This window comes from Lithobates pipiens, unplaced genomic scaffold (genome assembly GCF_037356315.1).
Source record: "Lithobates pipiens isolate NorthernLeopardFrog02 unplaced genomic scaffold, aLitPip1_a1.2 Scaffold_8, whole genome shotgun sequence".
Lineage (NCBI taxonomy): Eukaryota > Metazoa > Chordata > Amphibia > Anura > Ranidae > Lithobates > Lithobates pipiens.
The window spans coordinates 481,689,553-482,780,805 of record NW_027507903.1 but is presented as its reverse complement, the minus strand read 5'-3'; the positions used below and the strand labels follow the sequence as shown (position 1 = coordinate 482,780,805).

Genomic DNA, 1,091,253 nt, shown 5'->3' with positions numbered 1-1,091,253 from the left:
GGAAGAATGGATACCCCTTGCCGTGGTTTGGGCAGATCAATACTCTCAAAATGGACAAGTTGCCTAAACTTCTATACCGCTTTCAAACAATCCCTATTATAGTCCCCAAATCCTTCTTCACCTCTTTACACTCCCTTGCCATCAGATTCATGTGGAACCGTGGGCTCCCTAGGGTTAAATATAACTTGCTTACTCTCTCGAAGTTACAGGATGGAGCCGGTCTCCCTGACTTTGAGCTCTATTACAAAGCCACCCATATGGCACGCGTTCTGGAATGGTTCCCTCGTCCCTTCCTGAAGGCGTTGGTCTCAATGGAGCAAGACTTGGCCCCTGTGGACCTATGGCCTCTCCTATGGGGATATAGACACAACCATGCCCATTTACTCGCTCCTTCACCACTAACGCTCGCCTCTCTTAAACTTCGGTACTACAGGGGTTTGTGCGCCACTCTATCTTCCGACCCATCCCCGTTGACCTCTCAGTTTGATAACCCAACGTTTCCTCAGGGCGTGGGATCGACAACCTTGGGTTCTCTCAAACGTCCTGATTGGCTTCAGGCGCACTCTTTTGTACATCCTTTCCAAGGGACACCGATCATACCCACAGGATCATGTGACTGGCTCACTGCCCTGCACATATCTACATTTACCAAACACACACTTCCTCCTAAATACAACAACCCCACACAAATTTGAGGATTTATGTTCCCTCTCTGAAACAGCAAGACACCTTCTCTTATCCCTCTATGGTCTACTACAGGCCCTAACACATGATCACCTGCCACCTTACACCAGAATGTGGTCTGTGGACCTGGGTGAGGACATCTCCAGACCGGACTGGCAAAACTTGTTTCATTTTACTCATAAATCAACAATATCTTGCTACTCTCAGGAAAAGAACTACAAGATTCTGTCCAGGTGGTACAGGGACTCCTCCACTTTGCACAAAATGTTCCCATCTACTCCAGCTGCCTGTTGGCGATGTAAATCCTCTACTGGGACTTATCTACACGTCTGGTGGGAATGTTAGAGGATCCACCTCTTCAGGACTCAGGTATTTGAATGTTACAATAAAATCTATGATGAAACACTACCGACCTCCCTGAAGATTGCTCTCCTTTCTATACTCCTAACAGCACAGAAACTGAACCTACTAAGTTTTTTTATGTCCTCAGCGAGACAGCTCATTCCATCATACTGGCAGAGCAACCACCACTCCTCCCTTGTCACGCTGGGTCTTGATCATGAATGATACCATGATAATGGAGGAGATGTTGGCCCTTGATAATGACACATATGATAAGTATAAGATATTGTGGTCTGCCTGGCTCCGCTCCTCCACCTCAGACACCCTCATGAATATGCTATCAAACCCGTTGGGTATATCCTAACGAGAATCCTACCCCTGATGTACACTGGCTCACAAGTTCACTAACCTGCCACCTACTCTAATATCTACTTTTACATGAGAATGTCTCCTCAGCAGCTCTTTCCCTCTTCTCTGACTTTTCCCCTATCCATTCTCTCTCTACAGCCCCATACACACTATCAGATTTTCTGCTGATTTTTTCCTTCAAATTTACCAAAACCATATAATATGAGATCAAACCTTAGGAGTTTCAGTATGTATGCAATGAGGCAGGCCCTTGCACTACATAGTTTTGGTAAATCTGAAGACAGAAATCAGCAGAAAATCTGATAGTGTGTATGGGGCTTACCCCTCCCTCTCCCTTGCTTATTTCCCATTCCTCCTTAAAGAGGAAGGAAACCCTGATGGGTTTCCTTCCTCTTTGATTCTCTGCAAAGGTAAAGCATCGCATAGTAGCCCATTATGTGTCACTTACCTGACACAGGAGCCAGCGAAGTCACCGCTGTGCCCTGTAATCTGGAGCATCCATCTTCTCGGTGGGTCTCGCTGCTCAGCCGCTGTCATTCGACGAAGCCACGATGATGTCACTCCCGCGCATCCCTGTCTTTCGGTAAATATCTCCTAAACCGTGTAGGTTTAGGAGATATTTCTTAGACCTACAAGTAAGCCTTAATCTAGGCTTACCTGTAGGTCAATGTGGTTTGTAAGGATTTACAACCACTTTAATTCAGCCCTCCACTTCCCCTTTTCCTTTTCCTCCCTTCTTTATTTCCTTTCTCCAATCTGGTTCTCTCCTTTTACTCTCTAAAATCTATATATGTTAATTTTTATTATGAACATCAATGTTTATTAACCAGAATCATTCCTGGTACCAGAGGATGGTCTTTCATCCTAGCTCAACACTACTAGAGAACAAGAGTCAAGCTGTGGGCGATAGCCATTGGGCTGACTCCCTTCACATTTCTATTTGCAACTGTCCCTGGATTGTGAATTCTCATGTTGTTCACTGTGTTTTATGTGAAATTGTCAATAAATATATTTTCAACACTAAATTCAGCTTGTTCAATTAAAGTGGGGTACCCCCTAAAAAAAATAAAATAAAAGTCAGCAGCTACAAATACTGCAGCTGCTGACTTTTAATAATCAGACACTTACCTGTCCCAGGGTCCAGCGATGTGGGGGAATTAAGCCCCCCCCTCGTTCCCTGCTTCACTCGCGGCACCGTCATACGTACTGTGGGCACCCGGCTGTGGCTTCACAGCCGGACACCCACTGCCCATGCGCAAGCAGAGCAGGCCGCCGTGATACGCCATACAGTCACCTGGGACACGAGACAGGTCCCATGTGAATGTGCGGCACGAGAGGAAGTAATGTCACCAGCCCGGGCAAGGAAGAAGGCAGATTACGAGGGATCCCCTAGCAACAGGTATTTAGAGGTGAGTAGAATTTTTTATTTTTTTTTGCAAATTATTCTTTTTTTATTTTTTTAAAGAATTTTAAGCAACTTTTTATTTTTTGGTGGCAACACCACTTTAAGCTTTGACAAAATCTGGAAGCTGATTGGTTTCTATGCAGAGCTGCACCAGATTTTGCACTCTCCAGTTTTAGTAAATTAACCCCACTGTCTCTGATCAGGAGACAGCTGATGTTGTCAGCTTCTGCCGCTATACAGTACACAATGTAACACGAACAGTGCTTGCTCTGTGTTCTTTGTATCATCAACACTTTTTAATTTATTTTTTAATCTTGAATTCCCCTTATTTAATACATTGTTCCATCTCAGTGTTGCTGATCACCTACAGCCTCTTTGCAGCTACTTCATTATACACGCATTCCAGCGATGACTGAATGTTATTTTTCAGTGTGGGTGTCCTGATGGTGACAACCATGGAGCGTGACTACAGAATGCCTGCTACTTGTAGCCTCCACCCAAGAAGGTGACAACGCAGGTGCACAATTAGAAATCAGGAACAGAGTGTTGTCCCTCTCTAACAGGAAGTGCATGGACAAGGATATTCCTGGCAGGATCACTAGGGATTATTTTATTGAAAGCTGCAGATATAAAAACATTGGAAATGACGATTGAAATTACAATAAAATGTTCAAGCAGAACTAAACCCTCCTATCCTTGATATCTAAGAAAGTTGCTATCTTATCTTCTGTTTGATATGCAGTTCCTGAGGTGATGAACATGTGATCAGCTATGACACCAACCATTTGATGGCTTGAGAGTTCAGCTGAGAGCACAAGCAATTGTGACAGTTATTATTCATAGCATGCCTTGAATGTAACTGTTTTGGGAAACTATTAACTAGTGGCGGCCCTTAATGCAGGTTGCAGGGGCGCTGCCCCACCCCATCCATGTCTCTGGCCCCCTGATCTACATTTGATGCTCTGGACCTAATTTACATGTGGAGCACTGAACACATGGATTTCTATGGGGGTTTTTTTAAGCATGTGATCAGAGCTTGAGGCTCTAATTGGCTTAAAAAAAGGGTGGCCTTGGGGCACAGGGCACTGCGCCCTGAGCCCACCCACTTGTGTGACAATAGCGAATTAATATTTGCTATTGTCTTCCTGATTCTCCTCCTGACCCACTTCTTGTTTAGCCGGGAGGAGAAGGAACGGCACCGGAGTGAGGTCTCTATGGGCTGCTTACCCGTAGCTACATCCAGCACTCCGGCTCAGACAATGGAGGGAGGAGGTGGGGAGATCACAGTGTCATCCCAGGTGGACTCGTCATCTCCCTCCTAAGGTACTAAGGCTGCTTTCACACTGGGGCGGTGCGGGCGTCGGCGGTAAAGCGCCGCTATTTTTAGCGGTGCTTTACCGTCGTTTTAGCGGCGGTCTGCGGGCGCTAGCGGGGTGGTTTTAACCCCCGCTAGCGGCCGAAAAAGGGTTAAACCCGCCCGCAAAGCGCCGCTGCAGCGGCGCTTTGCCGGCGGTATTGCCGCGCTGTCCCATTGATTTCAATGGGTAGGAGCGGTTTAGGAGCGGTGAATACACCGCTCCTTCACCGCTCCAAAGATGCGGGTAGCAGGACTTTTTTCACTGTCCCGCCAGCGCACCGTCCCAGTGTGAAAGCCCTCCGGCTTTCACACTGGAGTGAAAAGGGCCGTTTTTTTTTCAGGCGCTACACAGGTGCTATTTTTAGCGCTGTAACGCCTGAATACCGCCCCAGTGTGAAAGCAGCCTAAGGGAAAGAGGCGCTCCGCCTTCCTATCCATCCATTTGCTGCGGGGGGGGGGGGGGGTTGGTGGTGCTGGTGATCGCTGGCTTCATGTCCGTCTCCCGCTGGGGGTGGGGGGTGCTTCCAACACTAAGAACCAAGCGATCAAACACCGTCGATCACTCTCACAGCTCCGTGAGCAGCCGTGTCAGTCACAGTTCTCTGCTCTGCCCCCTCCTCGCACCATGGAACGCTGGGCTGAGGAGAGGATGGGAGTAGATTTAATATTAGATTTAATATTTCGGTTTAGCCCAGACTTCCACTTTAAGTTCTGCTTTAAAGCCTATAGAAGATTTTAGCGATGGGCTTTATCTACCTCTCTGTAGAGTATTTCATTTTATTATCTTTTATTTTATTATCTATTTTTATACTTTAGTCTATAGAGAATTTAAAAATCATGTGTTCTTATGTAATTAATAATGTTATTGATTTCTCTGCAGTACTGTACTAAATTATCATTTTGTGATCTGTTTCTGTAACATATATTTTACTATATACCTAATTATGGACAATCAAGGGAATTTACTAGTGGCTTGTTTACACTAGCATTAGTGCTCTGACTGGAGATTAAATGTGAATCACTTTTCAGAGAGCATATGACAGGTGGTAAAGAGGTGATATGTTGCCTCTTCACCTCCTGTTTTACCCCCTAAAGCCTTCACCACTGCACTGCAATACATTGTATGTGGTTGTAGTGCAGCCCTATTCATTTGAAGGGGTTTAGTTTGGCAGGCGGTACTGCCTGCCGAATGTGAATGGGGTTTAAAGCTACATTTCCGCTGTTATTCACTGCAAGCAGGTAGGTTTTATATTGCAGAAGAAACATGCAATGTGTCATCTGCAATAAACGACACTTACCTGCCTGTTTGCAGCATTCCCCTTCACGTGCACTGTGCTGTGCATGTGCAGGTCAGCTAACTGTGATTGCATTTGCAAGATGCATGGAGGTGCCATTGGGAATTATTAGAACCCGTGCATGTTTGCAAAATGACAGTGCATTTTCTCAAGGAAAATACACTACTTTGCACTCGCTCAGACACTGCACCTGATGTGACCGAACTCTCAAACATTTGTTTCTCTTACTTATACATTATTCTATACATTATTGCAGTTTGTCTCTTATTCTTGACATCTTTATGTTATTTTGTGACTCAGTGCTGTACGCTCTCCAGTCACATTTTATTGCATAGTTCTGTCATTTCTAGATAGTAATATTCCAGTCAGCAGTTTACAAAGAGACATCAATATTCCTTGGAAGTAGGGGCATAGCTAGCCTTGGGGTAATTGCAGCAGTTGGCGGTCTGCCTTAATCTTCTTCCTATTTCTCCAGATTGATGAAAGGTGAAATCTGATTGGATGTGAAGGCATACTGCATTGTGCGGGACAATTGTTTTTTTGCTTAGTTGCTGAACTTAACAATAGACCATTAACGTATATATCCATCCAAAATGTTATTAGTTTTGGTTAGAGTGTGGATTTGCATTTCTGTCCATGTCCCTATTGCAAATATTGCTTTACTTCCTGTTTGTATAAACTGTTGTCAGCAAGACAGGAAGTTAGGGGAAATCCCTCTAACAAAGTCCCAGAGAGCAGTAAAAACATGACAGAGGTTCTGAAACTTCCCCACTCTAAACGTTTTTGGCTTAACATCTTCTTCATACCACTACGGCTCTTGTACATGTGTATTCCTTGTGGGCGTGTTTTTTTTGGACAATAACTTTTTCATCCCGATCCTGGAGGTCTGCTTTAAGGGCACTGATAGGTGGCACTAACAGGCAGCACTGATGGGCACTGGTAGGCGGTAGTGATAGGTAACACTGATGAGGAGGAACTGATGGGCACTGATTGGCAGCACTAGTGGGCACTTTTGGGACTGCATTGATAATCAGGACACTGATAATCAGTGCTCTTATTATCAATGTCAACGCGCCTTTAACACAAGCCGGTCATCAGCTCTCCTTATGCTGTCACCGCTTGTGTTTACTGCAGTGATCAGCTGTCATTGCACACAGCTGATCACGTGGTAAAGGGCCTCTGTGAATGGCCCTTTACACCATCTGTATCCGAAGGACTCAGTGATCACAGAGCGCGCCGCCTGTGCACTGCATGGGGCACGCAGGCAGCGCACTCATGGGAGGACATCCATGTATGCCCTCCTGGCAAATTAAGCCCGTTCTGTAGGTTTGGATTGCAAAAACCACCTTGCAACTACCCGTTCTGGAAGGGACAGACAGGGACAGACAGCTCATTTTGCACAGAGTGGTCCCGATCCTCCTCTTCTGAGGTCCCTCGGCGGCTCTCATGGCTCCTCTCCACAGCAGATAACCCCCTAGGAGAAACACTCTCCCAGGGGGTTACCTTGCGGATGCACTCCTAAATCCAGAAATCTATCCAATCAACAGCCCAGAACCCCGGGCAGAGAGGCAGCATGTCCCGGTGGGTCAAGTTCGAGGGCTCAGGTAAGTAAAACGGAGCTGGGAGGCTGTCACTGACAGGTGTTTTTTCACCTTAATGCATAGAATGCATTAAGGTGAAAAAACACAAACTTTTACACCCCTTTTAAACTCTCTAAGCTATTGCCATCCAACTCATGAGCCACGCACTCACCGAATGCTCCGCTGTGGGGCAAAACACGGCTACAAGAACTTTTCCATAGAACAGATGGGGGCTTCTGGTTTAAGCGGGGTCTGAAAGTAATCCGCAGGGCGCCCCCCCTTCCCCAAAGCACCCTCCCCCCCATGTTGAGGGCATGTGGCCTGGTACGGTTGGTCCCCACCCCCTTTCCTGACTGGCTGGCTGCGTGCTCGGATAAGGGTCTGGTATGGATTTTGTGGGGACCCCCACGCCGTTTTTCGGCATGGGGTTCCCCTTAAAATCCATACCAGACCTAAGGGCCTGGTTTGCCCCTGGAGGGGGAACCCATGCCGGTTTTTAATATTAGAGAGGCGACATTGTCACTTCACTATAGATGGAGATCCGACTTGGAGGTGACTTCCATTGCAATCAATGGGTACAAGTTGCCTAGAAGTCGGATTGAAGTCGCACAGGAACCTTTCTTGAAGACGGAGTGACTGCTGTAGCGTACATTAATAAGGCTCCATTCACTACCAGTGATTTTCTCAACAGCGCGACTTGGGGAGACTTGGGGTGACCTGAAGTTGGATCCCGGGTTGCCCCTGTGTGAACCAGCTCTTAAGCTTTGACAATAAAACTGAGAGCTGCACTATACGAAAAAACGGGCAAACCCATTTTCGAAAAACAAACATTCGGCCGTGAGGGCAAACGATAGTGCCATCATGTAACGACCGATAAATCGTTCAGTGGACATAATTTAATTCATTTTTTTGTTTGTTCTTTTACATATACTAAGGCCTCTTTCACATGTCCTATCCATTCAGGACATGAACGGATGCTCCATAGAGGTCCGCTGACATCCGACCCACTCTGATCCGAAAAAGTGTGATGGAGGAAAAACCTACTTTTCCATCCATCTGCGGATCCGATCGGATGAGGATGGACTCTGCAGCCCGTCGTCATCCGATCCCCCATAGGGGAGAGCGGCGCTCTGACAGATCCGTCCCTGCACAGTGTGCAGAGACAGACCTATCATCTTCCTGCTCAGCAGGGATCGACGGAGCGGTCCCCACTGAGCAATCGGATGTCCACGAGGCGATCATCACGGATCCATCCCGTGTGAAAGAGCCCTTAGTGCAAACAGTTTGGACGTGAAACACATTAACCTTTCAATTTATCATTCATTCATCAGAAAATTTCCAAACTTGTCCTTCGTTTTTTCGCCTCAAAAATGTCCCAACGATTATCGATTTTGTGCCCATTAACTGGCCGAAAAATGAACGAACTGTCTAAATGACTGAATTTTGGCCGATTTTTCATATAGTGTATGGCCAGCATTAGTCTGCATTAGTTTTAGTAAATTAATCCCACTATCTGATTCAATTTTAGGCTAGGTTTACATTTGTGCAATGCAATAACAAAAAAGCACATTCCTTTTGCACGCACCTAGTGGTGCCATTATTTTTTAATAGCACCCCAATGCACCTTGCTTACACCTGTGTGAAATTGTATACCAAAACACACGGTAACAAAGTACCATAGGTTTTGGTGCAGTGTAATTTGAAAAGAAGGTGCTTTCATTTCTTTGTTGTGATTTTCACTTGTAAGGCAGCCCATTTAAATTAATGTGATCTCATAAACGCAATGCAGAAAAATATGTGCGTACTGTTGCACCTGCTAAGGTGTGAACAGAGCCTTAAGCCTCGTACACACGATCAGATTGTTGGCAGGAGATTGTCTGTTGACAGACTGTTGTCCCAAAATCTTACCGTTACGACGCTCCTTTTGACAATTATTGTCCAACTTTCGGCCAACAAATGTTGGATGACAGGCTAGTAAATTTTCAGCGGACAACGGTTTGATGTCAGATTTTCGTTTGGTCAGTACACAAATCCTTCACACAAAAGTAAAAAGTACAAACACACATGCATAGAATCAATGCTCAGCAAACACGAAATTACCAAAAGGTGCCCAAAGGGAGGCTCACAAGAGCTGAAATTCCTCGTAGTATGTCACTACGTTTGTGTTTGTGGCATGACAATTGTGTACCGTTAGTATGCAAGACAAGATCCTGGCACACGCTCTTTTGACAAAAATAAGATGCTCGGTTGGCCAACAATCATACCGTATGTATGAGGCTTTAGTAAATGCCCACACACACACACACTTGTTGCAAAACATTCCTGCACTACTTTTTGCAGATTTCATTGTGACTTTTGTTAAATAAAATCACAAGCCGCAATAAAATCGGAGGGGCACATCGCACTGACCTGCAGCTTTAAAATTGTGCTGATGTAGTGCATTATTTAGGCTGCATCAGTGCAAACCAGGGCTAAAGCCTCATACACACGATCTGACTTTCTGACGGGAAATATTCGATGACAGGCTGTTGGTGGAAAATCCGACCGTTTGTTTGACCCGTCAGACAATTGTTGTCGGATTTTCCACGGTCAAATATTGGCTAGCAGGTTTTAAAATTTTCCACAGACAAATGTGCGTTGTCGGATTTTCTGAGGGTGTGTACACAAGTCTGTCGGACAAAAGTCCAAAGTACAAACATGCATGCTCGGAAGCAAGGATGAGTCAGAAGCAGTCAGTCTTGTAGACTAGCGTTCGTAATGGAGAATTAACATTCGTGACGCGGCAAATTATGAAATCTCGAAATGCAGCGCACATTCTCTTCTACTTCAATGGGATAATAATGAAGCTGCTTTGCTGGTGATACTGATGGAGTTACAAACAAATTTTCAAAGGCATTTTTTTTCTAGTGATATCCAGAATAATATTATTATGCTTTTTGGGGGGGGGGGGGGGGGGGGGAGTTACCACAACACCATTATCCCATAGTTTTTAAAGGGGAGGGCCAGCTGCAATTTTTTTTTTAAAAGTCAACAGCTACAAACACTGTAGCTACTGACTTTTAATAAGCAGACTTACCTGTCCAGGGCACCAGCGATGCCGGCCACCCAAGGCCGACCCGTCCCTCGGCTCTTGGATCCCGGCGCCGCCATTCTATCTAAGGGAAACAGGCAGTGGAGGCTTGAGGCTTCACTGCTCGTTTCCTAATGCGTATGCGCGAGTCACGCAGCGCTTTGTGAATGGGACACACAGTTCCCAGAACACACAATGCCCCATTACCCAGAAGACGCGAGGAGGAGAGAAGACTGAAGATCACCACGGAGTAGGAAGAGGCAGATTAGGACAATCTGCCTAGCAATATTTCTGGTAAGTTTAAGATCCACTTCAAAGATACAACTATGCTGGTGTCCCATGTAACTTACTACTCCCAAACTGTCATTTGAAGTAAAACACATTGCCAAGTATTATTCTACACATTTTTTTTTATTGTGCATTAAAAAAAGAAAAGAAATAACATTAGACATGCTATCTGCCAATAGATCTTAATCAAAAAGTGCATTCTATGCATCCAAAAATATAGAAAATATACCAAATCAAATCATTATTCAACCAAAAAAATTATGTCAAAGCAATAACTCCAAGGCCAATAAATAAATAACACGTTATCTCCCCCCAATTCTGCAACATATCTGGTTGACGAGCGGCCGTTCAGAAACAAACTTAACCACTTGCCTACTGGGCACTTAAACACCCCTCCTGCCCAGACCAATTTTCAGCTTTTGGTGCTCTCACACTTTGAATGACAATTACTCAGTCATGCAACGCTGTACCCAAATGAATTTTTTGTCCTTTTTTTCCCAAAAATAGAGATTTCTTTTGGTGGTATTTGATCACCTCTGGGTTTTTTATTTTTTGTGCTATAAATAAAAAAATAACGAAAATTTGGAAAAAAAAAACGCATTTTTCTTTGTTTCTGTGATAAAATTTTGTAAATTATACATTTTTCTTCATAAATTTTGCCCACAATTTATACTGCTACATATCTTTGGTAAAAATAACCCAAATTAGTGGATATTATTTGGTCTTTGTGAAAGTTAGAAAGTCTACAAGCTGTGGTGCGAATCACACAAAATTGATCACATGTGATGTACTGGTGGCCGATCTCATTTCTTGTGACCCGAACAAGCCAGCAAAGTACAAATACCCCCCAAATGACCCCTTTTTGAAAGTAGACATTACAAGGTATTTAGTAAGAGGAATGGTGAGCTTTTTTGTTGTCATTTTTTCCCACAATTCTTTGCAAAATGAAGATTTTTTTATTTTAATTTACATTTTTTCCACAAAATTGTCATTGTAATAGGTTATTTCTCTCACGTGGCATGTGTATACCACAAATAATGCCCCAAAATAAATTCTGCTACTCCTCCTGAGTATGATGATACCACATGTGTGGGACTTTTCCACAGCCTGGCCACATAGAGAGGCCCAATATGCAGGGAGCGCCATCACGTGTTCTAGGAGCATAAATTACACATCTAACTTGTTGACTACCTATTACACTTTTGAAGGCCCTGGAGCACCAGGACATTGACACGTGACACCGACGTAGCACTGATGATACGTGGCACTGACACGTGGCACTGATATGTGGCACTGATGACAGATGCCACTAATACGTGGCACTGATGACACATGACACTGACAGATGGCACTAATATGTGGCACTGAAGACAGATGCACTTATACGTGGCACTGATGACACGTGGCACTAATGACACATGGCACTAATATGTGGCACTGATGACAGATGACACTAATACGTGGCACTGATGACAGATGGCACTGATACCTGGCATTGATGACACGTGACACTGATAACAGATGGCACGTGACACTGACAGGTGGCACTGATGACAGATGGCACTGATACATGGCACTGATGACTGATGGCACTAATATGTGGCACTGATGACACGTGACACTGATATGGCACTGATGACAGATGGCACTATGTGGCACTGATGACACGTGGCACTGATGTGGCACTGATGTGGCACTGATGACAGATGGTACTGGGGACAGATGGCACTGAGGACAGGTGGCACTGGGGACAGGTGGTACTGATGACAGATGGCACTGGGGACAGATGGCACTGATGACAGGTGGCACTGGGGACAGATGGCACTGATGACAGGTGGCAGTGGGGGTAGATGGCACTGACAGGTGGCAGTGGGGGCAGATGGCAGTGGGGATAGATGGGCACTGTATTTTCCTTTTATTTTATTTTATTTATTTTTTTACACTGACCGCTGCATCTCTGCAGCGGTTCATCTCTACCTCCTCACACGCTGTCTGTGTGAGGAGGAAAAGCCAGCGATGAGAGATGATCTCATATGTTTACATATGAGATCATCTCTCATTGGGCACGCCGATCACGCTGTAAACGGCCACTGTGATTGGCCGTTTACAGCGATCTGTGACTGGCTGTGTTCGGGGGACACGGCCAGCACAGAACTTCCCCGATGCGCGCCCGTGGTGGAGCACAGAGGGGAAGTTAAAGGGAGGACATCCAGGGACGCCCTCCCGGCATATAGTGTCCGCGCTGCAGCCGTCTTTTGGCTATAGTGCGGGCGCGACGTGGTTAAAAGCGTGAAATCAAAAGCGCAAATCAACACTCACCAAACTTCTACTAACACGAAATTAGCAGAAGGAGCCCAAAGGGGTCAAAATCTCCAACCACGTCATTTCGGGTAATTCTCCAGCAGCAGATTACGACGAGTTGGTTCTACTACCCACACGCATGCACCTGACAGAATAACAGAAACCCCCAGCAGCTGTTGGAGAACTTGACAAATTTTCTTTGGATGTACCCATCGCCGCAGTGTCCATGCGCAAGGTACGTCACTAACCTTTTTGAAAACTCAGGTGCATGCGTGTGGGCAGTAAAACCAACTCGTCGTAATCTGCTGTTGGAGAGTCACTGGAAGCAACACAGTTGGAGATTTTGGCGAGTTGGCGATTTCGACAGAACATCAACAGCTATAGTTCCTCTGACCAGGGAGGCTCCCCGCCCCCCCTGCTGGCAGAACACAATAGCACTGCAGTAGGCATTCCCCCATCTACACTGACCGTGTTGATGGGAGAATTAAGCAATTTTCTTTCCTGTAGACCGTGGTAGCAGGAAAGAAAGTTGTCTCATCTATGGCTTGCCTAAAGAAGGCTTTTTAATGCTAAAAGGTGGAATTATTTATTTTTTCATTTATTCATGTAGACTTACAAAATTCCTAAGAGGCCCACTTGAACTGGTGTTTTTGCCGATGAGAGTCAGCAACACATATGAGCTTGAAGATTCATAAATATAACATGATGGAGAAAGATATAATGAATATACTTAAATAAAAAAGCAGCTTCACAGTATTGAAGAGATTGCTTTCTCATAGGCTGCAAAGGTTACAGTGATCCCCGGTGTCTATCTCTGAATGAAACGATTAGTTCAGCTAAAGTTTAATCTGTTTATCATTTGCCCTCTCTGTTCCCCCATTAAAGAGGAAATAAAGGCTATTTAAAAAAAAAAAAAAAAAAGGCAACCTGCAAGGCAAAGGCATAATGAGCTAGTATGCATAGCATACTAGCTCATTATGAATAACTTACCTGAGAACGAAGCCCCCCGAAGCGGTCCTCCATCTTCATCTTTGCCGCTGCCATGTATCCTGGAGTGACTTCCGGGTCTCACTGCTCCGGCGATGTGATTCGCCGGAGCTGCGATGACGTCACTCCGGCGATATCGCAGTGATCTGCGGACGGCTCAGTGCGCCTGCGCGCCTCTGTCTACGGCGCATGCGCTGTAGACATCGGTGCCTGTCTTTTTGTAAATATCTCCTAAACCGTATACGTTTAGGAGATATTTCTTGGACCTACAGGTAAGCCTTAATCTAGGCTTACCTGTAGGTCAAAGTGGTTTGTAAGGGTTTACAACCACTTTAATATGGTAATGACATTTGTAAATATTATTTTCCATTTTTCATTACATACGTTATTTTAGATCCAGGAATGTCAATACTGGGTCACTGTGTGTTTCTATGCAATGCAGGTGTCACGTCACATTCGGCTACCCGTCACATTTTGCTACCCGCTGGAGTGCTCATGAGCGATGCCACCATATGCGACACCGCCATATCGCTCGCCACGCTTCGGGCATGGCCTCGCTTCACTCGGCATAAATATAATCAAACTCTATGTCCACTTGGACGGTGGGGCTTGAATTTGGACTCAAATGCGTGCATGCGCAGTCAAGCTGGTAGCCAACTGTTATGGGCCGCCATATGTGATGAAACACAGGCGGATCATGGTGGGTGGGAGGGGCTGCTTCAGTACTCCTCTCAATATCCCATAGTCCTGATGCAAGTAGTGGACTGGTTCTTGGGAGGAGTTATGCAAATATCAAAGTGCCTTGATGGGTGGAGGTCGGTCTGGAGCAGCGGTCGTTTCTAGGCAAACTACATCTGTATGCAGACCACCCTAGGTAATGCCCACTTGTGATCCTGAGCTTCCATGACTGGAAGAACCCAAATCCAATAAATGAAAGGGGCAGGCCAGAGACAGTCAGGCTGGCTGGGAAGGAAAGAGCTAGGTGATGCTGGATGTTCTCCAGCCAGGAAATGAAGCAGGCTCTGTGTGACTCGCTGCAGCTTTCAATGCACATTTTGAGAAGCTCACAGTGTGCAGTGAAATCAGAGTAGACCATCTCAGTACAGGAGAGGAGACTGTACAACTGTGCAAGACTGAATGGAAGGCTGGAGTTCAGCTTTAAATCCTAGCATAGTAATTACAATGAATTACTTATGTGTCAATAAACTGTGGCTCTCGATAACATTAAATGATTTGATAGCTGGTATTAAGTAAATTGGATGATGAAACACATGCTGTCTGCCAGGATTTCTCAATGGCAGGCGGTCGGGAATACGGCTTTCTAGATTTCCGCGTTGGAGATAAATCCCAGCAGTTAGATTTTTAATCGAGCAAATTCATAGGTGATAAAGTTACTTATTTAAATCACAGGAGGTCAGGATATGGGTCCAAACTAAAAGTCGCTTCATGAAGATACCAACCTCCATCTTAGAGCTGGGCTTCAGTCAGTCTACACAAACCCCAAATTTTAGCTTTGTATTTGTTGGCTCTCAGCAGCATTCTATGATACACTATATTGCCAAAAGTATTTGGACACCTGCCTTTACACGCATATGAACTTTAATGGCATCCCAGTCTCAGTCCGTATGGTTCAATATTGAGTTGGCCCACCCTTTGCATCTATAACAGCTTCAACTCTTCTGGGAAGGCTGCCCACCAGGTTTAGGAGTGTATCATTTGGAATTTTTGACCATTTTTCCAGAAGAGCATTTGTGAGGTCAGGCACTGATGTGGACGAGAAGGCCTGGCTCGCAGTCTGCTCTAATTCATCCCAAAGGTGTTCTATCAGGCTGAGGCCCAGACTCATGCCAGTCAAGTTCCTCTACTCCAAACTCGCTCATCCATATCTTTATGGACCTTCCCAGAAGAGCTGAAGCTGTTATAGATGCAAAGGGTGGGCCAACTCAATATTGAACCCTATGGATAAGGCTGGGTTCACACTTGTACGACAAACGCTCTGACATTGGGAGCTTATATCGCATGACGTGTGCAAATCAACTAGTCCGACACAAGTTGGTCTGACTTTGAAAAAGGTTCCTGCACTACTTTGGTCTGACTTTGATCCTACTTCAACCCATTGAATATCATTGAAGTCGGATCATCGTCTTAACTGATCCGACTTTCACGTGCGACTTGTGCTCTGAGGATCTTGAAGGGGAACTCCACTCCAAAAAAAAAAACAAAAAAACAACAACATCGGGTTCCCCCTCCAAGACAATTCCAGACCCTTCGGTCTGGTATGGCGTGGGGTCCCCCCCAAAATCATTACCAGACCCTTATCTGAGCAGATCTCCTCTCTGCGCCTTCTCCCTCTGTTCTTCCTCCAATCTTCTCTTGACACTCTCTTCCGCTCTAATGCTAGGTCCGCAGTGTGCCATTACCTATATAGGCATGGGATGGGGCGTCCCGGTGATGTCATCTGAGGCCCTGCCCCTTGTGATGTTACCGTTGGGTCATTAGGGGTGGTGACATCACAAGAGGGTGGGGCCTCTGGATGACATCACCCAGTGGCCCTGCCCCATGATTATATAAGTAATGGCACACTGCAGACCTAACATTAGAGCGGGAGAGAGCATTGAGAGAAGATAGGAGGAAGAACAGAGGGAGAAGATCAGGACAGAGAGGAGACCTGGCAGAAGACATCAGTGGAGAGTGGAGACCCGGCAGAAGAGGGAGAAGACAGCGCAGAGAGGAGAAGAACCGGCAGAGGGAGAAGACATCTCCAGAGGAAGGAGAAGAGCCAGAGAGGCGAGAAGAAATCGTAAGAGACGCCGGGGCTGATTTAATAAATGACTTTGTCAAAAACATGTGTACTGTTTTTATTTTTGACACTTTTATTATGTGAATGGATAGGAGTACAATGTACCCCATACTTATATGGTGGGGGGCCGGGATCTGGGGCCCCCTTGTTAAAGGGGGCTTCCAAATTCCTATAAGCCCCTGCCCACAGACCACCACAAGTCAGGGTTGTTGGGAAGAGGCCCTTGTCTTCATCAACATGGGGACAAGGTGCTTTGGGGCAGGGGGGGGTGCAGGGCCCCTCTGCTCCAAAGCACCCACACCCCCATGTTGAGGACATATGGCATGGTATGGTTTCCTTACCTGCTGGCCTGCGTGCTTGGATAAGGGTCTGGTATGGATTTTGGGGGGGACCCCACGCCGTTTTTTTGGTGGGGTTCTCCTTAAAATCCATACCAGACCGAAGGGCATGGTATGGTCTTGGAGGGGGAACCTCATGCTGTTTTTTTATTTTTTTTATTTGGTGTGGAACACTGGACCAGTGTGAACCCGGCCTCACACTGGGATGCCATTAAAGTTCATGTGTGTTTAAAGGCAGGCGTTACAATATTTTTGGTAGTATAGGGGTTGATCTATTAAAACTGGAGAGTACAAAATCTGGTGTAGCTGTGCATGGTAGCCCATCAGCTTCTAACTTCAGCTTGTTCAATTAAGCTTTGACAATAAAAGCTGGAAGCTGATTGGTTTCTTTGCAGAGCTGCACCAGATGTTGCACCTTCCAGTTTTAGTAAATCAACTCCATAGTGCATATCCTTCCTGAAAAAAGGGCATGATGCTGCTTTCCCAGGGTTTGTATCTCGCACAGGGGACATAAGCCTCGGGACAGAACTTTTTTTTTAAGCCTCTAAACTACCCACTATGTTATCCTATGTGGCCATGCACACCTAGGTGTTTACAAGCCTATTAGAAGAGGAGCGTTTAGAGGCTAAAGAAACAAACATCACTTGCGCATTTGGGAGAGGTGCGTTTGAGCAGAAAAAATGCTTGACATGCCTAAATGCTTGTAAACGCATCTAAACATGCCTAAACATTTGGCCTGTTTAGAGCTTTAGAGTTAATTCATTTCAATTAAATGGTATTTTTTACGTCAAATTTCGACTTTGTTCTAACCATAGTCTTTTGACTAAAATGACATTTTAGTTTTAGTCGTATTTTAGTAATCTAAATTTTTTTTACGTTTAGTCATATTTTAGTCGACTAAAATCTTGTCAGCTAAAGTCTATTTTATTTTATTTTAATTGTAATGCATTATTTAAGTATTTCTCTAGAATTTCCAAACTCATTATATACTTCTGGAGGAAAAATCGAATAACGTGTTATTATTTATAGCATTAAGGTTTGAACATGCACTACAGACACAGATTTAGCCATTGTGATATATAATCAGTGTTAGATTTCACGTCTAATTTCCATTTAGTTTTACACATAGTATTTGTCTAAAATTCCATTTTAGTTTTAATTTTATTTTAGTCATCTGAATTGTTTTAGTTTTAGTCATATTTTAGTTGACTAAAATAGTGGTAATTTCATCAACGAAAATATTTTTGTCGACCAAGTTAACACTGTTTCAATGGGCAGAATAAATATTCTGGCCAATGGAACATGGTGAACACCCAAGCTCTTAATGTGTCTAAATGCGTTTAGCCACCTTTTTAGGCTGCTTTTCTCACTTAAAGGGACCACAACCCAAATTATGGAGAAACATACCAGCCTTTTAGGACCCATCCTCGGTGTCCTGTACAGAAGGCAAATAGCCACCCTCTCTTGCTTACGCCAGACTATAGCGTATTGGATTTGAAGTCTGCATACAGCAAAGCACATGACCACAACTAGCGTGCACTGCTTGTTCCAAACAAATGGAAGTGGGAAAGAGGAGAACGACATTGCAAGAAGGCAGAAAAACAGTAAGAAAAAATGTCATTAAAATAGATTGCAAGGCCATTAAAGGGGTTGTAAACCCTTGAGGTTTTTCACCTTAATGCAACAGCCCCCCAGAGCCCCCCTTTTACTTACCTGAACCCGGTCTTTCCAGCGACGGGGACAAGCACATCAGCTCCAGCCAGTGTCTCAAGTCCTGATTAAGTAAATTGATAGCAGAGCAGCCATTGGCTCCCGCTGCTGTCAATGAAATCCAATGACACGGGAGCCAGGGGCTGAGTCCTCCTGTCTGTGTCAATAGACGCAGCAGCAGGACACGGAAGCATGCCCGTATGAGTGCCCGAGGGAGAGCGGCTCTCCAACGGGGCACTCAAGAAGAGAAGGAGCCAGGAGCGCCACTGAGGGACTCCAGAAGAGGAGGATCAGGGGCCACTTTGTGCAAAACCAGCTGCGTATGATATGTTTTTTTTAAAACAAACCTTTACATATCCTTTAAGTAATGAATGTGTATGAATTATTTTTAGAAAATAAGGATATCCTTTAGTGTCACGTTAAAGTCCAAACATTGCCCACATGTAATCCCTTTCTTCTCTAAATTATATCCCAGTATATTCATTTTATTTTTTCCTGTAGTGAGACTCAACTTTTATTACTCCCTGTAACATCACCAGGCTTAAAAAAAATTGGTTGGGGAAACTTCTGTGAGCTCAGTTCTTACTGACACAGGCACAGCCCCAGAACTACATCTCCCAAGAGCCCTTTCCCTACACACAGGGAGTTCACGGGCTTTTGGGTGTCAGGGGCAGCAGCATTGTTTTGCTGGGGTAGAAATTAATGTTTACATATGGAGAGGGATGAGAAAAGATGAGGATAGCTGGATTTCTGTGGCCAGCAGGCAGGGCTGACAACACTGCATTGGATTTCAGTGCAGCTTAGGCACCATGTTGTCATCCCAAACAGAAAGTTGCAAGCTCACTGGATTTCTGACAGATCAACAAGTATTTTTCAGTACTTTCTGTTTTTTAAGGGGAAAAAACTTGGGGAAATATGCATATATTGTAGCGATAAACTGTATGTTGATTTTTTAGCGGTACACTTTAAATGGAAGCTGATACTTGGGGGCATGTTGGTGCTGAGTCAGTAAAACTGATCCCATTCAGCTTCACTACAAGTGAGGTCATTTGGTCACATGCAAGGCACAGAGACTGGCAGCTTGCATCTGAAGACACTCACACAGGTAATATGCTTTGTGACAGATTGCTTTAAAAAAAATAAAAAATTCTAAAAATGTCATTGCATTATTGTCAGGAAAAATCCTGAAACATCACTTATTTTTCAATCCGTCCTCTTGGCAGCACAGTGGCATGCAGTCTCTTTAATCTGTCACATTCTCTTCCATATGAGCCGAAGACACTTTCCCGATTGCCAAGAGATGCTTTTTCTTTTTCACAGAAATTGGGCGAGCTCTCGCAGCCGAACGCCTTGTCAATAAAATTACCCTGTGACAGACCCATAAAACGAAATCTGTACCTACAACCATTAAGACACTGCGCGATCATTAATTACCCTTCCATTATCCTGGGATGTGCGTTGTCAGAAAAGACGCTGTTAAAATATGGGGGCTTCAAAGCGAACATCTCGAAAAGCACTTTTTTTTTTTTTGCTGAAATTTGTACTAAGCAGATGGAGTTTAACAACGCCGTACAAAGCACACTCTGAAAATATCCCTTCCACAGATGATTCAAGATGCTCTGCTTTGGCAGTGAGAAAGCACAAAATCAAGCCAGCTTCTGCCAATGTTTTTTTTTTTTTGGGGGGGGGGACATGAGGCACAATTTTAAGAAGAAACACCAGACGAAAAATAAAAACCTCTTTTCAAACAGTTGTTGCTTTTTACCTACAAATATATTTTCCTTTGTAGTCAGTCTCATAATAATAATCATAAAAAATACTATGATGATTACAGTTGCGGGTCAGATTTGCCACTATCCTGGGTTTAGAGAGTTCTGGCAAATTTATGGGCAGATTTGTGCAGAAATTATTTTTTTTTTAAATCATAATGCGCACCATGGCCTTTGAATTATGTCCATCGGACTTATTGCCCGTACACACGATACGAATATCGTACGACAGATTGTATGACCTTTTTTGCTTAATAGTCGCAAGTAGAAATTGACTAGGTAAATAAAGTCACCAAAATTCTCGTACGACAGAAAAAAAATCGGAAGTGGTGTCATGTGTTGTATTTGTATTGTATTTTGAGACGACAACTATACTGACTAAAGGATCTGGTATCTTATGAGGAAAATTTCCGTGCTTGCCTGGTTGAATAATATCAGATGAACTGTCGTGCCTCGGCTCTTGAAAGTAGTGTATACACGATCTGAAAATCGTACGATTCTTCCTCAGAGGACAGTTTTCTTACGATATTCAGATCGTGTTTATGGGCCATTAGGAAAAGGAAGGGGGGGGTGGTTATACCAAAATAAATCAGAATGGCTGGCTGCTGTATGTAAAGATAGCCATACACTGATAGATTTGTATACGAAAGTTAGTATGAAAAATCTCATCAATACATTTTTCTTTTAATTCTTTTTTATTCAGTTTCAAAGTTAAGGTACAACACGGAGACTATTGGGGATATCCAGACAAATATATATTACAATTGCAAAAAAACAAACCAAAGTATCAAACAAAACACCAAAAACAGTACCACAAGTGCCTATTTGGCACTAGAACTAAACAACGTGCTTCAGTGACTTTCAAGGATGCTTAGATGATGTAGGGTATCAACTACACAGGCTATTATTGCGCAAAGCTAAAGTAAGATGAAATTCACAATTCTCTGGGATGCGGCTTGGATCTGGCCCTTAAATCGTGCTGATACTTTCATCTGGAACCTGTTAAGGTAATTTACTAATTTAGAGGTTCAGGGTCAGTATTAGTAGAAGGTGCCATGACTCAAATGTCCCAAACTTTGTGGAATTTCTTAGGGCAACCTCTCCCTAAATAGATAGCCTTGTATAGTGAAACTAGCACTGGTTAATTTTTTTTTCATATGGTTAGAGTTGGTGTGGATGGAGATTTTCACTGGAGTAGAATTGCTTTTCTTGCATAAAACAATACCAATCCTATTAGAGTTCTGGAGGCTCTATGATGAGCCAGAGTATCAAGCAGACCTAGATCAATACATTTTATAATGCCACTAGAGACTGTTGTTTGAAAGTACAATATTTTGTTTGCTTTTCGCATTCGATTTTGGAATGAATGGAATTTTCTGAAGAAAAGCCACATACTCTGTTAGAATTTTTTTTGTTCAAAAAAATGTTCCACCTGGGGCATGGTCTCGGTGATGCACTAGAGCAGACGTGTTCCGTGTGAGCTCCGCCGCCAGCATTCTTTCAACGCCATCTACAGACTAATACAACGCACAACGACCTCCGCGGATGATGGGGAAGAGATCGGGGAGGCCCCTGTCCCGAAAAGTGGGCGCTGGCAGTTCAATTAAGCGGTACATGTCCGCTGAACCGGCCGAAACGGAGCATCCGGATGGCCTAGGCCGCACACCGCGTGGTACGCCGGCTGGAGTAGGCCCCTCCTCCCAGTCCAGATCCGAACGCAGACACTGCTCACCGGATTTCTCAGGTGGCTCAGAGGGGGGGGGGGGGGAGGGAGACCCTGATCACCCAGGAGTGGCATCAATGGTGAGTGATCTCCCGACCAAAGCAGACCTGGCGGCTATGCTCCTGAACCTCGAGAAAGTTATTAAAAAGGAGGTATCGGCGCTCCGTTCGGATCTTTCACAGGTCCTGCTCAGGGTGGAGGAAACGGAGCAACGGCTTGATCGCCACGCGTCCGCCATTAGAGCACTGCAGACATCCACGCACCAACTGGCCGTGGCGCATCGGATGGCGCTATACAAACTCGAGGACCAAGAAAATCGTAACCGTCGCCACAACGTTCGGATTAGAGGCATACCCGAGGCGACGGGGGATGAAGATCTGCTTCCGTCCGTTACAGGTATCTTCAATACTCTCCTTGGTTGCCCGGTGGGTGACATGCTGAAAATTGATAGGGTCCATAGGGCCCTCCGTCCCCGCAACCTTGGCACGGACGCCCCCCGGGATGTTATCTGCAGGGTCCATCATTTTCTGGATAAGGAGCTTATCATGCAGAAGGCCAGAGTGGCATCCCCCCTGGACTTTGATGGTGCTATGCTTTCTTTTTTCCTAGATTTGGCCAGGGAAACATTGGACAGACGCAGGGCCCTGCGTCCACTCAGCGAACTGCTATGGGCTGCGTCTATTAAGTACCGGTGGGGTTTTCCTGCAGCCTTGATTGCGACCGTTGACGGCAGGTCGGTGGTCCTTAGGTTCCCGGAGGACCTGGAGAAGTTCTGCGCATCCCTGAATATAACCCCACCGGACCTCCCAGGATGGCAGGAATATCTCCCACCCATGGCAGATAGCCTTGAGGCCCCGTGGCATAAGGCGAATCTTCTGCTGGAATCCCTATGCATCCTGCCTAAAGGCGAACTCTCTTTCCACGCAGAGGCGTTCAACCTTACCCCACTTTGGTGCTGAACCAGGCGCCCCACCTTGCCTTCATATATCTTGACGGCTGCACTTCTCACCCTGCACACTGTTGCTACGTTTTGCTTTCAGGAGCCTTCGGAGACTGGTTATAGCAGAGTCATGGATCTGACTTTGATTTGTGCTTACATACTTACCGGACAGGTGATCTGTGCAGCCCACAATCGGTTGGCCTGGGGACCGGGTAATTCTTTTACAACTTTAATTTGCATTTTCATTTTAATTTTCATTCTAATGTTTGTTACGTTGCCGTTCCTTTATGGCTTTCGTTAGTTATTAATGTTTTAAGGTTACTGTTGTATGGTCAAAGTTTTCACAATTTCACCACTCTTATGTTCACTTGTGATATGTGTTGCTGGCGGTGGAGCCCCCGAGCACCCCTAGGACTTCCCTGCTCGCTTTCCTCTTTCCCTGACCTATGCCGGGTCGCTCGGGCCTCCCCCCCCCATCTGTGGGGTGCTGCACGGCGCGCCGTCCCTATATCCCTGCTCCTTCGGGGGTGGGGGGTATGGGGGCGCCGTGCTGGGTATGTGCCATGTTTGACACTGCAGGATTTTGCGTGCACACGCAGCCAGCCCCGCGGCTGAAACTGCGTTCTGTCCCTTGTGTTCACTCTCTTTTTCTTCTTTTTCTCCGTGTTTCTTCTCTGACCCTTGCCTCTGTCCCCCCCCTCCTCTCTTCCCCCCCCTCCCACTATTGACTTATGCGGTATTCTGCTCCATACAGCCCGTCCTGTGTAGTGTACTGATGTTTGCGGTTCCCCCGTACTTGCTCCAATGGCCAAGATGAACCTAATCTCCTTCAATGTTAGGGGGCTTCACGACCCGGGGAAGAGGCATAACCTCTACAGGGAACTGAATCGCCTACAGACAGATGTGGTCTTCCTGCAGGAGACACATCTCACGCACTCGTCCACAGTTAAGTTAAGTTCTCTCTACTACCCCACGTGGTACTATAGTTTATCTGACACGGGTAAGGCCAAAGGTGTGGCCATTGGACTCCGTAGGGGAACCGCATTTATCTTTGATTCAATGATGTGTGACCCAGCCGGGCGATTTTTATTCTTGAAGGGTACCCTGGGCAGCATGCCATGTACTTTGACCACTCTGTATTCCCCCAACTGGGATCAGGCTAGTTTTATTGCTTCCACCCTGAAGAAGTTGCGGGATTTCTCACATGGGTGTGTTATACTTGCTGGGGACTTCAACACACCTCTTGAACCCTCCCTGGACACTTCCAGGGGCAGTGCGGCTACCTCCCATAAACGGTTGAAGTTTATACGTAAGCAGCTGCATGACTCACAGCTCATGGATGCTTGGAGACTCATGCACCCCCGCGATCGGGACTATACCTATTACTCGTCGGTTCACCAGACCTATTCCAGAATTGACTTACTGCTAATTGACCACCGACACCTCCCACTCCTGGTTTCCTCGGCTATAGAAACTTCTCCCATTTCTGATCATATGCCCATTGTGCTTACCATTCGTGTGGAGTCACTGCCACCTAAGTCCACGAATTGGAAATTAAATGAGGGTCTCCTTGCTGACAAATTAGACGCCAAGGGCTGAGAGGAGGAACTTACCCTGTACTTCCGAGATAACCTGAACCCCGATATCTCCCCGGGTACGTTGTGGGAAGCCCATAAAGCTCATATTAGGGGTAAACTTATTGAATTAGGGGCCAGGAAGAACAGGGAACGCACGCAGCGACAGACTGACCTACTCTCGGAAATTAAACATTTTAGAGCAACAACATAAAGCCTCACAGACCTTGGCACTACTCCGCACTCTCACGGAGAAGCGTGAAGAGTTGAAAGCCCTTTTACACCTAGACCAGAAAAAACGGCTCCACCGACTGGCCCACAGTTTCTATGAATGGGGCAATAAACCTGGTAAATTGCTGGTGCGTTCCCTCCAACAGAGGCACGCTGCCTCGTTCATAGCTAAAATTAAGTCCTCGGCGACCACAGTGTTTGATACACCGGGGATTGCCGACGAGTTCCGCAACTTTTATCAACACCTCTACCACGTTCAACACTCTACCACGGACAGGGAGTCAAAAACGCAACTCATCAGGGATTACTTGGAACGTGCCAATCTGCCCAAATTGCCTCACAGTACTTTGGCCTCCCTTGAAGGGGAGCTCACCCCTGCAGAGTTACATACAGCTTTAAAAACCATGTCTACTGGGAAGGCACCGGGTCCGGGTGGCTTCACGGTAGCCTACTATCGTTCATTTGCAGACATTCTAATCCCCCACTTGACTAGGTATGCCAACACGACCTCGGAAGGCGGCGGGTTCCGCCCAGAAACCCTGCATGCCCATGTCACTGTCATAACTAAACCCGGGAAAGACCCTTGTGACTGTGGGAGTTACCGCCCTATATCGCTACTAAATGTTGACGCCAAGATCTATGCCAAAGCCATTGCTAGTAGATTGCTCCCTTTGATCCCTCGATGGGTGTCATTCGACCAAACGGGCTTTATTCCTGGGAGGGAAGCACGAGATAACTCACTACGTACTTTATCCCTGATGGCATATGCACGCAGGACCTCCCAGCCCACCCTTTTACTCTCAACGGATGCTGAAAAGGCATTTGATAGGGTGGACTGGGAGTTCCTCATAGCAACACTTTCCCATTTAGGTATTAATGCCCCCCTATTGTCCCAGATTTCCACTCTCTACCGCCAACCTACGGCCCAAATACGTGTTAACGGTATGCTGAGTGCTCCTTTCACATTGTATAATGGCACACGCCAGGGCTGCCCCCTTTCCCCAATTCTATTTGCGCTCTCCCTAGAACCCTTTCTCTCCGTAGTTAGACAGAACCCAAATATTCATGGGGTAGTAGTTGGCCGCACTGAACACAAATATGCCGCCTATGCAGATGATATTTTATTTTTCATACAGCAACCCCTAATTACGCTCCCCAATCTTTTGTCGGAATTCTCCGCTTATGGCGCTGTTTCCAACTTCAAGATTAATATGGCCGGAAATCCTAAATGTGTCCACCCCGTTGCGTACAGTGACACAATTGAAACGAGACTTCCCCTTTCAATGGCAAACAAGGCAGATGAAATATTTAGGGATATACCTTACATCTAACCCACATTCTCTTTTCCGAGCCAATTACATGCCCTTGCTCAACACATTATGAGTCGATATACAGAGATGGACACAACTTGCCCATTCATGGTTGGGAAGGATTGGGGTGGTTAAGATGAACCTGCTGCCTAGGGTACTATTCATGTTTCAGATGTTACCTTTTGGAATCCCCCCGGGTTTCTTCACAATTGTTAACTCTTTAATTACTAAGTATGTGTGGAGAAGGAAGAAACCTAGACTACCCAGGTCATTACTTATTAGGTCCAAACGTTATGGTGGCTTGGCTTTGCCAGACCTTAAGTCTTACTTCCGCACAATAGTGCTGGCCAGGCTCTCCGACTGGACATTTTTCAAAAACACTAAGCTCTGGGTTGAGCTGGAAATTACCCTTTGTGGGTCTGATCCTTTGACGCAAATGTGGATACCAAAGAGATTCCGGAGTCTATCACCTGATACCTCACCGCTTACCCTCTCTTCTCTGATGATTTGGGATCAGCTGTGCAAGACTTATGGTTGGCTGTATAATTCACCTTTACTGCCCCTTACTGGTCATAACTATTTTCCACCAGGGAACATGGACTCTAACCCCCACCTTTGGAACTTGGAGTCCAAACCTCGCCTGCACCAGGTCCTGAGACCAGCAGGAGGGCTACCCCTACCCTCCATGGTGTCAGACCGTCCTATCTCATTTATGGATCAGTGGAGACACCAACAACTATTTGCCTTTGTTAACTCACTGGCAAAACCTTTGAGATCTCTGTCAGACTTAACGCCTGTGGAAGCAGCCTTCTCCGAAACACAACCAGTGGAAAAATCCATATCGTATTTTTATTATGCTCTGATCTCTATGTCATCTTCCATTTCCCCCACATTTATCCGCAATTGGGAACGGGACCTTCATCAAGAGTTGGACTCGGATCAAGTAACCAATATTCTCACCTTGACCCATACTTCGTCGGGAGCCTCTAGAGTGGCGGAGATGAATTACAAGCTCTTCACCAGATGGGACTATACCCCAGTTTTACTCCATAAGTTTTTTCCTCAAAAGTCCCCTCTATGCTGGAGGGATTGTGGAGAACTAGCTACCCATGCCCACATCTGGTGGTACTGCCCACGGTTACGTCCTTTTTGGCTTGCAATTATATATTGGATTAAGGAGATTCAAGGTTGTGTTATTCCTAATGACCCTTGGTGTGTTTTGTTTCATTGCACGGGTAAATCAGTGGGACCATACAAGCGCTCTGCTACGCCACATCTCCTTAATGCGGCCAAAACCCTTATTCCATGCTATTGGAAGACCAAAACTATACCGACATTACGCCGGTGGCTTTTATTAGTAGACGATATTTATCATATGGAAGATATGACACTTTCCCTTAGGGGCAAAGCAGATCTGGCTAAAAAGATATGGTCCGGCTGGTTTGCCTTTAAATATACCTCCGCATACGCGGAAATTATGGCCCAACCTGCCTAAGTAATTTAAGTAATTTACGCTTAAGGTTTGATGTTTTCCTGTTTTATCCTCGAGACAACGAGTACACGTGGTGCACTGCACATGTTTATGATATGTGGGGGTTATACTTACTTACTTATACCCTTGCCTCCACCCCTCAAACCACACCTCCTCCTCCCCCCCTCCCTCCTCCCCTCCCCCCCCCCCCTTCTTTTCTCTTCTTTGGCTCTTCCCCCTCTTCTTTTCTGCTTCTTTGCTCTTCTCTCTACACCACCTGTTGTAAAACCGGAAGGGAGGCATACATTTTTTATGTGATGTTTGAAACATGGCATTTCCACTCCTATTGCAATGGTGATTGGTATGCGAGCTCCACTATGTAATTAATGTGTACTGGAAACTGCATATCCATATGCTCTCGATGTATATATTGTATGTACCTCCTTTTCTAATAAAAACTGATTTAAAAAAAAAAAAAATGTTCCACCCTACTTCATTTATTTTTTTGTCACTGCAGTTGAAAACTATTGTCGATTTTACACTTAAAAAGTGAAGTATCGTTCATTCTCCTCCCAGCATGTAACTGACTAACTGTCAGTACCCACTCCTGTTTCCTCATCCCACCCTTCCTCAGGGCCAGATTAAGAACATCGTGGGCCTGGTGCTGAAGATTTTGATGGGGCCTTTTATAAACAATAAATAAATAAAAATGCAAACTATTTTTTGTTATAACAAATTAAATTAAAGAGAGAGAGGGAGGAAGAGAGAGAGAGAGAGAAAGGGGATGAAAGAGGTGTGAGGGGTAAGGGTGGGAGGATGAGAGAGAAAGGGGGGGATGGGAGAAAGAGGGAATGACATCAACGCAGCCTGGCCAAGGCAAATGACGGAAGGCACAGAACCCAGAAGGAAGACCGGGTGAAGATGGAAGTGCCCGGGCCCCGCCGGACTGATCACAGCACAGCACTGGAGGTCTGACAGGTAAGTGTACCCTAATGTGCTAATATGCTGGGCACACTTGTACATTATGGCATAACCTCCCCAAGGGCCTCTAAAAAGTAGTAATGTTAGAAAATTTTACTACCGCTTTACTATCACCGGAGCCTCTCATGGGGCCCCTACTGACCCTGTGGCCCTTGGGCAGTGCCTAAGTACATGGTTGTCAACATTTCAAATATATTTTAGGGACGCTTTTTTTTACAAGTGCTATATTTAGAGTAGCTGACATCCCCCGTGTTCCTCTATACATCACAATAGTAATTACAAAATAAAATAAGTACTAATAATGGGGCAATACAAATATGAGGACTGTGAGATTTCCTTTAGTTGAACTGACAAAAGTGCCCATTCTAGAGCTGGTAACATTGAGGAACATATAATTTTAACATATAATTTTAAAGAACAGTTTTTGTGGGTAAGAGGCATAGGGGAGGAGTGTGGATGGTATAAAAGTGTGAAGTATGTGCAGGTGAGGGAGAGGAATGTGGAGGGTCTAACAGTGGGCACTATGTACATGAGAGGAGTGCAGAGGGTATGGCAGAAGGCACTATGTACAGGAGAGGAGTGTGAAGGGTAAGACAGTGGGCAGTATGCATAAGAGATAAAGAGATAAGAGAAGAGTGTGGAGGGTATGACAGTGGGCACTATGTACAGGAGAGTAGGACAGTAAGCAGTAATTACAGGAGAGGAGTGTGGAGGGAGGGTAAGACGGTGGGCACTATGTATAGGAGAGAAGTGTTGGAGGTATGGCAGTGGGCACTATGTATAGGAGAGGAGTGTGGTGGGTATGACAGTGAGTAGTATGTACAGGAGAGGAGTATGGAGGGTATAGCGGTGGGCACTATGTATAGGAGAGGAGTATGGAGGGTATGTCGGTGGGCACTGTATAGGAGAGGAGTGTGAAGGGTACGACAGTGGACACTATGTACAGGAGAGAAGTGTATGACAGTGGGCACTATGTATATGAGAGGAGTATGGAGGGTATGATAGTGAGTAGTATGTACAGGAGAGGAGTGTGGAGGGTATGACAGTGGGCACTATGTATAGGAGAGAAGTGTTGGAGGTATGGAAGTGGGCACTATGTATAGGAGAGAAGTGTTGGAGGTATGACAGTGGGCACTATGTATAGGAGAGGATTGTGGAGGGTATGACAGTGAGTAGTATGTACAGGAGAGGAGTATGGAGGGTATAGCGGTGGGCACTATGTATAGGAGAGGAGTATGGAGGGTATGGCGGTGGGCACTATGTATAGGAGAGGAGTATGGAGGGTATGTCGGTGGGCACTGTATAGGAGAGGAGTGTGAAGGGTACGACAGTGGACACTATGTACAGGAGAGAAGTGTATGACAGCGGGCACTATGTACAGGTGAGGAGAGTGTAGGATATGACAGCGGGCGTTATCTATAGGAGAGAAGTGCGGAGAGTATGACAGTGGGCACTATGTATAGGAGAGAAGTGTGGAGAGTATGACAGTGTGCACTATATATGAGAGGAGGATGAAGTAATCTGGGAAGGAAAAATGTAAAGGTTTGTGAAAGGATGTTTAGGGACTGCGTAGTGGTTAAGCGGGCCAGACATGGATTGAAATTACACCAATTAAGCAGAGACCAGCCATAGTCGATCTATGTATGGGCTAGCTGGTTTTACACAAGTCAACCTATTAAGCGACTTGAGTGCAACCAGCCTGTCAGGTTTTCCCCAAAACAATTAGTGCTGCCAGCTATAGTTAGCAACACTAATCATTGTATTCACTGGCAGAACACAATAACACTGCGGGAGTGATTGCCCCATTCACAGGTCAGCAGGTGAGAGGGTGTGTGGGGACAGGCTGGGGAGAGATACTAGTCAGTCCCTGGGTAGGTACTGGTTAGTATCAGAGCCAGATACACACAGGTTACATACGCCAAGATCATTAGAGCGAGAGCAATAATTCTAGCACTAGACCTCCTCTGTAACTCTAAGCATGTAACCTGTAAAAAAATGTAAAGCATCGCTTAGTACACAACAAAAAATCGTGATAACTTTAGTGGTTTTTTTTTATGAATGAAACAGTTTCTTTCCAACATAAAACGTTGCAAATATCACCATTTTATTCCATAGGGTGTCTGCTAAAACAATATATAATGCTTGAGGGTTCTGAGTAATTTTCTAGCATAAAAAAATTATGATTTTTAAATGTAGGAGAGAAGTTTCAGAATGGGCCTGGGTGGCAAGGGGTTAATTATCATAAGTAATATACAAATAATTATTATAAGCACTGTGAGTTCATCCTCTCCGTCTGCAGCAGAGTGTTCCAGCTTGTATTTATACTGCCGCTCTGTATGTAGCTTCTGACAGGCTGTGCAAGGAGACCTGTATCTCCGGAACCATATATGATAGCAGCCCCATATTTTAACCAGTGCTGGGGTGGGTCTTTAGCTACCTACCCACCAAATATGGGGTCTCGGTGACTCCTGATCGCCGAGCTACAATCCTCGAAGTTGATCCTTTTTTTATTTTTATTTTTTTTGGGCAAATGGGCCTATCTTGAGAAAGGGGCCTGGAGCTGCAGCTCCAATAGCCCCTATGTTAATCCGGCCCTGCCCTTCCTGCAACCTCCTTGGACACATCACATGTTCAAGGAGGCTGTTTTCCTGTGCTGCGCAACTTTGCACATGCTCAGTGGGGAGACTTGTGATTCTGCAGGAAGTCACAGCCAGTTCCCAAATTCAAGATGGCAGCGCCAGGGATCCAGCAGCATAGCTCTAATCTGTTTCTGATTTTGAGGGACTGTCCCTGATTTGGCCCTCTTTCCTCCTCATTTGTCCCTCATTTTGGTCTGATCTTAATAGTTGTATACAGGCATTTTTTACCCTGAAAATAGATGCCGGAACTCAACCACGACCCCCGAAATCCCCTTCTCCCCCACACACGCCCTCCATCAAATAGTGGGTGTGGTCAAATAATTTCACAATGGGCCTGTCTTAAAGAGCATTAAATACCAGGAGTGCATTATGTACAGAGGGCAGAGTTGGGGGGGGGGGGGGGGTTTACAAACAGATTGCAGAGTTTAGGGTTTCGCTAACCTCTTATTTTCTCCCCTCCTTAAAAGTTCCACCATCTTCCACATGTCCAACTTTTGCTGCTGTGTTAAGCCGGAGCGCCCAGCCAGCTCTAGTACCTTCCCTCACACTGTAGTTTGTCCCGTCTTTCTCACTTGTAGGGATATCATCCACACTGCACCCTGAACACCTACATCTCCCTTTTCCCCATCCTGCACTCAGTGGAAGTTGCTCAGGAGATCAGATCTGTGGGAGTCTTTGGAAGACAAGCTGTCACTTTTAAACACAGAAGCCGGACTTCTTTTTTTTTAATTGTTTATTTATTGGATATTTTTCAAAAGATAACAAAGAGAAATCAACATACATGTTCACAAGAGAATAAAAGAGAGAAAATAAAAAAAAAACATGAAAGAGGATTCCATCCCAGTGGAACCAAAACATAACACACTTTATACTACAGGCATAGTTATATGGTGTCAAATGATTAACAGAATTTGTATACACATCATAGCGAGAAAAAGAAAATTTACTACGGAATGAATTCAGCAGCAGTCTATTTCACATTTTGTCTATTTTGTTTAATCAGAGGTCTAGCTTGACTGACATGTTTATTCAAAGCTACTTAAGTTTTCTCCAGGTTGTATTCGGAAGCATCCCATGTCCCTCAGACTGTGTCAAATTTAGGGAGGAAGTCCTCAATCACAGCTGGGAGGTGTTCCATCTCACGGATGTCTGCTATGATTGTTAAAAATTGTGTGAAAGTAGGAGGGGTATTGGCAAGCCAACATTGAGGGATGGCCCCTTTGGCTGCTAATAGGATAAAGGCCATCAGTTTTTTAAGGGTCTTAGGTATTTTCGGGAGGGGTAGGCCCAATAAGAGATGTACAGGTTGAAAAGGAATGGGAAAGTTCTGAGTTTTTTCCAAGAGTGTGTGTATCTGGGTCCAAAAGGGTGAGATCAAGGGGCATTCCCAGAATATATCGTAGTGAGTGCCTATATACTTGCCACACCACCAGCATATTCCAGAAGATGTCAACTTTTGTTTCAATAGAAACTCTGGAGTTCTGTATCAAAACATTAAGATTTTAGATGGAAGTCTCCTTTTGGGTCACACAATTGGTTATCTTAGACGTAGCTTCCCAAATCTCCCTCCACTCGTGCAACGCAATGGATCTGTTCAAGACGTGGGACCATTTTTGCATATAAGAGTGTGTATTTTCAGCAATAGTGGGGGTGGTGTGCAAAATTTTATATATAGTGGATATTAGCGGGGTTCATAGGGGCCTCTGGAGCACATCAGTTAAAATTCTGTGGGTATGGTTAAAGCCAGTCGTGGGTTTTTTTGGAGAAAAAAATGTTTGAATTGTAGAAAAGAGTAGAGGAGATTCTTCGGGACCTCATATTTAGATTGTAGTTCGGAGAAGGTGAGGGGTTTACATGTCACTGGGTGGACTAGAAGCCGGACTTCTATGTTTACAAGTGATGGTAGTGAGCAAAGGGCGTGAGCCATAGGTGGTGGAACTGAGTTCCACCAAGTTCCAGCTGAAAAAAAAGCACTGGTTTATATAAAATACACTCTTTATCTTTCAAATAGTGTTTTCCAGTGGTAAACCTTTCATCCAAATTCTATATGGCTGCATTTGTAAATGAAAAAAGCCAGTATACAAGAATAGTAGTAGAAACAAAAAAAAGCACTTGTGTGTTTCATTTTTTTGGTTTTCTTCTTTAAGGGGGCATGGTAGGAGATGTTTTCTATGCCCGCATATTTTTGCTACTAGGCGTCCCTTTGCTTCTTTCTCAAAAAGTTGTGAGGTATGCAACAGTGGGAGAGTGAGAAGAATTGGATGCATAAAGACAGCACTGGTCTCCATGGGTTGGTATCTGTTTTTTTTTTAAAGTCACCAGCTACATCATTTTTAGCTTTGACTTTTAATTGTTTTTTTTCCTCTTTAACTATTAGAAAATTGAACAACTTTCCAAAATGTAATTTTTCTAACAAAATTTGTTGTGCTATGAGGGGTCGTTAGCTCAGTAGTAGAAGCATTTGTAAGTGAGAACTATGCCAGTCTGAACTTTGTTTTAGGGCTTGCAAGATCACTTTTATTTAAACAAAAACTAAAATCTCACAATACTTGCCCACTTAGGCCGCGTACACACGCGGGGACTGTTCGCTCAACTTTGTTCGTCAAACAGTTTCAGCGGACAGTCCGCTCAAAATTAGCATGGACGGACTTGCCCACACACGACGAACGAACAGTCCGCTGAAACCGTGCGCGATGACGTGAACGGCACGTACGACGGGACTAGAAAACGACGTCCTATACACTGCAATGCAACCTTCGGCGTGTAAATTCTTTCTGAGCATGCGCGAGACTTAGTTTGACGAACAAGCCTACACACGGGCGGACTGTCCGCTCAAACCAAGTTTCAGCGGACAGTTTTTTGGAATTTCCGAAAAACTTTGTTCGTCAGACTGTCCGCTGAAACTGTCCGCTGAAGCCCACACACGAGCGGACTGTCCGCCGAAACACTGTTCAGCGGACAAAGTTGAGCGAACAGTCCCCGCGTGTGTACGCGGCCTTAGTTTCTCACAGCAAAACAGCCTAGAAGTCCTGGCTTTCTCAGTCTCCCAGACTTGTGTAGCTACCTCAACTCTCTCAGCCCAATGAACATGGAATCTCTAAAACATGGAGCGCTGTCTCTTGAGTAGAGTACCTTGGTCTCCTAACAGGATCATACCTGTCTTCAATAGGGGGGCACACCTCCTTCTAGGCTAGAGCTTTGAGCTTTACCCCAGCCTTGTTTATAACAAGTACGCACGCCTGTACACTCACACAGCCTGCAGGTCTCCAATAAGACCTAAACACAGGATTGAAGGCTTTGTCTTACCCAAAACACTCTGAAGCCTTCAAATTCCATATCCCAATTACAAAATCTGGAGAAAACCTGACATTTCACTCTGGTAATGCCTGACATTTGGCTCTGGTGGTGCCTGACATTTGGCTCTGGTGGTCCCTGACATTCGGCACTGGTGGTCCCTGACTATTTGGCACTCGTGGTCCCTGACTATTTGGCACTCGTGGTCCATGACATTTAGCAACTGGTGGTCCCTGACATTTGGCACTGGTGGTCACTGACACATTGTACTTGTTTGCATTTATATTAAAATGCTGTGTATTTATAAGGCTGTAACTAATCATATGTGTGTTATGTATGGCTTGCTGGCTGCAGAATGAGGGGTGTGATTTATGTTGATGTGGGCGAGTTCACCTTTACATGTACAAGCCTAATGTACCCTTCCACATTCACTCCCATCCCAAGTATTCATGGGAAATGTAGTCTGATTACAGTTAGAGAGAGAAGAGAATATGATATACCATATTTATCGGCGTATAACACGCACAGGTGTATAACACGCACATTCATTTTAAGAGGGACGTTTCGGGAAAAAACTTAAATTTTTGTATTGGCGTATAACACGCACACGCTATTTGCACCCGATTTCCATGGTGAAAAAGTGAGTGTTATACGCCAATAAATACAGTAATCACTGTTCTAACACCTCCTATCTGCCAGAAAAGATGATGCATTTTTTGAATCACAGAGTTGTCTTCCTGAAAATTCAATCACACATCTCTCCTAAATGGTAAGAAATTTCCCAAATGTAATAACTGTTTAGTGTTTTGTGTGGAGGGTGTACCAATGGGGGATTTTTTTTTAATTCCAGAGTTCTGCTTTAGGCTGGGTTTACACTGGTGCGACACGACACTCGTTCTACTTTGGATCCGACTTTGCCCTGCAACTTAAAGTCAGAGATGCACCCGACTTCAATGAACGAGGGTCCCCCCAAAATCCATACCAGACCCTTATCTGAGCACGCAGCCTGGCCGGTCAGGAAAGGGGGTGGGGACGAGCGAGCGCCCCCCTCCTGAACCGTACCAGGCTGCATGCCCTCAACATGGGAGGTGGGTGCTTTGGGGCAGGAAGGCGCCCTGCAGCCCCCACCCCAAAGCACCTTGTCCCCATGTTGATGAAGACAAGGGCCTCTTCTCGACATCCCTAACAGCGGGAGAGAGTGTTGTGTCAACATCGAAAGAAGAGAAGTGTCAGAAACCATGAAACAGACTGAGACAGAAGTACAATCAAATCACACTTGTTTATTAATAAAAATAAAAAGGTAAATAGAAAAAGAGTAGTCAAGCACAGCCAGAGTCCTGTAGCCAGATCGGGTAGTAGGCCAGTCCAAAGTTCATTAACCAGATCGGGTAATCAGCCAGGCTGGAAGTCAGGGATCCAAGGAGAGCAACCGCAAGCAGGATAAGAAGCCAGGAGGGATGTCAGCAAGCCAGTCTTGAAACAAACAGCAGGAGATGGTTCCCCATGATGTGACCAACGCGAAGGCAAATGAAAAAGTGAGCAGGAAGCTTTAAATAGGCAGGTCAGAGGAGCATCATCGGGAACAGCTGGTAACTGTGGAAAGAGAAGAGAGCTGACAATTAGCCGACAGCTGAGCGGCCAGCCCAGAGGAGGAAGGGCTAAGCCAGCCCTGACATTACCCCCCCAATGACCCCTCTCCCTCAGAGGGCCACCGAGCTTGATGGGAAACCATCTATGGAACTCGTGGAGGAGAACAGGGACATGTACGTCAGAGGATGAAACCCAGGAGCGTTCCTCCGGACTGTACCCCTTCTAATGCACCAGGTACCGTATGCGCCCACGGAACCTACGGGAGTCAACAATGGATTGTACCTCATACTCCTCATGGTTCTCAACCAGAATAGGGTGAGGAGGTGGTAAATCGGTTACAGACCAACGGTTTAAATAAGGAGACATGAAACACAGAGATGCGCATACTAGGAGGAAGGTCCAACGCGTAAGCTACTGGGTTAATCCTGCAAAGGATACTGAACGGCCCAATAAACCGAGGTGCAAACTTCAGAGAGGGAACACGAAGCCGGAGGTTGCGAGATGACAGCCAGACCCTGTCCCCAACCTGGTAGGAAGGCGCAGGCAGGCGTCTGCGGTCAGCATGGAGTCTGTACCTATCATTAGCATGACGCAAAGCCTCCTGGACTTGTACCCAAGTGGAACGAAGACCACGGAGATGCTCCTCTAACGCAGGAATACTCTGCGGAACAAACGAGTCAGGAAACATGGAAGGTTGGAAACCATAATTCGCCATAAATGGAGACAAACGGGAGGCAGAATTCAAGGCACTGTTGTGAGCAAACTCTGCCCAAGGTAATAGGTCAGACCAGTTGTTATGATGGTCAGAAATATAGCAACGTAGGAATTGCTCCAAGGACTGATTGGCTCGTTCTGCGGCCCCATTAGACTGCGGGTGATACGCAGAAGAGAACGCAAGCTGGATTCCCAACTGTGCACAAAAGGCTCGCCAGAACCGGGAGACAAATTGACTGCCCCTATCCGAGACAATCACCTTGGGTAGCCCATGTAAGTGAAAGATCTCCCGAGCAAAAATGGAAGCCAGTTCCTTAGACGTGGGCAATTTCTTAAGTGGAATACAATGACACATCTTTGAGAACCGGTCAACCACCATAAGGATAACACTGTTGCCTTGGGAGTTGGGCAATTCCACAATGAAATCCATAGACAGGTGAGTCCAGGGCCTCTCTCCATTGGGTAGGGGTTGTAGGAGGCCCACTAGAAGGTGTCGTGGAGTCTTATTCTGAGCACACACGGGACAAGCAGCTATGAAGGCAGTAACATCAGCCCGTAGACTAGGCCACCAGAATTGTTGGGAGATGGCCCAAATGAGTTGATTCTTCCCAGGATGACCAGCTGCCTTGGGAGAATGGTAAGTCTGGAGCACTGCAGTACGGAGACTCTCTGGGACAAAGCAGCGGTCACAAGGTTTATCAGGAGGAGCATGGATCTGAGCAGCAAGAATTTTGTCACCCAAAGGAGAAGTAAGACTGGTGCAAACCATAGCCAAGATACGATCAGGAGGAATCATAGGAACCGGAATTGACTACGACTTGGAAGTGGAGGAAAATTGTCGTGACAAGGCATCAGCCCTTACATTCTTAGTACCGGGTAAGAATGAGACAATGTAATTAAAGCTCGATAAGAAAAGAGCCCATTGCTCCCTTCTGGGAGAGAGTCGCTTAGCCTCAGACAAGAATGTAAGATTCTTATGGTCAGTAAGAATAAGAACGGGCACAGTGGTACGTTCAAGGAGATGTCTCCATTCTTTCAGGGCTAAAATGATCGCCAACAGCTCACTGTCACCAATCTCATAATTGCACTCAGCAGGTGACAATTTCTTGGAAAAGTAGCCACACGGATGCATAGCACTCTCCGAGTTAGGACGTTGAGACAGAAGGGAACCAACTCCCGTCTCAGAAGCATCAACTTCTAGGATAAAAGGCAACGTAGGATCAGGATGTGCCAACACAGGAGCAGAAACAAAGGCAGCCTTGAGAGTCTCAAGGGCCTTAATGCACTCCAGAGACCAACTCTGTGGGTTACCGTCCTTTCTGGTCATATCAGTCAGAGGCTTGACCAGAGACGAGAAGTTACGAATAAACTTCCGATAGTAGTTGGCAAAGCCCAGGAAACGCTGCAGAGGACGTAAACCCACTGGTCGAGGCCACTGCAGGACTGCCGACAGTTTCTCTGGGTCCATCGAAAAACCAGCAGTGGAAATGACATAGCCCAGGAATGTAACCTGTTCACGATGGAACTCGCACTTCTCCAGTTTACAATAGAGATTGTTCTCTCTTAGTTTCTGAAGTACACAAGAGACATCTGTGTGGTGGCTCTCCAGGGACTTGGAAAATATGAGGATATCATCAAGATAAACCACCACACACAACTGAAACAAATCTCGGAGGACATCGTTAATAAATTCCTGGAAAACTGCCGGGGCCAAAAGGCATTACCAGGTATTCATAATGGCCTGTTCTGGTATTAAACGCAGTTTTCCACTCGTCGCCCTCCTTAATGCGCACGAGATTGTATGCCCCTCTCAGGTCAAGCTTTGTGAAAACCGTTGCTCCCTAGAGGCGGTCAAATAACTCCGTAATCAATGGAATCGGGTAGGCATTCTTAATCGTGACACGATTGAGACCCCTATAATCTATATAAGGTCTCAGTTCACCGCTCTTCTTTTTCACAAAGAAGAAACCAGCACCAGCAGGAGATGAGGACTTGTGGATGAAACCTCCAGAAAGTGCGTCAGCAACATACTCCTCCGTGGCCTTATCCTCCAAGACCGACAAAGGGTAAACCCGGCCACGAGGAGGTATGGCACCAGGTTGAAGGTCAATTGCGCGATCATAAGTCCGGTGTGGAGGCAAACTATCAGCTTGACCTTTATCAAAGACATTGCCAAAATCACGATACTCCTCCGGCAAGGAGGGGAGTGAAGCGGTGCACAGGACCTTGGATACCTTCAGGAAGCATGTCTCACAGCATTGTGGTGACCAGGAGAGAACATCAGCACGGAGCCAATCAAAAGAGGGGTTGTGCCTCTGTAACCAAGGATAACCAATAACCAGCGGAAATCTGGGTGAGGAAATAACTTGGAATTGGATTATCTCCATAGTTGCCAACATTGTAAAAAAAAAAATTCGGGACACTTTTTTGGCAGTGGGCGGAGTCGTGGTATAATTAGGGGGCGGGGTATGTGTTTATAGGTGTGGCATATGAAAAGGTAAAAATGGGAGTGGTTTACGTAAAATAGTGGGCATGGCTTACATGGGGCATGGCTCAAAGGGTGTGGCTAGAGTCTGAGATGAATGCGGGATGGAGAGGGAAAGGAGGGGGATAGAGAGAGGGAAAGGAGGGGGATAGAGAGAGGGAAAGGGGGGGAGAGGGAAAGGAGGGACAGCAGCACCCCGATCCTACACCACAATAGCAATATGTGTTTTCCAGAGTTTGACAATCAGCAGATAAAGATACTCCAAATACCTGGTGTTGGCGCTTCAATCATCCCGGCGCCATGATTGTTATGGTGTAAGGATGATTGAAGCGCATTATTTCTATTATTACATTGTAATATAAAATGAAATCATTCAACTCACCATAATGCAGAATCAGTGGTAGCCATGCGCGCGTCACTAGCCACGTTGCCTGCCACCAGATGCCATCAGGTGTCCCAAGCGGAGTCTGTCCTTACATCAGGTGCCCCATCAGAGGTACCTTCCTCACATCTGTGTCCATCAGCGGAGCCCCTCCTTTCATCTGGTGCCCCTCTGACATCCACAGACCGCCCCCCCACATCCTGCACAGACCTGCCCCCACATACTCCACAGACCGGCCCCCACATCTCCAGACTGGCCCCCGACATACAACTGGCCCCCGACATCCACAGACTGGCCCCCCACATCCACAGACTGGCCCCCGACATCCACAGACTAGCCCCCACATCCACAGACTGGCCCCCCACATCCACAGACTGGCCCCCACATCCACAGACTGGCCCCCGACATCCACAGACTGGCCCCCGAACATACCACTGGCCCCCACATTCACAGACTGGCCCCCCACATTCACAGACTGGCCCCCACAATGACAGACTGGCCCCCGACATCCACATACCATGACTGTCACTAGCCCCCGACATCCGACTGGCCCCCGCCCCCACATCCACATTGACAGACTGGCCCCCGACATGCCGCTGTTGCCGCGCGCAGACATTTAACTGTGGCGCCGCCCTCCGCCCTTTACACTGACACAAACACACACTAGCAGCAGGGGTGGGTGGCGCCACAGGTGTAGACCAACTTCTGGTCTTCTTAAAAATGGCGGCCTCTAGCGGCCGGCGGCAAAAAAACGGGAAATTCAATTTCCCGGGACAAACCGAATTTCGCGGGACATTTCCCGGGACAAAATTAATTCGGGACAAATGTCCTAATCCCGGGAATGTCCCACGAAATTCGGGACAGTTGGCAACTATGTATCTCATGGTGAAGAGCCCCTATGGCCATGGACAATGGAACTGTCTCATGAGTCACATGGGCAGGCTGTAAAGGTCTCCCGTCAAGAGCTTCAATGGCAAGTGGAGTGTCACGCAGCTGCAGCGGAATCGAGTGCTGTGAAACAAATGCAGCATCAATGAACAGGCCTGCAGCCCCAGAGTCGATTAGAGCCTGTATCTTGATGGACGACTCAGCCCAAGAAAGGGTGACCAAAACCAGGGGCTTATCCTTCTGGATAACTGGGTGACGAAACAACGCCACCTAAGGTCTGTCCATGACAGGACCTCAAGGTTTGGGCGTTCTCTGGACGGGTAGGACAAGACTTCAAAAAGTGACCTGCCTGGCCACAATAAAGGCACAATCTCTCCCTCCTCCTAAAGGCTCTCTCATCCGCAGAGAGACATGTGAAGCCCAGGTGCATGGGTTCATGTTCACTGACCAACTCGGTACCAGGAGGCATGGGAGGTGAGGGAGGCATGGGTGGGACTACAAAGCTCGGAGGCAAACGTATAGGAGGCTTCCGCAAGCGCTCCTTAAGAGAGGGTATATCTCGGGTTGCTATCTCATCCTTCATGGAATCTGAGAGACCATGAGAAAAAGCAGCCACGAGGGCCTCATTGTTCCAAGCAACCTCTGCTGCCAGAGTACGGAATTCAATGGCATAGTCGGCAACAGTTCTCGTACTCTGTTTGATGGACATGAGGCATTTGGCAGCAGAAGCGGAGCGTGCGGGAACGTCAAAAACCCTTTTAAAGGTGGCCACAAACTGAGGGTAATTCAAGACAACAGGTTTTTGTGTCTCCCATAGAGGGTTAGCCCAGTCCAAGGCTCTCTCAGAAAGCAAAGATATCACTAAACCTACTTTGCTTCTGTCCGTGGGAAACGCCTGGGGCAGCATTTCGAAGTATATCTCAACCTGATTGAGAAACCCTCTGCATTGAACTGGATTGCCCCCAAATCAATGGGGAAGCGGAGCAGAACCAGACATACCTCTTATAGAGGTAATACTCGAGGCGGGTGCCTGCACAGAGACTGGCGGAGCAGCAGGGACGGCCTGCTACTTAGGTTGTACCGGAGCAGACAATAAAGATGACATTGAGATAATTTGGAGTTCCATTGTGTAACCAATTCCTTGTTTTGTTCATCTTCCAAGGTGGTGAGCCGAAGTCTGCACCTGTGATCCATCCTGCACATGATTTTGCCTGGAGCGGTCTGCTTCTCTTTGTTGTTTGGAGGGGGAACCCATGCCGGTTAAAATTTGGCGTGGGGTTCCCCCTCAAGATCATCAGAGCACAAGTTGCATGTCAAAGTCGGATCAGGCAAGATGGCGATCCAACTTTGATCCAACTTCAATGATATTCAATGGGCTGAAGTAGGATCAAAGTCGGACCAAAGTAGTGCAGGGAGCATTTTCAAAGTCTGACCGACTTGTGTCGGACCAGTTAAGACGGCTCCCATAGGGAAACATTGATTTTTTATTTTCATGCGACTTGAGCTCCCAATGTCGGAGCGTTTGTCGCACCAGTGTGAACCCGGCCTAAAGGTGTTGAATGTTTCTGATTGCCCAACCACAAAGGAATTGAATGTGAACTTGATTGGCAGATACCAATCATAAGGGAACTTGTTCCAATACCCCAAATTTCCAGATCTTCCAGCTTCTGGAGGCTGTGATGATCCAGGCTGATTAAGCTCTAGTGGTGCATCCGTGTTAAAGAAATCGTGTCAGTCCCGACTGCATTTTCAAGGGCATGGCAGCTCATTTTTATTCAAAATAAAGTTCAAAAATAAACATCAGATTCCCTCGGAAGGGTATTCAGCATTACAGTCCTGCTTCAGAACAGTATTCAGCCTTCCTGGCTAAAAACACAGCACACCTGTTCGGGCCTTACACCTTAGGCCTTGGTCTGTCTTCCCCAGACCTGACTCTCTCTAAGGATGAGCACTGACCTCTATTCCTGGGATGATTATGAAGCCAGCTCACAGGTATGCAATTAACGAGCCTACCAAAATCAGGCATACACTGCTCATATGCACCTGTGACATGGGGTCACATCTCCACAAGGGATAAATGCTTTAGATGTTTATAATAGAAATCCCAGTTCAACAGAGTCACCTGTACTCCGGTATCCAGAAGGGCCTTTCTGTAGATGCCTTCTACTTGGACACGATGGGAGAAGGGTTTACTAGCTTGTCTGAGATTTTCCTTAAAGCAGCTGGGGCAGTAGATCCAGTAATCTGCACTCAAGCTCCTTTCCCAGCTGATTTTTGCTTGTGTTGGTGTCTCCATTGAGTTTTAGGAGGTTGATGTGCATTGTTCTTGTGGTGCTGAGGTCTGAGACCAAGGTGAGTGAGTTGGACAGTCGCTCAGAAACAGCAAGGGGCTGTCAGAAACCATGAACCAGACCGAGACAGAAGTACAGTAAAATAACACTAGTTTATTAATAAAAATAAAAAGGTAAATAGAGTAAGCGTAGTCAAAGCATAGCCAGAGTCCAGTAATCAGATCGGGTAGTCAGCCAAGCCAGAGTTCAGTAATCAGATCAGGTAATCGGCCAAGCCAGAAGTCAGAGATCCAAGTAGAGGAACAGCAAGCAGGACGTAGAGGAACAGCAAGCAGGATAAGGAGCCAGAAGGGATGTCAGCAAAGCTTTAAACAGGAACGCAGGAGATGGTTTCTTGTGATGTGACCAAGGCGAAGGCAGAGATCAAGTGAGCTGGATGGCTTTAAGTAGGCAGGACTGACGAGCAGAATCAACAACAGCTGGGTAACTGTGGAGAGAGATGGGAATTAGCAATTAGCCGAAAGGCTGAGCAGCCAGCTCAGAGAAGGAAGGGCTGAGCCCAGCCCTGACAGTACCCTCTCCTCAACAACCCCTCCCACTCGGAGGACCACTGGACTTGAAGGGAAAACGTCTATGTTAATCATAGAGGAGGACATTGGCATGTACGTCGGATGATGAGACCCAAGAGTGTTCCTCCGGATCGTACCCCTTCCAATGCACCAAGTACTGTATGCATCCACAGAACCTACGGGAGTCAACAATGGATTGCACTTCATACTCCTCATGGTTCTCAACCTGTATAGGTTATGGACGTCGGCAACAGTTCTCGTACTCTGTTTGATGGACATGAGGCACTTGGCAGCAGAAGTGGAGGCCACAAAGTCAGTGTAACTCAAGACAACAGGTTCTTGCATCTCCCATAGAGGGTTTGCCCAGGCCAAGGCTCTCTCAGAAAGCAAAGCTATCATGAAACCTACTTTGCTTCTGTCCATGGGAAACGCCTGGGGCAGCACCTCAAAGTAAATCTTAACCTGGTTGAGAAACCCTCTGCATTGAACTGGATCGCCCCCAAAACGCTGGGGAAGCAGAGTGAAACCAGACATACCTCTTATAGAGGTAATACTCAAGGCGGGTGCCTGCGCAGAGACTGGTACCGCAGCAGGGATGGCCTGCAACTCAGGTTGTACCGGAGCAGCCACAGTGGGAGTTTCCAGGTGAGCTGTGAGACTCAGGAGCATTTGTAACGCTATGGCAAACTGATCCATGCGGTGATCTTGCTCATCCAATCTGGAAAAAATATTACCAACAAGTGGATTGACTGTATCTTCTGAATTCATGGCCTTCACCTACTGTCAGAAACCATGAGACAGAAGTACAATAAAATCACACTTGTTTATTAACCGGTTCCTGACCGGTGCACGCCGATGTATGTCGGCAGAATGGCACCGACAGGAAAATGGGCATACAGGTACGCAGGGTCGGGACAAGGGGTGGGCAGGATGGGGCAGCTGCCCTGAGCACTGTGGTATCATGTGAGCTGCGGGGGGCACCACAAGGAGATTGGGAGGGAGGGGATTTGTGTTGGAAGGGGGAAATTGGGGGACAACATGAGGTAAGTATTGTTCTAGGAGAAGAAATTTGGATGGGGGGGAGTGCTAAGTGTGGGGATTTGTGCAGGGAGGGGGAAGAAGATTTGTGCTAGGAGGGGGGATTTAGGGGGGAATTTGTGCTGGGAATGGGAGATTTGAAGTAGGGGGAGAGGATGTGTACTAAGATGGGAAATTTTAAGGGTAGATGATTTGTTCTAGGAACGGTGAATTTGTTTTTTTCTTTTTTTGCTCGCCCTGGGCTCTAGATGACCATGTCCCGGCACTGCAGGTACGTCCCTTTAAATTTGCACAGGCCGCCTGGGACCTCCGTGAGATGGATCGCGGGTCCCGGGGATACCTGCGATCGTCTCATGGGGAGGAAGAACAGGGAGATGCTAATGTAAACAAGCATCTCCCTGTTCTGCCTAGTGACAGTGTCACTGATCTCTTCTCCCTGTGATTTGGAGCAGAGATCAGTGATGTGTTACATGTAGCCACGCCCCCCACAGTTAGAAACACTCCCCAGGACACACTTAACCCTTACCCTGCCCCCTAGTGGTTAACTCCTTCACTGCCAGTGTCATTTACACAGGAATCGGTGCATTTGTATAGCACTGATTGCTGTATAAATGACAATGGTCCCAATAATGTGTCAAAAATGTCCGATGTGTGCGCCGTAATGTCGCAGTCACAAGAAAAAAACGCAGATCGCCGCCATTACTAGTAAAAAAAAAATATTACTAAAAATGCCATTAAACTATCCCCTATTTTGTACACTCTATAACTTTTCCGGAAACCAATCAATAAACGCTTATTACTGGGAATTTTTTTTTTAGATATATTTTTGGGGATATTTATTATAATAAAATGTAAAAAATGATGCGTTTTTTTCAAAATTGTCGCCCTTTTTTTGTTTATAGCGCAAAATAATTAAAAACCACAGAGATGATCAAATACCACCAAAAGAAAGCTCTATTTGTGTTAAAAAAAGGATGTAAATTTTGTTTGGGAGCCACGTCGCGTGACTGCACAATTGTCAGTTAAATCGATGCAGTGCCAAATCGCAAAAAGTGCTCTGGTCAGGAAGGGGGTAAAATCTTCCGGGGCTAATTCGGTTAATAAAAATAAATAGAGTAAGCATAGTCAAAGCATAGCCAGATTCCAGTAACCGGATTGGGTAATCAGCCAAGCCAGAAGTCAGGGATCCAAGTAGAGGAACAGCAAGCAGGATAAGGAGCAGAAGGGATGTCAGCAAAGCCAGTCTTTAAACAGGAACGCAGGAGATGGTTTCTTGTGATGTGACCAAGGCGAAGGCAGAGTGACCTGGATGGCTTTAGGCTGGGTTCACACTGAAGCGATGCGGAAACGCCGCAAATCCGCGGCGGGTTCCCGCATCGCATGCCTCCCGGCGGCAGTTCACACTGCCCTATGCGAACTGCTGGGAGTGTCAGTGAAACGTTAATGACACCCCCAGATCAGTTCGCATATCGCAGTGCGATCGGCAAACTCGGACAGTAATCGGATTGCATGGTGTGAACACCCATGCGATCCGATTCTGCTGCGGACCAAAAAAAGGGTCCTGTGCGAGTTTGGGGCGGGTGCGATGCAAATTCAGCCATACTATCTGTATGGCTGAACTCGCATCGCACAGAGATCGGATGTGATTTGCACTGCAGTGCGGTGTGAATCACATCCGGTTCTCCTAGCCGCAGCAGTGTGAACCCAGCCTTAAGTAGGCAGGACTGACGAGCAGAATCAACAACAGCTGGGTAACTGTGGAGAGAGATGGGAGTTGGCAATTAGCTGACAGCTGAGCGGCCAGCTCAGAGAAGGAAGGGCTGAGCCCAACCTTGACTGCGAGGCTTTGGACCTCCACTGTTGTTTCCTTGCTTTTTTGGATTTGAGCTAGCTATTGTAGGTTGGCTTGTGCATTTGCATCTGTAGTGTCCCTTTCCTATGCAGTTAAAGCAAATTTCTTTACTCAGTAGGTTCTCAGCAGGAACAATTGTATGAGTGTCAAGATCCCCTGCGCCTCATTCCAGGATCATGTCTGTCCAGTGTCCACCTGCAAGGTGACTGATGTGACAAGGCTCTGGATGGAGACCAAACCTGATATAAGCCAAGCAAGCTTGCAGTCTCATGCTTGTGATAGTGTCTGTAATACCTGACCAAGCTCCCTGTTTGTCTGCCCTGCTCTGCTAGATTGGATTCCCTCATTGATAACCTCAGTTTGGATATCAGCTATTCTCTGAACTCTGCCTACCTTTTGACTTCGGACATTGACCCTGACCATTCTGAACCTGAACCTTCTGCCAACTGCAAGTACCAGTTTGCTTAGCTCAGCATGGTAGCCAGGCACTATAACATTGTGTATAAGTCTTGGGGGCAGACGAATACTGGTAGGCCTGCTTGCCTTATGGGAAAGGGGGCTGCCATAGGTGAAGAACACAGAAGCTAGCTATAGTGTCGGACCACCTGCATTAGGGGTAAGCGTGACAAGGAGACGAAAACTGATCAGGTCCCGGAATCTTAACAGAAGATATGGTGATTTTGATTGCCAATAGAGTCATCATTTTCATCAGATGGGTTACCTGTCAGACCAGGAATTAGATAGCAGGTAAAACTATTTGGATGTGCTGATTGAGCAAAAAGTTCAGTAAGTAAGAGCACATACTGTGAGCAGGACTGTAAGCAGAGCAAGCTATAGGGTTGCCACCTGTCCAGGATTCACCCCGGCAGTACAAGTTTTGAAACATGTGCCCGGGTCTCTGACCACCTGAGACCCGGGCGCATTATTCATTTCAGACCCGTCAGTGGCTCCCTGTGTCATCAGTGTGGCCGTGTCTCCTCGATTTCAGGTCTGCATCGGCGCAGCGCTGCTTGATTTCTCCTGCTCAGCTGTAAGAGTGCAGGACGGGAGTCGGGACACAGAGGCAGAGGCGGAGCCTACATGGTGCTCTCCTCAATTCCTCTGGCTGGCTGCAGAAGGGATAAGGAGGTGGGTGGAGCCTCCCCATTCCCTGCTGGGACTGCAGCCAAACTTATAAAGTACGTTTTTGCCATGTCAGGATTCAAAGTACTCTCACCTCTCCCCACCATACACTATACATACATACACCCCCCCCCCCCCCCATACACTATCCATATATACATTTCTCTGTCCCCCATACACCATCTAACCACTAACTGCACTACTGACACCGTCCACTGCCCTACTGACACCGTCCACTGCTCTACTGACACCGTCCACTGATCTAATGACACCATCCACTGTCCTACTGACACCGTCCACCACCCTACTGACACCGTCCACTGCCCTACTGAAACCAACCACTGCTCTACTGACACCGTGCACTTCCCTACTGACACCGTCCTCTGCTCTACTGACACCGTCCACCGCTCTACTGACACCGTCCACTGCTCTACTGACACTGTCCACTGCCCTACTGACAACGTCCTCTGCTCTACTGACACCGTCTACCGCTCTACTGACACTGTCCACTGCTACTGACACCATCCACTGCCCTACTAACACCGTCCACTGCCCTACTGACACAGTCCACTGCCCTACTGACACTGTCCACTGCTCTACTGACACTGTCCACTGCTACTGACACCGTCCACTGCCCTACTGACACCGCCCACTGCCCTACTGACACCGTCCACTGCTCTACTGACACCGTCCACTGCCCTACTGACACCATCCACGGCTCTACTGACACTGTCCACTACCCTACTGACACCGTCCACTGCTCTACTGACACCATACACTACCCTACTGACACCGTCCACTGCTCTACTGACACCGTCCACTGCCCCACTGACACCGTCTACTGCCCCACTGACACTGTCCACTGCTCTACTGACACCATCTACTACCCTACTGATACCGTCCACTGCTCTACTGACACCATCCACTGCTCTACTGACACCACCCACTGCCCCACTGACACCGTCCACTGCTCTATTGACACTGTCCACTGCCCTACTGACACCGTCCACTGCCCTACTGACACCATCCACTGCTCCACTGACACCATCCACTGCCCCACTGACATCATCCACTGCTCTGCTGACACTGTCCACTGCTCTACTGACACCATCCACTGCTCTGATGACACCACCCACTGCCCCACTCACACCATCCACTGCCCCACTGACACCATCCACTGCTCTATTGACACCATCCACTGCTCTGCTGACACCATCCACTGCTCTGCTGACGCCATCCACTACTCTACTGACACCATCCACTGCTCTACTGATACTGTCCACTGATCTTCTGACACTGGACTCTGCTCTACTGGCTGACAGTGTCTAGTTTTAAGGTAGGTTATTTTCATATTTTAACTGGTATTTCTTTTATTAATTGAATCATATTTTATGGGTACACTAATGCTTTTGTTTTATTTCACCATGCCCCTTTAAGTTCCCCCCACTGTTAATGCAATTTGGCCATAGCTGCTGTTCACCGTAGCACACCTCATTACTACTCTCTTTGGGTCACCCAAGGTATTTTATAATCCTATAGTGTGTACTACAAAAAAATTGCCGTGCACCGCAAATGTGTTCAGGTTTGGCTTGAAGAAAAGGTGGCAACCCTAGCAAGCTAGCTGGTACTTGTGATGCACCGCTGCAGATGAAGGTTCAAGATTGATCCTCTGGGCTAAAGCCTTTCCAAATAACTAGGTACTGCAATGTATTCAAAAATAATTTGATACGGGTCTGTTCTCATTCTACACATTATAGTACCTACATCCCTAAAGAGTAATAGATATAAAGAACTTGGAGGTAGGGGACTTTACGGTACCAATTACAAATATATAATACATAGTGATTCATAAAAGTAGAAAATTATATTTATTTAGACATACTAAAAGTTCACAAACACATGGAACCTGCAATTGTTTCAATTCCTTACAGTCTATACAAAAAGTCTGCTACAGAGAAACAAACAGCATTCCACCATAAAAACATCATATTCTCCATCCCAGTTTATTCAACAATGTTTCGCCTAAACGGCTTCTTCAGGAACAAAAGGCTCGGAGTATTCAATCCAAAAGGAAAAGGACATATTGCATTCTAAATGTACATATAAAAAGAAAAGATTGTATAATTTAACAAACAGTAACAAAAATTACAAACAGTACTAAAAAAATATAGAGAATGTACAAAGCATATCTGCAAACGTGTGGCTCAAAACCCCATGCATAATAAAAAAGGCCTTATGGACAGAAACCCACCCCCTGCTTTTCTACAAAGCTAAATGTCACATACTTCCCTTACCTCCAAAAAAGGGAGAGATGAACAGACAAAGGGTCAATTCCCATCAACACAAATCCCCTTCTCTCTCATCCCCCGTAGTGCCAAAAGTGGTCCAATGAAAGGCCAGATAACCCGTAGAGAGGGGTAAAGTTGCTACATATGTCTCTGAAAAATATAAATTCATGCATGGAATGTCATCAAAAAAATCCAAGATCAATACTGAAATATAAAAACAGAAAGAGAAGAGGCGGAAGAGAGACCCAAACCAGGTTAACATTCAGGGACTACACCTACCTCCCACTCAAAAAGCTTGAAAAAAAAATTGAATCATGAAGCTCGGGTAGAGGACTAAAGCCTACAGTTGATAAGTGTCACCAGAATCTAAAAGAAAAAAAAAATAGGAGAAAATAGTGAAAATAATGAAAAAAGCCACAAAAAGCGCACATATTAAATTGAAATCCCACAAGGAAACATCAAAAACACACACGTCGTTCTGAATGTTCCTTCAAAGGCATATTCCAAAGAGCACCAGAAAAATGGCCTCTCACCTGTGAGAATGCTGAATTGCTGATGCATAAAGTCTCCAAGCTTCCTAAGAGGGGGATCTAACCTGCCTAGACGGTCACGTACACCCCCAAGGGTAGCGAGCACACAGCACCGACACCAAACAAACCCGAACCAACAGTCAAATATGTGTATCTAAATCAAAACAAGAATAATGCAAGTAAACATATTAGAATAAACAACCAACCAAAAAATAAAATAAAAAAATTGAAGGTGGGGAAAAAACCCTCAAATCAGAACTAATTTTTACCTATACATGTGTCCACATGCATATTCCGAGCTCCAAAGCACTCCCGGCTTGTCACATGGCAAGCCGGGTTTAAATAGCCCTTTCCATGGCGCCAAAACGTGACATGACGTCACAGCGTGATGACGCCACGTGGACGCAAAAAGTGGGCGTCCACGGGCCTCAGAATTACCGCCGGAACTGGAAGCGAGCATCACTTCCGGTGTGCCTGCCCAGTCAGCAAGGAAAACATCATCTCCCTGCTGACACCTTCTAGACACAGGGAAATAGTCCAGAAGGTGGAGAGTGTCTATACCAAGGCTGCGCAAACCCTCCGGAAGACTATGCCCCATAAGGAATGTCCGAAAACTGGCCCATAGGGAGGTTCACCATCCCCAAAAACGGGGAATAGTGCCACCCCCACAAACAAGACCCTCGGGCGTCCATACGGGCATCTGATGGCCAAAAGGACCACTGGGCACAAGGTTCAGAGAGAGAAAAAAAAAAAGAAGGGGAAGAAGTTAATGATTATTTTAACTTGAGCCACACTATTGCATCACAAAGACTTAAACACACAAAATCACAATCCAATGTGAACATGCTCCTCATACTAAGCCCCACAAAAAGGCTATAGCCAACGTGCACACTACATATTTTGCAAAGTATAAGACAATAACATGAACCTCCTCAAATTGATGAGGTAAAGGCAGCTTTTTTGAATGCTCAAGTCATAACCACCGGGGCCAACCCAACAAAACAGGAGCCATCAGAGCCATACGACTTGGCAGAGGTCCTAGCCTGGAGGAGAAGGGGGGGGGGACCTGGAATAACACTCAATTCGAGAGTAATAAAGTCCAATCTCTACCAGCACACTAGAGGAATGGCTTGTAACGAATCCCCTCATTGAGCCCTGGGAAACGGGTCGCTTGCAATGAGTAGATCCGTTTAGTTTCTAATTGTAATAATTTTTTATCCAGGTCCCCACCCCGAACCTGCGAGGGCAGGTATTCCAGGCTAAAAAAGCCAATGAACTTGAGGTTAAAGTTGTGGTATAGCCCCACATAACGACTTATAGGAGTGTCCATCTTACGTTTCGATATCAAGGAGACATGATCCCTTATTCTACAAAAGAAGGGGTGCTTTGTTTTACCCACATAGAAGGCTGCGCAGGAGCACTTCATAAGGTAGACTGAACCTACTAACTGGCAATTAGTCCTCTGTTTAGGTATCCACACATTGCCATTTGGGAGGACCACATTCCTCCCCTCCAGAATAAACCGACAAAATTCACATTTACCACATCGGTAGGTACCCGGTGTGGTAATTCTGGTTCCCTCACCACTTGTATAGTGGCTTGAAACCAAACTATCATTTAACCACTACAATACAGGGCACTTTCGCCCCCTTCCTTCCCAGCCCAATTTTCAGCTTTCATCGCTCTCGCACTTTCAATGACAATTGCGCGGTCATGCTACACTGTACCCAAATTAAATTTTTATCATTTTGTTTGCACAAATAGAGCTTTATTTTGGTGGTATTTATTCACGACTCCGTTTTTTATTTTTTGCGATATAAGCGTAAAAAAAGCAGAAATTTGGAAAAAAAACAATATTTTCTTTTTTCTATTTTAAAAGAAATCCAATAAAATCAAATTTTGTCATAAATTTAAGCCAAAATGTATTCTGCTACATGTTTTTGGTAAAAAAAATTCCGTTAAGTGTATAATAATTGGTTTGTGTGATCACGGACATATGTACGCAAATGATCATGTACATATGTGTGCAGGTGATCACATACATATGTGTGCAGATAATCATTGGGACATGTGATTTTAGTGGGACATATGTGGGGGACATGTGTTTTATTATTTGGGGACATGTGTGTTTTGGGGACATGTGTGGTGACATGTATTGTAGTGACATGTGTGTTTACACTGTAGGTTTATACTAGACTAGTGATCAGTGAGTAAAAAGCTGTAAAAACAGCTCATACTCACTGATCACCAGCCGGCTGCAGCGATCTGCTCTCCTCTCCTCAGCGATGACTTCTGTGTAAGGAGAGGAGAGCCGATTGCCTAGTAACCGACATGTTTACATCACATAACGGCCGTTATTGGACACGGCCGTCATGTGATCAGGAAGGCCAATCACAGAGCCCTCTTGCCGATCCGAGATGCGCCGTGTCCGGGTGACACAAGCGCATCGGGATTGCGCCGCTGCACAGGCACGCGCGCGCACGATCCCCCTCCTTTTGAAGGACGTTCCTGAACGTCCAGTCAGAAGGAGGCGGCTCCCACCCGGCCAATGTACATATATGTGGTTAAAGATCGTGACCTTTTGTATGTAATCTCTGGGTAGGGCTTAAAAAACATAGAAATCCTCTGATTTGCTGTAAGAAGGTGCCAAAATTTTTCATAGATTTTTAGAACTTTCTTATGTTGTCGATTGATCTTGGTTATGACTCGTGTTGAGGTTGATGACTTATTTTGTCTAGGTTTGTACAGCAAGAATTGCCTGTCCAGGTCCCTGACCTTATTAGAGGCTTTCCTCAGGCCAGTCCTGCTGTATCCCCTATCCAAAAGCCGATCTCGTAGAGACTTAGCCTCCCTTTGGAAACCCTCATCATGTGTACAGTTACGTTTAATGTTTAATTTGCTATAAGGGATGCTCTTGACTAAACTGCTCGGATGCGACTGCTAGCATGCAATAGGCTGTTCCCTGCTGAAGTCTTCCTATATAGAGTAGAACACAATGCCCCCCTCTCATCCACAAACAACTCCACATCAAGAAAAGTAGTTCTTTTTTGATCAAAATTGTAAGTAAATTTCAAATTATAAGAGTTAATCTGAAGTCCCTCCAGAAACTTTACCAATTCCTCCCTCAATCCTATCCATATCATCAGGACATCATCAATATATCGATTCCATGAAATTACATGAGCCAGGTCTATCATCCTTGACTCGTCCGAAAACAAGTCCCTTTCCCACCCCCCCAGGTACAGGTTCGCATAAGAGGGCACACATTTCGCCCCCATTGCGACCCCCTGCACCTGGTGGTAGTGGGATCCCTTAAACATGAATATGTTGTGTGTCAATATAAAGCTAAGCATTTCAAGGACAAACTCATTATAGTTCCAAGAATCGAGATCTCGCTCACTCAAAAATTCTTGAACAACCTCCACACCCTTTTTATGTGGTATCGAATTGTACAATGCCTCTATATCTATTGCGACTAGCCAAGCATTCTCCAGTATCTGCAACCCATCTGTAATTTTTAACAGAGAGAAATAGTGTGATTGACACTGGACCGAATTATGGAAAAAAATGTAGTTGCAGAGTTGGTATCCAGAACATCAGAAAGTGGGAGATCAAAGGAACACACAAGGGGATGCAACCCGTAGACACAGAAGAAAGTAGAGATACCTGTGGAGGAGTTGGCACAAGTATTGAAAGCTAACTCAGCCCAAGGAAGGATGTTGACCCACTCAATGTCATCATTGACCAGCAGACAGCGCAATATCTTCTCTAGAATCTAATTAGCCCTTTCTGTTTGGCCATTTGTCTCAGGATGATAAGATGGCGAATATGATCCCTTGCTGAGTGCAGAGGGCCTTTCAAAACTGGGCTATAAACTGGGAGCCACGGTCTGAGATTATATTAATTGATGCAAGACAAAAAATAAAAAAAACAAAGATGGCAGTTCTTTAGCTGATGGAAGTTTTGGAAGTGGAACAAAGTGAGCTATCTTGCTAAACCTGTCTACCACCACCCATATTGTGGAACATCCTTGAGAGGCAAGTCTTTGATAAAGTTCATGGATAAGTGGGTCCAGGGACAGGTGGGTAGCGGAAGAGGACGAAGAAGTTGGAAGGCTTAAGCCGTGTACACACGGGCGGATTGTATGGCCTACTTAGTCCGTCGAAACACATTTCAGCGGACAGTCCGCTCGTGTGTGGGCTTCAGCGGACTTTTTCAGCGTGCAGTCTGGCGTACTAAGTATTTCGGATTTTTCGAAATACTGTCCGTCATACTTTGGTTTCAGCGGACAATCCGCTCGTCAGTAGGCTAGTTCGACGGACTAAGAATGGCGCATGCTCAGAAACGATTTACACGGCGAAAGGTTGCATTGCTGTGTATTCGACTTCCTATTTCTAGTCCCGTCGTACGTGCTGTACACGTCATCGCGCAAGCTTTCGACGGACTGTTTGTGCATCCGTGTGTGGTCAAGTCCGTTCATTCGAAAGTAGGACGGACTGTCCGTCGGATTGTATGACGGACTAAGTAGGCCATACAATCCGCCCGTGTGTACGCGGCTTTAGAGTTACTGCTCTTGCATCTAGCACAAACTTTACAGGCCTGGACGAAAGGTAACACCTTGCATAATTGATGGCCACCAGAAGTTTCAAGAGATAATCTGAAAAGTCTGTTTAAATCCTGGATGTGCTGCAAGTTTTTTAATGCATGTAACACCTGTACTCGAAGAGGAAGAAGCAGGAAAAGCATGCCTGAAGTTAAGGAAAATTGAATAAAAGGAGAAACGGTTTTGCTTCCTATTGCTCACAAAGTAATTTTGTTAAACCATTACACACTTTAACCGGTTCCCGACCAGCGCACGACGATGTACGTCGACAGAATGGCACGGGCAGGCATATTGGCGTACAGGTACGTCCAATCTTCAATGCCGCCCTGCCATCGGGAGCGCGCCGCCGGCGGCGCCCTCCCGCGCTGGTCGAGACCCCCGGGAGTCCGGTCGCGGGACCCGCGGACTGGATCGCCGCGGGCATCCCCGCGATCGTCTCACGGGACGACTGAATGGAGGAAATGCCGTGTAAACGCCATTTCTCCATTCTGCCTAGCAACTAGTGACGCTGATCTCTGCTCCATGTGATTGGAGCAGAGATCAGTGTTCACTAAATGAAAGCCCAACCCCCCCACAGTTAGTAACACACCCCTAGGAACACTTAACCCCTACACTGCCACCCACTGGTTAACCCCTTCACTGCCAGTGTCATTTACACAGGAATCACTGCATTTATATAGCAGTGATTACTGTATAAATGACAATGGTCCCAAAAATGTGTCAAAAATGTCCGATGGGTCCCCCACAATGTCGCAGTCACAATAAAAATCGCTGATCGCCGCCATTACTAGTAAAAAAAAATAATAATAAAAAATTACTAATAAAAATGCTATAAAACTATCCCTATTTTGTAAATGCTATAACTTTTGCACAAACCAATCAATAATCGCTTATTGCGTTTTTTTTTATACCAAAAATATGTAGAAGAATACGTATCGGCCTAAACTGAAGGAAAAAAAATTGTTTTTATATATTTTTGGGGGATATTTATTATAACAAAAAGTAAAAAATAATGCGTTTTTTTCTAAATTGTCGCTCTATTTTTGTTTATAGCGCAAAAAATAAAAACAGCAGGGGTGATCAAATACCACCAAAAGAAAGCTCTATTTGTGGGAAAAAAAGGACGTCAATTTTGTTTGGGAGCCACGTCGCACGACAGCGCAATTGTCAGTTAAAGCGACGCAGTGCCGAATCGCAAAAAATGGTCTGGTCTTTGACCAGCAAAATGGTCCGGTCTGTAAGTGGTTAAAGAGGAACTGCAGTCTGAGTCTGAAGCTTCCCTCACACCACTTTGCATATTATTTTATATATACTGTGATTCTGTACTTGCCAAATATGCTGCAGAAATCTCTCTCCGCTGGATCTGGCTGCAACCATTTTAAGTGCGGCAGCTGAAGCTGCTGCCTGTTCTCTTCCTGGATTTACACAGACACACACCTCCAGCTCTGCAGCTCTCATTGGCCCTCTTATGACACACCCCCCTCCCTTCTTGGCAAACTTTCACAAGAGTGTGAGAAAGAGCTGTGCATGATGTCATAAGCCTAGGCTTTTTACAGGCAAGAAACAGGAAGTGGGCTGTATAAGGCAGGGGTCGTCAACCACTGAGTTGCAGGGTCACATGGGTGGGCGGGCAGCATAAGAGAGCCGGGCGGCCTGCATAAGAGAGCCGGGCGGGCAACATGAGACAGGCGAGCAGGCGGCATATGAGATCTGGGTGGATGGAAGAAAAACGAGCAGGCAAGCAGAGATTACATCATCTCTCTCCGCCCCCTGCATCACCTCTCTTATGCCCTCACATCCGGTGTTCCGTCAGCCTCAATATCAGAGGTGCAGTGGGGAGCAGAGAGATGACACCGCCCACCCCGCATTATCGCTCTCCTGCCTTCATTCGGGACCCACCACTGCAGGCCTGCCTCTGTGCTAAATAGACCAGTGCTGCCACCAATGCAGTGGTGGCAGGCAGTGTGGCAAGTGACGTAGCAAGTGACATTTCACATCTGGTGACAGGCAACGTGGCAGGTGACGTGGCAAGTGACATTTCGCATCTGATGACTGGCAATGTGGCAGGTGATGTGGCAAGTGACATTCTGCATCTGGTGACAGGCAACATGGCAGGTGACGTGGCAAGTGACATTCAACATCTGGTGACAGGAAACGTGGCAAGTAATGTGGCAAGTGACAGTCCACATCTTGTGGCAGGCAGCGTGGAAAGTGACAATCCACATCTGGTGGCAGGCAGTGTGGCAAGTGACATTCCGCATTTGGTGGCAGGCAACAGTGGCAAGTGACACACTTAGGGCTCCCACTGATTCTGCATTATGGTGAGTTAAACTATTTCATTTATTACTACAATGTAATAATAGAAATAATGTACTTCAGTCACCCTGACACCATATCAAGCATGGTGCCATGATGATTGAAGTGCTAACACCAGCCATTGCCTGTGAAAAATCATTTACCACCTGCGTGACCCCCCCCCCCCCCCCCCCAGTCCTTGCCACAGTTTTCTTCCATGCAGCCGATGCCTGATGCCAATAAGGTTGGGGTATAAGATATTTACTGGCAGAAATTTTTTTTTACTATCCACAGTTAAAACAACAAGGGCAGAGGATTTAATAGATAAGTAAGGAAAGTTGAAAAAATGACTGAAGTTCTGCTTTAATGACACTACAGCATAATAGTATTTCTAACGACAAATCTTGTTAACCACGTGATTAGCAAGTTTCATAATGAATGTTATGTCATGGTTGGGAATTGTAACACTGTTTCTATCAAAATAAAATATTTATTAAACAAAAAAAAAAAAAACATACCTGAGGGAGTGGGGGTAGGGACCTCAGGTTGTGCAGATAACAAGACCTCAGAGATGTCCATTTGAAATCCTATCTTCAGAGATAATGAATTATGGAGGAAGCAGAGGAGGGAACTCGGACAAGACATCCGCCTTAATGATCTTCTGCCCCAATAGATAAGATATTGTGAAATCGAACCTGGAGAAGAATAATGACCACCGGGCTTGATGTGAGTTTAGTCTTTTAGCAAAACAAATGTATTTGAGGTTCTTGCGATCAGTAATGATGCGTACACACGATCAGACTGTCCGGCGGACTTAACCCAGCGGACAAACCGCCAGACTTTGAAGCGGAGGTCCGCCGGACTTTCCTAACGAGCGGACCTGCCCACACACAACCGGACAACCGGTGGAAAAAACGGCATGGGGGTCCCCCCCAAGGTCCACAACAGACCCTTATCCGAGCGTGCAGCCGGCCAGTCAGGAAAGGGGGTGGGGACGAGCGAGAGCCCCCCTTCTGAGCCGTACTAGGCCGTGTGCCCTCAACATGGGGGGGTGTTTTGGGGAAGGGGGGGCCGTGCGGCCCCCCCACCCCAAAGCACCTTGTCCCCATGTTGATGAGGACAAGGGCCTCTTCCAGATAACCCTGGCCATTGGTTGTCGGGGTCTGCGGGGGGGGGCTTATCGGAATCCGGGAAGTTCCTTTAATAAAGGGGCCCCCAGATACCGGCCCCCCACCCTATGTGAATGAGTATGGGGTACAATGTACCCCTACCCATTCAGCTGTGAAAAAAATGTAAATAAAACACAACACAAGGTTTCAAAATCATTTATTGCACAGCTCCAGGGGTCTTCTTCCATCTTGGGGGGTCTTCCCGCCGGACTCCTCCGCTATCTTCTGCTAGCTCTTTTACTAGCGGAGGAGCCCGGCTTACGTCACCGGGTGATGTCCCCGCCCATTATGATGTCCCAGTCCCTGCATGATTTGGTGCAGTGCAGTTTTCAAAAGTAGTGCATTCACTACTTTTTGTGTGGTTCGGTAAGATTTGCAGCCCACTCAAATGAATTGACAGCCAAATTGCACAGCAGGGGAACATACAGGAATCGCACAGGAACACGGACCACATTCCTGTGCAATTCTGGTGTGAACCAGTCCTAATATTGTAGTGATCAATTGAGTTGATTAGCAAGCTGAACACTTCATAATCCACCTCTCTCCTTATCCAGATCCTCCAGATCTATAGGTCAGTGGTCCACATGTACTAAACCTTCACCTAGACAGTTCGTTGGGGCTCAAGGATTTTTTGCTGGCATGCCCTAGGCAGTGGCCCCAGGGCCACTGATAGGGGGGGACCACCAGCCCTCCTGTACTGGGCCCTGCCCTGTAGGGGGGCCCAGAGGCAGAGGGGGGACTCCCACATTATAGGGACTATACTAATCCTGAGCTAGGGTCCCATGTAGTGTGCGTGGAAGGAAGCAGAAAGCAAATTATTTAAACACTTTTGGGAGTAATCTGCAGCCGTATGTCCAGACTATTACATACAGTACATTACGCAAGTCCCAGTCTCTTCTATATCAATACGCCAGCAGGGACTTTTGTAATGTAATTGTCTGGACATACGGCTGCAGATTACTCCCGAAAGTGTTTAAATACTTTGCTTTCTGCTTCCGGCTGTCCAACTTCGTGCCCAGGTGGAAGGAGCAGAGGTTTTAGAGGAGCTCAGCTTCTGGCCGGTCCCCACGCTCCCAGATCCAGAGGATCCAAGCCCCCCCCCCACCCCAGGAGAAGCACTGCATGAGGACCCCAGATAAAAGAAGCCAGCAGGACCGGGTACTTGTGAAGTCGGGGGATGTTAGGTGGAGGTAGAGACTGGGCCCGGGCTCTGAGCATAAAGTTGGCCATACTGCATACTGCATACTGCTCTCCCACATATCTAAAATATTGTGGATATTCACCGTGCCCAGAGTGAAAGTCTTTTCCCTGCTGTGTGGGGGGCCCCTTATGTTGGGGGGCCCCGCCAGGTAGACTGTACGGGGCCCCATGATTTTTAACAGCGGCCCTGAGTGGCCCTTTAGGAGTTGGTGCACGCAACAGTAAAAATGTCCTAGCTGACAAGTCTGTCCCTATGTTAAGATGCAGTGTTTGGCTGGCCAGCAATCACTCTCTCTCTGGTGGTATCCTCAGCACATGGCTCTTTGCTGCACAGCAGGCTCCCTCAGTCTAGGTTGCAATGCAAGGCTCAAGAATAGCATTGTCAAGAGGTTAGCGCTCCTGCTCTATCACAACTGCTGGTTTCATTCCAGCATTTTGGTTTTGCCTGTGATGCATTCTCCCTGTCTGCTTGTTCACCTGCAAGGTGATTGATGTAGCCAGTCTCTGGGTGGAGACTAAACCTGATTGAAGTCAGCCAAGCCTGCAGTCTCATAACTGTGATAGTGTGTTTAACACATGCTCCAAGCTCCATGTTTGTCTGTCCTGCCTGCTAGTTTTGATACCCTTGATGACAACCTTGGATTGGATATCGAATATGCTCAGAACCCTGCCTGACTTTTAAAAATGCATTTGACTGTGACTATTCTGAACCTTGCTCGCCTTGTTCCTGGACTGTCATTGAACCACTCTGCCTGTCTGCCAATTGCAAGTACCTGTTGCTGTGCTCAGTTTGTGCCTGCCCTGGCTTGGTAGTCAAGCACTTTGTGTGTATAAGCAACCTTGTACCCGTATGCTTGCTTGCCCTATGGAAAAAAGGGCTGCTATAGGTGAAGAACACAAAAACAGAAGCTAGCTATAGTGCCTGGCCAGCTCCATTGGGGTAAGCGTGACAAGTATCTGCTCCGCTTCCCCTGCTTTCAGATAAATATGCCCCACTCACTGATCTCACTGCACACCAGTGGGTTATGCTCTTTATGAGCGCTGGTCTCCCTGCAGAAAAAAAGACTTCTTCCTCAAGTTCCTCACTTGTTTCTCTCCCTTTAATGACTCTCTTTTGGGAATTGCAGTTTTCAAACTAGTCTGTGGTATTGCTCAGTCCCACCTGCAAACTGCACCTCCCACAATTCTCTACTTTTTCCTCAGCATCTGTCTTGTAATTCATGCTCGCAGACACCCTCCAATGCAGTGGCGCCCAAAATTTTTGGCACCGGGAACTGGCGGGTAAACGATTTTTCTCAGGCAATGGCTGGTGTTAGATCTTCAATCATCATGGCACCATGCTTGATATGGTGTCAGGGTGATTGAAGCACATTATTTCTATTATTACATTGTAGTAATAATTTAAATAGTTCAACTCACCATAACGCAGAATCAGTGGGAGCCCTGAGCATGTCACTTGCCACGCTGCCTGCCACCAAATGTGGATTTTCACTTGCCATGCTGCCTGCCACAAGATGTGGATTGTCACTTGCCACATCATTTGCCACATTGCCTGTCACCAGATGTGGAATGTCAATTGCCACGTCACCTGCCACGTTGCCTGTCATCAGATGCGGAATGTCACTTGCCACACCACCTGCCACGTTGCCTGTCACCAGATGTGGAATGTCACCTGCCACGTTGCCTGTCACCAGATGTGGAATGTCACCTGCCGCGTCACCTGCCACGTTGCCTCTCACCAGATTCGGAATGTCACTTGTCAAATGACTCAGGTGAAGTCAAATGACTTCACCTGACACGCTGCCTGCCACAAGATGTGGTTTATCACTTGCCACATCACTTGCCACATTGCCTGTCACCAGATGCGGAATGTCACTTGCCAGGTTGCCTGTTACCGGATATGAAATGTCACTTGCCACGTGACTTGCTACTCTGCCTGCCACCACTGCATTGGTGGCAGCGCTGGTCCATTTAGCACAGAGGCAGGCCCCTGTGCAGTGGTGAGTTCAGAACGAAAGCAGGAGCGCGGTCGGTGAGAAACGGAGGCAGCCCAATCCTCATTAAAGGGGCACATTGGACACCCAGCACATAACACAGTGGCAGCAAAGGTGCCCAGTGTGTCCCCTGACCAAATTTACACCAGTAACAAAGAGATGGCCCTTGCCCCCACCTATAACTGGCCTTCAAAGCAAGGAGCACATGGAAGGGCAAACGCATGAAAGACAAAACCAGAGAAAAGTCCCAGCTCACCAACCAATCTGCTTACCAACACTTGTAAGAGAATCACCCCTCTATCTGTGTGTAACAGTTTACCTATGCACCCATATCTCTGTCTGACATCCTTATCAGGTGGCAGGGTGTTTATTCATTGACTCACTACCATCCATGATCTCTTTATGTAGTGACAGCACTGGTGACATGGCTTCCCCTGCCCACCCCTACCCTACTAATTGGGACTTATGCCACGTACACACGACAGGACTTAAGTCCGGCAGACTTTCGACGGAGTTCTGATGGAGTTCTGACAGAGTTCTGACGGACTTTCCGAATGAACGGACTTGGCCACACACAATCACACCAAAGTCCGACGGATTCGAACGTGATGACGTATGACTGGACTAGAATAAGGAAGTTCATAGCCAGTAGCCAATAGCTGCCCTAGCGTCGGTTTTAGTCCGTCAGACTAGCACACACACGAGCGGATTTCTGGGTCCGGCAGAGTTCTGTCGGAAAAATTTGAAACATGTTCCATTTCTAAAGTCTGTCAGACTTTTGCAAATCAAAAGTCTGCTGCAGCCCACACACGTTCGAATAGTCTACCGGAATCATTCCGTCAGACTTTTGATGTTGAAAAGTCTGGTCGTGTGTACGGGGCATTAGAGGAGCATTCTCCTCTTGTCTTATGATGGAGCTTGACATCCTCCAGTTGACATCCTTCATTGTAAGAAGGCAGACATCCTCCACCTTTTATACTTTATCGGTTAGCTGTCTCCTAGGTCCCAGGCCCTCATATGTCACCCATGCTCCCTCTCTTCCCCCCAGAACACTTATTATTTTACAGAGATAGGAATAACTCGAGGTTCACATACACACAGACACAGGAACTGCTGGGAACTTGGACATGAACTTTATTTAGCTTTATTATAAACTGTCCATAAACTGAAGAGCTTGAAATTGCTGCCCGCCCTAGAAGCATTCATTGTTTGCTTTGTGGGCAGCGTTAGATCATAAAAAGAAGCCCAGGGGAGCTCCAAGCACTCTCTGGAATCCATATGTGCCTGGGAGGGCATTCCATAAGTAGAGGGCCCTACGTGGTGCTTAATGTGGGTTTTGTCACTGGGAAAAATAATATTTTGGGCTCCACCTGTGTCTTCTAGGCGTCATATATACCCTTTGATACCTTAAGGCCCCAAAAACCTGTAGTCAGAATTGTCCCTGCCTTAGTGCCTCTTCAGGGCCAGTGAAATAAAAATGATCATTAAAGTGGTTGTAAAACATTTTTACCTTAATGCACCCTCCCCACCCCTTTTTACTTACTCGAACCCTCATTTGATCCAGCGCCATGCACATCTGCAGCTTTTCTCTCCCCTCACTTCCGGGTCTTGCTTGGCTGCCAGTGCTGTCAATCAAAGCTAGTGACAAAGGAGAGGGAGATGGGCCAAATACCGCTGTCTGTGTCAATAGACACAGCAGCGGGGCTCGGGTGCGAGCACGCACGAGTGCCTCCATGGGAAGCAGCTTCTGATGGGGGTACTGGACAGAGGGGAGGGGCCAGGAGCCTCAGCAGGGGACCCAGAAAGTGGAGGTTCGCAGCCAATCTGTGCAATTCCATTGCACAGAACAGGTAAGTATAGACATGTTTGTTATTTTATTTGTTTTTATTTTACCTTTACAATCACTTTAATTTCTGCTAGTTAAATTCGTTTTTTAATTTTACATATACATATTTTCTCTGTGCCATCCATGTGGACGGCCAATTTCACACAGGCTTCAGCTTGTATAAGAGCTGTGTGAACAGCAGGCTTTTACAAAGCATTTTCAGAGCTTTCAGCAAGCTTTGTTGAAGCTTTTAAAGTACCTTTCAGCTCCATGTGTAAATGTTGAACACAGATCCTGATGGGGGTTCTGAATGCCGCTTTAATGAAGCTGCTAGCATGTTTTTCTGTCAGATTAGGCGACCGATCAGAATTGGTAACGGAAGTGACGTTCCTTCGGCGGCATCTTGCTACACCCCGCACTCCTCCACAGTAACGATACACGGAGAAGGGGGCAAGCAGTTTAGAGGAGTTTAGAGGAAAAGGGGAGCAGTATTTCACCTTATAAGCTCAGTTTCCTGTTAAAAATAACTGTGAAATGCAAAACTTTGGTGGATGTAACAAGATGTCTACTTGCTCCTTTCTCCATGTATCTTTACTGTGGAGGAGTGCGGGTGCAGCAAGATGGCGGCGACGAAACGTCACTTCCGTTACCAATTCTGACAGGTCGCCATATCTGACAGAACACCGGCTTCAGCACTACTTGTAACTTGTTAAAAGTCCGCTGAAGTCTGCTAGCAGCTTGCTTACAATGACAATCAGCACTAGGATCTGTGTATAACATTTCCAAAAAGGAGCTGAAGGGTGCTCCTAAGCATTTAAAGGCTTAAAAAAGCTGCTCAAAGCTTGCCAAAAGTCTCATAAATGCTTGCTTTTCACATTGCCCTTATACATGCTGAAGCCCATGTGAAACAGACTGTAGTCTCGTTTTTATATATTTTAAGTTTTGTTAGGGCTGCAGGGTGCACAAATGTGGAAACATTTATTTTAAGAGATTGTAAAAGTTGTGGTGTCTAGCAATGACTTGTAACAAGCTCCCAATATTTGCCAGTCTCCTGCAGTTGTCCCACATCTATATCCACTCCTGTAGCATGTCCCTACTCTCTAGCCATCTCATGTGGTGTGTTTGAAGTCTCTGACTGTCTCCTGTAGCATGTCTACAGTCATTGACTATCTTTTGTAGCATAGCTGTAGTTTCTAACCATCTCTTAAAGGGGTTGTAAACCCTTGCCATTTTTCACCCTAATGCAGTCTATGCATTAAGGTGAAAAACATTTTTTAATGCAGCAGCACCCCCCTAGCCCCCCTTACACTTACCTGAGCCCTGAAATTTTCGCAACAGGAATGAGCATACCAGCTCTGCCCGGTGTCTCGTGTCCTGATTTGATAGATTGATAGCAGTGCAGCCATTGGCTCCTGCTGCTGTCAATCAAATCCAATGATGCGGGCACCAGGGGACGGAGCCGAGTCCTGTTGTCTGTGTCAACAGACGCAGCAGCAGGACATGGGAGCATGCCCGCAAGGGTGTCCCGTCAGAGAGCGTTTTTCTAACGGGACACTCGAGAAGAGGAGGAGCCAGGAGTGCCATGGAGGGACCCCAGAAGAGGAGGATCAAGGCCACTCTGTGTGTAACCAACTGCACAGTGGAGGTAAGTGTAGCACTGACTCCCGAAGGAGCGGCTGGTTTTGTTTGGGCTTACCGTTACCTTCTCCACCTCGTGCTCGTCTAGGGGTTTCCCGGGGTTGATGGCCAAATAAACTGTAGAGACCAACACTTGAATCCCTTTAGGAATTTTTATTTGCAAAAAACGTTAAACAGAACTGAGTCTCTCAGTAGGGAATAGAGGGTATGGGTAGGAAAGCTCAGGTACTCTTGGAACTGCTGACACTTGAAGTGTCTCTCTCTAGGCGATCCAGGGAATAGCCATTCGCAACTGGATATTACATCTATCAGATAAATCCCCTAGTATTGAGTTTAGCAGCCGACAGGTGATTTAAATTTAGCAAAGTCTCTGCCACAGACTTGGTTGTAGAACTTTAAAACAGATCAGAAAGTCTCTCAGAGAACTTAGTTGTAACTGAAGGTTGAAATTAGGAACTCTCTTACGGTACCAGTATCTTGCAGCCGGTCCGGCGATACCGTAAGAACGTGGATTCACTTGGTGTCCTTTCAGCTTAGCTTCCAGGCTCTTACCGAGCAGCCAGCCTTGTGCGTGGCTCTCTTCTGAAGAGTCCTCCCCTGGTTGCATTTTCAGTTGCTGGGCCTCTCCAAACCTGAGACGGCACCGGCCCACCTTGGAAACCCTCCTTCCAGTTACTGTGCCTCGGGCTAACCAGCCCAGAGACTCGGAAATGGATGGATCCTCACCCCAGGCCATGAGGGCCTCTGGGGGCTGGTCAGGAGGACCAGGGCCAAGGAGTCAGCACATACTTCTGGACCGGAACCCAGAACCACGTGACCTCAGCACCTTAAGTACCCTCTCCCGGAATACACATAACGAGACAACGTACCTGCTGATTGACTCAGAGAGAGAGATTGGTACCAATGCGTCCAACCAGACTGCGTTCCAATGCCTGCCAAAGGTAACACCTACACCTATGACCAGGCAGAACATAGTACAGTCCAGCTAAACTGATGCCGAAACCATAATTTACTAAAATCAACCCCAAAACCCAATTATGGTCTTAGGAAAATACTAAATTTACAAAACATAGCACGTGCTCTTCAGGAGCCCGGCGCTACATAAGTATGACATGTTTTTTTATTTGTTTTGTTTTTTAAACTGAACGTTTACAATCACTTTAATATATGTCTGCAGTCTCTGACCCTCTTCTGTAGCATGTTTTCAGTCTCTGACCATATCTTGTTGCCTGTCTACAATCATGTTTGCAGTCTCTGACCATATCTTGTTGCCTGTCTACAATCTCTGACCATCTCTTACAGCATTTCTGCAGTTTCTGATCATGTCTTCCTGTATGTCTGCAGTCTCTGACCATTTCTTGTTGCCTGTCTGTAGTCTTTGGCCATCTCTTATAGCATGTCTGCAATCTCTGACTATCTCCTATAGTATGTGAATCTGTGCATTGAAGTATGGTGCAAGCAAAAGTATAGGTAAATATTTTAAAGCACTGAGATGCACCGCAGGCCCATCCCAAATTTTTTTTGTTTTCTTTTGAAGTCCCGTGGTGTAGTGAAACATGCTCACAAAATCTTTAAGCGCAGTTACACCAGTTTTTTAGTTTATTAAAAGTCAGCCGCTACAAAAAGCATAGCTGCCGACTTTTAATAAACTGATACTTACCTGTCTCACGGTCCAGCGATGTGGCTGCCCGGAGGCTAGCTCCTCTCCCCCTCCTTTTGTTGACGCTGTCATGGTAACTGTGGGCACCCAGCCGTGACAGCTTACGGCTTCACGGCTGGGTCACGCTGTACTCTCCTATTGGCCAACCGATCTTCTGGGACCTGAGTTATGTCCCAGAAAATTGCTGACAGGGAGGGGCTGCCTAGGGCGAGAGGAGGAGTCGCCTAGGCGGCTGAAGATAGGAAGCCGGAAGTGGGACAGGAAGTCCCACGAGAAAAAAGGTACACCCCCCCCCCCCCCCCAAAAAAAATGACATGCCAAATGTGGCATGTCAGGGGGCAAGGAGTGCTTAAAGCACAAGGTCCACTTTTGGGTGGAACTCCGCTTTAACAACCGGTGCACAAAAAAAAGTTTGCACACAAAAGTGAGAACACAAGAAAGTGCACAGCGTGTACACATGGTCCTCCTTCAAAGAGGAAGGACCCTTGCCCTGATCCCCCAGGGCACAAGACACCTGTCAGGGACTGAGGTACTCACTAGTCCACCTGGCCAAAACCAGGTGGACTCCTTTCTTTTCTCCCCCACCATTAGAATTATGGCACCCCTGGACTGCCACCCCAGGGGCACATACACCATGGGTTTCTTTCACAGCCCGGCCCTCTGCCAGACCAGTGCAGCCCAATCCCTACCAGGAAGGCATCAGAAGTTAGAGAACTTAGGTATTGCCTTGTCTACAAGCCTGGGGCACGAGAGCAAACTCAACCCAGAAGGAAAAAGGCAATCCCACTGCTCCCACCACCCCCACCATTCTTACCTACGTAAATCAGGAATTACTAACTGACTCAGACCCATCCCAAATGAATAGGCAACCTGAATGCAATGTGTCTTCTTGCAATAATGTTGTGTAAACACACTGATTAATGAAAATCCTGCCTGTGACGCTATTGCATTGCACATTACTGTCACTTTGACTTGGTGCTTTGGGAGTGGATGCATTCTAGGCTTACAGGAAAGGAGAGAAAAGCTGGATATCCTCAATGTGATGATGCTTAGTCATAGTCCAATGAACAGACAGGTGACACGACAAACTGCAGATCTGAAATTCTGAGTGACTCTTGAGTGGTTAATTAGAATTTCAAATTTCCATGTTTCACCTTTTAAATGTTTCACGTCAACTTTCTATCATATCAATCTCGCAGTATTTTCAAGACTCTTCATTACAGAGCCGTTTTTGGCAGCTCCCTTCCACAGGGGAACGGAAAAAGTTCAAATCAGCGTGTACTGACGGAGCAGATCGATCAGCCCAGCTATTGATGGGATCTGTCCGCAGCTTCCAGGTTTACAAACCAATCTATTCTCTCTCTGAATCTCCATCCTGCCAAGTGTATGAAAGAGTCCCCAGAGGAGGATTAACGCTCATATCTATTAACTTGCAACAGTCAGCCTGTCTGGACCTGAACCTCAGAGGACGGCTGCTTGTCGGAAGACCATGAAATACCCCGTGGACGACACACAGGAGGAATAAGTTGGAAATATAGAGATTCCCATGACCGACAGTTGCCAGACTCATATAGGACACATTTTGATATTTGGTTCTTTTGATGGTGCAGGAATGTTTCATTCTGAAATATTTTTATTCAATTAAATTTGTACCCTATATTGTAAAAAGAAGAAACAATTGACCGACATATTGCACACTATAAATCTTTGGAAAACAATGGGAATTTTTCCAGACAAAGTGCATTGGTTTTTTGTTTTCTTTTTTTATTCCTTTATTTATAAAGCAAAGACACAGTACACAGTGATTTGAATTACAACCATGAACAAAGAAGGCAGAAATACAGCATTTCCAATAATACAAATACAGAAAACTAATAGCATGGTGACTTAACAGAAAACTGTGACCCAAGGCATTAGCCTTAATGCTGAACTCCGGGCAAATAATTTTTCCCCCATGCAGTGGGGCTGTGCCCGCACTGCATGGGTTAACTGCTTGTTTTATTTTAGGGAAGATAACAGCAGAAATATACTTATCTGATTCACCAATCCTTCCCAGCACAAGACCAGTCAGGCACCCACACACTCTAGCAGTCTTGAAAGTGGACTGTTCCTGAAGTCAGCATACCCAAGGCACGATTCATAGACAGAAGCTGGACCACGGGGGAGCATGGTTTTTCCGGAGGATCGGCGGATCAGTGTAAACGTTGTGCTCACCTTGCAAAAACGGGCAGTTTACCCATGCAGTGCGGGCACAGCCCGAACGCATAAGAAGAAAAATTATTTATCCACCAGTGCAGAGTATTTTAGGAGGGGAAGTTAGATAGATGAAGGAGCAGAGTCCTCTAGCAGCGCAGAGTATTTCAGGAGAGGAGTCCTGTATAGAGGAAGAAGCAGAGTCCTCCAGCAGTTCAGAGTATTTTGGGAAAGGAACGTTAGATAGGGGAAGGAGCAGAGTCCCCCAGCAGCGCAGAGTATTTCAGAATCAGAAGGAGAGCGTTAGAGGAAGAAACAGAGTCCTTCAGCAGCGCAGAGTAATTCAGGAGAGGAGGGTTAGATAGAGGAAGAAGCAGAGTCCTCCAGAAGCGCAGAGTATTTCATGACTGTGGTATACCAGATATGCCGCTTCCAGAAAAAACCCCAACCTTACCTTATATCCCAATTAAAATTGACACCACACTGGTTGGAGTAAGAAAGGCCGTAGCAGCCTGCATTTATTATTTTTAAAACAAATTAAACAAATAAATTCCAATAGGGGAAAAAAACTCTGTATGAAAAATATGTACTCTCTCAAAATATAACATTTTTTAACAATAACAAACAATATCCCAATGTAACTACTGAGTAGCAACCACTGCATGGCATTGGTCTGTGCAGGCAATTATCACCAAACCTCTAAAACCATGACCAACTTGACACTGCGGTCCATCTCCCAGCGTAATAATGGGCCTCAAGCCGACAAGCAGGCTCAAAGACAAACGCTGGCCGCAGTGCCCCATAACACTTTCCGACTAACCTCCGTTAGCCGGAAACCACCATCAGGATCCCATCCAGCGATAGTTCCTGAACCATTTGCCATATCTCCTTCGCCTGCACAGACCAAAAACCCGCCATTCTGCCACGACATCCACCATCCAGGAACCTGGAAGAAAGAAAGAAAAACAACCCCCATACCCCCGTACAATCTAGGCAAAACCAACCACCGCCATCAAGTAGGGAGGGAGGGTGGGAACTTTTCTTCCTTCTTCTGTTGACCTCCCAGCATGCTCCGGGAGACTATATTGACTCTTCTCTGTCCCCGCCCCCTCGGCACCTACGTCCTTCCCCCATTCTTTCTGCTGTCCTCCTGTTAACCCCGTCATGTCCGCCCTACACTTAACGCTTTGCTGTCAGCTACGGGCTCTCTTGACTGTGGTATACCAGATATGCCGCTTCCAGAAAAAACCCCAACCTTACCTTATATCCCAATTAAAATTGACACCACACTGGTTGGAGTAAGAAAGGCCGTAGCAGCCTGCATTTATTATTTTTAAAACAAATTAAACAAATAAATTCCAATAGGGGAAAAAAACTCTGTATGAAAAATATGTACTCTCTCAAAATATAACATTTTTTAACAATAACAAACAATATCCCAATGTAACTACTGAGTAGCAACCACTGCATGGCATTGGTCTGTGCAGGCAATTATCACCAAACCTCTAAAACCATGACCAACTTGACACTGCGGTCCATCTCCCAGCGTAATAATGGGCCTCAAGCCGACAAGCAGGCTCAAAGACAAACGCTGGCCGCAGTGCCCCATAACACTTTCCGACTAACCTCCGTTAGCCGGAAACCACCATCAGGATCCCATCCAGCGATAGTTCCTGAACCATTTGCCATATCTCCTTCGCCTGCACAGACCAAAAACCCGCCACCGCATGAGGGAGTAACCCACTTACTACCGCATGCCCCTCCACACCCGAAGCGCCCTCTCAATCCCATCCTGGATCCCAAGAGTCCAAAGGTCAATGCCCACGTCGTTTAAGTGCACCCCATCGCTTCTCAGGTATCTCCAAGTCTCGAACTCCAGTTCCAAGTGCCTGATGGCCAATCCCCCATTCCGGACCATAAAGTTACTAACCGCTCTGTTCACTTTCCTCCGAGCTCTATTCACCCCCTCAACGGACCTGGCCATCCGCCAAGTGGTGCGGGCCACCATGTCTGACCAAACTATGATCATGCGCGGAAAATCCATCCGGAGACGCCACATGTCAAACTGAATGTCCCGGGTAAGATCGATCATAGTCCTGCTGCCCAAATCATTCCCTCCTGCATGGATAACCAGTACGTCCGGGGGCCTGTCCCTCTGCGCAAAACGATGCACCTCCCCCACCAACCTGCCCCACAACCTACCCGGGAAACCCAACCACTTGATACAGACCTCACTTTTCGCAAAACCCAAACGTCTGCCTCCCCTCCTAGCATCACCCCGACGTGCCCCCCAGCACACATAGGAATGGCCCATTATCCAGACCAATCCTTTTGCCGTACCTGAAACAGAAGAAAACAGAAAAATAAAATAAAACCAGCCATGAGCGCCACAGTCCCATGTCACCACCACCTGAAAAACAAAAACAAACCAAAAAGCCCCATGCTGTACTAAGCACCTACCATCCCCCCCTCTCTTTTTTTTTTTTTTTTTTTTTTTTTTTTGTTCATATTGACCGCACTCAGGAGGTGCCAGCCCTTTCAGACCCAGCACCATGCCACTCCAACCACCCAACCACCACCACGGGTACTAGTTCCATGGTACCACCAAGCCCCCTCCAAACTCAAACCGCATCCCGCTCTCCCGGCTTCTCAAAAACCAAATCCCACAACCACGCAGGGCAAGGAGTCCCGAACCTTTCCGCCCCAGGCACCAACTTCCTGAACTTGTCCCACTGGAATCTGGACAAAGCGTCCGCCACCACGTTCTCAACGCCCGGAAGGTGCACCGCATGAATGAAAACATTCAACTGCAAGCACCGCAACACCAGGTGACGCCGCAATCGGATGACGGGGGGAGAAGAGGCCGTATTACGATTAATGACCTGTACCACCCCCATGTTATCCCCATGGAAACGCACCTTCCGGTCCCGGAACGAAGCGCCCCACAGTTCCACCGCCAGAACCACTGGAAACAACTCCAGCAGCACCAGATTCGACGTGTGCCCCGCCGCCACCCAGGATTGCGGCCAAGGACCCGCGCTCCACCGCCCCCGAAAAAACGCCCCAAAGCCAAAAGCCCCAGCTGCATCAGTGAACAGTTCCAGGTCAAAGTTGCTGACCGGCCCAGACATCCACATCGCCCGCCCATTGAAGGACTCCAGAAAGGTCTGCCAAACCTTCAGGTCCGCCTTATGCGACTTTACTAAACGCACAAAATGAGTCGGAGACCTGACACCAGCCGTGCTGGCCGCCAACCTGCGGTTAAAAACCCGCCCCATTGGTAAAATCCTACAGGCAAAATTGAGCTTACCCAGGACCGATTGCAATCTCCGCAGCTGAACCTTCCGCACACCCAACAACTCCGATATCTCCCGCCTCAAGTCGGCCAACTTGCCCTCAGGCAACCGGCATTCCATGGCCTCGGAATCCAAGACGATCCCTAGAAACACTATGACCGTACGAGGTCCCTCAGTTTTGTCCGGCGCCAAAGGAATGCCAAATTTCTGCGCAATATGCTGCAGCGTCGCCAGTAAAATCGCACAAACCCTGGAATCGGGCGGCCCAATGCACAGGAAATCGTCGAGGTAGTGAATGATCGAATTCACCCCCGACACATCCCGCACCACCCATTCAACGAACGAGCTGAATTGTTCAAAAACCGCACAGGAAATCGAACAGCCCATCGGCAAGCACTGATCCACATAGAAACCATCCTCCCAATGACACCCCAATAAACGAAAACTATCCGGATGCACCGGCAACAACCGAAAGGCCGATTCCACATCCGCTTTCGCCAATAACGCCCCTTTACCATACCTGCGCACCCAATTCACCGCCGCGTCAAACGACGTGTATGACACGGAGCAAACCTCCTGAGCGATCCCATCATTCACCGACCCACCCTTCGGAAAGGAAAGGTGGTGAATAAGCCTAAACTTGTGGGGCTCCTTCTTAGGCACCACACCCAATGGAGAGACCACCAAGTCCTCCCAAGGAGGCAAAGTGAAAGGGCCACTCATCCTACCCAACGCAACCTCCTTCCGCAGTTTCTCCGAAACCACCTCCGGATGTTGCAACGCCGACTTCAAATTGGGTGCCAACGGGGGAATCACCGTCAACGCACAAGGAATCCTAAACCCATCCGTAAATCCAGCCTCCAGAAACTTCGCTGCCCCCTTTGTCCGGATACCTACCGAGAAACGGCCGCATCCTTGCCACCATCACCGGAGTCCTCCCTCTTGTTGTTAACCTCCCCGGTGCGGCCCTTCCCCTGTTTAAAGCATCTGGATGCGGGATGCGCTCCACCGCAACCGGAACACTCGTGCTTGAACCTGCAACCACCGCCAAACTTGCAGGTCCCAGAGTTGTACTGCCAACACACCCCTTTTTTATTTCCGGCCGGTTGTCCTGGGGCCGAAGGTCCACCGGCCCCCCCCTGAAAAAACTGCCCCGGGGCCCTCGCAGACGTCATCAAACGCATCCACAAGCTGATGTCCTTGTGGTCCCATCGCAGGTCCGGCCGCACCGCCCTCCTCTGTCTGAACTGTTCATCATAACGTAACCACGCGGAGCCGCCGTACACCCGGTAAGCCTCCCCGATCGAATCTTGGTAGCAAAACAACGCCGAACAATGCTCGGAGTGTTTCTCCCCTATAACGCTGGCCATAATGGCAAACGCCTGTAACCAATTCGCAAATGTCCTAGGAATTAATCTATACCTCCGTTTTTCTTCATCCTCCTTCTTGGAATCGTCAGGCTTCACCCTATCCAAGTTGAACTTCTCCAGCGGCAACAAAGAGAAGATCTCCACATACTCACCCTTCCACAGCTTTTCCCGAACCTCCTGCTTCAGATGAGCCCCCAACGGTCCCTCGTAGCAAACGTAGACCTCACATCGTGCCGCATCCGCCAGCCTAGTAATGTCCTGCCGTACACCCTTGTCACCGGACGCCGCCACCTCGCCGCCTGCCTGAACCACACTGGCGACACTCCCCTCCCCTTCCACAACCGGCACCCCAACCACCGGCCCCACAACAGGCCGAGTGGCAGCTACGCACGCCCCGGCCACACCGCCCCCCGGGGGCACCCACGCTGCCCCCGGCCCCACCGTCGGCACAACACCCAGTTCAAAACGGCACACCAGATCTTTTAAACCCACCAAAAAACCCTGCAAGTCTTGTGAAACCCCAGCCCCCCCACCCAGGCCATGCACCCCCCCGCAGTCCCCCTGCCCCAAGTTACCTGACGTACCCAATCCCGGTAAAGAAGCAGGTGACTTACCGGGCTGCACAGGAGACGTCCCATCAGCCGATCGTCCGAGCACTCCGGATCCCATCCTGCCACCTGGGACGGCCGCATCAGTCACCCCATCCGAGTCATCCACGGCTCTTGGCGCTCGCTCCTCCTCCGATGAAGAGGACCCGCTGGAAGGCTCCCCTCCGGCCGCTGCAGCGCTGGCTTTCCTCCGCGCCCGCCTACGCTCCGCATGCCCGCCCTCCGTCTTCCGGGTGGCCTTACCGCGACTGGAGCAACCCCTCACCGACCCACAGGCTCCAGCCCTGCTTGCTGAGTCCTCGAGCAGCCGCCGTCCCAGTCCATGGCGATCCCCTGCCGCGGCAATAACAGGCCCGGGGTCCCCAGAGCACCCAGGACCCCTCCATGCCCCCCCACCGCTCAGCTCCGCTCCGGGGGCGGGGCCAGCGCACGGTTGCCAATCCATACCCCCGTCCCCTGCCGTCTCAAATGCAGGCCTGGGAACCATCCTCCCCCTCCCCATGTCCGCATGCTGTGCCTGATCCTGTGCAAGGGGTGCCTGAAGGGGGGGCAAAGTACTGTCCCCTGCCGACCGCAATGCAGGCCTGGGGACATCCACTCTCCCCCTCGTGCTCCTGGTATGCAGCTCCGTGCAGGGGGCGGGGCCAGCGCACGGTCGCGAAGCCACACCCCCGTCCCCTGCCGTCTCAAATGCAGGCCTGGGAACCATCCTCCCCCTCCCTATGTCCTCATGCAGAGCCCGATCCTGAGCAAGGGCTGCCTGAAGGGGGGGCAAAGTACAGTCCCCTGCCGTCTGCAAGGCAGGCCTGGGGACAGCCACTCTCCCCCTCGAGCTCCTGGTACGCAGCTCCGTGCGGGGGGCGGGGCCAGCGCTCACAGAAGCCACGCGTCTGGTCGGCCTGTGCGCCATCCCCATCGCCCTGGGCCTCCCCCGCGTGCTAGATCCAGCCCGTGGAGCAACCGATCCCGGGAGCCCAGAGCAGTCAGTAGCCACCTTCTTCGCCGGGGGAGCCGCCGCTCGACCCGCCAGGCCGCTGCCCCCCGCCCTCGGACCCCCCCCCGGACGGTCAGGCGAGAACCGCTCCGGCGGCCGGGACCTCCGCACCCGCGCACCCACCCCAGGTCCATCCACAGCCTCAGGCTCCCGCCGAGACACTAGACCCCCCAGGGAAGCTATGAGCCAGTCCTCACCCCGGACCGCCGCCTCGTCCCGCAACTGTGCCAGCAGCCACTCCACCGACGCCATGCTGGAACTTTTCTTCCTTCTTCTGTTGACCTCCCAGCATGCTCCGGGAGACTATATTGACTCTTCTCTGTCCCCGCCCCCTCGGCACCTACGTCCTTCCCCCATTCTTTCTGCTGTCCTCCTGTTAACCCCGTCATGTCCGCCCTACACTTAACGCTTTGCTGTCAGCTACGGGCTCTCTGGAGAGAAAAGTTAGATGGGGAAGGAGCAGAGGTCTCCAGCAGTGCAGAGTATTTCAAGAGGGGGAGTTAGAGTTAGATAGGGTAAAGGGCAGTCCCCCAGCAGCGCAGAGTATTTCAGGAGGGGAAAGTTAGATAGGGGAAGGAGCAGAGTCCCCCCAGCAGCGCAGAGTATTTCAGGAGGAGAGAGTTAGATTAGTGCAAGTTCACACTGACAATACCAAAACCAAAACAGAAAGTTTTAGTAACTTTACCACACAGAAGCTGTTTTGCTTTAACAGAACACAGTGAAATCACTCTGACACATTTTAGGCCATTGTTGCCGGAAAAGCTGACACGTTAAAGTGAGAAGCAGATTAATTACGTCATCTACCTGCAGCTCGCCAAAAGGCCAGACAGAAATCTTTATATAAACTGTCACATCACAATAATAAAGACAAAATGGCAAAGTGTAGCCACCGTGAAAACAATAGACATCCTTCATCGTTTCCAAGTCCTGCATGATTCAGACTCCTGTCTGCTGCCGAAGCCGCTCACATTTTTTAGCTATATTGGGGATGAATGAGTTGTCCTGTGGTGCAGCGCCCTGTGCGTTTCTCATAAACGTGAGCATAAAAGACCAGGCTGAGGATGTCAAAGCATCAGGGCAGACATCTTGGCAAGTGGAGACAGGACGATTTCGCAATGTGCGTTTCTCTCGTTGAAGCTCAGAGCTTATTCCTCCTTTATAAACATGCTCTTCACCACATCATTACTGTTTTTGGCATGAAAAGAAATGAGCCATATTAAGAGTTACTCCACAGTGTGGAGGAGAAGAAAAACACATTTAAAAAAAAAACACACAATAATTTAAATTGCCTATGTCGTTCTGTAAGTACAGACTCTTGAATTATCCACTTTGCCCAGTCAGAGCTGTTAAAGTTGAACTCCAGTCTTGCACAGTTGTACAGAATCCTCTTCTGTACTAAAATTACTTAGGCCTCTTTCACACAGACAATCCGTTCAGGGCCGCCTGTTAGTTTTTTAGGCGGACCTGAACGGACACTCCATGGAGGTCTATGGAGCGACGGATGTCAGCGGTGACATGTCCGCTGACATTCGACTCGCTCCGATCCGAAAAAGTGTGACCGAGGAATAACCTACTTTTCCATCCGTCTGTGGATCAGATTGGGTGATGACGGACTCTACGGTCTGTCTTCATCCGATCCCCCATAGGGGAAAGCGGTGCTCTGACAGGTCCGTCCCTGCACATAGAGCCCACCTTATTTTCTGGCTGGAGGACATACAGCATCATTTAGCCAGTACTGTCCTTGTCCTACCCCTTTCATTTATTAGATTTCTTTTCCTTCAATCATAGAGGTTCAGCATCACATGTGCATACCTCCCAACTCTCTGAAATGGGAATGAGGGACATCTATTAGCAAAAGTATGTAGGCATAGGACACACCTCATGCCACACCCCTCTAAAGGAACTGTACAAAACAATTATTGTTTAAACCCATTAGTGCTTATTTCTACCCTTACTATTCATTTATATTGGCTTTTGAAATTTATAAATGCAGCTATTTAGAAATGATATGAAAGGTTTAGCACTGTAAAACACTTTTTTTTTTTTGTAATTTCTTTACTGAACCATAAGTTGCAATTTACGTGCCATACCAAGAGTTTTGCAAAAATACAGTTACATAGTTATGCTAGTAACATACCCAGAATCAGCGCTACACCAGTAGTTTCACAAAAGGGAGCACATAGAAGAATGAGGTCTAAATTGGGCGCATGGGAATATATCAGAGAAAACGCAGTAAAGAACTAAAAAAAAACAAAAAAACACACAAACATCTCCAAGGTTCCCAACATAAATAGGATAGCCCCAACTTGATGAAGCAATTTTATGGAAAATACAATGAGAAAAAACTGGGGTGGTGAAGGGACCCCTGGTGGCCATTATATCCCAGTAGAAACATGAAATGTAAAACACTTTTTGATAGATAAGTAGTGCATTTTATATACAACTATATAGATCAGACCAAAATGAGGGGCACATGAGGAAAAAAGAGGGAAATCAGGGACTGTTGGGAGGTATGCATGTGAGCATTACCTATGGTGGTCCACAAATATAGCCTGCCTATGAAGACCCACTGCTGTAGAAGAGGGGCCTCCAAACTTTCTAAGCAAAGGATCAGTTTACTGTCCTTCAGGTTTTTTAGTGGGCCGGACTGTGGTCAGTGGAAGTTAGAAATGCCCTATCTTTAGATTTACTGGGAAGAATAGTACTCATTGATACTGTCAGAGAAAGTATTTTGTACATTATGTGAAGCTAATTGACAGAATTCAGAACTAACTAGATTGATTTTTGCCACCTAAAAAAACCTGCAATCTACCAGCAGCTACAAGAGAATTGAACCGTGTTCCGTGAGATGTTCAAAGCTTGGGATATTTTTTTTAAACCTAACCTTGCTTTAAAGTGATTGTAAAGGTTAGTTTTTTTTTTTTTTAAATAACAAATATATCATACTTACCTCCACTGTGCAGCTCGTTTTGCACAGAGTGGCCCCAATCATCAATTTCTGGGGACCCCCGACGGCTCTCGCGGATCCTCCCTGAATCAGATAACCCCCTAGGAGAAGCACTCTCCCTGAGGGTTACCTTGTGAGCGCGCTCCCGAGTCCAGCATTTGCATCCATAGACACAAATGCTGGAATCGGCCCCGCCCCCCGCGCCCATGTCTTTGGATTTGATTGACAGCAGCGGGAGCCAATGGCTGCGCTGCTATCAATCTATCCAATAAAGAGCCGAGACCCCATGGAGAGAGGGACAGCGCGTCCTCGACCGAGGGAAATACGGGGCTCTGGTAAGTAGAACGGGGGGGCTCGGGGGCTGGCCACTGCATGCATTAGGATGCATTGAGGTAAAAAAACATGAGGGTTTACAACCCTTTTAAACTTTTCCACAACTTTATCCCTGGCCTGTCTGGTGTGTTTCTTGGCTTTTATGATGCTGTTTGTTTACTAAGGTTCTCTAACAAACCTCTGAGGGCTTCACGGAACAGCTGTATTTATACTGAGATCAAATTACACACAGGTGGAGTCTATTTACTACGAAGGTGACTTCTGAAGGCAATCAATTCCACTAGATTTTAGTTAGGGGTATCAGAATAAAGGGGGCTGAATAAAAAAGGAACGCCAGACTTTTCAGATATATATTTGTTAAAAATTCTGAAAACCATTTATCATTTTCCTTCAACTTCATAATTATGTGCCACTTTGTGTTGGTCTATCACATAAAATCCCAATAAAATACATATAAATTTTTGGTTTTAACATGACAAAATGTGGAAAATGTCAAGGTGTATGAATACTTTTTCAAGGCACTGTATACTAACAGGTATATGTAGGCTATCATTGCTGCTTTAAGATTGTCAGATTGTAGAGTGTGTGACCAGCTTTAGTCACGTTGAAGGGCAGGAGAATTGGGCACGGATTTGGCGGTGGGATAATGTTGTTTGTACTATGCGCTCACCTCTATTGATCCTCACCTGAGTGATTCGTACTTAGCCTCAAGTTTCCGTACATAACGCTTTATTCAGTCTCAGAAGAGAATTTCAGATCTGTCTGATTAAGGGACACATTAAACCGAGTTCTACCACATCCAATCACAAGATTAAGTAACGAGACATTGATCTGGTGATATTTTGGATTAAACGCCCACTAAACCAGACACTTCTGATGCTTATCTCAAATTATGGCATTCAGGATAAAGTTGGGAGAGGGTTTTTTTTTTCTGTATACTGTATCGTAGAATCAGTACCTCTAAAAGCCATTTTATGTGCAGGGGAATTCAAAATGGCTAAACTGAAGTGATCAAGAAATGTCAAAATTGAAAGTTAAAGCGGAGGGCCACCCTGAAAAAAGAAAATACATAGAAAATTAGAAAAAAATCATTAAAAAAAAAAAATGAATTTATTTTTTTATTTTTTACTTACCAGAAATGCCTGTTGCTAGGCACATCATCCTAATCTGCCTCTTCCTCCTCCGCGGAGATCTTCTTTCTTCTCTCCTCCATGCGCCGTCTTCTGGGTAATGGGTCGCGCTGTGTTCTGGGAACTGTGTGTCCCAGAACACAGCGCGTCCCAATCACAAAGCGATGCGCCACTTGCGCATGCGCAGTAGGAAACGGGCAGTGAAGCCGCAAGGCTTCCCTTACCCAAAATGGCGGCACCAGGACCCGAGACCGAGGGGCGGGTCAGCCTCGGGCGGCCGACATCGCGGGCACCCTGGACAGGTAAGTGTGCTTATTAAAAGTCAGCAGCTACAGTGTTTGCAGCTGCTGACTTTTAATTTTTTTTTTTCAAAACCGGCCCTCCTCTTTAAGCAAAATTCTTAAGCTGAAATTAATTTTTTTGGGCTGGTGTAAATTATAATCGAAAGGCAGAATCCCTGACACAAAGAACTTCAGCAAAGGAGAGGTAAGTATGCAGACAAGTGGGCTAGAATTGGATTGGGGAGGTTTAGGAGAAGTGTTATGCCCAGTGCACACAATCAGATTTTCTGACAACAAATGTTGGATGTGAGCTTGTTGGCTGAAAGTCCGACTGTGTGTATGCACCATTGAACATTTGTTGTCGGACTTTCCGCCAACAAATATTGGCTAGCAGGTTCTCAAATTTCCTCCAACAAAACGTTGTTGTCGGAATTTTCCGATCGTGTATACACAAGTCAGACGCAGAAAAGCTCACGCATGCTCGGAATCAAGCAAAAGAAGCCGCACTGCCTATTGAACTTCCTTTTTCTCGGCTCATCGTACGTCTTGTACGTCACCATGTTTCCACGTTTGTAATTGTTGGCCAACATTTGTGTGACCATGTGTATGCAAGACAAGTTTGAGCCAACATCCTTCAAACAAAAATCTACGGTTTTGTTGACAGAAATTCTGATTGTGTGTATGGGGCTTTAGGGTTAAGGGGGGAAGTTTAGGGAGGGTTAAGCCCCGTACATACTATCAGATTTTCTGCTGATTTTTGTCTTCAGATTTACCAAAACCATATAATATTAGGTCAAACCTTAGTAGTTTCAATTTGTAAGCAATCAGGCAGGCCCTTGCACTACATGGTTTTGGTAAATCTGAAGACAAAAATCAGCAGGAAATCTGATAGTGTGTATGGGGCTTTAGTGTTATGGAAAGGTTAATGTTAAGCCTCATACACACGATCGGACTTTGTACAAACTTTCCTGTGGATTTTTGTACAAAGGGCGTCGGCCGAGAACTTATATTGCATACACACAGCAGGACTTTTTCAGCCAACTTTCACCAAATCATGTGTTTTTTCTGCTCTTTACCGCCACCTTTGGTCAACTTCTTTATTGTTGTCTGATCTTTTGCATTGGTTCTGAGCATGCCTGTCTGTACTTTGTACAAAAGTCCTTAGGTTTTCTGTACACACGATCAGACTTTGCACCATCGGACTTTTGTTGCCAGAAAGTTTGTCCGTTCGCACAGCCAACAAAAGTCAGATGAAAACCGAAAAAGTTTATCCGATGGAGCGTACACACGGTCGGATGTTGCTCCAAAACAGCTAATTTGCATGTTTGTTGTCAAAAAGTCTGATCGTGTGTATGGGCCTCCCTCTAGTGTTAAGGCCCATACACACGATCAGACTTTTTGACCTTAATACTAATGTTCCCTGTAACCTTAAAGCCTCATACACACGATTGGGCTTTGTACAAACTTTCCCGTGGATTTTTGTACAAAGGGCGTCGGCCGAGAACTTGTTACATATACACGGCAGGACTTTTTCAGCCAACTTTCATCAAATCACATGGTTTTTCTGCTCTTTACCACCACCTTTGGTCTGATCGTGTGTACGGGCCTTTAGGATCAATTTGAGGATTAAGGCCCGTACACACGGTCGGACTTTTTGACAACAAACATGCAAATTAGCTGTTTTGGAGTAACATCCGACCGTGTGTACGCTCCATCGGACAAACTTTTTCTGTTTTCATCTGACTTTTGTTGGCTGTGCGAACGGACAAACTTTTTGACAACATAAGTCCGATGGAGCAAAGTCCGATTGTGTGTACGCAAAAGCATCGGACTTTTGTACAAGGTACAAACACGCATGCTCGGAACCAATGCAAAAGATCAGACTACAATACAGAAGTTGACCAAAGGTGGCGCTGGAGTCATTGAACGTCCTCTTTTGAAGTGTCGTCAGTACGTTGTGACGTCACTACGTTCGTGTTTGTTGTCAAAAAGTCCGATCGTGTGTATGCAATACAAACTTGTGGACTACGCCCTTTGTACAAAAGTCCACGGGAAAGTTTGTACAAAGTCCGATCGTGTGTATGAGGCTTTAGTGTAAAGGCCTGTACACATGATCGGACTTTTTGACAACAAACATGCAAATTAGCTGTTTTGGAGCAACATCCGACCATGTGTACGCTCCATCGGACAAACTTTTTTGGTTTTCATCCGACTTTTGTTGGCTGTACGAACGGACAAACTTTCTAGCAACAAAAGTCCGATGGAGCAAAGTCTGATCGTGTGTACTGTACAGAAAACCATCAGACTTTTGTACAAAGTACAAATACGCATGCTCAGAACTATGGATGAGCCGAACACCCCACAGTTTGGTTCATACCAGAACCTTCGAACGGACCTAAAATTCGTACGAACTTTGGAACCCTATTAAAGTCTATGGGACTCGAACGTTTCGAAATCAAAAGTGCTAATTTTAAAGGCTAATATGCAAGCTATGCAACAGACAACACCAGCAATAAGGGGTATCTTCAGGTGTATACTGTACTGGAGGCACACAACACCCACTTTAAGGCCGCGTACACACGGGCGGACTGTTCGCCCAACCTTGTCCGCTGAACAGTGTTTGGGCGGACAGTCCGCTCGTGTGTGGGCTTTCAGCGGACAGTTTCAGCGGACAGTTGGACGGACAAAGTCTTTCGGAAATTCCGAAAAACTGTCCGCTGAAACTGTGTTTGAGCGAACAGTCCGCCCGTGTGTGGGCTTGTCCGCTGTACTTTCGAAATGAGCGGACTGTTCCCGCTCGGAAAGTCCGCCCATTTCGAGCGCGTGTACAGGTAGGCGGGGCCCGCGAAGGAGACGTCGCGGGCTCCGCCGCCTGGAACGGGCTTAAAGGGGAACCCCAACGCCGAAAAAAATCGGCGTGGGGGTTCCCCCCAAGTCCACACCAGACCCTTGTCCGAGCACGCTACCCGGCCGGCCAGGAAAGGGGGGCGAGCGAGCGCGCCCCCCCTCCTGAGCCGTACCAGGCCGCGTGCCCTCAACATGGGGGGTGCCTTGGGGAAGGGGGGGCCGCGCGGCCCCCCCACCCCAAAGCACCTTGTCCCCATGTTGATGAGGACAAGGGCCTCTTCCCGACAACCCTGGCCGTTGGTTGTCGGGGTCTGCGGGCGGGGGGCTTATCGGAATCCGGGAGCCCCCTTTAAGAAGGGGGCCCCGGATACCGGCCTCCCACCCTATGTGAATGAGTATGGGGTACAATGTACCCCTACCCATTCACCTGTGAACTAAAGTACAATAAAAAACACAACACAGAGAAAAAATATTTTATTGCACAGCTCCGGGGGTCTTCCGTCTTCGGGGGTCTTCTCGCCGGACTCCTCCGCTATGTGTGTGTAGCTCTTTTGCTAGCGGAGGAGTCCGGCTTTCTTCCTCCCCGCCGCCGGCCTCTTCTCCCGACTTCGGGGGTCTTGTCCCCCTCTTCGGTTCTTCTGCCGGGCCACCGCGCCTGGTCCGGTGGCCCGGTCTTCTGTCGCCGTCTTCCGTTCTTCTGTCGCCGCCTTCGGTTCTTCTGCCGGGCCACCGCGCCTTCTTGTAGCTCTTTTACAGGCGGTGGCCCGGTCTTCTGTCGCCGCTGTCGTCGCCGCCGCCGCCGCCGCCTTCCGTTCTTGTTCTTCTTCTTGTTCTTCTTCTTCTCCTGGAGATGTTGACTCGACGAGCTCTCCGGCCGGAATGCCAGGGACACGCTCCGCTGCCACTTATATAGTGACAATGGGGCGGTGTCACATGGTATATGTCACATGGGTTGGTCACATGGGTTGATGTCACATGGGGACTATGACATCGTAAGGGGGCGGGGTCACCATGTGACCAACCCATGTGACATATACCATGTGACACCGCCCCATTGTCACTATATAAGTGACCGCACAGCGCGGCTCTGGCATTCCGGCCGGAGAGCTCGTCGAGTCAACATCTCCAGGAGAAGAAGAAGAACAAGAAGAAGAACAAGAACGGAAGGCGGCGGCGGCGGCGGCGACGACAGCGGTGACAGAAGACCGGGCCACCGCCTGTAAAAGAGCTACAAGAAGGCGCGGTGGCCCGGCAGAAGAACCGAAGGCGGCGACAGAAGAACGGAAGACGGCGACAGAAGACCGGGCCACCGGACCAGGCGCGGTGGCCCGGCAGAAGAACCGAAGAGGGGGACAAGACCCACGAAGTCGGGAGAAGAGGCCGGCGGCGGGGAGGAAGAAAGCCGGACTCCTCCGCTAGCAAAAGAGCTACACACACATAGCGGAGGAGTCCGGCGAGAAGACCCCCGAAGACGGAAGACCCCCGGAGCTGTGCAATAAAATATTTTTTCTCTGTGTTGTGTTTTTTATTGTACTTTAGTTCACAGGTGAATGGGTAGGGGTACATTGTACCCCATACTCATTCACATAGGGTGGGAGGCCGGTATCCGGGGCCCCCTTCTTAAAGGGGGCTCCCGGATTCCGATAAGCCCCCCGCCCGCAGACCCCGACAACCAACGGCCAGGGTTGTCGGGAAGAGGCCCTTGTCCTCATCAACATGGGGACAAGGTGCTTTGGGGTGGGGGGGCCGCGCGGCCCCCCCTTCCCCAAGGCACCCCCCATGTTGAGGGCGCGCGGCCTGGTACGGCTCAGGAGGGGGGGCGCGCTCGCTCGCCCCCCTTTCCTGGCCGGCCGGGTAGCGTGCTCGGACAAGGGTCTGGTGTGGACTTGGGGGGAACCCCCACGCCGATTTTTTTCGGCGTTGGGGTTCCCCTTTAAGCCCATTCAAGGCGGCGGAGCCCGCGACGTCTCCTTCGCGGGCCCCGCCTACCTGTACACGCGCTCGAAATGGGCGGACTTGCCTCCGCCTTACGTGGGCGAGTCCGTTCATTTCAAAAGTTGAGCGAACTGTTTGCCCAACCTTGTTCGTCAAACAGTCCGCTCGTGTGTGGGCAAGTCCGCTCATGCAAATTTTGAGCGGACTGTTTGATGAAACTGTTTGCCGAACAAGGTTGGGCGAACAGTCCGCCCGTGTGTACGCGGCCTAACTCCTGCAGATGCCTGTATTAGAGATCACCAGCAATAAAGGGTAGATACAGGTGTATACTGCACTATGCTGGAGGCACACAACACCCACTAACTATATAGTGTGGGGCGTGTACTAAACCACCTGAGCTATAATTGGCCACAGGCATCCTGCCTGTGGCCAATTATGGCTTTCCTCGCTGCCGGCGCTGTGATTGGCCAAGCATGCGGGGTCACAGTGCATGCTTGGCCAATCATGAGCCAGCAATGCACTGCGATGGCGTAGTGCATTGTGGATTGTTCGTGCCACACGAATTCGGTGCAAAAGGTCCACAAAGTTCTGAATTCGCTGAACAGACGAACGGCCGATGTTCGAGACAAACATGCGTTTGAATCGAACACAGAGCTCATCCCTACTCAGAACCAATGCGAAAGATCAGACAACAATATAGAAGTTGACCAAAGGTGGCGGTAAAGAGCAGAAAAACCACGTGATTTGGTGAAAGTTGGCTGAAAAAGTCCTGCCGTGTGTATGCAATACAAGTTTTTGGCCAACGCCCTTTGTACAAAAATCCACGGGGAAGTTTGTACAAAGTCCGATCGTGTGTATGAGGCTTTAGGCTAAATGTGAGGATTAAAGAGAGAGTTTTTTTTAGGGGGTTTAGGTTTAGTGCTAGGCTTACAGGAAAGTTTATAAGGAGAATTAGGGTTAGTGTAAAGGCCCATACACACGATCAGACTTTTTGACAACAAACATGCAAATTAGCTGTTTTGGAGAAACATCCAACCGTGTGTACGCTCCATCGGACAAACTTTTTTGGTTTTCATCGGACTTTTGTTGGCTGTGCGAACGGACAAACTTTCTGGCAACAAAAGTCCGATGGAGCAAAGTCTGATCGTGTGTACAGAAAACCATAGGACTTTTGTACAAAGTACAAACAGGCATGCTCAGAACCAATGCAAAAGATCAGACAACAATACAGAAGTTGACCAAAGGTGGCGGTAAAGAGCAGAAAAAACACATGATTTGGTGAAAGTTGGCTGAAAAAGTCCTGCTGTGTGTATGCAATACAAGTTTAGGGCCGACGCCCTTTGTACAAAAATCCAAGGGAAAGTTTGTACAAAGTCCTATAGTGTGTATGAGGCTTTAGGGTTACAGGAAGGGTAATATGGAGGTTTGGGGCTAATGTTAGGGATACAAGGAGCGTTATAAAGAGATGTGTGAATTTTTTGTGTTAAGGGGTGGATTAAAGGGAGATTATTTTTTCTATTATTTTTTATTATTTATTATATTTATGATTAATGTTAGGATTGAAAGGAGTGTTATAATAAGATGTAGCGGTAATGCTACGGTTACAAGCAGGGTTACAAGAAGGTTGTACAGATCTATGGTTAGTGTTATTGGTAAGGGGTGTTTTATGGTTACAGGAAGGGTATTATGAAGATTTAGTGTTAGGGTTACAGGAAGGGTAATATGTAGGTTTGAGGTTAGTGTTAGAGTTACAGGGAGGGTTATAAGGAGATTTATGGTTACCGTTAAGCAGAGAACACACGTACCCAAATTTGGCTGGTTCAGCAGGAACAACCAGTTTCTGACAAACAGTCAAGTTGGAAAATCAGCATTCGATCAGTGCTTGCAGCCAATAGCTGCAGCTCTGATCTGTGTATTCTGACTTGGGAGGAGGGGAGGAGCCCCCACTGTCAGAATACAATAGTGCGGAGAGGGAGATCTCTGCATCCAATTCCCTTGTGTGGATCTGTCAGTTTTTTTTCATTCAGCCTGCAGGATGAACAAAAACAAACTCTGTATGTATTCCCTGCTTTACTGGTAAGGAGAGGTTTATAGGGAGGTTTATGGTTAATATTATCATCGAAAGGAGAGATGAAATAAATTGTAGAGTTTAACATTAGGATTACAGGGTGGGTTATAAGAAGGTTTACAGTTACGGTAATGTTAGGATTTCTGACATATTATGGGGAAGGTTAAACTTTGAAGAAGTGTGAGGGTTAGTATAAGAGTAAATCTTAGTACACATGGCCAAATATCAGACGGAATTGCAATAAAAAACGCTGATATTTGGCCCATGTGTACCGCAGCTGGTCCGACAGAAGCTGGCTGGCTTCTGTCAAAGGGGTATGATTGAAAATGGTCTGCCGACTAGCTCCCGATCATTGGCCGAGAGTGCTGACCAAAATGTTCTGGTGGGGGACCGCTCCCTTCTGTCAGATCACAATAGAACAGCAGTGGAGATCGCTGTACTAACATTGCATAGTTAGTAGGGCAGCTCCAACTTGAGCTATCAGTTTTTTTAGTTCAGCCCGCTGGGTTGAATGAAAAAAAAAACGAGTAGTGTGCACCAGGCTTATTGCAGCACATACATACATTTTTTTTTTTTTCATTCAACCAAAAGGTTGAACAAAAAATAAAATGATCCCAATACCCCATCCACACGTTCAATCTTCCCAGCTGAACTATTGTGTTTTGACAGTGGGGAGCCTAACCACCATCAGAATACAATGATCAGCGCCACCGGCTATATAAGTGTGAGAGTTAGGCTTATGTTTAGAATGGGCAGCCAATGCATTGCAACTGAATAAAAATGGGATTTTTATATACAGCTTACCTGTAAAATCCTTTTCTTGAGAGTACATCACGGGACACAGGAGCTTCATTACATAGTGGGTTATATAGTCACCTCTGGTGATTGGACACTGGTTAACCCCAATTAAGGAGAATTCCTCCCCTATATAACCCCTCCCATATGGGAGGCACCTCAGTTTTGTAGCAAAGCAATAGGAACCACATAAAACCCAAGAGGGGCGGGAGCCCTATGTCCCGTGATGTACTCTCAAGAAAAGGATTTTACAGGTAAGCTGTATATAAAAATCCCATTTTCTTGATCATACATCACGGGACACAGGAGCTTCATTACATAGTGGGATGTCCCAAAGCAATGCTCAGATTGAGGGGAGGGAGACACAGATCATAATTATAGACCGCCAGGGACCGGAGGACCTAAACTGCAGCCTGCGATATCCTCTTGCCCTCTGACATCCACCTGATAGAATCTGGTGAATGTGTGGACTGATGACCAAGTTGCAGCCTTACAGATCTGAGCCAGGGAGGCCTGGTGATGCACTGCCCAAGAAGCACTTACAGCCCTAGTAGAGTGCATTTTCACTTGAAAAGGAGGAACCTTCCCCTTTACACTATAGGCCTGAGAAATAATCTGTCTAATCCACCTTGAGAGAGGGGATTTTGACGCCGCCTGGCCCTTTCTAGGGCCTTCCGGCAAAATAAACAAGCAATCTGTTTTCCTTATCTGAGCAGTTGCCCGAAGATATATACTGATTGCTCTAACCACATCAAAAGTGTGCAAAGATTCTTCTTCTGCGGACTGTGGGTCCGGAAAAAAGGATGGTAGGATTACGTCTTGATTCAAATGGAATCCCGAAACCACCTTAGGTAGAAAGGACCTGTTGGGACGCATGACCACCCGGTCCTTATGAATAATTAGATACGGCTCCTTGCTGGAAAGAGCTGCTAGCTCTGATACTCTTCTAGCCGTAGATATGGCTACCAAGATGACCAATTTTTTAGTCAGGAGAACTAATGAAGCCAGATGCAAAGGCTCAAATGGTTGCCCCTGCAAAGCCGAGAGAGAACCAAATTCAGATCCCATGGGCATACCGGTGGTTTGACTGGCGGTCTTATCCGCATGGCCCCCTGGATGAAAGCCCGCACCAGGGAATGTGATGCAAGTGGCTTCTGAAAAAATACTGACAGGGGCGAAATCTGCACCTTGATAGTGCTTATGGCCAAATTAATTTCTAGGCCTGACTGGAGAAAGGCTAAGATCCTGCTAATGACATACTTTCTAGGATGCCATTTCCTGAGTTCACACCAGGAAACATATGCCCTCCAGATTTTGTAATAAATAAGCCTGGAGGCCGGCTTTCTGGCATTGACCAGAGTAGAAAGGACTGGCCCCGAAAGGCCACGGTCTCTCAGAATGTGGGTCTCAGCAGCCAAACCGTCAAATTCAGACTGCGTAAAGCAGGATGGTAAATTGGACCCTGTGAGAGCAGATCTGGCCGGAGAGGGAGGATCCATAGCCTGCCTACTGCCAACTTCATGATCTCTGCGTACAACGGTCGCCTGGGCCAGGCCGGGGCCACCAAAAGGACCGATTTTTTCTCCCTCTTGACTCTTCCCAGGAACCGCGACAGAAGCGGGCTCGGGGGGAGGCATAGATCAGATTGTACTGATCCCAGGGAATTGTCAGAGCATTTGACCCCTGAGCAAGTGTATCTCTTGTCCTTGACATAAAATTTTCCAGTTTCCTGTTGAACCTGGATGCAAACAGATCTACGTCTGGAGTACCCCACTTGTGACATATGTTCCGAAACACGTCAGAGTGCAGAGCCCATTCTCCTGGGCACAACTGGTGGCAGCTCAGAAAATCCGCCTGCCAATTTTCCACTCCTGGAATGAAGACTGCAGAAAGACACGGAACATGCTTTTCTGCCCAGACAAGTATGCAATTCACCTCTTTTTGGGCCACCAGACTCCTGGTACCGCCCTGGTGATTGATATAGGCCACTGCTGTGGCATTGTCGGACAGAACCCGAACAGGGAGACCTCGTAGTCTGGAAGACCACTTTATGAGAGCCATATAAATTGCCCGGATCTCCAGGACATTTATGGGCAATAGCTTCTCGATCGCAGACCATTTCCCCTGCGAGCACGTCTCCTCCAACACTGCTCCCCAGCCTGTCAGGCTGGCATCTGTCATGATAATCTTCCATGGAAGAGGAACAAAAGTTTTGCCCTTCAGCAAATTCTTGGTTTGTAACCACCAGATGAGACTCCTGCGTGTCCCTGGGGATAGACGCATAGGAAGATCCAAGGATTGGGGCTTCCTGTTCCAAGCCGCAAGGATGCATCTTTGCAGAGGCCTTGAGTGGAACTGGGCGAATGGGACAGCCTAGAAGGAGGCGACCATTTTCCCTAACAGTCTCATGCACAATCGAATGGGGGAAGATCTCCTGCCCAGAATTAGGCGCACCAGATCCCCAATGGCCAAGGCCTTTGGCCTTGGAAGAAACACCTTGCCCTGAGTGGTGTCGATGATCATACCCAGGTATTCCAACCTGGTGGCAGGCTGTAGGGACAACTTTTCTAGGTTTATGATCCAACCTAGGCGTTCCAGGTGTTCTAGCGTTCTGGTGACGCTGTGGTTCAGGAACACTACTGTTTTCTCCATGAGAAGCAAATGGTCTAGATAAGCCATGACGGCTATACCCTGAGCTCTTAGGTTTGCCAAGAGAGGGTCCAGAATCTTTGTGAAGACTCGAGGGGCCGTAGCAAGCCCGAACGGCAAGGCCTACAAATTGAAAATGGCGCCGCTCTACCGCGAACCTTAGAAATTTTTGGTGTGCGGGAAAATAGAGTCTCGGGGTTATTTTAGACGCACAAATGTCAATGGATGCGCAAATAGGATCTGTAGTCAGTCGATCTCACCATCTGCTGCGCATGCTTCGCAGACTCATCCCTTTTATCCCAAAGAATGACAAAGCAGTGGTAGTTGGAACAATCATTAATTCACGACTGGACTACGCAAACTCGCTTTACATAGGATTACCACAATATCAACTTGCGCGATTACAACTGATCCAAAAAACGGCGGCAAGGCTGATAACAGGAAAAAAATCATTACACACCAAACCGCAGTCTTCGATCAGCCAACAAAAACCTCCTCCTCGTGCCCAAAGCCCGGTATAAATCCAAGGGTGATCGGAGATTCGCTGTCCAAGGGCCTCGGCTATGGAATGCTCTACCAATCAACATCCGCCTGGAAGAAAATCACCTGGCTTTTAGGAAAAAACTCAAGACCTTCCTCTTTTAGCAGATGATCAAAGCTCGCCACAGTGCCTAGAGGCGATTCAGTTCGCATTGTGCGCTATACAAGTATTTCATTCATTCAAAAATTGGCACATGGAGATATGCATCCTTGATATCTATTTATGCCATAAACTCTCCCTCTTGCAGGGAGGAGACCACAGTGCGGATTGACTGCATTCGGAAGGACCGGATGCGTAAAAACCGGTTCAGATCCTTCAGATCTAGGATAGGTCTGACACTTCCATTTGGCTTCGGAACGGTGAAGAGATTTGAGTAAAACCCTGAACCCTGTTCTTTTGGGTCCACTTCTACTATCACCCCCTGGGGTGATCTAAGGCCAGAAATAGCGTTTTTTGCTTTACTGGATCCCTGGGGATCCTTGACCTTAGAAAGCGAGAAGGTGGAATCTCCTGAAACTCTAGCCTGTAGCCCAGAGATACCGAAGAGATCACCCACTTGTCCGGGATCTCTTCCCGCCAGGCTCCTGCAAACTGCAGGAGCCTTCCCCCCACTCAGCCGAGCAGGGGCGCCCCTTCACAAGGAAGCTTTTGGGCTCTGCTTGGCAGGCTTTCGCCCCCAAGTCTTTTTCTGCCCCTGGGCCCGGCCCTGAGCCTTTCCTGTAGAGGAGGGTTGAGAAGGCTGTCGCCACTGCTTAGAGCTTGATGCTCCGGGAGAGAGAGCACGCCTGAATGAAGGACGCTTGCTCCTTTTGACTGGAAGGAGAGTAGATTTACCCCCTGAAATTTTTTTGACGAATTTGTTTAATTCTTCTCCAAACAAACGTTCCCCTTTAAAAGGGAACCTAATCAAATGCTTCTTGCATGACAGCTCAGCTGCCCAATTCTTTAGCCATAGGGCCCTTTGCATGTGTACCAACATGAGGGACAAACGTGATGCTTGTTGGACAGAATCCAAAATCGCATCAATCATGAAACACAGAATATGAGGCATCTCTGCATACTTCTCTACTTCCTCGCTGGGAAGGAGCCCAAGCATCTGCTTAACCTGTTCCTTGAGGAACTGGCACAACCCCACGGCTGCAACTGTAGGTTGCACTACAGCGCTAGCCATGAAAAAGGAGGCTTTTAATAAGGTTTCCAGCTTCTTATCAGTTGGATCTTTAAATACCATTATCCAAGGGACAAGTCAGGTTTTTATTCACGCAAGAAACAGCCGCATCAACAGATGGGACCCCCCACTTCTTGGTGAAACTTTCCTCCAGAGGATAATGCATAGAAAACCTTTTAGGAGGAGCAAACAGTTTATCGGGGTGTCCCCAATCCTCATACAACAATTCATCCATTAAGGGATGAATTGGAAAGGAATAGGTAGTCTGTGGGGCTTTCCTGACTCCCAGGGAAGAAACAGAGGACGTAGCGACTTCAGCAGCAGGCATTCTGAATGTGGTACGCACCAATTCAGTATAATACTGCACCTGTTTTCTGAGCACCTGGGAGGAGGGGACTCTCTCCTCTTCCTCTGAATCATCCAACTGCTCCTGATCCCTGTCCCAAGACAGGGATCTCTCCTCATTTTCAGCAGAATCATCTGAGAGAGGAATTTCAGCAGAGGGAGGGGATCTACCCCTTTTCCTGCTATCTTTCAGGGAAGCAGAAATAAAATTCATTATTCTCCCTTCAAAACCCTCCAATGTAGCCCTAAGGGAGTCCTCAGTGACATAAATCGGGGCTGGGACATTAGGAGAGGCTACAAAACCTGACAGGGGCACTGACTCGTCTTGAGAGGCTGGCTCCAGTCTTGCAGGGGGGGAAGGTAACTTACAGGCACTTTTAGAACCCCTGGACCTAGGCGGTGATTTACCAGTGCCTTTGCTACCTCCCCCTGAGACCCTCTTACGAGGAGACATAGTCCTAAGCTACAAAGCAGAGGTACTAGTACAAGTGCAATCACTGTTGTGCTTACAGTCTCACAATAAATATATATGCTTAAACTGCACAACCTGATGCTGAATAGGTGTCTAAGGTTTTCCTGGATCCAATCCCCTCGGATGCTTACTGCCCACAGCTCCTGTGTCTCACACTTACAGCCCCCTGACGCTCTGGGCTTTTTAAATCTGCCGCCTGGCGCCTCCGCAATACAGCGCCATGCACACTGATGTGCACGGCTCACAACCACACTCCCCCCTCCTCCATTAGGCCGGGAACGCGCGCGTTCACGAGGACCGCGGGATCCAGGGGGGGAAAGGAGAACTCCACCGGAGCTGCGTGGGACCCCCAGACTACGTGGGACCCCTGTGTTACCTTGTTGTGGCAGGGACTGCAGTGGAGACGTGAGACAGCTGGAGAACCAGGCTTCACTGAGCGTGTGTACTGAAAAGGCATGTAAGTATGCATCAGGCTGCTCTTACTCCCTCTAGTGGTGGAAACCAGGTAAGACATACAACTACTCAAAATGAAGAAATCCATCATATAATTACATATATAGGATTAACTTCCCTTACCTGTCCTCGCCGCAGGAATTGCTGAAACAGACAAATTCCAGCCTTCACCCATCACGGTGGGCAGTGTTAGCCAACCTTCAGGTTTATCTGGGGCTCTTTCTCGGAAGAGCCTCCTACCTGGACCATGTAAAAGACTCTGCCAGAAACTTTTGTGCGCTCTGTATAAACAGTACACCAAATCTGGTTTTCCCAGAGCCCAGTCTTCCAATAGGAGAGGACTTACAGGCCAAACCTCGTTTCTTCGGCTGACGAGGCCCAGGTACCATACCATCTTGGGAGTCAAATATCGGCCCGAGGTATGGATTCGGTTTGTTGTAGCCCTTAGGCCCCCACAGGGACCTGCACAGAGCTAAAGTTTTACGTGACCAACCACCATAGACACTGGCGAAAAAACTGAGGTGCCTCCCATATGGGAGGGGTTATATAGGGGAGGAATTCTCCTTAATTGGGGTTAACCAGTGTCCAATCACCAGAGGTGCCTATATAACCCACTATGTAATGAAGCTCCTGTGTCCCGTGATGTATGATCAAGAAAACACCTTTCATAGTGCTCTGTGTTACAATGCTTTGTGGTAACTTGGTCAAACACACATATAACCATGCATCACCACAAAGCTTAGGTCTGAGAAGGGCCTTCAAATTGTGACAAATCTTCTGCTGTGCGTTTGGCAGAGAAATTTGATCATGTGGTGCTTTATGGCAAGGGGTTGAGGAGATAATATTGTGTTGACTTTTATGTGATGGACCCGGCTCACTTCTTAGGCTTTGAGGAATATTATAAAAAAAGAGTATTATTGGTTAAGCAGACTAAACATGAAAAGAATTTGCTGGCTCCTTCTGAAGAGACTTAGCTGGAGATAGAGTCCAGGAACTGTGCTTTAAACACATTGGCTCTGCAGAATTAAAGGGATTTTTTTTCACTTGGGAACGCAACGAGGAGTTAAGAACACCTGGCAACTGAACAAAATGAGCTAACGCTACTCGAGCCAGGCTGAATTAATTCATGTCAGCGTCACAAACCTACACACAGAGAAATAAAATAAAACTGTGCTGAGTACTGTGTGCTTCTAAGCAGGTCATGTAAATCTGGCCATACAGTGGAATTTTTGAAATGTTTATTTTTCAAAAAACATTCATTTGATTTGCTAATGATTAGTGCGGTCAAATCAACACTCATTTTCGACCATAGTGATATGAAAGTTCAAAGGAGTAGAATGGAAACTTTTTCCTTGAACAAACAAATTACTACAATTGTATGTGATTTTCGTATGGGAAAGTCCATTTATTCCAAAATCAAATGTTTAAAGTAAACTACATTTTGATGTACCTTTGAGTGGCATTTGACAAGTTATTGAATGTGCTATTGAATTTACGTACAAATGTTCGTGCAAACGATCGTTCGAAAATCTACTAGTGTATGGCCAGCTTAAATGACCCTGATTTCAGAGGAGATAGCTAACCTTTCTACGAAAAAAGGCTTTTTTATGTTTGCAAAATCCCTACTGTCCCAGACACGTAGAATTTTCACAAAATTAGGAGCTCTTGATGGCTTCTCCTCTTTCGAAGCATGCTATAACTCTGTAATACTTAACCGGGAACAAGAAAGCCCCTACTGTCATAATGCATTATGCTTCAATTTGCTCTGTACACTGTGCAGTATGTAGATGATGGGCTGGGAACGGACATAAAATGTTGCATTAATTCAGGTCCAAGAATACTAAAAGCTGAACTCTGGGTACAAAAACTTTTATTTAAATATATATTTGTGTGTCTGCAAACCTAGATATTACCGTGTTTAAATAGTGGTAGGGTTGCACCTTTGTTCTGGTAAAACAATGGACAAAGGGCAGAGTAGGGAGTGGAGCTAATACAGAACTGAGTTAATAGGCTGAAGGAAACTGACTACTGCACTGGATGATGATTCTACCCTCTCCTTGGGATCGCAGAGGGAAGTCCCTAGAGTCTTGCCTATGTTTTGGCAAAATATGGTACAGAAAGGGTAGGGGGTTCAATTTGTGTGTCCCCTTACTGCTGGTCAGTGGTTTGTGTCCACTTATTGTTTGTCAGGGATGTGCGTCCCCTTGTTGCTGACGAGTACCATCTTTCTGTTGGCCAGTGGACGAGTGTCCCCTTACTGCCGGTAAGCAAAAAAGGCCCCCCCTTAGCTGCTGGTCAATGAAGAAATGCCCTTTTATTTCTGGTCAGTGGACAAGTGTCCCCCTTGCTGCTGGTCAATCTTGTGTCCCTCCTTCTGTTGGTGGTAAGTGAGAGCAGATTTTACTCACATGAAAATCTCACCAGACATCGCTTTGTCGCTGTTCACTGCCTGCTGGCTGAAGGAGCCACCCACTGTATTAGAAGGAAGGGCTACAAAATGCACAGTGTAAAGACTGACAAGTGGAGGTCTCTGGTCCCCCTTGTCCTTGACTATCAACCATGGGCACTAGGCAGCAGGTACTACCTGTGTTCTAGCAACCACTGGTGCTAGACTGCAGGAATTACCTATGTCCTAGCAACCAAGAACACCAGGGACAAGTCAGGTTTTTATTCACGCAAGTGCTTCCTAGAGACAAATGTGCATGATATAATGCAGGAGAATCTGTGTCCCATTTTGAATCAATATGGGGCGTAGCATTTTAGTTTGAAATCCAAGATACTTTTGTACTATACAGAATTGGTAGCAACTCTAAGTAGCAGTGACATCACTGTGCTGTACACGTATAGCAGTTATGGAAGGGACCCAGCAGGCCCCACCCACTATAGGCTGCCTGCTGAAAACCACAGGAAGAGGTGGAGACAAGACCAGTGGACCTGCACCAGGACATAGAGCAGCAGTGACTGGTCTTTATTACAGCAAACTCCTGCACAGAGGCAAAGTTTCACCCTATATTAATGCACAGATCTGGAAGAAATTCACAAGTAGGAATACACGTGATAAATGTATTTAGACAACATTTGCTTATACCAGAGTTCATCTTTAAAAGTCCAAAAGGGAGCAAATAAGAGAAGTTCATTGTTAGGGTCAAGCAAGGAGAGCAGCACCATCTAAGTGCAGCAATGTAAACACTTTAATTCCAGACAATAAAATTAAACTCACAAGATGCAAGGGATGTCAGCTCTTGTGTCCAGGTTTAGAGAGTTCATCTGCTCTAGGGGGAGGACAGGCTGCGGCATGGGGAGAGGTGCCTCCAGTCATGACTGCGCTGGTGGCTCACATTTATTCACATCTTGTGAGTTTCATTCTTCACATCTTGTGAGTTTCATTTTAGGCTGCTTTCACACTGAGGCGCTGTACAGGTGCTATAGCGCTAAAAATAGCGCCTGTAAAGAGCCTTTCCTGTCACTCCAGTATCAAAGCCCGAGGGCTTTAACACTGTAGCGATGCGCTGGCAGGACGCCAAAAAAAGTCCTGCAAGCTGCATCTTTGCAGCATTGTATACACCGCTCCTAAAGCACCCCTGCCCATTGAAATCGATGGGCAGCACCGCCGAACCACTGGCATAGCACCACTGGCATAGCACCACAGGCATAGCACCACAGGCATAGCACGGCGTTTTGCAGGCGGTTTTAACACTTTTTTTCCGCCTGCTAGCAGGGGTTAAAAGTGCCCTGCTAGTGGCCGAAAACCTCCGCAAGAACGACGGTATATCGCTGCTAAAAATAGCAGTGCTTTACCGCCGACGCCCCCAATGCCCCAGTCTGAAAGTAGCTTTATTATCTGGAGTTAAAGTGTTTATATTGCTGCTCTTAGATGACGCTGCTCTTCTATCTTGTTTCTGTTTCTTCTAGCTCTTACCTGAGCCTGCAGTCGTCCTCAGCCAGCATTTTACCTCAGAAACTTTGTTTTACTATTGAACTTTTAATACCCATTGCCCATGCTCATTCCATTCATATTGTTGTTTTTTTTGTTCGTTGTTAGGACCCTTTCACATGGCTGTCCGATCAGGTCCACCCATCAGCTTTCAGGCGGACCAGATCAGACCCTCCATTTACCCCAATAGAGCGGTGGATGTCAGCGGTGACATCTGATCCAATCGTGTCCGCAGCATCCAGGCGGATGGTGGTCCTATTTTCCATCCGTCTGGTGGATCGGATATGATCGGATGAAAATGGACAGGCGGTCCGTTTTCACCTGATTTCCCCATAAAGGACAGGGGACTGGGTCTGTCTTCACTTACTGAGCAGTCTCAGTCCCGCTCTCTCCTCTTTGAGGAAATGAGATCCCCCAGTGAGCAGGGCCTGAGAGCCGGTTCACACAGGGGTGACACGACTTCCAGAACGACTTTGTGAGGCAACTTGGAGACGACTTGAACACGACTTATCAATGGGTACCAGTCGCCTACAAGTCGGATTGAAGTAGTACAGGAACCTTTTCTGAAGTCGGAGCGACTTCAGTAGTGTGCATTAAGATGGCTCTCTTTCACTTACATTGATTTTTACATGTTGTCCGACCTGAGGCGACTAGGGGCGACCTGAAGTCGGATCTGAGTCGCCCCTGTGTGAACTGGCTCTAAGGCTCTTTAACCCTTTATTTATTTATTTATTTTCATATACTTTTCTTCTCTCTCTCTCTTTCTGCAAGGAGATAAACAGATACAATGTTTCTTTTCTCTCCATTCACAGAGAGAGAAACACAGGGATGGGCTTCACAGTGACTGATCAGTTCTAAAGTCAGAAGGTTTTTTATCTTAAAGTGGATGTAAACCTGATTCGTGCACATCTGTCTGTAGTGTTTTCTTACCTCTCTCCAAAGCACTGAGTCCTGTGTGTTTCTTCTGTCCCGTAGCTCTGTTATCAGCCTAAAAACTTCTGACAAGTTCTCTGAGATGGGAGTGGGAGGTTGCTAGATTAGCAGACAGCTTGCCATCTCACAGCTGAGCTCTGCACATTACTTCCTTCCTTTGCCTATTTGGAGGGGGGGGGGGTGCCCTTTCCTCCAATCAGCTGTCTTGGACGTATGCCAATAATCCACTCCCATTGCTGAACAGGAAGAGAAAATCTGTAACACAATGTGCACTTTGTAAAGGATAAATAAAGCTGAAGACAGCAGATATCAATGTAAAACTTATGTAGGGAGATTTGTTTCATCCCTTGGTATCATCTGAGGCTGTTCACTTCACTGGGTATATGTGAGGGTTTACATCCACTTTAATGCATTAAAGCGGGAGTCCGCCGTGACTCCGCGTTTTTTTTTTTTTTTTAAAAGCCAGCAGCTACAAATACTGCAGCTGCTGACTTTTAAAATAGTGACACTTACCTGTCCAGCGCGCCCGCGATGTCGGCACCCGAAGCCGATCTCTAGATCATCACTCGGGTGCTGCCGCCGCCATCTTGGGTATGGGAATCAGGAAATGGAGCCTTTCGGCTTCATTTGCCGGTTCCCTACTGCGCATGCGCGAGTCGCACTGAGCAATAAGGACGGTCCCCACTGCCTCTGGGATCTGTGTGTTTCCCAGCAGGCAGCGGGGCACTTGCGGAAGGGGGCGGGCACTTGCGGAAAGGGGCGTAATATACGCCCCTTTCCGCAGAGAGCTATCCCGGAAGTGGGTGCAGTTACCTGGATTATCCAGGTAACTGCACCCCCCTCCCCCCTGAAAGGTGCCAATTGTGGCGCCGGAGGGGGGGAGGATTCCGATGAGCGGAAGGTCCATTTTAGGGTGGACCTCCGCTTTAAGATAACAAACCTTCTGTGTGCAGCAGCACCAATCAGCCCCCTAATATTTACCTGAACACCTTCTAGATCCTGTGATGTTGTAGGAATGTCTCCACTTCCTGGGACTCCTCACCTCATTGGCTGAGACAGCAGGGTGGCGCCATTGGCTCCCGTTGCTGTCATTTAAAGTCAGTCAGCCAATGAGAAGAGAAAGGGGTGGGGCCGGGCTGTCTGAATGGACACAGGGAACTGTGACTCGGCTTGGGTGCCACCATAGCAAGCTGCTAGCTGTGGGAGTAAACAACAGGAGGGAGAGGCCAGGAGCAGTGAAGAGGGACCCGAGAAGAGAAGGATCCAGGCTGTTATGTGCAAATCCACTGCACAGGGCAGGTAAGTATAACATGTTTGTTATTTTTAATTAAAACATTTTTTTTTACAATTACTTTAAACCATTTTGATCACTGTGGTAGCTAATCAGAGGCTATCACAGCGACCAGGTGACCCAGAAGCAGGAGTTTTGGGTCCCGATCTTTAGTACGTGACCCGGGGCTCTCGGTGAGACCCTGGTCTCTGTGCTGGAAGAGCGTTGTGTGGCGCAGACAGATACGCAGATAAGCGGCCCCACAAAAAAAAGCCCAGTCCAGTGAGGCTGCATATCTGCATACTGTCTGTAAAGGGGTTAAGCTTACACAAAAGTGTCTACTATTGTTGTGGAAATCTAACAGCTCCTATCTAAAATCTATCATCAAATGAGGCTGCCCCAGCTGTGTTTCTCTTGTGATGGTTTTTCCTGGTCCTAAAGGCTGAAGGTTTTTTACAGTTCTTTTTTGCTCCCCATGCCTCAGTATCTAGCTTGCTCAGTGCATCCATGTGAGAGCTAACAAACTCAATGACTATTTATACACAGACACTAATTCCAATTTAAAGCCACAGATGTGGGAAATTGAAGTGTAACTAAAGGCAGAAGATTTTTTTTAGCTTCATGCATTCTATGCATGAAGGTAAAAAACCTTTAGTATGCAGCCCCCCAAATACTTACCTAAGCCGGATCTCAATCCAGCAAAGTGCACAAGGGTAGAAGCTCTCCTGGGCAGTGTTGCCAACCTACCAGATTGAAATTTACTGACACAACACCCAAAATTTACTGGCACAGCAACGTTTTTACTGACATTTCCAAAAGTTACATAAATACAGTTTTAAGTGCAAATTTGAGTATTTAGGCTACAAATACAATATGCAATTAGCAATATGATTTAAGGTAGATAAGGCACAAAACATATTTCTTATTTTATTTTCGATATAATAAATAGCTCAGGGACAGGAGGGCAAGAAATTAGAATGAGCGTCACACACACATAAAATTGACTCTCATGGAAATACTGACAGAAGTGTGCAGCAGCACAGATGATGATGACATCTCACTGTCCCCTTCTAAGTCACAGTGACAGTCTCAAGTGGTCCCTCCAGTCCACTCCAGTCTAAACCACACTGACGGTCCCAGTCCCAGCCTGCCCTGCTCCCATCCCACAGACCCACACACGAGGCTCTGGCCGCTCTGCTTGGCTCCATTGCACCATGACACCACACAACATGCTCAGACACTGCCTCCGCCAGAGCCGCCCAATCACACTGTAGCAAGCACTCGGATGGTCTCAGCAGGCTCCGGACCAAGCCGAGCGTCACCGACATATTTTTTACTGGCAAGCTTTTATTTTTACTGGCATTTACTGGCAGGAGAAAATTGCCTATTTTTTACTGGCTGCCAGTAAAAATATTGACGGTTGGCAACACTGCTCCTGGGTCTCTCCCTGCTCATTAGCTGAGATGCAGCAACAGGAGCTATTGGCTCCTGCTGCTGTTAATCACAGCCAGTGAGGAGGGAGCAGGGGGAAACGATGAGCCGCGCTCTCTGTGTATTATGAACACAGAGAGCCGGCTTGGGAGCGAGCATGAACATGTGCGCCCATAGCAAGCGTTTTGCTATGGGGGCAGTCGGTAATGGGGAGAGGCCCAGAGCACTGGCGGAGGACCCAAGAAGAGGAGGATCGGGGCTGCTCAGTGCAAATCCATTGCACGGAGCAGGTAAGTTTAACATGTTTGTTATTTAAAAACAAAACAATTCATTTACAAAGGCTTTAAGTCAAAAATAATCATATAATTTTATGGGTAGAGATTTTCTGCAGAATTAACACTCACACTCTAATGGTGGCCAGCCATGATTTCTGTCCGGAGCCTCCAGGGGTTCTATATCCTTCCCTATGTAGCTGTAGACTCTGTTATTATGTAACGTGTGTGTTTTTCTATTGCAATCTGTGTTCCATCACAAGCGGCTGGAAACCTAAACACGACTGTTCCTGTGTATATAAAACTATACGTTATTTATGACATAACATGACGAGCTTCAGTGAATTTCAAGAGAAGTCCAGCTAGGGTGAGATGTCTTACTGCACTGGGCTGATACTCCGGCCTGCAATCCCTGGTGTAAATTAGGGAGAAGAGTTAACAGAGCTCAGAGAGGCTTTCCTCTTACCTGCTCGGATTAGAAATCAAAGTTTTAGGCTGTTACTATAAACAGATCTCTGTAATTCCAATTTCAGATTTCTCAGACATGACGCAGGCCAGAAGTAGGAGCTTCATATATTACAAGGGCCTCGTTCCTGAACGTCGAGGCTATATAATTTACAAGAAAACTCATAACAGGATAATGATGATTAACACACTACTCCAGGTGAATATATTTACCTAATTTGTTGTGGATGGAGTGCAGAAGGGTAAGAAGCTCTGTTAGGATTGTTTTGCTGTCTTTGCCCCCTCACTTCCGGTTCCAATGACACCATCTGATTTGGAAATGAGAGGGTGTCACCGGGACAAATCCCAAGAGGGAAAAAGCAACAAAATAAAGGCATTCAGCCTTTTGAACTCAGCTCAAAACTAACGCAAACATATTGGCTGGAGTACAGGTGATGTAAGGAGTCTGGAATGCAGGATATGTAGTGGGAAGGGACTGTATGGGGTACAGGGGATATAGGGGCAAAGGAAAGCAGGGGATGTAGGGAGGAAAAAGAATGTGGGGTATATAGATGAAAGGAATGCAGAGTATGAAGTAGGAGCGGATTGAAGTGGGCACAGGAATATAAAGGAAAGTGAATACAGGATATGTAGTGGGAAGGGAATTTAGGTGACAGAACTGTAGCCAAGTCCCAGGCCCCTTGAGGCCTAATGGTGACCTCCAGAATTAGGGACAGCTGACATCCTTCTGTGTAGAGTGGGTTACAAGGTATAGTGGGTGTAATGCAAGGTAGATTGATGGGGGGCAGACACTTTTTGAATGCAAAGAGATTTAATGTCTCTTAAATAAAACTGTGGGAGAGAAGGTCAGGGCCAGGACACCCTTTAGTAGATGCAATATTACCACTTACGGACCACCCGCCGTTGTTTTACGTCGCTACTTTGAAGAGTAATATCATTCTTATGGCAGCAGCTAGCTGCCATAACCCCGGTATCCTCTTCTTCAGTGGGCAGTCCACTCTGAAATAAAAGTGGTCCCTGCGGCGGATTTGCTGCAAAATCACTTCTATCCGCCGCTTACCGGAGCCATTGGTAGCGGCAGAGGCGATCGGGTCCTGTGTCCTGTGAGGGGAAGATGACCCCCATCCGTCTCCATACCACTGCAGGGCGGAAGCGACGCCAAAACGTCACTTCTGCCCATAGCTCTTAAATGGACATTTTTTTTCAAATGACATTTAGTTATTTTTATTTTTTTTATTGAATTTTAGTGTAAATATGAGATCTGAGGTCTTTTTGACCCCAGATCTCATATTTAAGAGGTCGCGTCATGCTTTTTTTCTATTACAAGGGATGTTTACATTCCTTGTAGTAGGAATAAAAGTGACACAATTTTTTTTTTTTTTTTAAAGAACAGTGTAAAAATTAGAGCAGGCGCAATTTTGAAGCGTGACATGTACGGTATCAATTTACTCAACGTAACATTATCTTTCACAATATAAAAAAAATTGGGCTAACTTTACTGTTATTTTTTAATTAAATTTTTTTTATTTTTTCCCCAAAAAAAGTGCACTTGTAAGACCGCTGTGCAAATACTGTGTGACAAAGTATTGCAACGACCGCCATTTTATTCTCTAGGGTGTTATAAAAATATATAATGTTTGGGGGTTCTAAATAATGTTCTAGCCAAAAAAAAATGTTTTTAACTTGTAAACACCAAATTTCAGAAAGAGGCTCGGTCCATAATTGGTTAATTGTCAGACTTCTATAGGCAGACAGCCATCCAGCTAGATACCACATCTGCATGAGTAGGACTGCTGTCTCCTATGGAAACAATCTTGTAACAGTTTCTAACAACGGTTACAATGAACTCCTCCACTTCTTTTACAATCTCCTATTGTAGAACTTCACTCAGCTGAGCACCCAGTCTTTCACTACACAGATCCACTCGCCACTGGATCTCCTGAGCTCTTCCAATCTTCTCACTCAGTATCTTCCTCAAGCATCACGCCCACATCCCTGCTTTGTCCCTAGCCTGGCACTCACAGATACTTCTCAAGCGTCACCCCGCTGGCCTGCTTGGCCCCTGGCTTGGCACACATTAATGCTTCGCAAGCGTCACCTCCACTGGCTGGGTCCCTGGCTTTGCACCTGCTGAAGTTTTCCCAATTCTTCACCGTCCCCGGCTGGTGAGAATACTGCTCAGGCAGGGCCGTCTTTAACGCAGGGCAAAAGGGGCAGCTGCCCCGGGCCCTGTCATGGCTGAGGGGCCCACCAAAGTAGCTGCCCCTTGAGCCCGCGCTGCGTGCAAATTAGGGTCCCCGGGCCTTTGATAACCCCACAGGCGCCGAGCAAAGAAAAACTTCACTAAATTACCTGGCCAGCAAGGCGGGGACGGGGCCGGGAACTCCACTGAAGCTCTGACCCACCCCATGCAACCTCTATACTCAGGGCTGAGATCGGAGTATGAGTGCTGAGAGCCCCGCCTCCGAACCTCTGTGAGTCCCGCCCCCAGACCTTTGCTAGCCCTGCCTCCGGACTCCTGAGGGCCCCCAAACCTTGATATCTGAGGGCCCCGAACCTGGGCCCTCAAGGCCCTAAACGTCTGAGGGCCCCACACCTGAACCCCTGAAGGCCCTGAACCTGGACCTCTGAGAGCACCATCCCTCAATCAATGAGAGCGGGTGGTGACTCTGGCTGGCTAGGTAGGTCATTCTCCCCATAGACTGCTTGTTGAATGTTATCCTAGCCCTGACCTGTTCATGAACAATATAGTTGTACACTGCTGATAGGTAAAAGTTTAAAATGGTTAATTAGTTGATCACCTCCTTTACTCTTGCAGTCTCTGGTCATCTCCTGTATTAAATCCGCAGTCTCTGGTCATCTCCTGTAATAGATCCACAGTCTCTGTTCATCTCCTGTATTAGATCCGCAGTCTCTGGTCATCTCCTGTATTAGATCAGCAGGCTCTGGTCATCTCCTGTATTAGATCCGCAGTCTCTGGTCATCTCCTGTATTAGATTTGCAGTCTCTGGTCATCTCCTGTATTAGATTTGCAGTCTCTGGTCATCTCCTGTATTAGATTTGCAGTCTCTGGTCATCTCCTGTATTAGATCCGCAGTCTCTGGTCATCTCCTGTATTAGATTTGCAGTCTCTGGTCATCTCCTGTATTAGATTTGCAGTCTCTGGTCATCTCCTGTAGTACGTCTCTCAGTGAGCAGTAATGATGTGCAGTAACCTCTAGCAATGAATGAGGAAGCAGAAATGATGTGTTGTAACCTTTAACAACCAGTCAGTGATCAGTAATAATATGGTGTATCCTCTGGCAACCAATTGCAATTGCTGCCTGATCTGCTGCAGTAAACAGATTTTGTGTTTTACAGCTATTTGTTATATGTCTAAGAGTGGTTGGGGGGGGGGGTAAAAAAATGTTTGCCCAGGGCACAATCAACATTAAAGATGGCCCTGTGCCCAGGTACTTGCATCAGCTACTCACAGTGGTCTCCGGCAGCAAGGTTGATGGTCCCTTAGTGGCGACAGCTTCCCCTCTACCTCTGGCCGCAGCTGGTTCTCTGGCCAGCAGAACCCTTGCTTCTGGTTGAATTGCAAGCCGCAGTCTCAACCCTATGCAGCTCTCTTGCTTGTGGATAGGCCCTCAGACAGCCTAGCAGCCAAATGTCCCTGGGATAGGCCCAAGGCTTATGGCCTAGCAGCCAGTGTCATTACAACACACGTTCACCCAGACAGCCATCCAGATGGCACAGAACCCTGGTCACCTGACCCCATCCAAATAAATAGGTTCTCCCAGCAGGCCAAGGGATCCAAGAAAATCTCTGCCCATTGGCTGAGACACCCCATTCATTCCTAGTCTGTCCTTGCAATGCCCTTGTCTTGTATAATGTCACCAGGTACCCGGCCACCTAGCGACAAAAGAGAGAAGTGCAGCAATTTCAGAGTTGGGGTATAATCAGTTGGCCTCCCAACAATTAGCCAAGGCAGCTATCACTTGGCAGATAAAGTTAATAGCAACCCTGCCTAAACACCAGGGTGCTACATCCTCCCTTTGCCTAGGAAACCACGTCTCAGAGTTTTCAGAAAAATAATTTGAGCTCTCAAGCCTGAGAGCGAATGTCCTGGCAAAAACTGAGATGGGTGGGGAAACAAGGAAAGAAATAGTGATAACAACATTACACGTGGCGTACCACATGAAATAACCATGCATAACATTTACATGAGCAAGTGGCAGTTCACACAAGGCCAAATAAATAGCAGGAATTATATCCAGTTTTACACGTTGTGTACTACCCGAACAGTTAAAAAAAAATATGCAAACATTAACCATATACCCTAACCAGCTATCTAATATATATATATATATATATATATATATATATATATATATATATATTTTATTGCTATAGGCAACTGCTGGCAACTGGCTTGGCACACAATAATGCCCCACAAGCGTCACCTCCACTGGCTGGGTCCCTGGCTTGGTACTTGCTGAAGTTTTCCCAATTCTTCACTGTCCCCGGTTGGTGAAAATACTGCTCAGGTACTTGCATCAGCTACTCACAGTGGTCTATGGTAGCAAGGTGGATGGGCTCTTAGTGGCGACAACTTCTCCTCTACCATCGACCACAGCTGGTTCTCTGGTCGGCAGAACTGTTGCTTCTGGTTGGACTGCAAGCCGCGGTCCCAACCCTACGCTGCTCTCTTGCTTCTGGATAGGTCTTTAGACAGCCTAGCAGCTGGATAGGCCCAAGGCTTATGGCCTAGCAGCCTGGGGCATTACAACACAGGTACACCCAGACAACTGTCCAGGTGGCATAGAACCCAAATAAATAGGTTCTCCCAGCAGGCCAAGGGATCCAAGAAAGTCCCTGCCCATTGGCTGAGACACCCTATTCATTCCTAGTCTGCCCTTGTAATGCCCTTGTCTTGTTTAATATCACCAGGTACCATCTAGCAACAGAAGAGAGTAGTGCAGCAATTTCAGAGTTAGGATGAAATCAATTGACGTCCTGACAATTAGCCAAGGCAACTATCACTTGGCAGATATATTTAATAGGAACCCTACCTAAACCCCAGGGTGCTACAGAAGATATAGGGGATGTAGGGGGAAGGACATGCAGGGGATGTAGGGAGAAGGTGGTAAAGAGTTTGTAGGGGAAAGGACATGCAAAACATATGGGGGAGGGAGTGATAAAGGGTATGTATGGAGAAGGAAATGTAGAGAATGTAGGGGGAAGGGATTTCAGAGAATATAGGGGGGAAGGTGGTACATTATATATATATATATATATATATATATATATAGGGGGAAGGGAATTCTGTTTATGTAGCAGGAAAGGGATTACAGGGGGTACAGGTTATATAGAGGAAGGGAATGTAGGGTATGTAGGGGGAAGGGAATGCAGGTGGTACAGTGGATATGGGGAAAAGGGAATGCAAGAGATGTAGTAGGAAGAGATTTTGGGGTGAAGAGGATATAGGAAATGTAGAGGGAAGGAAATGCAGGGGATGTGGTGAAGGGTTTGTAGGGGAAGGAAATGCAGACGATATAGGAGAAAGGTAGTGCAGGGTATGTAGTGGGAAGGCATTGCAGAGAATGTGGGGGAAAGGTAATGCAGAGGCTATAGAATAAAAGTGGTACAGGCTATTTATTTGGAAGAGAATGCAGTTTAGGCGGAAGAAAGGGATTGCAGGGTAAAGTGGGAATGAATTGCAGGAGGCACAGGGATATAGGGGAAAGGGAATGCATGGGGTTGCACTCTGCACAAATGACCCAAAAAATAACTCAAAATACAACCATATATATAAGATAAAGGACACAGAACACAAAAGTGGCGTAAATTGGCCGTGGCACTTTTATTGGTTTTACATATTCAAACCATTTAGATAAATATATGATAATACCATTATATTAGCATATACCAAAACTGACAATGCTTAGCCGTAATGACTCAAGCAAAACATAACTTTTAATACTGATAAAGTCCCCGATTGATACAAAGGTGATGAACCACATAAAGTACTCACAATGGGTGTGGGGGTAAGCTCCTTTTGCTCACTGTCCAGCCAAAAGGATGACAATCTGCCAGAGCCTCTTTATATACTGAGGCCCCCAGGCTTCTGGCAAGAATCATGCATGCCATTGGACACAAAGCACCAGTCCACAGGTGTGCCCTAATTAATTAAAGGAGGAGAAAACTTGGAGAAAAAAACAACTGAAACCCGTTCCAAACCTCAGAATTACATTTTAGGCAGAGGCAAACCCATGAAAGAGTGGCCAAAAAAATTGTGCCCACTTTATACAGGAGAGTGATATACTGAGAAGGGAATTCAGGGTGAAGAAGATGTGGGGGATATCAGGAGATGGTAGTAAAGGGTATATAGAGGAAAGGATATAGAGGGAAGAGGGTGACCTCTTCTGATAATTCAAACAATTGAAATCATATTTTTTGCATTTCTAAACCTGAAATCAGAGTGGAGATGTGGGAAGATGCGGAAAACACACAGAGTCCAAGTGCAGTAACAAAAATATTGTAACAGAAGTTCAGCAATACAGAACAGACCCGGCAGGAAGGCAACCTGACCAGGAACACGTACAAGTTGTAACAGGTGGACCTGAGTTGACGACAGCAATTGTCTTGAGGAACAGAACGCGCCCTGGCCAGTCTACCCCTAAACAGGGAAGCTTCCAGGAAGGATGGCATATCCCTGCACTTTCCCTACTTCTTCAGAACCTTTCACTGATGCTATGCACTGTCCCTGACTGACGGGTGACTTGTCTGTACTCTAGTCACTTGCAAACTGCATGCCAAACCAGGGAGCCAGGGTCTTAAATAGACTATGCCTGACCCAAGATGGCTGCCAATGTCACATGCAGTGCCAGCATCCATTCAGATAGATGGTTCCCTATGACCAAGGAAAACATAGAGAAGCTAGGTTCCTCTCGTCCCCCTCCACCTGCATTGCTGCTTCAGATGAGTGCCACCTGTGGTGGAGAAAATAGACTGCACCGGCCTACACTCCCCCCTTCTTTGACAGATGCTGTCCTCAGCATTGCAACACAGTAAAGAACAACAGGAAAACTGCAATAAATGTAGTTAAGACAATGCCAACAACATCTTACACAACATAATTAGAGTACTTTTGCAGGCAGTTGTCTTCTATGCATGACTCCGGAGCCTTGAGGTGTTCCCAGGCACTGTACTAGAACGTCCTTGTTCCGAATCTGTGGAAGCCAGAGGTTCTAGCACAAGAAGGGGGACTTTCTTTACTGGTCAAACATTCACACAGTCTTGTTCCTCTCTGTCTCCAGTAGGCTTGTCGGAAAAATTAGCACTCAACGCGCAGGGTCGCAGCAGTGTCTAGTGGAAAGAGACAGTTTTTAGAACATGTGTAATCGGTTTATATAAAAGGCACGTGTCATGCTGAGGGAGATGGATCCTTTGTATACAGAGGAATGGCTCCAAGGCCTGACCCTGAATTGAGTAAAATCATTTCTGTTTATTTATTCACAAGCTGTATTGTATCTTAGAGCCGGGCTTGGCAACCATACCCGTGAGCTCGCTGGAACAGAGCTTTAGCGCACAGGGAGGGAAATGTGTTGATCCAGAGAAGAACGCAAATTGCCAGTTGGATGTATAAGGGTCTTTAGGGTTGTATCCATAACCAGGTCCCTTTCTCCAAGGGGTCCCCTTCACAACCAAGGGGGGACTGACAACTCACGGGGCCCCCGGGCAATAGGAGATTATGGGGCCCCCAGGCAATCAGAGATTATGGGGCCACACAGTATACAATCACACAGTATACACAGACATGTTTCTATTGGCTGAGAAGGTACTGGAGAGGTAGGGCAGCTATAATCTCAGGATTTTTAGACCAAAAGGATGTTGGTAAGGGACATTTCAGAGACAGATGTAAAAAAACACACAGATTTTTAAATACTGTCCCTGGTTTTACTGAAGCTGGCAACCCTGATGGGGCCCCCTAGTGGCCCGGGGCCCTCGGGCAGTGCCCGAGTGGCCGAATGGTCAGTCCACCCCTGTTCACAACAACCCCAAGGCTGTAGTCAAATAGGTGGTTATTAGTAACTCCTCTATTTTACTAAAATCACAAATGAGTGTAAGCTACTCAAACCTAAAGAGCAAAACCCAAGTTCACTATAAGAGCTTAATCAATAAGGGCCATAATGGCTTAACTGCAGTTAAATTAAACATAGCCTGTAAACTTTAGGTGGATAAAAAACTCATCCACTAAAATCTCATATAATCTTCAACATATTAAAATAATTTCTAAAGTAATTTTCAAACATTTTAAATCTGCAGCTTTAATTAAAAAAAAATTCTGATGATCCTGCCATGTTCAAGCACAGAGCTCTGTCCCTGGCTCCCAACTGTGCTCCTGTGTTGTCACTTTTTCATACAGGCTTCTGATGGAGACTACAATTGTCTGGTTTAAAGTGGCTCTAAAGGCAAAATGTTTTTTACCTTAATGCATTATATGCATTAAGGTAAAAAACCTTCTGTGTGCAGCCTCCACACCCAGCCCCTTTATACTTACCTGAGCCCCATCTCGATCCAGCGATGTGCATGAGAGCAGCAGCTCTCTTGGATTTCTGTCTCCTCATTGGCTCACACAGCAGCGGGAGCCATTGGGCCTCAAGGGCCCCCTGCAGCGTGTGGTCCAGTCGCCATTGCGACCTCAGCGACCCCTATACTTAGGGTTGCCACCCATATGGGATTGACCCAGGCAGTACGGGTTAGGTAACTTGTGCGACGGTTTCTGTCCCCTGGAAACCCGGGCACAACATATATCCAGTGCCTCCTCTGTTTCCTCTGTCTTCTCTCCTGCCGAGCACCTGCACTATATGCAATTGGTTACACCCACTGTTCACCACTGCTCATGCCATATTACTACTCCCCTAGGGCACACAGAGGTGTTCCAGGTATTTTACAATCTCACAGTGTATGCTACAAAAAAAATGCCAAGCCCTGCTGAAGTGTTCGGGTTTGGCTTGAAAAAAAGGTGGCAACCCTACCTATACTTCCGCCCCTACTATGAATGCAGGATGGGTGGGTAATTGAAAGGTGTATCCCCTCCATTAATTGTTCACATTTCATTCACAGAAAATGTAGTATGGCATCTGCGAATGGAGGATATGGGCAAAAGGGGTGGGAATAGTTGGGCACTCTTGATGAGCGCCTGTCACAGCTCCTTCAGTTCTATTATCTCCTGTAGCATTGGAAGATTATGGTTTTGGAAGTAAATGGGGATTGGAGGATTTTTTAATTCAGCTTAGAATTTAAAGCTATGTTTGAGATATATATTATATAGATATGTATATCTATATATATAGATATATATCTATATATATAGATATATATATATATATATATATATATATATATATAGAGAGAGAGAGAGAGAGAGAGAGAGAGAGAGAGAGAGAGAGAGAGAGCTCAGCATAAATCAGTATACCCCTTTTGAAAAGTAATGCCGCGTACATACGACCGGACTTTCCGGCAGACTAGGTCCGAAGGGATTAGTCCTTCGGACAATCTGATCGTGTGTGGGCTAGTCCGAACGTTTTAAAAAAAAGCTGACAGACCTAGAAACATGTTTCAGATCTATCCGGTGGACTCAATTGTGATGGACTAAATTTGGGAAAAACGTTTGTCTGTGTGCTGGCCCGACAGACCAAATATGATGCAAGAGAAGCTATTGGCTACTGGCTATTGAACTAGTCCCGTCTTATGTCATCACGTTCAAGACTTAGTCCGTTCGTGTGTGGCCACGTTAATTTGGAAAGTCTGTCGGAACTCTGCTGAAAGTCCGTCGGGACCTAGTCTGCTGGAAAGTCCGGTCGTGTGTACGCGGCATAAGATTTTAATCAACTTCTCAATGAATACAAGAACAATTTCCAAAATTTTCACAAAACTGAGTTTTATAGAACATTTGTTTAGCTCATTACATGAAAGTAAAGTTAATAATATAATTTAGATTTCAAAATCTTAAATTTTACTCAAATTACTGTATTTATTGGCATATAACACACACCTTTTCACCCTGAAAATTGGGTGCAAATAGCAAGTGCATGTTATACGCCAATACTTCAATTTTAGCTGCCTCGGAGGGGACAGGGAGGGGGGCGGGACGAGAACTGTTAGATTACATACAGTGAGAATCTCCTGTTTTTTTTTCTCCTGTTTACTTGGTGGCCTCTGTAATAGGAAGTCCCATCTCCTGGGCCGCCATTGGACCACTGTTTTGTCTATCATAGGAGATTTTCACTGTATGTAATCTGTTGGCTCTCGTCCCACCCCTCTCCCTGTCCCCTCTTCCCTGCAGATGGGCATCGATCAGGCTGCATTGAAGGCAATGGTGAGGCTGCTGCATTGATGGCAATGGTGAGGCTGCTGCATTAATGGCAATGGTGAGGCTGCAGCATTGATGGCAATGGTGAGGCTTCTGCATTGATGGCACTTGTGAGGCTGCATTGATGTGGACTGATGAGGCTGCATTGATGGCACTTGTGAGGCTGCAGATGGGCATTGATCAGGCTGCATTGAGGCAATGGTGAGGCTGCAGATGGGCACTGACCCTTATTTTGCTTCAAAAGTTCCTTATTTAGGAACTTTGAAGCAAAGGAACAAAGTTCAAAATGTAAGTTTTTTTTTCTGAAACTTTCCTCTTAAAATTAATGTGCGTGTTATATTTCTGTGCGTGTTATTCATCGATAAATACGGTAAAAAAATGAATATACACCACAACAAAAATGACTACATCTAGTATTTTGTATGACCTCCATGATTTGTAAGGACAGCACCAAGTCTTCCATTGTTCAAAAACGACCTCTTTTAGAGCCTGTATGCTCGATGGAGAGTGATGCTCAACTTGTCTCTTCAGAATTCCCCTTACTGTAGGTGTACAATTGGGTTCAGATCAGGAGACATACTTGGCCACTGAATCACTTTCACCCTGTTCTTCTTCAGAAATGCAACAGTGGCCTTAGATGTGTGTTTTGGATCATTGTCATGTTGGAAAACAACGATGATGAGCAAGGGCACAGAGTGATACTAGCATTTTCTCTTTCATTATAGAGCAGTACATCTGTGTGATGTCATACAATTTTGAAGCCATCAGTTCCAAAAACATTTATCTTGGTCTCATCACTCCGGTACAGTACAGTACAGTCTCAGTAGTCTTCTTCTTTCTCATCATGGTCCCTGGCAAATTCTAGGTGGGCTTTTTTGTGCATGGGCTTTAGGAGAGGCTTCCTTTGTGGATGACACCCATGCATGCCATTCCTCTGCAGTGTATAACGTATTGTGTCACGGGAAATAGTCGCCCCAGTTTGGCTTTCTACTTTTTTAGCTAACTGCAGTGAACTTGCATGCCAATTTTCTTCAACCCTTATCAGAAGATGCTCCTGTCAAAGTGTTAACTTCCATGGATGGCCCGGACGTCTCTGTTGGATGGTTGCAGTTCCATCTTTGTTACATTTTTGTATCACTTTTGCTACAGTATTCTGACTGATAAGTAAAGCTTTGCTGATCTTCTTGTAGCCTTCACCTTTCTTGTGTAAAGATTTTTTTTTTCTCAGGCCTTGTGACATTTCTCTTCCGTGTGGTTGCCTTGCTGACAGCATGAATTGGGAAGGGGTTTTGTTAAGTAAGGGCTCTTTCACATGGGCGGTCCGCCTCGCGGAGTCCGCTTTGCTCAGCGGGGGATCGATGCGCTGATCCCTGTTGAGCAGGCGGATTACAGGTCCGTCTCTGCTCACTGTGCTGAGATGGACCTGCCAGAGCCCCGCTCTGGGGAGATCGGATGAAAGCAGACCGCCTGTCCATTTTCATCCAATCCCATCCGATCCGCCAGATAGATGAAAAATAGGGTTTCCATCCATCTGGATTTCACAGACAGGATCGGATCAGACAGAAGCGGGTGTCAGCGGACATGTCACCGCTGAAATCTGCTGCCCCATAGGAGTGAATGGAGGCTCCGATCAGGTCTGCCTGAAAAACTGATAGGCGGACTTGATCAGAAAGCCCCATGTGAAAGGGCCCTAACACTCTTTTATAATCAACTGTCTGCTGGACACCCGTTTAATAAATAATTAGTACCTGTACTTAAATTTGTGATAATTAGCATTTTGTTGTCTAAAATTTAGCTTGGCTCCTAAGACTTTCATTGGGGTATATTCATTTTTGCAACATGGTCTGGAATGAATTTGTTAGGAAAAATACTTTTTTTGTGTATTTACAAATGAGCAAATCTCGGTTGCAATCAATGGGCCACATTTGTATTTGTATTTTTGTAGTATAGTATCCCATAGAAAATGTTGATTCCGAAGGGAAAGTAAAGGCTGTCTGACAAATCTGTTGGGGGTGAACTCACTTATGCTGATCACTGTATATAATGACAGTTGTTAATGATACAAAGCGCACAGAACCAAAAATATGTCATTCAATAAGGGTTAATGTCTATTTTGAATAATCACAGCAATCAATGCTTTATTATGACAGTAAAAGTAATTGGCCTGATAAACTGTCAGCAGTGTGACATTATAGGAGCACAGACTGCAATTTATAACAAAGCAACAGAGCAACAAATAAACAATTCCCAATGCATGTTCCTGTGAAATTTGATATGTGCATCAGAAATTGGAAAATCCCTGTTTGCGGCATGCATCATGAATCCCAAGCCAATGTTTAAACACAAAAAAGGACACTTTTATTGTTGTCCTAAAAAGTCAGTTGTGAATCTCTTCCTCAGCAGTAGCGGCTGGTGCCCCATCGATGGGGGTGTGGCAAACAAACCTGAGACATCTACCCCCTCGGTCACTCCAGCCCACCATGCCGCACGCTGGTCAATTGGCACTTACCCCATCCAGTTCGCAGCTGCGGCTTCCCCCCTCCATTTCCTCTGTGTCCTGGCAGTCACTGCTTCTCCTCCCAGCCAATGGAGTCTTTGGACTCCCAGCCAATCAGGTCTCAGGACATCCTGATTGGAGGAGAAACAGGAACACATTAGCCAATATTAATTCGCTAATGTCACACAACTGTGTGGGCTCAGGGCGCAGTGCCCAAGCCCACCCTTTTTGAAAGCCAATTAGAGCCTCAGGTCATAATCATGTGCTTTAAAAAAAAAAAAAAACCTATTGAAATCCTTGCGTCCGGTACCCTGAATGTAGATTAGGGGTCGGGTGCATGGATTAGGTGGGCGGCGCCCCTGCGCCCCGCATGGACGGGCCGCCACGGTTCCTCAGGGACCACAGCATTCTTGTATAATTGGTTCCGATCACTGTATGGAAAGTGTGGGATTCTTTGTATATGCCTTATGAATGCTGTCATTTGTGTGAGATATTTTTGAAAAGACTGCATATAATTTGGGTGCAAAGTTCCAAATCATTGGCACCAAAATTTGTATATAAAAACAAAAACAATTGTAAAATCATTCCAGTCAAGTGAAAGAATACAAAATATTTTTGTGTTGTCACTTTCTATCATTTTTATAAATATTTGCTGAATAGTTTATGAATATTTACACAGCCACAATGAAATCTTCACCCCCAAAAAATCCGGAGCCTACAATGGGACAAATGAACATGACAAGGATCTCCATGGCTGAGCTGCTACATAACAGCCTATAGATGTTGATAAATAGAATGGAAAATGACAGTAAATACAGAACATTTGTCAATGGCAGAGCACATGGGAAGAATCCCTTGATAAGAGCACCGTCTCCCGCTCAATCTCCATTCTCCTATTGATTCCTTCATATGTCTCCCATCTATTCAAGGTTATAGGCCGAGCTAGATGTGATTATTGGCTGAGGGGATATTGCATTTTTATCATTCGCCACTCAGATGACACATCACTTGACAGGCTGTTTGGCATCACCAATACACAGAGGACAAACATGGACGGTTAAAAATTAATTTATGACTTGAGGACACTGGCTACCCTGTGCTAAGTGGCTGTAATTCATAATAGTTCATATTTCACACTTCACGGTTGTGCTTGATAAATGGTAGCCTTTGCCCTTCCCTTCTGAATTGCTATGGATCTAATCCTGGGAATGAGGTGGGCCACGCGTGTTCGTTGGTTCCAGCTTCACCCTCTCTTTTTCTTAAAGTGAATCTAAACTCAATCAGTAACATCTCGTACAAACTTTAAAATGTTAAAGTGTAGCTAAAGGCAACTTTGTTTTTCTATTTTGGATAGTGTAAGTGAGGTTTATAACCCCCCATCAGTTTTTTTCTTGCCATCTGCACCCCGTTGAGGTGATTTCCCTTCACTTTCTACCCCTTTGTCAAAAGAGGAAGTGAAAGGAAATCCCTTCAAAGTAAGGGAATCCGAGTGCGTCACTGGGGTCACCAGGACCAGTATTCCCATTGGAAGATTTCCAGTGGTCTTTGTTTTCTAATGTCAACCCAAAATTTTAGATTTTCTTTTACTTTAACCACTTTCAGACCGGACCAATTTGCTGGTCAAAGACCAGACCACTTTTTGCGATTCGGCACTGCGTCGCTTTAACTGACAATTGCGCAGTCGTGCGACGTGGCTCCCAAACAAAATTGACGTCCTTTTTTTCCCACAAATAGAGCTTTCTTTTGGTGGTATTTGATCACCCCTGCGGTTTTTATTTTTTGCGCTATAAACAAAAATAGAGCGACAATTTTGAAAAAAACGCATTATTTTTTACTTTTTGTTATAATAAATATCCCCCAAAAATATATAAAAAAACATTTTTTTCCCTCAATTTAGGCCGATACGTATTCTTCTACATATTTTTGGTAAAAAAAATCGCAATAAGCGATTATTGATTGGTTTGCGCAAAAGTTATAGCGTTTACAAAATAGGGATAGTTTTATAGCATTTTTATTAATAATTTTTTATTATTTATTTTTTACTAGTAATGGCGGCGATCTGCGATTTTTATTGTGACTGCGACATTGTCGGGGACCCATTGGACATTTTTGACACATTTTTGGGACCATTGTCATTTATACAGTAATCACTGCTATATAAATGCAGTGATTCCTGTGTAAATGACACTGGCAGTGAAAGGGTTAACCAGTGGGTGGCAGTGTAGGGGTTAAGTGTTCCTAGGGGTGTGTTACTAACTGTGGGGGGGCTGGGCTTTCATTTAGTGTACACTGATCTCTGCTCCAATCACATGGAGCAGAGATCAGCGTCACTAGTTGCTAGGCAGAATGGAAAAATGTTGTTTATACAGCATTTCCTCCATTCGGCCGCTCCGTGAGACGATCGCGGGGATGCCCGCGGCGATCGAGTCCGCGGGTCCCGCGACCGGACTCACGGGGGTCCTGACCAGCGCGGGAGCGCGCCGCCGCCGGCGCGCTTCCGATGGCAGGGCGGCATTGAATATTGGACGTACATGTACGCCAATATGCCTGCCCGTGCCATTCTGTCGACGTACATCGTCGTGCGCTGGTCGGGAAGTGGTTAAAGTGGTTGTAAACATGACTAAGTGTAATTTCTGTATGCTGCTTCATTCCTCTACTATCAGTATGACTCACTACTGACAAGTTTTCCTGGCACCAAGAGAAAAATGGTGACAAGTAGGACCTCCAGCTGATTGACAGCCACAGCTCTGTTCCTGTGAGCTATGTGAAGAAGAGCGTTTCCATTCCCTCCAATTGGCTCTCAGGGCTCTCCTCACTAAGCTATGCAGAATGTAACTTCAGCTCTCCACCCCCTTTTTTCTGAACTTTCAGACAAACTTCTAAATTCTGCATATTGAATGGCTGGGGAGAGGGGAAGACTGCAGACAGATAGACACAACATTTGTAGGAGGATTTGTTTCATCTCAGTGTATTACTTGAGGCCAGTTACTTCACTAGGTAAATGTAAGGGTTTAAAACCACAATGAAATGAGTTCCTCAGGAATGGGATTTTTAACCACTTGCTTACTGGGCACTTAAACCCCCCTCAGTCCCAGACCAATTTTCAGCTTTCAGCGCTGATGCACTTTGAATGACAATTGCGCGGGCATACAACACTGTACCCAAATGAAATTTTTATAATTTTTTCCCCACAAATAGAGCTTTCTTTTGGTGGTATTTAATTACAGCTGGGAGTTTTATTTTTTGCTAAACAAACAAAAAAAATGCAAAAAAATAAATAAAAAATCATGTTTAATAGTTTGTTATAAAATTTTGCAAACAGGTCATTTTTCTCCTTCATTGAAGTGCGCTGATGAGGCGGCACTGATAGGCTGCACTGGTGGGCACTGATAGGCTGCATTGGTGGGCACTGATAGGCTGCATTGGTGGGCACTGATAGGCTGCACTGGTGGGCACTGATAGGCATAGTTAAGGCGGCACTAATAGACACAGATAAGGCGGCACCGATGGGCACAGATAAGGCGGCACTGATGGGCAAAGATGGGCACAGATAAGATGGCACGGATGGGTGGCACGGATGGGTGGCACTAAGGGGCACTGATAGGTACCACTGATAGATGGGACTGATGGGCACTGATAGGTGGCACTGATAGGTGGCTCTGATAGGTGGCACTAAGGGGCACTGATGGGCGGCACTGCTGGGCACTGATGGGCACTGGTAGATGACACTGATGGGCACGGATATGTGGCACTGGGGTGCAGCACCTTTGTTGAGGCAGATTGTGGGCACTGCTGGGTGGCACTGCTGGGTGGCACTGTGGACACTGCTGGGTGGCACTGTGGGCACTGCTGGGTGGCACTATGGGCACTGCTGGGTGGCACTGACGGGGGCACTTATTTTTGTATCATCTTTATTGATGAGGGGGCAGGTGGGCACTGGCAGGGCTGGCCGTGATCGGCTTTTTTTTTTCTCCTCGCGCTGTCAGCGCGAGGAGGAATAATAGCCGATTACCGGCTCCGTTATATCACATGATCAGCTGTCATTGGCTGACAGCTGATCACGTGATAAGGGGTCGGGATCGACCCCTTGCTCTGATCGGTGATCAGGCGAGTCTCATAGACTCGCCGATCACAGAGCGCGCCAATAGACGTAGTCCCGGAAAAGGAGATCCGCGCTGTAGCCGTCATTCGGCTATAGCGCGGGTCCCAAGTGGTTAAGGCAATTTTAAAATACAAAAAATATATATGTTCAAAAAATGTTATTATTACAAAATCATCAACATGATAAAAGTCCCAATATGGGTAGCAAAACAAAGAAAACACATGCACATGTGGTCCTCTTATGTGTTGAAAGGTTATTTTGATCTTGATGATAACCATTGAGGTTGAGGGAATGCTCTTTCCAATAATATATAGGGGCTATGTAAGTTTTGACATTCTACAACTGTTTAATGTTTATTTGATATTCATTTTTGGATTCTAAATTACACTTGTACTCTATACTGTCAGAAGTGGTATTATTTCCTGAAGAAGAATAGAATTTATACGCATTTTGAAACGCGTAGGATATTCCCACTATCCACCATCATTTGGCATTTGTATGGATGGTTTAACCATATGGAGTGGGATGTTACCACTTTAGGGGAATCCAAACATTCTACAGGACTTTGGTTGAGAAAGACTGTACAATATGGTTATTTACATATGCATGTGTGAAACTCTTATCATCCTATCAACGGATGTCAAAGTAATTTTTGGATCTTGTGTAAAATTCCTAAGAGTATATTTACTATATACCAGCAGCATTTGCAACCTTTGAGAAACTACAGATTACATCAATATTAACCTTTATCTTTAATATTGTATACAATATCTCACAATATCAATATTTTATTATATCATTTCATGTAACAGCACTGAATAAATGACACAATGTAAAGTAGTGAGTGGCAACAAAAGTGAGTACACACCTAAGTGAAAATGTTCAAATTGGGCCCAATTTGCCATTTTCCCTTCCCGATGTCCTGTGACTCGTTAGTGTTATAAGGTCTCAGATGTGAATGGGGAGCAGGTGTGTTAAATTTGGTGTTATCGCTCTCACTCTCTCATACTGGTCACTGGAAGTTCAACATAGCACCTTATGGCAAAGAACTCTCTGAGGATATGAAAAAAAAAAACATAGTTACATAGTTAGTAAGGTTGAATAAAGACACCAGTCCATCCAGTTCAACCTGAGTAAGTGTCTACAATTGTCCTTATCCCCGTACATTGAACACTCACATTGGTCCCTTCCCTCAAGGAGCTATACTAGGGCCAATTTTGGACAGAAGCTAATAAACCTACCTGCATGTTTTTGGAGTGTGGGAGGAAACCAGAGTACCCAGAGGAAACCCAAGCAGGCACAGGGAGAACATGCAAACTCCAGGCAGGTAGTGTCGTGGTTGGGATTTGAACCAGCTAGGCGGGAGTGCTAACCACTACACCACTGTGCCTCCCTACTGTATGTGTATACAAAGTTCAAAAAGGAACGTCTGACCAATGAGCTGAGAATCCTAAACTTTTCAACACTGCTGTTCACTCAGCAAGACAACATAAAACATTCAGCATGTTTCGGGGGTCCAAAGGCACTCGTCCCCCTTTCAGGGCTCAAATATTGCATACATTTGGGCTGCTACTTTGCTTCTGGGCACCTGGGTTATTTATTTTCAGTCTTCAAACAATTACTTGTGGTGTTTCTGCCATTTGAGTTCTTAGAAGTTTATGCAATATATGAGCCCTGAAGGGAGCATACCACGTGTTGGCCATTTCATGTTGTTTTGCTGAATAAACACTATTGTTGAATGTTTTAGACTCTCTGCTCATTAGTCTGACTGTCTTTTTTGACTTTGTATATGTAGCTTACAACTGAGGCCCTCAGTTTATTGGGTCACCCTATTTGTGTTTAACTACGTCAATACCAGAATCTTTCACCCCATTCCTGCCCAAGCCAATTTTTAGCTTTTGGGGCTGTCACACTTTAAATGACAATTGTGCAGTCATGCAACACTGTACCTATATGAAATTTCTATAATTTTTCTTTTGACAGATAGAGCTTTATTTTTCTGTTATTTAGACCCCTTTCACACTGGGTGGGTTTCAGGCGCTTTAGCACTAGAAATAGCCTCTGAAAACCGCCTCTCTTTCATTCTAGTGTGTCTTTTCACACTGGGGAGGTGCACTTGCAGACCTTTCCGAAAAGTCCCGCAAGCAGCATCTTTGGTGTGGGTTGGAAGCGCTGTATTTAGCGCTCCCAAAACACCCTGCCCATTGGAATGAATGAAAGCTTTGAAAGCGCCGCAAAACAGGAGTTTTAAACCCTTTTTTTGGGTTAAAAGCTCTCCGCTAGCAGCCTAAAACGAGAGCCACTTCAGCAATAATGGCCAGCGCTTTCAGTGTGAAAGTAGCCTTAAAGTGGATGTAAAGCTCAATTTTTTTTAATTAAGACTCGTATCTATTACAGAAAAGGATGTCATTTCATCTGTGCCCAGTCTTCCCATGAATTAATCCAGCTCTGAGCAATCCTGTTATCTTTCTTCAGTAAGTTAAAAACAGACACACAGAGAAATAGGTGTCAGTTCTTCCCTCTTGCTGTGAGTGACAGGTGATCTCCTTATCTCATGCACAAATGTGAGAAGCATTCTGTGTACTTTACATCCTTTCTTCTCCAGCTCTCCCAGGATTGGCTACTCCACACCTCATCATGATTGGGCATGCTGAAGTCATGTGGTGACTTTCCTGGGTTTTGACTGGATTTTAGTGATCGTGGGGCATAATCCACAAGACCAGCAGAAGTTCAGCGTAAGAAATATTGATGCCTGGGCAAGGGGAGGGTAGAGGTGGGCGGGGAGCCTACTGACATCACGACTCCACCCACTGAGCCCTGGACAACAGACCTGCCCACAGAATCCGCAGTATTGCAGGGCACCAAACAGCAAAAGGGAGATATTTGACAGGTAAGGATACATGCAGGAGGCATGTATATCCTTATAGATCAGCACTATGGAAGTAATTTAGAAATGATGAGAGTGGGTTTACATCCACTTTAATCACCACTTTTTTTTTTTTTTTTATGAAAAAAGACTGAAAATTTTGAAAAAAATAAAACGTTTTTCTTAGTTTCTGTTATAAAATTGTATAAAGGTAATTTTTCTTTTTGACTTATGTGCACTGGTGAGGTTGCACTAATAGGTTGCACTGATGAGACTGCACTGATGGGCACTGATAAGCTGCACTGATAGGCACTGCTGGGTGGCACTGATATGCGGCACTGATGGACACTTATAGGACAGCCCCACTAGACTGTGCCCCATATGAATTTGTTTGATTTTCTCCAATCATGATCCACTAATGTAGGGATAGGCAACCTCAGCCCTCCAGCTGTGGTGAAACTACAAATCCCATCATGCCTCTGCCGATAAGAGTCATGCCTGTGATTGTCAGGGTCTTGCAATGTATCATGGGACTAGTTAATAGTTCCAAAACAGCTGGAGGGCCAAGGTTGCTTACCCCGTCTAATGAATTGAATCCACTGTCTCAGTTACACACATTGCACATTTATATACATACGAATGCTATTATTTCATCAGTGTGTGTCCTGTTTCAAGATGAGATGTCCTTGGGGACTTATGAACACTTCTCCTGTTGCAAGGCTATTGCTACACACATTTACAAGGATGATCATAAATACACAAAAGCTGTAAAGTATGTTAGTAATATGCTACGATATGTTGAACAGTGATGAATCTAACATGATTGAATGTGATACTATACATTGATGCTGGTATCCTTGGGCTAAATATTCCAATAAGGTGGATCCAATGTATCATAAATAGTTCCACTAGGAATTCATTTTCAATATGAGCATTGAGCAGTTGTTCCCAAAGAGATATTTTGAGCATTTATATAATCTAATTAACATCATATGAACCTTGATATATGCTATTTAGATATGAAAACTGAACACTCTGCTCTGACGTAGTTTTCTGGGAACAGCTCACAATGTGCCATCCCTTGGCTGGAGAACAGATAGTACAAATATTGTTATGGTGTTGGAACATGATGTAGCAGATGACTGGATACATCCTATAGATTGAATCATTGGATATGTTCTTTATCACTGGTCATGTTTTTGTGACGGTTTTGATTTTTACAAACTATTTGGCATTTTAATTTTACATTTAATATTGGTATCAGGAAGCAGGCAACGTATCTAATCCTAAAGATTAAGGGTAAAATATATATTGTGCAGTTGGCTTTTAATAGTTCAGGAGTCCATAACCTTTTTTAATGAATGAGCAATTATTTGTATATGCCTCTACAATAAAGATTCTACTGTATTTTAATTTACTGATAACTAGAATCATAACTCTGTTAAGGTCTTGTTCTTTAGTAGAAATAAACTGACAGGGGTACTAGCCTTCTTCGACTCTAGTAAAAAAAAGCATTTTTATTTCTCTGTATTGCTGTTGGAGACTTCTCCTCACTTCCTGTTTTGTACAATGTTGTCACCAGGGCGGGGACTGAGGATACATTTTACTAAGGGGTCCTGGGTACAAACCTGACAGGGAATCTAATCTTTCCCCCACTCTATTCCAAACGTCCCTCTTCATGCATGTGCAATTTTACATGTGTTGGCTGACACGATTATGCACAACAAGTTTTTTTCTGGGGTCTGTTCACACCTGTGCTCTTCTTTTCCTTTCGTCTTAGAAAATGTATAGTGCTTTTTCTGGTGCAACATTGTGCATTTTTAGATCCTACAGGATGCTGTTTGTTTTCAGGAAGCTAGGTACAGCACCCTGCTGGCCCCTCCAACCAGTCGTAATCTGCCTACCTAGTAAAGAGAGGCACAGAGACCCACTTTTTATGTCATTTGAGCTTGCTGATGATGTGGAAGGAAGGAACCAGGGAAAGCAGCACAATGACACTTTCACCTAGCAGCCTTATGGTCACCAGTTTGAGTCCCAACCACGGCACTACCTACCTGAAGTTTAGATGTTCTCCCGGTGCCTGCATAGGTGACTCCAAAGATATGTTGATAGCAGTGACTGCCTGTAATGTAGGGTGCAGGGTCACTGCCCCCCTAATCCAATGTGTCCGGCACCCTAATCTACATGTGGAGTGCCGGACGCATGGATTCCAATGTTTTTTTTTTATAATTAGAAGCATGTGATTAAAACCGGAGGATCTAATAGGCTTCAAAAAAGAGTGGGCTCGATTGAAGAAGCAATCCTATTGGCTGCTGAGGAGGAGGAGGGAGGATACACAGGGAAAGCTGCCGTAAAGCACCAGGAAGAGGAGGCGCCACCCAGAGGAAGCGATTCCCACAACCTAGATGGGGCCACAAAAAAATTGATACTTTGACCCATTTTGGACTTTGTCAGTTAGGGGTGTACTCACTTTTGTTGCCAGCGGTTTAGACATTAATGGTTGTGTCTTGAGTTATTTTGAGGGGACAGCAAATTTACACTGTTTTACAAGCTGTATACTCACTACTTTACATTGTAGCAAAGTGTAATTCCTTCTGTGTTGTCACATGAAAAGCTATAATAAAATATAAATAAAATATGAGGGGTGTACTCACTTTTGTGAGATACTGTGTATATATATATATATGTGTGTATATATATATATATATATATATATATATATATATATATATATATATATATATACAGGGGTCAAGTCCTGGGGAAAAAAGTGTGGGAACTCCCACCCAAGATCCACTTCCCAACAAAAAATAAAAATAAAAAATAAAAAAAAGGGGGGATACGCTCATATGCACGAACGCTTCAAAAGTGGTATTTTTCATCCAATTTTCGTATTGTGTGTGTATAAAGCTTAACTGTTAGTACATAAAAAAAAAAATTGTGCTTTCATGCAAATGTGAACATCATGTTTGGATCTTTGTTGGGGAATTTTATTTTGTATATAGAGTGTTTATGTGGTGAGTTTCCCCTTTAATTGAACAGAGTTCAACCAGAAAGGTGATAAATTAACTGCACATTATCTGGACAGAATGCTTGGGGAGATAGTGATGTGTTCCTGCTTAGGAGATGTATGTTAGCTTGGGGGGGCTGCAAACTCTGCAGGGCTCCAACACACACTTACTGCTATTCCAACCCTTCACATATTTCCACATAAACTTCCCTCCTGGCATTAAACTTTGCCAGGTATGGTGCTCAGCTTACCACCCCAAACTGATGTTCCTTCCTTAAGGCGGAGGTCCACCCTAAAGTGGACCTTCCGCTCATTGGAATCCTCCCCCCCTCCGGCGCCACAATTGGCACCTTTCAGGGGGGAGGGGGGTGCAGGTACCTGTACAGTACAGGTATCTGCACCCACTTCCGGGATAGCTCTCTGCGGAAAGGGGCATAGATTACGCCCCTTTCCGAAAGTCCCCTGCTGCCTGCTGGGAAACACACAGATCCCAGAGGCAGCGGGTCCATCCTTATTGCGCAGCGCGACTTACGCATGCGCAGTAGGGAACCGGGAAATGAAGCCGAAAGGCTCCACTTCCTGATTCCCATACCCAAGATGGCGGCGGCAGCACCCGAGAGACGATCGAGAGATCGGCTTTGGGTGCCGACATCGCGGGCGCGCTGGACAGGTAAGTGTCACTATTTTAAAAGTCAGCAGCTGCAGTATTTGTAGCTGCTGGCTTTAAAAAAAACAAACAAACGCGGACTCCCGCTTTAACTCACCTCTCTCCCTGCATGTCCTGTGAGCAGAATGGCTGATCTACCCATCAGCTAGCTGTGATTGACAGGTAGATTGAAGCGAAAGCTGTCATGGGGCCCCCTACTGGCAATGCCTGAATGGTCAGGTGTGCGGCACTTACTATTGCGAGCTGCTGTGTCGGCAGCTGCTGGTGTAGCACCTGCCACACAGCTCGCATACTTCAAAGTCTTGCAGGACATGGCTGCTAACGGGAAGTTCCTGTTGTGGAAAAAGTACAGGAACTCAGTTCCCATGCGTTCCCGCAGGACTTGAGCCCTGTATATATATAATCTGCATTCAGGAGACACTGTGTGGGAGGGAGCCATTTCCCTAGTGCTGAGTTGACACTGACATGTAGTCCAAATGGATAAGATTTGCCCTTGTTTCATCAGATTAGACTACTTGTCAGAATGTGTAACGGAAGTGACGTTTTGTCGCTGCCATCTTGCTAAACCCCACATTCCTCCACAGTAAGGATACAGTGAGAAGGCAGCAAGCGGACATCTTGTTTCACCCACTGGAGTTTTGCATTTTACATTTTTTACATTTTTTTTAACAGTTTTTTATCAGTAAACTGAGTTTATATAGTCAAATAGAGTACTTAGAACTCCATCTGAATGTTTAGATGTTGAATTTTAAAAGTAGCGAACTTCTGTCCTATGAGATCAGCAGGCTTGCCACTGCTTTTAAAATTCAACATCTAAACAGTCAGATGGAGTTCTAAGTACTGTATTTCACTATATAACCTGTTTACTGCTAAAAAAAAGTGTAAAATGCAAATATCCAGTGGGTGTAACAAGATGTCAGCTTGCCGCCTTCCCACTCTATCCTTATTGTGGGCAAGTGCGGGGTGTAGCAAGATGGCAGCGACAGAACATAAATTCCGTTACAAATTCTGACGGGTCGCATAATCTGATAAAACAGCCTCTTGCTGAATCATCAGGAACTACAACTACCAGATGGCGGATGGGGCAGAGCAGAGATGGGAGGGACTATAAGAGGAACGGATTTGGACTACATCATTGTGTTTGGAAAGACCCTAGAAGAACATGAGGCATGGTTGGAGAAAGTCTTTGAAAGACTACATGAAGAAGGGCTTAAACTATCAATGGAAAAGGGCCAGTTTACCTATTTAGACCATGTTGTCTCCACCAGGGGAGTAGCTACAGATCCAAAGAAGCTGGAAGCAGTTACTGCATGGCCTAGACCAGAGACTGTAAGGGAATTCATATTTTTTCTGGGGTTTTCTTCTTATTACCAAAGGTTTGTAGCCAACTTCACGAAGATCGTTAGGCTCCTTAATGAATTGTTGCAAGTTGTTTCAGGTGAAGAAGGAGATCAGATGAAGGTGAAGAAGCCTGCAATAAGAGGGAAAATAGAATCCATTAGAGAATAATGGACTCGTTCATGCCAGGAGGCGTATCAGCGGTTGAAGAGGAATCTTACTGAAGCACCAGTCTTGGCCTATGCAGACCCAACTAAACCCTATGAGCTTCATGTGGATGCTAGTCGAGATGGCTTGAGTGGAGTTCTGTACCAAGAACAAGATGGTGGGCTCAGACCGGTTGCATATGTGAGCTGTAGTCTCATCCCCTCTAAGAAGAATTACCTAGTTCACAAATCAGAGTTCTTGGCCTTAAAATGGGTAGCAGTTGACAAGCTGAAGGATTATTTATATGGAGCCAAGTTTGTAGTGAAGACAGACAATAATCCTTTGAGCTATCTATTGACTTTTGCTAAGCTGGATGCCACGGAGCATTGATGGTTAGCTGCACAGGCTGGATTTCAGTTCAGTTTGAAGTATCGGCCTGGAGCTGGCAACAGAGGCCAGGATGCCCTGTCCCGTAGGCCTCATTGACCAGTGAAAAGAATTCAGCGGATGGACTTTTGTGACTGCAGAAAGAGTGCAAGCCTTGTGTAGACGTCTGGCTCAACGACTGAAGGGAACTGTAGGAGCTGAATTCATGGGAGTTCCTCCTTCTGGAGTGCCTCAATTGTACTGTGGATTGACACAAGTGTGAGGTAAGGGACTTCCTCGGCTATCAAAAAGGGACTTAAAAACTGATCAAGATTAGGACCCCCAATGCCACTTAATCATTGAAGCTTTGGCTAAGCAAGATCCAGTGTTGTTGTTAAAGAGCCCTGTGGTTGGTGTTAAGATACTACACTAAGAGTGGAACAGGCTACAACTGAGAGATGGTTTGCTGTATAGGAGGGGCTCCGCTGAAGATTCCAAGGAAACATGGCAACCTTTCCTTCCTGAAAAGCATTATACACAGTGGCGGCTGGTTCTCAAAATTTTTGGGGGGGTGCAAACAAATTGAAAAATTCATAAAAACAAACCCATCAATTGCAGCCTCACTGTGCTATCAACCGCCGCCACTGTGCCAACAATTGTCACCACTGTGCCATCAAACACAACCACTGTGCCCCTCAATTGCCGCCACTGTGCCATCAAACGCAGCCACTGTGCCACATCAAATGCTCCCACTCTGCCCATCAAATGCTGCTACTGTGCCATCTCAAATGCTCCCACTGTGCCCATCAACTGCTGCCGCTGTGCCATATCAAATGCTGCCAGTGTGCCCCCATGCCCGCCGTCTGCCCGGCACTTACCCTGTCTCTCGGTAGGGCAGCGGGTGACGGCGGCGAGCAGTCTCCTCGATGTCTTCGCCCGTCTTCTATTCCCGTCCACTTCTCTGTTTGGACGCCTGATAAGTGTCCAATCACAGCGCCTGTTGTTTCAGCCAATCAGGTGACGGGTAACAGATCCAAGCACCTGATTGGTAGCGAGGTGGTTCAGTGTTAGGAAAGCGAATATTCATTCGCTTTCCTAACACAGCTGAGTGAACTGCGAGAGCCATGCTTGCTGTTTACCTTTTTTGACGTCTATTAGAGCCTATGGCTCAGGTACTTTAAAAAAAAATACCCCGCCACTGTAATTCAGGCGCCCGGCGCACGAAAAGGGGCCAGGCGCCTGAATAGGGGGTGGCAAAAGCAATAGATAGATTCATACAATGCATGAATCTATCTATTGGTGATAGAGGGGGGGCAGGAGAGAGGGGGCGGTGCCTGTGCACCCTTATTGTACATCAGTGTTGGTAGCTCTGCATGATGAACATGGACATTTAGGTATAGAAAGGACCTTTTGCTTAGTCAGAGATGGAGTCTATTGGCCAGACATTAGAAGAGAGGTAGAAAGCTATTGTAATTCTTGTTTACCATGTACTTAGAGAAATACCCTGCCAGTGTGAGCTGCTCCCATCTGCAGAATCAGGGGCCCATGGAGATGGTGTGTATTGACTTGCTGTGCCTGGAACCTGATACAGGTGGAAGAGGTAATGTTCTCGTTGCGACTGACCTTTTCACTCGGTATGCCCAGGCTTACCCTACCAAAGATCAATAGGCTACTACTGTGGCAAAAGTCCTTGTGGAAAAATTCTTCATTCCATACAGACTACCGTAATTCATTCTGATCAAGGAAGAGATTTTAAAAGCTGACTAATACATCAGTTGTGCAAGTTGCTTGGCTTAAAGTAGTCCCAAACCACCCCATACCATCCTCAGGGAAACACACAACCTGAAAGGTTCAATCGAACTTTACTGAACATTCTGGGAACTTTACCAACTGAAAAGAAACAACATATCGCTACAGTCATACATACATACCAGGGCCGTACCGTGCGGTTGGCAAGACCGGCGCCCACCGGGGATGCAGGCCAAGGGGGGCACTGTCTCTCAGTCATTTGTCGTCAGGCCAGGCTTCAGCACAGCAGCGGTGGTGGGCTGGCGGCGCCACTGCCGAGCACTGCTGCTGCTTGCTACTACTGTCTACTGGCACTGCCGCTGATAGGGGGTGGGGAGGGAGTCTCGGTCTCCCTCACCCTCCTGTGTCGCTTCAGCTGCTGGAGGGAGGAGAGGAGAGGGATATATATCATGTGGCACTGACACAGAGCTGCGAGTGGACGGCGCCTGCACACTACACTGACCCTCCTCCTGTTCGGGCCACATAATCTACACACACTATATGTCAGCCTAATAAATGACATTATGTTTGCTAAAGTTATAAACAGTTCCCACTGCTTGTTCTTTGTTTATTTATTTTTTAACCACTTGCTTACTGGGCACTTAAACCCCCTACTATCCAGACCAATTTTCAGCTTTCAGCGCTGTTGCACTTTGAATGACAATTGCACGGTCATACAACACTGTACCAAATTAAATTTTTATCATTTTTTTCCCCCCCAAATAATAGTCTAGATTTTACCCCCTTCCTGACCAGAGCACTTTTTGCGATTCGGCACTGACAATTGCGCGGTTGTGTGACGTTGTACCCAAACAAAATCGACGTCCTTTAATTTCACAAATAGAGCTTTCTTTTGGTGGTATTTGATCACCTGTGCGATTTTTATTTTTTGTGAGAAAAAATGTAAAAAGACTGAATTAATTTTTTTTTTTAAACGGGTAATTTTTGTCCGTCGTTGATGTACGCTGATGAGGCGGCACTGATGGGCATCAATAGGTGTCAGTGATGGGCACTGATGGATGGCAGTGATGGGCACTGATGGGTGGCAGTGATGGGCAGTGATCGGTTATACTGATAGGCAGCACTTTTATGTGGCACTGATTGGCACCACTGGGATTGATAGGTGGCACTTGTGGGCATTGATTGGTGGCACTTGTGGGCACTTTCAAGGTGCAATTATGAGGCATAATTGCCTCTACCTTTTCAGGACCGATGTCCCTTTAAGGTGAGCTAGTGATCGACTTTTTTTTTTTCTCCTCCGCTGTGAAAAAAAAAGCGATCACGAGCTTTTGTTTTGATCATGTGATCAGCTGTCATTGGCTGACAGCTGATCACATGGTAAGGGGTCTCAGTGACTCGTGATCACGGCGCACGCAGGGAGCGTGCACAGGGGCGGGAATTCACATCCGCGCTGTGGCTTAGCCGTAGCGTGGATGTCAGGTGGTTAAACTTTGTTGCTGCTAATCTCCTGCAGCCTCTTTGTTTGCACACATTCCAGCAATGACTGCATGGCCTGCCTCAGGGTCTGGTTTTCCCTAAGATGACAATGGGGGGGGGGGGGCATGTCTGTGCAATCAGTGTTGGCACATAGCTGCTTATTATCTCTGCTGAAAACACAAGTTGGAACTTGGAGAGGGGATCACTAAAGCTGGAGCACTCAGAATCTGGTGCAGCTGTGCATGGTAGTCAATCAGCTTCTAACTTCAGCTTGTTAGGCCCCTTTCACACTGGGCTGGTGCGGGCATCGGCGGTAAAGTGGCGCTATTTTTAGCGCCGCTTTACTGTCGTTTTAGTGGCGGTATTTCAAAAGTCAAAATAATTGAAAAGTGACTGTATAGTCTAAACATAATCTTTAATGGATATGCAGACAATTTAAAATGAAAGGAAATTGATTTAAAAAAACAAACTGAAAATCAAATTCTTTAATGAAGGGAGGGGGGGTTGCTGGGGGGGGGGGGCGCCGATACAGATTCTGGCCAAGGGTGCTGGAGACCCTAGGTACACCTCTTATACATACAACAGTACAATGAGTGATGCCACTGGATATTCACCATACAGACTTATGTTTGGGAGAGAGGCGAGTTCCGAGTTTGATCTGGTTTTTTGAAGGTCTGTGTATTATACCTCTCTGACTTCCCACAGGGGATGTGTAGAACATCTATGTAAAAACTTGAAGCAAGCTTTGGAGAAAGCTATGGAACATGCTGAAAATCGGAGGGCTGAGAAACAAAAATAATTTTGATCTCAGGGTAAGGGTGCAAGATTTACAGCCAGGAGATTGTGTGTCCCGGGAAAATACAAATTGGCTGACCACTGAAGACCTCAACCCTATGTTATCTGCAAGAAGCTTCCAGAGTTGCCGCTTTACCAAATTAAACCTGAAGGAAAACTAGGGCCTCTCAAAATGTGACATTGTAATCATCTGCTTCCCTTATCAGATGCAGTTTGAGTGCCTCCTGTTTCTTCTCCACCTTCATTGGAACTGAGTCCACCCAGAACTCTTTCTCATCAACGACTCCCCACTCGTTCTGTGGTGCCGGTACAAGAGGAAAGTGAGAATGAGGAGATAGTGCCTTGCTGCTTGTGGCCATCAACTAATGAAGCTGATGCAGGAATCAATAATTGGAGTAAAGAGGGAAGACTATCAAAAGGCCATTCAAAAATTCCTTGCATGCAATTATTATCAAGGGCTAGCTGAAGATCAACTGGACTGCCGCACAGTAATATCCGACTACTTTTCACCTCCTTCCCCACTTCAGGAATTTGTTTTTGCTGAGCTCCCAGAGCTACAATTCATGAGAACTCTCTGAGTAGGTTGATTTCCATACAGTTTCTTTATGCCAAAGGTTATAATAATATTATATTTACTTTTCTGCATCTATGTATTGAGGAACAGAAGAGAGGGGTCTGATACCAATAAAAGCCCATCCTCTGTTCTCTTGTAACCTGTTTGCATAGGCAGTGTATGTGCCTCGCTGTGTACAGAGATTATAGTCCTTACTGTTGAATGTTTAAATCTGATATGTGATTGCCATTTAGTTATTGATAACATTCCTGTAAGAAATACAATTTTGAATTGTAAACCTAAATTGACTTTCTAATCCCTTTGCATTTCACTAAGTAAACAAGTTAATTGGTTTAATCAATTCTGGTGTACTTACATCCATATTATTGTCATTAAAAAGGGAAAATATATGAACCCAGGGCGTCAGAGGTGGCGGAGGACTTACAGGATCAGGGCAACTAGGGGGTACTGATTTAACCTGTGATTTAACCAGCGCTACAATTACACTGCAGATTTAAAAAAAATTTTTAACTCCAGCAGCATCTAACAAACACTAAAATATGAGTTTTTAAGGAGAATGACTCTTTAGAGTTATCCTTTTTTTAGATTTTAAATATCTTGTCTAAATTTTGATTTTAATGGTCCTTTGAGTTATATACATTTTCAGTAATCTCTTTGTGTTCTCCAAGGCCTTTCTGGGCCTGGCAAAAGAAAACAAATCACATTTACTTCACGATTTGAACATGACTGGAGTGCTCTTCATTTCAATTTGCATCTCTCTTTGCTCTGCCTTTTCCGCGCCTCCATATATATTAGTTGGAAAACAAACGCTTCGGGGGGAGATATTGCGCATTATCTCCGTGTTGTGGGCCTTTATCTTGCATGTATCTCGCTGTAATCTGATGATTGATGGAATGTTCCAGAAGTCTTGCCTGTGTCGCTCCACGTTCCATGATTTCTCTGTCTGGCTAATGTATTTACTGTGAATGAGACGCTTGGACGCTGATTTTTTCTCATTATCTGATGTACTTAAAGGAGTAGGACACAGTCTGCCTGCTTTAACATGGAAAAAAGCACAGAAAAGCGCCTCTGAGTGCAATGTTTAATACATAATACAATAAAAGTATCTAACACTTACATGTAGGTAAGTACAGATGTGTATTGCCGGTGTCTAGCGCGTGCCCCGAGGTTTCCCAAGTCGCAGCTATGAAAGCCACAAGGAGCCAGAGAGGAAGCCGGCTGTTTCCTTTGGAGGAGATGGTGACAGTCTGCTTGTGGAACAGCGTGTGACATCAGCGGTATCAGGGGAAACACAATGCGTTTCAGAGCATGCGCGAGGCCCTTATGAAGCATACGCGTTCCTTTCTCAAGTGTGCAGGGGAAAGGAAAGGGCAAGATTGAAATGCTCTGCCCGAAAACAAGTGTCAGCTGGCTGAATGCTTAATAATTATACTATACGGCAATTGGTACAATATAGAATAAAATAATGCAATAAGAGCAATTAGCCATACACACGATAGGATTTTCAGACAACAAATGTTGGATGTGAGCTTGTTGTCGTAAAGTTGGACCGTGTGTATGCTCCATAGAACGTTTGTTGTCGGAACTTCCCCCAACAAATGTTTGAGAGCAGGTTCTCATATTTTCAGACGAGACTTGTCGGAAATTCTGAACGTGTGTACACAATTCCAACGCACAAAAGTCCATGCATGCTCTGAATCAAGCAGAAGAGCCGCACTGACTATTTTTCTCAGCTCGTCGTACATGTATATATACACACACACACACATACATATATTTATATATACATACACGCGTATACCTACACACGTATGCGTGTATACCCAAACACGGTGAATGCTCGATGAAAACTAAAATTAATTAAATTAAGAATAACACATTTGGTTATAAAATAATGAATCATTTTATTTATAGCTCACATGCAGAATTTAAGGTGAATTTGACGATCGCTATACAAAGAGTTGATCATATTGATATATCATATCAAGGTGATCCAAAGGATTATGAAAACATTACATAATTAAATGTGGTAATAAATTATGCAAGATATATATAAAAGGATATGATATAATGTACAGATAAATTAATTAAATATGGCAATAAATTATTTATGCAAAATATATATAAGAATATGGTATAATAAACGGATAAGCAAGTCATCATTGTCAATAAAAATCAATTAATAATTCATGGCAATGGTAATAATGTCAATGGTGATTAGTAGGGGATAATTAATGATTAAGTGAATTATATAATGGTGTTTACTTCCAGCTCCTTCTTGAGCCCATTGGGCACAAGGGTACCCAGGTTATATATCCAGAATGTTTGACGTTTGTGTAATCTGGCAAAACGTTCGGCTTCAGACTTCTGGGTATGGCTTCTATAACACATACTCACAACACAAGCCCATTATGGACTGGCTATGATACTCTAGAAAGTGACATGGCACGCTGTGTTCATCACAGCCAACATCCACAAAGCGACAGTGTTTATGGAAGCGCTGTCTCAGTGGGCGAATGGTGCAACCAACATACAGCAGTTTACAGGGACATATAAGACAATATAAAACATAATCACTAGAGTAGTTGTAAAAATTGTCAAGATAGTAGATCTTCTCTTTGTGAGTAAAACTCTTTTGTCCGTGTTTTATGAAATTACAGGTCTTACGCAAAGGTTTGTTGTTACATCTGTACATCCCTTTGAGAGGAATTAGGAATAAGGGGTTACCTATTTTGGTGCATTTTAGTTTGCTTGGCGATATTTTATTTTTTAGTGTGGGGGCCCTCCTATAAGTGACCTTGGGTCTTTCACATAGGGTGGTAATCAGATGAGGATCTTGTTTTAAAATGTTCCAGTGTTTGTTGAGGATGTGTTCCATCTTCTTATATTGTCCATGAAAGCCAGTGATGAACCAAACAACTGGTTTCTCCACGGGTTTGACACTTTTGTTTTTTTCCAGGAAGAAAAGTGGTGTAGGCCTGGTCTACTATTTTTTCTGGATATCCTTTTTCAAGGAACTTTTGTTTAAGATGTGTACTCTGAGAGATATAGTCACTATCTTTTGTGTAATTTTGCCTAAATCTACAGAACTGTCCTTTGGGTATATTTTGAACCCATTGAGGATGATCGCAGCTGTCAAAGTGAAGATTTGAATTTCCTGCAGTGGGTTTTGTATAGTTCCGGGACAAGATTTTGTTATGTTTTGTGATTGAGTTTGAGGTCCAGGCTCAGCTAGGCTATACCTGTTCCAAACAGCTGAAAAGGAAAGTCCTAGATTATTGGGCGACAAATTCATCAACCTGGGACAGGGGGCCATCCCAGATAATGACAATGTCTCAAAGGGGTGTACAGATCCAACAAACCTTTGTGTAAGACCTGTAATTTCGTAAAACACCGACAAAAGAGTTTTACTCACAAAGAAAAGATCTACTATCTTGACAATTTTTACAACTACTCTAGTGATTATGTTGTATATTGTCTTATATGTCCCTGTAAGCTGCTGTATGTTGGTCGCACCATTCGCCCACTGAGACAGCGCTTCCATAAACACCGTCGCTTTGTGGATGTTGGCTGTGATGAACACAGCGTGCCATGTCACTTTCTAGAGTATCATAGCCAATCCGTAATGGGCTTGTGTTGTGGGTATGTGTTATAGAAGCCATACCCAGAAGTCTGTCTGAAGCCGAACGTTTCGCCTGATTATGGGAACATGAAAGATTCTGGATATTTACCCTGGATACCCTTGTGCCCAATGGGCTCAACGAGGAACTGGAAGTAAACACCATTATATAATTCTCTTAATCATTAATTATCCCCTGCTAATCACCATTGACATTATTACCATTACCATTAATTATTCATTTATTTTACTGACAAGGGTGACCTGCTTATCCGTTCATTATACTGTATCCTTATATATATTTTGCATAAATAATTTATTGCCACATTTAATTAATTGATTTATCCGTACATTATATCATATCCTTTTATATATATCTTGCATAATTTATTAGCACATTTAATTAATTAATTTCTTCATAATCCTTTGGATCACTTTGATATGATATATCAATCTGATCAACTCTTTGTATATTGATTGTCAAATTCACCTTAAATTCTGCATGTGAACTATAAATAAACTGATTTGTGTCCCATTTACTCAATAGCCATCCCACCTAATAGCTTACACCATTAATTTTATAACCCAATGTGTTATTCTTAATTTAACTCATGTTAGTCTTCATCCAGCATTCACTGTGTGTGGTGTAAAGGACTACCATCAAATGTAAAGCTTTAAGGACCCCGCCACTCACTGGTTCTTCTTTTTAAGGGCTTTGTTTGGCCATTTTTATTAAAAGCAGGTTCAGCAACAAACATAGGTTTCCCTTGCAGGGGTTTTCAGCATTTGTTTTTCCATCAACAAAATGACATTCAGCCTAGTTGGCTCTCACTTGCAGCACTGCCGCTCTGGCCTTACACTCCAGGCCCTTGTCTGTCAAGTACAGACTGTTTCAGCAACCAACTTGGTGCACACAGCTAGCAGCCTCTTGCTGCACTGGCTCCAATGTGAAGCCCTCCTGACTCCTGGTACTCAGACTTCCTATCTGCCGGGTGGAGCCCAGAACCATGGTCAGGTTGTTACTAAAAGCCCAGCACACACCTGACCAATTAGTATTCTGGCGGTTCTCAAAATCAGGACCCAGGACTAGGGATTTCATCCCACCCGGATCTCTCAGAAATCCCCGAGCTCCAGGTCCCAAAGTGGACTTTTCAAAACACTGAGGAAACTGAAAGGCCAGTTTTCCTCTTCATGTTACAAGCTCCCTGAAGCCCCTCTGGGTCACAACCTCCTTCTGACCATGGCAGGGCAACGCTCTGCCACAGTGGTTAAACACGCATACACGTATGTATGTATATATACAGTATTTCACAAAAGTGAATACACCCCTCACATTTTTGTAAATATTTTATTATATCTTTTCATGTGACAACACTGAAGAAATTACACTTTGCTACAATGTAAAGTAGTGAGTGTACAGCTTGTATAACAGTGTAAATTTGCTGTCCCCTTCAAAATAACTCAACACACAGTCATTAATGTCTAAACCACCTCATGGCAAAGAATTCTCTAAAGATCTGAAAAAAAGAATGGTTGCTCTACATAAAGATGGCCTAGACTATAAGAATATTGCCAAGACCTTGAAACTGAACTGCAGCATGGTGGCCAAGACCATACAGCAGTTTACAGCAGTTTAACAGGACAGGTTCCACTCAGAACAGTTAAGTGCACATGCTCAGCGTCATATCCAGAGGTTGTTATTGGGAAATAGACGTATGAGTTCTGTCAGCATTGCTGCAGAGGTTGAAGGGGTGGGGGGGTCAGCCTGTTGGTGCTCAGACCATATGCCGATCACTGTATCAAACTGGCCTGCATGGCTGTCATCCCAGAAGGAAGCCTCTTCTAAAGATGATGCACAAGAAAGTCTGCAAACAGTTTGCTGAAGACAAGCAGACTAAGGACGTGGATTACTGGAACCATGTCCTGTGGTCTGATGAGAAGATAAACTTATTGGGTTCAGATGGTGTCAAGCGTGTGTGGCAGCAACCAGGCGAGGAGTACAAAGACAAGTGTGTCTTGCCTACAGTCAAGCATGGTGGTGGGGGTGTCATGGTCTGGGGCTGCATGAGTGCAGCCGGCACTGGGGAGCTACAGTTCATTGAGGGAACCATGATTGCCAACATATACTGTGACATAATTAAGCAGAGCATGATCCCCTCCGTTCGAAGACTGGGCTGCAGGGCAGTATTCCAACATGATAACGACCCAAAATACACCTCCAAGATGACCATTGCCTAGCTAAAGAAGCTGAGGGTAATGGTGATGGACTGACCAAGCATGTCTTTAGACCTAAACCCTATTGAGCATTTGTGGGGCATCCTCAAAAATAAGGTGGAGGAGTGCAAGGTCTCTAAAATCCACCAGCTCCATGATGTCTTCAAGAGTTCTCAACCGGATGGGTTGAGGGGCTTTAGGGAGCTTGTAACATGAAGAGGAAACTGGCCTTTCAGTTTCCTCAGTGTTTTGAAAAGTCCACTTTAGAACCTGGAAGTGTCATTTACACAGTAATCAGTGCGCTTTTATAGCACTGATCGCTGTATAAATGACAATGGTCCCAAAATAGTGTCAAAAGTGTTCGATGTGTCCGCCATAATTTCGCAGATCGCCGCCATTACTAATGAAGAATAAATTAAATAAAAATGCCATAAAACAAACCCCTATTTTGTAGACGCTATAACTTTTGCGCAAACCAATCTAATCTATATACGCTTATTGCGATTTTTTTAACCAAAAATATGTAGAAGAATACATATCATCCTAAATTGAGGAAAACATTTTTTTTTATATATTTTTGGGGGATATTTATTATAGAAAAAAGTAAAAAAAAAAATAGATTTTTTTTTTCAAAATTGTCGCTTTTTTTTTTGTTTATAGCGCAAAAAATAAAAACCGCAGAGGTGATCAAATACCACCAAAAGAAAGCTCTATTTGTGAGAAAAAAAGGATGTCAAATTTGTTTGAGTGCAACATTGCACGACCATGCAATTGTCAGTTAAAACAACGCAGTGCCGAATTGCAAAAAGTGCTCTGGTCAGGAAGGGAGTAAATTCTTCCGGGGCTGAAGTGATTATTAAGGCTTCCTATCAGTTTATGCAGACATTAAAATTAAACTATATGAAATATATGACATTTGTAGAAAAGTGGAATGGACTTAGACCCAACGTGTAAAAAAGAAAGAAAAAAAATGGAGGCTATGCAACAAACACTTTTTTTTCTGGTTTCATAATTCTTACAGCAAAACAAAATGTCTACCTCAGAATGTAAAAATGCAGGAGAGCATTGTATAAATTCAACAGCAGTGCTTACAGAAAGGCATTCTATTTATAGCGGTGAATGTGGCGGCCAATCAAGTGTCAGAAATGACAGAAATATTATTAGTGTGCAACCTTGCATGTAAACGCCTCAGCCGCACCGTTGCCTGTCACTTAATGCAGGAGTCAGGTTGGCCCTCTTGTCACATGTGCGGCAGCCTGGTAGGTCCCCAGCTGTGTCACCATTAGCTGCTACCTGATGGGCCTGCAATGAGCCACCACCGTCTTGTGTTCATGGAGAGAGTGGCATTTCAGAGGGCCAGAAAATCTAAAATGGGAGTTACAGTATTTTCTGTAAAAGAGCTGCAGATATGTGGGGTACAGAACTGCAAAGAGCTAACATTGCATCTACATTTGTGATAAAGGAAAGTGCTACCACTGGGCAGCCATATTGGTTAACAGCAGAAACATACTTCAATGCACCCCCCCCCCCCCCCACAGTCATACACTATTAGTATTATATATAAAAGAGGAGGTCCAGCCTGGGTAGAAAAAAATTTAAGTCAGCAGCTACTGTAAATACTGTAGCTGCTGACCTTTAATATTAGGGCACTTACATGTCCAGGGAGCCCATCCCAGCACCCCAGCTGATCTTGGGATCGACTCCCGGTTGCAGCCACCGCCATTCCTGGTAAGGGAACCAGGCTAGTGAAGCAGTGGGGAAGGGGACATGTCAAAAACGGGTCCCCCCCCAAAAGGTGCCAAATGTGACACTGGAGGGGTGGGAGGAAGCATATAAGCGGAAGTTCCACTTTTTGGTGGAACTCCGCATTAATATAGCTCTGACCAGGGTGGATTTGATTTAAATCAAGTCAATTTAAATCACAACTTAAATCATAACTAGTAAAAAGGCTTGATTTAAATCAACTTTAAATCATATTTTTTAAAGAGCAACTGTCATCTCTGTCTTGCAGGGGCTCCTTCTCTGTCCCGCTATTGACTCACTAACAGTCCCATTCACTTTAATGCAATGGCTGGTGATGTGGAAATGACACAACAAGGTGAGGGACGTGGCGGAAGCAGGTGAGTGGATGCCCCCTAACAGGCGCTGCCATGATGGATCTGAAGTGACAGGTGCTCTTTAGATGTAAGGACTTATTCTTGCTGGTAGTTAGCATCTTTAATATTTGCAAACAAAATGAAGGATTCCTATTTAGAATAATAAGCTGTCAGGTTAGTAAAACAGCGATATCAGGCTTGATTTAATCATACAGTTTGTAGTGTACATAGATTTGCAAAACAATGGGCTAAAGCAATGTTCCTGAACTTTGTTTAATGTCATGGTTACTGTGAAATTGTGTGAATGCATCAATGCAGTGCATGTTATCTCAGCTTGCAGAGCTTGGATTCATTGAATGAGTTTACCAAAAATGTAAATATTGCAGAATATATAGCCTCATGTTACAATAAATAAGCTCCATTTCATGCTGAATAAACTAAATTATTAATGTATCTTAAATAGAAAACTATCTTTAGATTTTTACTCCAAAAGCATTTTATTAAAATAAATCTTTTAATAAAAATTTTTTTTTTTTGAGTTTTTTGTTTTTTAAATCATTGATTTTTATCCACCCTGGCTCTGACATATTCCACAGTGCTGTAACAGAAAACACAGAGGCAATCACATCAGTCTCTACACCAGAGGAGCTTACCCTCTAATGCACCCCTAAAGTTACACATTTACATTTAAATAGCTCTAACATATTCCAAAGTGAGTCGGTCACATCAGTCTAGGGGAGCTTAAACTCTAATGCCCCCACTACAGTAACACACTACAATTATTATACATATATTTAAAATAGCTCTAACATATTCTGTTGTGCTGTACAAAATAACAGTAAACGTAGTACACACAGGCCAAATGTCGGCCGGCCTATCAATTTTCTTTTCATTCAACTGAGTAGTGGTGTGTAGGCTTAACAGAGGAGCTTACAATCTATTGTCCGCACCGCAGTCACAAACTATTATTTAGGTTATCAATCACAGCCCTGAGCTTACTTAAGCATACATTTGTGATTTGCATTTCTTCAGACAAGGAAGTATGTACTATATGTTCTACAGGGAAACATACAGTATGTAGTTCAGTACATAAATCCTATCCATGTATCTATGTATTTATAATCAGTCTATCTGTCTATCTATCTGTCTATCTATCTATCTATCTATCTATCTATCTATCTATCTATCTATCTATCTATCTATCTATCGTTTATATGTATTCCTGACCTATGTATGTATGTTTGTAAGTCTCTAACAATCTATTTATAGAGCTATTAATATATATATTAACCACTACAATACAGGGCACTTTCGCCCCCTTCCTTCCCAGCCCATTTTTCAGCTTTCATCGCTCTCGCACTTTCAATGACAATTGCGCGGTCATGCTACACTGTACCCAAATGACATTTTTATCATTTTGTTCGCACAAATAGATATTTATTTTGGTGGTATTTATTCACGACTCCGTTTTTTTTATTTTTTGCTATATAAGCGCAAAAAAAGCAGAAATTTGGAAAAAAAAACAATATTTTATTTTTTCTATTTTAAAAGAAATCCAATAAAATCAAAATTTGTCAAAAATTTAAGCCAAAATGTATTCTGCTACATGTTTTTGGTAAAAAAAAATTCTGTTAAGTGTATAATAATTGGTTTGTGTGATCATGGACATATGTACGCAAACGATCATGTACATATGTGTGCAGGTGATCACGTACATGTGTGCAGATAATCATTGGAACATGTGATTTTAGTGGGACATATGATGTGGGGGACATGTGTTTTTTTTATTTGGGGACATGTCTTTTTATTATTTGGGGACATGTGTGGTGACGTGTATTGTAGTGACATGTGTGTTTACACTGTAGGTTTATATTAGACTAGTGATCAGTGAGTAAAAAGCTGTAAAAACAGCTCATACTCACTGATCACCAGCCGGCTGCAGCGATCTGCTCTCCTCTCCTCAGCGACGACTTCCGTGTGAGGAGAGGAGAGCCGATTGCCTAGCAACCGGCTGTTTGTTTACATCACATGACGGCCGTGATTGGACACGGCCGTCATGTGATCAGGAGGGCCAATCACAGAGCCCTCCTGCCGTTCCGAGATGCGCCGTGTCTGGGTGACACAAACGCATCGGGATCGCGCCGCTGCCGGGCACGCGCGCGCGTGATCCCCCTCCTTCTGATGGACGTTCAGGAAGGAGGCGGAAGTGGTTAATCTATCAGTCTATTGATCCATCCAGGTTTTTTTTTCTCAGACAATAGGTGCAGTAACTTCTCCCTTCCAAGTCACCCTTTGACTCTGCCCCTACCCACCTCAGAGTACCATTCCATGGGTCCACCCCTTACCCACCTCCCACTATCACCCTTTTTAGAGAATACAGAACCAAGTATAATTTTGTATGGAATTTAATTCAATTAATGATAATGATAACAAGAAAGGCAGTAAAATAGATCTAGCAACAATAGACACCCCAGCGACAATAGATCCATCCCAGCAACAATGGATTCCCAACAGCCAGCACCAATAGACCCTTCAGCAGCCAGAAATATTAGGTTCCTCCCTCAACAGAAGATCCCTCCCAGATTGACCCCCCTGCAACATAAGACCCACCCCAGCAACAATAGATTCCCACAAGCAACATAAGACCCCCTAGCAACAATAGAACCACTGGAAAAATAGATTCCATCCAGCAGCAATAGATTATCCAGCAGCCAGCATCAATAGACCCTCCATCAGCCAGCAACAAAGACTCCTCCCTCAACAGTAGCTTCCTCCCAGCAACGATTGACCCCCTGCAATATAAGACCCACCCCCAGCAACAACAGATTCCCACAAGCAACAGAAGACCTCTCTAGCAACAATAGACCCCCCCTTCCTCCGCAAAAATAGATCCCCTCCAACAATAATAGATTCTTCAGAAGCCAGCATCAATAGATCCTCCAGCACACACCAGCACCCCTTGCCATTCAGTTCTGGAGGTACTGGTATTCTGCCAAAACAGCCAGCTCACCAAAATCTCCAATCACATCACTTCCGATGATTCTCCAGCAGCAATAATTGCAGATTTGAACAAGGGCAGAAGATTTAACAGATAGAAAGTTGAAAAAATGACTGAAGGTGTGCTTTAAGCTGCAAAGGCAAAGGGTATTCACATGCCATGGTCGTGATCCTTTGCTTCACACCTGTGTCAAAAATTAGCGGGCAGAACTGCTGCCAAATTCAACCCACTAGATTGGTTGGGGATTAGTGATGGACGAACTTCCGACGGGACGTTTCGCGAACGCGAAACGCGAACGGACACAAACGTTCGCGAAAACGACCGTTCGCCGCGGGCTCCATTGACTTCAATGGGAGGTGAATTTCGCAAACCTTTAGGTCGAATTTGCGGCCACGGGGTAATTATTAGGGGGTAGCACGTAGTCCCACCACCTGGACAATAGCATAATACATGTATGAGGTGAATTTGGGATCGATAACTACAAGCATTTTTTTTTTATTTGGGAAATTGTTCTGACAATTCAGGACTATGGAGCTAATGAAGGCAATGGAGGAGAGGGAAGGTCAGGGACCAGGGTAGGCAAACAAGAGGGTGCAGGAGATACAGAGCACTGACAGCAGCACCGTAATACAGAGCACTGACATCAGCACCGTGACATACAGCGCTGACAGCAGCTCCGTGACATACAGCGCTGACAGCAGCTCCGTGACATACAGCGCTGACAGCAGCTCCGTGACATACAGCGCTGACAGCAGCTCCGTGACATACAGCGCTGACAGCAGCTCCGTGACATACAGCGCTGACAGCAGCACCGTGACATACAGCGCTGACAGCAGCTCCGTGACATACAGCGCTGACAGCAGCTCCGTGACATACAGCGCTGACAGCAGCTCCGTGACATACAGCACTGACAGCAGCTCCGTGACATACAGCGCTGACAGCAGCTCCGTGACATACAGCGCTGACAGCAGCACCGTGACATACAGCGCTGACAGCAGCTCCGTGACATACAGCGCTGACAGCAGCTCCGTGACATACAGCGCTGACAGCAGCTCCGTGACATACAGCGCTGACAGCAGCTCCGTGACATACAGCGCTGACAGCAGCTCCGTGACATACAGCGCTGACAGCAGCTCCGTGACATACAGCGCTGACAGCAGCTCCGTGACATACAGCGCTGACAGCAGCTCCGTGACATACAGCGCTGACAGCAGCACCGTAAGCAGCCCCAGGAGGAAGTCAGCACAGCACAGGGATGGTGTGATCCCCTCATAATAAGAACCCCCAGGAGGAAGTCAGCACAGCACAGGGATGGTGGGAGCCCCTCATAATAAGAACCCCCAGGAGGAAGTCAGCACAGCACAGGGATGGTGGGAGCCCCTCATAATAAGAACACCCAGGAGGAAGTCAGCACAGCACAGGGATGGTGGGAACCCCTCATAATAAGCAGCCCCAGTAGAAATATGACACCGCTCAACCTCTTCAAAGAGGAGGGTAGGGGCATATAGTACGGTGTGCTTTTTTGGGTCAGGGAAGTGAGCCAAATGAATTAAGAAGGTCTGTGTGCTTGATTCCAAAAATTGTTTATAGACATATACATGGTCTACTGATCACATGTGTTGAATTCCTCCGAGATCCATGCCTCATTCATTTTTAGAAATGTGAGGTAGTTAACACTGTCGTGAGCTAGGCGAGTACGCTTATCGGTCACAATCCCCCCTGCTGCGCTGAACGTCCTTTCGGACAGGACACTGGATGAGGGGCAAGCCAACAGTTCGATTGCAAATTGGGCAAGCTCTGGCCAGAGGTCAAGCCTGCCCACCCAGTAGTCTAGGGGTTCATCACTCCTCAGAGCGTCCACATCGGCCGTTAACCCAATGTAGTCGGACACCTGACGGTCTAGGCGTTCCCTGATGCTGGATCCGGATGACACCTGTCGATGGGTCGGCTGAAAGAATGACCTCATATCCGAAGTCACCAACACATCTTCAAACCGGCCTCTTCTTGCAGGCGCTGTTGGATTGGTACCCGCAAATCCTTCTCTGGGAGTGGGAATTGCTCCTCTGCCAGCGCACGCAAAAGCAGAATGCAGCATTTCTCGAAGCAAGGCCTGGAAGTGCTGCATTCTGACAGCCCTCTGCGACGGCGGTAACATTTCCGCCATTTTGTGTTTGTACCGGGGATCTAAGTACGTTGCCACCCAGTACTGGTCCTTGACCCTCATGCTTTTTATACGGGGGTCCCTATTAAAACACTGGAGCATGAAGGCCCCCATTTGCACTCAAGCGGAAGGTATGTGGTGGTGGTGGTGTTGTTGGTGGTAGTGTCTTTGGGGGTGCACATAGCAGAGAGTGAAGAAGAGGGTGCAGATCGAGAGGATGAGGAGGGTGCAGAAGAATAAGGCTGAGTGAGCCACTCAACCAAGTCTGGTGCGTCCTTTAAAGTAATTGAACGCACCTTCTGCAACTTCCCACTTTGGCTCAAGGCTGTTGCTCCTGCCCTACCCCTACCACCCCTGCGGAAGGGCCTGCCTCTTCCTCTGCCTGTCATTTTTTAAATCACCCTGTGACAAAACTCTTAGTCCCTATACCGCTGAAGGACTGCTGCAGTATAGGGCAGCGGTCAGCAGTAGTGCACGGCAACCCTATGTATTGTGGACCGATAGCGGTCATTACAGAACAGCAGACTGTACTGCACTCAGGCCTATGTACCGTAGCACCCTATACCAAGTTACCAGTCCTTATAAGAACTTTTGTGGACCAAGCAGGTTGTGTATTAGTGTTTAGCAGACTGTGCGTCAGTCCCTATACCGCTGAAGGACTGCTGCAGTATAGGGCAGCGGTCAGCAGTAGTGCACGGCAACCCTATGTATTGTGGACCGATAGCGGTCCTTACAGAACAGCAGACTGTACTGCACTCAGGCCTATGTACCGTAGCACCCTATACCAAGTTACCAGTCCTTATAAGAACTTTTGTGGACCAAGCAGGTTGTGTGTTAGTGATTAGCAGACTGTACGTCAGTCCCTATACCAATGAAGGACTGCTGCAGTATAGGGCAGCGGTCAGCAGTAGTGCACGGCAACCCTATGTATTGTGGACCGATAGCGGTCCTTACAGAACAGCAGACTGTACTGCACTCAGGCCTATGTACCGTAGCACCCTATACCAAGTTACCAGTCCTTATAAAAACTTTTGTGGACCAAGCAGGTTGTGTGTTAGTGATTAGCAGACTGTACGTCAGTCCCTATACCAATGAAGGACTGCTGCAGTATAGGGCAGCGGTCAGCAGTAGTGCACGGCAACCCTATGTATTGTGGACCGATAGCGGTCCTTACAGAACAGCAGACTGTACTGCACTCAGGCCTATGTACCGTAGCACCCTATACCAAGTTACCAGTCCTTATAAGAACTTTTGTGGACCAAGCAGGTTGTGTATTAGTGTTTAGCAGACTGTGCGTCAGTCCCTATACCGCTGAAGGACTGCTGCAGTATAGGGCAGCGGTCAGCAGTAGTGCACGGCAACCCTATGTATTGTGGACCGATAGCGGTCCTTACAGAACAGCAGACTGTAACGCACTCAGGCCTATGTACCGTAGCACCCTATACCAAGTTACCAGTCCTTATAAGAACTTTTGTGGACCAAGCAGGTTGTGTGTTAGTGATTAGCAGACTGTACGTCAGTCCCTATACCAATGAAGGACTGCTGCAGTATAGGGCAGCGGTCAGCAGTAGTGCACGGCAACCCTATGTATTGTGGACCGATAGCGGTCCTTACAGAACAGCAGACTGTACTGCACTCAGGCCTATGTACCGTAGCACCCTATACCAAGTTACCAGTCCTTATAAGAACTTTTGTGGACCAAGCAGGTTGTGTGTTAGTGTTTAGCAGACTGTACGTCAGTCCCTATACCGCTGAAGGACTGCTGCAGTATAGGGCAGCGGTCAGCAGTAGTGCACGGCAACCCTATGTATTGTGGACCGATAGCGGTCCTTACAGAACAGCAGACTGTAACGCACTCAGGCCTATGTACCGTAGCACCCTATACCAAGTTACCAGTCCTTATAAGAACTTTTGTGGACCAAGCAGGTTGTGTGTTAGTGATTAGCAGACTGTACGTCAGTCCCTATACCAATGAAGGACTGCTGCAGTATAGGGCAGCGGTCAGCAGTAGTGCACGGCAACCCTATGTATTGTGGACCGATAGCGGTCCTTACAGAACAGCAGACTGTACTGCACTCAGGCCTATGTACCGTAGCACCCTATACCAAGTTACCAGTCCTTATAAGAACTTTTGTGGACCAAGCAGGTTGTGTGTTAGTGTTTAGCAGACTGTGCGTCAGTCCCTATACCGCTGAAGGACTGCTGCAGTATAGGGCAGCGGTCAGCAGTAGTGCACGGCAACCCTATGTATTGTGGACCGATAGCGGTCCTTACAGAACAGCAGACTGTAACGCACTCAGGCCTATGTACCGTAGCACCCTATACCAAGTTACCAGTCCTTATAAGAACTTTTGTGGACCAAGCAGGTTGTGTGTTAGTGATTAGCAGACTGTACGTCAGTCCCTATACCAATGAAGGACTGCTGCAGTATAGGGCAGCGGTCAGCAGTAGTGCACGGCAACCCTATGTATTGTGGACCGATAGCGGTCCTTACAGAACAGCAGACTGTACTGCACTCAGGCCTATGTACCGTAGCACCCTATACCAAGTTACCAGTCCTTATAAGAACTTTTGTGGACCAAGCAGGTTGTGTATTAGTGTTTAGCAGACTGTGCGTCAGTCCCTATACCGCTGAAGGACTGCTGCAGTATAGGGCAGCGGTCAGCAGTAGTGCACGGCAACCCTATGTATTGTGGACCGATAGCGGTCCTTACAGAACAGCAGACTGTACTGCACTCAGGCCTATGTACCGTAGCACCCTATACCAAGTTACCAGTCCTTATAAGAACTTTTGTGGACCAAGCAGGTTGTGTGTTAGTGATTAGCAGACTGTACGTCAGTCCCTATACCAATGAAGGACTGCTGCAGTATAGGGCAGCGGTCAGCAGTAGTGCACGGCAACCCTATGTATTGTGGACCGATAGCGGTCCTTACAGAACAGCAGACTGTAACGCACTCAGGCCTATGTACCGTAGCACCCTATACCAAGTTACCAGTCCTTATAAGAACTTTTGTGGACCAAGCAGGTTGTGTATTAGTGTTTAGCAGACTGTGCGTCAGTCCCTATACCGCTGAAGGACTGCTGCAGTATAGGGCAGCGGTCAGCAGTAGTGCACGGCAACCCTATCTATTGTGGACCGATAGCGGTCCTTACAGAACAGCAGACTGTACCGCACCCAAGCCTATGTACCGTAGCACCCTAGACAGACCAAGTTACCAGTCCTGATAAAGAGCTTTGTGGAACAAGTGAGTTGTGAATGATTAGCAGACTGCAGCAGAAGGGCAGCAGTCAAGTATAATATTCTTTCTATATTTGGAAGAAAGAATATTATACGTGTACAAGCCTATTACCGTACCACTGATACCAGTCCTGAAAAGAACCTTTGTGGAACTAATAGTAACAGCAAGTCTTTAAAATTATCCTCACTGCCTGACACACTGCTTCCTGCCTGTCCCTATACAAATTGGCAAAAAAGAGTAGGCTGGAACGATTAGCTGGAACAGCTCTTTTGTGGACCTGATAGTAACAGCTAATGATGATGATGATGATGATGATGAAGAAAGACTAATCTGGCTGAGCTGTCCCTAAAATAGCAGCATACAGCGCTCTGTCCCTTTATCTAAACTGACAAAAGAAACTCAGGCTGCTGACCTAACACCTATACCAGTCCTGAAAAGAACTTTTGTGTACCAAATAGCTAGCGTTTTCTCTGTCCCTACTCCACACAGGATCCTTTCCCTACAGTGACAGAAGAAAGAATGTAAAATGGCCACCGGATCGGGTGTATTTATAGGTTAGGGGGAATGTCCAAGTGTCCATGAGCTGTCATGTCTCAATTGGTTGTCCTGTAACACATGATAAACGTGTCACGAAAGGTTAAAGTTCTTGTATACATTAAACACGTAAGTCCGCCGGGGCGAACGACGGAAAAAGGCGTTCGAACCCGCGGACGGCGAAAGTCGGAAATTCGCCGCGAAACGACCGCCGGGCGAACCGTTCGGCCATCACTATTGGGGATGCAACGCAAGCACCCAGTAACCACATGCAGTGCATGTGGTTTTGGGAATGGTGTGGAATTAACGAGTTTAAAACAGGCGGTGAGGAGGTGTGGACTGCTTTTCAGAGGCATGGCAAATTAGGCACACGTCTAAACCTATTCTTAGGTGTCTGCCAAAGAACTAGAAATTTTACAACCTTTCCGTTCACAAACTGTGGTTCATGCTGCTGGCTCCTACATCACTGCTGCGTCCTATAATGTATAAGTGGATGGAAGCACAGCGCAAGTTGGGAGATCCAGGTCACTCCTAAAAAATGGCATGTTATGATTTGTTGGAAGCTGTAGCTCTCCAAGAGAGTGAAGATATGAGGAGCAGTTGGCAGGACAGATGAGCTTTCATTTTTTTTACAGGTTACAAGCAACATTTTTTGCAAAGTTTATGGAAGTGACTGAGTCTCTTTAATGAGGGCTCTGTCATGGTCACACATTCCTTCTAACTTTCAGGGCCCATTCACACCTCTAGGTTGTGGGAATGCAAGTGTTTCCACAATGCATGTTATGTGCATTAGCGCTTTGTAGCGATATTCAATTTCAATGGCATCCTAATGCAATCCAACATACCTCTGAAGCACGTGTTGCAGCTCACTACTATGTGTTGTTTGGGAAGAAATGTTGCATGTCCAATTTTTGGTCTATTGACGACCCATTCAAATGAATAGCACCAAGACAGACTAGTGTGTGAATGGGCCCTCAGGGTTGTGAAATAACATCTGTTCAACCAGAGGCAGGACAAGATTCTTTGGCACCCAATATGAAAAGAACAAAGTTTGGTCCCCCCATCCCTCATAAGTTGTGAATTACTTCAGCAGTATAGATTGCAGGTCCTGCCCTTTTTGCACCCTCCTAGTAAAGTGCCCAAGTAAGGCAGCCATCTATTATGAGTACCACCTAGATCAGCCCTGTGTCCAACACAGAAATCTAGGAAAGCACCTAACGCTGTATCCTGGCCTAGGCCAACAAGGTCCAGACCTAGGGCAGCACTTTGCAGGGGGGCAGCATGGAAAGAGTCTCGCCGGCTTGCGCTACACTGTTAGTGTATTGCCAGTCTTATGGCAGGACTGGGCGTACTGGGCTGAAAGGTAAATTAGTCTAGCGCCCCCATAAAGCGGCTGCACTGCTTCCAGTAGGCGGGTGGGCGGCATTCCGCAACTGTGGGGGGGGGGGGGGGTGCCGCTTTTAATTTTGACGGTCCTATCATCCTGGAACACAAACCTTCCTCACTGTGCTATGTTTTCTGCTGCACCATTGGCATGGTTATATCTTCTTTGTCATCTCCATGAAATTATCAGAAATTTGTGCTTAAAGTAGAACTATAGGCAACCCTTTTATTTTTTTCATTTTGGATATGAAGGGAGGGTTATAGCCCCTGTCAGTTTATTTTTTACCATCCCTGTCCCATTGCAGAGATTTCCCTTCACTTCCTGCCCCATAGCCAAACAGGAAGTGAGAGGAAATCTATGAAAATTAAGAGAACCCATTTATTTAGTATACAGCTTTCATCCGAAATTTTTCCGAAGGGACAAACACAAAATATGTTCTCGTGCGATACCAGATCATACGACTTTCTTTTAATCAGTACAGTTTTTGTCCAAAAATAAAATACAAATACACTACATCACTTCCGAATTTTAAATCTGTTGTGCAAGAATTTTGGTACTTTAGTAACCTATTCATTTACAACAGTTTGCGAAAGGCTGGAAAGCTTGACTGAGGTGGCAAAGTGCATTGTGTGCAATAGTTATATGTGGTCATTACAACAAAACAGAATGCAGCATTGTTTTTATAGACAGACCCCATTTTTCTAAAAAAGAACTGTAATTTTAGAATACATTTTTTGTCCGCTAAAAAAAAAAAAAAGGGGCCGTAAATACAGTTTTATGTTCTGTAATATTCCTGCACTGTGCACCCTGCTGATGGTTCTCCTCCAATTAAAGCGGAACAGCCTGGTAAATTACTTGGTGGATGCTGCGGAATGAATCTACAGAGAGTATACCCTCACATGACCAAATGCTGTAAAGGAAAAAAAAAAAATAGAAGAGGGTAAATATGTTTAAGGACTTCGCTTATCGTAGAACATTAACTCTCAAATGGTGCAGAACCTATGGAGGTCCTTTAATCCGCAGGGAGCATGCAGCATCCATCGCCTGGCAAGAGCGAGATACATCGCATTTCCCAGCTTTGCTGATCTCACAGCAAGAGATGGTCACGAGATGCCAACTGGCACGCCGTGCAAATCTGCAGTACTCAGCCTAAATTGGAGCAGGCCTGAATATTTCTCCAAGTGTAATTTTTCTCTTTTTTTTTTTTTTTTATTGCAGACTGCAGTTATATTCCTTAATCAATGTAAGAAAAAGGGACGAGTCGTTGGCAGGAGGTTATTAAAGAGGACCTGTGGTGTAAACCAAACTAGTGTGGCCCGAACCACTCATTTTTTTTAAGGTGTTTAAGGCTGTATTCACACCTATGCATTTTTGATGCTTTTTGCATTTTGCAGATTTGCATTACAGAACGTGTTCCATAGGAAACCATGTCAAATGGACTGTAGTACAAATCTGCAAAATGCAAAAAGCACAAAAATGCATAGGTGTGAATCGAGCCTTAGGCCGGATTCACACCTATGCATTTTTAGTGCTTTTTGCATTTTGCAGATTTGTACTACACAATGTGTTCCAAAGGAAACCATGGTAAATGAACTACAGTTAGGGCCATAAATATTTGGATAGTGACACAATTTTCGCAAGTTGGGCTCTGCATGCCACCGCATTGGATTTGAAATGAAACCTCTACAACAGAATTCAAGTGCAGATTGTAACGTTTAATTTGAAGGGTTGAACAAAAATACCTGATAGAAAATGTAGGAATTGTACACATTTCTTTACAAACACTCCACATTTTAGGAGCTCAAAAGTAATTGGACAAATAAACATAACCCAAACAAAATATTTATTTATTCAATATTTTGTTGCAAATCCTTTGGAGGCAATCACTGCCTTAAGTCTGGAACCCATGGACATCACCAAACGCTGGGTTTCCTCCTTCTTAATGCTTTGCCAGGCCTTTCCAGCCGCAGCCTTCAGGTCTTGCTTGTTTGTGGGTCTTTCCGTCTTAAGTCTGGATTTGAGCAAGTAAAATGCATGCTCAATTGGGTTAAGATCTGGTGATTGACTTGGCCATTGCAGAATGTTCCACTTTTTTGCACTCATGAACTCCTGGGTAGCTTTGGCTGTATGCTTGGGGTCATTGTCCATCTGTACTATGAAGCGCCGTCCGATCAACTTTGCACCATTTGGCGGAATCTGGGCTGAAAGTATATCCCGGTACACTTCAGAATTCATCCGGCTACTCTTGTCTGCTGTTATGTCATCAATAAACACAAGTGACCCAGTGCCATTGAAAGCCATGCATGCCCATGCCATCACGTTGCCTCCACCATGTTTTACAGAGGATGTGGTGTGCCTTGGATCATGTGCCGTTCCCTTTCTTCTCCAAACATTTTTCTTCCCATCATTCTGGTACAGGTTGATCTTTGTCTCATCTGTCCATAGAATACTTTTCCAGAACTGAGCTGGCTTCTTGAGGTGTTTTTGGGCAAATTTAACTCTGGCCTGTCTATTTTTGGAATTGATGAATGGTTTGCATCTACATGTGAACCCTTTGTATTTACTTTCATGGAGTCTTCTCTTTACTGTTGACTTAGAGACAGATACACCTACTTCCCTGAGAGTGTTCTGGACTTCAGTTGATGTTGTGAACGGGTTCTTCTTCACCAAAGAAAGTATGCGGCGATCATCCACCACTGTTGTCTTCCGTGGACGCCCAGCCCTTTTTGAGTTCCCAAGCTCACCAGTCAATTCCTTTTTTCTCAGAATGTACCCGACTGTTGATTTTGCTACTCCAAGCATGTCTGCTATCTCTCTGATGGATTTTTTCTTTTTTTTCAGCCTCAGGATGTTCTGCTTCACCTCAATTGAGAGTTCCTTTGACCGCATGTTGTCTGGTCACAGCAACAGCTTCCAAATGCAAAACCACACACCTGGAATCAACCCCAGACCTTTTAACTACTTCATTGATTACAGGTTAACGAGGGAGACGCCTTCAGAGTTAATTGCAGCCCTTAGAGTCCATTGTCCAATTACTTTTGGTCCCTTGAAAAAGAGGAGGCTATGCATTACAGAGCTATGATTCCTAAACCCTTTCTCCGATTTGGATGTGGAAACTCTCATATTGCAGCTGGGAGTGTGCACTTTCAGCCCATATTATATATATAATTGTATTTCTGAACATGTTTTTGTAAACAGCTAAAATAACAAAACTTGTGTCACTGTCCAAATATTTATGGCCCTAACTGTATAGTGCAAATCTGCAAAATGCAAAAAGCACTAAAAATGCATAGGTGTGAATCCAGCCTTAGGTCAGATTCACACCTATGCAGGTTGCAGTGCTTTTTGCATTTTTCAGATTTGCACTGCAGTCCATTTACCATGGTTTCCTATGGAACACTTTCTGTAGAGCAAATCTGCAAAATGCAAAAAGCACTAAAAATACATAGGTGTGAATCCAGCCTAAAACTGCATAGATGTGAATCCAGCCTAAGGCCGCGTACACACGCGGGGACTGTTCGCTCAACTTTGTCCACTGAACAGTGTTTCGGCGGACAGTCCGCTCGTGTGTGGGCTTTCAGCGGACAGTTTCAGGGAACAGTCTGCTGAACAAAGTTTTTCGGAATTTCCGAAGAACTGTCCGCTGAAACTTTGTTTCAGCGAACAGTCCCCTCGTGTGTAGGCTTGTTCGTCAAACTAAGTTCCGCGCATGCTCAGAAAGGATTTACACGCCGAAGTTTGCATTGCAGTGTATAGGACGTCGTTTTCTAGTCCCGTCGTACGTGCCGTTCACGTCATCGCGCACGGTTTCAGCGGACTGTTCATTCGTCGTGTGTGGCCAAGTCCGTCCATGCTAATTTTGAGCGGACTGTCCGCTGAAACTGTTTGACGAACAAAGTTGAGCGAACAGTCCCCGCGTGTGTACGCGGCCTAAGGCTTTGATTCACACTAATGCGTTTTTTGATGCATTTTGCAGAAATGCATGGAAATTTTTTAACATGGCTTCCTATGGAACATGTTCACATCAATGCATTTTTGTGCCTCTGCTTTTTTGGAAAGGGTCGGGGGTTTTTTTTCATGCAAAATGCAGCGTTTTGCATGTAATAGAAGTCAATGGACCTGCATCAAAAACACAAGTACCGATTTTTTACCACGTTTTTACCCCGATTTTGCCTCGATTTGCTCTTTGCGTTTTTTTTTCTTTTTTTCCACTCTATATAGCTGGTTGCTAAGCAACCACAGTGTAAAAAAAAAATGCAAAATGTGGCAAAATCATGGTAAAAACGCTTGTCCAAAAAACGCGACAAGCACCGCAAAAAAAGCACTGCAAAAACGTTCAAAAGCAACATGCATAGATGTGAATCGAGCCTAAAGGGGCATTTTGCATTTTTCAAAACACATTTTTGATCCATTGAAGCCTATGGAACCAAAAACCAGAACAAAATCCCTGGCCCTTTCAATAAAATGCAGATGTGAACTGCATCCATAGGAAACCATGTTAAATAGACTGTAGTGTGTTTCTGCAAAACTGAAAATGCACTAAAAAATGCATATGTGTGAACCAGGTCTTATTCATGGTTGTTTTTCAGTGCATTGCAAAACAGAACATGTTATATCAACAGTTGGGCTGGATTCACATCTATGCATTTTTAATGCTTTTTGCATTTTTCAGATTTGAACTACAGTCCATTTAACATGGTTTGCTATGGAACACGTTCTGTAGTGCAAATCTGCAAAATGCAAAAACCACAAAAAATGCATAGATGTGAATCCAGCCTAACGCTAAACATGAGATGAAACTGCTGTGCATTTCTCACACTCGCCCCCACCTAACCTATTTATATTCATAAGGTCAAACTACATTAAAAGCATAGTCCAACATTAGCAAACAAATAGTAAATGCATCCACATCGATAAAAAAAGTGATTAGTTGTTTTCATTGGTGCCTGCAGAGCATTACAATCATAGGCTATGCATCCTGGGTGCAATACACAGGCTCCTCCAGACTGTTAACCCCCCCGGTCTGTACAGAGCCACAGGCCAACCATTATGGGGCTGTAACAAGTAAACAACTGACTTCTGCTTCATTGAACATACAAGTCCCTCTGCTGTGGTGGACTGCCATTCACAGATCACTGTGAATATATCCATGAAGGATGATGTGGCGATAGAGGCAGAGTCACGCACAGCCACGCCGAATCAAAATACAGGACGCTGTGGGAAAAAGAACCCTGCAATTCAGGTAAGTAAGGTAGTAAAACAAATACTGCAGCTGCTGACTTTTAATATATGGACACTTACCTGTCCACGGAGAGCCCATGATGTCGGCACCCCTGCTGATCTTCGGATTGGCTGTCGAGTCCAGCCACCGGCCATTCCTGGTAAAGAAAACCGGCAGTGAAGCCTTTCGGTTTCACAGCTGGTTCCCTACTGCAAATGCGTGAAGCGCGCTGTGCTTTCTAATTGGTCCAGCAGCAGAGGAAGGAGGAGGGGGCCGAACTTCCGGGAGACGGGGCCGCAGCCCCGTCTCCCGGGAGTGGGGAATGGTACCTGTCAAAAACTGGTACACGTTCCCCCCTCCCCTCTGACAGGTGCCAAATGTGGCACCAGAGGGGGGAGGAGACAGATAAGCAGAAGTTCCACTTCCGCTTTAACATTCTCTGGAAAACTGGATGTTAAAATTCTTGCCCCAGCACTTGCATTTTACAGCTATCCAAGCTCCTGCTTTCTTAGTGCTACTTTCCTAAACTTCCAGTCGTCACAGGAAAGGGTTAATAGTGGACAGTGCAGTCTCCAGTCAGTTTATTAGCTTAGTGAAGGGGGATAAGTGGAGTGTCTTGTCATCCTAGGCTACCAGCTATGTGTTTCTATGAATGACTACAGTGTAGGGGACACAGCTCTGAATAAATCCGCTACTGATAGTGCCTAAAAAAATTGATTGTTTAACATAACTTAAAGCATATCTTTGCTCAAACTGTAAAATCATATATTAATTTCCTTATTGCATTTCAATTATTTCTATCCTACTATGACGATCTTGAAGTTTGTAAACTTAAAGATGTTACTAAACCCACAACAGTAAAATCAGTGTGTATATGCAGTAAAGCATGCTTGTTATTCTCACTGTGGAACCTAAGGGGTTAATCCTCCACATTGTGTAAAAAGGCTGTTTGATCCTGTCTTCTCTGATCCTGCTCTTCTTCCACTGTCCCCAATGCATCTCCTGATAGCACAGAGCAATGGGGGCACTCTGCACATGCTCAGTTAGGTGTGTATTGCTAGAGATTTTTCTTTTTCTTGGGAGGATGCATGTGATCAGCACAGGGCCAATCAGCACTGTCCATACAGAGGGTCAGGGGTCCTGCAGCCTCATAGGACAATCAGGAGAGAATGAAAACTCCTCCTACAAGCTTTAGACACTGATAGAAGTCACAAGACTGCTGTATACTGCTGATGAGAAAAGGTATTTAGCAGTTTATATTTACTAAAATAATTGCATTTCCATGTTCTGTGTACTGTGGGAGACCAGATATGCAGGGTCCTGGGTTTAACCCCTTCCCGCCGAGCGTATGCAGATATGCGTACTCGGCTTTCGGGGGTTATACCGGGATGATGCCCGCAGCTGCAGGCATCATTCCAGTACCGTTGTTTAGAGTGGGGCGATCGGCTTTCCAAGGATAACAACCGATGCGGCTAAAAGCCCCTCGGTTGTTATCCCGGAGGAGCAGGAGGGGACGTCCCCCCCTCCCGCCGCTTTTTCTGGGTCTCCCGGTGGCACCGGAGAGCCGATCGACAATCCGGCTCTTCCGGCAGCTAGTGACAGACTGGAACAAGGCTGGAAACGGCTTTGTTCCAGTCTCCTTGATGTAAACACTGAAGCAATGTCATGACGTCACTTCCTGTTACTCGGCTCCCAATGGCGTCAGATTTAAAAATATATACAGTATTCAGATACACCATTTTCGGTGATCTGAATACTTTTAAATGCAAAGGAGGGATCGGGGATCTTTTAGACCCCCGATCCCTCCATAAAGAGTACCTGTCACCACCTATTACTGTCACAAGGGATGTTTACATTCCTTGTGACAGCAATAAAAGTGATCATTTTTTTATTTTTTTTTAAACACAATTTAATCATATAAAAATAAATAAAATACATAAGGAAAAATTTTTTTTTCAAACCTCCCCCATCACCACGAGCTTGCGCAGCAAAGAAAACGCATACGGAAGTCGCGCCCGCATATGTAAACGGTGTTCAAATCACACATGTGAGGTATCACCGCGATCGTCAGAGCGAGAGCAATAATTTTAGCACTAGACCTCCTCTGTAACTCTAACCTGGTAACCGTTAAAATAATTTAAAGCCTCGCCTATGGAGATTTTTAAGTACCAAAGTTTGTCGCCATTCCACAAGTGCGTGCAATTATAAAGCGTGACATATTTGGTATCTATTTACTCGGCGTAACATCATCTTTCACATTATACAAAAAACTTGGGATAACTATACTGTTTTGTTTTTTTTAAATTCATGAAATTGTCCCTTTTCACAAAAAATTGTGTTTAAAACACTGCTGCACAAATACCATGTGACATAAAATATTGCAACAATCGCCATTTTATTCTCTAGATTCTCTGCTAAATATATATATATATATATATATATATATATATATATATATATATATATATATATATATACATTTTTTTATGAATCAGGAGTGCTTTATTGAACAAAAATAAACAATACAGCATAATTTTCAATATTTTTAAAACTGCAGTTTTTATTAAACTAATCCCTGGTGACCCATGAAAATCCTAGTTCAGGCACTCCCTAAAAAACACTCTGGCCCGGTCTCCTAATTATGCTCCTTTGTTGTCACACAGGATTTTAATAGAGATGACAAGTGGCTGCTCCAGCATATGTTACACAGGCATAATCCACTGTTGTCACCTTCATGAAACCCTCCCTGAGTGGTGTATGTATATATATATATATCTATATATCTATATATATATATATATATATATATATATATATATATATATATATATATATAATGTTTGGGGATTCTGAGTAATTTTCTAGCAGCAAAAAATAGGGATTTTAACTTGTAAACACCAAATATCTGAAATAGGATAAGTCATGAAAGGGCTAATAACACTTTAATTTGTGAAGATCCCCACACATTTACCATCCTATTATTCACTCACTATGCCCTGTGAGTAAACACTACTGTGTCACACATTTCACAGAGCCTGCCTTCTGAACTACAGAGATGATGAGAGGAGGGGTTTCAGGAGGTGGAGTCAGTACTGGAATCACTGCTTGCAGGCAGAAAGGTACCATGGGATATGTAGTTTTTTAGAAATGGAAAGTAAACAGTGGAGGAAAGGCTGCAATGCATGCAGAGAATCCAATAAGGTGTGGGAAGAGATGCCCAGACAGACAGGCAGAACTCACAGCATTAAAGGAGATTTTCAAGTAAGATTATATTGAATGATCAGCTATAATTATTGTTGGTATTATTATTACAATGCTGATGTTATGAAATATAAGTCTATGATGTGATAATAGGTCTCCTTTTAAGGAAGTATTAGGTGAGATTTGTGCCTCAGAACTTATGTACAGCGTTTTCACTCCTAACCATTCATTTTAGGAACACGGCCTGTTGGCTCAGTACACACAAAAGCACCTCCTGGAGCCTCCATCTTGTCATGACAAGCTCTGTATTAAAGTTGCAGATCACGGGTACTGGCATACAGTTCTATTCTGCAGGACAGTGAGTGCAGAAAAGGCAATGCATACAGCGCTGTAACCCATGGCAACCAACTACAAGAACAGTATGTCTGGTTGCTATGTGAAGAAAGAAAAAAAAGACACCCAGAAAAGGGTAGCTATGTTTGTTGTTTGTCTCCATATACAATATGTTGAACTTTGTTGAGGTATTTATTGAGTTAAAGCAGACGTTTATAGAGATAATGTATTAATCTACTGAGTTAATATAGTAATTTCTCGAGGTAGTGTAATAATTTATTGAAGTATTTTTTGAGGTAATATAGTAATTGATTGACATAAAGTAGTAATTTATTGAGGCATTTGTTGAGATAATGTAGTAAATTCTTGAGGTATTTCCTGAGGTAACATAGTAATTTATTGAGGTATGTATTGAGGTAATGTGGTCATTTATTGAGGCAAAGCAGTAATTTATGAGGTAGTGTTGTAATGTATTGAAGTATTTATTGAGGTAATGTAGTAATTTATCGATGTATTTAGTAAGGTAAAGTAGTCATTGAGGTAATGTATTAAGGTATTTATTGAGGAAATATAGTAATTTTTTGAGGTATTGATTGAGGTTACTGTATCTTTTTTTGAGGTATGTATTGAGGTAATGTTATAATGTATTGCGGTATTAAGGAATTATAGTAATTTATGGAGGTATTTATTGAAGTAATCATTTATTGAGGTAATGTAATGTATTGAGGTATTTATTGAGATAAAGTAGTCATTTATTGAGGCAATGTAGTCATTTATTGAGGAAATTTAGTCATTTATTGAGGTATTTATTTAGTAAAGTATTCATTTATTGGGGTATTAACTGGGGTAATATAGTAACTTATTGATGTATTTTTTAGATAAAGTAGTATTCAGTCAGAAATCATTTGCCATTGTCAATGACCGATACTGAGGAAACTATAACCTGACTGTTTGCTATGCGCACATTACACATAACCACTGCTTCATTATACGGGCTGTACAGCGATTGTAGAGCATCCCTCAGATATCTTTACAGAGTCTGCCCCAAACAAGATGGAGGCCTGAGGTAGCCATTTTGGTATTAATAAACAGAGCAGACGTGTGCATATCAGGGAATACACAGTGGAAGATTTGGAGAAGGCTTTAAGTGGTGAGGTCATACAGACATTTCTCATTCACTTTTACTAGGACTAAATTAGGTCATTTTATAAAAGGGAGGGGTCTCTGTTACCCATAGCAACCGATCAGCGTCTAGCTTGCATCTTTCCAGGGTGAATAGGAGTAAACCTGGTTGCTATGGGTAACCACCATTTTCCCAATTTTTCACAATCAGCACCAAATTTGTTTTCACTGGTTGGTAAAAAAAATAAAGGGAGAAGAAAGAATTAAAGTTTATGAGGTGATATTACCTGGGGGTTCTATATACCCCTATAATAACAGAGGGTCTCTGTGAGAGGAGCTGACTAGTTTAGGAAAACCCTCCATTCTGCTTGGAATTGCACTCCTGGTGAGACTTGCTTTTAGTGTTACTTGACATTACCACAAAACAACAAGAAGGTGCCAAACTGCAAAAAAACGGTTACAAAACAATCTCCCAAAGAAAGATGTAAGTTGAATCAGGCTGCTTCTCCTCAGGTTCCTGAAGATTGCCGCCATGGTGCAAGAGACAGCCAGAAACTTCTCCTCAGGTTACTGAAGACTGCCACCATGGTGCAAGAGACAGCCAGAAACTTCTCCTCCTCAGGTTCCTGAAGACTGCCGCCATGGTGCAAGAGACAGCCAGAAACTTCTCCTCAGGTTACTGAAGACTGCCACCATGGTGCAAGAGACAGACAGAAACTTCTCAGGTTCCTGAAGACTGCCGCCATGGTGCAAGAGACAGCCAGAAACTTCTCCTCAGGTTCCTGAAGACTGCCACAAGAGACTTTTGGAGACTGCTCCAATGACACAGAACACTGCTGGCAGCTTACAAAAGAGAAGTAACATAGCTACTACTAAGTTGCTTTAGATGGCTACTAGGTCACAAATGACTGTGAAAGGCTACTTCCAAGTTTCTTCAGGCTTTGGTATTGCGATCATACTATAGTGTATGCTGAGGCAAGGGCCGTGTTTGCCCACACAGGGATGGAGATGTGTTCCATGCATCCCTATGGCAGCAGTCTCTTTCATGTCAATTGGGACACAGTGGCTGCATAGACACAATCGCTGCTCCCAATTTGACAGCTGTGTAAGTGCATGACCCCAAAATCACAACGTCTGCCTTCTAGGCCATTGCACCTGCACTTGCACCACTTTCAAATTAGACGTGACTCTGTTCAGTCGCTGTTTCTCCAAATTAACATGAATGGAACTGCCTGCCACAGGGATGCATGGAACACCTGTGTAACCCTGTGCGGGCCCTTGGAGCCTCTGCAGACAGTGGTCTGTTTTAGTATTTACTCAAGCCAGTAAATTAATATTCTATATATTACAGAAGTTAATGGTTCTAAAGTTTATCTGTACTGTCCTTCTCTTTTTTTTTCTTTGATCTTTTATAATGGACCTCACTGAGAGAATGATCAAATGTGGCAAGTCCATGTTAAGAGGGCTGTGGGGAATTTGAAGGTGCTGTAGTAACAGTGATCTCTAGAAGTCTCATGTGATGTGTCTCCAGGCTATGACACTCTCTAACCATCTCTTGTAGTATATCTGTAGTCTCTGATCATTTCCTGAAGTATGTCTGCAGTCTCTAACCATCTCCTGTAGTATATCTGCAGTCTCTAACCATCTCCTGTAGTATATCTGCAGTCTCTAACCATCTCCTGTAGTATATCTGCAGTCTCTAACCATCTCCTGTAGTATATCTGTAGTCTCTAACCATCTCCTGTAGTATGGCTGCAGTCTCTGGTCATCTCCTGTCACTTGCATGCAGTCTGTAACCATCTCCTGTAGTATATCTGCAGTCTCTGGCCATCTCCTCTAGTATAACTGCAGTCGCTAACCATCTCCTATAGTATGTCTGCAGTCTCTAATCATCTCCTGTAGTATATCTGCAGCAGTGGCGCTGGTGTTTTTTTTTCTACTGGGGGGGTGGCAAACAACCACCTCTGCGATCCGAGCCCACCCTATATTGAAGCCTATTAGGCTCTAATCAGTGCTTCAAACCCCCCCTTGCATTGGAATTCATGCACCGGTGTCCTGAAAGGGTCCGGACGCACGGATGAGGGGAGGGGGGTCGCTCGTGCACCCTTAATGGATGGGCCGTCCCTGATCTGCAGTCTTTGACCATCTCCTGTAGTATGTCTTCTGTCTCAAACCATTGGCCTTTACAGAACAGTGTGACCCCCTGAGGCCTGTGCAAGGTGCAGTGTTTGACCCTTGTACAGAGCAATGTGACACACAGAAGCCCATGAATAGAGCAGTGTGGCCCCTGTACAGCTCAGTGTGGACTCTAAACAGCGCAGTGTGGCCCCTGTACAGCGCAGTGTGGCCCCTGTACAGCTCAGTGTGGCCCCTGTACAGAGCAGTGTGGCCCATGTACAGAGCAGTGTGGCCCATGTACAGCGCAGTGTGGCCCCTGTACAGAGCGTGTACAGCGCAGTGTGGCCCCTGTACAGCTCAGTGTGGCCCCTGTACAGAGCAGTGTGGCCCATGTACAGCGCAGTGTGGCCCCTGTACAGAGCGTGTACAGCGCAGTGTGGCCCCTGTACAGCGAAGTGTGGCCCCTGTACAGCTCAGTGTGGCCCCTGTACAGAGCAGTGTGGCCCATGTACAGCGCAGTGTGGCCCCTGTACAGCTCAGTGTGGCCCCTGTACAGAGCAGTGTGGCCCATGTACAGCGCAGTGTGGCCCCTGTACAGAGCGTGTACAGCGCAGTGTGGCCCCTGTACAGAGCAGTGTGGTCCCTGTCAGTGTGGCCCCTGTACAGAGCAGTGTGGCCCCTGTACAGCGCAGTGTGGCACCTGTACAGCGCAGTGTGGCCCCTGTACAGAGCAGTGTGGCCCCTGTCAGTGTGGCCCCTGTACAGCGCAATATGGCCCCTGTATAGAGCAGTGTGACACTTGAACTTCTCTGGCCCTGAAAGGTGCAGTATTTGGCCCTTGTATAGAGAAATGTGGCCCACAGAAACCCATGAATAGAGCAGTGTGGCCCGTAGAAGTAGCAGTTTGACCCCTGTGTATAGCATCGCGCGTGGCCCCTTCACATCTTCGCGTGTCCATTGTGGCCCCTGTATAGATCAGCGTGGCCCCTGGAAGCAGCAATCTGATCTTATGCAGCGCAGTGTGCTCTCTGCATCGCGCGTTGTGTTCTCCCTAGAAGAAGACGTGTGGCCCCTGGAAGCAGTGATTTGGCCCCTGTAGAGCGCAGCGTCTCCCGACAGCAGCAGCACATCTGTCCAGCAGCAGCATCAGCGGGAGGAGGGGGGAGGAGGGGGATGGGGGGCGAGTGACGCCGGCGGAGGGCTGAGCTGTCTCTCCCTCTGCAGAAGCGGCCGCTGCCAGCACACAGAGCATGTCTCCCCCCCGAGCCTGCTCTACACTGCTGGGGGGCCCGGGGCCCTAGACTCCCCCACGGACCATGTCCAGCAGGATCCAGGTCAGCATGGGGATCAGGTAATCTAGACTAAGAGACAGACAGCTGGGGAGGACATATTACTGAGGACCCCCAAATTTAAAGACCTTTCATCCCTGGACATAGAGACCTTCACTGCTGGAGACACAGGGACCCTCATCACTTGAGATCCTCATCTCTGATCACAGAGACCCCTCATCATTGGAAACCCTATCTCTGGACACAGAGACCCCTCATCTTTGGAGACCCCCCATCTCTGGAGACAAGGACCTCTTATCATTGGAGACCATCATCTGTGAAAAGAGAGATCTCTCATTCTTGGAGACCCCCCCATCTCTGGATACAGAGTCCCTTCATCCTTGAGGATCCCCATCTCTGGACACAGAGGACCCCTATCTTTGGAGAAAACACCCTTGGACATAGAGCTCCCATCTTTGGACCCATTATTATTTCTTTTAGCCCCCCCTGCCCTTCACAGGTGTCCAGAGACTGCCCCCCTCCCTGGCAGGTGAACATAGAGACCCCCCTACAGTACCTAAATCACTATATCACTTCCCTCCTATCTCATTTGTTTCTGGTGACCACAGATAGCCCCATCATCACAGAACCCAGCCCCCCTTCTTCACTAACTGCTCATTGCACCCAGCTACCTATCTTCCCTGAATAATCACTGGACGCATTTAACCCCCCTTACACACCATTCCTGGACCCCAAATAATTCCTAAGGACAACCTCTCCCGTAGTCACCCAAAATTACGCCCAAACTCTGGATACAAACAGACCTTCATTGTTGAAGAGCACCCCTCCAGTCCCTTGGAGGGACCCCAATATTACTGACCTCCCCCATCACCAGACTGGACCTAACACCCTACCTTTACTGGACTTACCTCCTTCCTGTAAATTAGGCACCTACCTCTGGACACAGCTCCATCCCTCCCACCCCCCTGTCTCCTGGACACAGATACCCAGATCTGGCCTTCTGCGGGGGATTCAGCTGGGACCCTCTTCTATTCTTCAATGGTCAATGAAAGCCGGACAATGTACATCCCGGAGGGAGACCACCAAGGTGAGAGGTCTTAGACCACCATCCCCCAGTAAACCTGTTCCCCATAATGCTTGCTGGTTCTTCACCCCCCCCCCCCCCCTTTGGGCCACGAGATGATGTGGAACTACAAGTCTCTGCCTGACCTTCTGCCTGGGACTTATAGTTCCCCCGCACCCTCCAGGGCCATCTCTCTCCCCATGAGCCCCTGTCATTAAGGTCCTAGCAGTGGCTGTCATAATGGTGATTCACGGCTCCTTCAGGCAGCTGTCATGTTCGATGCAATCCACAGGTCCTTCAGGATGCTCTGACACCATCCTCTGTTGTCTAGAGCTGGCACGTACGTGCTGTAGCATGCAAAAAAGTCTATTTCAGGGCAGTGGGGGGCATTTTATCAAAAGTTGTCCCCCCTCCTCCTACCCCAGCCTGTCTCCTATCAGCATTTTTGGAGGGCACGCTGTCCGAGAGGGCCTCATCTCCTGAGCGCACGTCTACTGGCTCAGGCCTGGTCAAGCAGAGAAGGTTTGTTGAGGTTGTCTGCAGTGTGTCACCTCCTTGCTTGCTGTGTGTATGGTTTGCAACATGTATTTTATCAGTTGCCAAAAGATTTCTGTGTATTCTTGCTGTATGTGGCATGGCACTTGCAACATGAATTTATATATCTTTCTATATATTTATAATTCTGGAACTATGTATACCTTCCCATGTATGATTGTTTGTTCCCTGTTATTGCATTTACAGTTTATTTTTCAACATATGAATTCTTGGAGTTCAATGTTGCCCGCTTGCCTGTGCACACTACAATATTTTATACCTGCCCCCCCTTCCTGGTCTTTTAATTATTTTCCTCTTGTAACAATAACTCGCCTCCATGCCCACCTGCAGTGCCTGGGGACCACATGCACCAAGTGCCCAGGATGGCCGGTTGGCACTGCAGGGCTTACAGGCTCGGGCCTGGACACGAAGGCTGCCTATCATTATGACGGATAATACCGATCATATTAAATAAACAGATTGCTCTCTTCATCTTGTTAATGCATTACCATAAAGCCCAGAGCAGCCGCTGGCTCGCAGTGCTCGCTGGGGGAGGGGGTGGTAGGCTTGCCGGGGTTGTGGTAGTCAAAAAAATGCTGTTTATTTCAGTGCTTAAAAGGGAAGAGTAATAATACTTTATCGCAATTATTTATAACAATGTAGCGATTTTAAGTATCGCACTTGATAATCTGGTTGTGTATCCAACATTGTTGTTGCTCAGCACGCTGGAAAATCTTCTACAGATTATTCTTCTTCTTTTCCATAAGAAAATGAGAACGATGCTGTCACTGCGCACTTGTTGGCCAACTCCTACTGGCATTTCTGTTTTTTTAGGATGCGAAGATTTAATTGGAGGCGGATGTTCTAATTTCACTGCCATGCATTATTTGGGAATTTTTTAGACCGTGCTGTTATCGCTTCACAAATTTTAATGTGTCTCTGGTTTATTCTTCTTTATCATGGTGCTTTTTTTTTTTTTTTTGCGATACATATACAAAAAAGTCAGTTTCCAAGAATGATCGCACAGGTTCTAACTCTTGGCGGCTGCCGCTAATTGTGAGCTTTTTATGAATCGTTATGAAGAGAGCAGAAAGCGGATTTGTAGGGGAACATAATACAAATCAAAAAAAATTAGCTATTCATGAGACAGACAATTGATAAGCAATAAATCAATAATTATAAAGACTTCAAGTCTCAGTGCGTGACCTGAACACTTCGATGAGCAAATGATTGATAGATGAGATTGCAGTTATGGCTTGGTGAAATGACGTCAGGATCTGCCTGTCTTTAGAAGACTAGAAGACAGCTACTGTTTTTGGAATGTTAGTAAATGGAATCAGCGTGCTGGAAAATATCTGACGCAGAAGAGCTCACGGAAAAGGAATTGGCAAAGTGGCCAAAATAAACCATTTCTTATGTGGAAACAAATATATGATGAAAAATCTCTGGCCGATGGGCCAGTATGAGTCTTTTGGAGGATGGAAAAACTTTTAAGAGTTTTTGTCCTCATGGGCGCAATGTTGAGTTTAATCAAGAACTCCACCCCTTTCAGCGCTCAGCCCTCCCCGGGCTGAGATAGCTGACACTATCCAGACACACCTGGGTGATGTCTAGATTTGGCGATATGCACTGGACCAGTGCTGTGGGGAGGCCCCACAATTAACTCTTTTCTAGCTAGATCTATCATAGTTTATGTGAAGGGCCAGTGCTGTCCAAAGTTGGTGTTTCAGGGGGCGCGAAGAGTCCACTCACTAACATCCTTTTTATATCCTGGCAAGACCCCTCATTCTCTGGCACCGGCCTATAACGAAGGTGTCACCCTCTTGCAGTTCAGCCCCCCCAGTTATCGGTTTGCTCCTCAGTACTGCAAATACTCCAGAAGGGCGACATCATTATTTGTAGCAGCAGCATGATATAGGTGAAACTGGGAAATATTGTTGGGATTTTCTCACCACAGGAGTCCAGCCTGGGCTTTAAAATGACTGCAATGATAAAAACCTGAGATGACATTTCTGGAACGAACTGTTGATCGGTTTATCTAAGACTATTAAAAAAACAAACCGAGGTAACCAAACCGAGCTATATGGAATTTATTTTGAAAGCGATTAGGGATCATTCCCATTTTGCTGTAGAAAAGGGAACCAGCTTTTTCATTGTATTTGTCCTGTTGTGGGGGGGGGGGGGGGGGACACATCACTGTAGGTAACCAAAACATGCAGATATTTAATGTTCGATTGTCGATCAGCTAGTGATTAGTCAGCCTCTGAGCGCAGAGGAGCACCTAGGGTCTCCAGTGCCCTTGGCGATAATCTGTATCGGCGCCCCCCTGGCACCCCCCTCATTCAGTACAGACCCCCCTAGGGTGCAGACCCCCCTACAATACAGACCTCCCTACAGTTTATACCCCCCTCTACAATACAGACCCCCCTACAGTTCAAATCCCCCTACAATACAGACCCCCCAACAGTGCAGACCCCCCTACAGTTCAAACCCCCCTACAATACAGACCTCCCCTACAGTTCAAACCCCCCACAATACAGACCACTCCTACAGTGCAGACCCCCCCCCCCTACAATACAGACCCCCTACAGTTCAGTCCCCCCTACAATACAGACCCCCTACATTACAGACCCCCCTACAGTGCAAACCCCCCCTACAGCGCAGATCCACCCCCCTTCAGTGCAGACCCCCCTCCTACAGTACAGACCCCCTCACCACGCAGATCCCCTCTCCTACAGTACAGACCCCCCTACAGTGCAGACCCCTCCTTTAGTACAGACCCCCCCTACAATACAGGCTCCCCCTACAGTACAGAACCCCCCCTTCAGACCCATAATGTGCTTCGGCTCATATGATCAGCGCGGGACATGCACAGTCAGCACGTGTAGACATAACGGAGAAGGGGGTGGCGGCTTCACTCTGCTCGGCTAGGTGAGACAGTTGAGACTTATCAGAGCCGTGGCGCGACCATGAGAGCAGAGGATCGTTGCGACCAGGTCCCGGGTGTGCAAACGTGTGTCACTCGGGTGTGGCTCGCAACCCCCCCCCCCCCCCTTGCAAAGCCAGGCTCTCTTTGTATGTGTTAGCTGCCACTGCCTGTCCCTGCGCTCTGTGCCGCTACTCAAACCCGCCCGCTGTCTCCACTTCAGTCAAGGGGGGGCGCTGGCCTGACACCCCCCTAGTGTGTGGCACCCGGGGCAGCCCGCCCTCCACTTAGTAGTCCACTGGGCCAGCCAACTAGCCTAGCAGCAAGCAGCAGTGCTCGGCGCCGCCAGCCCACCGCTGCTGTGCCTGTGCTGAAGTGAAGAACACTGCCAATTGGCGCCCCCCTCAGCCTGCGCCCCTCGCGGGTGTCAGTCTCACCAAGTGCCTGGTACGCCCCTGTCTGGATGCCCTTTAAATATTTGTCTTTTGCAATTTCTTTTGAGGTTGCGGGCATCAGAAAAAGGCCAGACTTTTTTCCTGTTATTCTTTAAAAGCCCTTAAAATGTTTCTGCCCTCAAAATTGGAAGTTTTTGGTACTTAACCCTTTGGATGCCTCGTGAAATCTGTCATGTTTTATTCTTGCTCTTGCTACGCCTTAGCTGTTGGTTTAGAAATATGCTGGGTTGGCAGCCTGCATACACAAAACACTTGGGTCGCCGTGGCCCCACACACAGAGCACATAAGGTAGAAGAGAGATTTCTTGGGAAGGTATAGAAGGTCTGTAGCGATTCTTGCTCAGATCGCTGACCCTGTGTTAATTCTGAAAGTGAGTCATATGATGGAGAGATTGGATCTCTGCTGGAAAATGGGGGGTGGCGTTGTGGTGCAGCTTTAGCTGAATATTCTGCTTCAGAACCACGGGGCAGAAGCACATAAGAAATTAGCGAACAACTATTGCTAAATTTGCACATAAACCCTGCTTCTCTTATTTTTTTTGTATGAAATTGTTTGCCTAAAATGAATCTAGTTCACAGTGTTGAGTTGCAGAGTAACAATGTGGAAATCACTCTGGCCTTTTAAACCCATTGTGCCAGCGCAGAGCAGTCAGCAGTGGAAAACTCTGCCTGCCTTTTTCCATTTCCTAGAAAGCTTAGTAGATAGTAGCTCTGCCTTTGCCTGAGCACTGAAGATAATTTTTTAAAATGGTTGTGCCCCTTCAGAGTCTATATAGAATGCTACTCAAATGCTCTTATCTTAGCCAACGATGTATTTATAAAGCAGTGACGCATTTAGCAAACATTCACTGCAGGTGATTTAAATCAACTCAACTTAAATCATACTTTTTAAAGAACAACTGTCATCTCTAACATGTAGCGGCTCCTCCTCTGACCCGTTGTTGATTCGCTGACTGTCCCATTTCCGGTAATGGGACGGTTGGTGATGCAGTAGTGACGCAACAAGGTGAGGGACATGGCTGCAGCAGGTGAGTGGATGCCCGCTAACAGGCACTGCCATGATGGATCTGAAATGACAGGTGCTCTTTAAATGTGAGGACTTATTCCTGCTGGTAGTTAGAATCTTCAATATTTGCAATCAAAATGAAGGTTTCCTATTTAGAATAATAAGTTGTCAGGTTAGTAAAACAGCAATATCAGAACTGATTCAATCATACAGTTTGTAGTGTACATAGGTTTTCAAAGCAATAGGATAAAGGAATATTCCTGAATTTTGGTTTCTCTCATGGTTACTGTGAAATTGTGTAAATGTATCAATGCAATGCATGTTATCTCAGCTTGCAGAGCTTGAATTCATTGAATGAGCTTACCAAAAATGTAAATATTGCAGAATATACAGCCTCATGCTACATAACTAAACTCCATTTCATGATGAATAAACAAAATTATTAATGTATCTTCAATAGAGTACTATCTTTAGATTTTTTTTTACTCCAAAAGCATTTTATTAAAATAAATTTTATAAAAATTAAAAACATCGATTTAAATCAAAAAAATCTGATTAAAAAAAAAATATTGATTTATGTCAACCCTGCAGGTGAAGCTTCCAGGTGCACTGTTTTAAATAACAATGATGGATTCAGTGGTGTTGAAGGTTTGATGAAAGTCACATTCCCTGCTTTATAAATATGACCCTACATGTACATCAGGAAAGATTTGAAACCTGGCTGGGTTATGGTACAGAGGTTTCTCCCATTGCAGTCTAGGGTCCACTCTGTGGAATGGTGTTTAAATTGAGCAAAAGGCTTTTCACCAGGCACATCTCATTTCAGAAAATCCGCAACATTAGGTGTAAAAGGCGTATAAGATCCTGCATGAGTCCAGACTAAAATCTCACTGTGCTTTGTTCTTTCTTGGAAATCTGTCTCATGCAACATATTACAATTGTATAATATACTAAGTTCAGTATACTGCCAAAAGCTATATATATATATATATATATATATATATATATATATATATATATATATATATACACACACATTTTTGTGCTTACTATTCATTACTTTGACTTCACTGCACACCGTGAGCTTCTTACAATGTTCATTATAAGCTACAGCAATTCTGGAAGAACTTGTCTCATTTCCTGGCTGGAGGACAGCCGGCATCATCTTGCTCTTTCTTCTCCAGCCTTAAGCCTTGTATACGCGATTGGATTTTCGGCAGGGAATTATGTGATGAGACTGTTGGCCTAAAATCCAAGCATTAGTAGGCTCCATCAGACAATTGTTGTCCAACTTTCTGACGACAAATGTTGGATGGCAGGCTAGTACATTTTCGGAGGACAATGGTCTGTTGTCAGAATTTCCTATTGTCTGTACACAAGTCCTTCACACAAAAGTTGAAAGTACAAACACGCATGCTCAGAATAAATGCTCACCAAATTTTGGCAGAAGGTGCCCGAAGGGGGCACTCAAGAGCTGAAATTCCTCGTAATACGTCACTACGTTTGTATTTGTTGGCCTACAATTATGTACCATTTGAATGCAAGACAAGTTCCTGGCACATGCCCTTTGGACAAAAGTCTGATGCTTTGTTGGCCAACAATCCAATCGTGTGTACGAGGCTTTACTGTCCCAGGAGCTTCAGTACACCTCTCAAGGGCCCTCAGTCCTGATGCAAGCAGTGTGCTGACTCTTGGGAGGAGTTATGCAAAAGGCCATGATGAGAGAGTTTTAAGCCTAGTACACATGGGCCGAATGACGAGCGACCTCAGCCGGTTCAATAAAAAACAGCCAACATTTGGCCCGTGTGTATGGTAGCCTGCCCGACAGAAGCTGGCTGTTTGGCCGGCTTCTGTCGAGGGCTCATGAGCAAAAATGGTCTACCGACCAGCTCCCAATCAACGTTCTCAGCCGAAGGCTGAAAGAGTTGACCGGAGTGTTCTGGCGGATGGGCCGTCCTCCTGTCAGAACACAATAGCACAGCAGGGGATATCACTGTACTAACATCGGATTGTTAGTAGAGCGGCTCTACTGGAGCTGTCAGTCTTTTTATGGGTTGAACGAAAATAAACAAAATAGTGGTGTTTACTAGGCTTAAGTGCGGAAGAGTGAGCATTTATAGGCAGGTTACATTTGCATATAGACCACGCTTGGTAATGCCATGTGATGCTGAGCCTCTGTGTTTGAAATAACTGAATTCCAATGAAAAGGGTGGACTAGGGACAGTCAGGCTTAGAAAGAAAGGACCAAACTTTGCTAGACGTCCCCCAGCCAGGAAATGAGGTTGGCTGTGTCTGACTTGCTGCAGCTTCTAATGCACATTGTGAGAAGCTCACAGTGTGCAGTGAAATCAGAGTAAGCAACATCAGCACAGGGGAGGAGACTGTCTATCTGTGCAAGAATGAAGGGAAGGTTGGAGTTCAGATACAAAATTGGGAGAATTTCTTGTAATTATCGATCTGTGCCTCTATCCCAACTAGTGTCTGTACGGTTCTGTATGGTGTGTGTGTGTGTATATATGTATATATAATTTTTTTAAAATTTTAATTAGCAGTTTGAAACCCAGATTGATCTAGCAGGCAGATGTCATTTTCCGTAAAGAGTAGAAAAACAGAGTGCTGAAACTTTCTTTCCGATTAAAGTGAGAGAGGATCACCTTGGCAACTGATATCATTAATATAGCAGGTTTAGGATGATGTAACTGAAAAATGTATAGCCAGGATTGCGCAAATCTGTGAACAAGCAGCCGTAAGTTAGGTGTAAGTAGAGCCGTGAAGACAAAGAGATTTACTACAGCTTGGAAACCCATTCAAAATATCATAACCCCAGTTTTCTATATACATAAGAACTTACCTCTGTCTGCAGTATGTACCTGCTCACTGTGTTTGTCTGAGTTTCCTCCTTTTTTGACCACTTGTACTTTTAGCATTTTTCAAGGTGTTCTCTAATGCCGCGTACACACGACCGGACTTTACGACAGTCTTCCCGACAGACTTTTGACGACTTCCGAACGAACGGACTTGGCCACACACGAATGGACTAAGTCAGTTTCGAAAGTACGTTCGTTTTGAACGTGATGAGGTAAACGAGACTAAACAAGGAAGTTCAATAGCCAGTAGCCAATAGCTTCCCTTGCGTCATATTTGGTCCGTCGGACCAGCGCACATTTCCCGATTTTAGTCCATAGGATAGATTTGAAACATGTTCTATTTTGAGTTTCGTCTGATTTTTTTTTTCAAAACACGACTGGACTAGTCCACACATGATCGGATTGTCTGACGGACTAATCTCTTCGGACCTAGTCTGCTGGAAAGTCCGGTCGTGTGTACACGGCATAAGTATTTCTTAAATCTTCACTGAGTGCCTGAAAAGTGTTCCCTTTATTAGATTATGATTCATAGGAGATTATTATCAAACCCTTTGAGCCCAATTACACACTCACGTTGCAGAAATGTACGTAACAAGCGTTGTGGTGTCATTTATTTTGAATAGGCTTCCTCCAGTGTTAAGTGTGACATAATGCAGGTTAATGCACCACAAAGAAGAAATATCAACCCTATTGTGGGGTACACGTGGTTTGTTTCTTTCGTTCAAGCCAGCGAGCGGAGCGATACAAAAGCATACAGATTGCTGTACTAACACATCCGCTGTTAGTGCGGCGACCTACCCTGCTGAGCTATTGTGTTCTAACAGAAGGACTGCTCCCCCCACCCACTACCAGAACATAGTGATTAGCCTTCGCTTGTTGTGAGACCGGCTTCTGTCAGATGAGGAGCTGTACACATAGGCCAAAAGTTGTCTGGTTACTGCCGTACTTACCATTTTCAGCCGATATTCAGCCTGTGTGTACCCAGCTTAACAATAAACTTCACTTATTTGCTCCCATTTTGGTTAAATTATACTTTTGAATGTTTTTTGTTATCTCTTCTGTAAGTGCAAGAAAATACCTGTTGATGTCAAATATTTTGTGAGCTGATAACTTCCTGTGCTGTCGTCTTATCAATTACTCACAGAACGCCCCCCATGCTATGGAGGAAAGGGGAAGGTTTCTGTAGTCCTGTCCTAAGGTGACAACACTGCTTCTCTATAGATACTGTATGGTGAGTGAGCGTTGTCACCCAAGGACAGGAAATTAATTATTGACAAAATAAAACAGAAACCTAATTCCACCATCACAGATATGCTTAATGAACTCTTTGTAAGCATGGTATTATTTGGGTGTGTGTTGGCCTTTTACATATGTAACCAGGATTTCTGTACATTCTGTTTAAAGTGTACCTGTCACAAATCTAGCCTATCAATCTGAGACATCTTTAATGAAAGCCGTGTGATATCAGCAGATCCAAGGATATGGGCAACAGAAGTTACTTTCTATTGATTGATGTTTAGGGCTCCATGCACACTGGAGCTCATAAACTGCAGTTTATTGGAGTTTGGGCGTTTTTTTTAAAAGCCCATAAACTCCACTCTGTTAGCCTATGTGTCCATACACACATGGACGTTTTTCAGCTTTAATGAGCAGTGGAGTTTATGGGCTTTTTTCTGAACGCCAGAAATTCGCGTTCAAAGTGCCGTTTTTCACCGCCAAAAAACGACAAACGCTGATAAACGCTCATAAACGCTTATAAACGCTCATAAACGCGCGTTAATTAGTGTTCAGCATTCTATTTTTTCAATGCATTGTGGGAGTTTGGAATGTACTGTGGGATTTTTGGAGTGTCCTCTGTGTATTTTTATTGAAAACGCCCATAAACGCTAACGCTAATAAACGCTAATAAATGCTCATAAACGCTAGTACAAAATGCTGTTAAAAGCAAGTTTTTCAACCAGCGTTTTCTGCCAGCAATCTGGCGTCCAGAAAAAGCTTTTTTGAGCTTCAGTGTGCATGGAGCCTATGAGGTGGCAGGGCTAAGCTCACTTTTTAGAGCCAGATCTCAGTACAGAAAAAAAAAGGGTAAGAAAGAAGTGTTCTGATTCCAAACGTTTACTTAACACTTAAGCCGGCCATACATGAATTGAAATTTGGCCAATTCTGCAGGGCCCGGACAAATTTTGTTCCATGTATAGACAGGGTGGTTGTACAGAAGTTGATCTACCAATTGACATCTGTACAACTGCTCTTTTGGAAAATTTCTGCTTTAGCCAGTGGCTAAAGCTACCCGTTGGTTGAACAAAAAAATGCCTTAGGCTGAGCCTCACACTGAACTTTCCTCTTACCTAAATGCGTGACTTCAACCCTCAAATGAACACTTAATACTTAATCTCCCCTTAACACCAAACCCTAATGCCGCGTACACACGAGCGGACTTTTCAACATCCAAAGTCCGACGGACTGATTCCGTCAGACTATTCGATCGTGTGTGGGCTGCAACGGACTTTTGATTCGCCAAAGTCTGACGGACTTTAGAATATGGAACATGCTTCAAATTTTTCCGACGGAACTCCGCCGGACCCGGTCCCTTCGAAAAATTTGCTTGTGTGTATGCTATTCCGACGGACTAAAACCGACGCTAGGGCAGCTATTGGCTACTGGCTATGAACTTCCTTATTCGAGTCCAGTCGTACGTCATCACGTTCGAATCCGTCGGAGTTTAGTGTGATTGTGTGTGGCCAAGTCCGCTCAGTCGAAAAGTCCAGCAGAACTCTGTCGGAACTCCGGCAGAACTCCGGCAGAACTCCTTCGGAAGTCTGTCGGACATAAGTCCTCTCGTGTGTACGGGGCTTAAGCCTAGGTTCACACCTTTGCGTTTTTGCACGGGCACAGAATCCCATTTATTTGAACGGACTGCCATACCTGCCTTTCCGGCAGAAAAAGGTGCATGCAGCTTTTTCAAAACGTGGACCACAGGGAAATCGCATGATCATTTTGACCATGCGTTTTCCCTCCGTTTCCCACACCCACAAACATGCTGCATTTTTACATGCATGGGGGTGCCATGCAGAATGAATGGCAGCCCTGTGCGTTTTCCCACAGCAGCAAATAATTTATGTGCATATACTTCCAAACTCTGTATGCTCAAAAATATACTTTACACGCCATTACATGTGCTTTTTACTCTGGATCTTTCTGCCAGCTTTTGGAAACAGGTTACAGCTCTTATATGAGTATTTAATTACGCCCGCATGCACAAACCTTTACAATGACTTTGCAGTCAACAACAAAAAAAAGGCAAAATTTAGCAGCACAGTAAAATGAGGGGGAGCAGAACAAAAAGCATCTTTGAAAATTTGTCCCATTGATTTCGGTATCCTGAGGCGGAACATTGAGTCACACCTGGAAAGTCACTGGAGTTTTTCCCGAAGCAGTCGTTAATCATGTGACATCTTTTCCGCAATAAATAAAGGGGGAAAAAAAGCCTGGGGAGGGAGAGACGGATAATCAATAAAAAAAAAAAGTACAGAAGCAACCTGACAACTCGGGGCAAAACCATCACCCCCCAAGCCAGGAACATCTGTCGAGTTCAAAGGGATTTTATTTATTTTTATTCTTTTCTGGGATTAAATTTAGTATGGTTTTCAGTGCTTTAGAGATAATGCAGAAAAAAATACAGCATCCAGTAAGAGTTCCTTTCCTTTAGGAAATTATAGGGCTTTCACACCCCCTGCGTTGCCTGGATACACGGAGCCCTTGGAGCGAGAATAGAATTCTGCGGAAACCAAAAGTTCTAGAATTATTTCATGTCTGTATCGTCGTGGTTACATAATGGCCTTACTGTAGATGATCTGTCAAATGGTTTCTTTGTATCTGAACATCAGTTAGGGGAAATAAAACAGCGTAGGTCAAGGAGCATCATGGCATAGGCTGTGGGAACCTGGCATGCTGGATTTTGGTGTAGGGAGCCCATGCTGTTAGTTTATGGCTGAACGTTATTATAGTTCAGGCTAAATACTTGTTCTTTAAGCACAGAAAAATACCTGTTTATCCTGATAGAATTCCAGTGTTGTTGTCACGTTCCATGAAGTATACTGACATCCCATGCAATGATATCAGCCTTCCCAGATATCAACAGTGAACTACAGAACACCTCCTCCCTATGTAATGGAGATGGGGGGAGGGGTGGTGTATGTAGTCTAAATCAGGAGTGCAGCCTGGGGTGACAACACCAAAAGATACATGGCAGTGAGTTATCACCCTAGGACAGGAAGTGTATTACTAGCAAAATCAACAGGTGAAAATAAAGGGAAAAACCTGGAAAAAAAACCCCCCAAAAAAATGAGGCGACCACCACATCTAGGCACTGGTAAGATGCAACGTATTACATTTTTGGTTTTGGATTTAGACATATTTTATCATTTTACCCCCGAAACCCTAGCTGACGTCAGATGTTAGATTTTTCCACACAGATAATGCACAACGATTTTCCAAGGGATCAATAACTCTTACATTTTTAAATGATTTGTTGCTCTATCTCTCAGCGATTAAGATTCTATAGTGTTTTGTACTGGCGGCAAAATTGCCAGCGACAATCGTTCTTTATTAGCCTTTGTGGCTTAGCTACAAACCATTGAAGGAGAGCAATTTGTAGCAGAGCACAGCCCAATGCTGTAGCACTTCCGTCAGCGACTCGAGTGATTAAATCACTAGCTGCAGCACTGGCATTAATAATTAGCAAAAGTGATTATTCAGCCTAAAGCCTGGTACATACTAGAAGGTTTTTTTTTTGTTTAACCCAGCATGCTGAACGAAAAAAAACTGACAGATTGCCATACTAACACAAGCAGTTAGTGTGGAGATCTCCCTCACTGCTTTTTTTATTCTGATGGGGGGACAGTCCTCCCGCCAGAACACACCGAGTGGCGCTCGCAGCTGTTGGCTGCCAGCGCTGATTACATGCAGGTTGGATGCTGATTTTCCAGCATGCCTGTTAGTCAGAAGCCGGTCGTGAGAACGGCTTTAGCCTAGGTTCACACTGAGTGAGGGAATGAAATCATGTGAGTTCAACTGAACTCACATGATTTCATTCCCACATGTCAGTGCAGATTTCGGGGACGATTTCAGAGACATCTGTGTGGGTTTCAGCACAGATGTCAATAGAGATCGCACCTTGAAATCGCCAAAAGTAGTACAGAAACGGCTTTTGGAAATTGGTGCGGCGTCGCACCGATTAGGATGGTACAATTGCTGCCGATTTGGCATGCAATTTGACATGTCAAATCGCATGCCAAATCGCACTAATGTGAACCAAGGCTAACAGCTGTATACACAGGCAGAAAGTTTCAGCCCATGTGTACAAGGCTTAACCACACTTATCACACTTTAAGGTCCCTTTCACAAGGGGTGTACTGTGGCTGCGATCTGCTTGCTCATCAGGGGATCTGTCCACTGATACCTGCTGAGCAAACAGATGACAGGTCTGTCGGCTCCACTTATGCAGAGTGGACACAGACACAGCCTGCACTCCTCTTTGGGTGGTTGGATGGAAAAGAACCGCCTGTCTGTTTAGACCCGACTGCCATCCCATCGAATCCGTTGGATGGAAGTGAAACGGATCTCCATCTGTCTATTTTTGGTGGATCGTATTGGATATCGGCGGGTGTAAACAGACTGATTGGGTGTGCATTAAATATTATCTAGCGCAGCATAATTTTTTATTTTAAGTTGTCACATCACGTATTGAGCAATAGTAATATATATAATTTTTTTTTATGCTACTTATATTTTTATGTATGCACTTCAGTATTCACACTGATGAGGTGTGCATTACAATTTTTAGCGCAGTGTATATATTTGATTTTCTTATATTTGCACGATTTGCCAAACTTTTTTAATGCTAGCAGCTATCCTTATTACGCTTCACCGAGCATCTGGTGAGTGGAGGCTCGCAGGACCCTTCTTGTTTTTCGGATTCAATGTCGGCTGGTGTAAATAGACACGTATGTTTACATGTGCCGCTTCATAGAGAAGAAAGGAGGCTCTGATCAGATTCGCCTGAAAAACTAACAGGCGAACCCGATCAGAACGTCTGTGTAAAAAGCCTAACACTTCAACCTTTTAAGTGGTTCTAAAGCCTTAAGGTTTTTCACCTTAATGCATTCTATGCATAAAGGTGAAAAAATTGTGTGCTGCAGCTCCCCCCCAGACCCCCCTTTTTCTTACCTGAGCCTGATTCGATCCATCGATGTGCACGAGTGCAGTGGCTCAAGCCACTGTCTCTCTCCTCATTGGACCAATTGATAGCAGCAGGAGCCATTGGCTCCTGCTGCTGTCAATCAAATCCAGTGACCTGGGAGTGGGGGCGGGGCCAAATCCCACTGTATGTGTCCAGCAGTGGGACTTGGGAGCCCCCAGGGAAAGCGGCTTTCCGTGGGGGCACCCAATGAAGAGGAGGGGCTTGGAGTGCTGGCAGAGGGCCCCAGAAAAAGGAGGATCGGGGTTGCTCTGTGCAAAACTATGCAGAGAGCAGGAGGGTATAGGCATGTTTGTTGTTAGTTTTTTTTCGTTTTTTTAATAAAAAATAAGGTTTACAACCACTTTAAACCTAACCCTAAGTTTAACATAGCTCTAAGCCCTACCTAGAAGAGATTTTATTTGCTAAAGTGCTCTGTATCATAAACAAGTACCTTTTTTTTTATATAAATAATTTTTTTAATACTTTTTTCATCCTCTTTTTTTTTTATACAAGAATTGATCTCATCCAGCCACTTTCTGTCTACATGCACTCACTCCAGTGTTGGCTGCATGCAGCCCATGCCAATGTGCATGGCTGTTTGTAGGTGTTCACCAGGGATGTATGTGAAAGGGAGACAACGCAGGAGCATGATTGGAAGACAGGTATCACCTCATAACAGGAAGTATCTGAATGAGGACCTTCATGGCAGGACCACCAGGTATTCTTTTTATTAAAGCTGCAGAAAAAAAATGTTGCAATAAGGTGTTGATGGGCAACACAGTTCTCTCTTCACATGAGTTGGAGACGCTTACGACCTCTTTCACACTGGGGCAGCGTTAGCACTACTGGTCTTAGCAGCACTTTAGCGCTGTTTAAGCATCGCTTTTTGGCTGCTAGCAGGCGCTTTTAACCCCGAAGAAGTGGTTAAGTGCTTTTCAGGAGCTTCAGAAGTACTGCCCATTCATTCTAATAGGAAGGGGGTTTTGGCTCTAAATACAGTGCTGCCAAAGCGCCCCAAAGATGCTGCTTGCAAGACTTTCCAGAACATCCTACAAACTCACCACCCAAGTGTGAAGAGTCACACTTGAATGAATGGGAAGCGGATTTCAGGCGCTTAGCAGAGGCTATTTCCAGCGCTAAAGTGCCTGAAAACCTCCCCAGTGTGAAAGTGGTTTAAGATCATTCAGAATTCACTGTGGGGACCGTTGACCTGCTTCAGCTGCTTTTGCATTCTCATAAATGTGAATTGGGCAAGAAGTAGATTGGGTGTGGACAAAAGCCCTAAGACACAGGCCCTAAACTTATAAAGATTGCTTGGGTTTACATCTACTTCAATTTACCATTTAACTTCATACCTAGAACTAAAACCCCTGCACTTACCCTACTGAACATTATCCAAACCTTCTTTACAATGTTGCAGTCTAATTTTTGAGAGAGAGGAGACTAAGGAAAGGCTTCTTCTGCCCGCAGCAGACTGATGTTATCATTTCACTGTCAGTGAACAATCCAATGCTTCATTTTAGGTGGAGTTTTTTTTTCTCTAAAATTATACTATTGCTGTATATTTTGGAGTGTCTGAAATGTATTAATTTAGACATATGAAGCTACTAAAATTCCACTTTAAATGATAGGAAACTGTGTAAAATGTATCTTTTGCTTCATTTTGTACACTTAACATAATCAAGGCCTTATATACATGCACGTTTGGCATTCCTTTAAGCTGACATTTACTCTGTTTATATTTTGCCTCCCCTGGTTCTTCTCTCCCCTTCAACATTCTACGGGAATTAATAAATCCCCCTCTAACTGATCCCTGTTTAAAAGTGTTTTAAAAATCGAAATGCCCCCTTTTTGTCAGCTGAGGGGACTGGCAGTCTCAGGCACAATCAAAGTGCTGAAAGTGGTCCTCTGGTCGTGGCGGCTGCGACGAGGGACCTGGATAGGGTAATTGGGTAAGTATAGCTGGCTTCACCAGGTAAGTAAAAGAAAAACTTGTAAGGATGAGTTAGAAGAGGGTGTGAAGGCAGATTGCCCAGCAGCTAGTTTTTGTCATTACATTTTCTTTAGTCTCAGTGATGCCAACACTGGGTCTCCATGCTTCTCTATGCAATGCAGGCAGCCCATTGCTGGTGGAAGGGGCCAGCAGAGTGCTGTACATAACATCTTGAAAACATCACAGCACCCTGCCTCAGTACTCCTTTCAGACTTGATGCAAGCAATAAGCTGGCTCTTAGAATGAGTTATGCTAAAAATAAAATGCCTTGATGGGTGGGTGTCATCCTGGAGGAATGGGCATTTCTAGGCAGGCTTCATATACATGTCCTAGGTAACATCCACATGTGATATAGAGCCACCATGGTGGAAAGAACTGAAATCCAATGAATGAAAGGGTGGGCCAGGGACAGTCATGCTGTGCAGGAAGGAGCTAGATAATGCTGGATGATATGGGCTCTAGCTGACTTTATCTGGGCTTTTATGGTACTTTCTGAAAAGCTCACAGTGTGCAGTGAAATCTGGGTAAGCAATTTCAATCCAGGAGAGGAGCCTGTACAACTGTGCAAGACTGCAGGGAAGACTGGAGATCAGCTTTAAATGCAGAGTGCCCCAGAGTGACGGACTGAAAGCAGAATACTGATCCACATGGGATGAGAAGCACTCATTGCACAAAGACATTTTCAGACATAATGAAAATTCTCAGTGATCGCGATAATCATAGAGAAAAGTGATAAACCCTTCTGTCTGTATACACCGTATCTGGTAAGCAGCCCATAGATGTTGAACAAAAAAAAAGAAAAATACTTGATTCCCCCCATCCAGACATTTGAGGTGGAGGGAATCTTCCTAGGTATTGTATTCTGACAGTCGGTAGACTTCCCCACCATCAGAATACACTGATCAGTGCTGCTGGCTATAACTGGCAGCACTGATCAAGTGACAAAAAATTGATCGTTGGATAGAATTCTGTATAATGTTCCTTCCCATACAAGGATTAAAATTTGGCTGGTGCCTGCTGAACATTGTGAATTTCGATCCATGTATTGCTACTTTAGTCTGTGAGTTGAGGAGGAGAACAGGCACAGCGATCAAGTGATTGGCTTTGCTCCCTCACTATCTCACCCTGTGCACCGATGAGCGATGTGTTCCTGATTGCAGATTCCAGGTTGATTAATTGGAGATATTTCACGAACATGACATGTTGGGAGTCTAGAGGCCAGTAGTTTGGAAATATCTTATTAGTCGGTGTGTGGGACAGATGTGAAGATCACAGACGTATCGTGTGTCCAGATGTTTTCCATGATGCGTAACGACAAGACCCGAGAAATTTCCGCAAGCGTTTTTTTATTAGGATGGCAGCCTGGCTCAGCTCTGTCCTTCTTCTGCAACTGAAATTATGCCAGCTGAAAGGAAGGACGTTTAAAAATTGTATGGCATTAAAGCTGACCTTCAGTAATTTTTTCAACTTTCCTTCTATTAAATCTTCTGCCCTTGTTTTTAACTTTGGATAGTAAAACATTATTTTTTCTGCCAGAAAATACCTTCTACAGCCCACTTCCTGTTTCTTGTCTGGTAAAAAGCCTAGGCTTAGAACATCATGTACAGCTCTCTCTCTCACTCTTGTGAGAGTTTGCCAGGAAGGGGGGTGGGGGGGGGGGGGGTGAGTCATAGGAGGGCAAATGAGAGCTGCAGAGCTGGAGGTGTGTGTCTGTAAATTCATGAAGTGAACAGGCAGCAGCTTCAGTTGCCAACAGCTAAAATGTCTGCAGCCAGACTTAGTGGAGGGAGATTTATGCAGCATATTTGGCAAGTACAGAATCACGGTATATATAAAATAATATGCAAATTGGTTGGAGGGAAGCTTCAGAATGACAAATATGTTTTTATTACAAATTATGTGAGCAGACTGCAGTTCCTCTTTAACTTGTGAATGTTCCTGTGCTTTGTGTGTTATTTTTTTTTTTTCAATGTTTTTTGGGAGGAAAATAATTTAGCAAATTGTGTAGTTTTTGTTTGGGTGAAGAAATTACTGATGTCTGCACAGGTCTTACATTGGCCATGCACTTCCCAATCCTCTCCCAACTTGTTAAAAAATGTCAGCACAAACAACATTTTTACTATATATTATTATTATACAGGATTTATGTAGCGCCAACAGTGCGCAGGGTTCTATATGCTCCATGTATACCTTGGCTGAGTCACAGAGAAGTTTAATGGTGGATCACAACATACTGTAGGTCCTAAGAGCTCTGCAGCAGGGTTCAGGATTAGCACATAACCTCCTAGGGCTACCTATTGGTCCAGCACGTTTTGGAGGGAGGGGCGGAGCCAATTTAATTTCAGCGGTATATGTCTACATTTACTTATCACATACTTACAAACATATTCATTCCAGCCCCTAGGACAATGTCACCTATGCCCATGGTGCACTCTTGACACTGAGGTCACACCCGCTTTTTGGGTAGTCCCTCCCTTAATTTTGCTGTAACTACTTGCTTGTGGCCTCGATCCTGCCAGTTAATACCATTTTTTTTATTTGGGCCTGGTTCACACCAGCCTGCAGGGTGAAATACAGGTGGCTGTGGTGGTGAGCTCTGGCAGAAAGCAGTGTGATGTACGTTTCATTGCATTCACGCTTTGCACTTGCTTTTTCTTTTTTTAATGTTGTCTGAAGTGTTACAGCGACACGTCATGTATATCCTTGCACATCAGTGGGGTGCTTTGCACTGCAGTTCGGTGAAATGTGGTGCCATCCAGTGCGCTGACGGAAAATGGAGACATGCTGCATTTTTACTGCACATCACTGCAGCATTGAGATGTAAAGAGGGCACATAAAAAACAATTGTTTTCCAGTGAGCTAAATGCAGGCCCTTGTCGATTATGCCTTGTCCACACGGTTGCATTGTGTACTGCAAAGGCCAGCACTGCACATGTCTTGCAGTGGTGCGATTCTGTGCCATTCACTCTGAATGATACTTCAATGCACCTCGCCAACAGAGTTGTGCCCCACCATAGTGCACTGTAAGGAAAAGGTCCAGGTCTGGTTTCTGGACCGCTGAGCTGTGTGACAGCCCATCCATTTTTAATTGGCTGCTTAACACAGCAAATGATGATGTGCAAAGAAAGTACTTTTAATGTACTGCACATCAATGGTAATGTGTGCCCCTAGATTTAATGTGCATGCTCAGTAATTCTCATAAATGATATTGGGGCAAAGGACCTAGACGCAGGACTATCCTGGCAAATTAGACAGATGTCTTCATTGTAATCTTTTTCACAGGTCTCCTCTTCTTATGGATTTATTTATCATTTGCTGCGTTTTAATCGCCCAAGTTTGTGACACCTAAATATCTGATTCTGCTAAGCATTTTTTTTAAATCACTTTACTTAACTATGTTATCATTTTTTTTTAAAAGTCGAAAATATTCCTCAAAAAAAAAAAAAAAAAAACGACAGGAGGGTTTGGAAAAGCTGAAGAGCTGAAACTGGGAGAAAAAGTCAGCTTTCATCTAGCATTGGAAGCTTTCCCTGCTCTGTTACTGCAGTGCTGTATGTTGTGGTGTGGGGAGGAGTAACCAGCAAAAAATACAGTATAAACAATACAAATCTTGGCACTATATTTTTTTTTAAAGTTTTTTTGGAATCTGTGATAGATTTCCTGACTCTCCCTTTATCTGTTTGCCAAAAAAGGCTCCTGCATTTGTTTTCCATACTGATTGCAGACAGGCTTTCGCACCAACTGTTCTTTGTGGTGTGTTAGGCAGGTGACTACGGTTGTTCAGGTGCCTTTTCAGTTTTTTTGTTTTTTTTTTCAGAATTGCAAAGCTTGACCATCACTAAGGGATGTATTTATAAAGCAGTGAATGTGACATTCACCAAACCTCTGCAGGTGAATGTTTTAAATGACAAGGGTTGTCTTTCCATCAGTGAATGTTTGTTAAAAGTCGCAGTCACTAAATTTTCTCCTAAATTGGCCATAAATTTCAGATTGTTCAATTCCCATACAATCTTTCGATTTTTCCAAAACTATGTAATGACAAACTAAACAATGCATTCAACTTGTATCTGATCAGGTAGATTCTCAAGTACATAGCTGATGATAGATGTAAAGGTTATTGCACAGTCATATTGTATAGTGTATGGCCAGCTTTATTGTGCTAGCACATGACAGTAAATCTGAGTATACATGTATCGAACTTTGGCTGGTTCCTGATGAATTTCAGTGTGTGTGTGCAGCCCTGTCTGTTCACCCATTAACCACTGGCCTCTGTCAAACAGTCCTGCTGAAAAAACAGCATTTGAACAGCTACTGTAGCCAATGGACGCAGATTTGTGTATTCTGAGGGGGGGGGGGGGGGGGGGGTCTCCAGCTGTTAGAATACAATAGCGCGGGCGGCAAGATCTCTGCATCCACATCTCTTGCATGGATGTGGGGATCTGTGTTCGAGTTGAACAAAAAAAAAAAGAAGAGCTCTGCATGTATACCCTGCTTGATGGAGCTCCATTCAGTTTTGTGTTTTTATAAGTCAGCACCTTCAAAAAGTGTAGCTGCTGATTTTTAATAAACAGATACTCACCTGTCCCAGGATCTAGTGATGTGCTCACCAGAGCCATTCTTTTTCTCACTATTCTGTCCTTGGCACCAGCATCTCAACTGTGGGCACCCGGCTGTGATAGCTTGCAGCTTCACAGCCGTGTGCCCACTGCACATGTGCGAGCCGTACTGCACATTGTGAATGGTCCCACAATCTTCTGGGACCTGTGACGTGTCCCAGAAGACTGCAGGGAAGGAGGGGGAGAGGAGAACTCAGATTGCCTAGGTAATCTAAACAGAAGTGGGAGCGGGTACCTGTCAAACACAGGTGCCTCCTCCTCCCCCCTCGCAAAATGCCATTTGGTGAGGGGAAGGGGTGGAGGAGGCTTTAAAGCAGAACTTCCCCTTTCGATGGAGCTCCACTTTAACTAAGTCAGTGTTCTTCATATCAGCCAGACCAATGCTATGATCTTTCCAAGAGTCTCATGCTGGCCACACATGTATCAATCAATCTGGCATTCATTTTGTCCTACAAACAATCAGAATCTGTGATTGCAACATTATTTTCATTTTGTTTGATTTGTTTAATTTCAATCGTTACCTATGATTGTTTTGTAGTAAAAAATCTGAATAAAAAAATAAATAAATAACCACACAAGCTGCCATGATCCCTGGTGCCCAACCTGCAGCCCTGGAGCCACATGTGGCCCTTCGGAAATGATTGGTAAATCAGTTAGAAATTATTGTAACAATGTCTACTCATCAACTACATTTTCAATCAAAATCACAGAAATTGCATTATTGATCATTCGAATGAAATAAGTGTGTGGCTCCTTTACAGTACAATAATGTTCACAAATGCCACAGATCAGGCTCTGCTGCAGCCTCTCACCTTGAGACTTGCTACAAATTTAGAATAAAATGTTGCCATCTGATGATGGGGGGGGGGGGGGGGGGCGTTGGGGAGGAGAGACTGAGGAAATTCTTCCTGCTGTCCACAGAAGACTGATGATATCTTCAAAGTCCCTGACTGAAGCTCAAGGATGGCTTTTTGATGATCATGATACTGTTGCTATCTATTGTGACATTTCATGAATGTAATAATAAAGACTTATAAAGGTATTGGTCAAAATACACATATTAATATAAAATATTATTGTTTAAAGCTGAATTTTAGCCCTCTCTTCAGTTATACAGGGTCCTGTCCTGTACTGATATTTCTTACTCTTTCACTACGCACTGTGAGCATTAGAAGTTGCAGCAAGTCAGAAAGAGCTTACCTAATTTTCTGGCTGGAGGACATCCAGTATAATCTTGCCCTTTCCTTCCCAGCCAGACTATCCCAGGCCCACCTCTTTCATTCATTGATTTCAGTTATTTCCATCATGGACGCTCAGCATCACGTGTGGGCAGGGCCGTCTTAATAGCATCATGGGCCCCTGGGCAAAATAATGCACTGGGGCCCCTATCAGCTTGCCCCAATTTACGCACCTACTTTCAAGAAATAAAGTATAAATAGTTGATAGAATTAAACATAGATCCATTAGTACTTTCAATAAAATAAATTTTACAAAAGGAAAACATTCCATAACTCAAAGACTAATCAACACAAAGGGCACAGTACAGTGGGGAATGCAGAATGACACAGTACAGGAGGGATCAGGAGGGCACAGTATAGGTTCTGGGATGCTTCCCGGGACACGGCCAACTTGGGACAGTTTGGTAAAATGCATGAATGTCCTAGACAGTTAGCAAATATGATGTAATGCAAGATTTTTGTGTGCCCCTGGGCAGTGCCCTTGCATTAAGATGGCCCTGCGTGTGGGTGTTACCCAGGGCCTGGGCAGGACTTAGGGTGGTGGGGGCCCCTGGACTTGAGTCACTTTTGGGCCCTACCTTCTATACATTACCATATTTATAATTTATTTATAACATGCACCCCAAGTTTAAGAGGGAATTTTAAGGAAATTTTTTTTTTTAGGAGGGAAGTTTAAGGAAAAAACTTACATTTAAATGCCCATCAATGCAGCCTTATCAGTGTCCATCTGCAGCATTGTCCATCATTGCAGCCTTGTCCAGTGTCATTTTCAGCCTTGTCATTGCAGTCTTGAAGTTTAAAAATGGCGCAGCCGAGATACAGAGTCCTGTGTATCTCGGCGGCTCTCGGGTCATCTTGGCGGTGTAACGACATATTCGGGGACCCATTGTAGTTTGCTATGGAAATGACGTTCCGTCGTCGCCATCTTGGTACACCCCATACTCATCGACAGTAAGGAAACACTAAGAAGGGAGAAAGCAGCCATGTTGGGCGGGGCTCATGGGCTTGAGCCCAGTCAAGCCCAATGGTAAGTCCGACCCAATCCTCCAGGCAGACATCCACCCATCATGGCATTTTGATATTTGCATGACTCCTCCCAGCCCACTGCTTGTATCAGGGTTGAGGCTGGGTTCACACTAGTGCGAATTGTATGTGGATTTTTCTGCGTCCAATTCGCAGCAGTAGGAGATTGTGACCGGCTCTCTATGTATGGATCCGGTTCATATATCTCTGGTGCGAATTTTCATCGGGTGCTGTGCGTCTTTTGGTCCGTTTCAGGTCCAAATTCGGGCTGAAATCGGACATGGAATGGGGACGCACCGGACCCCTGCTGTGAGCCACATGCAGCTTAGATGTGAACCCAGCCCGAGAGCTCATGAGAGAAGTACTGAAGTGCTGTGATGTTTTCAGAAAGTTTTGTACAGCACTCTGCCAGCCCCTTCCACCAGCCATGACTTGCCTGCATTGCATAGAGATTCACATAAACCCAGTGATGATGTCACTTGATCTAATATAAGGTATGTTATGAAAATGGAAACGTTTTTATTCTTTTAATTTTCATTAGCATGATTTCATTGATGATGAGGGTAGGAAGGAACCAGGTCAGGCAAAAAATAAGCAGATTAAAGTTCAACTAACGATGGGCTCTCAGTAAAGGGTTTACAGCAGCTCCCTCGGTATGATTCAGACAATTTTTCTCTTTGTGAGGTATCAGTTGTTTACGTGGAATTCCTGCAAGGAAGATTTACAGCAAACATAGGAGGAGACAGAGCTGTCTGGCAGATGTGGAAGGTAAGCAGCAGACAGGACTGTACAGAGGGTTCAGCATACTGTGTGCTGGGCTTCATCTTTATACAGGAGCTGCATTAACCCTCTCCCTCCCTGGCAAGATATCGCTCTGATGTCCGCAGTGAAAGGGTAATGTGGTGCAGCAATAAGCTAACTCAGTCAGGCGTTACATGAACACAAAAGGAGAACTCGATTTCATGTCACATCGGTGGAAAATTAACCTTTTCCAGGGAAACAGCTGTTAGTTACATCAGCCTATCTGAGGCCAGAGAAATCCTAGAAGCCAGGTTTACAATAGCTAAAAGTTACAACATTTAATGTAGATGTAAGCCCTACTGGATGACATGTAGTTTCATCTTTGCACTGTGTCTCATAAATAAATAAATAAATCTTGTTTTAAAAAATAAAACCCTTGATTTCACCTTTTCTAATTTTTTGTTACATCTGACTGCTGCTGATCTCCTGCAGCCTATTTGCAGCAATGACTGCTTTGTATTTTTCAGGGAGGGTTTCATGAAGGTGACAATAGTGGATTATGCCTGTGTAACATATGCTGGAGCAGCCACTTGTCATCTCTATTAAAAGCCTGTGTGACAACAAAGTAGCATAATTAGGAGACCGGGCCAGAGTGTTTTTAGGGAGTGCCTGAACTAGGATTTTCATGGGTCACCAGGGATTCGTTTAATAAAAACTGCAGTTTTAAAAATATTGAAAATTATGCTGTATTGTTTATTTTTGTTCAATAAAGCACTCCTGATTCATAAAAAAAATATATATATATATAAATAAATACTTTTGGAAAGTCATGAACCTATTAAAGCTTACATACGATTTTAGATTTTAGCAAGTGGGTTTACATACACTTTAAAGCACATGTGCCAAACACAAGGCCCGTGGCCCGAATCTGGCCCTGCAGGCCATTTCATGTGGCCTTCACACCTCTCCTGCAGCCCCGCCCCAGCTTCTTCCCAGCAGCAACACAAGGTAAGGGGGGTATGTTGTCATGTAACTCCGGACATTTGCTTATAAGTATTTTTAGAATAATACAATTCTATGCCATTAGAAAAAGAGGATTGCACACCGCTGGTATCATCCACAAGAAACTTTATTGGAGACTTCTTAGTTCACACTAGTGCTAACTGGATGTGGGTTTCCCCACATTCAATTCACGTGTCAGGAGATTGTGAACGGCTTTATATGGAGTCAGTTCACACATCTCCGGAGCGGCTCTGGTGCAAATTGCATGGGAGTCCTGTGTGTCTTCTGGTCTATTAAAACCAGTAAAAATCAAATGCGGAGGTACCAGTAATTATTTAATATGATAAAGAGAAGACACATTTATATAGTCTTAACCCTTGTACATGCGGTCGGACATTCCGACGGAAAATATCGGACCGCGTTGTCGGATAATCCGACCTTGTGTGGGAATGTCCGACCAACAAATTTGAGAGCTGGATATAAAATTTTCCGACAACATGAAATCAATCGGACTTTGTCCGATCGTTTGTAGAGAATTACGATCAGACAAAGTGCCACGCATGCTCAGATCAAATTACCAGACCAAAGCTATTGGCTACTAGCCTGAACGTAGTCCCATCGTAACGAACGAACGTCATCATGTTCTGAACGATCGGATTTTCCGACAACTTTGTCTGACCATGTGTATGCAACACCAGTTTTGGAAAAACTCTGATGTATTTTGTTGTCGGAATGTTCAACTGTGTTTGCAAGGCTGACAGATACAACCAGCCCTTTGAGGGCAACCATAATGATGATGTGGCCCGCAATTAAACTAAATTTGACATCCCTGGTTTAAAGGGTCAGTCCATGCAAAGCTGGTATTTTAGTGTTTGGTAGATGCTGATGACTGTAGTTGCTCTATTAGTGCCATCTCTCTGCTGCTTTCCCAAATCTGCACACCTACTGTGCCCATTATGAGGGGTTTCCAACATCCCTGCACTGACGTTACAGCTCTGCAGACTTTCTTTGCCCATATAAAAAAAATGCAACAGGAAGGGTGGGAATATCCCATGGCAAAATAATAAATAGTCAATGGTGGAAGAAACTATAGTAAGCAAATCTTAACTCTGGGGATAGAAGAAGACAAGGGTGACTCGGCCCACCAGACCTATAACAAAATTAATTTGCCTTCTAGGGACTTGAAATGCAACCTCATAGACTTCCCAATTAGGTTAAAGAATCGGGTTCTCTATATAGCTGTATATAGTATGTTGTCACTATGTTTGTCCGGGCTTCTTCTCACACTACAGATTATGCTGTTAGGTTACTGATCCAATTGTTTGCTTGTATGTCGTTAGAGTGTAAGCTCCTTCAGAACAGCGCATGTAAATGGCTCAGTATTTTCTATAGAGAACTACAGAATTTATTGGTACTGAATAAATACATATAGTCAGGGCCGTTTTTAAGGCAGGGCAAAAGGGGCAGCTGCCCTGGGCCCGGTCATTGTTGTGGGGCCCAAAGCCTCATACTTGCCAACTATGCTGGTTTAAATTCCCTTGAGGTTTTAGTCCTGTGTTGTGTCCCAATTTCTCAGTGTGAAGTGCTGCTACTAATGCTGCCCAGCTCTGCCCTATTGTTGTGTAAAGATGACTCACCTGCAGACCCTGTGTTTACATGTAAATTACCAGCATTCATATGTAAATAGGGGCGACCGGTGGCATTGATACATATATCATGCCCCCCTGAGGTCATATCCACATTAATCTCTAGCAACCAATCAACAAGCAGAAATCATATGCTGTAACCTCTAGCAACCAGTCAGTGAGTGGTAATGATACTGTAACCTCTGGCAACCAATCGGAATAGCTGCCTGATCTGATTCAGTAAACTGATTTTGAGTCTAGCTACTATTCATTGTATGTCTCAGAGCAGGCGGAGAGAAAAACTGCATGGGGGGCCCCAAGAAAAGTTTTGCCCAGGGTCCAATCATTATTAAAGACGGCCCTGCATATAGTAAACATCAGGGTCACTGCCTATTGTATCACTAATGCCCCGTACACACGACCAGACTTTTCAACATCAAAAGTCTGACGGAATGATTCCGGCAGACTATTCGAACGTTTGTGGGCTGCAGCGGACTTTTGATTTGCAAAAGTCTGACAGACTTTAGAAATGGAACATGTTTCGAATTTTTCCGACAGATCTCTGCCGGACCCAGAAATCCGCTCGTGTGTGTGCTAGTCTGACGGACTAAAACCGACGCGAGGGCAGCTATTGGCTACTGGCTATGAACTTCCTTATTCTAGTCCAGTCATACGTCATCACGTTCGAATCCGTTGGACTTTGGTGTGATTGTGTGTGGCCAAGTCCGTTCATTTGGAAAGTCCGTCAGAACTCTGTCAGAACTCCGTCGAAAGTCTGCCGGACTTAAGTCCTGTCGCGGCATTAGTTGTAGTGGATACAAAGAGGATCCTATGAGTGAACACTAATGTAGTGTGTCATTATGCGTTAATGCAATTCTTTATGAATAGTCTGCAAATGTACCACAATGGATAAAAAAAATGTGCATAACTCTTTTGAAATTGCAGCACACCACACTGCATGGTATTTACATAGTAGTGCCATGCAATGTGTGTTGAACTTTACTGCGTTTGGACATAGAGCAGCTGCGTTGCCATTCATTGTGGTAACACATGACCACATGCATTTTATTAAGCATTGCCACAACGCAGAAGTGTGAATGGTCAATGTAAACGCTAGAATTTTACTTCTATTATTTGCTCCCTCTGGTCCATTCAATATACTGTTAAAGCATTGTTTGTAGCTGTTTAATAAGGGCAACAAAATACATGTTGATCCTGCCAGAAATCTTGTGAGCCAATAACTTCCTGTGCTCTCTGTGTCAGCTGTACTCTTATCAGTTACATTGTTCTGAGAACTGCAGAACACCTCCCCACTATGTTATTGGAATGAGGAAAACGGGAGGTGTTTGTGGTCTTGTTCTAGGATGACAACACTGCTCCTCCATAGATACAGTACAGAGCATTGTCACCCTAGTACAGGGTCACTGTGTCACTGAGGATGAGCAGATGAAAAAAAAAAAGAAAAAAAAAAGCTCAACAAAAAGAACTAAGTAAACTAAAACTAAAAAGGGATATATCCACTACCTCTTGGTAAGCTTCAGTATATTAAAAACATTATTTTTTTTTGGGGGGGGGGGGGGTAGATACAGTGTTAGTTTCTGGGGGGAAAAAAAAGCAACACAAAGTATCAGGAAGAGACGAGCTTGTGTAAACAGCAATGGTTACAGAAGTCCTCATTAGTAAATGATATGATGGAAAGAGCCCCTGGGTAGATTGCAGTGTTGGTCGCTTTGTCAGATGCATGGCTGCATTGCAGTTGGCTCGGAGGCATGGCTGCAGCTGTCACTAAGCACCCTGCACGCGCCTTGGAAAATGTAATGCAATGCAGCGCATGAAACCCACATGTTGCCATGGCAACCAGGCACCTCTCTCTGAAGCCAGCATGTGCTGCTGCGGCTTGCAGACACTACGGATGCTGCACCATGTTTCCCCAGCAGCCTGCCCCTTTAAGAACACAAGCTGTGAAAAATTGGAGCATCAGGCTCGGAGCTTGTCGATAGTAAAATCCCAGCGCTATGGTAACCTGGGATCACTGCCGCCTCTGGATCCGCAGTGCTTATGTAATTTCCAATCCTCGCCTGAACGCAAATCGCAGAGCTCAATGTCGGCAGTGAATATTTTATTTTCTGGCATTTTTCTCTGCCCATAAAAAAAAAAAAAATCTTTACTTTTTGTTACAGCCAATGATTTTTTTTATCTGTATTTAAATATTCAGATATTCTTTTTTTTTCTCTGTTGTGGTTTCAAGTGGCTGAGCTATCGCAAGCGAGAGGCAGGGAATGAAATTCTTATTAGGAGTCGGGCAATGTAGAAAGCACAGAGCGCGGTTATTTAAGTGCTTTGACCTTGCAGAGGTCGTGCAGGCTGTTCTGTATGATCCTATCATGCAGATTTCACTAGGAAAGGCAGAGCAAACTTCCACATGGGCGGGTGCGGTGGTTGGGGGGAGCGCCCAGTAATCGGAAGAATGTCCTAATCTTACCTAAAGTCAGTTCCTAAAGGCCCATACACAGTCAGAAAATCAGACGAGAAATACTGCTTTTAAATCGATCGTACAATAATCTGATCGTTAGTAGGCAGCTTTTGTCCAAAATTATCCGAAGGGACAAACACGAAAAGTTTTCTCATACGATACCAGGTTGTATGATTATGTTTAAGCAGTATAGTTTTCATCCGAAAATAAAATACAAATGCAATACAATACATTGTGCCACTTCTGAATTTTTATGTTGTACAAGCATTTTCATACTTTAGTAACCTTCTTTCTTTATATGGAGACTAGCATGCAAAAAAAAAAAAACACAAAAAAAATGGGCGATCATTTACCTGGCATTGTGTGTACCAGGTTTAACTGTCTCCATTGGACTGTTGGATAATGTACGTGTGATCTCATCTTCACACAGCTTGTAACCAGGGCTGACTTGACCATAAAAAATGGGGAGAATTCCCTGGGCCTTAGGTCCATCACCAGACCCCCTGCTCCAACTGCCCTGGATTCCAGGGGCATGGTCCTAGTATTATCTATACCCAAGAACAAAATGTTAAATACAGGCAGATATAAAATACACATTGTAAGCACCTGAATATGACCTAGTATCAGCTTTGTGCAATCCCTGTACAGCAGGGCTAGAGTGTGAGAGAAAAAAAGCAGTACAAGAAGTCAATCAGTTCATGTACTGACAAGAAGTATGCTAGGAAGAGGAGAGAGTGGAGTAAGAGAGATGAGCTCATCACTGTGCTGCTTTTTTTTTCACTGTCCATACACTGTCTGGGGGAGAGTCTAGGACAGTGATGGCGAACCTTGGCACCCCAGATGTTTTGGAACTACATTTCCCATGATGCTCCACTACACTGCAGAGTGCCAGAGCATCATGGGAAACGTAGTTCCAAAACATCTGGGGTGCCAAGGTTCGCCATCACTGGTCTAAGATGACCTGGGCTCAGAGAAAGTAAGATGAGTGATGCTGGCCATCAGACTGAGGACATCTCAGAAAAAAGGACAGTGGTAGAAACCTCTGCATTAAAAGGTGGATATTGTAACAAAACCTCTTTTTGTTATTTATTATTTCATGGGTTTTTTATTTTTTTTTGGGCAGGAGTTCTGCTTTAACCAGTTCCCGCTTGGCCTGTAACAGATTGAAGGCCGAGCAGGGTTTAATTTTGTATCGCTACAATCCAAGGTGCGGTGTGTCGTTAGGACACACCGCATTACCCATCACGGTAAAGAGCCTATGACGTAGGCTCTTTACCATGTGATCAGCTGTGTCCAATCACAGCTGATCAGTGTAAATAGGAAGTGCTGGTTATCGTCATTCCTCTCCTCACACAAGTGGCTTTTCTCAGTGGGGATATCTGCACTGATAGTCAGTGCAACGATTATCAGTGAAGCCCCATCAGTGATGCCAAACGGTGGTGCCTATCAGTCCCCATCAGTACTTCCTCATCAGTGCCACCTATCAGTTCTGTCATTCAGTGCCCATCAGTGCTGCCTATCAGTGCCTATCATTGCCCATCAGTGCTGCCTATCAGTGTCCATAAATGCTGCCCATCCGTACCGCCTACCAGTGCTACATATTAAGCCCCCTACACACGGGCAGAATGTCGGTAGACATTTGCTGGTTCCAAAAGAAAAAAGTCTGACATTCTGCCGGTGTGTATGTCGGTCTGTCCAACATACAGTCAGCAGAGAGCACAAGAAGTTATCCGGTCACAGGATTTTTGACAAAATCAACAGGTATTTTTTTGCACTTGTGGGAGATATGACAAATTGCTTTCAATGAAACATTTAACAGACCTAAAGGGAACAAGCAAGAGAAATCTACCTAATAGGACCCAAGTAAGGTGAGACATACAGGCAGTTCACAGCTTCATTGTACAACCTGTGGCAGGTAATGAATCCTGCAACCCGCCTAGTTCATGGAGAACAGATTCTCTGATGATTGGAGGCCCCTGCAGATGTAACAAGGATGGATGTGTGTGTCAGACCTGTAGTACAGCTATATGTGGAGGGCAGCAGTTAGAGGTCTTTTGTTGTACGGTGGGATATGTTATTCATGAGCTGCTGAAAATGTCAATTCACTATCACCTTATTTACGGTACCTCACAAACTAAAAGCACTCGGTAAATACCTCATAAAACGGTATTAAAGTCAATTCACTAAAGAAATAAATACAGTCATTGGCTGAGTAATGATTTTACCACTACAGTCCATTTAACTTGGTTTTCTATGGAACACATTCTGTAGAGCAAATCTGCAAAATGCAAAAAGTACAAAAAATGCATTGGTGTGAATCAAGACACACAATCGGGTTTTTTGACGGGAAATGTGTGATCACAGGCTGTTGGTGGAAAATCCAACCTTTTGTATGCTCCATCGGACAATTGTTGTTGGATTTTCCGCTGACAAATGTTGGATGGCAGGCTTTCAAATTTTCCGTGAACAAATGTCTGTTGTCGGACTTTCCAATCATGTGTACACAAGTCCATCAGACAAAAGTCCAAAGTACAAACACACATGCTTAGAAGCAAGGATGAGCCAGAAGCAGTCGGTCTTGTAGACTAGCGTTCGTAATGCAGAATTAACATTCGTGACGTGGCAAATTATGAAATCTCGAAATGCAGCGCACATTTTCTTGTTCTTTAATGGGATAATAATGAAGCTGCTTTGCTGGTGATACTGATGGAGTTATTGCAAACTCCTTTTGAAAGGCTTTTTTTTCCCAGTGATATCAAGAATAATATTTTTATGCTTGTAATTTAAAATTTTTTTTTTTTTTTTGGTGCAAGTTACCACAACACCATTATCCCGTGGTTTTTAAGATCAAAGATACAACTATATTGGTGACCCTTGTTGATTTTAAATAGATTTTTTTTAAAATGTAACTGCTACTCCCAAACTGTGATTTTAATAAAACATAGCAAAGTATTATTCTGCACAATTTTTTTATTGTGCATTAAAAAAAGAAAAGAAATACAATTAGACATGCTATATGCCAATATAACTTAACCAAAAAGTGCATTTTATGCATCCAAACATATAGAAAATAAATCAAATCATTATTCAACTAAAAAATATAATAAAAGCCTCATGAATGTGTCCTGCTTCTTAATATAGGGGGTCAAGAGTTGGTGAAAGCAAGGGTGCAACATCCAGAGATATTTCCAAAAATCATCTAGATTATTCTCCTGGAGCTCCCGCAGCAGAGGCATATGACATAATTGGTCACGAATAATAAAGCAACCAATTTTTGGTCCAAGAAATCCTCCTCCTCCTCCTCCTGTTCCTGGACTGGACTTGGGTCAAAGCAATAACTCCAAGGCCAATAATAAATAACACGTTATCTCCTCCGATTCCGCAACATGGCTGGTTGACGAACGGCCGTTCAAAAACAAACTGAAAAGCACAAAATGAAAAGCGCGAATCAACACTCAGCAAACTTCTACTAACACGAAATTACCAGAAGGAGCCCAAAGGGTGGCGCTAAAGAGCTGAAAAACCATGTAGTACGTCACTACGTTTGTGCTTGTTGGCCAACGCCCTTTGAACAAAAGTCTGAGGTTTTGTCTGTGGAAAATCCAATCGCGTTTGCGAGACTTTAGGCTCCATTCACACCTATGCAGGTTTGATGGTGTGCAAGCATTTTTACATATGTTGGTGTGTCCTGCATTTAGGTAAGCCTATTCATTTCAATGTGTTGTCCTATGTGTGAAAATCGCACCAAGGTAGTGTAACCACTGCACCAAAACGCAGTAAGTTGTTACTGTGCCTTATGACGTGCAATTCCTCATACACATTGGCAAGGTACGTTAAGATGTCAAAATGATTGAATATGTTAACAATTTTAAAGTCATCATTTTCCTTTAGACCAATTTAAACTCAAATTTGATTGGACTGATTGAGGGCCAGGGTGGAAAATTATCAATCATTTTGCATTAATCAGCAGCAGAGAAGTGCCCTTTCAATGAAAAAGATCATATTTCGATTGATCATATTATGAGCTTACATGGTAGAAACAGAGATGCAGTCGATAACTTACAATCATATCCTAACTATCGATCGAAACCTACTTATCTGCATTTGGCATATCAATCAAATTAGTTGTCGACTATATATTGATTATTCCTATCAGAAGAGATCGATTGGAAAATAAATCAATAATTTATCAAAGCGGGTATGGCTACCATTAGTGTGCCCATAGACATTTGTTTACTATAAGAAAATGCCAAGCAGCAATCTACTATCCGTGGGACAGACAATGACATATGACGCTCCTGGGGGACATAGCAGTAGAACAAAATAGACAAGGTTGTCTGTCCAGTTTTACCCCTTTCAGAGGCATCCTCTGTTCCCTCCCCTACCTCTCTCATAGGCCGAATACTAAGCACTAAAATGTATTCTTCTGTATAGACTTCCCAAGTACCCAGCTATAAATCATACACTGTATCTGGCATACATCAAATCATATAGATACATTGTATTATTCAGAAACCCTTATCTTTATTTCACATATTAAAAATGTTATTTTAAACTCTTCTGTATCTCTGGGACCTGTCATTATTACATTAGATAATCTTGTACAATAACAGATGTCTATAGCGCATTATATATACATTGCTAACATTTTGTGCAGCTGAATGCAGTGAATTTATTTTGTGTTTAGTTCTGGTCCAGTGCCCTAGCCACATATGAACAAAGCTCTTGATATACTATATTTTATATGTACATTTTGGGCATCTATGTACTGAGGCAGAGTAGGGTCTAAACAGGGGCTTTGCCTCCTCCTGCACCCCATTGATTGCAATAGGACAGAAAAGACATTTCAGCATTGTCCTTACTGGCCCCATCCTTTGTGGAGTCACAGGCAGGTGCACAGCTTTGACCGATTTCACCATCCGCCAAGTTTATTTCAGCAAGACTATTGCTGGGCCCTGGACATCCACTGTGCCCTGGGCTCCTGCCTGGGTTGAATCTTCAATTGTACCACGCTTCACTGGTACCTAGACAAACTGCTCACCCCTGCCAATTCACTGTATATCTGAAGGCAAATCAACTAGAGGTAAAATTTTAAGCAAACAGAGCTCACTGAACAGACATCTGGTAAAACACCTTTAAAGCTGACGTTTAATCTGCTTTTATTTTGTCTTCCCTGGTTCTCCTTTGCCCCCAAAATACGAGCAAACTAAGCTTGGAGTGTGCCAGTGAAATCAGAAAATCCTGCAGCGCACGCAAGGTCCCCCTGCTCAAGCCAGTGCATGTTCAGGCCTGTCCTGAAGTTTGCCAATGACCATCTGGATGATTCAGAGGAAGAATGGGAAAGGTCATGTTGTCTGATGAGACAAAAATAGAGCTTTTTGGTCTAAACTCCACTCGCCATGTTTGGAGGAAGAAGAAGGATGAGTACAACCCCAAGAACACCATCACAACAGTGAAGCATGGATATGGAAACATCATTCTTTGGGGCTGCTTTTCTCCAAAGGGGACAGGACGACTTCACTGTATTGAGGGGAGGATGGATGGGGCCATGTATCGCGAGATGTTGGCCAACAACCCCCTTCCCTCAGTAAGAGCATTGAAGATGGGTTGTGGCTGGGTCTTCCAGCATGGCAGCTACCCGAAACACACAGTCAGGACAACTAAGGAGTGATTCCGTAAGAAGCATCTCAAGGTCCTGGTGTGGCCTAGCCAGTCTCCAGACCCGAACCCAATAGAAAATCTTTGGAGGGAGCTGAAAGTCCGTATTGCCCAGCAACAGCCCTGAAACCTGAAGGATGTGGAGAAGGTCTGTATTGAGGAGTGAGCCAAAATCCGTGTGTGTGCAAACCTGGTCAAGAACTACAGGAAAATGTATGATCTCTGTAATTGCAAACAAAGGTTTCTGTTTCCAGTGCATCCTTCTACATGGCTAAGGCATGGGAGAATAAAAATGTAAATCCATGGTGCTGTGTGGCACAGTTGGAACACACCATGGAGGACAAAACATGTTACATTTTAAAGTTTATCTCTAGTAAAACGTTTTTTTTTTTTTTTCATTCTTTTGGATTGGGCAAGTTAGGGTTGCTATTTGTGCCCCACCCCCACTAGGAACACTCATCCTGTTTGTCGCTGTGACAGAAGGTGATTGGAAATCAAACATTTCATAGTTACTGCAACAGGAGTTGAGGGAGAATCTTCTAATGAACTGAACTTTTGAACCTGTTGCTGGTTTCTAAGAAGGGATTTCTCCTCACTTTGGAGAACAGAAACTTTCATAATTTTTTTAACTTAAACTTACTATGACAGTTTCCCATCAAATCACTATATAATATATTTTTTTTGAGAATGTATTGTTTAATTTTTTCCTTGTAATTTTACACAGGAGTATTTTTCACTTTTTCACCTTATATGCTGATGCACTTTTTACATTTGATGCACTTTATTATTATTATTTTTATGCACTTTGCACTTTATATTTAGTGTTGTTTACGCATATACACTTTTACTCAGCGGTATGTATAGGACACACACACTTCCGAGTGCATACCGTATTTATTGGCGTATAACACGCGCCACTGTAAACCAAGTTTAGGAGGGAATTTTAAAGAAAAAAACTTTTAGGAGGGAAGTTTAAGGAAAAAAAAACTTACATTTAAATGCCCATTAATGCAGCCTTGTCAGTCATTTGCAGCCTTCCGTTGCAGCCTTGTCAGTGTCTTTGCTGATACAGAGCGTATGTCCTGTGCATCTCGGCAGTTCTCGGCTATTTTCGCCCGCACTCAGCCGTTCTCAGCAGCTTTCGGCTGCACTCACCGAAAGCACTTTCCAAAAGCCACCGAGAATGGCTGAGTGAGGCCGAGAAAAGCCGGAAGTCGCCGAGAACGGCAAAGAAGCTGAGAAACGGTGGGGTATCGGCGTATAACACGCACCCACGATTTTCCCCTGATTTTAAGGGGAAAAATAGTGCGGGTTATACGCCAATAAATACGGTATGTAGTGCACCTACTATCCTTTAGAACAGCGCCATCATCCCTTTGTAGATTTATACAGTTTCCCATCAAATTCTTTATGTGTAAAAGAGAGATCATATTTTTAAGGCGGGATTCTCAAAGCTAATATCAAGAAAAGGATCCTAACTTTTAAAAAAAGGGACAGTTATTTTCAACAAAGATAAGATTTGAAAATGACAGCCACATAGCTGTAAATAAAGATCTTTATACTAGAGCAGTGGTCTCCAAACTGCGGCCCGGGGGCCAGATGTGGCCCTTTGCTTGCTTCTATCCGGCCTTAGGGACACAATTCCTCCTACTAAAAACAATGATTGGGCACTATTCCTCCCACTGACACCAATGTTGGGCCACTGTTCCTCCCACTGACACTAATTATGGGGCACTATTCTTCCCACTGACACCAACGATGGGGCACTATTCCTCCCACTGACACCATCAATGGGGCACTATTCCTCCTACAAAAACCAATGATGGAGCACTATTCCTCTCACTGACACCATTGATAGGGCACTGTTTGTGCTTGTGCTGCTAAGACCAATAATGGGGCATCATTCCTCCCACTGACACCATCGCTGGAGCGCTATTCCTCTTGTTAAAACCAATAATGTGACAGTGTTTACTCCCACTGATGCCGGGACATTTTCTGCTCACACTCGCCAAAGTCTTGCCCCCTTGATACGCGAAGGACAGTAAACTGGCCCTTTGTTTAAAAAGTTTGGAGACCCCTGTCCTAGAGCATGGGTTTGTGAATTGAGCCTATGTTGTTAAAAGCTGTTAGAAGGGGGCAGTTGCCCCCCAGTGTAGGTATCCTGGTATTGTTTTCTGTAGAGCCGGTGATTGACTTTCTTCTAAAAAGTGATCCAAAAGACTTTACAACTTTACATTTTTACAGCGCTTGGAATGGAACCCCTTCCTGCCTCTGCCCACGTTAGTTCCCGAGCTTTCATGTTCCATCGGGGCACCCAGGACTGCAGTAAGGGGCAATTTACACTATATGTGGTGACCGATGTTTTACCGCATGGAAAATATCTGTCCCTGCAGGGATGCACAGAAAACAATTCTTTCCTATGTGTCCCATTCACACTGCAAACGCAGCCTAGCACTGCACAGCAGGTTGCTGCGATAAAATGCAGACATGCTGCATTTTATCGCAGCGCACCGGCCTGAATCGCAGTGCATTGTCAGGCAGTGCAGAGCATCACACCGCCTGACATTACAGTGAATGAAATGTACGTTTTGTACACTTCAAATAAAGCTAGTACAAGGCAAAAAAAAAGTGGGAACTGTGATCTGCGCTGAATTATGCATCACACTACCCCCTAGCCAGCCAGCAACGCAGAGTGACTGCGGCATTGAATCACTCTGGCTGCTCTACAATTTAAAGCTTGTACCTGTGTAAATTGGCCCTAAGCGTTTGAGATGGTTGCTTATAGAGGAGATGGAGGAACATCCAGTCCCCGATCACCTCTGTGACCAATGATCCCGGAAGTGACAAGGATTTTGTCACTTCCAGATTTCAATACTGTCATTCCCTGGCTGTTACAGTGTAAATGTTAAATGTAACATCCATAATTTTATTCTACAGGGCCTCTGCTTTAGTAAATCAACCTCTATATATTTTCTTAAAGGCAAATAGACTGTTGACTTTGCAAAGTGCAGTTGCTCCAGAGCTTAGTAAATGAGGTAAGACTTTACTTTGCAAACAGTACCCATCACATGCAAGGAAAATAAAAAAACAGCATTTTTGCTTGCACATGATTGGATGATGGAAGTCAGCAGAGCTTCTGCTCATTTACTAAGCTTTGGAGCATCTGCTCTTGCAGATTGTATAGTCTGTTTGCCTTTAGTAAATTAACCCCATAATGTTTGGGGAAACATGTATGTGAGAAAAAATCGGTCCAGACAACAAATGGTTAAAAACTTATAAAATTTACTAAAGGGGCACAGTAATGGTTTTGGGTCTAGTTTGTTAAGGTTTGACACCTCATTTTTTTTTTTACTTGTGTACAGTCTCTCTTTTAGACCTGGTTCACACAAGTGCGATTTCTAATGCGACTTGAGTTGTACAGAATCGCATGACAAGGTAAACCTCATTGTTTTCAATGGTGTCCGTTCCAATCAATGCAACTCAGAGCAGTGCAATTTTGAAAAAGGTTCCTGCACTACTTTGGTGCAATTTACAGTGCGACTTGGCCCCATAGAATATGCAGTCACATTAAAGTTGCATCAAAATCGCACCACATAATCTCACTGTAAAACTCAAAGTCGCATCGCTGTAGTGTGAACGAAGTCTTACAAATAAACATTTCATAGTTACCTATGAGCATTTTGGGTATTTTTTGTTGTTGAAAATGAATTTCATGTAAATATTTTACTTTTGTGTTATTGTGTTATGTATGTGTCATATCCACAATCCATCTTGTGGTGTCAGTGATACAATACTTTGCAGTTTGTATAGACTTGTGGTTTTTAAGGTTTGTGGGGGGGGGGGGGGGGGGATAAATCCTTGGGAAATTCTCCCAAGAACACTAAATGAATTTCCTTGAATCTCCCTTGTGAGAGTATGCTTCTGGGTGCGGCACTGTTTATATTCCCTGAGAACCATCATTCCAGCCTAGTACACGCTCACATGGGTATACCGGTTGATGGATAGCTGAGAAAAAGCATGGAGCTTCCCAGGACCTCTTGTTTTGTTTATAACACCACCTACAATTGACATTTTAGTTTCTTGTGGCTATTGGTGGACTGAGTTATGGCAGTAGTTTGCGTCTCTGTTCCTCCCACAGTGGTGAGATTTTGCTGCAGTAAGGCAACTTTCACACTGAGGCGCTTTACAGGCGTTTTAGCGCTAAAAATAACGTCTCTCCTGTCACTCCAGTGTGAAAGGCCGAGTGCTTTCACACTGAAGCAATGCGCTCTCGAAACGTTAAAAAAAAGTCCTGCAAGCAGCATCTTTGAGGCGGTTTAGGAGTGCACCACTGCCGAAGTGCCTGCAAAGCGCGTCAGCAGCGGCACTACATGGGCGCTATTAACCTTTTCCTCAGCCGCTGGCAGCCGGAAAGCACTGCTACAACTAGCGGCGCTTTACCACCATTGTTCTCACTGCCCCCGTGTGAAACTGCCCTAAATTGTGTCTCTGTCCTTCCCACAGTGGTGAGATTTATCTGCTATAGTTTGTGTCTTCACCTGCTTGGAATGGGTGTCATTCAAAGAACCCCTTACATTTGTAACTATGCAAAAAAAATAAAAAATGATACAGTACCTGGAAATCAGCTAATGCATCACTCCCTCATAGATTGACTGCACATTATTTATTCTTCATTGTAGAGAATCTTGATACGTTGACACTACTATTTGACTTTGTGGTGGCTTGGCATTCATCTCAACATGTAGGTCCTGATGTGGATATCCATCCAACACTGGAGAGCCTGATAGGTACAAGATATTAGTGTGTGGTTAAAACTTGACAGCAACCACGCACAACATTGAAATACAGTTAAATGAAATGTGTAAAAGTGTATAGAACTGCAGGAGAAATTATGTGTCTCCTATTTAAATGCTGCTATTAATTAACCTAGCTAGGTGCCTGACTGTTTTTCTGATCTGCAGCTTGGTGTGATAGGTGTAGAGGACCGCTGCTTCAGTCTAATGATTCTGACCTATGCAACCTCCCTCTCATGCTGCAGTGTGTGGGTGAGGCTCTGCATGGTCACATCAGAGCCACTCAACAGGTAGGCCGTATCACTGAGAATGCAGTCTTCTCTTGCTGTATCTGCATGTTCCTTTTAATGCTGAAGAGATGACAGGTGTGTTGGTGAATGTGTCACTCTTTGCATAAACATTTACAATAATGACTGTAATATCAGATGAAGACCGTACAATAGCTTTTTTTTTCTGTTAGCGAGGTCATGTAAGGTATGCACAGCTGAGTGCTCAAAGTCTGCTGTGGGAAATATTGCAATGTTCAATCCTTTCTGCTGCTTAGGCTGGCTATACATGCTCGAATTTCAAAAGAATTTTCTTTTGAAAATCAGAAAATGTGTGCTTTTTGTGATCCAAGGATACCACCATTGATTTCGAAATTCGGCCAACCAAGCCTTCAATTTCACCTCATGTTACTACAGGAAAGAATTTTCGTGGCTGGGAATCTTCTTCTCTTTCCAGGAATTTTCTTTTCTTACACATGCGCATTTCTTTTTAGATTACATTTCTCGCATGATTCTCCCATCATTTATTAGAAAATCGTTTGTTTTTCAAAAAATTTCCAACGTGTCCAATTACTCAAATTTGATTGCCGCACGAAAATTGGCTGTTGCTGCAGCCAACTAATGCCCTGTACACACGGTCAGACTTACCGACGGAAAATGTGCAATCAGATTGTGTTGTCTTAAAATCCGATCATGTGTGGGCTCCATATGACTTTTTCCGTTTGAATTTCCAACACACAAAGTTTGCGAGCAGGATGTAAAATTTTCCGACAACAAAATCCCGATCGTTTAACCACTTGACCACTGGGCACTTAAACACCCTTAATAACCAGACCAATTTTCACATTTTGAATGACAATTACTCTGTCATGCAACACTGTACCCATATGAAATTTTTGTCCTTTTTTTCACACAGCTTTCTTTTGGTGGTATTTAATCACCGCTGGGTTTTTTATTTTTTGTGCTATAAAAGAAAAAAGACCGACAATTCTGTAAAAAAAAATTAATTGTTCTTCGTTTCTGTTATAAAATTTAGCAGATTAGTAATTTCTCTTCATAAATTTTGGCCAAAATGTATACTACTACATATCTTTGGTAAAAATAAGTACAAATTGGTGGATATTATTTGGTTTATGTGAAAGTTATAGAGTCCACAAGCTATGGTGCCAATATCTGAAAATTGATCACACGTTAATTAACGGCCTCTCAGAGTTAAACAACCGCCCTGTAGCTGTTAATCGGCTATGGGCCGGTTGTTAAGTGGTTAAATTCAGATCGTGTGTAGACAATTCTGACGGACAAAGTGCCACGCATGCTCAGAATAAATTACAAGACGAAAACTATTGGCTACTGGCCTCTTTATAGTCCCGGCATACGTGTTGTTAATCACCTCGTTCTGAACAATTGGATTTTCCGACAACTTTGTGTGACATGTGTATGCAAGACAAGTTTGGGCCAAAATCCGTTGGAAAAAATCTGATGGATTTTGTCGTTGGAATGTCCGACTGTGTGTACAGGGCATAATAGTGCGAAATACAAATGAAAATTCTTAATGTATGTCCTGCCTTCGTTTTGGTGTCAGTGAAGGAGCAGAGCGTGCACTTCTATTGCTGTTACTTACTACAAATCAGGATAAATAGTATCCTTTCTAACCGCTACTAAATGAAACAAATTGAAAGAAATCTATCAATCAACAGAAAGCAGCTACCACCTAACTGTGTTATCACTACACCGTATATAGAAACAGAAAGCAAATACTAGTGAAGCGCTTTCAACTTAAAGTTGTTGTATACTAATTTTTTTAACTTTTACCTACACGAAAGCCTATAATAAGGCTTACCTGTAGGTAAAAAAAAATCTCCTAAACCTGTACGGTTTAGGAGATATTCCCCTCGGTATGCGCCGCTGACTGCAGCGGCGCATGCGCACAAGGGGATTCTTGGCTGAAAGTCCGGCAGTGGCCGGCCCGGCCGGGATGAAATCTCCCGCGCACATTGGGGAGGAGTGACGATATCGCGGCTCCGGCCACTCACAGCGCCGGAGCAGCGATACCCGGAAGAAACGCAGAGGGAGCATGTCAGCTCCCTCGGTGTGGATCGGGCCAGATGTCGGGGCCTCGTTCTAAGGTAAGTATTTCATAATGAGCTAGTATGCGGTGCATACTAGCTCATTATGCCTTTTGCTTTGCAGGTGGTAAAAAAAATAATTAGCGGGTTTACTACCGCTTTAACCTTTCGTAAAGTGACATGTGCAGTAAATAGTTAAAAAAAATATAGAAATACATCAATCAGTACACTATAAACTATGAGGCAATCATATAGAAAATAAATCAACAAACTTACAATGATAACAAAGGCCAATCAACATGTGGAGCACCCCAGGGACCCAGATAACACAGACCGCACAAGGGAGAGAGCAGAGTTCAAGGGACAAGTTGCCACTAAGAAGAAATGTAACCAATAAATAGGATATATCCACTCAGATATCTTAAACATATAACATAATTAAATTTTTAGTTAGATACAGGTTTCTCAATCTATATACACAATCATTTTATCCAAATGTATTCGCTAAAGTTTATTGCTGCCTGAATAAATCATTGTGTGTGCAAATATATCAATGCCCTTAGTAGTTTCATGGTCTACTATGGAATATGGTTTCACACTTGTTCTACATAACAAATGGAAAAATCCACCAAGAATGGCGGGAACGCCTCATAATGGGCACAGCAGATGTTCAGAACAAGGAACTCACTGCAGGGATGGTGGCAGTCCCTTATAATGGGAACAGTATGCAGACCTAAGAAATCAGAACAGGGATAGTGGGAATAATTCATGATGGGCACAGCAGGTGTGCAGACCCAGCTCCTCAGCACAGGGATGGTGCAAACTCTACATAGTGGGCACAGCAGGTGCACAGACCCAGGAACCCTTCATGGGGTTATTATTATTATAATACAGTGCTTTGAAAAATTATTCATACCCCTTGAAATTTTCAACATTTTGGCATGTTACAAACAAAAACTTAAATGTATTTTATTTGGATTTTATGTGATAGACGAACACAAAGTGACACATAATTGTGAAGTGGAAGGAAAATGATAAATGGTTTTCAAAATGTTTTACAAAAAAAAATCTGAAAAGTGTGGCGTGCATTTGTATTCAGCCCCCCTTAACTCTTATACCCCTAACTAAAATCTAGTGGAACCAATCACTTTCAGAAGCCACCTAATTAGTAAATAAAGTCCACCCGTGAATAATTTAATCGGAATGCTTCTCCTATCGGCCAATTAGGAAACAGGTCTCAGACCCGCTTCCTGATTGGCCCGGGAGGAGAATCGGTGTGAAAATAGGGAATATTTATTCGCTATTGTCAGACAACTTTGTGCTCTGCTGCCCATGCCCACCCTTTTTTGCCTCTGGCTCTAATCATGCGCTTCAAACCCCCCCCCCCCCCCCGTTGGAATTCATGCATCCGGCATCCTGCATGGGGGCCGGACGCATGGATGGGGGGGTGATGCCCATGCACCCCTAATGGACGAGTCATCCTGAATTTAATCTCAGTATAAATACAGATGTTCTTTGAAGCCCTCAGAGGTTTATTAGAACATTAGTGAACAAACCGCATCATGAAGGCCAATGAACACACCAGACAGGTCAGGGATAAAGTTGTGGAGAAGTTTAAAGCAGGGTTATGTTATAAACAAATATCCCAAGCTTTGAACATCTTGTGGAGCACTGCTCAATCCATCATCTGAAAATGGAAAGAGTGTGGCACAACTGCAAACCTACCAAGACATGGCTGTCCACCTAAACTGACAAGCCGGGCAAGGAGAGCATTAATCAGGGAAGCAACCAAGAGGCCCATGGTAACTCTGGAGGAGATGCAGAGATCCACAGCTCAGGTGGGAGAATCTGTCCATAGGACAACTAATAGTCCTAATAGTCGTGCACTCCACAAATCTGGTCTTTATGAAAAAGTGGCAAGAAGAAAGCCATTGTTGAAAGAAAGCCATAAGAAATCCTGTTTGCAGTTTGTGAGAAGCCATGTGGGGAACATAGCAAACATGTGGAAGAAGGTGCTCTGGTTAAATGAGACCAAAATTAAACTTTTTGGCCTAAAAGAAAAACGCTATGTATGGCAAAAAACTAACACTGCACATCACCCTGAATACACACACCCTCTGTGAAACATGGTGGCAGTGCAGGGCAAAATTAGAAGAAAACCTGTTAAGAGTCTGCAAAAGACTTGAGACTGGGGTGGAGGTTCACCTTCCAGCAGGACAACTACCATAAACATACAGCCAGAGCTACAATGGAATGGTTTATATCAAAGCATATTCATGTGTTAGAATGGCCCAGTCAAAATCCAGACCTAAATCCAATTGAGAATCTGTGGCAAGACTTGAAAATTTCTGTTCACAGATGCTCTCCATCCAATCTGACAGAGCTTGAGGTATTTTGCAAAGAAGAACGGCAAAAATGTCACTCTGTAGATGTGCAAAGCTGGTAGAGACATACCCAAAAAGATTTGCAGCTGGAATTGCAGTGAAAGGTGGTTCTACAAAGTATTGACTACAAATGCACACCACAATTTTCAGATATTTATTTGTAAAGAATTTTGAAAACCACTTATCATTTTCCTTCCACTTCACAATTATGTGCCACTTTGTGTTGGTCTATCCCAGGGATATGCAATTAGCGGACCTCCAGCTGTTGCAGAACTACAAGTCCCATAGCGAGACTCTTGACAACCACAACCATGACACCCAGAGGCAGAGGCATGATGGGACTTGTAGTTTTGCAACAGCTGGAGGTCCGCTAATTGCATATCCCTGGTCTATCATATAAAATCCCAATAAAATACATTTACGTTTTTGGTTGCACTATAACAAAATGTGGAAAATTTCAAGGGGTGTGAATACTTTTTTAAGGCACTGTACAGAATTTATATAGCGCCAACAGTTTGCACAGCGCTTTACAAATGAGGTTCTCACGAATAGAGTCACCCAGACTGACAGGGGGACTGACAGGGGGTTTATCATCCACAAAACACTGAAATATTTTTTTTTTTTTGTGGAGCATTAATGATGGATTAAAAACTACTTGTATTCTGTATTGATTTAATAATTGCTTACATTTCAGCATTCCTTCCTTGACAACGGTTGGTCTGGTAAGCAGAAAGACTATGGGTCTCACTAAACAGATATATACATACGATCATACATCTATGCTCACGGAAATCTATTATTTGTCTGCAATGTGTGCATGTTCACAGGCTGCAGCTTATAGATGTGAAATTCATTAAGCGCAGCTGGCTATAGAATGTTGGCTCCAGTATCCAAAAGTCTGCCAGCTATGCAATGGCATGGATAAAGTAAAAATTAGATTTTTTTGTTTCCCCTTCTATGGTTTTTGTGTGCTGTCTTTAGATGCATAAATCATATTAAACTGCATCTAGTGCGCATGGGTACTGGTAAATGAGACTGTAAAAAAATAAAAAGCATCTTATTACCATATTTAGGTAATTGTACTGTGCAGGGGTAGGTTTGTGTGCATTCACAAAATTAAAAAAACTAGTCAGCATATGAGTGCCATAGGTGGTGGGTAGACCACCATGATAAATGCTCATGCATTTGATGTACAGTTTTTTTTGGATATGCCTTTTAGTTCAGTGTATAAAATGATTTCCTGACAGACTCCATGGCAGCCTACGTATGGGTTAATCCCGCCTCTCATACCTCATAGGACCCCACTCCCATAAATCTTCGCTTCTGTACAGAGACTGTGTTCCTTTTTTGTCCTCCTCCTAGGACCAAGGTGTTTGCTTACCTTATGAAGAGTAGTTCCGGTCCAGTCCTGTTTGCGCAAAGATTCTGATGGTGGTTATGGATTCCAGCAGTCCAAGCTATTAGCCAGGTGGAGACGGGCGACATATGCAATGCCATGAGGAGCTTACTAACCTGCCATTGGCAGGCAAGCGGCAATTTGGCCATACATCCTTTGCTATTAGCAGGAGGCCTCTGTTTTGATGTCCCGTTCGTGCAGTGGGTGAAGTACCCCCAGTCAGGATGGATCGGGATTGTGCCGTGGCGGTATCATATTGGTTTAATTATCTCTCATTATGGCAGCCTGTTTTTGTGTGTTGTTTGTCATTTCCTTTGCCATTTTCCAGTATGTATGGCAGCTGGAGCGCATCTGCGTTTCAGTCCGCCGCTTCTTCCGTTCGTTCTGCGCAGGCGCGGGCCTCGTTGGGATCGAGGCTTGGTTCGAACGTGCGCAGTTTTCGGAGTATGGCGGAAGTCGCGCATGCGCGCGAACTCCGCTGCCCGACGCCGAGGGGCGTGGTGACGTCACTATCAGCGCTAACATTCAAATAGCTGTCAGATACAGCTATGGTTGGGATTGCTCTGCGGGAGAACGGCGGCTTCCCGGTCTGCTGTGTCTTGCTTGGAGGTATGTTCTGATTCACCAATAAATTCTACTATTGATTCTCTTTGGATGCTTATGGTGTTTCCAAATCTCTCCAGCATACAGACTTTTCATTATAGACGTATCATCGCCCCCCAGTGGCCAACCCTTACGCTGCAGGTAGGAATATTATTTCCTTCTGCTGGTTTTATTTTGGGTAACTACTTTTGTTTCTCTTGCTGTAGTCTTTTTTCTTCTCTATTTAGCCCTTCTAGGTCTGATCGTCAATTGTCGGCACGCAAAGATACTGACCAGTCTAGATTACAACATCGTCATTCTACGTCAAGTTCTAGACGCTCTAGATCACCCTCCAGACACCATAAAGATAGGTCAAGATCTGGATCTGGTTGTCATTCAACCCACCATTCCAGCCGCTCAGAGAAAGCCTGCTGGGGTTGTAAAGCTCACGTTCCAGAGGGTAAATCTCTCTGTGAGTCTTGTTATTCTAGAGCTATGAAGGAAAGAGGAGCCGGAGACCAGCAAGTGGAAGCATTGGTCGTGAAGGTGGTTAAAGAATCTCGGAACAAAGCACAGTCTGATCGGATGTTTAATCCTCCCTCTGTTACAGCTCTAGTCGATGTAGACGCAGACCCTGTAATTCCGGGTTCCTCCAGACACAGTGTCTCTCCAAGTGAGTCTTTGGACATTGAGATTGATGAATCGGCTGCAGGTTTCGATTTTTCTCTTGTTCCGCAGCTGGTCAGAGCAGTCAAGGATGCTCTAAAGTGGGAAGATCCAGTTGAAGCACCCTCTAAACAGAGGAAGTACTTTAAACACCTTAAGAAGGATTGCCCGAATTTCCCCTTCTTGGGTGAGCTCGGGGAGATTATTTCAGACGAATGGGGAAAAGTGGAGAGGAAGAACTCCTTGATTTCCAAGATTGCCAAAATGAACCCGTTTAAGAGTGAAGATGTTAAATATCTGTATTCAGCCCCTCTTATTGATGCGGCACTAATGCGTCTGGTCAGGCATGTTACACTCCCTCTTGAAGATACTGTTTCGTTCAAGGATGGTCTAGAGAGGAAGATTGACACCGACCTAAAGCGTATTCATATCACTGCAGGCATGGCCTGTAAGCCAGCTCTGGCTCTTGCGGCATTGTCTAAAGCCATGGAGTCTTGGACGGATGATGTTGGTGCGGCTCTGGGAAGCGTTTCTGAAGAACTGATCCGGAGTTCACCAGTACATGAACCTAAGTTAGCATCAGTCTTTTTGGGAGAAGCATCCCTTGATATTATCCGCCTAGTGGCATGTGCCATGCTCTCCTTGGTTACTGCGAAGCGCGTTTTGTGGCTTCGTCCGTGGGTTGCAGATCCTGCCTCTAAGCAGGCATGGTGTAAGATTCCCTTTGAAGGGTTCTCCCTCTTCGGGAATAAGCTTGATTCTGCCATTACCCGTGCTACTGGAGGTAAATCAGGGTTCTTACCCCAGGATCATCGCCTCTTGAATCAGAGGAAAGTTCAGCCTAGACAAGAACAGGAGCATGCTAGAGATGCTCGCCGTTACAGGCCTGGTCGGGAATTTAGGAAGAACTGGAGAAGAGGCTTCTAAGACCTTTTGATATGGAGCTTGTCCAGACGGTGCAAGTAGGGGCTCGGCTACTCCATTTCCGGCACGTCTGGGCAGCTTAGATTCAAGACTATTGGACTGTCAAGACGGTCTCCTCAGGTCATTCTTGGGTGTTCAACAGTCCGCCCATTCATCAGTTTGTTCCTACAATCCTACCACTTGTGGAAGAAAAAAGGGGTCTACTTCCCCCTTTTTATGGTCCTCAAAAAGAATGGCTCTTGGAGACCAGTCATCGACTTGACGCATCTGAACTCCTTCATCAAGAAGGAAAAATTCAAGATGGAGACATTACTAACAATACGCCAGTCAATACAACCAGGCGACTGATTGATTTCCATAGACTTAGAAGATGCTTATTTCCATGTTCCGATCGCAAAAGAGTTTCAGAAGTACCTTCGGTTCGCGGTGGGCCAATTACATCTTCAATTTGTATGTCTCCCATTCGGGCTTACAACATCGCCTCAAGTGTTTTCGAAGCTCTTACTGGCTGTAGTAGTGCTAATCAGAATCAAAGGTATCCGATTACACCATTACCTGGACGATCTACTTTTGCTTTCCCAAGACAGAGAACAGCTGCTGATACATCGAACTCAGGTCATCTCTACACTCACAGAATTTGGTTGGCTGTTGAACGGGGAAAAAAGTCATTTGGATCCAACTCAGTCTCTGATTTTCCTCGGAGCCCAGTTCAACACGGTAAAGAGTACTATTTCCCTGAGAAAATTCCAGTGATCCGAGGCAGGATTCAGCTTGCATTGCATTCTCCTCTTCTCAGAGCCTCGCAGTGCATCAAGATAATTGGCACCATGGTATCCACAGCCCCCATGATAAAGTGGGCACAATGGAGGATGCGTCCCTTTCAGAAGGGTTTTCTTCTACAGTGGGACCCAGGGTCTCGGGACCATCTTGTCAGGATAACCCCCTCCATGCGGGAGAGTCTCTTCTGGTGGCTTCAACGAAAGAACCTCCTCAATTGCCATTCCATAGCCCCCGTCTCTTGGATCACGGTAACAACGGATGTCAGCAACAGGGGGTGGAGCGCCCTGTGTCTGTCAGAAATAGCCCAAGGCGTATGGGATTTTCCAGCCCGAGACGTAGTCTCGAATGTTCTAGAGCTTTGTGCTGCTCTCCGTGCGCTTCAAGCTTTTCCTCACCTGATTTCGGGGGCCTCGGTTCTCCTAAGGCTGGACAACAGGACAGCAGTATCTTATATCAAGAGACAAGGGGGCACCCGCAGTCTCTCTCTGCTGAAGGAAGTAAGCCCGATCATGTCCTGGGCTCAGATGAATTTGGCAAATCTGACGGCGGTTTACCTCCCCGGAATTCAGAATGTCCAGGCGGACTTCCTCTTGAGGTTCTCCCTGGACAACAACGAGTGGTCTCTCCATCCCGAGGTATTCACATGGATCCTGTCTCTGGGGATCTTGCCAGAAGTGGACCTGTTTGCCTCCCTGTGCAATTTCAAGCTGGAGAAATATTATACGAGGTGTTGTTGTCCCCAGGCCTTCGGTATGGATGCACTGATGGATCAATGGAGGTTTCGCACAGCTTATGCCTTTCCCCAGTTCCGGTCATCCTGCGATTTCCTTTCAAGACTCAGGTGGGAGAAAGTTGAGGTGGTGACAGTTGCTCCATTTTGGCCCAACAGGCCATGGTTTCCGCTCCTAAGGCAGTTGAGTTTTCGGGATCCAGTTCCTCTCCCTTCCAGGGCAGATCTCCTGCTGCAGGGAACATCTCTTCACCCATGCCCGTCCCATCTTCATCTGAAGGTCTGGTTCTTGAAAGGGGAAGGTTGGAAGCATTAGGGTGTCCAAGTACCGCTATCGCTACTCTACTGAACGCTAGAAGGCCGGGTACTAATAAGGTCTATCAAAGAATTTGGGCGAAGTTTGCTGATTATATTTCTTCCACTGGCAGTTCCTGTAGTGATCCGAAGATTCAAGACATTTTGGGTTTCCTACAGACAGGACTAGACCTATCTCTATCAGTGAGTTCCTTACGTGTTCAAATTTCGTCAATTTCTGCATTTACTGGCGTCTCCTGGGCCAAACACAGTCTTATCAGACAGTTTTTCAGAGGAGCAACAAGATTCTCCAAGTGGGATCTTCCTTTTGTCCTGGATTTCTTTTCAGAAGAAAGGCCTGAGCATATGGTTCAATTATCTATTAAGGATCTTTCTCTCAAAGCTGCCTTCCTGGTGGCCATAACATCGGCCAAGAGGGTCTCCGAGATCAGCTCTCTGGGTTGCAAAGAGCCTTTTCTGACGTTCTTTCTGGATCGTGTGGTCTTGGTTCCCATGTTAGGGTCAAATCCTAAGGTCACATCTGTATTTCAAGAGAACCAGGAGATTGTTCTTCCAACTTTTCGGACTTCCGAAGATTCTAACATTCATCCTTTAGATGTTGGAGAAGTTCTAAAACACTACTTAGAAACCACAGCTCCCTTTCGGATTTCTGATCATCTTTTTGTTTACTTTCATGGAAAGAATAAGGGATTGCATGCTTCTTCAAGAACCATTGCAGCTTGGATTGTTCAGGCTATTCAAGGGGCTTATATAGCTAAGGGTTTGGCTCCTCCGGAGGCGGTGACGGCTCATTTTACCAGGAGCGTTTCCACATCATGAGCGGCTGCTCGTCATGTTTCTCCAGAAGTGATCTGTAAAGTGGCCTCATGGTCATCAATTAATACCTTTATGACACATTATTGTGTTGAGCCAGATTCTTTATCTTCGGTTAATTTTGGTTTACATGTCTTATCTGTTGACGGTGCCAATAAAACCTTTTTTTTTTTCGTTAACCAGCAATTTCCCACCCGGGTGTGTATGGCTAGTTATCTCCCATACGTAGGCTGCCATGGAGTCTGTCAGGAAAACGGAAAATTTATATCAAATACTTACCGTAATTTTCCTTTCCTGATGGACTCCATGGCAGCAGGAGTTCCCTCCCATTTGCTGGAGTAGGGTCCTATGAGGTTTGAGAGGCGGGATTAACCCATACGTAGGCTGCCATGGAGTCCATCAGGAAAGGAAAATTACGGTAAGTATTTGATATAAATTTTCAGTTTTTTTGACTTACGTCTCTTCAGATCCCCCACTGTGTCCTGGGAACTGTGTGTTTCCCAGAACACAACGGGGGGGGGGGGTGGGGCGGGGCGTCTGCGGCGGTCTGCCCGGAAGTGGGTGCAGATACCTGGATTATCCAGGTAACTGCACCCCCCTCCCCCCTGAAAGGTGCTGATTGTGGCACCGGAGGGGGGGAGGGATCAGATTAGCGGAACTTCCCCTTTAGGGTGAAGAACAGCTTTAAGTTTTGCTTTAAGTTTTGCCTTGAGAACAACCACGTCAACCCAATGCACCCTGTTATGTGAAAATTGTGCAACAAAGTGCACAGTAACAAAGTACTATGCATTTTGGGGCATGGATGTCTTTAGTTTGATTTAAATGCAGTAGGCATTCAAATGCATAGGCTGCCCTCCTGCAACACATAAATTGTCTAAACATTAATGCTGGTGTATTGCACAGATGTGAGCCCAGCCTTAATGGTTATCCCTTTTTTTTTTTTTTTTTTTTTTTTAAGTAAACAGTGAAGTGACTCTAGAAATGGTCTACAAAGTTGATTATTGCACGACATCATGAGCTAGTCAAGAAAAAATCAATAAAGATAAATAAAGATTTGTTTCTTTTTTTTAAGATATTTTTCTAACAACTTCCACACTTTGTAGGGTCAGGAAAGGATAATTAACCCCCCTTCAGGAAGAACTGTCTACATTTGTTTTGTTTGTCTCTGGACCAAAACTGCCATTTATGAGAGGATGGGCTTTTTCTTAGATTTTGTTAAAGTGAAACCATGAGAAAACAAAAAATGACATGAATGATGCAGTAGCATTTACACTGCTTCTCAGTCCCCTGTTGAGCCTGTCAGTTGATCTGTTATTTTTCAACTCTCTATCACAGGGTGACAACACTATTCATTCTGCAGTGAAATAATTCAGTTCAGGGAACCTGCACCTGGGCTGTTCCATCGCCAATGTTCAGGGGGCTCTGGCATCGCCATCTTGGATGTTAAAAGCCAACTGTGACTTCCTGCAGCTTCACAGCTGTCTCCCCACCGTGCCTTGTGAATGGATCTGGGACTTGTGATATGTGTCTCTGGAGGTTGCAGGCAATGAGGAAGGGGGCCAAACCTCTGCCTGGATCACCTAGGCCAGTGATGGCGAACCTTGGCACCCCAGATATTTTATGCTTAGCATCATGGGAAATGTAGTTCCAAAACATCTGGGGTGCCAAGGTTCGTCATCAATGACCTAGGCGATCCGAGCACAAGTGGGAGCGAGTACCTACCAGAAATAGGTGCCCACTACTTAAAAAATAAATAAATAAAAAACTTCCGTGAATGTTAGGGGCGGGGGAAGGATTAGAAGAAGCATTACTTCCCTTTTCATGTGACTTTCCATTTTAAAGAAGAACTAAACTTCTGTTTGATGTGGGTATACAAACACTTTGTCTTAAACACTATGGGCTCTTAATTTTATATTTTTAGCTCTACATACACTCATTTTTCATGGAGGTAAGTCTGCTTCTGTAGAGGGGTAGGGTGGGTTAGGTCAGATCCGGGAAAGGGGACAAAATAGAAATGTGCACTCTGTTTTCAAGTTCACTTATTCTTTAAAAAGTCTCCCCTAGCAAACAAATCTACATCTCAGCAATTTATTTTTTAAAGGTTTAGCCCCACTTAGGCTGGCCATACATTATACAATTTTCTTATTCAATTTCCTTTAGATTTACCTTCAACTATGTGGTGCAAGGGCCTGCCTGATTGCATGCAATGTGAAAGTGTTTAGGTATTACCTCATATTATATGGTTTGGGGAAATCTAAAGGAAATTTGTATAAAATAATTGTATAATGTATGGTCAGCCTTACAGTATCAAATTAGCCTGCCCTATATTACATCCCTGATAGAAGTGGAATGATGCTTTAACTGGAGAGCAGTGAGTGACGCTCAGCATCGGAGTGCCAGTAGGGACTCTTATCAGGCAGGCGTCTGAGAGCGGTATTACCAGCCGAGAAGAGCATAACCCTATTTGGTAAAGTGAAGGAACAGCGGGGAGAGAGTTCCCAGCTGTATACACTCTTCCCCTGAGAACACGAGACAAAGAGTGGCATGGGAACATCCATCGAGAGGCCAAGGACAAGAACTGCGGCTGCATTAACCCTGCAAATGCCCTGCTCCACTCTCTCTCATATTGACTTCCATAGGTTGAAAAAAAATACATCCACTGAGTTACAAAAAATGATTTCAGAACTCTTGGTTGATCCACCCTTTTAAGCTGGTTCAGTATACTGAAATGGGTTTTTATCTACAGAGGTGGAAGTGGATGTTCTTTACTCTTACCTCCGTGCCAGGCGAGTTCTGGCTGGAACCTGTTCTAACCTTGTTGGCATGAAGCTCCCAGCTGCTGGGTTTTATTATCACTCATTTCCTGTATTTATAGAGTGATGAACATATTTCATACTTCAAAACATACACAACAATCCCTCTGCCAGAAGAGTTTACAGTGCACACTCTAGGGCCAATTGGCTGATAAGTCAGTGAAAGAGGACCTAAACCTTATTATAAACCAAACCTTGTCTACACCTGATAATACAGCAGGCTGTGTAATTTCAAGGTCAATTTGAACCTTCAGTTTTAATCAGCTAAATACATTCCAGGTGCATAAAACCAAAAAATGTTCAAAGTTTTAAGGCTTGTACACACTATAAGAAAATCGGAGGAACATTTTCGTCCGATTAACTTTCGTCCGGCTTTCGTATAATGTGTACACAACTTTCTACAACCGATTTCGCCCTTCTGAATGAAAAGGGACACGTTCCACATTTTTTCTCGTACTGGAACAGAACGAATGATTTACATTTAATGTGTACCATTTTCTTACGATTTTCGTACAAGAAAGATCAGAAACGAAAGACTGCGCATTATCAGAAACAATAAACAAACAAAAAAAAAAGACTTTGTCGTACGAGAATTTTCGCATGAATTTTCCTTCATCAGTTCCGATTTGCTGTGAAACAACGAGGAATTTGGATGATCATTTGCCGATTTTCTTATAGTGTCTACCTCACTTTAGGCTTCATTGACACCAGCTATTTAGTCTGCTACAAACAGCAGCTGCAGGAATCTTCTGATTTCTTCTGTTGCTATGAGCAAGTAGCAGCTGTCCAGCAGAAGATTCCTGCCACTGCAATTAACACAGAAAGCAATCACAGCCTGTGTAGAAAAGCCTACCCTCAGCCAGCAGGCCATAGAGAAGAAACACTCTGTGTGGAAGTCATGGTCTCTCTGCAGAGATTTAACCCCCCCCCCCACTGAGTCTGACCTATAGATCTGCCAAAAAAAAGTTGTTCCCTGCTGATTAGAGAGTTTTTGGTTGACAACCAAGGGTTATCATAATGCAAGGGGTGTGAATGAGCCCCCTACCTATTGTCCATGGCAGGGTTTCTCTGGCTGCCAGTAGTTATGGATAGTTGTAGCTCTGGGTCTAGCGCTCTCTGGCAAAAGACAGTTTCCTTTTTCAGGGAGAGACACTGATTGGCTGTGTTCGGGTGCCAAAATCTGGATGGAGCCTGGAATTTTTATTGCATAGCTTTTCTGATTATTTTAGGCAATGGGACAGGTGATCAGGACTAAAAAATAAAATTTTTATATCTGGACACATTTTCTGGGGATAAATGAAATAATGCTTAAAACGCCTGCCATTTCTTTTTTTTTTGTTTACCTATCTGTCTCATTGGGGAAATTTAATTTCCTGTCCCAGAAACATAACATGAAGTTAATTGAAATTTCTCCAAGATGAGGAAGTCCCTGTTAGCCACATCAGAACAGGTTTGGAACATTTCTCCTCACCCCCTGTTCCTTCATATCCCTAATAGACCAAAGCACATTTTATATTTCAACCATTGGCCTGTTTATTTGTCATATACTGTATGGTTTTTTTTTTGGGGGGGGGGGGGGGGGGACACTAGGCTTTCTTTTGGCAATAAATATTTTGTTTTACAAAAAATATTTAAATATTTTGAAGTGGCGACTCTTTTTTATTTTGCACCGAAAAAAGTAACAATAAATATATATATATATATATATATATATATATACTGCTGAAATGATGTCCACCCTTTCATTTTTATCATTTTATCATTATCAAGAATATCTTGGTATATTTTCCTATTCATCCTTCCTTCAAACATATAAAGTTTGCCAGCACCATATGCTGAAAAACAGCCCCACACCATGATGTTTCCACCTCCATACTTCACTGTTGGTATGGCGTTTTTGGGGTGATGTACAGTGCCATTTGACCTCCAAACGTGGTGTGTATTATTGCATCCAAAGAGTTAAATTTTGGTCTCATCTGACCAGACTATATTCTCCCATCATTTCACAGGCTTGTCTAATTGTTTTGCAGCAAACTTTAAACAAGCTTTAACATGCATTTTCTTCAGCAATTGAGTGTGAGCGTGCATACAGGCCATGGTGGTTGAGTGTATTACTTATTGTTTTCTTAGGCTGCTTTCACACTGGGGCGGGAGCGGCGTCGGCGGTAAAGTGCCGCTATTTTTAGCGGCGCTTTACCGTCGTTTTAGCGGCGGTCTGCGGGCGCTAGCGGGGTGGTTTTAATCCCCACTAGCGGCCGAAAAAGGGTTAAACCCACCCGCAAAGCGCCGCTGCAGCGGCGCTTTGCCGGCGGTATTGCCGCGGTGTCCCATTAATTTCAATGGGTAGGAGCGGTATAGGAGCGGTGAATACACCGCTCCTTCACCGCTCCAAAGATGCGGCTAGCAGGACTTTTTTCACCGTCCTGCCAGCGCATCGCTCCAGTGTGAAAGCTCTCCGGCTTTCACACTGGAGGGAAAGGGGCCGGTTTTTTTCAGGCGCTACACAGGCGCTATTTTTAGCGCTGTAACACCTGAATACCGCCCCAGTGTGAAAGCAGCCTTAGAAACAATTGCACCAGGTCTTTCTGAAGCTCTGCACAAGTGGTTCTTGGCTCTTAACCTGTTCCAACTATAGCCAAATAACCTGCTTTGCCGGGAGGGCATCTATTGACGTCCTCCCATGCCTCAGCAGCCCGCGCGGCGTGCTCTATGATCAGCGAGTCTATGAGACCCCGACCCCTTACCAAGTGATCAGCTGTCAGCCAATGACAGCTGATTATGTGATGTAGACAGAGCCGGTAATTGGCTATTTTTTCTCCTCGCGCTGACTGCGTGAGGAGAAAAAAAAGCCGATCACTGGCTGCTGTGAGAGGGACATCAGTCCGATCACCACGGAGAGCTACCGCCAGCTCCTCAGTGCCCACCTGTGCCACCTGCCAGTGTCACCAACAGTACAGTGCCACCTATCAGTGCCTCATTAACAGTGCTGCACATCAGTGTCACCTACCAGTGCCCATCAGTGTCACCTACCAGTGCCCATCAGTGCCACCTATGAGTGCCATCTATCAGTGGTACTTATCAGTGCCATCTTATCAATGGCCATCAGTGCCGCCTTATTTGTGCCCATCAGTACAGCCTTATCTGTCCCCATCATTGCCGCCTTAGGCTGCACTGCCGGGCACAGATATCAGTGCCGCCTCATCAGCACATATCAATGAAGGAGAAAAATGACCTGTTTGCTAAATTTTATAACAAACCATGAAACATAATTTGTTTTATTTTTCAAAATTTTCCATCTTTTTTTATTTAGCAAAAAATAAAAATCCCAGCTGTGATTAAATACCATAAAAAGAAAGCCCTACTTGTGTCAAATGATAAAAATTTAATTTGGGTACAGTATGACTGCGCAATTGTAATTTAAAGCGCATCAGTACTGAAAGCTGAAAATTGGTCTGGGCAGGAGGGGGGTTTAAAGTGGTTGTAAAGCCTTACAGACCACTTTAACCTACAGGTAAGCCTAGATGAAGGCTTACCTGTAGGTGCAAGAAATATCTCCTTAACCTACACGGTAAAGGAGATATTTTCCTAAAAAAGAGCAACGATGTCTACGGCGCATGCGTGTCGTAGACACCGGTGCAAGCACACTGAGGTGTTGTTAGTGAAGGCAATCATGCTGTCACTGACGGCTCCGGAGGAGTAACGTCATTGCTGCTCCGGCTAGTCACAGCACCGGACCAGCGATACCCGGTAGTCACTCTGGGTATCATGGCGGCGACGGAGGAGGTGAAAGAGGGTCACTTCTGGGGCTTCGATCTCAGGTAAGTAATTCATAATGAGCTAGTATGCTATGCATACTAGCTCATTATGCCTTTGTCTTGCAGGGTGTTTTTTTTTTTGTAGAGAGGGTTTACTTCTTTAAGTGCCCAGTAAGCGAGTGGTTAAACAGCTCTTCTGATAACTCTTTTAACTCAACTGTCAGAAATCTTGCGAGGAGTACCTAGTCGTGGCCGGTATATGGTGAAATGATGTTCTTTCTACTTCCAGATTCTGGCCCCAACAGTGCTTACTGGAACATTTATAAGTTTATAAATCCTTCTGTAACCGATGCCATCAGTATGCTTTGCAACAATAAGTTTGTAAAGGTCTTGAGAGAACTTTTTGCTTTTACCCATTATGAGATGTTTCTTGTGTGACACTGTGGTAATGAGACCCCTTTATAGGATATCAGTTGAGACTGAACCAGCTGATATTAATTTGCGCTGACAAGTGGCAGGATTGCTTTATAATTGCTGATAGATTTCAGCTAGTGTCTTGGCTTTGCATGCCTTTTTGCACCTCCCTTTCCCTATGTGTTCAATACTTTTTCCCAGTGTCATTCCATTTTATTACACATAACTTAATTTCTGAATGTATTTGTTTTGGTTTCTTTGTATGTATGGAATGCATGGGTTGTTAATTGGCATGTGGTGAAATTTGAATTTCAATAGCACCTTTAGACCCCTTTTACACTGAAACAAACAGGAGGACTGGGGGTTGGGACTTTAGGCCTCATGCACACGAGATGCAGTTAAACGCGTGTTCAGATGCAGTTGGACACTTTTTTCAACTGCCCCTGAACTCATTCAATGTTATCCTATGTGTCCATGCACACAGTCTCGTTTTTTGCTGTTTTTATGCAGTTGCGTTTAACCTCGTTTTTTCCAGAAGCAAAAAAATGGGTTCAGGCGCAAAAATGTCCACGTTTCAGACGCAAAACACGGCTAAACGCGGCTAAATGCGGCACCCGTGTTTAGCCGCGTTTGCGTTTATATGCGTATTTAAAGGAACCCAATTTTTTGGACCTGAAAACTCAGAAATATGATCTGAGAATGACATTTTGTGACCCGACTTTGGGGGACCATATCTTGGCGCCACTTATTGCCAGGAACCCCATATCCAAATTTGGGGTTCCTATCACCAAGTGACCCTGAGATAGGGGGCTCCAAAGTCGGGTCACAAAATGTCATGCACTTTTCTGCATCTGAGATACATGGCCTCAAAGTCAACTGTGACCATCTGCGGCAATGTAATTTGGTCATTAGGGTTGGATGTTATGGTAAGTGGTTATCCGTTAGGGTTATTGTTTAGGATTAAGGGTTGGATTAGGGTTAGGGTTGTTTAGGGTTAGGGTTAGTGTTAGGGGTTAGGGTTAGTGGTTAGGGTTAGGATGAATGGTTAGGGTTAGGATTCTGGATATTTTAATAAGGCATTAAAAAATATTATACTACCATATACAGCAGCAAAGAATTAAAATATATTAATCAGTACATATTTCACAATAAAAATATATTAAAAAATTGGCCAAATAAATTTAAAACAATTATAAAAAATCTAATTAACATAGATTTGCTTTTAAATAAAACTGAACTTTGAAACTAGAAAAAATGAATAAAAACATATATTAAGATTAAAAAATAAATAATTAACTATTTTAATATTGTTTTATATTAGAAATAATGAAAACATGTTAAAAATTGCCACAAGAAAATTTTAGATATTTTAAAACATTGGATAATTTGCTATAAATAGACATTTTATTAAAAATAAAGGACCGAGAAAAAAATTCATCTGTACATCTAAAGATAAATATATTTTATAAATATATACACATACCTGATCGTTACCAACAGACGTTCCTCTGGTGACCCACTGTTTCTCATATTGGTGTCCACGAATGTCAGACAATCGTACTTTTTCTAAGAGCAGATCAAATGTGACAATGGACATCCGGCTAAAATTAAAAAACTTGTTGGGGTAGGTACGCAGCTGCACATACATGTTTGTGAAATATCCAACGGACATTCGCCTTCCCATCAACGGATGGGTCCAATAACGACGAGCTCTGACTCTGGACCTCTCACGAAATTTGTGACGACGTTGCTGTCTCATCAAGAATAACATCAGGAGCATTTCTTGACATTTATTCAATATGGGACCCATTTCAAAATATATACCACAGAAAGAGAGGCAAATGCAAGTGTAAAACTGCTCTCTATGCTGCTGCTGCTCACTCTGATCAAAATAGCAGAAATAGTTAAAAAAACATGCTTTGAGAGCTTGGGGAGGGTCTACATGATGTTATCTTTATAAACGCTTATAAACGCAAACGCGTCTAAACGCGGCATGCAAACGCGGCAAAACACGCGTTTCTAAACGCACGTTTCAGCTTTTTTTGAGCAGAGTTTTCACCTGCGTCTCGTGTGCATGAGGCCTTAAATGAAGCATGTTTGAATTTATTGGAAGTCAGTGATAAGTTACATGAGGGTAATCATGAGTACACCAAGAAAACCAATATATTTTGTTCAAAGGATAAACATACAGCAATGACAATTATCCATTAACCGGTTCCCGACCAGCGCACGACGATGTTCGTTGACAGAATGGCACGGGCAGGCATATTGGCGTACAGGTACGTCCAATCTTCAATGCCGCCCTGCCATCGGGAGCGCGCCACCGGTGGCGCGCTCCTGCGCTGGTCGGGACCCCCGTGAGTCCGGTCGCAGGACCCGCGGACTCGATCACCGCGGGCATACCCGCGATCGTCTCACGGGACGGCTGAATGGAGGAAATGCCGTGTAAACAGCATTTCTCCATTCTGCCTAGCAACTAGTGACGCTGATCTCTGCTCCATGTGATTGGAGCAGAGATCAGTGTTCACTAAATGAAAGCCCAACCCCCCCACAGTTAGTAACACACCCCTAGGAACACTTAACCCCTACACTGCCACCCACTGGTTAACCCCTTCACTGCCAGTGTCATTTACACAGGAATCACTGTATTTATATAGCAGTGATTACTGTATAAATGACAATGGTCCCAAAAATGTGTCAAAAATGTCCAAAGGGTCCCCCACAATGTCGCAGTCACAATAAAAATCGCTGATCGCCGCCATTACTAGTAAAAAAAAAAAAATAATAAAAAATTATTAATAAAAATGCTATAAAACTATCCCTATTTTGTAAATGCTATAACTTTTGCGCAAACCAATCAATAATCGCTTATTGTGATTTTTTTTTTTTTTACCAAAAATATGTAGAAGAATACGTATCGGCCTAAACTGAGGGAAAAAAATGTTTTTTTATATATTTTTGGGGGATATTTATTATAACAAAAAGTAAAAAACAATGCGTTTTTTTTTCAAAATTGTCGCTCTATTTTTGTTTATAGCGCAAAAAATAAAAACCGCAGGGGTGATCAAATACCACCAAAAGAAAGCTCTATTTGTGGGAAAAAAAGAACGTCAATTTTGTTTGGGAGCCACGGCGCATGACCGGGCAATTGTCAGTTAAAGCGACGCAGTGCTGAATCGCAAAAAGTGGTCTGGTCTTTGACCAGCAAAATGGTCCGGTCTGTAAGTGGTTAATAATACAAATCACATACTACAAGTGATCATTAAATCAATAAAACATATAGTTGGCATAAAAACATGGCATATAATAGCTGTATGCATTTCGTGGATTCATCCACTCTTCAGGAGCATGCACATGGAAAACTGAATGCTGTAGTATAATAATAACAAGAATATCTGTAAGGTCTGACCCTGTCATGGAAGGAGATAAAGATAAAATAGAATAATTATAAGTAATCTTACCTAGGATAAACCCCACAAAACCACTCTCAAGAGTACTTACATTGTGTGTGTCTATGCAGTAGCAAAGTGCCAACATGGATCAGAAAACCACCAGTGACACCCCTAGGGGTTTTCTGATCACACAATGTAAGTACTCTTGAGAGTGGTTTTGGGGGGTTTGTCCTACGTAAGATTACCTCTAATTATTCTATTTTATCTTAATCTCCTGACAGGGTTAGACCTTACAGATATTCTTGTTATTATTATACTACAGCATTCAGTTCAGTCCATGTGCATGCTCCTGAAGAGTGGATGAATCCACGAAATGCATAGAGCTATTATATGCCATGTTTTTATGCCAACAATATGTTTTATTGATTTAATGATCACTTGTAATATGTGATTTGTATTATTAATGGATAATTGTCATTGCTGTATGTTTATCCTTTGAACAAAATATATTGGTTTTCGTGGTGTACTCATGATTACCCTCATGTAACTTATCACTGACTTCCAATAAATTCAAACTTTTTACACCAGCCTGCTTCATTTAAAGTCCCAACCCCTAGTCCTCCTGTTTGTTTCAATTAGATAGGGATGGAGGCAATAGACCTTACCCGGTCACTGCCTCATTTAAAGTCCCAACATTTTTTCTTTCCCCCTTTCACACTAAGGCGGTTTTCAGGCATTTTAGTGCTAAAAATAGCACATGTAAAGCGCCTGAAAACTGCTTCTCATGCCTCCCCAGTGTGAAAGCCCAAGTGCTTTCACACTGGGGTGGTGCGTTTGGAAGACAGGAAAAAAAAGTTCTGCAAGTTGCATCTTTGAGGCGGTGTAGGAGCAATGTATACAGCACTCCTACACAGCCCTTGCTCATTGGAATGAATCCAAAGTCGCTTAAGTAAAGGGGGGGGTGAATACAAATGCACACCACACTTTTCAGGTGTTTATTTGTAAAATAAATTGAAAACCATTAATTTTCCTTCCACTTCACAATTATCTGCCACATTATGTTGGTCTATCATATAAAATCCCAATAAAATACATTTACGTTTTTGGTCGTAATATGACAAAATGTGGAAAACTCAAAGGGGTATGAATACTTTTTCAAAGCACTGTGTGTGTGTGTGTGTGTGTGTGTGTGTATATATATATAAAATATTATATAAGTAATAACAAAAATCCGCAGAAAAAATAGCTAAGGCGCGGAAGGATTGGTGCTGATTAGAGTTAACTAGGGAATAATAAGAGGTTAAATAGGAATACATATATAAAAAAAAAAAAAAAAAAGTGTAAAATTTGTTTAAGTGATATATGCAGATGAATGGTCACTCATTTGATCTACATATGAATGTGATAGTAAACACAATATGATAATACGTAGATTCATTTTACTAGCTCGATGATACTGCAGACTGTCATTTTACGCTGTATTTTTGTGGGTGATAGCAGCGCGGGGGGGTTGAAGGAGCTGGACATAAGAGATGTGTCCTAAAAATGTAGTTGGAGTTTTTTAGGACATATCTCTTGATGAAAATCCTCTGTATAAAAGTGGTTAACATGGTAAAGCTTTTATGAGATTTTAGTGATTGCGTTTACATCTACTTTTTTCATGCATCAGGTGGATAAATCCATTGATCAGGGCTTTGTACCTTTTTATACGGCAAAGTAACATTTCATTTTTGCTCAACCCTCATTTGTCATAATCTACAGTATTTTAAGAGATTTTTAAACTTGTTTTTATCTTGGCCTCACATTCCCATCACCAATTATCCCAGAGCCTCATCTATGTTATCAGCAAAGTCTAAATGGGAGGTGAGAGCTGCCTTTAAATAGAACTTTCACACACTTTACGTTGCATTTAGCAAAAATTAGGTCACTAAGGAACAACCTGAAACAAAAGCATCTGGCAAATTGTGCACTTGAAAAATTTCTGAAGTCTCAATAGATGGCACTGGACTTCTCAGGTAAGACCAACCTCCAAGAACTAGGGGCATGCATTGCCCTCATGGACCTGAGGCTGGTTAAGAGCTATGAAGTAATTCATATTTTACCAGGCACTTTCACCTCCGTCCTGCCCAGGCCCATTTACAGCTTTCAGAGTGGTCACACTTTGAATGACAATTGCGCGGTCATGCGACACTGTACCCGTTTGAAATTTTCAGCATTTTTTTTTAACACAAATAGAGCTTTTTTTTGGTGGCATTTATTTACCACTGGGTTCTTTGTTTTTTGCTAAACAGAAATTACACGCTTTTCTTTGTTTCTTTAATAAAATTGTGCAAATAAATAATTTTTCTTCATGAATTTAGGCCAAAATGTTTTCTGATACATTACAAATCAATGTATATTATTTAGTCTGTAGGACAGTTATAGAGTTCACAAACTGGTATATATAAACTTTTTATTAGGTAGACCTTGCTAGTACCAGGTTGGACCTTTTACCTTCAGAACTGCCTTAACTCTTGTCATGCAGTTGCTGCAGATTTGTCTGCTGCACATCTATGATGCAAATCTCACGTTCCACCACAACCCAAAGGTGCTCTATTGGATTAAGATCCGGTGACTGTGGAGGCCCATTGGAGTACAGTGATCTCATTGTCATGTTCAAGAAGCCAGTGGTGAGATGATTTGAGATGAGTGGGTGACAGATCGCACCCGTATCTAGAGCAGTCTCTATAGTCAAATGGTGGGAACTGGTTAAAACTGAACTCCAGGCACAAATCTTTCATTTAAATATGTTTTTTTAAGGCCTCTTGCACACTGCAGCTTGAAAAAGCTCAGTACAGCTTTTTTTTTTTTTACTGAGCTAAAATACAACCCATTAATTGTAATGTGCCTATGCACACAGACGTGTAAACGTTGTACATTCTACAGTAAAAAAAAAAAAAGTGAAAAATCAGCCTTTTTGGTCAGTAATTTACGCCTCATGCGCACAAATATGCGCAAATGTGCACAAATGAAATTGCGCAAGCGCATATATGTGAAAATTTGCGGCAATACGTGCAAATACATACAAAAAGATAACGTCTGAAAAAGTAGATGCTCAAACAGGAGTATCATGTGCAAGAGGCTTAATAGTCACAGAGGCTTTACACACAGAGAAGAGCTGTGGGCGGGGCCCAGCAGACCCAACCACTACAGGAGGGGCGTAGATAAGACCAGTCACCCTGCATAAGGAGAGAGCAGCAGTGACCGGTCTTTATTACAGGAAGCTCCTACACAGAGGTAAAGTTTCACTCTGGATTAATGCACAGATCTAGAAGAAATACACACAGCACACCAATATTAAAATAAAAATACACATAGCTGTTAAATATATAGACAATATTTGCTCATCCTGGAGTTAGTGATTGTAAGGGCCGGTTCACACTGCAGGCGATGCGAGGCGACACCGACTTGCCTCGCCGCGACCTGCCGCGACCTCAGCGGCAACTTGCAGATGACTTCTGTATAGAAGTCAATGCAAGTCGGCCCGAGGTCGCCCGAAAGTAGTACAGGAACCTTTTTTCTGAGTCGGAGCGACTCGAGTCGCTCCTCTCAGAACGGTTCCATTGTACAGAACGGGGGCGACTTGTAAGATAGCGGCGAGGCGAGTCGTGTTGCCTCGCATCGCCCGCAGTGTGAACCGGCCCTAAAGGCTTGCTTTTTTTGTTTTTTGTTTTTTTTAATAACAAACATGCTATACTTACCACCTCTGTGAAGTTGGATTTGAAGTTGGATTTGCACAGAGCAGCCTGGATCCTCTTCTCAGGTCCCTCTTTGCTGCTCCTAGCCCCACCCTCCTTTGAGTGCTCCTAAACCTGCAGCTTGCTACAGGGGTCACCCAAGCTGAGTCAGAGCTCCTTGTATCCATTTAGACATGGAGCCTGACCTGCCCACCCCCCTCCGCTGATTGGCTGACTGACTTTGATTGACAGCCGCAGGAGTCAATAGCGCCGCTGCTCTGTCTCAGCCAATCAGGAGGAGTCTACTGGATGGCTGAGGAGATTATGGACATCGTTGGAGAGAGAAGGAGCTCAGGTAGGTAATTAGAGGGGTGCTGGGGGGCTGCTACACACAGAAGTTTTTTTTTCTTAATGCATAGGGTGCATTAAGATAAAAAAAACTTCTCCCTTTACAACTCCTTTAAGCTTCAAAGAAGTTAACTTTTTGTACAATAATTCTTTCCTGCCCATTCTTCTTGTCTGGCCTCCGCCATGACAGACTGACCAACAGGTCTTCATTGAAGTGATTGGAGGCTGCAGTTCTCAGGTACTGTTGTTAAAATTGTTGCAGCAGTCCATATAATTGAGTATATAATGCACTTATCCCTTTACCCCTTTAAGTGCCTCAACATAGTTCAGTCTGACCACATCTATGAAAAATAATAGCTTGCCTGGGTACCATATTCAATGATTTGTTAATGTCCAAAAAAATCTAAGGGTAAACGATTTGAATAGGTTTTTGGTTGTAGCTTTTCGGTATAATTGAATACATTTCACAATCTAGTCTAAACATGTAAATAAAAATATTGATTTATCATTTTAAAGTAACCTCTTGATTGTGATATAAAACCTAAAGAAACTTTTATGTGTTTGGTCAGCATGAACAGTTGATTTTTCTTTTTTTGTGAATATTTTTCTTTTCAGAATTGAATATTCCTTCAAGGCCAACTCCACTCAAAACTATTAATTTATTTTTGGGGTTTGCACTGCTGGGTTAAATTGGTAGCTGTCTTATTTCTTTTGGAGGCTTCAGTGCTGAGATATCTCTGAAGTAGTTTGTGTCTCTGCCTTTCCACAATGGTGAGATTTCCCTGTATATGTCTCTACCCCTCTGACAATGGTGAGATTTCCCACCAGTAGTTTGTCTCCACCTCTTCCAGAGTAGCGCGATTATGCTGCAGTATTTTGTGCCTCTGCCCCTCCCACAATGTCAAAATCATTTTTATTTAAGTGTATTTTTATGATAACATAATATCGAATTCTGATAACAATTGGATAATAGTAAACACCACCACTGAAAATGGTCAAAAATGTTGCAGTCTTTTTGAATTCCAATAAAAATATTGAAACAGTCTGTTTTAAGAAGGTGTGTTCACCATTACTCTTTCTGTATGTCAGCTGAAGACCAGTTTAATTTGTCAGCCAGTACTAAATTAGTGCTAAATACAATAAGCTTTATTTACAATACGCAGGCAGTAAATTATGCAGAGGACTCTTGGTTTAATGGGCCGCTTTAAGTGCTGCATAAAAGGTTCATGAATATTATAGCTGCGTTAATTTTAATATAAAAGCCTGAAAATGAAAACAGACCTTTCCTGCAAAATTAAACAAACTCCCATTAATAATACAGTCAGAATTAAGCTGAACGGCAGTGCGGTCAAAGCCGTAGCACCCAATTAATTGTTTCATTTTTATAATTCGTTCTAGAAATAGAGAATAAGATAATCGATTAATACAGTGACAGCTCATCACTACCAAACTGAAGATTTCTTGGCAGAGAAGAAAATAATTTGCTGAGTCACCCAAAAAAAATGCTTTGCACTGAAATTACATTTTTGAGGAATCTTTAGATTTTTTTTGTCTATCCAGTCCTGAAATGTACACAGCACATCCCTGGCTGGCATGTGAGGAGACTTGATTTTTATCTGTGGTAGTTCAGTAACACTTAGGCCCTTTTCACACTGGGGCGGTGCAGGCCGAAAAAGGGTTAAAACCTCCCGCAAAGCACCGCAAATCGGTGCTTTACCAGCCGTATAGCCACGCTGCCCCATTGATTTCAATGGGTAGGAGCGGTTTAGGAGCGGTTAATACACCGCTCCTTCGCTGCTCCAAAGATTCGGCTAGCAGGACTTTTTTTTACCGTTCTGCCAGCGCACCACTCCAGTGTGAAAGCTGGAGGGCTTTCACACTGGAGTGAAAGGGGCCAGTTTTTTCAGGCGCTACACAGGCGCTTTTTTAGTGCCTGTGTAGCGCCTGAAAACCACCTCGGTGTGAAAGGGGCCTTAAAGCGGAGCTCCACCGGAAAGGGGAAGTTCCTCTTTAAGGGAGGAGGCGCGGGTACCTGATTTTGACAGGTACCCACTCTGACCGCCTAGGCAATCTCTGCCTTTGCCCTCCCTCCTCTCCTGCAGTTTTCTGGAACATGTGACAGTTCCCAGAAGACTGCATCCACCATTTATGCATGCGCAGTGTGCGCATGGCTGTGAAGCCGCCATCTGTCAAAGCTTGGTGCCTATAGTGAAGATGCCCATAATGACGTTTTTGGAGCTGCTGACTTTTATTTTTTACACAGAAGACTGGAACTCCGCTTTAAAGGTCTTGTCCAGCCTTTGATTTGACAGTGAAAGGATAAGTAGGAGACTGATGAGATCTTCTTCCCGCTGTCTCCTCCCATTAGCATGCTCCTTGCAATCCAGCAGGACTGATTGGCTCATTGTGTCTCCTCACAATCCCCCTGTTGGAGAGACTAATACCAGGTCAAGTTCAGTTATTTACACTGCTTGCATTTAAAAAAATACATGTTATGATTTGTTAATGAATATAGAACAGCATTAAGGATTCCTTATTACTATCGTGTTAGAAAAACATTCATGCGTTTTCCTCAAAACATGTTTTTAATGCATTGTGTAAAAAATGTAATGCATGTGTCGGGTGCTGCCGCCGCCATCCTTGCTTCACTTCTTGGTTCCCTACTTCACATGTGCGACTCACTCTACGCTATCCCACTGGTCCCTGCTGTGTTCTGGGACCCATGTGTATCCCAGAAGACAGTGAGAGGGAGAGATCGGGAAGTAGCGTAGATACCGGCTGGTGGCTCGGGTATCTATGCCCAGAAGTGGGAGAAAAATACCTGTATTTGACAGGTATCTGCTCCCCCTGAAAGGTGCCAAATGTGACACTGGGGGAGGGGGACTGGAAAAGCGGAAGTTACACTTTTGGGTGGAACTCCACTTTAAAAGCGTCTAAATCCTGTACAAAAACTGCCTCATTTGAGCATTTTTTCTGCCAAGGGAACTGCAATTTTTTTAAGCCCAGTGTGCATGGAGCCTTAAGCCTCGTACACATGATCGGATTTTCCGCAGACAAAGCTCCAGACTTTTGTCCGAAGGGCGTATGCTGTGAACTTTTCTTGCATACAAACGGTACACAATTTTCAGCCAACAAACACGAACGTAGTGACATACTACGGGGAATTTCGGCTCTTGAGCGCCACTTTGGGCACCTTCTGCTAATGTCATGTTTGGTGAGCATTGATTCCGAGCATGCATGTTTGTACTTTGGATTTTTGTGTGACAGACTTGTGTACAGATGATATGAAAATCTGACAACAGACCGTTCCGCTGAAAATTTACTAGCCTGCCAATTCAACATTTGTTGGTGGAAAGTGGGCCAACAATTGTCTGATAGAGTGTACTAACGGTCGGATTATAGGCCAACAGTCTGTCATCACACAATTCGCTGCCGAAAATCCGATCGTGTGTACGAGGCTTAAGCCTGCTTCGTAGTGCACATAAAATGTAATGGGTGTCTTTAATGTCTGATTGGAGTTCATCGTTTGCTCTCCAAGTACTATCAGTCGTTTGGGAATGTTTAGATCATTTGTTGCATGTTGTGGGTCTAGAGCGTTGACATTGTATTTTGAGTCATCCTGGGGTCAGTGTCTGCCGTGGTATTTTTAGTAGCAGAAAGCAAATTAAAGTGTAATTTCGGATAGCGATGGGTCAGCTTGTTTACATCATCGTGCTGGGAATGTTTCATTTTATACAACTCTAGAGGAACACAAATGTTTTCTGTCGTTAAACTACAACTCCCAGCATGTTATCTTTAATAACATTTTATGCCAGGATGTGGCAAAGGTACTGTAATTTTCTGTTAAAACTTTTTCAAGTGGATCCATGGTCAGATATATATTTTCATGCGCAGCATATTAAATCATGCTAAATAATGTGCAACACTTCCAGGTATTTAAAAATGAGTCCAGACGCCAAAGTTTCTGAAGTTTCAGACGCAAAACGACGCCAAATGTGGCAAAACATGGTACTGCCATTTTGCCACGATTTCGCTTATAAGCGTTTTTACAGGTGCCCTATTTTTTAACATTACAAAATTTAAAAATGATAGCAAAATGATGAAAAAACACAAAAAAAAAAATTTAAAACTTGTAATTGCTTGCTATGTTCATATAGGGTTAGGGTTTCCCATTAGGGTTAGGGGGTTATGGTTAGGGTTTTCCCCTTGAAGAACAAGTTTAGGGTTATGGTAAGGGTTATATTTCCCGTTAGGGTTAGCGTTAGGGTTTCTGGTTAGGTTTAGGGGGTTATGGTTAGGGTTAGGGTTTTCCCCTTGAAGAACAAGTTAGGGATATGGTTTCTGGTTAGAGTTAGGGATTCCGGTTAGGGTTTCCCATTAAGGTTAGGGGGTTATGGTTAGGGTTTTCCCCTTGAAGAACAAGTTAGGGTTAGGGTTTCCCATTAGGGTTAAGGGGTTTTAGTTAGGGTTTTCCCCTTGAAGAACAAGTTGGGGTTACCGGTTAGGGTTAGGGTTTCCGGTCAGGGTTAGAGTTAGGGGGTTATGGTTAGGGTTAGGGTTTTTCCCTTGAAGAACAAGTTAGGGTTGGGGTTTCTGGTTAGGGTTAGGGTTAATTAAAAATATTTAAAAAAATTGCAATTACATTTTGCATAAAAAAGACAAAATAAGTAAAAAAAATTAAATTATATATACAGCTTATAAAAAATAAATAAAAAAATACTAATCAATTGCAATTTAAAAATTAAATATATTAAAAAATGTGCATTTTTTCCTCACATATGCTCATTATGGGATCCATAGTAAAAGCACCGAAATTGAGGTACACTGCTGCTCTCTTAGCTGCTGCTACTCACTCTGGTCTCACAAAATGGCTGAAATAGTTAAATAATACTGTTTTTTGGGCTTTGGGAGGGTCCTATGATGTTATCTTAAATAAACGCTCCTAGATGCAAACACGGCATGCAAACGCTGCAAAATGGGCGTTTTTAAATGCCAGTTTGAAGCTGTCAAAAAATTTGTTCAGAGGAGGTTGCCTCAGCGTCCCGTGCACATTAAGCCTTACTGAGATCACGGTACTTCTCCTGACAATGCTCTTCATCTTACTTTCTCTCCAAAAGGACAGTCTTATCTTGAGATGCTGGCTCAGAGATGACATGGTGCCCTGGTAGCCTTAGCGTTTGTGTTCACAAATGTCTGCCACACATTAGCCCTTGCTGCAGCCTCTTATCTTGTGACTTGCTAGGAAGTTACAGTGTTGCATTCTGATCACTGGAGAGAGGTGACTGAGGAAATGCTTCCTTCTGCCTGCAGCAGACTGATGACATCATCTCGACTTAAACAGAATCACTAGACTAGAGTACAAGAACAGCTTTTTAAATGATAACATTTGGAGCTTGTTCTGAATAATGATATTGTTGCTGTGTGTTGTGGCGTGTCAGGAATTTATTCAGGCAAGGTCATGTAACTGGGTACAGGTCACGTGGCCATTGAATGGCAGGCCCTCCCTGAACACTGCTTCTCCAGGCTGAGATTTTTTCACCAATCCCATGACTTTTCTCTCCAGTGTTTTGTCTTGATGCCTGAAGAAGTTGACTGGGCAATTATATGGGTTGTATAGATGCACGTGGCTTTTAAGTTTTAGCGAAGCTCCGGACAAAATTATTATTATTTTTTTCAGTGGACTGAAGAGTTCCTTGAGTGTGTGGATGGGGGATTGAAGACCCTTTTTCATTTAACCCGCTGGTTGAGCAGGAAAAAAATGACTAATGTATGGACAGTTAAATCCCGGATTCCACTCCACATCCTTCAGGCTTTTCCTTGGGTAAAACCAGAGCCAAGGATGAGTCACTGCACATACTTATATAAATGCACCTATTATGTAAAGCTGTGATTGTTGGCAGGTAGTTATAGAGACCAAGGTGAGCAATGTGCTAAGAAAAAAAAACGTGGATGATGAGTAAAAAGATTACAGACTTCATTGGCTGTTTGTTGAAACCAGTGTAGTGTAAACATTTTAAGTGTATCTAGCCTTACAATTTACACATCACATGAATCAATGAGACAAGTCAGCATTATCAAATCACATTCCTGTTATGGATAAAAAAAAAACAAAAAAAAAACTCTTTCTAGCCACTGCTACAAAAGAATTCTGCTTCTTATCTCCATCATGTGGCCTAATGCCACATGACTCCTTCCAGGACACTTTAGTCGTACATCATTAAAGTATGTAGCCGAGTACTGCAGGCTGAGTGTGTGCAGCTGCGAGCTTCCTTCTCTCCTACCTCTACACTGCTACAGAGCTCTCCCCCCTTGCTTTACTGTCATGCTCTGAGAGAAATTCCCTGCTTGCTCCTTCATATTCTTCCCCCACAGCAGCAGTGTTTGAGCCAATCCGGGGAGGGAAGAACTTGCTATGCAGGTGCCAAGGATTATGGGAATGGTAGTCCCTAAAGGAGCGCCGCACGATAGAAGTAAATGTAGGATTCTGTCCCGTGGACACCCAGGACTTCCTCCTCAAAAAAGGACAGAGAACTTTTCTTGGGCATCTGTGTGGGGATCTGGGCAGAACAATGTGGGAGCCAATTAGTGCACACCTGTTGCTGGTGTCTGTGCAGGACACCAGGCAGACAGTGCGGGGAAATCAGTGTGAGTGGACCTGTGCTGTGCTTGTCTACACTGAGGACAGAGTCTTGGAGGACCAGAGCGAGAGACTGAGACACAGAGAGTGTTGCTGTTCCTTGGAATTTGAGTTAGGGAGACTGGTTGCTGTGTGCACCTACCTCAGAGACGACCTGATTGTAAAGAGCTGATCGTAAGGACTGAGACTGCTTTGCTGACTGGCCGCCAAGCACATGGGACCAGACCTGTTGCATACCAGAATTGGTGAGTGGAGCTACAGAGTTTAATACCTTACCGCCCACAGTTAATGCAAAAAAGATAGATCCTTACCTAATAGCCCAATAGCCATCATTTGCGAACAGCGTTAAAATACAGCTATATTTGCACCACCTTACAGAAGGGCCTCAACGACATCCTTGACAATTAGGTGCCAGTTACTTCAGACACCACCAGAGGTACCCCTTCACCAGTGATGCATACATCCAACCGCCATTGGGGCTGTATGTGTAGAGTGAGCCCAGGAACGTCGATTGAGTAGCTATAGCTAAGAACTACATTGAGGTTTCATTCATGCTTTCACAGTTTATGACATTTTTACTGATACAGTGTGGAGTAGTGTGTTAGGGCTTAGCCAGTCAATTAACCTAAGGTATTCAGCTGTCCTGCTTATTTGTTTTGAGCATTGCATTTGCTTACCCTTCAATAATACATTCATCTTGTTAATTCTCAAGTTTCTCATGGTACTTTTTCTGTATACTATCAACCTGAAAAAAAGATTCTGTTCCCATAAAGCATGTTATAGAGCAAAGTGCTTGTGCTGTGTACTTTGGCTCCTTCTATCACCTAAAAAAATTGGCTGATCCTGCCTGGCTATACCCTCCCCCCTGTAAACTTACCACAGTTTATCATGGCTGCTGAGCCCTGACACTGTGGTCAGTTCACATGCCTCTGTAACCCACAGCTCTGCTCTGTCCTTTTCTGTACTCCCCTCCCCTCTCTGCCTGTCTGTCTGTCTGCTCATGTCAGTGCCTGCCCCTCTGCTCTTGCTGCTCTCATAGCTACTATAAAAACCTCCCATCCCCTCTGTAACTCGCGATACTCTTTGGCTCTCTCTCTCCTCTCTTCCCTTCCTCCCCGGCAGAGGAGAGAGCCAAGGAGTCACGTGAGCGCTGGGAGTCACTCTGATATAGGTACAGATCAGCATATTTTTTATATAACACAGGCACAGGGACATATATTGTTATATGGGGATGGGAGGTTTATATAGAAGTGACTTAACATCCACTAAGTTGCACAGGTGTGAGTAACCTTTAACCAGGTGTGTTGATGGGGACCGAGCAGGTTAAAGAGTTGTAGCATAGAAAACAGGCACTACCCTGTTTCCCCTAAAATAAGACCTAGCGTGATTGTCGGTGTTGGCTGCAATATAAGCCCTACCATCCAAATAAGCCTTACTCTGTTTCCTCAAAAATAAGCCCTACCCTGAAAAGAAGACCTACAAGGACTTTAACTAGGGCTTATTTGGGGGGTAGGACTTTTATTGCAGCTATCACCGACAATCACACTAGGTCTTATTTTAGGGGAAACAGGGTAGCAGCTCCTGTGTGGTTAAGTGCTATGAGTACATAAGTACAGGCATATGTATACATATATAAAGGCAAAATATTTTATGCACAGATTAGAGGAGTGTTAGAGCCATTATCAAGTTTTTGCCTTGCTGGAAATATTTACCCTCTCCTGGTGATCTATGTTACTTGTACAGAAAGCAATGGGAAATTATTGCTAGAGCAAGGAATAAGGGGAAATCCTCCAATTGGGACACATGTTCTAGAAACAAATCTTAGTTTGGAGAAAAGGAGCGCGTCAAATATATGGTGTAAGGCACGTAAAAAAAAAAAAAACATTCACATGACAAAAGGTAACAAGAGAAAGCCAACATGGTTCGGGGCTCAGTACTTTCTATCCATCAGGGCAGGGTATAAAGATAACATAACCTAAAATAAAGATCTATTTAAAGTGTAACTAAAGGCAAAATATTTTTAATTTTGGATAGAGTGCAGAGGGATTAGAACACCTGTCATGTTTTTATTGCTGCCTCTGTCCCCGTTAGGGAGATTCACCCTCTCTATTTGTTCTGTTTCACCAAAAATTTTAAGTAAACGTCATCCCAAATTTTGAATTGTCACCAGAACAGTAAGGCCGCGTACACACGGGCGGATTGTCTGCCCAACTTAGTCCGCTGAACCGTGTTTCAGAGGACAATCCGCTCGTGTGTGGGCTTCAGCGGACTTTTTCAGCGGACAGTCTGACGGACTAAGTCTTTCGGAATTTCCGTAATTTTGTCCGTCCAAACTTGGTTTTGTCCGTCCAAACTTGGTTTCAGCGGACAGTCCGCTCGTGTGTAGGCAAGTTGGACGTACTAAGTATGGCGCATGCTCAGAAAGGATTTACACGACCGAAGGTTGCATTGCAGTGTATTGGACGTCGTTTTTCTAGTCCCGTCGTACGTGCTGTACACGTCATCGAGCAAGCTTTCAGCGGACTGTCTGTTCATCGTGTGTGGTCAAGTCCGTTCATTCAAATGTTGGACGGACTGTCTGTCGGATTGTCTGACGAACTTAGTTGGGCAGACAATCCGCCCGTGTGTACGCGGCCTAAGAGAGGGAAGGTCCTCCAATGGGGACACTAGTTCTGGTGACCCTGGTGACCACCAGGGATTCCCTAACTTTGGAGGGACTTCCTCTCACTTCATGTTGTGGCTATGAAACAGGAAGTGAAGGGAAATTTCCCCAATGGGACGCAGATAGCAAAAATAAAATGGACAAGGATTATAACTCTTGCTTACTCTATCCAAAATGAGAAAAAAAGTTTTGCCTTTAGTTACATTTTAAAGAGGAGTTCCACCCCTTTAAAAATTAAAAGTCAGCAGCTACACATATTCTAGCTGCTGACTTTTAACATTAGGACACTTACCTGTCCTGGAGTCCAGTGATGTCGGCACTGGTCGGGTGCTGCCACATGCAACATGTACCAAGCCATTGTGAATAAAGTGGAGTTCCACCCAAAAGTGGAACTTCCGCTTATCTGATTCCTCCCCCCTCCAGTGCCACATTTGGCACCTATCAGGGGGAGGGGAAGTCGGTAACTGTTTTTTACAGGTACTCTGTTCCCACTTCCAGGAGACCGGGCCGTGGCGAAGTACGTCAGCAGCTCGGCCCCCCACCTCCTCCCTCCTCTTCTGCCGGGCCAGTGAGAGAGCACAGTGCACTTCACACATGCACATTAGGGACCCAGCTGTGAAGCCAAAAGGCTACACTGCCGGGTTCCCTTACCCTTTCTCACAGTCCAGTATTCACCCTATTTACTGTCAAAAGCTTTAAAAGGTACAGAGTGAACAATTCTACTACTAACATATAGTGACAATATCTTTACATTTTTCACGATCTACAATTATGATTATGACATTGGTAAGCACTGACAATACATATCACATACACTTAGGGTCAGTTCACACCACATGCAGTCCAGTGCGTTTTTGTTATGCATCAAAAATGCATGGAAAGTAGGTTATATGGTTTCCAATGGCATAGTTTACACCAGTGCAGTCAGTTCCAAAAAAAAGTAGAACATACTGCATTTTTCCTGCACTGGACTGTACTAGAACACAGCAAAATGCATTGAAAACGCACTGGAATGCATAAAAACGCACTCTGTCTGTGGGAAGCGTTAACCACTTCAGCCCTGGAAGAATTTACCCCCTTCCTGACCAGAGCACTTTTTGCAATTCGGCACTGCGTCGCTTTAACTGACAATTGCATGGTCGTTCGACGTGGCTCCCAAACAAAATTGATGTCCTTTTTTTCCCCACAAATAGAGCTTTCTTTTGGTGGAATTTCAGCACCCCTGCGGTTTTTATTTTTTGCGCTATAAACAAACAAACAGCAACAATTTTGAAAAAAAAAACATTATTTTTTACATTTTGCTATAATAAATATCAACAAAAATATATAAAAAATTTTTTTTTTTCCTCAATTTAGGCTGATACGTATTCTTCTACATATTTTTGGTAACAAAAATCACAATAAGCAATTATTGATTGGTTTGCACAAAAGTTATAGCGTTTACAAAATAGGGGATAGTTTTATGTCATTTTTATGAATTTTTTATTTTTTTTAAATGACGGCGATCAGCGATTTTTATCGTGACTGCGACATTATGGCGGACACATTGGACATTTTTTACACATTTTTGGGACCATTGTCATTTATACAACAATCAGTGCTATACAAATGCAGTGATTACTGTGTAAATGACACTGGCAGTGAACAGGTTAACCACTAGGTGGCAGTGTGGGGGTTAAGTGTGTCCTAGGGGCGTGTTTCTAACTGTGGAGGGGCGTGGCTGTATGTGACACGTCACTGATCTCTGCTCCGATCACAGGGAGCAGAGATCTGTGACACTGTCACTAGACAGAACAGGGAGATCATGGATATCCCGGCGGCGATCGAGTCCCCAGGACCCCAACCCGACTCACAGAGCTTGCCACCGGCGCGTGTGTGTGCAGGCTGGCTGCCTCGTAAAGGGCAACATACAGGTACGTGATTCTGCCTGTACTAGCCCTTCTGCCGACGTACTGTATATCATTGTGAGGAGGTCGGCAAGCGGTTAAAAATGCAACCCAACCGTCTATTTTTAACGCATGTGTGAAAGAGCCCTAATAGTTTTAGAAAATGCAGCAACATCCACACACATAGGACACCTAACATTAGAGGTTATTTATTCTTCCAAAGCAAACACACCTTTTGACTTTGGTACTGACTAGTAATCCAACATTTCTCTTCTCCCCTAGTTTCTCTCCCTCACTCATATAATATGACCCCAGTGCTGATGGAGAGGGGAAGGGGAAAAACAAGGATTGCTTATCAACTTCTGATGTCCTTGGTTGTTAGGACACCTGTGGCTGGGAGGTTGTAAAAGTACATGATGAAAACCTGTGGCTTTGTGTAACGTAAAGGCAGGATTTCTCCACATGCTGGCTTGTATACAATTTTTAGGCATTTTGCCAAGACACCCCTGAAGAAACCCGCAGACACCCTGGTTGAAAAAGGTTGTATTGTATTATAGACTGAGAGTTGTGTGCATAGGTTCTCTTTCTGTGATGTGCAAGATTGCCAAACCTCTACCTGCAGTAGCAGTCCAGCTCTGTCTTTTTGTCCTTTTTGGAAAGTAAAGGCATTGAAGACATTAATTTTCCAGTCTGCGTCCTTTTAAAGAAGCCTTTTGCACGGCGCCAGTACTGTCTGCCAGAGCCCCTCCCCTCTCTTCTCTGTTGACATAAACACAGACATTTGGCTAAGCTAGTGGATGGCAGATCCCAAGAGCAGTCAGGTCATACATACATGTCCAACAGTCCTCGGGGATCTCTTTGGACCTTAACAGACAAGCACACCTAGAAGAGCTACAACTAAAGTTGACCTTTCAATAACATTATAATGATACGGTCTTGGCATTACATAATATACATCAACTGTATCATTTTTCGGAAAAAAACTCCCACTTTAATCAAAAATTCATCCAGTCAGTGACTTTGTCCAAGCCGAGATGATGTCATCAGTCTGCTGCAGCAAGGTAGAAGAATTTCTTCAATCTCCTCTCCCACCATGATTAGACTATAACATTGTACCTTTGTATCAAATCAGTATTTGTAGCTGATGACTTTCATTTTTTTTTCAAACAGTGTGAAGAATCTCTTTAAGAACTGTGTGCAGTATACATGTTGTATCTGAGCAGATCCAAGTCAGGGCACAGGGCACAATTCACTAAGTGATATGTTACTGCATCCGAGTATGTGGTAAAATAACGCACGGCATTCCAAAAAACAAACAAAAAAAAAGTGTAATTCATGCACAAACTCACTTTAAAAACTTGCAAGCATTATCTTTGCAAAGTATGTTTTAAATACCACATGAAACCCTGCAATAAGTTGTCGCAAGAATCCTGATAATCAGATTGGCATCACATACCACCTGGTTATTTAAGGAGTGATAACCTTTCCTGTTGCGGTAGATATGCTCCTTAAAAGATGGTGCAAAAAAAAAAGCAACATGGGTATAGTTGCACCAAGCACATTGGGTATTCCGGCAATAATATAAAAATCTTTTTTTTACTTGATCTCACTCCTGGCGAGAGTCAGGAAAAAAATCTATTGGGCTGCTAATGCACAGAAACCATGTAGGACTTGTTGAGGAGACAGGAAAAGGTGGCCTGGGAAATTCCCACTATCTCTCCAGCTACCATCTGGTATGATGCTTTTCCAAAAAAGTGTAAGGTGTCCGACAACTTAGTCATAGCTGGTATGGCAAGGCTTCTCTGTGTTGAGGGCTCAAGGCACCCTATGAGTTGGGTATATTGAGCTCCATGATAAGTGGCTTGGATAACCTGAACTTCTGCAGGGTATCAGCATAGGAGAACTCATCCAGCAGTGTATGCTCCTTAAAGGGGTTGTAAAGGTTTGTTTTTTATTTTCTAAATAGGTTCCTTTAAGCTAGTGCATTGTTGGTTCACTTAACTTTTCCTTCGATTTCCCTTCTAAATGTTTTATTTCTTTGTTTTCTTTGTCTGAATTTCTCACTTCCTGTTCCTCCTCAGTAAGCTGTTCAGTAAGCTGTTCTGGCTGACTAAACACCGCTCGGATGATGGTGTGAAGTTTACTGAGGAGAAACAGGAAGTGAAAAATTCAGACAAAGAAAAAAAACACTACTATTAGTGTCACATCACAGGACATACCCTTGTGGCTAACAAAGGCTGGAGTGAAGGAAAGCCTTAACAAACTTAATACAAATAAATCACCAGGACCAGATGGCTTACACCCAAGAGTCCTCAGAGAACTCAGTGAGGTTATAGTCAGACCATTGTTCTTAATCTTTGTGGACAGCATACTGACAGGATTGGTACCAGCTGATTTGAGAAAAGCCAATGTGGTTCCAATATTCAAAAAAGGACAGAGACAAATCCCTGGAAACTATAGGCCAGTCAGCCTAATAGTGGGTAAATTATTGGAGGGGACGAGAAGGGACTATATCCAAAACTGTACTGAAGGAAAAAATATCAGTAGTCATCAGCATGGGTTTATGAGGGGTCGTACTTGCCAAACCATCCTGTTAACATTCTACGAGGAAGTGAGCTGCCATCTAGACAGGGGAAGGCCTGTGGATTTAGGCTTTAGGATTTAAAGCATTCGATACAGTCCCCCATAAATGATTAATTTACAAGCTGAGGTCTTCAGGCATGGACCATAAGGTTTGTTCTCGAGTAAAAAAACTGGTTACAGGGATGTGTCCAAAGGGTGGTGTAAATAACATGCCCTCAGACTGGTCTGGAGTGGTAAGTGGAGTACCCCTGGGTTATGTCTTGGGACCGATTCTATTCAAATTATTCATAAATGATAGAGCATGGGAAATAGTATAGCTCAATCTCATTTTTTGCGGACGACACAAAATGATGCAGGGCAGTAACATCAGGATATAGAAATTTTACACAAAGACCTGGACAAAATAATGGAGTGGGCAACGTCATGGCAAATGAGGTTTAATGTGGAGAAATGGAAGGCAATGCACTTAGGGGCAAAAAACATGCATGTAAACTAATAGGGGAAGAACCTCTGGGGGAATCAAGGATGGAGAAATATCTGGGGGTTCTAGTAGATAACAGATTGAACAATAGCATGCAATATCAAGCTGTAGCCACCAAAGCCAGCAGAATTGGCATGGATAAAAAAGGGGATATACTCCAGAGATAAAACGATAATCTTTATTCTCTCTGGAGAAATGACTCTTGAGAGGAGATATGATAGCTATATACCAAAATGGCGATCCCAGCATAGGAAACAAACTTTTTAGTTTCAAGCAGTGTAAGAGGACACGGGGCCACAGCGGTTTAACCTTAAACTGCGCAGGGGGTTCTTCAATGTCAGGGCTATAAGGATGTGGAACTCTCTTCCACAATTAGTGGTGGCAGCGGGGAGTATGGATATTTTTAAGAGACTCTTGGATGTACATTTTAAAGATCACAATATACAGGGTTATAGGGAAATAATTATAGACACTGACACACGTACACCTACACAGGTTGAACTGGATGGACTATTGTCTTTATTCCACCTTACCTATCTAACTCCTCACTAAAATATAGCTGATACCTGCTCCAGCTTGCATTTTCCCGCCTATTTTTTAAACCAGTCACTAGGGGGGGGGGGGGGGGAGGGTTCTGACCATTGCCATAGTTATTGCAAGCTTTAACCAGTACTTAGTAATAGCATGCATTTATTTTTTTCGTATTGTGAATTTACTTTTTAATGCCTTTTTTTTGCGATATTTAACAAGCGGTTTTGGTGTTTGCGCTAAATACCGCATATGAGCAATAGTGAATTTACATTTTCATTATCGCATGCGTTAGGTGGTGACGTGACCATCATAAGAAATACGATAACCATTTAGGAAGGGTGCCCAATGTCTCTGCTCCCATGATCAGCTGTGGCCTTGTTGTGCTTTGTGTAATCATGATGTTTTGAAGTGTGTAGTTTTTTAAAAACATAGCATTTATTAGGGGATCACACTCTAGTCAGCATATTAGTTGTACTCCCATGGGTAAAAGCTTTAATTGGTAGTATATTCTATATTTTGCATTTATTCTGAACCTCCAAGACATGGCCTACTTGCTGAACATCACTAATTGTCATATTATATGGCCCTGCTATCTAAATATCATTGGACGCCTGTGAAAAATTCATCATGATTCTGTAGACGCTGTATCATATCAAATATGATCTAGGCTTACAGAAGCACTGTGAAAAGCCTGCTGAATTTTTGCTCCACTTTAGGTAAAAGTTTCAGAAGCAGCTCACTGACTGATTTGTGGTTTTCTAATTATCACATTCTTTAATATTCAGCTCCTCTCTCCCTCCATGTTATGGCATGTAAGGCTCCCGTATATAAATAAACCTATACATACAAGATTAATGTCGGCAAATATCATCTATGTATGAACTCTTTATTGTTCTCATTAATTATGCAGGCTTCTTCCAGTAGGAAATATTTTATTGTGCGCTCAGGAGACACAAATGCATCTTCCATCATGAGCCGGGTCTAAAGCTTTCCGCAGCGATTACAACATCTCCCCAGCAATGAGTAACGATTGGCAAAAACCGCACGATGCCGGGAGCGGGGTCCGCTCCATTTGTCTGCTGCAGCCGAATCTCTGACAGTGGAAAACTCATATCGTACACTATTTAGAGATTTCTCATCTGCACCAGTGAGGGTGGGAATGTATTTGACTTAAAAGTTGTCCTATATCATTAGTATAGAGTGTGGTACAGTTGGTAACGTTGCTGTGGGTCGAAGAAAATGTTTGACGTGCAGTTTGCAGCTTTAACCACTTCAGCCCCGGCAGATTTGGCTGCTCAATGGCCAGAGCACTTTTTGCGATATGACACTGCATCGCTTTTACTGACGATTTTGTGGCCATGTGTTTGACATCCTTTTTTTCACACAAATATATCTTTCTTTTGGTGGCATTTGACCATCTCCACGGTTTTTATTTTTTGCGCTATAAACAAAAAAAAGAGTGACAATTTTGAAAAAAAATAAAAAAACACTATATTTTGTACCTTTTGCTATAATAAATATCCCAATTTAAAAAAAAAAAAAAAGCTAATTGTTTTTCTCAGTTTAGGCCGATATGTATTCTTCTACATAGTTTTGGTAATAAAAAATCGCAATAAGCGTATATTGATTGGTTTGCACAAAAGTTATAGTGCCTACAAAATAGGGGATAGATTTATGGCATTTGTATTATTTGTTTTTTTTTTTACTAGTATCTTGACTGCGACATTATGACGGACACATCGGACACTTTTGACACATTTTTGGGACGATTGGCAATTATACAGCGATCAGTGCTATAAAAATTCATTGATTACTGTATAAATATCACTGGCAGGGAAGGGGTTAACACTAGGGGCAATCAAGGGGTTAACGCTGTTCCCTGATTGTGTGTTCTAACTGTAGGGGGAGGGGACTGGCCATAGGAAATGACAGATCATGGTTCCTAGATATGAGGAACTCATGATCTGCATTTCCTCTCATAACAGAACAGGGATTTTTGTGTTTACATACACGTCCCTGTTCTGCCTCTCATGCCCGCAATTGCTTGTGGCCGGCGGTCATCGCGAGCGCCAGTCTCTAGCATTGGCGCCTCCGCGTGCGCATGCCTGCTATCCCGCTTAAAGGAGCCAACGTACAGCTACGACGGCTCGCAGGATCGTGCCAACCTGCTGCAGTATGACGGCTGCTGATCGGCAAGTGGTTAAATGGATATAAAAATGAACTTGCCACTATTGAACAATGTGAATTGTTAAAGCCGAACTCCAGGCAAACCTCTAATTACACAGATGAAATGTATATATGAAAGCTGTTTTATATGTCAAAGGATTTGTATATCTATCCAGTCCTCTGATTTACACAGCTCTGACACACAGCTGCAGTTTGACTTTCAATTAGAGGTCTCCTCCCCACCCTGTGACTGGACAATGAAAAAAAAAAATCAGCAGCGTTGCTGCATTTTGATGCCATTCATTTTGTGTTGCAGTGCATTACAAAAAAAGGGTTACGTCTGATTTTCATTGCAGCGGGCTGCCTTGACACAAAGCACATTAATGCATGTTTGTTAACAGATTACAAAACTGCATTCATTTGTGTCTCTTACATATGCCTGGACTTCAGCTTTAAACCAAACCTTGTTTTAGGTCAGTGACATGGAAATTATTAAAACCAGACACAGCCAGGAAGTTGGCATTTTAGGAAGCAGGTCAGCAAAGGCAGCCTTTGTGTTTATCTTGTATTTTATTCAACGGCCATCTGTAGGCAGAGTAAGAGCAGGCACCTAAATATGATAGAGCCATAGAGATGTGACATGTGAGGTTCAGTCTTTATGGGGCCCTTCTTTATTTTATTGTCCTAATACTCAAGTGCTGGATGCCAGTGACTAAGTACATCAGCAGATCAGAAATAAATAAGTGCCTGCATTATCATAATAGCCCAACTCCTTCCATTCTGCTCCAAATCCATGCTCTCCTCACTAAAAAAGGTACAGGCGGTTCCCTACTTACAAACATCCGACTTACAAATGACTCCTACTTACAAACAAAAGAAGACAGGAAGTGAGAGGAAATCTACCCCTAGGAAGGGAAATTCTCTCATGTAAGATATAATATGGCAAAACGATGTCTCCACTGATGCTTTATCACCAGTCCTTGTTTACCTAACAGCCCAAAATTTCAAAATCCAATTGTCATTGGGACAGAAAGTGAGGTGAAATCTTCTGTACAGGGGCACAGACAGCTAAACAAATGTTACAGGGGTGTTAACCCTTCCCTATGCTATGCAAAAAGCTTAAAAATAGATTTTTAGGCTGGAGCTACACTTAAAAAATGTGCCTGTTCCAAATTGCAAACAGATTCAACTTAAGAACAAAACTACAGACCCTTCTGGTTTGTAACCCGGGACCTGTAGATCTTGTTTGTAACCCGGGACCGCCTATATTATGGAAAGGATATATATGACAAATACAGTGCCTTGAAAAAGTATTCACACCCCTTGACATTTTCCACATTTTGTTATGTTACAACCAAACATGTAAATGTATTTCAAAACATATAATGTATTTCATTGGGATTTTATGTGATAGACCAATACAAATTGACACTTATTTGTGAAGTGGAAGGAAAAGCATAAAATGGTTTTACAAATAAATATGTGAAAAGTGCGGCGTGCAGGTCAGGGATAAAGTTGTGAAGAAGTTTAAAGCAGGGTTAGGATATAAAATAATATCCCAAGCTTTGAACATCTCACGGAGCACTGTTTAATCCATTATGCGAAAATGGAAAAAGTATGGCATAACTGCAAACCTACCAAGACATGGCCGTCTACCTAAACTGACAGGCCAGGCAAGGAGAGCATTAATCAGAGAAGCAGCCAAGAGGTCCCATGGTAACTCTGAGGGAGCTGCAGACATCCACAGCTTAGGTGGGAGAATCTGTCCACAGGACAACTATTAGTCATGCACTCCACAAATCTGGCCTTTATGGAAGAGTGCCAAGAAGAAAGCCATTGTTGAAAGAAAGCCATAAGAAGTCCTGTTTGCAGTTTGCGAGAAGCCATGAGGTGGACACAGCAAACATGTGGAAGAAGGTGCTCTTGTCAGATGAGACCAAAATTTAACTTTTTGGCCTAAAATGAACATTTTATGTGTGTTAGATTTCTAACACTGCACATGACCCTAAACACACCATTCCCACCGTGAAACATGGTGGTGGCAGCATCATGTTGTGGACATGCTTTTCTTCAACATGGACAGGGAAGCTGGTCAGAGTTAATGGGAAGATGGATGGAGCCAAATACAGGGCAATCTTAGATTAAAACCTGTTAGAGTCTGCAAAAGACTTGAGACTGATTTTCACCTTCCAGCAGGACAACGACCCTAAACATACAGCCAGAGCTCAAATGGAATGGTTTAGATTAACCACTTCAGCCCTGGAGGGATTTACCCACTTCCTAACCAGGCCATCTTTTGCGATACGGCACTGCGTTGCTTTGACTGACAATTGCGCGGTTGTGCGACGTTGTACCCAAACTAAATTGATGTCCTTTTTTCCCACAAATAGAGCTTTCTTTTGGTGGTATTTGATCACCTCTGCGTTTTTTTTTTTTTTGCTATAAACAAAAAAAGATAAATAATTTTTACTTTTTGCTATAAAAATCAAAAAAAAAAAAGGAAAAAAAAAACGAATTTCTTCCTCAGTTTAGGCCAATATGTATCCTTCTACAAATTTTAAAAAATATCCCAATTAGCGTATGTTGATTGGTTTGCGCAAAAATGATTGCATCTACAAAATAGGACATAGCTTTATGCCATTTTTATTATCATTAGTTCTTTTTTACTAGTAATGGCGGTGAATTTTAGCGGCACAGATCGCACACTTTTTTTGGGACTAGTGACATTTATACAGCGATCAGTGCTATAAAAATGCACTGATTACTGTATAAATGACCCTGGCAGGGAAGGGGATATCACCAGGGGCAATCAAAGGGTTAAATGTTCCCAAAGGAGGTGCTTTCTAACTGTGGGTGGAGTGGACTGACAGGGAGTAGAGAGATCGCTGTTCCTAATCACTAGGAACAGACAATCTCACTCTACTCCCCTGACAGAACTGGGATCTGCTTTGTTTACACTGGCAGGTCCCAGTTCTGCCTCATGGTGGAGCAATCGCGGGTGGCCAGTGGACATCGAGTCCGCCGGACCCGCTGATTGGCTCCCCCGCTAGCGTGCCCACAGATCGCCGTGTATTTGCACAAGGTACAATGATGGCGAGTCACGCAGCTGAGCCAACCTGCTGCAGTATAACTGCAGCGGCTGGTCGGCAAGTGGTTAAAGGATAGTCATGTGTTAGAATGGCCCAGTAAAAGTCCAGACCTAAATCCAACTGAGAATCTGGCAAGAATTGAAAATTGCTGTTCACAGACGCTCTCTATTCAATCTGACAGAGCTTGAGATATTTTGCAAAGAAGAATGGGCAAAAATGTCACTCTCTTGATGTGCAAAGCTGGTAGAGACCCAAAAAAGACTTGCAGCTGTAATTGCAGTGAAAGGTTGTTCTACATAGTATTGACTCAGGGGGGCAGAAATGCATGACACACTTTTCACATATTTATTTGTAAAAAAAATTTAAATCATTTATCATTTTCCTTCCACTTCACAATTATGTGCCACTTTGTGTTGGTGTATAACATAAAATCACAATAAAATACATTTTCATTTTTGGTTGTAGTATGACAAAATGTAGAAAATTTCAAGGGGTATGAACAAATTTTCAAGGCACTGTACATTAATGAGTAGAGTTTTTTCAATGTAACCACTTCCGGACTGCCGCATGCTGATACACGTCCTTACTTTGAAGGGGGATATCGTTGTTATGGCAGCAGCTAACTGCAATACCCCGATATCCTCTTGTTCGGCCAGCGGTCCGCTTCAAGATAAAAAAGTGGTCTCTGCAGCGGATTCGGCACAAGTTCACTTTTTATCGGTGGCGGGAGAGAGCCCCCCATCCAATAGGAATAAAAGTGACTCCATTTTTTTTTTAAAGGAACAGTGTAAAAATAAAAGGTAAAATAAATAAGAAAAAAATATATTTTTTTTAAATGTGCCCCACCCTAGACCTCCTCTGTAAGTTAAAACATGCAACCTGTAGAATTTTTTAAACGTCGCCTATGGGGATTTTTAAGGGTAAAAGTTTGTTGCCATTCCACAAGCAGGCACAATTTTGAAGCATGACATGTTGGGTATCAATTTACTCAGCGTAACATTATATTTCACAATATAAAAAAAATTGGGCTAACTTTACTGTTATCTTATTTTTTAATTCAAGCAAGTGTATTTTTTTTTTAAAAGTGTGCTTGTAAGACCGCTGCGCAAATACGGTGTGACAGAAAGTGTTGCAACGACCGCCATTTTATTCTCTAGGGTGTTTGAAAAAAAAAAAGTATAATGTTTGGGGGTTCTAAGTAAATTTCTAGCAAAGAAAAACAACAACTATTTTTTAATGTTGAGAGGAACCTGTACAACTGTGCAAGACAGAAGCGAAGGCTGGAGTTCAGATATGTATTTATTGCATATCATGTATCTTGAGTTTTTGGATAATAGCGTCTTATTAACCCCCCTGACGGTATTCCCGAGTCTGGCTCGGGGTGGAATTTTCATACCAAAAGCGGTATTCCCGAGCCAGACTCGGGACTGCATCGCTGGATCCAGGAGGATGTTTACTTACCTTCTCCCTCGGATCCAGCGATGTCTCCCCGCTGTACGAGCGAGCCGTGTCTCGCTCGATGCATCACATCGCCGATCTCCGTGCCCTGCGAGCGTTGCGACGCACGGGGACGGAGATCGGCGCCAAATTCAGAAAGTGAAACAAACAGTAAACATACAGTATAATGTAATCTTACAGATTACATTGCTGTATGTAAATATTTCACATCCCCGTTGTCCCTAGTGGTCTGCCCAGTGTCCTGCATGCAGTTTTATATAATAAAAACTGTTCTTTATGCCTGGAAACTGGAGATTGTCCATAGCAACCAAACTGTCATTTTACATCAAAAATGGTTTTAGACCAGCTAGAAAACAGCGATAATAAATTAGAATCACTTGCAGAATTGAGCGATAGCAATTTGTGGGGAGATCCGTCATCAAATACTGAAAAGTAATGACAGTGACAATTCTGCAACTGAGCAAATTTCAGTGTTTTTAATTTGATTACATTATTGAATAATTTTTATTATTGTTATATTATTATTTGGTACAATTATTTATAATTATTTATTATATTATAATTTATGATTTCATTTTTCAAAACTTTATTATACCCGGGATGTCTGCTAGACTCTGGTTTGGACAGATTTAAGTGAGTTATTCCTAAGAATTGCAGGACTACAATATAAAACACCAAATTTTCATGCAAAATAATGGTACCGCTTTTAGCACCTAAAATCCGAAATAATCGTACCGCCAGGGAGGTTAAAGTGGTTGTAAACCCTTACAAACCACTTTGACCTACAGGTAAGCCTAGATTAAGGCTTACCTGTAGGTCCAAGCAATATCTCCTAAACCTATATGGTTTAGGAGATATTTGCCCGAAAACGGGCACCGCTGTCTACGGCACCAGCTCCCGTGCGCATGCGTGGGAGTGACGTCATCGCGGCTTCGCCGAATGACAGCGGCGGAGCTGCGAGACCCCACCAACAAGATGGATGCGGCGGACTACAGGGGACAGCGGCGACTTCGCTGGCTCCTGTGTCAGGTAAGTGACACATAATGGACTACTATGCGATGCATAGTAGTCCATTATGCTTTGCCTTTGCAGGGAATGAAAGAGGAAGTAAACTCATCAGGGTTTACTTCCTCTTTAATTTAGAGGCCTTATTTGAACTTCTGGTATTAAATTGTGATTTTGTTTAATTGTTCTCAGGTAATTCTCCCAGTGGCCTTTGTCCGAGATTCAAAGTATGCCAGTTGGACTGGGACGGCGGTGTGGTGGGGATAGGCGCAGGAGAACTCATATGACTTATCACTGCATGGAGGGGGGGAGGAGAAGGGTGGTTTGACACATTGTTATCATATCCCTGAATGACCCCATTTCCAGCTCTCGTCTGCAGGGGCCACACATAATCTACATGTAACATTTGTCTTCAGAGAAGCCAGTTTGGTTGTACTGTACAAGACACAGTACTCGACTGCCTGATGCTATCTCAGCACAACTGTGTATATTATCCAGAGGAGCAAGTATGCTCATTCCCTAAACAATATTAGATGTAAACAAGGAGTGAGATGACTGTGTGTATTTAAATCTGAGCACCAATTAAACAGCTAATCACACAGAAATGTATATAAGGCAGATGTTTTACCTGCCAAAGGATTTGTATTTCTGTTCATCCAGTCCTGAGATTTATATAAAATAATGAAACAATCAGCGCACACACAATAGATATAAATAAATAAAGACCTATATCCAGCTGAACACTATAAGGTAAATCGCAACACCTCAAAAGTAAATAAAAAGTCAAATTAGTGCAGCGCAATATATAAATACATATGTTAATATGGGTACAGCAGAAAGTTCTCAATGATGAAAGGGCAGGAACACCTTGTGAGCTAAACTAGATTCTGATCCGTTGTGTAGTCTAAGTGACTGATCCTCCACCACCAAATCCAAACTCTTACCAGATGTGATGGACCTCTGAACTAACAGCAGGTCATGCAGGCTTGTATCCAGAAATGGGATAGGTGTAGTGGGTGGATGAGCTGGATGGGACAGATGATCCAGGGAGCAGTATATCCAATGAAAGAAAAAAGGCACGATCTAAGTGCACGCCGCAAAGTTCAGTTATTGAAAAAAATCCCAAAATGTATACAATTCTACAATAAGTATACAAAGCTGATGGCCGTAAAAAGAATGCTTGACTGGCAATCAATGTAACAAATAAAAAACCAGTGTGTGTAGCGGTGTGTATAACAACACCGGTGAACAACACATCGTTCTGTTTGAGATGACCGCAGGTGACGTCTACACGATAGCTCCTCCCCTGCGTACACGTTACATCCTACGGAACTTCGTCAGCGGGGGCGGGGCTATCACATCACCCAGATGTTTAAATGCTAACCTGGTTACCATAGAGAGAGCGAGTAACCAGAAGTCCTGGAACCGGAAATCCAAGGACCAGAACTCACTGCAGGTCGTTCTGCTCGGTAGCTCAAAGGAGACACAGGCTGGCAAAAAGTGGTCACTACTATATGGTCTAAAAGAACCTATAAAAAGTGTAATAAGGAAAAGGCACATGGCAAAACTATGCAAAAGCGTGTTAATAAAGACTTTTTAAATACTCACCTGGTCACCATAGAGAGAGTGAATAACTGGAAGCCCCCGGAACCAGAAGTCCAAGGACCTGGAACTTACCGAGGTTAATTCTGCTCATTAACTCAGAGGGGACACAGGCTGGCAGTGGATAATCACTAATAAATGGTATAAAAAAAAAAAAAAAGTTTTATAAAAAATTACACATGCCAGAAATATGCAGAGGCATAATTCATATAATAAAATAATGATAGTGACATAGTTAGTAAGGTTGAATAAAGACACCAGTCCATCCAGTTCAACCTGAGTGAGTGTCTACAATTGTCCCTATCCCTGTACATTGCACACTCATATTGGTCCCTACCCTCAAGGAGCCCACAATCCAAGGTCCCCATTTATATACTAGGGCCAATTTTTTGGACAGAAGCCAATTAACCTACCTGCATGTCTTTGGAGGGTGGGAGGAAACCCGAGTACCTGAAGGAAACCCACACAGTCACATGCAGGGCAGGCAAACTCCAGGCAGGTAGTGTCGAGGTTGGGATTCAAACCAGTGACCCTTTTTACTGCTAGGCTACCCACCAACACACCTTTGTATCACCAGTACACTTCCGTATCCTCCAGCACACCTCTGTACCCTCCAACAACATTTTTACCCACCAGCACATCTGTAAACCACTCACAACACACCTCTGTATCCACCAGCGCCCATATATACCCACTAGCACACCTCTGCTTCCCCCCACAAAATTATCTCTGTTCCCACCAGCACATTTCTGTACCCCCCAGCAAACTTCTGGATCCACCAGCACACCTCTGTACTTCCCAACATATCCCTGTACCCGCCTGCACATCTCTGTATCCCCAGGAAACTTCTGGATCTACTGGCAAATTGTACTCACCAACACATCTCTGTTTCCATCAGCACTCCTCTATACCCATCATCAACTTCTGTACCCCCCCCCCCCCCCAGCACACCTCTGTACCCACTAGTACACCTTTGTTCCCCCTAAGACATCTCCGCCCCCCCCCCCCGACTTATTTTTGCCAGCGCAAAGTAAATGGCAGAAATATGTAAGCTTGTACACCCGTCACAGCAGAGAAATGCTGGATATTTTTATTACATGTGATAATGTCTGAGGAGGCTTGAATCATAGCTCGGCCCTGCAGACAGGACCCTGATGCTGACATCAAAGGATGAAAATGTTCTATTTACAGATGAAAGACATTGGCCACAAAACGCTTCCATTGGCCTGCAGAACTTTCTCAGGCGACTTTGGTTGAACTTTAGGGAAACAATTGTTTCGGATCCTTTTCTAAAATCTCTTTAGGAATGAAAGTTGGCTCTGCAGAATAAGGAGATTACTTCAAGTAGGAAAAATAGTTCTAGGTCGATATTAAAGCTGTACTCCAATATTTCTTTCAGTTTTGCACAGTTATACAGCCTCCTCTCCTGTACTGATATTGCTCTTAATCACTGCACTCTATGACCTTCTCACAACATCCATTAGAAGCTGCAGCATATCACATGGAAAAATATGAACAGACAACTTCAGCTTTAACCTTTTAAAAGTGGGATCCTGCCTTATGATGTAAAAAAATTGCATTTGAAAGCCTGCTGCGCAATTACTGTGTATAAAAAATTAGCAAAAATCGCCATTTTATTCTCTAGGGTCTCTGCTAAAGATATATATATATATATATATATATATATATATATATATATATATATATATATATATATAATGTTTGCGGGTTCTAAGTAATTTTCTAGTAAAAATTACAGATTTTAACTTGTACGCAACAAATGTCACAAATAGGCTTATTTTCTCTCCGCATTTTCCAAAAACTTGGGACAAAAAATTAAGTCTTCAAAAGACTCACCATACCGAAAATGGTGGTAATTTTGTGGGAATTTTCCCTGTCCTGGTGCTACATGGCCTCCATAATGTGATAGGTAGTAATTAGATTAATTTATGCCCCTAGATAGCAGGAAGGTGCTCCTTGATTTTGGGCCTTTCTATGTAGTTAGGCTGTGAAAAAGTCTCACACGTGTAGTATCACCAAACTTGGAAGGAGTAGCAAAATGCGTTTTGGGGAGTAATTCTTATATTTATGCTCCTTGAAAACCAAAAGGTTCTCCTTGGATTTGATGCTCCCCTATTCATCTAGGCTGTGAAAAAGTCTCACATATGTGCAGGGACGTGCGGTGAGGTCAGTGGCTGGTGAGGCACTGGCTAGAAGAGCCAGATTGACACAGGTTACATACACAAGGATCGTTAGACTGAGAACAATAATTCTAGCACTAGACCGCCTCTGTAACTCATGTAACCTGTAAAAAAATTTAAAGCGTTGCCTCTGGAGATTTTTAAGTACTGAAGTTTGGCGCCATTCCACAAGTGTGCGTAATTTTAAAGCATGACATGTTAGGTATCTATTTACTTGGCGTAAGATCATCTTTCATAGTATAAAAAAAAAAACTGGCTAACTGTTTTTTTTTTTTTTTTTTTCATGAAACATTTCTTTCCCAAAAAAATGCGTTTGAAAAATTGCTGCACAAATACCGTGTGACATAAAAAGTTGCAACAACCACCATTTTATTCCCTAGGGTGTCTGCTAAAATAATTTATATATATATATATATATATATATATATATATATATCTATATATATATAGATATATATATAGATATATATATATATAATGTTTGGAGGTTTGGAGGTTCTGAGTAATTTTCTAGCAAAAAGACTATGATTTTTACATGCAGGAGGGAAGTGTCAGAATTGGCCTGGGTGGCAAGGGGTTAATTGCCATAAGTAATTTACAAATAATTATTATATATTGTTTTTAAGGTAATTTACTATATTTTCTGAAACTATACTCAAACAAGTGGCTTATAACTTCAAACCAGTAATTTCACAGTAAACAGATAAATAATAAATTATTATCTTATAACCTATAGCATATAAATATATGATTTAGCTTGTACCTTTTTGGCAGCAGCAGATTGTCATTCTCCATCTTAACTGTGTGAGAAAAACATGGGATTATGGGTAAATCTTATGCCCATAAACACATGTTTTTGTCCTTGTAGATAAGAGGGCTGGGAGGGAGCATTTGCCTTTTATACACATTCCCCATTCTTTGACACTGTAGTGAGAGGCCTGCCTCCACTGCAGCATTTTTATTGGACAGCTTGGGCTAATGGTACTTTACCATTGGTCATAGACTCCAAGCTGTCCATTGAGCTCATCCTCTCAGTCTGCTGTAAACAGTGTGCCAGCTTGTATTTAAACTGGCCGCTCTGTTTGTATCATCTGACAGGCTGCGCAAGGAGCCCGGTATCTCCGGAACCGTAGGTCGTAGGAGCTCCACATTTGGAGTAGGACTTCAGCTACATACCCCCCAAATTTGTGGTCTCTGTGACCCCAGGTTGCCTAGCTATAACCCTCGAAGTCGTTCGTTATTTTTATTTTTTATGTTCATGGCACTCTGCCTCACCTGCCTCCCCTGACTGCACATTCCTGCACATGTGGTATCGCTATACTTGGAAGGTGTTGAAAAATGTGTTTTGGGATGTAATTGTAGTATGCATTTGCTGTGTGTGAGAAATAACTTGTTAGAATGAAACCTTTGTAAAAAAAAACAGATTTTAAAAAAATTGTAGATTTTAAAAAACTCACCATGCCTCTTACTAAATACATTGGACTGTCTACTTTTCAAAAAGGGATAAATCGGGGGGGGTTTACCCTCCCTTTACTGCCCATGTAAACGAGTCATTATGCTGGACAGAGCTTGGTCTGCATGTTAATGTGGAGAAAAAAAAGAAATAGAGGAATTTATACATAAAATACTATAATTTGATGTATTGATCCCCTAACGTTATCAGGATATAATATATTTGCCTATAGTAGCCCTACATGTTATTATTATATTTAGGGCCTGTATTTAAGGCAGTGCAAAAGGGGCAGCTTCCCTGGGCTCTGTCGTTGTGGGGCCCAAAGCAGCTGGCTCATACTTACCAACTATCCTGGTTTAAATTCCCTTGTCCCTTGAAGTTTTAGTCCTTTGCTGTGTCCCAATATCTCAGTGTGAAGTGTTGCTACTAATGCTGCCCAACTCTGCCCTATTGTTGTGTATGGATGACTCACCTGTAGATTCATATGTATATCTTGCCCCCTGAGGTCAATTCCACCGTCACCTATACTGAATGCTGCCCACTGGGGAGATAAAGAGGCATGCTTGAAAGTCCTGCCCACAACTGTGGTCATTAAGCCTAACATATGCCTGTTCTGCAAAGGTAAGCAAATTGGTAAAGGGGAGGGGAGCAGTGTGGGATGTGCAGAGGTAGGCAGAGAAGGAATTACAGTTTGGGGTACACAGGTGAGCAAGATGGGGGTGTATAGAGGTGAGGAAGGTGAGTGCAAAGATGAGCTGAGGAGGCAGGTAGAGTTAAACGGGGGGGGGGGGGGGTTAGAGTGGAGAGGATGGGGGAGGTTTGGGGTGCAGAGGTTAGCAGGGGTTTTAGGATGCAAAGGTGTACTGACAGGGTGGATAAAGATGCAGGTAGTGTGTAGTGCAGTCAGATTCATTTCAATGGGCTGCTCTATGCGCTAGAAATGCGGGAAGAAAGTCCCTAACCCTTTTTCAAAATCACATGGTGCCACAGCACGTCAACAGATACGTGTGGGTGACATTAACAATTGATGGCACTGCTGTGTATCTGCTGAAGGACAGCAAGTTTCTGTGGTGTCAGGAAAGGCCCAAGAAAATTTTTGCACAGGGTCCAATCAATATTAAAGACGACCCTGATTATATTAGATGAAGATCAGACCATAATTGGAAAGCCACTCCTGTAGAAATTCAGCAAAATTCCTCTGGGTTCACTGACTTTTTCTTGCAGCTGTACACCCTGATTTGTATCCTGAGCAGAGCTCTTCTCCAGATGGGCACCTTTTGGCAGGCTGACGTCAGTGCGTGGTTTACTCTCGCTGTTGTTCGGCTCCTTCCCTGAAAGTGAGTCAGATTTCAGTAATTGTTCCCAGACTCCCGTCATGTAAACAAATATTCGTGTTGCTTGCACAAATGCACAAGCTTTCTGTCCCGTGGTGAGGATAGAGTGCCAGTTACAAAGTAGCTCATGGTAAACAGCCCTGCGGACTGGGGGATGTCAGTTTATACAATCACAAGTCTTCTGCAACCCGAACATTCTTGGTAAAGGAATGAAGGGATATTAACAGAAGATTCCTTCTGAATGGAAAGACTGATACAATGTGGAAAAATAGAAGACTCCTTTAGAGTGAGTTCTTGAAATCGTTAAAGTGGACCTGTCGTCAGATTTATTGTTTTATGTTAAAGTGCCTTACGCAGTTATGTGTCTGTTACCTCTCACAGAGATTACAGTGCTCACCTGCCAATGCCTTTGTCTGCTTTTCTTTCTAGGAATGAAGGCACCATCTTTGTTCAGGCATCACCCAGAGTCACTATCTACTTCCTGGATTAAAATTCTGGGTCAGAGTTTATTAATTACATGATCCTGGTGTCTGCAGTTGCTTGGATGTGTTCATGTCTGACACAGCTCAGCCTCTGCTTCAGCCTCCCACCTTGTGTCTTGCTACAAAGTTACAATGATACAGTCTGATTATTGGGGAAGAGGGGACTAAGGAAGTGCTTCCACCTACCTACAGCAGGCTGATGACATCAGCTCAGCTGAGGCAGAATCACTGAACTGGAACTTTGGTTGGCCTTTTAATTATAAAAGGTGGATCTTTGAGGTTTGGGATAGGATTCAGGAAGGGAAGGGGAGGAAAATAGAAAAGGAGGGGAAGGAAAAATGGGGGAGGGAAGGTCTACTTTCCAAAAAGGGGTCATTTGAGGGGTATTTGTACTTTCCTGGCTTGTTCGGGTCGCAAGAAATGAGATAGGCCACCAGTACATCAGATGTGATCAGTTTTTTATGATTCGCACCACAGCTTGTAGACTCTCTGACTTTCACAAAGCCTAAATAATATCCACTAATTTGGGTTATTTTTACCAAAGATATGTAGCACCATAAATTGTGGCCAAAATTTATGAAGAAAAATTAATAATTTGCAAAATTTTATCACAGAAACAAAGAAAAATTTGTTTTTTTTCCAAAATTTTCGGTCTTTTTTCATTTATAGCGCAAAAAATAAAAAACCCAGAGGTGATCAAATACCACCAAAAGAAAGCTCTATTTGTGTGAAAAAAGGACAAAAAATTAATTTGGGTACAGTGTTACATGACTGAGTAATTGTCATTCAAAGTGTGAGAGCACCGAAAGCTGAAAATTGGTCTGGGCAGGAGGGGTGTTTAAGTGCCCAGTAGGCAAGTGGTTAATATAATAAGAAATAGGTCATCCTATACATGAAGATGACGACCAATGCCTGCTACAGATCACCTGCATGGGGAGGTAAAGTTTCCAAACCCTGACCTGTCTGGTGTGTTCCTTGGCCTTGCTGTTTGTTTACTAAGGTTGTCTAACAAACCTCTGAGGGCTTCATAGAACAGCTGTATTTATAATGAGATTAAATTACACACAGGTGGACTCTATTTACTAATTAGGTGACTTCTGAAGGCTATTGGTTCCACTAGATTTTAGTTAAGGTTATCAGAGTAAAGAGGGCTGAATGCAAATGCACGCCACACTTTTCAGATATTTATTTGTAAAACATTGAAAAAAACATTTATCATTTTCCTTCCACTTCACAATTATGTGCCACTTTGTGTTGGTCTATCACATAAAATCTCAATAAAATACATTTATGTTTTTGGTTGTAATATTACAAAATGTGGAAAAGTTCAAGGGGTATGAATACTTTTTAAAGCACTGTAAGCTGGTCATTGATGGATCCATCAACCAGTTCAGCAGGGGTGTAACAATTGGCTGCTCTTGAATGGGAAGGTTTTCATTCGATCAGCACCTGCAGCCAATAGGCTGCAGCGCTGATTAGTGTTTTCTACAGTTTTTCTACAGCCCCTGCTGTAAGAATATAGTAGCACAACAGGGAGGATTCTGCCATCCACCTCACTTGTGTGGATTGGGGAATCAGGTTTTTTTTCAAACTCCAGTGTTTCATTTTTGCTAAGGTGAGTGGAATGCTAATAAAAATATGGACTTCTATCAGTTAAAAATAAAATGTACTTTGTGTCAGTTCAACGTCAGTCCAACGCAACATGTATTTCAGTCACCACCAAAATCTCCAGCTCTGTTCTTACTTTGATGTTTCAAGAGGAAGTAAACCCTGATGAGTTTACTTCCTCTTTCATTCCCTGTAAAGGCAAAGCATAATGGACTACTATGCATCGCATAGTAGTCCATTATGTGTCACTTACCTGACACAGGGGCCAGCGAAGTCACCGCTGTCCCCTGTAGTTCCGAGCGTCCATCTTCTTGGTGGGTCTCCGTGGGTCTCGCTGCTCCGGCGCTGTGATTCGGCGGAGCAGCGATGATGTCACTCCCGCGCATGCGCACGGAAGCCGAGACTCGCGGCATTGCCGTCATCGACGATGCCCCGCTCAGTGCGCCTGCGCGCCGATGTATACGGCGCATGCGCCGTAGATAGCGGTGCCTGTCTTCGGGCAAATATCTCCTAAACCATATAGGTTTGGGAGATATTTCTTGGACCTACAGGTAAGCCTTAATCTAGGTTTACCTGTAGGTCAAAGTGGTTTGTAAGGGTTTACAACCACTTTCAGGTGTGTCTCAGATCCTTCAGTTACAGTCTCCATGATGCATTATATGGCTGAAGGTTTGTGGTCCCCCCTCCTAATGATTGAGTTCAGGTGTTTCTACAGCATACAATACCATTTTAGACAACCATGTGCTTCCAACAGTATGGTAACATTGTGGGAAAGGTCCTTTTTTGTTCCAGCATGACTGTGCCCCAGTGCAGCCAGCTCCATAAAGACACGGTTTAATAAGTTTAGTGTGGAGGAACCCAAGTAGCCTACACACAACTCTAACCTCAATCCTACTGAACACCTTTGGCATGGATTGAATGCAGATTGTGAGCCAGGTCTTTACATTCAACATTTGCACCTGGCCTTACAAATGGGCCCAGATTTCCACAGACCCATTCCAACATTTTGTGGCAAGCCTTCCCAGAAGAGTGGGGACTGTTATAGGCGCAAAGGTTGGCAACTTCAAATTAATGGCCATGGTTTTGGAATGGGATGTCCAGCAAGCTCATATAGGTGTGATGGGCAGGTGTTCACAAACTTTTGGCCATATAAAGTATACAAAAAATTCACAACAGACCAGAAATGGCAGAGCAAGTGCCTTCATCAGTACAAGTTTACTCCATTGGTGAGATATAATGCTGTTTCATAGACTGCGCAGCTGCTGTGCCCATTGTGAGGGGTTACCAGCGTGCCTTTGCTGAGTTATTGGCTCTACACACCTCCTGTACCCATTATGGGGTAAGATGAAACAGAACCAGCAACTGGTGTGATAAGAGCAGCTGTATTTTTAGAGAGACACCAGAAGATGTTGGGTCACCTCAACTTCACTCACCCTTTAAAAATCTTTCTCTAAGTATTCTTCAGCATTCGCAGCAGGATGTGTTACCAACTCCAGGCAACCATGAAAGTGCAATGTTTTAGCCAATTCTCTCCTTGTGTAAAACCTGTCTGGTCCATCTTCTTCTACAAATACCCACTCAAATTAGTGGGAGAGCATCTGTAAAATGCAGGATGGTACACCAATATCTAGGAACCAGAAGAACATATCAGTATTAATCATATATAGACAAAGTTAAAACCATAATACAAAATGTATACCGAGAGACTCTACATATATAAATAGTAACCCATACGTCTACTAAGCAAAGTGTAAAAGTTTAAAAATAAAATAATCAAGAAACTATACTGTATACACAACAAGGATCCTTTATGCCACGTACACACGATCAGACTATCCGGCGGACCAGAGTCCGCCGGAGAATCCGCTCGTGTGTGGGCTCGGGCGGACTTTTTCTTTCCAAAAGTCCGGCGGACTTAGAAAGAAGTTTTGACTCAAAATTGGCCGCTGGACTCGGCAGTCCGGCGGACAATCCGGCCATCTGTGTGCAGTGTTCTTCTTGCTCGGCCTCCGCTTTCTTCTTCCAGCTCTTTTACTAGCGGTGGCCCGGTCTTCTGTCGCGGCCGCCACCTTCTCTTCTCTTCTTCTTCCTTGAGATGTGGACTCGATGCTCTCTCTGGCCGCAATGACAGGGACGCGTTGTGCGGCGACTTATATAGGGACATGGAGACTGTGACATCATAAGGGGGTGGGGTCACCATGTGACATCACCCGGTGACCCCGCCCCTTGTATCTATATAAGTCGCAGCACAACGCGTCCCTGTCATTGCGGCCAGAGAGAGCGTCGAGTCAACATCTCAAGGAAGAAGAAGAAAAGGCAGCGGCCGCGACAAAAGACTGGGCCACCGCTAGTAAAAGAACTGGAAGAAGAAAGCGGAGGTCCTGCAAGAAGAACCGAAAAGGGGGACAATACCCCCGAAGTCAGAAGAAGAGAAGGCAGTGACAGAATACCAGGCCACCGCTAGTAAAAGAGCTATAAGAAGATAGCGGAGGCCAGGCAAGAAGACCTGAAGAGGGGGACAAGACCCCCGAAGTCGGAAGAAGACCCCCGGATCACGGCGGCGACGAAGAAGAAAGCCGGGCTCCTCCGCTAGTAAAAGAGCTAGCAAAAGAGCAGAAGATAGCAGAGGAGTCTGGCGAGAAGACCCCCCAAGATGGAAGACCACCGGAGCTGTGCAATAAATTATTTTAAAAACGTGTTGTGTTTTTTTCTTTACACTTTTTTCACCAGGTGAATGGGTAGGGGTGCATGGTACCCCAATACTCATTCACATAGGGTGGGGGGCCGGTATCTGCCCCGATAAGCAGACCTCATCAACATGGGGACAAGGTGCTTTGGGGTGGGGGGGCCCCCCATGTTGAGGGCACGCGGCCTGGTACGGCTCAGGAGGGGGGGGGGGGCGCTCGCTCGTCCCCACCCCCTTTCCTGACCAGCTGGGCTGTGTGCTCGGATAAGGGTCTGATATGGACTTTGGGGGGGGGACCCCCACGCCGTTTTTTTCTGAGTAGGGCTTCCCCTTTAAGTCCGTACCAGGTGAGGGGACCAGTGAGGTGTCAATCTCGCCGATGGAGGCGACGACATTGACTTCTTGCGCTAGTCCCGTCTACCTGGAGCCGCATTCAAAATGAACAGACTTTTCTCCGTGTGTGAGTAAGTCCGTTCATTTCAAAAGTCTGTCGGACTCCATAGTCCGGCGGGTTGGAAAAGTCTGGTCGTGTGTGGGCAGGTCCACTCGTCGGAAAGTCCGGCTGACCTCCACAACAAAATCCGGCGGTTTGTCCGCCAGACTAAGTCCGCCGGATAGTCCGATCGTGTGCATTAGAAACACAATCAAAACACAATAAGAGATCTATTAAATATGCAAATCCAGATCCCAAGGATGGTTAAGATCATTTGGTGTCCTGCTTTGATGCCTGAAGATCCAGCATGCCTGCCTACAGCTGTCGCAGATTACTGACCTGGTAAAAAAAAAAAAAGTCACTTTCTCAATACCATGAAACAAAACAGAAGATATGTCACCCCCATGAACATCACAAAGCATTGCGAAATATTGGTTTGTTTCATATTAATGCAAGATCAGTATTGATATGTGCTTCTGGTTTCCAGGCATTGGTTCTCCGGCCTGCTTCTTCCAGATGTTCTTCCACAACTTTTGGAGTGTATTTATAAGAGTAGATAAGAGTAGATGGGCTGGACGCTTTAGGCTGCAACTAAGACCAGGATTGGCTGAAACACATTAGTGCCTTTACTTTACTCGATATGTACATATTCGTTTTTCACTAGTGGATGAAGTGCTGCCTTTGTAGATTCATATGTGCTATTTTGTGCATGTTGGGAGATTCTACTTTAGGGGTAATTTTTGATACCAAGTGAGCTGATCATTTGTGGTTTATCTGTGTTATTTAGGCCCCATTCATGCTTGCAACTGGGGCCATTAGTGACCACTCATGGAGCAAATACCTGTGATGATTGGCCCTGGACACAGACAGTCTCCCTGAGCAATTATGTGTGAGCAGCCAAATTTAGCTTGTCAGAAGCATCTAGTGCTACTGCTCCTCATTCCAGGGTTTTGGCTGTGGCACTCTCCCTGTCTGTCTGTTCACCTGCAAGGTGATTAATGTGATCTGTCTCTGGGTGGAGACCAAGCCTGTTATAAGCTTGTGATAGAGAGTGTTACGTGTGTAATCCATGATCAAGCCCCCTGTCTTTCTGCCTTGTTCTGCTTGTTTGCTTTCCTGTGTATGATCTTGGACCGGATATTGTACTATTCCCTGAACTCAGCCTGCCTTTTACCTTGGCTGTCTTTGAACCACTCTGCCTATCTGCCAACTGCAAGTGCCTGTTTGCTTTGCTCAGTTTGTGCCTACCCTGGTGTGGTGGCCAGGCACTATAGTATCATTGTGTATAAGTCTATGGGGCAACTATAGCTATGTACTAGAGTACATAGCTATAGGTGAAGAACACAGTAGCCAGCTATAGTGCCTGATCACCTGAGTTGGGGTAGACGGGACATGCTGCAGTATTTGTCAGTCTTCTTTTGCTTTCAGTGGGGCTGCCACTTGCAGCTTATCGCCGTTAACCCCTGCTGGGTCTCCCACATATAATCGGTAATGGCCCCATTCACTAGCATGAATGAGGCCTAAATATCGCAGGGGAACCACAAATGATCAACTAATGTAACAGCAATAATTACCCCCAAAGCAGACTCTTCCCAACAGAGATGAGAGGCTGACAGCTCCCACAGCTAATTACAGCTGCTCATATGTTTTGCTCCTGGAGACTCTCTCCATCCAGGGCTGATCATTGCAGGCAATAGTTCCATGAGAGATTACATGTGAGCAGCCACAATTAGCTGCAGGAGCTGTCAGACATCCATTGCTTTCAATGGGGCTGGTACCCGCAGCTACTTGGGGCTGGCTTCTGCATGTTAACGGTAACATCCCTATTTGCCAAAGTGCCCGGGGACCTACACTGCTCAATATGCGTGTACTCTACTGGGGGGGAGATGGAAATCTCTGGCCTGCAGAGGTTCAAGCTCATAACCAGGTGTGCCCATAACCAGCAAACCACAAGGTCGCTGGAAGCCCTGTAGTAATGCGACATTGAAGAAAGAAGAGCATTGTGTTTGCTAAGTATTTCCTTGTCCTTTTGTCACAGAGAAAAGGAAGGAGTGGGAGGAACAACTGGCAAATCTAGAATTGGGATACAGAAGGAAATATAATTGTCCAACTCTATTGGTTGTCCAGTCATTTAAAATGGCAAGCAAATAAATGGAGGTGCACTAACTCTGTGTGTAATTGTGATTGACAAGCATTGGACTTGTGAGTAACTCATGAAAAGAAATGAGAAGATCAATGAACAGAAGACAAGAGGAAGAAAAGGAAGAGGGAAGAAGCTGTTAAGACATCTCTCTCTTTTGTCTGTGCCCCCTTTTCATTGTATGCTCACCTAGGGAATTGTAGACATAAACAGGGGAAATACTGCCAACAGCCTGCTGTATCCAGCCCATAAAATATAGATTGGCATACAGTAAAAGCCATGTTGGCCTAGAAAATAATAACATAACAGTTACTTGGATAGTGTACAAAACAAAAGTTGTTCTTAGTAAGGGCAATTCTTTATGTAATGTCAACAAAACTGGCCTTTTTTTCGGAAGACTGAAATCTTTTCCATTAATTCTCCTTTCCTGAAATACTCTGCACTGCTGGTGGACTCTGATTCTCCTCCATCTAACGCTCCTCTCCAAAAATCCACTGTGCTGCTGGAGGACTCCATCTTTCCTCTAACTCTCCTCTCCTAAAACTGCACTGCTAGAGGACCATATGTATTCCTCTGTCTAACTCTCCTATGCTGAAATACTCCACACTCCAAGAGGACCCTGCTGCTTCCTCCATCTAACTCTTTTCTTTTAGACTCCTTTCACACTGAGACGTTTTTCAGGCACTTTTGGGCTAAAAATAGCGCCCGTAAAGCGCCTGAAAAATGGCTCCCCTGCAGTCTCAGTGTGAAAGCCGGAGGATTGTGTAATATGCAGGGGTCGAGAGGTGTGGGGGCTGTGTATTGTGCAGGAGTCCAGAGGTTTGGAGGCTGTATATTGTGCAGGGGTCCAGAGCTGCAGAGGGGATGTGTAATGTGCAAGGATCCATAGGTGCGGGGGCTGTGTAATGTGCAGGGGTCCAGAGGTGTGGGAGCTGTGTAATATGCAGGGGTCCAGAGGTGCGGGGGCTGTGTAATGTACAGGGGTCCAGAGGTGTGGGGACTGTGTAATGCAAAGGAGTCCAGAGGTGTGGGGGCTGTGTAATGTAAAGGGGTGCAGAGGCTGTGTAATGTAAAAGGGGTCTAGAGGTGCAGTGGCTATGTAATGTGCAGGTGGCTGGATAATGTAAAGGGGTCCAGAGGTGTGGGGGCTGTATAATGTAAAAGGGTCCAGAGGTGCAGGGGCTGTGTAATGTAAAGGGGTCCAGAGGTGTGAGGTTGTGTAATGTAAAGGTGTCTAGAATTACAAGGGGCAGTGTAATGTAAAGGGGTTTAGAGATGCGGGTGCTGTGTAATGTAAAGGGGTAATGTAAAGGGGTCCAGAGATGTTAGGGCCGTGTACTGTAAAGGGGTGCCAGAGGTGTGGAGCCATGTAATGTAAAGGGGGCCAGAGGTGCACGGGCCATGTAATGTAAAGGGGGTTTCCTACGCAGCCTGATCAATGCCCATGTGCAGCCTCAATGCAGCCTGATCAATGCCAATCTGCACCCTTAATGCAGCCTGATCAATGCCCATCTGCAGCCTCAATGCAGCCTGATCAATGCCCGTCTGCAGCCTCAATGCAGTCTGATCAATGTCCATTTTCAGCCTCAATGCAGCCTGATTAATGCCCATTTTCAGCCTCACCATCTCTCATCAATGCAGCCTAAACAGTGCAGGAAATCACTGAGCCGTCATCTCCTGTTTACTCAGCTATCACATGGCTCTCAGTCGGTAGTCACACACACAGTCCCACCTCCGCCATCGGCATTGGACCATCCACTGTCATAGACAGAACACTGGTCCAATGCCAGTGGCGGAGGCAGGGCTGTGTGTGTGACGTGAGAGCCAAGTAAACAGGAGATGACAGCTCTGTGAATTCCGTCAGCGTTCGTCCCCCTCCTTCCCCTCCGTGGTACACTATCGGCATATAACACGCACCCATGATTTGCCCCCTATTTTCAGGGGGGGAACGTGCATGTTATATGCCGATAACTACAGTATTTCTTTTAATTTTGATGATTATGGCTTACAGCTAGTGAAAATCCAAAGCTCAGTATCTCAGAAAATTTGAATATTGTGAAAAATTTCAATATTGTATACTCATGGTGTCACACTCTAATCAGCTAAACACCTGTAAGCCCTTGTGCACACGGTCGGAAATTCCGACGGAATGTGTCCTATCGGACCGTTTGTCGGATATTCCGACTGTGTGTGGTCTACATCGGACTGTTTCTGTCGGAATATCCGACGGACCAAGTTTTCCAACTTGCCGGTAAAATTTTCCGACAAAATGCTCCTATCAGACATACTCTGATCATGCATGCTCAGATCAAATTCCTAGACCAAAACTATTGGCTACTAGCCTGAACGTAGTCCCGTCGTAACGAAATAACGTCATCACGTTATGTACAATCGGATTTTCCGACAATTTAGTCCGACCGTGTGTATGCAACATCACTTCCGGACCTCTTCCAGAATGAATCCGTCGCAATTACTCCGACGGATTTATTTGTCGGAATCTCCGACCGTGTGTACGAGGGCTAAAGGTTTCATGAGCCTTGAAATGGTTTCTCAGTCTGGTTCAGTAGGTTACACAATCATGAGGAAGACTGCTGACTTGACAGTTGTCCAGAAGACAGTCCACTGTGTTTAATCAGGTCCAAAGTCAGCGCTGCCCTCTACCAGGAAATTCTAGAGCGCTTCATGCTTCTCCTGCTGTCTAGCTTTATGGAGATGCTGATTTAATTTTCCAGCAGCACTTGGCACCTGCCCACACTGCCAAAAGTACCAATACCTGCCTTAATGATCATGGCATAACTGTGCTTGATTGACCAGCAAACTTGTCTGACCTAAATTTCATAGAGAATGTGTGGGGTATTGTCAAGAGGAAGATGAGAGACACCAGACCCAACAATGCAGACAAGCTGGAGGCCACTATCAAAGCAATCTGGGCTTCCATAACACCTCAGCAGTGCCACAGGCAGGAACCCTGACCAAGTATTGAGCGCATACTATACTGTACATGGACATCATTTTCAGTAAGCCAACATTTCTGTATTAAAAATCCTTTTTTATATTGGTCTTATGCAATATTCAGATTTTCTGAGCTACCGAATTTTAGGTTTTTACTAGCTGTAAGCCATAATTATAAAAATTAAAAGAAAGAAATGCATGCAATATATCACTCTGTATGTAATGAATCTATATAATATATGAGTTTCACTTTTTGAATTAACTTGCTGAAATATGAATATCAAAATATTTTTGATGATATTCTAATTTTTTTCGATGCACCTGTAAATGCTGGCCACATGGCCGCGCTGTCATGGTTCCCCCCTCTGTCTTCATATTGACTCCAAAAGAGCAACAAGGAACCCAGAATATACCTATGGGATTGTACACCCCATTAACACCCATCATACCATAAGAACATACTTAAAATATAAAATAAACACGCAAGGATTGTGGAAAGGTTTAGGCCGCGGCCCTTTTTATTGAGTTTAAAACTATTTTAATTATGAAATTAACTTTAACCTTTAATACCAGACAGAACTGCTGTTAACCGTTAACAGACCAACATGCTTAGTCACTAAGACTCAAGCAGAAATATAATTTACCAACCAAATAACAGTTTACCAACCACTGTCCACCCACAAAATGGGCGACATTACCCAAAGAGATAGACCTTCAATATCAATCAGAACTGTTGTTAATCAATAACAGACCAACATGCTTAGTCACTAAGACTCAAGCAGCAATACCTTATACCAATCAAGTAACAGTTTACCAACCACTGTCCACCCACAAAGTGGGTGACATTACCCACATAAAGAGGGACCGCGAGGAGGGGAAATAACAAAGGGGAGGGAGGGTGGATGAGCAGGTCAAAAGATCCAAAAGGAAGGCTGAGGAGAATTCAGAGGTGAGTCCAGCCGAGAGACCTAAGGTAAATGCTGACTCCGCCCAGTGACAGGAGAGGATATAAGTGAAAGGTTACACTCATTGGCTAGGTGTTTTCCGCCAAAAGATTTGTCACCAATACAGTGCTCAGCAGCTGAGGTAAATCTTCCTAGGAACAGCAGGCAGCTTGTCACCTGAAACTCGAAACAGAAAGAACCAGCAAATCAGCCAAAGAGAGTCATGTACTTAACAATCACCATAGCCCTCTATTAGGAGTAAAATGTAATTATAAAACAAATGGGTGTCAGGGGTGACAATCCCATGGGGCCACTTCTCTATTTTATTCTTTCGTGGCCCTGATTTTCACCTGTTTATTTTTGTTTGTCTTTCTTTCATTACTTATTATGATGTAGCTTTTTGAGCGAAATAATGTATAAGGTTTGCTTGCTGGAATATATCTATATGTTTTTCCCACAGAACCCATTCCACCTTGATGTATGTTTGTAGTATATTGATATACAAGTTTTGGAATTTAATGTGAAAAAACTTTCAGTAAAAATGATTGAAAAAGAAAATTGTACATAAAAATACCGCTTACGAATTGATTGTGCACTAATCTGATCGTTACTACATACAGCTTTCAAGAGCCGATCACGATACTTGATGCAAAATTATCCAGTGGGACACAAAAATGTTTCTCATATGATACCAGTGCGGTTTTCATTTTAATCAGTACAATTGTCATCTGAAAATACAGTATAATACAATCTCTTCTGAATTTGTTTTCTGTCGTATGAGAATTTTCGTAACTTCAGTATCCTCTTTTTTAATATGAGACTAGCATGCAAACAAAAAAACGGATGATCATTTGTACGATAATTTCATCGTGTGTACCAGGCAATACTCCTAGGATCATGTGCCCTAAATTAAACTGGAAAAGCTTTCTTGGCAGTGCTAGTAGAATCTAATGATGGCAAACTCGCAGATGACTGTGATTGCAGCTGGTCGCCTATGGATGACTAGTGAATGTGCAGCTAACTTCCATTCCGCTCAGTGATCTTGCGAGAGTGGTTTATGTCTGTTGGCTAAAATAAATCAAATAATAACCAAATATGATTGTTAAGTTTTGATAAAAAGAATAAATAGAAGATGATCTGTAGACATTGTTTTTGGGTATCGATCATCTATAACAGATGAAGTAAAATAACTAGGATCAACTCTGAAACTCTTGTATCGCAATCTGTGTCCATCTCTATGCACTTGCATCTACAATTGCCTTGCCTGCAGCAAGAGGGTTTTTGTGACATGGGTGGAACTCTTCCTTGTTTCATGTTTCATCTACGATGTGTCGTGAATTTGTGATCATAAGCAACATAATTTCTTTGTTCTATAGACATTAGGCCGGATCTCTGCTTTCCTCCTTGTCATTCTTAGCAATTGTGTGGGCTTTCAGACAGGCGAGATTCAATTGACTCTGAGCAATATTCATGTGGGCTACATCGGCGGCGGGGTGGGGGAGCTAACAGCTTGTGCCTGTCACTTCAATCTCATGTCTCTTACTTAATGTCTTGAGGTCTCTGCTCTTTCTTCGCCACGTGGGCCCAATGCAAACTGGGACTTTCTGATGTGCTGATCTAATTTTTTTCAGCTAAGTCCATTGTGGACATCCTTAACCACTTGCCGACTGGCCGCTGTCATTATACAGCGGCAGGTCAGCACTATCCCGCAAACCATCGTAGCTGTATATCGGTCTCTTTCAGCGGGATAGCAGGCGTGTGCGCGCCACCAGAGGCACACACGCTGCACAGCGGGGGTGCCAATGCTCGTGACTGGTGGTCGCGATGACCGCTGGCCATGAGCGATCGCGGGTACGAGAGGCAGAACAGGGACATGTGTGTGTAAACACACATCCCACTTCTGAGAGGAGAGAGAGATCTGTGAGTTCCTTCGAGCTGGGAACCACAATCTCTCATCTCTTATAGTCAGTCCCATCCCCCACAGTTAGAACACACACATAGAGAACACAGTTAAATACCTTGATCGCCCCCTAGTGTTAACTCCTCCCCTGCCAGTGACATTTATACAGTAATCAGTGCTTTTTTTATCTCAACCCATCAGTTCAACCCCATCAAGGACACTTCTACCTGCACTGCAGGATAACAGATCTGCACTTTTGAGGAAAATGGTTTTCTGGTATAATGAGTCACCTATTTGGTTGACGTGGCCTTCATGAGATTAGCCAGATGCATGGAGTTGCCATTGAAGGATGCTGTGTCCTTCAGGGGTATACTCAATCATGGTTATTAGATGTGTCCTTGGGGTGTGCCATGTCCTCTGGTGGTAACTTTATGCGTTCATCTTGACCTTTAAAAAGATATATCACCTGGGAAATGTGGTCCGTGAGCCTACCTTAACTCTTGCTTCTCTTCAAATGCAAAATATGAAACTGCCCTCTTCAGGGGCAAGCCTCAATTGACAGAAAAGACCTGAGATTGCGTTTAGTCTGACCTCCAGAGTAGATGTCTGTCCAATGAAAGAAGACTGCAGTTCACAAGTCAGTGCCTAATTAACCCTGAAGAGGTTTGCTCCTGCAGTCCCAGTTTGGAGTCCAGGAAAAAGTGAAAAAAGAGAGAGTCCTCATCCAGAAAGTCAGCAAGGAGCTCCACTTTCAGAAAGACAGTATTCCTCCTGGTTATTTTTCAGGTTGTGCTGCTCATGCATATTTTATGGGTATTTGGTTGCTCCTCTTCTGATGGGAGGGGTCTTGGATGTTTTGATCTTCAGAACATGTTTGGACAATCAGTCACCTTCAAGCCTCTGATTGTCACAGGAGGAACCCCCTTGTTTCCGGCAATAATAGACAAGTTCTGCTAACCAACATCAAATCTTACCATCTCAGGGGACGGTAATACTAATCTCAGCAGATTTGTTTTTTTAGGATGACTATTATTGTTAACAGTGATGCTTTTTCCAACTCCCCAGAGCTGTCTGTTTTCTGACATACTGTGCCTCTGTTTCTACATGGCTAAAGACATTATGCAGTTTACATGTCTGATGGTTAGATTCTCTATCGACTCCTTCTCAAGACAGAGATCCTCTTCAAGAACACAGAGGGAGTTCTCGGAACACTATAGGACTTTGGCTGGTTAGCTTTTCAATAAATGGACCCCTACTCAAGTCCTTGTTTATCTGACAGCACAATTCATCATGGTTCAGAATACATTATTTTTTGCCGCTAGAGCATACCAGTGGTGGGCATGGGGTTATCCTGGCTTTGCTCTCTTCACCTGTCAGCATCTCATAGCCTGATGATGATCTGTACCATGGTCTCTCCCATCTCTATACTAAAGTGAGCTCAGTGAAAGCTATTCATATCTCACAAACAATCAGAGGAAGTCTTGGGTGCTGGCACAGTAGTAAATCTTCTGTGCTGCAGAACTATGGTCAGTGGAACTTCACTGTTAGGGAAGTTGTGTTGAACATTCCGGACTGGCCAGCCCTTATATGCTTCCTGTACCTTTCGTCACTGGACAGTAGGCTATTTAGTCTTAATGAGGCTGAACTACATGGCAATGGTGTACTACATCAAGGAGCAAATCGGAGCCTTGCAGGGTCAGTCTACTGAGAGAGTTAGAGATTATTGTGACCTGGGTAGAGAGGAATCTCTCTAAAATTTCAGCGAGTCTAGATTCAGAACTTCTGGAAGGGTTCCATATTTTCTGACCCAGTTGGCCAACAGGTGGTTCCTACATCCAGGTTCCTTCCAGTGGATTTCATCTCTGGGCAAGATTTCAGAGTTAGATTTGCTTGCACGTCCTTACTTTTGCAAGTTGGAAGGTCTTTTGCCAAAAGACTGGGCCAGCAAGCCCTGAGAGTGGATGCTGTGACAAATGCTTTTCCTTCAGTCATCCATATACAGTTTTATATGTCTATTGCTAAGGACAATGGCAATCATCACAGTAATTCCGAAATGGCCAAGCAGGCCTTGGTTCCTGCTTTTGATACCCATTTTTTAGAACCCAGTCCTTTCTCTGAGATGAGATCTTCTGTCGCAGGGTGCATTACTCCACCCTTGTTCATCTCTTTTCCAGTTTTTCCTCCTGAGAGCAAAAGACTAATCAGCCTATATTTCTTTTAAGGTTAAGGTTAATCTATAAATCTTATAGCACAATTTGAATAAAGCTTGTTCAATTCAGACTGCTTTGTTTTCCTGTGCTTCAGTCCTCAGGTCAAGCACATGCTGATCCTAGGCTTTCTTAGATGGCAGATCTCTTCACTCCCTGTCATATCCAATGGGATTTACTACTTGCAGTGAACTTCCTTGACAGCTCCAGATGAGATCTCTTGTCAGTCCAGCTTGAGTAAAGACTGACAAGGACTATCCCTTTCCAAGGGCTATCACATCAGCCAGGAAGTTTGCCAAGATCAGGGCATTAGGCTACGAGGCTCCTTTGGTGGCCTGCAGCTTCAGGTGGGATCACCTTCAGTCCAGTTGGAGTAAGGACTGAGCCATGAAGACAGTCTTTCTAAAGGCTATATCATCAGCCAGGAAGTTAGCCAGGATCAGGGCCTTTAGGACCCTATAGCAGCCAGATGGGTCACGGTCAGCCCAGTTTTGAGTAAAGGCTGACTCCACAAAGGTAGTTTTTTTTTCCTCAGGCAGGAAGTTTGCCAGGATCTGGGCCATAGGGTATTATGGATCAGTTGGTGGCCTGCAGCTCCAGGTGAGATCTACTTTAGTCCCGTTGGAGTAAGGGCTGAGCCATGAAGGGCTATATCCTCAGCCAGGATGTGTGCCAGGATCAGGGCCATATGCTACAAGGAACCCTATCACGGCCTGCAGCTCCAAATGGGATCACTTTCACTGCCGATCTAAAGGCTTTTTCCTCAGCCAGGAAGTTTACCAAGATATGGGCTGTAGGCTATGAGGGACCCTTTTTTGGCATTCTGCATCATCCAAGGGTAAGGGTATATATGTTTATATATACCCTTACTGGGATGCAATCTGAAGTGGCTTCGGAATCCTATGAGAACAAAAAGTATTATTCTCCTCACATGCAAGACCACTATAAATAACTGGCTCCACGCCATGGCTATTGGGATACTCCAAGCTTGCTCACAAGCTGCAGCTTTATTTAGAGATTTAGGTCATCTCTTTGAAACTCTCTGTAGTAGAACTAGAGGGAAAGTGATATCATCCAGAATCATCGCTGGATGGGTTGTGCCAGCTAGCCGACTGGCTTATAGGGCTTAAGACTTCTTTCCTACGGAAGTAGTGACAGCACACTCAACCAGAAGTGTGTAGACTTTGTGGGCTACCTTGAACAGGGTGCCAGGAATAGTTGTGGGGTGATGACATGGTCTTCCACTAAGGCTGTTCTGGCTCACTGTGGTGTAAAGCTAGCTTCTTTATTCTGGTAATTTTTAACATAAGGTTTCTATGGGTTTAGTGCTTTGATTGAAAATTTACTTTTTTGGCATACCACCCTTGTTTTTTTGGCTAACTGGTTCCTGAACCTATAGTATACTGCCATGGAGTCAGTCAGGAAAACTGAAAATCATCTATCAACATTCCCTACATTCTGGTAGCTCCGCCCTTGCTCCTACCCCATAGAACCCCACTCCCAAAAATTTTGAGGAGTAGCTAGCCTACTAATGACACGGGGGGGGGGGGGGGTGGCCATGCTGCAATGGAGCTCATCAGGAAAGAAAAATTGCAGTAAGTATTTGATAGGAAATTTTTCTTTCCTGATGAAATCCATGGCAACATAAGTACCCTTCCAGTGTCATGAGCAGGCTAGTTACAAATCAAATTTTAAGGGGGTGGGGTCCTATGGGGTAGGAGCAAAGGCGTAGTTACCTAAACATATGCTGCCATGAAGTTCATCAGGAGAGGAAAATGATGGTATTTAATAGGAAATATTCTTTTTTTTTTTTTTGGAGTAGAACAAGGTTAAAGCCCTATCCCTGCTGGGGAGATTTCCCTTTGCTTCCTGTCCTTTAGGCGTATCAATGACGGAATAGGAGGAAACTGAATTTCCTTGTTAGATGTGACCTGAAACAGTTGTCCCAATTGGAGGATAGAGCATAGTGACACCTCAGAGCTTTTGGATTTCCCATCATTTTCTATCCCCGTGACAATGGTGACCAGGACAAATAAAAAGAGCAAATTTCCCCAGCGGACACACAGACAGCATTAAATACCTGACATATGTTTACATCCCTTGCGCTTGCACTATCCAGAAAAAAAAACCTACTGACTACCAAACTGGTTTATTTTTGTATTTTGTTATCATTATTGATCTTTTGTTTTTGAAACTTTCTAAAAAGTTACAGTGTTTAAAGACAAGTATAGGATTTTTTTTACGTTTCTTACTTACCTCGGTGGGAATGCAGCATCGGGTGCCTCTGCACTGAGAACTGAGCGATTGAACATCACCGATGGCTTGGTTCTCACAGCTCCTCGAGCAGAAAGCTGCTGACTGTCAATCAGCAGCTCGCCGCTCTGCTCCTCCTCGCTCACTGGAGCACTGAGCTGTGGAGGGGCAGACACCTGGCAGACCTCCATTGTCGGGATGACGCGGTGCCTGGACTGATTTCTGTGATGTCAGCAGAGAGCGAACTGCAGTCCGCTCTCTGTTGAAAACGGGTCACAGGGGTACCAAACTAATTGCACTCCTGTGATCCATAACAGAAGCCCAGCCAAACAAACTTTGGCTGGACTTCTCCTTTAATGTAATATATTTTCAGTTTATCAGTCCTTATCCTATAAACAATGTTTTCAGCCTTCCCTTCTCAGCAGAGTTCCCAGGTGTGAAGACCCAGGAACTTGGCACATGATGGTAACACCTCATAATGGGAACAGCAGGGGTGCAGACCTGAGACCCAGCAGAGATGGTGGAAACCCTTCATAATATGCACAGCAGGTGTGCAGACCCAGGAAATGAGCACCGGGATTGTTGGCGCCCCTCTACCCAAAGATCTTACCCATAAAGGTCCCAAGAGAGAAGAAACTGTCAGGAAATTTAACTATCCATCATTAAACACTGAAATATTAGTTTGTGGTAAGATGACCAAGGTAGGACACAAAGATCTGGTTGTTGTTCATTTGAGCCCAGAGAGCTTACGATTGGCCACATGGAAAGAATATTTAGTGGAGAGCACACAACGTGTTGCTCTGGGTCTATATTTACTCTCTATTATTACATTTCTTTATGAAGGCGGAAAAGTGAGCACCCTGAATGGCAAAGCAAAGTTCAAAGTCTGCATCCCAACGTCATTGTCCCAGCCATTTGTTTTTAGCAGCAGAAAATCAATGTCGGATGAGATTAATTGCTTTGTGTAAGCAGACGCTTATAAACCATATAATTCACATACTTGTCATTGCTCACACCAAATATTACAATATGTAAATAGCACAGCACTTCATATTTATATACAAGCAACTCTGAAGGAGAGCTCCAATACAGGGTACCGTACTAAAAAAAAGAATTACAATTGAAAGAAATAATAGTGAACCTGTAAGTAACTTGACAAGTCTGCCTGCATACATTCCTGGCATTTGCAATACAATATACAGCAATAGTATTATATTTTCAGAAAAGTGCTACCTTTTATTAATAGTTCAATGACTTTGCCTAGGCAGAGATGATGTCACCAGTCTGCAATGCTGTAAGGCAGGCCAGAAACAATGTGATTCTATTTCCTGCAACCATGGGTTGCAGGAAAAAAAAGTGCTTGATTCTCCCGTCAACACAGTTTGTGTTGATGGGGGAAACCCTCCCGTGGAACTTTTGTGTTTTCCTGGTGGAGGGGCGCAAGGAAGTGTCCCCGCCGGGAGAACACAGTAATTGTTGCTAGCGGCTATAGCTACTGGCAATAATCACATGTAAAAATCCAACATGCTTGTTGTACCAACTTGATCAATGGATCAAATTGGGTACAATCAGCCTGCCCATAGATGGTTTGAATGTCTGTCGGTCCCTGGCCGAGATTCGAACCATCTATGGCCGGCATATATCAAGTCACAAAGTGAGAGGCTGCAGCAGTGGGCTTATCTAGGTCAGACATTTGTGAACTCAGTTAAGATGTTCTCTTTAGCCCTTGTTCACACTGAGAGCTGGTTTGAAATCATGCAAGTTCAGCTGAACTCGCATGATTTTAAAGCGGCATTTCAGTCAGACTTCGGGGGCAATTTGACAGACATCTGTGCGGGTTCATGTACAGATGTCTATTCAAATCTCCCCAGAAGTCACCAAAAGTAGTCCAGGAACTACTTTTGGAAATCGGTGTGGTACCACAAATTCGGCGGTGCACCGATTCAGAAGGTGCCATTGCCAGCAATAGGATCCGATTGGACACGATTCGACATGTCAAATCACATGCCAAATTGGTCTATTGTGAACGTGGGCTCAAATACAGCCAGAATAGCTTTCAAAAGTCAAGAATAAAATTGGCAGCTACTGACAAATAGATCTGCTGGTGTGCAGAAATCTAATTTCTGCAGGTGATTTTAGGTTTCCAATAAGCTTGTCATATGGATGAGGGAAGGGGGTCACTGTTCAGTCCGTCTGTGTTTTGTTGGGTGACTGACTGCGTCTACGTTGCACAAAATCAATACAATGTCAGCAATTTTTGTTTAGAGTAGAGTAGGGCAGTATAGAACCCTTGTCAGGTTTTTATTGCTGTTTTGTGGCTTCTGCTGGGGATGCTCTCTTCACTTTCTACCCTGGAGGCACTTGTTACCGGGCAAGCAATGAGACAAGAACTCCCTAATTGCACACAAACAGCAAATTAAAAACTTTTTTTATTTTTTTATTTCAGGTACTTATATAAAACTTGTAGATGTTGCAACCCTAACCCTTAAAGCGGAGTTCCACCCAAAAGTGGAACTTGAGATCATTTGTCTCCTTCCCCTCTCCGGTGCCACATTTGGTACCTTTGGGGGGGGGGGAGGGGGGAGCAGGTACCTCTTATGCCACGTACACACGATTGGACTATCCGGCGGACAACCTGCCGGACTTTGCAGCGGAGGTCCGCCAGACTTTCCAAAGGAGCGGACCTGCCCACACACGCCCGGACTTTTCCGCTGGAGTATAGCGGGAGTCCGCTGGACTTTTGAAATGAACGAACTTGCCCACACACGGAGTAAAGTCCGTTCATTTTGAACGTGGCTCCAGGTAGACGGGACTAGCAAAGGAAGTGAATGTCACCGCCTCCATCGGCAAGATTGACACCTCGCAAGCCTCGTCACCTGGTATGGATTTAAAGGGGAAGCCATACTCCGAAAAAAGGGCGTGGGGGTCGCCCCAGTGTCCATAGCAGATCCTAATCCGAGAGCTCGGCCTTTCAGGAAAGGGGGTGGAGACGAGTGAGCGCCCCCCCCCCTCCTGAGCCATACCAGGCCACGTGCCCTCAACATGGGGGGTGCACCTTGTCCCATGTTGATGAGGACAAGGGCCTCTTCCCGACAACCCTGGCCGTTGGTTGTCGGGGTCTGCCGGCGGGGGGCTTATCAGAATCCGGGAGCCCCCTTTAATAAGGGGGCCCCCAGATTCCGGCCCCCTACCCTATGTGAATGAGTATGGGGTACGTTGTACCCCTACCCATTCACCTGGGGAAAAAAAGTGTACATAAAAAAAAAAAACACAACACAGGTTTTTAAAATACTTTATTAGACAGCTCCGGGGGTCTTCTCTTCTTCCATCTTCGGGGTTCTTCTCGTCGGACTCCTCCGCTATCTTCTGCTAGCTCTTTTACTAGCGGAGGACCCCGGCTTTCTCCTTCGTCGCTGTCGCCGTCCGGGGGTCTTCTTCCGACTTCGGGGGTCTTGTCCCACTCTTCGGGGGTCTTGTCCTGCTCTTTGGTTCTGCCAGTTTTTCTTTCTTCTTCCAGCTCTTGGAGTGGTGTATATCGCGTGGAGGAGCGGTATACACCACTCCAAAGGTGCTGCTTGCAGGACTTTTGTTTAACATCCTGCCAGCGCATCACCTCAGTGTGAAAGCACTCGGACTGCCGGGGAGCCCTTTTGCAGGCACTTTACAGGTGCTATTTTTAGCCCAAAAGCGCCTGAAAAATGCCCCAGTGTGAAAGGTGTCTGTTAGATTTTATGAGATGAAGGGGGGAAAAAAAAGGAAAAAAATAAAAAATTCGGCCAAACATATCGGCCCCAAAAAATCGGCATCATATATCAGCCATCGGCCGCCACGATTTCTAAATATACAAAAGGATGTAACTGTGGGGAATGAGCTGATGGAAGTGGTAAAAGATTTGTTGGAGGTATGAGAGCCTTCCCTGAAGAGATGAGTTTTCAGGGATCGCTTGAAGGTAGCAAGAGTAGGGGTTAGCCAGACAGGTTAAGGTAGCAAGTTCTAGAGGATGGGAGAGGCTTTGGAGAAATCCTGGGGATGAGCATGGGAGGAGAAGATGAGGGTTCTTGAGAGGAGGACGTGGTCTTGGGAGGAGCGGAGAGGATGGTTTGGGAGATATATGTAGACAAGACTGGCGCTGTAGCTCAGGGCAGAGTTGTGAATGGCTTTGTATATTGTGGTTAGTATTTTGAATTTAATTTGTTGTGTGATTGGGAGCCAGTGTAGGGATTGTAGGAGAGGTTTGGCAGATGCTGAACGGTGGGTAAGGTGGATAAACCTGGCAGCAGCATTCATAAAAGACTGAAGAGGGGATAGCTTATGGAGAGGTAGGCCAGTGAGAAGGGAGTTGCAATAGTCAAGAGGAGCTTGGTGGTTTCATTTGTTAAAAAGGGGCGATTTTAGAGATGTTACGGAGGTGAACTGTGGGGAATGAGCTGATGGTAGTGGTAAAAGCTTAGTTGGAGACGTGATAGGCTTTCCAGAAGAGATGAGTTTTGACAGATCGTCTGAAGGTAGCAAGAGTAGGGGATAGCCGGACCGGTGGAGGTAGCATGCTCTGGAGAAATCCTGGAGACGAGCATGGGAGGAGGAGACAAGAGAGCTTGAGAGTAGGAGTCTTGAGAAGAGCGGAGACTGGTGGTTGCATTGTTGATTTTCATGGAAAAGTCATGGAGGGGGCACGGGCGGGCGGAATATTAATAGCTCAGTTTTAGAGAGATTTAGTTTACATCCATGCTGATATGTCAGTTTGTAAGTTAGTAATGCGAGAGGAGACTGAAGGAGTGAGGTGAGGAGTAGACAGATAGATTTGGGTGTCATCAGCATATAAGTGGTATTGGAAGCCATGGGAGGTTATCAAGTGACCAAGGGAGGAGGTGTAGATAGATAAGAGAAGGGGTCCAAGAACAGAGCCTTGGGGGACCCCCACAGAAAGGGGCAGTGGAAAGGAGGAGATAAAGTTGTAGGTAAAACTGAAGGAACGCTGTGAAAGGTAGGCAGAGAACCAGGATAGAGCAGAATCTTGGAGGCCAAGGGAATAGAATTTATTGAGAAGGAGTGGGTGGTCAACACTATCAAAGGCTGCAGAGAGGTCAAGCAGTAAGAGTAGGGAGTAATGGCCATTGGTTTTAGCAGTTAGTAAATCATTGGTGAGTTTTAATAAGGCAGTTTCCGTGGAGTGTTGTGAGGGAAAGCCAGACTGTAAGGGGTCAAGGGGTCAAGAAAGTTATTTTCACTGAAGTAGGAGCTAAGACAGTTGTAGACTAAGCGTTCTATAAGTTTAGAGGTGAATATGAGCAATGAGATGGGTCTTAAGTTCAGGTTGGTGGGGTCCAGGGAGGACTTTTTAAGTATGGGAGTGATCAGCGCATGTTTTAGAGGGGAGGGGAAGGTGGCACTAGAGAGGGAGAGATTGAAGTTGTGAATGAGGGAGCATAGGATAGAAGAAGAGGGTGACCATACTAGTTGTGAGGGAACAACTGGTTGATAATTGGGGACAATTGGTTAGGTGGTCATCTGAGAAAAAAGTTTTGTAACCTCTTCAGTAGTAGCCAGTTCAAAAGAGGAGAATGTGCTGTTAGGCAAGGTATGTTGAGTAAGATGTACGCACAGTGGAGGTGTCCTCACGAATTGCATTGATCTTGTCTTTGAAGTGATTGGTAATCTCTTGGGCAGTAAGTGAGTTAGTGGGTAGAGGGGGTGGGGGATGAAGCTGAGTTAAAGGTTGAGAAGAGCCAACGGGGACTGAATGACAAAGTAGGTTCATTTGGCAGCATGGAGGCAGGAATTGTACTTTAGAAGGGCAGATTTATATAGGGTGAAGTCCTGCAGGCTTTTGGTTTTACGCCACAGTCGCTTAACAGCATGGCAAGGTCTCTTGACATTTCTAGTGTTGTCAGTTTGCCAGAGTTGTAACGGTCAGTGCCTGATTCTGCGTGTGGTTAGAGGAGTGCATCCAGTGATGATGAGAGTGAACTATTGTAGACAGAGGTGGACAGATCAGGACAGGGGAGAGATGTCATATAGGTGGCCAGTAGCAGAATAGAGAAGAGAAGGGTTAAAGTGGCAAAGGTTCGTATAAGTAATTGGTTTGCTGCTTGGAGGGATGGGTAGTTGTAGGCAAGAATACAGTGAAACTGATGAGGTTGTGATCAGAGAGAGGAAAGGGGGTGTTGGTGAGGTTACCAGGATTGCAGAGATGGGAGAATACAAGGTCGAGTGTATTAACCATTGGAGTGAGTGGAAGTATGTGTCCATTGGGTTAGGTCAAAAGATGACGTTAAGTTGAGAAGTTGAGCTGTAGCTGGGCTGGTAACATTGACAGGAATGTTGAAGTTATCAAGAATGATAGCAGGTATTTCAGAGGAGAGAAAGTAGGGTAGCTAGGCAGCGAAGTCATCAAAAAGTGGTCCAGGAGGCCGATAAATTGCTTCATCCCTCAGAGAAATGGAAGAAAACAGACAAATACAGTGCATCTCGAAAGAAGAGAGGGAGGGATAGAAAGGACCTGGAAGATGCTTTGTGGGATAGAGGGAATACAACTCCACCTCCTTTCTGTCCAGTGGGTCTGGGGGAGTGAGTCCAATGGAGGCCACCATGGGAGAGGGCAGCAGGAGAAGCTGAGTCAAAATTTTGAACCAAGTTTCAGTTATGGTGAGTATGTTAAAGCTATGAGAGATGTAAAGGTCATGCACAGATGTCAGTTTGCTACAGATGGAGCAGGCTTTCCAAAGGGTGCATGAGATTGGTGGGCTGCTTTGAGGAAGCAGGGGGGGATAGAAATTAAATTGAGTGGATTGCGGTGGTTGCGAGAGGAGGAGGGGTATTGGATATGTGGTTTGAGAGAGGGTAGGAGTGAGGGTGAAATGTGCATGCTGCATGGTAGAGGTAGAGAGGAGGGGTAGAGTAAGGATAATTTGAGGATAGAAGACACCGATGTGGGAAGTCAGAGAAGGAGCATGTTAGTGGATAGAGAGTGAGAATCTGACTTCATATAAAATAAATGTCAAATGCTGGTTTGCCTGTCGTCTTTCAGAGCGGAGCAGAGTTCTTGTTGTATCTTTGTCCAGCTTTAGTTATCCTGCTTTTGTTAAACTACGGCGCATCACTAGTGACAGAGCCGCTCAGGAAAGAGCCATGGTGTCAGCGCATCTTGCCCCTGTCTGCGCCTCCCCATAAGGTGCTTTAAATTTATAGACTGAGCCTGAGCAGACATGCATTTCTCAATTGGTCATTATAGAGTCTGATTTGAGACACCTGAGTATGGGAGAGGATATGGCCAGTACCAGCCACAGACACAGGCTTGGGTTGTAAAAGCTAATTAATTCTCTTGATCACTCAAGCCAAATGGGGTTGAGAATCAATCACCAGTAATGTTGCTATTGCAGTGTGTTTGGTATTGAGCTAGCATTAAATATAGAATTTTAAAGATATGGCAGCAGAAAACATTTACCAAAAATGAAACAGCAATGTCAGATAGTCCATTGGTCCATGACTGGAATACATCTTTAAGGCTGAAATTTTATCTACTGATATTTGCTTTTCCTGGTTCCTCTCCGTCAACAAGTTAATACAACTTTTAAAGTGTTATTAAAGCCACGTTTTTTTTCTTTTTATTAAAATAAATATGTTATACTCACCTGTTCTGTGCGATGGTATTGAACTCCCTCTTCTGTAGCCCCCCTCTTGAGCTTTTGAGTTCTCTTCTGTGTCTGCCCCCAATAGCAAGCAGTTGCTATGCATGGGAGCAGACATGCGGCTCACTCCTTTGTCAGGCTCTGTTTCCACAGACACACACAACATGGCTTGGCCCCATTCTCCACTTCTTCCTTACAGGATTTGATTGACAGCAGCAGGAGCCAATGGTTCTGTACCTGTGGGGAGAGTGAGAGAGAGAGTGCAGCACTGTATCGAAAGAGGAGCCAGGTAAGTATTTGAGGGGGGGGGGCTGATACTGAAAGTTTTTTTTACCTCCTGGGCAAAATCCCATACAGGTACATCCTACCATTTTTAAGCCATCCGTGGGGACGCGTGCACCTGAGGGCATGGCGGGGGACCCGATAAGCGCGGCGCCAGGTACATCCTACCATTTTTAAGCCATCTGTGGGGACGCGTGCACCTGAGGGCACGGCGGGGGACCCGATGCGCGTGGTGCCAGCACAGGGATTTGTATGTGTAAACACACAAATCTCTGTGCTGTCAGAGGAGAGGAGCCATATCATTTGTTCCTATTAAGTAGGAAAAATGATGTAGCTGCCATAACCCCGGTATCCCCGTGTTCGGCCGACGGTCGGCTACAAGATAAAAGTGGTCTCTGCGGCGGATTTGCAGCGAGACTACTTTTATCGGTGGCGGGAGAGGGGCCCCCCTCCCGCCGCAATACGATGCCCTCTGCCGCTTACCAGAGCCATCAGCAGCGGTGGAGGCGATCGCGTCTGTTCTCCTGTCAGGTATAGAGACAAGTGAGGGGAACGTCAAAACATCACTTCCGCCCCTACTTCTTAAAGGCACTTTTTTTGTTTTCATTTTTTCTAAATTTTTAAGTCCAAATATGAGATCTGAGGTCTTTTTGACCCCAGATCTCATATTTAAAGCGGTTGTATAGTCATTTTAATAAGTTTAACCTACAGGTAAGCCTATAATAAGGCTTACCTGTAGGTAAAAAAAATATCTCCTAAACCTGTACGGTTTAGGAGATATTACCCTCGCAGTACGCCGCTGACTGCAGCGGCGCATTGCGCACAGGGGATTCTCGGCTGAAAGTCCGGCAGGCGCCGGACCCTGCCGGAAAGAAATCTGACGATATCGTGGCTCCAGCCACTCACAGCGCGATACCCGGAAGACACGCTGAGGGAACATGTCAGCTCCCTCGGCGTAGATCGGGCCAGATGTCGGGGCCTCGTTCTAAGGTAAGTATTTCATAATGAGCTAGTATGTGGTGCATAGTAGCTCATTATGCCTTTTCCTTTGCAGGTCAAAAAAAAAAAAAAAAAAACTTCAGGGGGTTTACTCCCGCTTTAAGAGGTCCTGTCATGCTTTTTTCTATTAAAGGGATGTTTACATTCCTTGTAATAGGAATAAAAGTGACACTTTTTTTTTAAACAGTGTAAAAATAAAAGGTAAAATAAATAAGAAAAAATATTTTTTTTTAACACGCCCCGTCCCGCCAAGCTCGTGTGCAGAATCGAACGCATACGTGAGTATGCGTCCGCATATGAAAACGGTGTTCAAACCACACATAGGTATTGCCACGATCGTTAGTTCTAGCCCTAGACCTCCTCTGTAATGCAAAACATGCAACTGGTAGAATTTTTTAAATGTCGCTAATGGAGATTTTTAAGGATGAAAGTTTGTTGCCATTCCACGAGTGGGCGCAATTTTGAAGCATGACATGTTGGGTATCAATTTACGTAACATTATGTTTCACAATATAAAAAAAAAGTGTATTTTAAAAAAAAAAGTGCGCTTGTAAGACTTCTGCGCAAATACGGTGTGACAGAGAGTATTGCAACAACCGTCATTTTATTCTCTAGGGCAGGGGTCATCAACCCCTGGTCCCCGGCCCTTCTGCAGGTGGCCGTGGCCCTTCTGCAGGTGGGCCGCGGGTGCAGGCGGCCACAAGAGACATGCTGGGCTACCGGCATGAGAGCACTGGGTGGATGGAAGAAGCGAGCGGGCGGGCAAGCAGAGATGATATCATCTCTCCGCCCCCCTCTGCATCACCGCTCTTCCGCCCTCAAAGCCAGTGCTCTGTCTCAGTTTCGGAGGTGCAGCGGGGAGCAGAGAGATTACATCATCTCATACTGCCTGCCCGCATCACCGCTCTCCTGCTGCTCCTCGGTGTGTGAAAACGTATATATTCCTTGTCCAGCGGCGCAAATTGCCTGCCCCCCCCCCCCCCGGACAGCTAATCAGGAATGCCAAAAGGGTGGAGCCAGAGACTGACAGCCCAAGGAGTCCTGGACCCTCCCTCTGTCAGATGAGACCAGCTGCAGCATGAGGAGAGAGACACCCTGCAACACAGATGTGACATCATCAGTGACAGGTGAGCTGTGTGTGGGAGTACAGGTGTTGGGACTTGTAGTTCACCCCCTCAGCTGTCTGCCTGACATACCACAAGGGGCGCTCCACTCACTCCGCATCTGGTGAGAGGCAACGTGGCAGGTGGCAATCCACATCTTGTGGCAGGCAGTGTGGCAGGTGATGTGGCAAGTGACATTCCGCATCTGGTGACAAGCAGTGTGGCAAGTGACTATACACATCTAGTAGCAGGTGACAGTGGCAAGTGACACACACAGGGCTCCCACTGATTCTACAGTATGGCGAGTTGAACTATTTCATTTATTACTGCAATGTAATAATAGAAATAATGCGCTTCAATCACCCCGACACCATATCAAGCATGTTGCCGTGATGATTGAATCACTAACACCAGCCATTGTCCGTGAAAAATCGTGACCGGTCCTTGGCATAATTTTCACCCACACAGCTGGTCCCCGGTGCCAAAAAGGTTGGGGACCACTGCTCTAGGGTATTAGAAAAAAAATGTATAATGTTTTGGGGTACTGAGTAATTTTCTAGCAAAAAAACTGTTTTTAACTTGTAAACACCGAGTCTGAAAAAGAGGCCTGGTCTTAAAGTGGTTAATTTCTTGCTACAATGCAAAATCATTATGTTGTCTTTCTGTCCTTGCACACACATATAACAGCTATGATAGGACCATATTGATTGTAAGCTTTTTTGTTGAATAAAAAATGATATGACTGGGAGAAGCCAAAGCAGCATAAGGAGCCAGTTAGCTGTGCAGCAGTGCTCATGTGTTAACAAGTAACAGGCTAATAGAAGGAGAGCAGAGTGACAGAGAAATTAGCCCTTTGCTATTCTGCTCTTCCTTTCACTGCCCAGTCACAAGCTGGGTTGGGTCTAGCATGACTTGGACTACGAGGAAGTGGAATGAATGATGGTGGCTATCAAACCAAGGGCATCCAGTACAATCACAGGCTTTGAAAGTGACATATTTCCTAAGTGTTAAAGTGGTTATAAAGGAGGCTTTTTACCTTAAAAGGGTTGTAAACTCAGAAGGTTTTCTGTATGCAGCAGCTCCTCTCAGCCTTACCTGAGCCCCATCTCTGTCCAGCCATGTCCACGAGTGTCTCAGACCACCTGATGCCGCGTATACATGACTGGACTTTCCGGCAGACTAGGTCCGACGGTCTTCCCGACTGAGTTTTCAGCGGAGTTCCGACTGACGTCCGAACGGACTTGACCACACATGAACAGACTAATTCCGTTCGAAAGTCCGTTCGTTTTGAACATGATAACGTAAGACGGGATTAAAAAAGGAAGTTCAATAGCCAATAGCTTCCCTTGCATTGTATTTGGTCCGTCGGACCAGCATACAGACAAATGGTTTTCCCGATAGGAATTGAGTCCATCGGACAGATTTGAAACATGTTCTATTTCTAGGTCCGTATAACGAAAAACGATTGGATTAGCCCACACACGATCACGATCTGATATCCCGTCGGGCCTAGTCTGCCACAAAGTCCGGTTGTGTGTACGTGCCATGAGACTCTCCCTCCTGATTGGCTGAGGCACCATTGGCTATCACTGCTGTCAATCAAAGTTAGTTAGCCAGTCGGGAGAGAGAGGGGGCGGGGCCGGGTCCCGGCTTTGTGTCCGAATAGACACAGGAAGTTGTGACTTGGCTCGGTGCCCCCATAGCAAGCTGCTTGCTGTGGGGGACACTCAACAGGAGGGGGGGGGCAAGAGCACAGAAGAGGGACCCGAGAAGAGGAGGAGTTGGGCTGCTCTGTGCAAATCCACTGTAACAGAGCAGGTAGGTTTAACATGCTTGTTATGTAAAAAAAAAAAAAAAAAAAAAAAAGGAAAACGTTAATGCATTCTGTTCATTAAGGTAAAAAAAAAAACTTAAAGAATTCTGCATGCAGCTCCCCTCCCCCAACTCCCTTATACTTACCTGAGCCTAAGCCTAATCTTAAACCATCATTGTGCACAAGAGCAGAGGCTCTGTCTGCGCTCTCTCCCTCCTTCCGCCATTGGCTCCTGCTGCTGTCAATCACAGCCAGTGATGGGGGGGGGTGGGCGGAGCTATGGACACACAGAGCGCGGCTTGGGAGCATGCCCACACAAGTGACCCATAGCAAGGGGCTTGCTATGGTGGGCACTCAGCAGAGGAAAGGGCACTGAGAAGAGGAAGAACGGGGCTGCTCTCTGCAAAACCATTGCACAGAGCAGATAAGTGTAACATGTTAGTTATATTTTAAAAATTAAATTTGATCCTTTAAGTCACTTTATTGAACTTCCGCATAGAAAAATCAGGTCTCCTGTTCAGCCAGACAAGTACTGTGTTGTGTATCAGTGCTGTGTAAATCTCAGGACTGGATGGACCGAAATGCAAATAAGTATTTAGCTTTTTCCTTAAATTTCCTTTTAATGTAAACTTGTCATTAGAGGAATATTGAGGGTGCCATTGCCTTTTAAAATTGCTTGTTTTCTGGATATCATGTTGAAACTTTGGTGCCATTTCTTTGCAAGTCACGGATTGAGACGAGATTGAATTGCTGCTCTATGCTTGTCCTGGGTTAGCGAGATATTGCAGATAGCGACAGCCAGACAGATAGTATTTTCAGAAATACAAGCACCATCCTACATATGTCTCCTACTGCAGATTTCTTGCAGCAGCTGGCTGCCCCACCGTGGCCTTGTGGTTCTTTATCACCTCTGATTCTATCACTCTTCTCCAGCAGTACAAGGCCTGACGACAAGCCCTGGACTGCGTCTCAGCGCACAGGAATAAATAATTGCGCTTTTTCCAATGCTTACACGTTTTGCATTCCTGTCAGTATCCTCAATATGGGGGTTATTTTTAGCCACAGTACTAAAGGAGAAAAACACGAAGGAAGCCTGCCCAATGCCTGCTGATGTGCGTCCGCTCAGAATACAAAGCAGCCTCACTTTTACCTTCTTAGGAGTGACAGCGAGCTGCGTGCTGGAGCGGGATCAAACGGGACGCAGTGACAGAGTGGCGGCAGGCTAATGTCCTGCTTAGTGGTTCAGCGATGCATTGCCTGTCCACCTGACAGTGGTGGAAAGACAGAAAGCAGGCCTGCGATGAGGGAGACGCACAAAATACTGGGATCTCAGAAGACACCCTGCAGGTCTCTGCTGTGTTAAAAAAAAAAGAAACACGAGAGTAGACCCAGTCAGATCACAATTGTAATCTGAAATTCCCCCCTTCAGTCTTGCACAGTTGCAAAGGCTCCTCTCCTGTACCGAAATGTCATACTTTGATGCTTCTCATAATGTGCATTAGAAGCTGCAGAAAATCAGACAGAGCCCATGTAGTTTCCTGGCTGGAGAACGTCCAACATATTCTAGCTTGTTCCTTCCCAGCCTGACTGTCCCTTACTCACTTTATCAATGTGTCAATGACATTGTAAAAGAAAATCTTTCTGCTTTCATTAATTAAATGTCAGTTCCTTCAATCATGGAGGCTCAGCATCACAGTGGGCGTTACCTTTGCAAATGTAGCCTGTCTAGAAATGCCCCCAGACCTCCAGACTGACATCCACCCATCAAGGCATTTTGATATTTGCACAACTCCTTCCAAGAGGGCTCTTGAGAGAAGAACTGAGGCAGGGTGCTGTAATGTTTTTAGGAAGCTACGTACTATGTATTGCGTATAGAAGTACAGAGATCCAGTGATGACATCAATGGGTCTAAAATAAGGTTTGTCCCCATGGGTTAACTGCTCGTTTTGTCAAGGGGCGGTCAGAAAGCCTTATACTCACCCGATCCTCTGTCCCAGCGGTAAACGGTGTTTCCCCCTTGATTCATGTCCAGAGAAGTGACGTCAAGAACAGTCCCCTGCACAAGACCGCCAGGAGCAGAGGATTTCAGTAGCTGCAGGGTTCAGAGGATTAGGTAAGTATATCCCTGTTCTCTGATCCCCTAGACAAAAACCAGCAGTTAACCCATGCATTGTGGGCGCAGCCCCACTGCATGAGAACAAAAGAATGATAAGCTGGAGTTCTGCTTTAGGGTGTATATAAAGTCAAAGTTTAGTTTTGGACGGTGTGTGAAAGGGGTTTAGAATCTCTGTCAGGTTTTTATTGCTGTCTGTGTCACCCCTGGGGAGAGTTGTCTTCTCTATTTTTCCAGGTGTCTCCATCTCCTAAAGGGGACACCCCAATCTATATATAGATGTACAATATATATATACATATATATATATATATATATATATATATCAGGGCTCGACAAACCCCAGCACGGACTGAGATGATGCGCCGACCAGTAATTGAGGCCGCGTCTTTGCGGCCTGCTGGAGTGAGATGCAGCGCTCGCTGTGTTGACTGGGGGCATTCCCTTACAATATTTACATTGGTGGGGGAACTGACGCCCTCTTCTGGTGGCCGGGGCTGCAACAAGCAGTCACTGACAGAGCTGAGGGCTTCTCCTGCTTGCTCTTACTGCCTGCCCACCTCCGAAATCTCCTTCCCAATTTGACAGCTGGGAAGAGGTTGAAGGTGTTGGGCTTGATCTGCTGCCCTTTCCCTAACGGTGAGTGGGCGGAGTGTGGAGCAGCTAATTGGAACAGCTTTAGTTCCATTTACACCCCCCCTTTCCCACAAAGATGGAAACTGTTTTTTATTTTTTCATTAAAATGTATTTTTATTCTTTTTCATTGTATTCAGTTTTGCCCTCCTCCTGTTATGCCACAGCCACTCAGCCGAAGGCCCATTTCACACGGGCTGTCTGATCAGGTCCGCCTGTCAGTTTTTCTCAGGCGGGCCTGATCGGACCCCTAGAGTCTTCTCTGATACCCACCACCATCCAATCCGATCCAGTCCACCAAAAATAGATTGATGGGGGTCCTATATTTCATCTGTCCGGCAGATCAGATTGGTTGTAAACAGACAGATGGTCCATTACCATCCGATTGTCCCATAGATGAGAGCGGAGTGGACACAGACCTGTTATCTGCCTGTTCATCAGGGGTCAGTGGAGTGGATTCCGGTAAGTGGAGGTGCCCGTGTGAAAGGGGCCTAAGGTGGCAGGAGTCACTGCATCACTGGATCTCCTATTGCCCCTTCCTTGATGCACTGTTCTTTCCTAGTGAGCTGCTGCCCATCACACTGTCAAGCCTTGTACACATGGGCCGAATGCCAGATGACATCAGCCAGTTCAATAAAAAATAGACGACATTCGGGCCCGTGTGTATGACAAGTCCGACAGAAGCTGACCTTTTTTGTTGAAACAAAGCTTTGTTTTTAAAAAAAACTGGCTCCTAACTTTTTTAGCTGGCTCCTAGAGTCTGAGCAAATTTGTGAAGCCCTAATATATATAATATATATATATATATATATATATATATATATATATATATATATTACTACTGTGGCATTCCTGAATGATTTGAAATACCCATAATCTACCTGATAAACAAGAGTTTTTGTGTTTGCCTGTTCTACTCCACGAAATTACGCACTTTAGTAATGCTGACGTTATTTAAAGTATAACTGAAGGCAAAACTTTCTTAGTTTTAGATGTGGAAAGGGATTAAACACATGTTTTATTGCTGTCTCTGTTTAGATAGATTCACCCTGTGTACTTGTCCTAGTCACATAAAGTGAAAGTAAATCGCACATTTTTAATGGTCACCAGAACAGAAAAATAGGGAAAATCCTTCAATGAGGATACTAGTGCTTGTGATTTCCTCTCACTTCCTGTTGTGGTTATAGAACAGGAAGGAAAGGGAAATCTCTGCAATGGGACAGAGTTGGCATAAAAAGAAAGATCTGACAGTGGTTATAACCCTCTCTTACTCTGTCCTAAATGAAAAAAAAAAAGTTTTGCTTTCAGTTTTAAATCCTTCTAGCCTCCCAGCTAGTGTGTGCCCCCATCCCTTCATATCGCACAGATCCATAAATAGAGACCAACATGCCTATCATTGCTCCTGTCCCCCACTATGTATAATTTCATAATTGTATCACTTAAATATCACTAGTAGGTACACTGCTATAAACCACCCTGTACTGTCATCACGGCCGGCTCAGTGTTGTCATGGTGATGCATCCGTGAGAATTCTGAGCTGTCAGTTATTTTTTTGGGACTGTTTGTAAAAATGTAAAAAAGAAATTTGGATTGGAAAAACCTGGCAGCTATTGGAACGTCGTGTTAAAATGACAGTATCCCAGGGGTACTTGTCTGTCCTCGTATTAAACTTGTGCTTGATGTGCTGTCAGTTACTATCATTATAGTCTTGTAAACATGTTTTTACTATCGCCTCCATAATTAGAGCGTGCGTTTCATCAGCTCGGTTACAGAACAACAGCAGAAAACAATGCCCGACACACTCAGCCCCTGAACACCAGCTGACCTCAAGAGTTGTCTTTGACAGTCTATCCTGCCCAAGGCAACCAATGAGATCCTCCCTATCCTTGCCCTATCACTACATAGTCTAAATTTTAGCTATTAGATTGCCCAGTCAATCTCTTTATAGCTATCTCACATACCGCTGTCTCGCCATCAACGGGGGTGACACAGACAGCAATAAAATCTAACTGAGGTTCTAACTTTTCCACACTCCATCCAAAACTAAACTTTGACTTTAGATACATCTTAAAGCTGTAAGTTTAATCTCTATATTTTCTCTACCCTGGTTACTCCGTGTTCCCTTTATCAATGTGTCAATAACATTTTTAAATATGACCTTTTTATTTTCATTTCATAACCTATTTTGGACCCAGTGATGTCCTAACTTGGCCTCTTTGCTTCTCTATGCAATGCAGACAGATCATAACTGGTGGGAGGGACCAGCAGGGTGCTGTACATAGCTTCAGGAAACCATCACTGCACCCTTCCTCAGTACTTCGCTCAAGAGCCCCCAGCCCTCATTCAAGCAGTGGGCTTGTTCTCAGGAGGAGTTATGTAAATATCAAAGTTCCGTTATAGGTTGGGGTCAGTCTGGAGGAGTGGACCATTCTGCATAGGCTTCATTTCCATACAGACTGCACAAAGTAACATCCACATGTTTTGCACAACCTCTATGATTGAAGGAAATTAAATCCAATGAATGAATGGGCCAAGGAAACTCTGGGGCTGGGGAGGAAAGTGCTAGAAAATTCTGTACCATTCAGCCAGGAAATAAGGTTGGCAATATCTTATGTGCTTCAGCTATTAATGCACATGGAGAGAAGCTCACAGTGTTCAGTGAAATCAGAGTAAGCTATTTCAGTAGAGGAGAGGAGCCTGTACAACTGTGCAAGACTAAAGGGAAGGCTGGAGCTCAACTTTTTAAAGTTTTGGATGGAGAAAGTGTTAGAACCCCTGTCCGGTTTCCTTATATCAATAAACAAAAAAAAATTTTTTTATATTGTAATCTATAAAGATAAACAGAGTTTATTTTTTACATCAATAAATAAGATCCTACGAATAAAAGTTTTGTCTATAGCAGTGGTCTCTATGGCCCGAGGTGGCGGATATGACCCTTTGAGGCATAATTCCTGCCACTGAAACCACCAATGGGGCACTATTGCTCCCACTGACGCCAACAATGGGGCACAATTCCTCCCACTGACACCAACAATGGGACACTATTGCTCCCGCTGACACCAAAAATGGGGAAATATTGCTTCCACTGATACCAAAGATGGGGAATTGTTTAGGCTACTTTCACACTGGCAGAGCCGGCCATTAGCGCTAAGGCGTTGCTCGTTTTTGCAGCGCTTCAGTGCTGTTTTTTCACCGCTTTTTGGCCACTAGCAGGGCGGTTTTTACCCCCAAAAAGGGTAAAAACTCCAGTTTTGCTGCACTTTTAACGCTTTACAGGTGCTTTGGAATAGCTGCCCGTTCATTACAATGGGCAGAGCATTTTGGCAGCGCTAAATACAGTGCTCCCAACCTGCCCCAAAGATGCTACTTGCAGGGCTTTTTGTGACTACCCGCAAGTGCACCGCCCCAGTGTGAAAAGACTGCAATGAATGGGAAGCGGTTATTAGGCACTTTGCAGAGGCTATTTCTAGCACTAAAATGCCTAAAAACCACCCCAGTGTGAAAGGGGTCTTACTCCCAGGCAACAGTAAATTGGTCCTTTGTTTGGAAAGTTTGGAGACCCCTGGTCTATAGGTACACTATAGGCAAGATATAACAAAAGAATGTAGAACTCAAAAGGTATCCTTTACCTCATCACATAACCTTATCATATTACTTGTCCAAGAATCAAGACTGACTTTGTAAAGAAAGTTCTTTTTGGGGGGAATAAAAGACAGATATATATTTTTGTGGAATCAACCTTGTCCAGCTGATGAGCAACCAGTGGAAGGACGTCACAGGGACATACTGGTATTTCCTACAGACATGAATAGTATATAGTAATAATAATTTGGTATAATCCGTAATGTAACCTTCTTATCTTCTGTTCCCTTTCTAGGCTCTAACTACACAAACCCTCTTCCGGCATTGGGCACCATGAACTCCACCCCTGGCCTTGCCACGGAGCATATCCCCACCCCAGGTGCTGCCCTCTCCTGGCAAGCTGCCATCGATGCCGCCCGACAGGCCAAGTTAATGGGCAGTGCTGCCAATGCCACCATATCCACGGTCAGTTCTACGCAGAGGAAAAGGCAGCAGTACAGCAAGCAAAAAAAACAGGGAGCCACAACAGCGACACGGCCCCCTCGGGCTCTACTCTGCCTCACCCTGAAAAACCCCATCCGCAGAGCCTGCATCAGCATTGTAGAATGGAAGTATCCTTTGTATGTTCGTTCATGTGTCAACCTGTTCATTTATTTGCTGCCAGGAATATAGTAAACCAGTATATTAAAGTCATCAATCATGCTAACGTTTCTGAGGAAAACATTACACTCCTAAATTGGAAATACAGGCTAAACTTTTTGATTAGAGTGTAGAGGAATTAGAACTGCTATCAGTTTTTTTTTTTTTTTTTGCTGCCCATGCCCCCATTGTGGAGATTCACCTTCTCTATTTGTTATGGTTACCTTTATAAGTGGAAATGAAAGAAAATCCCAAATTCTGAGTTGTCACCAGATAGAACAGGAATAAAGGGAAATCTTCCGATGGGGACACCAGGGACTCCCTCAATTTGAAGCGATTTTCTATCATTTCCTGTTTTGCCTGTAGGACAGAAAGTAAAGGATAATCTCTCCAATGGGACATAGATGGCAAAAAAATAAACTGGCAGGGGTTATGAAAGGGGTTAAAAAAATGCCTTTAGTTGTACTTTAATTTTAAAGTATATCTCTATGCAAACCTTTTTGTAGATTTATGTAAAGAGTAGGGACTGTTTTAAACCCCTGTCTGGGTTTTATTTAGTTTTTTTGCTGCCTGCGACCAATTTGAATGATTTTCCTTCACTTCCTATACTAGTGACATAACAGGAAGTGAGAGGAAATCATTCAAATTGATCTTTCAAAGGCTTTGGATATACTTTAATATATATATTTTTTATTAAATTTAAATACTTGTTTGCATTTTTATTGTTTTTGTGGGAAGTAATAATAAAGCTGAATTCCAGACAGATATAAAGGACATAAAATAATGCAGCTGTGTCCCCAGTAAGGCATGGTTCACACCTATGCGTTTTTTAGTGCGTTTTCAGTTTTGCAGGAACACGCTACAGTCCATTTAACATGGTTTCCTATGGGTTACGATCACATCTACTGTATACATTTTATGGAAAGGGCCAGGAACTTTTTTCTGTTTTTTGGTTCCATGGACTTTAATGGATCAAAAACATGTATTTAAAAAAGCGAAATGTACCTGGAATATGCAAACTGCTACCTGCATAGGTGTGTGATTCAGGCCTAATACATCATAAAATGTATTCTCTAAACACAAGGAAGATGAGTACCTGAATTTGATCTGGTATCTGCCTCTTGCAGTACAGCAGGCCTGTACAGCAGGGCTGAGTGTGACAAGAAGAAACAAAACAGGAAGCCAGTCAGTTTATGTGCTGATAAGATACTTGCTGACAGAAGGAGAACGCAGAGTGACAGTGATATGACTTCATCACTGTATGGTTTCACCTTTCACTGTCCAGCCACAGGCAGGGTGTGGGTCTACTCTAGGATGACCTCAGAGGGGCTTGAATGATGCTGGTTATCATTCTGAGGACACATAGTGGCAGAAAAAAGTCCTGTGCGGTGGAAATCTCTGCATTGAAGGTGAATATTGCATCAATAGCTTATTTTTGTCTGGAGTTCTATTTTCAAGATTTTTTTCCTATCTTTCTTTTTCCAAAATGTGCTTGATCTCCTTGGAAAGTGTTGGATTCTGCAGGGTACTGGTTTTCATGGTATCGTCTACTCTACAAGATCGTGCTCAAGATTAGAGCATGTACACACGGTCGGACATTCCGACGACAAAATCCATCAGATTTTTTCCGACTGATTTTTGCCCAAACTTGTCTTGCATACACACGATTGCACAAAGTTGTCAGAAAATCCGATAGTTCAGAACGCGGTGACGTAAACCGCGTAAGACGGGACTATAAAGAGGGCTGTAGCCAATAGCTTTTGTCTCGTAATTTATTCTGAGCATGCGTGGCACTTTGTCCGTCGGAATTGTCTGCACACGATCGGAATTTAAATGATCGGATTTTGTTGTCGGAAAATTTTAGATCCAGTTCTCAAACTTTGTGTGTTGGAAATGCCGACGGAAAAAGTCAGATGGAGCCCACACACAATCGGATTTTCCGACAACAAGATCCAATTGCACATTTTGCATTGGAAAGTCTGTTTATTGACCAGGAATTTACCTGTATACAGAAAATGAATTCCCACAAACGTTCATCTATGTATAGTATCTGTGAATGTTATTAGATGTTCTGGTTTTTGTCAGCAGAAGTGACTAGAAGCAATCAGCATGATATTTTGGTCTAGCCAGAGCTCTGAATTGTCATAAAAGGCAAGATGCTCAAAATCTTTGATCATCCATTTTAAATTTCCCACCTTGGACATCCATCCTTCACAGTCAGTGTCTAGGTTTTTTTAACCACCACTCTTCTCTGGGATATAATTCTGCTCTTTGTTGTGGTTTAAAAATTTATCTAAAGCCATTTTCTGTAATCCTAGATGTGTTAGAACCCCTGTCTGGATTGTATTGCAGTCTATCTGCCCTCCTGGGGAGATTTGCCCTCTCTATATGTTCTGTGACCATTGACACTGGTACAGAAAGTCATGAGAAGTCCAAAATTTGACAGTTGCTACCACTAGGGATTAGTTTTGGTTTGGTCTGAACACTGCACTCCTGTGACCCACAGAAGAAGTATGATCAAAAGAGCTTTGGCCATAGTTCTCCTTTAACAACTTTTTAATGGCTGACCTAGTTATGGCAAACTTGCTTTTGATTTAAAATGTTTACCTGATATATTTTATACATTGTGTCAGTGTATGGCCTTAACCCCTTCCACAGACCCTTTGAAATCATTATATTGCTGACAATTTTTGCCAACTGTGTGGCCTTAGCTGTCTATATCCCCTTCCCTGAGGACGACTCCAACGCCACAAACTCCAACTTGGTAAGTTTCCTGAGCTATTTATTAACATGATCCATTTTATTCTCATTACGGTATAAAGCATTAATATTGTATATACAATATAGTTCATCTATGGTCTTAATAACCTGTAGCTCTTAAGCGTCATTCTGGGATTTGTATTCCTTCCCTATTTACGGAACATTACACAAGTCTCTCTCACTGAGAACCTGGTTTGAATTTTTATCATTGCGTTTTCAACCTTAGGTCTGCTCAGTCTTTGGATTGATTATTTGTTGTGTTTGCTGATCAGAGTTTGGATGGACCTTGCTAGTCCTGTATTTTTTGGTACAGATAATGAACAGTTTCCTACATGTTTTCATAGTGTTATTTGAAAGTCAAGCAAAATTTGTGTCTCAAAAGCTTGTGACAGAAGTAGCAAACCTTCAGCTCCCTATATTTATATACAAGATCCACAGAAGCAGCATCAATCTCAGCAAAACATCTGAGAAGAAGAATTGCAGATGAGATAGGAGGCTTCTGTACCATTTTGCCTATAATAGGACCTTTTCTTTGTTTTTATAACATGTAATTTTTTTTGTATTTGTTTTTTGTATTATATTTGATATTTGGTCATGCATAATGTATATTTGTATGTGTTTGTGTATATACAGTATTTCACAAAGGTGAGTATACCCCTCACATTTTTGTAAAAAAATTATTATATCTTTTCATGTGACAACACTGAAGAAATTATACTTTGCTACAATGTAAATTGAGTGTACAGCTTGTATAACAGTGTAATTTTGCTGTCCCCTCAAAATAACTCAACACACAGCCTTTAATGTCTAAACCGCTGCCAACAAAAGTGAGTACACCCCTAAGTGAAAATGTCCAACTGGGCCCAAAGTGTCAATATTTTGTGTGGCCACCATTATTTTCCAGCACTGCCTTAACCCTCTTAGGCATGGAGTTCACCAGAGCTTCACAGGTTGCCACTGGAGTCCTCTTCCACTCCTCCATGACGACATTACAGAGCTGATAGATGTTAGAGACCTTGCGCTCCTCCACCATCCATTTGAGGATGCTCAATAGGGTTTAGGTCTGGAGACATGGCTGGCCAGACTATCACCTTTACCGTCAGCTTCTTTAGCAAGGCAGTGTGGGTGTGTTTGTGGTCGTTATCATGTCATCATACTGCTCTGTGGCCCAGTCTCCAAAAGGAGGGGATCATGCTCTGCTTCAGTATGTCACAGTACATGTTGGCATTCATGGGTCCCTCAATGAACTGTAGGTCCCCAGTGCTGGCAGCACTCATGCAGCCCCAGACCATTACACTCCCACCACCATGCTTGACTGTAGGCAAGACTCACTTGTCTTTGTACTCCTCACCTGGTTGACGCCACACACATTTGACAACATCTGAACCAAATAAGTTTACCTTGGTCTCATCAGACCACAGGACATGGTTCCAGTAATCCATGTCCTTAGTCTGCTTGTCTTCAGCAAACTCTTTGCAGTCTTTCTTGTGCATTATCTTTAGAAGATGCTTCCTTCTGGGACGACAGTCATGCAGAGCACTTTGATGTTGTGTGTGGCGTATGGTCTGAGCACTGACAAGCCGACCCCCTCACCCCCTCAACCTCTGCAGCAATGCTGGCAGCACTCATATGTCCATTTCCCAAAGACATCCTCTGAATATGACGCTGAGCACATGCACTCAACTTCTTTGGTCAACCATGGCGAGTCCTGTTATGAGTGGAACCTGTCCTGTTAAACCGCTGTATGGTCTTGGCCACCGTGCTGCAGCCTAGTTTCAGGGTCTTGGCAATCTTCTTATAGCCTAGGCCATCTTTATGTTAAGCAACAATTCTTTTTTTCAGATCCTCAGGGAGTTCTTTGCTATGAGGTGCCATATTGAACTTCCAGTGACCAGTATGAGAAAGTGAGACCCATAACACAAATTGAACACATCTGCTCCCCATTCACACCTGAGACCCTGTAACACTAATGAATCGCATGACACCGGGGGGGGGGGGGGGGGGTTATGGCTAATTAGGACCAATTTGGACATTTTAATTTAGGGGTGTACTCACGTTAGTTGCCAACGGTTTATACATTAATTGGCTGTGTGTTGAGTTATTTTGAGGGGACAGCAAATGTACATTGTTATACAAGCTGTACACTCACTACTTTACATTGTAGCAAAGTTTAATTTCTTTAGTGTTATCACATGAAAAGATATAATTCAAATATTTACAAAAATGGGAAGGGTGCACTCACTTTTGTGAGATACTGTATATACATGAGGACAGTCCTATCTCACTATATATGAAGAATCATATTTCTCCTGAGTAATGCTGCACAGTAATTGTCCTTTACTGTTCCTCCCACTCAGTGTAAGTATGTGAGAAGCAGTTATTCAGCTGGAATGCTCACTGTACTGTCTGATACAGAGACAGCAACTAGAGGGAGAATATATATAGAGTACATATTGTATGTATATATAAAGCCTTATTACCCACATTTTACTACAGCTGAGCAATCATTGTTGTCACCATTGTATTTCCCATAATCCCTTTTATTAGAAGCCTGGCATTGTGTGGTCACGTGACTGTCCTGTGAGAGGATAAAAATGCTGAACTGTCATGGCTGCTGCTTCTGGGTTTTATCTGTTATTGTGATAATGAGATATACCCCTAATTGCTCTTTGTCGCCTGCTCTGGCCAACTCTTCAGAATAATGTGTTGTGCCCAGTACTATCCAGCAGAGGGTGACCACATAGCATATAGCATACCATGTCCTGTGGTCTGATGAGATCAAGGTAAACTTATTTGGTTCAGATGGTGTCAAGCTTGTGTTGGGGCAACCAGGTGGTGGTGGGAGTGTCATGGTCTGGGGCTGCATAAGTGTTGCCAGCACTGGGGAGCTACAGTTCATTGAGGGAACCATGAATGCCAACATGTACTGTGACATACTGAAGCAGTGCATGATCCCCTCCCTTCAGAGACTGGGCCGCAGGGCAATATTCCAACATGATAACGACCCCAAACACACCTCGAAGATAACCACTGCCTTGCTAAAGAAGCTGAGGGTAAAGGTGGTGGACTGGCCAAGCATGTCTCCACACCTAAATCCTATTGAGCATCTGTGGGGCATCCTCAAACAGAAGGTGGAGGAGCGCAAGGTCTCTAACATCCACCAGCTCCGTGATGTCGTCATGGAGGAGTGGAAGAGGACTCCAGTGGCAACCGGTGAAGCTCTGGTGAACTCTATGCCCAAGAGGGTTAAGGCAGTGCTGGAAAATAATGGTGGCCACACAAAATATTGACACTTTGGGCCCAATTTGGACATTTTCACTTAGGGGTGTACTCACTTTTGTTGCCAGCGGTTTAGACATTAATGGCTGTGTGTTGAGTTATTTTGAGAGGACAGAAAATGTACACTTATACAAGCTGTACACTCACTACTATTTACAAAAATGTGAGGGGTATACTCACTTTTGTGAGATACTGTGTGTGTGTAGGTGTATGTGTATTAGAGCTTCAACTAACGATTAGTTTGTCTGTCGACTAATCTATCGATTATTTTTTCGATTAGTCATCGACTAGACGATTATTTTTATATTTTTTATAATTAATCTAGTGTTTTTTTTTTTTTTGATTAGCTAATTAATCCTTTGGATAACGTTACAAAAAATAAGTACATAAAAAAAAAAGGTAAGATAAAAGAATATAACCAGTACATACATATATATTTTATATAAGTATGTACTTATATTCTTTTATCTTACCTTTTTTTATGTACTTATTTTTTGCAAAGTTAAGATAAAAGAATATATATATATATATATATATATATATATATATATTTCTTTTATCTTAGCTTTTTATTTTCTGTTCAGAAGTTCATGAATGTTTATAATTTATTTTTTACAATGCTTTATTTTTTAAGGGGGAGGGTGTGTGGGGACAGTGTCAGTGTGTTTTTTGTTTTATTTTTTTATTATTTTTTACAATTTTATTTTTTATTTTTGTTATTTATTGCAATTTTTATCAGCCCTGTTGGGGGGGCTATGGTGAGATATCAGGGGTCTTAAGAGACCTCTGACATCTCCCATTTGAGACAGGGAAAGGGACTGGGGACAGAGATTCCCCAGTCCCTTTCTCTGCAGCCTCTGCTGCACTGATAATGAAGACGTACTCACAGGAGGTTACAATTAGTGATGCACCGAAATTTCGGCCGCCGAAACATATCGGCCGAAAATGCCCTTTTCGGCAATTTGCCGAAAGAGAAAAACGGCCGATAATGGAGCCGAAATGGGGCGTGGCCCCGCCCCCGCCCCTGGTGACGCCCATCATGGGGGGTGCATAGCGCAGGAGAGCCGCCTCCGCCGCCTGTTTGATCACAGCGCCGGGAACATCACAGCTTTCATTTCAATAGCTGTGTGTTCCCGGCCGTGCGCCGTCACACACAGCCCCTCCCCCTTGTCCGGGCACTTAGATAGACAGATCATCCACAGGATTGGACGGATGATCTGTCTATCAAAGTGCCCGGACAAGGGGGAGGGGCTGTGTGTGACGGCGCACGGCCGGGAACACACAGCTATTGAAATGAAAGCTGTGATGTTCCCGGCGCTGTGATCAAACAGGCGACAGAGGTGGCTCTCTTCCCTGCACAGGCTGGCTGCAAAATGGCACACAGGCTGCAATGGGACACACAGGCTGCAAAATGGGACACACTGGCTGCAAAATGGGACACACTGGCTGCAAAATGGCACACTGGCTGCAAAATGGCACACAGGCTGCAATGGGACACACAGGCTGCAATGGGACACACAGGCTGCAAAATGGGACACACAGGCTGCAAAATGGGACACACTGGCTGCAAAATGGCACACTGGCTGCAATGGGGCACAGGCACACTGGCTGCAATGGGGGACACTGGCCTGCAATGGGGGATGCCTCCTGTACCACGTTCTCTGACCATCTTCTGTACCATGTCCCCAGTCTGACCATCTTCTGTATCATGTCCCCAGTCTGACCATCTCCTGTACCATGTCCCCAGTCTCTGACCATCTCCTGTACCATGTCCCCAGTCTCTGACCATCTCCTGTACCATGTCCCCAGTCTCTGACCATCTCCTGTACCGTGTCCCCAGTCTGACCATCTCCTGTACCATGCATGCAGTCTCTGACAATCTCCTGTACCATGTCGCCAGTCTCTGACCACCTCCTGATCCATGCCAGCAGTCTCTGACCACCTCCTGTACCATGTCCCTATTCTCTGACCACCTCCTGAATCATGCATGCAGTCTCTGACCACCTCCTGAACCATGCCGCCAGTCTCTGACCACCTCCTCTACCATGTCGCCAGTCTCTGACCACCTCCTTTACCATGTCGCCAGTCTCTGACCACCTCCTGTACCATGTCTCCAGTCTCTGACCACCTCCTGTACCATGTCCCCAGTCTCTGACCACCTCCTGTACATGTCCCCAGTCTCTGACCACCTCCTGTACCATGTCCCCAGTCTCTGACCACCTCCTGTACCATGTCCCCAGTCTCTGACCACCTCCTGTACCATGTCCCCAGTCTCTGACCACCTCCTGTATAAAAATATTTTTAAAAAACAGTCATTTTCTGTATCGGTGCTGTTTCGGTATCGGTTTCGGTTTTCGGCCTAGTGTATTTTTCATTTTCGGTATCGGTTTCGGCACCAAAAAACCCATTCGGTGCATCCCTAGTTACAACGTTTCAGTTATGTGAATGGACAGAGTCAGTGGTCACTGACTCTGTCCATTCTGAAAATGAAGGAGCCGGGTTTAACGGCTTCTACCTCCGCTCTCCATCCTGAGATACCGAGGGGGGGCGGCAGCACGGAGGGGGACACAGAGAAGAGAGAGGGGGACAGATGCACGGAGGATGACACAGAGAAGAGAGAGGGGGACAGATGCACGGAGGGGGACACAGAGAAGAGAGAGGGGGACAGATGCACGGAGGGGGACACAGAGAAGAGAGAGGGGGACAGATGCACGAAGGGGGAGAAGAGAGGGGGACGGCGGCACGGAGGGGGACAGATGCATGGAGGGGGAGAAGAGAGGGGGATGGCGGCACGGCAGGGGGCCAGATGCATGGAGGGGGAGAAGAGAGGGGGACGGCAGCGCGGAGGAGAGCGGAAGACACGGAGCAGTGTGACACATCGACGCCCTGCACGCACGTCGACTCGTCGTGGCAGCTCTAATGTGAATATATATATATATATATATATATATATATATATATATAGTGCTGCTCTCTCTCACTCTGCTCACAGGACACAAAGGCAGCAGTGGGAGCTATAGAAGGTGTGAGGATTGAGCAGGGGGCAGAGCCGAGCCATGCTGTGTATGTTTATAGATGCACACAGCCCAGCATGGGAGCATGCCCGCACTAATGCCTCCATAGCACACAGCTTGCAATGGGGGTACTCAAAGAAGAGGAGAGCACCAGCAGGGGACACCAGAAGAGGAAGGGACCTCTCTGTGCCTTTGCACAGAGTGGATAGATACTGTATAAAATGTGTGCCTTTACAACTGCTTTAACCTGACCTCATGTGTTACAATGCAATAATGAAATGCACTCAGCTTAGGTTGAACAGCACAGAAATGAAATGTTTTTTAATTAAAATATAAGAAAAACAAATGGAATAAAGCGACAGCCAACTTTACAATCTGCATATATCTAATGCAGTGTTGGGACAAAATCTTTTAGCGGCACCCCCCTTACCCCCATGAGCTGCGAATTACTTCAGCATAGGTTGCAGGTCTTGCCCTTTTTATCATGTCCCTCCTAGAGAAAAGCCCAAGGTGGTCGCTTTTCCTGCCTACCCTCCGACTTGGCCCTGATCTCACAAAAGCTTCAGCCTTTCCAGTTACTGCTTATCCTGTGTTTATTAAAGTATAACTAAAGGCAAAACGTTTTGTTTTGTTTTGGATAGAATGGAGAGTGATAAGAACCCCTGTTAAGTTTTTAAGGCCCCTTTCACACAGGACGGATCAGTAATGATCCGCCCCGTGATGATCCGCTCGCTCAGGGACCACCCTGTGCAGGGACCGCCCTGTCAGCTCTTCGCTCTCCTCTATGGGGATCGGATGAGCACGGGCTGTCTGTCCGTGTTCATCCGATCCGCTCTGCAGACGGATAGAATAATAGGATTTTTCTCCGTCTGCAGAATCGGACAGTAGCGGAGGCGGACGATATTGGGTGTCTGCGGATGTTCATCCGCAGACACCCGCTATCCCATAGGGATGAATGTATGCCCGTATTTCATCCGCAAACGGATGGATGAAATACGGACATATCGTCCGCATGTGTGAAAGGGGTCTAATGCTGTCTGTGCCCCCATTAGGGAGATTCACCCTCTTAAATTGTCCTGTTTACCATTATCATTGAAAGTGAAAGTAAAAGAAAATCCCAAATTTAGGGTTGGACCCCAGAGAAGTAATAAAGGGGAAAATCTCCCAATGTGGACACTAGTTCTGGTGACCCAGGGGGCCCCAAGGGAATCCTTAATTTGTGGAGATTTCCTCTCACTTCCTGTTCTGGCTATGAGCAAGAAAGTGAAGAGAAATCTCAACAATGGGACACAGATGGCAAAAATCATACAGAGGTTATAACCCGTTTTTACTCCATCCAAAATGAGAAAAAAAGTTTTGCTTGTAGTTCTTTGGGAGGTGTACACTATGATATAGGTCAGCTATTCTGAACCAGGGTTCCACGAAAACCTGGGCTTCCTTCAGAGGTTGCTAGGGGTACCTTTTGCTGTGGTTCACTGACCTCCCATTTGATAGGACCTGCCTAAATCCAGGGCTTATACCATTTGGCAACAGCATGACACCATTGATCTTTTTAGCTATCTTTGAGGGTGGCATTCTAACTAGCAATGTAAAGGGGCATTGTCCCACTGACCCCCATATGAATAGGTTTTAGCAGTTGATCGTCATGATGTGAAAATAATTTTAAGGGTTTCAGGGTGAGAGGTAAAAAGGGTAAGAATTTTTGATGTAATTCTGATTGTACAACTAGATTGTGCCATGTATGGTCAGGTATAGAGTCCACTGCATTTCTTCCGGTAGCAATGGTTCTTCTCTCCGTGTCATATTGGAGAAGAAGGAAGTTGGGGCAGAGAGGAATGAGTGGCTACCTATAGCAACCAATGACAAATCACCTTTCATTGATGCTATATTCCTATTGGCTGCTATGAGTAGCGCACTTTTCATATTTATTCTTAATTTTTCTCTTTTACTGAATAAACGAAAAAAAATTTGGTTCCTCTACCTCATTCTTGTTTGTTATTTTCTTTTTTAACGACTGGTTAAGCGGATGTTTGGTTGGATTTGGGAATGTGTCTGAACATTTGTGACTGTGTTTCTTGGCTGATGTGCACTAATTGTAATTGGTGGAATTTTCGGCATGCTCTTGTAGTTTTCGAATTTTCTTGTTTTGTGGTTTGTTTGTGCCCTATCATTTTAAAAATAGTACTGAGCAATGGAACTGTTTTTTTTTTTTTCACAAAAAAATGCAATGGAACTGTTTGCAGTCTATTAGGCACTTGGCTGTTTCATTTTATGTAACTCCGTTTTATTTTGTGGCAAAATACCTATACAATGTGCAGCAATGTATCTACTGATCTGATATCTATATAGACATTTACTGCAACAGTATTGGTTGCATTACTAGTGCAATTCAAACTGCCTTGAAGCTCTCCCTACCAGTCAGCTCTGGGTGGCAGCTTTACTCAGATCAACCACCTGAGGCTGCATGCCAGCCTGCGCAGAGCAGGGGCAGCTACCCCCTCCCTCCGGGACCCCGCTCTCCAGCCAAAGACCCCGAGCACATGTGACCTTGGCACATACTTACATACATACAGTGACCCAGCATGCACGAGGCACTTTCCTCTGCCAATGGCCAGGGCTGTAACTATGCCTATGCTCTTACTTGTCAGGTTTCCTCGCACTGTCCAAAATGCCCCATCTGCACATGCGCGTGGGAGCCACCGGTCACGGCGCGGCTACTGAAGAAACGGCACCAGCGGCCCGTTACTTCAGTGCACATGTGCCGATAAAGTTGGCAGCAGCGCATATACTGAATATCTCCTGAACTGTGCAAGTTTAGGTGATATTCGCTGTACCTAAAGGTAAGTCTTATTATAGGCTTACCTGTAGGTAAAAGTGGTGTAACAGAGTTTACAACCTCTTTAAGGCTTCCACTCAAAATACAACCATCTAATAAAAAGTTAGATTTTATTGTTGTCACATTAAAATCAAATAAAAAAACGATGGCTGAATATCTATCAATACCATTACATTTCATTGAGCCTATAAGGAGGGAGATAGCCAAGAGAGCTCTTGTGTACAGCACTGGATCAAGACCAAGCTCAGGTATGTATAAGGGGGGGGGGAGCTGCAGAGAATGCATTAAGGTAAAAAGAATTCAGCCTCTAAAACCACTTTAATGTCTGTTAAAAAAAAATAGCATTTGTTGATTGAGGGACATACATACAGAAGAAGAAGAAGCAAAAGGCGGCGGCGACAGCGACAAGACCGGGCCAACGCTAGTAAAAGAGCTGGAAGAAGAAACTGGAGGCCCGGCAAGAAGAACCAAAGAGCTGGACAAGACCCTCGAAGTCAGAAGAAGACCCCCGGACGGCGGCGGCGACGAAGGAGAAAGCTGGGCTCCTCTGCTAGTAAAAGAGCTAGCAAAAGACCAGAAGATAGTGGAGTCCAGCGAGAGGACCCCCGAAGACGGAAGAAGACCCCCGGAGCTGTCTAATAATAATAGTGTTTTTTTTTATGTACACCGTACCCCATACTCATTCACATAGGGTAGGGGGTCGGAATCTGGGGGCCCCCTTATTAAAGGGGGCTCCCGGATTCTGATAAGCCCCCCGCCCACAGACCCCAACAACCAACGACCAGGGTTGTTGGGAAGAGGCCCTTGTCCTCATCAACATGGGGACCCTTCCCCAAAGCACCCCCCCCCATGTTGAGGGCACGCGGCCTGGTATGGCTCAGGAGGGGAGGGGCGCTCGCTCGTCTCCACCGCCTTTCCTGACTGGCCGGGCTGTGTGCTCAGATAAGGGTCTGCTATGGACTTTGTGGGGACCCCCATGCCGTTTCTTTCAGCGTAGGGGTTCGCCTTTAAATCCATACCAGGTGACCTTCGGCTAGTGAGGCTACATTGACTTCCTTCGCTAGTTCCGTCTACCTGGAGCCACGTTCAAAATTCAAAACGGACTTTACTCCGTGTGTGGGCAAGTCCGTTCATTTCAAAAGTCCGGTGGACTAGCACACAGACGGGCGGATTTGACTCAATTTCTAGTCAAGACTTCTTTCTAAGTCCCACACACGGGCGGATTGTCTGGCGGACTCTGGTCCGCCGGACCAAGTCCGCCAGATAATTCGATCATGTGTACCCGGCATAACTGGAAACTAACAGGAAGAGCAACTTCGGGGCATTGGTTAAAAAAAAAGAAAACTGCTTTATCACCCTGATACCTAACCTGTGGCAGTTCTTTAACTTTTTGTGTGGCCCTGGAGGTCCCTGCAAAGTGCAATCTGTGCTTTACTGCTTACTAATATGAGACTAGTAAAGGAAAATATGTAAACTTGCTTCTAGTAATTAAATTGTTTGCTTTATTTCTTTCACACTGTATCATTTTTCTGTGCTGTACATCCCTATGATTATTTTATGTTTTTTTTTTCCTCTGATCTTTTAAAATTGATTTTTCTAACAGAAATATCAAATGCAAAACAAGTAATTTTGAAGGGGATTGTAGGAGAGCACATGTGATAGTATTGATTTGCAAAGAGACTGTAATGGTAGCGATCTCTCGCAGTTTCATGTAATCTGGTCTCAATTTATGACTGCGTTGAGAAGAATCTCTCCAGCCTCCAGAAATCCTATATCACATTCACAATCTTTGACCATCTCCATTTGCCAGTTGCAATAGAAGAAGGGAGAATGGAGTTGCAAAAGTTGAGGTGGAGGATAACCAAGGGGTTATAAACTGCAGTTAAAAAAAAAAAAACACAAAAATGTCCCATGCACAGCAATGTAATAATGTGCTAGTATGCATTGCATTCTAGCGCATTATGAGAGACTTACTTAAGAGACCTTAAAACTAAGTCTTTTAGAAGTGCTCTGCCACCGCTGACAGGGCTTCCATCTTCACCCAGTCTTCCTTCTGAGTTCGTGGCCTCTGGCTGCATGAGTGGCCAGGGTGCGATGATGTCACTCCCGCACATTCGCAAGGGAGCTGGCGTTTGCAGCATCTACTCTGAAGGTCTGGCATGGTATGCCAGACCCTCAGAGCACATGCACCGGCTGCAAGCAGTGTGAATATCTCCTAAACAGTGCAAGTTTAGGAGATATTCACAGTACCTACATGTAAGCCTTATTATAGGCTTATCTGTAGGTACAAATGGTAAAACTGAGTTTACTACTACATTAAGAAGGGGCGAAATATTAGCGACCTTAGATTAGTTAGGGGCCTTTAGATTGTAAGCTCCTTGAGGGCAGGGACTGATGTGAATGTATAATAAAAATATGTAAAGTGCTGCGTAAATTGACAGCACTATATAAGTACCTGTTAATAAATAAATACATTTAAAAAAGGGTCTGGAAAGGCACAGAGATGAGAAACTACAGCTGCAGGACAGTGGAGGGTTACTTATTTTAAAGTAACATTTCTTCACCCATGCTCCCATTGCTCCTGGTTGAGAACAGGATGTCCTGCATGTCCAGAGATATGACCTGTTTTTAACATCAAAACTAAAGAGATTTTGGTTACTCCTTATGGAAAAGTAGCATGTTTCGTTACCCGTCATTGTAGTAGAAGACACTTTTTAAAGGGCATCTGTCAGGATATCGCTGAGCTGCCATCACTGGCTTTCTATTAAAGGCCAGAGGTCCAGGGCTGCCATCCTCACCCAGGCTTCACTACCCATTATGTGACCCAGAACAATCTTGCAGCAAAACTGCACTCCTAGCCTGTATGTTACTGTTTGGCCTATTCCCCTTACTATGTGGTGTTATATATAAAAACAACAAAAGAAAAAACACAACACTTTTCAATTATACTGTATATGGGTCACTGTTTCCCTAATAGGCCTGTGGGTGGTGTCAAAGCTCCCAGGCATTCCAGCTGTTGGAGTGATCTCTCCTCTCCCCTGCAGCTGCCACTGGCTGACAGAAGATATCACGAGACTGGACCAAAGCAGCCTGGGAATAGATAAGTAAATATATCTTTCTTATACAGGTTAGTTAGCATAAGTGTTAAAAAGGGTCAGGAGGCAGTTTTAGGGCTAGTTAGGTAAAAGCTGGAATTTCACGTTAAAGAGGAGCTTCAGTCAGTTTGTAAAAAAAATTTCAAGTCAGCAGCTACAAATACTGTATTCTTGCTCCTGTCATCTAAGCAATTAAAGTGGGACTAGACTAGGTGCCCACTCCTCTCAAAATAAAATACCTAATACGATAGAGGAGGGGGGGAAGGGGAAGAAAAACGGAACATATAATGTAGAACTGTTCAAGGGCCTAGGACAAAAGGTCACTGGCTTCCTTTTTTATGCAATGTAAAGTTTTTTGTTTTTTAAATTGAGGGGGAAAGGGTAAGAACACCTGTCAGTTTATCTATTGCTGAAGGGCGCAATGGTACCACATTCAACATCCAGAAATTTTTTCATGAAATCATTGGTTGTAAAAGAGATCCAACACCTATCAGAAGTAAGACACTCTCTACCTCTTGATCAAGGCTTCCAGTAACCAGTAAAAAATATAATGAGTTTATACAGAATGATAAAATACATGTTGCAGATTCATATTATAGGAGATACAATTTAGAAAAGGGAAGAAAAAAAATCTATATATTTTTTTTAAATTGTAAGAATACCATATAAAAAGCGATCTTTGTATATCACACAACAGAATGTCACAAGAAAAATAAATTTAAATATTGTGTAGAGATATAGAACATATACAATCCCAGAATGGAAAAGTCTAATATAAATGCTCACAAAAGAACATACAATTATATATTCTGTTTTAAATTTTCTGTGCTTTATGAGCATTTATAATAGTATTTTCTGTTTTGTTATGGTTCTTACTAACAATTAAAGGAAATCTATGGTCATAGCATATACTTTCATTCTTTAACATCAACATTGAAATAGCAGTACGAACAATTGTTAATATTGACAATCCAATGTACACAGTAATGCTGTGTACACACGGTCGGACTTTCCGGAAGAAAAAGATATTCCGATAGTGTGTGGACTTCAGCGGACTTTTTTTTTTCAAAAATTCTGGCGGACCTAGAAATAGAACATGTTTTAAATCTTTCTGACGGAATCAGTTCCTATTGGGAAAACCGCTCGTCTGTATGCTGTTCCGACGGACCAAAAACGACGCAAGGGCAGCTATTGGCTACTGGCTATTGAACTTCCTTTTCCTAATGCCATCGTATGTGTTGTACGTCACCACATTCTAAATGATCGGACTTTGGTGTGATCGTGTGTAGGCAAGTCCGTTTTCAGTGGAACTAACAAAAAAGAGTTTATTCTGATGGAAAAACCGGTCGTGTATAGGCATAAGTGTACATGAAAAATCTTTCATGTCACAAACTCTGCCTGTCTGCTGGCTATCTCTTTCTACAACTTCCTGGATTACCTGCATGCTTTGCAGCATCCTTTTCTAAAGACTACATATCCCATGGTACCGTGCTCCCTACAAGCAGTAATTCCTGTGATGACAGCTGAAACTCCTCCTCTGAGCACCTCTGTAGTTCAGAAGGCAGGCTCTGTGAATTATGTGACACAGCAGAGCCCACTCACAGGACATAGGGAATATGTGTCACAGAATTCAAGGAAAGGTGTGAGAATATTCACAAAATTTACAAACTTTAGGATCATTCAGAATAATAGGAATAGATGAGAAATAAATTAAATACAATGTAGAAATTAATAAATGCTTTTACATTTTGACCACAGATATACACAGATTCATCTATGATTATTAGGGTTGCACTGATACCACTTTTTTAAGTACCGATACTTTTTTCAAGTACTCGCCGTTACCAATACTTTTTTTTTATGTCATGTGACAGTGGACTGTGTCCGTAGTTTTTATTTATTTATTTTTTACAATTTTACCTTTTAAATATGTATTACAATTTTTTTATTACTATTATTATTATTTTTTTTTATCAGCCCTCTTGGGGGATGGATTTGGTGAGATATCAGGGGTCTAAACAGACCCCTGATATTTCCCCTTTGAGACAGAGAAAGGGACTGAGGACACAGATTCCCCAGTCCCTTTCTCTGCACCCTCAGCTGCACTGAAGATGAATGGACAGGAGACAGCGGCTCCTCTCCATTTATAAACTGAGACATTGTAAACACAGTTTACTCTGCTCAGTCATGAATGGACAGTCAATGATCACTGACTCTGTGCATTCAAAAAAGTAGGAGCTGCTAAATGACAGATTTACCAGCTCCTTCCTCCTCTCTCCATCCTGACAGATCCGGGATGGGGGGGGACCGGAGGAGGACAGAGGTGGACCGGAGGAGCATGGAGGACAAGGTGGGGGGCTGGAGGAACACGGAGGACTTGGAGGGGGACTGGAGGAGGAGCACAGAGAACATGGAGGGGGACGGGAGGAGGAGCACAGAGAGGGGGACCAGAGGAGCACACAGAGGAGGACATGAAGAAGGATATAGGGGACAGAGTTGGGGGTGATTTTTGCGGCGGTGGGAGGAGTTACAAGCACTGATCTCCCCGTATATATTTCAACAAAGCAGCTACAAGCCGGGGGAGGAAGAGGAGGATAAGCGGCTGTCAGTTGCTTTATTGAAATCTATACAGGGAGATTGGTGCTTGTAACTCCCCCCACTGGACCGATCATCCCTGACTGCCCAGGTATAGGGTCAAGCATTGGAGCATTTGCACAGTTACAGTTAAAGAGGAAGTAAACTCTCCCACTCTGATGCTTCTTTTCATTTAGTCCATTATAATAAGTAATTATCAATCTATAGCCACTGTAATCCAGCCCAAATCGCATATTACTTACTGTTTAAAGAAACTTTAAAATACTTGTTTCCCGGAGTTAGGCAGCGCCATCTTAAGTATTGTTTTCTGAGTCCACAGTGGAGTGTATTTCTGCCCTTACATTGAGCACTTCGTTTACTGTTACCCGAGCCTCCTTCTCAATCCAACGTTTCTATGGCAACCCTGCTTCCCTGTTCATAGCTGACTTGTTTTATTTCATAGTATTTACTTGTGCTGATCATCTAGTGTTTGCCTGTGTGAGTCCTATCAGCTTCAGCTGATAAGTCTGCAGTAATGCTGTCCCATGCCTTGCTGTACACTGCATGTGAGATCACATGGTGTGTAGAAGGAAGCTCTGAATGATTATGAAGTCTCCTGGTATATCAGTGGTGTGCCGTAGGAAGTCCTCATAACAGATAGACAAGCACATAGAGAGTGTGCCATAAATCAGGGGAGATCTGGGCATGCTCAGTGACATTATTCCAAATAACAAAAAGGATTACAACAATACTAAGTAAGTAAGGAGACATCTACAAGCAGTGTTCATTAGGGTTTTTTTATGCTGATTTACATGGGACAAAGTTGTGGGGGAGGGTTTACAATCACTTTAATCGTGCAAATGCTCGGTAGTGGCACCGATACCAGTGCAACCCTAATGATTATACTATATGCTCTGTGGTTCCATATATTATTGCAGTTTATTGTTCTTTGGAAAGAATTTGTGACATTCTATTAATAATAACTCCATTCTGTGTTTCATTGATAGAATTAAATTCTAATTATTATTATAATAAATAACTTAATTTTTATAATATACATTCATATTAGTATATATATAAAGTGTTAGAATTAAATACTTTGGCTTGAGTTATGCTTTAGAAAGTATTTTGTGCTGGTGCAATGAATCTATATTTACATCAAAGGTAACATTTTGTAACAGAAAAATGTAAAAAGATCTATAATTACCCTAAGGGTATATTCACATCAGATGTGGTAGGACTGTGTTGGGTGGCTATTGCAGTGCAGTCTCACTGCATGATAAGGCAAAATGACTTGTCTCCTTATGTGCCTGGTTCACACCAATGCGTTGCGGTGGTGTGCGGACAGCGTGCGCTGAAAAAAGTAGTGCAATCGGTACTTTTTTCAGCACACTGAGACAATCGACTGCCTCACAATGTGACATTTTTGTGACATCGCTTCTCGGCCTTTTGGCTAAGATCAAGTGTAGTATCTGTTCTTATCAGTTGCCAATAGGTGGCGCTAGTTTACCGTCCCTGCTCTACGGCGAGGTGGAGTAGGGGTGGCGGTTGCTATGCAAAGCCTGTTGGTGTAAAGGTGACCCGGACTGGTTTGTAGCCGGTTCGGGAAGCCTCCTGATGAGGGCGGAGAACCACTGGTCGGCGCCAGGGGAGGGGACCCTGGCAGACCGGCTTGGATTGTGGCAGCTTTAGCCCCAGTCAGTTTTTCGGGAGGGAACGCTTAGCTCTTCTGTTCCAGCAGAGGAGCGGCCGGTACCTTTCGAATATAATTAGGTAGGAGTGACGGGAGTGAGGGTTTGACCTGATGGCAAAGGGTCTCACTAAGCTCGCTGATCTCCATGCCTTTCTGGCTGTGGTGGGGGCTGTCGTGGTCTGGGCTGGGCTGTCGGGGATGCTTTTGTTGGAAAGCCCATGGTGATGTGCCCCTGGAGTGGCAGTCCAGGGGTGCCTTCTTTCACTGTGCGTCAGCACTTTGATTTAGGCACCTAGGTCACGTCACCATTACATGCTTTTTTTACACCTGCCTCTAGGGCCCGGCCTTTTGGCTAGGACCAGAGGAATTTTTGATTCCTGGCCGGAGGTCCGGCCATTGTATTGCACAATGGTCACTTTTTCACTCACCCCCTTCACTATCCCTTTCCTCACCTTTTTTTTGATTGTATGTCTTTGTCACTGTTTGTCACTGCACGTTTGATGAGTAGGGTGTCGGTCCTCGGACCAATCCTGAAAGTCTCTGGGAGAGCGGACATAGGTCTTCTGGCTTGGTCCAATCTCCATGAGGGGGGGCCTACCTTCGGGGAAGCCCCCACAGTACCAAGTACCTAGGAGGTTCTGTTTCGGCAGTCCTCCCGGGGAAAGGAGGGCTTCCGGTTTCGTCCGGGGCCCACTTGTTGAGTCTGGTACCTCAGTCCCTGTCTGGAGCCTAACGCCCCGGGGGATCAGGGTATGGTCCTTCTTTTGGAGGACATCAGGCACCCGTCTGCACTTTTTAGTGTTTCACTCTTTATGTGTGTGCACTTTTTTTATGCACCGGGTGGAAGTTTTTTGGGTGTGTTTGCACGCCATGGGCTTTTTCAAAAAAAAAAAAAAAAAAAACAATGTGACATTTTAGTAAAGTTATTTAAGAAAGGAAAAAATTGTCAGTGCAATGCACCGAGAGTGGTGCATCAATACTGTGCTGATTTGTAATGCATCGGCCACTGTGAATTATCCCTAAATCTACAGACAGGGAAATATATCAGGTCTGCTGGCAGAGCAAAGAGAAGCTGTGATGTTATGAGACAGATTTACTATAGGATTGCATCTCGATTCATAAATCCCTCACTTTGTCCTTGGAAAGTAGCACGGCGCCAGTGTAACATGACTGGGCCACTTCTTCAGTATGCCAAGATTAATAGAAAAAAAAAACTACAAGTGCAGCATTAAATCTGTGAGCTCTTTCACACTATAACACATGTTGCAATGCACAGTAATGCAGTCTATATTTCAGAGTTAAATGCACCCCACATCTACAGTGCAGGCTGAGAGATCCTTTCACACGACCGGTCCGATCAGGTCCACCTGCCATTTTTTCAGGTTATAGATAGGCGGGTATAATGGACTTGTGTCCATTTACACTCACCTATCTCTGATCCTATCCAGTCAAAACAAACAGAAAGAGATCCATCCCACTCCCACTGTCTAGGCTGTCCAGAAAATTAGGTAATTGGGTGTAAACGGACAGCAGACAGCCCATAGAGCCTAGCGAGTTCTGCCCGTGTCTGCTCTGAATGAACTGAGAGAACAACGGACCTGTCATCCACCTTCTCTGCTTGGATGAGCAGGGGATCTGTGAGTGGATCCCCTGCTGATCGGAACAAAGTCTGCCCTATGTAAAAGGGGCCTAAGCCACGGTGTCACTATATCACCTTGCCATGTGTGCTCCTTTAGTTGCCCATTGTGCTGTCTATCTCATACACCCAATATTTAGCCCAATGGCTAACTTATAGAGCTCACACAGCAGGCTGAGACCAACTCTGCTTATTGGGAGGCAGTGCCTTAAAGTGGCCATAGACTGATCATAATTTGGCTGGTACAGCAGGGTCGATTTCAAACAGTTTGTGACAATCCCTGCTCAACAGAAGTTTATCATTTGATTGGCCTCTGTCAAAGGGCAATGTTATAAAATTTTCCATTGATTAGTCGTGGTAGCCAATCATCTGTAGCCACTGAAAAGTGTATTCCTACAATGGCAGGCATAGCTATCAGGATACAGTGCCCCGTCAGGGGTGGAGGTGGGAGGTCCCTCACCTAGTTTGTGGACCGATAAACGAAAAAAGTTACTAGTGTATAGTAGCCAGCTTGAATGATGCCAGCCACCAACTGGAAGTGCTGTTACAGGCAAAATCTCCAATTAAAGTGATACTAAAGTCAATTTTTTTTTCTTTAAAAATAACAAACATGTTATACTTACCTGCTCTATGAAGTGGTTTTGCACTTGCTTTGGGGGCAACTGAGCATAGCTGCAGCTCCCTGTGTCGATTCAGACATGGAGCCACGGTTCGGCCCCATCCTCTTTTTCTCCTGATTGGCTAACTGACTTTGATTGAAAGCAGGGGGGCCAATGGTGCCACTGATTTGTCTCAGCCAATCAGGAGGGAGAGTCCTGGACAGCTGAGGCACTGTTGCACATCACTGGATATAGATGGGGTTAAGGTAAGTATTAGGGGGGCTGCTACACAAAAAAATGGTTTTTTTTATCCTTGGAAATGCAGTCTCTGTAGATCTGATGGAGACATGCAAGGGAAATGAAAAATAGCATTTTGGCTTGCACATGATTGGATGATAACATCAGCAGAGATTCCCCTCGTTTCAGATCTTTCCCTAAGATCTACAGCGACTGCACTTCCAAGTGCACTTGTAGTGCAGAGTGGATTTGTCTTTAGTAATGTCTGATGTGGAGGGCCTGAGTTGGACCACTGTCCCTGCATGTCACTGCAACAACAATGGATTGCTGATGAGGTGCTATCCGATGCACCACAAAGTGTCCTTAAGCCTGGGTTTACACATATTCAAACACAGACATCGCATGTGATTCGCACCCGCATTGCTGTACCGATCACATGCGATGTCTGTGCAATGCCAATCCATCCATAAAGTTGTATGGCTGAACTTACATTGGTTTCACACAAAAAAGGTGCCGGGACCTTTTTTTTTTCCTGCACTGGAATCAGATTGCATGGGTGTTCACACCCATCTAATCCGATTCCTGTACGATCCCACAGTTCGCACTGTGATCTGTGAACCGATCTGGGGGTGTCATTAACCTTTGTATTGACACCAGCAGCAGTCCGCAGAGGGCAGTGTGAACTGCCTGTGAGGAAGATGCAATGTGGGAACCCACACTGGATTGGCGCTGGAATAGCTTCATTCAACACCCCAAAGTGGGTGATGGCTGTTTGCAGTGCAGAGTCTTTGAAGCGGAGCTCCACCCTAAAGTGGAACTTCCGCTCATTGGAACCCTCCCCCCCTCCGGTGCCACAATTGGCACCTTTCAGGGGGGAGGGGGGTGCAGATACCTGTATAATACAGGTATCTGCACAGGCGCTGGACAGGTAAGTGTCCATATTTTAAAAGTCAGCAGCTGCAGTATTTGTAGCTGCTGACTTTTAAAAACAAAAAACGGCGGAACTCCCGCTTTAAATTCATGTTCCAGGTCCCTCAACAGGTCATGTGCACAGGGGCACTGCCTATGCCAGTAATGTCTTATGCACTTTTTTTAGAGATTTTTTTTTATTTCTTTAACAACATAGGTGCACTTTAAGGAGAACATCTGCTGGTGTGAGTCAGTAAATTTGTCAAGTCGCTAGTGGCGTAACACTCACCTTTGCTGAAGATTTGTGTCAAACGCCAGAAGCAGCTCTGGAATTGAATCCAGCCCAGCCATATAATCTTTCTAGTCACGCTCCGCACTGATCACAGCGACTTAATACATTCATAGGTGGCTGCCAGAGCTGGGGATGAGTCAGACTTTGTTATTCCTGACCAAAACACTCATATTTCAGGAAAATTCACTGCGATCCCCCAACCCCTGCCGCCATTTGATGTAATGACCGTGCCTTGACTGATGGGTTAACTCTTACCAGTAGAGGGAGGAAAGGGCGCCCACCCTGCTGGCGCCGAAGAGGTTAATTGTCAGATAACCTTATTTCTCCCCTGGCGGTTTGTCAATGTGACATCGTTCGACACTGACGGGCAGGAGATGCCGCCATAGATTTGTCTATGCATGATGTGAGTGATGGAACACTGAAGCGTTCGGCCTGCCTGTCTTTCCGCATCGTTCATATTGTTCTTAGAATTTGTTGTCTGGAGCCATGTTGAATTCATGTGAAAGAAAATACATATTACAAGACCGATATTAATCTACCGGTAAATACTGTAAAACGATTAAAAAATGATTTATGCATGTAATAGTAAAGTCACCTTAGTGTATCTATATGTCCATTTAAAAGCTGAACTCCAGACTCAAAAAATTGTATTCAAGCATACAGGGTGGAAAATAATTATTTGATCCCCTGCAGATTTTGTAAGTTTGCCCACTTACAAAGAGATGAAGGGTCTATAATTGTTATCATATGTGTATTTTAAATGATAGAGACAGAATATCAACCGGAAATCCAGAAAAAACACATGATACAAATTTTATAAAGAGTTGCAGTTCAGTGAGTAAAATAAATAGAGTATTTAATCCCCTACCAACCAACAATAATTATGGCTCCCACAGGCTGGCTACAGTATGTGCTCATGTGCTACACAGATTAGTCCTGTCAAATTAAGAAGGTGGTTCTAACGACAAATGTGTATAAAAGACACCTGTCCACAGATTCTCTTTCTTCCATTCAAACCTCACCATCATGAGCAAGATCAAAGAGCTGTCAAAGGACGTCAGGGACAAGATTGTAGACCTGCACAAGGCTAGAATGGGCAACAAGACCATCACCAAGAAGCTTGTTAAGAAGGAGACAACTGTTGGAGTGATTATTCACAAATGGAAGAAATATAAAATAACCATCATTCACCCTCAGTCTGGAGCTCCATGCAAGAATTTGCCTCATGGGGTAAGGATGATCATGAGAAAAATTAGGGATCTGCCCAGAACTACACAGGAAGAGGGGCAGAGCTGAGCCCTTCCTGTGCCAAGGGGAAGTGACATCAAGAGCCCAGGCACTAAAGGAGGCAGACTACGAGGGACCCCCTAGCAACAGGCATTTAGAGGTGAGTTAAACATTTATTTTTTTCCACATTTTTTTTTTACATTTTTTTTTAGGAATTTTGATGATTTTTTTATTTTTTTTATGTGCAACACCACTTTAAGGTCATGGAGTGGCCTAGTCAGTGACCAGATCTTAATCCTATAGAACATTTATGGGGGGAGCTGAAACTTCGAGTTGCCAAGCGACAGCCAAGAAACCTTAAAGATTTGGAGAAGATCTGTAAACAAGAATGGACCAAAATTCCTCCTGAGATGTGTGGAAACCTGGTAACTAACTACAAGAAACATTTTACCTCTGTGCTTGCCAACATTAGAGTTTCTCCACCAAGTACTAAGGCATGTTTTGCTTGGGAATCAAATACTAATTTTACTGAACTGCATCTCAATATTTAACATTTGTATCATGTGTTTTTTTTCTGGATTTATGTTGATATTCTGTCTCTATCATTTAAAATACACCTATGATACAAAATATACACCTTTAATTTCTTTGTAAGTAGGCAAACTTACAAAATCTGCAGGGGATCAAATAATTATTTTACCCACTGTATACCTCAATAGACACAAAATAGATACATCTACTTTGTGTGCATGAAATCTCTTTATAAACCCAGATGTTATGTTGAAAAAGTAGCTGTGAGCCAGTAGGCTCCACCCACTACAGGCTGTCTGCAGAAAACCACAGGAGGAGACAAGACAAGACCAGTCACCCTGCACAAGGAGAGAGAGCAGTGGTGGTCTTTTTTACAGGAAGCTCCAGCACAGAGGTAAAATTTAACTATGGAATGGATTACTGCAAAGGTTTAGAAGGAACATGCAGAGCACACCAAGATTTAGGTAAAAATAAGGCTCGTGTATTTAGAAAATGTTACCAAATCCCATTTCTGCTTACTGTATCTGTGTTCAATCTAAACACACAATAGCACACAATGCCTATGTTATGGCTGCAGCTGTTAGCCATAACCCTGGTATTAAAAGTTGCAGCTGATCAGCTTCTGGATCAATCACTTTTACAGGCAGCAAGAGGGGTGCCCCCCCCCAGGTAGCAGGAGGGGTCACGCCCCCCCCCCCCCCACTGCCCGCAGGTGCCTCTCCAGGCTTTCCCTACAATTGAAAAGCCCAGAATCCGATCCGGCAGTTCCACTGGATGATCATAGAGCTGACCGGAGACTGGAAGGTCTTTGATCATCTCTGTGATCTAGGTCGGAGATGGGAAGCGACAGCATTTCATCACTTCCAGTTGGTGCTAGATGTAAAGAAAGCTATTTTTCTAAAGCATGAGTTCATGCTTTTAGGGTAGAGGAGAGATCTGGGGTTGTATAGACCCCAGATGTCTCCAAAAAGAGTACCTGTCATGCTTTATCTCTACCACCAGGAATGTTTATGTTTTTTATGATAGCAATAAAAATTAGCAAAAAAAATAATTAAAGGGACGATGTCAATTAATTTTTTTTTTTTTTTAATTAAAAATGTAAAGCACCCCCAACCCCTGGGCTCACATGCAGAGGCAAACGCAGGTACCACACACATATGTAAACCGTGTTCACATCACACATGTGAGGTATTGCTGCGAACATTATAGCGAGAGAAATAATTCTAGCTGTAGACCTCCTTTTTAACTCTAAATCTGTACCTGTAAAAAAAATGAAAGCATTGCCTATTGAGATTTTTAGGGTTATCACTATTTCACAAGCTTGCACAATTTTAAAACGTGACATATTAGGTATCCATTTACTTGACATAGCATCATCTTTTATATTTTACATACAAATGGGTCATATATTGTGTTTTTTTTTTTTGCATTAAAATCCAAGTGTATTTTTGGAAAACCGCTGAGCAAATAACGCATGACATAAAAAATTACAGCGGCCACCATTTTATTTTCTATGGCCTCTGCTAAAAAAAAAAAAAAAAACATATAATGTTTGGAGTTCTACATTTCTAGCAAAAAATAGAGATTTTTTACTTGTAAGCAAAAAGTGTCAGAAAAGGCTGGTTTAGCTTCTCAAAGCATTTTAAAAGCACAAGAGAAATTAAAACACAGGGTAAAACAGAGGAAAATAAAGGAAAAATTATGTGAAAGCTTAAAATTTTTAGATTTGATTTCAATGAGTGTAGAGAAGATGACTCTCTGATTTACTTTGGAAGTGAATGCCAGAGTTTTCGGACAAAGCAGGAAAAGTCTCTGTCTCCAATCGAGTGTAGATGAGTAGGGGGACACATAGAAGACTAAAATTCGAGGAGCGGAGGTTAGGAGGGGATGGAGTAAGTTGATTCAGAATGTTCAGACAAATAATGGGATGCCAAGCCATGAAGAGCCCTATAGGTGAGCAAGATATCCTAAAGTGTAAGTATAACCTGATGTGTAGCTAGGGCAAGGACTCCAGGATAGAATTATATGATCACTTGTACCAGACCTAGTCGGGATTCCGGTGATGTGTTGCCATTCAGATGATATGGCACCCCAACTCACCTTGCTGATGGACTGCATTGTGGTGTGTCGCAAGAAATGGTACATTCACCTTTTTGGTACCTTACAATACTTTAGGCAGCCCATTCAAATGAACAGTACCACAACAGTGTGAATGGGCTTTGAAGTTTTACATCTGCTGTAATCTTCAGAATTCATCTGTCAATTAACCTCCCTGGCAGTATGATTATGTTGGATTTTAGGTGCTGAAAGCGTTACAATTATTTTGCATGGAAATTTGGCATTTTATATTGTAGGCCTGTAATTCTTAGGAATAACTCACTTAAATCTGTCCAAACCAGAGTCTAGTAGACATCCCGGGTATGATAATGTTTGAAACACAAAATCGTAAATTATAATATAATAAATAACTATAAATAATAACAAATAATATATAATAATACATTTTATTCAATAAATTTTATTCAATAATATAATCAAATAAAAAACACTGACATTTTTTTGGGCCAAACAAGGGTGCAATATTACTAGTCATATTGCTTCAGTAAACATCGCGGGTATGGTAAATTTTGAAACATGGGACTACACAAAGTCCAACGTCACAATCGGGACAATAGAACTTGGTTTCCTTTTCAGATTTTCCTTCATCACGCTTTGAGCAGCAAACTACGCACATCCTTGTGGGTGCTGACTTTTTTTCAGTTGGTGGGATGTGGTCCATAAAGTGACGACCAGTCAGGCATTCCGGGTTGACAACACCAGCAGCACGACGTCCAGCTCTGTTTGCAGCCGTTGGTGTTCGGTGGTTCAGAAAGATATGTTCTGCAACTTTCTAAACAAAGTCAGCATGAACCACAGGCTCGTTTTTTTTTTTTTTTTTTTTGTAGAATGAAGGCATTTCATAGGCATTGCTCAAGAAGATGCCTGAAGATCTTCTTATAATACTTTTTTTGCTGTTTTCTCATGGCTGGATAAAATGTCATTGCCTGGTCAGCTCTGTCAACACCTCCCATGGTGTTGTAGTCTATAACCACTTGTGGTTTCAAGATGTCTTTCCCACCTTTTGTGTGTATCACGACAGCGGAGGTGTTATGGATTGTACTCATTAGGCACACATCTTTTTTGTCACACCATCGCTTTTTTGTTGCCATCATTTTGCCTTTCTGCCAGGCAACAATTTCTCCCGTCTTGAGCTTCTTATTGCCAAAGGTTGGCGGAATGTCACGCCGGTTAGCCCTAACGGTTCCATAGGCATCCGTTTTGTTCTGTAGAAGGAACTTGTAGAGTTCGTGAGATGTGTAAAAATTGTCTGTAGTTACACAATAGCCCTGATTTAGCAATGGCTCAATCAATGAAAGAACTGAAGAGGTTTCCATTCCATAATGACTGTATTTTTGTTTTGAATTTGGTTCCTTTCCCATTGTATAGGACAGAATTCCAAATGTAACCAGTGCTCGATTCACATTCACAAAAATAATTGGAGGTATGCCAATGGGTTGTCATCTTCAACATCCACTTTGATACCAGGTGCTCCAGTAAATTGGAATCTTGAGGGTGCTACGTGATCTGTACCGCAGCACCAAGTCCGCACATCACTGAGGTCAGTTGCAGGATCATCGCAGAAATTACTTTCTGTGTCTGATGACAAACTTCCCCACAAATCGATATCACTCAATTCTGCAAGTGATTCTGTATGGCTATCACTGTTTTCCAGCACATCATAAACCGCTTTTGAGGTAGAGGTGCACTTTTTTGATGCCATGGTCGTTCTCCAGTTTCGAGGCATAAAGTACAGTAAAACTGCAGGCAAGGGCACTGGATAAAGCACTGGGGGGGGAAAACTGAGGTAAGTTTATTGTATACAGTAATGTAATCCAATAAGATTACAATGTATGGTGTGTCTTGCGTAGAGGTCGACCGATATGGGTTTTTCTCTGGCCGATGCCGATATTTAGAAATCATGGCGGCCGATAGCCGATATATGATGCCGATTTTTTGGGCCGATATGTTAGGCCGATTTTATTTAATTTATTTTTTTCCTTTTTTATTTATTTATTTTATTTTTTTTAATCCCCCTTGATCTAACACACCTTTCCCATTGAGGCGTTTTTCAGGCGCTTTTGGGCTAAAAATAGCGCCTGTAAAGTCCCTGCAAAATGGCTCCCCTGCAGTCTGTGTGAAAGACAGAGTGCTTTCACACTGAGGCGATGTGCTGGCAGGATCTTAAAAAAAAGTCCTGCAAGCAGCACGTTTGGAGTGGTGTATACCGCTCCTTCACCACTCCTGCCCATTGATATGAATGGGCACCACTGCCGAAGCGCATGCAATGCGATTTGGCAGCAGTGCTTCATGGGCGCATTTAACCTCTTCCTTGGCCACTAGCTGGGTTATATGTGCCCCACTAGCAGCCAAATAGCACCGCTAAAATGATGGTAAAGAGCCGCTAAAACTTGCGTTTTACCATCAACGCTCCAGTGTGAAAGCAGCCTTCATAAGTGATACAGAAAATTTCTTACATTTAAACATTTATTAAACAAAATAAACCTCCAATCAGTTTACTTGTATGTATGATTTAGATAAAAAAAAAAAAAAAAAAAAACCTATGTATTAAATAAAAACAGGTAGTCAAAACTTTTGGACGAAAAAAAAAAATGGGCTAACTTTACTGTTTTTATTTTATTTTTAAATAGTGTATTTTTTCCCAAAAAAATGCATTTGAAAGACCTCTGTGCAAATGCCGTGTGACATAAAATATTGCAACAACCGCTATTTTATTCCCTAGGATCTCTGCTAAAAAAATATATATAATTTTTAGGGGGTCTAAGTGATTTTCTGGCAGAAAATACAGGATATTTACTTGTAAGCAACAAGTGTCAGAAAAGATTTAGTCTTTAAATGGTTAAACTGGGAACTTCTACACACTGAGATGACTTCATTCATTCAAGTGTAAACATTGTATCATTTAGTTCTTTTCTTGGCAGTCTGCCCAGAGAGGAGGAAAGTGTTGCTATGACGACTCAGTCAACTTGCACTGACTTCTATACAGAAGTCATTTCAAAGTCCCACTGTAGTTCTAAATCGGCTTTTTATCAGCACAATCGGCCGATGCCGATTTTTTAAAAAACGGCAAATATCGGCCGATATATCGGTCGACCTCTAGTCTTGCGTTTTACACTTTTTGAGTCTGCCGCCGGTTCCACCCCCTGCATCGCGACACTCACAGGCAAGGGAAGCCGGAACACATAGAGGATCGAGCAGAGGATCCAGACGCCTTTCACAGCGGGAGTACATTGCGGGATCCCAGGGACAAGGTAGGTCACCTCTTTCAGGATCCAGCAAAGCAATTCTGAGTGTGGCTCAGGGCTACTGCTAATGGTACTGAAATCTCACACTCGAGAATACCCCCAAGGAGGCTAAGTATCAGTTTTGGGTGGTCTGTCTCCAAGCGTACTGTATATTTATGATGTACTTCCTGTAATAATCACCCCACCCCGCTATTCGACATGCGGAATAGAACCCAAATTAGTTGCCGCTTTACTTTTCTACATAAACTTTTGCGGTCTATGTAATCAATAATGTAATTATTCAGGATCTCCCCACTGTCACGGGTATGCAGCTTAATTAAATGTTAATTAACCTTCTTTGTAAAAATTTAAAACCCACATGGCATCATACAATAAATTCCGCTCGCTATCAATACCGCCTCAATTGTTTTCACCAAAGACTCCAAGTGCCAGCCTATTGTGAAGTGACAGATTGTTAAACGGAGCCGCGTTGAGCATTCCATTCTTTTACACAAGAGAGGTGTGCGTACTTTTACACAAATCGCTGATGCTTGAATCCCCCCACTACACTAAAATAACCACCTCACACTTTAAAGAACAAAAAACAATCTCAGTTTCAGTTAAAAAGAACCAAATCAAAAATCTTTGCAGGGTTCTGTATTAAAGAAATGTTTTTGTTTTGTTTTGGACAGTGTAGGGAAGAGTTATGCCTAGTACACACACTGAGAAAGTTGGACCAAAAAAACTTGCATTTGGTGCAGTTGTCTAATATTCGTTACACAGCGTTCGAGAGCTGGTCACAATAGTTCCTGCAAAAATATCCGACGGGAAAAGCAAAAACGAACAATTTGTGCAATTACTATGGTATTTGTAAAAAAAAAAAAAAAATCACGTGACCAAGACCATGCATGCTCGGAAACTAAAGAATACAGTGCCTTGAAAACTATTCATACCCCTTATATATATAAATGTATTTTAGTGGGGTTTTATGTGATAGACCAACACAAAGTGGCACATAATTGTGAAGTGGAAGGAAAATTATTAATGGTTTCCAATTTTTTTTTTTACAAATAAATACATTAAAAGTGGCATGTATTTGTATTCAGCCCCCTTTACTTTGATACCCTTAAATAGGTCCACCTGTGTGTAAATGAATCTCAGTATAAATACAGTTGTTGTGTGAAGCCCTCAGATGTTTGTTAGAGAACCTTAGTGAAAAACAGCATCATGAAGGCCAAGGAACACACCAGACAGGTCAGAGATAAAGTTGTGGAGAAATTTAAAGCAGGGTTAAGTTATAAAAAAATATCCCAAGCTTCGAACATCTTACGGGTCACTGTTCAATCCATCATCCGAAAATGAAGAGTGTGGCACAACTGCAAACCTACAAAGACATGGCCCTCCACCTAAACTGACAGGCCGGGCAAAGAGAGCATTAATAAGAGAAGCAGCAGAGAGACCCGTGGCAACTCTTGAGGAGCTTCAGAGTTCCACAGCTCAGGTGGGAGAATCTGTCCACAGGGCAACTGTTAGTCATGCACTCCATAAATCTGACCTTTAAGGAAGAGTGGCAAAAAGACATTGTTGAAAGAAAGCCATAAGTAAGCCCGTTTGCAGTTTTCGAGAAGCCATGTGGGGGACACAGTAAACATGTAAATAAAGGTGCTTTAGTCAGATGAGACCAAAATTGAACTTTTTGGCCTAAAAGCAAAACGCTGTGTGGTGCAAAACTAACACTGCCCATCACCCTGAACACACCATCCCCACCTTGAAACATGGTGGTGGCAGCATCATGTTGTGGGGATGCTTTTCTTCAGCAGTGCCAAGGAAGCTGGTCAGAGTTGATTGGGAAGATATATGGAACCAAATACAGGGCAATCTTAGAAGAAAACCTGTTAGAATCTGCAAAAGACTTGAGATTGGGGTGAAGGTTCACCTTCCAGCAGAAGAACAACCCCAAACTAACAGCCAGAGCTACAATCTAATGGTTTGGATCAAAGTATATTCATGTGTTAAAATGGTCCAGACAAAGTCCAGACCTAAATCCAATCTGTGGCAAGACTTGAAAATTGCTGTTCACAGATGTTCTCCATCCAATCTGACAGAGCTTGAGCTATTTTGCAAAGAAGAATGGGCAAAAATGTTACTCTTTAGCTGTGCAAAGCTGATAGAGACATACCCAAAAAGACTTGCAGCTGTAATTGCAGCGAAAGATGGTTCTACAAAGTATTGACTCAGGGGGCTGAATACAAATGCACATCACACTTTTCACATATTTATTTGTAAAAAACTATTTAAAACCATTTCCACTTCACAATTATTGTGTTGGTCTATCACATAAAATCCCCATAAAATACATTTACGTTTTTGGTTGTAACATGACAAAATGTGGAAGATTTTAAGGGGTATGAATACTTTTTCAAGGCACTGTACATTACAATAGAAATACAATACATCAGTTCCAAATTTGTATTGTCTTTTTTTTTTTTTCATGCTAGTTTAACATTTTATTTCAATTATACATTTTTTTATTTTTTACTTTAAATTTTTATTAGGTTTTTGTTAGGTTTCCCAACAAATTTGTATTCTGTCTTAAGAGAATTTTTGTAACTTTAGTAACCAATTTATTTTCTATATGAGACTAACATGCAAAAAAAAGGGGGGATCATTTATCTGATATTCTAATGTCGCGTACACACAATCGGAAATTTGGCCAGCAAAAGACCGATGAGAGCTTTTGTTCGGAAAATGCAGACTTTTGCTGGCCGAATTTCAGCCAGCAAAAGAATGGGAGCATGTTCTCAATTTTTCAGTCGGAAAAAATTCCTATCCGAAAATGCGTTTGTGTGTACGCAATTCCGACGCGCAAAAACTCACGCATGCTCAGATTCAACTACGAGACGGAAGCTATTGGCTACTGGCTATTGAACTTCCTTTTTCTAGTCCTGTCGTATGTGTTGTACGTCCCCGCGTTCTTGACGGTCGGAATTTGGTGTGACAGTGTTTATGCAAGACAGCTTGAGTGAAATCCCATCGGAATTTCGTAGGGAAAACCAGCAGAGCTTTTTCCAACCAAAATTCAAGTCGTGTGTACGCAGCATTATTTTGTATACGGGGCTTTATGCTCTTTTATTGATGTCTGTGTCCTCACTGGGGAGATTCACCATTTCTATTGGTCTTGGTCTCCACTGTCACTGCCATAGACTTCTAGTGGATGGGGTGGTTTTTGTGTGTTTTCTGAAAGCATTTTTAAAAAAACTTTTGAACAACATTCATCATGTAATTTAATGGATTATTGAGAATTTTCATTTGAAAATCTACTAGTACGTGGTAAGCATTAGATGTTGGAAGTAGCAAAGTCCTCCAGTAGTGCAGTCAGTGAAGTTTGCCCACATCCTCAGCCAATCATTTGCAGTGATGGAAGTTTAGGTAGTTACACAAAGTAAACACTGTCAGCAGTGTCATTGCTACAGTAATAATAAGGATGGGCTGTCAGCCTCTACATTTTAAATACAACTCAAGTGCTGATCTTAATAACATAAGAACATTAATAAAAAACATAATTGATTATAGAGAACGGATACACAGCACTAGATTTTTTCATTGAACACTGCAGCTCAATGCCAATATAAATGAACATAAAGTAATAAAGTGATTAGTGTATATTTTGTCTTAGGGTCCTTTCACACGGGGCGGATCAATTCTGATCTGCCCCCTGGATATCCGCTTGCAAGGCGGGGATCGCCGGAGCGATCTCCGCTGAGCAGGAAGATGACAGGTCCGTCTCCACACACTGCGCAGGGACGCACCTGTCACAGCTCTGCTCTCCCCTATGGGAGATCGGGTGACGACGGACCGCAGTGTCCGTCGTCATCCGATTCGATGACGGATAGAAAACTAGCTTTTTCCTCCGTCACACTTTTTCGGATCGGAGCGCACTTGTCACCGCTGACATCCGACGCTCCGTAGACCTCTATGGAGCATCCGTTCAGGTCCGCCTGAAAAACTGACAGGCGGACTTGAACGGATCGTCCGTGTGAAAGGGGCCATAAGATGTGTGCATTCCGGATCCTCCTTAAAGGATTAAATAATACTGATTCCAGAGCAGCTTTGGCTCTGATGCAATATGTGTAAGCCCTTGTACACACGGTCGGACATTCCGACAACAAAATCCGTCGGATTTTGTCCGAAACTTGTGTTGCATACACACGGTCGGACAAAGTTTTCGGAAAATCCGATCGTACGTAACGTGATGACGTTATTTTGTTACAACGGGACTACGTCCAGGCTAGTAGCCAATTGCTTTGGTCTAGGAATTTGATCTGAGCATGCGTGGCACTTTGTCCGATCGGAATTCTCTACACACAATCGGACAAAGTCCGATCAAATCATGTTGTCGGAAAGTTTTATAGCCCAGCTCTAAAACTTTGTCCGTCGGATATTCCAACGGAAACAGTCCGATGGAGTCCACACACAGTCGGATTATCCGACAACACGGTCCGATCGGACATTTTCCGTCGGAATGTCCGACCGTGTGTACAAGGGCTAAGAGTGGCTTCATTAGGACATTAGATTGTAAGCTTTTCTGTTGCGAGGACTGATGGGACTAGCTCATACTCTGTACAGCACTATAGAATATGTCAGAGCTATATAATGAATAAGAATAATAGTGTGTGACTGTGTTTAAAACAGTGGTCATCAACCCTGTCCTCAGGCCCACTAAAGCCTCGTACTCACAATCGGATTTTCCACAAGACAAAACCTCAGACTTTTGTCCGAAGGGCGTTGGCCAGGAACTTGTCTTTCATACAAACGGCAAGGAATTGTCGGTCAACAAACAGGAACATAGTGACGTACTGTGTGGTTTTTCAGCTCTTTAGCGCCACCCTTTGGACTCTTTCTGCTAATTTCGTATTAGTAGAAGTTTAATAAGTGTTTTATTTCATTTCACGCTTTTCAGCTTGTTTCTGAGTGGTTGTTCGTCAACCAGCCATGCTGCATAATCGGAGGAGATAACATATTATTTATTATTGGCCTTGGAGTTATTGCTTTGACCAAGTCCAGTTCAGGAACAGGAAGAGGAGGATTTCTTGGACCAAAAATCAGTTGCTTTATTAATCGTGACTGGTGTCATATGCCTTTGCTGTGGGAGCTCCAGGAGAATAATGATTTTCGTAATTATCTCCGGATGAGGGACCCCTGCTTTCACAAACTCTTGGTATTGTTGACCCCCTATATTAAGAAGCAGGACACACACATGAGGCTTTTATTTTATTTTTTGGTTGAATAATGATTTGATTTGGTATAATCTGATTTGATTTGGTATAATCTGCATATTTTTGGATGCATAAAATGCACTTTTTGGTTACATTCTATTGGCAGATAGTATGTCTAATTTTATTTGTTTTCTTTTTTTAATGCATATTGCACGATAAAAAAATTGTGGAGAATAATACTTTTCTATGTGTTTTATTTCAAATGACAGTTTGGGAGTAGGCAGTTACATTTGAAAAAATACAATCTAAAATTAACAAGGGACGCCAACATAGTTCTTTGATCTTAAAAACTATGGGATAATGGGATAATGGTGTTGTGGTAACTTGCACCAATAAAAAACAACAAAAAAACAACAAAAAGCATAATATTATTCTTGATATCACTAGAAATAAAAAGCCTTTGGAAATTCTCCATCAGTATCACCAGCAAAGCAGCTTCATTAGTATCCCATTAGACCCCATTCACACCTGAGCGTTTTGTAGCCCTACGCCTGAAGCTACAAAACGCTGGAGGGGAAAAAATACATTATTCTCAATGGAGATGGTTCACATCTCCACTCCAAGTCGCCTGAAGCCCTACGCCTGAAGTTCAAACAAGTTCCGGACCCTTTTTTGTCGCGCGAATCGGGCTGATTTGGGCGTTTTCATTCCCATAGAAACTAATGGAAACGCTCGATTCGAGCGTTTAGCGCGACAACAAGCGTTTCTATGGGCGTTTTGACGCTGTATCTGCTCAATGCTTAACATTGGTGACCTTTTGCCCTGCACAAATTCGCGACAAAACGCGGCAAAAGACGATGCGAATCGCGGAAAAAAACGCCGCAATCGCGGTAATAAACGCCGCAAATCGCGGTAAAAAACGCCGCAAAAAACGCTTGAAAAAGCTACGCTCAGGTGTGAATGCAGCCTAAAAGTAGAAGAGAATGTGCGCTGCATTTCGAGATTTCATAATTTGCCGCATCACGAATGTTAATTCTCCATTTCAAACACTAGTTTACAAGACTGATCGCTTCTGGCTCATCCTTGCTTCTGAGCATGCGTGTTTGTAATTTGGACTTTTGTCTGACGGACTTGTGTACACACGCTCGGAAAATCCCACAACAGACATTTGTCCGCGGAAAATTTTAAAGCCTGCCACCCAACATTTGTCAATTGAAAATCAAGACAACAAATGTCCGATGGAGCGTACAAATGGTCGGATTTTCCGCCAACAGCCTGTCATCACAAAATTCCCGTCGGAAAATCCGGTCGTGTGCACAAGGCTTAACAGGCCAGGTTTGCAAGATAACTGAAATACATCACAGGTGATATCATTTGCTGATCAGTGATTGCAGTATTCTAGTCTGCATCTCCCCAAAGTAATACATAAAACCTGGCCTGTTAGTGGGCCCTGAGGACAGGGTTGATAACTACTGTGTTAAAACATTAGAGTGTAAGCTTCTCTGGTGCAGAGACTGATGTGACTGGCTGAATGTCAGGGTTGCCAAACCTCCATATATTTACAGACTGTGTAAAAATTGCCTGATTTTTACACTGTCTGTAAATGTCCATTAGGGACGGAAGATGCCCGTAACAAATATGGCCATATGTACAGTTTTAAGGCCGGGCTCCGGCAGGTTTAGGTGGGCATGTGGTGAGTGATGTTATGGCTTTACAGATTTGTATACATATAGAGCTGTTGGTGCCATATACCAATATTTCTGAAAAATCAGAATTTGGCCTCATACTTACCATATTTTACAAATTGTGGTAGCTGAGGGTGACCTGAGAGCTGGAGTGCGGGATGTAGGTGGACTGTCTGAATGGAGAATCATAGGTAGGAGTGGGAGCATTGGGACAGGGAGGAGTCCAGTTGAAGGAGAGGATGGAGAAGCATAGGAGGACTGTGGCTTGCATGATCCTGCCCTCAGTGCCCCCACTGCCCTGCACTCGAGCTGTCCCGCAGAGGAGGCAGCTCAGTGACAGCTCCAAGCCACACAACGAATGCACTAAGATAAGGAGGGGACACGGGTATAAAGGTCCCCCTTATATCAGTAACCCTCTGATTACCTTAGTGTATTCACTCTGTTGAAGGTGGTCTGTGATCACCAGAACTCTCCCCCCCCCCCCCCCCCACTTCAGTGTTCCTGATGTTTCCACTTAAATCAGTGTCCTCAGATGTCCTCTTTACCCCAGAATCTGCAGGATTCCCCTGTACCATGTAAGTGGAAACTCTGCGGACCCTGACATAAAAGGGAATTATGATGTAAAGTGCAGACTCTGATGTAAGTGGGAACTCGTATGTAAAGTGGAATGCTGTGGACCATGATATTAGGGGGAATGCTGAAGACTCTAATGGAAGGTGGGGCTGTAGTGACCATAGATCACCTTCCATCAGAGTTCCCCTTTACCCCAGAGTCCACAGCATTCCCCTTACATCATGGTGTGCAGCATTCCCCTTTACATCAGAGCCCACAGAGTTTCCCTTTACATCAGAATTCCTTTTTACATCAGGATCTGCAGAGTCTCCCTTACAGTGTAAGGGGATCCCTGCGGATTCTGATGTAAATGGAATTCTGATATAAGGGAGAACTTTTCAGACTGTGATGTAAAGGGGAACTCTGGAGTCTGATGTAAGGGGGGGAACTGTGTGGACTGTGATGTAAAAAGGAGCTCTGTGGACTCTTGTGTAAGGAGGGGGCTCTGGTGACCAGAGACCCCCCTTACATCAGAGTTTGCCTTTACACCAGAGTCCACAGCATTCCTCCTTACATAAGACTCCACAGACTTCACCTTTACATCAAAGTCCACAGTGCTCTCTTTTAAATCAGAGTCTGCAGAGCCCCCCTTTCACTGTAAAGGTGAACTGCAGACTCTGATGTAAGGGGGAACTCGGTGCAGGAGTTATACTACCCTGACCTTCATGTAAAAGGAGAAATACTGTATGTTTTTTGCCTTTTTGTTATACATTAAACACATTGCTAATAGCAATAACTTCATGTTTGCAGCTTAAATATTAATATTTGAAATGAAAACTGTAATTTTGTGCAATTTTTTTGGAGTGCCAGTAAAAGAAATGTTGCTCTGTCAGTAAATTCCATGTGTTGTGTCAGTAAAAACATGGGGGCTCGCTGTAAATTTAGGGTGTCCTGTCAGAGGATTTCACTACAGGAGGTTGGCAACACTGCTGCTTGTTCTCTGTACAGCACTATGGAATGTCTCAGAGCTGTATAAATGTATAATAAAAATTGTGTGACTGTGGTAGGACATTAGAGTATTATCTACAGAGCACTTCAGAATGTGTCATAGCTATATAAAAGTATACATTACTGGGACATCAGCATGTAAGCTCCTCTGGTTCACAGACTGCTGTGAATGGCTCAGTGTTCTCTCTGAAGTGTTTTGGAGTTTGGTGACCTTATATAGACAAATAGGAATCTTAAATCTGTTTTCTGGGATATCATAGGATTTTGATTTGTATCTTGCACTCTAAACATTATCATAGCGTGTGCCCTCCTCGCCCCCCACTGCACTTCCTCAGAGTATCACGAAAGCTGTCATCTCTTGCCTCATTTTCAGTACATCTCAGGGCCTCGGCGCTGATCCACTGTGATATATCCTGCTGTTTGGTCTCCAGTGCGATCACATTGGTGACATCTGCTGTATAATATCGTCAGGATTTCTGCAGTTAAGGATTTGCATGTCTCTGTTTGATGGAAATCTCTTCCCTTCCCCCCACATGTCAGTCGCTGTCCCAGCCCCCATTCCCCCTTCTTCTGTCGTTGAGTGACAGCGCTGTTCGCTCTTAGCATATCTACATGCTGCTATGTCACCGGGGCGCATTGAGGCGTCTTGTGAAGTAAGAGGTATCTCTTAGAAAACACTTCTTTTCCTTATTAGTCATGTCAGCTTTTTAACGCACCATTAGATCTGTCATATTACATTCATTCCATTAAAAAATTACTATTAACATTTACTCAATACTCAACCCACATTTAATAACGTAGCTTAAAAACGTACCATCGGTAAAAAGTTGAGATGTGTGCAATGATTTGCTGGACAGGAAGTGTGCTTAAAAAAATATTGCTCGCCGCTATACAACCAAAGGCTGGCTCGGGTGTGGACCACTCTGGATTCCTGGAAGTATTTGTAGCTACTGACTTTAAACCAGTTCCTCACCCTAGAAACCAAAAATGTAAAGTGGTGTTCCACCCGCACATTTTTTTTTTTTTAAAGTCAGCAGCTACAAACACTGTAGCTGCTGACTTTTAATAAGGACTCTTACCCGTCCATGGAGCCCGCAATGTTAGCCCCCCCCCCCTGAGGGCGATCTGTCCATCCGCCCTTCTAATTAAGGGAAACAGGCAGTGTAGCCTGCAGACTTCACTGCCCGCTTCCTACTGCGCATGCGCGAGTAGTGAGGCGCTTTGTGAATGGCCGGCTGTCTTCTGGGACACACACATGTCCCAGAAGACATCGGGGGGCTCGCCAAAGAAGCGCATATGACGTCCTGCGCCACAAACCAGATGGATTGGAAGTACAGACTGTACTTCATAAAAAGTTAAGTTAGAAGGAAAATTCTTTTTTTTAACTAGCCAAAAGCAAGCGGTGGAGAGGTGGTCTTTCACTTAAGACCACCTCTCAAAAATGGGTGGAACTCCGCTTTAAGTACAAGCATGCTAAGTAATGTGTAATGCCGCGTACACACGACCGGACTTTCTGGCAGACTAGGTCCGACGGTCTTTCCAACTGATTTTTCAGCAGAGTTCCAATGGACTTTCCAGACGAACGGACTTGGCCACACACAATCACACCAAAGTCCAACGGATTCGAACGTGATGACATACGACCGGACTAGAATAAGGAAGTTCATAGCCAATAGCTGTCCTAGCGTCGGTTTTCGTCCGTCGGACTAGCATTCAGACAAACAGATTTTTTTAAAGGACTCAAGTCCATCGGAAAGATTTGAAACATCTTCCAAATCTAAAGTCTGCCTGACTTTTAGACAGCAAAGGTCCAATGAAGCCCACACACGATCGAATTGTTTGGCAGATTCGTTCCGTCGGACCTTTGCTGTCGAAAAGTCCAGTCGTGTGTACGCGGCATAACTCTTCCAGGAATTTATTACCTCTCACAAATATCACAGTGCTCCCCCTGACAACGATTCATCTGCTTTTCTCTCCAGAAGGACAACACCATCTTTGTTCAGATATCATCCAGGGTCTCTATGTACTTCCTGGACTGGGATGCCAGCTTAGAGATGACATAGTCATGTAAATCCTGGTACCTGTGCAGTTCTTGGCTGTGTTCACAAATGTCTGACACAGATCAGTGGAATATGTTTTGTGTTTTGCTACAACGTTGCAGTCTGAAAGTAACTGATAGGTCCACTTTAGGATTCCTTCCAGCAAAAAAAAAAAAAAAATGATTTGTGAATCTGGAATTTTCCAGCCTTTTCTGTGTTGTTCAAAAAATGCTTTTGCATGTCTGTTCCGCAATTCTAAAATTCTCATTCAATAGTTCAGTTAGATAGAATCTCACAACTACTGAACATTTTTCGGTATTGAAGTATTTTTCAGTATTTCAAGTATTTCTATCACCAGTTTTTTTTATCAAACATTAACGCAATCAGATTTATTTGAAATTTTACATTTTTCATTCCTCTTTTAACATTGAAAAGGGTCAGACTGAGGCAGGCGATTTCCAATTTGTGTTGCATTGAACAATAAAAGTCAGCGCATGTATGGCCAGCATTAGGTAAACAGATGATAATAACAAATAATAGATATGCTAATTTATTGTACCTAGAAGCATTGCTTCAATCTTTGTATAACTGATAAATCAGACCAAAGTCTTAGCAGGGGCAACACATTTACTTAAAGCAGAACTAAAACCTTCTATCTAACGCTAGTTTCACATGTATGTAGATGCAGGACTGCCTGTAAATTGCACTCTTTCTTGCACCCACAACAAAATAAGCACTACTTTTAGTAGATGCTCGAGGGAGCCATTAGTTCTTAATGGCACCACATACACTGGAAACCGCAGCAGGTTTTCCCTTGCTGGGAAAACGCATAGCACTATGCAGTTTCCCTGCAGCCAAGATTCCAGAAAAGGTGCAGGGACCTTTTCCCTGTATTTCCAGCAGGTACAGCAGCCCATTCAAATGAAAGGAGCTGCTGTGCCCATGCAAACACAGCTGTAGGGAAACCACAATAGTGGCCTTACAGCCAAGGAAGCTGCCTAATGCTGGCCATGCACTGTATGAAAATCCATAACCATTTCAAAAAAAAAAAAAAAACATTCCGCCGTGAGAACAAACAATAGTGCCATCATGTAATGACCAATAAATCGTTCAGGGACATAAATGAATCCATTTTGTGTTTTTTTTTTATATATACCTAATGCACACAGTTCGAATGGGAAACACATTAACCTTTCAATTTATCGTTCGTTCCGCAGGAAATTTTCAAACTTGTCCTTCGTTTTTTTGGCTCAAAAGTGTCCCAACGATTATCGTTTCTGTGGCCATTAACTGGCCGAAAAAACAAAAGAACTGGCCAAATAACTCAATTTCAGACGATTTTTCATATAGTGCATCCTTCCTTAGACAACAATGCATTTATATTTCGATCATTAAAAAACGTGCCACTTTTTACTCCTGTGTGCAAGAGGCCTAAATTGTAACTGTTGTGGCGAACTGTTAAATTGATGGGTTTAGCTCCACTTTAAGGCAGATCTTCATCTGAGCACCACAAACCAAAAACACAATGTAATTAATTTATAATGTTTAAAGCAAACCCCCCCACCCATCCATGTCTCAATGCTTCTGTTGAGAAATCACTTTGAACCCCCCCCCCCCTCCCCCTAGCAGTTTTGGCCATGGCTATCTTGAGTAAGTGCACATGATTCAGGTAGGATTTACTTCCTGGAATCCATCTGCCCTTAGCTCAGGCATGCATACAGGAGAGTGTGCTTAGCTGGGAAAACTCCTCCTCCTGAAGACTCCTGGGGTGTATGACATCATTTGCCTAGGCAAGAAAGCAGGAAGTAACTTAAGAAATGTAAAAAAAAAAAAAAAAGTTTAAAAACAAGCAAATATGATATACTTTCCTATCTATTTACTAATGCTAGCAGCTTGAGGATTGAAAATAGTCAATTAGGAGAGTGAAGTTCCACTTTAAATACCTGTTTCCCCTTTCCAATCTGTTCGGCCTCTGTGAGTGAAGGAATATACTTAGTCTTTTGGGCATGGGGGGGAATTCACCTCTCTTAGGTCTTTCAGCCTGGCTGTCATTTAGGCACCCTGTGCTGTTATGTGGCTGCAGAGTGGGAGAGCTCATTTTTGGTGAGCCTCCCATGAAGGTCCTTAATCAGGTATGTTCTGTTATATTGTGACAGCTCCCCTTGTGCATCTGGGTTTTTACAAGCGACTGTTCCAACACACAGACATGATCCACTGTTGTCACCATCAGTAAACCCACCATGAGAACTGCCATGAAGCCATTGCTGGAGTGCATGTAGAAGTGGGTGCAAAGAAGCTACAGGAGATCAGCGGCAAGGAAGAAAAAAATTTAAAAATCTGGAGCAAACAACTGTAGGGTTTGACTGATTTCACTGCGTCAGAAATAAAGGGAAGTGACTCCATTGGCCATTGACCTGTTATTTATTTTCCAGAGTCTTTAAGATGCTAATCAGTTTGTAGGTAACGGTTTGCTTCAGAATCCAATCAATTTACAAGTTGACTGATTGATCCGCCGCAGGAGCCCAGCTCTGTGTATTCATAAAACACTGAATTAAGTGATCATTATTGCCCGGCTTGGGCGGATCAATACACCGTGTGATGCGGCTCCGACACAGACATCTCTCTCTCTCTCTCTCTCTCTCTCTCTCTCTCTCTCTCTCTCTCTCTCTCGTGCTCTCAAATAGTCCAGAGAATTAGGCCTGACTAATCCACAGGCTATTGATTACAGAGAGCAGATGCCAAACTCTGGGATGTCAGGGAAACCGCCATTGAGCCTGTGGGGGGTCCTGTATATCACATAAAGATAAAAAAAGGAAAAGGAACGCCAAGTTCCGCGGCCGGTATATTAATCACACCGTCAAATCGTAATTGCCGCTCCAGGTGTCTTTTTTTTTTCTGCCCACCCCTGTTGGATATTGTTTTTTATAAACTAAATGCTGCCATTATCAAGCTGGCTTTCACTCTGATAATCATGTACGTCGTAGGTAAATTACACAGCGCAGGTGGTCACCATTTCCCTTTTTGTCGCCTTGGTATGATTACAGGTTACATCAAGCTTACTGAGCCTAGAGGCTTTATGATTTGTCAGTGTGGTGATTAGATTGCAAGCTTTCCTGGTCCTCGTGTAAGGAGGTTATTTTCAGGTTGTAGAAGAAAGAGTTTATAAAGAACAGTATTCAGAATCCTTTCTGCATACATCCTGGACTGAAAATATCTATTGTGTGACGTTCATGTCTTTATATTTTGCTGTACCATATTTCTATGACTATCTCTGGTATAGAGTCTGCCTCAAGCTGATTTCTGTATTTGAAGCAGTGTTAATGTCAGGTGTAAAGTCTTTGTAAGCAGCATTGCAGATGGCAAAAAGAAGGGTAGGACTGTATGCAACTGATCACTATACACCTAGGAATGTATAAAGTGCAGTTAGATATAAATTATAAGTTTAGGTACAGCGTGCCCTGTAATGTAACACTTCCAGGTATTTGTGACCTTTCACAGAGATCACAATACTTCCCCTGACAGTGTGTTTATCAGGGTAACAAATCTACTTTCTGGACTGAGATGCTGGCTCAGAGATGACGCAATCATCCCGATACCTGCGAAATAGCCTTTGTGCTTTCTGCTGTGTATATACAGTACATGTTGTTTCTCCCGGATCAGCACTGCCTCCTGCCTGTACCCTCACTCCAATGGCTGCCTTTCACTCTCTGACCTTGCTGTGTAAAAATTCACTGATAAAGCTCATCTGAAAATCTTTTCACTCTTTGAACAGCCATTGTAAAAGTCCATCATACTTAAATATCTTATTCTATCTGCTGCTTCCCATCCCATTCCAGCATATTTAAACCCGAATAATTAACTTCTACTGTTTGGTCCCTTTCGGTCTGTTAACTATACCAATCAAAACGCTTTGTTATATTTGTTTGACAAATGCACCAGTGGATCCTGTCAAAAATATTCTGAGCTGATAACATCATGTGGTCTCTGTCTCCACACTGTTGTCAGTTATTGTTTTTCACTCTGTCTAAGGACTACAGAACACTTCCCACAATGTTATGCAGAACAGGAGAGCTTTTGTAGTACTGGGTGACAACACTGCTCCTACATAGATACATACAGTATACAGCCACAGTATGATTATCGCCTAAATGTAATAATAATTCAATCTGTGCACTTGCCTAATATATCCTGTCACTTTTGATTAATTGCTAGTCTCTTTGACGGCATGGTGCAAGGCCTTTGGGAGCAATGGTGGAAGGGGTTAATGTGTCTCCGGTTGGGAACTGTTTGTGCAATCCACATATGGCTGTACATGTTCATCTGGTGACATTATCTGGGAGCCTGTCTGTCTACCCTCCTCCCCTTATCTTCTCTGCATTGCAGGAGTCACACATGGCGCTGCTGGGAGAATTTATAGGAAGAGAGAGTGTGTGTGTGTGTGTGTGTGTGTGTGTGTGTGTACCTTGTCGGGCCTTGTATGGGAAGATATGTGTATGAAAGTGGCCCGCTGGGACAAGACGCCTCTATACCCACTTCCAGCACTTCTCTAACCTGGAACGTTTGATATTACAGCAGTGGAAAAATCATACACTGATCTTCAATTTTCACCCTGCTTTATGGTCCATAGTACCAGAGACTTATGCAAGAATCTGAATATTCATTTTTTTTTTTAATCTATTCTTTTTAAAGGTTTTTTGGCAGATAGAGGGACATCAACTGACACAGCTCATGGTATGGCACATATTTATAGCTGAATAAACAAACTTGTTTGAGCAGTTACAATGACCAAGTGACACATTGGCATTTTGTAAGTCCAAAAATGTAACCAAATATGAGGATAGGGAATAGGGAGAAGTGTTTAGAGCAGTGGTCTCCAAACTGCAACCTGCCAGCTGGATACGGCCCTTTGCTTGTCTTTATCTGGCCCTTGGGTCGATAGTCCTCCCACTGATAGGAGGCGCTCAACTGACACCAATAGGACATAATTCCTCCCTGATATAAATGATGGAACACTATTCCTTCCACTATTCTTTCTCCTACTGACCACAAGCTCTGTGTAACATTTTTACTCCCACTGTCCACCAAGTCTGCAGCATTGTTTACAGCCACTGACGCTAGGACATTTTTTACTCCCACTGGCCATAGTCCAGGCTCGATAAGGTGTAAAGGACAGAAAACTGGTATGAATCGAAGAAAAGACTGGATGGCCGCACTCTGTTAACACCTTTATTGAAGATAAAAATTTCAAAATTCTTCTGGTACAAAGACATCAGAGGCACAGGATCAATGGAAAGCTGACATGTTTCACACCACTATGGGGTGCTTAGTCATAGCTGATGTCTTTGTACCAGAAACATTTTGAAACAGTCTTCAATAAAGATGTTAGAGTGCGGCCGTCCAGTCCTGTTACTGGGTGAGTGACATGGGCTCACCGGAGGCACAGGGTCTATGTGACAGTTGGCCTTACCCGAGCACCTCTCAAAGGAAAATGGTCAGAGGACCCTAGTGGTCACAAACAAGCATCATGTCATAGCCCTCAGGATTGCCCCACCAAGGGGACAAAAGAAAAGGGGAGTAGAGAACAGGAAGGATACATTGTGGGCACTGTTCACAAGACATCAGGGCAGGAGAGTAATCAGATCCAGGCAGAGGACTTTATAGGTGCCAAAGGTATTGGGGGGTGCAAAGCAAAAGAAGAATCAGGTCCAGGCAGGGGTCTTGATGGGCAGCAGGCAAGAGAGTATTCAGGTCCAGGCATGGGGTCTTGTCAATCAACAGAGTGCTATCTAAGTGCATCAGCTGTCAGACAGCTGATAATAAGACCAAGCAGCAGCCAATTCAAAGAATGGTGACGTCATATAGACTTGGCGGAACGCTGCTCCAAGCACCAGATGCTGTTGCTAAAATGTTCCATTTTAAAAAAGGGTGCTGGCGTGAATGTGTTCATCCAGAAAGCTCTATGAATCTCTACTGGATCAACCATGCACACCGATCAACTCCAAGGAATAGGAACAAAAGAACGGCCTTAGCCCCTGCTCCTCCCAATAGCCATGTTCACTGACACGTTTTACCCCACCCATCGGGACTTAGTCATAGAAGTGAACTAAGACATAGAGGACTAAGCAGGGCAAAACACATCAGGGGTGTGACTAACATGTGGGGCTGAGGCTGCTCTTCACTTCCTATACCTTGGAGTGGAACAGTGTGCAGCTCTGATCCACTTTGATCCACTTTAACTGTACAGATGGGTGTTTAAATACCCTTCTGGTTAGAGGACACGCACATATGTACTCTGGGAATTCTGTAGATCCTGAAAGTAGTGGACATCCTAGGAATCCATTTTAACTGTGGGCAGCTAAAGCTGCTGCCTATTCACTCCCTGGACTTGCACAGACACACAGAGGCACACCTCCAGCTCTGCAGCTCACATTGGGCTTCTTATGACTCACCCCTCCTCCCTTACTGGCAAACTCTCACAAGAGTGAGAGAGCTGAGCATGATGTCCTAAGCCTAGGCTTAGTACCAGACAAGAAACAGGAAGTGAGCTGTATAAGGTATTTAGTGGCAGAAAAAAAAGTATTTTAAATTGTTAAAATATAGGGGTATTAATGCTTTAGCAGGGTTTGGTAAATGTAGACAGTAAAATAAATAGAACTATTGATCTCAGTGCAGCGGGGTTCCTGTTAGGATGGGGACATATCTTGCAACGTTTATCCAGAAGCAATGGATTATGAGACAGTGCCACCACAAGTGTGAAAAGGTACCTCAACGCCACAACTCCAGTAGTGAGCGGCGTGTGACGTGTACATGGTGTGTACCGTACCATCCAGCTAGGCTCACCATACACATTACAATCAGACTGAATTACAACCCCAAATACAAAAAAGTTGGGACGCTTTGCAAAATCTACAAAAAAAACAGAATGCAATTATTTATTTGATATAATTACTTTATTATAGTTATAGCTCATAAACCCACATTTTATTCACAATAGTAAATAGAGAAAATATCAAATGTTTAAATGGATTTAAAGAAAAAAAATAAGTTAATTTTAAAAATTATGGCAGCAATGCATCTTAGAAAACTTGGGACGGGTCAACAAAAAGCTGGCAAAGTAAGTGGTACTAACAAGGAAGAGCTGGAAAAATATTTTTTCATCTAATTGGGTTAATTGGCAACAGGTCACTAACATGACTTGAATGTTTTTTGGAATTGGGGTTGTATGTAATACAAGGCCCTGCCTGGCCAGATACTAATTGATTGGATTATTAAGGGTTTGGCAGATCTAAAATTGATTGTAAAGTGGTTGTATGCTCAGATTGTAATGAGTGTGATAAGCCTAAGTCCATGTTCACACCAGTGCGACTTGTCATGCGTTTTGACAGGTCAATTCGCATGTCAAGTCGCACCCTATATAGATATAGATACCTTTATCGATATAGGTATAGATACAGACAATGATATATATTGTTAATATTATTCCAGGTGTGCAGTAGACAAGATGCTAGAATTTAGAGCCCCAGAGCTCACAATCTATGTGCAGACTGACTTAGCGGTTTGTTGTATGTCAGTCAGGTTTGCGGATCTTCTACAATGGAGGCAGTGACTACTTCTCAGTGAGTGAATGTTCTGACAACAGCCACCAGACCCCTTTTGCTTCATGGGAGACACTTGGGCCTACCACACTGGCTTTCCCAGAGTCCTTTGCTGCATTTTTTCCCCACGTCCTCCCAACTCCCTCTCAGGGCCGAGGATCCTGTCAGAGCGAGAGAGGGGGAGATAAAAAACCTGACAGTTTTATTTTTAGGCCTGCAGATTTTCGCTCCTTCCCCTCTATCCCGGCTACCTGGCAACAGCCTATTGTCATAGCAACGCCTCTGATAATGAGATAGACTCTCAATTTGTGCTTTCTGCGGATGCGTTCAGGGCATCTCTAACTAGCATCGTTATATCTCTTACCTAATAAACCACCAGTGGACTTTTATCACTGCAGCCCGTGGGAAAAAGTATGCTGACCGACCATCTTGTCATCTTTGCCCTGTCGCGTTGGCCTGTGAAATGTAAATACCCCAGTTAGTGCCCACAAACAGCCTCCCTGTCATTACATTGGTAACACACATATCTTCTACCGCCTTTTCTTTTAAACGAGATTGCGCCGTACAGATCCTAGCACTGTCAAGGCGGCCATGTTGCTTTGCCTGTGACAAGCAAAGGCTTTTGAGAGGCTGTATATGGAAAATGACAGGAATAGTTAAGTATAGTAAAAGACTGAGGGGGAACAGCGTGAACGGCGGTGCTAAATATGTAATTATGCACTTTGAGGAAATAAGTTGCTCGGCGGGAAGGTCGGAGTAACAATGCACCTTAATAATTCCAATTTCTGCCTAACTCCGGGCTCCTTTGTATTTTTACAGCAATAAACAGATTGGCAATGTGAGCGAATGTGTACAGCGCCGTGCCATGAAACGTGTTTTTTGCCGCGGTTCAATATCAACACCAACAAACAAGGGAGGGAGACCTGCCGAGTCTGATTGCACTACATTACCCAAAATGCTACTGGTCAGATTGTACATGGACAAAAGTATGTTTATGTACCAAGACCAATACTGGAGATTTTGCAGAACAGTATAGTTTATATCTTAAAGAGCATCACCAGACTAAAGTGTATTTTTAGTAGTAAATTCCTGGCATATCCTGTCATATCGCAGTATAATTTATCAGAAATTTCCACCATCCTTGAGCTGCAGTCAGTGACTTTGTCTAGACTGAGATGATGTCATCAGTCTGCTGGCAAGAGGAAGCATTTCCTCAGTCTCCTCTCCCAAGTGATCAGACTGCAGTATTGTAACTTTGTAGCAAGTGTGATATGGGGATTGGTTAGCTTTTTTTTTTAGCGAAGTCCATGCCAATCCGAACTGTGCTTTAAGTGCACGGCAGCCCACTTTTATTAAACAAAATTAAAGTTCAATCCCTGGTTGCCCATGCAGGGGTTTCAACTTCACAAAGCAAACAACTGAAAAAAATGCAGAGCCATCTGGCTCTTTTTCATCAGCTCCACAGCTGTTAGCAATGGTCTCCCTGACCACAGATTCCTTAGGCTCCCTCAGCCTTGGTTGCAACACCTTGCTGTAACAGCCCACTCCTGGCCTCCTGATAAGGATTTCCAGATCCTCAAACTTGCTCCCTCTAGAGACTCCTAGATTCCCTCTAGAGACTTCTAGATTCCCTCTAGCCTCCTGGACCCACTAGCCATCTCAGCTCTCTCAGCTTCCCAGACCCGCATAACTGTCCCGACTTTCCCAGTCCATAGGCAAGGAATCCCCCTCACAAGGGATACAGTTTCTGGCAGGAACACCCAACTCTAAGGGTGCCTCCTGAGTATGGGGATACCACATGTGTGAAACTTTTTACAGCCTAGATGCATAGAGGCACTCAAAATCCAAGGAGCACCTTTTGGCTTTCAAAGAGCGTAAATTATGCATCTCATTTTCTGCCTATCTATCACATTTGTGGAGGCACTGGAGCATCAGGATAATGGAAACACCCACAAAATTACTCCATTTTGGAAAGCAAACACTCCAGGGTATTTTCTGAAAGGCATGGTGAGTCCTTTGAATATGTAATTTTTTGCCACAAGTTTTTGGAAAATTCAGGAAAGAAAATTAAGATGCATTTATTTTTTTTATTTTTTTTTACACAAAGTTGTCAGTTAATGAGATATTTCTAACAACTTCCATAGGCATGCTTATAATTACACCCCAAAACACAGGCACAGCCTAACCATGTAGAGGGGCCCAAAATCCAAGGAAGCATCTTCAGGCATTGTAGGGGCATAAATTACTTATATCTAATTTCCTGACTACCTATCACATTTTTGGAGACCCTGGAGCACCAGGACTGTAAGAACATTCGCAAAACGAGCACATAAGTTATCTTTAGCAGGCATGGTGAGTGTTTTCAAGCCCTCATTTTTATTGCCACAAGTTTTTGGAAAATGTGGAAATAAAATGCAATATAATTTTTATACATACATTTGGCAATTTAGTAAGATATGTCCCACATGCAGCATGGGCATGAGACGTTTTCAGTCTGGACTGATTATGTACCAGCCATTGTATCTTTTGTAACACACAAATCAATAAATTGTGCTTTAATGGTCACTTCAATATGAGTTTTTAGGGAATATAGTGTAGTGTAGCATCACCTATAGCAATCCCAGTTGCTATAAGCCAAGCAAGCCTAGCCTACTGGTACATGACTGCTCCCAGGAATGCCATGATCACTGGCCTGGTGTTTCAGAGGAACGTAGTCAGCAGGATAGATGTGTAGATGTGTCAGTTCAGGCCACAAGCAGAGACATATTCAGCAAACAGGCAAAGGATTGGTCCAGGAAGCAGGCAGAAGCATGGTCAATAGGCAGGAGAAACAGCGCACTGGTGTGGCATTGATCAGGGACACTGTAACGTGTGTGGTACTTATTTGGAACTCTGTAACTGGTGTGGCAGTGATCATTGACACTATAACTGGTGAGGTGGTGATCCGGGACAATATGACTGGTGTGGTGGTAATTAGGGACAATATGACTGGTGTGACAATGATTATGGACATTGGGACTGGTATGGTGGTGATCAAGGACACACTATAACTGGTGTGGCAGGGATCAGAGACACAGTAACTGGTGTTGCGGTGATCAGGAATATTGTAACTGGTGTGGTGGTGTTCGGGGACAATATGACTGGTGTGGTGGTGATCAGGGACACAGTAACTGGTCCGGTGGGGACCAGGGACAATATGACTTGTGCAAGGGTCATTAAAGAAACTATGACTGGGTGGTGGAGATTGGTCACACTGTGAGTGGGCGGCGATGATTAGGGAAACTGACTGGTGCAGCACTAATTGGGGACACTGTGAGTGGGTGACAGTGATTAGGTACAATAACTGATGTGGCAGTAATTAAGGGATATTGGCTGGCAGCATTGATCTGGTAACATTGTACTGCTGTGGTGGCGATCAGAGATAATGGTTGGTGGCACTGTGGTACAGTAATATCAGAGCAACCAGTCATTGTACATAATCATCGCCACAGTGGTACAATGTCACAATTGTGACATTGTACTTGGCGGCAATATGTACAATATTTACAACATTGTATAACATTTTAACAATTTTTTTTACATATTGTCACCAGAGCAGTGCAGTGTCACCGATTTGCTTTTTTTGTTTTACACTCTGATTGCTTATTACAGTGATGATCACTGTATAAGCAATCAGTAACACTGTTCAGAGGTTTAATTTATGAAACCTTTGTTTACTACAGTGAATGGTAACAACTATCACATGGTACAGGGCTGCTGTGACTGGCCTTGTAACATGTGATCGCTGTGACCAATCACAGAGATCACACAGTAGTAAGCAAGGCATCATGAATGACAAACTTGTTTACTACTTTAACTGTGACCACTGTGATTGGTCTCAGCGATTACATGGCACCAGGGCTGCTCACAGCAGCCTGGTACAGTGATCCGATGTGCCTGTTGGACAGATTGGTTGCAGATTGCGTCTCTGCACGCCCCAACTATGGAGCACTCACCTGGCTGTTTATCTACATTGGTTGGGCAGGCAGTGGTTAAAAAGCACTTACAGCTTGAGTATAAAAGCCTGTCCCCTGCCAGCAGGAGAGAATGACCTTTGCTCTCTGTGTGGAAGCAGTGGTCTCTCTGCAGAAGTCTGACCCCCTCCCTGCTGAGTCACAGCTGGAGCTCTCCAATCAGCCGGGAGCATGAGCTTACTGATTGGATAGCGCCAGCTCTGGGTCAACAGAGGGCATCTAGATTTGTGAAGGCATCTAGATTTCTTCTGCCGTATGTAAAATTATATACAGGCGCATCTCATATAATTAGAATATCATCAGAAAGTTAACTTATTTTAGTAATTCAATTTAAAAAGTGAATATAAAAGTCATATATTTTATATAGATGTGTTACACACAAAGTGATATATTTCAAGCATTTTTTTCATTTAATTTTGATGATTATGGCTTACAGCTAGTGAAAACCCCAAATTCAGTATGACAGCTTCATGGAGATGCTGATTTCATTTTCCAGCAGGACTTGGCACCTGTTCACACTGCCAAAAGTACCAATACCTGGTTTGGGCCTGATTCACACCTATGTAGGTTTCCGTTTGCATATTGCAGGTGCATTTTTCCTTTTTCAATACACGTTTTTGATGCATTGAAGTCTATGGAACCAAATTAATTCCATCCATAGGAAACCATGTTAAATGGACTGTAGTGTGTTTCTGCAAAACTGAAACCACACTAATAAATGCATAGGTGTGAACCAGGCCTTAATGGTAATGGTATCACTGTGCTTGATTGGCCAGCAAACTTTATGGGACCTAAATCCCATAGAGAATCTGTGGGGTATTGTCAAGAAGAAGATGAGACACCAGGCTGATCGCCTCCATGCCACGCTGCATTGATGCAGTAATTCATGAAAAAGGAGCGCCAACCAAGTATTGAGTGCATGCTATACTGTAGGACATACTTTTCACTAAGCCATCATTTCTGAATTAAAAATCCTTTTTTTATTGGTCTTATGTAATATTCTAATTTTCTGAGATACTGAATTCTGGGTTTTCACTAGCTGTAAGCCATAATCATCAAAATTAAAATAAAGAAATGCTTGAAATATATTACCGTACTCTGTATGTAATGAATCTATATAATATGTAAGTTTCACTTTTTGAATTGAATTACTGAAGTAAATTAACTTTTTGATGATATTCTAATTTTATGAGATGCGCCTGTAAATGTGTTCATTGTACTGTGTGAATTCTACATCATGTTTTCCCATTAGTTGATTTATTTGTTCTGTTTTTCAATAAGGATATATTTTTGGGAAATTTACTGAACCGTTCTGCCTCCTTATTTTGTAACATTGGAAACCTTCGTTTCATCTTCCCGAACAACCAGAAAAATATGTTTTTTTTATTGTTGTTTATTGACACCGCAGTAATGGCTCTTAACAGCATTTTGTGGTAATAGTTTTTTGCTCCGTATTTCGTAAACATCGGCATCGATTACACTGTTTCCTCTCTGAGACGTCACTCTGCGGTTACAGAGCTTCAGCATCTCGGACAAGACAGTCTGTGAGTGCTGATCCCTCTCCTTAAAGTGACTGTAAAGGATTTTTATTTTTTTTAGATAACAAACATATCCTACTTACCACCACTGTGCAGCTCGTTTTGCACAGAGTGGCCCCAAACATCCTCTTCTGGGGTCCCCCAGCGGATCTCTTTGCTCCTCCCCGCATCAGATAACCCCCTAGGAGAAGCATTCCCCCGAGGGGGTTACCTTGCGGGTGCGCTGCCGAGTCCAGCATTTGCGTCTACAGACACGAATGCCGGACTTGGCCCCACCCTCCCAGCGGTGACTGCCAGGTGCTTTTTTTACCTTATGCATAGGATGCATTAAGGTGAAAAAACACGAGGGTTTACAACTCCTTTACATTTTTTATTTACAGAAATCACACTATTGAGCACAAAAGATAAAAGTAGATGGAAACCCAATCACTTAAATCTCATAGAAGCTTTACACGTAATTGTCATTTCAAAAGATGCTTTCAATGTTTTTGAAATCTGCAGCTTTCGTTATAATAATCCCTTGTGATTCTGCCGTGAAAGTCCTTGTTCAGGCAATTTTTTTTTATAGAGTGACAACATTTTGTATTTGTCTCCCAAATGTGCTTCTGTGTTGCCACCTGGCCACATGCGTCCCCTGAGGAAACTTCAAGCAGTTGTGCCAACACATGTTGCACAGGTATGGTCCACTGTTGTCACCATCAAAAAGCTGGCCCAGAGCAATGATTTTCAGCTGACACTGAAGGAAGCGCATTAAGGCCTGGTTCACACCTAGGCATTTTTTTTTAGCACTTTTTCAGTTTTACAGAAACACACTACAGTCCGTTTAACATCTGTGCATTTTTTGGAAAGGGCCAGGGACATTTTTCTGGTTTTTGGTTCCATAGACTTCAATTGATGAAAAGCATGTAGTGAAATATGCAAAATGCACCTGCAATATGCAAACTGCAACCTGCCTGGGTGTGAATCAGGCCAAAGGCCTCTTTCACACTCGCTTTAGGCTTGATTCACACTAATGCATTTTTTCATGCATTTTGCATTTTGCAGAAATGCAGGGAAATTTTTTAACATGGGTTCCTATGGAACATGTTCACATCAATGCATTTTTGTGCCTCTGCGTTTTTGGAAAGGGTCAGGGACTTTTTTTTCATGCAACATGCAGCGTCTCGCATGTAATAGAAGTCAATGGACCCACAACCAAAAGGTAAGTACCATGTTTTTATCGCGATTTTGCCGCAATTTGCGTTTTGAAGGGTTTTTTTTCATTTTTTTACACTGTATATAGCTGGTTGCTAAGCAACCACACTGTAAAAAAAATGCAGAATGCGGCAAAAACGTGGTAAAAACACATGTCCAAAAACGCGAGCGCTAGCGGCCAAAATGCGCCACAATTCCGACGGTAAAACGCTGCTAAAAATAGCGGCGTTTTCCCGCCGACGCTACGGGCGGCACAGTGTGAAAGCGCTCTAAGGCAACACAGCTCCGACCACAACACACCACAATGCACATTAACGCACTACCATGCAATGTGTTGGAAAAAATGCTTTTTGTCAGTTTTTGGTCCTTACTTGTGCATTGGCAGCCTATTCAACTTACTAGAACACTTATTAACGCATGACAAAGCATGTGCTAATGCGCATGCACTGACGTGAAGCACGGGTTCAGAAAAGTGTTCATGGGATCCAGCACAAAAGTGGCAGAAAGAGACTGGAGGTGATCAGCAGCACTTGGATTGAAAAGGATGAAAAAAAAGATATAAAGTTGGATGATTTTGTTTATGATACGATAATAGGTATATTTATAAAGCAGTGCGTCTAACATTCACCAAACATCCTCTGCAGGTGAATTTTCCAGGTTCATGTGCTTTCACTGTCACTATGTTTTTCAGGCGGACCCGATTGGACCATCCATAGCTCTCTATGGAGTGGCGGACACCCGCCAGCATCCTATCCGATCCTGTCCGCTAAAAATAGATGGATAGGGTAAGGTCCGGCGGATGGGATGACAGTCGGTTGAAAATGGACAGGCGGTCAGTTTCCATCTGGCTGACCCATAGAGAATAGCCGGCCGACCCATAGAGAACTATAGGACCTGTCATACGCCTGCTCAGCGAATATCAGCAGGGAGATCCCCCCCTGAGCAGGCAGATCTGCCTAAAAAGCAATCAGCAAGGAAAACCAAAGTGAAATTATCTCTCCTGATCTTCATATGGATTTCGGGGCTCAATGTGACAGGAAAACAACAAATATTTTCAGATTGGCAAAATCCATATTTCTTTTGTCACAGTTCACACCAGACGCAGTTCCGTTTAGTCTGTGTGCTTTTTTTCTGTACTAAATATGCATGCAGTGTTTCCCATGTATTCCAATGGCTCTAGTTCACACCAGTGCAGTCAGTTTCTGTTGCAGAAAAAAAAGTAGAGTGTACTGCATTTTTTCTACACAGAAGTGTACTAGAACCTAGCAAATTGGATCAAAAACTCACTGGGACTGCACTGGAACTGCATGTGGTGTGAACTGTAAGCAAAAACCGATCCGGAACATATGAGTGCATTTTTGTGGTGTGAACTGGCCCTAAAAATGCATGCACAGTGTTTTCTGTCACTAGATCTCAATCCAATAGAGCATCTTTGGGATGTGGTGGAACAGGAGATTCTGCTCATGGATATGCAGCCAACAAATCTGCAAGAACTGTGTGATGCTATCATGTCAATATAAGCCAAAATCCCTGAGGAATGTTTCCAACACCTTGTTGAATATATGCCATGAGCAATTGAGGCAATTCTGAAGACAAAAGGGGGTCCATCCCAGTACTAGCAAGGTGTACCCAATAAAGTGGTCAGTAAGCGTATATTGAAGTTGCTTGAATTGATATCTCGGTTGTTCATGGTTGAAGAAAGACAATTGAGTTTCTGTAGCGTGTGGTAGTTCTGTTGAGACGACTCTCAGTAAAAACAGGGTGCAGTTTATCCGGGGGGCCCAAAATGTAAGATCTACATACAAAAAGTCTGATGAGAGCATCGAACCAAAGAGGTAAGAGTCCAAAATCTTTTAATATTAGTTTTGCCTCATGATACAGTAGCAGCACAGCCACTGTTCCATGTATCCTTGTTATGAAGAAACACTAATTCAAAAAGATTTTGGGCTCTTAGATCTTTGGCCTGGCGCTCTCATTAGATGTTTTACACACAGGATGTGTATGACATGGCGTGCGTTGCCTTGCTGTCACCGACCGGCCATCTCGGTCACCCATGGTGCGCTATTTTGTCTTTGATCTCCTGCAGCTAACACAGTTCCACTAGAATCTGGACACATTGTAATCCTGACAGTCTGCTGACACCTGCCTAATGCAGCTGGAGGAGCACATATAAGATGCTGCTAACAGCTTCAATAGTAACCCTTCTGTGTCTGCAGGGGGATAGAAAAGGCTTCTGGCCGGAGATGTGAGTTTCACTCAGTAGTGTCTATTTTTTTACCCTCCAAGCTTGTACACAGGGCAAGGAGGGATTTCCATCACTGGGACTCACAGACAAACTACCTTTGGGTCAATATTGCCTTCTATATTAGTACCCGACTTAATAAATTGTGCGGCAGATAGGGATAAGCTAAATTTAACAATTTCAATAAATATTTCAGGAATATTAATGGAGTGGGGAGGGAAGGCAAAATTCAAGTGTATCTAAAACCAAAACACCTTTCCTTAGTTTCATATAGGGTAGTACAGAGTTTCTCAACTGGGGTTATGTAGAGCTCTTGGGGTCTGTGAGAGGTCCTCAGGAGTTTCACTGCCGCTGCAGCAGGTTCATATCTGCACAATGGTGGCTTCATTTTCCCCTTTGCATTAGGGCCTGGTTCACACCTATGCATTTTTTAGTGCATTTTCAGTTTTGCAGAAACATACTACAGTCCTTTTAACATGGTTTCCTATGGGTCATGTTCACATCTGTGCATTTTATGGAAAGAGCCAGGGACCAGAAGGTTGTGTTTTTGGTTCCATAGATTTCTTCAATGGATCAGAAATGTGTATTGAAAAATGCAAAATGGACCTGGAATATGCATCAACTGCAACCTGCATAGGTGGGAACCAGCCTTAATGCTAATTCACCACCACCCAGATGGATTTATATCCGCCCAATGCTATGCTTATCTTTCTGGTTCCTGATGTCACATTGTGGAACTTGGAATGAGAGGAGTGGCTCGTCTCCCCTAGAATCATAAACTATTTTTGGATTCCAAGACTGCAGGCAATCATTGTGTCAAAGCAAAAGCTAGTAAGGAGTACTGGTTCTCTATCTCAGATTTGTGGTATGATAGTATTGACAGCCTTGTCTTGGTACAGATAGTTCAGTGCATCAAAGCTTACAAAATGTCCGCCTGGTCACCAACTTCCAGTGGCATTACTAAAGCTGGCCATCAGTGGCGGCTGGTGCTCCATCGGTCAGGGGGTGGGGGCCTCAGATGGACCCAACCCCCCTCCCCCATTGCTCCAGCCCACCATCACCTGCAGTGCTCTGCACCCTGAGCCTATCGTTTTTTTGAAGCCTATTAGAGCCTCTGGCTCTAATCAGGTGCTGTAAAAAAAAAAATTGGAATCCATGCATCTGCCACCCTGCATGTAGATTAGAGAGGATGAACACAAGGATAGGAGTGGCGGCACCCATGCACCCCTAATGGATGTGCCACCACTGCTGGCCATACACCAGTACAATTTCATTCAAACGCTGTACAGGAATTCCAAAAAAATTTTGCTCAGAGCATTTGATAGTACCATTACAGACTCAACATATTTTCTATGAAAATCTAGGATGGAAAAGGACCTAGGGGTCGTAGTAGATGATAGGCTCAGCAATGGCATGCAATGCCAAGCTGCTGCTAACAAAGCAAACAGAATATTGGCATGCATTAAAAAGGGGATCAACTCCAGAGATAAAACGATAAATCTCCCACTCTACAAGACTCTGGTCCGGCCGCACCTGGAATGTGCTGTCCAGTTCTGGGCACCAGTCCTCAGGAAGGATGTACTAGAAATGGAGCGAGTAAATAGAAGGGCAACAAAGCTAATAAAGGGTCTGGAGGATATTAGTTATGAGGAAAGGTTGCGAGCACTGAACTTATTCTCTCTGGAGAAAAGACGCTTGAGAGGGGATATGATTTCAATATATAAATACCATACTGGTGACCCCACAATAGGGATAAAACTTTTTCGCAAAAGGGAGTTTAACAAGACATGTGGCCACTCATTAAAATTAGAAGAAAAGAGGTTTAACCTTAAAGTGGATGTCATAATGTAGAGTATAAGATTTCCTATCATTTGAGCCCAGTCTTGCCACACAGTTATTCCATCTCTGAGCAATCTTCTTTTATTGTTCAGTGAGATAAATCTTGACAAACAGAGAAAACCTTTGTCAAATCTTCCCCCTTGCTCTGAGTGACAGGTGATTTACATATCTCGTGCACTAGCCTAAGAGACATGCATTATTTTTTAATTCCCTCCCACTCCTTTCTTCTGCTGCTCTGCTAGGATTGGATGTTTCCCACCTCAGCATAATTGGGCATGCTGAAGTCATGTGGTTACTTTCCTGTCTTTTCACTGGATGTTAGAGATCATAGCAGAAGTTCAGTGATAGAAATACACAGGAGAAAATGCATATTGACAAGGGGAGTGTAGAGATGGGCGGGGAGTCTACTGACATCACGACTTCACCCACCGAGCTCCAGACAACAGACCCACCCACAGAATCTGCAGTTTTTCGGGTCTCATAACAGACAGAGGTGAGACATATGACAGATAGGGATACATGCAGGAGGCATGTATATCCTTATAGATAACCCCTATGGCAGCAGTTTATCAAGGATGACATTGGGTTTACATCCACTTTAAACTATGTAGAGGGTTCTTTACTATAAAAGCGGCAAGGATGTGGAATTCCCTTCCACAGGCAGTGGTCTCAGTGAGGGGCATTGATAGTTTTAAGAAACTATTAGATAAACACCTGAACGACAACAACATACAGGGATATAAAATGTAATACTGACATATAATCACACACATAGGTTGGACTTGATGGACTTGTGTCTTTTTTCAACCTCACCTACTGTGTAACTATGTAACCTTGCCATGCCAATACTTCAGTACTACATTTGATTTTGGGTTTCACATGCTCATTACATTAAAGAAAAACTGCAGTCTGCTCACATAATTTGTAATAAAAATATCTTTGCCATTCTGAAGCTTCCCTCCAACCACTTATTATTGCATATTATATTATTTTATATACAGTTGTGTGAAAAAGTATTTGCCCCCTTTCTGATTTATTTTTATTTTTTTGCATATTTGTCACACTTAAATGACTCAGATGATCAAAAAAATGTATTATTACATAAATATATCCTGAGTAAATACAAAATGCAGTTTTTAAATGATGGTTTCATTTATTAAAGCAAAAAATCTGTCCAAACCTGCCTTGTTTTATGTGAAAAAGTAATTGCCCCCTAAACCTAATAACTGGTTGTGCCACCTTTTGGCAGCAACAACTGCAATCAAGCGTTTTGCGATAACTGCCAATGAGTCTATCATATTTCGGCCCACTCTTCTTTGCAGAATTGTTTTAATTCAGCCACATTGAAGGTCATGATACAGCATCTTAATTCAATTTAAGTCTGAGCTTTGACTAGGTCACTCCAAAACCTAAATTTTGCTTTGTTTGAACCGTTTGGAGATGGGCTTGCTGTTGTGTTTCTGATCATTGTCCTGCTGTATAACCCAAGTGCATTTGAGTATGAGGTCACAAACTGATGGCCGGACATTCTCCTTTAGGATTTTCTGGTAGAGCTCAGAATTCATGGTTCCAACAATTATGGTAAGTCGTCCAGGTCCTGAAGCTGCAAAGCAGCCCCAGACCGTCACCCTACCATCACCATGTCTGACTGATGGTATGCTGCTCGTTATGAAATGCTGTATTTGTTTTATGCCAGATGTAACGAGATGCACACCTTACAAAAAGTAAAACATTTTCTCATCAGTCCACAGAATAGTGGTCTTGGGCATAATCAAGATGTTTTTTGGTAAATGTGAGATGAGCCTTTGTGTTCTTTTTGGTCAGCAGTGGATTTGGCCTTGGAACTTTCCATGGATGCCATTTTTGCCCAGTCTCTTTCTTATTGTTGAATCATGATCACTGATCTTACCTGAGGCAAATGAGGCCTGCAGTTCTTTAGATGTTGTTCTGGGTTCTTTTATGACCTCCTGGATGAGTCGTCGTCATGCTCTCGGAGTCATTTTTGTAGGCCGGCCACTCCTGGGAAGGTTCACCACTGTTCCAATCTCCATTTGTGGATAATGGCTCTCCCCGTGGTTCCTTGGAGTTCCAAAGCCATAGAAATGCCTTTGAAACCCTTCCTAGACCGATACATGTTTGTTTCTAATCTGTTCTTGAATTTTTTTAGATTGTGGCATGATGTGTGACTTTTTGTGATCTGTTATGCCCCGTACACACGAGCGGACTTTTCGACATCCAAACTCCGACGGACTGAGTCCGGCGGACTATCCGCTCGTGTGTGGGCTGCAACGGACTTTAGCTTCGCAAAAGTCTGACGGACTTTAGAAATGAAGCATGCTTCAAATTTTCCCGACGGAACTCCGCCGGACCCGGTCCCCTTCGAAAAATTCGCTTGTGTGTGTGCTACTCCGACGGACTAAAACCGACGCTAGGGCAGCTATTGGCTACTGGCTATGAACTTCCTACGTCGAATCCAGTCGTACGTCATCACGTTCGACTCCGTCGGAGTTTGGTGTGATGGTGTGTGGTCAAGTCCGTTCGGTCGAAAAGTCCGCCAGAACTCCGGCGGAACTCCGCTAGAACTCCGTCGGAAGTCTGTCAGACTTAATCCCTCTCGTGTGTACGGGGCATTAGTACTTCATTTTTGTCAGATTTCAGGTTTTAACAGCTTTTTTCCCTTAATAAATGAAATGGTAATTTAAAAACTGCATCTTGGATTTACTCTGGTTATCTTTGTATAATATTAAAATTGTTTGATGCTTTTTGTGAAAAATTGTTTGATGATCTGAATCGTTTAAGTGTAAGAAATATGCAAAATAAATTAAAAATCAGGAAAGGGCAAATACTTTTTCACACAGCTGTATACTGAGATTCTGTACTTGCCAAATATGCTGCAGAAATCTCCCTCCACTGAGTGTGGCAGCAACCATTTTTACTGTGGGTCACGTGACAAAGTGTCACGAATGTCAGGTCTACCTCGATGCAGGTGGTCAGATACTATAGCTAGCTATTGTGCGCTTCACCTATAGCAGCCCCCTTTCCCTTAAGACAAAGAGGCCTTCCGGTACTTGGTTGCCCCCAGGACTGCTATAGTGTCTGGCCACCACACCAGGGCAGACGCGAACAGAGCAAAAAACAGACTACTTGCAGTTTAGCAGACAGATAGCGTGGTTCTATGACAGTCCAGGTAAAAAGCAGCTGAGGTCAGGGAATAGTCCAATATCTGATCCAATGACAGTCTAGGTAAAAGGCAGGCTTAGTTCAAGGAATAGTCCGATAGATCCAGGCCATACACAGGGAAATCCAACAGAAAAGCAGGGCAGACAAATGGGAGACTTGATCAGGAACAATGCAGGTAACTCTGTCTCTATCACAAGCAAGGGAACACAGACAGGGGGAATGCAACAGCCAACACCCGGATGCTGGAACGAGGAGCAGGAGCAATAAGTGATCCTGACATGAAGCTGTTGCCTGTTCACTTCCTGGATTTACACAGACACACCGAGGCACACCTCCAGCTCTGCAGCCCTGCAGCTCTCATTGGCCCTCTTATGATTTACCCCCCTCCCTTCCTGGCAAACTCTTACAAGAGTGAGAGCTGTGCATGATGTCATAAGCCTAGGTTTTTTTTTACCAGACAAGAAACAGAAAGTGACCGTATAAGGTATTTACTGGCAGAAAAAAAAATGTTTTACTATCCAAAGTTAAAACAACAAGGGCAGAAGATTTAATAGATGGAAACATGAAAAAATGGCTTTAAAGCGGGGCTCCACCCAAATTACTACTCCTATGCCTATAGGATTGTCTTGTTGTCTAATTGCTGGATATCCCCCTTACCTTGTTGCTGTCATCTTGTCTTTTTTTCTTTCGTTAAATTTCCTGGTCCTGGAGATTCCGGAAAGGGGCGGTGCGTCTGCGGATATGGGCGTGGCTTCAGCGGCAGGTTTGTGCTTCCTGTTGGCCGCACTGGCTCCTGGGATCGTTTTTTCAATTTCCCAGGAGTCTGTGCGGCGCCCAGGCTCGAGTTCTTGTTGTCAGAGCTCGAGTTTTTTGATCTGCGCATGTGCGAGATCTGCGATTGAAGGGGCGGTGCATGCTGGGACATCAGCAGCACAGTGTCCCGGAAGACAATGCCTGTGGGCTTCACATGCCCATAGGCAAGATGGAAAACGTCAGGAGACGTTTTTATAAAGTCTACACTATACGTAAAACGGAAGCAGGAACCTTAGAAAACATAAAAAGTAAGTAAAACAATTTTAAAACGTACTCCTTGCCATTTTACAAAAAAAAAAGCGGTGGAACCCCGTTTTAATTTAAGTACGTTTTTTTTTTTTTTTTTTTTTTTTACAGGATTTTGTTCACAAAATATGTTCCTAGTCACTACAGCCCAAAACAATTGTCATTTTGACCCCCTTGAATATTGGCAAATCAAACAAACACAAGCACACAAAACATGTAGGGCCTTAAATGTGAGAGTCACTCAGTACAGCATTCAGTCCCATCCGGGTGCAGCGTATTTCAGCCTGCTTTACACTTTGACAGGATGCAGGCAGCGGGATAGACTCTGCACCTGTGCCTGCCAGGCACACTAAAATGTTGAGTTTGGACACACATGGGCTAAATGACCAGTGTACACGTGGCCTTAGTGATTCATTCCTAAAGCAGACCTGTCATCAGATATTATTCATGTTAAAGCGGGAGTCCGCCGTTTTGTTTTTTTTTAAAAGCCAGCAGCTACAAATACTGCAGCTGCTGACTTTTAAAATAGTGACACTTACCCGCCCAGCGCGCCCGCGATGTCGGCACCCGAAGCCGATCTCTCCATCGTCTCTTGGGTATGGGAATCAGGAAGTGGAGCCTTTTGGCTTCATTTTCCGGTTCCCTACTGCGCATGCGCGAGTCGCGCTGCGCAATAAGGATGGTCCCCGCTGTCTCTGGGATCCGTGTGTTTCCCAGCAGGCAGCGGGGGACTTTTGGAAAGGGGCGTAGATTCTGCAGAAAGGGGCGTACCTTCTGCAGAATCTACGCCGGAAGTGGGTGCAGATACCTGTACTGTACAGGTACCTGCACCCCCCTCCCCCCTGAAAGGTGCCAATTGTGGTGCCGGAGGGGGGGAGGATTCCAATGAGCGGAAGGTCCACTTTAGGGTGGACCTCCGCTTTAAGTGCAGCATGCTAAATAATGTGTGAGTGTAACACTTCCCGGTATTTATTACCTTTGACAAAGATCACAGTGCTCCCCCTGACAATACCTGCATCTGATTTTCTCGCCAGAAAGGTGGAGCCATCTTTCTTCAGGTATCATCCAGGGTCACCATCTACTTTGGGTTGAGACGCCAACTCAGAGATGACACAGTCATGTAAATCTGGGTGTCTGTGCAGTTCTTGGCTGTGTTCACAAATATTTGACAGATATAGCCCTCTGCTGCAGACTCTCACCTTGTGACTTGCTACAAAGTTACAATGCTGTAGTGTAATCACTGGGAGAAAGGAGACTGAGGAAATGCTTCCTCTTGCCTGCAGCAGACTGTACACCAACTTAGCCTAGGTCAGTGGTTCTGAAATCCTGTCCTCAGGACCCACTAACAGGTCAGGTTTGCAAGATAACTGAAATACATCACAGGTGATATCATTTACTGCCCAGTGATTGCAGTATTCTATTCTGCATCTCCCCAAGGTCAGTGACAGAAGTTTTTTCACCTTAATGCATAGGATGCATTAAGGTAAAAAAACACGAGGGTTTACAACCCCTTTAAGAACACCAAGTAGGGGAATAAGTCACTATGAAACATATCACAAAAGCTTTTCTGGAAAGTTATACTGTTGCTATACAGTATATTGTAACATACCAGGAATTTATTCATGATAGATCAATTGGCAGTCATATTTTTCTGAACAAACTTGAATGAATATTTTTTCAGATGCTTACACAAGCCTTAGAACTCAAACTTTATTTATGAGTAACATCTGCAAACCAAATTAATTAAACTAAAACGCATCAAATGTACACCGTAAATTATTGTCAACACATTACATAGGGACCGCAAACCTAATCCATTTTTTCCTGAACGTATTGAAACACCCATGCGCTCATTCTTCTGACTGACAGCCGTATAGCAAATTCTTCTATAGCTGCCAATCTCTGAACAGGTTTCCAGAAGTTATTTAAAGTGTACATAAACACTAAGGCCGCGTACACACGGGCGGACTGTTCGCCCAACTAAGTTCGTCAAACAATCCGACAAACAGTCCGTTCAAAATTAGCATGAACGGACTTGACCACACACGATGAACGAACAGTCCGCTGAAAACGTGCGTGATGACGTGTACAGCACGTACGACGGGACTAGAAAAACGACGTCCTATACACTGCAATGCAACCTTCGGCCGTGTAAACCCTTTCTGAGCATGCGCGATACTTAGTCCATCCAACTTGCCTACACACGAGCGGACTGTCCGCTGAAACCAAGTTTGGACGGACAAAACCAAGTTTGAACGGACTGTCTTACGGAAATTCCGTAAGACTTTGTTCGTCAGACTGCCCGCTGAAACAGTCCGCTGAAGCCCACACACGAGCGGACTGTCCGCTGAAACACTGTTCAGCGGACTAAGTTGGGCGAACAGTCCGCCCGTGTGTACGCAGCCTTAGGCTCCAGTCCCACCTGAGCGTTTTTTGGGCATTTTTTAATAGCATTTTGGCTGCTTATTACAAGCATTTTTAAAGCATTTTAGAAGTGTATTACAAGTGTTTTACAGCTTTATGTGTTTTTTTTAGCCAATAGAAAGCACTAGGGGAAGGAGGGGGAGAGGAAATTATGGGTTGGAGAGCTTCTGTTTCAGCAGAAAAGGCTTGTAAAACACTTGTAAATCGCTCAAGTCGGGCGTTTCTATTGAAGTCTATGGGGCCAAAAAGGCTTGTAATCTGCCAAAAAGAAGCTTGTGTACTTTTCTGAGCTTCAGGCGTTTTGCTTCAGGTGTTTTACTTCAGGCGACAGAACGCTCAGATTTAACCAGGGGCCATTGAAATAAATGGGATTTGGCATGTTAGAGCCAAAACTAGGGGACACTATTTTGTACTCCTACTACTGGACCTCTCTGCTGCCTTTGATACAGTTGACCACCCCGACTTCTCAAAAAACTCTACACCGGTCTCTGTGACTGTACTCTTCACTGGTTCTCTACCTACTTATCCAACCGCACCTTTAGCATTACTTTCAATTCTACTTTCTCCTCTTCCTTTCTCTGTTGGGGTCCCCCAAGGTTCTGTTCTTGGACCTCTCCTATTTTCAATCTACACCTCTTCCCTGGGTCAGCCTCCCACAGCTTCCAATACCATCTCTACGCTGACGACACTCAAATCTTTTTCTATACCCCTCAACTTAATCCTTTAGTCTCCTAACATATCACAAATTTACTATCAGATATCTCAGTCTGGATGTCGCACCACTTCCTCAAACTTAATCTATCCAAACCCAAACTTTTTTTTTTCCTCTCCCATGTGCCACTTCCCCTGATCTCTCTGTCAAAATTGTTGGCACAACTATCAGCCCATCCCCACATTCCAAGTCCTAGGAGTAGTCCTGGACTCTGAACTCTCCTTTAAGCCCCACGTCCAATCACTGCCCAAATCTTGCCGCCTTAACCTCCGCAACATCTCCAAAATACACCCCTTTCTAACCAATTCACAACAAAGCTCTTAATTCACTCCCTGGTCACCTCTCGCCTCGATTACTGCAACTCCCTCCTCATTGGCTTACCTCTACATACTCTATCCCCCCTTCAATCCATAATTAATGGTGATGCGAGACTCATCCACCTTACCAATTGCTCTGTGTCTGCTACCCCTCTCTGTCAATCCCTCCACTGGCTTCTGCTCATCCAACTAATTAAATTCAAAATACTAACAACTACCTACAAAGCCATCCATAACTCTGCCCCAGCTACATCACTGACCTAGTCTCAAAATACCAACCTAATCATTCTCTTCGTTCTTCTCAAGACCTCCTGCTCTCTAGCTCTCTCATCACCTCCTCCCAATGCTTGCCTCCAGGACTTTTCCAGAGCCTCTCCAAGTCTATGGAACTCCTTACCCCAATCTGTCCATTTATCTCCTACTCTATTAGCTTTTAGACAATCCCCGAAAACCCTCCTCTTCAGAGAAGCCTATCCTACCCACACCTAACAAATGTATTTTAATTTTGTGTATCTAATCATCCCCCACAGCTTTGTTCCACTTGACCCTCCCTTCTAGATTGTGTGCTCTAACGGGGAGGGCCCTCTGATTCCTCCTGTATTGTAATTGTACTGTCTTCCTCAATGTTGTAAAGCACTGTGCAAACTGTTGGCGCTATATAAATCCTGTATAATAATAATAATATGAGATTCAGGTAATTGGGTTTACATAGATGCATTTTCTTCAGAATTGTCAGGGCCATGCCACACGAGAGTTTTGTAGAAGGTGCAGATTGCTAAATGTAACAGTCATGTCATTAGCAATTCACAGCTACACATTATAAACACTAGGAAGTGATGATATCCCAGGATAAAAAGCTGAAAAACTCAATCCTAGCACAAAAACAAATTGCTGGTAACTTAGCAACAGCATACAAATTAACGGACTGTTCTTTAGTGATTTTCTAGCAATTTATCCCTAGTAAAACAACATTAAACACACTCAGTCCTGTGACATCACCATAAAGAAAAAGGCTTTCTATGAAACTATTATATAAAGAATAATCTGTAATAATGTCATGGTAGTTACTTACCCTGTCATATGTATTGCATAATTTATACAATTGTGCACTCCCAACCTCTTCCAGCATTAGTGTGCCTGTGTAGCCCTAGTAGAATTTTCTGTTTGAAAAGATTCATTTCCTGAACATTCATTCATTTTTTTAAATAATTATTGTGTTCAACTTGATCATAGTTTTCGATTATAGTGACAAGAGAAATTTTTGGAGAAGAATTGAATTTCTTTTCTCAAATGAAGAAAATTCTGACTGTGAATGTGGTTCTTGTTCAGGAAAAAATTTACTTATTGTAATGCAGATCTGCATTGCAAAATCAAACAGAGAATTTGAAATATTGACTTGGCAATCAAATTAAATTTTTGAGGGATTTCATAGGAAAATCATCAAGTCTATTATAGTGCTATCAAATGCTGTTACATATTATTTTTCTGAATTTCCATACAAACATTTGAACAAAATTTTACTGGTGTATGGCCAGGTTTAGTTTTAGCCACCCTTTATGCCTGAGCCTTTGTCTTGCTTTTGTCATGATATTCCCAAAGGGGGACAATAGTCAAGATGAATAATCCCATTCTCAACCAGTCTGTTCACACCTGAGTGGTGTAATGTGAAGCTTGAAAAGATAGTTGAGCTTTGATGAGTTAAGCCTGGTACACATGGTAAGTTTTTTCATTCAACCCAATGGACTGAACAAAAAAAACTGAAGAGCTTGCGAGGAGCACGCTGTAACAACTATGCAATGTTAGTACGGCGATCTCCCAGCTGTGCTGTTGTGTTCTGACAAGGGATGTCCCCACAGAACACACCAGTCACCATAGCCATTGGCTGAGAGCGCTGATCAGATGCCAACAGAAGCTGGTCGTGATATTAGCTTCTGTCAAAAAAGGACCTGTACACATGGCATGAATGCCAGCCGGTTTTTACTTTCAACCCAGTGGACTGAACAAAAAAAAATGAAGAGCTCGCAAGGAGCGCGCTGTAATAACTATGCAACGTTAGTACAGTGATCTTCCAGCGGTGCTATTGTGTCCTGACAACGGAAGCCCCCACAGAAAACACCAGTCACCATAGCCATTGGCTGAGAGCACTGATCAGATGCCGACAGAAGCTGGTCGTGAGATTCACTTCTGTCAAACAAGGACCTGTACACATGGCACAAATGCCAGCAGGTTTTTACTTTACCGGCTAATTCTGGCTGATATTCAGGTCACGTGTATGGGGGTTATGATGTGGAGGAACTTAAGCAGTCTGCACAGAGCCCTTACCTTAACCCTACTGAACCCCTGTGGGATGAATTACAATGCCAATTGTGAGCCTAAATTTCTTACCCAACAACAGTACCTGACCTCACAAATGGGCACAGCTTGTCACAGACATCCTCCAAAATCTTGTAGAAAGCTTTCCCAAAAGAAAGTGGGAAGGGGGGGGCAACTCCATATTAATATTTATGGTTTTGGAACGAGATGTCCAGCAACTCGTATAGGTGTGATGGTCAGGCGTTTACAGACTTTTAGCCATATAGTGTATATCAAGTAAGTAAAAAAACTTTAGCAGATAGATATTTATGATAGAAAAGACTGTCTCTTCTGCCATAAAATCTTTGACTGATTGCTTTTTTTCTACAATTTTTACACTGACACCCATGCTTGCGCAACTCAGTGTATAATCCCAGCATCTAAAGTGGCCCATACATCCATAGATTTTTTTCCTTCAGCCTGCAACCTGAAAAAAAAAGCAGTCTATCAGATCCCCCATCTTTGCTAAATAGTGTGGACGGATGAACCTCCTGGCTGACTATTGTATTCTGAGAGCTGGCACTCAAATACGCCAGAATACCCAAGCATTAACGGAAGCTCATTGTGCTGCAGTCACTGTTCAGTCAACAGTTCCCTGCCTGGTTCATCCTATCTTCAGCCATGTGGTGCTGGCAGAGCCACCCAAAATGGAATTTTGGCCAAATCAGCATACAACTGAAGAAATTTAATCCACGTAGAGCCGCCTTTTTTCAAGGTGGCTAAAGACTGATAAACAGAAGAAGGGAAGAAGAGCAAGGGAGATAACCGATATGACCATAGTTTTAACTTGCTGGCACTTGTAGTTCTTCAAGGGCTATAGAGGTATCCTGTCCTCCTCTCTTTTTGGTTATTTGCTGTTTATTTGCAAATCCCTCAAAACATTTTCATTATTTGTCAGATACTTTCTCAGCTTTCAAAAGGCTGCAAAATGGTTGACAGTAAAAGACACATCCAACCAACCCGGGATCACCTTCTCTCTATAGTTGGGGCCCTTTTCACAGGCAGGTTCTTTGTTCTAACGACACACACGCAGTGGAGCTTCAGTCACGTGATTAGATGAGATTCAGATAGTACTTAGTGCAGATAGTGGGCCATATTGATGACTTAACCTGATCCTCTGCAGTGCGCATTATTAGGTCGTCTCAAAGCTTTGTACATCCAAGGCTAGGTTCCCGGGAACTGTGCTGCATTATTGATTAAATTCACTGCCTTATGAGGTCAAAGTGTTTTATTTAAATGTTCCCGAGATTAATATGAAGATTAAAACGAAAGTCAGGAATTTGTTAACCCCTATAGTACCAGAAAACAAAACTCATAGAGAATTTATTACCCTTGTAGTACTGCCAAGGATAAAAAAGCAGATGTAAACCTTAAAGTGGTTGTAAACCCTTACAGACCACTTTTACCTACAGATAAGCCTAGATTAAGGCTTACCTATAGGTGCAAGAAATATCTCCTAAACCTACATGTTTTAGGAGATATTTGCAAAAGACAAGCACGGCGCACTGAGCATGCCGCTGCTAACGGAGATCATGCTGTTAGTGGCGGCTCCTGCGCACATGCGTGGGAGTGACCTCATCGCGGCTCCGGACAGTCACAGCTCTGTAGTCGCGACACCCGGAAGTCACTCTGGGATAGATGGCAGCGTCGGAGGAGGAGAACGAGGGTCACTTCGGGGGCTTCCATCTAAGGTAAGGTATTCATAAAGAGCTGGCTTTTTTTAATTAACTAGCTTCTTTTTTTTTTGTTTGGCATTACTTCCTCTTTAAAGCTGTTCTTCAGCTTTTTGTGAACTTTAAATAGTTTGTTTGGACCAAGATGGTCCAAATGAACTAAATACTTCACTAAGCAATGCAGCGCTGTATGAACTATGTGCCAGCAGTGGGCTGAACCTTCCCATTCTATACCCAGAACAAAATTGGAGCGATGCTTAGCCATTCATAAGAAACTTTGTATTTTCTGAATGAATATGTAGCAGTACCCTTGTGAGGGCTGCTAATAGACTCTGTACCCCACTGATTACCTTGACTCTGCAAGTCTTCCATTACCTCAGACACCTTCAGTCATATTACAAACTGTATTAGTAAACAGAGACTCACACAGTATTAAAGTATGTAAAGTATGTTTACTGTATTAGTGAGAACACAAAAATAAGTAAGAAAACACCCTTACGAACAGATATTTTATCTATACTTATCAAAAAGGCAACATAATGGTACAAAGTTCCTTTAACTGAACACAGATATAAACTCAATCACAGAAACCGTGAATGGGTTAACAGGAGGGTTGAGAACTGGCACCAGTGGGGGCTGGTGCTCAAACTTGGGGGGGGGGCGCGCAAACAAGCTGAATAAAAAACCCCATCAATTGCAGCCTCACTATGCCCATCAAACCCAGCTACTGTGCCCATCAATTGCTGCCACTATGCCCATCAAATGCAGCCACTGTGCCATCAAATGAACCCACTGTGCCATCAAGCGCAGCCACTGTGCCCATCAAACGCAGCCACTGTACCCATAAATTTCCGCCACTGTGCCATCAAATGCAGCTAGTGTGCCCATCAATTGCCGCCAGTGTGCCCCATCAATTGCCGCCAGTGTGCCTCATCAATTGCCGCCAGTGTGCCTCATCAATTGCCGCCAGTGTGCCCCATCAATTGCCGCCAGTTTGCCCCATCAAATGCTTCCAGTGTGCCCCCCCACCCGGTACTTGCCTGTCTCGGGTCAGCACTGTCCTCCACGCTCCCTCCGAGTCCTCGATGTCTTCCTGGTAGGCGTCCAATCACAGCGTCTGACGCTTCAGCCAGTCAGGTGACAAGTAACCAGACCCAGTGCACCTGATTGGCTGAGAGGGGGGTCAGTGTTAGGGAAGCGATTTATTTGATTCCCTAACAAAGCACTGTGTAAGCAGCGAACGCACAGCAGTGCACACGCTGTTTACCAATTTGGAAGCCTATTAGAGCCCATGGCTCTAATCAGGACACATATTAGAGCCAACGGCTCTAATCAGGCACTTCCAAAAACGCCCCCACCGCTGTAATTCAGATGCCCGGCACCCGACAAGAGGCCGGACACCTGAATATGAGGTGGCAACAATATATAGATTCATGCAATGCATGAATCTATCTATTGCAGATTGACGGGTGCAGGAGGGAAGGGGTGGCATTCCTGCAACCTCTGTGGAGGCACCACCACTCACTGGCACTATATCTTCTGTGTCAGGCTTCTCCCTTCTGCCTCCTCAACTCACAGGCCATTAAATCTTGCAAGATATAAAGAAACAATATACAGACTATTATGTTCAAATTGGCTGGCTCCCTTAAGGCCGCGTACACACGCGCGGACTGTTTGCCCAACCTTGTTCGTCAAACAGTTTCGGCAAACAGTCCGCTCAAAATTTGCATGAGCGGACTTGCCCACACACGAGCGGACTGTTTCAGCAAACTGTTTGCCAAACAGTTCGCTCAACTTTTGAAATGAACGGACTCGCCCACGTAAGGAGGAGGCAAATCCGCCCATTTTGAGCGCGTGTACAGGTAGGCGGGGCCCGCGAAGGAGACGTCGCGGGCTCCGCCGCCTGGAATGGGCTTAAAGGGGAACCCCAACGCCGAAAAAAATCGGCGTGGGGGTTCCCCCAAAGTCCACACCAGACCCTTGTCCGAGCACGCTACCCGGCCGGCCAGGAAAGGGGGGCGAGCGAGCGCGCCCCCCCTCCTGAGCCGTACCAGGCCGCGTGCCCTCAACATGGGGGGGGTGCCTTGGGGAAGGGGGGCCGCGCGGCCCCCCCACCCCAAAGCTCCTTGTCCCAATGTTGATGAGGACAAGGGCCTCTTCCCGACAACCCTGGCCGTTGGTTGTCGGGGTCTGCGGGCGGGGGGCTTATCGGAACCCGGGAGCCCCCTTTAAGAAGGGGGCCCCCGGATACCGGCCCCCCCACCCTATGTGAATGAGTATGGGGTACAATGTACCCCTACCCATTCACCTGTGAAATAAAGTACAAAAAAAAACACAACACAGGGAAAAAATATTTTATTGCACAGCTCCGGGGGTCTTCCGTCTTCGGGGGTCTTCTCGCCGGACTCCTCCGCTATCTGTGTGTAGCTCTTTTACTAGCGGAGGAGTCCGGCTTTCTTCCTCCCCGCCGCCGGCCTCTTCTCCCGACTTCGGGGGTCTTGTCCCCCTCTTCGGTTCTTCTGCCGGGCCACCGCGCCTTCTTGTAGCTCTTTTACAGGCGGTGGCCCGGTCTTCTGTCGCCGCTGTCGCCGCCGCCGCCGCCGCCTTCCGTTCTTGTTCTTCTTCTTGTTCTTCTTCTTCTTCTCCTGGAGATGTTGACTCGACGAGCTCTCCGGCCGGAATGCCAGGGACACGCTCCGCTGCCACTTATATAGTGACAATGGGGCGGTGTCACATGGTATATGTCACATGGGTTGGTCACATGGTGACCCCGCCCCTTACGATGTCATAGTCCCCATGTGACATCAACCCATGTGACCAACCCATGTGACATATACCATGTGACACCGCCCCATTGTCACTATATAAGTGACCGCACAGCGCGGCTCTGGCATTCCGGCCGGAGAGCTCGTCGAGTCAACATCTCCAGGAGAAGAAGAAGAAGAACAAGAAGAAGAACAAGAACGGAAGGCGGCGGCGGCGGCGGCGGCGACGACAGCGGCGACAGAAGACCGGGCCACCGCCTGTAAAAGAGCTACAAGAAGGCGCGGTGGCCCGGCAGAAGAACCGAAGGCGGCGACAGAAGAACGGAAGGCAGCGGCGACAGAAGACCGGGCCACCGCCTGTAAAAGAGCTACAAGAAGGCGCGGTGGCCCGGCAGAAGAACCGAAGAGGGGGACAAGACCCCCGAAGTCGGGAGAAGAGGCCGGCGGCGGGGAGGAAGAAAGCCGGACTCCTCCGCTAGTAAAAGAGCTACACACAGATAGCGGAGGAGTCCGGCGAGAAGACCCCCGAAGACGGAAGACCCCCGGAGCTGTGCAATAAAATATTTTTTCCCTGTGTTGTGTTTTTTTTTGTACTTTATTTCACAGGTGAATGGGTAGGGGTACATTGTACCCCATACTCATTCACATAGGGTGGGGGACCGGTATCCGGGGGCCCCCTTCTTAAAGGGGGCTCCCGGATTCCGATAAGCCCCCCGCCCGCAGACCCCGACAACCAACGGCCAGGGTTGTCGGGAAGAGGCCCTTGTCCTCATCAACATGGGGACAAGGTGCTTTGGGGTGGGGGGGCCGCGCGGCCCCCCCTTCCCCAAGGCACCCCCCCATGTTGAGGGCACGCGGCCTGGTACGGCTCAGGAGGGGGGGCGCGCTCGCTCGCCCCCCTTTCCTGGCCGGCCGGGTAGCGTGCTCGGACAAGGGTCTGGTGTGGACTTTGGGGGAACCCCCACGCCGATTTTTTTCGGCGTTGGGGTTCCCCTTTAAGCCCATTCCAGGCGGCGGAGCCCGCGACATCTCCTTCGCGGGCCCCGCCTACCTGTACACGCGCTCGAAATGGGGGACTTTCCGAGCGGGAACAGTCCGCTCATTTCGAAAGTACAGCGGACAGGCCCACACACGGGCGGACTGTTCGCTCAAACACAGTTTCAGCGGACAGTTTTTCGGAATTTCCGAAAGACTTTGTCCGTCCAACTGTCCGCTGAAACTGTCCGCTGAAAGCCCACACACGGGCGGACTGTCCGCCCAAACACTGTTCAGCGGACAAGGTTGGGCGAACAGTCCGCCCGTGTGTACGCGGCCTTAGATGAAGTCAAATGCAATTAAAGCAGATGAGGGAAATGGATAACAAAAGGTAAATGGGTAGTCATTGAAATCCAGATGTCTTCAGCTAGCCTTGTTGTCTTGTAACTAAAGTAATCATTGATAACAGGGTATAGCAAATTTGACAGAACTTTAAAGCGGAGGTCCACCCTAACGTGGACCTTCCGCTCATTGGAATCCTCCCCCCCTCCGGCGCCACAATTGGCACCTTTCAGGGGGGAGGGGGGTGCAGGTACCTGTACAGTACAGGTATCTGCACCCACTTCCGGGATAGCTCTCTGCGGAAAGGGGCATAGATTACGCCCCTTTCCGAAAGTCCCCCGCTGCCTGCTGGGAAACACACAGATCCCAGAGGCAGCGGGTCCATCCTTATTGCACAGCACGACTCGCGCATGCGCAGTAGGGAACCGGGAAATGAAGCCGAAAGGCTCCACTTCCTGATTCCCATACCCAAAATGGTGGCGGCAGCACCCGAGAGACGATCGAGAGATCAGCTTCGGGTGCCGACATTGCGGGCGCGCTGGACAGGTAAGTGTCACTATTTTAAAAGTCAGCAGCTGCAGTATTTGTAGCTGCTGGCTTTTAAAAAAAAAAAACGCGGACTCCCGCTTTAAGTAATCCTTGCTGTATTGTAACTAGCTTTGATATGATCCTAATGGTGTTATCCAGTAGAGCTACTAGAATCAATAATGTGAACTGGGCATAGATGTCTGCTTTCAGTGTTCATTATAAAATAAGAAATTACTTCAGTGGAACTACAAGTACTACCAGCTGAACTGTGTGAATGATGTCTGAAAGCAGTGTTTTTAACAATAAGATGGGCTATGCCCTCTCACCACTCTGAAACTCAGATACAATTGGCAACAATGTAGATGATGAGAAGACCCTAACAGGAACTCTCTCTGTATCCTGGCTCTTAGTAAGGCCGCCAGCCGTGCCATGCTGCAGCCCACTGTGTCCAGAAGTGCAGGCATCTCTGGGTGTCCTGGAACACCCTGTGGTCCGCTGCAGGGAAGAAGCGATGCTGTCCGCAGAGGTCCCTCTGGGTATAGCTGTCCGACTCCCCCACTGTGTAGGCCACCAATCAACAGCAGCTTACTGTCACACAGACCTCCTGCTGGCAGAGTCAAACGGTGTCCCAAGAGGCTGATCTAGGACGCACCAGCCCTTTTGATATCCTTTCCCAGCAATCCATTCTGAACTACACATCCCATGATGTTTTGCTCTAAATCCTATCAAAGGAAAAAGGAAATTGACACATACAAGTCCATCAAACACTAGAGGGAGCCACCTCCACATTAATAACACAGAAAATGTCTTCGTCTTGCAGGCGTAATAGCCAGCTCCTGGCTAAAAATACAAAGCTTTCTCTGATTGGCTGAGGTAGAGAGGGGACAGGTAATTTTACTTTTCTGCCTTAGCCAATCATAGGAAGCATTGTTTTCATTCAGAAAATACAAAGCTCACTGTGATTGGTTGAGCACTGCTTAGCCCAACTCAATTTTGTTTCGGGAGTGGGATGGGAAGTTTTTTTCCCATTGATGAAACAGAGTGCTGAGGCTCCATACAGTTCATATAGCGTTGACAGACACTATTAGTGAAGTGAATAGCTCATTTTGTTTGGACCAGCTTGGCTGTATGGCATTTCTCAGGGTGGGTTTCCTAATGGAGACAACAGTAGACCATGCCTGTGTAATGTGTGTAGAAACTGCCACTTGTAGTCTCCTTCAGAAGTCCAAAACCATCACAACAGTAACAAGAAGACAGCTAGAATTAAAGTGTTACTTAGGCCCCATTCACACCTCAGCATTTTGTAGCTTGAAACTCTAGGCTCCAAAACGCTGGAGGGGAAAAAAATCAATTCTCTATGGAGATGGTTCACATCTCCACTCCATGTCGCCTGAAGCCAAGTGCCTGAAGCTCAAAAGCATTCTAAAGATTTTTTGTATCTCGAATCAGGCAGATTTGAGCTTTTTTGGCTCGTTTTTATTTGCAAAACAATAAATGGAAACATGCCATTCATACGTTTTTGTGCGTTTTTGTGCATTTTGATGCACGCTTTTGCGCAATTTTCTCCTCGACTGATAAGATTGAAAAAATAGAATAGTAATAATATATTCAAAAATGAATGTAAATAAATATACAAATAACTAAAAATCATCATAAATAAGTAAAATAAATTTATAATATGTAATACATGAATAAATAATAATTAATCGCTAACCTTAAAAAATATTAAAAATAAATTATTATTATTAATAATAATAATAATAATAATAATAATAATAAATAAAAATAACAATAAACACCCAAACCTGAACAAAAATAAATAAATAATAATAATTTATTTATTTATTTTGTGTTAGGGTGTTTAATTATTTATTATTATTATTTTTTTTTTTTTTAAGGAGTAGGGGTTAAAGTTAAGAGTTAATTATTTATTTATTGTTACGTAGTATTAATTTATTGAATTCATTTATTTTTTATTTATTTGTGTATTTATTTTACATTTATTCTGTTATTATTTTTATTATTATTAGTAGTATAATAAATAAAATACAAAATAAAATAATAATAAATAACCATAACTCCAACCCCTAAACCTAACCCTAACCCTAACCTAACCTTAATTCTAATCCTTTACCCTAACTAAATTAATAACAGTGGCGGGAGTATAGGGGTCGCTGAGGTCGCCATGGCAACCGGGCCCCCCTGTATATCTCGATAGGAAGGGCGGCAGCTGAGAACGAGCTCCCTGATTGTCAGCCGAACTGTAATCGGCACTGTGCGGGGAGCTCGTCACACTGATCTGACGTGAAAGCAGTGTGACTGTGCCGTGCTCTTTGTCTCCCCTTACAGTGCAGTACCCAGCAGGATGCGGTAAGGTAAAGCATTGCCGTTTTTTAAAAAGCTGTATGTATGTTAATATAAGTGTGTGTGTGCATGTGTATGTGCATTTATGTGTATGTTTGCATGTGTTTATATGTGTGTATTTATATATGTGTGTGTGTGTATGCATACAGTATATGTGTGTGTATTATGTGTGTGTGTTTATCTATGTGTATGTGTGTGTGTGTGTATGTGTTTAGACGCAGTGGCAGCCCATGCATTAAGGGTCCATGAGCACCGACCCCTCTCTCCTGCCACACCCTCTATTACCAGTAGATAGATTCATGCATTGCATGAATCTATCTGTGGCTGCTGCCACTCCATATTTAGGTCCCTAGCCCCTTTTCAGGCGCAGGGCGCCTGAATTACAGTGGCAGGGGTGTTTTGAAGCACCTGATTAGAGCCATAGGCTCTAATAGGTGTCAAAAAAGGAGACCTGTGAGCGGCATGCTGGGCACTCGCAGGTCACTCAGCTGTGTTAGAAAAGCAAATGACTATTCGCTTTTCTAACACTAAACCGCCTCTCCGCCAATCAGGTGCTTGGGTCTATTACCTGTCACCCGATTGGCAGAAAAGACAGACGCCGATATTGGATGCCTATCAGGAAGAGAGGAGGAGAGATGAGGACAGCAGGAGAGGCATAGAGGACCCCGCTCGTTGCCGTCACCCGCTGCCCCACCAAGACAGGGTAAGTGCTGGGTAGATGGCGGGGGTCACAATGGGAGCATTCAGGGGCACACTGGCAGCATATGATGGGCACACTGGCAGAATTTGATGGGCACATTGGCAACATATGATGGGCACACTGGCAACATATGATAGGCACACTGGCAGCGATTGATGGCACAGCGGCAGCGTTTGGCACAGTGGCTGCATTTGAGGCACGCATAAAAAATGCTGGAAACTTGCTCAAAGACTCAGGTGTGAATGCAGCCTAAACCCACAACAGTAAAATCAGTCTGTATATGCAGTAAAGCATGCTTGTTATACTCACTGCGGGGTTAATCCTAAGCATTGTGTAAAAAAGCTATTTGATCCTGCCTTCTCTGATCCTCCCATTCTTTTATTGTTCCAAAACCATCTGCTGGTAGTACATTGAAGGCACATGCTCAGTTTGGTGTATATTGCTAGAGAGTTTTTTTTTTGGGGGGGGGGGGTTGCATGTGATCAGCATAGGGCCAATCAGGACTGTCCAGGCAGAGGGTCGGGGTCATCCAGCCTCATAGGACAAGCTTTAACCACTTCAATACCCGGCCATAGTCATATGACGGCCACAGATGGGATCCTCCATCCTGGGTGGACGTCATATGTCGGCCTCTGTATTTCGCCGCTCCTGCTGGCCTCTGGGGGCCCGCAGCATGGCGATCGTGGACACAGCCCATCCCTGATCTGTGTGGTTTCCATCCCCATCGACCCCCCCCCCCCGAAACATGTGACCGGCCGTGTCCAATCACAGCCGGTCACATGTACTGTGCCGTTATAGGGCTCGTGCACGCGCCTAGGGCGCATGGAGAGCGCCGATCGGGGATGCGGCTTGTCACCCTGACACAGCCCAACCCCGATCGCAGTAAAGAGCCAATGAAATTGGCTCTTTACCACGTGACCGGCTGTGTCCAATCACAGCTGGTCACAGAATGTAAACAAACCGTGGTAACGAGATGTTCTCCTGATCGTGTGTGAGGAGGAGATTGCTGTAACATCTGGTTACCGCTCAGTGTACACACCAATCACACTGATTACCCCCCCAATAAAGAGGACCTGTCACCACCCATCAAAGTACCAGTAATCACCCATCAAAGTACCTGTCATCACCCATCACAGCCCATCTGAGTACCTGAGTACCTGTCAGCCCATCTGAGTAACCGAGTACCTGTCAGCCCATCTGAGTACCCGAGTACCTGAGTACCTGTCCCAGCCCATCTGAGTGCCCGAGTACCTGTCCCAGCCCATCTGAGTACCTGTCAGCCCATCTGAGTACCCGAGTACCTGTCCCAGCCCATCTCAGTACCTGAGTACCTGAGTACCTGTCAGCCAATCTGAGTACCTGTCAGCCCATCTGAGTACCCGAGTACTTGAGTACCTGTCAACCCATCTGAGTACCCGAGTACCTGTCACAGCCCATCTCAGTATCCGAGTACCTGTCATAGTCCATCTGAGTATCCGAGTACCTGAGCACCTGTCAGCCCATCTGAGTACCCGAGTACCTGTCCCAGCCCATCTGAGTACCTGTCCCAGCCCACCTGAGTACCACCTCCCAGCCCATCTGAGTACCTGTCCCATCCCATCTGAGTACCTGAGTCCCTGAGTACCTGTCACAACCCATCCGAGTACCCGAGTACCTGAGTACCTGTCACAGCCCATCTGAGTACCTGAGTACCTGTCACAGTCCATCTGAGTACCTGTCACAGTCCATCTGAGTACCCGAGTACCTGAGTACCTATCACAGCCCATCTGAGTACCTGAGTACCTGTCACAGTTCATCTGAGTACCCGAGTACCTGTCACAGTTCATCTGAGTACCCGAGTACCTGTCACAGTTCATCTGAGTACCCGAATGCCTGTCACCAGCCCAGAGTACCCGAGTACCTGTCACCAGCCCGTCAGAGTACCCGAGTACCTGTCACTAGCCCGTCGGAGTACCCGAGTACCTGTCACCAGCCCGTCGGAGTACCCGAGTACCTGTCACCAGCCCGTCGGAGTACCCGAGTACCTGTCACCAGCCCGTCGGAGTACCCGAGTACCTGTCACCAGCCCGTCGGAATACCCGATTACCTGAACCAGCCCGTCGGAGTAACAGAGTACCTGTCACCAGCCCGTCAGAGTACCCGAGTACCTATTTGCAGCCCATGCCTCATAGAATACACTTTGGGGTGTTTGCTTTCCAAAATGGGGTCATTTTGTGGGTAATTCTATTGTCTTGTTGCTCCAGGACCTTCAAAAGTGTGATAGGTAGGAACGAAATGAGATGTGTAATTTATGCGCCTAGAACGCCTGAAGGTACCACTTCCATGTTGGACCTCTGTATATGGCCAGGCTGTGTAAAAGTCTCACACATGTGCTATCGCAATACTCAGAAGGAGTAGCAGAATGTGTTTTGGGGTGTAATTTTTGCTATATACATGCTATGTGTTAGAAATATCTTATAAATGGACAACTTTGTGTAAAAAAAAAAAAAAAAAGATTTTAATTTTCTTTCCACGTTTTCTGAAGACTTGTGTAAAAAAATTAACCGCTCAAAAGACTCATAATGCTTCATAGAATATACTTTGGGGTGTTTGTTTTCCAAAATGGGGTCATTTCATGGGTAATTCCATCCTTCACAAATGTAATAAGTCGTTAGGAAATTAGAGGTGTCATTTATGCTCCTAGAACACCTGACGGCGCTCCCTGCATGTTGGGCCTCTGTATGTGGACACGCTGTGTAAAAGTCACACACATATGGTATCGCCATACTCAGGATGAGTAGCAGAATGTATTTTGGGGTGTCATTTTTGCTATGTACATGCTTGGAGTTAGAAATATCTTATAAACTGACCACTTTGTGTAACAAAAAAAAATATGTTTTCATTTTCTTTCCATGTTTTCCTAAGACTTGTGGAAAAAAATGAACTATTCAAAAGACTCATTATGCCTCATAGAATATACGTTGGAGTGTTTGCTTTCCAAAATGGGGTAATTTTGTGGGTAATTCTACTGTCCTGGTGCTCCAGGGCCTTCACAAATGTAATAGGTCGTTAGGAAATTAGAGGTGTAATTTATGCTCCTAGAACCCCTGATGGTGCTCCCTGCATTTTGGACTTCTCTGTGTGGCCAGCCTGTGTAAAAGTCCCACACATGTGGTATCGCCATACTCAGGAAGAGTTGCAGAATGTATTTTGGGGTGTAATTGGAAGTATGCATATGCTGTGTATGAGAATTGTGGGAAAAAATTACAACTTCAAAAAACTCACCATGCCTCTTACTAAATACCTTGGACTGTCTACTTTTCAAAAAGGGGTAATTTGGGGGGTATTTGTACTTTCCTGACATTTCAGAGCCTCAAGAAATGAGATAGGCCGTCAGTGCATCAGGTGTGATAAGATGTGATCAATTTTCAATGATTTGCACCATAGCTTGTAGACTCTATAACTTTCAAAGAGACTAAATAATATCCACTAATTTGGTTTATTTTTACCAAAGAGATGTAGCCGTATAAATGTTGGCCCAAATTTATGAACAAAAATGACTTATTTGCAAAATTTTATTATAGAAACAAAAAAAAAGTGTTTTTTTTTCAAAAATGTTCGCTCTTTTTTCACTTATGCTGCAAAAAATAAAAAACCCAGTGGTGATTAAATACCACCAAAAGAAAGCTCTACTTGTATGAAAAAAATGCAAAAAATTTTGTTTGGGTACAGTGTTGCATGACTGAGTAACTGGCATTCAAAGTGTGAGAGCACTGAAAGCTAAAAATTGGTCTGGTAAGGAAGCTGTATAAATGCCCTATATTGAATGGTTAACCAGATACTGATAGGTGTCACAAGACTGCTATATACTACTGATGGGAAAAGGTATATATATACTTATATATATAATTTACTAAAATAATTGTATTTCCATGTACTGTGGGAGACCAGATATAGTGAATGCAGAGTCCTGGGTTTAGTAACACTTTAAATAAGAGACATCACATTTATATAGTACTATAGGGGTAAACAATTTGTTTTCAAAATGCCCTATTCATACCATACAGATGAGTTGGTGTGTGTTGCATTAACATGCAGCATGTCTTAATTTTTACGCAATGCGCTATTGTTCATGGAGTTAAATGAATTGACATTTTAATAAAAGTTAAAAAGGAAAACAAAAGTATCAGCACATTGCCCCCCCTACTTAATGCAGCAGCACTTACGCGTTATATGGACCATAAAGCACACCCCTGGTGTGAACGATCCCTAGCCAAGTTTAAACACACCACCTGCCAGAAAGGTAAGTATTTCTCTTCTTCTGCAGAGTACTTTCAGTTTACATTGAGGAAACAACAACTGTCCACAGTTAACATGCTGGGGTCAGGGGCCTAATGGGCCGCTTGAGGACATCGCTGAATCCCCGGTCAGGTGAGTGGCTGTTTATTAAAAGTCAGCGGCTACAGTTTATGCACAGATAAAATGCATACAGTATAATGAAGCTGTTATACCTGTTAACCACTTCAGCCCCAGAAGGATTTACACCCTTTCTGACCAAGCTATTTTTTGTGATACGGCACTGCGTCGCTTTAACTAACAATTGCCCGGTCATGCAATGTTGTACCCAAACAAAATGTATGTCCTATTTTTCCTACCAATAGAGCTTTCTTTTGGTGGTATTTGATCACCTCTGCGGTTTTTATTTGTTGCACTATAAACAAAAGAAGAACGACAATTATGAAAAAAAAACACAATATTTTTTACTTTTAGCTATAATAAATATCCCAAAATAAAAAAAATGTCTTCATCAGTTACAATAAGCGTATATTGATTGGTTTGCAAAAAAAAGAAATAGTGGCTACAAAATAGGGGACAGATTTATGCCATTTTTGTTTATTTTTTTCTAGTAATGGCGGCGATCTGTGTTTTTTTTTTTTTTTATCAGGACTGCGACATTGCGGGGACATTTTTGGGACCACTGACATTTATACTGTGATCAGTGCTATAAAAGTGCACTGATTACTGTATTACTGATTACTGATTACTGTATAAATGTTACTGGTAGGGAAGGAGTTAACGCTAGGGGGCAATCAAGGGGTTTATTGTGTTCCCTTACTGTGTGTTCTAACTGTGGGGGATGGTAATGTCTTATGGAGGAGACTGATCGTTGTTCCTATATACTAGGAACACATGATCTGTCTCCTCTCCCCTGACAGGACGTGGATTTGTGTGTTTACACATACAAACCCCGTTCTTGCTCTGTCAGAAGCGATCGCGGGGGCCCTGCGGAGATTGCGGCTGCTAGGCGTGCGCATCGGCTCCTTAGGGACGTGGCGGGTGCACGCACGTCCCCCTATACAACTTAAAGGGCCCACCATAAAGCTACGGCGATTTGCGCAGGAGTCCCATTCTGCCGCCATCAATCGACAGCGGGCAGTAGGGTAAATGGTTAAAGGATTTGCATTTCTTTCTATCCTGTCCTGAGATTTACACAGCTCTGTCAAACAAGACAGTCCTGCCTGGCAGGACAGGAGACCTGATTTTTCTCTGCCATAGTTCAGTAGCACTTATGCCATGTACACACGATCAGACTATCTGTCACACAACCCGCCAGACTTTGCAGAGGAGGTCTGCCGGACTTTCCGAACGAGCGGACCTGCCCACACATGCTCACACACGACCAGACTTTTCCGGCGGACTATAGCGGGATTCTGCCGGACTTTTAAAATGAACGGACTTGCCCACACACAGTGTAAAGTCCCTTAATTTTGAACGTGGCTCCAGGTAGACGGAACTAGAGAAGGAAGTCAATGTCGCCGCCTCCATCGGCGAGAGTGACATCTCGCAAGCCCCGTCACCTGGTATGGATTTAAAGGGGAATCCCTATGCCGAAAAAACGGCTTGGGGATCCCCCCAAAGTCCATAGCAGACCCTTATCTGAGCATTCAGCCCAGCCGATCAGGAAAGGAGGTGGGGACGAGCGAGCAGCCCCCCCTTGTGAGCCGTACCAGGCTGCGTGCCCTCAACATGGGGGGGATGCTTTGGGAAAGGTGGGGCCTCTTCCCAACAACCCTGGCCGTTGGTTGTCAGGGTCTGTAGGCGGGGAGCTTATCAGAATCCGGGAGCCCCCTTATTAAAGGGGGCTCCCAGATTCCGGCCCCCTACCCTATGTGAATGAGTATGGGGTACGATGTACCCCTACCCATTCACCTGGGGAAAAAAAGTGCACATAAAGAAAACACAACGCAGGTTTTTAAAGTTCTTTATTAGACAGCTGCGGGGGTCTTCTTCAGTCTTCGGGGGGTCTCCTCCACTATCTTCTGCTTTTTTGCTAGCTCTTTTACTAGCGGAAGAGCCCAGCTTTCTCCTTTGTCGCCGCCGCCCGGGGGTCTTCTTCCGACTTCAGGGGTCTTGTCCTGCTCTTCGGTTCTTCTTGCTGGGCCTCCGCTTTCTTCTTCCAGCTCTTTTACTAGCGTTGGCCCGGTCTTGTCGCTGTCTCCGCCGCCTTCTGCTTCTTCTTCCTGCTTCTTCTTCTTCTCTTGACCGGGCCAATACTAGTAAAGGAAGAAGAAAGCGGAGGCCCGGCAAGAAGAACCGAAGAGCAGGACAAGACCCCCGAAGTTGGAAGAAGACCTCAGACGACGGCGGCGATGAAGGAGAAAGCCGGGCTCCTCCACTAGTAAAAGAGCTAGCAAATGAGCAGAATATAGTGGAGGAGTCCAGCGAGAAGACCCCAGAAGACCCCCGGAGCTGTCTAATAAAGAACTTTAAAAAACTGTGTTGTGTTTTTTTTATGTACACTTTTTTCCCCAGGTGAATAGGTAAGGATACATCGTACCCCATACTCATTCACATAGGATAGGGGGCTGGAATCTGGGGCCCCCTTATTAAAGGGGGCTGCCGGATTCTGATAAGCCCCCCGCCCGCAGACCCTTGTCCTCATCAACATGGAGACAAGGTGCTTTGGGGTGGGGGGGCCATCCCAAAGCACCCCACCATGTTGAGGGCACATGGCCTGGTACGGCTCAGGAGGGGGGGGGGGCGCTTGCTCGTCCCCAGCCCCTTTCAGACCATACACGGAACGGGGGGGGGGGGGCGATCGCTCGTCCCCACCCCCTTTCAGACCATACACGGAACACTGCATAATATTGGTCTGCATGGCTGCCATCCCAGAAGGAAGCCTCTTCTAAAGATGAGGCACAAGAAAACCCACACCAGTTTGCTGAAGACAAGCAGACTAAGGACATGGATTACTGGAACCATGTCCTGTGGTCTGATCAGACCAAGATAAATTTATTTGGTTCAGATGGTGTCAAGTCTGTGCGGCGGCAACCAGGTGAGGAGTACAAAGACAAGTGTATCTTGCCTACAGTCAAGCATGGTGGTGGAAGTGTCATGGTCTGGGGCTGCATGAGTGCTTCCGGAACTGGGCAGCTACAGTTCATTGAGGGAACCATGAATGCCAACATGTACTGTGACATACTGAAGCAGAGCATGATCCCCTCCCTTCGGAGACTGGGCCACAGAGCAGTATTCCAACATGATAATGACCCCAAACACAACTCCAAGACGACCACTGCCTTGCTAAAGAAGCTGAGGGTAAAGGTGGTGGACTGGCCAAGCATGTCTCCACACCTAAATCCTACTGAGCATCTGTGGGGCATCCTCAAATGGAAGGTGGAGGAGCGCAAGGTCTCTAACATCTACCAGCTCTGTGATGTCATCATGGAGGAGTGGAAGAGGGAGAGTGGCAACCTGTGAAGATGAAAAACTTTTGGACCAATTTGGACATTGTCACTTAGGCTTCATACACACGAGACGCCGGTGAAAACTCTGCTCAAAAAAAGCTGAAACGTGCGTTTAGAAACGCCTGTTTAGCCGTGTTTAGCCGCGTTTGCGTTTATCAAGATAACATTATGTAGACCCTCCCCAAGCTCTCAAAGCATGTTTTTTTTTTTTTTCAAATTTTTTATTTAATACAAGAAGACCAGGGTACATGAATCAGTACATCCAAAAGTATAGAAAGCAATACAACTGCAAAATAAACAAACAGCAACATTTCTATACCCATGTAGGCATAACGCCCTACGTTAAGGTCTCACCACTAGGGAATGCTAGAGGGTAGGGTCAGTTTGCCACTTATAATTCCCGCGGCCGACACCGTCTCCTCCAGGGAGGCGAACAGCCCGTCCAGGTGTGGTGGAGCAGCAATGTGTCTGACCATGCACACGTGGTCCCTCCTACTTTTTTTATATTTTTTTATGTTTTAGGTAGTAGTCTCAACCTCTCCCTACGGCGTTCCTCCCAGGGATACTAAAAGACCGTGGGAGGTCCGCCGAGCGAGAGTGTAACCTAACAAAAGGGACAGGCCAGTAAAAGAGGAGGTGGGGGGGGGGAGGGAGAAGGGGGAAAGAGGGTAGGAAAGAAGGATTCTGTAACAATATCCCGAAAAGGTCATCATTCAACATTCCTGAGAGCACGACCCTCAGTAGAAAACCTGAAGGCATTCCATGCCTGCCAAGTCTTAGAGTACGCTTCCTGTCGGTGTTGGCTGGTGAGGATCAGGTCCTCCAGCCTGCTGATGTCATCTACTTTGTGTAGCCATTGAGCGACTGTCGGAGGATTAGAGGATTTCCAGTTGAGAGGTATGCACGCCTTAGCAGCATCCAATAGGTGTCTTATCACTGATTTGCCATATTTCCGGGCAGGAGTATCCGTCATATGAAAGAGAAAATAGGCAGGCGAATACGGCACCTCCCTATCAGTGAATGTCTGGGTAGTGCGCCACACCTCCCTCCAGAAACCCTGCAATCGGGGGCAGGACCAGAATATATGCAGGAGGGTACCCTCCTCTGAGTGACATCTCCAACATCTGTCCGAGGTCGTCGGGAAAATCTTGTGTAGTAGTGCGGGGGTTCTATACCAGCGGGAGATAATTTTAAAGTTTGTTTCCTGTTGCCCAGTGCATAGTGAGGATTTGTGGGTGTAGTTGATTATTTGTCGCTTCTGATTGTCTGTGAAGGTAACCGCTAGGTCCTCTTCCCACTTGGCAAGATATGGGGGCTGGAAATCCCTTGGGGGTTCAATCAACATTTCATATGCCATAGACAATGTGTGGGCGAGGGTCCCGGTCTCTGTGCAGAGCTTCTCCAGGCAGGTAAGGGGCCTCTGTGAGTCAGTGGGTGGCGGCGGCATACTCTGGAGGAAATGGGATAGCTGGGAAGCCCGCAGGAAGTCAAGGCGGTATGGGCCCCCCGGGTCCGTCAAGTCCGCGAGCGTCGTCCATCTACCCCGTTGACTAAAATGAGACGCTAGGGAGAGACCCTGTCCATGAAGGTCCCGAAAACACTTGTCTCTGAGACCAGGGGCGAAACTCGGGTGACCGATCACAGGCCGCACCGGTGCGTCAGGTGTCGACAGGTCTGGGTCAGTTAAAAGGAGTGAGCAAATCTTTGCTGTATTGCCTATCAGGGGGTGACGTCGAAGCTCCATAGGTAAATCTCCGTAACACCACGGGCTGCCCGTCAATGAGATGTCAAATTGTTCCTGTTCTAATTGCGCCCAAAGTTTAGTGTCTTTATGGCGGCACCAGTCCAGAAGTCTACTGAGGTGGGCAGCATAGTAATATTTCCGGATCTCTGGCAATGCCAAACCCCCCCGATTCTTAGGGTTGGAAAGCATGCTCCTGGATAGACGTGGATGCTTGCCCGCCCATAAAAAGCGGGTGAAAAGTGAGTGGACCTGCCCGAAAAAAGCCCTGGGAACATGGACCGGGAGGGCCTGGAATAGATAGAGAAATTTTGGCAGGATCGACATTTTAAGAATATTACAGCGGCCCAGCCAGGAGTGCATTCCGCCCACCCAATCATCCAAAAGCTTTCGTACGGTTTTCAGTAAGGGGGGAAAATTAAGTTTAAAAAGTTGCGAAACGGAAGGGGGAATAAAGGTGCCCAGGTACTTCAGGGCAGTATCCGACCATTTCAGCGTAAAGGAAGTCTTTAGCCGCTGCAAACGTGCAGGTGGTACCCCCACTCCCATAGCTTCGGATTTTGAAAAATTTATCTGCAGGTTAGAAAGTTGGCCGTAAACATGAAATTCCTGCAAAAGGGTCTTGAGAGAGGTCTCAGGGTCTGCTAAGGAGAACATAAGGTCGTCGGCATAAGCAGACACCTTATGCCTAGTCCCCCCGATCCCTATCCCCTTAATGGCCATGTTGTTACGGACATGACACAAAAAGGGCTCCAAGGTCAGTGCGAACAGCAAGGGGGACAGAGGGCAACCCTGTCGAGTGCCATTCGTAATAGGAAACACATCAGAGAGCATCCCATTCACCCGTACCCTCGCCGTTGGTCCCGAATAGGCTGCTGAAATCCAGCGTATCATTTTGTCTCCAAGGCCTACATGTCCAAGGGTGGCAAACATAAAGGACCACTCAACCCGATCGAATGCCTTCTCGGCATCTGTGCCAAGAAACACACACGGGGTCCGGGTCTTGGAAGCTATATGGAGCAGGTTGAGGACCTTCGTGGTGTTGTCCCTTGCCTCTCTAGACGGGACAAAACCCACCTGATCTAGATGGATCAACTGAGGAAGGTATTGTTGCAGTCTCGTGCCCAAAACCTTAGTGAAAAGCTTCAGGTCTGAGTTCAGGAGGGAGATCGGGCGGTAGCTCCCACACTGGGTCAGGTCCTTACCTTCTTTGGGGATCACCGAGATATGCGCCCGCAAAGTAGTGTCGTGAAGTCTGTTCTCCCTCCCCAGCCCATTAAAGAGGTCTACTAAAGGGTCCCCCAGGGTCGGCAGTAGAATTTTGTAGTAGGCAAGAGTCAACCCGTCAGGGCCCGGCGCTTTACCCGGTTTCGTATTCTTCAAGGCCGTTTGGACTTCTGACAACGTAATGGGCTCCTCCAGAGCGGCACTTGCCTCCGGAGACAGGGATGTCATTTTGGACTCAGTGAGATACTGCGAGACAACGGAGGGCAACGGCGGCACACCGGACAGGTTGTACAGGGAACTGTAATAGTCCCTGAACGCCTGTGAGATCTGCAGGGGTAGCGACCGTTTTTGTCCCGACGGGGTCACAATCTCGGGAACGTAGGAAGCCAAACGCTGTGCTTTCAGGGTCTGTGCGAGGTAACGCCCACATTTATTACCCGACTCGTATACCGTCCGTCTACATCTCTGCAGTGCAGTCTTAGCTCTATATTGAAGTAGGTCGTTGATTTGTGAGCGGAGAATGTCCAATTCCACGCCGAGGGCCGACGACGGAGATGTTTTGTGCGTCTGTTCTGTGGCATAGAGCTTTGCTAGTAGGGAGTCTAATTGTTCAGTCCTCTGTCTCTTCAGTCTGGCCCCGTGTTTTATAAGGACCCCCCTGATGACCGCCTTATGGGCTTCCCACACTACACCCATATCACTGCCAGGGGTATTGTTCGTGGCAAAATAGTGGCCTATTTCTTTGGTCACATCTGCCAGGACTACAGGATCCTGTAGCAAACTCTCGTTGAGGCGCCACTGCGCTGGAGGGTGGGTAAGGTTGTCTGACAGTGTATACCGCATGCTGATCGGGGCGTGGTCGGACCACGTAATCGACCCGATAGAGGTGTGGGACACCGCATGTAACTGCCCGTGAGGTATTAGAAAATAGTCCAGTCGTGAATAAGTCTGGTGTGGTCTGGAAAAGAATGTGAAGTCACGTTCCCCCGGATGGAAGAGTCGCCAGACGTCGATAAGTTGCGCCGAGTGTAGGGATAAGCCTATACGCTTGCGCATGTCTCTCGATGTAGTAGATGTACCGGACGATGTGTCCTCCAGAGGATCGAGGGGGATGTTCAAGTCACCTCCAACTATCAACTGACCTTCCGCATAGCTCTGAAGATGATCCAGACGCTTGCGAAGGAATGTATCCTGGCGGTCGTTTGGGGCATAAAGATTTGCTAGTGTGACCTTCCTACCCCCAATCAGTCCCTTTAAATATAGAAAGCGGCCCTCCTCATCTGTTCGAGAGCCGATCAGCGTCCATGGTACCCTGGCCGAGATTAAGATCGTCACCCCTCTCGACTTGGCTACCGCATATTGGGAGTGGTATGCAAAGGGATAATGACGGCTTTTAAGGAATGGTAGACTACCATCTCTAAAATGAGTTTCTTGGATAAAAACCACGTCCGCTTTAACCCGACGCATATCGTGTATGAGAATCCTACGCTTTTCGGGTATATTGAGGCCCTTCGCGTTTACTGAAAGTATATGAATAGCCTCCATCGCTGCAAGCGAAAGAGCGGACAGCCATACAAAAGGTAGGGGCGGGGTAGAAGAGGATGGGAAGGGGAAGTAAAAGAAAAACAACAGAACAGGGGGGAGGGAAAGGGAACGGAAGGGAGTTAGAAAAAATTGGGGAGTCTCAGGAAATAAGGAAGGGTGTAGAAAAACTAAATAAGGGGGAGGGGGGCCGTCACAGTCCTAAACGGCCAAGTAAACAAACCTAAAGTAGCCTAAACGGCTGCAACGCTCACCAGAGCTACCTCTGGTAACCGAGCGAAAACCTAAGTGGGAGCTGGAGTGAACCGAGTTGTAAGGGTGAACTCCCGGTCCAGTATAACATCCCCTCCCCGGCAGCCAACAAACACATGTGAAAAAATAGATAATGACAGATATAATAATATAAACATATAAAAACCGGCATAACATTAAAAAGTTAAGAGCAAAGACATAAGGTAAGCAACTACATAGAACGTCCCATGCGGCAGTTAGTACGGCCAGGGGGGGGCGGGGGACCTCCAAAACAGAGGGCCTTATAGCCCAAGAAAAATCTACTACGTGGGAGCGGAGGCCGCGGAGGATCCTCAGCACCCACCACCGAACATTAAGTCCAGCCGAGTGTGCCTCTCCTCCACGATCTCCCACTCTCCCAAAACCACCTCCCCCCCCCGGGTGCCCCCCACAATGCTGAGGCATAGGTCAATAAAAGAGAAGACCCCCTCCCCCCAACACCTCCCGGTAATGTGTCCTCCCAGGCGGGGAGAGGCCCCCGCAGGCTCCACAGCATACCCGAAGGCTCCCCCCCCCGCATAGGAGATTAAACAGGTCAAAACATAGCCCAGTGCTCCCCCCCACCAGCAACCAGCGCCGCGCAAACAGGCCATAAGTCCCCTACAGCAGAAGTCACATTTATCGCCCCCGCACTGGGGAGCCAAAAGTTCCTGTAAATGATGTATCAGCTGATCCGTGATGGTGGGTTGCTGTCCGGACCTCTCCACCAGCAAAACCTTTGTTCCTCCAGATAGCAGCTCAAAAAGTAAAGGGGGGGATAAAGGGTCACGTAGTAGCAAAGCGTTGCCCAGCTCAGTGCAGAACAAAACAGGTGTCAGTAGTGGCATCCGGGGGCAGACCATGGCAGACAGCCCGGGGCGGGTTGCACTGACCGGGGTGCGGGATTGTAGGGAGCTAAGGGCAGCATCAAAAAGGAAATAAAAGCATAAAAGACCCGTCCGGGAAGTGTCCCAATAGTCCGCGACAGCCGCCCATGTCGGAGTGGCCACCAAGGAGGAATCCCACGGGATCAACGGGGGGCCCGATTGGCAAGGGGGGAGGTGCGGGGGGGTGCCCATCAAAAAATAAAAACAAAACAAAAAAAAAACCGGGTGGTATAGAGGGCAAGGGGGTGCGTACAAAACACGTCAAAGTGTGCATATCACCCATGTCAGTGTGTCCGCCGCCATGGAGAAGTGGAGCTAGTAGCTGAAGTTGGTAGCCCAGGGCCTACTCACGTGGTGCTTCTCCCGAAGCCGATCGGTGTCTCCGACGTCCTCGTTGCTGGCGGGGGGGCTGGGGGCCCCGGTTAACCGATGCACCCGATCTGCCCACTTGCCGAGGGAGTAGCTGCAGCCAGTCCGGGAGCGGGATGGGCTCTGTCCCCAGAAACCGAAAAAGAGCCGGTAGGTCGGTGGCCGTCTGCAGGGTGAAGCTTCCAGTGTCTTTGCGGAACATGACGGACAGGGGGTACCCCCAGCGGTATGTGTAACCCAGCCGTTTGGCCAGGTCAAGGAGTGGTCGAAGAAGGGCCCTCCGCCGCAACGTAGAGCGGGACAGGTCCTGCAGAACACGGATGGTCGCCCCATTCACTTCCACATCACCAAGCTCCCAGGCACGTCTCAAGATGGCTTCCTTCTGCGCATAACGGTGTATTCTGCACACAATGTCCCTCGGTCTGTCCGGGTCCGTCGGTCGCGGGCCGAGAGCCCTATGCGCTCTGTCTAAGGGGACCACCACTTCTGGATCTCCGAGCACTGTGCGGATGATAGCGCCAACCACCGCGCTCACGTCCTCCGGACCTGCTGTCTCCGGGACCCCACGGAGCCGCAGGTTGTTGCGGCGGCTCCGGTCCTCCAAGTCCTCCACGTGCAGTTGGAGGGAGATGGCGGCATCTCTGTGCTGGTCCCGCGACTGTTCCAGCGCGGTGACCCTGGCTTCCAAGGATGTCAGAGATGACTCCCCCGCTGACACTCTTTCCGCAATCCCGGAGACCTCTCCGCGGACCTCCTGTATGTCCCGCCGGTGCGTCTCCTCCAGCCGCAAAATCAACGCCTCAACGGCGGACTGTGTTGGGAGGGCCTGGAGCATTACTCTAATGTCCTGGTCCAGCATGGAGGGCCCGGAAGCCGCCGGGGCAGGCATCACCCCCGCTCCCTGCTCCGTCTCCTCCATACCCAACTCCGGAGGTGTCTCCTCTCCGGGCTGGAGCGAATCCAAGGGTGCCGAGCGTGGATGCTTCGGTGAGGCCTGCAAAGCCTTTCGTGGTGTTGCGACGGCCGCTCCCGGTGGGGATTCCTCGCCGCGCCCGAAGTAGCGGCGGAACGAACCGGCGGATTTGCTGTGGGGGGTCCCTCGAGTTGCTCCCCGTGTCCGGTGCTTCTTAGATGAGCTCATGCCGGTAAGAAGGATTATCAGCGCCGGGGCATGAGGCCTTGGACCGGGAGCTCCAAGAAAAAGCTGCCTCACTCGGCCATTCCTTAGCCACGCCCCCCTCAAAGCATGTTTTTAACTATTTCTGCCATATGGGATTTGTCCCATAATTGCATGTGATTCTGAATTACTTCAATTAATTGGTTTTGGGTTACATCTGAAGTCATTTTCAGAGATGTGTCTTCCAAGATTATCAATTTGCTAATCACAATCCAAGGTGTGGACAAGCCTAGCTTGGGGGAAGGGGGGTGGCTTGTGGAAAAAAGTTTCAGTTTCATGAAGGATGGGTGTTCAACATGGAAACATGGTGGGGAGTTGGGGCTGACTAGACATTGGTATGCAGGTATTTCTATGTGAAAAAAAGACAATGCTATGGTTTGGCCAGCTAGGTGGAGTCACTGATTAGATTAGAAATTGGATGAGGGTTTGGGGCAAAGAAGTGGAGGCATTCCTCATTGTCCAAGCTACTGGAAACACTAGAGATTTTATGGGATTGTATCACAAAGTAAATACGCTCTATGAATTATATAAAGTAATTACAACTTTTTTTTTAAACTTTTTTTTATTGTTTTCTATGGTTTTCCATCATATTTCTGAGTTTTCAGGTCCAAAAAATTGGCTTCCTTTAAAAACGCTTATAAACGCGGCTAAACGCGGGAGCGCCGCGTTGAGCCACGTTTAGCCACGTTTAGCTGCGTTTTGCGTCTGAAACGTGGAAATTTTGCATCTGAACCCATTCTTTTAATGTGTTTAACAACGTCTCGTGTGCATGAGGCCTTAGGGGTGTTCTCGCTTTTGTTGCCAGCGATTTAGACAGCGTTGAGTTATTTTGAGAGGACAACAAATTTACACTGTTACACAAACTGTACACTCACTACTTTATTGTAGCAAAGTGTCATTTCTTCAGTGTTGTCACATGAAAAGATATACCGTATTAATCGGCGTATAACACGCGCCGGCGTATAACACGCACCCCAAGTTTAGGAGGGAATTTTGTGGAAAAAACTTTTAGGAGGGAAATTTAAGGAAAAAAAACTTACATTTAAATACCCATCAATGCAGCCTTATTAGTGTCCATCTGAAGCCTTGTCAGCGTCATTTGCAGCCTTGTCATTGCAGCCTGTCCTCATTGTAGCCTTGTCATGCAGCCTTGTCATGCAGCTTGTCCGTTGTTGTAGCCTTAGTGCATTAGTGATGTCCGCTTATTTTCTTGAAAATGGCGCCGCCGAGATGTCTTGTGTATCTCAGCGGCGCCCGGAAGTTCTTGGTGGCTTTCGGCCGCTCTCGGACCTTCTCGGCGGCTTTCGGCAGCCTCGGACCTTCTCGATGGCTTTCTGCCACCTCGGACCTTCTAGGCAGTTTTCGGCCGCCTCGGTCCTTCTCGCGGCTTTTGGTCGTTCTCGGACCTTCTCGGCGGCTTTCGCCAAGAAGGTCCGAGAGCCGCCGAGAAGGGCCGAGGCGGCCGAAAGCCGTCGAGAAGGTCCGAGAGCGCCCGGAAGCCGCCGAGAAGGGCCGAAAGCCGCGAGAAGGGCCGAAGGCGGCTGAAAGCCGCCCAGAATCCAAGAAATCGCTCGGAAATCGCGGAATATCGTCGTATAACACGCACCCGCGTTTTTCCCCTGATTTTAAGGGGGAAAATTGCATGTTATATGCCGATAAATACGGTAATATATTTACAAAAATGTGAGAGGTGTACTCACTTTTCTGAGATACTGTATGTCTTTTATATATGCCTAGATTTCATCTTCAAGCACAGTGTAGATTTGCATTGTGCATAGGACTACGGATCGGGGTCCTGGTGCAAACTGGAGTGGGAATTAAACAAGCCATAACTTTGTAGCTTGCACTGCCTCCTATCACCCAGCTGTGCCAGTTTATGAAACAATATGTGATGACAGGTCTTCTTTAACGTGGGTAGAACTTTTTTTAGCACAGTTCTGGGAAGGCTTTTTTGTAATAGCATAAGAGAAGAATGATTGTCAGATAAAAAGGAGCCAGTCAAACATTTGGAGTTTTCTGAGCTGTGCGTTGTGCTGTAATAGGGCCCACAGCTCGAGCGGAATGTCAGCTGCGCCTGAAACTGCTTGTCAGGGGTGTAATTCTCCCGCTGCTATTTCTCACCAGTCTGTCACTGACAGGGCATGCCAAGCGCTCTCCTGCACCTCTTCCCTTTAATTGAAGGTTCAGCACTAATAATAAGCCACTCTGCTCTATTCCATATTTGTTAGTTTTTACAGATAGCCAGCAAGTATGTGAAGCGAGGGAGCGAACGCAATCTGTAGCCGAATCCTGAGCAAATATACCCGGGTCATTCCACACGAGATATTATCTGCTGAGAACTATGGGCACAAAAACCTTAATTCAAATATATCCCTCAATAGCCACAAAAAATTTAAATCCACTTTACGTGCACCAAATGCCTTTTCAAGTCCAGATAATATTACCTTGTAAAAGTAACAGTGGGATAATCTCTGTGCTCTACATAATATGTGCAAAGAGCAGAACTGTGGAAGAGACCCAACAAAATCCACCCACTACAGGCTGCCTGCAGAAAACTGCAGGAGGGGGCAGAGACAAGACCAGTCACCCTGTACAAGGGGAGAGAGCAGCAGTGACCGGTCTTAGTTACAGAAAGCTCCTACACAGAGGTAAAGGGGCATTCCACCGCCATGTGTCTAGTTTGCTTTTCTTTCTTTATTTTTTTTGCTTTTCAAAATATGAAATAGAATAATTAAAAAACTTGATAAAAGTGTAGTAAAACACTTTTGGTAGATAAATGATACCGTTTTATAGAGGTCTATACATCAGAACAGAAGAACGAACAACTAAGGAAGAAAGAGGGACAGAGGGATTTGAGTCTAAAGGCACATTTACACTTTCTTCGGCTTCAAGTCTTCAGACAGGCTTTGTTAAAGCTCTCTGAACGCTAGTCGATGCTTCTGTCACTAAATAAAATGGTTAGCTTACAGTCCTGTTTACACCTTGCTTTAGCTTTGCTTCGGCTTTGCTTCAAAAATGTTACCCCATGTAGCTTCAGTGGTGCTTCAAAGCGTCTTCAAAGCCTCCAAAGCAGTCTATGGCAAAGCTTGCTTGAAGCCCCACTGAAGCCCCACCAAAGCCATCATCAAAGATCCACAAAGCCTCACCGAAGCCCCACTGAAGCCTCTTCGAAGCACCAAGCAAAAGTACATCTAAAAAGGACTAAGCTAACCATTTTATTTAGTGACAGGGGCTTTAAATGTTCAGTTCACTTACCGTACTATTGATACCCACCAGCAAAACAGAAAGTGAGGTGAAATCTACCCAACAAGAACATGGACATGGACCCTTTGGCTTCATCCAAATCTATTAAAAAAAGGTTTGGCTAGGCTTGCACTTAAAGCAGACCTTTCAGTAAGTTTACAAGGCTGCATGAATAAATCCTTGACATGCCACAATATATAGCAACAGTATATTTTTTCAGAAAAGCTTCACCTCATATCATTAAAAACCATCCTTGATCTTCAGTCAAGTGACTCTGCATAGGCTGAGATGACACCAACAGTCTGATGCAGGTAGGGGAAAGAATTTCCTTAGGCTCGGTTCACACAGGGGCGGCACGACTTGCAGCGCCGCGACCTGTACACGATCAGCGGCGACTTGCAAAACGACTTCTGTATAGAAGTCAATGCAAGTCGCCTGAAGTAGTACAGGAACCTTTTTTCTAAGTCGGAGAGACTTGAGTCGCTCCTATTCGAACGGTTCCATTGTACAGAACGGAGCGTGACTTGTCAGGCGGCTAAGTCGCCTGGACAAGTCGCCCCTGTGTGAACCGAGCCTTAGTCTCCTCTGCTCAGTAATCAGACTGCAACAGTGTAATTTTGTCGTATGGTGAGAGGGTGCAGCACATTTGTGACCACAGCGGGGGGGGGGGGGGGGTTGGGGGTTGGTCTGTGCAGAGGATCAGAGAAAGAGTGAAGGGATGTTTTAGAGGGTGAATATTTGGTTTAAAGTGATTGTAAACCTATATTTTTATTAAATAACAAGCATTTTATGCTAATCTGCTCTGTGCAGTGGTTTCGTACAAAGCAGCCCTCTTCTGAGGTCCCCCACTGGCATTCTTGGCTACTCCTCTTCTTGGTGTGCCACCATAGGAAGCCACTTCCTATGGTGGCACACCTGCGGACACTGTTTGCATCTCTTGACACAAACAGTGCAGTCCCACCCCTGCTTCTTTGTCACAGGATTTGAATGACAACAGCAGGAGCCAATGGCTCCCAATGCTATCAATCTGCCCTGCAAGGAGAGAGAGAGTGGAGAAAGTCATTGCTCTCGAGCAGGGCCGGTGCTACCACTAGGCAAACTAGGCAGGCGCCTGGATGCTGATTTTCCTTCACGTCTGCATGCTCTGCAGGCTGCAGCATGTAACTAACTCAGTTCCAAGCAGCTGCTCCGTCCGACCAGTGGTGTAATTAGAAGCGCATCACAGCAATGGAGTCCCAGCGCTAGAGGAAGCAGAGCCAATGCTTCCTGTATAGCACTGCCTCCTGTCACATGGGCAGGGCAAAGGGGGTGGAGTCAGGGGTGGAGCCAATGGGGGCAACAGAATTAGGTTTTGCCTAGGGTGTCAAAAATATTTGCACCAGCCCTGCTCTCGAGCACAGCGCTGGATCAAGATTGGGCTCAGGTAAGTATAAAGGGGGCTGTTAGTGGAGCTGTACACAGAAAGTTTTTTTACCTTAAAGTGATATTTAAGTCAGAATTTTTTTTTATTTAAATAACAAACATGGCATATTTACTTGCTCTGTGCAGTGTTTTTGCACAGAGCAGCCCCGATCCTCCTCATCTCCGGTCCCCCACCGGTGCTCCTGGCCCCTTCTTGCTGTCAAGTGCCCCCGGAGCAAACAGCTTACAATAGGGGCACCCAAGCAGGCTCGACTCTGAGCCGTGGCTCTGCGTGTCCATTCACACATAGAGCTGCGGGTTGGCACCACCCCCTCTCTAATCATTGGTTCACTGGCTGTGATTGACAGTAGTGGGAGCCAATGGGGAGCAATGGCTCCTGCTGCTGTCTTAGCCAGTAAAGATGGAGAGTCCCCGGAGAGCCGAGGCTCTCGTGCACATAGCTGTAGGAAGATCGGGCTGAGGTAAGTATTAGGGGGGCTGCTACACAGAGAAGGTTTTTTACCTTTATGCATAGAATGCATGAAGGTAAAAAATCTTCAGCCTTGACAAACACTTTAAGTGATGACACTTTAAAGAGTTCCGCCCCCCACAAAAAAATTTAAAACCAGCAGCTACAAATACTGTAGCTGCTGACTTTCAATATTTGGACACTTACCTGTCCCAGGGTTCCCGCAATATTATCATCCCAGCCCGATTTTCAGTTTGGCTCTTGGGTGCCGCCGCCTCTATATCTTGTAAGGGAAACTGGCAGTGAAGCCTTTTGGCAGTAGAGGAAGGAGGTGGGGGGCGAACTTCCAAGGGACGGCAGCACTGTCTCCCGGAAGTGGGAAAGGTTACCTGTCAAAAACCCAGAAAGGTGAAAATCTGGCATTGAAGGGGCGGGGGGGGAGAGAAGAAAGCAGATAAACGGAGGTTCCACTTTTGAGTAGAGCTCTACTTTAAGTAATAACAAGGTTATTGTGATATAAACAGGACCATATTAGAAATGCTTAAACTGCTGTGGTCCATAGGGGCTGTACAGGTACAAGAACTTAAAAAGAATTCTGGCATGAAGCTGAACATCGATACATATGTATCATTATTAAAATCCTGACCCTTCCTCGCTCCATTTAAAACATATTAAAAAAGCATTGTTTTTCATTCCTCTTTACCTCTGAGTTAAATAATTCCACATTCTTAGTTCTCGTGAGGTAAGGTGGCGCCGTGGGTTATAGAACATTCTCGCTGTACAGTGTTGTTACTTGTTGACGGGTCATGAAGCTGTCTCCCCTCTCTACAGACAGCGAGAGATGCATTTATTATTTACCGGAATGTAACCGTTCTAGCCACATAAATATTTTATCATCATGTTTATCATCTGAAATAATGATTGCTCTGTATTGATAGCAGGGATATTACTGTAACAATGTTGCTCCAGAGCAGGTTAATAGAGGGGAAATCTTCCAACAGGGGCAATTAATCCAGTGACAACTGTCTAAAAGGGGATTTTCCGATTTTCCTCACTTTAAAGAGATTTCTTCTCACTTCCTGTTGTGACTACATGACAAGAAACAAAGGGAAATTTCTCCAGTGAAGCACTGATGGCAAACTATAAACTGACAGGAGATTTGAAACTTCCTTACTCCAAAATCCAAAAATGACAGATATCAGCATGTTGGGTTAGAGATTACCGCTACAAACTGGCTCCCACGCCGCAAATTCAGGAGCCGCTTGCCGCTCCCTGCATTCAGTAACTTGGCTTCAGCTGATGTCATTTACCGTAAGTTTATTATTATTTCACAAGGGCTCATAAATTAAAGCAACTCACATTGTGCATCTATTGATGGGTCTGTAGAGTGCCATCAGGGGCCGCACTCTGTACAGGTGCAGAGAATTTGGGCTGTGTTGTGCGGTTATATAGCCGGTCCAGAATGGGAGTCAGCAGAGTAATATTACTTCCTGTCATCTCCCTAAGGTCTGACCTCCTCCTACTGCAGAGCTCGACCCCTCTGCGTCTGGCACGGCTTCTTCTGTGAAATATTTCATTTTCTATAAATATTCAGATTATCACAAACAGATGGACTGTACTGGGATAAGCAAGGGAACATCAAACCTCTGAAAATGCTGTTTGTATATCCTTTAAATATTGCCCATGGTCACAGCTTTTTCCAGGGAACATAGAGATCAAGGTGAACCTGTCACCAGCCTAGGCAATTCGTATTGAGCATATGATGAAAAAATGTGTGGGCGGAGGTTACAGTCAGTAAAAAACGCACATCAAAGTGATTGGTCGATCCAAAGATGTAGGTCAGTTGATGTTTTAAGTAAACCTTGACTTTCCTCTTATGTCAACCTTGTCTTCACCCCCCCCCCCCCCCGCCTCCTTGTTAGCCTTTATTTGGGCTTCCCATTACATCGAGGGCTAATCAAGCTTTGTCACTGTGGCGCGTTGTGGTAGGGTGTAGGTTACTGCAATGCACATTATGTGCATTAGCATATTGCAGTGCCATTCATTTTAAAACACACCTCAACACACTAGGGCAATACCATGCATTGCGATGTATTGTGCTGCAAAAAATGGTGCATGTCCGCTTTTTGGGATCTTTTGCTGTATTAGCAGCCCCCGGACGGTGATGGTACAAGGTCATACAGTGGAGACCAGGACAAAGATGTAAAACAGAGATATGCAATTAGCGGACCTCCAGCTGTTGCAAAACTACAAGTCCCATCATGCCTCTGCCTGTGGATGTCATGCTTGTGGCTGTCAGAGTCTTGCTATGCCTCATGGGACTTGAAGTTCTGCAACAGCTGGAGGTCCGCTAATTGTATATCCCTGATGTAAAAGATCCCCCCACTAAATTGCGCATGAGTCAGTGTCAAAGGGAGCAGCCAATCAAGGGGAAGTGCTCAGATGGAATGACGAAGGATAGAGAAGGCAGCATAACAAGGCAGTTTTAACAAAGCACAAAATAATCATACATCTAAAGCAGTGATGGTGAACTTGAAAAAGTTAGAGAACCTCAAGTGCAGCACCCAGAGGGTAGCACAGTATATAGCAGCAAGGGGTTGAGCAAACATGGTGGCCAGGTGCAGAGGACGTGGTGGAACATAGAGATGGTGAACGGCATCCCTTGAGTCAGTATAAATGATAGATGTTCATCTATAGCTGCAGTCTTTTTTTAACACACTTGAAGTATTATTCTAGTAAATGTTATTTTTAGTGAATTTCAGTTGAATAATTTCCAAAAACAAAAGAGTCAAGCTGCATGGTGAGGAGAGGTGACCACGTGCTGTACAGCCCAGGGGCCGCATGTGTACCGGTCACGCCATTCTGCTGATCTCAGCATAAGTCACACTGCGCCAGTCTGCAGGTGCAGCCAACGTCTCCATACCTTTCTATCCCGCAGCGGAGAAGAAAATGTTCTCCATTAAGGTCTATTTATAAACAGCGCTCAGCTGAAACTTGCCCGAAATGCACAGAATGGAAATTTTATGTGCAGCAACATTGTGTCTGACACAGTGGGGAGAAAGCGACTTATTTCTCATTTTGTGGATTTGTCTTACAATTTACTGCCTGCATGAAGTTAAAGTCATGCTCGATTAAACTTTTCCCAACTTAAAGTAAAACAATAAGCAATTTTAATGATTATAATCCATGTCAGATGTTTTTTCGCCATCTGTGTCCCATTAAATAGATTTTCCTTCACTTCCTGTCCCATAGCCAAACAGGAAGTGAGAGGAAATCCCTGCAAATTAAGGGAATTCCTTGGGCACCACCAGATCACCAGAATTAGTGAATTAGTGTCCTAATTGGAAGATTTCCCTGCTATTCATTTTCTGGGGACAACCCAAAACTTGGGATTTTGTTTAACTTTCACTTTCAATCATAATAGTAAACAGGGCAAACCGAGTGCGTGGATCTCCCTAACAGACAGCAATAGAAGCTGATAGGGGTTCTAATCCCTCTGCAATCTATCTAAAACTAAAAAAAATAATTTCCTCAGTCTCCTCACCCCCAGTGATCAGACTGCAAAGTTTTAACCTTGTACCAAGTCACAAAGTGGGTGGCTGTAGCAGGGGGCCGACCGATCTGTGTTAGAAATGTATGAACGCAGCCAAGAACTGCACAGGCATCAGGATTTACATGGTTGTGCCATCCAGCATCTCAGTCCAGGAAGTAGATGGTGATCCTGGATGATGCCTTAGCCAAGATGACTTTGTCTTTCTGGAGAGCAAAGCAGATGAATACATTTTCAGAGGGAATACTGTGATTTATGTGAAAGATCATAAATACCTGGAAGCATAGCTCCCAACTGTCCCTGATTTTGAGGGACTAACCCTGATTTGGAGCAATGTCCCTCTGTCCCAGAGTCCTCCTCATTTGTACCTCATCTTGGTCCGATCTTTATAGCTGTATATAAAATGCACTTTTTATGTTTCAAAAAGTTTTTCCCAGTGCTGAACCTTTCATTCAATTTCTAAATTGCTGCATTTGTAAATTCCAAAAGCCAATATAAAGGAATAGTAGTGGTAACCAAAAAAAAAGCACTTGTGGGTTTAACTAATATTTTTTTTGTATCCTTTTCTTGTAAGGGGGCGTGGCAAGGGGTGTGTCCTATGTCTACATACTTTTGCTAATGAGTGTCCCTTGTTGCCATCTCAAAAAGTTGTGAGGTATGCTGGAAGTGTTAGGCCCCTTTCACACGGGATGGATCAGTAATGATCCGCCCCATGATGATCTGCTTGCTCAGCGGGGATCGCTCCGATGTCCCCGCTGAGCCGGTGGATAACAGGGCGGTCCCTGTCAGCTCTCCATTCTCCTCTATGGGGGATCGGATGAGCACGGACTGTCTGTCTGTCTGTGTTTATCCGATCCGCTCTGCAGACGGATAGAAAAATAGGATTTTCCGCCGTCTGCAGAATCGGACAATAGCGGAGGCGGACGATATCGGGTGTCTGCGGATGTTCATCTGCTGACACCCGCTATCCCATAGGAATGCATGTATGTCCGTATTTCATCCGCAAACGGATGGATGAAATACGGACATAATGTCCGCATGTGTGAAAGGGGCCTTACACACATACACATTAATCAGCATGCCGCACATAACAAGAAAACATGCAGCATCATACCATTTTGGGTGTTTTTGAATTTGAACTGACTTGCATTGCAGAAGAACAAGGATTTGTTGGCCCCCACATAGTACGCAGTTATTGCTAGAGATGCTCTGCATCTTTTTTTCTGAGTGCTCCTTGTTTGATCCGAACCTCCTTCAGACTCTCTCACTGGGGGTTAAATAAAGTGCTTCCTGACAGTTAGGCAGCTGATTGACGCTTGTCGGAAGATCTAGGTTAATAGAGTGACGGCTCCCTCAGCCTACAGAACTTGTCCCAATTCTGAAATCATTTTCTCAGCAAAGTCAGAAGGTAAAGCAATCAGTGACAGCGCACTCTTCTAGTAAGAGAAACAGTGGGGAAGCTAAACAGAAGCAGGCCATGGACAGGGTTCCCCCTTATGTCCCCCGCCTTAATTTCACTTTTTTTACTGTCTCCCCCCTGCACTTCTTGATATAGCAATTAGGGCCTATTTGCACCATCAACCGTGCATGTTATGTGTATTGGTTGTCATTCAGTGCAATGCAAACATCATTGTTTGACAGAACAAATAGCAGTTTTGCATTGACGCATTTAAGAACTAATTTACAGTGTGTTATGTTTAATGTTAGAGTGAGTTGTGTTAAGGAGTAACTCCACTTATTTGAGACAAAACATTCCTCTCTGGGTGATTTATGTACATTGCAAGGATTTTAACAAACTTTGTTGCAGATTCCTACCTTTTGTTAATGTGAAGAAATAGCTGTTTGTCTGTGTCCATTTGCAAAGTGAATCTGTATGGGGGTGACTTTATAATTATTAATCAGCTGCTGCACCTGCAGGGCTCTAATGAAGAAAGTGGCAGGGTTTTTGTAGTAGGGGATGTTCAAAATCTGATTTGTATCTTCTTGCAGACTTCTAGGAGAATCAGTGAGCCAATCACACAAACAGGAGATGACATATCTTAATATATACATAATACATAAAGGCGCAAGTCGCAGTGGAAGCCATTCAAATCTATGCAACTTAAAGTCACAGCAAAAGGTTCCTATGCTACTTTCATGTGACTTGAATGCCATAGACTGCAATGAAAACTCCCAAAAGTCGCATCTTAATGTGATCAATGCAACAGTTGTGCAACATTCAAAGCTGCATCCAAGTGCACCCATCCAAAATTGCATTAAAGTCGCAATGCAAATCGCATGACTTTTGGAATGGCACAGATGTGAAGGGAGTTGATTGGCCAGGGGAGAAAACGATTGATCATCAGCACTGAGATGCTTTGGCCGTGAATTTGAGCTTGTTACCATCAATCGGGTTATGAGATTGCATGGTGAAAACAGAGATGTGATCATTAAGATTGTAACTTCCAACTATTGATCAAAATCCACATCCCTTTGTGTGACAATGATATTGGGTTGACAACTATAGATCGATTTTTCCAGGGCTCAACAAATCCAAATTACTTGAGATGTCAGTGCCTGCACCCGAAGCCAATTGAAGAATCCGCTCGGGTGAGGACATCGCTGGATCCCTGAACAGGTAAGTGTCCTTATATTAAAAGTCAGCAGCTACAGTATTTATAGCTGGTGACTTTAAAATTTTGGGGGGAGCCGGGAGCTCCTCTTTAAGTAGTGAGAGTGTTAAAATAAAAGTGCACTAAATAACTTGGTGGGATGGCCAGTGGGCACATTCGATGGGACAGCCAGAGGGCAGGCCCTGGGGAATGTTGGTGGTCAGACCCGGGGGGACGGGAGGGGGGGTGGGGGCAAGGGGGCCCCAAAATTTCTGATGGCTGCCCTGGAAGAGTACTCTGCACAGATGGAGCCCTCAAGTTCTGCCACTAGTATGACAGCGACAGCCTGACCTCTAGCACAGCACCAGGCGGACACGACGTGGTGGCAGAGCCAGATCATGCTTGCTGGGATCCAGAACCTGCACTCCATCAACCTCACCCTGCACCTCGGTGAGTGACAACACCCAATACCTGTACAAAGGGGCCACATCCCACCATACCTGATCTTCTCCCATACACCCACCTAAGGATAGGGACCCCCAGTACCAGACCACGGGGGCTGGGATCCAGTACCCGCACTCCATAAACCTCACCCTGCACTCACCGCATTCCCCCCAACTTCCCACCTACCTGTACACGGGGGGCCCCCATTACCCCTAACACCCTACCTACCTGTACACAGAGGCCCCTACCTCCACCATGCTACAACCCCATACCCCCTGTACAACACCACTCACTGTCCCCCTGCCCCCCTCCCATGGTGCTGACCCTCTCCTGTGACACTCCTCCCTCTCCTACCTGTCCCACCTAGATTCAAAGCAAATTTGTCAAGCCCTAGATTATTCCCATCAGGAGAGATCAATACAAAAAGAAATTGATCATTTATCAAAGTATGAAGGGCCACTATTAATACAATCAGTACAACCAAAATGTATGTCTGCTGCCAGTTCAACTGGATAAAACACAGACATCTGTTCCCTAATTATTGTACGGGATGTATAAATTAAAGTTATATTAAAGGATCACTCCACCCAAAGCTGACATTAACATTTAATAGGGGAGGATGGGGGAATGTTTTAGAAGCAGAATTCAGGGATATGTCAGGACACTTTGTTGTGGTGTTTTATCTTTCACGTAGTTCCTTCTGAGACTGAATACAGGTTCTCTTGTCAGTAGTTTTTAGAAGGTTTGAGACATTCCATAATGAACATGCTGACGGTGGGAATTCAAATCTATAATTAGCCGCAGTTCAGAGTTGTGTGTTTGTTTTGATTCGCCACTCCTTGATGGGGATGAAAGGTGCAATTCACCTGATATTATTAGACCACCGGCAGAAGGATGAATGGGAAATTGCCATCCACTCTTCTACATCCAGACAGCAAGTAAAACCTGTCAGTTTTCCACTAACGCTTTCCAGGAAACATCGCAGCTTTGCTAAAGTCCCAAAGTCAATTTATTGAGCTGAATACAGTATGTATGTTATATAATTCTTTGCAGCCCCATTCAGCAAAGTTTTCACAATACTTCTGTTACTTATCTACAAAGGATGGAACTTCACTATTATCAGAGCTCACATTTACTGTCATTAAGTAGACAAATAATCCATGAGCTGTAGGAAAAATGTGCACACATGATGCACTTTGATACAGCGTTGAATCATCAATCCTGTTCTCCAAAAGGAGCTCACTTTTCTACTGTCCTCACTAGAGATGGAAAAAAGCCTGGAAAAAAAATAGAAAAATTATGAAAAGCTGTTTTTTTCCAGGCTGTTTTCATTTTTTTTCTGGAAAAATTGGAAAAAAATATGAAGTGGGGAATATGTTTTTTTTTTTACAATGATAAGTGATATATCTAATATGGCATTCAAACTATATAACATAAAAGCCTTAATGGAACATTTCTAAGACTTTATGTAAAGTCTTAAAGTGTTATTAAACCCACAACAGTAAAATCAGTCTGTATATGCAGTAAAGCATGCTTGTTAGGCCGCGTACACACGCGCGGACTGTTCGCCCAACTTTGTCCGTCCAACAGTTTCAGCAAACAGTCCGCTCAAAATTAGCATGGACGGACATGGCCACACACGACGAACGAACAGTTTGCTGAAACCGTGCGCGATGACGTGAACGGCACGTACGACGGGACGCAAAATACGACGTCCTATACACTGCATTATAGCTTTCGGCGTGAAAATCCTTTCTGAGCATGCGCGCAACTTTGTTTGACGAACAAGCCTACACACGAGCGGGCTGTTCGCTGAAACAAGGTTTCAGCGGACAGTTTTTCGGAAATTCCGAAAAACCTTGTCCGTCCAACTGTCCGCTGAAACTGTCCGCTGAAAGCCCACACACGAGCGGACTGTCCGCCCAAACACTGTTCAGCGGACAAAGTTGGGCGAACAGTCCGCCCGTGTGTACGCGGCCTTATACTCACTGTGGAACCAAAGGTGTTAATCCTGCACATTGTGTAAAAAGGCTGGGTGATCCTGTCTTCTCTGATCCTCCGTTTCTTCCACAGTCCCCAATCTATCTCCTGATAGTACTAGGATTAAGAAGTGTTCTGCACATGCTCAGTTGTGTGTGTATTGCTTGAGAGTTTGTTTTTTGGGAGGGTGCATGTTATCAACACAGGGCCAATCAGCAGTGTCCAGACAGAGGGTCAGGGGTCATGCAGCCTCATGGGACAAACAGAGAGAATGAAACTCCTCCTACAAGCTTTAACCAATCCTCAGGTGGACAGTGGTAGAATTACACAACTGTTTTATACTGCTGATGAGAAAAGGTATTTAGCAGTTTATATTTACTAAAATAGTTGCATTTCCATATTCTGTGTACTGTGGGGGACCAGCTATAGTGAATGCAGAGTCCTGAGTTTAGTAAAGAGAAATACCACCGCTCTAGGCAGATCCAGAGAACACAAAAGTAACTTCTCCAGGCCGAGAGATCCTGGTGCGAGCAACAGCATGCAGACAATGTAGGTAATTAGAAGACTCTGGACGGCCGCACTCCAAAACAAATTCAGTGCCTTTATTCAAAAAAACACAGGAGCACTACAAATGACATCACAGCAAGAAGCGACAACACTGACGCGTTTCACACTACAGAGAGTGCTTATTCATAGCTATTTTTTTGAATAAAGGCACTGAATTTGTTTTGGAGTGCGGCCGTCCAGCGTCTTCCTGGGTTTAGTAACACTTTAAGTTCTCTCAGCTGAAGACAAGCACATTTGGAATACAGTTCAAGTAACCCTGTACTTCTCAATGTAGTTCTCAAAGAAGAGAAATATGCATTTCTGCCACTAGGAGGCAATGCATGGGAAAGGCTCCAGTTTAGTTTGCATGTGGGCTCCATCTTGTACCTCCTACAGTTGGGTGATTGTTGGGATACAATAGATGATAGTTTCTGTCCTCTCAGGCATTAATTGACAGGTAAGAGGGTAAATTTGTCTGACAAATTAGTTTATCTTTTTTAACCTTTTAATGATTCTTATTAATGTTCTCCACCATCACAGCCTAATGTTCCTTGTTATGGATCCCAGGCCCCTGGGCCCCATTTTGCTACACCTGCCTATCTTGTTTTTTAAAGCGTTGTTCATGTTTTGACAGTTATTTTTGGCCCTTGCCCCTGGGGATTCTGGGTTCAGGCTCAGTGCAGGGTCTCCGCTGAGGTCAGCGATTCCGCCCCGATAACAAGTTGGGGAAGTGGCTCGCTGGGTGGTCTCTGATTGCTGGTGCAATAACATGATCGTCAGTCGCCAACATAAACATAGTAGAAATATGATTATATAAACAGCTTCTCTGCTTTTATTTCCTGTAACCTCACATGTTAAATAAAAGCCGCAAACTGCACTTATCCCAGTGGGCCACCACCATTACACTTAATAATTTGCATTTAATGCACGTATTCATTTTCAAATTAGCTTATCTGCTCAACCCGTCGTGGGTCTTCTAGGCAATCGTTCAAAAACAGTGCAGGTCAAAGTGAGTGTGTGCGCTGAGCAAGCTTTCTTCTCCTTCACACCACAACAACAGAATAAAGTGTATTGACCTGCGTTCAACTGCATTGACATGCATTTTTTTTTAACACGTGTTTTACTGCACGTTGAACTATATCTTTTAAATGCATTTTTTTTCTGAACAGATCATGTCAAGAGTCAAAATACTTACTTTTTTGTATTTTGATCGGTGTGTTGTGCTGGTGCACAATCCTTTGATTTTTATGTACGTTTCCAGCATGACTACATTTTACCTTAATGCATTTGTGTGGTGTGATTGAGGCACAAAGACCTCATTTGTTTTTGAAGTGTCCTTGCATTGAGCCTGCATTGATCAACATAGCTCAACCGCAGGACTTATGAGCTCTTAGGCCGCGTACACACGGGCGGACTGTCTGCCCAACTTAGTCCGCTGAAACACTGTCCGCTCGTGTGTGGGCTTCAGCGGACTTTTTCAGCGGACAGTCTGACGAACAAAGTCTTACGGAATTTCCGTAAGACAGTCCGTTCAAACTTGGTTTTGTCCGTCCAAACTTGGTTTCAGCGGACAGTCCGCTCGTGTGTAGGCAAGTTGGACGGACTAAGTATGGCGCATGCTCAGAAAGGGTTTACACGCCCGAAGGTTGCATTGCAGTGTATAGGACGTCGTTTTTCTAGTCCCGTCGTACGTGCTGTACACGTCATCACGCACGCTTTCAGCGGACTGTCTGCTCATCGTGTGTGGTCAAGTCCGTTCATGCTAATTTTGAACGGACTGTCTGTCGGATTGTCTGCCGAACTTAGTTGGGCAGACAATCCGCCCGTGTGTACGCGGCCTTATGGAACTTTTGAGGTTTCTGTGAATTTCTTTTTTTTGGCTTTTTGGCTATTAAAGTAATTACCGTAGAAATACAGGTAGTTACAGCGAATATGGGTACATAATGGAAAAAATATTCCAGCACTGTTGTATAGCAACATTGATCAATCAAGAAAAGACTTCGTAAGGCAAAAGTCCAGCATGTGATATATCGACATTAGTACATTCCAACTAATCTATCTGAGTAGCATTGAAAGTGGTTCTAAAACTAAACCCACAACAGTAAAATCAGTCTGTATATGCAGTAAAGCATGTTTGTTATACTCACTGTCGAACCTAAGGGGTTAATCCTCTGCATTGTGTATAAAGGCTGTGTGAGCCTGTCTCTCTGATCCTCCTCTTCTTCCAATGTCTCTTACATATTTCCTGATAATACAGAGCTTGGGGACAAGCTGCACATGCTCAGTTTGGTGTGTATTGCTAGAGATTTTTTTCTTGGGAGAGTGCATGTGAGCAGCACAGGGCCAATCAGCACTGTCCAGACAGACGGTCAGGGGAGAATGAAAACTCCTCCTATAAGTTTTACTAGGAACTGATACAAGTCACAAGGCTGCTATATACTGCTGATGAGAAAAGGTATTTAGCAGTTTTTATATTTACTAAAATATTTGCATTTCCATGTTCTGTGTACTGTGGGAGACCAGATATAGTGAATGCAGGTTCTGGGTTTAGTAACACTTTAAGTATTTTTTTTACAATATTGCATTAGGGTAAAAAACTCTGTGCTACAGGTTCCCCCCTCACCCCCCTTATACTTACCTAAACTCGATTTCGATCCTGCAGCAGTGGTTCTCTCCACTCTCTCCCTTCTCACAGGGCAGATTGATAGCAGGGGGAGCCATTGGAGGAGAAGCCAGGAGCAGTGGCGGAACTACCGCCATAGCAACACATGCGGGCGCTATGGGGCCCGCAGTCAAGTGGGGCCCCGGTGAGGACAGGCGACGCGGCTCCGTGGGTGATAGCGGGCGGCCCGTGGCTCCGCGAGTGGTCCGCGGGCGAGAGAGGGCGGCTCCGTGGGTAATAGCGGGTGGCCCGCTGGTGGTCCACGGGTGAGAGCGGGTGGTCCGTGGGCGAGAGTGGGCGGCCCCGCGGGTGGTCCGCGGGCGAGAGCAGGCGGCTCCGCAGGTGGTCCGCGGGTAAGAGCGGGTGGTCCGCGGGCGAGAGCGGGCGGCTCCGCGGGTGAGAGAGTGGGCATCATCTCTCACTGCCCGGCGCCCGCCCTGCATCCCTGCAGTGCAGTTTCCCCCTCACTCTGCAGGCAGCCAGGAAGCAGAGAGTGACAACCCGGGATGTGGCAAGTGACAATCCATAATGTGTGGCAAGTGACAATCTAGGACGTGGCAAGTGACAATCCATAATGTGTGGCAAGTGACAATCTAGGACGTGGCAAGTGACAATCCATAATGTGTGGCGAGTGGCAATCTAGGACGTGGCAAGTGACAATCTGTAATGTGTGGCAAGTGGCAATCTAGGATGTGGCAAGGGACAATCCGTAATGTGTGGCAAGTGGATAATCCGCAACATGTGGCAGGTGACATTCTGCAACGTGTGACAAGTGACAATCTGCACCTGGTGGCAGGCGACGTGGCAAGTGGACAATCCGCAACCCATCATATATCTTCTAATGTTGATTTTTCTCACGAATTTATGTACATCCATATATGTTTGAAATTTATTAAAGTGGCAAGTGACAATCCAGGACGTGGCAAGTGACAATCCATAATGTGTGGCAAGTGACAATCTGGGATGTGGCAATAGGACAATCCGCAACATGTGGCAGGTGACATTCTGCAACGTGTGACAAGTTAAAATCTGCATCTGGTGGCAGGCGATGATGGCAAGTGACACGCTCAAGTTAAAATCTGCATCTGGTGGCAGGCGATGATGGCAAGTAACACGCTCAGGGATCCCACTGATTTTGCATTATGGTGAGTTGAACTATTTTGTTTTATATAACAGAACAGAAATTGGTTAGAAGGCATGGAGGTCAGCAATGTGTTCCCTTCAGGGGCTGCATACAATATACTGCATACTTTGTTGTTAAAAATTAATATAAGCCGTTGCCTGGGTACTGTGCCACATGGATGTGGTAGTCTGTTGTTCAATGGCATTAGTTATTTCTTTTTTTGTGGGGGGGGGGGGGGGGGGCATACAACATTTTGCTATGGGGCCCTGTGATTTCTAGTTACGCGATTGTGGGGGAATAAGATGATTGAAGCTGCTCTGTGCAATACCTTTGCACAGAGCGGGTAAGTATAACATGTTTATTATTTTAATTAAAAAAATAAAGCATTACAATCACTTTAAGTTAAAAAAAAACCTGTCCAGGTTCTCCCACAGACCCCCCCCCCCCCCCTTAAACTTACCTGAACCTGATCTAAGCAATGCTGTTCCGAGAGCAGCAGCTCTTTCTACTCTCTTCCTCCTCACAAGACAGATTGATAGCAGTGGGAGTCATTGCTGTCAATCAAATCTTGTGACAAGGGGGCAGGACTGAGCAGCACTTTCTGTGTTTCTATGGACGCAGGCAGCCTGGCTCGGGATCCAGCCTGCACAAGTGCCCCTATAAGAATTGACTACCTATGGGGGCACTTGGAGAGGGGGAGGAGCCAGGAGCGTTGACGGAGGTCCCCAGAAGAAGAAGAGGATTGGGGCTGCTCTCTGTAAAACCATGGCTCAGAGCAGGTAAGTATAACATGTTTATTATAAAAATAATAAAAAAGTTTAGAATCACTTAATTGAACATCTTGCAAAACCAGCAATAGTATCGCCCTAAGGTAACATATAAAAAGGTAGGGAATATGTCACTCAGCACTGGGGTGAAAGTAGAGCCAAAGAGACAATTTAGACCGTAACAGGAATAGTGTGAATTTAAGAAATCTCTTTTGCTGACAACTTTTTTTTTTTTTTACTTTTAAACTTAGGGTCCCTGACATTACCTTTGTTAGGCTTGGAAAGTGTGCCCCTCTGAATAAGTTTCACTTTTAGCTGCACTTTCCTGAGACTTCAGGGCTAAGCCACACCTCCTTCCACTGTCTTATTACAGTACTCCAGAAGCTAATAGGAGCATTCTCATTGGATTGTGGAATGGGTGGAGACTCGTACTGCTGTGTAACCAGAAGGTAACACAAATCTAAATTTACAATAGAATTAGCCTTTGTATTTAGCTTTAGAGGATGCATCATTAAAGCGGAGGTCAATATATTCAAAAAGAAAAAATATATATAATGACCAATTGGACTATACTTTGACTTCAGAATAATAATATGGCACTCAATTCAGGAAAAGCTTAAAGCGGAGGTCCACCCTAAAGTGGACCTTCCGCTCATTGGAATCCTCCCCCCCCCCCCCGGCGCCACAATTGCCACCTTTCAGGGGGGAGGGGGGTGCAGGTACCTGTACAGTACAGGTATCTGCACCCACTTCCGGGATAGCTCTCTGCGGAAAGGGGCGTAGATTACGCCCCTTTCCGAAAGTCCCCCGCTGCCTGCTGGGAAACACACAGATCCCAGAGGCAGCGGGTCCATCCTCATTGCGCAGCGCGACTCGCGAATGCGCAGTAGGGAACCGGGAAATGAAGCCGAAAGGCTCCACTTCCTGATTCCCATACCAAAGATGGCGGCGGCAGCACCCGAGAGACGATCTAGAGATCGGCTTCGGGTGCCGACATCGTGGGCGCGCTGGACAGGTAAGTGTCACTATTTTAAAAGTCAGCAGCTGCAGTATTTGTAGCTGCTGGCTTTAAAAAAAAAAAAAAAACACGGACTCCCGGCGGACTCCCGCTTTAAATATCACATATGTATTATTTGACAGAATTAAGAAGAACATTTTGTTTTTTGTGACTCTGTGCGGGCTGCGAATCGATACACATTCACTGATTTGCTTTCAGACCCTCCCAGATACCATCAATCTTCCCCCTTAACTAATGAATCAATTACAGGCATTGTACGGTGCATTATGCATCATCTGATGGGATCCAAGTGGGGCCTTATCTCCGGCCTAGTTATCTGCGAAACTGCTCCTTGCCACAAACGTGCAGTGTGATAATCATAACGCTAATGAACTCTTAAATGATGAGATTATTCCCTGAGGCCAAACATGAAATAGATTGTTACAATGACTTCAGATACAAAGTAAATATATAATAGATGTGTTGCAGCGGGACAGAGATAATCTGGGATCAGTTTGGGATTCAGGCTCTGGGACACAGTGGTAGGATCAGGTCTTTTTTTTTCTTTCTTAAAGCTTCAGTCTTCCCTCCAGCTTACACAGTTGTACAGGTTCCTCTCCGCTACTGAAGTGGTTCTAAAGCATTCCTTGCATTTAGGTAAAAAATGTTTAGGCATCAGGTGGGCCTTTCAAGTCAGGTTGAGAAAGAAAGTACTAGATGATGCTAGATGTCCGCCTGCCAGGAAATGAGGCAAGCTCTATTTGACTTGCTGCAGCTTCTAATGCACATTGTGAGAAGCTCACAGTGTGCAGTGAAACCAGAGTAAGACCTTTCAGTACAGAAGAGGAACCTGTACAACTGTGCTGGATTGGAGTGCAGCTTTAACAATGAGATAAGTTCTGTGTGATAGATTGGTCCTCTTTAGTGTAGGTTTTCAGGCTTCCGTCCATCTCTGGCCTCTCTTCTCTCCATGACTGTAAATAATTCTTCTAATGGAAATCAATTCTCTTAAGGGACGACGTGTGTAAGACGTTTCCCGGCCTGCAAGAGAAAAGTGTGTTCCTGCACAGTAGTGTCACCTGACCAGCACCCCTCTGCCCACAGCAAATGGAAGAACCGTACTAATTATACAGAGTCCTGAGTAATGTATACATGGCGCCTGTGCGTCAATACCGCGGTGTGCGAGGGAACGGATCACCTCAAAGGACAGCCAGGTCATTCCACCAGAACTCCTCGTCCCAGTCAGAGCTTAATTAGATTTTTTATTCGCTCAGAGCGACCCAGATTAACATGCCATTGCATGCCAAACACATCCCGCCATTATCACTGACCCAGGCATTGCTCTTAAAGAGTTCATTCTACAAATAAAGGATTTTTTGTCCGCAGTTGGTGTCTGGGGGCTGATTTCAGTTCTTTCTGTCAGTCATGAAGGTTGAGTATGACATGTGGGTGTTACCTGGGTACAGTCACACCAGTGTTGGCAGCATATATATGTATTCTTTAGATTCTCGGCCAAGATTTTACCTTTTCTGGGTCATTTTATTGTTGTTTGATTGATAGTTACGTTTTATTACATGACTTATATCCATCTTGGTGTGTGTCACATATTAAATGTCTTTGAACATATGACAGGGGTTTAGCAGTCAAAGCCGGTGTTCTGCCTAATAGAGTCCGGCCATCAATATGTGTCCGCTCCGTACTGCGCATGCGCAGTACGAAGCAGACGAAGCTTCGGAAAATCTCCGAAGCTGAACGGCGCCTGCGCCGTGAGTGGAGGTGGTAGCCCCACCATCCAAGCGGACATAGGGTTGTGAATTTTAGAGGGCCCCTCACGGGCGAGCTTCGCTCGCCATGCTTCGGGCTCGGCCTCGCTGCGCTCGGCTCTTTTTTATTCTAACTCTATGTCCACTTGGATAGTGGGGATAGAACCTGGACTCACGGCGCAGGCGCCGTTCATCCTCGGCAATTTTCGGAATCTGTGTTCCTGTGTACTGCGCATGCGCAGTACACAGGGGACAGCATCTGATGGAGGACCCTATTTGACAAGACACCGGAACTGCCTTAATTATTTGTGGCATAGATTTAACAAGGTGTTAGAAACATTCCTCAGAGATTTTGGTCCATATTGACATAACATCACGCAGTTGCTGCAGATTTGTTAGCTACACATCCATGATGTGAATCTCCCATTCCACCACAAAGATGCTCTATTGGACTGAGATCTGGTGACTGTGGAGGCCATTGGAGTAAAGTGATCTCATTGTCATGTTCAAGAAACCAGTGGTGAGATGATTTGAGCTTTGTGACATGGTGCATTAGCAACATGGTCAGCAACAATACTCAGGTAGCTTGTGGTGTTTAAGCAATGCTTAATTGGTAGTAAGGGACTCAAGGTGTGCCAAGAAAATATCCCACCACACCATTACACTACCACCAGCCTGAACCATTGATACAAGGCGGGATGAATCCATGCTTTCATGTTGTTTACGCCAAATTCTGACCCAAACATCTGAATGTCGCAGCTGAAATTGAGACTCATCAGACCAGGCAATGTTTTTTCAATCTTCTATTGTCCAATTTTGGTGAGCCTGTGTGAATTGTAGCCTCAGTTTCCTGTTCTTAGCTGACAGGAGTGGCACTTGGTGTGGTCTTCTGCTGCTGTAGCCCATCTGCTTCAAGGTTCAATGTGTTGTGCATGCAGAGATTGTATTCTGCATACCTTGGTTGTAACGAGTTATGTTAACATTGTCTTTCTATCACCTCAAACCAGTCTGCCCATTCTCCTGTGACAAAAACTGGCACTCAATGGAAATTTTCAGACCATTCTCTGTAAAACCTAGAGATGGTTGTGTGTGAAAATCTCAGTAGATCAGCATTTTATAAATATTCAGACCAGGCTGTCTGGCACCAAGAACCATGCCACATTCAAAGTCACTTAAATCCCCTTTCTTCCCCATTTTGATGCTCGATTTGAACTTAACCACTTGCCGACCACCGTACAACCATATACATCGGCACAATGGCAGTGGTGGGCAAATGGACGTACCTGTAAGTCCCCTTTAATTTGTCTGCATGGATGTCATCCCAGAAGGAAGCCTCTTCTAAAGATGATGCACAGGAAAGCCCGCAAGCAGTTTGCTGAAGAAAAGCAGACTTAGGACATGAATTAATGTCTTGTGGTCTGATGAGACCAAGATAAACTTATTTGGTTCAGATGGTGTCAAGCGTGTGTGGCGGAAACCAGGTGAGGAGTACAAAGAAAAATGTGTGTCTTGCCTACAGTCAAGCATGGTGGTGGGAGTGTCATGGTCTGGGGCTGCATGAGTGCTGCCGGCACTGGGGAGCTACAGTTCATTGAGGGAACCATGAATGCCAACATGTACTGTGACATACTGAAGCAGAGCATGATCCCATCTCTTCAGAGACTGGGTCACAGAGCAGTATTCCAACATAATGACACCAAACACACTTCCAAGACGACCACTGCTTTGCTAAAGAAGCTGAGGGTAAAAGTGATGGACTGGCCAAGCATGTCTCCAGGCATCCTCAAATGGAAGTTGGAGGAGCACAAGGTCTCTAACATCCACCAGCTCCCTGATGTCATCATGGAGGAGTGGAAGAGGACTCCATGCCCAAGAGGGCTAAGACAGTGCTGGAAAATAATGATGGCCACACAAAATATTGACACTTTGGGTCCAATTTGGACATTTTCTCTTAGAGGTGTACTCATTTTTGTTGCCAGCGGTTTAGACATTATTGGCTGTGAGTTGAGTTATTTTGAGGGGACAGCAAATTTACACTGTTATACAAGTTGTACACTCACTACTTTACATTGTAGCAAAGTGTCATTTCTTCAGTGTTGTCACATGAAAAGATAGAATAAAATATTTACAAAAAATGTGAGGGGTGTACTCACTTTTGTGAGATACTGTATATGAGATTTGTGAAAAGGACCCGAGGACGCTTTTTCAGGCAGGGAAAAAAAAACGCCTGTAAAAGCAGATTTTTTTTAAACCCAGTGGTGCATGAGGCCTAAACAGGCAATACAATTGTTACGGGGGGGGGGGGGAGGGGGGGGCAGAAAAGCTGCTTTGTTAATACTACTGATAGACTGCATCATATTTGACATTTTTGATTTTGCCCAGGGTCCCAATTTATAGTTGGCCAAAAAAAATGAATATATCTCACCATCCACACAGTTGAGTTGGATAGAAGAATCCTCCCCACCTAGACATTGTATTCTGACAGTGGGAACTCTCAGAATACACTGATCAATGGCTGTAGCCATTGATAGAGAATCATTTTCCAACAAACGCGTTTGCCAAAAGTTGATCCTTAGATTGACTTATATTGAGCAGGATCAGCCCCACTTGGATTGAAATTCATCCAGTCTCTGATGAACCGGCCGAATTTCAATCCATTTATTGCCAGTTTAAGAGGTGGCACATCAGATGTTGCCTGCTTTCAGACCACGTCACTCACTGAAAGAGCTGTAGAAGAATGGTATAGCTTAATTGTGTGAGCTGCTGCCTAAGACCAAGTTCGACCAAGTACTTAGCCACCTGACAAGTTGCGCTCCATTGTGTACAAGGGAACCGTTTTAATAGGAGTGACTCAACTCGCTCCAACTTAGAAAAAGGTTCCTGTACTACATTGAGGCGACTTCAGAGAGGCTTGCATTGATTTCTATACAAAAGTAGTTTTGCAAGCCATGCTGAAGTCGCGCTGTATGGGGAAGCTTCAGAGTCGGTGAGTTTGAGGTCGCCCCTGTGTGAACCAGCACTTTGGCTACTCAGGATATCAAAATACAAAGTATCCTTGTGCAAAATTTCATATACAGTGGTGTGAAAAAGTGTTTGCCCCTTTCCTCATTTCCTGTTCCTTTGCATGTTTGTCACACTTAAGTGTTTCGGAACATCAAACCAATTTAAACAATAGTCAAGGACAACACAAGTAAACACAAAATGCAATTTGTAAATGAAGGTGTTTATTATTAAAGGTGAAAAAAAATCCAAACCATCATGGCCCTGTGTGAAAAAGTGATTGCCCCCTAAACCTAATAACTGGTTGGGCCACCCTTAGCAGCAACAACTGCAACCAAGCGTTTGCGATAACGTGCAATGAGGCTTTTACAGCGTCCTGGAGGAATTTTGGCCCACTCATCTTTGCAGAATTGTCCTAATTCAGTTACATTAGAGGGTTTTCGAGCATGAACGGTCTTTTTAAGGTCATACCACAACATCTCAATAGGATTCAGGTCAGGACTTTGGCTAGGCCACTCCAAAGTCTTCATTTTGTTTTTCTTTAGCCATTCGGTGGTGGACTTGCTGGTGTGTTTAGGATCATTGTCCTGCTGCAGAACCCAAGTTCGTTTCAGCTTGAGTACACGAACAGATGGTCGGACATTCTCCTTCAGGATCTCTTGGTAAACAGCAGAATTCATAGTTCCTTTTATCACGGCAAGTCTTCCAGGTCCTGGAGCAGCAAAACAGCCCCAGACCATCACACTACCACCACCATATTTTACTGTTGGTATAATGTTCTTTTTATGAAATGCAGTGTTCCTTCTACGCCAGATATACTTGGACACACACCTTCCAAAGAGTTCCACTTTTGTCTCATCGGTCCACAGAATGTTGTCCCAAAAGTCTTGGGGATCATCAAGATGTGTTGTGGAGAAATTGAGACGAGCTTTGATGTTCTTTTTGCTCAGCAGTGGTTTTCTCCTTGGAACTCTGCCATGCAGGCCATTTTTGCCCAGTCTTTTCCTGATGGTGGAGGCATGAACGCTGACCTTAACTGAGGCAAGTGAGGCCTGCAGTTCCTTGGACGTTGTGGGGTCTTTTGTGACCTCTTGGATGAGTCGTCGCTGCGCTCTTGGGGTAATTTTGGGCGGCCGGCCACTCCTGGGAAGGTTCACCACTGTTCCATGTCTTCGCCATTTGTGGATAATGGCTCTCACTGTGGTTCGCTGGATTCCCAAAGCTTTGGAAATGGCTTTATAACCCTTTCCATACTGATAGATCTCAATTACTTTCTTTCTCAATTGTTCCTGAATTTCTTTGGGTCTCGGCATGATGTGTAGCTTTTAAGGATCTTCTGGTGGACCTTACTTTGTCAAGCAGCTCCTATTTAAGTGATGCCTTGATTGTGAACAGGTGTGGCAATAATCAGGCCTGGGTGTGGCTAGAGAAATTGAACTCAGGTGTGGACAACCACAGTTATAGTATGTTTTAACAAGGGGGGCAATCACTTTTTCACACAGGGCCATGATGGTTTGGATTTTTTTTCACCTTTAATAATAAACACCTTCATTTACAAATTGCATTTTGTGTTTACTTGTGTTGTCCTTGACTATTGTTTAAATTGGTTTGATGTTCCGAAACACTTAAGTGTGACAAACATGCAAAGGAACAGGAAATGAGGAAAGGGGCAAACACTTTTTCACACCACTGTAATTATATATTTAAAGATTTATTTAATTTTTATTCTTGATATAATTAAATAAAAAATATTACTGAATAAATATAGATATTAAATGTATAATATATAGATATAATAAAAAATGGATGAAATATATTACCACCATACACTCAATTTTAATATGAAATACCCTTCGGTGTAGTAATACATATAAAGGGCACACAGGAACAGGGTAATGTGCTCCCATAATAGTGTCAATGAGATATTTATGTGATTCCACGCACACGGTGTACCTCAGCCGATTTCATCGTCATTTTCCCATCAGATTTCTGTAAATTCTAAAACATTGTTGGACTTGCACAAAGCTGTGATGAGGGTGAGTCAATTTCACGCTGAATTTATGGGGGAGATTACGCATTCAGTAGAACATATTTTACAGGCTTCTAAACCGAGCAGGCAATCCCAGAATCCTCCCTACGGAGAGGCGTAACTAGGCCAAGGCAGCTCCTGGGACAACCGAGTTCGGGATCAGAGCGATTCTAGAAGAGTCCTTGTGGGTGGAGCAATGCCAAAGATTCATCTTATTCTTCAAACCTGTGATGTGTAAGAGGCACAGATAACCTGAGGGCCTCGAGTCGGTGAGGGACTATTGATCCCAGCATGTCCTGCAAGCCTCAGACCTCCTGCACCACTAGGAAGCTAAAGATTGGCTATGGCTTTTTTCATTGCAGTGGGTTTACTTTAAAGTGTTATTAAACCCCAAACCAAAAATGTAATACAGTGTGTTTCAAAAAGAATGACCCGATTTCAGATAGTTATAATTAATGTTTAATGAAAATCTGTTACAGTTACATAACAAATTACAAACTATTAAGTCCTGAAGTTTCACTCCTCATGTTATAAATGCTCTATGCGCCCTCCACCTGCTGCACGGATAACATCAAAACGATAGCTGAATTCGTCCCCAACGTGCCCCGGTGTCTTCTTCCATAGCAGTTACTGTGCCAGGATTCTGTTTTTGAGCTCATCCAAGTCAGCGGGGGAATGGTGGAACATAAAAACGTTGTTTTACATATCACCACAAGAAAAAGTCATAGTGTGTAATGTCTGGAGATCCTGGGGACCAAGAGTGTAGTGCCAAATCTTGGGGACCAGTGTGAGCTATCCAATGTTGAGTGTTTCATTTAGAAGCCGACAAACTTGCCAATGTGGTGATGATCACTCTTGCTGAAAAATGAAATCTTAAGAGTTTTCATTATGTTGTGGGAAAATCCAGACCTTCAGCATTTCAAAATAGAAATGTCTCGTAACAGTGTTTGCCTCAAAAAAGAAAGGGCTATAAAATGTGAAATAAATATTATAGTGCATATAAATATACATAAGTAGTGACCGCTCGCATAAATGATTAAAAAAACAAGATGAATACATATAATAATCAAAAGTCCAAAGAACAGTCTAGATTCAGGAAGACATCCAAATGTGAACATCCACTGAAAATCGTTTCTTAGTGCAATTACGTGACTAAGGCCGCGTACACACGGCAAACAGTCCGCTCAAAATTAGCATGGACGGACATGGCCACACACGACGAACGAACAGTCCGCTGAAACCGTGCGCGATGACGTGAACGTGCCGTACGTCGGGACGAAAAATACGACGTCCTATACACTGCATTATAACTTTCGGCGTGTAAATCCTTTCTGAGCATGCGCGGAACTTAGTTTGTCGAACAAGCCTACACACGGGCGGACTGTTCGCTCAAACAAGGTTTCAGCGGACAGTTTTTTAGAATTTCCGAAAAACCTTGTCCGTCTAACTGTCCGCTGAAACTGTCCGCTGAAAGCCCACACACGAGCGGACTGTCCGCCCAAACACTGTTCAGCGGACAAGGTTGGGCGAACAGTCCGCGCGTGTGTACGCGGCCTTAAAGTTCAAACACAGCGTGCAGGTTCCACCACCACTAAGTACTCACCAGAACTATAGATAAAGCCAGCCTGTTAAGCTCTCCAGTCTCACCAAAGCCAGTTCTTCTATATAAGCTCAAAATAGCTGAATGGCTCATCCTGTGGAAGATAACAGCATTGTCTTCAGGTTCTCCCTGTTTTGATGATGTGGCTTGGAAGCCCCTCAACACATCGAGCTCCAGAGCAGTCCACATTAAGACAGAAGATTGTGTGCTGACAAAAAAGTGTAAGTTGGGACCAAGATAAATAAGGAGATGACCTCTGATGGTGCCGTAATACCACTATAAAACCTACATCGATGCAGTGCTGTACCTGGCTGCCTGTCTTCTCTCTCCTCTCTCTGATCTCCGATTGTGAAGCAAAACGTTGCCGCTTAGATGAAACGCTTTATCCCTAGAAATAAACCGTGGTAAGAATCTGTCATCCTCCATGTCGTCTAAGAGCATATGACAGAAATCGAAAAAACATTTTCTTCTGTCACTTACATGAAGAGCTTGCACCAGTTGCCATTGGTATGGCTTCAGAAGTAAAGGTCATCTTAACATACACCAAACAGTCATATGAGGGATCACAAGTTCTCGGTTATCACCAAGAAGTGAAAAGGCAGCAACTCTAAAAGCGTATCAAAAATGTGACATATTGTAGCTTACCAGTCATTAGATGTGATGGTTGCATTTGTTTTCTTTTTTCAGATTTCTTTTTCTTTTTTCTTATCAAAATGAATGGGCTGCAAGCACACCAAAACACATAAAAATTATGCATGCACCATTTCTGAAGTACATGTTAGTGCATTGTGTTGCACTTAAATGCACATTTATTGGAAAGATGCCTTGCCGCATCGCACCAACACATGTAACACATAGTACAGTAAACTGCACTTGGGTGTGAATGAGCCCACCAACTCAGGGAGGGTGAAAAGAAGATCCAATTGGTTGCTGTGTATAAGAGAGCCTATCTAAGCTATCGCTTCTTCACACACTTTGCTCTCATGAACTGTTACTTCGCAGTCTGCAGAATTGACAGCTAAACAGATGTAAGGAGCAGCGTAGCTAATGAGGCACTCCGTGTATAAACTGTGAGTAAAATGCTCCAATAGGTAGAGACATGGAACATGCAGAGACAGATGAGGTCTCCTCACCGTCGTAAATACAGCTCCATCCTTCTCTGTCAGATTAGGTGAGCCAGCCATGCTGGAGTAATCCCTGCGTCAGCTCTGTCATTGCTGAGCCTATCAATTCGCTAAAGACCCCTGACATCACTGAGGTATCTGTTGCTCAGGGCCTGATAACTCAGTGATGTTGGCATTTCATGGATGGAATTTTGGATGGAGTGGTAAAGGGTTAATACCCCTGTCAGGTTTTTTATAGCTGTGTAGGTGTGAAAAGGGAGGTAAGGCTGTACAGATCCCGATATATTCAAAAAGAAAAAATATATATAATGACCAATTGGACTAAACTTTGACTTCAGAATAATAATATGGCACTCAATTCAGGAAAAGCTTAAAGCGGAGGTCCACCCTAAAGTGGACCTTCCGCTCATTGGAATCCTCCCCCCCCCGGCGCCACAATTGGCACCTTTCAGGGGGAGGGGGGTGCAGGTACCTGTACAGTACAGGTATCTTTACCCCCTTCCGGGATAGCTCTCTGCGGAAAGGGGCGTAGATTACGCCCCTTTCCGAAAGTCCCCCGCTGCCTGCTGGGAAACACACAGATCCCAGAGGCAGCGGGTCCATCCTTATTCCGCAGCGCGACTCGCGCATGCGCAGTAGGGAACCGGGAAATGAAGCCGAAAGGCTCCACTTCCTGATTCCCATACCTAAGATGGCGGTGGCAGCACCCGAGAGACGATCGAGAGATCGGCTTCGGGTGCCGACATCGCGGGCGCTCTGGACAGGTAAGTGTCACTATTTTAAAAGTCAGCAGCTGCAGTATTTGTAGCTGCTGGCTTTTAAAAAAAAAAAAAACGCGGACTCCCGGCGGACTCCCTCTTTAAAGTTGAACCCCAGCCTCCCCTTCGGTCTTGAACAGTTGTGCAGGCTTCTCTCCTGTACTGAAATGGCTTACTCTGATTTCACTGCACACTGTGAGCTACGCATCAGCTCTGGCGGCGCCCGCCCCCATCCCTATAACTCTTAAAGCGGCCAACGTACACCTACGGTGATTAGTACAGCCGTGCCAACCTGATCGGCAAGTAGTTAATTGAAAAATTGAAGCAGCCAGGTAGAAAATTATCAGATAAACAGCGGCTGTATCCATTCAGATACAGCCACTGTTTGGGTATTCTGACAGCTACTGGCGTTGATTGTCAAAATACGACATCCCACTGGGGGATTTGTCAATCCATGCTTCATAAAGGGATGGAGGAATCTGTCAGATATTTGTTTTATTCCACCTGCAAGCAAAAAAGTGTATGGCCAGCCATAGTGTATTGCCAAAAATCTATCCTAAAAAATGTCCAAAAGCACAATACTCAAAATATCAAGTAGCTACAGAACAGCACATAAGATAACACAAGATAAATTTATCCTTAAATTTTATTTCAGGTAACACAAACATATTCTTTGTCCATTTATATGCAGTGTCAAACAATAATTTATAATCCAAAGAGGTACGAGTAATGTTAACACTAGTAAAAACAGATTCAATTATTACTAAGCTGTGTTGTTAATCACCAACATAATAAACAGTGTAAATGTCCAGCTATATAAATGCACATGCAGTCATACTCTATAGTGAGTAAATGGACACAGATTCACAAATGTGAACCACTATAGAGCAAGATACACAGATGTTATTCAGAGTGATAACTTTGATTTTATTCAGGATGACCCATAGATAATATTTAGGGTGATTTCTTAGATGTTATTCAGGATTATTCCTTAGATATTATTCAGGATTATTCCTTAGATATTATTCAGGTGGATCACTTAGATATAAATCTGGGTGATCCTTTCTATATTCTTTTAGGGTGACCTCTGGGATGTTATTTAGGGTGATCCCTTAGATGTTATTCTGGGTGACCCCTTGATTATTATTCAGGATGATCCTTTGGAAATTTTTCAGAGTGATCCATTAGATATTATTTAGGGTGAACCCTTAGGTACAGTAAAATTCAGGATGATCTCTCAGATATAATTCAGTACGATCCCTTAAATATTATTCTCTTGGTGTTGAAAAGGCTTATACCAAGCAAAATTTTGCTGAGCCTGATACAAGACCTGACAGATCACCATGTAGTACAACTAGTTGTAATCTATAGTCGGTCAATAAGCATCCGGGGATATAGGACAGATGTTGATCAGTACGTCCAACTCGTATTATATACCTGTGCTTTCCAAATATAATAAAGATCCTGTATATAAGTCTCTTGGCACAACAAAGGGGGCATGTAGTGTGGATAAATCCCACTGCGCCTGTGATGCGTTTTGACACCCTGATGGGGACTTTCTCCAACATGAAGTGATGTCCCTGCTGAGGAGATTCATCTTCACTACCTGTGTTGGTGAAAGTGAGGGAAAACCACTATAAAGTCCCATACACACGATCAGAAATTCTGCCAGCAAAAGTCGGATGTGAGCTTTTGGTCAGAAATTCCGATTGTGTGTATGCTCCATCGGACTTTTTCTGGCAGAATTCCAGCCAGCAAAAGATTAAGAGCAGGTTCTCTATTTTTCGGTCGGAAAAAGTTCTGATCGGAAATTCCGATCGCCTGTACAAATTCGGACGCTCAAAATTCCTATGCATGCTTGGAAACAATTTGATGCATGCTCAGAAGCATTGAACTTCATTTTCTCGGCTCGTTGTAGTGTTGTACGTCTCCGCGTTCTTGATGGTTGAAAGTTCAGAGAACTTTTGTGTGACAGTGTGTATGCAAGCCAAGTTTGAGCGGAATTCCGTCGGAAAAACCATCCAAGTGTTTTCTGATGGAAAATCTGCTTGTGTGTATGGTGCATTACAGGAAGGGAGGGGAAACAAGTTTTAACCATTCTCCACACCAGGGCTTTTCAAATTTGCTTTGAATCTAGGAGCCAGCTAAAAAAGTGAGGAGCGTTTTTTTGTTTTTTGTTTTTTTTTAGCCACTCACCTATTGGGCACTTTCACCCCCTTCCTGCCAAGGCCAGTTTTCAGCTTTTGGCACTGTTGCACCTTGAATGACAATTACTCTGTCATGCAACACTGAGAGTTTTGCAGATTACTGAGAGTATCTCCACATATGAGATGTTTAGCTTTTTTTTCACACAAATAGAGCTGTCTTTTGGTGGCATTTAATCACCACTGAGTTTTCTTTTTTGCTAAATAAATGAAAAAAGACAACTTTTTTTTAAAACTTTTTGTTATAAAATTTTGCAAATTAGTAATTTTTCTTTTTGACTGATGTGCAGTGATGGAGCTGCAACTATTGGCACTGATGAGGCGTCTCTGATCGGCACTGATATGCTGCACTGATGAACACTGATATGCTGCACTGATGGGCACCGTTTGGCACTGATGAAGCTGCCCTGATGATCAGTGCCCTGATTATCAGTGTAAATGTCCCCTGTCACAGGGGCAGTGCCCTGATTATCAGTGTAAATGTCCCCTGTCACAGGGGCAGTGCCCTGATTATCAGTGTAAATGTCCCCTGTCACAGGGGCAGTGCCCTGATTATCAGTGTAAATGTCCCCTGTCACTCAGTGCTGGGACAACACTGTGGAAAGGAAATGCTGATAATCGGCATTTGTTTACATTTGATCAGCTATGATTGGACACAGCTCATCACATGGTAAAGGGCCACTGTGATTGGCCCTTTACCACGATCTGTGATCAGCTGTGTCTGAAGGTGGTGTTCTGGAAGGACAACAATAGATCGTCTTTCGGCTAAAGTGCGGTCGGCAAGTGAGAGGTGGATGGCTGACAAAAGCCTAGGTGCCAGGATGCAATTTTTAGTTGCCATGACTACCAGGCGCCTAGGATTTGTCAAGCCCTGCTCTACATCTAAAACTTTAAAAAAAAGTTTTAGTGTTAGGTTTACTTTAATTTAGGGTGGGGTAGTCACCTAATTTCTACACCCCTTTTTGGAAGACAATTTTGATGTGATTAAAGCTGAAGTTTAATCTGCTAATAATTTATATTCTGTGGTTCCTCCTTATCATCAACATGTTAATGAAACCTTTAAATAAAGTCTTTTTATTATTATTATATACCTTTTTTTAAGACTGAGTGACAACATTACTTGGTCCATGTGATTATCTATGCAATATACAGTAGGTAAACCATTACTTGTGGGAGTGCTCTACATAGCCGAAAACATCTCAGCACTCAGTACTTCTCTCAAGCGCCCTCAGTCCTAGTGAGCTGGTTGTTGGGAAGAGTTGTGCAAAAATAAAAATGTCGTCATGGTGGATGTCAGTCTGGAGAAGTGGGTGTTCCTAGACAGACTTTATTTGCATAAAGACTGCAATATGTACCATCCACATGTGATGCTCTACAATTGAAAGATTTGAAATCCAATGAATGAAAGGGACGAATCGGGTACAGTCAGGCTGGGGAGGACAGGGCTAGATGGATTTGGGTATTTTTTTTCAACCAGACTAACTATGTAATTATGTCCTCCAGCCAGGAGAGGAAGCGGGCTGAAATCAGAGTAAGCTATTTCTGTACAGGAGAGGAGCCTGTACATAATGTACTGTAATAGTTAAGGGAAGGCTGGAGTTCACCTTTAAGCAGAAGATGTTTTCTAGAGAGATTATGAAACAGATTTTTACTATCTGCTCCAAGCATCTGGTTACCGTAGAAACGACAAAAAAAAGATGAAGGGAAACAATGTGAAAGATGCTGGAAGGCAGAGAGGTATATGCAGAGTCGTTGCAGCCGTAAAGGTGTGCTGCATGACTGAGGAGATTGGGGGACCTTTCATGTGGCTGATTCTAGGCTTGTGTGCCTGCAGCACTGCCAGGTGGATGAGAGACAGACCCCTCCGGACCACGCGGTTTTGTGCTGAATAACCATTCCTCCTCCTAGTAACTAGATTTCCATTGGCTAAAACATATTCAAGCCTGAAAATGCAAAAAAAAAGTTTGTACAAACGCTCAAAAAAGAGTGCAAAAGAAGAAGAAGAAGAAGAAGTAGAAAAAAAGACGATTAAAGAAAGATTATGTTGTACAATGTTTCACAAAAAATGCAACCAGTTTCAGGCTTGTGTCAGCACACCTTGTGTTTTCTTACTCCACTTGCGGATTATTCTCCCGCAATGTACCGCGAACAAGCAGCACGCACAGGCAAAACTATGTACCCATATGTCGCCTGCTTCCGGGTTTAGGGTGCGCGCATGCACACCCTAAATCCGGCACCTGCTGTTTGCACACAGTGGGAGCCTGTCAGCAAATCCCAGCCAATAATTCACGGCCGGGACCTGCTGATTGGCTGTGTGCAAACAGTCAGCACAGGGCTCTGTACAGTGGGAACAATTCCTGTGTTTCTTATCTCTGCAAAGCAGGAATAAGAAACAAAGAGATCTGTAGTAAAAAGCATCACACATTACATATTGTTAGGCACACATTTAACCCCATGATCACCCTTGCAAGGCTTGCAAGGAGTAAAACTAGGTGGGACCTGTGGCTAATGGAAATGCTGATGGCCCTCCCTAGTGTTGACATGTTGTGCTGCAGTCCTTGCGGGCACAGACAACAAGGGTGACAACGCTGCCCTATCTCAAAAGGCAGCCTAATGTTGTCACTCTCCAACAGCAAATGACAGGATAAACAGATCTTTAGAAGGATTTGTAGGTGGAATAACAATGTTCTTTATCAATTTCTAATTTTTTTACAGTAGTTCTACTTGGAACTAAAAACAGTCCTGACCTACTCCTGACATTTGCTATGAGTGAGTGACCCCTGACATGCCTTGACATTCCATGACAATGAGTGACATGCCTGACCTCAATCATGACTGTTCTTCTTTAATATGAGATTTGAAGAGGCTGTTCAGCTGATGACACACCAAACATGGAAAAGTCAGAAATTGCTAAACATTTAAAATACGGCCATTGTGAAAAGTGTAGTTGAGAGATACATACAGAGCACCATATATTTACAGGATATAAAGGCTGCTAAAACTACCTTATCCTAATTGTAACTGCCCATTGCAGCTCACAGCAGCCTCAGGAGAGAAGCAGTGCACACTGGAACCCATTAAGGCTTTGTGCTTTTTTTAATGCTTTTTTTAATCAAGTTCCACCCACTGATATTAGATTTAGAAGAACATCTAGACACAGAACGGTATAGAGAATGAAGATGAGAGGAGTCTGAAGTCAACTTAAGTGAAACCTAGCCACACATGGAGAGCAATCTCAGATTTTTAGTTGAATGCAAAAGGAGGAGTTTCCCTTTAAACAAAAGAGCTGATCCCCTCTCCCTGCATCGCGGAGCATCATCCACTCGTGCTTACTGAAGATGGGAGGCAGTTACCAGAGCAACGGGATAAGATTCTGGTCTCCATGGTGATGCCGGGTCATCGCATATCACCTGGCATTCTCTAGAAGGAAGAAGACACATGGACCGCCATTCTATGGCTGCCCATCAGCCGCCCTGTCCTCCCCCGCTTTCTGGGCTGCTTATTTGTACTTGGGTTGAAATATCAAACTTTGCTTAGCGATGGCTGCCTACGGGGCTCTTGTTAAATCAAGCTTTGCTTTACTGCACTTAAAGTGATAACAGCAGTGCCATGTAAAAGCATTATATTAGTGTCAGATCCAGAATCCATGTTTAGTACAGTATGCTCAGTGATGTGTCAGTGTAACTCTTTCAGGTACTGTATTTATTGGCGTATAACACTCACTTTTTCACCATGAAAATCGGGTTCAAATCGCTTGTGCGTGTTATACGCCAATACTTCAATTTTAGCTGCCTCAGAGGGGACAGGGAGGGGGGTGGGACGAGCGCTGTCAAATTAGATACAGTAAGGCCGCGTACACACGCGGGGACTGTTCGCTCAACTTTGTTTGTCAAACTGTTTCAGCGGACAGTCCGCTCAAACTTAGCATGGACGGACTTGCCCACACACGATGAACGAACAGTCCGCTGAAACCGTGCGCGATGACGTGAACGGCACGTACGACGGGACTAGAAAACGACGTCCTATACACTGCAATGCAACCTTCGGCGTGTAAATCCTTTCTGAGCATGCGCGGAACTTAGTTTGACGAACAAGCCTACACACGAGGGGACTGTTCGCTGAAACAAAGTTTCAGCGGACAGTTTTTCGGAAATTCCGAAAAACTTTGTTCAGCAGACTGTTCGCTGAAACTGTCCGCTGAAAGCCCACACACGAGCGGACTGTCCGCTGAAACACTGTTCAGCGGACAAAGTTGAGCGAACAGTCCCCGCGTGTGTACGCGGCCTGAGAATCTCCTGTTTACTTGGCGGCCTCTGTAATAGGAAGTCCCGTCTCCTGGGCTGCCATTGGACCATTGTTCTGTCTCTCATAGGAGATTCTCACTGTATGTAATCTGTTGGTATTTGTCCTGCCCCACTCCCTGTTCCCTCTAGGCTGCAGATGGGCATCGATCAGGCTGCACTGATGTCAATGGTGAGGCTGCTGCATTGATGGCAATGGTGAGATGGTGAGGCTGCTGCATTGATAGCAATGGTGAGGCTGCTGCATTGATGTGGACTGATGAGGCTGCATTGATGACAATGGTAAGGTTGCAGATGGGCACTGACCCTTATTTTGCTTCAAAGTTCCTTATTTAAAATTTGTTTTTTTCCTGAAATTTCCCTCTTAAAATGAATGTGAGTGTTATACGCCTATGCGTGTTATACGCCGATAAATACGGTATTTATTATTTATCACAGTACTCCCCCTGACCATCTCCTTTTCGCTCCAGAAGGACAGTGCCATCTTCTCTCTGGTATTATCTGCTTCCTGGAGATTCCAGCTCAGAACTAAGAAAGTCCTGTAAATCCGGGTGCCTATGCAGTTCTTGGCTGAGTTCACAAATGTTTTATGCAGGTCAGCCTTTGCTGCAGCCTCACATTGGAACCATCTCCAAAGTTACAGTCTGATTTTTGGGCAATAGGAAAATAAAAAAAGCTTCCTTCTGCCTGCGACAGACTGATGACATAATTTTAAGCTAGGCAAAGTGTGAGAAACCTCCTTGGTGCCACTTGATAAGGTATCTTCAACCAATTTTGCAGAGAGGTTTGGAGGCAGGTCTGAATCAGGCCAAAAAAATCTAAAACTTTCAGTACTGTGCTATAAATCAGCAGAGCGGACATAGACACACACGGTGGCTTATGTGAACTCTTTATGTGTGTAGTGAAGGTGCATTGTAGAAAAGGGGCAGGGCTTAGAAGAAAGTTGCGTGGCTTAAAAAAAAAGAAAAGATGCATGAAATTTTACCCACTTTTCAGCTTGGGAGTCAGGTTTCTGCGTCCTTCAGAGCATCTTTTGTCATCTGTGTCCCAATGCAGAGATTTCCCTCACTTCTTGTCCCATAGCCAAAACAGGAAGTGAGAGGAAATCCCTGCAAATAAAGGAATACCTTGAGGACCCCCAAATCACCAGTAGTATTAACACAACTAGTGACCTCCGTTGGAAGATTTCCTCTCTGTTTTTTTTTTCTGAGGAAAACTCAGTTTGTGATTTCCTTTTACTTTCAATAATAATAGTAAACAGGACAAATAGAGAGGGTGAATCTCCCTCTCGGGTCACAGACAGCAATAAAAACTGACAGGTGTGCTAATCGCTCTCCACTCTATCCAAAACTAAAGAATACGTTTTGCCTTTTAGTTATAATTTATAGTACGGTAGTTGTAAACACAATTGCTATCTAATTTTCAATCTTTTCAGAACTGCAGCTTTAATTAAAATAACTCCTGGTGATCTTGCAATTAGGATCTTTGTTCAGGTACTTCCTGTTATTGGGTGACAATGCTCTGTCCTTGTCCCATTGCTCTCCTGCATTGTCACCTTTAAGCTCCGAACACACAATTGTCGGGAGACAACGGCCAGTTTAAAGAAGAAATGACCGACATTTGGCCCGTTTGTATGTGCCACCTTCTGGCGAACATGCGTGCTGGAAAACCAGCTGTCAGGTTTTTTCCGTTCACCCTGCTGGATTTTACGAAAAAAAAAAAACTGTAGTGTGTTTATTCACTTGCAATGTACTTATTTACAAGTAAATAACATGCATTAAATGAATTGGCTGAACATATAATCTCACAGGAATATTTTTTCATTAAATTATAGATCTGGCAGTAGTATGGTTGCTAGAAAGTAGCGTATTGATCATGTTAATATTTGGATTGGTCTCTGGTTATGTGATTTTAGACGTCTCTTGAGCTGTGGTTTGTCGTTTTTATAATTTAGGTAACAGCTAAAATCTTTTCATCCACAGTACTGTATAAACAGATTATAACTGTTTTTCCAGGCATCTCGTGAATGATAAGTTTCAGTAACTTGTACGCTCAATCAAATTGTCAAGCCATCAAATGGTTGGTATCATAGCAATCACATGTACAGCACCATGGCAGCTGGAGATCAAACAGGGCAAAGATGGCAGCTTCCTTGGCTGTAGAGAATAGGAGGGTTTAGTTGGACCAATAAGGGCCTATTCAGACTTCTTTAGTGTCCTGGTGTGTTGTGTTAAAGCGGTAGTAAACCCGCACATTTTTTTTTTTTTTTAAACCTGCAAAGCAAAAGGCATAATGAGCTAGTAGGCACCGCATACTAGCTCATTATGAAATACTTACCTTAGAACGAGGCCCCGACATCTGGCCCGATCCACGCCGAGGGAGCTGACATGCTCCCTCTGCGTTTCTTCCGGGTATCGCGGCTCCGGCGCTGTGAGTGGCCGGAGCCGCGATATCGTCACTCCCGCGCATGCGCGCGGGAGATTTCAGTCCGGCCGCTCGGCTGCTGCCGGATTTTGACGGCGAGAAACCCCTTGTGCGCATGCGCCGCTGCAGTCAGCGGCGCATACCGAGGGGAATATCTCCTAAACCGTACAGGTTTAGGAGATATTTTTTTTACCTACAGGTAAGCCTTATTATAGGCTTTCCTGTAGGTAAAAGTTAAAAATGTGGGTATACAACCACTTTAACACGTAATGAGTTAAAGGGATACTAAAGTCAAATTTTTTTTCTAGTTCAAAATTACAAACATTGTTATACTTACCTGCTCTGTGCAGTGGATTTGCACAGAGCTGCCCAGATCCTCATCTTCTCGGGTCCCTCTTCGGTGCTCCTGCCTCTCCCTCCTGTTGAGTGCCCCCAAAGCAAGAAGCTTGCTATGGGGGCACCCAAGCTGAGCTGTAGCACCCTGTGTCTATTCAGACATGGAGTTGTGGCCTGGCCCTGCCCCCTTTCTTTCTTCATTGGCTCACTGACTTTGACAGCAGCGGGAATCAATGGCACAACGTTGCTGTCTCAGCCTGTGAGGAGGGAGAGTCCCGGGCAGCTGAGTCTCTCGTACAACATTGCTTGATTGAGATGGTCTCAGGTAAGTGTGAGGGGGGCTGCTGCACACAAAAGGTTTTTTATCTTAATGTATAGAATGCATTAAAATAAAAAAAACCTTCTGCCTTTATTTATCTATTTATTTAAATGAATAGACTGGCAACCCTTTAAAACATTCAAAAGATGAACATGCACCATTTTTGGCACAGTAGTGCATTACTGTTCATTGTAGTGCATTGCGACACGTGTGCTCTAAAAGCTACATTAGTGCACCAGGGAGCCATTTAATATGAACATGTATGTTTTAACATGCTCTTTACTGCAACAGACCAGTGTGAATGGGCCCAAAGAAAAAGAAGCAGATTTAGAAAAGACCGCTGCATCCTCATTTCCTGTCATTCCAGGAAGGATGCTTGTCATACATAGCCTGTAAGGCAGTTCTATCTGCTGTGGATCGCACGTTGTAGCTGGGCTTCCTGCGAGAGCTCAAACGCAGTTTATAGCAAGAAGATTATTCATGTGTAAATCTCTCTCACCTTCCTTCCGGCTATAATTATATCACTAGCCGTGCTTTTAGTTATTCCAGTGTTTTATTTATTTATTTTCATTTTTAGCTGTATTTTACTGACTGTTTAACTGTCACACCGCAGTGCGCTCCTTGTGCTTCCACTGTCAACTGCCAGTCTCCCTCCACCATGCCCACAGCACAGAGCTGAGGAATCCGGACAGGCACAAAGGAGAGCTAATCTGAGGAAGTAAGGTTGGCATTGCTGACCTCTCTAAGCCCCTGTACACACGGTTGGAGATTTCGACAACCAAATCCATCAGATTTTGTCCGTCGGATATTGTCCGAAACTGTTGCATACACACGGTCGGACTAAGTTGTCGAAAAATCCGATCATTCAGAATGTGATGACGTAATTTTGTTACGATGGGACTACGTTCAGGCTAGTAGCCAATAGCTTTGATGTAGGAATTTGATCTGAGCATGCGTGGCACTTGGTCCGATCAAAATTCTCTACACATGATCGGAGTATGTCCGATCGAACCAGTTGGTCGGGAAATATTTCCAACAAGTTGGAAAATTGGGTCCGACGGATATTCCGACGGAATCAGTCCGATGCATACCACACACAGTCGGATTATCCGACAACATGGTCCGATAGGACACATTCCGATGGATTCTCCGACCGTGTGTACAAGGGCTTAGAAATACTTGCTTCCTGTCTGTCATGGTAATCTCCTGGCTTCAACACCGTCTCAGTCATTGACTTGGAGCAAGTACACAAATCAAGAGCTCTGCCTTAACCTTAGCTTCACTAGTAGTATTATAGCCATAGACAGACAGGCAGTTAGTATTTTCAGAAGGTCAGCAGTGCCAGCACCTCCCTTTATTCTAAGAGCTTTTCCTTCAAAGCCTAACAGCAGATACTTTTTATTTCTATTTTATTTATTTATTTTTAGTTTTGGATGGACTGGTAGAATGTTAAAAATTTCTGTCAGACTCCATTCACACAGGGGCAACACGACTTCCAGCGCGACTTTGGGAGGCAACTTGGACACGACTTGAGTATGGATTACAGCGCGACTTGAGGCAACTTACAAGGCAACTTGAAGTTGCCTCCAGGACAGGGGACTTTGCCAGTGGCCAATCACATAATAATCAGCTCTGTGGGAGGGAGGGGTTTGCCTAGAAAACTATTTTTACTTCCTGGAAAGTTTCTTCAGTTAAAGCGGGATTCCACCCTAAAGGGGAACCTCCGCTGATCGGATCCCTCCCCCCCTCCGGTGTCACAATTGACACCTTTCAGGGGGGAGGGGGGTGGAGATACCTGTCAAAGACAGGTATTTACACCCACTTCCGGGCATAGACTCCCGTGGGAGTCTACGCCATTTCCTGCCCTGCCGCGCTGTCTGCTGGGACACACACGGGTCCCAGTGACAGCGCGGAGATTTCCTATTGCGCGACGCGACTCGCGCATTCGCAGTAGGGAACCGGGAAGTGAAGCCGATTCGCTTCACTTCCTGATTCCCTCACCTAGAATGGTGGCGGCAGCAGCCGAGAGCCGAGCGATCGATCGGCCTCGGCTGCCGGCATCGCTGGTGAGTGTCCATTTATTAAAGGCCGGAGCTGTAGTATTTATAGCTGCTGGCTTTTAATATTTTTTTTTTTGGTGGAATCCCTCTTTAAGACAGGGTATCCGATTTGGAGGCAACTTCCATTGAAATCAGTGGGTACCAGTCGCCTAGAAGTCCGATTGAAGTAGTACTAGAACCTTTTCTGAAGTCGGAGCGATTGCACTAGTGTGCATTAAGATGGATCCATTCACTTACATTGATTTTTTCATCTAATGCGACTTGAGGCGACTTGGGGCAACTTGGGGTGACTTGAAGTCGGATCCAAAGTTGCCCCTGTGTGAATGGAGTCTCAGGCTTTTATTTTTGCCTGTGACTCCCATTGGGCAGATTTTATCTCAATTTCTGTCCTTATGACACCCATAGAACAAATAGGGGCTGTAATTATCCTTTGGACAGGAAGGCATAAAAAGCTAAACCAACATTGTCAGAAGTTCTATCTCTTCCCTTTTCTACTCATTATGGGGATTATTTACTAAAGGAAAATCCACTTTGCACTGCAAGTGCACTTGAAAGTGCAGTCGCTGTAGATCCGAGGGGGACATGCAAGGAAAATAAAAAACAGCATTTTAGCTTGCACATGATTGGATGATAAAATCAGAAGAGCTTACACTCATTTTAGATCTACCCCTTTGATTCAGAGCGACTGCACTTCCAAGTGCATTTGCAGTGCAAAGTAGAGCTGCCTTTCGGAAATAACCCCCTATGTGTTTTTGTTTGTGTCCCCATTGGAGATCTTTTTTATCACGCCTTGACAGGAACAATATTCTGATATTTCCTATTGTTAGAAATATTTATTTTTATTTATTTCTTTAAAGAGACAGATATCGTCACCTAAAATACTATAAAGCAAACCTTTAGAGGAATCTTTAAAAATGAATCATTTTGTTTGCACTGGTGGTTTGATCTTTGCTACACATAAACACGAAGCACACAGGGTCCCTGCCTGAATCAAAGATGGCAGCTGGTGCCTCCAGCTTTGTGGGTTGTGCTGTTGTAAGGATGAGCTCCATGAGGCTGTCAGGCTTTAGCAGTTGATAGGTAACTAACATATCTGTGGTGCACATGTGACTTCTAATTTAACTGCATTTTGTTGCGAGCAGCATCGCTTGACGTGCACAGCCCGCATCTCAGGGTCAGTCGGATGATAATAAAGTAGGTAAAATGGCGAGGCGTGAAGTGGAACCACTCGGCAAATTGCTAAATTAGCTCTCCCGGCGCTTTGATTGACTATTTTAATAAATATTACACACTTAAAACGACAACGGCGGTCTAAATGGCTTTAGATGTGGGCAGAGTTTCCTGGAGAATCAATCGCCTGTTTCTAGTAAAATGACTCTCAGGATACATTGCGTCATTTTTTAAAGGGTCACACGGAAAAGTGAGATTTTTTTTTTGCCACATGGCAGAGCGATACATGTGTGTTTCTATTTGAATCTTGTTGTGTTATGTGTATTTATTCCAGATCTGTGCAGTAATCCAGTGTGACACTTTACCTCTGTAGCTCTGAAGCTCCCTATAATACAGACTTGTCACTGCTGTTCTCTCTCCTTGTGTAGGGGGACTGGTCTTGTTTTCCCCCCTCCTGTAGTGTTCTGCAGGCCGTCTGTAGTGGGAGGGGCCTGCCGAGTCCCAGGCTCCTACAGCTACCCTCTCTGCACAGGTTGTGCACAGCACACTAATATCACTGCTACTTTTACAAGATAATATCTGGGTTTGCAAAGACGTTCAGTGCACGCAAAGTGGAATTATATGCTCAGTGGCTATTGAGGAACGTATTTAAATTTAGCTTTAACGTGAATGTGTTCCTTCGCCTTGCAAGGTCAACTATAGGTTTGCTTTAAAGTTCACCTTTACATGCACGTTTCCCAAAAAATCCCCATGTACCACAGTGTCCCCAATATCTTAAAATGCTCTTCTCCTTTCCCCAAGCAAATTACCACCTCTTCAGCAAAAACACACATATAGGAAACAAGCTAGAATTGGCAAGTAAATCAGTACTTTACTGGCATGCAGATCAACAAGTTAATAACAAGACCAAGTCCACCTCTTCAGCTACTGGCACTATTGTCCTCCCCAGTCTGTGCTGCAGATGGCAGGATGTACCAAGCACAGGATGCGCAGCCCCCAAAAAAAACACGAACGAGCACTTGTATGCAGAGTTGGCTCTCCTTGCCTCACAAAAACACCTAGCTCCAAGAGAGAGTGAACTATGGTGTCCGTTTATGAAGCAGTGAGAAAATGTCACTGCTTCATTCTCCGGCATTCTCAGAGGAGATCGTTCTCCTCTGGATGATAGTTTATGAAGCTTTGCTTTGCTTCTCCATTGGAGGAGTGAAGCGATCTACAAACTCTTTAAACAGTGGAGAACGGCCCCTGACACTCGAATCTCATGAGACTTTACGAGATTACAGTACCAGAAATTCACTGAAACACCAAGATGTCCGTTTAGTAAGATGTGATAAATTATCACTGCTCAGTACACGGACAGACGGAGTGGTTAATGCTAATTAAATAAAGAGTCCCCCTACATAATATATATATATATATATATATATATATATATATATATAGAAAGGCCAGTATGGTGGCCTGAAATTATGGGAGGAGCCCGGTGGAGTATATAACCAGCCCGTTCGCCTATCCTCCTCGTCGGTTCCGGTGCGCGATACCTGATACGTCAGATATCAAGGGCCGACTATACTAGACCAGACGCAGTGAGCCCGTTCGTGAGTTCCCGCGTTGTTCGTCTCCGTCTTGACCGTCTTCCCGCTCATCAGCGTCCGTGGGTTTCGCCGTCGGAGTGTCGTCTTACCCATCGAATTTGTCGTTACACGTCGGGCCGGCTGTTGCAGGTAGGGCTTCGGCACCCCCTTTTCGGTTCATGTATTACAATGTCCCATCAACATTCCCTGAACTCACGAACCGCTCGAATGTTTTACTGTGGCTCTCGTACTCATGTCACTGTTTCTACTTTCGATGTAGTCGTTATCACCTTCGGTCAATCACGCTAAGTCAGGCGATTCATTCGCAGGTACGACATTCGAAACCATTCGACTCCCCGAGCGTTTCTATTAGTATCGGTCGAATCGTTCGACTCACAGCCGACTGCTTGTTACGACAAAGCAAGCAGTCCGCACGTATCGGTTGGTCTGCTCCAGTTCGAATATATCTCATCATTCATGCAGTTGTGTTATGTATCTCATTTCATCTCATTTCAAGTCATTTCAGTCCCACTCATTTCTACCGTTTTAAATCATTTCTGTCACTAGCCGCGCTCTGGCGCGAATCCTGTCGCACCTCTGGTGCACCGATTCGCTTTGAAGTGCCCCAGGGTTCGGCCTCATTTTTGTACATGCTCCAGAGACTGAGTCACTCGCAGGTTCACGCACGGTCCCTGATTCTTGTCTTTGTCATGGCATACCATTTCTGTCACTTATTACGCTCCAATTCGAATCCTGTCGCATTCTTCTATGCACCGATTCGTCCTGGTGTGCCCAGGTGCTACGCCTCATTTCGGTACATGCTCCAGAGACGGATTCTTTTTCGTAACCTGCAGTCCAGTCGTTGAATCCTGTCTCTGTCATGGGATATCATTTCTGTCACTTATTACACTCCAATTCGAATCCTGTCGCATTCTTTTATGCACCGATTTGTTCTGGTGTGCCCAGCTGCTAATTATAGACAATAATCATTGCAAGCACACATTCGAGCATAGTCCTCTCGCACTCATTGCAAGCACGCATTCAAGCATAGACCTCTTGCGATCATTGCAAGCACGTATTCGAGCATAGACCTCTTGCACTCGTTACAAGCACGTATTCGAGCATAGACCTCTTGCACTCATTACAAGCACGCGTTCGAGCATAGACCTCTTGCAGTCGTTGCAAGCACGCATTCGAGCATAAACCTCTTGCAATCATTGCAAGCACGCATTCGAGCATAGACCTCTTGCAATCGTTGCAAGCACGCATTCGAGCATAGACCTCTTACGATCATTGCAAGCACGCATTCGAGCATAGACCTCTTGCAATCATGGCAAGCACGCATTCAAGCATAGACTTCTGGCAATCATTGCAAGCTGATGTCCAGGCACAACTTATGGCAATCATTGCTGCCAGGCACTTCGGGCTGCTCAATAGATTGCTTTGGGGAAAGCCTGGATACCTTCCTAAATGTTCGTCGTATTACAGGGTACTTATACTTATAGGTATAGTTGATCCAGGGAAAATCCGATTGCCTCTCGAGGGGTCAGGAAGGAATTTTTTCCCCTGCTGTAGCAAATTGGGCTATGCTCTGTTGGGGTTTTTTTTGCCTTCCTCTGGATCAGCTGCGGGCGTAGAATTGGGTGTGTCGGGTTGTGTGATACCTTATTTATTTTGATTTGTGGTTGGACCGGATGGACTTCTGTCTTTTCCGGCCTGGCTACCCATGAAGCCTAATGTAATTCCTTGCAATCGTTGCAGGCACGCATCCTAGCATAACATCTTGCAATCATAGCAAGCACGCATCCTGGGTAACATCTTGCAATCATCGCAAGCACGCGTCCAAACATACATTCAAGCAACTCCTGCAGACTTCGCAGTGCTCATGCGGTAACACGAATTGCTCACAGTCACTACGTACACATCTCCTGTGACAAACTCCCGGGCAATTGTCGCAAGCACACGTTTAAACACAACTTTTAGTCATGCCAAGGCTCGCGACTTAGCATGACTTTTTGCAATCATTCGTTGCAAACACGTTCTCAGTGGCACGCTAACTGGCTACAGGTCATTTTCAGCAGCACTTAATTGGCCACTCGTCTCCTGTGGCTTTTCTTACAAACCACTCACTGTTGCCTGTCTATCCGTCTCTTCCTTAGGACAGTTGAGTTCAACTTCCGTTCCGCACCAGGATCATGTTGACACACGCAACTGGCTTCTTCCAGTAGCACGCCCAGGCTATTTCTAGCCAGCGTTCAACACTTCTTATCCTTACAGTGCACGAAGAGCCATCTGTCGTTACGGCCCATACAGCAAGATCCCCACTACGAGGCGTCCAGAGGCATCAGCCCATAGCCATCGGCTAACGCTCGCCCATTACAACTGCCATCTTTAGGGGCATATAGTATCCTCGCATATTCCCCAGTTTAGTCACCCAAAAGACACCTACAGTCCCTTCACGGCATGTCGAGTTTCGCTATGCACATCATCCCTCAGGGGTCGCGCCTTTGTGTCAAGCCTATTGGTCTTACTGTCCCTCTCACAGGATCCAGAGCAAGTCCTCAGCCTGGATCCCGCGGCAATAGCAGTCCTTGCTATGCGGGAGGAATTCCTATCGTCTAGGAATAGCGTCTCCCTGTTCATTCCCTCCGTGTCTTCCCTTTCACCCAGGTGATGACCGACGCAGCGGCCTCCACGGGCTTGCGGCTGTTTTGGCCACCTCTGGCTCGCAGCTCCCTGGCCTCCCCAGTTACTGGCAATTCCTGGCTGCGCCTAGGCGTCCTCCCTGTTGATTATGTCCTTTCTACGTCAACTGGTCCAGCTCTTGTTGTTCTTTCAGTTCAACATCCATTGTTCCTTTATCCCCGGTAAATTCAATCAGGCAGCGGACGCCCTCTCCCGCCTTAACCTTGTCTCGTTTTCGATCAGGTACCCGGAGCCGGACCAACATCAGCAGCTATCCCGGACTGGTCTCAACTGACCCTGGATTAGCCCCTCACTTCCTAGCGGCTACCCAACTCATCGATCACTCCCTTTCCCGCAATACCCTCAAGGCCTGTCAATCAGCCTGGAGGGCCTTTAACCGCTTCATCACGTGTCACAGCACAGAGACGTCCTGTGTCAAGCAATTCATAGCCTTCATTTCCTACTGCCACTCGCAGTTGGCGTTATCCTTTAATACGATCCGGCTATACTTGACCGGTGTACAACATTTCACGTCCCTCCAGGACCCTACCGTACCCTCCTTATTTTCTTACCACGCCGTTCAGGCTGTTATACGCGGTATCCAGAAGCGCCAGCCGATGGCCGGCACCAAACCACTGCCTATCACAGGAGACGTTTTAGAAATATGTCAGACATCCTGGCCACTTCACCTTTCGGTCTCCACATTAGTGTCATTTACAAGCAACCATACACCTAGCCTTCTACGGCTTCTTACGGCCAAACGAGTTTACTTGTAGTAGCCTCACAGCACGCATGCTGTGCAAGCATCACCTGGTCCGATACGAAGACCATTTCGTCTTACACTTAGCAGTCTCCAAGACACAGCTTGGCTCGGGTATGGACATACACTTCTATAAGTCCAACAACCGCTGGTGCCCGGTCGCCATTCTCACCCGCTTGTTGACCCCTTTTTGGCTGATCAACCAGGAACTAGTCCACTGCGGCCATTTCGCACTAAACCTCTGAACGCTGCCCGCTTTATGGAACATGTCAGGATGCTCCTGGGTATCCTTCACCTCTACCTTACTCACTACTCCGGACGTTCCTTCCGTATCGGAGCAGCTCCAACAGCATCCCGCCAAGGGGTCCCGGACCACATTGTCAAGAAGTTGGGCAGGTAGAGGTCCACCTGTTTCGCCCGCCACATACCCAATCCAGAAGTGGAGATGGCCCAGGCCTTTGTCAAGCTCACCCGGTAGCAAACTTGAATCAATTAAATGCAACCCCTACCTGAATGTTTTTGCCCCCTTATTTTGGTATACCGTACGTTAGACCAGGGCACACTTTCAGGTCCATTTCAAGTAAGCGAGTTTATGTTAACCTTGTTTGTCATCCTTATCCGTATCGGTCAGAGGGCTCTGGACCATAAATAGAAAGGCCAGTATGGTGGCCTGAAATTATGGGAGGAGCCCGGTGGAGTATATAACCAGCCCGTTCGCCTATCCTCCTCGTCGGTTCCGGTGCGCGATACCCACCCACCCATCCCCTTTTTCAGGGCATTTCTCAAGCATTATACTCCTCATGAGAGTACTCATTTCACTCCATTCATATTCATTTCATTTATCACCCACTTCTCTATCTAAGGTATGCCCCCTTATTTTGGTATACCGTACGTTAGACCAGGGCACACTTTCAGGTCCATTTCAAGTAAGCGAGTTTATGTTAACCTTGTTTGTCATCCTTATCCGTATCGGTCAGAGGGCTCTGGACCATAAATATATATATATATATATAATATACACACAGGGCTTTTTTCTCAGAGAATAGGTGCAGGAACTCCCCCTTTTGGGAGTTACCCATTGTCTTTGCCCCTACCTACCTTTGAGCAGCAGTCCTTGGTTCCATCCCCTACCCACCTCCCAGCACTGCCCCTTTTATAGAGTACAGAACCAAGTAACATTTGTGGCACTAAGTAACTTGTATGGAATTTGTTATTGATAACAAGAAAAGCAGTAAAATAGACCCCCCACAGCCAACAATAGACCCACCAGCAACAATAGATCCCCCCGCAACAATGGACCACCTACAAAAAAATACCACCCAGCAACAATAGACCCTCTAGCAGCCAGCTATAATAAACTGCTCCCTCAACAGTAGATTTCTCCCAGCGACAACTGACCCCCCCAGCAACATAAGAGCCACCCCAGCAACAATAGACCTCCCCAGCAGCAATCAACCCTTATGCAGAAATAGATAGATAGATCCATCAGCGGCCAGCATCAATAGACACTGTAGCACAACCCAGCACTCCGTGTCATTACATACATTCGGTGGTGGAGGTGCCGTAACTGCACTCATCTGTGTTCCTTCTGAAAAAAAGCTCTGAAATATATATAAATATATATATATATATATATATATATATACACACACACAAACATACATATATACACACACACACATTATATATATATATATATATATATATATATATATATATGTATACACATAAATATGACAGGGGGGCATGGTTACTGTCTTGGGGGGTCTAATTGAGGTAGAAGGAAGTTAATAATCTTCCTATGCCACCTCTGAGATGGTGAATCAGGGAGTGTAAATTCGAACAGATCGCCAGTGAAGTGCTGAGATCGCAACTTCATAAACTGCCCATTTCTGTGTCAGTCAATGAGGAGTCTCAGTGTGCGGAGAACATGTTCAAACATGTTCTCCCCCAATTATCTCTGTTTCATAAACCATTTATGGACTGTGATCAGTGCCGATTCTCGGGATGACCACTGTTCACAGTTTCATAAATGGACACCTACCTGTACATGCACTAGTGGAAAGGGAGGTTTGAAGTGCTAATATGTGGATATTCAATAGCATCAGCACCCGAAGAAATGGGCATTTGTTTGAGATCACAACATTTTATTATATTGGGGACCCTGTGGTGCATTAGGACCTTTTTGGGAAATGTGGGTAAGGGTAACCTTTAAGGCACTTTGTTGGTGGGGTCTCTATGGGTGAAATTGCCTTGAATGTAATGGTTGGTGCACATAGTACACAGGAGATTGAAGAAAGGCTGCTGCTCTGCTATTTAACACTAGTCTGGAGCTGTTCATGGTGCTGAAATTATCACATCGGCCTCTTAAAGGGAGAAGCACAGTGGGAACATACAGTACATGAATGAAATACTGCCACTATACTACTACCACACTACCACCAAATTAGCACCACACTGCCACTATACTGCTACAACACTGTCACCAAATTACCACCACACTCTTACCACACCGCCACTATACTGTTTCCACACTGCCACCAAATTACCACCACACTGTTACCCTGGCAATCCCCAGGCTATGTGAGTTGCCACTCTTGTGCATTAATGACATTTACTAGTGCATGCTTTTCTTTCCATAAAAACGTTATGCTTTTTTCGTTAATGCCATAGATGTTGGCACTTACAAAAACAATGGGATTGGCTGCTCCAGGCAAACACATTTAGGATTACGCTATTATTGTGTGTAGTGGAAGTTGAGTTTATAAGTGGAAAGGGGAGGTTCTTTGGTGGGCATATAGGAGAAAGTGAGCTCTGACAGGGTGTCACCGACAGTTTTATTCTAAAAGCAAGCAGGAGGGGAGCAGGAGAATTGAGCCTGCTTTAGTGTTTGATCATGCTCATAGTGCTTTGGAGTCGTGTAGCACAGCTGCTTCGCGGGGTGGGTTGTCAAAAGGGTTCTTTACAAACAGCTCAAAGTGTACTAAATCTGGTGCAGCTCTGCATAGAAACCAATCAGACTGACCGAAGGGTCTGGTATTGCCTTGGGGGGGGGGGGGAACCTCACGCAAATTTTTTTTTTACAGTTTGGCGGGGTTCCCCTTTCAAGATTCTTGGCACACAAGTCGCACCACAAGTCGGATGAATAGAGGCAGAGAAACACAGCTGAAAGCTAGTGCAGCTAAACGCGTATTGACGCCAATGCAAAACGTGGATAAAATCGCGCTTTTACCGACTTTTTTCCCTGCCGTCGGTACTAGCTTTACAGCACGTTTTTTTAAAACATCCGTGTGTATGAGACCTAAAAGTCAAAAGGCCCCATAGCAAAATGTGCACGGCCTGTGCTTCATCCTGTACTGGATTGGTGTATTTTTGTGTTTGCTGAGCAATGTTCCTTGTTGGCTGCAGAGCTCGTCCCGCTCTAGCGTGATTTGAAGAGTATGGAACTTTTGTCCCTCTTACATGCAAAGTTTATGGCGCTGCATGGTTAATTTTGCAGAGCGTTGCGGTTGTTTGCTATTTATCACGTAGCTGGCTCTCTGCCCTCCATCTTAACAAAACACTGATAATTGCACGTTTCAAAGCAAGGTGTTCTTGTTAACCTGTTCCTTGCTGCGCTCACCGACAGCACCACTGAGGAATGCGTTCAGCAGCCAGCAGTGTTTTTTGTGTTCAGAAGAGTTAACCGATTTTAGACACTTGTTTTCCTTTTTATGGCGCTGTAAAAAGGAGAGGGAGAGAAACAAATATAAAACAAAGAGGGTCTCCGCTGGGAGCACGGTGCCTGGCAGAACGGGCTTCGCTTTACTGTACAATTTGCCCGCCTTGTGGTGAAGTATAATTGAGTGTTGTCAGGGCGCAGTGACTGGGGACACAATCCGCCTGTGTCACCCTGATCACAGCCTGTCCCGAGATGGTAATCAGGAGGCCCTTTTTATAGAAGCTGCCTGCGATTCACGGAACCAAGCGCATTATCACCCACCCAACCATCACCTCTCAAACCGGGAGACTGCCTAAGGCCTGAGAGCAACAATGGCACATTGCTGTGTTCAGAGACACTCCCAATATTTGGAGTGTAGTGTCTGTTCTATTGGAATCAAAGAGAAAAAAAATATGTACCAAACAAATTGAGAGTCTGCCAGTACAATGATTTCCTTCAGGAAGTGCCAGTTCCCTGGCTGCCATCGTGATTCAGAGACTTCATTGCTAAGTCAAATTCAGAACTAGTATACTGGTCATGTGTAACTTAGTTCCCTCTGACTTTGCCTGTTATGTACTTGATCCAGCTCAATTACTATGATAGTATAGAAACCAAATGCAATTGGGAAACTAGAAGGAGGTCAGCAAGCAAATAGATAGATAGATAGATCTCTACTAGGCACTATTTGTATGTAAAATGGTCATAGGACCACACTGCAATCATTCTAGAAAATCCGCAATGACAATTGCTGATAAAAATGCAGTTCTTAGTGCATAGGCCTTTAACTGCCATGTACTGTACATGTGTAGAAATGTTGTTTGTGCTCTCAACTCCTCTATTGCTGATACAGAAAGGATATAAAGCAGATCAAAAGAGAGGCAAATCAGAGGAAGACACTTGATGAGAAATAGATAAATAAGATAGATTAGAAGATAGATAGATAGATAGATAGATAGATAGATAGATAGATAGATAGATAGATAGATAGATAGATAGATAGATAGATGCTGTAGGTGTGAATTAGATATAAGATAGATAAATAGAATACATTAATATATGTGTAGCACTGACCCCCGAAGGAGCGGCTGGTTTTACTGGGCTTACCGTTACCTTCTCCGCCTCGTGCTCGTCTAGGGGTTTCCCGAGGTTGACGGCCCAATAAACTGTAGAGACCGACACTTGAGTCCCTTTAGGAATTTTTATTTGCAAAAACTCTGAACAGAACACAGCCTCTCAGTAGGGAATAGAGGGTACGGGTAGTAAAGCTCAGGTACTCTTGGAACTGCTGACACTTGAAATGTCTCTCTCTAGGTGACCCAGGGAATAGCCATTCGCAACTGGATATTTCAACTATCGGATAAACCCCTTTTTGGTGAATTTAGCAACCGACAGGTGATTTAAGTATAGCAAAGTCTCTGCCACAGACTTGATTGTAGAACTTTAGAATAGAACAGAAAGTCTCTCACAGAAACTCAGTTGTACCATATTTATCGGCGTATAACACGCGCCGGTGTATAACACGCACCCCAAGTTTAGGAGGGAATTTTGTGGAAACAACTTTTAGGAGGGAAATTTAAGGGAAAAAAAACTTACATTTAAATGCCCATCAATGCAGCCTTATCAGTGTCCATCTGAAGCCTTGTCAGCGTCATTTGCAGCCTTGTCATGCAGCCTGTCCGCATTGCAGTGTTGTCATGCAGTCTGTCCTCATTTCAGCCTTGTCATGCAGCCTGTCCTCATTGCAGCCTTGTCATGCAGCTTGTCCGTCTTAGTGCATTGAGCGCTTATGTTTTTAAAAATGGCGCCGCCGAGATGTCCCGTGTATCTCGGCGGCACCAGGAAGTTCTTGGCGGCTTTCGGCCGCTCTCGGACCTTCTCGGCGGCTTTCGGCCGCTCTCGGAACTTCTCGGCGGCTTTTGCCCGCTCTCGGACCTCCGCAGCTTTCGGCCGCTCTCGGAAGGTCCGAGAGCGGCCGAAAGCTGCCGAGAAGGTCCGAGAGTGGCCGAAAGCCGCCGAGAAGTTCCGAGAGCGGCCGAAAGCCACGAGAAGGGCTCTGGGCGGATGAAAGCCGGCCAGAGCCCAAAAAATTGTGCTGAAATCACGGAGTATCGGCGTATAACACGCATCCGCGATTTTCCCCTGATTTTAAGGGGAAAAAAGTGCGTGTTATACGCCGATAAATATGGTAACTGAAGAATAAAATTAGAAACTCTCTTACGGTACCAGTATCTTGCAGCCGGTCCAGCGATACCGTGAGAATGCGGATTCACTTGGTGTCCTTTCAGCTTAGCTTCCAGGCTCTTACCGAGCAGCCAGCCTTGTGCGTGGCTCTCTTCTGAAGAGTCCTCCCCTGGTTGCGTTTTCAGTTGCTGGGCCTCGCCAAACCCGAGACGGCACCGGACCATCTTGGAACCCTCCTTCCAGTTACTGTGCCTCGGGCTAGCCAGCCCCGAGACTAGGAAATGGATGGATCCGCACCCCAGGCCACGAGGGCCTCTGGGGGCTGGTTAGGAGGACAAGGACCAGGGAGTCAGAACATACTTCTGGACCTGAACCTTGAATCACGTGACCTCAGCATCTTAAGTACCCTCTCCCGGAATACACAGCGAGACAACGCACCCACTGATTGGTTCAGAGAGAGAGATTGGTACCCAATGCGTCCAACCAGACTGCATTCCAATGCCTGCCAAGGGTGACATCTACACCCATGACCAGGCAGAACACAATACAGTCCAGCCAAACTGAGGCCGAGACCATAATTTACTGAAATTAACCCTTAAACCCAACTATGGTCTTAGGAAAAACTAAATTTACAAAAACTTGGTCTTCAGGAGCCCGGCGCTACACATGATGGATAGATAGATAGATAGCTAGATAGATAGATAGATAGGTGATGCATAAATATTAGATAGATAAATAGATAGTAATGAGAGATAAAGAGAGAGATAGATAAGAGATATTAGCTAGATAGATATATAACATATATAGGATAGATAAAAAGATAGATAGATATGAGAGAATCTAAAGGAAATTTTATAAGAAAATTGTATAATGTATGGCCAGCCTTAGATAGACTTAGATAGATAGTTAATGGGTAGATAGATACTGTAGGTGACAATTAGATATTAGATAGATAAATAGATAAAATAAATAGATGGATAGGTAGACGATTAATAAATATTAGATGGATAAATAGATAGTAATGAGAGATAGATAGATAGAATATAGATAAGGGGACATAAAGGACGTTTTGGATGAAGACTCATATCAGAAATCTCTCTCCAGGAGGAATACTATGATCAGTGGAAATGTTTGGGTCCCAGTGAGGCGGGTAGAGTCATATATGGTTTGATTTTGGGTTTAATGACGTAATGGTGGGGTTTCACTTTAAATTTTACAACTTTACTCTGCTGCCATATTGCAGGCTGCAGCACCGCAATGCGCCGAAGGCCCCCGCCTCCAGCACAGGAGGGGTTAATAGTGGCATCTTCTCGGCTGTGCAGCCCGGTTGCCATGACGACTCGGAGAAGAGTTTTGGGGTCTTTTGCAGAAGATTTGCAATTTGTCACGCTTCAAATACAGAGGAAAAAGAAAACAGCAACTTGGCTTTACAGATAAAGGCTAATTTGATTGTGTTTAAGGACGGGCATTACTTTAAATGTAGCGCCATGGACCAAATTTATAAGCGGCCCTTAAAATTGTGAGCCACTGCAGGAAATGAATAAGATAATTAGCGAACAGTTTGAATGTTGTATATTTGTTTTAAAAATATGTCATGGAGACTGCCCTGCTTATCTCAAAAGAGAACTAAATCCTGACATCTGCTTTTCCCTAAGGAAAGCATGACATCATATGTATTCAGGCATCATCCAGAATCGTTATCATCTGCACTGCGATGCCACCTCAGAGACAACACAATTATGTAGCTTCTAGTGTGTGCAGTTCATTGTTACAAATGTTTGACACAGATCAGCCCCTGCTGCAGCCTATAACCTTATGACTTGTTACAAAGTTACAATGTTGCAGTCTGATCACTGGGGGAGAGGAGACTGAGGAAATGCTACCTACTACCTGCAGCACACTGATGATATCATCTCAGCCTAGGCAGAGTTACTGACTGTAGCTAGGGCCTTCAGCGCTTAGCCTGGTGTATTAAAATGCTGCCATTAGCACATAGTGATCTTTAATGGGTTAAGGAGTACAACAAAAAGTTCTATTTTATGTTATAATCCATGACCAAACTCATAATTGGGGATCAAAAAAAAAAAAGAAATGGTCATGTCCATAAACAATAGCAACCAATCAGAAAAAAATTCATCTGACCGATTTGCCTAAAATCTGGTTGCTAGGGATTACTGCATTTCCCGCCCATCATTACATATTGCACCATTGTTTTATAAAGCTGCCCCAAGTTATTTTGGCTTTCTGTTTGTGGAACATTCATGTTGCAGACTAGTTGTGGTACCCTAAACCCTAAGGCCGCGTACACACGCGCGGACTGTTCGCCCAACCTTGTTCGGCAAACAGTTTGTCAAACAGTCCGCTCAAAATTTGCATGAGCGGACTTGCCCACACACGAGCGGACTGTTTGACGAACAAGGTTGGGCAAACAGTTCGCTCAACTTTTGAAATGAACGGACTCGCCCACGTAAGGAGGAGGCAAATCCGCCCATTTCGAGCGCGTGTACAGGTAGGCGGGGCCCGCGAAGGAGACGTCGCGGGCTCCGCCGCCTGGAATGGGCTTAAAGGGGAACCCCAACGCCGAAAAAAATCGGCGTGGGGGTTCCCCCCAAGTCCACACCAGACCCTTGTCCGAGCACGCTACCCGGCCGGCCAGGAAAGGGGGGCGAGCGAGCGCGCCTCCCCTCCTGAGCCGTACCAGGCCGCGTGCCCTCAACATGGGGGGGTGCCTTGGGGAAGGGGGGGGCCGCGCGGCCCCCCCACCCCAAAGCACCTTGTCCCCATGTTGATGAGGACAAGGGCCTCTTCCCGACAACCCTGGCCGTTGGTTGTCGGGGTCTGCGGGCGGGGGGCTTATCGGAATCCGGGAGCCCCCTTTAAGAAGGGGGCCCCCGGATACCGGCCCCCCACCCTATGTGAATGAGTATGGGGTACAATGTACCCCTACCCATTCACCTGTGAAATAAAGTACAAATAAAAACACAACACAGGGGGAAAAAATATTTTATTGCACAGCCGGGGGTCTTCCGTCTTCGGGGGTCTTCTCGCCGGACTCCTCCGCTATGTGTGTGTAGCTCTTTTGCCAGCGGAGGAGTCCGGCTTTCTTCCTCCCCGCCGCCGGCCTCTTCTCCCGACTTCGGGGGTCTTGTCCCCCTCTTCGGTTCTTCTGCCGGGCCACCGCGCCTGGTCCGGTGGCCCGGTCTTCTGTCGCCGTCTTCCGTTCTTCTGTCGCCGCCTTCGGTTCTTCTGCCGGGCCACCGCGCCTTCTTGTAGCTCTTTTACAGGCGGTGGCCCGGTCTTCTGTCGCCGTCGCCGCCTTCCGTTCGTGTTCTTCTTCTTGTTCTTCTTGTTCTTCTCCAGGCGATGTTGACACGTCGCTCCCTCCGGCCGGAATGCCAGAGCCGCCCTGCGCTGTGACTTATATAGTGACAATGGGGCGGGGTCACATGGTATATGTCACATGGGTTGATGTCACATGGTGACCCCGCCCCCTTACGATGTCATAGTCCCCATGTGACATCAACCCATGTGACCAACCCATGTGACATATACCATGTGACCCCGCCCCATTGTCACTATATAAGTGACCGCACAGCGCGTCCCCGGCATTCCGGCCGGAGAGCTCGTCGAGTCAACATCTCCAGGAGAAGAACAAGAAGAACAAGAAGAAGAACACGAACGGAAGGCGGCGACGGCGACAGAAGACCGGGCCACCGCCTGTAAAAGAGCTACAAGAAGGCGCGGTGGCCCGGCAGAAGAACCGAAGGCGGCGACAGAAGAACGGAAGACGGCGACAGAAGACCGGGCCACCGGACCAGGCGCGGTGGCCCGGCAGAAGAACCGAAGAGGGGGACAAGACCCCCGAAGTCGGGAGAAGAGGCCGGCGGCGGGGAGGAAGAAAGCCGGACTCCTCCGCTGGCAAAAGAGCTACACACACATAGCGGAGGAGTCCGGCGAGAAGACCCCCGAAGACGGAAGACCCCCGGCTGTGCAATAAAATATTTTTTCCCCCTGTGTTGTGTTTTTATTTGTACTTTATTTCACAGGTGAATGGGTAGGGGTACATTGTACCCCATACTCATTCACATAGGGTGGGGGGCCGGTATCCGGGGGCCCCCTTCTTAAAGGGGGCTCCCGGATTCCGATAAGCCCCCCGCCCGCAGACCCCGACAACCAACGGCCAGGGTTGTCGGGAAGAGGCCCTTGTCCTCATCAACATGGGGACAAGGTGCTTTGGGGTGGGGGGGCCGCGCGGCCCCCCCTTCCCCAAGGCACCCCCCATGTTGAGGGCACGCGGCCTGGTACGGCTCAGGAGGGGGGGCGCGCTCGCTCGCCCCCCTTTCCTGGCCGGCCGGGTAGCGTGCTCGGACAAGGGTCTGGTGTGGACTTGGGGGGAACCCCCACGCCGATTTTTTTCGGCGTTGGGGTTCCCCTTTAAGCCCATTCCAGGCGGCGGAGCCCGTGACGTCTCCTTCGCGGGCCCCGCCTACCTGTACACGCGCTCGAAATGGGCGGACTTTCCGAGCGGGAACAGTCCGCTCATTTCGAAAGTACAGCGGACAAGCCCACACACGGGCGGACTGTTCGCTCAAACACAGTTTCAGCGGACAGTTTTTCGGAATTTCCGAAAGACTTTGTCCGTCCAACTGTCCGCTGAAACTGTCCGCTGAAAGCCCACACACGAGCGGACTGTCCGCCCAAACACTGTTCAGCGGACAAGGTTGGGCGAACAGTCCGCCCGTGTGTACGCGGCCTAACCCTTTATTTTCCATTGGCATAAGCTGCAAAGGAAATTAAGTGTTGTACAATTTTTACGTCGTCTCTCCTGAACCTGGCTATTGCAGTTTTTTCTTCGCTTTTTTATTCACTGATCTGACCGCTTTTCTTCATATTTTACACTTTGAGTATGTAGCTCTTCCTACAGACATTCATAATTTAGAGGAATTGCAGGTGAGATTTAGCAGAAGCCAAACATAAGCAGCTTCTTTGCAGATCCTTATTAATAGACCCCTTTGTCTGTGCCTGTTGACACCGCCATTGATTAGGGATGTGTAAAGCAAGAGAGAGTTCAACTATCAGCTAGAAGATGGACGTGTCTGACTCAGAGCAGTAGTTTCCTTCATCACAACGCTCCATACTAATCCGACTACTGCCAAATTTCACTGTGCTAAAACAGAGTTTTCTCCAACACTCCTATATAAATCGACTTCTCTTCTTCCCCGAGACGTGCGGTACCACTTGTGCAGTCAGTTTAGGCCTGAGGGGTTCCAGCTTTACCTCCCGTAATACCCAGCGTGATACAGGAAAGCGTTAACTGATTACAACTGCACATATCATCGGTTAGATGCTTCAAAAAGCTAACTCTCTTATTTTCCTTTCCTGGAATACTCTGCATTACTGGATGACTCTGTTCCTTCCTCTATCTTTCCTGAAATACTCTGCACTGCTGAGGGACTTTGGGGTTGATTTACTAAAACCAAATAGACTGTGCACTTTGCTAAGTGCAATTGCACTCTGCAAGTGCAGTTGCTCCAACTGTTCAACTCTATTCAACTCTTCTTTCCTGAAATACTCTGCACTGCTGGAGGACTCTGCTACCTCCTCAATCTAACTCTTCTCTCCTTCAACAGAAGGCAATCAAATGATCAAATTCTGTTGAGCACGGACAGCCACACACTGATCGAAAATGGGCCAGGCCCCACTGAACCACCCGAATTTCGAATTGTGTATTGTCAGGTTAACTCCCATCTCCTGCAATACACTGCACTGCTGGATGACTCTGCTGCTTCTTCTAGCTAAGGCTGGTCATACACTATACTAAGTGTACAATCTTTAACCACTTCAATACAGGGCACTTATACACCTTTCCTGCCCAGACCAATTTTCAGCTTTCAGCGTTCTCACACTTTGAATGACAATTACTCAAGTTTTTCTTCATAAATTTGGGCTAACATTTATACTGCTACATATCTTTTGTAAAAATAACCCAAATTAGTGGATATTATTTAGTCTCTGTGAAATTTATAGAGTCTACAAGCTATGGTGCCAATCATTGAAAATTGATCGCACCTGATCAAATACAAATACCTCCCAAATGACCCCTTTTTGGAAAGTAGACAATCCAAGTTATTTAGTAAGAGGCATTGTGAGTTTTTTGAAGTTGTAATTTGTTCCCACAATTTTTGGGAAAATTATGATATATATATATATATATATATATATATATATATATATATTATATATATTTTTTTTTTTTACACAAAATTGTCACATTAACAAGTTATTTCTCTCACACAGCACATGCATACTTGCAAATACAGCCCAAAATACATTATGCTATTCCTCCTGAGTATAGCAATACCACATGTGAGACTTTTACACAGCTTGGCCACATACAGAGGCCCAACTTCCAAATAGCACCTCCAGGCGTTATAGAAGCATAAATTACTCATCTAATTTGATGATGACCTATCACACTTTTGAAGGCCCTGGAGCACCAGGACAATGGAAACGCCCACAAAATGACCCCATTTTGGAAAGCAAACACCCCAAGGTATAATCTATGAGGCATTATGAGTATTTTGAATGGTTATTTTTTTCCAGAAGTTTTTGGAAAATGTGTAAACAAAATTGAAACGCATTTTTTTTACACAAAGTTGTCCATTTATAAGATATTCCCAGCACATAGCATGTACATAACAAACATGACACCCCAAAATACATTCTGCTACTCCTCCTGAGTATGGCGATACCACATGTGTGAGACTTTTACACAGCCTGGCCACATACAGAGGCCCAACTTCCAAATAGCAGAAGCTGTAGAAGCATAAATTACACATATCATTTCCTGGCAACCTATCACATTGTTGAAGGCCCTTCATATTTTTTGTAAAAACTTTATTTATAGAATTAGTCATAGCTTACAGGTAATTTCAACACTTAAGCAACAGTGACCAACATTTTGTCATTTCTTAGATAATAATAGAAACAATAGAAAGGGGGTGGGGGGTAAGGAAAAATGGAGGGGGTAATCACCTTTGTTTCCATGAGGGAATCATTCTCATTAGTCATATTTCCATTTTATTTTTATTTTAATTTTACGGCCCAGTTGCTCCTTTCTCTCAACTATAGCAAGTACAGGACTTGGGCTTGCTGGCTAAAAAGCAGTTATCCAGTTGCGCACCGTCCCTCCCCGGCCAGCCACATAGTATGTAGCGTGTTGAAGGCCCTTCATATTTAACACACAGCATGTACTGTACATACTAATTACAAACCAAAATTCATTCTGATGAGCAAAGGGTAAACAAAAGATTACATGCGGTTTTAGTAGTGCAGTGGTCCACAGAGGAGAGCATCGGTCCAGGCAGCAGGCAGAAACGTGGACAGCAACAGCAAAACAGGCAGCAGGCAGGAATACTGTCCATAGTCAGTACAGGTAGACAGCCAAAGCATTGGTCCAGGTAGCAAGCAGGGATGTGGTCAGCAGCGAAAGGATCTTCCATGCAGCAGTCGGGAATACTGTCCATAGTTAGTACAGGCAGCAGACAATGGTATGGTCAGTACAGCCAAAGTATTGGTCTAGGTAACATGCACATGGTCCATAAAAAGTCATAGCTCAGTGCAGGCAGAGATATGTGTGTTGTGTGCAACCCTGTGTGGTACCCCATATCAGTACCACACTTGAGACCTACTGCATCAAGAAAGTTGACCATCACCGGCGTATGGTCAGCCCTCCTCTCCTAAGCTACTCTACACTCTTGGAGGACTCAATCAAATTTGGACGTATTGACCTTTTGGTTGGACTCAAGTTTCACATTGAAGTATTGTTAAAAAACAACATTTTTATCACTATGCACGTCTGCTACTTTTTATACATTTTTTGCAGATGGTTTTGAATTAGATGTGACGGGAAGGGGATGGGGGCCGCTGGCTGGACTTGTCTCCCACACTTGTCACTTGACAATAGAAAGGCCACTCTGTCATTTATATATTCTCTTTCCACCGCTGATATTAATAACCGCTCTGTTCTATCCAGATCTTCTATGTTAATATCTGACATTTAGACACGCATATTATTTAACTCTTTCCTGAATTACAGTTGTCTGTGGAGAAGGCTCACCTTATTGGAGCTGATTGTTTATCCTGTTAATGCATTCCCAGTTTTGTATCATTTCATTTGCTTTTGGGGATAAAAATGATTTCATCTTAACCCCATGAATCAGGCAGATGAAATGATCCCCATACTGACATCCAGTATTTTTTACATATGAAATGCAGTCAGATATAAAAGATTCAAATTAGTGTAGCTCAGTAATAATTATTACATCATTAGGCCCTCTTCACCTGGGCATACTTAAGTTTTGCCTGCATGGAATGCACAGGTATTCCATGCATCTGCTTGCAGGCAGTCACATTTATGTCAATTGAGATGCCGTGGCTGCACAAACACAGCCACTGCTCCCAATTTAATATCTGTGTGGAACGCATACAGTGTGTTTGGGGACCCAGTCCCATGGATATCAGATTGAGAGCAGCAGCTGTGTCTGTGCAGCCATTTTGTCTTAGTTGAAGTAAATGGGACTGCCTGCATACGGATGCATGGAACTCCTGTGCATCCCATGCAGGAAACACAGGTGTATGCTTAAAGTGTTTGTAACCGTAGAAAATAAAAAAATGGACCCTGTTTCCTTATAGCGGGTTAAACAGCACAGTCAATGTTGAAAAAAAAATGTTTTTTTTTTTACTTTTTGCTATAATACACATCCCCAAAAAATATAAAAAAAATAAGTTTTTCATCAGTTTAGGCGGATATATATTCTTCTACAAATTTTTGTTTAAAAAAAACAAAAATGCAATAGGCGTATATTGATTGGTTTGTGCAAACCTTATTGCGTCTACAAACTATGGGCTAGATTTAGGGACCTTTATTTATTTTTTATTGTTTTTACTAGTAATGGCAGTGAGCTGTGATTTTTACGGGACTGCGACATTGCAACAGACCCCAAATTACACTTTTTAGGGACCAGTGACATTATTACATTGATCAGTGCTATAAAAATGCACTGATTAACCTCCCTGGCGGTATGATTAGTTCTGATTTTAGGTGCTGAATGCAGTACAGTTATTTTGCATGGAAATTTGGCGTTTTATATTGTAGTCCTGTAATTCTTAGGAATAACTCTCTTAAATCTGTTCAAACCAGAGTCTAGCAGACATCCCGGGTATGATAAAGTTTATAATATAATAAATAATAATAAAAATGATTCAATAATGTAATCAAATCCAAAAACACAGAAATTTGCTCATTTGCAGAATTGTCGCTGTCATTAGATTTAGTGTTTGATGACGAATTTCCCCACAAATCACTATCGCTCAATTCTGCAAGTGATTATAATTTATTATCGCTGTTTTCTAGTTGGTCTAAAATCACTTTTGACATAAAGGGCCACTTTTTGGTTGCTATGGACAATCTCCAAATTCCAGGCAGAAAAAACAGTATTTATAATATAAAAGTGCATGCAGGGCACTGGACAGACCACTAGGGACAAAGGGGGTGTATAATTTTTTTATATGTGTGTTTTTATTTATATGTTTTTATGTTTTATATGTGTATTTTTACTTTTTTGAATTTGGTGCCGATCTTCGCTCCCGTGCGCCGTAACGTTGCAGGGAACGGAGATGAGCGGCATTCGGCACTGTGAATCGAGCGGAGGACATCGCTGGATCCAGGAGACAAGGTAAGTAACTTCTCCCTGTGTCCTCCCTGTATCCAGCGATGCGATCCCAAGTCTGGCTCGGGGTTACCGCTTATGGTACTGAAATCCCAACCCGAGCCAGACTTGGAATTACCGCTAGGGAGGTTAATGTAAAAATGACACTGTCAGGGAAGGGGTCAACACGAGGGATGATCAAGGGGTTAACTGTGTTCCCTGAGTCAGAGGCGTACTAAGTGGGGGGCGGGGGGGTGTGCCGCCCCGGGTGCCACACACTGGGGGGGTGTCAGGCCAGCCCCCCCCCTCCACAACTGAAGTGTCAGACAGCGCCGTGCCTCGGGTTCGCAGCCCACACAGAGAGAGCCCGAGGCACTGGCAGTGGGCGGCATTGCAGGGGGGGGGGGTGCGAGCAGCACCCGAGTGGAGTGACATCTGCCGGCTCAGTGATCCGGGACCCGGCTCCCCTTCTCTCTGTGGTCGCGTCGCGCTGCCGTTCTGATCAGTCTCGGGCAGCGGCTGTCACTCACAGCCGAGCAGAGTGAAGCCGCCTCCCCCTCCTCCATGCACAGCACTGTGTAGACAAGGAGGGGGAGGCGGCTTCACTCTGCTCGGCTGTGAGTGACAGCCGCTGCCCGAGACTGATCAGAACGGCGCGACGTGAGTCACGTGACCACAGAGAGAAGGGGATTATTGCGCCGGGTCCCGGATCATTGAGCCGACAGGTGACACTCCACTCGGGTGCTGCTTGCACCTCCACCCTGCAATGCCGCTGCCTTGGGCTCCAGGTACACTATGGGTCCTTAGGGGAGGCTGTGCACTGTAGGGGGGTTCTTTACTGTGGTGGGTCCTGCACTGTAGGGGGGTCCTGCACTGTAGGGGGGGTCCTGCACTGTAGGGGGTCCTGCACTGTAGGGGGTCCTGCACTGTAGGGGGTCTGCACTGTAGGGTGGGTCCTGCACTGTAGGGGGTCCTGCACTGTAGAAGGGGTCCTGCACTGTAGAAGGGGTCCTGCACTGTAGGGGGGTCCTGCACTGTAGGGGGGGTCTGCAGGGGTGGTCCTGCACTGTAGGGGGGTCCTGCACTGTAGGGGGGGTCCTGCAGTGTAGAAGGGGTCCTGCACTGTAGAAGGGGTCCTGCACTGTAGGGGGGTTCTTTACTGTGGTGGGTCCTGCACTGTAGGGGGGGTCCTGCACTGTAGGGGGTCTGCACTGTAGGGGGGGTCCTGCACTGTAGGGGGGGTCCTGCACTGTAGAAGGGGTCCTGCACTGTAGGGGGTCCTGCACTATAGGGGTCCTGCACTGTAGGGGGGTCCTGCACTGTAGAAGGGGTCCTGCACTGTAGGGGGGTCCTGCACTGTAGGGGGTCTGCACTGTAGGGGGGTCCTGCACTGTAGAAGGGGTCCTGCACTGTAGAAGGGGTCCTGCACTGTAGGGGGGGGTCTGTACTGTAGGGGAAGATTTGGCACTGTAGGGGGGTCTGTACTGTAGGTGAGGATTCTGTACTGTAGGGGAGTCTGTACTGTAGGGGGGTGGGTCTGTACTGTAGGAGGGTCTGCACTGTAGGGGGGGGGGTCTGCGCTATAGGGTGGAGGGGTCTGTACTGTAGGAGGGTCTGCACTGTAGGGGAGGATTCAGTACTGTAGGGGGGTCTACACTGTAGATGGGGGTCTGTATGGTAGGGAGGGGGGTCTGCACTGAAGGGGGATCTGTGTAACATGCAGAGGGTCCAGAGCTGTGAGGGGCTGTGTAATGTAAAGGGGTGCAGAGGTGCAGGGTGCTGTGTAATGTAAAGGGGTCCAGAGGTTCAGGGTGCTGTGTAATGTAAAGGGATCCATAGGTACAAGGGCTGTGTAATGTAAAGGGGTCAGGAGGTTCAGGGTGCTATGTTATGTAAAGGGGTCCAGAGGTACAAGAGCTGTGTAAAGTAAAGGGGTCTAGAGGTGCAGGCTGCTGTGTAATGTAAAGAGGTCCTTAGGCGCAAGGTCCTGTGTAATGTAAAGGGGTCCAGAGGTGCAGGGCGCTGTGTAATGTAAAGGGGTCAGGAGGTTCAGGGTGCTATGTTATGTAAAGGGGTCCAGAGGTACAAGAGCTGTGTAATGTAAAGGGGTCCAGAGGTGCAGGCTGCTGTGTAATGTAAAGGGGTCCAGAGGTGCAGGGGGCTGTGTAATGTAAAGAGGTCCTTAGGTGCAAGGTCCTGTGTAATGTAAAGGGGTCCAGAGGTGCAGGGTGCTGTGTAATTTAAAGGGGTCCAGAGGTGCAGTTGTGGAGAGGGGGGGTACACAGTAGTGACAAAAAGATAATGAAGAATGCAGAGGTATGCAGGGGACACGGTGGGTGTTTTTACATTTTATGGTGGGGGGTGCCAGATATAGGATCCGCCCCGGGTGCCAAATGCTCTAGGTACGCCCCTGCCCTGAGTGTGTTTCTTACTGTAGGGGGGGGGTGAGCTGGCAGGGACATGACAGAGATCACTGTTTCCGATTACTGGGAACAGTATATCTGTGTCATGCCTCCTGTCAGAATGGGGATCTGCCTTGTTTACAAAGGCAGATCCCCATCCTGCATCAGCACTAGGCGATCGCAGGTCGCCGGCAGAGTCTGCCCGACCCGTAGCATGCTCCCGCAGCATGCTATCACTCCTCCGGAAGCCGCTGTACAGCTATGGCTATTTGAACAGTAGAGCTGACCTGCTGCCTTATTATTATTCAGGATTTATATAGCGCCAACAGTTTGCGCAGTGCTTTACAATATGAGAGCAGACAGTACACTTACAATACAAATCAATACAGGAGGGATCAGAGGGCCCTGCTCATTAGAGCTTACAATCTATCTTATAATGGTGGCGGCAGGGCAGCAAGTGGTTAACAAGGAACATGTTGCTATGATGAAAGAAACAATCCTATCAGAGGCTGGGGGAGGGACGGGACCTATTAGTGTTACTGAACTGCAGCAGAATAAAAATCAGGTCTCCTCCTTTGCCAGACAGGGCTGTGCTATGTGGTACCAGCTGTGTTTCCTGGATGGACAGAAATGCAAATCCATTTGCTATAGTAAAAAAACGCTTCTGTATATGCATTTCATCTGTGTATTTAGCTGTGCAGTAGTATTTTAAAAGATAAGAACTCTTTTGTGTCCTTATTCTTCTCAACTTCCCCCTCCAGTAATCTCATAAAATGCAGCTTTCCATCCATATTTCCAATTGAGCGCAGACTGTGGCTACACTGTGGGCGAGGTGCAGGAGTGAGAGGTTTCTGAAGAGTTCCTGTAATTCGGGCTAAGATTACCCTGGAGCTGGTATTATTATGTCAGTATGTTTTATCTCAAGGATGCTGCAAAGGGGAAGTACAGTAAAAGATATTATTTCCTCTAAATGCTGCTGCCACTATTGTCAGCATTGGCTTTTGTGGTAAAGCACACCATAGCTTTACTACTCTTAGCCCTTGTACACACGATCGGACATTCAGACAACAAAGTCCGTTGGATTTTGTCCGACGGATTTTGTCCAAAACTTGTGCTGCATACACGCGGTCGGACAAAGAAAATCCGATCGTACGTAATGTGACGACGTTATTTCGTTACGACGGGACTACGTTCAGGCTAGTAGCCAATAGCTTTGGTCTAGGAATTTGATCTGAGCATGCGTGGTACTTTGTCCGATCGGAATTCTCTACACACAATCGGACAAAGTCCAATCGGATCATGTTGTTGGAAAATTTTATAGCCCAGCTCTAAAAAATTTCCGTCGGAATGTCCGTGTGTACAAGAGCTTACTGTAAAGAGCCCCTTCCAAAACCAGTGATAAAGTATTTTCCTTCCCCAGCCTCTTGTTCCTCTGTAGCCATCTGTGCAAGTCATAGAATTATATAGGTATGGGTGTTGGGAGTTAGTTTTCTGCATGTCAAAAGGAATTATATTGTGGTAAAAACTAATATAATGCTTTAAAATTGAGGAGCTGCTGAAATAACAGATTTAATTTGACATTTTAGTTCTGTCATAGGGTGCCAACGCTGCTTCTCCACAGATACAGTACACTGATTTAGCGTTGTCACCCTATGACAGGAAGTGTGTTACTAGCAGAAATCACAGGGTGAAAATAAAGGAAAAAACTGAAAAAAGAAAATGAATGCAGCCATTACATCCAAGGGCATGTAATCTATCTATTGTTTTTTCTATTTATCCAATATCAGTTATTTTATATGTATTTCTCATCTAAGTATTTGATTTACTATGATTTTACCACTCTATCCATCTGCTTTATATCCTTTCTGTATCAGCGATAAAGGAATTGAAAGCACAAACTAAACTGTTATTTCTATACATGCAGTTAGAGGCCTATGAACTGCAATTTTATTAGTAACAATCATTGCACTTTTTCTAAAACTATTGCACAATGTGTGACCATTTTACATACAAATAACTCCTAGCGGAGATGCTTCTTAACTCTTTTTCATCCATTGGTCAACTAAATGCATGTGGGATAAGCGTTGCCGCCATCAGTGTTATGACACTTTTCTTTGTAATCTTCATTCATCACCGTCTTATCTCCACAAGCCTACTTCCTCTACGGACTTGACCTTCAGATTTCCAGCAAGGTCAGACGCGCCCTGACAAGGAAGAGACGAAAATTACCCCTGTGTGTGACAGCCGACGCTGGCACTGAACAGGCACCATTCAGTGCTCGTCTGCGCATTAAGAGGCAAGGCTGGCGGCGATGGCGGAGGACGTCGTCCCTCCAGCTCCAATGCAGGGAGGGTGATGGGGTAATTGTGCATGAAATATGACTGCCATCATTTTAGACGAATAAAGAGAGAAATAAATGTGTTGCTGTTAACCTCTGAGATGCTGGATTCGGCGGTGGCTGTGATGGTTAAATGGTTAATTGCAACTCGTAAATTATCAACCTTATCAACCTTTTTGGTTTTGTTTTTTTCAGGTACACGGTTATTAAAATTTATAAGGCACTTTACAGTCATTCATGACAATCGTGCTTTAAAGTGGAACTGTCAATTCCTTTAAAAGTCTTTATTAAGAAATCCTTGACATGTCACAATATACAGTAACAGTATAATTTTTCAGGAAAGCTCCACCTTTTATCATTAAAAAGCCATCTTTGAATTCTAGTCAGTGACTTTGCCTAGGCTTAGATGATGTCATCATTCCGCTGCAGGCAGGTGGAAGCATTTTCTCAGTCTCTTCTCCTCCAGTAATTGGACTGCAACATTGTAACTTTGTAGCAAGTCACTAGTTCAGAGGCTGCAGCAGGGCACTGATCTGTGTCAGACATCTGAGAACACATTCAAGAACTGCACAGACACCAGGATTTACAAGTATTGTGGTACCTCTGAGCCGGCGCCTCAGTCCAAGACGTAGATGGTGAATCTGGATATTGCTTAAACAATAATAGTGCCAGCCTTCTGGAGAGAAAAGAAGATGAATTCAATATTGTGATTGTGTACTTTGATCTCTGTGAGAGGCAGTGTTGGTCATCTTACTTTAAAAAAGTAATTAAGTTACAAATTAGTAAGTAGTTAGCAAGTACATTGTTAAATGCAAAAAGTCCAGAAATTCAATGAGAGAAAGAGAGAGCCACCGCTCCAGGCCAATCCAGAAAAATGGCTTGATTTCCAGGCAAAGGAGCTTTGAGTAAGCACTGATTTCAGTGCGAAGCGCGTCAGTTTTTGTTCTATGTTCTCTTTTGCTGTGGTTCGTGTGATGTAATTTTTACTTGAAAAATAGGCACAAGTTACTAACAGATTCTATCCGGAGTGCGGCTGTCCAGAGTCTCTTCTCTTCCTATCTAAGTACATTTGAAAAGTTATTAGTTACTCAGCAAAGTAACTGTGACAGAGGTTTCAGCGGTGGTACTTGAGGGGGTGGCAGCGGTGGTACTTGAGGGGTGGCAGCGGGGGTACTTGAGGGGTGGCAGTAGTGGTGGTGTACAGTACTTGGGGGGGTGGCAGCGGTTGTACTTTGGGGGGTGGCAGCGGTGGTGTACTTGGGAGGGGGGCAGGCAGCAGTGGTACTTGGGGGGGTGGCAGCGGTGGTGATGCCATCCTCTCCCACCACCACCTCTGCCTCTTACTGATTCCATACCCCACCACCACTGATCTCATCCCTACCATATCCCCCCATAACCTCTGTTGTAGAAGTGATGGTGGGTGGGTAGGGATGGGATCAGTAAGAAGCAGAGGTGGTGGAGGACTTGGGATGGATCTATTGCACTGAAATTCGAAGCATCAGACAGTCACTTACTTGAATACCTCCAGGGATGCCTTTCCTCATGGGGAGAGAGAGACCCTCCCCTTCACTCGATTGGTGTCAGCTGGTCAGCTGACTTCATTTTTCAGTGTCCGGCCAGCCTCCCTAAATTCTCTCTCTCTGGATAGGCGGGGCGGGATGGGGCGGTCCAGACAGTCTCTCTGAGTCTCAGCCTCTTCTCAGCTCAGCGGGTGAAAGCGCCCCTCCCCGCGGCGGAACGAACGGCCAGGCAGCGCGGCCACAGTGGGCCTCCCGGGCGGTAGATGTAATTGCGATAACGCCGCCCAGGTAATAGGAACTGAGTTACCATGAGGGAAGGAGTAATCGGTTAGATTACTCGTTACCCTCTAAAGTAACTGCGTTAAGTAACTCTGTTTATTTTAACTGAGTTACTTACTAGTTAATCACTGGTGAGAGGTAATAAATATCTGGAGGTGTTAAAGCGGAGTTCCACCAAAAATGAAACTTCCACTTTAAGTGATGGTGACCCCCTGACATGCCACATTTGTTTTTTTTGGTGGAGGGTGGATACCCTCTTTTTAGAGGTATCCAGCTCCCACTTCCTCCCGGGGCTCTGCGGCACCGTAAGGAAGTTCACCTCTCCCCCCTCCCTCTGTGCAATCTTCTGACCATTACATTGATATTTAAGTCTAGTGAAAATAAGGGGCAAGTGGTCCCCTTGCCACCCTGTGAAGTTGTCAGAGAAGGGATGTGACAGTTATAGGTGGAGTCTGGTTGGCTGTATGAGAATTCCTGAATACAATATGAATACAAAAATCTAGGAGGAATGATGGGAGCTCCTCATAATGGCTACAGCAGGTGTGCCAACCAGGTGTGCCAACAGCCAACTAGACTCCACCTATAACTGTCACATCTCTTCTCTGACAACTTCACAGGGTAGCAAGGGGACCACTTGCCCCTTATTTTCACTGGACTTACATATCACTGTTCTCACTGGTTCTCACCACTGGTTCTCACCATCCCTGCAGAGTTCCCAGGTTTGCAAACTGACTGTGCCCATTGTGAGGGGTTCCCTCCATCTCTGTGCTGAACCCCCAAGTATGCACACCTGCTGTAGCCATTAGAAGGAGCTCCCATCATTCCTCCTAGATTTTTGTATTCATATTTTATATTATGGAGGATGTAACAGGAGGAGATGGAACACTTACAGGTGTGCAGGAACAAATCCAGGAATTATCGCAAAGACATGTTACTTGGAGTCCTCAGGGAATAGTCACCACTAGTTTAGTCACACACCACCCGGTTGTGTGACAATAGAGAATTATATTCCCTATTGTCTCCCGGCCAATCAGGAAGCAGGTCCTGAGACTAAATTGGCTAAGGAGTCTTAGGACTCCTGTCCAATCAGGTCTCAGGACCCACTTCCTGGTCGGCCTGCAGGAGAAGCAACGGCCCCGGAACGAGGAGCAGCAGCCCTATCATCTGCCTCCTAAGGTAAGGAGGCCTCTGATCGCCGCCTTCCCATCTGTCTCCCACCCGGGGGGTGGCGGGGAGGTGTCCGAAGTTGTGGTTTAACTGTGCAGCATCCAGTAAACACTTAATACCTGTTTTGGATGGAGTGACTGTTTTACAAATTGGTACCTTGGTGGAATCTCCTATCAACAGTTTTCTCAGTGTTGATTGTCTCCCCGGTCTTCGGTGAAGGATCTGCAACCTGTATTACAGGAGACCATTGCTGATCCCAGGCCTCCTCTGTCCCTCCCCCTCTACCTCCTGAACGCCGCTGTTGATTAAGGTGAAGGCGCAGATGGGTGACAGGCAGAATTTGCTGGGTAATGAGGCAGGCAGGAGGGGGCAAGGAGAAATAAAAGTCTTATTAGGGGAAAACACGGGCTGGAATTAATAGCGAATATGCCTAATGTCCTACAGGACCCGCTGCAGAAGAATGAGAGCAATCATGGTGAAGATTCATGGAGGGTCCAACTGACTCTGATAACATGCAATGCTTCAATGGATTCCTGCACATATATTCAAAGAAAAAACAACCTTTATAGGAAAATTACAATATGTGGAAAAGGATTTTCTGATATACCATCTATCATAGATCAGCCCCACTCAGAAGTGATATTTTAGTTTTCAGTGGAGCCTGGTGTGCTGAGTCAGTCCCTGGCTTATTTTATGTCAGATGCTCCAGCAGTCAGAGCTCTGACAAAATTCCAAATTCTTGTTCCTCCTGTTACATTCTCCATAACATAAAATCAACCCTCATATTAAAATATCCCTGGTGTTTCTGACATAAGGGTTATATTATGTTAGAAATGGTAATTAATTATGATACCCAGTGCACAGACCAAACAAAATGCTTAGATGCCAACTCTTGGACCTCAGCCCGATGATGCTGTGTCCCACGATCACAAGTTTCACCCTTATTTCAGTTATTGCACACCAGCATAAATGGAGGCGGGGGGGCTTAGGCTGACCACTCTGGTAAGTGGGCAGGTAACTATGTCAGTGTTGTCCAGTCAGGTTTTAGGTCTACTTTAAAAGAACAATTATTCAGCACAATATATGCTGCTACACTTTAAAGACCCACTTTCCTAGGATTGCTCCCTTCTTGCAAGTGAGCAGGCAGGTTGATTACCAAATCAGCATCTTTATTGACTCCCTTTCAAGGTTTATCAGTTTAACCACTTAAAGTGGTTGTAAACCCTTATAAACCACTTTGACCTACAGGTAAGCTTAGATTAAGGCTTACCTGTAGGTCCAAGAAATATCTCCTAAACCTACACGGTTTAGGAGATATTTACTAAAAGACAGTGATAGCTGTGTATGGCGCATGAGCCATAGACAGCGTCACGCAGGCGCACTATCTCTGTTAGCAGCATGCCGCTGCTAACGGCGATATGCCGTTAGTGGTGGCTCCCATGCGCATGCACGGGAGTGACGTCATCGCTGCTCCGGCGCTGTGAGTGGCCGGAGCAGCCATACCAGGAAGAAGATGGACGCTCCGGACTACAGGGGACAGCGGTGACATCACTGGCTCCTGTGTCAGGTAAGTGACACATAATGGGCTACTATGCGATGCATAGTAGCCCATTATGCTTTACCTTTGCAGGGAGACAAAGAAGAAGTAAACCCATCAGAGTTTACTTCCTCTTTAAGGACCGAGCCTCTTTCTGAGATTTGTTGTTTACAAGTTAAAAACTGTTTTTTTTTGCTAGAAAATGACTTAGAGCCCCCAAACATTATAGATTTTTTTTTCTAACACCCTAGGGAATAAAATGGCGGTCATACATATTTTTAATTAAAAAATAAGACAACAGTAAAGTTAGGCCATTTTTTTTTTATATTGTGAAAGATAATGTTACGCTAAGTAAATGGATACCCAACATGTCACGCTTCAAAATTGCGCCCGCTCGTGGAATGAAGAAAAACTTTTACCCTGAAAAATTTCCATAGGCAATGTTTCAAAAATTCTACAGGTTGCATGTTTTAAGTTAAAGAGGAGGTCTAGGGCTAGAATTATTCTTGCTCTTCCAATCACATGTGTGGTTTGAACACTGTTTTCATATGCGGGTGCTACTCACGTGATCTCGTCGGGACAGGTAGATGTCAATCAACGGAGCGATCCCCGCTGAACAAGCGGATATTCATGGGGCAAATATTCACGGTGTGAAAGAGGTCCTATGCTATTGAAAACCATATAACTTACTTTCCATGCGTTTTTGATGCATAAAAAATGCACTGGACTGCATGTGGTGTGAATTGGCCCTGAGCCCTTGTGCACACGGTCGGAGATTCTGACGGAATGTGTCCTATTGGACCATTTTGTCGGATATTCCGACTGTGTGTGGTCTCCATCGCACTGTTTCCGTCGGAACATCCAACGGACCAACTTTTCCAACTTGCCGGTAAAATTTTCAGACAAAATGCTCCAATCGGACATACTCCGATCATGTGTAACCTACTCCAATGGATAAAGTGCCACGCATGCTCAGATCAAATTCCTAGACCAAAGCTATTGGCTACTAGCCTGAACGTAGTCCCGTCGTAACGAAATAACGTCATCACGTTCTGAATGATCGGATTTTCCGACAACTTGGTCCGACCGTGTGTATGCAACAGTTTCGGACACAATCCGTCGGACAAAATCCGTCCGTGTGTACAGGGGCTAAGACTGCTTTCACACTGATGTACTGTGGTTTACCCATACCATGGGTGCAACTCGGTGCACCTGCTTCTTTTGTGCGAGTTAGCTGCTCTTTGCCATAGACTTCTATTACATCCTGCAGGTGTGGTGCACTTTCTGAAAGTGCATGAAAACTCCTGCATTCAGGAGATTTGGTGCGCTTACAGAAAGTGCACCAAAGTGCAGTTATTATTTTAAACAATTATTGCTTTGTTTCACTACACAGTTTGTCTTTGAGATTTGAGAGGTGCAGGGCCCCTTAAAGGTTTTTCTATGGGGCCCCATCATGCATGGTTACGGTCCTGTACTTTTCTTTAATAAACAGAAATCCCTGAAAGGGAAGATTTCACCTAAGAGAATATGCGGCCTCCCCTTTAAGGTGGAGAGTTCATGTGAGGACAGGAACTCGATGACCCAAATCTGATCTCCATAATAACCAGATCTCACATGGCAACATCTGTGCAGCTGCCCCACACTAGTCAGAAGTGAGAAAATCATGTTTACCAATGAATCTTTCACAAGCCCAAACCATCATTCCAATCCGCACCCGTCGCCAAAAACACCTGGAATAAAATTGTAAAAGTGCTGCAAAAAAAAGGTGCGTCCTGTTACATTGTTACATAAAAGGGGAACATCTGTATCTACGAAACTGCCCATCCATCTCATTACAGAATGCAGCAAAAAGTAATCAGAGCGTTCAATCGCCATGGAAACAATGGTTGTTTAAAAAAAAAAAAAAGCAGTTGGAACCTTTTTTTTTTTTCTTAATTATATTTTTTGTTTATAGTACTGGGAAGAAAGAATGCGTTCACCTGTGACATGCAATTTATACACCGGTCGAAATAAATGCCTGATTTATCCAGAGAATATAGTCTCCATGGAAACAGAGAGTTAAAAAATATATATTAACTCAATGACAGTTTAACTCGTTTCACTGTGTTTGTTCACCTAGGCATTTTGTATGTGAGATAATGGAGCTGTTCAATTCAGTTGCTTATGGGCCTGTGTCAGCGGGTTGTTTTGCGCTTCAAGTGGTTTAGATTTCCTATAATGCCCTGTATACCCGGTTGGACATTCCGACGACAAAAAAAAATAAAAATTTGGCCCAAACTTATCTAGAATACACATGGTTGCACAAAGTTGTCGCAAAATCCAATCGCTCAGAATGAAGTGACGTAGAACACGTACGACTATAAAGAGGCCAGTAGCCAATAGCTTTTATCTTGTAATGTATTCTGAGCATGTGTGGCACTTTGTCCGTCAGAATTGTCTACACATGATTGGAATTTAAATGATCGGATTTTGTTGTCGGAAAATTTTAGATCCAGCTCTCAAACTTTGTGTGTCGGAAATTCCCACGGAAAAAGTCCCATGGAGCCCACACACGATTGGATTTTCCGACAACGCGATCCGATCTCACATTTTCCGTCGGAAGGTCTGACCGTGTGTACGGGGCATTTGATTTTCTTTTTGTTTTTTGTAAATAAAACTATGTAATGTCATCTCAGAAAATCACATCAGTGTGTTTTCTTCTGTAAAGCTTGTTTTTATGTATAGTTTCTAATTTCACATCTGCAGGCTGCTGCAGGGGCTGATTTGTGTATTCTCTTATATAACGCATTCATCTGCTTTTCCCTCCAGACTAATGGTGCCATCTTTGTTCAGGCACCATTCAGGGCAAGTTGTGGCACTTGAAGCACAAGTTCTAGTTGACACTTTTCCAATTTGTAGCAAATCTGCGTGGCAAGTCTATCGAGAGCAAAGTTGCAGTGGTGAGTCTACAGCAAGAGCTCTGCAAGTCTAAGCCCTTGTACACATGGTCGGACATTCCGACAACAAAATCTGTCAGATAAATTCAGACGGATTTAGTCCGGAAGTGGTGTTGCATACACGCGGTAACGTACAACATGCACGACGGGACTATAAAGAGGATGTTCAATAGCCAGTAGCCAATAGCTTTCGTCTCCTAATTTATTCTGAGCATGCGTGGCACCTTGTCCGTCGGACTAGGCTACACGCGATCGGAACTGATGCGCATTGGATCATGTCGGAAAATGTTATAGCCAGCTCTCAAACTTTGTTGGTTGGATATTCCGACGGAAACAGTCCGATGGAGCCCACACACTGTCGGATTATCCATCACGGTGCGATCGGACATTTTCCATTGGATTTTCCGACTGTGTGTACAAGGGCTAAAGCAGGAAAATTCAGCCACAATGTGGTGGGATGACTATTGCACAACATAACTGAACCAGAACTTGCAAGGAAAGTTGATTCGTAGTCATGCAATGCAGAATTGCTGCCATTGTGCAACAAGTTTTGGAAGCCTGGCAAGTCTAGCTGTAGCTTAGCAAGTCATTTTCAAGCTTGCCGCACAATTGCTTGCTATCCGGGTACAGAGGTGACAAGTGTTATGTAAATCCTAGTGCCTCTGCAGTTCTAGTGTCCATAAATGTCTGACAAAGGTCAGCTCCTGCTGCAGCCTCTCCCCTTGTGAATTTCTAAAAAGTTAGAATGTTGCATAACTCAGGGAGGGGGCTGAGGAAATGCTTCCTACTGCCTGCACCAGACTGATGACATCATCTTAGCCTAGTCAAAGGCACTGACTGAAGCTTGAAGATGACTAATGATGCTGTACATCAGTGGTGACGTTTTAGGATGGGGGGGTGCCATACCCCGCCCTTCATTTTTGTTCCCTCCCACTTATCATAAGCCACACCCCTTATAGAATCCACCCATTCCGTCCCCTGTATTCCACTTGTTTCCACCCATAGTGTCAGTAATATTCAGCATCACAGGACAAAGTATACAGCCCCAGCATTATAGGACAGAGTATATAGCTCAGCCTCATAGATCAGGGTATATATCTCAGCCTTACAGATCAGGGTATATAGCTCAGCCTCACAGATCAAGGTACTGTATACAGCTCAGCCTCACAGATCAGGGTATACAGCTCAGCCTCACAAATCAGGGTATACAGCTCAGCATTACAGATCAGAGTATATAGCTCTGCTTCAGGGTATGCAGGTATACATCATCTGTCCTGTATACAGTTAGCTATATACACCCTCCTTCCTTTCTGTATATAGAGACCTTCCTCCATCATCACAAACTGCAGATATATATCATCTGTTCTGTATACAGCTATATATACAGCAACAGGACAGGTGATGTATATCTGCAGTCAGTGATGATGGAGGAAAGTCTCTATATACAGAAAGGAAGAAGGTGGGTGTATGTAGCTGTATACACTAAAGGACAGATGTACTCACAATTTATGACTGTTATGTAGTGTAACGTCGTCAGTACATGACATGGCAGAAACCCCAAAAATCATGTATTGCAAAACAACCAGTGAGACATGATGTGACACCAGTGAGTGAGTGGCACACTCACTGACGCTGTCTGACACCTCGATGCTCCAGTCATTGTATAATACACCCATCATTGTCATCCCCATATTATACAACCATCATCACTATCCTTATTCCCATATTACACACCCATCATCATCATCATCATACGTCTCATCATTGTATAATACACCCATCTTCATTAGACCCATATTATACACCCATCACCACTATCCTCATCGCCATATAATACACCCTTCGTCGTCATCCTCATCATTGTATAATACACCCATCATCACTATCCTTATCCTCATATTATACACCTGTCATCCTCTTCATACGCCTCACCATTGTATAATACACTCATCATCATTAGACCCATATTATACAACCGTCATCACTATCCTCATCTCCATATAATACACCCTTCATCATCGTACACATCATTGTATAATACACCTGTCATCGCTAGCCTCATCATTGTATAATACACCCATCATCATCCTCATTGTATAATACACCCGTCATCATCATCCTCATAATTATAAAATACACCCGTCATCATCATCCTCATCATTGCATAATACACCCGTCATCATCATCCTCATCATTGTATAATACACCCGTCATCATCATCCTCATCATTGTATAATACACCCGACATCATCATCCTCATCATTGTATAATACACCCATCATCATCATCCTCATAATTATATAATACACCCGTCATCATCATCATCCTCATCATTGTATAATACACCCTTCATCATGATCCTCATCATTGTATAATACACCCATCATCATGTATTATACAATGATGAGGAGGGTGGGTGTATTATAGAATGATGAGGATGATTATCTTCATCATTGTATAATACATCCGTCATTGCTATCCACATGATTGGCAACACTCATCATCATCATCCTCATCCTTGTGATTTTTGCCTGGGCCCAGTCACACACTGAGTGGCCCCCATCATGTCCTATTTTAGGGTGTACGGGGGTCTCTAGTGTTTGCATGAAAATGTGTCACATGGTTTGACTAGCAACCCCCTTAGACACTTCTAGCAGGGGATGAGTGGCTGTGATTAGTAGCCATGACTATAATTATTGATCAGAGAGGTTACAGAATATTCACTCTCTGTCCCTCTGTTGGCAAGCCAGCACCTTCAGCAAACTCCAGATGAGTCACAAGATTCTGTTGTAGAATTTTGATGAGCCACTTGCTGTGTCATCTCTATGTGACATGCGTTTGTCACTCAAGCTCGCAGCGTGCACAAAGAAGAAATTCTGCACAAGGACAGATATTTTCAGATTAATTTCACGGACTCGAGCCAAAAAATGGCAAATTTTTTAACTCAAATCTCTCCATCCCTCGACATCTGTAGAAATAAATGCACTATCTAAAGAAGAAGTCTAGGCCCATATTCAACATGATTTAAAGGATTAGTTCACCTGTAGGCCGGGTTCACACTGGGACGACATGAAATTCGTACCACTTTGGATCGGACTTTGCCCTGCGACTTGAAGTCCGACATGCGTCCGACTTCAATGAACAGGCATCCGACTTCAATCCCTGACAATACCAGGCACTGTGTCTGGTATGAATCCTTAGGGGGAACTCCACGCACAACGTAAAAAAACAAAAAAAAAAAAACGGCATGGGTTCCCCCTCCAAGATCACACCAGTACCTTTGATCTGGTATGGATTTTTTCTGTGTGGGGGTCCCCACCAAAATCCATACCAGACCCTTATCCGAGCACACAGCCTGGCTGGTCAGGAAAGGGGGTGGGGACAAGCGAGCGCCCCCCCCAACCATACCAGGCTACATGCCCTCAACATGGGGGGGTCGGTGCTTTGGGGCAGGGGGGCCCTGCGCCATCCACCTCAAAGCACCTTGTTGATGAGGACAAGGGCCTCTTCCCGACAACCCTGGCCGTTGGTTGGCGGGGGGCTTATCGGAATCTGGAGAAGCCCCTTTTACCAAGAGGGCCCCCAGATCCTGGCCCCCACCCTATGTGAATGTGTATGGGGTACATTGTACCCCTACCCATTCACCTAAAAAAAAAAAAAAATTCAAAAGTAAAACACATTACACAGGTTTTTAACCTCCCTGGCGGTGATCCTGAGTCTGGCTCGGGTTAGGATTTTACTATCATAAGCGGTAACCCTGAGCCAGACTCGGGATCGCATCGCTGGATACAGGGAGAAGTTACTTACCTTGTCCCCTGGATCCAGCGATGTCCTCCGCTCTGTGTGATCGAGCTGTCCTCCGCTCGATTCACACAGTGCCCGAGTGCCGCCGAGCTCCGTTCCCTGCGACGTTACGGCCAAATTAAAAAAAATAAGAACACACAAAACACACACAGTACTATAATCTTACAGATTACAGTACTGTATAAAAAAATGACACACCCCCTTTGTCCCTAGTGGTCTGTGCAGTGCCCTGCATGCACTTTTATATTATAAATACAGTTTTTTCTGCCTGGAATTTGGAGATTGTCCATAGCAACCAAAAAGTGTCCCTTTATGTCAAAAGTGATTTTAGACCAACTAGAAAACAGCGATAATAAATTATAATCACTTGCAGAACTGAGCGATAGCGATTTGTGGGGAAATTCGTCATCAAACACTAAATCTAATGACAGCGACAATTCTGCAAATGAGCAAATTTCAGTGTTTTTGGATTTGATTACATAATTGAATAATTTTTATTATTATTTATTATAATATAAACTTTATCATACCCGGGATGTCTGCTAGACTCTGGTTTGAACAGATTTAAGAGAGTTATTCCTAAGAATTACAAGACTACAATATAAAACGCCAAATTTCAATGCAAAATAATGGTACCGCTTTCAGCACCTAAAACCAGAACTAATCATACCGCCAGGGAGGTTAAGGTAATTTATTAAGGCAGCTCCGTTGTCTCTTCCGATTTCGTCTCCCCTCTCCGACACTTCTGCCTCCTCCACTTACATCTTCTGCCTCTGACGGTTTTTATCCCCACTCCGGGTCTTCTCCGCTTATGTCTTTTAGCCCTCTCTAGTTCTTCTCCCTCTGTCTGCTGTCTTCTCCGCTGTCTGGGTCTTTTCCGCTATCTTCGCGCTCTTTTGCTGGGCCTTCTCCACTGTGTTCTCCCTCTGTTCTTCTTCCGATGTTGACTCGACGCTCTCTCCCACTCTAATGCTACGTGTGCATTGTGGTACTACTTATATTGGCTTGGGGCGGGGTCACAGGAGGCCCGGCCCTTATGACGTCACCGCCCATCATGCCCTGGGTGGTGACGTCATAAGGGGTGGGGCCTCCGGATGACATCACCCGGTAGAGTTCCCCTTCAAGATCATCAGAGCACAAGTCGCATGCCAAAGTCGGATCAGTCAAGACGGCGATCTGACTTTGATCCGACTTCAGTGATATTCAATGGGCTGAAGTAGGATAAAAGTCAGACCAAAGTAGTGCAAGGAGCATTTTCAAAGTTGCACCGATTTGTGTCGGACCAGTTAAGACGGCTCCCATAGGGAAACATTCATTTTCACACGTCATGTGACATGAGCTCCCAATGTTGGAGCGTTTGTCGTACCAGTGTAAACCCGGCCTTAGTTACCTTTCCCCAAAAAATGTTTCTCTGAATCAGTGTCCTCCATACTTTAAAATGTTGTGCTCCATTTTTCAGATACAACATATATATTTGTATACATGGTCATTTTTTTTATATAACACTGTATCCTTATGTTGTATTGGAACATAAAATACTCCTTTTAAACAGATCTCTTCTTTAAATTTCTAGCCCTGGTGAGGGGGGGTTATTGATCCCTTGAAAAGCAATGGCTTTCTTTTCTTACCTCCTGTCATATGCAATAAAGATTTACTGATCTCCTATTACATCTGTGGCTTTCTTATCCTATTCATGTTCTTTAGACTGCTCTTTGGACCCCCACGGATACTTCTGTTGACAGAAAGGTGTAATTTGGATGTAAATCCTAATTCCTCCTAATTTGGGTCCAGTGCTCCACCAACATGTCCATCATCAAATGTGTATTCAGGAAGAGATGACAGAAAGGTGGTCTTGGCCGGGAGCCTCCCGTGTCCCCCATTCAGCAGGGCTCTGGGGTGTTTGCTTTAACTCTGTACTTCCCCCCCCAGCTAGCACAGCTCTGAGATCCCAGAGAACAGGCAGCGTTCTCAGCAGACCAAAATAGAAATCAGTGGGAGAGAGACAGATCAGCCATCTGCCTGGATCCTGGCGGGCTGCAGAAACCCCTTCACTGCCATCACCAGAGGTTAACCCATCCATTGCCAACACCAGAAACGAACCTAACTGATGCCACCACCAGTATTTAACCCATTCGCGACTACCACCCAATACTGTCACCTGAGTTTAAACCATCCACTGTCACCATCAAATGTTAACCTATCTGATGCCACCACCAGAAGTTAACCCATCACCATCTCTGCTAGTATTTACCCCTTTGCTGTCACCACCAGAATTTAACCCCTCTCCCACCACCCCTCCTCTGCCAGATGCACCACTGCTACCAAAACTAATGGAGAACTCTTTCGGTCTTCCTTTCCTCCCTCGACTAACTTTTCTGCTGCCAATTAACTGCTCAGTTTCCAACAATTAACCATTTTTATTTCTTTTATTGCATATTAACCCTTTTATAGCGAAATTAACCTCTCCTTTGTCACCTCCAAAGGTTATGCTGCCAGCAAAGTAAAGCTGACCATACATTTAATAATTTTTTTTTATTCAACTAGCTGGTTGAATGGAAAAAAATGACCCGATGGGAATTACTCCCACTGTGCTATTGTGTTCTGACAGCGGGGGGCCCACCCCACCATCAGAACACACTGGTAAGTGTTGCAGGCTATAGCTGGTGGCACCAATCATTCAAGAAACACCAACAGGCCGGTTGTACAAAAGTTGATCGGTAGATTGACTTCTGTACAGCCTCCCTGCCCATACAGAGATTCAAATTCAGCCGGTCCCTGACAAACTAGCCAAATTTTGATCCATGTTTGGTGAGCTTAAAGTGATTCTTAAGGTTGTATTTAAAAAAATAAATAAATAACAAACATGTTATACTTAGTCTGTGCAATGGTTGCTGCAGAGCAGCCCCTATCCTCTTCTTTTTGAGTACCCCCAATAGCAAGGGCACTCAAGTGGTGTCCATTTACACACAAAGAAAGACCTGGCCTCACGCCGCGCTTTCTCCTCATTGGCTCACTGGCTGCGATTGACAACAGCAGGAGCCAATGGCTTCTGCTGCTGTCTCAGCCAATGAGGAAAGAGAGCCCCGGGAGAGCTGCTGCTCTCATGCTCTCATCACTGGATCGAGATAGGGTTCAGGTAAGTATAAGAGGGGGCTGCACTCAGAAGGTTTTTTTTACCTTAATGCATAGAATGCATTAAGGCAAAATAACTTCTGCCTTTAGAATCACTTTAATGCTTCTGTTGTCAGTGCCAAGACAATAAGCCTTCCCCTACTGTATAGCTGCTACAAACACACCAGGTTTAAAGCTGAACTCAGAAATGAGAAAATATTGTTTGAATACAAAAGCCATGTGTATTCCTAGAACCCTTTCACACTGAAGACCGCCCCGCGCTAGCGGTAAAGCGCCGCTTGCTTGCTTGGAGCAGGGCCGCTTTTAACCCCAAAGAAGGTTTTTTTTTATTTTTTTTAAATCAAGTATTTTTTTTTATTATTATTATTATTATTATTAATAAACATACATACAGATATGTCACATTAATCCACGAAATATCAAAAAATAGGAAAACACATAAAACAAATAAACCTGTCACCTCTCGGACTAAAGTAACTTAACGTATACTAAACAAAACATTATAGAGTCATAGATACATTTTACTCAACAAGTTGTTCACCGCTAATTTCAAACTTTAAACCATTGCAGCTTCCTCTATACAGCATCAAGTTATATTTCTATTGCGCACTAATTTAGTCTCTCTTCTACTTCTCACTCCTCTACTTCTACTATTTGCCCCCATCTAACTCTTCTACCATACTCCTCTCCACTAGGTAAACCATCATATAGTTGATTACTAGGGTCCATCCAGCATGACCATATTTTACCAAACCTTTGGGGTGTACCTCTATGTTTATATGTTCATTTTTCTCTTTTGAGTGTGTAATTTAGTTTCTCAACCCATTGTTTATGGGTTGCGGGATCAGCAGATGACCATTTTTGTAAAATAACGGGATCTTATCCACATAGTGTGCTTGTCTACTGGCAACGTCCCATCGGGAATTATTCCCAGTAGTGCAAGTTTAGGCGTTCCTGTTATCTCAGTGAAGCACAATAAATTTAGGGTTACAAATATTTTTTCCCAGTAACGATGAAGCTTTGGGCATCGCCAAAGCATGTGAATAAGAGAACCATTAAATAGTGAGCATCGCGGGCATAATGGTGTTGTGTATTTTCCCCAAGCATAGAGTTTTTGTGGGGTGTAATGGGCCCTATGTATAACAAAAAGCTGAGATAGCCTTTGGGAGGGTGAGAGGGATGTCCTGGGAAGTGTTTCCAATGCACATGTCCATTCCTCCTCCTCTACATCCTCTATGTCTCTTTTCCACCTTACAAAACTATTTTCATGTTTTTCAGTGTTCTCCGATTGTAAATTAGAATAAAGATCACCTATTATTCCTCGTTTCATGCAAGAAACTGAAGTTGCCTTTGATAATATTTTAGAATATTTATACTGTAGTTGGATTTTCGAGTTCTGAATCTGTAAAGCATGGCGTATTTCAAGATATTGGTAGAAGTTTTTGTTCGTTAACTGATAGCGATCTTTTAATATATCAAAAGGAAGTCAAACGTTCCCTTCATATAACTGATACAGAAATATTATACCCGCTTTTTTCCAATTCGAAAATTCCAAAAGTTTATTCAGTTCATAAAGGTAGTAGTTGTCCCATATAGGCATATGTTTCGTATAGCCCTTATGTACCCTATGAATCAAATAAAAAGTAGGGAATTTTCTTTTATTGTAAAAGTGGTGAGCTACTATTAGTTGAACTAAAGGGTGTTTTTTAAATTGTGATATTATTATCTTCTTTGCGGGTTCCTGCATATCCACTATCTCCCAGCCTTGCCAGTGTTGTAATTGTGATGCGATAAAATCTAATCTTGGATTAGGTATCGCGACTCCCCCCTTATCTATGGGCTGTTGTAATGTTTCTAATCTAATTCTAGGTTTTCCACCCCTCCACACAAAATCCCTAAAAACGGAGTCAATAATCCTAAATAATCGCAACGTCAACCATATGGGGGAGTTGTGTAATACATATAGCATCTGGGGCATCCACACCATCTTCACCAAGTTCGCCCTTCCTACCATGGACAACAGGAATTTACTCCAAGGGGATAACAAGGGGTTAAAAAGCACCTGAAAAGGGCCTCTGCCGAAGCGCTTTGCAGGTGCTTCATCAGCGTTGCCTATTTATTTCAATGGTGGGGTGGTTTAGGAGCGCTGTATACACCGCTCCCACACAGCCCCGAAGACGCTGCTTGCAGAACTTTTTTTTTGTCCTGCAAGCGCAACGCCCCAGTGTGAAAGCACTCAGACTTTCACACTGGGGCTGCAGAAGAGACTGTTTACAGGCGCTATTTTTATCGCTAAAATACCTGTGAAGCGTTAAAGGGGTCTTACTTGAATCTTGGTGTGTCTTGTGTATTTCCAGATCTATGCAGTAATTCAGTGTGAAGCGTATGAGCTTCCTGTAATATAGACCGGTCTTTGCTGCTCTCTCTCTCCTTGTACAGGGTGACTGGTCTTGTCTCTCCCCCCATAGTTTTCTGCAGGCAGACTGTAGTGGGTAGAGCCTGTTGGGTCCCTCCCAAAGCTCTGCTTTCTGCACAGGCTATGTACACAGAGTAATGATGTCACCTCTGCTTTTTACAAGGTAATATATGGCTTTGCAAAGGCATTTAGCGTACACAAAGTGGATTTATATCCTTTGTGGTTATTGGGTATTATAATTAAATTACATTTTATATGCCCGGAGTTCAGCTTTATTCCTCCTGCTCCAATAAACTGTTATAAAGGTAAAAGTGACCTGGCAGTGAAAGGTTAATGCCAGTTCTCAGTAGTTGCTTGTAGGCATTTTGAGTGAATTTTCAATTGAGATGAGATATTGAAAACCTTTCTTTCTTTGAGGAGATGACTGTTTAACCTCTGATGCCACAGAACACATTATTTATTGCAAGTGATTGAAAGTATTATGGACAGGTAATGAATTGAATGTCTGTACCCACATCTCCAATCATCTTTCACATACCGAACTAGAAGAGCTACAACTCCAATTCAAAGCCAGTCACAGCATGACAGAAGCTTAAAACTCCTTACGGAGCAATGGACTGGCGGCTATTGAATACCTGTGGCCCTCATAATTTATGCAGAATTTTCTTACCCCTGCCCCTGTGCTCCTGGCTTACTGTCTTCAATTCTGCATGACATCTAAGGCTTAATTACCAGCATCCCCAGCTGTGATTTTACAATTACCATATGGGTATTTTCAGCTTTGGTGAATGGCACATCTAGAGTAATCATGTTTTTCAAGTAAAGATAGAACGGCCCACTCAGGACTCATTGTGAAAGATTTCAGTAAACAAGTTGGAGTGCCATCTTAGCACATACAGTACAGGAAAACATAATCTTTTGGGCCCATTCACACGTGTGTGTTGTGGCATCACATGGTAAAATGCATGGCAATGTGCATTGTGGTGTGCTGCATTGCTTAAGGGGCATGTACATTTTTTCAACAGTTGCAGGGCCTTGGCAGCCAATTCACAATGAATTGGTTGCCTCAATGCAGTGCACATTGAGTTCTATAACACACGGTAATGCACTGTAGTGGATTTTGATGGGCCCTTTAAGTTCCCAAAATCTTTCAGTATATAAACGGGTACCCTGAAAGTGTACCTGTCAGTAACTTATGGCAGAAATTCACCTGCAGGATATTATTCCCCCACGCCTCTGTAGCGCCATCATCTATGGTGAGATAAAAGAAGGAGAATGCAATGGTGACATGAAAGAAGGAGAATGCAAGAACGGTCTGAAATAAAATGTATACTTGTAGTATGCTGGGGTATGTAAAAATGTTAAAGAACAGTGAAGGACTAGGTATGAGAAAGACTTGGGAAAGTGGTCACCATATGAGGGTCGGTAGACACCATATGAGCCTCACTGCAGAGGTACTGTATTAAAGCTGAAGTTTAATCTACTTATATCTTGCCTTGGTCCCCCTGCATTATCAACATGCTAGGTACATTTTTTAAATAAAACCTTTCGCTTTTCATTGCATACTTCATTTTAGACCCAGTGATATAAACACAACATCTCTTTGCTCCTCTATGCAATTCAGGTAACTCAAGGCTGGTGGAAGGGGCTGGCAGGGTGTTGTACATAGCACCCCACTACTCCTCTAAAGAGCCCTTAGCCCTGATGCAATCAGGGGTTTAGTTCTTGGGTGACTATTTGCTCAAATATCAAAATTATTTGCTCGCAAATATCAAATTAGTTCTGTGGTAATGCCACATGTAATGCTGAGCCTCCATGATTGAAGGAACTGTAATCCAATGAATATAAGGGGTGGGCCAGGGGCAGTAAGACTGGGAAATCTTATATTTTAATATAAGCCTATATTTTGCCTTACTTAGCCCTTCCTTTCCATCCTCATCAACATGCTAATGAAATATTAAGTAACCTTTTTTGTTTTCATTGTATACATTTTTTTAGTCCCCTTGAAATTATCACTGTGTCACTGTACTTCCCTTTGCAATGCAGTAAAAAAAGCCAGTGGGATGGGCCAGTAGGGTCCCATACATAGCTTCCTGAGAGCAGGAGGGGCTGGTAATGCCAACATGTGATGCTAAGCCTTCATGACTAGGGTTGCACCAATAACGTTTCTTATCCTTCAGCCCTGTGAGCACCTTCAGAGGCTGTGGTTTGTTATAATCGGTGGGACGGGGGGGGCGTGGCCTTAACCGGCATGGTGTAGGGAGTGTTTGACGGGAGCTCCGCTTGCCTAAACTCCGTTTTATCTTATCCTGGGGACTAATACAATATTTTTCTGCCTCACATCGTGGGCTATACACTGGGGAACATCCGGAGGCTAAACTGGCCAAATACTGTCACAGCGAGGCGGGGGGCCTGGAAGAACATGGCGCCGGCGCGCCTCCCGCGGAAGGTTCGGCGGCTGCTGACACTGCCCGGGTGCTGGAAGCTATCTCCGATTGCAAGAGTGCCCTGACCTGCAAGATCGATGAGGTGAAAGTCGATGTCTCCCTGATCCCTCAAGACATGCAAAAGCTTAGGGACCGTGTCACTGAAACGGAGGCCCGCATATCCCAGGTGGAGGACGACTTCCGACCGTTCCAGACTACCACCGAACGGCTACAACACCAACTTACCATGGTCCTTTCCAAACAAGACGATATGGAGAACCGCCTCCGTAGATGCAACCTTCGGTTCGTGGGCCTGCCGGAAGGTGCGGAGGGCTCGGACCCCGCCTCGTTCCTGGAGGATCTATTGATCAATACGTTCGGGAGGACCGAATTCTCCTCGTCGTTCGTGGTGGAGAGAGCCCACAGGCTGGCGGGACGAACGCCCCCCCAGGGCGCACCTCCACGTACCTTCATTGCGAAGCTGCTGAACTTTCGCGACCGAGACGCGGTCCTTCGCCTTTCTAGGTTGAAAGGGAACATACCCTTCCGAAACGGCGAGATTAGAGTATTCCCTGACTTCTCTGCTGAGGTGCAGAAGAAGAGGGCACAATTTACGGAGGCCAAGCGACAGTTGCGCATCCGCCACTACTCCTATGCAATGCTCTTCCCCGCTCGACTCCGGGTCGTGGGAGAGGGCAAGACGCACTTCTTTGACACACCAGAAGCAGGGTTTGCCTGGCTGGAGGGGAGAGTGGAGCGGGTGCGCGACCAAGCCTGATTATCTGGCATGCTTCCCTGACGATCTTCGGGACCCCTTCGTGCGCTGAACACTGCTTTTCTCCGCTCATTAGGTACTGTCTTGCACATCTTCTTCCTGTCATCTACTGTCGCCATAAGTGACCTGTGATCTTTTATCTTTTTCTCTTGCACAATCCTGCGGATGTTTCCTCCTTGCCTTCCCCCCCCCCCACCTGAATGGCAAGCTACTACCCACTGTGGCATCCGCGACCTGGACTCGCCGTTCTTCCTACTCCTGTACATTGATCCTGCAACATCCTGGAGTCCTTGGCTTGGAGACCACCCTCCCTGTGCTGCTGCCTGCTTTGCAGCGACGAATCGCCCCCCTAGGCGAGGGTGCAGTACCTGGCCCTGCTAATTATAATTTTCTAAGTTCTGCTCGTCTTAGAGCGCAAGAAGTGTTTCCCTGGACTGATCGGACCTGGCGACTCACCCTGGTTGTGGGTGGGGGGCGCTGGCAGTCCGACCCGGACAGTGAGTTAAAGTTAAAGTTTCTGTTATGCTATAAGTTTTGCACGTTTTTTTTAATCTTTTTTCTTGGTATTGAGAAGTACAGTATGCTACGTCACCAATGGCTATGTATATTTTTATATGGTATGCTGGATGTGGGTGTGCGGGAGGAGTGCTCTGTGACGCAGTTGTGGGAGGGTCCCAGGCCTCCATCCGGGGCTGGGGACAAAGGATGTGTGGTGGCGTGGGGATGGGGAGGAGCGCTCTATATGTTCTTATTTGGGAATGTCTGTACTGAAATGCATAACTTGGAATGTGAGGGGAATTAGGGCCAGGCCCAAAATAAATGCAGTCTTATCGTACCTGAAGGCGCAAAGGGCTGATTTGATGGTGCTAGTTGAGACACACCTGACTGGCCAATTGATGCTATCCCTCAAAAAACCGTGGGTGGGCTGGGTGTACCAGGCACCGTACGCCAATAACTCTAGAGGGATTGCGGTGCTGGTGGCCAAGACCGTCCAGTTCTCTTTGCTTACTATCAAGTCTGACCCGCAAGGCCGGTTCCTTTTCTTACACGCTAGGGTGGGTGGTCTGGAGGCATTGATATTGGCGATATACATACCGCCGCCTTTCCAGTTCGCTGTTCTCACAGAAGGGCTGGCGTTCATGGCTCAATTCCCCACAATACCAGCTATTTGGCTGGGGGATTTTAACAATGTGATGGACAGAGCGCTGGATAGGTTGCAGGCAGTCCCGATGAACCCATCTATACACTCGGGCACCCGTTTTGGGAAATTTCTTACTGAGCTGTCCCTAGTGGACACTTGGAGACACTGTCACCCTACTGATAAGGGTTTTTCTTGTTTCTCCGCGACGTACGACAGCATGTCCCGTATTGACCTTATCCTTATTTCCCGGTCCCTTCTTCCATTGCTGGGGGGGGTGGGATTCTGCCCCCGAGTGCTCTCGGATCACTCACCCTATTGGATCGAGCTCTCCATTGATTCCCTTCCTTCAACATATAGTTGGAGACTCAATCCCTTTTGGTTAACAGTAGTCCCTGACTTGGAGGAGGCGGACGGTGAGTGGGATGTGTTTTTTCAGGCCAACATGGGCACGGCCCCTTTTGGGGTTGTGTGGGACGCATTTAAATCTCACGCCCGTATGACATTAGCCCACCGCATAGCCAGATACAGGAAGACCTCTTCCCAAGTGGTTCGCCAGGCGGAACAGGCTCTGACCACGGCTGAGCTGGAGTTTTCTAATGACCCCTCCCCCCTTAACGCTGATAAACTAAAACTGCAGACCCGTATTGTGAACAATCTTTTATTTGAAAAAGCCGAACGGAAGATTTTTTACAATAAGCAAAGAGCATATGAGTTTGGGGAGCGGGCGGGGCGGCTATTGGCCTACCTGGCGCACCTGGACCACAGGCCACCGACAGTGGTCTCCCTTCGCTCCCCGACCGGAGACTTGATTACAGATCCCGATGCGGTGGCGGGAGAGTTTCGCTCCTTCTTCGCATCCCTATACTCCTCTACCAATGACAGATCCCAGGAGGACATTGAAACGTTTCTGGCTGGTATAATCGGTGGGACGGGGACACTGCAGATATGGATTCGGCTAGATATTTACTTTGTGAGGTTTTATAACATTTTTATAAACTGTCTATTGCTGCACTACATGGTGCTTCACTTTCTTTACTGGGTTCTCACACACAGGAGCGGTGGGGGAAATCGCATGCAATTCAGACAGGAATCACATTGCATTCTTGTTCAAATTGTATGTGATTATTTGCAGTGCCATTTGCACACATTCATTTTGTATGGACGCCAATTGCACCACAAAGTATCGTTTTCGGTATTGGGAGCATTTTCACGAGCATGGGTGAAAATGCTTGGTAGCAGCATTGACACCGATACCAGTATTGGAATTGGTTCTGATTGGATCTGATTTGCTGCAACTTCTAAAGCAAATGGGGAGAAGCTCATAGTGTGCAGTGAAATCAGAGTAAGTCATTTCAGCACAGGAGAGGAGCCTGTACAACTGTGCAAGACTGAAAGGAAGGAGTTTAGACCTAAAAGGCAGTAAAGGACTAGGAGGCTGTATGGTGAGCATATGGAAGGGCTGACAGATGGTACGTGAGCCCCACTCTGGAGATATTAATGTTGGCTTTAGTATGATTATTGTGGTGAGGAGTGATCCTTTGGTGTCCAGATTTTGGACACCACTGTGGTCAGAGCAATATGAAGAATTGGCAATCTTTTTTTCTGAACAGAATTGACATGACCAGTGCTGTGACAAAAGTACATCCTCTGCCTAAACCTTTTGGTGATAGAAGTCTCCCCTCCATCTGATCACTCAAAGTTGGGATTTGATTCTCCCTACAGAACATATTTTACATTTCCTGGGTACAGTTTTACATTTCAATGCTGGTTATTTTTGAACTGGAATTCTGATTTAAATTCCTAGCTTGTGTTCTGCTTTGAGCTGAAAAAACATCTATTGTTGCCGTGTGATTTCCAGGCAGAAGTCCCAGAAATTCAGATAATTACATATTCCAGATCTCTCCAAGAGAAGTGTCGAGAGAAATGCAGAGCCTCACCTTGGCACAGAATGGACCCCTAGGAGGAGAGGACCGCTGGGTCATTGAAGGGCATGAGTGGTTCTTTCCTGCTCTTTATTCTACTTCATATCTATCACTCTGGCCTCAAATCACTCATTAGGCAGCTAATTGGCCCTTGCAAAAACATTTTTGACTTCCTTTCTTTTAGCTAATTCATAAATGATATGCAAATGATTGAAAAATATTATTAAACAAAAACTTGCCATTTATTTTAAAGCTGATCATCTAGGGGTCCCCCCCCCCCCAACTCACCCCCCCCCCCCAACTCTGTATATTTAGTATCTGATGCTTGTTTAGTCTAGGGGCATGTAACTGTGAAAATTTGTTTTACATTATTCCTAGGTTCTGCAGGTTTCCCCCTAGCCGATTCTGGTATTTACGACCAATTCCATGAAGCTGCTCCTCCTTTCTGGTCATGTCATCACCCTCTTGCAGATGTCATCATGTACAATGCAGAAACAGTGTGCTGTGCTGCATTGTATGTGAGGGCCTGCCTTTGAAGGCCTTCTGTTACTCGCTTAAAGTGGTTGTAAACCTCAGACATGAATTATGAACAAAGCATATCCTTCTATAGTGTGTACTTCAATCCAGAGTCACTTCTGACAAGTTTTCCTGACACCAAGAGAAATATGGTGACAGGGGAGGGCTTTGGCAGCATCAGCAATGAGTCTGTACCTATCTGCTGTATTGGGTGGGGGGTTCCCTTCCCTCCAATCAGCAATAAGAGCTCTCCTCATTGATGTAACTTCAGCTCTCCACCCCCTGCTTTTCAGAGCAAGAAATCCTGTGTAATTTCTGCACTTTGTTTGAAAAATCTTTATTTATGAGTATACAGAAAATACAATAAGAAATTTTGAACAACATACCCCAATATAATTCAGTTCACAAAGGCTAAAAGTCAACTCCAATGAGAGATCACTCAGGCGAGAGCGAACAGTTTACAAAAAACTAAAAAATGGTACATAATATAACAATATCACTATGGTAGTACTATGTAGGGCTTATCAAGAAAGGAAAAAAAATATATGATAATGAAGACCCAAATAAGGATTCGATGGCTAGGCCTCCCAGTTCTATTACAAACCCCCGCAGCAGGAAATAGAGTTAAGGCTGGGTTCACACCGGAGTGATGCGGGAACGCCGCAAATCCGCAGCGTTTTCCCACATCGCATGCCTCCCGCCGGCAGTTCACACTGCCCTATGCAGACTGCTGGGAGTGTCAGTGAAACCTTAATGACACCCCCAGATCAGTTCACATATCGCAGTGCGATCTGCAAACTCGGACAGGAATCGGATCGCATGGTGTGAACACCCATGCGATCCGATTCTGCTTCGGACCAAAAACAGGGTCCCGTGCGAGTTTGCGGTGGGTGCGATGCGAATTCAGCCATACTATCTGTATGGCTGAACTCGCATCGCACAGAGATCGGATGTGATTTGCACTGCAGTGCGGTGCGAATCACATCCGGGTCTCCCAGCCGCAGCGGTGTGAACCCAGCCTAAAGGAGAAGAGAAACAAGAAATGGTAAAAGAAAAGAACAAGAAACAAAACAAAGCCTACACTACCTTGGGCGGTAGGAAAAAATAACACACAATATATAGAGCATTGAAAACTGAAGTGCATTTAGTCCCCTGTGAAGTATCATGAAGTTTGTGATAAGAAACATATAGGGGTTTATTTACTAAAGCTGGAGAGTGCAAAATCAGTCTCCCTTCTGCAGAGAAACCAATTAGCTTCTAACCTCAGCTTCTTCAATTAAGCTTTGGCAATAAAACCTGGAAGCTCGATTGGTTTATATGCAGAAGTAAGACTGATTTTGCTCTCTCCAGCTTTAGTAAATAAACCCCACAGTGTGCAAAGCACAATTCACATCCAAGAGAAAATGTACATCATCTCAGCTGTTTTTATTTTTGACAGAGGTAGTGCACTCAATCCACAACGCCCACGTCTGATAATACTGGGGAGACTTATCAACGCATTGATGCTGCCACTCCTTGGGTTTGGACTTGGATTTCCTGTACTCTAAAGAGGCTCTAGGTCACTGTGGGAAATTTCTAATGCAGTGGTATCAAATTCTTACCAGCGTTAAGGAGATGGGGTATCACTGACCTTTTACATTTTCAACTGGCAATAGTTTAGCATGGAATAATATAGGAAGAGGGTCATCTTTTAACTGCTGTTGTATAGGCCATATACAACTATATATATAATATATATAATAATGGCTATAATGTTCTGGACTTCTACTCAAAATGGTTTAATGTGGGGGCATTCCCACCAAATATGTAGAAATGTTCCCTTTTGTCCACATTCCCTACAGCAGTGTGGGGACACAGAGGAAAGATGCGAGACAGCTTGTCTAGGACCCTATACCACCTTGTTAAGAATTTAAAGCAAGATTCCTGCACCTTAGAGCATACAGTTTAGTAACTTTAGCAATTTGGTTTTCCCAGCCTCTAATATAATATGGGATCGTTTTGGTGGAAAAGTCAAGTACCGTAATAACTGGTAAAGCTGAGGTCAGTTTTTCCATCGACGTACACAAAGCCTCAAAGGTGGTGAGGGAATCCTTCGACCTTATTTTGCGTCTCAGGTCCCTAAAGAAATCCTGCAGGTGCCTCCAAGGGTCTCATGGGCTAGTGCCCCATTTTTCCCTCAGCATTGCCAAAGGTTTTAGCTCAGTACCTGCCAAGAACTGGAAGCACCTAACCTCCACGGAACCCCCCCCCCCCCAAGGGCCAAAAAAGCCTGATGTTCCCCCAGGATGAACCAGGGAAAGCCCCCCCAGTCATGAAATAGGGGAAGAGAACGGGGCTAGTTTGTGTTTCTTCGTTATTTTGTCCCAGATAGCCAAAGCAGAGTGAAACAATGGAAATGTGGAGCCTGCCAGTCCCCTATACATACTAAATTTTGCACTTTGAATGGATGTAGGGGAAAGACGACTGTAGATAGAGGTGCGCAACTTATGTAAAAGGATTTGTTTCAATTCTGTGGATAGTATAGTCGCTTCACTGGGTATATATAGGGGTTTACAACCACTTTAAGAAACTGGGAAGGCGTGCCCCCCAGATGTAAAGCAAGGGGAAAATCCAATCTTGAGTTGTCTCCAGAACAGAAATGGAGGGGAAAAATTCCAAAAGGGATTCCTGTTCTTGTGATAACTGTCTAAGAACAGATTTCCATACGTGCCAGTTTCATGAATTTGCCAGGACGATTCTTCATCTTGGCCCTCTATACTGCTAATTTATTGTCATAGGCCATGGACTGGGATCACAGTATCAACCTTATTTGAGTTACTGAACTTGCGCACTAACTTAAATAGTAATTAATTACCGATATCTTGGCCACAAGTTGGGGGTCCTTGAATATTTAGAGGTGGGGTCTGTGCTTGCCCACCCAAAAAGTTGGTAGACGAGATACAGACAATGGAATGAACAGTGTTCCAGGATCCAGGACTTTAATGTGGGAAAGAATGGAATTCTTCTCACATTTGAGAGAAATTTCCTCACTTCCTGTTACATCTCCACAACAGGACATGAAGGAAAATTGCCCAAAGAAGACACAGACAGAAGTTCCCTACTGTTTCCGAAAGTAAAATAAAGTTTTGGTTTTAGACGTTATTTAACAGGTATTTACACATGTATTTCCATCACTTTGGTCTCTTCTAGATTGTAGAATAGATTGTACATGCCTTTATTCTGAGTTCCTGGTGCATAACCTGGGATTATGTGACATAGTTTTCCCCCAGTATGAAGCAATCGCAACTTTGTGAACATCTGCTAGGAGTTGCTGATCCTGTAAATGGAGGAAATTAATCAGGGATGAAGGTTATTATAGCTGCTGGAAACCCTGGCCGCTCCGACATGGGGATAAGCAGGATTCATGCTGGATGATACCCCCTAATACGCTCACGCTGGATGCTGGATTCTGGCAAGGGATCCCTATTTCTGGGCGGATAAAATCTTATCCAGCTACATGATGAATCCTCACTTCTGAGTGGGCTATTACGTGTCACCCTGCCTTCCTAATGAGCAGAGAGATACTCCCATAGATAGATAATGTATAAATATATAGATTATATATAGACAGATTGCACGTAGAAATGTAGAGGACCAATAAGAAGTTAAGATGGAGCATGGTGGTGTGATGCATGTTCCCGGCTGTAGCGGAGATTCGGCGTGCTCGGACTAGTACAGACTCCGGCTCAGTGGGTAACATATGGTTCTGCTGGAATTAAATTGAACATAACTCCCCCCCCTCTGCAGAGCCGACATGTTCAGAGGAGACGACAGCGTGATGAAGAGCCCACTTCTGCTCTCACTATCCAACAGATTCCACAACGACATGAATTTATTACCCCGATTATCAAATGATGGCAAATTCACTTTAGTAAAAGTTTTTGTCAGAGGATTAAATTTCAATCCTCCAGAACTAAATCCCAACACAGAACCCCCATTGTTCGAAAACAAAACAGTCTTGCAGGGGCTCAATCATCATTAAGGCTGCTGTTCTCAGTAAAGTTGGGTCTGGTTGGTGTTATTTTCCAGGAGTAAAACAAGCAGAGAGGATGAGATGACATTAGAAAGAAATCCTGTGATCTGTTGACACTTTAGTACATAGGAAAGTATGACAATTACGTGTGGCCTGCTGAGCTCATGGGCCCAGTGGTATTCACTCAGACCTGCTCCTGGTAGCTGCAGTGGGGATCTCATCGCAGAGATCTCAACAATAGAGTCCCCGAAATATAAAAGAAATCATCAGGGGTTCAATTCCACAGAATGTACCAGACCCTAAAATATCAGTTCTGGGTGAGCCCTAAAACACTGATCTGTATTTTTTATATTACACTTGGCTACTCTGACAGTCTCATTATGCTGAGTTAATAATTGTTACAGGGTCCATGAAGTGCCTTTTCTTCTAAAAATGGGACCCTGGGTTTTTGCTAGTGACAGGTCATGTGACCAGTGCCACGGCCTTATTAAGGGAATATGAGTCTAAGGGATTTGTGGGACTGACTTTCAGACAGAGCCAGCCAATCAGCCTAAACAGGGAACCTCCCATTCTGGCCGCTCATTGGTTGTATTCCGCGCCTCCACCACTCAGAGCTGACTGATGGGATACTCTGTGGTTGATTTACTAAAACTGGAGTGTGCTGTGCATGGTAGCCAATCAGCTTCTAACTTCAAGAGGGATTCCACCAAAAAAAAAAATATTAAAAGCCAGCAGCTATAAATACTACAGCTGCTGACTTTTAATAAATGGACACTCACCTGTCCCGGGTTCCAGCGATGCCGGCAGCCGCGGCCGATCGATCGCTTGGCTCTCGACTGCTGTAGTCACCATTCTAGGTGAGGGAATCAGGAAGTGAAGCGAATCGGCTTCACTTCCCGGTTCCCTACTGCGCATGTGCGAACCGCGCGGCGCAATAGGAAATCTCCGCGCTGTCACTGGGACCCGTGTGTGTCCCATCAGACAGCGCGGCAGGGCAGGAAATGGCGTAGACTCCCACGGGAGTCTATGCCCGGAAGTGGGTGAAAATACCTGTCTTTGACAGGTATCTCCACCCCCCTCCCCCCTGAAAGGTGTCAATTGTGACACCGGAGGGGGGGAGGGATCCGATCAGCGGAGGTTCCACTTTAGGGTGGAATCCCGCTTTCAGCTTGTTCAGTTAAGCTTTGACAATAAAACCTGTAATCTGATTTTGCACTCTCCAACTTTAGTAAATAAACCCCTCTATGTGATTGAAATTTTATCTCCTCGGTTAATCAGGAAGGCTGAATGATTGCAATCACACACAGGCAGATACTAGACTGACAATCTACAAATACGTGTATGTCACAATAATGAAAATATGGTAGAGCAACCATATCAAAATCTAAAAGTCGTGTAAAATGACTTTAAAATTAACCATCAGTAACTTTGCAAGTGTGAATTCATACATTAAGACCCCTTTCACACTGAGGCGTTTTTCAGGCGCTACAGCTCTAAAAATAGCCTGTAAATCGCCTGAAAAAAGCTGCAAACCCAGTGTGAAAACCCGAGTGCTTTCACACTGGGGCGCTGCACTGACAGGGCGTCACAAAAAGTCCTGCCATCAGCTTCTTTGCAGCTTTGTAGGAGCAGTGAATACACCGCTCCTACACTGCTCCTACCCATTGAAAGCAATGGGGCAGCACCGTGATACCACCCCCTTTTAGGCCTTTAGCGGGGGGTTAAAACCGCCCCTCTAGTGGGCGAATAGCACCGCTAAAATGCCGGAAAAGTGGCGCAAAAAAATAGCGCAGCTTTACCGCTGATGCCCTGGGCGGCTCAGTGTGAAAGGGGTCTTAGGTTGACTTTAAGGCTCGGTTCACACTGGTGCGCTGTGCAACATCGCAAGTGATTCGCACTGCACTGCAGTGCAAATCACATGCAATGTCTGCGATGCAAATTCAGCCATACAGATTGTATGGCTGAATTCACATCATATTCAGACCAAAGTCATGCAGTACCCTTTTTTTGGTCCGCGCCAGAATCAGATTTGTTTCATATCTGAATTGTCAGTTTGCACTGCGATATGCAAACCAATCTGGGGGTGTCATTTGTATTGACACTCCCAGAGGTTCACATAAGGAAACCTGTGCTGTATTCGCACGGTTTCCATATGTGTGAACCGAGTCTAAGGCCGCGTACACACGGGCGGACTGTTCGCCCAATCTTGTCCGCTGAACAGTGTTTGGGCGGACAGTCCGCTCGTGTGTGGGCTTTCAGCGGACAGTTTCAGCGGACAGTTGGACGAACAAGGTTTTTCGGAAATTCCGAAAAACTGTCCGCTGAAACCTTGTTTCAGCGAACAGTCCGCCCGTGTGTAGGCTTGTTCGACAAACTAAGTTCCGCGCATGCTCAGAAAGGATTTACACGCCGAAAGTTATAATGCAGTGTATAGGACGTCGTATTTTTCATCCCGTCGTACGTACCGTTCACGTCATCGCGCACGGTTTCAGCGGACTGTTCGTTCGTCGTGTGTGGCCATGTCCGTCCATGCTAATTTTGAGCGGACTGTTTGCCGAAACTGTTGGACGGACAAAGTTGGGCGAACAGTCCGCCCGTGTGTACGCGGCCTAACAGGTCTGCATGAATGAATTCCTGAAATGTTACAATATAAGGTAACAGTATAATTTTTCAGATAAGCCCCACCTTTTATCATTAAAGCTATCCTTGGGCTCCAGTCAGTGATTTTGCCTAGACTGAGAAAATGTCTTTCACAAGAATTTTACGTAACCAGGACACATGCTCACATGGTACGAGGTATCTCTCAGTGGGATATGTGGCCCTGTGCTTCCTGCATGTTGGGCCTCTGTATGTGGCCAGGCTGTAGAAAAGTCTCCCACATGTGGTATCACCATACTCAGGAGAAGTAGGAGAATCTATTTTGGGGTGTATTTTTTGATATGTACATGCTATGTGTATAGATTATATGTTGGGGTCTTTTCTTTTCTCCAAAATGAGGTCATGTTTGGGGCGCTTCCATTGTCCTGGTGCTCCAGGGCCTTCAAAAGTGCAAGAAATATTCAGGAAATTAGATGTGTAATTTATGCTTCTAGAACACCTGATGGTGCTCCCTACATGTTGGGCCTCTGTACATTTGGTATCACTATATTCAGGAGGAGGAGCAGAATGTGTTTTGGGGTGTAATTTGTAGTATGCATATGGTGTGTGTGAGAAATAACCTGATAATATGACAATTTTGTGGCGGAAAAAAGGAAAAGAAAAATCTTGATTTTGCAAAGAATTGTGGGAATAAATTACAACTTCAAAAAACTCACCATGCCTCTTACTAATTACCTTGGAATGTCTTCTTTCCAAAAAAAAGGTAATTTGGGCGGTATTTGTACTTTCCTGGCTTGTTAGGGTCTCAAGAAATTAGATAGGCCGTCAGTACTTAAGGTGTGATACATTTTCAGATATTGGCACCATAGCTTGTGGACTCTATAACTTTCACAGAGACCAAATAATATCCACCAATTTGGGTTATTATTTACCAAAGATATGTAGCAGTATACATTTTGGTCAAAATTTATGAGGAAAAATTACTAATTTGAAAATTTTTATAACAGAAACAAAGAAAAATATCTTTTTTTACAGAATTTTTTGTCTTTTTTTATTTTATAGCACAAAAAATAAAAGACCCAGCGGTGATTAAATACCACCAAAAGAAATCTCTATTTGTGTGAAAAAAGGACAACAATTTCATATGGGTGCAGTGTTGCTTGACTGAGTAATTATCATTCAAAATGTGAGAGCACCGAAAACTGAAAATTGGTCTGGTTATTAAGGGGGTTTAAGTGCCCAGTGGGCAAGTGGTTGCATTTTTAATACTTTGCAGAAAGATATATTAAACGCTGAGCCTAGCTTTCCGTGAGGTCAGAACAGGGGCTGTAGGGATTGCTGCTAGTTGTAGTGCCCCTTTAGTAGGCAGTCTTGGTTTGGCAGTCAGTGCAGCATTGAAGCTGCTTGTAGTAAAGCGATTGATTCCCTGCAGCGATGTAATTGATAATTGCTGTGTAGGAGTGATGTCCTGTCTGAATGAATATTGACAGAGCCATTTCAGCTGTTGTTCTGTCCGTGAATAATGCGAGGGGACGGCGCAGGCCGCGATGATGATTTACGGATTATGTATCCCTAGATGATGGCTATGGGTATCATTGGTTTTTTCAGAGGTGGATATATTCTTTAAGCAGTATCTTTTCAGTGATTTTACAAGTATCTGGAAGTATTTTGATAGTCTTTATTAAAACAATCAGTTCACTGAAAAATAATATTTAATTTAGAGGACAATTTGGACTGTGGAGTATCGTCCTGTATCCGACTCTCTCTGACATATTTTCCGCTCACTGCTTTCTCCATAATGTAAAATTTATCAAAAATCCAGGGTATATTGGGAGCCCTTTCTAACAGTCATGATCATGTGCAGGCCATCTGTTACAATGTATAGTCTGATCATGGAGGGAGAGGGGAATGAGGAAATGCTTCCTCTTGCCTGCAGTAGACTGATGACATTATCTTGGCTTAGGCACTCACTCGCTGGAGTTTCTGGGTGGCTTTTTAATGACGAAAGGTGGAATTTTTTTATGAAAGATGATATTGTTACTGTTGCGAATAATACTGTTACTGTATCAGAATTTTACACAGGCTTGCAAACTTGGGGCTTGTCACCACTGACACCACATAATGACTGCCTTTAGGTTTGGAAGTTGGAAGGTTGCTCCACTTCCTGCTCTTGAATGGCACACTTAGCTTTTCTTTTTTTTGGATGAGCCACATCACTTCCACTTCCACCTGCATTGTGCTGTAGGAGGCAGTTAAGGGGAGGAAAAAGAATGTGTATGCAGTATGAACATCCCCTGAAATACATTGCTTGTTTTTCTTTGTCTATGTACATTCTGTGTGCTGCAGGACGTTGTCATGGGTTACAGCGTGTCAGAAAATACTACACAAAAAAAAGGCATGTCCAATTTTTTTTAGCCTACGCCATTGCATTGTTTTCTAACTGAAGCCAAGGGATGTAAGGACTAATTGCCTTGCTCTTGCTCTGGGACTGTGTTGGTCATCCCTGCCTTAAAGAGGAAGTAAACCCTGGTGGGTTTTACTTCCTCTTTATTTCCTTGCAAATGTAAAGCATAATGGGCTACTTTGCATCGCATAGTAGCCCATTATATGTCACTTACCTCAAACCGAAGCCCGCAATGTCACCGTTGTCCCCACTAGCAGGGACCGTCCATTTCCGCCCTCTTCCTTCCGGGGGCCGCGAACTCCGGCTCTGTGACTGGCCAGAGTCACATGATGTCATGGCATGACCCCTATTAGAATTGGCATTTTAGTAAATATCTCCTAAACCGTGGAGGTGTTGAGAGCTGAGGTTACATTCTGCAGAGCTCAATGAGGAGAGCTCTGATTGGAGGGAAGGGTCACACCCTCCTTCACAAAGCACACAGGAACAGAGCTAAGGGTGTCACTCTGCTGGAGCTCCCTCACCAGTCACCATTTTTCTCTTGGTGGCAAGAAAACTTGTCAGAAGGGGCTCATGCTGATAGTACAGGAACAAAGCTGCAGACAGAATTTACTATTGGTGCTGTTAATTGAGACAAGTACACACTATAGAGGGATATGATGTGTTCATGTTTCTTGTCTGAAGTTTACAACCACTTTAAGGGTCCCTCTAATTCCCATACTGTGAACATGACATATTGGAAAAGATTGGAAGAAAACGTTCCTCCAGTCCTGACAAATCTAAGCAAATCTTTTCCAGAAGTTAAAGCTGGAATCACAAATCCCGACCATGTAGAATCGGGACGATGAAGCTGTAGACCCATGGCAGTGCACATCATTACAATTTTATTGTCCGGAGGGATTCCGCAGCTTTGGCCTGCACTGCAGCTGCGCAGAGTTGTAAAAGCACTTACAAAACTATCAATAATTCAGCAATTTCCTTTTTCTCTGGTGCGGAGAAGTACAACATGTTCTCTGTGTCGTCAGTCAGAAAAAGATAAAGAAAAATCACTGCGGACATTATTCAGAATTGTATCCAGCAGATTAAATAATAGTCCTGACTGGCGTTTCATAATTTAATAATAACACCTTGTAAATGCGTGTCTGAGTGCAGGCTTCAGGTATATCATGACAAAAGAGCAAAGTTTTTACCAGCTGCAAGCACCGCTCCAGAAAAGGAGCTCATGTTAAAGGAGCAGTATTTTTATTATTTGTTATCTGGAAGTTTAATGACAGTACGCCAATACCACATACTGTAGACCTGCTATGACCACCATCACTTGTGACATACACAGTAAAGTGGACCTGTCACTAGATACATTTATCATCGTGTCATTTTCAAGTATTTGGCTGAGTTCACACTTGTACGATGACAGACATTGCAAGTGATTTGCACTGCATTGCTGTGCAGATCACATGTGATGTCTGCACGATGCAAATTCAGCCATACAAACTGTATGGATGAAATTGCATTGCATTGCATTCGCACCAAAATGGTGCAGGACTTCTTTTTTTTTTCTACACCCTGTAATTGGATCGCATGGGTGTTCACACCCATACGATCCGATTCCTGCACCGTTTGACAGTTCGCACTGCAAACCGACCTGGAGGTGTCATTAACTTTACATTGACACCCCAAAGGTTCGCAGATATCAGCATGTACCAGTGTGCGATTCAAGTGCAATACGAGAACTGGCATTGCACCAGTGTGAACTAGTACTGTATTACCTCTCACAGAGGTCGCAGTACACCATTGACAATGCTTCATTTGCTATTCTGTCCAAAAGAACAGCACAATCTTTGTTCAGGCATCATCCAGGTTCTTGGCTGTGACTGATGGCATCATTTTTGTCCAGACAAAGTCACTGGACTGGAGCTCAAGGATAGCTTTTTGGGGATTTTCTGAAAAATTATACTGTAGTTCTATATTGTGACATCTCAGAATTTTGTTTACAGTGCCTTGAAAAAGTATTCACACCCCTTGAATTCCGCTGAAGCTGTCGTGCATACACACAATCACACCAAAGTCCGATCGTTAATAAAGCAATGACGTACAACACGTATGACAGGACTAGAAAAAGTAAGTTCAATAGCCAGTAGCCAATAGCCTAATGCCCCGTACACACGAGAGGACTTATGTCCGACAGACTTCCAAAGGAGTTCCGCCGGAGTTCCGACGGAGTTCTGACAGACTTTTCGGCCGAACGGACTTGGACACACACGATCACACTAAACTCCGACGGATTCGAACGTGATGACGTACGACCCGACTCGAATAAGGAAGTTCATAGCCAGTAGCCAATAGCTGCCCTAGCGTCGGTTTTAGTCCGTCGGAGTAGCATACACACGAGCGGATTTTTCGAAGGGGACCGGGTCCGGCGGAGTTCTGTCGGGAAAATTTGAAGCATGCTTCATTTCTAAAGTCCGTCAGACTTTTGCGAAGCTAAAGTCCGTTGCAGCCCACACACGATCGGATAGTCTGACGGACTCGGTCTGACGGACTTTGGATGTTGAAAAGTCCGCTCGTGTGTACGGGGCATAAGTCTTGTACTTGCTTCAGAGCATGCTTCATTATTGGTCCGTCGGAACAGCATACAGACGAATGGTTTTCCCGATAGGCATTGGTTCCGTCGGAAAGATTTAAAAAGGGGTTCTATTTCTAGGTCCGTCAGAATTTTCGTAAAAAAAAGTCCGATGAGGCATACACACGATCAGAATATACAATGAAAAGATTCCGTCTGACTTTTTCTGACATTCTGCTCATGTGTACACGGCATTACATGGCAAGTTACAGGCAAGGACATAATGGGTAAATTTTTTACAGCATTTTATACTCATAGGAGTTATAGGACACAGTAATAATGCAGGGGCTAGCAGATTGAACAACATCTGGGGACCTGCAGTCTAATACTACCTGACTTAGCAACTTCAGACAGCAGTTTGGTGGTGCAGACTGCAGGAGAGTTGAGTATTCCATGTCTTCCTTCTGTTTTTGTACCGTGATTAGACAGATCAAAAACAGCCCGCAGCATATACATATGGGCCTGATGTAAACAGTTGTACCCATTTTTACATGGGTGTCCATCCCGGGTTGTTGGACCAAATGCAATAAGTTTGCATCACAGTTCGCTTTCATCATGTAAACAGATATAAATGGACACACATTCGTCTACATCTGGCTGTTAATAGGGATTACATGAGTTCCTTATTCTTCCAACACAACAAGGAGCTATTTTGATTTTAGCAATAGTCACTTTACAGACAAGTTGTCAGCACACCCCAGTGTTCTGCAATTAGATCTTTATTGAGGTTTGTTCAGCACATCATACAAAAAAGTACAATATTTTGGCATCATTTTTGTTTTGCTCACAGCAATCAAATTTCATGAAGTTTCTGACATAAGAATGTGAAAGTGAATATTTGGTCATTCGCATTTGTGTCTGAAATTAACTCAGTTATCTTCAGTAATTGATAGAGTTAAGCTGGCCATACACTGATCAAGAATTTTGATAAGTGTGTGGCCGTCTCCACTCTACAGAACATTTGTATTGATCAGTGGCTACAGCCAATCAGCTGCAGCCGCTGATCAGTGTATTCTAACAGCAGCGGGTGACGGAGGCTGAAGGAAATAAAAAAAAATAGCTGTGTACGGCCAGCTTTATATTTCCAGTTTGTGATAATGTCACTACTACCCCAACGCAGGTGGTCAGAAACTATAGCTAGCTACTGTTTGCTTCACCTATAGCAGCCCCCTTTCCCATAGCAAGCAAGCAGGCCTACCGGTACTTGGTTGCCCCCAGGACTTATACACAATGCTATAGTGCCTGGCCACCATGCCAGGGCAGATGTGAACTAAGCAAACAAACAGACTACTTGCAATTAGCAGACAGATAGAGTAGTTCTATGACAGTCTAGGTAAAAGTCAGGCTGAGTTCAAGGAAAAGTCCAATATCTGATCCAGGTCATACACAGGGAAACCCAAACTAGCAAAACAGGGCAGACAAATGGGGGGGTCAGTTAGGAACAAATGGGGGGGGGGTCAGTTAGGACAACTACCGACATAGTGGCCATGGTTGCCACAGTATAAGCAGAGTCCCTGAGATCTCCTTCTAGCCTTTTCCCCAGAGGAAATGGGTAGCACTAATTTGCATGGGCTCATCCTCCTGGAGAGATTGAGAGGGCTCAGGAAATGAAGAAAAGGTGGGTAGCGTACTAGGGGGCAAAGAAACAAACCTCTCTGTACACCTTTCCCGTAAACGCCTGTCTATACAGATGGCTACTTGCATGGCTTTATTCAATGACTTTGGTTCAGAGTAGTGTACTAAGGATGATGGAATCTGATAAGCCTAACCTGAACTGGCTTCTTAGAGCTGGGTCATTCAACCCTGAGTCAGGTGCCCAGCGGCTGAAATCAGAACAGTATTGTTCAGCGGTGTGTTTATCCTGATGTAATGACCTAAGGTTACTGTAGCTTCAGCTGAACGGGCACGGTCAGGATCATCATACAGTAAAACCTAAGGCCTTGAAAAAAGCTTCAACTGACCCTCTGATCGGTTCATCTGCAGGGAGACTAAATGTCCAAGTCTGGGGATCCCCCCGCAACTATGTAATAATCAGGTTAACCTGCTGTGCTTCAGAACCAGAGGAGTGTGGCTTATGCTTAAAGTGTAGCATACAACTATTTTTAAAGTTGGGAAAACACATGGGGGTCACCAGAAAAACAATCAGACAAGTTAACTTTGGGCTCTGGCTCCTGCGTTACTGCTGGAGGTGCGTTTACACGTACAGAGATTTTCGGGACTTGGCGTGTCAGTTTTAAAATTTCCTCAGCAAATAAGCAAGCCTGTGTAGAGACTATCTTAGCAGGAATATTTTTTTGTTAAAGGCTTGTGATAATGTCACGTCTAACCCAACACAGGTGGTCAGACACTATAGCTAGCTACTGTGTGCTTCACCTATAACAGCCCCCTTTCCCTTAAGGCAAGCAGGCCTACCGGTACTTGGTTGCCCCCAGGACTTATAGTGCCTGATCACCACACCAGTGCAGATGCAAACTAAGCAAACAGACAACATGCAATTAGCACAAAGATAGCGTGGTTGGTTCTATGACAGTCTAGGTAAAAGGCAGGCTGAGTTTAGGGAAAAGTCCAATATCTAATCCAGGTCATACACAGGGAAATCAAAAACTAGCAAAACAGGGCAGAAAAACAGGGGGCTTGAGCAGGAATAATGCAGGTATCACTGTCTCTATCACAAGCGAGGGACAGAGTGTTTGGCTTACTTATAACAGGTAACTGACAATATCAATCACCTTGCAGGTGGACACAGACAGGGAGAATGCAAAAGCCAAAACCCGGATGCTGGAATAAGGAGCACTTAAGTGATACTGACAGCTAGGAGCAGCCTCATCAGATCCATTGTGCACAGTTAGAAATTGTTTAATCTTTTTCAACCATGAGTTACTGATGAGTCCAATCCAATATCTCAATCATAAATTTTCCTACACTAAAATCTGGCAGAAATTCTAACACTTCTCTATCCAAAACTAAAATAAAATTGGTCTTGGCTCAATCTTAAAATTCAAGTGCATTTGCTTATATAGCTCTTTACGTATGGCACAATAGACTGACAACCATGAAGTGATGCAGGTAGAGAACTTTGACTCAGAAAGTTGGCAGCTGTGGGATTAGCTTTCCGCAGTTAATGGGGAAGAGCACACAAATGTAAAAAACTGCATTGTGTGTCATAGCTAGTTTTGAAATCCAGGCATAGCTTTTTTTTTGCATAGCCCAGCTTTCCCCTTGTCCACTCAGAGTAGGCTTTGCATTCTCCAATGTAACTATGTAACTAAAGCCTCGTACACACGATCAGATTTTTGGACGAACGTTCGTCCATTTTTTGTGTCATGCTAGTCTCATATGGAAAGTGAAGAGGTTACTCACCATACAAAAATTCTCGTACGACAGAATTCAACTTCAGAAGTTACGTAATTTTGGTGAATAGGTTTGTATGTATGCTTTCATTTCTGAGCTTGCTATTATGATTTTTTTCGGACAAAAACCATACTAATTAAACAAAAATCGGACATTGTGTTCAGATCCGACAAAGCTTATAGTCTGCACATCCAGCTTTTGTCGTCCGAAAAATCTGAATCAGCTGTCGAAAACCACTGTACTAACAATCCAAAAATCAGCAGATCATTCGTCGGATGAAATTTTACTTTCAATTTTCCTATCATGTGTATGGGCCTTAAGAAACCAAACCTGGAATTCAGCTTTTAGGCTTGGTTTACATCTATGCAGTTTGCTTTTGATCCATTTCTGCAGTGCTTTTTGTGGTGCATTTTGCGTAATTTTTTGTTTTGGGGTTAACAAGCACTTTAAGAAAGTCCCTGACCATTTCCAAAAACGCTGCAGCTGAAAAAAGCATAGATGTGAACGTGTCACATAGGAAACCATGTTAAATGGACTGTAGTGCTTTTTTGTAAAAAGCAATAAAATGCATAGGTGTGAACCCAGCCTTAAAGCGGAGAGCCACCCTAAAATAAAAAAATGCATTAATATTCTTTAAAAAAAAAAAAAAACCTAGAGACTCTTTTTCCTATTCCGCAGTGCTTCCTCCTCTTCGGCCCTGTTGTGTTCTGGAACATGTGTGTGCCCCAGAATACAACAGGGCCATTCACAAAGCACCGCGTAACTCACGCATGCGCAGTAGGAAACGGGCAGTGAAGCCACAAGTCTCCACTGCCTGTTTCCCTTCGTTAAGATGGCGGCGCTGGCAGCTGATCCGATGGATTGATCAGCCTCGGGGCAGCCATATCGTGGGCTCGCTGGACAGGTAAGTGTTCTTATTAAAAGTAAGCAGCTACAGTGTTTGTAGCTGCTGACTTTAAAAAATAAAAATAAAAAAATTATTGCTGCCGGAACACCCTTTAAAGTAGCATTTGCCCGGTGTGATGAGGAGGGTGTGACTGTCAGGAGCCAGCATTGAAAGTGTAAGCAGCCAGGTGTAGGGGAAGGGGATTAACTGGCATTACCCTATTACAGGTGAACTGCGTACACTTTTGTCCGCCATTTCCCTTTAATTAACCCCCTCCACTCTGCAGCCCCCACATGACAGAGTTAATAAATATGGTTGCAGAGAGCTGATTTCCTGAGGGTGCGCTAATGAGCCTCTCTTAATAGTGTTTATGAATAAATTATAAGCAGCTTATTAAGAAGCGCTGTGTGGCATGTCTGCTGCCTGGAAGTGTGTCCGGGCATTGACAGTCTTATTTGTAATGAGTCACCTATGCGGCTCGCAATGCAGAATATAATCTGGAGCTCAGTGTGACTCCCTGTGAGCGGGGACCAGCGTGCCACTGCTCCATCTGACGTTTACATCTATCTCCCAATCTGTTCATACTACACTCAGAGATATACATTCAGTTTTCAACATCTGCCTGAGATCTAAACCCAATTGCCAAAAATCTTATACATGGTTTAACATGTTAATGTGATTCAGTGAAATTAGTTTTTAATCTTTTTAAATCCTCAGCTTTAATTAAAAAAGTCCTTTTGTGATCCTGCCTTGAAAGTCCTTGTTCAGGCACAGGGTGACAGCACTGTGTTACCATCTCCTGAAGTGCTCCTGCATTGCGTCCCTAATGAAGAGAATGAGTGGTTGTGCCAACACACATTGCTCAGGAATGGTTTACTCTTGCCACTATCAGGAAGCAAGTCCAGAGCAGCAATGAGCATTTGTCTCTGCAGCCTGTGTATATAGACAGGAAGTGGCTGAGAGAGAAAGGAAGAGATCAGCAGCATTGATATGAGTAAAAATTGTGAAAACAGGACTTTTTGAAAAAGCTTTTGTTTTAATACATGCTTGGAGCATTGGGTTTTTTGGACCACAATGATCTAAACAATTTGCATCACTAAGGCTGCTTTCACACTGGGGCGGTATTCAGGCGTTACAGCGCTAAAAATAGCGCCTATGTAGCGCCTGAAAAAAACCGGCCCCTTTCACTCCAGTGTGAAAGCCGGAGGGTTTAACCCTTTTTCGGCCTCTAGCGGGGGTTAAAACCACCCCGCTAGCGCCCGCAGACCGCCGCTAAAACGACGGTAAAGCGCCGCTAAAAATAGCGGCGCTTTACCGCCGACGCCCACACCGCCCCAGTGTGAAAGCAGCCTAACTTAAACTGTATGTCATATCAACGACATGCAGTATGCAGTGCCTCAATCCCACTCCCAAAACAAAATCAAGTCAGGCTGCTCAGCCATTAACGAGACAGCTACGCAGTCACAGATGTGAACCAAGGCCTTAAAGCGGTCCTCCACCCTGAAGTGGAAGTCCCGATCATCTGATCCCCCCCCCTCTGGTGCCACAATCGGCACCTTTCAGGGGGGATTGGGGTGCAGTTACCTGGATAATCCAGGTATCTGCACCCACTTCCGGGACAGACCGCCGCAGATGCCCTGCCCCCCTGTTGTGTTCTGGGAAACACACAGATCCCAGGACACAGCGGGGACCAGCAGAGACGCGCAGCGCTACTCGCACATGCGCAGTAGGGAACCAGGCAGTAAAGCTGCAGCGCTTCACTTCCCGATTCCCTGACAGAGGATGGCGGAGGGGACAGCAGAGAGATGAGCGATTGCTTGTCATCTGCCGCCGACATCACTGGACCCTGGGACAGGTAAGTGCCAATTTATTAAAAGTCAGCAGCTGCAATATTTGTAGCTGCTGGCTTTTAATATTTTTTTTAAAGGTGCAGAACCACTTTAACACGCCTCACCAAAACCTTTCTAGTGCATATTGGCAAGGTGCGTTGGGACAAACATATTTGGGAATAAACATAGATCCAGTGTTAATTTTTTCAGAAAATTTCAATTTCGTTTTAGTCTTATGCACACGATCGGAATTTCGGCCAGCAAAAGATCGGAAATTGCGACCGTGTGTAGGTTCCATTGGAATTTAGCTGGAATTCCCGCCAGCAAAAATTTGAGAGCATGAAATTCCGATCGTCTGTAACAATTCCGACACGCAAAATTCCTACGCATGCTCGGAAACAATTTGACGCATGCTCGGAAGCACTGGACTTTATTTTTTCTCGGCTCATCGTAGTGTTGTACGTCACCATGTTCTTGATGGTTGGAATTTGGTGTGACCGCGTGTAGGCAAGACAGCTTGAGCGGAATTCCGTCGGGAAAACCATCAGAGCTTTTTCCGACCATAATTCCGATCGTGTGTACGCGGTATTAGGACTAAAATGGCATTTTAGTTTTAGTCCCAATTTAGTCTGCTGCAAGTGTTTTCGTTTTAGTCATAGTCTTTAACTAAAATACCATTTTAGTTTTAGTCCCATTTTAGTCATCATATTTTAGTCGACTAAAATCTACAGTACATTTTAGTCTAATAAAATAATTTTAGTCAACTAAAATCGAATGTGTTTAGTTAATATATAATGCATTATTTAATAATTTCTCTAGAATTTCCTTACACATTATATACTCCTGGAGTAAAAAAATGGAATATGTTATTATTTATGGTACTAAGGTTTGAACAAACTCACCGATACAGATTTAGCCACTCTGGACGGTCTGAGGAGGCCTGTAATGCTGCACAGTGGTCTAGACGGTCTGAGGAGGCCTGTAAAGCTGCAGAGTTCTCTGGACAGTGATCTGAGGAGGCCTGTAATTCTGCACAGTGCTCTGGATGGTGATCTGAGGGGGCTGGTAATGCTGCACAGTGCTGGATATTGGTCTGAGGGATGGCCTGTAATCCACAGTGCCCTGGATGCCACTGCCAGTGGTCAGAGGAGGCCTGTAATGTACAGTTGCACAGTGTGTCCTAGACAGATGGTGGTCCGAGGAGAGGGGAGGCCTCAGGCCTGCTGTAATTGTAACATACAGTAACTGTTATTACTGTACACACTCACAGTCTGCTCTACTCTGGATGCTTGGCGACACGGTTGTCTCATCCAGAGTTGGGCCGCGGGAGGCCTGGCTGGCCTGTAATGCACAGTGCTGCTTTCGCTCTTGGGTCTCTGGCAGTCATCTCGTCACGGTGTGCTTGCTTGCTGGGAGTGGATTACGGAAGCAGGCGGAGCTCTGTGAAAAACCAGAAGTTAGTTCATGAGGGTAAACGCACCTGATTCACATTTTCGACTCATTTTCGTTTGTTACCAAAAACGGATCTGATTTTCGTCATAGTTTTCAATGAAAATGTGCTGTACTTTCCATTTAGTTTTCATCACTGTAAAAATGCAGCTGAGGAAATCTTTGACGAAAACCTTTTCGTTGACGAAATTAATACTGCATAGATCTATACTTAGACAAAAAAAATACAAAACATGTATAAAAAAAAAACTTGATGGACTACTCTTTTTTTGTGCCATCGCTTTTCTATGTTTCTATGCATTGGGGTGATATTTATTAAAAAATAATGGCACTGCTAAAAAACTGCAAAAGGAATTCATATTTTTTGTGCATTTTGGAAACGTGTGCGATATTGTGAACCTTGCCTTAAACAACCTGACAAGTTAAAAAAAGTTTTCTTTTTTAAATAAAATTTATTTCTATTTAACCCCTTGTCAACCCTTAGCCTACCCTAATTAGCCATGATTAACTTCCCTTTCTCAACTTTTCTTTTCCTGCAGATTTTTCTCAATTTCTAATTTTTTACTAACTATAAATTTTTTGCCTTTTTTTTTCATTTTTATTTGTTTTGTTCGTTCATTTTTTCAGTGTGGCATTAATTTCATTGTAAATACTTACAAAGGCCAATACACATTTTGGTACCTCAAATGTTACACCTGTTCCTGGGTATATTTGACCCGCTGATTCCAAAAATGGCACAATTTTTTTTTCAGGTCTGGTATGGATTTTGGGGGGACTCCTATGCCATTTTTTAAATTTGGCACAGGGTTCCCCTTAATTTCCAGACCTGAAGGGCCTGGTATGGACTTTGGGGGACACTCACGCAATAAAAAAAAAAGATTTGGTTTGAGGTTCCCCTTAATATTTATACCAGACCTATGCTGTTTTTTTCAATGAGTTTTATCTATATTGCAGAGACCCGACAATTCATTACATCCACTATCAGTTTTAAATTACTTTTTTCCTTTAGAAATGTAATTTTACTGTGGTATTGTTCTAAACACGGGAAAACTGTGCCCCTTTACAGGCATACTATGGACACCCCCAGGCACAATATTTAAAGGAATATTTAATTTTTATTGTTTCACTTTAAGCATTATTAAAATCAGTGTTCCTAAAAAAAAAGACTTTTTTTTGCATTGATACATGTCCCCTGGGGCAGGACCCGAGTCCCCAAACACTTTTTATGACAATAACTTGCATATAAGCCTTTAAAATTAGCACTTTTGATTTTTCATGTTCGTGTCCCATAGACTTTAACGGTGTTCGCATGTTCGTCCGAATTTTTTGCCTATTCGCATGTTCTGGTGCGAACCGAACCGGGAGTGTTAAGCTAATCCAAGTTTTGCAGCTCAGTGTTATAAGTTAATATTAGGGTTGTACCATCTTTTGTGCTGCTCTTTGGCAATCTTTCCAATGCAGCATCAGTTAGGATTCTCCTGATATCCAAAATCTGAAAAATAAGTCATGACTTAAATTAAATCAAGTCATAAATATTTTCAGTGCTTGATTTCCAGCCCCTATCAGTTTTCTCTGCCTATGAATGGAGCACATGGCTCAGCCTGGAACTTGGTTTGTTTATAGTGAGTGATAGATTTGAATCCTTCAGAGAATGGGAACGTTATCTTTTATCTATAAACTGGGTCAACAGGGGATTGGATCAGTCAATCTTTATAGCAGCTAATCAATGTATTTTAAATTCTAGGAGTGTTTCCTTTAACTTAATCTATTGATCTGAGTAACAATGTGACTGACCACCATCCTAGAATCAATGTCTCCCCAGGTTGCGACTCTCTTGTATTTCATTGTATCGACTGGGATTCCTGTCCTGGCACTTTAAATATAAACTGTACTTTTCAATATATTGTTTTTCAATCTCCTGAATCACCAGACATGCAGAAAAGATTAATAGGAGATCAATAAAAAGAAAATTTGGAGCTTTTATTTAAAGGCTTACTTGGGAATGTCAGCGCTGAGCGGCAAGGAATTTTTCCAGCGCTGTCATCGACCATTGAGCTGTACTGATACCTCCATCAGTCTTCAAAAATTATTTTAGAATGTGTTGTCAGAATTTGGTTTACTGCTTGCTAAAGAGGACCTGTCTCCTAAACACTCAATTATTTTGGAAAAAACACATTGAATAAAAATAAAAAAGGCTTGTCTGTGTTGCAAGGATTTCATTTCCAAGCCTGTAGAGCCGAAGGCAGTTCATTGTTAAAGAATAAAAAAACATAGAATTTATGTGGGAAAGCTTAACTTATTTGATCATTGTGCTTTGCAAAGCAAAAAATTATTGTTTTTTACAAACTAGTACATACAGTATCTCACAAAAGTGAGTACACCCCTCACATTTTTGTAAATATTTTATTATATCTTTTCATGTGACAACACTGAAGAAATGACACTTTGCTACAATGTAAAGTAGTGAGTGTACAGCTTGTGTAACAGTATAAATTTGCTGTCCCCTCAAAATAACTCAACACACATATTAATGTCTTAACCGCTGGCAACAAAAGCGAGTACACCCCTAAGTGGAAATGTCCAAATTGGGCCCAATTAGCCATTTTCCCTCCCCGGTGCCATGTGACTCGTTAGTGTTACAAGGTTTCAGGTGTGAATGGGGAGCAGGTGTGTTAAATTGGGTGTTCTCACTCTCTCATACTGGTCACTGGAAGTTCAACATGGCACCTCATGGCAAAGAACTCTCTGAGGATCTGAAGCACGGTGGCCAAGACCATACAGCGGTTTAACAGGACAGGTTCCACTCAGAACAGGCCTCACCATGGTCGACCAAAGAAGTTGAGTGCATATGCTCAGTGTCATATTCAGAGGTTATCTTTGGGAAATAGACGTATGAGTGTTGCCAACATTGCTGCAGAGGTTGAGGTGAGGGGGTGTCAGCCTGTCAGTGCTCAGACTGTACGCCGCACTGCATCAAATTGGTCTGCATGGCTGTCATCCCAAAAGGAAGCCTCTTCTAAAGATGAGGCACAAGAAAACCTGAAAACAGTTTGCTGAAGACAAGCAGACTAATGACATGAATTACTGGAACCATCTCCTGTGGTCTAATGAGACCAAGATAAACGTATTTGGTTCAGATGGTGTCAAGCACGTGTGGCGGCAACCGGGTGAGGAGTATAAAGACAAGTGTGCCTACAATTAAGCATGGTGGTGGGAGTGTCATGGTCTGGGGTTGCATGAATGCTGCCGGCACTGGCAGTTCATTGAGGGTACCATGAATGCCAACATGTACTGTGACATACAGAAGCATGATTGCACCCCTTCGTAGACTGGGCCGCAGGGCAGTATTCCAACATAACGACCCCAAACACACCTCCAAGATGGCCACTGCCTTGCTAAAGAAGCTGAGGGTAAAGGTGATGGACTGGAAAAGCACGTCTCCAGACCTAAACCCTATTGAGCATCTGTGGCGCATCCTCAAATGGAAGGTGGAGGAGCGCAAGGTCTCTAACATCTACCAGCTCCGTGATGTCGTCATGGAGGAGTGGAAGAGGACTCCATTGGCAACCTGTGACGCTCGGGTGAACTCCATGCCCAAGAGGGCTAATACAGTGCTGGAAAATAATGGTGGCCACACAAAATATTGTTTGGGTCCAATTTCGACATTTAATTTCACTTAGGGGTGTACTCACTTTTGTTGCCAGTGGTTTAGACAATAATTACTGTGTGTTGAGTTATTTTGAGGGGACAGCAAATTTACACTGTTATACAAGCTGTACACTCACTACTTTACATTGTAGCAAAGTGTCATTTCTCCAGTGTTGAGAGTGTGAGATACCATTTGACGGGCACAATTGAAAGCTATGCAAACGGACCGTAGTTGTCAGATTGTGCCTTGCTGTTGCAGGGTGGGTTGTGAGCTCCATGTGAACACCCATGCGATCCGATTCCAGTGTGGGGAAAAAAAAGTTGCAGCATTTTTTTCATGGGAATTCAATGTGAGTTCAGCTATAACAACTGTATTGCTGAATTCGGAGTTGTACAGAGATCGCATGTGATCGGCACAGCATTGCAGTTCCGAATCACATGCAATGTCAGTGTTCGCAATAGTGTGAACTGAGGCTAAAGAATTGGATGCCTTAGTTAACACAGAACTTTAGATAACCAGGTAGAAACATAGTTTATAAATATATATTTGTTGATATTTATTATGTTTATATTATGTTTACCTGCTAAGGCCTCTTGCAAACTACACCTTTTTTTTACTGAGCTAAAACATAGCCCATTAAGAGCCGGTTCACACAGCGGGCGATGCGAGGCGACACGACTCGCCTCGCCTCGCTCTCGCAAGTCGCCCCCGTTCTGTACAATGGAACCGTTCTGAGAGGAGCGACTCGAGTCGCTCCGACTCAGAAAAAAGGTTCCTGTACTACTTTTGGGCGACCTCGGGGCGACTTGCATTGACTTCTATACAGAAGTCATCTGCAAGTTGCCGCTGAGGTCGCGGCAGGTCGCGGCGAGGCAAGTCGGAGTCGCCTCGCCTCGCCTGCAGTGTGAACCGGCCCTTACTGCAATGTGCCTATGCACACAGGTGCGTTAACAAGCCTGTGTATTCTATTGTCTAAATGTCTGTTTGTATATTGTACAGAACAAGAATGCAAGAATAAATTTGCGTAAACGTGAGCAAAAATGCACAGACAAGTATACGCGAAAATACTTTTAAAAAAATGCCTGAAATTACGTCTGAAAATTAGATGCTCAAACAGTATCATGTGCACTCACACCCATCATTAAGCACATCTAAGGGACTGACCTCAATTTTCTCTCCTGTAGATCAAGCAATGCATCTTGGTCATTGACCTGCCCCACCCAGTGACTAGATAGTGAGAGGAAATATATATGTGAACATCCCTCCAAATGACTGATTTAGGTGTTTTCATTGAAGGATCGGGTTGATCTTACAGTATGCAAAGACATTTTAGACAATTGCAGTCTTTCAACTGGTAATATTTTGGGAAGGTCCCTTCTCTGTTTCAGCTCCTGTGCACAAAGCCAGCTCTCTATATCAATGCCCATTGTTTTGGAATGGGATATCTAACAAAGTTTTATAGGTGTGGTGGTGAGGGATCCACAAACATTTCCATATAGTGTGTATGCTTGTTATTTCCTATTGAAGGTTAGCAGGACCCCATCCCAGCTGCCTTCCAAGTCTGCATTTTGGTCCTTTATTTTCATGGGTGTCCTCTCCAAGCATTATAAAGATAGGAGTAAGTGAGTTTGAGTTGACTTTTTACAATAGTCAAGCTTTGCATATTATTTAAACTGCCTATATCTTTAGATCCACTCATTGGTTTCATATGCCGTCTTCACAGTGGTCTCTTCTTGTGTATTTTTTCCTTATATTCTCAGTAGAAAGAGCCCATGTATGTGATAGGTTTACTTTAAACTTTAATTTATTTCAGAAGTCATTCAGCAAGGATGCATGCACAGGTACCATACAGTACTGTTCAAAAGTTTTAGGTGTGAAGAAATGTTGTAAAATAAGAATGTTTTCAAAAATTATATTTTTAAACTGTTTATTTTTTAACAATAAATAATTTGCAAAGTGAATGAACAGAAGAAAAATCGAAATTAAATCAATATTTGGTATGACCACCCTTTGTCTTTAAAGCATCATCAATTCTTATACTTGCACACTTTGTACACTTGCAGAAATTGGAGTCAGGTGTAGAAGGCGTAAAACTGGGTGGGGAACAGCCAAACTCTGCTACTAAGGTGAGGTTGTGGAAAACAGTTTTATGTCACAAGTCATATACTATGGCAAAACTGAGTACAGCAACAAGACACAAGGTAGTCATCAGCAAGGTCTCTCCCAGGCAAAGATTTCAAAGCAGATTGGAGACTCAAGAACTGTTCAAGCTCTTTTGAAGAAGCATAAAGAAACTAGCAACATTAAAGACAATAGACGCAGTGATTACCCAAAGAAACTTAATGATCAGATAAAAGACACATCATGCTTACTTTGACATCAGAAGATGTCCAGCAGTGCCATTAGCACGGAGCTAGCGGTAACCAGTGGGGCCCAGGTACACCCATCTACTGTCTGGGAAAGTCTGACCTGCAGTGGTCTTCATGGAAGAATTGCAGCCAAAAAGCCATACCTCTGATGAGGAAACAAGGTTAAGCAATTCAGCTATACACAAAAACATAGGAACTGGTGTGCAGAAAAATGGCAGCAGGTGCTTGTTCCTTGCAAGTATGGGGCTGCATTTCTGCAAATGGAGTTAGAGGTTTGGTCAGGATCAATGGTGTTCTTAATGCTGAGTAATATAGACAGATACTTATTCATCATGCAATATCATCAGGGAGGAGTGTGATCGGCCTCAAATTTATTCTGCAGCAGGACAATGACCACAAATATACAACCAATGTCATTAAGAATGATCTTCAGCGTAAAGAAGAACAAAGAGTCCTAGGAGTGATGGTTTGGCCCCCACAGAGCTCTGATCTCAACATTGAGTGTCTGGGATTACATCAGAGAGACAGAAGGATTTGAGGCAGCCTACATCCTCAGAAGATCTGTGGTTAGTTCCCTAAGATGTTTGGAACAACCTACCTGCCATGTTCCTTTAAAAACTGTGTGCAAGTGAGAAGAATCGATGCGGTTTTAAAGGCAAAGGTCGGTCACACCAAATATTAATTTGCTTTGGATTCCTATTCATTTACTTTCCGTTTTTGTTAATTAATAAAAAAAGAAACTATTAACACTTCTATTTCTGAAAGCTTTCTTACAGCATTTTTTTACACCTGCCTAAAACTTTTGCACAGTAGTGTACAAAAAGCCACTAGAGGAACGAACCTACAACTCTGCATGCAAATAGACAGTTATGATCATTTGGCTGAGAAAACAGTGACATGAAAATTGAGCTTCTAGGAAACTTTATAAAAGATGCTGCTTCTATTTGGGGAGGGTCTCCCCTTCCTTCCACCCTTTCCCACCCCCAGCCCCCCCCCCTTTTCTTTTTTTCTTTTTGCCTCTTTCTTTTTCTTTTTTCCTCTACTATACGGTCATAGGGACCAATTTTCTTTCTCTCTTCTATGCTTTAGTTTGCAAAATATTAAACCCTTTGGGAAATGGGCAGGGTGCTTCTATGTAACATCCTACAATGTGCATTGATCTTAGCGGTTGCCGATGGTTCATTAGATAGTCAACCTAGTGGCCGTTTCTGTACTACCGTAGTTTAGATGTGATGTGCTGTTATTACTTCATGTCAATGTTTGTTCATGTGATGGGTTGTGCACAGCCCTACGTCCATTTCCTTAACTGAAAAATAAAGATTAAAAAAAAAAAATGCTGAAAAAATAAATTTAGCAGGAAATATGTGACAACCGCCTTGAATGAAGTAAAGTACTCAGTGCTGTGTTTTCTGTCCCTGTGCAGGAGCGGGTGGAGTACCTCTTCCTCATCATTTTCACCGTGGAAGCTTTCCTCAAAGTCATTGCATATGGGCTTCTCTTTCACCCCAACGCATACCTCCGGAACGGCTGGAACTTGCTGGATTTCATCATCGTGGTTGTAGGGTGAGTTGGAGAGAATTAACGCATGCTTCTTGCAGACACATAAAGTCTAATTATAGGCAAAACGTTTTTAGTTTTAAATAGAGCAGGCAAGGGTTAGAGCCTCTGTCAGGGTTTATGCAGTCTGTGCCTTTATTTTGGACATTTCCACTTACTTCCTCTCAGAATAGGTAGTGAGGGGGGAACAGAGTCAATCTACTGGTAGGAACAACAAGTAATAAAACTATGTTACAGAGAGGGGCTCAGAAAAACAAAAATGTCTGTGTTCATTTTACATAACATATGTCAATTTTCATTTTGCCCAGGGTCCCACTTTAACTATTCGTGTCAGTGGATCAGTTTAGTGTCGCCTAAAGATTTTAGCTCTTGTGATTACCACTCTGTTATATTATTGTTCTTCAGTATTTCCATTACTAATCTATTCTTTCTTTGTAGGCTTTTTAGTGCAATTTTAGAACAAGCAACAAAGGCAGATGGTGGCAGTGCCCTTGGAGGGAAAGGGGCGGGCTTCGATGTGAAGGCACTGCGAGCATTCAGAGTGCTGAGACCCCTGAGGCTGGTATCTGGGGTACCCAGTAAGTAGATGGAAATTATATCTGCATTTAATGTTAAGGAGGTAACACAGGCTGTGTGCACCTCCCTCCTCCTGCTCCAGCCTAACCCCTATATGTCAAAGCCCAGTAGAGCTAAGTATTTGCGTTGATGCCATTGTCATAGGTATTAGAGGGAGGTCAGATCATGACTGTGTGGTCAGTCTCCATATTATTTGCCTATGAGCGGTTGTAATCTAATCCATTTGAACAACCAAAATTGAGTTACAGAGTATCTAAACCCAAGAACAAAAACATTTTTTCAGGTTTTTTATTCTTCAATTTTCATCTGGTGATCCTGCTAGTAACACACATCCTGTCCTATTGTGACAATGCTTACTTACTGTACTGTATCTACAGAGAAGAAGCATTGTCCCCTTAGGACAGGACTACAGATCACCTCTCTTTATATTTATAAGGTATTTTGTAGTTCTCCGAGGTGTACCAGGCAGGAAGTTATCATCACCATCTAGGCAGTCTGAGCCAGAGTAGTAGCGTAAACAAAAACGAGAGAGAAACAAAAACGAGAGACTCTCATAAAAGACTTGTAGAAGAACATGCTCCTATAGCAATATCAGACTGACGCCACTGCTTGTTCTGTGCCCCCTGTTCTGCCTTCCGTTTTGTTATCTCCACCGTGGTGTGACACCCTCTTGAATTGGTTCCAGCAAGGGCATTCACAGCTCTGACAGAATATGTCTTCTTTGCCATGCGGAGCCCACTAATTAAGCAGTAATGTCTTCTCATGCCAAGCCAGGGATCGGGGGGTGCCCGCTGCTGCCGATGACAGACAGCACGCGTTGCCATCATTTAGCCGTGGGCTCCTTGCCAAGTAGGTTTTCTTTTCTTTTTTTTTTTTTTTTTGCAGTCTCTGAAAAGCTCCATCAATGTCAGCAAAAGTCTTTTCTGTACATAAAATGCTCTCTGCCATTGCGAGCGATCGCCCGGCCTCAATTCCCCGAGGCTTGTAGCAACATGTGCTAAATTGGCAATATAATAATCGGCTGGAAGGCACATTGCGCTCATTGTAATGTCTACCTCCTAATGGAAGACATGCTAAACAGCTTTTTACATTTCCGCTCAAACCTATGCAGATTGCTGGTAACAGACGGTGGAAAATAAAAGAAAGGAAGAAAACGTTTTTTTATTCCTGACTTTCCTGGTCATTGTTTTTAACGCTGAATATGAAATCAGCTTAAAGAGGAACAGTACTCGCTTTTTTTAACTATACAAAAAGAGACCGACTTTCTGTACATCATAATACAATATTGATGTGTCTTAATGTTTTAAGTGAACTTTTTTCAATTTTTATACCAAATGGCCAAAATATGTGGACCCTCTTCCAAATGATTAATGTGAAGACTACAGCATACAAAGACATTTTAGGCAAATGTGCTCTTTCAACTTTGGGGAAGCCCCTTTTCTGTTCCAGCATGACTGTGCCCCTTTGTACAAAGCCAGCTCTATAAAGTAACAGTGGGGTTGATTTACTAAAACTGTAGAGTACAAAATCTGGTTCAGCTCTGCATAGAAACCAATCAGTTTCCAGGTTTTATTGTCAAATCCTAATTGAAAAATCTGAAAAATTGGAGCACTCAGAATCTGGTGCAGCTGTGCATGGTAGCCAATCAGCTTCTACCTTCAGCTTGTTTGGTTGAAGTGGTTGTAAACGCTTTTGTGCCATTTTTACCTACAGGTAAGCTTATAATGAAGCTTAGCTATAGGTAGAACAAATATCTTCTAAACAAGCACAGTTTAGGAGATATTCCAGCAAGCCTCAGCCAGTGATGTCACCAGTGCATGCGCTCTAAACAAATGGCATACCCATGCCGTTCCTTTAGAGCAGGGGTCCCCAACCCCTGGGCCATGGCCTGTTGCTGACTGGGCTGCACAGCAGGAGATGAGCAGTGGCCACCGTCCTCACAGGGCTATCACAGACTGCAGTCTCCGCTCACCTCCTCCGGTGCAACGATGCCCATGTGTCCTCTCTCGTCTCTTCCGCCTGTCCGGCCAACAATGTCATCCTATCAGCAGGGCAGGGGGTGGGAAGAGCTGCATATCTAAATGGGGAGCTCCTCACACCCCCTGCCCTGCTGATAGGATTACATTGTCGGCCGGGCAGGGTGGGCAAAGGAGCTGGGAGAGGACACACAGACTGTTAACAGCCTTTTCCCTGCAGGTAGGAGTTCTAAACAGAGGAGGCAGAGATTGATGTTTCAGAGTAAAGGAGGGAAGGGGGCAGACTGCAGGGGCACTGTAATGTAAAGGGGGCTGTGATGTGAAGGGGGCACTGTAATAAAAAGGGGACTGCACTGTAAAAGGCAACTGTTACAGTGCCCCTTTACAATGCAGTCCCATCCCCAGACCTGTCCACCACAACCACCATCCTCCCCCAGCACATTATGGCTTAAACCTGCACTTTACTACCGCTTTAAGCTTCGATCTGATTGTTTTCTTTGCAAAGCTGCACTACATTTTGTTTGTACTAGTTTTAGTAAGTCAACTCCATTGTGACCAGTTTGGTGTGGAGTAAATCGTATGACCACCTTGGGATGATATGAAATGCCAGTTATGACCAGGGTCGGATCTAGCCTGTTCGATCTTGGGGTGCAGTAAATACAGTCAAGGGGTATATCATAAACAGACTTTCATTTTATCCTCTTTAGGTAGCTCTCCTTGTTTTTCTGTCTCTCTGGGTAGCTCTTCGCACTGGTGTGTGCGAGTGTGACAGAGATGCAAGGAACCTGTATTTCTTGATTACTCAGTGTGCTTCTGTACCACACGTCATGACCCTGAAATAATGTCTGACATTACTTGGGTAATGCAGAGGACATGCAAGAGTGAACAGGGGACACTAGCTCCTTGCATTTCTACAGGGCTGCAACGAAAATTGCATGTATTAAGCCATTGTTTGTAAACCTTTTATTAGTCATGGCACTCTTTAAAAATGTGCAAAACCACAAAGCACCCTAGCATTTATTAGGCTTATGGACACTGATATCTGCACTGCATGATGAAGTCACCCTCTTCTTGGCACCACATGTGGGAGTCCCCCATCACATCAGAGTCAGCCCTCTTCGCATCACAGTCCAGACATTACATCAGAGTACCCCTTCACATTTTAGCCCCCCCCTCACATCAGAGGCAGGCCCTTTAATATCAGAGTCCCCCATCACATCACAGTCCACCCATTACATTAGGGACAGACCCCCCTCATCACATCAAAGTCTCCCCTTCAGGTCAGAGTTCCATCATCACATTAGAGTTACCCCTTCACATCAGAGACCCCCATTACATCACATGCGGCCTCCATAAATGTAGAGTTCTCCCACATTAGCGTTAGCACCCCATCACATCAGAGTCTTCTCCACTCACATCAGAGTCATCCACAACACAGCCCCAATCATCTACAGGGTCTGCTCTCATAACATCAGGGTAAGCTCCTAACACATCAGGGTCAGCCCCCTTTACAACTCAGTCCCCCCCCTTCCCCCTTGAATCCTCACTGACAGGACTTCTTTCCTCTTTTGAATCCCCGCTAGGATTGCCATCTCATCCCTTTAAAACCGAACACATATTAATGACACAGGTTCTGTGGCTGATTAAGGTGGTAATTAAACTCAGTGCCTTACCTGCATTCAGTTCGCCTGAGAACCTGTGTAATACATATGTGTTCGGGTTTAAAGGGATGAGGTGGCAACTCTAATACCCGCCCGGGGTCCACGTCATCAATGTCCATGGTGCATGGGGGGGACAGCTTGCCTCCAGCACCATGGCAACCAATTATTCCATGTGTCCTGATCCGCCGCCCCTCTGCACCACAGAAAATAATTATGTGGTACGGAGAATAGGGACAAGGCACTGTGCAGTCACGTCAACTCATCATTGCTGAAGCTGCGCTGCCCCTGGGCCCCTCCACTTCCTGATACTAGCGTTACTGTTCCAGAGGGGACACAATAGCTCCTCCCTAAATCCAGCCTTGATTGTGAGGCAGATCTCCTTGTCTAGCATTGGTACCTGACCTTATAAATGGGCACAAAAACCCACAGACACATTCAATGTCTTGTGGAAAGTCCTCCCAGAAGAGCAGAGTTATATCCAGAGGAGGAGGATGGCAACTCCCATATTAAAGGTCATGGTTTTGGAGTGAGATGTCCAACAAGCGCATAAAGGTGCGATGGTCTATTGTGCCCCAACGGTTGGCCATATTGTGCCATGCAATTTTTGCTTATCCCAGAGTTCAGATTTAAGGAAACAGCTGTTTTCAATACTGCAGTTATGTTTAATGTTGCATTCTTTGCTAACAGTTTTAATAATCCAATGGAATTTAAAATATATAACTTTTGTTTGCACGCAGTAAAGTTCTGTGGTTTTGAAAGTAAGGCTGACATATGTGTTGTGACTACAGGTCTACAGGTGGTGCTGAATTCTATCATTAAGGCCATGGTGCCACTGCTGCACATCGCCCTGTTGGTGCTGTTCGTCATTATCATTTATGCCATTATCGGGCTGGAGCTGTTCATGGGCAAGATGCATAAAACCTGCTACTTCCTGGTCAACAAAGGTAAATCTTAGTTTTGCATGGAATAAGGAAATGTTAGAACTTATTAGTTTATTTAGTTTTATTGATTTAATTATTTTTGCTGTTTCTATTCTACTGGGGAGATTTCCTAGAGACACAACAGGTAATGAGAGTCAGTCGGTCGAGAGAGAAACGGGTGTCCCCAATGGAAGATTTGCTTTCATTTTCCGCTACTGTAGCAACTTTGCCCTCTTTAGGATTCTGAAAGTATGTGATGTATAGAAACACATAGAAGCGATTAAAAAAAAAGACCAACTGGCCTATCGAATCTGCACAAAAAAAATGTATACCGTATATACTCGAGTATAGGCCGACCCGAGTATAAGCCGAGGCCCCCAATTTACCCCCAAAAAACTGGGAAACCTATTGACTCGTGTATAAGCCGAGGGTGAGATATGCCTGTCCATCCCTGTGTGTGTCCGTCCATCCCTCTGTGTCCGTCCATCCCTGTGTGTCCGTCCATCCCTGTGTGTGTGTCCATCCATCCATCCCTGTGTGTGTGTCCATCCATCCATCCCTGTGTGTGTGTCCATCCATCCATCCCTGTGTGTGTGTCCATCCATCCATCCCTGTGTGTGTGTCCATCCATCCATCCATCCATCCCTGTGTGTGTGTGTGTGTGTGTGTGTGTGTGTGTGTCCATCCATCCATCCATCCCTGTGTGTGTGTGTGTGTCCATCCATCCATCCATCCCTGTGTGTGTGTGTGTGTCCATCCATCCATCCCTGTGTGTGTGTGTGTGTGTGTCCATCCATCCATCCGTGTGTGTGTGTGTGTGTGTGTGTGTGTGTGTGTGTGTGTGTGTGTGTGTGTGTGTGTCCGTGCAGCCTTGTATGTCCAGCCTACCTGTGTTCCGAGCCTCCGTCCGGTCCCGTCCCGAGCCTCCGTGTCGTCCCGTCCCGAGCCTCCGTGTCGTCCCGTCCCGAGCCTCCGTGTCGTCCCGTCCCGAGCCTCCGTGTCGTCCCATGCCAGGATCGCCGCTCTTCGTCGGCGCCCTGGCGGCCATTCCCCTGTTCAAAAGCCGCGCCTCCGCCTCCGCCTGTGATAGGCGGAACACTCAATTTCCCAGCAGTCAGTGTTCCGGGATGAGCCAATGTCCGTGATAGGCGGAACACTGACTGCTGGGAAATTGAGTGTTCCGCCTATCACAGGCGGAGGCGCGGCTTTTGAAAGGTAGAATGGCCGCTGTCTGTCTGCTCGACACGCTGTTCGGGCAGTCAGACAGCGGTGACTCGAGTATAAGCCGAGGGGGGCACTTTCAGCCTCAAAAAAGAGGCTGAAAATCTCGGCTTATACTCGAGTATATACGGTATATGATTTGGGTGTTTTTTCATTTCTTTCTTTTTTGTTAACTTTTTGTCTGAGTATAGATCTATGTTTGTCCCAAGCATGTTTGAATCCACTTACTGTTGACTGACTCACTAACTCTGTTGGTCTATAGTCTATTCCAAGCATCAACTATGATCAACTTGAACTTGCACCCTACTATTTTGAGTTCTTGTCTCCGTGTTCTTGATGTTGGCTTCATATTGGAAATACTGCCCTCCTGAACCTTATTCACCCCTTGATGTATTTTTAAGGTTTTAATAATGTTTTCCCTTTCCCTTCTTTCCTCTAGACTACAATTTTATGTTCCCGAAGTTTCCTTGATATGTTTTATCCCTCAGACCTTTCACCATTTTTGTTGCCTGTCTCTGGACACATTCTACTGTATCTTATCAGTGTATTTTTGTAAGTGGGGTCTCCATAAATGCACACATAGGGTACCATTTACTAAAGCAAATTGCATGTGGTATTTGGGTCACGTGACACATTTTTCCCAAATATTGCATGGGATACTGGAACTGTCAATTCGTTACCCCTTTGTGGTATTTACCTCAAAAAGAAACTTTAAATAAGTAGTGGTCCAGGAATGCAAAATTTGTGGAATGTATGAACTTTCAGCTGTTTGCTGCGTCCTTAACAACCATGACACATCTGCTGTCCATGAGATTTCCTGCTGATAGCGGAATGTAAACAAAAAAAATCCGATATTCATTTTTTTATTTTTTTAAACTGTGTGCTCCCCCCTCTTAATCTATACAAGGCCTTTTGAATCTGGTATGGACTTTGGGGGAATATTACGTGAAAAAAACAAAATAGGCGTGAGGTTCCCCCCAAAATAGGTACCAAACCCTTATCCGAGCATGCAGGCCAGGAAAGGGGGGATGAGAGAGCGCCCCCCTTCCCTCCTGAACCATACAAAGCCACATGCATTCAACATTTGGGGGGATGCTTTGGGGGGGGAGTGGGGAACAAAGCATCATGTCCCCATGTTGACGAGGACAAGGGCTGGCCACTGGCCCAGTGGGTGTGGGGGGGGTGACTTGTCCGAATCTGGAAAGCCCCCTTTAACAAAGGACCCACAGATTTGCTTTTCCCACTGCCTGACCACATTGCTCATTTTGTAATCATCTGAAATAAGTACTCCCAAATCTTTTTCCTGGCCAACACTGTACCCCCAATATTGTACTCTATCAGGGGATTATTTTTTTCTAGGTGCATCATTTTACATTTAGAGAACTGGAGAACTATACATTGAACTGTAGTTTCCACTGCTTTGACCAATAGTCCAGCAATTTATTTCAAGTCATGTTCCTTGTTACAGACACCTCCAGGGATATCAACCCTATTATACACCTTTGTGTCATCAAAATACATACCTTACCCACCAACCCTTTAGTGATATTACTTACATATAGAATAAATAGAACAGGACCTAATGCAGAGCCTTGTGTTCCAAATGAGCTCAATTTACAACCACACTCTGATATCTATTCTTTAGCCAACAGCATATCCACTGAACTACCCATGGGTTAAGTTCTAGCTTGTACAACGTTTTTATTAGATCAATATGTGTAACTGTATGGCTATAGGGTGGAATTACTGAATGCAAATAGACTGTGCAATTTGCAAAGTGCAGTTGCACTATGTAATTTCATTTGCTCTAGACTAGAGCTTAAAGAGGGATTCCACCTAAAAAAAAAATATTAAAAGCCAGCAGCTATAAATACTACAGCTGCTGACTTTTAATAAATGGACACTCACCTGTCCCTGGTTCCAGCGATGCCGGCAGCCGAGGCCGATATATCGCTCGGCTCTCGGCTGCTGCAGTCACCATTCTAGGTGAGGGAATCAGGAAGTGAAGCGAATCGGCTTCACTTCCCGGTTCCCTACTGCCCATGCTCGAGTCGCGCAGCACAATAGGAATTCTCCGCGCTGTCACTGGGACCTGTGTGTGTCCCAGCAGACAGCGCGGCAGGGCAGGAAATGACATAGACTCCCACGGGAGTCTATGCCCGGAAGTGGGTGTAAATACCTGTCTTTGACAGGTATCTCCACCCCCCCTCCCCCCTGTAAGGTGCCAATTGTGACACCGGAGGGGGGGAGGGTTCCGATCGGCGGAAGTTCCACTTTAGGGTGGAACCCCGCTTTAAAGGATAAATATGTGCATTTATTATTTTTTTGTTTTGGGAGCCTGTACAGCATTGCACAAGTGATCAGCAGATTGCTGATGCCATGCAGGTCTCCTGCAGATCTGTCAGTGTATCGGCTTGCTCGTTCTTTGTACGAGCAAGCCGATATATCCTGACAGGAAGACTCAATAAAAACTACAAGCCGCAAAGGCTGCTGGACTTTTGAATAAGTCCGTGAATGAGGACTGTGAATAAGACTTTTTTGAATTGCGGCAACAGACACGGGGAAAAGATTCCCAGTCTGCTGTCACAGTGGGGGTGGGGCTGCATTCTTAACATGTTACACCCTGAATATGTATGTAACATGTTATGAAAGGGGAACTTATCTTTTAATAAATGAACAGAAGCTCTGCTGACTTCCATCACCCAATCATGTTCAAGCACAAATGCTATTTTTCTAATTTTCTCTGCACGTGATTGGGTATTCTTTGCAAAGTGAAAGTTTACCTCATTTACTAAGCTATATAACAACTGCACTTGCAGTATATTTGTGTTTAGTAAACCAACCCCTATGTCCACAGCACCACCCTGGTCCAAAACATTAGTGATATAGTAAATAAGTTAAATTTGATTAGTCTAACGTGATCTGCCCTCATAAAGCCTTGCTTTGGGTTCAGCAAGTTGTATGTTTTTAGGTGGTTAATGATCCTTCTTTTCAGGAGTAATTCCATTAACTTGACTACAACAGATGTTAAAGCGGGAGTCCACCGGGACTCCGCGTTTTTTTTTTTTTTTTTAAAAGCCAGCAGCTACAAATACTGCAGCTGCTGACTTTTAAATAGTGACACTTACCTGTCCAGTGCGCCCGCGATGTCGGCACCCGAAGCCGATCGCTCGCTCGGCTGCCGGGTCCCGCCGCCATCTTGGGTATGGGAATCAGGAAATGGAGCCTTTCGGCTTCATTTCCCGGTTCCCTACTGCGCATGCGCGAGCCGCGCGGCGCAATCCGGGCGGTCCCCGCTGCCTCTGGGAGCTGTGTGTTTCCCAGCAGGCAGCGGGGCACTTGCTGAAGGGGGCGGGCGCTTGCGGAACGGGGCGTAACGTACGCCCCGTTCCGCAGAGAGCTAGCCCGGAAGTGGGTGCAGTTACCTGGATTATCCAGGTAACTGCACCCCCCTCCCCCCTGAAAGGTGCCGATTGTGGCGCCGGAGGGGGGGGGGATTCCGATGAGCGGAGGTCCATTTTAGGGTGGACCTCCGCTTTAAACTCACTGGCCTGTAATTGCCAGATCCTACCTTGCTGCCCTTCCAGTGAATATGTACAATGTGAGCTGTCCGCCAGAAAGGGGGAACTTCTTCTGTTAGAAGAGAATGATTAAAAAGATCTCTTAATGGTCCACCAACTATACCTCAAAGCTCTCTAAGCCCTTGTACACACGGTCGGACATTCCGACAACCAAATCCGTCGGATTTTGTCCGACGGATTTTGTTTGACGGATTTTGTCCGAAACTGTTGCATACACACAGTCGGACAAAGTTGTCAGAAAATCCGATCGTACTTAAAGTGATGACGTTATTTGGTTAGGATGGGACTACATTCAGGCTAGTAGCCAATAGCTTTGGTCTAGGAATTTGATCTGAGCATGGATGGCACTTTGTCCGATCGGAATTCTCTACACATGATCGAAAATTTTATAGCCCAGCTGGAAAACTTGGTCCGTCGGATACTCCGATGGAGCCCACACACTGTCGGATTATCCGACAACACGGTCCTATCGGACATTGTCCATCGGAATGTCCTACCGTGTGTACAAGGGCTAAGAACTCTGGGATGAATACCATGAAGGCCTATTGCTTTATTAAACTTTAACCAAGTCAGTTCCTCTGCTACCACTTTCTCTAGAGATCTTAAAAATTAACTGTCATTACTAGAACCAATATGAACCCTCAACTTGTTAATTGTTAGTGTCATTTATTTCTGAGAAGACTGAACAGAAGTAATTGTTTAAATAGAGTGCTACATACAAGTCTCCCTCAACATAAGTGTTGTGCCCAGTTTTCATTTTAGTGATCCCACTAAATGGTATTTATTCCTTCCATCAATAATGTACCTATAAAAGATTTTGTCTCCTTTCCTTATAGATGTAGCAATCCACTCCTCTTTTTCTCCTTTGGCAGCATTAAAGAGGTTGTAACCCTGAAAAGAAAAACCTGATCCCTAATAGCAGATTTAACAGCATAGTGCTTTTTTCAAATAACAATTTTATTTTTCGTGGTCGTAAAACAGAGATATTAGTGCAGGCATACAGCAAAAGCAGCAAGGCTCCCAAAATTTGGAGGGCCCATTGCAGAGATACAGCATAAAATAACATGGTATAGGGTGGTATAGCAAAAACAGGCGGTTCGACCAGGGGTGCAGAGTGGGATGAGAGACACAGAGTCAAGCATCCGCACAGGAAACCACAAAGCCACCCAGGGTCTACTGCTCAGCTCATATGCCACACGGAAAACAGGACAGAGACCATCAACAACATACGCAAAAAAGGCGGAGAAGAGAAGAAGTGAGAGAGACAAGGAAGAAGAAACGGAAAAGGAAAAGGAACTAGAGCGCCAGCGGTCTACATCACCACATCCATACCGGTTTAGCACAGTGCTTTTACTGACTAATATGTCCCTCTCTAAGCTGTAAAAAAACCTTGTTGATCATGCGTGTTCCTGTGCCCTCCTTAATGTACTGACCACCATAATCATGGCTGCTGATCCATGATTACCATGGTCAGGTTACCTGCCTCTGTCATCCCGCTGCTTTTGCCCCCTCCCTCCCTGCCTGTCAGCAGCTGTATGTGTGGGCCTTCTCTGCCATCTTGCTGCTATTGGTATCTGGCAGTAAAGTCAAAGAAATATTACTGCCAGCCCCTCTGTCCTATCCATCCTACACTGTGTAAATGTTTGTATAAAACGATGCCTATAAATACCTTATCTCAGATCTTTTATAGCTGGTCATGTGACAGTGGGAGGGGCTAGTTGCTACAATGGGAGGGGCTGAACGGCCAGCACAGCGTTCACATGACCACCCCGAGTGACGTCAAAGGGGGATCTCGGCCCCTCCCCCTGTAGCCCTTAGATTAAGTGAGGAAAGTGGAGGGAGGTTAGTGACCGGCCATAAAAGATCTGAGATACAGGCATCGTTTTATACAAACATGTACACTGTATAGGATGTATTGATAGAACTGAGGGGCTGGCAGTAATCATTCTTTACCTTTACAACCACTTTAATATTGTGTGTGGTCTCCTTTTGTCATTTTTTATACACTTCTCTATCAGCTACACTTTCTGTTTCCTTGAATCTTCTATGTTTTGATTTTTTTCCTTACTCTCTTATTTACCTCTTTAGTGAACCATATGGTTTGTTCTTCTGTTTACTCTTACTAATTTGCCTGACATATAATCTAGTCACCTCCTGAATGTTAGACTTTTACTGATCCACTGATTACTGACTCCTATTTTATTCTTATTTTAGAAATTCACTCATTTTGGTAAATGTGTCCTTTTGAAATACTAAAAAAATCTCAAACAAGTTTTGAGCACCCCCTGTTGCTATTACTGGCAAGGATGAATTGTCAAAATGACAGCCAGTAATTGCTGTGTATTAAGCAGCAGGAGCAGGTGTAAAAATGCAGCCGTTTCTGCCTACAACACTTTTTCCAGATAGTCTATAAGGACTTGTTCATATGTGTGTCCATACCACGTGTTTATGTAGCATTTAATCAGCTTATTTAAAGCCTCATTACCGCCCTTCAACACCTGCCATTAATATTACAATGGCACCACACAGTGCTGTTCACACAGGTGCGGTAGTGCTGTGTCCTGTTAAAAATTAAGCAGCGCGTCGCTTTCATGCGGCATCAACGCCTGTCAGCCACCTCCATCAATTTCAATGGTAATTCTCTATAACCACACTTTAACAGCGCCTAGAGCATTTATGGCGTGTTAGTAATTAATTTATGAAGTATTAGCTGGGCATCTGGGGAAGGCAATGGAGGCTCCTGTATCCCAGAATGCACTGGGAAATAATAAAGAATTAGGGCACAGCAGCTTCAGTCACTTTCTGTTGGTACAGAGCAGCACTGTGGTAACATCATTTACTTCTGTCTCATGGCAAAATCATGAAGCCATCAGCAATACTGACAGTGCCAGGTAGGAGAAGAGGCATTGAGTATTATTGTCAGTGGCAAAGCTTTTTGTTTCAGCAAACCTGAGCTGGACCAAGCCAAGTGTCAAAGTGATCAAAGTATATGAATCTTGCTATCAATAACACCACAACCTAACCACACCTCATATTAGATCATTACCTCTACGTCACTTCCCCTTTAAGCGCTTCCCACTAGAAAAGTAACACTTCCTTGGGCATTTAACAAGCGTTGGTGAAGCGATTTCAGTGCTTCATAAACACAATGCAAATACGTCATAAACACATCAAAAATGCTCTAGGAGCATTTAGTGAGCATTGCTTCGTTCTTCATAATCAACATGTGTGTGAACGAGTACCAAGTGTAGTTGGGTAAAAATTGAATGAATGCATTGTTTCATTGTATTTACCATTTAATTCATATGTAGATCAAATGTGTGACCTTTGATGTGCATATGACATCACTTGAAGAAACCTTACTTTTGTGGTCCTGTCCTAAAATAAAAGCTTTCTGAAGGGCAATTCTCCCTCTTTTCTCATACTTTTGAACCGAGTAACTGAGCCTGACCCAGTGAATGACCCAGTCATCTTTCTTCTCCACATGAATAGCACAGACCACAGCAAATATGAAAAAAAAATCCTTAATGCTAGAATGACTATACTAAAATTCTGAAAACATTTGTATATATCCATAGTCCAACATTAAAGTAGAGTAGTGGTGGTTAAAAGGGCCATAAAATTAAGTGATCATTCAGTATCAAAGACAGCAGACACACAACAGAATATAGTCAAACACTGCAGGCATGATGCAAAAGAGATTGCAGATATGATGGAAGGGATGGTCAGAAACTGCAGACATGATACAGGAGATGATCAGAGACTGTGGAAATGATGCAGCAGTTGGTCAGAGACTGTGAATATGATGCAGAAGATAGTCAGAGACTGCAGCCACAATGCAAGAGATGGTCAGAGATAGCAGACATGATGCAAGAGATGGTCAGAAGCTGTGGACATAACACAAGAGATATTCAGAGACTGTAGACATGATACAAGAGATGTGAAAGAATTGGTTGGTATAGAAGTGCCAGGGCAGCCGCTCACGCTAGCCCTCAGGCAATTCCAACCAACAGTGCCATAGGTTGGACTATACCGGTACTTGATAATCAACAAAAGACTGATAAAAATTTATATAATTTAATAAAGACACAAAATAAAGGGAAAACAGTTACAAACAGTAATAAAGTAAAATACAATGGTATGTACTCCACAGTTGATGAGTTCCTGATGGATTCCCCCCAGGAAAGGCTCAAAATTAGGGGTGCACAGGGTTTCCTCTACTAGTTTCGCGGAAAGACCGCTTCATCAGGAGGATGATCTATACAAAAAAATACAGCATTTAAATGGATCATACACAGAAAGAGCACAATAACATCAAAATATAAAATTGCAATAAACAATATTTTTTTTATATTTAATAGAAGAAGATCAGCTCACCCCCACTTTGAAGATGGGATGCAGACAAGAGGACCCGTAACTTCCCCCCAGCGGCGGACACGGGGGATTGGTTAGACAGGCTCTAATTAAGAAAATTTATTTATATTAACTAATAATATAGATACTGGATTGATGGAAGTTTACACAATAGGTGTAACTAGGTGACCTAAACACCTAACAGTGAATGTGTCTGAAAGGGGGAGGGAAAACAAGGATAGGGGGGGTTGGGGGAAGTGAGAGGAAGACAGGTGAGGGCAAAAAAGGGGAGGGTTAAAGAATGCGACAAAGGGGAGGGGATGGGGAAGGGCCTGGGGAAGGGAATAAGAAAAATAAGGAAAAGGGAAAGGGGGGGGGGGGTGAGGGCCCAACCAATGAAAGGGTTGTAGAGAAATAAACTTCACCTGTGCAGTTCAAACAACTTAGTTCGAACACTACCTGAGATACCGTCCACCTACACCTGCCTTCCAGCTACACTCAATGAGGTCCTTCCTGCTCAATTTCCCCTAGTGGAGGTGCCAGCAGGACTAGATGGAGATTATCAATATTACCCCACCTCCTCCCTCATTGCCCTTTAACCTTCTTTCTACTAAGATCTTAACCTTAAATCTAACTCCATGACAAATCTTCACAAGTCTTTCCTAAAGCTGGCCATACAATATTAGATATTTGTGTTCATCTTACAAACTGAATGAAAACAATCTAAAGCAGACTATGCATGATAATGGGATGGAACCAATGGGTTCAATGAAAAAAAAAAAGATCCAATTCCCCCAACCACACATTCAATGTGGACAGGGAAATCCTTAGCTATTCTGCTGGCGGAGAGCCTGATGGTTAGAGAAAAAACAGAGAGGCTGTGTCACTTACCTGGTGGTAGAGCCCGACCTGCAGGAAGAGACCTCTCTTGCGGCTCCGACTCGAGGGCCCTGGTAGAGTATACAGGTAGCACAAGAGTCTGGAGTGGCACGAGTACCTGGCAGGATCAACAGCAGCAGTGGGGCCTGGAGCCCAGGAAGAACTCGTAGCAGGACCCCCAGCTTGATCAGGGGATGGCTGGGACCAGGAAGGAACAGGATCAGCAGGCAGGTGCAGGAAGCTGAAGCAGAGCAGCAGGTGGGGTAGCTGGACCTGGGACACCAATGCAGGAACTCAGGCAGAAGCAGGACTTCAGGTAGGAGCTGGAACCACAACTGGAGGTAGAGCAGCAGACGGGCACCGGAACAGGAGGCTGGCAGCAGAGCAGTCAGACAAGCTGGGTCGGAGGTCAGGCAGTCAGCGAAGGTACCAAGGATCAAGCAGGTGGATAGTCAGACAAGGCGGGTCGGTAAACAGGCAGGCAGCAGAAGTACCGAAGGATCAAGCAGAGGGGAAGTCAGACAGGCCGGGATCAGCACCTTTCATCAGGAACTGGATAATTTCGAACAGTATACAGCCAGCTTAAGATTTGTACCACATATCCACATTTGCCACTACACCTACACTGTAATAAGCAGCTAGCCCAAAAACCCACACTTGACAAAGCCTTCAGCCGAAAAATGGTTCTAGACATTTCCTGGAAAGCCAACCCTCTGCCTGTGTGTATGACATTACTCTAATTATCACTGTTTTGTAAGCTGTTTATGCAAAAACCCTAATAAAACTATGAATGAAGAAGAAAACTTACAAATAACATTTTTAACCGTGCTTTAACCACAATCAACCATATTTAACTCCACCCTCTTCTTAGTAATTATTGTTTTGCTGCTTTTCTTTCAATTTCAATTTTTTTATGGTTAATTTTTTTTTTTTTTAAAGTGATTTTTTTTTTGTTTTATAAATAACAACATGATATATTTACCTACTCTGTGCAATAGTTTTGTACAGTGCAGCCCCAACCCTGCTCTTCTCTGGTCCCCCACTGGCACTCCTGGCTCCTCCCCCTGCCAAGTGCCCACCATAGCAAGCCACTTTCTATAGGGGCACTCGTACGGGCTCCCTCCCAAGCCAGTTCTGTGTATGCATTGATACACAGTCCTTGCTCCCTCCTTGTTGGCCGTGACTGAAAGCAGTGGGAGGTGTCTCCAAACCAATGATGAGTGCGAGATCGGGCTTGGTTAAGTATTGGGGGGAGGAGCTACACTGCAGAGAAGGCATTAAGATAATAAACCTTAACCACATTAATTCACTTTGTTACTTCAGCATCACATAAGAAAATGTGCAAGACTGAAACAGAAAAGGCCTTTTTCTTTTCTTTCGTTCATTGACGGACACAGCTCCTCTAATTCTTGACCTTAGGGTTATCACGCCACTTCAGGAGAGGAATAGGCAGAACATGTAACATGTAAAAACAGCAAGACTGCACAGCACCGCCCAGGGGGAAGTCCCTCTGGCTATAACCCCTCACCCTGCTTCCTGCCACTCAGTTTTTTTCTGCCTAGTGTAGAAGGACCTGGCTCCCTGAGGGGACCATTGATCCTGGGATTTTTTTATTTTTTCTACAATTTTTTATCCTGTTATCTACTATCAACAGCCAGCTGGGTGACAGACTGGATAATATAGATCCTTGTAGTCTCCCCAGCCTGGCCATCTAGGTGAGCAGATCCTAGCTATGCGCTGGGTCAGCCACGACATGCCCCTTCTGCTCCAGGGGCGGCCAGTGAGCTATATGCTCCGGGGCACACATATGACTGGGCTACTGCTGTCCGTGTCACAGTGTGCCATGGCCAGCAGCCACCCCGTACTGCTCGGGTGATGGGTCTGTGGTGGAATGCATCCAGCAATCCCGACAGGAAGGGCTCTCCCTGCCTTGGCAGTTTAGAGCAGCTGGGCATTCCCTGGGAGGTCGACTAGGGAGGTCTCACTCTCCCTTTCCTCTCTCCCACTCCCTCATTCCCTCCTCCCCCTGCTGGGGCCGCTGTGTGACTGGGCATGGGGTGAGGTGTATGTACCAAGGTGGGGGGTCCTTCGGGGGGGGCTCAGAGCTTTGGCAGGGCTGCGCTGGCTGTTAGGGTCCGTTTTTGTTTTTCTGCCCCTTTTTACTGCACTGTGAGGTGCTCGAGTAAATTTACCTCAGGAGAGGCCAACACCATTTTGCCGGTGGCCATTTTCTTGTAGCCTCAGCGCGTTTTTACCTCTAGTGCTGGGTCTGTGTACCTCAGAACAGTGTGGTTTTCACTCTGAGCACTTTGTGACTGAAACAAACAGAGCAGTCAGCAGCAGCACAGCGCAGCACTTGGTCAGGGTGGTGAGTCCTGTGGAGGGGCCCCTCAGTCTGTGAGCAGCTAGGAGGGTGGGATTTGTGTACCTTGCCCTAAGTCCCTAAGTTGTGGCAGGTGAGTGAGGGTCAGCATGGCGCCTATGGACGCTTTGTTGGCGGTCCTGGAGACCTTTGTTGCAGGGTGGAAGCGGAAAGGGGTTAAAAAACATCCCCTGCCCCCCTCTTCTGGGAAGAGCTCTGATTCAGACTCGGGTCCCGCGGTGACTGGCGACCCCTGTTCTGACGTGTCAGAGGATGCGGACCAGGACAATTCACACAGTGAAAATTACTCTGTGTCCGGGTTAGCGCAGGAAAAAGTGCTAGTAGGAGCACTTATCACTGCGGTGCAGGATACCTTGAAAATACAGGATGCAGCAGGAACCTCTGCTGAGGTGGCGGTCCCTAAGGTGTTTCCGTATTTGACTTATTTTAATAAGTTCATCTACAAGGAATGGGGTAGTCTGCAGCGAGCCTTTTCAGTCCCAAGAAAAATGGCGATGTGTTACCCCTTTGAGGAGAGTCTCCTGAAAAAATGGATTTCTCCTCCAGTCGTTGACCCCCCCCCCCTGGTATCCAGGTTAAATAAAGTTTTCCGTTAGAAGGGACTCCTGCCTTCAAGGATCCTGTCGTCATGAGGGCCAAAGCAGTGGCCTAGTTCATGTTTACGGTAGTGGGGTCAGTGTTACGACCTTGATGTCACAGATGCTTACTGAATGGGCAAAGCTGTTGCACCGTGAATTGAAGAAGCAACAGTCTCCCCCAGTCTGCGTAGAGCTAGCAGACCAGTAGGTGCATGTCCTTAAGTATGTCTGTGATCGACACTGGAAAGGTTTCAGGGATTCTACTCCAATCGGTTTGTAGTCCCCAAAAAGGAAGGAGTCCAATCGTGGACTTGAAGGCCCTCACCAGCTTTGTGAAAGTGCAAAGGTTCAGGATGGAATCAGTTCGCTCCGTGGTCGCTGCACTCCATCAGGGGGACTTCCTGGCATCCCTGGATATCCAGGACGCGTATTTACATGTACCCATATGCCTCAGGCATCAGAGGTTTCTGCGATTTGCAGTCAGGGAAGAGCACTATCAGTTTGTGGCCACTTTTGGCCTGGCTTCAGCATCCCGAGTCTTTATCAAAGTGTTAGCTCCAATTCTGGCGCTGTTAAGGCAACGTGGGATCGCAATCATGGTTTACATAGGCGACCTCCTTCTGAGAGCAGCTTCCACCTCAGAATTACGATCACCATGCAGACTCTCCGGGAGTTTGGTTGGGTGCTGAACCTAAACAAGTCGGTGTTAGTGCCGACTCCACGCCTGGAGTACCTAGGCTTGCTGTTGGACTCCTCAGAAGCAAAAGTTTTTCTCCCTTAAGAAAAGCTGCAGACTCAGTTGTTGATGAACCACAGTTGGTTGTCGCTGCGCTTCTGCATGCACATTCTGGGCCTCATGGTAGCCACTTTTCAGGCGGTACCATATGCTCAATTTCACACTCGAGTCTTGTAGAAGGAGATTTTGTCAAAATGGAACAAATCTCCATTATCCCTGGATTGTCAAATTTGGTTGAGCCAGTTAGTCAAGGATTCCCTTCTCTGGTGGCTGAGGTCTCCGGCACTTTGGTCCTGGAGATCATTCCTTCCTCTCCATTTAACAGTGTTCACAATGGACGACAGGTTGACCAGTTTGGGGGGGAGTGCTGGGAGTACAGCAGGCCCAGGGCCTTTGGTCGCGGGGAGAATACCAACCACCAATCAATGTGCTCGAGCTTCAAGCAATCAGACTTTGCCTCTCCACTTAGTCAATGAGGCTACAAGGGCATCCGATCAGGACCCAGTCAGTCATGTCAGCCATCAAGGAGGAAAAAGGAGCCCAGCTGCAGCACGGAAGGCCGCTGACATCCTCCAGTGGGCAAAGCAACATGTGCGGGCCCTAACGGCCATATATATCCCGGGCATAGAAAACTGGCAGGCGGACTACCTAAGTCATTAGATGCTGGACTTAGGGGAATGGTCGTTGCATCTGGAGGTATTCAGGATCCTTTGCCTAAGGTGTGGACCTCTTGGCCTCTCGGCTCAATTGGAAGGTGCAGAGGTTTGTGTCCAGGACAAGAGACCCCTGGTCGGACGCGTCAGACGCGTTGGTGGCTCCATGGGGGCATTATCGGCTGATTTCTGCCTTCCTCCCACTCAAGCTTCTACCATGTCTGCTGCACAGAGTGGAGGCCGAAGGGATTCTAGTAATTCTGGTTTCCCCAGATTGGCCTCTGCGTCCTTGGTATGCCGACCTAGTACGACTGGTGGCGTATGTTCCTTGGTGGCTACCGCTGCGAGAGGACCTTCTAGCGCACGGTCTAATACTTCATCCTGCTTTACCGTCGCTGGTTTTAACAGCATGGCTGTTGAAAACCAGGTGCTAAAGGACCAAGGTCTGTCAGACTTGGTAATTTCCACTATGCTGAGGGCACAGAAGTCTTCTTCTTGGAAGATTTACCATCGTACATGGAAGGCTTACATCTCCATGTGTGAAGAGATGGGGTGGCATCCACGCACTTATTCAGTTTCCAGGATCCAGCTGTTTTTGCAGCAAGGAGTGGATCAGAAACTTGCCTTAAGTACCATCAAGGGACAGATATCAGCCTTGGCTGTCTTTTTCCAACGCCCCTTGGCGACTCACTCATTGGTGAGTACCTTTGTGCAAGGGGTTCAACCCATAGCCCCTCCGGTTCGACCACCGCTACCTCCATGGGATCTGAATCTGATGCTGATCAGCTTTGCAGAAACCACCGTTTGAGAACATTAGGGAGATTCCCTTGTTAACACTCTCTCAGAAAGTAGTTCTTCTAGTGGCTATTACATCTGCTAGGAGGGTTTCTGAGTTGGCGGCCTTGTCATGTAAGTCTATCTACCTGGTCATCCACAAGGATGAGGCGGTGCTACGTCCACAGCCCTCTTTCCTTTCAAAGGTGGTTTCGGCATTCCATCTAAATGAGGACATTGTGTTACCTTCCTCATGTCCTAAGCCAACATACCCAAAAGAGGTTGCCCTACATTCCCTGGACATGGTCTGCGCTTTATGGGTGTATCTGTCTGCTACGGCTTCCTTCCCGGAAGTCAGACTCTTTGTCTCAGTGGCTCGTCCGAAAAAAGGTCTGGCGGTCTCGTCGTCCACCATTTCTCGGTGGATCAGACAGATCGTGGTTCAGGCCTATGCCTTAAAGGGGCGGGTGCCCCCTTTTCCTGTCACGGCTCATTCCACCAGAGCAATTGGGACCTCCTGGGCTTTCCGACATCAAGCGTCTGTCTCCCAGGTGTGTAAGGCGGTGACTCCATTGTCCGTTCACACTTTCACTAAATTCTACAAAGTTGGCGTAAGATCATCTTCGGAAGCTTGCTTTGGCCGCAAGGTTTTGCAGGCAGCTGTGTATGGTTGCAGTTACACTTTCTTTAAGTTACTAGTTTGTTGTAAACGCATCTTTTGATGCACAAGTTGGCCACTGGCTTTGATAGCGGCCGTTTAAGATAGTGACTCCTCTGTTGAGGTGTTCCCTTTGTTGTGGGTGAAGTTATGTTTTGCTGTTTCCACCCCTCGTTTTTTTTACACTGCTTGGGGACGTCCCTAAGGTCAAGAATTAAAGGAGCTGTGTTTGTCAATGAACGAAAGACAAAATTGGATTTTTGTACAATTTGAAAATCCTTTTCTCTGAAGTTCATTCACGGATATAGCACCCACCCCTCCTATTTATGTTTGTACTGCTTTTTGATGAACTGAGCTGCAGGAAGCAGGGTGAGGGGTTATAGCCAGAGGTAGAGAGAGAGAGAAAGAGAGATAGATAGATAGATAGATAGATAGATAGATAGATAGATAGATAGATAGATAGATAGATAGATAGATAGATAGATAAATAGAGATATATATGGATATATATCTATATGTATGTATGTATCTATCTATCTATCTATATATATATATATATATATATATATTTATATATATATATATATATATATATATTTTTTTTGCATAACAGCATTGCTTTAAGAATCCCTAGTGCATTGCTTTGTTATCTTAAAGTGATATGAGTCTTGTGTGATTAAAAAAGATAAAAAATAAATAACAAACCTGCTCTGAGTAGCTTGCTATGGGGCAGCTGCGCAGGCTCACTCCTAAGTCTGTCTATCTATTTAGGCTCGGCCCCGCCCCTATCTCTCTTCATTGGCTCACTGAGAGTAACAGTAGCAAGAGCCCATGGCTCCCTCTGCTGTCTCAGCTAGTGAGGAGGCAGAGACCTCAGAGAGAAGGGAAGGGCCACAGGTTCTGAAGATTCTGCTTGTAGACCCGCTGAGTTTATGTCTCCTGAAATACTAGATGTGACAGGTGTGTCTGAGCCACTACGTCTGTCTGGTGTTGTGGCCACTATAGGTGCATCAACCTCTGCTTATTTCACTAAGGATGACTTAGGTGTGGCTCTGGCTGGCCTAGAGGGGAAGATTTGATGTCTTTCTCTATGGCGCAAGAAATGGGAGTGTTCCCCTTTAGATGGGGAGCCTTTCTGGGGTCCCTTTTGGTGAAGGGGGTTTAATATTCTGGAGCTTCGGCCAGTTCGTCTTGTGCTGGTCTGCTGGACAAGTCGGCTGCGCGGGCCTCCAGTCAGAGTCCAGTCAGACAATGCCATGGCGACAGAATATCATCCAGGAGGAGGTGGGCTGCCGAGATGGAAGCAGATTATATTTTGGCCTGGGCAGAACATCACGTTCTGACCCTGTCAACTGTACAGTATACATTTGGCAGGTGGGTTTTCTAAGTCACCAACAATTGCTTGTTGCTACGCAGGATCCGGGAAGAAAGAACAACAGTGATTTTAATTGCACCAGCCTGGCCAAGGAGGGCATGGTATACTGACATTGTGAACTTGGAGGCAAGTGGCCCTTGGGCGCTTCTGGCCCGGCCAGACATTCTGCCTCAGGGTCCAGTATTGCATCCTGCTTTACAGTTGCTGGGTTTAACAGCTTGACTATTGAAACACAGATGCTACACAGAAAGGCTACATCCAGGAAGATTTAATATAGGACTTGGAGATCTTATGTGTGCAGATGTGAGAAGTTTCATCCCTGTAAATACCTGATTGGTCTCATTTTGGCTTTTCTCCAGTTGGAGAGTAGAGATGAGGTTGGCATTAAGTACCTTTTAAAGGCCAGATATTGGCTCTGGTGTTTTTTCCAGAGACCAATTGGTTCCCTCTCATTAATACGCACCTTTGTTCAGAAAGTAACTCATATATAGTTCTGCCTGTTAAGTTTCCCCTGTGACCATGGTACTTGAATTTGGTGCTGGCTGTTTTGAACCAATTTGTAAAATTCTGTTAGTCCAGTTAACTCAGAACGTGTTTTTTTCTGGTGGCAATTACTTCAAGAAAAAGAGTGTTGGAATTGGCAGCTCTTTCCTGCAAGGAGCCAGTTTGTAGTTCTCCACTGGGACAATGTGGTACTGCATCCTCATCCATCGTTCTGGTTGTGATTTCATTTGAATCAAGAAATTGTCACACCTTCTTCTTTTCCAGTCAGTTGCTGGAAGATAAAGCCCTGCACACATTAGACGTGATTTGGGCTGTTAAGACATATTTGAAAATGTCCACAGCAATCAGGCAGTCTGATTCATTGTTTGTCCTTCCAGAGGGTGCTGGGAAGGGCCAGATGGCTGCTAAGTCAAACAGGCCTATGGTCTGAAGGGTAAAGCTCTGCTTTTTCAGGCAAAAGTGCAATCTACTAGGACTGTGGGAGGCCTCTTGGGCTATCCATCAGGCATCAGTGGCTCAGGTCTGCAAGGCTGCAACCTGGTGTTTGGTACACACATTTATATGGTTTTACCTGGTGGACTTAAAGGCAACCGAGGATACTGCCTTACTCCTTACTAAAGATTGTTCCCTTTCAGCTTTTTCCATAGCTGTTCTTTTATATAGAAGTTGTACATCCTTCCACACAGCTTGATTCACAGATGTAGGGTTCTCAACATATTGAAATTCTTTTTGTCGTACTTCTACTGCCAATAAAGTTTCCCATTCCTTACTTGTATTTTTAAATCTGCTTATAGATTGTATCATTAACCCTGTTAGAAAGGCCTTCATTGTATCCCATACCAATTATGTAGTCATCAATTTTGCATTATCAAGAAAAAAATCAGTTAGTGATTGTCACATGGACCCCCCATGGACCACTCGTAGCCATGAGGCACCCATATGCCAATAACTTTTGTTATATAGTTTACTTTTACTTATGGTCATCAGAACTGGAGAATGGTCCGAGATCACCATCGCCAGACACCATATATCTGAAACCATTGGAAGCGCTAGTTTCGTGCCCAGAGCCAAGTCAATCCTGGATAAAGTACCATAAGTAGAGGAGCAGCAAGTATAAGCATATACTCCAGGATTGAGAAGGTGCCACATGTCACACAGACCTATCTCCTGCAAGTGTCTAGTAAAGGGGTTCTCTGACTTTGGACCTGCTGGATAGCGATCCATACTCGCATCACAGACATTATTAAAGTCTCCCATTATCATTATTGGGATGCCAGGGTGTTCAGCACATGTGAATCTGCTATGTATTATTTCTGCCTTACAAGACCAAATCTGGAGATATTTTTTCACCCAGTGCAGCCAAATAGTGTCATCCTCATCCTGTGGGACATTGCTGTTTTATGACAATAAATAACCAACTTGCTAAACATACTTCCCAAAGCTGTGGCTGGGACTGGACTCCAGAACGATTGCCTCCAGGTGATCACATATTAATATAGTCACCGGGGAATTCTAAGAAAATAAACATCCCATTTCTAGCTGTCTTGGGAGTAAACCAGCCAGTTCCTTCCCTTGCTAAGTTTATTAAAAAAGCTGCCGCCGGATCGCAATACATAATATTCGTTTCCTAGCCTGAGGATCGATGAGAGCGAATTCATTTTTTTACAATTTTTTTCTTCATTCTTTAATTTTTTTTTCTTTCAAGTAGTGCTCATTCCATGACAAACACAAGACTTTTATTCTGCTTGCGTGTTGGTGATGGATTCTCAATTCAGCCATTGGTTAATGTACTTCTGTAGTGACTACTATTCTCTAGTGCAGCAGTGTCAAACTCAATTTCATCGCAGGCTGCATCAATATTATGGTTGCCCTATATAAAATTCATCCAGGGCTTTTTTTCCTCAGAGACCTGACCTCTGTACCATCTCCCACCACAGCCTTCACCCCCCCCCCAAAACTTCCTCACATCTCACCTACCCAGCTTGGCTCTAGTACCTCCTGGCATTGTAGGCATACTCCACCTCTCTCTCTCTCTCTCTTGCAGGGAGATCATTGGTTGGAATGTGTGCACCTGGGCATAGATAGAAATCACAGTGCAGCTTACCACGTAATGCCCATTACACACTGCACCTGCATTTGCATCTTCCTTGTCCCTGCCATAAGTACAGGACAGACAGGGATCGGTGAGAGCCGCCAAAAGGAAAGCTGTCCTTGTAAACTCAGAAGGCTTCTGTGTTTCAAGTGACAGTGGTGAGTGATGAGTGAGAGCCAGAGGTGACGGAACGAAGTTCCACCACATTCCAGCTGAAAAAAATCCCTGGGTGCAAAGGCCACATCAAATGGCCTGGGGGGGCCAAATGCAGCCCACATGCCTTGTGTGTGACACATGTGCTCTAGTGCATGCAGAGCTAAGCTTAAACATTAGAGTGCATCTAACCCTATAAACAAAAATGTCATATATCACAGGGAGCTCCTGCTGTTGGAGTATCCAAGGTGAATAAGAAACAAGGTGCTGACACAGCACTCTAACTATGAGTAATATTTCACTTTTAAGTGGACTGAACCTTTAATTTAAAGAACGCTGACAAATTCCACACTGCCTTACCATATTCATAGAACACATAAGCCTAGATAATGTCCCTACCACAGACATTTAAAAGCATGTGATCTATACCTTCTAGGCCTGTATGGTTTGAAGCCAACTAACCTACCAGCATGTGTTGCGGGGGGGGGGGGGGGGGAATCACTGGAGCACCTAGAGAAAGCCTTTGTAAATGCAGAATATATGTAGGCTATCCCTGCTGGCATTTATACCTAGAACCCTAGCACTGTTAAGCTATAATGTTTTTTATCCTCCATTGTTAAAAGACATTTTATACTAAGCAGGCTGACCTGGTGTATTTACAAACATAATAAACACAAGTCCTAGATTAGTAGTGTAAACTTTCTGTGACTTTATAGAGTTCTTAATCTAATTGTGTGGACTGTATTATATGTATTTTTTTCTAAAAAACTAAACAAAAATATTTTGGCTGGTCTTCTCCTAGCAGCCACAAGAGCCACAAGATTTTGTAATCTCCCATTTTAGTAAATCAACCCCTAAATGTTCGTCTTGTGGCTACTAGGAGAAGACCAGCACTCTTAAGCATTTTGGTAAATCAACCCCAAGGTAAGGGAGCTCAAGAGCCTTCTTAGCCCTTGTACACACGGTCGGAGAATCTGTCGGAATGAGTCTTATCGGACCGTGTCGTCAGATAATCCGACTGTGTGTGGTATGCATCGGACTGATTCCGTCCGAATCTCCGTCCGAATCTCCGTCCGAATCTCCGTCCGACCCAATTTTCCAACATGTTGGAAATATTTCCCGACCAACTGGGCCGGACGGACCTAATCCGATCATGTGTAGAGCATTTTGATCGGACCAAGTGTCACGCATGCTCAGATCAAATTCCTACATCAAAGCTATTGGCTACTAGCCTGAATGTAGTCCCATCGTAACGAAATTACGTCATCACGTTCTGAAAGATCGGATTTTTCGCCAACTTGGCCCAACCGTGTGTATGCAACAGTTTCGGACACAATCCGTCGGACTAAATCGGACGGGCAAAATCCGACGGATTTGGTTGCCAAAATCTCCGACTGTGTGTACGTGGGCTTAAACATGGCTAATGCAGCCGATCATTAGAGGTGTCTAAATCTTTCCAAACAATGTCTGCACTAAATCTGCTTTACAGAGATGGTGAGGCAGTTCTGTATTCCCTTGGTGATTGACCCCAGCCGTTTCAACCCATGTTGCATCCAAAGCTCCCATCAATAATAAATAAATAAATAAATCAGGATTGCTGGGACTTTGTTGGGTTTAAGTATTTAATCATTTTTAAGTGAAGATACCATTGTGTGCACTGAGGTCTTGAGCTCTAATGCCCTAAAGAGACATTTGGACCTATTTGGTTCACTGTGGGTCCTCAAAATCGTAAATATAGCTTTTTTTTTAAAATAACTTGATGGGACTGGAAAACAGCACAGTTACAGTCACCTTATCACACTCTTTGCTGAGAATGTGACAGTCACACTTATTGTTGGCTTCTCTCCCTTTAGACGTCCCTTCAGAAGAGGAGCCCTCGCCCTGTGCCCTCCCTAGCAATAATGGACGCCACTGTCCCAATGAGACCCTCTGTGATTCTGGCTGGGACGGGCCCAAGCATGGAATCACCAATTTTGACAACTTTGCATTTGCCATGCTCACCGTCTTCCAATGCATTACCATGGAGGGCTGGACAGACGTACTCTACTGGGTGAGTGAATGACTTTGCTGGATAGAGCCAAAATGGCACTAAGAAAAGCAACTCTGCTTGCAGAATCGATTTGCAAAATAACATTTTTATCTGGTGAAGATTCCCAGAGTTTTCAAAACAGGTAAACAGCTAAATATACAGAGGAAATACATATACAGTGGTGTGAAAAAGTGTTTGCCCCCTTCCTCATTTCCTGTTCCTTTGCATGTTTGTCACACTTAAGTGTTTCGGAACATCAAACCAATTTAAACAATAGTCAAGGACAACACAAGTAAACACAAAATGCAATTTGTAAATGAAGGTGTTTATTATTAAAGGTGAAAAAAAATCCAAACCATCATGGCCCTGTGTGAAAAAGTGATTGCCCCCCTTGTTAAAACATACTATAACTGTGGTTGTCCACACCTGAGTTCAATTTCTCTAGCCACACCCAGGCCTGATTATTGCCACACCTGTTCACAATCAAGCCATCACTTAAATAGGAGCTGCTTGACACAGTAAGGTCCACCAGAAGATCCTTAAAAGCTACACATCATGCCGAGACCCAAAGAAATTCAGGAACAATTGAGAAAGAAAGTAATTGAGATCTATCAGTCTGGAAAGGGTTATAAAGCCATTTCCAAAGCTTTGGGAATCCAGCGAACCACAGTGAGAGCCATTATCCACAAATGGCGAAGACATGGAACAGTGGTGAACCTTCCCAGGAGTGGCCGGCCGCCCAAAATTACCCCAAGAGCGCAGCGACGACTCATCCAAGAGGTCACAAAAGACCCCACAACAACGTCCAAGGAACTGCAGGCCTCACTTGCCTCAGTTAAGGTCAGTGTTCATGCCTCCACCATCAGGAAAAGACTGGGCAAAAATGGCCTGCATGGCAGAGTTCCAAGGAGAAAACCACTGCTGAGCAAAAAGAACATCAAAGCTCGTCTCAATTTCTCCACAACACATCTTGATGATCCCCAAGACTTTTGGGACAACATTCTGTGGACCGATGAGACAAAAGTGGAACTCTTTGGAAGGTGTGTGTCCAAGTATATCTGGCGTAGAAGGAACACTGCATTTCAGAAAAAGAACATTATACCAACAGTAAAATATGGTGGTGGTAGTGTGATGGTCTGGGGCTGTTTTGCTGCTTCAGGACCTGGAAGACTTGCCGTGATAAAAGGAACTATGAATTCTGCTGTCTACCAAGAGATCCTGAAGGAGAATGTCCGACCATCTGTTCGTGTACTCAAGCTGAAACGAACTTGGGTTCTGCAGCAGGACAATGATCCTAAACACACCAGCAAGTCCACCACCGAATGGCTGAAGAAAAACAAAATGAAGACTTTGGAGTGGCCTAGCCAAAGTCCTGACCTGAATCCTATTGAGATGTTGTGGTATGACCTTAAAAAGGCCGTTCATGCTCGAAAACCCTCTAATGTAACTGAATTAGGACAATTCTGCAAAGATGAGTGGGCCAAAATTCCTCCAGGACGCTGTAAAAGCCACATTGCACGTTATCGCAAACGCTTGGTTGCAGTTGTTGCTGCTAAGGGTGGCCCAACCAGTTATTAGGTTTAGGGGGCAATCACTTTTTCACACAGGGCCATGATGGTTTGGATTTTTTTTCACCTTTAATAATAAACACCTTCATTTACAAATTGCATTTTGTGTTTACTTGTGTTGTCCTTGACTATTGTTTAAATTGGTTTGATGTTCCGAAACACTTAAGTGTGACAAACATGCAAAGGAACAGGAAATGAGGAAGGGGGCAAACACTTTTTCACACCACTGTAAGAGAGCTGTTTCATCTGCCAAAGTAGTTTTGTTTCTGTCTATTTAGTCCTGTAGTGTACACTTCTCCATGCAGCACAGCCCTATAACACTTACAGGTCTTTTCCTATCCAAAGCCTGTGAATAATGGACTGGAAGGGAGAAACAGCAGGTTGATAAGCTCATCTCTTTGTCACTCTGCTCTCTCCTTTTATCATGCAAATTTCTTGCACTGCAGCACAACTAACTTGCACCTTGTACTGTGTCTACCTCCTTTTATCTGAGGTTTAGTGGACACTTTACAACATAGGGAGAGTCAGGAGAGCTGCAGGATTGAGGCTGGGTTCAGACGTGTCCGGCTGCAGTTTGCAGTCCAGAGTCCGGTGCGTTTTCTGTTTACCAGTTCAGGTGCAAAATTTTGCCTGATTTGGCACCTGCACAGGACCCTTTTCAAAACTGCACTGCGGGCGCCCTGGACACGTGTGAACTGGCTCTATTGAAAGCATTCACATGTTATGCAAATTGCAGTAAAAAAAAACATCCAATTCGCATATACAGTTGTGTGAAAAAGTATTTGCCCCCTTTCTGATTTCAATTTTTTTTGCATATTTGTCACACTTAAATGATTCAGATCAAACAAATTTTAATATTACACAAAAATAACCAGAGTAAATATAAAATGCATTTTTTAAATGATGATTTCATTTATTAAAGCAAAAAATCTGTCCAAACCTACCTGGCTTTATGTGGAAAAAGTAATTGCCCCTAAACCTAATAACTGGTTGTGCCACCCTTGGCGGCAACAACTGCAATCAAGCATTTGCGATAACTAGCAATGAGTCTTTAACATTGCTGTGGAGCAATTTTGACCCACTTTTCTTTGCATAATTGTTTTAATTCAGCCACAGTGGAGGGTTTTCCAGCATGAATGGCCTGTGTAAGGTCATGATACAACATCTCAATCGGATTTAGGTCCGGGCATTGACTAGGCCACTCCAAAACCTGAATTTTGCTTTGTTTAACCATTTGGACTTGCTGTTGTGTTTCAGATCATTGTCCTGCTGCATAACCCAAGTGAAATTGAGCTTGAGTCACGAACTGATGGTCGGATATTCTCCTTTAGGATTTTCTGGTAGAGCTCAGAATTCATATGAAATTCTGTATTAGTTTTATGCCAGATGTAACAGGACACACACCTTCCAAAAAGTAAAATTTTTGTCTCATCAGTCCACAGAATATTTGCCTAAAAGTCATGGGGATAATCAAGATGTTTTTTGGTAAATGTGAGATGTGCCTTTGTGTTCTTTTTGGTCAGCAGTGGCTTTGGCCTTGGAACTCTCCCTTGGATGCCATTTTTGCCCAGTCTCTTTCTTATTGTTGAATCATGGACACTGATCTTACCTGAGGCAAGTGAGACCTGCAATTGTTTTGATGTTCTGGGTTATTTTATGACCTCCTGGGTGAGTCGTCATTGTGCTCTTGGAGTCATTTTGGTTGGCTGGCCACTCCTGGGAAGGTTCACCACTGTTCCAAGTTTTCTCCATTTGTGGATAATGGCTCTCACTGTGGTTTGCTGGCGTCCCAAAGCCTTAGAAATGGCTTTGTAATCCTTTCCAGACTGATACATGTCAATGACTTTGTTTCTCATCAGTTCTTGAATTTCTTTAACTCACGGCATGATGTGTTGCTTTTTGAGATCTTTTAGTGTGCTTCACTTTGTCAGACAGCTTCTATTTAAAGCAGAGTTTGACCCAAAAGTGGAACTTCCACTCATTGTACTCCTCACCCCCTCCGGTGCCACATTTGGCACCTTTCGGAGGGGAGGGGAAAGGATACCTGTCTTAAACAGGTATCCTGTTCCCACTTCCGGGAGCCTCAGCCGCGGGTATTGACGTCACCTCCTGGGCTTCCTCCTCCTTCTCTGGCTCCTAGGCCAGTAGGAGAGAGGAGCGGAGCCTCGCACATGTGCAGTAGGGTTCCCGGCAAGAAGCTGTAAGGCTTCACTGCCGGGTTCCCTTACTCGCAATGGAGGCGGCATGCTCCCGACAGCTGATGGAAACATGAGCTGCTGTGCCGACATCACTGGACTCTAGGACAGGTAAGTGTCCGATTATTAAAAGTCAGCAGCTACAGTATGAGCTGCTGACTTTTAATTTTTGAAGGGGTGGGCGGACCTCCGCTTTAAGTGATTTTTTGATTCAACTGGTCTGGCAGTAATCAGGCCTGGGTGTGGCCAGTGAAATTTAACTCAGCTTTCTAAAAAATTGTGGTTAATCATGGTTCATTCATGATTCAGCATGAGAGGGGGCAATTACTTTTTCACATAGGGCCAGGCAGGTTTGAACAGTTTTTTCCCTTAATAAATGAAATAATAATTTAAGAACTGCATATTGGATTTATTCGAATCATTTAAGTGTGAGAAATATGCTAAAAAATCTGGAAGGGGCAAAAACGTTTTCACAGCACTGTATGTGATCCCAGCCTGACGCTTGTCATTGTTGAGAAAATATCCTCACAAAAAGCTAACCTGGCTGCATTGTTATGCTCACTTAATGATATACACAAGCACTTAGTATAAGACTAACAACTTTTTTTCCTTTCATTAAATTCACTCTCTGGGATTTTGTTTAGATGCAGGACGCCATGGGATATGAGCTGCCCTGCGTGTACTTTGTCAGCCTTGTCATCTTTGGATCGTTTTTCGTTCTGAATCTGGTTCTTGGTGTGCTGAGCGGGTATGATACAATATTTCCTTATTTTGTGAATACATTTTTTTTGTTTTGCTTTTTCATTTATTGGAATTTCATTAAATTGCCACTTAAAAGATTTATTATGTATATTTCTAATATTGTTTTTACCTCCATTAACATAAGCTTTATTTATATTTTTTTCTCACTTGCTTGCCTCCGTGCTTTTCAGTCATGTCTCACTATTCTCTAACTAACAGATATTTAATTCCATTGTTGTGGAAGATGACAGAAAGCTGGCCTCTGCATACAGCCAAATCCAGTTGGCTCATCATTGCGCATCCATTCCAGATGCTTGTATGTGACATCACATACATCACATACATCATATACATCACATACACATCACATGGGCTGGATGCAAGAGGTGGAGCAGCAGGATGAGTGTTGCAGGACAGGTAGATGTGTCTCTTTTCTGCTTCCTTTCACCACTGTGCATATTCTGCATAATATCATAGATGAGAAGAGGGTACAGCGGTGGGGCAAATGTGCAGGATCATAAGGCGGGCCCCCTGCAGCTGAGAAAAAGTGGTTGGGTGTAATTCTCATTGCGGTGAATACTGGCTGTGGCTTAAGGGGACACAGAGTACATGGGTTCAGTAGTAAGTGATACAAAGGTTCAGGAATCATTTCCACAAAGTTCCCAGAAGCTCAACAGTAATTCCACAAACTGTCACCTGATTGTGATTTTGTCAATCACAGTGAAATCCCTTCTTTCTGAGATTCGTGTTGGCAACCAAGCGAGTCATCTTCCTCCAGATGGTGGATGGGGCTAGCAGGACTGTGATTGGCTTTAGCAGTGGCCAAGATAGTCCTCCTCCTGGAAACAGGGACCCCCCCCCCCCCCCCGATAGCAGAACTGCAACCCAATTTTTTCCCCCAATCTCTTCCCCATCACAAAAGCAGACAATCGCAGCAACAGCAAAATTAAAGAACAAAACAATGTTTCCCATCTTTTAGTGTCTCACTGACACTTCCCTGCGCTGCTCTGCTGATGGGGAGAGAGTTGAGTGCCAGTAAAAGAGGCTTTGCGTGCCGCTTGCAGCACCAGTGTTGGGGGTTGCCTGCCCCTGAGTTAAAGTTTCCAGCAAAAGTGAAAGCAATCGGATCACCAGGCAATGTTTTTGAGCAAATTGATGTAGATTGAAACCCAAACACCAAAATCTCTTCAGCTTTATTGCTGAAGTTTAGTCTGTTTGTTCTCCCCCCCCCCCCCCTTTGCAATATGATAATGACATTTTTTAATATAAGCTTTCTGTTTTCATTACATACATTGTTTTAGACCCAGATACATAATCAATGGGTCTCTGTGTTTCTCTCTGCAATGCAGGTAGAGTTAGGCAAAAACTATTTTTATACTTGTGTACATAAATAAATAAATGTGAATACATATAAGTCAAAATGTGTATCAGTAATTAGTGCATAAAGTGCTTTGTGCTCAAACAAGTCCTTAGCGGATCTTCCCCGCCACTGGTAAAAACGTATAATACAAAAAGTCCAATCCTTTAAAAGGAATCTCAAAACATGCCCTGTGTTCAAACTGTGGATCCTGCAGATCTACCGCTTCCTCTTTACACCTACTTCACACATGCGTTTGTGCCCCCCTGAAGTGCCTCCCCACTCAGCAGTTTTGACTCTTTAGCTGTACAGCTACAGATTTTGTGTGCTCCACATCATCATGGACGAAAAGGAATGATCATCTTGAAACTTCTTGGCTTTGATTCCTTGTGCTTGGCCTTCACTATTGTACCACCATCCCGAATTTGCTTACTCATTATGCAATAAGAACAGAGGAATCCCGGGATAGCATAATACTGTTCATTAAAACCACACACCTAGTTGAAATTGCAATCACCTAATATATCAGATGCTAAACTCTAAACTCAGAAGTTTCGCCGCAGCGTGCACTTTATGGACCGAATGTGAAACTGCATTCTATGTGTTTCGCCCCACCCAGGGCCTCTTCAGGAACTGAAATAACAAAATGATTTAATGGGCGACTGTCAGTCTGAGCAAATAGGTGTTTCTAGGCAGAATGTTTTCATGCAGATCACTCTAGATAAGCCCACATGTAATGTTGAGCCCCATTAGTGAAAGAACTATAATAAAAATGAATGAAGGGGGTGGGCCAGGGACAGTCAGGCTGGGGAGAAAAGAGCTAGAAGATGCTGAAGGTCCAGGCTCTATCTGACTGCAGCTTCTAATTCACATTGTGAGAAACTCAGTGTAGAGAGTGCAATCAAGGTAAGCACCTTCAGTACAGAAACGGAGCTTGTAAACTGAAAGACTGAAGGGAAGGCTAGAGTTCAGCTGTATTGCCATCGCCTGCTCTTTCTCTGTGAAAGTGGAGATTTTCCTTGTTTGCGCTCTATTTCTCTCTAGTCCCGGCCGGAGCCCTTGTCATACGCTCTTGCCAATTTAGCAGACTGCATATTACAGGCTCGATGACGGAGACGCAAGCACTTGAAATCTTGAGCTTTATTCATGATCACCGTAAACAGCTGCTGCCAAGAGCCGCGACTCCTTTATCTCCCGGCAGATACAATTGCAGCCTTTTCATCTCGCAAATAATACCTTGAATAAAAATGTTTATTGCTGATAATGCTGCGCACAGCGTGTCGCTCGCCCGCTCAAGTGACAACACAGGAAGCGGGGAAGATTGCATGATAACCTGACACTTTCATTTCGTAACACTGAGTGAAAGCAAGGGAAGGGGATGTTGGGCTCAAAATCTGCTCTGTGGTTTGAACACATTCTGAGTTAAAGATGATTCTCTATTATACTGCATCTGGTGCAGTAGGCAAAGTTTTCTGTATTGTTTTCATATTCTGTACCATTTCAGGGAAAACCCTAGGGCTGCTGGCTTAAATGTAAACTGATAATCATTAGAGTAAATCTGCCAAAACTTTTTTTATTTATGAATAGATTAGGGAGGGGTTATTAACCCGTCAGTTTATTTTTTGTTTGTATTATCCTGGGAGAGGTTTTCCCTTCTTTTCTTGTCCTGAGGACACAACAGGAAATGAGAAAAAAATCTCTCCTTTCCTAATTGTCACTAGTACAGTTGTCCCCATCGGAAAATGTATTTTCACCTCCCATTTATATAAAATTTGTAACTGTCCTCGGACCCCTTCTATTCTCTTTCTACAATGTATCTCTTGGTCAGTTGATGACCTTGAATGGCTTCCAATACCATCTGTATGCCGATGACACCAAATCCTCTTCATTCCTACCCCCCACCAGTAAAACAAGTATCAGAACCTGCTCCCATCTTAGGGTGGCAGGTGTAATCCTGGACTCTAACCTCTCCTTCTGGCCCCACATTCAATCACTGTCCAAATCTTGCCGCCTTCACTTCCGTAACATTTCCAAAAAAATCTCTCATCACCTCTTCCCATGCTTGCCTCTAGGACTTCTCCAGAGCTGCTGTTATCCTCTGGAACTCCCTAACACAATCTATCTCCTACTCTGTCTGCCTTTATTGGATCCCTGAAAGCCCATCTTTTCAGAGAAGCCTATCTTGCCTCCACCTACTAACTGAACTTTTACTTTCTCCATCAACTCATCCTCGCACAGTTATTACCTTTTTGTATCACTACCCTTTTATATTGTAAGCTATCAGGGGCTCTTCTAACCCTCTTGTCTGCGCACAAACACTTCAAACACTGTTGATGCCATTCCAATCCTGTATAATAGCTTCCCCATTACTTTCCATGCCCATGAAAGTTATCACCAAACAAATTGAAGAGGTACAATATATCTTTTGTTTTTTCTGGAAGGCATAGCTAGTAATAAATACCCTCAGTAAATCTAGAATTGAAGTGTGACATGATAATATTCAACTTCAGATAAAAGATTATTCAAATATCAGACTTTATATGTCTAATGAGTTATGGGGGCTGAACCTCTGCCCCTGTTATCAGGGCTTGAAAAAAGTCAAAACAATGTATTCGGGCCTGAAAATCAATGTAAAAGTTGGGTGTTATGCCAGTACGTGGGTTTTCACAGCATCCTTCAGCAGTCAGTTCTTGTATCTTTTTTTTTTCAAGCCCCCAGGAAGGAGGCAGTACCCAAAACGCATACGTTTTGACTGTAAACAGTCTGCAACTGGAATACACTTGGATCTGGACATGACCATGACTGAAAATTCTTCAGTGTGTAGAACCCAATATTTCAAATTTTCCATATTTACACCACCACCATACTATTCAATGATAGGAATTACACAATATATTTATACTACGGACTATGGCGGGAGTCCGCCGTACTTGAGATTGACACATCACTGGCCCTGTCACCTGGTATGGACTTAAAGGGGAAGCCCTACGCTGAAAAAACGGCGTGGGGGTACACCCCAAGGTACATATCAGACCCTTATCCGAGCACGCAACCCGGCCGGTCAGGAAAGGGGGTGGGGACGAGCGCCCTTCCTGAGCCGTACCAGGCCACATGCCCACAACATGGGGGGGGCTTTGACCCCAAAGCACCTTGTCCCCATGTTGATGAGGACAAGGGCCTCTTCCCAACAACTCTGGCCGTTGGTTGTCGGGGTCTGCAGGCGGGGGGCTTATTGGAATCCGGGAGCCCCCTTTAATAAAGGGGCCCCCAGATACCAGCCCCCCACCCTATGTGAATGAGTATGGGGTACAATGTACCCCTACCCATTCACCTGGTGAAAAAAAAATTAAATAAAACACAACACAAGGTTTTAAAATAATTTATTGCACAGCTCCGGGGGTCTTCTCGCCGGACTCCTGCGCTATCTTCTGCTCTTTTGCTAGCTCTTTTACTAGCGGAGGAGCCCGGCTTTCTTCTTCGTCCCCATCCGGGATCTTCTTCCGACTTCGGGGGTCTTGTCCCCCTCTTCGGTTCTTCTTGCCAGGCCTCCGCTCCTTCTTCCAGCTCTTTTACTAGCGGTGGCCTGGTCTTCTGTCGTCGTTGCCGCCCCGCAATAAGAACCGAAGAGGGGGACAAGACCCCCGAAGTCGGGAGAAGAGGCGGCGGCGACAGAAGACCGGGCCACTGCTAGTAAAACAGCTATAGGAAAAAAGCAGAGGCCCGGCAAGAAGAACCGAAGAGGGGGACAAGACCCCTGAAGAGGGGGACAAGTCGGAAGAAGATCCCCGGATGGCGACAGTTTTTATCGATTACTTAAAGTGACCCTGTCACAAACCTGGTAAACATTTACAAGTCGATTTTAAATGTCTTTTTTTTACCTTAGGGGAGGGGACTTGCCTCATCCCATTGTCCTCCTCTAACCTCCAGCTCTCCATAAAAGGGTCTAGTGACTCCTCCTAACAGGTCTCATGAGCAAAGAGCAGTCACACGCCTGCAGCGTTTTCATTTGAAAGACCGTGAGATGAACGTGACATTCCCTCTAAAGCCATAAAAAAAATAACCACAGCCTCGCACAGTCTGAGTATTGCTATTCTACTTGGGATTCTGTTCCCCTTTACTCCCACTAACTTTTATTTCACTCTTCTTTTGCTTTGATCACAATTTTGACATTTCAAAACCACAAACGGAGAGCTTGGTTAAACAGAGTCTGATTTCTCTGAGATCACGCGGGATTATTGAAGAAATATTCCCTTAACTTTGTTAGAAATGTTGAAAAGGGTTTGAAAATGTCAGAGAATTTTTTTCAGGAAAGCTAATTAATTGAAACTATGGTTCTTTCTGGAAGGAAAGTGGACCTTTTGTTTGGTACTTACTCGTAAATAAATTGAGCACAATTATATAGTTGCGTTTGCTTACTGAAATATTTGTGCTACTGAACTACTATTATTTTTATTATATTATGTATAAAGTGGTTGACTACATGGTCCTTTCCATAATCACTGTATCTCCTCTTAGGCCGCGTACACACGGGCGGATTGTCTGTCCAACTTAGTCCGCTGAACCGTGTTTCAGCGGACAATCCGCTCGTGTGTGGGCTTCAGCGGACTTTTTCAGCGGACAATCTGACGAACAAAGTCTTACGGAATTTCCGTAAGACAGTCCGTTCAAACTTGGTTTTGTCCGTCCAAACTTGGTTTCAGCGGACAGTCCGCTCGTGTGTAGGCAAGTTGGACGGACTAAGTATGGCGCATGCTCAGAAAGGATTTACACGGCCGAAGGTTGCATTGCAGTGTATAGGACGTCGTTTTTCTAGTCCCGTCGTACGTGCTGTACACGTCATCACGCACGCTTTCAGCGGACTGTCTGCTCATCGTGTGTGGTCAAGTCCGTTCATGCAGATTTTGAACGGACTGTCTGTCGGATTGTCTGACGAACTTAGTTGGGCAGACAATCCGCCCGTGTGTACGCGGCCTCAGAGGGATCCTTTAAGTCTTTCTGGGGTGTGAAAAGGCATTCTTACTGTGTACCACCTATAGGATTTGTCCTGTTAACAAAGAATATTCTGATTTAGCACCCCCCACACACCACACACACACACACACACACACACACACACACACACACACACACACACACACACACACACACTATTTCTTTTACTTTGCTTTTTAAAAGGGTGGCAGATATTTATATTTTACAATACCTAGGGGGAAGGTTTAACCAGGTCAAAATATTTGAACTATTTATACAGTAGGTGTTATTATAATACATCTTCTGTAATCTTAGAATTTTTTCAGGGACAAAAATCCCCTCTATTGCCGCTCTGGGATGTGTTCTTGTCAGTGGCGCAGCGTGGGTTGTCAGCGCCTGGGGCAAGGCAAGTAATTTGCGCCCCCTAACCTGTGGACCTTTAGCCCTCCATTCCCTTCCTACAATAGTACTGACCAGCCTGATTCCTACACTGACCACTACACTGACCTACCTGATTCCTACACTGACCTACCTGATTCCTACACTGACCTACCTGATTCCTACACTGACCTACCTGATCACTACACTAACCTACCTGCTTCCTATAGTGCCCACTACACTGACCTACCTGTCCACTATCCTGGCCACTACACTACCTTATTCCTACACTCTCCACTACACTACACTGACCTACCTGACCACTACACTACACTGTCCACTACACTACCTGACCACTACACTACACTGTCCATTACACTGTATACTACACAACACTGTCCACAATGACCACTGCACTACACTTATACTGACACCAGACTTTTCTTTTATTTATACTGACTCTGTCTACTGGTTTTATCTCTCTAATCTCTCTGGCTGGCTGCTCCCTCTCCACAGACTATATCCACCCCCTCACCTGCAGCTTGTAGCGTCCATCAGTCCGGAGGAGAGGGGGGAGCCTGGAGGAGGTGAAGACAGCAGCGGTGTTCACAACGAGGCAGAGGCAGGACTCCAGGAGCAACCGCAATTGCGGATAGGCCAGCCCCACCACAATCACAGATAGGCCAGCACTGCCGCAATCACGAATAGGCCAGCCTCACCACGATCATGGATAGGCCAGCCCCACCGCGATCACGGATAGGCCAGCCCTGCCGCGATCATGAATAGGCCAGCCCCGCCAAGGCCGACACACATGACCCCATTCATCGAATCACAGGGAACCAGCTGCAGTTGATCTCAGGGACACAGGAAGTAAGCATTAGGGGGACAGAGGCGGCAGTGACACACACTGCCTGGTGTGGGATTTCGCCCCCCTAAGTGTTGCTCCTGGGACCACGGTCCCCTCCGCGCATCTCTCCCCCCCCCCCCCCCCTACTGGTCCTTGTGACAAAGGATATACTCATGGGTGGGAAATTGTGTAGTCATAGGCAGGTTCTATTTTGTGAAAGTTTTGTGGCAGTTAATATAGAAGAGAGCAGATATTTAAGAAGCAGAGAGGGTTAGCTCTCCACAGTATAAACATGTAAGCCATCATTTAAGATATGGTATAGCTAAACCCAATCACTAAAATCTTATATAAGCTTTAACATGTTAATTTAAAATTTGTTTTCAGATTTTTTAACACTTCAGCTTTCAGTAAAATAATAACTGATTATCTTGTTTCTTATTCAGACACTTCCTGTTATGTGCTGACAATACTCTATCTCTGTCTCCCAGTTGTGCTCCAGCATGCTCACCCTGTCACATGCCTACAAGTGTCAACACACAATGAGCAGGCATGGTCCACTGTTGCCACTATTAGGAAGTCCTTTAAGAGCAAAAAAGAGTGCCTGAAGCTGCAGAAAGTGCCTGTAGACATGAAGTGGCTGAAAGAGGCTAGAGGAGATCAGCACTACCGAGAGGGAAAAAAAGAATAGAAGAGATGAAAACAGGATTTTGCAAAAAAAAAAAAAAAGAAAAGAAAAAGTTAATTTTTTATTATACACAGCGCTATGAGCAAACTAAATGCCATCTAGCTAGGGTTCCACTTTAACAGTTTAACAAGGTCTGTAGAAATATAAATAAATGCATATTCCAGTCTGTTACACTATGCATACTGTTGAACTTAAAGTAGATGTAAACCTAAATCATGAAATTTAAGCTGGTCACATATATCTGCAGTGTTTTGTTATGCATCTTCAAAGCACTATGTCCTGTAGCTGTCTCCTGCTCAGTTCTTCTGTTATCAGCCTGATAACTCTTGACAAGTCCTCCATCACATATGATAAAAGCAGTCTGAGTTTTGTGTTGGGGAGGATGCTATAAATAGATTAGCACAGAGCTTAACAATTCAACAAACAGGGCTGAAAGGCTCTACCTATGAGGAGAGGGGATGTGTGCCTTTACTCCAATCAGCTGTTTTGGCTGTATGCCCAGGCTTCACTGCAGTGCGAACCAGGAAGAGATCTAACATGATCTGAACTTTCTGAACAGTATATAACGATGAAGACAGCAGATATACATGTACAACTTATATAGGGAGATTTGTTTCATCCCTATGTATCATCTGAGGCCGTTCAGTTAACTGGGTATATGTGAGGGTTTACATCCACTTTAAACGGCACAGTCTTTTCTCCTTCCCTGTACTAGTACATGGAGAGACATCCCTTGGCAATAAAGGCACCACTGACCGTGGGAATGCAACATGTGTTGAAGATTTTACTATGTTCCTGTCCTTTGGCTTACTGGACTCTTTTTCCTGTTCCTGTGGTTGACCTGTCCTGTCTGATCAGAGAGTTTTCAAAGGAGCGAGAGAAAGCCAAGGCCCGGGGTGATTTCCAGAAGTTGAGAGAGAAGCAGCAGCTAGAAGAGGACTTGAAAGGATATCTAGACTGGATCACACAGGCCGAGGACATCGATCCTGAGAATGAAGATGAGGACATAGATGAAGACAAACCACGGAACAGTGAGTGCTTCTTTCAGTACCTTTGGTACACTGATGATACATAAAATATACGAGTAGTAATAGGGGCACTTGGTATGGGTTCATGTAAATATGTGTTCTCTGCTGTCGTTAGATTTTGTCTACTGGGCTTGTTGGAATTTTTTTGGATTGGTCTGCTTTAGCTGGTGCAGATCAAGATCAGTGCAGAGAGTCCTGCTGTCAGAATACAGTGGGGAGGATTTCTCTATCCACCTCATTTGTGTGGGTGCTGGCTGATAATAAAAAAAAAAAGAGTAATCTATGGCCAGCTTTACCCATGGTCTCTTGTCACCACTGCATGCTCCACAACAATGTTCCACTTTCCCATCTTCCAGGTTGTAGAAGAGGTTAGGTTCTTGCTGCTGTCTGTCAAACTGCTAGGAGGTGGGAGGAGCAGAAGCTTGACTTTTCCAGGAGTTGCGTGTCTCTATGGGTTAGCATATATTACATTTCTGCTGTTGGGTTTAGATACACTCTAAATAAAGTGTACATCTTGATACGCCTCCTTTAAGGACTTATCAGGCCAGCTACAGATAATTCTGCTAGCATGCGGTGACTGCCAGCATTTGTCCCGCATCCCCCCGCATTTGTGTCATTGCTATGATTTATGGCCTGACCTCTCCCTCCAATGACACAAAACGGACAACCTGCTTGAGTCTCTAATCAAAACATATCTTGCCCTTAATGAACTGAGACATTTGTCCGGGAAAGGAGGGCAGAAACAAGTCGAGTGCCGCATGCGAATTCTCTCAGGCCCTGTCTCCCGTCCTTTATTGGCACCCGCTAGAGCGTAAAATAATTCTCCGCTAAATTTAACAAGATTATATGGAAAATTCAGCCCTGGAAGGCATTCTGCATGGGCTTGTCTGAATGCCGGGGCAGTGTGACACAGACTGATCATCTCCTGCCAGACAGGGGGATTGTGTTTATCCATGTGTCTGAAATGAAAACTGTTTGGGGTGTATACAGTAGTGAAAATCATTACAGCCCTATAGCATGTTTAAAATTGAAAAGGATATTCTGATTGGCTGCTATAGACAGCATAGGTTTTAGTTCAGACATTCTAATACTGAACTATGTAAAAATGTAAAACAAATTATAATATTTTATATGGAGCATGAGGAGACCAGTCTGTATATTTAAAGGAGAACTCCTCTATACACTCTTTGCATCTACACTGACAACATGTTCTAATTCTAAAATCTGTTTGAAGAAACAACATTTTCTGTGAAAAATCCTGACTGTGTAGGATCCGTTTGACTCCGTTTGAGATATATATATATATATATATATATATATATATATATATATATATATATATATATATTCTATTCCTTTTTTGTCCTGAAGATGTATTTATATTGGATGTCTCTTCTTTTCAGTGAGTATGCCAACCAGTGAGACAGAGTCTGTGAACACTGACAATGTGGGCAGTGGTGATGTAGACGAAGAAGGCTGTGGAGTTCGGTTGGCGTGAGTATTATTGTGCATATTTTTCAATATCTTTTTTCAAATTGGTGTGTGTGTGTGTGTGTGTGTAAAAATGTGACTAGCCTAATGCTAATAATATTTTCTACCAATAGTTAGTTTCTTATTCCATTTGCATGGTTTGCTCATTACGGATGCACTTTTGCCTTTCTATATGGGAATACACAGTGCATAGGTGGTGTATCTGGCTGAACCCAGCTCTGTGCAGGGCTTGCATACGGTTCAGTCTATAAAGCATGCATTAAAAGCTGTGGGAGCTGTGTTACTGCATAACCAGTACAACTGTAATGTTGGGAAAAATGTGGCACTGTACTGGAGGAGAGTGGGGCAGATAGGCCTTTTATTTTGGTTAATTTATGCTAAAAGTATAACTAAAGGCAAAACTTTTTTTTTAAAGTTTTGTATAGAGTGGAGAGGGATTAGAACCCCTGACAGTTTTTAATGCTGTCTGCGTCTTTGTTAGGGAGATTCCCCCTCTCTATTTGTCCTGTTTACCATTATCATTGAAAGTGAAAGTAAAAGAAAATCCAAAATTTTGGGTTGCCCACAAAAATGTAATAGAGGGCAAATCCTCCAATGGGGACACTAGTTCGGGTTACCTGGGGGTCCTCAGGGAATTCCCTATATTTGCAGGGATTTCTACTCACTTCCTGATTGGCTTTAGGACAGGAAGTAAAGGGAAATCTCTGCAATGGGACAAAGATGGTAAAAATAAACCTTACAGGGGTTATAACTCTCCCTTGCTCTATCCAAAATGTAAAAAAAAAAAAAATTGTATCAAATACTTACCGTAATTTTCCTTTCCTGACACCAAACCATGGCATCATACTAGTGATAGGCTCCACCTCTCTTCCACTCCCTCAGGACCAGTGAATAGCATAAATTAAAGGCCTAGTTAGGCCCCACCCCATTCGTTGTAATTAGCTACATACCGAAATGTACAAGGGTGGATCCATATGCTGCCATGGTTTGGCGTCAGGGATGGAAAATTACGGTATTTGATACAACTTTCCTTTTTCCTGACGCCACCAGCAGCATACTAGTGATAAATAACTAGCTGACAGGGTGGGTTTTACTTGTCAAATCAATTTTTAATTAGAATGGGACAGAAGACGGAACAGTCCTTCCTCCACATCCTGCTAATTGCAAGACCCCCATATCTACTCCGCACCACTTGAAAAGGTACCCTGGGGTGACCATGGTACTTCCCTGCAGATGGATTCCATGAATGCCTTCTAATGGGCAGCCCATGAGACAGAAACTGCTCTGGTATGTATCCACTGCTGAAGGAGGTTTGTGACCCCTCGCCCTATATGCACAACCAAACCTACTAAGTCCATAAGGTAACCTCTTTTCCCTGACTAATTCCACCCGGAAAGATGAAAGGCTTATTACATGATCTGAACAGGGCCATTCTGGATAGGGACTTCAAGTTCTGTACATGTCCAATTTGTGTGACCCTCCTGAGTGATCCTCTGAGAAGTTAGGCAATGCTGAATGGAGTGCTGTCACTACTCTTGATACAAGATGATCTATCGGACACAGGTCTACTCCTTGTGGAAAGAAAAGAATATCTTTTTATGAAGCTCTCCGAGCTTGAATCTCAGACATCCTTATGCTTGAAGATTTTGTGATAGTTACTGCCTAGTAATGTCACAAACTGAACACTGTTCTGTTGGAGCAAATGGTCAAAACTAATTTTAAATCCAGCAACACCGATAGATTCCACTGGGAAAGATCCTCCTCCGTGGTGGTCGAAACCTCCTGTCTTCAAAATTTGTACAAACCAAAGCATTTCTGGCACATTTAAGCTTTGTTATTGCCAACCTAGTCGTCACTTGCAACCTCAAGGAATATAGGCTACAGCTCGTGTAATCTGGTCTACAAGAAGTCCAGAACAGCTGTCACCGGAGGTGCAGTAGTGTCAATATCTCACCCTGCTGAGAAATAACACAAACTTGTGCCAGATTTTGGCATAGATGTTGTTAGTAAAGTGCCTTCTCACTCTCCACAAAGTAGAGATCATCCTGAAGCATGCTAAGTTCTTCCTGTTTACAGCCACTGCCTGCGTATGTGCAAAGGGGAATTGGCTTCTGTCTCATGAGATGAATGGCCACGAAAACTCAAGACCCTCATTGTCAAAATGGAGGAATGGATATGACTACCATGTTCACTCTCGACAGACAGCCTTAAGAGGAATCTCATTACGAGAAATGTTGTTGGAAAATGTATAGGCTAGAGTGCAGATCTATGGAGAAAATCAAGGCATTTGTCCCTTCTGTCTTGGGGTGCGGAACTGATTCAGACATCCTCCTAAGTTTGAAATTGCTGTGAGAAGCTATGTAGTCTGTCTGTGGTTGGCCCCACCTGTGGACCAGCTCGTAGAAGACCTACAGTCTAGGGCCCACTCGTGCTCTGGAAAGTTTGCTTGATGGTCAGTCTGTCTGTGTGTTCAAGTCCCCTAGGAGGTAAACTGCTTTATGAATTTGCAGGTGATTTCCTCACCCCGACAGTGTGGGCCCAGTTCACCTCTCCTAAAAGCATATTGCCACAAGTACCTCCTTGGTGATGAATATAGGCAACTTTTGTCATGTTGTTCAACTGCAAAGAGACTGATCTTCCCTTGATTCTGTGTAGTAAGGCAAAATGTGCTAAAGAAGCTGCTTGGCTGGGAATCTCCCATTGGACTGAACCGGCAGTTTCTCGCAGTGTGCCTTCCAGGCTATCTTTGCCGAGATGAATAGTAATTGTGATCTAGTCTAATGGATCTAACAGGGTGACTTCATCAGATTCTCCCTCTTCAGCCACCACAGTATACTCCTACTCTGTGCCAGACTCTGTTTCCTCTATTGTGCTAAGAATTCCAGCTCAAACTTTTGAAGTCAGAGTGCCCAAGGGATTATTGGTATGACAACATTGTGCTCCAAAGATTGAGGCACTAAGAAATGGTCAAACAAGTGGAGATTACTGTCTTCAGCATTTCTTCTTTGACTGCCACCGTTTTCGCTGGTGGAAGCCGAACAGAGGAGTTGACAGAGTACCTCCTGGCATACTAACTGTTAAGTTATAGAGAGTTAATAAACCAGCCATATCACCGCAGGGTGTTTATGAGAATCTCTTGGTGCATCAGCAATTGTTTCAGACCTCTGGATAGAAGAATAATGTCGTCCAGATATCGGCGCACCTGGAGAACTTGTTCACTACACGAGAACCCTTGTGAACAGTCTCGGAGACCTGCATAGGCCAAAAGGCTGACTGTTAAACTGGAAATGTGTCTAGTCGATCACAAGCTTACCAATTATGAAAGAAATAAATATTTTGGGATGTTTAGATAGTCATCGTGAAGATCCAAAAATAGCATTTTGCTATCTGGCTGCGCTAGTTTAATGGACTTCATTTTGAAGATCTCTAAGGGGATAAAAAAAAGTTTAACGTATTCAGATCTACAACCATACGCTAGCCACTATCCCTTGCAAACTACATACAGGGTTGAATTGATGCCTGTATATTCTTTTTGTAAATGGAATCAGGATGAAATCCCCCCTAGGTCTGATATGCGTGTATTATAGCAGCCCATCTGTCTAGAAGAATGGAACCTGCTGAGAGGCAGAAAATTCCTTATCCCTCTGCTTCCCATCGACGGACTTCCTGTCACTCCTGGTATGGCTATGTTAAGTTTCCTACCAACACAGAGATTTCCCGTTATAAGGTATCTTACACCGAACTTGCCTAAGAAAACAAATGCAGCCCAAAGTTTCAAACATCGTATCTACTGTAGGCAGGGATTAAAGTGATGCTATTCAATCTCTAACGAGGATAAAACTTGTATAGACAAATAAAGGAGATTTTCTCTCCGGACTTTGCTATTCTGAAGAAAGGGTGAATATGACTTTATCCATACAATTGGCCTGCTTGACTGTATGAATACGTAGTTCAATGGAGGAAAATTGAAGCCAAGCAGTTCCGGGCCTTCCTCTGATGAAGAGGAGCTACTACTGGTCCGTAGGCTGTCCACTCGCCAGAGTAGAGAACTTAGTGGGTTAACGCCACCTACCGAGGTGCCAGGATGCTTATCTAGTGACAGGTGACTAGGAGGGGTCAGCCTGGCCGAGATAATTGAAAAAAGTACATCATAAAATCTCACGCCACCCTCTTCAATAACAATGATATTTGAGTGTTGCCTGTCAACTGCGAACTCCTCCAGGCAGTCTTTACTCACCAGCCTTCTGGGCATAGGTATTGCACCACAGGCGCTGCAGGACTTTTTTTTTTAAATATTTTTTATTGTATTTTCATACAAACAAAGAAAGACAAAAAACAAACAAAAATCATACATAAACATCAACCATTAAATGCTTAACAGTTATGTGCATGGTTAATAAGTTGTCAGATCATTTATAGCTTCAAGTATGTTTACTCTGTGTGCTGCTAGGTAACTAGGATTACTGAAGTCTCGTTATATTGTCAGCTATTGCCTATTCAGGCATACTGTCCTCTGTTCCTATATTTAGGCATATATGAATATGTTTATATGAATATGCTTTTACGTACACCTTATTCGTTATCCACTTCTCTTGGCCTTCAAGCAGTAGTAGGTTCAGCAAGCCATGTACGCCAAATTTTTTCATATTTCAGAGGGCATCCTCTATTTATATATGTGTCTTTGTATAATGGAAGGCTCTCATTTATGAGACATTTCCATTGAGCCAAGGAAGGTATCATAGGTTTTTTCCAAAGCATAGTTTTTCCAGGCATAAAAGAGCAACAACCCAATTAAGGTTCTTTTCACAACAGTTGGCACTATTGTGAATGAATTAATGAATTGTATAGGGCTACCTATGCAAACTGAATCGCCTCAGGGTGCTTGCTGCTGGTGTTCATCTGTGGTATAGCACAGTCCTTTAACCCATGGGGTCCTGACGCGCTTACAAACACATACACATACAAATATTTGGCCAATTTTTTTCAACAGGATCTATTTAACCTACCAGCATGTCTTTGGAGTGTGGGAGGAAACCGGAGTACCTGGAGGAAACCCTCGCTGGCACAGGGAGAACATGCAAACTCCAGGCAGATGATGTCTTGGTCGGGATTTAAACCAGCGACCCTATTGCTGCTAGGTGAAAGTGCTAACTACTACAGCACTGTGCTGCCCCTGTGCTGCATTGTCTCATCATATCAGGCCCAAGAGGCACACTTCCATCTTCATCGGTATCGCAACCGAGGCAACCAGAGTAATCATATCGAGCACCTCAGTCCAATACTGCAGAATCTTAGGGTCCAGAAAATATGTGTAAAGTTTCCCAGGGAGGTGCTGCACCTCCAGCACTCTGTGGGGTGTTCAGGTTTCATTTTATGAAGTCTATATGGTGTGAAGTATGCTCTATGCACTATTTTAAACTGCACTAGTCTGTCTCTCAGTGAAACCAGGGAGCTAAAGGGGAAATACCACACATCTTCCCAGTCATCGTTGTCCATTATTGGAATGTCTCTTTGCCATCAGGACCAGAGTTTATCCATGGGTGGGAGAGACACAAATATCAGATGTTGATAAAGATAGGAGGTTGTTTTTTTGGCGCATCTGGTGCGAAGTGTCTTTTCCAACCCAGACTGGACCATGCAGGAGGATTGTGGGAATTGTGCGGTAAAGGAATGAGACAATTGCAGGTAACGAAATACATAGTAATTTGGTAGATTATGTGTCTGTGAGAGTTGGGATAAGGGGAGTAATGTGTTATTTGAAGTTATCCGTGATATAAGCTTTTTAAAGGAAGATTTGGGAATCCATTGCGGGAATGTCTAAAAGGATAAGTGAGTTTGGGGATGACTTTCGCGCTGCAGGACTTTTGCTGGGATGGTAGCGTTGCTCTAGGAAGAAGATACAAGGGACCAAAGGAATGAAATGAATGAACTAGCTGCCTCCCCCAAGCCTCAGCCCACAGACACTTACTTACTGGCAGTTTTTGTTCCTAAAGAGGAAACACTGCAAGACTCCATCAAGACTCACAGAAGGTGTTTCCAGGCTGTTTAGCGCAATTTAGCGGCCCGAGCAGTGGGAGTTCGCACTGGGAGAGGCTCAACCCAGCCGGATGCTGCACGGAGGCAGAGGTGTGGACAAGGTACCGCTTACTCTTCACTGGTGCGTGGAGGTATGAGGAAAAAAAAGAAGAATGGGGTGGGGCCTAACTAGGCCTTTAATTTATGCTATTCACTGGTCCTGAGGGAGTGGAAGAGAGGCGGAGCCTATCACTAGTATGCTGCCATGGTGGTGTCAGCAAAAAGTTTTGCCTATAGTTCTACTTTAAAATTATATAACATTTAAGGCGTATAATAATTAACTCCACCCTCTATACCAGCCTGCTTTGCATACCAGTAAAGGAGATGGACATTTAAAAAAAAACTAATGTCATTCAAAAGAAACTCCAAATTTAGCCAAAAGTGCAATTTTTAATTGCATGACTGTGCTAAAAAATAGATGCATTTTTTGAAAACATTAATCACACAATAATCATTTTTTGTTTTATGACTGCAGCTCTCAAGAGAGCAAGGAAGAGAAACAAGTTCTGGTATCCTCAGCATCTCTGTTGCTCTAGCTACTTCTATTGGTGCTGTCAACCTTATGTTTGCTATGTGAACAGCACTATCTAGTGGCCAAAGGTGAAAGACACAGCTCATTCTTAGGATGGCAAGGGATGCACAGCATCATAAATTATTTTATGTCTCAGACTTGCTAGAAAAGGACGCAGGGCTTCTTTATATATCGTTTTATGACTCAAAAATGTTAGGATGCAGAGCTTCATACATTATTTAATGACTTACTTTTTCTTATAATTAAGACCTGCCAGCAGTGATGGGAACCTACGCAGGCAGTTTCTTAAATTCTGTACCTCTGTGACTTGAAGAGCTATGTGAACCCCTAGAAAAGGTATTTTTACACAAATGATTGTTGCTTATCTGACATTCCAGAGGTATAGATGTTGATGCAGACTATAGTATAGTTCCCAAAGTTCATCTTTAATGCATCCAAACAATAAAGGCACATCTGCAAATATAACCGTTTGCATTTTCTCTGTGTTCACCCTAAAAGCAAGAGTCCAGATTGTACTGGCTTTTTTTGGTTACATTAAGCCCCTATGCCACTTTCCAGCAGTTACATTGAATCAGGACCCCTTTAGCCGTGTGTGCTTTCAAGAGCTTGCTTACCATTAGCTGTCAGAGGTCATCCAATGTGAAAGTCTTTATGGATGCTTCCATTTGTGTCCTTTGTGTTTACATTTCTGTACACAGGCTTTCTTTCACACTGTGAAAGTTGTGTGCTGTATAATAATCTTCATTTTAAGGATGGAGGGATTTAGATACTGAATCAACTAGGTAAGAAGGTCAACATTATTTTTATTTTGTCTGCCCAAATTGTATATGTGTCAGAAACCATGAATCAGACTGAGCCAGAAGCACAGTTAAATCTCACCTGTTTAATAATAATAAAAAAAAGGTAAACAGAGTAAACATAGTCAAAACATAGCCAGTGTTCAGGAACCGAAACGGATAGTCAGACAAGCCAAAATGTCAGGGAGCCAGAGATGAGGGTAATAGAACAGCAATCAGGATCTGGAGCCAGAAGGAATGTCAGCCGAGCAACAGGAATACAGGAGAGCGTCTTTAGAGATGTGACCAAGGCGAAGGCAGAGATCATCTGGGCTGGACGTCTTAAGTAGGCAGGACTGACGAGCAGGATATTATCAACAGGTGAGTCCCTGTGGAGAGATAGGAGGAGCTGGCAATTAGCCAACAGCTGAGAAGCCAGCTCAGAGAAGGAAGGGCTGAGCACAGCCTTGACAATATGGTAGCTGGAAGTAGCTTAAATCATACAGAGTTGGGTGTATAAAGGATTCAGAATATTCAGTCTTAAAGTATAACTAGCGGCAAAACTTTTGTTTTAGTTTTGGATAGAGTGCTGAGTGAATAAAACACTTGTGAGATATTATGGCTGTCTATGCCCCCATTAAGGAGATTTTCCCTCTCTATGTGTCCTGTTTATCACTATCATTGAAATTAAAGTAAAATAAAACCCCAAATTTTGGGTTGTCCCCAGAAAAGTAATAGAGTGGAAATTTTCCAATGGGGACACTAGTTCTGGTGACCTGGGGGTCCCCAACGAATTCCCTTAATTATCAGAGTCTTCTTCTCACTTCCAGTTTTGGCTATGGGAGAGGAAATGAAGCTAAATGTCCACAATCGGACACAGATGGCAAAAAAAGAAAAAAACAAAACAAAAAAAGCCCTGACATTGGTTATAACCCTCCCTTGCTCTATCCCAAATGATAAGAAAAGTTTTGCTTATAGTTCTACTTTAAAGTGTATGTATAGCCAAAATGTTTTTTTAAGTTGTTTTGAATAGATAAGAAAAGGGTTAAAACCCCTATCGACTTATTGCTCTCCGTGCTCTATTAGAAAGATTTCTCTGCACTCACTTCTCTGTGATGTGAGATCTCTCCAAAGTGGGGGGAAGACCCTCCTTAAACAACTGTTTAGATTAGCTGCCCCAATCGGAATATTTCTCCTCTATTCCAGGTCTGGTGACAACTCCAATACTTAATTGTTTCTTGTGTCAATTTAATTCCCATAAATACCATAGAATTGTTCTAGACATTTCCATTTGCATATGTTTCCTTTATGGCTCTGTGTGCAATTCATTCTGCTCTCAATATTTCCCTTTCTAGACACCCATTCAGCTTCAGAGTGCAGAGAGTGTATGTCAGGAGTGATAATCTGGAGTGAAAGAACACATCCCAAGCGTTTAGATGAAAATGTTCCTCCCTGCTTACCACTGGATGGTGCAGACTTTTGGTGCTGTGATGTGCTGATCAGTTGCTTGATCACTGTTCTAGAAGCAGGTATGATAATGTAATGAAGCAACTGATAGGCAGACTGCATAGCTAAAGGCTACACCATCCAGTGTCCAGCTCTGTCCCTGGAACATGCACATGTAAAGGGTGCCTAGGGCAGTGTTTCTCAACTCCAGTCCTCAAGGCCCCAAAAGGTCATGTTTCTGGAATTTCCCTCAGAAGAATTGGCTGTGGTAATTACTAAGGCAGTGGAACTGATCAGATCATCTGTTGAAAATAATGGAAAGCCTAAAAACATGACCTGTTGGGGCACTTTGAGGACTGGAGTTGAGAAACACTGGCTTAGGGATGTGTTCCTTCACTGTTGCAATCAGCAGGAAGCTGATATTTTACTCCCACTGCTGGCTATTATGAAGAAATGGAAAGAAAAGAAGTTGCAGCTACATATTTTAAAGTGAGAAAGACTATTAACAAAGCTAATACAGAATTTTGAATCAGTGATTCAAGTATAACAAAAAGCATTTTTGTTTTTTTTATATTTCAAATGGTGTGGAGAGGGATGTGTTCCTAATGGGGGATCCACCCTCTCTATTTGTCATGGTGACTGTTATCACCAAGATTGAAAATGAAACAAAATCCCACATTTTGGGTTGTTACCAGAGAGGAGACACATCCTGTTTTGGGTATGAGACAGGTAGTGAAGGAAGATCTTCCCAATGGGACACAGGTGGCAGAAAAACTGAAAAGGTATTATAACCCTCTCTGACTCTATCCAAAATAATAAAAATAGCCCATAGTTCTACTTTAATGCTCTTTATTAATACTTAATGTTAGAAATATGACTTTAGTTCTCCTTTAACTTATGCAAAAGTTTATGTTCTCAGATGCTGAACAACTGTGGAATCTGATATACAAACTCTCCCACAGGCTATTCTGCTACAGCTGCCATGATAGCAAGCTGGGGAGGAATACCAAGTACAGTATGCCTTTAAATTAAATGTATATTTCAGTGAGAAAAAAAAAACTTTTGGATACACTACAATTAATTTAGCAAGGTTTATTGCAGATTCTTACCTGCTTCAGCTCTCTAGATTTTGACATAGGCCGTTCTAGAGCTCTTGTTGAAGGTGTAAACTAAGCGGCACGGCCCGTCTTTGTGATCACATGATTGTCTCCAGCAACCTCATGGCTGTGGTGTCTCATCGGAGATAAAACAGTCACTGCCATACACCTAAAGAGAGTGCTGAGGATACCTGCAATTTTGTTTCTGAGCTTTTTACAGGAGCAAGGGAATGAGAACCGCATCTACATCTTCATCTACAAAGTACCATTGGTATGATTGCAAATTGGAATTTTTGTTTGTAGGTGGAATTGAAAAAGTAATATTTAATTATATGGAAGACCCATACACTGTTGTATCTACCCTACCCTCCTCCTCTGCAGATCTGCGTATACTGTAGAATTACAGGTTCTCTTGGGGCACCCTGGGACTTGTAGTGCCACCGCAGCACCACGGGTTAGCGCACAATGCATGGATACACAATAACAGTAATGTATGCCATCGTAGCCACGTGCCTGCAGCATACAGCGTGTGTAAAACCCTCTGCTCACCTCCCGCTGTTGCCATCATCTCACGTTACCGCCGCTGCCGTGAAGGATGCAGGCGGCGGCGGTGCTTGGAGAAAGCAGTAATTGTCAGGAATAATGGCAGCTGTGACTCAGCATTATTTTCTATTTTTCTTCTTTATGTCTTTCAGGCACAGAATTTCCAAGTCTAAATTTAGGTAAGAATACTGCTGAAAAGCTGCAGCCAATGATGCTCTTTTAAATGACAGCTGCTCCGTCCAATCATGTAGCAGTAAGGCATGCTAAATTCGCTCACACAGTCAAAGATCAATAGCTGCAAGGCCCAATCACTGCACAGAATAGAATGCTCTGTTCACACACAGAGTGAAAGGCAGGTACTCTATCCAATCACAGCACAGCCTGGCACACTGCATTCAGTCGGAGATAGGTGACCGCACTGATCAATCCTAGAATGGCCTGTAATGCTGGATTCAGTATGGGCAGATGCTTCTTTGAATTACAGAGCAGCCCAAAACATGGACTGTGCTTTAGTGTGGTAGGTGTGTCTGCGTAAAGAAGGTGAAAGTGGGCCTTGTATGGATGTGGCCTATAGATTAGCCATCTCTAATCAAGGGCTTTTTGTAAATCTAAAAGTAAATTGTAACACTAAATGACAAGCTTTACCATTTTTGGAGGTAAAATAATATTAAGTCTAGGTTTGTCAAAAACTTCTGTCGTTTTGGGAGGAAGAGGCAAAAAGAAAAAAGTTTAGGTTGCATTTCAATTTGTAACATATTTAGCTTTCATGGTGGCATTTTTTTATGTTTATCCCCAAAACATATGATTAAATAATGTCTACTTTCTGTTAGCTAAGTTAGTGCTTATACTAGCATTGCTTCTGCTTTTGTACAATGTCCTTGGACCCCTGGTGCTAATGTCTGCAGCACATGAAATTTTGCAACGAAAAGTGATGTTTTGGTACAGAGATTATCCTCACTGAAAACTAAATACTAAGTCATTTGCACTAACCCCTACTGTGACGGAATGCTTGGCACACTGCTTAGGTGCTTCTACCAAACAGTGCCTCCTCTCATCCAAACCGTTCAAGTAGGCCGAGAGCTAATAGAAGCCATTTTACCCCAAGCATTATACAAAGACAAGATGCTGAGGTAAAACCAAAGGAATTACTGTTTATTGAACAGAAATACAGATTTTTATACACTTCTAAAGTAGGTCTGGTACCACATGAACAGTAAAACCAAATATTGACCCAAAACATCACACAATGGTTAAATAACAAGCTTGTTGACACAAGGCTAATCCCATCTTTAGAAGCTCCAAGAGTTAGCTAAATTAGTCAACAGACAGAAACAATAGGTGATTCAATTAACCCATTTAGCAATGGGAATTCAAACCTAGGAGGCACATAATAGGAGAAACACGAACTTGTGTATTCTGTCCACTAGACAAGAAGACAAACAATGTTCCAGCAGTCTCATCAAGTGGAATTGATTTATGTTTATAGATTTATTGAGGGAGATTGTTGATAAATATTTTTGTCCCAAGTGAAGAAACCTCTCCAACCCAGTCTGCAGGAGGGCCACCATGTTCCCTCTGACCATTAACCTGTACAGGATTAATATTACATCTTTCCATCCACACCAGAAGGGAAGCTTTATTGTCCTTATTCAGAAAGGTAATTCAAGCCTCGCTCTCAGCATCCATTACGTGGTTATCCAGCATTAGAGAATGATCTGCTGGGCCAAAATCAGTGGGTGGGAGGCAAGCCCCTAGTCCCCTCCAAAAGGCCATTTCACGGTTGGGTCTGTCCCATTACACCCCCCATCAAAAGTAGACTAACAAGGTCCCGGACCTATACCTTGTCTGGACCTGTGTTAGTCGAGTAGAGTAAACCCACATAGGTGGTCAACATGATTTCCATTCTTGACCGCAGCGTAGGGTTGTTATCAAAAAAAGCAAAGGAAGAGGCGCCTCTGGGTGTAGAGATAACATACACTTTAATTGTAAAAACGTATTTAATACAGGCAACTCACATTTTGGATGTGATGTATGATCATTCAGTCACTTTAAAAGCTGAGCATGGATGTGGTCATCTGATAGTCCATCAAGCTGAGGCGCTGTAGCCACTAGCTGCTAGAAAAGGGCACAGATGCCGGCCGTGGAGCGCAGTTCAAAGCAGAATCTCAGCCTGTACGCTCACGAAACCGGTCACGCCCACCTCATGATGTCATCTCTCTCCGCCTGTGCTCCAAATTTCATTCTGCTTTGAACTGCGCTCCACGGCCGGCGTCTGTGCCACTTCCTGGCCGCTACCTGCTACAGTGCCTCAGCTTGACAGACTATCAGATGACCACATCCATGCTCAGCTTTTAAAGTGACTGAATGCTCATACAGCACATCCAAAATGTGAGTTGCCTATATTAAATATGTTTCTATAATAAAAGTGTATGTTATATGTCAGAGGCCCCTCTTCCTTTGCTTTTTTTTCACAGACTTTGGAACATGGTTTCTGTCCTTCACTGATGGCAGCCCTGGATATGGAGCTCCTGGTTTTAAATGCTTTCCTTTGTTCTACTGGATGGTAGCTTTTATATTTATAATCATACGGATCTTAACATACTATGGACTCTCATTCATATAATTGGATTTTTTGTTTCAATTGGTGAGAGGCAATGGTTGACATTGGGAAAAGTCTTTGACCCTATTTTTGCGCATTTACTTGTGTATAGGGTTGTTATCAGTATGTGTTGGACAAAGGTTGTGGAATCTCTGTCTGGCTGCCAGCGCTTCAGCTGGGTGTTTTTTTACAGTTCCAGGGCCCAGTCTGGTGCTGGGGAGGGTGGGCCAACTGCTCCAGCTCCCTGGAGCCATGAAGACACGTGAGGTCAGCGAAGCTCTGCCCTGATGTCAGCACTTCAGCTGGGTGATCTTTGCCGTTCGGGGGCTCAGTCTGCTGCTGGGGAAAGGGGCGGACTGCCCTGGCTTCCTGAAGTTTTGGAGACACTATAGGTGCTAGACAGAGGCCAGCGGCACTCTGCCCCATTGCCAGTGCTTCAGCTGGGAGTAGGAGCTTCACTAAATCAACATGTCACTGGGGAGAGGGGTCACATGCTTTGGCTCCCTGAAACACTGGAGTTGTTGTCGGTGCTGGGCAGAGGCTTGTAGCACTCTGCCCTGATGCCAGTGCTTCTGCTACCGCTTAGGTACTTCTGCCAAACAATGCCTCCTGCCCTCCAAACCGTTCCAGCAGACCAAGAGCTAATACCAGCCCTTTTATCCCAAGCATTGTACACAGACAAGATGTTGAGGTAAAACCAAAGGAATGACCGTTTATTGAACAGAAATACAAGTTTTTATACACTTCAAACGTAGTTTAGTCACCACATAAACAATAAAACCAAATATTGACCCAAAACATCACACAATGGTTAGATAATGAGCTAAAGTTGGCATAAGTCTAATCCCTTTAAAAGAACCTCCAAGAGTTAGCCAAATTAGCCAACAGACAGAAACAATAGGTGACTCCGTTAACAATGAGACTTCTCACCTAGGAGGCACACAATGGGAGAGGCACAAACTTGTGTATTCTGTTCACCAGACAAGCCATCAGAAGACAAATAATGTTCCAGCAGTCTGATAAAATAATTTATGTTTATAGATTTCCCTAGGGAGATTGTTGATAATTATTTTTGTCCCAAGTGTTGAAGCCTTTCCAACCCAGTCTGCAGAAGGGCCACCATATTCCCTCTGACCATTAACCTGTACAGAATTAATATTACACATTTACATCAACTCCAGAAGGGAATCTTTGTTGGCCTTATTCAGAGAAGTAATCCAAGCCTCGCTGTCCACATCCAGTACGTGGTTGTTCATCATTAGATAATGATGTGCTCTCTCTATGGGCCATAATTAGTGGGTAGGAGGCAAGCCCCTAGTCCCCTCCAAAAGCTTGTGTCCTGGTTGGGTCTGTCACACCTACCAATCAGCCCAACCTAAACTTCTAAATGTAACCCTACACATCGAACTAACCCAAACACCTAATGCCAACACTACACATCAAGATAACCCAGACACCTAATATTAACACTACACAACAAACTAACACAAATGCCTAATACTAACCTTACACATCAACCTAAACCTAACTCTCAACCCTTCAATTAAAGAGGAACAGTTACCAATGCGAATTTGGAATAATCTGAATATCCACTCTTGAATTGTTCAAACAGTGCATCCTTACCTCTCATAGATTTAAGTTTCTAAAATTATTTTGCTGTATTTTATCCCTGTCAAAGTGTCAGCCTTTAAACAGACCCAGTGATCAGAGCTCAGATTTTATCTCAAGCCCTTGTGTCATTAGTATATAAATATGTCCCTAATGCAGTTGGAAAGCACACCAACAGTAGGTATCAGCCCCACAATTGTACAGAAACAAAATCCACAAGGGAAATGGGGAATAGAGGGCCCCGGGGCTATATGACACCAAAGGAAAGTAACAGAGTAATATTAAAGTGGAGGGCCACCCTAAAAAATTAAATAAAATGCTCCTAAAAATGTGAAGAAAAAAAAAATAGAAGAAAAAAAAAAATGTTTTTTTACTTACCAGAAATGGCTGTTGCTAGGCAGATCGTACTAATCTGCCACTTCCTACACCGCAGTGATCTTCAGTCTTCTCCTCCTTGCGTAGTCATCTGGGGAAGGTGGCGCGGTGTGTTCTGGGAACTGTGTGTGTCCCAGAACACAGCTGGCCATTCACAAAGCATGCGCATGTGCAGTAGGAAACGGGCAGTGAAGCCGCAAGCCACTAAGGTTTCACTTAGTTCAAATGGCGGCACCGGGACCCAAGAGCTGAGGGACAGGTAGGCTGACATTGCGGGCACCCTGGACAGGTAAGTGTGCTTATTAAAAGTCAGCAGCTACAGTGTTTGTTGCTGCTGACTTTTAAAAAAAACAATTTTCAGCTGTCCCACCACTTTAAAACAAGTATTTTTTTTTGAGAGTACTAAATTATCTCCTATAAATACCATTGTTTGGGGAAATGATTGTAAACATTATGAACAATGTAAAAACACAATAGAGAAAAAAAGAAGATACACCATATACCAATGTTTCTGATTTGTAAAATTCCAAGAGTCCTCAGGGTAAGTACTGTGCTTTTTGGAACCCATTCCCAACTGGTCAGTCCTTCTCACCTTGGGAACCGTTGACATCCTATAACCTGCTCTGTTTCTTAGACTCCATAAGCTATAGTTTCCTGATTTGTTATCCAAGGGTTATCCCCTGAGGAAGACCATCACGGTTGAAATGCATTAGTGTCTATTGGAATTTTACAATCAGAAACATTGCTATATGGTGTATCTTCTTTTTTTCTCTATTTTGTGTTTACATTGTTCATCATGCTTACAATAATTTCCCCATACAATGGTGTTTATAGGGGATATTTTAGTACTCTCAAATAAAAATACGTTTTTATATTACACTATGTGTAATGCCCCGTACACACGAGAGGACTTATGTCCGACAGACCTCCAAAGGAGTTCCGCCGGAGTTCCGACGGAGTTCCGACGGAGTTCTGGCGGACTTTTCGACCGAACGGACTTGGACACACACCATCACACCAAACTCCGACGGAGTCGAACGTGATGACGTACGACTGGATTCGAATAAGGAAGTTCATAGCCAGTAGCCAATAGCTGCCCTAGCGTCGGTTTTAGTCCGTCGGAGTAGCATACACACGAGCGGATTTTTCGAAGGGGACCGGGTCCGGCGGAGTTCCGTCGGGAAAATTTGAAGCATGCTTCATTTCTAAAGTCCGTCAGACTTTAGCGAAGCTAAAGTCCGTTGCAGCCCACACACGATCGAATAGTCTGACGGACTCAGTCCGTCGGACTTTGGATGTCGAAAAGTCCGCTCGTGTGTACGGGGCTTTACTTTCCTTTGGTGTCATAAAGCCCCGGTGCTCTCTATTCCCCATTTCTCTTGTGGATTTTGTTTCTTGTGTCATTAGACTATATCATGTACTCACACGTTTATATGTTTTTTTCCCATATGACAGTGCTGTACCTGACAGTGGGAGAAGGTATAGCAAGTGAGATCAAGGCACAGGTGTCAGGGTCTGTAGTATGACTGGTAACTGGACATAAGAAGATATGAAAAATGTGATCTTTAATTAAATGATGTGAGAACAGGGTTTCTTTAAGGCCGCGTACACACGGGCGGACTGTTCGCCCAACTTTGTTCGTCAAACAGTACGACAAACAGTCCGCTCAAAATTTGCATGAACGAACTTGACCACACACGATGAACGAACAGTCCGCTGAAAGCGTGCGCGATGACGTGAACGGCACGTACGACGGGACTAGAAAAACGACGTCCTATACACTGCAATGCAACTTTCGCCGTGAAAACTCTTTCTGAGCATGCGCGAGACTTAGTTTGTCGAACAAGCCTACACACGAGCGGACTGTCCGCTCAAACCAAGTTTCAGCGGACTGTCTTACGGGAATTCCGAAAAACTTTGTTCGTCAGACTGTCCGCTGAAACTGTCCGCTGAAGCCCACACACGAGCGGACTGTCCGCTGAAACACTGTTCAGCGGACAAAGTTGGGCGAACAGTCCGCCCGTGTGTACGCGGCCTTAGACCTGTTTTGTTTCTCTACAGCAGCTAGATGTAGGGCTAATTATTAGCCCTGAGCGCAGGCATGAGACAGGACAGCCTCCATGGGTGACCTACAGTTTGACACTGAGCTTACATTACTGCGCTGACCGGGGGGATAATACAAGTGAATAACAGCACACACGACAGCCTTGAGAAGTAAAACTGCAACATTATAAACACTTAAGCATGGGGATTCATATTCTTACAAATGTTTATGTCTGACTGGTGCTTTTTAATTGGCAAAGCTAACCCTAATCCCAGTATAACAGCCACGAACCTTGCCCTGTACCAAGGACAAAGACTGCCACGAAAATACAATGCGCCCAAGTAATCCGATCACATTATCATTATCTAGGTGTAGCAGACTCACTCAGCCATAGTGGGGTGACACTTAGAAGGTCTCATCTTCCACCCACTCGCTGCTCGCAAAGGAAGCCTCTCACAGGATCCCTCCCAGTAGTACAGGGGTTAGAAAAATCTGCGGGTACAGAGTCATTCACTAATGCCAGCTCTGCTCACTGGATAATTACTGGTTGTACGAGATACTTAGTACTAATTACAGGCCGCCCACTCTGAAGAACTAAACCTGCTTAGCAACTGTGCTGACAATGGACCCAAGTAATTGAGTGGAAAGGGGGGCCCTGAGATGTTTAAAGCAGCTCAAGGAGAATGAATTCAGGTCAGCATAGAGCTTGCGTTCATCCTTTTTTAACAAGAGGCGACCTTCGAGGACTGGTAGTCAAACAACGCAAAGCAATGTGTATCACATTTCCTGGTGGCAGGGGACTACCCAGAAAGGTGGGGGAGGGTTTTTTTCAAACTCTTTATTCTTGTTCTTATTTTTAGTTTGTCAGGTGGGCTGTTTTCTTCTGTTCAAAAGGTCAGAATTCAGTGTTTGCAAATAATTTAGCATTAAAGGAAGTCCAAGGTACCTGTATTAAAAAAGGACACATGTAGCAAACACAGGAAAAGGTGCATAATTGGAGATAATAAGATCATATTTTATATGAGTTAGATGGATAGATAGAAAGCTACTTGTAGAGCCCTTATGTGACAGGAAGTTAGATGTGTGTATTAAAACATCTTCCCAGTTTTGAAATCATTTTCAAATGCAAGTGTAAGTAAAAAAATAAAAAATAGTACAGTACATTTCTGCAATATATGCACATTTCTCCATGGTTTGTCTATAAAAATGCTACAAGGCAAATAAAATACCCATTAATCTGCCAAAAATCCAGTGGGCTCCTAACTTTCTGTAGTGAGCTAATAGCTCTGCTTCTGGTGCACTGAAACCCCAAGCAGTGTTGTCGGCCATGCCTGAGTTGTCCCTTTCTGAACTACAAAATACCACCCCCTCTTCTCATCTATATACCATAAATGGGAGTAAATCTGTAGTCCAGCAGTATTGGATCGAGCAAGGAGGATAACACTGCCTAGGTTTTCAGTGCAGCACAGGCACTGTTATCAATCACTTCAGAAAGTTAGGAGCTCACCAGATTTCTGTCAGAGTCAACAGGTATTTTTCTGCACTTATGTCTTAACTAAAGAGACAAAACAGGGAAATGGCATGTATTGCAGAGATGTACTGCATATAGTGCCTTGAAAAAAAGTATTCATACCCCTTGATATTTTCCACATTTTGTCATGTTACAACTAAAAACGTAAATGTATTTTATTAGGATTTTATGTGATAGACCAACAGAAAATGGTACATATTTTCCAAGAGGAAGGAAAATGATAAATGGTTTTCATTTTTTTTTACAAATAAATATGGGAAAAGTGTGGTGTGCATTTGTATTTAGCCAATACTTTGTAAAACCACCTTTTGCTGCAATTACAGTTGCAAGTCTTTTTGGGTGTGTCTCTACCAGCTTTTCACATCTAGAGAGTAAGGCCGCGTACACACGCGCGGACTGTTGGCCCAACCTTGTCCGCTGAACAGTGTTTGGGCGGACAGTCCGCTCGTGTGTGGGCTTTCAGCGGACAGTTTCAGCGGACAGTTGGACGGACAAGGTTTTACGGAAATTCCGAAAAACTGTCCGCTGAAACCTTGTTTCAACGAACAGTCCGCCCGTGTGTAGGCTTGTTCGTCAAACTAAGTTCCGCGCATGCTCAGAAAGGATTTTCAAGCCGAAAGTTATAATGCAGTGTATAGGACGTCGTATTTTGCGTCCCGTCGTACGTGCCGTTCACGTCATCGCGCACGGTTTCAGCAAACTGTTCGTTCGTCGTGTGTGGCCATGTCCGTCCATGCTAAGTTTGAGCGGACTGTTCGCTCAAACTGTTGGACGGACAAAGTTGGGCCAACAGTCCGCGCGTGTGTACGCGGCCTAACAGTTTTTGCCCATTCTTTGAAAAATAGCTCAAACTATGTCAAGATGGAGAGCGTCTGTGAACAGCGATTTTCAAGTCTTGCCACAGATTCTCAATTGAATGTAGGTCTAGACTTTGACTGGGCCATTCTAACACATGAATATGCTTTGATCTGAACCATTCCATTGTAGCTCTGGCTGTATTTTTAGGGTCGTTGTCCTGCTGGAAGGTGAACCTCCACTCCAGTCTCAAGTCTTTTGCAGACTCTTAACAGGCTTTCTTCTAATGCCTCGTACACACGAGCGGACTTTTCAACATCCAAAGTCCGTCAGACCGAGTCCGTCAGACTATCCGATCGTGTGTGGGCTGCAACGGACTTTAGCTTCGCAAAAGTCTGACGGACTTTAGAAATGAAGCATGCTTCAAATTTTCCCGACGGAACTCCGCCGGACCCGGTCCCCTTTGAAAACTCCGCTCGTGTGTATGCTACTCCGACGGACTAAAACCGACGCTAGGGCAGCTATTGGCTACTGGCTATGAACTTCCTTATTCGAGTCGGGTCGTACGTCATCACGTTCGAATCCGTCGGAGTTTAGTGTGATCGTGTGTGGCCAAGTCCGTTCGGCCGAAAAAATCTGTCAGAACTCCGTCGGAACTCCGGCGGAACTCCTTTGGAAGTCTGTCGGACGTAAGTCCTCTCGTGTGTACGGGGCATTAGATTGCCCTGTATTTGGCTCCATACATCTTTCCATCAACTCTGACCAACTTCCCTGTCCCTGCTGAAGAAAAGCATCCCCACGACTTGATGCTACCACCATCATGTTTCACGGTGGGGATGATGTGTTCGGGGTGATGTGCAGTGTTAGTTTTCTGCCCCACATAGCATTTTGCTTTTAGGTCAAAGAGTTCAATTTTGGTCTTATCTAAACAGAACACCTTATTCCACATGTTTGTCGTGTCCCCCACATGGCTTCTTGCAAATTGCAAACAGGACTTCTTATGGCTTTCTTTCAACAATGGCTTTCTTTTGCCACTCTTCCATAAAGGCCAGATTTGTGAAGTGCACAACTAATAGTTGTCCTGTGGACATATTCTCCCACCTGAGCTGTGGATCTCTGCAGCTCTTCCAGAGTTACCATGGGCCTCTTGGCTGCTTCTCTGATTAATGCTCTCCTTGCCTGGCCTGTTAGTTTGGGTGGACGCCCATCTCTTGGTAGGTTTTCAGTTGTGCCATACTCTTTTCCAGTTTCAAATGATGGATTGAACAGTGCTCCGTGAGATGTTCAAAGCTTGAGATATTTTTTTATAACCTAACCCTGCTTTAAACTTCTCCACAACTTTATCCCTGACCTGTCTGGTGTGTTCCTTGGTCTTCATGATGCTGTTTGTTCACTAAGGTTCTCTAAAAAAAACTCTGAGGCCGCGTACACACGCGGGGACTGTTCGCTCAACTTTGTCCGTCAAACAGTTTCAGCGGACAGTCCGCTCAAAATTAGCATGGACGGACTTGCCCACACACGACGAACTAACAGTCCGCTGAAACCGTGCGCGATGACGTGAACGGCACGTACGACGGGACGAAAAATACGACGTCCTATACACTGCAATGCAAACTTCGGCGTGTAAATCCTTTCTGAGCATGCGCGGAACTTAGTTTGACGAACAAGCCTACACACGAGGGGACTGTTCGCTGAAACAGAGTTTCAGCGGACAGTTTTTCTGAATTTCCGAAAAACTTTGTTCAGCAGACTGTCCGCTGAAACTGTCCGCTGAAAGCCCACACACGAGCAGACTGTCCGCCGAAACACTGTTCAGCGGACAAAGTTGAGCGAACAGTCCCCACGTGTGTACGAGGCCTGAGGGCTTCACAAAACAGCTGTATTTATACTGAGATTAAATTACACACAGGAGAACTCTATTTACTAACTAATTAGGTGACTTCTGAAGGCAATTGGTTCCACTATTTTAGTTAGGGGTATAAGAGTTAAGGGGGCTGAATACAAATGCACGCCATACTTTTCAGATATTTATTTGTAAAAAAAATTGAAAACCATTTATCAATTTCCTTCTACTTCACAATTATGTGCCACTTTGTGTTGGTCTATCACATAAAATCCCAATAAACTACATTTACGTTTTTGGTTGTAACGTGACAAAATTTGCAAAATTTCAAGGGGTATGAATACTTTTTTCAAGGCACTGTATGTTGTTTTTTTTTGCCCAGGCATACACTTTAACCACTTGACCATTCACAACATTTATACACCCTAAAAGACTTTGGTTTGTCCTCCAGGGTGCATTTATACACACTAGGATCTTCTATTTGCAGTCCGACCAAGACCAGTCAAAGTCATCTGTAAGAGATAGTTACTCATACCTCTCATTCATTGTAACACAAACACTTTCCATCACTGGTAAAATGTTGCAGCCTGTTTCAGCTGATCTGACACAATTTAATGTGTCATTGTCCTGGAGGTAACAGGCAACAGTTGAGGAACAGCTGCTTTAATCGGGACTTTGTCACACAGGTCCACTAGAGTCCCTTTAAGAACTTCCATTTAAGCTAAGTGGTAAGGTACACTCTGCCATCCTAAAGGGAATTAAACAAGGACAGATTTGACAGTGCAGCCGTTAAGGGGTTATGAAGTAATTTAATTTATTGGCTTGGATGTGCCCTCCTGTTCGCCCTTGTGTATGATGCAAAGGGCATCTGTGCATACAAATATATGCAATGCAGAGGGCAAAGCAGAAATAAGACCTATCCAAGGGTTATACATATAAATAGCAACCCTTCATGATATGAATAGGTATAGCAGAACCTACAAGAACTGTAATATATTTAATAAAAATAAATAAAACCACATGATAGTATTATTGCTATGGTAAAGGCTAATGTGGATTACCTTAGCAAATTAATTTATTTATAAAACCCAGGTCTAATTAAAAAACAGAATATTCTTTTGTAATATTGAACAGCTGAAATCATTAAGAGCCCTTTTACACAAATGCATTGTGGTAACGCACTAAAGTAACACACTATAGAGTGTAGTGGCCGACTGTGCTACACATTTTGTGATATGTCAAACTTTTAGAATATTTTGGTGCATTGTCAGGCCATTATTTTTAATGGGCTGCTTTAAAACAACACACATTAAAGCACAAACACATGCACTGCAAAAACATAAATGGGCCCTAAATATAGGCAGGTAAATTGTGCAAATTACCCTGCCATGGAAGAACAGCTAAGAAGCAAATCTATATAACATATTTTTTTTATATATTAAGAAGTATATGTATCAGTCAAAGCCGAACTCCAGGCAAACAGCTAAATATATACATTATATTCAGTTAGGTCCATATATATTTGGACACAGTCACAATTTTTGTTTTTTCAGGTATTTACCAAAACATATTCAAGCTATAGTTCTATAAATATCTAATATGGACTGAAAGTGCACACTCTCAGGTTTAATTTGAGGGTATGTACATCCAAATCGGAGGAAGGGTTTAGGTTCAGGAATTACAGCTCTTAAGACTAACCAGCTCCCTTTTTCAAGGAACCAAAAGTAATTGGACAATTGAATCAAAAGCTGTTTCATGGCCAGGTACTCCTTCATTATTTCTTCATCAATTAAGCAGGTAAAAGGTCTGGAGTTGATTCTAAAGCTGGATACACACCATACGATTTTTTCCTTCAGATTTACCAAAACCATATAATATGAGTTTAAACTTTGAGTTTCAATTTGTATGCAAATACAGGCCCTTGCACTACATGTTTTTGGTAAATCTAAAGGAAACCAGACAACAAAATTTGTATAGTGTGTATGGGGTCTTATTGTGTTATTTTCATTTGGAATCTATTGCTGTGAATCTACATAATTCATTCAGGAGAAGGGGTCCATGCAAGTGAAACAGGGCATTGTAAGACCCCATACACACTGTTAGGTTTTCTGCAGATTATAGTCTTCAGATTCACCAAAACCATATAATATAAGGTCAAACCTTAAGAGTTTCAATTTGTATGCAATTAGGCAGGCCCTTGCACTACATAGTTTTGGTAAATCCAAAGACAAAAATCTGCAGAAAATCTAATAGTGTAGGGGGCTTTTGGATTACAAAAATGAAACAAATCCATCAGAGAGATAGTAGCAACAGTATGAGTGGCCAGATCAACAGTTTGGTACATTCTGAGGAAAGATGAACACACTGGTGAGCTCAGCAACATAACAAATCCTGGACGTCTATGGAAGACAACAGTGGCGTTTGATTGTAGGATCCTCTCTATGGAAAGGAAAAACCCATTCACAACATCCAGACAAGTGAAGGACACTCTACAGGGTGGGCGTATCATTGTCAAATGCTAAATTCAAGAGAAGACTTCACAAGAGCAAAAACAGAGGGTTCACCACAAAGTGCAACCATTCATAAGCCTGAAGAATAGAAAAGCCAGATTAAATTTTACCAAAAAACATCTAAAAAAGCCAGACCAGTTCTGGAAAAGCATTTTTCGAAACTATGATTAATCTGTATCAGAATGAAGAGAAGAAAAAATTGTGGAGAAGGCTTGGAACAGCTCATGATCCAAAGCACACAACGTCATCTGTAAAACATGGTGGAAGCTGTGTGATGGCATGGGCTTGCATGGCTTTCATTGGCACTGGGTCATTGGTGTTTATTGATGATGTGACAGAAGACAGAAGCAGCCGGATGAATTCTGCAGTGTTTAGAGATATAAACTCTGCACAGATTCAGCCAAATGCAGCAAAGTTGATTGGACGGTGTTTCACAGTACAGATGGACAATGATCTAAAACACATTGCAAAAGGAACCCAAGAGCTTTTGAAGGAAAAGAAATGGAATATTCTGCAATGGCCAAGTCAATCACCTGATCTCAACCCAATTAAGCATGCATTTTACTTGCTAAAGGCAAAACTAAAGGCAGAAAGACCCACAAACAAAGAACAACTGAAGACAGCTGCAGTTAGAGCCTGGCAAAGCATCAGAAAGGAAACCCAGTCATTGGTAATGTCCATGGGTTCCAGACTTCAAGCAGTCATTTCCATTAAAGGATTCACAGCAAAATAATAAAAATTAACATTTTATTTATGATTATATTCATTTGTCCAATTACATTTGAAAATGGGGGGAACGTGAATAAAAATGGTTTCAGTTCCTAAAATTTGTACTTGATATTTCGGTTCACCCCCTTGAATTATAGCTGAAAATCTGCACTTCAAATTCATTTGGATTGTTTTGTTTTCATTTTATTCTGGTGGCATACAGAGACAAAAGTAGGAAAATTGTGCCTGTGTTCAAATATATATATGGACAAAACTCTGTGTGTGTGAGTATATATATATATATATATATATATATATATATATACACACACACACACACACACACACACACACAGTTTTAGCTACCAAAGGATTTGCATTTCTATACATCCGATCCAGGGATTTACATAGCTCTGCCAAAGGGCATGTCCTTATCTGTCTGGGCAGAAGACCTGATATATCTGTACTGCAGTTCAACAACACTTTAAATGTCTTTTCCCTCCCCCAGTCTGTGACTGGACAGAGAAAAGAGAAGCAGCAGAATGATGAGCTGTCACTTTACTCTCCAACTATCAGCATGTTCATTGCACTGGAGAGTAACGTATTTTATTAATGTAAAATTTGTGTCTTTTGTATCTGCCTGAAATTCAGCTTTAATAACAATATAATAGACTATAAATGGATACAACAGGGCACATTATCTCTTTGTGGCAAAACATGTCAAAGCAAAAAACATCACACAAGATCAGAACTATCTCTCAAGGGTGGGGTGTTTGTCACTCACAAACCTCAAGGTTTGGTCATCTTTGCCTTTTCACTTCTTGTGTAACACCCTTCCCTGTTTCCAACATTCTGCAGCCGTTACTGGCGTCGCTGGAATCGGTTTTGTCGGAGGAAGTGCCGGGCAGCAGTGAAGTCTAACGTCTTCTATTGGCTGGTGATATTTCTGGTTTTCCTGAACACGCTGACCATTGCTTCCGAGCACTACAACCAACCTGACTGGCTCACCGAAGTACAAGGTATGTAGCAGCACCGAGCCAAGATCAATCATTGACCCTCTCACACAGAACACTCCCAATGTAACAAAAAAGGAGCCTCATTTACACCAGCTGGAAAACATAGTAATGTATTCCAGAACAGCCAATCAGATACTTTTATTTTTAGTTATGGTCTAGTAAAAATGGAAGAATGCATCTGATTAGCTACATTTGCTATAGGAAAGCGTACAGAAGTAGATGACTTAAAGTAAAAGTGAAGCCAATCACTAAAATATCATCTAATGGCGCATACACACGATCGGATTATCCGGCGGACTTAGAAAGAAGTCTTGACTCAAAATTGTCCACTAGACTCGGCAGTCCGCTAGTCTGCTAGTCCACCGGAGTTTTGAAATGAACGGACTTGCCCACACACGGAGTAAAGTCCATTCATTTTGAACGTGGCTCCAGGTAGACGGAACTAGGGAAGGAAGTCAATGTCGCCACCTGCGAGATTGACACCTTGCTAGCCCCGTCACCTGGTATGGATTTAAAGGGGAACCCCTACGCCGAAAAAATGGCACGGGGGTCCCCCCAAAGTCCATACTAGACCCTTATCCGAGCCCGCAGCCCAGACGGTCAGGAAAGGGGGTGGGGACAAGCAAGCGCCCCCCCTCCTGAGCCGTACCAGGCTGCGTGCCCTTAACATGGGGGGTGCTTTGGGGAAGGGGGGCCCTGCAGCCCCCCCACCCCAAAGCACCTTGTCCCCATGTTGATTGAGGACAAGGGCCTCTTCCCAACAACCCTGGCCATTGGTCTTATCAGAATCCGGGAGCCCCCTTTAATAAGGGGCCCCCAGATTCTGGCCTCCCACCCTATGTGAATGAGTAGGGGTAAGATGTACCCGTACCCATTCACCTGGGGGAAAAAAGTGTTAATAAAAAAACACAACACAAGTTTTTAAAATACTTTTTCTCTTATATTCACCGACCGACACAGCTCCTCTCTGTAACTGAATGGGTTTGTTAGCCTGCCACTAGGAGAAACTAGGCAAAATTGTAACACAATACATATAATTGTCAGTACCGCCCAGGGGACGGACCCTGTGCTAATAACCCTCCCTGCTGCCCCAGCAGCTTCAGTTTTATTTTGCCTAGTGAAGGAGAATGACCTAGGAACCCTGCGGGCCCTTTGGTCCATTTTTTTGATGCAGGACTTATGCTTTTGTGCAAGATGAATGATCCTGAGATCTGGGTTAAGTTATCCTTGTAGTCCCCCCAGTCTGGCCATCAAGCATGTGCAGCTACGGCTCGGCAGGCCACAACATACCTCAGCTACAGAGGTGGTCAGTGAGCTTCAATGCTCCGGGGTATACATATGACCGGGCTACTGATGTCTGGATCACAGTATACCGAGGCCAGCAGCCACCCTGTAACTGCGCAGGAGTGGGTCTGTGATGGAATGTCTCCCAGCTCTTCTGGACTGGTAAGTACGGCTCTCCCAGCTTCGGTGTGATGAGCAGCTGGGCATTCCCTGGGAGGTCGATTTGGGGGCCACCTCACCTCCTTCTCTTCTCTCCCACGTCCCTATCTTCCCTCCTCCCCCCCGGGGGGGCGGCTGCATGTGTCTGCTGTGTGGTGTGTGTACAGGGGATCACTGGGTCTCTCACCTGTATGGGGTCTGTGCGGTTAGCGATGGTCCTGGTTCCGGTGTGGGGGGTCCCACAAAGGTGCCTGTTGGGATATTTTTCTGTGTTTGAGGCAGCACTGTTCCTCTCACCGCATGGCGCTGTCCGGCGGCCATCTTGGATGGGGCAGAGCAGGTTCCCCTTGTGAGCTTCAGCGGCCATTTTCTGTAGGGTTTCCCTATTCAGAGCATTGGCAGCCATTTTCTTGAAGCCTGATCACTTTATTTCGCCGCAGCTCTCTTGTGACAGCATGCCATGTGCTATCACATGCTGTTTCCTGTGTATACAGGTCGCTGAGCAGCCATTCCCTGAACGCTGGTGCAAGCTCTGCAGATCGCTTCAGTGCTCTTTTCTACTGATGCTGCCGACACAGCCTCTTCACTCTGCACTTGGGTAACCTCCTGGGGACTACAGGGCTAGTGACCGACACAGATCGCCTCAGGGTGGTGAGTCTGGCGCTAAGAGCCCCCCCAGCCAGCGGCACCAGGAGGGTGGGACCTTCACTGTCCTAAGTCCCCTTTCAGGTGGCAAACTGGTGTTTCTTCCCCCAAAATCCAGGCTATTGCAACCGGGTCACCTGCGGATGGCGCTGTGCCCATGGACACCCTGACGGCGGTCCTTAACTCATTTGTTGCTAAAATAGAGGCGGTGCGTGGAAGGAAAGGTGCGCTAAAAAGGCCCCTGCCCCGTCCTCTGGGGAGAGCTCTGATGCAGACTCGGGTCCTGCTGTGGCTGGTGAACCCTGCTCTGACCTATCAGACGAAGCTGACCAGGACCAGTCGGACAGTGAGAATGATTCCCTGTCCGGGTCCGGGCGTGACAAAGCGCTGGTTGGAGCACTTATCACAGCTGTGCGTGATACCCTGAAGATCCAGGAGCCAGCGGATCCCTCTGCTGATGTATCGGTCCCCTTTGGGTCCCGCAAGCAAGCACATTCACCTAAGGTGTTCCCGTATTTGACTTATTTTTACAAGTTCATCTACAGGGAATGGGGTCGGCTGCAGTGCGTTACCCATTTGAGGAAAGCCTTCTCAAGAAATGGTCGGCTCCTCCGGTCATGGACCCCCCAGTATCCAGGTTAAAGTAACCACGATCCCGGTGGAGGGGACTCCTGCATTTAAGGTTCCCACGGACAGGAAGGCCGAGGCGGTAGCTCGTTCCTTGTTTACGGTTGTGGGGTCCGCCATACGACCAGTACTGGCATCTGCACTTGTGAAACAGACACTGACTGAGTGGGTAAAACTTTTGTACCGCGTATTGGGAGAGCAGAAGGCTTCTCCTGTCTGCGTGGAATTGGCGGACCAACTAGTGCAAGCCCTCAAGTACGTTTGTTATGCGTCCCTGGATACCCTCCCTTTTGTTATCCAGGGCTTCAGTATCAGCTGTGGTGCTGCGGCGCCTGATTTGGTTAAAATGCTGGTCGGCAAAAAAACAAAAAGTGCTACCGCATGAAGGTTTGCCCCCACCCATGTCTCGGGTGGGGGGTCGCCTTCGGAAGCTTGCAGCCCGGTGGTCCTCCCGATTATCCGACCAATGGGTCTGCGATCTGATTTCCACTGGCTACAAGATAGAGTTTCTCTCTTGGCCGCCAAACAGATTCTTCCCCTCCAGCATACCCGTGTCCCTAGTTCGCCGGGAGGCCCTGTTGGGCGCGGTAAGGGACTTGCTGCGTCGAGGGGTGATTGTACCAGTTCCGGAATCGGAACGCTTCCAGGGATTCTACTCAAATCTGTTAGTGGTTCCCAAGAAGGGAGGGGTACGTCCAATCTTGGACTTAAAAGCCCTCAATCACTTTGTAAAAGTGCAGAGGTTCAGGATGGAATCAGTTCGCTCAGTAGTCGCTGCACTCCATCAAGGGGACTCCCTGGCGTCTTTGGACATCCAGGATGCGTACCTGCACATACCCATATGTCTGCGGCATCAAAAGTTTCTGCGATTTGCAGTTGGGGAAGCCCACTATCAGTTTGTGGCTCTACCATTTGGCCTGGCATCAGCCCCCCGAGTCTTTACCAAGGTATTGGCTCCAGCTTTGGCGTTGCTGTGACAACGCGGGATCGCGATCATGGGATATCTAGACGATCTCCTCCTGAGAGCATCTTCCGCCTCGGAGTTGGAGGAGGATGTTGCGATCACCATGCAGACTTTGCAAGAATTTGGGTGACTGTAGAACCTAAAGAAGTCGGTGGTTGTACCGACCCAGTATCTGGAGTACCTAGGCTTGCTGCTGGACTCCAAGGAAGCAAGAGCCTTTCTCCCTTCAGACAGAGTGCAGACCCTCAGAGCCACGATAAAACTGCTGTGGAATCGCGAGCGGTCGTCACTTCGCTTTTGCATGCAAGTCCTGGGACTCATGGCCATGCCGTATGCCCAGTTCCACACCAGGGTCTTGCAGAAAGAGATTTTGTCAAAATGGGACAAATCTCCCTTGTCCCTGGATCGCTCGATCCAGGTGAGCCAGTCCGTTAGAGATTCCCTGCTATGGTGGCTGCGATCCCCGGTGATTCAGTCAGGAAAGTTGTTCCTCCCTCTCAATGGACGGTGATCACAACGGATGCCCGCCTATCCGGCCGGGGTTGAGTGATGGGGATTCAGTCGGCGCAGGGCCTCTGGTCGACGGAAGAATCCAAGTTGCCGATCAATCTGCTCAAATTGATAGCACCCAGGCTGTGCCTCCACACATGGTCGTTGAGTCTTCAAGGGCATCCGATCAGGGTACAGTCGGACAACGCCACGGCTGTGGCATACATAAATCAATTAGGGGGAACAAGGAGCTCAGCCGCTGCTCGGGAGGTCGCTCACATACTTCGGTGGGCAGAGCGACACGTACCGGCCCAGTCGCCCATTTACATCCCGGGGGTGAAAAATTGGCAGGCGGACTATCTGAGTCGACATATGCTAGACCCAGGAGAATGGGCATTGCATCCAGAGATATTCAGGCTGCTGTGCCTGAAGTGGGGCACACCAGATGTGGATCTATTGGCCTCCCGTCTCAATCGGAAGGTGCCAAGATTCGTGTCCAGGAAAAGAGATCCGTGGGCAGACGCATCAGACACGCTGGTGGCTCCGTGGGATCAGTACCAGCTGATCTACACCTTTCCTCCACTGAAACTGTTGCCACGTCTGCTTCCCAGAGTGGAAGCCGAGGGGTAATCCTGGTTGCCCCAGATTGGCCTCAGCGGCCCTGGTACGCAGACCTGGTGCGTCTGGTGGCAGATGCTCCCTGGCGACTGCCGCTGCGAGAGGACCTCCTATCTCAAGGTCCAATCTTTCACCCTGCTTTACCATTGCTGGCTTTAACGGAATGGCTATTGAGAGCCAGGTACCGAGGAACTGGTGTCTGTCGGACTCGGTGATTCCAACTATGTTGAGGGCACGGAAATCTTCTTCACGGAAGATATACCATCGTACCTGTAAGGCCTACATCTCCATGTGTGAGGAGAAAGGATGGCATTCGCGCTCCTTTTCTATATCAAGGATCCTGCTGTTTCTTCAGCAAGGAGTAGACCAGAAGTTGGCGTTAAGCACCGTTAAGGGGCAAATTTCAGCCTTGGCTGTCTTTTTTCAGCGACCCCTGGCGTCTCACTCATTAGTGAGTACCTTCGTTCAGGGGGTACGACATGTAGTCCCTCCGGTGTGCCCACCGTTACCCCTATGGGATTTGAACCTGGTGTTGTCAGCGCTTCAAAAGCCGCTGTTTGAAAACATCAGGGAGATTCCCCCTGTTGACTCTTTCCCAGAAAGTGGTCTTTCTAGTGGCCATCACATCGGCCAGGAGGGTTTCGGAATTGGCGGCCTTGTCATGCAAGTCGCCTTATCTGGTCATTCACATGGATAAGGTGGTGTTGCGTCCGCAACCGTCCTTTCTACCGAAGGTGTTCTCGGCTTTTCATATCAATGAGGACATTGTATTACCATCGTTGTGTCCTAAGCCGAAGCACCCCAAAGAGGTGGCCCTTCACGCTCTCGATGTGGTTAGGGCTCTGAAGGTGTACTTGTCTGCCATGGCCCCCTTTCGGAAGTCAGACTCACTGTTTGTTTCGGTGGCTGGTCCAAAGAAGGGTATGGCGGTCTTGTCGGCCACCATTTCCAGGTGGATCAGACAGATTGTAGTCCAAGCCTACGCCTTGAAGGGGCAGGTGCCTCCCTTTCCATTCACAGCCCACTCTACAAGAGCAATCGGAACGTCTTGGGCCTTCCAACACCAAGCGTCTGTCGCTCAGGTGTGTAAGGCGGCGACCTAGTCGTCTGTCCATACGTTTACCAAGTTCTACAAGGTAGACGTCAGGCTGATGCCTGTTTTGGCCGCAAAAGTTTGCAGGTGGCCGTATAGTTGCAATTATATATGCAATTGAGATTTTTTCCTGGTTTTTCGATAAAAACGCAATACTTTTTGTTAATGCACTGTTGCATTACTTCCGCACTGTTGCGGTCTTGGGGATCACTCCTGTTGAGGATACCCGGTTATTTGGTGGTGTTTTTCCACACACTGCTGTTTTTTTGTGGGTTTAGTTTCACTAGTTCCCACTTGTCATGGTGGATGAAGTTTTTATGCTGTTTTTCCCACCCCTCGTTTGGCACTGCTTGGGGACGTTCCATTTAGTTACAGAGAGGAGCTGTGTCGGTGAATATAAGAGAAAATAGGATTTTTGTACTCACCGTAAAATCCTTTTCTCTGTAATTCACCGACCGACACAGCACCCACCCCTCCTTTTCTCTATGTTATGCTGCTTGTTGACATACTGAAGCTGTTGGGGCAGCAGAGAGGGTTGTTGGCACAGGGTCCGCCCCCTGGGCTGTACTGACAATTCTGTGTATTGTGTTACAATTTTGCCTAGTTTCTCCTAGTGGCAGGCTAACAAACCCATTTAGTTACAGAGAGGAGCTTTGTCAGTCGATGAATTACAGAGAAAAGGATTTTACGGTGAATACAAAAATCCTATTATTAGACTACTCCGGGGGTCTTCTTCCATCTTCGGGGGTCTTCTCGCTGGACTCCTCCGCTATCTTCTGCTCTTTTACTAGCTCTTTTACTAGCGGAGGAGCCCAGCATTCTCCTTCGTCACCGCTGCCATCCAGGGGTCTTCTTCCGACTTCTGGGATCTTGTCCCACTCTTCGGTTCTTCTTGTTGGGCCTCCTCTTTCTTCTTCTAGCTCTTTTACTAGTGTTGGCCCGGTCTTGTCGCTGTCGCCGCCGCCGCCTTCTGCTTCTTCTTCTTCTTCTTTCTTCTTTCTGCTTCTTTGTTTTCTTCCTTCTTCCTCTCTTCTTCCGATGTTGACACGACGCTCTCTCTGGCCATAATGGCAGGGACACGGTGTGCGGCGACTTATATAGAGACAAGGGGCGTGGTCACCGGGTGATGTCACATGGTGACCCCACCCCTTATGATGTCACAGTCCCCGAGGATGCTGTGGGCGTGTATGGGCAAGTCTGCTCGTTCGGAAAGTCCAGAGGAACTCAGCTGCAAAGTCCGGCGGGTTGTCCACCAGACTAAGTCCGCCGGATAGTCTGATCGTGTGTACATGGCATAGGCAGAACTAAATTCTTATTTTGAAAAACTGCAAGCAGACAGGGTTTTTATTGCAGAAAATACATGCAATATCTCTTCTGCAATAAAATAAATCTATCTGCCTGCCTACAGTTCTATTTGGAATGTATACTGAGCTGCGCAGATGCAGCTCAGTGTACATTCCAACACAGCTCTTGTGCATACCAAACTGTTTAATTTACGTGCAGATTAAGCTGTACAATTTCCGTGCAGACCAAGGTGTCCAGCAACAGTAATGCCCTGTACACATGATCGGACATTCTGACCACAAAATCCGTCTGATTTTTTCAGACGGATTTTGCCGAAACTAGTCTTGCATACACACGTTCACACAAAGTTGTCGGAAAATCTGAATGTTTAGAACAAGGTGCCGTTCGTAACGTACGACGGGACTACATAGAGGCCAGTAGCCAATAGCTTTCGTCTCCAAATTTTGAGCATGCGTGGCACTTTGTGCGTCGGAATTCTCTACACACAATTGGAAAAAGTCAGATCGGATTTTGTTGTTGGAAAATTTTAGATCCAGCTCTCAAACTTTTTCCGTTGGACATTCCGACAGAAAAAGTCTGACAGAGCTCACACATGATCGGATTTTCCGACAACATAATCCGATCTGACTTTTTCCATCGGAATTTCCGACCGTGTGTATGGGGCATAACAGTCACAGGTGCTGGATTAAACCATGTAACCCTACTGGGGTTGCCCAGCATTTATTCCTATAGTTCAAACTGTTGCTTGAAATTGTCAGTTGAACTTGAGATTTAATTTGTTTATATCCATACTTACCCATTTAAAATTACATGTTTTTCTAAGACTACCCTCTCTAGAGGGGGACAGCACTGCTGCGAAATTTCACAGTAGAATGAACAGTGTTGTCACCCTTTTACACCAAGTGGAATAATAATGGATCTACTGGTCATTTTGGTTCACGTTACTGGTCGTAACGTGAACCAAAACTGCTGTGTTAAAGTGTAAGTCCAGGCAAAAACAAACTCTAAACCTGCTTTCTGCCACATTCTAAGCCTTATCCATCTAACCCTGTAAAGAAAATCGCTGCACTTACCTATTCTGCAGCCGATCCAGTCCAGTCTCCAGAGGAGGAAGTTGTGGGCAGGAGAGGACCGACAACAACTGTAAATTGGCTGGGAAGTGATGTCACCCATAGACTTACTATGGGGCTTCCGTTTGTCAGCTGCCTCTCCTGCACCCACCTCCACACTGAAGCCACCGCTGACAGCTGATGCTGGGACTGGATTGGCTGCAGAACAGGTAAGTATAGCGATTTTTTCTTTACATGGTTAGATAGATTAGGTTTAGAATGTGTCAGAGAGCAGGTTAAGCGTTAGTTGGGTTTTGTCTGAACATCCACTTTAATGTTACTGACATACTACAAAATATACTGTTTGTCATTCATTTTTTTTGCCCAGACCTCCATTTTAAGGCTGCTTAAGTGAGTCTGTTACTGTAGATCACTGACTTCCCTGATCTGATTGTAACTTAATTTGTAACAACAGTTCTTTTTTTTTAGATTTTAGAAAATTATTCTATTTCTAGCCCCATTAAGTTATTGGTAATGGTAATTAGTTCCTTTCTCCCTTGTGTTGAGTTATGAAAAAAAACTCTATTCACTTGTTAATGGAATAAGCTGGTAATGTTTTGAAACATTTTATCTTGCATGTTTCAGACACAGCAAACAAGGTCCTCCTGGCACTCTTCACCGCTGAGATGCTCTTGAAGATGTACAGTTTGGGGCTCCAGGCATACTTTGTCTCCCTATTCAACCGATTTGACTGCTTCATCGTCTGCGGGGGGATCCTGGAAACCATATTGGTAGAGACCAAAATCATGTCCCCTCTGGGCATCTCTGTCCTACGCTGCGTACGTCTTCTCAGGATATTCAAGATTACCAGGTACCCCCTCCACCACACCTGTGACTGGGAGTTGTATGGCTGTGATATGCAGAGAGACCACAGTTTCCATACAGAGGGCTCTCCTCTGCAGCATGCTGGCAGAGCACAGGCTTTTCTGTTCAGGCTGTGGCTGCTTTCTACAAAACAAACTGTAAGACTTTTGCACACCTTTTGTACTGAGGCACCTGGAATGTATTTAATTGATTTAAACTGAAATTTCAATTGGAATTTAAAGCTAAACTCCAGCCAGAAAGCAGTGACTAGTATATGCAAGTCGCATTCTAGCCTTGTCGAAAAAAGCTCTCCTTCTTTTTGAAGTTCATTGTGTTAGCATTTTTCTCCCACAAAAATGTTCCTTAGGCTGAACATTACATTATACAAATTTCGTTTAGGTTTACCAAAACCATATAATTAGGTCAACTCTAAACACTTTCAATTTGTATGCAATCAGAGAGGCCATTGCTCTACATAGTTGAAGGTAAATCCAAAGGAAATTGAAAATGAAAATTGTATAATGTATGGCCAGCTTCATTCTCCATGTGCAGGGCAACTTCCATGTAGAAGGATCACACTTGCACCCTCCCTATGGCTCCCAGTCATGTTCCTTCCTCTTTGTAGTTTAGATAAGGGAGCAGTGTCATCAGTTACTCTTCTTGACCCAGCCACAGGCATTAATTGGCAGCCTTGTGGCTATGTGGGTTGAAAGTATCCCGGGCACTGTACACACAGACACACACACTGACAATGTCACTGCATTTCCTATTAATTCACATGCAGCACCTCTATAGATCCTCCCCAGGGACCTGGCCACAATGCAGTTTTAGGCAGCAAACAATGACGTCACAAGGCAAAAAAAGTAAGATACAAATTAAAAAAAAAAAAACATTTTTGAGGGGAATGGGGGCAAGGAGTTAGAGCTGCAAGGAAGGCTCAATCCTGGAGTTCAACTTTAATAGGGTGCACTGCTCCAGAACAAGCAACCACCCATCATGCTTTACACAGGTAAAATAAGGGATGAATTTTTTTTTTGATTAGTTGCAGTTACTAAGTGTTTCTTTATGTGTCTCTCAGGTACTGGAATTCCCTCAGCAATCTGGTGGCCTCTCTGCTGAATTCTGTGCGCTCCATTGCCTCCCTGTTGCTTCTCCTTTTCCTCTTCATCATCATCTTCTCCCTGCTGGGGATGCAGCTCTTCGGGGGAAAGTTCAACTTCGACGAGATGCAGACCCGCCGCAGCACCTTCGACAACTTCCCGCAGGCACTGCTCACTGTCTTCCAGGTGTGGCCTTATAGAAGCTTTTCACTTTAAACATTTCCGTCCCTTCTTGATGGTTAGAAGGAGGAAGGTTTAGTAGGATGAACCAGGGTCTTTTGCTGTTACACTTTATAACTGAGCTTTCGTCTCACCATCATAGTTTTTGCATGTTTCCTGACCATGCGGCTTAAAGGGCTGGTAAATTCAGAAGGTTTTTTTATCTTAATGCATTCTATGCATTACGATAAAAAGCCTTCTGTGTGCAGCAGCCCCCCTAACACTTACCTAAGGTCCATCTCTGTCCAGCGATGTCCACAAGTGTCTCAGCCATCCAAGATTCTCCCTCCTACATGGCTGAGACACAGCAGTGGCACCATTGGCTGCCACTGCTGTCAATCAAAGTCAGCTAGCCAATCAGGAGAGAGAGGGGGCAGGCCGGGGTGGGGCTCCGTGTCTGAATGAACACAGGGAGATCTGACTCAGCTCGGGTGCCCCCATAGCAAGCTGCTTGCTGTGGGGGCCCTGAACAGGAGGGAGGGGCCAGGATCACAGAAGAGGGACCCGAGAAGAGGAGGATCCGAGCTGCTCTGTGCAAATCCGCTGCAACAGTGCAGGTAAGTATAACATGTTTGCTATTTTTATAGGAAAAAAACGAGACTTTAAAATCACTTTAAGCACAGAAGTGTGGCTTCTGCTTTTGTTTTAGAGGGTTTATCAGCTGAAGCACTTTACTGATCATGATTATATCTACCACAAACAAGCGTGTAGCACCCAACCCCTCTGATACATCATGAATAGCACTATGACTCATTCTGAAAAACAGTATTTATATCCAAACAGCTTGAAGTTTTTTTCTTATGCTCTATACCTACTTAGCTATGCCATGCTAATGAGGAGGATGGGCTACAAACTATTTTCTAAAACAAAGGTAGTTTGGCTGGATATGTTCTCCAATATCTGGTAATCAGTATTGTTAAATTAAATGAAAAGTTTTGTTTTGTCTTCCTTCTACCTTTTGCTTTATTTTCTCTCATGCAGATCCTTACTGGAGAGGACTGGAATTCAGTGATGTATGATGGAATCATGGCATATGGTGGACCCTCATTTCCTGGGATGCTCGTCTGCATCTATTTCATAATCCTCTTCATCTGTGGAAATTGTATCCTACAATTCAAGTGCACGAAGGGAAAGTCACTCCAAACTTGTGGTCCGAGACACACCCCCAGTGATCTTATTTACAACCTAAAATTACATCAAATAGCCATAAAGCCACACCCCAAGTAATCTTATTTCCAATCTACAATGGCATCAATTGGCTATAAAACCACACAGCTATGGTTATATTGTGGTCTATTGATGGATTTCATTGGCGATGGCATGTCTTGTCTTAAAAACACACCCCCAGTGATCTTATTTTTTTGGCCTTCAATTACATCAATTGACCACGAAGCCAGGAATGTATTCATGTAGGCTTGAAAGGTTCACTTTACAGACAGATCTTGGAGATGAAAGTATAATTTTGGGAGGGAGCTGCAAATGGATGAGACTGAGCTCTGCTCCATAGTTATGTTTTTTAATAAGTTTATGGGTGGCTGCTATTAAGGTTCTCTCTGCATTCCTTAACTCCTGTGTCAGATATCCTCCTGAATGTCTTCTTGGCCATTGCTGTGGACAACCTGGCAGATGCAGAAAGCCTGACCTCTGCTCAGAGGGAGGAGGAGGAAGAGAAGGAGAGGAAGAAACTTGCTCGGTAAATTTCTCCCCGACCCACTAGCATTGTGTTGTACAGTATTTAGATCAATGGAAGCTTTATTTTATGTTTTTTTGGACTTTGTAAATTTTAGAGTAATATTCTGCTCATTTTCTACTTTTCCTCTTATCTCACATGTCTCACAGGCTTTAGAGAGTTTCTCCAGGAATAAAAGTAAATTTTTTTCCAGTTGCTCAGATTTGGGGGGCTTTTTGTGATTTTTTTTTTAGATCATTAACCTTAGTAGAAGAACTGAGGGTTGTTTAATATACACAGTCTCAGCCCCACTCTGCTCAGCCTGAAAGTAATAGAGCAGTCGCTGTCACACCCAGAAAGAAATGTAACAGAGTTTATACACGTAGCTTCTTAGAGTTCTTAGTTTAAAAGTAACATTTAAATGAAAAGAAAACAAAAAATGGCACAAAAAATGTTTACAGAAAACATATTACACAAGCAGAAATTAACAACAGTAAAATAAAAATGTTTAAAAGAAAAAAAATCCCCCTTCTTCCCTCCAAGCCCACGGCCCTTCCCATTAATCCTGGAGATCTTTTACTATCATCACATGGCCCTTTATTACGGTCCCGCAGCGGGCCTCCTTCCTGCTGTCTTGGTTAGGGTTGCGACCTTTTCTTCAAGCCAAACCCAAATTTGATTTTTGTAGTATATACTATACATACAGTACATTTTAAACATGGGTAAGCCAAAACTACATATACAGGCAGTCCCAGAGTTACAAACAAACTTACGAAGGACTCATACTTACAAACGGAGGGAGACAACAAAACTTGAGAGGAAATCTACCCCTAGCTAGGGAAGTTTACTCCTGTAAGAGTTATCATTAAGGGAAAAAGGTGTCTCCGCTAAAGCTTTATCACCAATCCTTGTTTCCACAACAACCCACATTTTTCAAAATCCAATTGTCACAGGGACAGAAAGTGAGGTGAAATCTTCTGAGTGGGCACAGACAGCAAAAAAAAAAAAACATTCCAGGGGTGTTAACCCTTCTGTATGCTATCCAAAAAAAACTTACAAATAATTTTTTTGGCTGGTTTACACTTAAAAAATGTTCCTGTTCCAACTTACATAACAATGCAACTTAAATACAAACCTACAGAACCTTGTAACCTGGGGACTGCCTGTAATTTTCTATGCAGAGTTTGTCTGACACACTATCAAGAGGATGCATCTATTGGATGAAGAATTTGATTTAACCATCTCTGGTAGAGTGACCAGAAGCCCCCATATATGAAATAAAATGCATTCAATTCTTTTTCTTAGAACGGCGAGCCCAGAGAAGAAACAAGAGAATGAGACAATCGGAAAATCTCCAGTTCCAGCTGTGGAGGAGAACAAAGAGAAGATCGAGCTGAAGGCTATCACTGCAGATGGCGAATCAGCTCCTACTACCAAGGTAGGAATGACATTACTGGCCCCACCTTCAGCCAATCACACACTTCTACAGAACTAACTTTTTTGTAACCCAGTTTGAGTAGCTCATGCAAAGCACTTCAATATCCTAGTTGTCTATTATCTACGGATTGTGAAAGCAGTTTTTAAGAACACATTTTTGACCGTTATTCTTCATCTCCTTCCTGTAGATTAATGTAGAAGATTATCCATCCAATGAAAATGATGAGAAGTCTCCATACCCCAGCAGCAATGAAAACCCAGGTGACCACAGCAAAGGATTCTGGAAAGATTGCTAAATTGCTGAGAAATGTCTGAGTTCCACAGAGAAATAACAACGTTTGAATATTGCTTATAAGCGGCGCAATTTAAATATGCAGCTAGGTCTGAATTTTGCAAACTGAACATACCAGACAGTATAAATCATACAGGTTATGTTTAGAAGGGGCTAAAGCAATCTAAAAGCCTGCCTACCAAATCACTCTGTAAAGTTTTCTTACCTAAACCAAATTACAAACAGGATCTCAAATCACTCATGTGTATGAAAACTGCTTTCCAGGCACAATATACACACAACAATGCATATGAGCAAAAGGGAAAAGGAAACAGCATGAGGGGGGAAAAAAAAGCGATGTTAGAAGTGGAGATAAGTGTCCCACTTAAACAAGACCTTAAAGCATTCTGGCCTTACGCTTAAAGATCTGGAAACATTATGTATTAGCCAATACATCTACAGCAGATATACAGAGGCATATAGAGCCAAACCTCTGAGGTATTACCAAACAAGTACGGTATCTTTTACACGTACAGTCAGAACCGTATTAAAGTAGTTGTAAACCTCAGACTTCAAATATGAACAAAGAATATCCCTCTATAGTGTGTAATTGTCTCAGTTAAGTGTCATTTTTGTCTGCTGCTTAGTTCCTCCGCTACTAGCATGAATCACTTTTGACAGGTTTTCCTGGCAGCAGGAGAAAAAATGGGACAGGGGAGTGATCTCCAGCTGATTGACAGCCTCAGCTCTGTTACTATGTGTTGTGTGGAGGGAGGTGTGTCCCTTCCCTCCAATGAGCTCTCAGAGCTCTCCTCACTGAGCTCTGCAGAGTGTAACTTTAGTTCTCAGTCCACTTTTTCTGACCTCTTAGACAAGCTTTAAAATTCAGCACTTTCTTTGAACTGCTGTAGAGAAGAGAAGACTGCAGATAAACAGGTACAGCTTGTGTAGGAGGATTTGTTTCATCTCTGTGTATCACCTGAGGTCACTTACTTCACTTATATATGTAAGGGTTTAGAACTACTTTAAGGCATAATGTTCAATATGTTTAACGCTGAGGCAATAGTCTGTATGCTGAAAGGAACATCCCTTTATATGGTACCCATGTATAGATTTGTCAATACATTCATAAATGTGTAAAGAAAAGAAATCCATGTTGATTCTAAATTATGTACATTCTAAAATTGTTTAGCAACATTGGATTGTCTAGACACTATTGAGAAATGATCTGCATAATATTGTTCACCTATCTCCACTCTTATGCCGCGTACACACGACCGATTTTCCGGTTGGAATAAACTCCGAAGGTTTATCCGATGGAGTTCCGCTGAAACTGTCGTATGCACACACGATCACACCAAAGTCCGATCGTTAAGAACGTGGTGACGTACAGCACGTACGACAGGACTAGAAAAGGAAGCTCAATAACCAGTAGCCAATAGCTTCCGTCTTGTACTTGCTTCAGAGCATGAAACGTTTTTGGTCCGCCGGAACAGCATACAGACGAGCGGTTTTCACAATAGGAATTGGTTCCGTCGGAAATATTCAAAACATGTTCTATTTCTAGGTCTGTCAGAATTTTCGTAAAAAAAAAAAAAAAAAAAAAAAAGATGAAGCATACACACGATCGGAATATATGATGGAAAGCTTCTGTCTGACTTTTTCTGTCGGACATTCCGCTCGTGTGTACGCGGCATTATGGGCTATTGTAACCTGCAGTCTGAATAGTCATAATGTAAACCACGTTTTTAGAGCTAGAATTCAAAAATATATGTTTACAGAAGGTCTCATTAGTCACTAAAGATAGTATAATTCTATTTTTATTGAAGTTTACCGTATATACTCGAGTATAGGCCGACCCGAATATAAGCCGAGGCCCCCAATTTACCCCCCAAAAAACTGGCAAACTTATTGACTCGTGTATAAGCCGAGGGTGAGACATGCCTGTCCATCCCTGTGTGTGTGTCCGTCCATCCCTGTGTGTCCGTCCATCCCTGTGTGTCCGTCCATCCCTGTGTGTCCGTCCATCCATCCCTGTGTGTGTGTGTGTCCATCCATCCATCCATCCCTGTGTGTGTGTGTCTCCATCCATCCATCCATCCATCCATCCCTGTGTGTGTGTGTCTCCATCCATCCATCCCTGTGTGTGTGTGTCTCCATCCATCCATCCATCCCTGTGTGTGTGTGTCTCCATCCATCCATCCCTGTGTGTGTGTGTCTCCATCCATCCATCCATCCCTGTGTGTGTGTGTATCCATCCGTGTGTGTGTGTGTGTGTGTGTGTGTGTGTGTGTGTGTGTGTGTCCAGCCTACCTGTGTCCCGAGCCTTTGTCCCGAGCCTCCGTCCCGTGCCTTGCCTCCTTGCCTCCGTCCCGTGCCGTGCCTTGCCGCCGTGCCTTGCCTCCGTCCCGTCCCGTCCCGTGCCGTGCCTTGCCTTGCCTCCGTCCCATGCCCTCTTCGTCGGCGCCTCGGCGGCCATTGTAAAATTCAAAAGCTGCGCCGCCGCCTTCGCCTGTGATAGGCGGAACACTGAATTTCCCAGCAGCCTGTGTTCCGCCTATCACGGACATCGTATCATCCTCGTCCGTAGTACGAGGATGATACGATGTCCGTGATAGGCGGAACACAGGCTGCTGGGAAATTCAGTGTTCCGCCTATCACAGGCGAAGGCGGAGCCGGAGGCGCGGCTTTTGAATTATAGAATGGCCGCTGTCTGTCTGCTCGACACGCTGATCGAGCGGGCAGACAGCGATGACTCCAGTATAAGCCGAGGGGGGCACTTTCAGCCTCAAAAAAGAGGCTGAAAATCTCGGCTTATACTCGAGTATATACGGTAAGTTGAAGTTGAGCCATACAGTAGCACTGTTTCATCCCTAACCACATGGTAAGCTGATCATGTGAACTGAACTGTATCACAGAATATCTTTCCAGTCTCAGAGTTTATAAATGTAATTTTGCTGTAGTAAAACAAAATCTTTCTTTTGCGGAATGACACATAAGCTAGCCCAGAATATGTAGATTCCCTAGTCTTCTTTTTTGCTTGCTGTACCTGCTATCTTGAAGAACCTTCTCCTAACTAAAAAATTTTTGTGTTCCTCAGGGGGGGAGGAGGAAGAGGAGGAGCCGGAGATGCCTGTTGGCCCTCGTCCCCGCCCACTGTCTGAACTGCATATTAAGGAGAAGGCTGTTCCCATGCCCGAAGCCACTGCTTTCTTCATTTTCCGTCCAGACAACAAGTAAGTCCAAAATTATGCAGTAAAATTCCAGTATTTAAAAGATCCAAAGTCATCTAGAGGCAGATAGCAAACTTTGCAACAGATTTTTTACCTTTTTCTGTTCTTTAAATATCTGGGCCACTTTCAGAAATCTTTCAAAATCATACTTCATGGGAAATGCTGACTTTACCATAATGAACTGATAAGCTTCTGGGATACTGTATATGCGCAGCTTACATTTACACAAGTTTTCAAGTAACAACAGTTGAGGCTCACGAGGCAGTAAACCTAAATATGTGTCTGGGAATGCTTGAATACATTCCTGACATGTTAGAATATAGGGAAACAGTAAAAATTTTCAGAAAAGCTCCATCTTTTATAATTCTTTTTTTTTTTTTAGCATATTTTGTTTAGGATAGAGTGGCGAGAAATTAGAACACCTATACTTTCTATTTGTCATGTTACTGTTATCATCAAAGAGTGAAGGTAAAAGACAATCCCAAATTTTGGGTTATCCCCAGAACAGGAATTGATGGGAAATCTTCCAGTGGGGCAGGCACTAGTTTTGTTGACCATGGTGACAACCATTCACTCCCTCACTTTATAGGGGTTTCTTCTCACTTTCTGTCTTGGCTGTGGGACAGGAAGTGAGGGGATATCTCTCAAATGGTATGGGACACAGATAGCAAAAAGAAAACATGACAGTGGTTATAACTAGGGATGAGCCGAACACCCCCCGGTTCGGTTCGCACCAGAACTTGCGAACGACCCCCGCGTTCGGTACGAACGTTAGAACCCCATTGAAGTCTATGGGACTCGAACGTTCGAATTGGAAAGTGCTAATTTTAACGGCTAATATGCAAGATAGTGTCCTAAAATGGGTTTGGGGACCTGCCTCCTGCCTCAGGGGACATGGGTCACTGCAAAAAAAAGTTTTAAAAACTGCCGTTTTGGCGGGAGCACTGATTTTAATGACGATTAAAGTGAAAAAAAAAGTGAAATATTCATTTAAATATGGTGCCTGGGGGGTGTCTGTAGTATGCCTGTGAAGTGCCACGTGTTTCCCGTGTTTAGAACAGTCCCTGCACAAAATGACATTAAACGGAAATAACACCATTTAAAACTGCTTGCGGTTTTAATGTTATATCTGGTTCCTGCAATATGGTTGAAAATCATTGAGAAACATGGCATGGGTAGCCCTCCCTGCCCATTACCAGCCTATTTGGGTCTTGTACGCATATTAAGGGGAACCCCGTACCCATATTAAAAAAAGGAAATGCGTGTGGCCCCCAGGCCCTATATACTCAGAACAGCAGTATACAGGCGGTGCAAACAAGACAGGGACTGTGTAGGTTTGTTGTGTTAAGTTGAATCTGTTTGTCATTTTCAACCGGTACATTTTTAAAGTGTAGCTCCAGTCAAAAAAACTATCTTTAAGCTTTTTGGAAAACATAGGGAAGGGTTATCACCCCTGTATAATTTGTTTTGTCGTCCATCTTTTTTCATCTCACTTGCTGCTGTCTCCTTGCGTTTGCAAGTAGGAGATGTTTGTAAGTTGGATGTTTGAAAGTAGGGGCCTGCCCTATATTATAGCGGTATGTACTGGGTACAGAGCACGCAGACAGCACGCACTATCTCCTAACACTACTGACTGCAAGCTCTATTATTAACCACTTGTTAGCCCAATGTTTGCATAAAGTGAAAGATGAAGTTATGCTGAGTAAATAGATATCAAACATGTCACTCTTCAAAATTGCACATGCCCGTGGAATGGCGCCAAACGTCGCTACTTAAAAAATCCCCATAGGCGACGCTTTAATTTTTTTTTTACTGGTTACATGTTTTGAGTTGCAGAGGAGGTCTAGGACTAGAATTATTGCTCTCGCTCTAACATTCTCGGCGATACCTCACATGTGTGGCACATGCGAGCACATGGGGACATGGGCGCTTTAATTTTTATTTTATTTTTTTATTGTTCATTTTACTTTATTTATTTTAGTTTGACATTTTTTTCCCCAAAAATATATTTTTGATCACTTTTATTCCTATTACAAGAAATGTAAACATCCCTTGTAATAGGAATATGGGGTGACAGGTCCTCTTTACAGTGAAATCTGGGGGGTCAATATGACCCCACATCTCACCTCTAGGCTGGGAAGCCTGAAATAAAAAATAAAAAAAAGTTTCTGGCTTTGATCGTACTGGCGAGTTGGTAGAAGCACCGGAGGGCGGTGAGGGGTGGGGGGCGTCTATGGCTGGGTATTTCAGGGTATCACCGAGTATGGCTGGGTATCTCTGAGTATGGCTGGGTATGGCAATTTATGGCAGGGTATTACAGAGTATTGGCAGGGTATTGGCGGGGTACTACAGAGTAATAGCAGGGTACTGCAGAGTATTGGGGGGTACTACAGAGTAATGGCAGGTTACTGCAGAGTATTGGGGGTACTGCAGAGTAATGGCGGGTACTGCAGAGTATTGGGGGGTACTGCAGAGTAATGGGGGTTACTGCAGAGTAATGGGGGGTACTGCAGAGTAATGGCAGGGTACTGCACTGCAGAGTAATGGCAGGGTACTGCACTGCAGAGTAATGGCGGGGTACTGCAGAGTAATGGCGGGGTACTGCAGAATAATGGCAGGGTACTGCAGAGTATGCACTGGTATTGCAGAGTATTGGCAGGGAATTGAGGGGTTAAATTCGGTGAGCAGCGATGTGGGCACTGCAGATGCAGCCCACATCGCTGCTGACACCGATCTCTTTCCCCTCCGCTGTACCGATCGGTACAGAGAGGGGAGGGAGGAACAGGCGTCATAACATGACGCCGGTTTGTTTCCAAGTGATCACTCCGTCATTTGACGGAGCAATCACGTGGTAAACGGCCGCTATGAGCGGCCGTTTACCGTGATCCGTGATGCGACCCGGCGGTCACGGATGCTCTCGAGTGCGCACACCTCGGGGCACGCGAGAGCAGAATTCTGGGAGGCCGTTAATTAACGGCCTCTCAGAGTTAAACAACCCCCCTGAAGCCGTTAATCGGCAATGGGCAGTTGTTAAGTGGTTAAAGCTAGATCACTAGCTATATAGGTGAGGTGAATATAGTGGTGTATACTGCAGTCAGGGCACAGACAACAACCACTACACAGCAGCAAGATAGGAAATCAGCCAAAAACGATTGGTGTGTACTGTGTTGAAGGTACACAGAACACCCACTGCTTCAGATGCTAAGTAACACACTACACGAGGCCGCCTCAAAGGCGGCCTTATATAGTGTGGGGCGTGCACTACACAGCCTGAGCTATGATTGGCCACAGGCAGGATGCCTGTGGCCAATCATGGCTCTCCTCGCTGCCGGCGCTGCGATTGGCCAAGCATGCGGGGTCACAGTGCATGCTTGGCCAATCATGGGTCCAACGGCCCAAACGTTCGGAATTCGCCGAACGGCCGAACAGCCAATGTTCGAGTCGAACGTACGTTCGACTCGAACACGAAGCTCATCCCTAGTTATAACCCTCCCTTACTCCATCCAAAATGAAAAAAAATGACCTTTACTATTTTATGGGCTTATTCTCACTTATGCAGAGATATACATTTTTCTGCACTCGAAAAATGCCAGTCTTTGCAAGGACACACAGAAAACAATAGTTTTATGCATGCCCTGTTCACAGCTGTGGAGACTTGCTGTGCAGAAAAATGCAACATATCTGCATTTTTATGCACCCCATTGCATAGAAATAAATGAAATGTCACTTTGTGACAAAAAAAGTAAGTAAAATAGCAAGTGTAAAAATGTAAAATGCAATCCCCCCAAAACCCATCCAACACCAGCCCAAACAAGAAAACAGAACATGTTCCTGTGCATCTAGGGTGAACCAGCCCTAAAAAGATGCAATTCAGCTCCAGTCAATGACTTTGCCTAGGCCGAGGTGGTGTGATCAGTCTGCCTGGAGGATTTACATGATGGTGTCATCTTTGAGCATGTCAGTCTAGGAAATAGATGGTGACCCTGGGTGGTGCCCGAACAAAGATGTTGCTGTCCTTTTGAAGAGAAAGCAGATGAAGATATTGTCAGGGAGTAATGTGATCTATTTGAGGGGTAGCACATGCCTGGAATTGTTACACTGACAAATTAACAGTAGCATGTTGGCATTAAAACTTATTTGATGACAAATCCACTTTCAGATCAATATTTCCTTCGGGTCTGGGAGTTGGACAATCTGTCGTTTTGTGTATGGTACATACAATATGTTGAATGGCTCCTTTTGATACACACTGTACAAAACCTAAATATACTGTACACGGCCCATTCAGGACTCCTTCACTGTTATGTTTGCTGATATTGAAGTCCAACGAGCAGGTTTGTCAGACTAGTCACTTTACAGGTGGATAATTCAGTTTGGATTAAACACTGTCGACTCAGAGCCTCCCTTGTGTCATCATGGTCCTTTTAATCTTATAAAATGTGTCCTTTCTGTAGGTGTCCCTCCTTCTGGGACCTTGTCCTCATTTTTTTCCTTCAGATAACCTTATTAATTAACTGCGTTATACTAACATACAGCTACTGACCTGTGCTAGAGATTGTCCCACTTACACAGATTCCAGCCAAGAGAATCCAGATGAACTTGGCCATGTCTTATAAAAGATATATATCATATCCATTAGCTGGAATAGTCAGAAATCCAGGGTAACAAGTTCATCCAAATTTGAGATCAGCCACACTGAAAGCAAAGGGTTAGCAAATCAAAGGTCATCTGTTCTGACAGTAAATTGGAACTTGAAATGTATGTAAACCCTAGAAATTATCCCAGTTTTTATTTTGTACTACAGAACAATTAGTGCATACGTTGTGGAGATTATGAGCATGGGAGGGGTTCAGTAGTTTAAATCTGATTAATTGAGTCTGCTTATATTTTCACTTCCCTGATTTCTCCTTTTCATACATAACATACTAATGACATTTTTACATTTTTATAAATTTCCATAAAATCTGTGTCTCTGTACTCCCCTGTGCAATGCAGACAGATCATGTCTGGTGGGTGGGTCCAGCAGGGTGCTGTACATAAAACTGAAAACATCACTGCACCCTGCCTCAGTACTCCTCCCATGAGCGCTCAGCCCCAATGCAAGCAGTGGGCTGGCATTGACAGCCAGGCATCTAACATTTTTAAGAGGAGAGGTCAGCACTGGTAACTTCCATATTTCCATAAAAATTGTTATTCTCATGTCTAGATTATGAGCTTTCAAAGAAGATGTATGTGCTTTAAATAACATAACTAACCAAAGTATTATTTTAACAGGTTTGTAGGAAATTAAAATGTTTGCTTTTAAATCTCTCTCTCCATTTCAAAGTACCTCCTCCTGCAGAAGGTTGTCCACTCTAATGGCTAATTTTTTCCCCCTCTGCGTTTGCTTTGCAGATTCCGCCTCCACTGTCACCGTATTGTCAACAACAACATCTTTACCAACCTGATCCTCTTCTTCATCCTCCTAAGCAGCATTTCACTGGCAGCCGAAGACCCCGTGAGACACTACTCCTTCAGGAACCAAGTATGCACAATGTCCTCCTCATGTCTGGGGTATGGGAGATCCAACCTGACCCCTCCCACCCCATTACTTCCACCAAGAGCACCACCATGGCCGTACACTTTCTCCTCTGTTTTGTGACACGACAGATGGGTCATTTACAATTACAGAAAAATTTGTTGTGATGTCCTTCCCATTTTCAGGGGTTATTATTCCTCCTTGCAGAGCTAACTTAGAGGGCGTTTCACCCAAATGTTATATTTCATATTCTCATTAGTGGAGTCTGGTTAGCAGTCAACCAGTGGCTTCCTATATCCCTTGAGGTCTCCTGAACTCCTTAACATAGTTCTCTGGATTTTTGGAGCTTATTCCCACCTCAAATTAAACTCCAGGCACATATGAAAGAAACAATATAATGCAAGGAGAATGCTGATAAATGGAGAGAGCAAAGTGACATAGAGAACAGATCATCAGTTTGCTGCTTCTCCTTCACTGTCCAAGTATATACACTATTTCACTAAAGCGAGTGCAACCCTCACATTTTTGTAAATATTTTATTATACCTTTCCATGTGACAAATCTGAAGAAATTACACTTTGCTAAAATGTAAAGTAGTAAGTGTACAGCTTGTATAACAGTGTAAAGTTGCTGTCCCCTCAAAATAACTCAACACACAGCCATTAATGTCTAAACCACTGGCAACAAAAGTGAGTATACCCCTAAATGAAAATGTCCAAATTGGGCCCAAAGTGTCAATATTTGTGTGGCCATCATTATTTTCCAGCACTGCCTTAACCCTCTTGGGCATGGAGTTCACCAGAGCTTCACATGTTGCCAATGGAGTCCTCTTCCACTCCTCCATGACGACATCACAGAGCTGGTGGATGTTAGAGACCTTGCGCTCCTCCACCTTCCATTTGAGGATGCCCCACAGATGCTCAATAGGGTTTAGGTCTGGATATATGCTTGGCCAGTCCATCACTTTTACCCTCAGCTTCTTTAGTAAGGCAGTGGTCGTCTTGGAGGTGTGTTCGGGGTTGTTATCATGTTAGAATACTGCCCTTCGGCTCAGTCCCTGGAGCAGGGGATCATGCTCTGCTTCAGTATGTCACAGTACAGTACATGGTTTACCCAATGAACTGTAGGTCCCCAGTGCCAGCAGCACTCATGCAGCCCCAGACCATGCCCCTCCCGCCACCATGATTGACTGTAGGCAAGACACCCTTGTCTTTGTACTTCTCCCCTGGTCGTCGCCACACACGCTTGACACCATCTGAACCAAATAAGTTTATCTTTGTCTCATCAGACCACAGGACATGGTTCCAGTAATCCATGTCCTTAGTCTGCTTGTCTTCAGCAAACTGTTTAAAGGCTTTCAACCTCTGCAGCAATGCTTGCAGCACTCATACATCTATTTCCCAAAGACAACCTCTGGATATGATGCTGAGCACATGCAATCAACTTCTTTGGTCGACCATGGCAAGGCCTGTTCTGAGTGGAACCTGTCCTGTTAAACCGCTGTATGGTCTTGGCCACCATGCTGCAGCTCAGTTTCAGGGCCTTGGCAATCTTCTTATAGCTTAGACTATCTTTATGTAGAGCAACAATGCTTTTTTTTCCGATCCTCATAGAGTTCTTTGCCATGAGGTGCCATGTTGAATTAGCAGTGACCAATATGAGAGAGTGAGAGCGATAACACCAAATTTAACACACCTTTTTGGACATTTTCACTTTCACTTTTGTTGCCAGAGGTTTAGACATTAATGGATGTGTGTTGAGTTATTTTGAGGGGACAGCAAATTTACACTGTTGTACAAGCTGTACATTCACTACTTTATGTAGCAAGGTCCCAGGTTCCCTTTGGTCCAATGAGAACTTCCAGAGTTAGGGACAGCTGACATCCTTCTGTGTAGAGTGGGTTACAAGGCATGATGGGTGTAATACAAGGTAAATTCATGAGTGCCAGATACTTCTTAAATGCAAAGAGATTTATTTTCTCTTGAACTGAATGGTGGGAGAGGGGGCTTAGGGCTTCTACAGGTAGACAGCCATGCAGGGAAAGGATTCCAGCAAGACACCACATCTGCATGTGTAGGAGCGCTGTCTTTTATGGCAACAGTCTTATAACAGTTCCTAACACAAATTGTAACAAACTCCTTTACTTTTATACAGTCACTTCTTGTAGATTCTCAGCCCACTGAGCTCCTTGTCTCTCTAACTAGACTTGCTGACTTACTGCCACTGAATCCCGTGAGCTCTTCTAATCTTCTTAATTTAGTATCTTCTTCAAGCGTCACTCCTGCTTCCCTGCTAGGTCCCTAGATTGGCACTCCAGATACTCCTCAAGCGTCGCCCCACTAGCTGGGTCCCTGGTTTGGCACCTGCTGAAGTTTCGCGATTCTTCACCGTCCCCGGTTGGTGAGAATACTGCTCCAGTACTTCCATCAGCTACTCACTGTGGTCCCTAGTAACAAGGTGATTGGTCCCTTAGTGGCAACAGCCTCCCCTCTACCTCCGACCACGACAGGTTCTCCGGCCGGCAGAACCGTCACTTCTGGTTGGACTGCAAGCCGCAATCCCAACCCTATGCTGCTCTCTTGCTTCTGGATAGGCCCTCAGACAGCCTAGCAGCCAGATGTGCCCAGGATAGGCCCAAAATCCAGCTAGCAGACCGGGCAGCACAGCACACGTCCACACAGACAGCCGTCGAGGTGGCCCAGAACACCGATGACCTGACTCAACCCAAATATACAGGTTCTACCAACAGGCCAAGGGATTTAAGAAAACCCCTGTCCATTGGCTGAGATAACCCATATACTCCTAATCTGTCCTTGCATTGCCCTTGTCTTATCTAATGTCGCCAGGTACCCGGCCACCTAGCGACAGAAGAGAGAAGTGCAGCAATTCCAGATTTAGGGGGAAATTTATTGATCCCTAGCAATTAGCCAAGGCAACTATACCTGGCAGGTAAATTTAAGAGCTACATCCTCCCCCCTGCCTACAAAACTTTGTCTAGGAGTTTGCAGAAAATAATTTGAGCTCTCAAGCCTGAGAGCGAATGTCCTGGCAAAAACTGGGATGGGTTGGGAAACAAGGGAAGAATAACAATGACAAACAATGCATGTAACGTACCACATGGAATGAACATGTATGACAGATACATGAGTGAATGGTAGTTCACACAGAGCAAATTAAATATCAAACATTATGTACAATTTAAGGATGACGTACCACCCAAATAATTAAAGGAAACAAAAGCAATGACCTTATATCCTATCTATCTAATATATACAGTCATAAAAGGGTATAAATGGTTAGCGTTGTCATCCATGCTGTCTCATGGGTTAGTGAGCCAAGGTTTCCTACCCCTGGGTTAGTCCATTATTCACATATGAGATAAGAATTCGCCCCTTTGCCACAGCTCATTCTACCTGGATAGCTAAACACCCCAGTGTCCTTGACGTATCACAATCCATCAAAATTTTCACTCGGCTGGTGTCAGAAACCATGAGTCAGACTGAGACAGAAGTACAATTAAATCGCACTTGTTTATTAAATAAAAATAAAAAGGTAAATAGAGAAAGCGTAGTCAAAGCAAGCCAGAGTCCAGTAACCTGATCGAGTAGTCAGCCAGGCCAGAGTTCAGTAACCAGATTGGGTAATCAGCCAGGCCAGAAGTCAGGGATCCAAGTGGAGCAACAGCAAGCAGGATAAGGAGCCAGAAGGGATGTCAGCAAGCCAGTCTTTAAACAGATCCGCAGGAGATGGTTTCTTGTGATGTGACCAAGGCGAAGGCATAGATGAAGTGAGCTGGACAGCTTTAAGTAGACAGGTCAGACGAGCATGATCAGGAACAGCTGGTAACTGTTGAGAGAGATGAGAGTTGGCAATTAGCCGACAGCTGAGCAGCCAGCCCAGAGAAGAAAGGGCTAAGCCAGCCCTGACAGTACCCCCTCTTCAATGACCCCTCTCCCGTGGAGGGCCACCGGGCTTGAGGAGAAAACGTCTATGGAACTCGCAGAGGAGGATAGGAGCATGTACGTCCAAGGATGAAACCCAGGAGCGTTCCTCCGGACCGTACCCCTGCCAATGCATCAGGTACTGTATGCACCCATGGAACCTACGGGGGTCAACAATGGATTGTACCTCATACTCCTCATGGTTCTCACCAATAGGGTGAGGACGTGGCACCAAGGTGGTAAATCAGTTGCAGATCAATGGTTTCAATAAGGAGACATGAAATACATTTGAGATTCGCATACTAGCAGGAAGGTCCAACCTGTAAGCCACTGGGTTAATCCTGCGAAGGATATGGAAAGGCCCAATAAACCGAGGTGCAAACTTCAGTGAGGGAACGTGAAGTTGGAGGTTGCGAGATGACAGCCAGACCCTGTCCCCAACCTGGTAGGAAGGTGCAGGCAGGCGTCTATGGTCAGCAGGGAGTCTGTACCTATCATTAGCATGACGCAAAGCCTCCTTGACTTGTACCCAAGTGGAACGAAGACCACAGAGATGCTCCTCTAACGCAGGAAAACTCTGTGGAACAAACGAGTCAGGCAACATGGAAGGTTGGAAACCATAATTCGCCATAAATGGAGACAATGGGGTGGCAGAATTCAAGGCACTGTTGTAAGCAAACTCTGCCCATGGTAATAGGTCTGACCAATTGTTATGGTGGTCAAAAATATAACAACGTAGGAATTGCTCCAAGGACTGATTGGCTCACTCTGCAGCCCCATTAGACTGCGGGTGATACGCAGAAGAGAAAGCAAGCTGGATTACCAACTGTGCACAAAAGGCTCGCCAGAACCGGGAGACAAACTGACTGCCCCTGTCTGAGACAATCACCTTGGGTAGCCCATGTAAGGGAAAGATTTCCTGAGCAAAAATGGAAGCCAGTTCCTTAGAAGTAGGCAACTTCTTAAGTGGAATACAATGACATATCTTTGAGAACCGGTCAACCACCATAAGGATAACAGTTTTGCCTTGGGAGTTGGGCAACTCCACAATGAATCCATTGACAGATGGGTCCAGGGCCTCTCTCCATTGGGTATGGGTTGTAGGAGGCCCACAGGAAGGTGTCGTGGGGTCTTACTCTGAGCACACACGGAACAGGCAGCTACGACTGCAGTAACATCAGCCTGTAGACTAGGCCACCAGAATTGTTGGGAAATTGCCCAAATGAGTTGATTCTTCCCAGGATGGCCAGCTGCCTTGGGAGAATGGTAAGTCTGGAGCACGGCAGTACGGAGACTCTCTGGGACAAAGCAGCGGTCATAAGGTTTCTCAGGAGGAGCATGGACCTGAGCAGCAAGAATTTTGTCACCCAAAGGAGAAGTAACACATGTGCGAACCGTAGCCAAGATGCGATCAGGAGGAATCACAGGAACCGGAACCAACTCCAACTTGGAAGTGGAGGAAAATTGTCGTGACAAGGCATCAGCCTTACATTCTTAGTACCGGGTAAGAATGAGACAATGTAATTAAAACTCGATAAGAAAAGAGCCTGTTGCGCCCTTCTGGGAGAGAGGTGCTTAGCCTCAGACAAAAATGTAAGATTCTTATGGTCAGTAAGAATAAGAACCGGCACAGTGGTACCTTCAAGGAGATGTTTCCATTCTTTCAGGGCTAAAAAGATCGCCAACAGCTCTCTGTCACCAATCTCATAATTGCACTCAGCAGGTGACAATTTCTTGGAAAAGTAGCCACACGGATGCATAGCGCTCTCAGAGTTAGGACGTTGAGACAGAAGGGAGCCAACTCCAGTCTCAGAAACATCGACTTCTAGGATAAAAGGCAGCCTAGGATCAGGATGTGCCAACATAGGAGCAGAAAAAAAGGCAGCCTTGAGAGTCTCAAAGGCCTTAATGGACTCCGGAGACCAACTCTGTGGATTACCGTCCTTTCTGGTCATATCAGTCAGGGGCCTGACCAGAGACGAGAAGTTTCGAATAAACTTCCGATAGTAGTTGGCAAAGCCCAGGAAACGCTGCAGAGGACGTAAACCCACGGGTCAAGGCCACTGTAGGACTGCCGAAAGTTTCTCTGGGTCCATCGAAAACCAGCAGTGGAAATGACATATCCCAGGAATGTAACCTGTTCACGATGGAACTCGCACTTCTCCAGTTTACAATAGAGATTGTTCTCTCTTAGTTTCTGAAGCACACGACAGACATCTGTGTGGTGGCTCTCCAGGGAGTTGAAAAATGTGAGGATGTCATCGAGATAAACCACCAAACATAACTGCAACAAATCTCGGAGGACATCGTTAATTAATTCCTGGAAAACTGCCGGGGCATTACAAAGGCCAAAAGGCATTACCAGGTACTCATAATGGCCTGTTCTGGTATTAAAAGCAGTTTTCCACTCGTCGCCCTCCTTAATGCGCACGAGATTGTATGCCCCTTTCAAGTCAAGCGTCGTTAAAACAGTTGCTCCCTTGAGGCGGTCAAATAACTCTGTAATAAATGGAATCGGGTAGGCATTCTTAATCGTGACATGATTGAGACCCCTATAATCTATACAAGGTCTCAGTTCACCGCTCTTCTTCTTCACAAAGAAGAAACCAGCACCAGCAGGAGATGAGGATTTGCGGATGAAACCTCGAGAAAGTGCGTCTGCAATATACTCCTCCATGGCCTTATCCTCCAAGACCGACAAAGGGTAAACCCCGGCCACGGGGAGGTATGGCACCAGGTTGAAGGTCAATTGCGTAATCATAAGACTGGTGTGGAGGCAAGACATTGCTAAAATCGTGGTACTCTTCCGGCAGGGAGGAGAGTGCAGAGGTGAACAGGACCTTGGATACCTTCAGGAAGCATGTCTCACTGCATTGTGGTGACCAGGAGAGAACCTCAGCACAGAGCCAATCAAAAGAAGGGTTGTGCCTCTGTAACCAAGGATAACCAATAACCAGCGGAAACCTGGGTGAGGAAATAACTTGTAATTGGATTATCTCATGGTGAAGAGCCCCTACGGCCATGGACAACGGAACCGTCTCATGAGTCACATGGGCAGGCTGTAAAGGTCTCCCATCAAGAGCCTCAATGGCAAGTGGAGTGTCACGCAGCTCCAGTGGAATTGAGTGCAAATGCAGCATCAATGAACAGGCCTGCAGCCCCAGAGTCGATTAGAGCCTGTATATCGATGAACAACTCAGCCCAAGAAAGGGTGACCGAAACCAGGGGCTTATCCTTCTGGATAACTGGGGACGAAACAACACCACCTAAGGTCTGTCCATGACAAGACCTCAAGGTTCGTGCATTCCCTGGACGGGTAGGACAAGACTTCAAAAAGTGACCTGCCTGGCCACAATAAAGGCATAATCTCTCCCTCCTCCTATAGGCTCTCTCATCCGCAGAGAGACACGTGAAGCCCAGGTGCATGGGTTCATCTTCACTGACCGACTTGGTACCAGGAGGTATGGGAGGTGAGGGAGGCATGGGTGGGACTGCAAAGCTCAGAGTCAAATGTACAGGAGGCTTCCGCAAGCGCTCCTTAAAAGAAAGTCTTTCTCTGAGTCTGGAGTCAATGAGGTTGGCAAACGAGATCAAGCTCTCCAGCTCAGTAGGTATATCTCGGGCTGCTATCTCATCCTTGATGGAATCCGAGACACCATGAGAAAAAGCAGCCACGAGGGCCTCATTGTTCCAAGCAGCCTCTGCTGCCAGAGTACACAATTCAATGGCGTAGTTGGCAGCAGTTCTCGTACTCTGTTTGATGGACATGAGGTACTTGGCAGCAGAAGCGGAGCGTGCGGGAACGTCAAATACCCTTTTAAAGGAGGCCACAAACTCAGGGTACTCAAGACAACAGGTTTTTGCATCTCTCATAGAGGGTTAACCCAGGCCAAGGCTCTCTCAGAAAGCAAAGATATCACGAAAACCTACTTTGCTTCTGTCCGTGGGAATCGCCTGGGGCAGCATCTCAAAGTATATCTCAACCTGATTGAGAAACCCTCTGCGTTGAAATGGATCGCCCCCAAATCACTGGGGAAGCGGAGCGGAACCAGACATACCTCTTATAGAGGTAATACTCGAGGCGGGTGCCTGCACAGAGACTGGCGCAGCAGCAGGGATGGCCTGCGACTCAGGTTGTACCGCAGCAGCCACAGTGGGGGATTCCAGGTGAGCCGTGCGACTCAGGAGCATTTGTAATGCCATGGCAAACTGATCCATGCGGTGATCTTGCTCATCCAATCTGGAAAAAATATTACCAACAAGTGGATTGACTGTATCTTCTGAATTCATGTCCTTCGCCTACTGTCAGAAACCATGAATCAGACCGAGACAGAAGTGCAATTAAATCACACTTGTTTATTAAATAAAAATAAAAAGGTGAATAGAGAAAGTGTAGTCAAAGCAAGCCAGAGTCCAGTAGTCAGCCAGGCCAGAGTTCAATAACTAGATCGGGTAATCATCCAGGCCAGAAGTCAGGGATCCAAGTGGAGCAACAGCAAGCAGGATAAGGAGCCAGAAGGGATGCCAGCAAGCCAGTCTTTAAACAGATCCGCAGGAGATGGTTTCCTGTGATGTGACCAAGGCGAAGCCAGAGATGAAGTGAGCTGCACAGCTTTAAGTAGGCTGGTCAGACGAGCATGATCAGGAACAGTGGAGAGAGATGAGAGCTGGCAATTAGCCGATAGCTGAGCAGCCAGCCCAGAGAAGGAAGGGCTAAGCCAGCCCTGACAGGTGAAGCAGTTCCCAATCCTTCTTTAAGGGTAACTCTGGGCAGAAGGCACAGCTGCATCTAGGCAACAAGCAGCCAGGCCATGGTGTAAGGGACCAGACTCTGGGACACAGGTCCCATTGCAATGGTAGCCTCAGTCTGTCCGCACGACAGCCGGGAACTGAGGAAGATTTCCCCATCACTTGAGAAACAACCATGCTGAACATCACATCAGAGATTACTTTTTTTGAGGGAGGCATACTGGCAACTTTCAGAGCACTGGCCAGCATGACTCAAGTGGGCACTCCCTGTATCTGCCGGCAGCATTCAGTCCAGCACAATCTCAGCAGTACAGCCAGCAGGAATGTTCTCCACTAGGAACAACTTTCGTGCAGAAATTAAGTGGCTTCCAGCATATCGTCCTTAACTTCACGCGGCATATATTGGTAATCAACAATGTTTAGTGAACAGACGTATTTTCATTGAATTTACCAGTAGTACCTGGGATCTGACAATGTTACATCTTCTCCTTTGGCATTTACTGTGACGACATAGTGTTTAATGTCCTTCTTGTCTGGCCTGTGAAGGATTACACTGTCCAGATTCATTTTCCGGATGTAGCCCCAGGTGTGTAAAACTGAGACATACCTCTCAGCAACTTTTGGTGACAGCTTTGGAAATTCTATGTGCTGGGAATCCGGAGAAAACGGCGCACCACTTCATCTACCCACTGGGTTTCTTTATCCAAAATTTCTTTTTCCAGCTGAGCCGGTTTAAAGGGATATAGATACCCGTATTCTTCCGCTACATTCTTTATAACATCCCCCCAACCCCCCCCCCCCCCCCCCCCCCCCCCATAAAACATTTACAATAATTTTTTTAATTGTTAAAAGGTCAGGTGTGAGCACATAGGCCCTTTAAAAGATACTTCAGATTTTCAGACTGGGGACAAAGAGAAGGCACATTTATTAAATACCTTCTTCAAGCGGTAGTAAACTGGGGCATTTAAAAAAAAAAAAAAAAACATGGAAGGCGATGGCAATGGCATAATGTGCTAGTATGTATCACATACTAGTACATTATGAAATACTTATCTTAGAACAAAGCCCCCCAGCAGTGTGTTGTCACCGCTGACAGGGCTTCCATCTTCATCCGGTTCTACCGGGTCCGCGGGCTGCGGGAGCTTGAATGGCCAAGCTGCGACAACATCAGTCACAGCTACAGCACAGTGCTCTGAAGGAACGACATGGGTATGCGTTTCCTTCAGAGCACATGCGTCACCGGCTACCAAAAGAGCAAATATCTCCTAAATGTTGCACATTTAGGAGATATTCATTTTACCTATAGGTAAGCCTTATTATAAGCTTACCTGTAGGTAAAAATCACAAATAAGACTTTACTACCACTTTCAGCAGACTACATTTATATGCAGACCTACCCTAGGTAAAATCCACATGTTTTGATGTTTGATTGATTGAAAGATCTGAAATCCAGTGATTAAAAGGGGCAAGCCAGGGACAGTCAGACTGGTAGGAAAGAGCTAGATAATGCTAGATGTCTTCTAGCTAGAAAACAACGTGTGCTGCAAGCAGGAGGGAGTGATCAGACTGCAACTTTGTACCTTTGTAGCAAGACTACTTTGAAGTAAAACTGTGTCAGTCCTATGTAGGATAAAAAAAACAAGAACATTTCTGATTTGTAAATGGCGCTCCTCACCCCCGAGCTAAGGAGTACTGCATTTCTTGAACTGTGAAAATTAATTCAGTAATTGTTATAATTGATATATACCGGCAATGGTGGCGCTGCAGTTTCATTCATCATTAATAACCTTTTAAAGCTCATCTTTTCATTTGTTATGTGTTTTGGTAGCATCAATTTTGATTTAACAACTAAGAATTAGCAACACCTACAGGTTAACAGTGGGTACTGCACTTTTTTGTTAACTATACTTTCACTAGAAATTGTATTTTTTTTCTGTTTGTTCCTTTGTCAGCTAAATTATTGAACTGTAAAAGTTTTGGTTTTTGGTTTTGTTTTTGTCAATAACGTCCTATCCTATTCTGTCCACGGTGTCTTTTGAGAGTGGAAAAACTGCTTAAAAAAAAAACATGCAAGCAAAATATGAGGTAATTTTAGTATATATAAATGCTTTTCTTTTCTTTCTTTGCTTTTTTTTTTTTACAAATAAATATGTGAAAAGTGTGGCATGCATTTGTATTCAGCCCCCAATTACTCTGATACCCCTAACTAAAATAAAGTAGAACCCTTTGCCTTCCGATGTCAACTAATTAGTAAATAGGGTACACTTGTGTGTAATTTAATCTTTGTTAGAGAACCATAGTGAACAAACAGCATCATGAAGACGAAGAAACACACAAGACAGTGCAGGGATAAAGTTGTGGAGAAGTAAGTAAGGTTACATTATAAAAAAATGTCCCAAGCTTTGACCATCTCACGGAGCACTGTTCAATCCATTATCCGAAAATGGAAAGAGTATGACACAACTGCAAACCTACCAAGACATGGCCGTCCACCTAAACTGACAGGCCGGGCAAGAAGAGCATTAATCAGAGAAGCAGCTAAGAGGTCAATGGTAACTCTGGAGGAGCTGCATCATGTTGTGGGGATGCTTTTCTTTAGCAGGGACAGGGAAGCTGGTCAGAGCTCATGAGAAGATGGATGGAGCCAAAAACAAGGCAATCTTATGCCACGTACACACGGCCAGACTTTCCGTTGGAATGAACTGACTTTTCGACAGAGTTCCGCTGAAACGCACTTGCCTACACACGATCACACCAAAGTCCGATCGTTTAATGTGATGACGTACGACGGGACTAGAAAAAGGAAGTTCAATAGCCAGTAGCCAATAGCTGCCCTTGCATTGTTGTTGGTCCATCGGACCTGCATACAGACGAGTGGTTTTCTCGATAGGAACTTGAAACATGTTCTATTTCTAAAGTCCATCAGATTTTGTCAGAAAAGGTCAGATGAAACCCACACACAATCGAATTGTCCGACGGATCTTTGCTATTAGAACGTCCGGTCATGTGTACACGGCATTAGAAGAAAACCTGTTAGAGTCTGCAAAAGACTTGAGCCTGGGGTGGAGGTTCACTTTCCAGCAGGACACCGACCATAAACACACTTCCAGAGCTACAATGGAATGGTTTAGATCAAAGCATATTCATGTGCTAGAATGGCCCAATCAAAGTCCAGACCTAAATCCAATCTAGAATCTATGGCAAGACTTGAAAATTGCTGTTCACAGACGCTCTCCATCCAACCTGCCAAAGCTTGAGATATTTTGCAAGAAGAATGGGCAAAAAATTCACTCTCTATGTGTGCAAAGCTGGTAGAGACATCCCCAAAAAGACTTTCAGCTGTAATTACAGCGAAAGGTGGTTCTACAAGGTATTGACCCAGGGGGCGGAATACAAATGCACACCACACACTTCAGATATTTATTTGTAAAAGATTTTAAAAAACATTTATAATTTTTTTTCACTTCACAATTATGTGCCACTTTGTGTTGGTCTATCACATAAAATCCCTTTAAAATACATTTAGGTTTTTGGTTATAACATGACAAAATGTGGAAAATGTCAAGGGGTATGAATACTTTTTCAAAGCACTGTGTGTATGTATATATATATGTAGTTATACTACAATTACCTTATAGTTTGCTTGGAATTATTACAGATATACATAATTACAAATAAACATAATTGCTACTATCACACAGGTGTGTAGTGGTGGTGGTGGCGGGGTGTCAAGAAATCAGCCAATAGCTAAACTTTGCCTTGTTCTACATTACTGACTGATCCTCTTGGCATTCTCATCAATTCCCCCCCGAACTCCAACTCACATATGAAAATTGGATGCCAGAAAGAGTTCTATCTGTGGTTTCTCAAATGAGAGAGAACGCACAGGAGGGAGGAGGGAGAGGAACACATTTAGACCTTCACTCTCAGTATGATTGTTGATACACAGAAGTTTTGACTGTGTCATGTTTCAGGAACTGGGGAATTTTATTAAACAGCTGGGGGTCTGTGTTTCTCCTAGCAGTCAGAAGATTTGATGCATTTTTCAACACATAGCTGCCTTCTGTATTTGCTTGTGTGCTCACCCAATTGCACCATATGGCCACACAGCCAACACATGGATTTTGCAAATTTTCTAAGAAAAAGTCAGATTAAAGTAACATTGGCTGCATTTATCATTCAGACAATTTTACATTCTCCAGTACAACTTTAACCACTTCAGTCCCAAAAGGTTTTACCCCCTTCACGACCAGGCCAATTTTTGCGATGCGGCACTGCGTTACTTTAACTGACATTTGCGTGGTTCTGTGATGTTGTACCCAAATAAAATGTATGCCGTTTTTTTCCCATAAATAGAGCTTTCTTTTGGCGGTATTTGATCACAGTTGCAATTTTTATTCTTGTGCTATAAACAAAAAAAGACAGACAAAAAAAAACACAATATTTTTTACTTTCTGCAATAATACATATCCAATAGTAAAATGTAAAAAATCAAATTTCTTCATCAATTTAGGCCAATATGTATTCTGCTGTGTATTTGTGGTAAAAAAAAATTCCAATAAGTGTATATTGATTGGTCTGTGCAAAAGTTATGTATAAATGATGGGATGTTTTTATGGAATTATTATTATTATTTATTTTTTTACTAGTAATAGCGGTGATCGGGATTGCGGCAGACAAATCGGTCACCTAACTGACACTTTTGACACTTTTTTGGAGACCAGTGATACTAATACAGTGATCAGTGCTAAAAATAAGTACTGTTACTGTACGAATGACACTGGCAGGGAAGGGGTTAACACCAGGGGTGATCAAAGGGTTAAGTGTGTCCCTAGGGGGTGCATACTTGTTTGGATTGCTCTGACTGGGAGAACATAGAGATCCATATTCCTGCTTAGCAGCAAACGTGTTCTCACCTGTCAGAACGGGAACTGCCTGGTTTACATAGGCAGATAGCCGTTCTACCTCTATGGGGAACGATCGCAGGTGGCCGGCAGACATCGTGTCCACCGCACCCGTTGATTGGCTCCCCTCTGGCTAGCCCCAGGGACTACTGCACAAAGCGACATACAGGTATGTCGTTTCGCACAGCCGGGCCTTGTCACAGTTAATGTACGGAACACGGTCTGGAAGAGATTAAAAATGTGTCTAACCCTCCAATTTATTTAATAGTACATTTAATAGTACAATACAATAGTACGTCTGGCATCATGTGTCACAATATGAAGTTTTCTTAACCAACTATTTTTTTAAATGTTAAAATGTTTTTTTTCCCCTGGAGATAATAGGTCTATCAAACAGGCAGGCCAACTACCAACTGAAAGAGCACACGTCAGGCTTAGTGTTGTCACCCTGCAACAGGAAGAGCTGTTAATAACAGGATCTCCAGGGAAGAAATTTTGCAATGGATTTTATTTTAGTTTTGGATATTGTGTGGAAGGTTTATACCTTCCATCAAGTTCTTATTTCTGTTTGCCCATTGTGAAGTTTCACTTTGGGAGAGTTCCTCTGAAGAAGTAAAGGGGTTAACCATTCTCTACTCTAGCAAAAAAGTTTTGCTATAGATACACATTAAGCTCACAACACACGTTACAATCTGTCTGTACAATCTCCTTTAGATATTCCAAAAACTACTGTATGTAGTTAAAGGACCTGTCTGGTTGGATACAAATAGATTGTATATATTATGCAGGTTCTCATGTTACATAATTTTAGTCAATTTAAAGTGGTTGTAAAACCTTCCATATGCCAAGTGAAAGGACTATCCTCAGGCGATGCACAGAGATGAATCAAATCCTCCTACATAAGTTGTACCTGCTTATCTGCAGCCCTCTCTTCTCTACAGCTGTTTAAAGCAGAAGAGACAAGTAGACACTATAGAGGGATATGCTTTGTTCATATTTCATGTCTGAGGTGTACAACAGTCAGTGTCTTGTAGAAACATTTTATGGTCAGATTGTAACATGTATGATGATCTGCATAAATAATTTATGAGAAGTTTTCCTGACACCAAGAGAAATATGTTGACAGGGGTGGGAGCTCCAGTAGATTGACAGGCTTAGCCCTGTTCCTGTGAGCTGTGTGAAGGGGGGCGTGTCTCTTTCTTCCAATCAGCTCTCAGACCTATCCTCACCGAGCTCTGCAGAGTGTAACTTCAGCTCTCTGTTCCCTTTTTTGTGACAGCTCGGACAAAGTTTATAAATTCTGGGCTTTAAACAGCTGAAAGATAGATTTAGAGCTTAAATACACTAATGAATAGTCCCCCGAAAGCGTGACTCAGACACCATAGCAAGGCAAGTGCAGTCTCACAGGGATGAATACTTGGGTAACACAGCCACTTAGTGTAGCAGAAGTGAACAAAAATAAGACTACATGGTCTAACTTTTTGATTGGAGTCATCTTTAATGCAGCGAGTGTTTATTAAGTTCCTACAACTCACCCATTTTGTGTTTTCGCAGGTCCTCTATTATTTTGACATAGTTTTTACCATCATTTTCACCATAGAGATAGCCCTGAAGGTAACCCAACCAGGGACTGTCTCTCCATCCTCATCATCTGTTCTCTCCAACGCTAACACACACGCTGCTCTCTTACTTGTCCACACATCTATTAACCACCTTCTGCTCTGTCTTTCAGATCCTAGGGAACGCCGACTATGTGTTCACTAGCATTTTCACTTTAGAAATCATCCTGAAGGTAAAAATAATGTCAGCCGGTTCACTGCTAAAGGAGACCTGCACTGTGAAAAATGATGGCAGCCACTGTCACCAACTACCTTCTGGAAATGCTAATTGCCTGGCTGTGGCTGAGAAATTATTCTGGAGAGCAAGCATGCAGTCAAGGAAGCTACAACACCTGCATGTCTGTTCAAGGTTAAGACTCCAAAAGTACTGAAATCGAAGAATTAACACAACAGCCATGCAGGTAGCATTCTCAGAAGGGGAAGCCAACAGCCTCCTTATTACTTTTAGCACAGATTTCCTTTAAAGCAAGGATTGCACATATCTTCCCAAATATAATTTTGTGCTGAATTGTCAGAGAATATTAAAACACTATACAATATTAAAAAAGTTAGCTACATGAATAAAAAAAAATGGAAAAAAAGCAAAAACATTCCACATTAATAATTATGCTACCAAAATCAGTGTGTGCTGTAATTGCCTCCAGCATTGCTCCTGTTTCTTCTTGCTGGAGGCTGCCATTTTTCTGAAGCCCAGAGCCCCTGAACAGCAGTAAATCATAAAATAGAACTAAACCCATCAATTTAATGGTTTGAAAAAAAAACAGTTACATTCCTTGAATGCCAGGACTGCTAACTGTCACATTTGTTTGTGTCCTCAACCAAACTGTCAAACCATCAAATGACTGGCGTCATAACTGAAATCACATGAGCAGCACCATGGCAGTTGCTGATCAAACAGAAGCAGCTTCCTTGGCTGTAAAGGATAGGAGCGTTTATTTACACTTTAATGCTGTCAGCAGACCGGCCTCTACAAACTCAACAGTGCCTAAAAATAGAGAGCAACTGAGCATGTGCAGAGCCAGAAGAGACAGTGTATTACTGGATTTTAAACAGTATAGACGTTTACTTTTAATGTTTTACAGCTGCAAAAGGAGCCAGTCTGAAGTGATCTAGCTGGACTTAAAGTTTCTGACTAAAGTTTCACTTAAACGGTTTCCCAAAAAAGTAATGAGTGATAACTGTCAAAAACAGAAACACAGACAGCATAAATAATCCTTACAGAGGTTCTAATTCTCCTATGTTTCACCTAATTTGAAAAAGGCCTCATCCCTGTGTATCATTACATACATAGCGGAATCCATCTTTGCTCAATACACATAATCTGCTTTCAATTTAGTAATACAGCACAATGGCTGTGCTTTATTGTTCATATCACCTCAGTGCACACCAGCTCAGACACATGCTGGTTTCTTGCATTGAATACAATCGCTAGGTGACCTATCTTCTAATTGATTTTTTTTCAGTAGTTATTTAAAGCAGACCTTTAGTAATTTCCATCTATTAAATATTCTGCCCTTGTTGTTTTAACTTTGGATAGTAAAACTGTTTTTTTCTGCCAGTAAATACCTTACACATCCCACTTCCTGTTTTTTGTCTGGTCATTTGCCTAGGCTTATGACATCATGCACAGCTCTCTCTCTTACTCTGGTGGGAGTTTGCCAGGAAGGGAGGGGGTGAGTTATAAGAGGGCCAATGAAAACTGAAGGGCTGCATAGCTGGAGGTGTGTCTGTGTAAGTCCAGTAAGTGAATAGGCAGCAGTTCAGCTGCCCACAGTTAAAATGGCTGCAGCCAGACTTAGTAGAGGGAGATTTTTGCAGCATATTTGGCAAGTACAGGATCACAGTATATATAAAATAATATGCAAAGTGGTTGGAGGGAAGCTTCAAAATGGCAAAGATGTTTTTATAACAAATTTTGTGAGCAGACTGCAGTTCCCCTTTAACACCATGCTAGAGGGTGCACTTACAGATCTAAAGATGCAGAGAAGAAGCATTTAAGCATTTCTAAACCACGTAGGAGAGCTTATCAGGAAAGCAAATTTGCATGTTCTCTTCTGCATGTTCTCTCCATGCTGTGTCTCTTGTAATGTGACATCACAATGACCACACTGTGTCTCACTGGTGCCTCGTGTTTCAGATGACGGCTTATGGTGCATTCTTGCACAAGGGCTCCTTCTGCAGGAATTACTTCAACATCTTGGACCTGCTGGTGGTCAGCGTTTCACTCATCTCCTTTGGCATACAGTGAGTATTCACCTGGAGGTGACACCTACTCTGATCTTCTGTTCAGTCGCTCACTCTTCCTTCTCACGTCCAGGTCCAGCGCCATCAATGTGGTGAAGATTTTGAGGGTCCTCCGAGTTTTGCGACCACTCAGAGCCATCAACAGAGCCAAAGGGCTCAAGGTAAGCAACGGGGACCTCCGCCCCTTTTTACAGCAGATGGACCAGTGTAGGAACATAAACGCGCATGCATGCACAGAAGCACATGCACTACACATATACTTAAAGCAAAAATAACCTGATGGCGGTTTTAACCCCAACCTATTCTATCTAATGAAAAGTTTTGCTTTACATAGGGACCCCTGTAATTACATTTCTCCCACTTAGGAGAGATTTCCTCGCTTTCTGTTGTGTTTCCAGAACAAGAAGTGACGGTATTTCCCCTGACAAAGGTGACAAAGTGACAAAGGTTGTAACTATTCTCTGCTGTGGCACCCTGGAGTGCCGGCAAGTGTCCTTAGGGGTGCCGCAGCTAAAAGGACAAAAACAACCTGCCCCAACCCTGTACAGTCAGATTTGAGAAAGTTCTGTGCACAGACAGGAGGGAGGGAACACAGCCCGCACCTCCACCCTCCTCTCCCCTGCTGTCTCTACTTCTGACGTCATAAATTGCTAATAGCTGGTTGAGTGCCTGCATAGCTTTCTGAGTTGCCAACAGGAGAAGATACAGCAGCAGAGAGGAGGAGAGACCTGAGAGGAGGTGTTCCTGGACTGTGATCTCCCACTCCTGTCTGTATACAGGAATGAACATGGAATGCTCTTAAGACTGTACAGGGTTTGATTATTACTCTGTCCCGGCAGCAGAAATTGTGGGTAGGGGGCAAAAATCAAACCCTGCAAAGTCCAGATCTAAGAGCTTTCTGTGTTTACTCCTGTATACAGATAGGAGGGAAAGGAACAAGTGGGATGGAGGAGAGGGAGAAAGCACAGCCCACACCTGCTCCTGGCTCTATCCTCCTGTCTGCTGCTGTCACTTCCCCTGTGGCCAGTTCCCTGTAGGTTTCAGAGAGGGTGTGGTTATTTTGCCTGGAGGGGGAATTCTGCTAACAGGGAATTTGGGGGGAGAGGATTTACAACCTACAGACTGCTGAACTCTGCCTCCCACGCTACATTTTAGGGCTTGTTCACACCAGGTGCAGTGCGTTAACGAGTGAAAAATCGTGCATTTTCCCATACCACACAAAAAATGCGCTGCCTTTTGCAGACACATGCGGGTGTCATTAATTCTTGCAAATGCGTGTGCCTTCACACCAGATAAAAAATATGGTACTGCAATACCATGCGTTTTGGTGTTGCATGATTTAAAAAGTTATGTCAGCACCTTTTTTGCATGTTTCACATGCATAGAGCAGCCCATTAAAAATGTGTCGTGTAGGAACACGCAAAAATGTACACGCACTTGTATGCACCTCCTGGTGTGAATGAGCTCTCAGACTAGTAGGTCCCAAGATTGTGCATAATTCCAAAGGATGCCTTGACTGAAAAAGGGTTGAGAAGCAATCTATCCATTAAGAGAAAAATATGGTCTTTGCATACACTTTAGAAGAGCTTTGTTCTATCACAAGAAAGGTTTACAGTGAAAGTTCCACTTGTGTTAAGCCGCGTACACACGGTCGGAGAATCCGTCGGAATGCGTCTTATCGAATCGTGTCGTCAGATAATCCGACTGTGTGTGGTATGCATCGGACTGATTCCGTCCGAATCTCCATCCGACCCAATTTTCCAACATGTTGGAAATATTTCCCGACCAACTGGGCCGGTCGGACGTAATCCGATCATGTGTAGAGAATTTTGATCGGACCAAGTGCCACGCATGCTCAGATCAAATTCCTACATCAAAGCTATTGGCTACTAGCCTGAATCTAGTCCCATCGTAACGAAATTACGTCATCACGTTCTGAAAGATCGGATTTTTCCACAACTTAGTCCGACCGTGTGTATGCAACAGTTTTGGACACAATCCGTCAGACTAAATCTGACGGACAAAATCCGATGGATTTGGTTGGCAGAATCTCCGAGCGTGTGTACAGGGGCTTAGGATTATGGGAATTATACGGTAAAAAAAAACCAAAACAGAAATGAATACATTGAGATAACACTCAAACAAATCAAAAATAGGGCTTTTAAATGACTCAAGCTACAGATTGCTTTAGGCTGGAGCTCATCTGCTATTACTGTTTAGGTGCCGCAGACATTGCTAGAGTGCTGTCCAGGAAATGACTGTTGTCAAGGTTGAATCTTCTCCTCTTAGAGGGTATCTGCTGCTCCCGAGTTTTCATGGCAAAATCATGCACTTCCAGCCAGTCAGCCGGTCTTTGCACTGTTCTCTATTATCAGTTAGTGATCATACACAGGAACAATTTGGTTAGTTTCGCCTATTTTAATCATAAACGTGTAATGCAAAAGCCTGCTGGAGACTCTTAAAGTTCCATCTTTTAGCTTTGTTGGTAAAGTGTGATATTCTGGGATGTATAAAGTGTATGTTTCTTGGATAAACATTTTATTTTTGTGTCTGTATTCAGCATGTGGTCCAGTGCGTATTCGTTGCTATTCGCACCATCGGAAATATTGTCATCGTCACCACTCTACTACAGTTTATGTTTGCCTGCATTGGAGTACAGCTGTTCAAGGTAAGGTCAGAACACTCACACAAGCAGGCACACATACACACAAGCCAAATAACACGCACACTACAAGAAAACAGGTATGTAGGCGCTACAAGGTTCCATATAACAGCTCTGACCGGTGCTCAGACCTTGAGGTTGCCAACACCTCCAACGTAGCAGAATAAGGAAAGGGATGTTAGGCAGTCAGGGTGACATGCAAAAAATAGTATTCTTTTATTGAAAAGACATAAACAACGCTGTAAAAACAGCCTAAGCATTTCGGATGTTAGTTTTTAGTCATGGCTATGTGTAAGAAAGAACGTCTGAAATGCGTAGGCAGTTTTTACAGCATTGTACATGTCTTTATATACACATACACACACACACTACACATACAGACAAACACAAACAAATACACACCTGCACACATTACATATACAGATACACACACACTACATATACACACTACACATGCACACACATATACTCAAGTATGTAAACAAATTATATATGCACACACTACACACACACACACTATGCATTCACACAACCACACACATGTCCACAAGTACATACACGCACTACACATACATTAACAGCCATACATACATATACACACACTACACATGCACAAACAGATACACATACACACTCCACACATGCACAAAGATACGTTTGTTGGATTGTGCTTTTTGTAGTTTGCTTTTCTTTTTTATTTCTTAAGGGCAAGTTGTACAGCTGCACAGACAGCTCGAAGATTACAGAAGCCGAGTGCAGGTACGTGCGTTGTGTAACAATGGGTGTTATGTTATTACAAATCAACAACATCTGCTGATCTCAGTGAGTATACAGAAGGGCCCATTTACTGTAATTGTTTTACCACAGCTCTGAAGAGACGCTGTTCTGAAGGAATATTTACAATGCAATCTTAAAGTTAACCTGGTCATTTTAAACTTTTAAAATAAAATAAAAAGTCATATTTGAGATCAGACCTCGCAGGTGCCTGATTACCTTAGCAAAAAGTCTCTCCTGTGCACCTGATAGTGATAGATCTGTTGTTGCTGCATACATTTGATATGCTTTTATATTGTGTCCTGCAGGGGGAGGTTCATCAACTACAAAGATGGTGATGTGTCACAGCCAATGATTCAGGAACGGAGCTGGGAAAACAGCAAGTTTGACTTTGATAACGTCCTGGCGGCAATGATGGCACTTTTCACCGTCTCCACCTTTGAAGGCTGGCCGGAGTGAGTCTTTGGGATGAGGACAGCTGCATGGATTTGGAGATGGAGCTTTCAGAAACAACTTTAGCTTTAGGGGAATGTGTCACAAAGCTTGATTCTGGTTTGTGAAGCTTCAGATGGAAGCTATCTTTCTCTGACTCCTGCACCACCCAGTGCTTCTGCAGTGAAGCTGAATATTAACTGGTGCACTTTTACCTAAGACTTCTCTCACAGGTCTTCTGCTCTGTGTCAGATTTCCATTTTAAGCCCTTCTTCAGCTAATTCCTTTTTTTATTTTATTTTTCAAAGAATTAGAGCCACTGTTAGGTTTTAATTGCCTTTTTTTGTCCCAGATAGAGAGGTTTCCCTTTATTTACAGCTCCAGTGACACCCAGTGTGACAAGATGTGACAGGATCAACAAGTGATCTGATATTCTCCAGCAGTAACACAAATTAATATATTAGCAATTGGACATGGTTTAGATCATCCGCCATATTCTGATTCCTGCTAGTATTCCTGTAAGGTACATTCTCCTTACTATGTGATCACTGGGACAGGAAGTGAGATTTTCTCAATTACAACATGGACAGAAATTAAAACACAACATAGGTTCTAACTATTCCCAATCCTATGTTCCTGTGTATAATTTGTACTTATATACTGTATGTACATAGGGAGAGACATAATTGTTAATTATATATTCAAGCTCTACTACCTGCTTAGTGGTGTAGCTTAGTTACTAAACACCTCAGCCCTGAATGGTTCACTGCACTCAATGCAGTTACTTAGTAACCTATCCTGTAATTGATTTTATCCTAGAAGTCATTTACCAAAGACTATATACATACAGATGCCTGAGGGAGCACTGTGTGTATAAGAGGTAGAACAGGGTGTTAGTGGCACAGGAAGTAAGGTGAAACCTACCTAATGGTAACAAGTAACAAAATGCCTGACATAAAAAATATATGTATAGATATATCTCTATAGATATAGAGATATATCTATATCTCTATATCTATAGCGATATAAATATATATCTATATCGCTATAGATATAGTACTATTGGTAACATTCTTCCTGCAACCAAAGTCTTTTAAGGATCTAAAGAATTATGTATTTCACACGTAATATGACAATTTGATGGATGTGCACCGACATATTATTAGCTTGTGTGTGGGAAGTGCTTTTTTGACAAGCTTTAATATAAATAGTCAATTATCTTTTAAAAAAAGTTTCTTTTTTTATTATATTTAATTTATTATAGTTATTACATATCCCGAAACGGGGTCTAATGACTTCCCACGTAATACCATTGTTTAATTGGAATTCATTGCAGCTTTTTATTTTTTTCTGGGCCCTGCCAAATTCAATTCCAGTAGAAGAAAACAAAATCGGCAGATGGGTTTCACGTCGTCTCAAGATTTTTGGCACAGGCACAGATAACCAATTAGGTCGATGCATCCAATAAACATCTGTTTCAATTAAAGACAAGACTGCGTCAGAGTCTGCTAAATGGTTCATCATAAGTGACTTTTTTTTTCATCTATAAGTAATTTTTTAAAAGGCTAGTAGACATAAAAATTAGAAATGTAAAGTGTATCTAAACCCAGAAACAAAAATATCATATATTGCAGCTTACCGCTCCTTAGTGCATTTGTTTTCTTTTTTAGCAGGCTTTTTTTCCCCCTTTTTTGTTTACCTGTTGATCTTGCCAATAAAATGCTTTCTATCCTAAGGTGACAACGCTTACTTGCTGTACTGTATCTATGGAGGCATAGTGCTGTCACCCTAGGCTGCTCCTAAAATAGAAGTTCAGCCTAAAACCAAAGTCTCTAAATCTACTTACAGCCACAATCTAAGACTAACCTGTCTGCCCTGTAAAGCAAAAATAGCAATAAGTACCTTTTTTGAAGCCAGTCTGGTCCCACACTGTCAGCGGCGACTTCTCTGTGTAGGCAGTGCAGAAGAGGCAGCCAACAATGGAAGCCCCATAGTAACTCTATTTTTGCTTTATAGGGCTAGATAGGTTAGTCTTAGATTGTGGCTGCTAGATTTAGGGATTTTAGTTTTAGACTGAACTTCCACTTTAATACTAAGCAGGAGGCGGAACTATGATAACAACTGTTTCTTGTCTTTTCCTTCCACTCCAGGCTGCTATACAGAGCCATTGACTCTCACACAGAGGATATTGGCCCCATCTACAACCACCGTGTGGAGATCTCAATCTTCTTCATCATCTACATCATCATTATCGCCTTCTTCATGATGAACATCTTCGTCGGTTTCGTCATTGTGACCTTCCAGGAGCAAGGAGAGCAGGAATATAAGAACTGTGAGCTTGACAAGAACCAGGTAAGGGGAGGGGCTCTGACCCTGATAGAAAGTGCAGTTGAAGTTGATTTAATGACCTTTAGTAGCCTTAATACAGAGTGGGGCTGAGGGATAGACAGAAGATGTGTAAAAAGTGCAAGACCTGCAATCTATGCTGCTGAAGTAATAAACAGCTTGATTGGGGGGGAAGGGGCACACTCTGGCCTTTTTTTTGCCATGGGATCTAAAGGAATTTGTTCTGGCACTGCCTGCATATCAGAAGAAATTTGAAATTATGCTTTTTGTTTTTGTTTTGGTTGGAGCGTGGAAGAGTTAGAACCCTTGCCAGGTTTTGATTGCTTTCTGTGTGACCATTGGGGAAATTCACCCTCTAGGAGTGAAATGTGATGAGATATTGCTAAATTTTGATTTGTCACCAGAGCAGGAATAGAGGGGAAATCTTCCAATGGCAATACTTGCTACAGAGACAGCTTATGCTTAATACACACATTCAGAAAAACGGCTGAAAAATACTGATTTAGAAGCGATCGTACGATAATCTTATCATTAGCACACAGCTTTTGAGAGCCAATTATGATAGTTCATGTGAAATTATCTGAAGGGACAAACACATTTTTTTTTCTCATACGATACCAGAACAAATGATTTTCATTTAATCGGTACAGTATTCGTCTGAAAAAAATCAGAAGACCAAGACCACGCAACCTCAGAAACAAAAGAATACAATACAATACAATACAACACATTACATCACTTCTGAAGTTGTATTCTGTCATAGGAGAATTTTCATAATTTTATTAGCCTCTTCATTTTCTATACAAGACTAGTATGCAAAAAAAGTCCAACACTCTCATTTTAAGAGGGCATTTCCCTGACTTTGGAGAGATTAACGCTCACTTCCTGTTTTCTCTTCAGGACAGGAAGTGAAGGAAAATACTTGCGGAACACAGATAGGGAGGGCTTTTGCACACAGGGCGAGCCTATTCAAAGTAATTGTTGACCTATTTCCTCCACCTAGACAGCCCAGGTGCAGTATACGGTGTACAGAGGTATGCAGAACATAGTTTTCTATTTTGTTTTTAATAGGCCCTTAGGCCTGTTTCACACCTATGCAGTTTGCAGTTTGCATATTTCAGGTGCATTTTGCGTTTTTCAATACACGCTTTTGATACATTGAAGTCTATGGAGCCAAAAACCAGACAAAAGTCCCGGCCCTTTCCATAAAATGCACAGATGTGAAAGTGAACCATAAGAAATCCAGGTTAAATGGACTGTAGTGAGTTTCTGCAAAACTGAAAACACACTAGAAAATGGATAGGTGTGAACCAGGCCTTACGCTGTACTCGTGTTTATGTTAGCACCACAATATACACTAGTACAGCAGCGCACAGCCTGTACACTACACCTGGGCTGCAATTATGTTGAACGAACTCAGCCGCCTGTGTGCAAAAGCCCATAGCAACAAAACTCCCTCATAACTCCCTACTCTATTAAAAAATTACATTTTGGCATTAGATCTTTAGCTGAATTCCAGGTAAGTAGCTAAACACACATCTGAAGTACATATACATGGAAGTCTTACTTAGCAAATTATTTGTTATTGTACTCAACCAGTCTTGTGATCTGACCTGACAGCATAGCCATGTGCTTGACCACTGATGCAGTTGAGCAGTATAGATTAGTCCAGGACACCCCCCCCCCCCCCCAGCCTGCTAATCGGACAAAAAAGAAGCAGCACACTGATGAGTAACCCCCTAGTGCTCTCCTCTCCTGCAAGCATATTCACAGTGTTAGACTGATAGTACTGTGCACTGCCACAGGGACTGACTGGCTGCTGCTGCTGTTTATCCTCCTTTCACTCTGTAGGTGATTACAAAAAGGTACGGTAATGTAAAACAAATTCAGATAACCATACTAGCTGTGTGCACTAAATACACAGGTTTTTTTTTTCAACTGGAATTCCAACCAAAACATTAGTTGTTGGTTTTGGATTGTTGGTTTTGGATTAGAAGCCTTGTTTAGAGTTTTCTGATTGGTTGGAGTTCCACTTTAAAAAATAAGTAAGTTTACAATAGGTATTATACATAATGTACATTCTTGCTTCTTGGCATTTATCGTTTTACACGTAAACTCTTTGTATACAACATGGTTATGAGATTACTGTGTTTCTCGTTTTTTAATAAATAAAATCCAGCAAATCTACCACAATCTAGATAGTAGAGGCAAATAGTGGCGCTGGCACCTATTGATGCAGTAAAAAAAACAACAGTGACTGAAAGGTGCAAATGTCATTAATCAAATTCCACTGTAAATACGTCCACAATTGGAACATCATAACAGTGAGTCCATGCAGGAACATAGATGAAAGATATCCAATCCACACCACATGCGTGTCACCGCTCCCGCATATGATGTACACTCACCAACAATAATTCCCTTTAAAAGACCGAGCAGTCCTTGCATGGTACATTTACAGTTTAAGTAATGTTTATTTTACTAAATATGTTTTGTACTAGTTGTCTCTAGTTAATTTGTGATCATATGATTGGAAACAGTATACCTGTATACGTTTGTTACTATCAATAAAATCTTTAATAGAAAAAAACAATAATTGCCTCACACACTCCGGTTTGGCAATCAGGCATGTTGCCTCTCAGGGTTATGGGAAATCCCGACTTCTCCAATATCATGGGGTGATGAAAGACTCTCGTATATAGGATAAAAAGAACACTCCAATAGTGCAAATAACATCTGATAAATTTATTAAAAACCATAAAACAAACATCCACAGGTAATTGCTCTCACGTGTAATAAAACTATAACTCGCATTGGGTGTAGAGGATCAAAATCATGGCTGCGGCAGGCCTAAGGCAACAGTTCCATGTCTCACCCCACCAATGTCGATCTCCTAACCACATCAGCCACATCCCAACGCATTTCAGCATTCCAACTTTGTCCCAGGGCGAAGTTGGAATGACGAAACGCTTCGATACGTGGCTGTACGACAACCAGAAGTGACGTCACACATAGCATCAGAAGTGTTGTCTGGTTAGGAGGTCAACAGTGGTGGGGTGAGACACAGAGCTGTTGCCTTGGGCCGCTGCGGCCACAATATGTTTGATTCTCTACACCCAATGACAGTTATAGTTTTATTACATGTGAGTGCAGTTACCTGTGGATTTGTTTTATGTTTTTGAATAAATTTATCAGATGTTATTTGCACTATTGGAGTGTTCTTTTTATCATATATACAAGAGTCTTTCATCACCCCATGAGATTGGAGGAGACGTTGGGATTTCCGACAACCTTGAGTGGTAACAGACCTGATTGCCAAACATGAGAGTGTGAGGCAATTATTGTTGGTGAGTGTACATCGTATGGGGAGGCAGTGACACGTGTGATACGTGGTGTGGAGTAGATATCTTTGATCTGTGTTCCTGCATGGACTCACTGTCAGGGTGGATTTGATATAAATCCTTAGTAAAAAGGCTTGATTTAAATCAACTTGATGTAAATCATAATTTTTAAAGCGCAACTGTCATTTCTGTCCTGCAGCGGCTCCTCCTCTGATCCGCTGTTGACTCACCGACAGTTCCATTCACTTTAATGGGATGGCTGGTGATGCGGCAGTGACACAACAAGGTGAGAGATGTGGCGGCAGCAGCAGGTGAGTGGATGCCCGCTAACAGGCATCGCCATGATGGATCTGAAATGACAGGTGCTCTTTAAATGTAAGGACTTATTCTTGCTGGTAGTTAGAATCTTTAATATTTGCAAACAAAATGAAGGATTCCTATTTAGAATAATAAGCTGTCAGGTTAGTAAAACAGCGATATCGGAAACTGATTCAATCATACATTTTGTAGTGTACATAGATTTGCAAAACAATGGGATAAAGGAATATTCCTGAACTTTTTTTTATTTCATGGTTACTGTGACATTGTGTGAATGCATCAATGCAGTGCATGTTATCTCAGCATGCAGAGCTTGGATTTATTGAATGAGTTTACCAAAAATATAAATATTGCAGAATATACAGCCTCATGCTACATAACTAAGCTCCATTTCATGTTGAATAAACTAAATTATTAAGGTATATTAAATAGAAAACGATTTTTACTCCAAAAGCATTTTATTAAAATAAATTTGATTAAAAAAAATTTGGATTTAAATTAAAAAAATCCGATTTCTTTTTATGAATTTTTTCAAATCATTGATGTATATCCACCCTGCTCACTGTTATGCTGTTCCAATTGTGGACTTATTTACATTGGACTTTGATTAATGACATTTGCACCTTTCCGTCACATTTTTTTTTAGTGCAACAATAGGTGCCAGCGTCACTATTTACCTCTACTATCTAGAGCGTGTTAGATTTGTTGACTTTTTTTCCATAATAGTTTAAAGTGGCAGCTTAAGTAGATGTTCATTTAGTCTCAGCGCAGTGGTAGGGTCATTTGAGTAGTGAGATTAATTTCAGATCCTGTTGAGTATACCAATAAATAAAATTGTTTAAAATAAATTCAAAGAAATTCATTTTCAGTTTTTTCACTTATTTGGAGTTAAGCTTTTATCTTTTAAATATCAGAAAAATGTATTGTCTTAAATTATATTTTAACTGATAGATTGACTCTGTCTGTTCCTGCAGCGACAGTGTGTGGAGTACGCCTTAAAGGCCCGCCCCCTGCGCAGGTACATCCCTAAAAATCAGTACCAATACAAAGTGTGGTACGTTGTCAACTCTACCTATTTTGAGTACCTCATGTTCGTCCTGATCCTCCTCAACACCATCTGCCTGGCCATGCAGGTAAGTTCAACCCTCGACTGTCCCTGAAAAAAGGTGGGGGCCTTTATTCCATATCTCTGGGGTTTACTAGACTCTTGAAACTGTCAGACCACAAAAACAAGAAAAACAACAGGTTAAACAACTAATACAGCTACATTAGCTGAAAAAAGAAAAGGACATGTTGCATTTTTGTGCACAGCTTTCCAACACACTGTAATGTGTCACAATATGATGCAGTGCTTAGTAAAACTATAACTTAAAAAAGGAAAAAAATATGCTAAAAAATCTACAGTAACGTGTGCACAAAATACCAGGGCATGTGCATTACGCACAATCTAACACATGAGCTTTGGTTTGAACAAGCGCTTAAGGTACTCTCAAAAACTACAAAAATCTTTATTATGCCTTCCTTGCATTTCACTGTATGGTGAAATCTTGACAAAATTTAATTGAAGCAAAAAATCCTAATTTCATTGATCCTTAGCCCTAGGTAAAATGTACCATCCAGGCAAAAGAAGAATATAAAATAGGGTATAAAGAGGTGTAGTGATGAAACTTCCGTAGGTCCACGTCATGATGGTCTGACTGTAAATCTTAAGCCGCGTACACACGGGCGGACTGTATGGCCAACTTAGTCCGTCAGACAATCCGACGGACAGTCCGTCCTACTTTCGAATGAACGGACTTGACCACACACGGATGCACAAACAGTCCGTCGAAAGTTTGCGTGATGACGTGTACAGCACGTACGATGGGACTAGAAATAGGAAGTCCAATACACAGCAATGCAACCTTTCGCCGTGTAAATCCTTTCTGAGCATGCGCCATACTTAGTCCGTCGAACTAGCCTACTCACGAGCGGATTGTCCGCTGAAACCAAAGTACGACGGACAATATTACGGAAATTCCGAAATACTTAGTCCGCCAGACTGCACGCTGAAAAAGTCCGCTGAAGCCCACACACGAGCGGACTATCCGCTGAAATGTGTTTCGACGGACTAAGTTGGCCAGACAGTCCGCCCATTGTGTACGCGGCTTTAGAGTAGTAGTGTGGGAGCATGTCACTGACCATGACTAAAACCTTTTTTGTCTTTTATGATTAGCACTATGGGCAGAGCTGTTCCTTCAAGGAAGCTATGAACATCCTCAATATGTTGTTCACCGGCTTGTTTACAGTGGAGATGATCCTGAAACTCATTGCTTTTAAGCCAAAGGTAGGTACTAAATGGCTGTGGGCATCTACACTTTGGGGATTCTGTTTTTTTTTATATTTCGTTATAATGCCAGCTTTGCTTTTCTGAGGGTGCTTTATGTACAGGACATTTCCTCATTAAAGAGAACCTGTCAAGAGGGTAATAGTCACAGCTGAAGGTTCCATCTAGTGGCAAAGGCAGCTGGTGTGCTTTATTCGTTAAAGATACACTAGTTCAAGGGCATGTTACTGTCCATGATCTTGCAGCAATGTGTTCCACCCCAGATTTAGCAGCACTTCCAGGTATTGGGCAGCAGAAGCCTCTGGTGCTGTGGAACCCTTGGTTGTGTCTGTTTTGACAAATGTCTATCTAGCAACCCAAACACAGTCCGGAATGTATCCAAGATATGCTGTTTTTTTTTCTTTGCTTAAAATCCCACAAAGGTATCAACCCTTCAGCAAGTTCCCTGAGATTTTATACTCCCCTCTAACACCACTTATTTAGAGGCATATTTAATAACAGAACTCCCGAAAAAAAACATTTTCTTTTAGTTTCAGATAGAACGCTTTTCAGGATTTAATCGCTGGAGAGATTTCCCCTCACTTCCTTCTGACAGCTGTTCAGAAGTGAGGGACAGTAAATAGCCCCTCACAGTAAAGTACAGTAAAAAGCAAAAAAAAAATCCTACCAGGGACTGAAAAAAGTGTGTTTCATAAGAAAAAAATTAAAAACAATTAAACAATGCATTGCAGCACATGGCAGCAGAAGTTCACAACGCACACAAGGGTGTACATGCAGTGCACGCATTGACAAGCACTGTATGAGTCCTTGACGCATGCGCATTATTTTTTATTGTGTCACACGTTTTTGGTTGTGGTGCGCTGCAACATATGTGTCAGAGCTGCTTTGCCTCAGTGCGCTGGGTGCTATTTAAAATGAATGGCTCTACAACGCGCTAACACATGTAACATGTGCTGTGTTACTGTATCTTGAATTAATGTGTGCAAAAGTGTGTTTTGGCCTAATAAAAGCCTGCCAGGGGTTCCCCAACCTTCTATAAAATTATATTATTTTGTTTTCTGTTCCTCTGTTGAAAATATTTCCCTAACCCCCCCCCCATGACATAATGGGAAGGGAGCATAATTTCCCCATTAGGGACACAGTAATAAAACCTAAAAGAGGTCCAATCCCTTTTTCACTCCAAAATGTAAGTTATTCTGACACTCGTGAATGACTCACAGAGAGTTTTAGTTCTAATTTGCTGATCCTTTTGAGTATCATCGATAACAATCCAGGCCTGTATTTTGGGTATTATTTAAAGGAGATTTTTCTCTAATGTTCATGTCTTAAAGCTGAACTCCATGCACAAAAGTGTTCATTTATATATATTCCTCAATAGCAACAAAGGATATAAATCCACTTTGTGTGCATCAAATTATTTGGCAAACCCAGATATTATCTTTTAAGAGTATCAGTGACACCATCACTGTGTACATAGCTTGTGCAGAGAGCAAAGTTTTAGAAGGGACCCAGCAGGCCCCACCCATTATAGGCTGTCTGCAGAGAATTACAGGAGGGGGCATGGACAAGACCAGTCACCCTGCACAAAGAGTGAGAGCAGCAGTGACCGGTCTTTATTACAGAAAGCTCCTGCAGAGATAAAGTTTCACACTGGATTAACGCACAGATCTGGAAGAAATATACAAAGTACACCAAAATTCAAGTAATAATACACATCAGTCAAGTATTTAGACAGTGTTTGCTTATCCAGGAGTTCAGCTTTATCATAAATTTTCAAATGACCTGTCCACCCAAAACTGATATTTTATTCACAGGTGGATATTTAGCAACGAGGAGGCCTATTTATAAAGACTTGCTAAAGAAAACCTTCCCACTGCGCAATTAGGCATTTTATAAACGACCCATTAATCATCTCTTAAGTTCTTACAACTCTTATTAGTTCTCAGCTCAGCCGTACAACAGAGTCACATTTGACCTGTAGCATTATCTGAAATGTAAACTAAAAAGAGAAATCCAGAAGGGAGCGTGAGACTCTTTCATAATTGTAAGTTTATTGGCTCAACTTGGGAAATCTTACATAATAAATGGCAGGGTTTTTATGTCTACGCTGCATTCACCTGTAACTAAAATGGTAGCTTTGGGTGGACTCATTTTTTTTAGCAGCTCTCTCAGTATTAATTGCAGTTTTGTTCACTCCTATACAAGGTTTGGGAGAATTGTGTCTGTCCAGTACTGTGAACTTATAGAGTGGAACTTTGCAAAATAAAAAAATACCAATTTGATGCAGTCTGTCAGTAGTATTAAAGTGTAACTTTAGTCAGAAAATGAAGTCCTGCTAAATAACTTCAGGCCGGCCTCTTTTGCAGGTATATCTATGTAAAACATTAACAATAAGTGACTATACTCTTTAAAATCTAGTAATACCATGTCCCACCATGCTCTGCACATGCTCAATTGCTCTTCCATTTTAGGCATTTTTAGGCACTGCTGAGTTTGTAGACGCCGATTTTCTGACAGCCTTAAAGCGTAATTAAACCCTCCTATCCTTTACAGCCAAGGAAGCTGCTTCTGTTTGATCTGCAACTGCCATGGTTCTGCACATGTGATCAGTTATAACACCAGACATTTGACAGTTAGGCTGGGCTCACATCAGGTTTCCAATGCATCCATGTTCTACATTTAAGCCTGGGTTCACACTATTGCGAACACAGACATCGCAAGTGATTTGCACCGCATTGCTGTGCAGATCGTATGCAATGTCTGTGCAATGCGGTTTCAGCCTTACAGTTTGTATAGCTGAACTCGCATTGAATTTGCACAAAAACGCTGCAGGAACCTTTTTTTTCTGATCACTGGAATCGGATTGCATTGGTGTTTACATCCATGCGATCTGATTCCTGTCCGAGTTTACAGTTCGCACTGCAAACCTATCTGGGGTTGTCATTAACTTTGTATTGACACCCGCGGCGGTTTGCAGAGGGCAGTGTAAACTGCCTGCGAGGGAGATGCGATGCGGGAACTGGCATTGGAATCGTGCTGGTTCCCGCATTGCAATAGTGTGTACCGGGCTTAGGGACAAATCAGACCTGAATTTTTGCCCCAATTTGGACCTGAATAGGAGCTAAAGTTGCACAGGACCCTTGTGCAATGTGCTCCGCAGCCGCCTCAGAGATATGTGAACTAGCTCCATTGAGAGCCAGTCACAGTCTCCTGTCATGCAAATTGGATGCAGAGAAATCCGCATTCAATTTGCATCAGTGTGAGCCCAGCCTTAGACAGTTTGTTTAAGGACACAAGCAAATTTAACAGTTAGCAATTCCAACATTCAAGGAAAGTAACTTTTTTGAAACTGTTAAATTGATGGGTTTAGTTCCGCTTTATGATTTACTGTTTAGTGGCTCTGGGCTTCAGCAAAATGGCAGCCCCCAGAAAGAAGAAAACAGGAGCAATGCTGTAGGTCATTTACAGCACACACAAATTTTGGTAACATAATTATTAATGTGAAATATATGTTCCTTGCTGAAGAACATTATTTTTTATCAAGTTGTTATGGGTAAAGTTCTGCTTTAACACAGAAGGTCTTGTTTACCTGAGGCAACCTGTAACACTGTTTTATAACTTGCTGATCCTAGTGGAAAATATGTTATCTTTCCAACTTCCTGTAACAGGGTGACAATGCTTTTTGTTTGTTTGTGGTGAAATTGAACATTTACTTTACCCTATTACCCAATCACTCTAGCTTAAGGTATAACCTTGAGTTTTTTTATTTTTAAGACGTGGAAAATAAAGGGGTCTACTGGCTGGATCAACAGGTAGTAAAACTATGTTACAGTGGGGATGCAGCAAAGCCTTTATAGAAAAGAAGGTATTCACATGTCTCATCCCATCACATATACAAAAAAATAAAAGGATTATTCCTCATAACATGATAGTGAGTGAAGCCATGAAGATCATTGCTTTATGCCCTATAAGCCAGATGTACATACAGAACCACTGTGCAATTTACAGTGCAATTATATCCCGATATCAGTGTCCCCTCTCCAGGGACTGATGTGATAATACTAGTGAGAGACTGCACCTTATATGTAATTTTTAATTTTGTGCAGAGTTTCACTTTAATGACATTCTGGGACTCATAGGTGCACACCATTGATTATGCGAGCCATTGGTTTATGTTTGTAAAGATTGGATCAGCAGGAAGAAGATAGAATTCCGCCTGTGCAGCTCTGCACAAACAGGACTACAGCTACTAGAATGCACCAGCCCCTTTCTTGGTAGCTAATACTAGGCACCCAGTGGGCCTATTTATAAAATTACAGCAATGTAATTTAATATGAAGTTATTTTTAAGTGTTTTCTAATGTAGATGTAAACCCTACTTGGATAGGATTTAGTTTACTCTGTGTACTGTTTCACAAACAGGTAATTTAATTAAAAATAAACTGCCTGCTTTCACCTTTTTTCATCTTTTGTTACATCTCAGTGCTGCCAGACTCCTTCAGACTTCCTCCAGAGATGGCTGCATGGCATCTCTTGGTGAGGGCTTACTGATAGTGACAACAGTGGACCATGCCTGCGTAATTTGTGTTGAGACAACCATCATTAGTCTCCATCAGAAGCTTGCATGGCACAGTAGCAATGCAGGAACACAATTGGGAGACAGGGACTGAGCATTATTGTCACATTATAACAGAAAGAGCCTGAACAAGGACCCTAATGGTAGGATCACCAGGAATTATTTTAATGAAAGTTACAGATTTAAAAATATTGAGAATGACTTTTGAAATTATATTAGCATATCAAGGCGTCTATGAGATTGTAGTGAATGGGTTTTCATCTACTTGAAGGAATTTAATCTGGACTAAAAATAGTGTTTTTTTTATATTTGCCTAAAGTTTAGTATGACGTGGAGATGCCCAATTATTGTTTTTTTTTTATAGAGTGGAAGTTTTACCATTGGGACACATATGATTGCAACAAAATTGCTATCAAAGTTTTCTAATCCAAATCATCCTTGAAGCAATGCATTCTGGTGCCTGTAGTCCTGTTTATCCTGTTTATGGTCTGTCCCCTGGGACTTTTACCTCCCTCTCAACGGTGTAAAATTTGCACATGATCCTCATGTATTTCCATCTAGGAATTTTAGTGACCCCATCCAGCAGTCGTCCATTACTGGGGTCACGCAATCTGTCACAGTCTTTTTTTGGCTAATTCATGGATTAGGAGACATGCCGGAGCTTGCTCCAGTGTGAAACTCTCACAAGTTTCAGAAGTGTGTGTGAACTTCCGCCTTAAACTTAAAATCTGATGAAGGCCATGTTAAAAATATAATGCAGACCAAAGTATGATCTACAAAGGCAAATAATTCCAACAAATCTGAATTTGCCTTTACGAGTGTTTTTACAAACCACTAACTAGGATCACCCTGATGCCCTGTACACACGATCAAACTATCTGGCGGACAATCCACCCGTGTGTGGGCTCCGGCGGACTTTTTGTTTCCAAAAGTCCGGCGGACTTAGAAAGAAGTTTTGACTCAAAATTTTAGTCCGACGAGCAATCTGCCCGTCTGTGTGCTAGTCCACCGGACTTTTGAAATGAACGGACTTGCCCACACATGGAGAAAAGTCTGTTCATTTTGAACATGACTCCAGGTAGCCGGGACTAGCGAAGGAAGTCAATGTCACTGCCTTCATCGGCGAGATTGATACCTCGCTGGCCCTGTCACCTGGTATGGACTTAAAGGGGAAGCCCTACGCTGAAAAAACGGAGTGGGGATCCCCCCCAAGGTCCATATCAGACCCTTTTCCGAGCACGTAGCCTGGCCGGTCAGGAAAAGGGTGGGGACGAGCGAGCGCCCCCTCCTGAGCCGTACCAGGCCCCTGCGGCCCCCCCACCCCAAAGCACCTTGTCCCCACGTTGATGAGGACTAGGGCCTCTTCCTGACAACCCTGGCCGTTGGTTGTCGGGGTCTGTGGGAGGGGGGCTTATTGGAATCCGGGAGCCCCCTTTAATAAGGGGGCCCCCAGATACCAGTCCCCCACCCTATGTGAATGAGTATTGGGGTACCATGTACCCCTACCCATTAACCTGGTGAAAAAAGTGTAAAGGAAAAACACAACACATGTTTTTAAAATTATTTATTTGGATATCTCCGGTGGTCTTCCGTCTTGGGGGGTCTTCTCGTCAGACTCCTCCGCTATCTTCTGCTAGCCCTTTTACTAGGAGAGGAGCCCGGCTTTCTTCTTCGTCGTCGCCGCCGACTTCAGGGTCTTCTTCCGACTTCGGGGCTCTTGTCCCCCTCTTCGGTTCTTCTTGCTGGGCCTCCGATATCTTCTTATAGTTCTTTTACTAGCGGTGGCCCGGTCTTCTGTCGCCGCCTTCTTCTCTTCTACCGTCTTCTGTCGCCGCCTTCTTCTCTTCTACCGACTTCAGGGGTCTTGTCCCCCTTTTCGGTTCTTCTTGCCGGGCCTCCGCTTTCTTCTTCCATCTCTTTTACTAGCAGTGGCCCAGTCTTCTGTTGCCGACGCTGCCGCCTTCTCTTCTTCTTCTTCCTTGAGATGTTGACTCGACTCTCTCTCTGGCCGCAATGACCGGGACGCCTTGTGCGGCGACTTATATAGGGACAAGGGGCGGGGTCACCGGGTGATGTCACATAGTGGCCCTGCCCCCTTATGATGTCACGGTCCCAGCATCCTCTTCGTCCCTATATAAGTCACCGCACAACGCGTCCCTGTCATTGCGGCCAGAGAGAGCGTCGGAAGAAGAAGAGAAGGTGGCGGCGGAAGACCTGGCGGAGGCCCGGCAAGAAGAACCGAAGAGGGGGACAAGACCCCCGAAGTCGAAAGAAGAGAAGAAGGTGGCGACAGAAGACCGGGCCACCGCTAGTAAAAGAACTATAAGAAGATATCGGAGGCCTGGCAAGAAGAACCGAAGAGGGGGAAAAGACCCCCTAAGAGCGGGACAAGACCCCCAGACAGCGGCGGCGACAATGAAGAAGAAACCCGGGCTCCTCCGCTAGTAAAAGGGATAGCAGAAGAAGGAGTCTGGCGGGAAGACCCCCCAAGACGGAAGACCACCGGAGCTGTCCAATAAATAATTTTAAAAACATGTGTTGTGTTTTTTTCTTTACACTTTTTTTCACCAGGTGAATGGGTAGGGGTACATGGTACCCCAATACTCATTCACATGCGGTGGGGGCCAGTATCTGGGAGCCCCCTTTTTAAACCCGACCTGATAACCCGACAACCAACAGCCAGGGTTGTCGGGAAGAGGCCCTTGTCCTCACCAACATGGGGACAAGGTGCTTTAAGTTGAGGGCACGCGGCCTGGTACGGCTCAGGAGGGGGGAGGGGGGGTGCTCGCTCGTCCCCACACCCTTTCCTGACTGGCCGGGCTGCATGCTCGATAAGGGTCTAATATGGACTTGGGGGACCCCCACACCATTTTTTCGGTGTAGGGTTTCCCCTTTAAGTCCATACCAGGTGACGGGGACAGCGAGGTGTCAATCTCGCCGATGGAGGCGGCGACATTGACCTCCTTTGCTAGTCCCGGCTACCTGGAGCCGCTTTCAAAATGAAGGGACTTTTCTCTGTGTGTGGGCAAGTCCGTTCATTTTAAAAGTCTGGTCGTGTGTGGGCAGGTCCGCTCATTCGGAAAGTCCAGCGGACCTCTGCTGCAAAGTCAGGCGGTATGTCGGCCGGATAGTCCGATCGTGTGTACGCAGCATAACTATCCCTATGCTAGGTAAGTCTGCCAAAATGTGCAAATATGCTGTGCATACTTTCACAAAATTTCAAGAAGCTCCTGGGTGCCCAAAATGTTTTCATTTATTGTGAGGGTTTAGTTCTACTTTATAAGTATATTATACTGTAAACAACTGCATTTCATCATTTGGAGGGAGGTCCACATATTTTTGGCAGTATTGTGTATATAAATACTCAATATTCAGTTTCCCGATCATGGCTCAGTGCTTTTAAAATCTCATTGGAAACGCAACATTTCAAAAATTCACACATTTAGATGTATGAATAGCCTTCTACATGTTTGATTGTTGTTAATTTGATGATTATTGTGGGCAAAAGTTTTGTCCCACCCTAATTTCTACCCAATAATGTCCCCTAAAGCCTCTCCTTGACATCATCTTGTGTGTGTAAACTGTAAGATCACCAAGAAATTTCACACAATATAATCATTCAAAACAGACAACCCTTGTAAATGAAGTTGATGTAAAGTTGACCTTCATCAGAAGAAGAAACTTTCACTTGTAGCGATTTCACAGCTCATATTGATTGCTGAAGAATGTGAGAAAGATGAGAGCACCAAAGAGTCCAGTAAGTCTTTATTGCACTTGACAGGAGTTCACAAGAAAGGTCCAGCACATTTAAGGCTGGATTCACACCTATGCATTTTCAGTGCTTTTTGCATTTTGCAGATTTGCACTGCAGAACGTGTTCCATGGGAAACCATGTTAAATAGACTGTAATGCAAATCTTCAAAATGCAAAAAGCACTAAAAATGCATAGGTACCCAGCCTTAATCAGGATTTAGTTGCTGACAGCAAATAGGGAGACTAAAGCAAAAGGATAAAATGATACTTGTTCAGATGACCAACCAAGGCTGCCTGTCCAAAAACCCAAATTAACATAATGTCATCCTTTCTCTTTAAAATCTGTTATTCAATATTCTCCCTGTTTGCTGTCAACATCTAAGCCCTGATAAAGGGAAATATTGAGCACCCAAAACTTGTTGACTTTATCTTGTGACCTTCTCTAATATGCAATAAAGATTGACTCACATTATATCCCTGGCTTGCTCACATTTTTAGACTATTCCAGGGACCTCTAAGGATACCCTGACTGACAGCTTTCTCTAAAATTTGGATTAAAAGTCTTAACCACCCCGTTTTGAGTACATCACTTCACTAACACATCTATGGTTAATTATATTTAATGCATTTCTGACAATACTTTGAGTTTCCAGTCGGTCATCAAACCTGCACATTAGCCATGTGTTCACTTCAAGAGTAAGCATAACTAGAAATACAATATATAAAAAAAATCTCATCCTTTTTTTTTTGATTGGATGCCTGTGTGAAAAAGGCTAAGGTAAATTTCAACACAACAAACTCTATCTTACTTTTGATTTTAAGTTTAAGGCGGTGTTGCATTGACTGGGAGCCCTAGGCAACTTTCAGCATTGCCCCACCATAAAACAAAAAGGGCCTGTGGTAGAAGATTTAAAATTATATTGTAAGAGTGCTGTAAACTGAGTATCCATTTTAACATACAATGTGTTTATTTGTTATTTGCAGTACAATGTTTCTGTGCTGTTACAATCTAGGAGAAAAAAAACGTGAGATTTAAGGCTTGGTTCACACCTATGCATTTTTTAGTGCATTTTCAGTTTTGCAGAAACACACTAAAGTCCATTTAACATGGTTTCCTATGTATGTAGCTCACATCTGTGCATTTTATGCAAAGGTCAGGAACTTTTTTCTGTTTTTGGTTCCATAGACTTCAATGGATCAAAAACATGTATTAAAAAACGCAAAATGCACCTTGAATATGCGAACTGCAACCTGCATAGGTGTGAATCAGGTCTTACTCAGTCTTTTTGACTCATGTGTTATAGATAAGCTCACTTGTGGGTATGATGCCCCCTGCAGGGGGCAGTATTTGTACCTTTGATATTGCTGAGCATTCTCTACTGACTCCAGTTGGTGAGATTTGGATACACGGAGTAAATAGAGTAAATACAGCCCAAGCTGAACTATGTGCTATTGTAGGGAGCTCCAGAAGCTGCACTCTATGGGGGGGGGGGAGTAGTTTTACTTGTGGAGTTTTTTGCAGGTTGGTCTTGTTTTTAGGTCTGGGTGCCTTTCGCTGGACCAGCTGCCTCTCCCCTCTGTGCTACCACTAACAATTTTGCTCCTTTTTTCAGGCTCTAACATCCATTCTGTTTGCCCATTTATAGTACACAAGGACGCCCTGACCTCTTTTTATCCCCCTCCTAATACACAGATATCTGGATGCACTGACCTATTTTATCCCCCTCCTAATAATACACAGACATGAGAACACACTGACCTCTCCACTCCTCCTCCTAATACACAGACATCAGGACACACTGACCTCTCCTCTCCTTCTGATATACAGACATCAGGACACACTGACCTCTCCTCTCCTCCTAATACACAGACATCAGGACACACTGACCTCTCCTCTCCTAATACACAGACATCAGGACACACTGACCTCTCCTCTCCTAATACACAGACATCAGGACACACTGACCTCTCCTCTCCTCTCATCTCCTAATACACAGACATCAGGTCACACTGACCTCTCCTCTCCTCCTAATACACAGACATCAGTGCACACTGATCTCTTCTCTCCTCCTAATACACAGACATAAGAACACTGACCTCTCTTCTCCTAATACATAGACATCAGAACACACTGACCTCTCCTCTCCTTCTAATATACAGACATCAGGACACACTGACCTCTCCTCTCCTCCTAATACACAGACATCAGGACACACTGACCTCTCCTCTCCTAATACACAGACATCAGGACACACTGACCTCTCCTCTCCTAATACACAGACATCAGGACACACTGACCTCTCATCTCCTAATACACAGACATCAGGTCACACTGACCTCTCCTCTCCTCCTAATACACAGACATCAGTGCACACTGATATCTTCTCTCCTCCTAATACACAGACATAAGAACACTGACCTCTCTTCTCCTAATACATAGACATCAGAACACACTGACCTCTCCACTCCTCCTCCTACTACACAGACATCGGGGCACACTGACCTCTCCTCTCCTCCCCCTAATACACAGATATCAGGACACACTGACCTCTCCTCTCCTCCTAATACACAGACATCAGGACACACTGACCTCTCCTCTCCTCTCCTAATACACAGACATCAGGACACACTGACCTCTCCTCTCCTAATACACAGACATCAGGACACACTGACCTCTCCTCTCCTCTCCTAATACACAGACATCAGGACACGCTGACCTCTCCTCTCCTCTCCTAATACACAGACATCAGGACACACTGACCTCTCCTCTCCTAATACACAGACATCAGGACACACTGACCTCTCCTCTCCTCTCCTAATACACAGACATCAGGACACACTGACCTCTCCTCTCCTCTCCTAATACACAGACATCAGGACACACTGACCTCTCCTCTCCTCTCCTAATACACAGACATCAGGACACACTGGCCTCTCCTCCAAATACACAGACATCAGGACACACTGACCTTTCCTCCTCCTAATACACAGACATCAGGACACACTGACCTCTCCTCTCCTCCTAATACACAGACATCAGGACATATTGACCTCGCCTCTCCTCCTAATACACAGACATCAGAACACACTGACCACTCCTCCTAATACACAGACATCAGGACACACTGACCTCTCCTCTCCTCCTAATACACAGACATCAGGACACACTGACCTTTCCTCCTAATACATAGAGATCAGGACACACTGACCTCTCCTCTCCTCCTCCTAATACACAGACATCAGAACACACTGACCTCTTCTCTCCTCCTAATACACAGACATCAGGACACACTGACCTCTCCTCTCCACCTAATACACAGACATCAGGACACACTGACCTCTCCTCTCCTAATACACAGACATCAGGACACACTGGCCTCTCCTCTCCTCCAAATACACAGACATCAGGACACACTGACCTTTCCTCCTCCTAATACACAGACATCAGGACACACTGACCTCTCCTCTCCTCTCCTAATACACAGACATCAGGACACACTGACCTCTCCTCTCCTCCTAATACACAGACATCAGAACACACTGACCACTCCTCCTAATACACAGACATCAGGACACACTGACCTCTCCACTCCTCCTAATACACAGACATCAGGACACACTGACCTTTCCTCCTAATACATAGAGATCAGGACACACTGACCTCTCCTCTCCTCCTCCTAATACACAGACATCAGGACACACTGGACACACTGACCTCTCCTCTCCTCCTAATACACAGACATTAAAGTAGAACTATTATCAAAAAAATTTTTTTACATTGTGGATAGAGCATAGGAGGGTTATAAATCCTATCAGTTTTTTTCACTATCTGTGTCTGATTGCGTAGATTTCCCTTCACTTCCGGCCCCATAGCCAAACAGGAAGTGAGAGGAAATTTCTGCAAGTTAACCACTTACCGACCGCCGCATGACGATGTACGTCACTTTTTTGAAGAGGGATATCTCAGTAACAGCAGCAGCTGCTGTCACAACCGAGGTATCCATCTCTTTGGGTGGTGGTTCGGTAAACGATAATGGTGGTCTCTGCGGCGGATTCACAGTGAGATCACCGTTATTGGCGGCCTGTCCCGCACCCTCCGCCGCTTACCGGAGCCGTTGGCAGCAGCGGAGGCGGTCGGGTCCTATCCATGGCTGGGTATGGAGACGAGTGAGGCTAAGATGGCTCCCACCCGTCTCCATACCATAGCAGGGCAGAAGCGACATCAAAACGTCAATTCTGCCCATAAGTTTTAAAGGCACATTTTTTCAATGTAATTTTTAAAATGACAATTTTTTTTTTAAAGTCTAAATATGAGGTCTGAGGTCTTTTTGACCCCAGATCTCATATTTAAGAGGACCTGTCATGCTTTTTTTTTCTATTACAAGGGATGTTTACATTCCTTGTAATAGGAATAAAAGTGACCCAATTTACAGCATAAAAATAAATAAAATAAAATAAATAATAAAAAAATATTTTTTTTTAAAGTGCCCCATCCCAACGAGCTCGTGTGCAGAAGTGAACGCATACATGAGTAGCGCCCGCATATGAAAATGGTGGTCAAACCACATATGTGAGGTATCACCACGATCATTAGAGCGAGAGCAATAATTCTGGCCCTAGACCTCCTCTGTAACTCAAAACATGGAACCTGTAGAATTTTTTAAATGTCACCTATGGAGATTTTTAAGGGTTAAATTTTGACGCCATTCCACAAGCGGGCGCAATTTTGAAGCATGACGTGTTGGGTATCAATTTACTCGGCGTAACATTATCTTTCACAATATAAAAAAAATGGGCTAACTTTACTGTTGTCTTATTTTTTTATTCAAAAAAAGTGAATTTTTTCCCAAAAAAGTGCGATTGTAAGACCGCTGCGCAAATATGGTGTGACAAAAAGTATTGCAATGACCACCATTTTATTCTCTAGGGCGTTAGAAAAAATGTATAATGTTTGGGGGTTCTAAGTAATTTTCTAGCAAAAAAACATGTTTTTAACTTGTAAACACGGAGTCTGAAAAAGAGGCCCGGTCCTTAAGTCGTTAAGGGAATTCCTTGGGGATCCTCAGGTCACCAGAACTAGTGTCTCCATTAGAAGGTTTCCCCCTATTATATACTTTTCTGGGGACAACCCAAAATTTGGGATTTTCTTTTACTTTCAATGATAATGGTAAACAGGACAAATAGAGAGGGTAAATCTTCCTAATGGGGGCACGGGGAGTGCTAAAAACTGACAGGTGTTCTAATCCCTCCCCACTCTATCCAAAATTTTTAAAGTTTTTCCTTTAGTTATTCTTTAAGAGTCTGGCATTTGTGACTGCTCTATCGTAAGAATCAGATCTCTTCTTGGTTCTTGTCCTTCCTTGACTTGGGGTGGGGGGACAAACCATAAGAGGTGTGGGGTCCCAGTCAAACTATACATATACATAAACCTATACATATTTACCCACCAGCAACCTGTTTCAGAATGAAGTTTGATTTGCTTATTTTTCTATATAAAATACACACATCAATTAGGTCAGGTTCCATTCTAAAAGCCTGAAATAATTAGAAAATAACAGTACAAATGAAAATTGCAACAGATATGTCATGTGTAGTTGTTAAACTATAAACTGAAATTTTTTTGATTAATAATTTGTTGTTATAATCGGCCTGCATATTAAACTATATCTGATGCTTAATATACAACCATATCTAGTGCCAGCTCTTGTTTTCTGATCCAGGCATATTGTTGTGTGAGTATAGAGCCATGTCTGCTTTAGCTGCTGTGCACTGAGATATATCTTCTGCTTTCTGGAGGAATATATATATTGGATATACAATATACAGGGTGATATCTGCTGTTAGATCTGATATACAGAGAGGCATCAGATATATGTAGAAATTAGTTTGGTACCAGATCTGATATATACAGCAATATCTGGTGCCAGCGTTGTATTGTAGTCCTTTATCTGCCATATCGTATATACAGTATTTAACGTCACGTTTATTGCCCTAATATACAAAGCCATATCTGGTGTTCCATATTATGAGTACAGTTATATCTGTTGCCAGATCTGTTATGCTGAGCTGTGTTCAGATCTATTAGATTGAAAGTAGTGGATACGGTTTGATCCACATTCGGTGTCTACAGCAGTTCATTCTTTTGTGATACTCTTCACATGGTAGCGCAGGTATATTTATTCATTACATAGTGTCACATCTAGTGTGTGGAGCCCTTCATATGTCAATATCCGGTTTCAGAACTGATATAGTTTCCGATTTTACAGATGTACAGCCACATTTTTGTCACATATGGTATATGGAGCCATATCTAGTGTCAGATATGATGAGTGCAGTCGTACCTGGTCCGTTGACCTGTGTCTGGTTTCAGAACTAGTGTGTAGAGCCATACGTACAATATCACAGCTGATAAACAGAGCCATATCTTGTGTCAGATCTATCTTTAGAGCCACATGTATTGCCAGATTTTTTGCTCTGCCAGATCCTATATTTTCAATCCTAATTTGTCCTAGATTGTAGTCATGGAAGCATATGTGGTGCCGGATATGATATACAGAGCCACATCTCTTACTTTATCTGATATGCAGAGTCATATCTGTCCCAAATATGTTATGCCAAGCTGTGTCGGCTTTCATACTTGGTGTGTGGAGAGATAAATAAAAACATTTACTGGGCCAGATATGATATACAGAACCACATCTGGTGCCAGATCTTATACACAGAGTCATACCTGGTGTCAAAACTGTAATGTGGAGTTGTGTCTGGTGTTAGATCTAGAATGTAGGGCAATATATGATCACAAAATCATATCTGATGCCAGTTGACTTTAGCTGGCTACACACTATACATTTTTTATAGAATTTTCTTGTACAACTTTCCTTTAGTTTTACCAAAGCCATATAATATGAGGTCAACTCTAAACGCTTTCAAATTGTATGCAATAAGGCAAGCCCTTGCACAATATGGCTGAAGGCAAATCAAAAGGAAATTGAACAACAAAAATTGTATAACGTGTATCCTCCAGCTTTACATTTATTTTTATAGGTTTAAAGCTGAGTACTCAATGTTTTATTGTGAAGTCACTTTATTTGACCTTTTTATGTGTTTTGGCGTTTCTGTTGCAATTTCTCATTTAACTGGTGATATTCCATTATGGTGGAGTCTTCTAAGATCTCATCCATACATAGCTGAATATTTCTACACTTTTGTTAGTTTTCAACCTAAAATCTATTGCTTTACAAAGTTGAGGCGGTTAGTGTTGGTGGATATGCAGAGACATCTAGTGGTAAGAGATGGTTGTTGCATGATTTGGAACATCAACTAAAATCCCTAAATCTAAAATTACCACATTTGTTACTGTCAACCTTACAAACAAATATACTTGTTATCACACATCATTAAAACATATTGGAAACTCATATTTTTTAAGGATAACAATGTCTAATTTACCTTCCTGACATTTCATACCATATAGCAGGCCTGTGAAAATATAAGCTTTGCACATACTATGCAGTAGGAATGTTCAGATTTTGCTTGTTGCCATGGGACATCTGAAGACTTACAGTAGCTGTATACTGTATACAGTTACATTATAGGCAAAGTGTTGTGGACAGCTAACCATCACGCCAATGTGAGCTTGTTGGACATCCCATTCCAAAACCATGGATATCAATATGGAGTTATCCATCCTCTATGGGAATTTGTGTCCCATTTGTGAAGTCAGATACTGATGTTGAAAGAGAAGACCTGACTCATAATCAGAGTTCCAATTCATCACAAAGGTGTTCAGTAGGGTTGAGGTCAGCACACAGGTACCTCCACACCAAACTGATCACACCATGTCTTTATAGGGCTGGCTTTCTGCACAGGAGCACAGTCATTCTGTAGTAGTAAAGCCTTTCCCAAACTGTTAAAACAAGGTTGTAACACATTTGTCTAAAATATCTTTGTATCCTAGTGTTTGTCAGTGAAGATGACATGACTATTTCCTTGACTGTATGCATCTAGTTTTGGAATGGGATTTCCAACAAGCTCATATAGGTTTGATGATCAGGTGTTCACAAACTTTTGGCCAAATAGTGACTGATTTACTAAATAAGCTGATAATCTTTACACAATAAATCATATGTGTCAGTTATGCAGTCATATGAAAAGCAAGCCCATATTTGCTTATTTCATTTGTACACGATTGGGTATTCAACATGAACAGAAACATTGCTTTTCAAATGATTAGACAATTTGAGTGAATAATGTCACAATATATAATGTGAAGGTCCTCTTCCCTTTAGCAAAGATTCTCTGCTCTTTCAGCGCATGTATCATCAGCTGTCTATGCAATGCTCACCTAAACAAAGCATTCTGTGTAGGTTAGGTTGAATTTATGCAAAGGTCATGTTGGTTGAATTTATGCAAATGTCAGTTGTTCATCTAAAACACAATTTGATATATAAAGTACAGTCCAAATGGTAAATTTCACTCTTTTTTATATTTTGTAGTTAATGTAGGACTAACTAGGGTATGCCATCTGCATGGTGGACAGCATGTCTTAGGTACCTGATTATAATATTGAGAAAAATCCAAGTATATTTGGATATCTTCAATTTGTCAGCCATTTTTGCATTCATTTTTAGAATTGAAAATAAACAGTTAAATATATCTGTGTATGTATATGTGTTCACCTGCTAAAGGATTTTTAATTCTCTTCTGCCAGTCTTGAGATTCAGGCACCTCCTTGCAAACAGCACAGCCAGCACCTGGACTTCATCCACATACACCTTTTGGAATCTATAAAATAAAGTATCCCTCTATTGATATAGATTTAGGAATGTCTCTGCCTGTGCTACAGTGTGCAAAGTGCTAAATAAGATGTATCATTTATCCATGGCAAATAGCAAAATGTGAATCATTCCCACTGGGCACATTGGATGCTTCAAGAGCCTGTGAAAGTACAAATTTCAAAAAATGAGTAGGGCATGCTGTTTGTGAAGTTGAATATTTCTCTGCCTTATAGTATCGTCATAGGAAGACCTGGACTATAAACAACTGTAATTCCTCTGAAATCCTATATGAATCCCACCTTGCTTATTCTGGTCACAATGGAAGATACATTAGCGTCATTGTCCTTGTCTTGTCTGTTTTCTGCTGCTTTTGTGTCTGTATTTAATCCCAGCCTTAGCATATGTTTGTCTTCTGTCCTGCTGTCCAATCAAACAACACAGACTGCAAGTCAAGCCAGCCATACATTGATCAAAATTTGTCCGGTTCGGCAGGGATCAGGCACATTTCCATCCATGTATGGGCATCCTGATTGTACAGAAGTCAATCTACTGATTGATGCCCATACAAGCAGCCTGTTGGGTTTTTCCCAATCAATCAGTGCCACAGATTATAACTGGTGGCACTGATTATTGTGTTGTGACGGCGAGTATGGCTCCCTGCTGTCAGAACACAATAGCATTCCCCCATCCATTTTGAATGGGTGGATGGGAAAATTGGATCTTTCTTTTGTTCAACCTTCTGGTTGAACAAAAAAAATGGTGAATGTAAACTATGTGCTGCCTTATTGATTTTGGTAGACTTTGAAGATATGGGGTTTGTGTGGCTAGATACTTTATCCCCTATAAGATGTGATTCTCCTGAACAGCAGCTGAAATCTATAACTCAAACCTGTCATTTTGATAAAGTTAGTAAAGTGAAAAGTGGAATTAAAATCAGCGGCTCTGCATTCTGCCTTTCAGACCCAGGGCTGCCCAGGAGCTCCCATAGGAATTCTTGCAATACATTTTAGGTTTTAGAAAACCCCTATTAAGTCTAATCTATCTGCATGTCTCGATACAATAGATCATGGCATACTCAAATTATTTGACACCCCTGCCCCACAATAAAATATTATCAATAATCACAAAATTAAACAATTATTAGCCAAAAAGAAGGACAGACGGTGAAAACTGCAGTGGCCTTGTATACTAGCATTGAATATAATGCTCACTCACACTGATAATCATTAGAACCATGCTTCCCCTCATGGATGGTCAAAGGAAAATGTATTTTCTGCATTGGTGGTCAGTGTAGGCAGAGCAACCTTCCAATGCTTATTGTTCAAGGAACCCATAGAAACCTCCAGAGGAACCCTAATTAATAAAGGGTGCTCTATGATGTGAGATCCTCCAGAACTGATGTTGAAGCTCTAGCTCCACCCCTCCCCCTGTTTCTCTGGGGTGCTATTGAACTGCAGCTAGAAGGTCACTATTTGCATATGAAATACCACACAGCATTCAAGCTCAAAAGGGCTCTAAAAAAAATATATGCAGGTACATCTAAGTGCCTGCTTTAAGTAGGTACAGTATAGCCTAAAAGGAAACCTGTCAGAATTGAATTATGGTAGTTGCCATTTCCTACTTGTCTTTTTTAAGGTATCATCTCCAAAGTTGTCAGTTACAGCTTCCATATTTTACCATGATAGATTATTTTTAAATGTAACTAAATAAGATGAAGTCTAGTACCTGACCTGTCCCTCCTTCTACATCAGTCTGATTGACAACATGGAGTATACCAGGCATAGCTTTGGTTGCATTATGGGAGATTATTGTATTTTTAGTGACAAAATGCAGGAGACAGAGGGATCAGCAGCAACAAAAATACATATTTTTACTATTAACAACTGGAGCTTTGGGCACCAGATAATTGAATGACCTGTAATAAAGCTAATAAAATAACTAAAACTGACACTTGACCTGATGCAAAAGGTAAAGCAAGTGTCTGCTTGGTCATTCAAGTTACATTAGCAGTCTTCCTGGTTTGGATAAATAAAGAGTAATAGAAGCTAGAAATGCTTTTTTTTCCTGGAGAAAGCACTATTAACCTAGGCATTTGGCCATGTGAAGCTGTTGAGTTTGGTTTCACCGAGATCACATGACCAAATACCAAGGCTTTTGGTCATGTAAACAACCCAGAAGGGAGCCTGGAGCAGCATTTCCTCCAAGAATGGTAAGTATGTCACCCTCTCTGTTACTTTTGTATTTATCCATCCTAGCAAGACTTTCTTGTAACATTTGAGTTAGAGTCCAATTTAAGGTAGCCTTGGACATGACTTTGCATTTGCCCAAGTGGATAGATCAGCTAGCCCCACCTTCGGGGAAATAATGATCAGCCGGTCCCCTTCCCCCTTCTGAGGCATAAACAGACAGGAATAGGCCAGTATAACAGATACCTTCATTATTCTGAATATTTTTACACACTGTTGCCATCTCTGATTTAGCTTTGAATCAGTCTTTGTATGATGATACCACCTCAGTGTTCAAGGAGACAAGTGATTGATTTTTATCTGATCAATATTTGCACATAAGAATGTACCAACAATGCACAAAACGGCAAATTTATTATTTATTGACTGTCACAGACTCACAACTCCTGAATATGTGCAAGTACAACAGATCAAGAGATAAAGAAAATATTGAATGTACAGAATCAACTGAGCCAAAGATGTAATATGTTCTAAATTAACTTCTCAAAGCTTAACTCGCCAAATAGCTAAATATTTGGAGAATGTTATGTGAAATGATATATGCCAAATCATTTTTAATTCAGTTCAACCAGTCTTGTAGTTCAGGCATCCCTGCAGACAGCACAGCCAGCTCGCTGATTTCTGCTGTAGCCATTTTAAAGATTTTTTTTTTTTAAAAGATCCACTTATTAACTTTGTTAATCTAAATAAACACTTCTTTGTGTACTTCTCTGAAACTGATATTTATTTTTTTACTACGGGCTCAATTACCCATTTATATTGGAGGCAAGCCCCACCCTGTCCATTCAAAGCACCCTCTTTGGCCTCTAAAGCGCTGTCATTGGACAAAGTAATCATTGGACAAGGCAGCTGGGTGGGAGTTATTCTTAAAGTTAGGACAGTATAGCAGTTAACTGAAACCAGCACCAGAGGATGCACAGAAAAAAAGTCTACAAAAGAAAGAGGGACGCGCAGCACAGATGTATAATCCCACAATATTGTGATTCAACCCACTACCTCAAAACTTAGTCTATCTCTAGATGTACAGTATGTGCAGTGTTATGAATCCAACAATTATATGCAATTATATGCAATATCAAAGAAAGTGCTTCATATTATTAAACAAACAATCTCTATAAAGAAATCAATGACATAAGGTGCAAATACTTGCAAAAGGTGCAAGAAGTGCGTGCTGACACTATGAAAAAAGTGCATAGTGCAAAAAATCATATGTGATCCAAAAGATGAAGTTCATGTAGAATCCCACAACAGAAAGTCCAAAAGAGGTGGTTGGAAAACCAATCAATGGAAATCTTAATCATGTAGAAAACACCCGGTGTGCTCCTTCATCATTCGCCCCAAACTGACTCACCAGAAGTAATGGGGGATCAAATTATAAACCAGCAGAAGCGCTGTTAAACATCAATAAGGAAGACTCCCCACTCTGCTATTCTTTTTTTTTTTTTTTTATCAGAAAATAACTTTTATTTCACTTGCTGCACATTACATGGTATACAACAGGCAGTGCATACAGAGAGGAAAAAAAAAAAAAGGGAAAAAAAAAACATATATATATATATATATATATATATAATATATAAAGTATATAAAATATATAAATTACAGGAACAGGAGAAACATCAGGAGAGGAGTCAAATCCCAAATGTCCACTTTCTCGATACATTCCCCTGTATTGGTAGATGTAACCTCCTGTGCTACACTCACTAATCATACCCATTTTCCTGTTTGAGATTGCCAATATACTCTCCAATGTCTTGCCCCTGCATTGCTTAATACATCAAACCATCCACTGTGCAGCAATTCCAAGATCCCGTGTCATAGATAGTTAAACCATAACCAACTGTCATACTGACAACAAGTGTTACAACCACAGTTTTTGTTTTTTTGATTAAGTTCTCGTATACACATGCTATATTAAGGCTTCCATGGCAAGCTAATATTACTGTGTTCCTTCTTCCAGTAGCAAAAATGTCCACTCTGCTATTCTTGATAAACATTCTCATGGGGAGTCTTCCTGTTTGATGTTTAACACAGAGCACATCTGCTGGTTTATAATTTGACCAGCCAAGTCCTTTTGGACTTTCTTTTGTGGGATTCTACATGAACTTCATCTTTTGGATCACATATGATTTTTTTGGATCACTTATGAACTTTGTTAGTGAATAGAAGGCATTTATTTTTTGCACTAAGCATTTGCACTTTATGTCATTGATTTCTTTCAATCCTCCATCAATATCTCTGGCGCTAGACTCCTCCTTTTTCACAGAAGAAAGTGTACGTTTTTTGTGCATCCATCTGAAACTGGCTTTCGCTTCTTACTAAGGGCTCAACTACTCCCAAACACTGGGGACAAGCTCACCATGTCAAATGAAAGCAACCTCATTGTCCACTAGATATTCTCAGATGGTGATGGCAAATGAGTGGGGCTTAAGCCGTGTACACACGGGCGGACTGTATGGCCAACTTAGTCCGTCAGACAATCCGACGGACAGTCCGTCCTACTTTCGAATGAACGGACTTGACCACACACGATGCACAAACAGTCTGTCGAAAGTTTGCGCGATGACGTGTACAGCACGTACGACGGGACTAGAAATAGGAAGTCCAATACACAGCAATGCAACCTTTCGCCGTGTAAATCCTTTCTGAGCATGCGCCATACTTAGTCTGTCGAACTAGCCTACTCACAAGCGGATTGTCCGCTGAAACCAAAGTCTGACGGACAATATTACGGAAATTCCGAAATACTTAGTCCGCCAGACTGCACGCTGAAAAAGTCCGCTGAAGCCCACACACGAGCGGACTGTCCGCTGAAATGTGTTTCGACGGACTAAGTTGGCCAGACAGTCCGCCCGTGTGTACACGGCTTTAGTCCTAAAAAGTAAGTTCCTAGGAGAAAAATAAAATTCTTCAGAGTATACAAATAAGGGTTTACTGTCTAATAGTAGCGACTATACTTTGGTGGGTTCACTCTAAGTGGTAGAGCTAGGTCAAGTCATGAGAAGTATTGCAAAAAATCTTTAAGCTTTGCCAGTAATCTTATTCTTTTATCTGAACTTCATGGGGCTCATTATTTAAATCATCGTATCCTGTCAGCTTCTGCTCTAGTCTGCCACTGTTGATACATTGCTATAGCTTTCCAGATGGTTCATATATTCTCCATGTGTGTGCTTTTGTGTCTTTGCTCTGCCCAGTGTGAGCTTATATACTTTATACTGTTGTTCCATCTGTCTGTCTGCATTCCTGTTTTTTGTGCCCTAAACGTACCTTTTCTGCTCTGATCCGCAGCTTGTCAAGACCCAAAATATTGTTACCTCCATACTCCAGTAGGGAGAATGCTGAGCACATTTTCCAGTGACACATTCAGATTTCTCCCTACTTGAGCAGATGAGATTAGGCAATTAAATTTGCCATTTTGAGCATCAGATGGACAGGGCAGAAAAGGTAAGTGAAATTTATAGGCATTACCTAAAGTAGCTTGTAATACTTAGTCACATTTAACTAAATTTGTTCTGTAACGTTGAAGGCCTTTCCTAGCTTCTCCAAGCCACTTCCTCAGTTTTTCTCAGTGACTTGGAGAAATCAAAAAATACCTATACAGTTGAATGTGACTAACTACTACTAGCTATACCATTGATTTGATAAATAAGAACCACCACATACAAACCCATAGTAGCTTATCACAAACCTGAACAATTTATACTGGGTATATATTTATTCAAACAATGCACAGTTAAGGTTACATTCATGTCAAAATGATTAGTAGATCTAGAAATATTGGTAGCTGAAGTTCTACGCAAATCTCAACTGAGTCAGTGATAGTTCAACTTTATCCAAACCTTTCTACCAGTCTTTTCATGTGATTGGTTTCTTCACTTATCATTTGGAAGGCATTTCATTTGATAGGGGTGGGCCAAGCTCACCTTTTGCATTTAAAGGCAAGATATGTACATACATTCAACTGCCTTTATATCTCTGGATCTACTGACTGTTTCAGAAGAAGGCAACCCCATACCCATGATTGTGACAGGTTTACTGCAAAGGACAACACCACACAAAACTGATATTTCATGCTTGACTGGTTACTAACCAGTTGAGTCCCATACTGGCTCCTTACAGCCTATGGTTGCGAGATCTTACCCCCAGAGCAGCAAAACCTCTAATAAGGCTAAATAACAGTGTTACCCTCCCCCAATGGATTCTGCATAATGCCAAGCAAACAATTTAGGTGTCCAGATATTAGAACGTGACATCTTCATTATGGCTTTTGTAGGAGGGACTGAGACACAAACAGGGGGAAGATCTCACAACTGAAGTCTTTGAGCAACAAAAGAAGCCAATCCAAAACTGAAAAATCATCATTTTTTTAGTTGCCTGTTACTCTCCATATTTCATCCTGAAGTACATTTTAATGTTTTTTTTTATTTATCACAGCTTGGTTTAAACTTTGAAAGTGGACCCGTCACCTCTGTTTAATAAAAGTATGAAATAGGCTGTGCTCATATTCATGACTGGGGTATGATGTGTAGATCAGCGGTGTGCAATCCTTATGAAGACAAGACCCCTACATTTTCCAGTGTGCTTGCCCTGATACCCCAAAAGACATACATACCATTTCAAATTGATGCAGATCTGCACCCTAGTTGCTGATAATGTACAATTGGAGTCCTGTTCTGTGGATTGTGCACCTCTGATATAGAAGTAATTTTCAAACATAGATACTACAGACCAGACCATTTTCATGGTGTGACATGACCAAAAATGCAATGTGCACCCATTATGCCAATCCCACACACAGTGTGTCCCAATGTTCTATAGACAGGGCGCAAGTACATCTGCCACTTCTCACCATTAGCTAATCTATCCTAATGTCCGAATCACTGTGATCCCTGGGCTCTGCTTGGTATTATGGGTGGGGGAGGGTGGGCTATTGAGGAATGGGATGATGGCTGACCCTCTTGCTGCCAGAAGCGCTCTGCATGGCATTAGATGGCAAGCTCTGCTGGCAAGGAGGGGTTGTGCGGTGCTGCTTCCATGTTTAAGTCTGTCTAACAATCCTTTTTAATTCCCCACCCTGCCTTGCCTTCTGACCTATGTAGGGTTATTTTAGTGACCCCTGGAATGTCTTTGACTTTCTCATCGTCATTGGCAGCGTAGTTGACGTCATACTCAGCGAGACCAGTGTAAGTATTTCGGGGCAGGTCTGTTCCTTTCTCTCTTCCACCCCCTGTACTCCCCTCACTCCTTCTCTCTCCCCTTCTCCATGCTGGTTTGGGTGCTATCTTTACCTTCCTTCCAGTTTCTTTCTAGTGGTATTTGAGCTCCCCCCCCCCCCCAAAACCCTACTTTCCCTCCAGGGAGAAGGGAGGGAGGGAAGGGAAAATCCCCAGAGTGCCCCCTGCCAGTTAGAGTGGGGAGGGGGTAGATCGGGGTTTTTCTCTCCCTCGTCTCCCCCTGATCCTGCTTTACTGGAGTGTCAAATGTGTAGCCGAGACACAAGAGGAGACAAAACATATCACTACGATGCCTCTTAAAACCTTTTTACCTTCTTTCTTTTGTTTAGACTTCTTTATTTTTACATTTTTTTTTCCCTTGTTCACACTTTTTTAGTTTTTCTTTCCTTTGATTTTGTCTTTCTCTCTCTTTTTTCTCTCTCTTTCTCTCTCTCTTGTTCACTCTCCCGTACCTCCTGGGCTTCCATTCAGCACTATTTCTGTGATGCATGGAACACATTTGATGCACTTATAGTAGTGGGTAGCATTGTTGATATAGCAATCACCGAAATAAACGTAAGTAACTTACCTCTCTCTCCGTGACTGTGACTGCATCACCCCCTTCCCCCTTCGTTTGTCTTTTATCATTTCCTTTTTCTTTTCTTTTACTTTGTTTTCTTACTTTTATTATGTTTTTCTGATTATTTTCTATCAATTTTCCTGTTACCCTCTGGAAACATTCAGAATTCTTGCATAAGCTCCTCCTGGCATGATATAAACTGTATAGCAGGATTGGGCTGTCATGGAGTCACTTTGGCTTGCTGACACAGAAGGATTGAGTCACAGGCACTGACGAAAAAGTTAATCAAAAACGGATTAATCTTGGCCTACACTGATTCCTCTGTGAATAACGCTTGAATTAAATAAGGTAATATCCGTTTTTGGTGACGTCTTATTATTACTGTCATTAAGTAATGCAGTGCCAAAATCCTCCGCCATGCTGTATAAAATCAGGGCACATGGGGACATTAAGTTGAAGCCCAGCAAAACTTTAGATGTGTATGTAATGGGGAAATGAGGAACCTCTGTCATTATTTAATGGTCTTTATTAATTTAATGGAGAGAATACGACCTCATGCATACTGGGCGTTTTAAATGCTGCTTCTAGAGGTGTCTTGTGTTTTTTATTTTTTTATTTTTAGCCTCTAGAAAAAAAAAAAACACTGCCTGTGCGTTCAGGAGCAGCAGCATTTTAGCTGAAAACGCTTTGGGCATTAATTTCAATGGCCCGAATACATTTATATTCTGGACAATAAAATGGATAAATGCCAAGCGCTTGACACGCTTAAACACACCTAAATTTGCTTTCAAAAACACAGCTCTAAGCACATTTTTGACACTGCTTTTCATCTGCCAGAAGAAAGGCATTTGGAAGAACTAGACAAACACCCAGTGTGCATGAGACCTTACCTTATTGCATGATCACTAGGACAGGAAATTAGACAAAATCTGCCAATAGCGACACTTGCTGTGATCAGTGCTATCAAAGGGGAGATTTATCTTCCCTTTGGGGTGGTTCATCATACTTCCTGTTCTGGTGATGACACTAGAAGTGAAGGGAATGATGTGGGCCACAGACCTAAAACAAAAAGCAAAAAAACAGATAGGTATCCAAACCTGTCGGGTTGGTTGGTGGTCTATTTCACACAAATGAACAAAGCTGTAGGAATACCCAAACAGGTAGATATACAGATAGGTAGATAGATAGATAGATAGATAGATAGATAGATAGATAGATAGATAGATAGATAGATAGATAGATAGATAGATAGATAGACAGACAGACAGACAGACAGATAGATAGATAGATAGATAGATAGATAGATAGATAGATAGATAGATAGATAGATATCAATTATTTCCTCTATTGCTTGCCTGCCTGAAAGTGGTGTTGATCAACTTAGTAAAAACAGTCCAGGACCCCAACAACAGGGACCATATTGGGCTCTAACCCTTCAGTTCACATGTTGATAAAATCACTATCCAGGCTAATTTCATCCTTGAACTGTTCTCTATTTTAATTTTTTTCTCTCCATATTTAAAACATTGCATTGACATCCATCTGTGCCCCAGGACCCAGGGGACCCCAGCCAGTTCCTGCTATACAGTTGTGGCTCTGTTCTGTTTATCTGTCACCTAGCATGATTAACCATTTCCTTTTTTACAGGGCTCCCCCTTGCCTTCCTTCACCTTCTCCAGCCCACTAGCTCAGGGTTAAAAGGGACTACCTCCCCCACTCATAGGCCCTTTTTTAAGAGCCCAAGACTCTCTCCCTCTCTGTATATATATACATTTGCTGAGTAAATATATATACGTGTAGTGCCAGTAGCCATTTTGTCCGTTTTCATAGAATGGAGACAGTTGATGTCAGGAATTAAGGAAGGACCTATCAGCACCCTGTTTAGGTCATAGGCTGCTAAAAAAATATGGCTACCTCAGTTTTACATTTAGAACAAATTGGCACATTCTCTATATACCTAGTTTTTAAATAGAATTTTAAAACTGATTTTAAATTTGTCTGAATTCCTGTAAATAGTAGAGCACCTAGGGAAAATCAAGATGGTTGAAACAAAGTGTTTTTTGTATTATAATTCACTAATATATAGATAAAAGTAGACTACGCTAAAAATTGGGTAGATGAAGACTTTTATAGCCATTTTTTTAAACAGCAATTTTATTTGCTTTATTCATGAATTCCCTTTATTCATTAAAAATAACCTCTACAAATGTATGTAAGGCCAATTTTTTTCTACATTTGGATGGGGTGGAGAAGAATTGGAACCCCTATATGATTCTGATTTGTAATGCTATCCAAGACTATGACATAAAAAAAAGGACCTGAGATGAAAGCTCTGGGTATTAAATACCCAGATGAAAATTTATAACCATGCGTAATAAAATAAAATACTTTAAAACAGGCACGACATGTTTTGAGGTCCAGAGACCACTCCCTTAATTAGGGCTTATAGATGGAAAAACAGTGTACATGGGCTGGACCAAAATACAAAGTATTAAAGCTGAACTCCAAGAAAAAGACAAAAATCTATTCTTGCAGTGGGCCCCCACCTAATGCTTAGTCTATGGGTACAGAAATAAGGTGTGTTATTTACTCTCTCCCTCAGTGCGGCAGGCTCATTGCTGTTCTCAACTCTGGGCTATGAGCAGTCCCTTAGCATCATCATGCATAATGCAGGGCTACTAACCCTGTTTTATATGTGAGAAGGTGATCATGTGACTTTGGGCCAAAACTGCTTAGAGTGTATGCAACGGAGGTCCAGTCACATGGGTTAAGGAAACCTGTCGGAGCCAGGGGTTAGAAAAGTAATACATCTTATCCCTGCACCTCTTGACTAAACAAGCATGTAACTCGTGTTGTGAGAGTAAAACTTTGTATGCCAGTGCAGTCCATATACAGTGGAACCTGTGTTTTGCAATACAAGCTATTTTTTTTTTAATCCTGACTCAATTTGCGAGCGTTGTCTCGCAAGACATGCAGTATTCAAGCCGCTGGAGTGTGCAGTACCGCATTTGACCAGAGGTGTAGGGGGGGCGGTGACGCTTGGAGACACTCCATTCCTGAGTGTCTCTGGTGCCCCCGCACCTCTGGCCATATGCGGTACTGCATACACTGGCGCCCCAGCACCTCTGGCTACATACAGTACTGCATAGACCAGCAGTGGCTGTGGAATGGATTCTTAGTTTCCATTATTTCCTATGGGGAAACTCGATTTTATATACGAGTGCTTTGGATTACAAGCATGCTTCTGAGACGAATTATGCTTGTAATCCAAGGTATTACTGTACATTGTTTTTCCATCTTTAAGCCCTATTGAAGAGGGTGATCTCTGGCCCCTGAAACATGTTGAGTCCGTTCTTCTGTTGAAGATTTCCTCTCAATTCCTTTCTGGTAGAACGTTGTCATCAGGGCAGAAAGTAATGGAAAATCTGTCCAACCGAGTCTCGGATAGCAATAAAAACCCAAAAGGGTTTCTTATACTTTCCCACTACATCTAAAAACAAGAAACAATGTTTTGGTTTTAAGACCATGTGTCTGCTCATGCCAGTTTTTCAAAGTAAAGTGTCCTCAAAACCTATGCCTCCACCAGTCTTTACAATGCAATGCCTTGGCATTGTGGTGTGGTATTAGGTGGGGCTTGTGCTTTGGGAATTAATTACCTAAAACTTTCAATGGAAGTCTTCTTTCTCAAAGGGTATTAACAGGTTTAATTCAAGTAATAGTTTGTTTGTTACGGCTGATGTTTGTCTACAAATATCAATTCCCTGACTGTCTCTAGTTTCAGTTCTTTTCAAATCACTGACCTGAGACAAGCATACACATTAGAAAGAGGGAGTGTCTGAAAACTCCTCATCTGATAGCTTGTTGGGTCACTGACTGTCCTGAAATCATCAGATCAGCGTGACAACATTCTAGTATTCTTAGGAGAGGTATTGACAGCCACCATATTATTATCTGATGGAAGGTTTATTTCGAAAGTGCCAGTAAGGACAGGCAGTTAGTTGGGTGTAGGAAAGTACCCACCCCCCCCCCCCCCCCCACCCCCAGTTTATTGCTGATAACCTGATGAACCTTTTTTAGCTTTTAATTCATAAACTTGAAGCCAGGCAGCTGTGGGTTGTCACCTCTATATGTCACCAAATATGACAAAACTGAAAAGTTAATTACTATAGAAATTCATTTCCTGTCTCACCTCACCCTTTTCCTTGCCCTTCTCTGTCACCTTTCTACTGTACTACACGGGTCACCCCGGTGGAGGCATTTATAAAGTACTGTCTCTGCTTGTGTGCGCTGTTTTGGTTTAGTTGTAGTTAAATAAGTTTGCCTAAATCGAATATAGATTTAATAGTCTGGTCCTCCCAAATCTGATATTACAATGGGTGTGGTTTCCAGTAGGTTGAGTCAACTGCCAACTTATTTGTCTTTGGGATTCCAGCAGTAAGATCTTCCACACAGAAGTTTGTGTCAGTTTTTCTTCTGTAATTTATGTCTCTGCCCCTCTCACAATGGAGCGATTTCCCTGCAGTAGTTTGTGTCACCCCTTCCCTACACTGTTGGGGTTTCCCTGCAGTCAATTGTGTTTCCATCCCTCCTACAGTAATACGATTTTCCTACAATAGTTTGTGTCTCTACTCCTCCCACAACAATACAATCTCCCTCCCAGTACTGACTCCTTGCTGCTCCCACAATGGTGGGATTTCCCCACAGTAGCTTACGTCACAACCCCTCCCCCCACAATGGTAGCATTTTTCTTTAGTAATTTGTGTCTCTGCCCCTCCCATAATGGTGTGATCTCCCTCCCAGTAATTTGTGCCTTTGCCCATCCTGCAATGGTGAAATTTCTTTGCAGTAGTTTATATGTTTACCCCTCCCATAATGGTGAGATTTTTCCTTCTGTAGTTTGTGTCTTTGCCTCTTGCACAATGGAGAGATTTCCCTGCAGTAATTTGTCTCTTCCCCTCCCACAATGGTGATATTTCCCAGCAGTGATTTGTGTCACCACCCCCCTTCAGATGTGGGGGGGGGGGACAGTAGTCTGTGCCCCTGCCCCTCCCACAAGGCCATAAAGAAGGTGCCTCTTTCTTGCAGTTGGTCAATTATTATGTGTTCTCCAGTTCATGGAGAGACCATGACACAATCATTTTGGCTTTGTAATGATTGTGGTGGATGGGACTGTAAAATCTGATGTAAGCAAACATGTGGATTTCTGAGAACTGGGGTGTTCCCAAGACATTTAAAAAGTCAGAAACATTATACAGCTTGCTGACAACCACACAATATTGAAATATGAGTTCTGGGTGGAGGCGGCCTTTCAAGATGATGACACACATCCCTAGATTTCACCTCACAATTGCCCACTCCTGCTTAAATATTTTCAAATTTTTTCCTATTTATGAAAAGCCAAAAATTTGAGGTTAAACCCTCCGAATAAGCATGGATTTGGTAATATTAAGTCAATGATGTCACAAGCATCCTGTCCTCTTATGTACAGAACAGGTTGATTGAGCCAACTCAGTTGGCAGGAGTGGCATCTTCCTTCTGGGTTTGGAACAAACCTGGGCCCATCTCTGCTGAGCATTCCTTACATTTCCTGTCTGTGCAGACAGCAATAAGTGGAAGGAAATTCCTCCAAAGTGAGAGGTCCCTTTAGATATTTGTTAACAGATGTCCCCACTAGATTTCCCTCTATTCCTGCTCTGGTGGAAAATTAAAATTTTGAATTTCAATACACTATAACACTTAATATAGTATTCCTAATTTTGATTCACCTGTGCTGAACAGTATGCACAAGATTCATATTCCAGTACAATTAAAATCAACCACTGCTGGAGAATAGAGAGAGCACAGAAAAAATAAATATAATTCATGTATTACTAAAAGTTGCAAAGCGAGGTAATGAATTTTAGGAATTCACGTCAAAAGCAAATTTATTGAAAACAGTTTTTCTTTTTTTACATTCTCCAATATCTTAAAATTGCAACTTCATTCTAATTATTTAAAGTATATAAAGTCAAAAATGTTTTTAAATATAACATGGAGCAGATATGGAAGTTAGGTGTTGTGACTTCACTGACTATATTATTGATTTCAGTCAGTGTCTCAGAAATGGTTGACTCCAGAGACAACCAGGCAATTAGCATTTTTAGATGGAGGTCAGGAATATCAACCTCCACACTTCTCTTGGTCTAGATTTATTCCTTTAATAATACATTTAGGTTTTCACTGTGCTTAGTGTTCATTTCAAGTCAGAGACTCACAGCGTGGTGAAGACAGAATCAGGAGGGCCACTCTGGTCCCTGCACCCTTAAACAGCAGCAGCTGCCTTTTATTCTGTTCACACAGATGTCCTTTTTGGCAGCACAATTGCACTTCCGAAATTGTTATTGGTTGAATGTGAATGTGAGTAGTGATCAATCGCTACAATTATGGAGCAAATGCCTCCCCATGGAATGAGGTATACAAGTAGCAAGAAGTAGCCGCGTAAGCAAATTTGATCCTTAAAAGAAAAATCCAGTAATAGAAGACACTTAATACTCTCTTCATACTCTGCTAATAACACTATGTTCATTGCTATTACATTCTACTTGTGTAGCTCATTCCAGAGAGAGCCATTTGTTTCACAAATATAGTAATATGTAGCAACTCTTAGCGATTAATCAGTACTGATTTTTAGTTCAACCAAGCTGCTTAAAATCACCCATGGTATCCTAAGCTTGGATATGACTTTTCCTCAAGAAAGCATCTCTCTACACTCTTGTAGAAATTTGATTGGCTGTACTGTAGCAAGTTAACTGGACAGCTTGTATTAAGTTGGCTGGCCACATTATAGCAGATTGATAGGCCACCTTTACCAAAGTCCTCCATCTCTTGGGTAACTTCTTTTGGCAGCAGATTTAAACCACATTCATCACAAGTCCATCCAGCCAGCATGGCAGATGAGTGTTGTAGTTGTGGCAGAGATCCAAACTCCAGAACTGTACAGGGTTAACAATTTGATTGTATTTTGTCCCAAAATTTCTTCTGTCCTTTCTATCTACCTCCTCCTCCTCTTCTCCTGCTACCCCCACCCCACCTCATTGTTAATCATATTGCTGTACTGTGCCCACGTGTGGATTTAGCCGGTATTACATCTTACCTCTGTCTGCCTTTCTTTAAAGACAGGTGAACACTCTCAATGCCACAATATGGTAAGACCAAGATCCGTTCAGAGCACTGTGCCCCCCACTTTTATTTTCTCCTCTGACACACGTGTCACAGCTGTGTGCCCCCTGACCTCAGGGCTCTTCTATCTCCGATCCTTGTCCAGTCTCTGTGCATGCCCTTTGGCCGCCATGTTGTACTTGTGTCTCTTAAAATGTGATCTTGTGTGGTTTATTGTGTATTAATTTCTGTACCTTGTAAGCTTTCTCTTGGACTCCTCCTCTGCTTGGGCAAGTTTGGCAGACAAAATGAAAGTTGGCTAAACTTATAAGCCATATTAACCGGGAGAGGACAGAATCGGCAGAGTTTTTGTTGCAGACAAAAGGCGGTCATTGTTTATTGCTCCAGAATAAGAGCTCATGAAACGTTCAAATTAGACTTCCTTACAAACCAAATCTCTGAACTTTCAAATGTCTCCAAAAGCTGTCTTAAAAATTTAAGTTGCAGTAGTCAGAAAACACTCAGTTTTCATTCAACCAACTTTTATATAATGCACAAAAGCAGGCTTTTTTTATAGGGGTTTCCTGGTAGAACCACAACATCTTGTTACTTGACTATGCTGTGCGCCCTCCAGTGACAAGTGCAAAGGACTGTGCTTAAAACCAAGAAATGCTTCTGGAAGGATTTAAATTCAGGGCCAATTTGAGAATAGGACAGTAGGAATTAACTAAGATCCACAGAAATTAACCAGCGACCACAGATATTAACCAGGGGCAATAATAATTAACCATGGACCACAGGTATTAACCAGGGGTCATAAGAATTAACCAGGGACCACATAAATTAACAAGGAGCCATAGGAAATAACCAAGGGCCATAGAAATGAACAAGGGGCCAGAGAAAAAAAACAGGGACCATTAGAATTAACCTGGGACCATTGGAATTAACTAGAGGCCACAGGAATTAACCAGGGGCCATATAATTTAACCAGGGCCTATATAATTAACCAGAGGTCATAGAAAAAAAACAGAGGCCAAAGAAATGTAACAGAGGTCGCAAGAATTGACCAGAGGCTCCAGGAATTACAACAGGAATAATTCAGAGGGCACAGAAATTAACCAAGATTTAAATCTTAAATCAACAGATAGGCTTTGTTCCTCAGTCAGTCTAAATTCTGTTTTTTTTTTAAATTAATTTAGTAATATATACCAAATAGGTTAAAGGTTGCGTTCTTCTCCCTATGGATTTAATAATATAATAATTTTATTTAATAATAAAATAATAATAATAGTTGACACACATACATCACATAACTAAACTTTTCAATATCTTTAAATATTAAAATGGTCCTGCTACCCTTACAAGTTAGCAGCCATTTTGTAGTCTGAGTCAATATTTTGTTGTCAACTTCATGGTCTTAATCAAGACCCTAATCTTCTTTTTTGTAGCACAGCTAATTTTACAAAAGGTCCAATTTATTTACATTCAGAAATGAAAATAGATTGTTGCCAAAATGCTGCTAACATATATGCACTGAATTATGCATATATCTCAATAAAAAAAAAAAAACTTGTGAAACTAAAGCAACATTTTTTTTTAGGTTTTCATTGAGTAGGGAATGCTTGGAATTACTGTCTTATTCCCATTGGGGAGATTTCAGTCCAATTTACAGGGAAAGGTTAGCCAATGTGAACTCTGCTCCTCCTTCAGCGGAGATCACATATCCACATGCCTTTTTCCTAAGACGTATGCTTAGCACAGGAGGGAGCCTGGAGCAACATTTTCTCCATAACAGGCAACTATTTTAAACCTAGGCAACTGTGTATTTATCCATCCCAAAAAGTCTGATAACACACTGTATGTAAATTCATACTTTTGGATATAGGTCCACTTTAAATCCCCAACAGATATTTATGGATCATTTTATCTGAAACTAAATAAAATCAATTTACATGAACCAGTCCAGGCACTGGGAATTTATAACAATTTAGGAAGCAGTCCAGGTTGGCCATCTCCATGTCTCCAAAAAGATGTTAAGATAATTGAGACAAATTGTGCTAAGCAGCCACTCTGTAGCTTGCAAGACATCTAATTATTCATAACTGTCCAAAGCTGTCTGGCATTTTCTGGGGTGCAAGGTGTTAACAGCCTGGCACGTCGTCAGCAAAAAAACTTAGCGGTTCTGTCCTCTTTTTTGATGTTTTTTTTCTTTGCAGCAGCTGTGTTGGGGAAAGGAAGGGGATTAGGGTTACATGAATACCAGGGTGGTGTAGACTAAGCTTGTAGCTATATAATGGATTTAGTGAAATATTAGCATTTTTCTTTGTTTAAACTTTAGATGTCCCATGTAGTCGCATGTTCTGCACAAAGCAGGCTGAACAGAAATAGGGAGAGATTAGGAAGCAGACATAGGCTTCTAAAGAAGACCTCTCTTTTGCACATACAGTAGTGTAGCTATTTATTGGCCATTATCCAGTAGCCTTTAGACTATCAATTTTCTAGATCCTGGGTACCCCACCAAAGCATAATATATTTTGTTTCTGAGTGGTATACCTAGAAACAACTAAATTATTAGAATTTACACTACATAAATGGCTGTAAAAAAAAAAAAGAAACGTGAATTTTTGTTTTGATCTCCTTCCTCATTGGGGTTGGAGACCTACAGTATTGCCAACCGCTCACTAATCAATCGAATTCTGCCCTGCTGTAGATTAGCACTGCCCTGGATATTTGAAGATTTGGGTGACAGCATTGGCCCAGGATCTCTTGATCGAACAGAGATAGGTTGGCAATACGTAGACAAGTCAGCAATGCAAACTGCAGTTTCTTGTTTTAAAAAGAGCCTAAACTAGTTACCAGAAACATGTTCCAGAGACATAAATTAGATCCCCAATTTACTGTTTAGTGAGTCACTGACCTGGGACAGGTGCTTCTTCTGGGTCAAGGACTCCCTAAAAATAAAGAAATAAGATGATAGCCTTGTAACATACATCCTGAAAAATAAGTCAGTAAATGTAGTACAGATATTTGTAACCTGACAGTTTTTTTTCTAATATGAGGTTGAGGCATAGGATTTATTTGGGGTTCTTTAGGGAATACAAAACATTACTATGTTATATTGACAGACTCAGCAAGCTCAATATTCTGCCAATGCAGTGTGCTATTGGGTAGATAACTATGCAGACTTTCTAAAAAGTCACCATAAGCCTTGAGATATCCTCTGTGATTTTCCACAGAATTGGTAGCTTTAATAACATATTTTTAATATACATAGTTGCTGCTCAGGCAACTGTTGCTAATCAGTTGCTCAGGCTTTAGGATAGCTAGGATCTGAGGTTGTTGTTAACCCTAGACCTCAGATTTTGGGCAGAGCAGAAAGGAGAGTATAATAGGCAGTGACTTCTCTCACAATGTGGGTGTCCACATTGCTTGCTGCGGTGTGCGCTATAATCCATGTTCACTGTATGTTCTAGCAGGGTGAGGAGAACTCCAGAATCTCCATCACATTCTTCAGGCTCTTTCGAGTCATGCGTTTGGTGAAGCTTCTCAGCCGAGGAGAGGGAATCCGCACCCTGCTCTGGACCTTCATCAAGTCTTTCCAGGTAATGCAGTGCATCTGAGCCCAGACATGTCCCTTCCTATGTACAGGTCTGATCACATGGCATGGTGAGCAACATTTCAAGTTGCTCTAAGGGGGGGGGGGGGAATATAATGATCCAGGAGCCTGGTTTTGTTTTTAAAACACGTCTAACAGTATGGGGTCATAAAGCTCCTTTAGGTCTCAGATGTGGAAATAACACAGCCTGGCACTAGTGGTTAGCAAGTCAGCCTGTGTCCCTGCTTACCATCTAAAATTACTGTGAGGACAAATGGATGCTCTATAGCTGAATTCTTGCAAACCTTTTCTTGTTGATCATATCTGTATTTCTGGTTTTCTACAGGCTCTTCCCTATGTGGCTCTACTCATTGTAATGCTGTTTTTCATCTATGCTGTGATTGGAATGCAAGTAAGAATTTATATAATGCAACACAATTGACCTGAGACCTAACTCTAACCTAAAATGTAATTGTCTATTTATTTTGTGCCTTCCTTCCTTCCAAGCAGTATTTGTTATTTATTAATTTTGCTCTCTTGTATTCTACTGTATGTGTCTTGATCCTTACCAAGCAGTAGTAAAGTCTCCTAGTGCATTGGAAAGTGGAACGTTTGGAGTTTAAGTGATATCCTTTTTGATAAATAAAAATTATTAGGTCTCCAGCTGTTTACAGCCTGTCATACAAGCAAATGGTTGTATGTAGCATACTCTTGTAAACACCAATGTTTCATTCATCAGCTTATCGTATGAGGTATTTTCCAAGTGCAAAATTTTCAGGTGTGTGAAATATGTGGTATGCGCCAGTTGAAGGAAGCATCAGAGTTTGCAAAAGTACAGCTGCATACAGCCATTCACCTGTATGGAAGGCCAAACATGCTACCTGTGGTTTCCCAGCTGTGAAAAAGCACCAGGAATTTTACATTAGGTGTATCTAAAATGTCGACAAACGTCCATGAGCATGAACCAATAACGGTTAAGTACAATAGGGCCTATTTTATGGCACAGCATTTTTTCCACTACCTCTTCTTAGCACCCTATTCAAAATCCACTCACATGCTAAGACGACTGTCACTTTGCTTGGTACACTTAACATATGCCGAGTCTTAAACAGTCATGTATGTCAGCTGTCATCAACCCTGTCCACAGGGCCCACTAACAGGCCAGGTTTGCAAGATAACTGAAATACATCACAGGTGATATCATTTGCTGCTCAGTGATTGCAGTATTCTAGTCTGCATCTCCCCAAGGTAATACATAAAACCTGGCCTGTTAGTGGGCCCTGAGGACAGGGTGGATGACCACTGATGTATGTGCAACCTGACAATAAAATATATTTATGTATTGTTGTAAAACCCAATAAAAACCTACTGAAAACAAAAAAGAAACATAACGGCTTAGGCAAGATGCAAGCTTTTAAAACAACTGTAATATTCCTGAAAAGCATAACTACACTGCATGTGAGCACCAAAAACACTATTTAATTAATTTTTAATATTCACATGAAACTCATCCATCCATGTCTCCATGCTTTATTGTGATGATAAATAATTTTGAAAACACAACGCTAGCATTTCTGACATAGGTAAGTGCAGAAGATTCATGTAGCATTTACTTCCTGGAATCCCTTAGCTGAGGCATGCAGGCAGGAGGGTGTACTTAGCTGAGAAAGCGCCTCCTCCTCCTTCCAGATGAACTCTGCATCATCTGGAGTTGCACAATTCTTGGTCTAGCTGGAGTGCTGAATTGTCACGAAAAACAAGTTGCTCAAAATCTACATTCATCATTTTTTTTATTTCCTACCTTGGGCATGCTTTTTCACATTCAGTGTCTTAGTTATAATTAATCACCTTTCTTCTTAGATATATAATTCTGCACTTTATTGTGGCTTTAAAATCTATCTAAAGCCATTCTTATTTCTTGACGGTATTAGAACCCTGGAGAAGCTCACAAATCCCCTATTTCTCAATGCTTTATTTTGTTGAGAAATCATTTTGAAAAACGCCCCCCTAGCTGTTTTAGCCATGGCCATCTGGAGAAAGGGAAGATGATTCTTGTAGCATTTACTTCCTGGTATCCATTCAACCTTAATTCAGGCATGCAGATGTTCTGTCAGAATTGGCGACCGTCAGATTAGGTAACGGAAGTGATGTTCCGTCACAACACCGCAATGGCCATCTTCGTACACCCCACACAACTTATATAGTGAAATGCAGTATTTTGAAATCCATCAGACGTTTTAAAGTTGAATTTTAAAAGCAGCGGAGTTCTGTCAGATTAGCAAACCTGTGAGATCAGCAGGCTTGCCGCTGCTTTTAAAATTCAACATCAAAACAGTGTCATGGATTTCAAAATACTGTATTTTTCTATATAAGCTCAGTTTACTGGTAAAAATAATTGTGAAATGCAAGACTTGGCTGAGTGTAAAAAAAGTCTGCTGCCGCCTTCTGACTGCAGGCTTACTGCAGACGAGTGCGGGTTGTAGCAAGATGGCCGCCGCAGTATTGTGACGGAACGTCACTTCCGTTACCAATTCTGACAGGTCGCCGATTCTAATGGAACACAGGCAAGAGGGTGTGCTTAGCTGAGAAAACCCCTCCTCCACTCCTGAAGAGACCTGGGGTGTATGACATAATTTTCCTAGGCCTGGAAACCAGGAAGTAACTGAAGAAATGTAAAAAAAAAGTTTAAAACAAGTAAATATGATATACTTTCCTATCTATTAATGCTAGCAGCATAATGATTACAAATAGTCAATGTTGATTTAGAGAGTGAATATCCACTTAAACATGTAATTTATAAAAGCCTGCATCTTTAATAATTCAGCCAGCTATGGATAATTTATACATAGTTACATTTACCCAGCTTGGACCATTATAACTACAGTATGTATGCACCATACCTGGCCAATGCCATTGGAAGCTAGAATTCACTGAAGTAGTCACTGCTACTCCAGTGATCTCTACTTGCTTCTGGGTCCCGTGGCTGGCATGCTACATTCTGAACGCAGGAGGTTGGCCGCTTGGCACGGGTGCCATTCAGAGGATGCTTTGAATTCTCTGAATGAATGCAAAGCGTTCTCTGATTGGGCAAGTTACAGAGGCAGGGTGGCGATAAGCATGTTCCTCGATGCTGACCACTGGATGGTAGAATCTTAACTCTGCTGTGTTGTAGCTACTTGATTATTGTTGTAGAAACAGGTCTGAAAATGTAATCAAGCAACTGGGCAGACTGCATGGCTAAAGTCTACACCATGCAGTGTCCAGCTTCCTGCTTGGAACATACATGTGTGAAGGGTGCCCAAGAGTGTGTTCTCTTACCATTGAAACCAGCAGGAAATGCCCTGCTGGCTGTTATGAAGAGCCAAAAAAACAGCAGCTGCAGCTACAGGGATGTGCAGGGGATATGCACATATTTTCAATGTAAGAAAAAATATTTCAACAAAACTAATACAGCATTTTGAGTCACTGGCCAATGCTCTTTGTGAGGTGTGAGTGTGAGGTTTGCACACACTCCTGGCTGTGTTTAAATCTGATAAGCCCACTGTCATCTGATAGTCAGGTGGGATGTACCTTGTTTGCTTACATATATTAACATAAACGCACCCTTCGGGGGGTATATGTATGTTGATTGCACTACATAAGTTACATATCGCTGCACATGCTGAAGTGAAAGCAATAATTCTAGGGCAATTATGCATGCTTAACTAAATAGATGCCAATGTAGAGTCTTTTAATCACTTGAAGACCAGGCCTTTTTCTAACACTAAAAAGATCAGTATTTTTTGCTAGAAAATTACTTAAATCCCTAAATATTATATATATTTTTTTTAACAGAGGCCCTAAAGAATAAAATGGTGGGGGTTGCAATTTTTTACGTCACGTGGTATTTGCGCAGTTTTTTTTCAAACACTTTTTTTTTATGTATTTTAAAGCACAAAAACACAATTATAATACCTGGTTGTTTGGTACAATATAAAATATGATGTTATGCTGAGTAAATAGATACCAAACCTGTCATGCATTATAATTGGGCAAGCCTGTGGTACGGCAACAAACTACAAACACATTAAATTATCCATAGGAAACACTTTAAAGGCCTTTACAGGTTACCACTTTAGATTTACACAGGCGGTCTGGTGCTAGAATTTTTGCTCTTGATTTGATATTCACAGTTAGAGTTTGCACCAGAATTCTCAAACATTGCAAAAGTTTGGACATGGAAAAACAAACCCCATTGAAGTCTATGGGACCCTAGCAAGAAAAATCAAAGGTCCCCATTTTGAAGGCTTATATTATTATTATTGTTATTATATGCAAGTTATTCTCCATAACAAGGGTATGGGGGCCTGGGTACTGTCGTGGGGGAAATGTGCCAATGCAAAAAAAGCTTTTAAAAAAGATTTGTGATTTTAATGATCAAAGTGAAACAACGTGAAACAATAAAAACAATACAAATTAAAAATTCCTTTAAATATAGTAAACAATGGCTTGACGCCACAATTTAGTGCACTCAGAACAAGATTAGATATTTTTAGGATAAAGTCTGGAGTATCTTTGGCTGACTTTGGATGAAAATAACAATGTTTTGCACCACAGTGAGCAAGCCTTATGTGATGAAGCCAAATTATAGTACACTCCGGCCAAGATTAACAATGTTTTTTCTGGTTTTCTGGTGTCTCTTTCACAGACTTTGGATACAGTGCCTTGAAAAAGTATGCATACCCCTTGAAGTTTTCCACATTTTGTCATATTATAACCAAAACGGAAATGTATTTTATTGTGATTTTATGTTATTGACCAACACAAAGTGGCACAAAATTATAAAGTAGAAGGAAAATTATTTATAAATTTTTTTACAAATAAATATGTGAAAAGTTTGTCATGCATTTGCATTCAACCCCAAAGTCAATACTTTTTAGAACCACCTTCCGCTGCAATTACAGCTGCGGATGTCTCTACCAGCTTTGCACATGTAGAGAATTACATTTTTGCCCATTCTTTGCAAAATAACGCTAGCTCTGTCAGATCGGATAGAGTGCTTCTGTGAACAGCAATTTTCAAGTCTTGCCACAGATTCTCAATTAGATTTAGGTCTAGACTGGGCCATTCTAAGCCCTTGTACACATGGTCGGAGATTCCGACAACCAAATCCGTCGGATTTTGTCCGAAACTGTTGTATACACACGGTCGGACAAAGTTGTCGTAAAATCCGACGTGATGACGTTATTTCGTTACGATGGGACTATGTTCACTCTAGTAGCCAATAGCTTTGGTGTAGGAATTTGATCTGAGCATGCGTGGCACTTTGTCCGATCAGAATTCTCTATACATGATTGGAGTATGTCCGATCGGAGCATTTTGTCGGAAAATTTTACCGACATGTTGGAAAACTTGGTCCGTCGGATATTCCGACGGAAACAGTCAGATGTAGACCACACACAGTCGGAATATCCGACAAAATGGTCCGATCGGACACATTCCGTCAGAATCTCCGACCGTGTGTACAAGGGCTAACACATGAATATGCCTTGATCAAAACCATTCCATTGTAGCTCTGGCTGTATGTTTAGGGTCGTTGTCCTACTGGAAGGTGAACCACCACCCCAGTCTCAAGTCTTTTGCAGATTCTAATTTTCTTCTAATCAGATATATATAGATATATATATATAGATATATATACGCTGCACTATCAGAAGTAAGAGCCTAAATGATAAAATATTATGCTATAAAATAATAACTATAAAGTGATAATAGTGCAAAACATGAAAATTATAATGATAAAAATTAGCCATGCGATACTATGATTGAATAAAATAAAGTGACAGTGGGCATTCATGTGATAAATGTCTATCTGTTTAAACCACAAAAGTCCATAGGATCATAAAAAGCAAATGATCCAAAATGCTCAAAATAAAATGAAATGAAAGTGCTTCAATGTGCTGTGCACAAATGATGACAATTTATAAGTGCTCCAAAAAAAATCCATGCGATTTTGGTAAATGCAGTGAAGGTGATCCAATAGCAAGATGCTGTGTTCTCACTCAGGTGCTCCCCCCTAGGTATTGGACACTCACCTTAGTGCAAGTGACCTTGCTGTTAAGCCTGGTCAGTACACACATTGGAACCACTTCTGGGTTCAACAGTATATCGGGAACCCTGGACTGGTCCCCACTTATGCCTCGGTATGTCAATAGAGAAAGGAGGACTTCATGGAGTAGTATGTTAAAACAATTTATTGAAGCACAATAAGAGATTCCACACAGGGTACTCACAATAGATAGGCGTGTCAGTGCACCACTCTACATAAAGCGTGAATGAGTGGGAGAAACCGGCCGATAACGCAATGGTGTGCTGATCGTTCCCAGCAGATAGCCTGTCAAATGTTCCATACTGTCCCCTTCCCTAACGCGTGTCAATACAAGGGGTTTCCATATCTTCCTCAGGGGGCAATAATTATTGCCCCCTGAGGAAGATATCGGCCGGTTTCTCCCACTCATTCGCTCTTTATGTAGAGTGGCACACTGACGCACCTGGCTATTGTGAGTACCCTGTGTGGGATCTCTTATTGCGTTTCAATAAATTGTTTTAACATACACCATGAAGTCCTCCTTTCTCTATTGACATACTGAGGCATAAGCGGGGACCAGTCCAGGATTCTGGATATACTGCTGAACCCAGAAGTGGTTCAATGCGTTTACTGACCAGGCTTAACAGCAAGGTCACGCGCTCTAAAGCCTCATACACACGATAGGACTTTGTACAAACTTTCCCTTGGATTTTTGTACAAAGGGCGTCGGCCCTGAACTTGTATTGCATACACACAGCAGGACTTTTTCAGCCAACTTTCACCAAATCACGTGGTTTTTCTGCTCTTTACCGCCACCTTTGGTCAACTTCTGTATTGTTGTTTGATCTTTTGCATTGGTTCTGAGCATGCCTGTTTGTACTTTGTACAAAAGTCCTATGGTTTTCTGTACACATGATCAGACTTTGCTCCATCGGACTTTTGTTGCCAGAAAGTTTGTCTGTTCGCACAGCCAACAAAACTCCGATGAAAACCAAAAAAGTTTGTCCGATGGAGCGTACACACGGTCGGATGTTGCTCCAAAACAGCTAATTTGCATGTTTGTTGTCAAAAAGTCTGATCGTGTGTATGGGCCTTAAGGTGAGCGTCCAATACCTAGGGGGGAACACCTGAATGAAAACACAGCATCTTGCTATTGGATCAACTTCATTTACCAAACCACATGGATATTTTTGGTGCACTCTAAAGGCCCATACACACGATCAGACTTTTTGACAGCAAACATGCAAATGGAGCAACATCCGACCGTGTGTACGCTCAATCGGACAAACTTTTTTGGTTTTCATCTGACTTTTGTTGGCTGTGTGAACGGACAAACTTTCTGGCAACAAAAGTCCGATGGAGCAAAGTCTGATCATGTGTACAGAAAACCATAGGACTTTTGTACAAAGTACAAACAGGCATGCTCAGAACCAATGCAAAAGATCAGACAACAATACAGAAGTTGACCAAAGGTGGCGGTAAAGAGCAGAAAAACCACATGATTTGGTGAAAGTTGGCTGAAAAAGTCCTGCTGTGTGTATGCAATACAAGTTCAGGGCCGACGCCCTTTGTACAAAAATCCAAGGGAAAGTTTGTACAAAGTCCTATCGTGTGTATGAGGCTATAGATCGACATCATTTTTGCACAGCACATTGAAGCACTTTCATTTTATTTTGAGCATTTTGGATCAATTGCTTTTTATGATCCTATGGACTTTTGTGTTTTAAACAGCAAAATATTTTATGATTTAGGCTCTCACTTCTGATAGCGCAGCATATATATATTTGATTTGATTACCTCTGCATGCTTTATGAGACATGTGTAACGCTTGCAGCTGATTCAAAAGAGAAATCACTGGTTTTACAGTCAGTACTGGTTTTATAGTCAGTGGAGGTTCACAGGATGTTATATATATATATTTTTTTTTTTTGAAAAAAAAAACAAGTTTATTTGCAATTAAACAACAAAACATACAGGCTCTGTGCACGGTGTATATAAAATTATAAAGTCACAAAGCATATATATAAATACTGTCCTGGTTACCTAAAAAATATGTATATATTTATATTTGCTATCTTCCAGGGTAGTCTCCAGATTACATGCCATCTCCCGGCTTCATGAATTCCTATAACTATTCTATACACATTATAATGTAATACCTGCGTGTCCATCTAGATATCGGTGGGCTCCAAGTTTATGTGTAGTTGTATTGGCCTATTCAGTACAGGTGTCAGGGGTATCAAGCCACCTATCCCAGACCTTGTTGTATTTGGTAGGACACCCCCTGTGTGGATATATGACTTTTTGTATGGTAGAGTTAAGATTATTTCGCCTATCCAAGCTTGGACTGTGGGGGGGGGACGTTCCGCATCCAGTATCTTGCTATCAACTTCCTAGCACTGAACAGAGTCTCGTACAAGAATGTGGCTAGGAATTTGTCAATTGTGGCATCTGGGAGTAGGCCCAATAGGCAAGTTTTGGAGTCCAATTGTAGAGGTGAGCCCATGCGGTCATGCAAAAATTGTATAACTTGTCTCCAGTAAGTCTGGATGTCCAGGCATGTCCATATCAGAAGGTAGAATGTACAAGGGTCATCTGCACACCTCGGCAGCTCGGGTTTTGTTTGACATGATATTTGGCAATTCGTGCTGGTGTAAGATAGGATTTATGTATGATATACAGTTGGGTCAACCGCTCAGAGAATCTAGGGGAAACTTTTTTGGTGTTTTCTAGAATCTCCTCCCAGTCTGCTTCCTCCAGTGGGCCCACGTCCTCCTCCCATCTATTCTTAGCTGTGTCTATGATTCGTGTTACTGAGCGAATTCTCAGTATATTGTACAAAGTAGAAATCAATTTGGAGGGGTCCTCGCCCATTATAACATCTACCATGGTTAATGTTTGTGGATTAGGGAAACCGTCTGTGAATTGGGCCTGAAAGGCATGGCACATCTGTTCATATCTAAATATCATATGTGAAGGTAGCTCAAACTCGTCCTGTAGTGTTTGAAAACTATGCACTCCAAGTGGGGTAATTACTTGGTGCAAATATATTATTCCCTTGGATGCCTAGATGCTGGTACCCAGTATTGACATCAACTCCCTTAATTGGGTGTTGTGCTAGAGAGGCGTGTGTGAGTGAACAAAGTCAGCACCGATCATTATGAGTGCAATCTCCCATATGCGTTTGGGATGTGCAAGTAATAGATTTCAACCCTCCACTCCCCCCCTTCCCTCTCTGCCTCTGAACAGTACTTGTAAGGGGGAATGTGCGCAGCTGTTTAGCCTCTTGCATGTCAGGGCTTGGTATCTAGGTCCGTCTGTCTTATTTAGGTGGTAAAAATGGGACAATTGGGCAGCTATATAATATGAGTGGAAGTCTGGGAGAGCCGCTCCCCCCGAGGAGGTTGGATTTTTTAGGGTGCCCCATGCCATCTTACGCCTGCTGGGGCCCCCGGATAAAGGTATTAAGGATGTTATCTAGCATTTTGAAGATTTTTAAAGGGATAAGTGTATGTGAGTGCCAAAACTTATACAGGAGTTTTGGCAGCAGAATCATTTTGACAAAATTTGATACTTCTCATCATGCCTAATGGGAGTCGGGCCCAGAATTGCGTTTGAGTTTTCAAATAGGTGACCAGCGGCTCTATGTTGTTAAATATTGTATGGATGACACCCTGTGCAGTGGGAGAGATGAGGCATCTCGCGCAGGCGGGGACAGGTCTAGGGGTAAGATCTGTGACTTTGCCTGATTTATGTGTAGCCCTGAGGGTTTTCCAAAGTCTTCAATGGTCTGGAGGGCAGCCTGTAAAGATGGGCCTGTATCCTCCAAGTACAAAAGCATGTCATACACGTACATGCTCACTGTCTCCACAAGGGAACCCAACCGAAGACCATGGATATTTGGATTCGTTCTAAGTGATATGGCAAGCGGTTCTGCCGCTAGTGCATATAATATCAGGGATAATGGTGAGCCACGCCGAGTCCCCCACCCCAGAGGGAAGGGGTCAGACAATCGCCCATTCACTGCCACTCGGGCCTCTGGGGAGAAGTATAACAGCCTAACCCATTTAATAAATTTTGGGCCAAATCCGTATCCCCTAAGGCATTCCCACAACTACCCCCACTCCACAGAATCAAACGCCTAAAGTTATCACTGCCCTATTGCCCACTGTCTCATGACACACCTGAAGGTTTATGTGGAGTCTACAGATATTCATGGCTGTATTCTTACCGGGCATAAACCCTGTTTGATCAGGATGAATAAGGGATAGAATAATTGGATTAAGACGGGTAGCTAATATTTTTGCCAATATTTTGATGTCTACCGGCAGTAGAGAAATCGGATGGTAGGAGTTGGGATATTGGGGATTCTTTATATATATTATATATACTTCACCACTAGTGTAATATCAATAACTTTAAAGCCCAATCTAGATCAAACCAGCCAGTTTGCACTGATTGAAATAAAACTTTAAACCATATCCATTGTGCCACATATTATATGATCAAAGCCAAGAAATATGTTATAATCAAAGCCAAAAAAAATATATATATAAATATGTGTGTGTGTTCAAAAAACTGTGCTTTTATGTGCTAGATCCCAACAATAAAATTGCAAATACAAATACAAAAATTAGTGAACCTCAAAATAAATCCCACTTTGTGAGAAAAAAACACAATTTATAAACAGAAGACTAAGCAAATAAATGAAGTGCATGACCAAATAATATCAATCCAACAAAAAAGACATTTCCATAAAGGTATAGTCCCAAGTGAATAGCCTCAGTGAGTGATCACCAACTCCTATTTCTTCATGTAGTAATTGTGCAACTAAACTTCACTCTTGTGTACCGCCACCACCTTGTAGATTGGCCACTCACCAGATGCAGGTGAATTCTCGCCTTTGGTTCATTAAACGGATAACTACTCCTCACAACGGGTCAATCTGTACACGCTTCAGGCAATATGCTATTGGGTATAGTGCTTAGCTAATCCTCATAGAAAATAAATACCCATCATGGTGTAGTAATTCCCAATTAATTTATTTATAAAACAGCTAAAAGATTATTGCACTCACATGTTGAAGACTGAACAGTGTACAGACTGACTCGTTGTGAGTAGAGGTTATCCGGTTAATGAACCAAAGGTGAGCATTCACCTGCATCTGGTGATTGGCCAATCTACAGAGATAGCTTCCAGTACCTTGGCAGTGTCGTTCGCCGTGTGCTCCGTAGGTGAGGGCGGGGGGTCGCCATCTTGCTCTGCATGGTCCCTCTCCTGTCGCCTGTATTTGTCCAGAGATGATGAGGCAGTAATGTTCCTCTTCGGCGGTGACATGATGGGCGACATTATATATTTTAGGTTTTCTTCTAAGATTTCCCTGTATTTGGCTCCATCCATCTTTCCATAAACTGACCAGCTTCCCTGTCCCTGCTGAAGAAAAACATCTCCACAACATAATGCTGCCACCACCTGGTGGGGAAGGTGTGTTCAGGGGGGATGTGCAGTGTTAGCTTTCCTCCATACATACCGTTTTATTTTTAGGCCAAAAAGTTCAATTTTTGTCTCATCTGACTGTAGCACCTTCTTCTACATGTTTGCTGTGTACCCCACATGGCTTCTCGTGGATTGCATACAGGACTTTTTATTGCTTTCTTTCAACAATGACTTACTTCTTGCCTTAAAGGCCAGATTTGTGGAGTGCACAACTAATAGGTGTCCTGTGGACAGAGTCTCCCACCTGAGCTGTGGATCTCTGCAGCTCCTACAGAATTACCATGGGCCTATTGGCTGCTTCTCTGAATAATGCTCTCCTTACCCGGCCTGTCAGTTTAGGTGGACTTCCATGTCTTGGTAGGTTTGCAGTTGTTCCATACTCTTTCCATTTTCGGATGATGGATTAAACAGTGCTCTGTGAGATGTTCAAAGCTTGGGATATTTTTTTATAAACCTAACCCTGCCTTAAACTTCTCCATAACTTTATCCCCAACCTGTCTGATGTGTTCCTTGGTCTTCATGATGATGTTTGTTTACTAAGGCTCTCTGACAAACCTCTGACGGCTTCACAGAACAGCTGTATTTATACTGAGATTAAATTTATACGGAGATTATTTGTAAAAAAAAATTGAAAATCATTTATATTTTTTCCTTCCACTTCACAATTATGGGCCACTTTGTGTTGCTCTTTCACATAAAATGCCAATAAAATACATTTAGGTTTATAGTTGCAACATGTCAAAATGTGGAAAATTTCAAGGGGTGTGAATATTTTTTCAAGGCACTGTATTTCAGTTATCTTGCAAACCTGGCCTGTTAGTGGGTCCTGAGGACAGGAGTTGAGAACCACTGTTCTAGAGGTAGTCTTTATGAAAGTAAGAACTGGCTCTTGCTGTGAAAAAATGTAATTTGACACCCTGTCACACAGTTGTGCAAAAATTGGTCTTGGAGTGTTGATAGTGTCTTCACCCCGTAACCATCTAGAGGTAGTCTTGATAAAATCAAGAATTGGCCTTGCTGTAAAAAAACTTAATTCGATGCACCTGTCAAACCTTTGTGGAAAAATTGGTCCTTGGGTGTTAACTCTGCCCATGAAACCTATACGAAAAAATGACTTCAAGATAAAATCAACACCCACAAAGCTAGGCAGCCTAGACAGTCTTGCAGTGATTTGCAATCCCAATAACACTTAATCAGCAACATCGGCATCAGGGGCTTGATAGCTGCTGCTAATCCAGGACTGATTAATTTTTACAAATGTCAGCTGGTCAATGAAGTCTGTGGACACACGTGCTGTTTTATCTGTCACAAAACCTCTGTCAGCACTTTCCCATTCTGAAAGCACTTTGGATACAGGACAGCACAGCAGCTCAGTTGCATACTGGGCAAGTTCTGGCCTGTGGTCTATTCTCATGACCCAGAAACCCAGTGGGTTGTCTACTGAAAAACTCTCCATGTCTGTTTTCGCCCCTAGATAATCTTTCAACATTTAATACAGATACTGCCGATGGGATGTTGAGCTGACAGCTCTGGGTACTGGACTTAAAAAAAATGTTGAAATGTGTCACTGAGGTGGCCCCCTTCTCCTCCTTTGACCAACAGAAGAATGAGAACTAGCTTTTCCATGAGTGGTAGTAAACAAACGTTCATATTCATAATCAGTATTGAAGAAAATTCCAGGATTAAATTGATTGAAAGTCTGTCAAAATGAAGGATTTTCAATAAGATGAAAGACAAAGGACCCGTCACCAACACTCAAAAAAACGGACCCTTACCGTCAGCAAATGGGTCATACAGCAATTGTTTTTAATAAGTTGCATCCACATTTTCTCACATTCAGACAGAGACTCCCTTATTTCCTAGAAATCCTCACTCCACTGATCCAAAAGTGTATCAGCCTAGTCCCAAGATGGCTTTGGCATAAAAACAACTTCCAAGGGCATAGCTGGTGGGATGTCTGTGTTCCAGATCTTCAAGAACGAGAAGATCTGGAACACAGACGTCCCACCAGCTATGCCCTTGGAGGTTGTTTTCATGCCAAAGCCATCTTGGGAAGAGGCTGATACACTTTCGGATCAGTGAAGTGAGGATTTCTAGTAAATAAGGGAGTTTCTGAGTGTGAGGAAACGCGGACGCAACCTATTAAAAACAATTGCTGTATGACCCATTTGCTGACGGTAAAGGTCAGTTGTTTTGGGTGTTGGTGACGGGTCCTCTGTCTTTCATCTTATTGAAAATCCTTCATTTTGACAGAGTTTCAATGTAATCCTGGAATTTTCTTCAATACATATTATGAATATGAACTTTTGTTTATTACCACTTTTTGAGTAGTGCTACACTTTAATCCCATATTCTTATTATTACATGTCAACAATTGTGTCAGCAGCTTTTTTTAGTATTCGTGTATTAGCGCAACAAATTTGATTTGTGTAACTTACCAGAGTCTAGTGATCAATTTAGAGTGATCAGTGTCATACAATAAAGCTTCCAAAATTGATCCTTATTCTTGATGCCACAAATTCCCAGGTCCTTTCACAGGCTTTGAACAATAAGGGAAGCCATGCACTGCATGTTTGTGAAAGCATGAGAAGAGTCCTTGGGGTCACTAAGGATTACAGTGTCTGGAACTGCCTCCTCCCAGCCACCAGGGCCAGACTGGGAATAAAAACCAGCCCTGGAAAAAAATTCATACCAGCCCCATAGCATTATTATACCAGCCCAACAGCAAACGTCATTATTTTTTTTGTTCATGAAAGAGAAAACCATGCATTTTAAAGCACATTTGAAGGATGTATTATATATGAAAGCACATCGGGCTTTATATCTATCTATCTATCTATCTATACAGGACCCCCTTACATTGTTGTATTCCCTCCCCCCTTTACATCAGTGACCCCCCTCAGACTGGCCTGGCATCACTGTCACTGACCTCCTCTCAGATGCACCGTGCAGGGCAGTCAGTCAGCTCCAGCTTGGTGGCTATGGTTTTATCCTATAGTCTCCTCTCCACAGTCCACACGTCTGACTTCTCACATGATCGCCATCCTGGCAGCACGCCCTCTCTTGACTCCGCTCCAAACTCCCTCAGAGAATGCAGACATGATATAAGACAAGGGGTGGTTAGAGGTTGCGGACATGATACAGGAGATGGTCAGAGAATGCAGACATGATACAAGAGATGGTCAGAGACTGCAGACATGGTACAAGAGATGGTCAGAAACTGCAGACATGATACAAGAGATGGTCAGACAATGCAGACATGGTACAAGATATTTTTAGAGAATGCAGACATGATACAAGAGATGGTCAGACAATGCAGACATGGTACAAGTGATGGCCATAGAATGCAGACATGATACAAGAGATGGTCAGAGACTGCAGACATGGTACAAGTGATGGTCATATAATGCAGACATGATACAAGAGATGGTCAGAGACTGCAGACATGATACAGGAGATGGTCAGAGAATGCATACATGATACAGGAGGTGGTCAGAGACTGCAGACATGGTGCAAGAGACCAATGCAGCCTCAGAAGTGCCCATCAATGCAGCCTCACTGTGCCCATGAAATGCAGCATCACAGTGCCCATGAATGTAGCCTCACTGTGCCCATGAATGCAGCCTCACTGTGCCTGTGAATGCAGCCTCATTCTGCCCATCAATTCAGCCTCACTGTGCCCGTGAATGCAGCTTCACAGTGCCCATGAATGCAGCCCCACTGTCCATCAAATGCAGCATTACTGTGCCCGTCATTGCAGCCTCACTGTGCCCATCAATGCAGCATCACTGTCCATTAAATGCAGCTTTACTGTGCTGTGAATGCAGCCTCACTGTGCCCATGAATGTAGCCTCACTGTGCCCATGAATTCAGTTTCACTGTGCCCATGAATGCAGCCCCACTGTCCATCAAATGCAGCATTACTGTGCCTGTGATTGAAGCCTCACTGTGCCTGTGATTGCAGCCTTACTGTGCCCATCAATGCAGCCTTACTCTGTCCATCAATGCAGCCTCACTTTGCCCATCAATGCAGCCTCATTATGCCCATCAACGCAGCCTCACTGTGCCCGTGAATGCAGCCTCACTGTGCCCATGAATTCAGCCTCACTGTGCCCGTGAGTGGCCCTTGAATTCAGCCTCTCTGTGCACGTGAATGCAGCCTCATTCTGCCCATCAATGCAGCCTCACTGTGCCCATTAATGCAGCATCACTGTCCTTAAATGCAGCTTTAATGTGCTGTGAATGCAGCCTCACTATGCCCATGAATGCAGCTTCACTGTGCCCATGAATGCAGCCCCACTGTCCATCAAATGCAGCATTACTGTGCCCGTGATTGCAGCTGCACTGCGCCCGTGACTGCAGCTGCACTGTGCCCATGAATGCAGCCTCACTGTGCCCATGAATGCAGCCTCTCTGTGCCCGTGAATGCAGCCTCATTGTGCCCATCACTGCAGCCTCACTGTGCCCATCAATGCAGCCTCACTGTCCATTAAATGCAGCTTTACTGTGCCCATCAATGCAGCCTTACTCTGCCCATAAATGCAGCCTCACCTTCCCCATCAGTGCAGCCTCATTGTGCCCGTAAATGCAGCCTCATTGTGCCCGTGAATACAGCCTCACTGTGCCCATGAATGCAGCCTCACTGAGCCCGTGAATGCAGCCTCACTGTCCATCAAATGAAACTTTACTGTGCCTGTGAATGCAGCCTCACTGTGCCCATGAATGCAGCCTTATTGCGCCCGTGAATGCAGCCTCACTGTCCATTAAATGCAGCTTTACTGTGTCCGCGATTGTAGCCTCACTGTGCCCGTGATTGCAGCCTTACAGTGGCCATGAATGCAGCCTCACTGTGCCCATCAATTCAGCCTCATTGTGCCCTTCAATGTAGCCTCAATATGCCCGTGAATGCAGCCTCAATGTTCCCTTGAATGCAGCCTCACTGTGCCCATCAATGCAGCCTCACTGTCCATTAAATGCAGCTTTACTGTGCCTCTCAGTGCAGCCTTACTTTGCCCATCAATGCAGCCTTACTGTGCCCATCAATGCAGCCTCACTGTGCCCGTGAATGCAGCCTCATTGTGCCTGTGAATGCAGCCTCATTGTGCCCGTGAATGCAGCCTCACTCTGCCCATGAATGCAACCTCACTGTACCCGTGAATGCAGCCTCACTGTCCATCAAATGCAGCTTTACTGTGCTCGGGAATGCAGCCTCACTGTGGTCATGAATGCAGCCTCACTGTGTCCATGAATGCAGCCTCACTGTCCATCAAATGCAGCTTTACTGTGCCCATGATTGCAGCATCACTGTGCCCATGATTGCAGCATCACTGTGCCCGTGATTACAGCCTCACTGTGCCCGTGATTGCAGCCTTACTGTGTCCATCAGTGCAGCCTTACTTCGCCCATCAATGCAGCCTCATTATGCCCATCAATGCAGCCTCATTGTGCCTCTGAATGCAGCCTCATTGTGCCCATCAATGCAGCCTTACTGTGCCCATCAATGTAGCCTCACTGTCCATTAAATGCAGCTTTACTGTGCCCATCAATGCAGCCTCACTGTGCCCATCAATGCAGCCTCACTGTGCCCATCAATGCAGCCTCATTGTGCCCGTGAATGCAGCCTCATTGTGCCTGTGAATGGAGCCTCACTGTGCCCATGAATGCAGCCTCTCTGTGCCCGTCAATGCAGCCTCACTGTACATCAAATACAGCTTTACTATGCCCGTGGATGCAGCTTCACTGTGCCCGTGAATGCAGCCTCACTGTGCCCATCAATTCAGCCTTACTGTCCATCAAATGCAGCTTTACTGTGCCCGTGAATGCAGCCTCACTGTGCCCATCAAGGCAGACTCACTCTACCCGTGAATGCAGCCTCACTGTTCATCAAATGCAGTCTCACTGTGCCCCATCAATACATATTCACCATGGCTTTGCCTAGAAGTCCCGGTATGTCCCACTGGTTACACTTGTCTCTGTAGGGCTAGATGTTCCACTGGCTCCCCTCCTCCTGTCTCTGTAGAATTAGAGGTCCCAGCATCATGCTCACTGGTTTCTCACTTGTCTCTGCAGTACTAGAAGTTCCAGTTTGTGCCACCGGTTACTCAGTCACCATGGCATTGCCTGGATCACATACAGCACTCCCCTCCTTCGCTCTCTTGCTCCTATGTGTCACACACAGTGGGCATCTCCCGCGGTGTGTGTCCTGGAGCTGGCTGGGTCTGCGTTCGGCTGTGCTGTAGCAAAGTCTTGCCCCCCTAGACCGTGTGATTGAATCCAGTGTTCCATCTACTATCACACGAGTCAGTCAAGGGGGGCGGGACCTTGCTACAGCACAGCCGATCACAGACCCAGCCAGCTCCATGACACACACCACATGACACATAGGACACTCCATGACACATAGGATAGAGAGTGAGGGAGGGGAGCGCAGCAGTTAGCTGCAGCTCAAAGTGGCCCCAGGGCAGGCGGCCTATCGGAAATTTACTGGTATCCAAGTATGCCAGTCCGGCCCTGCCAGCCATGTATTACTCCCAAGGTTTATGGGGACTGAAAACCATCTCTTAAGGTTTGACGTATGTCTTCCTCTGCTTCAATGCCTCCAAAACTGCCATAATCCTCCTGCTCCTCCCTCTCCTCTTGTGTATTTTTGTGGTGTCGCAAGAATGGTGTCTGCATAAAGCGGGTCTTGAGAGGAAAGGAAGTCCTCCTTTTCCTCTTGCTGCTCTACCTGGAGTGCTCAGTCCATAATACCTTGCAAAGTCTGCTCCAGCAGGAACACAAGAGGGATTGTGTCACTGATGCATGCATTGTCACGGCTTACAATCCTTGTAGCCTTCTCAAATAGTGATAGTACAGTGTATGCATCCTTTATAAACAGGCATTGGTGTGGGGAAAAAGAACCAAGGTGCCCTGAGCCTTATCTTGTGCCATACTTACACAGGTACATGTTTACGGCCCTCTGCTGTATGCGCAGCCGCTGCAACATTGCCAAAGTTGAGTTCCACCTGGTGGGCATGTCACAAATCAGGCAGTTTACGGGCAGGTATAATTCCCGTGGCATGTCAACCAACCGAACACTGGCTGTGTATGACCGCCTGAAATGGCTACAGACTCTTCTGGTCTGCTTTAGAAGATCTTGCAAACCTGGGTACCTGTTTAACCACTTGACATCAGCGCTATGGCCGCATGACGGCCACAGCGCGGACCTGAATTCCCGGGAGGCCGTCATATGACGGCATCCCCTGTGCAAGTTCCCTGCGAGCGCCCTACAGGGTGCGCGTGGAGCACGCTGTGATCACCGAGTAAATGGGATTACAGACACACTTTCTCTAGGTTTCATCCGCAAATCCTCATCTCCTGCTGGTGCTGGTTTCTTCTTTGTGAAGAAGAAGAGTGGCGAACTTGTATTGATTGCAGGGGTCTCAATAATTTCACGATTAAGAATGCCTATCCAATTCCATTGATTACAGAGTTTTTTGACCGTCTCAAGGGAGCAACGGTTTTTAGAAAGCTTGATTTGAGAGGGGCATACAATCTTGTGAGGTTTAAGTAGGTCGACTAGTGGAAAACTGCATTTAATACCAGAACGGGCCATTATGAGTACCTCGTAATGCCTTTTGGCCTTTGTAACGCCCTGGCAGTTTTCCAGGGATTTATTAACGATGTCCTCCGAGATTTGTTGCAGTTATGTGTGGTGGGTTATCTCAACGATATCCTTATATTTTCCAAGTCCCTGGAGATCTACCACATAGATGTCTGTCGTGTGCTTCAGAAACTAAAGAGAACAATTTGTGTTGTACATTGGAGAAGTGCAAATTCCATTGTGAACAGGTTAAATTCCTGGGTTATATTATTTCCACTGCTGGTTTTTCTATTGACCCAAAGAAACTTTCAGCAGTCCTACAGTGGTCCCGACCCGTGGGTTTACATCCTGCATTGTTTTCTTGGCTTTTCCAACTATTATCGGAAGTTTATTCGTGACTTCTCATCTCTAGTCAAGCCCCTGACTGATATGTCCAGAAAGGACGGTAACCCACAGAGTTGCTCTCCGGAGTCCATTAAGGCATTTGAGAGTCTCAAGGCTGCCTTTGTTTCTGCTCCTGTGTTGGCACATCCTGATCCTACGTTACCTTATATCATTGAGGTTGATGCTTCTGAGACTGGAGTTGGTGCCCTTCTGTCTCAACATCCTAACTCTGAGAGCACTATGCATCCTTGTGGCTACTTTTCCAAAAAATTGTCACCTGCGGAATGCAATTACGAGGTTGGTGACAGAGAGCTGTTAGCGATCATTTTAGCCCTGAAAGAATGGAGACATCTCCTCGAAGGTACCACTGTGACGGTTCTCATTCTTACTGACCATAAGAATCTAACATTCTTGTCTGAGGCTAAACGCCTCCCAGAAGAGTGCGATGGGCTCTTTTCTTGTCTAGTTTCAATTACATTGTCTCATTCTTACCTGGTACTAAGAATGTAAGGGCTGATGCTTTGTCACGACAATTTTCCTCCACTTCCAAGTCGGAGTTGGTTTTGGTTCCTGTGATTCCTCCTGATTGTATCTTGGCTACGGTTCGCACCAGTCTTACTTCTCCTTTGGATGACAAAATTCAGTCTCCTTATTAAAACCTTTGGTCTGCAACCACTTTACCACCTTGGTGCCACATCCTCACCCTGTACAGGTTGATAACCATGAAGAGTATGAAGTACAGTCCATTGTTGACTCCCGTAGGTTCCATGGCCGCATACAGTACCTTGTGCATTGGAAAGTGCAATGAAGAGTGTTTTTTACTGGACTCACAGTTTTTTTTTAAAAACTTTTATTTTTTTATAAAAAAATGTTATTTTTTATTCACTAACATTTTTCTACATATTAATATTTGGTAAGGTTTATTAATTTGACAAGAATCACGTACACAGGTATAAGTCTATTTGGTAAGGTTTATTAATCCTAGGAATATTTTCTCTGGTATACAAACCAAATGAACAGCGCCACACCTACTTCAATTCCCTCAAACATCACTAAACAGATACAAAGTTGCCCTGCCCGAGGATGGACCACGTCCACCTTTGCCTGTGAATACAGATGCTGTTGTCCCCCTAATAGTGGCATGGGAAGGAAGGTCTGTCTCTCCTTGTTGGCCTCCCAGGCATGATGGGGGGGCTTATTACCCAAATTTTTGTAGATACTGGGAAATGTGTAGAGTTGTATGCACTTTATTCACTGAAAAGTGGTGTTTGATGCACTTTAAATTGAGGACTGTTTGTAAAATATATATATATATATATATATATATATATATATATATATAGTGCCTTGCGAAAGTATTCGGCCCCCTTGAACTTTTCAACCTTTTGCCACATTTCAGGCTTCAAACATAAAGATATCAAATTTTAATTTTTTGTGAAGAATCACCAACAAGTGGGACACAATTGTGAAGTGGAACGAAATCTATTGGATATTTTAAACTTTTTTAGCAAATAAAAAACTGAAAAGTGGTGCGTGCAAAATTATTCGGCCCCTTTACTTTCAGTGCAGCAAACTCACTCCAGAAGTTCAGCTAGGATCTCTGAATGATCCAATGTTTCCTAAATGACTGAGGGTGATAAATAGAATCCACCTGTGTGTAATCAAGTCTCTGTGATAGTCTCAGGGTTCTGTTGAAAGCGCAGAGAGCATCATGAAGACCAAGGAACACACCAGGCAGGTCCGTAATACTGTTGTGGAGAAGTTTAAAGCCGGATTTGGATACAAAAAGATTTCCCAAGCTTTAAACATCCCAAGGAGCACTGTTCAAGCGATCATTTTGAAATTGAAGGAGTATCAGACCCCTGCAAATCTACCAAGACCGGGCCGTCCCTCTAAACTTTCAGCTCAGACAAGGAGAAGACTGATCAGAGATGCAGCCAAGAGGCCCATGATCACTCTGGATGAACTGCAGAGAACTACAGCTGAGGTGGGAGAGTCTGTCCATAGGACAACAATCAGTCGTACACTGCACAAATCTGGCCTTTATGGAAGAGTGGCAAGAAGAAAGCCATTTCTCAAAGATATCCATAAAAAGTCTCGTCTAAAGTTTGCCACAAGCCACCTGGGAGACACACCAAACATGTGGAAGAAGGTGCTCTGGTCAGATGAAACCAAAATCGAACTTTTTGCCCACAATGCAAAACGATATGTTTGGCGTAAAAGCAACACAGCTCATCACCCTCAACACACCATCCCCACTGTCAAACATGGTAGTGGCAGCATCATGGTTTGGGCCTGCTTTTCTTCAGCAGGGACAGGGAAGATGGTTAAAATTGAGGGGAAGATGGATGCAGCCAAATACAGGACCATTCTGGATGAAAACCTGTTGGAGTCTGCAAAAGACCTGAAACTGGGATAGAGATTTATCTTCCAACAAGACAATGATCCCAAACATACAGCAAAATGTATAAGCAGCACTGTATACAGCACTAAATGTTATGTAAAGCTGTGTTAAATACTGCACTACACTGACATGCTATTCTCACACACTATACTAACAATAAACTAAAGCCCCGTACACACGAGCGGACTTTTCAACATCCAAAGTCTGACGGAATGATTCCGTCAGACTATTCGATCGTGTGTGGGCTGCAACAGACTTTTGATTCGCAAAAGTCTGACAGACTTTAGAAAATGGAACATGCTTCAAATTTTTCCGACGGAACTCCGCCGGACCCAGTTCCTACCAAAAAATTCACTCGTGTGTATGCTATTCCGACGGACTAAAACCGACGCTAGGGCAGCTATTGGCTACTGGCTATGAACTTCCTTATTCGAGTCCAGTCGTACGTCATCACGTTCGAATCCGTCGGAGTTTGGTGTGATTGTGTGTGGCCAAGTTCGCTCATTCGAAAAGTCCGTCAGAACTCTGTCGGAACTCCGGCAGAACTCCTTCGGAAGTCTGTCGGACATAAGTCTGGTCGTGTGTACGCGGCATAACACGCTGCACTCAAGAGTCACAATGAGTGAATTGTGAACACACTAACTGCTAGTAGCAAAACGAGCCCTGCTCTTTCTAGCTCCACTCCAACACACTACAAGAGATGGCTATGGGAAGTTAGCTTTTATAGTGTGGAGTGGGACTATGAGTACTGAGCCATGATTGGAGAAAGTAATCATCACATCCAATCAGGGCTCTGATAGTGCCAATTAGGGCTCTTGAATGCATTGTAAAGCGTGCAGTGCATTATGGGGTACTCGGCAGGCGAACATCCCATCGAGCTAACTGCAAATTCGGATGTTCCCCTGAACAGTCAAAGTTTTGGCCGAACTTATGCTCGACTAAAACTGTTCCCCCATCTCTATGCATGGTGATACCCGAGATGTGTGGTGCGATTGCTGTTTATGTACTGACATGGGACTTACTTTTTTTATTATTATTTATTTTTTTAGACTGTACCTTTTAATTTTTTTTTTACCACTTTTATTGTTATCACAAGGAATGTAAACATCTTTTGTGATAGCAATGGACAGTGAAAGGTCCTCTTTACTGAGATGTCTGGGGTCTATTAGACCCCATATCTCTCCTCAGCCCTTATAAGCTTTGGATCATACCAAGATCAGTATGATCCAATGCTTTTTTCAACCAGTAGTGGTTTGTTTACAACTGGCGAAACTGGAAGTGACAAAATATTTGTCGCTTCTAGTTTCTTAGACCACAGAGCTGATTGGGCTGCTCTATGGTCAGCCGTCCCAGAAGGGTTGGGAGAGCCCAGAAAGGCGATGGAAGGGGGGGTCACCCCCTCCTGCCACTTGTAATAGCAATCCAGCAGCTATTTGGCTGCTAGGATTGCTTTTAAATTAAAGTACTCCGCTGGCCAAAAAAAAAAAAAACAGGGTGATGCCTGTAGCTACAGGCATCATCCTGGTATAACTACTGAACGTCCCTTGACGTATGGGTACATCACGGGGCGTCAAGTGGTTAAAGCCTCTTAAAAATGTTGGTTACCTAAGTTCTTCATTGTTTCATGAGCATGCGCAACTTTAAGGCTTGATATGGTTGGTATCTATTTATTCAGTGCAGCCTCTTTTATATTTTACAGAAATTGGGTAAAATAGCATATGTTTGTGTACCTTAAAATTAACTTCAGTGTATTTTTTATACTGAAAGTTTTTCCTTAATAAAATGTTGCACTAATATTTAGGGTTTTAGATTTTCTACTTAAAATGTTTTTTAAAACGTGTGCAAAAAAACTGTCAGCGAAAGGGTTAAACTCAAAATTTCCACATTGATACTTCCCAACAAACCACTCTCTCTCCTCTGTATTGTTTATTCTTTTCTCTCTGCTCGCTCTCTCCCACTCCCTGTCTGTTTCTGTTCTCTTGATTTGTTTCATTTTTCTCTTAACAGTTTATATTAATTTTGCAGCTGTCCTGGGGGCACACATCAATAATCATTTTGACTAATGAATGCAATTTTTGAATTCTGTCCCCTGTATTGCAGACATCTGAAGATTTGCATTTTTTCCTCTGCAGGTTTTTGGGAAAATAGCTCTTAACGACACAACGGAAATTAACAGGAACAATAATTTTCAGACCTTCCCTCAAGCTGTTCTGCTGCTCTTCAGGTGAATAGTGCTGCAGATGAAAATTTGCAGTTCTAGAATGTTTTATTCATAGTGTCAGGTGTTTTATTGGGTCACTACAATTTTTAGATCTTACAATCTCTGTATTGCACAGATATGTAGAAAGCCAATGTATAGCTAAATACTTACTGTACTGACTTTATTGAATAGATGTGTCTTCATTATCCCCCTTTGTATATTTTATATGAAATTCTCTATGACAAATGAAAATACTCACCAATGTTAATTGCCATGTAAATTGCCCCTTCTCTGAGGCAAAGTAATCAGTGCTTTGTTTGTGTTGGCCACTTTGTAGCATACTCTTTTCTTGTAAAACATTATTGTAGACTACAGCACAATTACTTAGTATTTGTGTCCTTGGTTCTGTTTTGACCTCATTGGTTGATGGCATTATTCTGGCAGATGTGCTACCGGTGAAGCATGGCAGGAGATAATGTTGGCTTGTCTTCCCAACAAGATGTGTGACCGGAATGCTGAAAATCCCCCAACATCCGAGGATGACTTCTCCTGTGGAAGCAGCTTTGCCGTCTTCTACTTCATCAGCTTCTACATGCTCTGCGCCTTCTTGGTGAGTGCCTGCTCTACTAACCATAGTATGTAGACACATTCTTAAACTTATGCTAATCCTCTAGATTTATTTCCAATTCTTTAGATTTATCCCTAAACCTTTATGTTTAGTCATTATCTGTTTGACTCTGATATCTTCTAGGCTCATTTTAAGTTTTCTAGGTTCAGCCGTAAATCCTCTAGGTTAGTGGTCATCAACCCTGTCCTCAGGGCCCACTAACAGGGCAGGTTTTATGTATTACCTTGGGGAGATGCATTCTAGAATACTGCCATCACTGAGCAGCAAATGATATCACCTGTGATGTATTTCAGTTATCTTGCAAATCTGGCCTGTTAGTGGACCCTGAGGACAGGGTTGATGACCACTGCTCTAGGTTATTCCCCAATCCTCAATATCAATCCCTAATTCTCTAAATGTATTCCCAACCCTCTTGGTTCATTCCAAATCGTCTTGGTTCATTCCCAGTCCTATAGGTTGATTTCCAATTCCCTAGGTTCATCCTCAATCCTCTATGTTAATCCTCAATACTCTAAGTTAACCCTTCAACCCTCTAGGTTCATCCCTAATCCTCTAGGTTCATTCCCAATATTGTAGAGTTATCCCCTACTATAATTTCCATTCCTCTAGACCAGCCTTTCTCAACCTTGTCAACACAGAGGAACCCTTGAAATAGTTCTCCAATCTCAGGGGAACCCCTGCTAAAAATTAGAAATCTACAACTCGTGATACATTAGTGTGATGGTCAGTGGGAAGAATGGTCCTTACACTTGTGGTCATTGGGAAGAATTACCTCCTTACAGATAGCTAAAAAGATCAATGGTGTCAGTGGAAATTTATCTGAGAGGCAGAAATGGCCCAATGCTGAAGGAAACTCTAGCAACCTCTGGACACTCATAACCAACCCTCTAAGTTAATTTCCTGTTCTCTAGGTTCATCCCAATCCTTTAGGTTAGTTCCCCGTTCCTGATCTTGGAACCAAAAAAATGACTTTTAGTGAGTCATCAAGACTCATTCTCAATTATCTGGGCTCATGCTAATGCTCTGTTCTTCTCAGTGAAATCAACAGTGGGGCATAATTCTTCCCACTGACACACCAACAAGGGGGCACTATTCCTCCCACTGACACCAATGATGGGGCACTGTTCCTCCCACTGACATCAATGATGGGGCATTATTCCTCTCAATAATACCAATTTTGGGGAACTATCACTCCTTCTAGTACCAATGATGGGGCAATTCTACTTTCACAAATAACATTAATGATGGGGCACTATTCTTTCCACTGACACCAATGATGGGGCACTATTCCTCCCACTGACACCAATGATGGGGCACTATTCTTCCCACTAATAGCAAAAATGGGGAACTATTCCTCCCACTTATACCAGTATAGGGCACTATTCCTCCTTCTCCTACTGACCACAAGCAAGCATGGGCTACAACAGTACTTTGCAATGTAATTAATTTTTTCCCACTCTCCACCAAGCCTGGGGAATTGTTTATTACCAGTGAATCCAGGATATTTTCTACTCCCACTGGCCACATTCCAGCCCCCCTAAAGTCTATTGGACAATAAACTTCATTAAGAAAGTTTGGAGACCCCTGCTCTAGATTAGTTTCCAGCCTTCTAAGCCCTAACATCTAGGTTTACTTTCAATCCATTAACCACTATCGTTCCGCCCTATTGCAGTGTTACTGCTACAGGGCGGCACCTGTGCACTGGATCATGTATATATATATATGTGTGTGATCCAACAGTTCCGGGTAGGGGGCGCGCATTCCCGCCGCCAGGGGCTTGATTCCACTGTGATTACACACAGCGGAAACCAGTCGGTGGGTGAAGGGTACTCGATGTCTGCTGGCACCCACGGATCATCAGGCAGAGAGACAGAACTGTGATCTGCCTATGTAAACAAGGCAAATCGCCATTCTGACAGGAGGGAAGACATGGATCCTGTGTCTCTGCAAAGCAGGGAATAAAATTAATCTCTTCACCTAGTAAAAAGCACCTCACACAGTATAGTAAAACACTGGCTAGGCACACAGTTAACCCTTTGCCGCTGATGTTAACCCCTTCCCGGCCCGTGTCATCAGTACAGTGACAGTGCATATTGTTAGCACTGATTACTGTATTAGTGTCACTGGTCCCCAAAAAGTGTCAGTGTCAGAATGTCCGCCACAATATGACAGTCCCGCTGTTGTCGATGTCGCTGATTGTCGCCATTACTAGTAAAAAAAACGAAAAAATACCCCATAGTTTATAGATGCTATAACTTTAGCGCAAACCAATCAATATACGTTTATTGGGATTTTTTTTGTTTACCAAAAATAGGTATCAGAATATATATTGGCCTAAATTTATGAAGAAATATGATTTTTTTTTTCAATGTTTTTCTTGGATATGCTTTATAGCAGAAAAAAAAATATAGTGCCTTGAAAAAGTATTCATACTCCTTGAATTTTTTTTGCCCATTCTTCTTTGCAAGATAAATCAAGCTCTGTCAGATTGGATGGAGAGCGTCTGTGAACAGAAATTTTCAAGTCTTGCCACAGATTCTCAATTGGATTTAGGCCTGGACTTTGACTGGACCATTCTAACACATGAATATGGTCTGATCTCATTCTATTGTAACTCTGGCTGTATGTTTAGGGTCGTTGTCCTACTGGAAGGTGGACCTCCGCACCAGTCTCAAGTCTTTTGCAGATTCGAACAGGTTTTCTTCTAAGATTGCCCTGTATCTGGCTCCATCCATCTCCCCATCAACTCTGACCAGCTTCCTTGTCCCTGTTGAAGAAAAGCATCCCCACAACATGATGCTGCCACCACCATGTTTCACGGTGGAGGTGGTGTGTTCAGGGTGAAGTGCAGTGTTCGTTTTTCACCACACATAGCATTTTGTTTTTTAGGCCAAAAAAAGCACCCTCTTCCACATGTTTGATGTGTACCCCACATGGCTTCTCACAAACTGCATATGGGACTTCTTATGGCTTTCTTTCAACAATGGCTTTCTTCTCGCCACTCTTCCATAAAGGCCAGATTTGTGGAATGTGAGACTAATAATTGGATCTCTGCAGCTCCTCCCGAATGACCTCTTGGCTGCTTTTCTGAATAATGCTCTCCTTGCCCAGCTTGTCAGTTTAGGTTGACGACCATGTCTTGGTAGGTTTGCAGTTGTGCCATACTCTTTTCATTCTCAGATGATGGATTGAACAGTGCTCCGTAAGATGTTCAAAGCTTAGAATTTTTTTTTATAACCTAACCCACAACTTTATTCCTGACTTGTCTGGTGTGTTCCTTGGCCTTTATGATGCTTTTTGTTCACTAAGGTTCTCTAACAATCCCCTGAGGGCATCACAGAACAGCTGTATTTATACTGAGAATAAATTACACACAGATGATTAGGTGACTTCTAAAGGCAATTGGTTCAACTAGAATTTAGTTAGGGGTATCAAGGGGGCTGAATACATATGCATCCATAATTTTCACATATTTGTAAAAAGATTTGAAAACCATTTATCATTTTCCTTCCACTTCACAATTATGTGCCACTTTGTGTTGGTCTATCACATAAAATCCTAATAAAATAGATTTATGTTTTTGGTTTTAACATGACAAAATATGGAAAATGTCAAGGGATATGAATAGTTTTTCAAGGCACTGTATTGTTTTGTTTATATTTTTCAAAATAGTTTTTGTTTATAGTGCAAATAATTAAAAATGCAGAGGTGATCAAATACTATCAAAAGAAAGCTCTATTTATGAGGGAAAAAAATGACATGTATTTTTTTCGGGTGCGTCGTTGCATGACCACGCAATTTGTAGTTAAAATAACGCAGTGCCATATAGCAAAAAAATGGCCTGGTCATGAAGGGGGATAAATGTTCCGGAAGTCAAGTTGTTAAAGAACCACACAAAAATAAACAGAGGCCCTAACCCTTCCATACTCTATCCAAATAGCAGGGAAACATAAAACAATGAAAGCCTGAGGGAAAAACAAAAAAAAAGATAAATATTATTGGTTGCTATGGAAACCATGCAGTTTTTATTTATGTCTGCCATTTCTGAGGGTATTATCAGCGCTATTCTACATTTATCTTTACAGATCATCAATTTGTTTGTCGCAGTCATTATGGATAATTTTGATTATCTGACGCGGGATTGGTCCATATTGGGCCCTCATCATTTGGATGAATTCAAGCGAATATGGGCAGAGTACGATCCGGAGGCTAAGTAAGGATGGAAACAAAATATATATACCGCGCTGTCCAAATGTTAGCAGCCAGCACTAAAGATGTAATGGAAAAACGTATTGGTAAGGCAAAGTGCAGTGTTAAAATAAAAGTGACGTAAATATATATACAAATCACTCCAAAAAATTATATATAAAGTGACATATATAATATAGTGAGAAATGTAAAGTCCTATATAAACCCTAAAAAAATGGAAAAAAATATTCAATAATATAAAGTCCAAACGTGTGACATCCAATGTAAACGTGACATCCAATGTGAACGTGAATGATACACAAAAGTGAGTCTTTGTGTGAATATCCAGATATAGATATGTGACGAGAAAAGTCCACCACCAGAAATAATGGCCGCTTACCAGAAAGCGTGGACACACTTAGGTATATACCTAATGCCTTTGCCTTACCAATACTTAACAATAAGTAAGGATGGAAACTGACAGAATATTGTGAGAATGACCTCTGATATACAGTGACTGAGACCCTGGAGACAGTGGCGCTAACTTTTTACTCGATATGTGCTCAGACTGGCACATCGATCCTGTGCTGTCAAGCAAATCGTATACTCAGGCAATTTACTATGTTTCCACGATGTTGCGCACAGGCTACAACAGTACTTTGCAAAGGTTTTAGGCAGGTATGAGGAATGCTATAAAGGAAGAATGCTTTCAAAAATCCAAATTTTTATTGTTTATTTTTATTATTTTACAAAATCAGATTAGTATTTGGTGTGACTACCCTTTTACTTCAAACCAGATCAGTTTTTACATTTTGTGCACACATTCAGGGATTTTGTAGGATTAGAGGCAGGTGTATGATTAACCAACTATACCAAGCAGGTGCCAATTATCATCAGTTTGATATGTTGTTTGAAACACAGTCATACCTGAAACAGAAACAACGAGGAAGAGGCTTAAAACTGGGTGAGTAACAGCCAAACTCTGCTACTAAGGTGAGGTTTTGGAAGACAGTTGCATGTCACAAGTCATACACCATGGCAAGAGTGAGCACAGCAACAAGACACAAGGTAGTTATACTACATCAGCAAGGTCTCTCCCTAGCAAAGATTTCAAAACAGACTGGAGTTTCAAGATGTGCTATTCAAGCTCTTTTAAAGAAGCACAAAGAAACAGGCAACACTGAGGACCATAAAGGAGAATGTTGAGGTAAGGTTGAGCAATAGAGTGGCTCCACATCCCAAATGGTAATGGAGAATGGGAAAAAATGTCCCCCTTAACGGGACTTTAATAGCCAAACTGGGAAATAATGCAATAGTAGCATGGAAAAACAAAAAAGCAGAAAAATATATATATATATATATATATATATATATATATATATATAGTAAAAATGTTATTTAACAGCGAGTTAAAAAGACGCAACAGTAATGGCTGGTGAACATGTAGGTCAACATGCAACATAACAATGTGTTCCTTTCCAAAAATCAGTTCGTGTGTATGCAGTTCCCGATGTGCAAAAACTCACGCATGCTCAGATTCAACTACGAGGCGGAAGCGATCGGTCTGGTAAAACTACCGTTCATATCGGACATAGCACATTCATCATGATGAATTCGTTTTAAAAGTTCAATGCAGCGCATTCTCTTCTGTTTTACAATGCTAGAAGAATGAAGTTGTTTTGCTGCTCGTATTCACAAAGTTCTCACAAACTTATTTTTTCTATTTCTCCTGATCTCATGAATAATCTTTTTTGTTTTTCAAGCCAGATCTTCATAATAATGTTTGGATTTTTTTTTTTTGGTGTTATTTTTTTTTTATTTTTTTTTGTTTTTTTATTGCAAAAATACAGAACATAGGTTATAAATAATAATTATATATAAGAAACACTTTCTGATGACCACATGATCCATTAAACAACATCAATAAAAAAAAACAAAAAAACAACATAATATATTCTTGCCATTTTTATAAACAAAACAATATCCGTACGATATCAATACAATATAAATTCCCCATAACGGTTCCCTTCCTTCTCCCTTGGAAGAAAAAAAAAAAAGGGGGGGGGAGGGGAGGAACAGAAAGAGGATAGGGAAGAGGGAGAAAAAATGGGCGGAACCCGGCATCACCCACCAAAACGTAAGGTTTACATCACTCGACCAGTTAACCAGTTTTTTTTTTTTTTTTTAATCAAGAACTACTTTTTGGGGGATTTTTTTAAATTATTTTCTAGTCATCTCCATAATTTTTTTTTTTGTGTGTCAAGTTTACACAACAACATTATTATATTGTCTTTTTGAAGCTCAAGAAAGTTGGTTGATGTCCCTTGTTAATTTGACATTGTATTTTTGAAATACAATGTGTACTCACAAAAACAAACTGTCCTATTTAAAGAAAAACACATAGGCAAGTATTTAAAAAAAAAATCTCCATTTATTCTGGCTGATAACAAAATAAAGAAGGCAACGCTGGAGAAACTGCTAGACTTTGCAAAGCCTTTCTACCCCAGGGCACACATCAACTATTTGGAAAATAAAATTGGTAGCTTGAGAAGTCCACAATCTGGTCTAGGACTCCCAGGATCATGAACAGCAGCAGATGACATATATGTCCCCAGGCTGTGGTATTACAACAGCTTGCGTCTTCTGTCAAACCATACTGAACTCAGGCCATCACTTTGTTGTCTTCCTTGCAGCCTTCCCTGCAGCCTTCCTTGGAGGCTGTGGCTCTGGAGGTGGACTTGTGGCAGGAGGAGGATGGGTGAGCATACATAAGTGCATGTTATCACTTGGCATTTGGCAACTCAACCCCTTCTGAATGGCCTCAAAAACGAATTTCTCACACCTGAGGCGTTGGCCCTCCTCCATTTGCTGCAATTTAGAAGCTACATAGAAGCCATAGGCCTCTTCAGCGTTGGGGGGGGCTTTTCAGGGCCACATTAACGTCCTTAATCAGGCCCAGTGCTGCCTCCTCCATGTAACTCCTCTTCCTGGCCCTTTTCTTGGAAGGTGGAGTGGAGGCACCTGGGATTGGGTGAGGCTACAGGGCCCTGCCATCTCCTGGCTGCCACTTACCCCCACCTCCTCCTGGCTTCCACTTACCCCTGCCTCCTCCTGGCTGACACATTCCAGAGCCTCGTCCTGGCTGAGGTCTTCCTGTGTATGAAAAAGGGACATAGTTTTAGTTTTTGGTTCATCAATCACACCCAAATTTCAGCTCATGACTGTTGTAAATTAAATGTTAATAAATAGAAAAGACTATCATTCTGACCCCAGCATTTTTCATTCTTGTCACACTCATTTTTGGCCCCTACTGTCAATTGATAGGTCAAACACTTTTTGATAAATCATTCATTTGTTAGCAAGAATAACATTTAGTTAACAACAATCATTTTGGACATTAAATATGTTAAAAAATACTATACCTGGCTCCAGCTGGGCTCCTCAACTTCTTTCAGGATGGAAGGCCCAGGTTGGTCCTCGGAAGCCTCAGCTGGGGTTGAGGAAAGGGTGGATGGAAGTGTAGAAAGCGATTTTCTGGCTTCCATCTGGTCTTCCAGAAACCGCATCCTGCTGTAGTACCACAGACTGGGTACATAGACATCCTCTGCCGCAGCTCCTGATCTCATGGAAGCCTGCACCTTATTAAGCTCCTTCCTATATGTGCTTCGCAAGCTACCAATTTTCCTCTCCACAAACTCAATGTCTGCGTTTCGGACCTGCGCCTTCACATATTTCAGCAGTTTCTCCAGTGATGCCTTCCTAGCCGATTTATTTCGATATAAGGGGTTTTTAACCACCTACAAATTTTGCATATCCCTGTATTTGTCTATGAAGTGGCACATGAATTCAGGGTCTTTGAATTGTTTCATACTTGCTGCAAGACAAAACACAAGACAAAAACACTAAATATCAGGCTAAACTCTCCTAATCTTATCCCAATTTAGGCCTCAATCTAGAATCAGTGTAGGCCACTGATGTACCAAAGTTAAGATGTTACCTTCATTACAACATTCTTCCTCCTTCCTCAGCACACCGAGCGTACGTACGCCACACACGTCTTAACATTATATACACTGCACGGGCATGAAACTCCGCCTGCGTGGCCCGCTCCTGACATTCTTTCCCGAAGATTTCCCGCCCCGTCTCTTTTGTCACAGTAGGAGAGGAACATGGCGGAGACACAGCGGGTGATTATTACTAGTAGTAACGTGGAGGAAAGCCCGGAGGCCGAAACTTCCCGATCCAGGAGGAGGTTTAAGGCCTCCAATATGTCCTTTGCGGAGACGGTGGAGATGGTTCACATATTGAAGAGGGCCGACTATGATGGAAAGAATGGGCCGTACCCAAAGCCCAATCTACGAAAGGCCAAAATCATGATGAAAGTGGTGAGGAGTCTGTGGCAGAAATATGGGATACGACGATCAAAGGAGCAATTAAGGAAACGCTGGTCAGACCTAAAATTAAGGGAGCAGGATCAGTACAGAAGGATAAAGAAAGTGCTTCAAAAAAGTAAGTACTTGTGTGTTCTTGTTATGATTATTATCTTGCATGCTACTCCATGTGCTTTTCTTTACTGTTGTACAGTTTTAAATGGCTACTTTCATGTTCGTAGGCACAGTAATCGTTCATAGGAAACATTGTTCGTTTGCCAACTAAATACGTTGTTTTTAGTTGATACAGGGTGAACTACATTTGGTCATGCTAATTTGTATTAAAATAAGTTCAGGACATTGTTGTCTAGATGTCTTTGAAACTAAAATGAATTGCAAACTTAATTAAGTGGAATGTAAGGAGAGGACACTCAGCAGCTGTTTACACATGTGGACTCAGGAGCACTAGTGTGGGACACCAGAGCACATTTTTTAGGGTGACCCACACAGGTGCTCCAGTGGATACTTGAGGTGTCTCCCATGTGTGAAACTTGTCCAAAACAGGTAAGTATTCCAGCTTGGTTAAAAGGGAATTAATCATGTTTTCGACTTGGAACTCTGCCCAAACAGACAATTGTACACCACTTCCAAGCAATGTTTCACATTCATATTTCTGGCCACAAATATCTTTGTGCTAAGTATACCTTTTGATTAATTCTCATAGGGGAGAAAAGACTTGCTCCATCGGAGGACAACATGAACCCCCCCACCTCCTCAAGAAGGGGAGCATAGTAGTGTGGTACCTCAGGATGTGGAGAAAGGAGAGGTGGAAGAAGTGCTGGAATTTGGCACTACAACAGGTCAGTGTCAGACACCACAGATTCAGGTAATAGATGTTTGCCTGCATATTTTTAAGACATGGTGTGTATTTTTTTTTTTAGGTGATCAGGTTGTGGTACTAAAATCCAGTAATTTCACCAGTGACAGTGCACAGCAGCTTATCCAGGAAATCATGTCCTGTAGTCGGGATTTGGACCTTATCAAAGAAAAAAAACAAGGAGATTGAACAAAGACTGAAGAACATGATTAATATACTAGGGAGAATATAAATCCTAAAAGTTTTAATACCATTTAAAAGCCAAATTTGGAAGATGCACACAGTGTGTCAACATGTGCTATCTGCCATCAGGGGATTTCAATGTACGTGTTTTGTGGGTGCAACCCCTTCCTCCCAACTCTAGTAGATGAGAGGAAGTAGTTACACCCCCAAAACACATCCATTGATCCCCGATGATGGGAGATAGCACATGTTGACATTAGGTATGGGATCAGAAAGGAAATCCCCATTTTGAATCACAATTTGTGTGCATCTTCTAAATTTGGCTTTTACGGAGGTGATTTCACCCCATCTGATGAAGGCAAGATCAAGACCTTTCACATTATAAAATGTCTGATATTGCCTTCTTTTTTACAATGTTGAACTTTGTAAGTTCCAGAGTGGTGTATGTTATGTTTGAAAACATGGCTGTTTCTGTATTTGTTAAAAAATGTCAAGGTAAAACTTTGAAAAAAAAAAGATGTGTTTTTTTTACCGCCAAATGTTTTATAAAACGCACATGTGAATGTGCATGGAGTAAAAGGCTTTCTACTCAACAATGTGTGGCTTCTTCTTTCAATGCTCAATAACACTTTTTGTATTAAGTTGGTGTTTACAGTGACAATGGGTGTTATTTACAGTGCCTTGCGAAAGTATTCGACCCCCTTGAACTTTTCAACCTTTTGCCACATTTCAGGCTTCAAACATAAAGATATAAAATTTAAATTTTTGGTGAAGAATCACCAACAAGTGGGACACAAATGTGAAGTGGAACGAAATCTATTGGATAATTATTCGGCCCCTTTACTTTCAGTGCAGCAAACTCACTCCAGAAGTTCAGCGAGGATCTCTGAATGATCCAATGTTGTCCTAAATGACTGATGGTGATAAATAGAATCCACCTGTGTGTAATCAAGTCTCTGTATAAATGCACCTGCTCTGTGATAGTCTCAGGGTTCTGTTGAAAGCGCAGAGAACATCATGAAGACCAAGGAACACACCAGGCAGGTCTGTAATACTGTTGTGGAGAAGTTTAAAGCCGGATTTGGATACAAAAAGATTTCCCAAGCTTTAAACATCCCAAGGAGCACTGTGCAAGCGATCATTTTGAAATGGAAGGAGTATCAGACCACTGCAAATCTACCAAGACCTGGCCGTCCCTCTAAACTTTCAGCTCAGACAAGGAGAAGACTGATCAGAGATGCAGCCAAGAGGCCCATGATCACTCTGGATGAACTGCAGAGAACTACAGCTGAGGTGGGAGAGTCTGTCCATAGGACAACAGTCAGTCGTACACTGCACAAATCTGGCCTTTATGGAAGAGTGGCAAGAAGAAAGCCATTTCTTAAAGATATCCATAAAAAGTCTTGTCTAAAGTTTACCACAAGCCACCTGGGAGACACACCAAACATGTGGAAGAAGGTGCTCTGGTCAGATGAAACCAAAATCGAACTTTTTGCCCACAATGCAAAACGATATGTTTGGCGTAAAAGCAACACAGCTCATCCCCCTCAACACACCATCCCCACTGTCAAACATGGTGGTGGCAGCATCATGGTTTGGGCCTGCTTTTCTTCAGCAGGGACAGGGAAGATGGTTAAAATTGAGGGGAAGATGGATGCAGCCAAATACAGGACCATTCTGGATGAAAACCTGTTGGAGTCTGCAAAAGACCTGAAACTGGGACGGAGATTTATCTTCCGACAATGATCCCAAACATACAGCAAAATCTACAAAGGAATGGTTCACAAATAAACGTATCCAGGTGTTAGAATGGCCAAGTCAAAGTCCAGACCTGAATCCAATCGAGAATCTGTGGAAAGAGCTGAAAACTGCTGTTCACAAACGCTCTCCATCCAACCTCACTGAGCTCGAGCTGTTTTGCAAGGAAGAATGGGCAAGAATTTCAGTCTCTCCATGTGCAAAACTGATAGAGACATACTCCAAGCGACTTGCAGCTGTAATCGCAGCAAAAGGTGGCTCTACAAAGTATTAACACAAGGGGGCCAAATAATTTTGCACGCCCCACTTTTCATTTTTTTATTAGTTAAAAAAGTTTCAAAAATCCAATAGATTTCGTTCCACTTCACAATTGTGTCCCATTTGTTGGTGATTCTTCACAAAAAATAAAAATGTTATATCTTTATGTTTGAAGCCTGAAATGTAGAAAAAGGTTGAAAAGTTCAAGGGGGCCGAATACTTTCGCAAGGCACTGTAAATAATGTGAAAACCACTTGGCACTACAAGTGCACTAGGATAACCTAGGAGACAGATAAAATAAACCCAAGCAGTAAATCCAAATCAAGATCTTAACAGACCATTTTTTTTTTTTTATATTTACAAATTAACTGGCATAGCAATGGCCCCTCCACCCATAAAATATTCCACATATTTTTGACGCACTTCACGGGCGCTTTGTGGGGGCAAGCCAGGATGGACAGCTTCCAGGGTCGTCAGTGTTGGTTCCCGAAGTCCGGCCTCAGGCCCAACTGAGGCTACTTAATTTGGAGCATTTCTTTTTAAAAAGTTGTGCAGGATGCAGCAGCATAAAACAATGTGGTTCAGTTTGTACTCCGCCAGGTTGATTGCAGTTAGAAATAGGTGGAACCGCCTGGCCATTATCCGAAAGGTATTCTCCATGACTCTTCGTACTCTGGCCAGCCGGTAATTAAAAACACTCTTCTCCAGGGATAGGGTCCTTTGGGAAAATGGCCTCATCACGTGATTGCCCAGACCAAATGCTTCATCAGCAAGAAAAACAAACATAACTCCTTCGACGTTCTCTTCTGCAGGTGGCAATCCCAAGCCACCGCTCTGGAGACATCCGTAGAACTCGGTCTGGGCGAAGACTTTACCATCCGACATCCGGCCATTCTTCCCCACGTCCACATATAGAAACTCATATGTCGCCGACACCACCGCCATCAACACAATACTATGAAACCCCTTATAGTTAAAATAGTATGACCCCGAATGGTGTGGTGGGACGATGTGGATGTGCTTCCCATCTATTGCCCCGGCGCAGTTAGGAAAGTCCCAACGATGGGCAAAGTGGGATGCCAGAGTCTGCCATTCCTGTGGCATTGAAGGAAACTGTGGAGTCAAAACAGAAAAAAAATTAGTAATTTTGCACATAAACATTGCAAGCAGATTAAACAAACATTCTTGGCCAACATCAGTATAACATTGATTTTAATGTGTATTTAAAGACAAAGAAATAAGGTCCACTTATCAGATTCCTCACCCCCCTCTGATGGCCCATTGTCCAAATGTTAGGGGGGGGAGGGTTCTAAATGAGTTTGTGAGCCCAAAAAAAGCCTCTGACACTCTGCATGAATTTAAGGACAACAATGACATTTGTACACATTATAGGGGGTGTTTTGGGTAAAGCACTACAATGGAGCTGACAAAATACATTGTTAAATGACTAGGCTAGATGTGTATGGGCCCAGGATAGCCTGCTGGAAAGGCAAATATGCATGTAAGCCAGAAAAGGAGCATTAATAGATTCAAGAGTGCATGAGGGCAAAGGGGACATTCACAGCATATTACAATCAGGGTAATTATGGAATGATGAATAAATACAAAACATCAGCAAACATTAAATAAATACATAGAATGTGATGTTAAAGGATAAAACTTACCCTAATATAGTACTTCTGCAGGACCGGAATGATTCCAGAACAGGTCTCTGGAATAATGATCCCCAGAGCCTGGGGGGAGATGCCTGTAGAGAACTTGAGGTCCTGTAGACTTCTCCCAGTCACCAAGTACCACAAGGTGGCAACTAGCCTCTGATCCAGAGTGATGGCTTGCCACATGCAGGTGTCCTGCCTGCTAATATAAGGGGTGAGCAAAACCAACAAACGGTGAAAAATTGGGTCCGTCATCCGGAGAAAATTCCTGAAATCATCAGGGTTATTCTCCTGGATCTCACGCAGCAGAGGCATATGAGAGAATTGGTCACGCTGGAGTAACCAATTCTTGGTCCATGAACCTGTCCTCGCCCTGTTCATGGACTGGGCTTTTATCAAAGCAAGAACCCCAACAATAAGCCCCCGTATAGCACGAACTCTACGACGAGCACGTAACTACAACATGGTTTCAAAACGGTCAGCTGGTCAGAACGAAGTAACTGAATGCACTGAAGAACAGCAAGGCCTGTGAAGAGCGAGCCGGAAATCAAACCAGCGGACAAGAACGCATTAAAAAACAGATACGAGTTGACTACACGCACTGATAACCAGATACAAACCCACAAGCACAAACTGAACAGCAACGATCGGAATAAGCACTTTGAGTCTGAAAAGCATGAGTTGTCTCTCACCAAACTTCAACTAACACGAGATTAGCAGAAGGAGCACAAAGGTTGGCGCACTGGGTCTTGAACTTCCTTTTTCTAGTCCCGTCGTACGTGTTGTATATCACCGCATTCTTGACAGTCGGAATTTGGTGTGATTGTGTGTACACAAGACAGCTTGAGCTAAATACCATCAGAATTCCGTCTGGAAAACTATCAGAGCTTTTTCTATCAGAGAAAATTCCTATCGTGTGTACGCGGCATTACAGACCACTTTTTGCTACATTATCTCCTATCCCCTGTATTTGCATGTGCCGATGCCATCGGCACATGCGCACTGAAGCAAACTGATGCATGCAATTGCATGTACGTGCCGTTTGCTTCAGTGAGTGTGCCGATTTTTTTTTTTTTTACCAAAAATATGTAGAAGAATATATATCAGCCTAAACTGATTAGTTTTTTTTTTTTTATTATTTGTTTTTTTATATATCTCTTATAGCAAAAATTACAAAATATTGTGTTTTTTTCAAAATTGTTGTTTTTGGTTTTTTTGTTTATAGCGCAAAAAATAAAAACCTCAGAGGTGATCAAATACCACCAAAAGGAAGCTCTATTTGTGGGAAAAAAGGAACTTACATTTTGTTTGGGTACAATTTCGCACAACCATGCAATTGGCAGTTAAAGTGACACAGTGCCGTATCACAAAAAATGGCCTGGTCAGGAAGGGGGCAAAATTGGCGTCCTTTTTTCCCCACAAATAGAGCTTTCTTTTGGTGGTATTTGATCACCTCTGAGGTTATTATTTTTTGCGCTATAAACAAAAATAGCGCGACAATTTTGAAAAAAAACTCATTATTTTTTACTTTTTGTTATAATAAATATCCCCTAAAAATATATAAAAAAACATTTTTTTTCCCTCAGTTTAGGCCGATACATATTCTTCTACATATTTTTGGTAAAAAAAAAAATTGCAATAAGCGATTATTGATTGGTTTGCGCAAAAGTTATAGCGTTTACAAAATAGGGGATAGTTTTATGGCATATTTTGTTTTACTATTAATGACGGCGATCAGCGATTTTTATTGTGACTGCGACATTGTGGCGGACACATCGGACATTTTTGACACATTTTTGGGACCATTGTCATTTATACAGCAATCACTGCTATATAAATGCAGTGATTCCTGTGTAAATGACACTAGCAGTGAAGGGGTTAACTAGTGGGTGGCAGTGTAGGGGTTAAGTGTTGCTAGGGGTGTGTTACTAACTGTGGGGGGCTGGGCTTTCATTTAGTGAACACTGATCTCTGCTCCAATCACATAGAGCAGAGATCAGCGTCACTAGTTGCTAGGCAGAATGGGGAAATGCTGTTTACAACAGCATTTCTCCGTTCCACCACCCCGTGAGACGATCGCGGGTATGCCCGCGGTGATCGACTCTGCGGGACCCGCGACCGGACTCACGGGGGTCCTGACCGGCACGCTCGCGATGGCAGGGCGGCAATAAAGACTGGACGTACCTGTACACCAATATGCCTGCCCGTGCCATTCTGCCAACGTACATCGGCGTGCGCCGGTCGGGAACCGGTTAAGAGAGGATACGTGATCCTGATGGGTGACATGAATTTTTGTATGGACCCGGTAATAGTACGTCCAGTGTACAGGGGACAAGTAATGTGCAACTACAAAGGATAAAACAAAAACTCGACACGTGCCAAATGGTAGAGGTGTGGAGAATACAACACCCTAAGACACAAGATTTTACGTTTTACCCCCATGTACACGGGACGTACTCCAGGATTGATTATATTCTTGTTGACCATAGAGCATTGAAAAGCGTAATAGAAACTAGCATAGAAATAACAACACTATCAGACCACGCCCCTGTAAGAATGAAAATGTTAATCCCTGGAAACCAAAGACAACCCTTTTCCTGGCAATTAAATGAGGAATTAATCTGCGATGAGGAAGGTTATGAAATGGTACGTAAAGAATAAGAACATTATTTCTCAATAAACGATACAGACGAAATTACAGGGCAAACCCTATGGGAGGCCCATAAAGCTTACATCAGGGGGATCTTAGTAGCGGTAGGAACAAGGAAAAAAAAAAAAAAAAAAAAAAAAAGAGATCTGAGAAAATTAAAACATTAATGGAAGAAATATATAGTGCAGAACAACAGCATAAAAAATACCAGAACCAAGACAGAACTCTTTATAAAAAATATTAACTAAAAGAGAGGATTTAAAAGCTTTAATGGAACAGGAGACTAAAAAAACATTCAATAGAATAGCCAGGGAAAGATATCACGGGGGGAATAAACCTACTAAATATCTAGCAAGAATGCTTTAATAGAAAAAATATATAAATTATATAGGAAAAATCCAAACTAGGAAAGGCGATATGGCCCATACAACAAAAGAAATAGCGGAAATATTCAAAAACTACTATGAAGGGTTATACTCAGTAGAACAGAAGGAGGATCAGGTAGAGGAAAAAAGAAGAAAAACAAATGACTTTCTAAAAAAAACGCCAGAATGCCTAAGAATACAGAAAATTAAAGGGAAACCCTATAAAAACCCAGAACGGAGGAGGAAATAAATAAGGCCTTAGCAGATTAGGCCCCGGGGAAAAGCCCTGGACCAGATGGGTTTACAACATACTATTTCAAAAAGCACAAAGAAATCTTACCCCCAAAGTTATGTAGATATATGAACGGACTAGGGGCAAAATATGAGATGAGTAGGGAGGCCTTGTCCCCCTCGATCACCGTAATTCAGAAGGAGGGGAAAGATGGGACATTTTGCTCTAGTTATAGGCCAATATCGTTGCTAAGCGCAGATACAAAATTATTCGCCCAAATATTGGCAGACAGGATAAAGGTCCTGATGAACTCGCTGGTACACCCTGACCAGGTTGGTTTCATCCCAGGTAGGGAGGGGGAGGGATAATGGGGTGAGAACATTACTTCTGCTGTCACAGATGAAAGAAATGGGGGCCCCGGGTCTACTCCTGTCAACGGATGCTCAAATGGCCTTCAACGGGTTAGACTAGGGAGTCATGTTTCAGACATTAGAGACAATGGGAGTCGGACCAAGAATGGTTCAGTGGATTAAAACATTATATTACCACCCTATAGCAACTATAATGATAAACGGAACATCATCCCCTCCTTTCGAGATGAAAAATGGGACGAGACAAGGGTGCTCATTATCACCCCTTTTATTTGTGTTAACCTTAGAGTCACTACTTTCCACGATACAAAATTACCCGTATATAACAGGAATCAAGGTAGGAAATGAGGAACATAAAAACTGGCAGCATTTGCAGATGACGTATTGTTTTATATAAGCAATATTACAATGCCCAATTTAATAAAGGTCATAAAACAATACGGTGAATTGTCACATTTTTAAATAAACCAGGCTAAATCCGAGGTCTTAAATATAAATGTAAGTAAATCCGAAGAACAAAAGCTTCAAGAGGAATGTAAATTTCCATGGCGGAAAGAACTAAAATATCTAGGAATAAAACTAGCGAACTCACTGAAGAAGATATATAAATTAAACTATATACCACTGTTAGACGGAATTAAAACTGAAAGTAAAAGATTAGTAAATAGACCACTCTCATGGATAGGACGCATTAACATCTTAAAGATGTCTATGCTACCAAAGGTTCTTTATAAATTCCAGATGATGCCTATAGCATTACCTAAATTATATCTTACAAAGCTTAAATATTTAATAATGAATTTCATTTGGAAAAATAAAAAAAACAAGAGTCTCGTTCTTAATATTGGAACAGGAAAAAACACGAGGGGGGTTAGCAGTCCCTGACATCCAAAAATATTATAAGGCGATAGTGCTGTCCAGAATTGTCGAATGGGTTGGAGAAAATAAAAAGGAAAAAAGGTGGGTCAACTTAGAATACACATATAGTAAGGCACAACTGAGTAAAATTGTGTGGAATCCACCACACTGTAGGACACTTGTTTCGAATACAAATGAACTGACATGGAATGCACTTAAGATATGGGATGGGGTGTATAAACAATTAAATGGGCACTATAATTCACCATTAATTGCACTGAAAGAGAAAAAATACTTTGCTCCTGGAAGTAAGATAATAGGAGGGAATTGGATGAAAAGTACACAAGTAAGAGATATAATAAAAGAAGGGAAAATTGTATCATATCAGGAATTAAAACACAATAAGGACTTAATAGTGATAGATGAGTGGCGGTACCTACAGCTGGCCCATTTTGTTAAAAATTTACCGCAACCAATAAGATCTGGTGAGGAGCTGACCCCATTGGAGCGGCTCTGCATAACAGAGAATGCCAAAGGAACTATATCCAGGCTATATAGACTATTGTTGATGGTGGACGAGCTGAAGATTCCACCATTTATTAAAAAATGGGAAAGGGAATTGGGAACACAGAGAGATAAAATAATAATAGGTAAAATACTGATATTAACACACAGCTCGGCATCCGTCAGTAAAACCGCCGAAATGAATTATAAGTATCTAACTTGATGGTATGATACCCCAGATAAAACCAGTACGTTTCAACAGGGTAAGTCTGCGTATTGTTAAAGAGGTTGCAAAGAGATAGGAACAAAGGCACACCTATGCTGGAGCTGCCCCAAAATCAAAAAAATACTGGGAAAAGATTCTATATTATGTAAAAGAAGTTACTAAAATAGAAATTGAAGAAGATCCGTGGATAGTACTGTTTCATGGCATGGTAGGAGGGGTAAAACAATATCAAGCGTCACTAATACCACATCTCTTAAGCGCAGCAAAAAGGTTGATTCCTAAGAAATGGCAGGAGGTGGAATGTCCAACAAACTGGGATTGGATAGACGCAGTGGAAGAAACATATATCATGGAAAGCCTAAGTGATAGTAACAGGGAAAGAGTGCCGCAACAAAAAACAAATGGAAAGGTTGGAAAGAGTTTAAAAAAACATGGAGCTATGCAGAACAACTAAGAGCCGAAGACCTATACGGGAAATAGGAAAAGAACAGGAATGGAAACTATATTTTAAGTAAAGCAGTAACGGTTAAGCAAGGGAAAGGGGGTGGGGGATAACAAGGTGGAAGTTTGTTGTATTAGTGTTTTATAATTACTTGTTCAAATTAAGAAGAAACAGCACATAAAAGGAATGTATAAGAGCAAATGATATAAGCTATGATGATGTGAAGACGAGAAGGGACAGAGATGAATGGAAAGTTGATTTAAGTCCCTCTAGACTCTAGAGAATTTGCTGAAGTGGGAAAAAAAAGTTGTTTAAACAAAAATGATACTACCACATTACAGAGGCAGATAATATAATTTGCCCATATGTAAAATATTTCTAGGTTCATTCAAACATTGAGAAGACCCTATATCATATATAGGACTCGCAAGCCATTGTGATACCAATACAGACAGGGCAAACAAAAAGATTTTTTAGAAATGCAAGTAATGTAAGGCCGCGTACACACGGGCGGACTGTTCGCCCAACCTTGTCCGCTGAACAGTGTTTGGGCGGACAGTCCGCTCGTGTGTGGGCTTTCAGCGGACAGTTTCAGCGGACAGTTGGACGGACAAAGTCTTTCGGAAATTCCGAAAAACTGTCCGCTGAAACTGTGTTTGAGCGAACAGTCCGCCCGTGTGTGGGCCTGTCCGCTGTACTTTCGAAATGAGCGGACTGTTCCCTCTCGGAAAGTCCGCCCATTTCGAGCGCGTGTACAGGTAGGCGGGGCCCGCGAAGGAGACGTCGCGGGCTCCGCCGCCTGGAATGGGCTTAAAGGGGAACCCCAACGCCGAAAAAAATCGGCGTGGGGGTTCCCCCAAAGTCCACACCAGACCCTTGTCCGAGCACGCTACCCGGCCGGCCAGGAAAGGGGGGCGAGCGAGCGCGCCCCCCCTCCTGAGCCGTACCAGGCCGCGTGCCCTCAACATGGGGGGTGCCTTGGGGAAGGGGGGGCCGCGCGGCCCCCCCACCCCAAAGCACCTTGTCCCCATGTTGATGAGGACAAGGGCCTCTTCCCGACAACCCTGGCCGTTGGTTGTCGGGGTCTGCGGGCGGGGGGCTTATCGGAATCCGGGAGCCCCCTTTAAGAAGGGGGCCCCCGGATACCTGCCCCCCACCCTATGTGAATGAGTATGGGGTACAATGTACCCCTACCCATTCACCTGTGAAATAAAGTACAAAAAAAAACACAACACAGGGGAAAAAATATTTTATTGCACAGCTCCGGGGGTCTTCCGTCTTCGGGGGTCTTCTCGCCGGACTCCTCCGCTATGTGTGTGTAGCTCTTTTACTAGCGGAGGAGTCCGGCTTTCTTCCTCCCCGCCGCCGGCCTCTTCTCCCGACTTCGGGGGTCTTGTCCCCCTCTTCGGTTCTTCTGCCGGGCCACCGCGCCTTCTTCTAGCTCTTTTACAGGCGGTGGCCCGGTCTTCTGTCGCCGCTGCCTTCCGTTCTTCTGTCGCCGCCTTCGGTTCTTCTGCCGGGCCACCGCGCCTTCTTGTAGCTCTTTTACAGGCGGTGGCCCGGTCTTCTGTCGCCGCTGTCGCTGTCGCTGTCGCCGCCTTCCGTTCTTGTTCTTCTTCTTCTTCTCCAGGCGATGTTGACACGTCGCTCCCTCCGGCCGGAATGCCAGAGCCGCGCTGTGCGGTCACTTATATAGTGACAATGGGGCGGGGTCACATGGTATATGTCACATGGGTTGGTCACATGGTGACCCCGCCCCCTTACGATGTCATAGTCCCCATGTGACATCAACCCATGTGACCAACCCATGTGACATATACCATGTGACCCCGCCCCATTGTCACTATATAAGTGACCGCACAGCGCGGCTCTGGCATTCCGGCCGGAGGGAGCAACGTGTCAACATCGCCTGGAGAAGAAGAAGAAGAACAAGAACGGAAGGCGGCGACAGCGACAGCGGCGACAGAAGACCGGGCCACCGCCTGTAAAAGAGCTACAAGAAGGCGCGGTGGCCCGGCAGAAGAACCGAAGGCGGCGACAGAAGAACGGAAGGCAGCGGCGACAGAAGACCGGGCCACCGCCTGTAAAAGAGCTAGAAGAAGGCGCGGTGGCCCGGCAGAAGAACCGAAGAGGGGGACAAGACCCCCGAAGTCGGGAGAAGAGGCCGGCGGCGGGGAGGAAGAAAGCCGGACTCCTCCGCTAGTAAAAGAGCTACACACACATAGCGGAGGAGTCCGGCGAGAAGACCCCCGAAGACAGAAGACCCCCGGAGCTGTGCAATAAAATATTTTTTCCCCTGTGTTGTGTTTTTTTTTGTACTTTATTTCACAGGTGAATGGGTAGGGGTACATTGTACCCCATACTCATTCACATAGGGTGGGGGGCAGGTATCCGGGGGCCCCCTTCTTAAAGGGGGCTCCCGGATTCCGATAAGCCCCCCGCCCGCAGACCCCGACAACCAACGGCCAGGGTTGTCGGGAAGAGGCCCTTGTCCTCATCAACATGGGGACAAGGTGCTTTGGGGTGGGGGGGCCGCGCGGCCCCCCCTTCCCCAAGGCACCCCCCATGTTGAGGGCACGCGGCCTGGTACGGCTCAGGAGGGGGGGCGCGCTCGCTCGCCCCCCTTTCCTGGCCGGCCGGGTAGCGTGCTCGGACAAGGGTCTGGTGTGGACTTTGGGGGAACCCCCACGCCGATTTTTTTCGGCGTTGGGGTTCCCCTTTAAGCCCATTCCAGGCGGCGGAGCCCGCGACGTCTCCTTCGCGGGCCCCGCCTACCTGTACACGCGCTCGAAATGGGCGGATTTGCCTCCTCCTTACGTGGGCGAGTCCGTTCATTTCAAAAGTTGAGCGAACTGTTTGCCCAACCTTGTTCGTCAAACAGTCCGCTCGTGTGTGGGCAAGTCCGCTCATGCAAATTTTGAGCGGACTGTTTGCCGAAACTGTTTGACGAACAAGGTTGGGCAAACAGTCCGCGCGTGTGTACGCGGCCTAACAGATAAGTGAACATTGGTGGTATTAAAAGGAACAGGGAACCAATAATGTATGGTCCAACATGTAAAAGAACAGGTAACAAAAAATGTACGGTCAAGACTGGGTATGTACTCCCTTCTCCCAAACACCCGAGACAAAACCCTCCAAAAAAGGCTTAAAGTTGGTAGCTTCATTCATGCCAGGGGGGATGTGGCACATAAATGATAGATCCAGCTTAATTCTCATTGAAGTATTTTTTTATTCCAATCACCACCCCAAAGAGGGGGGTGAATTCTATCCAAGATAAGAAACTGAATATGAGGGAATCTTCCATTGTGTACAGCCTTAAAATAGCGTCCCCACGGCTAATCAGAATTACAAGACTTCATGTTTAATATGTGGCGATGTGCTCGTTTGCAGAATTCCTGAATCGTTTTCCCCACATAAATCAGCGGCATTCACAGGTCAGGAGGTAGACAACACCTGCAGTTTTACAATTGGCATAGTGCCGGTGCTTAACCACTTAACGACTGCGCCATAGCCGAATGATGGTTACAGCGAGGCTCAATAACTCTGGGAGGGCATACATTGACGTCCTCCCAGAATCGTGCTCCCGCGTGCCCCCTGGGGCACGCACTCGGGAATACCCGTGACAGCGGCCGTTTACCATGTGATCACTTGTAAACAAATCGGCATCATATCCAGCCCCTCTCGGGTGCAGCAGCACTGTGGGCTTGATCTATAGTGCCCACAGTGCTGATTTGTGCCCATTGCAGCCTCATCCATCCATCCATGCTCAGCCATCCATCCCTAATTAGCAATAGTCATCCATGCTTAGCCATCCATCCCTAATCAGCAATACTCATCCATGCTCATCCATCCATCCATCCCTAATCAGCAATACTCATCCATCCATCCATGCTCAGCCATCCCATCCACCCCCATCCATACTGAGCCATAAGCCATACTCAGCCATACCCAGCCATACCCATTCATGCTCAGTCATCCCATCCATACTCAGCCATCCCCATTCATGCTCATCTATGCCACATCAGTTCTCATCCATGCCACTAGAGTGCCTCACAAAAGTGTAATAGGTAGTCAAATTAGATTTAAAACTTTTGCCCCTAGAACACCTGATGGTGCTTCCTGCATTTTGGGCCTCTGCCTGTGGCCAGGCTGTGTAAAAGTCTCCCAAATGTGTCATCTGTCTAAAATGACATGAAGAGACAGAAGGATATGAGGCAGCCTACATCCACAGAACATCTGTGGTTAGTTCTTCAGGATGTCTGGAACAACCTACCTGCCGAGTTCCTTAAAAAACTTTGTGCAAGGGTACCTAGAAGATTTGATGCTGTTATGAAGGCAAAGAGTGGTCACACCAAATATTGTTTTGATTTGAATTTCTCTTCTGTTCATTTACTTTCCATTTTTTAATTGATAAAAATATACAGTTAACACTTCTATTTCTGAAAGCATTCTTAATATACATCATTTTTTTACTCCTGCCTAAAACATTTGCACAGTAGCAGTGGCGTAGTGTGGGTTGTCAGCGCCCAGGGCAAGGCAAGTAATTTGCGCCCCCTAACGCGTGGACTTTTGGGACTCATTGAGTCCCTTCGACTAGTACAGTATAAACCCCTTACCCCCTATGTCACAGATGAGCTGTGGAGATGATCTGTGTCTTACCTTTACTGCTGTAGGTCGGCTGGCACCTGTGACACTACACTGTCCACTATACTACACTGTCCACCCTACTACGCTACACTGACCACCATAATACGCTACACTGACCACCATACTACGCTACACTGACCACCATACTACGCTACACTGACCACCATACTACACTGAGCACCATACTACACTGAGCACCATACTATGCTACACTGACCACCATACTACACTTTTCTCTCTCTATCTCTCCCCCCCGGCAAGTAACACGACTCTCACTCACCTTCTTCTTGTCCACGGTCCTGAATATAGGAGTAGGAGAAGAGTTTCCTCAGAAGACAACAGCCGCGGCGGCTCACATTTTTTCTTGTCTCCCCCGCGCTCTGGCTGCTGCCATGTTCAGTGTCCGGCGCACTGTGATTGGGCATATGGGGGGTCATGTATGGAAGCTGGACTTCAGGAGCAACCGCAGGACAGGTCAGCTCTATGCTTCACATGACCCCCTTACGCCCAATCACAGGGCACCGAACACTGAACATGGCGGCCGGAGCGAGGGGGACACAGGAACGTAAAATTAGGAGGAGGCAGCCAGTGACACATACTGGTGCCCCCCTAAATATCGTGCCCGGGGCCACGGCACCCCCTGCACCCCCCACTCTACGTCACTGCACAGTAGTGTATATACAAAAGAATTTACTAAGAAGTATGGTTTGATATGGAATGTACACTTCAACATCTGAATGTATGCCAGCTAAACAATGTAACTTCTTCCATCAGTGATTTTAGCAAATTTAAATGAGCATGCCATGTAGGGAAAAAAGGGTGCATGGCTAACATTAATGGAGACTGTCAAAACCCCACATTTTTAAAAAGCCTCAGTGATCCATGCATGGACAAGTATTGCACATGGGGATCAGTTTATAAGAAAACTATCATTTATACTGTGACCAATTTTAGTATGTTTTACCTAGTTATAGCAACTCCACAAAAATGTACTAAACAGTGGTCCCCGTAATAAAAGACTGTCTTCTTAAGCAATTCAGCCTCCAGCAACATCTTTAGTTTTCAAGACTCTCCGGAATCTCAGTCTCCTGGTCCCCTCCTGCATGTTGTGGTTCCACCTGCCAGCTTCTAGGTCACTACAGGACACCAGGATTGGCGGAAATAACACTTTGTTAGCAGAAAACCACTGAGTTTTCCACTGGCACTAGGACACATCAGTAATTGCTTTTCAAGCACACGCCTCTTGGACAGGCATTTGGCTAATCCAGGGAAAAATTTTATACTGGCCTGAAGGCCTGCTGAACCATTGCACATGGCACTGTTTTTTTCACTATTTATGATGAGTGCTTGCACTAAATGTGTATGTTTGTTTTTTAATTTATGTACAGAGACTGAGGGTGCAGGTTATTGGGGCTGATGTTGGGAGGAGAGGCTAACCTGTCTAAGTATTTGGGTGTAAAAGGGTCAGTGTAGGTGGGTGTAAGGCGGGGAGGGGGGTGAGGGTTGTTCAACAGTTGATTTTACAATGTTTGAATGTACATATGGTGCCTCAGGAAATCCTTATGGGAAAATGTTCAGGGGCTGTGGGGGTGCTAGTTGTGGTGAGGCATGTGCTTCGGCCCTATTTTCTAATATATTTCCCATTAGCCCATAAGATACTGCGAGGTTCAGCCTCACTGAACCCTGGAGTTCACCACCACCGAAGTTCTGGAAGGACAGTTAGTTTACAACTGTCGGGGGATGAGGCCCGCACATGTGGGGGGAGGGGAACGTTATATTGTTATATTCTCAATGTCTCAGTGCACAGGTACTATCGCAGAAGGGGACCACGACAATAGCTATGTCTCCTCAATGGTTATCACATGTATGGTACGATCTATGCCAGTGTCTGATGTTACTCAAGTTCTGGATACTCCATGCTGCTTTACTAGATGATCCGTGGTGTTATTTTTCACAAGACACGCTATGACAACTATAAAATTCCTGACATGGAATGTGAGGGGCCTGCGTGAGAAGGTTAAACGCTCGGCAGCCCTCTCATTCCTAAAGCAGCAGAGGGCGGATGTGGTGGCATTGGTGGAGACCCATATAGAAGGGAGGCTGCAGATGGCCCTCCGACGCCCGTGGGTGGGGTGGGCATACCATTCCACGCACACTACCCACGCCAGAGGTGTCTCAATATTAATTGCTAAATCTGTGCACTTTGAGCTATGTGAAGTAATTACTGACCCTCAGGGCCGATATGTATTTCTTCATGCTAAATTATATGGCGAGCAATTTCTCCTCATGGCCTTTTACATACCTCCACCATTCAGTATGACTGTGATTATCGAGGGACTCGCCCTTATGACCCGACATCCCACAATACCAGTGATCTGGATGGGAGACTTCAATACCATTCTGCGGCCGGCATTAGATAGACTCCAGACTACACAGGGGATGGACGCAGCTAACAGCGAGACAAAATTTTCAAAACTGATCTCCACTGTCCACCTAATAGACACTTGGCGCTACAAATTTCCCCTCACAAAAGCCTATTCCTGCTTCTCACCTTCCCACAACTCCATGTCCCGCATTGACTTTATTCTTGTATCGAGCACCCTAACGCCACGACTATTAGAAACAGCCTTTTGCCCAAGACTACTATCTGACCACAGCCCTTACTGGACCTCGCTGAGCATCCCCGTGGGTAAACCCCATAAGCCCTGGCGCCTAAATCCATTTTGGTTGTCCCTGTTACCGGATGATGACGAGCTCCCGAACCTATGGCAACAATACTTTGCGGATAATGACCAAACTGCCTCTATTGCGGCGATTTGGGACTCATTCAAACTATACGCGCGCGCGACCCTTGCCTCCCACATAAATGTAATTAAGACAAAATCCGCAGATGTCTTTGACAGGGCCCTAGCAGAACTAAGTTCCACGGAACAGGAGTATGCCATTAATCCTACCCCAGAGATAGCTGCTCGACTCAAGCTGCAATCCAGAGTGGCAACTCAACTCCAGTTTACAAAGGCCAGACAAAAACTGTTTTTCACGAAGCAGAAATTCTTTGAGCATGGAGAAAAGGCAGGCAAGCTGCTGGCTTACCTGGTACATAGTGAGGATAGACCCCCAGTGGTCATCACGCTACATGGGCCGGAGGGCCATCAGATAACAGATCCCCAAAGAGTGACTGCTAGATTTAGAGACTTCTTTGCAGATTTATACAAGACAATGACTACAGACCCAACGGACCGGAGAACGGCCTTCTTACGTAGCATTACCCTCCCTCAACTGACAACAGACCAGCTTGACCTTCTTGAGGCGCCCCTCACTACAGACGAAATAGCCACGGCCATAGCCAGCTTTGCCAGATCCAAATCCCCTGGTTCAGACGGTCTCCCAATCGAGTTCTATTCTCAGTACAGTGAACTACTTACCCCGAAACTGCTCACGCTATACAACCACCTGTTTGAAACCTTTTCCTTACCACCATCCATGAGAGAGGCAGTAATAGTGCTCATTCCCAAACCAGGGAAAGACCCGGGATATCCGGAATCATATCGTCCAATCTCCCTACTCCAGGTAGACATAAAAATTCTCGCCAAGGTACTATCCTTGAGATTGAACAAAGTTATCCTGTCCTTAATACATGTCGACCAGGCGGGATTCATGCCGGGTCGCAACACATCCTTTAACTTACGCAAATTGTTCATCAACCTACAGGCTACACACATGGAGGCAGGATCTAGGGTGGTGGTGACTTTAGACACGGCGAAAGCCTTTGACTCGGTGGAATGGGAGTACTTATGGAAATGTCTGGAGGGGTATGGCTTCGGCCCTAAATTCATCAAATGGGTACAATTGATGTATCAGTCGCCCACAGCCAGGGTAATGGCGAACGGATGGCCCTCCGAGCAGTTTGACCTCACCAGGGGCACAAGGCAGGGCTGCCCTCTCTCGCCGTTGTTATACGCCCTGGCTGCTGAGCCGCTAGCCATATCCATCCGGAATAATCCAGAAATCAAGGGACTATGCTCAGGTAATCTGATTGAAAAAATTAGTATGTACGCGGATGACACCCTTTTATACCTAGCAGATCCGGGTTCCTCCTTGCGGGTGGCACTGCATACAATCGAACAATTTGGGACCTTCTCTGGTTTAAAAATTAACTGGGAGAAATCGCAAATATTACCAATAGACAGTTTCCCACCAACCGAGTCACAGGCCAGTCTGCCACTTCAGAGAGTTAGTACCATCAAATATCTTGGGATCCATGTATCCAGAATGTCGACAGACTTTGTACGTCTCAATATTGAACCCCTCACGTCCTATGTAAAAACTAAGCTGAGGACCTGGGCTCGTTTGCCACTGGGGGTGTGGGGCAGAATAAACTTAATTAAAATGGTTCTACTTCCCAAAGTATTATATGTGATGTGGCACTCCCCGACATACTTGCCTTTGAAATACTTCAAGACTCTAGAAGCTCTCCTCAAATCTTTCGTATGGGGTCCTAACAGACACAAACTGGCATGGCAGACGCTAAAAAACCCACCTGACCTGGGAGGTATGGCACTACCAGATTTCAACCTATACTATATTTCGTCCCAATTATCACAACTATACCACATTGACAAGACAGACAGGGAGCGGTTCCTCCAGCTGATGTGCCCCAAGTGGGCCAGATGCACTAAAGACCCTATTTATGCGATAACAATAAACACCGGAAATACTGATTTGAGGACTGGTGAACTGGCCCTGCTGCGTCAATATAGACGCATATGGGACATCGCCTCCGCTAAACTAGAGATTCCCCAATATAACGACTTCACCCCGTTATGGCACAACAAGGTCCTACCTGAATTCTTGCAAATTCCTGATGTAGATTGCTGGTCCACCTATGGAATCTTCTATCTCCAACATTTACTTACCAATGGGACTCTAAAAACCTTCCACACACTCCAAGTGGAGTACAATCTTCCCAACCATATGTTTTTTAGATATCTGCAAGTCAAACATGCAATCCGCACTCAATTCCCGTTGTCCCCCCCTAAGCCCACTACAAATGTCGCTATGGCAATCATCAAAAACACTGATCCTCAAAAACTAATTTCAGCCTTCTACAATCTGCTTTCCACCCCAGTAGCAACTAAAATAGCTTATGGACTTAAACCTCGCTGGGAAAGGGCGGTGGGACCTATCGAGGACGGGGAATGGGAGGAAGCTCTGGAATGCTGTAAGACAGTTTCCCCAAAACTGTCGGACAGGCTGACTCAAATTTACATACTCCATCAAGCGTACCTTACCCCCCTCAGGGTTGCCAGGTACAGAGGCTCCCAGTCCTCCTTGTGCCAAATGTGCGGAAGGGAGACAGGAACATTCATTCACTTACTGTGGTCATGCCCCAAAGTACAGGGACTATGGACACAGATTGTAAGATTCCTCCATGACGAAATGGGCTCTCCAGCCACGCTGGACCCAAAAATGTGCCTTTTAGGACTCTTGCCAGACTCGACCGACAGGTACATGAAGACATTTCTGCACGAGACGTTATTCACAGCGCGAAAGACAATAGCTCGGAAATGGATGAGGACTTGTCCCCCGAGCATTGCAGAATGGAAAGCAGAAATAAACAACACCCTCCCCTACAAAAAATGTATATACACCAATAGGGGTTGTCCTGAGAAATACTACAAAATCTGGGACAGGTGGCTGCAGGAGTCTAGCACTTGTTCATAGCCGGTCTATGCACAATACATAGTAATGTAAATGACAAGTAGATCCTCCGGCCTCTGGGTAGTGAAGTAGCCCAAACCACTGACACAAGGTACCTTTTGGCTTTAGTTATTTCATGCATAAAACGTGATGTGACATTGACGATTTGAGATGGTTATACAATTGTTATCTGAGGAGCTGTATGATCTGTAGCATTTTTGTAACTGTAATCTGTAACATGTATGCACTGTGAATCGAAATAAACCTGGTTGATTTAAAAAAAGGGTCAGTGTATTCGAGAGAGCATAAAAGACATACCTTCTGTAAGGAGACCCTGCTTTACTTTGGTTCAGGTCACATGGCCTTAACCCAACATCAAAGCACACAGCCTGCAGCAGCTGTGCACTGTGGGTAATCTAACCACCACACCACCAGCGTGCACCCATACACAAAATTCAAATATTGTATAAAACATAAAAAATCTACTGATTACCAAAATCACATTTAATAAAATGAAAGACCAGCATCATTTAGTGATCATCTTCCGTATCATAAACATCATTGGTGCCGCACCTAAATGCTTAATGATTTCTGCTGTCTCTAGGGGGCGCATCAAGCACCTGGATGTAGTGACGCTCCTTCGGCGGATACAGCCTCCTTTGGGTTTCGGCAAGCTGTGCCCGCATCGTGTGGCGTGTAAGGTAATTTAATGACTCAAGGCAGGAACTAATTATAACCTAATTATATCATTATTAAGTGAATGTTAAAACATTTATTGGTGTCTAAAGTATAGCCACTGTCAAAGTTTTTATGATCTTGTAATTATTGGTCATCCTTGCCTCATATATGGCACATTCTCTGGCATGTAGGATGTAATTACTGGGAGTGCAGAACGTACAGAAGTCTCTAGGCTCAGAAGGTTAGGAGGACCCACCATAACAGCTCCTTCCTCCTTCACACCATGAAAGCCATTTATAAAGCTGGAGCAATATTTCTCTAAAAAGCTCAGGAGATTTGTTTTCTAGGCTGACAGTGTTTCATTATAGATAAAGGTAGAATACTTTTTAGTGAACCTGTACTTTGCCCAAGTACTGGAAGGCACACCAGTAGCATTTATTTACCTTTCCTTCACCTTGCCACAATGTTTGCAGTGATGCCATGTAACCTCCAAGTTGTTCATTGGAACTTGGAATGGGCCAAGGCCTTTCTCCCCACCCTCTCGTGACAGCAATGTGAGCAAATCACTGGGCATCAGCATTGTCATGTGAAAGAAAAGAGAATGAGTCAGGTGCTTTCCATAGCTTAAAGTAAGAAGTATTTTTTTCACTTCCAATGGCAGAACAGTACATCTAGGGCATTAAAAGAAAGTAACTATGTGCTGCTGATGAGGCCTGGTATTAAGCTGAATCTCTTATTTTGCCCCCAGCAGACAAATGTCCATTTTACTAAATATGAAAAAAACCTCTATTTTGGGATTTTTTTTTTGGGCAATACATTTTCAAAGATTTTTTATAAAATCCATTTATTTTACATATATAGTAGAAAAAAAAAATCTTATTATATCAATACATATATGGACATACAAGTATTTAAAATAATATTGCTTCTTGAAAAAAATGTTTTATATAATTGATACAGCCTACTACATTGTTCAGTAACCACTGATGTACAAACGTGGCGCTGAGTAGCGGTAATCAAATAATCTTCATCAGGGATATTGTACAATTATCTACAAAGTTACAATGTTATATGATACATATGAGTAGACACCAGTTTTTAAGAAACTATCCGTATCTACTAAAAACGTACATATAGACATTCAAAGCATAGCGAGTGCATTCCCAGGGTCGAATTAGGAGAGAGTCCAAGGTTCACCATATATCTAAAACTGCCATTCATCCTCTACAAGACGGCTGGATACAAACAAATCTCAATACAGGCATTCTAAAAGATGGCTTAATAACTGTATAAAAATATATTGTAAACAGAGTAAGGACCTTCCATTAATCAAAGTACCAGGTTATACCCCAAATTACAAGGAAACCAGTACTTACATTTTCTTATATATAGCACAAAAAACTCCTCTAGGTTCCGAACGGACCATACCAAAAAGACCCCCAGATGGTTATGTTCTCCTCCACTAAAGTAAACAAGGCAGGGAATGGCGCCCTATGCCGTCTCTGGCATCCCTTTATGTGGCTATTGGCACGAAAATCCAGGGAGAGCCATAATCCCGCAATGACGTCATGCACAAGCTGTCAGATGACGGCCGTCAAGTGACGCAAACGTGGCCAATACGGTCGTTCGTCCTCAGCTAGATTTCCAATGTCACGTCATATCCTGTGTCCCGGATGTTTACAGGACAGTTGCCATATTGGAAAATGGCAAGCGCCCCATCTTACCCAGTCAGATGCCGCAAAACTTGCTGCATAGCCACCTGGCCATCTAATCCACCACTTACCACCTTGGAGCTGGTGGATGTGGTCAGACGGGACTAAACACCGCCGACACAGTATACCCCAGTATATAACCTTATATTCTGGGGAAAAAAGGGGCTGCTGCACAACCTAGTGCAGAGGCCCTCCCTGTGTCGGGTAGAGGTAAATAAAAGGCAGAAATTGATAAATTTCCTGAAAAAACAAAGGCAGGAAAAATAGGAACAAAAAAACAAGGACCATCACCTTTTAACCCCCGGGAATGCTTCCTGCTTTACATTAATTCAGACCAAATATTCTATCACGATCAGGGGTCAGGCTCGAAGACCAATTGCTATAGCAGTTGCAGGACTACCACTAACCAGCAGGATAGGTACACAGACAGTCACCCTGGCAGATGACACAGGCTTACCTGAGGTGCGGGGTCTAAGTACTAACCGTTTTTCACCAGAGCTCCTGATGATGGAGATGGATTTAGCTGCGTGTTAGTACCAGGTCGCAGTCCTCAGGATCGCCCCACCAGGAGGTGAACAAGCCGGGGTTCAGTAGCGGATGAGCAGGTAAGGATCAAACAGAAGCGTGGTCAGTAAGCAAGCCAAAAGGTCGGTAACGAGTTGTTGCAGGTTGGGATCAGACAGAAGCGTAGTTGTGGAACAAGCCAAGGGTCGATATCGAGCTGTAGCAAATATAAACGGCAGCAGGGAAGACAGGAGCGATATACGGGCTAGAGATAGCACAATATTCTGGCAAGGAGGAAGTGCAGAGTCGTGGCTTATATCAGGAAGTTCATGGGAGGAGCAAAGAGTTCAAGGTTCAGCTGAAATCAAGGTACAATGCAGGGTTGTCTAAAGGATCTGACAAGGCACTGTCCAGCATCTCAGATAGCTCAGTGAGAAGATTCATTGCCAGACACAGCTGAGGTCCCAGGTTCAAGTCCAGGCCCTGACAGTACTCCCCTCCTCCCAGGATGTCCACTGGACGTCTTAGGGCCCGGTTTGTGAGGGAAACTCTGGTGGAATTCTCTTGTTAATCTAGGAGCATGAACATTCTGCTCAGGCTCCCAAGAATTTTCTTCTGGCCCATATCCTTCCCATTGAACCAGATATTGCAATTTGTTCCTATAGATCCTGGAATCAAGAATTTTCTCCACCACATATTCTTCTTTACCCTGTACTTTAGCAGGTGGAGGGGATGGAAGAATTCTTCCCGAAAAAGTATTTTCGTGAAAACGTTTGAGTAGCGATATGTGAAACACAGGGTGAATCTTCATACTGGCTGGAAGTTTTAGGCGAAAGGCGACTGGGTTGATCTGGGCCGAGATCTGGAAAGGTCCCAATAACTTTTGTCCCAACTTTAAAGCTGAAACATGAACCTTCTGATTTATAGTAGATAACCAAACTTGTTCACCCACATGAAAGGTAGGAAGTGCTCTGCAATGTCTATCTGCAGCCTTCTTGTAACTTTCCTGAGCTTCCCTCAAAGTCTCGATCAATTTATCCTGGATTTCCTGTAAAGCAGTTAATCTGTTGGTAACAGCAGGAATTGGAGTTAGGGAGATCAGGGATAAAAGCTGGATGATGCCCGGTATTTAGGAAAAAAGGGGTCTGAGAGGTTTAGCTATGTTTAGAATTGTTATAAGCAAACTCCGCTGTGGGAAGATAGTCCACCCAGTCATCCTGAAGATAATTAACAAAACATTGAAGGTACTGCTCTAATGTTTGATTGGTCCTCTTGGTCTGACCACTAGACTAAGGATGAAAAGCAGAAAATAAATTAATTGTTACTCCTAGAGCTGAGCAAAAGCTTTTCCAACATTTTGAAGTGAACTGTACTCCTCTGTCAGAAACTACATCTTCTGGAATTCCATGTAGTCTAAAGATTTCTCAAACCATCAACTCCGCAGTTTGTTCTGCAGAGGGTACCCCCTTGACCGGTATAAAGTGAGCCATCTTCGTGAAGCAGTCAATAACAACCAAGATAGTGGTCATTTCTTTAGAGGGGGTAAATCGACTACAAAGTCCATAGAAATTGATCCCCATGGTTTTGATGGGACAGGGAGTGGCTGGAGCAACCCCAAAGGAGAAGCTCGGGGTGTCTTATTGCGAGCACAGACCAGGCACGAGGCTACATAACCCTTGACATCTCTTTTGTACCCAGGCCACCAAAAGGAACGGGATAAAAGTTCCTCTGTAGGGATGAGCCGAACACCCCCCGGTTCGGTTCGCACCAGAACTTGCGAACGACCCCCGCGTTCGGTACGAACGTTAGAACCCCATTGAAGTCTATGGGACTCGAACGTTCGAATTGGAAAGTGCTAATTTTAACGGCTAATATGCAAGATAGTGTGCTAAAAAGGGTTTGGCGACCTGCCTCCTGCCTCATGGGACATGGGTCACTGCAAAAAAAAGTTTTAAAAACTACCGTTTTGGCGGGAGCAGTGATTTTAATGACGATTAAAGTGAAAAAAAAAGTGAAATATTCCTTTAAATATGGTGCCTGGGGGGTGTCTATAGTATGCCTGTGAAGTGCCACGTGTTTCCCGTGTTTAGAACAGTCCCTGCACAAAATGACATTAAACGGAAATAACACCATTTAAAACTGCTTGCGGTTTTAATGTTATATCTGGTTCCTGCAATATGGTTGAAAATCATTCAGAAAAATGGCATGGGTAGCCCTCCCTGCCCATTACCAGCCTATTTGGGTCTTGTACACATATTAAGGGGAACCCCGTACCCATATTAAAAAAAGGAAATGCGTGTGGCCCCCAGGCCCTATATACTCAGAACAGCAGTATACAGGCAGTGCAAACAAGACAGGGACTGTGTAGGTTTGTTGTGTTAAGTTGAATTTGTTTGTCATTTTCAACCGGTACATTTTTAAAGTGTAGCTCCAGTCAAAAAAAATATCTTTAAGCTTTTTGGAAAACATAGGGAAGGGTTATCACCCCTGTATAATTTTGTTTTGTCGTCCGTCTTTTTTCATCTCACTTGCTGCTGTCTCCTTGCGTTTGCAAGTAGGAGATGTTTGTAAGTTGGATGTTTGAAAGTAGGGGCCTGCCCTATATTATAGCGGTATGTACTGGGTACAGAGCACGCAGACTATCTCCTAACACTACTGACTGCAAGCTCTATTATTAACCACTTGTTAGCCCAATGTTTGCATAAAGTGAAAGATGAAGTTATGCTGAGTAAATAGATATCAAACATGTCACTCTTCAAAATTGCACATGCCCGTGGAATGGCGCCAAACGTCGCTACTTAAAAAATCCCCATAGGCGACGCTTTAAATATTTTTTTACTGGTTACATGTTTTGAGTTGCAGAGGAGGTCTAGGACTAGAATTATTGCTCTCGCTCTAACATTCTCGGCGATACCTCACATGTGTGGCACATGCGAGCACATGGGGACATGGGCGCTTTAATTTTTATTTTATTTTTTTATTGTTCATTTTACTTTATTTTAGTTTGACATTTTTTTTCCCAAAAATATATTTTTGATCACTTTTATTCCTATTACAAGAAATGTAAACATCCCTTGTAATAGGAATATGGGATGACAGGTCCTCTTTACAGTGAAATCTGGGGGGTCAATATGACCCCACATCTCACCTCTAGGCTGGGAAGCCTGAAATAAAAAATTAAAAAAAAGATTCTGGCTTTGATCGTACTGGCGAGTTGGTAGAAGCACCAGAGGGCGGTGAGGGGTGGGGGGCGTCTATGGCTGGGTACTTCAGGGTATCACCGAGTATGGCTGGGTATCTCTGAGTATGGCTGGGTATGGCAATTTATGGCAGGGTATTACAGAGTATTGGCGGGGTATTGGCGGGGTACTACAGAGTAATAGCAGGGTACTGCAGAGTATTGGGGGTACTGCAGAGTAATGGCGGGTACTGCAGAGTAATGGGGGTTACTGCAGAGTAATGGGGGGTACTGCAGAGTAATGGCGGGGTACTGCAGAGTAATGGCAGGGTACTGCAGAGTATTGGGGGGTACTGCAGAGTAATGGGGGTTACTGCAGAGTAATGGGGGGTACTGAAGAGTAATGGCAGGGTACTGCAGAGTAATGGCAGGGTACTGCACTGCAGAGTAATGGCAGGGTACTGCACTGCAGAGTAATGGCGGGGTACTGCACTGCAGAGTAATGGCGGGGTACTGCAGAGTAATGGCGGGGTACTGCAGAGTAATGGCAGGGTACTGCACTGCAGCGTAATGGTGGGGTACTGCACTGCAGAGTAATGGCGGGGTACTGCACTGCAGAGTAATGGCGGGGTACTGCAGAGTAATGGCGGGGTACTGCAGAGTAATGGCAGGGTACTGCAGAGTATGCACTGGTATTGCAGAGTATTGGCAGGGAATTGAGGGGTTAAATTCGGTGAGCAGCGATGTGGGCACTGCAGATGCAGCCCACATCGCTGCTGACACCGATCTCTTTCCCCTCCGCTGTACCGATCGGTACAGAAAGGGGAGGGAGGAACAGGCGTCATAACATGACGCCGGTTTGTTTGCAAGTGATCACTCCGTCATTTGACAGAGCAATCACGTGGTAAACGGCCGCTATGAGCGGCCGTTTACCGTGATGCGCCGGGTCCTATGGACCCGGCGGTCACGGATGCTCTCGAGTGCGCACACCTCGGGGCACGCGAGAGCAGAATTCTAGGAGGCCGTTAATTAACGGCCTCTCTGAGTTAAACAACCGCCCTGAAGCCGTTAATCGGCAATGGGCAGTTGTTAAGTGGTTAAAGCTAGATCACTAGCTATATAGGTGAGGTGAATATAGTGGTGTATACTGCAGTCAGGGCACAGACAACAACCACTACACAGCAGCAAGATAGGAAATCAGCCAAAAACGATTGGTGTGTACTGTGTTGAAGGTACACAGAACACCCACTGCTTCAGATGCAAAGTAACACACTACAGGAGGCCGCCTTAAAGGCGGCCTTATATAGTGTGGGGCGTGCACTACACAGTCTGAGCTATGATTGGCCACAGGCAGGATGCCTGTGGCCAATCATGGCTCTCCTCGCTGCCGGCGCTGCGATTGGCCAAGCATGCGGGGTCACAGTGCATGCTTGGCCAATCATCGGACAGCAATGCACTGCGCCAACGCAGTGCATTGTGGTCCGCGCGCGCGTCACTCGAATTTTGACGTGAACGGCCAAAACGTTCGGAATTCGCCGAACGCACGAACAGCCAATGTTCGAGTCGAACGTACGTTCGACTCGAACACGAAGCTCATCCCTATTCCTCTGTCTTAGAAACTCCAAAATGTCCAGCAAGTTTGGAGTCATGAACCAACTTGAGGACTTCAACCCGAGCGACTTCAGGTACATAGAGGCGATGTGCTTGAGTCCAGAAGCCATTTTTGTACTCAAGGATGATGTCCATAGGAGGATTTTTGAGGAGTGGGTCATTCTCATACCCTTCCTTGAGGAGACTCAAGAGTGCTTTAGAACTTGTGGCACCTAGAAAGTTCTTTTGAGGCAGGACTGTGTATTCAGAGTTGTTTTCCTGGAGAGGTCCAGACAACATTCGTGATAAGGCACCAGCCTTACCATTCCTTGACCCAGGTCGATATGAGATAATAAAATTGAGCCTGGAAAAGAAAAATGACCAACGTGCTTGTTTAGAAGACAATCTCTTGGCAGAACGAATGAATTCCAGATTCTTATGATCTGTGAGAATGGTCACAGGATGCTTAGCGCCTTCCAGCAAATGCCTCCATTCAGAAAATGCTTCCTTAATTGCCAGTAACTCCTTATTCCCAATATCATAATTTATTTCGGCTGAAGACATTAAACGAGAGAAGTAAGCGCAAGGATGAAGCTGCATCTTTTCACCACGTCGTTGAGAGAGGATAGCTCCCACGGCAGAGTCCGAAGCATCCACTTCCACTATAAAATGTAATTCAGGATTGGGATGTACCAATACTGATGAAGAAGTAAAAAGAGTTTTTAACTTTCCAAAAGCAGCCTGTGCCTCATATGACCACACAAAGGGCACCCCTTTCTTTGTTAGTTGGGTAATTGAAGCTATCACCTTAGATAAGTTCCTTATGAATTTTTTGTAAAAGTTGGCAAACCCGACAAATCGTTGGATTTTCTTAATGTTTCCAGGGGCAGGCCAATCTACCACTGCTTTAATCTTCTTGGGATCCATGCTTTCTGAAGAAATAATATACCCTAAGAACTGGATCTGGGCTTGTTCAAACTCACACTTCTCCAGTTTGATGTAAAGTCGATTCTGCCTTAATCTTTCAAAGACAGTGCAAACATGCTTGCGGTGCTATTCAAGGTTATCGCAAAAGATAAGGATGTCATCCAGATAAGCAATGACAAATTGGTCCAACAGATCCCGAAAAACATTGTTTATGAAGTGTTGCAAGGTCGCAGGGGCATTGCAGAGACCAAAAGGCATGACCAAGGACTCAAAATGTCTTTCCAACATTTCCGAGATCAAGGGGAGTGGATAACGGTTTTTAATAGTGACCTTATTTATGTGACTGTAATCAATGCATGGACGCAAGGTGGAGTCTTTCTTTTCAACAAAGAATAGGGCTGCTCCTGCAGGAGATGTTGAGTGTCTAATAAAACCCTTCTCTAAATTTTCATCAAGCCACACCCTGAGCACTTTTAATTCAGGTTCTGACAGATTAAAAAGGTAGCCGAAAAGGTATTTCAGCCCCTGCGAGCAGCTCAATGGGGCAATCGTATGGTCAGTGAGGAGGTAATTGATCTGCATTTTTCTTATCACAGACATCCCAGAACGCATGGTATTGTGGAGGCAAGTTGTGATATGACTGGGTAGTTACCACACCAACTTGCAATTCCTTGACCAGTGGAGAACTTGTTTGGTAAGATTCCCTACAGTGTTCCTTGCAGTGGGAAGATGTGAAATCTATGGTCTGTGTTTCCCAGTTGATAGAGGAATTGTGAGTAGAGAACCAAGGAATGCCCAAAATGACAGAAAATTTGGGTGATGTGATCAACTGAAAGCTGATGGTGTCACGATGGTCAGCCTCAAACTGGGTTACCAGAGAAACTGTTTTATGGGTAACAGGTCCTGAGGATAAGGGTGAACCATCAACCGTCTCCATCTCAATAAGAGCAGATGTATTTCTGGCTTGAATGTTATTGCGGTGGGCAAACTCTATGTCCATAAAGTTTCCTCCAGCCCCAGAGTCCAGCATAGCAGAGCAGGGGATTTCACGGCCCTCAGAAATAAGCTTAATAGGGATGACAAAATGAGACAGTGGAGAATTCATTGTATCCAGCCATCTTGTAGAGGATGAATTGCAGTTTTAGATATATGGTGAACTTTGGACTCTCTCCTAATTTGACCCTGGGAATGCACCTGCTATGCTTTGAATCTCTATATGTACGTTTTTAGTAGATACGGATATTTTCTTAAAAACTGGTGTCTACTTATATGTATCATATAACATTGTAACTTTGAAATTCTTTGTAGATAATTGTACAATATCCCTGATGAAGATTATTTGAATGAGATATTGAAACGTGCTGGATTACCGCTACTCAGCGCCACATTTGTACATCAGTGGTTACTGAATAATGTTGTAGGCTGTATCAATTATATAAAAAAAAATTTCAAGAAGCAATGTTATTTTAAATACTTGTATGTCCATATATGTATTCATATAATAATATTTTTTTCTATTATATATGTAAAATAAATGGATTTTATTCAAATTCTTTGAAAATGTATTGCCTAGAAAAATCCCAAAATAAAGGTTTTTTTCATATTTTCTAAATATTATAAGGGATGATGGCAATTACATTTCCTGCCACAGGAGTCTATCAAAACTTGTCGTAATCTCCATTTTGCTTTGAGTATCTTTTCAATATTTTTTTCAATATATTAAACATTTTTATATTTGTACTGCCAGATAAGAAACCTAGACTTTTTTTGTCTTCTATCTCCTATTCAGCGACTGGTCGCCATGAACATGCCTCTGAACAGCGATGGGACAGTCATGTTTAATGCCACTCTCTTCGCTTTGGTTCGGACTTCTCTATGCATTAAAACTGATGGTAACTCATCCTATTTCTAATTGTCAAAAATTTACTTTTATCTTTGTTATTGATCTAATGCTTTAGTAATAAGACATTGCAAAGTGTCAGGGTGACAGTGAAGATCAGTGAGCCAGACCAAAATAAGGTTTCACTCCACTGGAGTTGGATCATGAAATGTGGTTCTTGTTTCTTTTTTTGCTGTTTTACTTTATTTGTAAGCCTATAAGTGAGTAACAGTGCTCTTGGGTATCTTGTCCAATTTGCAGGTAATCTGGAACAGGCCAATGAGGAACTCAGAGCGATCATTAAGAAGATCTGGAAGAGGACCAGTATGAAACTGCTTGACCAGGTGGTGCCGCCAGCCGGGGGTAAGTGAGCTGTGCCAAAATGAAAATGGCCATCCATTCACATCCACTACAGACAGTGGTGTACCTAGTATATCTGGAACAGGGACTGGTCAATTTTTAACATCCCTGCCCCCACACACATACAGAAAAAACAACTAAAGCGAATTGTGGGTGTGGCCAAACTGTGCTTCCAGGTCCTGCACTCCACTTTTCAACTCAGGTGGCCAGAAGATTTTTGCAATTTTCCCTTGTTCATTTTCCGATTACAGCATTTTTAACTGAGATTAACAATACATTTTCTGAAAGCACAGGACCAGTATCAAAAGGTGCTGTTGATTTTGTAGGCCCTGCAATAGTTGCAGAAATGTTTATCAAATCAATTTTTCTGTAAGAAAACACCACTCCAGTGATGGTGAACCTTGCCACCCCAGATGTTTTGGAACTACATTTCACATGATGCTGATGCACTCTGCAGTGTAGTTGAGCATCATGGCAATTGTAGTTCAAAAACATCTGGGGTGCCAAGGTTCGCCATCACTACACTACACTAATATCATATTTACCAGATACAAACACAACGTGACTGTCCTGAAGACAGCTGTAAATAGCTATTTATAATGTTTGTTTTTACAAAGGACTTACATAGTGTGGTATGCCAGCCTCTAAAAGAGGGGCTGGCAATCACAATTGTAGATTTTTTATCTTTAATAGTAGCGGTGGGGGGGGGGGGGTGAAGACGGAGACAGAGGGAGCTAACAGGCAGGAAGGAGGGTGGAGGGGGAGAGAGGAGAGCAGATAGGACAGCTACGTAAAATGACCACCGCTGTGGTCAGGGCTGAGCATCCCTGGTTATCGTGGTCAGTATAGAGAGGGCATACAGGGGGCAGGTTCAGGGTGTTTTTTTACAGTTTAGAAGGGGGCAGATTACACAGCACAAGCTGTGTAATCTGCTTTAAGGGACCAGGATCTGAATTTTTTTTTTTAGGTTAACAAACACTTTAAAAATAACCCCTTAAGACCAAAGCAAGCAGTATATATAATAGCAGTCTTGTAGACTGAAAAAATGTACAAACACAATAGGGTGCCAGTGGAGTTATAGCACAAGTTAAAATGATGATTCCGGATGCAAATAAGTCCAGAGCCCCGACGTGTTTCAACTAATGAAGTCTTCCTCAGAGGGATGTCCTCCAGTAATGCATTTAAAAATCTCTATAATACAAACGTATGCCAGTACAGCAATTAAAAGTACAATTACTTCTGTACAATTAAAAGTACAGAAAAAAAAACCACAAACATTGCCATATAATGGGTATAAATTGATGTATCAAACTTGCATATTAAAAGGTAGTAGACACATGGCCAGAAATTCAATATATGCTGGATGTCACTCGGAAGAAGAGGGGGGGGGGGGGGGGCACCATACCATTAATATTTTACATGTCCAAATGTAAAGCACAAGAGATACCATAAAAGAATCACCAGGGGGCTGTACACTCCTAATAATACAACTACATAATTTTAGGAGAAACAAGGGGTCTTAAGCCTACCAAAGGGGAAATGCACAAAGTAACAAATTAATAAAATGCAATAAAGATTATATTATAAAGATACCAAAATATAATGTAATACCTGAGATTCACAGCTTTTTTAAGGATGTAAGGCCTGGTAAAAAAACAAGATGGCAGACCCTCTCCCTTGTGTAGAGTTCGATTCAAATGGTCCAAATATCTGGTAATCAAGAGTAACTTTATCAGTATACAAAAACAAAGTAAATACAAAAACTGTACCCCTCCTAAAGAGCCTGACCTTACCCAAAGGGAAAGGGGTATCCTCCTAGGTGCAGATGGAACTAGCACAGACCTGCTTTTCAAGCAACAAAAAGATCCCTGGCTTCACCACCCAGGGAGAACAAAAAAATATCTGAAATAGGAGCAGTTTAGGATATTATAGGATTTTGTAGTCGGCCCCGTGAACAATCATGATACTGTCAAAGGAACAATATAAGTAGGAGATGAACAAACTGCTGGGGGACCAAAATACATAGGAGACTCTAGGTAGGAATCCCACAAAACAATATTTAAAAGGAATTGGAGAAGGTAATACAATATGGTACTAAAAAGGGTATCCTAAATAAAAAAGAAGAAAATTACTTCATTCTATCAACATGTAAAATACCCATAATATACTGTGTACCAAAATGACATAAAAATAGTTGACACCTGCCAGGGCACCCCATAATTACCGGTAATAGTATTGATTCCTTAACAGCTAGACTGGGGGAATATATAGATCATTTCCTTCAGCCATTGGGAAAGGAAACGGCAGTATATATATATATATATATATATATATATATATATATATATATATATATATATATATATATATATATAAAAGAAAACACATAAGACATTGAAGGACAGCCTGACAACCAGACGACACATTGCACACTTTAAAAAACAAGACCACAGTTTTTTCTTGTTCATAAAAGGGAAAACCATACATTTTAAAGCACATTTGAAGAGTGTATTATATAAAGATAAGACAGATATGAAATCACATAGGGCTTTGTATGTATATATATATATATATATATATATATATGCGAATTCCAGTTAAATGTGGTCATCAGGGGGGACCCCAGGAACTCAGAACGTCGGGGGGGGGGCCACCTTCCGCAGAAAAAATACACTACTGGATTACTGATATAAGGGGAAACCCTTTATATCAGTGCCATTATCGTATTCACTTCCCCCTTATATCAATGACCCCCTTCAAACTGGCCTAGCGGCGCTGTCACTGACCTCCTCCCAGGTGCAACGTGCAGGGCTCAGTCAGTCGGCTCCAGGTTGGTGGCTCTGGTTTTATCCTATAGTCTCCTCTCCACAGTCCACACAAGTCTGACTTCTCCCATGATCCCCATCCTGGTGGCGCTCCCACTCTTGACTCCTCTCCAGACTCTCTCAGAGACTGCAGACATAATACAGCAGATGGTCAGAGACTGCAGACATGATACAAGAGCTCAATGCAGCCTCACCAGTGCCCATCAAATGCAGCCTCACTGTGCCCATCAAATGCAGCCTCACTGTGCCCATCAATGCAGCCTCACTGTGCTCATCAAATGCAGCTTTACTCTGCCCATGAATGCAGTCCAACTGTACCCATGAATGCGGCCTCACTGTGCCCACCATTGCAGCCTCACTGTGCCCATCATTGCAGCTTTACTGTGCCGTGACTGCAGTCTCACTGTGCCCATGAATGCAGCCTCACTGTGCCTACGAATGCAGCCTCACTGTGCCCATCATTGCAGCCTCTCCTGTGCCCCATGTCCCAGTCTGCAGTCCCTGTCTGTGGGAAGGTGTGCTGTTGATGCTCAGTATGGTACCTTGTATGCCAGCAGGATATCCATGACGGCCAGCAGCAGGCAGGGTCTGTTCTCATTTTGGATGGGGACGGTGCTCCTTCCAGAGGATCTGTTTGTTGTGAGATGAAGTTGTCACTGGCCACCTGCACCTTCAGCCGTCCTCATTTTCCGGCCCCAGTCAGCCTGCCCTCTGGTCCTGGGGAAGTGGAGAGCACTGGGTGGGAGCTGGAAAAAAAAAAGAACAGGAGTGGAGAGCACGGGAGGCTGAGAACACTGGAGTGTGGGGGAGCTTAAGAGTACTGGGGGGCAGAAAAACAGGGCTGGAGAGCACTGGGGGTACAAAGAGCAGGGGGGAGTGGAGTGCAATGGGGGGGAGCTTGAGAGCACCAGTGGGGACCAGAAAGAACAGGGGTGTAAAGCACGGGGACTGGAGAGCACTATGGGGGCGAAGAGCACTGGCGGGGTTGGAGAGCACATGGGTGGGGGCAAAATGCAGGGGGGAGTGGAGAGTACAGGGGTGGGGAGCGGAGAGTGCTGGGGGGAGCCAAAAAGAACAGGGGTGGAGCACACGAGTCGCAGAGAGCATTGGGGGGCTGGAGAGCAATGGGTGGAGCTTGAGAGCACTGGGGGGCAGAAAGAACAGAGGTGGAGAGCATGGGGGGCTGGAAAGCACTGTTGGGGGTGGAGGGCACTGGGGTGGGGGCTGGAGAGTGATGGGGAGAGCTGGAGAGCACTGGGGGGGGGGGGGGGAAGAACAGGGTGGAGAGCACTGGGATGATGGCTAGAAAAGGATGGGGAGAGCAGGGGGGGCAGAAAGAATAAGGGTTGAGAAAACTGTGGGGGGGGGGGCTGGAGAGTGTGATGAGGGCGGAGAGCACTGGGGGGGAGCCAGGGAGGACAAGGAGAACTGGGGGGGGGGGGGCAGTAAAAGAATTTGGATTGGATAGGAGGAGAAGCTGGGCATATAGAGGAGATGAGCTTTCTATATTCCTCCATGCAGACGCTGAATGCTTGATTCTCCTCCTCTCCCTCTTGCAAGCATTCAGCGGCTGCATGGAGAAATATAGAAAGCTCATCTCCTCTATATGTCACCCCAGGCACACAGGGCAGCATCTCCTCCTGTGGATCACGAAGCTGGCTCTGTGTCCGGCGGCCGCACTGTAACACGGTCCTACCCCCCTAGATCAGCTTGTGTGATAGGCGGAACACTGATTCTCTCTACTATCATACGAGCTGGTCTAGGGGAGCAGGACTGTGTTACAGCGCGGCCGCCAAACACAAAGCCAGCCAGCTCCGTGACACACAGGAGCAGGAGAGAGCGGAGCACTGCAGCCGCAAAGCTGCCCCAGGACAGGCGGCCCACCAGGAAATCTCCCGGTATCCCGGTAGGCCAGTCCGGCCCTGGCTATAACCCCTCACACTGCATCCAGCAGCTCCGTTTTTTTCTGCTTAGTGTAGGAGAAGGAACTAGCTCCCGGTGGGACCATTGGTCCTGGGGATTTTTTTTTAATGAATTTTTGATTCCTGTGATCTACAATCAACAGCCAGGCTGGGTGACAGGTTGGTTAATAAAAATCCTTATAGTCTCCCCATCCTGGCAATCGAGCAGGCCCTAGCTACACACTGGGTCGGCCACGACATGCCTCGTCTGATCCAGGGGTGCGGCCCGGGGAGCTTTATGCTCTGGGGCACACATATGACTGGGCTACTGCTGTCTGTGTCACAGTGTGCCGTGGTCGGCAGCCACCCTCTACTGCTCGGGTGATGGGTCTGTCTGTGGAATGCGTCTTGCAGTCCCTGCAGGAGGCGTATGTAGGGTTCCACCTGTCTCGGCAGGATGAAGCAGCTGGGCATTCCTTGGGAGGTCGATTAGGGGGTCTCTCACTCTCCCTTTCTTCTCTCCCTGTCCCTTCCCTCCTCCCCATGCTATGGGCCTCTGTGTGACTGGGTACATGGAGGTGCAGTGTATGTACCTGGCTGGGGGTCCTGGCAGGGGGCTGCGCTGGGTGTTGGGGGTCCGCTTGTCCTCTTCCCTGTTTCTGGGCCACGGTGGGGTGTTTGTGCTGTGTGTTACATGTGGGGATGCTGCTGCGTGCTCTACGGCCATTTTCCTGGGGCCACGGCCATTTTTTTTGTAGCCACAGACAGTTTTTGCATTTCGGCTATTTTCTGCTAGTTAGGCAGCCATTTTCTCTGCGCCGTTTTTGCTGAGGCGGCCATTTTCTACTAGCCTCAGGTAATTTTTCCTCTAGCGCTGGGTGCTTGTTTCCTTCTAGAACAGCGCGCTTTTCACTCAGACACCTCATGGAGGACACAGGGGAGAGCAGACAGCAGCAGCACACCTGGGTCAGGGTGGCGAGTCCTGCAGGGGGGCCCCTCAGTCTGTGGCAGCTAGGAGGGTGGAAATTTTGTGTGACTTGCCTTAGGTCCCTAAGTGGTGACAGGCGAGTGTGGGTCAGCATGGCTTCGGAAGCTGGCGCTTCTTCCCCAGACATCCCTGTTATTTCAACTGGTTCCCCTGCATCTGCGGTGCCTATGAACGCTCTGACGGCAGACCAGGAGGTCTTTGTTGCCAGTGTGGAAGTGGCGTGTGGGCGCAAAGGGGGTCAAAAAATGCCCCCTCCACCCACCGTCTTCTGGGGAAAGCTCTGATTCAGACTCTGACTGTCTGGGTCAGCACACGAAAAGGCGCTTGTAGGAGCACTTATTACAGCAGTGCGGGATACCCTAAAAATGGAGGCTACGGCGGGGGCATCTACAGAGGTGTCGGTCCCTTTCGGGTCCCACAAGCCGGCCCAAATGGCTAAGGTGTTTCCTTACCCAACTTATTTTGATAAGTTTATTTACAAGGAGTAGGGAAAACTGCAGCGGGCCTTTTCAGTCCCGAAACCCATGGCGGTGCTTTACCCCTTTGAGGAAATTTTCCTGAAGAAATGGACATCTCCTCTAATTGTTGACCCCCCCAGATAAAGCTTGTTCACAATTGTTTGGAAGTCTGACTGTTAGCACGAAGAGATAATGGCGCAGCCCAGCTGCTGATTTTTCTTTGAAGAATTCATTGTCCATTATTGTGATGAGCTTTCTATCTTCAATTGACAAGGCTATTCTGTTGTTATCACGTGTAGTACAAAACACTGTGGTGCCTAAGTTGTCATGGAATGGGACTAACATCAGATATCTGATGTCAAGAGACTTCTCCTTTACTTCATAATGATGAGGGCATTGCCTGAAGTGAGATGCATTTCTTAACATGTGAGTTTTGAAGGAGTTGATCTCGGATGGCATGTGCAGTCTATTCAAGCATATATCACCCATTATTACCCAGCATAGGCCAAATTTTTGTGCGTATGGGGCACCGGCGGATCCATCACGCTGTTGGCATACTTTATGTACTCCTGAGAATGTCTCTTCCCAGCAAGACTAAGATTTCAGCATCCATGTCCAATGGAGGAATCTCAATAACCAGGTGCCTTAAGTGGGGATGGTGATACACAGCTTCTGGAGTAGGAATTCCTTCCCTGTTGTATGGTATTTGGTCACACTTAATGTTGGCAAGGGCATTCTTTGCCTTGATATGGGAGTCCCTTCTGCTCTAGGTTTCTACACGACCAGAACAGGTGCTGAGAGTATATGGTGTTGCATGCCCCTTTATGCCAAAGATCTCAAAGAATGGAGATTTAACCAGGAATCTGTTGCTCTGCTCATCTATTATGGCATGCATCCTGGTTCTCAGGTTCATCCTTTGGATATATTTTGACTAGACATACCTTGGCACAGCATGTGTGGCTTAATGGGACTTAAAGTTTAGACTAACCAGGACCCAGACCTCCAACAGGCCTGGACATGCATTGGTTGAGCAGCGTGAACCCACATAGTTAGCCCACATGATTTCCATTCTTGGCTGTAGGGAATAGTTTTCATTGGTAGGTGTGAGGGAAGAGGTTCTGTGCCCGTGCTTCAGCTGGGAGGTCTTTAATTGGTCTGCTGCTGGGGAGAGGGGCTGACTGCCCAAACTCCCTAGAGCCATAAAGACAAGTAGGTGCTAGACGGAAGCCAGTGGCACTCTGCCCTGTTGCCAGTGCTTCAGCTAGGGACCCCACATCCTCCACTCTGGCTGACTGTTGGGCAAGGGAGATCTGCCACAGGGGAGTGAGGACGGCTTCCTCTCTTCCTGGTCCTTGAACTGCTGCTGGAGGGATGAGCAGGCTGCTTCATCTCCCGTACCCTCTTCCGGCTCCTGGGATAACATTGCTCTGGTACTGTCTCCCAGATGCACGGATCCTTGCTGGGAAGTGAAGACAGTTTCCTCTGCTCTGGCTGAATGTTGAGAGGGGTTGCTTGGTTCCTGGACTGTGGGTCTGCCACTGGGGAGGGAGGACAATCACCTCCTCTCCTTGGTCCTTGGCCTGCGGCTGGGGAAGCCACATGCTTCATCTCAGACTGCTGCCCAGGGGAAGAAGAACTGCCACCTTCTCACCCTGGGCCTCCTGAACTGCTGCAGGTGTGGAGTAGAGGTCTTAAGTGCTCTGCCTTGATGCAAACTCCTCTGCTGGAGACTCACTGGGTTCTTTCTCCCCATCAGAAAAGTCTATTAAATCCCAAGCCTCTGGAATTGTTGAAAATGAAGGGCCCAGGCTGGCGGCACTTGGGGCCAGTACTTCGGCAGGTGACTTATAATCCATAACATCCATGGGTGCTTGGGCATACTATTGAGCTTCGTTTAACAGTCTTTTATATGCCTGTTCCAGCTCCCATTCTAGTGTAACTATAAAGTCCAAGTCACTTCTCAATTCAAGCTCTACTGGGAATTTCCAACTCCCTAAAATCTCGGATGTCCTCCCGTCTCCACTCTGCTGCATCTATTTGTGTATCCTCCTGAAGCATCTAAAATATCAATCCCGGGCTGCCGTAATCATAGCCTTCTATGGGATTGCTGTTCTTCAGCCATAGATACACTTGGGTAATCATCATCCAGCACCATTTCTGTCTGGACTAGCCTATCCAGCTCCACCAGCCATTCCTCCTGGGGATACTCTTGAAGGAATGGTATATGCAAGTCCAACTACAACTAGTACCAATCCATGGACACAGGGAGAACCTTTCCATAATAGTCTTGCTCCACTTAGAGAGCCACCATCCAGAGCTCTTGTCAGATCGTGTCTCTCAATTTCAGAATGTCCTGGACAGTACCAGGCTCTCCGCATTGGGCGAGTGTCTCTTGCATTTGCCACTGGAGTGCTGCTTTCATGGCAACCGGCTCTTGGAACACTTCTTCACCTGACACTGGGTCCTGGTGGTGGTTTGGACTACCTGTAGGGAGGGAGTAGATCCCACTGCGGTCACAAAATGTGATGGACCGCTTGGCACCCATTTAGCTTTCTCAGGTTCATCCTTCAGATGTATTTTGACTACACCTACTGTAACTTGGCACAGCATTTGTGTTTTAATCCCTTTCCACAGACTTCAGTACATGAAGAAGGAACATTTGTTGTGGCTGGAGTATGGCCTTGTTGCCCCTGTTGCCCCCTGTGAGAGACCGCTTGGCACCCATCTTGCTTTCATCAGTATACGGCTTCCACCAGTCTGGAACCAAGTATTCTAGCTGAATAGTACACCCAAGAACTAGATGACACTAGCTTGGGTACAAACTGGAACTGACTTTATTGTATATTCACACAGAATATATACCATGCAAGATCAGGTAAGAACTTAAGATCACATTATTCTAGAAAATTAGCACATCTAAGGAACAGCCAATATAAACAGTATGTTAATTAAACAGTAAACTATTTAACAATTTGTCACCTAGACAAGCCTAGGGGACTCAGGGCACTGTCCACCCAGACAATGCTTTGATTATTCAGGGATCCCACCACACCTCGGACTGTCCGGCACCAGACTACAACAGTCTATGATACAAAAATGTATACAATCTTCCAACAGTCTGAAAAAGGGGAATTAATTTATCTTCATACCGTTCTTCCTTTCTTGAGTTATATTATTGCTTAATATTTCTGTCAAAAGTGGAGGGGCTTCTCCAACTCAGTATCCAGGAGGGCCACCATATTTCCTCTGATCATTAACCTGTGCAAGATAAATTTTACTATAAATAAAAAATGTACATGAATCCACTCGCTAGTCTATCAGAAAGATCAATCGATAAATACGTCAATGTGATGGGCTCCCTCCCATGAAGCAGAATCAATATGCATAAATAGGAAAAAGGGGATGAGACCATAGCGGACTCACGACTGCTCACAGCGGTAAAAGAGAGCAACAAAATAATATATTTTGATCATCAAAAAGTAAACTTTATTGAAACAAATGCACAAACATCTAAAAAAAAAAAATCCTACAGGTGTTTCACATGCCTTCACCTGTGAGATCCTTTCCTTCACAGTACCACATAATCAATTAGAATTAAAACATGAAAGCTGTAGAAATAAATGAGACAAACAAAACAACGTTGTATATTAAAAACAATACAATACGCTGCTGTCAATTGAATAAACCCCCCACTTCCTTCTAACCCCGATATTGCACTCTTATGAAAATTTCCTAAGCCGGGTATGAGGCATAGCAACACTTTCTCATAGTCTTCTTATTAACCGCACCAAACCACAATATGGAATATGTTTTTAGTCCATAAAGATCCAGCAAAAGGGAAAATATATGTTCACTTCCCAAACGATCGCTTATCAGATATTTTATTTTGCACATCTATAGCTGGTATAGCAGGTATGGAACAAGAAGGCAGTCTAATAAATGGAGAATGTATAATCTGCAGATATAAAGATAAAGAGTTAGTTCCCACACGCTTCCACAGAGTATATCAATATGTCACCCCTCAAACAGTATAGAGAGTAGGGGATCTATGTTGCATAGTATAAGTCCACAGGTCTTGTCCTGTCAAGAGACACACACATCAGCAGCCAACAGTCTATATAGTTCTATAGATAGAGACTCTGGGTATACCGGTAACATACCGCTCATGTCACTCAGCTGTCTGTCAAATCACCACGGTCATGCCGTCAGGAAGTATCCGGGAGGAATTAATCCACAGTATGAAGGATAGCCTCCACTATGCAGACGGACAGACTACAGGCAGAGCGGTTACCTCTGGTCATCAATAGTCTCCAAAGGAATAAGTCCTGCACAGGCATCCAGCAGAAGGAGCTCTAAGTGAAGCATTCACTTGTATTATTGTGTCAAAGGAAAGTCTATGCAGAAACCCAAAATGGCAATCAAAATGTAGAGTCACTCGAGGTATGTGGTGGGGGGGGCGACAGTAGCATTATGGCAATGCTAGGTCGATGCGTTTCGTGCTTATATAGAAGCACTTCATGTGGGGAATAAAGGATAAATTCCCATAGCGTGATATGTTTAAAACACACTATAAATTTTATTAAACGAACGGCCAAATGGCCACTTACAATGATAAAAGAAAATGAATGTCAAATCTGTAAAATAATCGGCGTTACAGACGCCTCTTAACTCACTTCCGGTGTCCAGTCACCCTCTATGCATTATGACACCCCATGTGTCTTCATCAGGAGAACTGATGAAGGCCGTTAGTTTAATAAAATTTGGGGATATTCCTCCTAGTCTTGTGCCTCTAATGTGTGCTTTCAATGGGTCAGCACGATTCCGATATTCATATACAACGGGCATATAGGGCATATACAACGGGCATAACGAGCATGTAGGGAATAAAGGATAAATTCCTATAGCGTGATATATTTAAAACACACTATAAATTTTATTAAGCGAACGGTCTTCATAAGTTCTCATGATGAAGACAGGTGGGGTGTCGTAATGCATAGAGGGTGACTGGACACCGTAAGGCCGGAAGTGATGATGGAGGTGTCTGTAACGCCGATTATTTTACAGATATGCTATTCATTTTCTTTTATCATTGTAAGTGCCCATTTGGCCATTCGTTTACTAAAATTTATAGTGTGTTTTAAACATATCACGCTATTGGAATTTATCCTTTATTCCCCACATATTCCCGGTGTATATGAATATCGGAATCGCGCTGACCCATTGAAAGCACACATTAGAGGCACAAGACTAGGAGGAATATCCCCAATTAACAGGGACCCTGGAAGATTGCACAACCATACTAAGTTTATTAAGCCTGTTATCATCTGAATAGAGGTAAGAGCATAGAGAGCATTAAAGCGGTTCTACACTGCTGAGAATTTTTATTTTTTTATGGTTATGCTTTAACATTGATGTTTTTATATAAAAAGGCTTACTTGTCTTAGTTTTCTGACTGCTGCATGTCCGGTTTTGTGCAAAATGTTCGTTTATATTCACAATGTTCGGCCGTTGTCATTTTTGTTGTGGGCAAGTGAAGCCCACAAGCAAAACTTCCTCCTTATTTCCTGGGTTTCTAACCAGCATGCTTTGCCGGTTCTCGCACATGCTCTGTAGCTACAGAGCAGAGCTGTGTCATGTTTACCTGTTTGCCCTGGAGAACAATGGCGAAATTCAAATCGCCCTCCAAACGTGGCCGGCGTGAAGATGTCACGTCCTCGAAATCTCGCAAGATTTCGGCTGTATTAGCCGCAATGTCTCCTGGGATTACTTGGACGAGATCCCAGGAGACAGTGCGGGGTTCAGCAGGAAGTGATGCTGATCCCCGCAAGAGACCACCCATCGCCGCAGGGGATGAAAATCAAATATTACTAATTACGTAAGGTAGGTTAATCAAAAAAAATAAAACTGTGGCATTATCAAATGTACGGTCTAGAGGGAACAGAATGGGAAAATGTTATTAATATGTGTGCAGAACCGCTTTAAGTACTGAACTGCTATTTTGCACATTATTGCTTTTTGCACAGGATTGATTGCACGGAATTGGACTTTTGCATGCATTTTCTTTTTACACAGGATTTATTATTGTTTGCTGAGTATTGTAATTATATATTTATGTGATTTTTAAGAGGAACTTATACATATACTCCCCTTTTTACACTGTAGTCTATTTTAGTGGTATTTACTCACCTACTTTAAATTTAGCCCATCATAGTTGCGCTGATCACTTTATATTAAACCTCATTTGCCACTTAGTTGCCCAATTACACAGTACATTGAGGTTGGCTTGTAAATTAGAGACACCCTGTAAGGACATTATTCTACTACATAGCTTAGTGTCATCTGCAAAGACAGAAATGCTACTTTTAATCTCAGACCCTATATCATTTATAAGGTAATTAAAAAGTAAGGGTCTCAACACTGAACCTTGGGGTACACTGCTGATAACCTTAGACCATTAAAAGTAAGAATCATTTACCACTACACTATCTATTTACAAATTGATCTTTCCAAGCCTGTACCTTACATATGAGCCGTGTGTGGGGAACTTTGTCAAATGCTTTTGCAAAATTCAGGTATACCACATCCACAGCCACCCCTCTGTTCAAGGTTTTGCTCACCTCCTCATAAAAAGAAATCAGGTTTGTTTGACAATTTCTGTCTTTTATGAATCCATGCTGCCTGTTGCTTAAAATATTTTTTTACAGCAAGAACTCTTCTATGTGGTCTTTTATTAAACTATCCGGTATCTTTCTGACTATAGAAGGTAAACTAACAGGTCTATAGTTACTTAATAAAGACTTTGACCCCCTTTTAAATATGGGCACCACATTGACCCTGCGCCAATCCAGTGGTACCATTCCAGTCATTACCAAGTCCCTAAATATTAGAAATATTGGCCTTGAAATGACAGAGCTCAATTCTTTTAGGATCCGTGGGTGGATGCCATCTGGTCCAGGTGCTTTAACCACCTTTATTCTGTCTAAATATTTCTGGACCATATCATTTTTGAGCCATTGTGGATCATTCAGGGCTGTGCTACTACCACCCCCATTATGGAAATGAGCTCCCCCATTCTCCTTTGTATACACAGAGCTGAAGAAACTATTTAATAAATGCAGACTTGAAGAGGGTCGGGCTTTTGCAGGTTGGAGGTGTGTGTTGAGAGTCAGAACAGTATTAATAAGGTGCAGGAAATGATTATGTATCATTGCAAAAACTATGCCTTAGCACATATTCACTGGTGCATTTAAATGGATCTTCCAGTTCTGCTGGAATAGAACAGTCTGAATTAGTACTTTTCTCCCATTACTTGTTTACGAACCTTCAGCCTTCCTCCCTTCCCATTTGCATAATCCTTTTTTTTTTTTTTAAATCACAAAAGATTTTATTTAAAATAAGTAGGAAATACAACAGAAGTGTAGGTAGAACATTTCAAAGATGGAATCCACAATTATCATGAACATTGACAAATTATATCATACAGGTCATGTACAGAAAACAATAATGCATGTAGATAGAACCAAGAAGAACCATATCTCTGCTGTCTCCTTAACCACTTCCCGACCGCCGCACGACGATGTACGTCGACAGAATGGCACGGGCAGGCATATGGGCGTACATGTACGTCCCTGCCTTGCCGCGGGTCGGGGGCCCGATCGGGCCCCCGCCCGGTGCCTGCGGCGGTCGGTATTCGTACGGGAGCGATCCGGGATGAGGGGGCGGCCATTCATTCATGGCCACCCCCTCGCGATCGCTCCCGACGAATAGACGAATAGAAATCCTTCGTGACATCACTTCCTCTCCTGTAATGTAAACACAGGAGAGGAAGTGATGTAATCTCTCCTCCGTGTCGGTATTTTTCGTTCCGACACCGAGGAGAGAGGATCGGTGAGTTGCACCAACACGACACTTCACAGTAGAACATGCCAGGCACACTCTCACCCCCCCCGATCACCCCCCCAATTACCCCTGCCCCCCAGTCACAGTGACACCAATGTCATTTTTTTTTTTTTTTTGCATTGGTGTCATTTGTGACTGTAATAACTGTTAGGGCAGTTAGGGTTAGCCCCCTTTAGTTCTAATGTACCCCCCTAACCCCCCCAATAAAGGTTTAACCCCGTGATCACCCCCCGTCGCCAGTGTCACTAAGGCTGGGTTCACATTGCAGCGGTTTATGAGAACGAATGTGATTCGCACCGCACTGCAGTGCAAATCACATCCGATCTCTGTGCGATTCGAGTTCAGCCATACAGATAGTATGGCTGAATTCGCATCGCACCCGCCGCAAATTCGCACGGGACCCTTTTTTTGGTCCGCAGCAGAATCGGATCGCATGGGTGTTCACACCATGCGATCCGAGTTTGCAGATCGCACTGCGATATGCGAACTGATCTGGGGGTGTCATTAACATTTCACTGACACTCCCAGCAGTTCGCATAGGGCAGTGTGAACTGCCGCCGGGAGGCATGCGATGCGGGAACCCGCCGCGGATTCGTGGCGTTCCCACATCGCTCCAGTGTGAACCCAGCCTAATAAGCGATCATTTTTCTGATCGCTGTATTAGTGTCACAGGTGACGCTAGTTAGGCAGGTAGGTATTTAGGTTCGCCGCAGCTTTTTATAGCGCCAGGGACCCCCATATACTACCGCATAAAGCCCCCTGATTGCCCCCTAGTTAACCCTTTCACCAGTGATCACCATATAACTGTTACAGGTGACGCTGGTTGGTTAGTTATTTTTTTATAGTTTCAGGGCACCCGCCATTTATTACCTAATAAAGGTGTAACCCCCTGATCACCCGGCGGGTGTCATTTGTGACTGTAATAACTATTAGGGCAGTTAGGGTTAGCCCCCTTTAGTTCTAAGGTACCCCCCTAACCCCCCCAATAAAGGTTTAACCCCGTGATCACCCCCCGTCGCCAGTGTCACTAAGGCTGGGTTCACATTGCAGCGGTTTATGAGAATGGATGTGATTCGCACCGCACTGCAGTGCAAATCACATCCGATCTCTGTGCGATTCGAGTTCAGCCATACAGATAGTATGGCTGAATTCGTGTCGCACCCGCCGCAAACTCGCACGGGACCCTTTTTTTGGTCCGCAGCAGAATCGGATCGCATGGGTGTTCACACCATGCGATCCGAGTTTGCAGATCGCACTGCGATATGCGAACTGATCTGGGGGTGTCATTAACATTTCACTGACACTCCCAGCAGTTCGCATAGGGCAGTGTGAACTGCCGCCGGGAGGCATGCGATGCGGGAACCCGCCGCGGATTCGTGGCGTTCCCGCATCGCTCCAGTGTGAACCCAGCCTAATAAGCGATCATTTTTCTGATCGCTGTATTAGTGTCACAGGTGACGCTAGTTAGGCAGGTAGGTATTTAGGTTCGCCGCAGCTTTTTATAGCGCCAGGGACCCCCATATACTACCGCATAAAGCCCCCTGATTGCCCCCTAGTTAACCCTTTCACCAGTGATCACCATATAACTGTTACAGGTGACGCTGGTTGGTTAGTTATTTTTTTATAGTTTCAGGGCACCCGCCATTTATTACCTAATAAAGGTGTAACCCCCTGATCACCCGGCGGGTGTCATTTGTGACTGTAATAACTATTAGGGCAGTTAGGGTTAGCCCCCTTTAGTTCTAAGGTACCCCCCTAACCCCCCCAATAAAGGTTTAACCCCGTGATCACCCCCCGTCGCCAGTGTCACTAAGGCTGGGTTCACATTGCAGCGGTTTATGAGAATGGATGTGATTCGCACCGCACTGCAGTGCAAATCACATCCGATCTCTGTGCGATTCGAGTTCAGCCATACAGATAGTATGGCTGAATTCGTGTCGCACCCGCCGCAAACTCGCACGGGACCCTTTTTTTGGTCCGCAGCAGAATCGGATCGCATGGGTGTTCACACCATGCGATCCGAGTTTGCAGATCGCACTGCAATATGCGAACTGATCTGGGGGTGTCATTAACATTTCACTGACACTCCCAGCAGTTCGCATAGGGCAGTGTGAACTGCCGCCGGGAGGCATGCGATGCGGGAACCTGCCGCGGATTCGTGGCGTTCCCGCATCGCTCCAGTGTGAACCCAGCCTAATAAGCGATCATTTTTCTGATCGCTGTATTAGTGTCACAGGTGACGCTAGTTAGGCAGGTAGGTATTTAGGTTCGCCGCAGCTTTTTATAGCGCCAGGGACCCCCATATACTACCGCATAAAGCCCCCTGATTGCCCCCTAGTTAACCCTTTCACCAGTGATCACCATATAACTGTTACAGGTGACGCTGGTTGGTTAGTTATTTTTTTATAGTTTCAGGGCACCCGCCATTTATTACCTAGTCTCACTAGTGTACCCCTAAATTTAGGGGTGTCTACTTTCCAAAATGGGGTCATTTGGGGGGGGTTTGTGCCATCTTGGCATTTTATGGCCTTCAAAACTGTAACGCCCTTAGAAAGCCTGAAGGCGGTGCTTGGTTTTCGGGGCCCCGTACGCGGCTAGGCTCCCAAAAAGTCCCACATATGTGGTATCCCCGTACTCAGGAGAAGCAGCAGAATTTATTTTGGGGTGTCATTTCACATATGCCCATGGCATGCGTGAGCAATATATCATTTAGTGACAACTTTGTGAAAAAAAAAAAAAAAAGTTTGTAATTTTCCCGCAACTTGTGGCAAAATATAAAATATTCCATGGACTCAACATGCCTCTCAGCAAATATCTTGGGGTGTCTACTTTCTAAAATGGGGTCATTTGTGGGGGTTTTGTGCCATCTTGGCATTTTATAGCCTTCAAAACTGTAATAGGTAGTGAGGAGTGAAGTCAAATATTTACGCCCTTAGAAAACCTGAAGGCGGTTCTTGGTTTTCGGGGCCCCGTACGTGGCTAGGCTCCCAAAAAATCCCACACATGTGGTATCCCCGTACTCAGGAGAAGCAGCAGAATTTATTTTGGGGTGTCATTTCACATATGCCCATGGCATGCGTGAGCAATATATAATTTAGTGACAACTTTGTGAAAAAAAAAAAAGTTTGTAATTTTCCCGCAACTTGTGGCAAAATATAAAATATTCCATGGACTCAACATGCCTCTCAGCAAATATCTTGGGGTGTCTACTTTCTAAAATGGGGTCATTTGTGGGGGTTTTGTGCCATCTTGGCATTTTATGGCCTTCAAAACTGTAATAGGTAGTGAGAAGTGAAATCAAAAATTTACGCCCTTAGAAAGCCTGAAGGCGGTGCTTGGTTTTTGGGGCCCCGTACGCGGCTAGGCTCCCAAAAAGTCCCACATATGTGGTATCCCCGTACTCAGGAGAAGTAGCAGAATTTATTTTGGGGTGTCATTTCACATATGCCCATAGCATGTGTGAGCAATATATCATTTAGTGACAACTTTGTGTAAAAATCGCTTGAGGCAAAAAAATAAAATATTCAATGGGCTCAACATGCCACTTATCAATTTCCTTAGGGGGTCTACTTTCCAAAATTGGGTCATTTGGGGGGGTTTTGTACTGCCCTGCCATTTTAGCACCTCAAGAAATGAGATAGGCAGTCGTAAACTAAAAGCTGCGTAAATTCCAGAAAACGTACCTTAGTTTGTAGATGTGACAACTTTTGCGCAAACCAATAAATATACAATTATTGACTTTTTTTTTACCAAAGACATGTGGCTGAATACATTTTGGCCTAAATGTATGACTAAAATTGAGTTTATTGGATTTTTCTAATAACAAAAAGTAGAAAATATCATTTTTTTTCAAAATTTGCGGTCTTTTTAAGTTTATATCGCAAAAAATAAAAATCGCAGAGGCAATCAAATACCATCAAAAGAAAGCTCTATTTGTGGGAAGAAAAGGACGCAAATTTTGTTTGGGTACAACATTGCATGACCGCGCAATTACCAGTTAAAGCAGCGCAGTGCCAAATTGTAAAAAGACCTCTGGTCATTTACCAGCAAAATGGTCCGGTCTGAAAGTGGTTAAATGCAATAAAAAAAACACATAGTTTGGCCTGTTAAATCAGGCTAGGGAGTCTCTAAACAAGACATTTAGATGATGAGATAGTGAGTCCAGATCTTAAGATAAGTAGGTGCTTTTTTATTCACTGCAGTGGAGAGACTCAACACACACTGATATTCAGCACTACCAGGCCGAATGAAGAAGGAATTGTCTCTGACTTAAAAACATCAAGTTTAACAATATATACTTTATGAATATGCATAAGCACTAGGTGTTATAGGTGTGATCGTATAGTTTAGTCCAATCAGCATTCATATCTTCTTAGTAGCAAGGGAACAGTTAAATGGGTGGTTACATCATGTGACTGTCAAAAAAAAATAGAATTCAGCAGTTTCTGGCCAGTTCAGACTGGTTTTGGTACGAAGGCCTATTTTGAGCAGCTTTCTGGGTTCTTATTAGTAGTTTGTGTCATCACATATCCAACAGTTTTGATTCCCAGGAATTGAAACAAGCCATCTAAGAAGGAAAGAAACAAATCATGCATAATATAGATTCTTAAAGCGACAGTCTCTCTCTCTCTCTCTCTCTATATATATATATATATATATCCTCTTGACCCCTATGGGGGGGTCATTACCACATCTTCCCTACCTAGTATGATACCAGAGGGTCCACATTACTGCTTCACATCTATGTTCTTTTTAGGGTGTATGTGGATACACATCTTTACTGATTCGCATCACCCATCTCGGCATCATATGAATCTGCTAATCTGACTATTTGATATCTCTTCCTTGGGGTCATCTTCCTCAGTTCTAATTTCCATTGTAGTAATCCTTGTATTTCACATTTAGCATACCTGAAAAAATTAATTTAATCCATAAAAATGTACCATTTCTAAACAAAGTGTAATCTGGGTTTGTCATATTTCATATCATAATGTCACATTGTATACCTCTTTCCCTTACTAAACAAGGGGACATTCCCAACGGCCTTAAGTTATATTTAACTTAGAATGTATTTTCACAATAATAGACAATTTGTGGTATTTCTAGACATACTGGTATTTTTGGCAGCTTTGTATGGCTTAAACTCAAAATGAAAGTAAATGGGTAGCAGGTGTGTGCCTTTTTTCTGAACTGTCTGGCCTATGTGAACATATCCAGGAATTACTCAAATTACTCCTTATGCCTGTTAGCATGTGTAATTTGTACAAGTGTTTTTTCTCTATAGCCTTGACTGCTAAGATCAAGCAAAGGCATAACATTCGCTTACTCATCTTTTGAAATTAGCTGTACTTTCTTGCAATGGCTGGCATGTGTCCACGTCACTTTACAGCTGTAGCAGTTGTCAGGAACACTTGGTAGGGTCCTTCAAACTTTGGTCTCAAAGATACTTTCACATGTTCTTTTACTAGGGCCCAATCCCCTGGCTGTAAATCATGTGTTCCAGTTACTTGATCTGGATCTGCAATTGAATCAAAAACAAACTTGTGCATCGCAGTTAGCTGCTTGTATTTGACAATTACATAACAAAACATAATCATTATACATTACAGTAGTCTGATGTGGAAAATACAACCCTGGCTTAGGTGCCACCCCCCAAACTAAATCTCATAAGGGCTCAAGTACTCTGACTTATAAGTAGGGGTAGTCCCGATGTTGTAAAGAACCAGAGGCAACAGTTCTGGCCACTGTTTCTTTACTGACCCTTTCTCCTGTTTCTGCATTAATTTAGCTAGCCTTTCTTTAATGATTCCACTAAATTTTTCTACCTTCCCTGAACTCTGAGGATGATATGGGCATGGAAGGCCTGCTCAATTGCCAAGTCCTTGCATATAATTTGCATGATCTGTCCAGTGAAATGTGTTCCTCTGTCACTCTCTATGGTTTCAGGGACTCCAAAGCAGCATATTACTTCGGAAAGGAACTTCTTTGCTGTTGTCTTGGCATCTGCTTTAGCGACCAGGCACGCTTCCATTCAGCTTGAAAACATGACACAACACAAAATGTGAAAAGGAGGGGATAGGTATGGCACTGCTCTTATTAAGAGGTGACCTACAACTTCTAAATACTTGAAGGGTGTGTGTCACGGGTGCATTTAGTGAAAAAAGTGAACACCGGACAGGAAGTTTCCTCCCACTCCACAGGCTGCACAGTGGCTCATACTGTGAAGGTGAATTACCTCCTTGCGGGTGAGTGCGTTTCTTATGGGGCACTGTTTTCCAAGAAGCACAGAACAATTTGAAGGAGCACATTGTCACTTTATTGGACTTTTTTTTATACACCAGGGTTTAAGGACAGTATATGCATATTTCTGAACCCAGTTTCACAGCAACAATATACACCAGTCATATATGTTGGATTTTTTTGCACAGAAATGTCACTTTGAATTGCATATTTTGCACAGGATTGTGTTTATTTTATTTAATTTCTGTTTGAACATAATAATATGCATTATATATAAGCGGTTAGGAAGTTTACACAGTAGGATTTTTTGTGGCTTTTTGTGAATATACAAATATTTATTTTCTGCACTTTTAGTCACTTTTTTCACTAAATGCACCTGTGACACACACCCCTCAAGTATTTAGAGGTTGTAGGTCATCTCTTAATAAGAGCAGCGCCATACCTATCCCCTTCTTTTCACATTTCTTCTAGATTTACCTTAGGGTGAATTTATTGATAGAGGCTGCAGCTCCTAATTTTAAATTTTCACCATAAGCGCGGGAGTCTACTTTTTTTCACTTTTTGCACAACAACAAATATTGATTTTGGCCTGATTTGGGCAATTGGATGTAATCAATCTAAAATCTTTGAAAAGAGAATAGTGACTTGGCCAAATGTTTTTGTGTTACTCTGGTCTGTTTTCCTGGGTTATTTTTAGCACAGATTATGCATCCCTCAACAAAGTCTTGACATGAATTTCTGGAATATTGAATAAACTATCCAGTCTTGCTTATGTTTAACAAAGTAGGGAGGGATAGATAACAGCGATTATAATGGTGCCTACGGATGTATATAATACACTAATAAGTAAAAATATAACAATATAATATTACAAAAATCTAAACATGAAATACATGGACAGGTGTGTCGACAATTGTAAAACAGTTAGTACATACAGAGGTGGCCATAGATGTTGAAAGGCCACTAAATAGAACAGGCAATTAATCCCTACATGTTTCGCCAAAGCATTGATTTCTTCAGGGGAGTGATTTTGAAAACCTGTATATGTAAGTAGACTTTTAAATTCCCAAAGCACAAGAACGGCGCCAAGTCCCCCCGAGGACAGTCAGCAACCAATTGCCGCACCAATTGAGGCTGCAGAAGGCTAGTAGAGACAAAATGTAAATTACAATCAATATAAAGACAGGGGTGCCAAAAAGTCTCTTATTAATGGTAACTGCAACAAGTGATGAATTAATCACAATAAAGTGTTGGTGAACGTAATCCAAATCGCAAAATCATAGGGCGCCCCTGTAGTCCTTGCTTATGTTTCTCTCCATTGCCTTAGGGCCTACATTACTCTGGCCATGGGCTAGTTGCATGATCATCTTCTCCGTTTGAGGTGGGACACATATTCCATTTTCCTTGCACAGGAGTCCTTCTCGGTTCTTCTTTGCTCTGTGCCTTTCCATGATTTCATTTCAATAATCAGGTGTAGATTCTTGCAATTTCTTAATCAGTTCTTTTACTTTGAGTATTTGTTTTCTTCTTTCTTTTCAATCTATTACGGACTTCTTATTCCTTTGCAAAATCAGTGATTAGGGTCATGATTGCTTCCATTGATGTTTCAGCAGTCTTTCTGGCAGTAAGATCAGCCAACTGGTTTCCTTTATCTTCCACGGGTTGTCCTCCAGTATGTATAAATAAAAAAAGGTGTAATACTGCACTGTCCTGAAAAAAATATAAGCAAATAATAATTAACTGCTGCAACTAGATAATGTGAGATATCCACACCAAAACAATTCCAAAATTTATTAGCTGCACTGAAAAAACTTTACATAAATTATCTCAGAGTACCAATGAATCTAGTGAGATAATTAAATGATAAATCAAAGCATACAGTGAAATAACATAATCCAACAATCAAATTAATTAATAATTAGAGCAATAAATAAATAATAAAGTCCTGGAAAAACCAGTCAAAAGTGAAAGTCCACCAAATGGATTAAATCCTTAGTGATCTGTTAATCGTGACATCACACCAGAAACACCCGAGAAAAAGTGATGAGTTCCAAAGGAAAAGTCTTCCACCTCTAATCACATTGTCGCTCACCAGATTCTGAGATCTCTTTTTAGGGAGATCTACAAAAGCTTGTAATTCCTTTCCAGGCAAGGGTTCACTTTAAGAGTCAAGAGGGTGGTCCCCACTGCAAATTCCCAGATGGTAACGAGATATCGATATATCCTAAGCAGTATTTCTCCCCCATGTAAAAGACAAAAGAGCCTCCATAGTGTAACTCTCACACAAATAGTTTATTAAATAATAAAAATTCCGCACTTACAAACGTTCATTCACAAGGGCGCTTCTATTAAAATCATCAAGCCAGCTGGCTCCTGAACGCTGCCCATGTCCTCCGGGTCCAGCGTGGTATGCGGTGACGTCAGCACGTCGCTCGTCACAGATGACATCTTCCAGGGGCACGGGCGGCGTGCTGACTCACTGCCATATAAGCATATTCAGACACAGAAGTAGACGCCCAGCGCTGAACTTCTGGCAATCCTCCGCTTCTGCCATTCACTAAATGGGCATTTCTATTTACAATTACGTCCTCCCCCAGTGATCTCTTAATATGTGTAAATATATTGAAACTACTATGCAGCCCATACGCGTCTGTCCACAACAATATAGGCAAACACACAGAGACAAAATGAATGCTAAGATAAAATAATTATAAAACTACATCTCAAAAAATTTAGAAAAGCCTGCAAGGAATATAAGGAGAGACAGGAAGAGGCCCTTGTCCTCATCAACATGGGGACAAGATGCTTTGGGGTGGGGGGGGCGCGCGGCCCTCCCTTCCCCAAGGCACCCCCCCATGTTGAGGGCACGCGGCCTGGTACGGCCCAGGAGGGGGGGTGCTCGCTCGTCCCCACCCCCTTTCCTGGCGGGCCGGGTAGCGTGCTCGGATAAGGGTCTGGTATGGATCTGGGGGGGACCCCATGCCGTTTTTTTCGGCATAGGGGGTTCCCCTTAGAATCCATACCAGACCTAAGGGCCGGGTATGCTCTCGGAGGGGGAACCCACGCCAATTTTTTTAAATAAATTTGGCGTGGAGTTCTCTTATGAGAGCTGATAATTCCGTGAGAGTCGCCTCCGTATAGATAGTGATCCGACTTGTAGGCAACCTCCATTGAAATCAACGGGTACCAGTCGCCTACAAGTCGGATTGAAGTAGTACAGGAACCTTTTCTGAAGTCGGAGCGACTTCAGTAGTGTGCATTAAGACGGCTCTCATTCACTTACATTGATTTTTACATGTTGTCCGACCTGAGGCGACTAGGGCGACCTGAAGTCGGATCTGAGTCGCCCCTGTGTGAACCGGCTCTTAGCCTTGGCTGTCTTTTTCCAACGACCCCTGGCGTCTCACTCATTGGTAAGCACCTTGGTTCAAGGGTTTCGACATGTAGTCCCTCCAGTGTGACCACTCCTACCTCTGTGGGATCTGAACCTGGTGCTATCGGCACTTCAGAAACCGCTGTTTGAGAACATCAGGGAGATTCCCATGTTGACTCTTTCTCAGAAAGTGGTCTTTCTAGTGGCTATCACATCTGCCAGGAGAGTTTATGAGTTGGCGGCCTTGTTTTTCAAGTCGCCCTACCTGATTTTCCACAAGGATAAGGTAGTGTTGCGTTCGCAACCTTCTTTTCTTCCAAAGGTGGTTTCGGCCTTCCATCTCAATGAGGACATTGGGGGTTATTTACAAATGGCAAATCCACTTTGCACTGCAAGTGCTTTTAGAAGTGCAGTCGCTCTAAATCTAAGGGGTAGATCTGAAATGAGGGGAAGCTCTGCTGATTTTATCATCCAATCATGTGCCAGCTAAAATGCTGTTTTTTATTTTCCTTGTATGTCCCCCTCGGATCAACAGCGACTTTACTTCCAAGTGCATTTGCAGTGCAAAGTGGATTTTCCTTTAGTAAATAACCCCCATTGTGTTACCATCTCTGTGTACTAAGTCGACACACCCTAAGGAGGTGTCTCTCCATTCCCTGGATGTGGTTCTGACCCTAAGGGTATAGCTGTCTGCCACGGCTCCCTTCCAGAAGTCAGATTCTCTGTTCATTTCAGTAGCTGGTCCTAAAAAAGGTCTGTCGGTCTCGTTGACCACCATCTCACGGTGGATCAGACAGATCGTGGTCCAGGCTTACTCCCTGAAGGGGCAGGTGCCCCCCTTCCCTGTCACGGCCCATTCCACCAGGGCAATTGGGATCCCTTGGGCTTTTCGACATCAAGCATCTGTCTCCCAGGTGTGTAAGGCGGCGACTTGGTCGTCCATTCACACTTTCACAAAGTTCTACAAAATTGATGTAAGCGCATCTTCTGATGCTTGCTTTGGCCGCAAAGTTTTGCAGGCAGCCGTGTAATAGTTGCAATTTACACTCCTTCTTCTTGTTAGAGAAGGTTACATTTTGGTTGTCAATGCATTTTGATGCATGTGTTGACCACTAGTTCTGATGCGGTCGGTTCAGAGGATGACTCCTCCGTTGAGGTGCACTTCTGGTTGTGGATGAAGTTATGTTTGCTGCTTCCACCCCTCATTATGACACTGCTTGGGGACATCCCTATGGTCAAGATTAATGGAGCTCTGTCCGTCAATGAACTAAAGAGAAAATAGGATTTTTGTACTCACCATAAAGTCCCTTTCTCTGAAGTTCATTGATGGACAAAGCACCCATCCCTCCTATAGTTTACGTTATACTGCTTGTTAACATACTGAGCAGCAGGAAGCAGGCTGAGGGGTAATAGGCAGAGGGACCGCCCCCTGGGCAGAACTGTACAGTTCTGTTGTTTTTCACATGTATTAAATGTTCTGCCTAGTCCTCGTCTGAAGGTGGCGTAATAATCCTCTGGTCAAGATTAATGGAACTGTGTCCGTCAATGAACAATGAGAAAAAGAATTTTAACGGTGAGTACAAAAATCATATTTTTTTAACCGACCAATTTCTCCCGACATTCAGCCCCTGTATACCAGGCTTTACACCCATTCTCCCACTAGAAGCTATTTAGAAGTAAAACCCCAAGCATGGCGTTAAACCGAAATCTGTTTTTTAACCACTTGCTTACTGGGCACTTAAACACCCTTCCTGCCCAGACCAATTTTCAGCTTTCGTTGCTCTCACACTTTGAATGACAATTACTCAGTCATGCAACACTGTACCCAAATGAATTTTGTGTCCTTTTTTTCCCACAAATAGAGCTTTCTTTTGGTGGTATTTGATCACCTCTGGGGTTTTTATTTTTTGCGCTATAAATGAAAAAAGACGCATATTTCTTTGTTTCTGTGACAGAATTATGCAAATTATTAATTTTTCTTCATACATTTTGGCCACAATTTATACTGCTACATGTCTTTGGTAAAAATAACCCAAATTAGTGGATATTATTTGGTCTTTGTGAAAGTTATAGAGTCTACAAGCTGTGGTGCGAATCGCACAAAATTGATCACATCTGATGTACTGGTGGCCTATCTCGCTTCTTGTGACCCGAACAAGTCAGGAAAGTACAAATACCCCCCAAATGAACCCTTTTTGGAAAGTAGACATTCCAAGGTATTTAGTAAGAGGCATGGTGAGCTTTTTGATGTTGTCATTTTTTTCCCACAATTCTTTGCAAAATGAAGATTTTTCATTTTTTTTATTTTTCTCCACAAAAATTGTCATTGTAATAGGTTATTTCTCTCACGTAGCATGTGTATACCACAAATGACACCCCCCAAAAAATTCTGCTACTCCTCCTGAGTATTACAATACCACATGTGTGGGACTTTTTCACAGCCTGGCCACATAGAGAGGCCCAACATGCAGGGAGCGCCATCACGTGTTCTAGAAGCATAAATTACACATCTAACTTGTTGACTACTTATTACACTTTTGAAATACCAGGACAATGACACGTGACACTGATGACAGATGGCACTGATACGTGGCAATGATGACACTTATACGTGGCACTGATGACAGATGGCACTAATATGTGGCACTGATGACAGATGACACTAATATGTGGCACTGATGACACGTGGCACTAATATGTGGCACTGATGACACGTGGCACTAATACGTGGCACTGATGACACGTGGCACTAATACGTGGCACTGATGACACGTGGCACTAATACGTGGCACTGATGACACGTGGCACTAATACGTGCCACCGGTGACAGATGGCACTAATACGTGGCACCAATGACGCGTGACACTGATGACAGATGGCACTGATAAGTGGCATTGATGACACGTGACACTGACAACAGATGGCACGTGACACTGACAGGTGGCACTGATGACAAATGGCACTGATACGTGGCACTGATGACAGATGGCACTAATACGTGGCACTGATGACAGATGGCACTATGTGGCACTAATAACACGTGGCACTGACAGATGCCACTTATACGTGGCACTGGGGACAAATGGCACTGACAACAGGTGGCACTGGGGACAGATAGCACTGCGGGCAGGTGGCACTGGGGTGGGGTGGATTGCACTGGGGCGGATGGCACTGGGGCAGGATGGCACTAAGGCGGATGGCACTGGGGCAGGATGGCACTGGGGGGGGCATGGCACTGGGGGGGGGCATGGCACTGGGGGGGGCATGGCACTGGGGGGGGCATGGCACTGGGGGGGGGGGTGGCACTGGGGGAGGATGGATCTGGGGGAGGATGGATCTGGGGGAGGATGGCACTTTTTTTTAACTTTTTTTTACACTTTTTTTTTTTTTTTTTCTTTTGTACACTAACGGCTGCTGCAGCCGTTCTTCTCTCCCCTCTCACACGCTGTCTGTGTGAGGAGGGAGAGCGGCGCTGAGAGATGATCTCATATGTTTACATATGAGATCATCTCCCATTGGACACGCCGATCACGCTGTAAACGGCCGCTGTGATTGGCCGTTTACAGCGATCTGTGTTTGCCTGTCCCCGGGGGACACGGCAAACACAGAACTTCCGCGATGCGCGCCCGCGGCGGCGCGCATCGCGGAAGTAAACACCAGGCCGTCCAGGGACGGCCAGGCGTAGGAAGCCGCCCGCCCTAAGGCCGTCATTCGGCTATAGGGCGGGCGGGAAGCGGTTAAGTTTAATTGATGTATGACACATGACCTTGATAGCATTATCAGTCGTGATGTGTTGTGCCTTGTCACTTTCAGATCTGTTCCTATGATCTTTAAAGTGATTATAAAGCTTTTCTTTTTTTGAAATCACAAACAAGTTATACTTATCTGCTCTGTGCAATGGAATTGTACAGGGAGGCCCAAACCTCCTACTCTTGGGTCCCCTACTGGTGCTCCTTGCTCCTCCTCCCTTCCAATCTGCTGGCTATGGGGGCACTTGTGTAAACTCGATGCTGAGCCACTGGCCTGCCCCTCAAAAAAGCTTTTGCTTGTGGGGAGACAAGACAGAGCCACTACAGACAGGCACAGTGCTGGATCAAGTGAGCACCCAGATCAGCATTGGGGAGATTGTTGACATACTGCTACTTAAGCATTTTCTACCTTAAGAAAAAAAGAAATGCGTTAAGGTAAAAAATATTTACACTTTAGAACCACTTTACTTATATAGGTTAGTTGAGTAAGGCTTTATGAACACCTTTTTGGTGAGCTTACATGCAAAAACCTTGGTATTGGGTATACTTTGTGTTTTTTTAACCGTATTTTATGTTATTATACATGACTGGACTGTATTAGTATGGAATGTATGATGGCTGGGTATTTATCTGCATACACCTTGTCCAAAATAAATAATTGAAAGGAAAAAGGAAATTTTGCACTTCTAATGCTGTAATTTAACCACTTACAGACCGGACAATTTTGCTGATCAAAGACCAGACCACTTTTTGCGATTCGGCACTGCGTCGCTTTAACTGACAATTGCACGGTCGTGCAACATGGCTCCCAAACAAAATTGACGTCCTTTTTTTCCCACAAATAGAGCTTTCTTTTGGTGGTATTTGATCACCCCTGCGGTTTTTATTTTTTGCGCTATAAACAAAAATAGAGCGACAATTTTGAAAAAAACGCATTATTTTTTACTTTTTGTTATAATAAATATCCCCCAAAAATATATAAAAAAACATTTTTTTTCCCTCAGTTTAGGCCGATACGTATTCTTCTACATATTTTTGGTAAAAAAAATCGCAATTAGCAATTATTGATTGTTTTGCGCAAAAGTTATAGCGTTTACAAAATAGGGATAGTTTTATAGCATTTTTATTAATCATTTTTTATTATTTTTTTTTTTACTAGTAATGGCGGCGATCAGCAATTTTTATTGTGACTGCGACATTGTGGGGGACCCATCGGACATTTTTGACACATTTTTGGGACCATTGTCATTTATACAGTAATCACTGCTATATAAATGCAGTGATTCCTGTGTAAATGACACTGGCAGTGAAGGGGTTAACCAGTGGGTGGCAGTGTAGGGGTTAAGTGTTCCTAGGGGTGTGTTACTAACTGTGGGGGGGGTTGGGCTTTCATTTAGTGAACACTGATCTCTGCTCCAATCACATGGAGCAGAGATAAGCTTCACTAGTTGCTAGGCAGAATGGAGAAATGCTGTTTACACGGCATTTCCTCCATTCAGCCGTCCCGTGAGACGATCGCGGGGATGCCCGCGGCGATCGAGTCCGCGGGTCCCGCGACCGGACTCATGGGTGTCCAGACCAGCGCGGGAGCACGCCGCCGGCCGCACGCTCCCAATGGCAGGGCGGCATTGAATATTGGACGTACCTGTACGACAATATGCCTGCCCGTGCCATTCTGTCGACGTACATCGTCGTGCGCTGGTCGGGAACCGGTTAAGCATTATAAAAATTGCTGCTCCCTATCACACACAATTTAAAAAAAAAGTTGTTCTGTGGTACATGTTATTCAGTAAAGTTCAGTTATCCCACCCCAATCTGAACCCAGGTATGTTCGGCTCATTCCTGTTTCACTAGTTAGTCACTAATTAGTAAAAGAGGATGATGACAAAGACAGAACTACAACCTTAAATAGACACCAGCAATGGCAGCTCTGATATTCCTGACTCAGAGGTTTACACTAAATCTGATTTTAGTTTCACCCATACGTAACAATCTGTAAAGAGCATAAATTCTGATGCTGTTCTCATTCCTTTCCAATTTTTTTATTCTTCTCTTAAAGATGATGAGGTCACCGTGGGGAAGTTTTATGCCACCTTCTTGATTCAGGAATATTTCCGCAAGTTCAAGAAGCGCAAAGAGCAGGGTCTTGTGGGAAAATCATCTCAGCGCACTGCTCTCTCCTTGCAGGTAACTGTGTGTCCATAACAACCTGTCATTGGTCACGCTCAACAATCCAATTGCCAAATTATCTTTTCCGTTTCATGAAATCTACAGTATTTACACACTTGTATTCTATCAGCAGGAAGTGTGGCTAAAGTAAGCCTGAGCAGTTTAAACTGAGCATATGATACAAACTAAATCTGGATATAGACATCCAGTGAAAACAGCACATCAGCAGATCTAGGTATACAGTATACATGCCTGAAGTTATATTCAGATGTCATCTTTTTCTGTAAAAATCAAGAAGGGGCTGGGGCACAACTTGACTTTTACAGAAAAGCTAAGCTGACTATATCTCTGAATTGACTAAGACAGCCCATATATTCATCATCAATGTCGATGGGGGAATTGCTCCCGCTGTGCTAATGTGTTCTGATGGTGGGAAGTCTTCCCCAACATCAGAATACAATCTACTTATGTACAGCCAGGGTGCCAATTCATGGATCAAAATTCGACTGATTGCTGCACCGGCTGAATTTCGATCCCTGTATGGCTGGCTTAAAGGGGTTTTCACGTGTACTGTAGTTTTTACTGAAGGTCACCACAGAGTATGTATTTTTTATCATGTACTCAGTTTGAATTGCTCAGATTTAAAATGGGTTTATATTAAGTGAAAACATTATAGTGATTTCAGTGTGCGTAGTTCATGAGTCATTATTATAATGTTTACTCACTGAAGTATTTTTTTTTGTATCTATAGCATATAGCTGGCCTAAAATGTATCTATCTATATGCTGCATATTGGGGAAAATTTCTCCTATGGAACACAGATGGCAGCAAACATGAAATAAGTCTTAACCCTTCTCTATTCAAATTTTTTTTTTTTAACGTTTTAGCTTCAAATATACTTCATCTTTTATTTACAGTTATAAGTATGCTTATAAAGCATAGATAAAGGTATATAATATAGTACAGCCCCAGTTGCAAAAAAGTTGAGACGCTGTGTAAAATCTACATACAAACAGAGCATAATGATTTGCAAAACTCATAAACTAATATTTTATTCACTATAGAAAACATATCAGATGTTTAAACAGAAAGAAATGTACAATTTTAAGAAAAAAAAATAAGGTAATTTAGAAATTGATGGCATCAACATGTCATGAAAAAGTTGGGACAGGGCCATGTTTTCCACGGTGTAGGATACCCTCTTCTTTTAACAACACTCTGTAAATGTCTGGGAACTGAGGAGACCAGCTGCTGGAGTTTTAACCTCCCTGGCGGTAATCCCGAGTCGGGATCGCATTGCTAGATGCAGGGAGGACACAGGGAGAGTTACTTACCTTGTCCCCTGGATCCAGCGATATCCTCCGCGCTGTGTGATCGAGCTTTCCTCTGCTCGATTCACAGTGCCGAGCTCCGTTCCCTGCGACGTTACGACGCACGGGAGCGGAGATCAGCGCCGAATTCAAAAAGCTAAAAGTACACAAAACACACACAGTACTGTAATCTTACAGATTACAGTACTGTATAAAAACATTACACACCCCCTTTGTCCCTAGTGGTCTGTGCAGTGCCCTGCATGCACTTTTATATTATAAATACTGTTTTTTATGGCTGGAATTTGGAGATTGTCCATAGCAACCAGAAAGTGTCCCTTTTTCAGTGTTTTAGGATTTGATTACATTATTGAATAATTTTTATTATTATTTATTATATTATAAACGTTATCATACCCGGGATGTCTGCTAGACTCTGGTTTGAACAGATTTAAGAGAGTTATTCCTAAGAATTACAGGACTACAATATAAAATGCCAAATTTCCATGCAAAATAATTGTACCGCTTTCAGCACCTAAAACCAGAACGAATCATACCGCCAGGGAGGTTAAGAGAGGAATGCTGTGCCATTATTTCTTGATAAAGATTTCTAACTGCTCAACAGTCCTGGGTCTTCTTTGATGTATTTTTTGTTTCAAGATACCTCAAATATTTTCAGCTGGTGAAGGGTCAGGACTGCAAGCAGGCCAGTTATGCACTCAGACTCTGCAAATACGAAGCCATGCTGTTGTCATAGATGCATAGATGCAGTATGCGGTTTAGCATTGTTGTGCAGAAATATGCAAGGCCTTCCCTGAAAAAGACGCCTGGATGGGAGAATATTCTGCACTAAGACCCCTTTCACACTGGGGCGTTTTTCAGGCGTTTTTCATGCGCTTTAGCGTTAAAAAAAGTGCCTGAAAGAAGACGCAACTGCAATCCCAATGTAAAAGCCCGAGTGCTTTTCCCCCGAGATCCCTTTCACACTGGGGCGTTTTTCAGGCGCTTTAGCGTTAAAAAAAGCGTCTGAAAGAACTGTAATCCCAATGTAAAAGCCCGAGTGCTTTCACACTGAGGCGCTGCGCTGGCAGGGCGTCAAAAAAAGTCCTGCAAGCAGCTTCTTTGCAGCACTTTTGGAGCGGTGAATACAATGCTCCTAAAGTGCCCCTTCCCATTGAAATCAATGGGAAGCGCCTGTAAAACGCCTGAAAAACGCTATTCGCAGCAGCGTTTTGTGGGCGCTTTTAACCCTTTATTTGGCCACTAGCAGGGGTTAAAAGCGCCCCAATAACACTCTAAAAACGCTAGTAAAGCGCTGCTAGTTTAAGCGGCGCTTTGCGAGCGTTTTTCGGGCGCTGACATTGTGAAAGGGCTCTTAAAGCACTTGGGCTTTCACATTGGGACTGCACATGAGGCTTCTTTCAAGTGCTTTACAGGCGCTTTTTTTAACGCCCCAGTGTGAAAGGGGTCTAAAACCTGGATATATCTTTCAGCACTGATGGTGCCTTTCCAGATGTGTGGGCTGCTCATTCCATGCTGCTACTTTTGAACTGATTGCTGAGAACAAGCCACAAAATACTTCTCTTAAAACTGGAGGACTGTGGTTGCTAAAAAAGAATGTTACATTTCAACAGTTTTCCACTTGACAACAGATCATTTTAAATTAGCTTTGGCTCAGAAAAGACGGCAGCATTTCTGGATCATGTTCAGATATGGCTTCTTTGCATGATAGAGCTTTAACTTGTATTTTTGGATGGCATGGAAAACTGTGTTCACAGACAGTGATTTAGAAGTATTCCTGAGCCCATGCAGTGATGTCCATCACATGCCTGTTCTTAAATCTTGGCTGTTTAGGGGCCTGAAGATCACAGACATCCAATATTGTGTTTTCAGCCTTGTCCCTTGCGCTCAGAGATTTCTCGAGATTCTCAAAATCTTTTGTTGATATGATGTACTGTGGATGACGGTATATGTAACCGCTTAAATACAGGACACTTTCCACTCTTCCTGCCCAGGCTAATTTTCAGCTTTCAGCGCTGCTGCATTTTAAATGACAACTAAGCAGTCGTGCAACACTTTGACCAAACAAAATTGTTATCATTTTGTTCCCACAAATAGAGCTTTCTTTTGGTGGTATGTGATCACCACTGGGTTTTTTATTTGTTGCTAAACAAATTTAAAAAGTCTGAAAAATTAAAAATTTTTTGTAAGTTAAGTAAGTTTTCTCCTTCACTGATGGGCACTGATGAGGCTGCACTGGCAGGTACTGATGAGGTGGCACTGATGATGCACTAATATGCAGCACTGATGGGCATTGATAGGTGGCACTGATATGCAGCACTGATGGGCATTGATAGGTGGCACTGATGGGCACTCATAGGTAGCACTGATGTGCATTTATAGGAGACACTTATATGGCACTGATGGATACTGATGGGTGACACTGATGGGTACTGATAGGCAGCACTTAAGAGAAGGCACTGGCAGGCATTACTGATGGGCAGTGATTGGCATCTTTAATGGGCACCGATTGGCACCTCTAATGGGCACTATTTGGCTTCCCTGGTTGTCATGGGTGGGCATCCCTGGTGGGCTGTAGTGGGCATCCTTGGTGAGTCTGCATTTATAATTAATGCGCTGATTATCATCGCAGACCCCCCCCCCCCTGTCAGGAGAGTAGCCGATCGATTCTCCTCTACCTAATTTGGGGATTAGAATATGCATGCATCATACATGCTAGGGGGAGAACAACTGGGGGAATCGGTGGTGGAGAAGGATCTGGGGTTTTGGTAGATCATAAGCTCAATAATAGCATGCAATGCTGAGCTGCAGTTTCCAAAGCGAGCAAAGTCCTTTGTTGTATTAAGAGAGGTATGGACTCCAAAGAGAGAGATATAATTTTGCCCCTGTTCAAATCATTAGTAAGACCTCACCTGGAATATGCAGTTCAGTTTTGGGCACCAGTTCTCAAAAAGGATATCGGGGGACTGGAAAAGTGCATAGAAAGGCAACCAAACTGATAAGAGGCATGGAAGAGCTCAGCTATGAGGAAAGATTAGAGGAACTGAATTTATTCTGTCTTGAGAAGAGGAGCATAAGGGGGATATGATCAAAATGTACAAATATATAAGGGGTCCATATAGTGAACTTGGTGTTGAGTTATTCTCTTTACGGTCAACCCAGAGGACACGGGGGCACTCTGTACATCTAGAGGAAAAGAGATTTTATCTTCAAATACGGAAAGGTTTCTTCACTGTAAAAGAGCTGTGAAAATGTGAAATAGACTCCCGCCAGAGGTGGTTCTGACCTGCTCGGTAGATTGCGTTAAGAAAGGCCTGGATACTTTCCTGAATGTACATAATATAACTGGGTACTAACATTTATAGGTAAAGTTGATCCAGGGAAAATCCAATTGCCTCTCGGGGGATTAGGAAGGAATATTTTTCCCCTGCTGTAGAAAATTGGAGCATGCTCTGCTTGTTTTTTTTTCCTTCCTCTGGATCAACTGTGGCTATAAAAATGGGTATATTGGATTGTACGATATTTTTATTTTATTTATTTATTGTTTTTAAGGTTGAACTGGATGGGCTAGTGTCTTTTTTCAACCTAATTTGTAACTATGTAACTGCGCCTTGTCAGCGCGAATAGAGGAAAAGCCAATAAACGTCACTTCCTGTTTACAATGTGATCAGCTGTCATTGGACACAGCTGATCACATGGTAAAGAGCCTACGTCATAGGCTCTTTACCGAGATCGGTGAAGCGGTGTGTCAGACTGACACATCATACCAGCAATCACTGCGTCATATGACATCCATTCAGGATAATTAAACCACTTTGCAGTTGTTATATTGCTATGTGGCTGGAGGGAAGTGGTTAAAGTCTTTGCAATTTTACATTGAGGAACATTATTCTGAAATTGTTGAAATTGTTAGACACTTTTAAGACACAGCTTTTTCACAGATTGAACCTCTACCCATCTTTATTTCTGAGAACCTATGCCAATCTTTACTTCTGAGACACTCTGACTCTCTAAACTGCTCTTTTTATACCCAATTATGTTATGATATGTTTCTAATTACCCTAATTAGTTGCAAAATGTTCTTCCATCACTTCCTTGTTAGTACCACTTACTTGCCAGCTTTTTGTTGCCCTGTCCAAAGTTTTTTGAGACATGTTGCTGCCATCTGTTTCAAAATTACCTTATTTTTATCTTAAAATGGTAGATTTTCTAATTTTAAACAATTGATATGTTTTCTATTTTCTATTGTGAATAAAATATGGGTTGTTTATGAGATTTGCAAATCATTGCATTCTGTTTTTATGTAGATTTTACACAGTGTCACAACTTTTTTGGAATTGGGGTTGTATGCCATTCACACGTGTGAACTACCTACCACCTTGTATATAATTGTACATACCAATCTGTAAAGCTGTGTATGCCACCCTGTATATAGATGTATATACCACCCATATATATGTACATACCACCCCATGTAATTGTGTACACCACAATGTATGTAAGTGTATATATCTGTATATACCATTTTGTATATATTTGTATATACCACCCTTATAAAGCTTCATCTTCCAACCTCTGTGTACTTGTGTATAGCACAGTGTTCCTATATGTAAACGCTGCGCTCAAAATATACATTTTTTGTAATTTGTACACAATGGGAGCCAGATATTCTATATGAATATAGAAGGGTAGAAAAAGTTCCATGATAGTATATTATATTTATACTGGTTAAAGCAAGTATCCCCTCAGGACAAATTTAACATAGAATATTATAGCTCTGTGTACATAATCCCTCTGCCAGTAAGACCCCTTTCACACTGGGGCACTTTTCAGGTGTTTTAGTGCTAAAAATAGTGCCTGAAAAGTGCCTCTTATGCCTCCCCAGTGTGAAAGCCCGAGTGCTTTCACACTGGGTGGTGCTCTTGCAGAATAGGAAAAAAAGTCCTGCAAGGAGCATCTTTGGGGCAGTTTGGGAGCCGCTAAAACGACGGTAAGGCGCACTAAAACTAGCAGCGCTTTACCGCTAAGGCAGCGTGGCCTCAGTGTGAAAGGGGACTTATATACTGTGTATGTGGCCTAATGAAATCTAATGACAAGAAAGAGATGGATTGTTCTGGGCCCACTGACTAGAGTGTGGGCCAGATTACAATTTTCCTTGAAGTTGGTGTAAATTGCATGTTTTTTTTTTCTTCAAATTAAACATTTTATTAAGGTTGTAAGCATACAAATTAATAAAGACAAGTGTCAATAGGACAGCATTAATAGACGTTAATACAGTATTCTGTGACAATGCAAGACACAAGTTGCATCATTTTATTGTTTACTACTGCTATCACTTGCTGGGGGAACTCGGCCATGGCACATTGTCCAGATCTTTGTGGTTCCCCCTCAGGCCGGACTGCGCACGCTGCACGATATTGGGCCTGAGATTCGCCGTGCTATTTCCGGAGATTTGACTGCAGAGGAGGAGCTGGACAAAGCCATGAAGGAGGCAGTGTCCGCCGCATCTGAGGACGACATCTTCCGGGTGTGTAGTTCGAATGGACATGAGTGTACTGGGCAGGGGGAGGGGGGAGGCACTGCTGGGGGCCACACCACTTCTGCAGTGCACACAGAGGCACTCTAAGAGCCCACTTCACCAAGGAAGGGCGTTTACTTGTCTGTTACAATGGTGTTTGTCATTCTGTAACATTGTATTCATCATCTGTTACTCTAACACTGTATATGTCATCCAGGAACATTGCATTTATCACCCTATAACAGTGTATTCATCAGTCTGTACCATTGCATCTGTCACTATGGAATCCACCCATTCGGTTCAATTCACAAAGCTTTTCCACAAGAATGTCTCTATATTTTAGTCATGTGACCATTTTTTCAAAATCTCATTGAACTTGAAAATAACTTCCCTTTAAAAAAAAAAAAAAAAAAAATATATATATATATATATATATATATATATATCTCCTTATTCTGATGTTTTAGCTTTGTAAATTGAGCCTATTGCATCTATTGTCTTGTGACCTTTGTCAGTCATCCAACAACACTATAGGCTCAATTCACAGAAAAAAAATGTTTTTTTTTTTCTGTTGCGTTGAATGAGATTTAAAATGTATAATGCTAAAATAAAGATACTTACCCCTGTATTTAAGGTTTGTGAAATGAGCCTTATATACTGGATGTTCCCTTGTAATATTTTGTTCATTGTTTTGTAACTTTGTATCAGTCACTTTGGAACATTGTTTCCTCCATGCAACATTGCATCTGTTACCATGTAATATATCCATTGTTCTGCAACATTGTATCCTTCGCTTTGTAACGTTGTATCTTTCATTCTGTAATATTGTATCTCTCATTCTATACCATTGTATCTCACATCCTGTAACATTTTATTCTTCACTCTTTAACATTGTATCTCACATTTTGTAACAATGCACTATGCATCCTGTAACATTTCATTTGTCACTTTATAACACTGTATCTTTCAATCCGTAAAAAAACTGTCATCCTTTAACATTTATCCTTCTGTCTCTAAAATGATCCTGTGACGACAGAAATATGGGCGCCAACTTGTTTTTTGTCGGAGCTGTATTCTGCATCCTGACATTGCTAGCTGGCTAGCCACTGACCTGGAACAAGCTTGCAGCCAGTGAAGTTTGAACTCGCATTCACCCTGCTTCTTCCTTGTCAGTGGCTTATCAAGTTGTAAAGCCAGAATAAAGATGACAGCTCCATTGTGTGCATGTTAAAAAGATAAGTCAGCAATGGAAGCTCCTATGCTTCTCTCCTGTCCTGCTTCTGTTAGTCAGCTTGTAACACTATATCTATTGCTTTGGGACATTGTGCCCATCATGCTTCATTATCACATTTGACATCCTGTCATTCTGTATCTGTCAATCTGTAATGTGGTATCTTTTATCCCAGGGTCTCCAAACATTCTAAACAAAGGGCTGGTTTACTGTGCTTCAAACTTTAGGGGGGCTGGAGTAGCCAGTGGAAATAGAAAATGTCCCATCTCAGTGAGAGTAAAAAAAAAAAAAAAACATAGTGCCTATTGTCAGTAGGAGGAATAGTGGCCCATCATTGGTATTAGTGGGAGGATTAGTGCCTAATGCCCTGTACACGCGATAGGATTTTCCAACAACAAATGTTGGATGTGAGCTTGTTGTCGGAAAGTCTGACCGTGTGTATGCTCCATAGAACATTTGTTGTTGGAATTTCCGCCAACAAATGTTTGAGAGCAGGTTCTCAAATTTTCCAACTATAAAACTTGTCAGAAATTTCAATTGTGTGTACATAAGTCCGACGCACAAAAGTCTACGCATGCTCGGAATCAAGTAGAAGAACCGCTCTGGCTATTGCACTTCATTTTTCTTGGCTCGTCGTACGTGTTGTACGTCACCGCGTTCTTGACATTCGGAATTTCCAACAACATTTGTGTGACCATGTGTATGTAAGACAAGTTTAAGCCAACATCCTTTGGAAAAAAATCCATGGTTTTGTTGTCAGAAAATTCTATCGTGTGTACAGGGCATAATTGTTTATATCAGTGGGAAAATATTATGCCCCATTGCTGGTGTCAGTGGGAGGAATAGTGTCCCATCATTGGTATCAGTGGAAGGAAAAATGCTCCATTGTTGGTGTCAGTGAGAGGAATGGTTCCCCACTGTTGGTGTCAGTGGAAAGAATAGTGCACCAAGGACTGGATAAAGGCAAGCAACGGGCCACAGTTTAGAGACCACTGTTGTATTCTATAACAATTTGTGCATAATTTAGTCATCATCCTGAATTTGCACCCTGTATCCATCTATTTCCGGCTTCTTTTCCCTGATGATCCTGGTTTTCTATCACATATTCCACCACTCAGCACTGTCCTTTTGCTTCATGTGATGCATTCATTCAGCTGAATTCCCTGTTGTGTCTGATATTGTACTCCAGGTTTCACATTTAAAATGTATGTAAACACTTACAATGAACATATCTTCATCTCAAACATCTGAAAGTGTTTTGTTATATCTGTTCAATAATTACAAAAAATATCAGCTTGATCCAGCCAGTGCTGTCCTGTGCACTTTTAAGTATCTGCTCATTTCCTGCTCAGTTCATGCTATGAACTACAGAACATCCCCTATGTTATGGAGATGAGGAGAGATGTTCTGTAGTCCTAACGCACTTTCTGTCCAAGAGTAACAATGCTGCTTCTTCAGAGATATAATACAGTGATTGACTGTTGTCACCCTAGGACAGGAAGTGTGGTACTAGAGGATCCTCTGGTAAATCGAATACAGCCATTACACTGAAGGACTGGTAAACTGTAATATATTATATTTTTGTACTTAGGTTTAGATACATTTTAATCCTTTGTAATAGTCCTGTAACAATTCACTGTGCACGGTTTCCCCATCCCAAAACGTATATCATACTTCAATTGCATATTACCTATAAAAAGGGTTTTCATGTTACGTTGTATCAGTCTTATGAATGTGGTTCAAAGCTCTCCTGTTTCATTATTCATCCATCAGTCTGCATTCACCAAGATCCAGCCCAGCCACCCCCTCTATTTTTTTAGTTATAGCTGTGATGAATCACTCTTGTATACTCTTGGATATAATCACTTGAATTTTTACATTATTCTCTATTATTTGTGGATATCAAACCAGAGGAATACAGCTTTTTTATTTATTATTATTATTTTTTTTTAACACAAAGCTTATATGCAATAGTATTGTCAGAAATCACAACAAAGAAAAAGGTCTGTCCACCCAAAAGTTATATTTTAAATGAGATCTGGTAATCAAAGGGTGTCCCTATGTTTTTATATGCCTAATATATTCTAATAGTGAGATCTCTGCCATAGTTTCTGGCTCTGTTTCCTGTCCACCTTGGGGTTTTGGGTTTACTTGTCCACCTTTATGAATTTCAGTTTCTCCTGTTACATTCTGTAATATATAATTAATTAAAAAATTAGCGGGGCTGGTGGGACACCCTCATAATGGGTACAGCAGGCATACATATACAGAAATTCAGTTTAGGGATGGTAGGACCCCTGTTAATGGCCATAGTAGGTGTAAAGACCCAGGAACCCGGTGCAGAGATGGTGGAAACTCCTCATAATGGGCACAGCAGATGTAGAGAGTCGTGAACTCCATGCAGAGATGGTGGAAACCCATCATAATGTGCATAACAAGGGTATAGACCCCGGAACTTAGAACAGGGATTGTGGGAGCCACTGATAATTTGCACAGCATGTGTGCAGAACTGGGAACTCAGTAGAGGGATAGCAGAAACCCCTCATAATTGGTACAGCAGGTATTTAAACCTGGGAACTCAGCACAGGAATGGTAGGAACCCTTGGATATAGGGTCGGGAACTCAGTGCAGAAATTTCCCTGAGAAATACATGAAACTTTCAGGGGGCTTAACTGTCTAGCATTATTTTGCTTGCCCAACCACTGTACACTTGCTAGACTTCATCTTTGTGCAGTACTTTGTAATTTATTTTCATCATATAAAGTCAGATTCTACCCAAGTCAGTACTGTATTTTGACCTTTTCTCTCCCTTTGTCTTGGCAGAGGGCGGGAGGCTTGTTTGGGAATCATGTAGGATACTATCAAAGCGAGGTGCGAAGTGCATTCCCTCAAACCTTCACCACGCAGAGACCTTTACACATCAACAAGACATCTGCCGGTCCTGGGGACATAGATTCGCCCTCTCATGAGAAACTGGTGGACTCCACATTCACTCCTAGCAGCTACTCATCCTCCGGATCGAATGCCAACATCAACAATGCAAACAACACGGCCCTAGTACGTCTTCCCAATCTGCCTGCCTACCAAAGCACAGTCAGCACTGTAGAGGGGCAGAGCTGCCCGCTGCGCACACATGGGTCCTGGAAAATCAGCTCTAAGAGGTAAGAGGATTTTGGGAAAGAAAATTTGCTTACCTGCCATCTGACTGCTGGCTTGTTTGCCTAGTCTGATTATGACTGTAGAGGTGGTCTTCATTAAAAGAAGGGCTAGTTCCATATTCCATGATTAGAATTGTGGATAGAGCTGGTCTTTATCAATAGAGGATCTCGCTCGTAGTGTGTTTAGTAGAGTAGATAGCGTGGTCTTCAACAACAGAAGATCTTTCTCATAGTGTGTTTAGAATAGTGAATAGAACTGGTTCACACCAATAGAAGCTCTCACACGTAGCCTGTTTGTAACTGTGGACGGAGCTGGTCTTCACCAAAAGAAGAATTTCCTTGTAGCCTATTTAGGACTGTGGATGTAATTGGTCTTTCCCAATAGAATATTTTACTCTAAGCCCCTGTACACACGATCGGAGATTTCGACAACCAAATCTGTCGGATTTTGCCCGTCGGATTTTGTCCGTCGGATCTTGTCCGAAACTGTTGCATACACACGGTCGGACAAAGTTGTTGAAAAATCCGATCTTTCAGAACGTGATGACGTAATTTCGTTACGATGGGACTACATTCAGGCTAGTAGCCAATAGCTTTCATGTAGGAATTTGATCTGAGCATGCGTGGCACTTGGTCCGATCAAAATTCTCAGTTAGTCGGGAAATATTTCCAACAAGTTGGAAAATTGGGTCCGACGGATATTCCGACACAATCAGTCCGATGCATACCACACACAGTCAGATTATCCGACAACACGGTCCGATAGGACACATTCCGATGGATTCTCTGACCGTGTGTACAAGGGCTAAGTTTGTTTAGAACTGCAGATTCAGCTGGGGTTAACCAATAAAAGATTTTTCTCCCAAGTCTGTTTAGAACTGTAAATGGAGCTGGTCTTCCCTAAAAGAACATTTTGATTGTTTTCTGGTTAGAAATTTTGATTGAGCTGGTCTTCACCAATAGAAGATCCTGCTCAGAATCTGTTTAGAACTATGGATGGAACTAGTCTTCACCAATTGAAGATCTTGCTTGTAGACTGATAGAACTATAGATGGATCTGGTCTTCAACTGAAGATCTCCCTTGTAGTCTCTTTAAAACTATAGATGGAGCTAGTCTTTACTAATTGAAGATCTCACTCATACTCTGTTTAGAACTATGAATGAAGCAGGTCTTCACCAATGGAAGATCAAACTAGTCTGTTTAGCCGCCTGAAAGAAGACTTTAGGACAAAAAATCTGCTTTTAAAATAAGGAGCCCTTAAAATTACTAAATAACACTTGCTTTTCTTAAAATGGCAACTATAGAATAGACAATACAGTACCTTTCATAGACTGCATGTCTACACACCTTCCTAATAATTATCAAAGCTGACACAAGAGCAGAGCTGGGAGAAGATTCCGTTTTATGAAAAAGCTGCTAAGGCAGGCCATACACGCAGCAAATTTCTTTCCTGCAACTGCAGGGGAAGCCGTCCCCATCGGGAGAAGACAGTGAATATTGCTAGCGGCTATACTAGCTGCTAGAGATAATTGCATATAAAATCTGGAAGGCTGACTGTACCCAAGTTGATTAATCTATCAACTTGTTACATCCAGCCTGTCCATATATGGGTCAAATCTCACCTGGTTCTTGCTGAATCAGCCAAAATTTGAATTGCCTATGGCCAGTGTAAAGCCTAGTACACATGGGCCGAATTATGGGCAGCATCGGCCAGAGTAATAAAACCCATCCCACATTCGGCCCGTGTGTACGGCAGCCAGTCTGTTGAAGGGACATGACTGATAGCCCTTGTACACACGGTCGGAAAATCCGATGGAAAATGTCCGATCAGACCATGTTGTCAGACAATCTGACAGTGTGTGGGCTCCATTGGACTGTTTCCGTCAGAATATCCGACGGACAAAGTTTGAGCGCTGGCTATAAAATTTTCCGACAACATGATCCGATGCATGTCAGTTCCGATCGTGTGTAGCCTAGTCCGACGGACAAGGTGCCACGAATGCTCAGAATAAATTCTGAGACGGAAGCGCTCGGTCAGGTAAAACTACCGCTCGTAATCGATATAGCACATTCGTCACACTGCAATGTTAAAAATTCTTTAATGCAGCACATATTTTAATTAGTCACATCTCCCCAATCATTTTTTTTTTTGTTTGTTTTAAAATTTGTGGTTGGTTTTTTTTAATCAAGATCTCCTTTTTTGACAGTTTGCTCATCTTCTGAATTTTTTTGGTGTGTTTTGTGTGTCAACTTACCACAACACCATTATTATCTTTTTATTTTATTGTTTTCTTTTTTAATCTCTAGGAGGTTGTTTGGTGTTGGTGCCTCTTGTTATTAATTTGACTTTGTATTTTTGAAATGTACCTGCCTACTCACAAATAAACTGTCCCTTTTGAAGTAGAACACATAGGCAAGTATTTCTTGAACCAAAAAAAAAACCTTTATTTGGGTGTCAAACAAATAAACAGGAAGGCAACGCTGGAGAAACTGGTCAATTTGGCGAAGCCTTTGGCCCCCAGGGCAGACATGAACTATTTTGAAAATGCAAAATTGGTGGCCTGAGGAGTACATATCTGAGGGAGAACAGTCTGGTCCAGAAGTCCAAGAGATCAGGAAGAGCAGATGCCATCTATGTCCCCAGGCTGTGGTCATACAAGAGGGTGCATCTTCTGTCAGACCAGACTGAACCCAGGCCATCACTCTCTGGTCATCCTTGGGCACTTCCCTCCAGGCTTCCTTCCAGGCTGTGGCTCTGCTCTTGTAGTCGTGGCAGGAGGAGGAGGGCGATGGTCGACCTCCCAGCTACCACTTGCCACAGCCTCCTCCTGGCTGCCACTTGCCACAGCCTCCTCCCGGCTGAGGTCTTCCTGTGTATGAAAATGGGACATAGTTTTAGTTTTTTGGTCATCAATTTGGTGCTCATGACCGTTGCAAATTGAATGTTACCAAATAGAACAGACTATCATTCTGAGCCCAGCATTTTTCATTCTTGTCCCAATCATTTTTGGTCACTACGGTCTATTGATATGTAAACCACTTTGTTAAATCACAACTTACTGATTAATAATAACATCTAGTTACATCATTAAATGTTTGACAAGAAATATGTTGAACAATGCTATACCTGTCTCAAGCTGGGCCCCTCCACATGTTGCTGCCTGGAAGGCCCAGGTTGGACATTGGAAGCCTCAGCTGGGGGTGAAGGAAGCCTTGAAGGAAGACGGTAGAGTGGTGGCCTGGGTTCCCCCTGGTCTGCCAGAAAATGCAGCCTCTCGTAGTACACCATCCTGGGGATATAAATGGCATCTGGATCTCCTGATCTCAGGGAATCCTGGAACTTCTTGTGCTCCCTCAGATATGTACTCTTCAGGGCACCAACTTTGGCCTTCACATAGGCCATGTCTGCCGTGGGGACCATGATCTTCAACAAACCATGCAGTTTCTCCAGCGCTGCCTTCCTCTTTCTTAGGTCCTTATAAAAGGGGTTGTTCATCTGCCACAGGCAGGGCAGCTCCCTGAGCATATCAATAAATCATTTTCAAAAAGCCCTCCAGCAAACGCTGCGCTATAACCAAGGTGAGATATATAATATAAGCAGCCAGCACCAAAAAAGTCCAGTACCTAGTACTTCTTATGCCGCGTACACACGTAGCCAACTATCCGGCGGACTTAGTCTGACGGACTTCCCGCCGGACTTTCCGAACGAGCTACTTGCCCACACACGGCACTTTTTTAGCGGACTAATATGGCGTACTAAGTCCGCCGGACTATCCGCCGTACTTTTGAAATGAACGGACTCGCCCACACACGCAGAGGAAAGTCCGCTCATTTTGAGCGCATCTCCAGGTAGCCGGGGCCAGCGAAGGAGGCGTCGCTGGCCCCGTCACCTGGTATGGACTTAAAGGGGAACCCCTACGCCGAAAAATCGATGTGGGGGTCCCCCCTAGGTCCACATCAGACCCTTGTCCGAGCACGCTACCCGGCCGACCAGGAAAGGGGGTGGGGACGAGCGAGCGCCCCCTCCCTGAGCTGTGCCAGGCCGCGTGCCCTCAACATGGGGGGTGCCTTGGGGAAGGGGGGGGCCGCGCGGCCCCCCCACCCCAAAGCACCTTGTCCCCATGTTGATGAGGACAAGGGCCTCTTCCCGACAACCCTGGCTGTTGGTTGTCGGGGTCTGCGGGCGGGGGGCTTATCGGAATCCGGGAGCCCCCTTTAATAAGGGGGCCCCCAGATACCGGCCCCCCACCCTATGTAAATGAGTATGGGGGTACAATGTACCCCTACCCATTAACCTGTGGAAAAAAGTAAAAATAAAACACAACACACAAGGGTTAAAATAGTTTATTACACAGCTCCGGGGATCTTCCGTCTTCGGGGGTCTTCTCGCTGGACTCCTCTGCTATCTTCTGCTAGCTCTTTTACTAGCGGAGGAGCCCGGCTTTCTTCTTCGCCGCCCTCTTCTTCTGACTTCGGGGGTCTTGTCCCCCTCTTCGGGGGTCTTGTCCCCCTCTTTGGTTCTTCTTGCCGGGCCACAGCGCCTTCTTCTAGCTCTTTTACAGGCGGTGGCCCGGTCTTCTGTCGCCGTCTTCTGTTCTTCTCTTCTTCTCTTCAGATGTTGCCTCGTCGCATCCTCCGCTCACAATGGCAGAGACGTGGCGTGTGGCGACTTATATAGGGACATCGCCGGATGATGTCCTCGCCCATTATGATGTCACAGTCCCAGAGGATGCTGGGACTGTGACATCATAATAGGCAGGGACATTGTCCGCCGAAATGCGAGTCCGGCGGTAAGATTGGAGAGCAAAACTACTTTCTAAGGCTACACACGGGCGGTTTGTCAGGCAGACTTGAGTTTGCCGGACTTTTCCACCGGATTGTTTGATCGTGTGTACGCGGCATTACACAAATATAAAAACAAAATAGATGCAGCACTAATAACAACACATAATTGAATTACGTGATAAATTAATTCGTGAATAATGAATACAGTTAATTAACCACAAAAGAAAGAAAAAGAAAAAAATGTGATAAAAAAAAGAAAAATGAAAACTAATGCAGAGTCCCATTAGAATCAATGGTAAAAAAAATGTATATAAAGTGTCCACGCAATAAGTGAGTAATAATGATCTAATGATAATGAACAAAAGAGACTTCCATAGTGTGATACCATAAAATCAATAAGTTTTTAATAAAGATAAAGTTTGCCATTAGTAGTCATCAAATGGGCGAAAATATATCCAAGTGTGTAAATCTCCAATGCAGTCTCGCCAAAACAGTCGCTCTACTTCCTTGTTCCTGTATCCATCCACCGTCTTGCGGCGAGTGTGATTACGTCACCATCACGCGTTTCGTCAGCAAACGGACGTTGTCTGGGGATTGGCCAGTCCCCAGACAGCGTCCGTTTGATGATGAAACATGTAGGGTGGGGCCTTGACGGTGACGTCATCACGCTAGCCGCAAGACGGTGGATGGATACAGGAACAAGGAAGTAGAGCAATTGCTTTGGCGAGATCGCATTGGAGATTTACACACTTGGATATATTTTCGGCCATTTGATGACTACTAATTTGTGAGTGCAAACTTTATCTTTATTAAAAACTTATTGATTTTACAGTATCACACTATGGAAGTCTCTTTTGTTTCCCGGTATTGAGTGTTACATACGGAGGCTCTATGAATATCTAAAGGGTTGCGGGAGACCTATTTCCCAAACGCTAGGCGAGACTGGTAAGCAGGCAATCTATACATTATTTGTGGTGAAGAGGACGCACATTGCATGCTGTGGACACTTTATATAAATTTTTTTACCATTGATTCTAATGGGACTCTGCATTAGTTTTCTTTTTTCTTTTTTTTGATCGCTTTTTTCTTTTTCTTTTTTTCTTCTTTTTTTTCCTTTTGTGGTTAATTAACTGTATTCATTATTCATGAATTAATTTATCACGTAATTCAATTATGTGTTGTTATTAGCGCTGCATCTATTTTGTTTTTATATCAATAAATAGCTCCATAAAATGTGTTTCCTTGAAGGGATCCATCTTGTCTGCAAGACACAACACAAGATAAACCCTAATAATGTCACGCTAAACTCTCCTACTCTTGTCCCAACATAGGCCTATATAGAAGCAGTATAGGCTAGTGATGTACCAAGTTAAAATTGTACCTTCGTTTGAACGATCAGCGCGTCAGCTCCTCACTCTGCTCACAGATCGTATGTACGACACACACGTGTTGGGTTTTATATACAGTGCGCATGTGTAAAACTCCTCCCGCCCCTGACGCTCTTTCTAGACTATTTCCCAACCCTTCTCTTTCGGCGCAGTGGGGAGAGCACATGGTGGAGACACAGCAGGCGCGCACTAATAATTCCACTAACGCGGAGGAGGACGAGGAAAGCCCGGAGACATAAACGTCCTGATCCCGGAGGAGAAGATTTAAGGCATCAAATATGTCTTTTGGAGAGATGTTGGAGATGGTGGACATATTGAAGAGGAATTTTGGGGTACGATGATCCAAGGATCAACTGAGAAAATGCTGGTCAGACCTCAAACTGAGGGAGCACGATCAGTACAGAAGGATCAAGCGAGTTCTTCAAAAAAGTAAGTAGTTGTCGTGTGTTCATATTATTATTATTGCTTGCATACTGCTCCATGTGCTTTGATTTAATGTTGTACAGTTAAAAATGGCCACTTTCATGTTCATGGGTTCAATCGTTCGTAATAAACATTGTTCGTTCGCCCACTCCAAAAACCATGTTTTGCCAACTTGCACTTGACTACATTTGTTCACACAACAGATAAGTATTTCAGCTTTAGAAAGTGTCAAAAATAATGTTTTCACCTTTGAACTCTGCCAAAAAACACAATTATATGACACTTACAAAGCAATGTTTCATATTCCTATTTCTGCCCTCAAATATCTGCGTGCTAAGTATTCCTTTTTTACATTCTCATAGGGGAGAGAAGACTCAGGATGTCTGAGGACACCAGGGACCCCACACCTCCCAAAGAAGGGGAAATACCAAAAGCACAAGCAGAGGAGGAGGAGGAAGGAGAGATTGTAGAGATTGGCGAAATTGTCACCACAACAGGTGAGTGTTGGAGACCACAGCTTCGGGTAAGCTAATCAATGTATGCCTGCATATTTATAATACATGGTGTGGTTTTTTTTTTGTTTCTTTTTAGGTGATGTGGATGTTGTGGAAGAAGAATCGCATTTTACCAGTGAAAGCGCCCAGATCCTCATTGGGGAGATAATGGGGTGCAATCGCGATTTAGAGAATATCCAGAAAAAACATCAATGATGTTCAACAAAAAATGAAGAACATCATTGATGTTTTAGGGAGAGTCTTAAACACCCCAAACTAGCTAGCATCCATTTAAAATTTTCAAAAACACTTTTATATTTTTCGAAAAGCCAAATTTGGAAGATGCACACAGTGTGTCAACATGTACTATCTCCCATCATGGGGGATGAATGTACGCGTTTTGTGGGTGCAACCCCTTCCTTGCTACTAAAGTGGCTGAGATGAAGGGGTTGCACCCCCAAAACATGTACATTGATAACCCATGATGGGAGATAGCACATGTTGACATTAGGCATGGGAACAGGAGGAAACTGGCCATTTTTGATTCTCAATTTGTGTGCAACTTCCAAATTTGGCTTTTTCAGGGGTGTCACCCCATCTGATGAAGGCAATATCAGCACAGTTTGTACATACTCATGTCAGATATTGTCTTCACTTTTCAAAGTTGAACTTTGTAAGTTCCTGTGTTCTGTATGTTATGCTTTGATAAATGCCTGTTTACACAAAAACGCCAAGTTATAAAAATGTTACCCAAAATAATGTTTTCTATACACCCAATATGTTGGTTTGTTGTAAAACCCTTTTCTAAATGCACATGTGAATGTGTTTTGAGTAAAAAGTTAAATTATCAACAATGTGTGGCTCCCTTTTTCAATGCACAAAAGCAGTATTTGTAGTAAAGTTGTTGTTTTCTGTGACAATGGGTGTTATTTACTAAAGGCAAATCTACTTTGCACTCGAAGTGCAGTTTCAGGTGCACTTTTGCAGTGCACTTGTAGTGCATAGTGGATTTGCCTTTAGTAAATAACACCCACAGTGATGTTTAAATTTCCCCAATCACTCCATTTTCATGACTCCACATATATCTGCCATGGTGCTGAAAATTAGCAATATTTTTGTCAGTAATGCACTACATACATTATCAACAAAAACAAGGCGTGTGTGTAGCAGACCCACAACATAATAAGATTATCTAAAGATGAGACTGTCACCTCATCTCACTCTGAAATTGGGTTTGCACTGTTGTAGAAAAAGGCCCAAAAAAACACAAATCAAACTTAGGAGACACCTAAAACAAAGCCAAGCAGTAAATGAAAACAAAGATTATTGGAGTTTCAAAGAAAAATTTATTAAAAAATGCCTCTCAGACATTGTCTGGCATATCAATGGCCCCCCTACCCACAAAGTACTCCACATATCTGGATCTGACCTCACGGACGCTTTGGGGGGGCAAGCCAGGACGAGCAGCTTCAAGGGCCGTGAGGTTGACGTTTTCCGGCAAGTCTGCATCATGCCCAACTGAGGCCACATAGTTTACTGAACATTTTTTCCAAAAATTGTGCAGAACGCAGCAGGCAAGCACAATATGATTTAGTTTATATTCCGCCATGTGTATTGGAGTCAAAAATAGGCGGAACCGGCTGGCCATTATCCCAAAAGTGTTCTCCACTACTCTTCTGGCTCTGGCCAGCCGCACATTAAAGATCCTCTGATCCGGGGTGAGGGTCCTCATCAGGAAAGGCCGCATCAGATGGTTTGCTAGAGCAAACGTCTCACCCGTGACGAAAACAAAGGGGGGTCCTTGGACATTCTCCTCTGGAGGTGGCAAGCCCAGACTGCTACTCTGTCTGCGTGAACACTCCACCATCCGACATACGGCCTTTTTTCCCCACCTCCACATACAGGAAGTCATACGTCGCTGACACCACCGCCAACATCACGATACTATTATACCCCTTGTATTTATAATAGTAGGACCCCGCGTTGGGGGGTGGGATGATGCGGACATATTTCCCATCAATTGCACCTCCACAATTGGGAAAGTCCCAACAGCTGCCAAAGTGGGAGGCCACAGTCTGCCATTCCTGTGGCATTGAAGGAAACTGTGGAGTCAAACAAGAAAAAAAGAATTTGTAATTTTGCACATCTACATTGCAAGTAGATTAGACACAAACATTTTTGGACAAGATCAGTATAACATTTTTGGAAATTAGTATTTAAAGCCTAAAGTATAAGGTCCCCTTATCAGATTCCTCCCCCCCATCTGATGGCCCGTTGCAAAAAATTAGGGGGAGGGGGATGTTTTGGACAGGTAACCCTCTCCACTTCATTGAGAGTTGAATGCATAAATATTGTGTGATACCTTGGCCAGCCCCTCCTTACTTACTTACTTACACTATTGGCAGCCCACCGGACAGGTAAGAAGTGTCATAATACAAACTAAAAGAAACAATAATAGGAGAAAAAAAACTTTAAACAGTGGCATTTGAAAGTATTGAGGCAGGCCCTTGCACTACATGCTTTAGTGAATTCATCCATAAATCGGACCAGAAAAAAGGTAGGTATAGTGTGTATTGGGTTTGGCAAAGTCAGCAGATAGAGGAGCTGACAAAATACATTGCTAAGTGACTAGGCTCTAGGTTTATGGCCCCAGAAGAGCATGCTGGGGAAGTTAGTGAAGGCAAATATGCATAAAGGACAAAAAAGGAACTTGAAAAGCTTCCAGCATGCATGAGGACATAGCATATAGCATATCAATTACAGCAAATTGCAATCATGGTAATTAGGGAATGAGGAAAGAAATAAAATACATTAGCAAACATTAAATACATAGAATGTGATGTTAAAGGAGAAAACTTACCTTAATATAGTCCTTCTGCAGGACCTGTATGATGGCAAAACAGGTCTCTGGAATAATGATTCCCAGAGCCTGGGGGGGAGATGCCTGTCGAGAACTTCAGGTCCTGAAGACTTCTCCCTGTCGCCAAGTAGCGCAACGTGGCGATGAGCCTCTGCTCCGGAGTGATGGCTTGCCCCATGCAGGTATCCTGCCTGCTGATATAAGGGGACAGCAAAGCCAGCAGACAGTGATAAACGGGGTCCGTCATCCGGAGATAATTCCTGAAATCATCAGGATTATTCTCCCGGATCTCACGAAGCAAAGGCATGTGCGAGAACTGGTCACGCTGGAGCAACCAATTCTTGGTCCATGAACTCCTCCTCGCCCTGTTCATGGACTGGGCTTGTGTCAAAGCTAAAAGCCCAACACCAAGCCCCTGCACAGCATGAACTCTACGACAAGTACATACACGAAACGTGGCTTAAAACGGTCGGCTGGTCAGAACGGACAACAGCAAGGCCTGAAAGAATGAACTGAAAACCAGAAACGGCAAAAGACAATAAGCACTGAAAATCAAAGCGTACTATATACCAAGATACAGTCCACAATGAGCAACAAATCCTAACTGACTACACGCACTGATAAGCAGATATGCACCAACAAGCACAAATTGTAGAGCAGTAACGATCTGAAGCACAAATCTGAAAAGCGCAAATCATCTATTACCAAACTTCTACTAACACGCGATAAACACGAGATCAGCAGAAGGAGCCCAAAGGGTGCCGGACGTGATGCTGAACTTCCCTTTTCTAGTCCTGTCGCACGCGGTTTACGTCACCGCGTTCTTGGCAACCGGAAATTCCGACAACGCTGTCCGACCGTGTGTATGCAACACCACTTCCGGACCACTTCTGGACTAAATCCGTTGGAATTTATCAGACGGATTTTGTTGTGGGAATGTCCGACCGTGTGTACAAGGGCTTAAAGGTCTGCCAATCGGCATCTGATCAGGGCTCTCAGCCAATGGAGAGCCCTGATCTCCCTCAATCTGGGGCTCCGCGCAAGATCTCACCCCATGGGGTCAAACTGATCACAAGAACGGTGAGCAAAAATCCCAGAACCACACGGGGGACCTAGTGAATGACCGGCAGAGAGCTGGGACCAACGTAACAAAGGCTACCATCAGTAACACACTACTAGGAACTCAGATCCTGCAGTGCCAGATGTTTCCCCTGCTTAGGTCAGTACATGTCCGGGCCCATCTGAGGTTTGCTAGAGAGCATTTGGATGATCCAGAAGAGGATTGGGAGAATGTCATATGGTCAGATGAAACCAAAGTAGAACTATTTGCTAGAAACACAAATCGTCGTGTTTGGAGGAGAGAGAATGCTGAGTTGCAACCAAAGAACACTACTGTGAAGCATGGGGGTGGCAACATTATTCTTTGGGGCTGTTTCTCTGCAAAGGGAACAGGACGACTGATCCGTGTACATAAAACAATGAATGGGGCCATGTATCGTGAGATTTTGAGTGCAAACCTCCTCCCATCAGCAAAGGCATTGAAGATGAAACGTGGCTGGGTCTTTCAGCATGACAATGATCCCAACCACACTGCCTGGGCAACGAAGAAATGGCTACGTAAGTGTCCAGATCTCAACCCCATAGAAAATCTTTGGAGGGAGTTGAAAATCCATGTTGCCCAGGGACATCCCCAAAACATCACTGCTCTAGAGGAGATCTGCATGGAGGAATTGGCCAACATACCAGCAACAGTGTGACAACCTTCAGAAAACGTTTGACCTCTGTCATTGCCAACAAAGGATATATAACAAAGTATTGAGATGAACTTTTGATATTGACCTTATTTTCCACCATAATTTGCGACTAAATCCTTTCATAAATCAGACAATGTGATTGTATGGATTTCTTTCCACATTTTGTCTCTCATGGTTGAGGTATACCTATAATGACAATTACAGGCCTCTCTCATCTTTATAAGTGGGAGAACTTGCGCAATTGGTGGCTGACTAAATACTTCTTTGCCCCAATGTAGCGTCACCTGTGACACTAATACGGCTAAAAAAGACTGCTTAGTGACACTGGCGACAGGGGTTAACTGGGGGGTGATCAAGGGGTTAAACCTTTATTGGGGGGTAGGGGGTACCCTAGACCTAAAGGGGCCTACCACTAATTGCCTTACCACTTATAACAGTCACAAATGACAATGCAGTAATCAGTAAAAAAATAAAAATGCTATTGGTGTCACTTTGACAAGGGGTGCGGGGGGGGGGGTGATCAGGGGTGATTGTGGGGGTGATTTGTGTGCCTGTGTGCTCTACTGTATGTGTAGTGTTGGTACAAACTCACCTCAGGTCTTCTCTCCTTGGAAGCCGTAACGAAAAGGCTTCACGAGGAGACATCACTTCCTCTGCTTCTGTTTACATTAAAGAAGCAGAGGAAGCATTCCATTTGCCAGGAGCAATCGCAAAGGGGGTGGCCATGACTCAGTGGCCTCTGCCTCAGCACAGCTCACTGCTGGAGTGATGCCGACCGCCTCAGGTGAGTAACGTACCCATGCATTACTCTGCCTGCCCGTGCCATTCTGCCGCAGTATGTCTGCGTGAGGTGGTCGGCAAGTGGTTAATGAAGGAGATGGTGACACAAGCAGGGGACAGTAATTGAGGTGACACAAGCGGAGGACAGTAATGAAGAAGAGGGGGACAGCAATGAAGGAGAAGGTGACACAAGTGGGGGACAGTAATGAAGAAGAAGGAGACACAAGCGGGACAGTAATGAAGGAGAAGGTGACACAAGTGGGGGAGGGAGACAGCAATGAAGGAGAAGGTGATACAAGTGGGGGACAGTAAAGAAGAAGAAGGAGACACAAGCGGGGGACAGTAATGAAGGTGACACAAGTGGGGACCAGTAATGAAAAAGAAGGTGACACAAGTGGGGGAGGGGGGCAGCAATGAAGGAGAAGGTGACACAAGTGGGGGACAGTAATGAAGAAGAAGATGACACAAGCGGGGGACAGTAATACAGGAGAAGGTGACACAAGTGGGGGACAGTAATAAAGGTGACATAAGCGGGGGCCAATAAAGAAGAAGAAGGTGACACAAGTGGGGGAGGGGGACAGCAGTGAAGGAGAAGATGATACAACCGGGAGACAGTAATGAAGGAGAAGGCGACACAAGCGGGGGACAGTAATGAAGAAGGTGACATACGTGGGTGACATTAATGAAGAAGAAGGGGATACAAGTGGGGGATAGTAATAAAGAAGAAGGTGACGCAAGTGGGGGACAATAATGAAGAAGAAGATGACACAAGTGGGGGACAGTAATGAAGAAGAAGAAGGTGACACAAGTGGGGGAGGGGGACAGTAATAAAGGAGAAGGTGACACAAGTGGGGGAGGGGGACAGCAATGAAGAAGAAAGTGACACAAGTGGGGGATAATAATGAAGAAGAAGGTGACACAAGCGGGGTACAGTAATGAAGGAGAAGGTGACACAAGTGGGCGAGAGTAATGAAGGAGAAGGTGACACAAGCGGGGGACAGTAATGCAGAAGAAGGCGACACAAGTGGGGGACAGTAATGAAGAAGAGGATGACACAAGTGTGGGACAGTAATGAAGAAGGTGACACAAGTGGGAGACAGTAATGAAGAAGAAGGTGACACAAGTGGGGGACAGTAATGAAGAAGAAGAATATGACACAAGTGGGGGACAGTAATGAAGGAGAAAAAGGTGACACAATTGAAGGGACAGTAATGAAGAAGAAAGGTGACACAACTTGTGGACAGTAATGAAGAAGAAAAAGGTGACACAAGTGGGGGACAGTAATGAAGAAGAAAAGTGACACAAGTTGTGGACAGTAATGAAGCTGACAAGTGAGGGCATATGACGGTGACACAGGAACAACTGAGGGAATAGTAGATAGATAGTAATAGAAAGAGGTGACACAAGTCATCATTATTATCATCTTTTTTTGGGGTGGGGAGGGTGCAGGATTGGATGGGGGGTGTTGTTGGGGGGTGTCCTTGAATGGTAGTTTGGAAATTTGGTCACCCTAATCAGGAGACCTGCAGGGAAATCACAAAAATCTCCCTTTTATCACTGTGGTTGGCTGCTGGCAGGTCACACTATTCTTCCCTACCTTCTCCAGAGAGGAAGCGGCATCATTTGAATGGGTCATTTCCTCCCAGCCGCATAGTTGGAAAGAATAGTAACTCTGACAGAATTCCAATTCCAGGGATTGGCAATCCTTGCAGGTACGAGACATAATTTTATATTGTTTGTGAATATTTTGTCTGGGAATATTCTGTTATAAAGTATACAAACTGCCTATGAGCTTTGTAATAATAAATTTATACTGTATGTGGTTAAACGTATCCTTCCTGTTTGTAATGTAATAATCTAATCTGGAATGATAAACGTGTCACTGTTTTAAACAAGATTATAACTGTATGATACGATAAATACAGTTCTGTAAAGCAACACTTTCTTTTCTGGCAGTCCCCCTCCTGAGACTAGACTCTGGATCCATCCCTGGTTGCAACCCTATTTGCAACTTTTCTCTGCTGTTTACTTTCAATTCCTAAGGACTATATATCCCATTGTACCTTGCTGCATGCAAGTAGTGATTCCAGTACTGATTCCTCCTCTCAGCACCTCTGTAGTTCAGAAGGCAGGCTCTGTGAAATGTGTGACACAGCCGTGCATACTCACAGGGCATAGTGAATACGTGTCACAAAATTCAAGGAAGTAAAAGTGTGGGGAACGTCACAAAGTAAGTTTACAGACTTCAGAATTGTTCGGATTAATAGGAGTAGGCTAAAAATAACTGATATTGAATGTGGAAAATAATATATGATTTTACGATTTGATCATAGATACACTTTAAAGAACAGCTTTCAGCAAATATATAAAACTACCATACAGTCCAGAATTGTATTACTTTATTAAGCATTATGTTTTTTTGTACTTAATTCTACTCGCACTTAAACTACTCGCACTAAAACTGTGGGTCTGTGATGTCATTCAAGCATGTTTCAGGAACTGGGAGCTGAATTGTTTAGGCAGCCTTCCAGGAATAGGGGAGCATAGGGAAGATCTCAACGGCACATTGCAGAGCTGGTGAAAGAAAGGAAGATGACACAGGTAGATGTGCAGGCTTTAGTAGTGGAATCACATTTTGCCCATCTGGTGTGGCAGGGTTGTTTAAAATTGTTGAAGTAGCTGAACAGGAATTGCTAATCTTTTGGCAGGTATAGTAGTTCACATTTGTGTATTTCAGCTGTTTGTCTGAAGCACCACTGTAAATCTCACAGAGATTGTTTAGTGTAACTCTTCCGAAGTGGTTGTTCATGTCTCTGTTTGAAACCAAGGCTGTCTTTCTTGCCTCTCTCTATGTGACTGTCTCTTTCTATTTCTCTCTGTGCTGTCCCAGGACATGTCACTGCGAGGCCTGGGGACGGTAGGTGTCTGTCAATATCATACATCTGTTCCATGTGTTCGGTGGAGGGTTAAGAACTTTTTAAACAGGCCAAATCAGGAGTGCTGTCACTAATATATTCCACTCCCTTCACAGTTCAGTGTCTCGGGACAGCCGACTGCCAATCATCTGCCGTGAGGAAGCATCTCAGGATGAGACATATGATGCCAGCGAGGAGGTGGAGTACAACAGTGAGCCAAGCCTCCTATGCTCAGACATGTAAGATTACAGACACACAGAAGGCATTAATAATACGTTTTATAGTGTTTTTTTGTTTTTTGTTTTTTTACTGGATACAGGCTTTAATGCAATAACATACTATAATGGAGCCCCCATTTAAATGATTGTTGGGTGGGAAGATCAAACCTTTGTTTCCAAAGGTTTTAGTGAGAGAAATAATTCACTGATTGTGATATTTTCTCCCAAGCTCCCAATAAATCAATACTGATGGGCATCTGGCTTAGAAAGCCCATTGCTGCACAGAGAAGGAAGGTCATCCTAGAGGCTGCAGATAAAAATGAAAAATGGTTATAAGGGAAATAATTAATCTTATCCTATATCTTGATTATGCACACACCAGTATAACCCTTTATAATGTATAAATATTTGTCAAGTAGAAAAAACTCTGCTCCTAACCATTATTCTTACCTTTCTTATTACACTCACCACTGGGGTACTACACACTCCAACGTGACCTTCCATAAGATAGAAAATACTCTGCTCCTGACATTTCTTTCTAAGTTGCTGATTACACTCACTACAGACATATCACACCTTTCAACATGACCACCTAAGGGAGAAAATACTTGGATCCTGGTCTTCTTTCTAACTTTCTGAAAACACCCACTATAGGGATATCAGACCCAGTGTGTAAAGTCAACAGACCATATTGCAGTCTTTTCTCATGCTTTTGACATTCCCTACAGGTTCTCAGATCAAGATGAGGAGAGTCGGCAACTGACCCCATCAGAGGGAGAAGTGGAGAGAGGGCTGTGTCCATCTCCCAAGAGAAGCTTCCTGCGTTCTGCCTCCTTAGGTAACTGTAAACACCATTGTATTGATTTTACTATAGTATACTTTCTACAACACAGATAGGGAACTGCCAACAGTAAAATAATGGTCAGTGTTGCTCATCTGTTACTTACTTTGCAGGCAGGAGGGCCTCATTTCATTTGGAATGCCTGAGGAGATACCGGAATCAAGGTGGGGATGCATCACCCAAAGCCGTATTACCGCAACTTCACCTGGTGCACCATCAGGTAGGTCCTCCTGGGCACAGCATTAACGCAGTACCCCTGCTAATTACCATTTTTTCTTATGACAATGATATTCTTGCGTTATGACTTTTATACCTGCCAACCATTTAAACCTCTAAAGGAGCACATCAAGCCACATTGCTTTAAAATTTGGATTAATCCAGCAAGTACTGATATTTCAGCTTTTGGTAGATGCTGGAGAGTTAGACACCCTCACAGTCTCTTCAGGCTCTTGGTGGCTCTATTGCTGGGATCTAAGCACTGAGTTCCTGGGTCTGCATATCTGCTTTTTCCATTATGGAGGTCCCATTATCCCTGTGTTTGAGTTCCCAGGCCTTAACATCCATTGTGCCCATTATGAGGGATTTCCACCGTGTCTGCATTGAGTTCCTGGCTTTACACTGTGAGGGATTCTAACCATTCATGTGCTGAGTTTCTGGTTCTGCACACTTACTATTACTATTATAAGGGTTTTGTCACCATGCCTGCACTGAGTTTCCAGGTCTACACACCTTCTCCGCCCACTATGAGGGGCTTCCACAACCCCATGCTTAGCTCCTGGCTCTACACACCTTATGTGCCCATTATAAGAGTCTCCTGACTTCAGGACTATATGTGATGAGCTTCATAAGAAAATTATCCCCCCCCCCACATCAGTTATAAATACTTGTTACTTTTGTTGCATTCATTTAGAGGTACCACAAAACCAGATTTAAATTTTTTATTTGCCAAATCATTGTGCTACTTGCATAAGTAACTGTATAGCCAGACAGCTCTGGCTCTAGCAGTCAAAAAAGTTTGTGCTTTAGATATAATTTATCTTTTGTCATTTAGGCTTCTTTAATATCACTCAAAATAACCTCTTCTGTGTTGTGTGCAGGCATTAGCGGTGGCCGGCCTCAGTCCTCTGCTACGGAGGAGTCACTCGCCGACTGCGTTTTCCCGCCTTTGTTCTACTCCACCCGCCACGCCCTGCTCACGAGGGTGGGCACAACAGACAGTGCCAGCAGTGAGGCTACATGGAGACCCGGGGTCCAAAGAAAACGTACACAGCAGCTTCCCCTCTGTGCACTGCAGTGACTGCAGCCTCGGACGGGATCGTCCCGCCTCCCTTACAGTCCCATGCCATGTGCGGGAGCAGACACGGCAGCACCACGGCAGCGCCAGTAGTTTAGTAGAAGCGGTAAGGAGAAAGCAGAAAACACTGTGTTGGTTTTTAATTGCTGGTCATGTCCCCCTTGGGGAGTTTTATTTTCAATTCCTGTCCCAGTGAGGGGACGCTGGGGACAGGGACAGTATAAAAACAAATTTTCCAGTACAGAGGGAAAATGTTTTAACTTCTGTAAGGATTTACATTTCTGTCTGTGCCTTCTTGTCCTCTGCCCGTCATTTCTATGACATGACATTTCCCTGAACATTGATTCAGTCCTCTACAGTTGAACACCTTTCTTGTACTGAAATTGTGTACTATAATTTCACTGCACATTGGAAGTTTCTCCCAATGTGCACTAGAACCCACAGATAAAGCCCACCTCTTTTCCAGGCTGGAAGCTGGAGGATGTCCTACATCATCACCAGCTCTTTCCTTCCCAGCCTGACTTTCAGGTCTTGCAATCATGGAGGCTCAGCATTATACATGGGCCTTAGCTAGAGCCGTTTGCATGTTAAAGTAGCCTACCTAGGAACACCTACTCCTCCAGACTGACACCCACCCATAGAGATATTTTAATAGTTGCATAACTCTTCCCAACCCTTCCCACCAGCCATGACCTGTGTGTATTGCATAGAGAAGCACAAAGGCCCAGTGATGGCATTACCAGGTCTAAAATAAGGTATCTAATTATCTTATGCAGATGGGAAGATTGTATTTGAACATTTTATTAGCATGTTGATGAGGTGAAAAAGGAGGAACCAGAAAAGGTATATACAGATTAAACATCTGCTTTAATAAGCTGACCTTTAATAAAAAAAATTGGGAATAAAGCAGAAAGCTTTAAAAAAAATCCCAATTGCTTTGTGTACTGGACTTATTATCCAAAAAATATAATTCATAAAAAATGCATAAGAAAAGGGACAAAAAAAGTAAAACAAATCAAATTTTTTATTAACATTATGTGTGGTCAAAAAAATAAAACACCTAATAAATTAATAAAAAAAAGATATTGGGACTTTTACGCGAGGTTTTTTTTTTTCACTTTTTTTGTAGAAAATAGAAAAAAATGAATTCCTAAGTGCAACTTTAAAAAGGGCGAAAGACAAAAGGGGGGGAATTCTTTAAAGAGGAAGTCCACCAACCCCTGCAAAAATGAAAAGCCAGCAGCTACACATACTGCAGCTGCTGACTTTTAGTATTACACCTACCTGTCCTGGAGTCCAGCAATGTCAGCAGTGCAGCTGATGTTGCCATCAGCTGTCGAGTGCTACCATCGCCATTGTGGGTAACAGAACCCAGCAGTGCAGCATTACGGCTTCACTCCGGGTCCTTACTGCACATGCGCGAGGCACTGCTGCGCTCCCCTACTGGCCCAGTGGCAGAGGGAGGAGCAGGTAGCCTAGCTGCTGATGTAATGTACTGCGGCCCGGAAGTGGGGACAGGATACCTGTCAAAGATAGGTATTCGCTCCCCCCGAAAAGGTGCCAAATGTGGCATTGGAGGGGGGAGGAGAAAAATGAGCTGAAGTTCCACTTTTGGGTGGAACTCCACTTTAAGCTCAGGGGAAAAAAAAAATTCCTATGCAGTGAGGCTGTACCCACACTAGATATGTTTACGTCTTACCACTGGCGCCTCCTGGCCCTTTAAGAGGTTTATGGCACCAAGAGGCACAGCTTAAGATCATGTGACCGCCGTGATTGACTGTCACGTGGTTTGAAAACTCCCGATTGGGAGCTTTCAGTTAGTCGATGGTAACTGTACTGGGAACACGCATGCGCTTGCAGCACAAATGCATGGCCACCAATTACCGCAAATATGCAGCCCCTCGACACCAGGCGCAGAGAGGCTGCATATTTGCGTATGGCTGGCGCCAAGGGGTAACTGCTTGTTTTGTCGAGGAGCACACCGAAAGGCTATACTCACCTGATCCTTGAATCCTCCGGAAAACAGCCCTCTCCCACATCCAGCACTGGGCCGTTCCTGCCGTTCCCATGTCCAGAGCCGGTTTACGGGAATGATGATGTCAGGAACAGTCCACCATGCAAGACCACTAGACCATGGGAGAGCAAGAGTGGCAGGGACCAGTCTTGCACACGGAGGATCAGCGGATTACGTAAGTATATCTCCACTCTTCCTACCTCTAGACAAAAACGAGTGGTTAACCCATGCAGTCAAAAGCAGAAATTAAAGTAGAACTATAGGCAAAATCTTTTATTCATTTTGGATAGAGTAAGGGAGGGTTATAACCCCTGCAAAGTTTATTTTTGCCATCTTTGATCCATTGCAGAGATTTACCTTCACTTCCTGTCCCAAAGCCAAACAAGAAGTGAGTGGAAATCCCTGTAAATTAAAGTGGAGTTCCACCCAAAAGTGGAAGCTTATCTGCCTCCTACCCCCTTCCGGTGCCACATTTGGCACCTTTCGGGAGAGGGGAGCGGGAATCTGTTTTTGACAGGTACCCGTCCCCACTTTCTAGAGAGATCTCACCATGGCGAGATCACTCTGAAAATCCGGTCTCTTTCCCTGCCGCCAGGCCATTCAGAAAGCGCAGTGTGCTTCGCGCATGTGCAGTAGGGAACCAGCTCTAAAGCCAAAAGGCTTCACTGACGGTTATCCTTACCACGAATGGCAGTGGCAGCAGCACCCGAGAGCTGATGGAAACATCAACTGGGGTGCCAACATTGCTGGATTCCAGGAACAGGTAAGTGTCCTAATAATACATTTTTTTAAAGTTTTAAATTTTTTTGGGGGCGGGGGCGGAACCTCGCTTTAAGGGATTCTCTTGGAACCTCCAGGTCTCCAGAACTAGTCCCCCCATTAGATGTTTCCCCTTTTTTTCTGGGGACAATTTGGGATTGTCTTTTACTTTCACTTTCAGTGACAATGGTAAACAGGACAAATAGAGGGTGAATCTCCCTAATGGGAGCAGACAGCAGTAGAAACTGACAAGCATTGTAATCCCTGTCCCCGCTATACAAAACTAAAACAAACAATTTTGCCTTTAGTTATACATTAAAACCAGACAGAAGTTCTAAAAACCTTGCCCCACACTATCAAAAACTTAAAAAAAAGTTTTCGCTGCAGTTGGTATTGAAGTGTAGTAGAATTTGATGGTCATTAATAATCCTCTTTTCTCCTTTTCTCCCTCCCTCCTGGCCCCTCAAAACTTGGATTGATAAAGGTGCTGATCTCAGAAGGATTGACACAGTTTGCTCAGGACCCTCACTTCCTACAGGTGGCTACGCACGAGCTGGCGGACGCCTGCGACATGACGATAGAGGAGATGGAGTCGGCTGCTGACAGCTTCTTGAATGGCAAGCCCAGCCCTAATAGGAAGCTCTCCCCTTTCCCCAAACGCAGGGACCAGGGTGTGGACTGCGCAGGGGGTGGGTCAGAAGAGCCAGAACTCTCACCGGGCTGCCGGAACAGCAAGGGCGAGTCAGAGGACTGCCGGATATACATGAGCAGCCCATAGCGGACGCTCCTCGCATGGACATGAGCCGCAGATATGGCGACACGACCGAGGGTGGATGTTTTGGAGGAGTTTCGAACTCCCTTTCTCTTTTCTTTCTCTTTAATTTTTTTTTTAATTTTTTTTTTCAGTGTTCCTAATGAGTTTGTTTCAGAAGTGCCTCACTGTTCTCGTGACCCGGAGTGACCAGAACAGAGTTTTTTCATCTATTTTAGTTGGGGGCGGGAGGGGGGAGACATCCGGAGCTGACGGTCACTGCAGTTTTGGGAGTGGCAGACCGACTGGAATTCTTCGGGGGTCTTTCGGACAACCTTGGAAAAGAGTCTCAAAATCAAGAAATGTACACCTGAGCACGGATCCATGGGGGACGCCTTAATTACACCACAAAGCTGTTTTATTGTACCTGGCGCTGACTGTCCATCATCTCTAATTCACTGACCATCCTTGACCCAGATGAAAGAGGACCTCTCACTTTTCAATTATCATATTTGCCTGTTCAGTTTACTGATGGCGGTGGCATTTTCATGATGTGACTGTTTCTAGTTTGACCTGCTTCCCTAGATATTTTGCCTGTCCGTTGGGAGAGGGCCTGTGGTGGCAATGCTGGGACATTCTTGCTGCATATGCCTGTCAACATCCACAACTGCAAAATTAAACAATTACTGCACTTTTAACACCTCTTTAAAGGAAATCTGTATTGTGGGAAATATAGAGTCTTCTTTGGCTGAAATCTGCATCTGAAAATGCTAGCTGCCTTGGCCTTCATACTGATCATATTCTCTGATTTAATACTCTCAATGAATTGTTGTAAGTATGATCGTCCTGACAACGCAACTTGCATTTTTACAAGGCGTTCAGCAACTGCAGCCCCTGTATTTCTCACAGTAAAGGTTTCACTGGATACAGCCACTCAAGTCAAGCACATTTACAAGTATAACTTTTCATCTTTTCCTTCTCTATCTGTGCACTGACTGCTTCATTGAAAGCCTCAAGCTTCTGTCAGTCTGGAGTTGCAGGATTATTAATTTTACTCATTTATATTGCTCTGACACTTTTTTCCACAGTGCTTCACAGAAACATGCACGGTCCCAGCCCCAAGAACTGATAGAAGGGCCATTTATAGATGGAAACTAGTTCAGCTACTAGTATGTTTTAGACTGTTTGGGGAAACCAGAGGAGGGAAAACAAACACTAGTAGAGAGTATACAAACCCTGATAGTGTTTTTTGTGAGAATGATGTGAGCGACAAAGCAAAATTGCACTTAACTACCACACTGCCGAGTCTGTTCACGTTATAATAGTGAAAGCATCTCAATAAACGTGCATGCTCTGGATCCCTGTTGGGAGATGACCATTAAGTAGACCATTCTGCAAGGGATGTCTTTCTGGAGTATGGAAGAGTTAAAAACCTCTGTCAGGTTTTTATACCTCAAAATGTTAAAACACAATAGGAGCACTAGAAAGTCCACGTAGCTATTTTGATTCATCCTATGATCACGTGAAAAAGTCACCGCATTTCGGAGGCTCAAAATACTCCCCTGTATCGGGGCTTGATTAATGCCTGTGGTTAAATCTCAGAGGCACAATCATCAGGGTACGATGACTAAACAGTGATGTATGACTTATCTCAAGAGTTAGTGAGACAGCACATAAATAGTAGGTTATGTTGTTTCACTAAGTCTGAAGATATTTCCTAAATCACTGTTTAAGTAAAGCAGAAATCTAGCCAAAACTTTCCTTCACAGCTCTCTTTATCTGCTGCTAGATGTCCTCAGTCTAATGGCCAGCACTATTCAATCCACTTTCACTGAGCCCAGGTAGTCTTGGACCCATCCCAGCCTGTGCAGTGTGATGAGCTGATCTCTTTGTCACTCTGCTCACGTCTCCTATCTGCATGCTCCTTGTCAGAACATGAACTGACTGGCCCCTTGTACTTCTTCTTCCTTTCACACTCCAGTCCTGCTGTACAGGGATTGCATAAGGCTAATACCAGGTCAGATTCAGGTACTTACACTGCTTGTATATCAAAAATACATTTAATGAAGTATTATTGATTACAGATTTGCATTCATTTGTGTCTTATATCTGCCTGGACTTCAGCTTTAGAGCATCATAGTAATTCGGATGAATTATTAAAGCTACTTGGACTCTTTCACCATTTGGTCTGGTGCTCTGTTGTGTTTTTACATTCGGAGTCACTTTCAGGGAGGAAAGCCTTACTTTACATGAGCAGCCTCTCAAGAACCAGTAAGCTTGTTGAATGTTTTCTCGGTTTTACCGAGTCAATATGTGTCTAGTCCCTTGTTTTGAGGTTTTTATTCCTGTCTGTGCCCCAGCTGGGGAAATTTCACCCCCACTTCCTGTGTTGTTAACTGGTGCCAGACAGGGCAGGAACTGTGGGTAAATATTCCCAATGGGAATGAAGGTTTTTGCTGGTGTCCGTATTAGTGAGGATTTCCCCCAATTCCTGTTCTGTAGGGTACACAAGACATAATTGATTGGCATTGTCCCCAAAGGGGACTCATACAACAACTACCTTCTCCACTGTACCCAGAGTAAAGAAAACAAGTTTGGGGTGGACTTGTAGTAGAATTAATTAATGCCTGGAGCTCAATTTTAAGAATGGTGTGGTTTGATATACAAGCACTGATTAAACTGAGGGTTTGGTTAGCTTTAATAAACTCACATTACAAGGCAGCAAACATCATCTGAAAGTGGACAGTCTCTTTAGGTTTTTAGCACTTAACAAAGATATTCTTCAATATAATGTTAGAAAACATACATAAAAAATGATGCCTTTGTATTACCCTGTTATAAACATATAACATGGAAGTCATTGACAGCAGAAAAGAAAAGAAGTGCTCAATTGAGTCTGCTCTTTTTTCAAAAATTTTAACTGGGGATATTATCTCATGCATGATGCAGTGTAGGTCCTGGTTTAATAATTGCTGCTCTGGACATACAAGATATTATTTCTTAGTAACAGTATATTCATACAAGACAATATTTCTTAGTAACATTATATCTGAAAAATGTTCTGGCTGGGAGTTGAAATACACAAGGACAAACAGGATTATTTCAAATCTCTTTCATTTTTTCCCCTAGCACACTACCTTGGAATCCCTGTATTATGCAAAGACCATCCCACTGAGGGTTATAATAAGAATTAATCAAAACACCTAATGTTACATAATTTATGTAGCCACAAGCACCTTCTGAAAATATCTTGGTAATTGAACACCTATTAAAGTGGTTGTAAACCCTTACAGACCACTTTGACCTACAGGTAAGCCTAGATCAAGGCTTACCTGTAGGTCCAAGAAATATCTCCTTAACCTACACAGTTAAGGAGATATTTTCCAAAAACTGGGCATTGATGTCTACGGCGCATGCGCCCCATAGACAACAGCGCAGACACACTGAGCGCGCCGCAAGTGAAGCCGAACATGCCGTCAATGACAGCTCCTCTCTAATACCATTGTGCTCTGTTCAGTGATCTTCAAGGCCCTGTTTAGGTCACTACAATTCTGCCTACAATCCCAAATCACATAGAAATCACAGCACAACACGCTGTGCATGTTTGGGTGCCACTGTTCTTTAATGGCACCCCAAGCATGATGCTATTCTGATGCAATTGTCATGTGGTGGTCGGTCGTGGAAAGCCACACCTTCGCAAATCGCATGAAGCTTGTCACCCAAAAAGGAGCAGGAGCATAATTTCAGGTGACAAACCCACATAGGGCAGTCCATTCAAGCGAATAGGCTGCACTTTGTGACATGCAGAATCACATGAAAATGGCATGTCAAAATGGGGCTTAGGTTCCACTCAAATTTGGCGTTTTGGGATTTCCGGCAGAATCACTGCCTGCCATCTGAAATCTTAAAATTCATTTTTAATGGCACCTAAAACACAGTGCAGTTTTCCGCAATTGTCGTGAGATAAATTGCATGGCAAAACACAAATACGTCAATGAGACTGGCTGCACAGGGATGCATGTAATGCCAAACACGGCTCTCCCATGGGTGTATGCTGGTATGTTGTAGTACGTTCATATGAACAAAGCCTAAGTCAAATGCAGGTCATAAACAGGTTAAATGCATCAGTCAACAAAGTCTTAATAATCTCAGAATCTTCTCAAACCGAGGACATGAACCCTTAATCGATTGTGTTCAGAAAGTTCAGTGACTTTTGGTTTCAGTACAATAGCCTAATTGTCAATAGAGTTCTTTATAGTTTAGGGAAAATATTAAATTCAGAATGGAATTATCTTTGGATGGACGCACCTGTCTGGGGTTTTCCTCCTGTGGCTCTAAAAAGTATTAAATAGCTGTTTACTGAGTTAAAGAAATATGTTCATTGCACTTTCATTGCAGCATAGTCACTGATAGCACCGTCACGGAAACATTTTTCTGCTTAAATAGTTATACATTCAGGCCTCTATAAAATACATGAAAGAAAACTCCATATATACATTACCTCTGGAATGGCCTTGATCTGACTGTCTTATTTTACTGCCCAGCAATATAAGTACGATTTATGGCACATTTTAGCAAGTGCAGATTTCTCCTTTAATATAACTGACAGAAAGTGAAATAAGAAACAAATATGGTGCAATCTTCACCTAACCTTTGCTTGATATCACAAAGATAGTTCAACTTAAAGATAATATTTGATATAAAAATGGGGGAAAAGAGAGAGAGGGATTAAAGCGAGGGTAAAGCCTAAACATTTTTTAGCTTAAAGAGGGAGTCCATCCAAATTTTTTTTATTAAAAGCCAGAAGCTATAAATGCTACAGCTGCTGACTTTTAATAAATGGACTCTCACCTGTCCCAGGGTCCAGCGATGATGGTCGCTCGGCTGCTGCCACAGCCATTCTCGGTGAGGGAATCTGGAAGTGAAGCGTTGCGGCTTCACTTCCCGGTTCGCTACTGTGCATGCAGCTCAATGGGAATGGTCCGCTCTGTCTCTGGGACCTGTGTGTGTCCCAGCAGACAGCGCGGCGGGACAGGAAGAGGCATAGACTCCCATGGGGAGTCTTAGACAGGTATCTGCACCCCCCTGAAAGGTGCCAGCTGTGGCACTGGAGGGGGGAGGGTTCCGATGAGCAGAAGTTCCACTTTAGGGTGGAACTCCGCTTTAAGGCATTCCTTGCCTTAAAGCAGAGTTCCACCCACATATTTGATTTTTTTTTTTTTTAAACAATCTCAGACTATTGCAGAATGTATATTATACAATTGTTTCTCTTGTCATTAGCGCTTAATTTCTTCTTATTTTTTTTAAGAAAATACCTTTCATTGAACCTTCTCGGGCATTCCCATCTTACTTGTGGGCAGGCGTAGCCCACAAGCATATTCTTCCGGGATGCGATGTTGCTGTATTCCCAGCATGCACTGCCTGTTCTCGCACATGCACAGTAAAAGCACGTAGCAGCACAGGAAACTACACAGGTTGCCATCACAATGGGAGGTGGAGGCAGAAGTGCCCTCCCCAGGGCAAATACCGTGATTCTAGCCCTCAGCATAGCCCACTGACTCCTGGGAAATGATGACACGCATCTCCCAGGAGCAGGCATTAAAAAGTAAGAAAAAACATTTTTTTTTGTCCAAATGTCATTGGATATGCTATTTGCTGCACAGTAATATAAAGTTATTTTTATGGGTGGAACTCTGCTTTAAGGTAAAAAAAATGTGTAGGCATCAGTATCGCCCCCTCATCCCACCCCACCCCCATTTTACTTAACTGAGCCCTCATTCGATCCAGCACTGTGCCCCTCTGCCGCTCTTCTCTTCCCTCACTTCCTGGTCTCAGAGGCTTTGCTGAGGCTATGGGAGCCATTCGCTTCCCCTGCTAAGCCAGTGACGAGGGTGCGAGGGACGGGGAGATATTCACATTTGTAGTGGCCGGTGACATCACTGGAGCATGTGCACTGTGCTCTCAATGGACGTCACACTGGATTATGTCATCCATTGAGAGAGCTGTGTGATGACCCTGACTTCCATGCACAAGTCTAAGTGTTTGCAGCCAGGCCATTCAAATTGCTGGAGAGTGTGAACCCAGAAGGAAGACTAGTTAAAGATGGAAGCTCCACTAGCGATGACAGGGCTTCGTTTTAACCACTTGCCGACCAGCCACTGCAGATAAACTGTGGCAGGGCGGCTCTATTGCGCAAATCGCTGTACTGGTACAGTGCTCCATGGAATGGCTATAGCAGGCATGCGCCTGCGGCGTGTTGCCAGAGCCGAAGTGCATGGCCAGTGGCCACAATGTCCACCGGCCACCTACAATTGCTCCACAGATAGCCAGAATGGGGATCTGCCAATGTAAACAAAGCAGATCCCTGTTCTGACAGGAGAGTAGTGAGAGATCGTCTGTTCCTAGTGATCAGGAAAAGCGATCTCGCTCTACTCCCAGTCAGTCCACTGCCCCCACAGTTAGAAATACCTCCCTAGGACACACTTATCCCCTTGATCACCCCTAGTAATAATCCCTTCCTTGCCAGTGTCATTTATGCAGTGATCAGTGGCTATTTTTAGCTCTGATCACTGTAATAATGTCACTGGTCCCAAAAAAGTGTCCAATCTGGCCACCGCAATGTCACAGTCCCGCTAAAAATCACTGATCACCGCCATTACTAGCAAAAAAAAGAATAACAAAAATGCAATAAATCTATCCCCTATTTTGTAGACGCAATTAAATTTGTGCAAACCAATCAATATATGCTTATTGCTTATTACCAAAAATATGTAGAAGAATACATATCGGTCTAAACAGATGAAGAAATTCGTTTTTTAAATATTTTTTGGGGATATTTATAATAGAAAAAAGTTAAAAATATTGGATTTTTTTGTTTATAGCGCAAAAAATAAAAACTGCAGAGGTGATCAAATACCACCAAAAGAAAGCTCAATTTGTGGGAAAACAAATCTATTTTGTTTGGGTAGATGCATTAAGAATGCATTAAAGTGAAAGAACTTGAGGGTTTACAACCCCTTTAGGGGGTAAATCCTTCCGGGGCTGAAGTGGTTAAGGTAAGTCTGTCATAATGTGTTTGTATGCGATGCATACTAGCACATTATGTTTTAAACCACCCAGGGGGCCAAATGTGTTTTTTATTTATACTTTAGACCAGTTTAAGGAATGAAGGTGAGTCAGGGGTATATTAGAATCAGCAATAAGATTTTTCTTCACTTCTTTCTGCTTTATCTGATAACCATAATCTTGATAAGAAGTGTGGGTGAATCTCAGTCAATGAAAACACACACAGCAAAAAAAATGATGACAGAGATTTTATCCCTTCCTTTTGTTATATTACTTCCTGCTGCATTTGCATTTAGAATAGAGTAGGAAAGCCTTAGAACCTTGTCTAAATCCTAATTGGGGGGGATTTAAACTCTGTTCCTGCTCTGCCTAAAACCTTTCAGGTAAAAAAAAGTTAGGTGAAATCACGCAAAATGGGGACACAGACAACTTATAAAAACTTGATAGAGGTCTTAACCTTCCCTACGCCATCCTACACTGCAAAGAAATAGTTTTCAGGGGTTTGCAATTTACATACAGTAGATCATAATACCTTCCCTTAAGCCTTCCTAAATATTTAAAGCAGACCAACATTGGGAATTTTGTAAACCTGATGGTTTTGGTACCTAAGTTCTTTTATGGTGCAAATTTTTTTTTTTTTGTATCATCAAAATTTTACAGTGACCCTCCCAGCAAAAAAAACTAACAAAAAAAAAACAGCAAACATGGAACAGTCCGCCAGTTATTTGAAATGCGTTACTCTAGAGTCTGTCAATGTGCAGCTTCCTTTAAAAATGTGGTATTTTTGTGAAACCATTACAAAACCATTACGCAACGTTCGATGTTCCTGACTCCACCCAGCTTTCTGCTATAGGGTCGGTAACGGGTTCGCCATTGTTGTTTCTCCATTGCTGATTATTCTACGTGTCAATGAATGTAAAAAATTGCAGTAAGTTTGATTGTGTTCTGAAACTGCTCTGTGACTCAATGGTTTAGCTTTACGTGTGACAGAACCACTTCCAAATGTCTTTATATTCTTTTCCAATGGGGTGTGTGTGCCGGATGTGAAATAATACAGTTCACTAAGTCTTCTATCTCTACTGAACCTGTACTGTAAATGGTCAGTTTTTTAGAAAAAAAAAAACTCCAGTCAATACTTTTTTTAGTTCTGGATGAAGCGGGAAAGGATCAGAACCAATGACCTTTCTTTTTCCGGTGACACCCATTCCTGAGTTACTTGTCATTGTGTCACTGGGACAAGAAGTGAAGGGAAATCTCCAGCAGAAACCAGGCAGACATGGTGACACTTTGTACTTCATGCAAAACCGAGAGGTTTTGGCTGGAGTTTGGGGTTTAATCTAAGAATAATAACATTTCAGCTATTATTCTCCTAAGAATTCTACACTGTACAGTTTCCAGGTTGTAATACAATTCTATTTTATGCTAGCCCTTGTTTATTACTATAATGGTAGATTAAACGTGGTTATCCCAGGTATCGGAATACCTCTGTACAGCAGACACTGCCATTGTAAGGAAAGATTTAGCAAAAATAAATAAATAAATAAAATAACTAGAAGTTTATGCAATTCAGAGTAGTAACTACCTGTTTCCCAGATGGATGTGTGTATATTTAAAGTGGAGTCATTTAAAGTAGGCCACCATTACACAACCTAACCATTCACTAGAGGTTCGTACCTGAGGTTGTGGGTTTCTATCAAATTCATGGAATGCTGAAATAGTGGCCAAGCTCAGACAATGGTCCACTTGTGTGTATGACAGGTACGCTGTAAGCAGGGTCTAACGTTGAAAGCTCCTTCTGTAGTATATCGCTTGGTCGGTGAGTTGTACAAGATCCTATTTTCTCTATCTGAACAGAAAGTTGTCCAAGGACCCCCTCCCATTTGCTTCCATTATTCCGGCCTTCCTGCCGGGGCCCCTTAACTCACTTGGGCCCCTGTCGATTGCTCAGCTCTCGGGTGTCAGTCAGAAACCTCCCCGCCCCCTCCCCCTCCTTGCACGCAGCATCCAATCTCCGGCAGAACGGGCTCTGAAATAAAAATAAAAAAGATATTTAAAGGTTGATCTTTGGGACAAATGTATATTTATGTAAGATTGCATTTTTACCTAAAGGAATGATGTTGTAAAAATGGTTAAGAAATAAAATTTATTAAAAAAAAAAAAAAAAAGATTGTTGTTTTCCTTATCTCCATCAAACAAATAACTGCAAGAGAGAACCAGATGTTATAGGATGTTAAAAAGTACAACTACTAAAAATATGACATCACAGCACAATTTAGTGTCACAGGGCAAATTACATCCAATCTATTACTGTACCCTATCATTATATGGGGGAGCAAATATCCTCTACAACAGTGTTCATCAACCCTGTCCGCAGGCCCACTAACAGGCCAGGCAGTATTCTAGTCTGCATCTCCCCAAGGTAATACATAAAACCTGGCCTGTTAGTGGGTCCTGGGGACAGGTTTGATGACCACTGCTCTACAATGGTCTCGTTCATGCAAAAGTTAGTCCTTCAAGGTAGAATATGACATCACAGAGCAGTATGAAAGGCAACAGGGATAAATATGATGTCACACAGGCAGGCAGCAGCTAGGTGGTACTGTTGCAGAGCTTTTTGGCACAGAAGTCAGTTGCTGGGACATTGTGGTATGAGAGGGAATGTGATAGCAGAGGACCGAACCAGACCCCCTCCTACGACCGAGAGTGGCAGCGCAGTGGACCGGACCCCCCCACGGCCGAGAGCGGCAGCAGGTGACACGGGCAACATACAGCAAAGGCAGAGCGGGACATCATGGTCGTGGAGCAGAAGTACTAGGGACAGTATTGCCCCACAGACACGAGAAGGCGGGAAAAAATCCAGCGGGACCGGGAGGTAGAACACTGTCAGAGAGAGGTGGCAGGTAAGTGAAGTGCAGACCGGAGGAGAGAGTATGAGGCTGATAGGAGAAGCATTGGCACTGAAGGTTACTTACTGACTGATTGCTAGTGGAGGCTGTGCAGAGGGACACAGAGACACAAACAACAAAATCTGACTGACAGTGTATGTGAGTACCTGTGTATTGTGAATACCTGAGTACTGTGTGTAAAAATACAAGGCTAAGGGATCATCATCAGCATTCCAACTTTACAAAGAATGCAACAAGAAATGTAAGGGTGCGGTTAAGATAGAACACAAAAGGCACATAGCGAAGGAGAGTAAAAAAAATCCCAAGAAATTATTTAAGTACCGTATATATCGGCTTAAAAGACGCACTTTTTTCCCCTTAAAATCCTCTCGCAGTCCCCCCCCCCCCGACTGTGAGCAGAGCCGAGTACACTCGGCTTTCTGTATGTTGGCACCGCTCGCTCTTCTCCTCTCGCAATCGGTGGAGATGAGCGAGACTGAGAGGAGCCAAGTCTAGCCGAGTAAACTCGGCTTTCTGTATGTCGGCGACGCTTGCTGCTCTCTGCTCACAGTCAGCGGAGATCATTGCCAATTTTAAATAATCAGTGGCTGGGCAATGCTGCAAAGAGACTGGCAAGGCTGCAAAGGCATTGGGTAAGGCTGCAAAGGCACTGGGCAAGGCTGCAAAGGCACTGGGCAAGGCTGCAGATGCACACTGGGCAAGGCTGCAATGATGAACAAGGCTGCAGATGGACACTGATGAGGCTGCATTGATGGGCATTTCAATGTAATTTTTTTTCCTTAAACTTCCCTCCTAAAAGTTTTTACCTTACAATTCCCTTGTAAACTTGGGGTGTGTGTTATACGCCGGCTCGTGTTATACGCCGGCTCGTGTTATACGCCGATAAATACGGTATATAAAGAAAGGGAGGTCAGATCATATTGGTCCCATAAAGAATGATGAATGGAATGGTTACTAAGGATGGAGAGATGGTGAAGATATTGAATTTATTCTTCGCCTCGGTCTTCATGAGGGAAACGGGGGCTTCAGTAACCTAAACTGCAATGTTTATCCTCATGACACATCACAGGAAGCACCCTCATGGCTAACAGAGGATAGAATTAGAAATAGATTTGAAAAACTTAACATTAATAAGTCACCGGTACCAGATGGTTTGCACCCAAGGGTCCTTAAGGAACTCAGTCAAGTAATTGCCAGACCATTGTTCCTAATTTTTACGAACAGTCTACTGACTGGAATGGTACCAGCAGATTGAAGAAAAACCACCTTGTGACTTCATCAGGACGACTTCTCCCTGATGAAGTCATGAGGTGTGCGCCGTGACGTAACGAGTAGGACGCAAAGCCGGAAGTAAACATCACATACCGGAAGTCATTACGACTGACCGGAAGTGGATGCCGCGGACCGGAAGTAACGTTAGAAGTGACGTGGAACGCCATTACAGTCTGAGTCTGGCCTACTTTTAGCTACTGACATGTAAGCAACCATTTTTATTTAATAAAGTGTATATTATTTGGGTAATGCACTATCAGAGCCACACTTATTTTACATGTGAATACCATTATGGAGTTTGAGTGACCATTCATTTACCAATTTAACCTGTATTGCTGGATTGACTTACAATCACAGACGTTGGGATAAGATCTCTATAAGAGCGCTTTTTACAAGCCCATGAGGTAAGGGCACTGAAAGCACTTTCTAGGATTCACGAAGCACTTTAATCACAGGAATTGGGAGTAAATGGACACAGCTTTTTGGACTTTGGACATTTTGTTGCACTTTATTTGTATTTTGCACAGCTGGTAGCACTTTATTATTTCCACAGTGAATGCACTTTAAGAACACTTTATATCACTGGACTATGTTGAATGCACATTGAATGCATCACAGTGTCACCACTAGGAGTGCACTTTATACAAACAGATATTGTATTTGATTATTATATGCACTGTTGTTAATGCACTTTATTGTTCTAGCACTTTATTAGCCTCTATTATAATTAATATTTTCAGTAATTTATTTAATTAATTTGTTGGTCATTGGATCATGCAGGCTATGCGCTAAGTCATATACATTTGGATGTATTCAGCTTTTTTAGTTTCATGTGAGTGGTGATCACTTTAGATTTGGCAGCATTTCCATACATTTTGTTTGGTTGTGTCGCAGAAGTCCCCTTTTATATTATTTTACAGTAATCAGCATGGATTCAAGAAGAATCATTCTTGCCAAACCAACCTATTAACCTTCTATGAGGAGGTGAGCTGCCATCTAGATAAAGGAAGGGCCGTTGTCGTGGTGTATCAGGATTTGGCAAATGCATTTGATACAGTTCCCCATAAACGTTTACTGTACAAACTAAGGTCTGTCGGCATGGACCATAGGATGAGTACATGGATTTAAAACTGGCTACAGGGGCGGGATCAGAGGGTAGTGATAAATGGGGAGTACTCGGAATGGTCCGGTGTGAAAAGCAGGCTCCCCCAGGGTTCTGTCCTGGGACCAATCCTATGTAATTCATTCATAAACGACCTGGAGGACGATACTAAGCTAAGCAGGGCAATAATTTCTCCGCAGGATGTGGAAACCTTGCAAGAAGATCTGAACAAATTAATGGGGTGGGCAACTACATGGCAAATGAGGTTTAATGTAGAAAAATAGAAAATGGGCGTTGGCCCTCCATAGCAGAACTGACTGCTGTGGCAGGGAGATTCCAACTTCCTTTCTGGAAGGCAATACGATTACATCACTTTCTTCACTCGCTACCCAATCCTAGAGACTTCACCAGACCACCGACGGAATATGAGGAGTTTTGTTTGAATAATGACTTGATATCAAAAACCCTATCCAACATGTATTCCATGCTAAGCAATGCCACGTCGCCTCCACAGCTGGCCTATCTTGCTAATTGGGAGAGGGACCTCAACCGCACATTCTCAGAGACACAAAAACAAAAGATTATCAGCTGCGCCCTCCAAACATCCACATGTACCAAAATACAGGAAACGAACTACAAAATCATGACGCGCTGGTACCTTACACCCTCTAGACTGACCAAGTGTTTCCCCGACACCTCAGACCGCTGTTGGCGGTGTAGGAGGGAGGAGGGCACTTCATGTTTTCTGGTCCTGTCCCAGCCTGCAGGGTTTTTGGAGGGAAGTTAAGCGCGTCACTCGGAAGTTCACGGAATACGAAATACCAGAGGATGCGGCTTTCTTCCTTCTTCATTTGACCAAAGTCCCGCTATAAAAGATCGCTGACCCGCCACTTGCTCAATGCTGCAAAGGCCTGCATACCCCTACGTTGGAAACAAACTTGCCCCCCCCCTCTGTAGTGGACTGGCTGAGGAAGGTGGAGGAGGTCGGTAAGCTGGAGGATCTGGTCCTTACGGCACAACACAAACATGAGAAGTATTTGGAAACCTGGACGCAATGGAAAATCTTCATCTATTCAGATGAAGGGACTGAACTACTGAATCCCTAACCAAGCATGCACAGTCTCCATCTCCGAAGACCTATATACACTGATATTATTCTCGCCCTCGCCCTGGCTGCTTTTGGCCTTTCTTTGGCCTCCCCTCCTTCCCCCCCCCCCCTCCTTCCCTTTCCTCTCACTCCATTTGTGTCCCCCCACTCTGTTTCTATCCATTTTCCCGCTAATTTCCTCAGATAATGGAAAATGTGGGGATGGAGTCCAGCTACCTTCAAACTTAGATCATCCAATTGACCTTTATATGCCAACAAGTTTTTTGCACTTAGCCTGTAACATGACGTTTTTTTTGTATTTGGGCTGATGTTTAATGCCATGTGCGATAAGCAACTTGTTTTAACAGCTTGCACTTATGTTTATTTCCTATGTATCGCTGGGATTCCATCCCTTTGTTGGTGTTTAATAAAAATTGTATATTTGAAAAAAAAAAAATTTTTTGAAAATAATGCATTTGAGTGGCAAAAATATGAATGCAATCTACTCACTAGTTGGAGAACCTCTGGAATCTAGGATGGAAAAGGATCTGGATGTGCTAGTAGACGATAGGCTCAGCAATGGCATGCAATGCCAAACCGCTGCAAGCAAAGCAAACAGAATATTGGCATGCATTAAAAAGGGTAATTAACTCCTGAGATAAAACGGTAATTATCCCACTCTATAAGACTCTGGTTCTGCCGCACTTGGAGTATGCCGTCCAGTTCTGGGCACCAGTCCTCAAGAAGGATGTGCTGGAACTGCAGAGAGTCCAGAGAAGGGCAACAAAGCTAATAAAGGGACTAGAGGACCTTAGTTGAGAGGAAAGGTTACGAGCACTGAACTTATTCTCTCTGGAGAAGAGATACTTGAGAGGTAATAGGATTTCAATGTACAGATACCGTACTGGTGACCCCACAATAGGGATAAAACTTTACCAACGAAAGGGAATTTAAAAAGACATGCAGCTATTCACTAAATTTAGAAAAGAAGCGGTTTAACCTTAAACTGCGTAGAGAGTTCTTTACTGTAAGAGCAGTAAGGATGTGGAATTCTCTTCCACAGGCAGTGGTTTCAGCAGGGAGCAACGATAATTTAAAAAAACTGTTATGCCCTGTACACACGGCCTGAAATTCCGACAGAAAAGGTCCGAATGGATTATATTGATGGAAAATCCGATCGTGTGTGGGCTCTATTGGACTTTTTCCGTTCGTTTGTAGAGAATTCCGACGGACAAAGTGCCAAATTACAAGACCAAAGCTATTGGCTACTAGCCTCTACGTAGTCCGTCATGCGCAACGAACGTCACCAGGTTCCGAACTATCAGATTTTCTGACAACTTTGTCCGACTGTGTATATGCAACACCAGTTACAGACAAAATCCGTCGGAAAAAATCAGACGGATTTTGTGGTCGGAATGTCCGACCGTGTGTACAAGGCATTAGATAGGCACCTGAATGACCACAACATACAGGGATATACAATGTAATATTGACATAAAAGCACACACACAGGTTGGACTTGATGGACTTGTGTCTTTTTTCAACCTCACCTACTATATAACACAACAGTAAGAAGAGTTACAGGGCATATAATCACAATTCAGTTTGAAATGTTAAAATGCATACAATGCTGTGAAAAAGTATTTGTCCTTTTTTTATTTTTTTTTTATTTATTTTTTTGCATATTTCTCACACTTAAATGATTCAGATCATCAAACAAATTTTAATATTACACAAAGATACCCCGAGTAAATCCAAAATGCAGTTTTTAAATTATTATTTCATTTATTAAGGGAAAAAAGCTGTTCAAACCTGCCTGGCCCTATGTGAAAAAATAATTGTCCCCTCCCATGCTGAATCATGAATGAACTGTGATTAACCGCAATTATTTTGGAAAACTTACATTTCATTTGCCACACCCAGGCCTGATTACTGCCAGACCTGTTGAATTAAGAAATCACATAAATAGAAGCTGTCTGACAAATGAAGTACACTAACAGATCACAAAACCACACATCATGCCACAATCTAAAAAAATTCAAGAACAGATTAGAAACAAATTAATGTACATGTATCGGTCTAGGAAGGGTTTCAAAGCCATTTCTAAGGCTTTGGAACTCTAGTGAACTATGGAGAGAGCCATCATCCACAAATGGAGATAACTTGGAACAGTGGTGAACCTTCCCAGGAGTGGCCAGCCTACAAAAAGTACTCCAAGAGCATGACAACGACTCATCCAGGAGGTCATAAAAGAACCCAGACCAACATCTAAGGAATTGGAGGCCTCACTTGCCTCAGGTAAGATCCGTGTTCATGATTCATTAATAAGAAAGAGACTGGGAAAAAATAGCATCCATGGGAGGGTTCCAAGACCAAAGCCACTGCTGACCAAAAAAAGAACACAAAGGCGCATCTCACATTTACCAAAAAACATCTTGATTATCCCCAAGACTTTTAGGCAAATATTCTGTGGACTGATGAGACAAAAATGTAACTTTTTGGAAGGTGGGAATCCCATTACATCTGGCATAAAATACAGCATTTCATATCAAGAGCATCATACCAACAGACATGGTGGTGGTAGCGTGATGGTCTGGTGCTGCTTTGCAGCTTCAGGACTTGGACGACTTACCATAATTAATGAAACCATGAATTCTGAACTCTACCAGAAAATCTTAAAGGAGAATGTTGTTGAAGTTTTACAGGAGTACAACATCATGTAACAGAAGTATGAAAAGAAAACACATGTTACAACAAAGGCTAGATGGCCATAACACAAATACCTGAGTGCCAGCGAGGGCTAGCAAGGCACACCTAGCCATCATTTGCATTTCTATAGCCAGTAACGATAAACAATAAGTAGGACCCCATACTTGGAAGAGAGCAGAGTTCATGTTCTAATAACCCCTTTCACGCCTAAGCATATTTCTGACATTTGGTGTTTACAAGTTAATATCAACATTTTTTGCTCGAAAATGACTTAGAACCCCCAAACATTATATATATATTTTTTAGCAGAGACCCTAGAGAATAAAATGGCAATTGTTGCAATATTTTATGTCCCACGGTATTTGTGCAGCAGTGTTTTAAGTGCAACATTTTGGGAAAGGGAATACTTTCGTGAATTTAAAAAAAATGAAACAGTAAAGTTAGCCCAATTTTTGTATAATGTGAAAGATGATGTTGCGCCGAGTAAATAGATACCAAACATGTCACGCTTTATAATTGCACGCACTCGTGGTATGGCGACAAACTACGATACCTAAAAAATCTCCATAGGCGTTGCTTTAAATTTTTTTATGGTTACCAGGTTAGAGTTACAGAGGAGGTCTAATGCTAGAATTATTGCTCTCACTCTGGCGATCACGGTGATCCCTCATATGTGTGATTTGAACACTGTTTACATATGCAGGCACAACTTCGATATGCGTTTTCTTTGCTGCGCAAGCTCGCGGGGATGGGAGCAATTGAAAAAAAAATTCTTATTTATTTTATTTATTTTTATATCATTAAATTGTGTTTTTTTTATTTTTTTATTATTTGATCACTTTTTATTGCCGTGACAAGGAATGTAAACATGCCTTGTGCCAGTAATAGGTGAAGACAGGTACTCTTTATAGAGGGATTGTGGGTCTAAAAGACCTCCAATCCCTCCTATGCACTTCAAAGTATTCAGATCACTGATAACATAAATTCTGAATACTGTATATTTTTTTTAAATCCATCGCTATTGGCAGCCGAGTAAACAGGAAGTGACGTTGTGACGTCGCTTCCGTGTTTATATTCAGGAGACTGGCACGAAGCAGCCGCCGGAAGGGGCAGATGGAGGTGGGATGGGAGGCCTGGTCAGAGCGGAGGGAGGCGGCGGGAGGAATAACGATAACGGTTGTTATCCCTGGACAGATGATTTCCCGCAGCTGCAGGCATCATCCCTGTATAACCCCCGAAAGCTGAGGCCGCATATTTGCGTACGCTCGGCGGGAAGGGGATATTAGATAAGATAATAGATAATAGGGGGCCATTGAAAAGGCCACAAGAAGGAAAAAAGGATCAAAGTTTGTTAATAGTTTATTTGTATCAATTAACAAAATGAGTAAAAAAAAAAAAACAGAAGAGAAATCCAAATCAAATCAATTTTTTGTGTGACCACCTTGGCCTTCAAAACAGCATCAATTCTTCTATGTACACTTAAAGGCAGCTTGCCTACTGTGTGTTAGCAAGTCAGCTTCAGCTGGCCAAGTCAGGGAGAATGGGTTAAAGTTTTACCGCCTTCTCTGGGCAAATTTGCAGGCTTTTTGGGGTCCGGCCTCCCATCCTGTGTATTATAATAGGAAGAAAGGTCCCGATCCCCGGACACTAGAACTATCTAAGAAGAAGAGGGTTGCCGGGACTTGTTCTCTTCTCCAGGGATACTGACTCATCAGGACACCATCATTATGGATACTACCTGTCTGTCTTTGGGACCCGTGTGTGTCCCAGCAGACAGCGCGGCGGGACAGGAAGAGGCATAGACTCCCATGGGAGTCTATGCCCGGAAGTGGGTGCAAATACCTGTCTTAGACAGGTATCTACACCCCCCTCCCCCCTTAAAGGTGCCAGCTGTGACACCGGAGGGGGGGTTCCGATGAGCGGAAGTTCCACTTTAGGATGGAACCCCGCTTTAAGGACAGGTATGCTGGGGCAGTCACATTTAGTGTTAGTTAAGGGAAGGATGTTTTATTCGGTTGCAACTGTTATGCCAAGTTGTTTCAACCCCTTTGGGCCTGATATGAAGTTATTTAAAAAAGGGTGCATGTTGGGTTCAGGTGTTTCTTAAAGAAATAGGGTATGTAGAAGCACTACCATGTATGAGTAACATCTCTATAAAAGGTTAACTCGGCAAGACAAGGAAGAAGCAGTCGTTGCATGGAAAACTGAAAAGAAGAACAGCTACAACAACCAGTCATTTGGTGTGGTACCTGGTTAAGTGACAGCTCCTCCATTAGTGAAGGGGTAGGTATGCTGACTCCATCCCATGCATCCCCTCTGGTCACCAGGAGCTGACTAGCGTTATGGTGATCTAAGGTTGGTCCTTAGGTACGGGAAGGAAAGAGTTTATGAGCACTCATGGGGCCCGCTATTTGCTCGGCGGGACTCCATTCGGTTACTGGGAGTGAAGTAACAGAAGTATGCTGGAGGTGGAGTGTGCACAGGCTCTGCACATCCCTCCTAATGCAAAACCTACAAACCTTCCACCCATAGCTCTTAAAGCAACATTTTTTTTTTTTTTCAAATGACATTTCACTTTATTTATTTTTTGCATTTTAGTATAAATATGAGATCTGAGATCTTTTTGACCCCAGATTTCACATTAAAGATGTCCTGTCATGCTTTTTTTCTATTACAAGGGATGTTTACATTCCTCGTAATAGGAATAAAAGTGACACAATTTCTTATTTAAAAGAACATTGTAAAAATTTAAAATAAAAGGTAAAATAAATAAGAAAAAAAAAGGTTTTAAATGTGCCCCGTCCCGCCGAGCTCACATGCAGAAGTGAACACATACGTCATTAGCGCCCGCTTATGAAAACGATGTTCAAACCACACATGTGAGGTATCGCCGGATTCAGTAGAGCGAGAGCAATGATTCTAGTCCTAAACCTCCTCTGTAACTCAAAACATGCAACCTGTAGAATTCTTGGAGACTTTTAGGTGCCAAAGTTTGTTGCCATTCCACGAGCGGGTGCAACTTTGAAGCGTGAAATGTTGGGTATGAATTTACTCTGCGTAACATCATCTTTCACAATATAAAAAGAAAATTGGGCTAACTTTACTGTTGTCTTATTTTTTAAATAAAAAAAGTGTTTTTTTTTTCCAAAAAAAGTGCACTTGTAAGACCGCTGCGCAAATATAGCGTGACCAAAAGTATTGCAATGGCCACCATTTTATTCTCTAGGGTGTTAGAAATATATATATAATGTTTGGGAGTTCTAAGTAATTTTCTAGCAAAAAAAAAAGAAAGATGATTAAAACTTGTCAAAACAACAAGTTTGAAAAATAGGCCTGATCTTAAAGTGGTTAAAGTATAACTATGCCCACATTCACACTGGGCCGATTTGGCATGCGATTTGACATGTGAAATCACATGCCAAATCAGCAACTATTGCCAGAAATGGCACAGTCTGAATCAGTGCGGCGCTGCCCCGATTCCCAAAAGTAGTTCCTGTACCACTTTTGGCGACTTCGGGAGCCCGCACAAATGTCTGTCAATGTCTGTCAAATCGGCCCCTGATGTTGGACTGCATTGCCACATCATGCGAGTTCATCTACATAGAGAGGGGTTAGAACACCTAATTATTGCAGTCTATAGCCCCTTAAGGAGATTCACCCTCTCTATTTGTCCTGTATACCATTATCCATGAAAGAGAAAGTAAAAGAAAACCCCAAATTTTGGGTTGTCCCCAGAAAAGTAATAGAGGGGAAATCTTCCAATGGGGACACTAGTTCTGGTGATCTGGGGGTCTCCAAGGAATTCCCTTGATGTACAGGGATTTCCTCTCACTTCCTGTTTGGCTATGGGACAGGAAGTGAAGGGAAATCTCTGCAATGGGACAGAGATGGTGAAAAAAAAAAATCTGGCAGGGGTTATAACCCTCCCTTTAGCTATCCAAAATAAAAAAATGTTGACCATAGTTCTACTTTAATATAAGTGTCACACAGAGCATTATGAATAATATGTTAATATCGTGTTAATATTAAGACTACAGGTCTGAATATGAAACCCCCCAGACCGATAATAAGGTGTTAAAGGGAAGATAATGATATCACAGCAGTATTTTCCAAAACTACAGGACAGTATTACATGATAGAGCTAACAGATTAGGACTTCAAGGGGCATATCTTGATATTACATTAACTGGCATATACAGCAGTATATATCATTATTATTATTATGGATTTATTCAGGACATATATATATATATATATATATATATATATATATATATATATATATATATATATATATATATATTATACATATCACGTGGCTGTAGTTTCGGATCATGCCATACACCCAGGCTGGGACTTGTAGTCCTCCACCCACCTTCCGCCGAGGTTCCCATCCGGGAAAACTGACATTCGCTGCAGTGTGCAGCTCTGGCCCCGCCCCTCCTTTGAATACCTGGGATTCCCCCAGCACTGAGTTCCTGGAAAGGTCCTCCCTCACCTGGCCTGGCCGGCTCTCTGATTGGCTGGTGTCGTGCTGGTAATTTGCATAGTAGCCGTGTGAGTCTAGTAGGAAGTGGGCAGGGTGTGCTGTCAGTGTGGGACTTGTTCTGTCACTGGTCCAGGATGGGGGGTGCTGAGCCCCTCTGCCGGGCTCTGATCGGCCTGTCTGTACTTATCACCGGTGTATGGGGGCTGCGAGTGATCAGAGAGGGGGATGACTGCTCCCAGACGGTAAGTACCCAGGGTATGTTTCCCCAGTTCCGGGGCGTCAATCCCTACGATGACTTCTGTGCTTGTCATACATGTGTCCTTCTGATTGTTCTGTTCTCACAGTCTGACAATAATATTTCCTATCAAGCTGAGTGATTGTGTATGATTTATACAAATATAGAAATCATCAGATGGGGGGGGGGGGGGGTAAAACTTCTATCATTGCAAAGCCCTTCGTGTGTTCTATTTATATTTCAGTCGATTGTGAAACATTCTCTTCCATTGTGTTTGATCCTTATTATGGAATACACTGTGCTGACATGGAAGTGATCGCCTCCATGAGGATACAATGGGGGTTATTTACGAAAGGTAAATCCACTTTGCACCGAAAGTGCACTTGGAAGTGCAGTCACTCTAAATCTAAGGGGTAGATCTGAAATGAGTGGGAGCTCTACTGATTTTATCATCCAATCATGTGCCAGCTAAACTGCTGTTTTTTTTATTTTCCTTGCATGTCCCCATCAGATCTACAGCGACTTTACTTCCAATTACACTTGCATTGCAAAGTGGATTTTCCTTTAGTAAATAACCCCCCATACATCAGAGCCTGCCATACAGGATGTTCTGTGGGTGGAGCCCAGGAGTGAACAGCTTCTACGATTGGCTGAAATATTAGACAAGTCTTGTGTTTACTGATTTGTATTTCCACCACTTAAAGTGGAGTTGCCCCCCAAAAAATAAAACTACTTAAAATTCTTTAAAAAAATCAAAAAAAAATAATTGGCAAAAAAAAAAATTTTTACTCACCTCTAAATACCGGTTGCTAGGGGGTCCCTCGTAGTCTGCCTTCTTCATTGCCCGGGCTGGTGACATCACTTCCCCTCGCGCCGCACATTCACCTGGGACCTGTCACGTGTCCCAGGTGACTGTACGGCGTATCACGGCGCCCTGCGCCGCTCGCGCATGCGCAGCGGGTGCCCGGCTGTGAAGCCACAGCCGGGTGCCCACAGTATGCATGACGGCGCCGCGAGCGGAGCGGGGAGCGAGGGGGGGGCTTCGTTCCCCCGCATCGCTGGAACCCGGGACAGGTAAGTGTCCGATTATTAAAAGCCAGCAGCTGCAGTATTTGTAGCTGCTGACTTTAAATTTTTTTTTTATAGGGGGTACCCCACTTTAACACAAAATATAACTAAAAGCAAGACTCCCTTTTTTTCTTTTTTGGATACCCCTGTCAGTTTTTATTGCTGTCTGTGTCCCCATTAGGGAACCCCCCCCCCCCTCCCCCATGTGTCCTGCTTACTATTACTGTATCATTGAAAGAGAAAGTAAAAGAAAATCACAGATTTTTGGGTTGTCTCCAGAAAAGAAATAGAGGGGAAATCTTCCAATGGGAGACACTAGTTGTAATGGCCTAGGGGTCCCCCAAGGGATTCTCTTAATTTGGAGGGGATTTTCTCTCGCTTCCTATTTTTGCCATGGGACAGGAAGTGAAGGGAAATCTCCACAATGGGACACAGATGGCGAAAAAAAATCTGACCGGGGTTATAACCCCCCTTCTCCAAAATGGAGGGAAAAAAAATGTTTTGCCTATAGTTACACTACTCCCCCCCCCCCCTTTTTTTAATTTTTTTTTATTATTTTCAAAACTCTCTTTTTATTGCAAGAGATAAAAAAATACAGTATACAAAGTTGAACAAAGCTTATTGTCCATAAAAGGCATTGCAACATCAAAGCAAATAATGAAGTCAATGTGTCTCAAAACCTTAGAGACCAAACAAACATAAACCAGGTCAGGTGTAAATATGTGCAGGCCGTTATAGCATACATGACATACAATGACTACAGTTGAAACTATTATAACATTGATTTTATTGGGCAAGAGGATCCCAAATCACAGCAAGTAAATCTATATAATTCGGGTGGGGAGCTCCCAATGTCCCAAATTTTGTTGTACTTTTTTTTTTTTAAGGACATCCCCTGTGCTGAAACACCAACTTCTCATAGGGCAGAATTTGATTAACCAACTGTATTGATTGGTGAACTGAAGGAGGGGCAGGCTGGATCCACTAAGGCCTGATTCACACCTATGCATTTTTAGAGCTTTTTGCATTTTGCAGATTTGCACTACAGAATGTGTTCCATAGGAAACCATGTTAAAGCGGAAGTCCACCCTAAAAGAAAAAATTACATTAATATTCTCAAAAAATATATTAAAAAAATTCGAAAAAAAAAATTTACTTACCAGAAACCCCTGTTGCTAGGCAGACTGCCTCTTCCTATTCCTCTGCGCTGTTCCTTCACTTCCTCCTCTTCGGCGAGCTGCCCCGTTGCCTTCTGGGACATGTGTTTGTCCCAGAAATCAACAGGGCCATTCACAAAGTGCCACGCGACTCACGCATGCGCAGTAGGAAACGGGCAGTGAAGCCACAAGGCTCCATTGCCTGTTTCCCTTCCTTAAGATGGCAGCGCCGGCACCCGATCTGATGGACGGATCGGCCTCGGGGGGCAGGTAAGTGTCCTTATTAAAAGTCAGCAGCTACAGTATTTGTAGCTGCTGACTTAAAAAAAAAAAAATTGCGACTGGAACACCTCTTTAAATAAACTGTAATGCAAAAAGCACAAAAAATGCATAGGTGTGAATCGGACCTTAAAAGCGATTGGTTTCCTAGCCAGGAAAAACGCTTCTCTTAATAACGTTTTCATATCTTGGGGCCAGATCTCCTCATCAAGTATACCCCGAAGACATACCTACTGGTGTTAGGGGCACAGGGACAGACAGAACCTCTACCACCTTTTGCCAGAACCTAGCGATAATTGGGGCACTGTCATATTACATGAGAAAAATCAGCGCTAGGGCAATTGCATCTTGTACAATTTGGTGAAGGTATACAATGCATAGCATGCAGTATGATTGGTGAAACATATACAGTTGGGTCAGCTTATCGTTGATTGCAAGTGACACAAACAAGTGAGAGGAATGTGCTGAGAGGTTAGGAATGAGCACCTGCCACTTAGTTCAGGCCTCCAGTGGAGTAGATATCAAGGTGGCATGTACCAGGTGGCAGTAGATATCTGAGATCAGACCATTAGGGCCTTGTGATTTTGAGATCCCTATCAACGTGTAGTCAGAGAATTTGCTGCCAGAGCTACCAAAGGCGGAGCTGTAGATATCTGTAAAATATTGTGTGTGTGCCAGTTCATATTTACCACTTCACGAGCTAATGTCAATGCCTATAGTTCTACTTTAACAAACGAATATAATAATACGCGTAGTGGTGTAGTTGTCACTAGTAACAAACATCCACCATATCACCCCTCTGCCAGACTCCCATATACTGTATATCTTGCAGAGACACTGAACCGTCATTTGCTTTGTTTATTGGGGGTACAACATAGTTTGGAGAAAGGGATATATGGGATGCCCATAGAACAGATGACTTTGCCATCCTATTTAGAGATTTTATAGAGATAGCACATAGTTTGAGCCTGAAGAAATGATAGTTACATAGTTAGGTTGAATAAAGACACCAGTCCATCCAGTTCAACCTGAGTGAATGTCTACAATTGTCCCTATCCCTGTACATTGCACACTCACATCAGTCCCTACCCTCAAGGATCCAACAATACAAGGTCCCCATTCATTTACTAGTGCCAATTTGGGACAGAAGCCAATTAACCTACCTGCATGTCTTTGGATTGTGGGAGGAAACCGGAGTACCTGGAGGAAACCCATGCAGGCACAGGGAGAACATGCAAACTCCAGGCAGGTAGTGTCGTGGTTGGTATTCAAACCAACTACCCTTTTTACTGCTAGGTGAGAGTGCTAACAACTACACCACTGTGCTGCCTGAAGAAATGATGTGCATGTTTAACAGCCAGAGTCATTTTCCTGCATCACCTGCAGACTATTGCTCTTCATCTGCGTAACTCCTGCAGACTATTGCTTCCAGAAATTCCTCACCAGTTAATGTGTAAAGATAAGGACTTCAACCCTGGCCATGTAAGGGTGAAGTTTCCAGAAATCCTCTCCTCCTGCACAAACTTATACTGAAGCACATTCATTTCCTGTCACATCGTCTTCTGTAAGCAAAAGATCCCAGTCTGAATAGTTTCTCATGCTGACTCTGGTTGCTCGCAGCTGCTAGGCCAGAGGCCTGCAGTACCTCTTCCCAGGGGCCTAGTAGTTTAAAAGCATTTGATGGATGGTGGACTACTGTTCCCAGCCAGCCCAGCTTGTAAATCTTGTGCCCTCAGGCCACATCGATTTTACACTAATCCCCACAGTCTCTCCTCTGATCCAGGACTCCTTATGAATGACCGTGTAATGATGAGGACTTCACTAATGACCGTGTAAAAGTGAAGTTCCCTCACAGACTTCCTAGCACATCCAGCCCTCCACTGTGGTACACTCACTGACCTTTCCCTGCCCCGAGTCCTTGTTGGAGAACTTAACCGGACCGTACGTTTTGACAGCTTCACCTGCCCCCCCGCTCCAGGAGTTCCTCATCAATGACCGTGTAATGATGAGGTCTTCACTAATGACCGTGTAAAAGTGAAGTTACCTCACAGCTCTCCCCAGGCCTCCTCCTGCGATCGGTGCACCCCCCACCCCCCAGATGGGGGTGCCCTCCTGCTGCTGTCTAGTACTCCATTTTCCACTTCACCTGGCCGACAACTCCTCCCAGTTGCCTGTTACCTCAGCTTTTATAGAAGGTCTGCCTCCTGGCAATACCAGTTGGGGATTGGTCAGGACTCCCACATGATCTGCCTGCTACTCCAGTTCTAGGCCCTGCCCCTCTTCCAGAACATTCTCCCTGAAAGCAGGGGAGGCACCTCAGAACTAGAGCACAGGTGGTCACACCAACTGGTACACTAACCACTCTCTACCCCCAGATCAAAACAGACAGGCCTACCTCGAATCACAGGCCTGCCTAAACTTTAACTGTGTTGACATTCTCCCTAGTAAAAATCCTATGCTAGCACCTACCTATTGGTAGAGGGTGCTACATATGGAACATAACAATCAGAAATCAAAAAATGCAGAACCTAGCAATCTAAAATTATAAACATATGGAACATAGCAATCCACATAGGCGTGTGCCTGGGCACACCCTAATCACTGTGCAGTGCCGATTCTCCCTACTGCCCGGGGTTTCCACCAGTGTTGACCACCCCCCGGCAGTGCTGCTGGCTTCCCCCTTCTCCTCTCCCTCCGACTACTGCGGGGGATGTTACAGGAAGGGGCTAGGAAATCTGTAATTTACCAGCTCTTTCTTTTTTATAAATGAACACAGTGAGCCCTGTGTCCCGTGATGTACTCTCAAGAAAAGGATTTTACAGGTAAGCTGTATAAAAATCCTATTTTCTTGATCATACATCACGGGACACAGGAGCTTCATTACATAGTGGGATGTCCCAAAGCAATGCTCAGATTGAGGGGAGGGAGACACAGATCATAATTATAGACCGCCATGGACCGGAGGACCTAAACCGCAGCCTACAGTACACTGCGCCCAAAGGCGATATCCTCTTGCACTCTGACATCCACCTGATAGAATCTGGTGAATGTGTGGACTGATGACCAAGTTGCAGCCTTACAGATCTGAGCCAGGGAGGCCTGGTGATGCACTGCCCAAGAAGCACTTACAGGCCTAGTTGAGTGCGCTTTCACTTGAAAAGGATGGATTTTCCCTTTAACACTATAGGCCTGAGAAATAATCTGTCTAATCCACCTTGAGAGGGTGGATTTTGATGCCGCCTGGCCCTTCCTAGGGCCTTCCGGCAAAATAAATAAGCAATCAGTTTTCCTTATCTGAGCAGTTGCCTGAAGATAGATACTGATTGCCCTTACCACATCTAAAGTGTGCAAAGATTCTTCTTCTGTGGACTGTGGGTCCGGAAAAAAGGATGGTAGGATTACATCTTGATTCAAATGGAATCCTGAAACCACCTTAGGCAGAAAGGACCTGTTGGGACGCATTACCACCTGGTCCTTATGAATAATTAGATACGGCTCTTTGCTGGAGCTGCTAGTTCTGACACTCTTCTAGCCATGGATATGGGTACCAAGAAAAACAATTTTTTAGTTAAAAGAACTAACGAAGCCAGATGCAAAGGTTCAAAAGGTTGCCCCTGCAAAGCCGAGAGAACCAAATTCAGATCCCATGGGCATACCGGAGGTTTGACTGGCGGCCTTATCCGCATAGCCCCCTGGATGAAAGCCCGCACCAGGGAATGCGATGCAAGTGGCTTCTGAAAAAACGCTAACAAGGCCGAAATCTGCACCTTGATAGTGCTTACGGCCAAATTAATTTCTAGGCCTGACTGGAGGAAGGCCAAGATCCTGCTAATGACGTACTTTCTAGGATGCCATTCCCTGAGTTCACACCAGGAAATATATGCCCTCCAGATTTTGTAGTAAATAAGCCTGGAGGCAGGCTTTCTGCCATTGACCAGAGTAGAAAGGACTGGCCTCGAAAGCCCACGGTCTCTCAGAATGTGGGTCTCAGCAGCCAAACCGTCAAATTCAGACTGTGTAAAGCAGGATGGTAAATTGGACCCTGTGAGAGCAGATCTGGCCGGAGAGGGAGGATCCACGGCCTGCCTACTGCCAACTTCATGATCTCTGCATACCACGGTCGCCTGGGCCAAGCCGGGGCTACCAAAAGAACCGACTTTGTCTCCCTCTTGACTCTTCCCAGGAACCGCGACAGAAGCGGGCACGGGGGGAAGGCATAAATCAGATTGTACTGATCCCAGGGAACTGTCGGAGCATCTGACCCCCGAGCAAGTGTATCTCTTGTCCTTGACACGAATTTGTCCAGTTTTCTGTTGAACCTGGACGCAAACAGATCTAGATCTGGAGTACCCCACCTGCGACATATGTTCCAAAACATGTCGGTTCCCCGATATGTTCCCCGTAGTCTGAAAGACCAGTTTATGAGAGCCATATAAACTGCCCGGATCTCCAAGACATTTATGGGCAAAAGCTTCTCGATCGCAGACCATTTCCCCTGCGAGCACGTCTCCTCCAACACTGCTCCCCAGCCTGTCAGGTTGGCATCTGTTGTAATAATCTTCCATGGAAGAGGAAGAAAATTTTTGCCTTTCAGCAAATTCTCGGTTTGTAACCACCAGACGAGACTCTTGCGTGTCCCTGGGGATAAACGCATAGGAAGATCCAAGGACTGGGGCTTCCTGTTCCAAGCCGCAAGGATGCATCTTTGCAGAGGCCTTGAGTGGAACTGGGCGAATGGAACGGCCTCGAAGGAGGCGACCATTTTCCCTAACAGTCTCATGCACAACCGAATGGGGGAAGATCTACTGCCCAGAATTAGGCGCACCAGATCCCCAATGGCCAAGGCTTTTGGCCTTGGAAGAAACACCTTGCCCTGAGCGGTGTCGATAAGCATACCCAGGTATTCCAACCTGGTAGCAGGCTGTAGGGACGACTTTTCTAGGTTTATAATCCAACCTAGGCGTTCCAGTTGTTCTAGCCTTCTGGTAACACTGTGGTTCAGCTACTGTTTTCTCTATGAGAAGCAAATCGTCTAGATAAGCCATGACGGCTATACCCTGAGCTCTTAGGTTTGCCAAGAGAGGGTCCAGAATCTTTGTGAAGACTCGAGGGGCCGTAGCGAGCCCGAACGGCAAGGCCACAAATTGAAAATGGCGCCGCTCTACCGCGAACCTTAGATATTTTTGGTGTGCGGGAAAAATTGGCACATGGAGATATGCATCCTTGATGTCTATTGATGCCATAAACTCTCCCCCTTGCAGGGAGGAAACCACAGTGCGAATTGACTGCATTCGGAAGGACCGGATGCGAAAAACCGGTTCAGATCCTTCAGATCCAGGATAGGTCTGACACTTCCATTTGGCTTTGGAACGGTGAAGAGATTCGAGTAAAACCCTGAACCCTGTTCTTTTGGGTCCACTTCTACTATCACCCCCTGGGATAGTAAGTGATCTAAGGCCAGAAATAGCGGTCTTTGCTTTACTGGGTCCCTGGGGATCCTTGACCTTAGAAAGCGAGAAGGTGGAATCTCCTGAAACTCTAGCTTGTAGCCCAGAGATACCGAAGAGACCACCCACTTTCCTGGATCTCCTCCCGCCAGGCTTCCGCAAACTGCAGGAGCCTTCCCCCCACTCGGCCGAGCGGGGGCGCCCCTTCACAAGGAAGCTTTTGGGCTCTGCTTGGCAGGCTTTCGCCCCCAGGATTTCTTCTGCCCCTGGGCCCGGCCTTGAACCTTTCCTGTAGAGGAGGGTTGAGAAGGCCGTCGCCACTGCTTAGAGCTTGATGCTCCGAGAGAGAGAGAGAGACAACGCCTAAATGATGGACGTTTGCTCCTCTTGACTGGAAGGAGAGTAGATTTACCCCCTGAAATTTTTTTGACGAATTTGTCTAATTCGTCTCCAAACAAACGTTCCCCTTTAAACGGGAACCCAATCAAATGCTTCTTGCATGATAGCTCAGCTGCCCAATTCTTTAGCCATAGGGCCCTTCGCATGTGTACCAACAGGAGAGACAAACGAGATGCTTGTTGGACAGAATCCAAAATCGCATCAATCATGAAACACAGAATTTGAGGTATTTCTGCATAATTCTCCACTTCCTCGCTGGGAAGGAGGCCAAGCATCTGCTTAACCTGTTCCTTGAGGAACTGACACAACCCCACAGCTGCGACTGTAGGTTGCACTACAGCGCTAGTCATGGAAAAGGAGGCTTTTAATAATGTTTCCAGCTTCTTAGCTTCAGTTGGATCTTTAAATACCTGAGCATTATCCAGAGGACAGGTCAGGTTTCTATTCATGCAAGATGGGACCCCCCATTCATGACAGATGGGACCCCCCACTTCTTGGTGAAACTTTCCCCCAGAGGATAAAGCATAGAAAACCTTTTAGGAGGAGCAAACAGTTTATCGGGATGTCCCCAATCCTCATACAACAATTTATCCATTAAGGGATGAATTGGAAAGGAAAAGGCAGTCTGTGGGACTTTCCTGACTCCCAGGGAAGAAACAGAGGACACACCAATTCAGTATAATACTGCACCTGTTTTCTGAGCGCCTGGGGGGAGGTGACTCTCTCCTCTTCCTCTGATTCATCTGACTGCTCAAGATCCCTGTCCCAAGACAGGGATCTCTCCTCATTGTCAGAAGAATCATCTGAAAGAGGAATCTCAGCAGAGGGAGGAGATCTACCCCTTTTCCTGCTATCTTTCAGGGAAACTGAAATAAAATTCATGATTCTCCCTTCAAAACCCTCCAATGTAGCCCTAAGGGAGTCCTCAGTGACGTATACCGGGGCTAAGACATTAGAAGAGGCTGCAAAACCTGACAGGGGCACTGACTCATCCTGTGAGGCTGGCTCCAGTCTTGCAGGGGGGGATGGTAACTTACAGGCATTTTTAGAACCCCTGGACCTAGGCGGTGATTTACCGGTGCCTTTGTTACCTCCCCCTGAGACCTTCTTACGAGGAGACATAGTCCTAAGCTACAAAGCAGAGGTACTAGTACAAAGTGCAATCACTGCTGTGCTTAAAGTCTCACAATAAATATATATGCTTAAACTGCACAACCTGATGCTGAGTAGGTGTCTAATGTTTGCCTGGATCCAATCCCTTGGGATGCTTACTGCCCACAGCTCCTGTGTCTTCACTTACAGCCCCCTGACGCTCTGAGCTTTTTAAAACTGCCGCCTGGCGTCTGCACAGTACAGCGCCGTGCACACCGACGTGCACGGCTCGCAACCACACTCCCCCCTCCTCCATTAGCCCAGGAGCGTGCTCGGCGCACGTTCACGAGGACCGCCGTTATCCGGGGGGGGGGAAATCGCCATCGGAGCTGTGTGGGACCCCCAGACTACATGGGACCCTTGTATTACCTTTATTGTGGCAGGGATTGCAGTGGAGACGTGAAACATCTGGAGAACCAGGCTTCACTGAGCGTGTGTACTGAAAGGCATGTAAGTATGCATCAGGCTGCTCTTACTCCCTCTAGTGGTGGAAACCAGGTAAGACATACTACTACTCAATGAAGACATCCATAATATAATTTATATAGGATTAACTTCCCTTACCTGTCCTCGCCGCAGGAATTGCTGAAAACAGACAGATTCCAGCCTTCACCCATCACGGTGGGCAGAGTTGTGCCAACCTTCAGGTTTTTTTGGGGGTTCTTTCTCAGAAGAACCTCCTACCTGGACCTTGTAAAAGACTCTGCCAGAAACTTTCGTGCCACTATGTAAATAGTACACCAAGTCTGGTTTTCCCAGAGCCCAGTCTTCCAATAGGAGAGGACTTACAGGCAAAACCTCATTTCTTCGGATGACGAGGCCCAGGTACCATATCATCTTGGGAGTCAAAATATCGGCCCGAGATATGGATCCGGTTAGTTGTAGCCCTTAGGCCCCCGCAGGGACCTGCACAGAGCTTTCTTCATAGCACATGTTTTACGTGACCAACCACCATAGACACGAAAAAACTGAGGTGCCTCCCATATGGGAGGTGTTATATAGGGGAGGAATTCTCCTTAATTGGGGGTTAACCAGTGTCCAATCACCAGAGGTGCCTATATAACCCACTATGTAATGAAGCTCCTGTGTCCCGTGATATATGATCAAGATATATATATGTGTATATGTATATAAAAATATGTAACGTAATAGGAAACAAAATATGATATACAGTATGTAATAGTTGTTCAGATTCCAGACTGTTTGAATTTTTCCATAAGAAGCAGAACTACCTGAATCTGTCAGGGGTGCCCAGGGTACATGTACTGCTGTTGGAGTAGCAAGTACCCTGCAGTGCAGACATATTCAGCATGAAGGGGGTTATTGTACAGTATCGGTGTTAATCAACCCCTTTGTGCTGCATTAGTGGCACCAGTGTCAGTGTTAATTAACCCACTGGTGCCACCAATGCAGCACAAAGGGGTTAATTGAAGCTGTACATTAACCCCCTTCATACTGCATATTACAAATACCATTGGTATTTAACCACTTGCCAATCTGCCACATATGGCAGCTACAGGCATTGGGACATACCCACGCGCCGCTGCCTGTTTCGGGCGCATGCCCTCGCCTGCCTACTCCTCTGTGATTGTTTACAGTGGGAGCATGTCAGTTGATCCCAGCCAATGGTTCATGGCCAGGACCTGCTGATTGGCTGGCTGTGTGCAGTTACAGCCCAGAGCTCTGGGTTGACAATCAACCCAGAGCTCTGTACAGAGAGAACAATTGCTTTTTTTTTTTTTCCATGCAAAGCAGGGAACATAAACCGATCAGTAGTAAAAAGTAGTACACATTGTTAGGCACACAGTTAACCCCTTGATTGCTGCTATAAATTAACCCCTTCCCCGCCAGTGTCACCTGACTTTAAAGTCCCCCCGGCACAGCACGACTTCAGTGCAGCTTGTAAATGACTTCTTTAATAGAAGTCAATGCAAGCCACTCTGATGTCGCCCCCAAGTAGCGCAGGAACATTTTTCTAAGTTGGAGAGACTTGAGTCACACTGCGCTGCTATCAATCTATCCAATCAAGACCCGAGACAGCGGCTGGAGCTGGAGTGCTTGTCCCCGTCGCTGGAAAAGACCAGGTTCAGGTACAGTGCTTTGCAACAGTATTCACCCCCTCTTGGCATTTTACGTGTTTTGTTGCCTCACAACCTGGAATTAACATGGATTGTTTGAGGATTTACGTCATTTAATTTACAGAACTTGCCCACAACTTTGAAGATGTGTTTTTTTTATTGTGAAGCAAACAACAAATAGGACAAAATAACAGAAAAAGTCAATGTGCATAACTATTCACCCCCCTAAAGTCAATACTTTGTAGAGCCACATTTTAATGCTATCACAGCTCCAAGTCGCTTTTGATAAGTCTCTATAAGCTTGCCACATCTTACCGCTGGGATTTTTGCCCATTCCTCCTTGCAAAATGTCTCCACCTCCTTCAAGTTGGATGGTTTGTGCTTGTGAACAGCAATCTTTAAGTCTGACCACAGATTTTTTATTGGCTTGAGGTCTGCTCTTTGACTAGGCCATTCTAACACATTTACATTTTTCCCCTTAAACCACTCAAGTGTTTGGGGTAATTGTCCCGCTGGAAGGTGGACTTCCGTCCTAGCCTCAAATCACACACAGAGTAGTACAGGTTTTGCTCAAGAATATCCCTGTATTTAGCACCATCCATCTTTCTCTCAACTCCGACCAGTTTCCCAGTCCCGACTGCTGAAAAACATCCCCATAGCATGATGCTGCCACCACCATGTTTCTCTGTGGGGCTGGTGTTCTTTGGGTGATGTGTTGGGTTTTCACTAGACATAGCGTTTTTATTTGATGGCCAGACCAGAGCACCTTCCTCCATACATATTGAGAGTCTCACACGTGCCTTTTCACAAACTCAACCGTGCCATTTTGTTTTTTGCTGAAAGTAATGGCTTTCTTCTTGCCACTCTGCCATAAAGCCCAACTCTATGGAGGGTAAGGCTTATTGTTGTCCTAAGTAAAGATACTCCAGTCCGTGCAGGGTTACCTTAGGTCTCTGTGCTTCTTCTCTGATTAATGCCCTCCTCGCCTGGTCTGTGAGTTTTGGTGTGCAGCTGTCCCTTGGCGGGTTTGCTGTTGTGCCATGTTCTTTCCATTTGGTTATGATAGATTTGATGGTGCTCCTAGGGATCATCAAAGATTTGGATTTTTTTTTATTTTTATAACCTAACCCTGACTTGTACTTAGTCCCTTACTTGTTTGGAGAGTTCCTTGATCTTCATGGGTGTATTTGGTTAGTGGTCTCTCTTGCTTAGGATTTGCAGCCTCTGGGGCCTTTCAAAAAGGGGTGTATATGTAATGACAGGTCATGTGACACTTAGATTGCACACAGGTCGACATCATTTCACTAATTATGTGACTTCTGAAGGTAATTGGTTCCACCAGAGCTTTTTATGGGCTTCATAACAAAGTGGGTGAATACATACACACATGCCAATTATCATTTTTTTTTATTTCTGAAAAATAGTTTTATGTATATATTTTTTTAATTTTACTTTACCTACTTAGACTATTGTGTTCTGATTCATCACATATAATTCAGATTAAAAAAAACATTGAACTAAAGGCTGTAATGTAACAAAAGAGGTAAAAAGCCAAAGGGGGCAAATCGTTTTGCAAGGCACTGTAAGTAAAAGGGGGGCTCTGGGGGGCAGCTGCATCACAGGAGGGTTTACAACCTTACAACGCATTTGACCACTCCAGTCAGTTCATGTGGGAATTGCAGACACTGCCATTAATGGTGGGGAGTTCTACATAAGCTAACACCATTGCTGGAGATTATTGTTGCAGAAACTGACGCAAATGCTGTGGATTATTATTGCATATTAAATGATAGACGTGAACCCAATTTCATTTTGTATTGTTTTAAGTATTTTCTTGTTCCTTTACACGGGGGGGGGGGGGGTGCAGTTTTCCATCTTTGCCCTGGGCACCGGATGACCTTGTCCCGGCACTGCACATAGTGCTCCCCCATGATAGTTTTGATCTGTTCCACCAAGGTCCAGAAGTCCTTCAATTTGGTGCATTCCCAGAAAATATGAAGCAGGGTCCCTTCAGGTTCCACTTCTGGCACTGCCAACATGAGCTTGAGACCTAGGGAAACCTACGATGAATTACCAGCATGTGAGAAGTTTATGTTTGAATGAATTGGGTTTGAGAGTTTCCTATAACACGATCATGCACCAATAAATACTAATATTACAATTCCAAAAAAGTGTAGACGCTGTGTAAAATCTACAGCATGCAGTGATTTGCAAGTCTCCTAAACCAACATTTTATTCAAGAAAAAACACATCAAATGTTAAAATTGTAAATTTTCTCAGTTTAAAGGGGAAAAAAATAAGGTAATTTTGAAATTGATGGCAGCAGCACGTCTCAAAGTTGGGACAGAACCGTGTGTTCCATAGTGTAGCATCTCATTTCTTTTAACAACACTTTATAAACATTTGAGAACTGAGAAGACCAGTTGGAGTTTTGGGAGAGGAATGTTGTCCCACTATTGCCTGATATACGAGTCTAACTGCTCAACAGTCCTGGGTCTTCTTTGTCATATTTTTTTTTTCAAGCGGCGCCAAATTTTTTCAATTGGTAAAGGAACTGGAGTGCCAGTTAAGCACCTGGACTCTTCTACTACAAAGCCATGCTATTGATGCAGTATGCGGTTTAAACATCGTTGTGCTGAAATATGCAAGGCCTTCCCTGAAAAAGATGCCGGGATGGGAGCATAATCTGCTCTAAAACTTGGATATATACTATATTACCAAAGGTATTGGGACACCTGCCTTTACAAGCACATGAAGTTTAATGACATCCCTGTCTTAATCTGTAGGGTTCAATATTGAGTTGGCCCACCCTGTACAGCTATAACAGCTTCAACTCTTCTGGGAAGGCTGTCCACAAGGTTTAGAAGTGTGTCTATGGGAATGTTTGATTATTCTTCCAGAAGCGCATTTGTGAGGTCAGGCACTGATGTGGACGAGAAGGCCTGGCTCGCAGTCTTAACTCTAATTCACCTCAAAGGTGCCAGGAGCGCCGCTGGGGGACTTTAGAAGAGAAGGATTGGGGGCACTCTGTGCAAAACCCTTGTACAGAGGAGGTAAGTATACTATGTTTGTTATTTAAGAGAAAAAAAAAAAACAGCGAACCTTAAGGCTCCATGCACACTGAAGCTCAAAAAAGATTTTTCTGGACGCCAGATTGCTGGCAGAAAACGCTGGTTGAAAAACTTGCTTTTAACAGTGTTTTGTACTAGCGTTTATGAGCATTTATTAGTGTTAGCGTTTATGGGCGTTTTCAATAAAAATACACAGAGGACGCTCCAATCCCACAGTGCATTCCAAACTCCCACAATGCATTGAAAAAATAGAATTCCGAACACTAATTAACGCACGTTTATAAGCGTTTATGAGCGTTTATCGGCATTTGTCATTTTTTGGCAGGTGAAAAACTGCACTTTGAACGCGAATTTCTGGCGTTCAGAAAAAAGCCCATAAACTCCACTGCTCATTAAAGCTAAAAAACTTCCATGTGTGCATGGACACATAGGCTAACATAAAGTGGAGTTTATGGGCGTTTAAAAAAAAAACGCCCAAACTACAATAAACTGCAGTTTATGAGCTCCAGTGTGCATGAAGCCTAAGGCTCCATGCACACTGAAGCTCAAAAAAGCTTTTTCTGGAGCGTTTATGGGCGTTTTCAATAAAAATACACAGAGGATACTCCAAAAATCCCACAGTGCATTCCAAACTCCCACAATGCATTGAAAAAATAGAATGCCGAACACTAATTAACGAGTGTTTATGATCAAACTCCAATAAACTGCAGTTTATGAGCTCCAGTATGCATGGAGCCTAAATCTTTATGTCTCTGTAGTACATCTGCTATCAGTTGCTTCCTGTTTGTTCTGTTATGTAATCCACCTCCAGTTGTAATCGAAAGATTACAACACACACCGCAATGTACAGCCACCCCCAGTGGCCAATCAGAAAAAAATTTTTTTATTGTTCCAACTGCATTCTCAGTGGATTGTGAAATCATTTTGTTTTGGGATAGAGCCGGTTCACACTGCGGGCGATGCGAGGCGACACGACTTGCCTCACCTCGATCTGACAAGTCGCCCCCGTTCTGTACAATGGAACCGTTCTGAGAGGAGCGACTCGAGTCGCTCCGACTCAGAAAAAAGGTTCCTGTACTACTTTCGGGCGACCTCGGGGCGACTTGCATTGACTTCTATACAGAAGTCATCTGCAAGTTGCCGCTGAGGTCGCGGCAGGTCGCGGCGAGGCAAGTCGGTGTCGCCTTGCATCGCCTGCAGTGTGAACCGGCCCTTACTGTGTTTTTTACAGTTCATATTTGTCATTTACACCCCCTTTCCCTTGAAAGCCCTCTGATGTATCTTTTTGCTTTTTTATTTTAAAATGACTTATTCCTGAAGTCTTCAGGCTAGTCAGATGATCTTTGAGTTGGTAAGTGATTTCTTAATGAGTTGTCACCAGCAATTGATTGTTAGTGTCACATGACCCTAATGAGTGCTCCAATAACCAACCGGTGAAAAGCTGTACATTTTTCTTTATGTACAGCATGGTAAGCAAATTGTTTTGGGCAAAAGTCCATTGTCTAATATTGTGCCCCTTTTGTGTTTTGCAGGGTATTCAGTGCACCATAAAGACCAACAGTAAGTAATTATCATACTTGTGACATTTTTATATGACAATTCCTGAGAAGTTATAGACAGCAAGCTATGTGTGCGTACATAGTAGTTTTCTTTGGTGTTTGTAATTTTGTTGCAATTTTAAAGTTACACTAAACTCTGGTTTAAAAACAAAATTCTTTTTTTTTGCTGCTGTGATCTGACTTCCTGTGGCTACATTATTATTATTATTATTATTATTATTATTATTCAGGATTTATATAGCGCCAACAGTTTGCTCAGGGCTTTACAATATGAGAGCAGACAGTACACTTACAATACAAATCAATACAGGAGGGATCAGAGGGCCTTGCTTACAATCTAGAATTCACTCTCCATGGTCTCACTGTATGTAGAAACATAGCCACCCTTTCTTACTCCCTCTCGATATGGACTATGGGATCTGTAGTGTGCAGAGAGCAATGCACATGACCGCACCTAATGTGCACTGCTCATTCCAAACAAACAGAAGTGTGGGGGAAAAGGAGAAGCTGAGGAGCTCACAGGGAATGTTACAAGGAGGCAGAAAAAGCACAGTAAGAAACACTTTAATGAAAAACAGATTACAGGGCAATTAAGTAGTCAGTGTTTATGGATTACGTTTGGAGAATAAGGATATAATTAAATTTGTGTGCTTGATTTTATATGATGTTTTATATACATTTAAGTCACTAGATGACATCACATACAGGATAAGATTACTGTAGATCAGTGATCTCAACCAGGGTTCTGTGGAACCCTAGGGTTCCTCCAGAGGTTGCTGGGGGTTCCTTCAGCATTGGGCAATTTCTGCCTCTCAGATAAGTTCCCACTCACACCATTGATCTTTTTAGCTATCTGTAAGGAGGTAATTCTTCCCAATGACCACAAGTGTAAGCACCATTCTTCCCACTGACCATCACACTAATGTATTATGAGTTGTAGATTTATCATTTTTAGCAGGGGTTCCCCGAGACTGCAGAACTATTTCAAGGGTTCCTCTGTGTTGAAAAGGTTGAGAAAGGCTGCTGTAGATGTATTCTATTCCAGCCTGTGGGATGGAAAATGTGAGTTCAATCAAACAATCACAACCTTTTCACTGAATCTACAGTCTGAGATATAAGCTTTTGTGAATTTTGGGGGAACATTTTAAATGTATGTATTAAATATGGCTACTCCTATGAACATTTGCGGTACTGCAGGGGTCTCTCCAATCTTCTGAACAAAGAGCCAGTTTACTGTCCTGGCAGGACTGTGGCCAGTGTGAGTAGAAAATGCCCTGGCATCAATGAGTGTAAAGAATGTCCCACTATTGGTTTTAGTGGGAGGAATATTGCCCCATTGTTGGTATTAGGGGAAGAAATAGTACCGCAAGGAAAAGTGTCCCATTATTGGTGTCAGTGGGAAGAATAGTGGGGTCAGTGGTAGGAATAGTGCCCTATTGATTTTATCGGTGATGGGAATTATGCCCAATTGCTAGTGTAGGAGGAATGGTGCCTTGTATCAGTGGGAGGACTAGTGTCCCGATAAAGGCAAACAAAGGGCCACATCCAGCCCCAGGGCAGCAGTTTGGAGACCACTGATCTACTGTATAATTCTATATGTTTTTTTTAGAAGATTGTTGACTATATTATTTATATTGAATTTTGTCTAAAGCCAAAACTTTTACATTTATAAAATGGGAGAAAGCATGTTTTTTTTCTTTTGATTTACCTTAAGCTGGTCACAAAAAGCTAAAAGATATTTGAGTACATGGCTTTATTCATCTAATGTAGTGATTCTCAACCAGGGTTCAGTGGAACCCTAGGGTTTCTCCAGAGGTTGCTAGGGGTTCCTTCTGCATTGGGCAATTTCTGCCTCTCAGATAAGTTCCCACTGACACCATTGATCTTTTTAGCTATCTGTAAGAAGGTATTCTTCCCAATGACCACAAGTGTAAGGACCATTCCTCTCACTGACCATCACACTAATGTATCATGAGTTGTAGATTTCTAATTTTTAGCAGGGGTTCCCCCGAGACCAGAGAACTATTTCAAGGGTTCCTCTGTGTTGAAAAGGTTGAGTTAGGCTGATCTAACGCATATCTTCCTTGCCCACTTGAAGGAGATTACTAAACCAGAAGATTATATGAACGTCAAGGATGATCAGGAATCATTTTGAAAGGTCAGAAATGATCAGGAATCATATGGGAAGGTCAGAAATAATCAGAACTCATATGGGAAGGTCAGGGATGATCAGTAATTATAGAAAACGTATTTCAGTCTAGATCAGCACAGAAAAATGTCTCATTGCTAGAATGATCAGCACTTTGTGCTTAATAATGCTGTCATGGTGAGAGCATGTTGTGATTCTCAAAGGCTTCACCCTTTCCCGTCTTCTCTATCAGATTCCTGCCTTGACTTTGATTGGTTTCGTGACTACACTTGGACTCCGTCCGCCCCGTCTAATATGGCTGTTACAGCGGGGATTGGCCTGAATGAGGTGGGTCGTAGAGTGGTGCGTCTTCATATAAACTGGACTGTCAGCGTTGACGGTAAGTAATGTGCTAATGCACAAGAAAAAATCATTAAATTTACCACAGGTTCCCTCAAAGTATGGTATTTACTGTGCATTTTGGTGTACCATGTTTATATTTAAAGAAAAAAAAAAAAGTTAAAGTCTATGTTCTATTGCTCTGCCCTAAAGCAGTGTGCGTTCATGGGTGAAATTTTGAGGTGGTGGATGGGAAGTGGCCCCCTGCTGCAAAAGCTGAGAATTCTACTTATTCATACAGTTGTTAGAATAAAAGGCAAAGCAGGGCTGTGGTCAAGCTGCATGAGGGTTCCTAGAGAACTGCAATAGCATTAAAGTTGCTCAGATGTCCCAGAAAGCAACACGATTCATGACGTTATTTAAGAAATATTTAACAGCTTTAAAATTGTCTCTAACCTCCATTCCAGCATAAAAAAGGCATGTGTTTGTTTTTGTTTTGTTTTTTTTAAATAAGATTTTACTTTTAAAGGCTTTTTTGTAGAGTTTGCAGAGAAACATGCTGTCAGCTCTTATGCCCCGTACACACAATCCAAAATTCCGCCAGCAAAAGTCAGATGTGAGGTTTTGGTTGGAAATTGCCACCGTGTGTATGCTCCATCGGACTTTTGCTGGCGGAATTCCCGCCAGCAAAAGATTGAGAGCAGGTTCTCTATTTTTCCGATGCAAAATGTTCCGAATGGAAATTTCCGATTGTACCAATTCCGATGTGCAAAATTCCTATGCATGCTCCAAAACAATTCGACGCCTGCTTGGAAGCATTGAACTTCATTTTATCGGCTTGTTGTAGTATTGTACGTCACTGTGTTCTTCACAGTCGAAAGTTCAGAGAACTTTTGTGTGACCGTGCGTATGCAAGCCAAGCTTGAGCGGAATTCCGTCGGAAAAACCATCCAAGATTTTTCCGACAAAAACTCAGATCGTGTGTACGTGGCATAAGAGTTTGGAAGCCATGGATCACATATACCCAACCCTCTTGATTTGACAGCACGCTTCTCTTGATCTGATGCTCCCCTGACACACATTCCATGGACTTTTGTTTTCCTTTCTTTTCCCTTCTACTCTTTTCTTCTCTACTGGACTTTCCCTTTTCTTCTCTTTTGATGTTTCCTTCTCTTCTGTTCGCTATGTTTTATGCATTAAATCCATACCTTTATTAGGCCGCCAGATACCATCCTGGTCAGGATGGTTATTCTTAAAACCTAATGTTTTCTACGTTGTTTTTCTCTTGTGTTGAATTTTTATGTTGTGTTCTGCTTGATAGGGAAACTCTTGGCCACATAATTTCGCTTGAATATGCCCCGGTTATGTTATATGTGGACATTTTGTTTACAGATATCCTGTTCTCCCAGAGACACCTCGGAATTATATTTTTGTCTTCCACCTTTCTGCTTTGTTTCTTGGGTCTGTTACCCACATGTTTATATTGCTCATGTCTTCTTTATACCAGTTATATATTTTCTGCTTTGTCTCTTTGTTTGCAATGTAACCATCTAAAAACGGATCTGGTATGCTGGATTACATGCTAATAAACCTCTGTAAAAGAAAATAGAGTTCAGAACAAACCATTTTATTTATTTTTTTATTTTTCAAGGTTTTTATTTAAGTTTCAGTAGAGACATTACAGAAGAGAAACAGTGTTAGCCATACATTAGATCATTGCAAACAGGTTCACGTGAACGTGTATGATTGGCAAAACAATTGTAGGAATTGTGGGATCGATGTAGTCTATCCCGAGAGTTAAACAGAAGGTGGAGTCATCGTCAAGCGCCCCCCAGATACCCCAGTTGGGGACACGCTGGGTCATGGGGGGGAGGACAACTCGCTCTACCTGAGATGTCGGAAGTTTTGTTAGTATGACTAATGCCCTGTACACATGGTCGGACTTTCCGACGGAAAATGTGCGATCAGATCGTGTTGTCAGAAATTCCGATCATGTGTGGGCTCTATCGGACTTTTTCCATCGAATTTCCAACACACAAAGTTTGAGAGCTGGATCTAAAATTTTCTGATAATAAAATCTGATCGTTTAAATTCCGATCGTGCGTAGAAAATACCGATGGACAAAGTGCCATGCATGCTCAGAATAAATTATGAGACGAAAGCTATTGGCTACTGCCCTCTTTATAGTCCCGTCGTACGTGGTTTACGTCACCTCGTTCTGAACAACCGTTTTTTACAACAACTGTGTGCGACTGTGTGTATGCAAGACCAAAATCTGTCGGAAAAAATCTGATGGATTTTGTTGTCGGAATTTCTGACCGTGTTTCCATGCCAGTCACTGTAACACTCTGTACTATTAAAAGTTGTACTGTTATGCCGCGTACACACGACTGGACTTTCCGGCAGACTAGGTCCGACGGAATCAGTCCGTCGGACAATCCGATCGTGTGTGGGCTAATCCGATCGTTTTTCGTTAAAAAAATGGGGTGAGGTGACGTAAACCACGTACGACGGGACTATAAAGAGGGCAGTAGCCAATAGCTTTCGTCTCATAATTTATTCTGAGCATGCGTGGCACTTTGTCCATAAGTGTATAGAAATGTGTGCGGTAAAGTGAAGACCAATGTCCAAGTATGGACTAAACTTACATTAGAAACATTAGAATAGTCAGCGAGCTAGGAGAAAGTTATTCAGTCTTGGGATGAAATCCCCGAGAACCAATAAACTGATGAGTATAATATTTTTGTTATCTGTAGAGCAACCGTATAACAAAAGAAACATACGCTTAAAGTTAAACAATGCAGTAAGCTTGACCTGGCAATAGGTTTAACTATATAAATTAGTTGTAAAATGTCAACTACCTACAGGAAAGGGGAGGTAGGGTATTTAGAAGGGAGAATAGGGTAGAGAAGGAGAAGATTGGTGGGGTAGAGTGGAGAGGGTGAGTGATGGTGTGAGGTCCCAGGTATTTTTAGCTGGTATCAGATGGGTTGGTCAAGCGATACATGCCTCTTATGAGAGTAAAAGGGATTCTTCAAAATTGGGTGGGAGAAAGTGTGTCACCCAAGGGGACCAAAGGGCTTCATATTTGGCGACCTTGTCGGATATGACTTCCTTCTATTTTTACATGGATCATCGCTTGTGTGACTTTGTTTTTGACCACAAGGCCACAGAGGCTGCAAGTTTTCCAGGATTTGGTGATGATTTGTTTGGCTGCCTTTGTGATCTGCAAGAGAAGTTTGAATTGGCGTTGAGATAGGTTTGGCTGTTTGAGATTTAAAAGTGCTATAGTTGGGTCAGGTTGTAGAGTTGCATCGAAGAGAGTGGAGAGTATGTTAAACAGGTTGGACCAAAAGGTTTGTCCGATTGGCATGATCACCAAATATGGTGTAAGTTCCCTTTTGCGGAACCACCTTTAAAGCAGGTGGAGAGGTAGTGAGGAACATATTTGGCTGTCCTGACTGGGACCAAGTACCAATGGGTCATGACTTTGTAATTGGTTTTCAATGCCACAATGTCTTGGGAGGAGTATTTTGTGGCCTTCCATATGTGGTGCCAGTCCACATCTTCTAATGTGATTTCCAAATGTCTTTCCCATTTAGAGGTGTAGGAAGAGACAGGAGAGGGTCCTGTGTCAAACACATTATTTTTTTTTTCTGGCATGTATGAGTAATGGCGCATACACACGACCGGACTTTCAGGCAGACTAGGTCTGACGGTCTTCCCGTCGGACTTTCGGCGGAGTTACGACGGACTTTCCGAACGAACGTACTTGGCCACACACGAACCTTACTAATGCCCTGTACACACGGTCTGACTTTCTGACCACAAAATCTGCATACACACGGTCGCAAAGTTGTCGGAAAATCCGATCGTTCTGAACGCGGTGACGTAGAACATGTACAATGGGGCTATAAACGGGCCAGTAGCCAATAGCTTTCATCATGTAATTTATTCTGAGAATGCATGGCACTTTGTCCGTCGGAATTGTCTACACACGATCGGAATTTAAACCATCGCATTTTGTTGTCGGAAAATTTTAGATCCAGCTCTCAAACTTTGTGTGTCAAAAATTCAGACGGAAAAAGTTCAGATGGAGCCCACACATGATCAGATTTTCCGACAACATGATCAGATCGCACATTTTCCGTCTGAAAGTCCGACTGTGTGTACAGGGCATATGTCCGTTCGAAAGTCCATTCATTTTGAATGTGATGACGTAAGACGGGACTATAAAAGGAAGTTCAATAACCAATAGCCAATAGCTTCCCTTGCGTCGTATTTGGTGTGTCGGACCAGCAAACAGAAGAACGGTTTTCCCGATAGGAATTGAGTCCGTCGGACAGATTTGAAACATGTTCTATTTCTAGGTCAGTCTAATTTTTTTAACGGAAAAGGATCGGATTAGCCCACACACGATTGGATTGTCCGACGGACTGATTCCGTCGGACCTAGTCTGCCGGAAAGTCCAGTCGTGTGTACGCGGCATAACAGTGCAACTTTTAATAGTACAGAGTGTTACAGTGACTGGCACGGAAAAAATCAAGGAATCGGTTTGCATGTGTTATGTTTGGTTATTCCGTCTGCAAGTAAGAGAGTTTAGACGAGGCCCATTTCAAAGCTATCATCCTACAGGCAGCAAAAAAAAAAAAGAACTGGTGCCAGCTAGAGTAAGATGATCATTTTGGTCTTCAGACTTGGGCAACTTATGTTGACCTATGGCTCCCACCGTGAGGTCACCCAGTTGACATCTACTATTACAAATTGTTCAGGTGCATGAGACATTATGCTATGTTCTCTTGTTGTGATTCCCCTGCGAGGGTGACCAGTGGCTTTGTTATTTTCATGTGCATTGTTATTATTATTATTATTATTATACAGGATTTATATAGCACCAACAGTCTACGCAGTGCTTTACAATCTAAAAGGGAGACAGTACAGTTACAATACAATAAAATACAAGAGGGTTAAGAGGGCCCTGCTCATATAGTGAGGGAAAAAAGTATTTGATCCCCTGCTGATTTTGTACGTTTGCCCACTGACAAAGAAATTATCAGTCTATAATATTAATGGTAGGGTTATTTTTACAGTGGGAGACAGAATAACAACAACAATTTCCAGAAAAACGCATTTCAAAAAAATTATAAATTGATTTGCATTTTAATGAGTGAAATAAATATTTGATCCCCTATCATTTGGCAAGATTTCTGCCTCCCAGGTGTCTTCTATACAGGTAACTAGCTGAAATTAGGAGCACTTTCTTAAAGGGAGTGCCCCTACTCTCAGCCTGTATTATCTGTATAAAAGACACATGATCACAGAAACAATCAATCAGATTCCAATATCTCCACCATGCCCAAGACTGTATACCTGTAGACTCACTGTAAGAGCTTATGATCTAATAGGGTGGGGCAAGTGGTACAGAAGGTCATAACTGTGGGGGATGAGCTGATGGAAATGATAAAAGATTAGTTGGAGGTGTGATGGGCTTCCTTGAAGGGATGAGTTTTAAGGGATCGCCTAAAGGCAGCCCAAGTAGGAGATAGCTGGACAGATTGAGGTAGAGAGTTCCAGAGAATGGGAGAGGCTCTGGAGAAGTCCTTGAGATGAGCATGGGAGGAGCAAGCAAGGGAGCTTGAGAGCAGGAGGTCTTGAGAGGAGCAGCGAAGATGGTTTGGGTGACATCTGGAGACAAGATGGGTGATGTAGCTTGGAGCAGAGTTGTGAATGGCTTTGTATGTTATTGTTGTTTGTAGGGTTGCACCGAAATTTTCGGCTGCTGAAACATTTTGGCCGAAAATGTGACGGGGCGGGGCTCCGCCCACACCCCTGGTGCCTCCTATCAGATTCCTATATCATAGAAGAGAGGAGAGCCACCGCCTGTTTGATTACAGCGTGAGGAACATCACAGCTTTCATTTGAATAGCTGTGTGTTCCCTGCTGTGCGCCGTCACATACAGCCCCCCGTCCAGGCACATTGATAGACAGATCACCTGTCCCAGGATTGGATGGGTGATCTGTCTATCAAAGTTCCCGGACAGGCGGTGGTGGCTCTCCTCTCCCTTCACTGGCTGCACTCCTGGGGACACTGGCTGCCCTACTGGGGCACTGGCTGCCCTACTGGGGACACTGGCTGCAATGGGGACACTGGCTGGCTGCATCTAACGGGCACTGGTTAGGCTGCATTGATCTCTTGTATCATGTTTGCAGTCTCTGACTCTCTAACCATGTCCCCAGTCTCTGACCATCTCCTGTACCATGTCCGCAGTCTCTGACCATCTCCTGTACCATGTCCTCAGTCTCTGACCATCTCCTGTACCATGTCCGCAGTCTCTGACCACCTCCTGAACCATGTCCCCAGTCTCTGACCACCTCCTGAACCATGTCCCCAGTCTCTGACCACCTCCTGAACCATGTCCCCAGTCTCTGACCACCTCCTGAACCATGCCCGCAGTCTCTGACCACCTCCTGAACCCATGTCGCCAGTCTCTGACCACCTCCTGAACCCATGTCGCCAGTCTCTGACCACCTCCTGTACCATGTTGCCAGTCTCTGACCACCTCCTGTACCATGTCGCCAGTCTCTGACCACCTCCTGTACCATGTCGCCAGTCTCTGACCACCTCCTGTACCATGTCGCCAGTCGCTGACCACCTCCTGTACCATGTCCCCAGTCTCTGACCACCTCCTGTACCATGTCGCCAGTCTCTGACCACCTCCTGTACCCTGCCGCCAGTCTCTAACCACCTCCTGTACCATGCCGCCAGTCTCTAACCACCTCCTGTACCATGCCGCCAGTCTCTGACCACCTCCTGTACCATGCCGCCAGTCTCTGACCACCTCCTGTACCATGCCGCCAGTCTCTGACCACCTCCTGTACCATGCCGCCAGTCTCTGACCACCTCCTGTACCATGCCGCCAGTCTCTGACCACCTCCTGTACCATGCCGCCAGTCTCTGACCACCTCCTGTACCATGCCGCCAGTCTCTGACCACCTCCTGTACAATGCCTCCAGTCTCTGACCACCTCCTGTACCATGCCGCCAGTCTCTGACCACCTCCTGTACCATGCATGCAGTCTCTGTCCACCACCTGAACCATGCATGCAGTTTCTGACCACCTCCTGAACCCATGTCACCAGTCTCTGACCACCTCCTGTACCATGTCGCCAGTCTCTGACCACCTCCTGAACCCATGTCGCCAGTCTCTGACTACCTCCTGTACCATGTCGCCAGTCTCTGACCACCTCCTGTACCATGTCGCCAGTCTCTGACCACCTCCTGAACCATGTCCCCAGTCTCTGACCACCTCCTGAACCATGTCCCCAGTCTCTGACCACCTCCTGAACCATGTCCCCAGTCTCTGACCACCTCCTGAACCATGTCCCCAGTCTCTGACCACCTCCTGAACCATGCATGCAGTCTCTGACCACCTCCTGAACCATGCCCGCAGTCTCTGACCACCTCCTGAACCCATGTCGCCAGTCTCTGACCACCTCCTGTACCATGTCGCCAGTATCTGACCACCCCCTGTACCATGTCGCCAGTCTCTGACCACCTCCTGTACCATGTCGCCAGTCTCTGACCACCTCCTGTACCATGTCGCCAGTCTCTGACCACCTCCTGTACCATGTCGCCAGTCTCTGACCACCTCCTGTACCATGTCGCCAGTCTCTGACCACCTCCTGTACCATGTCCCCAGTCTCTGACCACCTCCTGTATAAAAATATTTTTTAAAAACAGTCATTTTCGGTATCGGTGCTGTTTCAGTATCGGTTTCAGTTTTCGACCTAGTGTATTTTTCATTTACGGTATCGGGTTCGGCACCAAAAAACCCATTCGGTGCATCCCTAATAACGACCCCAAACACGACTCTAAGATGACCACTGCCTTGCTAAAGAAGCTGAGGGTAAAGGTGATGGACTGGTCAAGCATGTCTCTAGACCTAAATATTGAACATCTGTGGGGCATCCTCAAATGGAAGGTGGAGGAACGCAAGGTCTCCAACATCCACCAGCTCCGTGATGTTATGGAGGAGTGGAAGAGTGGCAACATGTGAAGCTCTGGTGAACTCCATGCCCAAGAGAGTTAAGGCAGTTCTGGAAAATAATGGTGGCCACACAAAATATTTTGACGCTTTGGGCCCAATTTTGACATTTTCACTTAGGGATGTACTAATTTTTGTTGCCAGCAGTTTAGACATTAATGGCTGGGTGTTGAGTTATTTTTAGAGGATAGCAAATTTACACTGTTATACAAGCTGTGCACTCACTACTTTACATTGTAGCAAAGTGTAATTTCTTCAGTAATGTCACATGAAAAAGATATAATAAAATATTTACAAAAATGTGAGGGGTGTACTCACTTTTTTGTGAGATGCTGTATATATTAAATTTTGATAAGAAAATTTTACACATTTTTAGATTTGTACATCTACAGGGACGAAGTTAATGATATTACGACAAAATTATTTCACAAACTGCAAGTAATTAATTTTACACTCACAATGCACACCCAGAGCACTTTATTAGGGGAATGCTCTTCGGCCAATACCTGACTGTCTGAAGGAATTGTTTGGACTCAAAAGGTGTTTGAAGAGGAGGCCTCGAAATTGCATAATCAGATTCAAAGTGGGAGCTATCATGATAGCCCATGCAATCTTTTTTGGTTGCAAGGAGAAAAGAAAAAATCTCGACTTATTACTACATTTATTAACCAATCAGAGATCATACAGGGTGCTCTCAAGAAACATATTGGTATGTTTTAGGACATGGTGAGGTTTTGGAAGAGCTAGTAGATCTCCACACCAAAACCATATTTCATAAAAACACATCAGTGAAAGATCTAGTAGTACTTAATCATTTTCAACCGGATTTAAAAGGAGACCCGTGTGTTTGCCCTTTCCTTGGGCACATTTTCTTGGGGCAAGTGTGCATATTGTAATTTTTGGAGAGCATTTACAAGAGGATGTAGGTGGGTTGCAATGTTCTCAGCCAGCCATATGTTGGACTCTGAGATTTGGGGCCAAAGACAGCATTCAAACTCCAAAAATATTACGGCACACATTTATAGTAGAGTGGGGGAAGGGATAGAGCTTCTGGCTATATCTTTACTTCCGTCCCTACCTTCCTGTTTCAATGACAACCATTCCCTTAATTTCATGTATATGTGTCTAATGATTTTTATTTTATTTTTAAATGGATAAGGTTACACTTTATGTGTATGCGCAGTTTTGATATATTTGTTATATTTTGAAGAATTCAGTGTGATTTCTGCTGTCTTTCATCTGTCACAGCCAGCATCGTGGAGCTACAAGGGGTGGAGATCAGCGTAATGAAAATCTCCACCCAAATGTCTTACTGCGTCCAATTCCAGTTCAATAACGCATTCGGCTCACAGCACAATCCAGAGGGGCAGCCGGTAAGTGAAAGAATGTTAGTGGGCTACTTTATACAAAACTGAGGAATTTTGGGATAACAAAGAGAAACCGTAGATGGGCACTCTCTAAAAAGATTTAAAAAAATAAAAAATCTGCAAATTAAAGAGAAATTAACCCAAACAGGTAAACACATAGTTAAAATGTACCTGCTAAGTATTTCTAATTGTGATGTCCCCATACGGGCAGAGGGGGATTCTACCATAAAGAACCCAGAACTGTTTAATTTCCAATGTCCTTTTACCTATGAATGCACTTTTCTACTAAAAGCCAAGTCCATGCGAAATATACACTGATCAGCCATATTATGACCACCCACTATAACTCATCATGGTATGGACTCTACTAGACCTCTGAAGGTATGCTGTGGTATCTGGCAACAAGCTGTCAAATCCTGTAAGTTGTGAGGTGGGGCCTCTAAGCCCTTGTACACATGGTCGGAGAATCCGTCGGAATGTGTCCTATCGGACCGTGTCGTCGGATAATCCGACTGTGTGTGGTATGCATCGGACTGATTCCATCGGAATATCCGTCGGACCCAATTTTCCAACATGTTGGAAATATTTCCCGACCAACTGGGCCGATCGGACATACTCCGATCATGTGTAGAGAATTTTTATCGGACCAAGTGCCACGCATGCTCAGATCAAATTCCTACATCAAAGCTATTGGCTACTAGCCTGAATATAGTCCCATCGTAACTAAATTACGTCATCATGTTCTGAAAGATCGGATTTTCGGACAAGATCCGACGGACAAAATCCGACAGGCAAAATCCTACGGATTTGGTTGTGGAAATCTCCGACCGTGTGTACAGGGGCTAAGTGTCAGACTTGTTTTTCCAGCACATATAGAGATGCTTGATTGGATTGAGATCTGGAGAATTTGGAAGGCCAAGTCAACACCTTTGAACTTAATGTTGTGTTCCTGAAACCATTTTTTAACTTAGCAAACCAGGCCACATTCTTCTATTGCTCCATGGTCCATTTTTAATGTTCAGTTACCCATTGTAGGCGCTATTAGCTGTGGACGGGTGAGCATGGGCACCCTGACTGATCCAGCTACACAGCCCCATACACCGCAAACTGTGAAGCACTGTGTGTTCTGACACCGGTATTAACTATTTCAGCTACAGTAGCTCTTCTGCTGGATAGAACAGCCCTCACTCCTTGCATGCATCAGTGAGCCTTATCTACTAAAATACCTGTCGCCGGTGTGCCAGTTTTCCTTCTTTTGACCACTTTTGGTAGGTACTGACAACTGCAGACCCAGAACAATCCCACAAGAGCCGCAGTTTTGCAGATGTTCTGACCCAGTCGTCTAATCATTACAATTTTGGCCATTGTCAAATTTGCTCAAATCCTTGCGCTTTCCCTTTTTTTTTTTTTCTGCTTTCAACACATCAACTTCAGGGACAAAATGTTCACTTGCTGCCTAATATATCCCACCCACTTTCAGATGCCACTGTAATGAGATAATCAGTGTTATTCACATTACTGGTCAGTAGACATGTGCAGAGTAAAATATTTCGTTTTCGGAATTTCGTTTTCGTCCGAAAACTTAATTTATTTAGTTACTCCCGAAATTCGTTTTTATTTATTTCGTTTTTCGTTCAAAAATTGCATTCGTCCGAAAATCCACATGAATTACAGTCGAATCTGTCTTTGAAGGCTTATGGTGTCTGTCGAATGTATAAAGAAGATTCGACGGAGCTAGTATATAGCATACTTTAGAACCCTATTAAAGTCTATGGGACTCCAACGTTCAAAATCTAAAGTGCTAATTTTAAAGGCTAATTGCAAGTTACTGTCCTAAAAAGTGTTTGGGGACCCGGGTCCTGCCCCAGGGGACATGTATCAATGCAAAAAAAAGTTTTAAAAACGGCAGTTTTTTCGGGAGCAGTGATTTTAATAATGATTAAAGTGAAACAATAAAAGTGTAATATTCCTTTAAATTTCGTAGGGGGGGGGGGTTATCTATAGTATGCCTGTGAAGGGGCACATGTTTCTGGTGCTTAGAACTGTCCCTGCAGAAAGTGTCATTTATGCAGGAAAAAAAGTCCTTTAAAATCACTCGCAGCTATTATGAATTTTCGGCTCCCGTAATACAGAGAACACTCATTGAAAGTCATTGATAAAAAAATAAATAAATAAATTTAAAAAAAAGCGTGGGGGTCCCCCAAATTCAATTACCAGGCCCTTCAGGTCTGGTATGGATATTAAGGGGAACCCTGCCTCAAATTTAAGAAAAAATTGGACGTGGGGTTCCCCCTAAATATCCATAACCAGACCCTTCAGGTCTGGTATGGATATTAAGGGGAACCCCGCGTCAAATTTAAAAAAAAATTGATGTGGGGTTCCCCCTAAAAATCCATACCAGACCCTTTATCCGAGCACGCAACCTGGCAGGCCGCAGGAAAAGAGGGGGGGACGAGAGAGCAGCCCCCCCTCCCTCCTGAACTGTACCAGGCCACATGCCCTCAACATTGGGAGGATAATTTGGGGGTCTGTGACCCCTCAAAGCACCTTGTCCCCATGTTGATGAGGACAAGGGCCTCATCCCCACAACCGTGGTCGGTGGTTGTGGAGGTCTGCGGGCTTATCAGAATCTGGAAGCCCCCTTTAACAAGGGGACCCCCAGATCCCGGCCCCCCCCCCGTTTGAAATGGTAAGGGGGTACAAAAGTACCCCTACCATTTCACAAAGAAAGTTTAAAAAATGGTTAAATAAAACAAACACACTTTTGAAAAATTCCTTTATTAAAAATAAATAAATAAAAAAAAGATTCCAGCGGCGGTAATCCACTCTTGCTATCCAGCGACGGACGGTCATCTCTCCAGCGATGGCTCATCTCATCCAGCGCAGCGAATCCATCCTTCTGTCTCCGTGGAGGAGACACTGCAGGCATTCCGGCGGCTGACGTTTCTTATATACGGAGGGCGGGGCCACCCGTCACCTGACCCCGCCTCCCTCTGACGCAAGGGGAAACCCGGGGTTCCCCGTGACGTATGGGTGACCCCGCCCCCCTCTGATGTAACGGAAACCTGCCTGTGTTACATCAGAGGGGTGCGGGGTCACCCATACGTCACAGGGAACCCCGGGTTTCCCCTTGCATCAGAGGGGGCGGGGTCAGGTGACGGGTGGCCCCGCCCTCCGTATATAAGAAACGTCAGCCGCCGGAATGCTTGCAGTGTCTTCTCCACGGAGACAGAAGAAGGATGCTGCGCTGCGCTGGATGAGATGAGCCATCACTGGAGAGATGACCGTCCGTCGCTGGATAGCAAGAGTGGATTACCGCCGCTGGAATCTTTTTTTTATTTTTTTATTTTTAATAAAGGAATTTTTCAAAAGTGTGTTTGTTTTATTTAACCATTTTTTACACTTTCTTTGTGAAATGGTAGGGGTACTTTTGTACCCCCTTACCATTTCAAACAGGGGGGGGGCGGGATCTGGGGGTCCCCTTGTTAAAGGGGGCTTCCAGATTCTGATAAGCCCCCCGCCCGCAGACCTCCACAACCACCGGCCACGGTTGTGGGGATGAGGCCCTTGTCCTCATCAACATGGGGACAAGGTGCTTTGAGGGGTCACAGACCCCCAAAGCATCCTCCCAATGAGGGCATGTGGCCTGGTACGGTTCAGGAGGGAGGGGGGGCCGCTCTCTCGTCCCCCCCTCTTTTCCTGCGGCCTGCCAGGTTGCGTGCTCGGATAAAGGGTCTGGTATGGATTTTTAGGGGAAACCCCACGTCAATTTTTTTTTTAATTTGACGCGAGGTTCCCCTTAATATCCATACCAGATCTGAAGGGTCTGGTTATGGATATTTAGGGGGAACCCCACGTCAAATTTTTTCTTAAATTTGAGGCAGGGTTCCCCTTAATATCCATACCAGACCTGAAGGGCCTGGTAATTGAATTTGGGGGACCCCCCACGCTTTTTTTATTTATTTATTTATTTATTTTTTTATCAATGACTTTCAATGAGTGTTCTCTGTATTACGGGAGCCGACAAATCATAATAGCTGCGAGTGATTTTAAAGGACTTTTTTTCCTGCATAAATGACACTTTCTGCAGGGACAGTTCTAAGCACCAGAAACATGAGCCCCTTCACAGGCATACTATGACAACCCCCCAGCTACGAAATTTAAAGGAATATTACACTTTTATTGTTTCACTTTAATCATTATTAAAATAACTGCTCCCAAAAAAACGGCCGTTTTAAAAAAAAAAATTTTGCATTGATACATGTCCCCTGGGGCAGGACTCGGGTCCCCAAACACTTTTTAGGACAGTAACTTGCGGAATCTTTTCTCTCTGTCAAATCTTTTTTCTCTGTCGAATATTTTCTCTATATAATCTTGGACTAATAGAGGTAAGGTTAGGCACATTCGACCACAGGTTCTATAGACAGATTGTTATTGTCAGAGTCACGTCGAATCTCCTATTCTATATCGAACTGTTGTAACAATGAAAACGAAAATAAAGCATTTATTTATGTCGGATCTTTCGTTTTTCGTACACACTTGGTTGAACGGAAAAAAAACGGATGGCTTTAGTCAAAACTGCTGTACTAACAGTCTGTTAGTACAGCGATCTCCCCCACTGTGCTTTTGTGTTCTGACAGTGTTTTCCAGAAAACTGAAGTTTTTTGTCGGACCGGCTGCCATACACAAGGAGTGAATGTCGGTTGTGAACCGGCCGATGTCATCCAACATTCTGCCCATGTGTATGGGGCTTAAGGCTCTGGGGTTGTAGGAGAGTTTGGTGTCTTGTGTGATGGGCAGATGGTGGGTAATTTAATTAACTAGTGGTATCTTATACCTCTCAAGGGCTACTGTGGGTAGATGTTGCACTTCACTTTGCAGGCCTGCACAACTGTCATGTTTAATATGCAGCAATAAGAAGTAAAGCTGCCCATAGATGGATCGAAAATCGGCCGCTCCAGCTAGGACTGGTCAAATTTTGATCCATTTATGGGCGTTCCCACTCGACAGAACAACAAAAATGTTGGAACCATTGCTTCAACACAGATCAGTGTTTCCTAACAGCGGAGGCGCACCGCAGTCAGAATATGGCACCTCGCTTTTCTGGATGGAGGAATCAAAGTTTTAATATATTTTTTATTTGGCCTCTGAATTTGTGGGCAGTTTAAGGTTCCCTACCTGACTTCTCAATGGTTGAATTCTTAGGAGCAGATAACAGGAATCTCACGATAGAAGAACTATGGCCCTCCTTATGTCTTACTGGGGTTTAGTGGCACATGCCCCTGATCAGCAGTTGAATGTACTGTATTTTGTGGCTGTGTCATTGTTGTATAGTAATTTGACATTTATTCCATCATTCCAGTGGCAGTTTTTCTACAACAACTTTGAAGTAATTCCAGGCAATACCTACATTGTGACCGTGCAGCACCTACCCAGACAAGGAAGAGAAAATGCCAGGGTGCAGGAAATTACTGTGCCAGGTAAGACTTGTACTCTGAGTCCTAACTCAACCCCCCCCCCCCCACCGTTGTCCCTTCCTTTTGTGACCCGGTTCTCCTCTCTTCACAGGGTGTAGTGAAGGTGACATGATGCAGACAGACACATGCTGTGATCTAGGTATGAAAGTAGTAGAGTGGACTCCTAAAACTCTAATTCCTGTCCATATAGAAAGAGATGACCTTTCAGCTGTTGGCTGCCATGGAGGGCTCCTGAACATTGGTTACTATTAACAGTTAAAGTGGACCTACTGTGAGGGCAATATAAATGACATGATACAGGCTGTCTGTGGTATTGGGACAGCCAATTTCCTTTTGCCTCTCCCTGGAACCTATTTTTATTACCTGTTGCTCCTAAATAGTAGAGCTGTTATTTTTCCATTTCCTGTAAAAGGGTGACAACACTGTTTGTTCTGCAGTCAAATTGCACAGCAGAGTTGTCACCCTGTGGACAGGGGAGTCTTGGCCCTTGTACACATGGTCAGAGATTCCGACAACCAAATCCGTCGGAGTAATTACGAGGGATTAATTCCGGTAGAGGTCCGGAAGTGATGTTGCATACACACGGTCGGACTAAGTTGTCGGAAAATCCGATTGTACATAACGTGATGCCGTTATTTCGTTACGACGGGACTACGTTCAGGCTAGTAGCCAATAGCGTTGGTCTAGGAATTTGATCTGAGCATGTGTGGCACTTTGTCCGTCAGAGTAGGCTACACATGATCGGAGTATGTCTGTCTGATAGGAGCATTTTGTCGGAAAACTTGGTCCGTCGGATATTCCGACGGAAACAGTCCGATGCAGACCACACACAGTCGGAATATCCAACAAAACGGTCCGATAGGACACATTCCGTCGGAATCTCCGACCGTGTGTACAAGGGCTTAGAGGGACATGTTTTGCAATAGACTTTGGTTGAAAGACAAGCAAATTAAAGCCCATCTCCAGCTAACATGTTTTAAGCAGTTACAGCAACCATTTTTTGTCTTTTGGAAAAAACGGTTTAACCACTAGCCGACCAGCCACCGTCGTTATATGGCGGCAGGTTGGCTCTCCTGGGAAAATCACTGTAGGTGTACGGCAGCCCTTTAAATAGCCTTAGCAGGCATGCGCCCACCACGTGACATAGGAGGTGATGCACGTGCCCTGGGGCCACGATGCACATGCCCGGCGGCTGCGATGTCCGCCGGGCACCCGCGATCGCTCCTGAGAAAGACAGGACGGGGGATCTGTCAATGCAAAACATACAGATCTCTGTTCTGTCAGGGAGAGGAGAGAGATCTGCTGTTTCTAGTGATTAGAAACAGCGATGTCTCTCTACTCCCAGTCATTACACTTCCCCCATTGTTAGAAACACCTTCCTAGGACACACTTAACCCCTTGATCGCCCCCTAGTGTTAGCCCGTTCCCTGCCAGTGACATTTATACAATAGTCGGTGGTTGTTTTTAGTTCTGATCGCTGTATAAATGTCAGTGGTCCCAAAAAAGTGTCAGAAGTGTCCGATCTGTCTGCCACAATGTCGCAACTCTGCTAGAAATCACAGATCGCCGCCATTACTAGTAAAAAAAAAAAAGCATAAATATGTCCCCTATTTTGTAGACGCTATAACTTTTGTGCAAACCAATCAATATACGCTCATTGTGATTTTATTTATTTTTCAAAAAATATGTAGAAAAATACATATTGACCTAAATTAATGAAAAATTTTGTTTTAAAAAAATAAATAAGAAATTGGGATATTTTATTATAACAAAAAAAAAGTGTTGTTGTTTTTTTTTCAAAATTGTCACTTTTTTTCCCTCTGTAACGCAAAAAATAAAAACCGCAGAGGTGATCAGATATCACCAAAAGAAAGCTCCTATTTCTGGAAAAAAAAAGGATGTCAATTTTGTTCGGGTACAGCCTTGCATGACCACGCAATTGGCAGTTAAAGTGATGCAGTGCCGTATTGCAAAAAATGGCCTGGTCATTAAGGGGGAAAACACTTCCAGGGCTAAAGTGGTTAAACCATCTGAAAGAAAGCTTATAAATTCTCCCGGCATTGTTTTATGGTTTCTCCCAAGCCTGCAATTGTCACTTTTGGATAGCTTGGCCCTTTACAGGAAGTGGAAAAACTGTATTTACTGGCGGGTCAATGGGTTATAAATCGCTATCCCTTTATCAGTTAGTCATGTTGGACCAGTGAAGACTCCTCAGTGTCAGATTTTAATAAGGTGCAATATTTTTTTTTTTTTCAGGGTTTTGTTGGTTTCCAAATATTACTATAAAGCATGAAGGGACAAACCTAACTGTAGAATTCAGCTCACGATGGAACGTCAAGGAATATGGAGTAAATGTAAAAGTCAGAGATTCATTAGAGACAGGATCTAGGCATGTCATTCTCCAAGAGGTAATCAATAAAGTAAAAACAAGTTACTGGAAGTGAACAGGTGTTGGTTAATATATACATGCTATGACCAAAAGTATTTGGACGCCTGCCTTTACATGAAATTTAATGGCATCTCAGTCTTAGCCCGTAGGGTTCTATATTGAGTTGGCTCACCCTTTACAGCTATAACGGCTTCAACTGTTCTGAGAATGATGTCCACAAGGTTTAGGAGTGTGTCTATGGGAATGTTTGACCATTCTTCCAGAAGCGCGTTTATAAGGTCAGGCACTGATGTTGGACGAGAAGGCCTGGCTCTCAGTCTCCACTCTTATTCATCCCAAAGGTGTTCTGTTGGGTTGAGGTCAGGACTCTGTGCAAGCCAGTCAAGTTCCTCCACCCCAAACTCGCTCATCCATGTCTTTATGGACTTTGCTTTACAGTCATGTTGGAATAGGAAGGGGCCATTCTCAAACTGTTCCCACTAAGCATGAAATTGTTCAAAATATTATTCTGACAGCAGGAAGACTTTCCTGCCATCATAATACACTGTTCAGTGCTTCTGGCTACAGACAGCGGCACTGACTGATCAGGAAAAAGCTGACATGATGCTTGTACACAAGTCAGTAGATTGAGTTGTGTACAACCAGCCTGGCCATACAAGGTTCGAAATTTAGCCTGTTTCTGCTGAACTTGCTGGATTCCGATCTGTGTATGGCCAGCTTAACTCTAATCCTACCACCAGCTATAACATTATATCTAACACTAACACCAGATATAACCCTAACACAAGCTATAACCCAAATTCTAACCTTGTGATAAACTCCACAATAGAGCCTGTCCTGAGGCTCCCTTTAAATGCTACACTGGGTAGGTTCCTCTGTGAGAAAGTGGACAGGAAGCTGGCTGTGTGTTTGAAGATGTCCCCAAATACAGCCACTTTATTGGGTACACCTTACTAGTAATGGGTTGGACCCCCTTTTGCTCTCAGAACTGCCTTCATTCTTCATGGCATAGATTCAACAAGGTGTTGGGTACATTCCTCAGAGATTTTGGTCTATATTGACATGATAACATCACACAGTTCCTGCAGATTTGTTGGCTGCACATCCGTGATGAGAGTCTCCTGTTCCACCACATCCCAAAGATGCTCTATTGGACTGAGATCTGGTGACTGTGGATCCCCCACACCATTACACCACCAGCTTGAACTGTTGATACAAGGCAGGATAAATCCATGCTTTCAAGTTGTTTACACCAAATTCTGACCCTACCATCTGAATGTTACAGCTGAAATCGAGACTTGTCAGACCAGGCAACATTTTTCAAATTTTTCTATTGTCCAATTTTGGTGAGCCTGTGCCAATTGTAGTCTCAGTTTCCTGTTGTTAGCTGACAGGAGTGGTACTTGGTGTGATCGTCTGCTGCTGTAGCCCATCTGCTTCAAGGTTCGATGTTTTGTGCATTCAAAGATGGTATTCTGCATACCTTGGCTGTAACAAGTAGTTATTTGTGTTACTGTTGCTTTTCTATCCTCTCTAACCACTCTGCCCATTCTCCTCTGACATCAACAAGGCATTTTTGTCCACACAAATGCTGCTCATTGGATAGTTTCTATTTTTTGGACCATTCTCTCTAAACCCTAGAGATGATTGTACGTTAAAATCCCAGTAGATCTGCAGTTTTTGAAATACTCGTCTGGCAACAACAACCATGCCACGTTCAAAGTCACTTAAATCCCCTTTCTTCCCCATTCTGATGCTCTGTTTGAGCTTCAGCAAGTTGTCTTCACCACGTCTAGATGCCTAAATGCATTGAGTTGCTGCCATGTGATTTGGCTGATTAACATTTTTTTTTTTTTTACCATTTTACCAACCAATTGAACAGGTGTACCTAATAAAGTGGCCGTTGAGCATATATTTACTGTACACATATCAGAGCATGTGGCATATTGTGATATTTTTATGCAGATGATAATGAAAAATAAAAACAGATGTTCAGCATTTTAAATGTCTATGAAATACACTAAACATAATTTTCGTTTCTCTTCCTATAGGGCCCAGCTATTCAACGCGTACAAAAAACTTTCCCTCATATTGGGGGGCACATAGATAAGGAATGCGTCTATAACATTTCGGTAATGTACCTACCTTGTTGTATATGTGTACTGTTAAGATTCAGCCCAAAAGTGATGTTCAAAATCTTGTAGGCTGAGTCATCATCTGACTTCTTTTTTTTCTTTTTTTTCTTGTTGAAACATTTTATTTTATAGATTACAATAAGTCAGTATTGTAAAAAAACAAGTTTCACAAGATGAAGTCAAATCATACAATAAAACTTCTTGTGTAAATAAGAGCTAATAAAATAACGATAAGTTATATTATATAATGAGAGATTATATAATAAATCATGTATTTTGTTAGAATATTCATATTAAAAAAAAAAAAAAAAAAAAAATATACAAAATAGAAATTAAATTACAATTATAATATCAAAAGTCGGGTATAACTATAGACGCTAAATGCTAAAAAGGGGGTAATGATTAAATAATAATATAAGGTATTATGAAACAATAATGGATTATAAACTACAATCAGGGCCAAGGTCCATCTATATGGCTTGGTATTTCCTGAAAAAGTAAGTGAACATATTTTCTACCCCTATTTGTACTATAGAGTTTTTAACCTGCCCTATATGGAAAGACTATGTTTGGTGTAGGGATTAGTGATCGATTTCCGTTGAGTGGGGGTAAGCCAGAGGAGATTTGCAGTGGAAAGGGGATCACAGTCCACTGATTCTAATGCTACCCATAAAGGTATTTATTTAGTGGCATCATATTTTGTCAATTGGGCAAATTGTGCTGCATAATAATATTTCGTAAAATCTGGTACCCCAAGTCCTTCTTTTATTTTGGGAGCATATAGAGTTTGTTTAGGTAGGCGTGGTCTAAGTTTATTCCAGATATATTGGATGGTTTTGCCTTGGAGGATGCCTAAGAAGTGTGAGGGAATTGTTATAGGAAGTACTCTGAAGAGGTAAAGAATCTTTGGGAGAATGGACATTTTGATAAGTTATCTGACCCATCCAGCTAATGACTTCTTATGTCTGCAGATCGAACAGTGAGACCTCCCTGACATAATTTCTGGCTTTGTACCTGTACACCTGGAGCTTTCGCGTTTCTGACAACCTTGTGTGTTCCAGCTTCTCCTATTACATTCTCTATAACCTAAAATAAACAATCCAGCAGGGATGGTGGAACCCCCTCATAATGGGCAAGGCAGGTGTGCAGAGCCGAAACTCAGCAGAGTCCCCAAGAGGTAGAAAGACCTGTCAGGGAGTTTAACTCTAACGCATCCACCGAACATCGAAATATCAACTTTGGGTGGCTTGGCCCTCGTTGCACATTGAAAGCTAGTTCCATCAACCTCCCTCTTTTTTGCCCTGCCAGCCATCATAATTCCAAGGAGAATGTTTATTTTTTTTTGGCCGCATCCTGTAAATGAATCCAGGATGATGGTGAATTCACCTTATGATCATCCATAAGATGTAGGCGAGGCAGCCAAATTCCATTATGATCTGCCATTGAGGAATGTCAACCTTCCAGTGCCACAGCCTTCTCTCCCCACAGTTGCTAAAAAAAAAAAGTTTTTTATCTGGTTTTGAGCTTTTAATGTTTAAACATTAAATAATGAATTGGTTAAAAAAAAATTATTTTTTAATTTAATATATATAATTCCTATTAAATGTAGCATTTATATTTATGTAGCATCTATTTTTAATGAATGGGAAAAGCTCCTTTAGTATTCAAGGTGAAAAGTCCAAAGTGCGCCCCCCTTCTCATGTGCTGTAAACTACTTCAGCAGCATAAGTTGCAGGCCCTGTTGTTTCTGCACCGCTCTTCTCATGAAGCACCTAAAGCCGACCATAGATGGTGCGATTTTCTTTCCTGCAACTTGATTCCCCAATTAGCACAGTCATTGATGGTCAGTGATGGAGGGTACCCCTCCCGCTGAGCTATTGTGTTCTCCTGGTGTTATAGCTGCTGGCAATAATTTTTTATCATTTTCTTCACACAAATAGAGCTTTCTTTTGGTGGTATTTAATCACTGCTGTGTTTTTTAGTTTTTACAAAAAAAAAATTAAAATAAATAAGACCGAAAAAAATAAAAGTTTTCTTAGTTTCTGTAATTTTTCTCCTTTACTTATGTGCGCTGATGAGGCTGCAGTGATATAGGTGGCACCTAAGTGCACTGATTAGGTGGCACTGATGAGGAAGCACTAATATACTGCACTTATGGGCACTGATGAGCAGCACTGATGAGCAGGTACTGATTGGTGGAACTTATGGGCACTGCTGTTGCTTTACTGTAATCAGGGCCATGATTCCCTGTCCTGGTGTCCGCTGCGAGCAGATGCCGCTGATGGGCTCGCCACGCACTCTGTTATTGTGAGGCGTGAAGAGCTGATTACTGGCACTTCCACATTTACATTGAACCGACTGTGATTGGACACAGATGATCACATGGTTAAAGAGCCGCATCATTGGCTCTTTACAGAGATCGGGGTCATGCCATGTTCTAGTAACACGGCGTGATCGCCACACTGTGCGCCCCCATGGGAGCGCAAAGAGAGCGGACGTTTTGGGGCGACGTCATTCCAGAACGAGAGCCGTACCGCTCCTCCGGGAGGGCAGCAAGTGGTTAATGACAAGGAAAGGTTATAAACACTTAAGATTCAAGTGAAAAACAGGCATATCAATGAATCCATAACGTCAAGCGGGATGCCTCCTGGGAATAAAGACAGCTGCAGGTGGAAGTTCCAGCTGACCAGTAGCGGGAAACACTGTGTCTCTGATCCAAGATGGAGAGCCGTGCTGTCAGGGCCAGCATGGAATCCAGGCAACTGGAAGTGATGTCAGAGTGGGCAGGGCATGTTGGAGCATGACCAGTTGCTTCTTCAAATCAAGGAGGAGAAGCGAGCGACTGGGCATGCTCCAAAACAAGCCCTGGCCACTCTGACATCACTTTTGGTCCAAGTGAGCACCTGCCCCTGGCGCTGTGGTGAGGGAGGGCGCAGCACCTCCTCACTGACCGGGAATGATTGTGATTTTTACTCCTGTCACCAAGGAGCAGCTGCCGACACTTGCTGGAGTGAGGATTAGGCGTTCTACTCCCTCCAGCCTGCAGGGAGCGATAGACAGTCGGCATAATTTCCTTCCTAACTCCACTTATCACTTGTCACTTATCACATGACTGGAGAGAGGAACGAGAAGCTGCCTTCATTCTGGAGAACTGTGAGTACACGTGGGAGAGGGACTACAGGGGTGACATCTAATGTAAGGGGACGCTCATGGGGACACTGATGTAAAGGGGGATGCCGATGGAGACACGTACATGTAAGGGGGTGCTAATTAAGTCCCTCTGATTTAAAGTGGGATGCTAATGGGGTCCCTCCTGATGTAAAGGGGAGCGCTGAAGGTGACACTCTGATGTGAAGGGGGGTGCAGATGAGGACACCTGATGTATAGGGGGACACTATTGAATTAATTTCCTCTTACCTAGATAGACATTTGTGCATTGCGGGAACATGTGCAAAGTTCCTGCTATACACAAATGTACACAGCTCTTTTACAAGTGTGCATTGGTGATGTTAATTTTCAATTGCATAACACACACCTTGCTTTTGTGCTCATTCACCTGCAACAAAAAGGTTCTTTTGTGCATCCTTCACGTGTAGGGCAACCCATTGAAATGAATGGACTGCCCTATAAGTGGTGGACAAAACCATGTACAATCCATCATATCTGCAAAGGAGTGAATGGAGCCTTTCTGCTCTGTGCACCATTAGCCCCGCCCCCTCCACCTGGGTTGGAGGCAGTTTGCCATCTTTGCCCTGGATGAGTATTTTTAACCCTTCCTTGTCATTAAAGTGTTTTATTACTGCACTTAGAAGCGCCTTCTTCACTGCTTTTGTTTTTCCTATAGAGTGTGCTTCCCTCTTCTGAAGTGCTGCTGTGGTGCATTTAATCACATTTCAAGAGCCAGTCATGTACTGTTTGTTAAAGTCTCCTTGTTATCCACAGTGCCCTATTCTCCACACGCCTTTTCTGCCAAACCTGACTGATCACTAGACAGATTGAAGGGTGCTAGGAGGGAAAGGGGGTGTCAGGATGGCTGCTTCTCCCACCTAGAGCTCAACCTGGGGGTTAAATCGCATAGCTTGATCTGACCAAGAGAAGAGTGTTAGGAGGGGGAGGAGTGGAGAAGAATAGCTGTAGCTTTTTGGCCTGAGATGAGGAGGAGACTCAAAAAAGTCTATTGTGGTCAGTAAAGTGTGTGTAGATAGCTAGATAGATTAGTGTATAAATTCAGAACTTGCATCACATAGATCAGGGGTCAGCAACCTGTGGGACGCACCCGACCCGCCACCGCTAAATGTCCGGCCCATCAGTGCACATGATGAGTTCACGTGCAGCCAGCCTGTGGAGATTTTAAACCCTTCACGCTGACCGTATGCAAATACACGGCCTTGGCTTGAAGTGGTTGTAACGGGGTGATGCATGCAGCTGCACGCATCACCCCGGTACCGTTTTTTTAGAGCCGGTGGCTGGCTTGGCATAACAGCCCCTTGCCTATTGTCCCACGAAGCGGAGGGGACGTGTGGTCCCCCCCTCCCCCCCCCCCCAGTCTGTCGGCTATCCATAGACCCGAACAAAGCCGGAATCTCTAACATCATGACATCCTTCCGGTTTTCAGAAGACTTAAAGGTGCCAAATTTTATAAAAATATGACCGTATTTAAAACAGTCAAACTTGTCGTTTTGAATGCTTTTAAGTGCAATGGGGTGATTTGACCCCAGATCCCTCCATAAAGAGTACCTGTCACTGCCTATTACTATCACAAGGGATGTTTACATTCCTTCTGACAACAATAAAAGTGATTGGAATTTTTTTTTCAAAGGGGCAATATAAAAATAAAAAATAAATAATGTATTTAAAGCTCTGTGCTTTCACAGCTTGGGGCTGTGTAATATGCAGGGGGCTGTGTAATGTAAAGGGAGCAGGAGGCGCAGGGGCTGTGTAATGTAAAGGGAGCCGGAGGCGCAGGGGCTGTGTAATGTTATCTTCATTTATTAGCAGGTGAATGCGGCCCTCCATGCATTCACATACAATGAATCCAGTCCTTAAGTAGAATGAATGTTATACCTATAATTACAGGTCCTCTTTAAAGTGGTTGTAAACCATTACAAACCACTTTGACTTACAGGTAAGCTTAGATTAAGGCTTACCTGTAGGTCCAAAAAATATCTCCTAAACCTATACGGTTTAGGAGATATTTACCCGAAGGCAGCCACCGTTGTCTATGGCGCATGTCTATGGCACATACGCAGGCTCCCTGGGCAGGCCGCAGATCGTCGGCTCCCGTGGGCATGCGCGGGAGTGACGTCGTCGCGGCTCCGGCGAATCACAGCGCCGGAGCCACGAGACCCGGAAGTCGCTTCGGGATCCATGGCAGCGGTGAAGAGGAAGACGGAGGACCACTTCAGGGGCTTCGTTCTCAGGTAAGTTATTCATAATGAGATAGTATGCTATGCATACTAGCTCATTATGCCTTTCCCTTGCAGGGTGTGTTTTTTATTTTAAATTTTTTTTCCCTTTACTTCCTCTTTAATACTGACATAACTGTTCCTCCTGTGTTTCTCAAATGACTGGTCCTTTTTAAAGCAGAGCAGATCTCATTTTCACGTCTGTTTTCTTGTAGGTGTGGCCTTACATGCCACCCTGTAATAATGACTGTGTACGTATGTACTACGTGCCTCCGTGTGCTACGGAACCACCACCCCCTCCAGGTGACTTATATTTTATGCCTGTTTTAAAAAAAAAATGTATTTGCATACAATTTTTTCTGTAAAAAAAATAAAATTATATTCATAATCATAATGTACAGGGACACTACTGTATAACTGCAAGCAGCATATGCAGAAGTTTCGAAATTTCTACATTGCGTGCGTGTGTTGGGAGGAAAGGGTGGCACATATCCTCAGTAGGTCACCTTATGTTAGGTGGAAACTGTTTTAATGGGCTCTGGAGATGGTTTTTATGTTCAGTTTGTTATTTTAGGTATTGTAATCAGGAAAGTAAAATTATATTAAAAATGATAGTCTTCCCCCCTCAAGGCAGCATCCCTTATCCTAGCACCAGGAGGTGCCCTATATGTCAGTGGTTGTGCAGATTCTAAATTCAGACTGCTGGCCTATTGCAATGTTGTCTGGCAACCCCCAAGTAACATTGGCTGCTCCCGCGAGGCCAATCCATGAGCACCCACATCTTAATTTTAATGGCATCAGCAATGTTTCTGTCTTTTTAGCTTTTAGAACTAATGCAAACAAAACATACCACAGCTCTGCATTAGCACATAGGGTTTGCTCAGCCTGCTACATGTTCTAAGAGCAGACTGTCTCCCTGGCTCTGGGATCCTCAACAACCACTTTGACTTGAGATGGAACATTTCTACTCGCAGAGTGCTAAGGCATGGTCTATTATCCAAAGGACAAATCCACCATCCCAATAACAGCATTCCCTGCTTGATAACTATACATAAATAATAGTATCCCATTTAATGCTCCAAGTAATTTATATTCTTTCTGATGAACCTGCAGAACTGGTAGAACGTTGGTACTTGTGGTCTCTTGCCGTCCTGCTGACCATTCTATTGTTTGCGGGTATTTTCTTGGGGCTACGCGCTAAAGGTAAGGACCAATAGTCAGGTGTCTGCATGATTGTATCTAGGATGCTGGTGCAGTTATAAATTTGACCGTATATATAATTGTGTGATGTAATGTCAGTACAATATTCTTTAAGTTTACTAAAACTATATAAAGTGAGGCCCACCCTAACCAGTTCATTCAATTTGTAGTTTGGTCAGGCTTGTACTACATTGCTGTTGGTAATGCTGTTGGTAATGCTGGCCATACACTAGTAGATTTTCGGATGAGAGTATGTATTTAAACATTCGTATGTAATTTCTTTTTACAGTCGATGAGTGAACAAATGTTGTTTTGAAAATTAATTTGCTTTTAACATTCAATTTTAGAGTTCATGTACCGTATTTATTGGCACCTTATCCTTAATAGAGAAGTTTCAGGAAAAAAACTGTACACAGCCCCCTGCACAACATACAGCCCTCTGCACAGTACACAGCCCCCTTCCATTATAAAGCCCCCCCCCTCACTCTCAGGAGAACCCCCGCATACTCAAAAGTTGAGAAAACATCACAGTCAGCCCCTTCTCATACACTGCTCCTCCATTGTGTCACTCTCATTGTAAATCAAAGCTTCTAAATACCTCCATTAATGCCAGACCCGGTCATGTGACTGCTCTACGCTTTTATTGATGGTCACGTGACTGCTCTCCTCCTACAATCAAAAGCTACACTCGAGAAGGAGGAGGAGAGTGACCACAACGAGTGGCGTTAATTGAGGGATTTAGAGGCTTAGATTTACATTGAGAGTTACACAGGAGGGGCGGTATATGACAAAGGGCTGGCAGTAATATTTTCTGAACTTTAAAGTATACTGGCAGCACTGTCCCATTGCCAGGAGAGGCGGGAAAGCCAGTCTGACACCCTTCCAATGGGTGGCACCCGTGGGCAGACCACATGATCCCTGCCCCCCTTTGGTAAAAGAAACTGATATCAGCGTAAAACACGCAGGCACAGTTTACCATCTATGTTTCAGGGTAAAAAAGTGCATGTTATACATCAAAAAATATGGTAATTATTGAACAAAAACCAGATACCGTACACTGTATGAAAATATATGTTTGTTTCAGAAAAATATTATTTGAATTTTTGCATCACTGTGGTCAAAATCAAAAGATTGACCCCGCTAACAATTGGAAAATCAAACTAACGTTCTTAAAATGTAAATTTTCATATGAAAAACTATGTACAGTGCCTTGAAAAAGTATTCATGGGGATGGCGTGGCCTGGACATGGCGGAGTAGAGAGGTGTTTGAGAGAAGCTCCCGGTCATCTCTTATCCTACCCGAGTTTAATTGCTCCTTTGACCGCATATTGCTCTCCTCTAAGAAGCCTCAAAGAGGAACAGGAGGTCCAACAAACCGACCCCTTTGACATCTCCCCCAGGAGAAATTCAACGTTTGTTCCAGCTGCTGCAGTCGGGCTCTCCAGACCCCAAAATGGCGGAGGCACATGCTCCACATACTCTGAGCCAGGAGCACCCCACCCATCCGGCCTTACCGTCGGGCTCCAAGAGCCCGAAGCTATATCGCAGCATCTCGCCAGCCTTCTCATTGGCCCCGGGAGGGTCAACACAGCTTCCTCTGACATATAGAGCAGATGAAGAGCTGAAAGCAATTCTCCGGGCATTGCCAATGAAGGCTGACATTGAGGCCTTAGTCGGGCAGGTGGAGGCAGCACACCGCAAGGAACGTCACGCAGTGAAACAAGAAGTACACGTGCTATCTGACACACGGCAGGTGAAAGCTCCCTGTTGGCGCTAGACCGTAGAGTCACAGACCTGGAGGCTCATCACCAATCTCAGGCAGAGAGATCAGTGGGATTGCAGCTCCACATAGAAGAGATGGAGGACAGGAGCTGCAGGAATAACTTGCGGCTCCGTGGCCTCCCTTAAGCTACCGGCCCGGCAGACCTGGAAGCGACAGTGGCGGATATCTTCCGTAGAGTGGCGGGGGACCAAATACAGGGCCGTTTGGAATTCGACCGGATTCATAGGGCACTGGGCCCAAAGTCAGAAGATCCAGCCAGACCGCGGGACGTGATCTGCTGGCTACATCACTACACCCACAAGGAAATCATAGCCCGCAAGACATGGGACGTCCAGGATCTGGAGCTAGATGGAGCACCTCTCAAGATCCAACTGGATATCTCTAGGGCAAATTTACAATGCAGAGCTCTGCTGAAGCCCCTCTTGGATCTGGCGAGGAGGCGAAATGTACCCTATCACTGGGGCTTCCCCCTCTCTGTTATCTTCCGGAGGGACCAGAGCTCTTTCACACTCCGCTCCCTGGATTTGCTGCCGGCCCTTTTTGCCTTCTTGGAGTCAGGACCAATAGAGATCCCAAACTGGCTGGATTACCTCCCCAGATTTCAAGGCCGCAGGATTAAAACTACTAGGAATGAGGGACTGCCCCCCAGGCCCCAGAGGAACCGGGGACGCTCACGTGCACCATCCCCGGAGGATGGCCGAGAAGCGTGAGCAATGTTTGACTTCTTGTTAACCGGCCACAGCAAGCGCTCCCTCCCCTGCTGCCCAGAAGAACTGTAATTCTTCCCCGACTAAAGGACCCCCTGACTTGGCTGGACTCTCCCCCGTCTTTTCAGCAGTTTTGTTTTTTGTTGCATGTGCGCCAACCATCACGCGCCTCTACTGACATGTAACCCCCCGTTTGCAGGGGATCGCTAGTATTGATGGAGCTTGGTCTGCCTGGGACTCCCCGGAGACGTCACTTGGAATGGGGAAATGCTCTCGCGCATGCACGGGACTGGTACCATTAGGATGCGCTCCTGGAGCGACTTTTAGCCGTCCTTTGGGTAACTGGGACTCTCCTCCTGGATCTATACCGATTCATGTGACAGGGACTACTCTGACCTCTCCCAGGAAGCCGTGAAACTTTACTGCGGAAACTCTGCATAGTGTGGGGTATTTGTGCCTCTGCTCCTCCTGACATTTCCTCACAGGGTTCAACGGGACTGCTGGGAGACGTAAGTAGCGAGCCCTACAGATTAGGTGGGAGATGGAGGGGGTGAGCCGGCAGTGACATCTGATCGGCTGCAGCCCAGATGGAGGATGATGTCCACCTCTCACGGGCCCCCACCCCATCTTGACTTTTGCTGGTGACACGGTTTGGGAGGTCAAGGGCAGGCTGGTGACACGGTTTGGGAGGTCAAGGTGCAGGGGGGCGACTCGGTGCCCGGCTTCATATGGAAGTATGTACTGGATTTGGATTCCTCCCTTACCTGTCGCATACACTATTGTGCTCTGGGACCTGGATGCCAGGTGCCTGTTGTGCCGGAGGGCGGAGCTCCAATCTGCAAGACTATGCACATTGCCCCATTAATTGCTCCCGCCGGCATTTGCTTGCCCATGGCCTGGATCACGTCACTGCAAACTTTGGGGGGGGACATGTTAACTGTTTGGTGCGGGGTGGCTCTCCCCGGAGACAATGTTGCCATGATGGGGGGAGGTTGGGTTGTGACTGGCACTGGGCACATTCTGCCTCCCCGATGCTTGGGGGCCTACAGTACGGGGGTGCTGGAGTGTCCCGAAAGATGCCTGTGGGTGTGGTGGGCACCAGCAGATCTGATCTGATTCACTCTGGGGGAGTGAGGTGCGGGGTGTGTGGGAGCGTGGGTTTGCTTGAATGGTGTTGCGGGGCACGGGTGTGCCTCCGGATGGAATAAACTCAGCAGGGGTAAGTGATTCCTCCCCCAGCGCCCCCCCGTGCCTCTAACCCTCCGACTACAAACGGGGTCCAGTTGGGCAACATTCCAGGGCAACAACATGGAACTGTGGCAAAGGGGTGTGCACGGTGCAGAGGGGAACAGCGGGAAAGTATATTATAAAGTTATTCTGCTATTGATATGTGTATGGCCGGGTAAACAAATGTGTGTCGAGGTTTTGTGCTCACCCCAAACCAATGAGGTCAAACACCTTGTGTTTATATAGGTTTGTTAAGCCAATTTATATGTTTTCTTGTTCCTATAAGCTTCTTTAGCTCCTGAAATTTGGGCTCGGGTGGGTGGGAGGGCTGGGGCACCTCTCTCTTGGCCACAGTCCAACCCATCCCCCAAGTAGGCCTACATGCACCTTCAGGCCTGGAGGTGATGTGTAATTTCAAGTATTGACTTGTCTAATTAGAGCATTGGGTCTCCTATTTGAGACCCACTCTGCAACCACCCCGCTCGGGTCACTCTCCTGTTCCTACCTCACCTTCCTCTGCTTCCTCCTTTCCCCCTCCCTATCTTACTCTCCTTTCTCACCCCCCTCTTCTTCCCCCTCCCCTCCTTCCCTACTCCTTCCTCGTCCTCCTCCTTCCTTCCCTCAGCCGGACGATGGACAGCATTAAAATAATTTAGCTCAACGATAAGGGCCTAAACATCCCGGAAAAAAGACGTATGCTATTGAATGACCTACGGAAATCCCATGCAGACTAGTGATGGCCGAACGGTTCGCCCGGCGGTCGTTTCGCGGCGAATTTCCGACTTTCGCCGTCCGCGGGTTCGAACGCCTTTTTCCGTCGTTCGCCCCGGCGGACTTACGTGTTTAATGTATACAAGAACTTTAACCTTTCGTGACACGTTTATCATGTGTTACAGGACAACCAATTGAGACATGACAGCTCATGGACACTTGGACATTCCCCCTAACCTATAAATACACCCGATCCGGTGGCCATTTTACATTCTTTCTTCTGTCACTGTAGGGAAAGGATCCTGTGTGGAGTAGGGACAGAGAAAACGCTAGCTATTTGGTACACAAAAGTTCTTTTCAGGACTGGTATAGGTGTTAGGTCAGCAGCCTGAGTTTCTTTTGTCAGTTTAGATAAAGGGACAGAGCGCTGTATGCTGCTATTTTAGGGACAGCTCAGCCAGATTAGTCTTTCTTCATCATCATCATCATCATCATCATTAGCTGTTACTATCAGGTCCACAAAAGAGCTGTTCCAGCTAATCGTTCCAGCCTACTCTTTTTTGCCAATTTGTATAGGGACAGGCAGGAAGCAGTGTGTCAGGCAGTGAGGATAATTTTAAAGACTTGCTGTTACTATTAGTTCCACAAAGGTTCTTTTCAGGACTGGTATCAGTGGTACGGTAATAGGCTTGTACACGTATAATATTCTTTCTTCCAAATATAGAAAGAATATTATACTTGACTGCTGCCCTTCTGCTGCAGTCTGCTAATCATTCACAACTCACTTGTTCCACAAAAGTTCTTATAAGGACTGGTAACTTGGTCTGTCTAGGGTGCTACGGTACATAGGCTTGGGTGCGGTACAGTCTGCTGTTCTGTAAGGACCGCTATCGGTCCACAATAGATAGGGTTGCCGTGCACTACTGCTGACCGCTGCCCTATACTGCAGCAGTCCTTCAGCGGTATAGGGACTGACGCACAGTCTGCTAAACACTAATACACAACCTGCTTGGTCCACAAAAGTTCTTATAAGGACTGGTAACTTGGTATAGGGTGCTACGGTACATAGGCCTGAGTGCGTTACAGTCTGCTGTTCTGTAAGGACCGCTATCGGTCCACAATACATAGGGTTGACGTGCACTACTGCTGACCGCTGCCCTATACTGCAGCAGTCCTTCAGCGGTATAGGGACTGACGCACAGTCTGCTAAACACTAACACACAACCTGCTTGGTCCACAAAAGTTCTTATAAGGACTGGTAACTTGGTATAGGGTGCTACGGTACATAGGCCTGAGTGCGTTACAGTCTGCTGTTCTGTAAGGACCGCTATCGGTCCACAATACATAGGGTTGCCGTGCACTACTGCTGACCGCTGCCCTATACTGCAGCAGTCCTTCATTGGTATAGGGACTGACGTACAGTCTGCTAATCACTAACACACAACCTGCTTGGTCCACAAAAGTTCTTATAAGGACTGGTAACTTGGTATAGGGTGCTACGGTACATAGGCCTGAGTGCGTTACAGTCTGCTGTTCTGTAAGGACCGCTATCGGTCCACAATACATAGGGTTGCCGTGCACTACTGCTGACCGCTGCCCTATACTGCAGCAGTCCTTCAGCGGTATAGGGACTGACGCACAGTCTGCTAAACACTAACACACAACCTGCTTGGTCCACAAAAGTTCTTATAAGGACTGGTAACTTGGTATAGGGTGCTACGGTACATAGGCCTGAGTGCAGTACAGTCTGCTGTTCTGTAAGGACCGCTATCGGTCCACAATACATAGGGTTGCCGTGCACTACTGCTGACCGCTGCCCTATACTGCAGCAGTCCTTCATTGGTATAGGGACTGACGTACAGTCTGCTAATCACTAACACACAACCTGCTTGGTCCACAAAAGTTCTTATAAGGACTGGTAACTTGGTATAGGGTGCTACGGTACATAGGCCTGAGTGCGTTACAGTCTGCTGTTCTGTAAGGACCGCTATCGGTCCACAATACATAGGGTTGCCGTGCACTACTGCTGACCGCTGCCCTATACTGCAGCAGTCCTTCATTGGTATAGGGACTGACGTACAGTCTGCTAATCACTAACACACAACCTGCTTGGTCCACAAAAGTTCTTATAAGGACTGGTAACTTGGTATAGGGTGCTACGGTACATAGGCCTGAGTGCGTTACAGTCTGCTGTTCTGTAAGGACCGCTATCGGTCCACAATACATAGGGTTGCCGTGCACTACTGCTGACCGCTGCCCTATACTGCAGCAGTCCTTCAGCGGTATAGGGACTGACGCACAGTCTGCTAAACACTAACACACAACCTGCTTGGTCCACAAAAGTTCTTATAAGGACTGGTAACTTGGTATAGGGTGCTACGGTACATAGGCCTGAGTGCAGTACAGTCTGCTGTTCTGTAAGGACCGCTATCGGTCCACAATACATAGGGTTGCCGTGCACTACTGCTGACCGCTGCCCTATACTGCAGCAGTCCTTCAGCGGTATAGGGACTGACGCACAGTCTGCTAAACACTAACACACAACCTGCTTGGTCCACAAAAGTTCTTATAAGGACTGGTAACTTGGTATAGGGTGCTACGGTACATAGGCCTGAGTGCGTTACAGTCTGCTGTTCTGTAAGGACCGCTATCGGTCCACAATACATAGGGTTGCCGTGCACTACTGCTGACCGCTGCCCTATACTGCAGCAGTCCTTCATTGGTATAGGGACTGACGTACAGTCTGCTAATCACTAACACACAACCTGCTTGGTCCACAAAAGTTCTTATAAGGACTGGTAACTTGGTATAGGGTGCTACGGTACATAGGCCTGAGTGCGTTACAGTCTGCTGTTCTGTAAGGACCGCTATCGGTCCACAATACATAGGGTTGACGTGCACTACTGCTGACCGCTGCCCTATACTGCAGCAGTCCTTCATTGGTATAGGGACTGACGTACAGTCTGCTAATCACTAACACACAACCTGCTTGGTCCACAAAAGTTCTTATAAGGACTGGTAACTTGGTATAGGGTGCTACGGTACATAGGCCTGAGTGCGTTACAGTCTGCTGTTCTGTAAGGACCGCTATCGGTCCACAATACATAGGGTTGCCGTGCACTACTGCTGACCGCTGCCCTATACTGCAGCAGTCCTTCATTGGTATAGGGACTGACGTACAGTCTGCTAATCACTAACACACAACCTGCTTGGTCCACAAAAGTTCTTATAAGGACTGGTAACTTGGTATAGGGTGCTACGGTACATAGGCCTGAGTGCGTTACAGTCTGCTGTTCTGTAAGGACCGCTATCGGTCCACAATACATAGGGTTGCCGTGCACTACTGCTGACCGCTGCCCTATACTGCAGCAGTCCTTCAGCGGTATAGGGACTGACGCACAGTCTGCTAAACACTAACACACAACCTGCTTGGTCCACAAAAGTTCTTATAAGGACTGGTAACTTGGTATAGGGTGCTACGGTACATAGGCCTGAGTGCAGTACAGTCTGCTGTTCTGTAAGGACCGCTATCGGTCCACAATACATAGGGTTGCCGTGCACTACTGCTGACCGCTGCCCTATACTGCAGCAGTCCTTCAGCGGTATAGGGACTGACGCACAGTCTGCTAAACACTAACACACAACCTGCTTGGTCCACAAAAGTTCTTATAAGGACTGGTAACTTGGTATAGGGTGCTACGGTACATAGGCCTGAGTGCGTTACAGTCTGCTGTTCTGTAAGGACCGCTATCGGTCCACAATACATAGGGTTGCCATGCACTACTGCTGACCGCTGCCCTATACTGCAGCAGTCCTTCATTGGTATAGGGACTGACGTACAGTCTGCTAATCACTAACACACAACCTGCTTGGTCCACAAAAGTTCTTATAAGGACTGGTAACTTGGTATAGGGTGCTACGGTACATAGGCCTGAGTGCGTTACAGTCTGCTGTTCTGTAAGGACCGCTATCGGTCCACAATACATAGGGTTGCCGTGCACTACTGCTGACCGCTGCCCTATACTGCAGCAGTCCTTCATTGGTATAGGGACTGACGTACAGTCTGCTAATCACTAACACACAACCTGCTTGGTCCACAAAAGTTCTTATAAGGACTGGTAACTTGGTATAGGGTGCTACGGTACATAGGCCTGAGTGCGTTACAGTCTGCTGTTCTGTAAGGACCGCTATCGGTCCACAATACATAGGGTTGCCGTGCACTACTGCTGACCGCTGCCCTATACTGCAGCAGTCCTTCAGCGGTATAGGGACTGACGCACAGTCTGCTAATCACTAACACACAACCTGCTTGGTCCACAAAAGTTTTTATAAGGACTGGTAACTTGGTATAGGGTGCTACGGTACATAGGCCTGAGTGCAGTACAGTCTGCTGTTCTGTAAGGACCGCTATCGGTCCACAATACATAGGGTTGACGTGCACTACTGCTGACCGCTGCCCTATACTGCAGCAGTCCTTCATTGGTATAGGGACTGACGTACAGTCTGCTAATCACTAACACACAACCTGCTTGGTCCACAAAAGTTTTTATAAGGACTGGTAACTTGGTATAGGGTGCTACGGTACATAGGCCTGAGTGCAGTACAGTCTGCTGTTCTGTAAGGACCGCTATCGGTCCACAATACATAGGGTTGACGTGCACTACTGCTGACCGCTGCCCTATACTGCAGCAGTCCTTCAGCGGTATAGGGACTAAGAGTTTTGTCACAGGGTGATTTAAAAAATGACAGGCAGAGGAAGAGGCAGGCCCTTCCGCAGGGGTGGTAGGGGTAGGGCAGGAGCAACAGCCTTGAGCCAAAGTGGGAAGTTGCAGAAGGTGCGTTCAATTACTTTAAAGGACGCACCAGACTTGGTTGAGTGGCTCACTCAGCCTTATTCTTCTGCACCCTCCTCATCCTCTCGATCTGCACCCTCTTCTTCACTCTCTGCTATGTGCACCCCCAAAGACACTACCACCAACAACACCACCACCACCACATACCTTCCGCTTGAGTGCAAATGGGGGCCTTCATGCTCCAGTGTTTTAATAGGGACCCCCGTATAAAAAGCATGAGGGTCAAGGACCAGTACTGGGTGGCAACGTACTTAGATCCCCGGTACAAACACAAAATGGCGGAAATGTTACCGCCGTCGCAGAGGGCTGTCAGAATGCAGCACTTCCAGGCCTTGCTTCGAGAAATGCTGCATTCTGCTTTTGCGTGCGCTGGCAGAGGAGCAATTCCCACTCCCAGAGAAGGATTTGCGGGTACCAATCCAACAGCGCCTGCAAGAAGAGGCCGGTTTGAAGATGTGTTGGTGACTTCGGATATAAGGTCATTCTTTCAGCCGACCCATCGACAGGTGTCATCCGGATCCAGCATCAGGGAACGCCTAGACCGTCAGGTGTCCGACTACATTGGGTTAACGGCCGATGTGGACGCTCTGAGGAGTGATGAACCCCTAGACTACTGGGTGGGCAGGCTTGACCTCTGGCCAGAGCTTGCCCAATTTGCAATCGAACTGTTGGCTTGCCCCTCATCCAGTGTCCTGTCCGAAAGGACGTTCAGCGCAGCAGGGGGGATTGTGACCGATAAGCGTACTCGCCTAGCTCACGACAGTGTTAACTACCTCACATTTCTAAAAATGAATGAGGCATGGATCTCGGAGGAATTCAACACATGTGATCAGTAGACCATGTATATGTCTATAAACAATTTTTGGAATCAAGCACACAGACCTTCTTAATTCATTTGGCTCACTTCCCTGACCCAAAAAAGCACACCGTACTATATGCCCCTACCCTCCTCTTTGAAGAGGTTGAGCGGTGTCATATTTCTACTGGGGCTGCTTATTATGAGGGGTTCCCACCATCCCTGTGCTGTGCTGACTTCCTCCTGGGTGTTCTTATTATGAGGGGCTCCCACCATCCCTGTGCTGTGCTGACTTCCTCCTGGGGGTTCTTATTATGAGGGGCTCCCACCATCCCTGTGCTGTGCTGACTTCCTCCTGGGGGTTCTTATTATGAGGGGATCACACCATCCCTGTGCTGTGCTGACTTCCTCCTGGGGCTGCTTACGGTGCTGCTGTCAGCGCTGTATGTCACGGAGCTGCTGTCAGCGCTGTATGTCACGGAGCTGCTGTCAGCGCTGTATGTCACGGAGCTGCTGTCAGCGCTGTATGTCACGGAGCTGCTGTCAGCGCTGTATGTCACGGAGCTGCTGTCAGCGCTGTATGTCACGGAGCTGCTGTCAGCGCTGTATGTCACGGAGCTGCTGTCAGCGCTGTATGTCACGGTGCTGCTGTCAGCGCTGTATGTCACGGAGCTGCTGTCAGCGCTGTATGTCACAGAGCTGCTGTCAGTGCTGTATGTCACGGAGCTGCTGTCAGCGCTGTATGTCACGGAGCTGCTGTCAGCGCTGTATGTCACGGAGCTGCTGTCAGCGCTGTATGTCACGGTGCTGCTGTCAGCGCTGTATGTCACGGAGCTGCTGTCAGCGCTGTATGTCACGGAGCTGCTGTCAGTGCTGTATGTCACGGAGCTGCTGTCAGCGCTGTATGTCACGGAGCTGCTGTCAGCGCTGTATGTCACGGAGCTGCTGTCAGCGCTGTATGTCACGGTGCTGCTGTCAGCGCTGTATGTCACGGAGCTGCTGTCAGCGCTGTATGTCACGGAGCTGCTGTCAGCGCTGTATGTCACGGAGCTGCTGTCAGCGCTGTATGTCACGGAGCTGCTGTCAGCGCTGTATGTCACGGAGCTGCTGTCAGCGCTGTATGTCACGGAGCTGCTGTCAGCGCTGTATGTCACGGTGCTGATGTCAGTGCTCTGTATTACGGTGCTGCTGTCAGTGCTCTGTATCTCCTGCACCCTCTTGTTTGCCTACCCTGGTCCCTGACCTTCCCTCTCCTCCATTGCCTTCATTAGCTCCATAGTCCTGAATTGTCAGAACAATTTCCCAAATAAAAAAAAAATGCTTGTAGTTATCGATCCCAAATTCACCTCATACATGTATTATGCTATTGTCCAGGTGGTGGGACTACGTGCTACCCCCTAATAATTACCCCGTGGCCGCAAATTCGACCTAAAGGTTTGCGAAATTCGCCTCCCATTGAAGTCAATGGAGCCCGCGGCGAACGGTCGTTTTCGCGAACGTTTGTGCCCGTTCGCGTTTCGCGTTCGCGAAACGTCCCGTCGGAAGTTCGTCCATCACTAATGCAGACATCGCCTTTATACAGGAAACTCACTTCCAACATGCTAAACTCCCACTTCTTAAAAACCGATTCTTTCCCATAACGTACAATGCTACCAATCCATCAGCCAAAACTAAAGGGGTGTCTATACTGATCTCTAGTAGACTTCCTTGGAAGTGTCAAGCAGTGATTGGAGACCCCAATGGTCACTACTTGTTCCTTAAAGAACTGATTGGCGAGGTTTCAATCACACTTGCAACAGTGCATGCCCCCAACGAACATCAGAACACTTTTATTGCAAACATTCTAGACAAACTGGGGGAATTCACGGCAGGTCACTTAATCTTAGGTGGGACTTCAATATCCCTCTAATACCCTCCTCAGATACATCCTCGGGACTCTCCTCAGTAACTCCGTCCCACAGAAAGTGGGTGGCTAACTCTCTTCATAAGGCCCAACTAGTTGACATTTGGCGCCTGCAGCATTCTGGTGAACGCGATTACACTTTTTACTCGAACACTCATAAACTCTACACCAGAATTGATTTCTTCCTGATTCTCCACAATCAATTACACTCGGTGATAGATTCTTCTATAGGACACATTACATGGTCAGACCATGCCCCTATATCCTTCACATACACACTTACTGGGAGGCCAACCGTCAGTTCGCAGTTCTGGTGGCTAAATGAGAGTCTCCTCCAGATACCTGAAATACTGGCAGAAGTGACTAAAATGCTCAATCTGTACTTTCAGGAGAATGACACTCCAGATTGCGATCCCGGATCACTTTGGGAGGCTCATAAAGCAGTCCCCAGGGGGCTCTTAATTAGTCACGGAGAACAAATAAAAAGAGAACGTGCCGAACAGCTATCCAAACTCCTGAGCACTCTTTTCACTACAGAGGCACGTTACAAACACGCCCCCTCCCAAGCTCTAGAGTCAGAACTGGGGACAATATGCAAACCGATTACAGACCTACTGTACTACAAGGCCAAAGTGGCATTACACGCAGCCGACAAATTACTTACGAGTCTGGAGACAAATGCGGGAGGACGTTAGCTAGAGGTGTCCGGGACAAAAACAAAAGCAGGCAGCCTACATTCCCCATATTGTTGGCCCTAATGGTCAGAGGGTTACCCTTCCGAAACAAATCTCGACGGTGTTCAGCGACTTCTATACTAAACTATATAATCTTCCACACAAACTACCCTCCCAAACAGATGTTGATGACTATGTAGCGACCTCCTAAATGTGAACTCTCCCCACGGACATTAGGGATGAACTAGAGGCACCGATAACCTTAATAGAGCTCCAGACTGCCATTGCAACCATGAAACCAGGAAAAGCGCCGGGGCTGGATGGTTACACCATCCAATATTACAAAACGTTCCTCCCCATCATAGGCCCACGTATGGTGGCATTTTTTAACGCTGTTGGAGCAGCAGCAGTCTTCCCAAGGGACATGCTAAAAGCCCATATCTCTCTAATTCCTAAAGAGGGCAAAGACCCTACCGTGTGCGGGAGTTACAGACCCATTTCCCTGCTAAACACGGATCTAAAACTGTTTACCAAAATATTGCCAACCCGGCTGGCACGTCATCTCCAGTCCCTAATCCACCTAGACCAGGTCGGTTTTATACCCACTAGGGAAGCACGCGACAATACCACCAAAGTATTAAATCTCTTCCACGTCGCCAGCGCTAAGGGCTCCCTGTGCGTATTCTTAAGCACTGAGGCTGAAAAAGCGTTTGACAGAGTGAGTTGGAACTTCATGTTTTCAGTACTCCGTCATATCGGCCTGGGGGACAGAATGATTCATTGGATTAAACAAAATTTACCCTAAACCCACGGCACAAGTGAAGGCTAATGGCCTCCTATCGCCGCCTTTCCCCAACACAAATTGAACAAGACAGGGGTGTCCGCTGCACTGTGCGGGCATGCGCTGTAGACATTGTTGCTGCCATTTCTGCAAAGATCTCCTAAACCTTTTAGGTTTGGGAGAAATTTCTTGCACCTACAGGTAAGCCTTGATCTAGACTTACCTGTAGGTTAAAGTGGTTTTAATCGGTTTACAACCACTTTTAAATCAAAAAGTAAAATCAAACCTATCTTCTACTTTACATACGCATTAATAACGTGTTTTTGTTTTTTTTAGCTTATTAGTCCTATTTCGGATTATTAGCGCTCACATATTTTATTTTTGCGCTTATAATACCATGCATTGCATAGAGAGTAGCATTTTAGGTTAAACTGCACCGATAGATCCATTCCTTCATGCGAATACCAATCACAATGAATCACACACACCTGCGGCCTCTCTGCACCTAATGAGTGACTACCGATGATACTTAAATACTCCCCATACGCATGAGTTTCCTATCCCCATAACTAAGCTCCAGGGGGTGGAGTGAAACGTCTTGGGGGCTTGGTCTGGTCGGAGATCAGGCTGAGGTTGCCACTTCATTCATCTCTCTAGGACACCTTAGATGTGTGACTTCCAGGGGCTACCCCCTTCTTTCCCTTGGACCACATTCATTTTTATTTATTTTTTATCTCAAACAAATGTTTTATTGAACATAACAAAAAAACAGTTCCAGAGCATGAACAGTGTATATAAACTCCAGGTTACAATATACATATTAAGTGTCACTTTCAACCTTGGTCAGGTATACAGATTAAGGTATTGACCATCACCACTGGCCCATTGCCCATGTCCGCCTTTGCAATGAGTTAATTAGTACACCTCTCCATTCATGTCAACGTGGACCACATTCATTAAGCTCTGGGGAAAATTTGTGAAAATGCCTTTAGTAAATCCACCAATACCAAAGGGATGAGACACAACATACTAAAGAGAAGAGACTCCCAGTACCAAAGAGATGCGACTGACGCTATTAAAGCGATGAAATTCACAATACCAAAGAAAGGAGACACAACATATTAAAGAGGTGAAACCCCCAACACTAAGGGGATGAGACTTACAATACAAATAACCCCTCCCCACCCCCCTGCCACCATGGATCTAACTATGGCTCACAGAACTACATTTCCTATGATTCTTGGGAACTGTACAGAGATCTGTGGCTGGTGACTGGGCAGTTCCTTGCTTTTAAGTAACCACCCACTTAACTCCATTAATTACCTGCCATTTTCACATGCTGTACATCAAGAGGTAAGAATGTGTATGGACAGGACAGTCCAGGGGGCATAAAAAAAAGCAGTTCCACCAATCGCAGGCACCTCTGGGGTAAGGGCATCAGCAGTACCATGGAAAGATTATACAAGGGTATTAACACAATGGTAGCATGGGTGAAAGGGAAGGGGATGATTGGGTTGGGTCTTATGAACCAAAAGATAAATCAATCAAGCCCTGTGGATTTCTCCTCATTTAGGATGATATAATTCTGATAATGGTGAAATCGGCTACAGTAAAGGGTTGCTTTTAAAAAAAAGATGCAATAAAAAAAAAAAACTGACTTGACTTCAGCTTTAAGTAGATTTTGCAGTCCTCAGCCAATGGCAGTATTCACATCTGTTCTATTCTTCTCAGATTTTGTTGTGGGTGTTCTGCAGATTGTGATTCACAGTTCCTAGTGCCAAATCTAGCTCTGTAGGCAGTGTGACTCAGAGTGCAGAAAGATAGAGGGAAACATTTTTTTTCTCTAGTATTAATGTTGTATCTCTGTTTTTATTCTTCTCTTTCAGATTGCTTCAGCCCTCCAGGTAATTGCAGTGAACATGTGGGACAGAATGCGTGTGACATTGTGAAAATACATTGCCAAACATTTAAAGTATACCTAAATCCAAACATTGTTTTGCGTTGGAAGGGTTCAATATAGGGTTAAAAATACAGAAGAAACACAAAAAATCATTGTGGGGGGTGGTGCCCACATTTTTAAAGGAACACTAGAAGCCACACTACTAATTAGGGGGATATAATGGTGTCACTGAGGGGACATAATGGTACGGGGGGGGGGCATAATGTTGGCACTGGGGTTACTTAGTAATCCTGTAATGATGAGCAGCACTATGGAGCAGTATAATAGAGGCACTATAATGGTTTCTAGTGTTCGCTGGCAAATCCCCCCCCTTCATCTTGTGCTTCTGACCTTTTAATCTTTGAAACGTTTTGGTAGCTGTTCCTTTCTCTGTTGAAACGTGTATATCAGGACAAAAACAAAAATATGAAAATCATTGACATCTCCCCATATTTAATTCCTTTAAAGACCCTACAAATACAGAAAAATAGCTGTTGATCTGCCGTAAATGCACTTAGTCTGCATAAATAAGAGAGAATATCTTGCACTGTCACAGGGTTAAAGGTCATACTGCATAACACCGGAAATTTGTATACTTACCTTTCCGTAATTTTCCTTTCCTGTTGCATCTTCATGGCAGCATACACTCTGGGTTGTGACTCAGCCCCCACAACCTGATAGGACCACATAGCTATAAGATGATGAGACGGCCCCCGCCCCAGTATTCTCCGTATATATGAATCACCTTCAACGGGTGGGTCGTTGTATGCTGGCATGAAGATGCGACAGGAAAGGAAAATTACTGAAAGGTAAGAATACAATTTTCCGGTTTCCATGTCGCATCATGGCAGCATACACTCTGGGGAGTAACTCGCAGACTGGGTGGGAATGCAAGAAAAGTACATTTATTAGCAAGAAATAGAAGAGTTGGCCTAGATGACGGCCTTCCCGAAATCCACTGTTGATAGTCGTGCAGAATCCACCTTATAATGAGATATGAAGGGGTTTCTGGAAGACTGGGTGGCTGCTTTACAGATGGTCTACACCGAGACCCTACAATAGGCAGCCCAAGAAGTTGCCACTGCCCTGGTGGAATGCGCCTTTAAGCCCTCGGGAATATGTAGTTTACTCAGCGAATAGGCCTTTTTGATAGTCTTCACCAGCCATGAAGCGTTGGTGCGAGCCGATGCCGCCTGACCTTTCCTGAAGCCATATGGAACAATTAAGAGGTTTTCTGATCTCCTGAGCGACTCGGTTGCTGAAAGATATTTAATGATGTTGCCCTTGACGTCCAAAGGATGAGGGTCACCTTGGTCTGTGATAAGGGCTGGAAGGTTGATCTCTTGGTTCAAGTGGAAGGAGGAGGACACTTTAGGGATAAAGCGGTCTGAAGGCCTTAGTACTATTCTGTCCAGGTAGATGACTAGTTATGGTTCCCTGGCCAGCAGAGCTTGCATCTCTGAGACCCTCTTTGCTGATGTTATAGCAATTAAGAATGAAACTTTAAGCCTCAGGTCCCAGAGGGAGATGTTGTGTGGAGAAAAAGGTTTATTAGATAAGGCCTTTAAGACGACTGAGAGGTCCCAAACCGGGAATGAAGGTTTCCTAGGGGCCTTAGTTTAAGACAGGCTCTCTGAAACTGTATGACTAGAGGGTCATGTGCCCATTTGACACCGGTCAGAGCGGATAGAGCTGACACTTGGACCTTTTAGGGTACTGGATCCAAGGCCTTTCTCTAGGCCTGACTGCAAGAATTACAGAATTTGAGAGGCTGCAAGAGAGGATAAGTCCCAGCCTTGTTGTTGAGAAAAGGTGACAAACTTCTCCCAGATCCTTCGGTAGGTGTTGTTGGTGGGTGGCCTCCTAGCCTGGAGTAATGTACCCACTACCCTCTGGGAATAGCCCTGCTCTAGATACCTAATGCTTTCAGCCTCCAGGCCATCAGATGTAGTCTCTCCAGGATCAGATGAAGTAGCTGGCCTTGAGAGAGCAGGTCTGCTGACAGCGGGAGAGGAAGCGGATCCGCCGTGTTCAATTGTAGGAGGGTAGTGAACCATGGCCTCCTTGGCCAAAATGGGATCACCGCCACTACTAGTGCTGCTGACCTCTTGAGCCTCAGAAGGAACCTCACTATGAGGGGAGTCGGAGGGAAGATGTAGCTGAGGCAGAAGTTCCAGGGGTGTTGAAGGCAATCTATTCCCTCCGCTGAAGGAAAGGGGATTCTCGATAAGAATCTCTGGCATTTTGCATTTGCTGGTGTTGCAGCTAGATCTATGTCTGGTGGGCCCCAGGTCTGGGATATGAGAGTGACGGCTGACGGGATATGAGAGGGGACTCGGAGACCACTCGTTGTTGGAAATAAAGCTTCTGCTGAGTGAGTCGGCCAGGAGATTGTAGACACCCGGAATATAAGCCACTCTCAGATCTAGTAGGTTCATTTGTGTCCTCTCCATCACGGGGCAAACTTCCTGCATCATGGAGGAGCTTCTGGTGCCCACCTGCCTGTTGATGTAGGCGACGGCCACTCTGTTGTCCATCTTTAGGAGGACTTGTTTCCCTCTCAAGTAAGTGCTGAAACCCTGAATGGCCAGTGACCCTGGGCCGCATGATGTTGGTAGTGCGCCCCCCATCTCTCCAGGCTGGCACCTGCGGAGGGGTGACTATATGCCTGCATCTCCTCAGGTTGCAGGGTCGAGTCTACCACCGTAATGATTGTTTGACCTCCTCCGAGATGTAGATCGATTGGGTCATGGACGTGCCATCCCATTGGCGCAGGAAAGAAGTTTGGAGGGGTCTCGAGTTCCATTGCACCCATTGGACCATCAGGATGGTCGCTGACAGAGAGCCTAGGAGACTGAGGCATGCTCTGGCCAGTAGGGATGTGGCTGAAATTGCTTTTCTCACCCTCTGGATCAAGAGGGGAATCTTCTCTAGCGGTAGCTCCACCGTGTTTGTCTGGGTATCCAACTCTGCTCCCAGGAAGACCATCCTCTGGGTGGGTCGAGCATTGCTCTTTTCCCAGTTTAATAGCCAGCCCAGACCTTATAGTGTGGAGACTAGGATCTCTCGATGCTGGATAAGGGACTCCTGGCTGCTTGAAAGGAGGAGGATGTCGTCTAGGTAGTGGTGAACTCTCAATCCTTTCTCCATCTAGGACGCGATCACTGGTAATAGGACCTTCGTGAATGTTCTGGGGGCAGTAGAGATCCCGAACGGGAGACTCTGGAAGTGACCCTGATTTACCAAGAACCGAAGGAACTTCTGGAATGCGCCTTGAGTTGGATGACTTTGAGGACCTGGTAGGGCTAACCATTTAGGCAGGGTTTGGATTGCTCTCTTTTTCAATCTTCATTACTTACCAAGGTAAATCCTCCCCCTTACCTAATAGGCTGACGGTTATCTGTGGGCAGTGGTCTACATAGAAATAAGAAGTAAGGATGCAGAGAGAGAGAGAGAGAGGGAAAAAAAACAACCATGATCAATAAAATCAGCATTATAACCAGGAAGCCACTCCCCTTTTTCAGGGTGGATAATGAAACTGTGCAAAAAGGTAGAAAAACTGGCAATCCAGATCTCCAGGTACACGTACAGGGGCAGATTAATTCAGATTTGCTTTTAAATCGTCCCGCTCATGCGCCCACTGCACATGCGTGGCGGCCGGTGGCATTTTGGAAGCTGGAGAAAGGCATAGAACGCCCAGAGCTGTTGTACTGCGTATGCGCGGAAGCGCTGGGACGCTCAGCACACGTCCCAGCAGCTGCTTGAGGGACCACAGAACCCAGGAAGCCTTCCCAAGGACAAAAAAATGGCCAAAACAGAGTGAAAAGGAGAAAAAGAGTATGGAGACCACTGCACGGTAGCTAAGCCTGTTTAAGGCTTGTATGCTAAGGCTATTTTATATACCACTAAGCCTGTTTAAGGCTTGCATTGGAAGCTGCACAGTAACACTGAAGCCTGTTTAAGGCTCACAACGGAGGCAGAAATAAAGCTCAAGCCTGTTTAATGCTTATATCAAGGCCACAGAGAGACAGAGTATACCCCTGAGATCACCAGAGTGGGGTTCCTTCCATTTAGCTTCGTTTAGAGGCTGTACTGGTAAGGACTTCCACCCAGGAGAGGCTAGAACCTGGCTGGGATGAATCGGTAAGGAGGTGTTGATCCGTGCGGTCCTGACAGGTGAGGAAAAATTAGAGAATACTGGGGCGGGGGCCAGCTCATCGTCTTATAGCTATGTGGTCCTATCAAGTTTGGGGGGGCGGAGTCACAACCCAGAGTGTATGCTGCCATGAAGATGCAACAGTAAAAATAAGTCACAGGAGAATTGCTTTAATATACACATATTGTATAATGGTGTGTTTAATTTGGTGCTTTTTTTTTTTCTTAAATATAATGATTTGAGACACATTCAGGAACCAGCCAATGGCTGGTTCCTGAATGTGTCTTGGATAGTTCTTCTGGGATATTGCACTGTACGAAAGATTTGGTTTGCTATTCTTTTCACATATAATGCTTTGAAAAACAAAAAGCAGGAAAATATATTCATATAGTCTATATAATGCTGAATCTTGTGTTTGGAGTTTTCCAGTAAAAGGCATGCCTAGACTTTTAATTTCTTTTGGGCACACTAAATAGTTTAAACTATATAGACACGCCTCCAAATTTTTGAGTTCAGGTGCCCAAAGCCATCTGACTATATACATGGTTTGACTAGTTTGGTGTGGACAGTCAAGTGACCTGCACAGAGCACTGGCCTCATCCTACTGAACACCTCCGCAAAGTTGATTGTGGCCAGGTCTTCTAATCCAACATCAGTGTATTGCCTACCAAATGGGCACAAATTCCCACACACTTTAAAATCTTATGGAAAGCTTTCCCAAAAGTGTGGAGATATGTTAATGACCATGGTTTTGAAATTTGATGTCCAAGATGATCATAGAGGTGTAATGATCATGTGTCTACATAGTTTAAATCTAGATTGCAAGTCTCATAGTTAAGTCTTTTTTCTATGTTCACTTTTGCTGATATTCCCTTTTCTCCTCCACAGAGAAAGTCAAACCAAATCTACCAGATATTCCCATTCCTTCTCCAACCATAAAGAAGGTGTGGTTGGTGTACTCCGCAGATCATGAACACTACATTGAAGTGGTGATCAGGCTGGCCGATTTTATGCGATTAGCGTGGGGCTTGGATGTGGTACTAGACCGCCTTCATGTTCTTGAAATGAGCACGATTGGTCCCATGGCTTGGTTGGCCCGCCAAAAAGACGACATAGAGAAAAGAAATGGGACAATTCTAATCCTTTGTTCCAGAGGTGTGCAAGAGAAGTGGAAGGCAATGCAGAATGTTAGGGAGCAAAGGATGACTTTGAGGGAGGACCGAGAACATCCAATAGAGGACCTCTTCACCCCTGCCCTATCACTTATTCTCCCAGACTTCCAGAAAGCAATGCCCTATGATCGCTATGTGGTAGCATACTTCAGTAGCATCTCCACTCCAGCAGACATACCCTCACCATTGGAAATTTGCCCAAAATATTCATTGACTGAAAACCTGCAAGGACTTTTCTTCCGGATCCAGAGACAAGAGCAACACCAACCACATGTACAGCTAACTGTCAGCCATGAGGAACATCCAAGCTACCAACATTTAGTAAAGACAATGGAGAGATGCAGGGAATGGCAGGAATGTAACTTGCTTTGGTTTGAAAAAGAGTGCTTGTTGGTACCAGTTGAGGATACAGAAGACACAGAGGAGGAAGAGGATATGGATGAAAATCTCACCCACAAACTCTACCCATTGATTTGCCACCCTGAAACCTCAGTCTCTATGTTGGAACCACTTATTTCGATGCCAGATCTAGTAAAGGTTTTAGATCCTACAATTGTGATGGGAGCTTCAAGCACTCAAGTTGAACCTTGCCTGTCTAATATTGAACCGTTAGTGTCAGTTGTACAACCATTTGTTCAAGAAGTAACATCAGCAGTAGTCTGCATTCAAGAACCACGCTTGATAGGAGAAGCTCCATCCCTTGGAGAACTCAAAGGTCTACTTAGACAAGATGTTTCTATCCAATCGGACCAGGGTGTCCTGTCTATAGAACAGCTCATTGAAGCCCAAGAAAGGTTTTTCCAGAATTCCTTGGAGGATCCAAATTTGTCCTCTTCCATGAAATTTATGGATGCTCAAGGTCAAGATTTGGTGAACCCCATTTATGATATGGCTAGAGATCAGGCAGTTAAAGCTGGTGAGCAGTTCCATGAGATTTTGCTTGATGGTCAGTTAGCTACCCCTGCAGTGGACCCTGGTACAGGTTTGCCTGATAGGCATTCGGTACAACTTGCAGATCAAGGATACAGCACATGGAACCCATATGAGGTGGACTTAAAAGCAATACAGGTGGAGTCATTAAAACTCTTTCTGCAAAATGAGGGGGGCTTACAGAACTTCGAACAAGTATGAAAAAAGACTTGGATAGCCAATGAGGCCAGCTGATGCAATTTCACCTGTTCCTGGAGAATGAAGGGGCCACCACCTTTAAAGGAGACTGTTTCAAACATTTTAAAAGTGCCTAAATTAACCTTTTGTAATGTAGTTTTTATATAGAAGTATTGAAACCATGAATAGTTTGTAAAAGAACTTTCACTACATCCGCATTCAGAGCCTTAGTCCTTAGTGTCTGGTTGGTTCTTTCCCATGCAGCCATCTCTGCCTGGTACTACATGAAGTGATGAGGTTGTAAATGTCTGTTCTTTACTTTATCACTGCTTTGTGAGTAGGGTTACCACCTGTCCGGGATTCATCTGGACAGTCCAGGTTTTGAATCCTTTGTCCGGGTTTCAGGCGGACTGAAATCTGGACACATTATTCAGTTTGAACTGTGGCTCCCCAAGTAACCAAGATAGTCACACACACATCTGTTGCCGTCGGTGAGCTGCGGGCGGCTGTCTGGGGACAGGTTTGGCATCGTTGGGCAGCAGGGCAGTGATGTCAGCAAGAGCAGTTTGACCACACCTACTGTTAGCTGCTGCATGCTATGCGCACCACATTACTCTCCTAAAGTATGGGTTTGGCTTGAAAAAAGGTGGCAACCCTATATGTGAGAGATTGTATTCAGGCCACAGAAGTTTAGCAGCTGTGCAAGCCCATGGGTAGGACTTAAATGTAGGGAGAAAGAGGTTCAGGAACACTGCTGTTTCATGCCATATCTGGGTAAGGAGGATGGAATTCTTCTAGAGTGAGAGATTATACAAGCCTGTGGAGCCATTCACTTGTAACTATGAAGGAGGCCAAAGAGGAAACTTGATAAACCCAGGGAAAGGGTAGTAAACACCCTTCAAAGACCCAGCTCACAAAATACTGTCCTAATTTTTATATATTTTTTGCACCCCCCCCCCCCCCCCCAATCTCCTTCATAGACAGGATAATAAAACACAGCACACTACCTTGGGCATTATTATTATACATGACTTGTATAACGCCAACAGTTTGCACATTGACTACATTGTAAGCCCTCCCTTATTTTGTAAAGCAAACAGGTATGGCGGTGTTCCTTCTGACATACCACTCCATTCTGCAGTTAATCTTGCTGTTAAAAAACTTTCTAAAATTACAACTAGAACTTTCTATTAGGGCCATCTGCTTGGCATGCAGATCTTTCATTGAGCTGTACAGGCCACCAGTGGAGGATTGGCAGAGTAGCGGGGGTGACTGAGAATCTTGTGGCTCCTGCCCCCATGCTCCCTTTGGTTCTGGTGCTGGAGAAGGAAAAAGCAGCTTCAGATTCTAAAGATTGTATTTTACTGCTCTACAAAACTGTTTACTATTATTTTATTTTATTTTCTTTTTTTGCAGAGCATGTATTATTATTAGTCATTTCAATTAAGGAGCTTACACTCCTTCCCACAAAGATCTATGAAGTCTTTAGGACCAGTTCGGCTAGACACTAATTAACCCTCTGTTATGTTTCTGCATTATGGGAGAAGACTGGAGCACCCAGAGGAAGACCAGATGAACTCTGGCTGAACATGCAATGTACGGCAAGGTTATTTTCCCTTGCAACTTCATACCATACTTTGGCATGGAATTGCAAAAAATTTTCTTTTTTAAAAAGAGAAGTATGGCCAAAGTTTTGATAGTTATGCTTCACTTGTGGGTCACAGGAGTGCACTTACCTGTGACCTAGAGAAAGCCAAGAGCTTCGTCTGCTGTCAACTGAGCCGCTCCAGTCTCTGGAAGGACTCTGACAATGCTGACCTGCTGAGAAAATGAGCCAGCTGCTTCAGCTCCTTCCCCCCAAAAAATTAACTAATGCCATTGAACAACAGATTACCTCACCCATGTGGCACAGTACCCAGGCAACAGCTTATATTAATTTCGAACAACTAAGTATGCAGTATACTGTATGCAGCCTCTGAAGGACACACATTGCTGACCTCAGTGGCAGTATGTCCATAAAGGGCACAGGAGCACTGACCCCTCTATCCTGCACCCGTCAATCTCCCATAGATAGATTCATGCAGTGCATGAATCTATATTATAGCTGCTGCCATCTCCTGTGCATGTGTCTGGCCCCGGCGCTTGATGGGCACAGTGGCTGCGCTTTGTGGCAGTGTTTGATGGGCACAGTGGCAGTGTTTGATGGGCACAGTGGTGGCAATTTATGGGTACAGTGGCTGCGTTTGATGGCACAGTGGCTTGCTGTATGCAGCTGCGTGTGTCGGGACAGGGCTGGACTTGCTGGGCCCGGACGGCTTAACAGTAAACTTACATTCCTCATCCTAATGCTTCAATAATAACGGTACCATGGTTGTTATGGTGTCAGGATGATTGAAGCGCATTATTTCTATCATTACATTGTTATAGAAAATGAAATAGTTCAACTCACCATAATGCAGAACCAGTGGGAGCCCCGAGTGTGTCACTTGCCACCATCACCTGCCACAAGTTGCGGATTGTCCACTTGCCACATCACCTGCTACAAGTTGCGGATTGTCATTTTCCTGCTAAGGTGGGGAATGGGGATTGTCACTTCCTGTGTCCCAGTCTTAGTCAGGCAGCAGAGAGATGATGTAATCTCTCTGCTACTTGCATAGTGAGTGAGGGCGAAACTGCAACCCTCTGATTGGCCACCCGCCGAGCATCCCCCTCCGCTTTCTCACCCGCCTGCCGAGCCACCTCCGCTCGCACAGTGCGAGCGCAGAGCGGATGGGCAGCGTGGCAACTCACCCGCCGCCTGCACTGCACGTCGACTCACCTGCCGCCTGCACTGCAGGCATCTCACCCGCTGCCCGCACTGCACGCCGACTCACCGGGACCCACATGGCTGCGGGCCCCTTATCGCCCACGTGGGTCACTATGGCGGTAGTTCCGCCACTGCTAGTACGTTATGCTACTGTCTTGCAGATATTTTTGTTTTGTTTTGGGGGGGGCTTCTTTCTGGCGGTTTACTAAAACTTTAATATTCTTTACAGCCAGGGCTGGTACCTGCACCAGATGGAACATGAAAAACCTCCCAGCTCTGTCAGTGAAGATAGGCAAATGGTCCCAATATATTTTTAGTGAGGAGGGGTGGAATAGGGGGATTTTTCTAAACCTTTTCACCCACAATACAATCCGATTTTGGATATACTGCACAGATATGAATCACTATATATTGTGCTGTTCATGACCCTCATGTTGCATAGTTTTGGTAAATATAAGTCCATTGTGCAATCACATTGTAACATCATCTTAAAACTGTGCCTACCCTGCATCTGAATTTCTCTTTCTCGAAGGGAGTTGCTTAAAGTAGTAGAACTAAAGGAAAACCTTTGTGTTCATTTTGCAAAGAGTGATCGATTAGAGGAGAGCTGTAAACTCCTGTCATGTATGTCCCATTGGAAAGATTTCCCTTCATTTCCTGTCCCATAGCCAAACCAGGAAGTGAGAGGAAATCCTTCAAAAGTGAGGGATCCCCATTTGTCACCAAAATGTGTGTCCCCTTTAGAAGATGTTTCCAGTTGTGTGACAACCCAAAATTTGTGATTTTCTTTAACTCTCAGTGATCATGATAAACGGGACCAACAGAGAGGGTGAATCTCCCTAACAGTGGCACAGACAGCAATAAAAAACTTTAGGGCTTGGTCATATGCGTTGCAGCCTTGTTGCTGAAAAGCGATTTGTGGTGAATTGCTTTTCATAAGCATTTGACAGGCGGGGAAAAGGCAATGTGTTGTTTCCTTACCGCCTGTATTAACCTTTAAAATGCTGACCCATTTATGCTGCAATAACATGCATGTTTTTAGTGAGCGCTGTTTTTATTTAAATGACATGCATTGCACAAGTTTGCATTCGTGGCCTCATTCACTTAAATGCCATTCAGCTTTTGCTACAGGACATGTACAACCCATGTACTTGTTCAAGCAGGCAATCGGGGGGAGGTTAAACCACTACCTGATTTTCTTTTGCATTTAGTTAAGCTGGCCATACAATAATTGAATGAAAACAGATGGCCCCATTCCCTGGTTCGCACACTTGATGTGAATGAGGGGAATGCTATTGTGTTCTGACAGCAGAGGAGTCTTCCCCACTGTCAGAACACTGATCAGTGTTGCAGGCTATAACCAGCGGCACTGATCATTAGGGAAAAGTCTGATAGGCTGGTTGTACAGAAGTCAGTCAGTAGATCGACCTCTGTACAACCAGCCTGCCCATACAGAGATCAAAGTCCCTGCTGAACTGGCTGAATTTGATATATAGCCGTCTTTATACTTTAAAGTGTTACTAAACCCACAACAGCAAAAAATCTGTATATGTAGTAACGCATGCTTGTTATACTCACTGTGGAACTAAGGGGTTAATCCTCTGCATTGCGTAAAAAGGCTGTTAGATCCTGTCTTCTCTGATCCTCCCCTTCTTTCAGAGTCCTCAACCCATCTCCTGATAGAACAGAGCCTTGGGGGGCAAGCTGCACATGCTCCGTTTGGTGTGTATTGCTAGAGAGATTTTTCTTTATTTTTTTTCTTGGGAGAGTGCATGTGTTCAGCATAGCTCCAATGTCAGCACTGTCCAGACAGAGGGTCAGGGGTCCTGCAGCCTCATAGGACAATCATAGGAGAGTGAAAACTCCTCCTACAAGCGGTAACCAGTGCTCTGCTGGACACTGATATAAGTCATACGACTGCTCTAACTGCTGATAAAAGTTGTCTGTACTGTGGGAGACCAGATATAGTGAATGCAGGGTCCTGGGTTTACTAACACTTTAAGTGCAATTAGTGCCCTGATCCTTTGTGTCCACAATTGGCAGTCACTTTAGCATTTAATTCTCCCTTCAAAACAAATTGTATTTTTTTTAAATCATTTTAATTGTAACATTGTTGCCTTATAGCTCCTGTGCAAAATGTGATGTTGTGTATGATTTTTTTTTTACAGTCATTTATAAGATTATTATGTTTTCTTTACAAAAGTGAACACACTGCGCTGTCTTCATTTCTTGCATCTCTGTGTCTAAACCTTTTGCGATTATATATGCATATAAACAAATATTTAAATGTTATTAAAGCCAAACTTCAGGCATGTCAGAGAGCTGTTTTACCTGCCAAAGGATTTGTATTTCTGCCAATCCACTTAAAGCGGAGGTCCACCCTAAAATACACTCCTAGGTCTATGTGATCCCCCCTTCCCTAAACGCTATGTAACCCCCTTACCTTTCAGCTGTCTTCCTCCGTTTTTTTTATATTTCAATTTTTCTGTCCCAGTGAATTGCGGAAAGGGGAGGAGCCGATGCGGAAAGGGGCGGGGCTTAATCGGCAGGTCACTTGTTCCGGTCTGCCGCATGGGCTCCTGGGATCTTTTTTTTTTTTCCCAGGAGTCTGTGAGATCTAGGAGTCTAGAGATCTCGCGCGAGTCATAGAAGGGAAGTGACGTCTTTGTATCATTGTTTATCTCCGTTGCCATGACAACGGGGTGGGACTTCCGACGAGAACACCCGTTGTCATGGCAACCGGAGCTGTTGACGGCGCTCGATATTGCGCTTACTGCGCATGCGCGAGATCTTTTATAGATCGGGCGGTGCATGCTGGTCATTTAGCATCACACACTCCCGGAAGAGGATGCCTGTGGGCTTCACATGCCCACAGGCAAAATGGAAACCGTCAGGAGACGGTTTTATAAAGTCATTTATGAGGAGACAAAGGCATGCTGCTGATGGCAGAAACAACAGAAGTAAGTGTTAGCCTTCTTAATAATATTGATTTTCACTATGCCTAAAAAAAAAAAACGTTAGAAACGGTGGAATCCCGCTTTAAGCCATGTACACGCGACCGGATTTTTCAACGAACTAGGTCCAACAGTCTTCCCAACGGACTTTCGGCGGAGTTCTGACGGACTTTCTGAATGAATGGACTTGGCCACACACAATCACACCAAAGTCTGACGGATTCGAACTTGATGATGTACGACCAGACTAGAATAAGAAAGTTCATAGCCAGTAGCCAATAGCTGCCCTAGCATTGGCTTTTGTCCGTCAGACTAGCAACACGCGAATGGATTTCTCGATAGGAACTGGGTCCGGCAGAGCTCCGGCAAAAAAAAATTGGAAGCATGTTCTATTTCTAAAGTCCGTCAGATTTTTGGACAGCAAAGGTCCAATGGAGCCCACACACAATCGAATTGTCCGACGGATTCGTTCCGTCAGACCTTTGCTGTCGAAAAGTCCGGTCGTGTGTACACTGCATTAGATTTACAAAGCTCTGCCACACAGCTGTCTGGCAGGGGAGGGGATCAGATATTTCTCTATTGTAGTTCCACTTTCACTTACAGGTCTCATTGTGAATCAGCCTGTGAATGGACAGTGAAGGAGAAGCAGCAGACTGATGAGCTCATCTCTCTTCTCTCCCCTACTATTGACAGAATCCTTGCGCTGCAATACACTTGATTGACTCCTTGTGCTGCTTCTCCCTTTCCTAATCAGAGCTGTTTTGTACGGAGACTTCAAAATGAGGATAACAAAGTAAAATGACTCCTTGCAGCCCCCCCCCACAATATATATAGAAAATACTTTATACACAGGATTTTGGTAAGGGTGAGGGTGTCATTGGAGCCTTGGAAAGCTGAGATTTGGGATCCTGATCTTTCCCAGGATTTCATGTTGAGGCCCAGTCACGTCACTGGTGCCTGTGGAAAGCCAGCGTCTAAGGTATTTTTCACCCTTTTATTTTAGTGTTTTTTTAATGATTTTAGTTAATATTTTTATTGCAAAGTGGATTTTTTTTTGAGAAAGGATAGAGTAGGGAATGAATAGAACCGCTGTGCTTTTTATCTGCATCCTTCACTGCCTGTTCTATGTACTTAACCATGAAAGGAAACCTCTTTAAAGTGGGTACAGGTGTGCCTATTGGAAGATTTATTTTTTTGATGTGAACTGTAACATCAAGGCTGGGTTTACACTGCTGCACTGCCCAACATTGCATGTGATTTGCACCGCACTGTGGTGCAAATCACATGCAATGTCTGTGCAATGTGAATTTAGCCATACAGATTTGGACCAAAGTCGTGCAGGACCCTTTTTTTTGGTTCGCACCAGAATGGGATCGCAAGGGTGTTCACGCCAATGCGATCCGATTCCTGTCCATATTGCCAGTTCTCACTGCGATATGTAAAGCGATCTTGAGGTGTCATTAACTTTGTATTGAAACTCCCAGCGGTTTGCATAAGGCAGTGTGAACTGCCTGCAAGTCGGGTGCGATGAGGGAACCAACAGTGGATTTGCAGGGTTTCCTGCATCGCACCAATGTTCACCAGGACAAATAAAGAAGTGAATCTTCGAAGCAGGGACACAAACAAAGGGCAATAGGAAGCTGACTGGAAAGGGGAGGCTGTACTCTTTTGTACTCCACTCAAAATATAAAAAAAATATGGGAAAATGCTGGAAAAAAAAAAGCTGGAAAAATGTGATTTCAAGTTCTGCTTCCATTTAAGATCAGCTTGACACCCTCCTGAGGTCATTTACAATTCACTGACAAATGCACTTGACCTAAGCTGCACCTACCTGCTTCTTTTCTCCTTGTCTTGTAAGAGAAGTAGTCCTGGTGTAATTAAAAGCACATCCACACAGGCCCTTACTCCAAAAGACAGAAAAAAGAACCAAGTCACTTAATTGGGTCTCGTCTAGGCCTGGTCTGATTTCAATAATGTACATTCCGATTGGTCATCAAGGGTTAGTGTGCCCAGAACCTCACTACAGTATGGGGGAATTTTGTGGAGAAACCACATTTTTGTTAAAGAAAAGCAACCATTTAGAAAACAAATTTAAAGAACAATAGCTAGGCCAGCCTTTCTCAACCTTGTTCCACCAGAGAAACCCCCTAAAATAATTTTCAGGTCTTGGGAAACACTTACTAAAGCCAATTTATCAGAGGTCGATGGGAAAAATGTCCCCCTACATTGGTGGTATGTAGGAAGAATGCAAGCAATACTGTGGTCAGAATGCCACACTACAGACAGCTAAAAAGATAATTGGGTCATTGTGCTGGTTTTGCCAAGAAGGTGCTGGTCTTGGAACTATGCAAGCACCATTAGATAGGAAGTCAATAATCCACAGCTCAAGAAATCATTGGCAACCTCTGAAGGAATCTTCAAGAGCCATGGAACCCTAGATTGAAAATGGCTGATCATGGAACCCTAGATTGATGGTGGGTGAATAATCTATGCCAAACGTGGGCAACCAATTTGAAGACCACGGACCATTTCAGCGGGTACACTGTTGTCCAAACAACCTCTCCAGTTCTACACCAATCTTAAAACCATAATCATTACACACAACGCAGTCTGTGAGCTTGACACCATTTAATTACCGTCCACAAAATACAGGTACTGGTCACGCACATGTGAGGTAAAAGTTGCATCAGTAGAAAGATTTTCAGTTTGATTTCGTTCACTAGGTAACCCTTAAACATTTCATTAAGCCATCACTAAACCTCTTCCACCTTTGCTGCTTACTTAAAGTGTAAGTAAACCCCCATATCGTTTTCAGCCAAGGATGCTGCCATCTTTGCCTCTGTTTAATCTACAATTGCCATGATGCTGCACATGTGATCAGTTATGACAGCAGCCATTGGATGGTTTGACAGTTTGGTTGAGAGCACAACCAATGGGAGTGTTACATTTCTGGCATGTATTTTATGGATGGGTTTACTTCAGCTTTAAGGCCTGCAGAACTGTCTTTGATAGCCTATGTTACTGATAGCAACCAATCTGATGTGTTTCAACTATACCAGAATAAACTGGGAGAATTTGATTGGCTGCTATGGGCAGTACTGGTTGCTTGAGATAGTGCTTCTGTCAAACATCTATTAAACAAGGCCCAATTTATCACAGTTGCTGAATTACTTGTCTGCTCTATCCAGTTTAAATAACTACACCTGTGACTTAATCAAACCGATGTCATCTTTGCACACAAAAATAAAGTTTCCACTCTCATGTAACAAGCACTAATATATTCTTAAAAAAAAACTCTTTTTTTTTTTGGAACCCATCACATGCATTGTACAGAGTCCATGACACGGCTACAACCCCAAAAATGCTGGCAACGTATCCAAGCTGCAATTTTGTGTTATTGGCAGTTGATCTTGTGGATTGCTGAGCAGGAGAATGGTGACAGACAGCCCTTGGATAGTGGGAATCGGATACGACATGGGACTCCTGAGTGCCTTGTTGCATTGACAATTGAAGACGGTTTATTAGACCAGCCCTTGACGGGGGTCGCCCTTGAAGGCGATGTTTTTGCAGGATACTTTGTTAGCTTTGTGAGGTCACGACTGACCTTTTCACTTTGACGTCTAAGGTCAGATTATGAGGTAACGAGGAAGTGTTGAGCATCCATTGTGACATCATCATAGAACAAGGCAGCTATTTTTGATTTTGAGCACCATTATGCATCTCTCTCCATTTTGTTTATACTTAGAGGTGGTACACAAATACAAATGTCCTGAACGCTGGCGTTACAAAACGATCCAAATACCAGGAAAAAAAAGTTAAGAAAATTGTTTTCGAAAATACAGATCATTTAGGAAATGGAGACCAGAAGATATCTTAACACTTGATTATGTCTTCTGAAGGTTAACACTTAGATTCCATGCATGTTCAGCTCACTTTGATGACCTGGAGAATGGGGGGCATGGCAGCACCCAATGCACTATTGTGTCGTTTAGGCCCTTCGAGCAATTTAATAATGACAAAACAAACCTCCTTAATTTTCCTCCCTTGAAGGAAAGCTACTGATTTTAAAACCACAGGAAATAATTATTTGCATATTGGAAATTTTATACAGACTTCAATTAATAATGCATTTCACTTCAAGATTCCCCCCCCCCCCCCCACCCACACACACAAATTATATATTCTGAAATAAAACTATCAGGGATTTAAACACCCATATACAATCATTTCTGAACACAATTCTTCCATGTAGTATAATACAATAATTATTGAAACTCATTTATTTATCAAAAATAAGTAAATGAGGAACCTAAAAATCAATGAGAAACCTTTGAACAATTACAGTTTTGATTTACAAATGTTTGTTCATGTCTTCAGCGACTTATGGCAGAGCTGGAGCACTTACAAATGTAATTTTGCATTCACTGACTTGCCAAATAAACATTTGAATTACAAATATATGAACTGTCTTAGTGATTTGTAACTCTGTACAGCCTGCCACACAGCACAACCTGAAGGGTGACAACAATTTCTCTGTTAGAGGTAAGGAATAGAGTAGTGTCACCTCCATACCTGCCTCCTAGACTAGCTGACTGGACAATGGAGAAACAGCATCTCTGAACTGTGCATGCAGAAGAGTTCCCAGTTATATGAAATACATTTCATTATTTTAAAGAAATACTCTTTTCCACGCAAATGTTATTTTTCAATATTGGCTTTAAGTAAAGCCCAACTCCAGGAAATGTGAAAATTCTTCCTTGCAGTAGGACTGTGCCTGCTCCTTTAGGGGGAAATAAAAGCACATTTACTTACCCAATCTTGATGATGTCAGGACCTTTAGACTGCTGGAACATGGCAGAATAGATGCTGCAGGGACTGGTCTAGCCGCATGGAGAATTGGGTAGGTAAAACTTATTTTCTGTGCCCCTTAGACCTAAGAGAGCACTAAACCAGTGCAGCCCCACTGCAAGGGAGAATTTTCAAGTTTACCAGAGTTGGACATTTACCATGATCTGCAAATTAAATTACCCATTTTAATAGCAGAATATCAATTCTGGTGAGCCTAGTAGTAGTTAGTCTCATTCAAATGATTTTCCTTCCTGATGTTGAAGCTGTTGAGGATGCTTACTTGGACAAGTTTCGAAAATATCATCTACATTACAGACCAAGTCCAGTTGAATGTGACATGGAGACTGAGAACCTTCACAAAGATGCTGAAATATATTTCCCAACAGGTGAAGACCACCAGACTTCTCCCTTACCAAACTGTACAACACCAAAAATTATCCTTTAATTTGGCAGTGCCTAACAAAGGAGGTCTATGTATTTATTGTCCGGTTTTTGATACCACCCTGTAAACATCAATTACGTACACAGTAAACAAATCCTGATACTATAATCGTGGAGTTATTTGCAGAGAAAGGAGAACTTCAGGTAAATGCATCACATACAGAATTATCTTTTTTTTAAGGGTTGGATCTTTGAGTTTATCAACACTGGTTTAAAAAAATATTTTTGACACCTGATTTTTTTCTTGTAATAAAAATACCAAATGGTAACGTGTTTTTTCCTTGATGAGACTTGTTGATGTTTTCTTGGCAGTGTTGGCAGTTAAAGTACAAAAAACAAACAAAAAGGGTTCATTGTGGGGGGCCTACGTTCTGTTCAAGTTCAGCTCTGTGCTGTCACGGCCAATGTGTTGACATAGGCGTGAGGCCCCATATCGTTTTCAGAGACACAGTGGCTGAACTGTCCTGGTGGTCGGTCTGCAAGGTCTGGCTCTGGGGTCCTGAGAAGACAGCAGAGCTCCAGGACCTCCAGCCAGCGACAGACCAAAAAAAATACATTTTTCAGCATAAAAACAGAGAAGGGTTGGTTGGGCGAGCTTAGCATCAAGAAGCACCGGACTGCCAGTAGAGGGCCATCCACCATAGTGCCGCAGAGGAGGCGAAGGAAGAGACGACAGCAGCCGGCGGGGGCTACTGAGTCCAGCTCGGACAACCACAGGACTGGTGAAGCCAATGCCACAAAGTATACAGCCAGTAATGGGTAACGGATGAAAGGCATGAGGGGTAGTTTGCCTTCCAGCATGGGTTCCAAGAGGGCATAGCTATCCAGTAGGTCCAAACAGGAGGCCATGAGGTAGCCCGTAGCTCTCTGGTGCTGCCATCCCCGTGGATCGACGCTCAATGAGCGGACTAATGCCCAGAGCAGAGGAACTGAGAGCGAGACTGTAAGCCGGAAACCAGTGCTTCCCAGGGGTACCCCGGCCTCGATCTGATCCAGTATTGGGGTGCAAAGTATCAAGACCACTTTGGGCGTGAAGGCGATAGCATAGATGAGCCAAGCCAGGTGACTATAAGCAAACTGGCCTTTCTTGGGCCTTTGGACTTGACCATAGCCCGAGGAGCTGAGCGAGCCCTGGAACACTCTTTGGCCTCTGCTGTTTTTGGAGTAGAATATCCCCCATCCAGCTACCACCACCAGGTCAGTGGCAATCCAGGAGCACCAGTACAAGTCCGTGCCAGCAATCAGGTAGAGGTCCAGCAGTGCACCCTGAGCCAGCAACAGCAATACAGACAGCATCTTGTAGCAGCCACGCACAGCACAGCCAGGTCCCCCTCGTGGCAGCCTCCCCGGGCCCCCATGTGCAAACTCCCCGGCAGTCATCCCCAGAGTGGAAGAGGTGGAGGATGAGTCCAAGGAGGGGGGGCACGAGGGGGCCACGGGCAGGGGGGAGAGTGGTGGGGGCAGGGTGTCGGATGTTAGTGCTAACTCGAGATGAAATTGGGACACAATAGTGAAGTTCCACCAGGACAGGGGGAAGGGCCCTGGCCCTTTAAATTTGTTCTTTCTTTCAAGGGTCAGGCATGATGGCAAAAACCTAATATAGATGGCAGTTATGGTATGGTACAGCTGGCAAAGAAGCAGGATGTAGCACACTGACAGATGCAGAGGGCATAGAATCTATAGGAAGTGTGACAGCATGTTATCAGGTGCAAGGAGCCTGAAATCTATAAGAGCTGAAATATAGTAATACGCGGGTATAAAAGCTATAGCAGGTTTGACTGAGCAAAGTGGTACAGGATGTATATGACCTTTAGGGTATAGCATTGCATGGTGGCACGTGTTTAAGGTATAGGGAGTGCGAAAGGATATAGTGGTATGGGGGGGGGTCTATATAGGAGTTTTAGGAGGTGGAACAACACTGTGATGTATGCAGGGGCTTAGTATCAATAAGGAGTGAGACCCGGTATATTGATGAGGGGTACATTTGTGATTTATAGGAGGTGTTGTAAGTAGGTTGAGAGATGGGGTTAAAAATATATAGGAGGTGTGATAGGATAGAGTGGTGCAGAGGGTATAGAATCTACAAGAGGTGTGACAGCACAGTGCAAGATACCGGTGGTATAAGATCTACAGTATGTGTGATAGCAGGGTTATGGGTGCAGGAGGTATACAATCTATAGGGGGGGTGAGAGCAGGGTGATGGGTTCAGAAGATATACTATCTATAGGGGGTGTGACAGCAGGGTTATGGGTGCAGGGGGTATAAGAGCTATAGAGGGTGTGATAGCAGGAGGTATAGGATATATAGGGGGTGTCACAGCAGGGTGATGGTTTCATAAGGTATACGATCTATAGGGGGTGTGACAGCAGGGTGATGGGTGTAGGGGTATAGGATCTATAGGGGGTGTGATGGCAGGGTGATGGGTGCAGGGGGTATAGGATCTATATGGGGCGTGACAGCTGGGTGCAGGGGTATAGGATCTATAGGGGGTGTGACAGCTGGGTGCAGGGGTATAGGATCTATAGGGGGTGTGACAGCAGAGTGCGGGGTATAGGATATATAGGGGGTGTGACAGCAGGGTGCGGGGTATAGGATCTATAGGGGGTGTGACAGCAGGTGCTGAGTGCAGGGGGTATAGGATCTATAGGGGTGTGACAGCAGGGTGCTGGGAGCAGGGGTATAGGATCTATAGGGGGTGTGACAGCAGGGTGATGGGTGCAGGGGGTACAGAATGTGACTGACTATAGTGGTACAGGGGGTATAGGAAGTGTGGTAAGAAAGGTGACAGGTGGAGGGGTATAGAATCTATAAGAGGTAGGGCAGCGCTAGGAGGTAGCAGGCTCAGCACCCCTCTACCGGCGGAGGAGCCCAGATTGGAGTGTACTTGGGGGGGTGCACTGACCTGGGGGTGCAGTATTGGAGGAGGGGGTGACACCCAGGGAGGCTGCTGGCTGCTGTGCGGGGAGGCAGATGTGACATTCCGGGCTGGAAGGCTCTCAGCTGGCGACAGATGCAGGGTAGGGGGGCTTCGGGAGGTGTCACGGCCCCCAATCTCCGCGATCAGGATGATGATGATGATGAGCAGCACCAAACCACCGCAGGAGAGAGACGGTGAGAACCGCGACCCCTGCTGGAGGAGAGGAGGAATGCAAAGGAGGAGCGCTGCCCGACCATGGGAAGCACATTGTGGTCTATGAACCATTATACTGGGGGGGAGGCTGTGCTCTATATTGTATATCATTATACATACTCTATATTAAATGTCGCTGGGGCGCTATACAGTATGCTATCCTACCAGGGGAGCTGTACTGTATATTATACATTCTGTATTACACATGGGGTGGTGGTACACAATATGTTCAATGTACTATCATACTATATACATATCATTATATTATATTTCCATATTACACATGGGGGGTCACAGTGTGCTATATACACCATCATATTCTTGGTCAAGGGAGCTGTACTATATATTTATTTTTTCAACTATTTTATTTTCAACAGAAAGGCAGTTCCATGTCAAAAAGATCATAATTCTATATATTTTTAGTCTACGTTACACATGGGGGGGGGGGGGGTGGTATTATATTACTGTGAGTACCCTTTAATATTGATTGGACACGGGCAAAAATGTTCTTGCCCCCCCCTCCCCCCCATGCAATTTCGCTCACCACCTGCTCTGAGACATACAATAAATAGCAGCTAGAATCAGTTTACTGTATCAGATCAGGCAGCGATTGCAATTGGTTGCCAGAGGTTACAGCATATGATTTCTGCTTGTTGATTGGTTGCTAGAAATTACTATAGGTTACAGCACATCTTCTCCTCACTGCAGGGGGCATGATATACATATGAATTCCACCTTTATTTACATATTAATGTCACCGGCCTCAGCTATTTACATATGAATGCAGTTGCTATTTACATATGAATGCTGCTGTAATTTATATATGCATGACGGTTATTTACATGTAAACACGGTCTGCAGGTGAGTCATCTGTACACAACAATAGGACAGAGCTGGGCAGCATTAGTACCAGCACTTCACACTGAGATATCAGGACACAGCACATGACTAAAACTTCAAGAGCCAAGGGAATTAAACTGGGATAGTTGGCAAGTATGAGGCAGCTGCTTTGGGCCCCACAACAATGACAGGGCCCAGGGCAGCTGCCCCTTTTGCCCTGCCTTAAAGATGGCCCTGTGAGTACCATATACTATACATCATACTGGAGGAGCTGTGCTGTATACTATATTATAATATATTATATTATGTAATAAAGTAAAGGTTGTAAAGGTTGCTGGTTTGAAAAAAAAAAAGTAATACTTACCTCCGCTGTGCAGTTGATTTTGCACAGAGTGGCCCCGATCTTCATCTTTGCTATTCTGAAGCTTCCCTCCATCCATTTTGCATATTATTTTACATATACTGTGATTCTGTACTTTCTACATATGCTGCAGAAATCTCCCTCCACTAAGTCTGGCTGCAGGCATTTTAACTGTGGGCAGCTGAAGCTGCTGCCTATTCACGTCCTGGATTTACACAGACACACAGAGGCACACCTCCAGCCTCAGCCTATGTTTCACTATCCAAAATTAAAACAACAAGGGCAGAAGATTTAATAGATGGAAAAATGAAAAAATGACTGAAGTTCTGCTTTAAGATTGGGAGGGGGTAGAATAGCGATTTCCATTCTTTAACTATTAAGCGCATAGCTCTACTTTTTTTTTTCTACCTTACGTCAGAGGTCTTTATACTGCCATTAAAAAAAATGAGGTGGAGGGGAACGGGGGCCTCTACACCCCCTATATAACACCCTGGGGAAGAGGGGTGCTTGTACACTGCCATTGTACAACCCCGGGGGGGGGGGGGGTGCCTGTACACCATTATACATTATACCACTTGGGGGAAACTCTGGGGCCTGTAAACCCCCATTTTATGATGGGGGGGGGGGGGAGAGTGCACCTTCAATAAAGCACACAGGGGTGGTCTAGGGGCTCTACACTCTCATTATATCACCCTGGGAAGGGGTGCCTGAACACCGCAATACTAAAACCGTGAAGGGGCAAGGGGTGACTGTATACAACTATTATTTCACCCCAAAGGGTAGACGTGTCTGTACACCCTCTAAAGGGCCCCTTGAGGGGGGTGCATTTAAAACCCCAATATACCACCCCGGGGGACGGGGACGGGTGCCTGAATATCATTTTACTCAAGTGGTGCCATTATAACCACCCGGTGGCAGGTGTGCCTGTAAACGCCCATTATACTACCCTCCCCCCCCCCCCCCCAGGGGAAATGCATTTGGTGTGGCTTTTGAGGGAAACTGTTTCATTTATCCTTTCCTTTAACAGGACGACAAAGCTGTTTGTTCTGAAGTGAAATCAAAAGCAATGTGTGGCTAGGTTAGTTTTTGGTGGATGTGAGATTTTGAAATAGAACAAATTAAATCTAACACTTTTTAAGCAGTTAGGCCTCATTTTACACTTGTGGTGCTCCCTCTTAAGAGGCAAAGGCAGCGATGGGTGGTGTGCATATGCCAATGCTATGCAAAAATTATCTCCACTGTTGTGTACGATGACCAGTACCTCCAGCCTATTCAACAAAATGGGGGCACACCGCAACTGCGTGCAATGCGCTAGTGTAAAATATAAGGGGTTCCATCTTGTTTTGTAAAGATGTCAGAATTGTGACTTTGGAAACAGTCGAGGGGCATTGTGGAAATGCCCTGTACACACGATCGGACATTCCAATGTCAAAATCCGTCTTTTTTCTGACCGATTTTGGCCCAAACTTGTCTTGCATACACACGGTCGCACAAAGTTGTCGGAAAATCTGATCGTTCAAAACGAGGTGACGTACAACGGGACTATAAAGAGGGCAGTAGCCAATAGCTTTCGTCTTGTAATTTATTCTGTGCATGCGTGGCACTTCGTGTGTTGGAATTGTCTACACACGATTGGAATTTAAACGATCGGATTTTGTCGGAAAATTTTAAAACAAGATCTCAACTTTGTGTGTCAGAAATTCTGACGGAAAAAGTCAGATGGAGCCCACACACGATCGGAATTTCCGACAACACAATACAATCACACATTTTACGTCGGAAAGTCCGACCGTGTGTACAGGGCACAAGAGTGGAGCTTTCCATTTACAGGCCAACCTGTCAGGCAGTTGCTATACAGCGCAATGTGACCCTCCCCCCCACATTGGTTGCACACTGACACACAGAGACATAACTGGGTCACATAACGCTATCAGTCTGTACACAGCACAATAATGACTAAACTCGTCTGCCTCCTACAGGTATATCAAACTGACAGTCCCTGCGTCTTTAGGACTCTTCAGTTTCACCTCGTCCATTCATTTACAGTTCATACAGAATCAGAGTGATTGAAAACCACAGACATTTCCCTTTAAGCAAAGTTCACTAGTTTATAAAAACTGTGTTATATCATTTTTTTTTAATCACTTGTGTCAAATGTTATTTTTTTAAACAAAAGTTAAAGTGTTTGTTAACCCAACATTTGATATTCCTGCTATGTGCATGCTGTACCATGTACTTGTAGGAAAAAGCATCCTGTTTGTATTGCTTCCTTTCTGTGAAATTCCTGGTGTTCCTGCCAGTCCCTCTGCTTTCCTATTAAAAACGGACCACACTAAGCAGGAGAACACAGCGTGGTCAGTTCTCTAGCTATGCTGGGAACTCAGGGTATAGCATTTGTGGCACATGCAACTTTTGGAGTGCTGTGGTGTGTTGGCACCTAATTTATTTCAATGGGCTGTCATTAACGTGCAACACACTGACATTAGTAAATGTAAAATTTTAAACAGGCCCTAACTGAATGGCATTATGCTTGCTCTGTGCCATTTATTTTTACATCTCAGTACGTCTGATCTCCTGCCACTTCTTTGCAGTCTCACTTCAAGACTGCATGCATTCCAGAGATTGCTGCATGGCATTTCTCTTGGTTTTAACAGTGGACCATGCCTGTGCAATGTGTGCTGAAACAGCCACTCTGACAAAGACAGTGTTGTCACCCTATAGCAGGAAGTATCTGAACAAGAACCTTAATGGCAGGATCACCAAGGATTTTTTTTTTTTTTTAATGAAGGCTGCAATTTTAAAAAATATTGGAAACTTTTTTTTTTTTTAATGACATTAAGACCCCTTTCACACTGGGGCTCTTTTCAGGCGTTTTAGCGCTAAAAAAAAAGCACCTGTAAGGCGCCTCTCAAGCCATCCCAGTGTGAAACCCTGAGTGCTTTCACAGTGCACTTGCAGGATAGGAAAAGTCCTGCAAGCAGCATCTTTGGGGCGGTATAGGAGCGATGTATACACCATTCCCAAAACGCCCTGCCCAGTGAAATGAATGGGCAGTGCTGCCAGAGTGCCTGCAACACGGGCACTATTAACCCTTTCTTCAGCCGCTAATGGGGGTTAAAACTAGTGGCGCTTTACCGCCAATGCCTGCACCGCCCCAGTGTGAAAGGGGTCTAATACTTGAAAAGTTACATGAGATTTTAATGATTGGTTTTACATCTACCTTAAGGGTGCATTCAAACCTATGCATGCATTACTGCCCCAATGTTTGATGCTACATGTTGGTCGCTCATGCTGTGAGTGCATTTGGTGGCGTGTCCATCCTTTTTTAATAGGTTCCCAAATCACATCCATACAGCTAAAAATGCACATAACCGTCATCACATACTCCAGTAGACATCTGTGGTGGAAAAACAGTCATGTCCACTTGTTTGCACATTCACTGAGAACCTATATGTAAGGAATAGGCACGCGCATACACGCATGTATAGCAATGTGCATCAACACATATTGAGTTTCACTGTAATGCACTTGCATAGATATGAAAGTTAAAGGTGGTGCATTTATGACATTGTAAATTATGCTTTTCTTGCATGTCCTGCTGTAATGTATACGTAAGACATAATATAACCACTCTGAACGTTAACCAGAGACCACAAATAAAGCAATTATTAACCTCAATAAAAATTTATTGTCAGGTAAAATCAACAAAGAAAATCCTACCCTTGCGATCTGCAGAAATACATTCATGATGCTCATAATCAAACATAGACAAACACCCCAGCTCATACCTCTTCTATTTAATGGCCTAAAAGGCTGATCAGTTTATGGGGGTTTGGGAAATGGCATGCAGGGAGTATGTCCTGAATGGTGAAAAGACAACAGAGGAGCATAGAGTTCATGACAATTTTGGAAGAAATTGCACAATTATTGCTGTGGGTCAGCACTGTTAATGATATCATCCACATGGAGTTACTCCGAGCATCTGATAGCGATAAACTGGATCATCTTTGCAAGGGGTGGACTTCATGGCACTTCTCCAATTCAGTCTTCTCTATAAAACCATCCTATTGGGTAATCTTATCACAAGACTATCGAACATTATCCAAATTGTTCCAGAACGGGCACCCCTCACCCTTTTTTCTTCTTTCTCTCCACCCCCACCCTACCTTTACTTACTCACACTGTAGGTAGCATAGGTTCATTTTTCTTTACAGGAGCATCTCCAAACCCCTTGGACACTGCTACATGCACTGGAGTTCTCTGAACCCACTACCTTTCAGGAATGCCAAGTAACTCAACTTTGGCTGGTTTATGTCTCATACCCCATAAGATGCTTTACGATATGATGCTATAAAGCTGTACCTTGTTTTCATTCTTCTGTTCATTCTCTAAGATTGTAATAAACAAAGATTAAACCATAAAAATTTAAATAGAATATATTAAAAATGGACTAAGCCTGACAATCTCAATTCACTAGAGTAACACGACAAATATAATCAAAATAAATTAAATTTGAATTCAAATAAATCTCAATATCCCTGAATTGACATCTATTTGCAATTTATTAAAATTGCAGTTTGTCTCTCTAAAGTGCAGTTATATTGGGATAAGGCACAGAAAGGGTCGCATTGTGTGGAAGGCATTATTCCTGGACCTGGAAGATGGGGAAGTGGGCTGATTTATCAGGAGTAGTGTTGACCACAGTAACCATTAAACCTTCCATGAGAAAAGGAAAACTATCTGATGCCAATGCATTGGGCAACAGCACAACTATCTATATGTGAAAAGTCCCCACGCTGCTGCACAAAACTTCCTAAAAAAAAAAAAAGTACTGGAAAACCAACACCAAAACAATAATCTAAGGAGTTGCTACAGCTAAAGGGTGTATATTACCACACCAAAAAATAGTGATACGCTCCACTCTATATAAAATGCAATATTTAAAAACAAAAAATAGATACCAGTACTTGAACCACTAAGCCAAAAAAAAAAAATAGTGAAAAAATGCCCATTTATGTGTATACTGCATGTCATTGTATATAACATGTGTTTGCATAATATCATTTGATATGCCAAAAAAGAATATCAATGCTTTTATCAATAGACTTTCGAAACAGGCTATTTAGATCCACTAACGGATAACATGAAAAAGAGTAACACATATATAAATGAAGTCCCAATCAAAAATCCCATGATAAGTGTTGATGACTTCTCTGTGCTTTTCAATTTCCCAATACAATGTGTGACCAACCATCAGCGCAATAAATAAATGGATGTACCCTCACCTCATAAGTTGGACCTCGTTGTATTTTAAAGAGGCCAAACAGCGCTTATGGTATGCCACAACCCACATTCCAGGTGCTCTCTAAGCTGAGGGGTTTCATGTCCTCATCACGTTGGGCAGAACGTTGGCGCCATCTTGGACTATTGGTTTGATAGCCCTGATATTGTATATGAGCTTTCTTAAAGCAACATCTTTGTGAGTGTAACTTTTAAAAGATTATCTATTTTAATAAAACATATGGTTTTATGCTATTAAGTTTCTTCTTGCTCTTGTCCTTTGAGTGCCTTACTAAAGAAGACATGCATAGGACGGAGTGTCTAAATAAAAATTTCAACAGGAGCACCTGGAATGTGCGTTGTGGCCTCTTTAAAATACAGTGAGGTCCAACTTATGAAGTGTTGGTACACCCATTTACTTATTGTAGTGTTGGTTGGTCACACATTGTATATGAAGTTTTAAAATCATGGAGAAGTCATCAACACATTGTGGCATTTTTGACTGATTGGGACTTCATTTATATATGCGATTCCCTTTTTCATGTTATCTGTTAGTGGATCTGAAGAGGCTGTTGTGACGTCTATTGATAAAAGCACCTGTATTCTTCTTTGCCATATCAAGTGATATTAGGCAAACACCCGTTGTATATAATGACATGCGTTATACACATTCACAGGAATTTTTTTCTTTGGCTTAGTGCTTCAGTATTTGTTTTATATTTTAAATATTGCATTATGTAGAGTTGAGTGCATAAAGGCACAATAATGCTTCGGATTTACATACCATAATAGGCAGCTGCACACTGCTGTTCCGTTATAAAAACTTTAATGTTCCAGCACTGTTGAGGACACTCCACCTAGCTAGTCTTATGAGTTATACTTGGGCTCAACGGATATTTATGATTAAGCCCCAGTGGGGGGGGTGAAAAGCGTCAATGAGAGGAGCTGGGTGGAGTGCCCTGAACAGTGCTGAACATTAATGTTTCTATTATACTATGTAGAGTAATTTGGGAAGAGATTCTGTAGAGGCAAGCACTCACTGCTAAGGTAGTGATAGCGGTGCACTTTTGAGCGGTACTGGGGACACAGTGAGTAATATTAAAACACTCAGGTTTTCCTCAGTCCATATGCAGGAATGTGAATATTAGTTCTCAATCAAACTCCGCAGACTATGCCCTTGTACACACGGTCGGAGATTCCGTCGGATTCTGTCCGTCGGATTTTGTCCGACGGATCTTGTCCGAAACTGTTGCATACACATGGTCGGACGAAGTTGTCGGAAAATCCAATCGCTCAGAACGTGATGACGTTATTTCGTTACAACAGGACTATGTTCAGGCTAGTAGCCAATAGCTTTGATGTAGGAATTTGATCTGAGCATGCGTGGCACTTTGTCCGATCGGAATTCTCTACACATGATCGGAGTATGTCCGATCGGAGCATTTTGTCGGAAAATGTTTCCGGCAAGTTGGAAAATTTGGTCCGACGGAAACAGTCCGATGCAGACCACACACAGTCGGAATATCCGACAAAACGCTCCGATCAGACACATTCCGACGGAATCTCCGATCGTGTGTACAAGGGCTAAGAGGTTGTATACAATATGTGTCCCCTATTTGGCTTCAATTTGACTGATAAGCTAGGAGACAGGGCTGAGAGCCTCCGAGCTTGTGTTTCATCAACTGCCTGGTCTCATTCTGATATCACGTGCTGTCTCCAAGCTCCTGAGTGTACAATAACAAGTAACATGGTCTCATTGTTGTTTACATTCATCTCAGCAGGGGGGGCTCTGACCATGTCAGGGGAAGGTCCTTTGGCACCCAAGCCAAAATACCAAAGTATGACCCCCTCCACCATGAGCTGTGAACTACTTGAGCAGCCTAGTTTGCATGTCCTGCCATTTCTTTGCTCACATCCAGCTGATGCGCCCAAGGTGGCTGCCTCTTCTGCATACCTCTTGGCTTGGCCCTGATATTTTATTCCGTTATACACATTCAGGTGCTAGAAGCAGTGTAGGCTACCAGGGGGTTTCTAAGCTCTGATCTCAGCTTCAGGATTTTTCTCAGACAAAATCAGAAAGCTAAAGAAGGGATGAAGTAATAGGATTTTCATACTCACTTTAAAGCGGTTGTAAACCGCTTGTTGTTTTTTTTTTCAGACCTGCAAGGTAAAGGCATAATGTGCTAGTATGCATTGCATACTAGCACATTATGTGAAATTTACCTGAAAACGAAGCCCTCCAGCGATGCGATGTCATCGCTGAAGGCAGCGTCCATCTTCACCCATCTTCTTTCCAAGTCTGCGGACTCCACCTGTGTGACTGGCCTAGAGCCGCAATGACATCATTCCCCTGCATGAGCGGGGGACCCATCATTCATGGCACAGGATTCTGAATAAAATGGCAAGGGTAGCCGTTCCTTCAGAGTGCATGCACTGATGTCATCAGCTACATATATAGAAAATATCTCCTAAACAGTGCATGCTTAGGAGATATTTACAGTACCTATAGGTAAGCATTTTTATAGGCTTACCTATAGGTAAAGCAATGCATGGGACTTTCCTTCCTCTTTAAGTCCCTTTTCTTTCTTGTCCAATAAGGAACACAGGAAGTCTTTGCTTCAGGTTATACTGCCATCTACAGGAAGAGACTTCCTGTTTCCATCAATGGAAAAAAAGGAAAATAGGATATTTATACTCTCCGTAAAATTGTTTTCTTGGAGTCCATTGAGGGACACAGGAAGTTTCCTTCTTGGATGGCAGTATAACCTGAAGGCTTTCTGCATCTCTTACTGGATGGGAAAGAAATTGACATTTTCTTAGTAACCCTGCACAGATCCGAATACATGAAATCCTTACATAAGCTCAGTTAATACAGGTTCACATTTGGATCTTGCTGTTAATATAACTAATAAAGTGTAACATTTAAAACACTTTTTAAGGGCCGAGTTCAACTTAAAAAAAAAAAAAAAAACTCCCATATTTTTGCAGGTTAAAAAAAAGCGCATTAATTTTTTTTCCAGGAGCCTGCAGAGCATTGCATCCACGATCAGTAAATTGTGTGTGCAATGTCAGGCTCCTGCAGAATCTCAATATAGCTGTCCCGTCCCTCCTGTATGGGAAGACAATTACTGGAGAGCAGGAAGATCAATGAACTACTAGAGCGCTCTCGCAGTTTATTGAGAACTACTGTAGTTCATTTACAGATCACTCTTTTTAAATTGTGAAAAGATCCCTGCCCACTGTCATGGGGGGGGTCAGAGGGGCACAGGCAGGTGCTCTTTGGTAACATGTTATGTGTTACACCCTAAATACAGGTATGCCATGTACCAAAGGTGAACCATATGCTGTATGGTGCACACCTTTCACAGAAGAAACAGATTGCTTCAGTCCATCGTAGAATAAAAATGCTGTGAACCAGCCAGTGATCATTTTCTAGGACACTCTGGGCAATAGGATTTTGCAGAGCATACATAGGGCCTTCCAGTTTATAATGAGACCCCACCATATGAAGTATCAATGTCAATGCAAACAATATGACTGGTGTCATCACCCCTCTCAGATTTGGGGATCCAGGCCTTCTTTCTTCAGCACCAGCTCCACGGCCTGCTCCACGTCCCGTACCACATGGTGTGCCTCCACCAGGCCAGGCTCTAGCTGGAAATCGCGGTGCCCGTGGAAAACGGTCTCTGTGATGCTCTCTCTTGGGTCTGCCGGCACCTCCTTTTGATTTCCATAAACACCAGTACACACCAGTATGGACTCACAGTTTTGCGGGCGGCCTGATGAATTGCCTTCTCGCTGTGTATGCAAGTGACGATTGTAGAGGTTGGCGCCATAAATATCCGCCATGGGATTATCACTAAGGAAGACAGAGCAAAGGTCAGTTTGAACGGAAATTGAAGCTTACCCTGTAATGTTTTCTGACAAAGAAATATGTGCTTTGTGAGGATGAATATGTCATTAACTCCTTCTACTCTCACACCTGTATCCTTTCTATGGACCGGAGCAATTTTTACATTTCTATTAAGTGACTGTTCATTCATCAATATCTTTGTCATTACTTAAAGTGTATCTATGGTTAGAATGTAAAATCACTTCCACATTTTATTTCAATATTCTCTAGCCTACTCCTATTAATCTGAATGATATTGACGTTTGTAAACTTACTTTGTGAAGATCCCCCCACATTTACTTCCTTGAATTCTGTGACACATATTAACTATGCCCTGTGATTAGGCAGTGATTTCACAGAGCCTGCCTTCTGAACTACAGTGGTACTGAGGAGGAAGAGGAGGAGTTTCAGGAGGGCGGAGTCAGTACCGGACTCACTGCTTGTAGGCAGGAAGATACCATGGGATATGTAGACCTTAAGAATTATAAGTAAACAGCAGAGCAGAAGCTGCGGAGCAAGCAGGAAAATTTAAGAAGTTGTAGAAAGAGATGGTCAGCAGACAGGCAGCATGAAACACAACATGAAAGGAGATTTTTCAGGTAACCTTATATTAGATCATCAAAAATAACTATTGTTTGTATTGCTATTATAATGCTAAGGTTATGAAAGTGTATACTGTCACCATAGATCTCCTTTAGCCACTTCAGCTCCCGGAGGTTTTTTCCCCTTTCATGACCAGGCCATTTTTTTCAGACAAATAGAGCTTTCGGTGGTATTTGATCACCACAGGGTTTTTTGTGTGATATAAATTAAACAAAATACTGAAAATTACATATACATTATATATATATATATATATATATATATATATATATATATATATATATATATATAAAATTTTTATTTTTTTTCACAGTGGACTTCCTGAAATTAAGAATTTTTGATATTTCTATGTTTACTTGAATTATTTTATATTTCTTTTACTGGGCATTTGCTTGAAGTAAACATCAAAATATCAAAAATTCTTCATTTCAGGAAGTCCACAGTGAAAAAAAAATATATATATATATATATATATATGTATTTTTTTAAACTTCTTTTCAGCAAGTCCACGGTGAAAAAAAAATATATATATAATATAATGTCCTGAGTGACTCTGCGATGATGATCCAAATAATATTAACAGTGACTTCACACACGTGTTCCCCCCCATGTGACTGCGCTCACCTCCAATTGTGTGACCGCACAATTAAGTTTGGTCCACAACAGCAGCTGAACCACCTCTGGGCTCTAAGTAGCAGGATTTATAGGCTCCCCCAGGTTCAATCTAAAGATGGTATCCTCAATTTAAAATACAAAAAAGAGGCCAGATAGTGTATTATTGTTTCAATATAGAAATTTATAGTAGGTAAACATCAGGGTACTCACACTTTATGGGTGCTTGCAGCGCACCAGGCTATAGAAAACATACAATGTTAAAATCCTCTCCAAATGGTTTGGAGGCTTGTGTGAATCAGCAGCTAGCTCAGAGAGCAAGTGACTGTCTCCTCCCCCTGTCCTGGCCCCTCCCCTATGCATGGCGACACGTAACTTCCTCAGGGGGGTCTTGGTCCAACATTCACTCGCGCATTACCCACAGCAATTATAAATTATTTTTTTTCACCTGATTGAGTGCTATATCACATAGTGCTGCATTTGTTTATTTTTTATGTTTTTTTAGCGTACTTAACAATATTTACTGCATGTGTTTTTCTAAGCAATGTACCAGTTTTTATAGGGAGAAAAAAAAAACAGCACATCGCTGCTGACAGTAGTCATTCTCTCAGCCAATCGGTGGCTTCTGGCCATAAACCATTGGCCAGAACCCACTGATCAGCTTTTACTGCGGTGGATGGCAGCACAGCCAGGGTGGTGGACACGTACATGCACGTGATCCAGCCCAGCGCGGCTGCTCTACTGCAGTAGATCTTGGAAATGTGGTCTGCAAGTGGTTATGATAACAAAATTAATACATATATCAGTTTTATGTAATTTTTGAGACAAACAAGGCTTTTGGTGGCATTGTCTTGCAAAAATGATTTTACATTTTTTTTTAAATGTAACTAAAAGGTAAAACTTTTTTTTAGTTTTGGATAGAGCTGGGCGATTTTCAAAAAAAAAAAAATTTGCGATTTAAAAAAAAATAAATAAAAAATAAAATAAAAAAAAAAACTTGATTCACGATTCAATTTTTTCTTTTTTTTTGATGGACAACGTACCGGTCTTGAGGAGCTGCGTGCAGGAGTCTTTAGGCAAGGCCGCGGCTTTGGCCTAGTCAGTGGCATCTGGGGCCGGATGCCACGGACTAGGCCGAAGCCTCACCTAAAAACTCCAGCCCGCAGCTCCTGAGGACCGGCGCGGTGTCAGCGCCGGTCCTGGGGAGCTGCAGGCGGGAGTTTTTAGGCGAGGCCGCAGCTTCGGCCTAGTCCAGCGCAGTTCAAAGAGTGACATCGCTAAAAGCTGAGAATTGGTCTGGGCAGGTGGGGGGTTTAGGTGCCCAGTAAGCAAGTGGTTAATAAAAAATAAACTATTAACACTTAAATTTCTGAAAGCACTTTTCATTTACAATATTTTTTCACACCTGTCTAAAACTTTTGCACAGTACTGTGGATGCTGAAAATTCTTCTTTTCTTAAGTAGGCTGGTTTTGCTTGCTTAAAAGAGAACTAGAATAGGATGCCAAGATCTGTGTTAAATCCTGCTCTGGTGCAAGGGACACATTGTCACTCTGAGTTTGAGAGTTTTGCAGGTCTTCAGCAGCAGAAAGAATGTTTGCCTGCAGTTTAGAATTGGCTACCCTTCACCTGATCTCCACTGTAGGTACAACTTAAGGTATTCCCCTGTGGGGTACTCATGGAGTAGAGAGTGAGAACCAGAGTAAACATATCTGCAATAAGTACATGATAACCCAGGTGTATGCTGTCCTACAACAAATCTTTATGGCGAAAGGGTTGGAGGTAGCACATGAAGACCTTATAAGAGCTCTAAGCAGAAGTGGCATTAAAGTTTGTGACCAGTGGTGGTGTGATGTAACCCCTGTTCATGTACCTGAGACTGAGCTGAGTGGTTAAATTTTAGTGCCACGTTTCAAAAGTTTGCAAGGTAAAGTAATTACATTCTAAACTTAGCCCATTTTTCAGTAATGGTCAGAGACACTGGGTGACCCTGTCTTACCTGTCCATGATGCAGTATATAAAAGTCCAGGCTCTACCCGATACAGTGGGCATACTCCCAAAGGGGTCTTCAAGGATTGCGTTCCATAGCAATGAACCACAGCCCTGGAGCTGAATGCGTTGCACCAGGTGCTAAGGCGAGCACCCCACAGAGGATCCAGTCCCCGAAGCAACATTACAGACCATCCCCAGAGTAGGGTCTGGGTATGGCTCCCAAGATTTTACTGAGGTTGCACCAATCTGGATACACTGCTTTTGTGTGGGCATTAGAAAACAGTGAGGGTTGATAGAAGAATTTAAAGAAAATAATGAAGAAAAAAATAACTAGTGACTCTGATTTCTCTGGGAAGCAGAAGTCCATCACCTCTAGATACTAGCAAAAAAACGGAGAACTTATGGAGTAGGGTAGGGTTATGGGGGAGGTGCCCCAGAGGGGCATGTCCTCAAAAGCTTGCCAGTGTCCATTCGCCTGAAAGTATTAGCCTATAACTCACAAGTTTCCTGTGTCCTATACTGTACAATTAAGATAAAAGTTTAAATATTAATGATTAGGTGGAAACTACATGCCAGAAGGGCGCAGGCACCGGCGGGCCTCGGGGACACCATCAGGACACGGCATAAGCAACTACTTTCTTCGCCAGCACAGGCTCGATTCCCCTGCCGTACCGGCCAAGATGGCGCCACAGCGTCTTTCATCCTCACAAGGTATCGCTCCGCAGGAGATGGGTGGTGCAGCGGGGGCAGTTTCATCCCACCCGAACCCCCCTCGAGCTGAAGCATCTTCTTCCCTGGCCCCCTCCCCTGCTTTACCGGCCTCTCCAAACCTGGACATTCCCTGCAGTTTAACAGGCGGGGGGGGGGGGGCACGGGGGCTGGGGGGGGGGGCCCCTGGCGGGACTTAGTGGCAGGCCTGCCGTCCAAGCAGGACCTGCAGGAGATGGCTGCTTCCATAGTCAATGCCCTGTCTCGCGAGCTCCACGACCTGCGCCAACAAGTGGACACTGTTGATGAACGGGTCACCGCACTGGAGACCTCCAGCTCTTCCTCGGAAAACCGCTTGGCCGCCCTCGAGAGCGGGCAGCAAGCCTTACAGCGACACTTGATTGAAATGCAACTTCGTGTAGATGACAGCGAAAACAGAAGTCAGAGGTACAATCTGCGCCTCCGGGGCATCCCGGAGGCGACTATGGGACCTGACCTACGTACTACGGTGGTGGCCTTACTGAATCAGGTCCTTGGGAAGCCCCCAGGTACTGACCTGGAGCTAGACCGGGTCCACCGGATCCCAGGCCCCAGAGTGACTCCGTCAGCATCCAGGGACCCAGGAGCAGCAGACCTACCCCGCGACGTACTTTGCAGAGTGCACTTCTTCACTGTAAAGGAGGAAATCCTACGTCTCGCTTGGGAAAGGGGCCCTTTCGATTTTGATGGAGCTCTTATCAGGATCTACCCGGATGTCTCCAGGCAAACGAGAGCCCTGCGGGGTCTTATGCGCCCCCTTCTTGAGGTGATCCGCATGGCCGAAGCTACCTATCGATGGGGCCACCCCTTTTATCTAATAGTCCGGAGGAGGGGAGCAGAGTTTTTTCTTCGTTCTCCTGATCAGTTGCCGAACCTCTTTGGGTTTCTTGGTAGGCCAGCCGTTTCAGTCCCTAACTGGTTTGACTATTTGCTTTCCCAGGAGGCGCTCGGACCACCTTTGCCAAGGCCGCAGCGAGTGCGCCGTCCCCGGTCTCGTGCGCCCAGCAGAGAGGACACTAGACGTCATCCACTGGCTTCGGAGGACTGATCCTGCCCCTGTCCGGGGTTGGGTAAGCAGCTGAACTTTTTCCTCATTGCTACTGTGCTACTTAGTACATTCCTTGGTTCCCAGGACTGTGTCAGTGATGAACGGCGGGGTGTTACTGTAATTGATATTGCTTGTCCTTTTTTCATGTATCCCTGGTTAGTGGTTTGGATGGGGGTGGGGTTGCTCTTCTGTGTTGTGGGGGGGGGGGGGTTTGTGTCCTGGGTGAGGGGTGGGGGGGTTCATGCGGGGGGTGGCCCCCCTCCGGTCCTTTTGCCCCTCCCCCTCCCCTACTGCCGCTGCTTGCAGTTTTATGAGTCACCCCCCCCCACACTGATAATGCTTTGGGTGCGGACCTACCGATCATCCCCAGCTTGCTGACCATGATGGGAATCCTCATGTCCTGTTTGGGTTGCTCCTGCTCCACTGTCTCCGGTCCCAGTGTGGGGACCCGGGACAGTGTCATGGGTGGCCGGTTATATTATGTTATGTTATGATATGTTCTGCCAGTGTTGACACCTGTTATGTTTTTATGTATTAATGTTTTGTTTGCCGTGTAGTTTTCTAGATCTTGGTTCTCATTGGCTAGTCTCCTGCATCTTCAATGTTCCTGTCCCTGATTTTTATCTCTCCACGATTTCTCGATTGTCCATCTTCGGGAATCCCAGCGTTTCCCCCCCCCCACTTTAGGATAGGCCCTGGTGTGGACACCTAGTGTGCCCAATCGTAGGGCTACAAGTTTAAGTAGCGATCACCGTAGACTCTCTTTCTTCCTGTCCCCCTCTTTTCTCCTGTCCCGCTCCCGGTGATCCCTTTCTCCTCTTTTCTCCCCTATTTCCCTTCCTCTCCCCCCTCTTCCCTGTGTTTTCTGCCCACTCTCTTTTGGGGCTCCTGTGGGTTGTTCCCGTGCCGCGGGGGGGGGCCTGTGGGTTGGGGATTGGCGAGCTCCTTTGCCGTTGGTCTCCAGTGAGGTGGAATGGGTCTCCTTAAGGTCACCTCCCTGAATGTACGGGGCCTCAACACCCCGGAGAAGCGCTCGCAGCTGTTGACGAACCTGCGCAAGGGTGGGTCGCAGGTAGCATTTTTGCGCGGGTTGCACACCCAAACTTACCAATGGGGCCTTCCCCCGGGCCTATCACAGTGTTTCTCCGATCTCCAAATCAAAGGGGGTGAGTATCTTGATAGCCAGATCTGTTCCATGGTTGTTTGAGGCGCAACGGGCGGACACACAGGGCCGTTTTATCTTTCTGAAGGGGACGGTGTTTGGTAGGCAGGTTACCTTTGCCAACGTGTATTTTCCGAACACTGACCATGTGCAGTTCTTGCAGACTCTTATCCCTGAGTTACTGGAGTTTGCGGACGGGCTGCTGGTTTTTGGCGGGGACCTTAACTTTGCCATGGACCCAGCACTTGATGTCTCTAGGGGGGCTTCCCACTTATAATATGCGCGCTTAAAACGGCTGAAAATGGATCTCCAGGCGCTGCACCTGGTCGACCCGTGGCGGTTGCTGCACGCACAAACCAGAGATTATACCTTTTTCTCGCAGGTCCACCATACGTACTCCCGGTTGGACTACTTATTGGTGTCGTATAGGGATCTGCCTGCAGTGGTATCCACCTCCATCGACATAAGGCGCACTTGGCACGGGCGGTTTTTCAGGATCTCCTTAAGGCTCGTGAAGAACTGCGCTCCCTTTTGTTCCAGAAGACTAACTAAAAGCTGGCCTGGGCCCGTCGGACTATGTTTGAGTACTCTAACAAACCGGGGTCCTTGCTGGCGAGGGCCTTGAGGGGCCCGCGAACCCAGACCTACATTCCCCATATTAAGTCGGCGTCTGGTCAGAAATTGAGCAGGTCAGAGGTATAGCGGCCGAATTTCAGGCCTACTATGAAGGCCTCTACAATCTGAAAGGGCCCCCTGCGCCTGGCCCCCATGGAGCGGAGGGCACGACTCCTCGGTCGTATTTGGCTACCTCGGGTATGCCCTCCCTCCCGGGGGAAGTACGGGCTGAGCTGGAGGAACCCATTTTGGTTGAGGAGCTGGGGGTGGCTCTGGCGGAGTCTAGGCCTAGGAAGGCTCCGGGCCCCGACGGTTTCACACCGGCGTATTACAAGACCTTCTTTGGGATACTGGGGAAGCCCCTGGTCACTGCCCTCAACTCTCTCGCCGAGGGCACTTCCTTTCCGGTGGACTCCCTCAGAGCTCATATCTCCCTCATTCCGAAGGAGGGGAAGGATCCACTGTGTTGTGGAAACTACCGTCCAATCGCTCTGTTAAATTCGGACCTGAAGCTCTTTGCCAGAATTCTGGCGAACAGGCTGCTCCCGCACATTCCTAGCCTCATTCATAGGGAGCAGGCCGGGTTTGTCCCGGGGCGTGAACCCCGGGACAACACCATTTGAGTTCTCAACTTGGTCCACGCGGCCAGAACCTCTAAGCGAGCCCTCCTCCTGCTGTCAACTGACGCAGAGAAGGCTTTTGACCGCGTGGACTGGTCGTTTATTAGAGCTACCCTGGAACATATAGGACTGTGCCACTCCATGCTCCATTGGGTTTTGTCCCTTTATTTGAGCCCTACTGCGGTGGTTAAGGTTAATGAAACGAGGTCTCCCTACTTCTCTATCAAGAACGGCACCCGACAGGGTTGTCCCCTGTCCCCATTGATTTTTATTCTGTCTCTTGAACCCTTTTTGTGCCATATTCGGTCAAATACAGACATTGCTGGTTATGCGAAGGCGTCGGGTACCCACAAGGTGGCCGCATTTGCAGATGACCTAATTTTCTTTTTAACGGATCCCCTTACGTCATTGCCTATCCTGCTGTCCTCCTTGGCGGAGTACGGTTCTCTCTCCCTTTTCCAAATTAATCTAGCTAAATCCTCCATCCTTAACATCACCGTGGGGGGAGAGGTGGCACGGCACCTACGGGGGGCCTATACGCTGAAGTGGGCTACCAGTCATATCCGCTACCTCGGTGTTGAGGTTACCCCTGACCCGGCGTCCCTCTATACAGCCAATTTTGTACCTCTGGTGGACCGCTTGAGGTCGGTGCAGTGCAGTGCTCTTAAGATGACTCTGTTGCCGAAAATTTTGTATCTGTTGCAGGCATTGCCCATTTACCTCCCTTCCACCTTTTTCAAGCGGATAGACTCCATATTCCGTGCTTTTATTTGGTCGCACCGGAGACCTCGTCTTAGATTGCAGCTTCTGCATCTGCCTAAGCACTGGGGTGGAGTTGATCTTCCAGACGTGAGGACATACTACAGGGCAGTTCACCTGTCCAGGCTGGTGGACTGGCATTGTCATGAGGGGGCGAAGCATTGGGTGGCCATGGAGAGGGAGGACTCGGGGGACACGATCGGGAGCAGGCCCTGGTCATCAGCGCCTTTGCCAAGGGCTATACTGGATCATCCCACATTGGGAGGCACCCTGCGGGTGACGAGGGAGGCCTTTCGGAACTCGCCGGTGTCCCCGGTCCCCTCCCCCATGGTGCCGATTCTGGGAAATCCGGACTTTATACCGGGCTTCCAGAATCCCTGCTTTCATCGTCTGCAGATGGGTGACAGGCGGCGGCTATGTGACTTTATCGGCCCGGATGGTCGACTCACCCCGGAGGCAGGGCAGCGGACCCTCCACTGGACTTTTGGAGCGATCTGCAATTGAGGAATTTCTTGCGCAACTGTTTGCGGACGCCGGGCATCTCTCGCCCCCTCACGGAGTTAGAGCGTATCTGTCACCGGGGGGAACCGGTGCGGCACTGCCTCTCGCTCCTTTACTCTGCCCTGATTCGTCCGGCTGAGGGGTATGTCCCCCCATTTGTGGTGAAGTGGGAGGCGGAGCTCAGCACCCACTTTACTCCAGATCAACAGCAGAAAATTCTCCATTTTGCACAGAAATCCTCTATGGCTACACGGGTTCAGGAGACGTGCTACAAGATCACAACTAGGTGGTATAGGGTCCCATCCGTCCTCCACCGCATCTTCCACCAGGTGCCGGCATGTTGCTGGCGTTGTAGGGAGGCGGAGGGAACGATGCTGCGCGTTTTCTGGGCCTGTCCCAAGCTGGTACCCTTCTGGCGCGGGGTGACCGAAACGATCTGTCGTCTGACTGGTGTCTCTCTGGAGGGGAACCCTGTGGCCTGCCTGCTGCACCTGTCGGACCGATCCATTAAAAAGTATAGGAACTCGTTGACTATTCAGCTGCTGAACGCGGCGAAGGCCTGTATCCCTTTGTGCTGGAGATCGGAGAACCCACCGGCTATGGCTCTATGGTTCTCTAAAGTGAACGAATTAAGAGATATGGCAGACCTCACAGCGACGCTTCATAATAGGGAGGAGGCCTTTCGTGAGACTTGGAGACCTTGGAATCATTTCACCTACACTGAGGCTTACCTTCGGGTGGTAGCTTCAAATGCCCGTTGAGAGAGGGTCTCTGTCTGCTGGCTTCGGCCCCCCTCCCCCCCCCCCTGCGGTCTGGTGGCGCTCACAGTCCCTGTTTTGCTCTTTTCTGTTAACCTTCCTCGCTTTCGCTCGCCTGGAGCCTTTTCTGTGTTTCTTCTACTTGGTCTGTCTCTCTGTTCTGATCCCCCTTCTTTCTCCCTGGCTCTCCTTCCTCCCTGTCTCCCCCTGTAGTCCCTTCCTTCCGTACTCCCCTTCCCCCTTACCGTTTCGCTTCCTCAGCCCTTTATCTTTCATGATTAGATCCTGCCGGTTAGCCCTGGCGGGCAGCGGTGGGTTGTGGGCTTCCCTGCGAATGACCAGTTTTCAACGAGTGTATGCTCTGTCCGCCTGGGGCCCGGCTCATCGCCCATCTCCCTCCTCTTCCCTTTCTTTATAACACAACAAAAATTTGTCCATCTCGCTGTAATGCATGGCCATGCGATGATTACTGCTCACCTGGGTGGGATTGGTTTGCCTAATTGGTGTTGGAGGTCTGGAGAAGGGACTCTAGCCCCCGGTTTGGGAATGTTTTCTTGTTTAGTTTAAGCCTGTATTGGGGGTGGTCTCTATGTATATCCCACCTGAGTGATACTGTAAGCTGTATGTTTGAAATTCTGTATGTTTTATTATTGTTGTCCATGTGCCTGTTATTTCTTCCAGTATTAAATAAAAGAATTACAAAAAAAATATTAATGATTAGAAAAATAGAAATAAAATATCACCAGAAAAATAATTGTTTGGGGAGACGGGGAAGAATGAGTTAAATAGAGCTGATTAGGGTAAATGAAGGGGTTGTAAAGGTTTGTCTTTTTTAAACAAACATGTAAAACTTACCTCCTCTGTGCAAGGGTTTTGCACAGAGGGTCCCGATCCTCCTCTTCTCGGATGCCCCACGGAGAACCGCTTTCCATGAAGGCACTTGTGCAGGCATGCTGCTGAGTCCTGCCGCTGTGTCCATTGACACAGGCAGCAGGACTCGGCCCATCCCCCGGCTCGCACATCATTGTATTTGATTGACAGCAGCAAAAGCTGATGAAAAGCTTCCTGATGACAGCCACTCTCATTTGCTGAAACGCACTTAGGCTTGGTCGCATCATACCGACCATACATCCACCCGGAATTACTACAGGGGATCGAGCCACACTGCAATATCAGTGTCTGCATGAAATTTTCAACTGAATACCCCTCATATACACATGCTGATCACACCGGGTACCAGGAATCAGGCACCTTAACATGTGAGTGGATCTCATTTGTATTTTAAATTTGATAAATAAAGGTTTTCCACTATGGGAGACCCCTCTCTTTCATTTTTCTCCCCATCCACGGAGGACCACCCTGAGCTGGAGCATAACTGGGCGATAGGAAATTAGCATTGTCACCCTATAATAGAAAGTGCCTAAACAAGGATCTTCAGGGATTATTTTATTGAAAGTTGCAGATTTCAAAATATTGTACGTGACTTTTGAAATGGAATTAATATATTAAAGTGGAGCTCCACCCAAAAGGGGGAGTTCTGCTTTAAGCATTTCATTAAAATTTGGCATGTAATTTATTTTGGGGGGCAGAGCGTTTACCTAGTGTTGACAGGTACCTGCTCCCACTTTTGCTCGGATCGCCTAGTCATTTCGAACGGACGTTTTCTTCTCCCTTTCCCTCCCTGCAGTCTTCTGGGACATGTCACAGGTCCCGGAAGACTTCCTTACCATTCAGCAGATGCAGCACAACTCACACATGAGCAGTGCGCACCTTGTTGTAAAGCAGCAAGCTGTACCATTCAGGTGCCCACAGTTGAAATGCCAGCGCCGGTGAGAGGACAAGGAGAGGACAGGGAGAGGAGATCGCTGAATCCTGGGACAGGTGATTGTGCATTTATTAAAAGTCAGCAGCTACACTTTTTGTTGCTACTAACTTTTAATAAATACAAAAATGACTGGTACTCCTCTATAAAGATTATATGAGAATTTAATCATTTACATCTACTTTATTGAGTTTAAATCTACTCTAAAGTAAAGTAATTAGACCATACACAAATTATTAAAGACCACATCAGCATCACTAAATCACATCATATCTGAGAGTTTCATCAACCGCTTTCTGCGTAGGCAAAATTCAAGTGAAGATCAGCAGGAAGAAAGCAGTGGACATTAAATATTGTCCCATGTACATATAAAAACAAACTACATAAAACAAGTTTGTTTTCTACACTTCGATAAAAAAAATGACATTGTGCAGTCCTTGTCAAAAAGAGCCTTTACTCTGTCCAATGTAAAGTAAATAACAAGTGACAGCAAAAAAAAAGGTTGACATTCCCACGCTCACTTGGTTCTTGGCATCTGAAAAATTGTAGTCATCGGATAGAGCTTGTCCATGCTCCCCGTACATACATTACAGCAAAGAACCAGGACAGATGATCTCAGCATTTATATATAACTATATTAATATGAAAACCATGCACAAAAAGCACTGTCTGGGAACCTCCCCACTCTGACATGTTTCAGCCATTAAAGTGGTTGTAAACCCTTACAACACACTTTGACCTACAGGTAAGCCTAGATTAAGGCTTACCTGTAGGTCCAAGAAATATCTCCTAAACCTATACGGTTTAGGAGATATTTGCCCAAAGACAGGCACCTCTGTCTACGGTGCATGCGCACTGAGGGGGGCATCGTCAACGACAATGATGCCGCGCGTGTCGGCTCCCGTGCGCATGCGTGGGAGTGACGTCATTGCGGCTTCGCCGAATGACAGTGGCGGAGCTGCGAGACCCCACCAAGAAGATGGATGCGCCGGACTACAGGGGACAGCGGTGACTTTGCTGGCTCCTGTGTCAGGTAAGTGACACATAATGGACTACTATGCGATGCATAGTAGTCCATTATGCTTTGCCTTTGCAGGGAATGAAAGAGGAAGTAAACCCATCAGGATTTACTTCCTCTTTAACAGGCTTAATCATAAAACCTGCAATTAAGCCCATTCCCAGGTGAAAAACATCAGCACATGGAGGTTCCTAGATGGTACTTATCTGTGTATGGTTTCTGGAATAAAAAGTTGTATAGAAACACTGAGATCATTGGTGTGCGACTGATCTTTTGTGGTGAAGAAAGTAAATAACAAGGGAAAGGCAAATGGGATGAGCACCGCTCCAGAGGCTTCCCTGTGAGATCCTCAGCTGCCAGAGGAAAATACTGGGTGCCTGCCTGGGTCCGCAAACCCCATCCATGCAAGTGGAAGAGAAGAAGATGGCGCCACTTCCAGAAAATAAAAACAGCTCCTTTATTTTAGAAACATGGGAATAAAAGACATGCCACACACACGCAACCCACAGAGAGTCGATTTCACTCTCCCGTGTAATCATTGCTAATAATTGTAATATAAAAATAATAACAAGTTTGCTTTAGAGCAGGCAGTTTAAACCTCCTGTAGCCACCTTTCCAGTATTGTTCTGCACAGAAGCTCCATAAAAACTGGAACTTCCAGGAATTGGAAGAACATGCAACTCCCCTAAAGCCCCCTGATACTCGCCTTGCCAGCGTTATGTCACATCATCTGTCAAATGACAGAGTTCCAGCCCAGAGATCAGTTGCAAGACCATAGCAGTCAGACGGCAGGAGGTTATACCCAGTACCTCATTGGTGTTTTGGGCTTTGGGGGAGTATGTGAACTCCTTCCATGTGACAGTGGTGGGTTCTAAGAGGTCATGCTTGGGGCTCACAGTTCTTCCCTGTTGTATAAAGTGTAACCACTCACCCGACAGCATACAAGGTCTGTATTGGAGTGTCCCAGCCACGCTCTCTTGCCTGGCTCATAATCAGCTGCTCTGCGAAGCTGTACGTCACCATGCTGGGTTTGCCAATCAGGGCCTCGTAATGTAGCTCCTTCCCAGTGATTTTACGGTACAAAGTCTCCAGGCACACCAAGAACGTCCCATGGCCGAACCTGAACAGGACAAATGAGGACAGATCATATATGGGGCTACAAGAGACTAAAGATTCCTTCCTGTCAAACCAAAAAGCAGCATTTGTATTTTCTGCCTCCTGCCCCTTCTTGCTTTCTTTAAGATGGCATCTGTGCAGCCTCTTCTGAGAAGGCCTTGCTCATGATTTGGAATCCAGAATCCTTCCAGCGGAGCTCCACCCTAAAGTGGAACTTCCGCTCATTGGAACCCTCCCCCCCCTCCGGCGCCACAATTGGCACCTTTCAGGGGGGAGGGGGGTGCAGATACCTGTACAGTACAGGTATCTGCACCCACTTCCGGCATAGATATCCGCAGAATCTGCGGATATTTACGCTACTTCCCGCGGGTCCCCCGCTGTCTGCTGGGAAACACACGGATGAAGCCGCAAGGCTCCACTTCCTGAGTCCCATACCCAAGATGGCGGCGGCAGCACCCGAGAGACGATCGAGATATATATACACAGATAATTGATTTTTATTCTCTGTCTTTTTTCCTTTCTTCCCCATTCTTCCCATAGTAGCCATTTTTACTAAGGGCAGATGAATCTGAGTCTCCCTCCAGAAACAAGCGACAGTGTACATCATCAGAGGGAGCAGACCCTGGTTATGTAGCCTTCCCAGGATGCATCTGTGAGGCTAGAGTTACATTGCCAGTGCTTCCAGAAATCAGGTAGTAGAAAAACAGTCATTGCAAGTAAAAGCAAAAAAATTTTTGTTTAGCTAATGAACGTAAGATGTTTTGCTGATGCAATTTTTGGTGAAATAGGGGGAAAGGTCCGCTTCAACTAACACATTTGTCATGCGAATTCTTACTTGAATATTGATGTGCTTTGTGTATTTCTTCGAGATTTCAGCAGTAATACAGTGAGAAACGTTAACTCTGTGCAGGAGTCTCCTGTAATGAAGACCAGTCACTGCTGAGCTCTCTCCTTGTGCAGGGTAACCGGTCTTATCTCTGCCCCCTCCTGAAGTTTTCTGCGGGCAGCCTTTAGCGGGAAGGCCTGATGGGCTCCTATCACAGCTTTACATGGTAATAACTGGGTTTGCAAGTGGATTTATATCCTTTGGCTTTTGAATAAATTGGTACTGTTTATACGTTTTACACTATGGGAGGCCAATTCTTTGTTCTTATATAATATTCGGAACCTTGAGATGATCGTGTAATTGGGACCCCCGAAGGGAAAACCTTCAACACGCCTGGAAATTGGAGATTTGGAGCTGTAAGCCAGTCTTCACTATAGGAGATCAAGAAGGCTGCTTATACTTCTTACTGGGGTAAGAGCTCTGGGAGCATTAAGCTATTGTGAAGCCACGGTGATTGCGTTCAGAAGAATTTGTTTATATGTCTTAGAAGAATCGCTTCAACACACCTGATATTTTGGACTTTTATTACTGATTCCATTGTCAAACGTGTTTAACTGTTTTAGCACATTATTGATTAATTATGTACACTGTTCATGATTTAGGAAGTTGCGCTGATCACTTCTACCTATATTTACTCTTGTGCACTTTAGGTCCAGCAGCAGCTTTTCACCTTTTTATTTACTATTATTTTATTTATTCACTTGGTAGCCCGAGGGACCACACCCTTCACCACAGATTTATGTGCATAGGTCATATTTCGTGAATGGGGTTCACAACCACTTTAAGACTCCCTTTTTCTGAGCCTATGGTTCTATAGATCCAGGGGAATGATACTGCTGTGTGTATAAAATACCTGCTCACCTGGGCATTTTTGCCTCCGCCATCCAGAGAAGATCCATGTTGCACGCCAACACAGGAATGTGTGGGTATGGCGGCTGCTTCTGCCACTCGGTCGGCCTGCCAGAACTCAGCAAGACATCCAGGATAAGCTGCAGGCTGGTCTCCCAGCGCACTGGCTCCCCCAACAGAACGATGGCTGCAAAGACACAGATGGTTTTAATGGTCAGCTTCATCCCATGTGCTGGATACAGACAGGAAATTTTGCAGTGTGTTAACAAACAATCTGACAGACGTAGCTTCAATCTCAGAGATTTGCTGGCATGCATCTGTTAAAGAAGCGACAGACTTATTACTTTCAAAAGCTTACAAGGTACTCTGGTGATGGTTAGTGAAAATCAAGACAGCTTCATCTCTGGTGGGCAATGTACAAAGGCCATTCATAGACAATAGTAAGTAAACTCAGTTCTCACCTTCTACAGTAGGGAAAGCCAAGAGAGGGGACGGAACCTACAAAAAGAGAAATTTGGCATCTGTAATGAGTCAAATCATAAACCCAGGATGCTCATGTGCAAATGAAAATACAAATTTTATAAATATATATATAAAAAACATACATATATATATGTACACAAGCACACACCACCCAAACACTACTGTGCAAACAAATTAGGCAGGTGTGTAAAAATGCTGTTAATTTTTTATTTATTTTTATCTTGAATATAACCTCTGTCAAATTTTTTTCCGCCATCTGTGTCCTGTTGCAGATATTTCCCTTCACTTCCTGTCCCATAGCCAAACAGGAAGTGAGAGGAAATCCCTGCAAATTAAGGGAATTCCTTGGGGACCTCCAGATCACCATTGGAAGATTTCCCCTACATTACTTTTCTGGGGACAACCCAATATTTGAGATTTTCTTTTACTATCACTTTCAATAATCATAGTCATCAGAACAAATAGAGAGGGTGAATTTCCTAAATGGGGGCACAGACAGCAATACAAACTGACAGATGTTTATATTCCTCTCCACTCCATCCAAAACTAAAATAAAATGTTTTGTCTTTAGTTAAACTTTAAGAATACTTTCAAAAAATAGAAGTGTTAATAACTTATTTTATCAATTAACAAAATGGAAAGTAAATGAACAGGAGAGAAATCCAAATCAATTCAACGTCTGTTGCAACCAGCTTTTGCCTTCAGAAGAGCATAAATTAATCTAGGTACACTTGCACCCAGTTTTTTAAGGAATTTGGCAGGTAGGTTTTCCAAACATCTTGGAGAACTAACCACAGATCGTCTGTGGATGCAGGCTGCCTCAAAATCTTCTGTCTACTCATGTAATCCCACAGACTCGATGATGCTGAGATCAGGGCTCTGTGGGGGCCAAACCATCACCTCCAGAACTCCTTGTTCATCTTTACACTGAAGATAGTTCTTAATTACATTGGCTGTATGTGTGGGGTTGTTGTCCTGTTGTGTCATATATTTGGGGTCAACTACATCCCTGATGGTATGACATGATGGATAATTATCTGCCTGGATTTCTCAGCATTGAGGACATCATTGATCCTGGTTGACCAAGGAAACTTAATACAGCAGATGAAAGACACATCATGCTTACTTCCCTTCACCACAGAACTGACAGAAACCAATGGGACCTGGGTACACCCATCTAATGTCCAGAGAAGTCCATCCAGAAGTGGTATTCATGGAAGTGCAGACAAAAATCCATACCTCTGACATGGAAACAAGACTAAAGGACTCAACTATGCATGAAAACATAGGAACTGGGGTGCAGAAAAATGGCAGCAGGTACTCTAGACTGATGAGACGAAATTTGAAATATTTAGCTGTAGCAAAAGGCATTTTTTTTTCGCAAAAGGCTGAAGAGCGATATGATAATATGCATGTCTGCAGACAACAGTGACATATGATGGAGGTTCCTTGCAAATCTGGGGCTGCCCTTCTACAAATGGAGTTGGAGATTTTGTCAGGATCAATGTGTCCTCATAGCTGAGAAATACAGGCAGATACTTTTCATCATGCCATGCCATCAGGGAGATGTGCGATTGGCCCCACATGTATTCTTTAGCAGGACAGCAACCCCAAACATACAACCAATGTCATTAAGAACTATCTTTAATGTTAAGAACAAAGAGTCCTGGAAGTGATGTTTTGGCTCCCACAGAGCCCTGATGTCAACACCATCAAGCCTGTCTGGGATTACACAAAGAGACAAAAGGATCTGAGGCAGCCTATATCCGCAGAAGGTCTGTGGTTAATTCTCCAAGATGTGTGGAACAACCTACCTTCCTTCAAAAACTGTGTGCAAGTGTACCCTGAAGAATGTATGCTGGTTTGAAGGCAAAGGGTGGCAACACCAAATATCAATTTGATTTGGATTTCTAGAAGTGGGAGCAGGTACCTGGAATATGACAGGTATCCGCTCTCCCCTCCCCCTGAAAGGTGGCAATTGTGGCACTGAAGGGGGGGGGGGGGCGGGGAGTATTCCGATCCGCAGAAGTTCCATTCCTGGATGGAATTCTGCTTTAAGTGATAAAAATAAACTATTAACACTGCTTTTTCTGAAAGCATTCTTATTTTACAGCGTTTGTTCACACTGCCTAAAACTTTTGCGTGTGTGCATATAAATATATACAAACATATATATACACATCCAGAGTGTGGATGGGAGCAGCATCCTTGCACTGCAAGACTAGCCTAAGCACTTACTTCTGGGTAAGATTTGCCAGGCTAACCGCTAACCCTACCCAGAAGTAGACACAAATACTCTGGCAGGTCCTTCACTCTTTGGAGATCTTTGCACTGGAAGAAGTGCTAAAGTGCTTTAGGAATTAGTTTGACCATTGACTTGGACCATCACCTCCTTTTGACTTTGAGAGAACTGCCTTTGAAATGTATAAATTGAGAGTGCAATACCTGTTTTTATCATCATTAAATATTTATAACTATATTTATAAATATTTATAACATTTATTGCACTAGATGTATGATTTGTGCCTTTTTTTGTTTTACACAGTCTTGGTTTCTTTCTGACCCTTGCCATTTGCGCCATTTAACCCTTTTTGTGTCGAGCGTTGCTTCAGTGAAAAACCTGTGACTGCAATACTTTGCTTTTTAATAATATCTAAAATTGACAATGCATTAGGTGTGCACGGAAGAATACAAAGGTGTCTAAGCTCCACCTTCAGCCTGCTCCTGGACAGTGAAGGAGTGGTAGCTGACTATTAAAGGGTTTGTTAACCCACATCATGTACTTTATATAATCCTCTCTGCCTTATATTATGTCCCACTGTGTATGTGTTATATAAAAAAAAAAAAAAAAAAGCTGTATATACCTTCTGTGAGCGCTGATCAACGGACACGTGACACGCCGCATCTCTCCTCTCCCCATCTCACAGATGTGGCAGGAGGGGCCTAGATTCCTTGAAGGGGGGGAGGGAGAGGCGAGAGAAGGAGAGATGTGGGGCATCACGTGACCGCTGATCAGCACTCACAGATAATGTATATACACCTTTTTTTTTATACAGCACACACACAGCGGGACATATCATTATAAGACACAGTAGATTATAAACAATAAATCATGTTATTACAGCAGCAGGGACGGGGCGGACCCTGACACAGGAGCCGAGAAGCAGGGAGGGAAGGGGGGAGGAGGACACAAGAGCAGAGAAGAGAGACAGCAGGGCTGCGGCTGATGGAGGCACACAAACTGACCACGTGTTAGGGCTCAGCAGATATGATTACCGTGGTCAGTTTACATAGGGGCGGGGAGAAACTGGCAGGATCAGCCAGGTTTTTTAGGTGTTACAGGGGTCCAAATAACACAAAGGAGAAGCACTGTGTCATATAACATGCTTTCAAGGAGCTCTTGTTTACTATCTGCACATTAACAGCAACACAACAGTTTTCATTACCAGCACTCACCAGATTCTTAGGCCTGCGACTTTCATCCACCATATCCAGTAGTGGAAAAGCCCTTCTGACATCTTCAATTGTGACTGTGTGCCGGAAGCCTAGGCTTTACCGTGTCAAGGAAACATAGAGGTTACAAAGGATTAAAAAAGCATTTTGCTAAACTGCTGCACAAGGAGAATAATGGGCAGAATGCTTAATAGATAAAAAAAATGAAAGTAGAAATTCTGATAAAAACGTTAGTTTTGGATTGAGTAGGAAAGGGTTGGAAACTCTGTTGAATTTTTATACTGTCTCTCAAGTCCTGAAGACTTGACAGCAAATGATTACTCTAAGCCCTTGTACACACGGTCGGAGAATCTGTCGCAATGAGTCTTATCGGACCGTGTTGTCAGATAATCCGACTGTGTGTGGTATGCATCGGACTGATTCCGTCCGAATCTCCGTCCGACCCAATTTTCCAACATGTTGGAAATATTTCCCGACCAACTGGGCCGGACGGACCTAATCCGATCATGTGTAGAGCATTTTGATCGGACCAAGTGCCACGCATGCTCAGATCAAATTCCTACATCAAAGCTATTGGCTACTAGCCTGAATGTAGACCCATCGTAACGAAATCACGTTCTGAAAGATCGGATTTTTCGCCAACTTGGCCCAACCGTGTGTATGCAACAGTTTCGGACACAATCCGTCGGGCAAAATCCGACGGATTTGGTTGGCAAAATCTCTGACCGTGTGTACGTGGGCTTAGACAGTAATCACAAGAACAGATTTGGAAGACTTCCCATCCATTCCTGTTCTAGTGACACCTAGGCATGTAAAAGGATACTCCTTGGCAATCTCTTCCACTGGTCCCTGACCAGACACCAGGACCCTCTTGTCATGGAACTGATGGAACATTCGAAAAGGACTGTGGGAAAGGATGACCTGATCATGGGACACCTGAAGAAACAGAAAATATTAGCATATTAATGCTACCCACTCTGTATAGAACAAAGCAACAGGTTCACAAAAATACATATATAAAAGAATATAGTGAAGCGCTGCTCCTTTTCCTTAACAAATGACCAGTTAATTATAAAGTGACTCAAATAAAATTGTGGTTGTGCGTTATTGCAAACATTTACATGCATGAATCACCATCCACATAATTCACAGACAAATGAATAATATAAATGCACAGCAATATAAATCAACAATTATATTGTGTGTTAAAAATACACATAAAACATTACTAGTGTTGCAGAGACGCTCTAAAGTCCATATATTATCAGCAATCCAATAGTGTCTCTGTTAAGAAACAGAGGCATTATTGGATTGGTGATATTATATGGACTTTAGAGCATGTATATAACACTAGTAATGTTTGATGTGTATTATTAATGCACAATATAATTGTTGATTTATATCATTGTGCATTTATGTCATTGATTTATCTGTAGAATATGTGTATGTTGATTAATGCATGTAAATGTTTGCAATTATGCACAACCACAATTTTATTTGAGTCACTTTATAATTTATTGATAATTTGTTAGGCTAAAGAAACAAACGGTTTACTCTATTTTTAATGTATCAAGTAACACACGTGGGAACACAGTTAGGTGGTAGCAGCAGCTGTGCACATTAAATTGATATTATTTATATACAATAAGGGTGTGGTAGCGCAGGAGTAATTTACTTAATTAATCTATCACTAAACATTTGCCCTACCCAGCAGAACATACTTACCTTCCCTGCCCTTCACAGGCTCCTCTCCTGAAATTGCTTACTTTGATTTCACTGCACACTGTGAGTTTCTCACAAGGTACATTAGAAGCTGCAGCAAGACAGATGTATTCTGCCTCATCAGGGCTGGAGGAAGTCCAGCATCATCTAGCTCTTATCTCTCCAGCCTGACTCTCCCCGTGTCACCCCTTTCATTCACTGGAATTCAGTTCTTTCAATCATGGAGGCTCAACATTACATGTGGGCGTTTACATGGCAAACTGCATGCAAATGCAGCCTGCTTAGGAATATCTACTCCTCTATACCCATGTCATCCTATGAAGGCATTTTAATATAGGCATAACTCCTCCAAGGGGGCTCTTGGAAGGAGTACTGAGACAGAGTGCTGTGCTGGTTTCAGGATGCTATGTACAGCACCCTGCCCCCTTCTCCCACCAGCTTTGCAAAGAGAATCACAAAGACCCAGAGATTATGTCATGGGGACTAAAACAAAGTATGTAATTAAAAGGTTTTATTTAAAATACTGAATAGAATGTTAATGGGGGGGGGGGGGGGGGCTGGAGAAGAGAAGGCAACATATAAATGGATTACACTTCAGCTTTAAGCCCTGTATAGGTTCCAAGTTAGTCTGGTTGGTGTCCATAAGGGTTAAAGTACATATAAATAAAATAGTAGCTAACCCTCTACGTGTTCCAATAGTGTCACTGCTTTCCCCTTCTTTCTGCAATTCTCACCGTATTTCTCCTGGTGATCTTGCCATATTGCAGATTTCAGCTCTCGGAGTGACTCCTTATGCAGCGGCAAAGTTGTCTGCCTACAATGCTCCAGTACTCATAGATCGAAGTCCATAGGGAGCACAAGGCATTGTGGGGCATCAATGTTTTTGGAGAGGGTTTGTGCACCTGGGTACTAGAACCAGAAGAGGCCAAGGGGAGTGTTTTGCATGGGATCAGCACTGAATTTATAAACCCAAAAAGGTAGGTATTGAAGAATTAAAAAGAAAAACAAACAATACACTAACATAATTGAGAAAGATAAAATTAGGACTTAGTTATACTTCAAGGGCCTTCCCCTGAACTCAGGTCTGGCGACTGGGGTTCACCCAGGCACTTGGAAAGCCCTGCTCAGTTTGGCTTCCAGTCTGCATGGGAAATATACAGTGCCTTGCGAAAGTATTTGGCCCCCTTGAACTTTTCAACTTTTTGCCACATTTCAGGCTTCAAACATAAAGATATAACATTTTTATTTTTTGTGAAGAATCACCAACAAGTGGGACACAATTGTGAAGTGGAACGAAATCTATTGGATAATTTAAACTTTTTTAGCAAATAAAAAACTGAAAAGTGGTGCGTGCAAAATTACTCGGCCCCTTTACTTTCAGTGCAGCAAACTCACTCCAGAAGTTCAGCGAGGATCTCTGAATGATCCAATGTTGTCCTAAATGACTGATGGTGATAAATAGAATCCACCTGTGTGTAATCAAGTCTCTGTATAAATGCACCTGCTCTGTGATAGTCTCAGGGTTCTGTTGAAAGCGCAGAGAGCATCATGAAGACCAAGGAACACACCAGGCAGGTCCGTAATACTGTTGTGGAGAAGTTTAAAGCAGGATTTAGATACAAAAAGATTTCCCAAGCTTTAAACATCCCAAGGAGCACTGTGCAAGCGATCATTTTGAAATGGAAGGAGTATCAGACCACTGCAAATCTACCAAGACCTGCCCGTCCCTCTAAACTTTCAGCTCAGACAAGGAGAAGACTGATCAGAGATGCAGCCAAGAGGCCCATGATCACTCTGGATGAACTGCAGAGAACTACAGCTGAGGTGGGAGAGTCTGTCCATAGGACAACAATCAGTCGTACACTGCACAAATCTGGCCTTTATGGAAGAGTGGCAAGAAGAAAGCCATTTCTCAAAGATATCCATAAAAAGTTTTGTCTAAAGTTTGCCACAAGCCACCTGGGAGACACACCAAATGTGCTCTGGTCAGATGAAACCAAAATAGAACTTTTTGCCCACAATGCAAAACGCTATGTTTGGCGTAAAGCAACACAGCTCATCACCCTCAACACACCATCCCCACTGTCAAACATGGTGGTGGCAGCATCATGGTTTGGGCCTGCTTTTCTTCAGCAGGGGGGAAGATGGTTAAAATTGAGGGGAAGATGGATGCAGCCAAATACAGGACCATTCTGGATGAAAACCTGTTGGAGTCTGCAAAAGACCTGAAACTGGGACGGAGATTTATCTTCCAACAAGACGATCCCAAACATACAGCAAAATCTACAAAGGAATGGTTCACAAATAAACGTATCCAGGTGTTAGAATGGCCAAGTCAAAGTCCAGACCTGAATCCAATTGAGAATCTGTGGAAAGAGCTGAAAACTGCTGTTCACAAACGCTCTCCATCCAACCTCACTGAGCTTGAGCTGTTTTGCAAGGAAGAATGGGCAAGAATTTTCAGTCTCTCGATGTGCAAAACTGATAGAGACATACCCCAAGCGACTTGCAGCTGTAATCGCAGCAAAAGGTGGCTCTACAAAGTATTAACGCAAGGGGGCCGAATAATTTTGCACGCCCCACTTTTCATTTTTTTATTAGTTAAAAAAAGTTTCAAAAATCCAATAGATTTCGTTCCACTTCACAATTGTGTCCCACTTGTTGGTGATTCTTCACAAAAAATAAAAATTTTATATCTTTATGTTTGAAGCCTGAAATGTGGCAAAAGGTTGAAAAGTTCAAGGGGGCCGAATACTTTCGCAAGGCACTGTATATTAACTTCCATTAGGGCAAATAAACTGTCTTTTAAAGCTGGTGACACACATTACAGTGTCTTTTCAGTCTACCAACAGGCCCTCACACTACTAAATGAGACTGTACAATCAAATTGCAACATGTGGCTAACTTAAAGCATTAAGACAGTAGGGGTGTGTCCTGGACAGTAATAGCGGTTTCACTCATCCATTTTGCTGTATTGCTCACCTCGATCCCCAGGACTCGGCTCAGCTCCTTCGCTCTCTCCTGGCGTAGGCAATTGCCAGCATTGGTTACAAAGACCACGGGTACTGCCAGCCGTCCATCTCTGCCCAGCAATCTCCTAAATGCCTCTGCCGCCCCAGGGATGGGATTCCGGCCTCTCACCAACACACCATCGATGTCGAAGAGGAGACCAAAGGTGGGTGACCTCTGGGAGACAAGAGAAGGGAGAAATGACATATCCAACTTTTATAAAGGTTTCGCTCCGAGAAAAAAAGTTTAACAAAAATTGCAGAGGCTTTTTGGGAATACTTAGCCAATCACAGCGTTGCCCAAAGTTCCCAATTGGATGCCAGCTTTAGTTTTCCAACCAACGGCTGCAAACTGACTTTTATACAAACACTTGACCCTAATTTTCCAAAATGTGTCGTAGGGATACTTACATGGACATATGATGATGTCAGTCCCCTGTGTGCTGCCAGCACTCCTGATGGTGAAATCCCCTGTGCCAAGCAGGATAATCTCTTCTTCACCAACCTGCAAAACATCTGTGGCCAAGCTGCCATCACACCTATCCTACCCTAAAAGGAGGACACCTTACAAACAGCCAACTCTGCACCTATATGGGCTCAGCACTATCCACATGCCAACCTGTATCGGAGCGTGGCACTGGCCAATAATGAGCAGGAAGTAAAATAGGAGTACAACACTAATATCACTCTGTACTGTCTATGGAGCTTTGAAGGCCTAGTGGCATTTAAAATACTGAGATGCCAGACAATGGTCAGTACGACATGCCAGTGTTACCAGCTATACTGTACACTAAATATACATGATTAATATTATTCTTAACCTGGCACTGTTTTATGTAATGCCCAATATAGATATGCATATAGTGTAATATTTTGCCCTGTTTAGAAGCTGGCATTACCCTATACTGGCACTATGCAGATTTATGAATATATCCTGTGCACAGGCTGACTCTGCCACCTTCCTATAATTGCTCTCCTCTCCTGGGCACTTCCAATGTGTGCCCCCCGATACAGCTTCAACCCCCAGCCCTGGGCAATGTATAATGTGTGCCCCCCTGATACAGCTTCACTTTCCTCACCTGGGCATTTCCCTGTCACATTTTCAACCCACAGCCCTGAGCAATGTAGAATGTGTGGCCCCCTGATACAGTTTCACTGTTGCCCACTAACAGTGTGTGCACCCCGTTAGAGCTCACTTCCACACCCCCTGCCCTGGGCACTGCCAATGTGGGCCCCGATATGGCACACCTGCACCCTCCCTGAGTGTTCCTCTTCTGCTCCTCTCGGTCACCAAGAACCCTGCAACAAATGTCACCAGCGCTGTCTGTCATCGGAGACTACAACTCCCAGCATGCACCTCCCTCTAATTCCAGGCTGCAGTTGTTCCGAACACAGGCCTGACGAAACACCGGACGTTGTGCTCCAGACTTTTTATCGTATAAATCTTAGTAAAAATGTACATTTTATAATATTTCTAAGTGATGGTAAGTGTGTCTTGTAAGTACATTCGAAACGTGTTCTATTATTTCAAGTAAAACGAAGAGAGGTTAAATATTGGCGTGTCTTATGCCTCATATCGTGAGAATACAGGGGGCGGCCATTTTTATGTAGCCCAAACTTGCCCTTAGATCAGCCCTTCTCTACCGGGGTCCATTACATCGTTGTAGGGAAAGGCTGTTAGATCCGACCGAGCTCCCATGTAGTGAACTTCGGTAAAGAAGGACCTTGGCCGGGACAGTGCAGAGAAGAGCAATGGAAGGGGGAGCGGCATGTCATCCATCTTTCCCATGCAGTTCACTACGGTAGCACAGCCACACTCACTTCTCACTGGGCCAGCACCTCCCACAGCCTTGTGGATTGGAATGAAAAAACAGCCCTGCCCTGGGGCTTTGCTGAGCGGAATACAGGGCACATAAGGGATCGGAAGAGAGGGTGGGGGCTGACTTTAGCAAAGAGAGGGGGTACAAACGTGTGCCAACAAGGGGGGTTTGAGGTTTAAAATTGAGCAGAGAGGGGGGTTCAGGGTATGGAGGTGAGCAGAAGGGGTTTTGGGGTACGGAGGTGAGCAGAAGGGTGTTTGGGGTACGGAGGTGAGCAGATGGGTGTTTGGGGTACAGAGGTGAGTAGAGAAGGGGGTTCAGGGTATGGAGGTGAGCAGAAGGGGGTTTGGGGTACGGAGGTGAGCAGATGGGTGTTTGGGGTACGGAAGTGAGCAGAAGAGGTTTTGGGGTACGGAGGTGAGCAGACGGGTGTTTAGGGTACACAGGTGTACAGACAGGTGTTTAGGATACGGAGGTGAGCAAACGGGTGTTTGGGGTTACAGAGGTGAGCAGACAGGTGTTTGGGGTTACAAAGGTGAGCCTAAGGGGGTTTGGAGTAAAGAGGGGATCGGGGTACAGAGGTGAGCAGAGAGGGGGGGTTTGGAGGTACAGAGGTGAGCATATAGGGTTTTGGGGCACGGAGATGAGTAGAGAGGGGATCGGGGTACAGAGGTGAGCATGAGGGGGGTTCAGAGTATGGAGGTAAGCACCCCAAAGTGGAGGTTCACATCTGTGCTGCTGCGTCTAGGGCATTCCATTCATTTCAGTGGGCTTCCCTACCCACAGAAAAACAGGGAGGCTGTGAGCAGTCTAATACCCCATACACACAGACTTTCCGACAACAAAACTGTTGATTTTTGTTTGAATGGCGTTGCCTTCAACTTGTCTTGCATGCACACAGTCACACAATTATGAACGTAGTGACGTACGTGATCTCTCCATTACAAACGCTAGTTTTACAAGACCGACCGATTCCGGCTTCTCCTTAATTCTGAACATGCGTGGACTTTTGTGCGACGGATTTGTGTACACACAATCGGAAAGTCCAACAACAAACAGTCCGACAAAAAACATTTGTTGAAAAATTTGAGAACCTGCTAGCTAACATTTGTAGGTGGAAAGTCCAACAACAAATGTCTGATGGAGCATACACACCGTCGGACTTACCACCAACAAGCTCACATCCAACATTTTCCGCCGGAAAAGCCAATCGTGTGTACACGGCATTACACTTTATGTGTGCCACTATCAATCGGATTTGAGTGGAAATCAGTCACTTGTCACATGTGTTATTTTCCACCCATCTGTGCGTGTAATTTCACACCTTCATTTAGGATCTTTTTATATTTGTGGATTATGAATATTATTATTGTTACTTTATAATTTGAATATGGTAAGCGCCTGCTTTTAACTTCTAAATAAATCGGTATGCTATGTTGTACATCACATAGACCTGACTATGTGTTCTTTGTCTTATTGGTTGCTGATTTTATTGAAGTTCCCTTTTAAGTTAGGCCCATTCAGATAGAAGTGATATCTTTTTTGGGTAGAAAAGCAAATGTATTTCAAATTTTAAATTTTTTCACAAAATGATCCTTTATCCTGAGGTTTATGTGTGTCTGTGAGACTTCTGGCACAGTAATTAGCAGCATTTTGTGGGTCCAATGACTATGTAATATGTAGTGTATACAGCACCTAGGTTCGGGTTCTGTTTAATCACCCCTCTGTTAGGTACAGCCTGACCATGAAACGTGCCACAGGCAGAGCTGCCGCTAAGGGGGTAGCATAGGTCCTCCTTTACTGGGTCCGGGCCAGCAGGGGAATCAGATGTGGGCAGGAATGGGGGTGATCGGTGCAGCAGGAGGACAATTAGAGGAACCGATCCCCTTTGTGTCTCCCTGCAGCAGCAGAAAGCCAACTTCTCTCCCTACCGCTGGCTTTTGTCTGCTGCAAGGAGACGCACATCCACATGAGACTGGTATCTGTGATTGCCTCTCCCCACTGCACCGATCGACTTCTCTGTCCTGCACACGTCCTCTTCCCCTTGTTCCCTGCCCCCCCCCCCCTTCTCTCCCCTCCCATTGGCTGCTGCGGACACACAGGGTGGGTGATCTTCAGGATGGAGATATTTACTTTTGGAAGTTAACACAATGAGTGATCGGTACCGATCACTCACTGTGTTTATTTATAGCTGAAGCATAGTAAACTGTGTTTATTATGTTTAGAGGTGTATTTGCCACTAGTAACAAACAATCCATCAATTCAGCCCGCTGCCAGACTCCCATACATCACTTGCAGAGACAATGAACAGTCTTTTGCTGGTTTTGTCTTAGCCCTTGTACACACGGTCGGACATTCCGACAACCAAATCCGTCAGATTTTGTCCGAAACTGTTGCATACACACAGTCGGACAAAGTTGTCAGAAAATCCAATCGTACTTAACGTGATGACGTTATTTCGTTAGGACGGAACTACGTTCATTCTAGTAGCCAATAGCTTTGGTCTAGGAATTTGATCTGAGCATGCGTGGCACTTTGTCCAATCGGAATTCTCTACACATGATTGGACAAAGTCCGATCGGATCATGTTGTCAGAAAATTTTATAGCCCAGCTGGAAAACTTGAAAAACAGTCCGATGGAGCCCACACACTGTCGGATTATCCAACAACACGGTCCTATCGGACATTGTCCATCGGAATGTCCGACCATGTGTACAAGGGCTCATTGGGGGATACAACTTGGTTGGGGAAAAGGGTATATAGAGTAATTCAATTGCCATCATATTTTAAAGATTGTAAAAGTTAGCACATAGTTAGAGCCAGAAGAGATGATGTGCAATTGCTATGATCTTCCTCCTGCATCACCACGCAGACTGTTGCTCCTCCTCTGCTCAACTCCCGCAGAGTATTACGTCCAAGAATTCCCCATCCAATACCGTGTAAAGAATGAGGACATCACTCTTGACCTTGTAAGTATGTTCCCAGAACTTCTCCTGCACAAAGCTTATCTGCCTGTGCTGACAGTCTCCCAGCAAAAATGTTATTACTAGCACCTACCTATTGGTAGAGGGTTCCACATTTGCTTCAGTTTGTGAATGAACAGGAGCCTCTGTACAAATCGCTTTCTGTTTATTCAAGAGTCCATTGCAGCTGCAAAGAAAGGGACTGAGAAATTTATATCATCACTCAGTGCCCATGTCAATGAGCCCCAAGACTTCATTCGCACACAGAGCTTTATTAACGCAATACAGTTTTATCTTTTAGGCTCCATTCACACCTAAGTGTACTGGAATTGTGCAATTCTGCCCCTGATTCCATAATTGCGGCAAAACATTGAAGGCATTTGGGATGCCATTATTTATTAGTAGCACGCCAAACCCAGTGCAATTTTTGCTGAGATTGTCATGAGACAAAACGCGCTAAAAACGCAACATCAAATGTGCCTGGCTTTGTGCCAAAATTTGGTACATGAGCTTCTTTGGTGCGTTTTTGAAGAGGAGGGAGGCCCATTCACATACATGCTGCCGCTCCAAAAACACGCCACAAAAAAATAAAATGCGGTTCAGCAGGTGTCGCTACAGTGGGCTTAGGTGTGAATGGAGTCTAAGATTTAGCAGGAATTTTGTAAGCTATTTTGTGTTTGTGTCCACTATTTATGATTTTTTATTGTAACTTTTAGCAAAAATATTGTTTTAATATTCATATTTTGTGGGTGGGGGGACTGTAAGGTAGACTGTACGGGGCCCTGTGATTTTTGACAGCAGCCTGGCTACAGGACATGTGTTTCTGCTTCATCCCAGGGTTCTCCAGATCTCTCATAATCCTAGTCATTCACACATTATTTATATTTGTTTTAAACATCAGTTCTCTTTCTAATAGGAGTTTCTATTATGTTTTAGATTGTCAGTAAAAAATTAGCTCTGTCGTGAAATTTTCCATATTTAACTACCTGCTGACAGCTCACAGTAAATATGCTGCAATGTACATTGGTTCCAGGTTTTGGGTGCACATGCATGTGGCCCCTGCTGACCCACAGCACGAGTTTGATCAACTGTGTCCAATCGCAGCGCAGAGTTCTGTGTGTTATTAACCCCCCGAGTTAACCCCATGATTTCCCCTTGATGTTAACCCCTTCCCACCCAGTGTCATTGCGACAGCATTACTACTGGTCACTTTATTCGTCTCACTAACAACATCAGTGTCAGTTAGTGACTCTCTCAGTCTGTCTGTTATGCCGCGTACACACAACCAGACTTTTTGACAGACTAGGTCCAAAGGGATTAGTCCATCGGACAATCCGATCGTGTGTGGGCTAGTCTGATCGTTTAAAAAAAAAAACTCAGACGGACCTAGAAATAGAATGTTTCAAATCTATCTGATGGAACTCAATTCTGACAGACTAAAATCGGGAAAACCGTTACGACGCAAGGGAAGCTATTGGCTACTGGCTATTAAACATCCTTGTTTAGTCCCGTTTACTTCATCATTTTCAAAACGAACTTAGTCCGTTCGTGTGTGGCCAAGTCCATTAGTTCGGAAAGTCTGTCGGAACTCAGCCGAAAGTCCGTCGGACCTAGTCTGCCGGAAAGTCCGGTCGTGTTTACGTGGCATTAGTGCCAGATTGCCTGCTTGCCACCCTATAATACGCTGATCACTGCCATTACAAGTAAACGTGCCTATAGCTGCATAAATTCCAGTATATATACACTATAGTTTGTATACGCTACACGTTCACACCAATTAATATATACTTATTGTTTTGTTCTTTGTTTTTTAGACATGCAGCAGAATACATTTTGGCCTAAATTTATGAAAAATGTTTTTATCACAGAAAGTATTCAAGTCTTTTTTTCATTTATATAATAAAAAACCCAGTGGTGATCAAACACCACCAAAGGAAAGCTCTATTTTTGTGAAAAAAATGACATAAATGTAATATTCATTGGTAATGGAAAATGCACCGGTGTTCTGTCAGATTAGGCGACCCGTCAGAATGTGTAACGGAAGTGATGTTTCATTATGACAGGCGGTAGGGAGTTACATGTGCTTTTATTTGGTTATCACACCTGCTCAGGTTCCACACCGTTTCTCTTGCCGGACTTTGTTGTCTTCATTTTGTTTTTCTCTCCTGTTCATCTCTTTCCCCTCCAGAATCCTTGGACGGCTACATCATCTGGACTGCCTCTGCAACTGGCCTATGGACAGGACACTAATGGATATGGGTCTCCTATGTTCCTACAGGACACTAATGGATATGGGTTTCCTATATTCCTACTGTCACTAAGCTTTTCTATTCTACATGGGTATAGATTTAAAGTTGATATCTTGGAATATTAGAGGATTAAATGACAGGGTGAAAAGATCATTGCTGTTTAAGTTTCTGCAGACACAGAAACCTCACATTTTGTTTCTTCAAGAAACTCACCTACTGGTCAGCAAAATTCTAGCGCTCAAGCAGGCATGGGTAAAACGAGTTTCATGGCACATACTACTCCTCATCCTTGCTGGGTAGAACAGGTTTTCATTGATCCGAGGAGAAGATACCTCCTTTTAATTCTTGAAATGTATGCCCAACGCTGGGCGATAGTTAATGTGTATATCCCCCCTCCGTTTGACTCCACCATCCTGTATACCATCCTTACAAAAATAGCCCCCCTTCAGGTCCACAATATTATAGTTGGAGGGGACTTTAACCTCATCCTATACCATACCAAGTACACTACTAAGCCCCTTAGATCTGCCCCCCCCCCCCCTGATTTTGTCCTTTGGGCAGACACTTTTGGTCTTGAGGAGATTTGGCGGTGGAAGCATCCAGAGGATAGGACTTATTCACATATCTCAGCATCACATAGATCGGGGTCTCGCATAGACTTATTATTTGGGTCTGCTTCTGCTCTGTCTCAGGTTGGGGAGAGGTAGGTCTTTCAGACCACTCACTACTGGAGCTGGGCTTGACTCATGGTACCTTCCGTGAGCCGGGATGCTGGAGGCTAGCATCCCATTGGATAAACAATCCTTAAATCCAAGAGTTAGTGTGCCCCAGACTCTCAGAATACTGAACACTTAATGAGGGGTTGTCTTCCCTTGATGTGGTATGGGAAGCAGGTAAGGCTCATGCCCGAGGGGAATATTTCTCCTCTATCAAGGCAGTGAGATTCGGCTTTGCGTCACAGACCACTTAATTGGAACAGTGTGAAAGGAAGGCATTGGAACTTTTCACAGGGCGTCCAGCACCCGAAAATTATTCTACTCTAACCCAAGAAAGAAGAGCTTTGAAGCTCCGCTACGCCTCCCTGGTGCAATCTGATGCTTGGAAGTTTGTAGCCAAGCTTTTCGAGTCAGGGGACAAGAATAGCAAACTACTAGCCAACCTAGTACTCCTGCAGGCTTTACAAATATATTCTGGGATTGCCCACAGGACTATTAGTGGGAGATAAGCCAATTTATTCATCGTTTAATCACCATTCCTATTCCCCTGACAATTAGTGTCTGCCTCCTTGGCCTAGTGGAACAACTGGCATTCGCTAAAACAACACACACCCTAATAATTATCCTTCTTTTTTTATGCGAGAAAAGCCATAGTACTAAAGTGGAAGTCAGCCCCTCCCCCCACCCTGTCATCATGGAAGTAATTAGTTAATACAATGATACCCCTCTATAAAGCAACTTATCTGTCTCGAGGATGCCCCAAAAAATATGGCATTTGTGGACAAGCTCAGAGTCCCCTACACATGATCATCCCTCAGGGGATTTACCCAGATAGATTTCCTCTATATCTACCTGGCTTTTCTAAGAGCTGAGGTCCGTACTCCAGAAAGATAAACAGAGGTGTAAGCCTAGAAATTAAAATAACCACATTTACTCCTAACTGTTCCTATAGCGTCCAGTGCTGACAACTACAAACCAGATGAGGTCTTCCAAGAAACAATGGCAGCACAGTGGTATAGTGCTTAACACTGTCACCTAGCAGTAAAAAGGGTCGCTGGTTTGAATCCCAACCACGACACTACCTTTCTGGAGTTTGCATGTTCTCCCTGTGCCTGTGTAGGTTTACTCCGATTTCCTCCCACACTCCAAAGACATGCTGGTAGGTTAATTGGCTTCTGTCAATAATTGGCCCTAGTATATGAATAGGGACCTTGGATTGTGGGCTTCTTGAGGGTAGGGACCAATGTGAGTGTGCAATGTACAGGGTTAGGGACAATTGTAGACACTCAGGTTGGACTGGTGTCTTTATTCAACCTTACTAACTATGTAACTATCATAATCCTATCATGTGTAACCTGAGCGATGATTGTGTTGTGTTTAGTTAGGCATGTGTAGTTTTAAGCTGAACTGATGGCCCTGTTTTGTAGCTCAACAGCAAAAAAAAATTCAATAAAGAGAATAAAAAAAAACACACTAATAAAGTGCAAAAAAATTTAATAACATAAAATAGTGTACAGTGCCTTGAAAAAGTAATCATACCCCTTGAAATTTTCCATATTTTGTCATGTTACAACCACAAAACATAAATGTATTTTATTGTGATTTTATGTGGTAGACCAACACAAAGTGGCAAATAATTGTGAAGTGGAAGGAAAATGATAAATGTTTTTTAATTTTTTTTTTTTCAAATAAATATCTGAAAAGTGTGGCGTGCATTTGTATTCAGTCCCCTTTAGGCCTCGTACACGGTACGAAAATCAGAATGGAAAAGTGTGAAGGCGAGCTGTCTGCGGATTTTCAAATAGTTAGAATGGTGCATTTGATTTGACTTTTACATCAGATGAAAGCTGGATGTGCAGGCTATAAAATTTTTGTCTGATGTGAACTCAACGTCTGATTTTCAGATGGTCAGTACAGAAATCCGTCACACAAAAGTCGAAAGTACAAACACGCATGCTCGGAATCAAGGAACGACTGGGAAGAGTTTGGTCTTGTAAACTAGTGCTCGTAATCGAGAATTAACATTTGTGACGCCGCAATTAATGAAATGTCAAAATTCTCATCTTCTTTAATGGGATTATAGTGAAGCTACTTTACATGTAGTTATGCCAAACGTATTTTAAAAGGCATTTGTTTTGTACGATCTGAAAATCATCTCTGTGTGGCAAAAAACAAACACTGCACATCACCCTGAACACACCATCCCCACCCTGAAACATGGTGGTGGCGGCATCATGTTGTGGGGATGCTTTTCTTCAGCAGGGACAGGGAAGCTGGTCAGAGATGATGGGAAGATGGATGGGGCCAAATACAGGGCAATCTTTGAAGAAAACCTTTTGGAGTCTGCAAAAGACTTGAGATTGGGGCGGAGGTTCACCTTCCAGCAGGACAACGTCCCAAAACATGCAGTCAGAGCTACAATGGAATGGTTTATTCATGTGTTAGAATGGCCCAGTTAAAGTCCAAACCTAAATCCATTTGAGAATCTGTGCCAATACTTTGAAATTGCTGTTCACAGACGCTCTCCATCCAATTTGACAGAACTTGAGCTATTTTGCAAAGAAGAATGGGCAAAAATGTAACTCTCTAGATGTGCAAAGCTGGTAGAGACTTACCCAAAAAGACTTGCAGCTGTAATTGCAGCGAAAGGTGCTTCTACAAAGTATTGTCTTAGGGGGGCTGAATACAAATGTACATCACACTTTTCACATATTTATTTGTAACAAATGTTGAAAACCAGTTATCAGTTTCATTCCACTTCACAATTATGTACCACTTTGTGTTTGTCTATCACATAAAATTCCAATAAAATACATTTGCGTTTTTGGGTGTAACATTACAAAATGTGAAAAATTTGAAGGAGTATGAATACTTTTTCAAGGCACTGTAAATCCATTTAAGAGAACTAAACTTCCAATCAGAGGATGCGTATACCATTGTGTAGTGAAAGGTGTCAGAAAATGTATATGTTCACCACGTAGGGAATCACCAGTAACTGAGTGGACTCTTAACAGAATCTATGGACTCTATCATAGACTCAGTTTTTGAATCAGTTTTTGGCTTTCCAGTCTGGCTGCTTAACATCTGAGTTCTAGCCTCACGGTTACCTGCACGATTCCCTGGATTCATTCTTGGAGCTGTTTGGATTCCCTGGATCGTTTTGGAAATCTGCTGATTGAGCTATCCTCACTTGATTGACTTGTTGTCGCTGATATTTGAGTCCACTATTTCTGGTAAGAGTGTATACCCCTTATCTCGGATGGAGGACACGCTATCCCTGATGCTCTACATGCCTGCTGAGGCCTTTGTACCCCACTATTGTGCAACAACTTTTCGTGGTGGACCACATATATGTTTACCATGTTTCACCTTTGGGACTTTCTCACCTGTCTTGTCATTATATACATGTTCTGTTTTATATTCATTATATTTGAGATTGATTTTTATCACAAAGTTTTTTTATTATTTTTACACAATACTTGATATATTGTTCAATGTTTATTGTTTTATATTTTTAGTGCTACATTTTTCACTGATCTTTTGCATTGAATTTTTGTAACATTCTTATGTAGCAGCTGATAATTTTTCTTCACTAATTGAGTTAGCGCAGTAATATCCCCTATCCACATTGTCTATGGGAATGTTTGACCATTCTTCCAGAGGTGCATTTGTGAGGTCAGGCACTGATGTTGGATGAGAAGGGCTGGCTTGCAGTCTCCGCTCGAATTCATCCCAAAGGTGTTCTATCGGGTTGAGGTCAGGAGTTTGTACAGACCAGTCAAGTTCCTCCACCCCAAATTCACTCATCCATGTCCTTATGGACCTTGCTTTGTGCACTTGTGCGCAGTCATGTTGGAACAGGAAGGGGCCATTCCCAAACTGTTCCCACAATGTTAGTAATGGGAAATTGTCCAAAATGTCTTGGTATGCTGACGTCTTAAGAGTTCCCTTCACTGGAACTAAGGGGGCCCAAGCCCAACCCCTGAAAAACAACCCCACATCATAATTCCCCCTGCACCAAATAATTTGGACCAGTGCACCTGACTGCCCCTGTTGGCATTACTCATGCCTATTTATGAGGTAAACAGGCCCCCTTCCAGCCCCTTTCTGCTGGGGATTCAAGGACCTCATAAATATGCCATGCAGCTCCTCCTAGCCTCCAACCGCCCGAAGTGGGGTGCTTCAGCAGTGCTGCTCATTGATTTCAATGGGCAGGGGTGCTTTAGGAGCGGTGTGTACACCGCTCCTAAAGCGCCCTAAAGATTTGCTGCTTGCAGGACTTTTTTTTTTACATCCTGCCAGCGCAGCGCCTCCGTGTGAAAGCGCCTGAAAAATGCCTCCAGTGTGAAATTGAAGAAGCTGATTGGTTTCTCTGCAGAAGTGAGCCTGATTTTGCACTCTCCAGCTTTAGTAAATAAACCCCAGTGAAACAAGTTTTTTTCTGGACAACAATTAACCAAAATAAGAAAAACCTAAAAAATATAAAAGAGTTCCACCCAAAAATGGAACTTCCGCTTTAAGTGAAGGTGACCCCCTGACATGCCACATTCGGCATGTCATTTTTTTTGGGGGGGGGGGGAGTGGATACCCTCTTTTTAGGGGCATCCAGCTACCACTTCCTTCCGGGGCTCCGCGGAGCCAGAAGGAAGTTCACCTCACCCCCTCCCTCCGTGTAATCTTTTGGGACATGTCACAGATCCCAGAAGATTGCCCGGGCCAATCACAGCACGCAGCATGTCTCACACATGCGCAGCCCCTGCCCAGCTGTGAAGCCACAGCCAGGCGCCCACAGTCACAATGCTGGCGCCGAGGAGCTGGGCTTCGTTCGCCCTCATCGCTGGAGCGCGGTACAGGTGAGTGTCAGATTATTAAAAGTCAGCAGCTACACTTTTTGTAGCTGCTGACTTTTATATGGGTAGAACTTTAAAGACTGTTAAATCAATAGTCAGAGTTCGATTACGGAAAATTCAAATTTTTTATGCTATGGCTTTTGCAATCAGTCGGAAACTTACAGTTTGATATTTTTTTATATGCAAGTCACACACACTTCTGTTTTCCGATCCAAAAGCAACATTCATTACAAAATATAGACATCCCCCTATCATTTGCACATAGGCAATAGGATACATTTTCAACTTGATTTTTTTGAATTACCATTTTACCGGACATCCTTGTAATCAATCTTGTCTGGATTCTTGATGCATGTGCAGATATTGCAGCCACGATATAACATTGCTTCTATGTTGTAAGCAGTTTAAAAACACGGAGCTCCATAATATGTACAATCCTACTATGCAATGCTTTTGTTCTTGTGTGCTTGTAAATAAAAGATATATATCTGTTATTTCATTAAATTATAAATATTATGAGCCCACAATTCACCAAACGCAGCCGGCGCTTTAGTAAGGATTTAGCAAATTCAAGCTACACATAATTTTACCCCCCCCCCCCCCCATTTAGTGGCCCCCTGAAAAGCAATTTGTGATGGAATACTCTATACAGAGAATTTTGAGAGGAGGTCTGCAGGCATTCAGGAAGCAATACTGTCACTGCTTAATACCTGTTTTTCGATGGCTGTTGGGAAATTTGCATTGTGGGAATCCGATCAAATGTGAGCCAAGCGTTTGTCCGGTCTCCAGCAGCAGAAGCTCGGCTGTGAAATGAATGGAGAGTTACTATGGGGATTCTGTTGTCGCCTGCCTCCTCTGCACCCGCCTCCATAGCGAAGCCGCAGCTGACAGCGTGGGATCTGGTCGGATCTACTTAAAAAAAAGGTATGTATACTGATTTCTTCTTTACAGGGTTAGTGTTAGATCGTGGCTATCTGTAGATGCAGGGATTTTAATGTTAGGGTGGACTTCTACACAATCCCAATTTGATATCCAGTGCTAGTATGTAGAAAACCCACACGGTTGTCAAATTGGGAGCAGTGGCTGTGGCCATGCAGCCGCTGTGTCCCAACTGACATGAATGGGACTGCCTGTGCATGGAATGCACAGAAAAAATTTGCACCCCCCATGTGGGCAAACACAGCCCTAGCATAGTGTGTGCTTAAGTACATATGTGCAAACGAGGTTAGAGCGACAATCACCCACCCACCTAATGGGAGTGTTGATTGCCACTTTAGGCAAGCTGCTAGCAGGCTTTCAACAAGCTTCAAGTAGTGCTGAAGAATGCTAGCAGCTTGCTTAAAGTGGTAGACAGCACTCCCATTAGGATCTGTGTTCAACAATTACAAACTGGAGTTGAATCATACTTTAAAAGCTTCAACAAAGCTTACTGACAGCTCTGCAAATGCTTTGTCAAAGATTGCAGTTCACACTGCTCTTATACACGCTGAAGCTCATGTGAAACAGGCCATAGGGGTTTAATTTGAGAAGTTCTGTGTTAAGTTTTCACACTTTAGGCATAGCAATTGAAAAGTTTAAAAAAAATCTTGCAAAAACTCTGCAATTTTAACATAATCTGTATGTACTTTCTAATAGAAAGAAAATGCCTTTTATAGTTTGTGATTTCAGCAAATACAAAGCATTTTATATTCCACATTTGCTGGCAGTCCCCAGTAACAGAAGAGCCACAACATTTAAGTAGCCACTTGTGAAGCGTAAAATAAAATGAAATTTTATTGGAAAAACAGCTAAACATTTCATTCCTCATTCATATCGCACTTGGCTTGATTGGCAAAATATTTGCACACACCTTGTGTAAGGAACCTCTTCCCACCCCATAATTTCCTGAATAGTGGAAATGTTCTTTAAAAAAATTCCAAAATATTTTAATGTATTGTAAGCGAATTGCAGTTGCAGTATCTACTTTTAAAATTAAAATCTTAAAGTATTTTGCATATTAAAGCTTAACATTATTCACACTATGGAAAATAAGCATCTCATGTTAAATATTTAGCAGTATATGTTGATGTTCAAGACACACCATGGTACTGCCAGTAGCAATAATTAAAATATTTCTAGGAAACCCAACCTTTTATATGGCACAAAAAGGCAATATATTATATCTTACTGTTGGCAACATAATACTTGATACTATTAAGATGAACTCCAAACACATAGTTATAAAAAAAAATGAAGTCAATTATTATATATTTATTACTAATTATTATTTTAATAAAGCTAGTATAAGTATGTGAATAGGTCATTATAGACCCTCTTCATAAATCAACACAGTAACACAAAAAGGAGAAGATAAACTAGAGCATTTTAGACAAGTAACCTCAACAATGTACATTTATATCACCATATATATGACTATCTTTAGCTATGTACATGATAACATGATATACAATGACAAAAATGAAATCTCTTTAAAAAATACAAACAATTTTTCCTGTGACGGGGATCCACATTGTCTTCCACTGTGGGAGAGGAACAAGGGAGGGAGAGCCATTCAGCAATGCTGATTTTAAGGCATCATTGATATCAGTAGCATACAAGTATTGCAGACAAAAATATAGTTTTAGGGCAATTATAAGAGAAAGGGATGAGATACTGATCATTGGGCAACAATTCTGTGACAAAAGATATTTCATCAAGTTGAACTTTCGGTGAACATTCCATTTGTTCAAGAGGAAGGGAAAAATATTCTTTATACAAATATATAAATCTTGTGAGATACTAGTCTAGAGCAACCTGAGACTGCAATCACCATCAGGTATAAAGTAACCTGAGGGTACAACCTAGCGTCAGGTGTGGTATAACAATTCCTGTGAAACAAAGTGCAAATTCACAGCTGCTAAGCATTGATCACAGTCCCATAATCTGTGAAAACATATATACAAAAAACAAAAAAAATGCAGCGCTGTTGGATACTGAACTTTACAAATGCATAGATAGTGCCATAAACAGTGAAAATCAATATTACTAAAAAATATAACTATGAACATAAAAAAAAAATTGTGTGACAAGCAAGCTCACAGTGAAAGAAATTTAGTATTATTCCTTAATATCAAATGTCCAAAAAAAAAAAAAAAAATGTTTTTCTCCTAATTTTCATCAATCCACAGAGACAAAAGTGAAAATTGGGGTATTATACATATTACTGTCCAAAAAGTGACTCTAGTGATGATAATCCTGATCAGAAGAGGGTGACTTCACACATGTGCTAACCCCCACCCCCCCCCCCCCCCCCAATGTAAAACTGGCTCAGCAGGATCCTACAAGAAAATCCAGAGAAGTTTCCCTCAATTTTAAAACAAGAAAGAGGCTGGATAGTGCATTATTGCTAGTTTAAAAATGTATTTAGAAGATATAACATCGGGGGACTCACACATTTTAGGTGCTTCCAGGGCACCAAACTTTAAAAGCGGGGGGGGGGATCCCCCTGAGGAAGACACGTGATTAGCCCCGTGTCGTCACATGAAGGGGAGGGACCAGGACGGTGGAGGAGCTCAGATACATGCTTGTTTGTACAAGCTGCTGACATACAAGTTTGGAGAGGAATTCTATGCTTAATGCTTTTATAGTTTGGTGTGCTGGAAGCACCTAAAATGTATGAGCACCCGGATGTTATGTTTTCTACATACATTTTTAAACTAGCGACTATCCAGCCTCCTTCTTGTTTTAAAATTGAGGACAATTTCTCTGGATCTTCCTGTGGGATCCTACTGAGCCAGTTTCACTTAGAGCCCAGGAGTGGTTCAACTGCTTATGTGGACCAAACGTAAGTGTGCGGTCACAATCAGGATTATCATCACTAGAGTCACTTTTTGGACAGTAATACGTATAATACCCCAATTTGCACTTTTGTCTCTGTGGATTGATGAAAATTGGGAGAAAAAACTTTTTGGGACACTTGATATTAAGGAATAATACTAAATTTCTTTCTCTGTGAGCTTGCTTGTTACACACATTTTTTTTTATGTTCACAGTTATGTTTTTTAGCAATATTGATTTTTATTGTTTATGGCACTATATATGCATTTGTAAGGTTCAGTATTGCACAGCGCTGCATTTTTTTGTTTTTTGAAAAATATTCTTTGCCTATCCTATAATGCAAATTGGAATAATTCCCAGGTCACAATGTTCTCATAATGTTCCTTATTATGGGGAACTGTGGGTATATTTTCTGCCACTCTGAAATGGCATCTTTTAGTGTGAGGGCCATACACCTATAGATTATCTGCAGATTTTAAAAAAAGTGGAACAGATTTCAGTATGCTAAACTGTGTGGATGGAGGAATCTCCCACTGGGCCAAGCATCAGTATCTTGCTACCGTAGTTGGCCCCACTGGCTCTCAACCTAAAGCATGCCTGCACCCAATCAGGATGTTCAGGTATTGTGAGAGCCAGTGGGGCCAACTAGTAAGATATGGAAGCTTGGGACAGTGGGAGATTCTTCCATCCACACAGTTCAGTGTAGATGGAGGAATCTGTTACACTTTTTCCATCTAACCATAGAAAATCTACAGATAATCCATAGGTGTCTGACAAAAGACAAGTCCATCCAGTTCAACCAAAAAAAGGGAAAAAAATACAATGCTATATTCACAATCCTATATTTAAACTTGATCCAAAGGAAGGTAAAAAAAACGAACAATAAAGCATGATTCAATTTTCTCCAGCGGGGGGAAAAATTTCCTTCCTGATCTCCCAAGAAGCAATCAGATATTCCCTGGATCAACTTTATCTATAAATGTTAGTATCCAGTTATATTATGTGTATGTAGGAAAGAAACCGGGGCTTTTTAAAAAAAACAATCTACTGAGCGGGCCAGAACCAGCTCTTGAGGGAGTCTATTCCACGTTTTCACTGCTCTTACTGTAAAGAAGCCGACTTTTGCTGGCAGAATTCCAGCCAGCAAAAGATTGAGAGCAGGTTCTCTATTTTTCGGTCGGAAAAAGTTCCGATCGGAAATTCCGATCGTCTGTACAAATTTCCGACCAGGGGAAAATTCTTAAGCATGCTCGAGAACAAATTCGACGCATGCTCGGAAGCATTGAACTTCATTTTACTCGGCTCGTCATTGTTGTTGTACGTCACTGTGTACTTGGCGGTCGAAAGTTCAGAGAACTTTTGTATGACCGTGTGTATGCATGCCAAGCTTGAGCCGAACCATCCAAATTTTTTCTGACGGAATTTCTGATTGTGTGTATGGTGCATTACTGTACTGATTACTGTAGTTGCTCTGGGAACATTTTGTTGTGTATTAATGAGAAAATGTTATACTTTTTGTAGGTAATTTTCCTTTCCTGATGCGTATGCATGACAGCATATTAATATGGGTAGGCTCCACCCCCACCCAATTCCAGGACCGCTTATACTATATAAGTAAGTCGCCTCCCACCACTCAGCATTCTCGTAACTTATCATCACTGTAAAGCCCTTAGGCAGGGACCTATATGCTTATGCATCAGGAAAGGAAAATTACCATCAGGCAAGTATAAAATTTTCCATTTTCCTGACACAATTATGACAGCATATATGTATGGCAGGGGTTGACAAATTTGCTTGGAATCTAGGAGCCAGCTAAAAAAGTTAGGAGCCAGGTCGGTGACGGCGATCTGGACCTGTCCCTGGCCTGACATGGAGACGAGTGAGGGGAAGATAGCCCCCAGCCCCCCACATATGAGATCACCTCTCATTGGACACACCGCTCGAGTGCTAAATGGCCGCTGTGATTGGTCATTTAGCATGATCTGTGATTGGCTGTATCCAAGGGACACGGCCAACACAGAACTTCCCCGATGCTCGCCCATGGCGGCGTGCAGAGGGGAAGTAAACAGGAGGATGTCTAGGGACGCCCTCCCGGCAATTGGTGTCCGCGCTGTAGACATCTTTCGTCTATAGCGCGGGCACGAAGTGGTTAACAAAAGAATGTGACTATTATTTCCGACATATTCCCGCTCATTTACTGCCATTTCCCTGCTAAGGGTTCGATCAGGTCCGCCTGAAAAACTGACAGGTGAACCTGATCAGACAGCCCTTTTGAAAGGGGTCAAGCAGGGAGGATTACAAATAATATTTTTTTTTTCCTTAATTAAAATAATTTTTTTTTTTACTTTTTACAAAAAAAAAAAAAAAAATTACAAAAAATAAATATATATATATATATATATATATATATATATATATATATATATATATATATATATATATATATATATATATATATAATTAAATTAATAAATTAATTAATAAATTTAATAATATATATATAATATAATGAGAAGCCATTTACCAGCCACCACACTCACCGTTGGGCAAAAAACAGGCAGGGGAGCTTCACTCAATTAGGAATTAGCATTATTGGAATAGGGTGTAATTTCTACATCCACCACAAGATGGCGCCAGACTACCGAAAGATTTTAGAAGGCCGCAAAGCCGTGGCCTCAATTACTGGCCGGCGCGGCCCGATGGAATTGCGCGGCGGAGTTCGGGGTCCAAATGGAGACAGGATACCCCAGCAGCGTTGCCCCAGTCGCCAGGACACGAAATCTAGGCGCAAATGCGACCTGGCGACCGGGGTTTGTCGAGCCCTGATGTATGGGATGTAATAAGTATCAAAAGACAAGGGTGTTTAATGCTGAAGTGTTTAAGTCGAGGATTAGATCTATCCCACACTAACGACTGAAATATATTGTAGCTAAGGTCGCTGGGTCCACTTTAAAATGGGCCCAAAACGTGTTGAATGTAGACCAGATCACAGTTTACTGTACATTAGTTCTGGAGGCACTCCCTTAAGTATTGTCCATGGATGCGCAATCCATCTGAGAAAGCAGTCTCTGCACTCAATTGATGGATTTGTCCTAGCTCTCTAAGCCCCTTGACTAACTTGATCTGCACCCCTGCGACTGTCTTTAATGGACAGTGTTTGTCCTCTCCTGATGCTGCTAGGCCTGAAGAGCTCATTGTTTGTCCTTTGAAGATGGACCACTTCCATGTCTCTCTTTAACCTCAAATATATTTCCAATGCTTGTGGTACTTCTGACTAGGGATGAGCCGAACACCCCACGGTTCGGTTCGCACCAGAACTTGCGAACGACCCCCGCGTTCGGTACGAACGTTAGAACCCCATTGAAGTCTATGGGACTCGAACGTTCGAATTGGAAAGTGCTAATTTTAACGGCTAATATGCAAGATAGTGTCCTAAAAAGGGTTTGGGGACCTGCCTCCTGCCTCAGGGGACATGGGTCACTGCAAAAAAAAGTTTTAAAAACTGCCGTTTTGGCGGGAGCACTGATTTTAATGACGATTAAAGTGAAAAAAAGAAAGTGAAATATTCCTTTAAATATGGTGCCTGGGGGGTGTCTGTAGTATGCCTGTGAAGTGCCACGTGTTTCCCGTGTTTAGAACAGTCCCTGCACAAAATGACATTAAACGGAAATAACACCATTTAAAACTGCTTGCGGTTTTAATGTTATATCTGGTTCCTGCAATATGGTTGAAAATCATTGAGAAACATGGCATGGGTAGCCCTCCCTGCCCATTACCAGCCTATTTGGGTCTTGTACGCATATTAAGGGGAACCCCGTACCCATATTAAAAAAAGGAAATGCGTGTGGCCCCCAGGCCCTATATACTCAGAACAGCAGTATACAGGCGGTGCAAACAAGACAGGGACTGTGTAGGTTTGTTGTGTTAAGTTGAATCTGTTTGTCATTTTCAACCGGTACATTTTTAAAGTGTAGCTCCAGTCAAAAAAACTATCTTTAAGCTTTTTGGAAAACATAGGGAAGGGTTATCACCCCTGTATAATTTGTTTTGTCGTCCATCTTTTTTCATCTCACTTGCTGCTGTCTCCTTGCGTTTGCAAGTAGGAGATGTTTGTAAGTTGGATGTTTGAAAGTAGGGGCCTGCCCTATATTATAGCGGTATGTACTGGGTACAGAGCACGCAGACAGCACGCACTATCTCCTAACACTACTGACTGCAAGCTCTATTATTAACCACTTGTTAGCCCAATGTTTGCATAAAGTGAAAGATGAAGTTATGCTGAGTAAATAGATATCAAACATGTCACTCTTCAAAATTGCACATGCCCGTGGAATGGCGCCAAACTTCGCTACTTAAAAAATCCCCATAGGCGACGCTTTAATTTTTTTTTTACTGGTTACATGTTTTGAGTTGCAGAGGAGGTCTAGGACTAGAATTATTGCTCTCGCTCTAACATTCTCGGCGATACCTCACATGTTTGGCACATGCGAGCACATGGGGACATGGGCGCTTTAATTTTTATTTTATTTTTTTATTGTTCATTTTACTTTATTTATGTTAGTTTGACATTTTTTTCCCCAAAAATATATTTTTGATCACTTTTATTCCTATTACAAGAAATGTAAACATCCCTTGTAATAGGAATATGGGGTGACAGGTCCTCTTTACAGTGAAATCTGGGGGGTCAATATGACCCCACATCTCACCTCTAGGCTGGGAAGCCTGAAATAAAAAATAAAAAAAAGATTCTGGCTTTGATCGTACTGGCGAGTTGGTAGAAGCACCGGAGGGCGGTGAGGGGCGTCTATGGCTGGGTATTTCAGGGTATCACCGAGTATGGCTGGGTATCTCTGAGTATGGCTGGGTATGGCAATTTATGGCAGGGTATTACAGAGTATTGGCGGGGTATTGGCGGGGTACTACAGAGTAATAGCAGGGTACTGCAGAGTATTGGGGGGTACTACAGAGTAATGGCAGGGTACTGCAGAGTATTGGGGGTACTGCAGAGTAATGGCGGGTACTGCAGAGTATTGGGGGGTACTGCAGAGTAATGGGGGTTACTGCAGAGTAATGGGGGGTACTGCAGAGTATTGGGGGGTACTGCAGGTTAATGGGGGTTACTGCAGAGTAATGGCGGGTACTGCAGAGTAATGGCGGGTACTGCAGAGTATTGGGGGGTACTGCAGAGTATTGGGGGTACTGCAGAGTAATGGCGGGTACTGCAGAGTATTGGGGGGTACTGCAGAGTAATGGGGGTTACTGCAGAGTAATGGGGGGTACTGCAGAGTAATGGCAGGGTACTGCACTGCAGAGTAATGGCAGGGTACTGCACTGCAGAGTAATGGCGGGGTACTGCAGAGTAATGGCGGGGTACTGCAGAGTATGCACTGGTATTGCAGAGTATTGGCAGGGAATTGAGGGGTTAAATTCGGTGAGCAGCGATGTGGGCACTGCAGATGCAGCCCACATCGCTGCTGACACCGATCTCTTTCCCCTCCGCTGTACCGATCGGTACAGAGAGGGGAGGGAGGAACAGGCGTCATAACATGACGCCGGTTTGTTTCCAAGTGATCACTCCGTCATTTGACGGAGCAATCACGTGGTAAACGGTCGCTATGAGCGGCCGTTTACCGTGATCCGTGATGCGACCCGGCGGTCACGGATGCTCTCGAGTGCGCACACCTCGGGGCACGCGAGAGCAGAATTCTGGGAGGCCGTTAATTAACGGCCTCTCAGAGTTAAACAACCCCCCTGAAGCCGTTAATCGGCAATGGGCAGTTGTTAAGTGGTTAAAGCTAGATCACTAGCTATATAGGTGAGGTGAATATAGTGGTGTATACTGCAGTCAGGGCACAGACAACAACCACTACACAGCAGCAAGATAGGAAATCAGCCAAAAACGATTGGTGTGTACTGTGTTGAAGGTACACAGAACACCCACTGCTTCAGATGCTAAGTAACACACTACACGAAGCCGCCTCAAAGGCGGCCTTATATAGTGTGGGGCGTGCACTACACAGCCTGAGCTATGATTGGCCACAGGCAGGATGCCTGTGGCCAATCATGGCTCTCCTCGCTGCCGGCGCTGCGATTGGCCAAGCATGCGGGGTCACAGTGCATGCTTGGCCAATCATGGGGCAGCAATGCACTGCGCCACCGCAGTGCATTGTGGTCCGCGCGCGCGTCACTCGAATTTTGACGCGAACGGCCCAAACGTTCGGAATTCGCCGAACGCCCGAACAGCCAATGTTCGAGTCGAACGTACGTTCGACTCGAACACGAAGCTCATCCCTACTTCTGACACTTTAGTTTGGATATGCCTGAAGGATAATGTCCTAACCCAGATGCAAAGATGCAGACCACTGTACCATGCTGCGAAAGAGACTTGAGCCATTCTAACTGATGATGGCAGCAACAATGTAGTTTACGGCTTGACGCTTGGATATCTGAGATCCTTTTTCTAGACTTATTAGCCATTCGAAATACTGCTTCAGTGTTACTGGCCATATTGAGTAAGTCTTATCCAGCTGAATGGAGAGTGAGACAATGTGTCCCTCCCTATTTGGTATACCCAAGGGGAAAGAACAATCTGCACAGGTCTTTCAGAATTGGTTTACCAAGATATGCAACAGTTACTGGATCCCGGAGTGAGGACATGACTGAGCCTCAGCTACCATTTAATCCCATATCTCGGATTTAACCACTTAAGGACAGGAAGATTTTCCCCCTTAATGACCAGGCCATTTTTTTTTGTATCCAAACAAAATTGACATCCTTTTTTCCCCACAAATAAAGCTTTTTATTTGATGGTATTTGATCACCTTTGCGGTGCACTATAAACAAAAAAAGACCAATGATTTTGAAAAAAAACCCCAATTTTTTTTTACTTTTTGCTCTAATAAATATAAAGAAAAAAAAGAAAAAAAATGTCTTCATCTATTTAGGCCAACATGTATTCTTCTACATATTTTTGGTAAAAAAAAATCGCAATAACCGTATATTGTTTGGTTTGCGCAAAAGTTATAACGTCTACAAAATAGGGTATAGATTTATGGTATTTTTTTTTTAACTAGTAATGGCTGTGACCAGTGATTTGTAGTGGGACTGCGACATTACGGCGTACAGATCGGACACTTTTGATGCTCTTTTGGGACCATTGACATTTATACAGCGATCGGTGCTATAAAAATGATTACTGTATAAATGACACTGGCAGGGAAGGGGTTAACACTAGTGGTGATCAAGGGGTTAAATGTGTTCCCTGGAAGGTGTTTCTAACTGTGGGGGGTGTGAACTGACTGGGAGTACAGAGAGATCACTGTTCCTAATTACTAGGAACAATCACTCTTTACTTCCCTGACATAATAGGGATCTGTTTGTTTACATTGACAGGTCCCCGTTCTGGCTCTCTGTGGAGCGATCGCGGGTGAACGTCGGACATCGCGGTCACTGGCCCCCCTGCCTTGCAGTGGGCGCACACCTGCTATAGCTGTAAAACTGACCAACTTACAGCTATGGCAGTTCGTGGGAACGAGTCGAACCGGCTGAGCAGTGAGGAAAAAAAAGGAGAATGCTGCCTGGTGGGAGGCAGCTTATTTATATAGTATAACCTGTCCTGGATTTGGGCGGGGGCAGAGCCTACCCATACATATATGCTGTCATGCTTGTGTCAGGAAAATATGTATTTAAATGCTATATTGTTTTAAATATTTACTTACAAAGCAAATATTCTAATGTGCTGCCACTTAGCATTGCTATAGTTATTGTATGTCATAAAATGTGTAGCTTTAAAATAGATTTAATTGCTAAATAGATATGGATGCAGTGGTTGTCAAATTGAATTATTTTGAGATACAATTAGATTGTTTGACATCATTCATATTCCTAGAAAACAAAAAAATGGTAAATATAAAACCAATATTTTAAAGGTATATTTTTTTTTATGCTGTTATCTGTATATTTGATGACACCTTGGAAGCAAAACATGTTGCATCCAACTTGAAGCGCTTGTTGTTTTTGCATTCTGGGGTGTTCCTCTTAATGCCAGTCTATAAAACAGCAGATATCGAATACAATTATGGCACTCCTTACCTCATTGTGCACCATTCAGGAGTGATAATTATAAAATTTAAAACAGTATTGAAAACATACTAAGTCTGCATTCCCTCCTTCATTTCCTTCTCTGTGTTGTCTGATATCCCAAAATTCTTCTGTCTCAACTTCTATTGTTCACAGTTGTCTCCATTAACACACACTTCACTCCCTTCCTGTTAGTGAACCCCTTTTTGGTCCAGTGTTGCGTAAAATAGTTTCCTTTAGGGAAGAAAAGAAAGCACTCTGTATTCCAGAAGCTTTACGGTATGTCAAATAATGGGTCTTCGTTCAATTTTAAGCCTTCACCTCCTACTGGCTGTTGAACCAGGTTTCATTGGCTAAAATTTCAATGAACTTGTCCCAGTTCTTCTGCCACATTTCCATGAGCTTATCCTTCCCTTCTGCAGACAATGAGACGTAGCTGTATGCAGGACACAAACAGTAAAAACGGATTTTAGTGTGATTACAAACTCCTTTCTGCTGAAAATAGAGATTAGCTACAGGCAATGGGTACAATTTCCAGCCATTTTAACTGTGGGCAGCTGAAGCTGCTGCCTGTTCCACTTCCTGGATTTACATAGACACACTGAGGCACACCTCCAGCTCTGCAGCCCTGCAGCTCTCATTGGCCCTCTTATGACTCATCCCCCCTCCCTTCCTGGCAAACTCTCACGAGAGTTAGAGAGAGAGCTGTGCATGATGTCATACACCTAGGCTAACGACCAGACAAGAAAAAGTAAGTGGGCTGTATAAGGTATTTACTGGCAGAAAAAAAAAAAACATTTTACTATCCAAAGTCAAAATAACAAAGGCAGAGGATTTATTAGATGGCAAGATAAAAAAATTAATAAAGGTTCGCTTTAAGAACCAAGGGCACAAATCAGTGAGATTCATCCTCTCTATTTTTCCTATTTACTGATATAATTGAAAGTGAAAGGAAAAACCTTATGAGACAAATACGAACTCCCAAATTTAGAGTGTTTTCATTATGTTAAAATTGTACATTTTTTGAAATCCATACAGGGTGCATCTGATATTACCACTTCTACCTCAATGTAGTATTTGTGCAGATCCTTCGATAAGCATTTAGAACATACTGACTTGCAAGTCAGAAAAACTGTTCTATATGACGAAGTGGGAACAAGACGTAGGTGAGGCATTCCGAATAGATGAGTGGTCCAAAATATCACAGTTTGCATTAAAATCATACATAAATACCTCATTGATCGAAGCTAACTACAAGGTCTTGATGAAATGGTACATGGTTCCGGGGAGAATAACTGCGTATGTCACAGGGGCCTCTTTCTCCTGTTTTGGAGGGTGTCGTATGGAATACACAGTATTACACACATGCTGTTCCTGTCCCAAAGTGAAATGCTTCTGGATCTGTATCTACAATTTCAATTATTCACTTACACAGGTGACTCTAATTAAATCACCACAGAAAGCTCTTTTAGGACACCCAGTTGATGGGACACCAACGACAGGCAGGGAAACTCATAACCTTTATTTTCACAGCAGCTAGCTGTTTTCACAATAGCTAGGTTCTGGGGGACATCTATGATCCCTTTTGACATGGTGAAAAACAAGTTGTCATGAATTATGGTAAATGAACACCTTTCGGCAATCCTACTAGACAAAAACTATGTTTGATAAGATCGGGAACTCTGGAAAAAATACTTATCTGACCCCTCGTGAATTGTCAGAGATCAGACAAGTTATATATATACAGTACATATTATGGAGTGCACTTCCTTCTTTGGTACTCTTTCCTCTTCTTCTTTTCTTTTTCTCCTCTCTTTCTTTGGATCACCCCTTTCCTTATACTCTTCCTGCAGTGTCAGGGCGATAGATGTTATAAAATCTATAGTAATGAGCGCAGCATTGAAGGGGAAGGTACAACACCCTGTTCAAAGGCTGAATTTATGGTCCGTATTTCTAGACCGCATTGATACCATAATGAATAGGAAAGAGGATACCATCCTCACGGTTATGCTATCATGGTTTTCCCTCTCCCCCCCATATATAGTTTATGGAGGAGTGATGAGGAAACCAAAATATATTTATCGTTATTTCTAAGTTACAGGAAGGTTACTCTGTTGTGTTTTTTCTTTTTTTCCTTTTTTTTTCCTATGTGGCTTGTTGAGTAATGAGCTGTAACAGATGTGCAGGTCAGAAGAAGCTAAAATACTTTTCCAGAAATGTTTACTGTACTGTGATACAGATTTATGGAACGTTGTTAAATCTCTTAAATGTTTATTTGTCTTGAAAATTTCAATAAAAACCATTGGAACCGAAAGTGAAAGTAAAAGAAACTTTTGGGTTATCCCCAGAAAAGTAATAGAAAGGAACCCTTCCAATGGAGACACCAGTTCTGGTGGCCTGGAGGTGCCCAATGGATTCTCTTAATTTGCAGGGATTCCTCTCACTTTCTGTTTTGGCTAGTGGACAGTAAGTGAAAGAAAATCTCCCCAATGGGGCAGAGATGGCAAAAAATGAACAAACATGGGTTATAACCCTCTCTTACTCTATAAAAAAAAATAAAAAAACTGTCTATAGTTCTACTTTAAATACTGTAAGAGCCTTGTCTGAACTGGACCAAGGCAAAACTTTTAAAACGTTTTTGATGGGAGTGTATAAGGGTTAGAAGCTCTTTTGACTTCTTTTACTGTCAAATGTGTTGTCAAATTGGGAGATTTCCTCTAATTTGCCTGTGGTCAAAGGGCAAGGGGTGTCTCCCTAGTGAAGACACAGACAGCAGTAAAAAACCCAAAAGAGTTTCTAACCCTTTTGTACTCTATCCAAAACTATGTATTGTCTGAAATTCCAGTTTATCAGATCATTCTATCCAGCACTGGAGACCACTTCTCTATCTCAACAATAGTTGATAGTTCTGTCGCACTGCTCACCTATGGGGCCTTTTGCATGGTGATAGGTTTATCAGCAATCGGCATAGCCTTCAGCTTTGGGAAGTGGCAATGTCCACTGCTGTGTGGAAGACTTGGATGAGTCATGTGAAGTTGGATCTGAGATGGTGCCTCAATTTAAAACCTGTCCTTCCTATAACTACAAATAAAGGCTAGACATTGCCAAATGCCAATTGTATCCTTAGAATATACTGGGAGTGCTGAAACATGAGGGCATCATAAGTATGTAGCTTCCAGGTTTTAGAAATATTATTGTCAGAAAGCCCCTAGTCCATCTCAAAATGTGCTGCATGGGGTCTCTCAGTAGGTTGTTGAAACCCTTCAAGTTAAACGTATTGTGGAATGTGCTGTGTGTTTTCCTCAACATCAATTTTGTAAAGTAAAAAGAAAAAACTGCGCTATTAGTGAACCCAACCCCTAAGCAGAAGCTCAAATCGTTATACAACGCCACACCAAGTTTCTAAATATAAGGAGCTGCGCTAATAAGAGACCTAGAGTTCTGGTAAGCGGCCAGATATTCTATTGGTGGTGGTATTGGCTATACTTCACAGCACTTTTTCGAAAGGGTGTGTGTTGAATTTATCACAGAGATTCTGTTGACACGTTTGCATGCATCTCTCCAGTTTGGGATTGGACACTTATATATAGGGACTTTAATTTGTTTGGACTTACTTATTAATTAATTGTGAAAAAATAATAATTTGTAATTAATTTATTTATTGCAAAGCTTTTATGTTGATTTTTCACTAAGGATTATGTTGCATTAAATTGGGGAGTAATTCATTTATTAATGGAATTTTTCCACTAATTATCACGCTGTATGAAATTGTGGTTTATATTTGTTAGGTTGTTACACTATCAGGGTGTAGGCGACTTATACTATTTTTAATATTATTGATTTTTCTGATTGGTATATTGCACAGGTAACCAATTTATTCACTTTACATAAATTTTAAATTAATAACTAATCACTTATTAGCGCGGCTCCTTATATTATCAATTTTGTAAAGCAGTAGCGAGTTATCCAGCAAGGAAGCACTGATATCACTTCTCTGCCTTTTGGTTGCGATCCTGTGGGGTAACTCATAAAGACCGGCAGAAGGAAATCTCTGGATCTCCCCTTTGGAGAATCCAGAGACTTCTGAGTTTATTGCTTATAAATGGCGTGAAGGATACTACCCAAATCACTTAGACCGGTAGTTGGACCGGATAAAAGAAGGATATTTTCGGTGAAGAAAATTATTGAGGACTTTTTGCTGGAAGGTTTGGAATTGACGGTAAGTGATATCTATGCTTTGCAAGACTTTTCTGCGACAGGAACTTATGATATATAATTTTATTCTGAGGATGCGTGTTTAAGAGCATATGAAGTGTACCGTGAGAAGAGAGGCAGTGGCATATGGGAAGATGTGGAAATTGAGCTTTTATTTGATGCTGAGAAGAGAGGTGTTGTGGTGCATCTTTCCATTTCTGGAGCAAGAAGTGGTAAGAATTTTCCTTATAAAATTGTGATCTTCTGTTGATGGTGGTGTTAAAGTTAGAAATTTGTATGGTATGTATAGGAGTAAAATTAAATTTAAAGTGAAATTTAATAGACATGATCAAGGTGTATATATCCTCCCCCCACAGTTTTTTTCTGTCGCAAGGCAAAGGTGCTCTTTATGTTTTTCTGGGCAACCTGCCTTTTGTAGAACATGTTACCAATATGGCCATGAGAAAGAAGAATGTAAAGTACCAATAAGGTGCAGGCAGTGCGGTGCTGATAACCACATGGCTAGGGACTGTAAACAGGCCAAAAAGTGTGATCTGTGTGATCTGCCAGGTTATCTTGCAAGAGATTGTCCTGAAATGGAAAAGGCAGGATGTAGAATATTCTCCTTTGCCGATGCAGTGAGAGGAGGCAGGTCACGGGGTCCCATGGTGTCCCCAGAGGTACGGGCCATGGCTGAGGCATATGCAGCTAGAGACGCAGCAAAGGAGAAGGCTCTCAAGCTTATCCTGGAATGTGAGGTTCGTGAGGAGGAGGATCAGATGGAGGAGGAAGTTGTAGTGGGTATTGAGACCTTAACAGCTGCGTTTGTAACACCTGCGTGTGAAGGGAAAGATGGCGCAAGGACGCTGAGGGTGGGTGTGAAAGTAGGCGTGGCCGCCACAGCCTCGTGCTTCATAGCTGAGAGTCTGACGAGCAGTGTGATGTGTAAGGAGTAGAAGAGTGACGGCGGATTGGGCGTGGTGGAGGCAGGATCGTGCAATGGTTAGTTTAAAGGCAAACTTAGTGAGAGAACTAGAGCTAAAAAGGAATTTGGCGATGGAGGAAAAGGAAAAAAAAATTGACAACAGGAGAAGGATCAGGTGTGGTGGTGATGGAGGTAGGAGGAAATTTAGAAAAAATAAACCCGTTAACAGCAGGTGCAGGTGATACTGAATGGGGAACGAGGATGGATTTGAAGGATAGTGCTTCCTTGCCTCTGGGACAGAGGATCAAGGAAGATGATGAGGAGAGTGAAAGAAGTTTATATAAAAAAGCAAGAACAGAGAAGGACGTTTTGCTGGGGATGATTTCCTCATCGGAATTAGGGTGAGTCCCCCGATTCTCCAATTGTGGCAGCAAGAAGAGGTAGAGTGGGAGAAGGGAAAGGTGGCAGGACAGAGAAAATGACCTGATAATGAATTTTGGTATGAGACTGTTTGTCTTACTGTTATTATGGCGGTGACAGTAGCGCCCCTAAATGTCAGATCAATAGGCTCTTCAAGTAGAAGAGTGATTATTTTAGATTTTTTAGCAAAACTGAAATATGATTTAATTTGAATACAAGAGTGCGGTATTAAATACCCTCCAGGGCAGGAGGAATAGAATGGGGAAACAATTTGGTCACCAGCATGTGGTAATAAGAACAATGATGTAGGAATCCTAGTTAGAATTTGAAATAATAGGATTAGGTTGCTGGAGCATAAAGTACTTGTTCCTGGTAGATGCCTAATGGGAATCTTTGAATTTGTAAACTTTAAGTTTAGAATTTTTAATGTCTATGCACCAGCAGATAGACCGGCTTGCTCGTATTGATTTTTTGCAAAACCTGCAAATTTTCTTGGTTGGAAGGTTACCCACCAGTGTTGCCAACCGCCCGTATTTTTACGGGCAGCCCGGGGCTATTTTTTCATGTCCGTGAAAATCTGTAAAAAAAATATCTTGCCAGTAAAAATGACAGTTCCCGGCTCGGAACTGCGCATGTGCAGTCCCGAAGCATGCCGAGAGTCTCTGATCATCCCGATGATCATTCTTTCTAACATGGCTTACTTATCTTGTATGGTTGTACCCTCCCTCTTCCTTCCACAATTTGCCTTATTTGATTCTGGGAGATGCTGGGAGGGGGAGGAGTGGAGTGAGCCTGCAGTGGAGCCAGACTGACTTCAGCCTAGCAGAGGGTAAGCTACCTATTAGCTAACTGCAGTTGTGTCTTTGCCTTGTCTTAGTGGGTGGGAGGGGAGGGGGGCAGAGGATGGGCTTGTGTACAGCAGATCATTTTTTGTGTGTCTGATCTGATTTGCTTCTAAAGGGAGGATGTTTTCTCCACAATCTCTACCTATTACCTACAGTGCTCACCAGTCCAGGCACAGCCTCCTCAGTCCTCTCCAGAGTTACCACCTCATGTGTCTGGGGCGCTACAAATCCAAGCATGCAAGGAGAGGGGAGGCAGCAGCAATATGATTTGGCTGGTATTTTCTGATGAAAAGTGCTGCTTTAGATTGTTTGTACTGTATGGTCATAATATATTTGATTATGTATTGTGCTTGATGGTCTTGAGGTGTTTATTCATATATTTTTATCTGAGTAAGTAGTGAGCACATTTGGTCTCCTGTACCATGTCTGCAGCCTATGACCGTCTCCTGTATCATGACCGCAGTCTCTGATCATCTCCTGTATTATGTGTGCAGTCTCTGACCATCTCCTTTAGCATGCCCACAGTCTCTGACCGTCTCTTGTATCATGTCCGCAGTCTCTGACCATCTCCTGTATCATGTCCGCAGTCTCTAACCATCTCCTGTATCATGTCTGCAGTCTCTGACCGTCTCCTGTAGCATGTCCAAAGTCTCTCATCGTCTCCTTTAGCATGTCTGCAGCCTCTGACCATCTCCTGCATCCTGTCTGCTGTCTCTGACCATCTCCTGTATCATGTCTGCAGTCTCTCACCATCTCCTTTATCCTGTCTGCAGTCTCTCACCGTCTCCTGTAGGATAAAACCCAGAGCCACCAAGCTGGAGACATTTGACCCCTGCAAGGTGCACCTGAGAGGAGGTCAGTGACAGCACCGCCAGGCCAATCTGAGGGGGGGGTCACTGATGTAAGGGGGGAGTGAATACAATAATGTATGGGGGCACTGATATAAAGGTTTCCCCCCTATATTAGTAACCCCCCTTACCTTAGTGTATTCACTGTACAGAAGGTGGTCTTCGGTCACCGGAGTCCCCCCCCACATCAGAGTTCCTGGCGTTCCCCTTCAGAGTCTCAGAGTCTGCAGGATTCCCCCTTACAGTGCAAGAGGGAACTCAGTCTGCGAAATCAATGTAATTGGGAACTCTGATGTAAAGGGAACACAGTGGACTCTGATATAAGGTGGTCTCTGCTCACCAGAGCCCCCCTCTACATCAGAGTTCCCCCTTAGATCATGATTTGCAGCGTTCCCCTTAATACCATAAGAGTTTCCTTTCACTGTAAGGGGGAACTCTGTGCTAGTATCCTGACCTTAATGTCAATACAGAATTTTTTTTTTTACTTTTGTTAAACTTAAGCACATTGCTAATAGCACTAAATATATGTTTATAGTTTAAATATCAATATTTGCACAGTTTAGCACTGAAAACTATAATTTTAGGTACTTTTTTGCAGTGCCAGTAAAAAATTGGTGCCGTTTGTAAATTTTTGGCATCCTGCCAGTAAATTTTGCTTCGGAGGGTTGGCAACACATTATTGGTAGGTGATTATTATTATACAATTTGGGAATCTACTGACAGAGTGGGAGGATGTGGTGAGGCTCTGGATGGCTCATCAGACCTTTTGAATAATTTGGTTAATGATTTAGGGTTTGTGGACATACCGTATATACTCGAGTATAAGCCGAGATTTTCAGCCTCTTTTTTGAGGCTGAAAGTGCCCCCCTCGGCTTATACTCGAGTCATCGCCGTCTGACTGCTCGATCAGCGTATCGAGCAGACAGACGGCGGACATACTACAATTTGAAAGCCGCGCCTCCGCCTCCGCCTGTGATAGGCGGAACACTGAATTTCCCAGCAGCCTGTGTTCCGCCTATCACTGACATCGTCTCATCCTCGTCCGTAGTACGAGGATGAGACGATGTCCGTGATAGGCGGAACACAGGCTGCTGGGAAATTCAGTGTTCCGCCTATCACAGGCGAAGGCGGAGGCGGAGGCGCGGCTTTCGAATTGTAGTATGTCCGCCGAGGCGCCGACGAAGAGCGGCGATCCTGGCAAGGCACGGGACGGAGGCAAGGCAAGGCACGGCACGGGACGGGACGGAGGCAAGGCACGGCACGGGACGGAGGCAAGGAGGCAAGGCACGGGACGGAGGCTCGGGACACAGGTAGGCTGGACACACACACACACACACACACACACACACACACACACACACACACACACACACACACACAGGGATGGATGGATGGAGACACACACACACACAGGGATGGATGGATGGATGGAGACACACACACACACACAGGGATGGATGGATGGATGGAGACACACACACACAGGGATGGATGGATGGATGGAGACACACACACACAGGGATGGATGGATGGATGGAGACACACACACACAGGGATGGATGGATGGATGGACACACACACACACAGGGATGGATGGATGGATGGACACACACACACACAGGGATGGATGGATGGATGGACACACACACACACACACAGGGATGGACGGACACACAGGGATGGACGGACACACAGGGACGGACACACACACAGGGATGGACAGGCATGTCTCACCCTCGGCTTATACACGAGTCAATAAGTTTGCCAGTTTTTTTGGGGGTAAATTGGGGGCCTCGGCTTATATTCGGGTCGGCCTATACTCGAGTATATACGGTAAGTAAAGAGAAAGGCTCGGATAGGGATATCTTTACTTTCTTTTCGGAATCTGTAAGGTTTAAATCCAGAATAGATTTTTTATTATGCTAAACAAAAATCTGATATTTAAAGATTTAGAAAAATTCCATGTTTTCTTTAGTGATCATTGGGGAATCTAAGCTAAATTTCTTTTAGAAAGTGGAGTTAAATTTGGCAGAGGGGTATGGAAATGAAATACCCTACTTTTGAAGGATGAAGAGGTAATGCGGGATTTTGAGCTACTATACAAGCATCTCGTGAAGAGAAAACAATGTTTTATGTGCCTGTTGGATTGGTGGGATTGGGTGAAACAAAGGAAAGGTGGATTCTTCAGAGCATGGGGAAGGAGGAGGGCTAAAGATGAAAAGAAGTTATATGAAACTTTGGGTTTGAGATTGAGAAAAAATGTGTGGGTGGAAAGAAGTTTTGAAATGTGTCAATACAGCGTGTGGCAAGGTGGAGGGAGTGGGAGTGGTAAAGGAGATGAAAGAGTTCTTTGAACAATGTTTTAAAGGGTATGAAAGAGAGGATGGTGATGAAATGAAAAGGTATTTGTGAAGTATTGGATAGGGGGTTAGGAAGAGTGGAGCAGGAGTGGTTAGAAAGAAAGGTGAATGATATAGAGATTAAAGAGCTTGCCCCCATTCACATGAGCTTAGGGAAGATCCCACACACAAGAGGAGAACCTCTTGGAGACTGAATGACAACTTGTTATTTGACTCAGCCTGCACTCAGGATATCATACAGACCACCAAACACTTTGTAACTGACCATGCACAGGACAATGCCAACCCACTCACTTGGGGGTAAATTCATCCAACATGGCTGTAGACTAAAACATGCACGCACAGCAGATATCGCATGCCTCCTTGCCACCATAGCTGCACTGGAACAGTCACACAAACTCCAGATACCAATATGCTACTAGATCTAAAAGAAAAGAAACAAAGGGAGATTCATACACTACTCTCAAGCTAACAAATGTGGCAGACATCTAGCAAATACACTTCAACCCCAACAAGCCAGAGACCTATCCCCTTTATCAATTCTTCAACCAAAGGGAAAATATTGAATAACTCAGCCATAGCTGAAGAATTCCACCAATACTATTCATCCCTATATAACCTTAACCCCAGGCACCACCGTCTAAACCCCACTCAGGCAACCCCACGCAAGACCTACCTTCATACATCCAAGAAACCCCTCTTCCTAACATACTAGCCTCCAACTCAGCAGACTTAGAATCCACCCTGTCCGAAACGGACTTTCAAATGGCCATAAAAAGCCTTAAAAATGGTAAGAGCCCAGGTCCAGATGGGTTTTCCTCATGCTTCTACAAAACATTCCCAATCTTATTAGTACCTCTATTAGCAAAAGCATTTTCCGCCATACATGAGACGATTGCCCGCTCTCCAGCTCTACTTCAAGCCCAAATTGTAGTTATCCTGAAACCAGGTAAGGACCCCTCACTATGACCCAACTATAGGCCGGTATCTCTATTAAACATAGATTTAAAACTGTTTGCCAAGATTTTAGCAAATCGCTTCTCACCCTTCCTACCCGAGATAATACATAGAGACCAGGTGGGTTTTGTCCCGCGGCACGAAGTCAGGGACAACACCACCAAAACCATACACCTCATAGCATATGCTCAATCTAACCACATACCGACCTGCCTTCTCTCCTGTGATGCAGAGAAGGCCTTTGACAGGGTCAGTTGGCCCTTTTTTCAATCTACCCTCTCCCAGATAGGACTAAGCCCGAAAAAGCTGTCACGCATCATGTCCCTCTACTCCAAACCAGCGGCCAATATTTTGGTAAACGGTACCCAGTCATAAAAACGTACGATCGCCAATGGCACCAGCCAAGGCTGTCCGCTCTCCCCACTACTGTTTGCCCTAGTAATTGAACATTTAGCCTAAGCTATCAGAGCAAATCCAAACATACACTCTAATCAAAACCCCTCTTCCCAATGTAAACTTTCCCTATATGCGGATGATCTGCTCCTATATGTGACCCAACCTCATATCAGCATCCCATCCATACTCACAGAGATCAACCGGTTCGGTTGCTTCAGCAATTATAAGCTGAATATCTCCAAAACGGAAGCACTAAACCTTTTTTTAACACAACCCACCCTTGCCTCCCTTAAGGCCAATTTCTCATTTCAATGGCAGGCAAACTCCATCTCATACCTAGGTACAGCCACCCCAAAACACACATCAGAGATATACGCCCTAAATTTCAGCCCACTCCTCACAAAACTGAGATGCCTCACAGAAAATCGGATGGACCTATCGGTGTCTTGGTTTGGTCGCATGAGCACACTAAAAATGGATATACTTCCTAAACTATTGTACTTATTCCAAGCCCTCCCAATTGCTCTCCCATCCACATTCTTCTGTACCCTTCACTCTATGGCAATTTGATTTGTATGGAGGGGGAACCACCCCAGACTGAAACACAAGCTCTTGTGCTCCCCCACCTCTAAAGCTGCCGATTTTTAGCTCTATCATACATCGGCAGTGGTCTTCCATATTCTGGAGTGGTTCCCTTGTCCCTTAATCAAAGCCTCAACCCTAGTAGAACAAGACTTGTCTTCAGATGACCTTTAACCACTTCCCAACCAGCGCACGCCGATGTATGTCAACAGAATGGCACGGGCAGGCATATTGGCGTACAGGTACGTCCAATCTTAAATGCCGCCCTGCCATCGCTCGCGTGCGCTCGCGTGCTGGTCGGGACCCCCGTGAGTCCGGTCGCGGGTCCCGCGGACTCGATCGCCGCGAGCATACCCTCGATCGTCTCACGGGGCAGCTGAACTGGGAGATGCCGTTGTAAACAGCATCTCTCTGTTCTGCCTAACAACAAGTGATGCTGATCTCTGCTCCATGTGATTGGAGCAGAGATCAGTGTTCACTAAAAGAAAGCCCAGCCCCCAACAGTTAGTAACACACCCCTAGGAACACTTAACCCCTACACTGCCACCCACTGGTTAACCCCTTCACTGCCAGTGCCATTTACACAGGAATCACTGCATTTGTATAGCAGCGGTTGTGGAAAAATGACAATGGTCCCAAAAATGTGTCAAACATGTCCGATGTGTCTGCCATAATGTCGCAGTCACAATAAAAATCGCCGCCATTACTAGTAAAAAAAAATAATGCCTTAGAAATTTGGTACTGAGGAAAAGAGACCTACTCTCTGTCCACTGAACGGAGCCCCCTTACACCTCTATTTGACAACCCGGCTCTCCCAGAAGGTAGATCAACCCACACCTTAGATAGCTACAATAGAGACTCCTGGCTCACAGCACAACAGTTTGTTAATAAGGATCTTGGCACCTTTGTGACTAACCATCACACTACATCCCCTAATGTGACATGGCTTATGTATTGGTTGTATTTAGTGAAATATAGAGTGTTGATTAGGATATATATTTTTCCTTGACATATACTTAAATTATAATGTATGTGCCCCCCCCCCCCTCCCACACTCACACACACGTTTCAATAAAGCCTTTTTAGTAATGTGTATCATAAGCTGCGGTTGATTCCTTCCTCTTTTGCTTTCTTGGGACTATCTTGTCCCTACTTTTTGTTTTTTCATACGGTGTGTTTGTTTATGTGGCGGGATCCCATCTGCTATAGACGAATCGGCTGATACCGTATTAACTAATAATATATATATGGGTGAGAGAGGATTCTAGGACTCTTTTATCTTTATTTTTTGACATGGCTTACCCGCTTACACCTGACCTCTTATTGCAAAAAACTCCACGACTTCAAACAAATCCACAGACCCCTGACTGGGTTTGAACGGCTATACACACTTACAGAAACCCCTTGTCATACCCTATCACTGATCTACAAGATTATCCTTGACCACACTCACGACACCCTTCCTAAATACACCAAAGCATGGTCGGAGGAGCTCGGAAGAGATATAACAGAGGCGGAATGGGGTAAAGCTTTTATCTTTACCCATAAGTCATCCATCTCGAGCTACACACAGGAAAAAAACTATAAACTTGTATCAAGGTGGTATCGTGTACCATCAGGATTATGTTCCCATCAGTCACCGTTACCTGCTGGAGATGTAACTCAGCAAAGGGTATGTACATTCACATCTGGTGGGAATGCGATGTGCTGCGCCCATTTTGGACACAAATTTTTCTAATCTATACTGAAATATACTATAAACCGCTCACGCCCTCCCCTTCTATAGCCCTTCTTTCCATATTGCCCAGTACTGTCAAATTCCAAAAGCATAACCTCCTAAAAAAAATCCCCCCCCCATCTCTTATCGAATAGGTAGGTAAGATAAATTACATTATGCTTATGGAGGAGATGCAGGCCAAATCTCTAGACAAAGAAGCAAAGTTTTCATTCATTTGGAGTATCTGGTGGCATTACTCTAGTTCAGATACATTGAAGCACAGACTCTCAACAGTATGTACTCCTTGAGGAACTAAAAACCCTCCGCTAAACAAAAAAACAAACAAAAAAATGCTTGTCTATTCGTGAGGGATAAACCCGCAATAGGATGAAGCCCGCTGTCTCTCCACCCCCCTCCCCCTTTTTTTTGTTCACCCCTATAACCTTCCCTCTCCCTGTCTGGTTTTCCTCCTTTACTAACACTTCTGTCTTTCCCTAGCTCCTCCATCCCTAGCTATGGATAGCCATTCCACAAAACTACAAGTACTCTTTGCCTTCAGTACTACAGGCAGTTAGGAGACTTGAAAATGCACTTAACCTGGGTTCTGACACTTAAAGTGGTGTTCCACCCACAAAAAAATGCTTAAAATTCTTAAAAAAATAAAAGAAAAAACATTTGGAAATGTTTTTTTTTTTATTTACCTCTAAATGCCTGTTGCTAGGGGGTTCCTCGTAGTCTGCCTCCTTCAGTGCCTGGGCTCCTGACGTCACTTCCCCTTGGCACAGGAAGGGCTCAGCTCCACCTCCTCCCTCCTGTCAGTCATTTGGGACATGTGACAGGTCCCAGATGACTGCATGGCCAATCACAGCACGTGGCGCCGCTCGCGCATGAGCAGTGGGTGCCCGGCTGTGAAGCCACAGCCGGGTGCCCACAATTGCAATGCCGGCACCGCTGAGAGGAGGGTGGGATGAGCGGGGCTTCCTTCCCCCGCATCGCTGGACCCTGAGACAGGTAAGTGTCTGATTATTAAAAGTCATCAGCTGCAGTATTTGTAGCTGCTGACTTTTAATTTTTTTTTGTTTTACGGGAAACTCCTCTTTAACAATTCTTAGTTTAGACACATTTACTCCCTCGGCTTCTGAACGAAGCAGGTTCCCATAGGGGCGTCCAGACCTTAGGAGATGGCAACCACCCGAATGTCAGCACCATGCCTGAAACACTACTTCATAGACTTACTCTCAAGTCACCTATATATACGTAATGGAATGCACCATATTTTTGTTTGTATAACTCAGATTTATTTGAACACCCTTTGTCAGGCGTCTGGTCCTGTTCTTGTTCCTTTCTGTTCTAATATGTACTAAAACAATAAAAACGTATTGAACCTAAATGTCGATTATAAGGCTGTGGCCAAAATTGAGACAAATAGACTGAGAGAGGTTCTGGGAAAAGGTATTGGACCATAGCAGATGTGTGCCCTACCAGGTAGATTTTCAGACAACCTAATTGTTAAGAGACATAGTAGTATATGCAAATAAGAACAAGAGACCATTGGTGCTGGAGTCTCTGGATCTTGAAAAGGCTTATGATCGAGTATCTCATGTTTTCGTGTTTCATGTCATGAGGAGATTAGGTGTTCCCAAAAGTCTATTAGAAGTGGTGGAAGGATTTTATCATGGGTTTAGAAACCGAGTTTTGGTAAATGGGAACGTGACTGACCCGTTTGAGATTCGAGCAGGAGTGAGGCAGGGATGCCCTTTATCTCCCTTGGCCTTTATTTGTGTCATTGAACCCCTACTCATGGAGATACAAAAGGATAAGATATGTAAAGGCTTTGTTATACCGGGTGGAGGAGGACAAATGGTAAAATCCATGGCTTACATGAATGATGTGATTGTGATAGGATCATCACAGAGGGAAGTAAATAGGATTGGTTTAGTGACAGATATCTACTGTATGGTTTCCAAAAAGAATATTAACTAGAAAAAAAATAGCTTATATAATAATCTTGGTGTAGAGGTGCAAATCCGAAAAGACAACCTGGAAGTAAAGAAAGATATGAAAGTTTAGGGACTTACTTTTGAAAGAACAGTAAAAAGGTAAGGTTACTTATGATGAACTCGAGATCTGTCCTTGAGAGGTAAAATTTTGGTTTTGAAGGCCGTTATTTTTCCTTTAATACTTTATACTGCAATTTATACTGCAATAGTGTTACCAATGGCAAAGGTGTGGGCAATGAGAACCAATAAAGCTATGTACAGTTTCCCATGGGGAACAAAAATGGAGCGAATCTCGAGGGAGATAGTTAAGAAGCCATGTGGATTGGGTGGTCTGGATTTTCCGGATTTAGTTAAATTCGTAGATATGTACTTTTGGCTAATGGATTTCAGATTAGAGATGGTAGATGGAAGGACATCAAATATGATTTGTTATATGGGAGGATGGTTGTTTAGAAGATAGAGGTGGAGGAAAGTGCAGTTGGGGAAACCAGTTTCCTTTTTCTTGTCCATGCACTACAAAAAGCTGGAAAAAATTGGAATGGAGTATTGTTTGGTTGCATTGGGGTTGGACGGAGGGGATAAAATGAAGGTAAGGAGGTTAATGTACAAAGATGATATAGTTTGCAATATCAGAGGTTTGAGGTCAGTGGAGGCCGTAAGTGTTTGGAGTGCTTTGGGCATAGAAGAGATGTCAAATAGACAACATGATGTTGCATGGTTAGCTTTGCAGAATGGGCTATCCACAAAAGAGTTCCTGAAAGGAAGGGACATTGTAAGATCTGATAGAAGCCCAAGGGCCCAAGGGATGGGTGTGGAGATGTAGAAAATGTGCAACACATATTTTGAGATTTTGCCTATGCAAAGAAAGTTAGATTTGTTTTTGATATGTTTATGTATAAGATTTGTGGTTGTAAGCTTACATATTTAGGTTTACTAACAAATATTGGACTAGGAAACATGGAAGGTAAGTGCCTAGGCTGGATATTTAGTTGTATTCTAAAGGAGGCTTTGTGGGATGCGAGAAACCAATTGGTTGTTAGGAAGGAAGAATTGGAAGTTGGGTGGTGCTGCCGAATGATATAAACGAAATTGCATAAGGCATTTCTGTTTGATGTAAAGGAGATGGGGGAAGATAAGAGTTGGAGAATCTGGTAGAGGAGGAGTTGTAATAATTTTGTGAAGATAGGTGTGGGTCGAGGAATGGTTGGATAGTGTAGGTGTGCAAGTAGGAGGCAAATGGTAGTGCATGTTGTAAATGTGAATTTAATTTGATTGTTTATAGGGAAGGGGGGTTTAGGTTGTAATTGTTATTAAGTTGGTGAATGTTGAGTTTTGGGAGGTGATTGCGTCTCTTACCCTTTGTTTTTTCATTCAAAGGAATAAATGTAAGTAGGTAGATTGGAGACTAATGTCTGTAGTCTTTGTAGTTTAGGAGTTTTTTTTCATGTCTTAGTACGTCTTTAAGTGCAGAGTGTGTTAGATAGGGAGTGAGATTAGGAGGATGTTGAAAAGATGTTGATTCTTTTTTTTTTAATAAAGATTTTGTATAAATAAATAATAATAAATAAATGATGAAGATGAGATTGTACTTTTCGTTTGTACCATGGCAGAAATGTTATTAGTACATTTAAGTCTTGTTCCGAATAGAAAAAAATAAAATCTGTTCTTATCAGTGATCCAGTGGAGGCGCTGTGCTACTATCCTGACGTGACCAAGGTTTGGGTGGTGGCTATGCAAATCTGCTGGAGTGATGGGAACCTGGAAGGTTACTGAAAAGAAACTGAAACCGGAGTGCCTGAAGGTAATTGGGGGCCGGGAGTAGAGTAAGTTCTCCCAAGAAAGTTGAAAGGGTCAATTACCTCTTGGTTTGAGCGGTCAACCATGGGTTGGGAAGGCAGATGATCTGTAGTGTCTGTGCCCCCTGGGAGTGGTCGCCCTATGGCAGCTATTAGTAACACTTGGATGTGGGACAGTGAAGCACTGATTAAAACCTGGCAGTGCCCTTTGAATACCTTTCCATTGCATTTAGGAGGATGGTGAAAAAGTCCAATACCTATTAGTAGGTAAATGTCACACGACCCTCCACTAGGAACTGAGAGTCATTATTCCCCCGAAAGTACCTAAAAAAAATTGAGGGATTTCAGTGAAATGTACCAATTTTGGCAAAAGACAAGGTTTTAAGACTTAAATGTCTCCTGTGGGGTATAAAAGCTCCTATCAACTATTCTGGACCTGATCATATGCCAAAAATGACCCAGTTAGCTTCATTATTTTATGTTCTTTCACATAACTTAAAAACAGATAGGCAGTTAACATGTTTTCCTTACGTGATTGAGTTCAGTGCCAGTTGTTTGAGAGTCTTCAGATCAGCCTCCATCCCCCCAAACCCCATGAACGCCTCATAGAAGTCATATGACAATCCTTGGGATCCAAACATACATGGGTCATCGGAGCTTATGACCAATGGGTGGCCATCAGCCAGAAGGGCAGCTGCTGGGTGGTTGCGAAGGTCGGACACCAAGAGAAGGACCTGAAGGAGAAATTAAATCAGATAAAGGAAAGTGATGAGGGGAAAGATGTATGCTATATGATTAAAGGCATGTAGACACTCCTCTAAATTATCAAGTTTTGTTCCAGCAGGATTGTACCTCTGCGCACAAAGCCAGGCCCACAAAGACACATTTTGACCAGTTTGGTGTGGGGGAACTTGAGTAGCCTGCACAGAGCCCTGACCTCAACTCTACCGAACATCTTTAAGCAGGGCTGCTGTTAGAAGTCACAGGGCCCTGTACAGCCTACCTGACAGAGCTCCCCCTCTGAAAATATCAAATTATATTTTCGCTAAAATGCCACAGATGCGATTCTATGCTTCACAGCCATGGCAGAAATGTTACTTCCCTCGAAAAAGATTGATTAAGGTGAATAGCACTGCTCTGCACTAGTGCAGGCTTAAAGCAGGGGGCTGTCCTGGCTGGACTTGCCGCTTTGTAAATGAAGACTTCTTGCTATGAAAAGCGACGGATGCTCTTTGAAGAGCGAACCAAATGCTGACTTCTCTTCAGAGTGCGCTCCGAGGCTTCCTGTTCATTCACAAACTGAAGCATAGTAAACTCAGTTTACTATGCTACGGTGATGAATAGACACGGGAGCGATCAGTAACGATTGTTCCCTGTGTTCATTCAGGAAAAGTTAAATAGGACACATTTATCGCCCCCCCCCCCCCCCCCACACCCCTCCATGTGTCTGCAGCAGCTGCCGGTGGGAGAGGAGAGGAGGAAAGCCAGCAGCACTGCAGGGGAGTGGGGCACACAAGGGGGGGTGGGGGAGAAGATACCGATCCCTCTGCAGCGCAGCAGGAGGGAGATAAAGGAGGAGAAACCAATAGCGCTGCAGGGAGAGGCACAAGAGGTGACAACATAGCAGTACAGCCGTCGGGAGAGGAGGGAAGCCAGCAGCACTTCAGGGGAGGGGACCACGCAGGGGTGAGGGGAGCAGATACTGATTGCTCTGCAGTGCAGCAGGAGGGAGGAAAAAGAGGATATCCAACAACAGTACTTTTATCCTTACAATTAACTACCTGGTTGGAGATGGGACAGATTTCAAGGGGGACATTCATCTTTAGTGACATCTCTCGGGCGACTGGATGTTTTAGGAGGGCATACCCATGCCCAATTCTCGATGTGTTCAGCAGCAGGGCATCCATGAGATTCTGGTCCACATCCATGCCTAGCCAGCCTGCAAAAAAATTAGAGTGATGATTGAAAACCAGATATAGATCATATTTCTGAAAAACACACATGATAAAATCTATAGTGCCTTGTAAAAGTATTCATCCCCCTTGGCTTTTTACCAATTTTGTTACATTACAGCCTTTAGTTCAATGTTTTTTAAATCTGAATTATATGTGATGGATCAGAACACAATAGTCTAAGTTGGTGAAGTAAAATTAGAATACTATATACAGTACATAAAACTATTTTTCAGCAATAAAAAACTGATAATTGGCATGTGCGTATGTATTCACCCCCTTTGCTATGAAGCCCATAAAAATCTCTGATGCAACCAATTACCTTCAGAAGTCACATATATTAGTGAAATTATGTCCATCTGTGTGCAATCTAAGTGTTACATGATCTGTCACTACATATGCACATCTTTTTGAAAGGCCCCAGAGGCTGCAACACCTAAGCAAGAGGCACCACTAATCAAACACTGCATTGAAGACCAACGAACTCTCCAAACAAGTAAGGGACAATGTTGTTGAGAAGTACAAGTCAGGGTTAGGTTATAAAAAAATATACAAATCTTTGAGGAGCCCTAGGAGCACCATCAAATCTATCATAACCAAATGGAAAGAACATGGCACAACAGCAAACCTGCCAAGAGACGGCCACACACCAAAACTCATGGACTGGGCAAGGTGGGCATTAATCAGAGAGGCAGCATAGAGACCTAAGGTAACCCTGGAGGAGCTGCAGAGTTCCACAGCAGAGACTGGAGTATCTGAAAATAGGACAACAATAAGCCATACACTCCATAGAGTTTGGGCTTTATGGCAAAGTGGCCAGAAGAAAGCCATTACTTTCAGCAAAAAACAAAATGCCACATTTTGAGTTTGCAAAACGGCATGTGGGAGATTCCCAAAAAGTATGGAGTAAGGTGCTCTGGTCTAAAGGGGATTAAAATTAAACTTTTTGGCCATCAAAGAAAACGCTATATCTGGTGCAAAACCAACACATCACATCACCCAAAGAACACCATCCCCACAGTGAAAAATGGTGGTGGCAGCATCATGCTGAGGGGATGTTTTTCAGCAGTCGGAACTGGGAAACTGGTCAGAGATGAGGGAAGGATGGATGGTGCTAAATACAGGGATATTCTTGAGCAAAACCTGTACCAGTCTGTGTGTGATTTGAGGCTAGGATGGTGGTTCACCTGCCAGCAGGACAATGACCCCAAACACACTGCTAAAGCAACACTTGAGTGGTTTAAGAGGAAACATGTAAATGTGTTGGAATGGCCTAGTCAAACCCCAGACCTCAATCCAATAGAAAATCTGTGGTCAGCAAGCGCAAAACATGCAAAACATGCAACTTGAAGAAGCTGGGGCAGTTTTGCAAGGGGGAAGGGGCAACAATCCCAGTGGCAAGCTCATAGAGACTTATCCAAAGTGACTTGGAGCTGTGATAGCCACAAAAGGTGGCTCTACAAAGTATTGCCTTTAAGGGGGTGAATAGTTATGCACATAGATTTTTCTGTTATTTTGTCCTATTTGTTGTTTTCTTCATAAAAACCAAAAATAAAAAACATCTTCAAAGTTGTGGGCATGTTCTGTAAATTAAATTATGCAAATCCTCAAACAATCCATGTTAATTCCAGGTTGTGAGGCAACAAAACACAAAAAATGGCAAGGGGGTGAATGCTTATGAAAGGCACTGTATGTGCTTTGGGGTTACTAAAAGCAAATCCACTCTGCACTACAAGTGCATTTAAAAGAGCACTAAAAGTGCACTTGAAAGTGCAGTTGCTGTAGATCGCTGTAGATCTGAGGGGAAGCTCTGCAGATTTTGTCATCCAACCATGTGCAAGCAAAAATGCTGTTTTTTATTTTCCTTGAATGTCCCCCTCAGATCTACAGTGACTGCACTTCCAAGTGCACTGGCTGTGCACTTGTAGTGCAAAGTGGATTTGCCTTTAGTAACCCCCATTGTGTCTACAATAAATTTGTTTCAGCTTTGCTTCTTTTTATGTCTGGGGCAGAGAGCTTTGTGGTGCAAGATGGCCCAATAATTTTGACAAAAAATATGAATTTGAAGGGAGTTACTTTTGGGTTAGTATTTGAACTAGGGGTATTTAGGGGTCATGCTAAGATTAGGGTCAAAATATGGACAAACTTCAGGGTAATGCCCCATACACATGAGTGGATTTTCCGTTGGAAAAGACTTGGATGTTTTTTCCGACGGAAAAGACTTGGATGTTTTTTCCGACGGAAAAGACTTGGATGTTTTTTCCGACGGAATTCCACTCAAGCTTGGCTTGCATACACATGGTCACACAAAAGTTCTCTGAACTTTCGACCGCCAAGAACGCGGTGGCGTACAACACTACGACGAGCCGAGAAAATGAAGTTCAATGCTTCCGAGCATGCGTCAAATTCTTTCCGAGCATACATAGGAACTTTGTGCGTCAGAATTGGTACAGGCGATCGGAATTTCCGAACTGAACTTTTTCCGACCAAAAAATAGAGAACCTGCTCTCAATCTTTTGCTGGCTGGAATTCTGCCAGCAAAAGTCCGATGGAGCATACACACAGTCGGAATTTCTGACCAAAAGCTCACATCCGACTTTTGCTAGCGGAATTTCCGATTGTGTGTACGAAGCATTAGGAATTTCGGAGTTTATATGTTAAGTTAACCACTTGCCGCCCGCCCTATAACAAATAGACGGTGGCAAAGTGGTTGCATAATCCTGACCGGACGTCATATGACGTGATCAGGATTATGAGCCGCTGTGCGCCCCCGGGGGCGCGCATCGCGGCGATCGTTGTTGCGGGGTGTCAGTCTGACACCCGGCAACTACGATCTCGGTAAAGAGTCTCCGACGGAGACTCTTTACCATGTGATCAGCCGTGTCCAATCACGGCTGATCACAGTGTAAATAGGAAAAGCCGGTGATCGGCTTTTCCTCACTCGCATCTGTCAGACGCGAGTAGAGGAGAGCCGATCGGCTGCTCCTCTGACAGGGGGGTCTGTGCTGATTGATTATCAGCACAGCCCCCCCCCCCCCGAGGATGCCCACACTGGACCACCAGGGACGCCACCAGGGATGCCCAGGACAAGGTATGCCACCCTAGACCACCAGGGATTCCAGTCAGTGCCACAATGGATGCCAATCAGTGCCCATAATGGATGCCAATCAGTGCCCACAATGGGCATCACTGATTGGCATGCATTATTGATTTGCACTGATTGGCATCCATTAGTACAATATATTATAATACAATGCCGCCTATCAGTTCCCATCTGTGCCGCCTATCAGTGCCCATCCATGCCACCTATCAGTGCCCATTCATGCCCACCTGTGCCGCCTACCCATGCCCACCTGTGCCGACTAACCCATGCCCACCTGTGCCACCTATCCATGCCCATCCATGCCAATCCGTGCCAGCTATCAGTGCCAATTTGTGCCACCTATCAGTGCCCATCCGTGTCGCCCATCAGTACCACCCATCAGTGCCGCCTATCAGTGCCACATATCGGTGTCCATCAATGCCACCTCATCAGTGCCACTTCATTGGTGCCACCTCATCGGTGCCCATCAGTGCCGCCTTATCATTGCCCATCAGTGTAACCCCATCAGTGCCCATCAGTGAAGGAGAAAACTTACTTATTTGCAAAGTTTTGAAACTGAAACAAAAAAAAACATTTTTTTTTTCAAAATTTTCGGTATTTTTTTATTTGTTTAACAAAAAATAAAAACTGCAGAGATGATCAAATACCACCAAAAGAAAGCTCTATTTGTGGGAAAAAAGTGATAAAAATTTCATTTGGGTACAGTGTAGCATGACCGCGCAATTGTCATTCAAAGTGCGACAGTGCTGAAAGCTCAAAATTGGTCTGGGCAGGAAGGTGTTTAAGTGCCTGGTATTGAAGTGGTTAAAGCAGAACTTTAGCCAAAAATAACAAACAAAAAAACGAACAACACATTAAAAGCTAAAATAACAAAACTAGCTTTCAGCTTTAAAAACCATGTTCAGATTCAATCCAGAGATTTTCCCCACAGTTTTTTTACTGCCACTAGATGTCCTCAGACTGATAGCTAGCATCATTCAACCCACTTCCTTTGAGCCTGATCCCTGCCTATGACTAGACAGTGAAAAGAGAAGCAGGATGATGAGCTCATCTGTCTGCCAGTCTGCTTTCCCCTCCTATCAGCATGCTTCTTGTCAGCACATAAACGTATGGTTTCGTGTGCTGTTTCTTCCTTTTACACTACAGCCCTGCTGTACAGAGATTGCAAGAGACTGACACCAAGTCAAATTCAGTTACTTACACTGTATTTAAAAAAATATTTAATAGTGTGTTAAATAATACAAAACTGCATTAATGTGTGTCTTTATAACAGATGCAATGGAGGGCAGTAGTAGCCACTGGGATAAAATGCCATAAGTCTAATAATAACTGGATACAGGTTTTATCCCTCCCTCCCTATTGTCTGAAAGAAAAATGTTGCAGTCTGTTTCCCCACTGTAGAGCCTCCAAATCACTTTCTGCCCCAGCAATTTAAGGTCCCCTGCCCCAGCTGCATATACTTATCTACCCTTTGCTTTCCCCTCTGCTTGACAGGGAGGAAAGAAAGAGCTATATAAGCTCTAGCTACTCTAATCAGCATTAACATAGGACTGAGGCGTCTCCCTGCCCCATATGACTACACTAGGCCAATCACTAAGCACCAGTGCTGTCACATGACAGGGAATAAAGGCAGGAAAGGAGGGAAAATCTCTCCATGGCACAGACAGCTGTAAAAAAAATAACAGAGATATTAATCCTTCCCCACTCTATTTAAAGCTAGAGAAAAATGTTTTGACTGCGGTCGGTTTTTAAATCAAAATTCCACTTTTTAACATATGTTTTGAAAAAAAAATAATAATATCCTGGAACTTAAAAAAATTAAAAAGTGTCTCTCGTTGCAACTCTGACCTCCTCTCCCCCAAATGCAGCAGTCCTCTTTGGGGGAAATGACAGTTGTAATTTAGCCCTATCCCTGTGAGCCCAGGATTTCATCAACTTGCCATGGTGGTCATTATTCTACCAGCCTGGGCTCAAAGGACAATGATTAAGACCACCTTCTGCTAAAGCAGGGAAAAGAAGGAAGAGAATTGCCAGATACCATGTGACTGACAAGAAGGCTGCTGGATTCAAGATATGTATAAGAGGAATATTTTTAAAAATAAGCATGGGGAAAGGCGGGGGTGCCATAATCCATTTTATGACTACAAGAGAACTTTGACATCATACTTTCCCACCCTCACTTGCTTACTAGTCTCTCCAGCGTGGAAAAAGTAAGGCAGGGTAAAACCTGTCTGGCTGGGGATGTTGAGGGCATCTCGAAGTTGGTAGAGTGAATGACCTGCATCTTCTTGGCCAACCTGCAATAAGCAGAATGATTATTGGTATAAATACAGATTGTCAGTACAAAGATCATTCAAACACCTACAATGCACTGCAGGTACACTATATGGCAAAAACATGTGGATGCTCCTACAAATTGAGTTCAGGTATGCACTTCCCACCTTATGGTGATAGATTAGGGGAAGGCTCTTTTCTGTTCAGGCATGACTGTGCCCCTCTGCACAAGGCCAGCTTTTTCTAGGCCAGTGGTTCTCAACCTTTCTAGTGCCATGACTCCTTGATAAAATCTTATGGTAAATTTTAGGATGTACCGCTCTCTCTTTGTTCTCCTTTCTTTCCCTTTTATCTCTCTCTATCCTAATTTCTTATTTTTTTCCCCCCCATCTCTCTATTTAGCCATCTTTCTCCTTCTTTCTATTATTCTTTCTCCCTTTTTCTTTGTTCCTCCCCCTCTTTCCCTCTCCCTTCCATGTATTCTCTATTTTTATTCCTTCTCTTACTCCTTGGTGGGGGGGAAATGGGATGAGCGGTAGTGCTGGCAGGGAGTTGGGAAGAGTGGCAGTGCTGGCAGAAGGGGTGGGACCAGTGGCTATGTTGGGGGGACTTCTGATCAGCCAACTTAGGTGCTCTTGATCAAGGTCATCTGCTGATCTGAGAACTGTAGTGGGGACTTTTCATGTAAACTATAATCACAGGTAGCATTACTCACTGTCTCCGGCTTCACTGTGTCTCCAACTTTGTAGTGTCTCCTAGCAGTGACACCTATGCCGAAATCAGGAGATAGGGTCTCCTTGAGCCCCTCCCACTTCACATTCCTCCCCAGTCTGCTGACCTCTAGTCTCTGCCCCCAGCCATGCCATGAACTGAATGGGAGGCTGCAAAGTGGCTGAGTGGGAAAAGCCCAGCTGGGGGGGGGAGGGGGGCACACGCTCCAGGGACAGCCTGCTGGGTGCCTGCAAAGCTCAGGATTCGGTGACCCCTGGCAATTCATAATTCAACCCTTGAAGGGGTCCCGACCCCCAGGTTGAGGACCACTGTTCTAGACATTCTATGACCAGCTTGGTGTGGAGGAACTTGAGTAGCTTGCATGGAGCCCATACCTCAACCCAACTAAAAACTTTTGGGATGAACTTTAATTCTGAATGTAAAACAGGTGTTCTTGTCCATTATCACTACCAAAACTCCCTATTTTTTTCGTTCGATAAATGAACCACATTTTTACAGACACACTCCAAGATCTTGTGGAAAGCTTTGCCAAAAGAGTAGAGGCTGGTATTGCCACAAAGGAGATCACCTCCATATTAACGCCTATGGTTTTGGAATGGGATGTACCACAAGCTTATATAGCTGTGATGGTCAGGAGTTTAGAGACTTTTCACCATGTAGTGTAGATCTCAATAGGTCAAGGTGCTCTCATTCCTCTCTGGGATGACAGAGAAATAACACTTAGAACTTCAAAGTCTGTGTTTACACAATGATCATACTCAGTTTTTCTAAATAAATTCCCTTTAATAAAGAAAGTAGTTTGTAAAGGTTTCACTAATGCCTACATACATCCCTTTGCAATTTTTATAATAAAACCAAGGTAGAGCAGCAATATTGCCTAATGTTAAAACTATGAGTAGTTTGCTTCTCAAATGAAAAAAAATAACAATATATCATTGTGGGCTGCCAAGGTCTAGTCAACTGATCAGCACCAAAGCTAATAGATGAGATAGTGAACACCATTAAAATGGTGCTGGTAAAGTGGTTTCCTAATCTAGGCAGGGTCCAGGAGCAAGAAGAAACAAAACCATCACACCAATGGAGCCCAGAAATATTTATTTCATTATAAAATTTCAGGGTAAAAACCAACCAAACACATTATGGATGTTGCAAATACCCCTCTTTTCAGTGCTTAAAGTGCTTGGAATACAAAATGGCAGACTTAACGGTGTTTGGTGGCTTTGAGAAACATTTCTCCTTCTTCTAAAGCAGGTTTCAGCAGCTTAATACATTTTTGTTCCTGCCAATTAGCACTTCAAGCCCTGATGAAAGGGATATTTTCAATCATGAAGTTTGTTATCCTGGATATTTTTTTAAAGAAAAATATACTTCTGCATATAGGTAATTTACAGACACCCAAAACAGGAGCACATGTATATAGGAAAAGATGGTTAATGGTAACTCAAAATGAACAGGGGTTCAAAACTTCTGTCAACTGTCTATGCCCTGGAGGAAATTTCCCATCAATTCTGGTCTTGGTGAGAACCAAAAATGTGGCAGTGAAAATACCCCCACCGGAGACACAAAGAACAAACCTGACAGTGGTTCTAACCCCTCACTAATCCATTTCAATAAAAAAGTTTAGTCATTAACCCGCACAGTGTGCTTCACAATCTGAAGAATAAAAATAATATCTAATATTCTTGTATCTCAAGGGCATTTCTGGATGAATAGCATTGATAGTCAGACTGACTTAAAACAAAATGTGAGTTTATTGTCACACAGTTGGCATCATAAATACAATGTAAAAAGTATAATAGTTCAGTTCAGTGTGGGTAAAAATATATGAAATAGAATAAATAGTTATAAAGCTGTAATAAGCTTATGAAAGCATGTGTGCTTCATGGCTGCTGCTTTCTGTCTCCATGCTGTCTTGTGTAACCAAAAAGAAGCAGGAAATTACGTTCTTATGTCCCTTACACACGAGTGGATTTTCCATCGGAAAAAAAATTGGATAGTTTTTCCGACAGAATTCCGCTCAAGCTTGGCTTGCATACAAACAGTCCTACAAAAGTTCTCTGAACTTTTGACTGTCAAGAACGCGGCAACGTACAACACCACGACGAGCCGAGAAAATTAAGTTCAATGCTTCCGAGCAGGCGTCGAATTGTTTCCGAGCATGCGTAGGAATTTTGCGCGTGGGAATTTGTACAGACGATCGTAATTTCCGATCTCAACTTTTTCCTACCCAAAAATTGAGAACAAGCTCTCAATCTTTTGCTGGCCGAAATTCCACCAGCAAAAGTCCGATGGAGCATACACACGATCGCATTTTCCGACCAAAAGCTCTCATCTGACTTTTGCTGGTGGAATTTCCGATCATGTGTACGGGCCATTAGACTTCTGAGAGAATTCAGTGCTGCCTATCAGTGTAACCGATCGGTGCCCATCAGTGCTGCCTCATCAGCGTACATTAATGACGCACAAAAATTACCTGTTATAAAATTGTAAAACAAAATAAAAAAAATAAAAAAATCGCACAGGTGATCAAATACCACCAAAAGAAAGCTCTATTTAGGTACAACGTTGTATGACCGCACAATTTTCATTCAAAGTGCGACAGCGCTGAAAGCTGAAAATTGGTCTGGATAGGAGGGGGGTTTAAGTGCCCAGTAAACAAGTGGTTAATTACATACTAATACTTATTAATATGACTGAGACTATACTAAACTAACTTAACAGGATATAAACAAATATGTATTATTCCTCTAGCTACGTAGATACGTGTCTATTTGTGTCTTCTCATAACATTCTATACCAAGATACCTTATATGCCATTCTCATACACCAGAATCTTTTAGCAATACTCAGCTTTAGATGAAGAATCATATCAAATCAATTGATTAAGGTCATTCACACATACTATATTTATTATGACTAATCATAAAACTAAATATGTTTTGCATGCTTGCCATGAATATAATATAAGACCTATAAGTGCCAAATTATGAATTTGGAATAATATTCTAACACAAGCAGAACTTACCAAATCAAAGCCAGCAATGATGTCAGGGAACTCAGATATCAGCCGCATCGCAGTGTGAATGGCATCCTTCACCTTAGAAACATCACAGTGTCTGTTGAAATAAAAAGCAACTAAAGCAAAGTAAGAAAGGTCAATAGACATCCAACCCTATATTTATATAGTACCTACATACTGTATTACTCAACACTTCACAAAATAAAACCAGTATTATTATACATAATAATGCCTGTGTCTGCATCAGAGTAAGTTACACTCTAATGTCTCACTACAGTCACACATTATTATTAATATACATGTATAGCTCTGACATACAGTATTCTGTAGCGTTGTACAGAGAATAGTCTCTGTATCAGAGGAACTTACACTCTAATTTCCCCCCACTGTCACACACTATTATTATTATTATTATACATCTATATAGCTCTGATGTATTCTGCAGTGCTGTATAGCCGCTTCAGCCCTGGAAGATTTCATCCCCTTCCTGACCAGAGCACTTTTTATGATTCGGCACTGTGTCATTTTAACTGCAAATTGCGCAGTCGTGCGATGTTGCACCCAAACAAAATTGACGTCCTTTTTTTCCCACAAATGGAGCCTGCTTTTGGTGTTATTTGATCGCCTCTGCGGTTTTTATTTTTTGTGCTATAAACAAAAAAAGAGCAACAATTTGGAAAAAAAAAGCATTATTTTTTACTTTTTGTTATAATAAATATCCCCCAAAAACATATAAAAAAATATTTTTTTTCCTCAGTTTAGGCCAATATGTATTCTTCTACATATTTTTGGTAAAAACAATCTCAATAAGTGTATATTGATTAGTTTGCGCAATAGTTATAGCGTCTACAAAATAGAATAGGGGATAGTTTTATGGCATTTTTATTATTATTATTTTTTTACTAGTAATGGCGGCAATCTGCGATTTTTATCGGGACTACGACATTATGGCGGACACATCGGACAATTTTGACACATTTTTGGGACCATTGGCATTTGCTATAAAAATGCATTGATTACTATAAAAATGTCACTGGCAGTGAAGGGGTTAACACTAGGGAGTGATCAAGGGGTTAATGTGTTCCCTAGTGTGAGTTCTAACTGAAGGGGGAAGGGGACTGTGCAGGGAAGATGACAGATCGCTGTTCGTACTCTGTATGAATAGACGATATGTCTGCTCTCCCCTCAGAGAACCGGAAACTGTGTGTTTACACACACAGATCCCGGTTCTCCGTGTGTCAGCGGCGATCACAGGAGCGCAGTGGTGATCGTGACCACCGGGCACTCGCATTGGCTCGGGAGGCAAACAGGCGCCCCCTAGTAGCCACAGCACAAAGCGATGTTACATAACGTTGTTTCATCCAGCTGTGCCATTCTGCCGCAGTAAAACTGCGACGGCTGGTCGGCAAGTGGATAGAAAGCACTGTGCCAGTTACACCAGTCTCTACATCAGAGGAGCTTGCACTCTAATGTCCCTACTACAGTCATACACTATTATTATTAATATACATTTATATATCTCTGACATGCCTTGCAGTTCTCTGAGTAGATTGAGAATTTTTCCCTACTAAAGTACTCTTGGCATCCACTATTGAAGTGCTGGAAGAGAATTTGGCAAGATTTGGTCATCTCCACTAATCACACAATCAGCACCAGTATTGAGATACAATCAATGCACCAGCTGCCATGGGTGGTACAGTTTTTGAAAATTATAACTGTGCCCCCTCCCCCCTCAAAAAGAAAGAAAAACAGAGGGGGGATATTTAGGGCCAGTTCACACCAGAATCGCACAGAAACATGGTCCACATTCCTGTGCGATTTGAGTGCAGTGTGTTTTCAGACCATTTTGACCATGGTGTGAGAAACACGCACCGAGCACAGGTCTCCCACACCGCGTTCTAGTGTGAACCAGTAGACCACATTTAGTCTGCTAAAGCCCTGTGTATCATGATAAACAAGTGTCTTGTGTTTTGTAATGAAATGTTATTTTACTGATTTGTATTAATAGTCCTTCCTGGCTATGGAATGCCCATAATATCACAGTATTACCTGTGAACTGTATAAATGATCTTAAGTCCAAAGAAATCCGGATGAGCATTTATGAACTCCCTGGCCACATTCCTGTAGGTGTCCACTACCCAGAAGCTGTCATGAGTTGTACCGTCCAGCTCATATACCTATGGGAGGAAATATTGCAATACATGTTATTTGGGACAAAGGGTCAATAATGAGCAGAGTGATCTAGCAAAATTTATTGTGTGAAGTTACTGCTTCATTCAGCTGCCTCTGTGAAATTTGCCTGAAAATAATCTAGCTATTTTTAAAAAGGGTGTGTTTTTGGGAGGTGGTGGTGCATGTACAGAGCTGGCCCAAGACATTGTGCTGCCTGGGTCCAAGAATGAAATGCTGCCCCCTCCCCCCCCAAAACAAACAACAACACGCCCACCAAAAGGCCCCCACATCCATTATTTTATAGCATGAGAGAGAGAGGGGGTGAGAGAGAGGTGGGAGTGAGGGGGGGGGGGCTGGAGAGAGAGGGGGTAAGAGAGGTGAGAGTGATATAGAGAGGGAGCAGGGAGTTAGGAGTTAGAAGGGGGTTAGAGTGAGAGGAAAAGGGGTGAGTGTAAGAGCGAAGGAGTGAGCGTGAAAGGGGGTTGAGAGAGAGAGAGAGGGGTGGGAGACAGAGAGGGGGTTGAGAGAGATAGAGGGGTTGTGTGAGAGAAAGAGCGGGAGAGTGTGGGAGAGGGAGAGAGAGAGAGGGGGTGAGAGAGGGCTGAGTAAGGGGAGGGGGAGTGAGAGAGAGAGGAAAAGGCGGTGAGAGAGGGGGTGAGGGGGACTGAGAGACAGGGGGAGAGAGAAAGAAAGGGGTGAAGTGTGAGAGGGGGGTGAGAGAGAGAGAGTGGGATGGAATGTGAGAGAGAGAGGGATGAGAGAGAAGGTGGGTGTAGAGAGACGGGCAGTGAGAGAGAGGGGGGTAAGAGAGGGGGTGGAGTAGGAGAGAAGGGGTGAGAGAGAAAGTGGGTGAGAGAGAGAGGGGTGAAAGAGAGAGGGGGTGAGAGAAAGAAAGGGGGTGAGAGAAAGAGAGGTGGTGAGGGAGAGAGGGGGGCTAGAGAGTATGTGGGTGAGAGAAAGAGGGGGTAAGAGTAAGAGAGAAACAGTGAGTGAGAATGAGGGTGGGTGAGAGAGAGATGGGTGAGAAACGGGGGTTAAGAGACAGGAGCACTGGGAGATACGGGCAGGCATGTACTGGCCATAGGGACTACAGGGAGTTTCCCGGTGGGCCGATGGCTCAGTGGGCCACTCTGATGTAAGGGGGCTGGTGATGGGACACTTTGATGTAAGGGGGCTGGTGATGGGACACTTTGATGTAAGGGGGCTGGTGATGGGACACTCTGATGTAAGGGGGTTGGTGATGGGACACTCTGATGTAAGGGGGTGCTGATGGGACACTCTGATGTAAGGGGGCTGGTGATGGGACACTCTGATGTAAGGGGGTTGGTGATGGGACACTCTGATGTAAGGGGGTGCTGATGGGACACTCTGATGTAAGGGGGCTGGTGATGGGACACTCTGATGTAAGGGGGCTGCTGATGGGAAACTCTGATGTAAGGGGGTGCTGATGGGACACTCTGATGTAAGGGGCTGGTGATGGGACACTCTGATGTAAGGGGCTGCTGATGGGACACTCTGATGTAAGGGGGTGCTGATGGGACACTCTGATGTAAGGGGGTGCTGATGGGACAGTCTGATGTAAGGGGGCTGGTGATGGGACACTCTGATGTAAGGGGGCTGGTGATGGGGCACTCTGATGTAAGGGGGTGCTGATGGGACACTCTGATGTAAGGGGGCTGGTGATGGGACACTCTGATGTAAGGGGGCTGGTGATGGGACACTCTGATGTAAGGGGGTGCTGATGGGACAGTCTGATGTAAGGGGGTGGTGATGGGACACTCTGATGTAAGGGGGCTGGTGATGGGACACTCTGATGTAAGGGGGTGCTGATGGGACACTCTGATGTAAGGGGGTGCTGATGGGACACTCTGATGTAAGGGGGCTGCTGATGGGACACTCTGATGTAAGGGGGTGCTGATGGGACACTCTGATGTAAGGGGGCTGCTGATGGGAAACTCTGATGTAAGGGGGCTGGTGATGGGACAGTCTGATGTAAGGGGGTGCTGATGGGACAGTCTGATGTAAGGGGGCTGGTGATGGGACACTCTGATGTAAGGGGGTGCTGATGGGACACTCTGATGTAAGGGGGCTGATGGGACACTCTGATGTAAGGGGGTGCTGATGGGACACTCTGATGTAAGGGGGTGCTGATGGGACACTCTGATGTAAGGGGGTGCTGATGGGACACTCTGATGTAAGGGGGCTGGTGATGGGACACTCTGATGTAAGGGGGATGCTCATGGGACACTCTGATGTAAGGGGGTGCTGATGGGACACTATGTTGTAAGTGGCTGGTGATGGGACACTTAAAATGTAAGTGGGCCGTTCTGGATGAAGTCCAGGGCCGAATTTCTGTCCCAGTCCAGCCCTGGATACGGGGGGTGAGAGAAAGAGAGGTGGAGTGTGAGAGAGGGGGTGAGAGAGAGAGGGGTGGTGGGTGAGAAAGAGGTAAGAGAGGGGAGGGCTGTGAGACAGAGGAGGAGCTGAGAAATGGGGGGAGTGAGAGAGAGAGGGGTAGAGTGTAAGAGGGAGAGGGGTAAGAGAGAGGGGGGAGGGCTGAGAGATACCACATAGCCCTGTTCCTATTTTCACCCCCCCCCCCCCCGCATGCTCAGTGTGCATGTAGGTATGTGTAGGATGCCCGGTACCTGATGGCCAGCAGCAAGCAGCGCCCAGTCTCCTTGATCTGGAGGTGCTCTCACTGCTCTGCTCCTTCCAGTGGCTCCTTGGCAGCCTCCACCTTCTGCTCGTCCTCTTCTCCGAGCCCCCAGTCAGCCTGTCCTCCGGGCCTCAGGCCGCGTACACACGCGGGGACTGTTCGCCCAACTTTGTCCGCTGAACAGTGTTTCGGCGGGACAGTCCGCCCGTGTGTGGGCTTTCAGCGAACAGTTTCAGCGAACAGTTTGCTGAACAAGGTTTTTCGGAATTTCCGAAAAACTGTCCGCTGAAACTTGGTTTCATCGAACAGTCCCCTCGTGTGTAGGCTTGTTCGTCAAACTAAGTTCCGCGCATGCTCAGAAAGGATTTACACGCCGAAAGTTGTAATGCAGTGTATAGGACGTTGTATTTTCCGTCCCGTCGTACGTGCCGTTCACGTCATCGCGCACGGTTTCAGCAAACTGTTCGTTCGTCGTGTGTGGGCAAGTCCGTCCATGCTAATTTTGAGCGGACTGTTTGCTGAAACTGTTTGACGGACAAAGTTGAGCGAACAGTCCCCGCGTGTGTACGCGGCCTCACTGTTCATCTTGGAGCAGAGATCAGGCTGGAAGAATCCAGGTTCTGGGAGCGCCGGGAGTGACCCAAGGGGCAGTGTGTTAGGCACTCTGCCACCCTTCTTAAAATTCCGCCTGGGTCCAGTGGACCCTCCGGGACCCATGGTAAGGGCCGACCCTGTGCATTTAGCATCGTTTACATTATTTAATTTGGTGTTGTTTGTAATTGTGTTTTTTTTACATATCTATTTATTCTTTCTTACTGTTAAAGTGATTTTTTTTTTTTACTTATTTAACTGTTTGTTTTCTTCTTTCTGTGGAAAAAAAGCTAAAGTAATTAAGCTAAAATGGGTATGTTTATTTGGCCCAGTAAAAGCAGCTACTGTAACACTCAGGAGCTATTAAAAGCCTATGGCAGCTCAAAAGTCACCAACAACCACTTTAATTTTTGGAAAATAACGATCTGCACCAGAACAACTTGGAAATGATAACCTATTTCTTTATTCACATAAAGCAACAGGCATTACAGGCTGATGTTTCAGGATCTTGCAGGATCCCCTTTTCAAGGCAGGGAGATCACTTGCCTTGAAAAAAGTATCCTGTGACCAGTGGTGTATTTTGGTTTTGTGCTGCCCTAGGCAAGACTAAAATCACGTGCCCCCCCCCATCTAAGTTTGTCCCACCCCTTCCTTCTAGAGTGGGTATTTAGGGTCCCCCACTAGCCTTCCACAGTGCTCACCCCACCCCTCTCACTAGCCTTCCACAGTACCCCCCCCCCCCCTCGCTAGGAGAAGAGATAGGAATAGGAAGGGAGAGATGGAAGTGAGAGAGAGGGGAGGGGTTAAGAGAGAGGGGGGTTCCCCTATCCCCAGTACTACACCAGAGGACTCTCCCACCCCCAAATAAAACGACACCGTACTCTCATCTACACGCAGCCTGCCAGCTCCTTTTTACCAGCTGTTTGTAGCAAAGTTGCTAAGGCACAATCAAAACTTGGGACTCCAACCCAATTGAGCTACTTCTGGGATTGGAGGCTGCATCCACTGCCGCCTCCTGCTTCAGCTTCGCTCCCCTGTCACAAAACGGTCAGTCCATGGCTACCCCTGGTATCACCCCTCTGGCACCCAGGTGCAGTCCGCATCCCATAGCAACACCACTGCTCCTCTGCAGTCCTCATAGTGTCTCCTCTCCATGAGGTCAGTGCCACCCCCTGCAAAAATGTCACCCAAGGCAAACGCCTAGTTTGCCTCATGGTAGATACGCCCCTGCCTGTGACATCCCAAAACATTGGTGTGTAATGCCTGTTGCTTTATGTGAATAAAGGACAAGATTATCACTATTCTAAGTAGTACTGGTGCGGATACTTATTTTCATAAGATTGTATGGTGGGGCCGTCCACCAATTCACTACAACACCCTACATCAGTGATGGCAAACCTTGGCACTCCAGATGTTTTAGAACTACATTTCCCATGATGCTCATGCACTCTTCATTGCAGTTGAGCATCATAGGAAATGTAGTTCCAAAACATCTGGGGTGCCAAGGTTCGCCATCACTGCCTTACATGAACTGTGGGCGATCCTGTGAGGAGTGCAATGGATACAATACAATTTCTACCTTACTTTTTGTGGTGCAGTGCATTTTGCCAATTTCTGACTTCCACCAAAATTTCAGATGAATGAAAACTCTTGCTCCTCCCTAACTCTCACCGGTACTAGCATGGCTCTCAGTTCAATGTACTGGACGCCGTCCTCGTAGAGCTCTCGCATACCCTCATAGATATAAGCTTTGAAGACTGGAGCATAGGAAAATAGACCACCTGCAGTACGGAAAGCACCCTCAAACCTGCGCCAAACCACATCTTGGGTGGGATAATCTAGTTCCGGAGTGTCCGTTAGCAGAGTCAGGTTTCTGATCAGGCTGAAATACATATGACAGGTAGGTGCTTTAACATGAGAATGTTTGATCATGTTGTATGTTTGAAACAGCTGAAGGAACTGACAAAGTAGGTACAAAACATTATTTTTAAACACCATAGCTCAAATGTTTTTTGAAGAAAGAGGTCCTGTTGAGAGCAATAGTTTCCATCATGCCTATATATTCTGCCTGTGCTGAAAATCACAACACAAAATTAATGAAAATTGGTGAGAACGAGACATTCCATGACGACAGGTCACCTATGCATTGAAATTCAACTGGTACAGCAGTGGCTGCAGTCGTTGATCAGTGCATTCTGACAGCGGAGACTCCTCACTGTCAGAATACAATGTCACCGTGGGAAGGATTCCTCTTTCAACCTCATTTGTGTGGATGGGGGAATTTGTTTGTTTTTTCTCAATCAGCCCACTAGCTGTTAAAGAAAAAAAAATCAATTATCTATGGCCAACATAGGTTTTGCAGTGTCATAATGCATTAGTTCACTTGACAATAACTTGCCTACCAAAATAAATCTTGATGCAATTGTCTTTTATTTTTTTTAAGTTTTAACAAACACCCTACATAATTACATAGTTGGCGGGGCTGGAAAAAAAAACACCAGTCAATCCAGTTCAACCTGTGATGTGTGTGTGTGTGTGTTTATGTCAATAGTACATCATATACCCCTGTATGCTGTGGTCGATAAGGTGCCCATCTAGTAGTTTTTTGTAAACTATCAGCACTCTCTGCTGATATCACTGCATGTGGAAGAGAATTCCACATCCTTACTGCTCTGAAACTGAAGAACTTTTAATGAATGGCAGCGTGTCTTTTTAGATTCCCTTTCACTGAAAAGTTTTTTCCCTATGCTAGGGTCATCAGTACGGTATTTGTACATCAATATCATATCCCCTCTCAAGCATCTCTTCTCCAGAGAAAATAAGTTCATTGCTTGTAGTGTTTCCTCATAGCTGAGATCCTCCAGCCCCTTTATTAGCTTTGTTGCCCTACTTTGGACTCTTCAGTTATAGCACATCCTTCCTGAGGACTGGTGCCCAGAACTGGACGGCATACTCAAGATGTGGCCAGACCAGAGTCTTGTAGATTGGGAGAATTATTGTTTTATCTCTGGAATGAATCCCCTTTTTAATGCATGCCAATATTCTGTTGGCTTTGCTTGCAGCAGCCTGGCATTACATGCCATTGCTGAACCTTCCATCTACTAGGACCCCCAGGTCCTTTTCTATTCTAGATACCCCCAGAGGTTCTCCCACTAGCCAGTAACTTGCTTTTGTATTTTTGGCACCCAAATGCATTACCTTACATTTTCCAACATTAAACCTCATTTGCCATGTAATTGTCTGTCCCATTATTTTTTTTAGGTCTTCTTGTAAGGTTTCCACGTCATGCGTAGAAGTTATTGCCCTGCTTAGCTTTGTATCATTTGCAAATACTGAGATTGAGCTGTTTATCACATCCTCTAGATCAAATATGAATAAATGACACAGGTTTGGTCCCGGGACAGATCCTTGGGGGACCGCACTTTCTACACCAGACCATTCCGAGTACTCGCCATTTATAACCACCCTTTAGACTTGGCCCTATAGCCAGTTTTTGATCCAGGTACTCACACTATGGTCCATGCCGACAGACCTCAGTTTGTACAGTAAATGTTTGTGGGGAACTGTATCAAATGCCTTTGTAAAATCCAGATACACCACATCTACAGGTCTTCCTTTAGCTAGATGGCAGCCTGCTTCTTCGTAGAAAGTTAATAGATTGGTCTGGCAAGCGCGATTCTTCATGAATCCATGCTGATTACTAGGGATGAGCCAAACACCCCCGGTTCGGTTCGCACCAGAACCTTCGAACGGACCTAAAATTCGTACGAACTTTAGAACCCTATTAAAGTCTATGGGACTCGAACGTTCGAAATCAAAAGTGATAATTTGAAAGGCTAATATGCAAGATATGCAACAGACAACACCAGCAATAAGGGGTATCTTCAGGTTTATACTATGCTGGAGGCACACAATACCCACTTTAACTCCTGCAGATGCCTGTATTAGAGAACACCAGCAATAAAGGGTAGATACAGGTGTATATTGTGCTGGAGGCACACAACACCCACTAACTCCTGCAGATGCCTGTATTAGAGAACACCAGCAATAAAGGGTAGATGCATGTGTATACTGTGCTGGAGGCACACAACACCCACTAACTCCTGCAGATGCCTTAATTAGAGAAAAACAGCAATAAAGGGTGGATACAGGTGTATACTGTGCTGGAGGCACACAGCACCACTTTAACTTTAAGATGCCTGAGAAAAGAACACACTGTCCCTGCCTATCTAGCTCTTTCCCTGCACGATGGAACACGCTACACAAAGCCGCCGCGCTGGCAGCCTTATATAGTGTGGGGCGTGTACTAAACCCCCTGAGCTATAATTGGCCACAGACATCCTGCCTGTGGCCAATTATGGCTCTCCTCGCTGCCGGCGCTGTGATTGGCCAAGCATGCAGTGTCACAGTGCATGCTTGGCCAATCATGAGCCAGTAATGCACTGCGATGGCGTAGTGCATTGTGGGCCCTTCGTGCCACGCAAATTTGGTGCGAACGATCCACAAAGTTCTGATTTCGCCGAACAGATGAACAGCCGATGTTCAAGCTTTTCTCCAATCAGATGGTACAATACCAGTCAGTAAACTGTCCATAAAAATTAGGAACAATAATCTAGGTAACACCTGGCTAAGTTCCTTAAGGACCCTCGGGTGTAAACCATCTGGTGTTCATGTTAAGTCTTGCAAGTCTATTTCTCATTCTGTTTTCTGTTATCTATGAGGGTACTTTCTTTGACGTGTTATTAACATTATCATTAAAGTCTAGGTTACTGTATCCCCCCTTTTCCTTTGTGACAATTGAGGAGAAGAATACATGCTCAGATTTATTATAAACTGACAAATGAAAAAAATTGTAAACATTTTAAAGTCAATATATATATATATATATATATATATATATATATATATATATATATATATATATATATATATATATATATTCTATTAATTTAATTAATATTTCTTTTGAACACTGTACTGTCCTTTTTAAAATGTATCTGTTTCTCTATACACAGCAAATGCACATGGAAAGAAATATAGTGACAGCTACAGGCTGCAAAATCTATTTACTAACAAATTGTATGTGATCACCTTGTCATAGCTGACTTGGTAATCACAGAAGACACGTTGATAGGTTCCTGATTATTTGTAGAGCTGTCAGTCTCAGTGCAGATTTAAAGCTAGGAATACGCAAAACTGAATACTTCATGTCATGTGACATGCTCTTAGTACAACACACTAGGATGCTGATGAACGTTAACCTTTTACCACCTATGTAATGCATATAAAATATGTGTCAGCAGATAGAGTGGGTCTTAACGATCCTGCCACTGCACATAGGCATCCATGGCTGTCTGAGTTTGCGTGATGAGACCACGCTCATAGTGTGTAGGTGTAGCTAGCTAGTCTGCCACTAGGTGGCTCTGTGCCAAAATAGTGTCTGGTTACAACAGACAGTGTTATCAGATGCTTTTAGATTGAGCCCTCCTGTAGTAACCTCATGGGTGGGTCAGCACCCAGATACAGTATAAACCAGATTAGGAGGAGCCTTAGTACACTTGGGGCATGGAAGCCAAGCACCTCACACCAGCTTAGATGTAACCAGCACGCAGGAGCACTTTACAGGGCAAGAGGTCGGGGAGGAATAGTGCTGCACCCAGGATATCTGGCTTTAGATTTTCTAACCCTTGTGGAGGTGAGGGCTAGGGTAGATTGCAAAAGGCCTTTTAGGCCAGGCCAAGAGTTCCCTGAATGAGGCTATTCACCTGGAGGGTCCTAGGTGAGTTGTACCTATGGGAGAGGTGCCTACTGAGAGCTCAGTCCTGTGAGCATTACTGACCCTGGGTGAAAGGGGAGACTGTTAGAGGGAGACGGCTGCTTGAAGTGCTGCATATGCTTTCACATGTGACTACTGTGGACAATCCACAGTGATGACTAAGTATTGTCAAGTGACTTAGGAATTTATGTTGACAAGATGTGACTGTTCTGTCAATCCTTGAATTCCATAAATAAAGTGCAGCAAATCTTCTCATTTGTGTGGATATTCCTTGGGATATAAAGGTAAATGGCTGGGAATGTTTTGTAAAGGCCTCAGGAATGGAGAGGGCACAAAATGGCAAAGGTTTTGGGCTCAGGTAGAGGGATTGCATTCTAGCAAAAGAACAGGAGCAGGGCAGGGACTTGTGCTGTGGCCCCAACATCCAGCTAATTACAGATCCAATGTTACACACATTCCCATTACACTGACTGAGCATTCTCTAATGCCGCGTACCCTCGAGCGGAATGTCTGACAGAAAAAGTCAGACAGAAGCTTATCATCGTTTATTCCGATGGTGTGTATGCCTCATCTGACTTTTGTTTATGAAAATTCTGAGGGACCTAGAAATAGAACGTGTTTTAAATATTTCCGAAAGAACAAATTCCTATCCGTAAAACCGCTCGTCTATATGCTGTTCAGATGGACCAAAAATTACGCATGCTCTGAAGCAAGTACGAGACGGAGGCTATTGGCTACTGGCTATTGAACTTCCTTTTTCTAGTCCTGTCCTACTGTAGGCACGTCAGTTTCAGCGGAACTCCGTCGGAAAAACCTTTGGCGTTTATTCCAACAGGAAAACCAGTTGTGTGTACGCAGCATAACAGCTCATTTTCTTTATAAAGTGTCCACAACCTTTGTTTAAAAGCCTATCCCCTGCCAGCATGCTGTACAGAAGAACTTGTTCTCATCATGGAATCATTTTCACCTTAAGAAATGTGAAAGAGCACAAAAAGTTACCAGAATTATTGTTTTAAATAGATCCTTCAAAACAGAAAATTTTTTGACTGACCTGTTATCAAACTCAGTGACATCTGGCACGGTCTTCCTATATGTCGCTAGCAGCAGCCAATCCGAACATCCCGGTATCAGCTGACCCACTGGAGACTCTTTGGAGAAGATGAATCTCACCCCTTTATTGTCGGTAAAACAAATGTAACAGTCCGGTAGGTATGATGCATTTTTCACCAGCCAATCAGCACTTACAACTGCATTATCGTGCAAATGAAGTGCGCCCCCTGCAGACAGAAGAATTACTCCAATTATACAATGAAACACAAGTCATATTGCAGTTTGATATTATTAAAAGTGACCTTTACATTTCATTCAACAGCTGCTATTATTTCCTAAAACTACACAAAAGATTCAAACCTTGATTCTTGTAATATAGCAGACTAGAATTTGTTATATCATGCTTGTGTGATTAGATCATTGCTTTTTCTAAAAAGTCTAAACAATCTAGAGCAAACTTTTCAAAGTAGAGTTCCTCCAGGGGTTGGTGCTGGAACTGTATAGACACTGCTAGTCAAACTGCCACTGCTCATTGAACATATAGCAATGCCACTTGGCAAAACCCAGTGGTGCCCCTACTCTCATCTCTTAGGTGAGTAACTATTGACATCAATGATACTGTATTTTTAAGTGTCTGTAAGGGGTCCCTTCCCCACTGACCACCAATAAATATACGTGAGGGGCCCTCTCCACTCACTACCAATGAAAATGATTCAAGGCATATTGGGAGCAAGGAGTTGGATGAGAATCATTCCCTAGCAGATAAGAGGTCTTTACTAGAACAAATGACCTAGCTTCGCAGCTCTCCAATAAACAAGGGTCGCTCCAGAGTCAGAAAACATTATATACATTTGTTTGTCATTATCTAATTTTGGTGCTCTTTCTGGCTCAACTATACTGTATATAGAACAAAGACCAACAGCTTAAAGGGGCCCTTGTCCACTAACCACCAGTATAAGGGGGTCCTCTTCACTGACCACCAATATAAGGGGGCCTTTCTCTACTGACCACCAATATAAGGGGGCCCTTCTTCATTGATCACAAATGTAGGGAACACTTCATCACTGAACAACACTGAAGGGGTATTTTTTTTTGGCCCCCAATGTGAGTATGCACTTCTTCCGCTTACCCCCAATTGAACACTTCCATGCTGACCACCAGTATAAGAGGGCACTTCTAACCATCATTTCACTTTTCCTTACTAGCCACCAATACAAAAGGTACTTTTCCACTAATCGCCAATGTGCCTTGTGACTCCGCTTACTAAAATAGGATTTATGATCACAGAGCGTGGCTGGTTGTTCTTTTATAACAGTCATGCGACTATTGTTAAGGAGAATGAACCTGCAAGGTCGTCGCAGTTCCTAGCTCAGAGTTCTTTCTGACAATTCTGTTCTCTAAACATAAAGAACCATGGAGATGGTTTAATACTTTTATGACTACACTGTACAGGCTGAATCATTATAGCTCCACCCAGTACACTTTCCCATAATTCTCTGTTACTCAAAGCATGGAGTGGGTGCTGCTTTGCTATATGACCTGTAGGAGGTAAAGCTGCTGATCCAACATGACTTGGTTTTGTAAAAGCAAGACTGACCTTGGCAATGGTCCTCTCTCACCTTTTGGCATCTTTCTTAGAATCCTAAATACTTTACTCTGCTCAATAAGGCTGCGGGCCTTGAAAAAATGCATGTTGGGAGGAAAGAGCCCTGTGGCATCCGCCTCACTCATTTCCTTTGCTTTAATCTTCATCAGATTTCTATTGGCTTCTGTTTCTCTCTCTCCCAAGATGATGCTGCCTCCAACCCGGCGACTGTTCTCCTTTTCTATCAGAGCATTTCTGTCCTCCCATGGTGGGAAGCCGTGGCCAAGGCTGAACAGGAAGAGAAGAAGGATCCACTCTGGTAATCTTTCCATCTTATTTCTGGAAAAAAGGACACTTATTTTTTAATATTAGGTTCAGAAAAATAAAATTCTATCAGTGTATCTACAGCCAAGACCTTTTCTTTTACTGTGTTATGTTTTTTTTTTTTAATGCTTATGTTCAAGGTGTGGTTTTGCTGTATTTCCTTTCCTCAAATGCAGGCAGGCATGTACTGGCCATCGGGACTACCGGGAGATTCCCGGTGGGCTGATGGCTCAATGGGCCAGTTAGGTGCAGTCCTGGAGCCAATTTCACTCCTGTCAGCAGGAGCAGCTTCCCTCATATGCTGGAGAGAGCATTAGGCTTTCTGCTCCCTCCAGCCTGCAGGGGGAGATAGACGGCTGGCAGATTTTCCTTCCTCTCTCCCCTATCACTTGTTATCACATGACTGGAGAGAGGAAGAAGAGAAGCTGCCTTCAGAACTGTGGTTGTTGATGGGACTCTGATGTAAAGGGCTGCTGATGGGACTCTGATGTAAGGGGGCTGCCGATGGGACTCTGATGTAAGGGGGCTGCCGATGGGACTGTGATGTAAGGGGGCTGCCGATGGGACTCTGATGTAAGGGGGCTACTGATGGGAATCTGATGTAAGGGGCTGCTGATGGGACTCTGATGTAAGGGGGCTGCCGATGGGACTCTGATGTAAGGGGGCTGCTGATGGGACTCTGATGTAAGGGGGTGCTGATGGGACTTTGATGTAAGGGAGCGCTGATGGGACTCTGATGTAAGGGGCTGGTGATGGGACTCTGATGTAAGGGGCTGGTGATGGGACTCTGATGTAAGGGGCTGGTGATGGGACTCTGATGTAAGGGAGTGCTGATGAGACACTCAAAATGTAAGTGGGCCGGTCTGGATGAAGTCCAGGGCCAAATTTCAGTCAGCCCTGAATGCAGGTCAACTAAATCCAACTGATTTTAATAGAGCGGCACATATGTCAGGACAAAGGTTGTGTTTGACTTGCTTTGGGTTGCGCTGCCTTTCTCTAGATGCAGCATGCCCTGCTAAGGTATATTTGAACTGTAGGCACACCAGATCAAACACCTTGTTTGCCATTCAAATGTATGTTTGCATTCCTATACAACATGTAGCAAAGTATGAAAATAATGTTGACAAGAGCCATTACTGTCTGTGTCACTGCTGGGTAAATTTGGCCTCTCTAATTCTCCTGGGGACCATTGTCACTGGGACAAAAATTGATGGGAAATCCAATATTCTATGTTGCCACCAGAAAAGGAAAAGAGAGGAAATCTTCCACTGGGGACAACTGCCTGAGAGGGAATTTCTCCTTACTTCCTGCTGTGTCTTCAGGGCAGGAGGTAAAATCTCCTCAATGAGACACAGATGGCAAAAAAACAAAAAAAAACAAAAGATATAAACCCTTTTCTACCGCATACAAAACTATCAAGATTTGTCTTTGCTTTAGATTTATTTTTAGGTAAATATGAACTGTTGAGGTTGCAGGTGGTAATTCCAGCCAGTGTATTTTCATCTCCTGCTTTGTATTCAGTACACACACAGCTGATAGCAAAACTGTACTGAAAAAAAGAGGCTAAACTGGTCATGAAAATTCTAGCTGCCCGTCTCTCCTTTTGGTACAGATCAGAGACAAGAGATCCAGCCAGTCAAGTCAGAACAAGTGTATACTTGTTTCTGGTGCGGCCCAGTGAGTCTTAAGAGTTGATTTACTAAAGGCACAAAGACTGCACTTTGCAATCCAGTTGCTCCACAGCTTAGTAAATGAGGTAAGGCTTCACTTTGCAAAAAATACTCAATCACGTACAAGGAAAAAAAAAATGCATTTTTACTTGCACACAATTGGAAAATGGAAGTCAGCATTGCTTCTGCTCATTTACTAAGCTCTGGAGCAAATTGCAGAGTTCAACTGCACTTTGCAAAGTGCACAGTCTATTTGCCTTTAGTAAATCAACCCCTTAAAGTCATGGGATTGGCATGTTAATCAGGCAATTAGCAGTTACAGAAGAAGAAACCATCGATGGTAGCCTCTATATGTATCTCAGGACAGTCAGAAGGGACAACCCCTCGCCTCCTCTGCTGGCTCATACAGAACTGTTAAATTCTAATATAACATTTTTATTAAGGTGGGGTTCAGCCGAAATTTTTTTCTTTAAAGTCAGCAGCTACAAACACTGCAGCTGCTGACTTTTAAAATATGGACACTTACCTGTCCAGGGCGCGTGCGATGTCTTCACCGGAAGCCGGACTGTCCCTCAGTTCTCGGGTGGAGGTGCCGCCATCTTTGGTAAGGGAATCAGGAAGTGAAGCCTTGTGGCGTTAGAGCCTGTTTCCCTACTGTGCATGCTCGAGTCATGCTGTGTGTTCTTACTGTTCCCTGCTGTCTTCTGAGACCTGTGTGTCTTCCAGAAGACAATGGGGGGGATGGAGGAGGGGCGGGATATGGTGTAGATCACGACGGAGCCTGTGGTGATCTATGCCCGCAAGTGGGAACATATACCTGGATTATACAGGTATCTGCTCCTCCCCTCCCCCTGAAAGGTGCCAAATGTGACACGGGGGGGGGGGGGGTCCGATCAGCCATTCCATTTTTGGGTGCCATCTTAGCTTCTGTTTAACCGCAGTTGCCATAGTGCTACACATATGCTCAGTTATGACACCAGCCATTTGATGGCTAGACAGTTCAGTTGAGAGCACATGAAACTGTTCATGGCATGCTTTAAAGTGGAGCTAAACTTATCTTTCCTTCAATTTCTGTCCCTTGCCAGTGCCAACAGCTTCTTCTAAATGCTGGTCTTTTGGCCTCATTCATTTTATTTCATTGGTTGGCACAGGAAGACTTAACTCCCATGCCTGTGCAGCAGTAAGTCATCCCGGAACACAGGGACTGTGCTAGCAATGTGAGCAGTTTACTTGCCAGAGAACACAATGAGCCAACAGGTAGGTGTATTTTTTTGCAAAAGAGACAACATACTGCAAATGTCTCCTCTACAATAACGAGCCTGCCTACCTGCAGCTTGTGACAGTGGAACATAAGTACCACTTTATGTAATTGTTTTGAGAAACGGTTAAATTGATGGAGTTAGTTCCGCTTTAACTGATTTTCCTTTAGGCTGGGTTCACATCATGTGAGTGTGGCAAGCTTTCAACTTATATGTGCCTGGAGTTCAGCTTTAAATCCTCCTCTTGGCATACTTACAATATGTGAATGCGACAGACCAAACTTCTTAAAAAAAGAAAAGTAGCAAGCAGTAGGGGATTTTATCCCAATTAGAACCACTGAGGTCACATGTATTTGCTCAATTTTCTTTGAAAACTCGATTAGACAAATCCCTGCAGTGTGTCTCACTTCTTCTTCTCATGTATGACTTGCTGCTTTGTGGGGGATGTATGGTGCTGAAAGCAGCAGAATCATTTATAAAGTGCTGTGTCTACCATTAAAGTCATAGCGTGACCCCATGTCAGCAGACAGCTGATTGTATTGACACATACACTATATTACCAAAGGTATTGGGACAACGGCCTTTACACACACCTGAACTTTAATGGCATCCCAGTCTTAGTCTGTAGGGTTCAATATTAAGTTGGCTCACCCTTTGCAGCTATAACAGCTTCAACTCTTCTGGAAAGGCTGTCCACAAAGACTGGGATGCCATAGAAGTTCATGTGCGTGTAAAGGCAGGTGTCCCAATAGTTTTGGTAATATAGTGTATATTAATGTCCACATGTGTGCAGTGGTCTGTTCACACAAGAGTCCACCTCTTTTCCCCAGATAATATATACAATAACCCTTTGAACTTTGTATGTATAGAGATTTTTTGGGCATTTTGGATGGAATAGGGAAGGGTCAGGTTCTCTGTCAGGTTTTTACTGTCCCCACTAAGGAGATTCAACCTCTAAAATTGTTTGGGTCACCATTGTCATCCAGACACAAAGAAGAAATCCCGAATTTTAGAGCAAGTGGCAGGAGAAAATTTTCCACTGGGGACAAATGATCTGGTGACATCTAAGTTGGGAATTACTCTCACTTCCTGCTGTTCCCAAAGGCAACAGAACACAGACAGGAGAAAACAACCAAATATGGAGAAATCAGTAAGGGTGTCACACCAATGGTGATAGAGTCCAGAAAAAAGTTGGGACTCATACTCCAATACAATCTTTTTTAGTAATGTTTTAGAAAAATGTACAAACCTGTAAGACCCCTTTCACACTGGGTCGTTTTTCAAAAAATAAAATAAATAGCGCCTGCAAACCAACCTGAAACAGCCACTGCTGTGTCTCCAGTGGGCTTTCACACTGGAGCGGTGCGCTAGCAGGACAGTAAAAAAAGTCCTGCGAGCAGCATTTTTGGAGCTGTGAAGGAGCGCTATATACCGCCGGCAAAGCGCCTTGCGGTGGTTTTCAACCCTTTCTCTGCTGCTAGCGCGGGTAAAACTCCCCCTGCCAGCAGCCGAATAGCACCGCAAATCCGACGGTACCGCCGACGCACCTCCTGCCCCAGTTTGAAAGGGGCCTAAGCAAGCCACTGTACAGTTGCGAGCGACAACTCTCTTCATCAGGCTTATCTGGCTGACACACATAGCCAGATAAGCCTGATGAAGAGCGTTGTTGCTCGCAACTGTACAGTGGCTTGCTTACAGATTTGGACATTTTTCTAAAACGTTACTAAAAAAGATTGTATCGGAGTCCAGACTTTTTTGTTTAATCTATCAGTGGAGGATTGGGAGTCCGCCTTGGCAATAATTACGAACAACAAAGAAAAGAAAGTAACCCACCCATTCATATACATATACATACATATATATATATATATATATATATATATATATATATATATATATATATATATATATAGATAGATAGATAGATAGATAGATAGATAGATAGATAGATAGATAGATACATCAATATATATCATATATATATATATATATATATATATATATAGATAGATAGATAGATAGATAGATAGATACATCAATATATTTTATATATATATATATATATATATATCTACATATAGATCTATATCTATATCTACATATATTTATATCTATATACCCACTTTTAAGTACACAATAGGGTTTATTTACTAAAGCTGGAAAGTGCAAAATCAGGCTTCCTTCTGCATAGAAACCAATGAGCTTCCAGATTATATTACTAAAGCTTAATTGAACAAGCTGGGGTTAGAAGCTGATTGGTTTCTATGCAGAAGTGAGCCTGATTTTGTATTTTCCAGCTTTAGTAAATAAACCCCATTGTGTACTTAAAAGTGGGGTATGCCTGTATATATACATATATTATATAATATTTTTTTCCAAATGTCTCAGAATTCAGGCACTTCTGAAGTTGCATAACATAAAAGCCCAGGAGAGTGTTTGAACCCCGAAAGTGAATTGCCTCTCTATTGATTATTAAATAAAAACACTCTGGACTTTATCACCATTGCTGTTGCCTCCTTGCTGCTTTCTAAATACTCAGATTTCCTTCCCTACATTTGGGGGTGCATTGGTATTTGTGAACAGCCTCACCAAGAATTCTGTGTAACTAATGAGATAGTCATTGACAACATTGGACATTAAAAGTAAGAGATTTAGCACCTTTTATTCATGTATAGAAAAAGAAAGAAAAAAAAAAACACTTCCTTTTTTTACATTCCAAAATTAAAAAAAACATTTTGCCTATTCATAAACTTTAATCTTTGAAAGAGAGAGGTAGCTCAGAATAATTGACAGTTATAGAAAAAAAAGCAATAAATGGCATTCTGTACTATTATTTACCAAAAAGGATGTTTCTATATTTTAAATATCAGAATTTGCCAAATCCAGCTCTGTATTCATTCATAATTACATGCAAGACGTTTAAATACCTGCATTTGATTTGGTTTTAGCCTCTTCCAGTCCCTGTACAGCAACTAAGACTTAGAGAGGGAGAAGCAGCACAAGAAGCCAATCAGTTTGCTGCTTTGCTGTAAAGAAGCATGCTGATAGGATGACAGAACAGAATGACAGAAAGATGTCCTTCATTATCCAATCACAGGCCAGGGGAAGGGGCATGATTCCTGGCTATCTTCTGTGCCAGACAGTGCTGTGCTGTGTGGCAGAGCAGTGAAAATCTCAAGACTGTATGTATAGGATTTAAAAAGCGCCAATAGCTGATATAATATTTGGAGCAGCTGAGGTTGTTCATTGCATAGTTTGCTTTTCTGAGTGCTGCCCAGTGGTTGTGCTTCTTCTATTGCTTGCCACAGAAAGATTTATTTGCAAAAGACTCTGCACGTGGTTGTGGTACTAAATTGCAAACAAGCATAATATATCTATCCAAAATCATGAGGACACAAGGACCCCATTAATCAAAGGGCAGCATGTGTCCCTGAAAGGTTGGATGGGCATATGACACTTTGTGAGTAAAGACTGCAAATGTACTACAATTGCTGGTCTTTCTTCACTTGTGTTGCTTGCTGTGCCTCTGCGGGTCGGGAGTCCAAAATGTAAACAGAGGAATGTGTGTGAGGTGGTAATCTACTACAGCCTAACATAATGTAAGTATGCCATACAGTGCAGCAAGCATCCTACCTTGTCCAGCCGGGAGCCTTGAGTGTGATATCAGGGTTCACAGCGGCGAGACCTCCTGCCAGACCTGCTGGCTCAGCAAATACCCAGATTCAGTACGAGTGGGTGAGTTCTATGAAACAGAGATAGGAGCTGCGTATAGCAGTGTGTATGTGTGTGTGTGTTTGTGCCTTTATAAATTACCTTTTTCACATCGGGGAAGAAGGTGGAGCATCTTTTAAAAATATTAATATTCTCTCTATAAACACAGTGCAGTAATGTAACAATATCTATAGCAGCCCAGGCAGCTGCTATGGGGCCCTAGGTAGGAGAGGGGCCCCATTAGGAAAAATAATCTGTGAAAACTGTGATTTCCAGTATAGAAGTGCTGAAGTTTGACTTCAGCAGTGGTGGCCCGTAATACAAGGCGCAGGTGCGCCCCCACCCCATCCATGCGTCCTTTTACCTCCAATCTGATTCGCTAAAAATGTTTTTTAAATAATTCACAGAAGGGGATCAATCCCCTTCCATCAGGGCAGATCCAAGGTCCCATAGAGTAGAGTGAGCTATATCCGTGTCCGCTGTGCACAGACCTTTCATCCGCCTGCTCTGCTCATTGTGGCCCGCGACCGGTTACCAAGTCGCTTAAGTGGCCCTCGCTCTTCAAAAGGTTGGGCACCCCTGGTGGTTAGATGAGACCAAAATTGAGCTCTTTGGCATTAACTTGAAAATGATGACTATGACCCTAAGAACACCATCCCTACAGTCAAGCTCGGAAGTGGAAATATTATGCTTTGGGGCTTTTCTCTGCTAAAGGTACAAGCCGACTTTGCCGCACTGAGGGACCAATGGACAGGACCATGTATTGCAAAATCTTGGATGAGAACCTTCTTCCCTCAGACTGAACACTAAAAATGGGTCATGGATGGGTCTTCCAGCATGACAATGACCCAAAACATACCACCAAGGCAACAAAGGAGTGGCTCAAGAAGGAGCACATTAAGGTCATGGAGTGGCCTAGCCAGTCTCCAGACCTTAATCCTATAGAAAATGTATGGAGCCAGCTGAAACTTCAAGTTTCCAAAGGACAGCCAAGAAACCTTAAGGATTTAGACCCCTATCACACTGGGGCTGCCCGTGCATTAGCACTAAAGCGCAGCTTATTTAAGCGGCACTGTTTAAGCAGTGCTTTTCGGCTGATAGTGTCAAAGCACTCGGGCTTTCACAATCAGGTGACATGGGAGGCAGTTTTCAGGCACTATTTCTAGTGCTAAAACGCTTGAAAACTGCCTCAATGTGAAAGGGGTCTGTAAACAAGAGTGGTCCAAAATCCCTCCTAAGATGTGTGCAAACTTTGTAACCAACTACAAGAAACTTCTTACCACTGTGTTTCCCAACAAGGGTTTCTCCATCAAGTACTAAGTCATGTTTTGCTTGGGGATTAAAAACTTATTTTACTCACTGAACTGCAACTGAATTTATAACATTTGTATCATGTATTTTTTCTGGACTTTTGTTTGATATTGTAAAATACACCTATGATAAAAATTTATAGACCCTTCATTTCTTAACTTTCCTTGCACCTAAGCTCGGTCAAAACACGTTTCTAAACCACCTCTGGGTTTATGGTCAGCATTTAGATCCTCGGATGGCTGCTTGCATCAATATTCATATGGAAAACAGAGGAGTGTATTACCGTTTTAAAAGTTTTATTTAACCGGTTCCCGACCAGCGCACGCCGATGTACGTCGGCAGAATGGCACGGGCAGGCATATTGGCGTACAGGTACGTCCAATCTTCAATGCCGCCCTGCCATCACGAGGGCGCTGCTCGTGAAAGCCCAACCCCCCACAGTTAGTAACACACCCCTAGGAACACTTAACCCCTATACTGCCACCCACTGGTTAACCCCTTCACTGCCAGTGTCATTTACACAGGAATCACTGCATTTATATAGCAGTGATTACTGTATAAATGACAATGGTTGCAAAAATGTGTCAAAAATGTCCGATGTGTCCGCCGCAATGTCACAGTCACAATAAAAATCGCTGATCGCCGCCATTACTAGTAAATAAAAAAATAATAAAAAATTATTAATAAAAATGCCATAAAACTATCCCTATTTTGTAAACGTTATAACTTTTGCGCAAACCAATCAATAACCCTTATTGCGATTTTTTTTTACCAAAAATATGTAAAAGAATACGTATCGGCCTAAACTGAGGGAAAAAATGTTTTTTTATATATTTTTGGGGGATATTTATTATAACAAAAAGTAAAAAATAATGCGTTTTTTTCAAAATTGTCGCTCTATTTTTGTTTATAGCGCAAAAAATAAAAACCGCAGGGGTGATCAAATACCACCAAAAGAAAGCTCTATTTGTGGGGAAAAAAGACTTCAATTTTGTTCAGGAGCCACGTTGCACGACCGCGCAATTGTCAGTTAAAGCAACGCAGTGTGAATCGCAAAAAGTGGTCTGGTCTTTGACCAGCAAAATAGTCCGGGGCTGAAGTGGTTAAAATGACAAGGTTGTCACATAGGATTGCAATTTTTATTGTTCTTGATCGCATAAGATTGTATTATTATATGTAATACTATGATTTAGTACGGTTACCATATGATTACATTTGGATAGCGCAGCATTATATATTGTACAAAACGATCAAATAATTATTTCCCCCACTTTATAAGACACAAATGTAGCTCTGCAATTATTATCACGTCTTTGAATTGCCAGCAGTGCCTGAATATGACCTGGTTTCAGCCTCTTGCAGTCTTTGTACAGCAAGGCTGGACTGGGCTGGGCTACAGCAAGGCTGGACTGTAAGAAGACGAAGCATTGCAAAGAGTGAATGATTTTATGTGCTATCAAGAAACATGTTGAAAGGAGGAGGGAGCAGAGTAACAGAGACATGAACTAATCACTATGGAGCTACTGCTTTCACGGTCCAGTCAGAGGCCAGGGGCAGGTCCAGGATGACCTAGCCTCAGGGTAAGTGGAATGAATGATGCTCGGCTTTAGACTGAGGACCTCTAGTGGCAGAAAAAACTAGGGAAAATCTCTTGATTGAAGTTAAAGTGGTTGTAAACCCTAACAACCAACTTTGACCAACAGGTAAGCCTAGATTAAGGCTTACCTGTAGGTCCAAGTAATATCTCCTAAACCTACACGGTTTAGGAGATATTTGCCGAAATACAGGCACCGCTGTATTTCACTGAGCACTGCGCACTGAGCGCGTCGCTGTCTACGGCGATATGCCGCGAGTGGCGGCTCCCTGCGCATGCGCGGGAGTGACGTCATCGCCGCTTCGTCGAATGACAGCGGCGGAGCAGCGAGACCCACGGAGACCCACCGAGAAGATGCATGCTCCGGACTACAGGGGACAGTGGTGACATCGCTGGCTCCTGTGTCAGGTAAGTGACACATAATGGACTACTATGCGATGCATAGTAGTCCATTATGCTTTACCTTTGCAGGGAATCAAAGAGGAAGTAAACCCATCAGGGTTTACTTCCTCTTTAACCACTTGCTTACTGGGCACTTAAACCCCCCTCAGTCCCAGACCAATTTTCAGCTTTCAGCGCTGATGCACTTTGAATGACAATTGCGCGGGCATACAACACTGTACCCAAATGAAATTTTTATCATTTTTTTCCCACAAATAGAGCTTTCTTTTGGTGGTATTTAGTTACAGCTCGGAGTTTTATTTTTTGATAAACAAACAAAAAAAGATGCAAAAAACAAACAAATCATGTTTAATAGTTTGTTATAAAATTTTGCAAACGGGTAATTTTTCTCCTTCATTGAAGTGCGCTGATTAGGCAGCACTGATGGGCTGCATTGGTGGGCACTGATGGGCTGCATTGGTGGGCACTGATGGGCTGCATTGGTGGGCACTGATAGGCTGCATTGGTGGGCACTGATAGGCTGCACTGGTGGGCACTGATAGGCATAGTTAAGGTGGCACTAATAGGCACAGATAAGGCGGCACCGATGGGCACAGATAAGGCGGCACTGATGGGCAAAGATGGGCACGGATGGGTGGCACGGATGGGTGGCATGGATGGGTGGCACGGATGGGCACTAATAGGTACCACTGATAGATGGGACTGATGGGCACTGATAGGTGGCACTGATAGGTGGCTCTGATAGGTGGCACTGCTGGGCACTGATGGGCGGCACTGCTGGGCACTGGTAGATGACACTGATGGGCACGGATAAGTGGCACTGGGGTGCAGCACCTTTGAGGCAGATTGTGGGCACTGCTGGGTGGCACTGTGGGTGGCACTGTGGGCACTGCTGGGTGGCACTGACGGGGGGCACTTACTTTTAAAACATTTGGCACTGCAGGGGGCAGGTGGGCACTGGCAGGAGGCAGATGGGCACTAGCAGGGCTGGCCGTGATCGGGACTGATGTCCCGATCACGGCCGCCGGTGATCGGCTTTTTTTTTTCTCCTCGCGCTGTCAGCGCAAGGAGGAATAATAGCCGATTACCGGCTCCGTTATATCACATGATCAGCTGTCATTGGCTGACAGCTGATCACATGATAAGGGGTCGGGATCGACCCCTTGCACGGATCGGTGATCAGGCGAGTCTCATGGACTCGCCGATCACAGAGCGCGCCGTGCGCGCCCCTCAGGGGGCGCGCAGGCCGCTCATGCACGGGACAACAGACGTCGCCCCGGCAAAGGAGATCCGCGCTGTAGCCGTCATTTGGCTATAGCGCGGATCTCAAGTGGTTAAATATTGTTTAATGAATATAAAGGGGTGGGTCCTGCGCAAATCGTGCCACTCAATTGTTTAATATTGTAATGAAAGCTGGTTTTGTTGTTTTATCTTAAATCAGGCAATTCGTCTGATTTTTGTTTTTGGCTTGAGTTCTGCTTTAACGTAAAAGCCTGACAGAAGGAATACAGGCATGAACATTTCCAGGACACAGTACAATTTACTACAGACTGTCATTTCTGCATTGATACACAATTGCTGTGACAGCGAGACTGGGTTACGTCATATTAAGTCATGGGATTGAGCCGCCATCGCCCCCGCCGAGGCTTAAGCTCTGTACTTGCTTTCACGCTGACAGAGTACAAGGCAAACTTTTCATGACCTCTGTAAATAATGGTGACAGCAGGGGCTCATGGGATACAAGTCCCAGAGTGATCCAGACAGAGTGGGGCAAACGTATACTACTGAAGATGCTCAGACGTTTTAGCCGTAGATCTGAGATCTAATTTCTAGCAGATCAGAATGAGAATTTGTTTAGCCAGATCTGCATTATTCTTAAAGCGGTGTTTCAGCTGAAAAAATGTATTTTTTAAAGTCAGCAGCTAAAAAAAAAGTAGCTGCTGACTTTTAATAAGGAGACTTACCTTTCCAGGGCGCCTGCGATGTTGGCTGCCGAGGCCGACATGTCCCTCGGCTCTCGGGTCCCGGTGCCACCATCCTCACTAAGGGAAACAGGCAGTGGAGCCTTGCGGCTTCACTGCCTGTTTCCTGCTCCGCATGCGCGAGTCATGCGGCACTTTGTGAATTTGACGTGCTGTGTTAGGGAACTCACAGTTCCCAGAACACAGCGCGCACCATTACCCAGAAGACAACGCGACAAGGAGAGAAGACGAAGATCACTGAGGAGCAGGAAGAAGGCAGATTAGGAAGACTGCCTAGCAACAGGGATTTCTGATAAGGTAAAAAAAAATTTTTTTTCAAATGTTTTTTTTAACATTTGTTTAAGAATATTAATGATCTTTTATTTTTTTAGGGTGGCCCTCCACTTTAAGACCTCTGTGTGGACTTCAAATTTAAATTTGTACTCAGCAACCCAGCTGAGAAAAAAAATAATAATAAACATGCAGCGTGGTCTAAATAGAACAGCTAGCCTTCTTCTCATGTAGCAGAATAATGAAAGTCAGCAGAGCTTTCCCTCATTTTCTAACCTCTCATCTGCAAAGTTCACAGTCTATTTGCCTTTAGTAAATCAACCCCTAGGTGAATATTCTGAAGTTCAGCGGCGGGACAAGGTCATCCAGTGCCCAGGGCAAAGATGCCAAACTGCGCCCCCCTTTCCCTTAGGGTTAGGGTCAGGGTGCCCCCTACCCCTGCAATAAACCATTGCGCCAGGGGCAGCCACTCCTCCTGCCCACCCCTTGTCCCGGCCCTGTGCTGAACTACACCAGCCTGTAGTTCTCGGGAGCACAGGGTGACAAGAGAAACTGCGTTGTCACCCTACATCAGTATCATAGGTGTGCACAGCCTATTACATTAGGTTGTGCAAGCCAAAGCTCAAATACACATGCCTTTCTCTGCAGCCTCAACTACACTGGACAGTGAATGAATGGGAAGTGCTCTATGCTGAGTGGCTTCCTGTTCATTCAGAAACTGAAGCATAGTAAACATAGATTGTGAGTGTGTCCACTTTGTTAATTTATAAAAGGAAGGGGCTGGTAAATGACATAATAGTCACCCACCCCCAGAGGCGGCTCTAGGCTTTGTGAGGCCTTAGGCAAAACTTAGACATAAGGCCCCACTCACGCCTATAATGGGAAAAATAAAAATTGTCTGCAAAAAGATGCACAGATCTAGCACACAGGTGATCAGCATCATTTCCAGGGCACCCATCAGGCATATGCAGCCAATGCCGGGGGGGGGGGGGGGGGGGGGGGGAGAGAAGGGAAGGTGAGAAAGAGAGAGGGGTGATAGAGAGATCCCTAGCCCTGTCCCTGTCTGCAGCTTCTCCTGTGCCCCATGTCCCAGTCTGCAGTCCCTGTCTGTGGGAAGGTTGGTGTGATGCTTGTTACAGTACCTTCCAAGCCAGCCGGATGTTCATGATGGCCAGCAGCATGCAGGGTCCATTCTTGTTCTGGGTGGGGACAGTGTTCTCCTTCCAGAGGATGTTTGCTGTGTGATTGAGTGGTCCCTGGTCACCAGCACCTTCTGCTCGTCTTTGGTTTCTGGACCCCAGTCAGCCTGTCCTCCGGTCCTGGGAGGTCTTCAGAGCTCTTCTCCCTCCAGGGATATGGGTCCTTGCTGCCAATGCTGCTCACCTTCCCCACCAGGCTCAGACTGGGACAAAAAAAAGGGGCCCAGGTATTTTAGACTGAGCAGTCCATGAGACTGGTCCCCTCCTCACTCTCCATCCTTACAGATCCCCTGCAGCAGCCGGTGGGAGAGAGGAGACTGGAACCTTGCAGAGCTGCGGGGGGTGAGGGGGGCCGAGAGAGAGCACAGGGATATCGGATAGCATGGGAGTGAGGCAGAGAACACTCGGGGGGGTAGAGAGCAGGTGGGCTGAGAGCACTAGGTGAGTATAGAGCGGGGGGGCAGAGAGTAGGGGGGAGCTGGAGAGCACTAGGGGAGCAAGAGAGCACTGGTGGGGCAGAGAGCACTGGTGTGGGGGCAGAGAGCACTGGGGGAGCCAGAGAGCACTGGGGGGGGGGGGGCAAAGAGAATGGGAATGGAGAGAACAGGAGCTGAGGAGCATGGTGGGTGGAGAGCACTAGGGAGAGGAGCCAGGGAGCATGTGGTGGGACAGAGAGTACGGTGCAGCGGAAAGCACTGGGGGGAGCCAGGGAGCACATGGGGGGCAGAGAGCACTGGGGGAGCTGAAGAGCACTGTGAGGGGGAGCTGGAAAGCATGGTGGGGTGGAGTGCATGGAGGGGCGGAGAGCATGGGGGGGGAACTAAAAAGCATGGTGGGGTGGAGAGCATGGGAGGCAGGCAGAGAGTACTGTGGGGGGACCAGAGATCACAGTGCGGTGAAAAGCACTGGGGGAGCCAGGGAACACATGGGAGGGGGCAAAAATCACTGGGGGAGCTGAAGAGCACTGTTTGGGGAGCTGGAAAGCAAAGTGAGGTGGAGAGCAGTTGGGGGTTGAGAGCATAGTGGGGTGGAAATCACAGCGGGCCAGAGGAGATCATAGGGGGTGGAGCAAGGGAGCACATGGGGGAACCAAGAGCATGGTGGGGTGGAGAGCACAGAGAGGGTGGAGCAAGGGAGCACATGGGGGGACAGAGAGAATGGTGGGGTGGAGAGCACAGAGAGGGTGGAGGAGATCATGGGGGCGGAGCCAGGGGAACTGGAGAGCACGGTGTGGTGTTGAGCACTAGGGAGGGGCAGAGAGCACTGGGGGAGCTGGAAAGCAAAGTGAAGTGGTGAGCATGGGGGGGCAGAGAGCAGATGGGGGCTGAGAACATGGTGGGGTGAACTGAGAGCATGGTGGGATGGGGAGCAGGTGGGGGGACTGAGAGCATGGTGGGGGGGGGCTGAGAGCATGGTGGGGTGGGGAGCAGATGGGGGGATTGAGAGCATGGTGGGGTGGGGAGCAGATGGGGGGAACTAAGAGCATGGTGGGGTGGAAAGCAGGTGGGGGGACTGAGCATGGTTTGGGGTGGAGAGCAGATGGGGGGACTGAGAGCATGGTGGGGTGGGGTTTGGAGCAGATGGGGGACTGAGAGCATGGTGGGGTGGGGAACAGATGGGGGGACGGAGAGCATGGTGGGGTGGAGAGCAGATGGGGGGATGGAGAGCATGGTGGGGTGGGGAGCAGATGGGGGGACTGAGAGCATGGGGTGGGGTCGAGAGCAGAAAGGGAGACTGAGGGCATGGTGGGGTGGGGGTGGAGAGCATATGGAGAAACTGAGAGCATGGTGGGGTGGGGAGCAGATGGGGGGACTGAGGTCATGGTGGGATGTGGAGCAGATGGGGGGACTGAGAGCATGGTGGGGTGAGGAGCAGATGGGGGACTGAGAGCATAGTGGGGTGGTGAGCAGATGGGGGGACTGAGAGCATGGTGGGGTGGAGAGCAGATGGGGGACTGAGAGCATGGTGGAGTGGGGTGGAGAGAAGATGGGGGGACTGAGAGCATGGTGGGGTGGGGAGCAGATGGGGATACTGAGAGCATGGGGTGGGGTGGAGAGCAGATGGGGAGACTGAGGGCAGGGTCGGGTGGGGTGGAAAGCAGATGGGGGGACTGAGGGCATGGTGGGGTGGGTTGGAGAGCAGATGGAGAAACTGAGAGCATGGTGGGGAGGGGAGCAGATGGGGGACTGAGGACATGGTGGGGTGGGGAGCAGATGGGGGGGACTGAGAGCATGGTGGGGTGGGGAGCAGATGGAGTGACTGAGAGCATAGTGGGGTGGGGAGCAGATGGGGGACTGGGAGCATGGTGGGGTGGGGAGAAGATGGGGGGACTGAGAGTATGGTGGGGTGGGGAGTAGATGGGGGACTGAGAGCATGGTGGGGTGGGGAGCAGATGGGGGGACTGAGAACATGGTGGGGTGGTTAGCAGAAGGGGGGACTGAGAACATGGTGGGGTGGGGTGGTTAGCAGAAGGGGGACTGAGAGCATGGTGGGGTGGGGAGCAGATGGGGGACTGAGAGCATGGTGGGGTGGGGAGCAGATGGGGGGACTGAGAGCATGGTGGGGTGGGGAGCAGATGGGGGGAATGAGAGCATGGTGGGGTGGGGAGCAGATGGGGGACTGAGAGCATGGTGGGTGAGGAGCAGATGGGGGACTGAGAGCATGATGGGGAGCAGATGTGGGGACTGAGAGCATGGTGGGGAGCAGATGGGGGGACTGAGAGCATGGTGGGGAGCAGATGTGGGGACTGAGAGCATGGTGGGGAGCAGATGGGGGGACTGAGAGCATGGTGGGGTGGGGAGCAGATGGGGGGACTGAGAGCATGGTGGGGTGGGGAGAAGATGGGGGGGACTGAGAGCATGATTGAGAGCAGATGGGGGACCGAGAGCATGGTGGGGTGGGGAGCAGATGGGGGGACTGAGAGCATGATTGAGAGCAGATGGGGGACTGAGAGCATGGTGGGGTGGGGTGCAGATGGGGGGACTGAGAGCATGGGAAGATCATGGGGCGGAACAAGGGAGCACATGGGGGAACAGAGAGCATTGGATGGGGGGGCCGAGAGTGTGGGGGTGGAGAGCACAGAGTCGGGCCGGAGGAGATCGTGGGGGGTGGAGCCAGGGGGCAGCAAAAAAAAAGCTGGATAGGAGGAGCGGCGGCGCCGCTGCATATAGAAGAATTGTTGTTTCCATATTCCTCCTGCAGCCGGTGAACGCTCGTTTCAGCTCTCCCCCGCAAACATTTAGTGGCTTTAGGAGGAATATGGAAAGAGCAATTCTTCTATATGCAGCGGCTCCGCCGCTCCTCCTATCCAAGAGCGCAGGAGGGCTGCATGGTCCGGCATTTTACTTTCTCTCCAGGCGGCATCAGAAGATCGGATCCTTCCCCTTCACAGTCATGGGGGCTGCGCTGCTGTGTAACTTCTGTCCCTGGCTGAGCTGCTGAGCTGAATTGGCGGTCAGGTCACGGGTGAGCGGCACAGACCTATGGCTACCCCCGCATCCCGCATGCCTTGCTGAGATCGCACCTGGAGTCTGGTGCTGACGTCTAGAGGTCTTTGCTGCCACCAGTCCCGGATGCTCCATGATTGGCCCAGGGGGCCTTCAGGCAGTGCCTGATTGGTCAGTCTGCCCCGGGGACATGGAGTCCCGGCGGCGGGGCAAGAGAGCCAGAGCCGCTGGTGGCAGTAGTATTGATCGCAGGCAAATTAAGCGGCCGCGAGGCCCCTGTGAGTGCGAGGTCTTAGGCGGTCGCCTAATTTGCCTAATTAGAGAGCCGCCTCTGCCCACCCCCCCCCCCCCCCATTTTCCATCCTGAAACATTCCCGCAGCAGCTGGGAGGAGAGGAGCAGAAGGAAGCAAGCAGCACTACAGTGGGGATGCAACAGGGGGGGGGGGAGGCCCAGGCAGTAGGGAGAATTGGCGCTGCACAGAGAGGTTAGGGTGTACACCTAGCACCCCCCCCCCCCCACGCATGCCTATGGTCAGTATTTTATTCATAAATGAGTGAGGCGCTGTCATACTGGCAGCCCAGTCCGCCAGGTTACATAAGGAGAGTTCAGCCCTTCCAATGTAATCAGTGGAGTGAAGCTGTGTTCTGTAGCTAGGTCAGCACTCCTGATTACCAGCAGGACCAGTTGTTACAATGACAGCTCAAATCCACCCATTGCAACTGGAGTTTAGCTCTTTCAGGACCCGTTCACATCATGTGCAGAGATGTAAGTTTTTCTTCACGTACAGGTGCATCTCACAAATGTGAATATCATCAAAAAGTTAATTTATTTCAGTAATTCAATTCAAAACAAGAAACTCATATATATTATATAGATTCATTATACACAGAGTGAAATATTCCAAGCATTTCTTTTCTTTTAATTTTGATGATTATGGCTTACAGATAGTGAAAACCCAGAATTCAGTATCTCAGAAAATTTGAATATTACATAAGACCAATAACAAAAAGGATTTTTAATACAGAAATGTTGGCTTACAGAAAAGCATGTCCATATATAGTATAGTATGCACTCAGTACTGGGTCAGGGCTCCTTTTGTCTGAATTACTGCATCAATGCACCGTGGCATGTAGGGGATCAGCCTGTGGCACAGATAAAGTGTTATGACAGCCCAGGTTTCTTTGATAGCTTTCTTCAGCTCATCTGCATTATTGGGTCTGATGTCTCTCATCTTCCTCCTGACAATACCCCACAGAGTCTCTATGGGGTTTATGTCAGGCAAGTTTGCTGGCCAAACAAGCACAGTGATACCATGATCATTAAACCAGGCATTGGTACTTTTGGCAGTGTGGGCAGGTGCAAAATCCTGCTGGAAAATGAAATCAGCATCTCAATAAAGCTGGTCAGCAAAGTGGAGCATGAAGTGCTCTAGAAGAGTTGATGGGGAGGGGATAATAAGTTGCTAATGAGAGTGATAAAATAGGGCTGATTGGCAGTGAGGAGGCTGGAATTGTATTTTTGGAGGGAAGATTTATATTGGTTGAAATGTTTCTGAGACTTAGGCCGCGTACACACGGGCGGATTGTCTGCCCAACTAAGTTCGTCAGACAATCCAACAGACAGTCCGTCCAAATTTTGAATGAATGGACTTGACCACACACGATGAACAGACAGTCCGCTGAAAACTTGCGCGATGACGTGTACAGCACGTACGACGGGACTAGAAAAACGACGTCCAATACACTGCAATGCAACCTTCGGCCATGTAAATCCTTTCTGAGCATGCGCCATACTTAGTCCGTCCAACTTGCCTACACACGAGCGGACTGTCCGCTGAAACCAAGTTTGGACGGACAAAATTACGGAAATTCCGAAAGACAAAGTCCGTCAGACTGTCCGCTGAAAAAGTCCGCTGAAGCCCACACACGAGCGGATTGTCCACTGAAACACGGTTCAGCGGACTAAGTTGGGCAGACAATCCGCCCGTGTGTACGCGGCCTTAGTCTTACGGCACAGGCGCTCATGTGCACGACTATGTTTTTTCAGACTTCTAGTATCATCAGGTTGAAGTGGTTGGGACCTGATTTTGTGTGTAGTGAGGGGAGCCAGTGAGTCCAGTGAGGCTAGAAGTGAAGTGTTGTAGACAGAAGTGGCTAGGTGGGTGTAGGATAGGGTTCAGATTTTGTCATAGAGGTCGTTGGTAGCAGAGTAGAGGAGAGAAGGGTTGAGATGACGTACGTTTCTGCGGGTAACTTTTAGGCGGTTGGAGGGAGAGGAGATGAAGGAGAAGGAGAGAGTGAAACTAATAAGGTAGTGATCAGAGAGAGGGAATGGATAGTTTGAGAGGTTGCATGGAGTGCAAAAGCGAGAGAAAACAAGGTCAAGGGTATTACCTTTTCAGAGTGAGTAGGATCGTGTATCCACTGCTTTAGGTCAAAGGAGGAGGTTAGGCTGAGAAATTTGGAAGTGGCAGGAGTGTTAGTATTAATATGTATGTTGAAGTCGCCCAGAATGATTGTGGGGATTTCAGAAGAAAGAATGTAGGGTAGCAAGGCAGAGAAGTCATCAAGAAAGGTTGATACTGGTCCAGGGGGCCTGTAAATCACAGTTATCCTTAAAGAACTGGAGTGAACAGATGAAAGCAGTGTGCTGCAAAAGAGGAGAGTGACAGAGAGGGAGGTGATTGAAGTACCTGAAAGGTGCTATGTGGGGCTAGAAGGCTTCCGACACCTCCTCCCTTATGTCCATTGGATCTGGGGGAGTGAGTGCAGAGAAGACCACCATGGGATAGGGCAGCTGAAGACGTGGTTTCGGATTCATGAAGCCAGGTTTCGGTAATGCCGAGTAGATTAAAAGAGTTTGTAATAAAGAGGGCATGGAGAGAGGTGAGTTTGTTACAGACAGAGCAGGAATTCTAAATTGCACAAGAGAAAGGGAGTCTGGTCTTGGGAAGAAGAGAAATGGGAACTAAATTGTGTTGACTGCAGCTGCTGCCAGAGGGTGCAGGGTGCATGGGGTACAGTTAAATGATGGAGGCCCGGGGTTTGGGGATATATCTCCAGAGGTTAGGAGAAGCAGTAGGGTAAGGGAGGTAATATGGAAGTGGGATCTATATGAACGGACATACCCCGGGGTCCTGGAGATTTTTTGTGTATGTGGATTTAGCAAAAGTTGGTGGGTGCAGTAATAAGGAGAGGACAGAAGTGAGAAATATATATATATATATATATATATATATATATATATATATATATATATATATACGTATATATATATATATATATATATATATATATATACGTATATATATATATATATATATATATGTATATATATATACGCTGTGGGTGGGAGAAGAGGGGTGAAGGAGAGATAGTTTAAGGATAGAGGACAGAGCTGTCAAAAGGAGTGGTAGAGAGTACATGTTACAGGGAGAAAGAGCTGAAGGGGTAAACATGGTCACCTGATGTCAAAGTATTTTCTTGTGTTCATTTGCTGAAGTGCAGAGTCAGAAGTGCTCCCACTTATAGAAATAGTCCCAGTTGCAAATATGCCCCCTGCAAATGCTTCCCTCAAAAGATGCTTATATTTATACTGATAGGGATGGTGATGGGTGCATTTCAATTATCAGTCAGGAGGTAATAAAGGTTTGCTGGTTAACAGGGCAAACTTTTCACTTCACAGACTAGCAAGAGGGCACAAATGTTAACAGGCCATAATTTTGGGTAAGACGATGGAGATAATAAAGCATTTTAATGTGGACATGTCTTCAGACAGTTAAGCAAAAAATAACATACCAGCATTATTAAATAGACATAAGCAAAAGCAGATAGCAGTGTTTCTGTTTTTGGGTGGAGATGTTTCAGCAACACATACCAGTATTATTAAATAGACATAAGCAAAAACAGATAGCAGTGTTTCAGCTTTTGGGTGGAGATGTTCTAAATAGCTATTTAGAGCTGTCTTCAGGCCGGTCACGTGACTCGCGACCTGCTTTTCAGCTCCGATACACGGCTACTGCAGGAGGGACCATGATCTCCCTGTGACGTCATCCAGGGGATCACGTGGCTCCTCCCACAGAAGCCCTGTCTTGGAGTAAAGCAGCCTCGAGTCACGTGACCGGTCTGAAGACAGCTTTAAATAGCTATTTTTTAGAAATCTATTTTTTACAAAGGATTTACAAGTGTGGTATGCCAGCCTCTAATGACCATTGTTGTTTTTTTTTTAAGATAATATTGGTGGGGTCGGGGCAGAGTGGTGACAGATACAGAGAGTGCGCTGACAGGCAGGAAGGAGGGGGTGAGGGGGGAGAGAGGAGAGCAGAGCAAGGCAGCGTATCATGAAGGGACACACTCTGACCACTGTAGTCAGGGCTGAGTAGCCCTGGTTAACATGGTCAGTATAAAGAGGGCATACAGGAAGTGGAAGGTTCAGGGAGGTTTTTATTACAGTTTAGAAGGGGGCAGATTACACAGCACAAGCACCCTGCTGTTTAATCTGCTTCAAAGGACCAGGATGTGTATTTTTTTTGGGGGGGGGGGGGGGAATTAACAAACACTTCTTGTCATAAGGAGGAAATTATCTCCCAATGGTGCACCTGTTCTGTCACCTGTCACACGCACCCCTGGTGGAGACTATAAGTGGCTGTGCCGACACATTGTGTGGGCATGGTCCACCATTGTCACTGTCAGGAAGCTGATTCAGAGAATCAGGTAACACTTCAACGAAATCTACAGATTTTTCCCAAAATTTCAGGGAAAATAAAAGTGTATTTTACTCATTGTTATTATTTTGTGGCTAAGAACAAAAATCTTAAAAAATATATATATTACTTGACTGAATCACTCCTGTCATGAAAGAACAATATTTAAGTACTAAGGGGTTAAAGAGTAATAGAAAACAACAAAGCCAGTCAGAGAGCTCACAAGTCTGATGCCTCAGCAGGTAGGAAACATGTTCTTGTTAATAGTAATTTATGTGGATTGTTTTGCTCTTTTTCAGGATAAAGCTGCAGATTTTCCTGAAAGGTTTATGGTGCGGAAAGCATCGGTGGTTGCTCAGGTTAATTAAAGAGCATTTTATGGTAGAGAAGATTGGACTTCTCCTGTGGATTTGGCAGTAGGTCAAAAATGTAATTCATCAGCGGAAAGAGGAAATTTTGAAACATAAATTAACGTGGCAGGTGAGATTGGAAACAATAGTTGGATAACCCTTTCTGGACCGCACATGAGAAAAGCAGGAGGGGTCTCACAGCTGCTGAAGACAGAACTAAAACTCTATGCGTGACTTCACTACCAGTTTCATTTATGATTTGCTGTATATTATATATTGACATAACAATATACATGGTTCTGTGCAATGTCCATACATACAGAAAAAGATACTGAGAATTACAATCAATATACAGAATAAGATAAATGATGCTGGTGCCCAGGACTTCTATTGAGTGTCCTGGATCTTCTACTGAATGTTTTGGGTCTTTTACTGGTGCCCTAGGTTTGCTACTAAGTGCCCTAGGTCTTCTAACGAGTGCTCCATTTCTTCTACTTTAAAATTCTTGAGCAATGGTGCTCTTGTTTTTTTTCCCACTTCAGCAAAAACTTTAGAGAGACTTATGCCCCATACACACAATGAGATTATCGGACTAATAATTGTCCATTTTTTATTGCATGCTAATCTCAGATCGAATCTGATGAGTTTACTAAAGTCACGAAAAATCCCGTACAACAGAATTTTTTTTTGGAAGTGATGTCATGTGTTGTGATGCATTTTTATTGCATTTTCGAACAATAGCTGTACTGATTAAATTAAAATCGTCCGAAAAAAATTTCCATGCATGTCCGATAGAATAATATCGGATGAATTGTCCTGATTGGCTCTCGAAAGCTCTGTACGAACGATCCAATTATCGTTCGATCGATTCGAAAGCGGTATTTTCCGTATGATTTTCTGATCGTGTGTGCTGGCCATAATTCAGCTTTATGTTCATTTAGCTATCTCCTTCTTGGTCTCACGTCATAGTGGTATTTTTACAGAAGTTTTATTTATTTATTTATTTCTTCTATTATCAGGTATCCCATAATTTTAATATTTTAAAATCTTATTTGGTGCCTTCAATTTATATCTATCTTCTCACCAGAATAAGAGTTTATTCTTAAACTCTTATCCCCGTCCTCCTGATTCATTCTAACCCCTCCATCTCCCACCTCCTTCCACCCTCCCCTTTGGTCTGCTCTCGGCCCTCTTCTAAACCTGTTCAAGCTCTTCTACCCTCTATCATTTTTTCCAGATATCTCTCAGAGGTTTTAAAAATGTACCATTTTCCCCAGGTACTATTGTACCTTTCTGGTTGCCCTTTTTCTCTGATGCAGAGGTATTCCATTCTATTATAATATTCTGTTAGTTCAAACCATTCCCTTATGTTCGGCTTTTCTGTATTCAACCATTTTTTTGGGATTAATATTTTTGCGGCATTCAGCAATACTGGAATTAACATTTTTCCATATTGTTTTTTTGAAGTTTTAAATTAATGGAATAGACACGTCTTCCAAGTATTGGTTATCTTTTCTCCAGTTATCTCTTCTGTAAATTCAACATTTTCTTGCCAGTATTGCTTAATTTGTGGGAATTCCCACCAGATATGTATCATTGTGGCCCTCTGCTTACATTCCCTCCAACACTGTGGGGATTTGTCTTCTTGAAATACCATGTTGTCAATAGTTTGTAATAAATTTTTACCATGTTGTCAATAGTTTGTAATTAATTTCAATTGTGTTTATATCTGTTGCGTAACTATAGACTGCTCCTATCATTCTCTCGGCTTGTTGATCCTCTATTTTCATACGTATTTCTTTTCCCATTTTCCTATATAGGGGGTGTATCTTGTCCCTCCAATTCTGTCAATATTCCATATATTTTGGATATACCATGTTTCAATGGAGTTTGTACACCACAGAGTTTTTCCAGTGGATCTAAATTCTTTCCATCTCTGACTGGCTGGGGTAGTGTATATACTAAGTGTTTTAATTGAAAATATTTCCAGTCACCTATCTTCCATTTGTTTATTTCCTTTAATTCAGCTAGTGTTCACATCTTCCCGTGTGCAGTAACATCTATTATTTGTGCATTCCCTATTTTAAAACCTAAAAGTGTCCCCTTTCCAGGATAAAAAAAATTTGTTCCAGTGAGTACAATTAGTGGTGAATTGTATATATAGTTTTTTTGTTTGTATAGTGTATCCCAAATTTTGAATCGTTTGAAGTCGAATTGTGTGCCATCAAATTTAGTGTTCTGTACTTTCATGATACCCAGATATTTTTATGCAATATTGTTCTACTTGGTGTATTTGAAATCTTAACCCACTTTTTTTCACTTTTTTCATTAGCCCATTCTACCATCCGTGAGATAATAACTGACTTACATCTATTTATGTCTGGTGTTGTTAGAGCTCCGTGCTCTTTTTTCCTAGTGATTAGTGCAAATTTTAATTTCGTTTTTTTATTTTGCCATATGTGTTTTGTCATCATTGTTTTTATTATTCTGAAAAAAACTCTGTGGTATAGCAATTGGTTACATTTGGAATTTATATATTATTTTGGGGAGGATCACCATTTTAAACATATTTATCCTTTCTATCCATGATATAGATTGCAGTGAGCCCCTCTTAATTCCGCTTTAATCTCATTCATTCATATAATTTGCCAGGTACAACTTCTCGGTGGTAGATGTCAATTTGATTCCTAGGTATGATAAATCTTTTTTCACCCATGTAAATGGTAATTCCCTTTGTCGTGCAAGTTCTTCTTTTTTCCCCACTTCTATATTTAATATTTCTGTTTTAATAGGGTTGATTTTAAAGTTCGATGGTTCCCCATATTTTTTTTATCTCTTTGATTATATTTGGGAGCGTCACCCTTGGGTTTGTTATGTACATCAGGACATCATCAGCATATGCCACGATTTTATATTAATTTCTGTGACGAACGTGGGTGTCAGATCCCTGCCCTCCTCGCTAACTGGCGACGAAGGACCGGCCAACATCACACCATGCTGTCACTTACGTAACAATGCCACACTCAGCTGCGCCCAGCACAAAGATTTTCCAGCTTGCGGGACCACAATCTAGGTACGGGCAGCCTGAGAGCGATTGTCACTGGGCTAATTACACAATTAACCCTTTAACTGCCACCACCCCGATTTTAAAAGACAGAGCCGGGGGACTCGTAATTTTAGGACTACCAATTATAATTTTAGAATAAGCACCTACAACACACACTGCCACCACAGACAGGTCTGCTCAGTAGTCTTACTCTACCACAGTAGCGCCCTTTTAAGAGACAGGTTCGTTTATAGTTTGCATCAAGATCTTTAAAGACAAGGTTAACACTTTTCAACATAAGGGTTTATTATGAAAAGGTCAAGGTTGGCGCGAATAAAACATTTACAGAAAAAGGATGTTTCAAAAAATAAAGACAATATACAGCCACAAAGAAATAAGGTAGAATTGGGAAGGAAGAATACTTGCAATTAATGTCCGAGGGTTGATCAGAGTTCGATCGATGAGCAAAGGTAATCGGTTTTCAAACTTGGCAGATCTTCCTGCTTGAATGGTAAAAGGAGAACTGACCATTGCCTTGGCCTCTCCTCTTTTCTGTCAAATCAAAGGGGGTGTTGACAGTGACCAGTGACCAATCGTCTGGTCATCTTGTTTAGGGGTTGGTTGCTGGGAGGTGTCTACACTCATGACCCTGTCCCAGGTACACTTTGTGATACATATTCATATCTCTGCCTCTCTACTGTTTATAGACTGCAGATATCCATTTTAGTGAACAACGTGATATTTGCTTCAAAACAAGTATACACATGACAGGTTTCCCATTTAAGGGTTACCTAGGAGGAGTCCCAGTGGCTTCCCATATGACCTGACATAGCGGTGTCTGGACTTGAAATGTTACAAATTATCTGAGGAAACTAAAAATGTCCATATTATGGCTGTGCTATTATTACTTTGGATGTTAAGAAACATTGTGACGTTTCAGAACTTTACTAATCTGTCTGCACTCTATGTGGTTTGAGGTATTTACAGCAGGTATCTGTTGGTTCTCTGAATGGAGAGGGTGACAGTTTTACGACAGGCCTGAATATCCTACCAGGCAACATGAGCCTTGTTTACTGACCTAGCTTGGTTCTGCTTCCTCTGCTGAGATAACCTTTCTTTCCTTTTGAAATTTTAAAAGCTTTGGATTTCTAAGATGAGGGAGGAGGGAGTCCAGATGCTTCGGTAATGTTACAAGGTTAGCCAAGCTATCATGGCTGCGTTCCAAACAACATGGCAACTAGTTACAACATTTCCTGTCCCGGACGTGATATCGTTACAATTTCCCCCTTCTTTCGCCCCTCTTGTGTCTTGATTATTCCGTAATGCCACTAAAAATGGTTCCACTGACAATACATACAGGAGTGGAGATAGTGGGCACACCTGTCTCGTTACATTATACATTTCAAAAGAAGGTGACAACTTCCCATTATTTTTAACCATCGCCATTGGTCGATTATACAGATTTTTGATCCATCGCATAATTTTAGGTCCAAGTCACAGATATTGGAGAGTATCCATCATGAATCCCAATCTACCCTGTCAAATGCTTTTTCCGCATCAGCTGACAGGAGTAAGACTGGGGATCCCTTATTTTCCCGCTTTCGCAGCATTAACACTGTTTTTATACTATTGTCTCTACCCTCCCTACCAGGTACCAGAAAGTGACATGGTTGGAATTTTGGACGAGTTGGTTATTTTGACAGAACACCGGCTCACTGGGACCATGCCAGTGATGTAAGCCGAGTTGCACATGCACAGCTAAGTTTACATGCCAGAGAATGCTGGTAGGTGTATTTTATTGCGTGTCTCTTCTGCAATAAAAAGCCTGCCAGTTTGCAGTTTCTGAAAGTAGAATTTTTGTTCTGTTCAAAATATACACAACATGTAGACCAGGGTTTATCAACCGTGGTTCTGGGGGCCCCTAAGGATTTGTTAGAAGTCCCCAGGGGTTATGCCGCAAATCCACATTGTGGCAGATGTATATAAGCCCTATGTTGTTTTCAATGCACACTGAAAGTGAGTACTGTCAGCGCGCCTTTACATCTGATGCCTCCTCTGTAGTTCTTGCTCCTCTGAGCTCAGGGGGTGGCGCCAGGAGGAGTGGAGAGAGCAGGAGCATATAGCTGAACCAAGAGGTGAGACGCTGTGTATGGGCTGAGCTGCTCTGTAGGGCAACACTGAATTCAAAATGTGGAGAAGGAGAGCAGAGAGCTGGAGCACATGGCTGAATGTAGCAGGATGTGACATCCTGTGTATGGCAGCACTGACTGCAGAGAGCAGGGGTATATGGTTGGATCAGACTAAATGTAGCAGGAGGTGAAATCATAATAGCTTTATGGGTTGTCATTAGGGATGAGCTTCGTGTTCGAGTCGACCATATGTTCGACTCGAACATCGGCTGTTCGCCCGTTCGGCGAATTCCGAACGTTATGGGCCGTTCGCTCCAAATTCGTGTGGCGCTCACGGCCCACAATGCACTGCGTCATCACAGTGCATTGCTGGCTCATGATTGGCCAAGCATGCACTGTGACCACCTATGCTTGGCCAATCACAGCGCCAGCAGCGAGGAGAGCCATGATTGGCCACAGGCAGGATGCCTGTGGCCAATCATAGCTCAGGCTGTGTAGTACACGCCCCACACTATATAAGGCCGCCAGCGCGGCGGCCTTGTGTAGTGTGTTGGCGTCTGAAGCAGTTAGTGGGTGTTCTGTGTACCTTCAACACAGTACACACCGATCGTTATCGGCCGATTTTCGATCTTGCTCTTCTGTAGTGGTTGTTGTCTGCTTGCCCTGACCGCAGTATACACCGCTATATTCACCTCACCTATATAGCTAGTGATCTATCTTTTATAATAGAGCTTGCAGTCAGTAGTGTTAGGAGCTTGTGCGTGCTGTCTGCGTGCTCTGTACCCAGTACACACTGCTATATCCACCTACATAGCTCTTCTCTATTTGAGCCCACTTGCCATCTGCAGGAGTTATTGGAAGTTGTGTTTGCCTCCAGCACAGCACAGTATACATCTGTATATACCCCTTTATCTCTGGTGTTCTATAATAAAGGCATCTGCAGGAGTTAGTGGGTTTTTTGTGCCTCCAGCACAATATACACCTGTATCTACCCTTTATTGCTGTTCTCTAATAGAGCCATCTGCAGGGCTTAGTGGGTGTTGTGTGACTCAATTACAGTATACCCCTTTATCTCTGGTGTTCTATAATAAAGGCATCTGCAGGAGTTAGTGGGTGTTGTGTGACTCCAGCACAATATACACCTGTATCTACCGTTTATTGCTGTTCTCTAATAGAGCCATCTGCAGGGCTTAGTGGGTGTTGTGTGACTCCATTACACTGCTGTTTTACCCAACTCCCTTCAGGCCATTACCATGTCTGGAAGGCCAGCAAGGAGAGGCAGACAGGCGCGAGCTGATAAAAGAGGGCAAGCAGGATCTGTGTCTAGAGACAACAGTGCTGGTCGTGGACGCGGTGCATTGTCATCAGCACATGGCCATGGGACACGCTTGTCCTTCTTTTCGGCAGCTGGACATGTTGAACCGCAACATGCCAACGACTTGGTAGCGTGGATGACCAAGCCCTCTTCATCCTCCTCATCCTCTCTCACCCAGTCTCAGGGTACTAGCAAAGCAGCTGCCAACGCATCGTCTTCCCTCCTCTCAATGTCATCATCAGTGACTCCTTCCCTAGACCCACCTCCTGAGGAGTCTCCTGAACTCTTTAAGCACAGTGTTGGGTACATGCTCCAGGAGGATGCCCAGTGTTTTGTAGGCTCCAATGATGACACTCAGCTAGAGGAAGGCAGTAGCGTGAGCGCAGAGAGAGGGGATGCCCAAGAAGGACAGCAATCTGGCAGTCATGTTCCACAACCTGCAGCATACTGCCAGGTTTGCTACAGCGATGAAGAGGGAGGGGATGATGAGGGCACTGACTCCACGTGGGTGCCTGGTAGGAGAGAGGAGGAGGAGGAGGAGGAGGCACATGTCCAATGAGGCAGGATGCCCTCCGGGGGCCAGCTTAGGGGCAGCACACCGACTGAATCACACCGCAGAGCTCCGCCTGTGCAGGGCGCTGCCTCTGCGCGTTATTCTAAAAGTTCTTTGGTGTGGGCCTTTTTTGAGACGAGTGCATCAGATCGCACCGCTGCTATTTGCAACATATGTCTCAAGCGTATCTCGCGTGGCCAAAACATCAGCCGCTTGGGCACCACATGCTTGACCAGACATATGTTGACCTGCCATGCAGCTCGTTGGCAAGCTTACCTCAAAGACCCACACCAAAGAACAAAGCGGACCTCTCCTTGCTCCTCATCAGCTGGCATCTCCAACCCCACTAGACCTTCAGTCCTCTCTGAAACCTGCTCTGAGAGGAATGAAGGTGTAGAATTAGGTGTGTCACAGCCAAGTGCTTCCAGGCACTCTGCTAGCAGTACACCCACGTCCGATTATAGCAGGCAAATGTCCCTGCCCCAGCTGCTGGACCGGCGAAAGAAGTTCACTCCCAGCCATCCACATGCCCAGCGGTTGAATGCTAGCTTGGCTAAATTGCTAGCACTTCAACTGCTGCCTTTTCAGTTGGTAGACTCGGCCCCCTTCCGTGAGTTTGTACAATGTGCGGTTCCTCAGTGGCAGGTCCCCAAACGCCACTTTTTCTCAAGGAAGGCGATTCCGGCTCTCTACCGGCATGTGGAAGGCAATGTCCTTGCCTCGCTGGATAGGGCGGTCAGCGGTAAGGTGCATATTACCGCTGACTCATGGTCCAGCAGGCATGGACAGGGACGTTACCTGTCTTTCACGGCCCATTGGGTCACTCTTCTGGCAGCTGGGAAGGATGCAGGACAAGGTGCAGTAGTGTTGGAGGTTGTTCCGCCACCACGCCTCCAAGATGCTACTATTGGTTGTGACACACCTCTCTTCTCCACCCCCTCCTCTTCTTCTTCCTCCATGGCCTCTTCCAGTGCTCTGTCCTCAGAACCAGCGGTGCTCCGTAGGCGTTCCAGGGGCTACGCAAGTACGCAGGCAAAACGATGCCATGCCGTGCTTGCGCTGGTTTGTTTGGGGGACAGGAGCCACACTGGGGAGGATGTTTTGTCAGCTCTGCAGGGGCAGGCCGAGAGGTGGTTGACGCCACGCCAGCTTAAGCCAGGAATGGTGGTTTGTGACAATGGCACCAACCTCCTCTCCGCCCTCCGACAGGGACAACTGACCCATGTGCCCTGTGTAGCTCACGTCCTTAACCTGGTGGTGCAGCGGTTCTTGGGCAGGTACCCCGGCTTACAGGATGTCCTGAAGCAGGCCAGGAAAGTCTGTGTGCATTTCCGCCGATCATTTAATGCCTGTGCTTGGCTGGCTGAGCTCCAAAAGGAGTTGAACCTGCCCAAGAACCGCCTTATATGTGACATGCCCACCAGGTGGAACTCAACGTTGGCCATGCTGCAGCGGCTGCACACGCAGCAGAGGGCCATCAATGAGTACCTGTGCGACTACGGCACCAGGACAGGGTCAGGGGAGCTTGGTTTTTACTCACCATGCCAGTAGGGCATGATCAAGGATGCATGCACTGTCCTGTCACCGTTTGAGGAGGCCACAAGGATGGTGAGCAGTGACAGTGCATGCATCAGTGACACTGTACCTCTTGTCCACCTCTTGGAGCATACGCTGCGTGGAATAATGGACAGGGCACTTGAGGCAGAACAGAGGCAGGAAGAGGAGGACTTCCTTGCCTCTCAAGGCCCCCTTTATCCAGACAGTGTTCCTGCTGTGCCACCCATCACACAGGAAGAAGATGAGGAGGAGGAAGAGGAGGAGGAGGATGATTGTGTCAGCATGGAGGTGGAGGCTGGCACTCAGCAGCAGCAGTCTTGTAGGGATGATTTACAGTCCCAAGAAACACGTGGACTTGTACGTGGCTGGGAGGAGGTAGCTGCGGATCATGTTGCCCTTAGTGACCCAGAGGACTCCGGACCGAATGCCTCAGCTAACCTACGCTGCATGGCCTCCCTGATCCTGCAAAGCCTGCGGAAGGATCCTCGTATTCTTCGGATCAAGGAGAGGGACCATTACTGGCTGACCACTCTCCTTGATCCACGGTACAAGGGTAAGGTTGCCGACCTTATCTTGCCATCGCAGAGGGAGCAGAGGATGAGACATCTCCGGGAGGCCTTGCAGAAAGGTCTGTGCATCTCCTGGTCCTGGACAACGTTTTGCTGAGGCATCGGTCAGAAGCAGCGGTGGAGAAGTTGGCCGTCTGACTGATGCTTTCAGACAATTTTTTAGTCCACAGCCCCAAGGTATGATCGGTTCCAGCAACCATCGCCAGCGTCTGATTTACATGGTGCAGGAATACCTAGGGGCAAGGTCAGACTTGGACACCTTTCCCACCGAAAATCCTCTGGCTTACTGGGCCTTGAGGATGGATCACTGGCCAGAGCTTGTACAGTATGCAATTGAGCTACTGGCCTGTCCTGCATCCAGCGTTCTTTCGGAACGCACCTTCAGTGCTGCTGGTGGCTTTGTTACCGATCACAGGGTGCGCCTGTCCACCGAATCAGTTGATCGACTGACCTTCATCAAGATGAATCAGTCTTGGATCACCCACAGCTACCAAGCACCTGAAGCTGATGTAACCGAATAATTTTTTTTGAAATATCACATCCCTTCAAGACTGCCTATGCTGATGCTGAGTGACTGTCCTGTTATGTTGATTGTCTATCCTCTTCCTCCTCCGCTGATATGTTGGAAGAACATTTCTGGTTCTGGGTGATGCCATCAGCCCAATTTTTCTGCCCCTGTTTAACAGGGGCGTTTAATTACAATTTTTGATGCAATGCTTTGCAGCAGGACTAATTCCTGCAATAAAACTAGAGTATATGGGAGAGGTTGCAGTGTGGTGGCACCAGCACCAGTGCCTAAGGCCCAATTTCTCTGCCCCTGTTTAACAGGGGCGTTTAAGTACAATTTTTGATGCAATGCTTTGCAGCAGGGCTAATTCCTGCAATAAAACTAGAGTATATGGGAGAGGTTGCAGTGTGGTGGCACCAGCACCAGTGCCTAAGGCCCAATTTTTCTGCCCCTGTTTAACAGGGGCGTTTAAGTACAATTTTTGATGCAATGCTTTGCAGCAGGGCTAATTCCTGTAATAAAACTAGAGTATATGGGAGAGGTTGCAGTGTGGTGGCACCAGCACCAGTGCCTAAGGCCCAATTTTTCTGCCCCTGTTTAACAGCGGCGTTTAAGTACAATTTTTGATGCAATGCTTTGCAGCAGGGCTAATTCCTGCAATAAAACTAGAGTATATGGGAGAGGTTGCAGTGTGGTGGCACCAGCACCAGTGCCTAAAGCCCAATTTTTCTGCCCCTGTTTAACAGGGACGTTTAATTACAATTTTTGATGCAATGCTTTGCAGCAGGGCTAATTCCTGAAATAAAACTAGAGTATATGGGAGAGGTTGCAGTGTGGTGGCACCAGCACCAGTGCCTAAGGCCCAATTTTTCTGCGCCTGTTTAACAGCGGCGTTTAAGTACAATTTTTGATGCAATGCTTTGCAGCAGGGCTAATTCCTGCAATAAAACTAGAGTATATGGGAGAGGTTGCAGTGTGGTGGCACCAGCACCAGTGCCTAAAGCCCAATTTTTCTGCCCCTGTTTAACAGGGACGTTTAATTACAATTTTTGATGCAATGCTTTGCAGCAGGGCTAATTCCTGAAATAAAACTAGAGTATATGGGAGAGGTTGCAGTGTCGTGGCACCAGCACCAGTGCCTAAGGCCCAATTTTTCTGCCCCTGTTTAACAGGGACATGTAATTACAATTCTTGATATAATATTTCACAGGAGGGCCCGTTCCTGTGCCCACCCAGAGTAACTGTGAGGACTTATAGTGTTGTGGCACCAGCACCACAACCACCAAAGGTCAATTTTTCTACCACTTTTCAACAATGGCATGTAATTACAATTCTTGATATAATCGTTCACAGCAGGGCGCTCCAGCGCCCAGCAAGAGTCACTTTGAGGGCTTACAATGTTGTGGCAAAACCAACACCTTGTTCCGCCATTTCTGCAGAGCATATAGGGCAGGCCCCTACTTTCAAACATCCAACTTACAAACATCTCCTACTTGCAAACGGAAGGAGACAACAGCAAGTGAGATGAAAAAAGATGTACGACAAAACAAATTATACAGGGGTGATAACCCTTCCCTATGTTTTTTAAAAAGCTTAAAAATAGGTTTTTTGACTGGAGCTACACTTTAAAAATGTACCAGTTGAAAATTACAAACAGATTCAACTTAACACAACAAACCTACACAGTCCCTGTCTTGTTTGCACCGCCTGTATACTGCTGTTCTAAGTATATAGGGCCTGGGGGCCACACGCATTTCCTTTTTTTAATATGGGTACGGGGTTCCCCTTAATATGCGTACAAGACCCAAAGGGGCTGGTAATGGGCAGGGAGGGCTACCCATGCCATTTTTCTCAATGATTTTCAACCATATTGCAGGAACCAGATATAACATTAAAACCGCAAGCAGTTTTCAATGATGTTATTTCTGTTTAATGTCATTTTGTGCAGGGACTGTTCTAAACACGGGAAACACGTGGCACTTCACAGGCATACTACAGACACCCCCCAGGCACCATATTTAAAGGAATATTTCACTTTTTTTTTTCACTTTAATCATCATTAAAATCAGTGCTCCCGCCAAAACGGCCATTTTTAAAAACATTTTAGGCATTGACTCATGTCCCCTGGGGCAGGAGCCAGGTCCCCAAACCCTTTTTAGGACAGTATCTTGCATATTAGCCGTTAAAATTAGCACTTTTAATTTCGAACGTTCGAGTCCCATAGACTTCAATGGGGTTCTAAAGTTTGTTCGAATTTGGGGTCCGTTCGAAAGTTCTGGTGCGAACCGAACCGGGGGGTGTTCGGCTCATCCCTAGTTGCCATACTAAAAAGCTATTATGATCACACTACCTGCTATATTCAGTCTGATCCAGCCACGTGTTCCTGCTCTCTGCTCTCTGCTCCCCCTCTCCGCAGTCTCTTTCAGCACTTCCATACACAGGATGTCACTTTCTGCTTCAGTGAAGAGCTCACACTCTCTCCGCAGTCTACATTCAGCACTGCCATACACGGCATCTCACCTCCCGCTTCAGTGATGTGCTCCAGCTCTCTCCACTCCTCCCAGCGCCACCCTCTGAGTTCACAGGAGCGGCAACTACAGAGGAGGTATCGGGTAAAAATTGCTCATTGACAGTACTCACTGTCAGTGCACACTGAATATAACATTTGGTGAATATACATGCACAACAATGTTGATTTGCGGTGGAACATCTATATGTGTTTGGAAGCTGTTCTGCTTATAGTATCATTGTTTTAATTTACCGTTGTTTGTATAATTTTGTATACCAACATTGAAAATGCTGGGGCTATATACTTATATATAGTAATAGTATCAGTCATGTTCACAGTCATGTTCGCTTATCACACAAGTACACTGCTTAGTACTGTACAGTGGCTGTGCTTTACTGCTTTTCTCCCTGAACAATATTCTCCCACTGTGGCTGAAGATTGTACAATATCAATCAATATCATGACATGTGAAATCCCATGTTAGTCAATGAGAACTGTCTTAATTAGCACTACTGAAGTCTCTCCTACTTTAGATAAGGTTCTTTTACTAATTCAAGACGACTTCTTACCAACTTGTGCCCATAGACTTTAATGGTAGTCTCCTCCAAGTTGGATCCTCATCTATATTGATGTGATTTGGATCCGACATTACAGGAAGATTACCCAGGCATTCCCTGAAATTCACTTCAAAGTCGCATTAAGTCCTACCCAAGTCGCTAGAAAATTGCCTGGCAAAGTCGCATCGTAGGGTTAGTAATGAATGCTCTCACTTCATACACGCAGGGGAAGAATTTACAAACACACATATGAAGTACAGAAATAAAAATATGGAACAGCAATCATGTAATAATGTCACCAACAGTATCAAAAAAAGACTAAAGCCCCATACACACGATCAGAAATTCTGCCAGCAAAAGTCGGATGTGAGCTTTTGGTCAGAAATTCCGACTGTGTGTATGCTCCATCGCACTTTTGCTGTCAGAATTCCAGCAAGCAAAAGATTGAGATCAGGTTCTCTATTTTTCGGTTGGAAAAAGTTCCGACCAGAAATTCTGATTGTCTGTACAAATTTTGATGCGCAAAATTCCTACGCATGCTCTGAAAAAATACGAAGCATGCTCGGAAGCAATGAACTTTATTTTCTCTGCTCGTTGTAGTGTTGTACGTCACTGCGTTCTTGACTGTTGAAAGTTCAGAAAACTTTTTTGTGTGACTGTGTGTATGCAAGCCAAGCTTGAGCGGAAAACCATCCAAGTTTTTTCCAAAGGAAAATCCGCTCGTGTGTACGGGGCATTAGGGAAATGTTACAATAATTACTCACAGAGAGTCCCCCGTAGACTGGCATGTATAATCTGAGTTCACATATCACCAACTGTGCAAGTGTCGCCCTGAAGTGCCGCTAAGTGCTGGCATAGGTGGTAGCACCTCTTCTCAGGTGAAAGGGCGAGGGCTGGTTTGGCTGGACAGACTACTGAAGCAGTAACATTTCTACTGAAGCAGCAGAAAATGAAGGAGGAGAGGGAAAGCAAGAAAGAGAGGTAGAGGGACACCAAGAAAGAGAGGTAGAGGGACACCAAGAAAGAGAGGTAGAGGGACACCAAGGACAGAGAGCAGCAAAGAAAAGAGCAACACACAGACCTGATCTGTTATTTCTCTGCAGTTGGATCCTTGAGCTGACAGAAGCCTCTGACTCATCTCATAGAGCACAACAGCTGCCATCTGGAGCCTCCCCCTCCTCCAAAGGCCAACGTCACCAGGGTCCTAAACCAATGGCGAGAGACGCAGGCTAATCCCACAAACTGTCCCTGGGTTGAGTTGCCTGTCAGGGACACAGAACGACACAGTGGGGAGTTCAGCAAATCACACAAGCAGTCCAGTGCATTGGGCATAGAGATGTAAAAACAAGAAAAAGGAAATAACTGAGAACGCAAAATAAACATGCTATGAGAGAAAGAATGTTAACCCATTCACTACTTGAAGGCACACAAGGATCCCATGACTACCTATCTACACTGTGTTCTCCCGCTGTCCTCCTTGCTCCCAGTGCCTCCTGGACACCTGGCCAGGGTTCTGAGACGGACCCATCTGCACATGAGCCCAGGCCCAAGGTCACCCCTTCCCCAGACTGGGGAGCTCCCTCAAAAGCCATGACAGCCTAATACTTTGTCTCCAGCTTCCACCCAAACCCACATCCCATCTTCTTGGAAGGATCCAGTACATTGGGGGGGAGTCATTCTGCTCTCTCTAGATCTCTGCCCAATCCAGGAAAAAACAAACAGGCTTGGCTGCCAACTAAGCCTGCAAAAATGTACCTGCACTAGAAAAAAAACTACAGTATTTACAATTCTAGCACTAGAGGGTGCTACACACATATAATGATAATAGTGTATGACTGTGGTGGTACATTAGAGTGTAAGCTCCCCTGATGCAATATGATGTAAATGGTTTAGTGTTCTCTATACAGCACTGCAGAATATGTCAGAGCTACTGTATATAAATGTATTATAATAATAGTGTGTGACTGTTGTGGGGACATTAACCACTTAAGGACCAGGCCTCTTTTTCAGATTTGGTGTTTACATGTTTAAAACATTTTTTTTTGCTAGAAAATTACTTAGAACCCCCAAACATTTTATATTGTTTTTTTTTCTAACACCCTAGAGAATAAAATGGCGGTCATTGAAATACTTTTTCTCACACCGTATTTGCACAGCGGTCTTACAAGCGCACTTTTTTTGGAAAAAATTCACAACAGTAAAATTAGCCCAATTTTTTTTTTATATTGTGAAAGATAATGGTACGCCGAGTAAATTGATACCCAACATGTCACGCTTCAAAATTGCGCCCGCTCGTGGAATGGCATCAAAATTTTAGCCTCAAAAATCTCCATAAGCGACATTTAAAAAATGTTACAGATTGCATTTTTTGCGTTACAGAGGAGGTCTAGGGCTAGAATTATTGCTCTCACTCTACCGATCGCGGCGATACCTCACGTGTGGTTTGACCACCGTTTTCATATGCGGGCGCTACTCACGTATGCGCTCGCTTCTGTGCAAGCTCGTCGTGACGGGGTGTTTTTAAAAACCTTTTTTTTTTTTTTTTATTGATTTTATCAATTAAAATTAATTGATTTTATTTATTTTTACACTGTTTTTTTTTTTTTTTAAATGGATCACTTTTATTCCTATTACAAGGAATGTAAACATCCCTTGTAATAGAAAAAAGCATGACAGGTCCTCTTAAATATGAGATCTGGGGTCAAAAAGTCCTCAGATCTCCTATTTGGACTAAAATGCCAAAAAAAAAAAAGAAAAAGAAAAAATGACATTTAAAAAAAATATACCTTTAAGAGGTATGGGCGGAAGTGACGTTTTGACGTCGCTTCCGCCCTCCTATGGTATAGAGACGAGTGGGGGCCATCTTAGCCTCACTCGTCTCCATACCCAGCTAGTGAAAGGACCCGAACGCCTCCGCCGCTACCGACGGCTCCGGTAAGCGGCGGAAGGTGCGGGAGGGCGGCGGGAGGGGGGGTGGCACCTCTCCCACGCCGATAGCGGTGATCTCACGGCGAATCCACCGCGGAGACCACCGTTATCGTACAGCCGACCGGCGCCTGAAGAGATGGATATCTCGGTTGTGGCAGCAGCTGCTGCCGTTACCGGGATATCCCTCTTCAAAAATAGGACGTACATCGTCGTGCGCTGGTTGGTAAGTGGTTAAAGTGTACATTTTTGTTTATTAAAAAAAATCACACAAACATACAGCTTATTAATGAAAACATATTTACTTAAAAATAAACAATTAAACAAAAGTAAGTGTGCTTACATCAGCAAGTACATAAAACTTTCCTGACAAGATAACATAGAAAGAAACATATTTTAATGACAACAAAAGAGACTACCAAACCCCGAACCTCAACTTAAACACAATCCAGGCTAAGAAACATCAGTAGCTGTTACTATTAGTTCCACAAAGGTTCTTTTCAGGACTGGTATCAGTGGTATGGTAATAGGCTTGTACACATATAATATTCTTTCTTCCAAATATAGAAAGAATATTATACTTGACTGCTGCCCTTCTGCTGCAGTCTGCTAATCATTCACAACCCACTTGTTCCACAAAGCTCCTTATAAGGACTGGTAACTTGGTCTGTCTAGGGTGCTACAGTACATAGGGTTGAGTGAGGTACAGTCTGCCATTCCATAAGGACTGGTATAGGTCCACAGTACATAGAGTTGAGGTGCACTACTGCTGACCGCTGCCCTATACTGCAGCAGTCCTTCATCGGTATAGGGACTGACGTACAGTCTGCTAATCACTCACACACAACCTAATTGGTCCACAAAAGTCCTTATAAGGACTGGTAAGGTATAGGGTACTACAGTACATAAGGTTGAGTGAGGTACAGTCTGCCATTCTATAAGGACTGGTATCGGTCCACAATACATAGGGTTGAGGTGCACTACTGCTGACCGCTGCCCTATACTGCAGCAGTCCTTCATCGGTATAGGGACTGACGTACAGTCTGCTAATCACTCACACACAACCTACTTGGTCCACAAAAGTCCTTATAAGGACTGGTAACTTGGTCTGTCTAGGGTGCTACAGTACATAGGGTTGAGTGAGGTACAGTCTGCCATTCTATAAGGACTGGTATCAGTCCACAATACATAGGGTTGAGGTGCACTACTGCTTGAGAGTTTTGTCACAGGGTCATTTAAAAAATGACAGGCAGAGGAAGAGGCAGGGCCTTCCGCAGGGGTGGTAGGGGGTAGGGCAGGAGCAACAGGCTTGAGCCAAAGTGGGAAGTTGCAGAAGGTGCGTTCAATTACTTTAAAGGATGCACCAGACTTGGTTGAGTGGCTCGCTCAGCCTTACTCTTCTGCACCCTCCTCATCCTCTCGATCTGCACCCTCTTCTTCACTCTCTGCTATGTGCACCCCCAAAGACACTACCACCAACAACACCACCACCACCACCACCACATACCTTCCGCTTGAGTCACAGGAATTATTTTCCGATCCATATCAAGACATTTCTGATGCGCAGCCACTCTTGGTATTGGATCAGGAAGAGGAGGCAGCAACAACCGCTACTCAGCAGTCTGACGACAGTACCCAGATCAGCCCAAGGAGGAGGTTGGTCCCCGGTGTTGCTGCCTACTCCAAGATCTCTACTTATAGCGGTGGGGAAGGTGACGTTGATGATGACGTGTCTAGTGATGTGACGTGGGTGCCCACAAGAGAGGAAGAGGAGGGGAGTTCAGAGGGAGATATGGACCAGCAGATAGGGAGGAGAAGCAGGAATAACTTACATTGCACAGGAGGGACAAAGCAGACTGCAAATGTATCAGGAGCGAGTCATCGACCATGTACGGTCACATCTGGCGCTCCCAGGACACCGGCACATGGCTCCGCAGTGTGGGCTTTTTTTAACGTGTCCGCTGCTGACAATAGCATTGCCATCTGCAATCTTCGCAGTCAACGCATTAGTCGCGGTAAGCCCAACACTCACCTAGGGATGACCGCCTTAAGAAGGCACATGAGCAGCCATCACCGAGCCGAGTGGGAGCAACGGAACACACAAAGCCACACTGCAGGCTCTCACCGTCCAGCCTCGTCTTCTACTTCTCCTTCTCCTCTCTCCTCACAATTGTCCTCCACTCCACCTTTCATCACGCCAAGCTCACGTTTTTCTGCAAAAAGGCAGGCTTCTGTGGGCCTAATGTTTGAGCGTAAAAAAATGATGACACCGGATAACCCTCTTGCCCAACGGTTGACGGCTAGCTTGTCAGAACTGATAGCCCGCCAACTACTGCCATATAAACTGGTGGACTCGGAGGCCTTTTCGAAAATTTGTGGCCAAGGTCCCAGGAAGGAAGTATTTCTCAGAGAAGGGCATCCCAGAGCTATATGGCCATGTTCAGCGGCAAGTGAATGTATCTCTGGCACACAGTGTCGGTGCCAAGATACATCTGACCACAGACACGTGGTCTAGCAAACACGGGCAGGGAAGGTATATCACTTTTACTGCCCACTGGGTGAACCTTCTGACGGCCGTCAAGCATGTAACCCGTGGCACCCGTGTAGATTTGGTTTTACCGCCACTGATTGCATGCAGGGCTGACTCTTCTTCTCCTCCTCCTCCATCCTCCTCCCTCTCCTCCTCAGCTGACTCCTCCTTTTTTGCTGCTAGCGTCTCTTCCGCTGCGCCGCCCAAGCTCCCCATAACCTATTTGACATGCCAGGTGAGACGTTGCCATGCCGTGCTGCATCTGTTGTGCCTGGAAGCCAAGAGCCACACTGGCCCGGCACTCCTTTCAGCTTTGTGTTCACAGGCAGATCAGTGGCTAACACCACTCAATTTGACAGTTGGTAAAGTGGTGTGTGACAACGGTGCCAATCTGCTTAGCGCATTGAAACAGGGCAAAATCACGCACGTGCCATGCATGGCACACGTCTTAAACTTGGTCGTGCAGCGATTCCTTGTCAAATACCCTGGGGTCCAGGACATCTTGCGGCAGGCAAGGAAAATCTCAGCCCATTTCAGAAGATCTTACACGGCCATGGCTCGCCTTCCTGACATTCAGCGGCGACACAATCTGCCGGTCAGACGTCTTATTTGCGATTGCCCGACGCGATGGAACTCAACCTTCTATATGCATGATAGGCTGCTCCAGCAGAAACGTGCAGTTAACATCTACCTGTATGAACTCTGCGGCAGAACCGGTTCTGGGGAGCTGGTTTTTTTTTCACCGCGCCAGTGGCTGCTCATGCGCGACGCATGCAGACTTCTGCGCCCATTTGAGGAGATCACCAAACTGGTCAGTCGCAGCCATGGCGCCATCAGTGACATGGTACCTTATGCCTTCTTTATGGAGCGTGCATTGCGTCCTGTCATTGATCAAGCTGTGGAGGAGCAGGAGCGGGAAGATGAGGAAGTCGCAATGCTGGATGAATTCCCAGGGGGGGCTATTCTATCTGAGACAAGTGAACAACAGGAGTCTGAAGAGGAGTCAGAGGAGGATGGTGTCGGGGCGGATGAGGAGGAGCAAGAAGAGAATGCTTTAAACCTTTCTGGGATCCCTGTTGAGAAGGAGTTGCGGGTACCAATCCAACAGCGCCTGCAAGAAGAGGCCAGTTTGAAGATGTGTTGGTGACTTCGGATATAAGGTCATTCTTTCAGCCGACCCATCGACAGGTGTCATCCGGATCCAGCATCAGGGAACGCCTAAACCGTCAGGTGTCTGACTACATCGGGTTAACGGCCGATGTGGACGCTCTGAGGAGTGATGAACCCCTGGACTACTGGGTGGGCAGACTTGACCTCTGGCCAGAGCTTGCCCAATTTGCAATCGAACTGTTGGCTTGCCCCTCATCCAGTGTCCTGTCCGAAAGGACGTTCAGCGCAGCAGGGGCGATTGTGACCGATAAGCGTACTCGTCTAGCTCACGATAGTGTTAACTACCTCACATTTCTAAAAATGAAAGAGGCATGGATCTCGGAGGAATTCAACACATGTGACCAGTAGACCATGTATATGTCTATAAACAATTTTTTTAATCGAGCACAGAGACCTTCTTTCTTCATTTGGCTCACTTCCTTGTCCAAAAAAAGCACACCGTACTATATGCCCGTACCCCCCTCTTTGAAGAGGTTGAGCGGTGTCATATTTCTACTGGGGCTGCTTATTATGAGGGGCTCCCACCATCCCTGTGCTCTGCTGACATCCTCCTGGGGCTGTACCTCTGCTGTGCATATTATGAGGGGCTCCCACCATCCCTGTGCTGTGCTGACTTCCTCCTGGGGCTGTACCTCTGCTGTGCATATTTTGAGGTGCTCCCACCATCCCTGTGCTATGCTCATTATGAGGGGCTCCCACCATCCCTGTGCTGTGATGAGTTACTCCTGGGGCTGCTTATTATGAGGGGCTCCCACCATCCCTGTGCTATGCTGACTTCCTCCTGGGGCTGCTTATTATGAGGGGCTCCCACCATCCCTGTGCTATGCTCATTATGAGGGGCTCCCACCATCCCTGTGCTATGCTGACTTCCTCCTGGGGCTGCTTACGGTGCAGGTGTCAGTGGTGTATATCACGGTGCTGATGTCAGTGCTCTCTGTCACGGTGCTGCTGTCAGTGCTGTATATCACAGTGCTGGTGTGAGTGCTTTATGTCACGCTGCTGATGTCAGTGCTCTCTATCATGGTGCTGCTGTCAGTGCTGTATATCACGGTGCTGGTGTGAGTCCTTTATGTCACGCTGCTGATGTCAGTGCTCTCTATCATGGTGCTGTTGTCAGATCACTCTATCACGGTGCAGGTGTCATTGCTGTATGTCACGCTGCTGATGTCAGTGCTCTCTATCACGGTGCTGGTGTCAGATGACTCTATCACGGTGCAGGTGTCATTGCTGTATGTCACGCTGCTGGTGATCATCTCCTGCACCCTCTTCTTTGCCTACCCTAGTCCTTGACCTTCCTTCTCCTCCATTGCCTTCATGCACTCCACAGTCCTGAATTGTCACAACAATTTCCCATATAAAAAAAGAATGATTGTAGTTGTCGATCCCAGATTCACCTCATACATGTGTTATGTCATTGGCCATGTGGTGGGACTATGTTTGCACAGCTATTAATTATTTTGTGGCTGCAAATTTGACCTGTAGGTTTGCGAAGTTCGCCTCCCATTGAAGTCAATGGGGCCCGCCGCGAACGTTGCGGTTCGCGAACTATCGGCCGCGTTTGCGGTCCGCGTTCACGAAACGTCCCGTCGGAAGTTCGTCCATCACTATAAACAACTGATGTAAAAACAGGTTAGACAGGCTTCAGTGTAACTAGCTTGCAGATTGGTACATCAATGGATATTCTTGAAGAGTCTCTTTAAAAAAATGCTTGTATTCAATTCAATAATATACAAGAAAATGATTTAACACACCAATTTAATGAGCTTTTGAAGCAATGACTGAGTAATTGTCATTCAAAATGTGAGAGCACCGAAATCTGAAAATTGGTCTGAGCAGGAAGGATGTTTAAGTGCCCAGTAAGCAAGTGGTTAAAACTCAAAACATAAAAAGAGGAAAGGAGGGCACACTGACCTTTTATTAAAAGCTATAACAGCAATAATCATACTTACAAGCAAGCGTGTAAAAGAGGCTTATCAATAGGTGAGACTGTGTCTCTGAATGCCTGCAACCCGGACCTGATTTTGGAGGGGTCAGATAGCATTACAAATGCCGCCAGTGATGCCATCTGACCCCTCCAATATTAGGTCCAGGTTGCAGGCTTCTGAAAGGGTTAATCCTGTGTCTAGGGTGGTCCCTTCAATCTCTCAGACCTTAGATCCAATGTATTGTATAAATTCAGAGCGCTCTGGAATCAATTCTTGAAGGACAAATAAAGCCACACACACACCATGGCGTCCTTCAAGAACTAATTGTATTGAGCTATTACAAAGCGATTGATATAGTAAATTTCACGTCACACAGAATAAGACATGCGCAGTAGACATCAAGACGATTACAGCTGGTCAAGACAAAACGCTATTGTTCTTTGTTAATATGAGAAAAAGATAAGAGACAGTACATGATTTCTTCAGTAGCTAAAGGAATGCTGAGAAAATGTGTGAAAGTTTTAGATAAGTGTGTGAGAACAAATGAGTTAGAAGAATCTCAAGTTGAGACAGTTATCTGAGAAGTTAAAGGGGTGTTCAAACTGTACATATTGTAAAATGGAAGTTTGTGAATATTAAGATGGCTGACAGAAACAAGATGGATGCTTAACATAACCTTTTAACCCCCTCTTAAGTCATGGAATGACTTTCTACAGATTCCCAGCCTCCTGAAATCTACGGTTCTTGCTACGTTTGTTATATTCATTTACATAAAGCTGCAGATATTGTGTATATGCGTGAGAAGGTTGGTCTGGTGTAGTACATTTGCTAATACAAAGTAGAATAAGCTTGAAAATCAGGTAGCCTATCAATCCTAACAATAGTACTATGATAATCATAATCACTCACTCATGTCCTTTAACCATAAAAACATTCCACCTAAACCCAAACTAGAAAAGGGGTTCCATCCATAATTACCTATGTCCCTTGCTTGTTTTATTAATTAATTTATCTGTGTTCGGTGTTGACTAATAACATCATAGTAGTCTGGGATTTCCAGGCTGGTATTGTGAAACCATGTACAACATTCATAATCTTGGGTCATTTCGCATAAACCTGTCAGAGCTGCACTCATGCTTTCAATAGCCAATTCGTGTAACTCTAGTTGTCTTCTAATTGCTTTGAGCTCGACATTGAGTAGTCCTATATCTTGGGAGTTTTTTTCCATAACATCATTTATTAGACTAGTGTAGTTATTTAATTTGTCCATCGTGGTTATGCCCCATCCTGTCCAGGATGGAAACCATGTCCATGACTTATCTGAAGTAGAAAACATAGGTGGGTTTTCTCTCTTGTATTTAGAAGTTAACCTATGTACTGGACTTGAAGTCACTTGTATGTGATGTTCCTGATTCTGGCCTAGGGCTGACATGACTGGTACCAACTGTGCTAAATAACACCATCCTTTCACTCCTGCGGGGATCCATGGGTAACAAATTTTAGCACAGCATACGTATGTATTGTTTCCCAATGAAAAACTTCTAAGGCGGCGTACACACGGGCGGACTGTCTGCCCAAACTAAGTTCGTCAGACAGGCCGCTCAAACTTTTGAATGAACGAACTTGCCCACACACGGCACTTTTTGAGCGGACTAATACGGCAGACTAAGTTCGTCGTACTAAGTCCGCGCAACTTTTGAAATGAACGGACTCGCCCACACACGCGGAGGAAAGTCCGCTCATTTCGAGCGCGTGTCAAGGTAGGCGGGGCCCGCGACATCTCCGTCGCGGGCCCCGCCGCCTGGAATGGACTTAAAGGGGAACCCCAACGCCGAAAAAAATCGGCGTGGGGTCCCCCCAAAGTCCACAACAGACCCTTGTCCGAGCACGCTACCCGGCCGGCCAGGAAAGGGGGGCGAGCGAGCGCCCCCCCCTCCTGAGCCGTACCAGGCCACGTGCCCTCAACATGGGGGGTGCCTTGGGGAAGGGGGGGCCGCGAGGCCCCCCCACCCCAAAGCACCTTGTCCCCATGTTGATGAGGACAAGGGCCTCTTCCCGACAACCCTGGCCGTTGGTTGTCGGGGGGTCTGCGGGCGGGGGGCTTATCGGAATCCGGGAGCCCCCTTTAATAAGGGGGCCCCCGGATACCGGCCCCCCACCCTATGTGAATGAGTATGGGGTACAATGTACCCCTACCCATTCACCTGTGAAAAAAAGTACAAAAAAAAACACAACACAGGGTTAAAATATTTTATTGCACAGCTCCGGGAGTCTTCCGTCTTCAGGGGTCTTCTCGCCGGACTCCTCCGCTATCTTCTTGTAGCTCTTTTGCTAGCGGAGGAGTCCGGCTTTCTTCCTCCCCGCCACCGGCCTCTTCTCCCGACTTCGGGGGTCTTGTTCCCCCTCTTCGGTTCTTCTGCCGGGCCACCGCGCCTTCTTATAGCTCTTTTAGAGGCGGTGGCCCGGTCTTCTGTCGCCGCCTTCCGTTCTTCTGCCGGGCCACCGCGCCTTCTTATAGCTCTTTTAGAGGCGGTGGCCCGGTCTTCTGTCGCCGCTGTCGCCGCTGTCGCCGCCTTCCGTTCTTCTTCTTCTTCTTCTTCTTCTTCTCCAGGAGATGTTGACACGACGCTCTCTCCGGCCGGAATGCCAGAGCCGCGCTGCGCGGCCACTTATATAGTGACAATGGGGCGGTGTCACATGGTATATGTCACATGGGTTGGTCACATGGGTTGATGTCACATGGGGACTATGACATCGTAAGGGGGCGGGGTCACCATGTGACCAACCCATGTGACATATACCATGTGACACCGCCCCATTGTCACTATATAAGTGGCAGCGCAGCGCAGCGCGGCTCTGGCATTCCGGCCGGAGAGAGCGTCGTGTCAACATCTCCTGGAGAAGAAGAAGAACGGAAGGCGGCGACGGCGGCGACAGCGGCGACAGAAGACCGGGCCACCGCCTCTAAAAGAGCTATAAGAAGGCGCGGTGGCCCGGCAGAAGAACGGAAGGCGGCGACAGAAGACCGGGCCACCGCCTCTAAAAGAGCTATAAGAAGGCGCGGTGGCCCGGCAGAAGAACCGAAGAGGGGGACAAGACCCCCGAAGTCGGGAGAAGAGGCCGGCGGCGGGGAGGAAGAAAGCCGGACTCCTCCGCTTGCAAAAGAGCTACAAGAAGATAGCGGAGGAGTACGGCGAGAAGACCCCCGAAGACGGAAGACCCCCGGAGCTGTGCAATAAAATATTTTAACCCTGTGTTGTGTTTTTTTTTGTACTTTTTTTCACAGGTGAATGGGTAGGGGTACATTGTACCCCATACTTATTCACATAGGGTGGGGGGCCGGTATCCGGGGGCCCCCTTATTAAAGGGGGCTCCCGGATTCCGATAAGCCCCCTGCCCGCAGATCCCGACAACCAACGGCCAGGGTTGTCGGGAAGAGGCCCTTGTCCTCATCAACATGGGGACAAGGTGCTTTGGGGTGGGGGGGGGGGGGCGCGCGGCCCCCCCTTCCCCAAGGCACCCCCCATGTTGAGGGCACGCGGCCTGGTACGGCTCAGGAGGGGGGGCGCGCTCGCTTGCCCCCCTTTCCTGGCCAGCCAGGTAGCGTGCTGTCTGTTGTGGACTTTGGGGGGGACCCCCACGCCGATTTTTTTCGGCGTTGGGGTTCCCCTTTAAGTCCATACCAGGCGGCGGGGCCCGCGACGTCTCCTTTGCGGGCCCCGCCTACCTGGAGACGCGCTCGAAATGAGCAGACTTTTCTCCGGGCGGGAACAGTTCGCTCATTTCAAAAGTACAGCGGACTGGCACACACACGGCGGACTGTCCGCTCAAACCAAGTTTCAGCGGACAGTTTTACGGAAATTCCGTAAGACTTTGTTCGTCAGACAGTCCGCTGAAACTGTCCGCTGAAGCCCACACACGAGCGGACTGTCCGCTGAAACACTGTTCAGCGGACAAAGTTGGGCGAACAGTCCGCCCGTGTGTACGCGGCCTTAGAGAACTACGTTGGGGCTCAGTTCCAGCCACAAATGCAGCACTAACAAGTTTACTCACAAGTATCCCAGAGGTTGTGTTCCTGTATGTAGTAAGTTCACTAATGGTGTTGTTAAGGGATTGATTTTTGTAACTACACATATGACCTATGATAATTTTACTGGTGTAGAAGGGAATACCCTTTGAAATGTTAAATACAGACTTGGAACACATACCTATTCCGTTGGATGTATTGCCTAACTGAACACACCAATCGGGTTCATGTGTCCTTCCTAAAGTGTAAAACATAATACTCTGATTGCGGTACCCTTCCGAGACATTCTTAATACTTAAGACTAGAGTATTTTCCAATAATGACTTGAGGTTTAGAGGGACAGCTAAAAGTGGGATCTTAGCAGTTTCTGGGTGCAACTTACTACAAATCCAGCATTTTTCATATCCTGACTTTCTAGCATAAGCATATTTAAATTTTAACAGTAAAATTTTTCCAGAAAAACTTGTTTCTTTGATCAATTCATTAGAGACATCTCTTTTACTGCGATTTCTGAGGTGAAAGTCAGTATGGTTGGTGTGTATTTCGCTTTTACCACATATGAGTTTCAAGGCACCTAAGTCTTCAGGATGAAAGATACAGTTAGTTATTATCCACACTGGGACAAAGATCAGAAGTAGAAACATCACCAGAAGGCAAAAGGCCTTCCCAGAAGTCTGTGGTGAAATGAGTGACATCACTGTCCTTTATGTCTGTGCTTGTCTTTTGAGGACTTAAAACACCTGCTTCACCTTTTTTCAGCCTTTCTTGAATTCCTGGGCTTAGATCAACCTTCTTTACTCTGCTGGCATGGATCCAAGTAGGACTTTCCTCTGTAAGGATGGCGGTCCTGGTGACGGCTACCACTTTGGTCACTGGTCCGAATGGAACCTCTTGCGGCTTTCGACCTTTCTGAAGCCTCTGGACCACAACTTGATCACCGACCTGGAACGGGTGGGTTGGTACCTGTGAAGAAGAAGGAGAGGTGCCAGCAACTCTTCTTTCAACAATATCAAGAGTTTCAATCAGTTTTTTTACATATTCCTCCTGTATTTGTTCCAAATCACCTTTCTCTACCATCAAGGGGTGACTTGCCCACGGTGTGGGGAATGGCCTACCAATGAGTACCTCAAAGGGGGAATAACCCGTCACACTGTGAGGGGTCATTCTGATTTCAGCTAATACAGCTGGGAGAACTTTTTTCCACTTGCCAAAATTCCCACCCGTAGCTTTCCTTATCCTGTCTTTAATTGTTCTATTCATTCTCTCTACAATTCCTGAACTCTGTGGATGGTAGGGGAGGTGAAATTTCCAGTCTATTTTTAGTACTTTTACAAGATCTTGGCAGATTTTAGCTGTGAAAGCTGGGCCATTGTCTGAATTTATTTGCAATGGACATCCCCATCTAGGAATAATTTCCTGTGTGAGGATCTTCACTACAGTTTGTGCGTTTTCATTGTTGGTGACAAAAATTTCTGGCCACTGCGACATGTCCACTATGACCAAAAGATATTGTTGTTTCTTTCCTTCTTTGGGCATATGTGTAAAGTCTATCTGTAAATGGGTAAACGGTGTTGTTGGGTACTCAAGATGTTCATACTTTGATTTCTTTGGGTTTGTTGGATTGTTCCTAATGCAAGTGACACATCTCCTTACAAAAGCTTTGACTAGACTAGGTAATCCTGCAATGAAAAAATCTGCATCTAGAAGTTCACATGTGGCCTGCCATCCCTTGTGACCCAGTCCATGGTATTGTGCAATGAACAGGGGGGCGCTAGCAACAGGAATACACGGCTTCCCCTCTTTGCAGATTAATCCTGTTTTAGAATCCTTTTGTACCATCCCATCACAGTTCCATTGCACAATATCATCAGGGGTGGCAAAAGCCTGTAGTTCCGTGAGCCAATGTGTCTCTTTCAGGGAACATGGCTGAGGTGTTAGCATGGGCATTTGAATGTTTGCCTTTTGTGTAGATGCAGCTTCTTTAGCTATTCTGTCAGCTAGTGCATTACCTTTGGCTATATCAGTCATTTGGCCTGTATGTGCCTTACAGTGCATGATAGCTAGTTTTGAAGGCAACTGAATTGCATCTAGCAATGCTGTGACTAGGTCAGAGTGTGAGATGCTCCTTCCATCTGCTGCCACATATCCTCTGCAAAGCCATATTACACCATGGTCCCAAACCACACCGTGAGCATACCTGGAATCGGTGTAAATGTTTACCTCTTTTCCTGCAAACAGCTGGCATGCACGGGTTAATGCTATCAATTCAGCAGCTTGTGCAGACTGATAGGGTATTGGATTGGCCTCGAGGACAGTATCCAGCAGTTGGACAACAGCATATCCTGCATGATAGACATTATCACTTGGTCTGCTGCAAGAGCCATCAACAAAAACTGTTTGTGCAGTAGGAATTGGTACTGAAAGCATATCTGCTCTAGGTGAAGTGTCCTGATGTATTGATTGTGTACAGTCATGAGGTGGTGGTAAGTCATCCTGTTCTCCTTTAAGACCTAATAAGCCATTCAAAATTCGAGCTGGGCCAGAGTTTATGTTTGAACTTTTTATTTTCAGGTTTGGATTGGACAGGAGGATGACTTCATACCCACTCAATCTTTGTGCTGACATATGCTGAGTATGTAAAGTTTTGAGGAGTGTGGTAACGTTGTGTGAGGTGTGTAAAGTAGTGTTATGGCCCAAGGTAAATGGTGCTGCCAACTCTACAACCATAGAACAAAAAGCCAATGCTCTGAGACAAGCAGGCATGCCTTGCACCTGTACTGGAACCACCTTTGAGAAAAAAGCTACAGGGCGCAGTCTCCCACCATGTTCCTGGGCCAGTACTCCTGCCATGGTTCTGCAATTTTCCCTAGCAAACAAGTGAAACATTTTGCTAATATCAGGGAGGCCGAGGCTCGGGCTGGTAACCATTGCACTTTTCAACATGGTAAAAGCATTTAACATTTCATCAGACCATTTTACAATATCAGACATTTCAGAGAGGGTTGCTTGTCTCAATATATTGTCATAGAAAGAACAGTCAGGTATCCATTGGCGGCAGTAACCAATCATTCCAAGAAAGGTTAGCAGGTCTTTCTTGGTAAGTGGGCGGGGCAGACCCACTATAGCAACAGTTCTTTTGTGACTGACTTTCCTAACTCCCGGAGACAGCACAAACCCTAGGTACTCAACCTCCTGTTTACACCATTGTAATTTTTTCTTAGACACTTTGTGACCACACGTATGTAACCATTTCAATAAGGATAGGCTATCAGCTTGGTAGTCCTCCTCTGAAGAACTACAAATCAAAAGATCAACATATTGCAACAGTACAGAACCATGAGGGGCAGTCCAAGGCCTGAGGGTGGCTTGGAGTACTATAGAATAGACCACAGGTGAGTCTATATATCCCTGGGGCATTCTACACCAGGTAAACTGGCGATTGTGTTGGTCAATCGACACAGTAAAAGCAAAGAGTGGCCTTGTCTCCTTGTCTACAAGGACAGAGAAAAAAGCATTCTTTAAATCAATTACAGTAAAACATTTGGCTGTTGCTGGAATGGAGGACAGTAGTGATGGAACATCAGGTACAACTCAGAACCACCTTCTGAGTTGGTTCTAATTGTGATTCCTAGTGGCCCAAACAAGTCTCTTCCCAACAAATTTACAGGACACCTTGGTATTATCCTAAAAGAATGTGTGCATATGGTGTACCCTTCATCATCTTCTATTGGTAGGGGTGGAGTACTATATGTTTTTGTCAGTATCCCATTAATTCCCAAAGAGGGTTCTGCTGGTTCCCACTTGCCTCTGAAATGATCTTCACAAATAGTACTCCTAGTGGCCCCGCTATCAACGAGATAGGGGAGGAGTCTCCCATTTATTGAAATAGCAACCATTGGACTGTCAGTGAAATCATCTGAGACAAAAGGAAAAGCTGGGACACTACCCTCCGGGCCCCATCATTGTTGTTGATTTCCCCATTTGATTGGAAATGTTGGACCTTGTTGGATGGATGCCTGTGGTTGTTGTGTCTGGTTAGGGACAGAGCTGGAATCGGGAGTCTGAGGATGGGTGGGGTGAGGACACTGACTCACCCAGTGATCCTCAGCACCGCAATTGAAACATCCATTGTTTCTAGAGCGACTCATCCCTCTTCCATTTCTGCCTTTAAATCTGCCTCTAAAATTTCCTCTGCCTCTAAAATTTCCTTTCGTATTCCCTTGGAAATGTTGTGTGGAGACAGGCGACGGCTTTGGTATATCAAAACAACCTGCTGCATCTTTCTGTGAAAGAGCTTTGCCAAAGTCAGTTCTAGAAAGTGTTGACCATTCAGTAATCATTTGTTTGACTGGGACCACTAAATGGGGTTTGAGATTACTCAGGAAAGTCTGGATCAATAATGGATCCATAGTTGGCACAATACCCAAACCAAAACAATTTATCATGCTTGACTGCCACCTAGCAGTGCAGACAATCAGACAACGGTGTGAATCAGACAATCAGACAATACCTCAACTTGGATTCCTTTAACAAAGAAATTCAGTACTGTCTGTGATACTTTTTTATACTAATACATCTATAATCACTTCAAGACTTTAACAGAATAAATTTGGAACAAGTTCAAGAGTATTTCAGACATACAATAAATGCACAATCTTGCTCATGGAGCTGCTGTTTTGTTTCAGACAAGTTTAAATCACAGATGAATTTCACTTTGCAATGTACATGAATCTGTTTACCTTTCACAAAATAGCTTTACCCAAATTGTAACTTTATAACCTCCAGGAATACTACTCACCAAGTATGCCTTTTGGTCCTTGAAACAAAATAGCAGTCCACATATACACACTCAGCGCAATTCATTCAGCGTGATACTTTTAAAGCAAAGCAGTTATACAATCATACACAAAGTTTACACAATACATTGATCATCAGTCACCAGTTCTGTCCCGAACAGAACTAAAACTCTAGAGTACTCTGTAAATTTTTCTAAGGTCACCAAAACCTTTTCTTCTAAGGTCACCAAGACCTTTTCAAGTGTCCCCAAAACACTATATGACCCCTACGGTCATGACCGGTCAACTTATCTATACTTATGAGAGGTTCTATAACCCAACAGCAATCTCTGTGGGATGGAAGCCAAGTCACACACCTGACACCTGGACTCCGGCAAGTCAATTTCACTCAATAAGAATAGAATTCAGTTACCGAGCCGTTAAAAGTAGCTTTCCAAGTCCGTTAACGGTAAATAAACATCCATCCTGGGACAAGCCCCCAGTGCTGAAAGGGATAATCCTGTGTCTAGGGTGGTCCCTTCAACCTCTCAGACCTTAGATCCAATGTATTGTATAAATTCAGATATATCTGGAATCAATTCTCGAAGGACAAATAAAACCACACACACACCATGGCGTCCTTCAAGAACTAATTGTATTGAGTTTTTACAAAGCGATTGATATAGTAAATTTTCCGTCACACAGAATAAGACATGCGCAGTAGACATCAAGACGATTACAGCTGGTCAAGACAAAACGCTATTGTCCTTTGTTCTAAACTAGCTAAATTAATATGAGAAAAAGATAAGAGACAGTACATGATTTCTTCTGTAGCTAAAGGAATGCTGAGAAAATGTGTGAAAGTTATAGATAAGTGTGTGAGAACAAATGAGTTAGAAGAATCTCATGTTGAGACAGTTATCTGAGAAGTTAAAGGGGTGTTCAAACTGTACATATTGTAAAATGGAAGTTTGTGAATATTAAGATGGCTGACAGAAACAAGATGGATGCTTAACATAACCTTTCAGCGTCTGACAGACGTGAGTGAGGAAAAGCCGATCACGGCTCTTCCTATTTACACTGTGATCAGCTGTGACTGGACCGTCGGAGACTCTTTACCAAAATCGTAGTTGCGGGGTGTCAGACTGATACCCTGCAACAGCGATTGCCGCGATGCGTGCCACCGGGGGAGCGCAGCGGCTCAAAATCCCGAGGACATCCTATGACGTCCAGTCAGGATTTTGAAACGACTTTGCAGCCGTCATTTGACAATTGGCGGGCGACAAGTGGTTAACTAATTGCATGTCTGGACCACTTTTTATTTAAGACATTTATTTATTTCCCTAAGTGAATTGACTTTATTGCTGTTTCATGCGTTATTTACCAACCCTTTTTGCTTTTTGAGCTAAATACCACATAAAAGGTTAGTGAATTGACATTTTCAGTATTTTATGTGATATACAAGAGGATATCTTATTTATTGGCCATCGATGTAGGAATGGCCCACCTGGATGTGTCAGGGAATGAGTAATCATCCCCTCCTGTGCAGGTTTCTCTTCCTTCTGATGCATCACACAGGTAATCCTAAAGATTGTCTACCACCGCCCACTTTAAGGCCAGAAACTCCAGCTTTTGTGCTGCTTTCCTTCCTCCAGCACTTCACTTGCTTGCAGAATCACCAGTGGTAATTCAGCCATCAGAAAATGTTGGCCCCCTTATACAGCCCCACCCCCCCCCCACACACACCTGTATCTATACAGTATGTCAGCCCGCACACCTGTATATATGCCAGCCCACTCAGACCTGTATATATGTCAGACACCCCCCACACCTGTATATATGTCAGCCCCCCTCACACCTTTAAATGTGTCATGCCCACACCTGTATATATGCCAGCCCCCCCACACCTGTATACATGTCAGCCCCACCCTCCACACCTGTATATATCTCAGCCCCTCCACACCTGTATATATGTCAGCCCCACCACACCTGTATATGTGCCAGCCCTTCACATTTTTTAAAATATTTTATTATATCTTTTCATGTGACAACACTGAAGAAATTACACTTTGCTACAATGTAAAGTAATGATTGTACAGCTTGTATAACAGTGAAAATGTGCTGTCCCCTCAAAATAACTCAACAAACAACAAACAACCATTAATGTCTGAACCGCTTGGCAACAAAAGTGAGTATACCCCTAAGTGAAAACGTCCAAATTGCCATTTTCCCTTGCAGGTATCATGTGACTCGTTAGTGTTACAAGGTCTCAGGTGGGAATGGGGAGCAGGTGTGTTAAATTTGGTGTTATCGCTCTCACTCTCTCATGCTGGTCACTGGAAGTTCAACATGGCACCTCATGGCAAAGAACTCTCTGAGGATCTGAAAAAATGAATTGTTGCTCTAAATAAAGATGGCCTAGGCTATAAAAAGATTGCCAAGACCCTGAAACTGAGCTGCAGCACGGTGGCCAAGACCATACAGTTTAATAGGACAGGTTCAACTCAGAACAGGCCTCGCCATGGTCAACCAAAGAAATTGCGTGCATGTGCTCAGCATCATATCCAGAGGTTGTCTTTGGGAAATAGACGTATAATTGCAGCCAGTATTGCTGCAAAGGTTGATGGGGTGGGGGGGGGGGGGGGTCAGCCTGCCAGTGCTAAGACCACACTGCATCAAATTGGTCTGCATGGCTGTGCACAAGAAAGCCCACAAACAGTTTGCTGAAGATAAGCAGGCTAAGGACATGGATTACTGGAACCATATCCTGTGGTCTGATGAGACCAAGAAAAACTTATTTGGTTCAGATGGTGTCAAGTGTGTGTGGCAGCAACCAGGTGAGGAGTATAAAGACAAGTGTGTCTTTCCTACAGTTAAGCATGGTGGGGGGAGTGTCATGGTCTGGGGCTGCATGAGTGCTGCCAGTGTCCTGCCATATAGTGTCCGGCCATCTAGAAGCGTCCGCCCCATACTGCACAGGCGCAGCGCTTGCACAGTACAGAGCATAAGGAGATTCTGAAAATCTCTGAAGATGAACAGCGCCTACGACGTGAGTCGAGGTACTAGCCCCACCATCCAAGTGGACATAGGGCTGCGCTCAGCTCTTTTTATTTTAACTCTATGTCCACTTGGATGGTGGGGCTAGAACCTGGACTCACGGCACAGGCGCCGTTCATGTTTGGCTATTTTCGGAATCTGCGTGTCCTGTGTACTGCGCATGCACAGTACACAGCGAACACTATCCAATGGGGGACATAATGTGATAGTACACCGGCACTGGGGAGCTACAGTTCATTGAGGGAACCCTGAATGCCAACATATACTGTGACATACTGAAGCAGAGCATGATCCCCTCCCTTCGGAGACTGGGCCGTAGGGTAGTACTCCATCATGATAACGATGAACCCCAAACATACCTCCAAGACAACCATTGCCTTGCTAATGAAGCTGAGGATAAAGGTGATGGACTGGCCAAGCATGTCTCCAGACCTAAACCCTATTGAGCACAGGGGCGGATCCGGGGGGGGGGCGGGTTGGGCGGCAACGTAGCAGTTGCCCCCACATCCCCGAGAAATTAGATGCGAGGGAGAGAGAAAGTGACAGTCCGCAATGTGTGTCAGGTGACAATCTGCATCTGGTGGCAGGCAAGTGACAACCAGCAACGTGTGGCAGCTGATGTGGCAAGTGACATGGCAAGTGACAATCCACAACAGGTGGCAGGTGATGTGGCAAGTGACAATCTGCATCTGGTGGCAGGCAAGTGACAACCAGCAGCGCGTGGCAGGTGATGTGGCAAGTGGCAATTTGCATAATCTGCATCTGTCAGCAGGCAAGTGACAACCAGAAGCGTGTGGCAGGTGATGTGGCAAGTGACAATCTGCAACATGTGGTAGGTGACGTGGCAAGTGACAATCTGCATCTGGCGGCAGGCAAGTGACAACCAGCAACGTGTGGCAGGTGATGTGGCAAGTGACAATCCGCAACATGTGGCAGGTGATGTGGCGAATGACAATCCGCAACATGTGGCAGGTGACGTGGCAAGTGACACTCCGCAACATGTGGTAGGTGACGTGGCAAGTGACAATCTGCATCTGGCGGCAGGCAAGTGACAACCAGCAACGTGTGGCAGGTGACGTGGCAAGTGACAATCCGCAACATGTGGCAGGTGATGTGGCTAATGACACTCCGCAACATGTGGCAGGTGACGTGGCAAGTGACAATCTGCATCTGGCAGCAGGTGACATGGCAAGTGACATTCTGCAACATGTAGCAAGTGACGTGGCATGTGACAGTCCAAAACGTGTGGCAGGTGACGTGGAGGGTGAAATCCACAACGTGGGGCAAGTGACAATCCGCAATGTATGGCAAGTGATAATGCGCAACATGTGGCAGGTGACGTGGCAAGTGACAATCCGCATCTTGTGGCAGGCGACGGTGGCAAGTGACATGCTCAGGGCTCCCATTATGGTAAATTGAACTATTTCATTTTATATAATGATGTAATAATAAAATAATGCGCTTCAATCATCCTGACATCATAACAACCATAGTGCCGGGATGATTGAAGCGCCAACACCAGCCATTTCCCCGATAAATTGCCCGCAAAAAAACATATTTTCTGGCAGTGCCCCTCCCGAAACTGGACTCTGGATCTGCCCCTGACTGAGCATCTGTGCGGCATCCTCAAACGGAAGGTGGAGGAGAGCAAGGTCTCTAACATCCACCAGCTTGGTGATGTCGTCATGGAGGAGTGGAAGAGGACTCCAATGGCAACCTGTGAAGCTCTGGTGAACTCCATGCCCAAGAGCGCTAAGGCAGTGCTGGAAAATAATGGTGGCCACACAATTAAACTACACTTTGCGCCCAATTTGGAAATTTTCACTTAGGGATGCACTAAATGTTGTTGCCAGTTTTTTAGACATTAATGGCTGTGTGTTGAGTTATTTTGAGAGGACAGCAAATTTACACTGTTATACAAGCTGTACACTCACTACTTTACATTGTAGCAAAGTGTCATTTCTTCAGTGTTGTCTGATATAAAATATTTACAAAAATGTGAGGGGTGTACTCACTTTTGTGATATACTGTATATATGTCAGCCCCACACATACACAAATCTGTAAACACATAAGCCTCTGGCCCCTCCCTGTACACAAACAACCCCCCTCCCATTCCTTCACAGCCCCTACTTGTAAAGGAAATTGTCCTACCTAGTCCTAGCTCATATTCACAAAGCTGACATGTTTCTGACACAGAGGAGCACAGTACAGGCAGCTCACGCGAGGGGTGCACATGCACATAGTAGCCAGAGGTGGCAGTAAAGAGCCTGATGTCTGAGCTCAAAGACACAGAGCAGCAAGATCATTTCTATAGTGCACAACACAGCTCCCCTTCACCTGTCCTGCCTTCTTCTGGAGCCTGATATGCAGAGGATGGCCTCTCTTACAACTCTGACTTGGAGCCCCTGATAGAGCTGACAGGAAGCACCGAGATGCAGAGTCGCACTAGTGCCTGGCTTGATCACTGAACCTGGAGCTGGATCGGAGTACTCGGCCAGGCTGTAGAGGTGTCTGTAGGAATCCCAGAGCAGTGTTAGGCAGGTAGCTGGAGCGAGTAGATAACCAGTCCCCACAGGCAGGAGTGCAGATGCAGCAGAAGGGATGGTGGCACCCTCAAGGCTGAAGAGAAGGCAGGTACAGTCAGGCCGGGTCATACACAATGGGCACGTCAGGAACAGGGGCTGAAGTAGAAGCGGAATCAGATTACAGGCCAAGTCGTCAACAGGCTGGCAGCGGAGTGGCAGAAGGAGCAGGCAGGTGCGGAGTGGGGGACAAGCCGGGGTCGGATTCAGGCAGGAAACAGGAAGCAAGCCGGGTCACAACAGGAACAGAAGGTGGGTAAGTAATTGCAGGTTACATAGGGAATGCTGTAGAGCAGACAGCACTGAGTCTGGAAACTGGCTGAGTTTAAATAGCCTGTTTGGGTGGCAAAAGCTGTCACATGGTGTGTGCGCACCAATGGCATCCTGACAGGGGCAGAGGTAACAGGTCATCTTCTTCTGCAGCCATCTTGGGTGCTGGCATGCCCTTGCTGACATGAAGAGGTAACACGTCATCTTCTTCAGCAGCCATCTTGGGTGCTGGCATGCCCTTCTTGACAGTGGCCCCCGGGGCCCCTTACAGTTGTATCTGCTGTACCCCCCGGATGACGGCCCTGGGTGTCACTATGTAAAAATCTGTAGCACTGACTACTGCTCCCATGTCCTCCAGACTGACACTAGCCCTCCAGACTGACACTCAGATCTCCTGGATGTGCTGACTCTCTCTCCTGTTGTCCTCACACTTGTATCCAGGCAAGGATTCCTCTGTGTGTTGTAGAAGGTCCCTCCAGCACCTGAGCCCCAGGCCAGAGGAATCCCCCCAGACTAGGGGGCAACCTCAAGTGCCATCGACAGCCTCCTCAGCACTCCATCTTCATCTTTCACCTGACTCCCCTTGCTATGATGACCTAAGAGAATTTAAGATGTGCCCAACTCCTGCCAGCCCACTTGCTGGGGATTGGCTGCGGCCCTCCTCAATACTCCAAGCAGCTCCTCCGAAACTCTACCCTCTACTTCTGAAAGATTCTCCAAGGTTCCAGAGAGCAGGAGGAGTTGCTGCTCCAGAGGTGCTGCTTGATGAGTAATCCAGCCTCCCTGAGTCACTCATCCCTGACCCAGATTCAACCCAGGCCAGGCTCTCAGCCAGGCCACGTTAGCTACACTAACAACTACAAAACCTACTCTAACAGCCCTAGTACACTAGAGGGTGCTACACATATTTTCTACTTTCTGTTATAAAACATGTCTAATCAAATCAAATTTCTTCATAAATTTAGGCCAAAATGTATTCTTCTACATATGTTTTGTAAAAAAAATCCCAATAAGTGTATATTAATTGGTTTGTTTGAAAGTTATAGCGTCTAAAAACTATAGTATATATATTTGAAAATTGATCAATCCAGATATACTGACTGTCTATCTAATTCTTGGAGGCCCTAAAACACCAGGACAGTACAGTTACCATCCTTATGTCCCCTTTTTGTAAAGCAGACAGCTGACCGGAAGTGGTATGTGCGACACCTAACTCCTTCCCTGACGCGTTGCGTCACACCTCGTGACTTTTTCAAAGGGTAACAGGAAGTAGGTGTCTTCGGAGCTTATATGCGGTGAGCGCCGTCGTCATAGCAACCATAGACGGCGGCGCCTCCGCACACATATAGAATTCTTGTTCGCAATACAATATAATAATTAGATACGTGCCTGCATATAATAACTACAGGTATCATATTATTTTAACAAATGGTCTAATAAACAAATACAAGTATATTTAAATTACCATTAAAAATAAGCCGTAATATATACTGGCATAGAGGAAGAGCGACATCTAGTGGTTAGACTTAAAAATTGCTCTTCAAATATTAAAACCTTAAAAAATAAAAATTGAAGAAACATTGAAGAAATATATAATAAATATTAAAAATTATATATATAAGATAATAGGGTTGAACACATATCTTCTAGCCCCCTCTATATATAGTGCCAACACCTATATAAAATATTATATTTCTCCACAGTGTTATTTACATTAATATTATATCAGTAGCATCCAAATAAATAAATGAATAAAATGTATAAAAATTATAATAAAATTATTAATCACCATAAATGTCAATAATTTAGAACTATACAGTACCGATAAATATATATATACTAATATGGATCACACATGGAAAATATATATATTTATATTAAAATCAATAGAAAAAACTAAATATAATCAAATGCTCAAAAAATTAATAAATAAAATATCTAAACTAAAAATTGGAAATAAAGCAATTTAGATCGAACTCTACGTTATGTCCTAATGGTGTAAGAGTACGGAGTTCATGTATCCACCGAGATTCAGCCTGACTAATTTTAATCACCTTATTGTCACCTCTCCAGTGAGGTTTGTATTTTTGAATACCGCAAATTATTAATGATGAAGGGTCTTTTTTATGGAATTTTGCATAATGTTTAGATAAACTGTGTTTGTCAAAACCTTTCTTAATGTTCTGAACATGTTCCCGAAGTCTTTTCCATAGTTTTCTTTTTGTTCTTCCCACATATTGAATGTGGCAAGGACATTCTAGTAAATAAACCACACCTTCACTATGGCAGGTGATACAGTCTTCTATCAGATATTCTTTCTGTGTTATTGTAGATCTAAATGACTTCTTTTTATTATTCTCACTTATATGTCTGCACGCGTAGCACCTTTTGCATGGGTAAAATCCTTTTCCCTCAAAAAAAGAAAAAGGTTTTTTTTGGAGGATCAAGGACATTTTTTGCCAAACTATCTCTCAATGTTAGGGACTTCCTATAAACAAATTTAGGTACTTCTGGTAAGATGTTTCCTAGGTGACGATCCATTTTAATGATCTCCCAGTGTTTTTTTATTATTTTTTCTATCTGTTTATGTTGGATATTGAAATCCATTGCTATGACGACGGCGCTCACCGCATATAAGCTCCGAAGACACCTACTTCCTGTTACCCTTTGAAAAAGTCACGAGGTGTGACGCAACGCGTCAGAGAAGGAGTTAGGTGTCGCACATACCACTTCCGGTCACGGCCGAGACCGGAAGTTCGCGTCTGCTGAGTGTTTTCCCTCGTATACCTATATGTAAGTGTGGATATCTTTTATTAAAGTTGTTATGTGATACTACACATGAGAGCCCCCCTTGTTTTCTTCCATTCCATGTTTACCATCAATGATAACTGGACACTTTTGGAGAAATTGGGAGAAAAATAATTGTACATATACAGCGGTATACAGCGGTACACATACAGCGGTAGAATATTGAGGCTGGATGGATAAGGATTCAGCAACATTTGATTACATACAGCGCTTTTTTGCCATTCATTGGAGGTGAGAGGCTGGGGGAAATAGGTGGTGCACACAATAGGCACTGAAGTTTGCAGTGGATTGTCACCTTTGGAAATCACTTCAACCTCTTTGCATGGACTTTGTTTTAATCAATATTTTATGCATGGTTTTTTGGACAATCACTTTGTAATATTGCATTCTTTGCACATTGTCACTGGATTGTTATATACATATTTTTTCTATATATATATTTTTTCACTTTTTACTATATATATATTTTTTCTTGTAACAATTTTTATTATGTATGCAAGGTTAATATATTTCATTGCATAGTAGATGCATCTTATTCATCTTTCACTGTGTCACAATTTATCACTGTAGTGGGACAGAATTGCATTTGCACTTTAGTTTCATTTGATTTTATTTGGTTATTGCACTTTTTAGTTAGCGCCGCATTCATATATATATATTTTTTCACTTGCTTTTGGTGTTGAGATCACCATTTTCGTGCTGGCTGCTTCCTTTGTATATAGGTTAATATTTTTAGTCATATAGTTATTAGGTAGGTGGAGCGTATTAGTATTTTTCATTACTCTTGTTTTATCTTAATGCATTGATAATGCATTAGTGAATATGCTCTACTGCTCCTCTCTCTGTATATATAAGTAAGACTGCTTTGACAACAATGTACTGTTTAAAAGGGCATACCCTTTTACTTCAGCAGCTGTTTAGCAGGAATAGTGCATAGCCTGATACACAAAGAGCAGTGGCGGGTGTTTTTTTTTTTTTTTTGGGGGGGGGAGGGCGTCAAACAACCTGCACCCCACCAAGGACAGCGCAGCATGGCACTGACAGCATCCAGAGACCCCCCCATGGGAGGTCCTGCAATTACCGGGCTGTGGTGGTGTCTCCTGTGTACGGGACTATGGGCAGTCTCCTCCTGTGTGCGGGGCTGCGAGCAGTCTCCTCCTCTGTGCAGGGCTACGGGCAGTCTCCTCCTGTGTGTGGGGCCATGGGCAGTCTCCTCCTGTGTGTGGGGCTGCGGGCAGTCTCCCACTGTGTGCGGGGGGCTGCGGGCAGTCTCCCCCTGTGTGCGGGAGGCTGCGGGCAGTCTCCCCTTGTGCCTCCTTCAAGTCCTGTGTCTTGTGTGCGGACAGCAGCCGCGGCGGAGCCGTCTCTTTTAGTGCATATCTTGTCTTATTAAGTGTCAGGCATCCAATAGGATCGCCCGGCGCTTTGACCAATCGGGAAACAGGTCTCACTTCCTGATTGACCTGAAGAAACTTCAATAATAACGAAATATTTATTCGCTATGTATATAGAAGGGCTCCTGCGCTCTATGGCTAAAAAATTGGAAAAGAAGCAAAGAATATGTTCTAATCGGAGCAGCAAACACTTTTTGAGTAAACTCTCAATGGTATAGAAAACAGAAAAAAGGAAGGGGATGTGTTGTGCTTCCTAAATACCAAAAAATAAAAACTAATAAAATAAATAAGAATTGATGATACTCAACAGAGTGTGAATAATCATAAAACAAAGGTGCAGTAGTGCTTAATATGTAGCACTTAAAGCGTATAAGGGTGCGTTTAAATGAACATCTAATATATAATGTGCTTGTGCATCACTCCAGTGTCTGGAAATAGGCAAAAAAATGTGCTTAAAACCATAAAGTGCATATAATAGATTAATATTGCAGTGTGTATAAAAAAAGATAATAGATAAACATCTGTGATAAGACTGCAAGCAAAATTCGACTATATATCCCATATATTCCTTTCTTGAACACGCCGGAACTCCTCAAGGTAGCCTTGAGACTTCACATCCAAGCAATGTTTTATCGCCCCTCTGCCTTGGAAGAGCGGAACTCCAACATTGGTAGTGGGATTATGACATATCTGGTCCTGTAACTTGGTAAGACCGTGTAATGGTTGCTCCAATTGGATCGGGCCACAAGACAGCACTTTTCAGCATGGTAAAGGACAGTTCAGGAGAGTCTTATTTGTTGCACATTTGTCTCAAGAGATGACTTGTCTCAAGGTTGTCTTCCGGTGATGGTTGGGCGGGCCTCCGGACAGTCGTGCGTGAATACAAAAAACAGCAAAAAAAAGGAGAATGTTAGTGTACAGATAGTGGAGGAATGCCAGACAGGAGCAGTGGGTTGGCCATTGAGACTTAATACTTATAAGGGGTGCAATGTGGACGAGTATAGTGGGCTCCCCAAAGGGAACAGAGTCCAGGCAACAGCCAGTATCATCCATGGCCCTTGATGGTAGGGATAGTCAACACTGCCTGTTATTGCCAGGTCCCTGGGTTCACCACACCTGCTCGTGGGGCTCAGGTTAAAGCAGGAGGTAGAATTACATTAAAGCGGTAGTAAACCCGCTAATGTTTTTTTTTTTTTTACTACCTGCAAAGCAAAAGGCATAATGAGCTAGGGAGATTTCATCCTGGCCGGTCGGCCACTGACGTATTTTCAGCCGAGAATCCCCTTGTGCGCATGCACCGCTGCAGTCAGCGGCGCATACCGAGGGGAATATCTCCTAAACCGTACAGGTTTAGGAGATATTTTTTTACCTACAGGTAAGCCTTATTATAGGCTTTCCTGTAGGTAAAAGTAAAAAAAACCACTTTAAGTAAGGAAAAAACGGTAAAGCCTTCCAATTTACAGCTCATCTCTGCTATTCAAACAAGAGTTCCAGAAGACTAATACATTTACTTTTAAAGATATAGAAGAACATTATCAGCTAATGGACTGGTACCATCACCTAAAGTAATTAAAGATAAGAATATGAAATAAAGAAAGTAGGAACAAGAAAGAAGAACAAGAAAGAAGAGGAAAAAAACATCAAATAAGCAAAAAAGAAAAAAAAAAAAGAACACATACAGGTTTAATGCTACTTCAACCCAGATGTCAAAGAACATTGAATCTGCATTCATAAAAACAAACGAACAATATATAACTGTCCTGAAAAATTATTACAAAGTGCCTTGAAAAATAATACATTGCCACTGTTACAGCAGCAACTTAGCAAAAAATTAAAAATAAAGAGGAACAAAAGAATAAAAATAGGTAACTCCTCTCCCATATTAGTGATCAACAGGTGAACCGGATCACTGTCACTAAAAATTTACTATTAAAAAAAGGAGAAAATAAAACAATAGTTGCCAAAAAACTTTTAGAATTTAGTCAAACACGACTGCACATTGTTGCTCAAATTTTCTTAGAGGCTTTTTCCCAAAATAACAAAAAGAGAAAAAATATAGTTCAAGCGTCCTCTTTTAAATGCGCACAATACTGTACATCAGTCTCTTAATAGCTACCCACATCAGGACAGCAACAGGGTGGAGTTTACTAAAAGCTGTGGCCCTAAGACGTACCTGAATAAACTTTTCCCATTAAGAAACCTTAGTTGGAGATATTTAGATTACATTTTTTTTTGATTGTGAGCTCACCCAAATCGTCCACTTCACTCCTCCTAAGACATCCTGATTTCCAGCTCTCTTGTTACCTCCTCCCATGCTCAACATCAGGACCACTCCAGAACCTCTGGAACTCCACCATCCCCATATGTCCAGCCAGCTCCTACCCTGACCACTACTATGTGATCCCAAAAAACTTTTTTTTACAAAAAGCCTACCCCACCTCCACCTAAAATGTTACCTCAGCCAGCTCCATATTCCCAGCCGCTATTATTTTTTGTACCACCCTCTTCTCCTTAGATCATAAACCCCTTGAGCAGGGCCCTTCTATTTACGCCCTGCACAGACTGTTGGCACTATCTAAATTCTGTTGCCCAAACCACCCAACTACCCAAATTTTAACTACTCCCAAATCCCAATGGAAGTTTCAATAGGGGATGTCAGGTTTTTTTTTATAAAACATTTTCTCTGGGGTAATAGGGGTCCGCCCTTGTGTCCCTGCTATATCTATTACCAGGACAGGGGAAGATGTGCAATAGACTTCCTGAGGTTGTGTACCATGCTGAGAACAGTTCAACCCATATAGCAGCATATAGGGCATCACTGGACATTCAATACCAGCACCAATACCCTTGTCTCAGGTCTTGATTATTTTTAACTTTGTGTAGGACCAGTTGGGACACTACCCCGGTCTCCATTGGACCTGATCCCCTCCTGTGCCAGTATTGTTGTCTTTTCCCATAGCACAACACCTTCCTTTCTCCAGCACTCATCAGTACCAGTCATTTGAGGCTGTCCAGACTCAAACCATCAGAACAAGATGGACTCCAGGGTATAACACCATAGAGTCTGATAGGATAGCACCCAAATTAACCACAATATCTGCACAACGTTCCATCCCTGCCATTAGGGATGCGAACAGTGCAAGTTAGATTTTTTTTGACGATCCTGGAACTGAGTCATCAATCAATCTATTACGACTCATAGGCAACCTGGATACTACCCCCTGCCTGCCTATCCTTGCAAAGTGGTGCTGGACAGAGCAAGTTGGTTTTCCTAACGCCTTCCCTGATATGTAGCACAAGACCTCCCAATGTGGTCCTGAGTATCTCCAGCTCCATAATGTTATAAGGTACCCAGTGCCCCATCTCCAGCTCCAAAGGCAGTCTCCCTTAACCCTCTCTTTTATCCTATGTATGGTAAATGGTCTGAGTACCCGAATTGAAACCATCTGCCAACAGGTACACTCGTTTCTTAATAGAGGCTGCACACCTTCTCCCTCCTTTATCAATTTGGTAATCAGACCATGTTATCCTTCACCCATACAAAACAAACTGTCCACACTCTTTAGACCGGACTCCCATGAATGACAGGGGCATAGTGCAACATTGGGGCACTGGTCTTCTTGGCACGCAGGACATAGACCACTAGTACAGGGAGGACACCGATAGGTATTAACTGATGAGAATACAGCATGCCCACACATATAACCAAAGTGAGGGTCCTTGGAACAGCCAAGAGCAGGGAGCACCCCATACAAACTTCCTGCACAACTTTTTCTCCAGACTCAACCCAAACTATACAATACGGGCCAGACCTATACACTTTCAACTTGTATGCAATCTGGCAGGCCCTCGTACTACACATCTGCAGGTAAATCGCATGCAAGGAAATTGAAAACAAAAATTGCATAATGTATATCCAGCTCGTGGAACTGTTGCTACCCGACACAACTGGCCAACAGGCCAAGAAAATCCCTTGCAGGACTAAGGCGCTGAGATCACTGAACAGTAGTAGGTACACGAGCCAACCGGTGTGCCTTGAAACACGCTAATATTCGTTAGGTAATTGATAACAAATAGCCACATAAAAGCAGACAAACAGGAAACTCTAGGAGAAAATAGGATTGCATGGTGACATGGAAGTAAACAGTTGTGAACTACACTTGTGGACACCCAGATAGCTAGGCACATTACCATACCTTAGCCTAAGGCAAAGAGCTATGCTTGCAAAGAAAGCACTGGCTGGGTGTGTAACTAATTATAATGACAGCAGGGGGGTGAAGCAGTCTTAAAGCGGTTTTGTACTGAAAATTGCAAGTTAATCTTATCCAAATCGCTTTGGACCATAGATGCATATATGACCATTTAAATAAAATAATATCCAGTAATTACCTTTTAACTGTAATGTTTATAACGACTTCCGGGCTCTCCTCCTGTGGGAGTAGGCGTGTTTATCGCCTTTCCCCTGCTTCGCCATGATCCCTGGGAACTTTTTTAGTTATTTCCCAATAATCCGTGGGAGACACAGTCATGCCGAAATCTCGTGAGATTTCGGAAGGAGGACGCCGGTCACGTGATGTGTTCTCTTCTGTTACTTTCGTTGCCATCACAACAGGGCGGGAACTTCCGAGGACGCCGCCCGTTGCGATGGCAACCAGAATCTTTTACAGCGCTGCTCACTGCTATCAATGAGCATGCACGAGATGGAGCGGTGGATGCTGGGAGCACAGCGTCATTGCATCCAGGAAGTAAATGCTTGTGGGCTTCAAACGCCCACAGTGAAAATGGAAACCGCCAGACTGCATTTTTAAAAGTTATCCTTAGAAATGAAATCGTCACGCCGGGGGTTAAAAAGACGCCAATCGTGACTACAAAGACACCTTAGGAATCGCCCACCAGTGACACAGGTAGAAAAAAAAATCGGCAGCGGAATCCCGCTTTAAACACAAGTCTTGTGAGATAACATGTAATTGCCGACCCTTACCAGTTAAATCCATGGAACTACAAGTATCAACATGGCTAATCAGTGGTGCAAAGAAACTCGTTCATACCAGAGCTTCATACATGTTGGATCAGAACATACCACACACACTTAGGTAGTCCGAAACACAGGTGATTGGGCTGACAAATAGAAGCATCCACTAGATATTGGTGCTGAAACCAGGAAAAAGAAAAAAATTGTCTATGGAGGTGGTGACATTCTTTGTTCTGTAAGCCACGAAACCCAATTATTGAATCTGAGGAATAAAACACCAATAAAATTTAGTAATAAACATGACTATAGTATGGCTGATGCTGCACTGTTATTATAATGACCACCTACTCCATACCATTCCCTTTCCCATTAAAGAGACCACACATTCTTTGGAGCAATTAGTGGCCGTAGCAGCCCCTTTATTATCAAAATATAATTAACATGTAAAACCAAAACAACAATATAACAACATCCTTTAACTTAAAACACTGAGCACGTTGGTCTTCCGCAGGACATTCCCTCTCCCCACCCATTATCATATCGATCAAACAGGCACTGCGGTGATATTACTGTAACTAGGCCTCAAGCTGACATGCTAGCTCAAAGACATCCCAACTCTTGACCGCAGTGCACCCCATTACCAGTTACCATATAGACCCTCGCTATATGGCATATCAGCAGCGAGCCCATATCTCCAATGGGTCCCGCATCAAGAATTCTCTGTGGGGAGGGGTTATCTTCCTTTACCTGCACCAACCAACACCCGCCACCGCTACGACATCCAGCACCAAGTCCTGAAATGAAAATAAGTTAATTTCCGACCACCATATTGAACCACCGCAATCCCAAGTAGAATCACCATGCATCCATCCGTTGTGCACCCCGCCACGCCCCTAGGGCACCACCCCGCGCTATCAACCCACCAACCAATCATTGCAAAGAAAAGAAATACAAAAGTAAAATGGAAATAAATAAAGTAAGGGAGGGAGGGTGGGAATCTTCTCTTCCGCCGACTGGCGCTGGGGCGTAGAGCACGCTCTCCTCTACGCTCAGGCTCCGCCCCCTAACCTGTACTGGCCAATCCTTGCCCAGCACTATGTCATGTCATCCCTCCGCCTACCCTTCGGTCCTGGCTCCGTGCTGTTCTTGACTATAGTATGGCTGATGCTGCGCTATTATTATAATGACCACCTACTCCATACCATTCCCTTTCCCATTAAAGAGACCACACATTCTTTGGAGCAATTAGTGGCCGTAGCAGCCCCTTTATTATCAAAATATAATTAACATGTAAAACCAAAACAACAATATAACAACATCCTTTAACTTAAAACACTGAGCACGTTGGTCTTCCGCAGGACATTCCCCCTCCCCACCCATTATCATATCGATCAAACAGGCACTGCGGTGATATTACTGTAACTAGGCCTCAAGCTGACATGCTAGCTCAAAGACATCCCAACTCTTGACCGCAGTGCACCCCATTACCAGTTACCATATAGACCCTCGCTATATGGCATATCAGCAGCGAGCCCATATCTCCAATGGGTCCCGCATCAACAATTCTCTGTGGGGAGGGGTTATCTTCCTTTACCTGCACCGACCTACACCCGCCACCGCAAACAAAGATAAAACCTTACCCTTGAGAGCACCTCCACACCCTCAAAGCTCGCTCAATCCCGTCCTGTAAGCCAAGAGTCCACAAATCAACGCCAACCGCATTGAGGTGCACCCCATCATCCTTCAGGTACCGCCACGTGTCCACCTCCAGCTTCAAATGTCGAACAGCCAACCCCCCATTACGCACTACAAAACGGCTAATCTCCTGGTTCACCTTTCTCCTGGCCTTGTTGATCTTGTCCACCGATCGCGCAAATCTCCACTTAATCCTGGCCACTATATCCGACCATACAATAATCATTTGCGGAAAGGCTGCTCGCAGGCGCAAGAGATCATATTTAATGTCCCTAGTGACGTCCAGCTTAGTGCGGAGGCCCAGATCATTGCCCCCCACGTGCAAAACTAAAACGTCCGGGGCCCTATCGAACCCCGCAAAACGATGCACCTCGTGCACCATCCTGCTCCAGAGCATGCCCGGAAAACCAAACCATTTCACTAGCGCCTCTAGCCGGGAAATGCCTAGCTGTCTGCCCTCTGGTCACACATCACCCCTCCTGGCACCCCAGCAGACGTAAGAATGGCCCATAAACCAGACCAACCCTGGCGCAGCACCTGTAAGAAAGAAAACAAAACACATACCCAAATAACAATAACCACACATGTGTCACACGAACCCATGCCAACACCACCGAACCCCTGCAGCTAAACGCCCACCAATTCCGGCCGCACGTACGATTTGAACCTCCGCGACTCCCAATGACCAATCCGTTTCACCGCCTCCTCGTCCAAACCCCACCTCGCCGCCTCCGTCGCGGCCCCAATCCGAAAAGAATGTGAGGAAAACTTTCCCCCCCCCAAACCCAATGCCCTCAGGCACTTCCTAAAAACCCAGATAAACTGATACCGGGAGACAAACTCCCCATTAACATGTACCAACAAAGGGCCCGGACATGCCGGCCGAACGTACAAGAATTCACGCAACACCAGAACCGGGCAGAGCTCGCTGCCAGGAATTGCGAACACCACCACTTCCTTCCCTTTTCCGTCCTGATCCGTCTTTGACCTCCGGATCCACATGCTCACCCGGTCATTCCCACAAACCACATCCTCAAAAAACAAACCCCCCTGCTCTTTTCTGGAAGGGCTGACCAGTTCGCCGATCCGAAAAGCGCCAAAAAATGCCAACACAAATGCGGCCTTAAACAAAATTCTCTCATAAACCGAAAAACACACCAGCCCCAACCGATCGCACAGCCTACCCAACAGATCAAAAGACACCGGTCTCCTGGTGTCCTTTACCTGTCGGCCCCGCCGGTAACCCCTCATCACTTGCCGCACCCAGAAATCTTTCGTATAATCCAACTCCCCCCGCAGCTTGAACCAGAAGGCCAAGCCAGACAATTTTTTCCACATCCGCGAAATCAATACGCCTTCCTCCAAATTCCTTGACACAAAGTAGAGTACCATCAAACGCCGGTCTCGCAGGTCAGCCCCCACTTGCAACCCCAAAGCTTCCCATTCCTCCCAAGTTTTTTCATACGCTGACCAAGTGCCCCCACTCACCGACCTCTTGATCCAGCCGGAGGCCTTTCCAACGCAATCGTCCACAACTCCTCTAGGCAGGGGACCCCCTGAGCGTCCGCCGACGGTGCCTCCCGGAACCTGTCCCACTGAAAGCGAGACAGTGCGTCAGCCACCACATTCTCCACCCCGGGCAAGTGTACCGCATGTATAAAAATATTCAACTGCATGCAACGCAAAACCAAATGCCGCAACAGCCGCACCACCGACGGGGAGGAAGCAGACACCCGGTTAATGACCTGCACCACCCCCAGGTTGTCCCCATGGAAACGCACCTTCCGGTCCCGGAGGTACTCCCCCCACAGCTCAACCGCCAGCACCACCGGGAAGAGTTCCAGCAGCACCATGTTCTTCAGCAGCCCCCCAACCCTCCAGGAGTCGGGCCAGGGGCCCGCATTCCACCGTCCCTTGAAGAAGGCCCCGAACCCCGTGGACCCCGCAGCGTCCGTATAGAGCTCCAAATCAAGGTTGCTCACCGGACCCGCCATCCATAACGCCCTGCCGTTGAAGCTGTCTAGAAACACGTGCCAAACTTGCAGATCTTCCCGATGGTCCCTAGACAACCGCACGAAATGTCTCGGGGAAACCCTCCCCCCCCGTACTGGCCGCCAGCCGCCGACTGAAAACCCTACCCATGGGTATGATCCGGCATGCGAAATTCAATTTACCCAGCACAGACTGAAGAGTCCTGAGCTGCACTTTCCGCATGCCGACCAAACCACGCACCTCTGCCTTCAATGCCTCCAACTTATCCTCCGGCAACCGACACTCCATCGCCTCCGAATCCAGCACAATGCCCAAAAAACTGATCACCGTCGTCTGCCTTTTCGGTCTTCTCGGGGGCCAGCAGGATCCCAAAAACCTCGGCCACCCGTTCCAGCGTCGTCAACAGCACCGCACACAGCGCCGATGAAGCCTGCCCTACGCACAGGAAGTCATCCAGGTAGTGTATGACCGAATTAACTCCCGCGACGTTCCTGACCACCCATTCCACGAAGGAGCTGAACCGCTCAAACAAAGCGCACGAGATGGAGCATCCCATGGGCAAGCACCGATCGACATAGTATTCGTCCTGCCAACGGCAGCCCAACAGCCGAAAACTCTCGGGGTGCACCGGAAGCAATCGAAAGGCCGCCTCAATGTCAGTTTTCGCCATCAAAGCCCCCCGACCATAACGTCAAACCCAGAACACCGCAGCATCAAAGGACATGTATGACACTGCGCTAAGCCGGGGGTCGATGGCATCGTTTACCGAACCCCCTTTGGGATATGACAGGTGATGTATCAACCGATACTTACCCGGTTCCTTCTTGGGAACCACCCCTAAAGGCGACACCACCAAATCCGGCAACGGCATGTCAGCAAATGGGCCCGCAATCCGCCCCAGTGCCACCTCCTTCCGCAGTTTCTCCGAAACCACCTCTGGATGTAGCAAGGCGGACCGCAAATTCTTGGACACCGGGGGGGCCGTCCCGAGGAGTGCCGGGATCCGAAACCCCTCCGCAAACCCCAAACCCAAAAGCAACGCAGCCTCCCTATCCAGATACCGATCTAGAAAAGGACGCATCCTTTCCAGTCTCACCGGCGTCGTCCCTCTTGTGCGAAGGCTCCCCAGCTCTACCTTTTCCTTGTTTGAAACACCGAGAAACCGGATGGGTTCCCCCACAACCGGAGCACTCGTGTTTGTATTTGCAACTCCCGGCAAACTTACAACCCCCTCTCATTGTATTGCCAGCAGACTCCCTTCTTTCGAGCGGCCGATTGACCGGAAGTCCCAGATCCACCGCCCCCCCCTGAAAAAACTGATTCGGCATCCGTGCCGACGACATGAGGCGCATCCACAGGCTGATGTCCTTATGATTCCAGCGAAGAGCAGGTCGAATCGCCCTCCGTTGACGAAATTGCTCATCGTACCGCAGCCATGCCAATCCCCCGTAGACTCTGTGCGCCTCCCCAATCGCGTCCAAGTAGCAAAACAGAGCGGAACAGTGCTCCGGGTTCCTTTCCCCTATCACACTGGCGAGAATCGCAAATGCCTGCAGCCAGTTCGGGAACGTCCGCGGGATCAATCGGTACCTCCGCTTCTCCTCGTCCTCCTTCTTGTTGTCCTCCGGCTTGACTCTGTCCAAGTTAAATTTTTCCAGGGGCAACAGAGAAAATATCTCCACGTATTCCCCTTTCCAAATCTTTTCCCTAACCTCCTGCTTGAGATGTGCGCCCAACGGCCCCTCGAAGCACACATACACTTCGCACCGCGCCGTATCCGCCAACCGAACCAAATCTTGTTTCTTCCCCGCATCCCCCACCTTATCCCCCAAGGACCCCGGTGGCACCGCGGGCGAAGCAGTCACCACCGCGTCCCCCAAGCCGGGCCCCGCGGAGGCCGTTGCAGCCCCCACCATCCCCCGGTGGCGTCACACCCGCCACCCCGGACACACCCTGCGGAACCACGCAGCCCCCGACGCGTTCCCCCGGCGCAACCCACGCCGCCCCCGGCAACTCGGGCCTGGCCCCGCCCGCCTCCAACCTCCCCACCATCTCCCTCAACCCCGCCAGTAGACCCGCTAGCCCCCCATCCGCCGGGGCGCGGTCACCGACCGCTTGTGCCAGAGGGAGGGCGGACGGGGTGCGATCCCCCCCGCTGCGGGCAACTCCAGAGCCCCAGACCCCCCCCTCGCCACCCGACCCCTCCCCCCCCAAGAACCCAGAAGCAAACTTGACTTACCGGGCGCCTGGAAGACTCGCCTCCAGCCGCCGATCCTCTCCCGACCACCGACGGAACGCCTCTCGGTCCTTCATCTTCCGATGACGACAGTTCCCCTTCCGACTGGACAGGGCTCTCCTCCCCCTCCACTGGCGACATTCGATCCGTCCGCGGTGGGCTGCTCCTGGGCCGTCCTCTGCTCCGCCCCGTGGCCGACTTCTGCGCTGCTTTTCCCCGGCCCTTGTACTGGTAAGCTGTTGTTGCAGAGGGTGGGCTGTGCGCCGCCCCCCGCCCCTCTGTAGGCATGGCTGCCATCCTATATTTCTTCTTGTGCCCAGGCACCTTCGCTGTCACCGTCTGCAAGCGGGCCCCCGCACCCGCTGCGGCCGCGCCAGGAGCAGGGCCCGAATCTATCTTCCTGGGCCTAGTCACGTGTCCTGAGGCCACCGCCGGTCCGGCGGACGGCCTCACAGTGTAGCCTCCACCGCCCCCACTGCGCCCAGAGGCCTCCTCTGCCCGTACGGCCGGCCGTTTTGCGGGCGGCTCGTGGGGGGCGGAGCCAGCGTTACTTGCGAGGCGGGTGGTAGGAGCCCTGAGCGGGTCTGGGGAAAAGCGTGCCGGCGGGCGGGAGCGCCGCGCCCGGGCCGCTCAATCCGCCGCCGCCCCGGAATCGTCCGGTCGTCCCCGAGTACCTCCTCCACCTGCTCCCTGAGCCAGCGTTCTCCGTTCGCTGCGGCTGCGGCCCGCAGCTGCAGGACGAGGTCTCCCAGCGAGGACGCCATCCTCCCTCAATCTTCTCTTCCGCCGACTGGTGCTGGGGCGTAGAGCGCGCTCTCCTCTACGCTCAGGCTCCGCCCCCTAACCTGTACTGGCCAATCCTTGCCCAGCACTATGTCATGTCATCCCTCCGCCTACCCTTCGGTCCTGGCTCCGTGCTGTTCTTTCCATTTTTTTATTCACCTGAAAAAAAAAACACTGGTTATATACCTGTGATAAGGCATTAGCATGTGAAACCAATATACATTACATAAATAGTGCACTTTTTTAACCACTTCAGCCCCGGACCAATTAACAGCCTAAGGACCAGAGGTCTTTTTACAATTTCGCACTGCACTGCTTTAACTGGTAATTGCGCAGTCATGCAATGTTGTATCCAAACGAAATTTGCGTGCCCACAAATAGAGCTTTCTTCCCACAAATAGAGCTTTCTTTTGATGGTGTTTGATTGCCACTGCGATTTTTACTCAAATAGAGCTTTTCTTCCCACAAATAGAGCTTTCTTTTGATGGTGTTTGATTGCCTCTGCGATTTTTACTTTTTGCGATATAAATGTAAAAAGACCAAAAATTTTGAGAAAAAAAGATATTTTCTACTTTTTGTTATAAGAAAAATAGAATAAACTCAATTTTAGTCATACATTTAAGGCAAAATGTATTCAGCCACATGTCTTTAGTAAAAAAAATGTCAATAAGCGTATATTTATTGGTTTGCGCAAAGGTTATAGCGTCTACAAACTAGAGTACATTTTCTGGAATTTATACAGCTTTTAATTTATGACTGCCTATCTCATTTCTTGAGGTGCTAAAATGGCAGGGCAGTACAACCCCCCCCCCAAAATGACACCCCAAGGAAATTGCTGAGGGGCATGTTGAGCCCATTGAATATTTTTTTTTGTCCCAAGTGATTGAATAATGACACAAAAAAAAAAAGTTTACAAAAAGTTGTCACTAAATGATATATTGCTCACACATGCCATAGTTATATGTGGAATTGCACCCCAAAATATATTCTGCTGCTTCTCCTGAGTACGAGGATACCACATATGTGGGACTTTTGGGAGTCTAGCCGCGTACGGCACCCCGACACCCAATCAGTGCCTTCAGGATTTCTAAGGGTGCAAATTTTTGATTTCACTCCTCACTACCTATCACAGTTTCGAAGGCCATAAAATGCCAAAATAACACAAAACCCCCCCAAATTACCCCATTTTGGAAAGTAGATACCCCAAGGAAATTGCTGAGGGGCATGTTGAGCCCATTGAATATTTTTTTTTGTCCCATGTGATTGAATAATGACACAAAAAAAAAAAAGTTTACAAAAAGTTGTCACTAAATGATATATTGCTCACACATGCCATAGTTATATGTGGAATTGCACCCCAAAATATATTCTGCTGCTTCTCCTGAGTACGGGGATACCACATATGTGGGACTTTTTGGGAGTCTAGCCGCGTACGGCACCCCAAAACCAATCACTGCCTTCAGGATTTCTAAGGGTGCAAATTTTTGATTTCACTCCTCACTACCTATCACAGTTTCGAAGGCCATAAAATGCCAAAATAACACAAAACCCCCCCAAATTACCCCATTTTGAAAAGTAGACACCCCAAGGAAATTGCTGAGGGGCATGTTGAGCCCATTGAATATTTTTTTTTTGTCCCAAGTGATTGAATAATGAAACAAAAAAAAAAAAAAGTTTACAAAAAGTTGTCACTAAATGATATATTGCTCACACATGCCATAGTTATATGTGGAATTGCACCCCAAAATATATTCTGCTGCTTCTCCTGAGTACGGGGATACCACATATGTGGGACTTTTTGGGAGTCTAACCGCGTACAACACCCCGAAAACCAATCACTGCCTTCAGGATTTATAAGGGTGCAAATTTTTGATTTCACTCCTCACTACCTATCACAGTTTCGAAGGCCATAAAATGCCAAAATAGCACAAAACCCACCCAAATGACCCCATTTTGGAAAGTAGACACCCCAAGCTATTTACTGAGAGGCATGTTGAGTCCATGAAATATTTTATATTTTGCCACAAGTTGCAGGAATATTACAATTTTGTGTGCCTGTGTGTGCCTACATGTTAGTGTAGTGTTGGTGCACACTTACTTTCACTCTTCTCCTCGTAGTCCGGTCAAAAAGACCGCCCCGAGGAGAATGACATCACTTCCTCCCTGCCTGTGTTTACTATACACAGCGGGGGAAGCTTCTCATTCGCCAGGAGGGATCGAGAGGGGATGGCCAGAAACCAACGGCCATCCCCTCATCCCGGATCGCTCCTGAAGCGAAACAGACCGCTGCATCCAGCGGGAGGGGGTCCGATCGGACCCCCCACCCGCTGGAAGGCAAGCACGTACATGTACGTGCTTGTGCCTGTACATGCCATTGTGATGACGTACATTGGCATGCGGCGGTCCTTAAGTGGTTAAAATACCCAAAAAATTGTTGAGCTCAACTCATTATTAATATGTATTACTTAGTACATATTAATACCACGTGGATTTTTGTTTTATGGTATACCAATAATTCCCCCAAAAAAATGTATTCACCATGGTGAGAGAGAAAAAAAAATTGCAACTTGTAATAAACCTTTCAGGGGTATCATTTCCTCTTGCAGAACTGTCTTCTCTGCAAAACAAACACAATTTATTAAATGCACCTTTTCAATTCATTAGTACAAATCTTGGCTCAGGTCATTTGCATGTCAATACAGTTTGCTTTACATTCTCATTGACTTGGTCAGAAAGAAGGGGGGTCATTTGGGTGGGCTGTCAGCAGCTGAGAACAAACTTCACACGACACAATCTATATTGCATACTCCATCCCCACACTCACACAATTAGGTCCAAGACGACCTTTAGACATCACACCTATCAACATGTTTTCTATCAGAACCTGTACTTCTTGTTAAACCCATAACATCTGTTTGGTAAGTTTGAAATTCTTTCAGAGATCCATCCCATTTCATTAGCCCCTTTTCCGCCTGTATGGGGGCAATAAAAACTCTTACCTTCCCGGGATTTATTCTTGCAGAAACACCAGGGATGGAACATTGTTGGTACATACCTTAAGTGTGGAGGATGTCCCCCTGAATTCAGACATACCCAAATCCCTTGCTCTGTTATCTCCTCTAATTGACTGGGCAGCTGAAGTCCTATGGCCGTGTCATCTTAGTGTGATGAGCACGGTACAGATCTTCCCATACGTTAAGTTTCTTACAATACCTCTTTACAGTCCAACGATCCCAATCTTGCATATATATCCCAAGGCCCATATTTATCTATCCTCTCTTCCTTCTGGGTCACGTGGTAGGGTTTCCTGGGCTCTGCGTACAGAGAACCCGGCGCTTTACCTTTGGAGCGGTTATGGTTTGCCCCTTTATCACTATAACCGGCCCCGCATCTCCGATTATTGTACACGGCCTGTGCGGAGCTGCTAGCGTAATACTCCGAATGTCCCCACGGTTAGACGCCCTCTTTGAAGTGATTTGATTACCCATCCTTTATGGACGATGGACCTTGATTCCCCCAACCTTTTTACAGGTTACAGGTTGTCTTTACCCCAGAGGAAGCTACTCTCTGGCCAAGAATTGGGTTGACAGGCCCCGCCCCTGTCACCTTTGCTGCTTTTTTTTCACTACTTGTCAGAACAGTTTTTTTTTCCTCGGGCTCTGCGTACAGAGAACCCGGCGCTTTACCTTTGGAGCGGTTATGGTTTGCGCCTTTATCACTATAACCGGCTCCGCATCTCCGATTATTGTACACGGCCTGTGCGGGCTGCTAGCGTACTACTCCGAATGTTCCCTGTTCTGACTATAGTCCTTCAAAAAAATTAACCTGGAGATTATCCAAACATATAATAGTTCAATCTCCCCCGTGGACTTTTCTGAAGTATTCTAAAAGAAATGCTTAATGAAGGGCTATTACTTCTGTTATCTCGATTAGCACAAACTTGGATAATCAGAACCCTGATGCTTGTAGTACAGGAGGCCGTCCACTGAGGCACGCCTAATTTCAATATGATTTGTAGCATTTACAATGTTTACAGGTCTAATTACAAAGTTCACCATCCACAGTTAGCAGTTTACAAAAAGACAGATTCATACTAGGGCTGAAACAACTAATCGACAACCAATCTGCCATGAAATCAATCGACTACTACCTTCACAAATCGATCAAACGGCCAGTAACATAATGGGGTTAAAGAAACAAAATTAGCCCTCTATTGTACAAAAAAACAACACTTTCACAGTTCTACAGTAAAAATTAACCCCTTACAGTAGTGACTATCTGCTCCTCCTGCACCACAAAGGGCCAACCCTAGCCTTCTCAACACCATTATGTTAATAAATGTCCTAGACCTGGCTCACACCCATGTGCCCTCTCCCTCTGATGCTTCCTGCAGAAAAGCACCACAGTTCACCTACATGGCTTCCCATGAGACACATTCACATCTATGCTCTCTTCAGCCGCAGTATACCTGGAAAGGGTCAGGGACTCCTCCCTCAACGCAAAAAGGTGCCTTTTTGGTTCAACACACTTTAATGGAGAGGCTGCAGAAAAGCATGCAATGCGCCCCTGCAGCAACCCGTGTCCTCCAATCTGACCTACAACAAAATGGCAAAAAGAAAATGAAAATCGCAGCAAAATCACATGCATGAAAATCAAAAACACACAGCAAAAAGCACTGCAGAAACAGATCAAAAGCAAACTGCATAGGCATGCACCAAGCTCCATGCTGGCCACACAGATCAACCCTCAGACGAGAATACATTGATGAAAAATCAATGTACATTCGCTGAATGAAAGATTGTTTGAAATTTAACTTGTTTTTAACATCCTGTTTTTAAAATCAATGTAATTTCTGAACGAAGACCACACAACGCCAAAAAAAATTCCTTTGACCAAGAAGTTCCCTATTATCCCCAAATCTTCCCATTACTGTAGTTGAAAACAAACATGGATCCGACCCCACCAACGGTCAAAAAAAATTAAACGAACACTCCCAAAATGACATCCTTCTTAAAGGAAGAATTCTTTATAAAAAAAAAGTGATTTGATTTGATATCCACCAGACTCATCCCCCCAACAAACCGCCTCTTTCTTCAAACCCCACATATTAACTATATCATACACCACGCTTTCCCCAAGGCTATCAACCAATTAATCGAAAAAAAATGATCGGCCAACCAATCGATTATGAAAACAATCATCAGTTGCAGCCCCAATTTATACACACAAGATCATTTCGTGCGACTTAGGCTCCGTTTCCACTAAGGCAATTTGCCATGCGACTTTGGACATAAAGTTGCATTACAAGTCGCAGCCTATTGATTTCAATAGCACCAGTCCCAATCTATGCGACTCAAAGCTGCAATGACTATGAAAAGGTACCTGCACAACTCCTATGTGACTCCGGATGCGACTCCGACCCAGAGTGTAAACTTGGATCAAAGTCGCATTCAAAGCCACACCAAAGTCGCACCGCACAGTCACACTCTAAATAATGCGACTTTGGAGTTGCACAAGTGGAAACACAGCTCTATGCCCACCGGTGTGTGTCCCCATCACAACGGTTGGCCTAATCTCATTCAAAGGGTCAACTGAAATTGCTTTTTGGCAGAGGCACATATCCTTTTCCACTGTCTCAAAGATTCCAAATTTCACCATTATTCGCACGTACAATTTAATTTTATATATCCATATTATTCAAAATCAGTCTCATTAAAGTATTAATACAGACAAAAGGTTACAAAGAATTAGTTCTGAGAAGTTTGCCAGTCTGGGTTTTCAAATGGGAGACAGGTGAACAAAACCAGCTCTGTCTTCCATACAAGAAATCGCATTCACCCAAAACGTTAAACTTCCTCACACAGGGCACCATCTGTTATGGCTAATTTGCCTAGCTCACCTATATACTTACCTATACATAAAATAAGTGATTAAAAACCTTTTATCTATATGATCAAACCATGAAATTAATAACGAATGATACATGTGCAAAAAGGATAACAATCTAATTTATTTAAACATACTATAGTACAGAAAAGAAACGTTACAGAGTACCCCATATAATGTGGAGGATACAACCTTAGAAACAACGATGTTACCAAATATTGCTATAATGGTCATACACATCCTTTCACAAGATTAATATCATATTAAGGCAAAGTTCTATGGTAGACAGGGTTACAGAAAAGAAAAGAGACATAATAATACAAACACAGTATCTAGTTACCTAGTCCCTACGTTACCATTTTTGCAAAAGGGGGGCCCAGCGGGATGAACAGAGATAAGGAAAATACATTACACAGGGATCTTACTTGTCCAGTCCATGAGAGTTTAAGAGAGAGACCCTTAGCATCTCTAGGGACTAGATTTATGTGGTTAGAAAACCTCATGCCTACCATTCAGAACTCAGGGTCACCTCATTGGTTCAAAGTTGCCTCCAATTCTGATTGGTTATAATTTCAAGCCCAGTTGAGCATCAAACTTCCGATGCCTTTATGTATAAGTTGAACAACTTCCTTTGATCTCTGACCCTGCCAGAAGACCTGTTTAATTATCTCTTGATTTAAAACCGTCAGCCCTCTTTGATACAACATAAATTAGCATTTCAAGGACTTGTGGTACAGGAAGAGGCACTATATCTGAAATGGCCATCTCTATGAACAATAGGGTAACTTAGTTACTATGTAGACAGCAGACCAACAGGTTTGTGTGTTTGAGATGCCAAGAATAGTAAATATTCTAGTATACATGCTACATATATATACATATACATAAACATACATATACATTATACTGTATATATATATATATATATATATACACATATACATACATACATATATATATATATATATATATATATATATATATATATATATATATATATATATATATATATATATATACACATATATATATACATATATATACATACATATACATGCCTAAAATGGGGCATAGTAAATTAATTAGAAAGTCCTCACATTGGCTCCCTTGGAGCTCCTTGCTATAAATATTATATTTCAAAATCTCCACCACACAAACATCTGGGGTTTTGTCTGCAGAAAATCTGATCGTGTGTACGAGGCTTTAGATAGAGGAAGGAGCAGAGTTCTCCAGCAGTGCAGAGTATTTCAGGAGATGAGAGTTAGAGGAAGAAGCAGAGTCCTCCAGCAATGCAGCGTATTTCAGGAGAGGAGCGTTAGAGGAAGGTGCAGAATTTTTATTAGTGTGTGGACAGCTTTAGCTAGAGAGGGAGGAGCAGTGCAGAATACTTCAGGCGAGGAGAGCTAAAATGATGAAAGGGTTTGGATTTATGCATAACTACATTGCATCTGAGCACCATAGAATAAACTTATGGTATAACAATGTAAGACCTTATTAACGCCCCTAGTCAGGTGCACACAAGAGGAATTTTCAAATACGGTAGAAAACGGAAGACAGAGAAGGCAGCAAGGAAATGAAGTGTACCAAAGCTGGATTGATAGAAATCAAGGGAGAGGGAAGGAGAGGGCTTACAAGGAGAGGGGGGTGGGGGAGGACATAAACAAAAAAAATAAAAAAAATAAAAAAAAATATATATATATATATATATATATATATATATATTTGAACAGGAAATAAAATGAAAATAAGGAACAGCAAATATGAACATCACATCAAAATTAAGAAAATGTTACACTCATAATGTGCCATTTCAAATTAGGTACTAAAATATCCCTTTATATGTATCTTTTCTATCTCAGTTTGTGATGGAGGTGATGGGCTGTATATCAGTGGAGTTGCCTCACTTCCTCCGGGGTTATGTAAACAGATCATGGACGGAGCAAAGATTCTAATGGCAATGCCCTGTGCCCTGATCTTCAACTCTGTTCCCCGCTATATAAGGGTGACATAAATATTCTTTTATCTCTATTTCAGCTACTACATTCATACTGTATTATCAACTGTTTATCCAATGTTATGGATAGAAGAGCCAAGTCCACCACCAACACAGATTAGTTCAGGAAAGGAGAGTTAAGCCTCATGAGGGGGGTTGGAGGTATTTGGATGGTTAGGGAAACATGCACCCTTAAAGTGGCTCTACAGAGGGGGTCACCTAGGTGCTCTAATCTTGAGAGGATCGGAATTGGTGCCATTAAAACCATGTTTTATTGAATTTTTCCTCTTTTTGGTTTAAAGCGGCCGTCAATTGTTGCATCAGATTGATTTTTTTCACCACAGCTATCCACTGACCAATTGAAGGGGGATCCGAGCATTTCCATTTTTGCCTAATACAGATTTTAGCAGCATTAAGAAGGTGGATCAAGAGGGATTTCTTATATCGATGTCTCGACATCGGGGTGAGGTGAAGCAGGCACTGCGCTGGGGGGTCTGCAAGAGGAATATCTGCCAGTCTAAGGACCAAGCGTCGGATAGCATCCCAAAAGGGGCGAACACGTGGGCATGTCCAGAATACGTGCAGTAACGAACCGTCGGGTTGTTGACAACGCCAACAGGTGGAGGGAACTGATGGGTAAATCTTGAGAAGAAACGTGGGTACCCTATACCATCAAGTCAGGATCTTGTACCCAGCCTCCTGAAACCTACTTGCGATTGAGGAGTGGTGTGCAAAGTACAAAATGCCTTCTCTCTGGTCTTTTGAGAAGGCTCGACACAGGTAATTTTCCCATTTCCGTAGGTAAGGCGGTATAAAGCTGTCCTGAGGTACAACAGTAACCTGTACATTAAAGACAATAAATGACGGAGTGTCAGAGAATCACCAGACTTCAACGTCGGCACTTCCCCGTTCGCCTGCGGGGAAGAGCGACACAACGACGCACGCATATGCGTGATACAATACAATGTCGTACGCGCATGTGCACACCTGTGCACACGGCTATGGGCCTTACCTGATTGGCCTGACAGGCCTATAAAAGGCATCAATGTGCTCTGTGTCTTTGCTGGTTTGTCTCCTCAGCTCACCTGTGTTCCTCTGTTTCCTATTCCTGTTTACCACTTCCTGTTGTGACCCGGATTGCTTGAAGACTACTCTGATTCTCTCCTGATCTGACCCCTGGCTTGTTTAACGGACTTCCTGCTCTTAGCCTTGCTGACTCCCGGACTGATACCTGTGTTTGACCCTTGGCTTGCCTCTGGAATATCCTCTGTTTTCTGCACTTAGCCTTGCTGGCTCACGGACTGTTACCTGTGTTTGACCCTCGGCCTGCCTCTGGAATATCCTCTGTCTCACGGACCGATACCTGTGTTTGACCCTCGGCCTTCACTCCAGATATTAGAACCCCTTCCGGGCATTCCCTTCTAACCAGTTCCAAGACCATCTGCATGGGCATCTCTTCCTTCAGAAGACCTTCTGCATACAAGTCACCTGCTTGCAACCCGTGTCTCTCCGTGCCCTGTACCCACTGTTCCATCCTCAGGGGTACTGTGCACCCAGCTGCAAGGGAAGCAGCTCTCAGCACTTCGGCTCTGGTGAGTACCTGACACGGAGGGGAGCAGGATCCAGGTAGAGCCCTTCAAAAGCAGATGTGGAGTGACTACTGGAGGGCTCAAAGTGCGAGGAGGTGAGGAAGTGTCTAATCTGTGTTGCTTGCCATCTATCTAGAGGGGGCGCTGGCATTGCTTGAATTTCCTCAATAGTGTACCATCGACCCTTGTGGTGAAAGTCTTGGAACATAAATCTGTTGGTCGCTCTAAATTCTTTGAACCTCCTCCCTGGCATACTAGAAGGGAACTCCTGAGCGCCTATGACCGTTGATACCGGTGAGGGATAGTGGGAGACCATCGTGACACAACCTGTTTTTGCTACCACCGACAGCGTGGTCCCAATCAGTGGGTGGGTTTTCAGGGGTGTCGGTAGGGCAGAGGTCTGCCATAGCAAGGTTGAAAGCAAAAAGGAGGACATTGCCTGCTCCACTCCCACCCTCTCCTTCTCTGAGGCGTGCTTGACCCAGTCTAGGGCTCTAGGTAAATGGACCGCTTGATAATATTTAAATGGGTCTGGGAACCCCATACCACCCTGGTAATTTGGTAAGGCCAGGATATGATGAGACAATATTTTTACTTTATAGACCCAGAGAAAGTTCAGTAATTCCCCCCGTACCGAGCAAAGGAAGTGGGTTGGGACTGATATTGGCAAACTTTGGAGGAGGTATAAAAATTTTGGCAGAACCACCATCTTTGAAATGCTGTTCCTACCGAACCAGGAGCACGCATTCTTGTGCCAGCGCTGGAGATCTAGACGTATAGAAGTTAGCCAGGGGGTAAAATTCTCCTGAAAGACTGCTGACAGCGAGGAGGTGAGAAAAATTCCCAGATATTTAATTTTGTGGTGAGACCAGGAGAAGGGGAAATTCTGTTGAATGTTGTTGAGAATCTCCTTAGGTAAATTAATGTTTAATGCTTCAGATTTATGTACATTAATTTTATAATTGGACAAGGCAGAGTAAGTCCTAAGAGCCTGCAATAAATTGGGGATGGCAGTCACGGGCTTGTTACAAAAAACAATAAATCATCGGCGTAAGCGGCAACTTTATGGTGTGTGTTGCCTGCGGCGATGCCCTTTATATTTTGATCATTTCTAATGTGAGCTAGCAGGGGTTCTAGTACCAATATAAATATCAAGGGTGACAACGGGCACCCCTGTCCCTTTCCATTTCTCAAGGCAAAGTGATAGACACAATATTTTGCACAAACCAATCACTATACACTGGCCTAAACTGATGAAGTAAATGTTTTTTTAATTTTTTATTTTGGGATATTTATTATCGCAAAAAGTAAAAAATACTGTTTTTTATTTTTATTTTTCAAAAATTGTCAATCTTTTTTTGTTTATAGCGCAAAAAATAAAAACCACAGAGGCGATTAAATGCCAGCAAAAGAAAGCTCTATTTATGGTAAAAAAAGGACATACGTTTTCTTTGGGTACAACATTGCAGTACTGCGCAATTGTCATTTAAAACGACGCAGTGCCGTATCGCAAATTATGGCATGTCATTAAGGGGTAAATCCTTTGTTGCTGAAGTGGTTACATAACACACTGACACAAGGTATATTGATTAACTCTCTGGTTTTACTGACTCAAGAGGAGAGTCTTTTAACAGGGCATTAGTCACCCAAATCCTGGATAAACAGCCAAGACTGAAAAAGTCCCCCCAAAGCAATTCAATAACAATTGCAAATGACAGAAATAAAATATCAAGGCATACAGAAATAAAACAATAAATGAATGGATTTTAAAAGGGCTACTGGTTGCTGAATATAATTCCACTGCTAAAGGCCCCAGTTCGGCCTATTGTATCTTTAATGCTAATGAGAAATTAAGTAATATTGTGGCTAGTGGTATGTCCCTTTAAATGGAGATGGAATTAGCAGAGTTCAAAGATTCAAGGCCTTGCAGTTATCTTCACCGGCAAGTTGGAGCTCAAAGAAACAAGACTTCTAATTGTGGCACAGTGATATGCAATCAAGGCAAAGCAAATGAGACTGACCAGTAGCAATCCTTAAGGTAATTCAGGGATAAGATGTCTGTATACAGTGTCCTGCGGGGTATGATAGGGACTGGTACTGATTTTGTGGGCAGGTTGCCACTCACCAATCTGGAGACAGTGTAGGAACTTCCTGAAGTGTAATCTAGCTGCGGGAACAGTGAATCCTCTGATCCTGCTGGGTTCAGCGATGCTGCAGTGGTGTTCCTCGTGTAGCCTGCCGCGTCGGACCCACCTGGGTTGGAGTTGGGAGTAAATATAATATAAATATATATATCTCTATATATATATATATATATATATATAGATATATATCTATATCTATATCTATATCTATATATATATATATATGTCTATATATATATATATATATATATATATATAAAATATACAAGTAAATATAATATATTTTCCTATCTATTTACTAATGCTATTTACTATTGCTAGCAGCATAAGGATTAAAATAGTCGATGTTGATTGAGAGTGTGACCATCTGTTTCAAGGTGTTATAACCAATTTGAATAATGTATTTTTTTCTTTACTATAGCATGAACAATTTCAACTTTGAAATTTCAGACCCTCCAGGCACCAAATTCATTACTGGACAGTCATCACTTTCATGCCCATAAAGTGAGTCAAAGACAAACTTTGTAGACAATTCATATCAATCTCCATTTCATAAAGCTTTACACAAGGATAAGGATAGTTTTAGCCATGTCTGAAATTTTCAGATCTCCTTATTTTAGTGTTTTAGCTTTATGAACTGAGCCTAAAGTAGTATATAGTAGATGCTGAATAAACTTGTTGAGTGAATCTCAGCAGACTAAGGTTGGATTCACATCTTTGTGTTGCTTTTTGAGAGGAAGAGGTGCTGTTTTAGAGGATCAACACAAGAGGGCAGCACAGGCCATGAGGTCTAAGTACATTGTATTCATGTACCTAACAGCTTAACAAATTGAAAACACGCTTTCGTTATCTGTTGCATTTTGAATAGTACCTCAATGCACTGCAGGAGCACAGTTCTGATGTACAGCGAACCACAATGCACCATAATGTACTCAGAAATAAACTGATAACAACCCTGCGCTACCATTAAAAACCCCCTCTTCCATTCTGCCAGCACCAATGGCAGCTGCCCAATCCCACAGTAAAGAAATAAAAAAGAACATAAACTAGTGTGGCACTAAAACACTCATATGACAAAATTATAAACAATACACCATCAAAAGACAATATCATATACACTGGAAATCAAAATTAGAGAACAACCTACAATTTCCTAGATGTCAAGGTCACTGCTTAGTCATATTTAAAAATTATCTAAACATGAGTAAAAGAGCTGTTTTGTTAAGCATATTTCATGAGTTACATATATTTTGAAGCACAGAATAAAAAACTTCAATGAGACTTGAAAAAGAACATTGATGAAAATTAGAGAACACTCTCAGATACCTCCCGGTTTTTGGTGTAATCTGGCACCTTGTGCTAATTTCTTAAATTATCTAACAAAAAAAACCCTATTTAACTGGAGTCTAAATTTCCAGTTTTCACTGACTGAAACCCACCGCCAGCAGGTTGTCCAGATAAAGGCGAAAGGGATGGACCTTTCAGCCTTAGGAAGAAAAGTTTGTCGTTCAAAATCTGTCTTTACAACGTCACAAACTCATGACAATGGCAGGTAAGATCTGCCCATGCCCCTTTACTTAACCTACCACCACTTACCAATACCTTATGCCCTGAAATAATCACACTACACCATAGGTGGGGTAAATGGCCAAGCATGGCCTTTTATTAACACAACAGCTTTATTAACATCAACAATTTTATTAAACCAGTTACCATCCCAATGTACACACACCTAAACTTTACCTGCTCTCTATATCCTGTAAATATTTTGAGATCCTTGACGGTACCAATCTATCCTCTACCCTTTTAAATGTGTGTCCGAGGCACCATCTAGCCGAGCTGCCACCCCAGCCGCTACTTATGCCAGCTTGGAGCCTAAACCCAACTGACCTCAACCACCCCAGGGTCCTTAGAATACCCGGTCACTATCCAGTGACCCGTTCCCACTCGAGGACACCATATCGTAGATGGTTCCTCACCGCTTAACTGAAACACCAACTGCTACCACCGCCAAGGACCCCAAAATGCCACAGCACCGCAGGTGTAAAACCTTACACCTGCGCGCCCCACCACAACCGAACTGCTCGCTGGACTCCCTCCTTCATGCCCAAAAACCACATGTCGGTGCCCACGGCGTTGAGATGAACACCGTCCCCCCGAAGAAATCTCCACGTCTCAGACTCCAGGTGCCGCACCACCAACCCCCCGTTCCATACAAAAAACCTCCCAACCTCCTTGTTTACCTTGATCCAAGCTTTATTAATCCGGTCCACTGACCTGGCACCCCTCAATGCCACCCGCGCCACAATCTCAGACCAGACAAGAATGGTGCCAGGAAAATCCAAGCGGAGCCGAAGAAAATCAAAGCGGATGTCTCGGATCAGGTCCTGAGAACACCTGATGGCCCTATCCCACCGGGCAAAACGATGAACCTCAGGAACCACCCCCTGCCAGAGCATGCCCCTTACGCCAATCCAGTGCACACAGGCCACCTCCCGGGATAAACCTAACTGTCAAGGCTTCCGCAATTTTATTACATACTCCAGGAATGTGAACCGCATAAATAAAAGCATTCAGAGAAGGCACAACAACACCAAATGGCGCAACAAGCGCACCATCGGCGGAGAAGAGGCAGAAAGATTGTTAATGGCCATCACCACCCCCATGTTGTCACAGTGAAAACGGACCTTCCTGTTCCTAAATGCTTCACCCCAAATTTCCACTGCCAACACAATAATAAACAGTTCCAAGAGTGCCAAATTCCTCAACCAACCAGCAGCCTGCCACGACGCCGGCCAGCCACCGACACTCCACTTGCCCCGGAAGAACGCACAGTACACTCCTGACCTGGCCGCATCCGTAAACAGATCCAAATCCGCATTACTGACCGGGCCCGACATCCAAAGTGACCTCCCATTGAACTCATCCCATACCCGAAGATCTTCCCTATGACCACGCGACAGGCAAATGAAATGGCACGGACTGAACACCCCTGCCGTCGCCAGAGACAACTGCGGACAAAAAATTCTGCCCATAGGAATGATCCTGCATGCAAAATTTAGTTTCCCCAGCAGAGACTGCAATTCTTTTAACCAAACCTTGTGCCGACCACCCACGTCCTGTACCGCCTGACGCAAAGCCGATAGTTTACCCTCCGGTAAACGCCATTCCATGGCCACCAAATCGATGGTGATTCCCCAAAAAAACAATTCCGTCCTAGGGCCCTCCGTTTTATTGGTCGCCAAAGGAATCCCGAACCCCTCAGCAACATGCTGAAGCATCCCCAGCAAAACGGCACAAATATTGGTCTCCGGCGGCCCAATGCACAAAAAATCATCCAAATAATGGAAGACAGAATTCAAGCCAGAGACGTCCCTCACCACCCATTCCACAAAGGAACTAAAGGCCTCAAACAGGGCACAAGAGATGGAACACCCCATTGGCAGGCAACGGTCCACAAAATATGACCCCTGCCATCTACAACCCAGCAAGTGGATGCTGTCTGGGTGCACTGGAAGCAGGCGAAACGCCGCTTCCATGTCCGCCTTTGCCAACAGCGAACCACGGCCATACCTGCGTACCCACGACAAAGCTACATCAAACGAGGTATAAGTGACCGCACTGTCCTGAGGGTCAATGCCGTCATTAACTGAAGCCCCTTTGGGGTGGGACAGGTGATGAATCAACCGATATTTGTCCGGTTCCTTCTTGGGGACCACCCCCAATGGAGAAACCACCAACCCCGGAAACGGAGGAATGGGAAAAGGACTGCTCATTCTCCCCAGGAAAACTTCCTTGGCCAACTTCTCCGACACCCCCTCTGGGAAAAGAAGAGCGGATTGCAAATTAGGAGACAAAGGAGGAACCCCAGATAACGAACAAGGAATGCGAAAACCCTCAGTAAACCCATCAGCAAGCAATCTGGCCGCCGCCCTGTCCGGATATCTACTTAGTAAAGGCAACATCTTTCCCACCTTCACCGCCGTCTTCCCTTTTTCCGGGCGCATCCCCGGGCCTACTTTTCCCGGCTTTGAAACAGCGACTGAAGGCGTGCCCGCCTCCACAACCCGAGCATTCGTGTTTAAAATGACAGGACCCGCCGAAGTGGCAGGAGCTGTCGTTAAAAAGCCAGCAAACCCCTTTTTTTCTGGAGGCCGACAATCCTGAGGTGGAGGTACCGCTAGCCCCCCCGGAAAAAACTGCCCCCACTCCTTGCGGGAGTCATCAACTTCATCCAGAGCCCAATGTCCTTGTGATCCCACCAGATCGCAGGACGAACCGCCTTCCGCTGTCTAAATTGCTCGTCATAGAGCAGCCACGCCATGCCGCTGTACACACGGTATGCCTCACCAATCGCGTCCAAATAGCAAAACAAGGCTGAACAACACCCTTGTTCCTTTTCACCAATAACACTAGCGAATATCGCAAAAGCCTGCAACCAGTTGGTAAAAGTGCGAGGAATGAAGCAATATCTACTCTTCTCCTCGTCTTCCTTCTTACTGTCCTCCGGCTTTTCGCGATCCAGATTAAATTTTTCAAGGGGTAGCAGAGAAAATATTTCTACATACTCCCCCTTCCAAATCTTTTCCCGCACCTCAGGCTTGAGGTGGGCACCCATCGGCTCCTTGAAGCAAACATATACTTCGCATTTAGGCGCATCCGCCAATCTTACCTTATCCGTCTCCTTATCTTCCTTCGGCTTTTCTGACGCTGCCTTATCACCGGTCCCTCGCTGTGAACCTGACGCCGCCTCCCCCGACGACCCTGCAATGTCCCGCGGCATCTCCGACAATTTTCTCAACAGTTCCCTAATCTCCACCAACACATCCCCCGATACTACCCCCGTCCCCAGGGGCCCAGAACCCCCACCCCCAGCCTGCCCCTGTGACCCCACACTAGACATAACAGCAGGAGAAAGAAACGGCATCAGCACATGTGGGCACTCACCAGGCTGCGTAGGGCTGGAAACCCCCCCAGCCGCCGCCTCGACCACCTCTGGGACCTCCGCGTCATCCTCAATTTCACCCACTTCGGTGCTTCTCCCACCTCTGTCATGCCATACTGCCTCTGCAAATGGGGCCGTCCGATAGCTCCCCGCCGGTGTCCTCTCCCTGCGCCAGCCGCCGGTGTCCTCCCCTCCACAGACCTGCTTTCCTCCATTCGTCTCCTGGTCCTCCCAGCCCCAGCAGTCTCCTGCGCATGCCTCCTTCTCTGAAGACCTCCCTTTTCCCTCACTTTATAACCCTATAACAAGCCCCCCCCCCCCTCTGCAAAAAAAACTTGACCAATGACCTTGATCCCATGCCAACACCCCTGACACACCTTTTAACCCCTACCTGCTGGATAGCCTTACCATCTTGTCATGTTCCCCCTCCGCTGACTCCGTTCCTCCCCAGCTACGGGCTTTCTTTCAAGTCCCCCAAGAAGGCTGTTTGTCCATGAAAGACAAATGCAAAAGAGGAAAGGAAAATGCAGACAATCTCAATGGGCAATCAGTTAAACACTACAGCTGCGATTGCTCGTAGTAGGGATCTATCTCATCATACGACGTCTCGCCATTTAAGAGAATTTGGACTGAAAGCCCACTCTGCAGTGACCAAACCTCTTATTTGCAGAAAGAATCCAAAGGCTAGACTAACCTTTACTGAGGAGCATGTTGTGTGGACAGAGCAGAACTGGTCCGAAGTTCACTTTAGTGATGAAAGCAAGTTTAATCTATTTGGATCCGATGGGAAATATTATGTTCATCATCAAACTAGGGAAAGACTGAACCCAAAGTATGTAAAGAAGTCAGTGAAAGGTGGAGGGGGAAGCGTCATGGTTTGGGGGATGTTTTCCGCAGCAGGAGTTGGGCCTCTTATACAGCTACATGGCAGAGTGAATGCAAATGTTTATTAGAACCTTCTTTGACAGCATGTGGTTCCTTCCCTGCATTCATCACCCAATCAGCCAGCAATTTTCATGCACGACAATGCCCCCTGTAAAACAGCAGAATGGATGTAGCACCCTGGAGTTTAGTCAGGGAACTCCTCACAAATTTACTTGCCAAGAGTAGTTATCTTGGTCAATTGATAGAGATCTATTGATTTCTCCCTAAGTTTGGTCTTGTTGCACTTTTCTCTTCTACCACTAGGTGGCCGGGTATCTTGGTGGTACTAGATATGAGAAGGGCAAGCCAAGGTCAGGTTATGTGTGTATGGGGTATCTGAGCCAGTGGGCAGGGGTTTTCTTGAATCTCCTGACCTGCTGGGAAAGCCTATATAGTCGGGTGAGGTCAGGTGATGTTCTGTGCCACCTGGACTGCTGTCTGGTTGGATATGTGTCGTCTGCTGCTAGGCTAAAGATTGGGCCTATCCCGGGGGCATCTGGCTGCTAGGCTGTGTGAGGGCCTATCCAGAAGTGAGAGAGCAGCGCAGGTTTGGGATTGCGGCTTGCAGTCCAACCAGAGGTGGTGGTTCTGCCAGCCAGAGAACCTGTCAGTGGTTGGAGGTAGAAGGGATGCTGTTGCCACAAAGGGACCAATCGCCTTTACCAGGGACCACAGGGAGTAACTGAAGTAAATACCGGAATCATATTCTCACAAAAGGGCACACGGTGGAGAATCTGAAAACTTCAGGAGGTAATCAAGTCAGGGATCCAACCAGCGCATGAGATTCTTGTAGAGCAGCCTTGCAGCTTGAGAAGTATCTGGAGTGCCAAGCTAGAGACCCAGCAGAGAAGTAGGGATGACGGTTGAGGGGATACCACAGCAAACCATGTAGGAGCTCAAGGGATTCATAGTAAGTGAATCAGAATCAGTCCAGCCCTGCTTACAACCCACCACATATTGAAAGATGTCAGCCATCTTTACCCTTGGAGTAAGGTGACCAGATTTTTAAAATGAAATCTGGGGACATTTATTTTTTTATTAGTAATGGCAGCAATCAGCGACTCATAGCGGGACTGCGATATTGCAGTGGACAAATCAGACACTAAGTGACACTTTTGACACTTTGTGGAAACCAGTTACATTAATACATTGATCAGTGCTTAAAATATGTACTTTCACTGTACTAATGACATTGGCTTGGATGGGGATAACATCTAGGGCAATCAGTGGGTTAAATGTCTGCCTAACAAGTGTTTTCTCACCGTCGGGGAGGTGATTTTACTAAGGGAAAACATAGATCCATGTACTTGCTTTGCAGGAACACAGGATCAATGTCTTCCACACTGACAGAATGGCGAACTGCATAGTTTACATAGGCAGACCACTAGGTGAGTCCGCTGGATCCGCTGATTGGCTCTGACACCCAGAAATGCAGGATCACGGTTATAAGTGATCCTGCGCGGCGCGACCGCCCTGTAGCAGTAAATCTGCTATCAGGCAATCGGAAACTGGTTAAGATCATCAGCTTTATGATAACTCACAGGCAGCAGGCATTCTATCTTTTTCTCTGGCTGGCTTTGTCACAGTGTGTCACATAACATGGCTTCTGGGTGCTGATTTTGTTAACTTATGACAAATAAGTGCCTGCCGCCTGTGAGTTCTGATACCATTCATTATGCCAGAGAGTCAGACACAGTGCAATGTAGTCTATTCACAGACACCCCCAAAGCACACCTGTGTTGAAGCCTTGAAGGCACTGGCAGCCCCACGATTGGATCTTCTTCCCCTCTATTCCTGCTGCTGGACATCATCAGCTGAGCTAAACTGCCTCTGTCTGCCCGTCTACCCATCGCCGCCTCTGCCAGCCTCACAGCCTCTCAGGTCTCACTCTCTGGGCCACGGCTACCACTGGGTGGAGAGCAGAGGAAAATGACTCTGCGGCGGAAAGGAAGGAGATAATCAGGCAGGCGGTTGGCTGGGATTTGAGCCAAGGCAGAAGAACATGTGAGTGGAGTTGAATGGGCATGTGCCGGAAACTGAAGAAATAGTCCATCCGCTCTGACCAGCACATCATCATCAGAAAGGGACACAGATAATGGAAAAAATACACCCCGCTAAGCTAATGGGAGCGGGGGTGTGTAATTCAGAATTATTTTTTTTTTATTGTGCACTGACTGTCTTTGAAAATTTCCCCAGCTGCTGTTGAAGTCAAATCCGGGGACAAAACCGGGGACAGACTTGGCCTGGGGACAGTGTCCTCAATCCGGGGACTGTCCCCTGAAACCGGGGACATCTGGTCACCCTACCTTGGAGATCCTCATTAGACCAAAAGAGATAAAAGACCTTGTTACATGGGTAAAACAGTTCCTTGAAGCTAAAAACACTGAAATAATGAAATAGCCAGCCCAGAGTCCTGATCTAAACCCAACAGAAAACCTCTTGAAAATCCTTGGCGAAAAAGTTATGGCCAAGAAACCCACTACAGTCACCGAACTGTGGAAGAGACTGTAAGAAGAGTGGAACAAAATCACACCAGAGCTGTGTGAGAGGCTAGTGATGTCCTGTGACCGCAGATGTACTGAAGTCATTCAAAGCAACAGACATGTTAGTTGTAAATCTTTCTCCGTGCCGCATTCATTACTGTTCTCTGATTTTCATCATGCTTTCTACAAAATAACGTTTTTTTTGTTGAAGTGCTTTGGTTAACTTTTTTTCCATGTTCTTGTTGCTGATCTCCTACCTTCACCAACTATGTCAGCCATGTTCTTCTGAGCTCTGTAGCCTGCTGAACTTGCTGAAAAACCGTTATTGCCTGGTGATTTCCTGTTTGACCGCTGGCTGCAGTCCCTCCAGTAACCTCAGCCAGTGGTCGGACACGCCCCCTTATAGTCCTTTCAAAGCGAGCAGGGAGTTCTATTTCCGCCTGGCTCGCTGCAGTGGGCAAAGGGGGTCTCACAGCCCTTGGTCTGTGCCGCCCATAGATGTGGTGTCCTCCTCCTCTGCTCCCTCCTCCTCCTCTCTGCCAGCACCACCCCCATCCTCCCCGCCGCCACTGCCTGCCTGCCATCTGTCTCCAGTGCGGGGAGAGTTACAGATCATGTACATTGGAACAGTGCACTCTGTCTATTACAATTCCGGTGCAGGGAGGCGGGGCTGTACCACGAGTGTGTTCTCACATACACACCTATCAGCCCGAGATGCGTTCTGTCATTCTGATGATCTGTAACTATCCCCGCTCTGAGTATACTAATACAAAAAATTGCAATATCTAAAAAGGAAGCGCGAGAGCAAGAGGAAGGAATTAGAAATGATGTTATCCAGGCTGAGAGAGTGTTTGTGGAGGACCCAACGCCGGGGAAGCAACAGGCCTGGGTGGACTGCCAGCAAATATATAGAATGGCCCTTTTAAAGAAGGCAGAAAACCAGCGCATCTTCCAACATCAACGTTATTTTGGTGAAGGAGAAAGGGTGGGTCGAGTTCTTTCCTTATTGGTAGAATCCAATGGTCCCTCCACAGTAATACAAGCAATTAAAGCACAGAATGGAGACCTGGTCTCCAGGCCCCCTGAGATTATGAAGGTACTTAGCGATTATTATAGAAATCTATATAAATCAACTACACAGGAACATAGACACCTGGCCATTAATTTTTTACATCAAGCAGCGATTCCCATGCTTTCAGATCAGGATAAACTGAATTTGGATCTCCCACTTACGTTGGAAGAATTAAAAAGTGCAATGATTAGTATGCCTAATTATAAATCACCTGGCCCTGATGGCCTCCCAGTAGAAGTTTATAAACGCTATAGCGAACAGCTGATGCCGGCATTGTTGGAGACATTAAATCACGCACTAGAAGCGGGAAAGCTTCCTGCCTCAATGCTAGAGGCCAATATTACATTAATCTTAAAGGAGGGGAAGGATCAACAGGAGGTCTCGTCATACCGGCCGATATCCCTGTTATGCTCAGATGTAAAAATCTTGGCCAAAGCCCTAGCAACTCGCTTAAACAACTATATTCATAAGTTAATACATCCAGACCAGTCTGGGTTTATCCCGGGCAGAACAACTAGCACTAACATTAGGAGGGTCTTCCTAAACTTACAAATACCCAGAGACAATGAAAGCCCAGGTGCCATATTGGCCCTGGATGCTACTAAAGCCTTTGACAGTCTGGAGTGGGGTTACCTTTGGGGTGTATTGGAACGTTTTGGCTTCGGCCCGTTATTTATTCAATGGGTAAAGTTGCTCTATGGGGGGCCCAGGGCAAAGATTAAAATGGGGACTAGATTCTCCGATACATTTCATTTAGAAAGGGGTACGAGACAGGGGTGTCCGCTTTCTCCCCTCCTGTTCGTGCTGGCTATGGAGCCCCTGGCAGTGCTGGCGAGATCGCGCCCGGACATCCAGGGGTTCCGGCGTGGACCGGAGGAGGAGAAAGTGGCCCTATTTGCAGATGACGTTTTGTTTTTTATCGGTGACACGGACGCTACTCTAATTAATGTAGTGCAGCTGATGGAGGAATTTGGGCAACAATCAGGCCTGGTCATCAATTGGAGCAAATCAGCCCTTATGCCACTGTCGGGACCAGGAGATTTAATGCCATCGTCAGTTTTGGGATTAGAAGTGGTGCCTAAGCTAAAATATTTGGGTATTTGGATTCCTAGAGATATAAATCAGTACATTATGGAGAACTTGGTACCATTACTGGCAAAGCTGGAACAAAAGGTTAACAGCTGGTGTCGCCTCCCTCTGTCTGTGGCAGGCCGCTGTAATTTAGTTAAAATGATTTGGCAGCCACAGATCCTATATATCCTTCATAACTCCCCAATCTGGATCAACCAGAAGTGGTTTACCAGATTGGAGGTACTGATTCGTGAATTGATATGGGGGAAGAGACAGCCTCGTATTCACTTGCAGACACTGCAGTTGTCTGCAGGAAAAGGAGGAGTAGAGATACCACATCCAAGAACATACTTCCTGTCAGCCCAACTCCAGCATTTTACTGGGGCTGGGCTTGGAGGAGGTGGTAGCCCAAACCATAAATTGATGATCGACAAAGCACATCATAAAACATTAGCTGAGGTTCTGGAGGCCAACTCATTTGCATGCAAATGTCCTACCAACGTATTGGCGAGGAAGGTATGGCAGACAGTCAAGCAACTCCTAGACTATGAGGGAGTAACTGAGTTCCCCCCCCCCTATGGAACAACAGAGACCTGGCTGAATTAAACAGTATAGGTAAATCACTGGAGTGGGAGAGAAGAGGGATTAGTAGGTTAGTCCATCTCTACCAAGGGAATTCTATGAAATCTTTTGAGGCTCTTCGGCAGGAATTTGGCATTTCGAATAAAACGTTCTACACCTACCTGCAAGTGAGGCATGGGATACAAGCACAGTATAGCACACTTACCATTGAGAGGACAAAGTCCCCCCTACTTCAGGAACTCCTTGAACGAAGGCAAACAAAGGGCCAGATTTCTAAGCTATACATAAAACTTAAGGACAAAGTGTTGAAAGGAGAGGGACCTGATAAGAGTAGAAGGGGATGGGCGGTAGATCTGGGACCACTTAAGCAAGAGCAATGGGACGAGACCCTAGCACAGGGGAACCTGGTATCTATCTCTCCATCACAGCGTATGTCCCATAAGCTCTTTATATATAGGGCATACTACACCCCTAAAAAAATGTGGAAAATAACTAGAAAATCCAACGGCAACTGCCCCAGATGTGGGGCATTAGGGGACCTTCTCCATATGGTATGGAAATGCCCAAAATTATATCAGTACTGGATAGAAATTGTACATAGAATTATTAGGATTTTCAACGCCGCCCTAAAACCAGAAGCTAAGACTTGTCTGCTAGGGATTATGGAAGGGGGTAGAGTATCTGCTGTAACAAAGATATCTATACTGAGGTGCTTGTACCAAGCCAGGCGACTAATTGCGTTGAACTGGCAGGCAAAAAGCCCCCCAGTATTACAAGCATGGGTAAACGCCATGAACTCTACAATTTGGTGTGAACGAACAATGTTTGTTAGACAAAATAATATAAAAAAATTTAGGGCACTTTGGAACCCATGGTTGAGGGATATTGGCTACCCCCTGGATGAGACAGAGGATGATAAGACTTAGTGAGTACTTACTTGGCTTGGGCTCGGCGTAGGTTGAGGACTCTTCGGTGTTCTCTATTACTGCTCCCGAAGTGATCTGTCATTCGCCCGCTGGTCGGCCTGAATTGGTCAGGCCGGCGTCAGCAACACGTGTTCTCAGAATGGGGTATTGGGGGGGGGGGGGGGTGGTTTAGTAAGTGGTGTAGGGATAATCAGTTTGTTATTATATGGTTACATTTGTGTATTTTGGTGAATTTTACGATGGTAGAATTTGTACTTCTTGTTGTTTTATATGTCAACTTTTTGTAACTATGTCTATGTTATATCATGGGAAAAAAAAAAGAGAGAAAAAAGTGAAAAGATCCTTTTCAATAAAGAGTAATTAAATTAAATTAACTATCCCCGCTCTGTAATGATGGGCACTGAAAAGGCACTGGTGTCACCGCACTAATGGACACTGATAAGGCACTGCTGTCACCACACTGATGGGCACTGATAATCTGCACTGGTGACACCACACTGATTGGCACTGATAATCTGCACTGGTGACACCGCACTGATTGGCACTGATAATCTGCACTGGTGACACCACACTGATTGGCACTGATAATCTGCACTGGTGACACCGCACTGATCAGCATTGATAATCTGCACTGGTGACATCCAACACTGGTGGTCCCTGACGTTTGGCTCTAGTGGTCCCTGACATTTGGCACTGGTGGTCCCTGACATTCGGCTCTGGTGGTCCCTGACATGCGGCACTGGTGGTCACTGACATTTAGCTCTGGTGGTCCCTGACATTTGGCACTGGCGGTCCCTGACATTTGGCACTGGTGGTCCCTGACATTTGGCTCTGGTGGTCCCTGAAATTTGGCTCTGGTAGTCCCTGACATTTGGCTCTGATGGTCCCTGACAATGGTCTATGGTGGTCCCTGACATTCTGCACTGGTGGTCCCTGACATTTGACTGTGGTGGTCCCTGACATTCAGCAATGGTGGTCACTGACACTGGTTTGCATTTATATTAAAATGCTTGGTATTTATAAGGCTGTAACCTATCATACTGTGTGTTATATATGGCTTGCAGGCTGAAAAATAAGGGGTGCGATTTATGTTGAATTGGGCGAGTTCACATTTACATGTACAAGCCTAGTGTACTTACCACATTCACTCCCATCTTAAGGATTCATGGGAAATGTAGTCTGATTACAGTTAGAGAGAAGGGGATAAGATGCAATCCTTGTTCTTAAGCCCCGTACACACGAGCGGACTTTTCAACATCCAAAGTCTGACGGAATGATTCCGTCAGACTATTCGATCGTGTGTGGGCTGCAACGGACTTTTGATTTGTAAAAGTCTGACAGACTTTAGAAATGGAACATGCTTCAAATTTTTCCGCCAGAACTCTGCCGGACCCGGTTCCTACCGAAAAATTTGCTCGTGTGTATGCTATTCCGACGGACTAAAACCGACGCTAGGGCAGCTATTGGCTACTGGCTATGAACTTCCTTATTCGAGTCCAGTCGTACGTCATCACGTTCGAATCCGTCAGAGTTTAGTGTGATTGTGTGTGGCCAAGTCCGCTCATTCGAAAAGTCCGTCAGAACTCTGTCGGAACTCCGTCAGAACTCAGTCGAAAGTCTGTCGGACTTAATCCCTCGAAAAGTCCGCTCGTGTGTACGCGGCATAAGAGATCCTCCCTGACAGAAAAGAGGATGCATTTTTTTAATCACAGAACTGACTTCCTGAAAATTCAATTAGACATATCTCTTAAACAGTAAGACATTTCACAAATGTAATAACTGTTTAGTGTCTTGTGTGGGGGGTGTACTAATGGGGGATTTTTTGAAAATCCTGGAGTTCTGCTTTAAATAATGAGAAATTAAGATTACTTTATTTCAGAAAAAATCTGTTTATAAATTGTTCTCTAATTTTGATCTCCAGTGTATAACACATATCTTAACCATGCGTTCCTGCCAAAAATCCATAGCTCGCGACCAGCACACTGACCCTGGATGGCAGCACCTCTTCGAGCACCGCCTAGGGAGGTCTGCAGTGGATGGACTAGGAGGGAAGTAATGGAGGGCCGGGCATGACGGGGATGTTTAAGGGAGCTAGAGGGTTAAGCCTCAGGGTGAATAGGCTGAAGGGGAGGAGCTGGTGGAGAGTGTGAGGGATGGGGGAGGAGCCCTATAAAAGGTGGAGTGAGCGGAGCAAAGTCAGTTCAACGGAGGGGACAGAGAGAGGAGGCAGTTTTTTACCACTGCTCCTCGGAAGATGGCGGACATCGAGACCATGCTGGTGGGACTGCGGCGGCAAGCGGAGGAATGCGGACCGGAGTGGCTGCAGGAGCACCTCGGGGGCCTGGCGGGGACATCGGGACCGGACTTGAGGAGGGGTATGCCTTTGCAACGCGCGCTCGGCCGCCTCGTGTAGTTAGAAGCCCTGGGGAGGACCGATCGCTCCCCCCAGCCAAACGAACACAGGGGGACTCAGGGGGCCCGGAGCAGTCTTCACGCCTCAGGCCCGGGGGGGTTGGGGCGGGCGGGTCACGCGGCCGGCGTGCTGCTGAAGAGACCGTGGGGGGGAGGGGGGATGCTGCAGCAGGACACAGTGCTGGGGGAGGGATGGCTGCTCGGGCTGGCTCTCGCAAGGATTCAGCGGCCCGGAGCAGGGGGACATCATGTCAGCCGGGGCAGGTACGTGGACCGCCTGCAGGCTGCTCCACCCAGAAGGATGAGAGGAGCGCCCGAGGGTCCACCGTCCCAGGGTCTGGCAGGGTTGGCTCACTTCGCCAGGCTGCCACAGGG

The 1,091,253-nt window shown here is 44.4% G+C and overlaps 5 protein-coding genes, 1 long non-coding RNA gene and 1 pseudogene across 12 annotated transcripts; 3 read left to right on the top strand and 4 right to left on the bottom strand.

Annotated features, from left to right (window-relative positions):
• The first annotated feature begins 162,696 nt into the window (after positions 1-162,696).
• On the top strand, positions 162,697-790,782 carry CACNA1C (calcium voltage-gated channel subunit alpha1 C). 6 transcript variants are annotated; one of them, XM_077468881.1, is made up of 49 exons: positions 162,698-163,888; positions 293,556-293,871; positions 296,558-296,663; positions 505,545-505,684; positions 506,117-506,256; positions 510,680-510,835; positions 532,605-532,801; positions 537,188-537,291; positions 546,381-546,553; positions 547,954-548,044; positions 558,663-558,689; positions 573,382-573,542; positions 582,418-582,643; positions 583,715-583,922; positions 584,937-585,057; positions 585,534-585,648; positions 586,930-587,062; positions 587,250-587,322; positions 590,433-590,568; positions 595,960-596,089; positions 611,232-611,291; positions 611,410-611,469; positions 613,434-613,540; positions 613,614-613,701; positions 616,101-616,208; positions 616,909-616,961; positions 617,285-617,431; positions 619,559-619,760; positions 624,388-624,546; positions 625,629-625,739; positions 650,190-650,273; positions 650,796-650,879; positions 658,038-658,067; positions 661,494-661,622; positions 661,962-662,027; positions 685,681-685,772; positions 686,193-686,358; positions 690,462-690,589; positions 716,265-716,361; positions 726,039-726,141; positions 726,390-726,491; positions 755,981-756,108; positions 762,814-762,948; positions 766,994-767,331; positions 782,845-782,967; positions 783,675-783,784; positions 783,901-784,007; positions 784,885-785,187; positions 788,339-790,782. In XM_077468881.1, the coding sequence occupies exons 1-49, from the start codon at positions 163,840-163,842 to the stop codon at positions 788,630-788,632; spliced, it is 6,516 nt and encodes a 2,171-aa protein (XP_077325007.1). In that variant the 5' UTR covers positions 162,698-163,839; the 3' UTR covers positions 788,633-790,782. The 6 variants fall into 6 exon arrangements, with proteins under 6 accessions (XP_077325006.1, XP_077325007.1, XP_077325003.1 ...); XM_077468877.1 differs by lacking the exons at positions 611,232-611,291; positions 650,190-650,273 and adding an exon at positions 782,704-782,730; XM_077468876.1 differs by lacking the exons at positions 611,232-611,291; positions 650,796-650,879 and adding an exon at positions 782,704-782,730.
• On the top strand, positions 312,891-312,972 carry LOC143964601 (U2 spliceosomal RNA; annotated as a pseudogene).
• Positions 455,637-468,578, bottom strand: LOC143963321 (uncharacterized). Its single transcript, XR_013270943.1, has 2 exons — positions 468,258-468,578; positions 455,637-456,062 (listed from the first exon to the last, which is right to left on the bottom strand). It is a non-coding gene; the product is annotated as an uncharacterized LOC143963321 (long non-coding RNA).
• Positions 790,783-809,296: 18,514 nt separating the features above from the next.
• IL17RA (interleukin 17 receptor A) lies at positions 809,297-881,096 on the top strand. Its single transcript, XM_077468873.1, has 12 exons — positions 809,297-809,477; positions 825,654-825,681; positions 828,062-828,208; positions 837,440-837,564; positions 842,921-843,038; positions 843,127-843,174; positions 845,292-845,443; positions 847,476-847,556; positions 853,180-853,267; positions 854,078-854,167; positions 869,486-869,503; positions 874,583-881,096. Exons 1-12 carry the CDS (start codon positions 809,370-809,372, stop codon positions 875,995-875,997), a joined length of 2,418 nt encoding a protein of 805 aa, XP_077324999.1. The 5' UTR covers positions 809,297-809,369; the 3' UTR covers positions 875,998-881,096.
• Positions 881,097-884,346: 3,250 nt separating this feature from the next.
• TMEM121B (transmembrane protein 121B) lies at positions 884,347-888,536 on the bottom strand. Its single transcript, XM_077468874.1, has one exon. The coding sequence runs from the start codon at positions 888,400-888,402 to the stop codon at positions 887,404-887,406; it is 999 nt and encodes a 332-aa protein (XP_077325000.1). The 5' UTR covers positions 888,403-888,536; the 3' UTR covers positions 884,347-887,403.
• Positions 888,537-895,018: 6,482 nt separating this feature from the next.
• Positions 895,019-925,690, bottom strand: HDHD5 (haloacid dehalogenase like hydrolase domain containing 5). The gene is made up of 8 exons (XM_077468872.1): positions 924,709-925,690; positions 924,272-924,475; positions 920,391-920,503; positions 919,571-919,664; positions 916,093-916,129; positions 915,644-915,818; positions 913,712-913,900; positions 895,019-900,492 (listed from the first exon to the last, which is right to left on the bottom strand). Exons 1-8 carry the CDS (start codon positions 924,829-924,831, stop codon positions 900,189-900,191), a joined length of 1,239 nt encoding a protein of 412 aa, XP_077324998.1. The 5' UTR covers positions 924,832-925,690; the 3' UTR covers positions 895,019-900,188.
• Positions 925,691-946,940: 21,250 nt separating this feature from the next.
• Positions 946,941-1,026,938, bottom strand: ADA2 (adenosine deaminase 2). Of its 2 annotated transcripts, none has more exons than XM_077468870.1 (10): positions 1,026,790-1,026,938; positions 990,778-991,082; positions 989,160-989,385; positions 984,004-984,214; positions 978,960-979,087; positions 976,917-977,007; positions 973,074-973,182; positions 967,612-967,769; positions 966,362-966,564; positions 946,941-949,226 (listed from the first exon to the last, which is right to left on the bottom strand). In XM_077468870.1, the coding sequence occupies exons 2-10, from the start codon at positions 991,073-991,075 to the stop codon at positions 949,115-949,117; spliced, it is 1,536 nt and encodes a 511-aa protein (XP_077324996.1). In that variant the 5' UTR covers positions 991,076-991,082; positions 1,026,790-1,026,938; the 3' UTR covers positions 946,941-949,114. The 2 variants fall into 2 exon arrangements, with proteins under 2 accessions (XP_077324996.1, XP_077324997.1); XM_077468871.1 differs by lacking the exon at positions 1,026,790-1,026,938 and adding an exon at positions 1,026,473-1,026,716.
• Between the last annotated feature and the right edge of the window lie 64,315 nt (positions 1,026,939-1,091,253).

Coding starts and splice junctions, on each gene's coding strand:
- CACNA1C (XM_077468881.1), top strand. CDS start 163,840: ATGGTCAATGAAAGCCGGACAATGTACATCCCGGAGGGAGACCACCAA. Junction 163,889..293,555: donor CCCGGAGGGAGACCACCAAG/GTGAGAGGTCTT, acceptor TTCCCTTTCTAG/GCTCTAACTACACAAACCCT. Junction 573,543..582,417: donor CTGGCTCACCGAAGTACAAG/GTATGTAGCAGC, acceptor TGCATGTTTCAG/ACACAGCAAACAAGGTCCTC.
- IL17RA (XM_077468873.1), top strand. CDS start 809,370: ATGGGGGGTGCTGAGCCCCTCTGCCGGGCTCTGATCGGCCTGTCTGTA. Junction 809,478..825,653: donor GGGATGACTGCTCCCAGACG/GTAAGTACCCAG, acceptor TGTGTTTTGCAG/GGTATTCAGTGCACCATAAA. Junction 843,175..845,291: donor AGACACATGCTGTGATCTAG/GTATGAAAGTAG, acceptor TTTTTTTTTCAG/GGTTTTGTTGGTTTCCAAAT.
- TMEM121B (XM_077468874.1), bottom strand. CDS start 888,402: ATGACTGCCGGGGAGTTTGCACATGGGGGCCCGGGGAGGCTGCCACGA.
- HDHD5 (XM_077468872.1), bottom strand. CDS start 924,831: ATGGCAGCTTGGCCACAGATGTTTTGCAGGTTGGTGAAGAAGAGATTA. Junction 919,665..920,390: donor GTGGAAGAGATTGCCAAGGA/GTATCCTTTTAC, acceptor GACACGGTAAAG/CCTAGGCTTCCGGCACACAG. Junction 916,130..919,570: donor GTCGCAGGCCTAAGAATCTG/GTGAGTGCTGGT, acceptor CTCTTTTTGTAG/GTTCCGTCCCCTCTCTTGGC.
- ADA2 (XM_077468870.1), bottom strand. CDS start 991,075: ATGGAAAGATTACCAGAGTGGATCCTTCTTCTCTTCCTGTTCAGCCTT. Junction 977,008..978,959: donor ATCATTTATACAGTTCACAG/GTAATACTGTGA, acceptor TTATTTCAACAG/ACACTGTGATGTTTCTAAGG. Junction 967,770..973,073: donor TTTCCACGCTGGAGAGACTA/GTAAGCAAGTGA, acceptor ATTTTTTTGCAG/GCTGGCTAGGCATGGATGTG.